Raw genomic sequence first — 1,113,630 nt, 5'->3', positions numbered from 1 at the left:
CAGACATGGTCAATATGATTTAATAAACCTTCATGCAATTGCAGCGCTGGGCCTTTGTGGCAGCTCTCCTGACAGATGTAACATTCAGCCAGACTCTGCAAATAGTTCCTAAAACCAGAGGGCAGGTTAGCAAAGAAAGCCCATGAAGAAAGGGGATTGGCGCTGCTTTTCACTTGAAATGTCATCCTCTTTTCCGTGCCATCCTTCAAGACAGAAAGAAATTTCCACCCTGTAAATGCTACCTTTAAGGGAATCACACTGCATTGCCAGTTTGTGCCACAGTCTGGTTTACGGGCGATCGAAGTCCTGGCTGAGGACTGGGGGCAAGATGGTAGGGTGGGAGCAGGAACAGGAGTCAAAAAGCCAGGAGTCAAAAAGCCAAGGGTCTGAGGGTCCGAGAGCCAGGAGTCAAGAAGCCGAGAATCAGGAAACCAGGAGTCAAGGAGCCAAACACAGCAAGGCAGGAAGCGTGTTGCTGTGGCAAAGAGCCAAAGGGAATTGCTGACCTTATATCCCTTCCCGGCTCTTGCCACCAGGTGCTGTGAGTTACCAATCGGCCTCACCTGTGCAGCCACACCTTGCCTCTTCAGAACAAACTTAGGAAAGCCCCAGTCCTGCAAAGCCCTACTGGTCACAGGGCCTGGCTCCTGCACGCACTCCTGACAGTTTGGGATTAATAGGTATACTCTTGAAAACTCATTCCACGTATGAGGCAGTTCCTAGCCCCAACTACATCCCTCAGTTCCAAAGGGGAACTTAGGGACCAAGGCAAACCCAAGATCCATCAGGATGAGTGAATTAGGAGCTGGTGAACTGGTGGCTCAGCTGGGCTATCTCAGCATAATCTTCACATCCCAGTTTAGCCAGAGGTACACTGGCACAACTCCGCCAGCTGAGCCAAGACTGATGGGTCTTACACCAGTGTAAGGGGGGGGGGAATGGTAGGCATGTGATTGGGCAGGGGTCTTTATGCTGGATCCTAACTTGGTTTAGCTCTGCCATGGGACCTGGCAACCCAGCGGAACCCAGGAAGGCACAAAGGGTAAGTCAAACTTTTTTTGCAGAGGCCTGTTTTCCCTCTGCAAGTAGCCCTGCTGCTGAATGAAGTTTGGTCGTCTTAATTTAAGACAGCAAAAATTCCACTGGGTTCTTTACATAGGCTTGCTCTGCTTGCTTCAGGCAGCAATACAAGAAAAATATTTCTGTGCAAGGAAGAAGAGTTCACCACCTCCTGAGGGAGCCCATTCCACTGTCGAACAGCAATCTTCCTTTGATTTGGGACCTACCCTCCGGAGCAGGAGAAAACAAGCTTGCTCCAGCTTCCATGTGGCAGCCCTTTAGATATGTTATCATTATATTTAATGAAATTATAATTACTTATATCATTTTACAGCTTTTATTCTTGTAAGCCGCTTTGAGGGTTTTTTATTACAACCAATTGGTATGTAAATTTCCTTCAGTAAGATAAATTAAAAAATAAGTAATATATGCATTTATATATAAAAGTCCCACCCCTGCCTACCCTACAGCCTAGAAAAACTGGAAGAAGGGCATAGGAGTCTTCACAGACCTTATCAAACTTGGGAGCATGTTATTTGCTCAAGATTAGGCTCCTGCTATTCCTAGCAGCTCTGTTTGTACATGAGAAGTTGTGGATCAGCAATCCCTCCCCCCCCTCCATTTCTGGCTTTGCCTTAAGGAAAATGAAAGGCAAATATTTAGATGCCAGGTATCATTTGCCTACGGTCAGACAAATTCACATTTGGAATTGGATTGCAGTCTTCTTCTTCTTTGGAGATCACTTGTAGCCGAGTAAGATTGTCTTCCATAAACACGGTTTTAACAATGAGTCCGTAAGTGACTGTGGAGGCCAATTCTGGATCCACACATCCTACCACAGTGGGGACATTGGTTTCTGGGTGGGAGTTGATCACAGTGTGGATTTGCCAAGCGTGCCTTCCTCCTAGCACATTTCTCCCTTGCGTCCTGAGTTTGAGTGTCTTCAAAACCCATGACACTTTTGGTAAAGGCTGTTCTGCAATTGGAGCACTTGCAGGCAAGTGTTTTCCAATTGCTGGTGTTTATACTACATTTTTTTAAAAAAAATGCCTTGAGACAGTCCTTAAACCTCTTTTGTTGACCACCAGCATTACGCTTTCCATTTTTAAGTTCGGAATAGAATAGTTGCTTTGGAAGATGATAATCAGGCATCTGCACAACATGACCAGTCCAACGAAGTTGATGTTGAAGAATCATTGCTTCAACACTTTGCTTCTTCCAGTACACTGGTATTAGCTCGCCTGCCTTCCCAAGTGATGTGTAAAACAGCAGTAGACTCATGGCAAAAGCATATGTATGGTCAAATTCTTAATCTAAAGTCAGTATTACAAAGGTGAAATCCAACCCATACATTTTGAGGGCTCTGATGCCAGTTTAACATGCCCACTTGACTGCTTCAGTCCGTGGTACTGGCACTGTTACATATACAACATAATATTCATTCTGCACTTGTAATAAATCAGTCATTTAGTGCTGTATCTCTTGCTGTCTTCTTTTTGGCACATTGCTCAAAACATTTATGTTTAGGCAAGCTTATCCAGACAGGTGTGTTTTATTACTTTTTCATCATCTTTTCGATGCTTCTTGGATACCTTTCCCAGCTGTTTTATAATCAAGAATTTTAATGTTTTGTTGTATATTCTTGTAAACTGCTTAGGTTTTCTTACAATCAAGCGTTCTGCCCATGGGCCTGTTGCCAGCTCCCCGTAGAGTCCTGGAGAGGAAAAGGTGTTGTGGTAGGGGGCTTGTGGAAAGACCGCACAACAAACAACATGCGTATGGGGTGTGCTTTGCAGAATTACCTTAAGTTTTCATGCTAATTAAAACTCTAGAAGGACAGACGGATTTAAAAATATATACATATATTAGGAAGTTCCATGCAGAGCAAGCAAAGAACTTAACGCACCCACCCACAGAGCAGAGAGAAATTTGAACAATGCACAATTATTCATTGCTTTAATATGTGATACAGCTACTGTTTAAGCTATCAGATTCGGCTGCCTTAGTACACTGAGATTAGAACAGATTTTCTCAGCAGCCAGCTTCCGCAGTCAAGTTATCCCCCCGCCCCACCCCTTTCCAGCTTAAAAACAGGTTTTGCTTGAGGATGGAATTCACAATATTCTTCTGGCAGGAAAGAATAATATGAACACCTTTTACCTTGGGTAAGATGTGATTTCTAATTGAATTGCAGCAGATGATGACACCGACACCAATTTTCCCCCACTAAAAGGCCACTTTGATGCAAAGCTTAGAGGACCCCTCTCTTTATGGCAGTGCTTGAGGTCCGATGTTGATTAACTATTTTTATACAAAAACCCCCGCTCTCCCCCAAAGGGGAGGGAAGAGTTTAAAAAAATGGCACAGCTGAGTTTTGAAGTTCCTTCCAAGGAGACTGGTGACTGACAACAAATACCCTAACGGTTCCTGCAGATGGTCTCAGTTTAAATTATGTGCATGTCTGAGTTAGTGGCTGGTAGAAGGAAACCCTTGAGGGAAAAGAATCACAGCATCTTCTCAAGGTACCAAACTAAAAGTTGTCAAAGAAAAGAGTTCCTTCCAAGCTACTCAGACTGACATGTCCCCTGGGCAATGAAATCAGAACAGTTCTACAGATTAAGAGCCAACCTATAGATTATCCACTTTGGATTGCGGGTAGGGAGCGCTGTCAATGTTTTGGGACACTTCACCAATGTAAAATGCTGCAGCGAGACTCCTTACGGGGTCTTCGCTGCAAGATGACATTCATCCGGTGCTATATCAACTGCACTGGCTCCCGGTGGAGTACAGGATCAGGTTTAAGGTGCTGGTTTTAACCTTTAAAGCCCTATACGGCCTAGGACCCTCGTGCCTACGGAACCGCCTCTCCTGGTATGCCCCACAGAGAAACTTACGGTCTTCAAATAAAAACATCTTGAAGGTCCCAGGCCACAGAGAAGTTAGGCTGGCCTCAACTAGAGCCAGGGCTTTTTCGGCTGTGGCTCCGACCTGGTGGAACACTCTGTCACAAGAGACTAGGGCTCTGCGGGACTTGACATCTTTCCGCAGGGCCTGCAAGACAGAGCTGTTCCGCCAGGCCTTTGGCCAGGGCACAGCCTGACTCCCTCCCTCGGCAATCTTCGCGGAGCTCTGGCCCAATGGTGGCCAGTGACTTGAATTTAATTAATTTTATAATGAATGATTTTAGAGTGTTGTTTGTGTTGTACTTTTGTACTGTTTTATTGTTGTTAGCCGCCCTGAGCCCGGCTTCGGCTGGGGAGGGCGGGATATAAATAAAATTTATTATTATTATTATTAAAAAGCTCATTGCATGTATAAAAGCAGCATATAGTGGTACCTCGGTTTACGAACGTAATCCGTTGCGGAAGTCCGTTCTTAAAGCAAAGCCATTCTTAAACCAAGGTGTGCTTTCCCTAATGAGGCCTCCTGCCACCAGTGCCCTTCCACCGCTCGGCTTCTGTTCGTACACCGAAGTAAAGTTCGTTAACCAGAACACTACTTCCAGTTTTGCAGAGTTTGTTTACCAAATAGTTCATAAACAGGGCTGTTCTTAAACCGAGGTACCACTGTATTAGGAAAAGGTGTAGGTGGGGCTTGTCCACCTGAGAAGGTACCCCATCTAAGAGAAGGAAAACTCTGCCCCGAACCATGGGCGGGGGCCGGCTTTATGTTAGGGGGGCAGAACCGAGCTGTTAGTTAAGCATTTCTATTTATTTACTTGATTGGGGGGGCAGCTACCCCCCTGCCCCCACTTGGCTACTCCCATGCCCCAAACCTCTTTTGCCTTGTGGGACATCTCCGAGAAAAGGCTAAAGAGTAAGCCCTACACCAGAGGTATGCAACCTAAGACCCGGGGGCCGGATGTGGTCCAATCGCCTTCTCAATCCGGTCCATGGACGGTCCGGGAATCAGCCTGTTTTTACATGAGTAGAATGTGGGCTTTTATTTAAAATGCATCTCTGGGTTATTTGTGGGGCATAAGAATTCGTTCATTATTATTTTTTTCAAAATATAGTCCGGCCCCCCACAAGGTCTGAGGGACGGTGGACCGGCCCACAGCTGTAAAAGGTTGCTGTAATCCTCCTTCCAGCAACTCCTGCAGCCAAGCTAGTGCCAAATGTCTTGCTCTGCTTCCCTTTGAACCACATCAGCGAGGCCGGGGGGGGGGGTCTTGTCATCTCCTCCATACACACTGCCCAGGTTTGCGTCCTGGGGGAGTTCACTTTGTTGCTGCTAATGCAGCGGTTTGACTTCACCCCCAGAGGTGCACTCCATTGTCTCTCGAGGCAGATAGATGCCAACAGCAGCAACTGGGAAAAGACTACACTAAACCTCCTCCTCTGATATACTTGTTTGCCAGATGCAGGGAGTTTGGTTCTTCCTTCTTTTTATACCTGGACATACATGCAAATCAGAGTCTCCATCCTGCAGTGAGAAGAGGCATGGATCAGTGCTATTGAGATGCTCTGCATGCAGAAGATCCCAAATTCAGCTTCCAGCATCTCCAGTTCAAAGGATCTCAGAGAGCAGGCTGAGCCCATTTGAAGCTTCTTCTGCCTTGTCATCCTTTGGAGGTAAATGCCCAGACAGTTTTGTTTTCCAATTACCAGGGACCTCATATACTTTATGTTATTTTAATAGGAATGTGAAGCTGCCATTGGGCCTGTTCAAGAAGCTTTTGCTGGTACAAAATGCTGATAGAATAGAATAGAATAGAATAGAATAGAATAGAATAGAATCATAGAGTTAGAATAGACCGCAAGGGCCATCGAGTCCAACCCCCTGCCAAGCAGGAAACACCATCAGAGCACTCCTGACATATGGTTGTCAAGCCTCTGCTTAAAGACCTCCAAAGAAGGAGACTCCACCACACTCCTTGGCAGCAAATTCCACTTTCGAACAGCTCTTACTGTCAGGAAGTTCTTCCTAATGTTTAGGTGGAATCTTCTTTCTTGTAGTTTGGATCCATTGCTCCGTGTCCGCTTCTCTGGAGCAGCAGAAAACAACCTTTCTCCCTCCTCTATATGACATCCTTTTATATATTTGAACATGGCTATCATATCACCCCTTACCCTCCTCTTCTCCAGCCTAAACATGCCCAGCTCCCTTAGCCGTTCCTCATAAGGCATCGTTTCCAGGCCTTTGACCATTTTGGTTGCCCTCCTCTGGACACGTTCCAGTTTGTCAGTGTCCTTCTTGAACTGTGGTGCCCAGAACTGGACACAGTACTCCAGGTGAGGTCTGACCAGAGCAGAATACAGTGGCACTATTACTTCCCTTGATCTAGATGATATACAGTGGTGCCTCGCAAGATGAAAATAATCCGTTCCGCGAGTCTCTTCGGCTAGCGGTTTTTTTGTCTTGAGAAGCAACTCTATTAGCGGCTTAGCAGATTAGCGCTATTAGCGGCTTAGCGGCTATTAGCGGCTTAGCGGCTAAAAGGCTATTAGCGGCTTGGAAAAAGGGGGGGGGAAGCGAAAAAATCACAAGACTCACAAGACGTTTTCGTCTTGCGAAGCAAGCCCATAGGGAAATTCGTCTTGCGAAGCGCATCGAAAAACGGAAAACCCTTTCGTCTAGCGGGTTTTTCGTCTTGCGAGGCATTCGTCTTGCGGGGCACCACTGTACTCCTATTGATGCAGCCCAGAATTGCATTGGCTTTTTTAGCTGCCACGTCACACTGTTGGCTCATGTCAAGTTTGTGGTCAACCAAGACTCCTAGATCCTTTTCACATGTACTGCTCTCAAGCCAGGTGTCCCCCATCTTGTATTTGTGCCTCTCATTTTTTTTTGCCCAAGTGCAAAGGCATCACTTTGTCAACCTCTGTCTGCCAGGCCCAAGGATTCCTCTTTGATGGGCCATCAAGACCCTTTGGCTTGGCCTATACCCCAGTGAAGGGCTGTGAGTTGACCTTTTTTTAGGATTGAAGTTGTTGAGCTTTTTTAGGGTTGAGGTTGTTGAGGGTTTTTTAGGATTTTACCCCAGGAAAGAAATAAACTGCCACAGACTTAGGCCCCTGAAACAGACTTTGGACATGCCCATCCTACACTGAATGCAACAGCACTTGGCTTGGTTTGAATTAACCAAACTTTGCTTACTTTGTGAATTTATGAGTTTGCTCATATTCCAGCTTTTTAATGACTCTAGAGATGATGGCAAGTCTGCCTCTCCCCCAAACTCATGACAAGATGCACACACAAGCATGCTGAACTCTTGCCTACCAGTTGAGCACAACAAGAACATAGGGCACTGCCTAATATCAGCATGTATCCATCTAGTGCAGCATTTTCTGCTCTGATTGACAACCGCTCTCTGAGATCCCAGGCCTTTCCAATCTCCTGCCAGCTGATCCTTTTAATGCTGCCAAGGGATTGGACATGTAGACTTTCTGCATGCAAGGTGTGTGCTGAACCACTGCATCATTTATCACTCCTCTGCCCAAAAGGCACCCAAAGAAATGCACCACTGATAGCACTCTGGTCATGGAATGCTTTTGGACGCTTGACAACTTTGATTAATTCTGTTGCAAAGGTTTGCTACTACCAGTTCCTGCCAATAATGGTCCAGTGGCCAGTTGCTAAGACACAAGTGAAAAGCGCTTTTCTTCATTTGCATGTCTCCTGGTATTCTTCTCTCTTCACTCACCCCATGTGCCCATCCATATTGAATTTCTTTGTGAACCAGCTCCCTGTTTAGCTTTGTCATTCCTGTAAGCTCTTCTTCCTCCTTTATTAAAGTTTCCATTTCCTCTTCTGAATTCTTACTGTTAAGTTGTGGGTGAACATATCAAACGACACAGCGATTCTTCAAACAGCTCTTGTTTATTCACAGGCCAGAACAGAACTGAACTGAAGGGCTCAGCCAGCCTGCTTATATAGAGCTCCAGTACAACGTAACTGTAACAATTTTCTAAAACTATCCAAACACTGAACGTTACTTTCGATCCCTTATTTGCATAACTATCTACAGTATCCCCTGCTGGCCCAGGGTGAGAACTTCAGTACGTAACACTATATGCAATCTGGTAATTGATTGGGTAGATCCAGCGATTGGATCATAGGCACCTCTGGTCAGCTATTGCTGAAACTGACCACTAGCCCCACTCTTCCCCTTCAAGCCTTTCACTTTGGATTCCTCCCAAATAGAGGGAGTCTGCGTCAAGGGGGTGAGCTTCTCCTCCGGGCCTGTCTGGCCCGTTGCTCAGCAAAGCGCAGGATTCTCCTCCAGTTGGGTGTCAGAGGGGAAGGAGAGCCAGCAGGACTGGGAGTGTCCTGCTGCTGTGTAGCAGGGCCAACCGCTGACTCCTCTCTGTCTGAGTCTGCGCTCACATTGTGCCTCTCAGCTGTGGGGTGTGAAACACAGAGCAGTCAAATACAACATTCCTAGAGCGGACATAAAAAGGAGATGTCTGGACCAGCCAGTCGGAACTTCCTGTTTACTCCTGGGCTGGGACAAACTTCCTCTACATGGGACCAGAGATGACCAGAGATGTGCGTGACCTCACCTGGGCAGGTAACAAAATAGCACAGGGGAGGCAGCCATCTCTCTCTCTGACTCCATACCTCAAAGAAGCAACATCTCCTTAGTCTGAGATGCTCTCTTGGCTTCTAGTCAAGAGAGGACAAAGGAACTATATCCTTATGGGATAGATTCCAGGTGTATATATTTTGTAACTTAAGCCTGCCTTCTGGGATCCTTCTGTGAACAGAATGTGAGTAAACTATTTTATATACAGTGGTACCTCGGGTTAAGAACTTAATTCATTCTGGAGGTCTGTTCTTAACCTGAAACTGTTCTTAACCTGAGGTACCACTTTAGCTAATGGGGCTTCCCGCTGCCACCGTGCCACTGCCATGCAATTTCTGTTCTCATCCTGAAGCAAAGTTCTTAACCCGAGGTACTATTTCTCAGTTAGCAGAGTCAGTAACCTGAAGCGTCTGTAACCTGAAGTGTCTGTAACCCAAGGTACCACTGTACTTTTATACAAGACTGTGTCGTGTCTATTCTTTTTAGGAGGAAATAAAGGGGAATTACCAGGAAACTTATTTTAGGTGCTAATACAAGCCTGGCAAACCTATCCACTGTGAAAGTTTAAAAGGGGGATTTTACTCTGCTAAAATGTAGAACTTGTTAACACAAGTTGGGAAGGATATAATTAAACAATATATCCTCTCCTGCCTCCCTGAACATTCTCACATCAGACTCTAACCCTGTCCTGGAAGACCCTCCTTCTTCTGACCCTCCTTGATCACTCAGCCCCCCTGCTTCTAGCACCTCCCAGCTTGCCCCATCTGCAAATTGCTCCTCATTGTCCCACCACCAGGATCCAGGATCTACGTTGCCATTTTCTGTGCCCTCCTTGGGTAGGGTTGCCATATTTCAAAAAGTGAAAATCCGGACACAAAATCCACTTTTTGAAAAATTATGCCCAGGCGCCATTTTCAACAGACGAATTCCAGCTATGCGGGAAATTCTGGACGTATGGCAGCCGTATCAGTGGAGGGCTCTTGGGCAGATGGCTCCCACCAGGCTTCCTCTGCCAGCCAGTCCCTGACACCCAGTCTCCCTCCGCCTAACTTATTCCTACTTGCTAAGCAGCCTCCAGGTCTTCTAGCTTCATGCCCTAACTCACTGTTCGAACCTGACTCAGCACCTGACTTTGGACTGACTCTGCCTTTAGATTTGCTTTCTAGTGCAATGTTTGCATGGTTCCACTTCCTGCTTAGATCCTCTTGTTGCATTTATCATGGCGCTCCATTCCCCCTCTGACCCTAATTCTACCAAGACGAATATTTTCAGCTTTCCAGGGACCTGGCTGCTAATGATCCAGCCTTAATTTGACTCACTTTCATCTTATCCTTTTCCTCCGTCAATGAAAAAGCAAATAAAGCAGGGAGTGCTATACTTCGCCACCAGTTTGAAGCACCAGAAATTCTTTGTTCCATGTGGCCACATTGCAGACTTTCAATGAAATGTTAAGGGATGAAAAAGCCAGAACAGGGAGGTCTTTGGTCCCTCTGCACTGCTGCAGCATCATATTCAAAAGCTATCAAAATGCCCTTTGTTCTCAAAGCGCTGGGATACTTCCTTCCTAATCAATGATAATGAGGCATATTTCTTTTTTTTTCCTTCCCCCTGGAAAGCGAGAGATGGATTTGCCCCCATGCTCTTCCCTTCGGCGCCCTTCTCTCTTGATTCCTAGTTTCTTCTTTCTCCTAACCCATCATTACTTAAATTGTACCATTGTTCTTAACACATCGTGGGGACTTTATGACTAGCTCCGAGCAGGAGGCAAAGGGAGAGGGAGCCGTGACAGGGTTTGCTTTTGTTGTAACACACCTGCCTGGGCTAATTAATGAGAGTTTACAGCGCAGGATGGTCTCCAAAATCAGGAAGATGTGATTATCTTTTGAATTGCCAAGATGCAACAGAGCCCTTGCTTATAAATGAGATTTCTCCTTGGAAGCCAAACCTGCAATAGAAGTGTCATTTCAATTTTTTTTTAAAATGGCTTCTCATAATATAAGTGGCATAAACCCAAAGAGCTCACCACACCAATCTGTCTGGCTCTCCAAACTCTTCCCAGCTCCCACACCTCATCAGCCTCCTTGAGTGTTTCTGCTTGCCTGGAATGCATTATTGAATGGTGATAATCCTTCTTATTTGCCTGGAGAATGGAGAGATATGTGTTTAGAAAGTCATAATCAGCAGGGCTGGAATTTAGTCCTCTACACAAGGGCAAAAACCACATCCATTGCTCCATTCACTTGTGCCTTTGGCTATGCCTGGGGGCCACTAGCATGCAGACCCACAGATGGCTTTCCATGAGGGAGTGTGGCCCTGCATCTGAAGAAGGTCCCCCACCCTTCAGGCCTTGTGTGTTTGCAATCTGAGAGACAGGTGGTGGAACGACCCTTTTGACATGCCAACTATTCCACAAGCCTTACAACTACCGTATTTTTTGCTCTATAAGACTCACTTTTCCCCTCCTAAAAAGTAAGGGGAAATGTGTGTGCGTCTTATGGAGCGAATGCAGGCTGCGCAGCTATCACAGAAGCCAGAGGGAACAGCAAGAGGGATCACTGCTTTCGCTGCACAGCGATCCCTCTTGTTATTCTGGCTTCTGAGATTCAGAATATTTTTTTCTTATTTTCCTCCTCCAAAAACTAGGTGCGTCTTGTGGTCTGGTGCGTCTTATAGAGTGAAAAATACAGTACTTTTGTTGGCATCCGTCTGTTCGGAGAGACAATGGAGTGCGCCTCAAGGGGTGAAGTCAAACTACTGCATTAGCAGCACCAAAGTGATCTCCCCGGGGCGCAAGCCTGGGCCATGTGCATGGTGTTGTAAACAAAAATTTGCCTTTCCCCCCCTTATGGGGTATCCAAGAGCCCATATAGAGTCCTTACGTAGGTTCCCTATTGGTAGGAGACAAGGGTTCAAATCCCTACTTGGCCATGAAGTTCACTGAGTGTCTTTGGGTCAGTCATTGCCCCTAGGCATAACCTTCCTCACAGAGGTTGTTGTGGGAGTTAAATGTGGATGGAGAGACCCTAGAGCTCCTAGAAGAAAAAAAGTGGGATATGAATGAAATGGACAAATGAGATCAGCCCTGGGACAGGAGACATCATATGGGAACAATCTTCCCCTGTGCTGCTTAAGTCCTTGTGTACTCCCAACATCTACCACTGTGCAGGAAAATTGTATGTTATAATTAAACAAATATATTGTCTTTCTGTCTGAAGACACTCAAATCTGATTAATTTTTATTTCAAGAAATGTATGCTAATGATAAAATGGTAAGGACAATGGTAAAAAGTAATTTGCATTTGAAAGGTGCCTGGACAATGTCAAATAGATGACCTTTTTCAGTGGTTCTGTCCACTACTGAACTGTTGGCTTTATTTCAACCCAAATTGCATTTGGCTTTGGGTTTTTGGAGGAGGTATTGTTGTGCCTCAATAAAACACACAACATGAAATGGGTTTTTAATGCCGTAATAGCCACAAGTGAAGGACCCTGCAGACTTTTACACAGAGCGCCATTAAGAGTTAAGCAATCATTTACATTCAGGCTGTGATATTAATGGCTATTTACTGAAATGTAAACAATAGCTAGAGTCGCATGATGAATTTTTCAGGCTGTAAGTTGAATATGAACCCCAGAGTACTTGAGAATTAATGGCAGCTTAACAAAGCGTAATCATCACTGTCTATGGACACATAATTTAGAGACTAATAAGTATGAGCTGAACTGAATGTTAAAAGTGCATTAAAAAAAATAGATCTGGGTGTTGCACCACAGATTAAAACACACCAAAGAAAAGCAGCACGCATAAGATTGTGCCATGAAATTTAAATCAACATCCCTTCCAGAAACTTATTTTATTCAAACCTTTTAGTGCTAAGTTTTTGTGTGGGGCTCATGCTAAACAGCTCCATGTTATGCACCTCAGCAACTTGTATCCATGCAACAGGTTGTATTTAAGGAGATCCCAAAGCGCTTAATAATGTTTTGCAGAGTTAATGCACTCAGCAACTGCAAGAGAGTGAAGGAGAAGCAGGAAGAAAACAACTAGTACTGTGGCAATCACTCCAGACAAGGCAGTGGGAAACAGGTTGTGGGAAGATCAATGCTGTTAAAAAGCACACAACTTGGCAAATTATCCTAATACTCTGTTCACAACTTACTGGTTACACAAGTTCACGGCCAGCCCTACCAGTGGGCAGAAGCCAGAGTTTTGCAGAGCTCAGCATTTCAGCAAATGCCGTACATAGGGAACCAGCTAAACCTTTGAGCACATGTTTTGCCTGCAGTGCAGAAGGTCTCAGGTCCAGTCCTTAACATCTCCACTTATACGGATCAGTTGGCAGGTGATGTGAAGGACTCCTGTCTGAGAACATGGATAGGCTCCGTCTGGTAGAGAAGGCGATGCTAAGCTAGATGTGTATTTCAGCTGGTGAGCTGTAAAGCAGCTGTGATAGGAATTTTGAGGCCTTAGATATATGGTAATGTTCATAAGTGTACCAGCCAAGCACATACATAGATCAGCACAGGAAGAATGACCTGGAACCATTTTGATTCCTAAACTGAGCAAAAGTTTTCTCTGCAAGGTCAAAGTGGGAAACCTCCCCATTGTCTCTTTCCTCACAAATTCTGTCTTAAGGGCACATTTAAGATATAAATAGGGTGTGAGCCTGTGACCTGGCCCAGGAACTAAGTATTTATCATTACAAAAGACTAGCCAGGCTCCCCAGGAAATCCAATCAAGTAACCTGCCAGACAGGAGATAAACAACATTTCTGTTTTAGACTGCCTTTTGTGTGATGTAGGTATGTTGTATCTGACGGGTGGTCTTAGGTTACACCCCTTCTGTGATGTATGTATGATGTTTCTGGGGGTGGTCTTGATCTACAGGGTGGCAACTTCAAAAGTCTTTATAAGGCCTTGTACGCCATTGTTCTGGGTTCATCCTCCTCTCCTGCGCGTGACGGGAGCACCCTGTTGCAACAGATCAATAAAGATCAAGCTTACTAGCTGCTTTGCTTCTCAATATTCTGTGGTTGGCCTCTGTTATCTTCTACCAATAGGGAACCTATGTAAGGACTCTATATGGGCTCTTGGATACCCCATAAGGGAAAAGGGCAATTTTTGTTTACAACACAGCTTCTTCCGCCCCATTTGGAAGAAACCATTTCCACCATTGCCCCCCATGTTCTTGCTGTTAAGCATAATTGTTCAATTCACACTGAAATGGAGAATGTCTGTGTGTGTTACCAGAAGGGATTGGCTGGAAGGCTCCACCGAGGTTAGTGAAGAGCAAGAAGAGTTCACTGAGCAACTAGATTGGTTGATAATGAACTGTTGTTGTTCCCATGGCTATTTAATGTGGACCAGTTCTTGTGAATGAACACAAGGTGGCATTCAACTAAGTTTTACTCAGAACACAGCCATTGAAATTAATGGGCATGGATGAGTTAGGCAGGCCCATTCATTTCAATGGTGGTATTTACCCTAAAGAGCCTCATTAATGAAAGATTTCCTCCCAATGACTTCTGGGAGAAATCCCAGTGGGGCAGTGAAGGGATTGTTCCATATGGCAAGCTGAAAAGGTTGTGCAGATGGAATGTTATAGTGCAATGGGTCTACTTTGAGTTAAACTGAGTTGCATACTACCTATGGTCTTAACCATAGGTAAGGCTGAGGCTCCAATACTTTGGCCACCTCATAAGAGGAGAAGACTCCCTGGAAAAGACCCTGATGTTGGGAAAGATGGAGGGCACAAGGAGAAGGAGACGACAGAGGACGAGATGGTTGGACAGTGTTCTCGAAGCTACCAGCATGAGTTTGACCAAACTGCGGGAGGCCGTGGAAGACAGGAGTGCCTGGCGTGCTCTGGTCCATGGGGTCACAAAGAGTCGGACACGACTAAACAACAACAAACACAACAACAACAACTTGATTTACAGACCGCCCTTTATCAAAAGATTCCTGGGTGGTGAAAAAACATTAAGAACATAATTTATGGAATATAACAATAACAATACAGAGCATAATAATAGACAGCATAATAATAAAATAATCATAATAACAGCCCCCCACCAGCAACACATTTAACAGGCCATATATTATTTAATGGCTGAAGAGGAATGTTTTTGCCTGGTGCCAGCCAGGAGAGAGCATTCCACAGATGGGGAGCCACCACAGAAAAGGCCTGTTCTCGTGTCGTCACCCTCCAAAATTCTTGGGGCAGAGGGACATAGGGAAGGGCCTCAGATGACAAGCGCAGGGGCTGGGCTGGGTCGGTTTGTATGGGGAGAGGCGCTCCTTAAAGTATTGAGCAAATATAGCAAAATGTTAACATTTTAACATGTGTTGTATTATAAAGGAAAATACCTTTGATGAAACCTGGTCTCCCTTTTTTCATACATAAGGGGGAAAGAAACTAAAGCTCTTCCCGCTGCCTCACAAACCTGTCCACGGAGAATCTTTACAGACTGCAGTGTTTTAAGACCATGTAAAATGACGCCATGGGCTTGGTGCCATGTTCTTTTCTTTGTTGTGACTGCACTGTATAATAAATATTTTAATTTAAAAACCGAAACAAAACAAAAAACATGTGTTATGCGGCTGATATGATGTTAAAAACTAGCAAATTCTAACAAATCCGATTCTAAGCAGAATCCCGTAAAAATTAGTCATGATTCAAGTCTCATTGGTTCCAATTACAGCTGTGGCCAAATCCCATTGCATTACTCTCAAGGAGAGCAGCATATTCACATGCCTGGAGATCCTTCCTTCACTATGTATTACAACATTTGTAGTTTAATCAGCTGCAGACAAAAATAATTAGCTGTTTAAGGGGGAGAAAGCTAGAGAATAATAAATTCAAGAGGTTGAGGCTTTTTCTCCCCGTGTACAAACTCACAAATACCTTCCAAGCATTACAAAAGTTAAAGTGGAGTGGATAATTTAAGCCCTGTGAATCATCTGCTGTTATACAAAAGTACTTCATCAGAGTGTTTTAAGCTTCAGTTAGCGGAGAGACATCTGGCATGCTTGAGGTTAAAGAACATCGTCTGAGGGCAATTTGTTTAGAACAGCATCACTCTCATTGCCCCAGAGCCTCTGCAAAGTGCTGTGGGATCTAAAGGTGAAAACATGGGGCAGGAATTGCTGCTATTACTTATGGTAACGATGCAAAGTCATCCATATATGCAGGAGTGAGATCCCACCCAATGCCCCACATCCACCTCTCCAGCCAAACCGCAGGAAAAAAATTAATGAGCTGAGAAGGACAGACTACTAGTCTGTGAAGATGCACGTCAAGATGGCGAAAAAGACTGTGGGTTTTCCGCACCTCTCCAGCTCCTCACAGGGTGTTATGTACTGAGCTTGGATCCTAGAACAATAGGTAGGCAGGATCCTAGAAGACAACAACCTGATTGGCCTGCAAGAGTGGGCCAATCAGGCCCCAGGAGAAAGTTCACCAGCCTATTAGGTCAGTAGGATCCTAGAATGCAACAATCGATTGGCCTGCAGGAGCAGCCCAATCAGGCTCCACGTGGGAAGCAGAGTCAGCCAATCACGTGGGACCCATTGTATAAAAAATGTTTATAAAGCCTGAGGTTTTTTGGGGAAATTCAATCACTGTTCCTATGAGCTGAAATAAAGAGCATGAAATTACTACATGACTCTGAGTATATTTCACAGGGGAAACTTCTGACACACACATCACACTTTAAAGCACATAAAAGGTAAAGGTACCCCTGCCCGTACGGGCCAGTCTTGACAGACTCTGGGGTTGTGTGCCCATCTCACTCAAGAGGCCGGGGGCCAGCGCTGTCCGGAGACACTTCCGGGTCACGTGGTCAGCGTGACAAAGCTGCATCTGGCGAGCCAGCGCAGCACACGGAAACGCCGTTTACCTTCCCGCCAGTAAGCGGTCCCTATTTATCTACTTGCACCCGGGGGTGCTTTCGAACTGCTAGGTTGGCAGGCGCTGGGACCGAGCAGCGGGAGCGCACCCCGCCACGGGGATTCGAACCGCCGACCTTTCTGTCGGCAAGCCCTAGGCGCTGAGGCTTTTACCCACAGCGCCACCCACGTCCCTTTAAAGCACATGGCTTCCACCAAAAAAAGAATCCTAGGAATTGCAATTTACCCCTTGCACAGCTACAATTCCCACACCCTTAACAAATGACAGTTCCCAAAATTCTTTGGGGAAAGCCATGTGCTTTAAATGTATTAGCAGCTATTAGTCGTGTGAAACTGCAGCAAAAACATTCTCCCTTATCCTCCTCTCCATGACTTTGTCTAGCCGCCTAAATCTTGATGCAATACATTGGAACAAATGAACGTCAGAAACTGCCTTGCACAGAGTCAAATGAAGGTCCATCTCAGGGGTGCCAGCCTGAATAAAATACAGTGGTACCTCGGGTAACAGATGCTTCAGGTTACAAACTCCGCTAACCTAGAAATAGTACCTCAGGTTAAGAACTTTGCTTCTGGATGAGAACAGAAATCGCACAGTGGCAGTGGGAGGCCCCATTAGCTAAAGTGGTACCTCAGGTTAAGAACAGTTTCAGGTTAAGAACGGACCTCCAGAACGAATTAAGTTCTTAACCTGAGGTACCACTGTATCTGGGGGAGAGGGGCCCTGGTAAGCCCTGCCCAGCACAATTGATCACATGACGCAGTGCAAGCACAGCATTTGAAGGGCAATGCCAATCAACTTTGCAGGGGGCCGAAGCCCCCTCGGCCTCTAGGAGTTTGCTTCTGTGGTCCATCTAACTCAGTTTTGTCTATACTGACCGGCTCTCCCACAGCGTAAGACACGGGGTAAGCCCAGCAGCAGAGGAAGCCGCTTGGGTGCCTGGGATGGAAGCCACCCATAGGGGCAGGGCGCAACATGGGGCTTCCGGAGTCTGCCAGTGTGGTGTAGTGGTTAAGAGCGGTAGTCTCGTAATCTGGGGAACCGGGTTCACGTCTCTGCTCCTCCACATGCAGCTGCTGGGTGACCTTGGGCTAGTCACACTTCTCTGAAGTCTCTCAGCTCCACTCACCTCACAGAGTGTTTGTTGTGGGGGAGGAAGGGAAAGGAGAATGTTAGCCGCTTTGAGACTCCTTAAAGGGAGTGAAAGGCAGAATATCAAATCCAAACTCTTCTTCTTCTTCTTCTTGCCTCCTCCCACTCAGCCGCCCTATAGCTGGGGGGGAGGCAGCGGGCAGACCGTTTGGGCAGCGCGGAGCCTGCAGGTGCCCAAGCCGCCAGGTCTCTCCCAGGAGAGACACGTGGCTCTGGCACTCTGCAGGCCCTGCAGTGAGTGCTGCCCAGCATTTTGTCACCCCACTCAGTGGTGACACCTGGGGCACACCGCACCCCTGCCCCCCTTCCTCCGCCCCTGGGTAAGCCCAGCCCTGCCTGGAGACATCAGGGATTGAACCAGATGCTCCACCCCCGAACTATGGTCCTTCCCCAATTCCATAGATAGTATAGTGTGAAGGAAGTCTTTCGTTTTGCCTGTTCTGAATCTACAGCCTGTCAAAAGCATGGAAATTCCCCATCCCATGCACAATCGCAATAAAATATGGAGTCCACAGGATTACAGGAACTAAGTTGTGACTGTCTTATGCTACCCACCCTCCAGTTAGTTTAAACGTTGTGCCGTCAAGAACTGCAGGCTAAAGCAGGCTTAGCATTAGTGTTTGTGAATGTAAACTGCAGTTCCGATCTCCATATGAGAAAGAATTTTCTTGATTATTAAGAACAAAGGGGCATTTTTTTCTATCTGAACAAAGCTGCAATGCAGCCCTGCTTTTTAAAATCTGAAATTAATTTTTTGCATAGAACTCATGGCATATTATGCTGGAAAGTCTGTGGGGTGCTGGGATGATAAAACACACACAAAGCATAGTATTAATTTTTTAATAAAAAAATAAGCCAGCAAAAGGTCATTTTACTTAATAAAATGACATTTTACTTGCTTATTTTTTAAATGTGATAAATGATCAGCAGGCTTGGTTGGACAAAGGAGCTCTACAGCCCGGCTGAACTTTCTGATTTATATTATACAGGAAACAAGAGGAAATGAATGGTAGCAAAACAGTATGATTTTTTTGAATAAGATAATCAAAACATGGTTATTTCATCTGTAATGTTGCAGATGTCTCCTCCACAACCATTGCTTTAGCAATTATATTATCTCATGCAAATAACACTTCTTCCTACTTGCACAAGATTAATCCACATTTAGGGAAAAGATTGACTCATCTGGATTTAAACAGTAAATGGCTACACTTCCGTCAATGGCTGATTACCATGCATGCAAGAGATGGAGGGTATGGCTATGCCCTTGGAAAGAAAGGCTGATTTCTTCCTTTCTTTTGCTTTAAAAGTATTTCGTTCTTTGCTGGATAAGTCATACCAGCCACGGTCATTCATGCAAGTTCTCAGGTTCTGTTTACAACCTTCTCAAAGGAATTTGGCTGGTCACTGTAAGAAAAACAAAAATATATATAAACATTTATATTTATTGAATATAAATTGAATTTATTGAATATAAATTCAATCAACAACAACAGAGTGCTAGACTAGATGGAACATTGGCCTGAGCCAACAGAACACTTCATAGGTTCTTATACCTTCTTAGGCTGTGTACATAGCATGTGTTTAAAGCACATGACTTCACCCAAACAATCCTAGGAACTAAAGTTTTTAAGGAGGCTGGGGAATTATAGATATTCGAGGGGTTAACTACAGTTGCCAGGCTTTTCTAGGAGAAGCCATGTGCTTTAAATTTATGGTGTGTGCACAGTCACATCCAGAATAACAGTACAATCCCGATGAATTTTTACCTGTAAACTCTACTGTGCTCAATAGGGTTTTATCCAGAACAAGCATGCATTGGATTGTAGCCTAAGTGACTGCAATTCACACTGTGTGGGGTCCTTCCCGTATTGTAATAGCACCTCCTTCTGGCATACCTCAGAGAACAATGGCCACCCATGCATTAAAGGTAAAGGTAAAGGGACCCCTGACCATTAGGTCCAGTCATGGCCAACTCTGGGGTTGCGGCGCTCATCTCGCTTTATTGGCCGAGGGAGCTGGTGTACAGCTTCCGGGTCATGTGGCCAGCATGACTAAGCTGCTTCTGGCGAACCAGAGCAGCGCACGGAAACGCCGTTTACCTTCCCACCAGAGCGGTACCTATTTATCTACTTGCACTTTGACATGCTTTCGAACTGCTAGGTGGGCAGGAGCAGGGACCGAGCAACGGGAGCTCACCCCATCGTGGGGATTCGAACCGCTGATCTTCTGATTGGCAAGTCCTAGGCTCTGTGGTTTAACCCACAGCGCCACCCATGTCCAACCCGTGCATTACGTTAGCTAAATACATCAAGATCGTGGCAATACATTTTTAGGTGCCTACAAGTGGATCAGTTGATTTTTGAAATAGCAATTCCAAAACAGACAACACTTTCCTGATGCTCGAAAACACACTTCACATCGAATATCACAAAGGCAGGTGTTCAAGCTGCCATATAAGACTGAAGTTCCAACATACTTTTTAAAAAATATGTTCCAATGTATTTTTTGAAAGTGACTGGTCATTACAGGAACTCTGCAAGCAAGAAATAATGACTAAATTGGCTTATCTCTCCTCCTTCGCAGTACCTTGACGTTTTGATGATAAGCCTGCAAGGACAGTCTCATCATCACTGACATTTGGGAGTCCTATGGAGGCTAAAGAGCAGGATAAAAATGCTTTAAACAAATAAATAAATTTTAAAACCTTTTTAATAGGGTTATATATAGAGAGTGTGTGTGCGTGTTTAGTTGTATCCATTTTAATTTATGCTGTGAGGCATGTTGGGTCCTGCACTAGGAGAACAGTGGATGAAGAAGAAGAAGAAGAAGAAGAAGAAGAAGAAGAAGAAGAAGAAGAAGAAGAAGAAGAAGAAGAAGTTGTTGTTGCAGCCTTATTCCATGCCCTTCTTGGGTACAAAGTGGAAATCCCACATATGATGAGCCTAAGATGTAGTGTTGGAAAAATCCGACAGACTTAGCTTCCTTTGCAGGAGGGAGAATTGGAATCTTTCAGTGCCTGGGCGAAAATAAATGTATTCACACCTCTATATGTTGAAAAGGAATAGATCATGGAGTAGATATAAGCAAAAGCAGAATTAGCACAAGTGATTTTGGAGCCAAGGTTGATAAGGTCGCAAGGAGAAAGTTGGCTGCGTGCTGAGCAGCTGTGCATATAGCTCCATCACCCGTTCCCCAACCCTGAAGGCTCAGCCTCCCTACACTTCTGCTCCCCATGGCTGTGGTCACTTGGCTAGCCGTGCGAAAGTTAGAGGGTTTCATTGAACTGGAAGTGGAAGGGTGAATTCAAGTTCAGACATCTCTATGAAGAGAGATTTGGAGCACTTAATACATGGGTGGGGAAACACAGGCACAGGGCCATATGCGGCCCTCCAGACCTCTCTGCCTGGCCCTTGGAACTCTCTCCAGGCCACACCCCTCTCCCAGGCCACACCCCTCTCTGGCTCCTCCTTGGTAAGCAGAACGTTTTTGCCTGGCTGGACTGAGTCACTGAACTCTGATAATGCCATCCAGTAATGGCTGGATGGAGGACAGAGATAGTGTGTGTAGCTTACTGTACAAAATTTACATTCACTGCTCCTCCCACTTTTGCCCTGCCCACCACTGGCATGTGACCCCCAGACATTTGCCCCTGAGGGAATGCGATCCCCCGTTACCCACTGAAATATACTTGGAGTCGAGAGTGGATTTCATGCTCTTTATTCAGCTCATAGTGGTGAGGAGGAATGGAAGTTCCCCCAGAAGGTCTGCTTTATATACATTATTTACACAATGGGCCCCACGTGATTGGCTAATTCCGGGATTCTCCCATAGGCCAATCAGGTTGCGGATTCACTTCCACCTGGAGCTGGATTGGGTGGCTCCTGTGAACCAATCAGACTGCTGCATTCTGGATCCTATTGTTCTAGGACCAATCAGACTGCTGCATTCTGAATCCTCTTGTTCTAGGACCAATCAGACTGCTGCATTCTGAATCCTATTCAACTCAGTACATAACACCCACCCTGACTTACGTAATGCATGAGAGGGTGCCTTGGTAGGAAGACATATAACTAAATGGTAAGAACTGTTCTTAAAGAACTTGTGCTTGAGCTGGATGCCACTATTGAGGAAGGATGTTGACAAGCTGGAACATGTGCTGAGAAGGGCAACCAAAACGGGTCAGGACTCCAAGCCTTATGAGGGATGGTTGAAGGAGCTGGATATGTTTAGCCTGGAAAAGAGGAGACTGAGAGGAGATATGATAGCCATCTTCAAATATCTCAAGGGCGGTCACATGGAAGATGGAGCAAGCTTCTCCTGCTTTGGAGGGTAGGATTCGAACCAACGGATTCCAGTTACAAGAAGGGATATAGTGGTACCTCGGGTTAAGAACTTAATTCGTTCCAGAGGTCCGTTCTTAACCTGAAACTGTTCTTAACCTGAGGCACCACTTTAGCTAATGGGGCCTCCTGCTGCTGCCGTGCCGCCGGAGCACGATTTCTGTTCCCATCCTGAAGCAAAGTTCTTAACCCGAGGTACTATTTCTGTAACCTGAAGCGTCTGTAACCTGAGGTACCACGGTTTTCCGACTGAACATCAGAAAAAACTTTCTGACAGTAAACGCTGATCACAGTACAGTGGTACCTCGGGATGCGAACGGGATCCATTCTGGAGCCCCGTTCACATCCTGAATGGAACGCATTTTGCCGCTTCCGCGCATGCTTGTGACGTCATTTTGAGCGTCTGCGCATGCGCGAGCAGCGAAACCAGGAAGTATCGCACTCCATTACTTCTGGGTTGCCACAGAGCGCAACCCGAAAGCACTCAACCTGAAGCACATTCAACCCGAGGTATGACTGTAAAGCATACTCCCTTGGGAGGTTATGGAGTCTCCTTCACTAGAGATTTTAAAGAAGAGGTTGGATGGCCATCTGTTATGGATGCTTTAGTGGAGATTCCTGCATTGCAGGGGGTTGGACAAGATGACCCTTGGGGTCCCTTCCAACTCTACAATTCTATGAGTCCACGATTCTACACCCTGACCTCGCTCTCTCCGTCCAGGCAGGTTAGAGGCATTGACGCTGTTCAAGGACACATGCCAGCCAGGCAAAATCACTCGAGGTCACAGGGCAGAGCGATTGAGGGCTGTGGCGAGTAGGTGTGGCCTGGCAATGTCCTGAAAATCTAATAAGGTTCCTTAGCCCTCTTGTGATAGTATACCTACTTAATTCATCAACAGTCACTATGCCTTTTCCTTCAAATGCTGCCATTCCTCTGCACATCGAACCTTTCCAATTTTATACATTAGAGCAGTGATCTGAAAATTTAATCTGACCAGAAAAAAAAGCAAGCATACCTAGCATATGGAAGAGCTAAAAAAAAAGGCCAGTGAGTGAATGAGAGAATATTGGCTGCTAATAGGATTCACTTGGACAGTTTCGTTTCACACCTGAGAGCTGAATTTCCTATGTGGCAAGGGAAAAGGAGGTAAGGACAAGTTTGGGCTCAACTGCGCAGGAAAGGTGATGGAGTAGCTGTGAAGATTCTGTAATGCCATTGGGTACCGCGAGATGCAGATGAAACACCGACACAAAGATGTTACTCTTCTAACTCAAGAGGGATGAGTTGCAATGAGAACTAAGTGTGCTCAAGTGTCTCCAAAATGCTGACTATTGGAAGTGGAGTGGTTGGAGTGGAAAACCCAGAGAAGGGGAATTGAATGGCTGGATTCCTGAACTGCAGAACTCCACACTGCAACACATTCTTGCTAGTTTCCCCCAACTTGTATTTACTTAAACTTTTCATGTACAGTTGTACCTCGGGTTACATATGCTTCAGGTTACATACGCTTCAGGTTACAGACTCTGCTAACCCAGAAATAGTGCTTCAGGTTAAGAACTTTGCTTCAGGATGAGAACAGAAATCGTGCTCCGGCAGCGCAGCAGCAGGAGGCCCCATTAGCTAAAATGGTGCTTCAGGTTAAGAACGGACCTCCGGAATGAATTAAGTACTTAACCCGAGGTACCACTGTACGGCTTTTTCCTTTTGGAAAGAGCAAAGCTGTTACCTTGATTCACTGGATATACTTTATCGCTTAATGAAAGCCCCGATGCTTCTTTTAATTCCGTATTTCAAGTTGAGTTTTAATTACCGGTACCTAACAAGGCTGCAAAGCTTCTCTGCTTGGAAGGCCAGCGTTCCTTTAAACCGAAAGCAGAAAGGATTCTGAGAACAGCTAATAGCATCCGATACCAGACTGGAACAGTGACATTTATCGTTGGGAGAAAGCAACCATTTTGCTGTAGCGGGACCATGGTAATAAATACCTTCAAATGTCATTCCCCCTCCCCTATTTTCAGGACTCTGCAGATATTTCAAATAGCTATAACCTTTGCCTTTGGTTTTTTCGTCTTGCTTGCTTGCTGCTGAATGAATGGGAATGTGTATTTCTTTCCACCAGATGTTTCAATAAGAATCAGTGGTCAACTTTGGTTTCTCCGTCACCGAGAACAGAAAATGTGGTTTCTGTGCAATCACCTTTGTGTATTTCTTTATTGTCTAATGCTCCAACACCAAAAAGACAGAGGGCTAAAAGGACAGAACTATTTCCCACTCTGGCAGAAGCACGTTGTATGTTACTGAGGTTGATAATACATGGACTGAGATATGAAAAGGCCCTGATTGGGGAATATGCCCAAAACACAGGAGGCTGTTATTATCTCTGTGCAGCCGGAGTGTTGACTCACAAGTGGCCAAGCGTCAAGAGGAATGATTTTGTCTAATGCCTGCCATTTGCTTCCCTCCCTATCATTCATTCTAGCAGTTCACAGGGTGCATGCAAAGGCGAGAGGGGGCAGCTATGACGTTGCAGCAGTCGCCCCATGAGATATGTATGCTTGACCAATCTATTTGGAAGCTGAACGGTGATTACAGAGGTTAGCGCACCTATTGTGAAGCGTATCCAGTGAGTCTTGCACTCAGCCCTTGCTATGGTGACTACTGAGAAGGTCTAAGTGACCCTTCTGAACTCTCCCTGTTTGTAAGACTGTTGTTTGCAATATAATCAGCACAAGAGGACCCGTTTTGAAAAGCAACAGTTGCTTCCTCCTCAAGCTTTTGTGGAGCAGCTTGCCTGCACTCTTGTTGTTCCAAGCATCGAGATGACAAATTGAAACTACCTTTAATTTGAAATCCCCACGGGATGTTTGCTTTTAACAGGCAACTCTGCCAAAATAATCATAACAATATTTAAAAAATCAATACGAATGATTTTGCCGCTATGCTGTGTTGTAAATGAAGTAAAAAAACCAAAAACCACACACGTCACAGAACAGTTAGATGTTATTCTGTTCAACCTGCACGTCTTCATGGCAAGGCAAAAGTTGCATGGGTTCTTACCTGAGAAATGTTGTCTGTAGATGACACAGCCTTGACAGCACACTCGAGGGAAACTTGACAGAGACCCATTTTGCGGGGCCCGGGGGTAACGCAAGTAACGCGGTCCAGGTCCGGTCCTGAATCCAAGGGTTCCGCGAGGAGTCAGTCCAACAGGGCCAAGGCAGGACACGAGGCAAGGTCAGGCACAGGATCACAGGCAGGTTCTGACATACAGCAATGTTGCTCCCACAACCTGGGGCAGGGTCCAGCAGCCTTTTATCTCTGTTGGGGTAACGGCCGGTCCTGATCCCCCGGTGACTCACCTCCCCGTCTCGCCCGAAGGCGAGCACTCCTCCTGCGAGTACTCAGGTCTCTCCTTCTCTCAGACCTCAGTCTTTGCAGCTCGGGAGATGTTGCTGGGTTACTAGACCCAGGGGCCACCTCAGCCTCTCCTGACCCAACTGGTAGTGGAGCAGCTGTAAGTGATGGCCCAGCTGAAGGCAACAAGGTAATCCCCGCATCTGGAGCCAGGGCAGGCTCAGGCCCCTGACTCGGCTCAGCTGGTGCTTGTTGCAGGGGAACCTGTGCAGACTGGGGCTCTTCAGAATCAGGCCCCAGACCAGGTTCAGCTGCCGCCTGAGGCAAAGGATCCAGTGTAGACTGAGACTCCTCTGGCTCCGAGTCCCAGGCCATCACACCCATCAACCGTTTTGGCCAAGCGTGCAGGGAGTTCAGCCTTACCACCAGCCTGACAAAGACCAACATCCTGGGTCAGGATGTCACCAGCACAGCACTCGCACATCAGCATTGGTGACCACACGCTTGAGGTGGCAGATGATATTGTTATGCTCCACCATAACCAGCAATCTCTCCATTGATGCTGAGCTGGACGAGCACATTGGCAAGGCAGCTACAGCAATGGCTCACCTCTCCAAAAGGGTATGGGAGAATGTGATGCTAATGACCAGTACCACGATGAAGGTCCACCAGGCTTGCGTGTTGAGCATGCTACTTTACGGTAGTGAGATGTAGGCAGTTGACACCCGCCTGAAGCAATGCCTCAACGCCTTACATATGTGCTGTCAGGAGGATTTTGGGCATCATATGGCAGGACAGAGTCTCAAACAAAGATGTGTTCTTCAGAAGCTCAGCTCTGCCCTCACCAGTCCTGGAAGGATCCTTTTAAAAAGTCCCATATGCTCAGAGACTTTGCGCCTGCTCATTGTGGGATATAGGAAGCCCAGAGCACCTGTTCTTTAGATGTCCCTTTTATGAAGAGGCTCGTAGTGAGACCATTGATCCCCTGCTGGTGAGGCTCACTGACCTCCCGGAAAAGCAAAAATTTGACCTTTTCCTGTTAGGCAAAGATCATACGATGACCTGGATGGTCGCCAGATTCTGTGTAGGCGCAGACCATCCCCCGACGTAAACTAGTTCGTTAAGAAAATCCCCAAACTCAGTTCCATGGGTGACTCTGGGTCATCTCTCTGCGGTAAAGGTAAAGGGACCCCTGACCATTAGGTCCAGTTGTGACCGACTCTGGGGTTGCGGTGCTCATCTCGCTTTATTGGCTGAGGGAGCCGGCGTACAGCTTCCGGGCCATGTGGCCAGCATGACTAAGCCGCTTCTGGTGAACCAGAAGCACACGGAAACGCCGTTTACCTTCCTGCCAGAGCGGTACCTATTGATCTACTTGCACTTTGACGTGCTTTCGAACTGCTAAGTTGGCAGGAGCAGGGACCGAGCAACGGGAGCTCACCCCATCATGGGGATTTGAACCACCGACCTTCTGGTTGGCAAGTCCTAGGCTCTGTGATTTAACCCACAGCGCCACCCACGTCCCTTCTCTCTGCGGCAGCTTATCTTAAAGCTTTAAGTGTCTATACGCTTGTCGCATTTATAAATTTTAAATTTATTGTTGTACATTGTTTTAAATGTTTGTTTTCCTTCTGGGATTGTATCCCCAAGCGTGTTTTATAAGCTGTTCTCTGGCAGTAATAAATTATCTATCTATAGAGATGTGCTCTCCCGAGCGCACATTCCCAGCATGTTTGCACTCCTGTCCCAGCGACGTCCACACTGGCTTGGTCCTGTCCACAGAATGGAAGAGGGCAAGATCCCCATGATGTGCTCTACGGGGAGCTGGCTTCAGGCACCAGGCCCTTTGGCAGACCAACTCCGTGCTACAAAGATGTCAGCAAATTTGACATGAAAGCTGGCAGCATCAACCCCGCCGTGTGGGAATCCCTTGTAGATGACTGCAGTGGCTGGAGGCCACTAGACAGGTTTTGTATCCACAGCAGTGACCAGAGGAGAAGTCACCGCTGGAAGGAGTGCAGAAAGAAGGAACGCCATGGTGCATCTGCATCAGCACAACCAGACGCCTTCATCTGCCCTGGCTGCAACAAAACATGTCTCTCCCATATCGGTCAGCCACTGCAGGCACTGTAACTCTCCAACGGTTTGGCTTCACTCCCAAAGGCGAGCTCTTCCATTGTCCCCTCAAAGTATCTGCTTTATATACATTATTTACACAATGGGCCCCACGTGATTGGCTAATTCCGGAATTCTCCTGTAGGCCAATCAGGTTGTGGATTCACTTCCATCTGGAGCCGGATTGGGTGGCTCCTGCAGACCAATCATACTGCTGCATTGTTCTAGGACCAATCAGACTGCTGCATTCTGAATCCTATTGTTCTAGGACCAATCAGACTGCTGCATTTTGGATCCTATTCAACTCAGTACATAACAAAATCTAATAAATAAAAATAAAAGAAATAAACGGCACCTAGCGTCTTCAAGTCTGGATAGGCTTGCCTAAACAAAAATGTTTTAAGCAGGCACCAAAAGAATACAGCAAAGGCACCTGCCTGGTGTCAACAGGCAGGGAGTTCCAAAGATTTTGATGCTGCCACACTAGAAGATAGATTTCTTACAAGTTGACCACCCTTTCTCACATTGACCGCCCGTTTTAAAAGAAGCAGCTGTGGATGCTTTGCTGATGACACGCTGCTGGATCCTAGAGTTTGCTCACAAACTTCAGCCAACCAAAAACAAAAACAAAAAAAGCACATCAAATCAATATTTACATGACTCTCAATTTCCTGTCTACCTCGCACAGTATCTTTCTGGAAAGTCTGGAAACCATGGAAATTGGAAAGCGTCCAGAACTGAGCAAAGGCTGGGGATTCTTGATAGCACAGAGCTGCCCCAAGTTGTCCAATTTGTGGGGTATCAGTGAGCAAAAATTAGCATTTCCATGGTTGGCTTGTTCACGGAAAACTGCTACGATTCTGTGTTCCGGGAGGCTTCCTTGTTTCCTTAGCACCCTCCCAAATGGCTTACATATGGCAGAATAAAACTTTTGTAAAGAATAAGTTTAAATAAATTGAATTGTTTGTTTCTTTTTGCTGTAGCCTTTGCTCTCCCAGCCCCCCCCCCTCCTTAAAAGTACAGTGGTACCTCTGGTTATATACTTAATTCATTACGGAGGTTCGTTCTTAACCTGAAACTGTTCTTAACCTGAAACACCACTTTAGCTAATGGGGCCGTCGCGCCACCACTGTGCAATTTCTGTTCTCATCCTGAAGCAAAGTTCTTAACCCAAGGTACTATTTCTGGGTTAGCGGAGTCTGTAACCTGAAGCTTCTGTAACCTGAAGCGTCTGTAACCTGAAGCATTTGTAACCCGAGGTACCACTGTATATACATCTGTCAGGGAACTGCCATCAGTGCCGGAGGGAGAGAGCAAAATCCAGAGAGATTCCAGAGAGCGTCCCGGGATGGGGAGAGGCAGCCCGTCTTCTGGGGAAGAGAATCAGCGTAGCACCAGTGGAGAAGGGGGGCAGATGGGGGAAGCGGCAAGGCGGTCCCATGACTCCTTGCCGCGGACCAGCGGGGAGAGTAAGGGTCCTCCGCTGCCTACGCCCTCCTTGCGCAGAAGGCTTCCGCGCAGGGAGAGTAGGAGGAGACTAGGCGTCAAAGAGCTTCTTTGCTGGAAGAAGTTTAAGAAACGCCCACTGATGGATTCTGCCAGCGATTGAGACAGCCACGGGAGAGTGGCTGTTCGGACAGAAAAGGTTCACTCAGGCAACCCAGCCAGGTGTTTGCACCGGCTTACGCACGAGCAACCCCTAGAACCACTACAACATCATTAAGAAAAATCAACAGATATATTTCATGGTATCTGCTATATTCATGGTATTAGGGGTATTAGGTATTCATGGTATTAGGGGACAGGTCATAGCTCAGGGGTACTGCATCTGCCTTGCATGCCCAAGGTCCCAGGTTCAATTCCCAGCTGGAGAGCTGCTACCAGTTAGTGCAGGCAACACTCAGCAAGATAGACTTGGCATAAGGCAGCTCCCTCTGTTCCATCTCCAAGCTTACTAATTATTCCATGCCCTTTTAAAACACTTTTGTGTAAGATGTTTTATTAGAAACTGCTCAGAGCTTTGCTGTGAAATTGTATATCTGCACGCATAGGCAAACCCGGCCCTCCAGATGTTTTGGGACTACAATTCCCACCATCCCTGACCACTGGTCCTGTTAGATAGGGATCATGGGAGTTGTAGTCCCAAAACATCTGGAGGGCCGAGTTTGCCTAGGCCTGGTATATCCATTTAATGCACACACAAAAAGTCTTGGGACGAAGTGAGAAGCCATGCCACTTAAGTATCTTCCAATCTTTTCCCTGGAATAAATGGGGTCCTCTTATATTTAAACCGGGTCAAACTTTGGATAGCTTGCCTACCTCTAACAGCCAGCCTTCAACTTTTGTTGTTGTTTAGTCGTTTAGTCATGTCCGATTCTTCGTGACCCCATGGACCAGAGCACGCCAGGCACTTCTGTCTTCCACTGCCTCCCGCAGTTTGGTCAAACTCATGCTGGTAGCTTCGAGAACACTGTCCAACCATCTCGTCCTCTGTCGTCCCCTTCTTCTTGTGCCCTCCATCTTTCCCAACATCAGGGTCTTTTCCAGGGAGTCTTCTCTTCTCATGAGGTGGCCAAAGTATTGGAGCCTCAACTTCAGGATCTGTCCTTCCAGTGAGCACTCAGGGCTGATTTCCTTCAGAATGGATAGGTTTGATCTTCTTGCAGTCCATGGGACTCTCAAGAGTCTCCTCCAGCACCATAATTCAAAAGCATAAATTCTTCGATGATCAGCCTTCTTTATGGTCCAGCTCTCACTTCCATACATCACTACTGGGAAAACCATAGCTTTAACTATACGAACCTTTGTTGGCAAGGTGATGTCTCTGCTTTTTAAGATGCTAGGTTTGTCATTGCTTTTCTCCCAAGAAGCAGGCGTCTTTTAATTTCGTGACTGCTGTCACCATCTGCAGTGATCATGGAGCCCAAGAAAGTAAAATCTCTCACTGCCTCCATTTCTTCCCCTTCTATTTGCCAGGAGGTGATGGGACCAGTGGCCATGATCTTCGTTTTTTTGATGTTGAGCTTCAGACCATATTTTGCGCTCTCCTCTTTCACCCTCATTAAAAGGTTCTTTAATTCCTCCTCACTTTCTGCCATCAAGGTTGTGTCATCTGCATATCTGAGGTTGTTGATATTTCTTCCGGCAATCTTAATTCCGGCTTGGGATTAATCCAGCCCAGCGTTTCGCATGATGAATTCTGCATATAAGTTAAATAAGCAGGGAGACAAAATACAGCCTTGTCGTACTCCTTTCCCAATTTTGAACCAATCAGTTGTTCCATATCCAGTTCTAACTAACTAACTAACTAACTAACTAACTAACTAACTAACTAACTAACTTTCAACTAGGGGTGTAAAAAAGCATCATTTTCCCTTCCACTCTGAATTCAAGTGCACACAGCACTGTTTCCTTTCTGCTTCAGTTCATCTTCTGCCCAAAACTATGCTGTCCGCTGTGGTGAAATTACATAAGCTATGTAATTAATTGCGTAAATTACATTGTCATTTTGTTATTCCACTCCATTCTTTTCAGTGCAAAGGAAATATAATGCAGATGTGGGAAGACAACATAACCAATGACAAACTGATGGCAGATGGGAAGCTACAGCAACCGTGAATCCCAATCCTGTTCGCTGGATTGAATTTCCGCTCCCATTTCTGTTGAGAATTGAGAGCAAAAAGGCCTTGCTAATAACTCGAAGCATCTATGCATCAGTGCAGGGCATCCTGCTGGTGAGGCCAGGTAAGTTATTGCTACAGAGATGGCTGAGAATAGTGTGTCTCACTCATTGCTTCAGGGAGAGACAACTGCATACCCTCCAACATTTCTCCGATGAAAATAGGGACGTCCTATTCCATAATAACAATTTTATTATTTATACACCCGCCATCTGACTGGGTTGCCCCAGCCACTTTGGTTGGCTTCCAACATATATAAAAACATAATGTAACATTAATTTTTTTTATATAAAAACTTTGCTATACAGGGCTGCCTTCAGACGTCTTCTAAAGGTTGTACAGTCATACCTCGGGTTACAGCCGCTTCAGGTTGCATTTTTTCGGGTTGCAGATCTCCGAAACCCGGAAGTACCGGAAGGGGTTACTTCTGGGTTTCGGCGGTCGCACATGCACAGAAGCGCTAAATTGCACTTTGCACATGCGCAGAAGTGCCGAATCGCAACCAGCGCATGTGCAGACGTGGGTTGCGAACGCTGCAGGTTGCAAACGTGCATCCCGCACGGACCACATTCACAACCCGATCGTCCACTGTATAGTTATTTATCTCCTTGGCTCAGGGTCACAAAACTCCATCCCCTCCAATATTTCTCCAATGAAAATAGGAGCATCCTAAGGGAAAGCGGGACATTCTGGAATCAAATCAGAAACCGGGGCAGCTTCTGTAAATCCAAGAGTGTCCCTGGAAAATAGGGACATGGAGGGTCTGCAACTGTAGATTTTGGCCATGTCATGGATGCATTAGTTGAGATTCTGGGATTCTGGGATTGCAGGGGGTTGGACTGGGTGACCCTGTGTCCCTTCTGAGTCTACAATTCTGCGATTCTACTTTCAATACAGCTTAAAATCAGAAATCGGCTGACAATGAGCCCCTGGCAGTAGTCTAAGGCTCATGTAAACAGGCCCTGAGACAAAAGACGTGTGACACTGGGGCACAGGAGGAAGTTTTACTTTTCCCCCATTATGCAAAGTGCCGGACTCCTTTGCAGCTGCACTGACCAATACTAATTAAAAACATTAATCAGTCCTCCCACTCTGTCGTTTCCCCCCTTTAAGAAATGGAAGCAATGAGTAAACAAAAGCAGACTTTTCTTGCAAAAGAGCAGTTGCTTAAAAGGGCAATCCAGTGAATACCAAAGTGCACATTCTTGTTCCTTCCTAGCTGCACAGCATTTTGTATTCTTATAATGGGTAACTAAGGACTGCATTCAAAGCCTTGCAGCCGAAAGGATTAAGGCTTTTTAAAAAAATAAAAATAAAAAAGATATGCAGAAACAAAGTCAAGACATTGCCTGTCCGTGATTTTTTCAACTAACAACAAAAAACGGCTGCCTCTTGCTATTTGTTGCTTTAGATTGGATTGTGCTCACAATCTGTAGCTATGTGTGCTGAAGCACACTGAAAACAAGGGGCTTAATTCTGTACCGTTTCGTGGTTTGCTTAATGAATTACATTCGTTATATAAAGGGGGACCTGTGCCCCCCCCAGCTGTCACTGGACTCCCAACTCCCATCATCCCCTGCTTGCAATGTCCATTGTTTCCATAAGTGTCTAGGCTGGCTGTCATGGGATAATTCTGCATGCCATGAAACCACATTCCTGTTAGTATAGAGTATTTCCATCACTCTACATGGAGAAGCTGGGGTCAGCATCCCTCCTGTCCCAAAGCCTCCCCTCCCTGACCCTGCCCAATCCTTGCTACATGCAGGAGAATACTGACACAGGTAATGGGCAGATGGGGGGTGTTGAACTCCATTGAAGCAGACTCCATAGTATAGATTTCTGCTTTGTTCTTCAGCAGGATTCGGCTATTCTACCCAAGTCAGCAAAAACATTTCTATTTATTTGCAAAAGGCAGAGGCTGCAGGTGTATCATGACCTTGCATCTTGGAAAAATGTGATCAAGAGAATAATTTGCAAGTACAGTGGTATCTCGGGTTAAGTACTTAATTCGTTCCAGAGGTCCGTTCTTATCCTGAAACTGTACTTAACCTGAAGCACCACTTTAGCTAATGGGGCCTCCTGCTGCTGCCACGCCGCCAGAGCACGAATTCTGTTCTCATCCTGAAGCAAAGTTCTTAACCCGAGGTAATATTTCTGGGTTAGCGGAGTCTGTAACCTGAAGTGTATGTAACCAGCGGTACCACTGTATCTTGCAAAAGCAGGATGCACAGATAGTCACTCGCATGGTTAACTTAAACAGATCTAAACAAATTTAGAACGAAACCTGAACTAAAAGTTGCAGCAACATGAACTGTTCAAACATGTCCAGGCAAGTCTTGCAAGCAGAAATTGTACTGGGGTAGCAACTTACACCAATCATTAACATCAGCTTGGGGCAAGCCAATATTCCATGTAGAAAGACCCATTTGCTCCTGGGTTAAAACGTTACCCTTGGCCATTTTTCATCCGACAATTGTGGGAACTTACTGTTCTTTGAGGTGACAATGCCCTTATAGGACAAAGAGAAACACTATCCTCCTCTTTAGTGCAGAAAATGTGCGCCTGGGACTGAAAATTACCCTTGATCTGAGCTTGAAGTTATTAAAAAATAATAAGCAAGGTTCTAGCACAAAGGATATATTCACTGGCATTGCACTGGCTGTTCCCACTCTCTATCTTTTGTGCCTTGTTGGGCTTATCCAATCCACAATTACCTTTCCTCTGCTCGTTCCACCTGTGTCTGAGCATCCTTTATTTTTTTGCTCCTGAGTTTTCCCCATGAAAACTCGCTGTTGACATTTGCTCCGACTGAGCGCTAAAGAGCTGGATTTTGTGGGGAAAGCTCAGGGCAACCACACCCCCCCCCAAAAAACCCACCCACTCAGACACAGAGCATTGAAGAGCAGGGCAAAAAGTAAGTGTGAATAAGCCTTTAGTAAGAATAGTGTTTACATAGGTAAAACTGCACATATAGTATCCTTCCCATGGGACTGGAAGTGTTTCTTAATCCACTTTGTAGGAATAGGCTTTGCTCACGATCCCCACTGTAGATTGGGAATAGAGGGTTGTATCCAACAAATCACAAGGACGTAACCTTTTTCCTCTCCAAATCTGCTCTGGAGCTTGAGGGAAACCCCAGAACTGATTTGGGTGGTGGCTGGGCAGTGAGAGAAGAAGTCCTATTGAACTAAGGAGACAACTTCATTGGATACAAACTTTAGATTGGCACCATGATGCTGCTGCTTCCATAAAACGTATTTCAGTGAATGTGTTGTTTCTGTTGTAGACAGGGCTAGTTTATACCAAACATTCATCAAAAGTACAGTGGTGCCTCGCAGGACGAAATTAATTCGTTCTGCAAGTTTCTTCATCTTGCGGATTTTTCGTCTTGCAAAGCACGGCTATTAACGGCTATTAACGGTACTTAGCGGCTTTAAGAAAAAGCGGCTTTAAGAAAAAGGAAACAAACTCGCAATTAAGAAAAGGGAAACAAACTCGCTATTAACTTAGCGGCTTTAAGAAAAAGGAAACAAACTCGCAAGAACTCGCAAGATGTTTTCGTCTTGCGCAGCAAGCCCATAGGGAAATTCATCTTGCGAAGCGACTCAAAAAACGGAAAACTCTTTCGTCTTGCGAGTTTTTCGTCTTGTGAGGTACCACTGTAGCATGAAGATTAACAGTCCATGTGGCTTGCTGAAAAAGTTCACCATCACCACTGTCAATAAACCAGTTTTATAAACACAAAATGGTTAGCATTAATTGCTGTGACATGGAAGAGCTGTTGGTGTGCATTTAAGGACATAATCAAAATACAGAGGCAACATCCCTAGCTCAAGAAAGATCCAAGCATTAATGCACTCTAGAAAGAAACACAAGTAAATCAAGATTGCAGCTTCCTAGTGTACCATACTTAATGTACACTGGAAGCATGTAATCCTTCTGAAAAAGATGGAGAAATTTCTGGCTTGTGTATGATATGTTCACCATATCATTCTGTTTTGTTTAAGGTAACATTTTAAGTGGTTGGTTGGGAAGGAATGCCTCTATTCGTGGAATATGGATGATGGAATCACAAAAGCAGTCACATCACTAAAGAACAAGGTACAGGAAGATACAGGAAGCTACCAAGTCTTTTGTTCATTAGAACATGGGGGCTAAATTAGATATGGCATTTGTCACATAATTCACTCTTGCATAGTTGAAAATGCCCAAGGTGGATGCAGATTATGGCATCGGGGCAAGAGATCTTTAAATTTTTGCCCTGCTGGAGTCCTGACTGGAATCTAATTCTTCCCAAGACTATTTGCAATGGGCAGCAAACTCCCGCTACTGCCATCAGGTTTATAGGGTGCTTCTCCCTGAACAACACTGTCCCAATATGGTTCAAGCACCTTCATTCCGCTGCCATTTTCAGCTTTTAAGTTAACTATGCAAGTACAAACCATGTGACAAAGACCACACCAGTTTCTCTCTCCTCTGATGCAAATTAGACACTGATTTTTATTTATTTTTTTGTTACAGAGAGAAAAGCAAAGCAAAGGAAAGGATTCCAGTTCAGGCATCAATACCAAAATGAAAACCACCACAATAAGTTTTAATTAAGTCCAGGGCACAAATTGGAATTTCAAGCCATTAAAAACAGGGACATCAGCAGCTGTTGAAGGCACACACATGAAGTAAACAAAACATGTTTTAAAATTACTTTTACACAAGAGACATTTATTTATGTAAATTTATTTCACACAGGCTCATGGAACTAATTTTTACATTTTTACCTAGAAATTCCTGGAAGCTAGACGGTTATTTCGTTTACATTTCTAATTGAAGGCAGTAGGAAAATACTCATCTTGCTTGGCAATATTTATCTTTTTAGAAGCAGAGTTATCCACTGATTCTGCAAGCTTGGATCATTCTTCTAGAGAAGGTGGGGAGAAACCTCTATGGTTAACTGCTCCAGAGAGACAGAGATTTATTCTGAAAGCAAAGTATTTTGCACCCACTCCACCCACTTTCCACCTAAATATGGCCAGAGGGTCCCTGTGGCCAGCTACCACTTGACGGGTGCATGGTTCTGTGCTTCTTCTGTTTTGACATACTCATCGTACAGTTCTTTCAGGTGCAAAAACAACTCCTCCAGGTTTTCACCTGTCAAAGCAGACAACGGGATGACTTTCTGTTCCACTCGTTCCTTGAGGAGAGACAAATTGCTCTTTGATTGTGGAAGATCAAACTTATTTCCAATGATGGCATGAGGTCTCTTTGACAAGCCTTCTTCATACTGCTCTAGCTCATATTTTAAGTCTTGCAGCTGAGTCCAGGGCTCAGATACCGAGAGATCTAACACAAACAGAAGAAAGCGGCAACGTTCTATGTGCCTCAGGAAGGCTAAGCCCAGCCCCCTGTTTCGATGGGCCCCTTTTATTATCCCAGGGACATCGGCAACTACGGAAACAAAGCAGAACCCAGCAAAAACAATCATTAGTATTCTGGTCATTTGAGCGTGGTCACACAAACGTCAGATTTTGCCTGCAAGACTAGAACCAGAAAGCAGCATCGTTCAAGCACGCAAAGAACTCCATCTGAAAATTCAGCATGGCTACAAGCAGCCAGCAGGCATGAGTAGAAAGAGATGTTATACATTTCCTCCTGAGCATCATACTACAGGGGTCCATAAATATCAGTGTGGCTTGTTGCTGTTTAGTCATTTAGTCGTGTCCGACTCTTCGTGACTCCATGGACCAGAGCACACCAGGCACTCCTGTCTTCCACTGCCTCCCGCAGTTTGCTCAAACTCATGTTGGTAGCTTCGAAAACACTGCCAGAATTTATGTGTGCTTCCTATTCATTCTTACCCCTTTTCAGATCCTCTAGCATTTGCAGTGGGCTTTGGAGAGACGTGGGGATTAAATTAGTTTGTGCTACAGTATGAAGGAGGTAAGAAACAGAAATATATAACCAAGCCATGCCATTAGTGCAAGGACATCTGCCTGTGCAGCAGGACTTCCTCTCCTCTCCCCATGCGCGCCCCCCAAATGTTTTGGGGGTACCTCAACCCTCCACAGCAGGTTGGGTGACTGTGTGCTTGGAGAGGAATGGGAGAGGTAGTTCCATTGACCAGGAGGACGTCCTTGAACTAACAAGACACCTTTGTTGGATACAGCCCCAAGAGTCTCCCCTGCTGTTTCTTACTTTTCCAAACTGCTTTGCAAGCCTAGAGGGCTTGCCAGGGAAGCATCACTTTGCTTTATTCACGCTGGGGTTTGGATAAGATCAGAGACAGCGGAGAAACTGCAGCACTTGTGAGAGCTTGTCGGAGGCGGCTGACAAGCCGTTGCCCCTAACTGCCCAAGGCACATCCTGGGAGAATGGATTAGTGGATGCTTGCTCAAAGCAGATACTCATTCTGTGCTTGGGGATTTGAAAGAAAATGTTCTTGGCAACACCATTCAGTAGTTTCTATGTGAATAAAGCAGACCAATTAGAGGTGACACAAGGCACTGCCTCTTCCAAAATGGTTAGCTTTAATGCCCTCCCATAGGAGTCCACAGATACTGGGGTTAGCTTGGTAGACAGCATCTATTTATCCTTGCTACCAATTCCCCCTTCCCTGCTCTTTTTCAAATCTTCAGGCATATGCAGAGGGGAAGAGGTAGTGCAGCAATGTGACTACTCGACCTCTGCTTATTTTGGCTTGTGAGATCCAGCTGGGGAATGACTGACAAGGAGGGTCCAGGGTCGATTTTCCATGGGTAATTCCCTTGCACACCCAATTCATCAGGCTGATGGGCTGTAAAGCCTAAGGCCAATGCCCAATCGGGAAAGTACTTCAAGGTTCCTGACTCCAATGCCGTGATTTGGGCAAAACAGCCTCAAAAGCCAAATAAATAATAATAGTAATTTGAACCCCTGTTGTTTAGCTGTAGACTAGAGTCACCCCACAAATATTGCGGGACTAATGTATTTATTACCAAACAGGAGACAAGTATCTTAATGTTGTCAAGTCTCTTAGCTGTGCTATGATTAGCTCTGTTCTTACCTTGTTTTCTTTTAATAATTGTTTTAAGTGAGGCTGTGATTTTGTATTTAGGCCAGCTGATCACAGTAAGCACAGGACTGCGAAAAAGGTATGGGGTATTTGTTCTACCGCCCTACAGCCGAAGATCGCAAGCCAGTTGACAATAGAAATACACAAAAATATACACCGTGTGACTATGATACACAATTTTATTTTTGCTCTTTCAAGAGGAAATGCGATGGAGGCTCAGTAAAAATATTAAGCACTTGAAATGAAGTCTTATGAAAACATACCTGCAACTTGCTCATAGTTTTCATAGTGAACAATGCCTACATGTGGATTTAAGGTTGTGAATGGGTAAGAAGCCACTGCTGGTTTTGCATTGGAGATGGCTCGCAACAGCGAAGACTTCCCAGCGTTAGGGAATCCTACCTGGAATAAAGAGCCCAATCTGGATTATTTAGAAGGCAGGTCTCTAGGCACACTGTTCAGACACATCACTGTTTGGCTGAAGCTAGAACACTGCATTTTATATATAGGTGCGCATAGACAGGGTTTGTGAAAATGCTGCACCCACATGCTTCACCATGATACGTGTTGTTCATAATGGCTAGACAAGGTGAGCCCAAGTTTTCCAGTTGTTGCTACCATGAACATCATTAGCCTCCAAGTTAAGAGATCCAGTCAGGAAAGCACATGCACACACACCAGTACAAATCAAAGAACTACATTTTTAAAGTCACATCTCCCTCACTCCACATTATGGGTAAAGGTATTTTAAAAAAAGGTAAAGGACCCCTGGACAGTTAAGTCCAGTCAAAGGCGACTATGGGGTTGTGGCACTCATCTCGCTTTCAGGCTGAGGGAGCAGGCGTTTGTCCACAGACAGTTTTCCGAGTGATGTGGCCAGCATGACTAAACCACTTCTGGCGCAACAGAACACCGTGATGGAAACCAGAGCACACGGAAACACCGTTTACCTTCACGCCGCAGCAGTACCTATTTATCTACTTGCACTGGCGTGCTTTCGAACTGCTAGGTTGGCAGGAGCTGGGACAGAGAAATGGGAGCTCACCCCGTCGTGGGGATTTGAGCCGCCAGCCTTCAGACTGGCAAGCCCAAGAGGCTCAGTGGTTTAGACCACAGCGCCACCCACATCCCTCCACATTATGGAGCTATTTCTAACTAAACAATGAAGGTTTGTTCCTCCAGAGTCAAATGTTCTACCGAAAAAAGGCAGACTCACCATCCCTGCATGGGCCATGGTTTTAAGCTCCAAATGGAGAATTTTTTCTTGACCTGGTTCACCCTTAGTAGCAGTTGTTGGCGCTCGATTGTCATTGGCCAGAAAGAAACGGTTGCCTTTCCCTCCAGCTCCACCATAGGCTGCAACATACTCCTCACCATGATGGTTGAGATCAGCCACAATTGTACAGTCCTCTTTGACCACCGTACCAATGGGAACCTTGAAAGTAAAAAGAAAGTTAAGCAAAGCAAAGACGACTGTTGCAATTTGCTTATGCCTGAGTGCAAGCAGAGATCCAAATAGTCCCAGGAAGCTCTCCGAACTCTCTCACATGGATGAAGTATACCTGTAAGCGTTTAAAAGGCTGAAAATTAGAGAAGCACCGTATTTTCCGCTCTATAGGACGCACCAGACGATACGACGCACCTAGTTTTGGGGGGAGGAAAACAAGAAAATAAATATTCTGAATCCCAGAAGCCAGAACAGCAAGAGGGATCTGGCTTCTGGGATAGCCTCTTGCTGTCCTGGCTTCTGGGATAGCCACTGAAGCCTCTCCCGGGCAGCGGGGTGAAGGCACCCTGCTGCCCTGTAGAGGCTTTGCGCAGCTAAGCCAGAAGCTAGAACAGCGAGAGGGAGCGCTATGCAGCGCTCCCTCTCCCTGTTCTGGCTTCTGGCTTAGCTGCGCAGCCTGCATTCGCTCCATAAGACGCACACACATTTCCCCTTACTTTTTAGGCGGGGAAAGTGCATCTTATAGAGCGAAAAATACAGTAAGTTGTGTTATGGGGCAGCAAACAAAGACAATTACTTAAAAAATAATAATGAAATGTATAAAACTTAAAATTAAAACGTTAGCTACTTACCTTAACATAAATAGTTTTACCAGCAGCTCCATAACAGTTTTTGCTCCCTCCATTTACTCCATTGAAACCTCGATAGAGTGAGAGAAGAGAAGCCAAGGATCTGACCTGCTTATCCACTGTAAAGCAAGATTCAAAATGTTTGAAGTGTACAGTACTCCTATTAGATAAATCTTCTTGTCTGCATATGCAAATCAAGTGATTCCAAGATGAGGACACATCATTAATGTCAGAGAATGTTGTGTCTGCACTACCCAGCAGAGGACACTGGGACAAAGCAATACTAGGAGTGATCAGGTGTTCTTACTGCTCGCCTGCCTAAACCATATTAGAATGCTAACAGCGTATTAATGTACATTAAAATATTTTTGAAAGCAATGTCTTTCAGAAAGTAACTTCGCTTGTGATCACCAAACCAAAATATTTCAACGATCTTAGGAAGACAACTTGAAAAATGCCAAAAAAATAAATAAAATTGTTTCACACTGCCAAAATTCATTAATCCGTTCTGTCGACGATAAGCACACTTTGGTTCATTATCTTATTTTGGCTAGCTTATATTATTGTAATTCTCTATTCCCATGTTAAGCATCCTATTCTATCTTGAATTCTGCCACCCAACTTGGGCTTTTTTTCTTGTATTCCCCCCCCCCGCATACAAATATATTATTATTATTTATTATACTTATATACCACCCTTCATCCAAAGCTCACAGGGTGGTTTACAGTATAAAAGCACAAGCATCATGTTCCTTTTCTTTGGATTACTTTATGGTGGTAATGTTACCATAATATGCTAAATTTCAGGTAGCATCTTGGATCAAATGATCCCACCATTCAAGTAGAAGGCACTTCTAAGTGTAGTAAATCTCTGTGAGCTGCCTTGATCCTGGCTCTAGAGGAGGGATAAAGAACCTCTGCTTCTCCAAAATGTTGCTGGAGTCCAGTTCCCATCAATCCCAGCCAGCACGGCCAGTGGTCAGGGATGATGGAAGTTGTAGTTGTAGTACAGAAACACTTGGAAGACAGTGTCCCATCCCCGCTCTTGAGGGTCAGCAGAATGAGTGAAATGAACAAACCCTCGTGAGCACAAGCAAATTCTGCTTGACTTACAGGATCTTTGGATCAAAATTTGTGTTCTTTGTTTCCCCCCCACCTTTTTCTCCAATTTATCTTCTTGATTATTTGTGTCCTCTTGATCATTTGTGTTCTCTTCTTTGATAAGTCTCATACATTTCCTTCTGCTTTGCACCTTTCTGCTCTTTCCTCTTTTTGCTTCTTTTAATGGAATTCATTGCCAGCCTAGAGCTGGTTAATTTTTCTTATTTCCTTATTTAAATATGGCTCACAGATTAAAGCTATAACAGAGTTATTATGGTTTACATTTTTACATTCTCCTTCTCTTCCTCTAGTTTCAATTATGTGTCTTTTTTGTCTATACTGTATGAGAAGACAAGCTATTTAGGCACAGACCTGTTTCTGTTTGTACTCAATACCACACCTAGTTTTTTTAAGTGCTCAGATAATAATTATTATTATTACTGCAGCTAAGCTGCTTAAGACAATACTTTGCAAAAGATGGAACTGTGATTACCATGCGCTTTGTATATAAGGAGCTTAAGAAAGTTTCTGGAATGCAAGTTAAGATACAAAAAACCCCAGTGCCACAAAATAACCACCAAACATTTTACAGCTACTGATGCATTCAGTAAAGAGGTTCAAGCTATGTGTTTTTGAATAATGGCTCTTCACATGGAAGAGAGCATGTTCAATCTAAAATAGTTTACTTTTCATTGTATTGGAATTGCCTTTCCAAAGCTTGCAATTTCAGCACAATTACTGAGAAGAAAATATACAGGAATTGCACTATCACCTAATGTAGAGCTTGTCAAATGAGCAAAAGCATTACACAACCAGCCCTGTGCCCATGCAGCCACTGACAGCTTAGTCTAGGCATGCTGTGGGTATAGGAGTTTGAAAATTCAGCAGCAAGCTTGGAAAAGAATGCAATCATATGCACACTTAGATGGGTGCAAGCCCCAGTGAACACAGTGAAGCCTACTTAAGTGTAGGAATGCATAGAACTGAGCTGCATTAGGGCAGAACTCCCAGGATGACTTCGGTGTGCAATACTTGAGCAATCCAATCAAAGTTTGATCTGTTTAAGCACCATTCCGATGAATGGAGCATAAGCACACAGACTTAGATTCTAGTGGAGGCTGGACTGATTTATACATTATGAATGCCATAGATCAGGGGTGTCAAACTCAAATTCATCGGGGGCCGCATCAGCAGTTTGGTCACCCTCAAAGGGCCGGTTGTATCTGTAGGACTATGTGTCCACTCTTTATTATCACTTTCCCATCTCCCCTGAAATTGCCTTCCCTCTGCATCAGCTCCGCCTCCGCCACTTCCACCGCCCCCCAAGGCCTGGTCGCTCTTCTTGCGCTTGTACTTGTCCTTGCACATCTTGTTGCGGTGCCTCTTGCACATCCAGGGTTTGCGCTGCTTGGCCACTTGCGTGGTGGTCTCGCTGCAGCCTTTGTAGGTGCAGCTCTTGCAGCCGCCGCCTCCTCCTCCTCCCCCAACAGGGTGCGACCCTCCTCCTCGTCGTCCAGATCCTCCAGGCCTCCGCCGGGGCTGCCGGCACTGTCGACTCCGTCGCCGTCCGCGTCGCCCGCCACCGCCGGGCCCAATTCGTAGAAGACCATGAGGCCTGAGGGCGCCTCCGAGGCCCCCCGCGATGGTGGCTGCAGCTGCCGCACCACCTGGGGCTGCAGCAAGGCGCCCACCGCCTCCCCGTCCCCGCCGCAGGGCTGCATCACCAGCAGCGTGAGCAGCTGCGGCGGGGAGGGGGAAGGCGACGATGAGGAGAAAGCGGCCGAGCTGCCGCTCGTGTTCCTGGAAGGCTCCGTCCCTTCGGCAGGCCTCGCAGCCAGGGCCTCCTGCAGGGCCCCTCGGCTGCCACAGCAACGGCAAACGGGCGCCACGGGCCGGGCGCTGACAGGTTGCCGGCTATTACGCACGTGCGGGGAAGGCGACGCGCACGCAACCTCCACCTCCATTCCCCGGAAGCTCACTTAAGCGCGCAAGTGCAGAGGCGGCGGGGCTCCCCCCCAATCCTTCCCTGCCTGCGCATGCGCGTTGCACGCCTGACGTCGCACATGTTCAAAAAAGGCCGCTGGGGTAAGTGATCTCCTTTATGATACTGGAGTTAGCGGGAGGATTCGTCACGCGCATGCGCCGTCGCGTTGGCAGCCTGTTCGATGGGCGGGTGGGAAGCGACTGGGCTTCTAATAGCGGGCTGGGGCTACACGGCTACACGGGCCACATGACGAGGTCTGGCGGGCCGGATTCGGCCCGCGGACCTTGTGTTTGACACCCGTGCCATAGATGGAAGATACTTTTACGCAGCAAGTCTGTGTGTCTGTAAATTTCTACGCAACTTCTATGCAACTTCTATATAGCATAGAAGTGCCCCCTTTAGACAATTCAAGTTACAAGAAAGGAGATTCCAGCTAAACATTAGGAAGAACTTTCTGACAGCAAGAGCTGTTTGACAGTGGAACAGACTCCCTTGGAAGGTGGTGAGCTCTCCTTCACTGGAGGTTTTTTAAGCAGAGGTTGGATAGCCATCTGTCATGGATGCTTAAGTTATGATGCCTGCACTGCAGCGGGTTGGACTGGATGATCCTTGGGAACCCTTCCAAGTCTACAATTCAATGGAACACCACTGGGTGCAAGCAATTAATCTGCCCATGTTTATTCTGGGCATCCACCAGTATAGGAGCTGCCTCTTCTTTCAGAGAATTTCTGCCTTGTGGAACACAGGTGCTAATATGCAGTTTCAAGGCTGTTTCTAAGCACCTTTGGTAAGCACTCTCAATAATGTTTTTCTATTCCACTTAGGTCATTATGCCACTCCCATCACCACAATGCTGAAGCACAATCCATAAGTATATTATAAGTGTGTTATATAAGTATATTATTATGGTAGCTTTTGGCTTCAAGAGGGAAAATGGTATCGACTTTCATGCATAAAAGCAAGGTCAGAGAGATGCGCTTTCTATTATTTCCAGAGAGTGAACCTTCTAGTATCTCTACAGCATATGCACATAATTCATGTCAAGTTGTCAACTAGCTGGGTCCTCTCTTTACAGTGATTCGTCCCAAATAAACTGAGCTATGCATAAAATGCTTTCTTGTTTTTGGAAAACTATTTTTAGATTAATTTCAGGCTGGTCCAGTTATATACTGCTTTTTGTTAAATGTAAAACATTATGTTGGATTTTGAGTTTTACATTACTTGCATTGAAATTATTTTATGTATTGCATTCTATTTTAATTATTTTATTGATTTTTGTAAACTGCCCAAAGAACTTTGGTTGAAGGGCAGTCTAGAAACAAAATAAACAAACGTATCAAGATTTGTGCAAGAGATATTATCTCTTACCTTTCAGTATAACGTCTCCCCCATCTCCTCCATCTCCACCATCAGGCCCTCCATATATTTTTCTAGGCTCACTGTGGAAACAGCTGATACCATCACCTCCTTTGCCTCCTACCACATATACCCTTCGATGATCTACAAAGTATCGGGTCTGAAATAGGGAGAAACACTAGTTAGAAAAGCAAATCAGGACATTTAAGAAATTTTCAATTCTAAGCCTACTAGGAATTAAATTTTCATTTGATAAGCGAGAGGCATTTAAAGTCTACTAGGAATTAAATTTCCATTTGATAAGAGAGAGATGCATATTGCATTTAAGGTACCAGCCAGATAAATTTATCTGGCATTTATTACCTAGCAAAAATTCTTATACTCAAGGCCACAGACTGGGATAGGTATATTCTGGAGGACTGATCCTTCCCTTGGATGTTTTCGACATTTCTCAGAATTCTATCAGTTCTTCAGTAAAAAGGAACTTGATTCCACATTCCAGTGTTCTGGGCAATTATTGCAAAGGCACTAGTATGGCCAACAAGCCATATTTCGTATAGTGACCAATGAAGGAAAAGGGGGCAGATTTTCCGTACTAGTATATTATGTTTTCCATGAAGTAGCTCTTCAAAAGCACTGATTCAATTGGTTCAAAATGCTATTGCCAGAATGTTTGGCACTGTCCAGCCACAGCAGGTTCCGCTGTTGTTTGAACTGGTCATACATTTCTTTTCATTCAAATTGCTCATTTTCACCTTTAAAGTCCTAAATAGCTAGGACTTTCCCTCCTGCAGCTCTCCTTATGCACTCTAACAAACCCTGATGGTACTGCCCTGGTTTCTCCTGCTGAATGAGAAGCCATATGAAGGATTTGGTATTTTATTATGCAAGACACTTTACAGGGAAATACACCTGGCCCCTTCTTCATTTTCATTCCAAGTAAAGTGGGAAGGTCTATAAGCTCAGGACTTTGCATGCAAAAGTCCCCAGGCCCAGTTCCTGGCATCTCTAAGTTGGGCCAGTCATTGAAGAAAGAATACCAAAAGAGATGAACAAATGATCTGACTTGATAGAAGGCAGCTTCCTATATTCCTAGTTGCACTCAGTCTCCATTTCTCAAGGGTATTCTTTTTCAGCTTATGATCAGACGCGAGGAGCAAATACAGCAGGCAGTCCTTCTCATACAGTGCCTCTTGTCGGGATACAAAGTGCTTCACTGTTATCTAATTTATTCCAAGGCAGCGGCATTCAGTTTGTTCAGGGACCCTTGGAGACTTATCAGGGGCTCCTCTGCGAAAGGACTGACAATGACAGGTAAGTTTGCCTTAAAGAGAACTTGCTCACTGTTAGTGGACCATGCCCTGCAATGCAGTGCTGCAAGGAAGAGGTGGGTATGTTCAAAAGTGCACTCTTGTGCTGCCAACAAGACCCAACAAGTTTGGACCAGTGGCCTGCCTGAACCAAGCAGGCATCCAGAACATGTCCCCAAATGCTCTATGGTAGGTTGGAGATCCACGGCAGACATGAAAAGCTTCCTCAACAGAGGCTGATGTGGAAAGTGCTCCCTGAGGTTACAGAGCTCAAAATACAGTAATGTATCTGAACCACGAAAGGGGCAGCAGGAGGAAACGGTTAATTTATTGTAGTGTTCTCTAACACAACCCAGGTATGCTGTAAAAACAGCATTCAGCATTTAAAGGACATATTTATCTAGCATTTTCCCCTTCTTGGAGAAGAAAAGCTGTAGCTATCCCAACAGCGATCTCACTGGCCCAGCAGTTACAAATCATTTTTTATTTCACTTTTCAACTCTTCTTCTTGCTGTAATATAGCCAAGTAATTGCTGTGTTCCCTGTGAGTTTTTAAAAAATATAATCTATAAATCTGTACAGAATTACTGGTGATATCTTAAGTCTTGTGATAACACCAAAGAATTATAGTTTGTTTTTTTAAAGCACAAGCAGCTGGAAGGGAATTGATTGCTACAAACATGGCCAGTTAGGCAAATGCTGCAGAGAAAGGTTCAGGACATTGAAAATAACGCAGGGTGAGTGCCTGGGCAAAATGCAGGTGGCCAGCTGTGTGCTTAAGTTGTGACAATATTTGAGGAAAAGAACATTTTCTGAATTTACATAGCATCACCAAGTGGTTAAAACAGCAAACTGCTGCCTTAAATTACTCAAAAGCAGCACAATAGTTGCCCTTTCTCTGTGGTTTGTTGCTAACAGGATTTATAAGCTTGCAATCTCAAACGCATTGCAAATTAAGTTGAACAAAAGAGCCCTTTCATCAACAGAGAGGATTATGCAGCCATATTTTTCAAAAGATGAGTTTGTGATCTCACGATAAATAGCCACAATATGTACTCTAGTAACCTTAGTTATCAAACGTATCTTCAGTTTGTGAGCTGATCAGTACTTGACAGATGCAGTTCTGAGCACAGACTATCTCGTGATTTGGCCAGGGGTTCATGCACAAAAAGCAGGATGCGCAGGGCAGGGCTATCCACCATTATCCACCAGGGCTATCCAACTGAAAAATATACTTGAAGAGAAAAAATGACTGGCACATCTGCATTTTTAACACAAACTTGCCATGTAAATCTGAAGTTCCTATTGTTGTTGTTGTTGTTAAATTTGTATACGAAATTAAGGCCAGATACAATCTAAATCTTACACAAGTACTTAATGCACAACCTCACAGTACAGAAACAAACAGAATTAACAAGATATGAACACACAACTTAGCTTATAATTAGTCATTTGATAAAAGAAGCATTTTTGTTAAGGTCAGTGAACTATGGCCCCAACTATCTACAATTGTCAAAAATCTTGCAGCTGAATTCTAACTAACAAGAGGCTTCGAAGCCATTTTGCAGCCCCACTAAAAGCCAAATAATGAAGTGACATTGAGACCCCTTATTCTTACATGTATGCACAAGAGCAAGTATGATACAGTAAACGGAGCACTGAACTTGGAATGGAGAGAGATTGGTTCATCAAATCCTGCTCAGCCTTGTAACCAGCTGGCTGTCTACCACCTCCCATCCTGAACTCTCTATAAGATGGCTGTCAGGATAAGAAGGAAGTGGTAGCAGGGAGAAACTATGTATGGTGTCTGGTACTCCTGGGAGAATGGGAGTGGGGAAATGGAAATTTAGTAAATAAACAAAGATAACATACAGTTCATTCCTATATATCTTTACTGAGGGAAGTAAAGATTGCAGCTTTTTTCAACCTGTTTATAGGATTACAGTGGTACCTCAGGTTACATACGCTTCAGGTTACAGACCCCCGCTAACCCAGAAATAGTGCTTCAGGTTAAGAACTTTGCTTCTGGATGAGAACAGAAATTGTGCTCTGGTGGCGCGGCAGCAGCAGGAGGCCCCATTAGCTAAAGTGGTGCTTCAGGTTAAGAACAGTTTCAGGTTAAGTACGGATCTCCGGAACGAATTAAGTACTTAACTTGAGGTACCACTGTACTTCTATGATCATGTAAGTCAGGATGTCTGCATCCTAAAAACACTTGCATGCAAAATTTCTGTTGTAACACAATTTAAAGAAACAAAGAGGACATTGCTAAGGGTTTTCAAATAGTATTTCTGCCTTATCATCCTGTAATCTTCACATGAAAAGGATGCAAGAAATAAAAATGCCAGAGTTCTTACCAAATGCTTACTAATAAATGTTTAGCTTAATGATTTCTGTTTTCGTATTATGTCTTAAATTTATAAAGGCTTTTAAATCAACGTGTTATAGGAAAGTGGAAGTCAGGGAACTGCAAAAGCAAGTAAGAGAAGACAAGAAATATATTGGAGCACCACTAAATTTAATTTGCAGCTAAACTGAATATTTTTCAAGACTTTACCAGCTTCTTTTCTGAAAGGTTTCTTTTATGTCCCAGTCGCCGAGACTTGGAACACCTTGTGCAGGTTGTGCTAAGATTCCTGTGCCAGCTCTTCTGAAGTAAGTAACTCTGTATGAGTGAATGTGTCACTCTCCATTGGCTTTCCAACCAAGCTCTGATGGGTATTTGTTGCATATTTGCCTATCAAGGGAGAAAAACAGTGCCACTGAGATCAAGACATACTAAAGAGCAAACATTGAGAAAACAAGAAGTGCCAATGTATCAAAACTGAACACAAATTCCTTCTTGAAAAGACCAATTATGCACAGCTGCTTCCACTTCTGAGTTGCAGTGGTTGTGAAAGGGCTGGAAAATCAAGTACACTTAACTGATGAATTGCTGCCCTCACAAGAGCATTCTCACAAACACTTTTGTTACTGCAGAACTCCCCCAGATCAGTCCTGCTATTCTTTGTAGATAATAAAGGTACCTCAGTCATCGAAACACTTATCCTTGCGCAACCCACTTGCACATTTGCAGAATCAAACTGGCATGTTTGATTAAGGGAAGTTAAGGGAAGTAAGGGAAGTTAAGGGAAGTAAGGGAAGTTAAAGGAAGTTAAGGGAAGTAATAGTGCCACTGTATTCTGCTCTGGTCAGACCTCACCTGGAGTACTGTGTCCAGTTCTGGGCACCACAGTTCAAGAAGGACACTGACAAACTGGAACGTGTCCAGAGGAGGGCAACCAAAATGGTCAAAGGCCTGGAAACGATGCCTTATGAGGAACGGCTAAGGGAGCTGGGCATGTTTAGCCTGGAGAAGAGGAGGTTAAGGGGTGATATGATAGCCATGTTCAAATATATAAAAGGATGTCACATAGAGGAGGGAGAAAGGTTGTTTTCTGCTGCTCCAGAGAAGCGGACACGGAGCAATGGATCCAAACTACAAGAAAGAAGATTCCACCTAAACATTAGGAAGAACTTCCTGACAGTAAGAGCTGTTCGACAGTGGAATTTGCTGCCAAGGAGTGTGGTGGAGTCTCCTTCTTTGGAAGTCTTTAAGCAGAGGCTTGACAACCATATGTCAGGAGTGCTCTGATGGTGTTTCCTGCTTGGCAGGGGGTTGGACTCGATGGCCCTTGTGGTCTCTTCCAACTCTATGATTCTATGATTCTATGTTGAGAATATGAAACGAATGCAGTCAAACTTTGTTAAGTGATAGCACAACTGTATGGTTATTTAAACTTTTATAATATAAAATCAAGTCTCCAACATTCTGTCACACTTAAGCACAATTAAGAATCAGAACCCAGAATGCAACAATTCAGATGAAGGGATAGGCTTGATTCAGTCAGCAGGCTCACCAGTGATAGGAAGCAGGTTAATCCCTCTCTTTCCTTGGAGGTTTTTAAGATGAGGTTGGTTGGCCATCTGTCATAAATGCTTTCCTTGAGATTCCTGCATGGCAGGTGGTTGGACTAAATGATCCTTGCGGTCCCTTCCAATTCTACAGTTCAGTAGTACAGTCTAACTGTATTCATTTACCTTCTCTGATATAAGAAAATAACTACCACTCAGTCCCGTGGGCATGTGTAAAAGATATCCACTTATGGACACTTTTGAAGCAAGGTCAAAACAAGCACTCAAACAGATTGGCATGACAGTGATACTTGGAGGGTGCAGTGGACTGCAGTGTGCACCAACACAATGCACCAGCTTCCTGGTATGTGCACTGTTGCTTATAGGCAGAAGACAGTTTACCACAGTGCAAGTACACTAGCAAGAGCACCAGATTGCTTCTTCACCAGATTGTTTGATGTTTTACTGTTTTCATATATGCTGTAAGCCACCTAGAGTGGCTGGGAAAACCCAGCCAGATGGGCGAGGTATAAATGATAAAATTATTATTACTGTATTACTATTATTGTTGTTGTTATTTAGTGTATTTAACACATTTATATCTTCCTTTTTCTTCCAGCACAAAACCCAAGACATGGAGTTCTCAGATAGTCACCTTTTGCAAGTGCTGACCATACCCAGGCTTGATTGGCTTCACCACAGTTACCGCACAATGTTTTGTGTTGTGAACAGCCACATAACATGGCAAGGATCAGTAGAATGAAAAAAACAAGTTAGGCTGCCAACCTATAGTGACTTAGCCAATAGGAAGCCCAACTGAAGGCAGTGGGAGATTATTTCTGAGTAAACACATGCAAGACTGCACTGTTAGCCATCCTGATGGGATAGGAATGTCTGAGACTACTAACCAGAATGATAAACACAGCACACACCTATTTTATTTTTATTGTGTGTTTTAATTATGGATTTAATTCACACTTGTAAACCACCTATTATGGCATTAAGCTGATTAAACAGCAACAAGTCTTGGGACTAAAGCCTAGCCACAGCAGTTAATGCGCTGGCTGCTTCAAAACTGGATTACTGCAATGCGCTCTGTGTGGAGCTTCCCTTGTGCATGATCCGGAAGCTGCAATTAGTGCAGAATTCAGTGGCACAATTGCTGGCAGAAGTGAGGCCTTGTCACCTGTGCTCAGAGACCTGCACTGGTTGCCGATTTGCTACTGGGCCAGGTCCAAGGGGCTGCTATTAGCATACAAAGCCCGTAACTTGGGACCAGCATAGCTACGATATCGCCTTACCCTACATGCGCCCACTCAGCTGCTTCGATCGGATCGGAATTGGCACTTACAGATGGCACCACACAACATCCGCAGCACATCTGTGTGAAAAGCTCAGGATCGTTCCGCGTGGGAGCACCTGCACTTTGGGACACCCTGCACAATTGGAATCAAATCAACAACTGCACTCTTTTTCAGTGCTCTCTTCTGTTTAGACAAGCCTACCAGGATGCTTAAAGAGAGCTGAGGTCATTTTCACCTGATTTGGCATTTTTAACTTCTGAGTGTTAAAGCAGCACTGTGAATCTTTCTCGGTCTTATGTTTGTTTGTTTAATCTTTTTGTAACCACTCTGGGGTATTGGTTTCTTTTCTTTTCTTTTCTTAACATTAAAGAAATAAATAAAGTTAATTTAAAATAAATACATACTACAGCAGCAGCTCCCCCAGCCTGCCCAGCACATTTTCTGAGGCAAATATCTAGCTGCCCATGGACTTTTTCTTGTTTTCCACAGAAGGTCGGCCCCCCTCAGCTCAACCGCCTTTCTCACTGACACACACGCAGCGCGTCTCGCTCCCCACTTCATATATATTCTCCCCTCCATATATATTCCTATATATATATATATATATATATATATATATATATGAATGAGATATATATATCCCTCTCACACACAATGATTTTATCGTGGTTTCTTCTCGTTTTTAGGCACCCAGGGTTTTTTTTTTTGTACGGTTTGTTTGTAAAAGAAGAAGAAACGGCATACACGTAAATAAAAAAAAAGTCTCACCCACCCCAAGCTTTTATCCTAGCTCCGCCATTTTCTGACAGGCTTTGCCCATCCGCGGGTTCAGCATCACACGCCTGACGTCACAGCCGCGCGCCGCGGGCGCGGAAAGAGAAAACAGTGGCGAGGGCGGGTCGGGTCGGGGCAGCAAAGACGTCAGCCACCCCTTTCGCTGCCTCGCGTCAAGCAGCTGCCGCGCACACGCAGTTCTAGTGCCTAGAAGCGGCGGCCGCAGGGCTGCGTGTGCGCCTGCGCACCTGCCGGGGCTGGCGGTTCAAACGTTGCGTAGCGCCGCTTCACTCCCCCTCCCCCTCCTTTTACTCACCGCAGACGTTTTCGAACGGGATTGGTGGGAAGGCTTCGCGGGAGGGTTGTGATTGGCTAATGTGGCGATAGAGGCGGGAGAAGCCGGAGTTGAATTGGCCGTTGGGCGGCGAGCGACAGGAGCAGCTCCTGAGGTAGTTCCACGTTTGGGCCTGTCAGTATTTTCTCCTGAAAAGGCTCCTCTGTCGCTTCGACGACCTACAGTTATGCAGGGCCATTAAACATAACTGAGCATATAATTGATAACTATTTTTTTTGTGTGTTTTTTTTACACATTTACACATTATATTTATTTATATCCCGCCTTTTTCCCTCATGGAACTTAGGGTGACTTACAACGTGAACTCCATGCTTCTATGAAATGCAACCAAAACGGCACAGCACCAGCCCTTTCCATTTCAAAGCAGCCATAGTTCCCAAGGACCTTTCATTAAAAGCAGCAGCAGCAGCCAGTTCACGTGCAGACGCCAGAAGGACCCAAGGAGGGAGCCAGTTTGGCTTCTCCAGAGTGTGGGAATGAGGCATCTGATCAAAGCCTGTATTCTTGATCAAGGCTTATATTTTTTGATCAAGGTTGTATCTTAAAAATTAGCTTAAATTCACAAATGTTTCTTTCGAGGCAGGAAACCAGCAGGCAGCTGGCAAGCTCTTGGGCAGAGGGCCCCTCTGGTTTATTGCGGTCATAAAAAGGCTGAGGTCACTGACCCTACATATTACAGAATATAATTAAGCTGTAATAAAAGCTGCTAAATTAAGAGTTGGTAAATAGTAAGGTTTATTGTTTAACAGAAAATAATACCATTTGGCCTCTCATCAGATATAGAGCCAAAAGGTCAAAGCATCTGGCTGGCAAGAGGGGGAGTAAAAGAGCCGTTTTTTAAAGCTGTTCCTTGTTCCTTTTAAACTGAGACTTTTTACTCTGCAAAGGTCTTTTCCTTTTAAAAAGTTATTTATCTTATGTTATGTATGATATTTTGTTGTCTAAATGCAGTAAGCAAAGTGATAAATGTTAGATTCTTATGTTAGATTCTTATTTCATTGATGGAGTGTGAGAAGATGAAAACAAAAGATCTGTTCAGATAAAAATACCCCACCATCTGTTTTAGCCATCTGCTCTATTTTAGAATGAAGGGGGCAAAGGTGATCTGGTAATTAAGGTGCCTTGTCGAGGCTAATGTAAGATGTATGGCTACTTGTTTGCCATTTATAAATAGACGAAAATATAGCTCTCTGTCTCCCATAAAAGGTAATAGGAAATGGGTGTATCTTTTATGATTGGTTCTAGCAAACAGCCAATAGGAATTTCAACCAGACTGATTGGACAGAGGCAGCCAAAGGAGGAGCAAGGGGGCTGGGCTGAGGGAATATAAGTGCTGGCCATCAGGGCTGGAAAGGCAGAGCTTTGGTAACCATATACCACTGTGTCTCTCATTTATTTGTCTGACAAATAAATTATTATTTTAATTTCTCTATTGCTGCGTTGAATATTTCATTCCAGCTAAGCGTTAACCACAAGCAGGGTGCTACAGGAACAGCCACTGGGAAGGCCCCTTTGGCAGACACACTTTGACTTGTTACCGTAAGCGTCGTATAAATATACCAGCAATGAACTTAGGTGAGTTATGTGACATAATGTAGATAAAACAGCACCATATGACATACTAAAATGGCACCATTCACACAATCAGCAGGTGTAAGCACAACCAGGGGAACCCTTGATACTCTGTTAATACAGGCATCCGCTCACTCACACAAGGGCCTGCATGTGCATAAGTGAAATCACATAAAGTGGGGAGTACCCTAGGACTTGACGATCAGAAGTTCGGCGGTTCGAATCCCCGCGACGGGGTGAGCTCCCGTTGCTCGGTCCCTGCTCCTGCCAACCTAGCAATTCGAAAGCACATCAAAGTGCAAGTAGATAAATAGGGACCGCTTACCAGCGGGAAGGTAAATGGTGTTTCCGTGTGCTGCTCTGCTTCGCCAGAAGAGGCTTAGTCAGGCTGGCCACATGACCCGGAAGCTCCCTCGGCCAATAAAGCGAGGTGAGCGCCGCAACCCCAGAGTCAGCCACCACTGGACCTAATGGTCAGGGGTCCCTTTACCTTTTACCCACTAAAAAGCATGTTAGGCAGGTAGGATGAGCAGCCTAAACAAAGTCCTGCTGTGCCTCTAGTCTCTTTGGGGCTTCGTCTGCCCTTAGGGACGTCCTCTTCAGGCTCTGGGGAGGGTCTCCTCTCGAGCCATGAGGACTCTTCAGCTGGTTATTTATTTCCTGGTTTCTATTTATTTCTCAGCGCCATGTATGTACATGGTCATGTGTGAATAGATCATACATAAGATTCCTGTATTGCAGGGGGTTGGACTAGATGACCCTTGGGATCCCTTCCAGCTCTACAGTTCTATGATTCTATAAATATGGGGGGTACCTGCAGTTGGCTCTACTAATTTCCAGTGTCTAATCTGAGAGAAGATACGGACACTGAATTCTGAACATGGCAAAGGTGCTGTTGGTTTGCAGATTTCCCAGTTTGAATGTATTCAACCTGCACATGTGTCAGTGATCAAAACTGCTTTTCATCAGTTTTGAGTCCAACTTTTGCCAATTACAGCCCAGTCTGGAAGAGGTATATCTAGCCTCCGTCACTCACACACTGGTTCAGATACAATAAACTACAGTGGTACCTCGGGTTAAGAACTTAATTCGTTCTGGAGGTCCGTTCTTAACCTGAAACTGTTCTTAACCTGAGGTACCACTTTAGCTAATGGGGCCTCCCGCTGCCGCCGTGCCACCGCTGTGCGATTTCTGTTCTCATCTTGAAGCAAAGTTCTTAACCCAAGGTACTATTTCTGGGTACCTTCTGTAACCTGAAGCGTCTGTAACCCAAGGTACCACTATACATTCAACCCATGCAAAGGTAAAAAGATTTCTGACTTTTCTCAGGCTTCTGACACCCACCTACATTTCTGCCTTATGGAATGCAAAAGACATTGTCACAATTCAATGGCACATTCTTGCCATGCAAAGGCTTTGTGGAGGGCTTGAGAAAGGGCTTGTGAGAGAATGGCCTGGAAAGAGTCTCAAGGGCAACAGTCAACTCCCAGGCCTGAGGTTCTCTAACCTGGATTACAACATTATGAAGGCATTGCTCTCCAGCTCATCATTAGTTAAGGTCAGAATGGTGGTACCAGTGACAGGGCTTTTTCATTGGCTCCATAGTTGTGGAACACTCCCTAGAGAAATCCAACAAATTCTCTCTTACTGTTTTTAGACACTGCTGTGGATAACTTTTCGTTCCATCAGGCTTTCTATGAGGGGTAAGTATTCCTCTTTCCATGCTCACTGCTATATACTGTTTTTAAAACATTTTTTGCTGGTGTATTTTCTGCTCTGCCTGTTCTTTACTACTGTTTTTATCGCTACTAGAAATTATTTGGAAAGATTTTATTCTGAAAGGCAGGGTATAAACAAATTAATCTTAAATTCAAATTTATTAAATTGGATTCCAATGGCTTATTGGTAAATTACCCCCATGGTAGTGGATTGCCAATGAACCATTGGAATTCATGCGGCATTCTTTTAATTCTATGAATATATCAGTTCTATGTTAATGTGTCATGCCTTCTAGTGAGATCATTGGCTAAATAGGAAACTAGAAAACCTGATCTTGAAAATCAAATGAGATTTGACATTTTGAAAACTGACATTAACACTTTTTCTCATGCAATGATCTTTACTTGAAATATTTCAGAATATAAATGAAGTGTGATTAATGTATTGTTTTCATTAAACCTGCAATTAAAAAAAGAACAGACTTCAAACATGATTACAGCAGTCCTTTTAAAAGTCTTTTCATCATACGAAAAAGTACCATTACTTGGCTTCACAATCAATTCATTTTAACCTAAAACATGTCCAAACATTCTGTATTACAAAACAGAAAATATGATACAATTAATGAAAAAAGTCAAAATGCTGGCATCACCGTTTTGTTTCCACATCAATACATAAAAATGGACAACACATTAAATATTTTGTTATTAACAGTTAGAAATATTAACACTAAAAATCATGTATAAATTAGGAAATAATGTACAAACTATTTCCAAAGCGCTCTTTCAAATACAGTATATACACAACATTCAAGAAATTCTTAATGTAAGACATTTCCAACTGATGCGATGTTGCTGTTTTACTTGTTAAAATGCTTGTGGTCTTTAAAAAATGATTTTCAGCAATGCTAAAAACCATACGAGAAGCAGATGTCAAAGCTGGTAAGGAGCAATGCATTTTTTTCTGGCTATCAGTAAACTCTAATGTGAAGGTGACCATTGTTTATTCTAACACCTCGATGTTCTAGGCAGGCAATCCATTAGTGTTTCCCACTGCGCTGGTGTGAGCCTCTCCTGCATCAGCACAAACAGCCAAGTCGTGACAAATGCCAGGAACATAGGAGACCCTGCAGTGTAGTTGCCATGCAACAACTGCTGGAAATTTTGCAGTGGCTGTTGGCCAGGGTACACTGCACCAGGGGCTCATGGCTTCTTGCAAAGGCCTCTTTTGATTGCTCCGTCTGAACATAACCACCCATTGTTGTGCAGTTACATGGGTTGTGAGGGTTCCTCCTGCAGGCATGACCAAGCAGGCTAGGCAGAGAGTTATTGGCCATCACCCAAAAGTGCTACATGGCACTGGCAGAGTTGTAAATAGAGCCATCGCTGTGCTTAGTGCTATGAAGGGTTCAGAAAAAGGAAGACAGAAATGACAATATAGACAAAAATTCTTCTTGATGAACAACTATACAAATGTTGATTTGTTTGCTTTGGGCCTGTGTGGCTTTGTATTTTCACTGGCTGCTTGTTAACAATGCTAGGTATATTGGAGTCCCCCCCCCCCATTGCTGCCTTTAAAATTATTAAATAGTTTTCATTTATACCTTTATATGCTCTTAATTTATTTTAAGTGGAATAAAAATTCCTAAATACATTTTGCAGAAGGGTAGATCTTGAGCAGCACTTTCTAGCAGCACTTTCCCTGACCCTCATACATATATAAGTTGTCCTTCTATTTGTACAGTATTCTCATAGATCATTGGATCATTTTTTAAATAAATAGTAATATTGATATTTTTTGGGTCCAGTGTCTATTTTCTGGAGGTCCGTGTTTTTGAAAATTGGTATCTCCACACAAAATCTAAACCATCCAGATGTTTATAATATAATAAGTGATATAATATACTATATTCTTAAACTGAGTAAACTTGTGTACTCAAATTCATCTTAGATTATTTATCTTTTAAAAAAATCCCACTTTTTGAGAAATCCTGTAGTTTTGAACAACAAACTGAACATCTTGCCAATCTTTTACAGTTTAAATGTTTCAGAAGCTTTAAGTTTGGTTTATTTATGTTTAAACTGTATGTTGGGCAGCACTTGCATTCAGAGCTGAGTGGCATCTGACCCAAGGTATCATACGGAAAGGGCTGTGTGGCTCCCTTTTCTGTACGCAGAAGGGAAAGGCTGTGCCAGAAAGTAGGAAGCGTGGGTGCCCCTCAGATACGCACCCCTGCAGAAATCATGGGGATGAGCAGTACTAGCTGAGGCAACTGAAGGAGAGGTGTGGAACTTGTAGCCCTCTAAATGCTACAAGGCCGCTGTCCCTGGGTTATAAGGATTTTACAGAGCAATCTGTCCCTCCTGGAGTGATGACCTCTCTTAACCTACTACCCTGTATTGTCTTAGACACTGTCAGGCTGTACAGGAGCTTTGAGGGCTGAGCTTTATAACTGATAAAAAGGGCAGGCAAGAATTGTGAAGGAGCCCTGCAAAGATGAGGGGACCAAAGACCTACTGACTTCCTTTCCCTCTCTTTTCTGCCCTCCCTGAGCAGGGATCCATCTGATACTGAATGCCTGGTGTGTACCTGCTCTCTCATTCCCAGCAGGTGATCAGCATAAGAAACCCAGTGTGACCAAAAGACACACCATGAGCAATAACTTCTATAGCAACAGTGCCTTTTAAATGCTACAATGTTTTCTGTAGGTCCTAACAATGCAGGATCCAGTCAGTTAAATATAATAAACAGTCCGTGAATATATCTGATTACTGGAAACAGAGTTTCCAAACTGCTACTGAAGCCAAAATACCAAAGGAAGAGCTATCGTACTTAGAGTAGACCCACTGAAATAAATAGACTTAAGTTAGGCATGACTATCTTTGTGATTGATTGATTGATTGATTGAAGCAAATGATATTCTGCCCCTCGTTAAAAAAATGTCCAGGCAGATAATAAGGTTGAAAATACAAAAATCAAAACATTAAATTGCAATATATCAATTAGTCTAAATACGCTCATAAAAATATTGCCATTGTAATATATAGGTCAACGATCTTATTACAGAAGAAAGTCTTCAGTTAACTTGTCCGTTGATTTCTATCGGTCTACTCAGAGTATGACTTAGTTGAATGCAGCCCTTAAGTCTGTAACCTGATTTTGTTTATGGCTATATTTCTTGGTGGAAGGCTGAGGTAAGTGGAAGGATCAGAAAATGAATTGGAAGCTAATCAGCTGCATGGGAAACATGCACTATCTCTAATGTGCATGCTATAGTTACTTTGTAGTAAAGTCTGGGTGGTCATTTATGCTTCTCAACAACTTGTGTGGATATGAAGCTATATTGACTTTTGACAGACTGAATTTTGGAGTTTGTTTTACCTACAGCTTAGATAACAAGATTAAAATGGTGCTAGTGAATTTTTGCTTTGGCAGATAGAGGATCCAGATCCAATTAGAGTTAAGCTGAGTTTGGTCCACTGATTTCAAGCACACACTCACTGCTCTCCCAGCGAAATCAATGGAATTTTAAAGTGCTTCGCTTTGGCTGCATTTCATCATCCTACTGGCTAAATTTGTTCCGCAGTTCATTTTATTATAAATGGTCATACTGCAGATATTTAAATCAGGTGTAAGTCTTTATGGTAGCCGTCCTAAGCACACTCAATTGGAAATAAAACCCCACTGAATTGTTACTGAATGAATCATAGAACTTTGTTTTTACGAGAATCCCATTTTATGCCAAAGGCAACTATACTGGGTCTTCCCCACAGTGGTAACTATTTTGGCACTGAGTACACACTATATCCTGCAGTAAATTAGTTATGTGAGGGAAGTTCATTTTCTTTACATACTTGCCGCCTGAAGAAGGAAGGTTCCTTGGGACACTCAGTAGAGAAAGGCAAATCTCTTCCCAGAATCAGGCAGCCCCATAGCAATGGAAGCACAGCTCTTCTGTTGCCCTTCATTATTAGTCCGGGAGCCTGTAATGGCTTTGCCTTCTTGATAAGGCACCTATTTTCCAAGCAATGCAACAGATAGACGTATACAAGAGATGCAAGTCTCATGAAGCAACTTGCAGACTTATTTTTGTTACAGGACACCACAAATGTCCCTTATGTTGATGTCATCACCTGGGCCAGGATGCATAAAAATGTGTCCTAGTATATGAATTCCCCAAGAACATTATACAATAGGTACAGAAGGAATCAATCTTTTCCTTTTCCAGATTCCTCGGCCACACACTAACTGAACCCATGGTCATATATCCAGGATAGCTGAAATAGAGTAGTCTTCTCTGGTGGCTTAGTATAAATTCAGTGGAACTGCTGCCCACATTTCAGCAGTTTAATGCTTCTTTGGTATTGACCTGCTATGGGATATAAGGGCATCTTCCCATAACAGGGCCAGTTCCCAAGTCAGCAATAAACCCCAATCATAAATAGTTGGTGGAAAGGTGACTTAAATAGGCCCTACTTACTGCTGTACTAATTTGTTGTTTCACTTTGAAAGTATCTAGCAAATCAAACTCATGCCCATACATTTCAGTATTTGCAGTTCAGAATAAAAACCAAGAAAATGCAATAAAATGAGCCTATCCCAATACCATCAAATTAGGATCTATTGATTTCAGAGGATAGTAGATACAAAATAATCTGCAGCACATCCAGGCTGTTTCACCTTGAAAACAATGCTAAGAGCAGTTACATGAGCAGAGCACGAAAAACTTAATTATATGTGTTTGATGTATTACAGAATATTGTAGCCTTGTAGATGACGAAGAAGAAAAATAGCTGGGTGTGATGTGGATACTGATGTTCAAGTAACCTCTAAAGCTAGACATCAAGTGAGGGTGGGGGCAGGAGAAGGAAGAACCTTTGCATTGTATCAACATACAGTATTATACACAGCACCAAAACATACCAAACCATTAAAGCATTGCCTTGTTACCAGTAGTGCACTGCTTCATATCCAGCATGAAATGAATACTATTTCACAGACAAATGCTCCTTTGTGCTAAGGGGGTTAACCAACATATTACGATTAATCAAAAACTGCCCGTACATCCAAGTTCAAAAGACGGACATAAATATTGAAACAAATCTGACACAGGTGCTTGTCCTTTTATTGCTGATAGTTTCCATACTGGCTCTGTTAAAAATAAGAGAGAAAGAGAGAAATTAACACAGTCATTTCTACAGACACATAGACCTGGTTCACATACAACACCAAACCAAACTATGGCTCACCATGAATGAGTGCAAATACTCAGGAAAAATTGGGCACTTTGCTCCTCCTCAGCTTTTGCTGCTGTCATGCTATCTGGAGCTAAGCTTAAAGTTACGTCCACACCAGGCCACATGGTTTGTCCTCCAAACAAACTACATTTTTTTCTTGGCTTATGGCTCATGATTTGTTTAGGGGAGACAAACCATGAGCACAGGTTCAGACACACTCAGTTGTGTGGCAGCACCAGGAGCTAGGGAGGAACAAAGCAGTCACAATTTTCTCCTTGTGTACTAGCATGCTTACTTATTTATGCTAAGCTCATTGGAACAGCATCTGCTTTGTAAAGTCCAGGTTCAATCCCCAGCATCTCCAGATAGAGCTGGGAGAAGCTCCTGTCTGAAACCCTGGAGAGCTGCAGGCATTCAGTGTCGGCAGTGCTGATCAACATGGGCCAATGGTCTTACTACATAAGGCACCTTCCTGTGTTACTATGTAACAATATCACCTTGAATTGGGACCAATAGCATGTTGGAAGGCAGCACAAGTCCCATGTGATCAAAGTAATGTGATTCTAGTAGGATGACCCGTTTAACAACCTGACCCACCACCACATTTTGACTAGCTGCAGCTTCCAGCCTGCTTTCAAGGGTAGCCATATATAGAGTGCATTACAGTAATCTAAATGGGAAGATTTACCTGCTCATAGCCGTAAGGCCTCTGTTGCTGTGCAGATGGTCCTGTCTGTGAAGCTCTGTAGCTTCCATACTGTTGCCCCTGACCCTGTTGGTAACTGGAGTACTGTGATGAGGCTCCTTGGGCTGGACCTGGGAATATAACAGCAAAAGTCTTGTCAAGAGTTCAAGAGTAGGTTGCATCATGTCCTTAAAAGCCTGGCAGCAGAAGAATATAAACATAATTTTGATACATGCATAGTAGACTACATACTTAAATTTCTCCTTCTGAGTTTGTTTGCATATTTGTTTATATCCCACTTTTTAAATTGACAGAGCAGCTACAATAATTTAACCAATAATTTCATAAAGGTAATCTAACTATAATTTCAGAAACAAGGCAGCAACAAATAAAAATAAAAACAAGCACAACATATAACAACCAGCACGGCTCTTTAACTGAAAGTTGACTGACATAGGAAAGTTTTCACTGGCCATTTAAAAGTTAACAAAGCTGAGGCCATAATAGTAGTAGTAGTAGTAGTAGTAGTAGTAGTAATAGTAGTAATAATAACAACTCTGTCTCTACGACCAAGCAATCTTATTTATCCAGACGGCAGGCCTTCAAGGAGGGCTTGTGAAGCTGATTTTCACCCCCAGGCTGATTCTTTTACGTATGAAACCTGCTTTTATAGTGATAATAGACTGACAGGAGGAGAACTGTATGTATATTTTGTTGGATTTCAAAAGTTCCAAGGCAGTACTTACTTTTGCAATTAGTTTTGGTGCTTTTCTTATGGTAATGACTAATAAAAACTTGACAGCAAGGATGATATCCCTGAACTTACAATTAGGCTCAGAAGACAGTTGCAGACACAGGTCTTATTTGCATTACTGTCCACTCCTTTGCACTCCTTTGCATGTTGACTCAGAAGTAAGTCCCACTATATCAACAAAAAGTGAGCATGGGGCATTTCTGTGGTTCTTTTTGAATCAACAGGCTACTATAATGGAAACCTGTGTCATATGGTGGTTAGAGAATTGAATTTATACTGGAGAGACAAGTGTTCAAATCCCATTCAGCTACAAAGCCAGACTCTCCCCACAACCTCTCTCTCTCAGCCCAACCTACCTTGCAGGATTGTTGTGAGTATGGAAGGGGCTGGGACTACAAATGCTGCCCTGAACTCTTAGAATAAGGTAAAGGTAAAGGTACCCCTGCCCGTACGGGCCAGTTGTGTCCGAATCTGGGGTTGCGCGCCCATCTCGCTCAAGAGGCCGGGGGCCAGCGCTGTCCGAAGACACTTCTGGGTCACGTGGCCAGCGTGACAAGCTGCATCTGGCGAGCCAGCACAGCACACAGAAATGCCGTTTACCTTCCCGCTAGTAAGCGGTCCCTATTTATCTACTTGCACCCGGGGGTGCTTTCGAACTGCTAGGTTGGCAGGCACTGGGACCGAACGACGGGAGCGCACCCCGCCGCGGGGATTCGAACCGCCGACCTGACGATCGGCAAGTCCTAGGCGCTGAGGTTTTACCCACAGCGCCACCTGCGTCCCTCTTGGAATAAGGGAGGACTAATATCTGAAGGACTATTGTATTTCAATATTTTGTTGGAAGCCGCCCAAAGTGGCTGGGAAAACCCAGCCAGATGGGTGGGGTATAAATAATAAATGATGATGATGATGATGATGATGATGATGATGATGATGAATAAGAAACCAGGAAGAAAGAACTTTTAATAAAGACTGGGGAAAGTTTGTTGAATATTTGAAAAATAATTGTAAACAAAACGCTAGCAGAGTTGGCATAAAATGAACAGTAAAGCTAAATAAAGGAAATTCTTAGAGAAAAATTAATAATTAAGGAATTATTTTGGATATGCAGCAGTAAAGACAAAATGGAAGGATCCACAGATAGAGGGGAGGGGAGGTTGGTTTGATATGTATTTTTGGTTTTGTTAAAGAATTTGCATGTTTTGTTGTAAAATTCAAAAAGGATAAATTTTAAAAAGAGAAAGTGGGAGAGAGAAAGGGAGAATGGGTACACAGTTGTGCAGAATCAAGCTACAAAGTAGAGCAAAGCAAGGCAATACACATTTTCTCACCATATCCTTGCTGCTGTCCTGGATAGCTCTGTTGATTTGGGTATTGCTGCTGTGAATACGTTTGCTGTTGTACAGTTCCCTGTTGGTATCCCGCCTGCTGCTGGCTATACTGGGAATTCCCTAAAGACAGAATATCAATAGGGTTGATTTGCAAGGTAACCAGCACCCTAGATCCACATTGCGTTCAATGGCATACTCTAAATCTTTCATTGATGCAGCCAGTTTGAGAGAAGCTTATCCATAAAAGGCAGGCATCACTTCCAAGCACTAATCTGTGTGAAAGGGTGAGTAATGTGCCACTGCATTCACACCAGTTCTCAATAAGAAATGGTGCCTGCCAATGCAATTACTCCAGCTCATGCGTCAGTTCCTTCATATGGCTACACTCACAGGGTTGCATATGGCACAGAGAAGTGTGTGAAGTATCCCTAGGTGCCTGTTTTTGCAGGGCTCACACAATACAGATTTCTAGGATCAGAGGGAGCTTTTCAGTCACCTGCACCATTGAGCATGCATATAAGTAGCCTGTGTGGAAACTTTAAAAAATAGAAATTCAGATACTTCAAGACTTGTACTTAAAAAAAGTTCTAGTTTGCCATGAAAGAAGGGGTTGTAGACAACACTGTGCAAGGTTTCCTTCCCTCCAGAAGCAGACGAGTATACATAGGTGTAGTTTTGGCACTTAATGCTTAAAGACTGGAGGTATGTGGCTGGACTCAACAGCTGATTGACTGTTCAGTCCCATCCATCTAATCTTAAGGCTGCTTCAGAGCATGCAAATAGATACGACATGTTTTGCATGCTAAAGGTCCCAGGTTCAATGACTGGTATCTCCAGGAAGGACTGAGAAAGACCTCTGTCTGAAACACTGCTAGTCAGTATGGTTACTAATAAGCTAGATGAAACAATGGTATAACGGAGGTTCCTTTATTCAGAGCAAGCTGGGGTAGTGGGCATTTTGTTGCTTACACTAACATAAGCACTGCAACACTCTCCCCTTAACACTCTAAAGCCCCTCTCTGGGACATGGGGTGTACTATAAGAGAAGAGGGCCAATTCATTGCCTTGCCTAATGGACCAAAAAACCTTGCAGCTGGGCCTTTGTTGTCCCCAACATTAGAAGTCAGTTGCTGCTGGCAGTTTCCTGGGAGGCACTTACCTTCAGCCCAGGGATTGGGAACCTATAGCACACCAAATGTTATTTGACTACAACTCCCATCAGCTCTGGCCAGTGATCAGGAAGAACGGGAGATGTAGTTCAGGAACATGGAGGGCCCTATCCCTACTATACCTATTACCTAGATGGCAGCTGGCATCTTCTTAGAGGAAGACGGAACAGCTATATCTTTGTATTGCTAGCAGCAGTAGAACACTCTGTGTGTGTGTGTGTGTGTGTGTGTGTGTGTACATACACCCAACATCTGATGCGTTCTACAAGAACTGCTTCCATAACATCTTCTTACCTCCTTCATAGTAGTGCTGTGTTGAATCTTCAAATGATCTGTCATAGCTTTGTTCAGAATAAGATGACTGCTGGTACGCATAATCACCGTGACCTATGACAAAAAGAAAGGTACATAAGAAATGGATATTTTAAACATTGATTGTGCATTTTTCAGATGCATGACAATTTCAAACTTGTATTACTATCAGTTGAGTTATGGCTCCTGCCAAATGTGTGATGTAGTGCACAGAATTCTGTTGACAGAACTACTTCCTTTGCAGAACTACAAGTCCCATTAGGAGGATGGGTAGTTAACACCTGCAGTGTAAATATGACTGAAGTGTAGCTCACACCTGGATTAAACAAAAAACATGGGGAGAAAGATAGCAGCACTTAAATCTCTAAAAAGAGACGTGCAAAGGTTCAAACTCTGTTTTTATTTTTCTAAATTTTGGAGCTGTAAGGTTTATATCCCATAAGAAAGTTTCCCTTGAAACGCTTCAAAGACAAAGGAAATAGGGTTTCCTTTCCAACTGCCTTCCTAGGTTTTTCTTTGGATATGTTTTGCAGCTGTTTGACCCCTCTTGCTGCTTAGTTCCGTTCAGAGAGCCCACTGCCAAGAAGAAGAGTTTGGATTTGATATCCCACTTTATCACTACCCGAAGGAGTCTCAAAGCGGCTAACATTCTCCTTTCCCTTCCTCCCCCACAACAAACACTCTGTGAGGTGAGTGGGGATGAGACTCTTCAAAGAAGTGTGACTAGCCCAAGGTCACCCAGCAGCTGCATGTGGAGGAGTGGAGATGCGAACCTGGTTCACCAGATTACTAGTCTACCGCTCTTAACCATTACACCACACTGGCAATCCTGGTGCGCCTTAACCCTCCTACTTGCTGACACTGCTGGTTCACCTGGCCCATCTAGTTCAGCATCCTGTTCTCACAGTGGCCAACCAGATGCACATCAGAAGCCTGCAAACAGGACCAGAGTGCAACAGCCACTGGTATTCAGAAACATTACTGCTTCTGACAGTGGAGGTAGAGCTAGTAGCCATTTATAGCCTTATCCTTCTTGAATTCGTCTAATCCTTTATAAAAAGCCATCCAAGTTGGTGGCTATTACTGCCTCTTATGGAAGCAAATTTCACAGTTTAACTATGTGCTGTGGGAAGATGTTTTTGTTTTTGTCTCCTAAATCCTCCCAATATTCAGCTTCACTGGATGTCCACAAGTTCTAGTGTTAAGGGGGTGGGGGGACAATTTGCTCTAGTCACTTTCTCCATGCAATGCATTATTTTATACACTTCTATCATGTTGCCTCTTTTCTCTAAATTAAAAAGTCTCAAGTGTTGTTACTTGCCTCATAGGGGAGTTTCTCCATCCCCTTGATCATTTTGGTTGCCATTTCACCATGTAAATGGTGGTCCTTATTGGCACTGAATCCTGATCCACCCTGCATATTTTCTTTCTGCCTTTTGTGGTCTGGGTTCTTTGCTCATATAACCCTGTCCAAACTTACCTCTTTTCCCTTGGTTCAACTATGCCACCTACAAACTAGTTTGCCTACCACCACCCACCCACCCAACCCACCCCTGGCACAGTGATCTCAGGCCTACTTGCTTGAAAATAAAGCTCCAATAAATATCGTAAGGTCTTATTTTCAGGTAAAGGCTTGGGAGCATTTGTGTGGATTGGCCTCCGTCTTTCAATTCCATTCCTGGGTGCCAGAAGCCTTCTGCAGGTCAACGGCATTATGGAACCATGTTCCCCAATACTCAGCAAAATTACCATCGGGATAATATTGCTGGTTCATGGGCTCTGATGAACCTTGTCCATGACTGTATTGTTCACTGTAGTATTCCTCCTGGCCCATGTACTGCTGAGAGGAACCTACAAAGCAGAGTGAGAGTACCGTTGTCAGTCTACAGTGAGATCAAAGGTGGATAACTGAAACAACCTCTTTAAAGGGAGTGATACCCTATCTGCCTGACTTGTAAGTCTGTTCTATACAGAGGAGGTTCTGGCCTAGCACTGTGGGCTTCAAGTCTTGCCTCTGCTGTGAACTTCAGTGTGAGAAACTGAGTTCTGTTAGGACCATAGCACTGGAAGGTTGTTTTGGTTCACTCATCCTGTGCCATTTTTGGGATCACACCCTCCCCAACTGCTCTTTGCCCTGCAACTACAAAAACTGCAGTGATGAGGGAGGAAGTGTTAACCCTGGTTCCCCAGTGCTACTTTCCACACTTGAGGTAGGCCTCTCAGCAGTTGAATTTGCTGTTTAAAAAGACCCAGCTCACATCCAACCATGGATCTTCCATCTCATACGGTCATGCCCTTGGAACACACGCAACACTGCAGAGCTATACAATTCTGAGTCCTTGGTTCTTATTTACCTTGCTGTGAAGGTCGGTAAGGGCCCATTGGCCGTTGGCCCATCATGCTGTTGCCTTGGTTACTCTGACTCATCATGGCAATGGAAGACTGCCCTTGGTAGTGTTGGCTCCCTGCTTGCGCAGAGTTGTAATGTGACGTTGCCGCTTGCTGGTGCATCATGGACACTGCAACACACACACACACATTTTACATTCTCAAATTCTCTACACAGTGCTCCACTACTAACACTGTAGCCCTGAGTAGAATAAACTTCAATTTAAGAAGTATATATTGCAACTGTACTTAAGTATATGTGAAGACATCTGAAGGCAGCCCTGTTTAGGGAAGCTTTTAATGTTTGATGTATTACAGTATTTTAATATTTTTTTGGAAGCCGCCCAGAGTGGCTGGGGAGGCTCAGCCAGATGGGCGGGGTATAAATAATAAATTATTATTATTATTATTATTATTATTATTATTATTATTATTATATAACAGCATATGCTTACCTCCATCTCAATTTCCTGCCCCTTCATCTATTTTTAGAATATAAGCCACCTGGGGCAGGGACCTATCCTCTCTCTTTTTAAAGTACATCATTGATGCTAAAATGTAAGGAATCATAGGGCTGGCTGGGAGATCCCAAGGGTCATCTAGTCCAACCCCCTGCAATGTAGGAATCTCAACTGAAGCATCCATGGCAGATGGCAATTCAACCTCTGCTTAAAAACCTTCAATGAAGGAGAGCCCATAACCTCCCAAGGGAGTCTGTTCCACTCCCTTCTCTGAAGGAAGCTTCAGAGATATTTGGAGCTCTTCAGTAGCCTTGCTCTGAACCTGTTTCCTGCCACTGCCCACCTCCCCAGGTCTGACCCTGTTATAAGTGGTCACAGAAGCCAAGAGCCCCATGACACGTTAAAATGGCATATCTATCCAACAACAAAAAAGGCCAGGCCAAACCAAGCCAACCATACCAGGATTGGACTGCATGTTGATATTTGTTCGTGAGACGTAGTTGCCTATTGATCCCTGGCCTTGCATTGGTACATTCTGAGACGCAGGCACTGTATGGCTATAGCCGGTTCCGGTTCCGTGGCTACTGACAGTCATGCTCAGGGAAGTCGTGGGCATGGTATTCTGGCCTGACTGTTGCATAGACACATGATTGGGACCTAGCAGAAAGCAAAGAAGGAAACAAGGGGCGGCAGTGAATATTGATGTTGAATCCTGTTCAGATTTTGCCTTCCTTCACTCTCAAGTTGCCAGTATCTAAGCTTTCTACATCTCTGCTGCAGAAACTGTGCAGCCAGGAAGCTCAAAAAACTATGCTCACATTATGCAACTTTATATCTTACCTCTCCCAGTTCTTTTTAGATTCAAAATATGGACTTTGAAGGATTGGAATTCCACCCCCCCTCCATGTCAGATTTGGGAATGGTTTGGAGTTTGGGAATGACATCCAGTGAGTAACCTAAAATTGCCACAGATATATAGGACAGAAGAAATACTTGGGTGGGGTTGAAAGGGAAGAGAAGGTGAGCAGGGAACCACGTGGGCTGTATAAAGTCAGGGGTAGCCAACACTGAGCCTGACAATACCTAGAGGATCCCCAAGTTCTCAGTCTCTGGACAGGGGGCCTACAATTCTAGGTATGCTTACTTTGGGAAAAGGATACATCAGTACAGTGGGACTTCTAAGTAAATATGCACAGGAACAGGCTGCATGAGACCTTAAAACAATTTGGCCTTTTGAGTGAAGAAAAGTGAAAGACCTTTTCTTCTGTGCTGCATTCACATGCTCCCTCTTGGTCTCCCCTCACCCTTCAAAATGCATGAAATTAGATCAATGGTGACAGAGCGAGAATTTGATGCTGGCAACCAGTGCTTTTTATGCTACCCACAAAAGCCGCCGAAGCCAACATACGCTCAAGAACTTGAACAGCACCCACCTCAGTGTTCATGGATCAATTCCTCCTATAGGAAATCCATTGTTGCAGAATGCTAGTGGCAACTGTATGAAGAATTGTAACCGATTTGTGTGCATATTTAAGCCCGTGCCGAGGTTTTCCACATGCCCGAGAGGCTAGTTAAACAGCCATAAAAGGCTCCTTTAGAAGCACGTTCGGCATTTGCGATGCAGTTGCCAGGCAACCATGGAAAGCTCACCATTGCTGATCTGACTCTGCATGAGGGAGGGAGGCGGAAGGCCTGTCCCGATTGCATCACTGAGGTTGCTCTGTGCATGAAGAGACTGGTTGGATGCGCTCTGATTCATTCCTCCCGGACCGAGGTTCATGTTTTGCGTCGGTGGCTGCAGATGGCAAGAAGGAGAAGGGGGAAAAAAGATTCAGCAAGAGGGATTTGTTATAGGAATAAGCTATGAGGGGTGGGGATCAGACAGAATTCCTGCCGTTATTTATTATTATTAGACATGATTAATAATGAATCAACGCAGGAATAAGACTTTTCAGTAATGAAAAAATCAACAGCAATGATAATGATATATGCTGAAACAGTTTTTGGGTTTGTGTGGGAAATTATACGACTCTTGGATAAAAAGCACTGATATTTACAAAAGATTAACATCAGGTTTGGAGGTTAACACTGGAGTATGGAGATACATGAAAATATGTCAGATAATGGCAGCTCTGCTATTTTGTAATCCATTTTAATTACCAGACAGTTAATTAGAAAAGAGTGAAACAAGTGCATGTACGCACACACAAAGCCTGAGCCTGTCACGTTTAACTTCTAGATGAACACTTCCAAAACAACATAAAATGTAGCTTAGCATCTTGAACATTTTGAAATATTCCAATTTTAACTTCACAAATGCAAACAATATATATTAGCTAAATAAATTCTGCGTCTGGTTTTCCTGTGCAGGTAAAGCTTCCTTTGAAGTCAATAGAGAATTTGTGCAGGGTCATTGAAGGGACATAGTCAACATTTTTATATGTCTAAACCCAATCTTGACCTGGCCCAGTTTCATAACATGCATGTACAGTACATATCCTATGTTATTCAGTGTCAGTTAGACACCTCTTTTCCTTTGGTCTTTTAGGACATAAGGAGACCCACAAACTACAGTTGTACACCATTGTGCTGTATCTAGACTTTTGGAATTCTTTGTTCAAAAAAATTCATTATTTTAAATAGCTGTATCATATAGGCTTTTGTGCATGCTGCCATGGGATCTTTAGGGATAAATGGCAGTCTAAATATAAAATAAAAATATTAAGGGGAAGGAGCAGCAGCAGAGGCCAAGAACATTACTAGATAGCAAAATAAGGCAACTCTCCCAATTGCATGTCTGCATCCTGAAATGAAACATGTACATATCAGCACATACACCCCACCCAACTAGGAATTAAGTCTTATCACCCATTCATCATCTAGCTCAGTATTGCCAACTTCCACCTGGGAGATGGTATCCCCTTTTTAAGAGCCTTCTCCTGGGCAGGGAGATATTTTGCTGGAGGAGTTTTCCTACTCTGTTGCCACAGGGGTCAAGTTTCTTACCCAACCTCTCCCAACCAGTATAGAGCAAGCAAGAAAGAAGAAGAAAAAACTAAACTAGGGATGGGATTTTTTTCATCCTGAGGTCTGCATTTTCTTCTGAGCAGCCTTCTAGGGGCCACATGCTAGTGATAGTCAGGACTGGAGGCAAAAGTGGGTGGAGAAACAAATGTAAATTTGACCTTTCTACAGTAGGCTCATTTCAACATACATTCAGCCCCACCCCACCCCCACCTGTCAGCTGGAGGGCCTGAGGTTCCCTACCTCTGTAGTATACAGTTGCAATATCAGAATAAGGCTTGCTGCATCTCTGCAACATCACTTCCCCACAACTCTTGAAAAGACGAAAAGCCACCCTCTCCAGGTAAGGTAGTGTCCAACTTTGTAACAAGGTACTGGAGTTCAGGCCTGTCTAGAAGTCACATACTGGAAGCACTTCTCTACAGCAGACTGGGCTAGGTGAATTCTGGAAAATACCACTTCAGACTGCCTTGGAGGCGTGGTAGCATTTGTATCATTTCTACATGCAAAAAACAACAACCCTTTGCTAATTAAACAACCTATTAAACAAGCTTTTCAGGGATAAAGTTTTTTTTTCCAGCCCCCTTCCTTGCAAGGAGTACTTTTTGTTCTTATTTTAACAATTCAGAGGAAATTCTTAAATGCAATTCCCCACCTACAGTCCAGCATGGCACAGTCCGCTCCAGCTCTTCCACCCCAAGACTCTACCACTTCATGTGCAGACCAGTCCCCAGATATGTGCAGGCTAGCAATAAGGAAATGCACTTTCTATAACCATGGTATTGACCCTAAAATATGTGCAGTGGGAAATCAGCTCCAGGCATGCCCACATTGGGTTTGTGCTCATGTTGGCAGCATTGTTAATTTCCCCTCAAAAAGCATGTCTTTAGCTGCAAGTACTGGATTTCATTCAATCTCATCAGTCAGTACTTACAGCAGGAAGCAAGGACTGCATATTCTGGTTCGAGTCTGCTATTGTTGCCAAGTAGACCAAGTTTCTGTGCAAAATTTGTTGATATCTATAAGCAAAGGAACATGATGTAATCTTAAGGAAGTAAAGCTGGTTAGAAAAACACCTTTTCTTCTCTGGAGTGGCTATGTGCATCTGATCTAACTCACCTTTGCAAGCTCAGCAAAACACAGGTTTTGTGTAGCAACAGGAGTCAAGAGTTAACATTCACCTGTTTAAGCATGCAATGTCATCCTGCCCCAAGATCTTGTTATTAGCATAAATATTTGAACTTCTTGAGATCTGGTTACCTGAAATACCATCTGGTCCCTGCTCAAACCTGCAACATCACTTAGATCATCTGGGGAAATCCTGTTGGTGACATTGCACCCTACAGAATATCACAGGTCAAACCCAAAACCAGACATTTTCCACTACTGCCCTTGCACTATGGGATGCCCTTCCCTGTGCTATACAAGAAGCACAATCCATCAGTTCCTTCATACATGTTTTAAAGATATATCTTTTTGCCCAGGCTTTCCTTGGCCCATAAGTTTAGACCCTATTATAACTGGATTCCTGTTTTTATGTTGCTTTTCTGTTTTTATGACACTGGTCTATTTTTATGTGGTGTTTCTGTATACTGCTTAGCTGTTTTTAAACATAAAGCAGTTTAGAAAGGCTTTTAAATGAATAAAACAATAAACACATATATTTCAACACAACAACAAAAGATCATACTCACTGAGTACATTCTGCTGTTTTGCCCTTGCTTTGATAGTCCATAATACACTGTATTAGATGATGGTTTTCATCCAACATCTGAATTAAAAAACAGAATATAAAAGATCAAGATATGACTGACTGAAACATAGTCAGGGACCTTGTACATTCCCTCCTTTGTTTAGCTAAAACTTTCTGTAGTCTTCTTTTTCCTTGCACGCCCTTTATGCATGTGCATTAATCATCATTAAAAGTAGATAAAGCAAGGTGAAAGAAGCAGGGAGAATGTTATTTATGATTAATATCAATATAGCATCCCACCATTATGGCAATTAATATCTGAAGTTGTCTTATACAGAATTAGACCACTGGCTGGTACTGCCCACTCGAGGGCTCATAACCCTTTTTAGGTCTGTGAACAGATTTGGATTTTTTAGCTAGAGTGGGACGCAGCACTCCTGGATCAGCCTCTCCATCCCCTTGCAGATTAAACACTCTGTGCACACTTTGGTTTTCCATGGGGTCTGGGTAAAAGCTGAATCCAGTAGAATCAATCTGAGCCTTGAAAAACACATAGATCAGTGAAGAGGCCCTGCTGCATGACCAACCGTTTTATTCTGGAGAGGAAGCCTTTTGGTTTACTAAGACTATTTCTTTTGTTGCATCTATTTTCTTTATTTCAACAATTTATATACCGCTTAGCAGCATGGTTTCTAAACTGTGTACAATGAGTTTACAAAAGATAAACTCTTATTAAAATTAACCATGGAATCATAAACTCAAAACACTTGCTGAAATAATAATTGAGAAGTCTGAAGTTCAGTGGGGGCCGGGGGCTGATTTCTGCTGGAAGGACGTTCCACAGAATTGGGCCCACAATACCGAACACACAGTTCCTGGTGGATGGAAACCATGCATTAAATCCTATTCCACGGTAGAAGCATCCAAGCTGCTGATGGTGGTCTAAGAAGCAGGGATGCAGAACTCGGCCTGAAATCTGCATCAGTGACTAGATTGAAGCAGCAGACGAAAGGAGAGCAGGAAGATCCTCAATCCATTCTCCCTCCTTGGAGACGTTTCCATTCAGAAGGGGGATTTTGTGCAGCCACGCACCAGTGAAATGGCATTTAGGAGAAAATCAAAAGCGATGATTGACTGAACTATGCCTTTGGCTAAATTCTAGAACAAGCCTTTCTGTTTCTAGGGAACACGGCTGGGGAAAAGCATAAAGGAATGGAGCAAAGGATCCTGCCCACCCCCCACCCCCCGGTCGCCAATTTAATTCATGTGGAAGAAGGTTGAAGTCCTGAAATAATTTCATTGCTGCTTTTTGTTGTTGTTGTTGTTAAAAAATGACACAGCCACAGACTGCATCCCTTTGCCTAGGTTTTCGTAGCATTTCACATTTGTATATTAATCAGTGCAAAGGAACTGGAGGAAGCACAAACATTTCTCGTGTATTTATTTCCAGTTTGTTCCGGTTTCTACCCCAAAAGCTACAGAAAAATATTTATAAATGCCCTATATAGCATTTCAAAATGTTCAGTCTAAGAAATGGAATATAAAATTGGGGGTAGGGGACAGGCAAACTTGGTTCTTAGCGAAGGGACATAGGCTCAGTGGCAGAGTATTTGCTTTGCATTGTTGTTTATTTGTTCCCCGCACATCAGACTGGGTTGCCCCAGCCACTCTGGGCAGCTTCCAACATAATATGAAAACACAAATGTGACATCAAACATTAAAAACTTCCCTATACAGATGTCTTTTAGAAGTCATACGCAGAAGGTTGCTGGCTCAATCCCTGGCATCTCCTGGTAGGGCTGCAAGTGAGCCTTGCCTGAAACCCTGGAGAGTCAGTGTGGGCAATGCTGAGCTGGGTGGAGCAATGGTCTGACTCAGTGTAAGGCAGTTGCCTGTGTCTGGTGGTCCCCCAAAAGTTCTCTGGGGCAAGGTAAACCACCTGCAAAATGGGATACAAGAAAGACAAAACACTGCCTTGCTCAGCCATGGGACACCAGGGCAGGCAACTTGTTCATTCCTACCACAATGGCTCCTCTGGAAAATGCATCCGTTTGAATTTATCTCCTGCAAATGCATAGCTGCCGTGCACTTCCAAAGGAAACAGTAAAGTGCTGTACTTGGAAATGTGGTTGTGTGTTGTGGTCAAATCCTGCTCTCCATTCCTGGTATTTAGGGGCTTAGCCCTAGCTCTGTGGGGCTGGGGAGGACAGTGTGTCTCTGCAATGCTAGTTGCAGGTTTTATGGGTGGGGCTTGGTCAAGATACCCTGAGCAGTGCCACCCCATCCTCACAACTGCTTTCTCCCCATTTGCTTGATCTGTCCTATTGGGCACAATCTGCAACTTCCCAAGAGAGGGCAAAGTGAGATGAAGTACGATAAATAAAATATAATGGCTGTCGGGGGCTTAGGGAAGTTGTTCAGATTTTTCCATATACAACACAGGCCCAACTGTGGCTCCCAGAAGAGACTGCAGGTGTCCACTCTTTGAGGCTCTTTCCCATGGCTCAGATGTGAGGAACCTTTGAGCTGACCTGAGCTCAGCTTCCTCAGTAGCTCAGGCAGGACATCTGATTTGCATGCAGAAGGTTACCAGGTTCAACCACTGGCATCTCCCAGTGATAGTCAATATAGGCAAAAATGAAAAAGATGGACCAACTATCTGACAGTGGAAGGGAGCTTCCTGTGTCCCTGGGAATGTGGCATACAGATATTTGATCAAATCAAAAAGCAAATTATGCCAGGGGTGGAGGAACAGGAAGTAAATGAGAGATTGGGCAGGGGGTTACAGAGACCTGTGGGCAACATTAATAGGATCATGCCATTCAGACATTTTGGTCAGCCTACCTCTAGCCTTCCATACACTTTGCCACTCCCAGCTTCCCTTGGTCTCAGCCAGCATGACCAATGGTCAGGAATGATGGGCGTTGGAGTATAACAGCATCTGGTCGGTCACATATCCCCCATTCCTGCTTTTTAAGGGGTAACTAATAATGTATGCCAGGGATGGGGAGCCTGATGTATTCCAAATGTTGTTGGACACTTCCCATTCACCTCAACCAGCTTGGCCCCTGGCCAGGAATGATGGGAACTGTAGTCCAACAGGAGATGGATGGAAATGGGTCTCTATCAGCACCATAAACTAGGTTGTTTTAAAAGGTATTGGATGTGTTTGGGGGTCAGGGTGTTCCATGATAACTAGCTCTCTCTTTCAACTCACTTCTGCCTTTTTTCACCCCTGAAATTATGCCTGGGCACCTGAGGGGCTTATAATAGCACAACATCTGTAACAGCAGAGTATTCAAGATGCACCTCATATGCACGCCAGAAGTGGGGAACCTGCGGATCTTCCAAATGTTCCCGGCACCTTCATTATACACCTTTAGGCACCAGGTGAAAACGTTCATCTTCAACCAGGCCTTTGGCTGACTAACATCCTATGCCCTTTTAAATGTGTTTGTTCCTATTGTCTGTTTTGAGTTTTTATCTTGTGGACCACCCAGAGATCTCCAGAGGAAGGGTGATACACAAGTTTAATAAATTAAAAATAAATTTTAAAAGGGGAAACTAGATGGTTATCATTATCTGATCTGTTCCTGAATTAGGTCTTGGGGGAGGAAAGCAGGTGCTTCCAGAGAGGGGTTTCTTTCCAAGAAAGACGGAATTTGCGTAGAAAGAAATAAGATGGGAGAGAGAGTCCATTTCTTTATGCAAGGAAGGCCTACATGTGAAAGACTACCCCAAAGCAATATGTTTGTAAGCCACCCTTTACCATGCAAACAACTTGGAGAACTTTTTGTTGGACAGTCGTTCACCAATAAAGTGGCTATAGACATGATCCAGCCACAGCTAGACTGTCACACTGAAATCTGGACTAAACCTCATGCAGCCTTCGGGTATAGGGCAGTATATAAATTCAGTAAATAATAATAATAATGCAAATAATTGTCACCTTGCTTATATTTATTACATATAATGCTGGAGTATTATTTTTGTTTGTTATTATGATATGTATTTTTGTGTTTTTATATTGTAAACCACCCTGCAATCATCAGATGAAGGGCAGCATAGAAATTTAATAAATATAAATATATTAATAATAATAGAATTAAATTTCTATGCAGCCCTTCATCTAAGTATCACAAGATTGTTGTTATTACTTTCAATTACTACAGTGGCATTAAGAATCAGAATAGCATGGAGATGATCTATAGTAGTAAACAAGGGGGTGTGGCCGAAACTCTGGAAGGGCTTTAGCTTAGTGTTGTAGCATCTGCCTTGCATGCAGGAAATCTCTGGTTCAATCCTCAGCATTTCCAAGTAGCACTGGGAATGCCCCTGAATGCCTGAAACCTTGGAGAGCTGCTGCCAATCAGTGTAGAAAATGCTCTGATAGAGGGACCAGTGGTCTGACTCAGTATAAGGCAGCTCCCCATGTAGACAGGGGCCTAGGGATAACACAGGAACTGAAACACCTGCCTTATCTCAAGTCAGACAATTTGCCCTTTAGCCCAATATTGTCTGCTTTCACTTTCTGTGGTTCTCTAGGGTCTCAGACAGGGGTCTTTTGAATCACCTAGAATCACAGAGTTGGAAGGGACCCTGAGGGCCTACCACTGGCTTGTTCTTCCTCTTGCTTCAAACATAGCTGAAGAAACATCATCATCATCATCATCATCATCATCATTATTATTATTATTAACCTCTCTTGCAAGCCTGAGCTCATTCTGAACTTTGGCCAACCTGACATTCACCCTGCAACTGTTGGCTACTCATGTATACTCCTTTGTGATTTTCCCTTTCTTCCATTTCTTATACGTGCCCTTCTTAAATCCCAGCTCATCTGTAAGCTCCTTATGCAGTCATACTGTTTCTTTAGAATTGCCTGCACCTGTGCCTTCAATATTTCACCTTTAAGAAACTCCCATCCATCTAGGACTCTCTTCTCTTTGAGTATTACTGGCCATGGGATCTCACTCAGTAGTTCCTTGAGCTTTCTGCAACCAGCCTTCCTAAAGTCCAGAGTACGTGTCCTGATTCTTTTAAACATAGAGATTCAATGCATGTTTACTACTACCACTGAGCTATGGTCTCTCCCCGACAAGCTGTGGTTTTTTGCTTTATTAATAATAATAAACAGGCTGAAAGGCTGCACTGTAACACAGAGAAGATTATATAGATTCCTATGGGATCACCTCAAAACCAGTATCAAATCATAGGTCACCTATGCGTACACAGATGTTCTGGTGGTTTCACTGTCATGCTGTGTAACGATCACAAAGATATGCCTTGGATCAATGTTTTTGTAGTGCTGACAAGCATCGGATCTGTGATATTTTTTTTTACTTTTTTTCCTGAGTAGTCTACCACTGAAAGATTTAATTTGAAAGTTCTTGGGGATCCCTGTGGCAAAAGCATGCAAATTCAAGAAGATTTGTTTTAGTTCTGCTGGATCCATTTTTTTACCCAGTCCCCATGGAAAAGCAGTAGTTCTTGCATTCACTGATCCTCCGGTTTTCTGTCTGACTCAGAAATGGGTGTGGGGAGAGAAGCAATCTGAGGGGGATGTGCCTATCACACTTTGAGAGAAAGTTCCCACTCTGCCCACAGAGTCCCAAAAGGTTGGCAACATCTGATGGCAGTCAATAAACCTATCAGCAGAACCTTCAAACACAGTGATAATGTATGTATCCCTGAATACAAGATGCTAATAGCAACCACCTTCATGCTCTGCTTGGCCTTAAACTAGTGATAATCCCGTGAATGCCAAATTAAGCATAAATAACGCCAACCAGGATTAATTAGCTCTCAGTCTTGGATTTAAATGTACAGTAGCAAGGAATCCAAATAAGCAAACAATTTCCACGAAATGCTTTGACAAAATGATTGCAAAAGAGTTGCAGTGCAAACGATAAGGGCTCACTTTTATATGAAGCACACATCACAAAATGCCTACACCTTTTCCCACACATCGTGTTAACCCAAATTAAAAACATTTTCAGAACTGTAATATTCAGAATATTTTATTTGAGTTGTTTGAGTTCTATTTCACAGTGTTACACCAGCCTACCAAACAGCTTTGTCAACTAAGCTCTGGTATAATCCAGTACCAACAAGCAACCTGTAAGAAAAGCCAACACAGGGCATGTTTTAATATTTTGTTAGAAGCTACCGAGAATAGCTGAGGAAACCCAGCCAGATGGGTGGGGTATTATTATTATTATTATTATTATTATTATTATTATTATTAAGCTGAGAGTGAAGGATGTGAAAGACCCATTTATTTCATTAAGATAGTGACACGTGTATTGAGATCTGTTTGCTGACTGTAAACTCCTTGGGGCAGGGATTGATATGGGGAAGGGCCATAACTCAGTGGAAGAACATCTGCTTTGCATGCAGAAGGTCCCAGCTTCAGTCCTCAGCATCCCCAAGCAGAACTGGGAAGGACCCCAGTTTAAAATCCTTGGGAGCAGCTGCCAGTCAGTGTAGACAGTACTGGACTAGATGGATCAATGATCTGACTCAGTATAAGGCAGCTTCCTATGTTCTTATATAAAACACTATAGTACTATATAAACAATCATCTCTCCCATGGAAGTCAATGTGACTTGCAGCCAAATGTTTACTCAGAAGTCAAATCACTTGCTTTGCTTCCTAGACTTGGAACTGTAACCTTAAGTGTTTAACTTTGGCTATTTTTGTCCTACCCATATTGAGAGGGCAGGAGGTTCCTAACCTGCCTAATGTACACTTCCAGATTTACACCTGCTAGGATGAGTTTTTAAACAAGCTATTTTGCAAGACAGCGTTGTCTATGTGCTGCAGATTTGTGCTCCAAACCTCCTTCTTGCATTTTCCATCATCACTGACAAACAGGCTGTTATCAGATCTTTAATCCTCCTTGGCTTCTTCCAAGACCCTGGGCTAAGACTCCTGAACAATTGCTACAGTAAAGCTAGGAGCGTGCCCGCTTCCAAGGATAGAGGGAGGCTGACAGGGAGGCACTGGAAATAGCGTATTGTTTAAGCGTTAACAGATCTATTACTCATTATTGACATCTCCACACCTCTCCTATTATTTACAGCCTCTTCCCTGGGAAAGGGAGGCAGGGGGAGAACTTGGATGGTACATTCCCCTGCCTCTCTCCCTCTCAGGGCTTTCTCCTCTTCAGAAAGCGGCATTGCAAACTTGTACACAGGGGAACACCTGCCTTGTTTTCCTTACAAAGGTTACAATTCTGCTCCCATTTAGAAATGAATTAATGAAAATGCCCGAACCTCCCTCCATCAAGCATTTAAGATTTTGCCTTTGAATCTGCGACGTTGTTGCTTTTCAGAGGATCTTATAGAATCGTTCCATGCCAAACACTTGACATCAATACACATTTTCTTTTAAAATAATAATAGTAATAAAAAAGAGGCAGCCTTAAGACGAAAAGCCGCGATAATCCAGTGTCACACTTCCTTAAGGTCCCCTTTAAAACCATGACGAGCCTTCCAAAACGAACAGGAAAATACAAAGATAAAGACGTACGGCCACAAATAGGCAGATTTCTCTTTCTGTGCTAAAAACGCTGCTATGCTGTCATATATAACACACAACAGTCTGTTTGCACTTTGGGCTATTTTCTGCAACGTACGCAGCAATGGAAGTATTTCCAAGCACGAAGATCCTGCAAGGAAAATATATCCGTCTCATTTTGCAACATTCTCCCTCGGCTCCTTTGATCCTTTCCATCTTTCCCCCTCTCCCTTTGCCATCATCTGAACACCTTTGCTTTGTTCCGCCTCCTCCTTCTCTTCTACAGCGGTCCATCTTTCCAAGCCCTTGCAAATTCACTACTTAGCGGGAGCATCTTATAAAATTACCCTTCCCCCTCCCCACTCCCTACGATGGAGACTTGCACACACATTGACACACACACACGCTTGTCTATATTAAAGCATGCTCTTAATTCCACCCCCCTCCCCCGGTTCTTTTTCTGTTACCTTCTGGATAGTTTGCTGGGTGACCTCTCCTTTGCCTCTTGGGCGAGCAGAAGCAAAGGCAACCGACATGGTGGGATGGTCTTTTTTAAAAAGATGTGTCAGATAATATAGTGGTTCCCAGGATGTAATAATATTGTTATTATCTAGCTGCTATTGCCGTGCACGGGCACAGCATTCGCCGCAGTGCATGAGGAGGGGAGCCAGAGCAGATGGTACAATCTGCGCCTTGCAATGAGCCAGGGGCATTGCACCAAGAACCTTCGTGCACCCCCTTTACCTGGACGCTCCTACTCCCAATGCAAGGCGGAGAGCCAGCTGCCGAGGCTTGGTGGTGGAGGAGGCAGCAAAGCCACCTGAGCTGCTCCGCTCACCCCCCCCCTTCCTCCAAATCCAGCTCCTTCCCCTCCTCCCCCTTTGCAATGCACATGGTGCATCCCTGCTGCTGGGTTTCCTGTCGCAAGCGAATAGCATCTCTTCCCTGTCTTGGCCAACAGGAGCATCTCGGTGCGCCAAGTGCGTAGGGAAAGGAGGCCGCGGTACGCCAAGTGCGTGAGGGCGGCAGGTGGAGAGGCGGAGAGAGGATCAGTCGTCGACCTCGCGCGTACGTCGTGTGCGCAGCGCCGCTCGGCTCGCCGGCCGCCCGCGCGCTTACCTCACCTCCGCTGTTTGCGTACCAAAGCGCTTGGCTTAAACTGAGGGGCGGGGCGGCGGCTTACTCGACCAATCGCGTCGCCGCTCTGCGTCGGCCAAGCCGATAGACCCGAGTGGCTTGAGTGCGGCGGCGGTGGTGGCGGGTACGCACTCCACGTACGCTCCCTCCTCTTCCCTCGCGCGCTTCCCCTCCTGACTCTATGGTTGGGGCGCCGGAGTGTGCGCAGGGGCGTTGCGTGAATACCGTCTCGCGCGTGCGCGGCGAGGAAAGTGACGGTGCTCTTTTGAGGAGGAAGAGCGCCGGGAGGAGAGTTTCGGCGGCCGTTTCTGTTTCTCTCAGGCAGCGGCGGCCATGAGCTACGACCGGGCTATCACCGTCTTCTCCCCCGACGGGCACCTCTTCCAAGTCGAGTACGCCCAGGAGGCCGTGAAAAAGGGCTCCACGGCGGTAAGGCGGAGGAGGCAGGGCCGAAAGAGGGGCCGGAAGGCCGCGAGGGGGAGCGGGAGCCTTGGGCGGAGGAGGCGGGCTCGCGTCCTTGTAAAACCCTGTGGTGGTTTCTGTTTTTCTTAATGATGCAGCTGTATATCTTTCTTAAAATAATAATAATAATAATAATTAATAATAATAATAAATTTATCGGGGGTACTGGTCTCCTCCCCCCTTCTCCTCAGGCTTTTTCCACCATCAAAGGGAGCCGCGCCTCAGCTCGCTTATTTAATTCATTTATCAGTTCGTCTATTTATAAAATATGTTTCATAAACATAAATACGGCCGGTGGTTTTTGTGTGAGAGAGTGAACACGCGGAACAGAGGTGTCAACTCCCTTTGCCCCCCCCCCCCAAGTTGATGATGGGGAGGTTATTGGCTTCTTGTTTTTATTATGATCATATACTTTTGGGTTTTATATTTCAATTTTGTTCTGTGAGCCGCCATGAAATCTCCCGGTATAGGGCAATATATAAATTCAATTAATAATAATAATAATAATAACAACAACAACAATTACCATTCAAATGTTGTGTGTGCACACCACATAATGAGAATATTTTATTCCAAGTTGGCACCCCTGACAAAGAGATGCTGGAGTCCAGATCTATCGGAGCGCAGCCCTCGAAAACATTAAGAGCACATTTAAACCTTCTCCACTGAAGCTTGTGGTGGGGCTGAGGCTGTTCAGGTGTGAAGGGGATTTGGGATTTCTATCGTGTTTCTTTAAATTTATCAGATATTCCAAGGAAGCAGCAAATTCAGATTAAGTAGGCAAACAATGTGGGGCAGCGTTTTGATGATGCAGGCGTGTGATTGTAACAAAAAATAATAGCCTTCAGAATGTGGCTACAAGCTTTTACAATATACAAAATAAAAATAAATTTAAATCACAGGCAATCAATTCTGATTTTGACTCCCCTTCTCCTCTTCTGCAGTTCCTTGTTTATATTTTAATTTACTGCATATCCAAATTATACTAATTTGTTATTCAGAATGTGGCACACATAAGAACTGTAAGGAAGTGCCAATTCTAATCAGTGCCTTTGTTGAACAAAGGCAATCAGAATTTTATGCTTCAATGCCTCCCCCACTAAACATATAATCCAACCACTCTGCAGGCAGAGAGCTAGCAGGAATATTCACCAATTCTTTTACCCCATCACACTTGTTGACTAACTAGTACATGCCAGGAAGTTTGTGTACTAATACAGACATGTCCAAATGCATATGGCTACACACATGCATAATGGTGAAGATTAGGGAAGCAGTAAAGTAGTGTATTAGTTAAAACAACCTTCCTTAATATGGTGTCGTTCAGATGTTCAGGCATAGAACTCCAAAGGGTCTGGAGAGATAGCATGGTCAGAGTTGACTGAAAGGGCTGTGTAAACCATGGGGAAGAAATCTAGTAGCAACCATGCAGTTAGAACACAGGAACAAGTTGTCAGACTATATCTGATAAGTGGAGGTTGCATGACTGAATTCTGAAGGGTTGGGTGCATATATAATGAATCGGGGAGTGGGCTGGCATGTGAAGAATGAAAGTGCAACCATGTCAAAGTCTACTAAGGGAGATTAGATCATTGCAGAGTGTGGCTGAGGCCTCATCACTACCTAAATTGTGTGTTTTATATTTGAAAGAGGAGCTGCATGGAAAGTAAGGTGAAAGGCTGATAAGTGAAGTGGAAGGAAAGGAACCGTAGATGACGCTTTGGGTTACTTCCAATTCTATGATTCTCTGATGAGGTCATTAAAGCATTCAGAAGTTGCTCAATTTTCAGAGAGATGTGAGCATGAAAGGCAGAGGTTGGATACTGCTGAGAGAAATGGAATAGGTATGACTGTGGCAGAAACTGAACATAAGAAAATTCTAGATTATTTGGAACTTTGCTTAAAGTTTCTTCATCTATCTTAAAACTATTTAAAGCTGTAAAATATTTTCAGTTTTCTTCAGTTTAATGGGTGATATCCAGTGTTAGCAGGTTCATTGTTTTCAGTGGGTCTGCACTGGGTATTAATGATGTAATTGGATATCACCCAATGAAATGTGATATGCCAACTCATTATCACAAAAATACTGTTTATAGAGTCACATGTAAACAATTTCATGCTTCATATGCAATTCAGTGTTAAAGCACTATTGTCTTTAGTCAATTTGGGTTGCCTTCACCTGTTGTTTTTTGCTCCTGTCACACTTTATTATAGTTAATATTTGAGGGAGCTGTTTGAAAATGTCATCTCTAATGCACTGTGTGATCTTTAAGGTTGGAGTACGAGGAAAAGATATTGTTGTTCTCGGCGTGGAGAAGAAATCTGTGGCAAAACTTCAGGATGAAAGAACTGTCCGAAAGATCTGTGCCCTTGATGACAATGTCTGCATGGCTTTTGCAGGTACTGTTATGATGGAGTCCCCTAAATACCAGGAATGGGGCTTTGGAGTAAAATTGAGTTGTGTAGTAGAACATTCTTCAGTACAGCAAAAATAAGCGGTGTCATTTTTTGTTTTCAGCTTCCAGGTAGATCTTCTAAATACCTTAATTGCAAAGAAAAGCAAAAAAATAATAATTTAGGTTATGTTATAGGTGAGGGAGAAGATTTTAAGTGAGCCGCCTTGAGACCCCTGGGTATAGGGCAGTATAGTCATACCTTGGGTTGAATGTGCTTCGGGATGAGCGCGTTTGAGTTGCACTCCGCGGCAACCTGGAAGTAACGGAGCGCGTTACTTCCGGGTTTCGCTGCATGCGCAGACGCTCAAAATGACATCACACGCATGTGCAGAAGCGCCGAAACATGACCCATGCAGACGCGCGGACACGAGTTACATTTGCTTCTAGATGCAAACGGGGCTCCAGAACGGATCCCGTTCGCATCTAGAGGTACCACTGTATATAAAGTCAATAAATAATAATAGTAAAGTGACTCCTCTGCTTTTTGGATTCAGAGTGTTGTCTTGGACAGCTCTGTTAGGAACTGCTCTGCTTCATTTTCTTGCACACTTGTGTTATAAACTTCTCATAAAACAAATGTGAAGTATTTGCCTATGCTTAAAAGTACACCATCTAATTATGATTAGTTTCTAAAATTTGAATGCAGATAGTGAAAGTATCAACAATTGCGAAAAATGTAAATGGTAAAATAAAGGCCTGTTAAAACTTTCTTTAGCGGTTTATCTAATTATTCCAGGTATAAAATTAATAGCTTTCCTGATTTGTAGCCTGGTACTTAAACTCCAAGGGACGCGGGTGGCGCTGTGGGTAAAACCTCAGTGCCTAGGACTTGCTGATCGTAAGGTCGCCGGTTCGAATCCCCGCGGCGGGGTGAGCTCCCGTCGTTCGGTCCCAGCTCCTGCCCACCTAGCAGTTCGAAAGCACCTCTAAGTGCAAGTAGATAAATAGGTACCGCTTTATAGCGGGAAGGTAAACGGTGTTTCCATGTGCGGTGCTGGTGCTGGCTCGCCAGTGCAGCTTCGTCATGCTGGCCACGTGACCCGGAAGTGTCTTCGGACAGCGCCGGCTCCTGGCCTCTTGAGCGAGATGAGCGCGCAACCCTAGAGTCGGTCACGACTGGCCCGTACGGGCAGGGGTACCTTTACCTTTTTACTTTTTACAATTCCAGGTTGTCAAACCTTGCCAATTTGTTTTATAGCTTTAAAAAGAATACTTGGCAGCTGCCAGGTAAGATATTAACAAAATAGGTTAACACAGAGTTTTCAGTCTGTTCAAAACTAAGGACTAAATTTGATGCAGAATTCCTTCTCTTTTCTTTCTTCTTTAGCCAAAAGCAGCCCGAGTGGAAGGCAGCCAGTCAGGAAGAGTCTGCTTAAATCTTTTCAGCTCAAAAACCTTTTGAGCTTGATAACCAGTATGACTCTCAATACATTGCAGGACATACATTGGATGTTTCCTCTAGTTTTCTACCAACTTCTAACGTACAGAGTTAGATTTAGCCTTGCCCCTCTGAATAGAAGGGTTCTTTCCATTTGCAAATGAAATTAACATCTATTGGAGACTCCTTGCTGAAGGGGAGTGACTAATTTTTTTTGCCAGTTCCCCTGTTAGTCCTCAGCATCACCTCCAATGCTGTTCTGCAGAGTCCCTGAGCCCTCTGAAATAGCATTTCAGCAGGTTGCAGGGGAAAGGAAGAATCTGCCGCTTACCTCCAACACAAGTTGGAACTCTGCTTAGAGTAATGCTGGATGCAGCTCCCCCCCCCCCCCCAAATTACAAAGTTTTGAACATACATATTTTATTAACCAGCACGATAAATGTGGCCTGTCATTAATCCTCTTTTCTCACCCATTTTTTTTATTAATATTTTCTAAAGCAGAAATGTCTCTGTATGTGTTCTATGCTAAATTGCACATTTTGCCCATTTTTATTATTTGTAGGGCTCACAGCAGATGCCAGGATAGTTATAAATAGAGCTCGGGTGGAATGCCAAAGTCATAGACTTACAGTGGAGGACCCTGTCACTGTGGAGTACATTACACGGTATATTGCTAGCCTGAAGCAGGTATGTACAAAGAAAAAGCAATATAGTGCTTGTTAAAAGGTGGTTAATACCAGAGAATTTCAGAGAAACATAATGTAATGCAGCTGCTATATTTTATTGAACTTGCTGAGTAACAATGTATAGATGCCTCCCTAGTTTCTTCAACAGACAGTGAAAAGTAATATGAATTAGTATTTACCTGGTGTCAGTATTTGAAATTGTTGTTGTGGTTTCTGCCATTTTTTGCCTTTCATTTCCCAACTTTAGTAATTTTGCCTTGCTAAATTGGACAATAATGTAGGTCCACCAGACGTATGTATTTTCAAAATTTACAAACAATGCACCAACAATGCATTTCAAAAATAACTAAAATATGAAGTCATCTTGGATCTCTTATTCTCTGCTACTGCAACATCAGTGGACTGACCATTAACACATTAATTAGTGAATGTATATTTTGACCATAAGTGAGTCTGGTCTTCCTAGTAAACTTGGAAAAGAGCTCTGGTTTACTACCGAAGAAGAATCTCTCTGTGCAATCTATAGTAAAAATTCCTAATTTTGTCAGGAATGAGATGGAAAAACCAAAACCAGTTAAGTTGGCTTTTTCTGATTCCAGCTTGTTCTTTTTTCCCATACGGTTTAATAATAAAGTAACTCCTCAGAACACTTGCAATGGTTATGTTTTCCTTAGTCAATAAGTTAAGAAAAATATCCAGTGCTATACACGTATTTTATGAGAAATCTGTACTTCTTTAGGCTTACACATACACTGATAAATCTTTTTCTCTTCCTCCTCAGCGGTACACCCAGAGCAATGGCCGCAGGCCTTTCGGTATTTCTGCCCTGATTGTAGGATTTGACTTTGATGGAACTCCAAGGCTTTATCAGACTGATCCTTCTGGCACATACCATGCTTGGAAAGTGAGTTGGGTTTGTCTTGCTAAGATGAAATGAACAGAAGCACTTCATTCACATAAGTAAATCTATCTACAGTTTAAGTTTCTCGCTCATAGCAAGGAGGCGGGGACACAGTAACGCATGGTCAACCCTCTCTCCTTGCCAAAGTGGATGTGTGGAACTGTCTTTGGTGGGCTGGAGTACAAAATTTTTGGCTTTTGAGGGAATCTGACGATTAAAGGACTGAAGTAAAAGTCATTTTTGTTTCTCTTAGTTTTAGATGCATCCAGAAATTTGCAAGCTAGTTCCCATCGTCCTTTCTGTTGTTGCTACTCTGGGTTTTCTCCAACACTGCACGAGGAGAGTTCTGTTTGTTCTGGAGCAGATTTTGAGGGGGCACAGGAGGCTGTAGGGGAAAGGAAAATGAAGCCTTATTGTTTAAATGGAAGTTCTGTTCTGCTCATGCAACAACTGCATTGCATACAACCCATAGATTTTGTGTTATCACACACTTCAAGGCAATATAGATAGAAAATTTAAGCAAGAGAGGACATTTTTCAGTTATGCATCTAGATTTTCTGTTGGCTTGCAAACTCATTTCTAATAAACTTTTAAAATTCCAGGCTAATGCAATTGGCAGAGGAGCGAAGTCAGTGCGCGAATTTTTGGAAAAAAACTATACTGATGAAGCCATTGAAACAGATGATCTGACCATTAAGCTTGTGATTAAAGCACTTCTTGAAGTGAGTTGGAACAACCAAGTCTTAAATTTGAGTCTTCTTTAGTTAACAAGCCGGGTGGCTATTGACAAGTTTACATACAGTTTCCATTTCTTTTAAAGTTAAAGCGCTGGCTATTGAACAGGTTTGAGAAGCCAGATCTAATGCCCTAATAGTTGTAATATATTTTAATTTTCATTTAGCAAAAACCAGAATTAAAATGCCAATGGTTCTAATATTTCTGCAAAAATGCAATACTTTTGCGCTGCAGGAAAGTCTTTTCCTAACACTTTTGCTTAACTTTTTGAATTTAAGGTTGTACAGTCTGGTGGGAAAAATATTGAGCTGGCTGTTATGAGAAGAAACCAGCCTCTTAAGGTAAGCTTCCAGTGGCTTCTGAATTTCAAAAGCAGTGTCAATTTCTGCTCAGTAGCAACAGTGCAGTTTTAAACTCACCTCCAGTTAAGACTGACTTGCCCCCTTCAGTTTCAGCATTCAATAGGACCTTCTTGTGCCTGTTTGTATCCAAGCAATGCTTCACACTCAACTTTAGGGTCTGTTGTTTTTTATTACTTGGTCCTGAAAAGTTGGACCTCAGTTGTTCATTTGGGGATTCCATTGTGATCGTGTTCCATACTTAGAACTTTGAGCCTTAATTGTTCATAGCTGTTGTTCTTCATCTCGTGGTGCCTCTCATTTGAGAGGTGGTTCCAAAACCAAATTGGCTAGATAATTCCTAAATTAGCCTAAATTCCCTATGTGGGGGACAGCATCCTAACAGTCCCATGAATGAGTGGAAAGCACGCCTGTGCATACCATTGGGAGGGGGTGACACATTGATTTCTTCATGCTGCTCTGGATGACATGATCCTTAGCAGTAGAGGAGGCATAGAAAAGCCATTGTATGCACATGGTACTCAGACCCACTATCTTGTCACTGCTGTTACAGATCTTGAGCCCTGATGAAATTGAAAAGTATGTTGCTGAAATTGAAAAGGAGAAGGAAGAAAACGAGAAGAAGAAACAGAAGAAAACAACAACATGATGTGTGAAACTCAACTGCCTAGCCGTTTTTGGTTTTTAAATCAATCATGAGTTTCTGTATAGACATGTAGGCATTCCATTTTCCTATTCACTGTCAAGTGGCCTATAATAAACCACCTGTGTTTTTTTAAACATCTGTTAATGCCATGTACCTGATTTTTCAGTGTATACTTTAACTTGATCATGGTACTACAACTTCTCTCATCAGTGAAAACCTTTTTCGTAAGTTGTGTATAAACCCAAAGTTTGAGGGCAAAATTGATTTTTAGTCACCCTTATTTGCTGTCTCTTCATTGTCCATAACTACTGCTGCCTTCTCTTTCCTCCTGTTGCAAATGATGTTTTTGTTGCCATTATTATCAAAACCCCTAATTTGCCCGCATCTTTTGCAGTATAAACAAGTTGGTTTAAAACTTGAGTGCTGCATTTGGGTGTAAAAGTCAGAAGTAAAACTTAAAACACATCTTGCAGTACTTGGGACAGCAGATAAAGGAAGGTAATGGTTCTGAAGGCATTCTTGTGGAATACAAGAGGTTTTCCGTTGACTTCAGTGGCATACTTCGAGTTCTTGCAATTTCAAGTATTCAATTAAGTGTTAAAGCTGCTAGTAAAATCTGGCACTTGAAAGTTCACAGCCCCTCCAGGTTTTTTAAGGCATGCTTCATTCCTGAGGATAGGAGTCTGCATCTCCAGATTGCATGATTGAGAACCTGAACTGTCCTAGGTAGATGGCATTTCTCTTCATCACAGCCTTATCCTTTCACTTATATACAGGTGGGTTTGGTGTGTACGTCATTAATGGGCAACATGTTTCTCCTGTCAAAACAGTTTTATGGTATAGATGCATACCTCGAGTTCCACAAATACCTTTCCCTGCAAAAGCAACTTCCAGCCTTAGGTGTCACATGTTTCCATGACAATAAACAGTCCTGTTGCTACTCCTAATAAAATTTTTAGAGCTTCTCTATTAAGCTTGCAGGCTGTCCTCTAATTCTGCCATTTATCGCAATCAAGCAATAGGGATTAAACCATAGGACAAGTAAAGGTCAGTGGTGGTTTGTTAATGAAGCCAGGTTGAAAGAACAGCCTATTTTAGGGTTCATACAAACTAGGTAAAATGTCATGGACTTCCTCTGCAATGTAGGATGATAGTCTTGCTTCACAGAATTAGACTGTAATGAAATATAAAGCACAATCTCCCGTCCATAGCAGTTGGATTTGTGCTTCAGTGTCACCAGCAGATAGATGACAAACATCTACCTCTCTCCCATGCAAGAATTCCAGTGCTTTCCTGTCTAGTAGCTTCCTTGACTTCGCTTGTGGCATTATCTTAATAAAATATGTACACCACTTGAAATGGGAAAAGCAAGAAAAACTTCACAACCCTCCTTTAAAGCATACAAAAGTTTAAAATTGCCTCAACTTTCTAAGCATCTGGGCAGGCTTGACTAAGCAAGAATGTTACTAGCAGGTGCCAAGGAGTACTGACTGCACCTGCCTGATCTCAATAGGTAGAACGAAATGTAGGTGCTGCCACACTGATCAAAATGACTCTTGGCTCTCATGGTACCTTACCTGATCAGTGGTACACAGTCCAGCTGAACTTGTTTTAAAAACTCTTAGTTCGTTCAATGCCACTTGCATGCTACTTAATTTTAAGTCCAGGGTCAATGTCCCTCTGGTTGGTTCCATGGCAAACTGTTCTAGGACACAGTAATGTATCTAGAAATTTTACTCCTGTCAGAACACTCATGTAGTCTGTGTAAGGGCTGCTGCATTTCCTCATTTGGATGCTTGCTTGATTTCATTCTTCATTTCAAGATCTCTTGGAATATCTTGCTCGGGGGAAACACTAGCAAACCTCCAGAACTCAATTACATTTGGGACCCAGTACCACCACCCACAATGGTTCTGTGAAGAAGTCTTCCCTTTGTTATTTACTTTGCTTCACTCCATGCCCTCTTATGTACTGAGCACTAGCACTGCCACCATGTCCTTCCCATAGAGTTTGAATCCGGAGATAACAGTGTCCCACTGGCTTTTTCCATTCTATTCTACCAAGTTTCCATTATGCCCACAGAATCACGTACTCCAGTTTGCCCGTCTTGGCTTGGAGGCTTCTAGCATTAGCGTTTTTTTAATATAGTGTTTCTCTTCAGATTCTCTTGGCAGTTGTTTTGGCCTGCGGTGCTTTGGCCTCTGAATTGCCATTTGGCACTTTCAATGCCTAGGTTTATACCTTTACCCAGCTAAATTACCATTTTTTTTCATCAACCCAGGCAGACAATTTGTTCCAAACCAGACCCACCTGGGCTCCTGTTGGCTTTCCTCTCCTCCCACCAGCAATCAGTTGGCTTCCATCCAGGTTTAAGTGGAACCCACTCCTTTTGTATAGGCCCGGTTTGTCCCCAAATGCTCTTCCAGTGCCTACGAAATCCAAACCCCTCTTCCCAAAATCAGTGTCTCATTCACACTTTTGAGACTATAAAGCTCTGCCTGTGTTATCTGGTGCTGCATTCGGGGGGGGGGGGAGAAGCAGCATTTCAGAGAAGAGCTACCTTGGATGTCCTGGTTTCAACATCCTACCTAGCAACCTAACTTGCTTCCATGATCTCAGGCATGCCAATGTGCACCATGACTATTGGCTCCTTCCTAGCACTAGGCAGTGTGACAACCACAACCATCGTGACAGGAAGGTAATTCACCCTCCAGTCTGTATACATTTCACACACCCAACTTTCTATGTTCCCAGTGACTGAATCACACTACCAAGATCTCTACTCCCTGAAGAAGAATCATTGGCATGGGAAGATAGTGGGTCATCATCCAAGGCATCATTTCCCTCTTTCTCAGAGGGATATTCTCCTTCCCCCATGTCCCACATTCTCTCACCAGGAGGGGAGCTATCTTCCTAGAAATGGGGCGTGCTGCAACGTCCCCAATGGCCCACTCTACCAACTTCTCTATTCCTCTCAGCTTCTTAAATTCAACAGCTGCTTAAACCTGAACATCATTACTTTGGGTTGGCATGAAGCCAGCTCTCATCCATGGTTAGCAAGCTTTGCTAGTACTGTCAAGACACGCTGATGAAGCAAAAACCTTGCAGAAAACTGTTAGCCAACCAAACGAGGATTAAACATTTACATGTTTATTTGTAATTACAATTTACATGACTCCATAAAGCAGCCCATGATAAAGGCCTACAAAATAAACCCAAGCTTTTATAACAACGTAAGTGAATGCATGACCTAGGGAGGAACTGAAAAAGCTAGCCATGAAACAGGGTGGGAGAGAATAAATGGCACCCAAAAGAGGCCTTTTAACAAAACATTCCTATAGCTAACAAAAAGGGACACATGCCTATTACTACAGGCTTAACCCACTTTCATGCAAGAGTTTATAATCCCTCCTTACCCACCTTTCAACCCCCCCAAAAAAATCTTTTTAAAAACAAAAAAAGGCCTGAACTATTTACAGAGTTTGGGAAAGAGGGAATCGGTTGACGGACTTGGAACATGCTGGTTTCCCAAGTTCCATTTAGGTTCCCCTTCCCCATTTTGAGGATTCAAAGTCCTACTCGTGTTCCAAGAATACAAAGCATGTATTGCTCTTTCTCCAAGAAAAGGACTATTAACCAAAAGCTTAAACTTTTTTTCCCCCTTTAAGTAAGGGTGGGGTAAAATCTCAAATCTCCTTTAAGAGTTGCTGCATGGGTATCCCATAATGTGTAGCCTTCCTCACATGGAGAAAGCTTCACTGCAGCATGGGAGGAGGAGGAGGCTAATATTGGGAGGGGGCTGGAGAACGGCACTTGCCATTGGCCAGCTTAGTTGCTTAGCATTCCTACAGGAGGGGTGACCAGCACCTCAAGAAAATTTGTTGTACAGTCCCCCATAGAAACTATACATTTACGTGGTGAACCCAGAATTACAGATACATGATCAGCGACAATTCCCATCACCGCATTACATACAACTTGTTGCACTACAACTCGTTTCTAGACATCAAAATGATTTGTTTCAACCTGGAGGGTGAATGGTGAAAAGACAAAAAGAAATCAGAAACAACAGAAGGAAGGAGACCAGCAGAATCTTTGTTCCACAGATTAAGAGGTTGCTGGTTTCAAACAAGCTTTGGTTCGCTTTTTGAAGAATTTAGAATTGTCTCATCTCCTTCAGGGAACAGATTAGGTGTTCTGTGTGTTCAGCTATAGCAGCCTTTGGAACCTAGAAGCAACTTGTGCTACCTTAAAGAAAAAAAAGAAGAGACTCCTGGTATAGGTGGTTAGTGAGCACGCATCTTTGTCCAAGTTGCTCCAGTGCGCCAATCCTGCTTTGACACAGAAGCAGCAGTGCCGTCAGGAGTACAAGCTTCTGGACATATCACTCCATTCACCCATGTTTTAAGTGCAGCAGGTCTGCTTGTTACCTCCTTCCTATGTACACATCGTAACAGAACACGCTTGAGAACCTGGACAACAGAAAGAAAAACAGGCATTTTACATTTCCATGAGTACATTTTCCCTATTGCCTCCCAACCTGGTTCTCTAGGAGCAGGTTAGAAACATAGACAGCAGAGAGCTGCTTCTATGTCATGCTTCCCTTAACGCCAAGAGCTGAGCCAGAACCTGCATTTTATTATCCTTTCTCCAAAGAAATCACAGGGCAAATACAGCTCTACAGAAACAGTTTCCTGACTTTCACTGCCATGAAGATCCTGAACTGGCTGGTTCCAATGGACAAATTCATTTTACCAGGTAGACAATTTGATTTACTTGATACAGAGAATGACCCAAAGCACTCCAGACCCAGAATCAAAGATAATTTAATTTTACAGCTTGCCTGCAAGGTTCACACTCTTCCAGTGCCCACTCTGGGAGGAGCCTGACTTCGCCGCACAGCTCCAGACCCCCTTCCGCCACGAAATCCCCCACGAAAGCTGCGGCCACGGAGAAACCGCCCAGACACACCAAACGTCTCTGTGTTGAGCTTCCGTTCTTCGGCCCACGTTGTACGCCTTGAACTAAGGAACAAAGGACCAGTTTTCCCAATCATAATACAGTGGTACCTCGGGTTACATACACTTCCAGTTACAGACTCCGTTAACCCAGAAATAGTACCTCGGGTTAAGAACTTTGCTTCAGGATGAGAACAGAAATTGTGCTCCGGCGGTGTGGCAGCAGCGGGAGGCCCCATTAGCTAAAGTGGTGCTTCAGGTTAAGAACAGTTTCAGGTTAAGAACGGACCTCCAGAACGAATTAAGTACTTAACCCGAGGTACCACTGTACATGTTTTTCCCAAGATGGTGTTGCAAACCATTCCCTTTAATGATGTGCACAGTTAAGGACAGAGTACCAATTTATTCTTCAATATGATAACGATGATGATTTTGAACATTCAGACTCAGATCAACTTCACAAGCTGATATAGCACAAGCTCCCTGACCAGGGAGGGTGGGGGAAGGGATGCCCAAATGAACAGAACCGTGGACTTCTGATGACTATGATTAGAAAGCCAATGAATCTATAAAGCGGAGGTTCTAAGATCCATGAGTAACTAACCTTTGTTTCAGTTCTGATGAGATGTTGTCAAAGAAAGACTTGGATTTGTCATAGTAGCAGTTGGGGCCTAGGAGTTCTTCATCTGCATTGCCATCGCAATTCTCAGCAGCCACAGCAGGCTCCCCCTTTTCTTCTCCTGCCTCAACTTTCTCATCTGGAAAAACACATTCGTGCGCAATGAACAAGCCACGTTGCCATTTGTCCTCAGCCCTTCACCCATTTCTGGAGGAACTGGCATCCAGATCACAACAAGAACACACATTAGCGAACTTGCAAACCTTTAAAATTGAGCTTCTTCTTGAATTCTTTGTCCAGCTCTTCTCGGTTGAATTGCGCATTTGCAGTTTCAAAGTCAAAGTCGCCCTCAAACTTTATTGTATTCTCTTTCACGGTAGTGGGTCGATTCTGCCCTCGGGAGCGATTCCTGGTTCTCCTGTTTCCTGAAAAGAAGTAGAAGAATACTTCCTAACTTGAGTTTCCCTGGCTCTAGACAGGCCAGGTTCCTTGCATGTGATCATGGAGTGATGCTACACCTGTCATTATACTTCTGTTGTGGAGACAATTATAGCAGCCCAGCTGCTCTGGCTATTTGCTGCTTGAATGCCTATGAGTGTAATGCTGGTGTGTAGCACCAGATCACCCAGTATTTGAATTTACCCATTCATGAACTTCTAGGATTCAACAATTCATGCCCCTTCTCAATTAAAGCTGTAACACAGTGAGACCTTGTGCTACTGAACTGCTATTGTGAAGTTTTCAAGTAACTGGAAGTTAGAGTAGCCATTCAGGCATACTAATTGGCTCATAACTCAAGAAATTTCAACTTGGATTTTGACATTTTCAAATGGACTGACGATGGTCTGTGCTTTGGATTGCTTAAGTCATGTTAACTAGACAGACCTCAGGGTCTTGTGGGTCAAAGATGTGATTTGCCAGTTATCCACATACTTTCCTTTCTACACATGACATTATCAAATGTCATTTTGTTCTAGTCCTCTAGAAACAGTGGTGCATTAATCCATGTTCTTCTGCCCAATCTTACACATACAGAAGCAACACACAGGAAGGCGATTCAGTGTGGAAAAATCTACAGTCAGGTAACATACCTGATCTCCTCCTCTGAGGCCTTCTATTCTCATCATTCACTTGCCCTTGCATTTGAACAGGCGCTGGCTCAACTGTATCTAAGGCAAAATAAGAAAGTCTATTCAACTCAACAATATAAACCAACAAGCTGAACGGTATCAGCAGATGCTAGCTGAAGCAGACTTCAGACCTGGTTTTAACAGTGCTGACATATTTCTGAAAGAAAGCATTTCTGTACCACTTGTCTTGTTACTTTGTGGAATCTGGCGCATGTTCCGCTGGACCGCCGGAATGACTTTGATTGGAGGAGCTTTTTTGGGATTCAAGTTTTCAATGGGGCCCGTCTGAACAGCCTGCTCCACCATGGGACTTTTGCGCACTGAATGAACTGATGGAAAAGCAGCTCCTGTGGGGAAACCAAGGAATTGTCAGGATTCACGGTAGTAGTTCTGAACTGGAACTAGTCTCACATCCTGCCAAAAGAGTTTGGAACAGAAAGTTCTGCTGAAAAGGGGCTTCACCTAGAATACATTTCCTGCATTTGAGACTATGTTCAGGAGAGATGGCGGCTTGGTTTTAATCCAGTCCAGGAAATGAGAGTGATAGCATAGAAATAAAATACATATAGAATCTAAATTTTCTTTTAACTGATGTTGGGAAGTCAGATTCACCACTGAGAAGCATTCAAACTGACAGCTATCAGGTTGAACAAGATGGCCCCAGACGGAAATCTAGGCAAATGTTTAGTGAGAGTACTCACAGGCTGAAGTGAAAAATGTAACTTTTACCTTGTACTGTAAACTAGTTTCTACACAAACACACCTCTCCATTGAGACAAGCAAGCTACATAAATTATCCGAGTTCAAGGGCCCATTCCAGCCAAACAAGAACACTCAAGGAGGGTGTGGAACAGGGCCAATGAGGGATAAGGCCTGGGTAAGAGCCCCAAGGCCTGGAAGGTAGCGATTGGCCACAGGTCCAAAATGTCCCACCCTCGGTGTCAACCAGGAGTGTTCAACTAGTTTAAATTGCATGCATTATCACAGATGTTAGCCTTCTACATAGCCACATGGTTTACACATGTTCTGATCCTCATGCATAAGCACACATTTCAAAGAGGTACTTAGTAGCCAATAATCCATAGCAAACTAGCACACCTGCATGGTTTCTGCAGCCTATCAGCCCTTCACTTCTCCATGTGCTTTGGACCTCACATTGCTCTGAAAAAGTACTAACTTAAACAGGCTTTTCCCCTCGCAAAGGCACGCTGCTACCCGGCAGTAGCAAATCCACAAGAACTATTCTTTGGTTAAGGTGCAGAATATGGCTGTTCATGGTACAGAAGAGAGACGAACCGTGAGTGGAGCTTTTTATTTACTTATCTAGCAAAAATTATGTACCGCTTGATTGTAAGAAAATGTTTAGGCAGTTTGTATATTTCCAATATACAAACTGCCTAAACATTTTCTTACAATCAAGCGGTACATAATTTTTGCTAGATAAGTAAGAGTCTGTCAAGACTGGCCCGTACGGGCAGGGGTACCTTTACCTTTTTTATATTTCCAATAAAGTATTTGGGTCTCCACTAAATCCCTGTTTCTGAAAATGGCTCCCAATGTCTCACCCGTATTAACATAGCTTGAAACCAAGTTGACAGACACAGTGAAGTCTGGAATCTTTGCAGGGCAGGGAAAGAAAATCAGCAGGAGTTTTATTAGCTAGCAGACATGTGGCACAACTCTGCCACTCAACAGGTACTAAACTCGTTACTCCATCTCGCCACTTAAACCTCTTATCAGTGAGAAAATCTCGTAAAATGATAGTGGAAACCAAAGTTTGTCTCAAAAATGTGAAAATCTTTTGAAAGCCTTCATTCTTGAACTAAAAAGCACACATAGTAGTTTGGGTGCAGAATTTTCTTTTTTGTTGATTGTATAGTCCTGTTGTTCCAACGTACAAAGCTCACCCTCTTGCCTCCCAGAATTGAGATTAAATGTTCCAGCACTGTCCCTTGTGCATATTTAGCTTTGAACTACAATGGCATTTAGGGACTAGATCATGCTGTAACTAAAAGCAACTATGCAGGGTAAATTGCCACCAAAACGCAACCCAAACACTTCAGTGTAAAGTTTAGTCTCAGCGCAGTTTGACCAAATTGTTTTTATTAAGAATGCAGATTTGAACCTCTTGCTAAAGCAGCCAAGGGACAATGCGTACTATTAATTGAAGAGCCCTTAAAAAGCAAACTCGAGCATCACCAGAGGAAAATCTGATGGAGCCAACTACAACTTACCTCCATGTGGAAATACTGCAACAAACCTGTCACAACTCACTATCCCCCTGAATGTATGATGCACGATATTCAGACGGCTTCTACTGTTAAGTCTCAAGCCCCCTATAAGCTTCCCCAGAATCCTTGATTCAGAAAAGCAGTTTTGATTAGATTTGCAGCCAAGAGAGACATTTGCAGAGCCTTAGACCTCTGTTCTAAAAAAGCCCAAGTTAATTCATGCCAAGGTAATGCAACCTGCCTAGCGTCAATTATGTTCTCAAGCTGGACAGACAATGCACAGCCACGGACAAGACACATGCAAGAGAACAGCTTAGTAGCCACACAAAGCATAACATGCAACGCAGCCCTCACAGGCAAATTTTACTGTAGAAATTTTGAGTAGAAATTCCTTCATGCAGTTTTGAACATTGTCAACATTGCCATTCCCAGCAGGCACCCTCTCCCCGCCCCCCAAGCAGTTACTTGTCCTCTCCTCTTGTGAAACCTTGGCATCCGATATTTGTAGCACAATCTCAAACCAGAATCTCAAAACCAACACATTTTAAAAGGCCACAAGAGTAGCCCAAATCTTATCCAAGGCCAGCCAGTCACACATTCCGCTATACAACAGCTTGGTGTCATGCATGTCCTATAAGCCGTCAGTATTCTAGGCTTACAGGTTCAATTCCTTGAACTTCAATTTGCATTGTCGTTTCTGATCATCATAGTTTTGCAGGCACTCTTCCGGAAGCTCCATGATGCAGCCTTCAAGGAAGAGTTTCTGAACTAGTGATCACTGTCCAGCCTCCTTTGCTTCCTGGTCCCCACATTTCACTGGATTTCTCCTATGCCACTAGCTGCCTTCCCTCTAGCTAGTTCTGCCTCAACATTTAAAAACACTACCCAGAACTCAAGCTCCTTTTCGTCCACCAATCAAATACCTGGAGCAGAAGCAAATGCACCAAGGTTTTCAGAAAGACTACTGCTGTAATCCTTGCTGAGGTTAACTCTGTTCAGGAGCAAGAATGGGGGGTTAAAAGACAAAATGGTTTTGAAAACACCATGCAGTTCTTCCAAATACTTGGAATCCTCAAGCTGCTGTTACCCTTAGAAGACAGCAGGTGTGGCTCTGATGACAAGTCAGGCTCTGAAACTGGCTGAGGAGACGAAGAAGTGCTAGGACTGGAAGCAGCTGCTGATGCTGGAGGGCTTACCAGTTTCTCTAAAAGAAAGACAGGAGGGGAAAAGACAAAGCAAAGAGGGATACCAATAAGACACAAGGCACTAGGAGTTATCCAGGTGAGTTGGGAAAGAAAGATGGCTCAAGATCTGTGTGTGTTATTACAGTTTTGAGACTGGGGAGAATTTAACCAGGAACAAAACAGATATTGGTACCAGAAGAACATTCTGCATCACACAACTTAGGAATCAGCCTATCAATGCCTTTAAATAACCTACATTGCTAATAAGCACCTAAAATGGAAGCAACTGTCCAAACATACTGCCTTGGATTCCTCCTCTCCAATTTTCAGCTGATAAATGGAAAGCAGTTAAGCTGGAAACTTAACTGCTGAAAAAAATATATAGTTAAGCGTTCTTAAAACCCGGTACAGTTTCTTCTCACTCGCTGTGATCAGATGACACCCTTACTCTCATTTTACAGCTGAGGAATCACAAGGAGTTTATGAATGAGCTGGGATTAGTCCAAAGGTATCAGCTCTGATCCAGGTTCGGTCTGTTGCACCACAGAATGAGCGGCCTTTCCCAAGGTGGAGGACTCCTACAAGATTCAATTCATAAAGCTAGCTTGTTTCTAGTCAGCAGCTAAAGCAAAGAAATCAAGCTTAATTCCAATAAGACATGGGCTGCTGAAAAGACGTGCTTTTAACAACTGAGGAATACACACAATATACGTCTTCAGTTTAGCCCTCACTGCAGGTGGTAAACAAATGTCTGGGCTGTCCACTTTAGACAGCAGGAGGAGGCTCACGTGATGGAATGCTTCCCAACGGGAAGAAAAACAAAACAAAAACATTCAGAGCCTCTTCTCTCTCCAATCAATACAGAAGTCTCCTCCATGCTCGAAACTGAACAGCATTCCCTGCGAGTCTCCAGCTGCAATCTGGAGTGGTACAGCCCAGGCAGACATATCAGTTTATTGTTACAGTACTCACCTAAACCAAGGGAAGCTGCATACTGCTGGCTAATTAAAGAGCTGGCAGCAAGCTGGCTGTAGGGTGGCATACCTCGGAAGGGACTGTAAGGCACGTGTGGCTGAAAGGAGGGTGCTGAGGCAGAGCTCAGAGAAGACTACAAAATGAGAGAACACCATATTATATTATTATTTATTAAATTTGTACACCACCCTATACCCACAGGTCACAGGCTGACAGGATAAAAACATAATATGAAAAAACAAAACAAAACACATCAATGCAAACAAAAACAACTCAATAACCCCCCTACCCCACACCCACAAACAAGAAAAATATTAATAGGGCATTGGGTGTCAATCAACCAAAGGCCTGGTTAAAGAGGAATGCTTTTGCCTGGTGCCTAAAAGTGTATAATGAAGGCACCAGGCGAACCTCCCTGGGGAGTGCATAAAGTTATAGGCTGCAAAATGAAGACGGACAGGAAATAGAAAAATATTCAGTGCCAGCACAGTTGTTTTTTAACATTTGGAATGTTTAGCATCACTACTACAAAATAGCACAGGTCCTTGTAGGTTAACAGCTACAATGCACAGATTGTCAGCAAACAAAGCCAGACAAGGGGACGAGACAGAATTGAGGGCTACACTATCATAGCTTTGGGGGGGGGGGTGAGAGCTAGCACGCGCAAAGGAACAAACACTCTTAATATAGGGGGAACAGCCTCACTGGAGTCTAAGAAATGACAAACAGAGGGGCTGTCATGCTTGTCTGCTATACCAAACAAACAGAACAATCTTGTGACATCTTAAAGACTAAAAAATATTATGGCATAGTAAGATTTTGTGGATGAGAGTCCCGCTTCAAATGCATGAACTGTAATCCTCAGTTATAGATGCACACAAAGTGGGTTGGGAGAGGAGGGACAGTGGGCAGCAAGGCCAGAGGGAAATGTAAAAAAACCTCCAATAGTGATAATTCAATTAAGAGACAAGCTCAACTGCTGGATGAAGCCACCACTGGTGTTTCAGATGAAATAACTTACCTGGACAATAGCAGGATCCTGGGGGAGATTATGCTGCGCTTTTGGAGGCTCACATACAGTGATATCTTTAATATCACTACCTCGAAAGATGATATATTCATAAACTTCTTCCCTTGGAGGGGCAGGACGGTCTGTGGGACGATCTTCAGTTCCAAAGGAGCGCACTTTGAACATTAAAGAAAAAGTACTAATGTTAATACTTGGAAGACAACAGGCCATTTTATATTGCCTTTTTGAAACGCATTTGATAGCAGGGTCTCCCTGATCTGCTTGAACTACAGTTCTGAGGACTGGAGCTGGGACGTCTGTTCTGACCTTGCCTGCTACATCCTAATTTGTCCAAGGGGCAAGCTCTCTTCCCTTCAACAATTACAGTGCAAGCAGCTCTTGGTACTTGTGGTGACTGATGCTGAAAACCACCTGACTCCCCCTTGTTTGCACTGCATTATAGAGCAGGACTACAAACTGGCTGTTGCAAAACTCTACTACAGAGGAATGGATGGAAATCCTCTGAATATGCAACTACTATTCCTCCAATACCCACTCTTTTATCAGTATCTTTTTCACTCCAGGCAAAGACACCCCCCCAAGGCCTTTAAATCCTGAAGAGGCATTTTATTACTTTGAATTCTGATCTATTGATTGTTAATTCATTGTGTATTTGTTAGCTTTCTAAAATATAAATCACTCGGAAATACTGGAAAGGAGATCAGTCTTTAGTATCAAGGACAACAACATTTGTCAAGGTTCTAGAACACAGATGGGGAACCTTCAGGTGTTTGCAGGCTCCCAACAGCTCTAAGCAGACTGGTCAATGGCCAGGACAGCAGCCCACAAACTTCTGAAAGGCCACAGGTTCCCCAACCCTGTATACCTGAAGGAGCGTCTCCACCCCCATCGTTCAGCTCCTGAGATCCACCGCCGAGGGCGTTCTGGTGGTTACCTCATTGCAAGTAGGTTAGAGGGAACCAGACAGAGAGCCTTCTCAGTAGTGGCACCCACCCTGTGGAACGCCCTCCCATCAGATGGCAAGGAAATAAGCAGCTAGCCTATTTTTAAAAGACACCTGAAGGCAGCCCTGTTTCGGGAAGTTTTTAATATTTAATGCTGTGTTGTTTTTAACACTCAATTGGGAACCGCCCAGAGTGGCTGGAAAACTCAACCAGATGGGCGGGGTATAAATAATAAATTATTATTATATTATATAATCCCATTGTTTGCTTTGTACAAGCAAGCCTGGCTCAGCAATTTAGTCAAATTGAGTCCACATTTCAACGCACAGGATTTGTGTTCCCCAGTAATTTGTAGAGCGGTAATGAGACCATAGCACAGGGTTAAAAGGCAGCTCAGTTAAGAGGCAGGAGAGAAGGGGGTGGGACAGAAAGCATTAACAGAGTCGTACAAGACATCTATCACTTCATTCTCCCTTAAATTCAAGCCTCTCCCATCTCAGCAGAAAGGGCACAGGAATATAAAAAGTTGTGTTGGTAAGTCCACCAGGTCACAATGATTTAAAGGAAGCAAAGGGTAATTTTTTAAAGGGAGTCTCTCAAGCAGCCAAGAGATAGAACAGTTTCTCTAGAACACTTGTCCTCAAACCAGACCTTCAAAAATGCCAGAGGGTTGTAGCATGAACACATTTGTGAACCCAACCAATAATGTTTTACACATGTTTTAATAGTACCAAGTTTCCCTTTTACAGATCAGTTACATTTATGTTGGAGTGAGCTGAATAAATTCAGCATTTTCCAGATAGTTGTGTTAAGCTTCCGATGCAGCTATTGGCAGGCTTCCCATTTACATAAATATGATGCTGCGAACAGGATTAAGGCTGTCAGGGCTCTATTTACATGTTCATGATACTCCTCACTCTAGCATCCAGAACTATGCACAAGTCTTCTAACTAAGCCAATACTGGGCAGTCTTCTTCCCACTTCAACTTACTGAGAAAGAATCCCTTCTTTGGGAGACAGTGAGAACTTGGTTTCTATATCCTTGGCTGCAGATAGCAGGCAGAGCTGAGAACTGAGACTGGAGCCTCAGAGATAGAAGAGGTGTGTTTTGCTTGGCTACTAGTGATCAGAGAACAAGGCAGAACAGTAGCAACTGCAGCAAGGACTAAAATGATTCAATCAGAGAAAACAAAGTAAAGGTAGCTGTGTTGCCAACAATAAAAGCTCCAAACTATTAGGGGAAAACCTTTGTATTTAGCTGACCGCAGCCTCTGGGAGCTCCTGACAAGGACTTGTACACAGGGTTGTTTGTGAGGATGGCCCAGAGTGCAGTATTGCGCTGTCTGTAGGACCAAGAGACATGGACGGCGGAGGAGCTGCTGCAGCGACCTGCCATGTTTGTCTTCCTGCCCGAGAATGTGCAAAACAATTACACCTGCAGCAAGTGCAAGCTTAGAGCAGAGTAGACCGTCATGGAACAGCGACACAGATGGGGGGCCCCCAGAGAGGAGGAAGATTGCCCACTGCTGGAGACAAACCCCTGGAGGAACATGACACACAGAAGCAGGACTTGTCAGGAGCCATGCTGTGCCACTGGAGCTGTAAAAATTGATTCAATGCCCTCATCTCAGACACAGATTCTGGGCCAGAGGAGCAAGGATAGCAGTTGCAGAACTCAGAATACACCGAGGTGGCTGTGGAAGTTACAGCATACATAGCAATTCCTGCCACTCCCCAGAGTAGGTAGAGACCTGTGGTGGTAGTAAGTGACTCCATACTGCGGAGGACAGAGGCAGCAGTGTGCGGAGGAAACTGGACGTCACAGGAGGTGTCCTGTCTTCCAGGTGCAAAGGTTCATGTGACCGAAGTTGCCAAGTCTTATAAAGCCCACTGACCATAACCTCTTCCTTCCGATTCTTGTGGATACAAACGATATTGCCGGACACAGCCTTTGATGTAAACCAAGGAACTATGAGACTGAGCAGGAAGCTGAAAAGCCTTAAGAGTACAGTGTGATATGGTGGGGGGGGGATCTAATGTTATTTTAGGCAGCTTCAGATCAAGGGAAGTACCAATACTTAGTCCTGCTCTCTTCTTTCTTGGTCGGACCACACTGTGTCCAGTTCTGGGCTCCACAATTTAAGGATATTGACAAGCTAGAGGAGAGGAGGAGAACTACCAAGATGATGAAGGGTCTTGAAACTAAGCCTTATGAGGAATGGGTATGTTTAGCTTGAACAGGAGACAGGATATGATAACCATCTTCAAATATCTAAATGGCTGTCACATGGAGCACGCTTGTTTTCTCCTGTTCCAGAGGGTAGAACCCAAACCAATGTCTTCCAAGATACCAGGAGATTCCAACCAAACATCAGGAAGAACTTTCTGATGGTATGAGCTGCTTGACAGTGGAATGGACTCCCTTGGAAGATGGAAGACTTTCCTTCATGGATGCTATAGTTGATATTCCTGCATTGCAGGGGGATGGACTAGACGACACTCATTGTCCCTTCCAAGTTTACAATTTTAGGCTTCTATGACCAGCTAAAACAGCATGAGTTTTATCTTCTCAACCATGAAGTTCACTGGGCGACCTAGGGCTGGTCACACACAGCATAGTGGATGTCACAGGGTTTTTTTTGAAGATATAAAAGTCAGCACCATTCTGAGCTTCTTGAAGAAACAACAAGATAAAAATATAACAAAATGTTGGTGCATAATTCTCTGCCAGCTGCCAATGGTATTATTGATATAGGAATTAAAAATATGAGCAGGGGCATATGTGGAGTATAAAATTTCTCTACTACCGTAAGCATAGGTCAAGAAATGCTGTATTTGTGTAGGCCCAAAATTAAGTCTGCTCAAGGGATTATGTTGGTATCAAGGATCCATATATTCACACCAACTTATATTGGTAAGTATGTTTTGTTCTGCTAAGTGTTGTGTTTCTCTGTTTCTCAGTGCTAGAAACTCAGATATACAATCTAATCACCAAATGGCACCTTTAACCTAGGTTACGGCTGCCACAATGGAATGTCAATGCGCCATTTCCCCCTGCCACATGGAATAATAATTATTTGTATTATTTTCATTTCTACACTGCCTTATATTCTGAAGGGGGGAAAATCGCAAAGCTGTTTACAACACATTAAAACATGAAATGTAACAATCCAGAATGAACAAATTCAAGCTTCAAGGAAAATATTTCAGATCCATATCTAAGTGACATTTTGCTTTCCCCGTATTTATTGACCTACTTGATTGATATAGCTGTCCCATAGCAGATATACTCTAGGAAGCTAATGTAGTGTAGTGGTTAGTGTGTCAGAGTAGGACCTGTGAGATCAGAGTTCAAATCTCCACCGTCATGAAGCTCACTGGGTGACCTTGAGCCAGTCGCAGCCTCCTAACCTACCCTCAGAGGGTCGTTATGGAATTAACTGGGGGGGACGGACAGACCATGTACTCCTTGGAGAAAAGCCCAGGATTTAACTGCAGTAAATAAGCTCTTCTGCTTACCTGTTTTAGAGAGCTGAAGGGGCCAGCCAAATGGAGATGTCAATTGCCAACCTGGTGTACAGAAATCTCCACATGGTCTTAATTTGGACCCACAACAGTCACAAAACATGTCTGGGGGATTTCTGACACTGCCCCTTCTGTGTGTGAAGCAGCATGTGGACACCCTCTTCCAGGTTTTCTTCAAAAGCACAGAGAAATGAAATGTGCTCTTACTGATGCTACACTGATTCTCAAAAAATACTTGCAACACTTCTTGCTGTATGAGTCTTAGCGCAATAGGGATATAAGCTCCCATCTCTCTTCTAAGCTGTGGAGAAAGGCACAGGCTCACCTGTTGCATTTTAGCTCAGCGTTTATGCCGAAAGACACAGTTCTCCCCCTCTTGGGCAGTCATTCAAATTAACATTTTAGTAGACTAACAAAGCCAGCCAAGATTTCTTGACCATAGGTAGGCAATATTGAGGACTTTTTGAAGCAGGAGGTGGTGACCAGCAACACTGCTGTGGATTATCTGTAGACACTTCTTGGTGCTGCAGAAGCGGTGCATTTTCGCAATGGAAAGTTGTGAACGTGGTATGTCCAAAATACAATGCAAAGGTTGCCCAGGATAAGCCTCCCTAGGGACATAGGAAGTTGCCTTATGCCAGATCAGACTATTTGTCCATCTAGCTCAGTGTTGTCTACTCTGCCAGATCTTCAGAGCCTCAGACAGATTTTCCCTATCATCCAATGCCTGATCCTTTTAACTGGAGATACTAAGGATTGAACGGGGTGTCCTACGCATAAAAAAAGTCAGTGCTCTACTATTACTAAGCTGTGGTCCTGCTATGTAAAGATTAAGAACAGACAATTGATGGCGCAGGAAGTGGGGAGCTAAATCCAGCCTGCCCCTCCTCTGTTAAGCACATGAGCTTCTTTTTCCAGACTAGCAAGCAGAGAAAGGAGTATTATAGATTTCCTTTTAACGTAGTCCAGTGTTAACTGCAAGACACTTTTGACACAAGTTCTCTCCTTAAGCACCTTACTTGTTCGTTTCCATTTGCCTAGATTTGTGGTGCTGTGTGGAAATCCACTGCCTCAAGTCAAAGAATCTGTTGCTGGTCAAACAGCAGAGGAAAATATTACAGAGCCCTTTGCCTGTCTCTGCAGAAGAATATTCAGGAGAATCCAAATTGCTTGCCCTTCATTCCATGCAATATTCAAAATATGTTCTTGCAAAAAAATGAGTTGCTGACCTAAACTAGACACTACCTAGGATGTATGGTTTCTTTATCACCATGAGGACTAGTAACTGGCTTAAATTAAAACCAAGAAGGAATTCAGAAAATCTAGCCTAAGTTCAGGTTCAAAACACAACTGCTTGTTCTTGTGTGTCATCTACAAAGACAAGCATGCTGTCAATCAAAGTGTTATTAATTCAGAAACACATTGCTTTTGATAAACAGATCTGAGGGACTAGGACTCTGCTTCAGCCAGCTACTGTTTCAACAAGATGCACATAAGAGTATTAATCCTATACTAGGGAATTGGAGAGGAGACAGAGCCTGATATTTAGCTAAACGCAGAAGACAGCAGTTCACAATTGAGTGCATATCAAATCTATAAAGAACGCAGAATCAGTCCTCAATCACACTTTATGTGGGCTGATGCAAGAGGCAGGAGCAGTGCAAGGCAGCAGGATGGAGGACCTTTAAAGGAGACAGACATACAAGCTGAAGGAGGTGGGGCTACATTCCAACTGCCTGCAAGGTAAGGGAAGCCAGACAGCATACAAAGCTATACAAGAGAACAATGGCTGGCTGCTGCAGACAGCCATCTCCCTCCTGAATCAAGCATAGCAAGATCAGGTATCAGATAAGCTGCACTAAAAAAAGTTTATTTTCCCCTCCCCCAAATACTCCTGTTGCTTGGCTGCTGGGCTTTAGTATTAAGACACACAAGGGATTTCTTAGCCTTGGACAAGAAAACATAAGGCTAACATCTGGTCTACCATATTTCTTTAATTAAGAGAATACATTGCTCCAAGAAGCTGGTGGGGAATTGAAGTAGAATGGAGTATACATGCAGCTCACTGTCCGTCCGTCCCCCAGTGCAGCCAGGTACCCAGCTATTAAACCCTGCACATCCCAGCCAGGTTTGTCAAGCTCTCTTCTTCGGCTCTAGCAGCAGAGAAACATACATCAGGAGCTGACTATGAAGGGGCAAGGCCATAACAGAACACATGCAATTCTGCCCATCTACAAGGCCTGTCTTCTTGTTTCCTCAACCTAGAGACTTGGGCAGTTTGTAGTCAGGTCACCACTAACCATCTCAGCAGAATCAGGGTAGAATCAGCCCCCCCCCCAACACTTGTCAGTTGCACACAATCTTAGCGCTAACTTCTACATCATGTTCCAGAGAATACCATGCCTTATGAAAGACGTGGACAGCCCAGTACTGGCCTCCAAGATGTTCTAAGCCCAAACAAATGCAAGGAACGAACAAACCCGTTTTCTTTACAGGTGTTGGGAAAAGAAAAGAAAAAATCAAGGGGTGAAGCCTCCAAACAAAATGGAATAAGCAGGGAGGAAGGGAATTCCCTTTGCGAGAAGAAAGGCTTTCAGAGACCTTGCTAAGAGGAAAGCTGTCTTCAACGTGGTATAACTGTCTCTTACCAAGAAAGAAAAGGGATGAAGCTGGGGCCACCCCAAGGCATGACCCACAAGCTAAATGCCTGTGCCACCTAGTGTGCCAATCACCTGCAACAACCTACAATCTCCTTTTCCATTTACAGATTCCAAAAGCTGGAGAAATTGAAAATAACACAACAAAATGCTTTAGGGGATAGGAGGAGGCAAAGCAGCCCCTCAGACATCAGCTGCAGGAACCTAGGTCACTTTCATCATTATCAAGGCAAAGGCCCCAGAGAAGCTTTCCAGGCCCATGCTATTAAAGCTCAAAAGGAATACAGGGGCACCCCAACCCATTAAGTGAAGGGGAAACATGGAGACATTTCCCTGGCTCTCAAAAGTAGTGAGGTGAGAAAGAAAATATGAACCACGTATCTTTCCCAAGTCAAAGACATGAGGGCCTCCAGGTGAATAGAGTAGTGCCCTTACATACTTGGCATTTTACAGGAGACTAGACTAGACGACAAGATAGGACAGGAAGAGAAAATGACAATCCAGAGACCAAAGTGGATGAAATGAAGCTGCAAAGACCATCTTTTCCCAAGCATACCCTCAGAGACCTGGATTTTGAGGCACACTTTTCCAGAATAAGTCCAGTTTGACCAAACTGCAGGAGGCAGTGGAAGACAAGAGTGCCTGGCGTGCTCTGGTCCATGGGGTCACGAAGAGTCGGACATGACTAAACAATAACAAAACCTACATATAGAAGCTACAAAGGCTGCAGAACACATTCTCCTCCTGGTAATGTGGGTTTTCCATAAAATGTTCACTCCTGATTTACCTATGCCCTAAACCAATCTGAATCCGATTCAACATGTTTAGATGATGTGTACTTTCCTTCCAGCAATTTACAGATAACCAGAACATGAGAATGGGTATTGCACATAGATTTTTTCCCCAAACCGGCCCTGCTTCCTGAAGAAGTTTCACAACACTGAAACTGTGCAATGTAGATGGCATCAAATTTCTCCTATCTATTCTCACAAAGCACCACATTTTTAAATATGGGGAAATTTTCCACAGAAAAATATAGGAACTGAAAATTTTCCCATAAAGTGAGCTTTGAAGACTAGAAAAAGGCAGCTGCCAAAGTTATTCAGAGAGTATGCAACTTAAGGCCTCCAGTTTGTTCATCTTTCTCTTCAAAGTCAGCAGGACGCCTATGCAAGTAGAATTAAGAAGCTCGCCTACTCTTCTGTGAGAAACAGCAAGAGGTAGGAAGTGTGTCGTAAGGAGTTGCAGCATCTACAAAGGCTGTTTTTATAGAACAGACTTTCTCAACCTTCAGTCTCCAGATATTGTTGGACTACAAACCCCATCATCCCTGACCACTGGTCCCTTCTAGCTGGGGATGATGGGAGATGTAGTCCCAAGGTTGAGAAAGGCTGTCCTATAGGGGTAGAAGATGCAGGTATCCCAAGATTATATTCCTTACTTGTATTGAAGAACAAAGCATGCAGCATGCAAGGGGATCCTTTTGCTACCTAGGCACAAGTCTAGCTAAGAGCCTGGGAAACATGCACACACACACAGTTTAAAAAGAAACGAAAAACCCCCAAGGCCCTCATGATTAAGGCACCCTCTTCCCTTGTCCAGACATCCACCCCCCTGCGCTGTCTGGCTTGCAATTTGCAATCTTCCCCACTAATGGCAAAGTGTATAAATATCAACTCTGCATTCTTTTCTCTTATAGCACCACGGGGTTTGCAAGAAAAGAAAAGGCAGTACTGCAAGCAAGCCATTTACAGCCTCTCCGTGGGGAGACGGGGGGGGGGGGCGAATGGGGAGGAAAAGAAGCAAAGACTGTTTTGCAAAGGAGGCTGGAGCGTTGCTCTCCACCCCAATTGCCTACCTCTCCTTCCAGCTTCCCACCAGGCCCTTCAACCTCAATTTCAAGAGCAGCAGCAACAGCAGCTCCTCCATCTATGAGTAGCCATGTTTTTCTGGGTTGCTGTTTTTCTTTCCTCTCTTCCATTTTTTTTTAAAAAACCCCACTGCCGAGCAAACAAATTAGGACTATTTGGGAGGCACACGCCCCCTTTAAAGCTCAGCTGCCTCCCTCCTTCCCCCCGCCGAAGGCAGACCTCAAACCGCACCCCCTGCAAATGAAAGAAAGGAAAACGCTGGAGGAGGGAGGAGGAAGGGAGGGAGGGGGGAAGAAAGGAAAAAGAAAGGAATTCGAGGTAACGCGACTTTTCCGACGTCGGACCCGCTTCTCTCCTTGTGGGGGGGGGTGGAGAAGAGCAAGAGGATGGGGGCCCCACCCACCGCCTCTCCTGGCGCCCCCCAACCCACCCCCCACCCAAGCCCCCTTTTATTCCTTCTCTCCCTCACGCCCACCCGCGCACACGGGCACGCGCGCTCGCCCCCCCCCCCACGCGGCTTGTGAGGGGGGTCTTCGTCGGCCCCCTACCCACCCTTGGCCAAGGCGACGGTGGAGTTGTCGGTGTCGATGGTGTAGAGGATGCCCTCGTAGCGGATCTGCGCCTTGGAGATGAGGCTGATTTTGCTCCCGATGTACGGCGTCCCCGAGCTCATGGCGTCGCCGGGCTGGGCGGCCGCGGGCCTCGGTGGGGGGGGGGGGCGCCGCAGGGCAGGCGCGGGAGAAGTCTGGGCTTGAGGGCGGCCGGGCCGACACCCCGCCAGGGACCAGCGCTCTCGCTCGCAGGACCGGCTGGCTTAGCCAAGGCCCAGCAGCCAGGCTCGAGTTAGCACGGCGGCGTCGTCGTCGTCTTTATTGTTTACCGCAGCTCGACCTCTTTTTTCCCCCCTCTCTCTCTTTCTCAATTCCTCTCCTCAGCTATGCCCGAGCCACTCGCCGCTGCGGCGGACTGAGGAAGGAAACCCCGGCCGGCCGCTCCTTTTATAGCCCCGGAGGCAAAGCGGCGATTGGGGGAGAGGGGCGCGCGCGCGAGGCAGGCGGGCGGCGTGAGGGGAGGGGGGAGAGAGAGGGGGGATGAGAGAGCGTGCGGAGGTGGGTGGGGAGGGGTGAGTTGAAGGGCGGAGCCGCGCAAGCGCACTTGACAATGCGCGCGTCGGACGGCTCGCGAGGGAAACGGGTTGGTGGGGGGGGGGCCGGTGAGGGCGGAGAAGGTCAGAAGGAGGGAAATGGGAGGGGAACGCGCAGGGTGGGTGGGGCGCGCGGCTGGGGCGTCACGTGACGGGCGGCCTGTTCCTCCCTCGCGCGCACGTTATAAAACGAGCGCCCGTCAGTTATTGGACGGAGGAATAAAACTTCGACGCTGCTGTTGTTGTTGTTCCTCCTGCTCCTGTTTTTGAATAAAGGGCTTTTACATTATGGCCGACCCAAGAATATTTGTGCTGTCTTGTGCTGAAGAGCAGCAGTATTTGCAAATGGTGCCCTTAGTGAACGAGGCCAAAAAAGCTCCAAGAGCACTAGGTTAAGGCATGCAGCAACCTGCCCCCCGCGTCCCTGACAGTAAAAATATATAATAATAAGTAAACGATGCAATGTGTCGCCTTTCTCAGGAATGTTATGAGGCCAGCATCTGCCGGCTGTTTGGTCATGTGATGGTTTGTTTACATAACCCGTTTTGGTCCCAAGGCTCTCAAAGTGGTGAATGGCACAGTAATACAAAACTATATATATATATATATATATATATGCAATCAATCAACATGAAATAGCAAAATGACAATATGTCCAGCAGTCAAACAGGACATGTGTTCTGGAGCTGCATTTGTGTTCTTGCTCGAAAGCCAGGTGCCTCCCAGCTGCAAGCGCTTCTGGAACCGATTTGCCCACATTCTCGCAGCCAGATGCCAATGCAAGGCCTGCAAGAACGAGGGAACTCTCCACACTTGCAATTCCCAGCAAACTGGCATTCAGAGAGGCATGCAATTTGCAGTATAATAGCCATCACGGCTGGTAGCCACCGATGGTCTCACTCTCACCCACGACGGATTTGTGTAATCCATCCCGATTGTGGCAATTACTACATCTTGTGCTAGCAAGTTCCATAGCTTAAACCATGAGCTCTGTGAAGACGTTTAATGACATCCCCAAACGGCTGCCTCACTCTGCCAAGTGGTAGGGCCAACCCTGAAAGGCTTGTAGAGGCATAGTCAACGTCCGTTTCTGTGGCTGGTCAGATGGTTATGCACTACTTAAGAATTATCCACAGGTTCTCTCCCTCTGTGATTGCTCTTTCTTGAATTGTTACTGAAACATGAGTATTCTGCTCGCTGACATTTTTCCTTCCCCCCGCAAGATATTTTGGTTTATGGTAAGAGATAGAAGTCACATCCACACTGCACATTTAAAGCATTCAAAAGATGCTGGGAATTGTAGTTCTGTGAGGGGACCTACCAAACAACTCTCAACACCCTGGCAAATTATTTGCACCAAAGATAGCATACTGTGGCATAGCCCACTTTAAAATTAATATTTAAAGGAGGGATGGGGAACTTGTGGCTATGCAGATGTTGCTATATGGCAACTCAAAGCATCCTCAAACAATTATCCATGCTGTCTGATGTTGATCAGAGTTCGAAACTTAACACGGGCTGGAGGGCCACAGGTTCCTGACCCCTGATTTACTGCTAGCAATGGCAGCACATAAAGCTTTCTCTTCCATTACCCTAGATGTTAAGTGACAGAGGGCAAAAGGTTTTGTTCAGAGTATTGTCTCTCCCTGATAAGTTCCGTAGACTGTGCTGCAGGCAACTAACATCTCATGTTAAGCATGACTTGCTGGTCTTCTTTTGGCTAAAAACTCAGGGTAAGAAAAGCTCTCTCATGTCCAGTTTATATCGATAGTTGCCTACTGATCCACATATTTACTGATTTGGAAAAACTGGGGCAGCTTAGAGTTGGATCGGTGCTTAAAATAACTGGTAAAAACCAGTAATGTTAATGTAGGACTACTTGTGGATCCTGAGGATCTTGATATGTATTGTCTGGTCCTGGGTCCTGTTGACGCTAGCAACTACATAAGAGCCTGCAGGATCAGGCCAAAGGTCAGTCAAGTCTAGCACTCTGTTCTCACAGTGGCTGACCAAATTTCAAGCAGTACTTGAGCATCACATCACTCTTCCCACCTGCCATTCTCAGCAATGGGTATTCAAAGGCATACCATGGAGACGGATTCGAGCATAGTCATTGCGATATGAGCAAGCAATTGATAACCTTATCCTCCGTTAATGGGTCTGATGCACTTTTAAAGTTGAAGGCCATCACTCCCGTTTGTGGGAGACAATTCCACAAAGTGTGTGTGTGGAAAAGGTATTTTCTTTTGTCTGTCCTTAATCTTAACTATCAATCATCCATTTGGGGAGAGGGGTAATAGAATATGTTGGTCATTTCACGGCTCACTTAGAACACATCAGTTTCCATGCTGAAAGAGATGATCTGGTATACTTTGGTGCCTGAGAACATCCCAGTGGCATCACTGTGGTTAAAAAATAATATGGTAAGTGAAACAAATGATTTAATTTTTTTGGTCCTTTAAGGATGCCTCAAATATGCTACCTGAAGCAGGCTACCTCTCTCAACCTAATGGTAGGGCTAGGCTAGCCTAGTTTGCCAGAATTGCATTAGCTCTGGCATGGTGCAGATATTGCCTGTGACTCTGTTGATTAACTACATCTGGAAACGAATGATGGAATTCTGCAATCATGCTAGGCAGGGATCTTTGATACCAATGATCATGAGGTGTTAGTGATGCACCAGGAAAGCATAATCAGAAACTACCCCCCTCCCCTCCCCTCCCAAGCACCAGGTATCTAGAGAAAAGAGGGCCTGAACGAGGTTCCTGCCCGCAATTGCCATAATAATTGAGACTATGCATGCGTGCTTGTATATGCTCCCATTTTCTTTTGTGTGGCGTCTTCTGCGTAAAGTATGCATGCAGTTTTTCTTCATGCGGCATCCTGGGTTGCCCCAGGTGATGCAGGTGGTGTATGCGTTGCCATGGGGACTAAGCCTGTATCACTAGGTGTCATCATCGTTGTGGGTATTTTCCATCCACGTCCCAGTGGATGCTCTTGTGTATGTGCTGCATTCGCATGGCTTTGTTGTGGGTGCTTTTAGTGGTATCACTGGTGAGGCCTAATCTAATTCAGTCTGGGGATTTTGCAACTCCCCTACAAATTATGTAAAACAGAAAATGAAGGGGAAATATTACTCTAGTGGCCTCTGATATTCAGGGTATTTCTCTTCTCTATCTCACATTTAAGTTGCATGTCAGCGGTTTGAATTTCACTACAGGTAAGATGATTAGTTATTAATTATGCCCCCCAATAATAAGATTTTTAAAACTAGATTTGGCTTGATATTATTAAAAATAATAATCTGCATTGTGTTTTTTAAAAGCATTCTTAATTATATTTCCAATCCTAGTACTTTCATAAACATTATTTCCTGTATTAAGTGACAGCTGAAATTCCTACAGATTTGACTTCTAAGCTAAGTTATTTTTATTATAAAAACTATTCATAATATTTATTGCAGTAAACCCCAAGAAATCAGAAGAACAGACCAAGGTTTTTCACGCTAGATATTGTACACAGCAAAGCACACCAACAGGGAACAATGGTTCACTCTTTTATTCTTCTTCTTTTTTAAAAAAAGAAAAGAACAAAAAACAATGTGTTTTTTTTTACATATCACCCAGCCATGTAATGCTCTGCAGCTGGAAGCAGTTATGGCAAATCAGAGACCTGTATCCAGAAAATAAATAAGGAGGTTCTGCATAACAATGCATAAGCAGTTTGTTGGGAGACCAGGAATGGAGGTAAGTTCTAACTGTTCAAGCAAGTGCAGTAAGATAATATTATATAAAATTATACTTCTGCAGCAATTTAATTTTGTAAGTTTAATTATATAATTTTGTCAGCTTAGTATGTCTAATACTTCAGCCTTGATTAATGAAGACAATAGGAAAATATCATTTGTGATTGTTCTTAGACTCAGCTTTCTGAGTGAAAGGCTTTAGATCAGGGTGATATTTTTCAGGCTCCTCAGATCGACTTTGTTTTTTTACTGCAACCTCAAGATCTAGCAACCAGAGCCACGTGCAAAAAGCTACATAATTAGAATTAAAGGGCAATGCTCCACTGAGGACATTCTGAGTCTGTGTGCCCATTTGTAGCGCAAAGAATAGCTTTCCTCAATACGGAATAATACTTGTTTGTCCTCAGTATTCCACTTTCAGTCCAGATTCATTCTGGATCCTGTTATTTGGTTCATTGATATGCATTTGAAACCCTTCCACTTGATTAGGTTATTTGTGCCTCCCTCCACACTCCACATCCCCACAGCTAATTAAGAAGGAGGTGGTGATTGTGATTCTGGGAGCAGCTACCGAGACCACATAACACCGGTCTTGAAAGACCTACACTGGCTCCCAGTACGTTTCCGAGCACAATTCAAAGTGTTGGTGCTGACCTTTAAAGCCCTAAACGGCCTTGGCCCAGTATACCTGAAGGAGCATCTCCACCCCCATTGTTCTGCCCGGACACTGAGGTCCTTCTGGTGGTTCCCTCGGTGCGAGAAGCCAAGTTACAGCGAACCAGGCAGAGGGCCTTCTCGGTAGTGGCACCCACCCTGTGGAACGCCCTCCCACCTGATGTCAAAGAGAAAAACAACTACCAGACTTTTAGAAGACATCTGAAGGCAGCCCTGTTTAGGGAAGCTTTGAATGTTTAATAGACTATTGTATTTTAATATTCTGTTGGAAGCTGCCCAGAGTGGCTGGGGAAACCCAGCCAGATGGGCAGGGTATAAATAATAAATTATTCTTATTATTTGTAGACTTCCCATAGGCATCTGGTTGGCCACTGTGAGAACAGAATGTTAGACTAGATGTGTCATTGGCCTGATCTAGCAGACTTATTTATGTTCCAGGTACAATGGATAATAAAACAACTGGGTCAGGATTACTATTCTGATCACCTGGTTGATGGCTAGAGGCCAGCCATCATGTCCTAGGTGCACTTGTAGCATCTGCTTGATGCTCACATCTTGACTGCAGAGATTGGTCCATGAGGGTGAACTGCCCCCCAGCCAGCCTTCCTACTTGCAATGAGTCCAGTAAATGGAACCTTCCTCCTCCGTAATGGTTGCCCATGTAGAACTCAGCTGGGAGGAGGATGGAGAAGATACACACCCAAAAGTTTCCATGGCATATAGTCTAAAATACGCCACTCGCAAAGTCTGAAATACTGGACATTTTTAGGTCTAATAGTTGAAGTACGCACTTCATAATAGGAAGCCAGTATTCTGGCACACAGCCAATCAAAACACACCTACTTATGAACAATAGTTTACAGTACTGTATTAGGATAGTGCGTTAAGATTGTGGGTTGAAACCCCGGCCGGGGGTGATGTAAGCGAGGAGTCTATGTATGAGAGGTCAGCTGGAAGGGAAATCTACTAAGAGTCAGAGAGCTGAGTTTTAGAACTCGGGAAAAGACTAACAACATCTTGAGATGTTGGCTGTAACCCTGAAGATATGATGGCACAGCAGATTTTTGGGTGCTCGTTGGAGTGCTATACTGTGAGTTTCCACCAGTGCTTAATCTGTATATGTTGTGTAAAAACACTATCCTCACTTGTGATTCCAGCAACAAATAATCAGAAGTATACGGTCTCTGACAACAGAGGTGGAACATAGCCTTATCCCCCATTAATTTGTCTAATTAATTGGAAAACCATCTAAGTTAGTGGCAACCACTATGTCTTGTGCAACTGAATTCCATAGTTTAATTATGCACTGTGCAAATCACTGCTTTTACCCTGCAGATTTTCTGTTGTTTTATATTGGGCTTATTCCTTGCAATTTTATTACTTTGTTTTTACTGTAAACTAGCCTGGGTAATCTTTGTTTGAAGGGGCTCTGTGGAAATCAATGAAGCAAACATACAAACAAAACGAAAGGTTCCTAAGAGGTCCCTGAAAACAATTAAATTCTAAGGACAAAACTAGATATTACATCTTTGTAGTTAAGAGTCCAGGCACTGGAAAAATGCAAATAGCATGGGCGAGGGGGGTGGGGCATGATAACAATCAGGATCATAGCAGTTGTGGAGGGGGGGATTAACCCTTTCCTTCCAAACTGGGGTCCTGAGAAAAATCCCTCTTCCAAAGCTTGCATTTGCCTGTGGAGTGGGGAATCCCCAATTGTAAATCCCCTTGTAAATTGCAACCATCATTAGATTTCCCACTTTGCTGCAGTCCTGAGGAAGAAGAATGAAATTGCTCTTCTACGCCTGCTATGAATCTGGTAATTACCACCCACTCCCCAGCTGATGCTATTTGCTTGTTAAATATCCTGCATGTTAAATGCAAAGAGACATTAATGTCAAGTAAAGATTGACTCTCGCCTCATCAGAGCTGGGCTCAGGCAGTCCTACTTAGGTGAAGTATTGCTGTGCGTTTGGGGAGGGGGAGGACGTAGGTTGTAGTGAGATCCTTCTAACCTCTGGATCCAGCAAGCCTTAAAATATAAGCCAGACTAGCTTCCTGTGTTGAGGCTTGGGTGATGGGCCTTTAAGGGACACAAAGAAAAGGGTCTTGTGTGAAATGGCAAATGGGTGCCCCCACCCCCGGCAAGCTCATGGCTAGTTAGAGGGACGAAGCCAAAGTCTGGAGTTGAAAAAGCAGTGGTGTGACTTGGAAGTACAGTAGCAAGCTGGAGTGAGTGTCAGAGAAATGTTTGATTTGTGTTTGCTGTGGTTATGGGAGAAACAAGACCAAGCCAGGGAAACCCTGGAATCTCTCACCGCTCAGAGACTGGGGTAGCAGGTAACAGTATTCAAAAAAAAAAAAAAGGCTCTGTGATTGAACTGGACAGAAGTGTGAGAGGCTGTCTCTTTTATTGGCTGTAGCCTGTACTCCTCCTCGTGATCTCCTCCCTCCTTGAAGCTTTTAAAATATGTGTTTTCATTTTTAAGGGGAACTTTCACAGCCAGTCTCTTTGGGTGGCTTCTGGCAAAACCCATTTATTGCTTTCCCATTGTAACCTACAATCAGAATTGTAGCTGAATCTCTGTAGCCCTTCAGATGTTGCTGAACTGCCATTCCCATCATCCTTGGCCATTGGTCATTCTTCCTAGGACCGATGGGGTTGAAGTTGAGCAGCTACACCTGGAGGGCCAAAGATTCCCCACTCCTCTACACTAGCTTGAGTAGTACTGTACTCCTCTGTGTACATCCAGCTAAGTTCCTTCCAGGTACAAGCTGTGCAAATTCAACAGTACGGGCAGCATCCAATGTAGTTTGTCCATTAGTGCATGGGTTACTATTTGCACAACAGAATTTCCCCTCTCTCTTCTGTCTCTGCACCTTCTCCAAATCTGCTCCAGAGGGCTGGAGGAAACCCCAGAACAGATCTAAGTGGTAATACATAAGGAAAGGAATTTAGACAGCACAGCTGGAAGTCCTTGCACTTAAGTTAGGTACAGTCGTACCTTGGTTTTCAAACAGCTTAGTTCTCAAACGTTTTGGCTCCCGAAAGCCGCAAACCCGGAAGTGACTGTTCCAGTTTGCGAACTATTTTTGGAAGCTGAATGTCTAATGGGGCTTCCATGGCTTCCCATTGGCTACAGGAGCTTCCTGCAGCCAATCAGAAGCCGTACTTTGGTTTCCGCACATTTTGGAAGCTGAACGGACTTCCGGAATGGATTCCATTCAACTTCCAAGGTACAACTGTACTTCATTGGATACCACCCCATGGGTTTTTTGGGTGGAGAGGGGCAAATGTGTGCATTAAATACCCAAGCCTTAAATTGTGAGGAGGAAGTGTGTGGATTGCTGTCCCCGGGGATTGCTCTCGTCTGGCACATTCATTACATATCTTTAGGCACCTGGTAAAAATGTTTCTCTTCAACTATGACTTTGGCTGATTACAAAATTGATGGCTTTTAAAATGTGGGGGGGGGGGTTTACTTTTTTACTATCGTGTTATACATTTTGTGTGTTGGTTTTGGCTTTTGAAGGTTGTAAACTGCCCTGTGATCTTTGGGTGAGGGGCGGAATATAAATTTAATAAATAATAATAGTGTGAGAATGGGAACGGCATAAGGAATTGTACTGTAAAAGTGACACTGTTGCAGACAAAAGAGAAATAAATTCAATACAATAGGAGGGCTGTTTTTACAGTGTCACAAATTTCTCTTTCTGTTGGTGCAGAAAGCCACCCTCTAGAATCTGGATACTGTGCATAAACCTGGCAGGTGAGAGTAAAAACAAAGGAATGAGTTGGAGTGCATGCGTACACGTGGTACGTTAACCATTTTCTTTTCAAAAGAGGATCCTGAATGGCAGTGGTGTGTAATTATAATTACAGTTTTAAAGGGGCAGTGGATAATGACAGGCATTTTAAGGACGGTAATTATTGTGTTAGGCTTCCTAGTGAGAGAGTGTGTTTCGAGAGCAGCTTCTCAGTGCCAAGGCAAACCTGTATTATGGTTTAACCCCCAATCAGACATTGCACAGATGCACCATGTGTTAGTATTCTGGTGATGAGTGTTTCCATATAGCAATTGCCAGGGCTTTTTTTCAGCCGGAACTCGGGTCCGGCACCTCTCAGGTGGGCGCCATTGCCATTGTAAGAGAACAAGGGAGGTGTTCATGGTGAGTTCTGGGACCTCATTTTATAGAAAAATAGCACTGGCGATTGCAGCCACTTTCTCACTGGTTTAAGGTTGCGCATCACCATGCTGGCACATAAGAGCAGAAATCTCAAAGTAATAATCAAAAGTTGCATGTGGTATTATGATTTCAGGCCATGAGGATAATAACCTCTCACTAAGCCAATGCTGACATTGCAGGTCCAGAATCACCACACAGGAACGATTGGTATACCATTACCAAGTGTCTTTGATTAGGAAGGGAAGTTTTTACTTTCTGGGGAAGGGGATGCATTTATCGGCCATGGAACTGTAGCAGCTGTAGCAGCATCCTCTTAATTTCGAATAAGCTGATGCTACGGAGTCAAAAACCCATATTCCAAACCAGCCTAGTAATCCATAGAAGTATGCAGCATAAAATTGTTTGTTTTTATTATGTATTTGCTGTTTTTTTAATACAGTGGTACCTCGGTTTAAGAACAGCCCTGTTTGCGAACTATTCGGTATACGAACTCTGCAAAACCGGAAGTAGTGTCCCGGTTTGCAAACTTTACCTCAGTCTAAGAACAGAATCTGAATGGTGGAAGGGCACTGGCGGTGGGAGCCCTCATTAGGGAAAGCGCGCCTTGGTTTAAGAATGGTTTTGGTTTAATAACAGACTTGCGGAACAGATTAAGTTTGTAAACTAAGGTACCACTGTATTGTGATTTTATGTTGTGAACCACCCTGAGATCTATGGGTTTAGGGCAGTACAGCAGCAGCGGCAAAGTATAGCTGGATTATACAGTGGTACCTCAGGTTAAGTACTTAATTCGTTCCAGAGGTCCGTACTTAACCTGAAACTGTTCTTAACCTGAAGCACCACTTTAGCTAATCGGGCCTCCTGCTGCTGCTGCGCCGCCGAAGCACGATTTCTGTTCTCATCCTGAAGCAAAGTTCTTAACCCGAGGTAATATTTCTGGGTTAGCGGAGTCTGTAACCTGAAGCATATGTAACCCGAGGTACCCCTATATAGCTTTCCGGCTTAAAGGTAAAGGTAAAGGGGACCCCTGACCATTAGGTCCAGTCGTGACCAACTCTGGGGTTGCAGCGCTCATCTTGCTTTATTTGCCGAGGGAGCCGGCGTACAGCTTCCGGGTCATGCGGCCAGCATGACTAAGCCGCTTCTGGCGAACCAGAGCAGCACACGGAAACGGCTTTTACCTTCCCGCCGGAGCGGTATCTATTTATCTACTTGCACTTTGATGTGCTTTCGAACTGCTAGGTTGGCAGGAGCAGGGACCGAGCAGCGGGAGCTCACCCCGTCGCGGGGATTCGAACCGCCGACCTTCTGATCGGCAAGTCCTAGGCTCTGTGGTTTAACCCACAGCGCCACCAGCGTCCCTTAGCAGGGTCTACATTTTGTTAAAGTGCGGTGAAAATGTGCTTTTGGATTAACTGAGCTCACAACTCTTTCTGACCCAAATCCCCTCTTAGTTGCCCCCTGGACCTTTCTTTATTTCAGTTGTCTGATTTAGAAGAGGGAGGGAAGCTTTTTTGTTGTTAAATAATTGGGTGCCAGAAACCCTTTGCTGATTTGCTGCAAATTGGAAATAAAAACAAGTAATGGATATGAATCTATCTACTGCCCACCCGCTCCTCTTGAAGTATGGTATAGCAAAATTTCCCAGTTTACAAGAGGTTATTTTTCCATTGCTAGCAGTGGTTTCTTTTCATCTCATTCTCTCTCATTAGCTATTGACTTAGGGCACTGTGTGGTTGTCAGTCAACCATTAGCACAGGCCCAGTTCAATAATGTGAGATTTAATCACAACATATACAGACTGATCCTAAACATATTTACTTAGAAGCAAGCCGCACTCAGTTCAAAAGGACATAAAGGGCAATCCTAGGCATGTTTACTTAGAAGTAAGGCTCACTGGGCTCAGTAGAGCTTGCTCCCAAGTAAGTGTTTATATAGAATTGCAGCAGAGTTTCCTTGTAAGTATATTTAGGACTGCTGCTAAAGGTAAAGGTAAAGGGACCCCTGACCATTATGTCCAGTTGCGGACAACTCTGGGGTTGCGGTGCTCATCTCGCTTTATTGGCTGAGGAAGCCGGCTTACAGCTTCCGGGTCATGTGGCCAGCATGACTAAGCTGCTTCTGGTGAACCAGAGCAGTGCACGAAAACGCCGTTTACCTTCTCACCTGAGAGGTACCTATTTATCTACTTGCACTTTGACGTGCTTTCGAACTGTTAGGTTGGCAGGAACAGGGACCGAGCAACGGGAGCTCACCCCGTCGCAGGGATTCGAACCGCCGACCTTCTGATCGGCAAGTCCTAGGCTCTGTGGTTTAACCCACAGCGCCACCCGCATCCCTAGGACTGCTGCTAGCAGCAGTTAAAAAACCAAGCCAAAGATACCTGGGGTGAGCTTTACTTCCCCAAGACCACTGAAATTAACGAGGATACCCAAAGTACCGTATTTTTTGCTCTATAAGACTCACTTTTCCCTCCTAAAGAGTAAGGGGAAATGTGTGTGCGTCTTATGGAGCGAATGCAGGCTGCGCAGCTATCCCAGAAGCCAGAACAGCAAGAGGGATTGCTGCTTTCACTGCGCAGCAATCCCTCTTGCTGTTCTGGCTTCTGAGATTCAGAATATTTTTTTTCTTGTTTTCCTCCTCCAAAAACTAGGTGCGTCTTGTGGTCTGGTGCGTCTTATAGAGCGAAAAATAAGGTAATATCTTAAGCATTGGTGTTGAAGGATCATGAATTTAGTTTTCCAGCAAACCCCCACCATGCAGGCCTTGCCTTTGCTTATAGACAGTCCATCCATGCTAGTTATGCTAGTCACTACTAAACAAAGATTCTCAAACAAAGGCTGACACCTAGATAGGGATGCTGTAAAAATGGGAGTGTAAATTGCCACAAACTGCATGTTCACAGGAAGTCTGGAATGGAAATCATGCAAGCAAATAGCAGTGGTATTGGCTATGGGGTTTTTTGTTTAAATCTGCAACATTATGTAAATAATTATTGTCATGTTCTGATGTTTCCTTTCCATTCATACATGATGAATTACATCAGTTCTGGCATCAACATAGGTTTTAGAAGAAGCAAAACTGTAGCAGAATGGCAACAGTGTTGATTGCGATGAACGCAGGGCAGTAATCACTGCCTCCTTAAGTCCCAACCCTTAGAACACATTTGCATACCAACTCTGGCTCCATACCTGTGCAGGGCAAACTGTAGGAGTGAATAGTATCAGTAAGTACTACTAAGGACTTCGTTATTGTGACTATTCAGTTTTGGGCTGGTTTACACTTTGTGTGTTGTACTTCGGCTCTGTATACCTGAAGGAGCATCTCCACCCCCATTGTTCAGCCCGGACACTGAAATCCAGAACCACCTTCTGGCGGTTCCCTCATTGTGGGAAGTAAAGCTACAGGGAACCAGGCAGAGGGCCTTCTCAATAGTCACGCCCACCCTGTGGAACGCCCTTCCGTCATATGTCTATGAAACAAACTGACTTTTAGGAGACATCTGAAGGCAGTCCTGTATTGGGAAGTTTTTAATGTTTGATGTTCTATTCCTACCATGGAGGTAAAACATACCTGTATGGTTAGTATCTGCTGACAGCCTTATCCAAGCTTCTGAGGGTGCTGGAACAATCAAGAGGGCACCTTCCTCCCATCTTAGCACCAGAGAGGGTCTGTAGGGAAGGAGGCGGTCGTTTGGCCAGACATTGCCAGTACAGACCCCATGAGTGTATATGCAAAATTAAGATTTTTTTTGTCCCAGTGTGCCTCACTTTACACTTGCTTGCATTAACGTGCTGTTGCAATTTTACATTCATTCACTCAGTTTGGAGAAGTCCTTTTGGAGGTCTTTACAATCCCTTCTATCATCAGCAAACTTGGCTACTTCACTGCTCACCCCTTAATCTAAATCGGAGCTTGCCAAACTTTTCATGTTGGTGACACACTTTTTAGACATGCATCATTTCGTGACACAGTAATTCAGTTTTACTGGCAAACTGGATGTTAAATTAACCCCTTTCCAGCCATTGGAGGAGCATTCACGTGACACACCTACGCACTGTAGCCGACACACTAATGTGTTGCAATACAGTTTGAAAAGCTTTGGTCTAGATAATTTATCAACAAGCTGAAAAAGGACTGCACTTTCTACATCCCTCTGGTTGGAGAAATATCCATTTATTCCTCCTCTCTTCCTGTTTCTGCAACAGTTACTGATCCATAAGAGAGTTCATTTTCTCCCATGAATGCTAATCTTACTCAGGCGTCTTTGGTACGGAGTTGATTACAGGACATCAACTTTTAAAAGCTTGAATCGGATCCCTTTCAAAACAAGAGACAATAATTGGGACTTGTTTATATTGGCAAACACAAAGCCATTATACCCACAAGAATTTTTAAGGACACAAGAATCAGGAAAACCACTTAGATGATGAAACCAATATTCTTAAATGGCTGAAGATGAAGTTGAAGTTTTCTTTTTTAATTTTTACTTAGTTTGCTTTTTATTGGACAGTATCTTGAAAAGTTTCAATAAAACTTTTTTTAAAGAAGAAAATACCCAGCAGTAAGGGATAGGTTCTTGGCTATTAAATGAGCTGCGGTTTTGGGGCAGGAAGTAATGCAAAATCAACAAGCACATTTGAAGAATAAAAACTGGAATAGTGTAAATGCAGCAAACATGTTTGCAAACACTTTAAGTACCAGAAACTTCCCCAAAAGTTAATCACTTCTGTACCCTGGAATGGCACAAGGGAGGAAAATGGGTATAAATTTTACACACCCAACATGGTTGGCTGTTAGTAACACAAGGCCCTCAAAAAGCTGAGATTTAATATGGAATTGGGAGCCAAGGTGGGTAACTTTTTTAGACTATCCCATTCCATTTTTGATTGGGCATTGTTTAAATGACTTTAAGAGTAAAAAGCTGAACTGTTTATCTGAGGCCCTTCTTTGTGTGCCTTCATGAGGTCGGGAAGGTGGCAACACAAGAATGGACCTTTTCTGCAATGGCTCCGTTTGTGAGATGCTGTCCCAAGGAAGGCTCACCTGGCGCATTCATTACATATATTTAGGCAGGGGAAATGTTTCTCTTCAACCAGGTGTTGATTGAACACCCCATGGCTTTTTAAAAAATGTGTTGGGGGCTATTGGTTTTTATTATGTATATTGTATTCTCATTTTGTATTTTTCTGTTGTGAACTGCCCTGGGATGTTCAGATGAAGGGTGGTATACAAATTTTATAAAGTAAATAAATATTGGCTTGTTGAGGGCAATAAGAGTCAAAATATGAGAAATCAAGTTTTTTTAGGTGTGTGTATTTGGTGCAAGAACCAAATTTGGCATTGGATAGTGACAGCTGGAAGTATCGGCAGCAATCTAGGCCATGGGCTGGATTCAGCTACTTGGTCTTGTTAGTGGAAGCCAGCACGACGACTCCAGTAGGGCTTTCACCACCCTTTCCTCCCATGTACCCCACAAATTTGCTGGGGGGGGGTCAGAAACCCCAGAACAGTTTGTGGGGAGAGGAGAGATGGTTCTATCATGCAACCAAAAATGCTTATGCTGACTGAACATCCTCCTTAGTGCCATGCTGATTTCTACCCCAAGTGTTTATCTATAGATCAAGTACAAGTTTGATTCATTGTAATTGTGGTCACAAAGTGTTTGCAGTGACTTAAAGAACTGTGTAACCTGGCAATGTATCTTCAAGACAGCTGTAAGCAGCAGCAACCAAAACCATACACAAACTGTTATTCAGAAACTGGCTGCTGTAGAAAAGTAGCAGCTGTGTTGAGAAGTCCACTAGGCTCAATGGCTTGAGACTTACGATGCAATGCTTTCTCCTAGACCAGGCATGGCCAAACTTGGCCCTCCAGATGTTTTGGGACTACAATTTCCACCATCCCTGACCACTGGTCCTGTTAGCTAGGGATGGTGGGAGTTGTAGTCCCAAAACATCTGGAGGGCCAAGTTTGGCCATGCTTGTCATAAACTCTTTCAAACAGTCTAAATGGCAGTTGTAATAAAGTTACATGGAAGCAACATGGGGACAATACAGTTTTACTTGATTTGTTATATTGATATCCAGTAGCTCTTTCCTCCCAAGTATTGCATGACAAGTGGAATGTGAAGTCTAAGAAACCTGCAAAATTCAGTATGTGGTGTCTACGTTGCAATTCAATTCACATTTTTCCCATGCTGCAACTCAAACTTGTCACCAACATTCATGTGAACCTACATAAAAATCTGAACATTTCCACTCCAATGGAAATGGAAAATTCAGCCATACATAGAACTTGAAAGCTGGAGTCAAATTTCAAATCTGGATTTGGAATTTCAGAATTAGAATTTTGCATTTTAAATGATCATGTGCATATTTGAACAAACAGTTTGAAATTCATTTCAGCGCTACTATTGCTTTAAAAATCCTTCATTCATCCCTACCCTTGCCCAAGTTCTGTTCCTTGAAACAATAAAACTACTTTTTTAAAAAAGGAAATATATTAATTGAACTCAGGAAACACTTCTTACGAATCAAAGGACTTGAGCAGTCCCATTTCCCCCTAAGGAATATTCCTTATCCAAACATACAAGCTTTGAATATGAACGTAAACAGTCTTCATTTATTTATTGCTTATACCATGTGCTTCCTCTAAAGACCTCAAAGCAACTTACAGATGGTTCCCAGGTGGTCTCCCATCCAACACAGCTTTCAGAGCCAGATTATAGCGTTTATTCTATCCAATGTTAGGGAAGAATAGCAGCTTTACTTAATAAAAAATTAAAAATCAACAGCCTACTCGAGGTTTTCAGAGAATGTAGTGAGAACTTATGATGACACAATCTCTCCTCCCCCTTATTAATTGCAGAATTGTAATTCAGGAGGTACTTTCTGCATTGCCTGCTCCAATGTCTTCTTTAAAGGGCTTTTCTGGATAATACACCTTCAGGCAAATGTACTGGAAGTTATTGGGCTTATGCTGAAAAATAGGCAAGGCAAAGTTGAATGCACTTTTGAGACAACTTTAAAAGAACTAGGCAACAAGGCCTGAGGTTGTAGAATGCATAAACTGGTCTTTAGAACATTTTTTTCTACAACCAGCTCAACCACATGAAGAAACAGGCTTTTTGTGCCTCCGTTGCTCTTGGAATCTACTGTATACTGAGATGATTCAGGCAAAGATGTCTGCAATGAAGCATCTTGTGTCTCCTTAAAAAACTAACATACCAATATTGTGCATAAGGTTTTCTAGCTTAGAGTTCTCTTCCACAGACGCGTGAAGTGTTGTTCTCAGATGGCTGATAACTGCCAACTGAGGATAACATTTCATGCATCTAATGAAGAGGGATCTAAAAGCTTATGTCAAAACACCCAATTTGCACATAAGGAAATTTAGCACCAAGGCTGAATCTATATTATTATGATTAACCACCCTTCAGCCTAAGGTCCCAGGGCGCGTCACAGCATAAAAACTATAGTTTTGGGTGCCATTAGATCTGTGATGGCTGTATTATGCATACAAACCACCCATTTTATTATGGTCACCAGGTGATGAAAATGTATGCGGAAACGCCCCTTTGGACAACAGGCAGACAAAGCATGTTGAAAGCCAACTTTTTATTTGCTGTAAAGATATCTGCATTACAAGTATAAAGGTTAGAAATTATGGTGAACATATTTGAAACTACCATCTCCCCCAGTACTGTCTACTGTTAAACAGCTTTGGTTCTGCAGTGCCTTGCATCTCCTAGTCTTTCTGCCCAAGATCTATTTAGGCGGTGGCACGGGTTCGTTGTGGGACCGTGTGCATGCATGTGCTCTACATCTCAGAACTCAATTCCTCCTCTAAATGGCTGGCAGATCACCAGCTATTTACCCAAAAACGTATTGGTGTGGTTAACTATTAAAATAAAAAAACCACAGGCTAAAGCAAAAAACAAACAAACCCCAGAAATACAAAACATCTAGCTTTAAAATATATTTCATCACAGTAAGAACCAATTAAAGACCAGCCCGCAGGTTAAAGGGCAATATTGAGTTCACCTCAGACCAAAGGTTTGCCCCCAAAACAAAACTGTTATAGAACTAAATATTCTTGTATGTGAGGCGATTCATGTGTTATTTTCACCGCCTTCATGCTTGGCTGCGGAAATTTCTGGAGCAAGAAGATATACCTGTCAGTAAAGCCATACACACTTTTAACTGCTTGTAGCACAAAAATGTATTGTTTCTCAATCCAGAAGCATTCATGCTTGTATTCAACATGCTGCTTTCCATTTAGATTGATTCTAGATCCTGCTATACCTAAGGGTGAATCATATGAGTTGGAAGAGACCACAAGGGCCCTCGAGTCCAACCCCCTGCCAAGCAGGAAACACCATCAGAGCACTCCTGACATATGGTTGTCAAGCCTCTGCTTAAAGACCTCCAAAGAAGGAGACTCCACCACACTCCTTGGCAGCAAATTCCACTGTCAAACAGCTCTTACTGTCAGGAAGTTCTTCCTAATGTTTAGGTGGAATCTTCTTTCTTGTAGTTTGGATCCATTGCTCCGTGTCTGCTTCTCTGGAGCAGCAGAGGTGGATGTAGCTACTTGAAACATGTTCTAAAGCCCCACCCTTTGATTAGGTTTCCCATGCCTTTTGCTCTTTCACATGACTCAGGCAAATGAAGTGGTGATTGTGGATTTGTATATGCCCACTTACAATGTAACTGGGGCAGGTGTGGATATGCCCTCCACTGACAGGGCTCTTGACATCTGCTTTCAAATGGATACATTTGGGGGTAGGGCAGACTCAATCTGCAATGAGCTTTTATTTTTAGAATGAATCCGGTTTCTCTAAAAGTGCTTTTCGGTGGGGGGGGAATAGGGAGAAGATCTGGATTTTGTGTGTATACTACACAGGGAAAAATGTACTCAAGTCTCTATTATTCTATAATAAAATGTGTGCATGCAGCTGAAAAATGTTGTGTGTAAGCAGCCTAGAAAGTTGCCTAGGCTTGCAAGGTTATAACAGACACAAAACGCCCCTATGTAAGAAAGCCACAAAAAAAAGCCCACAATTCAATTCAGCATGGAACAAGTTAACTCTGCTCAGTTTGATAAGGTTAAGCAAACGTTAATATTGAGATTACAGCTAGTGTGTAAATTGGCAGTTTGATGTTCTCACACTTCGCAAAAAACTTCTTAAGAGATAGAGATTCCCCCCCCTCCCCAATTATGGTTCAATGAAGATGCTGCCTTGGATTTGAAAATAAGTTGTGGAAAAGCCAACTCCTTGAAAAATCCTGATACTATGACCTAATGTAAGGGAATCCATAGGGAAGTCAAAAAATTGAAACTGAAAAGAACTAAATTATGGCCTCTTATTTTCAGCTTTTTGTCAGCTTGAAAATTAAATGAGGTTCTAAAGCTTTGGACTGTATCACTTCTGGCTTCATGTTGGGGGTTGCATATTTTAAAATAATTATTTCCCCATATATAACTTTCCTTGCATATAACATTGTATCAGAGATATCCTTTAATGTGCTACATACAGGAGTCTTGTGTGAAAAAGCATTTAACAACTATGACTCTCCCCATACCTACACTCTGAAATGCAACAGTCCAAAATTTTACCCTCTTTATTTTGCATGAGGATATAAACTTTCCCCACTTAAACTGAGAGCACGGGACCAAAAACAGCAGGCTCCATAAACCGGATGCCCGCCAGATGTCTAAAGACAATTCCCTTGAGTCTCAGGCAGCACAGGGGGCAGCACGTTGGTGAAGGCTGCACTACAGCATGGCTCCTTCGTGTGAAGCTGGTACAGTATAACGCAGCATGTCTTGACCTATATAGGAGAAGCTCAGGGTGTAAAGTGCAGCAGCTGGATTTCTTCCCTATATCGCAGGGTGTTTGTATGGGAGCAAGCTATGTGGCAGCAACACACTACCAACATTAACAGAAATAGGGGGCCGCAGAAGCCATGTTGCCCACCACTCTTTAAAATATTGCAAATTAAATATTTATCTTATTGGATTATCCTCAATTTGCAAAAAAAGTTTAAAGTAATTTTATGCTGCAACAAGATTATTTCAACTCAGCATATTCTTCTTTGCGAATACACAGGAAACAGGATTTGTTAACACATTTACTATATTTACATTTTTAGGTAAAACATCTTATGTGAACATCTGCACATATGAAGTAGCCCGTAAACCTTGAATTGAGTATTATTTAGAACAGCCTACTTGTACTTTTAGGGACGTGGGTGGCACTGTGGTCTAAACCACTGAGCCTTGGGCTTGCCGATCAGAAGGTCAGCGGTTCGAATCCCCACAACAGGGTGAGCTCCCGTTGCTTGGTCTCAGCTCTTGCCAACCTAGCAGTTCGAAAGCACGTCAAAGTGCAAGTAGATAAATAGGTACCGCTCTGACCAGAAGGTAAACGGCGTTTCCCTGTGCTGCTCTGGTTCGCCAGAAGCGGCTTAGTCATGCTGGCCACATGACCTGGAAGCTATCTGTGGACAAACGCCAGCTCCCTCGGCCAGTAAAGCGAGATGAGCGCTGCAACCCCAGAGTCATCCGCAACTGAACTTAATTGTAAGGGGTCCCTTTATCTTACTTGTACTTTTAGGGAACTGCCTCGGACTAGGCTGACTGTGGTTATATATGGCCTACCGTGGTGTGTGTGTGTGTGTGTGTGAAGAATACATTTATTAAGGGAGCAAACAAAACAATTAATTAAAAAGCCCCTCTAAAAACAATCATATATACTCATAGTTAATATTTGTAAGGTTGCTGGGATCAACATATTTCAGCCTGGGTGAAGAATCTCATTTTTAATTTCCTCCTAAATGTTAGATAAAGGGGGACAGATAGATCTCACCAATGTGGGCATTCAGTAAATACGGAATTGCAACCAAGATGGCCCTTTCATGTGTGAACACGTACATTATTTTACACCCCCCGGGAGGAGTACCACCAACAGGGCCTCGCCTGCAGATTCTAGGGCCCATAATGGTTGAAGATGAGGGAGATGTTGATTTAGGAACTTGGGCCCCAAGCTGTTTAGGGCATTGTACACAAATGCTAACATTGAATTGGGCCTCATAGCTCATTGGCAGCTAGTGCAGTGCTTTCAGGACCAAGTTACACATGGTTCCACTAGGCTGTAAATGTAGCAGCAATATATTTTGCTAGCAGCAGCTTTTGGACTGTTTTCAAGGGCAGCCCCTACGTAGAGTAAATTGAAGTAGTCCAGATGGGTGGTCAACAGAGCATGGACAACTGAGTCCAAGCCATCCGAGTCCAGGAATGGCCATAACTAGGCAAACCAACCCTAGCTGTGTCAGGTTGGCCTGGGCAGTTTTGGTGCTAAAAGCAGACCTGAAACCAGTTTGAGTCTAGATAATCTGCTTCTTCCAGGCACACCTGATGCCAGATGGCCACCTTGCCCAGGAAGGGAATATTAGAAACTGGTAGTTTCCTCAAAAAACTGTATCTCAGGAAGATCTTTTCAGGAGGGGAAGGGTCATTCTTCCCATGCTAGTCAAATGAGTTGGGATCAAGAGGACTATAGTCAGCCTCACTGCTGCAAGTTTTCCCTACACTTCTTCAGGCTATGCAACAATGGAAATAAGACCCCACAGGCTGTAACAAGATGATGGTCTAGAACCTCCAATGGAACTGCACTAATTGTGGCATCAAGTTCGGCACAGATCCAAGCAATTTTGATCTCAAAGTGATTCACATACCTCTCACAGCTGGCTGAGTGGTTGGTTGTTAATTATGAGATACTGATCTGAGACAGCCAACTTACTGTTTTACAAAGCAAGAGCACATTTTAGAAGTACCTTGCAGCATGTTATTAAGGTCCACCTAGTCCAGGCTTCCTCAAACTCGGCCCTCCGGATTTTTTGAGACTACAATTCCCATCATCCCTGACCACTGGTCCTGCTAGCTAGGGATCATGGGAGTTGTAGGCCAAAAACATCTGGAGGGCCGAGTTTGAGGAAGCCTGACCTAGTCCATCAAGAATTCCAGGAACGAGCAGGCACTAAGCAGTGTTATCAGATATTGTCCACTGACAAGACCATATTCTACCTTGTTCCCATCTCTGGACTAAGCCATACTGAAAGTGGCTTGCACTCTTGGACAGCAGTTCTAAGCATACACACTGGCAAGTACAGTAAAAGCCACTTAAATCAATGGTACTGCTTTGTAAACATGGCTATGATTGGTCTGTTTGTAAAGTAGTTTGCGTCACATAAACAGTGCATTTTTCCTCCTTGAGGAACTGTTTTAAGATTTTAGTGCAAACTATTCTACTTGCTGCACAGATCACAGAAGTGGCAAGGTTTTTTCCCCTCCCTCAGAGGTGATTAGGCTCACTAGTAATTTTGCTGCAAGAGATAGACAGGGCAAAGGTAAAAGGAAGCAGAAGCACGACATAATAGGCAAGAATGACTAGCAACTTGTAACTATTGCTTCCTGACAACCTGGACTTTGGTAAGTAGCATGCCACCCCTTATTGCCATTGCTGTCTTAGAGGCGTTGAGTGTTATGATTTAAAATATTAAGTCTTTTCTGTTTTGTAAGCTGCTTTAAGTTCATTTTTTTTTTAAAGGCAAGGTATGTTGTACATTTCTGCCCTGGCTCTTTCCATTTATTTTACTAAACGAAAAACCTCCACTACCTGTTGTGAAGGCAGCGATTACCAAGCAGTATGTGCAGCTATCCAAAAGACAGGCAGGATTTAGGGTAGGGTAGTATAAAATGGCCAGATTAAAAGGACGAAGGGACAATAATATGACGGACATATTAAGAGTCTTACGTCCAAACTTGGGAAAACTGGGTGTCTGAAATGTGTAAGGGAAGCTGGTATGTCTCAGACACCATCTCTTGCAGTGGTGATCAGAATCAAGGGCATGGGTTCCCTCTGTCAAGAGAAAGCAAAGCATGAAGCAGATTTATTTAGGTTCTTTTTTTTCTAGCCTATGTAAAGGTTTACAGCTTTTCCTGAGACGTGAGGGGTTAATGACTTAGTTATGATGCTCTCAAGCCATCCTTTCCCCCTGCCTTTTGCTGCTGAACTTTAAAGGGCAGTCTGAATAGCTACTGATCATCCCCCCTCTTTTCTTTTTCTCCCAAGGCTTTAATATAAAAAACCCTTTCTCTGTGTATTTACGTAGCTTGCATAAAGAATGGGGCTATCAGTTTGCAAAGTTTTCTAAATTCAAAATCAAGAATTTCATTGTCTTTTTTGTAGAAATTCTTGACATAGGTTAGCAGCTTCCATGTATGCTACCCATTTTCAGTACTTCCTCAGCTAATCCTTAATTGGGAACAAAACCAGTTACCTGCTGCAAGGAGTGCAGAACCCCTCCAGTTGCCCAGAGAGGCACCTGAAATACCTGCAGTGCACTGACACTGACTGATAACAGGAAAGCTTAGCCTTCTTAACTCCTTAAAACCGAGATGAAATATGCTGTAAAGCAAAACATAACCCCTCTGTCTTAAAACTGGGAGTTGTTCAAGAGCTTGACGCCTGGTATTAAAAGCCTTGGTATTGGTGGATTCTTTTAATTGTCAGGTTTAAGTAGATGTTTCCATCCCCTCTAATTTTCACCATTCTAAAAGTCTCATTAGAAGTATAAATTATAGAATAAAGTACTGCCACCCATCCTGAACCCTCAGGATGGGGTGGGCTAAGCACAGAAATAATTAATAAAGGGCAACAGCAACATAAGGTATCTCGGCAAGGGAGACAGTGACTAGCACAGCCTGATAGTACATGCTTTCCAGATTAAATTGGTTAAAGAAGGCAGGGAGAGGAATACAAAGAGAATTCTGAATGATTCCATTTACAACTGACTGGCGATAAATTGTGATACGTGGCGGCACACATAGCCCGCACCTCTAACAATCTGATGAAGGAGAGCACAGAGATCTTCACAGGCAGATTTACACTGCAGGCCAACCACACTATGACAAGGGCGGCACTAACAAATGTGACTTTGCAATGCAAAAGGACTACTATAGGAAGCTTCGATGAGTTGTTTTGACCAAAAACACACACCAAAATCTGATTACAAGTGACGTTAAGCCATGTAAAGGTGGTGGGGGGGAGAGATGTAAACATCATTAAGGATAGCATTGTGGCGGGTTGGACTAGATGACCCTTGGGAGTCCCTTCCAGATCTACGATTCTAAGTGACACTGAAAGAGGAATTGTACCCAACCCCAGATTTGGAGTGAGGTCCTACATTCCTTCAGTCTCTGCACTTTAAAGCCTATCTTCTAACCTTCTCCTTTCAACTTACTTTAGAAACAGGAGTTGTCTCCTTCAGAGAAATTCTTTACATGCAAAGTGGAGATCTCTCCTCTCTCTCTCAAATAGCAACTTAAAAACTGGAAGGTATGACGACATGGCTGCGATGTGAGCAGCCAGCTGCTCTCAGGACAGCATGATATAAGAAAAAAAAACGTGTGCGAGGATCAATTATGCTAGAGAACCTCCTAAATGGAAAGGCGGCTTGACGTGGTGGGGGAAAAAAGATTTCTTGCCGGCCTCGCAGAGAGTGTTAAGGAAGCGATTTGAAAAATAAAGGCGGGAGAGGAGGAGGGCGCTGATTTTGACACTGAAGAGGACTCTTTATAAATATTTTTAACAATAGAGAGGGGGCGCATTTCAACTGGGGCGGGGAAGCCTGTGCGTGTGTCTGCAAAACGGGGAGCCCCATGAGAAGGATTGGGGGGTGTCGAGGGGATGTAAAGGCGCTGGGGGGGGGAAGGGTCCCCCCGGGTTGCCGTGTGAGAGATCTCAAACTCTGTTAGAAACCAAGGCTGAGGGAAGGAAAGAGGCGGCAGCCGGCATGGCCAGGAAGCGAGCGCGGGCCCTTCTTCCCCCAAGGCCGAGACCTCCCGTCTCCTCAACTAAGGCGAGGCGGGCGGGCTTCCCCGGCGGGACGAGGCCCTTCTCACCCGCAAGCAGGCGGGCCGCCGCCGGGTCGAGCCCGGCCCTCGTCCTCTCCCCTCACCGCCGCCCCTTCCCGCGGGTGTATCGGTTACAGCAGCTGGCACAGGTGCGGCGGGGTTGCCCTTCAGACCCGCTCCGCCGAGGGAAACCTCAGGGGCGCGCAGGCAGGGAGGGAGAAGAGCGGGAGCCGCCGCCGCCGCCGCGGAACATGCAGCCATTTTGGGCTTCGCCAGACAAAGAACTGCGACGGCGGCTGCTCGCCTCTGAGGCGGCGGCGGCGGCTGTCAACAGTGCCACCTCCGCCACGCTCGCAAACCCCTCTCCGCCAACCGCGCGCGCACCCGGCGCTCCTCCCTTCCCCCTCCGCCTCCTTCCCCCCAACCCCCTTCGCTAGGCCGCAGCCGGGCCCGCCGCCGCCCGTCCCCTTACTAAGCGCTCGCAGCCATTTGCCCGAGCTTTTATAGCGACCGGCCGTCCAATGGGGAGCCGGCGGAATCCCTCTCCGGCCGCTGATGTGATGCCTCGGCTGCCGGCCCGCCCCTCCCCTCTTCCCCCCCTCCCTCGCGCGCATGCCCAGTGCAGGAAGGCCGGGGCGGGAGGGGAGCTGGGTGTATGTGTAAAATGAGTGAGTGAGGGAGAGAGGGGAGGGGTGGCGAGCGCGAGAGGGGCGGGGGGAGGGAGGAGTGAGCGAGGAGGAGGAGGAGGAGGAGGAGGAGGGGGGCCGGCAGGCGGTCGGTCGGGCGGGAGCCTCTCACAGGAACCCTCCAAAAAAAAGATGGCGGCGGGCTCGGATCTGCTGGATGAGGTTTTCCTGAACCCTGATGTGGACGAGAAGGTGGTGAGCGACCTGGTGGGCTCCCTGGAGTCTCAGCTGGCGGCCTCGAGCCACCACCACCAGCACCACAGGGCGCAGGAGCCCCTCAGGGCCGCTGGGGGGCTGCTGGGGAACCATGTTGTGAGCAGCAGCAGCAGTAGCAGCAGCCCGAGCCCGAGCCCTGGAGGAGTAGGAGGAGGTGGCGGCGGCGGAGGAGGAGGCGGAGGAGGAGGAGGAGGCGGCGGCAGCAGCAGTGCTCATGTCCACACCGAGAGCCCCGGCAGCGGCACCGGCACCACCACCGGCGGAGGCAGCGGCAGCAGCAGCGCCGCCGCCGCCACCAGCGCCGCCAAGATGGGACTCAGTGGCCCCGAGATCACCAAGCCAGGTAACCTGGCGAGGCGACGGGGGGTGGGGGTGGGAAGGGGCTGCCCTCTTTCCTCAGGGGGCAGAGGGGGCTCCCCTTCTCCCCTTCCCCCTGCTGCCCCCTTCCCTTCCCCCCCTCCTGCCTCTTCCCCCCTAAACCGGGACTGCTGGCTCCCCTCCTTGGTCTTTTCTCTTTCCTTTTCCTCTTTCCCATTCTCTCTCTTCTCTTCCCCCCCCCCCATTTGTTGTTATGATAGGAATTGGAGTGTGCAAGGGGGTGGCTGGGTGGAGAGGGTCGGGGGCGAGGGAGGCCTTCCTAGAATGCCAACCTCTCACCCTCCAACCCCCCCCCCCTCGCTCCCCTCCCCGCAACATACTATTTTTGGCTGGGACTGGCCTCCCCTCCCCCCTTCCTACTACATCTAGAGTGGAAATGGATTATTAAGGGGTTTTGTTGTGGTTGTATATGTGTGTTGTATATGTATGGCAGTTCTCCTCTTTAACACCGTCTCCACCCCCCTCCTTTTTAATTATGTCATCCCTTCCCCCCCCCCACTTCAATCTCCTGGTAGCTGGGGTATTTGGGGTGCTCCTGATTGATCGGGAGGGGAGACCCTTGGCATTTGACTTCTGCGCCTCCTCCCCTCCCCCCTACCCACTGCCTTGTCAAAGAAATAAGAAATTGTGTTGTTTACAGGGGAGATTCTCCCGTCCTCTCTCTCCCTCTCCCTCTGTATATATATATATATATATAATGCTCTTCTGGAGCTGTCTGAATTCTTCCTTGCCCTCCCCACTCTCTGTAGCCGAAGTGCAAGGATTTTTGTGTGCAGGGGGGGGGGCATTGTTATTAATCATGACACCAGCTTCCCTTGAGAAGAGGAAGTGATGGGGGGACGTCGGGGTCAGGAACCCTTTTTAAATATACCTCTTTGCAAAGGCCGGTCTGTTTGGCTGCTTCTCCTTCCGTTGTCGTCGGGGTTATACCTCAACCTTTTGAGTCTCTTCTTTCTCCTTAAACAATATGCCAGGCTGTGTGGTTTGCTTCGAATCTGAGGACAAGCCCCTCTTGCCCGTGGGGTTGGGAGAGATGACAGCCCATCTGTGAATGTTTTCCCCTTTATAGCAAGACAGTGGACTGTGAGGGGTATCATAACATTTGGTCCTGTCTTTCACTGCATGGCTAGAGGAGCATTGTAAGGGAAAGAAAACAGTGCTTCTCTCCCCTTCCACCACCATCATTTACACTCCCCTCCCCCTCTATATATTTTCCCTCGCTTTTGTGTGACTGAAATATTACAGGGATGCTGTTGCACGTAGGACTCCAGGTTAGTAAAGGGGGATCTTGGAGGAAGAACCCTCCGGTAGCCCTGATTTGTGTGACGTTATCTATCTGATTACTGTCCTCCTACTTGTGTCTTCTAAATACGGGGCCTGTAAAGTCAGGGATGGTGTAACACATAATGCCAGACTTTGCTAGGGTCAGTGGGTTTTCTGGGTGCAAAAGAAGCATCTTTGCTAGTATTTGTTTTCCTTTGTAGGAGCAGCAATCAAAGCAGCAGGGTTTAATGTGTGTATGTTTAAGAGGGAGGGTGAAGTCCTCTAACACTGCCTTGCAACCTCTTGCCTTCTATCATCTCTCTGACAGCTGCTGTTCAGTCCCACTTTTCCACGTTGTTCCATTCAACAGGAAACATTTAGCCACTAGGTTTTCCTATAGCAGATGAGGGGATTGTATGGAGGGGGTTGAATCCTCTGGGCTGCCCCCTATTTACTTTTCTCTTTTTTCCTCCCTGCAACTACTAGAGCAGGCTTGCAGTAGAGTATTATCAAACACAGTGCTATAGTGTCCAAAGAAGGAAAAAGAAACACATAATCAATCCCCTTAGGAGCTGATTTCTTATTGTGTGTGTCATATATATATATGGCTTTGGTTAATTATTAAGTTTACCGTTTGTGGGGGGATGGGAACAATGAAATGATTTTTTTAATTTTCCGTTCTGGAAATATTTTCATCTTTTTCATGTCATTCAATATAGAAAGTTTAAGACAAAGGAGAAGATTCCCACTGTTTTAGCAGAGTTTGGCAGATGTTTTCTTCTTGGCTTCTCTAGTCAAAAGACTTCTTGGCTTCTCTCTTATTTTTGTATGTTCTTGTCATTTAATCGCCTTTGTTTTATTTGCAGGAGCTGGTGGAGTGCAAGGGAGTGTTATCAATCATAACGCCAGGTCCCAGGGTTCTACTTTGGACGGGGCCACCACAACCAGCACCAGCACCACTGCACCTGTCCAAGGTGGATCTGAAGCTGCTGTCACCCCAGGGACCCTTAGCCAGGGTAAATCAGTGGTAATCAGCACCATGGCAACAGCTTTATCTACCAGGAATGGTAAAATTGGGACCACGACAGTGCAGACCTTGAATGGGAGTAACGTAGTGATGAATTCTCACGCTGCTTTCTCGGCCACGCCTGTAACGGCAAACCCTACCGTAATCCCTGCTGTCACCCCTCTTGTTAACAATGGACCTGGAAATGTGGGGAAAGTCAGTACCGTTAACGCCGTCTTGCCATCCGCTTCAAATACCGTCATCCAGACTTCTTTCCTTGGCACTGGGGTGTCCTCCGCCTCTTCGCCCTCCCCAACGGTGATCTCCTCACAGCAGCCCCCAAGTATTGGAGCTGGGGGACCAACCGTAGCATTGGTGAGGCCACCCATTCACACAGCAGGACCCTCCGTGGCTGCAGCCACCCAGAACGGGAGCAATACTGTGATCAATTCGACCATCAACGTGGGGAGTTTTCCTCCCGCGGCTGTCGCTGCAGCCACCGTGGGGTCTGGTGTTTCCCTCCAGACCACCCTCGTGAACAGCCAGCCAGGTTCTGGGGTACCGGCTGCACCCACCACGCAGGTCATCAAATCGGAGTCTCCTAAAACTATTGTGCAGACGGTAACTCAACAGCAGACTCTGGCTGCTGGTGGCCAGCCCAGTACTACAGGGGGTAATATGATTATCGGGCAAACTATGCAAGCTGGCCTGCCCAACGTGGCCCCTAATCCTGGTGGGGTTCCTCCTGCGCCTCCAGGCACCCCCACAGGCCTGGCTAAGGGTGCTGCCAATACGGTGGCGCAGAGCCTACCCAGGACTCCGACGGCAACTACAAGTGGAATCAGAGCAACTTTGACTCCCACTGTTTTAGCACCTCGTCTGCCTCAGCCTCCTCAGAATCCAACAAATATTCAGAACTTTCAGTTGCCACCAGGTAAGGAAAGGCTTGAAGGAGTCCCCCCTCTTTCTTTTTCTGCGCTATTGGTGCCTATTGCTTACAGTGAAGCAAATGTTCCGGATTTTACTGTAAATGCAGGGTTGGACAGATTGTACTGTGGAGGTCTCTTTGGACATTGAGTTACATGTGCTCTGTTCTGCATATTCCAATTAGTTGTAATTGGCATTATGCAGGTAGCTGTTCAGGAACCAGTTGATGGACATTTTGCAGCATCTGTGAAATAGAAATTTTTCTGGGTAGATTGCGCTGCTCTGATTGTATCTAGTCTGTTAGCAGCTTTTCCTTCAGGCTTTCCTCTGCCACCATGAGGGCTAGAAACACAACTTTGCTAAAAGAAGCAAAATCTGAGATTCTTTGGATTCCAGCAGAAGGCTTATGAGTTGCACAGCTTTAAATCATATTGATGTTTTCCCCAGAGTAGTACATTACATCCACATGGAGTTTGGTGTTTCAAAGGACCAGAGCATGTTGGTATTGAACCCTAGGAGAGAATGCACTGCTAGGTAAATTTTTACTTGAGCATTAAGTGAGCAAAGCAGTAAACCTGCAGTACAGCAAAGTGCTTTACTACTGTGCTAAGCGAAGGAGATATGTCCTAGCATCTTCCTACTTCTTCTCCTCTGTTTCAGCCTGCCACTGTTGTCACAGAAGCAGCAAAAAGCAAGTACAATTTGGGAGCAGATCTGCTTTCTTTTTCCTCTTGATTAAAATGACACAAAAATGCTGTGCTTATGGCCCTTGATGGTTTTTAAAACTGGCATGTCTGGAATAGCATTCCAGCCTCATTCTGTCCTCACATCACCCTGTTGTGGGTAGTGCTGAAGCACATGTAGTAGCTAAGATCATGTTTTGGTACTAAGAGGCAACGTGGGAAGGAGCTTCTCTGGTCCAAGACCTAATACAAGGCTGGATTAATTTCATTCTGCTTTTCCTTCCTTATGATCCCAAAGTAGTATATCCTAAGGCTTCAATATCTTCAGTTTGTGACTTTAGTTGAGATGTTTTAAATAATTAGTAAAAATGGTGTGTCTAGCTTTCTCTTCTTACTGAGTATTACATGGGCAACATTCTCTTCCAGTTGTTGCCAGCCTTTCACAGTGATGCACCTTTTCCCTGACATTCTTTTGTGGTGTAGAAATATGACAGCAGTAATCTGAACTGGCTGTTTCAGACCTTTACACCTGTCAATTCCACCTGAATTCCACTTGCCTATGAGAATATGCAGATCTAATTGACACTTATAGTTGAATATTAGTATTCCCCCCAAAAAAGAATTTCTTATTGCAAGGTTGCCTTGCTACTGCACAAAGCACATCTAATTATCCCCCCCCCCTTATTGCTACCTAATGAAATCAATGCGGTCATGTGTTCTGTGTGCTTCATTTCAGTGGATCTCTGAATAGCAAAGCCAATATGTTGGTTGAAACATACTTGGCGAACTGCTTAGATTGATATGTTTATCACATAAGAGAGACCAGCAGTCCTATTATATTACTGTACTGTACTTTTCTTCTACAGTAGCATTTTGTATGCAGCAGCTGATGCTCTTGCTCAGTTCACTGAAGGCTGCCTGTTAGATCCTCTATAGAGGCTGGCTAAATATTCAGAAAACTTAGGGTATTTGCATTGGACAGAAAGATACTGCATAGTAAGCTTAATTATGTCCACGGTTCAAGGCAGTCTTGAACTGTGCAAGAAAGCTTTCCACACCATGTAATTGCTGTTCTTCATTGCATTCTTAATTTGAAAGGGGGTGGGGGAGTATTCACCCTGCCTCTCCAAAAGTTCTGTCTTCATTTTCTTTCACATTATAAATGGCTTGTATAGAACAAGGGTGCTTAGCTGCTAAAAGAAGCAAAGTTCCATTCTGATAACAGAATTGCCGGGGTACAGTATAGAAGGTAAGGAACATAGGAAGCTGCCTTGTACAGAGTCAGACCATTGGTCAATCTAGCTGAGTGTGGTCTACACTGACTGGCAGCAGCTCCAGGATTTCAGACAGGTGACGCTTGCAGCCCTACCTAGAGATTCAGGGAATCAATCCTGGGCTATTCTGTATGTGAAGCAGACACTGTACCATGGTTCTATGGCCTGTCCCTGTTCCAGTCTTCCCAATCAATGTGTTCCAGACCAAATGTATCCCTATATTTCTGGCCCCACACAAAACCAGATAAACCTGGGCCTTTGTATTGGGGATGAACAATGCATCATGAATGTATTGATTTTACTGCCACAAGATGTGGAGACAGCCACTAGGTTTCATAAGGCATAGATATACACAGGTTTTAGCCACGTGGTTCTGAATCTATATTCATTTTCATTTGTTTTATCTAGCCACTTTGATTAGTGCCTTTCAGGGGGGAAAAGCGAGATTTTTTTGGTACTATATAAATTTAAAAAATGGGGACAAGAAGCAGGGTGTGATTGCTATCTTCATGCCCAGCTCTGGGGGTGGAATCTAACCGACCACTGTTGGAAACAGACTGCTAGACTAAGTGGGCCTTGGTGTGATCCAGTTGTTGTGCTGCTATTATGTTCTCATGCATGCCAAAGGCACAAACCCATTTTTCCTAAAAAGAGGGTGGCTCATTGAACATCATTTCATTTGACGTCATTTTCCTAGTTAGTAGGAGTTGCAAACATATTGCAACAAATGCCCTCAAAACACAACAGCTTTTTCTTAACTGAAATCTTCAAGGGCAGGCCTTTGAAGCTTTGCTGAGGACTTTGCTGCCACTCTTTTTAGTTGCCTATTGAAATGTGAAAAGCTGCCCCTGTGGGGCTACTAGTGTTGCAGAAAGAAAATCTTATCTAAAAACAACTGTTGTGTACCTTTTCGATACATCCGTTTTGCGATTTTAAAAAGGCTGTCCATTTGCAAAAAATACACGTGCTCCAAATCATGACAAGTGTGGCTTGCTCTCTAGAAGATTTGGACTTGTGGTTACAGCAAAATCCAAAAGTGCCACGCCACGCCTGTCTTGTGGGAGGAAAATTATGACTTCAGTTCTATGCACCCTTACTTGGAAGTAATCTCTATTGTACTCAATGGGTTTACTGCTGTATAAACACCCACAGGACCAGGCTGCAAATCACTGAGATGCAGTTCTTATACTGTACTCATGATTTTTATAGTGTAAAAAAATACTTTGTACGCATACCGTACAAAGAGGCAGTCAGTTTCATTGCTTAAATTATTTACAATATTTAATCATCACTTTTTAATGAAAATGCCCAAAGTGACATATAACCAAAGATTAGAATACAACAATATGCAAGCACTTAAAAAGATAGAACCATTAAAAAGTTGCAATAAAACACAATTGCTGCTAAAAGTCAGATGGAATTAAGACACCAAAATGTTTTTCAGCAACTGCCAGGAAGCATATTAACCCCCAACCCTACTCTGCTAAGCAAGAAAGCCCTAAAGTTTGGGGGCTTGCCCATAGCTCAGTGTCAGCATGTGCTTTTCATGCCCAAGGTCCCAGGTTAAATTCTTTGTACTAACAGTTGGAAGGGCTTTGAGTTTAGAAACTAATGTCAGAAATGGGTAATGGTGTTTTTTTCTTCTTTGGTGCTTGTGCATGTGCAATCATGAAGGGGCATCCTGTTGTCTTTTAGGACCATAAGGGCTGATGTACTGAGGGGGGGGAATATGTAATGCAAGTTGCAGTATCAAGGGCCTATAGCAAGTTTGCTCCCAGGTAGAGGAATCTTCAGTATTTTATATATTTATTTGTTGCATTTAAATCCCACCTTTTCCTCCAAGGAGCTCAAGGTGGTGTACTCTGTCCTTGTTTAATCGCCACAACAGCCCTGTGAGGTAGGTAAGACTGAGAGGCAATGACTGGCCCAAGGCCGATTAGCAGGCAGTGTTAGAAACTCAGATATATCAGCTAGGCTCCAAAATAGCCCTTAAACCAAGGTTACGGTTGCCTAAGACGGCTCTAAAGTCTTATTTTTCAAATGATGGACTGACTGTGATTGGTTATCTGTTAAGCATCTAGCTAGTTCAGATGACAACCTTGAGCTAGGTAAAGGGCTTTGAGAACTTAAAAAAAAAAAGGTCACTTGATCCAGGGACAGTCCACATATATATTGGCCTTTTCCTGCCTCTTTTTTCTTAATAGTGATAGCTGCTGCTCAGGCTGCACAGAAAAAGCGTTTTGGTTCCTGAAATTCATTCCAGTTACACAGATGAAACATAACAGAGAGAATTCTGCAGGATGTGGTATTTGTGTGTGAAAATACGCCCGATCCAATGATCCCAAGACATGCACCTCCAGATGGTGGAGATGTCAGGCATCATCCTGGCTTGTGGGCATCTTCACTTGGTCGCAAGTGGTTGATATCCAGATGCAGAACATGCCTGGCTAATTTCGAACACTGCAAGTGAGGATTTGAACCCAGGTCTCACATGTCCTAGTCTGATGCTCTGCTACCATTATAACATACTGTCCCTGGTACATCCTCTGACATGGCCGTTTAGTGTGCTGAAAACAGGATTCCTCAGCCAGATGCTCTTTTGATGTTTTGGACTACAATTCCCATCAGCCCCAGCCAGCATGGTGAGCGGAGTTGTGGTCCAAATCCTTGGGAGGGTTACCAGGTTGAGGATGGCTAGCCTGAAATCATAAATGGTATTTTAGATATGTGCATATTACCAAGCAGAGAGACCCCCTTTAATGAGAACATGAATTATTACTAAGTTCCATATTGTGAAGCACCTGCTCCCAAGGAAGGCACTGAAAATCTAGCTGGAGTGGGATTCAGAAAAGGGGAAAATGTAGCTGTTTTGCCTACTTGCCTACTACAAGGTGCTTGCTAAGTGTAGCAGTGCTCGTTGATGTGGGAGATAATGGGCCCAGAGCTACTTGGAGCTGAGTAGAATGCATTGCAGGGTAGGTGGCACACTTCTTTTCCCCAAATGGAACAGGTACTTAAACATCCTGAAGAAATTATGGGCTGGGAAAACAACAATACTGAGAACTTTTTTCACTGGTTGTCCAGAAAAGCTGCATACTTAGGGTTCATGCACCCCCCTCCCAAGGGCATGTCAAGCTAAGGGATACTAGCTACTAAGCATCAATAAATCTAAAAGGCAAATTGGAAGCTATTTCTGGAGGCTAGAAATTTTAAACTCCTGGAATACTATCCCCAGAGCAGATCCAGGTAGACAGAGATAAATCATACACATGTAGAATAGTTCGTTTGTTATCAAATGGCACCTCCCCTTTTGTTTGGAAAGATTCCCCAACCCCAACCCCCAGCTTTGTGTATTTTAATCTTTACTTCATCTTGAACTGTTGGATAGAATAGGCTGGTAGCTGAGATATTGTTTTCTTGGCGAGGTTGGGAGGTTTCATTTTGCTTTATATGGTACCTAACTGGTCATGAGATCAGAACTGTCAGTTAGTGTGTGGTTTGTTTGAAGTCTCGCCTGGACCAGAGAATTTAGCTGATTGGCTCATGCTATTTGCATTTTGATTTATCAGAGCCTGGTGTGAAGTCTTGGTTCCTGTACATTGTGTGGTACACAATGTGGGTTCTGGGTTAATATTTGGAGTGGGCGGGATGGCTCTGTTTTGCAGATGAATTTTTATCTAATTCTGAATCTTGTAGGGGGTTGGACTTTCATTCTTTACTGAGTTTTTGTGAAGTGCAAAACCGCAAGATACTTGGGGTGGCACATAATACTATAAATCTCTGGAGCTTCTGCATAATGCCTCACTTATGCAAGATATAGCCATAAATCTGCACAAAGCAGCGTTAAGGTTTTCTTTCTGAAAAAGCTGTCACTCACTTCTAGGGCTGTCTTTTGAGTGTCCTCTAGTCTCTTCTGAGAGTACAATAAATTTAGGGACTTAAGTTCATTATTAACATAACAACTAACATTGCGCATATTCCACTGAAGAAAGCATTTCTTGAACTTCTTGAAGTAGCAAGAAATTCTGAAAGATTGGACCCTGAAATATTTTAACATGGGTCAGTGAAGTTAGCAGAATGTTTATTTGCTCATTTTTTTATCGGGGGCACTCATCTCTTACAGTAGTTGCTCCATGCAATTATATTTTCATATAAAAGTAGGCCCTAACAGTATACCAGCTTTCTGTCCCCATTTATCACCATACCCTTGCCTCCTCCAATACTTATCAGACCTAGGCCTCATTTAAAAGTGATTCCCAAAATAATGATGCAATCAGGACACCAGCTGCTACGTGTGCAGATTTGGCCTACAGGTGTTATTCCTGTCGGGATAGTGGATTCCTCTTGTGCTAGCACAGTGCATGTGTAGGTAAGGATGTGATGATCAACCCCACATTTCTTCCACGAAGCCTTTGACTTAACCCTCTTAGCCCATATTTAACCCCCAGTTGAAAAAATACCTACTGGTAAGTACATATAATTGAATTTGTAGGTATTAATTTCTGTTTATTTTCTCTCTGTTCTTCCCTTCCCTCTAGTCTTCATCATTGTCAACACTGTAAGGTATATAGTTTCAAATTTGCCTTTTCCTCCTATTTATTCTGTAAAACATTGTTTGTGACTCTGTATATTATTATTAGCAGTCATTCTCTTCCCCGCCCCCCATAACGAATTAACAATCTTTAGCTCTTTTCTCCAAAAGAATCGGGGTTAGTTTTTAATATCAAATGCAGGTGTACGGAGAGATTAAGTGCCTGGTCTCTTGGGCTGCAAGAGGTTTCATGCTATGGTCTAGCAGTTGTTAATATTTTAATCAACTCAGTGAAGCGTTGGCTCCTAAAAATTTCAGAGTGGCTGCTAGGTATTGAATATATGTTTTCAGCCCCGAACAAAGAATGATTGTGAATATAATGTCTTTGGGGAGTTAGAGAAGAAAAGATTGTTAAAAGATTTGTCAGGTTACGCCAAGTAGAAACCCATTGTCTCATTTAGATGGCTTAAGTTGCATGGTGGAGTTCTGATGCACAAAAGGTATCGTGTTAAACAATGGTCCCAAACTGGAACATGCAAGACAAAGTTCAGACTTTTTGTGAGAGAGGGTTCTATGTAAACTGGACACTTTCTATGGCTTCCTCAGCAGCACCTCTCTGTCTGTCGCTCTCTCTCTCCACCTAGCCAGGTCTTCCAACTGTCCTTACCTCAACTGAATCACCAAACTGCTTCCACAGATTCTTCAATGTAAAGAGCAATTTGTGTGTGCTTGGTATGGCTATGAATATGGGCAGGGAAGTTATATTTTGTTTCTAGCAAACTGTAAGCAGCATCTCACTTGGTAAACCTTTTTAGTGGTTTCTCTTACACTCATTGCTCCCCACTCCCCAAGTCTTGCCACTTCCCTGAGAAATTAGATGATTGCTCCAGTACTGTATACTATTTCTTGGATGCTGTACTTAACATGTGCTTATGGTTGACACTGCCCCGGTTGCTGTTCATGCTATTCCTGGGTCACATGGAGGCTTCTGACCACATGGTTCTTTCTAATGGCGTGTTAAGCAATACACAGGTGAGAATCTTTGTTCACACTGGACTCTGCATGGGCGCAACCATTAAAGAGATGCTGATCATGGTGGTACCGTGCAGGAATGAATAAAGTGAGTCTAAGGTGCCCCTGTTGCATTTGTCTTTTGATAGTAGGAAGTCTATGACAGACTAGTGGTTGAATTAAATGAGAACTTGCAAGCCGACAGCTGCCTGCCTCTAGCTTAAAGAAGGATCTGCAAGAAACACTTTGAGGTCAAATTAATATACCCCAAGCGGGAAATGCTATGCAAATAATTTGCATAAAAGTACTTGTAGTTGGTTCTCTGGTAAGGTAAAGGTAAAGGGACCCCTGACTGTTAGGTCCAGTTGCGGACAACTGGGGTTGTGACACTCATCTCGCTTTACTGGCCGAGGAAGCCAGTGTACAGCTTCCGGGTCATGTGGCCAGCATGACAGCTGCTTTTGGCGAACCAGAGCAGCACACAGAAACGTCGTTTACCTTCCCGCCAGAGTGGTACCTATTTATCTATTTGCACTTTGACGTGCTTTTGAACTAATAGGTTGGCAGGAGCAGGGACCGAGCAGCGGGAGCTCACCCCAATGTAGGGATTCAAACTGCAGACCTTCTGATCAGCAAACCCTAGGCTCTGTGGTTTAACCTACAGTGCCACCCGCGTCCCTTTGGTTCTCTGGTAGATTTTACTTAAACCTCATGGTAGTAATAGGCCTGGTTTGTAAAAGGTGTGGATCAAACAAGAGTGTGTGGGGGATAGCAATTTTCTTGACTCTATATTGAAGGGTTTAATTTTACACCATAGCTCATTGATTTCTGAAATGATGAGGCATGGTAATGTTTAAAGTGTAGCATGTTGGGTTTTGAAATTATTCCTATGATGCATGTTATTAGATCAATTGTCTTGGACGGAATGAGTGATGGTTTGTCAAGTTGCATAGAACTCTGCTTTTCTGATGTGCAGGAATATGTTGCTGTTCAGCTTCAGAAAAAGACACGCAGTATAAAAGGTATTAGAACCCCTTTGAACTCTTTTTGTTTTTCTGTGGGTACCATGCAGCAGTCATACTTATAATTGCCGTGTTTGGTTTGGTTAGCAAGCTGATACTTTAATCCCACATTTTCCTCAAAAGAGTTCAAAGTGGCATAGGTAATCTTCCCCTTTTATCTTCACAACAGCCCTGTGAGGTAGTTTAGGTCGAGTGACTGACCCTATGCCACTCAGAGTTTGGTGGTTGGGTAGGGGTTTGACACTCGGTACCTTCCCAGTCTGAGACTGATGCTCTAACCACTGTGTGACACTGGCTCTCATCTGTGAGAAAGCAGCTTTCTGAGTTTTGCCACCTTCTATGCACACACTTGGCTTCACTATTTGGAGTTTGTATCCTCCACTTAAAAAAGCAAAGCAAAGCAAAGCAAATTGAGCTATTAAATTGTTGTTTCTAGAGGCCTGGATTTTGCTTAGTAAAATAATCTTTTTTAGTACTAGATTCACACTCTGAAAGACATGCAGATACACAAATTTACAAGCCAATCATTACCTCAACAATACGGGGACTAGCATCCTTGTTGTGAGTTTCCCACCTGCTGGCTATATCCTGAGGCAAAACTCAGTTCTGAGTTTGAGATCATTATAGAAGGAGTTTTCCCAGTTCTGATCCACACTAGGAGTGATCATCAATAGGGGCAGGGAAAAATCAAAAGGTGCGAAATCTGCTTCATGAAGATTCGTCTTGTATCAAGTCCCCCCCCCCCCCATTTCTAGGTTCTAAGTAACCGTTAGCTCTTCTGGAACTTCTATACCAGAGGCGAACAACTTTTTCAGCATTCAGGCTTCTCAGAATTGTGCCTTAAGATGATTGCAATTTGAGTATTTGCCAAACATTAGACTTTGCAAATCATTTTTATGGTTGGATGTGTCAAGTTTTAGACATATTGCCCATATCATAAGCTATATTTGTTTAAGTGGGGCATAAATGGGAGGGCAGGAGAGAACCCTACCTGAGTAAAAAAAATAATGATAGTGAGGTGTGGAAGGATTCAGAATGGCTTTGATGTGGCAGCTGTTATGCGAATTGCCTTTAAAACATTGTTGTGGTAGAAATTACAAGGTGTGAGAAGGACAGCTTGTTTGTCTTGCCTGTCTGATACTTGGTACTTAACTCATGATACTAAATAGTGCAGGGACACTCCTTGGTTAAAGTGGAAGCTGGGCATATCTCTTGCAGGCAGGAGATTCTGCAGCACCTTGATGAGCATGCCTTGAAGAGTGTACAGGAAACCACCCATGCAATGCCCCTGACAGATGCTCCAGATCATCATCTGCCTGCAAGGAGCTACCCAGGTAGTGGAAAGACCACCAGCATTCCTAAGAGAGCGGCCACCTTTGGATGATCAAATCTCTGCTTATAAGTGCGAACATAATACACCCTTCACTCCCCACCTTGTTGTGTGAGTGGTTTTGCCTTTGAAGCAGGAAACTGTGATGATGAATGGTTTCTAAACAAGCCAGATTATATGAAGCCAAAAGGTTTAGAGTTGCTTTTAAGAAGCCGGCTTGTGTGGAAGCCATTAACTATTGCTCCTTTTTCAGATATGATGGGAAGCTATGGTTGATGGCATGTTTGCCATGTTTCCTGACATGTTTGCTTGCTCGTGCAAAGGGAAGAGTGAGGTTGGAGCAAAGGAGCTGGGGTTTTTTTAAGATGAGCTTTGATTGTCAGAACGTGGTCATTGCGTCAGGTGTGGAGGTGCCCGGGGGGGAAGAGGTTGGTAGCTAAAAGTCAGTATAATCCCAGACATGCACCTGAAAATCCTGGTAATTTACCCTGGCCTTCGCAGGATATTATTTACATTTATTGCTGTTCAGTGGTTTTGGTTCAGAAGGAGTCATCCTTTCTCAGAAAGAGATGCAGTACTGTATTAGCTGCATGAGTAAAAGGGCCACTAGGTGATATTGTGAAGAGAATAGGAGAGGAGTTAACTTAATAGAAGTGGGTGTTTAAGTGAAATAAATTGCATGCGGGAGCAGGATCTTTGTGACATTATCATTAATTTCCCTAGGCCAGGAGTGCCCTCCAGATGTGGTGGACCACGGCTCCATCAGCACTTGCCAGCATGGCCAGTGGTCAGTAGTAGTATTAGAAACCAGGATATATAAGCTAATTGCCAAATGGCATCTTTAACCTAAGTTACAGTCACCACAAGAGAACGTCTAGGTACCTTTTTTTTTTTACAGTGAAATTTATTATTATTTTCATTTCTATACTGCTTTATATTTTAAAGGGAAAAAATCTCAAAGTGGTTTACAACACATTAAAACATCAAATAAAACAATCTAGGATAAAACAAATTCAAGCTTCAAGGAAAATATTTCAGATCCTTCTCCAAGTGATATTTTGCTTTCCCCATATTTATTTACCTACTTAATTTTTATAGCTGGCCCCATAGCAGAAGTACTCAAGCCAGTGCGGTTAGATTGTCTGACTTAGGACCTGGTAGATCAGGGTTCAAATCCCCACTCAGTCATGAAGCTCACAGGGTGACCTTGGAGTCAGTTGCAGCCTTTTAACCTACCTCACAAGGTTGTTGTAGGGATTAACTGAGATGGGGGGGTGAACCATGTATTCTTTGGGGGGAAAGGTGAGAAATAAATGCAATAAATAAGCTCTTCTGCTTACCTGCTTAAGAAAGCTGGAGGGGGCAGCCAGATGGAGATGTCAGTTGCCAACCTTGTATTCAGAGATCTTCATGTGGTCGCAACAGGACCTGTGCCAGTTGTCACAAAATGTACCTGGCTAGTTTCTAACACTGGTACCACGTTATGTACCCCTGCTGTTTAGGTTATTTTGGCTGGGCAGGGAGGGCAAAATAGGCTTTATAGTATTCGGCTGTTTATGTAAATAACTACATTGGGCTCTTACAAACATAATGGAAGTTATCTCTTTAGCCATGGTTAATATATGCTTTTTATCGTCTGCTGTCTTTGATGCAAGTTTTCTCCACTTACAAAGAGTCTCCTGAAGATCTCGGATATCGGGCAGGGATATAATTGATCAGGTGGTCCTTGAGATATCACGGACCCCAGATGTTAAGGGCCTTTTAAATTAATGCAAAGAACCTTTAATCTGGCCTGGTGACATGGGCAGCCAGTGCAATATTTTAAGCATCAGGCGTTTGCTTTTTAACTACAGTTAACAGAGGTGGCAGGGACACTTAACCTTGCTTAAGGTGAGTAGGGAGAATTTGCCCTAGGTAGAAAGTATGCTGTACCAAGGCCTACTCCCAGTCTCGTAACCAAAATTAAGAGATCAACTCTGTCATATAAAGGCAGTGCATTTTAGCTTCGTTAAAAATATGTCTTGGTCACCATGTATATTTTCAGAGTTACTGGAAGCTAAAACTAGCTGGTGTTTGTGGTATATTTCCTGTTGCCCACCACAGAGAATCATAGAATTGTAGCGTTGGAAGGGACTCCAAGGGTCATCTAGTCCAACCCCCTGCAATGCAAGGATTTTGCTCACCGCCATCCCTGAGTGGGCTCGAACCGCCAGCCTTCTGGCTAACAGCCACGCCAACCCATTGCGCCACAGGAGGGCTGGGTCAGATTTGCCTCCTTTCTTCTTGGTAAAACTATGCTAAAGTGCCTGACTTCCCTACCTGCAGGTTAAGTATGAAGTCTCTGTTTATATCAGATTCAGGTCTGGCAAGCTTTGTTCACAACAGCAGAATGGAAAATTTCAGTGTTAAGTGAAAGCTTTGAGTTCTAAACAACTTGATGGCTCTAATCTGAGACTCCTGAGGGTTTTCAAAAAGGAAGGGCATCCCCCCCCCCCGCAAGCTTTGCTCATAGAGACTACAGCTTAAAATAGCACTTGAGTATCTGCTTAAACCCCCTTTTAAGCAGCAGTACTGTAGGCATGTCACTTCTTGAAATATTCCTTTGTATACGTATTAAGGATATACTATATTTGTCCCCATAAGTTTTCAATCGAGCTGGAAATGCCACTGATATATAATTTTTCTGCTTTGAAATATTTGTGAGCAAAGTTGCACCTATGCTGTGGATTTGCCTAATATGGATAAATAAAAGAGGGGTAAACAAATTACCAGCCTTTTATATTACCAGTCCTTGGAGTTCCAGGCCGGGTGATGGTTTGTGGGCAGGTGCAGGTGTGCTTGCTTGCGAAGAAGATTCACCTTGGACTTTAATCCCACACACCACTTCCTGCATACTGCCTGGTGTGCAAAGGGCCTTCACCTAAGAGATAGAATCATAGCATTATAGATTTGGAAGGGACCTTGAGGATCACCTAGTTAGTACAATGCCCCGCAATGCAGGACTATGCAGCTGCGACCTTGCTGTTATCAGCACCACACTCTAACCAAGATGAGCTTACCTTTCCTGAGTCATGAAGCACGAAGAAGGAGCACAGGATAAAAAAATTCAGTGCCCCCCAATTCATCCAAGACTTTATTTATCCAAGGGTGGGAGTGGGACAGCTCTTTATCAGAGGTCAGCAAACTTTTTTAGCAGAGGGCCAGTCCACTGTCAGACCTTGTAGGGGGGCCGGACTATATTTTTTTGGGGGGGGGGATGAATTCCTATGCCCCACAAATAACCCAGAGATTCATTTTAAATAAAAGCACACATTCTACTCATGTAAAAGCACTAGGCAGGTCCTACAAATAACCCGGAGATGCATTTTAAATAAAAGGACACATTCTACTCATGTAAAAACATGCTGGTTCCCGGACCGTCTGCGGGCCGGATTTAGAAGGCGATTGGGCCGGATCCAGCCCCCATGCCTTAGTTTGCCTAACCATGCTCTTTATTAATGATTGTATTTCCCTTCCTGCAGTGTGCATATACAGTGGTACCTCGGGTTAAGTTCTTAATTCATTCCGGAGGTCCGTATTTAACCTGAAACTGTTCTTAACCTGAAGCACCACTTTAACTAATGGGGCCTCCTGCTGCTGCCGCACCGCCGGAGCACGATTTCTGTTCTCATCCTGAAGCAAAGTTCTTAACCTGAAGCACTATTTCTGGGTTAGCAGAGTCTGTAACCTGAAGCGTATGTAACCCGAGGTACCACTGTACTGGCAGTTTAAATAATCTGTCTCTTTGATGACTTGGTTACACCTGTTTGATTACATTCATAGTCTAACTCAGACACATTCATGTACCCATTCATAGAGTTGTAGAGTTGGAAGGGAGAGACTAGCTAGGCACTCCTACATGACCCCACGTGGGGTCATCTAGTCCACTCTCCTGCAATTCAGGAATCTTTTGTCTAACGTGGGGCTCGAACCCACGACCCTCAGATTAAGAGTCTCATGCTCTACTGACTGAGATAGCCTGAGTTTTTGCTTGCAAGTTCAAAACTACTAGTCTGCTGCTGGTGTCATTCTGGAAAGTTGCCTAGTTGTGTGTGGGTTACAAGTAGGGCTGTGGTGTACAAAATTTGCTATCTAACAAAACCTCAGCTTGTATTTTGAGGAATAGTGGTGGTTGAAGTCAAGTTTCTATCTCTTACGTGGTTGCACATATTACTTTCAAGTGTGAGTGGTATGTTGTTATTATTACATTTATATTCCCCTTTTCCTCCATGGAGCACATTGTTCTCTTCCCCTCTCTGTCACAGCAACCCTGGGAGGTAACTAAAGATTGCAAGGCAGTGATTGGCTGGAAGTCACAGCTTTATCTCGCCAGGTAGTATGTGTATTGGTAAGCAGCTTTTGAGGGATTCAGACAAGGACTTTCCAGCCCATGAGCAGAGATCCCTCTTTAAGTGGAGATGCAAGTGCTCCACAGCTCTACCACTGAGTTATGGACTTTCCCCCAACTTCCCATCTAGTTACTCGTGGACAGTATCAATATCTTCCAATACCAACTAGAGATGTGAATACTCAGGGAAGAAAAGAAGAAAAATGTGAAATACTTTATAGAGGAAAATCCCTGTTCTACCCATTTTTCTCTGCACCTTCATATCTTCAGTGTACTCGTTTACCTGATTATGGACTCTTATCTGGCCAAAACAGCACCATCCACACACAATAGTGAGGTATCTGCTTGCTGAACAGGAAAACTTCATACTGCAATGTTTGGTTACAGCTCTCACGTGCCCTATTTTAAATACCAAGATTGAAAAATGACAACACATTTCCCTGATTGTGAGGAGTGTCTATTATTATTATTATTATTATTATTATTATTATTATTATTATACCACCCTTCAGCTGAACATCACAGGGCAGTTTACAATATAAAAGCACAAAAGTATGCAACACGATAACAAACAAAAACAATTACCCCCCCCCACCATCCAGTTTGAAAGGCCATAAATTGTTTTATTTAGCCAAAGGCCTGGGGGAAGAGGAATGTTTTTGCCTGGCACGTAAATATGTCTAAGTACCTACAAGTAGAAATCCTCCGTTGTGACATTCATGGGCTTCACTTCCACTCCCCCAGTTCATTCTGCCTTTTTCCTTTTGCGTCTTACATTCTTTCCCACCATGTTGTTAGTGTCCCAGATCTATGCAGCTGCGAGAGGGCTTTTTTAGTTCCACCTGTGCTGCTGTGTCAAGGAAACAGTAGTGCAACGAGATAGCGGTCCCTCCACCAACCTGAAAAGGCGATTGGAGAACGAGAGAGAAGCTGTGCAACCGCCACTGTAGTTTTCCCAGACAGTAGAATGAACAGTTCTGTTCCTTGACTTTAAGGGCTGAAAGGAAGCTTTACATAGCATAGGGACCATAGAGGTGAGGGAAAGGAAGGAAGGGTAGAGGGGAAGAAAGAAGCAGCTCTCTGGGACTCTAGCAGTGCAACCTCAGGCCTCTTCCAAGGAATTACTTGTGCCACTTTGTAGACAGGACAGTGGAAAGTTTTAGACATATGCTAAACTTATCTTTAAAAAACCCCTCTCTTCTCTGCATAGCTGTAGTTTGTCCTCAATGTATACTCAAGGTCTCTCTTGCCCCATTTTCACTCAAGATATCCGAGCACACTTGCTGTTCTCCAAGAAATGTGGCTTTTGTAAAGCCATATAGCCAGTGCCCTTGAAGCGCTTAGCTATTGACCTGAATGCGCTGTAAGGAATTTGTTTATCTCTCTAGATGTAAATGGTATGCAAAATATTAATAGAACACTGAATATTGAAATGGCATTGCACTCCTAATATTCACCTACCAAAGTTTATTCTTCTTTAGACTCCACAGCTGCTCAGTGCTACTTGTGCCTCTGTCAAGTGTAATTGTTTTGAAAATAGTTTGCCCCACATTTTAAAGGCTTGACAGCTATGAAAGCAGCTCATTGTCATACAGTTCACCAGAAAGGTGTACTCCAGACATTAATCCTTCATTACAACAACCATAGTCTAGATTGTGTTAATTTAACTTAAAACCAACATTATAGTGGCAGCAAAATAAAAATAAACCACACACTATACAGTGGTACCTCAGGTTACATATGCTTCAGTTTACATATGCTTCAGGTTACAGACTCCGCTAACCCAGAAATAGTGCTTCAGGTTAAGAACTTTGCTTCAGGATGAGAACAGAAATTGTGCTCCGGCGGCGCAGCGGCAGCAAGAGGCCCTATTAGCTAAAGTGGTGTTTCAGGTTAAGAACAGTTTCAGGTTAAGAATGGACCCCCAGAACGAATTAAGTACTTAACCCGAGCTACCACTGTAGAGGACAGAGAATGTATTACTTGGATACCAGAACTGGGAGACTTGGGTTTAAATCCCTGCTCAACCATGATGTTTGGTGGGTGATTTGGGGACAATCACTCTCTTTTGACCTCCTTCACAGCGCTGTTGTGAAGATGATGGGATGATATTTGTGTAAGGTAACATGAGCTTCTTGAAAGAAAGAATACAAATATGAAATGTATATTGCAATTGACAATGTGAATTTGGGAGCCATAAGGCGACTTCTCTTTGGTACAACCAGTGGTCTTAAATCCAGCAGGTTTGTACCTGGCTGCACCTGCATGTGTTGGGCAAGACCTTTCAATTTGGTTTCTGTACACCAAAACCACCCACCCACCACCTTCCCCAAGTTTTTGGAAGTTTCTTTTAAAACTTGAGGGGGCAGAAACAATTGCTTCTCATGCTGCTCATGTTTAGAAACAATTAAAAAAAGCTCCCCATGCAACACACCTGTAATGCTTTCTGCAGATTTTTTTAGTTGAGGCCAGGAAATTGAGGAGATTTCTTCCTAGTCCAAACAGGAATGATCCTCGTATGGATCCTGTATTATGCACAGAAGGTTGCTGCTGGAGCTGCAGAGAGAGGGCTGTTGTATTCAGCAGAAAGCATGTGCTGTAGGGTGGGTTCTGATCCAGGCATCACTCTGTGGTGGGGGGTGAAATCGGATGTAGATATTTCTGTACATCTCTGGATTAGGGGTTGTTACCCAAGCACAGTTGTTGTCCAGCCACAGCTGTTGTCTGGTGCCATCAGCTGTTGCACTGTGAACACACGCAGGGTAAAAGTGAAACAACTGTGGTCAGCTAATCCAGAATATTGTGCTGGCATGTGTTGCAGCAGGAGCAGCAGCCACCATTGCAAGACACGTGCAGTTGTGTTATGCAGAACTGTCATGTATAGGTCTGAATTGATTGAACAGAGGCTTGTTTCAGCATCCTAGAAGCACTTCTGCCAGCATAGCCCTGATTTACAGTTGTGCAACTGTACGCATTGTCAGATCTGGCTCCTTTGCTTTCAAGGGCAGAATGAAGTAAAGGCCCAATTTGTATTTTGGCAAGAGCAGATCTCCTAGTTGTTCAGATGAATGAGCAAGTTTGACCCAGAAGCTTTTATAGAGGTCAGTTGTATTGGTGCAAAGAGATTTCCTTGGTTGGTGTGGCTGGTCTCTGTAGGGCTAGACAGAATATTTGCTTGACAGCCCTCACGTCTTCTAAGAGTTGCTGTGGTCTTGAGTCCTGACAGCACCTAATATTTTGCAGCAGTCCTTCACAATATTTTTACAAGTAAATTTAAAGGACCCCTGGACAGTTAAGTCCAGTCAAAGGTGACTATGGGGTTGCGGCGCTCATCTCTCAGGCCAAGGGAGCTGGTGTTTGTCCACAGACAGCTTTCTGGGTCATGTGGCCAGCAGGACTAAACCGCTTCTGGCGAAACGGAACACCGTGACGGAAACCAGAGCACATGGAAACACCGCTTACCTTCCCGCTGCAGCTGTACCTATTTATCTACTTGTACTGGCATGCTTTTGAACTGCTAGGTTGGCAGGAGCTGGAACAGAGCAACGGGAGCTCACCCCATCATGGGGATTCGAACTGCCAACCTTCCGATCGGCAGGCCCAAGAGCAGGGGTCAGCAACCTTTTTCAGCCGTGGGCCGGTCCACCGTCCCTCAGACCATGTGGTGGGCCGGACTATATTTTGAAAAAAAATAAATGAATGAATTCATATGCCCCACAAATAACCCAGAGATGCATTTTAAATAAAAGGACACATTCTACTCATGTAAAAACACTCTGATTCCCGGACTGTCCGCGGGCCAGATTGAGAAGGTGATTGGGCTGCATCTGGCCCATGGGCCTTGGGTTGCCTCCCCCTGCCCACGAGGCTCAGTGGTTTAGACCACAGCGCCACGCACATCCCTATCTTTACTTTTACCTTTGCCTATTTTATTTATTCCTTTATCTTTACCTGTTTTTACAAATAGCAGACATTGTAGTAGGTAGGGTGGATTTTGCTGGCCACAGGTTGTCACTGCAGCTACACCAGCCTGATGCTCCTTGTGTGTGCTCTCGCTCCAATGTAGTTGGGATACTGGATCTGTTTAAATCAGAGCTTTGTTTATATTTGCATTTCCCTGTATGGTCAGAACAGTGTTTTCCCCCTTTTATGAATAGAAGAAAATATCTTTTATTTTGGGCTTTATAGTAAAATAAACTTAAAGCTCTTTTACAAGAGGTACGCTACTTTGTGGCATTTTCCTTGGCCTTAGTAAAAGTATTACCATCCTGTGGCTTTGGGATTATTTCTGCAGGGGAAGGAGTTTCTGTGTTTTTCTGTCTGAGTCAACTGAAACTAGAAAGCTGCATGATGTAAATATTATTTAAGCTAGTTGAGGTCTGATGTAGAAATGTAGCTACAGTAAAGTCTGCAATCCTGTACCCACTTACTTACTTGGATGTTACTGCTGAGTTGACATTTATCGGATTGTCCTGTGAGAGACTTGCTATGGTTTCACCTGTGATAAGTAGTGTCTTCACTAATTCAGATTAATTAAATCTTAAACCAAGCATCCATTTTTTTCATGGAGGTTAGGCACTGGGTTCAAAAAGTCGAGAGGTATAGGGACAGCTTGTTTTATGTAACAAGATATAAACTGGTATTATGTATTGGCCATGCTGAAACAATGTGGAAAAAACATACTGTGTTAGAGAATGGATGTTCATAATTACAAACTGGGAACTTGGAATAGTCACATATCCAGCAAGGTCCATAGTTTGGTGATTGGAGCGTGTGGTTAGAATGCAGAAGGTCCCGGGATCATTTGCATGCTTAAACGATCTTTGATAGCAAGACTGGGAAAGGAGTTACTACTGTATGGAGGAAGATGAACCAGTGTGCCAACTTGATAGAAGAGAGTTTGTCTGCTCATATAAACACATTTAGTCTTGTTACATATGCTTTTCACTTGGTGGTACTTTTTCTCTTGAAAGAGGGTCATCCTCATTGACATCAACTGAAGGTACCTAGGGGGTCTCCTTTACGCTTGTCTTCCAGTGAGTAAGCAGGGTCTCTGTACTGGAAACGGGTGCCTTTGGAAGAGACACTCTCATGTGACATTTACACGGACTAACAGTTCACATAGAAATATCCTGTTCCCACATACTCCTCTTTCAAGTGAGGCCAGGACAGGAGTTAAAACACACTAAAAGATTTTGTGACTAGGGCTTGAGTGTTATTTTAGCTGTAGAAGCTGTTTTCACAGCTGTGGAAGCCTTAAGTAGTGCTAATAAAGGCAAGACTCTATGAGAGATGCATACCGTTGTCAGGAATTGACCCAGGCACCTGTAGTTTTTAATAAGATTTAATAAGAGTATTATGTACTGTAGGCCTCCACCACCGCACTATCTGCACTCCCTCTAAGGTTGCTGAATTTTTGGTCTACAATATAGAGAAGTGCCAACCTTAGTGAAGGCTCTAGTCTAGTGCGTGAGATTTGGGAACAGAAGAACGTCGTTGAAAAGATCCACTTTATAGAGATTACATTTTCTGCTGTCATGTTACAATTATAATAGAAGTCTGAAAGTCTAACTACGTTTATGTTCAAAGAGGGTGTAGTGGGTTGTTGTTGTTTTTTTTACCATTTTCCAATTGTAAAGTTGGCCTTGAACAATTATTTTGATGGCGATGATTTACCCACTTTAATTTTGAGGAGCATTCAAGTGCTTCTGGTCAGAACTGCTGCTTAGCAGCCATGCAGACTGGCGGCTTTGTTTTCTGCTAGTTTTTCATCCGGTAAAAGGCATTATTTTCATGACCTAGCATGGCTGTCCTATGCACAAGAAACAGGCTCCTTTTTTCAAAAGTGTATATAGGACTTTGGAATGCCATCCCTGCCCTCTGCTAGTTGCTGACCAGGGACTTAGATCTTTTTGTGGAATGTTTGACCCAATAAAAGCAATTGGCATTCACTTTAAATAGATGACTTAAGGGTCTTTGCTAAAGTTAGCATGGTTTTTTTTTTTTTGTACCATTGCATCCCCACTCCCCAAAACCATACAACAGAAAAATGCCTCTGCAGACCTAAAAGGAGAAGGATGATATGAAACAGAAACCAAATGACTGTGCAGTGAAATGTAATGTAATGTGCAATATCTCCAACCTCTTTAAAAGTCTGCAGTAAATATTATCATGAAAGAGAGCTTGATTTTAACAAGGGAAGAAGAGAGGGCCTTCATAGAAGCATATGGAGCCAAGTGGAAGCAGCTAAAAAATTTAGAGGCCGAAGGAAGCCTAAAGTGAATAGGTATTATTCACAAATTGAACACATTACTGGTATATTTAATTGCTTTTTTAAAAAACTGTATTGCAGCTCGAGGAAGTAGAGTCTTGATTTTGGAGCACACTTGGTACTTAGACTTAAATTGTCCAAAAATGTAAGCTGAAAACCTGCCCAAAGCAATGTGCTCTGCAGGTTCATTTTGAAACTTAAAGAATTGCACATGCATAACCGTGCCTAGATCACTGCAGATGGTGACAGCAGCCACGAAATTAAAAGATGCCTGCTTCTTGGGAGAAGGGCAATGACAGGCCTAGATAGCATCTTGAGAAGTAGAGACGTCACCTTGCCAACAAAGGTCCGTATAGTTAAAGCCATGGTTTTCCCAGTAGTGATGTATGGAAGTGAGAGCTGGACCATAAAGAAGGCTGATCGCCGAAGAATTGATGCTTTTGAATTATGGTGCTGGAGAAGACTCTTGAGAGTCCCATGGACTGCAAGAAGATCAAACGCATCCATTCTTAAGGAAATCAGCCCTGAGTGCTCACTGGAAGGACAGATTGTGAAGCTGAGGCTCCAGTACTTTGGCCACCTCATGAGAAGAGAAGACTCCCTGGAAAAGAACCTGATTTTGGGAAAGATGGGGAGCACAAGGAGAAGGGGGCGACAGAGGACGAGATGGTTGGATAGTGTTTTCGAGGTTACCAGCATGAGTTTGACCAAACTGCGGGAGGTAGTGGAGGACAGAGGTGCCTGGTGTGCTCTGGTCCATGGGGTCACGAAGAGTCGGACACGACTAAACAACAACAACAAAAACCGTGCCTAGGATTTTAGCCATGGCTACCATGCAGAGTAATTGTTGGGCACCAGGAAAATTCTGCACTAGGATATTCACACTAAATAGTCCATAAGCAGCTAACTCATTCCACAGCCTGTGACTATCCTGCAACCTGTCAAATTGTTGAACAGTCTTTTCCTGAGTAATTACATACATTTATTTGATGAACCACCATATACTTTATGTATCCAGTAGTTCGCTGCTGTCTGCAGGACAGCTCCTCCTTCCGTTCAAAAGGATACCAGAAGTCTGCTCCACAGTAACTCAAAGCAGGACTTTCAGTGTGGCTGCCCATGTTCTGTGGAACAGCATTCATGTCTAGATACGACAAATGCCCACCACCCAGGAACAATAGAATACATTTTTGTTCAGGCAAGCTTTCCGAGTAGAATTTGCCATGGTTGTCCAATTTATATTGCTTTGTAGTTAATTTTCTGAGTTTATTACCCCCGCTTTAAACTGTTTTTAGCTGTTTCTATGTGGCAGGCAGTATTAGAAACTCAGATACAGTGTTACCTCAGGTTAAGTACTTAATTCGTTCCGGAGGTCTGTACTTAACCTGAAGCACCACTTTAGCTAATTGGACCTCCTGCTGCTGCCGCGCCGCCAGAGCACAATTTCTGTTCTCATCCTGAAGCAAAGTTCTTAACCTGAAGCACTGTTTCTGGGTTAGCAGAGTCTGTAACCTGAAGCATATGTAACCTGAAGTGTATGTAACCCGAGGTACCACTGTATAAGTTAGGTGCCAAATGGCTCCTTAAACCAAGGTTGCAGTCGCCAAAATGGAATGCCTACTTGCCATTTTTGACTAAGACGTCTTTAGGACATAATTTTCAAATAATGGACTGATTGGGGTGGATTATCTGTTAAGCATCTGGCTAGTTCAGAGGACAACCTTGAGCTAGGTCAAGAGATCTGAGAACTTAAAGAAGAAAAGTCACTTGATCCAGGAACAGTCCACATATATATTGGCTTCTTCCGACCTCTTTTTCTTAATGGCGACTGCTCCTTCTCAGGCTGCACAGAAAAATAAGCTAAAATGTGTGAGAAAAGAGCCATCTACTCTTCCCTCCTTTCCTCAGAGAAATGGCAGGATAGAAATTTTGTAAATATATACATAAATAATAAAATATGTGCACTGAAGCTCCCTCATCAAGACTGGTAGGTATATTGTTGTGGAGCTGAAGAATGCTGTGAATTCCTCTGCCTTGAAAATATACCTCTAATGGAGAAATAGAAAACAATTAGGCTTGGGATAAACTGCTAAAATGTACAAGGCTTAAAACTGGTGGCAGAGAGATTGCTGCTTTTATAAAAGTGTCCCCCCCCTTCTCTTTAAGTACATTTGGTTATACCAGTATAGGAAATCATGGTATGCTTATATACTTACGTTTAGATCTCTAACCTCCCACCATTCTTCTAATCTTCATCTCCATGGTGTATTGCAACCCACAGAAATTCAGAAGCTTAACATATTCATTATTGAATCTTAATGTTACTGAGACATGGTCAGAATCTTTCTGTTATTTGGGACCAGTATATGAGCATCAAACCACCATGAAAGCTAATATTTTAATGGCCAGTCTACTCAAATGAAAATCCCATCCATAGGGAAGTGGGGCAGGAGAAGGAGTTACATTTTTATTGATAATGACAATCCTTGCCTTTTTTTTCCTGGCTTGAAACTTGGTATAAATAATTACGTTGGCCAGGATCCAAAGAATTGCACAACTAGTTCTGTGCGCTCAATGGGGGCTTGGGCTTGAATTTCTTGAATGGCAGCTTCCCCCGCTACCTCCCATGCCACAGAACGGGCCACTTTTGGAATCGAGGGGACTTTCCAAAGCCCCATGTGACCTGGAATTGAGGACTGCAGATCCCAGAAAAAGTCAATATTACCCGGCATATCAAAGCCTATAGGGAGTTCTCCCCTTGCTCAGCTCTTGGCTTCTCGGGCCAACGTTGTTACAACGAGGCAGTATAGGTCCCTTCCTCCAGATTGAAAGAAGTCTTCAGGTATCTTGTAGTTGAATATAAAAGTTCCATCTTGCCTGCGTTATTCAGAGTTTGTTCTCCTTGGTGTGACTGCTGCTTGCCTTCGGGTAAGAGGCCTCTCTGGATATGGCATAGTAGAATAGGGATTGTGGGCCAGCAGGCTTGCCACCCTTACCTAAGGTAAGAGCCTGGGAGAGGGAAAGTTTGTTTTGGTGGTGGTCCTCCGAGCAAGAGACAGGGAGAAGTGTAATAGTGACACTACAGTCTTCTGTTCGACAGTGTGGGATGTGCTTACTTTTGGCTTATTATCTGTGGCCCTAATCTCCCATCTATATATTGTGATATTGAGCAATGGTGCTAGGTTGGGTGGGTAGCAGAGAGTTACAAAGACATGGTGTGCCAGTTTCAATGGCGTTGCGCAGATTCTAGGTGTTTCCTACTGCCAATCGGATTCAGTCAAATGTTATGGTGAAACAGAGCTGAGTGCTGCCCATGTTCTAATGGCACCTTGCCCCGATTAAATAGCATTGAGGGTAAAATAGTGCCCTGCAGCGGGCCATAGCATAATTGTCAGGAGGCCAGAAAGCACTTTCCCAGTGACACTTTCTGGGCTCCGTCCTGTTGGTGGGAACAGCACAGAACCCCAATCCTCATTTCATGGAGCCAGTCAAGAAGGATGATGATGATGATGATGATGATGATGATAATTAATAATAAATTTTATTTATATCCCGCCTTCCCCAACCGAAGCCGGGCTCAGAGCGGCTAACAATCGCATACCATTCACAGCATTGGGTGGAGAAATAAGAATTTGGCTTTTAGAGAGTTTTAATTTTTTTAAAAAATGGAGAATACAGATTGAGCTAATTTTGTTTGTGCTTTTGCCTAAATATTTCTTTTTGGTCTCTCCCCACCCTCATAGCAACAGCAAATATGAGGGAGTTTTGTTTGCCACATAGATATCCAGCCTTTCTTTTGAGGAGCTCAGAGCAGTGCACATGGTTATCCCAGTTTATCCCCACAGCAACCCTGAGGTTGGACTGAGAGAAGGTGATTGGCCTAAGGTCACCCAGATTGCCCCATGTCTGAAAAGGCATTTAAAACTGTCTCTCCCTGGTCCAGGATGATAAGCATTTGTCTGCTTACTGAGGAGGAAGACTGTCCCTGTAGGTGGCCAACACTGAGGAAATTTTACAGTGTAATGGGGCATTTTCAGCTTACCAGAAGTGTTTGATAAGTGCAAACCATTGTTCCAACATTTGAGAGAAGATGAAGAAGAAGAAGAAAAGAAAAAGGAAGAACAAAAAGAAGTTATGCCACGCAGAAGTCATCAGGCATTGCAGCCTCAAACTTAAGAGGACTGAGGAGGCATCCAATATTTTGGAAAGGGGGTGGGTTCTCCCCCCTCCCCCCTTTACCACTTCCTCCTGTAATTCTGATCTAGCTTGAGCTAAATATATGAACACTCTTGCATTGTCTTAAATGGCTTTTTATTATTGTATTGTACTTACGTGCCACAAATGGTTTATGGTGATATGTATGGGCATTCGAGCTAGTACAAATTGCTGATGGCTAGTCATTTTTGTGAACTTGTATGTGGTTGCAGAAACAGGAATGAGTGGGGGTGGGTGTAATAATCTATAGTTGCAGTACATTGGTGTTGTTTCCTAGCTTGGCAGGCCCATCATGGCAAACTAAGATGCTGCCTGGACTGTTCTGGCATGTTTGATCACAGTGGGAATATGCTCAGAGACTTCAGTGTACTGCTGATGGACTTACAGTGATGAAAAGGCAAGTCTTCTTTTTCTAAGTCCAGCTTTGAATCTGATTGGCAGTGGAAAACACTGAGCCAGGAGGGTATCACTTGGACTCTTTATTCACGAATCGGATTCCATAATAATACACACTGTACATTGGACACCTCATCTGGGTCTGTCATAACCATGCTGTCCCGATTGTCACAAAGACAAGTGACTTTGTCCTCAGAGTGCCTTGCAGGTTTCTGAGAGAGAGGTCCAACATTACTTTTGGCTGGGGTGGATGTTAGAAAAATCCTGTACCATTCAGAAAAACTGCTTGGTGGCTATTTGGGGATGGAATGGAGGCAAAAAAGTACAATTTCTAGTCATCTTTGTTATGAGTTTGATTCCGTCTGTGTTCCAGATGTCCTCTGGCTTGTTTCATTATCCACAGCTCTCCAGAAAACCAAGGAGGAATGCAGGCTCCTCTGTGTTAGAGAGGGCACTCAGGAGCAAACATGTTCATAGCACAACACATCTTTCCAATCTCTTGATTCCAAAATTATATTTTGCTGTCATTTTAGGTTTCAGGCTTTCTGTTCTCCCAGGCATTTTAAAACTAGCAGTGTTCAAAGTTTTTAGTTCTCTTAAGCTGCTGTGAATTCTTATTGGTTGGTGTTTTAGTCCTGTGCTGCGGTTTTGTCATTTATTTATTTATCTAATAAATCTGTATGATGCCCTGCATCCAAAGATCTCAGGGCAGTTCACAACATATTTCTTAATTGTCATATTTGTATTTTGGGAGCACAGCCGTGGGATATGATTTTTAGAAATAAGACTAATAAATAAGAACATTTTGGCAAGGTGATAAAGTTTCTGGCTTGAAAGGCTGTGCTAGATAAAGGGAGGCAGTCTTGTTTTGTGTTAGTAAATGTGCTTGTTTCAAGGGGGAACTGTCAGAGGGTCAGAAATAGTACCTGGCCTCCTTTTCCTCAGCATTCGTTTTATGCAGTTTTTCTTCACTTACAGGAAGTGGCAGGTGTGTGAGTGCCTTTCCAGGTGGCATGGCATATTCTGTATTTCAGCTGTGCATCTAAAAATGTAACAAGGGAAGGTTGCAAGTACCTGTTCACCAGTGTGTGTATCATGAAGCTGAATAACCAGGGAACAATTTGTTTTAGAATGTTGGGTTAACAAGTGGTAACTTTCATGGCCTAATCATTTATTTCATGTAGAAGAGAGTTTGGATTTGATATCCCGCTTTATCACTCCCGAAGGAGTCTCAAAGCGGCTAACATTCTCCTTTCCCTTTCTCCCCCACAACAAATACTCTGTGAGGTGAGTGGGGCTGAGAGACATCAGAGAAGTGTGACTAGCCCAAGGTCACCCAGCAGCTGCATGTGGAGGAGCGAAGACGCGAACCTGGTTCCCCAGATTACGAGTCTACCCCTCTTAACCACTACACCACTTTAGAGCAGGGGTTGTCAACCTGGTCCCTACCGCCCATTAGTGGCGTTTCAGGATTCTAGGTGGGCGGTAGGGGTTTCTATGGCACAAGCTGAATCCTCCTTCCATTGAGCACTGGTGGGCGGTAAGGAAACCTTACCATCAAGAAAAATGCATTAGTGGGCTGTAGGTATAAAAAGGTTGACTACCCCTGCTTTAGAGTGTTCAAAGCGCTTCACATAGGAAGTATTGGTACATAAGTATTGACAAGTTGTTCAGCATCCAATCTGCTGGTTTTTCAGTGCTCGCTTTCCTCCCCATTAGCAGAGACCAGCTAGGCATAGTATGCAAAGCTCTATGGCGACACTGTCTGAGGTTTGTAGGTTCTCCAGTGTGGTCCATAGCAACAGCTGCCACACCACACACAAATTGCTGAACCATCTTCAGCCTGACAAAGCAGTGCCCCAAGCGAAGCAGCTCAGTGCCCCCAGCACCCAGCTCCTCTAGACGGTCCAGAAGGATGTTATGGTTGATGATGTCAAAAGCCTCCGAGAGATCCAGCAGAACTAGGAAATAGCTCTCACCTTTGTCCCTAGCCCGCCGGAGGTCATTGGCCAGTGCGACCAAGGCAGTTTCAGTCCCATGAAGAGCCTGAATCCCGACTAGAAGGGATCCAAATGGTCCGCTTCTTCCAGACATCCCTGGAGTTGTTCAGCAACCACTCACTCAATCACCTTGCCCAAGAATGGAAGATTTGAGACTGGGCGATAGTTGGCCATATTGGCCGCATCTAAAGATAGTTGTTTAAGAAGCGGTTTGATAATTCATTTTCCCAGACTGTGTTCTGCATTGCGGTGCTTCTGATAGCCACAGAAGCATATTTTTCTTCCTTCTGCTCTTCCCCTAATAAAAAGTATTAATCAGTATTGCAATTGTAGCATTTATCCTCTGGTTTGCCTGTCATTCTTCTCAGAACTTCCTGAGAAATGGCTGTTGTGGAGGCTGCTAGGTATCAAATGGGCTTGAACTAAAGCTGCTGCTATTTATTTATTTATTTCTCTGCAGAACTACCCTGCTTTGAGTTTATTTTCCGTGCTTCTAAAATAAATCTTAGTTTTGTCACTTGTCTTGAATTGCTTGGCTCATCAACAATGCTGATGTTGTATAACTGTGGGTGATCTTACGTACAAAAGTTGTCGCTAGCCATAGAAATGGAAGTGGCTGTAGACTGCCAAATATTTCGGAAATGAATGTATATCCCCACACCCCTGAAAAATAAGCAGCTTACTTGGGAAAAATAAGGGGGAAATACGAAGGGAAACACCATGAATGTTGGGTACAGAACTGGTAACCATCAGTTCACAAGTATGTTTCTCAGTTGTCTTAAGAGAGACTTACCTCGCTGTTGTTGGTTCTTAGCAAATCATAGTATCATAGGATTGTAAAGTTGGAAAGGGACCCTGAGACTCTTCTAGTCTGCAATGCAGGAATCTCAACTAAAGCATCAATGATAGAGGGACACCCAACCTTTGCTTCAAAACCTCCAAGGCAGGAAAGTTCACAGCCTTCTGAGGGAGTTCGTTCCAATGTCAAACATGGAAAAATATGTATCTCTTAGAGGCCTTTCTGATAATGATCCTTGAGCCTAGCGCTGACCTTGTATGTGTAGATATGAGAACCATTTTTTGTCTTCTTGGTAATGAACGGTGGGCCATACATTGCAAATAAAATAAAAATAAGTAGCCAGATATGGCTGAGTAAAACACTTGTTTTTGCAATTTTGTTTCTTTTTCAGATGTTGCTCTTGTAACATATTTTGGGGAAAATGATGAATGGAGGTGTTTGAGATATTGCCGCAAGTGGCCTACAGGAAGTACTGTAAAATATGAGAATTGTTGTGACAGAATTCAAACGTCTATAATTAAAATGAAGGACCATTCCTGACCAATTTGGGTAATTCTTTTTTAACGGTGAGGTTATAAATTGGCATTAATTCAGACTAAAGAACTAGGCTTTTAAAGTCTCCACTGTGTCTGCTTCATTCTAATGGAAAGAATCAATTTGATAACTAATTAAAAACATTTTCTCTCTCTTATGCTTGCTTTAAAATGGAGCTGGGGAAGAAAACTACTGTAGTGGTTACATCTTAAATTCAACAAATTTGTGACACGCATGGACAGTACCTGAGACTTGGTTAAATGTGTTGCATTTTAAGCAATTACTGAATAGAACAAGCACTAAGTATGTCTCCGGGATGTTTCTTATTCAGAGCTAATAGGAACAAAAAGGGATTTTTTTTATTTCTTGGGGGTGGTATATCTGGAAATTATTTTTGAGAACAGGGTGAACAGAGAAAACATTTGGGAATGGCAGCCTTAACGTTTTGATCTTACAACTGCGTACTCAGAATTCAGTTCTATTTGATTCCAATGGCACTTGCTCCAAAGAAAGGTGTAGCCTAATATGCCTCAAACTGGATTCATAAATTTTATGACCCAGTCCTAAATATGTAAACTGAGACTTATGTCTGAGGTTCATGTGCACAGGACTCTGGCCCTAGAACTTCATCCACACACTATATTTTAGTCATAGAACAGAAAAAAGTGTTTGGCAAAAGATGTAGAGAGTTACAAGAATGTTTTCAAACAATTATATAATATAGGGTACTCTTCAAGGAAGGCAGGATTGGGTGATCTGGTGACAGACTTGTGGTTTGTTCTTCATAATATGTGAAATAGCTCTTGCTGTCACTGAACTTGGTTCTGCTTAAAACCAAATAATTTGGATTAAAATAGTTCATCATTTGGACTGCAGCTTCTTTGTTTGGATGTGAAATATTATCTGGAGTAGCCTTGCAGTTGCTTTTTATCAAGAAATTACTTATACCCCCCCATCTGGCTGGGCCTCCCCAGCCCCTCTGGGCGGCTTCCAACAGGATATTAAAAACACAATATAACATCAAACATTAAAAACTTCCCTTAACAGGGCTGCCTTCAAATGTCTTCTAAAAGTCAGATAGTTGTTTATTTCCTTGACATCTGGTGGGAGGGTGTTCCACAGAGCAGGTGCCACTACTGAGAAGGCCCTCTGCCTGGTTCCCTGTAACTTGGCTTCTTGCAGTGAGGGAACCTCCAGAAGGCCCTTGACGCTGGACCTCAGTGTCCAGGCTGAATGATGGGGGTGGAGACTCTCCTTTCCTTTCCTTTCTAAAGCACATTGCAATCCTTTTGCGACGGGGTGGGGGGCAGCAGGAACCAGCGAAGTGAAGAGCTTAACTTTGGGGATGCATGTAGCAAATTCAGGTTCAATTTTCCTTCTGGCCTTGAAGTTCACTGGATGCCTCTGAGCAGCCCTTTCTCTGCCCCACTTACCTTACGGGCTTGTGGTGAAAGTGAAATGAACGCCCCATGTCAGCTGCCCACGCAGTTTAGAAGAAGAGGGATACAGATTTGGCGAATAAAATTCTGAAAAATGAACAGTGATGGTTATCTGAGCAACTTCTCCTAGTGAGTTAGTTGAGTGCATTAGATCTGTTTGGTAATTTGCTGCAGGAATCTGCATGTGCTCAATGTTGGTAGCAATTAATAAATTCCTTGCTATGTTATGTAAGGGGGGATTTGTGTGTGTATATACGTGCATATATTGTGTGTGTAGTGCTTTCCTTCTCTCTCTCTTTTTTTAATAAATGTTTATTAAAGTTTTAAAAACATAAAAAACCAAAAATCACACCACATATAACAAAACAATAACAACAGACAAAAAATACACACTTAACAAAAATGAAAGAAAAAAGAAAAAAAAGTTCCACTTTTAAATTTCAACATTCCATATCCCTCTTTCCTGACCTCCTCTCATCTCCCTTTTTTGTGTTCCTCTTTATTCCGTCAATTTCAGCAAATTCTAACCCTTTTTCCAACCTCGTTTATAATTATATATTTCAACTTATTATGTCTCTAATTTCCCTTATCTTGATCCTTTACTCCACCTTATATACTTTGACATAATATTATTCTAGTCATACCCCCCTTCTCTTTTTTTTAAAATTCTTCTTTTCATAGCTCTTTTAACCATATCCCAAATGCCATGTTACCTTCACATCCCACATCATTTTAACACTCAAACATTTTACAATATTTTTGTAGATAGTTCTTAAACTTTTTCCAGTCCTCTTCCATCAATTCTTCTCCCTGGTCACGGATTCTGCCAGTCATTTCCGCCATCTCCATGTAGTCAATCACTTGCATCTGCCACTCTTCCACGGTGGGTAGATCTTGTGTCTTCCAATACTTAGCGAGAAGTATTCTTGCTGCTGTTGTTGCGTACATAAAAAATGTTCTGTCTTTCTTTGGCACCAATTGGCTGACTATGCCCAAAAGGAAGGCCTCTGGTTTCTTAGGAACGGTAAATTTAAGTACCTTCTTCAGTTCATTATATATCATTTCCCAGTAAGCCTTAACCCTTGGGCACGTCCACCAAAGATGAAAGAATGTTCCCTCAGCTTCTTTACATTTCCAACACTTATTGTCAGGCAGGTGATAAATTTTTGCAAGCTTAACTGGGGTCATGTACCACCTGTAGATCATTTTCATAATATTCTCCTTTAAGGCATTACATGCCGCAAACTTCATTCCGGTGGTCCACAACTGCTCCCAGTCAGCAAACATAATGTTATGACCTATGTCCTGCCTTCATTTAATCATCGCTGATTTGACCGTTTCATCCTGTGTATTCCATTTTAACAGCAAGTTATACATCTTTGACAAAATCTTAGTTTTTGGATCTAACAATTCTGTTTCCAATTTTGATTTCTCCACCTGGAAGCCAATTTTTTTATCCAAATTATAGGCCTCTCTTATTTGGTAATAATGAAGCCAATCTCGCACTTTATCTTTTAATGTCTCAAAACTCTGCAATTTCAATTTGTCACCTTCTTGCTCCAGAATTTCCCAATATTTTGGCCATTTGGCCTCCATATTGAGCTTTTTCTGAGACTTAGCTTCCATTGGCGACAACCACCTTGGGGTTTTGCTCTCCAACAAATCTTTATATCTTATCCAGACATTGAACAATGATCTTCTGACAATATGGTTTTTAAATACTTTGTGTGCTTTAACCTTGTCGAACCACAAATATGCATGCCACGTGCTTTCCTTCTCTCTTTCTCCTGTTCCTAATTTCTGGACGTAAAATGCATCAGCATCATTCAGGCTGGTTATGTTTGACCTTACCCTAACCTTAAGTCAGCCAGCCTGTCCCATCAGTGACTCTTTGCCTTGATCCTATTTTACTTGTAACTCTCCACTAGCTCTTTGTTTCGCTTGGAGCCCATCCTAAATTTGGAAACCTTATGCCTGCGATTGGCTTGGCTGTTAACCCTTCTTCCCATTGTGGTTATGGAGATTACAGTGATCAAGATTGTTTCCAAGTACTTCATGGGCAAAATCACCCCCCTTCCCCAAAATGTAACAAGTGATATTTTGAGCACCAGAAGATGCCAACTTCTGTGTTGTGCAGTGCTCTTCAAAAGGCAGAATGTCAAGGCTGCAAATTTCATCATAGATATTGTATCTTACGCTGGAATTTAATTTAATGTCTCTTAGGGAGTGAAAGTTGCATGAAAAACAGGGTACTAATGCATATAGCAATCTGCAGCTGCATAGAAAACAAGAGTTGTTAATAGGGGCATATGTTTTAAGTTTGGGACTATGTCATCATCAGCCACAGCGAGCATTAAAGAAAGATACAGAACTGCAGTGATGGGAGCCTCTGGGGTTGCAAGATAGGCTTGGAGAGCTGCTTGGAGCATCTTGGCATGTTACTTTTTGAGGAATAGTGTCCAATGCAAGCAAGTACATTGGACAAGAAGAGTGTCCAATGCAAGCAAGTATGGGGAGCACATTCACAAGAACATTTTACCCTGCAAAATTTGAAGTTTTGTGGTGACTTCTCCACTTCAGAAATCATAGAATCATAGAATTGTAGAGTTGGGGTTGTATGGTAAATTGTCCCCCATCTTGTGGGGCTAACATGGGACAATTTCCTGTGTCATATCATCACTGGTAAGGAATGCTAGTGATTTTTAAGCAGTGTAACCTGAAAATGGGCATTTTCTCTGTCTCCCTTTTCTGTGGAGTGCCCATATATGAAGAAGCAACTGTCAGTTGCTTCAGATGTCTTGCGATGAATTATCTTTTTAACAAGGCATTACGTGTTTTACACATTTGAATCCTGTGAATTTCTGTTTCTCCCCACTTCCATATGCTTTTATGTGTGTTTATATTTTTATTGGTTTTAGGTTGTGTGGTTTTTTTTGTTTCTCATGTTTTAATGATATACTATTGGGGGTTTTTTTAGACTGTACACAGCTTTGAGTCTTTTGAAATATTAAGTGGCTTATAAATGCTTAGAAGTAAATAGAATAGAAAAGCACCAGCAATGCTATTTGAGGAGGATTTCCACAGTCAAACCTCCTTCTGAAGTAGATTATTATCTTTGAAATTTAATGTTTTGTATCATATCCTTATATGGCAATAGCAGCCAATCCTTTACAAGAAGTTTCAAACACTTTAAATTTAACATCATGTTGAATTCATGTTCTATAATATTTTCTATAGGACTGTTTGAAGTGGGTAGCGGGTCCTGTAATTCTTAAAGTTATGAATGTAATTTTATAACATCAAGGTGTGTATGCCAGTTTATGTATATCCTCCTCTTAATTCAGTCCAGGAAGAGCTTTGTTTTGACATACAATATGATATTTTTGCCATATATGACTACCTCTCCATCAGTGTTCCAATGCAGATGAACCATGTAGCAGCTTTGAAACAGTTTTCAAAGAAAAATTGCTCACTATGTTGAAATTAAAGACAAATTTTAAATCCATTAGTTAAATGACCAGTAAATTTGGATTGCACTCTTAAGCATTTAAGTAATTGAAATAAGTATTGCAGCATCACTATCTTTATTACAGTACAGGCCTAAGCATGTTTGTTTAGAAGTAAGTTCCACTGAGTTAATTTACTACCCAGTATGCTTGCTGAGAATCATGGCCTAAATGATTTAGTACAATCTGGATTAAATTAGTTGTTAGTGCATCCCAGTACTCCGTTGCAGGCATCTGACGCCCTTTTCCCATGGCCTGGAATATGCATATTCTAGTTGTGAATTTTTTTTCAACTAGTAGTTTTTAGACTCTGTTCTGGGGAATCCAGGGGTTCTTCAGTGAAAAGATACCGTATTTTTTGCTCTATAAAACTCACTTTTTCCCTCCTAAAAAGTAAGGGGAAATGTATGTGCATCTTATGGAGCGAATGCAGGCTGCGCAGCTATCCCAGAAGCCAGAACAGCAAGAGGGATCACTGCGCAGCAATACCTCTTGTTGTTCTGCCTTCTGAGATTTTTTTTTTCTTGTTTTCCTCCTCCAAAAACTAGGTGCGTCTTATGGTCTGGTGCGTCTTATAGAGCAAAAAATACGGTATCTTGGTAAGCTTCCTTGTTTGCTGCTATTGATCTTGGCAAGAATGCTAAAGGTGCGTTTCAATTCACGCAGGGCAATGGTGAACTCCAGGAGTCCCAGGCAGTGGGTGAATCTGCCTGCACTGGAATATGCCCCATAATTCTTTGCAAGGTAGAGAAGTTTCATTGCTGACACTGAATCATAGAATCATAGAATCATAGAGTTGGAATAGACCACAAGGGCCATCGAGTCCAACCCCCTGCCAAGCAGGAAACACCATCAGAGCACTCCTGATATATGGTTGTCAAGCCTCTGCTTAAAGACCTCCAAAGAAGGAGACTCCACCACACTCCTTGGCAGCAAATTCCACTGTCGAACAGCTCTTACTGTCAGGAAGTTCTTCCTAATGTTTCAGTGGAATCTTCTTTCTTGTAGTTTGGAACCATTGCTCCGTGTCCGCTTCTCTGGAGCAGCAGAAAACAACCTTTCTCCCTCCTCCATATGACATCCTTTTATATATTTGAACATGGCTATCATATCACCCCTTAACCTCCTCTTCTCCAGGCTAAACATGCCCAGCTCCCTTAGCCGTTCCTCATAAGGCATCGTTTCCAGACCTTTGACCATTTTGGTTGCCCTCCTCTTGGACACGTTCCAGTTTGTCAGTGTCCTTCTTGAACTGTGGTGCCCAGAACTGGACACAGTACTCCAGGTGAGGGCTGACCAGAGCAGAATACAGTGGCACTATTACTTCCCTTGATCTAGATGCTATACTCCTATTGATGCAGCCCAGAATTGCATTGGCTTTTTTAGCTGCCGCGTCACACTGTTGGCTCATGTCAAGTTTGTGGTCAAGTTTGTGAAGGTATCCTGAGCAGAAAAGGTGACACGGAAAGCTTGAAAGCTTGAAAAATACATCACTCTAGGAGAGCTGCTGAACCCTGAAGACTCTGCATTGATTTTATATGTCCTAGACATGTACTGTATTTTACTATATGTTACTACACTTTCTAACTGGAGGCATTTGTGTTTTCCTCTAGCCCTGCCAATTTCACTTTGGGAGAATTGCTAATTCCTCTCTGAAGTCTTAGCATTGGTGACAGTTTTTTTTTTGTTTGTTTTTAAAGTGCCACTTGATATGCATTTTCCAGAGCAGCAGGTGTTTGTTTTCCATTTTTGAGTATGCTGAATATCTGTGCTGATTCAGTGTTTCGTTTTAGGCTTAATGAAGGCAAGAATATGACAGAGAAATGGGCAAAAAGTGTTTGTTTGCTGACTGTGTCATATTTATATGTTGGAATAAAAACATCAAATTCTGGGGATGGCAGGGGGCGCTAAAGTTTTTATAGTTAACGCATGTGATTTGTTGTACTCGAGGAGCAGAATCCAGGAAAAGTTCAGCACTTCCAAATCCCATAGATTTCAGTGGGATTCATTTAAGCATTTTTACATCGAGACCAGTGTGACTTAAAAGTGGTTAACTTTGCCTGGTTCATACCCTTTGTGACTTATAATTACTAATTAAAAGAGGGCAATTTTGATTTTTGCTGAGAAAGCTGCAGTGTATGCATATTGTATCATGATTAGAGAGAAAAACAAAATGATATTTGTTACCAATTAAACCTGGCTGTGGTTCAGTTTTCTTTCCTTCCTTTTTCTAAAGATTCTGGTAAGCATATTCCAGAAAATCCAGTATATTAAGGATGCAATCTTATGCACACTTACATGGGAGCCAACTCTATTGACCACAGTAGAATTTTATTGTCAATTACCAGTCTTGAAGATTTCAGAATTATCCCAGAAAAGAGTTAGGGGGAAGGTCATTCACTGGCCAAATATCTTCCTTTATAACTACTTTTGCATGGAACACATGCTTGTTGAAAATTATTCCCATTGGAGCTTTCTTTCTGTCATTCTTTTTTTAAATCAAGCCCTCATGGTTGCAGAGATATCCCCAAAGATATACTATGCATTGTTGGCATATTCTAAATGCTTAGGGCTTGAAGAGAAAGTAATATGAATCCTCCATCTGATATTTTTCAAATATTCGTTTCTATAATGTTTCCCTGAGTTTCAAGTAGGCCATCTGTAGTATTTGTACATTACACTTACTCAATAGATGTTATAGTAAAACATCCCATTATTAGTGAACTTGCTTCATTTGCAGTGATTCAGCATGTTGAGCTCAGTATGTTAATTGCATGTCATGAGGTGAGGGGGGAACGTGATGCTCGTGCCAAGTATGTTGCTTAGCCCTAAATTAGTGGAAGATGCTTAAGGCTGCTGTTCAAACATTTCAACTTTATCAGACTATCTGCAAGGAACATAGCTAATGTTTCTGTATAGTCTGTGAAACTGATGGAGCTGATGGCTTTTTTTGCTGACATGTGAAGGCTAATACAAATTTGAAACCTCCCTTTACCAATGCATGGCTACCAGTTTCAGAATATTGACTCAGATGGAATGATTAATGCCACTTTTCTTCCTAATTGTTACCAATGAACAGCCTCTGATCAATGGATGAGCTAATATCCTGGAGATTTTTTGTTAGCTAAGGCAGGTGTTGAATTTTGACGAGTATTTTTGACGAGTGGAATGGGCTAGACATCATTAGCTAAATTACTTTCAGGGCTGGGGTGTATGTCTAGGTATGAATGGAGAAGATTTATGGTTAAATGATGTGGGTGCTGCCAGAATCTAGAAGCAGGTGGGTAGGATTTAGGAGAAAGACGTACAGTGGTACCTCGCTTTCGAACATCTCCGTTGACGGACGTTTCGGTTTTCGAACGCCATAAACCTGGAAGTACTGTATTTTTCTGTGTATAACACGCCCCCGTGTATAAGATGACCCCTCTTTTGGGGGACTCAAATTTAAAGAAAATGGGAGAAGAACAGTAAATGCTTCGGTTTTCGAACACGCCTCGGAAGTCGAACATGACACACAGCTTCTGTATTGAGTTTTCTGTATTGGGGCTTCCTTATTGAGTTGTCAGTTTTCAAACGTTTCAGACCTCGAATGGTCTTCTGGAATGGATTATGTTCGAAAACCGAGGCATCACTGTATTTAGTCATTCAAGCACAAAATAAGAATCATGTTCCAAGAAAACCCGAATTATGTGACATGTATACATTATGCAAATTAAGAACAATTGGGACTCATCCACACTGGAGTTTATTGTGGATTTGAAACTGCTTATTTATTTATTTTCCCCTGTGTCCACGCAAGGTCCTCATTCAAGTGTCAACCCATACTTTACCTCTGCTAAAATCAGATTTCCCAATCCGTGGATAATCCAGTAAGGGAAGAAAACCCAGTATAAAATTTCAATTTGCCCCCTTGAAAGAAAAATGAAGGAGCCACACTAAACAGCCAAAGAAAGAAGCAATGCCTCTGGATGGTACTGGGGGATGATACGGATAATAATAACACTCAACACGTTCTGATTAAGACCTTATTCAGGAATGTGGGAGCATAGTTTTCCCTAGAAAGTTTGCCTTGTAAATGAGTCCACCAAACATACTAGCCTGCGAAGTTTTTTCACTAGCCTCCTGATAGTTAGCAGAGGAAGGATAGAGATCCATGTTGTTCCTGCAGCAGCCCATCCCCTTTCTACGCTGTGGAACGGGCAGTGGGAATCTTGCACATCACTTGGTTTTTATGCTGAGCACAGAGGTGGGAGGAAGCACTCCAGCCCACTCACTTGCCTGCATGATGAAAATCCTTGTTGCCCGTCTGGCTACCAGGAGGCTGCTTAAATACGTTTATTTATAATCTGCTCCTCACTTGAAAGTCCAGGGCTGCAATCTACACAAAACGTAAACCATAATTTAAACAATAAGATTGAAACAGCCTGGAACAAAATGCAGACTTCCGTTACAGAAACGCTAGGAACGTCCCTTTCTGGGTCATCACCCTGTGATATTCTGTAGTGCCGTAACTAAAATTTCCCAGACCACCTGAGTGATCTTATAGGTCTATACAGCGCTGAGCAGCACTTCGGGCGACCTAGCCCCCTGGGCACCTTCCTAGCCACTATGGAAAGTAACAAGCTGGACCAGATAGGTCTTTGGTTTCACCTAGCAGGGCTCTTACGTTCTTCTACATCAAGAATATGGAGGTGTTCCGCAGGCTTCTTCGAAAAGCCGAGTTTTAAAGGGGCTTGAAAGAGGTAAAGGAGGTGGCTATTCGAAGGCATTCTGGGAGGCAGTTTTAGATCTAAAAGCAGCAAAGGTAAAAAATCGGGAGTTATTTGAGGGAGAAAGAGACTTTTGAATGGCTGAAGGTCATGGGGAGAAGAGGCAGGTAAGAATGAGATGCTTCTTCAGGATTTTTGAGTGGACTGAAGAGTAGTGTAGGGGTTTAAAGAGGGGCATCACATGGTCAGAGCCACAATAAAGATGAATAATAATAACAAGTTAGGCAACTTACCCTGAGCTTGGTTACACCTAGAAAGTAATGTTAGACTTTTAAAATTTGGGCAACTTCCTGTGGTCAGAGATAAAGGAGAGGCTCTCTGCTTTTTTAGTTGGGTGGTGTTCTTTCTGTGACTTTTGATGGATATTGCTATTGGCTGTGCTGATTATTGTAGAGACTCTCCAGGCCCCATAGAAGATAGCATAAAACTACCCTGTATTGCGTTATCTTTGTCCTCCATCTAACCCTGAACTGGCGGTTTGGGCTGATGGAAGCTCTCCAGAGACTTCCACCTTCCTTTAGTGCCTGAGATCCTTTGGTTGGGCACACAGAAGGATGAGCCCTGATCCTTTAAGTGCAAGGGAGCATTTAAGCAAGAGGGAGAAGCAGGGAGAACTCCTCTCTTTAATACGTTAGGTTAAAAATGCTTTTAAAAAGTGAAATTGGAGAGCCTTGTGATATATTCTTTGTCAGATATCTTGTTTCTCCCTTCGATGTAGATAACGCTTGTCAACAGCACAAGCCATCCTTCTTCGCAGCCACGCTGAGCGTGTTTGTGCAGGCATGCTTAGACACTGGTTTATTACTCTGCACTTGATTATTTGTGGCTGAATGTGTGAACTGGCTCCATAGAAATTTTGCCTTGTTTTCTGAGGTGATGTGCAAATTCTGTCTTTTAAATAGGGCTAGTTCAGACATGCATGCTCATCACTTGCTCCAATTATTATGTGTGAACGGAGCGTGACGTATTTCTTTAGATGAGTTTCAGTGAATGGATGCTTCACTAACTGTGTTGGATTTGTTACATCCTAGTTCTGCCCAAAAGAACTGAGAACAGGTGTGAGTTTTGTTTTCAGCCCTTTCCGTACTGTAGCTGTTACAGCAGGTTAAGAGTGTAGATATGTGTGGTTAAGCAGGGAACGGCAGCTTTATTTGCCTCGTCCTTTTTATTTTTCTTTTGGGATGTAATTCAGCACTGCGCCGTCTGTTACAGATGCACTGGAGGCCAGTTATGGTTTTTATAACCACTTTTGTGACTAAATCTGTTATGGGAAATTAATTTAGAAGTTAGACAATTTGTGTTCCCTTTTCTGACGAAAACCTCTGTTTAATTGGTTGGTGGCTTTTAAGGCTGCCCTAATAGAGATTGAATTTAATAGTAGCTTTTTCCTTCTGTTGTTTTCACAAGTGAGTTACAGGGGAGAAGCTCAATGGCTTTTCTAGACAAGTAACTACATAAGTATGAAAACTCACACAGTCTCCTAAACAGAATGCTAGACTTGGACTGGGGAGACCTGCATTCAGATCTTCTGAAACACTCTAGGGAACTTCTGAGACATTCATTGTATCTCAGCCTAGACTACCTCTTGTTAAAATGAGACAGCACCCATGTACACTTGTGCTCCTTGGAGGAAGAGTGGTATACAAATGTGGTATGTTTTTTTAAAAAAAAATGTCAGAAGCGAGCTAGCAGGAAATCACACTGTTGCTGCTGCTAGTGCTGGGCCCGGTGGCAGCGTTGGCCTGGATCTGCAAGGCATGGGGTGAAATCCACCCCAGCGCCTAGCCGAGCATGGTCATCTGGTGCTGTTGACTTGCATCTAGTCAGTGACTAAGTGCCTACTCAGAAGACAGCCACACTGAGTTCAGTGGGCCTTACTCCCAGGTAAGGGTAGGTGGGGCTACAGTGTTTTATCTAGGCAGCCAGGGCTCCTCTGGATGACAAGATCTTTTTGACCAGGTCAGTGAAGACCACTTGCTTTTTAAAATTCTCCCATACATACAAAACTCCCTGTGCGTCTTTTGGACTGTATCTGTAGATTTCCCCCTCTGTGTCAAATATCTGGGGTCAAATAAGCGTTGTTTCCTTTTTATAATACACGGAGGACGGATCTGCCTCGGGAGGTTCTTGACTCTCTACGTGAAGGGGCTGGGGATTGGATTTGGGCCCTTCTGCATGCAAGGCATGTACTGTGTCATTGGACCATGTCCCCCATTGTGCAGTCTGGTAATAGAAATATTCTTTGGTTAATTTGAGCTTAACTATCCTGGGAAAACAATTGCAGAATCTCATTGAAACTCTTTTCACTGAACGATGTCCCAAGTTGCATCTTCATTGATCCCGCATGTGGAATGACTTCCTGTTTCCCAAGGCAATCCTGATGGGCACTTTCTTCCCTCCCTTTCAGGCATGGTTCTTGTGCGTAGCGAGAATGGCCAGCTACTGATGATCCCTCAACAAGCTTTGGCGCAAATGCAGGCCCATGCGCAGTCCCAGCCTCAAACCACCATGACTCCTCGCCCTGCCACCCCTACCAGTGCTTCTCCGGTCCAGATCTCGACTGTGCAGGTCAGTTCACTGAGAAACGTAAGTAAAATAAAATCTTAAATTTCCTTACATTTGAGGGTATCCAAGCTGGCTGCCTCCAGGTGTTTACCCTTGACATGTCCTGCATTGTATTCTGCGTTCCTGCAAAGTATGTCTGCGCTGACTTTAGGTGGCAGGATTCTCAGTCCACTGAGAGACCCGCATTTACCCACCAGTCTCCCAGTGAAGCTTTTATTCCCGAAAACAAGCAGCTCCTAGTTATATCCTTTGAAAGTCCTTCCCATCCTAGAGCTTCACCCGCTGTGTTAAAAGCGCTCCAGGTTTCCATGGCCCAAAATCTCAAATTTCATAGCTGAAGCGAATGATCCAAATGTGGCAAATTTGCAAGGATTTGCTTAACATGCATACATAATATTGTTTCCATAGCTCGGTATTGCATTCAGCTTTTCATACTGTGAGCCAGTCGTAAAGGAAAGGGGAAAGAGTGTGTATCTGGAGACATGCATTTCCTGGCTCATAGTCGTGTCATGAAAACTCCCAGCGCCTTACGAGTGGAATTCCTCTCCAGAACTTTGTTTACGGCAAACAATTTCACTAGGTAGAACCCTAAAGACTAGCAATGTTGCTTTCCTTCTTTATTTGTTTGCAAATTAAATCTGAGGCCTACTGCAGACTTTGTGCTTGGATCTTGACCCACTTTTCTGTAGTTAGATGGAGATCAGTTTGTTGATTTCCTCCTCCGAATCACTCCTTTAAAAAAAATAATGTGGAAGTTAATGGTCTGAACATGAAATGTGCATGAATATAATTGGCTACTGTGGTCAGAAGCAAGCATGAGACTTCAGGACTCCGACTGAGGCCGATGCTAGATGCTTCATGGGTGTTGCATGCAACTGTGTTATCAATGCGCTTTCTTTTGTTTGGTTTTCAAACAAAAAGAAAAGGCCGTAGGAAGTTGCATTTGGAAGTGGATGAATGGTAGAGAGGTGCTTGACCCTCTCCCCTCCACTGTGCTTTTTGCTCAGAATTGCCCCCTAGGTTAAGGCTACCAGATTTTTTCCAATGAATCTGGGGACCCTTTAATTAATTAATTAATGAATTACTACACGTTCCGGATGCTGCAGCGACGGCAGTGACAGAGGGGCGGCCCCTGCCTTGACCTCAACTGCCACGTTTCCCCTTCCTCCGAGGCTTCTATCTCCTTTCTCCATGAGCACTGGCAGCCCCTGAGTTGTTGGTTCTTTGGTGGTGGTGGTGGGGAAGCGGTGTGGGGTGGGTCAGGCATGGAAGGCGGAGAAGGAGGGCTGAGAGCGGTAGCAAGGCTCGGGCAGTGCAATGCCCCCCTTCCCATTGGAGCAGCCCCATTCCCAGTCCTACTTGCATGCAAGCAGGAGGGGGCAGGGATCCCTCAGCTGGGAAGGGAGGCTTCCCTTTGCCTAACTGAGAGATCTCTGCCCCCTCCTGTGAAGCCTGCCTTCACAGCTCAGAGATCCCCGTCCCGCTCCATCTTGCACGCAAGTAGGACTTGGGAGGCTGCTCTGATAGGCAGCATGAAGGCTCCCTTCACAGCATCTTCGCCGATCAGAGTTTTATCTTTTTTTCTGTGCTGTATTCAGTGCTTCTGTACGATTTTGTTTTTATTGTTTTGTAAGCAGCTCTGGGAATGCTAGCTGTGATATAAATTACAAAAATAAGCAGCCCTACCTGCTGCCCCCCACAGCTGCCTTTCAGTAAAAGAAAACAAAAACCCATTGGTGATTCTTAGCTTGGCCCTGAGCTTCAGGATTTTGTGCTGAGTGCCATCTGGGGTATTCTAAGGCAAGCTGAAACCCCTGGCCTGAGTTTAGTGTTGCATGATTTCTGTTCACCTCTGGTTTTTTAAAATCCAGATTCTGTGCTAGCAAACTCACATTCCTCAATTAACCTGCTCTTAGTTGTAGAAGTGTGCTTGCCTTAATTTCCATTTTTACAATCCACTCCAATTGCAGTATTTAAAAGTCTGGGTCATAATTTAAAAGTCTTTGGCCATAATTAAGGATATTGGATATGTGGCCATAGTTTAGGGATGGATAGATAGGGACTTAAAGTTGAAGCAAGGATGGGGAGGTGGGGCTACTTTAAGGATCTGAAAGTCTGGATTTGGATAATTAATCAGCTCATGTTTTCTGATTCTACCTCAACTGTTTAGTTAATACCTATTAGAACAATGCTGATTTAGTCTTAGAGCCATAACATTTTTATGCAAATTCAGACAAGTGAATTATAACCATGCTATTTTTTATTTTATTTTTTAAAAAATAATAAATTAATACATTGCAGCTTCAAATATTAGGATTAAAGGAGGATTTTTTCCAGCAGAAAATCAGCCTTTATCTCAAGGTTTTTTATTAGAGGCTTGGAGACATATTGCTTTTGGAATTTTAATAATAAAATAGCCTAATGAATAATGCCAGTTATCAAGTTCAGACTTCCCTGAAGTTACATCCTGTACTCTGTTAATCTTCACAGTAACTTTTGATGAAGATCTAACTTGCCATATCAATGTTGGGATCAAGATAGTAAGAGAAGCCCTGTGACTTTTCTGTGGTTCCAGGCCTATAGCCCACAGAATCATGTAGAACATTGTCCAAAACTGGTTTGAAGTCCATATCATTATACTGGTTGTGTGTGTGTGTGTGTGTGTGTGTGTGTGTGTGTGTGCGCATTCGTACTCGTGTGCTATACAGAAATCACAATGTGGGGAAAACCATGAAGCCAGTCAACGCCTCTACATAGCTCTATCCTTATTTCAGACATTGTGATATATATGATGATTAGCTGGTGATATATCACAATGTTGAAAACCAGATATCGTCCAGCCCTAGTGGGTTATAAACCTGTTGGTTTAAAAAAACAAACAACCCCCCCCCCCCATGAAAAATCTAGACTAGATCCAAAGTTATGAAGATGTGCAGTTGAAACAACTCAAAGCTATAACTATTCAGGACTAAGTACTGGGTGTGGATTTGCTTTAAAGGATGCGGAATTGCAGAAAGTGCTGGGACTTAAAATTTCAGCCCAACTTACCTTAGGTTGGATTCTAGGTTAAACTGGGCATGCTATCTATCTATATGTGGCTACTTCTCTGTGAACGTACCTGGGATTCTTTTTTGCAGGCTCCTGGAACGCCTATCATTGCGCGGCAAGTGGCTCCAACCACTATAATCAAGCAAGTGTCTCAGGCACAGACAACTGTACAGCCCACGACAACGCTACAGCGGCCCCCTGTAGTTCAGGTAAGGTTGCCAGCACACGTTTGCCGGCTAATCCTAAAACAGAACATTGGCTGAGAACCAGGGTGCTGTTTGGACGCCGTTCATTTATATGAGAATAGATGATAGAGATGTAAAACTAAGTCACACTGGGGGCCAGTGGGGCATTCTCCCAAGTAGGTGAGTGAACTCCATCAAGCACAGTGGGGCTTACGTGTAGCTTGTAAAGGAAGAGTAAGTACAATAATAAGTGCAAACAGAAATTTCTGAATAGTCCAGCCCTTACTGAGGTTTAAAAAGCTGGTGCATTCAAATGGTAAAGTGTCTTAATTCAGAAGGGGTGTGGACTTTCTGCAGGAGCTGCACAAGTATAGCATCGCTAAAGATTCTTTACACCTCTTAAATTATGTTACAGGTGGTCCAGATTAGTACTTGTGGATAGTTATTCCAGCTACTTTAGACTTTTGGGAGTCAGCGGATAGGTGGAACCGGCAAAGAGTTTCTCTTTCAGTGACTAAGCTTCTAAACATTTCCCCCTGGATAACAGCTTTTAACTGTGCAATTTTTTCAGTGTGTTTCGATTTGCACCGATTCTTCCTTGACATATGTTGACTGTGTGACTGATGTGGGATGCAAACCATAGTTCCCCCCCCCCCAAGTTGTTATGCTCATGCCTGTTCTGTCTGCATGCACAGTGCCCTTATAATAATTGGGAGTGATTATTAAGAAGCAGAAGTAAAATAGATTTATTTGGCTGCACCACAAGGTCTGTAGCCCGTTTCATAGGTCCTGTGTTCTGCCGCCTTCTACCTTTTGCACCAAAAACACATGCTTTGTTTAATCAACTTCCAGTGTCTTGAATTCTGAATGCATAGGGCTTTGTGCCACCTGGTGGTTGTTTCATTTAACTGCGCCAGACAGGTGGCCAGAGCAAATGTGTCTCTTTTTTGGAGCCTGTTTTAACATCACTGTAAGGAGGATATTGCGTCTGATAAAATGCATCCTCCCTTCATTTGCAGCTCTGTATAATTGTCAAATATCTGTGTATCTTTGCAGCCTCAGATTGTTCTGGGTAATCCTGCACAAACGACAGCATTAGGAACAGCAACTGCTGTGCAGACTGGAACGTCTCAAAGGGCGGTGCAAGCAGCCGCAATAGCCTCAGCTGCGGCCACAGTAAGCTCCCAATGACTGTTTGTTGCAAGTCAAAAGCCAAATCTTGCCAGCTTCCAAGAGAGGAACCCATTAACTTACCACCAAGTGCTCAGTGTAGGGCATACTGACTACTTCGCTGGCACAGTATTGACACTCCAGTTTGTACCTTATGGGTATGAAACTGCTAAGTGAGGCGAATGTGCTGTGATTATGTAAATGTTTGTGGGAATTATGGTAAACTTTACTGTGCCACACACATGCTGTAAAACAAAATAAGTACAAGTTTCTGCACCAAAATAACCTAATTTCTGTGTTGGGGAAAGCTGGATTAAATGATATAAGCAATTTGCTTATTTTGATCTTACTTTGCACAATTTATTCTACTCCTAGTGGTGATGGGAGAGGCAAAGAACTGGGCAGGACACTGAAATCTAATAACAATACAGCAATAGTGGAAAACTTGCTCAGCTTCTCCTTCTGGCTTCTAAGATTCAACAGGCATTGCCCCACAAGCCATGAAACATATTTGTAGTAACAAGGGCCATAAACTTTCTTTAAGACAAAAACAAGGAAGCCAGGATCCTTGAGAATCTGGCATGTTTCCATTATCACATCATGTGTTTTTTATGCATGGGCACAGAGTATCCACACCCCTGGCCAAATACAATTTGAATGGCAGTGTTGCCAATCGATAGGGTTGAAAGGGATTCTTATAGTGTTCAGATTGAATTCAAATACATTTTTTTAAAAAAAAACCCTCTCCCTTCTCACTTTCTTTTCTATCTTTCCCTCCAATAGGAAACCATGGAAAATGTGAAGAAATGCAAGAATTTTCTCTCCACGCTAATAAAACTGGCCTCTTCTGGAAAGCAGTCTTCTGAGACTGCCGCTAATGTGAAAGAACTAGTTCAGCACCTGCTGGTAAGACAGACACCGGTTTAGTTCACATCCTCATCTGAAACATAACTTGGGTGACTAAGAATGAGTCTCTCCCCTCTCCTTTGCCTTTGCATATAAGAGGAAGAGAACAAAAGCTTCCGATTTAAAATAAACCGCAGTTCACATGTTGTCTAAAACACAAGGAACAGTGGTTTGTTTTAACTAAAATCAGTTAATAAGTCAGGATCTGAAACCATAGTTTAATCCAGGGATCTGCAACCTTTAAGACAAAAAGAGCCACTTGGACCCGTTTCCGAAGAAAAAAAAACAGCAGGCGGGAAGGTGACGTCGGGACGGTGCGTGACTAACGCACGGACCGCCCCCATGCGACGTCACAGCCAGTACAGCGCCTGCCACAGTGGGGAGTGTCAGGGCGCACAATGCGCCTCCTCCCCTCGCTAGTATCCGCCCCAGAGCCGCAGCAAAGGTGTAAAAGAGCCACATGCGGCTCCGGAGCCGCGAGTTTCTGACTCCTGGTTTAATCATTTGTTTTTAACAACTTCGGTTGGAACAAACTACTGTTCCTTGAGTTGAGGTGCGGCACAGAACCGCAGTTTGTTCTAAAGCAAAACTTCCACTTTCCTCCTTGCCTGTATGAAGGAGAAGATGGGGGTGGTGTTTCCTGCTTGGCAGGGGGTTGGACTCGATGGCCCTTGTGGTCTATTCCAACTCTATGATTCTATGATTCTGTGGAGGCCTTGGGAGCAATGAGTCTTGCCGTATCTCATCTCCAGTCCTCTGGATTGTCTGAACCAGGCCACAAATATACGGTTATGAAACGTAGTTTGAAAATAAGAGGGTAAAATGTTGACTTTCAATACTGTTAGGCAAAACAAAGATTTGAGAAGCAGTAGACATAACAAGATACTTTTCATGTGTTTACTCCTTTTGCTTAAGAAGAAAAGGGTTAATCCTTTTAGAAGCATAGCATACAAGCATAGAATTGTAGAGTTGAAAGGGACAGTGAGAGTCATCTAGTCCAACCCCTTGCGATGTAAGAATCTTTTAGCCCAATGTAGGGCTCAAAGCCATGACCCTGAGATTAAGAGTCTCATACTCTACCGAAACTTGGATGCTGCCGTACTCCCAACTCATCCTTGACTTTTTGCCATTCTGGCAGGGTCTGATCAGACTTGGGAGTTCAGCAACACCTGAGGACCACAGGTTAGCTACCCCTGTTGTAAAATCCGAAGAGCAAATTCTGAAGTAATGTACAAGTTGTTATGGATGCGACTCAGAACATCTGTTTTTAGATATAAGGCCAATGAGCAGGGAAAGCTACAGAGAAATAACCTGCTTCTCCACAGCAACCTGTCATAATTTTCCAGTGTCTTATTGCTATACATTCATTTAAAACATGTCATCTTTTTTTAAGGTGAATTAAGGAAATAATTTCAAAACATTAAAAAGATTGACTGCTTAAAATGAAAATATGGGACTTTTCCTCCCCACCCCAACTTTTTTTTATTACAACAGTCACATGTGTATGGAATAACAAAACTTAGGCAAGATTACACCCTAACAAGACAGAGTTCATTCATGTGAAATGAAAACCATAGAAGGCTTCAGCCATATGGATGTTCTCATTGCTGTCCAGTATTGAAAAACCACAGTATTGAAAAAGCAGAGGAATCAAAAACAATCCAGTCAAAATAACAACTCTACCATTTGATGTAAACATACACTTTTTTTGTGACTTTTTGAAATTATTAGCATTCTGCTTATGAGCATAGAAAATAAGACCAGTTCAAGTGTATTAAAAATGTATTTAAACTGAACTTGCTAGCAGATGTGTTATTTGTATTTTTATGTTGGATGAATATGTAGCATTCTTCTTGCAAAATGACTTAAATAAATTTCCCCAGTTAAGGACAGTGGTACCTTGGTTGTCAAACTTTATCCGTTCTGGGAGTCCATTCGACTCCCAGAATGGTTCAGAAACCAAGGTGTGGCTTCCGATTGGCTGCAGGAGCTTCCTGCACTCAATTGGAAGCCGTGTCGGACATTCAACTTCCAAAAAACGTTCGCAAACTGGAACACTCCCTTCCAGGTTTGTGGCGTTCTGAAGCCAAAACGTCCGAGTACTAAGGCATTTGGCAACCAAGGTACAACTGTATCTTGTTAAGAAGATATGTCCTTCTTATACACTTAAATGGTTGAGGGCTTAATATCTGAAATTCATTATCTGGAAAATCTGAATCTGAATTTTATTCATCAGGATGGAAAAATTGAAGCAGAAGATTTCACCAGCAGACTGTACCGGGAACTTAATTCTTCACCTCAACCTTACCTTGTGCCTTTCTTAAAGGTAACAACCTCTCTCCATTCTAGTTGCATCACTTGGCAGAGAAGCCTCTTGCCCTTCTCAGTAAAGAAGCGGGAAACACTGTTAAAAATTGGTACCAAATTAAAGTAATAAAGATGACTGACTACAAGAACAAAAAAATCTATTTCTGTTCCTTCATAAAAGGAATCACAGGGGAGTTTTCTTGATGTAAAAACAATAGAGTGCAGCTGTGACAATATTCTGTATGCAGAATATTGAATACTGTGTTCACACAATCACTGCTGGAAATCTGGTAGATGATGTGTGATCCTGGGTATACACATGCATTCTTGCTCTCAGCATCTCTTCCTCCTAAAAAAGGTGTATATGGAGGAACTATAGGAATTTAACGTGTGTGAATCCCAAGTCATGTTGTATTGTGTGTGCAAGGTGTATGCAAAAGTGCATTTTCAAGCTTGATATTATATCACTTGTTCTGATTTCCAACTAGCAATTATTGTGAAATGCCCTGGGTATGTTGTGAACCGCCTTGGGATCTGCGGATGAAGGGCGGTATACAAATTTTAACAACAACAACAACAACAATAATTAGTAATAATAATAGGAAGAATAAGAATTCTATGAGCCAGTTCCGTTGGTTAAATATTAGCCAGCTCCATACTGTTGGCAACCAAGTCAGATGGGCAGGGTACAAATAAAATAATAATAATAATAATAATAATAATAATAATAATAATAATAATAATGCAGTATACTCTGCATTTTTGTTTGGTTCCAGCTGATAATGTGGTAAAATCCACAGTATTTCCAGTCCGTCTTAGGGGATCTGCACAGAAATGTCAGATTTTGCACTCATGAGGCCCTCCTTGTCTCAGACGTCAGTGCTTTGAGCATTCCTGTCAAGCCTGTGCAGTCAAGAGTTGCAGACTGCAGATTTTATTTCCTCTTCAAGGATGGGCTTTCCCCTGCTTTGAGGCAGATTCCCAAGTACTATTTTCATCCCAGGGTATTAAGAGGTACGCACAACTCTAAGTTGCCTTTAGCGCTTCTCACCGGCTGCACAAGCATCTTTACAACAACTTTGCAAGATGGGTCAGTATCTACCCCCACTTGTCCCTGCAAATGGGGGCGTCACTGTGGTCAATTCAGTAATTGAAATGAATTGGAAGGGAAAGCCGACGCAGTTTTGGGCTATTGATTTGCCCCTCTCGTGAAATATTGTAGCCAGGTTGTTCGCTTGGCTGGAGTATAGAGTTTACTGTTCCACAGAGAAAGTTTGTCCCCTTTGGACAAGTAAGTATTACAAATACAACCTAAGATTCCTTGTTTGATAGGGATTTTTATCTCTGGATAGCAAGGCTTGAGATAATTTATGGTTCTTGACTGTGTTCCTTGTCTAGCAGTATGCTTCACGGGGGTGTCACTCACCACAAACTACTGCACATTTCTGATGCCTCTAGGGATAACTGAAACTTGATGCTAAATTTTTTGGGGGGTGTGTAAGCATTAGCACTTGCCACAGAGCAGTGTGACGTCACTTCCTCTTTTGTTCCCATAGCGGAGCTTACCTGCCTTGAGACAGCTGACTCCAGATTCGGCGGCTTTCATTCAGCAAAGCCAGCAGCAGCAGCCCACGACGCAGCCCACGACGGCCCTGACAGCGGTGATGCTGAGCAGCTCAGTTCAGCGTACAGCAGGAAAGACCCCTGCCACCGTCACAAGTACCTTGCAGCAGCCGGTCATCAGCCTAACGCAGCCGACGCAAGTTGGGGTTGGCAAACAAGGGCAGCCCACGCAGGTGGTGTGTAAACCAAAATGAATCAATCCTACACTTTACCTCCCAGAAAACTGAATCCTTTCCTTCCTAACGCCAGTCAGTAATGGGCATAAACTGAACGTAAAACCAGATATCTTGTCGATATTTCATGCATGTTTATCAGTTGGTACAAATGTGTGTTGCTCTGTAGTCAATGGTCTCCTTTTCCTTCATCTCAGGAAAAGCATATTCAGGAGGTGGGCATGTAAAGGAGGATGGATGTGTGCTTGACCCCTCTCCCTACCCATTTTTCTGCTCCAAATTGCTCCCAGCTGGATTTCAGCTGCAGGGGAAAAGTAGCTTTGGTGTGGAGGGAGGAGGGGAGAGAGCAATTCAGAATGGAAAAGCTGTAGATGTAAAAAGAGTTGATGATTTCCACCCCCCAAAGCTGTTTCTCTGCTTCACATGCCCTTTATCCATACCTCCTTTTTCTTGATAAAGAAAAGCTCTATCAAGGATATATTACAAACCTTTGTGCATTGGCCCTGAGCTGCATGACACAACTTCTATCCTTACTCTAGCAGTCGCTGTGTGTTGTTGCCATCACAGCCTCTCTTAAAACGAAGAGTTTATTGGCAGTAGGTACAGAAGAAATTAAAGGGAGGTACTGCTTCGCATAGGCCAAAAGCAACATCTTGGATACATTTCTGCAAGATAGCCAGTAGCAGCAGGTAGCTTTTAAAAGTTCATGGAGAAAAGTTCTTCGAACAACGACAGTTAAAACTTGCATGTTCAGAATCAGCATACAAATGATTTGCCAGAGGCTAGGGGCAAGTATTAGGGGATAGCCATATCCATTGTACCATGATTGCAAGGTTCCTAGGAGCATTAGGCTGGCTACTGATAAGAGACCAAACCACACGCTAAATGAATGGCAAGGCAGTTGCATATGTGCACTGATAACCTCTCCGAAAGAGGTTCTGTTGTCATTTAAAAATAAGACAGTATTCTTTAGTTTGATTTTGCTAGTGTCTAAAGATTCAAACCTGAATTGGATTTGACTACCTGCACTTGCCTGTCAGCATTCCTGCTCTTAGTTACTTGAAGAACTAAGCTGTTTCTCTTTCTGTACTTGCAACTGTGAGGATGAGCTACTCTTAAACCCACTGCTGCTGTACTGCAGGGGAATGGGGCTTTATGGCAAGATACACTCATGATCCACAAGGTGTATCTAAATTATGCATTAAATGGGGGGAGGCTTCTGACAACCTTGTACCCCAAAGTCTGGCAGAGCAACATCACCCACTAAAAATGGAATGGTGTTCATTTTTGAAAAACTTTGGACAGGGCTGTAGTGGTTGTATATAAAACAAGGGGCCTCTCCAGGCAAATCTTTTATAATGCATCTCTAGACCGTATTAGGTTGATGTGGAAAATACCCTTTTCACATATGGCCTGCTTTAATTTGAGAGACTAGCGGCATGGTTAAAGGCAGTGCTATTTTTCTAGAAAAAGAGGTGCCAGAACTCACCCTTAATGTCTTCCGTGTTCTCTTATAACGGCAATGGCGCCCACCTGGGATGTGCTGGAGCTGAGTTCCAGTGAGTTCCTGCTGAAAAAAAGTCCTGGTTAAAGGGTTCCAAAAGCTGTCAGTTGCATTGGCATTCTTAGTCAACTGCAACTACTCTCAAACTTTTTATTCATTTCTTATGCTTCTCTGCCACCTTTTCCTCCAAGAAGTTCAAGGTCAGTGTTCGAAACTCCTGTTGTTCTAGGCTCATTTTGCGACAGGGAATTTAATTAGCACGAGCAATTTCTGAGTTCAGGGTGCACTACTGCGCCTAAGATTTCAGATTAAAACTGCAGAGTGGAAGGAAAGGACCCTTTTCTGCCTCCCCGCTTCCAGCTAATATCTAATATCTGAAGGCTGGAGAAGAGACCCTCTTAAGAATATTAAGAGGGTGGGCAGGGGAAGGACGAGACCATGTGAAAAGTGAACATAATATTTTAGCTGCAATTCATTCATTTTCAGCTTTGTATTCATGTTATAAAAAAAGTGCACCTAGGCTTTCTTCTTCTTAGCTGGTTTATTGAAATGAATGTCTCTTCAAATGTTTTCAGGTTATTCAGCAGTCTCAAAAGCCAGGCACGTTGATCAGGCCACCACAGGTGACATTGACACAGACCCCTATGGTAGCCTTGCGGCCACCGCACAACCGTATTATGCTTACTGCTCCTCAACAAATTCAGCTAAACCCACTTCAGACAGGTAAGAGAGAAGCATTCTTGTTGTTTATTGTAATGGGATTTTTTTAATTTAAAAAACCAGCCATCTGATGCAGTGTCATAACATTGCACTTGGAAAATAATGTTTTCAGTCACGGGGCCCCTTAATGGTACATGCTTGTTTTGGAGAAGTTTTTTTATCGGATTCTTGAAAGTCAGAAAACCTGCACAGGAAATATTCATTCTTTCTGAGCTAGCATCTCAGGTAGCAGATTTATCAGGTCATGGGGCAGGACACTATGCATACTCTAGGCTTAACTCCCTCTCCTCTTAATTCTGCTTCAGGTAAAGACTTTGCACCATTCTGCTGGTCTTGGTGTGTTTATGTGGATTCTGAATTACAGAGCATTTTTCTTGATTTTCTCCCCTTGCAGTCCCTGTGGTAAAACAGACAGTATTACCTGGAACCAAAGCTCTTTCTACACTTTCAACTCAAGCAGCTGCTGCTCAAAAAAACAAACTCAAAGAACCTGGGGGAGGTTCTTTTAGGTAAGTAATCCTGTGCATTAGTGCAAAGAGATTTGCAGGGGGGGGGGTGTCAATCCTGGAAATGACACCTGTCCCTGCGGCAGATACTTTGTATTTGTGTGTGTGTTTTGGTTATGCCTTATGTTGCTTTCTCAGTAGCTGCAGATTTGCAGCACCCAGGGAATAAATACTGATCTTTTAAATATCTTCTTATCTGGATTAGCAAATATAGTAGGCTCATTCTGTCTTCCATGCTGAATTGCATTTCTGTATTTATTATACTGCCCAGTGTCTCTCAAATCTTTCTGGAATCCAGGCAGGCGGACCCCTGTGCAACTTCTGAATGCCTCCCTCTATATCAGGGGTCAGCAAACTCTTTTCAGCAGGGGGCTGGTCCACTGTCCCTCAGACCATGTGGGGGGCCGAAATATATTTTGGGGGGGGAAATGAAAGAATTCCTGTGCCCCACAAATAACCCAGAGATGCATTTTAAATAAAAGCACACATTCTGCTCATGTAAAAACACCAGGCAGGCCCCACAAATAACCCAGAGGTTCGTTTTAAATAAAAGGACACATTCTACTCATGTAAAAACACGCTGATTCCCGGACCATCCGTGGTCCGGATTTAAAGGCGATTGGGCCGGATCTGGCCCCCGGGCCTTAGTTTGCCTACCTATACTCTATATGCCTCCCCATGTTTGATAGGTTAAAGCACGGAGATCCTCATGTGTAGATGCCTTCTGGCAAACTACTTTGATGGACTAGGCTCTGTCAGTTTGAGCAAAGGGGTTCAAAGAATGCTGGACCAGGACCTCTTGGTTTCTCCTTTCTTACATGTCCTCCCACTTCTGTGAGGCAGCAGCGAAGGGGGAAATCCCGGGAAGAACCCATTCTCTGGTGGGGGAGCAACATATCCTGCCAACATACCTTTTAAAAAAGAGAAGGAGAGATGGAATGGTCTGAAAGCCCTTCCTGATTTTAGGGGAAACAAAGAGAGAAGAAACCCCAAGCGAGAGGGGAACCAAGGAGGCATTCTTCTTTTTTACTCCTCCATCTCAATACACCACTAATTTTCCCTCCCCACAAATATTAGGGGTGATGGAAGTGGTCTTCAGTTTCTACCAGGTGGCTTAAGTATGAGAGGGAATAGAGTAGCCCCTAGCTTAAGTCTCCCATGAAAAGGTCGACTTACATGCATTGGATATAAAATGCACAGAGAGCAGCACATCCTGCTTATTCTTCTTTCCTGTGGGAAGGAAAGGGCAGTAGTACCAGCATACAAGAAGCTAGGCTTGACCTGGATATCCTTTATATTTTATTTTGTTGCTGGGCAACAGCACCCCCTGCTGGACCAGGAGAAGTCAATGAGCTGAACCACCCCATCTCTTCCTCCTTGATTCCTGACCCCCAGTCTGTTAGACCGTTCTTTCTTCCAACTGTCTCATTCCCTCTGCCCTACAGTTTGAGAACGGCTAATCTAGCCTGTGGATGCTGAGCTCTGTCACCTTCTGTCAGTGTCCACATAACATTCATGTTGTGGTTGTGGTTGTTGTTGTTTAGTTGATTAGTTGTGTCCGACTCTGCATGTCCCCATGGACCAGAGCACGCCAGGCACTCCTGTCTTCCACTGCCTCCCACAGTTTGGTCAAACTCACGTTGGTCACTTTTGTAACACTATCCAAACATCTCGTCCTCTGTCGTCCCCTTCTCCTTGTGCCCTCCATCTTTCCCAACATCAGGGTCTTTTCCAGGGAGTCTTCTCTTCTCATGAGGTGGCCAAAGTATTGGAGCCTCAGCTTCAGGATCTGTCCTTCCAGTGAGCACTCAGGGTTGATTTCCTTCAGAATGGATAGGTTTGATCTTTTTGCAGTCCATAGGATTCTCAAGAGTCTCCTCCAGCACCATAATTCAAAGGCATCAATTCTTCAGCGATCAGCCTTTGTGGTAACAATCATGTTGCCAGATCCCAAAACAATAGAGATTATGAACCGTGTGCAAAAAGCACACGCGCCCCCCATTGTTGTTGTTGTTGTCATTATTATGGATTGTCTTTCATTCTCTCCCCCCCCCCCCATTTATTAATGGGAAAATCTACTGATGCGTTAATGCCTTATTTGCATAAATTTGAACCATGCCTTTTGATTATTCATATTCGTTAAGGTTTCTTCCTTCGACAACAGTCTTTACTGATGTCAACAAATGTCCACATTTCATCTTTCAATGAAGTTCTGTAGTTTTGTTGGATTCAGCTTACTTTTCTTTGAGTTTTGATACTCTCAATATTTTACTGTGGGTTGGATCCAGAGATAGCCAAGAAGATCTCCTTTCATGCAGTGGGGCTTTCTCGAGTCTTCTGTCCAATTGCCATTCCCACTTGTTGAGGGAGTGCTGGAAGCCGCAATGGGGAGAGTGCTCCTGTGCTTGAGTCCTGTTTGCTAGTTTTCCACAGGGATCTAGTTGGTCACTGTGAGAACAGGATGCTGGACTGATCCAGCAAGCTAGTCTTCCATTCTTAAGACCAGGCTTCCTCAGACTTGGCCCTCCAGATGTTTTGGGCCTACTACTCCCATGATCCCTAGCTAGCAGGTCAGGGATGATGGGAATTGTAGTTCCAAAACATCTGGAGGGCCGAGTTTGAGGAAGCCTGCTTAAGACCCTCTGGAATGTGATAAAATTGGGAGAGAGCCAGAGTTGCCTTGCACCAAGTGGCAGTGTCTCAAAAAATATCCAGATTTGAGCCAATACAATCACATTTAAATTCCGTATTGTTTTGCAAAATGCCCTTCACTTTGTTTTTGCTGCCCCTGCCCTCCCAGTATCTATTCAGCTGCTCATTGAATACAGTTCACTGTTTTGCAAATTCCTGGCATTTTTGGAAATTTCCAGATTAAAAAAAATAATACTTATTTTGAATCTACTGTTCCCTTTTTCTGAAGGGATGACGATGATATCAATGATGTCGCATCGATGGCAGGAGTTAATCTATCAGAAGAGAGCGCACGTATATTGGCCACGAATTCTGAGTTGGTGGGCACATTAACAAGGTCGTGTAAAGACGAAACCTTTCTTCTCCCGGCACCTTTGCAAAGAAGGATACTCGAAATAGGTGAGTTGCTGTGAATCTCGGCAGCATAATGGCCCGATTGGTGATACGAAGCGACTCCATCCTTTTATGGTTCCACGTGATGATGTTACTGGTCCAGCAGTGGCGGCCCATATTGAGCACAGCTTAGATGTGACACACAGATTCATTCTATTAAGCAAAAGTGGATAGAGAATGAGGGGTGGATGGGACAAAGGCAACAGTTGTCTATGTGCTATCTTTAAAGGCCACTGAGAGCCATCTGCATTAGGTACAGTGATTCGAAGACTCTTTTTATATAGTAGCTTTAAAAATATTCCCATGTTTTACACACCAGAAAAGTAGCTTCTGTGTTTCAGACATCCTGTTTTTTTAAAAAAACATGGACAACCTGGTTTCAAGCTATCAGGAACCCAAATTGGCTACAGCTTGCCTGTGGAGGATATCAATATGGGATAACATGTATTTTACTGCTGCAACTTTGTGACTTGCCCTGTACAGAACAATTGCACCTAACAGGCAGCAAAGCAGAATGAATTTGTGCACACAAGTACACACACACACACACACACACACACACACCATTTCCATTGGATGTTATGTCATAGCTGTGTATCAATCATCAGCTAAGCATAATGATCAGGCTTCTATAGCAGGCTACCAAGTGTTCCTTCCGTCTTTCCCTTTCTAGCAAAAGTTATTGCCTGTTGTAAACAACTTTTCAAACTTGGAGAAATAGATTGTAATGCAGTGATTAGAGTTGTAGGCTTGGGCCTAGGAGATCTAGGATTAAATTGCTGCATAGCCTTTGAAAAAAATCTGTAAGCTGCCTCGAGTCCTGTCAGGGAAAAAGGCGGGGTATAAATATAATACTAATAAATAATATTTAGTTAGGTCAGTCGCTAGATATTTGCCATCTTTAAAATGAGGGTCATAGTGTCCTTCCTCATATCTTTTCCAAAAAGCAGCACAATGAGATTCATGAAGCCCATTGCAAATAAAAGGAAATGAAATGAAACTAGTTAATATCACTGTTAAGTAGTACACATACTTCAATAGGTGCACAATCCACTTGGTTAGGAAACCCAAAAACATTAGCTGTGTTGGTGCATAGTACTGTAGTAAATTGCTGAGCTTTGTTTGAGAAAAGCAGCTGCATGGGGCTCTTGGGTTGTAAGTCACATTATGTGAATGGTTTTGGGGGGCTTTTTGTGCATGCTTAGCCATCACTTGGGACCTGGGTGGCGCTGGGGGTTAAACCACAGAGCCTAGGACTTGCCGATCAGAAGGTCGGTGGTTCGAATCCCCGCGACGGGGTGAGCTCCCGTTGCTCAGTCCTTGCTCCTGCCAACCTAGCAGTTCGAAAGCACATCAAAGTGCAAGTAGATAAATAGGGACTGCTCCGGCGGGAAGGTAATCGGCATTTCCGTGTGCTGCTCTGGTTCACCAGAAGCGGCTTAGTCATGCTGGCCACATGACCCGGAAGCTGTAAGCCGGCTCCCTCTGCCAATAAAGCGAGATGAGCGCCGCAACCCCAGAGTCGGTCACGACTGGACCTAATGGTCAGGGGTCCCTTTACCTTTAGCCATCACTTTGGGGCCTGCAGTATCAGGTGGTGTTAAGTAGGTAGGAAAGGGCCATCACAGGTCAGACATCATGGGTAGAACTTTTGAATCACCATAAGCTCAGTGCTTTCCAGTGGAGTCGTTTCACACATTCAGTGGCAAGTCAACCAACAAGAAACCAAGTATTGTGATTCTTTACATGAACTCGGCTCTGAATTGGCAATGGCTGCTTAGGTTTCTTACTTTGCTTTTGTTGGAAACACAGGTAAGAAGCATGGAATAACGGAAATCCACCCCGATGTAGTTAGCTACGTATCGCACGCAACGCAACAAAGGTTACAAAACCTGGTTGAGAAGGTATCGGAGACCGCCCAGCAAAAGAATATGTCTTACAAGGTAAATAGTCGACAGTGAGTTTTGGCAACTTGTATTCTTTTGAGCTCTGGTTTAATGAGCTCAGACGCAATCCCAGGAATTCTGTTTCTAGCCTGTGATTTACATCTTTTGTAATAAATTATTATTATTATTATTATTATTATTATTATTATTATTATTATTATTAATACCCCGCCCATCTGGCTGGGCTTCCCCAGCCACTCTGGGCGGCTTCCAAAAAAATATTAAAATACTATAATACATCACACATTAAAAGCTTCCCTAAAAAGCCTTCCTAGCAGCAGAGAACCTCATTGTGGTGAACAAAAGGAATCCAGGCCTGAAGAAATCAAGTGTGTCTTGTAGACACGGTCTTTGCTGTGACAATGGAGGCATTATGGGAATAAAGCAACAACAGGAATGTTTTTCCTCTTTAATAACTATGCCAGGGCTACTTCTTGGGACATAAAACACTGTTGCATGGATGGGGGGAAAAAAGGAAAAGCTACTTTGGGTTATGGAAACCTGCTATCAAGTTAAATTCTTAAATTTCTTTTGAAGTCTGCATGCCTTTCATTAAATAGATAAATAAATGGGCAGATTTAAGCAATCGTTGGCTAGGTTTAGCTCCCATTTGGTCCTTTTTGTGGCAAATTTTTGCACTTTGAAATGAAATCAATCGAGGTGCTGTCAGGTATGATGACAAATCAGATATATTTATCCACTGCATTAAGAAGAGGGCAGTGCAGGTTGGATAAAATTGGGAGAGGGTGGTGATGATTCTGAATTTCCTCCTAAAGTTTATATTTATGTACACACCCTGGTTTAATCCTGGCTTGAGGGCAAACCATAGTTTGATATATTCTGCTGAAATAGCAAATGAGAAGTGGAGGCTTCTAATCTCCTCCCCTCACAAACAAAGGAAGCAAGAAGGATAGGAGGCAATACACAAGCCTCACAACCTCGTAATGAAAAGCCATGGTTTGTCATTCTGGGTGGAGTGAATCTCTAAGGGATTTCTTTCTCACTGGCCAGCCAAATGACAGATTTTGTGTAAAACCTCCCATTGATGGGTGTTCTTTTGGCAGCTGTGCTACCTTCAGCTCCCCCCCCCCCAATTCTCACAGTTCCCTGAGTTGCAGGTGTATAACATGGTGCCGTTTTCAAAGTTTCATTAACTATGAACTGTTATAGTCTAAGAGGGAATAGAATGGGTGTGTTGTTTGGGGTGGCAATTTTTAAATTTGCTTTATTTCTATACCCAAAATTGCCTGGTTAATATTGCCTCCTGTAGTCCTGCCCTCCCCTCTATTCCCTGCCCCCCTCCCTAATACTGCATGACGCTGAATGGTGGAACTTATTGCTGCTGGAATTACTCCATGGAAAGGACTTAGGGCAAATACAAATATAAAAAGCTATTGGCAGAGAAGGTCAAAATTGTACTTACTTATGGTTAGAGTATCTCTAAACTTAATTTGGCTGAACAGTGGACTGGACAGGAGATTAGGCAATGGTTGTCTTGATATTCTGTGCCTTTACATGCTTTCTCAAAATCCACCTCCAGCCATTATCAGACACAAAATAGAGGAACTGATGAACCGTTAGCCTGATCTACTGGCTGTCCTATTTTTTCCGCCTTTGACCAAGCTCTGGAAATGAAATTGTGTAATATATTAAAAGAAGGATAAGTATCAGACATTCTTGAGTTGACTTGACAGGTTTCCATCACCTAAAGAACTGGGCTTTTAGGGGAAAAGAATCTTTTTGAAAAAGGAAGCTGAAAATATCACTTGAATGTTAATAGACCCTGATGAGATCATAGAAAAGATTGTTGAATTAAAAAAACAAAACAACAAGACTTTTTTAGCCAGCTGTATGAGTTTAAAGATTAACTTGCTGTTTGAAGAAGACTTAAGTGAACATATTGAGCTTTAATATGTGTGTGTGTGTGTGTATTCTCTCTTTTAGCTGTACAGTACAATTGAGCAGCTTTGTGACCCCCCCCCCCATTTTTTCCTAATGAAAACCATTTCAACACATTTTTTAGGATGATGAAAGATACGAACAAGCAAGTGATGTTCGGGCGCAGCTCAAATTCTTTGAACAACTTGATCAAATAGAAAAACAGCGGAAAGATGAACAAGAAAGGGAAATTCTAATGCGCGCAGCAAAGGCAAGTGCTTTGTTGTTGTTTTTCACCCCTAATAGATTGACAAGTGTTGCATTTGACGTTGAAAGAGCCGCGGTTCTTTTGTTCTCCTGGCTGTGAAATGAGACGGGAGGCTCTTCTCCTAACCCTAAATGCCACACAGTGTGATGCTGCTCTTTTGCATGCTGTCTTTAGTCCAGAACCACAAAAGGACTGTATGTCGAGCTTCATCCACACAGTGCCCCCCCACCTTTTTTGGGGGGGAGGGTGTGTCGGTGTCCTTCATCATCCAGAAGCCACTTCCAGCAATTTTGGAAATCGCCCCCAGCAGCACTCTGGTAGAGCATGAGGCTCTTAATCTCATGGATTCGAGCCCCATATTACAAAAAAGATTCCTCCTGCGTTGCAGGGGGTTGGACATGGTCCCTTCCAACTCTATGATTCTGTGAAAACAGCTGGGGGATTCTGGTGTGGATGGGAAAACCTCCTCAGGTCTAATCAGGCTCCTTGGATCCCAGCCTAGAACTGTAACCCGGAAACTGAAGTGGAAAACGCTTTGTACTCCCTTGAACAGGGAGATTGAATCGAAATAACATTTTGCACTCTCAATGATGGCTCAAAGAGAAGCAAAATGCCCTATGCAAATGCATTTTGTAAAACCAGGCACAAAAGGGGTAGCATGGAACCTTCTGCTTTCTCCTTATGGAGGCGCAAATCCAGTGAGAGCTTTGCTGCTTGGTTTGAATCCGGACTGAGCCACGAAACTCCCTGGGTGACTCTAGGCCAGTCACAGTGGGTGATACCCAGCACTGCGTTAGTAGAGTTCCACTTGCACCGTGCAACTTGTCCTCTCCTTTCTCTGCGCTGCCCCCCAGATCGTCCTGCAGCTCCACAATTTGCTAGGAGATCAGAATACCTATATTAGGTTCATTGGATCTGAAGTCATCCGGACACCAGAAATCACCAAGGAATTATCAAGAGGAAGGGAAAAACCCTCCATTCAGACTCCTTTCTTTCTTAAATAGAACTATGCCAGAGCTTGAGGTGGGTGACTGGCTGGATCCAGTCTGTTTCTTCCTCACTCTCCCAGCCACCAGTGTGGTAGCTCATCATCTTAAATTTGAAAATCTGAGCATGTGCTAGTGTTGGACTAGGACCTAGGAGACCAGGGTTCAAATCCCTACTTGGCCATGAAGCTCTTTGGGTGAAACTGGGCCAGTCAGTGCCTATAATCCTCAGCTTTCTCACCTACCTCACAGGGTCGTTGTGGAGATTAAATGGGGACGACGACCATGTATACCACCTTGAGCTCCTTGGAGGATTAAGTGCAAGATAAATGCAATAACTAATAACTCATTAATCTATGTTTGGAATATAGTTAAAATACAAAACATATGTTATGGCCAAGAACACATTTTTAAAATGTCTCTGATTTATTCTCTCTTTTTTTCTTACTTTGTCTCCCCTCTCCTTCTCCCTGCTGCCACTTTGAAATTCTTCATCAACACAGTCTCGATCTAGACAAGAAGACCCAGAGCAGCTTAGGTTGAAACAGAAAGCCAAGGAGGTATGTTTTTCCCCCAAACCGCCTGTCGTATTTATCATCTCAGTGCTGCATTTGTTACATTTTCACTTGCGTAATAATGACTGTGTTCCAAAACAGGCATAGGAGAGAGTAAAAACATAAAGGAAAATGGTGACTTTTTCTCTTTTGCCAAACACAGATGCAGCAACAGGAACTAGCACAAATGAGACAGAGGGATGCCAACTTGACTGCCTTGGCTGCAATAGGACCCAGAAAGAAGAGGAAAGTGGATTCCCCGGGCTCTGGATCAGGGACAGAGGTACAAGACTACAACTCTGTTTGTACATCATTGGATCCTAAACTTCTGATAGCTCTGGTACAGCTTCAAACTAAACTGAAATTGGAAGCACATTTCACTCTTGCCCAACACAGATTTTCTTGTTGTGGGTGTAAGAGTTAGAATTAGCCACCCCAAGTTTAACAAAGCGTGCACTACCTATGCAAGTTGCAAGTCTCATTGCTGGTACACTATCCTACCCCACTGCTCACATCTTTTAATTACCCTTGGGTGCCTTTTGTTATATATCTTAAATTTCTTTAAACCTATCTGCCATGTTCTTTCTTACAACTGTGTAAGTTCTGACAGGCATAACATTTTAAGAGGCTTTACTGTTAAGTTTATCTCAATGTCTTTGGACTGATAATTTCAAGATGTGTTGGAGCAGATTCTTCATCTGTCTTTTCTTAGTGGTGCAGAATGTGCAAAAAATAATCTTTCTTGATGTGAAACAGGATATAAAGTTGGCATTTTGTGTGTGAGATGTAACCGCTGGAATGCTTCATAATGGTTGTCGTTCCCTTAAACAAAGGGTTGGAGCCTCAATATATCTGATCTGCAATTCCAGATGCCTCACAGAAAACCTTTATTAATATAAAAGCAGATATTGCTGCCGATTTGTTTTCTTTATTGCTGTAGCAGCAGTGGAAGAAAATGGGCTTTGAAGTTCATCTTCTTCTGCATAGCTCTTGACAAAAATGATTTTCATGTTGCAGGCTTTCCTGCGAATAGCAATTTGGATAACACTCATTGAAACAAGTTTCCATTTTCTCTTCTAACAGAGGCTTTAATTACAGGCAGAAATTGAGCAGATGCACTCTTATAGTTCTGTAGTGTGTATTAGTGGAACCTGTTGAATTCCTGCCTGGGGCAGAGTGGCAGTTGGACAGTAGTAGACAGGGTGAGCTCCCGTTGCTCGGTCCCTGCTCCTGCCAACCTAGCAGTTCGAAGGCACGTCAAAGTGCAAGTAGATAAATAGGTACCGCTCCAGCAGGAAGGTACACGGCGTTTCCATGCACTGCTCTGGTTCGCCAGAAGTGGCTTAGTCATGCTGGCCACATGACCCAGAAGCTGTACGCTGGCTCCCTTGGCCAATAAAGCAAGATGAGCGCCACAACCGCAGAGTCATCTGCAACTGGACCTAATGGTCAGGGGTCCCTTGACCTTTACCCCAAAGGCCAACAAAATTTATTTTGGCACATGAGGTAGAAAATCCCATAAGCAGCTCTTTCCCCTCCCTGCAGTAAAACACACAACAGCAATGAATTAACTAAATTGTTGCCCCAAATCAGCTGCTTGAGGTAGTAGTCTCACTTTTTTTTTTACAGTAGGACTGGCCCTGGATGAAGGCACAAAATGACAGTGCAGAAGCTGATAAACTTATCTAGAAATATCTCTGCAAAATTCCCCTTTTGTAGAAGCTGAAAGTTTCTCTGGCGTGTGTTTATATTGTTACTAGTAATTATTTTATAAATTTTACATAGTTTTTATAAATCTGAAAAGCATTTACATAGGTTTTATAAATCCATTTGAGTCCAAACACCCATATCTAAAAGGGCACTGCAGTGAATTCCATGGGACTGTGTCTGTGAAGTCTGGGGAGAAGGGAATTGAGTTAAATCAAGCTCAAAGCATACTTAATTTTAAAAACTTAAGTTGCGTTCTCAGCAGTAGTAGCACGTAGAAAGATGTGGAAAAATAGGGAATGCAGTAAAATTATCATTACTCAAACTTGGAGCAGTGATCCAAAATAGCATTCATTGTGTCTAAGTCCATTAGGTGTGCTGAGCAAATTTAGAAGTAAGCTGTGTTCAGTTGGGCTTACTCCCTAGTTAAGTCTTTTTAGGATCGGAGTCTAAAACAACTTACTTCCAAACCTTACCAGTAAACTTGCTCTCAAACCCTATCATTCAGAATAATAATAATTATTATTTTTACTATTACTACTACAATTTATATACCACCCTTTATCCAAAGATTCCAGGGATTAACTACATAATTTATGCAGCATAATAAAAAACAGAATACACAGCATAATAATAAAACAATCATGATAACTGCCCCCCCCCATATACATTTAACAGACCATAGATTATTTAATTGCCAAAGGCCTGGGTAAAGAAGAATGTTTAGTTTTTATTGAGCAATAGCACCTACTCCCTGATTAGAGGTGCAGAAATGATCTTCTTTTCTAGTTCGTTCAGGATCAGGGTTTCTGCCTACCATTAAAGAGAAGGACTTCAACATACCCATTGCGTCATTTTGGAAGTCTGTGTCCAGCTGCTCCATGCTGTAGGCCATGTTCCTGTGGTGGGTGGTGCCAGGGGCAAAAATGGGTGGAGCAATGGGTGTGAAGCTTTCTTTCTTCGGTACAGTATAAATGGGAAATTAATGTTCACACATCTCTCCATTCAGGCAAGCAAGAGTCTTAGCACAGTGCCAGCCAGGCAAAAGCAGCTGAGGACCCGGAGCAGTCTGGGGGAGGGAACATGGCTTAGCAAGAGTCTCAAAGGCCAGTCAGAGATTTCTGGAGGGTCCCCTTGGACCCTGGACTGGATATTCCCCATACCTGAGTATGGCATTGGTCCCCCAAGTATATTGTATCATGAAGTCCTACCACAATTGTTCATCTCCAGGGGCAGGTCACTGCTAAGTGGACCTACTTTGCTGTGTCTGAAAGCAGTTTCATTTAGTTCCTACATATTCATCCAAGATAGATTTAAAATACTATGCGGGCTATTTATGATCACACACACACAAACTTTCAGGCATACATTGGGACCTCGTGTTACGTACCATCCTCCTTGTGAACGCTTCGGGTTACGAGCTCCGCTAACCCGGAAGTAGATGCTCCCGGTTGCGAACTTTGCCCTGGGATGCGAGCGGAAGTCGTTTGCTGGCAGCACGGCAGCAGCGGGAGGTGCTATTAGCAAAAGCGTGCCTCATGTTACAAGTGGTTTCAGCTTAAAAACGGACCTCCAGAACGAATTAATTTCATAACCAGAGGTACCACAGTACACATGAACATTTCACTTCATATGCCCTTCCGTATATGGAATCTGCTTTTCATTCATTAGAAATTCTTGTTTGCATTTCAGCAAACTGTGATCAATTTAGTTACCTTAGTTTAATCTGTTACTGGATAGCCAAATGTCCTAAATCGAAGCTTTTGTTTGCTTAATTAAGAACCAGCTGCTTTGGATCTAATTGACTCGCAGCTGTGCAGCTGCTGCTGCTGCTGCTGCTGCAGTTGACATTTTAAAACTGAGTTCCCCTTGTGCATGCACACATGGTGGGGGCGTTTTTCTTGCAGTTAAAGCAGTATTACCAAAACTGGTTCCGATCAGACTAGCGTGCTCAATAAGTCACCTGTAAGCAAAGCAAAAAAAGGAAAAGGGGAAAAACAAAAAGCCAAGAAAACGTAATTGCACAATTAGTTGTGGATATGATGTTCAGTATCTGAGATGATGTCAAAAGCCCAGGTTTTACCTGGACAAATTAATTTGTTGCTCTAATTGTGCAAATTCAGCTGTTTGAGCATTTCTGGGAAGCTTAAAAATATATTGTGACAAGATTGCCTGATTAGCTTAAAGGCTCGCATAATATACCTCATGGCATTCTTGGCCATGACCCAGTTTGACCCCACGAGTGACTAAGGGGTTCTTACACTATTCCTTCTCTCTGCCTCTCTTCACCATGCACTCCCTAGACTTATTGAGAGGAGCTGTCAAACAGGATGCTTCTTCTCCATAGTTTTAGCTCATACGTGAGGAGGCAGCCCTTGAGTCGGTATTTGGGCCGATATATGCAATGTTTCTCAAGGCTTTTGAGCTTCGTTTCTGCTTTTAAGCACGTTGCTTTCTGGAAGGGGGTGGTCCTGTCTAAAGCAAGGGGCTTGGAGTGAAGAATTTGGCAGGGATAGATTTGAGGTATGTGAGCCTTTGGTCACACTGTTAGACGAGGCTGCACATTGAAGAAGAAGGGGGCAGATGGATCATGATCCTGGGGGCTGGAGTGGGGCACTACAGTGTATCAGGAAATGACGGGCTGAGAATCAAAGTGGTCAAAGAGTGGGAGGACAGTACCACTGTGCGCTAAAAAAAAAAAATCCCAATATTTTTCTCAAATATGACCCTGCTAAGGCAAATAGTACTAAACTGCAGCTGCTCAGTTTGTGCAAAGTGCAACTTCAGCTTGTACACCAATTAGCAGTCTTTCCAGGTGGTATATCTCCCTTGGTTCTTTTTCTTCTTTTTAATATAGAAAAATCAGAGCAGAGACAAATTCTCTGGTCTGTATATGCCACCTGCTGGTCTCAGCTCATTACTGCCTCTCCACATGCATTCCAAGACAATGAGGAGATGCTGCAAAACCTCCTGTCTCTTCTGATGCGATAACTCACTCCTATTATATGTTTTTGTTAAGTTGACTTGCCTTTTAGTAATTATTTTACGAAACAAAAGCTATGTGCTGCTTCTGTAGTCTTAATATGCAGATGAAGGGCGGTATGCAAATTCAATAAATAACGACAACTACTACAACAACAACTACAACAACTACAGCAACAACACAATATGAGAAGTTATGTAATCTTAGTATATGACTTCCAAAACTGTGCCATTATAGCCCCAGCTGTTCCTTTCACCCCCTTTTAAAAAATACAGAGCTTTTGCTAAATAGTATACTGTTAAACAAATTCGCCTTCAGTCATCGATAGTTATGTTTATTGTGGGTTGGAGCAGTTGCTCCTGCCTGACATTTACCGTATTTTTCTGTGCATAAGATGCCCCCATGCGTCACAAAAGCCAAAAAGCATCTGCTCAGCAGCCAGCAAGCGCATGCACAATTGCCGCAGCATAAGCCAAGCCACAGCAGCCCTTGCCGCAGCCACCAATCACCCACCCAGTTGCCGCTGTCAATCTTCTGCTCACAGCTGCAACCAATCGCCCGTCTCCCTCATGTATAAGACGAGCCCCGATTTTGAACATTATTTTACAGTAAAAAAGTTTGTCTTATACACGGAAAAGTACAGTATTTGCAGAATGGTCATGCTCTTAGCCAGAAGGGCTGCGCTCATAAAAGGCTGTAAACATGGGGCACCAACTATTTGAATAGTTTTTCATATCAAAAGCTGGTCACTGAAGCTGGCTGTAAACTACCTAGATTGGTTGAAAGTGTCCGGTTGGCTGCCTGGGATGTATAGAAGCTGAGATGTGGGTGGAGGCCAGGGACTGAGGGAATTTTTTGCACCTTCCCCAAACAACTGCTTGTGCCTCAAGCTCGCCTTGTGCTTTGTGGCTTTTACAAGCACATCTGTGTCGGCTTCGAATGGGCTGATATCTTACAGCATAGGTTCAATGTCTTGCCACATCAATACATTCAGTTTATAATGCCAGTGATAGCGATAACCAGAGCTCCCCAGTCTCTGACCCTTAAATGACTCGGGCACTCAGCTTTTTACTGTCACTCTAAGATTTGCAAATCTTTGGCCCGCCACTCCCTTTTGGCGTTTGCTTAGGCCAGCCTTCGCCAACATGGTACCCTTGAGATATTTTGGACTACAACTCTCATCAGCCCCAGCTTGAATATAGGCCTGACCTCTTTGGAAGCAGAAAGCTGAGACTCTTGCAGTGAGCCAGATATCTTCTGTTCTCTTCAAAGACCTCCTTTGCTGGAGGTATCTAAGCAGAGGTTGAATTGGCCACCTCTCATGGATGCTTTAGCTGAGGTTCCTGCATTGTAGGGGGTTGGACTAGATCAGGCATCTCCAAACTCGGTCCTCCAGATGTTTTGGGACTACAACTCCCATCATCCCTAGCTAACAGGACCAGCGGTCAGGGATGATGGGAGTTGTAGTGCCAAAACATCTGGAGGACCGAGTTTGCCTATGCCTGGACTAGATGACCATTGGGTCTCTTCCAACTCTACAATTCTATGATTCTAAGTGCTATAGATGCACTCATAGGTAGGCCTTTGCTGGGCGATAACATCATGAAGCATTCTCACTATCGGGGTGGCGGCGAGGGGAATCATCCAGTAGTTGCAGGACTCCATTCCCTGAAGACCCGGAAATTGTTATGTGGCCTCATTTACCTTGTACATAATACTACAAAAATGAATGTTCAGTGCTCGTTAAAAAGACACCCCAGAGGATCGAAAATCACAGAATGTGCCTTAGTTTTCCTCCGACTCCTGTGTGGATTCCGTGTTCCCATGATGCTTTGGGTGTCTGGGGACAGAAGTCCCCCTGGATAATGCTGCCCCCATGAGTGTGTCTTTATAATGACTTATGAAACAGATGTTAGTGTGCTGATGCTAAGGCAGACTAGCATCATTCTAAGAATGGTTCAGTTCTATGCCAGCAGGTATTTAATCTGTGCTATTCATGTCTTTAGCGTTCTGCAAAATTGCATTAGCTTTTTACCTGCTGTCTCTGTTCCCCACTTTATTTCTGTTTTAATGGTTTTAATTATTTCCCATCACTCTTTTTATTGTTACAAGCCACCTTCCACATCTCTCTTGATACACAAAGCTCAGGGTAGAAATTACTCCAGCAAAACAAGCAAACAATCAAATTGACCACTACACGAGGTGGGATAAAAGTCCAGAGGTCTTCTAAAATGTTGATGGATGCTCACGCACCCTGGAGCCAGTCTGGTGTAATAGTATATAAAGTGTTGTTTGTTTTAGGTCGGGCCAAGCTTGAAACCTGTCCATTTAGAGAGCCTTGAGCCAAGTCATTTGTATTACCATAAAAGCCATGCAGAGAGTCCTGCGGTCTAATTACTTTACTGGGTTGTTGTCAGGATAAGAAATGAAAGCTACTTTACTGAAAGGGGGCTGCAGAAATGGCAAGGAACCTAGAAGGCATTTGCGTAAGAGGCAGCAAACAGGAACTGTAGGTGGGAAGAACTAGCTATAATAGCTAACAACAACAACATATTTATAAGCCACTCATCTGACTGAGTTGCTCCAGCCACTCTGGGTGGCTTCCAACAAATTAAACACAGTAAAACATCAAACGTGAATAATAATTTTTTTTTTATTTATATCCTGCCCTCCCCAGCCGAAGCCGGGCTCAGAGTGGCTGACAACAGTAAAAGTAACACAGTTTACATAAAATCACAATCAATTAATTGAAATACATTCTAAAATCAATTCAGTCTAAAATCAATTCAGAATCAAATTAATGGCAACCATTGGGCTAGAGTTCTATGAGTTAAAAACTCCCCTATCCAGTCCTTCCTTCCTTCAGGTGTCTTCTAAAAGTCAAGGATTGTTTATTTCCTTGACATCTGATGGGAGAGCGTTCCACAGGGCGAGCACAACTACCTGTGTGCCTGTATGTTTCCGAGAACAATTCAAAGTGTGATGCTGACCTTTAAAGCCGTAAACAGCCTCAGCCCAGTATACCTGAAGGAGCATCTCCACCCCCATCGTTCAGCTCTGACTTTTAGAAAACGTCTGAAGGCAGCCCTGTTTCGGGAAGTTTTTAATGTTTGATGTTTTGTTGCTTTTTTATGCATATTCTGTTTGGAGCCACTCAGAGTGGCTGGGGAAACCCGCCAGATGGGCGGGGTATAAATAATAAATAAATTATCATCGTCGTCGTCATCCCAAGAGGGTCCTCTGCCTGGTTCATTGTAACTTCACTTATCTTAGTGAGGGAATTGCCAGAAGGCTCTCGGAACTTGGACCTCAGGGTATGGGCTGAACGATTGGGGTACAGATGCTGCTTCGAGTAAATAGGGCTGAGGCCATTTAAGCTTCCCATTCCTGACATAGAGGGAACTTTCTAAGAGATTGTTGTTGTTTAGTTGTGTCTGACTCTTCGTGACCCCATGGACCACAGCACACCAGGCACTCCTGTCTTCCACTGCCTCCCACAGTTTGGTCAAACTCATGCTGGTAGCTTCGAGAACACTGTCCAACCATCTCGTCCTCTGTCGTCCCCTTCTCCTTGTGCCCTCCATCTTTCCCAGCATCAGGGTCTTTTCCAGGGAGTCTTCTCTTCTCATGAGGTGACCAAAGTATTGGAGCCTCAGCTTCATGATCTGTCCTTCCAGTGAGCACTCAGGGCTGATTTCCTTCAGAAGGGAGAGGTTTGATCTTCTTGCAGTCCATGGGACTCTCAAGAGTCTCCTGCAGCACCACAATTCAAAAGCATCAATTCTTCAGCGATCAGCCTTCTTTATGGTCCAGCTCTCACTTCCTTACATCACTACTGGGAAAACCATAGCTTTAACTATATAGACCTTTGTCAGCAAGGTGATGTCTCTGCTTTTTAAGATGCTGTATAGGTTATTCAGCTACACTGCTAGCTCAGAGAACTAACCCATTGCCCTGTTCACACACACACTGTATTCCACACAGCTTCTGCTGCCGCCGCCTCCAATGCTTCTCTGAGGGCTTGGAAAATAAACTAACTTCTCTTCTTTCTGTTTTCAGGGATCCAGCACGAGTGTGGCAGTGCCAGGCAGCTCTGGAGTCGGAACAGCCAGGCAGTTTACACGGCAAAGGATAACGCGGGTGAACCTCAGGGACCTCATATTATGTTTAGAAAATGAGCGAGAGACAAGCCATTCACTATTGCTATACAAAGCATTCCTTAAGTAAAAAAAGTGGAGAACATCAAGGTATTTTTGGCGGAGAAGACACCTGGGGACACTTTTTTTTATATATATTTGCAGATTACGCCTTTTTGTAACGAGCATATGGGATACTGTTTAAAAAAAACACCCACCCCATCAACAAACCATCACCACCACCACTCTGAGACAACCACCTCTTTACAAGGAACCGTTTTCTAGTCCCATTTATTATAAACTCTTTGGTGTAAGAGAGAGATCCCTTTCTTTGACAGTAAGGAGACTTGCAAAGGCCTGAGGAGTCGATAAGAGGACAATTTAAAGTTTAACTCATCTCTTTGATTGAGTGGCCTTCTTGCCAAACAAGCCATATTATAGAGACTGATGGAACCGTTTAGCAAATAACCAGCTACTCTGTGTCAGATCCTGTAGCAATTTCAACATTAATTGTGCATTTTAGTTCAGTTTTACTTAACGAGATTGATTATATAGGTATATGTCTACAGCAGATGACCTCATTTTATTTTAGCTTTTAAATGGAGTCAGTTAGCAAAGCGAACTGATTTTAATAAATATTTATCTTTTCCTGCCCAAAATTGTTCAGATCCTAGATTACACTTAATTTTAAGCGTAACCTCAATTCTTTTAATCTTGTTATTATCGCTTATTAGAGGCAACCCCCCACTCTGAAGGCCCACAAAGGAGGGTTACTTCTGAATGTTGTATCAGCATCTGTAAAAATAGAAAAAGAAAAAAAAGAAATGCATTTTATTTGCTATAGTTTGTAAAGCTGTAAAGTTTAAAACAAAAAAAGGAAAAAGGAAAAAAAGAAAAAACCTTTTCAGCATAAATATATTTTACTTGCACTGTGTTTTTTAGCGAAAGTGAAAGCTTAGATTAAATAAAAATCAAAGTTGAGAGGAATCATCAAAAAAGACAGTTTCTCAGTGTGAAATCAAGTGTTGAAAAATGGTTGGTGTATTTTGTCAGTAAATGTACATAATTTTTGGCACATAACATTAAAAAAAATGGCTATGTAAACTATAATTATTTTGCTAAAAGACTGTATGCAAGCTATGGGCTTACTTTAAAGACGTCCAGAGCAAAATTCCCCTCTTTGTACCTATTTTTTTATTACAAATATACTAATTGGTTCTTTATATTTTCAGAGGTTATTGTATTAAATTGTCTATTGATAGTACTTTTATGACTGTAAATATGTCGGCTTTCTTTGTGTGAACTCTCATGTTAGATTTTAAGGGCAGGGGCCACCGTGAACACTTTTTGCGCAAATCCTGTTGAAACGAAGGGAGCTCTGCGACATGAACTGGCATTGGGTTTCAGCGGAGCCTTGTGCGAGAAGCGTTTCCGGTGGATTGCACCTTAACTCTTTTTGTGTGTAAACTGAATGCTGATCAGTATTTTTATCAAACACCCTACAAACTGTTACACCTTTTTATTTCGTCTTTTAGGGAATAAAAATCCTGTCTTTCCATTTTATTTTCATGTAAATTTTGCACAGTTCCTTGTTCATATGTAAATATTTTACTTTCAGAAATGAAGTTTTTAATTGCTATTGTTTTATATAGGATTGAAAGAAAATTAACTCCTTTATTAAAAACAAATTTATCTGTATCTGTGTATGTATTTTTGCTCTATAAAAATACTTCTGTTTCTGGATTTATTTAATTTCTCCCCATCCTGTCCCTACACTGCTACCCCCCTCCCCTTAAAAAAAAACATTCGAAGAAATAACCTCTCTTGGTTTTAAGCAGTGTTGGGAAGATAACAATTCATCAGGGTGATCAGTGCCTGAAATAAAATTACAAACTGTATGCCAAGGAAACTCGGCTTCTGCACTTGGAATAAATTATGCTAGTTATATAAACCTGCAAATATGTACTTTGCCTAATCAGTTCTGCGTCTATAAGATTCAGCTATAGTGGTTAGAATACTGGATTTGGGAGAAGGAAAACTGGTTTCAAGTCCCTATATCAGCCTTTCTCAACTCCAGCCTGTAATCTGTAGACTGCATTTCCAGTTGAAGTTTCTGAATTGTAGAGCAGATTTACAAAAGTCCAATTCAGATGTCATCGGAGCATGCAGTATTTGCTGTACTGCCTGGGCTTTGGGGATTTCTGGTTCCAAACAGCAGGCTGGACATGGCTGCCCTGCTAAGCGACCTTGTGCCAGCCACGTTTTTCCAGCAGAATAGTTGGGAAAATATTTATGCCAACCTGAGCTCAGGGTGCAACGGAGGGAGATAAATCCAATAGGTAAGTTTGGCTGCTTGTTTATTTATATGATCAGGAAAGAGCATGCAAGAGGAGGAGGAAGAGAGAAGCACGGAGATTGGATAGAAACACGTAGGCTTCAAGCGAAAGAAAAGAAAAGAAAAAGGCAGGGAAACAAATTGTAATTCTGGGATTTAAAAAGCTGAATCCTGTGTCAGCTATGAAGTACATTTGCAATGTATGCCAATTTTCCATAATTTTGCTGGATGTTGGAAGAATGTAGTGCGATGGAAGGCCACCACCACCTGGGAAATGTGGCTTCTGATATTTTCCCAGGTACTACCTACATGATGGCAAGTTTACATTTATAGTTTTAGGAACTAGATACCTAAAAAAACTAAAAGCTTTCTAGCACATTTTCAAGGATGCTGACCTTTGGCCTAATATTATAGCCTGGATAGCTCAGTTGGTTAGAGCACGGTACTGATAACGTCAAGGTTGCAGGTTTGATCCCCACATCCGCATATTCCTGCGTTGCAGAGAGCTGGACTTAGATGATCCTCAGGGCCCCTTTGATTCTACAGTCCTGTGATTCTATGTGTTTGTGTGTACGTATTTATTTCTGTGCTTCAATAAGTGTTGGGGAATACACACAAGTTCAGGGCAGAGGTACCTGAGGGATGGGGATGAATAGCAAACCATGGAGGATGCTGACATTTATGATTGCGTCTGAGCTCCGTAAGACTTTCTTCCAAGTAAACCAGTTGCTTGAAAGGAACTAGTTCTAATTCAAGCTCTAGTTCAAGCTTATCCTGCCCAAAAATGAATTACCGTATTTTTGCTCTATAAGACTCACTTTTTCCCTCCTAAAAAGTAAGGGGAAATGTGTGTGCGTCTTATGGAGCGAATGCAGGCTGCACGGCTATCCCAGACGCCAGAACAGCAAGAGGGATTGCTGCTTTCACTGCGCAGGGATCCCTCTTGCTGTCCTGGCTTCTGAGATTCAGAGTATTTTTTTCTTGTTTTTCTCTAAAAACTAGGTGCGTCTTGTGGTCTGGTGCATCTTATAGAGCGAAAAATACGGTAGTTCTGGTTCATGTTCATTCTTTTACAAAATGGACTAGTTCAGTTCATGCTTGTCCAGTGAACATTTTAGTTCATAAAAAATTCATTCCTGGCAAAACAGTTTCAGCATTCATAATTTTACAAGCTGCTGTGCAGAAGTGTAAGGGCTTCCTTTTAAAAAATTTGTACCAGATGTACAGCTGTTAAAGGTACAAGACATCATTTTCCCTACAAGAGCATATCCCTTCAGCAAGGAAGAGACAGGAAATGCTTCACATTTCTGAATTCTTAGCAGCAGTGATTAAGCATCTCTGTATCTGTCTAATAAGGCTTAGAACGTTGCCTTCACTTTTTGCTTTCTAACTTTATACAAGTCTGATTCATGCTTCTTTTTAATGAAAGCTAAGATTGGGCTTCCTCCTTTGGTGGTGGAAGACATTAATGCAAAGATGGACTAGAAATCATTCAAAGTTCTGCCCCAAAATGAACTTAGTTGCCAGATAGACTAAAAGCAATTATTTTCATTTTTCAAAATTAGTTTTCCAATATTATTCCAATAATAGCCCCATTATAACAATGCCAATTCATATCTAATTAATACAATTATTAATACAAATTAGTCAAATACTGGATTATACATTTTAGTTAAAGTGGCCCCGCCCCGTGTGTTAGATTTGATGGCTTTAGTTACTTGGTGGCTTTGCATGTCTTCAGACCCTACCCTGAGATGCATGTGATATCAGGTTATGCCAGGCATAGACAAACTCCGGCCCTCCAGATGTTTGGTACTACAATTCCCATCACCCCTAGCTAACAGGACCAGTGGTCAGGAATGATGGGAATTGTAGTCCCAAACATCTGGAGGGGCGGAGTTTGCCTATGCCTGGGTTATGGTCTGTGTGTGTGTGGTTTGGAAGCTGCACGGCCAGGGAAAAAACAATGCTATCCAGGGTTGTAAAGACTGCATAGAGAATAATTGGGTGCACTCTTCCCACCTTAGATCAAATCTATGCTGCCAGGTGCCATAAGAAAGCGGCAGAGATAGTGCAGGATAGTACGCACCCCGGAAACGATCTCTTTCAGCTTCTGCCTTCTGGAAGATGGTATAGGGTTATAAAGGCCAGGACTAGCCGCCTGAGAAACAGTTTCTACGCAAATGCAATTCTGGTTCTAAACGCAGCATAAGGGGTCTCTATGGTATAGTGTATTTTAAAATGGGGTTTTAGAGATTTTAGGGGTTTTTGAATGTTTTATGTAGTTTTTCAATTTCATTGTTCTGTATGGGACTATGGCAATAAAGATATCTATCTCATAGAATCATAGAGTTGGAAGAGACCACAAGGGCCATCGAGTCCAACCCCCTGCCAAGCAGGAAACACCATCAGAGCACTCCTGACATATGGTTGTCAAGCCTCTGCTTAAAGACCTCCAAAGAAGGAGACTCCACCACACTCCTTGGCAGCAAATTCCACTGTCGAACAGCTCTTACTGTCAGGAAGTTCTTCCTAATGTTTAGGTGGAATCTTCTTTCTTGTAGTTTGGATCCATTGCTCCGTGTCCGCTTCTCTGGAGCAGCAGAAAACAACCTTTCTCCCTCCTCTATGTGACATCCTTTTATATATTTGAACATGGCTATCATATCACCCCTTAACCTCCTCTTCTCCAGGCTAAACATGCCCAGCTCCCTTAGCCGTTCCTCATAAGGCATCGTTTCCAGGCCCTTGACCATTTTGGTTGCCCTCCTCTGGACATGTTCCAGTTTGTCAGTGTCCTTCTTGAACTGTGGTGCCCAGAACTGGACATATCTATCTATCTATCATCCATCTATCTATCTATCTATCTATCTATCTATCATCTATCTATCTATCTATCATCTATCTATATCTATCAGAAATGGATCTATCTATATCTATTATCTATATCTATATCTATTATAAATTAAAAGACGCCTGCTTCTTGGGAGAAGGGCAATGACAGGCCTAGACAGCATCTTGAGAAGTAGAGACATCACCTTGCCAACAAAGGTTCGTATAGTTAAAGGTTTGGTTTTCCCAGTAGTGATGTATGGAAGTGAGAGCTGGACCATAAAGAAGGCTGATCGCCGAAGAATTGATGCTTTTGAATTATGGTGCTGGAGGAGACTCTTGAGAGTCCCATGGACTGCAAGAAGATCAAACCTATCCATTCTGAAGGAAATCAGCCCTGAGTGCTCACTGGAAGGACAGATTGTGAAGCTGAGGCTCCAGTACTTTGGCCACCTCATGAGAAGAGAAGACTCCCTGGAGAAGACCCTGATTTTGGGAAAGATGGAGGGCACAAGGAGAAGGGGGCGACAGAGGACGAGATGGTCGGATAGTGTTTTTGAGGTTACCAGCATGAGTTTGACCAAACTGCGGGAGGCAGTGGAGGACAGAGGTGCCTGGCGTTCTCTGGTCCATGGGGTCACGAAGAGTCGGACACGACTAAACAACTAAACAACAACAACAACAACATCTATCTATCATCTATCTATCTATATCTATCTATCTATATCTATCTATCTATCTATCTATCTATCTATCTATCATCTATCTATCTATCATATGCAGAATGAGGGATGGGCTATATAGCTTGAAAGTAGAACAACTGTGTCACATGCAACAGGTAAATCTCCAGCATCTCCAAGTAGTTGCTTCCTGAAACCCTGGCAAGTCACTGCCAGTCCGCGGCAATACTGAGCTAGCAGTGCTTTTCTGACTCAGTAGAAGACAGTTTCCTGTGCTTTTCCTTCCTTGCACAAGGAGACTGGAATGGATACAGGTGAGTGGTGCATGTTATAAAAGGAAAGGGAAAATATATAATTATGCATTTAAAAAAGCACAAATCCAGTGGTCTGTATATGCCATGTATATTCTTTTTAATGTACCTAAAACTGCTAGGCACTCTGCGAAATGGAATGAGGTAAAACGTCTGCAGCTATGCTTATACTATGAAGTGAAGACACGGTAGGGAGGAAATTAAGGGGGGAAAGAGTCACTTGAATGTAAAAACAAATGAGAGTTGGATGTTACCTGGAAATTTTATTCCTATGATAGGGAGCTTCAACAGTAAAGAGATGCAGGCAGGGGGTGGAGAGAGCAATCATGGGTTTCAAAAGACAGCAAATTGACTATAAACCTGCTTATTTTGCTAATTCTTCTAGTAATCTCCCATGTGGCAAGAAGCCTCCAGTTGACTGTAGCAGCTTAAGGTTTCAACAGCTGCTACAATCACTGTTGGACAGCCCCATCTCCTCCCTCAGTGGTGATTTCCTGTAATAACACATTTACCTGTTCTTCTTCTGTAAGTTGTAAAGTCACAAAAGAATAGGAGAAAAGAAAGGAATAAGGGTGAGTTCAGTCAAAACAATAAGCCACAAAATTTAGTAACTACTGTATTGTAGAATTCAGTATTCAGGCTTTCTAGCTCCCATGGCAGTGATGATAGCAGGATTTCTACTTTTGGGTGGGTGGGTAAGGCTTTCTTGTTGATGTTTTTATTTTCTTTTTTGTCTAGCAAGGCTGCTGCGCCTGTTCAATCTTCACTGATTTGAAAAATTTGTTCCCATGCTTTTGAGGCTAAGAACTTCCAAGGTTAAATACAATTATGGGGGGGGGGAAAGCATTTAAAGCAATACAGTGGTACCTTGGTTTAAGAACAGCTTAGTTTATGAACAACTTGGATTAAGAACGCTGCAAACCCGGAAGTAGGTGCTTTGGTTTGTGAACTTTACCTTGGAAGCAGAACATGTCCCGCTTCCCGTTGAGTGTGTTCCATTTGTAAATTGAGTCCCCTGCTGCTATGGGAAAGCATGCCTTGGTTTAAGGACGCTTTGGTTTAAGTATGGACTTCCGGAACGGATTAAGTTCGTAAACCAAGGTACCACTGTACTGGAACAACAGAACAGCAATAAAACAGCATGTTTAGCGCACAGCTGAACAATGCCAAAGACTGCATCTCAGGCAAATAAAAAGGCCTGTATCCAGCCATCCACTTTCAACATAAGCTATGGTTTTCCCAGTAGTGATGTACAGAAGTGAGAGCTGGACCATAAAGAAGGCTGATCACTGAAGAATTGGTGCTTTTGAATTATGGTGCTGGAGGAGACTCTTGAGAGTCCCATGGATTGCAAGAAGATCAAACCTATCCATTCTGAAGGAAATCAGCCCTAAGTGCTCACCGGAAGGACAGATCCTGAAGCTGAGGCTCCAATACTTTGGCCACCTCATGAGAAGAGAAGACTCCCTGCAAAAGACCCTGATGTTGGGAAAGATGGAGGGCACAAGGAGAAGGGGATGACAGAGGACAAGATGGCTGGACAGTGTTCTCAAAGCTACCAGCATGAGTTTGACCAGACTGCGGGAGGTAGTGGAGGACAGAGGTGCCTGGCGTGCTCTGGTCCAGGGGGTCACGAAGAGGCGGACACGACTAAACGACTAAACAACAACAACAGTGCTAGGCAAGCAGGGGTGGAGGAAGGGGGGTCCGGTGGGGGCAGGACGCCCTGGGTGTCACCACTGAGGGGGGTGACAAAATGCCGGGTGGCACTCCCCGTGGGTCCTGCAGTGGGCCTGAGCCATGCGTCCCTCCTGGGAGTGAAGCAGTGTCTTGGGCGCCTGCAGGCTCCACGCTGTCCAAATGGTCCGTCCGCTGACTCCCCCTCAGCTGTGGGGTGGCAGAGTGGGAGGAGGCAGGCAGAGTCTTCAGAGGCCCTGCGGAGCGTCCTGCCTGGCTGGCCCCGCCCCTGGGCGCAGGGCACGTGCGCTGCCCTAGGTACCTAATTGGCTTGCTCCGTTACTGCAGGTGAGCCTCTCTGGGGAGGGCACTCCCATGATGGGATGCCAAAACCCAGAAGACCCTTTTCTTCATTTCCACCCATTCAACCTCTTGATTGGGGAGAAGGGCACCTCAAATGACCATTTCAACAATTAGGTTTGTTAATGTGTGGTCAGAAGGTCCTTTTGAGTATGGAGATACGTCAGCTGTAGTTCTCCCTGTCTCTGCATCTCGGCAACTGCAGCTGTTAGGCTCTGGTAAAAGGTAAAGGTACCCCTGACCGTTAAGTCCAGTCGTAGACGGCTCTGGATTGTGTGCTCATCTCGCTCTATAGGCCGAGGGAGCCGGCGTTTGTCCGCAGACAGTTTTTCTGGGTCATTTGGCCAGCATGCCTAAGCCGCTTCTGGCGAACCAGAACAGCACACGGAAACACCATTTACCTTTCCACCGGAGCGGTACCTATTTATCTACTTGCACTTTGATGTGCTTTCGAACTGCTAGGTTGGCAGGAGCAGGACCAAGCAATGGGAGCTCACCCCATCGCGGGGATTCGAACTGCCGACCTTCTGATCAGCAAACCCTAGGCTCTGTGGTTTAGACCACAGCGTCACCCACGTCCCTATGTTAGGCTCTGGTACTGGTGTGCAAAGAGCTATAAAGCTCAGGACCACGAGAGCCAGTGTGGTGTAGTGGTTAAGAGCGGTAGTCTCGTAATCTGGTGAACCGGGTTCGCGTCTCCGCTCCTCCACATGCAGCTGCTGGGTGACCTTGGGCCAGCCACACTTCTTTGAAGTCTCTCAGCCCCACTCACCTCACAGAGTGTTTGTTGTGGGGGAGGAAGGGAAAGGAGAATGTTAGCCGCTTTGAGACTCCTTAAAGGGAGTGAAAGGCGGGATATCAAATCCAAACTCTTCTTCTTCTTCAGGATGATAGTGCTGGCCATCTACTCTCGGGTTTCCGCAGCAGAGCTCTTTTTACTTTTTCCTGTATCTTTTACTTTTTTACAGCAGCAGCAGCATTCCAGCTCTCTCTTAGTGAAATTCCCATTACAGGAACAAACACCACTGGGTTCTGTTTTTCAGAGTCTTTATTATTTACAAAACTTTACACTGGTCATTAATAAAAGGAAAAAAACCAAAACAAATAGAGGAACATAATCTTTTTTGCTTTTTAGCCATCTGGCCAGAGAAATAATGCTGGCTCATTCACATACAGTGGTACCTCGGGTTACAGACGCTTCAGGTTACAGACTCCACTAACCCAGAAATAGTACCTTGGGTGAAGAACTTTGCTTCAGGATGTGAACAGAAATCGCGCGGCAGCGGCGTGGTGGCAGTGGGAGGCCCCATTAGCTAAAGTGGTGCTTCAGGTTAAGAACAGTTTCAGGTTAAGAACGGACCTCCAGAACAAATTAAGTTCTTAACCCGAGGTACCACTGTACTCATTTACACTGACCCAGACTTAGTTGATTGCTTGCCATGATGAAGACACCTGTTGCTGGGGAAATTTTCCATTGGAATATTTCAACATAGTCTTACTCCTTCTGTACCCAACTGCTCATTGTGCTCTGCAGGGGGCTGGGGTCTTCTGCAGATAGCATCTCATCAGGAGGTCTGCTCTAAATGTTAGGCACCCACCCTTTGGAACTCCTTCCAATTACACATCAGACAGCTGATGTCTCTATTGTCTTTTTGGCAGCTATAGATGAATTTCCTTATGTATCTGTACTGCAGGCTTGGGGAACATTTGGCCCTCCAGATGTTGCCGACCACCAACTCCCATCATTCAGCAACTCCTGGAAGGCCAAAGCTTCCTGCACGTGCTGTACCGAAAATGTTTTTACATATGAAACTGCTTTATAGATCCATGCTTAGTGTTGATAGGTTCGTGTTAAATTGCACGTTTCACAGGAAACAGTTCGTGAATGGAAATGAATAAACAACAAGCTTTGCCTTATAGGAGAGCCAGCTCTGAATTTCTCATCTCTCCCGAATCTGCAGCCACTCAGTTTTCTTCTCTACAAGGAAACGGTTGTGATTCGAGGACCCGATCCCCGCTTGGTGGAATAAAGACACGTGGACACAGTGTATAAGGTTAATGGGCGAGAAAAGGCCACAACTTTATTGATTACAGCATGTGAGAAGGTATTGGCTTAGGCATTGGACCACGGAAGATTTGACTCCACCCGCTCGGAGAGGGGTGAGTCTGACGAGGGGTTAACCACCAGTCGGGGGAGCCTGTTGATGCTAATACAACTATAAGCTCTCCCCGAGGGTTGTGCCATGGCCCCCCACCACACAGGCATCGGACAGGATCCACGACCGCTGGATTCCTTTAATGGAATACACAAAATTGAAGGGGTGGGCGATGGCCACACCTTGCCCTTCCACACACCAACAACACATTCCAATGCCTAACCGCCAAGGAAGTTGTGACAATTGCTACGAGGTAGGCGAAAAAAACCAAAAGGCCGGTGCCAATTTGCCAGTTGGAAAAAAATCCTACCAGGCCCCCTGGGCAACCTGGGTGACCAACCATAGGTCCATAGCAAGGTCAGGAGAAAGCTAAGCCCTAAAGGGAGTGGTGCGTGGGTGACTCAATGCGAAAAGGTGAGCGCAATGGGCAGAATGGCTGGTGCGGCTGCATTTGAGCAGCAAACCACGCCCCCACCAAGCCCCCGGTTGGGTCTCAACCGGGGGCGTGGCGCGCCAGCCATGTGAGTGGGGCAGGGGGCAGAATGCCCCCTGCATGATGCGGGAATCGTCTCCCACTCACAACACCTCCCCTCCGGAAGGAGGAGAGGCCTTGCGGCACCTGGAGCTTTTTAGTTTTGAAAAAGGTGAATAAGAGGTGTCATGATGGAAGCACATATATGTTCCCAGAATTATTATTATTTAGTTCTAACGACTTCCCACCAACTCCTTATGCCTTTAAATGTTCATTTGCTTAGCACACTATTTGATTCAGTTTCCTGTTACTAATTATCAGAAATATTCTATTTTCTTACACTTATCCAATGTATCACAGATGTTTTTCAAAGGCTGCCACAGACATCATGTTACTACAGTAATCCTTAAGGTATTTTTTTGTACATGCCCCATTTCCTAATGAAAGTTTGGTCAGTATAGTCTCTTACTTTTTCTGTTAATTTAGCCAACTCTACATACTTCATCAATTTATGCTGCTACTCCAACTTTGTTGGTACTTTTTCAGTCTTCCAGTTCATAGCTATTAATATTCTTGCAGTCACTGTGGCGTACAAGAATATTTCCCTTGCATTCTTGGGTATATCAGAGCCTAGTATTCCCAAAAGGAATACCTTAAACATTCTTTTAAGTTCCATGTAAATTACATTCTATAACTCCCTGATTTTCTTGCATGTCCACCACATGTGCAGCATTGAGCCAACCGCTTCTCCACATCTTCAGCATTTGCTTGAGACATTTTTATACATTTTGGATAATTTTAATGGTGTCAGGTACTAGTGGTACTGCAGCTTCATAAAAATTTTCTCTCAAGGTGTCTTCTATCTATTGAATCATAACCATAATATCATAATCTAACTACTTCTGTTACTCATAGCTAGGGTTGTCATATTTGACCCTTTTTGTTGTTGACCCTTTGGGGCAAATCGCAAAAAGAGAGAGACATTTTTGAGAAATGACACTGCCAACGTCTGGATTTTCCCACACATTTTGCCGATTTCCGCTCAGACACTGCTTCCGACTGCAGTATTCTGGGTATGTCCAGAAAATTCTGCATGTATGGCGACCCTACTCCTAGCTCAAGTGCTGCTCGCAAGTTCATCATACTATAATGTTTCTTTAGATATTCCAAAAATGGCAACCATTCTTCCATAAAACGCTCATCATTTGATTCTCTTCATTTTGCTGTTAGTTTTGCTAGTTCTCCACAGTCCATCATTTTACTTATCCATTCTTTTTTTGCTGGAATTTCATCTTCCTTCCATTTCTGCACATATAGAATCCTATACGCGCATATAAACAACTTTAACCCAGAATTATTGTACAAGGGGAACATAGGAAGCTGCCTAATGCCAAGTTGTTGCATCTTGTTCAGCATTGTCTACAATGGCAGGTGGCATCTCACCTGGGTTTCAGGTAGGACCCCTTCCCATCTCTGCCTGCAGTGGACCTTGGACCAGACAACAAGGGGATGCCCAGGAAGTCACAAAGGTGGCCTGAGGAGGTTGCATAGGAGGGGCCAGTGGGCAATGAAAAGGTTGTTGGTTTTTCTTTATCTTAAAGTGGTCAATGATGATACGCAGGAACAGGGTTGGTTAATTGAAGCTCACAGGTGTATGTTTGCAGTTTGACCTACTTAGCTGTACACCTGTGGTCTCTTGATTATTTATCTAATTAAAAGGGGAGTTTACTTTCTGCACCGGATGCAGGGAGGGATGTGATAGGATAATTGATTATTTGAAACTGTATTTAAGTTGATTAAATGTTTTGTAAGCTGCTGGTGAGGAGGAGTGATGGCTTGCAGCGTTTGGCTGTTATGTTTTTGAAAATAAAACTAAGCAAAGATATTGTGGACAGCCTTTTATTTCTACGCTCCAGTCGCTGCGTACACTCAGTGTTGGTGAAAAAGTCAAACAAAGGTGCCAAACAGGACTCTTAAAAAGGGCCTCCACAAACTCCCAGACCTATGGAAAAAGATTATTCCCCTCCTCCAGTTTATTCACTTCTGGGCCTACTTTCCAGAATATGGTCTGAAGTGGTGGGATGTGAGTTGGACCAGGACCTGGGAGGAGAAGATTAAAACCAGCACTTGGCCACGAAGCTCGCTGTGAGTCTTTGGGTCAATCATTGTCTCTCAGCCTTGCCTATCTCCCGGGAACCTTGTGAGGATGACACAGAGAAATGGAAAGCCAGCAGTACCACGCTGAGCTCCTTAGAGGAAAAACAGGGATAAAAATGTAGAATCATAGAATCATAGAGTGGGAAGAGACCACAAGGGCCATCGAGTCCAACCCCCTGCCAAGCAGGAAACACCATCAGAGCACTCCTGACATATGGTTGTCAAGCCTCTGCTTAAAGACCTCCAAAGAAGGAGACTCCACCACACTCCTTGGCAGCAAATTCCACTGTCGAACAGCTCTTACTGTCAGGAAGTTCTTCCTAATGTTTCGGTGGAATCTTCTTTCTTGTAGTTTGGATCCATTGCTCCGTGTCCGCTTCTCTGGAGCAGCAGAAAACAACCTTTCTCCCTCCTCTATGTGACATCCTTTTATATATTTGAACATGGCTATCATATCACCCCTTAACCACCTCTTCTCCAGGCTAAACATGCCCAGCTCCCTTAGGAGATGATAAAGGGAGATGATATCATTCTGCTTGTGTGTTTCTGATTCTAAAGGGATGTGGAGCTTAGGTTTGGAATCATACAAAAAAAGAAGCAAACCTAAAAACCAAAGGGCGCAACCAGAATGTTCTGGCCCACAAACATTTGTTTTTACTTGCAGGACCTTGGCAAAGCCAATGTGTGGATGTCCTCTGGGACAACCTTCCCTAGTGGATTGTGGGAAAGGTGAGCTTCTTTCAGAGAAAATGTGGCAACCTCATGTTAATATCAATTCAAGTAGCTGAGGAAGGAATTTCAAACTGACACTTCTGTATTTAGAAAAAGAGGAAGGTAATTGAAAACAAACAGGATACGTTTAAACAATCTCACTTTATCTGCTGGTGTTGGGAAACGGTGTAAGTTTTCTAAGTGGTATTGAAGCAGATTCTCTCTGGGGTGTTTGCAGAAATAGCTCAGTAAGATTTTAAGTTTAACAGTATCTTTACAAGATAAGAGAGTCTGCGTTAAACTATCATCTCCTGGAAGTTTCCACTGCTTTCAGACTGCAGGTGGTGCTATCAGCCTGCACATAAAAAAATAAGAGTAAGTGTACTCTGCATCAGAGTGCAAAAGTTATTTTTTCTCTATCAGTTACTCCCTGGCTCCCTTTTTGGTAAGAAACAGCTTTGCTGAAAAGGAAAGTTTGCCTAAAAAGGATATATGACAAACATTTCATCTGTGGTAACAGAGACTGGAACAGGAATGTTCAAAGTTTGATACTACCAGGGGAGACTTCAGCCAGAACGTTGTTTTCAAACAGTCATAAGAACATAAAAAGAACCCATCAAGTCCACAACCAGATGCCTATAGAGAGCCCACAAGCAGGACCTGGGGCAACAGCACACTTCCCACTTCTCATGCCCCCAGCAACTGCCTTCATATTGCCTCCAGCAGTGGAACAACGGAAGGGAAATAAACAAGAATAAACTACACTAGCATCAAGTTTGGCACAACTTGCTCTCTGTTTTGGAGGAATGCTAAGGGAGACTGGGCAAGATGTCTTCTTAGTCTTCTTTCTTCTTCTTTACTAAATTTCTATTCCACCCTCCATCCGAGGATCACAAGATGGTTTACAATATAAAAACACCAAAATACATAACATAAAAAGGTAAAAGACCACTGACAGTTAAGTCTAGTCACAAATGACTCTGGAGTTGCAGCACTCATCTTGCTTTACTGGCCGAAGGAGCCGACGTTTGTCCGCAGACAGTTTTTCCTGGTCATGTGGCCAGCATGACTAAGCCACTTCTGGCGAAACCAGAGCAGCGCATGGAAACGCCGTTTACCTTCCCGCCGGAGTGGTACCTATTTATCTGCTTGCACTTTGCTGTGCTTTCGAACTGCTAGGTTGGCAGGGGCAGGGACCAAGCAATGGGAGCTCACCCCGTTGCGGGGATTCAAACTGCCGACCTTCCAATCAGCTCTCTTTCTCCCCCATCCCAAAGAAGAAAATTCCATGCTTCCTATTGGTGCCAGGATGCCTTTCCGAGACTGTCCTGCTATATTTTTTTTCTGATAATTGTAAGCTGCCTTGGGATTTCTATCCGAGCTGAAGGACAGTGCAGCAAAAATTTCAAATTGTGTAAAAGCCAGAGGAGGCGAATGCAATATGTTAAAAGAGAGAATCCCAAGGCGATTGGAGCGAGGATCGTGGTTCTGGGGATGGATGTGTGTGGTCCTTCCTTCCACGGATGCCTTGCAGTTGAAAGGGAGAGCCATGTTCTCAGGGTTGCTTCCTGTATTGTGTTTTTATTAAGGTGGGGAGTGGCTGCGGCAGATCAACTCTCTGCACCCGCAGGTGCGTTGCCTGAATGAGCGAGCCAAGTGTTAGCTTATTAGGTAGCAAGAAAGCTTCGAACAGGCTCTTGTTAAAGCATCAGCATCAGCAACAAAGCAGAGGAGGTTGGAAAGACTGGTTGGAGAAATGATGTCTTAGCAGGTCGAAACAACTTGTGAAAGCAACAGCAGACTTTAAAGAAAATAATGATGCTACACATTCGGAGGAAGCAAAGGCAGTGAATAAAACATACCAAGTCTTGGTGTTGGAAGAAGGCAGTATCCAAGGGAAGGGGCTGTAATAATCATGATCATAAACAAACTTGTCACATTCTTGTAAAAAGCTCTTAAGAACTTTACAATCAAACAGGGACTCTCTTACTTGCAGAAGATATTTGGGTCTCTTCTTTTTGGCGGTGTAAACAATTGGGATTGTGGCTTGTTAAAGAGACATATAAGGTTCTTAATTACCAAATGGGGAAATTGTGATAGCTGTCTTCACTTACACAAGGTAAAAAAAATGCAGATTGGTAGTATCACATCGATAGATTCTATTATTATGCCACAGTAAAATAAGAGCTTCAAAATTGGGTTTAGGACAAATTCCAGCTGAAGTTAAGCACCCTTTCCCCCACTGATTTTAATGGAAGACTTAAGCATCTGTTAATAAATGTGTATAACAACAACAACAACCTTCCTGAAAACAAATTGAAATCAGCACTCAATAAAGAGAGAAAATAATATAATCGTCATGCAAGCTTTGTTCAAGCAAATCAGGATGGCTGCTCAACAAAAAAGATCATCTGGAGGAGCCCCTGCTTAGTTTCAGAAAGGTAGTAGCCTTCAGACCATACTAGGGGGCAATCCCGCAACCAAAGTTTCCTCTGACTTTTATTTCTTGCATTAAAAAAACTTAACACCCTACCTATCATGGGGGTCTCCAGCTACCCCACTCCTTGCCCTTGATAGTCTTATAAGTCATTGCAGGAAAGGGACCATGAGTAGAATAATAGAATCATAGAATTGTAGAGGACCCCAAGGGACGCCTAGTCCAACCCACAGTTGTCCCTGGATGGGCTCGAACCACCAACCTTTTGCTTAACAGTCAAATGCACTGACCCATTGCGCCACCCGTGGACTAACATCATGGGAGGCGTTCTAGGGCTAAGGTGAAACTGCGAAGCTCCCTCGTTATTTTTGCTACTGGATGCTGCAGTTTGATTACGTAATCTTGTTATATTTATAGCAGTTAAATGTGATTTTTTTTTGGTATGCTGTTATATTTGCTATGCTATGAAGTTGTTGCTGTTTTCTTTTTGCTCTGTTATTATGACATTGTTTTAATCGTGTTTGCTTAATGCACTCCCGTCTCTTTGTTACGATCCGTTTTGAGCCCGATTTTGTGTGTGTAAAAGCGGCATTCAAATAGAAGGCGCGCATGAGATTGAATCACCTTTTTTCCTCCTGAAGAAAAGCAAGCTGGCTGGATCTTCCGCAGCCTCCGTATACTCTCCTGGCAACCAAAGACACCTTCACCCTTGTCATACCCTCGTTTCAAAAGGGCTCTGCTGAGAGGTAATCTTATTTGTAATATAATCAGTCTGTTTACTGGTTGGGGAAATATCATCAAGTATTACTTTAAGATACTTAGGGGATGTGACATACTCTCAAGTAGAAGCCACCCCTTTAGAATGTAAAGGTATTAGTTGGCTGGATTTGCTAATAGAAAAAACAAGCTACGGTTTTATCAAGTCTGACAGTGGGAGAGCAGTTTATTACGCTGGCTGATCACATACACTGTTTCAGAGAGGAAGGGTATTAGAGAGAGATGGCACATCATTAGCAGTAAGTAGAGGTGCGTTGCCATCTGCATACATAAATCACTCCCAGCCAACACGGAACATGATATTTCCTTCTCTTGGGAGTCAGAAAAGAGTGCAGGGGATATGGTGCCAGGGGCAAGGCAGGTGGGTGGGTAAGGGAGAGGCTGGGGCAACAGCAAATGAGAAAAATGCATTTGGGAAGCCTGCAATTTATTTTCACACCTAGATCCAGCCCTGGTTGAATTTTAACACACAAATGAGGACATCTGCCTTTCCCAACCAGATGTTTTGGATGACAATTCCTATCAGCCCCAGCCAGCGTGGTTGGGTGACAGCGGGTGATTCAAATTGCGTGTCGAGACCCCGCAGCCCTCATTGGAAATAACTCACACAAGGACACGGATATTAGGTTTATGTTACTGGGCAAATGATTGAGGAAGTGAGCCAAAGAGGAAGTCCTCTGGCTCGCTCCTCCATTTAAACGGCCCCGGCCACGCCCCCCGGCCACCGGGTTGGCTGGCCAGGCTCTGACGTGACCAGGATCCCCCAGGCAACGGGGGACAAATTCCCCTGCCCCCGGTGGGGAGTGGGTGACCACGCAGCCCACCGCAAACTCCTCCCCACTGAGAAGTGGAGCGGATTTCCACAAACTGGGACTTCCCAGATGGAACAAATCCCTTCTTTTGCCTTCTCCAAGGTGGTGGGTCCCTTCCAACTCTATGCTTCTTTGAGATCTGGGCTTAGGATGTGAGGAAGTCCTCTCTTCTGAGGGCTTGGAGGCTGTGCACAGCGCTAAAGAGGAGCAAATGGGGGCAGGTGTTCCCCACACAGACCAGCAGCTTGCTCCCCCCACCCATCTCTTCCATTGCCAGATCCATGCAATTACTTAAAGAAAGGCACTTTTCATATGCAGATTATAACTAGGAGTGCCCCTATGTCCTTCTTTACAAAGAACAGTCATCTATTTGCAGGTGTCCTCAGTTTTGAGGGCTGTCCAGTCTGGCTTAAAGACAAGAGGCAAGATTCAACAAAGGGGCCCTGGTAGCAGAAGTTAGTGTTGGGATATAGTTCCATTCCACCTTTAGAACAGGCATGTGGAGTTGTTGTATGTCACATGTCTGTTTACTTCCAGCACAGTCTGCTGGGAACTTCCGTTGTATATAGCTTTCGCCTATGCTGTTTGTTTGGACACAAAGGGAAGCAGACATGTTTTCCTTTGTTCTAGTACTGAATAAACGCTTGTAAATATGCTTACATATGCCTCTGTCTGCTACTTCTGTTGCAAAGAGTTCTTCTCTCTGCTGGCTTGCGTGCTCAGTCTCTAAAGGTCTCTGAGGCTTGAGTCGCAGTTTTGATGCTGTTCCAAGAACCGGAGTTCACCTGGCTGCCGGCCGGTGGGTGGAGCCAGCTGGGGGCCTGCCAATTGCCCCTATCTCCCTGACACACCCCAACAGTTAGTGCAAGGACTTCTGCTAGTGCAACAGGGCTTTTCACTCCCTCCTCCAATGGCAGCCCCATGGCCCCCCCATTGCCTTGGGGTGCATGTCAGGGAAGCCCTCGGAACCATGCACAGGGGGAGATCATTCTGCCTGGCAAGCTGAAATTCTTTTTGCTGGTGGAATGATCTCCTATGTTGGATTCCTCCCATATAATGGCCACCAACCCAAGTCGATGGCCACCAACTTGGATTAGACAAATTCAGGGAGCGCAAGGCTATCAGTGCTACTAACTCTGATGCCAATACTTTGCCTGCTGGAAACGGCAAGAGAGTGCTGCCACTGTGAGAACAGGATACTGGACTAGATCGGCCACTGGCCTGCTCTAGCAGACTCTTCTCACAATCTTAGAAGGGGAGAACAAGGAGCCTTGAAATTTCCCATTAAGTGTTAGCAGCACCTGATCAGAAGACGGTACAGGCACACAAGTCATGTGGTGTTTTCCCCAATATGGAGAGGGGTACCATATTTCTACTCAAATTCCAGAAATTATTTCCAATTTGTGTCTACGCATTTAAATCACCATATATTTATTTTAAACATTTGTATGCCACTTCAGCCTTGAAACCTCTGAGCCATTTACGTAGAGCATAACATATACAGAAGAATAGTTAGTAGAAGTCAGAAAAGCAAATGTCATGCAAATTGGTGCCCTGTCATGTCTTCTTTTTTTGGCGATGCAATTCTTCTCTTCTTCTTTTTGGCAATGCATAGTTGACCACCCTAATGATAACTGAAACATAAGCTGGAAGTAAGACTCTAAGTGAGCTCACTCTGGCAATTTAAAAGCAGCAACAAAATCGATAGGATTTGCAAAGCTTGCCTCCCTCTGAAATGCACTTTGCCGGTTCTGTGCCCATATATATGAATATTTCTGGTGCTGCCACTAGAAATATTTGGGAGAAACAGGTGGTAGGGCTGGTCCCCCAGGAATTGCCTTTCCACCCATCTCTATTTCTCACCCATCAGACTTTGGTAACAGCAATACTAACGATTAAAAGGCTAGTTGAGAAGGCCTCACACTCTGAAGCAACCATTTGGCTGGACTTTGCAGACCTTTTGCCCTACATCATGTCTGATTTTTAAAAAACAACAACCAAAAAGAGACTTTGGGTTCAGAAAGCATGGCTGTGTGTTGGCTGAGAGACATTCCAAATTAGTATGCAGAATCAGAACAAGCCTCCCCCCCCCAGACAAAGGAAAATGTTACAAATTTTCATGTCTGAGACATGAATCTTGATATATAAGGAATCCAGACTAAATGAATCAATAAAACCATCATTTTTAAAATTTCTTTTGGTAGACCTTGTAAGTGCAACTGTTTAGGCATCGGACAGAATTAACTTATTTATGGACACATCATCAATAGGTCTTTGTCTCTGATGTTTCAGAGGCAGTAGTGCAGCCAATCTGAATTGGCTGAAGCAAAGTTTATCAGATGTTTAATATAAGGATAAAGCAAAGCAAGGTACAGCACCAGATTTAGAGTGGTGCATGGAGTTCTCCATGGGACGCGGGTGGCGCTGTGGGTTAAACCACAGAGCCTAGGACTTGCTGATCAGAAGGTTGGCGGTTTGAATCCCCGTGACGGGGTGAGCTCCCGTTGCTCGGTCCCTGCTCCTGCCAACCTAACAGTTCAAAAGCACGTCAAAGGGCAAGTAGATAAATAGGTACTGCTCTGGCGGGAAGGTAAACAGCGTTTCTGTGCGCTGCTCTGGTTCACCAGAAGCGGCTTAGTCATGCTGGCCACATGACCTGGAAGCTGTACGCTGACTCCCTCGGCCAATAAAGCGAGATGAGCGCCGCAACCCCAGAATTGGTCACGACTGGACCTAATGGTCAGGGGTCCCTTTACCTTTTCTTTTATGGAGTTTTCCACCCTAAGACCCCTCAGGGCACTGAGTCAAAGGGGGCACACAATTGAGAAGATCCAAATTTTGGCCTTGCACAGGGCACCATATTATGAAAGATTACTATATTCCACTTCTTTCTCCAGACACAATCTCAATACAAATTGCTCCCTAAACAGCAGTTATCATTACAAAATACCCCCCCACATGCTAATTGCTCTGAAGAGGATAATTCCTACTGAGATTATGGCTGGGGAAGAAGGTGCAAACCTCCCCCCCCCCCAGCAGGCTGTAGTGTCAATGCCCCCGTCATGCCTAATTTTTTTGCGGGGGAAACTCACAATATGATTGCTACTCATGTCATTAATGCAACATGTGGTTAGGATCTACCTTAGTATTATTATGATCATGCCTGTTTCAGATGGTGGCGCTGGAGGAGGAGGAGGACTAGGGCAGAGTGTCATTTGCCCAAAGTCATCATTGCAAAGGTGAGGTTCGAAACAGGGACCCAGAGGTGGTTTTAGGGCAGTGTGACTGGTTCTCCACACTGGGCACCAAGACAAGAGAGTGCTTAGTAAGCACTTGGCCAACTATGGGAAGGAGTTGTCAAGTAGGCGATGCTTTCATTTGAAGGCAACATTTGAAATCAAGAAGACCCAAAGCATCTTGTGTGTGCGGCTGAGTTTTATGTTATTTTATTTGTTTAAAAAAAAAATCAACATGTTAAATTTATGTGTATCTTAATTTTATTTTCTTTTAGTGTTAAACTCCCACGCAAAGAAATGGAAGAAGAAGAAGAAGAAGAAGAAGAAGAAGAAGAAGAAGAAGAAGAAGAAGAAGAAGAAACAACAGAGGAGGAGGATAAGTCTCTTTTGGACAGGATCATCATGGATCCTGTTCAGCAAGTGGATCCTCTTCTCCTTTTTACCGGCTATGCAAAATTCCATGTGCTAAAGAAGAATGTGTTAAATATGAGTCTCCAGCAAAAGGAGTAATTCAGCAGGGAGAATTTCTGCAAACCTGGAAGAATCGGTGTCTGCTCCTCTCTGACAGTTTTCTCCCTTGCCTGGTCAGCAGTATGTTTTAAGAAGGTAGGTACATTCTGGCAGGTTTGACATATGGGTGGCGGTATGATTAAGAGTGGCAGCTTTGTCAAAATGTCAGTCTGGATGTGGTGGCTTTTGAGATGTGGGAGTTGGAAAGTGACAGACGGAGATAGAGAAGACAAAGGCGGCGGCAGCTATCTCGTTACTAAAATGCCCAGCACCATTCACTTTTAGAAACACCTCTGGGGGTGCTTTTAAAAAAAGAGAAGTTTTTGGGACTTGGGGAAGTGAGTTGTGAAAAGTTTGAACAAGATTTTCTTCCTCCAGTTTGAAAAAACACCCTATCCCTTTCCCAGGTCTGGTGTTTCACTGCAGATACTGTATGTGCAATATGTGCAATAAGAGAAATAAGCTTCTGCAAAGCCCAGTGCCTCTTGGATGCAAGGAGGACCAAACTGAGAAAAACTGATGCATATACAATGCTACCTTGGTTTAAGAACAATTTGTTTATGAACAACTTGGATTAAGAACGCTGCAAACTCAGAAGTAGGTGTTTTGGTTTGTGAACCTTGCCTTGGAAGCAGAACATGTTCCGCTTCCTGTTGAGTTGTGTTCCATTTGTAAATTGAGTCCCCCGTTGCTATGGAAAAGCATGCCTTGGTTTAAGAATGCTTTGGTTTAAGAACGGACTTCCGGAACAGATTAAGTTCGTAAACTAAGGTTCCACTGTAATGAGGAAAGTTCACCACAAGTTAGGTCAGAAAGACAGTCTAGGAACCCCAGAGGTTCCCCTCTGCCTCTGTACTTTCTCCATATGCAAACCTACAAGACAAGGTGAGTTTCATCCTACAGCTTCTGACACTTATTTCAGGCTGTTCTCTCCCTATCCCCATTTGAGACTTTAAAACATTTATTTAGCATGTGTAGCTTATTTAGCTGTGGAAATCTATGCTGCTGTTTTAGTTATTTTTAACTGGTCTGTCTTAAAAGTGTGATCTAGTGTTAGTCTTAGAGTAAACCACTGAAATCAATGCACTTACTTAAGTCTGTTGATTTTGATGGGTCTGTTCTGAGCAACATTAGCCATGTTTAGCATCCTAATAAGTTTATCCTGTTGTCGTTTAGATTGCCTAATTCGCAGTCTGTTGAGAATCACATGCAGGCTGCATTGTGTGTGCTATGTACCCAAAAGACAGCCTATAAGTAAGTGCATATCTAAGTAGCAAAGGAGTTATCACAGTCAATATGCCCACAATGAGATTGCATGATTTGCCATGCTGCAATTGTGTCATTCAGATTTTCTTTGGCCCCAAACTGAGCCCCTCACATGTAATCGGTTGTGTAGATAAGACTGTGAAATGGGAAGGGCTAGTATTTCAGTGTGTAAAAGAGCTTTGGGATACATTAGGTAGGATAACAATTTTACGATGGATATAAACCCCCGTGCTTCAAGATAGAAGCCAAGCACTAACTGCTGGGGTCAAGAGGAAACATCTCCCTGGGGCATCTTAGCACATAATTGTCCATTACAGAAGTTTTACACCTTTCTTCCAAACTTGCCTGCACACTAGCTACTGATAAAGAAAAGGTTCTGCGGCAGACAGTAGACGGTCCACTGGTCTGGTGTAAGATGGGCCAAAAAAAGAGAATATATGCATTATTCCCACCACAAAAAAAGTCAAAATATGGTGCAGATTTGCATTAAAAATTGCCTATGCTAATTTAGATGCCCGTTTAGAAATAATGACTACAATGCAACGCATCTCACCACATTCATGCATTCAATTTAGATTTCTGCTTGCTGTTCAAGCTATGATTCCAGGATGGTTTACAATGCATTAAAATGCACAAGAGCAGTACAAATACAATTTATGAAAGCAGGAAAAAAGAAGCAAAATCCCCAAAACCTGGGACAGCTCTGGGACTTCCAACAAGGGCTCCTTGCTTTTTACTGATCATTTTGCTGTTGTTGTTGTTTAGTCGTTTAGTCGTGTCTGACTCTTCGTGACCCCATGGACCAGAGCACACCAGACACTCCTGTCTTCCACTGCCTCCTGCAAGTTGGTCAAACTCATGCTGGTAGCTTCGAGAACACTATCCAACCATCTCGTCCTCTGTCGTCCCCTTCTCCTTGTGCCCTCCATCTTTCCCAACATCAGGGTCTTTTCCAGGGAGTCTTCTCTTCTCATGAGGTGGCCAAAGTATTAGAGTCTCAGCTTCAGGATCTGTCCTTCCAGTGAGCACTCAGGGCTGATTTCCTTAAGAATGGATAGGTTTGATCTTCTTGCAGTCCATGAGACTCTCAAGAGTCTCCTCCAGCACCATAATTCAAAAGCATCAATTCTTCGGCGATCAGCCTTCTTTATGGTCCAGCTCTCACTTCCATGCATCACTACTGGGAAAACCATAGCTTTAACTATATGGACCTTTGTTGGCAAGGTGATGTCTCTGCTTTTTAAGATGCTGACTAGGTTTGTCATTGCTTTTCTCCCAAGAATAACCCACAATAGCCAGGGCAAAAGGTCTGCCAGGCTTGCGTATTGAGAATGCTGCTTTATAGAAGTGAGTTATAAGTGACTTGAACCCACCAGGAGTGATGCCTCAATGCCTTCTATATGCACTGTGTCAGGAAGGTTTTGGGCAGGACTGAGTCTCAAGCAAAGATGTGCTCTCCCAAGCCCACATTCCCAGCATGTACACACTCCTGTCTCAGTGATGTCTATGCTGGCTTGGTCATGTACACAGAATGGAAGATGGCAATATCCCCAAGGATGTGCTCTACAGGGAGTTGGCTTCAGGCACAAGACCTGCTGGCAGATCAACTATGTGTTACAAAGATGTCTGCAAATGTGATACGAAAGCTGGCCAAGTCAGCCCTGCCATGTGGGAATTCCTTGCCGATGACTACAGTGCTTGGAGACAGACAGTCAGGTTGTGTATCCACAGCAGTGACCGGAGAAGAAATGATCACTGGGAGGAACTCAGAGAGAAGAAACATCAGGGTGCATCTGTAACAGTGAAACTGGAGGAGAATAAGAATAAGAATAAGAATATAAGAATAAGAATAAATGCCCCAGCTGCAACAAAACATGTCTCTCCCATATCGGTCTTTACAGCCACAGCAGGCACTGTAACTCCATTAATAGTTTGACTTTACTCCTGATGGCTCACTCCTCCATTGTTTCTTCAGATGAATGGATACCACCAACAACAGGCATGACAAAAATGTGAGCTCTGATCTTACTTCCAGGAACAATTGTGGGGGAAACTGATGAGGAGACACGTGAGTTTGTATGGTGCAGATGCTGATGGGCAATTTTGAGGCTCTCCCTCCTTATGGTTCATTATCTTCCCAAAATAAATAAATTCAAAAGTAGACAGGCTCTGGTGCTTCTGATAATCAGCTGTTCATTTTGCTCAATGTGCTTTGGAGAAATCTGCTTTGTCAGGAGCTGCAAAACCATTCAATTTATTAGCTTCAAGAAATCGGGACCCATTAGGTCTAAATATTAACCATTTTTTTCTTGAAGCAGCCCCATGGTTAACTCCAATCTCAAGGTGACACTCCCATTCCCACTAGGATTTTGTTAATGTTTAGGCCTAATGAATCCTGATTTGTCGAAGCTAAGAAACCAAATTGTTTGAAATTGAGCAAATATGTGCATTTTTATGCACATTAAAAACCCTAGGACCCACAATACTTGGCTGGAGAACAGCACTCCAAAATGAGTGCAACTGTCCAAGGATGGCTGCTATTTGAGCTGCGTATTATTTGAGAAAGTGTGAATTAGGTTGGTTTGCCTTTAAATGCGAACCCTTTTCGATTTCTCCTCCATTCCTAACTGCAGTGCACCCCATCTTCTCCAGCAGTCAACATCATGCTTTAATTGACCAAAGAAGCCACTATGAGGAACAAGAAGGAAAGAGAGAGAGAGAGAGAGGGAGGGAGAGAAAACAAAACACAAGGCAGATTTTGTTATATAAAGGAGGACTTAGTTGAGATTCATGTTTCCAGAAAACTCTTGCTCTTCACTTTTTAATGAGATACAGTATGTGAGAAGCAAGGTTATGTGTGTGTGTGTGTGAGAGAGAGAGAGTGTGCACGCGAGGAAGAGAGAGGCATCTTTGTGAGTATTTCCTTAGCATGTTTAATTAAACAAATGGGAGGAAAAAGGAATTCCCCTTCCTCTCAGGCGCGGTGGTGTCCATGTTCCTTCTCTCTCAACAAGCTGCTAGACCCCTCTGGGAGAACAGCCTGAGGGCTCCCCGAGCAGAGCACAACTCTTTTTCTTGTAAAAGCCACAGATACTGCCTGCCTCGTTGTGCAATGCGCCACTGTGAGAAGTCTCTGCGGTCCTAGACAGCTGCAGTGGGGGTTCAGCAGTTTAGGCTGCAAACCTAATTCTGTTTAAGGTAAAGGTAAAGGGACCCCTGACCATTAGGTCCAGTTGTGGCCGACTCTGGGGTTGTGGCGCTCATCTCGCTTTATTGGCCGAGGGAGCCGGCGTACAGATTCCGGGTCATGTGGCCAGCATGACTAAGCCGCTTCTGGCTAACCAGAGCAGCGTACGGAAACGCCGTTTACCTTCCCGCCGGAGTGGTACCTATTTATCTACTTGCACTTTGACGTGCTTTCGAACTGTTGGTTGGCAGGAGCAGGGACCGAGCAATGGGAGCTCACCCCGTCGCGGGGATTCGAACCGCTGACCTTCTGATCAGCAAGTCCTAGGAAGCCAGGAGGACTCACTGTCAAGTAGACATGGGTAGAGGATTGCGTTGCAAGATCCTCAACCGGTGTGCCCTGTTGGGTTCTGCTGTAAAGTCTGAGGCCAGGCAAGGACAATTTCAGTGCCCTGCAATGTCCTGCACCTGTTGTTTTGATTATATATATTATGGTTTTTATGTTGATCTTTTCTGTGAACCGCCCTGAGACCTCCAGGTATAGGGCGATATATAAATTCAATAAATAATAATATTATTATTTATTGAATTTATATATCGCCCTATACCTGGAGGTCTCAGGGCGGTTTCCTGCATTGCAGGAAATTGAACCAGATGACCCTCAGGTCCCTTCCAACTCTACAATTGTGGACTGTTTTTTTCTGATATGCAATGGAATCCCACCAGCAACCTTTCACTCAGCTCATTTCTAGGGGAAATTCCTATGCATGGTGAAGGCGATTGCCTCAGAGAACTATGGAGTGGAATGGAAGCAAATTTTGGTCAAGAATTGCTGGCTCATGGTTTTAAAAGGCCTGATTTTTTGGGTGAGGTCCAGATTTTGCCATTCCAATTTCAAACACTCCCCCTCCCTTTCTGTCTGAACTAATTTCCCCCTTTGGATCACTCTGGATACCAGATTCATATTTTTCAGCTTTCTTATTGAGTTTACAGGACCCCGTTCCTTCGATTCTTGGACTGGTAGTTATAAATCCCGTTCTTTCTTAATCTTGAAGTTATATAACTGGAAATTGAGTAGGTTTTTTTTAGCTAGTTTGTACTGAAGGAAGTTTCAAGAGGATGCAATTTAAGTCTTAGTAATATACATGATTTATTGGGTAATTATTTTTATTTTCCAATCCCATCTTGCTCTTTTCTGTTTAAACGTTGCTTTTTTCATTTCATGTATACATTATTTTTATTCTTTATTCTGTTTGTTCTTATATTTACTGCTGAGTTTGTATATTTTCCTAATTTCTCTGCTTTCATTTAAATAAATCTTTCCCACTTACTTTCATTTCTGGCCCAGTCCGTTTTTGGTTGCCACCACTAGTTCCCCGAGTCAAGCTCAACAGAGCTAAAATCAATCTCCGCCTTTGTCACAATCTTTTAGCTCTGCCTTTATCCACAAGACCAGGGGTCAGCAACCTTTTTTCAGCCATGGGCCTGTCCACCGTCCCTCTGACCATGTGGTGGGCCGGACTATTTTTTTTTTGGGGGGGGATGAACAAATTCCTATGCCCCACACATCATCATCATCATCATCATCATCATCATCATCATCATCATCATATTTAAACCCTGTCCATCTGGCTGGGCTTCCCCAGCCACTCTGGGCGGCTTCCAACAAAATATTAAAATACAGTAATGCATCAAACACTAAAAGCGTCCCTAAACAGGGATGCCTTCAGATGTCTTCTAAAAGTCTGGTAGTTGTTGTTCTCTTTGACATCTGGTGGGAGGGCGTTCCTCAGGGCAGGTGCCACTACCGAGAAGGCCCTCTGCCTGGTTCCCTGTAACTTGGCTTCTCGCAGTGAGGGAATGTGCTGATTCCCGGACTGTCCGCGGGCCGGATTGAGAAGGCAATTGGGCCACATCCGGCCCCCAGGCCTTAGGTTGCCTAACCCTGCACGAGACTCTGCAAAGAAACAAGTTAATTGTGCAACGAAGTGTCCTGCTGGTGGGTTTTCCATGGGCATGTGGCTGGCCGCTGTGACATTAGAATCCTGGTTGAGATGGGCCCCTGAGCTCGTCATGTTCTTATGAACCAGGTCTACGCTTCCTGCCTTCCGCCACCTTTTGGATTCTTCTGTTTTCATCCCATTTCACCCCTCTCTCTTGCTCTCCTTCCTTGATGGTTTCCCATCATGCGTGGCTTTGGGGCTTCAGCTGTTAATGCAGAGACTTTCTGGAAACCAGTAAGGCCAAGATATGGAAGGCAGAGAATTCTTTACTAGACTCCAACAAGGACACCAGTTAAAACTGTGGGAAGAAAAGAATGATGCATTGTGATCCCAATACATTTCTTTGCCATCCTTCGAAACATTGCTAACTGGAGACCGACACTTCAACCTTATCTGGGAAAATAAATAAACAAGCAAATAGATGCACTGAATGAAACATACACCAGCCCAAACTCTCCTCTTGTCATTTTAATTGAATTGTGTCATCTCGGTTTAGTTTGATAAAAGGGGGGGGGGAGTAATAATAATAATAGAGAGTTAATTAGCAGTTCACAAAACCTGTGGGCTGAGAACAGTCTGCCAGCCATAACAGGGACATCTCATGTAGATTACATTAATTTAGTAACTGTGGGTTGCCTTCCTTCCCGCAAATGTGGGAGGGAGAATAGCATAATAAACTATAATAGCCTGACATGCAGATAGGATTGTGACCAGGGAGGAGGTCAGCTGCATGAGTATTTGCAGCCACCTGCATGCTAACAGCTCCTGATGGTTTCTCCTTGCCTTGGAGAAAGGTGAGGACTGGGTTGGTTATGTGGGACCTTTTAAGAAAAAATTAATAAATTGAGATTCCTTGCTCCCACAAAATGAAGTTGAGCAGGTTGGAATGGGAGGGGAACACAGTCAAAGCTCCTGTAGCAGTGGAGACGAAGAATGGTCAAAAATGCCTACCCTTCAAGTGTCCCTGTTTTCCCGGGACATTCACAGAATTGCAGAAGCAATCCTGGCAATCTGGGATTGTCTCATTCTCCTCCCTCCAGTGCCACCATCTCCGAGCATGGGAGGAGCATGGTCTGCTGCTCGCAGCTGCCGATTATCAAGGGAACCTTTGTGAAGTGGGACCCTTGTGCTCAGGGGAGGCATTTCCTCGCGGAGCAGAGGCAGAGAACATGCACGATGCTCTTGCCGGCTTTTCTCTGCCGCCGCCAAAACTGTCACCACCATCATGGTGGCATGAGGCACAATGTGGGCAGAGGAAGGAAGCAAGGATGGAAGAGAGTGAGCAACTGCCAGGTATGGTTTGTGGCAGGAGAGGCAGCCAGCTGACTTGCGCATCATTTGGTGCCATGCTCCTGTGTGAGCCAGCCAGCCAGCCAGCTGACACGTGTCATGATTTTCTGCTGAAAAATGTTGGAGGGTATCCGGGCCAGATTTAGGTTTGATGGGGCCCTAAGCTACTGAAGGTAATGGGGCCCTTTATATGTCCAGCTGTCCTTCCTCAACAACAATTTTTTGCTGTTTTTTCTGTTGAATATACAGTGGTACCTTGGGTTACATACGCTTCAGGTTCCATACGCTTCAGGTTACATACGCTTCAGGTTACAGACGCCGCTAACCCAGAAATATTACCTTGGGTTAAGAACTTTGCTTCAGGATGAGAACAGAAATCGTGCTCCGGCGGCATGGCAGCAGCGGGAGGCCCCATTAGCTAAAGTGGTGCTTCAGGTTAAGAACAGTTTCAGGTTAAGTACGGACCTCCGGAACGAATTAAGTATTTAACCCGAGGTACCACTGTATGCTATATGGTAATTTATGGGCCTAATAGGTATCCTATTAGGCAAAGCCATTTGCACATGTAGAATGTAGGCACCCTATATATAGAAATGAGCAAACCAGTGATATTTTAGGGAGCAGGCTAGCTGGCGGGGCCCATTACTTACATCCTAGGAGCCTACACAACACAAAACACTGTTGCTGTATGTAGGTTTTATTTTATTTATTTATTATCTTATATTTTGGAAATGTACATCCAATTTTTCCCCCTTTAATTTTTTTTGGGGGCCCCAAGAGAGTGGGGCCCCAAGCTATAGCTTCTTTAGTTTATACGTAAATCCGGCACTGGAAGTGTATGAAAATGGGATTCTGAAAAATTTCAGAAGCACACCCACAGCCCTAAGTGAAATGCAGAATGTCTCAAGAAAACTGATACCCATTCACAGCTCTCATGCGGACCTCCAGGAAGTTGTTCACAGGAGAATGTGGCCTGTTCCTCACTCCTGTGTTATGGGGCTTGTGATCTAGCCAGTCCAAATTGTTTGGGCATGCTTTTCCAGCTTGTGAGCCACCACTTGGCTACCCCTGTTCTTGCAAAGTGTGTTTATTCTTGGTCTGTGTGCCTGGAGCCAGACCAAACACGACACCGCCAGATGTATATCAAACTCAATTGCTGTACTAAAACCTCAAATTTACCGCCATGGCATCGCCAAGCTAAAATTGTTTTGTGGATATTTTATTTCATTGGGACTTTGTCACTGCTAGTGTTATGATTTGGTGATGAAACCTGGCACCCTTTGTATTATGTCATTGGTTCTAAACTGTTAAAACACACACACACACACATGAAGCGTGAGCCAAAGGGAGGCTTTTTGTTTTATTTTACTTTTAAAAAGCATTTTGGAGACTGAGAGAGGAAAATAAAGGAACGATAACAAAAGCAAAACAGACCACTCCTGGCTGAAGAGAAAGATATAGAAAATACAGTGGGCAGATAGAAATCATAAGAACTGGTTTTATCCAGCAGAGGAACGGCAGAGGTAGAAGAGAGATGGTGGCCGAGGGGGGGGGTGACACATAGTGTCATTTACCCCAAGCTGCACACCCCCTTAGGGATCGCTGTGGAACTAGGCTTTGCATCAATTTTCTTTTGCAAGCTCATGGATAGGGTGGGCGATATATCGATGTATTGTCCAAAACAGCTTTGAAGTCCATATCGTGATATTGGTTTCATAATTTTTGACCTGGCAATATATCGCAAATCACGATGCACGTGTGTTGTGTGTTGTATGTGTGTGCTATGCAAAAATTACAATGTGGGAAAAACCGTGAAGCCAGCCAGTGCTCCATTGTGATATATGAGTACAGTCGTACCTTGGAAGTCAAACAGAATCTGTTCCGGAAGTCTGATTGACTTCCAAAATGTTCGGAAACCAAAGCACGGCTTCTGATTAGCTGCAGGCAGCTCCCGCAGCCAATCGGAAGCCGTGGAAGCCCCATCGGACATTCGGCTTCCAAAAATAGTTCGCAAATCGGAACACTCACTTCTGGGTTTGCAGCATTTGGGAGCCAAAACTCAGAACTAAGCTGTTTGAAAACCAAGGTATATCCTGATGTTTAGCTGGTGATATATCATGATGTTGAAAACCAGGTATCACCCAGCCCTATGCATGGATGAGTTTAAGGCTTGTGGAGGTGCTGCGGAGGCAGCCATCTTTCCCTTCCTGATGACAGAAGATGGGGGCTTCCTTCGATAGCTTTGATTTAGATTCCATGGCCACAGATTTCAGGGATGATCGCAAAGCCAGTTCCCATCCCTTCCTGCTCAAAAATTTAAAAAGGTGAAAAGAAGGATCCTGTCCACTACACCTTCCTTCCTTTTAGAATGAGCAGAAAGGAGAGCTTGCTGACAGACCACTCATTTCACAGTGTATCAAATTACAGCCATTCCTGGCTTTGTATCAAATGGCACTGAGATATCTGCTTATCCGTTCCAGGTGCCTGCCAGGACAGGAGCTGTTCCTTTTCAAACCACTCATAGCCACTTATTTTTGCGGGAGCTGTTCACAGCGCGCTTGTCATCACAAACTGGGCTGGCTTGTTTGGTGCAGCAAGAGGTTGTGCAGGAGAAGGCAGGGAGTGGGAAGGGGGAGCAGGCTTCCTGTCGCTGCTTCGAAGACGGCTATTAAATCATATCCTTGGCAAACTTTTTGCCCTCCGTTTGATGGCTTTTCTGGAGACTGTGCACAGGCTGGTTCTGCTTGCCCATTGGTAAACTGAAGCATTTGTCCCAGGAAAGGAGCAGTCGAGGAAAAGGCCCCAGAGGATGGGGTCACTCAGTGTTTTTGGCATGAGTGAAAAACAGCTTCCCTGCCAACCTGGAGCTCTTTGTGCTTCAGTCCACTTCTGGAGCTCCCATGTGGAATGTGGGGCTTCCCCTATTCACTTTAGAGAGCCAGCATGGTGTAGTGGTTAAGAGCGGTGGACTTGTAATCTGGTGAACCGGGTTTGATTCCCCGCTCCTCCACATGCAGCTGCTGGGTGACCTTGGGCTAGTGACACTTCTCTGAAGTCTCTCTGCCCCACTCACCTCACAGAGTGTTTGTTGTGGGGAAGGAAGGGAAAGGAGATTGTTAGCCGCTTTGAGACTCCTTAGGGTAGTGATAAAGCGGGATATAAAATCTAAACTCTTCTTCTTCTTAATGGAGGAAGCAGCTCTGTTCATATGCCTCTTTGGGAACAGAGCATAAAGGTGGTATTATAGGCCCATCTCAGTTTTCACCATTTTCTTTTAAGAGCACACTTCTAACCTTTCATGTTTTAGAATGGAAATACGGTATTTTTTGCTCTATAAGATGCACCAGACCACAAAATGCACCTAGTTTTTGGAGGAGGAAAACAAGAGAAAAAAATATTCTGAATCTCAGAAGCCAGAACAGCAAGAGGGATCGCTGCGCAGTGAAAGCAGCAATCCCTCTTGCTGTTCTGGCTTCTGGGATAGCTGTGCAGCCTGCATTCGCTCCATAAGACGCACACAGATTTTCCCTTGCTTTTTAGGAGGGAAAAAGTGAGTCTTATAGAGCAAAACATACGGTACCTAACAGAAGTCTTAACAGAAGTATTGTGTCTCTTTGGATTGCTATGGTATTGGAGTGAGTGTTGTTAATTCTTCACTTTTTTAGAGTAAATTTGTCTGAAGATTTGTATGAAGTTGGGGCCAAATTTCATGCTGTTCGCTAATACTTCTATTACGTACTATGTTTTAGCAGACTTAAGAGGAAAAGCCACCTGGCACTCTTGACTCAGGAATTGCAGATCTTAATTTTGGGTTCATGGGCACTTGTGCAAACTGGATAAACCGCTGCTGGATAAACCATAAACACATGCAAGCACCCAACACCCACTAAGTCACCCCACCCATCAGCAAATGGGCTTGGGGAAAAGTTTTGGCTTTTCTTGCGGTGTGTGTGTGTGTGTGTGTAACACACACACACACACACACACACACACAGCATGAATAAAGCAAAAACATTTTTCCAAGCCTATTTGCTGATGGATGGGCTGAACAAATTAGGCCTGTAAAAAGACTTCTGTTGAAGCAAAACAAAGCTTCTTTCAAGCCCAGCTGCATTGTGGAAAGGGCAGGACAGCGCTGGTACAAGGGAAAGTCTGTCCAGGAGCACCCAAAGGTGCAGCATTGACAACCCATGCTTTTCCTTCCTTCTTAATAAGAAACGAACCTCCTCCTGCCTTTGATGTTCTGGCCGAAAAAGGAAAGGCTGTGGACCAAATGAGAAACACTACATTCATTTCTAAAATGTTACTAAAATTACTATTTATTTTTTTTTTGCAGAAAAATCACTCAGTACATCAAATCACATCAAAGTAACCATGATGGCCAATTATATTCCTGTTGCTTATTGTTTGAAAGTTGTTTTGGAATTGATTGAATGGGAAAGTGGCACTGAAATACAGCCAACTAATCAGTCTATCAAATCAAACGATCTTATAAAGTGGCAATTTCTGTTTCACATTAAGTTATGTTACCAACACCCACCCACCAGTCCTAGGTTGGTAATAAACACTCTTTGTGGGTCACCATACATGATGGGGGCACGGGGAGAAAATCTGCCTGGCAAGGTACATCAGAAGTTGTGCAGGGGCTGCCTTGATGAAAAGCTCACAGTCTCTGTGTGGCTCTGTGCTATATTTATCTGCAAAGCACTTTTGAGCTCAGACAAACCTCCAATCTGTGGTTGCAGAATCAATACACTTTATTCATCACCTCTGGGCATGCCATCTTTTCTCTTATTAGCACTTGCCATTTGACAATCTAATTAAGGTCACCAATCAGCAAAAAAAAAAAAAAAAGCTACTTAGAGAACTATTTTCTCCCTCCCCATCTTTAACCAGCAGAACTAATAACCTTGTAAGTTGCCAAATGCTCTTCATTAGATCCTCCCCCTCTGGCAATGCTTCGTGACCTAGAAAAACAGGCAAAACAGAAGCTGGCTTTTATCACAATGGAGGTGGGTCTAAATGCCAGAAAATGTGATAGCGCCTTTTTAATGAGCAGGTCTCACTGTTCTCCGTGTTTACAAACCACCGAAAAGTGTCAGCGGGAGGTGAATCTTGTACCTGACACAAACACTCCTACTTCATCCATCTATCCATCTATCCATCTATCATCTCCATCTCTAACACAGGCCTGCTTCTCTCAATATCTTCTCTCCTTGACTACACAGACCTGGAACAAAATACACATGGATCACATATACAATATGAATTCCCCAAGGGGTGGAAATCATTATTAATACAATAGGAATAGCAAATGTGTCCTTTTTTTTTTGCTGCTCCATCACTACTTCTAAATACATGGAAATGCCATTAGAGAAAGGATCAAGGCCCTGCTCACCTGTACGTGAATGGGAAGAAAGCAGAGAGCAATACGTTCATGCAAAACTCATATCTGATGTCAATAACATGACATTTGTTCTTGAGAATGTGTGCACTAGAGTACAAGAAGCACAAAAAGCAGCCCAGTTCAGCTGAGAAGGCAGAGGCCACCCACGTCTCCTAAAATCTAGGAACAAAAGTAATGAATTATCCATAAAGGTTGCACTCTCTCTTTCTGACTCTCACTTTAATAGTTTTTGCTGGCCTGTGTCCCTTGTCCCTTTGGGGCTTCATAGCATCATAGGAAAAAGCTACTGTATGAGATTTGTGGCTGGGATTGTTATTCATAGAATTGTAGCATTGGGAGGCTTGTCTAGTCCAAACCCTCTGCTATTCAGGAATCTCAACTAAAGCATCCATGGCAAATGGCCATCCAATCTCTGCTTAAAAACCTCCAAGGAAAGAGAGTCCACCACCTTCCAAGGGAGTCTGTTCCACTGTTGAACAGCTCTTACTGTCAGAAAGTTCTTCCTGATGTTTAGTTGGTATTTCCTTTCTTGTAACTTGAAACCACTGGTTCAGGTCGTACTCTCTGGAGCAGGAGAAAACAAGCTTGCTCCATATTCTATGTGTCAGCCTTCTAGATATTCGAAGACGGCTATCATGTCTCTTCCCAGTCTCCTCTTTTCCACGCTAAACATACCCAATTCCCTCAATCGTTCCCCGTGAGGTTTGGTTTCCAGACCCTTTATCTTCTTGGTCCTCTGCACACATTCCAGCTTGTCAACATCCTTCCTAAATTGTGGCACCCAAAACTGGGCACAGTACTCCAGGTATGGTCTGACCCAGGCAGGATAGAGTGGCACTATGACTTTCCTTGTTCAATACACTGTACTTCTATTGATGTAGTCTAGAATAGCAATAGGTTGTTTTTGTTTTGCTGCAGCAGCACGCTGTTGACTCATGTTAACAGTTTAAATAAACTCTGGATAAGCACCACTGTCAATGAGCAACTCAAATTCCAGGGAGCAGCTGGGCAACTTTCTAATGTGTATCCTCAGTGCTTTTGCTATGATCTCAGTTTTACTCTCAGATATCTTAAAACATTGGGTTGTATCTGGCACTGGGCACACAGAGTTCAGCTCATGTAGTGGGACTCTGCCCCCCATGTGCCCCCAAATTCTTGTCCATAGGGGCCTTCAACCTTGTTATCTGGAGATAAAAACTGATCATATTAATTTAGGTGTTTATATTAGAATTAATGGACTATTCATATTGTTAATCTCAGCTGGCAATGTTTCCTTAACTCCTCCCTTTCCCCTTTTTGGTATATGTTCAAATAGAGCATATATTAGGAGGAAGTGTGCACACTCACACCCATATGATGTACATAAATGCCTTACATTAGGCTTGCAAAAAATGTTGAGATTAGGATGAATGCATGTATTAAGAGAAATGTTGATAAATTTTCATTATTCCCCCCACTCCTTAAAGTTTGCAAACTGATGTGGAAATGTGGCTAGACTGGAAAATGTGAACTAGATTGGAAAACTGAGAAAAACCAAAATGGTCCATCTCTACCTGGAATAAGCTGATAATTTAAGATTCTGGCTTCAGTACCCACTAAGTCATGGGTAGGCAAACTAAGGCACAGTGGCCGGATCCGGCCCAATCATCTTCTAAATCCGGCCCGTGGACGGTCCAGGAATCAGCGTGTTTTTACATGAGTAGAATGTGTCCTTTTATTTAAAATGCATCTCTGGGTTATTTGTTGGGCATAGGAATTCGTTCACCCCCCCCAAATGTAGTCCGGCCCTCCACAAGGGCTGAGGGACAGTGGACCAGCCCCCTGCTGAAAAACTTTGCTGACCCCTGCACTAAGTGCAAACCAGGCTTCAGGACCAAGGACAGTTCACAAGAAACTATGCCTATCCAGTCCACACTGTCTACTCTGACAGATGTCTTGATCCTTATATATTGTGGGAGGGTGAGGTTTTTCTCAGAAGCATAGTAGGAGATGGGTTATTCACTCAATGGGTATGGTTTTCCTACTGCCCTTCTGAGAAAAACCCCACCCCACCCTCCCACAATATATAAGGGTCTGGTGACTTCTCTTTCAGTGTATCTGAAGAAGTGTGCATGCGCATGAAAGCTTATACCCAGAACAAACTTAGCTGGTCTCTAAGGTGCTACTGGGCAATTTTTTAATTTTTTAAAATTTATGTACAGCAACTGAGGCCAGTCTGAGGCACCTAGGCTTCTGGCTGAGGGCTAGATTTACTGTGAAGGAGGAGGACCATGAAAAAGGATGTCTTGATTTTTAAAAAAATGTTAATAGCAGCCATTTTGTGTGTGCATGTGTGCATGAACATGCATATTTATGTATGAGGGATAGAGGAGTTCAGATCTAGGTCACAGTTCCACAGGAGGGGAGTTAAGCTTTCTCTTGCACCAATTTCTTGAGGAACATTCCTATCTGAAGCTGCCATTTTGCAAAATAGCAAAATGTACAGGTGTCAGCGCTGCCCAAGGTCCCAGCTCACACAAGACCAACGCTGCTTCTTCCTCAAGTAAAAAGGTCTTTATTGAAGTTCAGTTTCATTTCCAGACGCGCAGCGCGCAACGCTACGTCTATGCCTCAGACCGTAGAAGTCCCATCTGAATCTCCTCCCCCCTGACACCAGCTTAAGATTCTAGCCTTACTCCACCTCTTCCTCTGTTCCTTCTTTCTCTGGGTCCTCCTGCTAGTCGGAGTTTCAGCCCTCCTAGATTCTTCTGATGCAGAGTCCCCCGACTCTCCTCCCCCCCTCCTTCGGGCTTTAGGACCTGGCTCCCAATCCGGGTCTTCTGCTGTCCCGCGCTCCTCCACATTTGAACTTGGCGCGCGCGCGCAGCCTCCCACTTTCCTTCTGACCGTTACACTTGTGTCACTGCTCCCTCTTTCGGGGAGGCTAGCTGGACCTGGCCTTCCCTCCATTTCCCCACTCCCCGATGGGGGCGTGGTTACCCCTGACTCATCTTCTCTCCCCGCTGGAGAAGAAGCTGGTCCTGACTCATGTGACTCTTCCCCCCCACTGTGCTCTGGTGGGGGAACTGGTCCTGATCCTCCGCTACTCCCTTGGGAGTCCCCTCTGGTTCCTTGTTTATGGAGCGTCCCCCCTGGGACTCGCCTCGCCCTTACCATAGGCGCCCCCTCCTGGGAATCTTCTGATTCGCTGGAGAAGCTCATGGAATCTCTCGGGTCACTGTCATATTCCCCTACGCTCCCCTCTGATTCCTCTCCTCTGCTCTCTATTTGCTCTCTCCCCTGCTCTTCTGCTCCTGAGCCTCTGACAACAGGCTTCACAAAACTATTATTTTATTATTATTAGTTATTAAATTTGTGTACCGCCCGATACCTGCAGGTCTCAGGGCAGTTCACAGGATAAAATCACAACATAAAAACATGAAATACACAATCAAAATAAAAACAAAATACCCCCCAATGTTTTTCCCATGAAGCAAAGGGCACCCCCTCTTCCCCTCACAAACCTACCATTCCCAGAGTTCCCTGGGAAGAGGGATTGGATGTTAAAAAACAATTGTGAGACCTGTAGCTCTCTGAGGGGAACAGGAGCTCCCAGAATTCTTTGAGGGTAGCCATGGCTGTCTAAAGCGACCGTAAGTGCTTTAAATGCATTGTGCGAATTTGGCCTTAGATGCTCTAGAAAAAGAACTACGCTGCGGCAGCGACTTCAGAATAAGAGGTCTGCTGATGGAATAGTTACAGAGATGAGTTTGGGCCATAGGCAAAAGCTGACAATGAGAAACAACATTTCTAGAAGAAAGCCTGATATACTGCTGACGCCTTTGCAAAGTGCTGGCCCCTGGAAAGTATGCTCCATGCCTCCATGTGGCTGGTGCACAGCAACAGTTGCACTTGCCCCCTTAATTTCTCCTATCTATCAACACCCCCCCAACATAGGCCCATACAGCAGGTGCTGTCAGCTTGTTACACATGGCATCAGGCCTGTTCTTTCCAATTATTATGATTTTTTTATATTAAAAAATTGAGATGGCTCCCTCTTTCAGCACCGTGCTCCACTTCAACAGATGTCTCCGTTTTCGTGTGTGTTGGTGTTTGAAAATTACGCTCGCTGCGGCAAAAAAAAAAAAACCCTCACATGGAACTTGTCAGAGCAACTCAACATGATCACAATGAAGTGCTGATTGCACTTCACGTTAGCTTCCCTCTGCCAGAGTCAAAGCGCTAGCAGAACCCTAGAGAGGCAGCAGACTGTAACTCCCCCCGCTTTTGGGGAAAACACACACAAAACCCTTCATTTTCCCCTCTTGGCTTGCCTTTGATTTCATAGATTATTTCTGGCCATTGGGCTGAAACTTGGCACAATTTCGGAAGAGTTTAATGCGGCGCATCTGAAGACACAGCATAGGGAGTTCTGAAAGAGTCGTAGGGGCCTGGCACTGGATAGATCTTCCTCACTAGGGGACCAATCAGGAGTTCATGGTTGGGATTGAGTGGTTTGTTGGCAGTGTCTTCTTCCCACCGCTATATGTTTGTATATCTGGCTGCCAGGCTCCTCTCCTGCCAGGCCCAGCAGCACAGCCACACTGAACCCCACAGGGATGCCTCTCCTTCCTGACTGCCAAGGTGATGCAATTGATTGCTGTATTATTGATTGCAGTGGATGTACCTGCCAACAGCTATTGCTTGTGAAAGTTTCATGGGACCTTCAGAGGAAGAATGTCTTGATCCGATTCTGGGGAGCGTTCAAGCACGTGGCTTGCATTCCGAGGATCCCAGATTCAAACCCTGGCATCTCCAGGTCAGGCTGGGAGACACTCTCCTCTGAAACCCAACAGAGGCATTGCCAGTCAGGATAGATGGAGACCTACCTGTGGCCATCGGAATGTTGTTAGACTCCAGCTCCCATCAGACCCAGCTAGGATAGCTACCAAGGATTATGGAATTGTTGCCCTCAGGTTCTGCTTGTGACCTTCTCGAAAGCATATGGTTGGTACTGTGAGACCAAGGATTCCCTTTTTATTTTTATTTATTTATTGTGGCTTAGGGCCCTCGTATTTACGGGACCGCATCTCCTGGTCTGCCCCGCAGAGGACCTTAAGGTCCATGAATAATCATAGTTTAGAGGTCCCGGGCCCTAAGGAAGTCAGATTATCCTCCACCAGGGCCAGGGCCTTCTTAGTGATGGCTCTGACCTGGTGGAAGGCTCTGTCCCATGAGACCAGGGTCCTGCAGGATTTAACTTCCTTCTGCAGGGCCTGTAAGACAGAGCTATTCCTGCTGGCTCTCAACTTGAACTTACCCTGATCTTTTATTCCCCTTCCATCCCTCTCCCTCCCCTTTTTATGAAGATTACCAGCTCTGGGATCCCACAGCTAATTATCCCCTGGTCTCATCGCTGGCCCAAATAGGACTAATTTAGCCAGCTAGCCCTGGTGATCATCTATTGTTTATTGGATGGATTTCCCCCCTAAATTTATTTTTGAATTCTGAATTTATTGTTATTCATGTTTTATACTGTATTTTATGCTGTTTTTTGTTGCAAAAATTAAGTGTTTTAAATCTGTTGTTAGCCACCGTGAGCCTGGTTTTCTGAACCGGGAAGGGCAGGGTATAAATAAAAAATTATTATTAGGTTTTTATTTATACTTTTCAAATTTATACATTTCATTATTTTTACAATCAAATTAACATTTCAAAGTTTGACTTCCTTCCCCCTCTTTCTGTGGTTCCATAAATTTATTTTATAGAAATTTTATATTCTTAGAAAACTGCAGGTTATTACAATAATCCTGCCAATGTTTTTATCTGTTTACAATTTATCTGTAAACATTCAATAAACCATTTCTATTCTCTTATAGAAAGTTTGTTATCTTGATTTCTTATTCTCCTGGTAAGTTTTGCCATTTCTGCATATTCCATAAGTTTTTATATCCATTTGCAAGGGTGCCCAAACTTTTTTCAAAGAGGGCCAGATTTGATGAAGTGAACATGTGTGAGGGCTGACCAAAATTGCTGACTTTTTTTAGGATTGAAGTTGGAGCTTTTTTTACAATTTTACCCGAAAGTTGCTGAGTTTTAAAGGATTTTACCCCAGGACATATACTGCCACGGGGGCTGGATTAAATCGACCAGCGGGCCGAATTAGGCCCCCAAAATAGACTTTGGACATGCCAACTGTTTACTGGGACTTCTGCTTCTTTCCACTTTTGGGCAGATAAATTCTTGCTGCTGTAGTAACATACATACCGTATTTTTCGCTCTATAGGATGCACTTTTTCCCTTCCAAAAATTAAGGGGAAATGTGTGTGCAGGCTGCGTGGCTAAGCCCAAAGCCAGAACAGGGAGACGGAGTGCTGCGGAGCGCTCCGTCTCGCTCTTCTAGCTTGGGGTTAGCTGCGCAAAGCTAGAAAGGCTGTCCCCGAAGCCAGAACAGCAAGACAGAATGCTCCGTCTTGCTCTTCTAGCTTGGGATTAGCTGCGCAAATCTATCCCTGAAGCCTTTGGAGCGCAGCCTTTGCGCTGTTCCCCGACCTGCTCTTTGGGGCTGGCAGTGGGGGAAAGCAGCGCTTCCCCCCACCAGCCCCAAAGAGCAGGTCGAAAGGAACCTGAAGCCTCCAGAGCCCAGCGGGAACTCCTGCCGTGCTCCAGAGGCTTCACTGAAGCCTGGAGAGCGAGAGGGGTCAGTGCGCACCAACCCCTCTCGCTCTCCAGGCTTCCAAGGTAGCCGCCTGAAGCCTCCAGAGTGCATCGGGAACTCCCGCTGCACTCTGGAGGCTTTGGGTGAATGCACCTTGAATGCACCTTGTTTTAGAGGGGGAGAACAAGAAATTTCCCTCCCCTGTTCTCCCCCTCCTATTGTCCAGTGCGTCCTATAGAGTGAAAAATATGGTAAATAAATTTTGATACAATTTAGGTAGTTCTGTCCCTATAATTCCCAAAAGAAAAGCTTCTGTTTTTTAAAAAGTTATTTTGAACATCCTTTTCAATTCATTATATATCATTTCCCAGTAAGCTCTAACCTTACTACATTGACCCTTGACCTCACCCAGCATGGCACTTCTCATGTTCTTACATTTCCAGACACCCCTCTCACCATCTTGGCCAACCTCCTCTGCACATTTCCTAGCGGGCCAGTGTCCCTTTTTGAAAAGCGCATGGGACCCATGACAACAAAAGTCAGATTGTCTTCTAACCCAAGTCTTGCCACTGGCCTGCAATCACCAGAGGAACTGGTATCATTTCAGTGTGATCAATCTCTAACGTGCAGAGCTATGATCAACTGTCTGGCCCTGAACAATTATTGTCTTTGGGAGAGAAACATAGTACAAGATCAATGTCTCCTGTTCTTGAAATAGAAACTTGGCTTCCCTTCTGCCTTTATATAACAGCAGGAGAAATCATGACCCTAAGATAATGCCCTATTTCATGGACATTATCTCTGAAATTAGATTTGGCTGGTGCCAAGTAAAAGTACAGCTTGGAGCTTGAAGTGATATGCATGGCGTTCGTTCCTTCTGCGGCAGGCACACAGTAACTAGAATATGTTAGCAATAGTGGTGAGAAAATAGGACTCCTGGAATGAACAGAACTAGCAGGAGAGGACAGGGTGGGCAGCCAGATATAAACATGTTTCTACTAATTCCCAGCTGGAGTTATTGGCACAGCTGCAAACGTAAACGATAGGCCTGTTGATACAAGGGTATTCTGTTACTTTGAGCCACTTCAATGCTGGCGCAGGGAATCTGGGGTCTTGGGGGCTGAATGCTCTCTGCTCTGTCAAATTCTCCACAGCTCACGCTCCTCACTGGCTTTTCTTCACCTCAGGTGTTTCTTTCTAGCTGGAATGTGTCCCTGAATTCTGATAATGCCTCTTGCTTGTCTGAGTAGATGTGGGAGGGCACCTTGTTTCATCAAGAAACAGGGAGAAGATTCGAGAACAGTTGTATATAAGTGGGAGTGGCACTCTGAGCATGCGCAGCTTCAGCTGGAAGTGCTGATAAATGGAGAACTTTCATTTTTGCTTTTTTGCCCTCGCATGGAGTAGGAAGCCTTTGCCATCAAGTAGGAACCTTTGCCATCAAAGTCTGGGTTGGAGTCAGGGCAGCCCATCTAGTCCAGCATTGTCTCTTCTGATCAGCAGTGACTTTCCAGGATCTCAGGCCTGGACATTTCCCATAATCTGCTCTCTGATTTTGTAATAGGAGGTTCCAAAGATTGTACCTGAGTACCTACCACATCCAAAACATGTGCTCTAACCTTGAGCTATGTCTTTCCTAAGGGTGAGGTTAGCACCTCTAGAATTCTGGCACTGTCTGCAATTGCCTAGCTTGCTGGACTCACCCTGCTGCATTCTTCCCATGGGCTCCTCTCCTGTGCACACACATTCCCATCACTAGGGGGATTTTATGAGGCCATCTCATTTGGTATGCACTTGTCACATCCATAACTAGAGATGCGCAGTGACAGGCATCTTCCCTCTAATGGAGATCTGATGTTCTCTTTTGCAGTACTGCTCGATGGGCTTATATAATTCCATAAAATCAAAATGATTTTATATTATTAACTAGATGGGCCTTCGACAGGCTGCTTTAACCATGGATAAGTGAAAAGGAAATACAGTGGGCAGGGGGGAGGGAAGTGTGAAGAGAGAGGAAAAGTTGGGGGCAGAAGCAAAGGAGGAAGGGAAAAAGAAGAACATAAGAATGTAAGAAGAGCCCTGCTGGATCAGGTCCTTGGTCCATCTAGTCCAGCATCTTGTTCTCACAGTGGTCGACCAGATGATTGTGGGAAGCCTGCAAGCTGGGCATGAGCAAAGCAGCAGCCAGGCTACCTGCAACTTAGGGCTCATCCACAGTTACAAAGAAAGCCCCTTGCTTTCTAGGCACAAGTCCATTCTTTAAAGCTCCATGCCTGACCACTTTTTTCCCCTCCACCACTTTCCCTGGGAAAACCTGCTCTTTAATGCTGATTCGGAAGAAACAGCAATTTAGATTTTCTGCAGATTCCCGTTTGCTCTGATTCAGCAGTAAAGAGCGGAGTTTTTTGCCAGGAAAGTTCTGGAGAAACAGGAAAAGAAAAAGTGCTCAGGCATAGATATTTAAAAGGGCAGACTTGTGCCTCGAAAGTGTGAGGCAAAATGAAATCTTTATGATCCCAAAGATTCAGAGGCACAATGCCTGACAGTGGTGGTAGAAACTGCATGAAAGACATTTATGGATGGAGAGAAACCCAGTCCATCTGCCTGCTCCTGATGAAAGGCCCATAAATGAAAATTGTCCTTGGTAGTCAGAGCTCCTAATTTCTGCAACAATTTGCATTTTTTTTAAAAAGGCCACCTGAAAATTCACCAGTATTTAGTATGAATTATTTCTATTAAACACATTTTTTGGGGGTGCGGGCAAGTATGTTTAACACACACATTTTCACAAAGCAATTGCCCTTAATATAACGTATTTTGGGATGCTGTTTCCCACTAACGTCTGCATTCCCGTGCACATTTTCCTTGAAATATAATGCATTTTTGTAAACATGACCTGGCTGGAGAACTGCATTGAAAAATTTGGAGAAGGGTGAATTTCAAAAGAAGCCTGAATTTCAGTTTGTGTCTTGTTTCAGAAAGTGAAATTAGGAATGTTCACCTTTAAATGCAAACCGAATGCAGTTTCCTCTCCACTCCTAAAACTGCATGTTGATGGACACAGAGGAGCCCAAATTCTGTGCTTGCTCCCTACAAAAGGTCACTGAGTGAAATCCATTCCCTCCAGCCGCCTGAATCATGCTGGATTTTAGGCTGCTATCCGATGTGAGAACTTGCTCTTAAGTATTAGCTGTGATTACTATCCATAGTGTCAGATCCAGCCCAGCAGTGCCAACAAGACGGGAGTTTTTTGACATCAATTACTGTGCCTCTGTCTCCTCTCTGGGTTTCACAGCAGCCCACAGAGCACATTTCCAAGAAGCAGAGATTTGAATTGCCAGATGTTATGTAAAGCAGCACATTTCAAGGCAAGATGCCGAGTTGAATGACTGGCTCCCTTGCTCCAGAAGAAAGCAGTGGGCTTTAGTATATAAAAAAACATTATCATGTACAGGCAAGCCAGGCTCCTGGAACAGTTCGTGGAAGGCCAGAGAGCCTGCTGTTTGTAATAAAAGACAATGTCTTTGGGGTTTTGTAGAGAAATGCACACTTGGTGAGGCTGATGTGGGAATCCAAGGGGTCTGGGAGCATTGCTGATGAAAGTCACCTCAGCAGATAACTGACTTCTCCTGAGATTTACTTCTGGCACAGAAGAACACCTCATTTATTTTAAGTTTGAATATCTCGGTTGCAGTGGACAGAAATGGAGAGTTTTGGGAACGGGGTGGGGTGAGGAGTCAGAAATGGACCTTCCCAGTTCAGAAATCCCTGAGCCATTGAGAGTTGAGCTCAGTCCCACTCTGAATTTTGCCCCAGCTCAAAATAGCTCAGTTCTAGCCTTCTTGCCAACCCATTTCCCACCTCCTCCTTTACCCATCCTTTCCTAAAAGCACTGGGCCACGGTTGTGGGTTGTGGTGGAGTGATGGGTTGAAGGATAATGGGTGCTGTGACTCAAGTTGAATGCTGCTTCTAAGGTACGGGTCACCAGCCTTTTTGGGTCCATGACTACATTAGCAAACTTGAAAAATCATCATGAGCATCACACATGAGTGCGCGTGCGCGTGCGCACGCACACACACACACACTCCTCCCACCAGCAATGAGGCACAAAAAAAGTGTTTTTGCTTTTCTTTCAAGTTGAATTGGGGAGGAGGCTGATTTTCCTGCAGAGTGAAGCTGAGAAGGGAAGAGTTAATATTCCCTGCCCAGCTGAAGTCTCTCAGAAGATCCAATAGCCACTACATCAACCATGCTAGAAAAGAACCTTTTGTTGGAGCCTAACTGCAGTGGACGTGGGTAGAGGGACGCAGGTGGCACTGTGGGTTAAACCACAGAGCCAGGAGTTGCTGATCAGAAGGTCAGTGGTTCGAATCCCCACGACGGGGTGAGCTCCCATTACTCGGTCCCTGCTCCTGCCAACCTAGCAGTTCGAAAGCATGTCAAAGTGCAAGTAGATAAATAGGTACCGCTCCGGCGGGAAGGTAAATGGCCTTTCCGTGTGCTGCTCTGGTTTGCCAGAAGCGGCTTAGTCATGCTGGCCACATGACCCGGAAGCTGTACGCCGGCTCCCTCGGCCAATAGAGCGAGATGAGCTCCCCAACCCCAGAGTTGTCCATGACTGGACCTAATGGTCAGGGTTCCCTTTACTTTTACCTTTAATTGCAGTGGGGGAGGGACCAATATCTTTATTTGTGAGGGGACTAGTTGCTGGGAAGGGAAGAGTTAACCAAACATTGCTCTTTTCCATTGCAATTGGGATTTTTAAAAAAAGCATTCTGATGACTACTATTTCAATTAAAATGTAGATTTCAGATGGTTGAAGTTTCTCTTTCTAAGAAACAAAACGAAATGAAAAACAAAACAAAACCTTATTGCCTTTCAATTTCTCTTGAGTTTTGTATTTAAATTAAAACTCTGCATGGGAGATATTCTCAACAAACTGCCTTGGGAGGAACGTAAATATGATCAAGCAATTAAGCCCATCAGCTTATAGGAATAATGCCGAACTGGTTGGCTAGTTCTGAAGCCACAGCTATCTCCTTTGGAAGCCACGTCATCCAGGATCCCTGACACTTCCCCCTTAAATCAAGTGCAGCCATGCTTGGTGGGACTGATGGGATTTGTAGTTCTGCAGGGGCCAGAGGTTCCCCACATCTGCCTTAGATGGTGGAATTGAAGGGTATGGCTTTAATCACCAGGGACTGGCATAGGAAACCAAGGAGCTGTTCTAGGTGCTGAAATTCTATAGGGCTGGAAGGAGGAAACCATCTATTGGCTGTCTAATGTAGGAGCTTGAAGCTATGGTTATTGAATCATAGAATCATAGAATCATAGAATCATAGAATCATAGAATCATGGAATCATAGAATCATAGAATCATAGAATCATAGAGTTGGAAGAGACCACAAGGGCCATCGAGTCCAACCCCCTGCCAAGCAGGAAACACCATCAGAGCACTCCTGACATATGGTTGTCAAGCCTCTGCTTAAAGACCTCCAAAGAAGGAGACTCCACCACACTCCTTGGCAGCAAATTCCACTGTCGAACAGCTCTTACTGTCAGGAAGTTCTTCCTATTGGTGTAAATCATATTATGCCTACACTATAATGCCCGGACAGAGCTTTCTTTTTACATTGGTGTTGCCTGATAACTGATGGTGGACCAGTCCCTAATATGGACACTGTGCTGGCACAGGGAGGAATCACTGCTGGACTCAAGAGACCCCTGCCTCTCCATCCCTCCCCTGGTAATTGCAGGGACTGGGGCATCTGTGTGGATCTTCTGCACGGGATCTCAGGCTCCCTTTGACCCTGTGCAAATGGAACTTGAGGCTTGAGAGAGTTGAAATGGGGATGTTCCAGAAGATGAGCATGTGCCTCACAAGGCCTGTAGTGACCCAACACACAGAGGGTTGTGGGTGGGGAGCATGTCTCTCTTGCAGGAGTGGGGAACCTGTGGCCCTCTAGACCTTGTTGAGCTACAACTCCCATCAGCCTCGGCTGGTATGGCCAATGGTAAAGGATAATGGGATGTACAGAGGCAGATTTAGGGGAGTGCGACTGGTTTGGTTGCACTGGGCATTGGGCCCTGGGAGTGCCATAGGGGTGCCATAACTATGCTGTCGAAAAGAAGGCAAGAGGTGGGGGTGCTGAATTTTCACATTACACAGGGTGCCAGTAAAATTTGAGGTGCAGCTTTTGATTAACTTTTAAATGTTATTTGCCATCTCACAGAAACGTTTTCCTAGACTGGTTCTTCAGATCATAGCATCTCCCTCTGAGGCACAAAGCACTAACTGAGTCTGTTTTAAAGCCTAGAATGAATTTAATTGACTGGGGTGTGATTGGCATTATCTGATTATTATTATTTTTTAAGTTCACCTTGATGAACTACAATGCAGCAGAGGTGTATGTGTGAGAGTGTGGCCTTGTGTAGCCACAAGACACCCAAGGCAGAGGGCTGATCTGGCAACCTGCTGCTTCCATGGTCATTGATGGCCCAAACAAACTTGCCAAAGGAAAACTACAGCATCTGCTGAACAACTGAATGATGCCGTTTTGTTGCACAATTCTTAATGGCCTCAAACATTTGGTGAGCTGCCTTGAACGGAGAGTGTCTGCAGCCTCCTCCAGCCAGGCACTGATGGGAATTGTGTGCTTGAAGAACAGAAACGAAAGCAAATTTATAATATATAATGTAATATGTGATATCCACTTTGACCTCTGTGCAAAGCAATTGCCTCCATAGCAGGGGAGATCTAATTAGAGTCATACGTTGGTAGACACCAATCTTTCCTGCTCCTCTTGCAAGTGTGGAGCTATCTATTACTCAGTGGGTACTCTAGTTCTGAGCAGCTGCTGTTTTTGTATTTTGTCTTAGTTTCTGCTTCATTATTGGGATGAGGCCTGTCTCCGTGCTGAAGGGTCCTTGTCCCCTGCAGATGGCACTGCGTGTGGGTGTAGCACTCCTCCTGGCACACTCTCCTGTCATTGAAGATCAAGAACCCTGCCCTTGAGAGTGGCCCAACACAGGGTTCAAGGATCAGACTTCATTTCAGACTGCACACCATGCATCACAATGCTACACATGTCTACTCAGAAGGAAGCTCAAATGAGTTTAATGAGACTTAGGACTCAGCTACATTCATAAAGATAAAGTGCTTTATATACGTTATAACACTGTGACAACCAGATGGCGCTGTGGAGTCCCATCTTTCGCCAACGGGATTTCCCTGTATGAAGTTTACATGCATTTAACTCAATCACTTTTTTGACGTGTCTAGATTCAGTCTTATATGCTTTATAGCACAATCTTATACTTGTTTGCTCAGGAGTATCCCATTGAGTCCATGAAGCCTACTCTCAGGTAAGTTGGTATGGGATTTCAGCCTTCATAAGCCTTTGAGCAGCCATCTCTTGGATCAGGCTTCAGCTGGTGGAATTAACAGCAGCAGCAACAGCAACAACAATTATACCCCACCCATGTTGCTGGGTTTCCCCAGCCACTCTGGGTAGCTTCCAGCAAAATATAATAAAATGTCAAACATTAGAAACTTCCCATTACAGGGTTGCCTTCAGATGTCTTATAAAAGTTGTGTACAGTGGTACCTCGGGTTACAGATGCTTCAGGTTACAGACACTTCAAGTTATAGACTCCGCTAACCCAGAAATAGTACCTCGGGTTAAGAACTTTGCTTCAGGATGAGAACAGAAATTGCATGGCAGCAGCGCAGCGGCAGTGGGAGGCCCCATTAACTAAAGTGGTACCTCAGGTTAAGAACAGTTTAAGGTTAAGAATGGACCTCCAGAACGAATTAAGTTCTTAACCCGAGGTACCACTGTAGTTGTTTCTCTCCTTGACATCTGATGGAAGGGCATTCCACAGGGAGAACACCTCTGCTGAGAAGGCCCTCTGCCTGGTTCCCTGTAATTTCGCTTCTCGCAGTGAAGGGAACCATCAGAAGGCCCTTGGAGCTGGACCTCAGTGTCCGGGCTGAATGGTGGGGGTGGACACGCTCCATTATATCATAAGGTGAAATACAACGGATGGATGCAACTCTGATGCAACCAATGCCAGATTTTTGTTGCTTGAAGTAAAGCTCTTTTCTGAAAGGGATGCTTTCGTAAGGCTCGCCCCTTATAGTACTTTCCTTGAGCGAAGTATCCTGCAATAACATGGTCCTGCATTTTATATACTGCTTTAAGAAGAACAGTGTATCCAAACTATAGACCTGCAATGGAAAAAGACATCTCAGCCATCATCACCTATACAGGAAATTGAGAGGACAGGCAGCTGAAAACTGAATTATACGGAGGTCTTAGCTGCACAAAAATAAATAAATGGTACAGCTAAAAATGGCATGGGCGTATGAAATTGTCCTGGGAGTGGTGATGGAAATATGTCCCTATCACTGGCTATTAGTAATGATTATTGTCCATGAGTTCCTATGGGAGGAAGGACGGGATAAAAATTCAATGAACAGCAACAGCTACTTCCAGGTTCAGAGGCAACAGGCAGTATTCGACACACAAGTGGCACTAGGATTATCCCTAGCACAATTGGATCCACCCCTCCCATTCTCTTGCCCCTGCACTGCCCCTAAATCTGCCCCAGACGGTTGTGGGAAATGCCAGAGCAGATTTAGGTGTGCGTGGGAAGAGGAGATGGGGAAGCATTCCATTGCTCATGGAGAAAGCCTTGTGCCAACAGAATGTTCACCTTAAAGGTAAAGGTAAAGGGACCCCTGACCATTAGGTCCAGTCATGACCGACTCTGGAGTTGCAGCGCTCATCTCGCTTTATTAGCCGAGGGAGCCGGCCTACAGCTTCCGGGTCATGTGGCCAGCATGACTAAGCTGCTTCTGGCAAACCAGAGCAGCGCACAGAAACACCGTTTACCTTCCCGCCAGAGCGGTACCTATTTATCTACTTGCACTTTGACATGCTTTGGAACGGCTAGGTTGGCAGGAGCAGGGACCGAGCAACGGGAGCTCACCCCATCGCAGGGATTCAAACCGCCGACCTTCTGATCGGCAAGTCCTAGGCTCTGTGGTTTAACCCACAGCGCCACCCGTGTCCCTTCAATGTTCACCTTAGTACTCCCTTAAATAAAACCCTCTGTATATTTGAACACCAGTTTTTGGAGGGGAACACTGTTTGCGGACTTTCCATAACTATCTGGCCTGACCCTGCGATGTGATCCAGCAAGGCTCTTCCTATGTTCTTATGTCAGGTGTTTGTGGAGCTTTTTGTTTCCTTATTTAACCCCCCCCTCTGTTTTATAAAACCTTTGAGAGCTACATCCAATGATATATTATACATAATGCTGCCTTGAGTGCATGGATGTTAAATCTTGTTTTATACACTACTTTATATTAATATTGTATATTATGTATGGTACAATATATTTTTTTATCCTGCATTTCTTGCTTCTGTTTGCAAACAGCTGCAACTCTCTGACCCAGATTTCCATCTCCTTTCAAGGCTTTTAAACACAATGAAGAAAAATGTACAGTAAGTTAATTTTTCTTATGGATGGAATATATATATATATATATATATATATATATATATATATATATATATATATATATATATATATATGAATCTTTCCCCTCTTTCTTTGACAAACTTCACTTTCTGAAAACTTTAACATCACCAACATCCTGGATTTTTTAGCAGAGAGGCAAGGCAACAGTTAATGAGATTGTCCTTTAGCTTCCGATGTCAGCAAACATTTGAGATTTTCATTGCATGCTTGGTTCAGTTTTCATTCTTTTCCAGTCAAATTTAGCAGCTGAAACGGCGGAGGCCTGGGCAAAATTGACTTTATGTATTCAAGATGTGTCAAGAAGAAGAGGCTAAAAGGTGGTGGCAGTGGAGTGAAAAAGTCAGCTTTATTTATTTTGCTGAATGGTAAACATATTTTATTTATGCATGCAGAGAACTGCTTGCCTGAGATTCTCCACACACCGCCCCCCCCCCCCACTACAAGCTCAGGCCTCAGCTGGGCTGACACCATGCACCAAACAGACTCTGTGTTTGGCTTATTTCCCCAAGAATGAAGCACTCTCAGAATTGATGGGAATACACAAACACACAATTATTCAAGACGCCTCTTGAATTAATGGGATGTGACAGGGATTAATCAATTAATAAGTATGATTAATTGATTATAAAGGCTTGAACTCGGGTTAAAACCTGCCCTCTTATTAATGGATAGCAAGAGAAGTCCGTGGAACACTTTGAGCTTATCCATACTACAGAGTTGCAAGAAATAACTGTGTATATGTTCTCCCCATAAAGTTAAAGGTCCATATAGTTAAAGCTATGGTTTTCCCAGTAGTGATGTATGGAAGTGAGAGCTGGACCATATAGAAGGCTGATCGCCGAAGAATTGATGCTTTTGAATTAGGGTGCTGGAGGAAACTCTTGAGAGTCCCATGGACTGCAAGAAGATCAAAACCATCCGTTCTGAAGGAAATCAGCCCTGAGTGCTCACTGGAAGGACAGATCCTGAAGCTGAGGCTCCAATACTTTGGCCACCTCATGAGAAGAGAAAACTCCCTGGAAAAGACCCTGATGTTGGGAAAGATGGAGGGCACAAGGAGAAGGGGATGACAGAGGACGAGCTGGTTGGACAGTGTTCTCGAAGCTACCAGCATGAGTTTGACCAAATTGCGGGAGGCAGTGGAAGACAGGACTGCCTGGCGTGCTCTGGTCCATGGGGTCACGAAGAGTCGGACACGACTAAACGACTAAACAACAACATGTTCTCCCCACACCAGTAAAAAGAAGTTTCAGTCTGAGCAAAACCATGCAACAACAGCCCTAAGTATATTCTTATACACCATTTTATGTATGTCTTGCTCTTAAAAAAGAAAAGCAACACTAGCTGGAAGTGTGCATTGATGTGCAAATTTTACCAGATCATTTTAATAATGGATAGTGCATCTTTTAAAGAGCCTCTTTTTGGTGGAATGGCATGCCACTTTGTGGAGTTGAAGTATTTTGCTGACTAGGAAGGGTCCCATAAATTTCCAAACGCGGCACTCATTCATCACCCATTTATAATTGCTAAAAATGATTGGTCTCCTCTTATGAAGACTCTATATTATGAACATCCCTTAGAAAGCTGCTACCTTTGATGTGCTCTTCAAAGGGAGACCATGCAACAGTCTTGCTCACTTTGCAGGCAGTCGTGGGCCTACATTACAAATGCTTTCCATTAATCCCACATGCCATATTTTAAAAGATGCCGAAATTAACTGCTCATCTCTTTTCCTCCATTAGGTAGGGGAATAATCTGGCAAAATGGTTGCTAATGAGGCCTTTGAGCTGTGTGCAATATGAAAAAGCATTTCACGGAAATTAGGTTTCTCAGAGTAGCGTATTTATAATTAGTTGATTTCCTCTGTTTCGGAAAAAAACAACAACACATCACCCAAGTTGATCATTATGTCTCAGTTAACTAATTATTATTATTATTTTATATATTGCCATCAGTGTACATAGCACTGTATGCAGAAACATCAACAAAAGGCCAAGTGTCTGCTGGAAGTACCAGGCAGTCTAGATCAGGATTTCTCAAACTTGGGTCTCCAGCTGTTGTTTCACTACAACTCCCATTGTCCTTAACTAGCAGGACCAGTGGTCAGGGATGATGGGAATTGTAGTCTAAAACAGCCAAGTTTTGGAAACACTGATCTAGATGATGACACTGGGCAACACAGGAACTTAGAAAGTTGTTTTATATTGAGTCAGACCCACTGATCTATCTAGCTCAGAAATAATAATAATAATAATAATAATAATAATAATAATAATAATAATAATAATTAAACTTTATATCCCATGTTCATTAATTTCAATGGGTCTACTCTCAGTAAAACCTACTTGCCTGCCACCCCTTGAATTAAAATTCATCATGGAACTTGGGTTAGCAGAAAGAGCTTAGATTAATCAAAGTTTGCCTTCTTTCTTTCCTGATGACACTTAGCTTGTGGTTTTCATTACTTTTTAATGATTAGAGCTTGATATACTAAACTATTAATATGCATCTTAAAATATATCAGATGGATGCTATGGGAAAAAACTCCAAAGGTTTGCATTAAAAATGTAGCCTGCTGGGCTTGCAAGATTTTTTTCTGCATCTGTTTGCAACCTATAAAGTTGGACATTTGGTATATATGAGGGAAGGATGGTAGCCCTTGCCCACTCCATTTTGAAGAGGTAGGTATGAAGCTAAAGTGGGCTAGCTAATTTTCCTGTTGTGTCATGCTAATCCAACCCATACTTCCATTGTAAAGAAGCAATTATTTCCCAAATATCAAAGGAAGACACAGCAAAGAGTGCTTGTTTACTGTGCCAGGATAAACATTGGTCAAAATCTGCAGCCAGAGAACTCAAATTTAGTAGGACATTCTGCTAAAATAAAATAAAATAAAATAAAATAAAATAAAATAAAATAAAAAGGGAGCTGGAAATTGGCAGCGTGACCAATAGGGAAGCTATTTGTGTTCCTTCAAATATTCTCCCATTTTCAGCTTTTCAGAACCTTTCATTCTCTTTACACTTGAGATAAGCTTTTGAGGTTCATGTGACGATTTGGGCTGCATACATGCTAAACCTTTAAAGCACACTTTCTCCCACCCCAAAGAATTCTGGAGACTAGTTTGTTAAGGGTTGGTGGGAACTGTAATGCTGTGAGGCGTAAACTACAGAATTCTTTTAACGGAAGAAATAACCTTCTCTGCATGTACTTTAAAAGTATAGTGTGTTCACACTCTAAAACCAATGTTTATTTAATTTCCTGTATTTTAATTAATTTTCTTCTGGACAATCTTGCTGACTGCTAATCACTTCAGGCGTTTGCAGTTTATTAAAGCTCCCAGATTCTCCCCTTTCACTAATGTCCAATCCATTGTTAGTAACGAGATGTCCTGTCCCCAAACAGGAATGGAAAAATGGGGAAAGGAGGCTCAGACAAGCTGCTATTCACAATCTGAGTTGGTGTTTTTTGTTTGTTTTTAAAGTAAGTGCACCAGTGCTGATTTGGCACGTTGAGGAGAGAAGAGAGGGCACAGTCAGCAAAGCACCTTTTTAGAAAACCAGTCAGTGCTTCTGAACTGACAATCCAGTACTATTTTCCTGCTTATGTGATTATCTCTGAGTATGGAAAATGGCCCTGACATGCTTGCAGTTGTTACCTGTGTTCTATCTTTACATCTACTTCCTCATCCTTTTTGGACTTGGTCTCGTTTCAGCCAGTTCGAGAAGCAACAGCGAAATACTTTTGCTGGCAGAGAGCAGCCCAGAGCACCTGTCAACAACCTTGACAATGCAGAACGCTTTAAGTGAAAAAGGCCTATGACAATCAAAAGGTTAATGCGGACAGGAAAGATAACAGAGCCTGATCCCTTCAGACTTCTTATGAGATATGCTCCACTGACTGATGTTGTCTGCTAAGAGGTGTTCGTACTGCAAACACAGAGTGAATGAAAATGCAGCAACAGTGGCAGAGCACAAATGGTACAAGGAAGGAAGGTTGTGTGAGCAGGATTTATGCTAGCAGTGAAAATGAGAAATGTGTCTCGGAAGAAAAAGTCTGTTCAAGTCAGTACTCTCTCGGTCATTACAATATCAAGGAAGAGAATCCCTATGGGGAGCCCGTCTTCTGTAGAATTCTTGGGAGCTGAATATTTGAGTGGATGCCAACAATGGTCCGTATAGTTAAAGCTATGGTTTTCCCAGTAGTGATGTATGGAAGTGAGAGCTGGACCATAAAGAAGGCTGATCGCCGAAGAATTGATGCTTTTGAATTATGGTGCTGAAGGAGACTCTTGAGAGTCCCATGGACTGCAAGAAGATCAAACGCATCCATTCTTAAGGAAATCAGCCCTGAGTGCTCACTGGAAGGACAGATCATGAAGCTGAGGCTCCAATACTTTGGCCACCTCACGAGAAGAGAAGACTCCCTGGAAAAGACCTTGAGGTTGGGAAAGATGGAGGGCACAAGGAGAAGGGGACAACAGAGGACGAGATGGCTGGACAGTGTTCTCGAAACTACCAGCATGAGTTTGACCAAACTGCGGGAGGCAATGGAAGACAGGAGTGCCTGGCGTGCTCTGGTCCATGGGGTCACGAAGAGTCAGACACGACTAAATGACTAAACAACAACAACAACAACAACAACAACAACAACAGTACACATCATATGGAATCTGCACTTTCTCCTCTTCTGATTTGTTAGTGAGAGCATCATAAGCACCCTGCTGGATCAGACCAAAGACCTTTCTGGTCCAGCATCCTGTTGCCTATCATGGCCAACCAGGTGTGTTTGGAAGCAGGACATATGAGCATAAGAGCCCTCTTTCACTTGTGTTCCCCAGCAACTTGTATTCAGCCACTGGAGGCAATCATAACTAGTAGCCATTGAAAACCTTCTCCATGAATTTGTCGAATCCAAGTTGGGTAGCAAGTTGACCAACCCACCAGCCTGTGATTGTAACTCAGCCATCCAGGTCTTGTCTGCCCTGAACGTGGACCCAACTGTGATGGCTAAAACTGTTGATTGACTAAAGAATATAAACGGGCGAATCACCTGCCCCTACCACCAACTGATTAAGTGACTCTGCTTATATAAATGACATATAGCCAAAACCTCAAGATAGATACATTTCTGAATTACTGAAGTACAAAATAATGGCAAGCAGGGACTTGCCCTCTTGCAAGCTGCAAAGCACTATACATATTGTAAGTCTATATTAATAAAGAACCAGATAAAGAAAAAAGTTAATTAGCTTTTTGCTAATTACATCATCTATGGCTGTTTAAACTGTGTGTTCTTGTTGTTTTTTGTTACTATGTTATGCGTTTTTGTGCTTTTCTGTTGTGAACCACCCTGTGATCCTCGGATGAAGGGCAGTATAGAAACAACAACAACAACAACAACAACAACAACAACAAAAATTCTTAATGGGTTATCATAGTCCATGTTCCACAATGCGAAATCATTGTAGCTGCAGAGATCCTGCGATTCCTATCCCATTTATGTCAGTGTCCGTACAGACCCAACAGGATTGTAAAACATTTCTCATCCAGGGATCAGCGAGAGGACAAAGACAGCATTAATGGGTCCTCAGCAGTGGGGAGTAATGTACATTTCATGTCAGCCTCTTGTCCTGGATCTCCTGGGTTGAGGTTGCCACTGTGCTGAAATGATATTTGGTTGTTGCATGATGGATATTTCTTCTTGACTGCATGTATCTTACAAGGACACATCATGTAATGTCAAGAGAAGCCACTTTGATGATGTGCTCAGAAGCTAAATATTTAATATGGCTCTATATTTATTCTGTGGTGCATTTCAATCTTTAATTTGAAATATACTCAGAAACATGAGAGAGAGAGATATATCTACATACCTTTTATATTGTTTCATGCCTGTGAAGTCATTTTACATGGCCTGCTTCTTAAGATTTTATGTCCCTTTGCCATGACGCACAGGTTGAGAAGGTAGTAAGCAAGCATGCAGGATGGCAGTTAATGGCATACTGTGATCCTGCATAGGATTGGGCTTATCAGTATTCTTCAGTGCAGGACTGGAATAAGAGGTGGTCAGCATCTTGAGGTTGCAAAGTGTTAACTTTCACACAGAACCGTACTCCTACTGTTCACGCCTACTTTCTCCTACTGTGGCAGATTCCTTCATTTTCTTCACATGGCAATGGTGCCCACCTGAGTTCCAGAACTGAGGTGCCAGCCCCGCTCTCTGCGGCCACCCCCATAGAAACCTAGTGGGAAGAATTCAACATCACATTGTTCTGATAGCTTCATCATCAGCACAAGTGCTCCAGATTGCCAGATGGAACAATCCCTCCTTTGCACCCTCTGCATGCTGTTATTGGGGTTCTCCTGACCCCCTCAGAGCCAATGTGTGTGTGTGTGTGTGTGTGCGCACACACGTGCAAGGAGATGAGAGGGGAAAAATCTCCACTGTGCAAGTGGAAATCCTTTGTGTAGAGCTTGTGCTGATGGGGACTTGTTAGGTGAATCCTGCCCAGCATCTCCAACTCCCAACCTATGGAGATGACCTAAGGGGATAGCATAGTTGATGGCATCCGAAGCCACTGGGAGATTTAGTAAGTGTCAGGAATGTGGCCCCCCAGAACACAGGGGATGAGTTAGACTCAGAGAGTGAATTAAGTGAATGAGGGACCGGCTCTATAGATGAGAACTGGCTGTCAGAATTGAGAAAGGGCAGTTCGACCCCCCTCACAGAGAGGAAGAGTTGGAAGGCAGCCAGAGCATTGCTAGGCAATCAGCAGATAAGCAGCGGTCTGAGTCCGGGTCGAATTGGACTGACCAGGAGGGGGGAGGTCAGCCTTTCGATCCCCGATCCAGGTTTCTGGATAAAATCAGAAGACAACAGAAGGGCAAGAGGGGAATGACGGAAGTCTGGCGTCCTTCCTGCTGTGGGAGGGGTGAAATTTCAGACTGACCAACAAATGTAAATGCGAGCAGGCAAGATGCTGGGCTCTGGATGTGTCTTTTTGTAAAATAAACGTACATAAAACTGCTGGATAGTCATTACTCCTTATCGGGCTGCCAGAGATCATTACAGTAAGAGTAACAGGGTTACACTTCTCCTATCCCTCTCCTGTTAATGCAACCTGGTATGGCTACCAAGGCTGTTTATGTGCCCAAACTGGTTCTCAACCCAGACTGAAATGAGGCTAGATAACCACCCTCTCAATCACCTTGCCTAAAAAGGGGTATTAGTAACTTGGCAGTAGCTCAAAAACTCTAAGTCCTTTGTGTGTGTCCTTTGGTGCTGCATGTGTCCTGCATTTCTAGGTGACTTGATTGCCCACTAATCAGCCCACCATCTAACTCAAGTCGTAACAGTGTCAACTTATCCTTGAGTCTTGGAAGATGTATCACTAGCTGGCCATGTGATTTCTCAAGAGCAATGATCTATAATGAGCAAGTTTGGCAACTCCCATCCATTCGGCCCAAAGCAGGCAGTTTCCGAACCTTCCTCGTGCTGATGCCTCCTGGAGTTCCTTTGACTTATTGCCTTCAAAGTAAAATAACTGTCTCTGTCTGAGCGCTGTCACCAAGTTCCAAGAGTGTCAGCTTGCATAGCATAACATCAATCATGCTCGTTTCTTTTCGCTCGGGAAAACAGATCCAGAATGTGACCCAAGGTGATAGCAACTCTGAGGAATGTGGCTATCTAAATTGCTTGCCAATATCACTTGAAGGAAATATTAAAGCTTCTCATTGACCTGCCTCCTTTTTCTTTTAGAATATAAGGTTCTCAGACCCTGGAAGCTTCTGCCATCATGTTTCATTTTAAGCACCCTGCTGTCTTTGGTAAACTTGACTCAGACAGAACTAGGTTTTCCTTGTCAATGACAGTTGATTGAAGATGAGTTGGCAAGGCTATGTTTCTCCCACCATGAGACCACCCCATGGTGAGATCAGTGTGGAGCCGAGTCTTCTGAAAAACTTCAGCATGCCCTCATATCTCCCATCACCACGTAATTGATATGTCTGGGTTTTGTGGCTAGACATTTAGCTGGTAGTTAGGAAGGCGAATGCATAGAATCATAGAATTGTAGGCTTGGAAGAGAACCCCAAGGGTCATCTAATCCACCCCTCTGTTATGCAGGAATCACAGCTGAAGAACCCATGGCAGATGGCCATCTAACCTCTGTTTACAATCCTCCAGTGAAGGAAACGTTATCACCTTCTGAGGCAGCCCATTCTACCGTTGAACGGCTCTTGCGATCAGAAAGTTATGCCTAATGTTTCATTGTGTGTACGTTATGTTCACAAACAGATGCATTCACATGCACAATTTGCCTGAATACAGTGGTACCTCGGGTTAAGAACTTAATTCATTCCGGAAACTGTTCTTAAACTGAGGTACCACTTTAGCTAATGGGGCCTCCCACTGTCGCCTTGCCACCGCCGCATGATTTCTGTTCTCATCCTGAAGCAAAGTTCTTAACCCGACATACTATTTCAGGGTTAGCGGAGTCTGTAACCTGAAGCATCTGTAACCCGAGGTACCTCTGTATATGCATTTCTGAACACATGATTTTGCTGGAGAACTGCATTGCAAAATTCAGGGTGAATCTTCAAAGGGTGGCTGTGTTGGTTCTCGTGCTGTTTCGGAGAGCACAAATCAGGTGGGTTCTTTAAATGTGAACTGAATAGAATTCCCCCCTCATCCCCATGTGAGTGTGCTTTGCAAAGGGACAAAGGGTCAGTTTTGGGGAAGGGCTTCATTACTGCAACTGCTCCTGAGCTCAAATGCAGCTGAGGAGCACTGACTCGACCAGGCAGGTCCAGAATGTTTCCTCTCTAATTAAATGCAAAAGTACATGAAGGAACCCCTTTGTCAAGTGATCTAATTAGCCTGGAAACACGCAGGGCGGTTTGAAAAGAGGTTCTCTTTCCAAGTTCCACCAGGTAATGCTCAGTGCCCAAGAGAAGGCAAGGGTTAGGACACTTCAAAAGCAAGCAAATGGCAGGGAGGTGGTGGTGGTGGGGTCAGGTGGGAGAGGTTTCAAGCCACCTGCCCAAGCTGTGTAGGAATATATAAAAAGGCTGCTCGGAGCTCCTTGTTCCAACCTCCCCTTTTTATCTCCCTCATTATGGGCTGGGAAAAAAGAGAGCATGGAAAAGAAAGGAACGATAAAGGAAAGAGAAACCTGGTTCAAGAAGCAACTCCTGTCTCTTTCAAGCCATGTTACAGCAGGAGGAAGAGCCATAAAGGATTTTGAGTTATCTCAAAGAGTTGGGTTTGAAATTGTTTTAAAGATAGGCAGTTTTAAAAACTTTTTAATGCATGCAATTCCTTTATATATGTCTAAAAACATAAGAAGAGCCTGATGGATCAAGCTAGCGCTGACCCATCTAGTCCAGCATCTTCTTTTCCCAGTGGCCAACCAGATTGTTGTTGTTGTTTAGTCGTTTAGTCGTGTCCGACTCTTCGTGACCCCATGGACCAGAGCACGCCAGGCACTCCTGTCTTCCGCTGCCTCCCGCAGTTTGGTCAAACTCATGCTGGTAGCTTCAAGAACACTGTCCAACCATCTCGTCCTCTGTCGTCCCCTTCTCCTTGTGCTCCCCATCTTTCCCAACATCAGGGTCTTTTCCAGGGAGTCTTCTCTTCTCATGAGGTGGCCAAAGTATTGGAGTCTCAGCTTCACGATCTGTCCTTCCAGTGAGCACTCAGGGCTGATTTCCTTCAGAATGGATCGGTTTGATCTTCTTGCAGTCTATGGGACTCTCAAGAGTCTCCTCCAACACCATAATTCAAAAGCATCGATTCTTCAGCGATCAGCCTTCTTTATGGTCCAGCTCTCACTTCCATACATCACTACTGGGAAAACCATGGCTTTAACTATACAGACCTTTGTTGGCAAGGTGATGTCTCTGCTTTTTAAGATGCTGTCTAGGTTTGTCATTGCTTTTCTCCCAAGAAGCAGGCGTCTTTTGATTTCATGACTGCTGTCACCATCTGCAGTGATCATGGAGCCCAAGAAAGTAAAATCTCTCACTGCCTCCATTTCTTCCCCTTCTATATGCCAGGAGGTGATGGGACCAGTGGCTACGATCTTCGTTTTTTTGATCTTGAGCTTCAGACCATATTTTGCGCTCTCCTCTTTCCAACCAGATACTTGTGGCAAACTGGCCAGCACAACCAGAGCATAAGATCACTCTCCTTATTCCAGCTTCCAGCAACAGGAACTGTATTCAGAATCATTACGGTCTCCGCCATGGATGCAGAGCATAGCCATCATAGCTAGTAGCTATAAATTGTTGGAAACTGGCCCTCTCAGGAAAGGCTGGCTCCTCTTCCCAGGCTCTCGGGGCCTGTTGCCGGTGATCTACCCTGGCTGGCATCCTGACAGACCAGGAAGATCTTGAATAGGCGACACCTCCCTCATGAAAGGTGCACACCCCCTTCCCCCTTGCATAGCAGCAGGAGAAAGAAAACAGCCAGAAAATAGTCTATTTCATTGCTACTTTTATTCCTGACTGTACACTGTACAAAAGCATGTCTTCTCACTCAGAATCCTCCGAGCAACTGACTGACTCCTCCTGGACACAAACAACAGGAAGGTTTCATGTTACACTGAGAACATAACTCTGAAAATCGCTAATTTCCTGTCCCACGCTTAGACCCATCATGTGATGTAAACATCGAGCTGGTTCGCAGCTGCTTAGTACTCATATCATAACATCAATAGCCTTCTCCTTCATGAATTTGTCTAATCTTCATTTAAAGTTGTCCGAGTTGGTGGCCATCATTGCCTCCTGTGGGAGCGAGTGCCACAATTTAATAATAATAATAATAATAATAATAATAATAATAATAATAATAATTTATTTATAGCCTGCCCATCTGGCTGGGTTTCCCCAGCCACTATGGATAGCTCCCAACAGAATATTAAAAACACGATAAAACATCAAACATTGAAAAAGTTATTATTATTATTATTATTATTATTATTATTATTATTATTATGTCACTTTGAAATGCTTCACAGGAAGCAATTCATAATCGAAACAAACAATTTGAGGGAGTAAATTGATAGGTGTTCTCTCCCTCGCCTCTCAATTATACACCTGCAGTGAGCTTGTGGTCTATTTTTAAAAAATATTTATATTTTATTAAGGTGATTTCAGTTAAAAGAAATAAAGTGATACGGGAAAAAAGAAGGAAAAACGAGAGGGAGTAAAACAGCAACAAAGATACATATAAAAGTGAAGAGAGATAGCACACGATATACGTTATTCCCATACATTCTTCTGTCAATTGGTATAGTATTATTGTCCTAGTGCTTCTGTAAATGGTAATAGGCCACTAAATTTTGTATAAACTCATTCCAAATGTTATCTTATTTATTTATCCATACAGAGTCTGCGCCTGTAAGCAGTCCGTTCATAAATTGCCAGTGACGTCAGTTCCTTGACTGATGTGTATCATATCTTTATTTTCTGATGTGTATCATATCTTTATTTTTCCAGTTCCTCAATATCAATCTCTTGGCCCCCATTAGGGCATGGAAAATCCATTCCTAGGGAAGGCAGCACAATCAGGAAGAGCTTTAAGGGCCTCTGCAGGCACAGAACCAAAAGACCCTGGGATTTACCACCCATACCTGAATCCACCAAAGGACTGCCACTTGGTTCTAAAAATGGTGTTGCAGAAAAACGCAAGCAAACAACAACAAAGCTTCTTAAAAATTGCTGGAAATTATATATATGGAAGATATGGATGACAATTAGGTAAGGGGAAAGAAAGCACACTTCAGGCCTGCTGAGTTTAAGGGGGCGGAACTTCCTGGTGGAACTTTGTTACAGTCTTGTTTCAGGAAGTGTAAATTAGGTAAGTTTGCCTTTCAATGTGATATGAACTGAATTTCTGCCCTATCACTACTCGGAAGTGGCACCGTTTGTTTAGCAAAAGGTTCTGTTGCACCCTCAATTCTGGGACTCTTGTTTCCATTGTAGTCAGCCTGGTCAGCCTGGTGTGCATCATTTTTGTTGAAAGCACTTGGCAGCACAGTCTGGAACACTTGTTGTTTAGTCGTTTAGTCGTGTCCGACTCTTTGTGACCCCATGGACCAGAGCATGCCAGGCACTCCTGTCTTCCACTGCCTCCCGCAGTTTGGTCAAACTCATGCTGGTAGCTTTGAGAACACTGTCCAACCATCTCGTCCTCTGTCATCCCCTTCTCCTTGTGCCCTCCATCTTTCCTAACATCAGGGTCTTTTCCAGGGAGTCTTCTCTTCTCATGAGGTGGCCAAAGGATTGGAGCCTCAGCTTCATGATCTGTCCTTCCAGTGAGCACTCAGAGCTGATTTCCTTAAGAATGGATAGGTTTGTTCTTCTTGGATAGGTTTGTTCTTCTTCTGGAACACAGCAGATCACAAAACAGTGGTTCATCTCTGACTTTGATGCCTGCTTGGCCCCGATCTATAGTGTGAGCCCATATTTTGGGGGAGGGAAAAACCTTGCATGTTCCAATCTCTCTGCCAGCCAGGCTGACATAAGGCATCTGCTACTGTCATGAGTTTTAAGAGCCATGGCTGTTTTGGTGAGACATGTATACTGCAGGGATGAGGCTTGGAGGAGGAGAAGATTTTCTTCTTGTTACAGAGAGTGTGAAAGAGACTTGAAAGACCATCCATCATAAAATGCATATACGGAAAGGATCATCTCTAATTACCCTACAAGCAAGGGCTGTCGGGCATTGCATCAAACTTTGTTTTATCCATGACATTTAACTATGCCATACAAGAACAGAAGAAATAAATAAAAAAATAAGATCAAACCTATCCATTCTGAAGGAAATCAGCCCTGAGTGCTCACTGGAATGACAGATCGTGAAGCTGAGGCTCCAATACTTTGGCCACCCCATGAGAAGAGAAGACTCCCTGGAAAAGACCCTGATGTTGGGAAAGATGGAGGGCACAAGGTGAAGGGGATGACAGAGGACGAGATGGTTGGACAGTGTTCTTGAAGCTACTAACAAGAGTTTGACCAAACTGTGGGAGGCACTGGAAGACAGGAGTGCCTGGCATGCTCTGGTCCATGGGGTCACGAAGAGTCGGACATGACTAAACGACTAAACGACAACAACAAAATTTGTTCTGGGTATAAGCTTTTGTGTGCATACACACTTCTTCAGATACACTGAAACAGAAGTCACCAGACCCTTATATATAGTGGGAGGGTGGGATGGGATTTTTCTCAGAAGGGTAATAGGAGATGGGTGATTGGCTCGATGGGTGTGGTAAACCTGTTGACTACTGTTAACGACTGCAATTAGTCCTACATCCTCCCACTATATATAAGGGTCTGGTGACTTCTGTTTCAGTGTATCTGAAGAAGTGTGTATGCACATGAAAGCTTATATCCAGAACAAACTTAGTTGGTCTCTAAGGTGCTACTGGACAATTTATTTATTTCGTCTGTGTCAGACCAACACAGCTACCTACTTGAATCAAGAACAGAAGAGACAGAGATGTGAATGGAAAGCAGAAATGATGGATATTAAAGTTCTTCCAAACCGGGTCATGAACTACAGGCTTTGGGACCATTGCTACATGAGATATGGTTAACAAATGCAAGAGCTGATCATTGGTGAATGCCAGTTAAATGGCTTTTCCCTTTCATCCAGTGGAGGCTGCCCTCACTCGCTTGCCTTCTTACATACAACCAGGGAACAGCGCTGCCTGTTAGTTTTCTCCTCTCTAGAGTCACTGTTACCTTTGTAGAATTCAACACAGAGGAAGTTGAGAACCAAATTTGTTTTGGTTGGTTCTCCCTGGCATTGGCTCCACCAACTCTGCCTTCCACTTCCACCACTCCAAATTGGCACCAGTTGGCATACACAGTTCTTCACTTCCTCAATTTCTCCCCATAACAATCTTATGAGGTAGATTAGGCTGAGAAACTGTGACTAGCCCAAGCTCGCCTCATGAGTTTCACGGCAGAGTGGGGATTTGAGTTCTGGTCTCCCAGGTCCTAGTCCAACTACACCACAATGACTCTCATGAGTCAGTAATGACTTAAGTTGTGCCTCTACAAGGCCTTGTGTGAAGACAGGAGGCATGACCCAGGTCTGGCATACTGTGAAACTCTGATATGAAATACAAGCCATATTATGTACCGTTTCAGCTAACTCAGTAACCTGAATCTGCTGAAAACTCAACTCTGATTATGTATCTGTTCCTTGACACAGGAATAAGTACTGGCACTCCATACCTGAGGTCAGGACCTCTGTCTCCTGTTATGGAGGAAGATCTAAAATGCAGTGTACACGACACATTTCCAGAATAAAGGTACAATAACATGGATGCAATGGACAGGACTTTTAGGGTTCATAGTAAGAGGTGATGGTGATGTCTTACTGGTCTGGAACATATGATTTGGGGAGGATAAGGGATAAGGGATCCTCCATATGACCTGTTTGCTGAACATTCATCCTGATATCCTTGCACAAAGCTTAGAGGTTAGACTATATCTATGATTTGTTTGTGGGAAGGATATATGATGATGAATATTCAATCTGATTTGTTTGTGTAGTGTTCATTGTTGTAAACCATTTTTTTTCATCCCACACTTTTCAAATGCACTTTTCCACATTTCCTCATCACTTTCCAAGTTTTTTTAAAAAAGTGGATTTGTTGTGTTGGGGTGACAGCGCTCTTGAATCCACCTTAATTACACCAACCTAAATTCCCGTTGTTCGGTCCCTGCTCCTGCCAACCTAGCAGTTCGAAAGCATGTCAAGTGCAAGTAGATAAATATGTACCACTCTGGCGGGAAGGTAAATGGCATTTCTGTGCACTGCTCTGGTTTTAAGCAGCTTAGTCAAGCTGGCAACATGACCCGGAAGCTGTCTGTGGACAAATGCCAGCTCCCTTGGCCAGTAAAGCAAGATGAGTGCCGCAACCCCAGAGTCGTCCGCGACTGGACCTAATGGTCAGGGGTACCTTTACCTTAAATTTCCTGATATATGTGTACATCCGCCCTTCAAATAACTCCAGGGGCTATTGGTGGGTATTATTAACCACAACACCTAAAAGGAACCTCCATATCCAGAGGATATCAAATGCTAGTGACAATAAACAGATGCTTTGGGGAAGCCCAGGGGAAGTGCATGAAGACATCAATCAACAAAGGACAATCCACAATCCTCAGTTGATTGATGTCTTCATGGGCTGTGCATGGGCTTCCTTGAAGGATTTGATTGACCACTATTAGAATCAGAATTCTAGACAGGAAGGACCTTTGTTTCCTCCAACAGAACTCTTATGACCAGTTGCAAGGAACTGTGTCTGGCTATGATAAAGGATTTTGTAAGAAATGACCAAACAAAGCTATTTAAAAGGAGGACTTTATTTATTACACTGGAGATTGGTGCCAACACACCAATTCAGCTTTTATACACAATAAATCAGCAAAGCGCTTATTCGTTTCTGAACCAAGATTGCAGTGGCACGGAAAACACTGAAAACATCAACTTTCTTCCCTTTTTGTTTTTTATTTCTCTTTTTCTGTATTATTATTTTTTGGTACAAAACTGGTACAAAGAACAATACAAAAAGAGTTGTGCTGTTTTGATGGGTTACAAAAGAACGTTTGAGCTCAGTTTAACTTTTGCACTATTTCCCCTCCCCTTGAGCTTTTTGCCACCCTTTCAGCACCCTGTTTTCCAAACATCAGGGATACACCAAGGCTCCTTCTGAATCAGAAAAGGATAATGAGAAAACAAACAGCCTCTCCTCTAAAATAACCGCAATCATGCGGGCTTTTCCCCACTGGAAAAGGAAACATGCAAAAGAAATATGAAGAAAGCATCCTCTGTTGCACATTGATATTGGTTTTATGCTCGCCGCTTTGATTGACAGCGGCAAGTAAGAACTAAACTATAAACACAGTGAGCAAATTGGAGGTGGCTTGGTCCAGTACCTAATCTTCACTATCTCTGCCAAACAAAGGTGCTTTCTGAATTTTGACAAAGCTACAGTGTCCAGTTTCTCATTTTTTAAATGCACACAGACTTAAAAAAAAATGTACATACTATTTTCACAGACAGTTACTTTGAAGAATTCCAAACACCATTTTAGAGTCTAGCAACGCTTGGAGCTGCAGAGTGTTCTTCAAGCAAATTGTACTACGTCAACTGTCCAAGTAGTATAGCAGAAATCAGCAACAGAAGTCCCTAGTGCTAAATCTTGAATAGAGCATGATTGTATCCCACACCTACAAGTTGCCACCCCAAGGGAAATATGAGTATGAGGAAGGTGAGGTGACCTTGCTTGCAGTCTCTTTTGGAGAATAAGGACATGTTATGGTCCACCACCTCCCATTCTCTCCTCAAAAACAAATCTCTATGTATAGCAACCTTATGAGCATCTTTCAGGTTGTGCAAAGGGGTAAATCCACTTTTTAAAAACCACACCTGTGCACTATATACATTTATTTATCTTAAAGCGTAAAATAAAAAGTAGGGCTTAAGCTGGGAGAGTCCCTTGAGAGTCCCATGGACTGCAAGAAAATCAAACCTCTCCATTCTTAAGGAAATCAGCCCTGAGTGCTCACTGGAAGGACAGATCCTGAAGCTGAGGCTCCAATACTTTGGCCACCTCAGGAGAAGAGAAGCCTCCCTGGAAAAGACCCTGATGTTGGGAAAGATGGAGGGCACAAGGAGAAGGGGACGACAGAGGATGAGATGGTTGGATAGTGTTCTCGAAGCTACCAGCATGAGTTTGACCAAAGTGCGGGAGGCAGTGGAAGACAGGAGTGCCTGGCGTGCTCTGGTCCATGGGGTCACGAAGAGTCGGACACGACTAAATGACTAAACAACAACAACAAAGCTGGGAGAAGCTGTTGCTCAGTGGCAGAGCACATGTTTGATATGCAGAAGGACTTGGGTTCAACCCCTGGCCTCTCCAGGCATCCCCAGTCAGTGTAGAGCACACAATACTGAACTAGATGGACCAATAGTCTGATTTAGAACAAGGCAGCTTCATTTGCTCCAATCATGGTTGCCAGATTTGCACAAGTGAGAGCCAGTATGGTGTAGTGGTTAAGAGCGGTAGTCTAGTAATCTGGGGAACCGGGTTCGTGTCTCCGCTCCTCCACATGCAGCTGCTGGGTGACCTTGGGCCAGTCACACTTCTCTGAAGTCTCTCAGCCCCACTCACCTCACAGAGTGTTTGTTGTGGGGGAGGAAGGGAAAGGAGAATGTTAGCCGCTTTGAGACTCCTTAAAGGGAGTGAAAGGCGGGATATCAAATCCAAACTCTCTCTGTGACCAGGTGACTTGGTTCATTCATACAGGGTCCTCAGCTGATACAGAGATCTGAACTATATCCCTTCTCCTCCTCACAGATCATTTTATTGATCCAAGCCCAAACCAATGTGATGAAATGGGTTCTAGTCCAAGAAACCTTATACCAAGCTATTTGTTTTTGAACAGAGGTTGGATGGCCATCTGTTTTGGATGCTTTAGTTGAGATTCCACCACTGCAGGGGGTTAGACTGGATTACCCTCAGGGTCCCTTCCAACTCTACGATTCTATAATTCTACCAAAGTGCTACAAGACATTTTGTTGTTTCTGCTGCAATAGACTAACATGCCCCCTTCTATAATTTCACAGGGTTGGTGCATCAAACCAAGAAACTTGCTCTGAGATCCATTTATTTCCCGTAGTTCTATTTAGGGCATTCAAAAGGATATTGGTATTTACAAGCCACGGTGTGAAGATGTCTGGTGGTGATGTTTCTGTTATTAGTGATAGTGATGCTTTTATTAACAGTGAACACTGTATTAGCTCTCTGGCCCAAGGTGTACTGTGGGATATGATCTGGTAGGACTGGAATCTAGAAGAAAGTCAGGAGAATTCTCCGTGGTAGATGGGAGGTTAAGGATGTTGACCTCTGCTCAGAGCTTGGAAGACCCCGGCTGGCTTTTCTAGTTGAAGTAATTGCTTTGTCACCTGCGGAGGCCAAAAGGCAATGTCTTGGTAAGATACCTAGGGGGATAAGTAGAAAATATACACTTTCTGACTTGGACAAGGGCAACTCTTCACTGTGTTGGTGGCTGGTTTCTCTTTCTGTGTTTCCTTGTAGGACTTACCTAGCTCAGGGGACCATCCTATGGCCCCCTAAGACATTCCAGGGGCCACAGGCTATTTCAGGCCTCCTGCTCCAATGTTGGAGAGACAAGGCTTCTCCAGAGTGGAGGGCCTGAGTATGTAATTGAGGCAATAATCGTGCATTAAGGGAGGATTCATACTCGACCTTCCACAAATCGTTCCACTTTATTCGTTCTTCTACCATGCTAGGTAAAGGGACCCCTGACCATTAGGTCCAGTCGTGACCGACTCTGGGGTTGCAGCACTCATCTCGCTTTATTGGCCGAGGGAGCCGGCGTACAGCTTCCGGGTCATGTGGCCAGCATGACTAAGCCGCTTCTGGCGAACCAGAGCAGCGCACGGAAACACCGTTTACCTTCCCGCTGGAGCGGTACCTATTTATCTACTTGCACTTTGACGTGCTTTCGAACTGCTAGGTTGGCAGGAGCAGGGACTGAGCAATGGGAGCTCACCCCGTCGCAGGGATTCGAACCGCCGACCTTCTGATTGGCAAGTCCTAGGCTTTGTGGTTTAACCCACAGCGCCACCTGCGTCCCTTCTACAATGCTACCCCAATGTTATTAAATTATAGCAATTTGGAGGGCACAATAGCATAGCAAAAGCCAGACCCTCCAGTAACATTTCTGGTATGAAAAGTTGAAGGATTTCAGCTGGAAATTGCAAAGCATGCACTGACTAGAAATGAAGAAGAGAAGAGGAGAAGTGTTTGGATTTGATATCCCGCCTTTCACTCCCCCTTAAGGAGTCTCAAAGCGGCTAACAATCTCCTTTCCCTTCCTCCCCCACAACAAACACTCTGTGAGGTGAGTGAGGCTGAGAGACTTCAGAGAAGTGTGACTAGCCCAAAATCACCCAGCAGCTGCAAGTAGAGGAGCGGGGAATCGAACCCAGTTCCCCAGATTACAAGTCCACCGCTCTTAACCACTACACCACGCTGGCTCTTCATACTGGCTCTGAAGCAGTATGTCCACTCTGAAACTCTGGCAAGTGCAAACATTATTGAAAGTGAGATCGTATATAGGTGCCCCAATACCAGCACAAATAATTTTGACTGCATTATAGAAAGGATGTGTAGAGGGGCCCAGGGCTCTGACATGGTAAAGGGAGATCTGATATTTGATCCACACCATCCCTGCTGCTGCAGATGTTCTTGAGCTCTAACTCTGGAGCTCTGACATCAGCAAGACAAAAAAGGATGTGTGTTGGGGACATATCAGGTGCATACCAGGGGAAGACTGGGAAATGGCTAGGATCCAAATGATGCTAAGGCATCCCAGCCTCTTGACATACTCAGGAGTGTGCCCAAATCTCCCCCTCCTGTTGCTTCCAATAGGAGAGGAAATGTAAAAAAATAAAGAATAAAGATTTAAGCAGAGGGCAGTTCAGTCTCTCACTATTCTCAGGTGAGATTCAATCACGCACTGGTGAATTCAGGTTATGCAATTATAGCTGATCGGGAGATCTTGCACCTTCTTCCCTAAAATGATTGAACTTCTTGTAATAAGGAAAGTGATGAGGAAATGCATGGAACAACGCTTTCTTTTATGCAATGGCACCTAAACACCCTGCGAATAAATCAGGACAAATGCTCGGTAAACAAGTCATCTGTAAGCCCACACAGAAATGGATGGAGAATTGTAAAATCATTCCTCTGCCCTTACTTTTGCCCTGAGCCTAGCTGATCACTGGATATGATAGAACTGCCCCACAGACCATAGAATCATAGAGTTGGAAGAGACCACAAGGGCCATCGAGTCCAACCCCCTGCCAAGCAGGAAACAGCCACCTTAGGATTTCAGCCTTATAAATTGTATTTGTTAAGAACACATTCTAGCAGTGAAGGCAAACACATGATGCTCCTCATCTTGGGTATGCTTCTATATTTTCCTATCCTTTTGTTTCATAACCCTTATGAATAGGGCTGCAAATGAAGCAAAGTGTGCCATTCTTTTCCACTGAGCTATTATTTCTTAAAAAGCCGTTGCTTTGTCATTATCCACAGTCATGCTCTAGCAAGAGTTAGGCACTTTTACATCCCATTGGTTTCAATGAGAGCACTAAGCACATGTTTGCCCATCGTTACTGAAGCAAATGAGACTTAAAATTAACTTTGGTTGGATTGTACCTGTTCTTATTACCACTACTCACTTTCTAGCTACCTGCCCACTGGCTCCAGTAATAGCACAGTTGTTATATCTTTGCATGAAACTACCTTATAGAAAGCCAGACCATTTGTTCCATGTACCCAGTGCTCTAGGGACGCGGGTGGCGCTGTGGGTTAAACCACAGAACCTAGGACTTGCCGATCAGAAAGTCAGCGGTTCGAATCCCCGCAACGGGGTGAGCTCCTGTTGCTCAGTCCCTGCTCCTGCCAACCTAGCAGCTCGAAAGCACGTCAAAGTGCAAGTAGATGAATAGGGACCACTCCAGCGGGAAGGTAAACGGTGTTTCTGTGCGCTGCTCTGGTTTGCCAGAAGTGGCTTAATCATGCTGGCCACATGACCCGCAAGCTGTACGCCGGCTCCCTTGGCCAATAAAGAGAGATGAGTGCTGCAACCCCAGAGTCGGTCATGACTGGACCTAATGGTTAGGGGTCCCTTAACCTTTACCTTTACCCAGTGCTCTGAGTGGCAATGATCCTCCAAGGTCCCTGGCAGAGGTCTTTCCCAGTCCTACTATCTGAGACCCTTTTTAACTTGAGATGTCAGGGACTGGTACCTTCTGCCTTCAAATTACGCACTCTCCCACCAAGCTAATGCCTCTCCCACAAGCCCTTCCCACAGCTCTCTAGCTCATGGGATCTAACTAGCCTTGAATTTGGGTACACGCAGTACTATTTCTCTAGAAAAAGAGGTGATAGAATGCATCCATATAATGGCAACGGTGCCCACCTGAGAGGTACTGGAACTGAGCTCCGGTGAGGTCCGTCTGAAAAAAAGCCCTGGTTACATGGTAATGAATTGATCAGTTTCAGCATATTTCTAAGCAGTTTTTGAGTAAAGCTGCATTACACAGAATATAGATGTCGTTGTTGTTGTTGTTTAGTCGTTTAGTCGTGTCTGACTCTTCGTGACCCCATGGACCAGAGCACGCCAGGCACTCCTGTCTTCAGAATATAGATAAAGGCTTCCAAATTACCAGCTTTTCTAATTTCAAAGCACTGGCACATTTGGGCTTAGTTTTCAGAAAAATAAAGGCTCTTTTACTGCAAAAATAGTAGTGTCACTGCATCTTCCAGGACATGGATTATCACATAAGTGACTTGTGGTCATCTGAATATGGAATCTAACTGGGGTTCTATGCATTCAAAGCCTATAAGGCAAGGAAGCACCAGGGAAGCATCAAAGCTGACGCCACATAAATCCAATGGGAACATCATTTCCGCCCCCTCAACATTTGAAGACCACATCCTTAGTGAATGTAGATATATAATCAGTTCCTTCACCTTTAGGATTAGCTGCATCTATAAATGTAAAAATAATAATAATGAATCATTGAGATGCCAGTATTCTAAAAAATGAAATGACAAAAAAGTATCAGCTATGAAGGCCTCTCTGCTAAGGCACAAATCATTAAGTGACACTTTCTGCCATGGTGTTGTTGTTAATACTCTGACATGCCCCAGACACCTGTTCAGGTTGCATTTGTCTACCTCTTGGCTAAATTGACATCCTGGGATATTTTCAAGGGGGCTGTAAACAATGTGTTCGCAATCACCCAACTGCAAAACAGCATGTCAACCAATTACATAGCATGATAACAAAGTCACCTTGTTATCTGGTTATCCATTTCCTTGAAAGGATTGCTTGAGAGTCTCTTCAAACTCTAGTAAGAGCTGGCTTACATCGTTGTGGCTGCTGCATAGTCATAACGACATAAGATACGTCCTGGTGGATCAGAGCAAGAAGGACCTGAGTGCAGTAATGCTCTCCCCACTTGTGACTCCCAGTAACTAAGCACAATGTCAGAGGCAATATGCCTCTGAATACCAGTCACAGAATCAAGGCATGCGGTGGCTGTTTTGAAGTGGCAAACTCTATAAATTGGGTGCTTGTAGCCTCACCACCACCAGTGTGCAAAGGGAGAGGATTGCTGTGGCACAGAGAAAAGTGTGCAGTTATCACAGAGAGCCACCACACACAAACACCTGATTACCAGCTACCACGTGGAAGCTCTGTTAAAGCAGAACCTCCACATGGCAAATATAATGCATGTTCATATTAAGAGTGTTGATGGAATTATATGGCATGCTAAATACTTACCTTTTGCTAGCTTCAGCTTTTTGATCTACAAAGCAAGCCCCCCACTTCTGTTCCTGTTTTTAGAGTGAATCATTACTAAATACCACTACCAAAGCTCTTTATATGGAGTCAGATAACTTGTACATCTAGCTGATTGTTTTCACCAGGGGTGGGGAAACTAAATGCTGCTGGGTTCCACCTCTCATTGACCAGAGAGGTCAATGGCCATGAAGGCTGAGGTGGATAAGTTCTATCCAATAACAGCTGTAGGGCACCATGGTCCATATCTCTTCTCTCACTTGCACTGACTAACAGTGCCTCTTCAGGGTTTCAGACACAAATTGCTCCCAGGTCCAACCAGAATATGCTGCAGATTTGAATCTGGGAACTCTTGCAATGCATAGTATGTGCTCTACCACTGACCTATGGACCTTCCCCTGGAAGCTTCTGAATGTTATCTGGTGTGGTGCTCTCCACTGGAGCCAATCAGATGCTCCAATAATTTTTTGGGTGGGTGAGTACTTGGTAGTAGAAAGATTTGAGACAGGGGCCAGTCAACATGAACTCTATATTATGCTTGTATAGACTAAATACTTTCCAAAAGGGTTTCTGGATTCTGCATTCAAGCAAAATAGCATCCTTTATGAGAGGTGGTTCTGGTTATGACAGCAAAGCATGAACATGGGATAGTTACTAAGAAACACTGAAGCTCTTCAAAATAGAATCCCACCAGTTTTTTCCATTAACCAGATAATGTTGCTCTGTAGTACATAATCATTTATGGTCTTGAATTTGATACTTTCCACCCATTGTAATTTTTCTTCTCTTTTTAAAAAGGTAAAAGCAATACAAAATAGCTAAAGACCACATGACTGCAAAAAGGAAGAGGGAGAAATGTATGCAAGGGGCGTGCAATTCAGAAAGAGAGGGGGGTGAGGTTTGTTTCATCATTTAGGAGATCAGGTAAACTTAGTGCTTGAAGGACATTGGAATGTCAGGTTAAGGGGAAGGAGTGATGGTATGAAGAAGATAGTTTTCATCATGTGTAAGTGCCAGAGTGAAGAAAAATGAGGTCCCAACCTCAAAACACGTCTTTTCAGCAGGCATTGGTATCATACGGTTGACGGGCAGTATACTTCCTCCCGGAAGAGACATTGGTGGACATCCAAGTACTGTTTTACAGAATCTATCAGAAAGTTCTCCTGCAGGGTAAAAATGGGAGTTGTCTGATAGCCCAGCCTCCCAGTGGATTGTCATTTGTTAAGCTTCCCTGTTTCCCAAGGATGCCCTCTTCACAGCTTTATTTTTGTCAAGATACTAAAGTACAAAGTCATGTTGGTTAACCGTAACGCTTTCCCCAAATAATCCTGGGAATGGTAGTTTGATGAGGATTTGGTTTAATAACCCACAGGCATCGTCACAGTGGTTCCTTGGGAAGAAGGAACAGCCGTGAAACCAGTTTAAGATTGTTCGTATAGATAGGCCCAGGAAACCTTCATTGGTATCTTCTTCATCCACAATCCCAACCAAAGAAAAACCAGTTAAACCAGAATACTTCAATGTAAGTCTATTTGCAGTCTGGTTCTCTAATGAGGAGAGCTACTTGTGTGTGTCTGTGTGCAGCTTGCGCTTAGCATGAACATCCTTTTCACACCAATTTAGCACATGCTGGTAAAGTGGTTGGCAGCCACTTGTTCTTGCACACCCACATGGATGAGCAGGTCTCGATCCTTGCACTTGGTACACAGGAAGCTGTGCCCATCTAGCCCGGAACTGTCTATTTTGGCTGCTGGTGGTTCTCCAATAGGGTTTCCTTTCCGGGAAGAGGGACACCTCGTCCCAGCGTCCCAGCCCCAGTCTAGTGCAAAGATAGGTTGGATTGCCCAGTGACTTATTAAAGTTGGGAGTTGGGGTGCAAATGACTTAAATCCAAATGCTCTGTCTTAAGTGGTTGATGGAGTCACAGGCCACGGTCTCAACAATAGCACAACCAAGTCATGTGCAAGCAATAGCAGCCCCTCTCCTGCTATGTTTGCATAGTTAACCATTTTTTTTTGTAATTTTGGGAGTTTCAAAAGTAGCTTTTGATATAGCCTGCTGTTTAAAGGGTACGAGGTGGCAGGGCGAAGGGGGAGAAGTTATGTGTGTGGGAAGTCTATATGCACCAAAAGTGTGGATTGCGGCTGGTTAACAAATGGCAATGAAATTGCATCCCCAGTGAGTAAAATCATGAAAGATAAGACAGAATGTTCCCTCCAGAATACTTTTTTTTTTTTAAAAAAACCACATTCCATTACCAGACACGACACATTTCAAATGCTCGTTAATTTACAGAAATTGCATTTTATAGAAAATATGATACAATGAAATATAAAATGCGCGAGGAGCACTTTCAAAGTCTATAGACAAAGGAGCTTGCATTCTGAGACAGTCTTTTAAAACAACATCCACTTGAAATACATTTCTCCTCGCTCTTTCCCCTCCCTTTTTCAACTTCCAAATGAGAATTAATTTGTAGATTGGAAAAAAAGAAGGGGGGGAAGCAGGATCAGCCCCATCCCTCATGGATAATCCGATATCATTTCCCTAAAACTGTGCACATTCTTGGATTTAACAGAAATAATATCTAAGCTTTCCTACATTTTCCTCCTCCTCCTCCAACCTGCTGCAGCAGGACATTTTTCTTATTGTTTAACTCATAGATAATCCAAGATTTCATAGCACAATTAAGTGGCTCATAATCCATTAAATGTGGTTTTTACATTACACAGCCATGCAATTTAAATAATTGTACAAACATTAGACATAAACCTCACTAGTCCAAATCATTAAAGGGGAGAAAAAAAAACCTTTTGTTTGATTAAAGAAAGCACATAATCTAGATGGTTTTTTAAAAAATAAAAAATAAATACTGACCCTATTTAAAAACAAAAGGTAGTATGCTACCATTGATAACAGTGAGGTCCCATCAGAATGCAGCAAATCAGTGGCTGAATTGTCACCATTTAAACACATTAATCACAAGATACCTATTTATACCTCTGGCTCTCTGTTCTTATCCAATAGGCATTGGTTACACAACAAAGTACCTATTCATCAGGACAGACATGAGCTGGTTTACATATAGTTGCATCAAGCTGGCTTATGACATTCAAGAGATGCTCATGTTGTAGGCCCCAGATGGCATATTGGTGATCCCCAAAGCAATTTTGGTACCTGGTGGCCCAATCAAATTTTAATCAAGGGAGAAGCACACAGGTTGTACGACATATAGATAAGTCACACGCCAACATTTCACTTCTCTTTGGGTTTCACATGCAATGTCCCAACCATGCTCAAGTGGCAGGTCTTCATATCTGGGAAGCCTTCAATTCTACATGGTGCCAACTTCAATACAGAGCCTGATCACATGCGAGGGGCCAGTTTGTGTGTCGGAACATACTTTGCCTCCCAGATTACTGTCTGGAAAATAGCACCCCTTACGGACGTTGACCATCTCTGTAGGACAAAGGGCAAGTATTTAGTGGTTCTTTCCCAGAGAGCTGGGGTGGAGAACTTGTGGCCCTCCCAGATGTTGCTGTGACTATAGTGCCTATCATCTGTGACTATTGGCAATGATGGCTGGGATTTGAAGGAGTTTGACAGCATATGGAGGGCCACACCTTCCCCATCCTGTTGTAGAGGCACAGAAAGAGACATCTCTCTTGGGGATATCATTAGTACGAATAACCCAGCACTGTATCCAATAGTTCTCAAAATGTGAAGCTGGCCACTCTATGGCAGTGCAGATTCTCGCCACAGGAAATGCAGTCTCTTCTTGGACTCCACCCTGTGGATATCATATGAATTATGAAGTGGTCTCATCATGAGTCAGACTGTGGCGTATTATCTATTCTGGCTGACAGCAGTGCTCCAGGTTGACGCATTTCCTAGGCATTTCTTTAGGCAAACTTCAAACGCCAGGGGCTGAACCAAGACCTTTTGTACGCAAAACAGGTTAATTATCACTGAGCTATGGCTTCTCAAGGTCTATGTTAGACTGAGAAAAATAATAGCTCACTACTATTCCTTTCAAATAATTGCAGAAAGGAATGCTGTAGTGCTTACTCTCTCTTGAGGATCAACAAACATCTTCCCTCCTTCTGTGTGCTTTCCTGAGGGTCTTTATTGGACGTACTTACTTATTTTTCTGGTTTCTTCCCTGACTGAGGGCAAAGGAGGCTGTCTTAATTTTGTATTAGGCCTGATCTGCCTGTTAGTTTTTGACATGATTACAGTTATTGCAACATAACTGTCTCCCATTGTTTTTATAACGTTAATCTTTTCTTCATGCTCCTCAATACACGGCAAGAGCTGGTGCTTTTTATGTTCTGGAGAACATTAGTTCTAGTAGGCCTCAGGAGAACATGATCGATGCCAGACCACACCATGTGAGCTGTATTTAGAAGCAAAACTCATCATGTGGCAAATGCCTGTTGGATATAATTTTAGCACATACAAGGAGTTTTGAATTTGAGATTTGGACTGGGCTGACTGTTCAAGCAGCCAAAAAGTTTGTCTGGGATAGCAAAGTTTTGTTGAGTACCAATATGTGCGAGCAACTCAAGGGTCCTGGGCTCCATTACTTGGATCATGTGCAGTACAACTGATTTGGGCAGAAATGTTTCTTGAAACAACCCTGAACAGCACCTCACGTTGTGGGGACTTAACTCTCCAGAACAAGGACCCTCTGAAGTACCTTCCTTTTGACAATGGAGCAACATACAAATAAATGGTCAGGTAAATACGCTAGATTAACTGCTATGCTCTTTCAGTCTGCATGTGCTTTTAAAATTAAGTTCATTGGTTTTCCTTGTTGATTCATGGAACAGATTATGTGGGCAAGTATATCAGCTGACTTGACGCAATAAACCATAGACTAAAACCATTTCAGCCTGCAGGCCTAACTAGTCTCCTCCTTAAAAATCTCAAGAGAACAAATGGCATAACCCTAGTAAGATAGTGGCTTTTGCTGGGTCTACTTCTGATGGCGAAAGAGCACGCAAACTATTCCAAGGGCCTCAAACACCTGCTTCTATGGCACTGAAAACTGACCTATAGCAACGACCCCCTATACTAAGTTTGCAACTCTTCAAAACAGAGATGGGCAATTTCTTCATTTGGGTACTTACTGATTACCTGTCCACCAACCCACCTACCAAATGGCTTATATCTACATTTAGCTTATGTTTAGCTCCACCTACCTGCTATGCTATGGAAAGGGTGGAAATTCTGGCCAACATCACACAGGCTTCAAAACAGGTAATCTGGGGCTGTGCACGATGCAACTCAATGCATTAGAGTTCATGTGGCTGAACAATGTATACGAGCTGCCCCATTTTATAAGCTCCGGTGACAGAGATTCCACAGCCTCCCTAAAACCATTTCTTCAGTTTGCCCACAGTTCTGCATTCTGAACATTCGCTCAGAATTCCACATTCATCAGGATGAACATCTGATAAGAGATGTAGTACCTAATCACGGTGGATGGGATTCAGCAGGTGGAGGGAGCTTCAACGAAAATAAAAGGAAAAACAACTCTCACACACAAGCGGCCTTTGGTCTTGTCATCATTTACTGTTGGGCTTATGCAAGGTCTTTTGTGTCACACGCACCAAAGGCTAACCAATGCTATTGTTCTAGGAAGCTACATCACGTGTGACCAGGTCACAAAGAGAAAACCCAGATCGATAGTTTGCATCGGCTAAACAATGAATTATATATACACAACAGGTTTACTCAGTTCACCATCTGCTTTAGGCCAAAAGATAGCAGTTTTCTTTTTTCTTTTTTTGTTTTAATTCAAAGCATCTTTCTTCCTTAGTTTCCCCCCCCACCCCACAAACAACTTGCCCATTATTTTTTTAAAATAGCAAAAAGGCCCAAAAAGAGAAACCATTCCATAGTTCCTGGTTTTTGTTTTGTTAATTCCTTCCCAGCTAGAACTGGCATAGGGTCATATAGAGTGTGGTGTCCAAGACGGTGGAAACGTAAATTATTTTTGTTTGTTTCTTTTGAACACTCCTGAGATTGAGGGAATCTGATACGTGTACCAAAAGGCACTTTCAAATATATATATCTGTATATATATTTTAAAAACAGTGCTTCTGTTCTAAGAAATTCAAGTTAAGACAGAGTGCCTTTCACTCCCTTTAGTCATAAAGTGGATAGACCAAGCAATATCCCTGCTGACACATCGGGGGAAAAGAAAAACAATTTTTTTTTGGGGGGGGGACAAAAAAACACAACCGCAGCAGAGATGAGTGTTCATGCTAGACAGCTCGATGTTCTTTAAAAAAGGGGGGGAAGAGAGAGAAACAGAAATAAAGAAAAAAAAGAGGAAAATAAACTTTCTAAGTCACCACTCAAAGGAATACAGTCAGCAGGAGATATTAATTTTAAAAAAGCTGCCACTTCTGTACAGTTCTTGTTTAGTCTGCTTTCACTCCTTTCTTCCTCAACACTGGGTTTCTTTTTTTACTTCTTCATCTTCATCATCATCATCTTCTAATGCTATAGCTTTCCTTTCTTCCTTTCTTTCTTTTCCCTTTTGCAAAACAATAAAGTGAGGTCAGTTTAGTCATCCTCGCCTCCCCCGTACATGTCCGCCAGTTTCTTGAACCTTGGCCCCCAGTCGTTAAGGTAGTCGTAATCTTGATCTCCGGAGCTCGAGGAGTTAAGTGAGCTAACAGACCCTGCTGTTGAACCACTGCCCTCATAGTCAAAGACAAGAAGGGAGTCGTAGGGTGGGGCCGTCGGGTCATTATCTGCCGCTCTCAAGCCCTGGAATGTCAAAGGAGAAGAAGGAAGAGGTTACCTTGCGCCAGAAGCATAGCTCGTAGGAGCAACCTAAACGTGGATCCGTGGCGCAGAGCTTAACACAGAAGGGTTGCATCCGGCAAAGTCATCCCATCTGTATCAGGACTTTAGCCATATTCAAGCCATTCATTTGAGGCAGTCATGTGCCACTTTAAGCAGCTGTGGCTTTCCCCAAGGCATTCTGGGTACCGTAGTTTGTCAAGGGTGTGCTGAGACTTGTTAGAACAGGCATAGGCAAACTCCAGCCCTCCAGATGCTTGGGACTACAATTCCCATCATCCCTAGCTAACAGGACCAGTGGTCAGGGATGATGGGAATTGTAGTCCCAAACATCTGGAGGGCTGGAGTTTGCCTATGCCTGTGTTAGAAGGCCCCTGTTCTCCTCACAGAGCTACAGTCTCCAGAATCATTTAACAAATCCCTCTTCCCAAGGAGCTCGGGGAATCGTAGCTCTGGGATGGGAATGGGTGTCTCCTAGCAACTGCCACGACCATTTAAATTAGCATTATAGTGTTACTTTGCATGGTGTGTATGTTGTACTTCCCCTTGTGCAACGGAACTTCCCTTCCCTTGCCTCTCGCTGTGCTCCCCACCTAAATTAACTCTGGGCGGCTGGGGAAACTCCCAGAAGAGATTTTGGGTTCAGGTGGGAGAGGAGAGGGAAGGGAAGTTCTGTTGTGCAAGAGGAACAAGATATTGGTTGGATACAACCCTATGGCCATATCTCTACACTGCACATGTTTATGGTTATTTTAAATAAAAAAAAATCAGTTTAACTGTCATAGTGTCCCTTAAAGAATCGTGATAACTGTACCTTTGCGAGACTACAGTGGAACCTTGGTTCTGGAATGGCTTAGTTGACGAACAAATTGGCTCCCAAACGCCGCAAACCTGGAAGTAAGTGTTCCGGTTTTTGAATGTTTTTTGGAAGCCAAATGTCCAATGCGGTTGTCAGCTATTGTTTCTGGGGCGCCTGTGCCACTCACGACTTGGTTCGCAAATGTTTTGGAAGTCAAATGGACTTCCAGAAGAGATTGAGTTTGAGAACCAAGGTACCACTGTATTGATATTCCTAGCTTCTCTTGCAGAGCTACTGTTGCCAGGGTTTGCTGGTGACAGCAAAGAGCCATTAAACCAGTTTAAGACTGCAATGCATCGTATGTATACTTGCCTGTGAATAAGGCCCATTTAAAGGTGCTGGACTTACTTCCAAGTAAACATGCACGGGATCATGCTGCATATATATGTAGCATCAATCCAACTGTACCTGCATGAAACCATGCATTTGGTTCTGTGCCGCTAAAACAGAAACCGATCTGCTGCACTTGTACGCCTGTGTGTGTGAGATAGAGGGATAATCCACTCACGTTCTCATAAATCAAATTAGCAGATGCTAGTTTGGGCTACTTATTTGATGAAGATTCTCTCTCTCATCCCCTGCTCTCTCAAAGGAGAGGGGATAAGCACTGTAATTAGCCCTCTTTTACAAGAGTTGCAATTAAAATCAACGTGCTATCTATTGCTACTAGTCATGATGGCTATTTACTAGTTCCAGCATTAGAGGCACTATGAATACCAGCTGCTGAGAAGGACAAGTGCAGAGAGCACTATTACACTCATGTTTGGCTTGTGGGCTTCCATCCCACACCTGGTTGGGCATGGGAAATAGGATCTTGGACTAGATGGGTCTCAACTAGGGTGAGGGCCTTTTCAGTACTGGCCCCGACTTGGTGGAACGCTCTGTCACAAGAGACTAGGGCCCTGTGGGACTTGACATCTTTCTGCAGGGCCTGCAAGACAGAGCTGTTCCACCTGGCCTTTGGTTTGGACTCAGTCTGACCCTTATGTTTTCTTCCCCTTATGGTCTTGATTTATTGGCTACTTTTAAAATGAGGCTGCATTTTAAATTGCATTTTAACCTGTATTTTAAATTGGTCCCCCCCCTATGTTTTTACTGTGATTTTATTGGTGTTAGCCGCCCTGAGCCTGGCTCTGGCTGGGGAGGGCAGGGTATAAATAAAATAATTTATTATTATTATTATTATTATTATTATTATTATTATTATTATTATTATTTGCAGCAGGGAATTGAGATGGTACCACTTAGCCCAGTCTGCAAATTCCATGTGTTTATTCCAATGATCAAACAGAACCTACAGCTCTGTTTTGAACTTAGTGCTGATTTATAGATGTTGAGAGCTGGGCCAGCAGGTACTAAAAATCACAGGGGAGGGGAGTGTTCTTGTTCCTGGATTCTGCTTACGGGTTTCTTACAAGCATCTATTTGGTCACTGTGAGAACAGGATGCTGAACGAGATGGGCCACTGTCGTGATCCAGAAGGCCTCTTATTATGTTCTTGTGTGAGGGAATTCCATCAGACATCAGATAATTCCATCCAAAATGGAAACGGGAGCAGAAATGCTCACAATTTACATGCTCATCTGAGGTCAGAAACAGAAATCATGGGAGTGAATTTGAGTGGAATTCACCACCATTACATTTAGAACCTGCTAATGTTATTGTTAGGCGTATCGGTTGGTTGCTCAAGAGCAATCAGGGCAATATGCCTCAATAGTCTGTTCTAAAGCTTTCTTATTGGTGGTAAAAACCTTTAGAATGCAGAGTGCCTCTATTCAGTGTCTTGCTCATTCACTGGCAGAATCTGAGAGTGGGCGGTGCTTAAATCTTCCCCAGCAGAGTAGTTTCTTGACCCCCAGTCTGCGCCTCCCCTCTCTGCACGGAAGCCTACTACGCACGGATGGCTTGGGTAAAGGAGGACCTCCCTCCTCCCCGCTTTGCTCAGGCAAGGTGTCCTGGCACCTGCTTCCCACGATCTTTGGGGGCTCTCTGTAAGCCATCCGGCTTTTCCCCTCTCTCTCTTTTTTTTCTTTTCAGGTTTCATAATATTTATTAAAAGAAAAAAGAAATTTTTCCATAATATCTCCAATCATACAATTTTTGACATCACATATTTTAACTTATTGGACCTCCCTCAACTCCTCTGACAATCATCCATACTTAAATTCCTATCTACACATTCCTTAATTATAGTATCACCATTTTAATACATTTTTCCATCCTCTTTCCCATTTTTGCAATATTCCCTATTTTTTTCACAAAGCTTCTTTGAAACACACTAGGGTTGTATTTTCCTCACATACAGTTTTCAAATAATCTCTAAATTTTCCCCAGTCCTCTAAAAACTTATGATCTCTCTGAAGTCTGATTTTCCCAGTTAATTTGTCAAGTTCTGCAAAGTTTGTTAATTTTTCTCTCCATTCTTCCATATTTGGAAGTTCCTCCTGCTTCCACCTTTGGGCCAGCAATATTCTCGCAGCTGTTATTGCGTATTGGAAGAGTTTACGATCCCTCCTATTTATATCATTTTTAGTTATCCCCAATAGGAAGGTCTCTGGTTTCTTTACAAAGCTGTATTTCAGCATTTTCTTTAACTCATTATAAATCAATTCCCAGAATCCCTTCACTTTTTTGCACTCCCACCACATATGTATAAATGTACCCTCCTTCTCCCCGCATTTCCAACATTTATTACAAATTTTATACATTTTTGCTAATTTAGCTGGGGTCATATACCATCTATATACCATCTTCATGGTGTTTTCTTTCAGCGTAGTGCATGCTGTAAACTTCAAGTTTTCATTCCATATTTTTTGCCAGTCCTCCAAATCTATGTTATACCCTAAATCTCTGGCCCAATGAATCATTACCGCTTTGACTTCTTCATCCATCGTGTGCCATTCCAATAAAATTTTATACATTTTTGAAATTATCTTACAATCGTTATTAACAATTTCTGTTTGGAATTTCGAATCTTTTTCTTTATACCCTCTTTCTTTCATATCCTTTTTAAACATATTACTTATCTGATAGTAGTGCAGCCAATCAGATACGTGTTCTTTTACTTGCTCATATGGTTTCAGTCTCCATTTCCCATCTTCTTTTACCACCAAATCTCCATAAGTAATCCAATTATTTCTCATATTAATTTTCTTAACTCCCATAATCTCTAATGGGGATAACCAGTGTGGGACTCCCGTTTCTAATATGTTCTTATATCTGTCCCACACTTCCATTAACGATTTCCGGAAAATGTGGTTTTCGAACGATTTGTAGCCCAATTTCTTCCCTTGCCATAGATGCGCGTGCCACCCAAATCTAGCATCAAAACCCTCCAAATCCAATAGTTTGGTATTTTTAAGTTTTATCCATTCTTTTACCCAGCAAAGACATGACGCCTCATAATATAATTTTAAATCTGGCAGGGCAAAGCCTCCTCTTTCTTTTGCGTCTGTTAATAGTTTATATTTAATTCTCGGCTTTTTGCCCTGCCAGACATATCTTGAAATCATTCTTTGCCATTCCTCAAATATCTTTACTCCTTTTAATATTGGAATCATTTGAAATAGAAATAGCATCCTTGGGAGCACGTTCATCTTCACCATTGAGATTCTACCCCAAAAAGATAATTTTAACCTTCCCCATCCCTCCAAATCTTTCTTAATTCGATTCCACACCGGAATATAATTATTTTGATACAAATCGATATTTTTTGGTGTTATCCATATTCCCAGATATTTAACCTTTTTTACAGCTTCAATACCCACTTGTTGCTGCAGCACTTCAGTCATTGTTTGATCCATATTTTTGATTATAATTTTGGTTTTTTTCCTATTTAACTTAAAGCCTGCCACCTCACCAAACTTTTCGATCTCCTCCAACACTTCAAGGGCACTATTCATCGGATCTTCCACCATTATTACCAAGTCGTCGGCAAAGGCCTTGACTTTATATTCATTTTGGCCTACTGTCACCCCCTTTATCCTTTCATTTTTCCTGATTGAATTCAGCAAGACCTCCAAGACCATTATGAACAACAGGGGGGAAAGCGGACACCCCCTTTTCCCCTCTCGCCCCTGAGCCGATGGCAGTTCCCTGACAGTTATGTAAAATTATGTTACTTTCTGTTTTGTTTTTGACATTTCCCCTCCATTGAAATGGACTACATTATTAATTATGTTAATTTTGGCCACAGCAGATAGTGAGATGAATAATGTACGCTTTCGTGGAAACTGCAGTGGAATGGGAACAGCGCTGCTTGAGATGAACACAGGGCGGGATGTAAATCGCTGTCTCCCTACTTCCCTATCAACAGGCACAATCCTTCTCCCCTTTATATACACTGATTATGTGTGTGATTATTGTGTGAAAAGAGTAACAGGGGGCACATTTTTTATGGGTGGGAGCCTCGCACGCAGCGTGAGGAATGAGAAGCATGAGTTTAAGGAGAGGTATTCCTGCTGGGCTCCAGAAACATGTAAATGGGGCTGGTATGCACCACAGAGGGCAGAGAGGAAGAATTTTTTAATGATTAAAAACCGAGAACAAAATGTCTCAAGAGCAGGAAATGGATATAATAACAAAATTAAATTGCTCCCACATTGATGTATCAGGCTTTATGAAATGGATCACATTTTCGCCTCAGAGGAAATAAAGCATCGATTGGTTTGCAAACATGCCGTCTGTCTTTTCAATAGTAAAAGGATCAAGTTGGCAAATTAAAGAAAAATATTAAATGCACAGTTTCGAGAAATGCACGGGGGAATTCCTTCCTTTTCCGGAAGGCTCAAGTTCAGACAAGCAAGAATGGGAGCCTGCATGACCGTGATTGCAAATGTTCCACAGCTATTGCTGCGGAATCTGGGGCTGTTTCTATTACTCTTAATTTAAAAACATGTTTCCAGGCCAGATTGGTGGCAAAGAAAATTGTGGTACTGCTAAACATTTGCTAAGTACAGGTGCAGTGCCTGCCCAGGGAGTTATCCCGTACTTTTGGCAAAGCCCTGATTCTCCACTCCCTGTTGGCACCTGTGTGAGCTGTACCACTTGCTGATTTCTTCCCTCTCCCTCCCTGTGGTGATACTTCCACACATGGCCACTGGACCCACATGGGGGAATATTGGCACTCTTGTAGGGCAGTGGATTGCACCTATTGGTCCTGTCTAGGGACTCCTGCTTATGCATCCCAATTCTCATGGACCCCAAGAATGCAATATGTACCATGCAAGAACAGAGAGTACAGGTACTTTATTACATTCACACCCCACCTTTCCAGGTGGAATGTCCATGGTATCATGTGAGCAAAAAAATACAGAGATCTGCTGAATGAGGCCAAAGATCCTTCTGGTCTCACACTTTGCTCCCTGGATAAAGCAATATATCCTTTCATAACTCATTGGATGTTGAACTTGTTGAATGAAAGTCATGGATGTTGTAACATAGACTATGATGCATGGGCTAAACTTTGGAACGAGAGTCTAAAATTCACTGCATGCTCCGCTTTAAAAGAGAATGTTATGAAAATGGTCTATCATTGGTATCTCACTCCCACCAAACTGGCAAAAATGTATAGGACAAGTAGCAAAACCTGCTGGAAATGCAAGGAAAAGGACAGCGATTTTTACCACATATGGTGGTCATGTAACAAAATAAAAGAATTTTGGGAATCGATGTATAATGAGTTAAAAAAGATGTTTAAATATACTTTTCCAAAAAAAGCCGGAAGAATTTTTGCTAGGTTTGGTGGGAGAAGATATTAAGAAGACATACCAAAGATTATATCTGTATGCAACAACAGCAGCTAGAGTTCTGATAGCCCAAAAGTGGAAGTTACAGGAGATTCCGACTGTAAGGGAATGCCAGATAAAGCTGGTCGAATACGCGGAAATGGCAAAATTGACACACAGAATTCGCAATCAGGAGGAGACGAAGTACTAAAAAGAATGGAGTAAATTTATGGTTTATATAAGTGAGAACTGTAGAAATATGAAAACGTTGGCAGGATTGAATTAAATCTTATGTCACGGTGTAATTTTTAACCAATGAAACTGTGAATTATAGATTGGAATAAGAAAACTTGTGGAAGGGAAGGACGGAAGTCAACGGCTCTATGGAGCATAAAGTAGGATATATGTAATAAGACTTGATGTTTTTGTTGGTTGGTGTTGGTGTTCTTAAATCTCAATAAAAAGCATTTAAAAAAAAGAAAGTCATGGATGTTGGCCTTTTGGAACACCTATTTAAAGAGCATAACTCACTCACAAAGTCTCCAGTGCCCCTAGGTTTGGGGGTGGGGTTGAGGTTTCATAGCTCTGTCACCATTATTAGGTTTCTCGTGTGCTCATGTCTCTTAGGAGCTCTGTGATTTCTACCTCCTTGTGTTGGGTGGCCATCACTACACGAAGCAACCCATTCCCCTCTTTGCTACTTTGCAGTGTGTATGTTGCTTATACGGTTTTGATTTGCTGTTAAAATGGGATTTTATTGCTTGATTTGATTTCAGATAGGCTTGCTTTATGCTAGGCAATCTGTTGGAAAGTCGGAATAGAAGTGCTGTGATTAAGCAAGCAAATAAATGAATAACACTGCGTGACATTTCAGAGTACGCAGGAATTTTCAGGCGCATGGTGCAGTTCTACTGCTGAAGCCAAGTAGGTTCAGCCTTGGATGGTAGACCACCTGGAAATGATGGCTGAGGTTCAAAGGACTATCCAGGGACTTGGGCATGAAAACTTCAATTTTCAGTATTTTCTATTGAACCTTGACTATGGATTTAAGACTCTGTTGATGAATGTCTTGGTTAACAGAGCTCTATACAGCTCCCTCCCTGGGCTCTCCATAAAGACCTGCTTCAGAGTTTCTGCTAGGCTAAGGGGAGAGTGGGTTGGTGTTAAGTGGACATTGTTCACTGAATTCACCATTCTTGAATAATACAAATGTACCCTTGGAACAGCAGGACTTCTACAACATACCATGCACTGCTTTGGAAATTTGTCTCAGTCTCGAAAGACTTTTTTCATGCAGCATGGAGAGCAAATGTTTGAATGTTTCATATCTAAAGTTCCCTTGGTGTGTACAGAACTAGCACTGGAGATCTTCGGATCAAGGCCCATATATAAGTCTCGTTGGAGGACAATTTTGGGAGAATATCAGGGTGTACTTGTAATATACGATAATAAACAACAGTTTGCCACATAGAAACCTACAGCTGTTTTGGTGCTAGGTTAAAAACCTTAGGTTGCATCCAAAGTAGTGCTACACAACTTGTTCTGTTAGTGCAAGAATTTCTGCTTGCACAGTGGAACTTTGGAACTTCACCCCTCTGTGAGCTCCCTAAATCTGTTCTAGGGGTTCCTACAAGCCTCCAAAGCAGATTTGGGGCACGCATGTAGTGTGTGTGTGTGTGTGTGTGTGTGTGTGTGTGTGTGTAATGTTCTGTTACCCAAGTGTAAATTTTTGCACTTATGGAATGAGTGCATTGGGTATTACCCCTTATTTACCCAAGCATTTTAAGCATTGATTATGCTACTGGTCTGCTCTATTGTTTTAAGTGTGGTAAAATATACTTTCTTTCATGAATTTGTTCTTGTTCTACTCTTTCTTGGTGGGCAAAATTCAGCAAAAGCGTCCCACCATTGCAAGCCCACACAAGGATTTCTGCAAGTGCAACATAGTTTTCCTGCTCTCTTTCCCTCATGCACCACCAATTGGCTGTGAGGGAGGTCTGGAGAACCCCTGGAACAGCCTGCAAGGGAAGGGCAGGGCAGATCATTCCATCAGGTGAGTGGCGAGAGTTATCTGCTTAGCACTACGTTGAATTCCTTCTGGTACGCTTAGCTCAGCAATGCCCATTTTACACTATGTGCTAGTATCTTTAAGGGTTAAGGAGGGGCCAAAAATATTTCCCCACTGCAACCCTAGGAACAGTTAAAGGTAAAGGTAAAGGGACCCCTGACCATTAGGTCCAGTCGTGGCCAACTCTGGGGTTGCGACGCTCATCTCGCTTTATTGGACGAGGGATCAGGCGTACAGCTTCCAGGTCATGTGGCCAGCATGACTAAGCCGCTTCTGGTGAACCAGAGAAATGCCGTTTACCTTCCCGCAGGAGCGGTACCTATTTATCTACTTGCACTTTGACGTGCTTTCGAACTGCTAGGTTGGAAGGAGCAGGGACCGAGCAACAGGAGCTCACCCCGTCGTGGGGATTCTAACCGCCGACCTTCTGATCGGCAAGTCCTAGGCTCTGTGGTTTAACCCACAGCGCCACCCGCATCCCTAGGCACAGTTACCTGGGAGTAAATCCCAAATAAATAAACTGGAACTTACATCTGAACAGACATGCTTAGGACCTTGCTGTTAACGACTAAAATAGTAACAATTTTTTGGGAGGAAAAAGCTATCGGCAAAAATTGGCAGGCCCCGTTTCACGCACACATGCATCTAATTTTGAACTCTGTGTAAGTTAATTGCATCAGTAGCCTTTGCTGGCTATATGAGCCTCCAGCAGCCGTCCTGGGAAGCCTTCAAGAATGTACCTCATTAATAAAGTCCCCGATGTCCCCAGGATGGGGGATTACAGGTCTTATAGGATACTGGGGCTCAGCAACAACTGGTCTCTCGTCTACCCGTCTGACTCCGTTTGCCTTGTTCAAGACGTGATCCATACTCTCTGGCTGCTGAAGTTGACTTAAATCATAATCCTGTAACAAATGGAGAAGCAGAGAGTGAGGCTCAGGCGGCTTTTCACTGAAAACCCTTCAAGTGCCTCTATGCTGCAGAGGTCTGTAAATAACCTCACTGGCTCAAGTTCAACTGGAATTTTGGCAGAACCATTCCACCATGTGGCATCCGGCATTGATGCCTGCACCTATTTAAACATACGTGACTCATGTGATATTGATTGTTTGCTGGAGGCAGCTGAACAGTGCTCCAAGGCACATTGGGGAGCTAAAGACAATCTAGCATCGCCCTTTAGTAATCAGTTATTCAGCTCATATTTGGACACCTGACAGCAAAGATCTCAGAGTGAGTTGAGGAGAGGAACAGAGTCCAGTGTACCTGTTTTGCTACCTTACAGGCTTGAGGGTTGAGTTAGCCTTCCAAGTTCTGATCTGCAGTTTATTTAGAATAGCCACACTGATTTCCCAGATTGTCATTGTACTCTGCAATCCCTTACACCCTTTACTCAGCAATCAACCCCGTTAAGTTCAGTAAAGCTTGCTACCAGGTAAGCAGGTATAGGATTGCATCCCAAGTAAAATAAAACCAGATTACAAATTAAGTGCAAACTGGCATGGCAGGTTACAGAAAGCTGGCTCTGGGGAGGGCTGTATGTCAACTATGAATGTTGTGTTATACAGAGCATTGAGCAGCCCTAAACTCATGTTTGACCCTTTTTGGATTGGGCATGGATTCCGTAAAGTATGGAGTGCTGAAACCTCAGAATCCAGCAAAAACCAGTTTGCAAGCATTTCAAATAGGGTGCCCTCAGCAGCATATGGAAGTTTACGAATTGCAGCACAACCAAGTCCTGTCTTTGGGCTGATGTTCAAGTACCAGTCAAGGGATGGGGCAGAAAGTCAGTTCAGCTTGAGTTTTAATGTGGACCTACTTAATTCACACTCCCTGAAACAAGCCATGAACCGAAACAAAGCTATTATTAAAAATTCACACTTCTGTGAATCTTGTGGCAAAATTCTCCAGCAAAATAATGTGCACATTAAGGTCAAGTGCACACATAAATGCATATATTAGTGAAAGTAGCATACAAAAAGCCATTGTATTAGGGAAAATTGTTTGCAAAAATGTGTATATTGGGGGGAATTAAGGCAAATCTGTGTATATTGGGAGAAATTCACACGAAAAGACTGGTGAATTTTCACGAGGACCTTAAAAACAACAGCCAGGAACTGATGTAGAAATGCAGAAAACTAAACTTTGGAAAAATGAGAAACTGAGAAAAACCAAAATTGCCAGGCTTGTCCATCCCTAAATACAACATGTGGCAGCCATGGAGTTGTTATAGAGTGGTCTAAACTGTGAGTCTACATGTAGGAAGCTGGACCATGAAGATGCTCTGCTCACCTGGTCTTCTTCTCCACCTCCTTCCTCATCATACTTCAGAATATTATCCCGGACATCATCCTCAGGGTCAATGAGAAGCTGTTTTGTGTGACGCTCCTTTTCCCTGCGCTTCATCCACACCACAAACAGCAAAACCATGGCTGCAGGGAGAAACAGAAACACAATGGAAGAGACGCAGCTGAGTGAGATGATTAACTGTCCCCCATGGGCTAGCAATTCAGCCACAAGGAGGGCATTAAAAGTGCCCTCGCCTTTTCTCTATAATTGATTATTATAGAGGTGATGGTATGTCTGGGAGTGGAGCTGCAAAACTCAAAACAGTCGGAGGAAATAAATGCCCCCCTCTTGTGCTATTAGGAGCCATGTTTATTAAGCCAGAGTTAAAGGTTGAGGTCACTGTAAATAGTTCCATCACCTGAACACGGAATACCATCAAGGTGCGTATTTCAGCTAAACAAGATGGGAACAAACTGTATCGCTCCTTGCTTTTAGCGCATCACACAGCACAGCCTGAAATGAGAGATAATGACTTCCTGGTTATCTATGAGGTGCTCTGTACATGTTAACCTGTGCTGCAGCTTGGATACTGCTATATTATTATGTGATTTTTTAAAATTGTCAATTGACAGCAGCCTGCTTCATCAGAGGCAGGAAGTAGACTGACATGGTAGTGGGTTGGGGGTTCATGGAGAAATGACGAGATGCTCAAGTTCATGGGGATGCCAAAGAGAAACTTCTGAAGAGCTGGAGACCTGGACAAAAATATTATATGTAACCCAATTTTCTGCTGCTGCATGAAAACTATCTTGGGGAACACTTGTACCAACAACAACAACAACATTATTATTATACCCCATCCATCTGGATGGGTACCTACATGAAAGACCACCTGCCTGCAAGATCACTTGAATCATCTGGGGAAATTCTGCTCATAGCACCACACCCTACAGAATATCACAATGGGCTTTTCCTTGTACTGTGGAATGCCTCTCCCTGTGCCTCACGTGAAAGAACAACCATCAGTTGCTACAGATATATCTGTTTGCCAAGGCTTTCCCTGACCCGTAAGATCAGACCCTTATTGGAATTCCTGTTTTTCGTTTGTTTGGTAATATGATTTTATACTCTCTTGCATGGCGGGCTTTGTGCTGTATTTTTGTTTTAATGCCATTAAATAAAACGTTGAACAGAATTTGGAGATGTTTAAAATTTTAAGCAATTTATAAATGCTTTAAAAATGGACAGGTAAATATGTCTTGGGGACACTGAGAAACAGGTTTGGGGCTCATGGTCCCCGTGCCAGTGCTTAGCAATACCCAAAGCACCCAATACCTAAAGTTCTTTTTGCTAGACTCTAGAGCAGAGGTCGCCAACATGGTGCCGTCCAGATGTTGTCAGACTCCAATTCCCACCAGCCCCAGTCAGCATGGTTAATGGTGAGGGAGGATGGGATCTGTAGTTCAACCACACCTGGAGGGCAAGCCACTTGCCACGTTCCTAGAGGGCATGGAAACACCTTGGGATGTTCTTCCAAAGAGAACCCAGCTGTCCATTTTGTTGACTTCATTCTGTAAAGGGATATCATTTGCTTACAAAGGCTTTCCAGGGCAATTTAACTCCACCGTGATTCCTGGGACGGTGTTTAAAATCTAGCTGTACGACAGATATGCTGGATTTCATTTTAAATTAATAGTTGTTGCTTGCCGCTTTGATTGCTTTGGGAATTTCTACTGTGGCATTCCTATTACGGTGTTGTTACTGGCGTGGCATGTTGCTTTGCGGCACAGAATGTGATATACACTTCAAAAATGAAAGAAATGTAAATATTAAGCGGTTGCTGGCCTGACTAAGCAACAGTGTTGAGGGGAAAAACCAAATGGCGTTCTATTGCTTTCCGTAGGTTGATAAGCACCCTTATTAGTCAGCTTGATTAATGAGCTTTTCCTGATCAATTATATTTGATTAATTTATACACATTTGATATGATCCTTCCTCATGTACATTGTGCTTGCAAGAGTATCCCCGTAAGGCTGAACAAAGTCCTATATTTCTCCACTTCTTCCTGCCTAAGTGCAGAACCTTACATTTGTCCCTACTGACATTCATTTTGTTAGCTTGCACCCAGTTCTCCAATCTGTTAAATTCATTTTGAATTCTGATTTTGTTTTCTGCGGCATTAGCTACCCCTCCTAGTTTGGTGTCATCTGCAAATTTGATGAGCATCCCCTCAATTCCTGCATCCAAGTCATTTATAAAGACGTTGAACAACAACGGGTCCAGGACAGAACATCATGCCATCTAGTCCAACCCTTTGCATTGCAGGAATCTCAGCTAAAGCACCCATGACAGATGGGACCACAGTGTCTCTCTCCCTGGGACCAAGGCAGCCACAAGCAAAGCAATTCACCCAAAAGAAAAGTGGCCATTTTGGAAAAGAATTGTTTCTGTTCTCAAATGCATCCAAGGAGGCACACCAACATGTTAAAACCAGCCACGAGGCCAGCTATTTCTATAGGCTGCTTCCCCTCCCCACCCCCACCCCCTCAGCCCTACTCTCTGGAAAGAATAAATCCTTTTGAATTTGCAAGTTGTTGCAGCTGGGCTAATTTCATTTTAATGATGTGCGATTCTCTCAGAAGGAATGCAACAGAGGCTGGATAAAACATTAGCTCGCATAATCAAATTTGGACTTATTCTCCTCCTCTTTATGGGCTTTCTATATTTCCGAAATCACATTAACAAATGCACTGTGATACTCTTTCAGCTGCTCTACTTGGAAAGCAGATCTGAGCGTCTTTGAACTCTTCACTGAAAAGTGCTGGTGGGTTTTGCTGAAGGAGAGAAAGCAAATCGAGGAACTGCAGATCTGGTTTGGGCCAGCCTAGATAAACTTCCCTCTCTTCTCTTTGCTTGAAGAGGAGCTTAGTGAAATTAAAAGAGTTGACTGCTGCTTTCGCCCGCCTGGGAAAATGGCCACAATCAGTATGCAGAGCCAACACAGTGTCAAGGTTGGAGAATTGGACTATGGCTGGGGAATGCCCAGGTTAAAATCCCTCTACCTGCATGAAGCACATTGGGTCTTTGTGTGTTCAACACTATAAGGCAGCTATGGAGACTGGTCTGTAACAGTGGATGGAGCAATGCCCCTTGAACCTCAACCAGCCCTCACCTGCCTTGCCTTGATGCAGACCCCCAGTCCAGGGGGTTCTGCTGCTTGCCAGTTTCCTCCTCCTCTTAGTTTCAGTGCCACCTTAATAGGACACAGCAGTCGGAAGGATGGGGGCCAAACTAGAATTAGTAGTCTCTGCCTTCAATGGATTCTGGCTCTACGTACTATTGTTCTCCTTGCCTCCCATCCTATCAGTCTCAATGGGGAGCAGCCACTGCTGTAAGGAGGGCATAGCTGTCAACTTACAGATTTGAAAATAAGGGGCCAGCAGCCAAAATAAGGGACCTGCAGCCTCACCTGTTCCAGGCACTCCAGCCTTCCTGTCCTCCTGCAGTCTGGTCACACTCATGCTGGTAGCTTCAAGAACACTGTCCAACCAACTTTGTAACCAGAGGTTCAACTGAATAGAATCTGAATCACATGCACCACAAGGCCTATGCAGCCTCAACTTAAGATGGCTCCCCGGTCTGGCTTTGCACTGCAGTTTGCAGCAGCACGTGCAACAAAATTCAAAAACCCCCTCAGCTTGCATTAACTAGCCACACACAAGGCATGCTAGCTCCACCCCCCCAGTCGTTCTTAGACTTCTTATTGGGTGAGCAACACAGCCAAGCAACACAGTTGGAGCCTCCTTCCTCCCTGGCCGGCAGGGAGGGAGGGAGGGAGAGGAACTGCTTCCTTTGAAATTTAAGGGACATCATTTAAGGGACATTTAAGGGACATCTATCAATAAGGGACAGCGGCGGGACATGGCACTGGAATAAGGGACTGTCCCTTCAAATAAGGGACACTTGACAGCTATGAAGGAGGGTGGGGAACCTCTGCTCTGTAAACAGCCTTCCAGGCCTCTCTATGTGACCTTCTGGGCTCTTCCCAGGCCATACCATTCTTGAGTGCTTTTGCCTGGCTGGAATTTGTCCTTGAACTATGATAAGGTTTCTTACTTGCCTCGAAGGAGGATGGAGAGGTATGTGTGGGTACAGAAAGCTCTGACTTTTGCATGGCTGAAATGTAACCAACCATACAAGTGTAAGAGTTACTTTGCTCTTCTACATCAGACCCTATCCACCCCTTGCAGCTGATCCCTGTAGGGATGCTTGCAAGGGAATGGGACCATTAGGCTGAAACACAGGTCCCCAGTATCTGCAAGAAGGTCATACTCCTATATGCTGGTCTTGAGGTTTTGCCATGGATAATTGCCTGGGTGCTAAAATGCTACAGAACGGCATTGGGGGAGACTTTATTTCAGAATAATGAGGAATTATTAAGTATTTATGCTAAGGGAGCTCAATTGGAATAGGAGTGTGTGTGTCATCCTGTGTATGCCTCTACTCAACAGGTTTGGAGGTTTGCTTAATATTGTTCCTAAACCCTGCAAATGCAGAGACGTCGGAAGCGTAATGAGAAATCTCCCCCAGGCTCAGACTGGCTTGGCGTGGGAAGAAGCCAAGCTCCTTCGCACTCACCCAGCCCTGCTAATCAGGAAATGGTTCAGCTTGTTTCTGAATGAATTGGAATTAGGCTGTGTAAACGACATACATTAAAAGCATATGGCACACTCCCCAAGTATCCTGGGAACAAGAAGTTTGCTAAGGCTGCTGAAAATTATTATTGTACAGTGGTACCTCGGGTTAAGTACTTAATTTGTTCCGGAGGCCCGTACTTAACCTGAAACTGTTCTTAACCTGAAGACCACTAATGGGGGCCTCCTGCTGCCGCTGCGCCACCGGAGCACAATTTCTGTTCTCATCCTGAAGCAAAGTTCTTAACCTGAAGCACTATTTCTGGGTTAGCGGAGTCTGTAACCTGAAGCTTATGTAACCTGAAGCATATGTAACCCCAGCTACCACTGTATTATTATGTGGGGTGTGTGGGGTGTCAGAGGAGTGGTATTATCTCTGGTAGGGGGCATATCATGCTCCTTCTGGGGTAGCAGCAACCAGGAAGGAAGGAAGGAAGGAGGAAGGCGGGAAGGAAGCGTGTCCTCACTCCCAGTTACACAAAATGCCAGGCACAAGTAAGACCTGGGAAACACAGTTTCCCCAGGAGCAACTGAAATGGCAAGGGCATATTTCCGAGCCGCAAAGTACAGATTTCAGTGGCATCGCTACACAGCAGAAAAAGTGCAACCTGCTTCTAATTACTTTTCAGTTTTGTTTTGTCTTTTTTTTAATTAAAAAAAAATGGTCACCCAGCTTCAGTATTTCCTTTCATCAGCATGTCACCAAATGCAAGATGGAACACAGAGAGAACGTCTTTGGATGTGCACTCTCCAGCAGATTCATATCCAAAGAATCCATTTGGAGGAAGGTGTTTGGCAGGGAAAGCCTCATGCCTGTTGTTGATGCTTCTCTCCCCCTCCCCACATCCCCCCACTCCCTTTTCTCTTTTCCAAGGGCTTTCTGCAATTTCTACCCAACAAAAATTCACTGAAGTGAGGACAAGAGAACCGGACAGCTAATTACAGCCTCCATATGTCAATTGGCCGCCCTCCCTTCTTCTCTAGCAAAACAAAATTGTTTTCAGAGTGCTTCGCATTTCTTTACCACTTTCCCTCCAGGGCTTTTTTTTGGGGGGGGAGGAATAAAACACAAATGTAACAAAAGAGAGAGATTTCCTCCTCCCTTTAAAAAAGCTCTGTTATTTATGCCAACTATTGAAGTCTTGCCTACCCACCCCACTTTGTCTTGCACAATAAGCAAACTGCCTGATATGAGAAAACAATATTATAATGGCTGGTTCCCCCCAATCCCCCCCTGGAAAAAAAGATATATCTTCTTTTTTGGTCACACTTATAGAAAAACTGTCCCATTAACAGCTTTACAGCTTTCTTGAAAAAGAGGCTTTCAAAAGTGTCAATAGCAGATCCAGCTCAGCCTTTTTTATCCGCTCTCACAAATACACAAAGCTCTATTACTGCTGCTAGGCCTGTTTTTGCTCTGCGCAGAGCTTTCTTGAAGCCCATTGTCTTCCTCCGTCACAGTTTTCCCTCTATTGCATTGCTTTTCTCTCCAGTGTCTTAAGAGTCACAGCTTAAGATGCCCAGCACTTGGCGGCTGATGAGGCATTTTGCTGGTGGATAATTTAAATGCCTTGGACAGAACTGACAGGGGACGTGTGGAGGCTTCAGGGCCGGCCCTCTTACTAGGCAAGGTGAGGCAGCTGCCTCGGGAATAGAAAGTAGCCGCAAGATGTTGGTGGTAGGAGGCTTTTCAATTCAGCTGCATTATTTGTATATTTATTAATTTCTATCCAACCCTTCCCGTCCGAGGAGCAGCAATAAAGCAGCTTGGACGTGGGGGTGGGATGGCTGGGGGCGAGGTTATCGCCAGACCTGAGTTATGGCAGTGCAGTGTGATAGCTCTTTATCAGGGCTGAATCCCGCACCCTTCCTAAATTCTGAAAATAAAAATGTAAGTAGGAAATATCTTCCTACCCCCCAATTCCATTTTTCACCACCGATATAAGCCTAGGGTGGCTGCCGAACATTAAAAAGTCAATTAGAATGACAATGAATGTAAAAAAATATGTGTTTGCAATAAAATCTGTAATTTAGAACAGGGTAATGGATTTGAAAATGGAAAAAGGGTTCTCCTAAATCAAATGTCTTTCAGCTGTAGTTAATTTCAGTCAACAGAATATTCTCAAGTGTTTAAATCATACTTTAGACTATGATTTATATGTAGAGTATGCGGGGGGGGGGGGAGTAAAAAGACATCTTGTGCTTTATTGCTCCTGTTCCTTCCCATGCAAATTTTTTTCGCTGTGCAAAACACAAAGGGGGGGGGGGAAGGGTTTAAGAAGCTTTATTACATTCAACAATCTTAAAAAGCAGATGTGTATTTACTGCTCATTATCATCACGTCACTATAAAATTAGCATGTGTATATTAAAAATTGTGCAGGAAATCAAAGCGCTTATTTTGCATGTGTAAATTTGAAGGCTGTTGTCTGTTCCACGTAGGTCTTTTTTTTTTTAATGCCTGAGCATTTTTTGCCATTCCTGGGATGGGACGGCATCTTCAAAGGTCTATGAGATGTTGCTAAAATGCTTCCTAACATGTAGTGGTGCTTGCTTATATCGTGATGGCAGAGTTCTCCAGCCGCTCTTCCTCTAATTGGTTGCTGCTGGTGGGAGTGAGGAAATGCATAACACGATGACATCACAATACAGGTAAGCATCTCTAAGGACCATGGCGAGAGACTGGGGCCACTCACCATTGGGAGATGGGAAAGACTTGACATGGGCTTCTGGTGCTTCTGTTTCTTTAGGTTTCTGTGTTCCACACATAACGTGCAGTGGCACCCTTAGACGGATACCTTAGGGCAGGGGTGCCCAAACTTTTTTAAAGAGGGCCAGGGGCCAGGTTTGATGAAGTGAACATGTGTGTAAAGGGTAAAGGGACCCCTGACCATTAGGTCCAGTCGTGACCAACTCTGGGGTTGCGGCACTCATCTTGCTTTATTGGCCAAGGGAGCCAGCATACAGCTTCCGGGTCATGTGGCCAGCATGACTAAGCCACTTCTGGCAAACCAGAGCAGTGCACGGAAATGCCGTTTACCTTCCCACCGGAGCGGTACCTTTTATCTACTTTGACGTGCTTTCGAACTGCTAGGTTGGCAGGAGTAGGGACCAAGCAATGGGAGCTCACCCCGCCGTGGGGATTCGAACTGCCAACCTTCTGATCAGCAGTCCTAGGCTCTGTGGTTTAATCCACAGCACCACCCACATCCCTTGAACATGTGTGAGGGCCGACCAAAGTTGTTGAGCATTTTTAGGGTTGAAGTTGTTGGTCTGTTTTTTTACAATTTTACCCCAGGACATATACTGCCATGGGGGCTGCATTAAATTGACCGGCGGGCCAGATTAGGCCCCCAAAACAGACTTTGGACATACCTGCCTTAGGGTCTGCCATAGAATGGCAATGGCTTTTTCCACCTGCCTCTCCCTATTCTCCAGTCCATAGGAGCCTTGACTTTGAGAACAGCAGCAGCAGTTGGGGAGAGAGAAGAGGAGTTCAGGAATATTTCTTAAAAATAATTTTATATGTTGTGTGTCCTTGTTGCTCAGTTTGACCCTTTTACATGGTTTTGCATGTTTTGTGGTATTTTACGCATTGTGACTTGCCGTTATTGATTATAGTTTAATAATTCTCCATTGCAATTTACAAGTGTAAACTGTTTAATTATTGTTTGCTGATATTTAATTTTACCATTTACTGTTATATTCTAATGGATTATTGAATATTTCTGAATTTGATATGAGTTGTTTATTTTCAAGTTATTGTGACTTTTTCGTATTGGATCAGATTGTTATTAAGCCTTTTGGACTTGCCGATTGGAAGGTCGGCGGTTCGAATCCCCGCAACGGGATGAGCTCCTGTTGCTCTGTCCCAGCTCCTGCCAACGTAGCTGTTTGAAAGCATGCCAGTGCAAGTAGATAAATAGGTACCACTAAGGCGGGAAGGTAAGCATCATTTCCGTGTGCTCTGGTTTCCGTCATGGTGTCCCGTTGCACCAGAACGGTCCTGCTGGCCACATGAGCCGGAAAGCTACCTGTGGATAAATGCCAGCTCCCTCGGTCTGTAAAGCGAGATGAGCACCACAACTACATAGTCGCCTTTGACTGGACTTAACCGCCAGGGGTCCTTTTCCTTTACCTTTTTAAGAGCTTGTGTGCAGGTACTTTCAAATTGCAACACTTACTTAGTAAAATGATGATGCATATCAGGATAGCAATGATGGCTCCTGTTCCCAGCCCAGCTGCGGCAACGGCTCCTACAGTGGTGCAGTCTCCGTTTTCATCACAAGGGCACACCTTGACCTTAATGACGGACGTGTTGAACAGAGGAGGGTTTCCAGAATCCGTCACGATGACCGGAACATCATAGACACCAGCTTCCAAGTACATTATTCGTAAACTGAGTTGGGCGTAGTCACCTACGGGGAGCAAAAAGGAGTCAGCTGCAGCACTGAGGGAATCATATAATTGTGGGGTTGGAAGGGACCACGAGGAATCGTAAGAACATGTCGACAATGAAAAGTTCCTCTCCCCACCCCCATGACCTATGTTAAGAACATAAGTAGATCTTTGCTGGCTCTGATGTAGGTCTATGTTCTCACAATGGCCAACCAGATGCCTAAGGAAGCCCACAAGTAGTCTTGGGGGATAAATTCAATTTGGTTTGATTTAAAGGCAAAACTACAGTACCTAGTTCACATTCTACAACACACTATGAGAACCAAAACACAGTCATCCTTTGAAATCCGGACGTCTTTGAAATTGTTAGGCAAATGCGAGGAACTGAATTGAAGTTTGTAGACGTGAGAAACTTAGGGAGCCCATACTGACAGATTTCCCCATCCCCAGCTGCCACTGAGTGAGGTTTATGATAAGCCAAGCAATGAGGTCAGTTACAGCTGGCTGATTTCAATAGCCTCTCCACTTCCCTCTTCCTATGACAATGAACGAGCCGTCTTCCTACTTTCCCGTCCTCAAAAGCTACTTCCTTGTTAAAGGAGAAAAGGAGGGTGACTTTTATGCAATTACAGCCGGAGGAATGATCATTGATCCTGATTGTGGCTTGTGACAATAAAAATGGAACATAAGGAAGACTGATAATAGCTTCCCCCCCTGGGCTATTACTGATGATTTATCCCCAGTTCAATCCTGATAACGGTGCGTAATTATGAACTGCATTAAAACCTAGAGGGCGGGGAAGCCCAGTGCCAATGAAAGCGCTTAAGAGTTCTGCTCAAGGCCCAATCCATGCAATTTCTTATTAACTACCTTGCCTATAATGTCAGCCAGAATGTGGGGTTTAAAAAATAAAATAAATCAAAGGGAAAGGACTAAAGGAAATTTGAAAGGGTGAAGGCTGATCCCCTCCATTGCTTGCGTCGTGTGCCAAGCTGCAAATGCCGCTGGGTGTTGCCTGCCTGGTTTACCATTTAGCCGCGTAATGGTCCAGTTCTTCCTGATGGCAGATGGCACACTTGGCAGCTCAAAGACAAAGGGCCCAATGTTTGGATCGATGTCAGCGTCGGCGGCTGTGATGTTGATGACATTCAGGTTTGGCTTTTCACAGATCTGTGCCTCCTTTGGCTGGAGCTCAGGAGCATTATCGTTGATGTCAATTAGATAGATCTGGAGTGTGCCAGTGCCACTGGCCGGGGGGATACCTAAATGAAGGAAGGATCATTTCCGTGAGTGATTGTTAAGGTTGGCATAGAAGTCGCCAGGCAGAAAGAGGGACCTGCTCTCACCATGGCCCCCTGTTTAGAAAGTACAGGAAAAGTCAACTACAGTTACCAAGGCATTGGGACAAAGCCACTGAGAGCAAAGGCTAAAGCGTTTCAGACTTTAAAAAAAAGTATAGTACAAATACATACAGGAGAGACAACATGATACTTTATGAATGGTGTGGAGAAGGTGTACTGAGAAATGGTTCTGGATTTGGTTCAGAACAGACACAAGAAAACGTTTCTTCCCACAACTTTGGTCACATCCATACCACTATAACAGACATGGCTACCTCTAAAAAGGCCTGGGAAACTGTAGTTTGCTGAGAGTAGGAAACCCCTCACACAGCTACAGTTCCCAGCATCCTTATGGAATTTTCCATCCCTAAAGGTCACGAAGAAGTTATTTTATGGCAGAAATACTTAGAGATTACAGTCGTACCTCGGAAGTCGAACAGAACCCGTTCCAGAAGTCCGTTTGACTTCTGAAATGTTCAGAAACTAAAGCGTGGCTTCCAATTGGCTGCAGGAAGCTCCTGCAGCCAACCGGAAGCCGTGGAAGCCCTGTTGGACATTTGGCTTCCAAAAGAACATTTGAAAACTGGAACACTCACTTCTGGTTTTCGATCGTTTGGGAGCCAGAACATTTGACTCCCAAGGCATTCAGGAGCTGAGGTACGACTGTACCTGTGTCCATTCTAGTTTGGTTTCAGACCTGGCCATGGTACCGAAACTGCCTTGGTTGCCCATCTGATGATATTTGTTGGGAGAAAGGGGTAATGAGATCCTGCTCTTTCTCCTTGATCTCTCAGCAGCTTTTGATACTATTAACCATGATATCCTTCTGGAAGTTACTATGAAACTCACTGAATCTTGAGTTAGTCACTGCCTCTCAGTCTAACGTACCATATTTACTTGAGTCTAATGCGTCTTCAAATCTAATGTGGACCTCAATTTTCAGAACCTTGAAACCAAAAAAGTATTTGCTGATGAATGTAAATGTGCCATTGAATCTAATGCATGCCTTAATTTTTGCAACGTCATTTGGCCAAAGAAGGTGAGCATTAGATTCAAGTAAATACGGTATTTCAAAGGGTCATTGTGCTGATACAATGGAGTTAGGGAGGGAGAACCATGTATGTCACTTTGAGCTCCTTGGAGGAAAGCTGGGATCGAAATGTAATAGCAAATAAACCAAACCAAACCACAGCATCCCAAGATGAACTGGAGCTAAAAGTAGTACAAGCAACAAGTAAAAAATCACCACTCTCACATTAATAGGAAGTGAAAATAACTAATGTTGAAAACATTAAGTCAATAAAAGATTTTAAAAGGGTTATAAGTCCTGGGAGGGGGGGGAAGGTCTTCACTGGGCAACAAAAACACATTTAAGTAAAGGTAAAGGGACCCCTGACCATTAGGTCCAGTCGTGACCGACTCTGGGGTTGCGGCGCTCATCTCGCTTTATTGGCTGAGGGAGCCGGCATACAGCTTCCAGGTCATGTGGCCAGCATGAGAAAGCCGCTTCTGGCAAACCAGAGCAGTGCACGGAAACGCCGTTTACCTTCCTGTTTACCTATTTATCTACTTGCACTTTGACATGCTTTCGAACTGCTAGGTTGGCAGGAGCAGGGTCCGAGCAATGGGAGCTCACCCTGTCATGGGGATTTGAACCGCCGACCTTCTGATCGGCAAGTCCTAGGCTCTGTGGTTTAACCCACAGCGCCACCCGCGTCCCTTAAAAACACATTTAAGGAGGTGCTAAGTGAGCATCTATGGGGGCAACATTCCACAAGTTGGGGACTATGACCGAAAAGGCCCTATATCTAGTTGCCAACCTCCACACCTTCGCAGAACAGGGGCCCCAGAGGAGCGCCTTCTTGGATGCTTATAAGGCCCAGGTAGACACATAGAAGAAGAGGTGTAATTTCAGGCTACCAAGATCCCAAGCCATGTAAGACTTTCTAGGCTAAAGCAAGCTCCTTTAATTAGGCCCACAGATGAACTGGAGGCCTTCATCTCCTGCTTTGAAGCTTCCAGAGGCATCTGTTGCTATTGGCAACAGAATGCTGGGCTAGGCAGACCTTGATCTGACCCAACAAGGGCAGTTCTTCGAGTCCCAGGTAGTATCGCAGTGAAGGATTTATAGCCACATATAACAAAGGTGCAAGCTTTCCCCCTTCACACCGCTGGAGTGATGAGAGTTGCTGAAGGCATCAACCATCTCCCAGGCATGTAAATATTCAAGGTTCAAAAAGCATCCTTCAAGAGCAGACACCAGCGGTTCTAACACTGGTCTCCCTCCCCACAGGGGTCCTGCAAGATCAATGGCTAAGCCTCTAACGAAGGGTCAGCTGTGCCAAAGCTGCCAGATCAGCCTCTCGGCTTTGAGTTTGACTTTTATAAAGGTTAAAAGCCATCACTGTCCTGTATAATCCTTTGCAAAACACACACACACACACACACACACAGAGAGAGAGAGAGAGAGAGAGAGAGAGAGAGAGAGAGAGAGATTCTTCAACTCCCCAGATCTGAATGCTTCAGTAACTTCTCTCTAGTTAGAGGGGGGAACACACCACTTTTAAATTGTTCAATATTCTTCTTTTCTCCCATCTACCATCCCCAGTGAACTGCAGACAGTTTTGTTCCAGGCCTCTACCCAGACTATTTCTCCAAAAGCCTTGCCTGAGTAGTTTTTTTTTAAAGCTCATGTTCTTGGCTGGTTGTTTTTTTTTATGCTTTGAAAAGAAGAAGAAATAAATAAAGCAACCCTACTCTTTTTTAAAAAAGGAACGAAAAGAAACCTTCCACTGATTCTTCCTGGCTATTTTTATAAAGCTTTCCGTCTTACTCTCCTTGTTTGTTTTTGCTGACTGAAGAGTCTCAGAATCCCCAATGAAGCCCTTCCAATCCCTTTCTGATTATTGTTACGTTAACTCTGCCAACCTCAAGGTCTGGTACTGAAGAAACTTTTCATTCAGGCTGGTGGCCCTGGACAGAACTCCTTCTAGGCTCGGTGCCTTGATCAGGCATTGAGTTTGCTGAACAGTAAAGCGAAGCCCAGGGGTTTTTCCACGACTACCTGCAACCGCTGAGTTAGTTATCATTATGTAGGAATGCTCAAGTGACTCTTCGTCTTCCACAGTGCTCAGGTTATGGCTGGCGGGGGCTTAAATCTCATCTATTTATTTTACAACTCACAAACCTCTGAGTTGTGCCTCTAAAAAAAGAAAACTGTCCAAATGTGATGTACATTTAGAGGTGAAACGGTGAAAACAGACATCAAAAACACACCTGAGTTTAAAATAGAACATTTGTTTTTGACTCGAGCTCAGTTACCAAAACAGTCTTTTAAAACTCGTTTTATTTACTGTTAAAAGGCATCGCTTTCTCTTTTTCAGCCTGCTTTTCGCTGCCCCCTCAAAAACTTCATTTTTTTACCTTGTTTGTCATCTAAGTCCTAGATGCTGATGACAGAACAGAAGTCTGCAGCAGCCTCGAAAGGGCTAGTTTTAAGCGAGATCACAGGGCAAAATACACAGAGTTTTATAAGTCGGGGACCTCAATGGTCAGGGACCAGGAAATCTTAGATGGGCACCACGAAAAACCAATTTCACAGAAGTAAAGCAGGCAAACTTCAGAACCCATCCCCTAAAACAACAGGTAAAACACCAACACCCCACTTCAAACAAATAAAACAGATATCATCTCCAAGAATAGGCCGCAGTCCTTCCCCAAACCAACCAACTCCTCACTAAACAAACAACCCCTTCATTTAAAAAACAACAACACAAAACCAAAAAACATTATTTTTTAAAATAAATTGTATTTAAGTATTATTAAATAAAAATAAATATTGAAAGTCAGTATGTATTGGTTGGTTGGCATCTGCCTGTCTCAGGAAACAATGGAGTGTGCCCCTGGGGGTGAAGTCAAACCCTGGAGAATCACAGAGCCTGTTGTGGCTGCAGAGACCGGTAATGCCTAACTGCAGCTTCACACATTGCTTTTGCTGCATGAGCAGTGCTGAAGTGACCTCTCTGGGGTGCAAGCCAGGGCAGCGGGTATGGAGGTCCTGGGCTGCCCAGACAACAAGACCCCCTTCTTGACCTCTGTTATGTACTGAGTTGAATAGGATCCAAAATGCAGCAGTCTGATTGGTCCTAGAACAATAGGATCCAAAATGCAGCAGTCTGATTGGTCCTAGAACAATAGGATTCAGAATGCAGCAGTCTGTTTGGTTCTAGAACAATGCAGCAGTATGATTGGTTCACAGGAGCCACCCAAACCAGCTCCAGGTGGAAGTGAATCCACAACCTGATTGGCCTACAGGAGAATCCCGGAATTAGCCAATCACGTGCAGCCCATTGTGTAAATAATGTATATAAAGCAGATATTTTGGGGGAACATTGATTCCTCCTCACCACTATGAGCTGAATAAAGAGCATGAAATCCACTCTCGACTCCGAATATATTTCAACCTCACTGATGTGGTCCAAAGGAAAGCAGAACAATACGTTTGGCACCAGTATATATTATATTGCTATGCAAAAATATCAATAAATTCTGATCCGCACTCCACTGCTACAGTGTGAGGAACACAAGCTTTCTTCCAACACAAGGCAATTGGTCATTTTCCAAGGTGGATCTGATTGTCCGTAAAGCCCTGTTTAGGCATTAAGCCTATGTGTTCTCCATCTCGGGTAAGGGGAGATCAGGACCACTCTTGTAAGTCCCACCTCTTCAATTGCATTCCTCTCCAGGGCTCTGCAGCCCTGTGCATCCTGCAGGGTCAACGGCTGCTGCACAACAAGCCCGCTGCACCATTGTAGGCTCCCCACGCAATTCAGAACCTTGACTGCGAGCCTAGGCAAGATCAGGAGGCTCTCAGCTGCAGAGATGTCCAGGACCCAGCAAATGGAGAGCTGCAGGCCTGGGTGGCCAGGATCACTGAGGAGCAGGCAGGGGTTAATCGGAACACCTCCGCCCTCTTTGCTGGAGGACACATGAGATCAAATGCCTAAACAGGGCTTACGTATACCACCAGTGGTTTCTTGATCCTGGGGGAGAAAAACAACACCCAACTTTGTGTGGGATGTGGCAAGGGTGTTGCGAGACAATGTTGGATACCTCCAAAGGTCTTGTCTGATACCTCTGATCTGTATAATAATAATAATAATAATAATAATAATAATAATAATAATAATAATAATAATTTTTTATTTATACCCTGCCCATCTGGCTGAGTTTCCCAAGCCACTCTGGGTGGCTTCCAAGAAAGTATCAAAATACAGTGGTCTGTTAAACATTAAAAGCTTCCCTAAACAGGGCTGCCTTCAGATGTCTTCTAAAAGTCTGGTAGTTGTTCTTCTCTTTGACATCTGGTGGGAGGGCGTTCCACAGGGTGGGTGCCACCACCCAGAAGGCCCTCTGCCTGGTTCCCTGTAACTTGGCTTCTTGCAGTGACGGAGCCGCCAGAAGGCCCTCGGCGCTGGACCTCAGTGTTTGGGCAGAACAATGCTGGTGGAGACGCTCCTTCAGGTATACTGGACCGAGGCCATTTAGGGCTTTAAAGGTCAGCACCAGCACTTTGAATTGTGCTCAGAAACGTACTGGGAGCCAATGTAGATCTTTCAAGACCGGTGTTATGTGGTCACGGCAGCCGCTCCCAGTCACCAGTCTAGCTGCTGCATTCTGGATTAGTTGTAGTTTCCGGGTCACCTTCAAAGGTAGCCCCACATAGAGTGCATTGCAGTAATCCAAGCGAGCGATAACTAGAGCATGCACCACTCTGGCGAGACAGTCTGTAGGCAGATACGGTCTCAGCCTGTGTACCAGATGGAACTGGTAAACAGCTGCCCTGGACACAGAATTGACCTGCACCTCCATGGACAGCTGTGAGTCCAAAATGACTCCCAGGCTGTGCACCTGGTCCTTCAGGGGCACAGTTACCCCATTCAGGACCAGGAGTCCTCCATACCCACCTGCCTCCTGTCCCCCAAAACAGTACAGTGGTACCTCGGGTTAAGTACTTAATTTGTTCCGGAGGTCCGTTCTTAACCCGAAACTGTTCTTAATCTGAAGCACCACTTTAGCTAATGGGGCCTCCTGCTGCTGTTGCACAATTTCTGTTCTCATCCTGAAGCAAAGTTCTTAACCCGAGGTACTATTTAGGTACTATTTCTGGGTTAGTGGAGTCTGTAACCTGAAGCGTATGTAACCCGAGGTACCATTGTACTTCTGTCTTGTCAGGATTCAACCTCAGTCTGTTAGCTGCCGTCCATCCTCCAACCGCCTCCAGACACTCACACAGGACCTTCACCACCTTCACTGGTTCTGATTTGAAAGAGAGGTAGAGCTGGGTATCATCTGCATATTGATGGATACCCAACCCTAGTGATAGGATTATAAAATCCCTTCCCTTTCATCCTCAAATTGTTTCTGATTTCCTGAAGGAGCATCTCCTCTTCTGTCCTCAGCATAATAAGGAGAAGAAACGTACAGCAGACTACCAATTTCTCCTGCCCCATCTTTCTACTGGTTTTACACACTCACATATGGTGAGAGTCTACATCTTCCCTCCCATCCATCTCCCATTTGTTTCTTCTTCTTAGTCTGGGACAATTTCACGCATTTAATTTATTCTGGCAATCTCCCGTCCCAGCTTCATGAGGTCTTCCTTCCTCTCCCTTTCTACTTTTTTTTTTTTTGCTTTTTTTACTTGAAAACCTGGGGAAAAATATATATCTAACTTACCCTGACAACTCTGTCAGGGCAACATTCCCATTTATGCATCACATTACAGTATTATTGAAGCATGGATGATGCAGGGCTTGGGCCTACCGTTGTCAGCTGCCAGGAACGTAGCCTCGTAGACGTTGTTCTTAATGTAGGCCGACTCGCGATCAAGGATGGCAGCAGTGGTGATCTGACCATTTGTGGCATTAATGTTCAGCCAGTTTGCAGGATCTGACAGCTTGGAGTATCTGCAGAGAGCCGAGAATAAATACATGGCAGTCTCTTCCAATGACATGTCCTGAATATGGCTTGGAAATAAGGCTTGAGTAGTGTTTTGGCATTCTTGGTTTTCAGACTCCTGGCTCTTCATTTCGAAAGAGCACTTGGACATTTAGTCAGGCCTAAGGTGCATGTTATGTGTGAGAGACCCCCAAGACAGGAACTTGCAAGACACACACACAACAGAGTTCTGGGAAGCTGCCAATTTATTGGAACTGTGGCAAGGGCTGGGAAGGAGTGGACGAATCTCTTTATTTTGGTTCCTCTCAGTTGCTCATTTTTCCAGTTCTAAATTCAGTTCTCCACTCACCGTACTTTTCGCTCTATAAGATGCACCAGACCATAAGACGCACCTAGTTTTTGGAGGAGGAAAACAAGAAAAAAAATATTCTGAATCTCAGAAGCCAGAAGAGCAAGAGGGATCGCTGCGCAGCGAAAGCAGCGATCCCTCTTCCTGTTCTGGATTCTGGGATAGCTGCGCAGCCTGCATTCGCTCCATAAGACGCACACACATTTCCCCTTACTTTTTCGGAGGGAAAAAGTGAGTCTTATAGAGCAAAAAATACGGTACTTTTTAAGTCCTCGTGAAAATTCACCACTATTGTAGAGCACGTTTATCCCAATGCACCAATTTTCATCTGCAATTTCTCCTGATATAATGCATTTTTGTATGTTATCTTTACTAAGATATGCAATTTAAATGCAAACTTTACCCTAGTTATATGCATTTTTGTACACATTACTTGCCTGGAGAACTGCATTGCAAAAATTGGAGAAGCATGAATTTCGAAGGACAGCTGTGTTTTGGTTGGTGTATTGCTTCGGAAAGCACAAATTAGGCAGCTTTGCCTTTAAAAGTGAAATAAATCAAATCCCCCTCCCGCATTCCTATCACATTGTACTCTTTCCTAGATCAGAACTGTACTCCCCCATGACTACCTGCCCTGAAGAGAGAAATTGTGTGAAATGTATTTTCCCCACCCACCTCCATAGAGCAAGCAAGAGCCTGAGGTTGAAAATTTGATGTGGAACAATTCTCAGGTTGCATCTCATTTTAAAAGAAAAAGAAAGAAAGAAAATGTTTGGGGAGCCAATAAAGGATATTATGCCTAATGTGCAGTTTGCTCTTTATTGACAAAATAGGGCCTATTTGGCAATTCTTATTTTGACCTCTGTAACTGCACAATTACAAGTCTTCATGCCCTGTTGTCAGGCTTTGGGGGAATTGGCTTCCTCCCCCGTGGCAGTAAATAAGAAGTGATCAAATGAAAGGAATGTCTTACCAGTTAGATTCTTTAATAATCACAATGAGAGACAAAGAACCTGTCTACCTAGAATGGCGGTGCTCCCAATTAAGGGACACTCCCCACTCTGTCCCTATTAATCTACGTCACTCCTACGTTTTATAATCTGAGCTTGTACCTTCTGTGCTTTCTGTTCTGAGACTTTCTGAGTTCTGCTCAACCTTGGACTGAGCGAAGGAATGCTATCCAGAGACTGTGAATCAATCTGTTAACTCTCTCTCTTCCAGTGTTTCTTCTCCTAGCTGTTCCCCATCCAGTATTTCCCAGCTTCTGCCTTCTGAACTGTGCCCCTCTGCAAACCACTGTTCCAAATCTATACTGTCCTCCTGCTCCTGGGAAGATTCAGGATCAGGGGGAGGGATGCTCCCACCATTCCTCCTCAGTGTAGACCTCCTCAGCATGGTCCCTGACACCTGTGGCAAGTGCTGCTTATGGCATGGATACTGCCATGCTAGTGGTAGCAAAAGCATTATTTAGTAATACATGAACAGTAATATAAGCGATCTTCTTGTGATATGAAATGGGCACAACCTGTATATGATTGCGATATACTGATATATCATAATGTCTACAATAAGGATGGAGCTATGTAGAGGCATTGGCTGGCTTCACGGTTTTCCCCATGTTGTGATTTTTGCATAGTGCGCATGCGCGTGTGCGCAACCCCCCCGATTCATGATATATTTCCAGGTTAAAAATTATGAAACCGACATCACAATATGGACTTCAAGATGGTATTCAATGATATATTGCCCAGCCCTAGTTAATACATGCAGAGGCGCAGCAAAGGATCGTGATCAAGACTGTTCAAATCGAAGGAAAGGAAAATGAAAATAATAATAATCTAGAACTTTCATCTAAAAAAATAAAAGTGCATGCGTTTCCAGACACTCTTTATTAGAACTCGTGGACGTTCAATGAAGCTGAACGTTGGAAGACTCAGGACACAAAAAAGGAAATACTTCTCCATCCTGATGGCCAACAACCTGGATAGCTTTCGAAGAAAATTAGGCAATTCATGGAGGATAAGGCTACCCATGGCTATTAGCCACAACGCCTGTCTTCTCCCACTACAGTTGCTGGAAGCTACCGGAGGAGAGATCGCTGTTGCACTCAGGGGTTCTCATGGGCATTGTGAGAACAGGATGCTGGACTAGAAGGGCCAGCAAGAATTGCTGAACTCATGGGGAATTAAACTCTGCCCCCTTTTTTGCTGTTTCGACTGGGCCACTTGAATCAGACCTGTGCAAAATGGCTGGGAAAATCATCCACAAACAACGAAAGAGAGACACAGGCCTTCTAGCACTGAAGCTTGCAAGCGGAAGGAAAGCCGTTCAAGCAATAGCACCACCACCCAATTGTTCTTCTGCTCTTGGACCAGAAAATCCTAAGCTGGGTCTTTCCCACTCCACACAGCTGGGATGTACAGCCTGCATTTGATCGGAAGGCAAACAGTTTTCCGTCTGCACACCTCAGTGCCCCTACGAGCGAGGAAGGGAAATAAGCACCCTTCAAAAGCCCGGGAGCTTCAGAATGAAACAACTAAGAAAAATGGCCTTGTTAGCTGAGACATTCCCTCTGTCCTTAAAGGTTTCACTGCCTGTCCAAAGCCAACAGGCAGAGGCAGTGAGTAACCACCGTCATTTTCTGCTCCAGACAGCTCCATCCCAGGTGAAATATCTCAACCCTCTAATGATTATAAAATGTCACAAGTGATGTAAGTTTAATTGGCCCCGGCTCTTGTTCCACAGTGTGCCCTCCTGCAATGCCAAATATATCTAGCATTTGCAATAAAGGAGCAGACAGATAACCAGTGAGGCTGGGAGGCGAGTTAGAAACCCCCTTTTCCTTAGGACTCAGCTGAGCGTACTGTGGAGAACACGGGTCCTTCTCATTCAAATGGTATTTAAGCTCACCCAGCTGTGCGTTGGGTTGCAGTTAGCAGCTCAAACCGATGGTTCAGTGGCACTCTTGTCTCTGGAGTATATGTGTCTCTCAGCCACCATAGAGCATGAGAACGTAAGAAGAGACTGCTGGATCAGACCAAGGACCCATGAAGCCCAGCTCTCTGTTCTCACAGTGGCTAACCAGATGCCTATGGGAATGTCAGGATGCTGTCAGCAGCTCCCAGCTGGTTGCCCGGGAAAGTATAAAGATAAGGGAAACCCAGCCTCTTGGATACTGGCGTTGTCCCGAGTTAATCTCCACACCCCACTTCTCTCCCTTTCCCTCATTAATCACCTTCTCCTCTATGGGTGCCGCTAAGGCCATCAATATTTGAGCTCTTCTCTTTCCTACTTTTAAGGCTCTCCGGGTTCTGCAAGATGCTGGGTCTGGAATGCTTTCTAGTGACAACATGTAAGCTAGTTTCTGCTCCGGCTCTGTCTGCTCCTCCTCTCCCATTATTTCCCAACTGTCCCCTTCATCTGCCTCTGAGGATGATGCGGGAGCAAACCTAAGTTGTAAGTCTATACTGTCTTCCTCTTCCTCCTCCCTGGAGGAAGATGGGGAGGCAGTCTCCATCAGTCCTCCTCCTCTCCCCAGCTCCTGACAGGGAAGCACAACAGCATTGTCACCACCTGCAATTCCCAGAAGCTGGTATTCAGAGACATATTGTCTCTGGCCAGAGAGGCAGAGCATAGCCATCATGGCTAGTAGCCACTGGTAGCCTAATGCTCCATGATTTTGTCCAATCCTCCTTTAAAGATGGTGGCCATGGTTTAACTACGAGCTGGTATAACTACACTTTCCTGTGTCTGTTCTGACTCTTCCAACCTCCAACTTCATCGGATGACCCTGATTTCTAGCATTATGGGAGAGGCACATGAAAAAGTATGGGGCAATTAATACACGATAGGTGGAATTCAACATCATGCAATGACAATTGTTCTGTGAGTACAAGCATTTCTGTAGGTAGTAGTGTTTAGCTGTGTCTTGTGTCCGGAGACAATAAACACCTTCTTATTTTGAACCATGTGGGAGAGGAGACTTCCCCTTAACTGGGGACTCTGAAAGAAGCTGTCTGCTGGGAACAGGAAACTTCTGAATTCTCAACCAGGGTTTGGCTGATACATCACACTGGTTGAGGTGTGGTAAACTACCAACTGACTTTCACAAGTCACCAGAAACCAACATGGTGCCTATTTGACTCTAACTCTCATCACTCCCAACCAGCATGATCAATGGGAGTCCAGCAATGTTGGCTATCCCTATAATATATATTCTTGCAGATATTTCCCTCCACATCTGCACATGATGTATGGTAAAAATAAATAAATAACAACAACCCTCTTAAGCAGGGTGATCCTATGATTATGCTACCCTGTATTCAGACAGTTCAACCCAGAGCATTTTATCATAATGGTAGAATTGACTACACTAGAAACATCTAGGTCAAAAACCCAGATTCAAGGTACACCGTGGATGCTAAATCATCTTCAGCATCCATATAGACAAAGGATAGTAGTAAACAGACAGTGCCCCTTCTTCCCTGATACTTTCCAAGGAAATGCAATGTTTTAGATAGGGGTTCCTTCTCACCTTACAGCTTGCTGCATGAACCGGTCAGGATCCACAGCTGAAAAAGTCATCAATGCCGTCCCTGTAGGTACTCCTTCCTCCAGCCTGATGAGCTTGTGGTTTGTGGGGAAGTAGGGTGGTTCATTGACATCGGTGACTGAAATGGTGACTCCAGCAGTAGACTGGAAGGACATTTGGATGCCACTGGCCAGAGGAGCTTGGTTGGACACCATCACTGTCAGCATAAAGGCTCTGTTCATCTCATAGTCAACTTCCTAGGAAATGCAAAGAAATACACAAAAGAGACAGAAAATCTGTGCACATGAACTACAGACTGGAAATATGATAATCGCTAGCTATCTCATTATCTCACGGGCATTTCAGAGGCACATTTTATCTTTCAAGGGCAATAGCCACAGTAATTGTGAAAGAACGCCTTTTTAATGGCAAACAAACTTGACTGTTTACCTGGCATACGTCCCTCATGGTTGAGTCCATGCATTTGTCACATGGTCAGATTGCTTTAGCTGATGTGGGACTGTCAATCCTCCAGAATGCTGGAAGACAACACTTCAGAATAACATGACCTACGCTGTCCGGTTTGGATAGATGCTTTCCCTGCATCCCACAACGTAAGTGTCTTGGGAAAGGCTTTCAACGGCAGAGATAGCTCTAGGTTTGTGGAGGTAGTCGCCAAATAATCCCTGCTGGGCACCCTTTTGCCTTAGCAGTCCTAGGTGGTGGTTGTGGTGCCACAAGACAACAGCAGTGCTGCAATGAGTGTCAGGTGACTGTTAGCTGCTGTTTTCATTTCCCCACAATGCCACTGGAGCGAGACTATGTTGGAGACATTGTGGGGAAAATATCTGGTAGCTCCCAGACTTAGCTATGCAGCAATGACCTTTTCCCCTCCCTAAAATGGGGAAGCAAGGCAGGCATCTGATGTGGGTCCTGCTGGAATCCTAAGCTCTGTCATCTGTCCAGTGATGCTGTTTCTTGTGGCCTGCCCAAGTGGGTAGCCATATTAGCCTGTTGCAGGATGGATAATAATATGTCTAATGGCACCCTTAAAGGGTGATTTGTATTTATTTCAAAAGCAAGTGATGGCTCTTCAAGTGCTCTGCCAAACAAAGCAAAATACGAACAAAATAAAATGTCAAAATAGTGTGCATTCAGTAAAATGCCTATAGTATGCATTTTTGCACATATTTATTGATTGTTTGTATAAACCCTTAGAAGCAAGATAGAACACACAGCCAGCCTTATCTGGCATAGCTGATTGAACTGCAGCGTCACAACAATAGTAGTATCAATAATCACTATTGTTAGGATTTGTGTAACAAATTTATACACTGCACAAAGAAAATTTTACCTAAGCAACATAAGAATGACAGAAAACATGCATCAAACTTATAGAAAAACCATTTGGTCACTCAGATAACAACACATGGTTGCCTGCACTTTGCAGAAAGCTTGATTTGCCACGAATACTATTAATATTTATTTATTTTATTATTCATGCTTTCATACCAAGATGGCTTATGTTTCCCCACCCCCCAAAATCAATAAAACACATATCCATTAAAAAATCAATTAAATACTAGTGGATACTGGTTGGTTAAAAGGGGTGGAAATCGTATTCTGAAGGCCTGTCTAAATAGTACAGCTACCACTGCCGATGTCTAAATTGTCCCTCTGATGATGATTATGATAATGGTGAAAATCAAGAAACCCTTTTGTCATAATTCTGTGCAAATCTAAATAGGATTGAAATGGGGGGTCATAGTATTGCCAACTTTTACCAGTGTAATTTCAGATTTCTCGGGGAACCTTCTTTTTAAATCTGGGCTCCCAACCTGGGGGTTAATCTGAGTTACAGAAGACCAGGGCTAAGATCTGAATCATCCTTTCAGTGGGAATACTGCATGCATAACCACACATAAGGACTTTAGCCTATTTAAATGTGCCAGATCCACAGAGGCAGTGCCAGACAAGTCTCTCACCCCAACATATTTAAGATGGAAGTGTTAATATGATAGATATCACTTCTCTACTTAGACGTTTAACCTGTGAGACAAAGTTTCCACACCACCCTTGGAATGCACTTTGTTCCTCCTGTGTGTCCCCTAATATATTTTGTGCGTTATCCACCAATTTGCTGGCCACCTAATTCCTGATACATTTATGTCATAGGGCTTAATAGTCAGAACCCAACCTGTACATTTACACTGTCAGAAGTCAGAAAGCATAGAAATCTATCTATCTACTGTCTTCTTCAACAGCTCAGGAGCTCAGAGCAGAACACAGGATATTCACTATGAACATATGGCTTAATAAAAACTTGGTGGTGGCACATTTGAACAGACCGGCAAAGATTAAGTAAGCTTTCTCTAATATTTATTAGTTCACATCTCAAGGGGCCAGAACGGTGCTGTTATGTCAGGCACTGAAAACAAAAGTTACATGGCTAGGAGGCATTTAAGAAAGAATAGCTTACTGCAAGTAAAACATCTCAGGAGAAAAGGTTTAATTTCTCTCCCCCCTGCTTCGGTTAACCTTGAGTGGAGTTATCAAAATAGAATTTGCTGAAACAGTTCAGTTGGAGACACTGAATGGAATATAGGGTTTGATAGCCTACTATGGCCTGAGTAAACTCTCCTATAACATACACTGAAAGCACTCTTATGCCACTTCAGACTGCCATGGCTTCCCCCAAAGGACCCCCTTATTCCCCTCCCGGAGCTACAATTCCCAGAGCTCCCTGGGAAGAGGGATTGAATGTTAAGCTACTCTGGGAATTGCAGCACGTTCATAATCTATCACATTGCTCACCCACAGGGAGAAGCCCTTTGCACCTCTCCTGTGTTTCAAAGATCTGAGAGGGTGGGTGCCCAGTCTTGGCACTCAATGAAATGTGGGTATGCCTAAGGGGACATGTTCAATGTAGGAGAGGCAGAGCCGGTGCAAACAGGAACCGAGCAGGAAGAGCAAAGAGTCTTTCAAGCACTATGGACTTTTGAGGAAATGTATAGTAAGACCACCAGAGGCACTGGCAAGCACACTAGCACCAATGGGCACTGAGTTGGCGACCCCTGTTGAAAACTTCATGGTACTTTGCTCCAGTCTATGCCAGTATGTCTATGGGACACAGGTGGCACTGTGGTCTAAACCACAGAGCCTAGGGCTTCGAATCCCCACGACGGGATGAGCTCCCGTTGCTCGGTCCCTGCTCCTGCCAACCTAGCAGTTCAAAAGCATGCCAAAGTGCAAGTAGATAAATAGGTACCGCTCCAGCAGGAAGGTAAACAGCATTTGCATGCGCTGCTCTGGTTTGCCAGAAGCGGCTTAGTCATGCTGGCCACATGACCTGGAAGCTGTACGCCGGCTCCCTCGGCCAATAAAGTGAGATGAGCGCCGCAACCCCAGAGTCATCCGCGACTGGACCTAACGATCAGGGGTCCCTTTACCTTTTACCTACACCAGTAATTGGTAATTAGTAGCAGAGAGTTTGCTACATGGAGAATGTCCAATAATATGAACACAGTCTGCAGCCTGAATCATAGAATAGTATAGTTGGAAGGGACCCAAAGCGTCATCTAGTGGGCCAACCCCCTGCTATGCAGTAATCTCAACTGAAGCATCCAAGACAGATGGCTAAAGGTCCTTGGCTTCTCTAGGTAGGGGCTGAGAATGCCCATTGTCTGAAGAACTGGAGAGCTACTGCTAGTCTGTGTAGACATCATTGAGTTTGAAGGACCAATGGTCTGATTCAGCCTACGACAACATCCCATGTTTGTTCTCATGGAGGGCAAGCATAATTTTTATAATAATTATTAAATAATAATAATATGTCCATAATTCCTTGCTTCGGGCCAACAACCCCTCCTGCCAAATGTGAGGAAACCCTTTGAGAAATTAAAGCTTTGGGCTGACTGTTTATGATGAGTCGACTATACATTTTGTCCCACTGTCGCCCAGATGCCCTGTTTATTGCACATTATTTCATTGTGTCTCTAAAAGCTTAGACAGGTCCTACCTAGCGGCTTTGGAGTTTGAGAGGATTGCTGTGACCTCTTTCTAGTGGAACTGAGAGCACATAATGCAGATAAATCGAGCTATGTCTGAGAGCTATTATTTTATTATTACAATATATATAAATATATATAATAATAATAAAGTACCTTTTTGTTCTAAAGGCATCTTTAACTATCGGGAACAAGCTACAACTTCTCGCTGTTATGTCAGGGAGAATGCCTCCATTTCAAAACCATTTCTGTAATCCACGTAGGGTTCATATTAACATTTTATTGAGCTAAATGCCACAGGGTACCTATTGCAGCACTTGGAGATTCTATGTAGGCCCTACGTGGAACGGAAAAGCCAGACTCCCCTCTCCTCCTCGTCCCCCACCCCTGTTTACAAGGCTTGCGAGGGAGATAAGTATCTTGCGCCACCAAGGAAATAGCTTTCGTTGAGATGAAAAAACAAAATTGAAATTGTACATCATTCGTTGCCTCTCGGCACACAAAGTTCGCGTGGAAGACAAACTTACAGTGAAAGCCGGTTAAAAGGGCTGCAGCTACACAGGTTTTAGTGAGGGATCCAGAAGTCTCTGAAGAGTTATTTGATTGATATGATTTTTCAAAGTGTGCCATCCAGCTGTTTGGGATATGCTGGGTCCTCAACCCCACTTGATCAAACCACAGCAAATTTGTCAATTTAGATTTCTCTCTGCTTTTTTATTTTGCCTTTTCTGCATCTATTCACTTTTGTTCTCCTCATAGACACATGCTTCTATTTATTTAAGGCTTTTAAATTTATTTACTATTGATTATATTTATATCCTGCCTTTCTTCCAATGACCTCAGGGTGGTGTACATGGTCCTCTCCCTTCTATTTTTATTCTCACAACAGCCCTGTGAGGTAGGTCTGGCTGAGAGACTGGGACTAGTTCATTCAGTGAGATGCAAGGCTGAGTGAGGATTTGAATCCTATTCTCCCAGGGCCTGGTCCAATACTCTAACCAGTACAGTGGTACCTCGGGTTACATACGCTTCAGGTTACATATGCTTCAGGTTACAGACTCCGCTAACCCAGAAATAGTGCTTCAGGTTAAGAACAGAAATCGGGTTCCAGCGGTGCGGCGGCAGCAGGAGGCCCCATTAGCTAAAGTGGTGCTTCAGGTTAAGAACAGTTTCAGGTTAAGAACCTCCGGAACTAATTAAGTGCTTAACCTGAGGTACCACTCTACTCTTTGCCTAATATACACATTTTTGCAAGGGATTTCACTGTGATAAGGTAAATTTGTTCATTATTTTAGCTAATCTACAAATTGATAGGTACGTTAACTTTGCTCCAATTATACTTCTTTGCCCTCCTCTTTTGGATTAAGGACAGCACTGCAAAATTGGGTGAAGTGTGAACTGGAAGAGACAATCCCTAATATAAAAACTTCTGACGAATGCTAGTAAATACCGTACTTTTCTGTCTATAAGACGACCCCATGTATAAAATGACCCCTATTTTGGGGGACTCAAATTTAAGAAAATGGAGGGAGATAGCACAGAGTTGTTGAGCTTTTATTAGGGGGGATTGATGAAAGTCGCTCACCTGTGCACATCACTAAATACACCTCCCGTCTGTCCCATTGCCAGCAGAAGCTGCTAATCGCCCACCCAACTGCCAGAACATCAGCCAATCAACACCCCTCATTAACGCAGCAACCAATAACATGCACAATAGCCGCTGACAGCCTCAGCAGCAACCAATCAAACAAACAAACAAACCTTATGCACTACCCATGTATAAGACGACCCCCACTTTTTAGCACGATTTTTAAAGAAAAAAACCTCCTCTTATACACAGAAAAGTATGGTAAGTCCTTTTATTAAGGGTGGGCGAACAAAGCATGGAATTTTTTTGACTGTTATATATGCATATATATATGTATAACAGAAAAAGCGGCTTTCATCCTAATTTCAAGGATGATTTCTTGGAGAAATAGTTCCCGTTTCTGGCACAAGGCCTATAAATGGGGATGAAGGCAAGGCTTGATGAACTCAAGATGCCAGAAGGGGGAACAAAAATGATCAAGGGGCTGTAGAAATTCCCCTGTTGAGGAAAAGTTATGACGTTTGGCGCTTTTTCCTTTGGAAAAAGGCAAGAGAGGGACAACATGATAGAGCTGTATAATATTATGTATTGTGGACTAAAAGGGCGGGCGGGAGATTTCCTCCATCTCTTACAGCATTAGAACTTGAGGCTATTCAAGGAAGATGAATGGTGGGAAATTCAGGGCAGATTAAAGGAAGTATTTCTTTACATGGCAAAGATCTAAACTGTGAAATTCACTCTCCTACAAAATGTAGTGATAGCCACCAGTGTGGATGACACCTACACTTTTAATTGTTCTCCGAGACATGGAGGGGAGGTAAAAAGAAGACCAGGATATTCCAGATCAACTCAAAAACTGAGATGGCTTCTGCAACTCCAGGACTGTCCCTGGAAAATTGGGACACTTGCAGGGAGTGCGATGGGGCCTTGTTTTCTTCCCACTCTCCCTGATAAACCCATCTCTGGCTCAGCAACTCTGTAAAAACGTGGACCAGTGGCCAGGGATGATGGGAATTGTAGTCCCAAAACATCTGGAGGGCCGAGTTTGGGGATGCCTGGCTTAGGGCATCTGAAGAGCCAGACAGATTCAGACTCCAGGCCCTCGGTTCCCTTCCCTGTCGGAGAGTGATTCTCAGGCAGTAAGGCTGTTGGATTCCATGGGAGAATTCTGAATGGATCGGTAAAATGCTACCATTGATGATGAAGAAAGATGCAAGCAACAGAAAATTGTCTTATAGGTCATGGATTGAATCCAAGATAAGGGCGATGAAAAGGGATGAGGTTTTAGGTATGTGTGTGTGTGTGTGTGTGTGAAGGTTGCAGGAACCACAGATGGAGCAAGTTAAAATGACTTTAAAAATAATAATTGCTTAACCAGGTAACAACCGTGAATGTCCCCAAGGTCAATGCAAGAACAAGCTCACAAGCTTCTCCCTCCATCCTTGTGGCATTTCACGGATGGCATTGCATTCGGAGGCAGGGCAGTTTGTTAGGTAGCAGCAAATGTTCTTCGCCCATGAATCACTCTCTCACAATGCTGCTCTTTCAACTTTAGCAGCGCAGCATAGTACATTAAAAAAAATTGCTGCTATGGGAAGGTCACACTTTTCAAAAGATTGAAAAAGCTCTGTTCTCAGCAACATGCTTGCAAAAAAGAAGATTCTTTTCGAGAACAGTGTATCGGACACACTGCGCAAGTCCTTGCCGATCAGAGCAGCCTATTCATTCGCACATCCTTTCTTGTCTTGATGGTCTATGCCACAGACTCTATGGAAAACAGTTGCAGGAATCTTATCTGCTAAGTGATTCGCTTGATGTTCTCTGTGCATAATAACACAAGGGGAGAGAAGGTGTTGACCCATGCTGCTGATTTTCTAAGCAGCGTTTTCAAACAAATAGCAAATGTGGGTTTCTTTTTGGAAAGACAAAAGGCAACAATCACCTCCGCATGCAGGTTAATGGTATGGGCATTGCGCTCTGGGTCTAAAGCTTAAATGAGATATTATCAGGTATGCATAGGTGCCACTGATGTTGGTAATGTCTCGTTTTGAGGAGAATTGGTTAGATCCAGAGTTGGACTTGGTTCGTGTAGACCCATTGAAATCAATAGGGTGAATTGGTCATACTAATTTAAGGGCCTATTCAGTGAGAGACATGGCCTGGGAAGAGGAGCTGTGGTGGGACAGGTTCTGAGGAAAGCCCTGAGGGCAAGCTAAAAATTGGAGGTAGAGTGTTGCACCCATGGTCTCCACCCTTGCAAACGTCCTTTATGGTCCAGACCCCTTCATTAGAAGATCTTGACTAACTCTTCTACAGACAGAAATCTCCCCATAAATTACCTACGACAGAACTCCAATGGGGTGAGTAGAAGGATGGGGCCCCAAATGAGGTGAGCAGCACAATGTACATACCCTCACAACTGTTACCAACCCTTCATTGGTAACGGGGTCTGTCCTGATGGTGAAGTGACCAGAAGGGTCTCCACTGATAATCCGGTAAACGGCATTCCAGTTGGGCGAGTGAGGCTGATCTCTATCCATGACTGTCAAATTAGCGACCACAACTTCCACTCTGTTTTCTGGGACCTCACCGGAATACTGAAAAGGAAAAAGAAAGTGCTGTTAGAAGCATGCATGTTTGTGTGTTCATCACATCTTCACATAATGGAAGACCAACTGGGATGGTACAGAAAACGTGTGGGCCCAGAGTTTACTTTTTCAGGTACCCTTTTCAGACAACCAAGTGAACTCTTGGAATGTGTATGTGTATTGGGTAAAGTGCCCATTGTATCTTCAATGCGTGTTCACCTGGTTGTCTGTATCCTTGGAGGCTCTGAACAATCAGAGTTAAACACAGAGGTTCAGTAACAGCAAGTGCATTTCCCAATCTGCCTCCGCTGTTTATTTTGCTAATTAATTAAGAGTTTTCTATACCACCCTCCAACAAAAATGATGATACCGCAGTTTACAACAACCAAGGAAATATTTAAAAAACACTTAAGAAATAAGAACACTGACAGTAATTATCATAAAATACATAAATTGGCACCGTGACTTAAAAACCTCTCAATGGTCGTCTGAAGGACAGTTCTCTAATGGGAGGTCTGTCAAGTCCAAGCCCGGTTTAAAGATAAAGAACCACAAGGAGGGAGACTGTGAGGGGCCATGAAGTTGGCCATCAATAGTCAGCACCTGAATAGCAGACTGAGAAGGTCCACAGGTCATCTGGTAACAGTATCTCCCACTACAACACAGTGGAGGCTGATCCAGTAGGCCAAATGGGCTGTTGCCATGCCAACCTCAGCCAGTCCCACCTTGCCAGCCTTCTTACTTACAACCAGTCTGTTATGTACTAAGCTTGGATCCTAGAACAATAGGCAAGTAGGATCCTAGAATGCAACAACTGATTGGCTTGCAGGAAAAGACCAGTCAGGCTCCAGGAGGAAGTTAATCAGCCTATTAGGCTGGTAGGATCGTAGAATGCAACAACTGATTGGCCTGCAGGAAAAGACCAATCAGGCTCCAGGAGGGAAGCAGAACCCAGCCAATCAGACAGGACTCATTGTGTAAATAATGTATATAAGAGCCTGAGGGGGAAATTTGGGGGGAAATTCAATCACTGTTTTACAAGCTACAATAAAGAGCATGAAATCACTACAGGACTCTGAGTATATTTCACAGTCCAAAGGGTCATTCTACCTGTCAGGCTTCCTCCTCCTTACTCTCATTGTTGTTCTTGTGGAAGTCGGTAGGGAGGAGGAGCTAGAATTAGTTGCCTCTGCCTGCCATTGGCCTTAGATCCTCCTACTGTTGCCCTTTCTGCCTTCCAGTGGCTTAGCATGCCACCTGGGAGGGAGAGAAACAGACGGCAGTACGGATGCACATTCAACTGCTTAATAGTGTCCACGACTTTCAGGAGATTGCAGCCGCAGAGATAAGACACGAAGAGTTGTCCCGTTGTCTGGAGAGGGTGCTTCCTGGTTTGCATGGAGAAGACATTTTCAATGGAGTGTCAGGATTCACAGAATGCTGTGTGAGAGTCTGTAGGCTTGAGCTTGCTAGCTGATGCAACTGGCTGATGCAATCAGCCTGCAATACTTTCTATGGAAGTGCTGGGTCAGAGTAACTCAGCAGTAATGTGCTGACAGTTGATTGGCTGTCATTGGTTTAAAAGGGAAACCTGCCCAGCAGTAAATGGGTGGTATAGAGGAGTGTGGTCAGAGAGAGAGAGTTAGAGGTCTTCCTATTTGACTTAAGGTGCAGCCAGGTACTCTGTTTGACTGTATGAACTGCTCGTGTATTATAGCCTGTAGATATTTGTATATATAGCTCACAATAAATATACTGCACTGAAGAACCTGGAACTCTGAGCATTTCTGCTAAAGCGCCGTAAAGAATTCACGACATGGAGCCCAGCGATGGAAGCGTGCAGCTGTATTGAGGCAGCACTGGGTGTTGAAATTTGGCACCCCTGGCAGAAAGTGAGGAGGAATTAAAGAACCTTTTAATGAGGGTGAAAGAGGAGAGCGCAAAATATGGTTTGAAGCTCAAAATAAAAAAAAACGAAGATCATGGCCACTGGTCCCATCACCTCCTGGCAAATAGAAGGGGAAGAAATGGAGGCAGTGAGAGATTTTACTTTCTTGGGCTCCATGATCACTGCAGATGGTGACAGCAGCCACGAAATTAAAAGACGCCTGCTTCTTGGGAGAAAAGCAATGACAAACCTAGACAGCATCTTAAAAAGCAGAGACATCACCTTGCCGACAAAGGTCCATATAGTTAAAGCTATGGTTTTCCCAGTAGTGATGTATGGAAGTGAGAGCTGGACCATAAAGAAGGCTGATCACCGAAGAATTGATGCTTTTGAATTATGGTGCTGGAGGAGACTCTTGAGAGTCCCATGGACTGCAAGAAGATCAACCTCTCCATTCTGAAGGAAATCAGCCCTGAGTGCTCACTGGAAGGACAGATCCTGAAGCTGAGGCTCCAATACTTTGGCCACCTCATGAGAAGAGAAGACTCCCTGGAAAAGACCCTGATGTTGGGAAAGATGGAGAGCACAAGGAGAAGGGGACGACAGAAGGCGAGATGGTTGGACAGTGTTCTTGAAGCTACGAACATGAGTTTGACCAAACTGCGGGAGGCAGTGGAAGACAGGAGTGCCTGGCGTGCTCTGGTCCATGGGGTCGCGAAGAGTCAGAAACGACTAAACGACTAAACAACAACAAAACAATTTTGCACCTGGGGCAACTGCCCCTGTGCCCCCCTGCTCTAACCAACTGAGCTATTTAGGAAGTTGGGAAGTTGTCGTATAGCAAGTTCAGTATGATCTACACTGGGGTAGCACATTGCCAGAGTTTCGGGGGGGGGGAGGCATTCTCAGCCTTATCTGGCGATGCCAGGGATTGAACCCGTGGCCTTTTGCATGCAAAGGAGATGCTGTACCAAAGAGCTGTGAGCACACACAAAAAGGGGGGTGGGGGTGGAGAAGCCTTCGAAGCTTGCATTAGACTTTCACAGGAAAACTGTACTTTTATCTGTATTCAAAAGCTAATAAAGAGAGAAGCCCTTTCATCAAACTACTTGACTTCTGGGGCCTTGTGTATTGCACAGAAACTCGCAGAGTCTGCCTTTGAGAACACAATAGCCTTTCATCTGTAACCCAACACTCCTGTACGCTCCAGCCCTGATACTATCATCTTGTTAGGAAGAAAAATTGTGAATTTATCCAAAATGGGATCTCATCCCAGGCTTAGTGATGGAGCTCCTGTGCCAATGACCTTTAAGAGCTCTTTGGCTCAACAATAGAAGATCTTTATCTCGCAAACTCTTGGCGGGGGTGAGGGTGGAGAGGACACGTTAAAATTCTGATCTGATAAAAATAAGAATAATAAAAAAAGCAAGCAGGGGCTTCCGTTTTCAAGTTTTGTTGAGCTTGCTTTCTCATCGAACGTACCTTTGTTTCGGGCCCGAGGAATGGATAACGTGAAACAGGAGCCACCCCAACATTATTTGATTGTGGAGGGTAACCCAAGAGTGCTGCTTCAGTGAGAACTGTTTGAATATTATTTTTTTTTGTAACCAGCTCCATGTAGAATCACAGAGTTGGAAGTGACCACAAAGGTCATCTAGTCCAACCCCCTGCAATGCAGGAATCTTTTGCTCAATATAGGTTTCGAACCCACAACCCTGAGATTAAGTGTCTTGTGGCACCTCAGGTGAATGGGAAGTTAACTAAATCTTCCCTTGATTTCAAGCAAAATCCAGTTTCTGCACCAAGGTAACCAAAATAAGCTCAGGCAGGAATATGTTGTGGAAATTAAGCGCATTATTCTACAATTATGTTTTTGTGGGTTTTTTTTTTGCTTCTGGAAAACACAACAGACCAAAAAGAACAGTAGTCTTGAGAGCATTTTGGACTGAGAATTTGGAGAATTTCTAAGCATTCCTTTTAACCTCTAGAATGGGGTAGGAAACCTGTGGCCCTCCAGAGGTCATTGGACAACCAAGTCCCATCAGCCCCTGCCAGCATGGCAAACAGTCAGATGGGAGTTGTAGTCCTGCAAGATCTGGAGGGCTGAAGGGTCCCTGTCCCTGCTCCAAAAGAAGTTATCTAGAAAATGTAAGTCTATTGCTGTGAAGGAACAGAATCACAGAGAATGTGTTCCAAAGTGTCAAAAGTTATTGGAAAAATGTCCAGAAGTAGCAGCAATCAGTATTAAATCTGTACATGAAAACTTGCTGAAGTATACACTCTAAGATAAGATTGCTTTTATCTGTGCTCGGAGCGGAATGCATTTTCAGTTTCGTCCTTCGCTGAGAGCACACCCTCAAGATCACTTTAAGCACAATAGCTATCCCATAACACTTGAGTTGGATGAAGCATGCATTAGGCTGGTGCAGTCATAGTAAGTGGATAATCTTCATCCCCCACCCCCTTCAAGGAAGATGAGGATTCTAACTCTTTTTTTGGGACCCTAAATGCCGATCCAGGAAGTAGTAGTGACCCCAGATGGATTGTTTTGGATGAAAGGATATCCGATCCTAAGTGTGCAGCTGTGGATTCTTAGCCTGACTCCAGACTGTCACTGTTGTGTGGGAAGGATTCAAAAACATATTGAAAATTCAGGTTAGTCCCAGTAAAGTGGATTAAAGAGTTCTATGGCACAGTCGATTCACTTGTTGTTGTTGTTTTATTACTCTTTCCAGTTACGGAAATGGTCGAGAAATGCATTGAAAAGTGTGTGCTGAATGATTGGGAAGAAGCATAAGCACCACACAAGCAAAAAAGGATGGATGTTCATTGTCATGTAACCACCCCAGAAACAAATCAGAACAAATGCTCCATAAAGAATAGTCATAGCGTTAGCACCGTGGAAGCGTTGCACAAGCAAATCAGGATAAGTTGGCCACTTACTCATCACCAAAAGAAGAGGAAACAAAACACTAAAAGAAGACAAAAGGGGACACTGATTTGCTAAATATGTTTGCATATGCTAATTTATATGCATAGATGTAAATCTAGCATATAACTGAACGAGACATACAGTGCATCTCACAAAGCTGACCAGGTGAATTGTGTGGTTACCTGGTTTTCTGTCCAGGTGCTAATTGTTGACCAGCCCATGATTTCGTTTCCAAATTTTTAAAATTATTAAATGGACCGAAGACTGGGCAGTTCTTCAAATGAAGGACTGCCCTCTGTAAAGTGAGACTCATACATTAAGAAGTGAGGGATGCCTTTGAGAATTGTTTGCCCAAAATGCATTAAAGATTAGCAAATAGTATGTTTGGAAATGCATACATTGGGATAAAATAGGGAGTTAAATAAAGACTTTATATACTTTTTTGTTATGAAATGCGTAATTATTTACACACCTTTTTGTGTGTGGAGCTCATGCAGGAGGGGCTGATATGGTTGGATTAGTTTTATTTAAACATAAAGGGACGTGGGTGGTGCTGTGGGTTAAACCACAGAGCCTAGGACTTGCTGATCAGAAGGTTGGCGGTTCGAATCCTTGCGACGGGGTGAGCGCCCGTTGCTTGGTCCCTGCTCCTGCCAACCTAGCAGTTCGAAAGCATGTCAAACTGCAAGTAGATAAATAGGTACCGCTCCGGCGGGAAGGTAAACGGCGTTTCCGTGCGCTGCTCTGGTTCGCCAGAAGTGGCTTAGTCATGCTGGCCACATGACCCGGAAGCTGTACTCCGGCTCCCATGGCCAATAAAGTGAGATGAGCACCGCAACCCCAGAGTTGGTCACTACTGGACCTAAGGGTCAGGGGTCCCTTTACCTTTTATTTAAACATAATTTTCCAATGGAAAAATCCAAATTCTTTCCACAGTGTCATTTCACTGACTTTGGGGCTATTTGTAAAAATAAAAAGGGGGGGGGGCTGTGGATTTGGATAATAAGGAATGAAATCTTCAAGAAAGTTCTGATTTGTACTCTTCTTTCTCAGGCATCGATTCAATTCTCCATCTCCATGGGGAGCACCGTTTTCTTGTTCTGCTCCAAAGCCTTTTGAATATGTTCTTCTAGTAAAACCGTCACACCCTTACATGGTTGCAAAGGGGATGGAGAGAGAGAGGTAGGGATGAGCAACAGGCAGCGCTGGCATCTGTAAATGGGCTCATTAGTTAAGGCTAATTGTCTCATTAGAAAAGGGTGTGTGCATAAATGCAGAGATAATTTATAAGATATCCCAGTTGGGAACAAAACAGCTTCAGCCACCCTTCCCCAAACTGATGCCCTCCAGATTCTTTCGGGCTACAGTTCTCATCAGCCCCAGCTAGCACAGCTGGAGGGCAACCAAGTCATGTGGCTTTAAAGGGAGCCACTTAAATTAAAAAGACTGACATAAATAGCTGCTTCAAAGCTGTAAACTTCCTAGCTGAAAACTGCCTCCCATAAGGATGGTTTTACTTTGCTTATTCATCGTTCTTGAGCATTTTCCTTCTTTCCATTCATTGCAACAGAGAGTTTTCATTTCTATTGGCTATAAAATGGAGGAGGTTGGGATTAAGAGCATAACAGGAGCCCCATTGGAGAAGATCAAAGGCTGATCCACTCTACCAGTATGCTCTCCCAATGGCAAACCAGAGGCCTATAGGAATCCCACAAACAGGAGATGGTAGAAGGCAAGCTTAAAACAAAATCTGGATGTCAGAGAATGGTAACCATGGGGCAACCTGTATGTTCCTTTCATGATAGAATCCACCCTCCCCCAAGTTAGCCAGTACAGAGCAGATGGGTGGGTGGGTGGGAACCTGCTTCAAAGGGCCAACCATGAGCAAGCAAAAGATTCCTATTTGTCCCCGAAGCAACCAGTCACAATTGAAGTGCATCTTAAGAGCAAAGTTGCCAGGAATACAAAAGGGCTGGGTGGAGCTCAGCATGGGTTTATGTAGTCCTTGAAATCCTTCGTTTTCTTCTTTCTTTGGTGATCACTTATAGCTGAGTAAGATTGTCTTCCATAAACATGGTTTTATCAATGAGTCCTTAGGTAACTGTGGAGGCCAGTCCTGGATCCACACGTCCTTCCACAGTGGGGACAATGGTTCTTGGGTAGGAGTTGATTACGGTGTGGATTTGCCAAGCATGCCTTCCTCTTAGCACGTTTCTCCCTTGCGTCCTGAGTTCGAGTGTCTTCAAAGTCCATGACACCTTTGGTATATGCTGTTCTCCAACTGGAGCGCTCGCAGGTCAGTGTTTCCCAGCTGTCGGTGTTTATACTGCCTTGAGACAGTCTTTAAACCTCTTTTTTTGACCACCAGCATTACGCTTTCCATTTTTAAGTTCGGAAGTCCACCCCCTCCATAGCAACACACATAGGTGTACATCTTGTCCTTCTACCTAGACCTAAGTAGGAATAGAAGAAGCTGCCTTCTGAGCTACAGCTCTACCTTTGAGCTACAGCCCAGTCCAATAGCGACTTCTTGATAGCAACTTCCCTGGCCCATGTTGTTGCACCAGCTAGGGAAGGAGCACCAACCTCAGAAGGTCCCAGGGCCAAAGGATTTCAACTTGCACAGCTTAGAGAACATTATTCGTGAGATTCCACTGAGCTACAGCAAGGGGGAAGAAACAACTCTGGCTCCCGTGATCCAATGGTCCGACTCACCAGATGCACATTGCCTTCTATGATACCACACGACATCCAGAGATTAGCATAATATGAACCCCAGAATAAGTTGCACCATTATGGCGTCTTTGTTTGCTTCTTTATAGTGATGCTGTTGGAATTTGTAGAACAGGTGGTTGCTTGGATTGGAAGACTCTGTGCCATTGGAGTCTGCCAGCCAGGAGAAACAGTTTGCTTTAGTCTGCCAACAAACACTGCTTTATGATAGCAAAGATGTACCCCAGACTGCTGTTTATAGGAATCCAATGTGAATACATATTAGCTCAATAAAGCTACTACCTGTGGTTTGCTTCCTGACTAAAGCGCAACGCGGGGAAGGTTGGAGACCATTTAATTGAATTGTGGACATTTTTGTCGGCAACATCTGGCAACGTTACATCTCATTGCACACATCTAGAAGAGCAGCGCCTTGGCACCGGCATCTCATTTTCACTTTGGACATTTTATCCTCATTATTACATAATACATATTACAGGGGCATTGGCTAATGGATTCCTTCCTCCTGGCTCCACACATATTAATGGAAAAGTGAAAATTGCAGAGAGGTTGCATTGAAGGGAGAATACCACAGCAGGGGGATGTGTAACACGGGCAGATGTTACAAATGAAATGGTTCATGACAAATAGGCTCAGGACAAGCTGACAGGGTACCTGGCATGGACTAGGCTGCACAGTACATAAGCTGTGTAACAGCCCTGGAGAACACATGGCTGCCATGAAATTTAATGCATGGTCCATCAAAACCACCTTGCTTGAAGATCAAATATTAACCACAACTATTCATGCTATCAGGAATATCATGCCCTCAAATAGTCAGGTGTCTATCCTTTTCAAGGCAAAAAAGAGACCACCCCCAAAAAACAAGTACTAATTTTGACATATTCTGGGGACTTCCTGGATGCTGCCATCATGTCCTGCTGTTGCTTGCAAATTAAATGTGTTTTATAATGGCCTGATAAGGACCTGTGAACTGTACACAATGTTGAGGTGTTCATTGAAGGGAAAAAGAAACTAGAGGTGGGGTACATGTTTGCAAACCCAATGGTCACATAAGGCGAGAGAGTCTCATGAGTGAGTGAACCATACCTTGCCTTTAATAGCATGGTGGGAGTGTTGGGAATCATTCTGCAAAGAAACAGTAAACATGTTTGTACCTTTAAGAACAGTTTCTGTAAGCTCTGGGCAAATTGGGTACAGCTGGCCATGACTACAAAAGGAGGAAAAGCTGCAGTTTGAAATTTACCTGCAGGAAAAACACCCACAAGCTTTGCTGTTTGTTGTTTTATAATAAAAATTTTATTTGATTTGGTTTTACACCGTTCTCATGGTGTCGTAGTCTCTGTCATCTGCCACCAGAGGAAGAACCCACCCTATAACAGGGAGGAGTGTGGAAACTTGTTCGGACATCTTTGTTGCTTCTGACCAGTTTTGAATTTCTTTCCCTGCTCACTCTTGAGCACCGTCTGCTGCTGGGCCTGAATAAAGATCTCTTACTTTCAAGTAACAGCTTTTGTATGTTACTTGTTACTTTTGTATGTAGCTTTTGGGTGTAAATGCATTAATAATATGAACTGATGGTTCCCCCACTTCTCCTTGTGTCCCCCATTTCTCTCTCCCTCTCTCTCTCTTAATGAGTTTGCAACAACAACAATGGTTAAAGGTCACTTACCAACTAAGGTTTGTATTTGGTTTATAAGCCTTAGTCAGCTTTCGCCTTCCATGTGAAACTGGACTTCCTCCTTAAGGAGTCTTCACCACCCAAAAACTACTGAGCTGCGACTGCAGAGTGTCAAAAAAAATTAAACTCCTCTCAAGGCTCTGCTGCTCTCACTGATGCTTTTAACTATTCTGGAACAAAATAGGCCAAAGTTTAAACGATCTTCTGTGAAATGCTTCAGCTCTAACCATGGTTTATTAACTGCGGTTAGCATAGACTATGGTTAATGTTACCCATTGCTTAGCATGGTTATGTGCTAATCAGGCCAGTGTTGTGATTTTGGATTTTGCTTACTTGAATTTTGAGGGTCCTTGGCTCTGACAATGCAAAGGCATTTGTGGATGATGTACTTGTTTCAGCTTTAAGTGGCTTGAGATGGGGACTTGAAAGATCACGTTTTGTCACTCTGAAATTTAAACAAGTAGGTTTATATTCCAATTTGAGAAAAGCAAATGTATCTGTCTTCCTTTTTTTGGCAACAGGAAATTGAAGTCTAGTAGTTTTTTTTAAAAAAGAAATGTCCTAATCTTTGGCAGTTTTAAACTCCAGGGTCTGAAAAATTCATTATTACTAACTCCCATCAAGGGGGTTCATGAAGCCAAAATTACTTAATCATCTCCGTTTAGCTTCGTGTGTAGACCTCAATTTGAAAAAAATTATCTTCTTGAATTGTTATTGCAATTAATTTTCTCTTCCTTTTTTTTCCTACAGCAGACTATGTTACAGTAATTAGATATTTTATAAAAATGAGTTATATTCATTCAAGATAGCTGGCTTCACTTTTACATTTGATTAATCATATTACCACCGAGGTCTGAGGTTTGTCTCCAGGGAAACTTTAATGACCTCGTTTTAATTCTTCTTTTAACCATAGAGAAGGTGTAAATGAACAAATATAAAATGATCTTCTCCCCCCTCCACAATCTCAAGATTAGATCTTAGGGAGCGTTGGGTTGTTGTCCCCCCCCCCCCCGCGTGGCTGACCCATTTTAAAAAGACAATCTACCAATTCTAATTAGATATAGGGTGCATTCAGACCTAAATAGAGACTTGAACTATCTCTGATAACTAAAGTTCAGCTCGATCCTTATGGATGAAAGAATTTTTAAAGGAAGGTTTAGTGTTGAAGAGTCTTGTGCCTGATATGCACACAGCTTCACCATCTTCAAAGGCTGCCCTATTTATGAATGGAGGAAATACATTTGCATCTGTGGATGTGCTTCCTTTGAAATGAATGGACAGGCCATACAAGAGCTAAAATGTACATCAAGCTGCTTTTTGCTGACCTACTTCACATTGGAAGGGAGGGCTTTTGATGCCTGCTATTGATGGCTACTTAGGGACGCGGGTGGCGCTGTGGGTTAAACCACAGAGCCTAGGACTTGCTGATCGAAAGGTCGGCGGTTCGAATCCCCACGGCAGGGTGAGCTCCCGTCGTTCGGTCCCAGCTCCTGCCCACCTAGCAGTTCGAAAGCACCCCTAAGTGCAAGTAAATAAATAGGGACCGCTTTCTAGCGGGAAGGTAAACGGCGTTTCTGTGTGCGGTGCTGGTGCTGGCTCGCCAGCTGCAGCTTCGTCACGCTGGCCACGTGACCCGGAAGTGTCTTCGGACAGCGCCGGCTCCCGGCCTCTTGAGCGAGATGAGCGCGCAACCCTAGAGTCGGTCACGACTGGCCCTGACGGGTACCTTTACCTTTATTGATGGCTACAGTTGGAGGCAGCTACGATTCTGAATACCAGTTGCTAGAAACCACGGAAAGGTTTCTCACAGCCATCTGATTGGCCACTGTGATAACAGTGACGCTGGATCAGATGGGCCATTTGCCTGATCCACAGGATATTCTAATGTCCTTATGACTGTGATAGTCTCTTCTCCTTTCTCCCTAACACACCTTGCTCATCAGGTATACCTGTCCCATTGATGGGACGTGGGTGGCGCTGTGGTCTAAACCACTAAGCCTCTTGGGCTTGCCAATCAGAAGGTTGGCAGTTTGAACCCCGGCGATGGGGTGAGTTCCCGTTGCTCTGTCCCAGCTTCTGCCAACCAAGCAGTTTGAAAGCACACTAGTGCAAGTAGATAAATAGGCACTGATGCAGTGGGAAGGTAAACGGCATTTCTGTGCACTCTGGTTTCCATCACAGTGTTCCGTTACGCCAGAAGTGGTTGAGTCATGCTGGCCACATGACCCAGGAAGCTGTCTGTGGACAAATGCCAGTTCCCTCTGCCTGAAAGCGAGATGAGTGCTGCACCCCAAAGTTGCCTTTGACTGGACTTAACCATCCAGGGGTCCTTTACCTTCCTGCCCACCTCAAACACCCTCGGACATTCCATGTTTAGGCATTACATTGAATTCGGTGTACCTGTAAAGGTAAAGGGACCCCTGACCATTAGGTCTAGTCGTGGCCGACTCTGGGGTTGCGGCGCTCATCTCGCTTTATTGGCCAAGGGAGCCGGCGTACAGCTTCCGGGTCATGGGGCCAGCATGACTAAGCTGCTTCTGGCGAACCAGAGCAGCGCACGGAAACGCCGTTTACCTTCCCACCGGAGTGGTACCGATTTATCTACTTGCACTTTGACGTGCTTTCAAACTGCTAGGTTGGCAGGAGCAGGGACCAAGCAATGTGAGCTCACCCCGTCGCGGGGATTCAAACCGCCGACCTTCTGATCAGCAAGTCCTAGGCTCTGTGGTTTAACCCACAGCGCCACCCGCGTCCCTTCGGTGTACCTGAGTGTATAGTAAAAACCCATTAATTCTACCCCACTGGATGTCGTTCCACTAAAACTACTCCTCGCAAAAACAAACAAAACACCCCTACCTTTCTCCCACAGAAAACAAAGATACAGCTATCTGGATATTTTCCTTATGTGGTAAACAACACTTGTGGGGGCAACCCAGCCAGATATGTGGGGTATACATAATATTAAGATTATCATCATAATCATCATCATTTGTAATGGGAAAACTGCAGGAAGAGAAAGTGTTAAGAAGTACTTTACCCTACTTTAGATGGCATTTTGTAAGACAGTGGTGTCCAAACTTTTTTCAAAGAGGGCCAGATTTGATGAAGTGAAGGGCCACGAGGGCCGACCAATGGGCCGAGCTTTTCTTAGGACTGAAGCTGTTCAGCTTTTTGAAGGATTGAAGTTGTTGAGGGCTTTTTAAAGGATTTTACCCCAGGAAATATGCCTGTTGTAAGAGGAAAAAAGTTGAGCCATAGCTACTCGTGGCTGCAACTTAGCCTTAAGCCTCACTGAGCTCAGTGGGACCCACACCCTGGTAAGCCTGCGTAGGACTGCCGCCTTGGAAACCGAAATTAAAAGCCCATTATCCCTCGCTTTCTGTGCGCTGCTTTGTGACAAAGAAATGTTATTTCCCATGGAGTGTGCTATGTAGCTCCATTAAGTCAACATCCTTGGATCTAAGCCAAATCAATCTAATCGCCTCTATCGCTGCAAACAGTTATGTGGACATATGTCCTACTCAAACCAATGAGATTGATGCATGCGCAGACCAGAAATAAGCTGCAGAGTTCAATAGGATGCAATTAGCTTAAATTCAAATATGTCAGTTTAACTGGGTTGTAAATGAGGCTGTTAATTACTCGAAGTTGTTGGAAATGACAAAGTTAACTCCTCTCCCCCATTCTTCTAGAAATGTTATTGAAAGAGACAAAAACTAATAATTTTGTTGCGGGGGTGTGGGGAGGAAACCTTTGCAAATTATTTGGTCAGCTTTATCGGAATAATTTGCTGAAATGTGCACACAAATGGGGACGTTAAGCATCAGTCACTTTGAGTTACTTTGAAGTTAGCGGTGAGGAGTATATGGAAAGCCCTCTGCAATTCTGGCAGCTGGGAGGCACAACGGCGATAGAGGTTCTATGGAAGAATAGTAATAACAAGCCTGTTTAATTTTCCGCTAAAAAGCAAAGCTCTGCTGCAACACATCAGGAGATCAGGGCATGGTTTGGTTGAGCATACATAATATACAACAGATAGTATTGTAGCTCCTTGAGATGTCAATCAGAGATGCCTGTTGGCCCTTTTCTATCTGACTGTTACTTTAATGACAAGGGGAGGGACTTGTTGTTGTTGTTGTTTAGTCGTTTAGTCATGTCCGACTCTTCGTGACCCCATGGACCAGAGTACGCCAGGCACCTCTGTCCTCCACTACCTCCCGCAGTTTGGTCAGACTCATGCTGGTAACCTCGAAAACACTATCCAACCATCTCGTCCTCTGTCGCCCCCTTCTCCTTGTGCCCTCCATCTTTCCCAGCATCAGTGTCTTCTCCAGGGAGTCTTCTCTTCTCATGAGGTGGCCAAAGTACTGGAGCCTCAGCTTCATGATCTGTCCTTCCAGTGAGCACTCAGGGCTGATTTCCTTAAGAATGGATGCGTTTGATCTTCTTGCAGTCCATGGGACTCTCAAGAGTCTCCTCCAGCACCAAAATTCAAAAGCATCAATTCTTCGGCGATCAGCCTTCTTTATGGTCCAGCTCTCACTTCCATACATCACTACTGGGAAAACCATGGCTTTAACTATACGGACCTTTATTGGCAAGGTGACGTCTCTACTTCTCAAGATGCTGTCTAGGCCTGTCATTGCCCTTCTCCCAAGAAGAAGGCGTCTTTTAATTTCGTCTTTTAATTTCCCCCTCCCTCAGTTGCAAATGGCAAGCCACCTGTTCTGCTATGGTCCTTTATCCAACTCTAGCTCAAAATAACCATTTCCAAGAGTTGCGGTCATCTTTCCTTCGCTGTTTTCTTTTTTCCAAAACTCTAGACTGACTCCAAGGGTGAGCTAAGAGTGGGAGCAGAATACATGGCTAGAGGCCACTTTTACTACTTAGTCCCTTTGCAGCTCAAAACCACACTCCCCACGGCTTTCTCCCTGCAGCAGAATGTGATTCTAAGCTGAATTATGACGAGAGGGTAAAGAGTTGACTAGCTTCTCCCTGCTCACCTTCCTTCAGCTCATATGTAGCCAGCCTAGGGGAAGAATTGCTGGGGGAGAACCTGCTGAGGAAAGACTCACAGAACACCAGGGAACTTATAGTTTGAATATTGCAGCAAGTTGCCCGGCAGCCAGTGCAACTGTCCATCTAGAAGAATATTGTCTACCATGGGGAAAGTGCTCTAGTGTCTCAGGTAGGGATGGGTGAATCTATCAATTATGATTTCTCTTAGTTTCCCTTTCCCCCCAGTTTTAGGTTCAGTTCTCCCCATTTCCACATCAGTCTGCAATTTTTTTTAAAAAAAGTCTTCATGAAAATTTGTCAGCTTTTTAAATTTCTCCAATATACAGAGTTTTGTCTCCAAATGTTTCTAATGTACACATTTCTGAAGAGCAATTTCCCCTAACGCAATGCACTTTTGCATGCTATTTTCAATAACATATGCAGGGTGTGCATTTTTGTGCAAATGACTTGGCCGGAGAACCAAACTGCAAAATTGGGGGAAATGTGAATTTTGAAGGCTGGCTGTGCATTGTTTTGGAAAGTGAGAATTATGAAGGTTGGCCTTTAAATGAGAACAAAACTGCATTTCTTCCCCATCACCTGTTTCTCAATCCCTTGAGACGTCAGGGATTGATCTTGAGACCTTTCGTGGGCAAAGCATGTGTCCTGTCACTGATGTGAGCCATGTTAGAGAGAGAAAATATCCACAGCGCACTTTGCGGACAAGAACACTAAACCAGAAATTATAATGAAACAGAAGTGATGGCATTCGCTAATAAAAAACACAAGAACCAAAGTGGCTTACGGATAGTTTTGGCTTTAGCGTGGTTCCAAAATTTAAATATTGGACTGTCCAGGGACATCGGTTGACTATCAAGATTTACTTCTGCTAGATTCATCCAAGCAATTGGAAATGCTTCTGGTTGTGGGGTGGAATGAATCTGGTGGCTAGTGCCATAGTCCATGTAAATATACAGAACAGAATTGTGGAGCCAATATCGGTAATCTTTAGAAGTGGGGAAATCAGTTATTAAAGATTCTCCTGTGTTATCTGGGGGAAAACCAGCCCCCCTGGAACATAGGAAGCTGCCTTATACTGGGTCAGAGTATTGGTCTGTCTAGCCCAGTTGTGTCTACACAGACTGGCAGCTCTCCAGGGTTTCATGGCCAGGGATGCAGGGGATTGAACCTGGACTCTCTGATGTGCAAAGCTCTGTAAATAATCCTTCTCAGAGACAAAGGAGGTTTGCCAAAGTATCAGGAAGTCACTAGATCCTCTTGGCTGAAGACGCCATAGATTAAACCTGGTACCTTCTGCCTGTAACTGATGTGCTTTGTCCCTGAGCTATAGCCCTTGTCTCTAAGCCAGGACTGAGGAACCTGTGGCCCTCTAGATGTTGCCTGGCCAGAACTCTTATGGCTGAGGCTTACGGGAGCTGGAGGTCACCCACCTAGGTCATGGTGCCCAGTGGATTCTGTTGTTGTTTTCAGTGGTGAATATTATTGGGAGATAAGGCATTATTTTTAAAAAAATGTTTTAGGGAAGTTTTTAATGACTGATGTTTTAATGTATTTTCAATCTTTTGTTGGAAGCCGCCCAGAGTGGCTAGGGAAACCCAGCCAGATGGGAAGAGTAGAAATAAAAAAATGTTGTTGTTGTTGTTATTATTATTATTATTATTATTATTATTATTATTATTATTATATTGGCAAAGCACACATTATCTTGTACCTGGTCAAAATGCTGTGAAGCACCCTTGTTGGAGAAATGTTGCTTATTGTTGAATATTGAGAGTGTGAGGAAATTAATCAAAGATAGAGGTTTTGGCAAAGACGCCTGTTTAGATCTGGGAATCATCCAAGGGACTTATTTTTCTAAATGGTACCATCTGTTGGAAGCGGATCGCATCCAGCAAAGGTATTTCCACGAGTTGTCAATTTCCTCTACAAGGCTGCATTTCTAGACAATGCTGTCTGCGTATCTCAATGGCAGATGTTCTGGCGTGCTCAGCCCTTTTTCAGATGCAGACCAAATACTTGGAGTGGGGGCAGGGCTGGCTCAGCCCCCACCGTTGAGTTCCTCGCTGGCCCAGTTCCACAAATGCCTGTGCGTTTGGCAGGACAGGTAAAAAGGGGAACTGATGTGCTTACAGTTGAGCGCTTTCACGCTGTGAGCTGCTATATTAGACATGGGAAATCTCCAGCCATGGGCCAAATTAGGCCCACCAGGCAGTCCTAATTTTACCCACAAGGCCATTTTCCATCAGCCATGTTCACCTGCCTCACACCTGCCATCATGGCCACATCAATAACACAGGCATGAGTGGCATTAAACAATAAGCTGAGATGAGATAATGGATGACAACCATCTGTTGTGAGCAGATCAGACCTTCATCACTCATGCCAAGGGTCTTCCTCTCCTGCCCCTACAGCCCACTGCACCCCCCCCCAAATTTCCTCCATCGGCTTGGGGTACCACCCAGAGCTAATTTGGGGAGGAAGGGGGAAGAAAGGAAAAGGTGAGTCGTGTTGCACAAGTGGGAGCTTGCTGACACAGCAGTGGATGTCACCCCACTCTTTTTCATTTTCAATTCCCCAATCACCACTTTTGTCCTGAACCCCTTAGTTTTACAATAAATCAAATAGCTTGGAAGCATCACAGATTGTGTCTGCTGTGTCCCCTGCCACCTGCCCCAAAAGGAAACAGTGCTCCTTAATTCTAAGTGCGTGGAAACAGCCTGCAAGTTCTCTATGATGAAGGAAAGACACTTTTAGGAGTCCTTTCCCTTTATTATAAGCCTAAACGGTCTCCTTGGGGTGTGTGGGGTGTCAGGGGAGGTGTATTACCTCTGGTGGGGAACATGTCATGCTCCTTCTGGGGTAGTTCGTTCACCTTTGGTTCCCATCCTGCACTCAGCTCTCACCTGTGACTCTTAGAAGCTGTCAGCATGCAACAGCGGCCACAACGCAGGAATGATTTCGATTGACCTGCTAAACTGGGTAAAGGTAGGTTCAGATCCTGGCATTGGCAGTTAAAAGGATGGTGGGGAAAACCTCTGCTGCAGACCCTGAAGAATCTCTGCCAGGCAGGTTAGACAATATATGGCTAAACGGACAAATAACCCAGCTTTCTATGGAAGAGATTCTTCTCCCCTCCTATACACCATTGCACATTTGGCAATCAGAGATGCTTGACCATTTAGAAAGCTATTTGGGAGGGTCTGGTTTTGACAAGTATTCATCCAGCGACAGCCAGAACAAGACTAAGAAGGCATTTTCTATTCTCCTTGGCCTTGGCCATCAAAGAGCAGCTTTCTTCCCTCCCCGCCACATTCCCTCCCCTGCTGCTGCTGAACCAACAGTTTTGCTCCTTTTAATTATTTACAGGAGTTTTTCTCTGGACCTGAAATGCAATTAAGAGCAGATCGTCCATTTCAACTGAAAAGCGCTGAATTCTTTCTTCAAACCAAGCAGGCTGATTTGCAACTTCCAGGATTGGTTGTTTGCGTTGAACTGAGAGGCGCAGGAAATTAAGGGTGCAGTCTCTGGCATCAGGTGAGGAAGGGCTGTGTCAGAAACACGGTGAATGCCTCCATCGAGAGAGGAAGACGACTCTTACTCGGTGCAAGTCAGACAGCCATATTTTGCACCTTGCTGCTAAGGCAGTGAGGAGAAAGGTCTAAGGCACAGATGGGGGAACCCTGCAGCCCTCCAGGTGTTTTGTGCACTCTAGCAACGTCCAGAGGGCCACTGCTTCCCTATCCCTGTCCTGACTTCCATGTAAAGTAGGGGTAAGAAGCCTTGGGCCTGGGGTTCAAATGCTGCCCTCCAAACTGCACATCCATCACTGGTCCTTTTCGATGCCCTCCTCAAATGCTTTCGCTTGACTGGTGTGCATCCTTGAATTGTGAAACTGCCGCTTGCTGGGATGCAGGGGGATGTCAGGAGCTTGGCCTACACTCGAGTAGGACCCTGGCAGAGACACATGCCCAACTGGCATGTTCTCTCCCTCCTGATCAATCGTTCGGGAGCTTCATTAGCTTTCTTCAGCCCGAACATCACAGCGACTGATGCCAACAGACATCGGCACACTTAGGGATCCACAGAGTTTGTGCATCATGCACATGAGAGACCTCAGCAACTCAGCATTTTGGCTAATCTACTTTATTTACATATCAACACACACGGAGCACTGCAACATGGCTCCCCCTCTCTCTAGCATCAGACAGCAAAGAGAAAAAGAACAAAGGACCATAGTCTCACTTCATGGAACACAGTAACACAAACATCCTGTCTCCGTCACTTCCCACTCTGTGGAGTCAAAACACATACCGTCCTGGTATAGACAACAATCCAATGACTGTAGTCATGGAGCAGGAATTCTAACAGGGGATCCCTGTCTTGCTTTTATTCCCCCCCCAAAAAAAAGTTATAAAAAGCTGCCATCTGATGTATTATGAATTGTCAGTTTTCCCTATAATTTCTGCAGCGTGTTGCAAAGTTCACAAATCCTGAGTGCATTTGATTTTTTTTACATATATGCAACAGATGTGGATTTATTATCACAGTGACTGTAGGGTTTCGTTTCGTTTTATTTAAAAAGAAACCTGGCCACTCTTCATCCATATTGGTACTTCTTTTGTCTTTGTTTCCCTCCCAAGCCACTTCATTAATTGCTTGCCTGATACCATGCTTAGCATGAAACGGCTTTCATGCCTGGTATCAAAAAGTCTATGTAGAACGCTTCTAATAGATGCTCAAGGCAGTTCACAAAGATTCCCCCACAAACCCAACACAGTAACAGCTGAATTAAGACCACATATTTCTCCAATAGCATACCATCTACCATCCAAATCAAAGTGCCTCCTAAAAACTTAAAGAGATGGGAGTTCCAGAATAGATGTATCTGTCAATTTTGGTTTCTTTCAATTTTTCATTCCCTGGCCCCAATCTTAAGTTCATTTTGCTACATTCCACATCAGCTTGTGAATATCTATATATATCTATATATTCATTCCTCAGGAAATTCAGTAGCAGTTTAGCCCACATTTATCTTTAAAAGCAAGCTTTTGCAAGCAATTTCCTGTAGGTATGTCTGTATGTCACTAATATAGGAGTTTTATGCATACTTTACAATATACTTTTTGGACACATGATTTGATTGGAGAACTGCACCCCCAAAATTTGGAGGACTGCACATTTCAAACAATAAGAACGTAAGAAAAGCCTGTTGGATCAGGGGACCCAACGGGTGCAAAGTCTTGTTCTCAGAGCGGCTAACTGAGTTTCAGTTCATATATTGTTTTAGGAAATGCACGTCATGTAAGTCCACATTAAATGTGAACTGGAATGAATGTCTTCCCCATCCTTGTTGCAGAATCCTGAAAGCACAGTAGAAATGGCTCAATTCCATGACCTATCATCGTACATCTCAAGCCTAGCTATACTTTCATTCATTTTAACTGAACTTACTTTCAAATAAGGGTGGTTAAGGATTACATGGAGCAGACCAGGTCTGCCATTTTGTTTTCACAGAGACCACCGAAACGCCTCTCTTAACCTGACAAGGACGGCACAAAAGCAATTGTTTGTTCCAGCATCTGTAACTCGGAACATTTTTCAGCACAGAGGCAGTTGTGGCTATATCCTTCTTTCCTTCCTCCACAATTCTTCCCTGTGGCCTCATCAAAGTCTGCTTTTCTCTTCATGCACAGACTTGCGAAAGAAAATCCAAGTTGTGATTAGGCAGGGCAGCAACTGAGAAAATGGATATCCGTAGTGTGGTTGCTTTTAAATAGGCTCCTTTTCTGCTTTGGATTCAGGCACTCAACGGGAGTACCTCAAAGCGATGCCAAAGGGCGAAATTTAAAGTAGCTTTTAATAAGACCTCCTAAGGCTTGGAGAAGTGGAACGGACCAGTGTGGTGGTGTGGGGTTTTTTTTATAAAAAAGGAAAAGGAGCTTGATTGCAAACGCTCTCTCCCACCCGCTCCTGCCCCGCCACAAATCCACAGCTCGACTAATCACAAACACTTCAGCCTGGCTAACATATTATTTTCCTTACATGGGCTACTGAGAAAGGGATAAGGAAAAAAAAATAGAGAAGTTCTGCACAGTAGGCAAATTTAAGCTAACTTTTAATTAACATTTAAGGCACAGAAGTGTGATCATGCAAATTTGTCTGTGTCTCCTCTCGCTTGCTTGATTGTTCTTGATTGAATATGATAAAAATAGACTTTATTTGAGTTGTGTGTGGGCATGGATCCCCCTTTCGGTCCCATTCCTCTCTGATTAAGCATTTGCTAACTTTAAGTGGATGTCCTCCGAAGGCGAAAAACCGCGTCGTAGGCAGAACTGTGGAATGGCATCGCAGGCTTGAAGTTTTGGAATCAGCATGACCACGCAAGTTGGGTAAATAAGCTTCTTTCCATCAGATGTGAAAAGCCCTTGATTAAAAGGGTTTTCCTTCACAGTGCCAGCATCAGCCTATGGAGGGAAGGAGGGCCATTCCATGCCTTGACTCTTCAGTTCGCATGCAGCTATCACTCATGGGTGCAACATTCACTCAAGGCTAACACGACTCAGCAGGTCTGGTTCTCCTATCAGCACTGGGAGGGTCAGCACATGGAAACACAGCGATCTCGCAGCAAGACATGAGCACCACACACAGCCTTATCGTCCCCAAGATACAGAACAAGACCCAGGAGCTGGGGGACTGCTGGGCTGGATCAGGCCATGGGCTTGGAGTTCCCTGGTCCTGTTGTAAGTGATGCCAAATTTAGTGCTGCTACAATGCATTTTTATTGGGTTGCATGCAGTGCTAACCCTACTTACCCATTGAAATGAATAGATAAGACCAGGCACCCCCAAATTCAGCCCTCCAGGTGTTTTGGGACTACAATTCCCATCATCCCTGACCACTGGTCCTGTTAGCTAGGGATGATGGGAGTTGTAGTCCCAAAACATCATCTGGAGGGCCAAGTTTGAGGATGCCTGAATAAGACTAACTTACAGACTATTCATTTCAATAGGCCTAAAACTTAGTTGCATGCAACCCATTGTTTTTTTGTTTTTGAGCATTCTAAAGGGCTGGGTATTATCATTCAAGTGTGCAAGAAAAAAATTGCAATTGGCTACAAAAGAATCAACTGCAATTGCTCTGAGTGCATACTTCTTTGGATGAGCATTGGCCCAGAAAGGAGCCTAAAAATAGTTAAATAATAATAATATAAGAAAAGAGTATTTGTTGTGGCTACATTTCCCCCCTACCACATAATAATCCAATCCAAAGGAGTTCCTGAGGAATAATGCATGTGGCACAGCACACAGGCTAAATTAGGATTCCTGCTTACTCTTCAAGTCGCAGGAGATACAGGACAATGATCTCTACTAACTGACTGAGGGAAAGTGGGATTCCCCCAAGAGTGCAATCCTAACTTGGTCTACTTAGAAGTCAGTCGAAGGCAGACAAAATAATGAAAAGAAATACTAGATGCTCCTTCAGATAAGAGGAGATGCAAGCAAAGCAAAAACACCACCATTCTCTGGTGTTGATGTCCTGCATAATAATAATAATTTATAATAATAATTTATTACTGATACCCTGCCCATCTGGCTGGGTTGCCCCAGCCATTCTGAGCGGCTTCCAACATAATAAAAACACAGCAAAGCATTGCCCATTTATTATCTGTGAAAAGTAGCTGGGAGGAGATACCTAAGGAGAAGAAGGCCTGCATGATCCTTTGAGCATCAAGGGGTTTATGGGATAAATATGCCCCAATTTACATATTAAGATAATTAGTTCTTTATCTTCCTTGCACAGACACTACTTCCTCCTATTTGACATATAGCTATGGGGACAGGGCTTAGCTCGTTGCTTCATTCATGCAATCATTTCCGTCAAAAACCATCATTTGGGGAGAGGGCATTGTTTCATGTTGGTGGTTTCTTGGCCGTTCTTGTTGGCTATTGCAGATTCTCATTGGTTCTTTAGTACCTTTTATGTGAGTAAGTCTGTCTTAAATGTTTCCGCTCCACCCTTTAACCAGGAAAAATATATATCTAATAATCATAATAGTATTTGTTTGCTGCTTCATCCAAAAGAAATGTCGCAAAGGGACTTAGCAACAAAATGAAATACTGACAAAAGCCAAATTTAAAACAACGCACAATACGATATTCCTAAAATGCTCATTCTGCGATGCAAGGAAAAGGATAAGTCCTACCCCACTCCACTAAAATATAAGCACCACAACAGAGGGTAACTTTACCACTAAAAAGCACATTAGCATGTGGCCTAGTATGGTTGTACAGTGGTACCTCGGGTTAAGAACTTAATTCGTTCCAGAGGTCCGTTCTTAACCTGAAGCACCACTTTAGCTAATGGGGCCTCCTCTTGCCACCGCGCCACCGAAGCACGATTTCTGTTCTCATCCTGAAGCAAAGTACTTAACCGAAGGTACTATTTCTGGGTTAGCGGAGCCTGTAACCTGAAGCATATGAAACCTGAAGCGTATGTAACCCGAGGTACCACTGTAGTGGTTAGCACCTCAGACGAAGACCTGGAAGACCAGGGTTCAAATCCCCACTTGGCCATGAAGCCCCCTGGGTGACCTTGGGCCAGTCACTGTCTGTCAGCCTCGCCTACCTCTCAGGGTTGTTGTGGATATTAAATGAGGAGGTGGTGAGTCATGTACACCACCTTGAGCTGCTTGGGATATAAATGCAATAAAATAAAATAAAATAAAACTGTCAAGCGCGGTTTCTCACAGACTGTGAGCGACCACTGAAACAGCCTGTTCTTGTGTATGCACCTTCTGTACCTCCTGAAGATGAGGCCCCTGAAAAGGGGCTTCTATGAAGACTGCAGGGTGTATGCGTGTACAGCGGACGCTCGGGTTGCAAACATGATCCATGCGGGATGCACGTTCGCAACCTGCAGCATTTGCAACCCACGTCTGCACGTCTGCGCATATGCGGGTTGTGATTCAGCACTTTTGCGCATGCGCAAAGCATGATTTAGCGCTTCTGTGCATGTGCGACTGCCGAAACCTGGAAGTAACCCTTTCAGCTACAGTGGTACCTCTGGATGCAAACGGGATCTGTTCCGGAGCCCCGTTTGCATCCTGAGTAGAACGTAACACACGACTGCACATTTGCGCAGGTTGCATTTTGCCGCTTCCGTGCATGTGCGTGACATCATTTTGAGTGTCTGCGCATGCGCGAGTGGCGAAACCCGGAAATAACGTGTTCCGTTACTTCCAGGTTGCCGCTGAACGTAACCTGAAAACGCTCAACCTGAAGCATATTCAACCCAAGGTATGACTGTACTTCCGGGTTTTGGCAGTCCGCAACCCGAAAAAACGCAACCTGAAGCAGGCGCAACCTGAGGTATGACTGTATATATTTGCACCATAGTGTGTATCACACACACAATAACTTAAGAAGAGCTTGCTGGACCAGGCCAGTGGTCCATCTAGTCCAGCTTCCTGTTCTCACAGTGGCTGACCAGATGACTGGAGGAAACATTGCTGCAGGATTTGCTCCCCTGCTGTGGTCTCCAGCAATTGGTATTCAGAAGCATTGCTGTGGAGGCAGAGCCTTGCCATCATGGTAAAGGTAAAGGTAAAGGCACCCCTGACCATTAGGTCTAGTCGTGACCGACTGTGGGGTTGCGGCGCTCATCTCGCTTTATTGGCTGAGGGAGCTGGCGTACAGCTTCCTGGTCATGTGGCCAGCATGACTAAGCCGCTTCTGGCGAACCAGAGCAGCACACGGAAACACCGTTTACCTTCCCGCCGGAGCGGTACCTATTTATCTACTTGCACTTTGACGTGCTTTCGAACTGCTAGGTTGGCGGGAGCAGGGACCGAGCAACGGGAGCTCACCCCGTTGCGGGGATTCGAACCACCGACCTTCTGATCGGCAAGTCCTAGGCTCTGTGGTTTAACCCACAGCGCCACCCGTGTCTTGCCGTCATGGCTAATATCTATATTCTCCATGAATTTGTCTCACCCTCTTTTAAAGTCATCCAGGTTGGCAGCCATCACTGCCTTCTGTGGCAGCTAGCTCCATAGTTTAACTATGTGCTGTGTGAGGAAGTATTTTATTTCATCTGTCCTGAATCTCCTAATATTCAGCTTCACACTCCTCACTTTGTGCCTCAGAAGCTCATCCACCCGTGTCTTGTGTCTAAAGCCTCGTCCGAGTTATACGAACAAGAAAACCAGATTGCGTTTCTCCAGCTGCATGGCTTGACTGTCCCAGTCGACCACCAGCACAGCCAATTCCTTTTTTTTGCTCCGGTCCAACTGTTAAGTTTTACATAGCAATGTTAATTCCCGCTGTAGAACACGTGGGGCTTAGCAGCAGTGTATTGCAAAACCCTCCCGGGCTATGTTTATATCCTGAAACTATTAAGCTTCAAGCCTCCTGCTTTGATTGACAGGTAATTTGAGAGCAAGATAGGATGTGCTTTTGTGCGCGTTAGTGGTGAGCTCAGCCCTTGATTTCTCCTCCGTCGGCGCTGTGCCAAGCACAAGCCTCCGTTGCCATCTTCCAGCCTCTTTCCTTCCCCCGCCGTAACTCAGAGCAGAATTGCTTCAAATAGAACTGTGCGGTTCTCTTGCCACTGAAACAAATCCTACTCTGAAAAGACACGGGGTGCAGTGGGGGTGGTGGGAGATATCATAAGGTGGAGGGAGAACAGAGACAGGGCTTTGTGTCACTCTTGCATTTCACAACATCCAAAGCTGGCCATGGTTCTGATTGCAAAAGTCAAAGAGAAGTACACCTGTCCTGAAGGTGGAGGTGAAGCAATTTGCCATGGATACATTGCAGGATGAAGTCAAGGCACAAAACCATTCCCCACTCCCCTCCAGCTGCTGGATAGAGCAAACATGTGCCTTAAATTCTGGCTGGGGTAACCAAATGTTAGGGACGCCGGTGGCGCTGTGGGTTAAACCACAGAGCCTAGGACTTGCCGATCAGAAGGTTGGCGGTTCAAATCCCCACAACGGGGTCAGCTCCCATTGCTCGGTCCCTGCTCCTGCCAACCTAGCAGTTCAAAAGCACGTCAAACTGCAAGTAGATAAATAGGTACCGCTCCGGCGGGAAGGTAAACGGCATTTCCGTGCGCTGCTCTGGTTCGCCAGAAGCGGCTTAGTCATGCTGGCCACATGACCTGGAAGCTGTACGCCGGCTCCCTCAGCCAATAAAGCGAGATGAGTGCCGCAACCCCAGAGTCAGCCACGACTGTACCTACTGGTCAGGGGTCCCTTTACCTTTACCCAAATGTTACATGAAATGCTCTTATTATGACTGGCCAGAAATTGCTCACCTGCTTGGATAAGGACCATAGCTTTGTGGCAGAGTGTCTGCTTTGCATGTGAAAAGTCCCAGGTTCAAGACCTGGCATCTCTAGGATGCCCCTGCCCCCCGTCCAAACCCCTGGAGAGCTGCTGCCAGTCATCACAGAAAATTCTGGACTAGGTGGACCAATGGCCTTCCTATACCTAAACCAGCTTCCTACATTATCATTTGCTTAGCGCACTTAGGCCAGGGTTCCGCAAACTTGGGTCTCCAGCTGTTTTTGGACTATAATCCCCATCTTCCCTGACCACTGGTCCTGCGAACTAGGAATGATGGGAGCTGTAGTCCAAAAACAGTTGGAGACCCAAGTTTGGGAAACCCCAATTTAGATCCTGCCTTTATCTCACCATGGAACTCAATGTAGGCACCTCTGAAATGTCAAGGTAGACTCACATCCAAGCACCAGTCTGATCTATACCTGCTGTCAGCCCTCTGATCATGACCTGGGATGCCAGGATTTCTTGACAAGAAGTGAAGCCAGATTTAGAGTGATGTGGGTGGTTCCCCTGCCCAGGGAGCTTAGCAAAGGGGGCTCAAAATTGAGAAGATCCATCATTGAGAAGATCCATTTGGTGGCATCAGATTTTGGCCACGCTCAGAGAGCCTTGCTACCAAAGATTACCAAAGTCCACCTCTGAGAGGTGGATCTGCTTTTTTGGTCCAAACATGACAGGTGGGATTCTAGATGCCCTACACCCATCTTTCATGGCAGGGGTGGCTAAGCTGTTGCTCTCCAGATGTTGAACTACAACTCCCAACGTTCGTGACCATTGGCTATGCTGTCTGGGGCTGAAGGAATCTGACACCATCCCTGTTTTAATTTATGATTGTAATTTGGTTGCCCAGAATAAAAAGTGGTTTGTTGTATCGTTTGCAGCCTTGATTGCTTTTTGCAAAAATACAGAATATGTGGAAGGTAGCAAATGCTTAGGTTACAGTCCTTCCTTGGGAGCAGGGGCCATCAAACAAATGTGGGGCTCACGTCTAAGAAAACATGCCCAGGACTCGGCTATTAATATTGCTAGAACAACGCTCTATTTTTGTGCCTACCTGGAATGGATTTCTGACTATAACCAGGAGGCTGATTTATTTTAAAGGTCACTTTTGCTAAAGAGCAGTAGTTTATATAACTGTAAAATACCCTCAGGTTTGAATTATGGAAAAGAGCAATGGGGAACGTGCAAAGCTGTTTCTGGCCCTTGCAAAAACTTTCTGCTCAGTTCTCAAATTTAGAGAAATGGGTGAGTTGTCCTTTATTCCGCTCGAGGGGGAGGCAGCAGTTTTTGATCCGTTTAAGCTGGATTCTAGGCAGAGATGTCTTGGTGACTGTAATGCCTTGTGGGCTTGCATGCATGTGAGGACTTTTAATGCTCAGCGGACGTTTGAATGCCACCTCCCAAAGCTTCTCTTCCTAAAGTTGTTGAATAGGCAGGGTGCTCTAACAGGGGGCAAATGATTTGCGAAATCAAGCCCCATGATCCCCTTCTCCCTTTGCAAAGCATCTTTCAGAGAGGGATGCTTTGAAGCAAAGAAGAATGTATAGGGAGGGGAGCTCTTAACCCTTCAGCTGCCAGGTGGTCCCCCAATCTTTCTTCCAGTGGCTTCCTTCGCACCAAGGTTCCAGGCTGGTGCTTGGAAGGGAAACATGCTGAAGTGAGTACAGTGGTACCTCAGGTTAAGTACTTAATTCGTTCCGGAGGTCCGTACTTAACCTGAAACTGTTCTTAACCTGAAGCACCACTTTAGCTAATGGGGTCTCCTGCTGTCGCCGTGCTGCTGGAGCACGATTTCTGTTCTCATCCTGAAGCAAAGTTCTTAACCTGAAGCACTATTTCTGGATTAGCAGAGTCTGTAACCTGAAGCGTATGTAACCCGAGGTATCACTGTAATGGGTAAAAGAAGTTATGGGGAAGATTCAGAGGAAACCAGCTGGTAGGGGAATGGGTTAAGCATTCCCTTCCAAATATGGGAGTTGTTTTAGGGAAAGAAAAGCACACATCGTCCATGGCCTCCTTGCTACAATAAGGGAAGCTCAGTCCCACACTGAAAATTGCAAAGGGTGAGGCAGAAAAATGGAAGCACCTTTTGCTGAGGAAGAAACCTTTCGGGATCTGGAAAGGCAGGTTTGGATGAAACACTATCATTATTCATTTCAAATCCCCCCCCCAATGTTTTGCAGAGGAAAGGGGATGTCAAGACTTCATTGCAAATGGCTTCAGTGTAACCTATAGTTTGCCTTACAACTTCGCACCGGGAAAAGTGAATAATTGGCTCTACTAACTCATCCTGTCATGACCCTGGAGTCAGATTCCCTTTCTCCAATCACTTGGAACTTAGGAACCTGCCTTATAAAAAGCCAGACCTTGCTCTATTACTATTATTAATAATAATTTATTTCTATAGGTAAAGGTAAAGGGACTCTTGACCATTAGGTCCAGTCATGGCCAACTCTGGGGTTGTGGCGCTCATCTCGCTTTACTGGCCGAGGGAGCCAGCGTGCAGCTTTCAGGTCATGTGGCCAGCATGACTAAGCCGCTTCTGGCAAACCAGAGCAGTGCACGGAAACGCCGTTTACCTTCCCACCAGAGCGGTATCTATTTATCTACTTGCACTGGTGAGCTTTTAAACTGCTAGGTTGGCAGGAGCTGGGACCGAGTAACAGGAGCTCACTCCATCACGGGGATTCAAACTGCCAACCTTCTGATCAGCAAGTCCTAGGCTCTGTGGTTTAACCCACAGCGCCACCTGTGTCCCTATTTATTTCTATACCACTTTATATTTTTAAGAAAAATCTCTATCCAGCTCAGCACTGCCTACACCAGCAGTTCTCAACCTGTTGGTCCGCAGATATTGTTGGACTACAACTCCCATCATTCCTGAGCTCTGGCCTTGCTAGCTAGGGGTGATGGGAGTTGTAGTTCAAAAACACCTGGGGACCCACAGGTTGAGAAAGGCTGGCCTACACAGATGGGCAGCATCTCTCCAGGGTTGCAGGAAGGGGTGGGGTACCCCAACCTTACCTGGAGATGCCAGGGATTGAACGTGGGAAGCTTAGCATCTATGGCAGATGTTGTACCACGGATCTATTGCCCCTTCCTTCATGAGGATGTGGACTCTGAATCAGAAGGGGAATGGCCCAGAAGACCAGCCCCAGAAGATGGTACCACTGCCTCTCTGGCCTCAGGATGTCATATTGCTGTCCTCATAGAATCATGGAATTGTAGAGTTGGAAGAGACCCCATGGGCCCAACCCCTTGCAATGCAGGACTCTCAACCAAAGCCATCCAACCTCTGCTTAAAAATAACCGAGGAAGGAGAGTCCACCACCTTCCACTGTAGAACAGGTCTTACTGTCAATAAGTTCTTCCTGAGGTTTAGTTGGAATCTCATTTCTTGTAACTGGAAGGCACTGGTTCGAGTCCTACCCTCCGGAACAGGAGAAAACAAGCTTGCTCCATCTTCCACATGAAAGCCCTTGAGATACTTGAAGATGGCTGTCATGTCTCCTCTCATAGTGGATTCCATTGCAGAAGCTGCAGTGGGACCAGAATCTCCCCTGCTCTGCAGGAGTAGCGGATGGCAGGAGAGGATTGTTTAGTTGTTTAGTCCTGTCCGAATCTTCGTGACCCCATGGACCAGAGCACGCCAGGCACTCCTGTCTTCCAGGAGAGCCAGTGTGGTATAGTGGTTAAGAGCAGTAAACTCGTAATCTGGTGAACTGGGTTCGTGTCTCCATTCCTCCACATGTAGCTGCTGGGTGACCTTGGGCCAGTCACACTTCTCTGAAGTCTCTCAGCCTCACAGAGTGTTTGTTATGGGGGAGGAAGGGAAAGGAGAATGTTAGCCGCTTTGAGACTCTTTAGGGTAGTGATAAAGCGGGATATTAAATCCAAACTCTTCTTCTTCTCCACTGCCTCCTGCAGTTTGGTCAAACTCATGCTGGTAGCTTCGAGAACACTGTCCAACCATCTCGTCCTCTGTCATCCCCTTCTCCTTGTGTCCTCCATCTTTCCCAACATCAGGGTCTTTTCCAGGGAGTCTTCTCTTCTCATGAGGTGACCAAAGTATTGGCGCCTCAGCTTTAGGATCTGTCCTTCCGGTGAGCACTCAGAGCTGATTTCCTTCAGAATGGATAAGTTTTATATTCTTGCAGTCCATGCGAGGGGATTAGGCCCTTTTAACTGGAAAGGTTCCTTCCAGTGAGGGTGGGGCCAGCAATTGGGATGCAGCTGTGCTACTATATGGGGCTCAGTCTCGGACTGATTGTTGCTGAAGCAACATCTGAGCCCTGTCATTAGTGCATGCATAATAATATGCTGGTTGCTCCTTATGCCAGAAAGCACAGCAAGACACCCAATTTTTCTTAGGAAAGACATTTTTGTGTGTGTGTAGATGGTCAAAATCATTATCTTTTTAAACTGGAAGGGCAAAGGAGGTGTTTACTAGGCAGAACCAGCCCTGTTATTAGGCAGGGTGACACAGCTGCTTTAGGCAGTGGAGGGGAAATGGACACAGCTGTGTGTGCTCTAGAGTATGCCATGGGGCAGTCCCATTGCCTGTGCTGAATTAAGAATCGACTGCCAGCCTAGTGAGCTTCTGTGCAAGAAATGGGAAGAAGCAACATCTTGCCCTTTGCCTCAGGCAGCAAAATGACTTGGGCTGGCACTGTTACTGGAGACTGTGCCCTTTGCATTAGCTGTGGATACAACTACCACAGAATATTCTTCTGTAATAAGAAGCTGGTGATCATTTCTGTTTGAATTTAGCTCTTTTGGGGATCTATATCTGCAGCCTTGATGACAAATGTCTCAAAATTGTTTGTAAACATGATATGAATCCACTCTGCTTTAATTCTGCAGATTTTTTTTTTTAGTCATTTTGCTTTACGGCTGTGGTCTTTGGCTGATTCTGGTAAAACTGAACAAATTCAATAGCGAATAAGGCGTTAAGGAGAGTGAGTCATCTGTACATTATGCAGAATAAAAGCAGGGATTTCTATATTGCAGTATTTCAATATTACAGATACTGATGCCAGACAGCCGGTAGTTGCTTAAACTCTACTTATTGCATTTACAAAGTATTTGCTCAGGCAGGAGTCAGACCTTATACACTTTGGGTTTTTAATTTTTTAAATAAAAAATGGCCACTAGATGTCACTACCTTTCACTGAAATGAAGGTTAAAAGGGAAGCCTCTCTCTCTCTCTCTCTCTCTCTCTCTCTCTCTCTCCTCCCCCCACCCCATTTTTCCTGGCAGTTTAAAATGTTTTACCATCTTAACCCCTGCTTTGAGTCTTGGGATGCTGTGAGTAGTCTGTGCTGCAGTGCAGTATGGACGATGCCTACAAGGCAAGAACCAGTTTAGCTTACTGGTTGTGCTGGGATGGGGAGTCTGTGGCCCTGCAAATATTACTAGGCAATAACTCACATCATCCCTTCATGCGCCTCCTCCGCGAGACGAGTGTGGTGACAGGAGAAAGGGCCTTTTTTGTGGTGGCTCCCTGTTTGTGGAATGCTCTCCCCCCAGGGAGGCTCACCTGGGACCTCCTTCTGCTCATGGCTGGTGGAGTGAGGCCCATGCACCCTGGGCTGGCGCACTCTTCCATTTTTCTCCCAAGACAAATGGACTATGTCTCTGGCCATGCAGACAGATAGGAGTGAAAAGCTAAACAATATCTGAAGTCCTCACGCTCCCTATCCCTGCCTTAAATGAGGAACATATCACAGTGTGGAATATGTACAGCTCTGCTTAAAATCCCCCACAGCTCAAAACATCACAAAACACTGTGAACATCATAAATAAAATAAATAAAAATAAATCCACAGCAGAAGACAGTGTACTTACAAACAAGTGAGAAAGTGTAAATACCAAACGTGCCTTTCCAAAGCATTACCTTTGATCCAGATTCTCACACTAGGTGAGAACTCTCTTATGAAGGCACACTCAGATCTGTTTGGATGTTCAAAAGCTATGTATTTACAACTTCCACAAGAAAGCATTTCCATGAGAGAACGATAGGGTGCGGGGAGTCGCAAGAACATAAAACGAGTCCTGCTAAATCAGAGCAAAGGACTGTCAAGTCCAGCATCTTGTTTAGCTTCATGAAAACGATTGTCTAAATTCATGCTGCAGAACGGGCTTTGCTTCCTATTTGCTGTCTTAACTGATAACTGCATTTGGGCTGAGGAAGAAATATTCTGGAACAGAGATTTTTCCAGAGTCTGGTAGATCCTGTCAACATCTGGAGGCTTCCAAGCCAGGCACATGCAGGAAGACAAATATGCCACTAGGTTCATACCATACATTTAAAGCACTATGATATCGCTTTAAACAGTCGTGCCTGCCCCCGGAGGATTATGGGAGCTATGGTTTGTTAAGGGTGCTGAGAGTTGGTAGGAAACCCCTCGCAGAACCATAATTCCAAGAGAGGTTTAACAGTTAACCCCTCTTCACAGGAAACTCTGGGAACTGTAACTCTGTGAGGCGAATAGGAGCCTCACGGAGCCTAGGACTTGCCGATCAGAAGGTTGGCGGTTCGACTCCCCGCGACAGGGTGAGCTCCCGTTGCTTGGTCCCTGCTCCTGCCAGCCTAGCAGTTCGAAAGCACGTCAAAGTGCAAGTAGTTAAATAGGTACCACTCTGGCGGGAAGGTAAACAGCGTTTCTGTGTGCTGCTCTGGTTCGCCAGAAGTGGCTTAGTCATGCTGGCCACATGACCCAGAAGCTGTACGCTGGCTCCCTCGGCCAATAAAGCGAGATGAGCGCCGCAACCCCAGAGTCGGCCACGACTGGACCTAGTGGTCAGGGGTCCCTTTACCTTTAACAACTCTCAGTACCCTTAGCAAACCAAAACTCCCATAATGGATGGCTGGCGGCTAACAGATTGAGGTTGAATCCTGACAAGACAGAAGTACTGTTTTGGGGGGACAGGAGGCGGGCAGGTGTGGAGGATTCCCTGGTCCTGAATGGGGTAACTGTGCCCCTGAAGGACCAGGTGCGCAGCCTGGGGGTCATTCTGGACTCATAGCTGTCCATGGAGGCACAGGTCAAATCTGTGTCTAGGGCAGCTGTTTACCAGCTCCATCTGGTACGCAGGATGAGACCCTGCCTGCCTGCAGACTGTCTCGCCAGAGTGGTGCATGCTCTAGTTATCTCCTGCTTGGACTACTGCAATGCGCTCTACATGGGGCTACCTTTGAAGGTGACCTGGAAACTACAACTAATCCAGAATGCAGCAGCTAGACTGGTGACTGGGGGCGGCCGCCAAGACCATATAACACCAGTCTTGAAAGACCTACATTGGCTCCCAGTACGTTTCCGAGCACAATTCAAAGTGTTGGTGCTGACCTTTAAAGCCCTAAACGGCCTCGGTCCAGTATACCTGAAGGAGCATCTCCACCCCCATCGTTCTGGCGGTTCCCTCATTGTGAGAAGCAAAGCTACAGGGAACCAGGCAGAGGGCCTTCTCGGTAGTGGTGCCCGCCCTGTGGAACGCCCTTCCAGCAGATGTCAAAGCGATAAACAACTACCTGACATTCAGAAGACATCTTAAGGCAGCCCTGTTCAGGGAAGTTTTTAACATGTGATATTTTAGTGTATTTTTGGTTTCTATGGAAGCCGCCCAGAGTGGCTGGGGAGGCCCAGCCAGATGGGCGAGGTATAAATAAATTATTATTATTATTATTATTATTATTATTATTATTATTATTATTACTCTTTGGGGGAAGCTTCGCCAGTTACCACAGCACTTCAAATATGTGGTGTGAATTGTGGCCTAGGATGTTTTAATGACACATCAGAAGCTGCTCCACATTCTGAATTCACTCTGATGCTTAGTGGATAATTCCCCGCCGCCGCCCTCAGTCTACAACAGTATTTCTGGAAAGCAACTAAACAGCTCTGCCCACTCCTAGTTTTCACACATAACACAGTCTTTTATTTTCTTTAGTTCTTTTTTATCTGCGTAAGTTAAAACCTAGACTTTCTTCTTCTTCTAAAGCTTTTCTGCAACAGGATTTAGACACACACACAAACAGTGCAGAAGAGTGGACCCCAAGTTTTGTTGGTGTTGGGTATGAAAACCAAGGTGGCCATGCAATCTGATTTATAGAGGACAGTTCTCTATTTGAAGGCACCTTTGCTGTGAAAGTCTGCCTGGCATAAAGGTAATGATCCCGGAGCAGGGACACTAGCATTTAGCTTCTGGAAAGCAGCCTGAGTAGACACAGAGATCACCCAGTTACAGTTTCCTCACTACGTTGAGATGCACTGTATGGAATTATGGTAATCATGTCCAATTTTGACTCTATTCATATAATTTTATTCGCTAAGTTCAAGGTGCTGGTTTGAGTGTATAAAGCCCTACTCAGCTTGAGACCAGGATAGGTTAGAGATAATCTTTCTCCTTATATATCCAGTTAAAACGTTTTAAGTGCAATATACAATGTGACAATAGATGATGGTGGCGGGCCTTATGGAAAATTCAATGTACAGTGGTACATTGGGTTACAGATGCTTCAGGTTACAGACGCTTCAGGTTACAGACTCTGCTAACCCAAAAATAGTACCTCAGGTTAAGAACTTTGCTTCAGGATGAGAACAGAAATTACGCGGTGGCAGCGGGAGGCCCCATTAGCTAAAGAGGTACCTCAGGTTAAGAACAGTTTCAGGTTAAGAACGGACCTCCAGAACGAATTAAGTTCTTAACCCGAAGTATCACTGTACTTTAAAAAACGCGTTTTTAAAAAAAGCATTTTCAGAATGTTTTTATATATGTGTGTAGATTCCACCTAGGTGAGGGGCTTCTGCAGAAACCATCTTATCAGGAAGTCCATTCTGCACAATATAGGAATTAAGTCTTTAGTATTGTGGCACCCAGGGGTGCCGGTCTACTGTGAAACTAATGAAGCTTAAAAGCTTCAGGGGCTCTAATCCCAGAGAGGTCCCAGAAGCGACTTTAGTCCACATTGCTTTAAAAAATTGGGTCTAGTTGACCCAATTTGAGTCACACAACTCAAACTGGTTAATTTTTTTGTTGCCTGTGTTTCAACAATCCCAAAGTTTGAGAGTCAGTAGCACAGATCTTGTAAAGATGTGGTGATCTGCTGTGGAACGATTCCACTGAAGAAGTTAAAATTAGTTACCCAGACCTCATTGCTGGTTGCGAAGGCCCCCCCCCATGACAGTTCAAGCTTGAGGGCCCCCAAAATGTAGGTCCGCCACTGGCGGCACCTACCTTTTGAAACTCCCTCCTGTTATATATCAGAGGGGCGCCATCTTTTCAGCACCTGCTGAAGGTCTCCCTCTTCCAACAATCCTTTTAGGTAGACATATTTCACAGACTGCATCTGTATTGGAACCAGGTGGGTTTTACTCAGAGTAGCCCCATCAAAATGGATGGACCTTGACTACGTTACGTCCACTGATTTCAGCAGGTTGATTCTGAGGGAACCTAACTGAATACTGCCCATTGTTTTTAGACATTTTTATTGTTTTATCAATTGTTTGTTTGCCACCCTGGACTCCTTTAGGAGGAAGGGTGGGATATACATTTAAATAATAATAACAATATGTCATTTTAATGCAAATATGTGGCTTCTTTTGTCTTCTTTTTCGGCAATGTGTCTCCACTATTTGTTAGTGGCGCCTAAGTGACCAGAATAGTAAACGTAAGAGGAAGAAGAAGAGGAGGGAGAGGAAGAAGAATATAATGGAGGAGGAGGAGGAGGAGAAGGATGTGAACATCTCATGACATGGAGAGAATATATATTTCCACAATCTTTTCATTTTCTCAGTATTCCACTTCAGAGCAAACTGGTAGCCAGATAGCTTCTTCATGAATCATTTCTCACATCTCCCTCTCTCTCTTTCTCCCCCAACCCCCCAATTTTTATTTGCTGAAAGTCTTTGTTACACAGTTATCTATCAAGTTCTTTCTATCTGCCAAACCGGCAAACGGAGACGAGCCGTATCAAATGTCCATGAATTACAAACACGTTGTGTGTCCATACATCATTGCGCTGATGTATTGATACTTACGGTGCTGGCAGTGAATTCGGGTGGGTTGTCATTCACATCTGTCACCATAATGATTGCCGTCGCCGTGTTCGAGAGACCGTAGTTAAGATTTCCTTCCATATCTGTGGCCTGAACGATGACTGTGTACTGCTGAACTTTCTGGAAGGGGAAACAACAAAGGGGACAGGAATGTGAAATGTTTTTTCTGTCTCTCTATACTTTTCTGCAACTTCATTTTTAAAAGAAAAAAGAAAAATATCACCCTGTTGAGATCTATCTCCTCTGCAAAATGTTTTCTTAGGACAAACTTTTGTCTCCCCTGTAAACACAAGAGACAGCAAAAAAAGCCTCATTCTTTCTCTGTCTCTCCTCGCAATAAATGATGCATTAATATCTAGCTGGTTCTAATGGAAACTTTTCTGAAAATAGTAAGTTGTATGTGAGGTGAATAAAACTTGCAAGCCGCGTTTACATGAATCCTGTAAGTCCTATTTGGGTGTTCAGTTTCCTCACATGGTTAGAACTGTGTGAGTGAGAGCTAGTTCAACTATCTTGTCTTAATTTCAATTCTCCATGTTTCCACGCCAGTTTGGATTTTGTTAAAAAACCCAAACTCCTCATGAAAATTCATTGGCATTTTAGTGCAAATTTCTCCTAATACACTTGATTTTGCACACCATTTTGCTTAATGCACCCTTTTTCCTTGCAAAGCGATTTCCCCCCCAAAATAATTTTTATGTTATTTTCATTTGCATTTTTTTGTTTATGCTTTACCCTTGCATATGCATGCATGCATGCCTGTATTCATTCATTTATTTACTCATCTCCAAATTGCTTCCCACAAAACATCTCAAAGCGATTTCGCGGTTAAAACATTAGCAATAGAAACAATTACGCAATTTCATATATGCAAAGCAAATGTAACAATTAAACGTAAAATATAGAAAAACCTTTGATATGTTAAAAAACCAGCAGCAATTTCATATTGATAAAAACCTTGCCTCACAGGACTGTTTTGAGGATAAAAAGGGGCAGCCCTATCATTAGGCAGGTGGAGGAAATTGAATTTATGTTGGCTCCTCCTCAGCCGCCTGATCATTCCACTCTGCTGGAGACCAGAGTTTTGTGTGCCACTAAAATAGCCTGGTGCAGGTGAGAATGCTGCCTTCTTGCCAGTTCCCAGTCAGCTTCTGCTTGGACTGTTCCTGAAAAGGGGACACAGACCATGGACACAGACCTAAAATCTCCTGGAAAACACTAGCTATAAAATGTGATAGGGTGAGGGGAAGGGTGGACAGAGACTTTTTGTTGTGGTATTGTTTTTCCTGGAGGTATAAGAGGTTCTGCTTTCCCCTTATGGAAGCCAAAATAAAAAGGGAGAATTATCAGAGCAATTATCAGGCAAACAACTATAAATACCTGCAACACCAGCTCAGTGAGTTCACTTAGGCAGATGAAAATCCATTAAATGAGCTGCTAATATTGATGTGGAGCTTTAGAAAGGGAAGGGAATCTTGATGCAACAAATGACTTATTGGCCTTATCATTTCAAAGTGTCTCCTTTACTAGGAATCGCTGAAAATTGAATTTCCTCAGAGAGCCAGGATGTCCCATCTGCTATTGACTGGGATCATCAGCCACAGATGATTAGGAATGAACAAAAGCAAGTTTTATTTTTGAAGCTGTTCAGACCCACAAAGCTGAAAGCAGCCTCCTAGAAATGTCTGGGGACAAGACGCTGGAGAAAGATCGTCTCCTGAAAGCCACTCTTCCAATGCTACTCTTTGGACTCAGTCCTGGAGGTGGGATTGGAACCAATGTAATACAGGGCCCCCAATTCCCATTCCCCAGAGCCAGTTCAGGAGGATCCCATGGTAGATGGCATCAAATACCAATGGGAGCTCAAAAATATAAAAATAATATCAGCAATACAAAGGAGATGGTGTTGGACTTTCGGAGGAAGAGGAGAACTAGCCCCGTTGTACATCGGGGAGGGCTGTGTGGAGAGAGTCTCTTCCTTTAAATTCCTAGGAGTTTATCTCAGTGAAGACCTTACTTGGAAAATAAATACAACCCAGGTGGTTAAGAAAGCCCAACAGAGACTCCATCTCCTCAGAGTATTGTGAAAGAACGATGTCAATCAACATTTGATGATCTCCTTCTACCGGTCCACAACAGAAAGTGTCCTTTCATACTGCATCACGGTGTGGTACGCTGGTTTGACATCAACTGATAGGAAGTGCCTACAGAGGGTGGTGAATACAGCACAAGATATTATGGGCTGTCCTGTGAATCCACTGGATGAAATAGTGGAAGAACGTTGCCACAGGAGAGTGAGGAAAGTTCTCAGGGATGATTCACACCCTGGCCGGCACTTTCTTGATCTCCTGCCCTCGGGCAGAAGATATAGAAGCAGGATTAGTCGCACCAAGAACAGCTTCTATCCGTGGGCTGTTAGGCTGCTGAATGAAAAGATAACAACAGGGCAACTGACTTTCGGGTTTGGTTGGTGTGCGTCAGTAAACGAGGGGAATTAAGACTAAGAGAGCTGAGTGAGGGGTGTCGGGGAATCTCACTGTGTACAAATTGTACAAGTGACAAAGGAAAGGTCATCCATCAGGGTGGCCAAGGTCAACTCAATTTCGTGGCCGGGCCTGGACCCAAATTGGAATGGATCTAAGTACAGTGGTACCTCGGGTTACATATGCTTCAGGTTACATACGCGTCAGGTTACACACTCTGCTAACCCAGAAATAGTGCTTCAGGTTAAGAACAGTTTCAGGTTAAGAATGGACCTCCGGAACGAATTAATTACTTAACCCGAGGTACCACTATAATCTGCATCCTCCAAGAATATTTGCAGCTGTGTCCACCACCTTCTCCCCAAAAGCAGGTATTGGCAAAAGGTCCCATCCAAAAGGTCCGGAACCAGTTTCTTTAGGAGTGGTTGCAGCACTGCTTCTTTCAGTGCAGCACAGAGCACCTCCTCATGCAGCACAGGGTCAACCAACTCTGGACCCAACCAGACAGCTTCTCTCTGCTAGATTTGATGAGCCAGGAGGGACAGGGGTCAAGGGGAAACATTGAGACCACTCTGAAGTTGAGGAATTTTATCCAGTTGCTCACAGTGGGTCTTACATGTGGTTTTGACTCAAGCACATTTTGCGAGGAATTTCCCCGTATATCATGCGTTTTTCTATGTCGTTTTCACAAACAAATGCATCTTTATGCACACATTCCCTTAATATATGAATCACAATATTCAGGTAAGTGTGAATTTTGAAAGACGGCTGCGTTTTGCTTTACATATTGTTTCGGAAAATGCAAATTTGACAGATTTTCCTTGAAAGGTGGACTGAATCAAATCCCTCTCCAATTCCTACTCGGTACAGCAGGCCCACAACGTACATGCATTTAACTTGTGCACATTCAGCTTTATGTGTATTGCAAAAAATATATCAAAAATTTAGAAGGGGGTAGGATTCCAGGAAAAATGGCATTGACAACCCTGCTTGCCATTTGACCCGATGGATTTTGAGTATACAAGATTTTGGGTTTAGGTATGAACCCCAGAACTTAACCCGGACAAAACTTCTGTCTACAACAGAAGTGAAGTGGGAGGGGGAAATAATTTCTCCTCTCTGCCCTCCCATCCATCAAAGAACCACGACATCTCTCTGCTTCCCTGTGCAGCTTCTTCCTCCCATTTAAACCTTGCGGTGCTCTCTTCTACCTTGTTTTCAGCATGACCCCTACAAAGCAGTGTCTGGGCTCAGAGGTCGTCACTTGCAGATTTATCAGCCGGAACAACCTGGGACTGTCAGAGCCGTTTGCTGCTCTTGTCTCACTGTCTTGCCTCCAGCTAGGGCACCGCAAAGACAGCATGGTTTCTGTGTCAAAAGTAATTCGGGAACCCGTGATGCAGTTATGCAAACTTTCATCTGAACCTGAAAGCTGAACTGCAAGAGAAGGTCACGCAAGTCTGAGAAAAAGACTTTTTGATAGCAAGGCTTCTAAGTGCTTGCTCTGGCGAAGCCCCATTGCATTGCATCGTAGAAGGCCTTGCTGGGTGAAGCTGTCTGAAGGTGGTTGTCCCAGTAACATTGCTTTCTGTTCTGCAACCCACCCATCCCCTGACTTTTGCTCTTTTGGCTTGTCTGTTATTCAAAGAACATTACAGAAGAAAAGGCATCCAACCGCTGACCCAAGATAAGAAATCTGAAAAGTTTCATTTTAAAAACAGTTTATTTTTATTTCAAAAACTTCCCTATCTTCTTGTCCTCCCAGCCCCTCCACCCAAATCCAGGTCACTTATGAAAGCTCTGATTTTTTGAACACTAATAATGATATATTTATACAGTGGTACCTAGGTTCTCAAACTTAATCCGTTCTGGAAGTCCGTTCCAAAACCAAAGCGTTCCAAAACCAAGGTGCGCTTTCCCATAGAAAGCAAAATGGATTAATTCATTCCAGACTTTTAAAAACAACCCCTAAAACAGCAATTTAACATGGATTTTACTATTTAATGAGACCATTGCTCCATAAAATGAAAACAATAAACCATGTACTGCAGTCACACAATCAATCAATCAGTAGCTGAACTGGGTTCCACACAGTCACAAAAACAAAGAAAAAAGCTGCAAAAACAAAAACTCAAAATAAACAGCAAAAACAGACAGACCTCAGCATAACACTCAAAACAAAAGTGTGGCACTCAAATTGGAAGCGTGGCCCTCAAAACAGAAGTGTAAGACTCAAAACACAGCAGGTTTGGTTCAGAAAAAAGTACGGAACACTTACTTCCAGGTTTGCAATATTTGGGTTTCAAGTTGTTCGAGTACCAAGATGTTTGAGAACCAAGGTACCACGGTATATGTATCTGTGCAGTGCTAGCTAGGTAAGGTCCCTGCATATCCCAATAACAACATAAGAACCAATGTCTCTTAGGAACATAGAAAGCTGTCAGTGGCCCATCTAGCTCAATACTGTCTACTGAGACTGGCAGAAACTCTTCAAGGGGCATTCCCAGCCATACCCAGAGATGCTGAGGATTGAACCTGTCTCTACATGCATGACAGAAGTGCTATCAATGAGGTACAATCATTCCATAGACACCTACAGTCTTGCAAGAGATCTAAGCCAGGCAAAGGCAAACTCGGCCCTCCAGATAACAGGAGCAGTGGTCAGGGATGATGGGAGTTGTAGTCCCAAAACATCTGGAGGGCCGAGTTTGCCTATGCCTAGTCTAAGCAGTAGGAAGGGGTAGAAGATAGAGTGTAAACCAGCTAAACACAACTTTATTAAATTGAGCTACAGGTGATATCCATGCTGGAACATATTCAGGACTGGAAAGGTCACGTTACCAAACTAGACCACTGGTTTCATCTGGATCAACATTACCTACCATTGTCTGACAGCAGCTAGCCAGGGTTTTAAGCAAAAGTCTTTCCCAATGCTATCTGGTGATACCAGGATTGAACCTAGGACCTCTTCCCTGCAGAATATATTCCCTTCCACTGAGCTATATGGAGCTCACTTTGGAGAAAGAATCATCTTATGGCCCAGTGTTGATGTAATATGCAAGGACAAATGGACTGGATCCAACAGTGTTCCAGTGCTTTTTCACTAACATACGGAGAGTGGAGGATGACGAAGGAATTGCTATGACCTGGAACAACAACCTGCAATCTTCAGTTCCCTTCAACACGGTAGAGATTCAAACATGTTGAATGTGACAAAACAGAGAAAGGGGGGAATGCACCATTGCCTTCAGAATTCTGTTTTTTTGCACCTCTGTCCCATCCAAAATTGCAGATACAGTCATACCTTGGTTCTTGAATGCCTTGGTACTTGTACATTTTGGCTCTCGAATGCCAAAAACCCAGAAGTAAGCGTCCTGGTTTTCTAATGTTTTTTGGAAGCCGAACGTCCGACACAGCTTCCACCTGAGTGCAGGAAGCTCCTGCAGCCAATCAGAAGCCAAGCCTTTGTTTTCAAACATTTTCGGAAGTCAAACAGACTCATTGTGAGGACAGTTCCCCATTATAGGAAATGTGAAAGAGATAAATAAAGCTAAGACTGAGATCAGTGTGAACACAAAGGAGCAAGGATTGGCATGATAGCTGCTCCATGCACCATTGGTGTAATGAACTTCAGTTTTTCTGGGAAGCCACTTTGAGAAGATTGCATTTGTTGGGATTAGAGGTCAATTCCTCTTGCAGTGGCAGCTTCTCCATGTCCCCCAACCCCATTGCCACAGCCAAATGACCTTTTGTAATTCCCATCCCATCCTGAAGATGAGGATAAGAGGAGGGGTGGGTGAGTTACTCCTTCCTTCTGAAAGGCCAACCAGCACCACTCAGAAAGTGGCCTACAGTTAGTTGATAATACCTAGCTCAGTAGACCTCATCAATGTTGCTACTGAGATCTTTGGCTTAACAAATTCAGCTGCCTAATGGATATCACTGTAGTTGGAAGTGCAATGACATTTTATCCTAAATAGGAAATAATGGGTGAAAGCATAGAAGGATAAAAACAAAAAAGAACACCTAGTCTGTGCATTCAGGAAATTAAAGATACCCCTGAAAAGCAGAGAATACCCCAATTATTTTGAGAAGTGATGAAAAATAAGAGGTGATCTGTAAAATATTAGCCATCAAATGCTATTTCATTTGAATGTCTAGAGCCCGGATTCATAAGGCATAGCAATTTCAGATAAGCCTCTTCAGTTATCTCTAATTAAATCACCAGTGAGGCATGCCCCAATATGTGAGAAATTTGAACGAAGCTTCCCCCCCTCCCTGAACACTAACTTTTTCATGCTTGTGTGTTAAGCTGATTTTATTGAGCCATTCAGAAAATTACCATTTCAATGTGTCTTTACAATTTGTCACAGCATTTCTCTGGGAAAATCTCCACCCTCCCACCATTGAATTTTTGGGGATATCATATAGTTATTAAGGCTGCTTGACAGACGAAGAAAGGGCCAATGTCTGAGGCCCAGAGTTGGCAAATACTCAGGTATAACTCAGGTGCTTAAGGACCAGCACATTAAGAGGTGACTTGTTCTTTGAAGATTCTATAGAACTTGTACAGTCATACCTCGGGTTACAGACGCTTTGGGTTGTGCAATTTCGGGTTGCGCAGCGCGCTGAACCCGGAAGTACCGGAATGGGTTACTTCCGGGTTTCAGCGCATACGCAGAAGCGCTAAATCACGCTTTGCGCATGCACAGAAGTGCCGAATCACAACCCACGCATGCGGAGATGAACGGGTTGCAGGTTGCGAACTCTGCGGGTTGCGAATGTGCCTCCTGCACGGATCATGTTTGCAACCTGAGCGTCCACTGTACTCTCATTTTGCTTCATGCCCTCCCTCCAAAGCCAGGTGTTATTGTGGGTATGCTATAGTAGCATTTCCCAACCTGTGGGTCATGACCCACACATGGTTGGTGAGGCCCCTGCAAGTTGGTGGTGGGGCTTTTGAAGTAAACCCCAAACAATTGCTTTTAATCCTTAACAAATATGATGAATACCACTTACAACGTGTATCCAAAACTCTTACAACTTGCAGTGGAACATCAGAAAGTCTTAAGACTTATGTTTTAACACTTGGGAACCAATCTCTGCTGGCTGGTGGCAGATGTGGTCAATGTTCACCACAAGGGAGTTGTTTTGAGTGACTATTACAGCTCCCTTCCGGGTATCCAGCAATCAGATAATTGGTGTTCTTACATTCCCATAAACAAAACTGTGAATAACTTTGTTACTGAACTGGATCTAACATTACATGTTAGTGACAAAACCTTGAGCTTAACCCAGCAGACAACTGGTAGACTGCAAATTCCCCAAACAAGGTGTTATATGTTGGTGGCATTTATATTAAAGGTTCCTATCACCCTCCATGCCTAAATTTTATCTGACTGATTTAAAACTGATTGCAGCAGTCTCGTGAGAGGAAAACCAACAAATACTTAAATGCAGTCGTACAATATCGGAGGCGATGATCCCTTTTCCTCCTTCTCTATCAGCTGTGCCAGGGATTGGCATCAAGGCGACAGGGGGGATGAGAATTCCACGTAATCCGCCTGATTTACGATTTCTGGTGTGGAGCTTTTAAAAAGGACAGCCGTTCAATATGCGACATTTAGATCTATCTTAGGTACTTATCTTCGCCTTGATGCCATAAAGTCTAACTCTTAAATACAGTGGTACCTCAGGTTAAGTACTTAATTCATTCCGGAGGTCCGTTCTTAACTTGAAACTGTTCTTAACCTGAAGCACCACTTTAGCTAATGGGGCCTCCTGCTACTGCTGTGCCACCGGAGCCTGATTTCTGTTCTTATCCTGAAGCAAAGTTCTTAACCTGAAGCACTATTTCTGGGTTAGCAGTGTGTGTAACCTGAAGCATATGTAACCTGAAGCGTATGTAACCCGAGGTACCACTGTAATCTTTTAACACAATTCCATGATCATTTAAAAAAAGGTAGATTAAAGATTTGTTTGTAATGTTTTGGGTTTCTGTTTCTTTTGCAGCCTAGCGTTTAGCTCTGAAACTGTGGTCTGCTGAACAGTGACGTGTAAGGAATCAATTCATTATTAATTTTTTATGGCGTAGTTGTCTTTTCACATCTTCTTGGCTGTGCAACACACAGTGTTTACCATTAAATTCTGAAGAATGTGCAGGGACAAAGCAAGGCCTCCTTCAGACACTTCAAAATATATTAGTTATTTCTGTGTAAAAAATAACATACATATGTTCAGGGTCAGGCCGAAGGCTGTGGGTGGCTATCCCTCTATACCAGGCATGGCCAAACCTGGCCTGCCAGCTGCTTTGGGACTACAACTCCCATCATCCCTAGCTAACAGGACCGATGGTCGGGGATGATGGGAATTGTAGTCCCAAAACAGCTGGAGGGCCGAGTTTGGCCATGCCTGCTCTATACTATATTTGCACTTGATTATCATCAGGCCACGCCCCCATTGGAAGATTGCCTCTGCTGCATCACAGTTCTGAATTTGCATGAAATCAGGGCAGTGTAGGGGGATGGAAAGAGGAGGCAGTTTGCACTACAGCAGTGGTCACGGCATGGGAGCAAAAGGGGAGACACACTAAGTGGGGAAAAAACAATTGTTTAAAACATGGGTCGGCAAACTAAAGCTCAGGTGCCGGATCTGGCCCAGTTGCCTTCTAAGTCCGGCCTGCAGACGGTCCGGGAATCAGAGTGTTTTTACATGAGTAGAATGTATCCTTTTATTTAAAATGCGTCTCTGGGTTATTTGTGGGGCCTGCCTGGCATTTTTACATGAGCAGAATGAGTGCTTTTATTTAAAATGCATCTCTGGGTTATTTGTGGGGCATAGGAATTTGTTCATTCCCCCCCAAAAAAATACAGTTCGCCCCCCCCAAGGTCTGAGGGACGGTGGACCAGCCACCGGCTGAAAAAGTCTGCTGACCCCTGGTTTAAAACAATGAATGGATTGCAAAGGGAGAAACACTGAGGAGGTTTTTATTTTTTAAAAAAATAAATTAACAAGGAAAAACACCAGAAATTGGTACTGCGCAGAAGCTAACATGTAAACGCTAACATGGTTACAACAGAACCTTTCCCAACTTCCTTCATGCTCTACTCAAACCCCTCTCATTGTTTAAAACTGCCTTTTCCCCTCCCGCAGGCTGCATCTAGTAGGTACTGCAGTGTGAAAGTGTGAATAGGAATTGCCCCTTACACTCAACAGCTGTCAATCACAGACCGGTGCGGAGGCCAGATGAAACAATTCATTTTGGTTTCCCAAAGGCCAGTGGAGGGCTAGTGAATAAGGGGGAAGATTGATATCCCAAGGTTGGGAGCTCAACATGCTGGGTGTTGCCAAAGAGAAGCCCCCTTTTTTTCTTTCATCCAACCATCTTTCCAACCACAGACACACAGCAGGACCTCTCCGCCTGAGAATCATATGTTTAGTCATGTTTAGATATCCTGGTCTCATGCCATTTAGGGTAAGCCATATTAAAAATGTATCACTGAAGTTCAGAGAGTTCACTGGCGGACTAGTGAGCATTTACTCATGAGGATAAACCTTCTTTCCCCTCCTACTGTCCCCAACCACCAGCGATTGTCATGGCAATCAGGCGATAATCCCAGGTGATTAATCACCCTGGAATTTTTTAAAAACAACAACAAAACACCAAATAAAATGGAGGTATGTGTGAATTTCGAAGAACCGTTGTGTTTCAGCTTGAACATTATTTCAGAAAATGCAAATTCGGTAAGTCCGTCTTTAAATGCAAACTAAATCAAATTTACTTCCCACATTTACCCACCACTGCAGCCCCTGGAGAATATATGGTGATCCAGTTTTGGGGCTGAAAAATATGAGCCACCCCTGAAATGGGGCTACTGATTGCTTCCCCTGACCAGTAAATAAATACACATAGGCTCTGCTATCTGCATGCTTGCTATATGATTTTCTGTGAACGCATTGTGTTTGTTAAGCAGGACCTACAAGTAAATAGATAGATGATAGATAGATAGATAGATAGATAGATAGATAGATGCCCAAAATGTTTTGGAAAATCAGCTGAACAAGCTGATAATAGATCTTCTTGAGCCCCTTCATATTTGTTTCCATTTTCTTCATTTTTTAAAATAACCTTCACCAAAACATGGAACTTTGCCATATCTAAGGTTAGCAACAGAAAGTGTGTCCTGTCTTAACAGATACTTGCTCTTGATTAGGAGATGCAAAGAGTGGGGATGGAGGCCGTATCTTTTGTTTCCTGAATCCTTTTCGTTTAGGACAATGCTATTAGGTGCTTGCAGGAGTCAGAGAATAAGAAGATGGTGGGGAGGGAACAAAGTGCTGGACCTGAGTATGAAAAACCGATGCTGTTAAAATCCAAAGAATTTGCTCGCACCTAAATAGCGCCTTTAAATTCACCTCATTCTTCAAAGTTGACACAAGGCCTGGTTTTCTAAATTGCGCATCTATCGTTAAGTTTGCATGTCAGCGATATCTATTTTCTGGGAGTCTGCAGCTTGACTACAAAAATTTGTGGTGTTTTTTTTTTCTTAAATCCAAAACTTGGCAAGCACACAAATGCTCAAGGAAAAATGGGTAAGTGCGGGGGGGGGGGAGAGGCTGAACTGATTCAATATTATAAGTGTAAAAAGGAATGCAGAGGGGTTTTTTGTTTTTTGTTTTTACAGTCCTTTTAAAAAGTGGCCCTGATCCTTCCAGTTTGTTTCATAAGGGCGGAGCGACAAACACTTTTGCACAGTATATTAACCTCAACGGAGACAGCAGGCTCCTCAAGACGGATGAATTCCTTAATATACCATGGCATATTTATCACAAATAATATAAAATTATGCAGCCCTCTTAATGGCAAAAGCATAGGGCACCATCCAATGCACTCAGCGCCACTAGCATAAGGATTTATGCTTGCGCAAGGGAACATTCTTTTTTTTAAAAAAGATATTTATTAAAATTAAAATTGCTCTGGTTCTCCAGAAGCGGCTTAGTCATGCTGGCCATGTGACCCGGAAGCTGTATGCCGGCTTCCTCGGCCAATAAAGCGAGATGAGCGCCGCAACCCCAGAGTCAGTTACGACTGGACCTAATGGTCAGGGGTCCCTTTACCTTTTAATGTTCTTCCTAATGTTTAGTTGGAATCTCCTTGCTTGTAATCTGGTACTGTTAAGCATTGACCAAGGTAGCCCAAGCCCAATATCTTTTAAGGTAGTATTTGGCCAAGGTAAAACTGCAGCGGAAGGGAAACAGTGCTGCATGTGATCCATTTTTAGGCAGGGCATGAAATCATACCTAGTTACGTCCCCATAGGAATGTGCCTCCTTGAGAAAAGAGGAGCAGAGGCTATCGCTTTTCCCTGTTTTTCCTTTCAGGGAGCACAAACTGTTAAGATGACTTCAAAATCTGCATTCAAGTCAGTTCCAGAGCCATAAAGAGCCGCATGCTCATTTTTAGCACAAAAGTTCTAATTCTTGGAACTCCGCATTCAAAGCCATATGCCAGTTTCTGCACCTGCAGATGCACTGAGTAAACACTCTCTTCTATAGCATACGAATCTGAATTGAAGTCCCGTACCAATCAATATGTTCAATGCGCTTGCAATTAAAAACAATTCAAAAATTGTATCAGAAATGACCTAAATATTTGTCCCTTTTTATGCAGCTTCCCAGCTTCCCAAAATTCTGATAAATAATTCTGTGCAATGCTAAGACTTTGAATTAATAATATGTCAACTCCAAGGGTGCACAGGAAAATGTTTTTCATGTTGTCGTTCCATTCATTTTCATTATCAGACTTCGTTTGTTTTGCTATTGATTTGTTAATTCAGCATTCATTTTGTTATACCCATTCATCCCCCCCCCACCTTTCTGGCAAGGTGGGGCACAGAGGAACTGATTCCAGCAGCTGTCTCCTAGAGGCTGCCATTTTATTCTTCCAGAAGGCATGGCCTCCATAAAAAGAAAATGGCAGCCTTCCCTGATTCTGGCTAGAGAAAGTAAACCCCCCTAAACCTGTATGAGTGATAAACAGAAATGAATGATCTAAGAACACAAGAAGAACCTGCTGGATCCGGCCAACCAGGTGCCTCTGGGAAGCTTGCAATCAGGATTTGAGCACAAGAGGTCTCTCCCTGTGGTTTCCAGCAACTGGTATTCAGAAGTATTGTGCCTCTAACTCTCAAGGCAGAACATAGCCATTAGGAATAGTAGCCAATCAGTGGCTGAGCATTTCTTGCTGTTGTCCGGGTGTGTGCGCATACACGGGTGCACTGCCAGAGCCCCCCACAGAAGCCAAGCAGGGCTGCACTGGGCCACCTGCCTGGCCGCGAAGTGGGGAGCCTGGGCCAGCCAACTGATTTGAAGGGTGCACTCACAGCGCCCCTGTGATCAGATGCACTGTGGCCTAAACCACTGAGCCTCTTGGGCTTGCCAGTCCGAAGGTCGGCGGTTCGAATCTGCATGATGAGTGAGCTCTTGTTGCTCTGCCCCAGCTCCTGCCAACCTAGCAGTTTGAAAGCACACCAGCACAAGTAGATAAATAGGTACCGCTGTAGCAGGAAGGTAAACAGTGTTTCCGTGCGCTCTGGTTTCCATCACGGTTTTTCTGTTGCACCAGAAGTGGTTTAGTCATGACCCGGAAAGCTGTTTGTGGACAAACGCTGGCTCCCTCAGTTTGAAAGTGAGATGAGTGCTGCAACACCATCGTCATCTTTGACTGGACTTAACCGTCCAGGGGTTCTTTACCATTTACCTGCTTTGAGAAACTTGCAAAAGTGGTGCAGTGCTGGCAGGGTACATGCTTGTTGCATCCTTCTCAATCTGCCCTCCAGCTGGTGGCATGACTAATGTGACCCCCCCCCAAGGAAACAGTGCCCAAGATTACAGCCCCCCCAGGCCCACCCATGCTACACCTTTGTAGCTAATCCATATCCTGTCCTTCTTCCCCAAAGAGTCCATGCAGATGTCCAACTAAACCCATACACATAGCTCAGTGCTCTCCTTCCTTGCCCTGAATGTGTCATCTGAATAGGACTTTATTCTGGTGGACTGGCATGGCAACAGATCTCTATCATCATCACACTATTTAAACATGAGACAGCCCCCCTACAAAGGTGGGTTGACAAGGAAGCGTTGAAGAGACCTCCGCGATGTTCAAGGAAGCAAATAACTCTGTCCTATCATCCGAGGGGAGCTTTTGGGTAAAGGTGAGCATCTCTTCAAGGTAACATCATCCTAACGAAACCAACAGTTGCCAGGAGATGCCCTCTGGTGAAGATGTCAGGGCTGAGTTCCTGCTGTCTGAAGTTTGTTTATTTAGTTGTCATAATGGTTGCAGCTGTCAGAGGGGGAAAAAAACTAATCAGGAGACAAAGATGAGTGGGGAAGACTGTAAGAAAAGGTCCTTTTCTACACTGCCCCAGTGCAAATAATCTCTGTCTCCAACTGATGTGTAGCATCACTTTGATTCCCTAAAGGGAGCACTCTAAGGTGTCTTTGTGAAATCCTAGCTATGTCCGTTGCTGCTTGATAACGTGCAAAACAAAAATAAAACCAGCCCCCAAATTTCAGCCTTTTGCTGTCACATCCTGCCAGAACCATTTTAATATGCATGGCAAACATATTAATTCATTCTGAAACTTTTTGTTTTGGTTTTAAAAATATGAATCCTGAACATCTTTAGACCCAACAAAGCTATTTGCTTTCCTGCTTTTAGTTGCTACAGCTTTTTTTTTCCAGACTGCAATTTTGGCTTCCACTTGGCCGCCTATGCAGGTCAGGGCAGATTTGGTTCATACATCGAGATGAAAAAGATAAATGTAGGTCAATGAGTGCTTGCAATATGGGCTGCAAAGTCCAACATATATCTTGGGTGCATGTTGCAACAAGGAGGGGGGAGTCATCTTTCACTAAAAAAATATATTGGTGAACTTGCTCACCCATTGCAACCTCAACCTTGACAGCTTTGCTTCAAATGATATGCACTTTCCTTGCAATGCAGGGATGCTGGAGGGCAAGAAAATGCCCACTATGTGTCAACCTTGTAATTGCTTCTTGCAGAAAGAATGGTACAGAGACCAGTGGACCTTTTGCTTCCTAAATGAAAGGGGCCATAGCTCAGTGCTAGGTGTCCTGCTTTGCAGGCAGAAGGTCCTGGGTTCAACCCCTGGCATCTCCAGGTAGGGCTGAGAAAAGATTCATATATGGAACCATGGAGAGCTGCTGCCAGTCAGAGTGGTCAGTACTGAGTAAGTTGGACCAATGGTCTAACTCAATATAAATGCAGCTTCCCATATTCTTGCATTTTAAGACACCATCTTAAAAAAGCAGAGACATCACCTTGCCAACAAAGGTCCGTATAGTTAAAGCCAGGGTTTTCCCAGTAGTGATGTATGGAAGTGAGAGCTGGACCATAAAGAAGACTGGTCGCCAAAGAATTGATGCTTTTGTATTATGGTGCTGGAAGAGACTCTTGAGAGTCCCATGGACTGCAAGAAGATCAAACCTCTCCATTCTGAAGGAAATCAGCCCTGAGTGCTCACTGGAAGGACAGATCCTGAAGCTGAGGCTCCAATACTCCAATACCACCTCATGAGAAGAGAAGACTCCCTGGAAAAGACCCTGATGTTGGGAAAGATGGAGGGCACAAGGAGAAGGGGACGACAGAGGACGAGATGGTTGGACAGTGTTCTTGAAGCTACTAGCATGAGTTTGACCAAACTGCGGGAGGCAGTGGAAGACAGGAGTGCCTGGCGAGCTCTGGTCCATGGGGTCACGAAGAGTTGGACACGACTAAACGACTAAACAACAACAACATATTCTTGTAGCTAGATTTTTAAAAACAGTATAGGTTGGGGGAAAGGATGTAGCTCCATGGCAGGGCATCTGGTTTGCATGCAGATCATCTCTGGTTCAAACTCTGGCATCTCTAGGTTGGGTTGAGAAGGACCCCTGTCTAAAATCCTAGAGATCTGCTGCAAGCCAGTGTTGGGAATTAGATGGACTAATGGTCTTGCTTGGTATCATAGAATCATAGAATTGTAGAGTTGGAAGGGACCCTGAGATTCATCTAGTCCAGTGGTTCCCAACCTGGCCCCACCAAAGCATCTCTAAAATCCTGATGCCCCCCATGACATATAATTCTTATTATTCAAAGAGTGAACTTGTATTCATGTGGAGGAAGTCTAAAAGGCCCCCATCGTTCCGCCCAGACACTGAGATCCAGCACTGAGGGCCTTTCTGGCAAGAAGTGAGGTTACAGGGGACCAGACAGAGGGCCTTCTCGGTAGTGGCACCCACCCTGTGGAACACCCTCCCTTCAGATGTGAAGGAAATAAGCAGCTATCCTATCTTTAAAAGACATCTGAAGGCAGCCCTGTTTAGGGAAGTTTTTAATATTTAATGCTGTACTGTTTTTAACACTTGATTGGGAGCCGCCCAGAGTGGCTGGGGAGACTCAGCCAGATGGGCATGGTATAAATAATAAATAATAATAATAATAATAATAATTATTATTATTATTATTATTATTATTATTATTATTATTATTATCTGTTAATAACTCATTCTTGAATTGCCCCCCATGAAAACTGAATTGCCCCCTGTGGAAAAGACCCTGATGTTGGGAAAGATGGAGGGCACAAGGAGAAGTGGACGACAGAGGACGAGATGGTTGGACAGTGCTCTTGAAGCTATCAGCATGAGTTAGACCAAACTGCGGGAGGCAGCAGAAGACAGGAGTGCCTGGCGTGCTCTGGTCCATGGGGTCACAAAGAGTCGGACACGACTAAACGACTAAACAACAACAACAACAAAATCATATGAATGGATGGGGTTTCTGGAATTTAAAAAAAGTTTTCAGCCGGTGTCTAAAACAACATAGTGGAGAGCAGTAGCAGAAGCCATGGTGGGACTGTGTCATTTGATCTCTCTCCAGCTAGGTCACTGTAACCACACCAGAATGGAGGGGTGGGTGGGTGGCAGGTTTGGTGCAGTGCAAACATACCACTGATCTGGTCCTCCTGCTGACATATTTGCACCATGCTGACCTTGTCACAACATCACCCATCCCCACCTCCATTCCGGTGTGCTGCAGTGACCCAGCCAGAGGGAGTTCTGAGCCCCACAACACCAGTCTGCTACTGGTGAGGGCACCTGCCCAACATCAGTAATGGATCCAATGCATGTGTTCTTCCACTGAGCATTTGCCTGTCCCAGCCTATTCCACCAGAATATCTGTGTTAGACCAGGGTTTTCCAAACTTTCTACTACTAGGGTGTACTCAAGTTGATTGAACATTACTGAGGCCCACCAGTCACAAAGCAGGGGCAGAGCCTGTCACAAAATGGTGGCAGATGCAGGCAGAGTTGGGCACAATCAGCCGGCAATTCCTGGCATCACTTTCTACTCATCCATCTTTGAAAACTGCTATTTTATTTATTTATTTTTTGCCACGGCATCTTCCTTGTAGCAAGAAGTTCCACAGGCTGGCTTTCCTCAAGCTAACTGCATACATTTGTTCTGGAGGTATTTTCACTGAACTCCTTCATTTTAGTCAGATTTTGCTTATCCAGGGGCTCTTAGTAGAGGGCAGTTGTTGTTGTTTTTAAATAATACTTTCCCCTTCTCACCCCACATGGCTCTCAAAATATTTTTTACTCATCTCCTGTAATTTCATCTCCCGTTCTCCTTTCACATTCAACTTGTAGAATATCATCCACCTACCAAACTGCCAGTTTCTTTTATTCTTCTCTTAGCCCTTTCCTTTATTTAAACAACAGCAACATTCTACTTAACACCTCCTCTCAGCGGCAGAGTGTATGCCCACGTTGCCCGGGGTGGGGCACTCCCCTGAGGGGAGCAGTGCACAGGGGGTGCCCTCCTGCGTGCCACAGGATAGGGGCAGGGAACCTACTGCCCACTCTCGCCCTGCTCTCCACTACCAGGTCAGGCCTGACGTGGCAGCAGAGGCGGAGCTACTGCAGCCGTGGCACGAGACACCTCACAGTCAAGGAGGGTGTGTGGCAGCATTGCCGTCACCTCTCCTGCTCTCCACCGCCAGGTCAGACCTGACCCAGTGACAGAGCTGCTGCAGCCGGGCGCGAGGTGTGCCACGGCCGAGGAGGGTGGGTGGCAGCGCTGCCACTCACTCACCTGCTCTCCTCACCTGACCCAGGGGGCAAAGCTGCACCAGGCACAAGCGCCACAGCCAAGGCCCAGCTCCTTCTGGTGTGGAGCCAGGATCAGATGTAGGAGCTTGCTGCAGGGATGCCTGCTTGTGCCTCCTCTCAAAATTGCGCCCGGGGCCACGACACCCAGGGCTCTGCCTCCTCTGGTCCTTTCCTCAGAGGATGGAGACCTTCCTCCCCTCCTCCCTCCCACTGTAACCTTCTCTGCTTTCCAGGCACCTTTACTCAACCTGCAAGGAGTTGCAGGGGGTAGTATCTGCCCAACGCAAAGCTGTTTCATGGCTAGGGGGTAGAGCAAGCAAATGAGGAGGCACTGGGCAGGTTGTGATACCGAGTGAGCCCAGTGCCAACTGTTTGAAAAACACTGTGTTGGCAAGTTTAAAGAACCCCCCCCCCTAGATGAATCAGGGTTCATGCTACATTCCCACCATGCTCTGGACAAAAGTGTTCTGCGATCATTAAGGAAAGACGAATCTGGAAGTGCTGTATCCTGGTTAGAAACGGCCCCAAATCACAGCCTACCCCATTTTGACCTAGCAGGGGCATTCTGTTTAGGTAGGATGCAAAGGGATTTAGATTCCGGTCCAGGGTCTTTCGTAAGCAGAAGCTGCAGATGGTGATAAAACTACGTGTCAAGGTTTTTGCGAAGTGGATTTGTAGCCCTGTAGGGAGAAAGGTGAAAGCATGAAATATGTTTAATTTTATCGTGTGCTGCAGTCATATTTGTATCCAAGAGGGGAAGGGGCAATCTTTGCCTCTGAGGCAGCGAGGCTCACGTATAGCACTATTTTTCTGCCTTGTGTCCTATTTATAAGGCTCTATGTGGCTTCAGAAAAAAATAAACATCTCTTTTTTCAGTAGCAAATGTCAGCCCATTTCAGGTTTCCACTGGCAGAAGAAACTGGCTTAGCTGTAACAGTTCCCCTGCTTCTTGGAGTGATCTACTATTGAATTAATGCTCTTTAATGCGAAATGCATACTGAGCCTGGTTGGTCCACAAGAGGGGAAGACATGGTGGGAACAAGCGCCATGTGACACATTGCCCGGTCTTCTGGCCAGTCATTGCTGGATCCAAATGCTTGTTTGAAAGAACATCACTTTCCACATTAAAGTTATCACCACAGCTGCTAATCTCCTAGATAAAGGTAAAGGGACCCCTGGAGGGATGTGGGTGGCGCTGTGGGTTAAACCACAGAGCAGGAGCAGGGACCGAGCAACGGGAGCTCACCCCATCATGGGGATTCGAACCAGGACTGATCAGCAAGTCCTAGGCTCTGTGGTTTAATCCACAGCACCACCCGTGTCCCTTAATCTCCTGGAATTAATCTCTACTGCAATTGACTCTATGTGGTGCTGCCCTGGAAGAAGGTCCAAAAGCTGCTGCTTATGGAAAATGTGAATTCTCAGTTGCTGAGTGGATCATTCTGGTCCTGATTCTAAACAAAATGTTTCCCGCTCCCCCCTTTCTGGAGTATATTGCATAGCATCAGTTGCTTTTCATATCAAACAAAGAGGGAAGCACTCTACTTTTCTCATCTTGACAGCAAAGAACATCTTCTACCTGCATTTGAATAATGTGAATATATTAATTAAGGTTGATAATGGTTCTTAATGATATCCATCAGCAATGGAATGAGGCTATATTTATCTTTACTTTTGTAAAAATGAGATGCCTAAATATAATTCCCCATATTATGAAGGCCTGAAGCTATGCAAACTTTCTGTCTTTTATTAAGCATGCTTTGTACAATGAGAGTTTTAAAGAAAGAGGTATTTTCTCAAGGGGCGGGTTGTACCATGCACCATGCTTATTGGGAAACATCAGCATGAAACGGGCTGTTCATGGCTACAGCTGAAGCTACTGCTATGGACAGCTGGACAAAGCACAATTTCACTTCCATAGAAAAGGGTGTTGGGTGTTCTCCATACACAGCCCATGGCTGCTTGTGTATGAAGGGATGGTACAGTTCCATCTTCCATTCAAGAGTCTCAGGATCTCTGTATTCAAAAGGCCCAGGTTAAATCTCTGGCCATCTCTAGGTAAGAACTGGGATTGTTCCCTCTCTGAAACACACAGAGAGGCTGCCAGTTGGTGTACGCCAGCCTGTCTCATTTGCAAGGATAAAATCCAGTCTGAAATCCTGAGGACAGGTGTTGTCTATCAGCACAGGTAATACTCAGTAAAGATGGACCAATGGTATAACTCAGTACAAAGGCAGCTCCCCTGAACATCAGGCACCTACATGCTACCAGGATCTCAGTGGCAGAGGTGGACCTTAGGGTCTTAAATTTCAGTGGCACTCAGTGCAACACCAAAATTCCCCCTGTCCTCTGGTGCTCCATTCTAAATAATAGTTGTGGCATCCCCTGCGGTGCCCCTGAGACTCTGTGCCCAGTTCAACCGAAGCGGTCATGTTCCCTTAAATCCACCTTTGTCCATGGCCTACAAGGCTTCCTCTGACTCTATGATTTTAACATTTGATTTTAACATTTAACATTCCACTTCACATGTGAGACTCTGTGATCAAAGATTCTAAATGAGAAATTTTATTTTCCCTACAGGACGATCTGGCAAATGCTGCTTCTCATTATTCTGGCCAGAGTTCTGTCAGAACAAAACGCAGCAAAACTTTATTTAAACATTTGCAGATGAAATAAATCGAGGACGGTTGTCTAACAGTGCATTGGTAATTACCCCATACATTAATCAAAACAGACAACACGCCTTCTAACGAATGCCTTTTCTCACCTTTGGAACAGTTTTGGAGTGTCTTGTTCACCTACTTATTAGTCCATAAATATTCTAATTAGGCTCCTACTCCAGATGAATAGGATTAGCAATAAAGACATTTTAGACTAGGTACAAAAGAGGTACTCCAAACTTCCCTGTCTTGTCTACAGCTCTCCTGACATTTATAATCATGTAGAAATGTTAAATTTACATAGCTTTGCCTAGTTAGACATGGTTGTAATTATCCCCCCTGCCCAAGTGTGTCTCCCCACTGTCAAAATAGGAAGACAAAAGCTGAGAATGGAAGTGACAACTGGTGGGTGAACACCTTTATAACCCCCTTTCTCAATATGAAATCTGACATTTTATGTTTGAAATTAGCGTTCCTTAAATCCCAGCTACAATCAGTATGAATCAACACATCAGAGAGGAATACACAAACAACCATGATGGCTATACATTGCCCTCTATGGCTGCAAGCAGTTATGTTTCCGAATACCAGTTGCTGGAAGCCATGGGAGAGGAGAGCCCTCTTGTGCTCGGATCCTGCTTATGGGATTCCCATAGGCATCTGGTTGGACGCTGCAAGAATAGGATGCTAGATGGGTCACTGGTCTGATCTAGTAGGCTCTTTTTGCATTGGGTAAGTTGTATATTTTTTGGAGAATGTTTCTTGAGTAGGGTTACCAGATGTCCCCGGTTCCTGGGGACAGTCCCTGGATTCAAAATCTGTCCCCGGATTTTAATTAATGTCCCCGGATCTATGCCTGGGGACTTCAGGTGAGGCAACATGGTGGGTGCCATGGCAGCGAGCAGCACCGGAGGTCCCAGCCATATCAAAGTTCCAGCCAGCCAATGCGCTGGTGGGGGGTGGGGCTATTTAAACTGAGGTGCGAGCCAGAGAACTTCCTTCTGGCTCGTTTCCTTGATCAATGCTCGCCCTGAAATCACGCAGAGCTCTGCGCACCCGAGTTGGGGTGGGTGAGCGAGGCGCTGAGGCAGTGAAGAAGAGGATGAGAAGCCTAGAAAAGAGCTGTGCTGCGTTGCGAGACAGACAGACAGAGAGAGAGAGACGGAGCCTTGTTTGTGTGTTTTAATGCATGTTTTCCCAAGACCAGTGAGCGCCTTTACTCGATCTCTCTCCCCCCTACCTCTTTTTCTTGGGCATTTGTGTGTTTGTAGATGGGCTTCTCCGCCTACCTTGTGTCAAGGTGCGTGACCGACAATTTTGGGGTTCCTCCCCCTAGAAAAGGTCAAGAACTCTGGGCAACCCTTTCCTAAAATAATAAAGCATGAGGTTGTTGTTTTTTTAGTGTCCCCGGATTCCTTGAAAAAAATCTGGTAACCATATTCTCGAGTGTGTCTGGGATATGTTTTGTATTTGTGGTATTGTGGAAAATCTCCCTATACAGTCAAACCTTGGATCCCAAACGCCTCTGTTTTGGAACGTTTCGGTTCCCGAACGTCGAAAATCCGGAAGTAAATGCTCCGGTTTTTGAACCTTTTGTGGAAGACGAACATCTGATGTGGCTTGCGCTTGAGTGCAGGAAGCTCTGCAACCAATCTGAAGCCGCACCTCAATTGTCAAACATTTCGGAAGTTGAATGGGCTTCCAGAACAGATTATTGTACGTTTGACAACCGACGTCTGACCATACTGAGTAAAACAATTGGTCTATCTAGCTCAGTTCTTTCTATACAGACTGGTGGTAACTCTCCAGGGTTTTAGATAGGTATCTCTCCAACCCTACTCAGAGAAGACAAGGACAGAACCCTGGTCCTAATTAGCAGCTCTGTGATTGCTTGATCAGTTTGCAACCCAGCCTACATTTACTTGGTACAGAGAAATGCCAAAAGGGGATTGTCTGACGATGCGATGAACATGGGTTCAAGCTGCATCTGTTCATCGACCTTTTCATTGATGCCATAGAAGTTGAGCAAGTAGGTCTCTCCCCCCAAACACTGATAGGAAACGCTTCAGCTGCTGAATAGATGTGAGCGTCATCGGTGTTAAGGGAGGTCTCCTCTGCATATGGATACAGACACATTTTTCATAAGCTCCAGGGATAAACTTTCATCATTCAAATCAGATTCTGGGACTGCGTCTTAGTTCAAGTTTAAAAGCAGATCAATACCCTTGTCGCAAGTAAAATAGAGTCGGATATAATCAACTCTTGTCTTGTTCCTTTCTAATATAATTTTCCACCATATTAACAGCCCTTTATGATAGCTCGCCTTCTTTCAAACAGATATAATTCAAAATCACTACATAGTTGAATTGGATTAATTTTGTGGCGTGCACCCACACGTACACACACACACACACAAGTCCTTTCTCCAGCAATGGAATGCTTCATTTCATTACCCAGCTAGAATTATGCATCTGTTTCATGGGTCAGTAATGAGGTAATATAGGCAAGGCCAGGGCTGCTGGCACACAGAGGAGTGATGCACAACGCCTTGCAAGGGAGCTATTTCCAAAATTAAAGGAGCTAACACATTTCACTGCCCAAAGAAGGAAAGGGTACATAGCTTGGTGTTGGTAGAGGTTGGGGAACACTTTCAAGGGCTGCATTCCCTCCAGTGGAGATGGATTTAGGGCAGTGGGACAAGTTCCAGCACACTGGGTGCCAAGCCTAGGGTTTGCCACAGAATGTCACAACTATGACATAGAGCAGAACGGAAGGCGAGGGATGCCACAAATTGTGGCCTTGCACAGGGCGCTGCTTAAATCTGAAAGACCAAAACCTGCCCCTGCCTCCAGGGGTTGTAAGTGATTGGCGGGGCCAGAGGCAAAAGTGGGTGGAGCAATGGTTTATTTATTTGTTTCATAAAATTGTAAAAAAAAGAACAAACCTCAAAGCGATTTTCAAAATTTAAAACAATGAGGAGACTCTTTGTACAACTGGCTATATTTCAGCCATGCGAAAGCCAGAGAGTTCTACACACACACACACACACACACACACACACACACTATTCAGGTAATCAAGAAGAATTATCGCAGTTCAAGAACACATTCCAGTCTGGCAAAAGCACCTGAAGACAGCTTGAAGCAGAGCCATTGTTAGGTGTAGCCTGGGGAGGAGATGTGGCCTTGGGGAGAGTCCCAGGGGTTGGACAGTGAAGCCCTGAGGACCACATTTGGACCCCGAGCCTGATGTTCCCCACTCATGTGGTCGAGCATTTCCTCTACAGGCAGAATTGTTTGTTTGTTTGTTTGTTTGTTTATTATTCCCCACCTACTTGGCTGGGTTTCCCCAGCCACTCCGGGCGGCTTACAACATATCTGAAAACATGATTAAAAACATTAATCCTTAAAAATTTCCCTAAACAGGGCTTCCTTCAGATGTCTTCTAAAAGTCAGATAGTTGTTTATTTCCTTGACATCTGATGGGTGGGTGCCACTACCAAGAAGGCCCTCTGCCTGGTTCCCTGCAACTTTGCTTTTCACAGTGAGGGAACCAGGAGAGGACCTCAGTGTCCGGGCTGAGCTCAGTGGAGTCGCTCCTTCAGGTATACTGGGCTGAGGCTGTTTAGGGCTTTAACAGCCCACACCAACACTTTGAATTGTGCTCGGAATACCCCAATTCCGTCTCCTGCATGTACATTTACTAAGCTGAGGAAGATGTCGCTGCCTGACATTTTTAATAGTGGTCAGCTGGAAAAGACAGTTTTATCAATCATTCTTCCTGCACAACTTGATAGAAATAGGTAAGAGGACAGAGGGGACACTCTCGTGGGCAAACTTTGCAACAGGAGAGCTCCCATTGCTCTTGAGCTGCTGCTATTAATTTCAGTGAGGCTTGCACAAGAGGAAGAAGGTGGATTGTGCCCCCTTTGTTTCCTCCGGTATTTTCAGACCCACTTCCTGCCAGCCGAGTGCCTGTCATACATTTCACACTAATGCTATGATGATAAAGGCATTGTCCTGCGATGATGACCAGTCGCCGCCCGGTTGCTTCTTCAACAACTGCCGTGCGACCCTCCAGATGATTCTTTCAGATTTCATTTCAGCTCGGAGGGCGGCGGAGAGAATTCAGAAAAGAGCTCAGTACCTCACATCGCTTGGCTTGTTTCCTTATTTATAAAACCTGGGGAGCCACTAGAGAACATTTCAGCGGTGCTTAAGGAACTTCCAAACACGGGATTACGGCTTGCGTCCTGGGCTCCCAGTGGAGTATAACCAATGCCTGGCTCGAGAAAATGTCACAATTTATCAGGTAATTGCCTCCTGTTAGATGATAATGCATTAGCAGTAGGCTTTCAATAATATCACCTCAGATCATGACATAGCACTCTTCCTGAATAGTAATAATCTTCGCCTTCAGAATAAGTGGTGGCGTGCAAGCCAGCTGCTGGAATATCTGTCAGGAGCAACACAAGTGCACTAAAAACAAAGTGTTTGCAGTCGCTGGTTTGGTGTACAGGAGGGAGGGTGGGTGGAAGTGAAGGGGAAGGCAAAACAAAACAGAATAGCATTGTGAGGTTATTCTGCTGACATATGCATCCATCCAGCTACTGCATTATTATGATTATTGCTATTACTATGACTATCGTCATCAACGTTTATGAATCACTTCCTATGAAGCATCTCAGAATGATTTGACTGCATAATAAAAGCATATATAAATCAGCTGCATATATAAAAACAGTTTCACATCAAATGCAGGTACTTGCAGGGGTAAAAAAAAATATCCACTTAGGTTTGTGAAAGAGAACAGTGTCTTTTTGCTTTTTTCCATTTCCCCCCTTTTAAATAAGTACATCTATCTATCAATCAATCTCTGCTGTGTCTTGCCCTTCCCAGAAGGAGCTTCAGGGATGTGTGCATGGGTTTTTTGCTTTCGCAACAACCCCATGAAGGAGTTGATTTTGGGAGAGAGTATGGGTGCCTCCAGATGGGGGCTTAATTTGCAAATGTATTGGTGTTGAGTTACAACAACAGGGTTGTTGTTGTTGTTGGGCTTTGTTAAGAAGATCTTCCTCAGAAAGGGTAAATCTGGTGTTGTACAGGCTGAAATTTTGATGTCAACAACTTCAAGTTGGTGCTGCAAAAACACTTGCATGCATGCAGAATACTGATGCCACAATAAGCAACCATATGGAAGCACCCTGAGTGTCTCAGCTGGGATGGATCCAGCTGCTCAGAGGCAGAACACAAGGCAAAGATGATTTTTTTAAAAAAATGAAAACCTTTTTCTTCATGGTTTGGGGTAGGTGGGGAGAAGTTGGTGCCTGAAACTGGGAGAAACTTGGGAGCGGTAGCCAACAGAGTGCTCAAAGGCCTAGGTGCAAGATGTATGGCTTTGTAGCAGCCTGCTGTCAGATACGCTGGCAGGCACGGGAGTTTCCCCTTCTCTGAGAGCTTCCGATAAGAATTAATAAGCCTCTGGCAGGTTTATAGCCCATTGTATTTATAACAACGCACAGAGAGCAGCCCCAGGCCACCCTCCACCAGAATAGCAGTTGGTCACTCTGAATCCCCTCTCCTTTCGCAACAAGAAGCGCACCAGTGTCCAGTTTTCCCTCCCCTGTGCTTCCATTGTTCTTTAACCCTTTCAACCCTCCGAGTTCGGGGGGGGGGGAATCCCTCCCTACTCTCGAATGAAAAGCCTTCCAAACGCTCCCTATCTCCTGGTTGCTTAGCTACTATCTCAAAGCTGTGCAACTCTTCCCCCAACTGTGCGGCCTCTACTACTGGGAATGTTGAACGCAGTGGGGGGGGGGGCAAATTCTCCACTTCTTCCTCTGTCAGAGGCTGCTCTGTCTGTGCCTGTGTTCCTCCATCTTCAGAGTCAGGCCAGTTTCTGGCATCCGACTCTGACCAGCCCCTGACACCGGCATTCTGCCAGTGAATGATGAACATCCTAGGGATACAGTTTTATGGTCTGTTTCAGGTACAGCAAGATGGAGCAGGCCTCTGCAGATGATAAGATACTCTGAGGAAGCTAGAAGCAGCCTTCTGGCAAAGGTACCACATAGCCTTTCCATCCTGCCCCCTCAAATTTCAATGAAGCTTATTCTTGCCAGAGTTTTAAAGGGGAATGTTTTGAATTTTATATGCCCTATGTCAGGGCTGAGAAACCTGTGGTCCTCCAGATATTGTTGGACTACAACTCCCATGATTCTTGCCTATCACTGCTCTGTTGCATAAGGTCAGTCCTTCCACTGCAAAAAAAAAGAGGGAGCCACGTCACACAGCTGATCTGAGATATCTTGACATGTCAGCAAATTGCTAGGTAGTTTATTTATGTATTGTATTTTTTGCTGCCAGAGAATGGTGCTTGTGTGTTTTTTCTGCCTCAGGTGCCAAAATAACTTGGCTGGCCTTGGGTATTATGCACCTTGACATGTGTGTGTGTGTGCGCGCGCGTGCAGGGGAACCACACATGTGCCATCTGTTCTGCCTCAGGCAGCAAAATAGCTTGGACAGCATTTAGAATATGGCTTGGCTTACTTGCATTATTCACGTCTGGGCTGCTTCTTCATTGGCTGGAAGACCCGCTGATGGCCTCCCGCCCTAGGTCCTGCAAAGGCTTGAAGCTATCCTTGGATACACTGAGGCTATCTGCCCTGAAATCCTCCTTTGCTTCCTTGTAGGTGAGCACCAGGAATGCAAGCAACTAAGTGATGCAGAAGCAGTGTGCCTGTTGACTGTCTCTCCAGGGGTGTAGGGAATGAAACATTGCTCCTGTCCCAGACAGCCTGAAGCCATTTCTGAATCTACAGGAAAGCTGAAGGATGGGATGCTAAAGCCATTTTGATAGACAGCTGTGTGGTAGCAATTAAGGCTCCTTGTTTCCGGCTACATCTGCCCAGAGGAGAAGACATCTTGATAAGCTTAGGATGAGCCAGTCGAGCTATAAGGAGGATGAACTGTTTTGCCAAGATTTTGCTGGTGCCCGTTGCCTTCCTGCTGCGAACATCTGGTTGTCATTTCCTCTTAACAAAGCTTGCTTGTGGCACAGGAGGAGGAGACCGTCTCACCCACTGTGCTCCTGCCTTCAATATTCAGAGGCTGCAGTGTGTAATATGAGCAGCAAAATGAGGGAAAGTGTCACCCAGATACTACAAATGCCCTACAGGTGAGGATACAGCAAATGAGGACATTCAGATTGCGGCAGCTCCAGGATGTGTGTGTGTGTGTGTGTGTGTGTTTAGGGGACAGAAAAGAAATCTCAGTGAGCACTTTTGACTTGGAAAATGTGTGGGGTGCAAAACTGGGATTTTAGTCACCATGTTGACCACTACTTGCAGATTGAAAAGGGCAGGATTGTTGGGTCAGGGGTGCTGTGCCATGGAGTCTAAGAAAGTGCAACTTGTTTGAAGCTGGCTCTGAACATGCTTTTAACTTAAAGAAATGAAATAATGGAATTGCATATTCTCCAACATTGATGAGAATAGGGATGTCCTATTCCATTAATAGATCCAGCTCTGAGGGCCTTCTGGTGGTTTCCTCACTGCGAGAAGAAAAGTTACAGGGAACCCGGCAGAGGGCCTTCTTGGTAGTGTCACCTGCCTTGTAGAATGCCCTCCCACCAGATGTCAAGGAAATAAACAACCATCTGACTTTTAGAAGACATTTAGTGAAGTTTTTAATGTTTCATGTTTTATTGTATTTTTAATATTTTGTTGGAAGCCACCCAGAGTGGCTGGGGAAACCCAAGCCAGATGGGTGGGACACACACACACACCACCCTGGGATGCTCCAGCTATTCTGGGCAGTTTCCAACATATATAAAAACATAATAAATCATTAAACATTTTTTTTAAACTTCCCTATACAAGGCTGCCTTCAGATATTTTCTGAAGTTTGTACAGTTACATATCTTCTTGACACAGGAATCACATAAGTCCACAACCTCCAACATTTCTCTGCTGAAAATGGGGACGTCCTCCGGAAAAGCGGGACAATCCAGGATCAAATCAGAAACTGGTATGGCTTCTGTAAATCCGGGACTCTTCATAGAAAGTAGGGGCACTTGGAGGGTCTTGGAATTATTCAGATGTTTTAGAAATTACTGCCCTTACTCAGTAACTAGTTTTGCCGGAAAGCTGTTTTGAAAAAGCACCATTCCTACCTGCACAGCTGACATCTCCCACTGCTGAAGCTATCACTTCTCTCCACATCCCTATTGCCTCTTGGTTGGTCATTTGGAGAACAGCCCAGTCCATCACCTTTCAAGGGGTTGGAAGTGGAGCCTCTGTTTGCAGATTCCTACTCGTCTCCATGGGGTGAAAACATTTTTCTGCCTGAGGCAGAACACCAAATCCCCAGCCCCCTCCAAGTAATGGGGCACAGTTCCAAGGGCCAGACAAATTATTTTGGCAGCAGAGGTGGAAAATCCCACAAGCACCTCTTGCTGGCAATAAAAAGACCATTGCAGTTTAGGAAATAACAACTGGCTGACACCTCATGATATCCGAAATCAGTTGCCCGAGGAAGCTGTCTCACTCTGTTTAATGATAGGACTGGCCCCATGCACAGCTGTGGTGCCATATGTGTCTCTGGTTGGAAAGAATCAAGTTGACACACACAGTTGACAGTGTACCAGGTTGCATTCTGTTTTATCTGTTCTGTTTCATTGCCACACTCCTCAGCCCAAATCCTGGGGGAGGGGAAGGCTCAAGGTAGCTTGCAACCACCTTTTCCAACTTGGTGCCCTCCAGATGTTTTGCGGTGGGGACAGCTGACAGACTGCCCCTCCTAATGAACAGACTCCCTACAATGGTACTTAACCTGGGTGATTTCGTTCTGAAGGACAGGTTAGCTGTGAAGGCTGATTCAGAATGTGCTCCATATCTGCATTATCAGAGACCTGCTAAAAAATTTACCTGAGTGATATTTGCTCCTGAAACTGCTAAAACAGCTTCATAGGGGCCAAATACATGCCCTCCAGCATTCCTCCGATGAAAATAGGGACATCCTATTCAATAACAACAACAGCAATTACCATATTTTTCACTCTATAAGACGCACCAGGCCACAAGGCGCACCTAGTTTTTGGAGGAGGAAAAACAAGAAAAAAAATATTCTGAATCTCAGAAGCCAGAACAGCAAGAGGGATCGCTGCGCAGTGAAAGCAGCAATCCCTCTTGCTGTTCTGGCTTCTGGGATAGCTGCGCAGCCTGTATTCACTCCATAAGACGCACATACATTTCCCCTTACTTTTTAGGAGGGAAAAAGTGAGTGTTATAGAGCAAAAAATACGGTATATCTTATTAAAAGTTATATAGTTATTTATCTCCTTGACTTGGGGGTAGCATGACTCCATAACCTCCAACATTTTTCTGATGAAAAGCGGGACATCCTAAGGAAAAGTAGGACATTCCAGGGTCAAATAAGAAACCGGGACGGCTTCTGTAATTCCAGGACTGTCCTTGGAAAAAGGGACACTTGGAGGGTCTGCAAATAGCAGCTGAGGGTGGCAGTGCAATTTCTGCAGAAAACTGGGATGCAGAAGCAGGTTCTGGACTGGAGCCCTGTGGCTACTTTTCCTTCAAAATAAAGGCTGGCCAATTTCCACACATTTTTTTTTTTTAAGTGGGTTTATCAGAATGTGTACTTTGTCCCTAGGCTATGTAGTCAAAAGGGAGCAAAGTTTAATACCGTAAAGCTGCAGTTTCCAAACCTGTAGCAATGTCTGGCCTATGTGAACATTTCTGCCTCTGGACCACCAAGGGTTAACAGACTAATCCTGTCTTTAAAATGCTAATACCTAACAATGGTCTGTGGATAAGTTAATTAGTGGAGCCAGCTTGTGTTTAATTATTTCACTTGACCTGGTGCAGCTTTATACAATAATCCCTTTAGAGAGGCGAATGGGGCTATTGGAAAAAAAATATGTGATTTAACCAAAAGAAAACTTTAAATCGTTTTTTGAGCCGAGCAGGTGCTTTTCTCTAACTTGAAATTGGAAGGGTACACTATTTTTCCACCGCAATGCAAGCTCATGTGGGAGGGGAGGGGGGGAGAAAAAGTAGATTTAAACTGCTAAGATTATGCTAAAACCCGGTGAGCCTTCCAGTCGAATACTTAACATTTTTCCCCCTTATTCAGCTGGGATTTTATTTATTGAATAATGTAAAAAGCAACCAGCTGTAGACAAGGTGGAGGGATTTGTGTGTGTGTGTGAGAGAGAGAGTGAGAGAGAGAGAACAATTTGAATCAAAGTGCAGCACCCAGGGCTGGATGTGAAGTTACTCAAATGCACATGGAAATCAAGTGGTCTGCGAAAGTGGAGATGCTCATAGAGCGTCCTGCCAGGTGGGTCGAATCTGCTAGCTTAACTTCCTGGCAGGCAGTGCCTTATTGCTCACTGGGAGGGAGGGTGTCCTGGCTTCCAGCTGTTGAGGAACAAGGACTCTAGGGAGAGTTCTTTCCAAGGTCCTTAATGTTTAGGGTGATGCTGGTTAAAGACACAGCAGGCAGTTAATCCGAAGAACAGTTATACAAAGGCATGGAAGGTGTCTAGCTACGATGCTGATCTGACAGTAGCATAACGGCCTCGGTCCTGTATACCTGAAGGAGCGTCTCCACCCCCATCGTTCTACCCGGACACTGAGGTCCAGCACCGAGAGCCTTCTGGTGGTTCCCTCACTGCGAGAAGCCAAGTTCAGAAATGGCCTACCTTACAAAGGCAGAATTCACATCAATTGCTCCACCCACATTTACCTCTCTCCATGCCCATGTTGGCATGTTGCATCCAGAAGGGGATATGGCCTTTTGGGTTGCAAAAGGTTCTCCACCCCAGCATACATTAACATCTGTGATGGAGGCGAGGTGTATGCTTTTAATGCTCACTGTGAGGCACTTTGAGCAGGAGAAGTTGGGTAGAAATATTTCAAGCCAACAAATAAATGTATCTGCTTTCATTTCTAGAAATCCTGAGGAGAGAGCTAAACCTTGAAGAGTGTTGCTAGCAACTCACCCTCGCTAAATATTAATACGGCATCCCCCATTCTTCCCAAGGCAAAAACAGGGCCTGTGATTCAGCAGGCATAGTGAACAAAAAAATAGAGGCTGTGTCTGCATTCATACATTAGTTGATTCCATTTTCCTGCCGTTTCCCTAACTATTAATTTCTGCTTTATATCTCAGCTTCCACACAACTTAAAAGCCAGTTCCAGAAATACACTGGAATACAGTGCAAGTTTAGCGCTCATTTCCATGTCATTTGCAAATGGATTTCCCCCCCTGGAAGCAAAGAACATGGAAATGAGCACTAAACTTGCTATTTTCCCGGAAGTGGCTTTTATGTTGTGCAAAAGCTCGAATATGATGTGGAAATTAACAGTTAGGAAAACATTGGGAAAACGGAATGAGCTGCTGCGTGAATGCAGCCTGTGTCCGGTACACAGGAACAACTCTTGCCACATACCTATGCATGGGAACCCTTAAGAACTTTTCTCCTCATTTAGGTCTTCTAATGAGGCCTTCCTGTTAGGGAAAACTAGACACGACTCCATTCATACAATTAGCAATTGTGTGAATGGCTTTTTTAAAAAAGTAAATTGATTGATTGATTACTTGTTTAACAAAATTTACATACAGCTTACTCGGCAGATGACCTTTGAGTGGTTTACATAGGGCAATTTTTTTAAAAAAAGATATTTATTAAATTTTCCAATTTTTTATACAAACAAAAAAAGAACAAACAAAGAAATTAAAAAAACACATATAGTTCATAAAGCATACTTTTCAATAACAAATTTCTCTGACCTCCTCATACCTCCCCTTCTTGTATTCCATTTAAAATTATTTGTTCAGCAAATCCTTAACTTAAAGCATTACAGCTTATAATATCACCTTATTTTCCAAACCCTTTTTTTCCATCCATGTTCCTTTATATCATTACAGCTAGAAACCACTCAATTTCAATCCAACACCATTCAACTTTCCTTAATTTTACAATATTTCTGTAAATAGTCCTTAAATTTTACATAGGGCAATTTAAAACAGCCAATGTACAGTGGTACCTCAGGTTAAGTATTTAATTCGTTCTGGAGGTCCGTTCTTAACCTGAAACTGTTCTTAACCTGAAGCACCACTTTAGTTAATGGGACCTCCTGCTGCCGCTGCGCCGCCGGGGCCTGATTTCTGTTCTTATCCTGAAGCAAAGTTTTTAACCTGAAGCACTTTCTGGGTTAGCGGAGTCTGTAACCTGAAGCGTATGTAACCTGAAGCGTCTGTAACCCGAGGTACCATTGTAGTGCCCTTTAGACCTGGTGGACCAACTCTAGGGGGAGAAGGTGTCACCAGCCCCCTCAAGATTCCTCAGCAGGTGTCAGGATGCTGTCAGCAGCTCCCGGCGGGTTGCCCAGGAAAGTATAAAGACAAGGAAAAGTTTCTTACAGTCCTTCTTTATTTCAAACTTTGCAGAGAGAGGCCACAGAACCCAGCCTCTTGGATAATAGAATTGTCTCGAGTGAATCTCCACCCCCATCTCTCCCACTTAATCATTTGTCATCATCACCTACTCTACGGGTGCCGCTAAGTGCCCTCTGTCTTCGAGCTTTTTGCTCTCCTACTTTTAAGGCTCGCCAGGTTCTGGGAGATGGTGGGTCTGGAATGCTTTCTAGTGACAACATGTCAGCCAGCTGATGCTCTGGCTCTCCCATGATTTCCCAACTTTCCCCCTCATGTGACTCTGAGCTGTGACCTCCCTCAAACCCCTGTAGGGTCAGGATGGAGAGGCGGTCTCCACCATTCCTACTCTGCTCAGGCCCTGACAGCAGGGGCTCAGCCCCCCAATATTAAGGGGCGGAGGGGGCCAAACAGCTGAGCTAAGTGCAGTGCGGCATCAAAGGCAGGCTCCTCCTGAGCATGAGAAGAGGCGCTGCAGCCATTGATGCTACATGGCACTGGGCAAGGCCTCCTCCTGATGATGTGCCTCCTCCTGATGACATGCATGTAGACATTATGGACTGCAATTCTCACAATTTATTCCTATTGGCTATGCTGCCTGGTGCTCAGGGCCATCTTACCCATAGGCGCTAGGGATGCTGGGCACCCAGGTGCCAGGCTCTCAGGGGTGCCAGGCCGAGAGTCCAGGGCCCAAGAGTTGAATCCGGGGAAGAGCCCGCCCATCAGTTGGAGTGCCGCGACGGGCTCTTCTGCTGCGGGTGGCTCTGCGCTGCAAGTTCAGGAGCGACTGAGCCAGTGAGACGCTGAGGTGGCCAGCTGGATCTGCCCTCCTGTGCGCCTGGGACTGGGCAACCAGGGGGGGCACCAGGTGGATCTTTGCACCCCGGCACCGCATATGCTTAAGACAGCCCTGCTGGTGCTGATGGGAGTTGGAGTCCAGCAACATAGGGACTCCACTGTGTTGTCTACCATGAATCTAAACCATTCATTTACAAATACCTATAAATGCAAACATTAAAATGCAGGTTCAAGGAGGTCCGATCCAGAAAAGGACCTGGGAGGCAGAGGAGGTTTCAAGCCTTTGCTTAAATTGGGATGGGTTTGGGCTCCTGTGCCTGCTGACTGGAAGCTTCTTGCCTAGAGATAGAACATCTGCTTTGCAGGTGGAAGAAGGTCCTTCCTCGATTCAATTCTTGGCTCCTCCACATATAACTGGGAATGTCCAATGTCTAAAATGCTGGAGACCTGCTGCCAGTGAGTGTTGACAATACTGGGCTAAATGATATGACTCAGTATAATGCATTCCTGAGTTCCTATGTGCAAAATGTGATCCAGATTCTGAGTGCAGCGGGGGCAAAGCCCATGCAATCCCCACCACCATGACATGGACTTGACCCTGATCCATCAGAAGTGTGGTGGATGCCATTGTGCAAGACTAAATATTGTGTGTGTGTGTGTGTGCGCGCGCGTGTGTGTGTGTACTTTTAAAGCTGCTTCTTTCTCCTCCCTCCACAAACCCCTCACGTCCTTGCATTACGACAATTAATTCACCAGAAGGTGCAGAGCACATTTCTAAGAGTATTAGCTTGGGTTACACAAAGAAACTCCTTTTGCTAATGAGTGACATTATACACGACACTAATGTGCTATTAAAGGTCATGGTTGCACATAATGACAAAATCAAAATGGAGCGAGGTGAGATTATTTTATACACTTCTCGTATTAACACCAGCTCCCAGCCAACAGTTTAAATCTATGGCTGGCTAAATTCGGTTTAGCGCTAATCAGCTGTTTCCTTTGACAGGAAATGTTGCTGCAGAAATAGGGACAATTTCCTAGTAGAATAATTTCAACTGTTTGATTATTTTAGTAATGATACCCAAGCTTATTAACATATAAAACCTTTGTATTTATGTTTTTATTGCACGGGCCCGCAGAGTTAAGAGCTAGCAGCAATAATGCCACAGAAATGAATGCTGCTCGTAGAGGTTTGCAGTTCATTACATGCAATGAATGTTCAACTTCACATATCTCCTGGGAGGGGGCAGGACAAATAAGCAGCAAATAAGCCATGTGGAACAACTGGCGAAAATGAGAGGAAAGGGTCAATTCATATCTCCTCTTGGATCAGGACCTATTTTTTTGTGGAGAGATGGAACACAAGCTCTTGTGGTCTCTGAATTGTTTATTTCTCCACTGGAACATGTGAAATGACTCCTGATCTTACTTCCTACTGCGGAAACCCAACAATCATTTCCCTTACTTCATGGGGCAAGCATATAAGAGCAGAGCATCTTTGTCCCTTCTCTTTTGCTTCTTCGTGATTTCTCTCTCTCTTCCCTCCCACAACCCCACAACCAAGGATGGAAATAATAAAACCTGAAATAAAAATAAGCGCAAGGCCGCCTTGCAACAAAGGTGTCATTTTCCTTATAGCCATTTGTTCTCATTTGACAAGAGACAACCTGCACACTGTGGGAAGTCACAGATATGTAACTTGGTTGCACATCAAGGTCTTTCTGGAGAAATTCTGCAGCAGATGGTGCAACATGCCTGCTTGAAGATGAGGGTAAATCTTTAGACGGGCAAAAAACCAGAAGGAGAGGAAATTGATGGGGAAACGGCAACAGCCAAAAATAACCACCAGCAAAATAGATGAACATAAGAAGAGGCTTGCTGGATCAGGTCAATGGTCCATCTAGTCCAATATCTGGTTCTCACAGTGGCCAACCAGATGCCTTTGGAAAACTCACACGCAGAAAACTCCAAGCAGAAGAGCACTCTTCCCTTCTGTGGTCTTTGTCCATGGAGTTTTCTTGGCAGGGATACTGGAGTGGCTTGCCGGTTCCTGAGAGCTGGACCATAAAGAAGGCTGATTGCCGAAGAATTGATGCTTTTGAATTATGGTGCTGGAGGAGACTCTTGAGAGTCCCATGGACTGCAAGAAGATCAAACCTATCCATTCTGAAGGAAATCAGCCCTGAGTGCTCACTGGAAGGAAGAAGAAGAAGAAGAGTTTGGATTTGATATCCCGCTTTATCACTACCTGAAGGAGTCACTACACCACACTGGACAGATCCTGAAGCTGAGGCTCCAATACTTTGGCCACCTCATGAGAAGAGAAGACTCCCTGGAAAAGACCCTGATGTTGGCAAAGATTGAGGGCACAAGAAGAAGGGGACGACAGAGGATGAGATGGTTGGACAGTGTTCTCAAAGCTACAAACATGAGTCTGACCAAACTGCGGGAGGCAGTGGAAGACAGGAGTGCCTGGCGTGCTCTGGTCCAAGGGGTCATGAAAAGTCGGACACGACTAAATGACTAAACAACAAAGCCTTCTGTGGTTTCTAGCAACTTGCATTCAGAAGTGTTACTGCCACCTTGGTCTGATACTCCCAAGACAGCATTTCATCCTTCTCTTCCCAGCTTAAAGAAAGCATAAAATGGGCATGGAAGGAATTCACTTGTTGCAGAGGGAATCTCTAGTAGCGATCAACTTCAGGGCCAGGGTCAAGGGATGGTGAATCCCATGAGCAAAATGCCTAGTTGGAATGATCAGCTGCACTGCAGTGAATCAAGAGCCCCAAGTCCAAAGTCTGAGACCTGATGTACTTAGAGGATTACCTGCTCCCATACTCCAGGGTTGGGGAACCTGATCTCCTCTAAATGTTGTTGGTCTACAATTTCTATCATCCCTGATGGCTGGGGCTGGTACAAGTTGGAGTCCCACAAGATATGGAGGGTCACAAGATCTCCATCACTTTACAGTTTGAGCAACCTCCAGCTGCCTCCATTGTCTAAAGTGAGACAGGTGGTGACTAGGGAGAGTTAGTTTAGTTATGGCATACAACCTATAGGATGTCTTTGCCATGGAGTCTTGCCTGGCGCTCTCATTTATGTCCTTTTGGCTCCAAGTGGGGTCCTATTTATTCTTCCAAGCTTTTAATCTGCAGTGGGAACTGTTCTGATGCTTTGTGGTTTTTATGATGCTATTTATTCTGGCTTTGCCACATTCAGACTGTCACTATTTGGAGGTGGGATTCACTCGCATACTGTCAAATTCTGGTTGCACAATTAAAGTTGATTTGCACAATAAACCTGTTTTCCCCAAAGACTTGACTATTTGCAATATGGAAAGTGATGGGCAAGTATGAGATAAGACTTGCTATGATGCAAATAATAATAATAATAATAATAATAATAATAATAATAATAATAAATTTTATTTATATCCCGCCCTCCCCAGCCGAAGCCGGGCTCAGGGCGGCTAACAACAATCAAATAATCAAACAATCAAATAAACCAACATTCTAAAAATATTTCATTATAAAAATTAATTAAAATCAAGTTGATGGCAACCATTAAGCAAAACTCTGTGCAGGTTGCCAGAGGAGGGAGTCAGGCTGCGCCCTGACCAAAGGCCTGGTGGAACAACTCTGTCTTGCAGGCCCTGCGGAAAGATGTCAGGTCCCGCAGGGCCCTAGTCTCTTGTGACAGAGCGTTCCACCAGATTGGAGCCGCAGCCGAGAAGGCCCTGGCTCTAGTTGAGGCCAGCCTAACCTCTCTGAGGCCTGGGACCTTCAGGATGTTTTTATTTGCAGACCGTAGGTTTCTTTGTGGGGCATACCAGGAGAGTCATCTAACTCCCCATGGAACATCATCCTGGCTTGTTTTTATATCTTTAAATATTACTATTCATTATCATTTATTTTATTTTATTAAATTTAATCCCCACCTTTCCTCCTAAATGAGCCCATATTATTGTTAGGATTTGTAAGATGCCCTGGAAATGTTCTCCATTAAACAGCACAAGGAAGATTATACCCAACCAGTCTTGCTAGAATGTTGGGATTTTGTTAATAATAAAAGCTAAAGCGAGTGAGCATGTCCAAACCCCTACAATGAAATAGATTATCTGATTTTGTACAAAACTTTGATCTAGCATTATTGGTTCCTTCCACCAGTGTATGTGGGAAAAGGAAATATGATGAAGAAATGTTCAGTTTCCTCCCCCACCGCATTCATAACTAAACAAGCCACTAACTCTTCTACCAGAAAGCTCTCCCTTTTATCTTTCACTTGGTGGAGAAACCCAATCTCAGAGTGCTGCAGTTTCTGAGAGCCAAGCAGCGGTAATCACAGAGCTGGGGGTTCATGCATTTTTTAAAAGCGCTATGCGCGACCCTGCTCCAGTAATTTTTGGAAGAATTTTACTAGGGAAATTCCATATGAAGAGATTCAAAAGCCTCTGACTCTTCGGTTTTTAAGAGGAGATGAATGTGCTAGTAAAGACTATGTGTTTAAAGAAGATTGGGGGAAAGTGAGTGCCATTCCTGCTACAAGCGACACAGAGCTGAAATACTTATTATCTCAAATAAGTCCTGGTGGCATTTGAGAAGTCTCAACATTTATTGCCATGCCAGCAATACGCATGGAAATGCAGTTGCTTTCTCTGCTTCCCCCTCTCTCGGTGTCCTCCCTCCCTCCACTTTTTATGTGCTCAAAGTCCTCTTTTATAAAATATTTAGTTCAAGCTCTCCAGAGGGCTGGATCGCCTTTGCTGTAGACCGGATGAAGCTTTACAAGGCTGCAGAGAAATATACCCAGTCGCAAGAGAGATCAGTGCAGTTGTATCCAAGAATGCTGGGAAATGCTATCAGTATCTCAGCTGTTGGTAGGAACTGTGGATGGGGCAGAAATTCAATTCGGTTCGCATTTAAAGACAAAATTCAAACTTTCCGTAACAAGTTGAAAACCGAAATGCAGCCATCCTTTGAAATTCACACTTCTCCAAATTTCCAAATGCAATTCTCCCACCAAAAAATGTATAGAAAAATGCATATATTATTGAGAATGACATACAAAATACATTAGGGACAATTGCTTTGCAAAAATGTGTATATCAGGAGAAATTTGCACTGATGAATTGCACTGATGAATTTTCAGTAGTACTATATATATATATATATATATATATATATATATATATATATATATATACTATATATATACTGTCAGGGAACTGCCATCTGAGACGCAGGAGGTGAAAGGGCTCACGGAGGCTGAGAGAGACCATTCAGCTGAGGAGGGGACCAGCAGGGGGAGAAGTGGAGTTCCAAGGGAAAGTGAGTCGGAGGGAGGGCTCAGAGACACTTCAAGCGAGAACAGTGGGGAGGTTTCAGGACCTCCTAGAGGGACACCCACTCCTCGCCGGAAACTGTCACGCTGAGAGTCCAGAAGACGTGTTTCCGTTAAGGAGCTTTTATGCTGGAAGAAGTTCCGTAAACGCCCACTGTCCGATGCAACGAGCGACTGATGGAGCCATGCTTAAGGAGCTCCGTCAGAGACAGAGGTTTGTGGACTTAGCCAAACTCTGAGGGACTAGGATTTTACGCACAAGCAGCTCACCATCCCATCACATATACTATATATATACTATATATATATATATATATATATATATATATATATATATATACACATAAAAAATCTCAAACCAATGTGAAGAACTGAATTTAAGACTGAGAAAATGAGAACTTGAGAGAAATCAAAACTGACCGATTGGCCCATCCCTAGTTAGGAACCCAGGAAGATGACTTAATATTGAATCAGATGGATAGCTCAGTTGGTTAGAGTGTGGTGCTGATAACGCCAAGGCTGAAGGTTCAATCCCCATATGGGACAGGTGCATCTTCCTGCATTGCAGGGGATTGGACTAGATGATCCTCAGGGTCCCTTCCAACTCTACAATTCTATGATTCTATGACCATAGGCTCATCTAGGTCAATATTGCCCACATTCACTGGCAGCGGGTCTATAGGGCTTCAGACAGGGGAAATCCACAGTCCTACCTGGTAATTCCAGGGATTGAATGTGGGACCTTGTGCATGTAAAGCATGTTCTCTACCATTGGGCTTTCCACCCACCTCCAACTTTTGACCTTGGGTAATAATAATAATAATAATAATAATAATAATAATAATAATTTATTATTTGTACCCCGCCCATCTGGCTGGGTTTCCCCAGCCACTCTGGGCGGCTTCCATAGAAACCAAAAATACAGTAAAATATCACAGATTAAAAACTTCCCTGAACAGGGCTGCCTGTGGTCCTCTTCAGTGCCTCCAAAGACATTCAAACTCTCAGATAAAATTAAAGTGGTGGCACAAGAAACTCATCGGGTGTTTCCCCAAGCATTTAATAAGGGGTGGTCATTAAGTTAATAGTAATGTGGTGATAGCTTGCCATAAGGAGAACTTGAAAGATGGTCTATCTCAACACGCAAGGCATGTGTTGTGTTGTGCTGTGTTGTGAGTCCTATACCAAGTCAGACAATTGGTCCATGATCTGAACTGACTGGCAGATGCTCTCCAAGCATTTCAATCAAGGATCTCTGCCAGCTCTAGTTGGAGATGAAGGGAGTTGAGCCTGGGACCTTCTGCATGCGGAGCAGGTGCTCTACCACACCTTCAAAGCATAGATGACCATGAGATGTCCATCCTTCTTCATCTGCTCTCTGTGCTGCAAGTCCTGTACCACATCCCCAGCTCACAGCCTTCCTCCTGTCATGAAGTATTCTGAAATATCTCCTTACTCCATAAGCTGCAGGATAGCATGACAAAGAAGACCAAGGATATCATCTGTTTCAGGGAGTCAGCTGAGAAGCTTCTCTTCCCTGCAGTTGTTTCATGGCTCAGGTGCACCAATTTAACATGTGTCGTTCCTGGAAGCCACATAATCCCTCCAAAGAAAGCCCATACAGATCCCTTTGTTTGTCAGTATCAGTGGCGTGAAGAATAATCTCGCCCGAGCAAGCTGTGCTGCCTTTGCAACCCTAGGTGGGATGACACCATCTGTGGTTTATTCTGCACAGCTTCTTTTTAAGATAACTTTTTCTTTGCTGGATTGTGAAGCATTGAAACAGGAGGACATGATGGTGCGATAATGCCAAGGCTGTGTACGCAAGCATGTACATTTGAAGTATGTTTGAAGCACATGGCTTTCTCCAAATAATCCTGGGAATGGTTTACCCCCTCCAATAGAATTACAGTGTTGGGCATGTGCAGAGTGCCAATTCGACATGCCAGCAGAAGTTGCCGATGGAACAGACAAAAACACCAGATAATTTGGGTAGGGTCAGGTCCTTTACTGACAGTATAATGCAGTTCCACGGCTTAAAAGATACATGTTGTTGTTGTTGTTTAGTCATTTAGTCGTGTCTGACTCTTCATGACCCCATAGACCAGAGCACGCCAGGCACTCCTGTCTTCCACTGCCTCCCGCAGTTTGGTCAAACTCATGCTGGTAGCTTCAAGAACACTGTCCAACCATCTCGTCCTCTGTCATCCCCTTCTCCTTGTGCCCTCCATCTTTCCCAACATCAGGGTCTTTTCCAGGGAGTCTTCTCTTCTCATGAGGTGGTATTGGAGTATTGGAGCCTCAGCTTCAGGATCTGTCCTTCCAGTGAGCACTCAGGGCTGATTTCCTTCAGAATGGAGAGGTTTGATCTTCTTGCAGTCCATGGGACTCTCAAGAGTCTCCTCCAGCACCATAATTCAAAAGCATCAATTCTTCGGCGATCAGCCTTCTTTATGGTCCAGCTCTCACTTCCATACATCACTACTGGGAAAACCATAGCTTTAACTATACGGACCTTTGTTGGCAAGGTGATGTCTCTGCTTTTTAAGATGCTGTCATAGGATACATACAGTTGTAATATACAGTCCTTCCAGCAGCATACAGATTCCCACAGGAATCTGGTCAGTCACGGTGAGAACAGGATGCCCGATCCAGCAGCCTTTGCTTATGTTAGTGTGATCAGAAACCCTACCTTTATACACAGGGTGTATCTCCACATGAGAGGGAGGTAGCTTAGTTTCACTCCAAAGAAAAGGCTCCCTATGTTTAAACAACTATTTAAATAAATAGCTTTAATTTCAATGGATGGAAGTCAGGGTGGAGCTGGCCACTACAATGCCATTGTATATATCTCTCTTTTTTAATTGAGGTCCGTGGGCTTGGCAAGAAGGAAAGCTGTTGGAAATGTTGCATGTGGAGCTCTGAAATGTGTTTTGTTTGTCTGTTAAAGCACAGCAGTGGAGGGTCTGGGTTTGTTTGTTTTTAAAGAATACTGTGGATACAACCCAATTACCAGGGAGAAAAGGGGCCGATACGAAGCTGTAAACTTAAACAATGACAACAATAAGAATAAAAACCACTTGGCCACGTCTTGATTATTTTTAAGTCAGAAAGCTACAGACTTCAGCTCCCCTCACCCACAAGAGATTATGGAAGAAAGAGAATCATTTTTTTTACATCACATACAAAAAGTCCCTTAGACCCCCTTGTATATAATTTGGCAACCTTAATTCCCTCTGGAAGAGCTCCTGTGCCTGTTGATTTTATCCGCTTTGGCCAAAAAGACTTTTAAAAAAATAAATAGATTTGCCTCATTTTATACAAAGCAACTTGGAACCCCAAACACAGATTGAAGTGCAGAAAGCACAGTGTGACTCAGAAGCAGACTGGAATGTTTTAAAAATGCACAGACACAGATATGGTGCAAATCTCAGGGCATCTGCACACTCCTAGTATATTTCTGTATGCCTTCTGCAACAGCTCTAAAAATTCCCTTCCACCAAAATGTCTAATAACACTCCTCTGTCCCTCCTTCTCCTGGCTGTGCATTTTCCTTGCTAATCCATATATTGCTTGCCAGTGCCTGACATTTCCTCTTTAATCTTGAAACATTCCTTAACAAACTACTTTCTTCTCCTTTGCCCTTTACATGATTCAGCAGCAACATTTGCTTTCAACCTCTTAATTTTTTTCTTTTACACTCGCATGTTTATTTCAATGCACCTTTGAATCCCCCATTGATGAAATATCATCTGAACATCCTGAACTACAAACTACCTACTTGCCTAACAATCCCTTCATTAGCTCAATGGAAATGACAACCTTTTGTCCCACTTTGGCATTTTACGCTGTCATGCGAGGATGGAGCTTAAAGCAGGCTGCTGCGAAACCAGCTTCCTTTAATATATTTTTAAAGAACTATAGTCCAATTATCACTATCTTCTTTGGGGATCCATTCAATTAAGGGCAGTCATAATGAGTGAATAGACACATGGCTCTGTCACCATATCTATAGCCTCATTAATGGGAGCCAGGTAATATAGCTTTAAATCCATCAGTAATTCATACGATGCTTCCCTCCTTCTTCTGCAGTTTGGGTGGCTTTTTCTATCTTTACTTATTGAAGACAAAGGTAATATTTCAAGGGGTTAAAGTGTTTTTTTCAACCATAGTATGGGCCTGACTTTATTCAGTTTTGCAAAAGGCATGGCAGTATTTGAAACTGAATGCTGGTTCAGCCATGAGCCCCTGTCCCGCTATTGTTAGGCAGACCGTTTATAGCAAAGGATGCTCTAGTGATGTTTCTTTTTTTAAAAAAAGATATTTATTGAGATTTTCCACCTTAATACATTAAAAAATCAAAAAACAAAAAACAAAAAAGTTAAAAACACATAAAGTTTACAATCCGTATTTTCAATAACATATTTCCCTGACTTCCCCACACCTCCCCTTCTTATATTCCAATTCAAATTGTTAGTTCAACAAGTTCTTATCCCCAATTTTTGACCTTTTTATATTTAATTCATTTTAGAAAAACCAATTTTAACTTATAAACATCAATATTTGTACATCAGCGCTCATTCTTAAAACCTTTTTCTAAAGTCGACCCAAATTCCCTTCCACGAATTCCCCAATTTTCATACTAATAACAAAACAAAATAAAAAACAGATTATAATTGTGCACCCTTTGGATTCCCAAACCCCACCCCACCCTTTCCCGGTTTCGATCCCCAACAAATGTCCATCAGTCTTAGTCTACTATCAGCCTGGAGACCTCACGTCCGAGTCTCTTAATTCTCTCTCAATTCCTCTCTGCCGGTTTTTTGGGTAGTTCTTAGTATTAAACACCAGATCTCGGAGAAGCTCTGTCCCAATAGGGTCCATGTTTCTTCCAGCCAGACCTCCATACTTAAAAGTGGAGCCCGAATCTTGTTTCTTACTCCTTTTAAGTCCAAATGTCCCGAAAGCTCCAACTTCCACCTTAATCAAATTTGTAATCCATAGGTCTTCAGATCTCCACATAAGGAGATCTCTCCATTCTTCAATCTCCAATTCAGACCAGATTTTCATCATCCAGTACTTATTTTCCTTTGTAACCATCATGTCAGGCCTCTGGCTCTCCTTTGTCATCTGCAACATTACATCTCCTCCTTCCTTTTCCTCAGAAACAACATATATCTCTTTCTCCACACTCTCAAATCTCTCAAGTTTCTCTTCTTGTCCAGCTGCATGAACTTCCTGAGTCAAATCCTTATCAAATTCAATGAATTTGTTTACTGTTAAGTCCAGAGTTGCAACATTGGTAGCCAAAACATCAATTTGGCCTTGTAACTTTCCCAAGAGAAGAAAAACTCTGTCCAATTTAGCTTGAATTTTTCCTCCTTCAGCCATTCTTGTAATGTCCCAAAACCCCCTCTAGAGGGATTTTGGTTACTTAATCTTCCTTCCAGTTCAAATCCAAAAATCAAGTTAGTTTGTATCAGTTCTTCCTTGTTTTCAACAAAATATAACCAAATTGTAACAAATATATCCAGCAGAGACAGCAGAAACAAAGTTCTCTTTTTCCTTCTTGACAGCTAATTTGACAGCTGTCAAACTCTTCTATATCTCCTCAACAGGCTCTCTCGCGGATCACTCCCGGGTCCGGGGGGGTGGCACTTCAGCTCTCAAAATTAGCTCTTATCCTCCAGTAAAATTACTTATACTGCCAAATCGTGAAATTAATGTCTTTTACCCAATAAAGAAAAAGAAGTTCTCTCGACCTTAGTTAACTAGTCCTTGCTTTAAATTATTTACAAGACGGGGAGACGGACTTCCTTTTTGTGCCTTCCCCGATCGTGCCTAATTAAAAAAAAAAAAATTCTTTGCAAATCCAATTTCCGTACTACTCACGGGTTGTTGCTTTTAAAGTCCAATTGTTCACAAGAAGAAGTCAGCGCTCTCCGACCATGGCATGCGGCTTCACTCCGCAGGAGAAGCAGTCGACTCTCAGCACCGCGCCGCTCGCCCCGTCCCCCGTTCCGAAGCCTTTAAAAAGGCTCCTTCGCGGGTCGGGGGGGCGCAAATGGTGCCCGCCGAGTCACCAGGTTCACAGGCTTCAGCGCCTGTGATTTCTGAGGGTCCCCGCGTCGCCGCAGCGGCAAGACCCAAATCCTGCGGAGCCGATTCCCTCCGGAGCTCGGAGGGAATCCGCCATTAGTCGATGGTGCTAACCCGGAAGTCCAGATGCTCTAGTGATGTTTCATCAATGGGAGGTAATTGCTGCAAGATGGCCTCTTGACAGCTGGGGATCTCTCTGTGAGTTTAAATGGGATACCCATCAGGGTTTAAAGAAGGTGGCATTTCTCCATCTGAAGGAAGGGAGAATGGGTTCGTGTTTCGATTTGGGAAAGAGAGATAGGAGGTAATGAAGAGCAGAGAGTTTTTTAAAAAAGGCAAGGAGGTTGGAAGAGACAAAGCTTCTAGCTAGAGTTAGCTAGTACTGGCGGTGTACTGATCACATTGCTCTCTGAGGCTCTACCACATGGGTAGGCAAACTAAGGCCTGGGAGCCAGATCCAGCCCAATCACCTTCTAAATCTGGCCCGCGGACAGTACGGGAATCAGCATGTTTTTACGTGAGTAGAATGTGTCCTTTTATTTAAGATGCATCTCTGGGTTATTTGTGGGGCATAGGAATTTGTTCATTTCCCCCCTTCAAAATATAGTCTGGCCCCTCACAAGGTCTGAGGGACAGTGGACCAGCCCCCTGCTGAAAAAGTTTGCCAACCCCTGCTCTACCATGTAAACATGCCTATTGATCAATGGTTGAACAGATGCTTTGCTTGCAAAAGGTCTCAGATTCAATTTCTGGAATCTCCAGTTAGAGCAGAAAACGTAGACCACTGTATTAGGCTGTGACATCATTCATTCCTTACTTACACATAAAAATTCAATCCCACCTATTTCTCCAAAGCAAAGCGACTAGCAGAAGCAGAATAAAGAAAAGATAATGCCCAACTCACAGATATCACTTCAAATTAGGAAGCTAACAATGCCCAACATGTTCAACAAATTACATCAGCACAAAGATAACACAGAATGAGGTCTTCTTCAACCACCTGGGGCCTGATGGATCTCATGCATTCCAGAAGGTGGATGCCATAACATAAAACATCCTGCCCCAAGTTGACACCAGCTTTTCCCCCTGAGGCCCAGGCAATCAGAGAAGGGTCCCAGGTGATGAATGAACCGTATCGGGGAGACCATAAGTGGTGGTGAAATGCTCCTGTGTACAGTGGTACCTCGGGTTAAGTACTTAATCCGTTCCGCAGGTCCGTTCTTAAACTGAAACTGTGCTTAACCTGAAGTACCACTTTAGCTAATGGGGCCTCCCGCTGCCGCCGCGCCGCCGGAGCACGATTTCTGTTCTCATCCTGAAGCAAAGTTCTTAACCCGAGGTACTATTTCTGGGTTAGCGGAGTCTGTAACCTGAAGCGTATGCAACCTGAAGCGTATGTAACCCGAGGTACCACTGTACATATAGGTGCCTTGCACATATAGGTGCATTTTTCCTTTCTTGTGCAAAGGAAACAGCCATGCTGTCCACTGGGAGCTCTCACCTCTTGGGGAAATGGAGAATATGTAACAGATTCTGCAGCTTCTAACCTGCAATTAATCAATCTGTTCAAAGCCATTGTCCAGAATAATGTTCTGCTGGAAGGCAAATGTTGTTCCCAAGCCTTGCTAAATGAAGAGCAACACCTTCAGCTTTTCTGTGGCTGCTGTTCCAAGTAGTGACAGTAAGCCTCCTACTACCATAGGAAGCTGCCTTGTACTTGGTCAGGGTCAAATCATTGGTCTATCTGGCTCAGCTTTGTCTACACTGACTGACAGCAGCTTTCCAGGAGTTCAGGCAGGGGTCCCTTCCAGCCCTAACCTGCAGATGCCCAGGATTGTACCAGGGACCTTCTGTTTGCAAAGCAGGTCTTCCACTGAGCTACGACCTTCTTTGTTCAATTGCCCTGTCTGGAAGGAAGCAATTTTCTCAGGCTCTGTTCAGTCACTGACACTCGCAGCCTCTTTAACATTCTCCACCTACCCAACTGACTTACCCAACGCGAGCCGATTCTGCTGCCTAAGGGTCAATTGTAGCTGACAAGTCTGCTTCAGGCAAGCCAGAGAGCTCCATGCCAGCTCCACCTGGCACCCCTCCTGTTTTCTCTTTCCAAATCTTTTTGACGGCCCATCAGGTCCCCCACTGCTGGCTGCTGACTGGCTGTCAATGTTTCCCTCAAGTTCTCTGAATTCACCAGTGGCCACCTTCCTTCTGCTCAGAGGCGGCGTTCAAGGATTTCCGCTCTGAGGCTTGGCGGGGATGTGTCAAAGCAGCCCGGAATCCTTAAAGCCTTTATGCAGCCTCCGAGCAGAAAAAGGCAGCCCGAGGTGTTTGAAAGAAACAGACAGAAACACTGGTGCGGGGAGGGCGGGAGCAGAGAAAGGAAAAAGCAGGGAGGGTGGAGGAGCAAGAGTTTGGGCAGCTGCCTCTCCTTGGGAACTAGGAGGCTTTGAGGCAGCTTGCAAGGATGGGAAGAAAGGGGGGGTGCATTATGACTGGTGTCTCCCCGCACATTAGATTTTGGCACTTTAGATCCATGGCTTTCAAAGAAGGAGGCAGGACTCTGAAAGTTACTGCAGTCAGTGCCAGAAGAGGCAGAGTCTCCTCCTGATCTCTCTGACCCTTCACTTTCAAGCAGGAAAAGCAAGTTTGGCACAGTCAGTACATGTCTTGCAGCCATAGCTCTATGCTGCAAAAGGGGGGGGGGTTCGTGACCATCATCAACACCATTATTTTGTCATCTTCACAATTTATGAAACTTGCTAGTCACTAGCTGTGACTCACAACCCATTTAAAAACATAAGCACAACTAAAAATATATTACTCTGCGGGCCACCCTTATTCTGTGAACCGCCCTGAGATCTTTTTGATTAATGGCAGGATACAAATTTTAATAAAATAATAATACTATATAAACCTATTTATGCAAAAACACATGCGATTCATATAAAAATACACAAAGCAACCCTGCTTCCCTCAAGCAACAATATCATAAGGGTTTGGCAGCACATTTATAGCAAACGACACCATCATAGTTGATCAAAAGCCTGGAGGAAAGGTACGTTTTCACCTGACACAGAAAAGGTGTCAGGGAAGGTGCCTGGCAGAACTCACTGGGGAGAACATCCCACAAATTTGGAGCTGCAACTGAAAAGGCCCTTGAATCTGTCATCAGACTCTGAACCTCCCCCAAAGGAGGGACTCGGAGTAAGGCTTTAGGTAAAGGGACCCCTGACCATTAGGTCCAGTCATGGACGACCCTGCGGTTGTGGCGCTCATCTCGCTTTACTGGCCGAGGGAGCCGGCGTACAGCTTCCGAGTCATGTGGCCAGCATGACTAAGCTGCTTCTGGCAAACCAGAGCATCACGTGGAAACAGCGTTTACCTTCTCGCCAGTATGGAAACACCATCAGAGCACTCCTGACATATTTATCTACTTGCACTTTGACGTGCTTTCGAACTGCTAGGTTGGCAGGAGCAGGGACCAAGCAACGGGAGCTCACCCCGTCACGGGGATTCGAACCGCTGACCTTCTGATCGGCAAGCCCTAGGCTCTGTGGTTTAACCCACATCGCCACCTGCGTCCCAGAAAGACTTTAGATTGAGATCTAATGGTTCATGCGTATGGTGGAGATGCAGCACAGGGGAGGATGTGTTTAACCCATCCCCTACCAGTCAGTTCCTCTCTGTAGCATCACACCAATATCTTCCTTGCCCACACTGGAACTGTGGTTCTGGATACACATTTGTCATATCAAAAGCAGAAAGTGGCTGGGAGGGGAGTTGCAGGAGGGAAAGCAGTGCATGGGAGAAAGGGTTAAGAGACCCTCTCCCGCCCACTGATTTTCCTCTGCAAATGTCCCCTCTGCTTCAACTCAGAGGCGCCTCAGGGGTTCCCAGATGCATTCCAAGAGTTGAATATTTAGTTCAGATAAATTACCCTAACTTAAATAAACTTAAGTTAGGGTAAGAGGTGCCTAGGCTTGTTGGAGCTGCTACTTAGAATCATAGAATCATAGAATTGGAAGAGACCACAAGGGCCATCGAGTCCAACCCCCCGCCAAGCAGGAAACACCATCAGAGCACTCCTGACATACTCCTTGGGTACCAAGGCAAGCGTTGGAGGCAAAGTCCCCCACCCCAGTGATGAGAAGCCATCATGCATGCTCATTCTGCTTCCCATTGAACTCTTACCTCTCTGTCAAGCCCAGCAGCCACCGTGACGATGTCTCCAGTCTCACTGTTAATGGTGAACATGTTCTGTGATGGGCTCTGAGGGGTTTGCGTCACAATCCGGTACCTCACCATCCCGTTGGCTGTAGTGACGTCATCTGCATCGTTGGCTGTCACTGTCATCACGTAGGTTCCTTCACACAAGGTGGAAATGACAACAGAATCAATCACCATCTGAAATGGAGTATGCCTGTATGTGTTGATGAAAGGGTTTAACTGGAAGATTCCGTAGAAGCTAAAGAAGATCAGGAAGAGCTCTCTAAGCACCTTGATTGGTTGATTAACTGATGTTAACTGTTGTTGTTCTCTGCTAGCCAATACGTGAATGTTTAACTTTAAATCACATGGGAGGCTATTGAATTGCAAATTGCCATCTTGGTCTTTGAAGCACAATATACATCAGGAGGCTTAGTTTGGTCAGAATCAAGTGTACACTTCTAGAGTTAACACCAGCAACTGGTATTCAGAAGCATTGCTGCGTCCAACAAAATGCTGCCCCACTTCCACAGGGGTTGTGAAAGTGGGGCGGCATTTTTGGCAGCGCTTGGAAACGTGGCTCACTAGCGGAGTGTCCATTTAACCTTTCACAACCACCACCACAACAAAAAAGATGGTATTCACACAAGAATATCAATGGAGATGGCAGGCAGAGCTGCTGCATTAACCTGGAGCACTTTCCTGAGCACACAAAAAAACGTACTTAACTTATCTCCCAGAAATTTACAGAGGCAGCAAGGTTGCAGGCTGAAAGCAGCTGAAATCATCAAACATCCCTGGGCTGAATCACGTAGGGAATGCTATCGTACTGGAGTGCACTGAAAGGAACAAGCCACAAAGAAGCTGGAGATGAAAGCTTCAGGGTTTGAGTTGCCAGAACCTTCCAAGATAGTCTGTTGCCTGGAAGGACCCCCCCAGCTCATATGCTATAGTTCAGGGGTGGCCAACTCCCAAGAGACTGTGATCTACTCACAGAGTTAAAGATTGGGGGGGTTCAAAGTTGTTGAGCTTTTTAAGGGAAAGCCCTGTTTTATGTGGTTGAGATCAAAGTTTCTTTTAGGAGACCCAAACTTGTTGAGCATCTTTGGGGGGAGCCAGTGATCTTCCAGTGATCTACCACAGACGCCCAGTGATCTGCCGGTAAATCACAATCTACCTGTTGGGCGTGCCTGCTATAGTTGATAAGGGACACAATACACTGAGCAGTTATTTTGCACAAGCCTCACTGAAATGAACATGCACGGGCACAATAAGAAGAGTTTGGATTTGATATCCCGCTTTATCACTACCCGAAGGAGTCTCAAAGCGGCTAACATTCTCCTTTCCCTTCCTCCCCCACAACAAACACTCTGTGAGGTGAGTGGGGCTGAGAGACTTCAGAGAAGTGTGACTAGCCCAAGGTCACCCAGCAGCTGCATGTGGGGGAGTGGAGACGCGAACCCGGTTCGCCAGATTACAAGTCTATCACTCTTAACCACTACACCACACTGGCTCTCCTACACCACACTGGCACAATAGTCAATTGTGCTGCATGTGTCAGGTTTGCTCACTTTGCAGCCCTTAATGGTACTCAAAATTGAAGATCAGAGGTGACCACATCTCCCTATCTCACATGGGACTTTTAATGGAGTCTTCTTTGTACTTGGGGCTCATGGGGTTAACCCAGTTGGACAATGAACCAAATACAAACCAAGCCTTGGACCTTCCAATCTCTCACAATGCCAATAAAAACAAATAACTACATAAATAAAGGACCTGCCCGCGAGACGCTGACACAAAACCCCAGCACAAACACTATGCAAAGGTCATCACCCCAACCCTCCCTCTCCCCTCTCATTTCCCCCAATGTCTATGACAATAGTGTCTCAAACCGAATGTAAATGAGCTGTGAAAAATGACTCTATGAATTTAAAGTGGAGATGCTATATGTACTTCCCCTTGTTTATTTGTTTGTTTTGTATCACAAAACAATCTTTGATAAAATCTAAATTACAATAATAATAATAATCTTGGACATCTTAGCAGGGCAGGGATTTTCACAGAGGATAAGGCCATCGATGACCTGAAGGTGTGATGGCTATGCTCTAGCATCACTTTTGGAAGCAATATGTCTCTGAATACCAGCTGCGGAGCATTGCAACATCCCATAATCACATTGTCAGCCACTTTGAGAGCAGGGTGCTGGACTAACTAGACAGAGCTCTTCTTACACTATTATGTACACCCATTTGTCCTTTCCCTGAGAAATGGATGCTTTGTGCCCAGGTAAATGCTCCATAACTTTCTCCCTAAGGGAGAAACACTATTCATGTCATTCTCTCTCTCTCTCTCTCTCTCTCTCTCTCTCTCTCTCTCTCTCACACACACACACACACACATCTCCCCCCTACCCAATTTTTATGCTTGGACGAAAACTTCTTTGTCACCCAGCTTCCTATACAAAGCACCATGCACTTCCACCATGGCTTATTTAAGTAGTTAGGAACAAAGCACACCCCATTTAAGTAACATGGGCAATGGCGTCTTAAGACACAGCTGCAAGGACCACTCACTAGTTCTCTATCTACTTTTGCAGTCTATTGAAACTGAGATTTCCTCAGCACTCCTACTGGTTTAATCCTCTCCTACGTGCAGGAGATGGGACCACTGTGATCATTCCATCTAGCCACCTGCCACTGCTTTCCTTGTTCCTCCCATAATTTGATATATCAGGAATAGCGATGGCTGAATCTGTCCATTTTGGGTTCTCTCGGTTTCTCATTTTTCCAATCTTCAGTTCAGCTCTCCATATTAGTTTGCATTTTTTTTTCACTGATCAGCATTTTGTAATGTGAATTTCTCCTAATGGAAATATTTTAGCATGTGGTTTTTGACCAAAGTACACATTTTGCAAGGGATGCGGGTGGTGCTGTGGTCTAAACCACTGAGCCTAGGGCTTGCTGACCAGAAGGTCGGCGGTTTGAATCCCCATGATGGGGTGAGCTCCCATTGCTCGGTTCCTGCTCCTGCCAACCTAGCAGTTCGAAAGCACGTCAAAGTGCAAGTAGATAAATAGGTACCGCTCCAGCGGGAAGGTAAATGGCATTTCTGTGCGTTGCTCTGGTTTCACCAGAAGCGGCTCAGTAATGCTGGCCACATGACCCAGAAAAACTGCGGACAAACGTCGGCTCCCTCAGCCAGTAAAGCAAGATGAGCACCGCAACCCCAGAGTTGTTCGCGACAGGACTTAAATATCAGGGGTCCTTTACCTTTACCCATTTTGCAAATGAATTTCCCGTTTATCAGTTTGGTACGATAATTTCACCAGTATAGGTATTTTATGGTGAAATTTACCCTCTGGTATGCATCCTTGTGTACATTAGTTGGATGGAGAAGTGGACTGAAAAATTCAGAGAAGCACAAATTTTGAAGGGTGAATTAAGTAGGCTTGCCTTTAAATGTGAACAGAATCAGATTTCTTCCCCATCCCTAGTGAAGGTTCCTCCTTTATTCTAGTATCCATATGCCCTGGATGGGGAGCCATTTATCTTGCTCCACTATCCTTTGATGTATCGGGAAGGGACTTGTGCCTCTCTCTGTTTTCATTCCACCCCACACTCACTCTTTCCCCCTGCTCTGTTCACTCCTCCTTCCCACAACTCTTTCAGTGCCACTTTTAATACTTCGCCGCTCCAGGCACTACAAGCCTAGGTTTGATATTCTCATTCTGGCACCTCCTTTGGCGCCTCTCCAACCTTTGTGATGAAAGAGCAACACTTTTTTTTTTAATTTAAAGAAATGTTCTGCATTTGCATTAGTCTAGATTTACACCGGATGTACCGAAAGCCACTTCAAGCATGACAAAATCCCTATTTGGGGCAATGCTCCTGTCTTGCAACTCAAGAGTGGATTAGGGTGCACATGCCGTTTCCGAAATCTAAGTGCTCTTCCTGAGAGCACCTTTATCGCTCAAGTGATAAATGACCTTCTTGAATTCAAGGGGGTAACGGGCAAACATTTATTTTTCTTTCTAAATGGGTTGGTCTTGATCAGTGTTCGCCTCTTGACATTTCCCACTAACATGAGAACTGCCAAAGCTCTGGTCGATGAGCTGAAAAGGTTTCCTGGTTGACTGTTGCCTCTCCTGGCACCTGCTGAAAGCCACATTTGATGGATCTAGCATTGATTCCTATTATTATTATTATTATTATTATTATTATTATTATTATTATTATTCCAGATCAGGAGGAATGCTATGTCATTCCCCTGGGCTTTTATCCACACGATGACCTTGTGAAGTAGGCAGAACACAAAATCAAGATTCAAGATTACCTTAATAGATTGGAGAACTGGGCCAAAACTAACAAAATGGATTTAAATAGGGACAAATATCAGGTTCTACACTTAGGCGAGAAGAACCAGCTGCACAGATATAAGATGGGGGACACCTGCCTTGTTCAAAGTACATGTGAACAAGATCTAGGGGATTATTTCATCTTTTCTAAAATGCTAAGCCTGTGCTGGACAGCACAAAACATTGTATGAATCAGAAGTCAGCAGACTTTTTCAGCAGGGAGCCGGTCCACTGTCCCTCAGACCTTGTGGGGGGCCGGGACTATATTTTGGGGGGGGGGAATGAACAAATTCCTATGCCCCACAAATAACCCATAGATGCATTTTAAATAAAAGGACACATTCTACTCATGTAAAAACACGCTGATTCCCGGACCATCCGTGGGCCAGATTTAGAAGGCGATTGGGCCGGATCCGGCCCCTGGGCCTTAGTTTGCCTACCCATGGTATGAATGTTTTGGATGTATCATTTTAATTTTAATTCTGTTATGAAGAAAGTTCTGCAGTTAAAAGTTTGAATAACATTTTTCTGAGTCTGGAAAATGATTTATTCCAAAATGAGTCCGTTATTGTACTTCCAGGTGCTTCAAGCTGCACAGTATTAATTTATGGAATGAGGACAATATTAATTTCTGTAATAAGGACAAAGGCTTATTCTGGATGGCTGTGATAGTTTCACAACCACAGCTCCTTCCTTTGGCCAGCAGCACTGGCGAAGCAGGGCTGTGCCTGACCCACAGAATGCTTGTCATTTTCGTCATTAATGTAAGTTAATTGCCAAAAATTATGTGTCCAAAATGGAAGGAAGACCCAAGGGCATGCAGTGTGGAATTATGACCGCCTCTGAAGTTCTAAACTCTTTGAACAGCTATCACCCAAAAGCTTTATTTTTATAGCTGCATTAGAATTGCCATTATACCAAGCTAGGTTAAAGCAAGATTGATGTTCATTAGTTAGACTTAATGCATGTTAAAACAGAGAGGTAATGGGGCATTTATCAAGAGGCCAAACCCTCGTCTAAAAACCCTTCCACTTTGCTCTTTATGCCTCCAAGCAATGTACAACCTTTCCCCAACAACACTTTGTCTAGTGCTGTGATCTAAACATAAAACAGTGATAATTATTCTTTACTGAGCTGCACCTTACAGTTTATGTTTATAAATTCTTATTATTGCCAAATCATTAAAGGTTGGTTAACCTTTTCGGTCTAATTTCCGAACTACACGATAGTTAATTTAATCATTCCCCCATAGAAAAAAAAATTCAATCATTATGGGCAGACGTGTAGTAACAGCCATATTATATTAGATCTTCATTAACCTGAGCTAATAATGTCTTTCCGTTGATGGAAAGTTTCCCTTCTGGCGATTTTTCCTCCTGAATATGTGATGTTTTGCGGAACGGATAGTGTGCTTATGAGCATTTGAGGGGAAAGGACAGAAGTTGAGTGTGGGAGAGGAGCTTCGCAAGTATGTAATGGGTTCTGAAATGAACTCCAGTTCAGCAATCCCTGAGTCCTAAGGTCATAAGAAGAGCCTGGTGGATCAGCTCAATGGCCCATCTAGAGCAGTCTCCAGGTCTCACAGTGGCCCACCGTATCCCTGTGGGAAACCTGCAAGCAGGACCCATGCACAAGAGCCCTCTCCCCATTCATAATTTCCAGCAACTGGTCTTCAGAAGCATTACTGCCTTTCACCATGGAGGTAGAGCATAGTTATCCTGGCTAGTAGTCATTGATAGCCTTATCTGCCATGATATTTTTTCCATAACTTTGATCATTTTGGTTGCCATTTTTGGAATCTTTTCCAACTCTACAGTGTTCTCGTATACAGTGCTATTTTTCCAGAAAAAGAGGTGCCAGAACTCACCATGAACACCTTCCTCGTTCCCTTCAAATGGCAACGGCACCCACCTGAAAGGTGCCAGAACTGATTTCTAGAAAGTTCCAACGGGGAAAAAAGCCATATGCATATCCACTTCCACTTGTGATTCAGATTTGAGTGGCTCAGTGCCAGATCTTTCATTAGTTCTGTTTTCCTCCTCTTCGCTTTCCCCACACATTTTCACAAACTTACCATATTGCAAGAGGGAGGGGAGGCAAAAGTTGAGGGTTGGTATCTGAGTTGTCTCTCACTATCCGCAAGGAAGTTTTCCAGATTTGCTCAGAGTAGGGATGGGGGGGCGAGTAATTTGATTCAGTTCACATTTTAAAACGAACCTACCTAATTTGCACTTTCCGAATCAACATGCAAACCAAAACACAGGAACCCTTCAAAAATTCGCATGGCTCTGAATTTTGCACTGCAGTTCGCCAGGCATGTAATATACAATCAACTGTGTATATTAGGGTGAAAAGTGCGAAAAATGCATGTTAGTGAAAGAAGCCTGCAGAAATGCATTATATTAGTGAAGGGTGCTTGCCAAAATGCTTGTATATCAAGCAAAATTTCATATATCAGATGAGGAGAAATTCGCATTAAAATAACAATCAGTTTTCACAAGGACCCCTGACAAGAATTCACAGCCTGATGTAGCAATGTGAAGAATTGAATGTAAGACTGACAAAACTGAGAAACAGAGAAACTGAAATGGATATATTGCCTCATCCCTCCTGAATTGCAAAGGAAGTGATTTATTGACCAGGAGGGAATACCCCCCCTTCTGTGGTTTCCAGAATTCACACTGGCATGGGGGATGCATTACACATATTCTTTTACATGGAAGCCCTCGAATAGCTCTACCCATTGATTTCACCCATGATGATTATATGGAGTCTCCACATTTAGGGGAAGTATGTACCACTAGATACCATTTGTTGAGGAACCACAACAGGAGATGCCTATGGCCTTCTCCTCTTTCTCATGGGCTTCCTAGAGGCATCTTACTGATCATGATGGGAAGCAAGTTCCTGGACTAGACTACTGGCCTGATTGAGCTTGTCTTGTCTTTTGCTCTCACTTGATGCTGATTGTTATAAAAATAGGTCTCTGCAATAGGACGTGTGCCAAGGAGTCTGACTTGAATTAACACTGCAGTAGCATCTGTGAGACTGGGGCGGGGGGAACCCCACCCATGCCCCACTTTCAGTGCCGGATTACCAAATAGGCAGAGCAGGCACCAGCTGATGGGCCCCATGCCGTTTAGGGGCCCTGCGACAACTGATCGAAATATTATTGATTTGATCTTGAAAGACAATTACAATCAAGCTTTCTTAGATCAATGTTATCCCACTAGAGAGTGTGTACAAGGAACCTCCAGATACAAAGCTTTCAAAAACTTATTAGGAGATAATTTGTAAGACCCCCCCCCGGACCGATATTTTGACTTCCTAGGGGTCTCCACAGGGTTTAATCTGGCACTGCCCCCCTTTGAGTGCATTTGCCTGGCTATAGTAATACCTCTTCCTTGATTGGTTTGAGAACTCTATCTTTGTGTGTACAGTGGTACCTCTGGATATGAACGGGATCCGTTCTGGAGCCCCGTTTGCATCCTGAAGTAAACATAAGACGTGACTGCGCGTCTGCGCATGCGCAGGTCGCGTTTTGCCGCTTCCGCGCATGCGTGTGACGTCATTTTGAGCATCTGCGAATGTGCAAGCTGCGAAACCCGGAAGTAATGTGCTCCGTTACTTCTGGGTCACCACGGAACACAACCTGAAAATACTTAACTTGAAGCTACTTCAACCCGAGGTATGACTGTATATGTGTAGGAACATCTGACTTGTGTGTGCAGTGGTGAAGCTGCATGCTCTGGCACCGGGGGGCAGAGAGCAGGCGGGGGTGTGGCTGGTGCATGCCCAGGGGCATGTGTGCCACCTGCAGGGGCGTGGCATGTGTCCTGGGGGTGTGTTGCACTGTCTGCGAGGGCGTGGCACCCGGTGCAGTGGGGGTGGAGTGCGCGGCACATGTCCAGGGGCGGCCACGATGGTACCTGCTCCCGGATGGTGTCGGGGGTGGTGCGCCCCCCCCATTCCTCTGCCAGTGTGTGTGTGACTGAAATGCAGCCTAGGAAACTGCGCAAAGGCAAAAGAAACATCCATTGCTCCACCCACTTTGGCTGCTGGACCTGCCTACTGCTAGCGTACGGCCCTCAGAAGGTTGTCTACAAGACAATGTGGCCCTTGGCTGGAAGAAAGCTTCCCTACCCTCTTCTATAAGGTATACAAAATAACCTCAACAAATGCTTTTAATATAAAAGGCACTGCTTTTCTCTCTCTTGCTTTGCAATTTAAACTTAATAATATCTCTGCGGGCTTCATGTCGTTCCCCTTATAATCTCCTGGCCCCTTGGTTGCAATCTGGGTGCGCGGAATGAAAACATCTGTATCTACATTTAGATACGATTACACATATATGGTTGACAAGGTATGGCGCGAGCGGAGGAAACCAAATAATAGCAATTCATATCCTTGTCTGAAAAGACGTCAAGAAAAAAGAATGGGAATGGGGCTGCCCAAATAACAAGTAACAGCAATCATCAAGTATTTTAAAAAGCCACGCGTAAGGCCAGAAAATGAATGAAATGCCTTCCATTCTTCTGCAGAGGAAATGAGTTGAAAAGACCCTTTGTAAATACAAAAAGCTTCAGCACCAGGAGCTACTATGGCCTCTGTGGAGCTAGGAGGATAGGGAATTGGTCCATCTAGCTCAGTATTGCCTATCCCAGGGGTAGACTACAAAACCCATCAGCCCCATCCAGCATAGCCAATAGGCAAGGATGATGGGAGTTGTAGTCAAAAATGTCTGAAAGACACTGTGTTGACTATGCCTGACCTAAACTGACCAGCAGTTGCTCTACAGGGTTTCAGGTCCTAGAAGGAAATGTGGAAGATCTCAGACCATTTGCAGGCAAAGCACCACCAGCGAGTATTGGCCCTTCCATATGTATACCCCACACATTTCTATAATCCCTTTCAAATTAATTAAACGTGCAAGTGCAAACAGCTGCAGATGTTAGGGTGACAGGATTGCTCCTCCCAAGCCCTCAGATGTCCTTGCTTGAAGCTTGGCCTTCCCTGTAAGATATATTTTGCAGTGCTCCACTGCTATGAATGTGCCTCAGCAGCCACTATCCTTTGCTGGCCATGAGGGCAGCAGGGAAGACTGAGAGCATTTCAGCTGCGTGCTGCACTGGCAGCATTTAGTAACAGTGGCTGAAGTTCTTTTCAGGTGTTCAGTGACCACATGGAAAGGGTGAGAATTGGGATAACACTCATGGTTGCTTGGAGAATAGGTCAGTGGGCACCATTCCAAGGGCCCCTGCGCACTTTCCCTGAATGTGTGAAAAGGGCAAGTGACCTTTTGTGTTTGCCCGCAAACTGTGAGACATGCAGGAGAAATGCAAAAGATTAGAAACTGAATCTCCAGGGGCACCCAGAAATTGAATTCTGAAATGTTTTGTTTTGTTTTTTGGTGTTTATTTTTACATTTTTTTATTAAAGATTTTCTTGCTTTAGAGAAGTATGTGTAATGTCTCTCGTATTTTTCCCATGTGACATTTTTACAAATCAGTTTCATTTGTTGAGACATTGGGAGGGGGAATGGGGTGGAGGGGGGGAAGATGGGGGGCGGGGCGGGTGGCGATGTTTCTATTTTGCTTAATGTATGTAGGGTTTGGTGTCAGCGTTGCTCGTGCTGTTCATTTGTGTTTCTTTGGTGGTGAGAGAGGTTGGGGTTGGCCTAGGGTGTGATTGTTTGTTTGTGATTGGCTGTGGTGATGTTTGTTTTCATGTGTGAGTGGGGTGGGTGGGTGTTTTGGATCAGGTTAGCCATATTGATTTGTATGCTGTTGGTGGATTATTGTCATTGTTGGGCTGTGTATGTGATAAAGAAATGTTTATATGTTCCAAGATAGGAGTTGGCGACGCCTCTGTCATATCTGACCCCTAAGTGGCAACATCTGTCTTCCCAGATGCCAGTGCCAAAGGCAAAACCAGAGCATGAACAAACATCAACATCTGTGTCAATGGAAGGCAAGGGCTGGCTATTTTGGAGATGGAGGCCTGGGGCCTGCTTGCACCCAACTCCCTTGTTAAATTTTCCCTCTGACAAGTTAGACCAGCTGTCTTGTTGCCCTAGCAGGGATCCCCAAACCAGATCTGCTGCAAACCCAGGATCTAAAAAAACACAACCAACAATCTGCAGACAACAGTAGCAGCCTTTTGACACCACGCACTATCGAGCTCCAATTGAAAACTCCAACCATTCTCATTCACTGTTATTTGTTGTAATCAATGGCAGATTTTGACCTTTCAAGCAGCTAACCTAATTAATAAAGGACGTCACTTCCTAACTGCTGGAGATTATCAGCTTCATGAAAGGTGCAGTGAGATGCCTTAATGAGGATAAAAAAGAACAAGCTGGCCTGAAGAGATTTTTTTGGGAAGAATGCAAGACGAGCCCTGTCGTGAGCGACTGAAGTGATGCCTTTCATGTTAACAAAATTAAGTGCTTGGTTAAGAAAACAAACAAACCTTTTCTTTTGCACGGAAGTCTGCCGAGTTGTGATCGCATTGTTGGGATGTGTATTCTGTGTTTTGTGGAGGTTGATAATCATAACTAATTAACCATGCAGGCATCGCAGGAGAAGGGCTAGAGTGTAATAATGACTCATGGCAAAGCAGAATCTGTATCTTCAGAACAAGCCTCATGCATGCTGGCAAAGCCACATGGCCTCCATTGTACGGCAAGTCAATGAGGACATCAGGGGTGACTGTAGGGCCCCATAACAGTCAGAAGTCCTGGGCCCCAAGAAAGTCAGATTATCCTCCACCAGGGCCAGGGCCTTCTCAGTGATGGCTCCGACCTGGTGGAATGCTCTGTCCCATGAGACCAGGGCCCTGCAGGATTTAACTTCCTTCCGCAGGGCCTGTAAGACAGAGCTATTCCACCTGGCTTTCAATGTGAACTTAGCCTGATCTTTTATTCCCCTTCCTTCGCTCCCCTCCCATTTTTATGAAGATTACCCGCTCTGGGATCCCACAGCTAATTCTCCCCTGGTCTCCTCGCTGGCCCAAATAGGACTAATTTAGCCAGCTAGCCCTGGTGATCATCTAATGTTTATTGGATGGATTTCCCCCCCTAAATTGATTTTTTGAATTCTGAATTTATTGTTATTCACGTTTTACACTGTATTTTATGCTGTTTTTTGTTGCATCAATTAAGTGTTTTAAATTTGTTGTTAGCCGCCCTGAGCCCGGTTTTTTGAACCGGGAAGGGTGGGGTATAAATAAAAAATTATTATTATTACAAGGAAAGGGTTGTGGTTCAGTGGCCTATTTTGCATGCAGAAGGGCCCAGATTCTATCTTCTGGTGTTTCCAGGTAGGGTTGAGCAAAGACCTGTATCTGAAACCTTTGAGAGCTACTGCCAGCCAGAGCTTACAATGCTGACTCAAAGACAGCAATCAACTCTGGTTTCCTTCATTTGAGACAAGGCATGGAGTGTTTGTGAGTGTGTGCTTCTAAGCACTGAGGGCAAACCTCCAAAGGAGACGAGTGTTGCTGGTATTATTGCTTATGTGAAGAATGTTGTAATTAAAATCCTTTTTGCCTTCTCTAACTCGGTGCCACCGCAGTAGCTCTGCTTCGCCCCCCCCCGCCTCCCTTCTACAGTCTTCTTCTTGTTATTGATGTCCCTTTTAAAAAATTAAATAGCTGGGAGTGAGATCTACATGTCGCAAATTAAATTGGAGAAATCTCATAAAAATAAATATTCTACAGAATGCCAGGAACGGTGTTTTTTAAAGGAGCCAAAAAAAACAAAAACAAAAAAGAGAGGAGATTATTCTATTAGTTCTCCTGTTGTTTATTTATTTATTTTATTCCTTTGCCAGCAGAGATCCCCCTGAGAGATTAAAACTGTGGACTAATGCACAGATGGGGCGAGATACTTGAAAGTCATCTGGATATTAAGAATTTAAATCTTTTAGCCTCAGCGATTTGAACAGAAAGCCAATTATGGGCCTGAATTAGTTTTCAAATTAAACTGCAATTTAAAGGTTTGTGAAATTAATCCTTTAAGGCATAGCCTTGGATTTCTACATAAACTCACACAAAGATCCCAAATCTCCTGCCAAGTCTTGTGCGGGGAGGGAAGAGGTGTTCCCTTTTACCTGCTAGTGCACTTAATGAAGAAATTGCACCGCATCCTGCCACTTGCGTTCCTGGTAAAAGGACACGGAAGAGCGTTGCTGAACGAGTTGGTAAAATTATAGGAGAGAGGGAAATGAAAGTGTCAGAAGCAAAAATTGCAGAGCAGTCGGATGTAAGAAGAGGAACCGGTCATTTTCAAGTGCAGGCAGCAGATGGACTGTGAAAGCAGCTCCCTTCCCTGACGAAAGCTGAAGCTTCCCATTAATTGCAAGAATAACAAACCCCCTCTGGGGAAGGGGCTGTAGCTCAGTGGCAGAGAACTTGCTTTGCAAGCAGAAGGTCCCAGGTTCAATCCCCGGGCAGGGCTGGAAGAGAACCCCGTCTGAAATTCTGGAGTGCCTTTGCCCATCAGAGTAGACAATATGAATCTAGATGGACCTTTGTATAAGGCAGCTTCCTATGTTCCTACCACTGTCTGCTGCAATGGGTTGTTTTATGAATCCCCATACACACATTCCAACACGATAGGGATATAGGGTTCCAAGACATGTTTTGGAAACCTGATTAAAGTTGATTCGCTTACACCAGGGGTAGGCAAACTAAGGTCCGTGGGCCAGATGCGACCCAATCGCCTTCTCAATCTGGCCCGCGGACGGTCTGGGAATCAGCGTGGTTTTTACATCAGTAGAATGTGTTCTTTTATTTAAAATGCATCTCTGGGTTATTTGTGGTGCATAGGAATTCATTCACCCCCCCCAAAAAAGAATATAGTCCAGCCCACCACACGGATGGTGGACCGGCCCCCTGCTGAAAAAGGTTGCTGACCCCTGGCTTACACTATTCTTTGCCAACCCAGTCACAGTCCCCCTCTCCCACAAGTCAGGCCCTGTAAATAAGAAGACACATACCATATTTTTCGCTCTATAGGATGCACTTTTTCCCCTCCAAAAATTAAGGGGAAATGTGTGTGTGTCCTATGGAGCGAATACAGGCTCCTTGGCTTCAGCGATATCAATGCGAAGCCTCCAAAGCGCAGAGGGAGCGCTCCCTCCGCGCTCCGGAGGATACGCGTTGCTTTCGCTGAAGCCTGGAGAGCGAGAGGGGTCAGTGAGCACCCCTCACGCTGCGCTCCAAAGGCTTCAGGTTCCTTTTGCTGAAGCCGGGATCCATCCTGCTTGCTGTCTTGGCTTCTGCCAAAGCCATGCGCAGCCTCTCCTGGCTGGAGAGGTTGCGCACGGCTAAAGAGGAAGCCAAGACAGCCAGCGGGATGGATCCTGCTCGCTGTCTTGGCTTCTTTGCTCTTTGGGGCTGGGGGGGGGGAAGAAGATTTTTTTTCTTGATTCCCCCCCCCTAAAAACTAGGTGCGCCTTATGGTCCGGTGCGCCTTATGGAGCGAAAAATACAGTACACAGTGTGCTATGGTATTAAATTAGGCCACAACTTTATTAAATTTCAGATGTAGAAGAACCTTGGCTTAGGCATTGGGCGTGCATCCCTCTCAGCCCCCGGCTGGGAACTGAGGAAGGGCTGGGATTGGAAGGAGTTCAGGGGGACACTGCTGAACATAAGTTTACATGGCAGGCGTCTCCAATTCCTCCCATTATGGGGTTCTGACCATGCACCGAGCACTCATGGTAAGTGGGACCCAGCGTAAAACCCCTCTACTGGGGCCTTGCTAATGCTGCCACATGAGAGGTGTGCTACTGCACTACCCCTTGGTTACATTGATGGACTAAAGCTGGTCGATCGCTGGGGTGCCGCAGGTCGATCGTGGTACTAAGTTAAGTAATAGCCGGTGTGTTTCTTACTGATCCCCCCCAAAGGCTGAACAACTTTTGTCAACCCTCCCCTAAAAAAGTGGTGTAGTGGTTAAGAGCAGTAGACTCATAATCTGGTGAATGGGTTCGATTCCCTGCTCCTCCACATGCATCTGCTGGGTGACCTTGGGCTAGTCACGCTTCTCTGAAGTCTCTCAGCCTCAATCACCTCACAGAGTGTTTGTTGTGGGGGAGGAAGGGAAAGGAGATGGTTAGCCGCTTTGAGACTCCTTTGGGTAGTGATAAAGCAGGATATCAAATCCAAACTCTTCAATCCTCCCCTAAAATAAGCTCAACAACTTCTGTCAATGACAATGGGTAGATCACTGCCAGTTTTTTTTAATCCTGGGAGTAGATTTGGAGTTGGGTGTCCCTGGACTAAAGGATTCTGCCCAAGGCCCCAAACTGCCAAAGTTGTGACAATTGCTACAGGGAAGGCAAAACCTGCAGAGCAGGGAAAACTCCTTCCTGGCTCTGGGAAACAGTAACCGTCATGCGACTGTAGCAAAGCCCGTGAACCTGAAAGGAAAAGGTGTGACTAGACTGCAATTAACACTACGCCTTAAAGGGAGGGTTGGGTGGGTGACGAAGTGAACAGAATGGCTGACCAGCGATGCTGGCAGCCCCCTTTTCTGGCTTCTGGCTCTGCTCCCGAGGCCGCAGCTGATTGGCTGATGGGGCCTGTCAAGGCGACCTGCAGCCTATGGGGATGGCCATGGGGATGGGGCAACAGGTAGGTGTGGCCTCGTGGGCCAGGGAAGCCGCACCGGGTCGCAAAGGCCGCTCACGTCAGGACTGGTGAGCGGTCATTCACACCAACAAAGATCAAAACGTGCTGCCGGTTCCCAACAGAAGCCTTGCGAATAGGAAAACCTTGTGAAAAATTATGAATACATGACAGCAAACCTCCTTGGCAGTTTTGTGGCGGGGTGGACTTCTGCATAACATCTGACTAGGAATGCTCTCGGGGAATTCAGTCTTTACCCATTTCGGTTTGACTGTCCTAGGCTAGTGACCAGATGGGAACTGAGCTACCCACAAGCCTTTGCAATTCCTGAATGGTTTGATTCAGTTCTCGGCTCAGAAAGCAGCAGAATGAATGCGTAAAAAAGAAATAAAGATGTTTAAAAATACATATTTTAATGCAAATTTTTGTGTGGAGACTTATAGGTAGGGATGGCACTTTCTGAAAATCTTGTTGTCAGACTTATCTGCATGGATTTCTCCTTTCTCATTCCTATCTTGCTGCTTAATCTCAATGAAAGATGAGTCTCCCTGCAACAATTCCACTAAAAATGCTGGTTTCCTAAGTAGCCAGCACATACACAGAAACATACTGTACTACAATGTTTATATATTAGGTAAAGGTAAAGGGACCCCTGACCATTAGGTCCAGTCGTGGCTGACTCTGGGGTTGTGGTGCTCTTCTCGCTTTATTGGCCGAGGGAGCCAACATACAGCTTCTGGGTCATGTGGCCAGCATGACTAAGCCGTTTCTGGAGAACCAGAGCAGCGCACGGAAACACCGTTCACCTTCCCGCTGGAGCGGTACCTATTTATCTACTTGCACTTTGACGTGCTTTTGAACTGCTAGGTTGGCAGGAGCAGGGACGGAGCAACGGGAGCTCACCCTGTCGCGGGGATTCGAACCGCTGACCTTCTTATTGGCACGTCCTAGGCTCTGTGGTTTAACCCACAGCACCACCCACATCCCATTTATATATTAACATATATCTAGAATTATGCTGCATAATATACAATATACAATGCATAATATAAAACATACCCTTCCTCCCATTCTACTTACAGGTGAACACATTCAAAATTGACCTGCACTAGAAACAGACTGGCTCACCCCTTCATCTCTATTTATTTCTTTCATAAAATGTATACTTGATTGCATGCATAAAATGTATGCTTGATTGCTAAAAAAAAAGAACCCTCAAAGCGGCTTACGAAAAGGATGAAACAAAATTATAAAAACGGGGGGAAATAAAAACAAGAATTTAAGATTTTCGAAAAGTTAAAATAACAATAGGCTAAAAAGAGGTTTAAAAAATCCACATCACTTTCTAAACACGATATGGGTAGATTTGTCTGAACAAAAATGCTTTTGGCAGGCACCGAAAAGAGGATGGTGAAGACACCTGCCTGATATCAATAGGCAGGGAGTTGCAAAGATTTTGTTCTTACAAACATGAAATGGGTTTTATGTGGCATCTGCAACGTTCTGCTGATTGGAGTGGTTGAGTTGGCATATATGGTTTAAGGAAATATTTCTTCTATTGTTGCACTATGGCTTTAAAAGGTAAAGGGACCCCTGACCATTAGGTCCAGTCATGACCAACTCTGGGGTTGCGGTGCTCATCTCGCTTTATTGGCCAAGGGAGCTGGCGTACAGCTTCCGGGTCATGTGGCCAGCATGACTAAGCCGCTTCTGGCGAACCAGAGCAGTGCACGGAAACGCCATTTACCTTTCCGCCAGAGTGGTCCCTATTTATCTACTTGCAGTTTGACGTGCTTTCAAACTGCTAGGTTGGCAGGAGCAGGGACCGAGCAACGGGAGCTCACCCTGTCGCAGGGATTCGAACTGCCAACCTTCTGGTCAGCAAGCCCTAGGATCTGTGGTTTAACCCACAGCGCCACCCACGTCCCTGTAGTATGGCTTTAGCTATGCCCAATTTGCAACAAGGAACACCTTCTGGGGACGGAAAGCGTACCTGCCACCTGTACGCCACTGAAAGAGGAAACTGTGGAATCTGAAGACCTTTATCTACTCTTGAAAGGAAACTTCTGCAGCCGGAAAAGAACTTTGCTGATTAAGACTGCTGGAGGGTCCAGTGGGAATTTTCAGTTCTGGCTTTGCAGCTGCTATTTTTTTGAAACTTAGCTATGTTCTTCATAGAGAGGCAAAGTTCAAAGAAGCAGAACATTATTTGAGGAGAGTAAAACATGGCCTTTTAAGATACACTTTCAATCAGCAGCAGTGCATTAAATCAAAACAGCTCAGGAAAAAGGGGGGATGCTGATTTGGGGTGTGTGTTTTTAAAAATGGTTCAAATCTATTTCATGTTCTGAACTCGTTTCAAAGGTCAGCAAAGACCCGTGTTTAACACGTAATAAAAAAGAAAAGCGAACACTAAAGGCTTCATCTGCATAACCTTACGCTAATGACATGAGAAGCAGTTAGGGAGAATTTATTCTTCGGCATTTTTAAAGCAAAGCAAAGGGAGTTCCTTTTTAATGTGAGCCAGGGGTGAAATATATAGCAGGCTTGATATGCCTTTGCTTACATGGGCTAGCAGTTTTATTCCACAAGGACTATCTTGCTCTCAATATAATAATGTACTGTTTGGCATTATAAAACGACTACTCTCCCCCCTTTCAATAAAAGAAAGAAATAATTTCTTAGAAACCACAAAGGCAACCATAATATTCATGGGCCTCCCTTCCACCTTTATACCAGGAGATTTTAAACTCACCTCTATCCAAAAGTCTGAGGATGAGTAACTCAACTGAAGCAAATCTCCCCACTCCCCAAACTCCTCCTCTGCAATTCTTGTCTGGGAATTTTGAGGGAGAATATTCTCCAGTGCCTGGCATTTTGACATCTGATGGCATTTAATAACCGATTTCAATATTTGATATGAACTGACAGCTGGTATGATGGTATTTGATAGCTGACAAACTGTGACAGGAAACATCTGACTGTCTTCAGTTTTTGACATCTATCTTGCAACAGCAGTTCGTTATTTTTGTATTAATGTAGTTAATACCTTTATCCAATTAGGTGATAGGCAGACCTTGATTTTAAAGCATAATGTCAAATTTCAGGATTCAATTCCATCACCACTATCTACATTTCAAAACAGAAAATCTGCAAAATTTGAATGGGTTAGAACCTTTCAAATTGCTCTGTGCAAAAGCCTCTGCAGCTACCTTGGCATATTGTCCATTGAAACAAAGCTGAAGAGTTTCTCTATAATCCCTCCCAACTCTACGTTACCCAATAAACAAACTTGTACACACTTCAATTCCCAGCATTGTTGGTTGTCAACTGTCCAGAACTTCTACTGAACAAACTTCCCCAGGAAGGGAAGTCTGGTGATCGCTAGTAATGTATACATGGGTAGATCTTTTCAAAGTAGGGTTGAATGACCACAGATTTCAGATTATTCACCACTGTACCTTCCCTAAACATGACATTAATAATAATAATAATAATAATAATAATATAATAATAATAATAATAATAATAATAATAATAATAATAATAAAATTTTATTTATATCCCGTCCTCCCCAGCCGAAGTCAGGCTCTGAGCGGCTAACAATAAAGTAACACAGCATTTTAAAATCATTTCAAAATCAAATTAATGGCAACCATTGGGTTAGAGTTCTATGAGGATTACCAAAGGAGGGGGTCAGACGGTGCCTTGGCCAAAGGCCTGGCGGAACAGCTCTGTCTTGCCAGCCTGCGGAAAGATGTCAAGTCCCGCAGGGCCCTAGTCTCTTGTGACAGAGCGTTCCACCAGATCGGGGCCACAGCTGAAAAAGCCCTGGCTCTGATTGAGGCCAGCCTAACCTCCCTGTGGCCTGGGACCTTCAGGGTGTTTTTGTTTGAAGACCGTAATGACCCAGCCAGCAAGGTTTTCCCCATAACCTAAAGTGCATCTTTTGCTTCAATGGGCAAAAAAAGAGTTAATTGTTCTGGATAAAGAACAAAGCAGAATAAAAGGACAAGGCTGAGCCAGTTGGCGCCCACACTTGCAGCTGTCAAGGCACCCATAGGCAGGACCATCTGACTGCATGACCTTGTCTTTTTCTCAAAGGCATAACATCACCATTATTGCTGTATGTGCAGAATGAGGGCTTCTCATGGCTCGGTCCCCATGAAATTTAGCAAAGGCAAGGAAGAGAAATTCAATACCCAATATAAACCTTTTAAGAGAATACAGATTAAGTAACGGGTTGGTTCTGGGGAAATACATCAAAGGAGAATGTAATTGCTTCTGAATAGGAGAGACAGTTTTGTACCCGTATTACAGTTTGGGATAGATAGTAAAACAACAAGAAAGGAAAAAATCCCACCCAAGCCCATAGCTCTAACCAGAGGAGCAAGCATTTTGTAGTCAAAGGTATCCAATTCTGATTTAATAGCTTAAAGGCTTATCCGGATTTTAAACAGGAAGAAGCTGCAATTTACTCTATCTATCATCCTAATGAGCAGAGCTAGTTTAACATCTGGTAACTCTTTTCTGTATTGATTTGTTTTAGAGTAAGACACAGGAAGTTTGATTTGCCATGGAAGTGTCAAGAGGACATCAGCTCATTTCAACGTACATGTGAGCTTATAGCAGTTTTTCACCCGCTGAAATCCTGATGGAGTGTGGGATCCTTCCTGCACTAAGAGCATTTAAAGCGTGCTGAAAACATCTGCATGCACCTGAACGTCAAAGGAATTATCCAAATGCATTCCAGAAACCCAGAGCTTGCTGCCAAAGCTCCTCCAAGACGTGCTCTTGTAAAATAGAGATCCTGCAGGAGAAGGGCTTGCTGTATACTATATAATCACTAAGGCTTGCTCAGGTTACTTAGTGGGTGGTCAGTGAGTTCAATCATGTCCTGAGTTTAAAAGCTAATCTGAACTTACAGGCAATGTATAAATCGACGGTTATATGTTTCAACCTTTAAACACCTGCTGATTTTTTTTTCTGTGCCAACAGGCTTATGCAGGGAATTATGAAAATATATTTCCATACTAGGTTGTTGGTGGTTCCTGACTTTTATTTTTAATTTTTAAAATGATATAGATAGATATAGAGATATATAGTTGTAAACCACTTTGACAATTTTAGAAGATAGTTAGTCAGTCGGTCAGTCAGTTAGTTAGTTAGTTAGTTAGTTAGCGTGGGAATGTAAGGGCCCAATATTCAACAATTCTGTCCACGAATACTACAATCATAGAACTGCAGAAAGGCAGAATTGAAAAGGACCCCAAGGGCCATCTTGTCCAACCCCCGGCAATGCAGGAATCTCAGCTAAAGCATCAAAGAAGCAACAAGGGATGAGGCCAGGAGTGGAGGGACTCAGACTTTAGGCAGAATGTGCCCCCCTCTGGCCAGTCTGGCCATTGGCACTCTCCACATTCTGCGCTGGCCTTGCTCAATAAACTCCTTGATTGCTGCTCTTGGCCGGTTGTGTCCTTGAAAGGGTGACCATGCTTCTCTGGCTGGAGAGCAGAGGGGTGGTGTGTGTATGTGTGTGTGTGTGTGTAGAAATCTGTGACTTTTGCATGGCTGGAACACAGCCTACTCTACCAACGTAAGCATGGCATTCATTGCTCCACACATTTTTGTGGCCCCACCCACCACTCTCACGTGGCCCCGGGAAGGCTGCCCATGAGGAAATGCAGTCCTCCTCCAGCTGAAAGAAGGAGGTTAGGGCAAGAGTATTGTTAGCCCAGAAATGGAAGTGAGAAGAAATCCCGACGAAAGAAGAATGGCACACAAAATTAATGGACTACGCAGAATTAGATAAAATGACAGGAAGGATTCAAAAGCTGCGGGACCAGAGATTCACAGAAGGTTGGAAGAAATATATGAACCATTTGAAGAGCAACTGTAATCAACGAATTACGCTAGGAGGACTACATGAAATTTTGTAAGGAGAAATATATGAAATATTTCAAAGTAAAGAAAGAATAGAGATATTAGTTATGAGATTTAAATGTAATAGTGAAAGTAAGAAATGTATATTAAGTGAATAGATTGGAAAATTTTCAGATGTGATTGATGGAAGTCAAAAACAATAATGGTACAAGATATGAAAGTATGTTTAATTATTGTTGAAAATGATATGTTGAAAACTAATAAAATATATATATATAAAACAGAAAGAAGGTTAGTCCCCCCTAGACTAGATAAAGAAGGAGATGGTGATGTAGGCAGTGGAATGAAGCAGGCATGTGGGCTGCCTCACAACAAGCTACAAGTAAGGAAGAGCACTTTTGAATGTTGTATGTGTGGGATGTAAAACACAAGAGCAGTCAATTACAACATTCCTAGAGTGTACATGTTTAGACATGGGGAGGGATGTTTTTCCAGCCAGCAAATAAACTTCCTGTTTCCCTCTGGGCTGGGACAGACTTCCTCCGCATGTGACTAGAGATGGGTGTGGCCACACCTGTGCAGGTAACGACAAAAGCACAGGGCAGGGGTAGCCATCCCTCTCTTACTTCTCTTCCTTCGAAGAAGCAACATCTACTAAGCTAAAGATGCCCTCTTGGCTCCCAGCCAAGAGAGGAGAAAGGGACTATCTTCCTATAAGATAGATTCTAAATGTATATTACTTCATTAAGCTTAAGTCTGCCTTCTGGGATCTGATGTGAACAGAATGTGAGTAAACTCTTTTTATACTTTTGTAAAGGACTGTGTCGTGTCTTCTATTTTAAGAGGGAATAAGGGGAAATTACCAGAGTGGTTATTATAGAGGCTTAAGCGAGCCTGAGCAAACACTGCCGTTGCAAACTTAAAATAAAGGGGAATGTTTTACTCTGCTGAAATTGGGAACTCGTTAACACAAGTTGGATAAGGATATAATCAGACAATATATCCTCTCCTGCATCCCTGAACATTCCCACAGTATGACCTTCAAAACAAAACAAAACCCTCCATGCAGCCAAACCAAACCTTAGCACTTCTGGGAGGCAGGTTCTAGCCCGAACATTTCTGGATGTGTGTCAGGGACTGGCTGGATGAAGAAGAGTGGTGGTGGGACCTTGGCTCCCAGGAGACCTCCAGGAAGGGCTCCGAAGATGACACCTTAGAGCCTGGAGCCTGGTGTGGGACACTGGGTCTAAAGTGGTGTGGTTTGCTCTATCAGCTCATTCTGCTGCAGGTGTAGACCCAGTGTCAGCACAACAGCAAAACAAAGCAAAAGAGAAGAGGCGTGGACTTTCCCCCCTCAAGGCATAAATCAAAACACTTTGTCCCTGCTACACATTTTGGTGCCCTATTCCAATTCCTCAACAGGCAGAAAGGCAATCAATCCCAATTGCCTTTCCTCTTGTTAAAAATGGTGTCCTCCGGAGGTTTTTTATATGACAACTACCCCAGGCAATGGAGAAGTTATGACAAATGTTTGCTGACACAATCCAGGAGGCATGTGATATTTAACCCTTCCACCAGGTAAACAACAGTGGAAAACAAATTTATCAAGGGAAAACAACGTCATTAAGTCTGCCCTGAGATCTTGATTTCACAGCACGTTCCCTACTGTTCACAAAATAACCTACATTTCTCCTAAAAAAAATACACCAAACACTGAATTCCTTCACATTTGTTATCATTAAAGCTCCTAACAGATGAAATTTGCTGTCAATTAGCTGCCTTAAATTTGTCAGATGGACTGATTTAATGGACTAATTACTGGAAATAATTGATTTATCTCAATGCAGGTGGTCACATTTTGAAGACGATGAAGGCAACAGTTTCTCTTGACTAAGGAACATAGATGGTTTAAAAAGAGCATTTTGAAGAGCTAACGGGGTGGATAAAAAGCAGAGACATCACCTTGCCAACAAAGGTCCGTATAGTTAAAGCTATGGTTTTCCCAGTAGTGATGTATGGAAGTGAGAGCTGGACCATAAAGAAGGCTGATCGCCAAAGAATTGATGCTTTTGAATTATGGTGCTGGGGGAGACTCTTGAGAGTCCCATGGAGTGCAAGAAGATCAAACCTATCCATTCTTAAGGAAATCAGCCCTGAGTGCTCACTGGAAGGACAGATCCTGAAGCTGAGGCTTCAATACTTTGGCCACTTCATGAGAAGAGAAAACTCCCTGGAAAAGACCCTGATGTTGGGAAAGATGGAGGGCACAAGCTACCAGCATGAGTTTGACCAAACTGCGGGAGGCAGTGGAAGACAGGAGTGCCTGGCGTGCTCTGGTCCAGGGGGTCACGAAGAGTCGGCCACGACTAAACGACTAAACAACAACAACAGGGGTGGATATAAGGTACGGAAACCCTTTCACAGTGTAGCGTTTCATCATTTTTTGCTATAAAAAATGTATTTATAAATTGTGGCAAGTGGATGAGGGGCAGTGACAGTGGTGTGGGAAGTTTGCCAAGATAGAAAAGAGTGGTGGCGAGACTGGAGGAGTTGAGGGTTGGCAGTGGCAGCCTGGAGTTCCCCTGACCCCACTGCCACCTTGGCTTTCTCCGTTCTGATAAATGGAGTTTCACCAGCAGGAAGATCTCACTCTTGACTCCCTCCTTTCATAAGCCACTACTGAAGCTTGGCTTGTTGGGTTAGGTTCACAACACCTGGGAATGCATCCGGGCCCAATCTCTCTCAAAGATTGCAAATCGCTCCGTTCCTTGAGCCGGTGCAGAGATATTCTCTATGGAGGTTGGTCCATTGTGGCAAACTGTCCCACCAACCTTGGCCTGCCCTCGGCCAGCTCCCACCTGCCTGCCTTCCTCCTTACAAGCAGCACTGGCCTTCAGCCCTTAGCCTCAGAGTTGCCTGTGTAGAACTCTGCAGGGAGGAGAATGAGCACAAAAGAAGGATTAATTGGCTCTGTCTGTCACTGGCTCCAGTACTAGTTACTGTTGGTGTCCTTGCCTTCTGCCCTACCAGTCCCAATGGGTATCCACCCTCAATGTATGCTCTGAATAACTGATTTTCAACTGATGGGGAGTGATAGAAGATCTAAGTCCTGCCTAACTTACATTGAATTGCATTACTTGCTATCTGAGACCCAGAAGTGGTTCACGCCCCAGCCTAAGCAGCATTATGCAAGTTTCAGCTACATCATTTCTTCTGTTTTGTTTTTGATTTCCTTCTGCATTTTAATGAGAAGGGAAAAGAGAGAAGCAGAAAAAAAGGGAAAGCCTCGAATCATAGACCAGGAAGGGAGACAGGAGTGCCTGGCGTGCTCCGGTCCATGGGGTCACGAAGAGTCGGACACGACTAAACAACTAAACAACAACAACAAACTAGGATTTTGCGTGATGCAGGAAATCCAAGGCAGTCAATGCATCCCCAACAAATGGCCATTCAGCCTGTGCTCAACTGACGGAAAACTCACCATATTTCCAGGTGATTGCCTCCATTGTTGAACTGCAAGGACAGGGATGGTCAATGTGGTGTTCTGCAGATGTTTGTGTCCCTCCAGATTTTGCTGTATTACATATTCCATAATCCCTGACCTTTGGCCATGTTGGTGGCACTGTTGGAAGCTGTACTCTAACAACAGCTGGAGGGAATTGCATTAAGTTACCCCGCTCAAGGAAATCCTTTGGGAAAGGAACTTTTGCATGGAAGTCAAAGGCAGGGGTTACTCAGCACTAGGCACAGGTCAGTGTGTCAGTTTTGGCTCCTATCAGTTTCTTGTTTTCCAGTATTATTCTCAGTTCTACATGAGTTTGCCATAATAATAATAATAATAATAATAATAATAATAATAATAATAATAATATAAAATCCTCTCAAAAATTCAACGGATTTTAGTGCGGCTTTCTCCTAATAAACACTTTTTTAAAATTTGCAGTTCCCCCAATTTTTTTTTTTTTTTTTGCAAATCAGTGTTTCCTAATATAAGAATTTTTCATGAATATATCCATTTTTATGCACATTTCAGCCTAGTATATTCATTTTTGTATACATAACTTGGCCAGAGAACCGCATTGTAAAATTTGGAGAAGTGTGGATTTCAAAGGCTGCCTCTGTTTCAGTTTTCAGAAAGTGCAAATTATGGTAAGTACATTCTGCTTTAAAGGCAAACTGAACCAAATATCTCCCCCACCCCTACACAGCTCACACAGATCCCAGAGCTACTTAGTATAACTCGTGCCAGGCCCTTGCAGAACTCGTCTGAAACCAGGGCAGGAGTCTTGAGCATGAGATGTGCTGCCGCCTAATCTGATCTGATGCTACACACAAGCATGCAGTAACTCAGGTCCAGATTTTACTTTAGAAGACTTGCAGTGCATATAAAAAAGGTAAAAGGTAAAGGACTGCTGCATGATTAAGTCCAGTCAAAGGCGACTATGGGATTGCGGTGCTCATCTCGCTTTCAGGCCAAGGGAGCTGGTGTTTGTCCATGGACAGTTTTCCAGGTCATGTGGCCAAGCATGACTAAACCATTTCTGGAGCAACGGGACATCGTGACGGAAACCAGAGCACATGGAAATGCGGTTTACCTTCCCACTGCAGCGGTACCTATTTATCTACTTGCACTTGCATGCTTTCAAACTGCTTGGTTTAAGGGCTGAATGTGTTAACTGTTCTGGGATTCCTCCACACCCCTTCCTGTTCTTTAATGGATGCTCTACACAGAAATAAACAACAATGCCTTAACATCCAAGGATGGGCAAGGGACACAATATAAAACAGCACTTTATTATCTAAAGACTTGCAACAGTTCCACGGGCAATTCCTACCGTACCTGGTTTGGATCCTTCATCAACGGATCCGTTATAGACTTGGTTTATGAACTCTGGCCTGTTGTCATTCATGTCAATAACGTAGATGTAGAGATCAATGGGGTTCTCCACTTTGTTTCCATTCATATCCACTGCATGCGCTCGAAGCTGTTAAGAAAAAGAGAGGAGGGGGAAAACCATGTCAGTAATGGGATTCAGCACTCGGCGAGGCTATGTGTCATCTTCTGCCATTTAGACTCTTCGACAACATTAGGATTTATAACTGTCAGAATAATGGAAATTTTCTATGGGGTTTTCTATAGCAAATCTATCCAGCTGATTTTGGTATGCATAATAATATGAACCTTGAAGTTGTGCTGCAGTTTTAGTGGCTTGCTTGAATTTCTGTGTTTTGGACAAACCTCATGAGTGGTGCAGCTGTACATATGAAAAAAGCTGCTTTTTCTAAAAGTGAAAAAGGAAGAGGAAGATATATTGACTTTCTTTAAGCAAATCCCATCATAGTAACAGGGAAACCTGACCTCATTTCTTGAAAGTTCGAATGGATTTGCACTAAACTCTAAACATGGTGCTGGGTATCAGTTTTGGGGGATGCTATCCGGAGTAAGGTTTTGGATTTCTTAAAAAAACAGAGGACACATTGTCATACTTTGAAGTCCTGTTAGGATCTAAGGGTTCTTTATCCTTCCTCCTGGTTTCTGTGTGGCACAGTTTCACTGTGGCAGCCTCTCCAGTGGGTTACTTAGTCTCTCAGGCCACTGTGTCAACAAATGTCCATGTACAGGAGAGCGGAAAATGCCTTTATAGAGACAGATTTTTTATTTCTGCAGCCCAAACCCAGAAATGATAAAGGTAAAAGCAGTCAATCAAGAAGAATGGAAAACTTCCGGAACTTTTTTCTCTGCCAAGCCGTTATCAATACAAATATTAAGAACACATCATTTCTTCAGAACCACCACCTGTTTTTTCATCCAAAAAATCCCATCTTCCATTTTCTCAGATGATTACTCATTGTTCTGTCTATTTATGTAGGTAGTTTTTTAAAAAAATCTTTTTCCTGTTCCTAGTGGGCCATTTTTGTGGTTATTCACACTGATACTAAAAATGATTGAACACAGCATGCCATTTCAGCTGAGGACTCAACAACTAATTGCAAATAAATAACGTGTTGTCGTAGGGATGTGGAGGAGAACTTTGTACAGTCCTTTTTTTAAAAAAAGAATGAACTGGTCTAATTTTCACCTCCTGGATGGGGATACATGAATCAGAACAATTTTTATCCTTCCAATAGTCCACTTCTCTGAATGTTGCAATACAGTTCTTGGCTCAAACAATTTAAAAGTCCATCTTTTAGGATAAAATCTGCTTCAAAACCATGTATTTTAGAAACCAAATTTTGTGCAGGTTTAATCCTGAAATGGAATGGAATGGGTTTAGGAATAAACACATGCAAAACTGATGTGTACTGGAAAGAAACTGACCTGCCCATCTCCACTGATGATGATGACAATGACAATGACAATAATAATAATAATAATAATAATAATAATTTATTTATACCCCGCCCATCTGGCTGGGACCCCCCAGCCACTCTGGGCGGCTTCCAACAAAACACTAAAATACAATAACCTATTAAACATTAAAAGCTTCCCTAAACAGGGCTGCCATTAGATATCTTCTAAAAGTTTGTTAGCTATTTTTCTCTTTGACATCTGGCGGGAGGGCGTTCCACAGGGCGGGCACCACTACTGAGAAGGCCCTCTGCCTGGTTCCCTGTAGCTTGGCTTCTCACAGCGAGGGAACTGCCAGAAGGCCCTCGGAGCAGTGTCCGGGCAGAACGATGGGGGGTGGAGACGCTCCTTCAGGTATACTGGACTGAGGCCGTTTAGGGCTGATGCAGAAATATCAGCATGTGAGCAGCCCAACATGCACCAACTTTGTAGTGTGGGAGCTGCTACTTCCACAGTTCCTTCAAATGCATGAAGGTGATATCAGGAAAATCCTGCTGGTGCTGCTCCTATCCACGTGGCTTCAGGGGGCAGGAAGGATCAGGAAAGAGGAGAGGCTCTGGAAGAATGAGAGGTCTGGTGGGAAAGGCATTTCCCTACCTTCTCCTGTGAAGATGCTGCCCCATTTTTCTCCTTTCTCAGCCTTGTCACTCACACTTGCCTCTTCTTCCTGCCTGATGCCCCTCTCCACTGAAAGCCCCACATAGCTCTGGGCTCTCAACCTGACCTGCAGCAGTCTGGGACCCAGATCTCTCCAGGGTTTGCGCCACAGATAAATCTGGTGACCGGCCCTTCTGATTATATACCATCCAACACATTGAGGCTGAAAACCAGGACCTGCGTCTTCCAGGCCACTCTCCCACACAAGTCATGTGACCCTTGTGAGAGCATAAAGCCCAAAAATGTGTGGTTTTGGGTTCCAGGCTCTCGTGAGAGATATCACACATACAGGGTGTCCTGATTTAATCAGGGCAGTTGAGGGGTATGTGGTTAGTAATGCGACCTTGAGTGTATTGACTCCCAAGAAAATTCCATTGAGAGCAATGGCACTTCTGGATGTAAGCAGGTCTGGAATTTGTTTAATAAGCCCTCATAATGAAGTACCGCATTTTCGCCCTATAGGACGCACTTTTTCCCCTCCAAAAATGAAGGGGAAATGTGTGTGCGTCCTATGGGGCGAATGCAGGCTTTCGCTGAAGCCTGGAAAGCTAGAGGGGTCGGTGCGCACCGACCCCTCTCGCTCTCCAGGCTACAGGAAGCTATCCGCAAGCCTTGGGAGCCCGGCGGGAGTTCCCACCGGGCTCCCAAGGCTTGCGGACAGCAGCCTGCAGCCCGAAAACCGGGGAGCGCATCGGGGCACGCCCCGGGCTTCGGGCAGATATCTGCAAGCCAGGCTTGCGGATAGCAGCCTGTTCTGGGGGCTGGGGTCGGGGGAAGCTCGGGCTTCCCCCACCCCCAGCCCCGCAAACTCCGGGAGCGATGCGCAACCTCGCCTTCACTCCCAGACCCCCAGCCCCGAGGCTAAAAACGAAGCCAGGACAGCTAGCGAGATCCATCCGCTGTCATGGCTTCTTTGCTCTTTGGGGCTCGGGGGGGGGAATAATTCCCCCCCCCCAAATAAGTGCACCCTATGGGCCAGTGCACCCTATAGGGTGAAAAATATGGTACAGCCATGCTACTGAACTGTCTCTACATCCATGGTACACATGTTAAGGTTGCACAACTGATAGTGTGTAGTAGGTTCTAAGCATGGATGGGCCACAGTTAGACAATGGTACTAAGATGTTTGGTATTTTAATTTTAGGACCTTCCCTTGGATTTCCCTTTTACCTTGTTCCATGTTCTTTAAGATTTTGTTTGTTGAGTTTGCAGCTCTTTCTTGGGGAGATAGAGCCAATGACACCAATCAAGAGAATATACAAACACTTAACAAATATATTGGATGTCTTGAATTCCATTGCGAATCACTTTGCTTACATTGAATCTGAGCTGGCATTCTCTTGTCCATTCGCCAACATTTAATGCAAATTTAGCTCACAGGCTACATAATTTACTGTCACAAGATGGCCAACTTTAAAAGGGGTTTAGACAAATTTATGGAAAACAAGACCATCAAGAGCTGTTAGCTATCATGGCCATGTGCTACCTCCAGCATCAAAGGCAGTAGGCCTCTGAATTCCTGTTGCTGGGCAGCACAAGTGAAGAAAATGCTGTTGCATTGAGGTTCTGATTGCAGCCTTCCCCTGGACACCTGGTTAGCCACTGTGAGAACAGAATGCTGGACTAGATGGGCCAGTGAGCTGATCCAGGAGGTTCTTCTGGTCCTGAGTTTGGAGAATTCCATTTGGAGCTCTCTCTAGTCTGCTCACAATTCCAGCTTTCTAAAAAGGCTGGTTTCACCTGCAAAGTTGCCCACTTCGCAATCTATCCCTGACCTTGAAACATTTTATAAATATGCTAAATAATATTAACAGGAGGGGAAAACACACACACACACCTTTATGTTGTTTTCCCTTGGTTGTGAAAGGTTATCCATTTATTCCTAACCTCTTGTTTTAAAATCCATTAACTGGAATGGTAGGAGCTCTGGTTTTCTCATCCCAACATTGCTATGTTTCTCCAGGGTTCTTTGGTGAGGAATTTGTTAAAAGGAGAGCTTAAAAAGCTAGCGAAGGGAAGCATCCCATTGCAGAAGCCATGCTGTACTTTCCTAAGCGAGGCTTATTTTTCTAAAGGTTTAACAATTCTAGTCTTAATCATGCTTTCGACTGATTTACTATGGACAGAAGTTAGGTTGACAAGCCTGTAATTTCTTGGATCCCACCTGACTCCTTTTATAAATTGGTTTTACTTTGGCTACCTTCCAGTCAATGGGTTAAGAAGGTGTTTTTTTATGGAGAAGTTGCGTATTTTAGTTAATAGTTCAGCAGTTTCATATCTTAGCTCTTCAATAATCCTCAAATGCCACCAATTCTCCATGACTTGTTATTTTTAAATGTCATCCTTTGTCACCTCTATTTGACACAGTTCTTTTGACGCATTATCCGAGGGGGGAAAGTGGTTTTGTGCACATATTTCCCCAGCGTGTCTTGATGTGAAAACACAGGAGCACAATTCACTCCATTTCTCTTCCATTTCCCCCTCTTCCCAGGCCATGCTCCTCTCCTCAGATCATACCCCTCACCAGCCTTGCTCTGCATCATTCTTGAATGCTTTTGCCTGGCTGGAATCTGCCCTTGAACTGGGATAACATCTCTTGCTTGCCGGGGTGGAGGTGTACATGTAGAGACTTAGGGACATAGGAACCTGCCTGATATTGAGTCAGATCATTGGCCTATCCAGATCAGTATTGTTTTTGCTTGGTGGCAGTGGTCCTTCAGGGTTCCATCCATAATTCCTTCTCACCTCTACCTGAAGATGCTGGAGAATCAATCTCGGTCCCAGTAGGGCCTTCTCAGTGATGGTTCCGACCTGGTGGAATGCTCTGTCCCATGAGACCAGGGCCCTGCAGGATTTAACTTCCTTCCGCAGGGCCTGTAAGACAGAGCTATTCCGCCTGGCTTTCAATTTGAACTTAGCCTGATCTTTTATTCCCCTTCCTTCCCCCCTCCCATTTTTATGAAGATTACCCGCTCTGGGATCCCACAGCTAATTCTCCCCTGGTCTCCTCTCTGGTCCAAATAGGCCTAATTTAGCCAGCTAGCCCTGATGATCATCTAATGTTTATTGGATGGGTTTTCCCCCTAAATTGATTTTTGATTTTTGAATTTATTGTTATTCATGTTTTATACTGTATTTTATGCTGTTTTTTGTTGCATCAATTAAGTGTTTTAAATTTGTTGTTAGCTGCCCTGAGCCCGGTTTTCTGAACCGGGAAGGGCGGGGTATAAATAATATTTTTTTTACTATTATTACCATTATTATTATTATATTTTTTATTTTATTTTTATTAAGTTTGTATACTGCGCTTCATTCCAAGATGGCAGGGTGGTTCACAGCACAAAAATACAAAATAAAAATATGAACATAAGCAAACCAATAACCCTCCTTTCACAGACACATTTAAAAGGCTGTAGAATGTTCATCAACCAAAGGCCTTGTTGAAGACGAACATTTTTGCCTGGTCCCTAAAGATATGTAATGAAGGCTCCAGGCGAGCCTCCTTAGGAAGAGTATTTGACAATTGGTGAGCCACTGCAGAAAAGGCCCATTCACATGTTGCCAACCCCTTGTGGTGGAGTCACATGAAGAAGGGCCTCAGATTATGATTGCAGGGTTTGGGGCGGTTTACATAGTAATAATAATAATAATAATAATTTATTATTTATACCCCGCCCATCTGGCTGGGCCTCCCCAGCCACTCTGGGCGGCTTCCATAAAAACCAAAAATACAGTAAAATATCACACGTTAAAAACTTCCCTGAATAGGGCTGCCTTAAGATGTCTTCTGAATGTCAGGTAGTTGTTTATCGCTTTGACATCTGCTGGAAGGGCGTTCCACAGGGCGGGCGCCACTACCGAGAAGGCCCTCTGCCTGGTTCCCTGCAGCTTTGCTTCTCGCAATGAGGGAACCGCCAGAAGGCCCTCGGCGCTGGACCTCAGCGTCCGGGCAGAATGATGGGGGTGGAGACGCTCCTTCAGGTATACTGGACCGGGGCCCGTTTAGGGCTTTAAAGGTCAGCACCAACACTTTGAATTGTGCTCGGAAATGTACTGGGACAGAGGTTTACATTATGGTGCTGGAGGAGACTCTTGAGAGTCCCATGGACTGCAAGAAGATCAAACCTATCCATTTTGAAGGAAATCAGCCCTGAGTGCTCACTGGAAAGCCAGATCCTGAAGCTGAGACTCCAATACTTTGGCCACCTCATGAGAAGAGTAGACTCCCTGGAAAAGACCCTGATGTTGGGAAAGATGGAGGGCACAAGGAGAAGGGGACGACAGAGGACGAGATGGTGGGACAGTGTTCTCGAAACTACCAGCATGAGTTTGACCAAACTGCGGGAGGCAGTGGAAGACAGGAGTACCTGGCGTGCTCTGGTCCATGGGGTCACGAAGAGTCGGACACGACTAAACGACTAAACAACAACAACAACATAGGTAGAGGCGGTCCTTGAGGTATTGCAGTTCTGAGCCGTTTAAGGCTTTACAGGTAAAAACCAGCACATTGGGTTCGGAAACTAATTGGCAGCCAGTGCAGTTGGGCCAGAATCGTTGTAATATTCTCAAACTGTTTTGCCCTGGTGAGCAACCTGGCCACTGAATTCTGCACCAGCTGAAGTTACTGAGCCATTTTCAGAGGCAGCCCCACATATAACATATTGCAGTAATGTAACCTAGAGGTTTCCAGAGCATAGATAACAGAAGTTAGGTTTTCCTGTGCAGGTAGGGGTATAGCTGGGTCGCCAGTTGGAGTTGACAGAATATGCACAAAATCCACATTTAAAGACCTATTCTTAGAAAGTATGCATTTCTAAAAGTAAGGTAAAGGTAAAGGTACCCCTGCCCGTACAGGCCAGTCGTGACCAACTCTGGGGTTGCGTGCTCATCTCACTTAAGAGGCCAGGAGCCAGAGCTGTCTGAAGACACTTCCGGGTCACGTGGCCAGTGTGACGAAGCTGCTCTGGCGAGCCAGCACCAGCATCAGCGCAGCGCACGGAAACGCCGTTACCTTCCCGCTATAAAGCGGTACGTATTTATCTACTTGCACTTAGGGGTGCTTTCGAACTGCTAGGTGGGCAGGAGCTGGGACCGAACGACGGGAGCTCACCCCGCCGCGGGGATTCGAACCACCGACCATACGATCAGCAAGTCCTAGGCACTGAGGTTTTACCCACAGCGCCACCCGCGTCCCTATATTTCTAAAAGTATTTATTCTCAAATTATGCCTTAATATTTTTTGAAAATCTTTTTTTGTGTGGAGATCTGCACTGGAGGTGTGAAAGGCAGTGATCACCTGAGGCTGCAAGCCCAAACATGGCTTCTCAGAAGTAAGAGAAGCCCCTACTGATTTCAGTGGGGCTTACTCCTACGTAGATGGGATTACAATTACAGCCATAGTTTTGATTTGGGTTGGTTTTTTCCCTGCACAATTCCTCCTGAAACAGCATAAAACCCCATTGCTCCATGGGAAGGGGTTTGTTCTATGTTCATTCAAGGTGCACAATATCAAGTAGAGAACTGCTCAGGCTGTGATAAGTGGGATAAACAATTTCAGAAATGTTAAAGGGGGAAAAGTTGGGGGAATGAAAGCAGAGCACAATCCTCGGACCATCCAGTAAGATGCTTTTAAATGTATATTTAAAGCAAACTTTCTAAATGGAGATTCTGATCCCAGTAGCTACTTGTCTTGGGTTTGAAATTGCTTTTTTTTAATCCATGTAATAGCTTTATCTGTTTTTATAGATGTAGTGGTTTTGAATTGTTCTTACATACCCACTTGCTTTATCTAAGTGTTTTGTGAAAATGTGCTTTGAGATGTGTCACAAGAAGAGACTTATTAATCAAATAAATACGGTGGTACCTCGCAAGACGACTGCCTCACAAGACGGAAAACTCGCAAAACGAAAGGGTTTTTGGTTTTTTGAGTTGCTTCGCAAAACGATTTTCCCTATGGGCTTGCTTCGCAAGATGGAAACGTCTTGCAAGTTTGTTTCCTTTTTCTTAACACCGTTAATACAGTTGCGACTTGACTTCGAGGAGCAACTCATAGCACGCGGTGTGGTAGCCTTTTTTGAGGTTTTTGAAGACTTTGGTGATTTTTGAAGCTTTTCCAAAACTTTTCCGACACCGTGCTTCGCAAGACGAAAAAAACCGCAAGACGAAAAAACTTGCGGAACGAATTAATTTTGTCTTGCGAGGCACCACTGTAGATAGATAGATGATAGATAGATAGATAGATAGATGATAGATAGATAGATGATAGATAGATAGATAGATGATAGATAGATAGATAGATAGATAGATGATAGATAGATAGATGATAGATAGCCTGGTGGGTTTGTAAGGACATTCCATTAAAAATCCACCTGGAAGCAGGGCAGAATGGGTTGAGTCCTGTTCTCTCTGAGAACTGAGATGGACCAGATTTCAATGCGTCCCTCCTTCCCTAGAACTGATTTGCAAATTCATGTGGAAAGCTCAGATCAGGTTAGTTCATATTGGTATCCGCAAAGACTATATTTGCCAAGCATCCTTCACCGGAACCTCTGCTTGGGGAATCCCCACTTGCCAGCCCAGCTCTTGACACAAATGTGCCATTAAACAGATGTGTCAACCAGGGCTTGTCTGCGTGTATCACGGCAGCAGCTTTAAGTGAGATTACGAGACACTTGCTCGCTGAATTGCTTTTTGCTCGAGTGCAAACCGCGAGCGAATGCATATGTATGTGGGGCAGTGCAGGCGACACGCCGATAGGCTTACAGTGCAAAGAAATTACTTAACTCCTGGAGATTTCAAAGAAGAGCTATCAAATATAATTAAAACTTTGTCTGGGAAGGGAGGGAAGGATGGGGAGGCAGATGTGAAAGGATGAGATATCTGCTTTGCTCTCTGCTTTATCTCAGAAAGGAGGTGTTTTTTTCTGAGCTGGAGATAGAGCAAAGAAGGAATCCATCGCCATTTCAGTTTGAAGATAATAACTTTAATTCTAGCTGAGAATTACTTTTCCCCCCACCCCAAGGGCAATCTGCCCTTTGCCCTTTGACATTATTGAATAGCTGCATCTAACACAAGTGGGGATTGCTAAGCAGGGAAGCAGCAAAGCTGTAAATACACAGGTGGGGAATGGACGTATCATACATATTTCATGATTTTAGAATTACACAGTACAAAATATACATTTAAAGACTAAACATGAGGCTCAGTTTCTTCTTTGTCTTTTTTTTTAAAAAAATGCAATAAATGCACTATTGTCGTGGTGGCCAACCAGATACCTCTGGGAAACCCACAAGTAGAACTTAAGCCCAAAGGTACTTTCCCCAATTTCAATTCCCTAAAACTGACATTCAGAGACACACTGCCTCCAACAATAGAAGTGGAATGTAGCTATCAGAGTTAGTAGCCTCAACCTCCATGCATATGTCTGATCTTCTCCTAAAATTATCCAAGCTCATCTTACAGGAGTGAACTCCATCGTTTAACTCTGTGCTGTTCAGGACTGAAGGGCAAACTGGGTGGCAGGATGACGGACCAAACTAGAAGTCAGGACCAAAGATTGAGCAAGGCTGCAGAAGCACACAAGGGTTCATGTCAGGAATGAGACAGCTCTCAGTGAAGATTTGCAGTGGGCTGCAAATTGCAGCCAGGAACAGAGAAGCTCAGAGGTTAATCAGGCTGAGCAAAGGATACAGCAGTTAGAGGCATCTCCTCTGGGCAGTGGAATGCAGGTTGCCAAGGGAACATTGGAGAGTGGGCTGGAAGACAGCCAAAACTCTCCAGACATGCAAAAAGACACGAGCTTACACAGTGACAGCTTGTCAGGACAGGAAGAGGTTGGAGCTGAGCCAATCAGCCCCTGGTGTCATTGAATGGGAGGGCTGTTAGACAGGAAGCAGAGCAAGAGATGTAAAGTACATAAGTTCAGTATCTTCTGTCAAAACCAGAAGCAGTCTTCAGAGGGGTCATCACAATTGATAATGCTGGCAGCTTGTTAGGACCGTCTGGAGATTTCTGTTTGTTGTTGCAATAAATCTTCTTTTTTAACTATGCTTGCTGTGTTATCAAGCTGGGAACCTGGACTCATGACATCAAGCTAGGCTCAGGAGAACCCGTGAGCTCATTTTGTACTCCTTGCTATCCAGATGTGGCCCAAATGCCCACTCCCTGGGAGGTGGAGTCAGTACAAGCCCAAAAGGTGCTACCTGCAGTTCAGTAGTTTGCCACATGGGAACGGCTGCACATGGATCCAGTAGAGCAGGTAGCAGGATGGCTGATTTTTGTCTCTATGAACCGCAGACCTCCATAGCACATCACAGGCTACTTTTGAAGCTCAAGCTGCATGGGGCTCAGTTGCAACAATCTTCGCTTTGCACCTAATTGTACTGCCACCACAGGCCTGATTTGCCTTGTTGGGGCAATGGACATACCCCACAACATTTCTCCAATGAAAATAGGGACATCCTAAGGAAAAGCAGGACATTCTGGGATCAAATCAGAAACTGAGGCTGTAAATCCAGGACTGTCCCTGGAAAATAGGGACATTTGGAGGGTCCGAATGGAGTCAGCGGACAACATTGGAACTCAGGTGGAAAGGAGACAGCTTAGTGGCAGACCAGAGGATCTGCTCTGCAGGCAGGTGGTCTCAGGGCCAAATCTTGACATCACCAGCTAGGGCTAGGAATGCCCCCTAGCTAAAACCCAGTCAGTGTACTGAGCTATATGGGCCAGTGGTCTAACTCTGTCTAAGGCAACTCCCAATGTTTCTAACACATGCACATGGAATCTACACTCTGCTTGTGGGCTTCCCTGAATTACTGAAGACAGAATAAATCACAGAGAAACCAGAGGCGTTAAAAAATGCTCAAAAATGCATTATTCATAATGACTGCAGACTATGTATGCTCGGTGTGCAGAAGCTGGGATTTTGTGCTATGGAGAATTCACTACCTGGCTATTTTTCTGTGATGAGTTGGACTTCCTTTAGAATAAATACAAGAGGCCACTGTTGAAAATGATGTGTTTGTCTAGATCGACCATTGGTCTGATCTTGTCAGGCTGTTCTTAATTAAAAGATGAAGGCCTGGAGACTTAATGAAGTCCAAAGGCTATCAACTTGTCTATGGAATTAATTAAAATCCATAGACTGGAATGATTTTTTTCCTGTACTTTGCAACTGGCACCACCACAGGAAGGCACAGAAGGTTAAAAAGGAAACCCTTGCAATTTCTGATGTGGGCTGCGCAAACATTTATCCGCTGGTTTTCCTGTTCAGAGGTTTGGGCCACAGCTACTGACTCTTAATCCAAGAGGTGATCTTGTTGGACTAATCAACTGTCAATATTTTTTAAATGTAGGACATAGGAGAAAATGGGCTCCCAAATAAGAATGGACAATCAGCATTCTTAAGGTTTTGGATAGGATTCTGGTATTCTGTACTGTTTAGACTAAAATTGTCAACCAAAAGCTTTACTTTTCTGGTTTTTCACCACCACAGTTTCTAACACTGGGCTTCAGTAAAACAAATCATTTAATTAGACAGCGCCTATATGATACCAAAGGGACACGGGTGGCGCTGTGGGTTAAACCACAGAGCCTAGGACTTGCCGATCAGAAGGTCGGCGGTTTGAATCCCCATGATGGGGTGAGCTCCCGTTGCTCAGTCCCTGCTCCTGCCAACCTAGCAGTTCGAAAGCACGTCAAAGTGCAAGTAGATAAATAGGTACCGCTCCAGCAGGAAGGTAAATGGCGTTTCCATGCGCTGCTCTGGTTTGCCAGAAGTGGCTTAGTCATGCTGGCCACAAGGTACGCCGGCTCCCTCGGCCAATAAAACGAGATGAGCACCGCAACCCCAGAGTCGGTCACGACTGGACCTAATGGTCAGGGCCCCCTTTACCTTTTATATGATAGCAAGCGACAGAATAATCTGGCCACAATAAGGAAATTTTGTCCATGATATGATTATTTCCCAACTAGTCATTTTGACACTTTGGCACCCTATTTGCAGAATTTAACACTTCCAAAATACAGACGTGCTTTCACTTTCATAAGATTGAATATACTGCCTTTGGCTGTACTTGAGGGTCGATTTCAAAAAATTCCACTGGAAAAACGGTTGTCCCTGTGGAGGGGGCAGTACTGAGTCAGTAGCTCATGTGAGGAGTGAGGTTATTACCCCTCTATTATTGTCCATGCTGGGTCGCTCAACCATTGCTACTGTGTCTTTTCTTCTAGCAGATCAAGATGATCAGGTGACAGCAAAAACTGCAAGGTTTTTAGTGGGGGCAATTAGAATAAGATCTATTATTTGATTATTGAAGTAAACCCCCAAAATGTATTTTCTATGGTTAAGTTTCTACCTCTATCTTCAGTGCATTTTATTATATTTTATTGTTGTGGCTAGTGGCTGATGCAAATAAAGATTCTATCATCTATCTATCCATCATCTATCTATCTATCTATCTATCTATCATCTATCTATCTATCTATCTATCTATCTATCTATCTATCTATCTAATCTATCTATCATCTATCTATCATCTATCTATCTATCATCTATCTATCTATCTATCTATCTATCTATCTATCATCTATCTATCTATCTATCATCTATCTATCTATCATCTATCTATCTATCTATCTATCTATCTATCTATCATCTATCTCTATCTATCTATCTATCTATCTATCTATCTATCTATCTATCTATCATCTATCATCTATATCTATCTATCATCTATCATCTCCATCTACAGTGGTACCTCGGGTTACAGACGCTTCAGGTTACAGACTCCGCTAACCCAGAAATAGTACCTTGGGTTAAGAACTTTGCTTCAGCATGAGAACAGAAATCACGCGGCGGCGGCATGGCAGCAGCGGGAGGCCCCATTAGCTAAAGTGGTACCTCAGGTTAAGAACAGTTCCAGGTTAAGAAGGGACCTCCAGAACGAATTAAGTTCTTAACCTGAGGTACCATTCTATCTATCTATCATCTATCTATCATCTATCTATCTATCTATCATCTATCTATCTAATCTATCTATCTATCTATCTATCTATCTATCTATCTATCTATCTCTATCATCTATCTATCTATCATCTATCTATCTATCTATCTATCTATCTATCTATCTATCATCTATCTATCTATCATCTATCATCTATCTATCTATATCTATCTATCTATATCTATCTATCATCTATCATCTATCATCTATCATCTATCTATCATCTATCTATCTATCTATATCTATCATCTATCTATCTATCTATCTATCTATCTATCTATCTATCTATCATCTATCATCTATCATCTATCTATCTATATCTGCACGGCAGAAGCACAATTCTTACAGTTGTTCCTGCTCTGGGTATCTTAAACAGTAAAATCCAGTTGAAAGAGGAAAGGTTTGGCTTATAGTGAAGGAAGTCCAAAGAGGGAGCCTGGCTGCGGGGCCTTTTTAGGAGGGCTTTTTAGAGGTGTGGAACTGCCACCAAAAGTTTCTGTCTCTTGTGCTGCTGGCCTGAGGTGATGACACAGAAAGCAATGCCTACCAAGCAAATCCTGACACCAAGGTAGGCTTGGGAGACACTCTTTTCCTCAGATGTCATTACATTCAGGGCTTTTTTTCAGCCAGAACTCACCAGAACTCAGTTCAGGCACCGCTCAGGTGGGCGCCGTTGCAATTATAAGAGAACAAGGGATACATTCGTGGTGGCACTTACTTTTCTAGAAAAATAGCACTGATTACAGTACGTTCCATGCAAATGACTCCTGGAATATCTCTTTCCTATGAACCTTGTTTTACTACCCTGGAAGGAGTTTCTTTGGATGGAGGAACGTTCCATCATGCGAGCCCCCACCTGCAGGAAGAAGTGGTCCAGCCCAGCCGCAGGTTTGCTAACTCAAGGCAGTGGCGTTGCAATGGGGTGTGTGTGTGTGTGTGGCAGGTTCCATCTTTGCAGGGGTGCCACGAGCAGCCATTGCGCTGCCTTAGCCGCTTTTGGGGGATCCTCCGTTTGCAGCTGCAGCCGCGAGCATAGGATCCCGGCGCCGGCAGCAAACCACTAAGTACGGCGCATGTGCAGCTTCACACACATGCGCCGTACATAGTGACGTCACACATGCGCTGTATAGTGGTTTGCAGCCAGCGCCACTCCAACACCGTATGGACGGTGCTGGGATCCTCTGCTCGCGGCTGCAGCCGGAGCGGCGCCAGTGGCAAACCACTATACAGCACATGTGCGGCGTCGCTACGTATGGTGCATGCGTTGTACGTAGCAGCGCTGCACATGCACCCTATGTAGTGACGCCCGCCCCAGGTGTCATGACGCCTTCCTTTGCCCCTGACTCAAGGTGAACTTGGTCTAGTCATAATTGGTTGGGCTTAAGGGGGTGTCTCTAGTACTCTTCCCATCACCGCACTACTGTGATGAGAGAATACATTATGGAATTTCTCTCAGCCTGGAAAACTGCACTTGAAGGCATCCTCAGGGGACCCCAGGGATCATCTAGTCCAACGCCCTGCAATGCAGGAATCTCAACTGAAGCATCCATGACAGATGGCTATCCAATCCCTGCTTTACAACCTCCAAAATAGGAGAGTTCACAATCTCCTGAGAGAGTCCATTCCACTGTCAAACAGCTCTTACTGTTAGACGGTTCTTCCTGTATTTAGAGTAGACCCACTAAATTAAATTACTGAATAAGTTGAAGCTATATGAATTTCAGTAGCTCTACTCTGAGTAAAAGTTGGTTTAATTCCAACCTAAATTTGTATCTATACATATAAACAAGTAGATGTAAATGTTATGTAAATCTATATCTTTTTAAAGTTCTCTTTCCCCCCAGTGATGCATGAGAACCTGGTAATGTGTGTTGTATCTTTGGTTCCAAAGATCTCCCTTCAACATTCATTGAAGATTGAAGTATTGAAGATTTTGCCAACAATTCTATTCCAAGCAACTTCCATTACACATCAACCAAATTAATTCGAAAATTACTCTATTCCCCCTTGGTACACACAAAAAATAAGGTTGGTGTTAATTAGGGAAATGGATGATGAACACGGACAATTAAAAAAATACACACAATGATATAATAATTGTGATCACGAAGCAGTGCAATTAGGTTAAAAGGAAAGCATTTGTTGAAAACTAGGGATGGAATTAAACAGAACTCTGATTAATATCTACACTAATTCTGATTTTAATTGATTTGGAAATTGGACACCGAAAGGCAACAGTAGGAAGACACGGATCTCTGCATGTGCTCAAAGAGGGTTTATGTGAATCTGCTAATCTAGGTATCTTCATTGGATTTTATGCCTGTAGGAGACCCTCCAAGTGTCCTTATTTTCCAGGAACAGTTCCAGGTTTACAGAAGCCGTCCTGGTTTCTAATTTGATCCTAGAACATCCCTATTTTCATCAGAGAAATGTTGAAGGGTATGGAGTTCTGCGACCCCCCGAGCCAAGGAGATAAATAACAATACAACCTTTAGAAGACATCTGAAGGCAGCCTGAGCTCTGTGAGTGCAGTTTTGACGTGCAGAGTGTTTGAGGACTGGGACATAGCAGGGAAACCAAAATACTTGTTTACAAAGCTATTGTATTACCAACTTTACTGTACACTTGTGATATATGAACCACTTATATAAGCCATCTCCAACTCCTCGAAAGATTCCATCAAGGCTGTCTCTGAAAAATTTTGCACATTGCTTGGGAAGACAGGCGAACTAATGTCAGTGTACTGGAAGAAGCAAAGATCACCAGTGTTGAAGCAATGATTCTTCAACATCAACTTTGTTGGACTGGTCATGTTGTGCGGATGCCTGATTATCATCTTCCTAAGCAACTACTCTATTCCGATCTTAAAAATGGAAAGTGTAATGCTGGTGGTCAACAAAAGAGGTTTAAAGACGCTCTCTGAAGGCAAATCTAAAAAAAAGTAGTATAAACACCAACAACTGGGGAACACTGGCCTGCGAGCGCTCCAACTGGAGAACAGCTTTTTCCAAAGGTGTCATGGACTTTGAAGATGCTCGAACTCAGGGCAAAAGGGAGAAATGTGCTAAGAGGAAGGCATGCTTGGCAAACCCTCACCGTGATTAACTCTCACCTGGAAATCCATGTCCTCACTGTGGAAGGATGTGTGGATCCTGTATTGGCCTCTACAGTCACCTACGGACACACTGTTAAGACTGTGTTCATGGAAAACAATCTTCCTTGGCTACGAGTGATCACCAAAGAAGAAGAAAGAAGTTGAACCACCTGCAATCCAGGAATCTCAGCTAAAGCATTAATGAGAGATCGCCTTCCTCTGCTTAAAAACCTCTAAGAAGGAGAGTCCACCACCTTCTGAGGGGACTCTGTTCCACTGTCAACAGCTCTTACTGCCAGAAAGTTCTTCCTGATGTTTAGTTGGAATCTCCTTCCTTGTACCTTGAAGCCATTGGTTCGGGCCCTATCCTCTGGAGCAGGAGAAAACAAGCTTGCTCCATCTTCCATGTGAAAGCCATTTAGATAGTTGAAGATGGCTATCATATCTCCTCTCAGTCTCCTCTTTTCCAGGCTAAACATACCCAGCCTTATGATTAAATGATTTTAATGTATTGCTAGACGGCTAAACTCAAGATCTATGATTAAAGGAAGTTCTTTTTGGAATTATAAACTCAACGTTTTCACCCCTAGCCATGAATATATCATAACGAGATAGAGGCACCCATTTCTAAGCAACCTTGAAAGCCATTGTCTTAACTCAGTATATTTATTAATGAACGCTTTTTATAAAGTAGTCCCAGGTCGCCGAAAGTCGTCATTATGACAGATAAAGTTATTTCTTTTGGACTGCGAGTTTCTAATGCTGGAATCCTAATGACTCCATCAAAGGCATTATTCTGAGACCATTTCCCCCAATTATCCCCCAGTTCTAATGGTCTGCCACCAGTGAAACATTACTGACAGCTCCGAAGCAGCACAAAGCCCAAGTCTCAAATATTCCTTTTGCTTCATATTTCGCCGGGATCACTGGAGAAAATAATTGCTTTTGTTCAAGGAGGATAAAATAACTTTCCTTTAGATTCCCCTTTAACCCTGGGGAAATCTGTTCTTCCCTCCAGCTAAGGAGGTAATATAGTTTAGTCGTCCCTCCACCTCTGTCCACAAGCAATGCCAACAGAGTTCAATGTGTGACAAAGCAAACACAGCTTGGCAGGATCAGTGCTTGCCATGGAACTCTTTAAGAAGATGAAGTCAGTGCAAGCAATCCTTACAATTTCATAGTTTCTTGATTGCATCCATTTGGAAAGCCATTTGGCTCAGAGGCTCTGCTCTGCGTCCACCCATTGCCAACACAGGAGGCCAAAGGCTTCAGATATTTTCTGGGGATCACAGGAGGTCATTCAGTATATAGGATGCGGACAGGTCTTTGCATCCATGTGTGGGAAGCAATAGATTTTGAACAAGGGCTATAGCTTAGTGGTAGGGGCGCGGGTGGTGCTGTGGGTTAAACCACAGAGCCTAGGACTTGCCGATCAGAAGGTCGGCGGTTCAAATCCCCGCAACGGGGTGAGCTCCCATTACTCGGTCCCTGCTCCTGGCAACCTAGCAGTTCAAAAGCACGTCAAAGTTCAAGTAGATAAATAGGTGCCGCTCCAGCGGGAAGGTAAACAGCGTTTCTGTGCGCTGCTCTGGTTCACCAGAAGCGGCTTAGTCATGCTAGCCACATGGCCCGGAAGCCGTATGCCAGCTCCCTCGGCCAATAAAGCGAGATGAGCGCCGCAACCCCAGAGTCGGTCACGACTGGACCTAATGGTCAGGGGTCCCTTTACTTTTACCTATAGCTTAGTGGTAAATTCCTGCATTCAAAAGGTCCTGGGCTGGCTGCAAGTTCATTTCTAGACCCAATTCAATGTGCTCACTTTAATGCTTAAATCCCTGAATGACTCAGGCCCCGAATATCTGAAAGACCACCTCCTTCCCTATGGAGTACCTCCATGAAAATTCATCAGGATTTTAGTGCAAATGCTCCTAATACTGTATGCAATATTGCCTAAATATACTCATTTCTGCAAAGCAATTTCCCCCAATACAATGCATGTCTATATGCTATTTTCAGTAATATATGCATTTGTATGTGCAATTTTCTCTAATAATAATAATAATAATAATAATAATAATAATAATAATAATTTATTATTTATACCCCGCCCATCTGGCTGGGCCTCCCCAGCCACTCTGGGCGGCTTCCATAGAAACCAAAAATACAGTAAAATATCACACGTTAAAAACTTCCCTGAACAGGGCTGCCTTAAGATGTCTTCTGAATGTCAGGTAGTTGTTTATCGCTTTGACATCTGCTGGAAGGGCGTTCCACAGGGCGGGAGCCACTACCGAGAAGGCCCTCTGCCTGGTTCCCTGTAGCTTTGCTTCTCGCAATGAGGGAACCGCCAGAAGGCCCTCGGCGCTGGACCTCAGCGTCCGGGCAGAATGATGGGGGTGGAGACGCTCCTTCAGGTATACTGGACCGAGGCCGTTTAGGGCTTTAAAGGTCAGCACCAACACTTTGAATTGTGCTCGGAAACGTACTGGGAGCCAATGTAGGTCTTTCAAGACCGGTGTTATATGGTCTCGGCGGCCGCCCCCAGTCACCAGTCTAGCTGCCGCATTCTGGATTAGTTGTAGCTTCCGAGTCACCTTCAAAGGTAGCCCCACGTAGAGCGCATTGCAGTAGTCCAAGCGGGAGATAACCAGAGCATGCACCACTCTGGCGAGACAGTCCGCAGGCAGATAGGGTCTCAGCCTACGTACCAGATGGAGTTGGTAAACAGCTGCCCTGGACACAGATTTGACCTGTGCCTCCATGGACAGCTGTGAGTCCAAAATGACTCCCAGGCTGCGCACCTGGTCCTTCAGGGGCACAGTTACCCCATTCAGGACTAGGGAATCCTCCACACCTGCCCGCCTCCTGTCCCCCAAAAACAGTACTTCTGTCTTGTCAGGATTCAACCTCAATCTGTTAGCCGCCATCCATCCTCCAACCGCCTCCAGACACTCACACAGGACCTTCACCGCCCTCACTGGTTCTGATTTAAAAGAGAGGTAGAGCTGGGTATCATCCGCATACTGATGAACACCCAGCCCAAACCTCCTGATGATCTCTCCCAGCGGCTGCATGTAAATGTTGAAAAGCATGGGGGAGAGGACAGAACCCTGAGGCACCCCACAAGTGAGAGCCCAGGGGTCTGAACACTCATCCCCCACCACCACTTTCTGAACACGGCCCAGGAGGAAGGAGCGGAACCACTGTATGACAGTGCCCCCAGCTCCCAGCCCCTCAAGACGGTCCAGAAGGATGTTATGGTCGATGGTATCAAACGCCGCTGAGAGATCCAGCAGAACTAGGAAACAGCTCTCACCTTTGTCCCTAGCCCGCCGGAGATCATCAACCAGTGCGACCAAGGCAGTTTCAGTCCCATGATGAGGCCTGAATCCCGACTGGAAGGGATCCAAATGGTCCGCTTCTTCCAGGCGTGCCTGGAGTTGTTCGGCAACCGCTCGCTCAATCACCTTGCCCAAGAATGGAAGATTTGAGACTGGGCGATAGTTGGCCATCGTGGCCGCATCTAAAGATGGTTTTTTAAGAAGCGGTTTAATAACCGCCTCTTTCAGCGGGTCTGGGAAGGCTCCCTCACGGAGGGAAGCATTCACCACCCCACGAAGCCCATCGCCCAGTCCTTCCCGGCTAGCTTTTATAAGCCAGGATGGGCAAGGATCCAGGAGACAGGTGGTTGGTCTCACTCGTCCAAGCAGCCTGTCCACATCCTCGGAGGTAACAGATTGGAATTGATCCCACTCAACTTGACTAGACAGAACTCTAGCACTCTCCCGCCCCAGCCCTGCTCCCACGGTGGAGTCTACTTCTTCCCGAATCTGAGCGATTTTATCTGCAAAAAACTTTGCAAAATCATTGCAGGAGAACATGTGGCCCGTACACATGTGGCTGGAGAACTGCACTGCGAAAATTGGAGAAGAGCACATTTCAAAGGGCGGCTATGCTTCGCTTTGCAAAATGTTAATTCGGTAGGTTTACCTTGAAATGCAAACTGAATTGAATTAACCCCCCATCCCTATATAATGAGGATCTCTCTTACAGCCTCTGTGTAAGAAGCAAACCTGGCCCAGGTGGCTCTGATTTCCAGAAAGCAGCTGACTATTTTCTTCAGACTCTTGTATTTCTTCAGGGAAAACACAATAACCTGAACTCTGGTGTACTGAGATTGTTGTAGCAGATGAATGTTGGGAATGGGAAGACGGAGAAGGCTGGACAGAATTCTGGGTGCCAGATGGGCAGGTGGCAGATTGCTGCGCAGGACAGGATGTTGGCAAGACATTTTGGCTTGCAAGAAAATAGTAACAGGTTTGCAGCATCAAGTGGAAGAGGCACAAAACTATTGGTAAGGTTTTGGTGAGTCAGTGGTTGATAAACTTGTGATTACTAGAGCAGAATTGAAGGATGAAGATAGAAATATAGTACAAGATAGGAAGGGATAAATGCTTTTGAAAAATGCAAGCACACAGATGCAAGTTGCAGGGGGGCCATAGCTGATTTGTAGAACATCTGCCTTGTACACAGGAAGGTTCCAGGTTCAATTCCTGGCATTTCCATGTCTTGTGGGAATGGCTCCTATCTGAAACCAGTACTGCTGCCAGTCACTGTAGACCAGGCATGGCCAAACTTGGCCCTCCAGCTGTTTTGGGACTACAATTCCCATCATGCCTGACCACTGGGTCCTGTTAGCTAGGGATGATGGGAGTTGTAGTCCCAAAACAGCTGGAGGACCAAGTTTGGCCATGCCTGCTGTAGACAATCTTTAGTAACGCGGACCAGTTTTCTGACTCAGTGTAAAGCAGTTCCCAATGTTTCTAAATGTAAGTGGAAAAACTGGGCACTCCCTAAGCCTTCTGCATATTTTCTGATGTGATGAAAACTCTTATGCCAGACAGATATTCACCTATTTGGGTTGGAATGCCTTTAATATTTGAATATAGCAGCCATCTGATTCTTGGCTCCAAAGTGAATGTAATAAATGAATAAATGATAAACGAAATTAAAAAAAACCTGCAAAGCACTTCAGACACCAAACTTCTCATGTAGGCAACGAAGAGAAGCCTGATACGCATATATGGGCTTCCTATGGGAGGCCATGCAACGTTTAAAAAGGAGCAACAAGTGTCATGATTGCTTCATGAGACATTTTAGTAGATAATACTGATCGCCAGAGATCTTTCTCTAAGACAGAGGTGGCGAAGGGGATCCAGCTAGAAGGCAGGATCCTTATCTCCCCCATCTCTCATGGGCCAAGTTTGATAGGTAAGGAGCTACAGTCACCTGACATCACAATGATCCTTTTTTTGTCCATTCGGACAATCAGCTGATCACTGTGGCTTGAAAAGTACAAATCTGCCTTGGCCCAAGCACATCTTTAGCTACCTCACACCTGGTGTCCTAGGGGAGGTGGCTGTGGTTTGGTGAAAACAGTCAGACATGTCAAATGGGGAGGCCTGGAAGATGTAATGAGGTTCATCACTCCTGCCATAAGATGTCATTCTGGTTATTTATCTTCTTCCTAATCAGCTAGATGCCTTGTTCCACGGGTCTGGATGTTTAATCACCAGCTCTGGTCAGGAGATCTGACCTATGAGGAAGGGAATGCTCTAGCACAGACCCATAGTAACGTTAAGAACTGGTCCTTGAGCTAGTTTTGTCCTCCTCCCTTTCATTTTTCCTCATGTACCAGAGACTCTCTTAGAACTGATTTTTGAAAGCTGCTCTGAGAACCTTTTTTTTTGGGGGGGTGGGGTAGAGGGAAGGGTAGAAATAAACCAGGAGCTCACTTGTTTTCAGCCTTTCCGTCAAATAATTTCTAAAGCACAATTGTTGCTCTGCCCTCATGCCCCCAGTTAGGAGCTGATGGATTGGTTTCGGTGCTGTCAAAACTGTGTATTCTATGCTTAATTCTGATTGAGCTGTGCTTTGAGATTGTCAGCTCCAACCAGAAGGTAAGAGAAGAAAAGATTTGAGGGCTGAAAGCCTCAAGATACTAGAAGCTGCATGCTTACGTGATAGGATGCTCTTTCTTCTCTATCCATCGGACGGGTCACGTACATTCTCCCAGACACAGGGTCAATGTTGAAGACTTCCATAGGTGGCTGGTCAGCTCCCACGCCAGTGATGCTGTATCTTATGTGGATCTCGCTGTCCTTATCCGAACGTATCTGAATAAAACATGAAAGGGAACCATGAGAGAGCTTGGAATGCAAGGCAGGTGGGAAAGAAAGTTCATGGTGCCATGCACACAAAGACACACAAAGCTTTCAAGAGTAGAGAAAAATAGCCTATTATTTTACACACATGTGGATTTAGGCAGGGGACAACTCAGCAACCTGTTCACAAAAGACCAAGGAGATGCTTGTTTCAGGAATCTTCCCAACATCTTCTGTGACACAATGCATGCTGTGTGCTTACGCATTTCAGCCATGTGTGGACTCTATGTTATTTATCCGAGCCCCTGAGATCACAAACAATTTCTATGAGATCCACAAGCCACTGGCTTATGGGTCCCATGGCTTGCATCAGTAATAGTGCCCAGCGGATTCCAGAAAGGCAAATGGGAATTTGGGAAACAAAAGACGCAGTCACTGCCAGACTGGTCTGTTTTAACAATCTGTGAAAATGCACATACACAATCTCTTTATCTGATCAAAATATTTGCATGTTGCCTGCCCTACAGCCATATTATCAGGGCAGCTTGCAACAAAGAAAGAAGCAAATTAAAACTGCATACAATAAATCAATAAAATCTGTGAAAACAGCATATCAATAAACCATAATACAGATATATATATATAAAGAAGAGGCAGATTATGAGACTTGGGGAAATAAAAATGACATCAAGGTAGATGCTGGGTAAGCCTCTCTGGAACAGGTAGTCCACTGCTGGAGTGTGACTACTGAAAAGGACCATTTTTTTAAAAGGATTGCTGCACATCACATGGAAGGAACACCCAGAGAAGATGGAGCCATTCAGAGAATAACACAGTTTCCTTTCTCTTCTCCATTGCACAAAATGGCTATCAGCCCTGATTTGTCAGAAACAGCATGCTTCTGAATTCCAGTTGCTAGAAATTGGAGAGGGGAGAGTTCTGTTTGGCGCATGTCTTGCTTGTGGTCTTCCCACAGGCAACCATCTGGTTGGCCGCTGTGAGAATGCAGGATGCTGAACAGGACAGGCCAATTCTGAGCACAATTCAAAGTGTGGGTGTGGAATTACAAAGCCTTAAACGGCCTAGGCCCTGTATACCCAAAGGAGCATCTCCACCTCCATCATGCAACCTGGACACTGAGATCCAGTTCTGAAGGCCTTTTGGTGGTTCTCTCACTGTGAGACATGAAGCTACAGGGAACTAGGCAGAGGGCATTCTCAGTAGTGTTGCTCACAACTATTTGACATCTTGAAGGCAGCTCTGTTCAGGCAAGTTTTAATGGTTGATGTTTCACTGTGTTTTTTATATTTTGTTGGAAGCTGCCCAGAGTGGCTGGGGCAACTCAGTCAGATGGGCGGCATATCATCATCATCATCATCATCATCCAGGAGGGCTCCTCTTATAATCTTAAAATAGATTTTTACCAGCAGAGAAGTTAATACTAGATGAGGCGCTGACACAAATTGATAGATGGCTTTGACTCAGGGTAAGAAAGAGGAGGTGCATCACTCCCCATAAAAAGAGGACCTACTGTATGAAGATACAGTGGTACCTCAGATTACAGACGCTTCAGGTTACAGATGCTTCAGGTTACAGACTCTGCTAACCCAGAAATAGTACCTTGGGTTAAGAACTTTGCTTCAGGATGAGAACAGAAATTGTGCGGTGGTGGAACGGCAGCAGTGGGAGGCCCCATTAGCTAAAGTGGTACCTCAGGTTAAGAATAGTTTCAGGTTAAGAACGGACCTCCAGAACGAATTAAGTTCTTAACCCGAGGTACCACTGTTTGGGTTTGTTTAAAATGTGCCTATGCTAATTTATCTGTATAGGTGCAGATTTAGAAATCACTTTTGTTCTTTAAATGCAATATGTTTCGCCATTGTCTGCTGTGTCCAGGCAGCATAAAGACCTTGTGTGCAGTGGGACCGTCCCTCAAACAGGGGACCCCCTTCAAACAGAGGTTTATCCTGTGTAAAGTAGGCCATATTGCTACCCTGTTTCGACTGTGCTTGCAGTTCACCGAAAGTCAGTTTCAAGGCCACCTCTGCCACCCCATCATGCATATTTTCCCAAGGAAAATAAAAGCAAATAAACAACAAGCTCTGCAAAGATAGTTTCATTCACGTTTCCAGCCACCAGATACAAGACAGTAAGTAGGCCGGTTGAGACGTAACTGTGGCAACCTTGTCCTGTTATCGCTCTGCAATCTGAAGTTAATTTTCTGATCAGCAATGTAAAGGAGTTCTTGTAAGATCAGGACTATTTCTGAAAGGGGTAAGAGAGGTGCAAGGTACAAGGGAGAAACAAACCATCTTGACACCCCCCTCAGCTTCAGAAAACAGTCTGGCGAGCACCATGGTGACAAGCAAATGCTCTCTTTGACACCCCCCTGCCCAGATTTATGAAAGAAAGAATGTGGATTGGTGGGGAAATGGGGGTGGAGAGAGAGAGAGATAATAGAAGCCCACTTTACAGCAAAAGAAGATTGAAACTTCACATCTCGATGGCAGCCGCTTTTCGGGGTGAGTTGGGATGTGCTGATGAAGATGCACATCCATGTGCAACAGGCACAAAGGAGATGGCTATGTTAATAAATACTTTATTTTTCACTCTATAAGATGCACCAGACCACAAGACACATCTAGTTTTTGGAGGAGGAAAACAAGGAAAAAAAAATTTCCTGAATCCCAGAAGCCAGAACAGCAAGAGGGATCGCTGCGCAGCGAAAGCAGCGATCCCTCTTGCTGTTCTGGCTTCTGGGATAGCTGCGCAGCCTGCATTTGCTCCATAAGACGCACACACATTCCCCCTTAATTTTTAGGAGGGAAAAAGTGAGTCTTGTAGAGCAAAAAATACGGTAAATAAATAAAAGAGCAAGCAAGCAGGCAGGGAAACGGATAAGTTCTGCTCTGGCTGAATGGAGGCAGCTATGCAGGTAGAGATGGCAGGAACATTTTGTCCTTCAGAGCAGAGGTAAGTCAAGGAAGGGATGTAGGATTCCTGCTCTCCCTCACTGGTGTCTTTTAACTTCAAAAGCTATCAACCATTCTTTACAAGTCGGGTGTCAACTGATCAACATATTTTCTAAAAAATTGTGTTCTCAGTGTCTCCTAAAGACTTTTCATTTATTTAGGCAAGCCTAGCCGGATGCGTAACGTTAAGATGTTATTTTATTTTATTATCCATATTTTAAACAACTGCTGATTTTACTCACAATTTTTAGGTTAACTTGCTTTTTATAAATTATTTCTTAATGAGCGCTTTGTACACTATGTAAACAGCTTAGAGGTTATGGATGATTAAGCGTTATAGAAATCCTGCTAAATAAATAAAAATAAATAATATCATTTGCATTTTAACTAATTAATCAATTGGTGAGAGTGGATGCTACCCAAACTTCAGTAGAAGAGTTTTTATGAGATACTGAAGGATTTTTAAGATAACTTTCAGCTTAATAAACATGAGCTTCCATTCATTGTTCAAAGAAAGAGCATCTCTCATATTTTGTTTGTCATTTCCCACTGTAGTCTCACACCAGGAATAAAACAGTTCCAGTAATTAAGAACTGTGCTCTCAAATCATCACCCCATTGATTAAGGGCCCCCGTGATTCATTAACTAAAACTTAGCTGATTGATCTACTGATTAAACCACTTGAATCTTGCAACCTTTGTTATTTATTAATTACACCTGTACCACACTCTTTCTCAGAAGACCCCTAAGGGCCAAGACGTATTTAAGAATAACTGGCATAGGGTAGGAGTTCAGACCAAGGTGGCGGCAGGGCTTTCACCCTTTACCCCACTGGAGTCCCAATTGGAAAGGCTTCTCCCTGTGCCAGTTATTTGCGATGGGAGGAAAGCATCCATTAGACAGACAAAAGAAATAACTTCTTCACACAGTGCATAATTAAACTAGGGAACTTGCCTTCACAAGAAGTGGTAGTGGCCACCAACTTAAAGGTAAAGGGACCCCTGACCATTAGGTCCAGTCGTGGTCAACTCTGAGGTTGTGGCGCTCATCTCGCTTTATTGGCCGAGGGAGCCGGCGTACAGCTTCTGGGTCATGTGGCCAGCATGACTAAGCCGCTTCTGGCGAACCAGAGCAGCGCATGGAAACGCCATTTACCTTCCCGCCAGAGCGGTACCTATTTATCTACTTGCACTTTGACGTGCTTCAAACTGCTAGGTTGGCAGGAGCAGGGACCGAGCAATGGGAGCTCATCCCATTGCGGGGATTCGAACCACCGACCTTCTGATTGGCAAGTCCTAGGCTCTGTGGTTTATCCCACAGCGCCACCCTTACGGCCACCAACTTGGATGGCTATAAAAGAGGATTAGACCAATTCATAGAGGATAAGTCTATGGATGGCTACTAGCAACCCTTGCTATGTTCCACCTCCAGTGTTGTGGTGGGGGGGACATCCTTCCTGAGTGGCAGTTGCTTGGGAACCACAGGTGTGATGTGTGCTGTTGTGCTCATTCTCTGCTTATGGGCTTCCCATATGCATCAGGTTGGTTGCTGTGAGAAGAGAATGTTGGTCAAGATGCATCTTTGGCCTGATTCAGCAGGCTCTTCTTATGTTCCAGCAAAATAAAAATAAAAATGAGGGTTTCAAGTTTATTATTGTTTGTGTTGTATTAGCAAAGACGAAGCCAGAGAATGAGGCCAGCCTAGTATTCTCTGCTGATTCCAAGATATAGAATGAATCAATGCTTGAGGGAATAGCTATGGGAGGCTGTCATGATGAGCTCTTAAATGTACTTCTACAACACAACTGATGGGTCACAAACCATTTGGAGGACAGAAGGATCTGGCTAGGCCAAGACTCTGATTGGTGCAAGGGGAGGACAGATGAAAGAGAGTCATAATGGAAGTTGAGGTCAATTTCTAAAAGCAGCCAAGGAATATAATGCAGGCAGTAGGAGTGACAATGCTGAGGAGTCAGAGAGATGCTTGCAGAAACAGTGATGTGATGTTGGGACTTAGACAAACCTGAATGACTCAGTAACAGGGTCTTTTCACTGTTTTGTTTCTGGTGGGCTAACCCACATGAATGTGACGCTGGTTGCGCTGTGGGTAAAACCTCAGTGCCTAGGACTTGCCGATCGTATGGTCGGCGGTTCGAATCCCCGCGGCGGGGTGAGCTCCCGTCATTCGGTCCCAGCTCCTGCCCACCTAGCAGTTCAAAAGCACGTCAAAGTGCAAGTAGATAAATAGGTACCGCTTTATAGCGGGAAGGTAAACGGCGTTTCCGTGTGCTGCGCTGGTGCTGGCTCGCCAGCTGCAGCTTCGTCACGCTGGCCACATGACCCGGAAGTGTCTTCGGACGGCGCCGGCTCACGGCCTCTAGAGCGAGATGAGCACGCAACCCTAGAGTCGGACACGACTGGCCTGTACGGGCAGGCGTACCTTTACCTTTACCTTTACCCACATGAAAGGCATTGAAATCCAGGAAGCATTGTGCTCACCCTCAATTGCCATCCTTGTCCTTGTTAACTGCTTTGCATGCAGAATGTCCCAGCTCCAATATGCAGCCACATCATCATGCTGCAATCTTGCACAATCCTGAGATCTTTTTCATATGTACTACTGCCAAGCAGGACACACACACTCCTACACCTGGTGCATTTCATTCCCCTCCCCTAATGGCAGACATTCTTAGTTGTCTCTGTTGAATTTCATTTTAAGAATATAAGAAGAACCCTTCTGGATCAGGGCCGTTGTCTATCTAGCTGAGCAACCTGTTCTCATAGTGTCCAACCAGCTGCCAATGGGAAGCCCACAACCAGGACCTGAGCACAACAGCAACACTCTCCCCTCTTGCAGTTTCCAGAAATTCATATTTTGTTTTCTTCCATCGTGCTTTTTCTATTGCATTTTGAATTTTATCCCTATCTGCTGAGGTAGGGACAGTTTATGTGAACCACAAATATGGTAAGATTTCCCTCTGCCCTTTCCTCTAGAAGTCATTGATGAAAACTGTTGCATCTTCTTCTACCTGTAGGTAGGCAAAAGTTCATGGTAGGGCAAACTATACCCTGCTATAAATTCTGCTTCTGGCATTTGTGGAAGGCAAAGGTTTTGGCTAATAGCAAGATTAAAATCAACTGCTGAACTTCAGAGTCCAGGGCTGGTTATTTTTTTTTTAAACAACAACAAGGTCCATTACTGCTGTATTAACAGATTTAATTTCAGAGCTGGAAGATTATAGTCCTTTAGTTATCACTTAAAACTTTAAAGTTTGAAGCAAGGGAAGTGTAGCTCAAGGAGCTTCCAAGCATTTAAGGCTCTGAGACATGATTATGTACGGTCAATGGAATAACACGCTTGAAATATATATATATTATGAACCTAGTCACTGAAATTAAAATTTCTTCAAGATGAGGCTATACAAAAATGGTGAGACAATCCGATTAATTTATTCCAAATGGGGAGAGTGGCAGAGTGCAGTCCCCAGCCCTTCCTCCCTGCCCCTGCCAAAGGATGTTTAAGTGTAACAAAAGGAGTCAAAACAGCACAGGAGTTTGTAAAATCCAGAAGTGGCAGCAGAAAATCATTTCGGATATTTATTTTTGTACTTTAGGGTATCAGCTGGCGGTGTGGCTTGACACTGCTTCGGTATTAAACTCCGCATTACCACATGTCACCTTAGAAGAGCTGATAATGTGACTACTCCTTGGACAACTCACGAGGCTTTTCACAAACCTCTGTCAAACCAAATCTCTCTCTCTTGATCAATAACGGTGCACAGAGAAGGGGGCTATTTGCAGCGTCTAAAAGGGCTGGATTAGCAGAATACTGTAAATACAGATGGCAGGGACTAATTCCAGCTCTTAAGCAGTGATCATGCAAATCACTTAGGCATGCGAACAGCTCCCTTGAGTTCAAAGGGATTACTCACATGAGCAGAGTAGCTTGCGCACCCTGCATATTAGCTGAAATCAAGACTTATTTTGTGCAATCAGGGCAGCCTGGCTTGGCACCATGCATGCAAACCCAACGGCTTTGGCCATGATAAGTGCACGGCAGCTGATGTTGTCCTTAGCTCCCCTGCTGATAAGAATTTCAGTTCCTGAAACAGCAGTGGTAGCTGGTGCCATTATTGGGATCGGTAGGGCGGAAGGCAGGGAGACCAGCAATTTTGGAGGCAAAGGCAATGCCTCCAACATCCCGGTGAGGAAAATTAGGACACCACATCAGCGGAGGCCCTGCTCCCTCTCACTCAGACCCCCCCCATCTCTCTGCTCCCTTTTCCATCACTGTCTCCCTTGGGGATCACAACTCTCACCTCCTGCACCATCACAATAAAGGGTCCTTACACACCTTCGCCCACTAACACTGCCCGCCACATGCCAAGTCCAGAAGGAGAAAGGGGGTGGTGGCACATGGACACAAAGTGAGAGTACAGCAGCAAAATAGTCTGTATTTGGCCCCACCCTCTGATGGGAGCCAACTGATTCATGCCAGAGTGTGAGACACAAAAACAGTGAATTTTTTTTTGGTCCCACACTCTGGTACAGCCAGAGTGCAGGAGCCAAAATGGGACATCCCGGATGTGTGTGTGTGTGGAATCGGAAGCTGGGGTGGCTTCCGTAATTGTGGGATGTCCTGCTCACCGCACAACTGGGTGTTAGGGAAGAAGGGAGGCAGGCAGTGGTGGAGAGCAGGCGGGGGCAGGGCTGGCGTGCATCCTGGGGATGGGGCGAGCCATCTGTGGGGGCATGGCACCCAGTGCGGGTGGGGGGACAGCCACGATGGCACCCTGCCGGGATCATGCTGCCAGGGGCGACGCGCTCCCCCCACACTCCTCTTCCTCCGCCAGTGGAGGCAGGTGGGTGCTGGCTGAGAGTAGACTGAGGTTGATGGGGCAGTGTTCCTGTCAATAGCTCATCCTACACTCAAGTAGGACCCTGGTGGAGACACATGCCCGACTGGCATGTTCTCTCCCTCCTGGTCGATCGTTCAGGAGCTTCATTAGCTTTCTTCAGCCCAAACATCAAAGCAACTGATGCCAACAGACATCAGCACACTTAGGGATCTACAGAGTCTGCACAGTTCATGTGACAGACCTCAGCAACTCAGCATTTTGGCTAATCTACTTTATTTACATATAAACACATTGCAACCTGCCTCCCTCTCTCTCTAGCATCAGACAGCAGAGAGAAAAAGAACAAAGGACAATAGTCCCACTTCACAGAACACAGTAACATAAACATCCTGTCTCCGTCACTTCCCACTCTGTGGAGTCAAAACATATACCATCATGTGATAGACAACAATCCCATGACTGCAGTCATGGAACAGGAATTCTAACAGTTCAATTCATGCTAATGGACCAGCCTCCACTGTGCAACAGAGAGCTGATGTACATGACCACCGGAGGCACAAAGGCAGACGGAAATCCAGCTCAAAGCACTGCATGCACTGACTTCCCATCTGTGGCATCTAAGGGTGTCAATAAGCACTGCAAATACACTATTGGGATGCTAAAGTGATAGTTACCTATGAATTACCTATCTAGGGACATGGGTGGCGCTGTGGTCTAAACCACTGAGCCTCTTGGGCTTGCCGATCAGAAGGCTGGCGGTTCGAATCCCTGTGACAGGGTGAGCTCCCACTGCTCTGTCCCAGCTGCTGCCAACCTAGCAGTTCGAAAGCATGCCAGCACAAGTAGATAAATAGGTACCACTGCGGCAGGAAGGTCAACAGCATTTCTGTGTACTCTGGCTCCCGTCACTGGTGTTCTGTTGTGCCAGAAGCGGTTTAGTCATGCTGGCCACATGACCTGGAAAGCCGTCTGTGGACAAACGCTGGCTCCCTCGGCCTGAAAGTGAGATGAGCGCCGCAACCCCATATCACCTTTGACTGGACTTAACCACCCAGGGGTCCTTTACCTTCTTTAGGTAACCTATGCATGGGAAGAGAGCAGCTATGTCCAAGCAGATAGGAAAATCTGAACCACACTGATATGGTGAGAGCACTTTTCTGGACCATGGACCTTGCCTCCCTATCAGTGGAGAAGCTTCTCTTTCTCCACCTGCACAATGCAAAATCACTTTGCACACTTCTCCATTCCACTGTTGATTAATAGCCAACGATCTGAATTATACCAACTCAGAGGCTCATCTTATTTGTGATGTGATATTGCACACAGACACCCTGCCCCCCAAAATAGGTTGGCACTTTGGGAAATAAAAAGAAGCATTTTTGCACCTTAAGGAAATCAACAAGAATGGAAGTGACTTGAAGAAAGCTTCTTTGCCTCTTTCAAGTATCCGTGAGTTTTCGAGTAAGTGACATGAAACACTGGTAAATGGAAGGCAAATAAGCTTTAAATTGCAGGAGATGAAAGGCAGTATATGGAATGGAAGCCCAGGGCCAGACCAGTTAGGGCACAAGAAGTTTTCAGGATTTGTTTCATTGGTCAGCACTTAAAGGAAGCACTAAAGGAAATAAAAATGTCCTTTTATGTATTAATCCACAACTGCCACTCTCCCCTCTTCACTCCTGCCTGAGTCTGTAGATTTAGTACTTAGTTGCTAAAAATACACGGGCAGAATTTTATTATCGGGATTTGTTGTTGTTTTATCTGAGACATAAAGGCAAAATCTCTTATTTCACTGTCAGGTACAGCCTCATGAGAGTTTTAATTAAGGGTGCCACTGAATGTCAGCATGGGGGAAGGCTGGAAACAAACTCCCCCATTTCAGAAAAAGCTATCCAGCTATGATCTGAAGAAATTCCTTACTGAAACTTGCCTTTGCTCATTATGACCTTGCTGGGGGGAGTCATCTGCAACACCTTGCTCATCAAATATTCAGATAACACCAAAGTGGGATGGGTAGGTCTTGCCGCAGAAAACAGACTCAGGTTACAAGATGACCTTAAAAGACTGGAGAACTGGACCCAAACTAACAAAATGAATTTCAATGGGGACAAATGTCAGGTTCTATACTTAGGCAGAAATATAGGATGTGGGACACCTGCTTTGCCAATAATACATGTGAAAAGGATCTAGGGGTCTTAGTAGACCATGAGCTTAACATGAGTCAACAGTGTGATGCAGCAGCAAAAAAAAAAAAAAGAAAAAAAAGAAGCTAATGCTATTCTAGGCTGCATCAACAAACACCTAGTGTCCAGCTCAAATGAAGTCATAGTACCGCTCTATTCTGCCTCTATTCCACACCTGGAGTCCTGTGTCCAGTTCTGGGCATTACAGTTTAAGAAGGATATTGACACATTGGAAGGTGTGCAGAGGAAGGTGACCAAGATGATCAAGGGTCTGGAAACCAAGACTTACGAGCAATGCCTTTGGGAGTTGGGTATGTTCAGCTGGAAAAGAGGAGACTGAGAGGAGACATGACAGCTTTTCTTTCAATATCTTTAGGGCTGTTATATGGACTATGGAGCAAGCTGGGTTTCTCCTGCTCTGAAGCCACAAACCAATGGCTTCAAGTTACAAGAAAGGGAATTCCAAATAAATATCAGGAGCACTTTTCTGGCAGTAAGAGCTGTTTGCCAGTGGAATAGACTCCCTAGGAAGGTAGTGGAGTCTCCTTCTTTGCAGGTTTAAGCAGAGGTTGGATGGCCATCTGCCAAAGATGCTTTAGTTGAGATTCCTGCATTGAAGGGAGTTGGATTAGAGGACTCTTTGGGTCCATTCCAACTCTACAATTCTATTATTCTATGTTCCAGGATTTCCATCGCTGGTTGTCAGTGCTAATCCAGGGGAATCCCTCTGAGCCATCCTAATGTAATGCAGAGGGGAATCTGTTTATTTTGTCAAGACGATTAATCTTTGATTCTTTGGGTGTGTAATATTAGTGGCAGAGTGGCACTATTTATTTCGTTCTTCAATTTATTTATTGCATTTATTCATTGCTTTCCATGAAACAGTCTCGAACACCTCCAGATATATAAAATAAATAATTGTGCTTGTCACTCCTTTATAGAATGATACAATAGAACAAGTATATCGGAAGTGTTTCACCCAACAAGACCCGAAAAGGGCATATCTAACATACACTTTCAGGTCAAAGGGTGACAGTCTTTAGGTATTAAATCTCTGCCAACAACTCAAAAAAAATCTAAATCGAAGATAAGCTGTCTCTTGAAGTCAAAAGCTTTCTTCTTTTCCCTGCTTTCACAGCAGCAGCAACAAGAATCAGATGGAAATCCTGCTATAGGTATCAGCTTACCCAGTCACTGTCTGGGATACTAATCAGGGATAATGTTGAAAGTTTCTGACTATTTCCATAGGAAAACTTATTCCAATAAACTATCATTTTGCTATATTTACTAAAGACGCCAATTTTAGTAGATTTGCTTTGGTTCTAAACAATGAGGACGGCAAGCCATATTGTGCCTAGAATATTGTCCCCAAATACTTATTTTTAATGGATTCAGCACTTTTGTGGGTCCACATGACTTCAAAGCTGTGCTCCATAGAGCAATTGCCCGACTGCTCTTGCCTGAAAAGGTTAAAAATGGGATTCATAGAATCATAGAACTGAAGAATTGGAAGGGACTCTGCGGGTCATCTAATCCAATCAGAGGGTCATCTAATTCAACCATCCAACCTCTGCTTAAAAACCTCCAATGAAGGAGAGTCCACCAACTTCAAAGAGAGTCTTTTCCACTGCCCAACAGCTCATACCACCATAAAGTGTTAGGATCATCCTACTTGCGTGTAGGACCCAGGCAGATACACATGCCCGACTGGCATGTTCTTTCCCTCCTGGTTGATCGTTCGGGAGCTTCAAAAGCTTTCTCCAGCCTGAACATCACAGTGACTGATACCAAGAAACATCAGCACGCTTAGGGATCCCGCAGAGTATTTGCAGTTTGCGTAACAGAACTGAGTAGCACAGCATTTTGGCTAATCTACTTTATTTACATATAATACACTCGGAGCATTCTGACTCAGCTCCTTCCTCTTTCTCATCAGACAGCAAAGAGAAAGTACAAAGGACAATAGTCCTACATCACGGAACACAGTAACATAAACATCCTGGCTCCGTCACTTCCCACCATGTGGAATGAAAACATACACCGTCGTGCGATAGAAAACAATCCCATGACTGCAAACACGGAGCAGAATCCTAACATAAAGCTCTTTCTGATGTTTAGTCCAAATCTCCTCTCTTGTAACTTGAATGTATTGGTTTAGGTCCTTCCCTCTGAAGCGTGAGAAAACAAGCTTGTTCTATCTTCCATGTGATTCCTTTAGATAGTTGAAGATGGCTGTCATATTTCCTCTCAGTCTCTCCTCTTTCCCTCGCTAAGTATACCCAAGTGAGTTGTGGCCCTTCTGTATATTTGATCTAACTTGCTTTCTAGGTTCAGTTTCATCTATTCAACAGGACTGGGGCTAATGCAAAATAAGATTCTGCATGCTTTTGTCCAAGTCCTACATGTTATCCTAGCTGAAACCAAGCTACACAAATGTCACCACAGTGGGTTCTTTTTTAAGGCTTCAGGGAACTATAGGAAAGCCTGGGATGCTCACATGTGTAGGAAAGAGACATGCAATTCCTGAGTTTGTCTGCCCCAGCTCTGGGAACTCTGAAGTCCCAACACAAGCAGTCAAGTTTATGAAGAGGCTTTGAATGCACCCTTTGTTAGCTCTAGCCTGAGTCTTGGCCTTTTCTTGGCCTTTAAGCCAGCCATTCTCAGACGTTTCCTCCCCATGGACCACTTGACAATTGCCAAGGGTCTTGGTGGAGCACTTAATGATTTATGACATTCTGTGCTAGATGCTGTATGATTTTAAATTCTATTTTTATTGCCTCTTTTATTCTTTATATGTTGTATTACCATTTGAATTCCATGGAATTTAGATAGTAATACAATAAAATGCAATGTAAGACATAAAAGAACAATACAAGTGCAAATCAATACAGATATTTAATTTGATGGATGTGCTGTCTCCTGCCTTCAACTACAGACATGTCACAGACCACCTGAATGAGGCCTAAGGACCACAAGACCACAATTTGGGAATCCTTGTTTTAAGCATACGGTGAGGCCAATAGCTTTCCCTGCCAGAAACCCTTCCAGGGATTAGTAGTCAGGAGGCGGGGAAAAACTGTTGGTGAACCATACATTTTAGAACTCTTTCAAAATTAGCTTGGTAAACTGCTTTATCTTTGTGAACTCCTTTGAAGTAGTTTTTTTAAAAAAAACACACAATAACAATCATGCAATATATCAAATTTTATGGAATAAAGTTCCAGGGGTGAGCAAACTTTTTCAGCAGGGGGCCGGTCCACTGTCCTTCAGACCTTGTGGGGGGCCGGACTACAGTGGTACCTCGGGTTACATATGCTTCAAGTTACAGACTCGACTAACCCAGAAATAGTACTTCGGGTTAAGAACTTTGCTTCAGGATGAGAACAGAAATTGTTCTCGCTCGGCGGCAGCAGGAGGCCCCATTAGCTAAAGTGGTGCTTCAGTTTAAGAACAGTTTCAGGTTAAGAACGGACCTCCGGAACAAATTAAGTACTTAACCAGAGGTACCACTGTATATTTTTTGGGGGGAAATGAACGAATTCCTATGCCCCACAAATAACTCAGAGATGCATTTTAAATAAAAGAACACATACTACTCATGTAAAAACACACTGATTCCCGGACCATCCGTGGGCCGGATTTAGAAGGCGATCTGGCCCCCGGGCCTTAGTTTGCCTACCCATGGAATAAACCAACCAACCAACTAAATTGTGGGCAGGTTTTTAGCCTTCTGCATTGATGTTTTTAATTATGCCCTAATTCTGATTTGAGCTGAAGTCTGTCTGCCTGTCACCAACTCTACGTTTGGCTAGAAGGAACCGCTTTTTATATGCAAAAACAAAACAAAAACAAAAAACTGGGATAAGGAGAAGCTTGAATAGCTCATGTTTCTTCTCCTGCCAGTTCTCCATATGTACAAATCGCTCACAGTTGCCACAATATGTTGGGGCGAGGGAAGTGAGGTGGGGGGGGGTACATGCCAATCCTTAATATGCTTATTTAGCATCTGAACACAGCTTTGGACTATTTAAACATGGGATATGGCTTTGGTCGTTTACTCGAGAGAAAACAAAGGAAAGTTCTTAAGTTGCGCAAAAGTTGGCCAACAGCAGGAGGCTCACCAATGCCAACGTTAATTAAGAGCATTTCGAACAAAGCATAGCTTATGTGCAGCGGGTTATGCTTGTAAGCATTTGAACTTTGAAATTGCTGTGGCAGGCAGAATGACTGCAAACTTCCTTTAATGAGACCAAGGGAAGAAGAAAAAACACACACCCCAAGAGTTGCTCTGGAAGGGCATTCCATTCATCCGTCTTTATGGCCATATTCCCAGTCATTTGTGCTTTTTTTGCCCATCCCTTAATGCTCAAGATGTCTTCCCTCTTTGATCATCCCTCTTGCTTACAGACTGCTGCTATGGGACCATTTTTCTCCACTAATTAGACAAATGGGAGAATCCGCCTGCATTTCCTGCATCCTTAAGCACCCAGGAAGGAACTGTTCATAGACACTTGTCAACTTTCCCAAAGATTCATAAATACGGGGACACTCCCATGGGCCATCTAAAGTCAACACTGTTTCATTCATGACAAGCCTCCACCTTTCCCCCTTTGAATGCCCCCAAGGAACACGATTCCACAACTCCCCTAGTCAACCTGATCCATTGCTGAGTGCTCAGTTCTGGTGGGGTGCTTTCCCCAATGCTTTCTTTAAATCTAGCTGACTTAATTTCAAAATCCTGTAAGCTAATGTATTAGCCCAAAGTTGAACAGCGAGATTCAGAGCTGAACAGGGTTTTCAACCCAGGATCATGATCCATGCTTTGTTCCATATGCCTGGAGGCTTTTCTAGACCCACTTCATCCCCTCCACCAAAGGTGCTCCTGGAAGTCAAAAGACCCCTAGGAGCAGCATCTGACCCTGCTTCCAACTAGCTTTCATTTAGAAAGTCATCTGGACGGGGTGTCACTAAAATCCTGCATTTCTCAATTGTTTTTTTCTGGGCAACAATAACTCCTGTCCTGGAAAAGAAAGAAAGAAAGAAAGAACTGGCTTCAAAATGGACCAGGAAGTCCCTCTACATGGGCTGAACCAAGACATACACTCAAGGAGGACTGAGCCGCTTCAAAACTGGAGAGCCCCTTCTCCATTGCCTGGTTTGATTTCTCCTAGTGTTAGGCTCTAATGTTCTCTATAGCATGCATCCACTATAGCTATGACTTCTCTCATTGGCTAAAAACAAGGAAAGGTAGGAGCAGAGGCAAACCTAGTCTCCCTTGTGCCCTCTCAAGTAAATGTATCAGTGTCCCACACCTCGGTCCCTCATGCCCTTGGCAAGGAGATGTATCGGTGCCTTCCAAGCTGGGAGAGACCATGGCCCAGAAACTAAAAAAAAAAATGCTTTTCATCACTTTTCGTGCTCTGCCAGTGACTTCTTCTGTGGCCATCGGGGTTGGGGCTGCTCTATTCTGCCTCCCCCCCTCTTCCACTGGTCCAGGTGTCTTCCTGCCTGCCTGCCTGCCTCCCTCCCTCCCTCTGCTAGCTGCTTCCTCTCCTAGCCACTCTGAGCCAGAGTGGAGAGACATGATTTGTACACTTACAGACAAACAACAAACACCCCTGGACCTGTGCTCTTGGCGGACCCCAACTTGGCAACCCCTAGGTACACCCCTGGGTGGGAGCAGGCTATTTTCTCACAAGCTGGTTAGAATGCTGCCTATACATTTTGCTTCGATTGCTTTATTCATAGAGACCTACTTTTTCTTTTTAAATGAAAGCCACACACCTGGCCTCTCTGCTGACTTTGGACCTGGTACATCCATATCCCCTCTACCCCTGTGCATGTCAGCCCTGGAATTTTTCCCCCTCCATCCCACTCTTTCGTTGTATAAGGAAAGAGATCCTTCTGTATGCTGAAACCTAGCCAAAATGAAGTTTCACTTCTAATAGGAGGTGATCATTTTATTACATAGTTTCCATAAGCATATCTCCTCGTCTCTTTTCTGCAACATGGAAAGAGACAGGTAGATAGCAACCTCCCAGCGATGCCAGACGCTTTTCCTTTCATTTCAGTTATATTGCCAAGGAGGGAGAGGGTTTCATCACAGAAGGAAAGGTGCTTTAAAGGCAAATGACTCATCTCCAAAAAATGGAACAGCTTCACCAAAGCAGATCATCTCGACACCTGCTTTCACAACTGATGTGAAAAGACATTACAGTGAATCACCCCAGCCCTAAAATCCACCTAACCTCTAGCGTTAAAACCAGAAATGATGAAATCTAAGTGAAGGACCAGAAGCTCAGCAGTGGGGCATGAGGATGGAAGAAGGAATAGTAGCAGTGCCTTCTTGCTAGCTGCAGCACTGCATTTCTCAGGGTGGGAATGGGGCTGGTGGTGGCAACTTGCAGTTGGGTACCAGGAACCCAAAGCAACTCCAGCATCTTCACCGCCTCATGCCTACCCATCACTTTCCCAGCAAGGACAGTGCTGGCAGGAGGACAGCACTGCTATCACTGTGCTGCTGCAGCCATTAACACAGAAACAAAGGAAGGCAGATATTTAGCATTATTGCAATCATAATTGGCATGTCCAGTGATGAATGCTACTCCCTTCTAATGAAAATTACCTGACTCCCCAAAAAGCAAAATGTCACATTGATGGGGCAAGGCTAGGCTGGGAGTAGGCCTTCCCAAAATATTGTTCCAGGCAGCCCAAAGGCAGGAGACAAAGCTGGAGGCTGGAGTGCCAGCAAGTAAAAACCAACTAAATAAATCATGATTAGGCAGAGAGGTAGGATGTGGCAGCACACCTGTAGGAGGTCATCACCAAGAAGGTGGAGCTCCCATGATCTTGCTGACATTTTTCCCCAGCCCTGTCAATGTAGCATCACTGGTGCTGGGAAGCGCTACTGCTGCCTACCCACTCCCTCAGGTGTGCCAACTTGAATAAAATATTGGGGGCTCCAGGTAAGCCCCACCCTGTGTAACTGATCACATGACACAGCATGCACACACCATCTGAATGGTGATGCCCATTTTATTTTTATTTTTTGATTTTATTGGGGAGGCGGAAGCAAAAATATGTCAAAGACTGGGAAAATGTGAAACTGAAAGAAACTGAAATGGGACGGATTTTCCTGAGCAGTGATGCAACACCAGGGGGCACTATGGGAAATTAACATGGCAACCAGACCCAGCACATTTTGGAGCAGTGCTTTCCATTATCAGGAAGCTGGAGCTGAGGAGAAGACTCTCCAGAGGTCATTTGCCCAGGTCCTCCTTGTATCTGGAAGTGAGCATGGTGAAGCAGAAGGGAGGTGCAAGAAAGGAGCAAATCCCAATGTCACGAAATGGAAGTGAGAAAAGGAGCAGAATCTTCAGCAAACAGCCCTAGAGTTCCAAGAGTGAATGCTTAACCTTCCCGTATTGAGCGTCCCAGGAGCTCAATAATGAATGACAAGAGCAGCATCAAGGGCCCTTACAACCACACTTGCAGCTCCGGAAATGTCAGCTCCAAAATCTATTATGAAAGGGCACGATCCAGCAAAGTTAAGCACTTTTCATTGATTTCAATGGGAGAGTTAAGACAGTCGGTTTGTGCCTGGGAAATGAGATAAGGGAGCCTGCCCTAATTTGCCTGGCACAGGAAGTTATGAAAGTGACAAGCTGACTGCAGCAATAACAAGCCAAGGTTGAAAACATCTCATGCTGGGTTTCAGAGAGTTCCTTCTCTGAGTCCTTTACTTTCTGAACACTAGTAATCGTGGAACATATCCTGTGTGTGAATTGCACGCCTGTGGGGCAGGGGCAGAGGGGTGCTTCTAGATCCATGATGGGTCGAGCTTTCAACAAGCACAGAATCTAGAATGCGACACAGGTGAGTTTTAGTAGATGCATGGAATCACAGAACTGTAAAGTTGGAAGGGACTGCAAGCGTCATCTAGTCCAACCTCCTCCAGTGTAGGAATCTTTCATCCAATGTGGATCTTGAACCCATGGCCCCGAGTTTAAGAATCTCTTGCTATACAGGTGGAACCATTTTGCAGGATATAGACGGGCGTTTGTGCAGCAGGAAGAAATGGAGGGAGAGGTTGGGACCCAAAATCAGAGATGAAGAGTTGCATCAAGGATGAGGATATAGGAGAAATAGAGCTGGAGAAGGACCTTAGAAGTGCAGATCTTTGCAGAACACCCAGTTCCCTACTCTTTTCTTTACAACCATGGAGATGTGCGCCCTACTCTTTCTGCGTACATGTATGTGGGCTTGTGTACAACATGCAGAAAATTATTAGGGGAGCTGCTTTGCCTCTTAGTTGATGTGTTGAAAGAAATTTGCTGAACCTCAATTTAAGCAAACACACACACAGTTTAGTAGAGTCAGATAACTACAGCTGTTCTTTCTCTTTCAGAGCCTGTTCAATTTTAGGTCTTTCCTGTGGGAAAAGGATGCTCCAGTCGTCCTTTGTTAAGAGGGATGAAAACGGGCACCGGTTAATTATTAATAAGGTTCAGCAACCTTGTTCCAGAAACTTCCTCATTCCATGCTGCAAAGGGATGGCCATTTTAAATTCTGCTAACTAAATGCTAGGGACACGGGTGGCACTGGGGTCTAAACCACAGAGCCTAGGGCTTGCCGATCAGAAGGTTGGCAGTTCGAATCCCTGTGACGGGTTGAGCTCCCGTTGATCGGTCCCAGCTCCTGCTAACCTAGCAGTTCGAAAGCACACCAAAAAGTGCAAGTAGATAAATAGGTACTGCTCCGGTGGGAAGGTAAATGGCGTTTCTGTGCACTGCTCTGGTTTTGGTGTTCCGTTGCACCAGAAGCAGCTTAGTCATGCTGGCCACATGCCCCGGAAAAACTGTCTGTGGATGAACGCAGGCTCCTTTGGCCTGCAAAGCAAGATGAGTGCCACAACTCCAGAGTCATCTGCGACTGGACTTAACTGTCAGGGGTCCTTTACCTTTTAACTAAATGCTAAACTCACACAAGTGAGAAAGGGGAAGGATATATATAACAAATAATACCCCACTCTCCAAATCCAACCCAACACTTCCAACCCATGCTTTACATCTGCATCCAGGAGCTATTTGGGTCAAAGAACTCTGAAAACCTTTTAGCCCTTCGGTCCTTCCACTCTTGCCTTTGATGAAACCATTTGCAGGTGGGATCCTGCTCGTCTTGCCGAAAGAGACCGGGGAGCCCAGAAAGCATCAAGGATGTTTGCTTCCCTAGTCTGCTTCACCGCTTGTCATTGTTATGTTGCAGTTCCTTGCTCTGCTGAAGACGGGGATGGGTGTGCTACTCTTTTTCCATTTCTGTGGATGTTCCCAAGAGATACGGCAGTGATCTCAAAATCCCAGGGGCCTACAGCCACAGGCTTATATTTGTTCCTGAACCTCTGGCAAGCAGGCTTCCACGCTGGCCTTTCACAGTGTCATTGTTCCTGTTTGGATAGCGCAGGTAGGCACACATGAGACAAAGCTGCCTACAGCAATAGAAAGCCAAGCCTGAAGAACAATATTTCCCCCTTTTTTAATGCTCAGATTTCCAGCTTATACTGTGGACACTCTTAGCTCAATCAGATGAGTCCCAAGAGCAGGGTAGGCAGCGGGCAGCATCTCAGGAGAGCCAGGGAGAAGGATTTAGGCATAAACAATGGCATCCCAAGTGGCCCAATAATTTCTGCATTACCGAATATAGAGGAGATAACAGCTCATCCTTTAATGTGCTGTGGAGAGAGATCTCAGGAGGGAAACATTACCCGCCTTCAGAGCAAAGACCAATACTCTGAAAAGGCAGAAATCTGTGTCAGGGGGAAACATTACAGGAGTGGAATGAATGTTCACAAAGATATAGGGGCTCGGCACTCTTTGGAAATTGCTAAGGGCAGAACTAAACATGGCAAAGCAAATACAGGGATTCTAAGCCCACGGCCCCCTTGTAAGGCTAAGGCAGGTGGGGTGCAGACAGGCATAGAACTGAGGGGAATATTTCTCCCCCAGACTGCCACTCCTCCCTGCAGCTCCTTTTCTGACTGATTTTCTCCAGCTAGATATCGGTGGTAGTGCAAGAATAATAACCAGACAGAGAAATAGTCAAGTATGACCAACTCATGGATACTTTCCCCAAAATGTCACACACACATACACACCCCAATTCACATTATTTTGGAATCCATGTTGGTTAATAACAAGTATTTCTGCCTTTAGCAAATCCAAGAATTTTGTTCATCCCTGAACAAAACTTTCCTTGTGATGCATTTGTGATGCATAGGGGTCCCTCCCTGTGGTGAATCGATCTATGTGCCCATTGTCACTGCAGGGGGTTGGACTGGATGACCTCTGGGGTCCCTTCCAACTCTACAATTCTATGATTCTGTGAAGTGTGAATCTTGAAGGATATCTGCATTTCGCTTCGTGTCTTGTTTCAGAAAATGTGGGCGCGATGAAGGCTTACGTTAAAATGCAAACAGAACAAACTTTCTTCTGGTGCGGTATAACCACAAAAGCAAAAACCAACAACAGCAACACCCCAAACAAACCCACCTCTGCCACCATTCAAGGATAACACTTGAGCCTTTAGCTGGGATTTATCTGTTTACCTCCTAAACCTCCTGAATGAATGAAAGCTCAAGAGCTCTAACTCTGGAACTGAGCACAGCAAGGGCCTGTTAGTTATTTAAACCGCTTTTTCAGTTCAGCCCCTATAAGTGGGAAAATAGGCCTGATTTCTTTCGGAGATGCAGGAGTTAATTATGCCCAACTCTGTCAATCATATAATATTACCAAGGGCAGCAAAACCAAGACCCCCACACTTCATAGGATTGACTTTTTTATTTCCCTCTTTCCTCATCAAGAGATGAGATTGTCTCTGTGCCTCGCTGGCTCCTAAGATCCCTTCTAATGGAATTTCCTGGCTCCCATAACAATGCAGAGCTTTAAATAAAAGCCAAACATATTTTTATCATCTTAAGGCATGAGGGTAAACCAGGATGCATTTGTGGCAATTATGTGTTGTCCAAGAAACCAAGATGGAATGAACCATTATGCTTTTTTTAAACAAAACAAAACAAAACAAAACAAAACAAAACCCAAGCTTCAGAGAAAGGGTCAAGTGAAACTGATATCTCTGTAAGGAGAGTGCTATAGAAACAATATGAAACTTTACAAATCATTTCCTTTTTTTTTTTATTAAATATTTATTAGCATTTTCAAGAATTAAACAAGAACAAAAAATAAACAAAACAAAAGAAAGATACAAAAATACATAACAAAATTAAACCACAAAGAAAGAAAAAATAGAAAAGAAACACATAAAATTATTCATACTTATTGTTCTTAACCTTATTTCTCAGACCTCCTCACACCTCCCCTTCTTGTATTCCAATTTAAATTATCAGTTCAGCAAGTCCTTAACTTATTTCTTTACCTTAATTTATACATTTATTCTAACATACCATTATTTTACTTTGCTTCTTTTTTCCATTTCCTCCATTTATTTTTTACAATCTTATTTTCAATTAATTTAAAAAAGAAGAAACCAATTTTACCTTATTAAAAACACACATCAATACTTATACCTCATTAATTGTTCTTAAACCTTTTTCCTAAAGTCGACCAAAATTTCCCTTCCACGATTTACCCAATTTCCTTACCACTAATTAAAAATGAGAAGAAAAACAAATTATCCTTATGTACCCTTTGGATTCCCAACCTCCACCCGCCCTTTTTCCCGGTTTCAGTCCCCAACCAATGTCCATCAGTCTTTATGTTATTTATTTAGCCTGGAGACCTCACGTCCGAGGCCCTTTTATCTCTCTCAGTTCCTTTCTGCCGGTCTCTTTGATGGTCCTTAATGTTAAACCCCAAGTCTCGGAGGGGCTCCGGCCCAGCAGAATCCTTGTTGCTTCCAGCCAGTCTTCCATACTTGAACGCAAAGCCTATGGGGGGCTCCAACTCTTGTTTCAAATTTCTTACAGATCCAGATGTCCCCAAGGCTCCAGCTTTCACCTTCCGCAGATTTATAATCTCCCATTCAGACCAGGCTTTCCACATCCAATTTTTATTGTCCTTTTTTATCATCATGTCAGGCCTCATATTGTAACTCTCATTTAACTCCTGCACATCTCCTGCTTCTCCTTCATTTTCTTCAAAGACAGCACCTTGCTCCATCATTTCTGCACTTTCAGTTTCATTTACTTGTTCAATTAAGTAGGCTTCCTGTTTCAAGTCCTTATCAGGCTCAAAACTGTTGTTCACTGTCCAGTGTAGTAATGATATCTTTGTAGACATAACATTGTATTCATCTTTCAAGTTTCCCAAGAGAGCGAGTGTTCTATCCAGTTCTGCTTGAAATTTACGTACTCCAGCCATTTTTGTAATGTAGTATCCCTATTACCCCTCTAGGGGGATTTTAGTTCCTTAGTATTCCTTTCAGCTCAAAACCAAAAGTCCAGTTAATTTGTATCAGCCCTCGTTATTTTCAAATAAAACAACAAAAACAGCAGAAACAATGTTCTCTTTTTCCAGCTGGCAACTAGCTGACTCGCAGCTCTCTTGACAGCTGTCAAAATCTTCCATGCAACAGACTTTCTCTTAGGACGTTCCCGGGTCTCGGGGGGGGTGAAATTTCAGTCCCCAAATTCTTTTTATCCTCCAGTAAATCCTTATAGTGTCAAAACCGTGAAATCAAGATCTTTTCACTAAAAAACAGGTTCTCTCGACCTTAGTTGCCCAGTCCTTTGCTTTAAATTGTTTACAAAGAGGGGGGGGTGACTTCCTTTTTAGCCCCTTCCCGCTCGTTCCAAATCCAAAATTAAGTTTTTTAACGTTCCAATCTCCGTATTACTCACGGGTTTATATTTTAGAGTCCAGTCGGTCTTGGAAGAAGTTGGCGCTCTCTGTCAATGGCTTGCGGCTTCACTCCGTAGGCGAGGGAGTACTCTCAGCACCACGCCTCACCCTGCCTCCGTTCCGAAGCCTTTAGAAAGGCTCCGGCGCGGATTAGGGGGGCGCAAATGGTGCCCGCCGAGTCTCTGTGTTCACAGGCATCCGCGCCTGTGATTTTAAGGGTCCCCGCTTCGCCGCAGCGGCCAGACCCAAACGCTACGGAGCCGATTCCCTCCGGAGCTCGGAGGGAATCCGCCATTAAACAATGGCGCCAACCCGGAAGTCCTTTACAAATCATTTCCTATGCTATTAGGAACCAGTTTGGCTACTTGACCCAATTCTCACACTAGTAGTTTTTTATTCACTTTCTATTTTATTTCTTTCTCCGTTTGTATACCACTTCCCATCAACCAAAGGTCCCGAAAGGGTCTTGCAACTGAAACTGAAAACATCACATGCAATCATAACCTATCAACAGATAATGCGGTCCAAGGAACAGCTTAAAATAAACATCCACTTACAACAAACACTGTTATCGCTATCTTCAGACAGGAGATTTTAAACTTGTGTTGTAAAAGAAGTGTTTTTCACAGCATTTTGAAAGGTGGAGAGGGAGGGAGCCACCACTGAAAAGGACCTGGACTGTGCACTCACCAATTTAGGTTCTTGCTGCTGTAAAATTATAGAACAAATGGGATCCACCTGTTGTTACGAGATAGAATCATAGAATTGTAGAGTTGGAATGGACCCTCAAGGGTCATCTAATGCAAACCCCTGCAATGCAGGAATCTCAGCTAAAGCATCAATGACAGATGGCCATCCAACCTCTGCTTACAAACCTTCAAAGAAGGAGAGTCCACAACCTCCTGAGGGAGACTATTCCACTGCTGAACTGCTCTTACAGTCAGAAAGTTTTTCCTGATGTTTAGTTGGAATCTGCTTTCTTGCCATTGAAGCCACTGGTTCGAATCCTACTCTCCAGAGCAGTAGAAAACAACCTTATTCCCTCTCCCATGTGAAGCCCTTGATAGCTTTCATATCTCCTCTGTAGATAGCTTTCATATCTCCTCTCAGCCTCCTCTTTTCCAGGCTAAACATACCCAGCTCCTTCAATTGTTCCTCATAAGGCTTGGTTTCCAGACCCTTGATCATCTTAGTTACTTTCCTCTGCACATGTTCCAGCTTGTCAACATCCTTCTTAATTAATGGTGCCCAGAATTGGACACAGTATTCCAGGTGTGGTCTGACCAAGGCAGAACAGAGTGGTACTATTACTTCTCTTGTCCTGGACACTATACTTCATTTTGAGAAGTTCTCCCACCCAAAAAATGTATGCATGAAAAAGCATATATTTGAGCAAAGTGGGCATGGAAATGCATAGAGTTATGAGTTTTTTGGGGGGTCAGTCTGGATGGAATCCTGGGTCCCCTTACAGAACCTGTGTTCCTGATTCCATTGGGGTAGAGTATATAAGAAGAGGAAGCTTTCCAAACCAAATTAATGGCTTTGGCTTTCTACTAAAGTACCATGATCTAGCAGAACCAAAGAAGTTACTCTGTGCCATAGAATACATGAGTGAGCCGTTCCTTCAACCCCTTCACCTGGGTGGACACCATGTGATCATAGGTAGAAGAAGTTGGATGTGAGCTGAGCTGCAAAACAGACAGGGAGCTGAAGACATGTGTTTGCTTTGTTTTGAACTTTGGGGCTTGCCTGGAAACCAGTGGGGAAGCAAGAAGTGCTATTGTTGCGAGCTCCTCTGTCTTAAGGTCAGGTTGCATATATGGGTAAATAAAACCATATATTCTAAAGACACCATGATTTTTGCTAACCCCTGAAACTGATCCCTGCGTAAACCCAGGAACCCCTGAAGTCTCTTGCCACCACTCAAAAATTGGGGTGGCACGTACAGTGAAAATAACATTCTCAAATGCATTATGTTAGAGATGTGTGCTTGCAAAAACATGCATATTGGGGGAAATGCACTTGAAAACTCTTACGTTTTTTCATCAGGGAGGAAAGACAGCAACTAGAAGAAAGTTGCCACTGGAATCTGCCCTATATGGAAATTCAGAGGCACCACTCTCAAAGACTTTCAGAGAAGCCCAGAGCCGGGAGAGACCCCTGTCCAGAATCCTGGAGAGTTGCTGTAAGTCAGTGTAGACAATAAAGGACCCCTAGACAGTCCAGTCAAAGGCAACTATGGGGTGAGACACTCATCTCTCTTTCAGGCTGAGGGAGCTGGCGTTTGTCCACAGACAGCTTTCTGGGTCATGTGGCCAGCATGACTAAACCGCTTCTGGCACAATGGGACACCGTGACGGAAACCAGAGTGCACGGAAATGCCGTTTACCTTCCCGCCGCAACAGTACCTATTTATCTACTTGCACTGGTATGCTTTTGAACTGCTAGGTTGGCAGAAGCTGGGACAGAGCAATGGGAGCTCACCACTGTTGCGTGGATTCAAACCGCAGTCCTTCCGATCAGCAAGCCCAAGAGGCTCAGTGGTTTAGACCACAGCACCACCTGCATCCCCAAATAATAGGTGGACCAAGGGTTTGACTCAGTATAAGACAGCTTCCTGTGCACAAAACAAAATAAGAACCTAACTCAAAGCACCTTAAAAGAGGCATATTCAGAAAAAGGGAGCAATGGAGACAGTAAGAGCAAGCCATAAGTAATATTCTTACTTGCACCCTTTTTTGCACCCCCACTCCTCACTATGTACTGTGATGGATTGCAGCCATGGTTCCCAAGAGGAGTTTCCAATCTGTCACTAAATGTGTAGTAAATACATAGGAGAAAAGTGTTTGCGATGAAAAAAGGTTCTTATTGAAAGTCTCCTTGCTGAGAGAGGAGAATGTCTCACTCCAAAAAAAATAGAGGCGAATCACACCCAGATGTTGTGGGGTGTGTTTGTTTTGAATGACAGAAGCATTTAAAAAGGACCGCCCAGAACCAATTGGTTTGCCCCCTTCTGGAGCCTTAATGGGAAAGGCAACCAAAATGTTTAGACTAGGATACCATTTGCAAGGAGTGTCCTCCCCCCAGAGAGCTATAATCTTGGTCAGCAGGAATTCAAGTGACATGACTTGAACAGCACCGGTGCAAGGGTGTGAAAGAACGGAGCGAAGAACTGTCAGCATTTTTAACTTTGCAGGAACATTCCCTGTCGCTGCAGTGTGTGAACATGTGAATTAAAAAAATGAGAGAAAGACTTGCATTTCTCTGGGGAACAAGGCGCGGGGAAAGGGGGAATTAGCAAAACCAAATCCGCTTGCCAGATGCTCACAAAATAATAAGGCATTCATGGACCCAGGGCTGAATGTGGTCCTTTAGATCTCTGTGTCTGGCCCTCAGAATTCTGCTCAGGCCACACACCCTCCCCAACCCCACCCTCTTCTGACTCTGATTCATACCCTCCTTAAGTTTTTTTGTCTGACTGGAATGTGTCCTTCGGTCACGCCTCTTGCACCCTTAGATGGGGTGGGGTGGGTGGAGAGGCGTGTATAACCCGCTAGCAATGGATGATGGGAGTTGTAGTCTAACTGTGTTCTCCCACCTCTGCAACAGAAGGCCTATTGCCAGTCATGGCGGAAGTCTCTGCAACAGTCCATGGAGATCTTTCTTCTTCTCTTACCATCGTTGGTTGGATACCAGCCCTTGGAGCCATTTCCGATCTCTCAAGAGCAAAAGGCTGAAGCATGAATCCATGGACGGTGCCAACATTTAGGCAACCCTGAAAGAGCTTGCAGATGAAACCAGCAATTGATACGGCCTCCCCAAGGCAACAGTGTTCGATGTCCTTTCTCTCTTGTTATGAATGCTTTTAATATAAGCCTGGACCCGCTTTTTATGACCCAGTATGTCCCTTTCTGATTATTTGGAGAGTTGCAAAAAAAGAGCTAGTCAGCACTTTGGCGCTCCCCACAGCTCATAAGCGATGGATCCAAGACCATCAAATTGGGCTCCCTCAGAGGACTCCTGTTGTCATCTCTTTCTTCATAACCTCTCCAGAGAGAGAGAAGGAGTAACGAAGCACATCAATAACCTTTTTCTCTAATTCCTATGAAGGGGTGACGGCGACTCATTCCTTTCACTGGCCAGCCATAGACACTGGGGGCTTGATTTTACATTGCAATTTCGGGTGACACCATTTAGCTGGCTAAATGACCCACCACCACCACAATCACTCCCATTACCGTATATTTCTATTCCACCTTTTTCCTCTAAGTTGGCGTTGCATGGTTTTCTCCCTCCTCATATAACCCCCACAACAACTCTGTGAGGTAGGCTATGATTAGCGGCAGTGACTAAGCTTCATGGCCAAGTGGGGATTTAAACCCTGATCTCCCATGTCCTACTCCAACGCTGTAACCATTACACTACACCGCCCCTTGGTGCTGGTGGGAGACAGAAGATGGTTAAACCTCTCCATCAATTGCCCTGCTGGGTTTCTGCCAGCAGGGCACAAATGAGAGCATAATTTCTCACTCATTGTTTTGTTTATAGTTTCATTCCCATTGGGAAACAACAAGGATTAAAGGTAAAGGTAAAGGTACCCCTGCCCGTATGGGCCAGTCGTGTCCGACTCTGGGGTTGCGCGCCCATCTCACTCAAGAGGCCGGGGGCCAGCGCTGTCCGCAGACACTTCCGGGTCACGTGGCCAGCGTGACAAGCTGCATCTGGCGAGCCAGCACAGCACACGGAACGCTGTTTACCTTCCCGCTGGTAAGCGGTCCCTATTTATCTACTTGCACCCAGGGGTGCTTTTGAACTGCTAGGTTGGCAGGCGCTGGGACCGAGCAACGGGAGCACACCCCGCCGCGGGGATTCGAACCGCCGACCTGATGATCGGCAAGTCCTAGGCGCTTCTGGGCTGCTCTAGATCTCACCTTGGTTTGAGGGGCATAGTAAGTAGATTTCTCATAGCCAAGCTTTCCCTTGGAGCTGTCCAGCATGCTCTCAATGTACCCCACCAGACCCATTTTTTTTTTAAAAAAACAGGTGATCTGTGTTCCTGTTCTCTCTGTTGCCCGGGTGCTGCTAACTGCTAATGAGAAGCCCTCAGGTCCCTGCAGTTATTTTATGTTTATTTCGTTTTAAACTGTACCTCTGACTGTTCACAGCCATGGGGATAGAGGACTGTCAAGTGAAAAACAGGACACCTAGGTACCCTGGTAGAGACAGAGGAAATTTATTCCCACTCACATAATACTGAAAGTTGATTGGGGGGCGGGGGGAGGGGGAGGGCTCGCCCTGATAAATCAAGTGGCAGTGAAAACTGATCAAAGGAAGTACTCCTCCAAACATCACATGATGAATTTATAGACTTTAGTATTTCAAAGCACAGTGAAAGCTTAGAGGCCGTTAAGGAAAAAAGCAGGCAATTTCATGGAGGCCAGGATAATCAATAGCTACTTACTCAGATAACATGGTTAGTACTATTTGATTTGGTATTTACATACTACTAGTCATAATTTCTAAGCAGTGTACAGAATTATTTTTTTTAAAAAAAAAATCATACCAAGAACAATTAAAAGAAGAAGAAGAAGAGTTTGGATTTGATATCCTGCTTTATCACTACCCAAAGGAGTCTCAAAGCGGCTAACATTCTCCTTTCCCTTCCTCCCCCACAACAAACACTCTGTGAGGTGCGTGGGGCTGAGAGACTTCAGAGAAGTGTGACTGGCCCAAGGTCACCCAGCAGCTGCATGTGGAGGAGCGGAGATGCGAACCTGGTTCACCAGATTACGAGTCCACTGCTCCTAACCACTACACCACAATCCATCATAGAACCAGAAAACTACCTTAAAATGAGCTTGTACCCAAGAACTGGTTCCTGCGTTTGCTTATTTCCTCCTCCCTCCTAATCCATTTTCCTTTCGTGCCATGTCTTTTTGGATTGTAAGGCCAACACCAGGGGCTGCTTTGCTCTTAATGATTCATAAACCACTCTGAAAGCCTTTATTTTCTTTTTTTGCTGATGAGCAGGGTAAAGCATGTTTAAATTAATAAATAAAGCCTTCTTCACGTTTTGAGGAAGCATACCCCTTGGTACATGGGAGGGTCTATATAGGCCTTAGCCATCACATTAAAATCCTGCATCATAGTTCAGTCAGTCAGTTTTAGACTCTGAACTTAATGGTCAAACCCATACCCACACCCACACTCTATATCTTTAGATAGAAACGCGCATTACTTCATTACTTATTTCAAACTTCCTTCAAAATAACCCTGTGAGGTAGCTTAGGTTGAGAGATTGTGACAGGCCCCGGGTATTCAGCTAATGAACTTCATGGCTGATGGGGGGGATTTGAACCCAGGTCTCCGAGTCTCTAGTCAAACACTCCACACCACATTGGTGCAGCAGGCTATGCAAATGAGCTCTAAGGCAGACCTGGCCCAGTCTTCCTGCTGTCATCTAGACAGGTAGGAGTTCAGTGATAGGAAAGCTCTGTCGCTGAAATTAAACAGTGTGCTTGAATTAAAGTGAATAACCTTTGCTATTCTACTCTCGACTTTATATATCTTGCCTTCTCCAGCAGTGTCAAACGAATGTCAGCAGGGAAGATCATTCTTCTATTTATTTCAGATACCTTCGCCGGGATCCTGAACTGCTTTTTTTTTCTTTTCTCCTTTTCCTTTTTAAGATTTGCCAATTACCCACATACCAACTGTCCCACTGATGGTCTGATCTCACCGTAGGAACATTTAGTTCAGAGATACAAAAGCTCTTTCTCTGCACCCCCCACCTCTCCATATTGCAGCGACCATTCTATGGGTTCTAAAATCAGAGCTGGCATAAGGAGATGCGTTGCAGATGACCTCCCCATAAAAGCTCCCAGACTCATCTGCCTCTGAATTTCTGCTCTCCACCACCTTGCAAGCTGACAGTAGGGTGGGGGCAAAGCAGGAGTGTAACAAACCCCACAGTGCATCTTTCAAAGAAGTGTGGAACTTCCAGAATTAGGAGAGATACAGAAACGCAGGCCATCTGGCGGAATATTGTCTATGCAGACTGGAAGTGGCCAACCATGGTTAAAGGCAGAGATCTGATGTCCACCTGGATGTGCCGGGGACTCAAAGCAGATTGGGTACCACTGAGCTGCAGTCCTTTCCCTTAAGAGGTGACCACATGCATACATTTTGACATTGGTGTTGTCTGTTTGTTGAGCATGGAATTCAAATCCTACACTGATGTTGGTAACTGAGCTGGTTTATTAACAGCAGGGGTGATGAACCTCAGGCCTGGGAGAACACCACATAAAAATGCAAGATAAAAAAACACAAAGTACATAATAAGAACACAAACTAACCAATAGTTCCCCCTTCCCTATCCTCTTCCACAACCAGGGCTTTTTTCAGCCAGAACCTGCCGGAACTGAGTTCCAGAACCTTTCAGGTAGGTGCCATTGCCATTGAGGGAGGTGTTTGTGGTGAGTTCTGACACAGATTGTGCTTCAGGGAACAGTGGATAAAGAAGAAAGTGTGCTTGAATCATTTTTTGAACTAGCTGGAAGTTAGCAAAGTGGGTGGGTGGGGAACTGAATAGGGTTTCTTTTGGAGCACGTCTGCTTTTCCTAGGAGCTCCCCTTGGTGCTGATCCTCACCCTGTTTCCTGCTTTGCCTGCTGCATAATTCCCACTGAGTGACCCCCTCCAACAGTCTGGCTAGAACAGAAGACAGGTTAATGAAGTTGCTGCTGTGTTGTACACAGCCCTATTGTCTGACATGACCTTCTTATCCAAAGCACCCCAGAAGAGTTACTGCCTGCAACTGAGTGGCTGGATAGACTTGAGCTGGGCATTGGAAGGAATGAGCAGTAAAAAAAACCCCTCCTGACCTCTGAACTTGGCTTCCATGGCTGGCTGCTTCTCACAAATATTGGGTTGCCATGGCATCGGAAACTAACCTTCCTGGGCATGCAGCTGGAGCCTGAGTTTTATAATTCTCTTTTTTGAAAACAAAATAAAAAGCCTGTGTTCATATTATTTTCATTGCAAAGTCGTGATAAAACATTTTTCACCTAAACTCGGCCATCATTTGGGACTATAAATGTGCCAGCCTTCCCATGGCATTGTCTCCAATATGAACTGCGGAGTAATATTCTCAGCATTATATGAAACCGTTATTCTATTAACATGATGGAATGACAATTGCTTTTATGATGTGAGTGTCTCTGTTGCAGGGAATGAAGCTCCAGGAAGGAATAATAAACACATTATTCATAGAAACATTGGGGAGTAATCCTCTGGTTTTGCATACTGTGATGATGTAAAAAATAATATGCTGAAAAATCCCGACAAATTAAAGGTATGCTGGATTATATAATAGACTGATCCTTTAAAAATCACGGAGAAAGGAAGCAGTGGTCAGCATCTGTATCTAGTGATGGGGGTGGAAATTCACAGGACTCCAGTCATAAAACAAAAATATAACAGAATTATTATATTACATTTATATGCCATCTTTTCCTCCAAGGAGCTCAAGCTGTCATTCATGTTTCTCCCCCTCCTCATTTAATCCCTACAAAAACCCTGTGAGGGAGGTTAAGGTGAGAGGCTGTGGGTGTCCCAAGGTCACCCAATGAGCTTCATGACGGAGTGGGGATTTGAACCCTGGTCTCTCAGGTCCTATGGGACGTGGGTGGCGCTGTGGGTTAAACCACAGAGCCTACGACTTGCCGATCAGAAGGTTGGCAGTTCAAATCCCCGCGACGGGGTTAGCTCCCGTTGCTCGGTCCCTGCTCCTGCCAACTTAGCAGTTCGAAAGCACGTCAAAGTGCAAGTAGATAAATAGGTACCGCTCTGGCAGGAAGGTAAACGGCGTTTCCGTGCACTGCTCTGGTTCGCCAGAAGCGGTTTAGTCATGCTGGCCACACGACCCGGAAGCTGTATGCCGGCTCCCTCGGCCAATAAAGCGAGATGAACGCCACAAACCCAGAGTCGGCCACGACTGGATGGTCAGGGGTCCCTTTCCCTTTACCTCTCAGGTCCTAGTCCAACACTCTTAACCACTACCCCACACTGACTCTCAGAAAATAAAGATCACTCTTGTCATGTGACAGGCAGGGAGTTCCTGAGAACCATGACTACCGTTCGATTTTACAGGGTGACCTTGTGGTCTTCATCACTGTAGGAAAGAAAACTCTGGAAGTCACTTATTAATATTTGCTGCGATGAAGAGAAAAAGCAGCAATTTCTTTCTTCACTCTTTGCTAGTAAATAGTTTTTGTGCCCCCTCTCCCAGTTCTGGTTCCTTTGTCTTATAGGTGTACTTGTGTGTTCCATTCACACATCCAAAATTATTGGAACACAAACTGTCTCACCGATGCGCCTATGTAAAGAAAAAGATAAATGCCTCTAACCTAACTGGATGCAACAGCCTGAGCTGGAAGTAGCCCTGGAAAATAACAGGTAGTCATTCTATCAGCTATTTGGATGGATGAGACTAAATCCAATCCCATTCTCCCCCAGACAGCTGGCTAGTCATATCACTGATCTTCTGACGCAGGTCTATGAGCACAGAGTCCCGCTCTTTGGCTAGCGAGAGAGCAATGTGAAGTGCACAAAACAACCCTTTGCAAAGGCAGTTCTGCACCCAGTACATGAGATATGCACAAAAGAGTGTTTCTGCCCCAAAGCTGGATTGGGGAGCAAGTGAACTGGTATCAAACCAGGGCGTCAAAAGGAGATTCTGCACAGGCTTGCCAAGCACCAACTATCAGCAGATAGCCTGTGCTTGGTAAACACCAGGGAAGGGGCTTTGCAACTGACTGAAGGTACCTGCAAAGCACCTTTTGTCCAAGACCCACTTTCCTCATGTCGTGTATGATGTCATTGGCCATGCTTCCTTGGGCTGATGGGAGTTGTAGTTCAGAAACTATGGAGGGTCAAAGATTCTCAGCTTTTTTCAGCCAGAACTTGCCAGAACTGAGTTCCAGAACCTTTCAGGTAGGTGCCATTGCCATTGAGGGAGGTGTTTGTGGTGAGTTCTGACACAGATTGTGCTTCAGGGAACAGTGGATAAAGAAGAAAGTGTGCTTGAATCATTCTTTGAACTAGCTGGATGTTAGCAAAGTGGGTGGGTGGGGAAATGAATAGGGTTTCTTTTGGAGCAACGTCTGCTTTTCCTAGGAGCTCCCCTTGGTGCTGATCCTCACCCTGTTTCCTGCTTTGCCTGCTGCATAATTCCCACTGAGTGACCCCCTCCAATAGTCTGGCTGGAACAGAAGACAGGTGTAACACCACTAAAACCAGGCAAAGTCTTGTTTGTGCACATTGCTTTGAGGAGACTGTAGGGAAAGTGTGTCGCCCCAAACAGAACTATTCCGAACCTTTTGATAAATGTTTGGGACATGGAAATTGCAGCCATCTGACTTCTAGCCATGACCTTGGTTTGCTTTATCTGCCAGCATCTCCAAACAGAAGCAGGAGCAGTGATGAGTCGATGTGGAATGTGATAAGGACGCAGATGGAGATACTGTTAGAGATAAGACCGCGGAAGCTAAAAACAGAAAACAAAATGTAAAGCAAAAGGCAAAATGGATCGGCTTGCTGCCTACTTAGCAAGACCATATTTAAATCCTGATTGTAACCGTTGTTATGTTTGGTTTATTTGTGTTTAATTTTAAAAGAGTGCCATTGTTTAGCATTGCCTTAAGAGTTCTATGAAAATAACTGCTTGCATTTGCCTGCCATTCAACACTTCCATATTAATGCAAGTCTGTTAGCATTTAAAATTCATTACACCTTCTCAGAATTTAATCCAACTGCTGTGCAATTTGTTTGTTTTTTCCTCATTAGCATAACATTATCCATTGCATTAAGTCTCTCTGTTCTTATTGTAATAACTGTTGTTTTCAAAAATCTTATCTTAGGCTTGCAACAGTTAGGTTGCAATCATATACACACCGACCTAGGGGTAGATCCCATTGAACTCAATAGGGCTTCCTTCTAAACAGAAAGGTGTGAGATTGCACTGTAGCATTCTTAGGGGCTGCATTTGGCCCCCTGGGGCTGAGTCTCCCCTTTCCTGGCTTCTGCCACAGCAAATTTTTAGCCGTTATTGTTACAGGCAGAGGGTCTTCTCGGTAGTGGCACCTGCCCTGTGGAATGCCCTCCTGTCAGATGTCAAGGAAATAAACAACTATGTTACTTTTAGAAGACATCTGAAGGCAGCCCTGTTTAGGGAAGTTTTTAATGTCTGATGTTTTATTTCTTCTTCTTCTTCTTCTTCTTCTTCTTCTTCTTCTTCTTCTTCTTCTTCTGTTGGGAGCCACCCAGAGTGGCTGGGGAGACCCAGTTAGATGGGCGGGGTGTAAATAATAAATTACAGTGGTACTTCGGGTTACATACGCTTCAGGTTACAGAGTTGGCTACCTCAGAAATAGTACTTTGGGTTAAGAACTTTGCTTCAGGATGAGAACAGATATCGTGCTCTGGCGGCACAGCAGCAGCAGGAGGCCCCATTAGCTAAAGTGGTGCTTTAGGTTAAGAACAGTTTCAGGTTAAGAACAGACCTCTGGAATGAATTAAGTACTTAACCCGAGGTACCACTGTATTATCATTATTATTTTAAGGTGCCACAAAACCCTTTGTCGCTTTTAATTAGACAACATTAACATCAAAACACTTCAAAATATGACAAGTAGGGATCTTGGGTGTTTAGAAAGTTTATAAACTAACACCAGCTCCCTGTTTTAATTTTTACTAAAGTGAACCAAATAATTTAACTTCATCCTGTTCTGAAACTTTCTCTCTCCCCCCCCCCCCGTTTCACATATTGTGTACAGGGTAATGATCTCTCTCGCACACCGAGCTATTGCATTTTTAACATACCACTTTAGACTCAGATCCTCAGAGTCCGTATGTTGCTGAGTTCCCTGACAGAAAGCCAATGTTTGCGAAGGAAAACATTTTCACCCTCTCCCAGGGAGAACTAATCTGCTCATTGCTGTGAACAGTGATCCTTGACTGCTTGATTTAACCATGGAAACCTTGTCTAGGAAACCAAATTTCTAACTCATGCAACATAGACTTGGGCCTTGACAATATTAGGCTGTTGCCACATCTGGGTCGCCTAGCTCCCCTTTTGTGTTTTGCAATTTGCCACCAGGCGACTCTTTAAACTTTGCATTGCTCCAGAGTTCCTGTCTTTGTAACAACGCAAAACGTGCCCTTTTCGATGCAAGCTAAGAATGTGTGCTCAGAGAAAGGAGAAGGAGAAAAACAGGAGAGGCAGAAACCAAATTGGACAGCAATATGTTGCAGCACAAAGAGTGCTCCCATTCAGGGTTGCAGCCAGGCCCCCTTTCCAGGTTATCCTATTTTGTATCCACCCTGGTTTTCCTTAAAAAAGAAGAAGCTTACACCAGTCAGCATTCCAAACCCAACTAACAAACTACAACTCACATCATCCCTGGCCAGTGGCCATGATTGCTGGGGCTGATGGGAACTGTAGTTTAGCAACATCCTGATGATTCCCTACACTTGCTGTGTCTGAAAGGCTTTTGTGTTCTGTCCAAGTCCAGTTTAAAGGTCACTTGCTCACAGTCTCTCTGTCTCTCCCCTCACTATGGGGAGATGCATTGTATTTCTATTTAAATTACTGAGTGGGAAGCAATGTAGCACTAAGGAGATGGTTCTGTCAGAGAGAGCATTTCTGATTGTCCAGTCAAACCATCTCTCCTTTCCTCCCCCTGAGTGGTGGTTGAGGGGTTATCACGACCCTCCAAAGCAGATTTGGGGAAGGCATGGGGTGGGGGATGGGGAGAAAGAGGGAAGCCCTCTTGTGCTAGCTGGAGTTCTTACATACTTACATGCCTGGCTAGTTGAATCCAGGCCACAGTAATTATTTCTAAATGCATACACATGCATATAAATCAATATTTGCAATTTTCATGCAAATCTGTGTCCTCTTTTTGGGGTGATGTGCAAAAAAACCACCCTAGATATCAGACTTGAAGCTGGCCCTGGCTAAAACAACCATAACTGTGGCCCTGGCTAAACCAACCATAACTGTGCACACGAGAACCTGGGACTTCAGAAACAGGGAGATTGTCAAGCATCTAGAAGAACACAATACATAGCAACACCCTTGTGCAAATTAATTGAAACAAAGCATGTTTTCTATCTTACTCGTAATCCTGTACTCAAAACAAACAGGAAAAGTCAGTTGATCATTATGGTGTCGGAAGCCAGCAGCCAACAGAAGGAATGATGCGCTCGCCACAATATATTGAGGTTCTTCAAAAGAGAGTTATTCCAGAGCTGGAAAAGTGGTATCCTGACGGTATTGGGATATTGCAGCAGGACCTAGCCCCCTGTCACACATCAAAAGTGATAAAGAAATTCATGACAGAGCAGCAAATACAGGTACTTGATTGGCCAGGGAATTTCCCAGACATAAACCCCATTGAGGATTTGTGGGTTATATGCAAAAGTCGCCTCCGTGCTGTAGACTGTACAACTATGGAGAAGCTCATTCACATGCTGATTCAAGTGTGGTACAGTCATCCCTCGGGTTACAGACGCTTCAGGTTGCGCATTTTTGGGATACGGACGCGCTGAAACCCGGAAGTACCGGAACAGGTTACTTCTGGGTTTCGGCACTTGCACATGTCCAGAAGCACTAAATTGCACTTTGCACATGTGCAGAACGCCGAATCGCAACCCGCGCGTGTGCAGACACGGCGCTGCGGATTGCGGATGCTGCGGGTTGCAAACGTGCCTCCCGCACGGATCACGTTCGCAACCCGAGCGTCCACTGTACAGGGATCCGAAAATCAACACTGACTGCTCAAAACTAGTAGACTCCATGCCAAACCATGTTCAAATGCTGCTTAAAAATGGCGGAGGTCATATCCGTTACTAATGTACGTATATGTGAGTTTTGTACATGCATGTGAGTTTTGTACAATAAACTACTTTGTTTGTTTCAATTAATTTGCACAATTAATTTGTACATTTTTCCTGTTGGGTTACAAGTTGTTCAGGCTTGGATTAGTATCTGCAGCTCTGGGTGATAATCTGGAATTGTTTGTTCTGCATGGAATTGGCTCCATTTCTTTGATTGTGGCACCAATCAATCACTCAATCAATCAACCAACAGCTGTGGAGTCTGGCACAGTTCCCCACCCCCAGCGAAGCTGTTTCGGGGAGATGTGAACCAATGTTTCCAGCTCAATTGCCAACTGACCGGAAAAATGGCCTCGCCTGCTGTGCTGCCATTAATGGAGCTTGATCTGCAGAAACCAGCCATTGATGTTTTTCACTGCTTTGGAGCTGGACCCAATCACCTGCTCATATGTGTGGATCAAACTTCTGTTCAAGGCAGAAGAGCCAGGAGCTAGTAAAAATTAAAAAAAATTGGCAACCCCAAAAGAAAAAGCAAGAGAGAGAGAGAGAGAGAGAGAGAGAGAGAGAGAGAGAGAAGGTCCTTTCTTTCCAGATACACAGCAAGGAAGAAAGGTTTGTAATTAGATGTGCATTTTAAGTAGCCAAGGCGCAATGGGGGGCTTAGAGCATTCATATAAATTATACCAATCAGCAATGAAAGGGAAATAAATAAGGACATCAAATGTGACACTTTCTTATAAGTGATGTACACCAGTACTAAATCATGGCAAACAGTGGCTTAGAAAACAAGGACTGAAATGTCACCGCGAAATGAATTTTCAGCACCAGCCTTGCTAGATCTGTAAATGCATATGATCATCTTAATGATGTATGTTCAAGAGACATGATGAATCGCTGTGTTAAAGGGGGACTGTGGAATACGCAGACATTCTGAGATTATTCTTTAGAGAAATGAATGGCATATTGTAAACGAATTCAATGAACGGTAGCATTAAGTTTTATGCATTTGTTGCTGCTAGATCAGGCGGTTAAACAAAGGATGCAATGTTTTCCAGTCCAAGAGAGGGGGATCTGGTCCCACATTTGCACCCTTCCCCTCCAAAAAAAAACCAGTCTGAATTTTAATTTGCTCCCCTTTTACTTTGATGATGGTGATAATTTTAAAAAGGTGCAAAATAGTAAGGGCCAAAAGCACTGTTTTTGAGTCGTGGTCAGTACTGTGGAAATCAGGGATCTAATCATAAACACAGTTACAATAAAGTAATCCCCACTCGATTTATTTCTAATTTTGAGAACGAATGCATATGGCTGCAATGTAAATTAAGCATATGACCCAGGTTCCTGGGCTATATTCATACCATGAATTAAAAGCACTATGCCACTTTCAACAGTCATGGCTTATTCCAAAGAATTCTGGGATTTGTAGTTTGTTAAGATGATGACTGTTGTTAGGGGGTCCCTATTCCTAACCCACCGTAGAGCTACAATTTCCAGTTTCCTGCGAAAAGGGATTGACTGTTAAACTATTAATTACGAATTAAGCTCGATTTACCAGCAACTCAGTTTGTAGTGAGTTAGTACAGAAAAAGCAGAAGACAATATTTCATATTAGATGATGGGAAGAACTCTGTTGGATCAATCCAAAGGGCCTACCTGTTATCTTATTTTTACTTTATTTATTAAATCTATATCCTGCCCTTCCTTCCTAAGAAGGCCTGGGTTGCAAACACATTTAAACAGTACAATTAAATATGGAATACTCAATTTAAAGACAATTAAAAGCACCCAAAACATTTTAAAACAATTACATACCCTCACAACTAATAATTTCAAGGTTGCTGAGAACTGTATCATTCAGCCATCAAATGACTGGGTAAACCGGAATGTTTCTAAATTCCCCCTGAGCATTAACGAGGAAGAAGGATGCACCATAATAGGGATGGTATTTTGTAAATGGCCACCGAGAAGGCCCTGTCATGAGTCAACCCCAACCAAGTTGTGGCCAATAGCACCTCTTGTTACAATGGCCAATTAGATACAGTGGTACCTCAGGTTACATACGCTTCAGGTTACAGACTCCGCTAACCCAGAAATAGTTAAAAACTTTGCTTCAGGATGAGAACAGAAATCGTGCTCCGGCGGCGCGGCGGCAGCAGGAGGCCCCATTAGCTAAAGTGCTGCTTCAAGTTAAGAACAGTTTCAGGTTAAGAACGGACCTCCGGAAAGAATTAAGTACTTAACCCGAGGTACCACTGTATTCCCAAGCAGGACCTGAGCGCAACAGCACTCTCCTCACTTGCAATTCCCAGCGACTTTAATCTTTATTTGCATGCAAAAGCAAAAATGAACACAACTTTGGCATTGGAAAGAACTATACTCAGAAACCCATGGGAAAACATTTCAATATCCCATGATGCTCCATTGTGGAGCTGACAGTTGTCACTGTGAAACCTTGTACTGGTTATCCTTCTTAAACTACTTTATGTACTGAAATGTGGCTTGATACTGGCAGCTACCAGAGCTACAAGAAGAAATATGCAGAATTGTGGGCTCCTGCACATTGCATTAAAAGCATTAAAAGCAAGACCCCTGAACAAAAGGGGAAAATGAGAGGGGGAAACCTTACACCTCAGTGTTGTGGAAGGGAGAGAGGAGCTATTGACCATAGCTTGTTTAATATTATCATTTGTGTCCTGATCCGATTACTCAGAAGCAAATCCCACTAAATCCAATGGGACCATCCAAGTGTGCTTAGGATCTCAGTCCTAGCCACTTCAAGCAAATTATGCAATTATTATGCAATTACGGAGCTAGCTCCATAAACCTATGGCGGTCATAATTAAAATCACATTCACAGCAATGGCATGACAACTGCTTAAGATTTTCTTCATTGCAGTTCGAAGAAAATTGAGACAATATCAATTAGCCAAGCCAAAAGTAACATTTAGTTTTAAATACATTCATAAAGATGATTTTTATGCGTTACGGGTGGAAGAAGTTAGCATTTTCTGACACGCAGTTACAGAAACCCTGGTTTCAGTAGCAATGTAAGAACATTATTCCACATAGATTCAGGATGGGCAACAAGATAATTGCTAAGCCGATATTTTCTTCCATTCCTTACTCTCTTATCAAACCAATTCTTGATTCCTGTGTTGCTTGAAAGCTCAGGGTTCACAAAGTTGTAGTTAAAAAACACCAGGGCAAACAGGCAAGGCGAACTCCCTCAGGAGGTGGTAGTTTTTTTAAAGCAGTGGTTAGATGGCCACCTGTCATGGATGTTTTAGTTGAGATTCCTGCATTGCGGGGGGTTGGACTAGATGACCCACGGACCCCTTTCCTACTTTACCATTCTATGCCTAACAGCCAACTCTGCCCACTACTGCCCACACCAGCTGGTATGCAGCCCCCAAGCACCTACCCATTGTCAAATATGCCCACCCTGGAGTAGATAGACCCTCTGTCTTATCCAGTAGAAGAAGAGGAAGAAGAGTTTGGACTTGATATCCTGCCTTTCACTCCCCTTAAGGAGTCTCAAAGCGGCTAACAATCTCCTTTCCCTTCCTCCCTCACAACAAGCACTCTGTGAGGTGAGTGAGGCTGAGAGACTTCAGAGAAGCGTGACTAGCCCAAGGTCACCCAGTAGCTGCATGTGGAGGAGCGGGGAAGCGAACCTGGTTCACCAGATTACAGGTCGACTGCTCTTAACCACTACACCACACTGGTTCTTGTGTAGGGGTCTTGTGTCCTCCTGCTTCTTTTAACACTTATGTTTTCCTTTCTGGCAATATTTGTTTATTTCATTTATGTTTGTGATGTTTTGATACACCTGCAAAGCACAAAATGGTCAAAGGGAAAGGTTTTGAAACACGGCACGTCTCTTGCGTTTATGCATTCATCTTCCAACTTTGTCCTTTCCCACTAAAGTTGTCTGAAGGTCACCTGCTCATCCAAACCCCCCAAACCCTTTACCTCTGGCATTCCAAAGGCAGTGTTGCAAGAGGGAGAAAATATCCAGGCACAAAGGCTGCATTTTAAAACAACAGAACTCGACACCCTTTATGGAAGCCAGGTGCAAGGAAGCATTCAAATGTTACCTCTTGCCCAAAGAATCAATTTGTGCATTGTTTGTTGTGCAGCCTGTTCTATTCTTGGTGTGCTTAGTACGCAGTTCAAAATAAATGACTACTTTTAGACTCTTTTTTTTTTTGCAAATGAGAAGAAATTAGAGGTTTGATCAAACAAAAAATTATAACGACCATGATGTAATTATGATGTGCTATCTATAGACAACAGAGTGGGCACAGATAACCTGTCAGAAATGACTTCCAATCTAAAGGGTCACTTATCACAATCTAAGTATACCCATGAAGAACTCTTTCACCACATGTTTGGGCTGTGCTCTAGGAACAGGTTGGCAACATACAGAAGAGAACATGGCTTCTACAACTTGAGAGTTCTATTGAAAGCTAGACGCCCTGAAATTACTGAACCCAAGCCAGCCATGTTGCTTAACTACAGTGGATCTACAGTGGACGCTCGGGTTGCGAACGTGATCCGTGTGGGATGCACGTTTGCAACCCGCAGTGGTGCATCTGCGCACACGCGGGTTGCGATGGGAGCAATGGGAGCTCACCCCATCGCGGGGATTCGAACTGCCAACCTTCTGATTGGCAAGTCCTAGGCACTGTGGTTTAACCCACAGCGCCACCCGCGTCCCATCATTGGATGTACGTAACCCTTAAAAATGGTGCACAAGAGCGAACTTCAGCAACTGTAGCCTATCTGGGAAACACCTAGAGCAGAGTGTGGCGGAGAAAGGCACTTCTCCTTTCTTGTCCCCAACATCTGGGGGATAGTCAGGGCCAGCCCTGTCATGAGGCAGAGTGAAGCAGGTGCCTTCAGGTGGCAGATGTTGAGTGCTGAGGAGGAGGCAGAGCTGTGCACACCACAGGGTCTAAGCTAGCCTGCTGCTTTCAGGTGGAGTGGAGAACGCTGTCCAATTGCCAGTGCTGAACTAAGATCCAGCTGTCATTCTGGTTGGCTTTTGTACATGGAATGAGGTGGTGGGCAGGGAAGGAGCACCATTTTGTCCCTTGCCTCAGCCAGCAAAATATCTCGTGCCAGCCCTGGGGATAGTCCAACCTGGGATACATGGACCTGGTTTTCAGATTATTTGAATTCTGGCCTATGGTGTCACTGAGCATTCTGTTTGCGTCATAATTTTGGTTTTGCACCTACTTAAGCCCAAGCAGTAGGGACGCGGGTGGCGCTGTGGGTAAAAGCCTCAGCGCCTAGGGCTTGCCGATCAAAAGGTCGGCGGTTCGAATCCCCGCGGCGGGGTGCGCTCCAGCTGCTCGGTCCCAGCGCCTGCCAACCTAGCAGTTCGAAAGCACCCCTGGGTGCAAGTAGATAAATAGGGACCACTTACCAGCGGGAAGGTAAACGGCGTTTCCATGTGCGGCTCTGGCTCGCCAGAGCAGCGATGTCACGCTGGCCACGTGACCCGGAAGTGTCTGCGGACAGCGCTGGCCCCCGGCCTCTTGAGTGAGATGGGCGCACAACCCCAGAGTCTGTCAAGACTGGCCCGTACGGGCAGGGGTACCTTTACCTTTAAGCCCAAGCAGTGGAACATGGATGGCTGCTTTTACACCGTTCTTTCCTCTGGGAAAGGATAGTGGAATCAATTTATCTAAAATTATCTTTATCTTTGGGACTGCATAGCTCTAGCAGTGATAATTCCATAGGAATATTCATCTAGGCAATGCCCTCCTTCCCACAAAATCAGCTCACAGGATAGGGGAAAAAAACAAGAATTTTGCTTCTCACAAGCCCTGTGAGTAGTAGCTTATGAAGACAGGCCACCCTAATCCTGCAGGAGGAACTAATTTCTCAAAGAAGCCTATAGGCTTCCCAGAAGCATCTTTTTTGAACACTGGATTCTGAGATGGACCTTTCATCTGATCCATTAAGGTTTTTCATATGTTCTTCAGAAAAGCTCTCTCTCTCTCTCTCTCTCTCTCTCTCTCTCTCTCTCTCTCTGTGTGTGTGTGTGTTAGAGCCTCCATTCTATCCAAACAGGTTGAAGCTTCCCCACCATTCCTAGTTATCCATTAGCCATTTTAGATCACCCTTATCAATGATCAGACTCCATCTGAAGAGAGTACTCATCTAACGTGCAGGCAAATGAGGCAAATCTCTCCACTTGGAGAAAGAAGCCACCAATAAAATATGGATAACGTATTGATGGTTTAGTAGAGTTAAGGAGCCCACTATTTTTTATTTTGGCAAAGCCTACTTAGTAGTCCTGAGGATCTCTGACCCCACCCCAACCAGCCATTTTCATTCCTTAAAATGAGATTTGCCATCCCCACTAGAATGCTAGCTTGCAAAACTGGGATTCTAGTAGAGCACAGAAACGGGGTGCCTTTCTCTTACCTTTTCTTCACTCTTGATGAATGAGAACATAGGGACACAGAAATCTCCCTCATTCATCTAGCTCAGAACTGTACATTGGGTGGGCAGGTCCAAATCCATGCCAGTGCCCCAGGACCATACAGCTAATGCGTATTTTTGGAGGATGCTTGTTGAGCGAGTCTGTGATGTGTTTTGTGTGAGCGACAGGAAGCCATCTTATACCAAGTCAGGCAATTGTTCCATCTCAGGATTGCGTACACCAGCCTTTCTCAACCTTGGGTCCCTAGACGTTGTTGGACTACAACTCCCACCATTCCTAGTCCGCATGGCCAATGTTGAGAAAGGCTGGTCTACCCTAACTAGCAGTTGGCTCTTCAGTATGGTGGTGGTGTAGTGGTTAAGAGCGGTAGTCTCGTAATCTGGGGAACCGGGTTCGCGTCTCCGCTCCTCCACATGCAGCTGCTGGGTGACCTTGGGCCAGTCACACTTCTTTGAAGTCTCTCAGCCCCACTCACCTCACAGAGTGTTTGTTGTGGGGGAGGAAGGGAAAGGAGAATGTTAGCCGCTTTGAGACTCCTTAAAGGGAGTGAAAGGCGGGATATCAAATCCAAACTCTTCTTCTTCTTCTTCTTCAGGCAGGAACCTTTCACAGTCCCACCTGGAGATGCTGGGGATTTAACCTGGGACATTCTGCATGCAGAGCATGTGCTCTACCACTGAGCTAAGTCCCTTCGCTAGCTTCAGTGTGGGTGGCACAGGCCACTGAGCTGAGTGGGTGCAGAATAGTAGTAGTAGTAGTAATAATAATAATAATAATAATAATAATAATAATAATAATACCCATATTTATATGTTTACCTGCTGAGAATATCCATTAAAGCCACTGTACCAAAATGAATTTATGTGAAAATAGGGGTGCAGGTGACACTGTGGTTTAAACCACTGAGTTTCTTGGGCTTGCTGATTGGAAGGTCGGTAGTTTGAATCCCTGCGACAGGGTGAGCTCCCGCTGTTCTGTCCCAGCTCCTGCCAACCTAGCGGTTTGAAAGCACACCAGTGCAAGTAAATAAATAGGTACCACTGTGGCGGGAAGGTAAACAGCATTTCCGTGTGCTCTGGTTTCCGTCATGGTGTTCTGTTGTGCCAGAAGTGGTTTAGTCCTGCTGGCCACATTACCTGGAAAGCTGTCTGTGGACAAACGCCAGCTTTCTTGGTCTGAAAGCAAGATGAGTGCCGCAAACCCATAGTTGCCTTTGACTGGACTTAACTGTCCAGGGGTCCTTGACCCTACCTTTTACCTTTATGTGAAAATAAGTTATATTTAGGAGGTGTGCCAAGTTTTCAGGGCACCATATTACCAAAGTCCACCCCTGCCTTCTCCAAAGTTTGTTTAGGAATAGCAGAGGTCAGTATCTCATTAGCATGGGTTTTGGAGTCACTCCTGTTGTTATAGTTGTCTTTCCACTAACTGATTCCTTTGCCAACAAACAAGGAGGGAAAAAAACCTGCCTGTCTATAGCTGTCATAGGTAGGAGACAGACAATAGTCAAGAGAAACGGAAGTAGTTCAGGAGAGGTATCACATCACTTAGTACACAGACACAAACACATTGTTGCCTCTGATCAAACAGCTTTTACAGCGTTTTGAAGCCGTATACAAAACCTGTTCACCAGAGGACGCAATGGGATGAGAGTACACACTACGGACAGCCTTTCCTCTGTAAAGGTATTTCAACTCTCTGTCTGTCTTCAGGCTCAAATCACCAGCTGCGGACGGCAGATTTGGAGAGCTGAGTTCCTAAGATAATAACAACATGTGATATGACACACACATAGCCAAGTTTGCTTGATCCTAGAGAAGGTGAAGGCACATAGAGGGAGATTAAGGTAGGAACCTAAATAAATCTGTTTCAAGTAGAATCAAGACTCAGCTTATTCCCTATTGCTGTGCCTTGTGGTTTCTGCTGTAGTGCTGAGGTGGGTGACTCAAAGATTTGAAGTACAACAGAGAGCTGGGCAGTTGTACCAAAAGAAGAAGCAACTGCAGGAGTAGACAATTACTCTAAAATGAATTGTAAATGTTAGCTTTCAACCAACTATATTAACGTATGACACATATGGGTTTAAAATAGCTCAACTAGTACAAATGGAGTATAATCCCATCGTGACAATTACTCCATCTCCAGCTGTTTCGGCACTGCTCAATAGAATCTTTTTTTCCTGGCAAAAGGAATATTTAAATGCTACTTTATCAAATCCTTTATCACTCAATTGTAAATGCCATTCAGTTACCAAAGCATTTCATAAAGGTAGTAATTACAAACAGCTTCAATATTGCACATGTATTTAGGGAAGAGAGTCTTTGAAGAATTTCTAAACGAGATTTGCTGGTGTGGTCCAAATTGATTTTATTTTGGTTTTTTGCCTTTGGTCTCCTTTGTAAATTAAATATTGCCTCTTTTGTTTTTGTTTTGTGTGTGTGTTTTGGAAATGCGATTAGCCAGGAGGGGATAGGATTAAGACCATACTTCAGGTTGCTCCTTTAAAAATGCCACACAGATCAAAGACTATACAAATGAAATAAACGTCAGTTGCATATGAGAACAGGGATACACAACTCCCCGTTTAATTTAGCCTTTCCAAGATGTTGATGAGATCGCTTTAGACGAATTTGTTTTCAATATCATGATGGCTCATATGGAGTTTTTTTTAAAGACAGTTGTCTTCAACATCTTCAGAGGTAGAATCTGCCTTTAACTTAAACTTGTTATTTCACATTAAGGTTTAATGGTCCTTCTCTCTATTTCTCCTCCTGCCCCTCCATTCTATCTCCCATCACTCCCCCTTAAATACTGTATTTTTCACTCTATAAGATGCACCAAACCACAAGACGCACCTAGTTTTTGGGGGACGAAAACAAGAAAAAAAATATTCTGAATCTCAGAAGCCAGAACAGCAAGAGGGATCGCTGTGAAAGCAGCAATCCCTCTTGCTGTTCTGGTTTCTGGGATAGCTGCACAGCCTGCATTCGCTCCATAAGACGCAGACACATTTCCCTTTACTTTTTAGGAGGGAAAAAGTGAGTCTTATAGAGCAAAAAATACGGTACTTAACAAAAACGTGACACCTGGAGCAGGCAAGTGTTCTGGCCTGGCCATGCCTTCTTACACCTGGATGGGCTGTAGCTCAGTGGTACTGCACCTGCTCTGAATGCAGAAGGTTCCAGGTTCAATCCCTGACACAGGATATGAATATTTCAGGGTGGAGGGAAAGGAGAAAAATGAAATTCTGAGTGCTGGAAGTCGGCAAACGGTGTAGGCTCCTGCAGCTGGGAAAAAGGAGCTATCACGTTTCCCAATCTGCATTCCCTGAAAATAAAGCTCTGCAGTAAAACATAAGACATGAAGATACGCGGCGCCTGTGGAGAAACAAACACTGCAGAACCGAACATGAAAAAAATCTCCTCTGCTGGAATCCATGCAGCCTTTTAAAACCAGTAAACCTTTAAAGAACATAAAACATTTAGATGGCATTCGTATGGCTGCATCTTAAATAGTGTAAAATAAGGGTAGGTTTGTTAGTTGCACATTTGGAACCAAAGCATTACTGAACCACTCCTGCCCACTCTCAGTGCTGAGAGTGGACATGCATTTTCTGGGAGTTAGCTGTCTTGTGTATACTGCCCCAGCAGCTTTCTTTGTACAGTGGTACCTCGGGTTACAGATGCTTCAGGTTACAGTCTCCGCTAACCCGGAAATAGTACCTCGGGTTAAGAACTTTGCTTCAGGATGAGAACAGAAAAATAAATAGCAAAAACAAAAGCGCCAAATACAGTGGTACCTTGGTTCTCAAACTTAATCCATTCCAGAAGTCCGTTTGACTTCTGAAATGTTCGGAAATCAAGGCATGGCTTCTGATTGGTGAAGGCGCCCCAGAAACAATAGCCAACAACCGCACCAGACATTTGGCTTCTGAGAAACATTCAAAAGCCAGAACACTTACTTCCCAGTTTTCGGTGTTTGGGAACCAAGGCATTTGGAAACCAAGGCGTTTGAGAACTAAGGTACCACTGTAGTAATAATAAAGCAGGTTTGAAGAATCTAGTCGAAATGTGAAGAAATGCAAATGCCGATTTCTCCCCAACTTGTACTTTGGACAGGTTCTCCTAGCCCAGCCTACGCTGACTGACAACAGATATTTAGCCTCTCAGGAAGACTGTGATCCAGAGATTCCTTGCCCCCGGGGATTGAACCCATGTCCGGCACGGAGCCTCTGCAATGCTCCCCTCTGTTTGCTTCTATCATCCCAAACTCTGCTTGGAAGCGTTTGTCATTTGCAGCTGACAGCGTATGACTAGCCTTGTGCATGTTAAGCAAGAAGCCATTGGATATGCAAAGAGTAATTGGCCAGAATAAGGCCAAGACAGTGCCATTGATGGGTTTCCCTCCTGCTGCCCCTTTGCACCTTCAGCAATGCTTACTGGATTTTAAAAGAGGTTGACCCATGCTCACATGAAACCCTTTGCAGACTTCTGCAGCCTGCACTGCACCTCACTTTTCTATTATTGCAGTTACAAGACGGAAGATTCATCATTAAGAAGCAGTTTGAGAAATTACATCTCAGATGGGAAGATTGAGAAGAGGGAAAAGGTTATGCAGATAAAGGCTGAGGAGCCAGTTTTCTTCTTAATGGGCCTGACCTGCAGGTTTCTTCAGATGCTTAAAAACCTTTTATTCATGTTCTACATTTTCTCTCTTCTTCCATGCATTTGAAAAGCACTGGAAGCCAACTGGAGAGAGGGGGTGGTGGTGCATGGAGAGATCTGTAACGCTTAGATGAGGAACGATGGACTTTTAAAAACTTTGTTTTTTAAAAAGGAAGCATCTCTGAAAGCCTCTGATCAGAATTTGTCTGGAAGAAACCACACATTTGATTGTTAGAAATAAAGGTCTAGGAAAAAGGAATTGATCCTAATGGTAAATATTGATTTATGCCTTTTCCTCTGCTTTGTGTTCTGGTGTGGAGGAAGAGCAGGCGGCCACAGAAATTTTCAGAAGATTAAAAGAATTGAGGAAATATCAAACCAAAGAGCTGAGCTACTGGCATGTCTGCTGAATTTTGTGAAGGTTAATGTGTAGAGAAAACCAAGAGAGTTAAGTTTTAGAGTGACACAAACTTTGGACAGGAAAAAGTGAATCAAGTATGAGATAATAGTTTATCTTGTTTTTGTCTTGTACAGTATGCTTGTGCAGGATTTATAAAACAAAAACATTGATTTATGCAGAGTTGAAACGTTTAAAATTCCTCGCTAATATTGTATCGACTTTCCGTTCCTCCTCCCTGTCTCTCATCATCAACTTTGATGAAATTTAAAGTGTAAGCTCTTGGAGCAGGACTAAGCATGCTGTCTGGGAGTACTGACTGCCTTTGGGGGTGGGAAATGATAAAGCCCCCCCAAAAAACTAGGCAGGGGGAGAGAAGAAATGGCTGGCTGAACCCCATACTGCAGGCTTCTGTGTTAAGTCCCCTCCTTGTTTATTCTGATGTCCTTGCAACATTACCGACTTTACATGGCAGAAGTGGGGTGGTGCTTGTGTTTATTCAAAACAGGTCCCACACATTTATTTTCTAGAGCTCCATACCCTCCAACACCGGAATAAGGGAAATCAGGATACGACCACAACGGAGGCTGCGCCCCCTCTCACTCCAGCCTCAACCCTTCTTGGCTCCCTCCCTCGCACTTTTGCCCACCTCTGCGGCCTCTGCCTCCACCATCCATGTGGAAGCCAGTAGTGTTTCCATAAGTGCAGTGCCAGTGTCCAGAAGTATGTCGGCTGGAAAGCCATGGCGGAAGGAGGAAGAGTGGTGATGCATGGGGGATGGTAGGTTTGACTTCCTTTTTTGGGTACCACGCTCTGGTGTGAGCCAGCTGACTTGCACCACAGCGTGGTACAAATAAATGCAAGTGTTTTGGTCTCTTACTCTGGCATGGGAGCCAACGTCTGGGACTGGGATCAGAAGCTGGGGAGGCTTCTCTAAATCCAGGGTGTCCAGCTTAAAATGGGACAGTTGTGCAGTGTGGAGGTCTGAGTTCTGCCCCAGGGGCAGTTGCCATGACCTTCCTGGCACTTTGAATTAAGGGAGGGAGGAAGAATGTAGGGTTGGGTCCAAGAGGATGCAGTCCATACTGTCAGATCAGGAATTTCAGTCTTGGGGAATAAATTCATCATGCATTGGGACATGAGCTTCCTTTGGGAGCCATGAAACAGGTGCTCTTCTTTATTTAAGCTTCCATTTCATTAATGTCACTTTTTTTTCTGTTCTATAGCAAGGGAGGGGAAGCCTTTTCATTCCCACGGGGCACATTCCCTTCTGGGCGACTTTCTAGCACGGCACATGCCCAAGGTGGGAAGAGCAATGAATGCAGGTGTTACCTTTGCTTGCACACATATACACACACACACCTCTTTTCTATCCCTCACCCAGGCAAGCAAAAGGCATTATCAGAGTTCAAGGACATCATAAAGCAGACATTTCCACCCTTCCCCAGTGGCGTAGGGTGGGTTGTCAGCACCCGGGGCAAGGCAAGTAATTTGCACCCCCTAACCCGTGGATTTGCGCCCCCTAACCCCCAGATGTTGCGCCCGGTGCGGCCGGCCCCCCTGCACCCCCCACGCTACGCCACTGCCCTTCCCATAGGGTGAAGCACCGACAAATGTCTCTTTGTAGAAGAGCAAAGTGGCATTTTATGCAGCTGGCTTTGCAAAGCTTGAAACAAATCCAAGGAAACAGATTGTTATCTTTTAAGGTTAGAAATCAGACCTCGCTTGTCTGAAGCGTAGATATCTTAGCAGCCTGCCATGACCTAATACTAAAAACCCCAGCAAATGCAATCTCTGTCACTAAGTTAAGAGGGATCCTTGCCTCTCTCTCTGTGTTCTCTATTGGCTTTTTTTAATCTATTCACTGCAGTCTCATGCCATTATTAAAAAGGCACTATCAACATATCTCTATAGCTTTCACCATCCCATTTCTCCATTATTATTTCTCATGAAGAATCTGACGCCTGAATTTCACTTTTCTTTCTTATGCACCCTCCCCTTCTTCCAAGCGGGCTGTGATGTGGCGGTTTCTGTATAAGGGCTGAAAGAGAACAACGGTATTGAATGCATGTTAAGCATGGCATTGGGGATATTTCCAACATAGACTGAGTTGTGCCATAGTTGTGAGCCGCTTTGCACTTTAAGATCTTCAGAAGAGATCCTGTTGAGGGCAGGGGAGTCAGGACTGGCAACCAGATCTAGAATGCAGGGATCATGTGGCAGCAGCCTCTGGGTGGAATCCAGGAAGTTTGACTGCCTAGCTAACAGTGCAATTCTGACTCCTGCTGAAGGTGGTTGAAAGGGCTTAAGATGGGCCAGGAAAGCCCGTATGTTGGCCAGACATTGTTCAGCATGTCTTCCTTTCAATCCCCTGGTACTTAGGTGCAGATCTACTCCACAGTGCTTCAGCTGGTCATAGAGATTACTGCCTCTGCATCATACATAGGGCTGCCTCTGCAGATTGTTTGGAAACTTCAGCTGGTGCAAAATTCAGCAGCCAGATTGCTCACCAGAGAAGAAGAAGAAGAAGAGTTTGGATTTGATATCCTGCTTTATCACTACCCAAAGGAGTCTCAAAGCGGCTAACATTCTCCTTTCCCTTCCTTCCCCACAACAAACACTCTGTGAGGTGAGTGGGGCTGAGAGACTTCAGAGAAGTGTGACTAGCCCAAGGTCACCCAGCAGCTGCATGTGGAGGAGCGGAGACGCGAACCCGGTTCACCAGATTACGAATCTACCACTCTTAACCACTACACCACACTGGAGCAAGACGCTTTGAGCCAATTACAACAATCCTGGTCCGAATGCACTAGCTGTTGATCTGTTTCCGGGCCCAATTCAAAGAGCTGGTTTTTTACCTATAAAGCCTTCAATGGCCCAGGACTGCAATACATCAAGGACCATCTCTTTCCATATGAGCCTACCTGGACCTTGCAATCATCATCTGAGGCCCTTCTTCATGTGCCCCCTCCATGGAAAGTCTAGAGGGTGGCGGCACAAGAGCGGGGCCTTTTCAGTGCTGGCTGCTCATTTGTGGAATGCCCTCGCCAGGGAGCATCACCTGGCACCTTCATTCTACACCATTAGGCACCAGGCAAAAACATTCCTCTTCAACTAGGCTTTGGGTTGATTAACATCCTATACCCTTTGTGTTGTGAGAGGGACGGGGGTTTATTGGTTTGTGGGGTTTTCTTGTCCTTGTCTTTAGCATGTATTTCGTTTTTGAACCTTGTATTTTTATGTTGTGAACTGCTCTGAGATCTACGGACAAATGGCAGCATACAAATAATAATACAGTGGTACCTTATTTTACGAACTTAATCCATTCCGGAAGTCCGTTCTTAAACTGAAACAATTCTTAAACCAAGGTGCGCTTTCCCTAATGAGGCCTCCTGCCACCGGTGCCCTTCCACCGTTCGGCTTCCGTTCTTAGACCGAGGTAAAGTTCGTAAACTGGGACACTATTTCCGGTTTTGCGGAGTTAGTAAACCGAATCGTTCGTAAACAGGGCTGTTCTTAAACCGAGGTACCACTGTAATAAATAGAGGCCAAACTGGGGTGGTGTTGGAGCTGCCAGACTGAAAGTCCGCTCCCTAGGATTGGGCCCTGTACTTACTCCAACTTTGAGCTGGCACCAGTATTCTCCCTGTCATCTGAAAGCCTTGTCACGCCAGACGAGGAGAATTAACTGGTGGTAAGGTAAAGGTAAAGGGACCCCTGACCATTAGGTCCAGTCGTGACCGACTCTGGGGTTGCGTCGCTCATCTCGCTTTATTGGTCGAGGGAGCCGGCGTACAGCTTCCGGGTCATGTGGCCAGCATGACTAAGCCGCTTCTGGCAAACCAGAGCAGCACACGGAAACGGCGTTTACCTTCCCGCTGGAGCGGTACCTATTTATCTACTTGCACTTTGTGCTTTCAAACTGCTAGGTTGGCAGAAGCTCACCCCATCGCGGGGATTCGAACCACCGACCTTCTGATCAGCAAGTCCTAGGCTCTGTGGTTTAACCCACAGCGCCACCCGCGTCCCTCATAACTGGTGGTAGGTGGAAGCAAAACTGCTTCAGGGTTCTAGCACTAAGACTTGCTTCGCAGTAACTTCTGCTAATGAACTGCGTGTCATTTTCATAGCTGAGTCACTACATATCCTTGGGATAAAACTGATGTGCATCTTACCATCCAACACAGGCACTGGTCTGCATGCACTCTCTTACTAACCAAAGAGTTAGCTTAGTCAATAGCATTCCATTCGTAACTGGGAAGGGGAGAGAAATTTGGGGTTGATTAGGTGCCATCAATTTTGGTGTTGGGCAGCAAGTTCTTAAAGAAATCGGAGTGCCTGATCACCTCATCTGTCTCCTGAGAAATCTCTATGTGGGACAAATAGTGAGAGATTTTACTTTCTTGGGCTCCAGGATCACTGCAGATGGTGACAGCAGCCACGAAATTAAAAGACGCCTGCTCCTTGGGAGAAAAGCAATGACAAACCTAGACTGCATCTTAAAAAGCAGAGAGATCACCTTGCCAACAAAGGTCCGTATAGTTAAAGCTATGGTTTTCCCAGTAGTGATGTATGGAAGTGAGAGCTGGACCATAAAGAAGGCTGATTGCCAAAGAATTGATGCTTTTGAATTATGGTGCTGGAGGAGACTCTTGAGAGTCCCATGGACTGCAAGAAGATCAAACCTATCCATTCTTAAGGAAATCAGCCCAGAGTGCTCACTGGAAGGACAGATCCTGAAGCTGAGACTCCAATACTTTGGCCACCTCATGAGAAGAGAAGACTCCCTGGAAAAGACCCTGATGTTGGGAAAGATGGAGGGCACAAGGAGAAGGGGATGACAGAGGACGAGATGGTTGGACAGTGTTCTTGAAGCTACCAGCATGAGTTTGACTAAACTGTGGGAGGCAGTGGAAGACAGGAGTGCCTGGCGTGCTCTGGTCCATGGGGTCGCAAAGAGTCGGACACGACTAAACAACTAAACAACAACAACAACAACAACAAGGAGCAAAATGCTGTGGTTAATTCTTCACTTCCTTGCAACGTGTGTTCTAGGGTGGCCGAAACGAACATATTATGTACATATTATCTACTTGTGTTCCAGGAGCTAATTCTGCTGGGAACCCCTAGAGAGTGTTGCTGAATGCACTAACCTTTCAGCCTTTGTTAGCAACAAGCACTTGAAGAATCTAAGCCACTTCTTGTTTTCTATCATCCAGCACAATCTCTTTTCATCAGAGAAAGACTGAAAACATCTCTGCTGGGTAGATTTGATGCTCCCAGAGGCAAAATCTTTAGAGGGGAACTTTGCATACCATCCAGCACTATAGTGTTTACCAGAATGTGGGAAGGAGATCAAAGCCACCTTTTGAAAGGTGTGATCCAGGGACAATGTTGAAATCCTTCCCTTTTCCTGCAGCCCTTGGCTTGCTTCCCATTCCTTTCTCTGCTCCGTGGATAAAATAGCACCCACAGTCCCTGGAGCAGGGGCACAAATTAACCTGTAAGCATTTTTTGGCAATCTGAAAGAATCCCTCGAGGTTCAAAACCACGGCAATTCCTGGCAATTCTACTCGGCCTCCTAATGCATATCACGCACAAGGCCTTTGCTGTCATATTTACTATTTGCATAAGATGGTATTGGGCATTCTCCCCCCACCCTGAGGAGGAGGGAAAAAATATGCGAGAGGAAAGGAGAAAGAAAATGTAGATTACTGGAAAACTGTCAGTCTAGCTTGTGTTTCTGCTCAGATGAGAAGGATGTGGATAAATAATGCCTTTGATTGCCTTCTGAGAGGGTGCGGGTGTCAGAAGTGTTCAAATTGCATCAGTTTCTTTCTGTGTTTTTTCTGCCAGGCATAAACAATGTGGACCTTCTTTACTTTGTTAAGAGACGCCTTTAATTCCACATGGTAATTTGCTATTTGATCAGAGAAAAGGTGCCCTGAATGAAAACTCTTTTGCTGGTGACGGAAGAGAGTATAAGGGGCCGCCGCCACCCCTTCTGCCGTTCCTCATACCAAATGCTCATTCTAGTATCATGAGGTCTGAATTAGGGGGATGTGTAGAGAAACAAACACACACAAACACACACACACAGAGATAATTTACTTATGCTATTTACTTATCCTGTATCCCCTATGCTTGAGGGGGCTTACAAACGACCAAAATGTCCAATTAAAATGAAATGGCCGTCCCCATCACATAATAGTAAAACCACCACAACAGCAATTATAAACAAATCCAGAACAAAGAAAACCTCACGATCAGCCAGTCACGATGATCCATTTCCAAATGCTGTCTTTGAAATGTAGGCTCTGCAGTTCCATTAAATTGTTCCATTTTGGGGCAAGGGTCATAGCTAAGTGGTAGAGCATCTGTCTTTCATGCCTTTCAACCCCAGCATCTCCAGGTAGGACTGGGAGAGACCCCCTATCTGAAATTTTGGAGAGCCAAGTATTCAGAGTAAAGATTCTGAACCAGGTGGTGTCAGACCTAATATTTAGGAACACAGCATCCTGTGTTCCTAAATAGCTCTGACCCCACTTTCCTGCCCTTATGCCTGAACAGCAACATCCAATGACTTTTCTTTTTGCCTTCAGATACTTCTTCAAAGCCCACATTTCCCTGTGAACATTTCACTTAGCCCTTTAATTCTCACCCCGAACTGCAATGATGAGGAAGTATGGCTCACTGCCTTTGCCTTTGTCTCTTGCTTCCTGCTGCATCTCTACTTGCTTCCCCTGTAGGCCAAAGCCAAGGGCCTCTTCCAACATTGGTGGGCCCCCAGCTACCATTTTTAAATTTCCCACAGTGCTCTAGGGTACCGTGAGAAATGGAAAATGGCAGACCCCTCTGTGAGTGGGAGCCCTGTATCTAGTTTGGAAATGGGCCCTGATGGGGTGTTTTTGGGTCTCAGGACCTGCCTGAGAATGCTGGGTGCTGTCAAAATTCCTGGCCTGTGGAATGTGGATGAGGGTTAATATTATTTTGCCAAGTTTAAGTCTCTCATAGTGGAGCCTGCACCCCTCCAGATGAAAGTGGTTGGGGATTTGTAGTCCGACAACATCTGGAGAGGTGCAAGACCTACATTGGCTCCAAGTATGTTTCTCAGCACAATTCAGAGTGTTGGTGCTGACCTTTAAAGACCTAAACGGCCTCGGCCCTGGATACCTGAAGGAGCGTCTCCACCCCCATTGTTCAGCCCGGACACTGAGGTCCAGCTCTGAGGACCTTCTGGAGGTTCCCTCACTGAGAGAAATGAGGTTACAGGGAACCAGGCAGAGGGCCTTCTTAGTAGTGATGCCCGCCCTGTGGAACGTCCTCCCATCAGATGTCAAGGAAATAAACAACTATCTGACTTTTAGAAGACATTTGAAGGCAGCCCTGTTTAGGGAAGTTTTTAATGTTTGATCTTTTATTGTGTTTTTAATATTCTGTTGGAAGCTGCCCAGAATGGCTGGGGAGGCCCAGCCAGATGGGCAGGGTATCAGTAATAAATTATTATTATTATTATTATTATCATCATCATCATCATCATCATCATCATTATTTCCCCAACCCTTCTGTAGACCTTTTGGACAAGGGACCTTTGTGCAAAGACACCTGGCACTTATGGACAGAAAATGTTGGGTGTAGCCCACTGTCTCATGAAAACCTGCAAAACATTTCACCAAGCATGAGGCTTCGGGGCTAAAGGGCTTTTCTATCCAGTGCAGGATGTACTAAACACCTCCTTCTATACATAGGTATTCAGAAAAGAGTGAGTTGTTCAGAAACCTTTCTTCAGCTGGCTTACTGGCTTAAATGTTTGATGCACCCGTTCAGCAATGGGGATTGTGCTGAAGGGATGGGAAATGATATCATTTGGTTAAGTTGATCCACTGTGATGCAGACAATGTTCACTGCTTGATAGAACATGAGAAGCCTGGTCTCCAAAGAACCTGTGTGTGTGTGTGTGTGTGTGTGTGTGTGTGTGTGAAGAATCTTGCAACAAGCCCAATCATGAAACATAGAGAAATTCTTATAGAAAGGCTTTTGGAAGGGAAATTACAATATCTGTTCAAGAAGCGGCAAGGATATTGTATTGGGATCTGGGAGGCTTTAAGGAACAGGGAAAGTTTAAGGACTTAGAGGATGGATTGCAACCGACTGACACTGGGATTTCACCACCCCATGATATTGTAGAGATGGAAGAGGTCCAGAAAAGGACAAACAAAATGCAGCAAAGGTTACAATATTTGGGACCTTGGGAGGGGGGAGATGAGGAGGGATAACATGATGGAGGCATTTACTCACGGTGTTGAAAAAGTGGATATATATAAATTTCCACCCTGCTCTTGTGCTACTAGTAACAGGGGCCACAAATGAAGCTGGTGGGGTTTTTTTTTTGGGGGGGGGGAGAACAGACCTCCTGACTTCCTGACCAAAAAGTATTTCTTCATAGAGTTAAAACTATGAAATTCCATTCCCACAAGATGTAGTGATGGTCACTGAGTTGGGTAGCGTCGCAAATTTACATTGAAATTCGGGATGATCCTTTATTATACAGGATTGGTGGCAACCCTAATTCAGGGCCACATTCCCCTTTGGGGAAACCTTTTTGGGGCCAAATAGAAGGGGTGGGTGGGACCAGAAGAAACAGTACACAGAACTATTCACATAATTTTTACTTTTGTACTATAGGCTAGTTTCTACACCCCACTCTATCCTGCATCCAGGCCAACAGAGGTATAATCAGGTTACAAGGACACACATCACAGCCAAGACAAAACAACAACAGCCCTTCAAGGAGGCTTCAATGCAGGGCAAGTCAAGGATGTGACCTGGGAAAGGTCCAATAGGACCAGATAGGGAAGCCTAGAGGGTCACATCCGGGCCCCTCACTGCTGATAGAGGCTAAACCAGTGTTTCCCAAACTTGGGTAGCCAGCTGTTTTTGGACTACAACTCCCATCATCCCTAGCTAGCAAAACCAGTGGTCAGGGATGATGGGAATTGTAGTCCAAAAGCAGCTGGAGACCCAAGTTCAGGAAACACTGGGGTAAATGCAGGTAGCTAGGAAGTTCTGTAGTAGTAATAATAATAAATAAATAATAAATAAATAGTAATAAATAAATTTTATTTATACCCTGCCCTCCCCAGCCAAGACCGGGCTCAGGGCTGCTAACACCAAATATAAAAACAATTGATTGAAATACAACTTAAAACCAAGATTAAAATACAACATTAAAATGCAGCCTCATTTCAGTAGGAACTCAAATCAAAAACTTTTTTGGGGATGAAAACGTCAAGTCTTCACCAAGGCCAACTATCCAAACTGGTCCTACATGGGCCAGAAAAAAGCCAGGGAAGTCCCCAAATAGGAGTTCTATCACAGAAGGAGAAAGGAAAAAGGAAAGAAGGGGAGCGGATCAAGTTGATTCCAAGCCAAAGGCCAGGCGGAACAACTCTGTCTTACAGGCCCTGCGGAAAGAAATCAGATCCTGCAGGGCCCTTGTCTCATGAGACAGAGCGTTCCACCAGGCCGGAGTGAGTGTTGAAAAGGCCCTGGCTCTGGTTGAGGCTAATCTGACTTCCTTAGGGCCTGGGACCTCTAGGATGTTGCTATTTATGGACCTTCAGGTCCTCCGTGGGGCATATTGGGAGAGGCGGCCCTGTAGGTACGTAGAGGACATCCCGTAGAGATGTAGGTAGGTCCTCCGTTGTTCCAGTAGCTCAGGGATGGGGAACCTGCAGCCCTCCAGATTTTTGGTGAACTTTCAGCTTCCATCAATCCCAGCCAATGACCAGGGATGATGTGAATTGCAGCCCACTAACATGTGGAGTGCTACAGCTTCCCATCCCTGTAGCAGTTAAATCCCCCCCCCAAAAAATACACATTAAGAATGCTAATTAAAGTTCACACATAGTATGCAGAGAGGAGCAGGTGATGGTGCCGGCACTGAGTGTCGAATCGAATACAATATCCATCAAATCGTATAGAATTAGAGTAATCATCTGTTTAATTCGATTTAGCTTGTAGCCGCTAAATGAAATGCGCGTCATGTCCCACAAATGCATCATCATCGCCTTGTAAAATGAAATACATGCAATATTAAAATGGAGATAACATTTATTAAAACCATTATGCAAAGAACCTGAGATGATATTTGAACGGCTCGCAGGGTGTGATGACTTGTTATGGTTACTCAAGCAGCTTAGATATTTATTCACAGGCTAAGCAGCTGCACTTTTTTTTTCCGATCAGGGAAAGAGAAGGGAGGAAGATGCATGTCTCTAGACCTTTCTCCAAAGGCTCAGTTATTAAAATTACAAAGCCCAAAAGTCATCCTGGTGGGGAACATTCCAGAGAGGGAATGCACAGTCCCAGCTGAGGGGCAACGGCCTGTGTGTGTTTGTGTTTTAAGAAGAGGGGTGTATTTGTGTAAGGGTGTGAGAGGAAGTGGGGTTTGTGTGTGTGTCACGAAGAGTCGGACACAACTAAATGACTAAACAACAACAACTATGGGATGAGCTTTACAAATGGAATGTACTTTTCACCTGCTTAGTTCATTGACTACACACTGTATATTGTGATGTCATGTTGTATATTGTGATGTATATTGTCACTGTCTCATGGACTGAGTTTCTGCCACATGCTTTTTTAAATCTTCTGGATCATTTTGTATTTTTAACAGGTCTGGGGGGAAAATCCATTTGTAACAAGGTTGTATTATATAAATACAACAAACACACTTGACGTTTGCAGGGCCTTACTAGGACCAGTGTATTTTAAAATATTTCTTTCTTAACAGAGTTTGGTCACTGCAGCTGCAGCAGTCCATCACAATGGCCCAGTTCACATTTAACATTAAGAACAACCACAAAGATCACACAATCCTTCTCCCGTCTATTTGCCATCTCAATACCTGGGGAGTAAGCCACAATTTGGCTTAGCGTTGTGTCTGAACCTGGGCTCATGGTTTCTCTTATTCCAGGAAAGCCACAGATGATAAACCAAGAACAAACCTTCATTGCATTTTGTGGTTCATCTGCTGCCCAAGGTTTGATGCAACGCAAATCATGGCTTAGCTCTAGGTCACATGTCAGCAGCAGGACAAGGGGAGGAACACAGTGGCCACAATCGTGGTTCTGGGCATGCTCACATTTGCTCAATTGCACATGGTTAGTGATAAATGTGAACTGAGTCAGGGCCCTGGTTGAAACACAGCTACACCATGACATAGCATTGTTAAAGGTAAAGGGACCCCTGACCATTAGGTCCAGTTGTGGCCAACTCTGGGGTTGCAGCGCTCATCTCACTTTATTGGCCGAGGGAGCCGGCATACAGCTTCCGGGTCATGTGGCTAGCATGACTAAGCCGCTTCTGGTGAACCAGAGCAGCGCACGGAAATGCCGTTTACCTTCCCGCTGGAGCGGTACCTCTTTATCTACTTGCACTTTGACGTGCTTTCGAACTGCTAGGTTGGCAGGAGCAGGGACTGAGCAATGGGAGCTCACCCCGTCGCGGGGATTCGAACCGCCGACCTTCTGATCGGCAAGTCCTAGGCTCTGTGGTTTAACCCACAGCACCACCCGCATCCCAGTGTTACAGCATTGTTACAGAGGCATTATTGGAAGGTGGTGGTGGCAGGTCCCACTGGCTAGTGACTTTTTCCAGTAACCCACCCCCAATTCCTGAAAGTTTCTAGGATCTCTTCTACTCACCTGAAGAAAACAAAACCCCTCCCCATGTTTTGCACCCTGAAAATTGAGCTATGAAGGTGTGTCAGGGGGTGGTGGTGTATTTCGGGCTCTGTTATACTTGAAACAAGCCTTTGTGCTGATAAACGCAGAAACAGAATATGAGCGGTGGCTATGGGTGATGTGCCTATTTACTCAAAAGTAGGCCCACTGATTCCCTGGAACTTACTTCCACTGAAGACTGCTTACACCAGCTGCCTGAAGGAAATAAATTACAGATACATGGGGAAATTGTGCATTGCTTATATTGGTCCACCAAGCCAAAACCTTGAAACTTTTCTACACAAAGGCTCCACGTGTATTTATGCATAAATAAATAAATAAATACACCTGCACTCATTTGTTCCTTTTCCTGCAGCCCCCTTCTTCTTTGCTTACTCTTCCAAAGTTATCCCTGGGCTCACCTCAATCAAACATTTTGCAAGATGGGTTGTTTTGCACATTTTTAATAAGTCTCTGTTTTGCCATCGGAAACATTTGCCAACAGTGCACATTCTGTTTGCCGACATTAACAACAAAAATTCCCTTTGAACCAACACAATCTCAGCAGGTAGGATGACCTGCTGCAAAAGGAGGTGTCTCTCCCCCCCCCCCCCCGCTTTTGCTGTCGTTTTGCAAACAAGGAAGAGCTTAATTCCTTGGAAACGGCAAGCAAAACTTTCATCCAGAGGTTCCAGCTTAAGCACATCCTAATTATTTTGACTAATCACTGCAAGTCAAAGTCAGAGATCAGCACTCTGGCATGCACAGACAGACTGGTACCTTTGGAAGGTCACTGACAGTGGTAACTGAGACCCATTGGGACTGGTAGGGTGGAAGGCAAGGAGAATGAATGTAGGTGGAGACAGAACCATTGACCAGGAGAGTCTACGGATCCAGAACTGGCCTCCACAGTCACTATGGACACACTGTTAAGACCGTATTCATGGAAGACAATCTTACTTGGCTACAAGTGATTGCCAAAGAGAAGAAAGACAAATGTTAGATTTGTCTCCATCATCCTCCCTGCTGAATTCTACAACAGGCAACATTGACCCAGCAGGCCTCTTCTTAATAATGTTCTTTCCAATCCCAAATCAATGCCATTTTTTTTGGATTTTTGTTGAGCCTTTCAAAGCTCTGCTCAGTTACACAGGAACATAGGAAGCTGATTTTTACTGAGTCAGACCATTGTTTCACCTAGCTCAATATTGTCAGCATTGACCAGTCTCAAACCCTGGGTGAGTTAGGGACTTTCCCTAGATGAGAAGACAGGCTCCAGCAGATTGAACAGACAAGAGCAATGGGTGTGTGTCTTGTGGGATGTAAGAATCAGGTGCAGTCAAACACAACATTGCTAGAGTAGGCATGAAGGTTGTCTCAGTCCTCCAGCCGGAACTTCCTGCTTTCCAGGACTGAGACGAAACTTCCTATGTGTAACTTGAGATGGGCGTGGCCTCTCTCCTGAAGTAGAAAGAACCAGAACCACAGGGTGGCGACCATCTCATCTCTCTTGTCTCTATCAATGCCATCTCAATAACAGTACTACTAAAATGCACCCTTGGCTCCAGGCCAAGAGAAGAAAAGGGGGGCTTTCTCTCCTAAGGAGATAGTCACCACATTTAAACTATGTTCTAACTTTTTAAGTCTGCCTTCTGGGAACCTTTGTGTGAGCAGATGATTACTTGAGAGTAAACATTTTATACTTTACAGAAGACCTCATTTTAGGAGGGATTATACGGGGAAAATACAAGGAAATATTTACAGAGTCTCTAACGAGTTTAAGCAAGCTATCTGCTGTGCACGTGTTTTAAAAAAGGGGAATGTTAACTCTGCTGATTTTGTTACTTGTAAATACAAGTTGGGATAGGATATCTTAGACAATATATCCTCCCCCGCATCCCTAAACATTCCCACATGTCTAATGGTCAAGAAGGTCATTTCTGCATGAGCTGCAGAGGGAAGTGAGGGACAGATGGGGCTCATCAACCCGGAAAGATAACCCATCCAGGAGAAGGAAAACTCTCATCCTGAACCTCCACTGCCTTGAGGGGTATCTTCGGGAGAAGAAAAGGTTAAACAGTAAACCCTACACAAATCTGGAGTGGAGTCCCTAAGATGCTTGAATGGTGCCTTATATGCCTCTTTCCAGCAACTCCTGCAGCCCAGCTGGTGCCAAACATATTGCTCTGCTTTCCTTTGGTCCATATCAGCAAGGCCGAGAGATGGATCTTGTCATCTGGGCAGCCCTGGACCTCTATACACACTGCCCAGGCTTGCACTCCGGAGAGATCACTTTGATGCTGGTAACAGAGCAAAAACCACAGTTTGCCTTGACCCCTGGAGGCACACTCCATTGTCTTTTGAGACAGATGCCAAGAACAACAACAAAATTGGCTCTCTCTCCTGAAGATGCTGGTGGGGACCTTATGGACTACCTGCTCCCATGTGAAACTACTCTCACACATTGGTCGTCTACAGAGGCCCTCTTCCTGTTTCTTCTCCAATCAAAGGTCTGGAGCGCACTGATGTGGGCTGGGACCTGCCTAGGAGAGGCACCAGAGTTATGAAACTCGCTCCCCATATGTGATACAGCCTGCCCCCTTTCTCACTTGCTTTTTGATGTCGGGTGAAGACAGTTCTGTTCCAGTGGGCATTTGGGATCAACACTGAGTCATAGCTATTGTGTAATTTCCGGTTGCTTTTGTGCTTTTGGGTTGGGGGCGTTATCCTTTTGAATCTCTCCTACCGTCTGATGATACGGTTAATGTTATACACGGGGGCTTTTTTGTGTGCAAACTATTTTGTGGTGCCTGTATTTGTCACACAATAAAAGCAGGATGGCATATTAAACAGATACATTTTTACTACCCAGCTGCAGGGAAATTTGCTTTTCAGAGAAGCTGCCCAGCAAGATTTCTCTTCTTTCCCCGCTGCTAGCTTTGATGAGTCACAAAATGCTGAAGACTTTCTGACCAGGCAGCATCTCAAGAAAGGATTCAAATCAGCTGCGGAAGATGCTGAGAAAGAACACAGTGACATTCGGCATCCTCTTCCTCCGCTGAATAAACAGCAAAGTCGGCTCATTGTTAGGGAACAGGGGGAGAAAAGGCTGCAGCAACAGGAGACGTTTGCTGTACAAGAGAATGAAAATACCCCGGGGACACTTTGTCCTCCGAAATCTCTCACCTTCCTACATTCCCTCCCTTCTGACATTGCTGTAGATGGCTGTTGCGAAGAATAATGTGATTGCTGTATTTGTCTATTTCTATATATATTTGACTCTGGGTCTTTCGCAGGCAGCTGGCAAAATATGTTGTAGCGCCTGGCAGATATTATTTTGGAAGGCGGCAAAGTTAAGTTTGTCAGAGTAGGGTTGGCTTCACAGATAAGGCAGGGGAAAGGGTGGAGGGCAGGGGTTCTGGTACAAGAGGAGCTACAATTCCCAGAGTTCCCTGCGAAGAGGAATTGACTGCTAAGCAACTCTGGTAATTGTAGCTTCATGAGAAGAATAGAGGGTCTCCTAAGAATTATCAGCACTCTTAACACACCAGGGCTCCCAGGATCCTTTGGGGGAAGCAATAACTGCTCCAAGAGTTATGATGCTGCTTAGTTCTGTGAACCGCCCTGAGACCTCTGGGTATAGGGTGGTATATAAATTCCAATAATAATAATAATAATAATAATAATAATAATAATATGTATAGCGTAGATGGGGCCACAGTTCAAGGACACATTCTAGCTAAACAAAAGCACTCAAGCCTTGGGAGAATTACATGGGCCAGTGTCACAGTGCTGCTGGGCAAGGAATTAACTCTTTATTGTCAAAAGCACACTTACAAGTTAGGGAAAGACATGTCCATCAGTCCTACATCTCTCAGCTACTCCTAGGTGTGCACTCATTGAGGCAGTTGCACCCACCCCCTGCCAACCTCAGCTTATAAATATTTTTTTCAACCAAGCTGTGCACAAGCAGGCAGAGACTATGCCTGCATGTAACCTGCTTCTGCTCCTCCCTCTTCAACCCTCTTCTGGTCCTGGGAGACAGTGGGACAGGAGAGGTGGAGGTAGGAGAAGGAGGAGGTGTGGAAGCCCTTGGCACATCTCTTCCTTCTCCTGCACCTATTCTTCACTCTCCAATCCTGCAGCTTCTCCTCTCTGACTCTCATCTCCTGGCTATTACAGCCTCCTCTAGATCAGTGATCCTTTCTTCCAAGTCAGCCTTCAACTCTGCTTCTTCTGATGCCCACTCATCAGAACCCAGCCACCACCTCTCCTCATCCAGTCAGTCCCTGACAGCTAGACAGAGAGGCTTGGAGGACCACATGCAGCCCTCGGGCCTTAACTTCCCTGTTCCTAGGGTTCAGGGTTGCCATATTTGCACAAGCACCAACTTCCCCAGTGATTTTCCTAGCAGCACGCTATGACAGCTCTTCAGCGCAAAACTTCAGGCCATCTTCCCAAATGAGTTGCCTTCTTGGAGCAGCTCCCTGGGAAGAGGGATTGACGTTAAGCCACTCTGGGAATTGTAGTTTTCGTTGTTTAATTAGGCTTCCTTGTTCATATTGTTTTTATCCAGTGGTGTTTATTTTAGGCTGTTAAATTAGCTTATTTGTATGGTCGCATGGATTAATTGGATGGCATACTTCTCGATGTCGGGACTTATCATTGTTTCAAATGTTTCCAAATTGATATGCCTCTTGCTCATCCGATATGTTGCGAACCACTTTGGGCACAGTTTTGTGCAAAAGAGGCATACAAATAAGCAGACAGGCCTCCCGACAGGTTCTTCCTCAGTTCTCTTGTTCATTTGCCCTCTCAACTATTGGGCAGCATAGCTGGAATTCTGCAACAGGCAGAGTTGTCTGCATGAGTGATATGAGACAACAGGGCATGGGAAGAATGGAGAGGAGCCGTGTCTCCTCCTCTGCTGCATCAACAGATTTAAAGGTACTGGTCCAATGTCTGGGTTACAAGGTCTACCTGAAGTCACACCAGCAGCCTCAAAACAGTTAAGTATCCTGAGATGGTCTAATTTATTCTCCACCAAATGGGAATCCACAGCCCATCCAGATTAAGTCCCAGCCCGGTTTATGCATGACAAACTATGAGGTGCCAATCAGCCCTTTCTGCCTAAATAATAAAATGGATGATGATGGATCCTGTCACTTTAAATACAGTCAGGCATGGTATTTTCTTCCCCCCTCTGCATCCCAATCAATCTGTTTTCAGCCTTCCAGGGGGTCATGACACTCTTGTGTCAAGAAGCCCTAGGGATGCTCAGTCAAGTGGAGTCGATGTGTGAAAGATGGATTGATTGTAAGACACAACTAGCTAGAGAAGAGGCTGGAAGGGAGGTAGAAATATATATACAGCCAGAATCTCCAGACTCATTTTCTTTCCGCATTTGCAATAAATAAGTGTGTGGTGGGGATAAAATGAACCTTTATATAGCTGATAGCAAACCCATGTCTTTCTGTATGCATCCTGGATTTGATGGTGGGGGTTTTTTTTTGGCATTTAAATAATGAATTTCAAGAGGTAAAGGTCAGACATTGTGTTTCCATGCCAAGGAGGGCATGTCAGCGCTCACAATCTCCGTGGAACATTCTGCAATCCAAGCAAGGCAACATATTCAAGTTGTAGCAAAAACATGTTTTCTAATGTGCCTCTGCCTCCTGATAACACAGAAGAAAATTAAACGGTGCTCTTTTTATTCCATTATGGTAAAGCGGCTTTCGGGGAATCTCAGCAAATCTCCAGCTATAGATATAAAAAAAGGAGGGCCTGTCTGAAGTTTGACTGGAGTCACAGAATATTCCTGTTCTGGCAAAATTATCCTAATAGGACAGCCTCAGATCCTGGTTTTGTGCACATCCTCACCCGCAACTGCATTTTGAGCCTGAAAACTCTTTCATGGAGAAGAAAAACAACCACCCTGAGATGTACTTCTATAACAAACTGCCCTAGGAGAACTCTTTAAAATATGGTCCTCAAGATAGCACAGTCCAAAAAGGAAACTATATCATTGCACACTTACTTTTCATTAGTTATATGGTGTCACTGATCTGGGGCTTAAACAGCAAACATCCTTGCCTGCAGTTGGAAGCCAGGATCAAGAATAAATGTGTTCGTGCCCGGTTTATACTAACATTAGTTAGCCTTGGGTAAGTGCCATAGCTCAGTGATACAAAATCTGCTTTCTATGAAGAAGGCCATGGGTTCAATTCCCAACACCTCCAGAATGGTTTGGGCATGGCTTTCTGGACAATACTGAGCCAAATGGACTAATGGTTGGACTTTGTAAACAGCAGCTTCCTGCCTTTCTCAAATACATCCTGGAGTCCACTGCCTCCTCAGAGACCGGCTCTAAGGAGAAGGGCTGTCCCTCAGACGTATAGGAAGTGTTTTGCATGCAGAATGTTCCAGACTCAATTCCTGCCATCTCCAGGTACAGCTGGTAATTTTCCTGGTCCAAAATCCTGGAAAGCCTCTGCTTTGTCAGTGTCCACAATGCTGAGGTGAACAGACCTGGTATGGTCTGACCTGGTATAATATAGTTTTCTACATTCCTAACCTTGGGCCACCAAATTGCTTCCTATCATGCATTGTATGGACGTACTTTTCCTCATGCATTGTATGGATGTACACATCATGACCCTATTTCCACAATACCCCCCCCCACTGCACACCTTTTGGAGCAGGAATCTCTGGAGACTATGGGAGTTGTAGTTCAGCAACATCTGGAGGGCCACAGGTTCCTTATTCCTGCCCTATAATATACTGGACGAGGAAACAGCTGGCTGGAACCCTGAAGAGCACTCATGCTAGGAGGTAAGGAATACAGTGGCATAGCGTGGGTTGCCAGTGACCAGGGCCATGTGGCGTACGCATGCACATTCAACTCCCTAATGGTGTCCACGTCACCCAGGAGACTGCAGTCACAGAGATAAGAAAACAAGAGTTGTTCCATCGTCTGGAGAGATCACTTCCCAGAGAAGCTGTTTTAAATGGAGCCCAGCAACGAAAGCACACAGCTGTATTGAGGCAGCATTGGGTGTTGAAATTTTGCGTCCCTAACCATTTTGTGCCTGGGTCAATCACCCTGTGGTGCCCCAAACTATGTCCCTGAAAGAATATATAGCAAAATTTGTTGCAGGTTCCACTTGTCTGCATCTGAATGAGGAATTCTAGATTATTTCCTAATGCAGGGGGGGTTTTTTGTGTTTTTTTAAGCTGGTCACAGCTTTCCATTTTCTGCCCAACCTCCCACAAGTATATTTCAGCTTCCGTCAGTTTTGTGCAATGAATTTGCCATGTGCTGTTTGCGTCCCGAGAACAGTAGCCGTGCCTGGTATTTATAGAATGTTTCGACACATCTAGTGCTTCAAAGCGCTTCACAAAAGGAGATAACTCACTAGGACAGCCAGCCACCTATCTATTACAAAATAAATAAATCGGTTTTAAGTTCAGACTTCAAAAGGGAAGCGGTAGCTGGCCTACTCAAATCTCAGTGGGCAAGGGAATTCCGCAGAGCCAGTCATAATAGCGAAAAAGAGCATGTTCGTGGGGTGGCACACCACTCCCCTTGCCCAGTATAGATTAATGAACAGCAGGAATGGAAATGTTAATCATTAAGAAAAGGTTAAAATGTTCTTGCTGTGCAAGAGCGCCGCATAAAAGGAGGCGACAACTGTTCGGAATACACCACATCAACGCAGAGATCTTGCAACGGCTAACTTCCAACTGGGAATATATTAGGAAGGAGAAACAACAACAGAAAAGGAATCCTCAGAGGATAAGGCGGATGCAAAAACAGCAAGCGGAAATCAATCGGAACCAGGGCACGGCTCTGGTTGCTTGCTGTAAACTTCAATTTACTCTTTCCAAACTGAAAGCCAAATGCTGTGGGGTTGGAATTGGTACCGCATAGCCTTGCCTACCATCCTTTTACCACATTTATAGCTGGAGTATGGCGCTGTGGGTTAAATCACAGAGCCTAGGACTTGCTGATCAGAAGGTTGGCGGTTCGAATCCCTGTGACGGGGTGAGCTCCCGTTGCTCAGTCCCTGCTCCTGCCAACCGAGCAGTTCGAAAGCACGTCAAAAGTGCAAGTAGATAAATAGGTACCGCTCCAGCGGGAAGGTAAACGGCGTTTCCGTGTGCTGCTCTGGTTCGCCAGAAGCAGCTTAGTCATGCTGGCCACATGACCCGGAAGCTGTACGCTGGCTCCCTCGGCCAATAAAGCGAGATGGGTGCCGCAACCCCAGAGTCGGTGATGACTGGACCTATGGTCAGGGGTCCCTTCACCTTTACCTTAGCTGGAGTATCAGTCAACTAAACACAGGCTGGAAGCAACTACACATTGTTGGAAACTCCTTCCAACCTGAATGTTAATGGGAAGAGAGGTTGCTTCTTGAGGTATCCAACTTGCATCTGATTTGGTGTATATGTGCTATGTGTACTTCATTTTTCTCCCCTCCAAAAGCCAGCGCATGCAAATTTAGCTTACGTTATGTTGGTGTACAGTCAATGCGCATGTATAGGAGAGGTAAAAAGATTAGGCCTGAGGCCTTCGCTCCCCTGCTATCTGTGGAACAGTGTTCAAAATTCTCCAGGCACCCAACAGGTACATTTTGCTACTGGTGCACAGGCCCAATTGCGACTTACATGGAGATTTCTGCCTGCCAGGTTGGTAACCACAGTTTAAAAACCTCTGCCTTAGTCCATAGTTAATACCATTTCCATTTCCACTGTGTGTGTTTCTCCTTCTTGTATATCAGGACAAGTGAATTGTTTTAAAAGCAAGCTACAGTCAAGCAATGTAGTTTAGGGTTGCCATATTCAGGGTTGTCGAGCTAATTTTTTTTTGGGGGGGGGAGCAGGAAGTTGTCGAGCCATACATCCAGATTTTTCCCAGACGTTTTAGCGATTTCCGCCCAGACACTCTTTCCGATTGCCGGCTATGTCCAGGAAATTCTGGGTGCATGGCAGCCCTAACAACAACAACAACAACAACAACAACAACAACAACATATTTATACCCTGCCCATCTGGCTAGGTTTCCCCAGCCACTCTGGGTGACTCCCAACAAAATATTAAAAACACGATAAAACACCAAAAACTTCCCTAAAGTTGAGATAGAATCCTAGAACTGAATCCTAAAATGGTGTCATTGGAAAAGTCCCCAAGCATCATCCGGTCCAACTCCCTGGCAAACAGACATTCTCCTGTAACCTAGGTTTAAGGTGCCCTTTGGTGCCTACCTTATATATCTGAGTTTCTAACACTGCTGGGGAACCCAGACCCGGCTCAGTTACCCATGCCTTAATTACTGCTGGGATGGATTGCTGCAATGCTCTCTACATGGACCTGCCCTTAGAAACAGTCTAGAAACTTCAAAGGTTCAGAATGTAGTGGCCAATTTGCTATCTGGAACTCGAGAGATGTCATTTGCACTGGCAATCTCTCTCTGTTCCCAGGATTAATGTCAAGTGCTGGTTTAAAGCCCTAAACAGCGGTGGTGAAACTCTTGACCCGTCAGCCAAGTTTGGCCTGGCACGGGGTAGTCGGTCTCTGTAGAAAGCAGGCTTGAAATCACAATCTATCAGGCATCAGACAGTGACTTCCAGACTGCTGATCAGTGGTGCCTGACTCTGATAATGAAGGTTGAATAATTAGCAGATATTTAATATGCAGACAGGGAGTGCAGTCTACCACCTGTATTCGAAGTGCCACTGCATTCCAAGTTTAACCCACCAAATCTGCTACATGGCCTCAAGAACACTAGTATTGAGAAACTCTTGAGGTCTGGTTTACATTTCTCTCAATGAAGAGGGCTGATAATCCTTCAAAAACCTTGGAAGGATTCCATAAGGATGACAAAAGTGTAAGTAAATATCTTTATTAATAAACAGTGGGGGTAAAGCAGAAAGCTCATCCCAACACTCTTCACCCTCCCCCCGAGATTCCCTGAGGTGGCATTATGAGGATTAATTAATCTCTACAAAGCACCCTTTGATCCTGGGGAAAAAAGGCATTATGAGAGGGCAAATAATTATTAAAGTCTGATTAATCATGTAAGGGGATGTGGGAGGTTGCACACTTTGGTTTACAAAAGTCACCAAAATAAAGAAAAAAAGTGAGAAGTTCATAGAATCATTGACTTGGAATATAGGAGGCTCAGTATAGGAGAAATAAAGTAACCGAGATTGACAGATTCACTTATTCCTACTCCAAAGTAAGCTCCATTGAGCTCAGTGGGAATTATTCTATAGTATACAATTGCAGTCATAAGTTTATCCTTTGAGAACAGGATGCTAGACTAGATGGGCCTTTGACGTTGTCAGATGCGGGTAGCAGTTGCTCGTGAGTAACCAGGCAGGACTCCGACCTGTCTTTTACAGGTTTTATTGGTGCAAACTATTTACAGACTCTTGAGAGTCCCATGGATTGCAAGAAGATCAAACCTCTCCATTCTTAAGGAAATCAGCCCAGAGTGCTCACTGGAAGGATAGATCCTGAAGCTGAGGCTCCAATACTTTGGCCACCTCATGAGAAGAGAAGACTCCCTGGAAAAGACCTGATGTTGGGAAAGACTGAGGGCACAAGGAGAAGGGGACGACAGAGGGCGAGATGGTTGGACTGTGTTCTTGAAGCTACAAACATGAGTTTGACCAAACTGCGGGAGGCAGTGGAAGACAGGAATGCCTGGCGTGCTCTGGTCCATGGGGTCATGAAGAGTCGGACACGACTAAATGACTAAACAACAACACCACATTTACAGTGCAGAAACACAAAGTTTATGTCTGTCTTAGTCACTTGCAGAATCTGGGAGTGGCCCCTTCCGGTTTCTTCCCCAACATAAGAACATTGGCACCCCAAGCCTCCTCCTCCCCTCCTTACGTTTCACCCCTCTGAGCAGGCTGGGTGACGGAAGGGGCATGCGTCCCTCCTGGCCGGCCTGGCTATGTGAGGCGCTGGGGCTCTCAGCAGCATCCTTGAGCCCTTTCCCCACTTGGCTGGCCCCTTCCTTCTCTCCTTCACTGGAGGTGTGGCTTTCCCCACTGCTGGAGGAGCTGCTCCTCAGGATTTTTGGAGGCACTCTGTATCCCAATGGCCCCCCTGCCTCCGTCCCCTGTTCCGATGGCAGTCCCCTGACAGACATGATCCAGCAGGGGTCTACTTATGAGTTTAACTAAGCAGAAATACCCAGGTGGACGTGATTTAGTGATCTTGCTAGTGAAGTGGGAAGGTGGGATTCATTATAGAATTGGAAGGGATTTCACTCAGAAACCAATCTCTCCCTTGTCTTTTTCTGTTTTGTTTTGACTAGAGAGCACTCAGAAAAATCTGCAGGGCAGAAGGATTGCATGTTCGCTCCTTCTCATTACAGCAGTCATCATTAGGCTAGGATGATGTGACTTTTCTCAGGGCTCCATCACCTGAATTTATCTTGTCTAACAGCCGCCGCCACTGATTTCTCTTCAGCCTAGGATGTACGTTTACCTATTCAGAGGGTGAATCAGATGCAGAAGTGAGCTGAGAGTCAAGTACTCCCAGCAAGAAGACCAGTGATTCTCGAATCACCAAGGAAATGATCACATAAACAAGAGCAGGATTATTCTCTTGGGTGAACTCAACACACCATTGCGGACAAAAAAAGAGTGACCTGTGAACGACCCAACGCAGTCAGTGATGGCTTTGACTGAAAGCCGCTGGAACTCTTAAGTTTGTGCAGGCAGGAATTATCATTGGATAATGCTCCTCAGATAGCAGTGCTGAAACCTTAAATTGTACAAGCAACCAAAGTATTATAAAATATAAGAAATGGCTTGCTGCATAAGGCCTGGAGTCTATCTGCTTCAGTCCTCCATTTCCTATCATCACCAGCCAGATTCCCCTGGGAAGCAGGGCAAAAAGGAAACTTCCCAACAAAATATTTATAAGAGCTATACATCTGCAGCATCCAGTTTTCAAAGATACACTGCCCACGAGCACGAAGGCCCCATTTAGCTATCAATGCTAAGAGTTGTGAATAAACATAACTTTTCTTAAGTATGCCTGATCCGTTTCCTTTAAATAAAACCCGTCTAAACTAGCCTGTAAGTCTTCATCGTTGCTACCAAAATGGGCCTTTGAAGGAAGAGAAACTGTATATATATATTTATTAAAACTTATATGCTGCTCTTCGGCTGAAAAAAATGCCCCCAAGGTAGCTTACAACAGCAATGAAGAGCAATATTGTTTAAAAAAATATTCCAAGCACAATTCAAAGTGTTGGTGCACCCCCAGTATACCTAAAGGAGCGTCTCCACCCCCTTTGTTCTGTCCGGACACTGAGGTCCAGCGCCGAGGGCCTTCTGGCGGTTCCCTCCCTGCGAGAAGTGATGTTACAGGGAACCAGGCAGAGGGCCTTCTCGGTAGTGGCACCCACCCTGTGGAACGCCGTCCCACCAGATGTCAAAGAGAACAACAACTACCAGACTTTTAGAAGACATCTGAAGGCAGCCCTGTTTAGGGAAGTTTTTAATGTTTGTTATTTTATTCTGTTAAAATTCTGTCGGGAGCCACCCAGAGTGGCTGGGGAAACCCAGCCAGATGGGCGGGGTATAAATGATAATAATTATTACTACTACTACTACTGTTGTTGTTGTTAAAAAAACATCAGCAACAATAATGAACCAGATAAAATGAGCAGCAATAAACATGAAGAACTAGAGGCTTAAAAAATAATAATAAAACAATTCTCTTAAAATGCACTCCAAATGGTACACACACACACACCCATTCACCTGTAAACACAGCACACTTTTTCTTGTATACACTCAGTGAGGTTGCATTGGAGCACTGAGGCATCCACCACATCCTGCCTTATGACAGGGCTGCCTCTGTGCCCTTTAATACTGCCAGTCAACCAGTATTTTCCTGTGAAACTGCACATTCCCAAGTAACCATCACAAGACTCAAACAAAATAGTAATCTTCAGACTCTGGCACACTCCATCCAATCCACCATCTTTGGCCCAGGCTACACCCTTGACTTGTAAGATCTGTTCTTGTTTCTTTCCTTATCCTTAGGTTTCGATCCTAGCTCCTACATGCCCCAAACTCAACTTCTGAACTGCCCAATTCCCCCAGTCTCAACCCTTAACACATCATTTCCTGCCCAGGCTCCACCCACCCTGATTCTGCTTCCTGTCTATGGACCTAGTTTTTCAAAATCATCACCTGGCATCTCTAGTCCTTATTAGCTCAGAGGGGCCAGGATTATTTCTCCGAAACTCCATTTTCAATCTGGGGTGCTTGTGGTATCCTGAGTCAGTTTTGCTATTTCTGGCGTCTGTCTTCCTTCTCATCTAAAATGGATTTTTTTTTTAATAGCTACTGCAGAAGGCCAGCATGTCGCAGAGTAACAAAACCATTTCCCTCCTCCTGCCCGCCTTCTTCATAATATCACATCAAATTGCTGAAGTAGTACCATATGGTGCTTGAGTACCAAGCCAGAACAAGTTGTTCAGCTTGTCATAATCTGGAAAGCTGCAGGAAACTTAAATAATTTCTCTGCGAAGTGGAAGAACTCAAGGCACTTTGCATTTCCCCCCCTCTTCCTCCCCAGTTTTTTTCTTTGATTCACACACCATTTCCTGGCACTTGCCATCAGCAGAAGTGAATGTGTGCAGTTCCCAAAAGGGATGATGTATATATTAAAAAAAATACCCTCAACAAAACCATTTTCTCCCCCATTGAAGCTTTCTGATTCTTCAACAGCAAAAGGGATGATACAAGTCCTCATCTGCTGTCTGGTGGGTTTTTTGTTTAGATTTTTTTTTTTTAAGAAAACCTTCCCACTAATGAGAAACATCATCTTTGCTCAAAAAAGTATGTATTAAACTTATATGGCTCTCTCTAAAGGCAAACCTAGGTGGTGAGAAAACACGATGAACAGTATCCAATGAAGTCATTCTGTCTGCGCAAGGCATTCCGGTTGTGCAATGAATTCCTGTTTTTTTGGGGGGGCATCCAGTACCCTCCCCAAATTTCCAGGGGGTTGGGGAACCCCAATAACAGATTTAGGGGGTGAAAGGGAACGAAGAAGGGGGAAGTTCCAGCGTACAAGTGGAAAACCTTGCTCAAATGGAACAAGTTATTTAGATACTGCCATATATGTATAAATTATGGGCTGGATTTACTAATTGCGCTAGTGCGGTGGTTCTCAGGGTGTAGTGCACTACGTTTTGGCAATTGTGGTGGGAAGATTCAAGGAGGAGAACCATGTGTGGCATTCTGGAAGAATGCTGGGATATGAATGTTGTTCTCATCATTATTAGTAGTACAGTGGTACCTTGGTTTGCATACGTTTTGGATTACAAACACGTCAAACCTGGAAGTGCGTGTCCTGGTTTGCAACCTTTTTTTGGATTACAACCCATTTCTGGGGGGATTACGAACAATTTTGGGGGGGAGGCTCCATTGGCGAAAGCGCGCCTTGGGTTACAACCTGTTTTGGTTTACAAACGGACCTCTGGAACAGATTATGGTTGTAAACCAAGGTACCACTGTAGTATTGATGGTGTTAATAGTGGTGCAGCCATAAAACCACTAGCAGATTTGTAAAGCTAAGCAGGGACATGTATGGTTCCAAATTGGATGGGGGACCGTGTGCTCAGATTTCTGCATTGAAGGGGATTGGACTAGATGATAACATTGGGGTTCCTTCCAACTGCACAAGTCTATGATTCGATAGTCTATGAATAATAATGATACGGTCGTCATCTTATAAAGAAACCATAACCCACTATGTGTTTCCAAGAGCTGCTCCACGCCCCCAACTCAAAACAACAACAATCCACAACCCATTGAAACCAATGAAATTTGGGTATTGTTGCAAATCAAGGGGGGGCATTTTGTGTCAACCCTAAATACTGGGAACGTAGGCTGCAGACAAACCATACATTTAAAGCACACAACTTCCTCCAAGGAATCATGTGGACTTTATTAAAAAATGCTGGGGATTGTAGTTTTGTGAGGGGCAGACTACAATACCTAGCATTCTTTGAGAGACATCATGGGTTTTAAATATATAATACAGTGGTACCTCGGGTTACATACGCTTCAGGTTACATACACTTCAGGTTACAGACTCCACTAACCAAGAAATATTACCTTGGGTTAAGAACTTTGCTTCAGGATGAGAACAGAAATAGTGTTCCGGCGGTGCAGCAGCAGCAGGAGGCTCCATGAGCTAAAGTGGTGCTTTAGGTTAAGAACAGTTTCAGGTTAAGAACAGACCTCCAGAACGAATTAAGTTCTTAACCCGAGGTACCACTGCATATAATTTGCATCTTCTCTACTGTCTATGTTTAGTCAACAGAGCAGGAGTAAACCACTGTATTTCTTGCTCCTGGGTTTGGGGACCTAAGTGGGAGATTTGGAGATGGCATTTGCTGGCTTCAATTGGCCCCTGACCAGGCCCTGAAATAAGGAGAAACACTGTATTACAGGCTTCCTCAACCTCGGCCCTCCAGATGTTTTTGGCCTACAGCTCCCATGATCCCTAGCTAGCAGGTCAAGGATGCTGGGAATTGTAGTCTCAAAACATCTGGAGGGCCGAGTTTGAGGAAGCCTGCTGTATTATGTTGCATTATTCTTATCATGAGAAAAGGTCTACAATTGTGATTTTCATCTTTGCACTGAGCAGAAGAGAAATAAAATGGTGGGGGAATAGAGATGATGTTTCATGTACGATGGGAGGATATAAATACGTTTCTTTTTTAACCCACCTGCGTTGTTGTCGTGTTTATTTGACATTGAAAAGTTGGGAAGTAACCCAGACATATGGAGGCTGCTGAAAATAAATATATTAAATTCATTAAGCGCATCAGCCCCTTCCTCTCTTGATGGAAGAAGTGGAGTGAAAATAAGAGATGCTTTGCCAGTGATGCGTGCACATTAACGGTGGGAAGGATGGAGGAAATTAGTCACTTCCCTGTCATATATGTTCATAGCGATACAGGTGAGATGATAAAAATAAATACAGGGAAATTCACCAAAGGAATAATACCACTGCAAAAGGGAATAACAGAGGAGAATGGCAGCTACATGTCCCCGCTCCCCCAAAAAGCCACAAGCATTTGGCCCTGATTCAGAGCAGGCTTGATCCTCTTCATGTAGTAGGAGAAGAAGAGTTTGGATTTGATATCCCGCCTTTCACTCCCTTGAAGGAGTCTCAAAGCGGCTAACATTCTCCTTTCCCTTCCTCCCCCACAACAAACACTCTGTGAGGTGAGTGGGGCTGAGAGACTTCAGAGAAGTGTGACTGGCCCAAGGTCACCCAGCAGCTGCATGTGGAAGAGCGGGGACACGAACCCAGTTCCCCAGATTATGAGTCCACCGCACTTAACCACTACACCACACTGGCTCTCATTGTATTGCTTGAGATACTCCTGAAAGTAATCCTCCCCACCCACAAAAACACACAGTTGCATCCAGTGCTTTTTTTCTGGGGTACACATAACCCTAAACATTTTGTGGATCTTTGTACTTTTGTTCATTTACTGTATTTATTTCCCCCAATTTGAACTATCAAATGGTGGTTTTCTTGGTGTCAAAATGAGAGTACGCCTAAACATTTTGTGAATCTTTGTACAGTGGTACCTCGGGTTAAGTACTTAATTTGTTCCGGAGGTCCGTACTTAACCTGAAACTGTTCTTAACCTGAAGCACCATTTTAGCTAATGGGGCCTCCCACTGCTGCTGCGCCGCCGGAGCACGATTTCTGTTCTCATCCTGAAGCAAAGTTCTTAACCTGAAGCAATATTTCTGGGTTAGCAGAGTCTGTAACCTGAAGCATATGTAACCCGAGGTACCACTATACTTTTGTCCATTTACTGTATTTATTTCCCACAATTTGAACTATCAAATGGTGGTTTTCTTGAGTCAAAATAAGAGTACCCCTAAACATTTTTTTAGAAGAAAAACAAAAGCACTGGTTGCATCACCCAGATTAACTGCCCCCATGTTTTTACACTTTCTCCGCCTCTATTCTGTGGGGAAGCGATCCCAAAAAAGGGAGGGTTGCCTTCTCTTTTATTTTTTAAAAAGCTTTTGTTAATGAAGTCGTTGCTTCAATAGTGGAACAGACTCCCTCGGGAAGTTGCACAAAGGTAAACTTTAGATTCATTGCTCTGCTCACTTAGCCTCTGACCCAGTGGCGTGCAGCGATTTATTTTATTTTTTTGGAAGGGGAACAGTTAGAGCCAGAGGCACCAGCTTGCGAGGGCAATTGGGAGTGTGGAACATCATGTGCACAAGCATCGTTCCTCCCTCCCTAAACTGGGCAGAAGCTTCCCAGACTTTGGGAAGGAGCCACCAGGCTTTAATATTTTAATACTCTAATTTACTGGGAACATTTAGGGGACTGGCTTTGTCCCTCTAATCCACTGACCACACGCCACTGCCATGTGGCTGCTGTAATGTTGAGTGGGGGGAAGGCACCCCTTGGGGTTAAAAAAAATCCCCACCTGAAGTGTAGGTGGGTTCCCACAGGGCAAGACACAGTGATAACAGCAAGAACCTTTATTGGATTAACAGAACAAGGCAACAGGGGCAAAGCAACTAATTATATGCATTTATGAAGGCCTGGGCCACTCCCACTCGCAACGTGATTGGCTGTCTAAACTTCCAAGCTGCGAATCATGACTCAGAGTTTAAGGGCCAATGGCAGAGGACGAAATCCCGAAATGTTCTGTGATTGGATATCATGTATCAAATTCAAATTTATTAAAAACGGTCACAGACCAGATTAACTCGTACAGCTAGTCAGCAAAGCATAACACCGGAAAAAACAAAGGACAATTTCAATACAGATTAGGCCATAACAGCAATTTAAAATTAGACAGCATAAATAAAATTAAGTATTTGCCTTCGCCTGCATATTGGCATTGGAAAGCTCTTGTTTCCTGCGCCTAATAGCGGCTACACAGAATTTGGCAACATTGATCGTGATTTCAGGAACCTTATCTTCTACCAAGGCTCTCATACGTTGGAGTTCTGGTTCATTTTTAAGCTTTTGTAGAACTGGGGCAATAAAGGTCAGGCGTAGATCCTCGTAGTAACTACAGTGCAGCAATACATGCAGATTTGTTTCCACTTCCGATGAGCCACATGGGCAAACACGTGACTCATATGGTTTGCCCTCATATCTGCCTAGCAGCAGGGCAGAGGGCAGAACGTTAAATCTGGCCAGGGTAAAGGAGTGTCTGTACTTAGGTATTTGTAAATCAGCCAGATACTTTGCGGGTGAGAACCCTCTCCCAAAGTCTCTAATTGTGGCATGTTTCTCCATTTTGCCCATATGACATTGCAGCTCTATGTCCCTAATGCGTTGAAGCACTTGACTTCTGGCTCTCTCATATCCTGCCGCTATCAAGATCTGCGGGGAGAATCCCAAGCTTCTTATCTTTTCAAACAGGGAAGCTTTCCAGGTAGAATGAAAGGTGTCTAAGAGTGTTAAAGGAGCCAAACCGGCCGGGAAAAAAATAAGTTTTAACCAGTAGTGTATCTTTAGAATCCACAACCGCGCGTTGACGGGTGGTTGTCCAACTTCTAAGCGGACAGCTATATTAGATACACAGGGGGGGATCCCCAATAAACACCGATAGAATTTTGTTTGAAATGCCTCCATAGGCGCAAAATTTTTAAAACTGCAAACCTGGGATCCATAAGTGAGTTGTGGGAGTATTTTTGCAGCAAAAACCTGGGAGGCCGCCGGAACGTATTTACCCCCTTTCCCGTGAAAAAATCTTGTAAGGGCTTTATTGGCCCTTCCTGCATTGGCAATGGCGTTTTTCATCTGTTGGTGCCACGAGACCCTTTCCTGAAAAGTTATTCCCAGGTATTTGAAAGTTGCTACCTGGTCAATAGGTTGACCATTAATTCTCCATATGTGTTTCCTTCTTTTCTTTGAAAACACCATAATTTTAGATTTGCTGTAATTTATTGATAGTTGTTCCGCTTGACAATAGTCAGCAAGTGATCTCAAAAGCTTCCTCAAGCCAACGCAGGAAAAGGAGAGTAGGACTGCGTCGTCCGCATACAGAAGCACCGGGAGGGGCATACCTGCCAGATTGGGAGGGTGGGCATTTTCTTTCGCCATATTTACTGCTAGAGAGTTGATATAAAAATTAAATAGCGTTGGCGCGAGGACACATCCTTGTTTAACCCCATAGTGTGTTTGAATTTCTTTAGTTAGATGGCCTGACCGATCGCATCTTACCCTCACCCTGGTGTTTTCATATAGACCATGGATAAGGCGTAATAATCATGTATCGAATCAGAACACAGGGGCTCAGAATTCTGAGTCCAGACTCAAGCTCAGGCAAACACAGACCACTGAATACGTAACACCACTTATCCCTACAAGTGAGCAGGGGTGTTCACCTGGGACAGCGTCCCAACTCATGGTGTCCCTCCATCAAGGGTTTCAGCCATGGCCTACTTGAAGTGGACAGTGTCTCCTGTGTTGTGTCACTGAGGTGATCTCAGTCCAAATGCTATTTCATGGGCACTCCAGCTGAACATGGTCACTTTAGTGAGGCAGGCACATAGCATTTGCCCCATCAAGACTGAGGGAGTTATATGACTTCCTTAATGTGCACCATATTCCTTCATAATAATAATAATAATAATAATAATAATAATAATAATAATAATAATAATAATAATAATTTATTATTTATACCCCGCCCATCTGGCTGGGTTTCCCCAGCCACTCTGGGCGGCTTCCAACCGAATATTAAAAACAATACAGCATCAGACATTAAAAACTTCCCTAAACAGGGCCATCTTCAGTTGTCTTTTAAAAGTAAATTAGTTGTTTATTGCCTTGACATCTGCTGGGAGGCGTTCCACAGGGAAGGCGCCACTACCGAGAAGGCCCTCTGCCTGGTTCCCTCTAACCTCACTTCTCGCAGCGAGGGAACCACCAGAAGGCCCTCAGAGCTGGACCTCAGTGTCTGGGCTGGATGATGGGGGTGGAGACGCTCCTTCAGGTATACTGGGCCGAGGCTGTTTAGGGCTTTAAAGGTCAGCACCAACACTTTGAATTGTGCTCAGAAACATACTCAGAGCCAATGAAGATCTTTCAGAACTGGTGTTATATGGTCTCGGCAGCCACTCCCAGTCACTAGTCTGCTGTAGGCCACATCTAGTTCCAATTACAGGAACTGTAGTTTGGGAAGCGTGTCAGGAGTTAAAGGACCCCTATTCCCCTCCCCCCCGAGCTACAGTTTCCAGAGTTTCCTAGGAAGAGGAATTTCTTGTTAAACCACTCTGAGAACTGTGAGGAGAATGGGGGATGCCTAACAACTATCAGCATCCTTAGGAAACCACAACGGACTCATGGGCCAGCCAAACAGGGACCTTGAGGCCGTTCCCAGGGATCTTGGGCAGTTAACTTCCAAACAAATTCCTGCATCGCAGGGGGGTTGGGCTAGATGATCCTTGGGGTCCCTTCCAACTCTACAGTTCTATGATTTGATGAAACTACAGCTACCGGAATTGCCCTGGGGGAATTCTCCATGACTGTGGGGATCAGCGCTTTAAATATATGGAGTGAATGTGGCCCTGGTCTTTTCTTAGCTCCGAGATTGTCACTTCCCATCTGGTTTCCTTCCTGGGAAAGTCTTTGTTTCCCGGCATGCACTGGTAAATGTTTCGTGACTAAGAATGCAGCAAAACGTCTCTGTCTGCCTCTCCCCGCCCACATAGAAATTATGCAAGTGGGTGGTAAGGACTTGTTTACTTCTCAGATATACGAACATGCATGAGTGGACATAGCGAGTGAGAGATTCATTATCTCCTCCCGCTATATTTTTCTTCTACTTTCCCTTCCATTTTCCTGTTCATGGGGGCAAGCTCCATGAATCAGCACTGTGACTCTCCCGCACACCTCCAGCTGTAAATCTAGGCACTGTATGATTCAGCAGCAAGTGGATGATGAGCTTGGGTGTTTGTGCACAGATATTGCACATATGCGATGCTCACCTCTTCTGCCTGTGACAGCTGGGCCAGAGTCAGTCCCAAAGAGAAAGTCTTGCCTTCCCTGCAACAGCAATCCTGAATAAGGATGCTCAAGTGTTTCTTTTTTTCTTTTTCTTTTTCCAAATAATCTTTATTAGTTTTTCAATTAGATGCTCCATATACACATATTGTATTACATTTTACATTTATACTTGCTCTTCAGAGCTGACTTCCCTCCTTCCTTCTTCTGGTTTTTTATATCACATATAATTTTATCGCATTATTTTCTTCCATTTTATATATTGTTATTCATTTTCCATATTTGTCCATAGTGTAGCCATAAACAAATAAGTCCTCATGTTTATACAATTATTATTGTTGTCTGTCTGTATTCATTTACCACTACTGTTATATTAGTTTCCTTATACATTTTGCTTCTTATTATTTTCTTTATCCATCACTTTTCTTAATCTTTCCCGTTATGAGGTTTGTTTCCAATTCTACTGGTTTTACTATTTCATCTTATCTTTCCTTTACAGTGGTACCTCGGGTTACATACGCTTCAGGTTACAGACTCGGCTACCCCAGAAATAGTACCTCGGGTTAAGAACTTTGCTTCACGATGAGAACAGAAATTGTGCTCCGGCGGCGCGGCAGCAGCAGGAGGCCCCATTAGCTAAAGTAATGCTTCAGGTTAAGAACAGTTTCAGGTTAAGAATGGACCTCCGGAACGAATTAAGTACTTAACCCGAGGTACCACTGTATACAACATAAATTTTTCCCATTCTTTTTGAAATGTTTCCTTGCCCTCTTGTCAAATTTTCCCTGTTAGTTTGGCTATTTGTGCATATCCCATTACCTTCTGTCACTTTTCTGTTTCTTTTTCTTTTTTAATCAGTCTGCATTTTAAAGTGAACTAACCTAATTTTAAGCCAGCTAATCTAATTCCTCGGCTAATATGTGGATCAAGAGACAGTCGTCCTTAGGTTCTCGCACATCTCTAGGTTTCCTAGTGCAGTTCTTGGCTAGCTCCCCGCTCCCAACAATCCATAATACTCCTGTCCATCCAAATTGTGCGTGGCAACAGGAACATGGAAGGAGGAGTTATTTGATTTTGCTCGCTTTTCAGTCACCTGATTCCCACTTCTTGGACCAATATACAAACTGACCTTCAATATTCAAACTTCTCTGAACTTTGCAATGCCGTTCTCCCACCAAACAATATGTACAACGTGCACTATATTGGGGGTGGGGGAGACTTGTGCATTGAAATGTAATTAGTGGGAATAAATGCATTGCTGAAATTGGAAATTGCTGAGCCTGGACAGCTCAGCTGGTTAAAGAGTGGTGCTGATAATGCCATGGTTGCAGGTTTGATCCCCGTATGAGACAGCTGCATATTCCACCTGCATTGCAGGGGGTTGAACTAGATGATCCTCTTCCAACTCTGTGTTTCTATGAGTGTGTTGGCTAAAACTGCATACAAAATAGATCAGGAAAAAGATGCTGATGATATTTTCCTGAGCTGTTTTTTTTAATCACAACTTTCTCTGAAAGTGTGAAACAAAATTTAAGATTGAATGAAAGATGAGAAACCGAGAAAATGAAAATTGACAGATTCATCCATCCCTAGATGGGACTGAATCCATCCTGTCCTGTTTCCATGTGGAATCTGTGCAGAAATGCAGTTATTTCTGTAACAAAATAAAATAAAAATAATAAATATTCTTACAAAGCTGTCCAAGGGCTGCAGCTTTGCCTCTGCTCCCCCCGCCCTTTTTTAAAAAACTCCAAAGCTAGTTGATCCAGACTGTGGTCAGCTGGCTGACCTGTTTTGGAGCTTTTTGTAAAGAGGCGAAGAACCAGTTACCAGACAGGAGCAGCTGTGTAGCCCTTGGAAATACAGGACTGTGGATTCTGATTCCAAATGTAGATTCCAAACCTATGATCTGCCTGGACTGAATCAGGTTAGTCTGTTTTTGAATCTGATTTCTGCAGATTCATCTCCCATTTCTCCTCTGGACCCAGTGAGTGTATCTGGAAATGTAATTTGTGACTTATTTTTCATCTACCACACCCAGAAAACACACACCCTTCACTGATTTCGGTAGGATTCCTTTAAATGATTTTATCCAAGTCTCCAGTCAGAGAAATAAAGAGTGAATTTACCCAGTGGGGGAGGGGGAGCATAGGGTGTAATTAGCACCCTCTCTTTGATGAACAGGTTCCCACATCTTTAAGTGAACCCCTTTATTGCTTTCAAAATGGTGTTTGATGTTGCTAACACAGGGAGGACTTCAATATCAGATCACATCAGTGCAGAATACAGGTTTTTTAAAAAAGGAAATGTTTATTAACCTGGATCAGAGAATAGCCTTAGATCCTACATTAGCATCTCTAGAGACTCTTAAGTATTTTTACCCAAATTTTACTGAAGGAAAAAAAGGAAGGAAGGGAGTTTGAAATACTTCTCCATCTTGGCTTCTGCCGTTCATTATATATTTGGTAACGTAAAGGTAAAGGGACCCCTTACCCTTAGGTCCAGTCGTGACCAACTCTGGGGTTGTGGCGCTCATTTCGCTTTATTGGCCGAGGGAGCCGGCATACAGCTTCCGGGTCATGTGGCCAGCATGACTAAGCCGCTTCTGGCGAACCAGAGCAGCGCACGGAAACGCCGTTTACCTTCCCGTCAGAGCGGTACCTATTTATCTACTTGCACTTTGATGTGCTTTCGAACTGCTAGGTTGGCAGGAGCAGGGACTGAGCAATGGGAGCTCACCCCATCGCAAGGATTCGAACCACCGACCTTCTGATCGGCAAGCCCTAGGCTCTGTGGTTTAACCCACAGCGCCACCTGCATCCCTATATATTTGGTAAGGACTCATCAAATCTGATGGGATTCCTCCTTTGGTCAAAGGCTGCATGCTTCTGAATTCCAGTTGCTGGAAACTGCAGGACTTTCCTCCAGAGGAAGGGCATTTTCCTATTCCCACCAGGGGTGATAAATGCAGTGGTGTGCTGGCTGCATTCTTCTTTGGGGTGGAGGTTCTTAACTTCAAAGGGTATTCATGCGTCTACCAGTTGGGTGCACAGCAAAATGTTCTCCCTCTCCAAGGCTATAGAATGCCAGTGAGTCATGGTGATTCAATTTAATTTGATTTAGAGATGAGTGAGGTGTAGGGGTCATTTGCAAAAATCAAGAGGTCTCAGGCCTGTTGAAAAGATGATGGGGACACCCCACTGGTCGAAGCTAATGGACAGCAGCTAGGGGATGTCTGCTGATTTCTTATCCTAGGTGACAGCCTCTGTGACTCAACCTCCCAAATGGGGGTTTGGGGGTGAATGTACTTAGACAAATAGGAGCCACTGCTGATCTCTTCCAAGCCTTGTTCCTGAGGTAGATCGTTATTTACCCCTTGTTGCTGATGCAGATCTTCATTTTCCCCTTCTTCCTCAGTGGGGACAAGAGCACCATTTTGTAGTTTGCCTCAGGTGCCAAAATGTATTGGGCAAGCCCTGTTTAGAACGGCAGTAGGACTCACCCTCTTGGTGACAATATGCTATGCGTTGCCACTGGAAACTTTAAAGGGAAAACACTAGAATATTGTACTGGAATGCAGCCTAAGGCTTCAGTCCTCCCCTTCCCCCTTACCTGGGAGTGATAATGATGATGATGATGATGATGATGATGATGATGATGATATTCCCTGCCCATCTGGCTGGGTTTCCCCCAGCCCACTGAATTCAATAGGACTTATTTCTGAGTAAACATGGTTAGTATTATACTGCACTACTGTTTTCTGCTTTCGGTGATGTCTCAAGAACCAGCCCAGTTCCCATATGATTTCAGTTCCTTGTTCATCTAAACGTGTTACAGAATGTTGAAAAAACTGCCATATATCTCCTCAACCCAACTTGCTTCCTCTGAGGATTCCTACTGAAAACACAATATCTTCACAGTGAGCCTACTTAATGGGATTCAAGTGGCCTTATCTCGATACCCTGGCATTATAGTTCTTAAATCATTGCTACACTGGCCATTCTGACCAAGTCAGAGGGAGCTGAATCAAAGCTTCAAAAATTAACTCACTTTGGATGAGATGCTAAAGACTCTTGAACACTGAATGTGCAATATGTATCAACATGGCACTGTGAAAAGTAGTAGTAGTAGTAGTAGTAGTAGTAGTAGTAATAATAATAATAATAATAATAATAATAATAATAATAATAATAATAATTTATTTCTACCCCGCTCATCTGGCTGGGGTTCCCCAGCCACTCTGGGCGGCTTCCAACAGAAGGCTAAAAATACATTAAAACATCAGTCATTAAAAACTTCCCTAAACAGGGCTGCCTTCAGATGTCTTCTAAATGTCATATAGTTGTTTATTTCCTTGACATCTGATGGGAGGGAGTTCCACAGGGCGGGTGCCACTACCGAGAAGGCCCTCTGCCTGGTTCCCTGTAACTTCACTTCTCACAGTGAAGGAACCGCCAGAAGGCCCTCGGAGCTGGACCTCAGTGTCCGGGTTGAACGATGGGGGTGGAGATGCTCCTTCAGGTATACAGAGTGTAAGGCGAGCCTTTTAAGATCCAGACACAACAATATCCGGGAGAGGTGGGAAATAAATCTGATTCAATCCACATGTTAATGCAAGCTGACCTAATTTGCACTTCTCAAAGCAACATATGGTTCAAAATGCAGCTATCCTTCAAAAACACACTTTTCAGAATTTTGTGATTCATGGAAGGTAACACTATCAGCAGCTACTAATCAAGATGGTTATGCTTTTCCTCCATGGTTGGAAGCAGAATCAGAGTTGCTTCCGAATATCAGTTGCTGAAAACCTCAAGAAGGAAACATACTCTTGTGCTCGGGTTTTGCTTGCTATGTTTCAAAAAGATTGGTCAGATTATGGCTCTGAATGTTAAAGATACAAAAGTTTAATATACATAAAATGCTGTGATCAAATGCACTGTATTTAAAATGATCGTAAAGAGAAGTTTAAATTTGGTGGGAACTTTTTACTTTAGCTAATACAGTAAAGCCAAGCAGCTATCCCCAGCAGGAAGTTAAAACCTGAGAAACTCAGCTGCCTTTGCCTTGTGGGAAGCCAGCAGAAAGATCACCAGATCAGATTATTGGGAGAAGGAGCTTCCAGAATAATTGAGGCTCTCTCTGGGATCAGAGAGAGATGTTCCTAGGCTGTATTAAACGAATGAACAGCTTTGCCTGCAATACATTACTTTGTTCTTAGTAACGTTCAATTGCAACTAGTTTTAAGACTGTTCTGCAGTAAAGCTTTTGGAAGTGGAAAGCTCGTTCAGTTCTAGACAAAGTCCAGATCAGGGATTGATTCCGCTGAACAACTATTAACACTGAAGACTCTTTCAGGGCCAAAACAGACAAGGCAGCAGGATACCTAGGCCTAGAACTCTCACCATTTCACCCTAAAGCTTAAGAGCAAGTAGGGACATAGGAATAAATTGGGTCAGGGCCACGTTGCTGCAGGAAGATTTTCATTTGTACCATTTTCCTGAGGCTGCCTGAGAATGCCTAGTCTAAATCAAGCATTCTCACCACTGCACCGTACTGACTTTCAAATATCTCTGTAAGCCCTGATGCACCATTCCTTCCCCTTCACAGTGTTGGTGTGGGTGCTAAATGGTTGGGTTTTTATAACTGTTTGGATTTAATTAGAACTGATATGTAAGGATGGAGGGATAGCCAGACCCAAGTGTGTATTAGGGGTGGTGAGAAGTGTGGTGGACCCACTCATAATCAGCACACGTAAAAGCTAGTTAAATAGGCATACTTGAAGGCTGTGTATTAGGGCTGTGTATTAGGGCAGTCGTCCTAGCAAATCAACAAGTGTTAATTGAAAAGACTAATTTCCTTGTGAGGTGACTGCCTAGGGGGAGATAGACCATTCGAAGTTCAAAGCATCAAAAGTGCTAAGTGTGAATAAGGTGTGGAAAGCTAATCCCCTTTGAGGTAATGAGCTTTAGCACATCAAAGGAGGGACCTTCCTCTGGGTTATAAAAGAGGCCAGAACTTAGGCTAGCAGCGGAGCTATGGGGTTGGAGTTGAGAGTGAAGCAACCAGGAAGCAGAGATGGCATAAACTGGTGCGCTTTGGGATGATGATGTTGTGAACCCCTCCAATGGAGGTTGTAAAAAAGGTCAAGGTAAAGGGACCCTTGACCATTAGGTCCAATTGTGACCGACTCTGGGGTTGCGGTGCTCATCTCGCTTTATTGGCCGAGGGAGCCGGCGTACAGCTTCCGGGTCATGTGGCCAGCATGACTAAGGTGCTTCTGGCGAACCAGAGCAGCACATAGAAATGCCGTTTACCTTCCCGCTGGAGCGGTACCTATTTATCTACTTGCACTTTGACTTGCTTTCGAACTGCTAGGTGGGCAGGAGCAGGGACCGAGCAATGGGAGCTCATCCCGTCGCGGGGATTCAAACCGTCGACCTTTTGATCGGCAAGTCCTAGGCTCTGTGGTTTAACCCACAGCGCCACCCACGTTCCAAGGGAGGTTGTATATATGTGTAAATAAACCATATATCATAAAAACGCTATAGCCTCCATTATGCCTAATTTTCCAAAGGAAACACAAATGCTGGGTAAGTGCTTGAAACCATTGAAGTCTTGCACACCACTTGGCAGAGATCAGGGTGCTGTGTAACAGCTAGGTATTCTTAGCCTCCCGTAAGCCAAATCACAATAAGACAGAGTGCTATTGATGCAGATGTGATAATGTTATGATCACATGCCCTGAAGTGGCACAATATTGACACCCTCCCTGGCTTTTAGATTTCATGATTTGGATTTCGGTGTGGAAAGGAGGATACAAGAGGCTTGAAAATCAGTACGGCTCCTTCTCTAATTACTGATTAATCACAAGTGAAGGTTGCTTAAATAATGATTCATGGGGAGAAGAAGGAAGTCTCATTAAGAACAAGAGGTTAAGAAGAAAAGGAAAAAAAATCCCAAGACGTGTGTTTTTACAACTCTATGCAAAGAGAGAGAGAGAGAGAGGCCAAAATGTAGTATCAGCACATTATGAAACAGGAAACTATTGCCAAGATTTAAATTGTGCATTCATGTCTAATCATACAGTGTAGAGGAAATGTTCTCTCAAAAGCGGCAGGTAAACCATAAGATGTAATTGAAAGGGAACGACAGAGAAATTCTTTTAATGGCTTCAGAAATACATAATAGTGTCACTGTATCCCCAAGACGCTTTACAAGGCCTAGCAGCTGTTTCGTAAATTCTGAATTGCCTTTTAAAAAAAAAAAATCTAATGTGCAGAAAACTGCGCCATAAACATAATGCTTGATGCAAAATTATTTGGTAGAACCTAGGCAGTTGTTTTAAAGCGTGCATCGATCTTTGAGTTCCTATTTAAATGCCCGCCTTCCTGCAAAGCCAGATGCTACCCTGTAGTGCTTTCCTGCCATCAAGCTGAATCCATATGCTTGCTAGGTGTGTGTGTGTGTGTGTGTGCTCGCTCGCTCGCGTGTGCACATGTGTGGATGTGTACATTTTCACTCGTGCAAAAGGCATTGCCAAGCTGTATTTTCCATCAGTGACAGAAATCTCTTGCCTTGCCTCTCTAAGTTCTCCTCTGTCAAATGCATAAATAACTATTACAGCCTCGGGAAAATGATTTATGTGCTGATGATATCTGATTCTTTTTGCCCCTAAATGATTTTGTTGTTAGATGCTGCAGAATGCTATTACCAGTAAGTAAATTGTATCATCAGTTTCCTCTAAATCACAATCCTCCCGGTGGAAGGGAGCCTAATACACCCCCCCACTGCCACTCTTTAAAATACATGCAAACATCCATACAAGTTTACACACACACACACACACACACACACACACACACACACACACACAGACACATGTGTAGATCTATAACATTTCAAAGAATGGTCTGCTTCCTTTGTAGCTTCCTATGCCAGGGGTCAGCAAACTTTTCAGTAGGGGGCCGGTCCAATGTCCCTCAGACCTTGTGGGAGGCCAGACTATATTTTGAAATAAAAATAAAAATGAACGAGTTCCTATGCCCCACAAATAACCCAGAGATGCATTTTAAATAAAAGGACACATTCTACTCATGTAAAAAGACGCTGATTCCTGGACCGTCCGTGGGCCAGATTTAGAAGGCGTTTGGGGCTGGATCTGGCCCCCAGGCCTTAGTTTGCCTACCCTCGCCCTATGCTATCATAGAATCATAGAATCATAGAGTTGGAAGAGACCACAAGGGCCATCGAGTCCAACCCCCTGCCAAGCAGGAAACACCATCAGAGCACTCCTGACATATGGTTGTCAAGCCTCTGCTTAAAGACCTCCAAAGAAGGAGACTCCACCACACTCCTTGGCAGCAAATTCCACTGTCGAACAGCTCTTACTGTCAGGAAGTTCTTCCTAATGTTTAGGTGGAATCTTCGTTCTTGTAGTTTGGATCCATTGCTCCGTGTCCGCTTCTCTGGAGCAGCAGAAAACAACCTTTCTCCCTCCTCTATGTGACATCCTTTTATATATTTGAACATGGCTATCATATCACCCCTTAACCTCCTTTTCTCCAGGCTAAACATGCCCAGCTCCCTTAGCCGTTCCTCATAAGGCATCGTATCAAGGAGGTACACAGTGATGAATATACACAGCTTGTTTGTTCATCTCCAGGGAAAGGGGCATGGCTCACTGGTTGACCTTACGTGCAGAAGGTCTCAGGTCCAATCCCTGGCCTCTTCAGGTAACACTGGGAATGTCCGATGTCTGAAACTCTGGTGAGCCACAGTCAGTGTAGACAACCCTGAGCTAGATGGACCAGTGGTTGGACTTAGTAGCAGGTCCTCTTCTGTGTTCCCCATGACTGGTGGTTGGATGTTGTAGAGCTGAGTGCAGACCCTCCAAGTGTCTATATTTTCCAGGGAAAATTTAGAAAACCGTCCCGGTTTCTGATTTGATCCCAGAATATCCCACTTTTCCTTAGGACCTCCCTATTTTCATCAGAGAAACATTGGAGGGGATGGAGTTATGTGAACCCCAAGCCAAGAAGATAAGTAACTAGACAACCTCAAGAAGACATCTGAAGGCAGCCCCGTATAGGGAAATTTCTTTTTTTAATGTTTAATGTTTTAGTATGTTTTAAAATATGTTGGGAGCTGCCCCAGCCAATCTGAGCAGCTTCTAACATATAACATGTTGTTGTTGTTGTTGTGGTGGTTGTTGTTGTTATGGAATAGGACTCCCCTATTTTCATCAGAGGGATGTGGGTGGCGCTGTGGTCTAAACCACTGAGTCTAGGGCTTGCCGATTGGAAGGTCAGCGGTTCGAATCCTTGCGATGGGGTGAGTTCCCGTTGCTCGGTCCCTGCTCCTGCCAACCTAGCAGTTCGAAAGCACATCAAAGTGGAAGTAGATAAATAGGTACCGCTCCGGCGGGAAGGTAAATGGCATTTCCGTGCGCCACTCTGGTTTCACCAGAAGCGGCTTAGTCATGCTGGCCACATGACCCAGAAGCTGTACGCCGGCTCCCTTGGCCAATAAAGCAAGATGAGCGCTGCAACCCCAGAGTCGGCCACGACTGGACCTAATGGTCAGGGGTCCCTTTACCTTTACTATTTTCATCAGAGCAATGTTGAAGAGTGTGTGAGTGAAAACAACCCCCATTGGGAGTTTGCAAATATGGGGATGAGGAAATACAGGGGGAGTGTTGCAATGTGAGTGTGTGTGTGTGTGTGTGTGTGTGTGTGTGTGTGTGTAGAAATTCACCAATCTTCCTTGCAACTCCTCGGGAATTGGCCTCCATTTTTATTTTCCACCAACCCCCCTAGAATGATACTTAACATAGTTTCAAGTAGCATTCTCAGGGGGTAATGACAGTGAGGCTGCCATCCCCCGCAAACTTCCATGAGTGCCCCTTGGAATTATGCTGTGTCATGATTAGGGATGGGTAGATCGATCAGTTTTAGTTTCTCGTTCTTCCAGTATTAAGTTTCATTTCCCACATTTCCACATCAGTTTGCTTCATTTTTAAGTCCCACGTGAGAATATCACCACCATTTTCATGCAAATGTCTGCTAATATGCGCATCTTTGCAAGCAGTTTCCCCCAAAATGCATTTTTGTATGTTACTTTCACTAGCCTACGATTGTGCACACTTTTATCCTAGTTTGCGCATATTTGTGCACATTATTTGGCTGGAGAACTGCACTGCAAAACCTGGGGATACACATGTTTTGAACGATGGCTGTGTTTTAGTTTGCGTATTGTTTCAGAAAGTACAAAATAATCATTAAAGTGACCAGTGGCTGGTCAAGAACATGCATGTGCAGCAATGATTAGGACCTGTGTGACAAAAACAAAACAAAACACATGTTTGCTTTTGTAGGTAACTGTTCTGAGCATGTGATGAGGTGGAAGATATTGCTGGAAAAATGTTGCTTTCCCCCGCAACAGGCATTATTGCGCATCTGCAGTGGCTGGCTTCTTCATCTTAGGTACAGTGGTACCTTAGGTTACATACGCTTCAGGTTGCATACACTTCAGGTTATAGACTCCACTAACCCAGAAATAGTACCTCAGGTTAAGAACTTTGCTTCAGGTTGAGAACAGAAATCGTGCTCCGGCGGCAGCAGGAGGCCCTATTGGCTAAAGTGGTCTTCAGGTTAAGAACAGTTTCAGGTTAAGAACGGACCTCCAGAATGAATTAAGTACTTAACCCGAGGTACCACTGTATTCAATATTGGGCTATGATTTTTATTTCTGGCCAAAAAAAAAAGTTTAGTAAACAACCATAAAGGTGCACCTGTTAGCTAAAACCCACTATGAACTAGCAGAATAATAAGATGAGGTTCATAAAGTGAAGGATTTGAAGGGGGAAGATACCCTCCCTGCTTTGTCAGAGGAAAATTAAAAGGTGCTTATTTGTGTCGCAAAGGTTTCTGAAAAACGGGTAGATGATGCACAAGCATTCTCTATCTCTCACACACATCCACCCCTCCAATTTTAGGTGCCTGAAACCTCCTTGACAGCTCCACTGGGATAAACACCCATTTCTGAGCAAACAACAGAATGCCTGTAAAGACCGCCTTGAGACAGTCACCCAAATTGTTTAGTTACCCAGATTGTCATCAGCGATTGTCTAATTATACAGATTTTGTTTAACAGAGGTTCCTAACAAGTGTCTGTCAACTGGAGCAAATTAGACACAAATACCAAATGCCATCAAAGACATGATCAGCTGTCCCTCGGGACTTCTCATCAAAAATCGAAATGCTGAGAGAATGATTGTATCCCCAGTTCGAAGGAAGTGTTAGCCAACAACACTCCTGCGGCTCATTCTTGAAACACAAACGAAACGGCACCGTTGGGTGAGAGGAGATGCATCTCCACGAGGATTGACATGGTGTGATACCTTTGGCTCTGGAAATCTCAGCCGCTATAACAGCTTGAAGTCCATTGCATTTGAAAGCAAAGAAAATGGGCTGATTCCTTCAAATTAATATGTGAACTCCAGCCGCTACTTGCTCACAGTGTCTTGGCTGCAAAAACCAGAAGACCTGCTCCCTGCCTTGTGGTCTTCTCCCACCTGGCTTGGGAGGGCCAGGGGACCTGATTGACTCCACCTACAAACTCTATGGTTTTCCCAGTAGTGATGTATGGAAGTGAGAGCTGGACCATAAAGAAGGCTGATCGCCAAAGAATTGATGCTTTTGAATTATGGTGCTGGAGGAGACTCTTGAGAGTCCCATGGACTGCAAGGAGATCAAACCTATCCATTCTGAAGGAAATCTGGAAGGACAGATCATGAAGCTGAGGCTCCAATACTTTGGCCACCTCATGAGAAGAGAAGACTCCCTGGAAAAGACCCTGATGTTGGGAAAGATGGAGGGCACAAGGAGAAGGGGACGGCAGAGGACGAGATGGTTGGACAGTGTTCTTGAAGCTACTAGCATGAGTTTGACCAAACTGCGGGAGGCAGTGGAAGACAGGAGTGCCTGGCGTGCTCTGGTCCATGGGGTCACAAAGAGTCAGACACGACTAAACAACTAAACAACAACAAACTCAGGCTGCTGAAGAGGCCAGAGACCACTTGGGCTATCTCTTAGGGACACGGGTGGCGCTGTGGTCTAAACCACTGAGCCTCTTGGGTTCGCCGATCGGAAGGTTTTTAGTTTGAATCCCCATGACAGGGTGAGCTCCCGTTGCTCTGCCCCAGCTCCTGCCAACCTAGCAGTTCGAAAGCATACCGGCGCGAGTAGATAAATAGGTACCATTGCGGCGGGAAGGTAAACGGCATTTCCGTGCGCTCTGGTTTCCGTTGTGGTGTTCTGTTGTGCCAGAAGCGGTTTAGTCATGCTGGCCACATGACCCGGAAAGGTGTCTGTGGATGACTGCCTGTTCCCTCGGCCTGAAAGTGAGATGAGCGGCACAACCTCATAGTCGCCTTTGGCTGGACTTAAAGTCCAGGGATCCTTTACCTTTTTTTACATATCTCTTAGTGCAGACCCAGGTCATCAAGCTTGAGCTTCTATAACCACTACCCAGCATGAATCACCAATGGTTGCAAAGTATGCTTATAATGCTTATTCTCTCGCTGATTGTGCTGTTTTAAATGTGCATTTTGTATTTTACTTCCTTTAGTAATGTTTTCTTTTGAAATGTTTAAGATAAAAGGTTTTTTTGTTAACTTTGCAGCATTAAGTGTGCATTATGTTGATGACCTCCTTTGTAATAGTTTACTTTTGGAATCTTTTAAGATAATTTTAGTTTTCTGCTAATGATTGTTGCTTTGAATGCATACTTTATATTTGACTTTCTTCAGTAATGTTTCATTCTGGATTGATTTGTTTGATGTTTTTATGTAGATTGTAGATAGCTTTGAGATTTTTTCCTTAAAAATGTAAGGTGGTGGTATTATTATTATTATTATTATTATTATTATTATTATTATTAATATACTGCCCTATACCAGGGGGGTCTCAGGGCAGTTCACATAATAAAACCAAGATATAAAACCACGAAATACAAAATAAAAATTAAAACATCAACCCAATAACCCACCCCCCCACAAAAAACACACACATTTTAAAAGAGCATAGGATGTAAATCAGATCAACCAAAGGCCTGGTTAAAAACTTCCCTGGGGAGAGCATTTGACAGGCAGGGAGCCACTGCAGAGAAGGCCCCATTCTCGTGTTGTCACCCTCCTGACCTCTCACGGAGGAGGCACATGAAGGAGGGCCTCATAAGATGATCTCAGGGTCCGGGCTGGTTCATATGGAAAGAGGTATGATGCTGACGATGATGTCCATTTTTCGCTTTATTTTTTTAAAAAATTACCCTACTTTTCTGCTCAGTTCAGTGCCACCCCCGCCTCTCGCCTTCTGTTGTTTGTTATTGTTGCAGCGCCCCCTGCAGTGCCCTCTCGGCTTGGCACCCAATGCAGGTGAAATATTCCTCCCCCCCCTAAATCCACCTCTCCCCTGAGATGTGGTCATCCCTTTTAGACCAAGTGGGACCCTTGGTTCATCTAACTCAGTATGTGTCTACATTACCTTGGCAGCAGCTGTTTCCAAGCACCAGCTGGAGATGCCAGGATTGAAGCTGGGGACGCCGCCCCCCCGCCGTATGCAAACCCCCTAGGCTCTTCTTATTGTTTGCTCGAGGTGATTAGAATGGTCTCAACTAGGGCCAGGGCCTTTTCAGTACTGGCCCCAACTTGGCGGAACGCTCTGTCACAAGAGACTAGGGCCCTGCGGAACTTGACATCTTTCCACAGGGCCTGCAAGACAGAGCTGCTCCACCTGGCCTTTGGTTGGGCTCAGTCTGACCCTTATGTTTCCCTCCCCTTATGGTCTTGATTTATCAGCTACTTTTTAAATGAGGCCGCATTTTAACCTGTATTTTAAATTGGTCCCCCCACATTATGTTTTTACTGTGATTTTATTGGTGTAGCTGCCCTGCGCCCGGCTCTGGCCGGGGAGGGTGGGGTATAAATAAAATTTATTATTATTATTATTCTCTCCATATTGCTTCTTCCCAGAACCTTGTCACAGTAAGAGAGACGCAGCAAAGAAGGATACAGTCTCCTTCTGCCGCGAATTCAGTGCTAGCGAAGAAGCATTTTGTGCCACGGAAAAGGAAGCAGAGAGAGGCACCCGTTTGTGGCAGGTGTTTTAAGAGCTCACACTCTGCCCACGCACAGCGCTGCAGCAATTGAAGGGCTAAATTAAATCTCTGAAGATTAAATTAATGATGGAAATCTAAAATATTAATAAATTCTAATTGAATATTCTCCGATAAATTATCGAGGCATTCTCGGCAATTTGGTTCCACTTGCGGTTCTTGGGGAACTTTCAACTGCATAAATACAGCTATTAAAGCAATTCAGGAAAAGAGGAACATTCCCCCTCCCCTTGCTCAGACAAGAGAATTCTAAATACAAAAGGGGCTAAAATTTCTTTCAGATGATTGATTAAATGATAGAGTCTGAGACAGCTGAAATCATTTAACGGCGTTTTTCTTTTCAGTCCCACTGGCTGCAGCAAGGACAGCGCAAAATCCCCATAGATCTGAATACAAGGAAGTACAATAGGTATAATTATAATATAGTCCTGAATGCTATTGTTAAGAGGAATTCAAACGGTGGATGCATTATTCATTCCATAGTGCAAAGTATGTATGTCTAATGTCCAGTAAACAGCAGCAGTGGAGTTCTGTTGCTGATCGTCTTTTATTTGAAAGAGCTCTTAGCAGATTTCAGGGTGGGAATTTGCTCGCAGGTGGAAAAAACCTGGAAGAATCCATGTCCGCAAGGGGTTCAAATATCAGCAATCGTGACACTGACGTATTTGTGGAAAAGCAATATATCCAGCAATTGCTGGATGTGCAGAAAGCTCCAGATTTAATCTCTGACATCTCCAGGCAGGACTGGAAAAGACTCAACTAACTGGATCCAACTAGTTGGTCTCATCACCAGAAGTCCTGTGCAAGAGTAATAATAATAATAATAATAATAATAATAATAATAATAATAATAATAATAATTTATTATTTATACCCCGCCCATCTGGCTGGGCCTTCCCAGCCACTCTGGGCGGCTCCAAACAGAAAATTAAAATACAATAATTCATCAGATATTACAAGTTTCCCTAACAGGGCTGCCTTCAGATGTCTTCTAAAAGTCAGATAGTTATTTATTTCTTTGACATCTGGTGGTAGGGCATTCCACAGGGCGGGCACCACCACCAAGAAGTCCCTCTGCCTGGTTCCCTGCAACCTCACTTCTCGCAGTGAGGGAACTGCCAGAAGGCCCTTGGCGCTGGACCTCAGTGTGCGGACTGAATGATGGGAGTGGAGATGCTCCTTTGGGTATATTGGGCCGAGGCAGTTTAGAGCACTTGCACAATGAGGCTTCCCCCTCTCCTCCCTTCATGCACTCCTACAGAGAGGTTGTGGAGAAGATGGGGAAGTGTGGTGTAGTGGTTAAGAGCAGTGGACTCATAATCTGGTGAACCGGATTCGATTCCCCGCTCCTCCACATGTAGCTGCTGGGTGACCTTGGGCTAGTCACACTTCTCTGAAGTCTCTCAGCCCCATTCACCTCACAGAGTGTTTATTGTGGGGGAGGAAGGGAAAGGAGATTGTGAGCCGTTTTGAGACTCCTTAGGGTAGTGATAAAGCGGGGTATCAAATCCAAACTCCTCTTCTTCTTCAAAGGGCAAAGCCCTTGTCCTGGTGCAACCTTGGGGATAAATTCCACTCTCGGTCTGAAGCTCCAGAGCTTCTGCCAGCTACTGTAGACCAGGTATGTCCCACTTTCAAGAGACTGAGATTTACCCCACACTATAAAGAAACTGGCAGTAATCTACCAAAGTTGTTGAGCTTTTTTAGGGAGCCAAAGTTGTTGAGTTGTTGTGGGGGGGGTTGAGTGAGGGGGCCATGATCTACCACAGACAACCCCCCGGGATCTACCAGTAGATCACAATCTACCTGTTGGACATCCTTGCTGTAGACAATACTGAACTAGATGGACCAGTTGTGTGGCAGTATAAGACAGTTTCTTGTGTTCTTGCATGACATACATTTATTCTCTCGGTTCAAACCATCTAAGTCGGTGGACGTTATCGTATCTTGTGACAATAAATTTCATGTGTGGGTGTGCTCTACAATACTAATAAAAACGAGAGATTCCAAATTCTGATACGTTTCAACCTGGCCGCATCATTAAATGGAGGATTGTTAGAAATTATTTTAGCCCTTCTCTTAGGAATAATCGAGTCGGGTGTCCCCAGGGATCAAAAGAATTTGTTTCTTTGCACAACTACAGCAGCTTGAGTGGTATATGCTCAGAAATGGAGGGAGGGAACTGTACCAACAAGGGAGAAATACGCCGGATTGGCAAGCTTAACCACTAGAATAAGAGATTGAGAAGAAAAAAAGCATTTTAGGAAGATCAGAAAATGTTTTTAGAATATTTGAAGAATCATTGTAAACAGGTTAAAATGTTAGCAGGATTAGATTAAATTCAGCAGTATAAATTAATCTGGGATAAAATGAGAAAGAAAAACACACACAGAGTAATCAAAATATGCAGCAGTAATGGATAACTGACAGAGCAGTTCAGCAGTGGAACAGACTCCCACAAGAGGTGATGTAATCTCCTTCCTTGGAGGTTTTTAAGCAGAGGTTAGATGGTCTTGGATGCTTTAGCTGAGATTCCTGTATTGCAGGGGGTTGGACTAGATGACCCCTGGGTCCCTTCAAACTGTAAGATTCTATGACTCTATCAACTAGAATGAACCATGTATAGGGGTAAGGGAAGTCGATGACTAATATATGGTTTTTCGGTGAATGTGAAAAATTTGTAGCAGTGAAAATTATAAATTATTTATTTTTTAAAAAATATTTTAGACACTGCTCCTTGGAAGGCTGATCACTTTTGACTTGTACAAAGCTCAGGTTTCGAAACCTGTTCTCTCTCTCTCTCTGATAATGCTGTGGTCACTTCCACTGACACTTTCTGGTCATCTTGGATCACATCCATAAGCCAACCGGGGATGACATCAACAATAGTGATTTCTTCATCCTTAATATTTATTTACTAACGTCCTTTGATCTATATAAAGAACCCCTGCCGTGGGGCACTCCAGTACAGTGGTACCTTGGTTCTCAAACTTAATCCATTCCAGAAGTCCGTTCCAAAACCAAAGTGTTCCAAAACCAAGGCCTGCTTTCCCATAGAAAGTAATGCAAAATGGATTAATCTGTTCCAGACTTTTAAAAACAACCCCTAAAACAGTAATTTAACATGAATTTTACTCTCTAACGAGACCATTGATCCATAAAATGAAAGCAATAAACAATGTACTGCAGTCACACAATTAATCAATCAGTAGCTGAACTGGGTTCCACACAGTCACAAAAAAAGAGCCACAAAAACAAAAACTCAAAATAAATAGCAAAAACAGACAGACTTCAGTGTAACACTCAAAATGGAAGTGTAACACTCTAAACGGAGCACGTTCGGCTTCTGGAAAAAGTTTGCAAACCGGAAGACTTACTTCCGGGTTTGCAGTGTTTGGGTTCCAAATTGTTTGAGTACCATAGAATCATAGAGTTGGAAGAGACCACAAGGGCCATCGAGTCCAACCCCCTGCCAAGCAGGAAACACCATCAGAGCACTCCTGACATATGGTTGTCAAGCCTCTGCTTAAAGGCCTCCAAAGAAGGAGACTCCACCACACTCCTTGGCAGCAAATTCCACTGTCGAACAGCTCTTACTGTCAGGAAGTTCTTCCTAATGTTTAGGTGGACTCTTCTTTCTTGTAGTTTGGATCCATTGCTCCGTGTCCGCTTCTCTGGAGCAGCAGAAAACAACTTTTCTCCCTCCTCTATGTGACATCCTTTTATATATTTGAACATGGCTATCATATCACCCCTTAACCTCCTCTTCTCCAGGCTAAACATGCCCAGCTCCCTTAGCCGTTCCTCATAAGGCATCGTTTCCAGGCCTTTGACCATTGAGAACCAATACAAGGTACCACTGTAAATCTACTCCATGACAACTGATGTTCTATGCTTGTTTTCTAAAGATGCTTTCAGCAAAACAAATCCTGCCCCAGTGCAGGGATCAGGCCCAGAGGCCTAAAATCACACCTGTTCCAGCCTAGCTTTTTGTCCCCAGTTGTTTCCAGGAACATCCAAAATGCACTTATCGCAAGCACATTGCAGCTAGATGAGTCATTTCTCTTTCTGCCTCTCTTCCCCATTAATTTATGCAGGAGTTTTGTACATTTTGTGCTGATAAGAAAGAAAGAAAGAGTTCTTGGTGCAATTCTCTGCTGTAGCAGCTGAGATTGAAGCTTCAATTACCTGTGACTGACAAAACAAGCATAATCTTAATCACCGTGGTGTTGGGTCCAGGTTGCATTATCAAGTCGTATACCGCAACGTGCATTAGGTACTGCTAATAATATTATCAGTTTCTGGAGACTTTACACACACACATATACACACACACACACACACACACACACACACACACACACAATGACCACTCTGCAACCTTAAGCAACCACAGTGTGGCAGGACACTCCTGCAGTCCTGTCCACCATGCAAAATGCTGGACCAAACCTTCAGTTTCAAAGCATTTTGTTCCATTTTAACTTCCTTTGTTATTGGAAGCCACAACCAATTGTCCCATCGGGAACCACTGAGAGCAGTTTGTCCGGGACCCACCAAAACTTGGAGCTGGGCCATGAAGCCAATTGGATTTGGCTATATGATGATATAGTGATTTTCCCAGTAGTGATGTATGGAAGTGAGAGCTGGACCATAAAGAAGGCTGATCACCGAAGAATTGATGCTTTTGAATTATGGTGCTGGAGGAGACTCTTGAGAGTCCCACGGACTGCAAGAAGATCAAACGTATCCATTCTGAAGGAAATTAGCCCTGAGTGCTCACTGGAAGGACAGATCCTGAAGCTGAGGCTCCAATACTTTGGCCACCTCATGAGAAGAGAGGACTCCCTGGAAAAGACCCTGATGTTGGGAAAGATTGGGGGCACAAGGAGAAGGGGACGACAGAGGATGAGATGGTTGGACAGTGAAGCTACAAACATGAGTCTGACCAAACTGCGGGAGGCAGTGGAAGACAGGAGTGCCTGGCGTGCTCTGGTCTATGGGTTCACGAAGAGTTGGACACGACTAAACGACTAAACAACAACAACATATGATGGTATACCATTGAGGGCAAACGCTGGCTCCCTCGGCCTGAAAGCGAGATGAGCACCGCAACCCCATAGTCATCTTTGCCTGGACTTAAACTTTTACCTTTTTTACCAAGGGAGAGGCAAGCTGGTAAAAAACCTTGGAGGTTTTCTCCTCCCCACCCTCCTTTTCAAATGCTCAGGAGAAAAACAGCCCTTTAGATTTTTTCCAAGCATTTTAAGGCAACACATGAAAAGCACAAATGTTTTTTTAATACAAGCTGGGATGTGTGTGTGTGTTTTGTGAGTGGGAGGTTGCTTTTCCACATCACTAATTTTGACTCCGCATTAATAAATCTATATTGTCAAGCAGTTATTTCTCTTAATTGTCCATTAGCTTGAGAGAAAGCACAGCACTGACATGCACGTGATAAAACAGGTATTCTGGACAATTTTTCTTAATTGGCCATTAGCTTAGGAAAAGCTTTTACTGGCAGCCATAGCAACAGCGCACACATTTGCTGCATGCAAGGTACACAGAGGTGTCTAAAAAATAAGTTTTAAAAAATTAGTCTTAAAAGGTCTACATTCAACAAGGATGGACATATTTGTCAATTTCAGTTTCTACTTTTTCCCAGTCTTGCCTCGGTTCACTCCATCTCTGCATCACTTTGCAATTTATTTATATTTTGCAGCTTTTTAGAGATGTCTGCAGAAAAATTGTATGCATTTCCATGCATATTTCTTCTAATAGAAGCACATACAATTTTCCCCAACATGTTAATTTCTAAGCTATTTACCCTCATGCAATGCATTTTTAAACATTGGTTTCCACTAATCTATGACTTTCTGTGCACACATATCTCTAATATATGTTGTATTGTGAGCCTCCTTTGGTTGGGGGGAGCAAATGTTGAAGGATTTCAGTTTGCAAATTGGTTTGCGAACTGTAATTTTGGTAGGTTTGCATTAAGATACAAACCAAACTTAATTTCTCCTCTCTCCCCAAATCCACCTTCAGAAAAATCCACATGCCAAACACTTTCTGTGCCTTCAGCCTGACTGACCTGAAACATGATGCATGCAACATTACTCTTTGAAGAACAGAGGATTTTCTCTGAAACGTTACTGAGAAATCCCATGCTATTTTTTGGGGAAAGCCAAGATTTCCACACGGAGAATGATTTGTTTGATTCATGCTTTGGCTCAATGACAAGAGTTAAGCTCTGCTTTAGCCGGGGGATTTCCAAGATGCACACTTTGATAGCCTCTTCTGTGACAAGTTAGCAGCAGCTGATGAACCTTAGGACTTAGCCAAGACTTTGCATTGTTTTTCCTCTGTGGCTTAACAGTGTATTACAGATGATGCTATATTACATATGATGTCGGTATGCTTTTTTAAGAACAACAACAACCTCCCTCTCCTCTGAGTGCATAGATTTGAATACCCTAAGAATTCTCTTAGCATTAGACATTGATATTGGTAGACTCGTGGATTCGCCTGGTGCCTTTGTTGCATATTTGTAGGCATCAGGCGAAAAAGTTCCTCTTCAAGCAGGCCTTTGGCTGATTAATAGTCTGCAGCCTTTTAAATGTGTTTGTGGGAAGGGGGGCGTTAATGTTCTGCTGTTTTGTTTTACTTATTTGCTTTGTTTTTATCCTGCTTTTTATTCCGTGAACTGCCCTGAGATCTTATATAATGAAGGACAGTATAAAAATCTAAATTATTATTATTATTATTATTATTATTATTAGCAATGACAAACCTAGACAGCATCTAGATCTAAAATCAGCCCTGAGTGCTCACTGGAAGGACAGGTCCTGAAGCTGAGGCTCCAATACTTTGGTCACCTCATGAGAAGAGAAGACTCCCTGGAAAAGACCCTCATGTTGGGAAAGATGGAGGGCACAAGGAGAAGCGGACGACAGAGGACGAGATGGTTGCACAGTGTTCTCGAAGCTACCAGCATGAGTCTGACCAAACTGCGGGAGGCAGTGGAAGACAGGAGTGCCTGGCGTGCTCTGGTCCATGGGGTCACGAAGAGTCAGACACAACTAAACAACTAAATAACAACAATTATTATTTTATTTTGCTCATGGTAAGGAACAAGGAGGAAGCCACAGGGCACCAAGTGTAATGAAAGAGTATGAATAAAGCAGTATCTTGAACGATGCTGATGGTATTCTTGGAATCTGCACCTGTGTGTAACATTCAGCTGAGAAGCCACTCAAGCATTGGACGTTTCTTGGAGATGATTATTTCCATTTATTTATTTAGTACAAGGACTGCAGGGGGAGACCATCTTTGGAGGCCCCTCTGTGGATACTACCTCCAATGACAAGCAACTGGTGGCCACTGGGAAAAGGAACTTTTTGGTGGTGGAGTGATAAAGATAACGTCTCTTTCCCCTCCGTCATGACCCAAAGTGGCTTGCCAAAACAGTATAAATATTAAAGCCAGTTGTAGCAAACAAAACCAGTAAAAACTGTGAAATACATCTATGTAGATAAAAGACAGATTCTGCCCCACTAAAAGAGGCCACAACTACCTGAAACCTTTCAAATCAAGGACCAAAATCCCAGGTAAAGAGACATGTTTTTACCTGGCACCTTGAAATAGATAAAGATGGCACTAGGCATGGGGAGAGCATTCCACAAGCAGGGTGCCACCACTGAAAAGGCCCGTTCTCATGTTGCCACCCTCTGGACCTCTTGTGGAGGTGGCACATGAAGAAGGGTCTCAGATGACAATTGCAGGGTCTGGGTCAGTTCACGTGGGGAGAGGCGGTCTTTGAGATATCGGAGTGATGAGCCGCAACAGTCTTTATAGGTCAAAATGAGCAATTTGATTTGAGCCCAGAAACTAATTGGTAGCCAGGGTAGTCATGCCAGAATTGGTGTTCTGTGTTTCAACTGCCATGCCCTGCTCAACGATCTGGCTGCTGAATTCTGCACCACCTGCGTGGCTGCTTTTGAACCATTATTATGAATGGTAATGAACCATGAATTTTGAACCATTATTATGAATGATAATGAACCATGTAATGCATTGCAGTAATCCAACCTAGAAATTACTAGAGTGTAGACCACGGAAATTAGGCTCTTCCTGTCTGCATAGCGGTGTTTCCTTCTTCAGAGGAAATGTAACTCCATCCAGAGCAGGCCACATCTAATCCATCCAGTCTACAAAGATCCACTAACTGTCTTATCTGCATTAAAGGTAAAGGGGTAAAGGGACCCCTGACCATTAGGTCCAGTCATGGCTGACTCTGGGGTTGCGGCACTCATCTCGCTTTATTGGCCGAGGGAGCCAGCGTACAGCTTCCGGGTCATGTGGCCAGCATGACTAAGCCGCTTCTGGTGAACCAGAGCAGCACATGGAAACACCGTTTACCTTCCCGCTGGAGCGGTACCTGTTTATCTACTTGCACTTTGACGTGCTTTCGAACTGCTAGGTTGGCAGGAGCAGGGACTGAGCACCGGGAGCTCACTCCGTCGTGGGGATTCGAACCGCCGACCTTCTGATGGGCAAGCCCTAGGCTCTGTGGTTTAACCCACAGCGCCACCTGTGTCCCTTCTTATCTGCATTAAGCTTCCGTTAATTGGCTCTCCTCCAGCCCATTACAGAAACAAGACACTGATCTAGACCATTCACCACAGCACCTGCAGATGCAAAGAAACCTGGGAACTGCAGTTTGTCATTGGTGCTGGGAATTGTAGTTCTGCAAAGGTGAAACTATACCATTTCCAGGTTTTTTGGGAGAAGCCCTGCACTTTAAATGAGCTTCAAATGAATGGCATGCATGCAACCTAGAACTGAGCCTGAGGGAGAGAAGGACTTTCCTGTTCATTTTGACCGGCGACAGAAAATTATAGGTGGTCTGCTTTTGTTGTGCCTTTGTCCAGCGTTTCCTTAGTAAAAAGAAAGGTCCTTTAGACTTCCGGGTTAGCACCATCAGATAATGGCGGATTCCCTCTGAGCTCCGGAGGGAATCGGCTCCGTAGGAGTGGGGTCTTACCGCGGCGGCGACGCGGGGACCCTTAGAAATCACAGGGGGTGAAGCCTGTGAACCTGGGGACTCGGCGGGCACCATTAGCGCCCCCCGACCCGTGAAGGAGCCTTTTTAAAGGCTACGGAACGGGGGACGGGGTGAGTGGCGCGGTGCTGAGAGTCGACTGCTTCTCCTGCGGAGTGAAGCCGCGTTGCCATGGCCGGAGAGCGCTGACTTCTTCTTGTAAATTGGACCTCAAAACAACAACCCGTGAGTAGTACAGAATTTGGATTTGCAAAGAAAATTTTCTTTGAATTAGGCACGATTGGGGAAGGCGTAAACAGGAAGTCCGTCTCCCCCTCCTGTAAACAATCTAAAACAAGGACCTGCTAACTAAGGTCGTGAGAATTCCTTCTCTTTATTGAGCAAAAGATACTAATTTCACGATTTGGCACTACAAGTAATTGTACTGGAGGATAAGAGCTAATTTTGGGAGCTGAGGTACCACCCCCCCTCAGACCCGGGAGTGATCCGCGAGAGAGCCTGCTGGAAAGGTATTGAAGATTTTGACAGCTGTCAAACTAGCTGTCAAGACGGAAAAAGGGAACTTTGTTTCTACTGCTTCTGCTGGCTATATCTGTGACAATTTGATTATATTTTGTCGAAAATAAGGAAGAACTGATACAAACTAATTTGATTTTTGGATTTGAACTGGAAGGAATACTAAGTAACCAAAATCCCTCTAGAGGGGGTTTTGGGACATTACAAGAATGGCTGAAGGAGGGGAAATTCAAGCTAAGTTGGACAGAGTTTTTGTTCTCTTGGGAAAGCTACAAGGCCAAGTTGATGTTTTGGCTACAAATGTTGCAACTCTGGACTTAACAGTAAACAAATTCATTGAATTTGATAAGGATTCGACTCAGGAAGCTTAGGCAGCTGGCCAAGAAGAGAAACTTGAGAGATTTGAGAGTGAGGGGAAAGAGGTATATGTTGTTCCTGAGGAAAAGGAAGGAGGAGCTGCAATGTTGTCAAAGATAAAGGAAGGCCAGAGGCCTGACACGATGGTTACAAAGGAAAATAAGAACTTGATGATGAAAATCTGGTTTGAATTGGGAACTGAAAAATGGAGGGATCTCCTTATGTGGAGATCTGAAGACCTAAGGATTACAAATTTGATTAAGGTGGAAGGTGGAGCTTTGGGGACATTTGGACTTGAAAGGATTAAGAGGCAAGATTCAGGCTCCACTTTTAAATATGGAGGTCTGGCTGGAGGAAACATGGATCTTATTGGACTAGAGCTTCTCCGAGATTTGGTGTTTAATACCAAGGACTATAAAAAAACCCGGCAGAGAGGAATTGAGAGAGAATTAAGAGCCTCGGACGTGAGATCTCCAGGCTGATAGTAGATGGACTGATGGACGTTTGTTGGGGATTGAAACCGGGAAAGGGGGGGTGGAGTTTGGGAATCCAAAGGGTGTATAATTTAACCTGTTCTGTTTTTATTTTGTTTGGATATTTGTATGAAAATTGGGGAAATTGTGGAAGGGAATTTAGGCCGACTTTAGAAAAAGGTTTAAAGAATAAGCAATGATGTATAAATATGAAGTCTATAAGGCAAAATTGGTTTTTTTTAAAAAAGAACTAAATATAAAAAGGTTTAAAAATAGGGACAAGAACTTGTTGAACCAACAATCTGAACTGGAATACAAGAGGGAGAGGTGTGGGGAAGTCAGGAAAATATGTTATAGAAAATAAGGATTGTGAACTTTATGTGTTTTTAACCTTTTTTTGTTTTTTCTCTTTTTTGATTTTTTATTGTATTATGGTGAAAATCTTAATAAATATCTTTTTTTAAAAAAAAAGAAAGGTCCTTTATTACCTTTTGAAGGAACACTTGCTGGGCCTTCACTCAACAAACATCGCTTGACTGCAGGCAAATACCATCTGTTGTTTTCCCCCTCATACAGTTAGAGGTTAATGGATACTGAAATGTTAAGTTCCAAACAGCAAGATACATTGAGAACACTGGGCTTGTGATTGATAATTCCACCTCTCTTTTTTTTCCTAGGCAGTTGTTTCAAGGATGTTCAAAGAGATGCTGGAACGTTCAGAGCCAAGCAGAGGTGGGCTCAAGTTTCCTTTGACTTTCTTTGCTTGAACCAAATGGTTCTGCTCGAGGCAAAGAGAAACAGGTATGCGAATGGGCAGACTCTCAAAAGCAATAAAATAGCATAGAATGTAAGTGCTTAGGAAGGAGTCCAACATGGACATTCCATTGGAGCATGGATTTTTGTCAGAGCAATGGAACATTCTCCTCCTTCTTCTCCCCCCTGATGTTCTCCACACCTGTTGGAGGGGTTACTTCAATCCTTTGGAGCAGATTTTGGTAGGGCATGGGGTTATGCAAGGAACAGAGGAAAGGGAAGAAGTCTCACTGTGCACAGAGAAGAGGGCAATTGATGGCTACTATATGCCTTCTTGAGGGACGCGGGTGACGCTGTGGGTTAAACCACAGAGCCTAGGACTTGCCGATCAGAAGGTCGGTGGTTCGAATCCCCACGACGGGGTGAGCTCCAGTTGCTCGGTCCCTGTTCCTGCCAACTTAGCAGTTCGAAAGCATGTCAAAGTTGTTGTTGTTGTTTAGTTTAGTAGTTTAGTCGTGTCCGACTCTTCGTGACCCCATGGACCAGAGCACTCCAGGCACTCCTGTCTTCCACTGCCTCCCGCAGTTTGGTCAGACTCATGTTTGTAGCTTTGAGAACACTGTCCAACCATCTCGTCCTCTGTCGTCCCCTTCTCCTTGTGCCCTCCATCTTTCCCAACATGAGGGTCTTTTCCAGGGAGTCTTCTCTTCTCATGAAGTAGCCAAAGTATTGGAGCCTCAGCTTCAGGATCTGTCCTTCCGGTGAGCACACAGGGCTGATTTCCTTAAGAATGGATATGTTTGATCTTCTTGCAGTCCATGGGACTCTCAAGAGCCTCCTCCAGCACCATAATTCAAAAGATTATGAATTTAATTTGAATTTTGAATTATGTCAAAGTGCAAGTAGATAAATAGGTACCGCTCCGGTGGGAAGGTAAACGGCATTTCTGTGAGCTGCTCTGGTTCGCCAGAAGCAGCTTAGTCATGCTGGCAATATGACCTGGAAGCTCTACACTGGCTCCCTCAGCCAATAAAGCGAGATAAACCCCAGAGTCGGTCACGACTAGACCTAATGAGAGCCAGTGTGGTGTAGTGGTTAAGAGCGGTAGTCACGTAATCTGGTGAACCGGGTTCGCGTCTCCGCTCCTCCACATGCAGCTGCTGGGTGACCTTGGGCCAGTCACACTTCTCTGAAGTCTCTCAGCCCCACTCACCTCACAGAGTGTTTGTTGTGGGGGAGGAAGGGAAAGGAGATTGTTAGCCGCTTTGAGACTCCTGAAGGGGAGTGAAAGGCGGGATATCAAATCCAAACTCTTCTTCTTCTTCTAATGGTCACGGGTCCCTTTACCTTTATATACCTCCCCAAGTGTCCCATTTTAAGCAAGACATTCCAGATGGACAGAAGCTGCTCTGGTTATCAGTTACTGGAAACCATAGGAGGGGAGGATGCTCTTGTGCTAGGGTCCTGCTCGCCTGTTTCCCACATGCATCTGGTTTATCACTGTGAGGACAGGATAGTGAACTATATGGCCCATTGGCCTGATCCAATAGGCTCTTCTTATGTTCTTCTGTTTAAACAGAAATCCTTCCATTGACAGGACTTGTTGGTAGAACACTGCGCTTGGATTCCTGGGCTGTGTTCATACTTACGTAGGCTCACTGCATTTCTACAGCTCGGTTTTAAATCTGCGTTCACAACACATTATATATTTTTAGGTGTCAGGTGAAAACATTCCTCTTCAACCAGGTCTTTGTCTGATGAATATTCTACAGCCTTTTAAATGTGTTTGTGGGAAGGAGGCGCAGGTTATTGTTTTGCTGTTTTGTTTTTAATGACTTACTTGTTTTTATCCTGTATTTTATTTTGTGAACCACCTGAATTCTTGTAATGAAGGGCAGCATATAAATCTTCTTCTTCATCACCATCTCTAGAGTGGATTGGCAGGGTGGAATGTTTCATATTTCCACCCCAAGTTAATGCCTTTTGCATACATTTATAGGCACAGCAGGCTCTGTATGGCCAGAGTGTTGGACTAGGAGCTAGGAGACCAGGGTTCAAATGCCCACTCAGCCAGGAACTCACTGGGTGCTCTCAGGCCACTCATTCACTCTCAGCTTGACATACATCACAGGGTTGTTGTGAAGATAAAATGGGGAGGGGAAAACTATGTATGCCACCTTATATGCCTACTTGGAGACAAGGTGGGATATAAATGCAACAACCACAGGTTAAGTAAAGGTAAAGGACTCCTGGATGGCTAAGTCTAGTCAAAGGTTACAATGGGGTTATGGCACTCATCTCGCTTTTCAGGCCAAGGGAGCTGGTGTGTGTCTGCAGACAGCTTTCCATGTCATGTGGCCAGCATGACTAAACCGCTTCTGGCACAACGGAACACCGTGACAGAAGCCAGAGTGCACAGAAATGCTGTTTACCTCCCCACCACAGTGGTACCTATTTATCTACTTGCACTGGTGTGCTTTCGAACTGCTAGGTTGGCAAGAGCTGGGACAGAGCAAAGGGGAACCCACTCCATTGTGGGGATTCGAACAGCCGACCTTTCGATCGGCAAGCCCAAGAGGCTCGGTGGTTTAGACCACAGCACCACCCACATCCACAACAACCACAACAACGTACATGTGGGAATGACTGTGCATAGGTCAGAAAAGGAGTTTCCTGCCTGAAATGAACCGTAGCCTCTCCTCTGTTGCATCCTTGGCATACTGGTTCATCAAGACCCTCCCATCAGATGCAGCTGAGGCTCAGAAAGTAAATTCATGGAATGAAGAGGGATTGCAATTGACAGGGAGGGCTGAATACGTTTGCAAGAATAACATGGCACGTCTTGTTTCGTTTACCATATTTTCCCAAAGAACGAAACGCTTTAATGAGCAGAGAATTACTGCTCACCCCAGCAGAACTGGAAAGGGGGCTGTACTTTGGGCTTATGTGGGCGCCATCCAGCTTTATTCACCTTGGCAAGGATTGAAACTTCATTCAGGCGGAGCCTCGCTCAAATACTGACAAGCAGCTAATCAACTTCCCATAAAATGGAACTTTCTGTATTCACAATAGAAAGCCGGATGATGGGGGGAGGGAGCCAAAAAAAGATTTGCCCATGAATTTCAAATTAGTTTGACCTATAAAAAAATGGGAAACAGGATGCAGGCAGCTGCAGGGAAGGCAAATTCAAGCACACTGTAAAATGCTCACTGTGTTTGTGCCTTGCTGTTGTTTATGAATGGGATACCTCGGATTCTCTCAGTTTGGGTTTGCGCAAGGTTCTCATTTTTAAAACATTAAGTCCACTTCTCTACATTTCCACATAACTTGGCAAAAAGTGAAATTAAGTCATTAGCAAAGATTCCTTAGCATTTTGGTGTGACTTGCAACTTTTGCAGAGCAATTTCTCCTTCAATAATGCATTTTTATAGCCTCCCCCCCCATGAATATATACATTTTAATGAACATTTTACCCCAGCGTATGAATTTTTGTACATATCACTTGACTGGAGAACTGCGCTGCAAAATCTGGAGAAGTCCGAAGTTTGAGGAACGGTTGTGCTTCAGTTCTTGGGTTGTTTCGCAAAGTGGAAATCAGATAGGTCCACTTCTAAATGCAAATGAATCAGATTTCTCCTCCATCCTTAGTCATAACAGTTGAACCTCCTCTCTCTCTCTCTCTCTCTCTCTCTCTTTCTCATGCATACACTGATTTCATTGCACATGAATGGCAAATGGAGGTTCAGAGAGATTGTCCCTGTCAGAAAAGACAGGACAGTAGGAAGCAGCTGTTTATTTTAATTCTCGCGGTAAGTTGCCGTAGCAACATGGTATAAATGAAGAGAATAAATAAATGTAAAGAATAAATGGATACATAAAATTACTGCATATGTGGAAAGCTCATTGAAGCTTTGGAGAGAGACACCTGGGTTACAGACACCTCGACATTCCAGCAATGCCACAATCAATTCAAGGTTTCTGACGCCTGACAAACAGGAGTATTCAAAACCAGATCAGAACTGTTCCCCTAGATCTTTCCGACAACAGAATACCCTGGGGTGATGATTATCACGAGGATCTGAAAAAGCACTGAATGGTGGTCTCTGAAGACATACAATTTTGTTCTAAATGGTACATTAAAGAGAGTAGCACTTTATGGGTCAAACTGCACTTGATGTCAGATAGTTCACAGTTCTTGCTCATGCTATTTTACTTCAAGTGAAAAGCTTCATTTTGAAACCTTTAAGATAACGTTTTAGTTTCCTCTTAATTATGTTGCTTTGAATTTATACTGACTTTCTTTTGCAGTATTTTGTTTGGGATTATTTTATTTGCTGTTTTAATGTAGGATCCTCAAGGATCTCTTAACAGGGAGCTGGCTTCAGGCACCAGACCAGTTGGCAGACCATTACAAAGATGTCTGCAGACATGACATGAATGCTGGCAGCATTAATCATGCTGTGTTGGAATCCCTTGCAAATGACCCCAGTGCCTAGAGACAGGCAGTCAGGTTGTGTATCCACAACAGTGACCAGAGAAAGAATGACCGCTGGGAGGAGCACACTTTCATCTGCCCCACCCAGTGGCGAAGCGTCTTTTCATGTGGAGTCGGGGCATGTGCTGCACACCAGCCCAAGCCTTCGCACCAGCCCCAAGCTACTTTCCCCAAAACCAGAAGCTCCCAAAACAGCAAAACTGTATTTAAAATTCATGGGCAATTAATATTCCATAAATGGCTGGGCCAAACCTCAAAGGAAAGAGAAACATATTCAGTAGGCACCTAACATCATGATGCCTAATTTCAGCTGATGACCAATTCCAGGAGGCTGGAGCTGAAACACTAAAAGCCTGGTTTCTAGTAGCCCCTCTGCACACCACCTCAAGGGCATGTGTAGGGCTGGATTTACGTTTGATGAGGCCCTAAGCTACTGAATGTAATTGGGTCCTTTATATGTCCAGCTGTCCTTTGTCCACAACAAAATGTCGCTGTTTTTTGTGTTGAATATATGATATATGGTAATTTATGGACCTAATAGGTATCTAAAGCCATTTGCACATGCAGAATGTAGGCACCCTATATACAGAAATGAGCAAACCAGTGATAATCTAGGGAGCAGGCTAGCAGGCGGGGCCCATTACTTACATCATAGGAGCCTACACAACACAAAACACTGTTGCTGTATGTAGGTTTTATTTTATTTGTTTTTTATCTTATATTTTGGAAATGTACATTCAGTTTTTTTCTTTAATTTTTTGGGGGCCCCCAAGAGAGTGGGGCCCTAAGCTATAGCTTATTTAGCTTATACGTAAATCCAGCCCTGGGCTTGTGCTGCTTTCAGCAGTGCTCCATCTGTGGGGTGCAGTTGTTGGATGAAGGTGGTCCCTTAGGTAACTTGGGTTCAGAGCAGCTTATAGTATAATCAAACTGCCTGGTGTTGACCACACAGCGTGTAGTTATGTCTGTTTATGCCTCATACATGCAGAAAATAGAATGTTTAAGACTTGGTAGCTGTGAGGGTCACAGTTTTAGTTACACAGTGGAAAGCGTACTGGAAATTATTTTATGGGAAGAAGGGGTTAACTAAAGAATTATGCTCCACTGCAACCCAAGGATTATTCTCCGCTGCCACTTTTTTCAATGCCTCTGCGCACATGACAGAGTCAGCCAATCATGGAATCCATACCTTACAGAATTAATTACTCAACTTAATTGCTTAATGACTGCTGGCAATTCTTAATTGTAGTTGCTTTCTTAACTCTCTGATGCAGGATTGCTTACCATGAGCATGATCAATCCCCACAGAATGTTTACGAGTTCTGCGCTACACTAACCATGACAATTTCAACTTGTACTCCAATCAGTCTCTGAGCATGTGTCAGCTTCTCAAAATTTAAGTTTGGATTCTGATAATTTAACTATTCAAACTGTGATTTTTTTAAAAAAAAAGATGCTTCATCAGTATTCTTCAATCCACACTCCCAAGTTATCATCACAATAGCCCTTTTGGGGAGATAGGATCCACTGCTTAAAACAACAGCACATGGAGGCAGGGGGAAGTGGGGAGAACAATACGAGCTGTACCCCTCCACTATCATCATTCCCACCACCCTCTACTCACGGAGGCGGCTTTTGTGAAGGAGGAGAATCCACGGAGGTTCCCTGTGCATTTCACAACTCTGGCTTTCCAGGGTTCCAAATTTCCCAGAAAGCCTCTGCAGATCCAGGAAGCCCCTTGCTTAACACAGGTGTGCTCCATGACTTGAAGGAGATGGGAATTATGACAAAGTAAGGCAGAGCTAGAACACTCCTCTCCACATGGTCCTAATGCCCAAAGAGGCCTAGGATCTTCTTGTTCCTGACCCACCAAAGATGGAAATGCAAATGTTAGCCATTCCAAAATGGAGGCACTGCTATTGCATTATCAGCTCCTGTTCAATTATTTCCCTTCTTTGTGTTTTTTAAATCCATGGGTGAGCAGAGACTATCACTACATCAAACTGGAATGGTTGGCAAGATCAGACACCAATCCTACCCAGAAAGTGGGAAGCTGTTCAAGGTCTTCAGCCATAGGAGCTTTTGTTCACCATTAGATATCTGCAGTGCCTGCTAGGAAAGGGAAGCCTGGCTTGCCCAGCCTTTTCATCTTCTACATGTGGCTTAAGGGAGCTGCCAGGACACTGCCAGGTACTGACGATTCCATGGTCTCCCTCCCTCCCTCCAGGTGGTTTGTGTGATGGAAGGGTGAGAGGGCCAGGTTCCACGATTGCAGGAAACTTGGGTAAAGTGTCCTTTGGTGGGGACTCTCCTCTGGCAGTGGACCAAAGCAGAAGAGCCATGGTAGTAGAGCTCTAAGCAGCACTGGCTAATGTTGTGCGGAAACTTTGGGGGGGTTTTTTTGTTTTATTTTTACCATTCAATAGGATTGGAGTTGGAGGTGAAGCAAACATGCCTCCAAAATGGGTGGCTAGAAAAGGGAGGTGGGCGAGGTGTCATTTATCTGATCACCCTTATGAGGTGACCTGGTCTTTCCTTCTTCCCAGTGAATTCCTTGAGGACTTTCACAGTGTCTCTTTTAAAATGGGCTTCCAACCTGGGAGCGCTTCCTGGAATGACCACATCACCATGTGATCTTTTGTCCCAGTGGCTCTCCAGGGGCCATGGGGGAAGGCAGAAAGAAGGCTGTGTGAGTCGGCCTCAAGCACTCAAGACACCCCAGTTATATTTCATGTGTCATCCAGGAAATGCATTGGGTTAAGGAGAGTATACATTTTCAGATGTAATTTATGTTATCAAGACTGCGCGTACCTCGGAGGGATTTAACAAACCACTTTTCGCTTCCGAGTGTCATGTGCTTAGCGAGGCAATGGCTAATCAGCATGGAGCAGGTAATGACAGCATTCATTTTAATCTTGGAAAGGACTCGGGAAGCATTGTTTCCTGACAAGGCATGCAAATGATGCACCCTCATTTTGTCCAATTATTTTCTAAAATTTCTTGCAATTACGTTGCAATTTTCTTCCAGAGGACAACTTGACAAAATGTTTGCCGGTGGCTTTTACTTCTTCCTTCATTTGTTTTACACAATATTTGTTTTGGGTGGTGTTTTTTTTTTTCCTTCCAAAATAGAAAGCTTGGTAGATGCAAGATACACGGCGTGGGTTTCTGTTTTGCTTTGGCTATTGACAGCAAACATATCCATATGTACTCTGCGTCATTCAAACTTCCCTGTGCCGTCTTCTTGTAAGTGAACTGGACTATAACTTAAAAGTCTCTGCTTGTAGCCTGTCATTTACAAGCACACCATTAGGGATGCTGATGTCATGGAATGATCACAAACTTTCTAACTTGCTGAAGGGGGTAATGGCCAGTTACAGAGTTTTGACAACTATGCACCCAGTGGGAAGTTTGTTGGGAAGAGCCATCAAACAGGGCCAATTAACAAGGGTGAGTAATGCTATGAGTGCCAGCTGGCAATTGCCTCTCTGGGAACCGAAAGAGCTAAGCAAAAGAGGAGCAGCTGACAATGAAAGGTGAGGAACAGAGGAGGCCAAAAGCTTGGGAGAAACCTCAGGCTTGAGGTTGAGTGTGGCCCTCCCCAGGCCACATACACCCTCCCCAGCCACACACTCCTCTTCCCAGGCAACACCCCTCACTGCACAACTTTGCATCCTTCTTGATCATTTCCTCCCCACCTGGAACAAGTCCTTGAGCTGCAGTGCAGCCTATAGCCACAGCTAAGCACAATCAACTGAAACAAGCGTAGATGGGCAGGGTACAAATTTTATTATTATTATTATTTATTATATTGCTTTCCAGTTCAGCTACTCATCCCCTCCTTCTGTTTTTTCTACTGTGCTGGCTGTTGAACTCTAAGTGCCTAGATGGAGGGACCTGTCCCCAGGGGTGGAGGAAGGGGTGTGCGGTGGGGGCGGACCGCCCCGGGTGTCTTCACTGAGGGAGGTGACATTTGGCAGTCACGGGCGGGTGGTGTGCCGAATGTCCGCATTGGAGGCTCGTTCTGCCCCCATGGGCGGCTCACTCCAACCTCGGCTGCAGGGTGCACACACCGCTCCATGCACCCGAGCGGCTATCCCTGGGAGGGCACCCTCCGTGCCCCTTGGGGGCATGCCCACTATGGGCAGCGCAGGCATAGGCTCCATCGCTGCCTGTCCCCTTGTACTGTGTAAAATGTCATGTGCACCGTCGGCACCATATAAAAAACAATTAAACGTCAAAAATAAAAGTGGGTGGATAGTCAGCAAGTAAGAAAAAGAGGTGCCCATGCTGTGATTTCGTTCTGGAAAATGTAAGGTAATAACAGGAGCCATAATGCCTCTAAGCATGTGCAGAGTGTCTCTCCCCCACCCCATGTAACCACTAGCCTTGGATCAGAGTGCAGGACTTCAGCTGAATGGCTACAGCTTCCCTGGGGTAACAGAGCATTACAGATTCATTGCAACTGTGCTTTGATAAGTGTTCCTGTTCCTGTACCATTGTTCTTGAGACGTGCTCTGCTTAGGGTGTCTCTGTGTGGAGAAGCTGTATACAAATGCAAAGAATGGTAATAATACAACCGTACTTTCGGCTCTGAGCATCTACAAAAATATGGTGCACCACTTGGAATTGCAAACAGCCTATCTCCAAAACACAGCCAGCCATCTCCTGACTCACAACAAAACTACATATTACATCAAAAGTCTCGCTGTGCCTTTAAGTGCAGGTCTGTATGCTGTCACACAAATTGTCAGCCTGATGGATCAGGACCCTGACATGGGGGTAAAGGGGCTTTTGCTATGGCCCTGATCTGGATCACAGCAAGGTGGGGGAGGGGGAGAGCTAAAGACCCCTCCCTCATCCTCTTGCTAGGGTCTCAATATGGATCACCCCTCCTGAAGCAGCAATTTGTGTTAAGTTATGGAAGAGGAACCTCAGGCCAGGGGGACAAATGTGGCTCTCCATATCTCGTTTCCTGGCCCTCAGGACACCCCTAGGTCAAAAAGCACCCGCCACTGGTGCTGCTTTGCATCCTTGTTGAGTTCCCCTCTTCCAGGCTGGTGTGCATCCTTCAACTTGGTTATGCATTCACTTGCCCATATGGAGGAAACTAGCCCACTGTACAAAGGTAAAATGCACACTCATTGTTCCGCCAACTTTTGCCTCTGGCCCTTCCCTGCACTGCCATGTGGCCCTTGGAAGGCCGCCCAGAATTGAATGTGGCCCTTGAGCTGGAAATAAGTTCCCCATCCCTGTGTTAAAAAGCAAAACCCACTTATAGGCACAGGTATACTGCTAAAGTCGCACTGAGTTTGGCCTTCGGCGTTGGAGAAATGAGCTTCCTCTCCGAAAACGACACCTCAAACAAGCTTTGGGAAATGTGCAGGGTGCCATCGGACCAACAATCAATCATGGGTATCCATTATTCAGCCGTCCCACTCACCCTAACCAGCTGCTGTGGGAAGGGTCCTCTCGAATTCTCTGGCACGTTGATCGGCGGGATGACCCAGTCTCGCTTCTGCCGCCTCAGCCCATGAGAATTCTGCTGATGGCGCCAGGGCAGGAGAGTGTCGCTCGGCTGCTGCAGGAGGTCTGCTGACGTGTTCTTCTTTCCTTTCTGCTGATTTGGAAGGGGGGGAGGAAAACAGGTATTGTTTTGATTTTGCTTAGTTTCATTTACAAAAAAAGGAAGACAAAGCAGCAATGCAATGCATGTAAGGAAAAATCAACTCCTCCATGTTGAGGCTCATTCGGGTTGAGAAATAACTGGGGAGGTGAGGGGGGTGTATTTTTGTTATTACAATGAAGCAAACATTTCTGCATTACAAAAGCGAGCGGCACTCCTATTGACAACTTCATTTTTCCACACGTATGGAGCTGTCATTAGACAATCAAGCCTTCTTCCACGACGGATTGTCTTCATTATGCCAACTGCAGGAAGCTTTATCAGCCCCTTGGAGGATAAAATCTGCAGATTCCTAATAAATATAATAAATCACAGGGACGAAATGAAACAAGCTGAAAACACCCCTGGCATTACCAGTGGTAGGTCTGGGTCCATTACGCAGTATTAAGCTCCTCGCTAGCCTGGAATTTTAAAGCACTGCTGACTTATTTGCAGTCATCATGGAATGAGATTCAGGCAGTCTGAATGCTGTCTAAAGAGATCCATCATCTGGTGGACACTAGGTAGAAAGGAGGGTCCAAAAGAAGATTGGTACATCTTGGAGCTCTGCTTCAAACTATATTTACTTCCACACAGATCTCTCCAAATGATGACTGTAAAAACTGTGATTGGCATGATTATGTGTGTGGTCTTTCGTCAGTGGTTCTGGTCCTTAAAATGGGAACCCCATGTATTTAATTTGGCACCTAGCCTACTAAGCACCATGGGACCATGTGTGCCAAGGGCCCAGCACCCTCTTGAAGCGGAGAAATGAATATAAATGTGCAACATTAGCCCTTGTGATTGGCAGTATATTATTATTATTATTATTATTATTATTATTATTGACATGACTTTGGCTTATGAACCAGATGCAGCTAAATACCAAACCAAAGAGTGCCAGGCCTCCCAGAATGATGCAGGCAAAATCAGGGGGTGGAATGTCAAGCAGGGAAAAAGGTGAGATAGGCAGCCTCTGCAAAGAGCAATGCTTTAATTGTGCACTCCTGTTACCAGCAGGGGAACACATGCACACAGTCAAACTGTGTAGGATTGAATCCGACACTCACCAGCTAGTGAGTAGAGGATTCAGTCCTGCTAACTGCAGGGTGCTTCACAAGGAGCACCCGGCAGGATTGTATGGAAGGCTCAGTTCTTCTGACTGAAGGGTGCTTGCAACTTGGCAAGCATGTTCCCCACAGGGATGGCACTTGTGAAGCACCACCCAGCAGAATTGCACTCTCTGCTCACCAGCTCAACCCCAATTAAATTTTCCCACTCCCCATTGATACAGGGCCACATCTAGGTCAAGGGAAGGTTCTGGAATGACCTGATCAACAGGACAATGGCTTCTGTCTGCTTGTCCTGTTCTGGTATCACAGAAAAGTCCACAGGGGAAGAGAGCAAGGGATGTTGCCTGCTTCAGGACCAGGGAGAGCTCCTAGCATGTGACTTGCTCCATAAGCATTGGAAATGAATTGAGGCCTTATGAGCATCTGACTCCTGTTCTTATCTTCTAGACTCCTCCTCATTTTAGAAAATCAGGGTGTCTTAAGGGGCAGGCCAATTTTCAGATGAAAGCCCCCCCAGTCTTCATGAATTCCTCCCTCCCCCATGAACTCAAAATCTCTCCACCACCCAGTCATTCCCTTCTAATTCTGCTCTCAGTTTATGTTGGGGGAAAACTAAATGCGGACTTAGATGCTGTTTGTGTTTTCTTCTAGATTGTGTGATTTTGCATTTGCCATCCTGATTTAAGCAAAAACCTGTGGCCATACAACCCATATGGCTTAACTGGGCTTCTTTCTTTAAGGAGATTCAAGGCTTCAAGCTCACTTGAGAACTGGGATGGGGAAGAGCGGCATTGGCTCTGAAGCCCTAGGAAACCAAATCAGAATCATTCCTCCATTTCTGAGCTTGCCCTGAGCTGTTTCTTGGTGCTGATAATGCCAAGGTTGCAGATTTGATCCCCGTATGGGACAGCTGCATATTCCTGCATTGAAGGGGGTTGGACTAGATGATCCTCAGGTTCCCTTCCAACTCTACAATTCTATGATAGGATGTTATCATGGTTCCCACATCAAATATAAGGATTGAGTCCAAGTGAAAATCATTTGTTGAATATCACCTAAGGGTGTTACAGCTGTACTTTCAATCTCATATTTATAAACCAAATGTGCTAGTTATCAGACCACAACTTCTGTTAAGGGAAGAACTACAGGCTAAAAAATCAAGCATGTGCCTTACTAGCAGAAGGTTCCAGGTTCACTACCTGATATCTCCAGGTAAAACTATCACATAGCACTGGGATGGGGAAACTGCGGTCCCTGGCTGTTATCAGATTCCAGCTCCCATCACTCCCAAACAGCATGGACAGTGGTCAGGGATGATTGGAGTTACACATGGAGGGTGTGTGTGTTTCCCATGTCTGATGTAGCAGATGATGTGAAAGACCTGTCTGAGAGTTTGAAGAGCCACTCTAAGTCAGGACTAACAATGTTGGGTTTGATGGGCATATAAGAAGAAGAAGAGTTTGGATTTGATATCCCGCTTTATCACTACCCAAAGGAGTCTCAAAGCGGCTAACAATCTCCTTTCCCTTCCTTCCCCACAACAAACACTCTGTGAGGTGAGTGGGGCTGAGAGACTTCAGAGAAGTGTGAGTAGCCCAAGGTCACCCAGCAGTTGCATGTGGAGGACCAGAGACACGAACCCGGTTCACCAGATTATGAGTCCATTGCTCTTAACCACTACACCACGCTGGCTCTCAGATATAATTCAGATATAAGTCTGAATTGGTATCAGGCAGTTTCCTACCACTGTCCTCCTAGTAATTTGGCAACAGATTTACAACACAGGTGCTAAAGGCTTTCCAAATCTTAAGAGTACAAAGTCTTGCTTGTGTGTGCTTATCTCATTCCTCTTACATTTTGAGCTTTTCTAGCACCTGTCCTTAATCCTCTTCTTGAATATGCTCATTAATAAGTGGCACCAGGAAATGTAAAAGGGCACCTAGAAGCTCGACATGCATTTATGCATCCACGAGACCTAAACACAATCCACATTTGCTCCATGGAATAGACCCCTTTTAAAAATCAGTTTGCAATTCCCAGCTGGGAGATCTTGAGAGAGCAGAAGCTTAGGTCAGTTTTGATAATTGGCATGCAAGAGTGAGAGACAAATTACGAAGGGACAGTAAAATAATTTGTGCTTTGGCAAGTTTACACCAGGGAATGTATGTGGGCTAAAGAGAGACTTGAGAATTAACATGACTCCCAAAGCCCTCTGGATGCAGAAATAATTAGTATCGGCTCAGCAAGACCATCCTGGTCCTTTCATTCTTTCAGAAATATTTGATGGCTAGTGAGTGGAACATAACTCTTTGTCACTTGTAATGAGGTTTTCTGACATTAGCATAGATTGCCAACCAGACTTTGAGGTTGGCTGTGTGCACTGAAGCTAAGGGGCCAATTTGGACATTTTCAAAAGGGTCTCCCCTCCTCACCCACTGGCTTGGTCCTCTCCATCACCATACAAAGAGGAAAGAAGTGTGATATCACACTGTTTTCCATCATGCTTCCAGTTTTCAGCTCCAAGTAGGGAGGGGAGAACTTAGTGGGATGCTAGAAGCCTATTGTGCTTTTTCTAAAAATGAAATAAATAGAACTAAATAATTTCCTTGCAAGGGGAGCTGGCTTACTTATATATATTGATCAGATGTTTCTCATTGCTGAGATATATTGGGCTGGAAATGCACCACAGGACCCAAAGGGAAGTTTCCTTCAACTATGCTCTTTCCAAGCCCAAAGGACATTGGGATGTGCTGCTTGCAAGATTTCTCATCACACTAGGCAATATCAACCCCACAGTTTGCACTGGAAGTGGGTAAATACAAGTGTCTCTCTGCTTCCCACCTGGTCCAGTTGCATGAGATGACCACATCCCACCTTCAAGCAACTGTGCTTCTGAATAAGCTGAAATTCTCCCATTTACCAGGGGCAGCCTCTATTTTCAATCCCTATCCTTGATTTGCCTCTTAGGGGTATGTTGTAGGTATCAAGGTATTTTGTTTCATTTTTTTTAAGTTACAGATTATACATCTGCCAAGTGTCCCTTGCGTATTTCACAGATACCATCTCTTTTGCCAGATTGAACATCCCATTAAACATTTTTTTTTTTAGTAAATAATACTTATGGTGAGCTTGCTAACACATCTGCTGCAGAAGTCAGTACAACAGAGATGGGGACCCTCATGGATACAACTCCCAGCATCCCTGCTCACGTTGCTCAGGACGGATGGGAGGTGCAGCTGAACAATATCTGGAGGGTTACAGAGTCCTCATCCCTGCAGTAGAGGATAGGCTATCATAGAGGAAATTAAAGGCATTGCAGAGCAGGTGGAAAAGTCAAGGAAGACCCAGGCAGTGACTTTCATGCAAGGATTCAAAGCACGCAGACTGCATACATTATACACATACATACCCGTCTGCAGATGTTTAAAGTTGAATACAGTTATTGGGAGCAGCACCATAGGGTCAGAGGGGATTACAAAGTCCTTGATATGTTAATATCTTCTATGCAGGCTCTATATACTACAGCATCCATGATAGCATCATATGCTCTATGGATGAAAAGCAATTGTATTGCATTTCACAGGGTTTTTTCCTTTCCTTTTTCTTTCCATGGTTTCCAAATTATGAAACATGCAAAATAGCAATTGCACCAGCGCATCACCAACATAATTCGCCCTACCTAAGCATTACTGATAATGAAAAAAATAAAATAGAATATGAGCAGTGTATGCCAAACCACAGTGACATATTTAATTATAGATAACATAGATCAAATCTCCCCAATGGCATGCAACTCAGATCCATCCCAAAAGCGACTAAGGTTGAGCTGCATCACTTTCATTCAATACATTCTGGGTTTGAATGAAAGACTCCATTTATCAATGAATTATTATGTTGGAGTCTCTCCTCGGTTTAGCTCTTCCAGATGTGTGAGTTCAGTTTCAAAAACCAGTGGTGGGGTTGTCTTCGTCCCTTTTTTTAAAAGAATGGTCAATTGTGCTGCAGTCGAAATATGAGTGACCATTTCCGCATTCTCAGGTAGCACTGTGCCCTTTAAAAATCCTAGTAAGATAACCAGTGAGTCAAATGGCATATCACTGCCTCTAATTTTTAAAATTTCTGTCATCAGCTTCTAGGTAGCTCTAACTCTTTCCCTGGTTTAGGGACATGATTTTGGGACCCAAGCTGTTTCCCAATCCTTTGCCAGCATTACACTAACTGTGGGATGTGTTACACCAGTACAGTCAATTACAACATGCTTCACTTTCTAGAGTGGACGGAGACAGGGGGATGTGTAACTTTCTGTTCCTGCTGTAAGTGATTCAGCAGATGAGTGAGACTCCATAAAAGCAGAGTCACGCAGCCGTTTTGTCTCAATTCGATTCAACTCTCAGTTAAGACTCATCCATTTTGCTGTCTGCTGGCTCTCAGCCAGCAGCAGCAGCAGCAGCAGCAGCAGAAGAAGAAGAGTTTGGATTTGATATCCCGCTTTATCACTACCTGAAGGAGTCTCAAAGCGGCTAACATTCTCCTTTCACTTCCTCCCCCACAACAAACACTCTGTGAGGTGAGTGGGGCTGAGAGACTTCAGAGAAGTGTAACTAGTGCAAGGTCACCCAGCAGCTGCACATGGAGGAGCGGGGAAGCGAACCCGGTTCACCAGATTACGAGTCTACCACTCTTAACCACTACACCATACTTGGGCCCATCTTCCCAAAGGATGTAAGCCACATTTTGTGTTTGTAACACACAACGTGTTGTAAAGCCTGCCTTCTAGGATGTGTACTGTGAACAACTTGTGAGTCAACTAATTGTTATACTTTTAAAGACAGACTCATGAGTTTATTGTATTTTAAGAGGGAGAAAAGGGGACACCAAGAATAATCCATCTGGGGAAGCCAGATTGGGTTAGTCATCTTGTAAAGATTCAAACGAATCTAATCAACTATCTTCCGTGAATATAGAGGGGATTTGCTCTGCTACTTTACTCACTAGTGTGAGTGAAGGAAGGATAATACTTAACAAATATTTACTTACCTATTATCCAAAACAACCCCACACAAACTGTCATTGACACCACTATCTAGCCCTACAGACATTGAAGCTCTGGTGCCAGAGTATTTGAAGTTTCTGTGGTGGTGAGGTCAGGAAATCCACAGCACTGTCTCCAATGTCAGAGAGGGAGCTCTGGAGGGAAGCATGTCTGCTGCAATGCCCTCCATAGGATTGCAGTGTCAGGGAACCAATCCAAGCTTGCGCTCTGGTGCATTTATCCAGTGTAAAAAATAATAATACAAAAAGTACAGAGACTACACGAGAACGAACATGAATCACAAACCTTTCAACAAAGCCTCCTTGTCTCTACCCCCAATATCTTCATGTCAAACCAAAACAATAACTCTCTTTCATCTTCATTTGTTGACAATGTGTTCTCATAGCATTAATTTCTCCCATGGTGTTTAAATAAGTTATGCATGTTCTCTGGTGTTCAAAAGCTAAGTAAACTGTGTGAACAAAACTGGTGGTGGGGCTGAGTGCCAGATCCATTCACTTTTCTGTAAAAAGAACAAGCGTGGAAAGCAACAGAAGAAAAGGGAGCATTATATGCACATATAGAGATTTCCTTTTTCTTTTTCTACAGGATCCTGCAGTTGTAATAAACCTGGGGTGGATTAGATGATGCTTCTCCATAATCTGGACCATATATATATATATATATATATATATATATATATATATATATAGGGCCTCCAGAAGCCCATGCAAATCCATAATATTTGGATGTGGCCCAAGTCAGGAGTCACCAACCTGGTGCCCTTTGGTGACAGCATGCCCACCATTACGTCCTATGCAAGCTGCGGCTCAGATCAACATGTACCAGAATTTGCAAAGATTGCTTAAACATCCATACATATACATTTCACAGCAGGATGCACACACCACAAAATACAAGTGGGTCTGCACTGTGAGCACTACAAATCCCATAGTAAAGCACATCCTAAGTTTGAAAAATGCTGCATATGTACCACACAATTTTGACATGTCCTCACTGGGATACCTGGCTCTCTGGGAAATTTTTTGGGCAATCCTTCCTGCTCTTTTATCCAAACCAACTTCAGTAGAACAAGTCCCTGTTCAATCCCTGGGCTACGGGATTCATTTAAATCCCTAGCATCACATCTCTGTGCCTCCGGTCCTCAACTGCTTGCTGGCCAACACCTGCCTTGACATTGCAGGTGCACAATCACAGGCTTGATGACCCCTTGTCTATGGACCTCGGCATTGGCAGACAGAGGCTAGGACAGAACTGCATTTTTCTCTGAGATAAAGGCTAAAGTGATCTAGTTAACAGTTGCCACTACCTCGGAGAGCAATGCAGAAAGACTCCAAAAGCCACTGCCTCCTCATTTGGCTGAGAGCAGAACCAGTGAGTGTGAAACAATACCAGCTTTCCCCTTACGCTACAGTTAGCAGTAACCAGTCCAGCCAGCTGGCAGTTCTCCCCTTCCAGCCAACCTGCTTTTGTTATTAGTCAGCCCCTGGCTAGAGAGACATCTGGACATTATTACCCAGCCAAGCGTGGACCACCAGTCCATTTACATAATACAAGATCAGATTTTGTGTACCAGCTTAACGGCGCCTTTTGGATTGCTGTAGCTTTTTTTCAGGGGACAGAATAATCCACCATTGTGAACCTAAGTGATGGGGTGTCTTAATGCATCCCTTGAAGGCTATTAATTTTATAGGTATCAGCTCCATAAAGAAAATATTATATGTTCTGCATAGCGATGCACTGCTTTGACTCCATGAAGAAATTAGGAATGGAGGAAGGTTTTTTTTTTAATATAAAATAAAATTAAATAAATACCCTCCCCAAAACCCACCATGTTATTCCTGACATTTTTGTTTCCCTGCCATTAAGCTTTACTCTTTTCAGTTCCTCTTCATACGTGTTTATTTGTCACATTTGTTAGCAACCTTTCAGCAATATGTTCTCATGGCAGCTTTCAATTAAAAGAAGAAGAAAAAACCAGCATCAAAACTAACAACTGAAGGAATAAAAAACACAAGGACGAAATCTCCACCCCAGCAACATCCGCCAATAAAAAAAAGAACAGTCAAACTATAAAACAACAATTAAAACAAACTGTATGAGGTGCTGTGTAACATATGAAGTCTTTGCTTGGCAACAAAAGACGTCAAAGCAAGACCGGAGACAGCACATGCTGGAAATGTAAAATTAAAGAGGGTAACTTCTTCCACATGTGGTGGAGCTGTGATGAAGTGAAAAGATTTTGGGGACAAATTTATGATGAATTAAAAAAAATATTGAAATATACCTTCCCCAAAAAACCTGAAGCGTTCCTTTTAGGTATGATCGGAGAGGAGATCAAAAATGAAGACCAAACATTCTTTCAATACGCAATGGTGGCCGCCAGGATTTTATTAGCGCAAAACTGGAAAACCTCTAACATCCCCACCGTCAGAGAATGGCAAATGAAACTATTCGAGTATATAGAATTAGCGAGAATGACACAAAAGATCAGGCATCAAAGAAATGTAAAGCTCATGAATGATTGGAATAAATTTTTGAGTTACATTGAAGTTAATTTGGGTATTACTAAAATCACAGTGGGCGGAATTTAAAACCTGCGATGTATAGAGTTGATATAATACAACTGCAGAAAGGTTACGAGTTTACCTAGCCTAAACTGAGATGGAAGGAAGTCAATTGAGTGGCGTTTGTAGGTTTGTTTGTTCTATGTCTATATATGTTACTTCAGTCTTTTTTCTTTGTTGACACTATTTTTTTTCTTTTATCTATTACTCTTTTTAATGTCTTTGTGCTCTTTGACGTTGTTGTCAAGAATTCAATAAAAAGATTATAAAAAAAACAAAACAAAAGACGTCAAAGTAGAGGCCAGGAAAGCATTACTGTGGAGGGCAACAGACATATGCACACACAATTATGTTTTGGAAAGCAGTTTGTCCATCTGTTCTCCATGGGTTTGGCCGCCATTCGAGATATGATCACCAAACTTGGCAGAAGGTGTTGCTGAGCTGGGGGCACAGGTCACTGTCAATGTTTGGATGATGACGGCCATTTTGAATCAAGATGGCAGACTCAACAGTGACTTTGTTGTGACATTTTTGGCATAGGTTTGGGTACCTCTCCAGACACAGTTGACCCTGGGGGAGATCCTAGTTGATGTGCAACAGCAGGGCTCCCCCTACTGGCGGTTAACCCTTGTGAGACTTCCTGCAGGTGGGCAGGAATCAGATATAGTTGGTTCAATTCCAATGCCTAAGCCAATACCGCTCACATTCTGTAACAAAGTTGTGGCCTAAATTTTGCCCATTAACCTAAATATGGTGTCCACGTGTTTTTATTCAACATAAAAGGGGGGGAGTCGGTACAGGGTATTGACACGCAACATGATCTTTCAGATAGCTTTGACCTAAGCCATGTACAGCTTTATAGGTCATAACCAGCACTTTGAATTATGCCCGGAAACAGACTGGCAATCAGTGGAGCAGTTCTAATAAGGGAGTCATAAGAGACATTATCACAGTTCAAGAACACATCCCAAGCATGCCAAAATATGCTCAAGAAGGCTGCAGAGCAGGACTAGCGAGGACTGTGGGTTGAGGAAATGGGGTCTGGGTTAGCATCTTTTGGGCCAGACCAAGAGGGTGGTATTCAGCCCACAAGACTGAGATCACCAGACCCTGCACCAAGTTCATGATGGTGTTCAGGACAGGACATGTACACATTCCCACCCCCAAACTGCCAGTGCTGGATTCATTTCTCAACCAGAACGGACTCCTTCATTACAGAGGAACTCAGTTTCCTGCAATACTTCAGACAATGACTGAGAAGGTACTGGATTTGCTGTTTTAGAAAAGTTTCCTGCTTGTAGATACTCCAGGCTACCTACTCAGGAGCACATCCACAAACCGTGAGGAGAAATGAAATGCGAAGAATTCAATTGAACTTAGTCTGACAACAACAAAAATCACCTTTGCTTGCTAGGTATCTTTAAAAAAGAATGCTAGTGGAGAAACAGAGTGATGTATGAATTCTATTCTACATGTACAAGACATTCAGCTGCCATTGGCAAGTGTAAAGGTAACAAACAAGATTCTTTTTATCTTATGTATGTATGTTTATATCTTTTTTTTAGCAAATAGGGTGAGATTTCATTTGGCATTGTCATGCAGAAGAAATGAAAGGTTTGTGGACCAAAAGCAGAATACACACACACACACACACACACTTGTTTGCTTAAATAATTACTGTGTTTGCATTTAGGTCACTGCCGAATTTGCCAGAACTGAAGCATCAGCAACCCTGAAAATCTGCAGCAACAGTAGACAAAACTACCATGTCCAATGATCCTCTTTATTTCAGACCTTGATTTGCTTCTGCCTATTGATGTTAAGCTGTTCTCTTTGTCAGGGTGTCATCCTCTCTATTTCCTAGCATGTTCCCGTCCCCCTGTTGAAAAGCTATAATGGCTACCTATCAGCCATATTTACAAATAGTTGTAAGCTCCGTGGTGAATTTAATCAAAGGCAGCTTCGCATCGCGTCCTATTAGCATCAAAACACAAATTGCTATTCATGAACGATTTGTGTCAAAGTGCTCTGAAAAACTGGCATTTTTAGCTGCAAGATGCTCTCCTGAGCACAGCGCTTCAACGGGGGCATTAAATTAATGTGTTTGCATAAAAGGCATTTGCTAATTGACAAAGAAATGGGAATTGGGCATCTGACTTCTACTTTAAAGATAATGAACAGCATTGGGAAGGAATATATGTACAGGTAGACAAGATCACCTCTTTGCTCCTAAAAAAAAAAAGTATCTTAATTTCGGAAGCAAACAGGAACCAATCCTAACAGGCTGCTTGAAGTGCCAGATCAAACTGTTTGATCATCAGCACTTCCAAAGGCAAACAGAGGCTGTGGCACATTTGCGACCTTTATCAAAACAGGCGGCACACAATCAAGAATGCTATGTTTGCTTAGGAACTCATTAGATAAAATTACCTCCCCGTTTACAGAACAGTATACAATTGCAGGATGGTTTTTATTTTTTATTTTCTGTTAATCAGCTAGTTAAGCAAGAAATTCATTACTTTCTGGGAGGGGTGGTTTCAGTTAACAGGAGGGCTGCATAGAACAGTTCGCATTAGAGTCAATTAGTAAGAAAAATTGTCAATTTTGGCAAGCACGCAGGATTCTTCGGTTGACAGACGGGGAAAAGACTGAGTGAGAGACTAACACAGACATCTCATAATGACCAAAAAAAGGGGAAGGAAAGGAAAGAAGGCGGGTGATATCAGATTTGCAGAACGTTCAGTGCAACTGCACTCTGCAAATCTGGTGCGCTACAAGGGGGTGTTTATGAAAGTCAGAGGTGGCCAGTTTCTTTACTCTTGGAGGACACTTGCTTTTGCAAATAAGAGTTTGGGGATCAGAAGTACATAATTTGTTTAACAAACAGGTTTCATTATGGATGATTAGGTTCTAGGCTCATCTAGCACAATGGTCTTCCACTGGTCTAGACCTGACTCCCAGGCTGCAACATGGAGGCCATATTCACATATTCACATTTGTCTTATATGTAATAGTGCTAATAAGGCACATTATCAATCCTCAAATGGCAATTCACAGAAATATGCATCTTATTAAAAAAAATGGCTCGTGCCTTTCTCCTGCCACATTGCAGCACTCATAGGAGCTGTTAAAATGAGTGCCTCGTCAGATTAATGTGTCTTAGTCTGGACATGCATGCCGTGTTCCTTTGGCTTGGTCAGCCTAAGATGGAATTCAGCATGGCAGCAACAGCTTTGCTGTGACCCATCTGATGTGAACTCGCAACCCAATAGTGGGTCCCAACCTGCTGGTTGAAGATCTATGATCTAGCAGTAGGGGTTTGCTGGTTATGGAGCATCAGTGAAACAGCAGCATTAGACACAAAATCCAATGAGAAGTAGGGACAGTAACATAAGATCAGCCCGGTTTGATCAGCTGAACAGCCCATTGAGTCCAGCACATTGTTCTCAAAGTGGCCTATGGGAACCCCACAAGCAGAACATGAGTGCAACAGTGCTCTCCCCACATGCATTGCCACCTGCTTCAGATGGACAGGTGTAATAATGTGGCCCTCTCCATCAGCATGTCTAAGGACTGCTTCCTCTTGGCTTCTTCTCTGGCACAACTGCCTCCATCAGTGATCATTTCTCCTGCAGACATGGATTCATAAAAGGCATATGCTCTTCTGCTATGGCTATGGCTTCTCTCCTCAACAGAAGAATGCACCAGCACTACGTAGTGGTTTGAGGTCTAGTGCCGAGGGCCTTCTGGAGGTTCCCTCACTGAGAGAAGTGAGGTCACAGGGAACCAGGCAAAGGTCCTTCTCGGTAGCGGCACCTACCCTGTGGAACACCCTTCCATCAGATGTCAAGGAAATAAACAACTACCTGACTTTTAGAAGACATCTGAAGGCAGCCCTGTTTAGAGACGTTTTTAGTGTTTAATATTTTATCATGTTTTTAATATTCTGTTGGAAGCCGCCCAGAGTGGCTGGGGAAACCCAGCCAGATTGGGGGGATGATAATTATTATTATTATTATTATTATTATTATTATTATTATTATTATTACAAGGTTGAACGGTATTCAAGTTTATTCCTTAGGCTTCTGCTGCAATTTGCTTGAAGGCTGCAATCCTTTCTCATTCACTCCTTTATAATTGCTTTTTAAATGTTTTTGAAAGAGTTGTTATTGCACTGCATTGCTTTCATTTCTTCTGCTCAGTGCGAAACCACCTACATTGCATGTCTTGAGCCCCATTCAACTCCAGTAATCTCTGGTTATAGCAATACAGATAGCAAAGGGTGGGGAAGACCCCTCCCCTCCCCTCCTGGAAGGCTGTGGCTGCCCATCAAGGAAAACATTACTGAGACAGAGACATCAACCACCTGCCTCCATCTAAAGCAGCTTCGAAAGGGTGCTGTAAACATAAAGCACACAATCAAAGCAAAATTAAGCATGCATAAGTACCATTAATTTAAGTGAGTGAATAGAGCACATAGTTAAATCTCTCTTATTGCAAGTAATATGATTTAATGGTGCTTAACTTTGGCTGGATCACACCCAAAAATACAGTTCTAAGTCTAGCTGTGTTGCAGAAAAAAACAACAACTCAATAGTACCTTAGAGATTAACTAATTTGTTGTAACATGGGCTCTTGTAGGCAAGAGTTTTACTTCATAAGATGAATGGAAAGTGAAAATATAGGCACCCAGAACTCCAGAGATGGCATCCTGACCCATGAGGTTGTCTCCCACCATGGCTAGGTGATGGCCCAAGCAAGAGGAGGTCATAAATTGCAAGGGTTCCAAGCAGATGGCAGGGCAAGATCAGCACCTTGGAGAGGGTTCTAGATACACATTTCAGAACCACAGTTGGTGATCGTGGAGCTGAGGAGGAACATGCAAGTTGCCTCAACAGTGTCTAAGGGCACCTGGCAGATTTTTACACCCTAGGCTTGGGATTCATGAAATTCAGGGCCCATTTCCTGAATTCTGCATCAGGGCATTTAAAGGGCTGGTGTCTTCTTGTGCAACCATTTGCTTCGACTAGGCCCTGAGTTTTCAGTCTGGGGAGATACTGCCACAAGGCTCCCCTGATCCTCAAAGGAACCTGTGGACCTCTGCTATCAGAGTCTGGGGGCAGAGTTGTCTCCTTGGGATTAAAGGAAAGAGCTGTGGTCTCTGGTGTCTGCTGCTGCATACAGGACAGACCAGAAAGAGGAGGCATGTCCTCCTTGGGGCTGCCATTGGAAAAGAAAGACCCTGCCTCCAAGGATTCCTGGTCTGCAGCCATGACAAGTGGTGTGTACTGTTATGCAAGTGAAATGAACAATTAAGAATCATGATTAAAATAACAAAACATGTTTAAAACATAGCCTTTTCTCTTTGGGCCATTTGCTATAGTTGAATGTCCTGCTAATATCTGGGGACTTTACAATTGCTCTTAGCTTAGATTGCTGTTAGCAGGGCATGAAGTGAATGATATGAGCCGTCAAGACAATGTTGAAAAGGGACTCAGTCTGAATCATGTAGTAAAAGTTTCCAAATGTCAAAAGTATTTCTTAAATTAAAAAAAAACCCCTAGAATTGCAATTTTTTTGTTTTTGTTCCTAACGTTGTCACTCGCTGTGTTGGCACTCATGAAACACATTGTCAAACGTCTCCTAAGATGAAATTTAGAGACCTTCATATTTACCATCTAATTGCAAAGCTTCATCTGAAAACTAGATTTCTCCCATGTCAGTTAACCTGAAACAGGAATGTAGCTGGTGAAGGGGGCAGCAAGCGATAAGAGCATCTGTTCCAAGCACACCTAGAGAAAGTGTGCAAAATGGAAAGCAACATTTATATAATAGCCTGAAAGTTATTTGGGAGGAGGATCTCAGTAGCACAAGAGGAAGCATCTTTCCAACGTCATTTGGGTTTGTCAGAAACTTCATGTCAGATGGGATGAGCCGGGGATATAGGGGTGTTTATTTTATGTCAGTGTCTTACATTCTGGAAGAGTTGCTATTGCCATGAGAAATAACCTAATGGAGATCCATCAAATGACCTGCTTTATTGAGCATTCATCCTGATTTAATTGCATAAAGCTTATATTATGGTTAGAGTATGCCCACATACACAGCATACATTCAAAGAACTATTATCCCAGTTTAACAGTCATGGCTACCTTCAAATAATATTGAGAACTGTAGTTTGCTAAGGGTGTAACTCCTGTTTGTCTCCCAGAGTTACAATTCCCAGAGTGGTTTAATATTCAATTCATCTAGCAATTTTCACTCCGTAAGGCAAACAGGAGTTTCCTAATAACTCTCAGCACCAGTAATAAAATACAATTCCAATAATTCCTTGGGAGAAGCTATGATTGCTAAAATGGTATAATCCTGCTTTAAATATCTGACCCAAACGTGGCCTATGTCCAGTTGTTCTTGAGCATTTGTTCTGATTTGTTTATGACAAAGAACATTCATTTGGAATAGTCTTCCCTGTATCATTCATTTTTCAAAGCATTTCCATTTTCCAAACCACAAAAAGCGTTGTTGTTTTTCTCCTTGGTGCTCAGGTGGCAGAGAGCTTTCATTTCCATTGTGCAAACCTAATGCTTTGGTATGTGCTTGAATTCCTCCTGCAAAATATTGACAGTCTGGAGGCACCCATTGTCAGCTTCTCCCAACTGACCCAACATTACCACAGCAATGTCGCAGCAGCGCTGCTAAGCAAGCATCTGCCAGAAGAGGCCCTCAATATGTTCTAGAAGTGATGAAAGACCTCTTTATGGAGCAACTCTTTGGGCTGTTGCACCACACCTTGAGCAGGATGGAGAAGTTCTGCACAATCAAAGAGCTGCAAGCAAGTAAGTTCAAGACCCATTCAAATTAATTGACCTAAATTAGTTATATTCCTTAATTTCAATAGAGCCTATTCTTAGCACAACTAAACTGGTTGTATGCAAACCAAAAATAGCATCTACGGACATTGCTTCTATGCTCTCCAGTCGACAAAAGAAGGAAAATGTGACTGACGGGAACAGAGGAAGTTGCCTTATATTAATTCAGACCAATGGTTCATCTAGCTCACTGTTGTGTAAACTGACTCCAGGGTTTCAGGTAGGGAATCTCTCCTGGTCCTACCTGGGGATGATGGGGATTGAACCTGGGAGCTTCTGCATGCAAGGCCATTGCTCTACCGTTGATAAACTATGCAACTGGCTCCCAGAGGAGGCAGTGATGGTGGCCAACTTGAGAACTGAAAAATTCAGAGAGGGTACGGCTCCCAATGGCTACTGGCCTGTTAAGATATTCCGTTCCACCTTAAGATGAACAGGCTGTTGTGTGTCACATGCCTGTTTACACTCCAGCACAGCTTGCTGTGAACTTCCATTTTGTGTATAGCTTTTGCTTATGCTGCTTGCTTGCACACGAAAGGGAGAAGACATGTTTTCCCCTTTGTCTGAATAAACTGCTTGTAAATATGCTTTACACAGCCTCTATCTGCCCTTCTGTTGTGAGGAGTTTTTTACTCTGCTGGCTTACTTGCTCAGCTTCTGATGCTCAAGTCTCAGTTACATGCTGATCCAAAGACTGGAGATTGTCCGTCAACCGGCCGGTGGGCTGGAGCCAGCTGGGGGCCTGCCAAATGCCCCTGATTCCTTGGAAGCATCCCAACATGGCCATGATGGCTATGCTCTGCCTCTGTGGTTGGAGGCAGTACAGTGGTACCTCGGGTTACATACGCTTCAGCTTACAGACTCCGCTAACCCAGAAATAGTACCTCGGGTTAAGAACTTTGCTTCAGGAAATTATAGAGTATGAGGAGGGAAAAGTTAAATTGCAAAGTTATGAGAAATTGAAGTCCAAAGTAAGAGATTGGCTCCATTATTACCAGATAAACGAAGTTTTTAAACAGGACAGGAAAATTGGCTTTCAGGTGGAAAGGTCGAAATTAGAAACAGAGCTTTTGGAATCCAGTACTAAGAATTTGTCAAGAATGTATAACTTGCTGTTGAAATGGAATACACAGGATGAGATGGTTAAATCAGCTATGATTAAATGGGCACAGGACATTGGACATGACATTATGTTTGCAGACTGGGAACAGTTATGGACCACTGGTATAAAGTTTACGGCATGTAATGCCTTAAGAGAGAATATTATGAAAATGATTTATAGGTGGTACATGACCCCAGTCAAGCTTGCAAAAATTTACCATTTGCCCAATAACAAATGCTGGAAATGTAATGAAACTGAAGGTACTTTTTATCACCTTTGGTGGACATGCCCAAAGATTAAGGCTTTCTGGGAAAGGATCTATAATGAAATGAAAAAGGTGCTTAAATGCACTTTTGCGAAGAAACCAGAGGCCTTTCTCTTGGGCATGGTAGGCCAATTGGTGTCAAAGAAAGATAGGATGTTTTTTATGTATGCGACAACAGCAGCAAGAGTACTTTTAGCAAAGTACTGGAAGACACAAGAACTACCCACACTGGAAGAATGGCAGACGAAGGTGATTGACTACATGGGATTGGCTGAGATGACTGGCAGAATCCGAGACCAAGGGAAAGAGACGGTGGAAGAAGACTGGAAGAAATTTAAAGTTTACCTTAAAAATTGTTGTAAAATTAATGAGTGCTAAAATGTTTTGAGTAATGCAAAATAGAATTGCAGCGATAAACAATTGGATACGGGAAAAAGGATTTAAAGGAAGTGCCATAAGCAAATAAAATTAGAGGTTGCTGGAAAAATTTTAAACAAGGATGCAGAAAAGGGAGGTATGGGGAAGTCGCTGAAAGAAGGTTTAAGGAAAAGAAGGTTAAGAAATTATACATGTTTATATGTGTGTTTGTTTTTGTATTGTTTTGTATTGTTATTTAATATGTGTTGGAAAATTAATAAAAATTTATTTAAAAAAAAAAAAGAACTTTGCTTCAGGATAAGAACAGAAATCGCATGGCGGCGGTGCAGCAGCAGCGGGAGGCCCCATTAGCTAAAGTGGTGCTTCAGGTTAAGAACAGTTTCAGGTTAAGAACAGATCTCCGGAACGAATTAAGTACGTAACCAGTTGCACCATTGTAAAGCTTCCGAATACCAGTTGATGGAAACCACAGGAGGTCAGAATGCTCTCATGCTTGGGTCCTTCTTGCAGGTTTCCTAAGGGTTTCTGGTTGTCTTTGTGAGAACAGGATGCTGGTCGAGGTGGGCCCCAGGCCTGATTCAACAGAACTCTTTGACAGCCCAGTGCTTTAAAAACAACAACACCCCACAATGTTTCAGGTTGTGTTCCTTCCTATAAATCTCTTCTCAAGGTTACCCTTAGAACTCCTGCCTCTGGAAACTTGCTTATATAGAATCTCATATATTTTAACCATGAGGAATCATCACAGCGGTGATTGTGTATGTTGTGTGTTGGTGTTCTTTATGAAGCTTTTGTTTACATCAACTTTTTGATGCGGCATAATGTGACATTGGCAGGTGGAAATAAGAAACAGGGAAACTGGAGGTCAAAGGGCTGCGATCAGGCAGGGTAAGAAACATACATCATGAGCAGGCGTACCTGGGTCTCTGTGTTTGTTTTCTTTTGTTCAAGAGAAGTGATTTATTAGTGCATGGGTGGCTCGGTTTTATGAAAGACAGGCAGCAAACAAATTTCACCTTGGGGTGAGATTTTAATACATTTCAGGACCTTGACAAGATTAGCATATTATCTCTTCAATGCCTTATACCTTGAGCAAATGAGAGCTCTGTCAAAGTGAACATATTTGTGTGCTAACAGATCTATTTATGAGTATGGCTTGCCTGGGTGATGTGGCAGAAAGTACCTCACATATAACAAGATGGATGTATATATCTGTCTTAACCTAGCCTCAGTTGTTTATGCTCTGATGACCTCCCATCTGGATTACTGTACTGTGCTATAAATGGGGCAGCCCTTGAGGATAGGCTGGAGGCTGGAGGCAGTGCAGAATGTGGCTGCTAGGTTGGTAAGTGGGATAGCAGGATGGGACCATGTGACATCAGACCTGAAAGCACTCTGCTGGCTACCAGTGAGCGACTGGGCCTAATTAAAGGTGTTAATACTAGCATATAGTGCGCTCTTTGGCCTGGTGAGGTTGTCTCACTCATTATTGACTTTCAAGAGGAATTTTTGGCTTCATGGGCAAAAGTGTACCTTCATGAGACAACTCTGATTGGTGGGTGGGACAACCTACCTATCAATTGTATGGTAGCATCATGACATCAGCTGACCCACCCACCTGTCAAAATCCATTACACAGTGGTTGTTTGGGTGTTTGGGTTGACGTTTGATTCCACAGTGGTTCCCAAGTGATCAACAGTCAACCAGCTGTTGGGAACTGAAAGATCAGCCCTCTATCAGCTGCAGAAGAGCCCAAGCCCACCTTCCCTTGCCAACGCACCCTTTAAGACTCCTGATTACACAATCAGCCATGTTTTTACCTGCCCCACATCTGATGTGGGGTCTCACGGGCCAAATTTGCACCCCTGCTGGACCACATCTGATCCTTGACCTGGATGTTCCCTTCCCCAGCATAGGACACATGGTGCTTGCATGACAAAGATGTAAACAATAACTCCTCAACAACCTATCTAGTATTTGTGGTGTTGATCATCTGACTTTCATTAAGCCAGCAAATACACGCTTCCTAAGTTATCCACAAGGAAAGCCCTTATAAGCCATGCCCAGCAAAAAGAGAGAAATAAAAAGGCTTCCCCTTTTCCCTGGGAATGCAATTTCATTCAAGTGTATCTTTCATAAATGCTGACATGAGCTAGAAGGCCAAATTATTCATTTCATAAACAAGGTTTTCTCTCTCCCCCCATTTCTTCCTTTTGCAGAATATACCCACAGGCGCTATCAACACATTCAACTGTAAAAATAGCCAGTTGGATGAGAACAGTGTGAAAAAACTTTTATCTTAAGTATTTACTGTTATTCCAGAATATCACTCCACTTTCGTGGAGGGGGGGGGAGAGAGGCGGTAATTCAGCACTGGTGGTAAATCTGTGACCTCATTTGCATTTTCTAATTGAATTGCTATCAGGTTTCTTGCAAGAGTGAACAACCAAAAAGAGAAAACGGGGGGGGGGCACCCTGAAAAGTTCTTACAGTTTCATAACACCACTTGGATTAGCTGGGGGGAGAGAGAGAGAAAGCTTACTTTATGGGTCTGTTTAGCATGAAAAATATTGTTGGAATGCCATAGACTTTGCCATTGAACAGACAGCCTCAAGAAGCTGGGATTTCTCCTACATCAGCTGCCATTTGAAGTGCCCCACAATGTCTTGGAATGTTGCTACATCAGGCATTGTAGGGAATTTTCAATGACAGACAACGTTCAGATCTAAACCCCATCACAGGAAGCCAGGATTAATGCTAACAGGGGTTCCTACTGAACTGCTTGTGCCCAGGCTTCTCCCCACAGATATTGCCGCCATTCTGCTTAAACATATCCTGAAATGTTTGCTGGGAAGAGGGATGAAAATACTACGCTTTGTTTCAAGGGGGTGACCGGGACCCAGCTTATCATTGGGCAAGACGACAGAGTCCAATTAAAGAGCAAGAAATGGTGAATTATTTAGCTTATCATCAATTTATCATCACCACCATATGGATTTTCTGCCTTAAGCACCAACATGTTTTGGTCCATCTCTGTAAGTGGAAAAGGTTACTTGGCAACTAATAAACAACTGCATCTCCTTTAGGCAATGTGAAGCAAAACAAATAACACCACATGCACGGTCAGTTATCTCTGGATTTACAAAATTTATATAGGCTGCCCAATGATATTGTCCCCTGGTCAGGTCACTTTTCTGGGTATTGCCACTTTGATATTGTAGAGCATGCCACTAAGGCAGGCATAGGCAAACTCGTACCTCCAGATGTTTTGGGACTACAACTCCTATCATCCCTAGCTAACAGGACCAGTGGTCAGGGATGATGGGAATTGTAGTCCCAAAACATCTGGAGGGCTGAGTTTGCCCATGACTGAACTAAGGCATGAGTAGAGAACCTGTGGAGAATCTGTGCCCCCCCATTACTCTGAGCCAGTATGGCCTATAAGGGGTGATGGAAGTTGTCGTCCAATCACATCTAGGGGGCCACAGGTTCTCCACTATGATCATGCAGCTCTGGAATCGACTGGCACTGGGAAAACGTGCTCAATCTCAAACAAGGTGCTGTAGGTTGTAGGTCAGAGAAGTCCTGTTGAGATTAATGAACCTAAGTTTAGCATGTTCATTAATTTTCAGCAGGTTTACTCTGATTAGGACTAGCATTAATGAGCTGGAGGATCAAGGCCACTGACTAGACAGAAGTTGAACCCTGAGAAGACCTAGAATTGCTATTTTATTATCATCCTTGCTGGAAGTTGCAAGTGGGCAAAGAGTGCTGTTGCTTTCATGCCTAGCTTGCAGGCTGGCCACTGTGGATGCTGGATTAGATGGGCCTGATCCAGCAGGTTTATGTTACATCCTTACTATGTTCTGATTATTGAAGAAGGTTTTTCTTAATCAACTGTGTGTGTGTGTGTGTGCTATCTGCATGCCTTTTAAGACACCCAATTCCCCACTTACATCATGCAGAACTACGGTCTAGCTGTAGATTCACCATATGAAGAATTCTTTGTCTACCCTTGTCCTCAGAGAAACATGTGAGAGGAGACCCAGCATGTAACAAAAAGCATATTTTAATTACTGCAAAACAACAACAACACAACAACTCTGTGCATAACCTTCAGTGGCTGCTAAATGTGTGCATGTTTGTTTTAATTCTATTGGATTTCTGAAAAACAACATACCAGATCAATTTCCCTGAACAGATGTGTCAGGGTCAGTGCTTCAAAAGCACTGGGATTTTGACTTGATAATGTTTAGTTTCAGTGCTGTTTGATATCCTTCAAATAATCCCATGAACCTGTTTCATTTCTTTTGCAAACAAAACTCTTGTTTTGTTCATAAAAGCGAAGCAGGGAGCTTTAAATGAAGCAGAAGCTCAGCCTCCCACTATGATGACACACAATAATACAGTCTGTGACCTTGTCATTAGTCTTGTTTTCCACTGTTTTTTCACCCTCCAACTATACACTAATAAGGCTTTTAAGAAAAGAATGATGTGAATTTTAAAAAGCCAGAGTTCTCTCTGTCTTGAACCAGAGTTCAGCTTGTATTAATATTCTACAAATTTCCAATCAAATATTTTGCTAAAGTTGAAATGCACTGCAGCTTGTATTCTTTTCGCCGGGGAGAAATTTTAAGTAGCTCACTCGAGACGACAGTGTGATCTGTAATACTGAAACAAAATGTGTTCCTATTTGCAGAGTATAAGGCACTCCGGCTCAATTGCAAAAAGCATGAAAACAGTGTTGCTCTATGAAGGACTCAGTTTCAATAGAATCATAGAATCATAGAGTTGGAAGGGACCCTGAAATTCATCTACTCCAAACCACTGCAATTCAGGAATATGCCGCTGTCTCATACAGGGATCAAACCTGAACCTTGCCATTATCAGCACCATCAGCCAGTGTGGTGTAGTGGTTAAGAGCAGTAGACTCATGATCTGGTGAACTGGGTTCGATTCCCCGCTCCTCCACATGCAGCTGCTGGGTGACCTTGGGCCAGTCACACTTCTCTGAAGTCTCTCAGCCCCACTCACCTCACAGAGTGTTTGTTGTGGGGGAGGAAGGGAAAGGAGATTGTTAGCCGCTTTGAGACTCCTTAGGGTACTGATAAAGCGGGGTATCAAATCCAAACTCCTCCTCTTCTTCTTCTTCTTCTTCTTCTTCTTCTTCTTCTTCTTCTTCTTCTTCATGCTCTAATCAACTGAGCTATACAGGCACAAAAATTATCCCTTCTTCACTCCCTTCTTCACTATCCCACTCGGTGGATGCTGTTCCCCCATCACCCTCAGACCCAGGGGATGGCGCCCCTCTAGCTACTTGGCCACACAAGAATTGCAGACTGCTCACCAAGGGTGGCATGATCACTGAAGAAGAAGAAGAAGAGTTTGGATTTGATATCCCGCCTTTCACTCCCTTTAAGGAGTCTCAAAGCGGCTAACATTCTCCTTTCCCTTCCTCCCCCACAACAAACACTCTGTGAGGTGGGTGGGGCTGAGAGACTTCACAGAAGTGTGACTAGCCCAAGGTCACCCAGCAGCTGCATGTGGAGGAGCAGAGACACAAACCCGGTTCCTCAGATTATGAGACTACCGCTCTTAACCACTACACCACACTGGCTCTCACTGGAAAAGAAAGCCTTCCCAAACTCCAGATAACATCTCCAAAAGCTCAGCCAGCAGGTCCTATTGGGAGCTGTTCAGGGTTCTGATTTGCCTTGCACTGCACTGAGCTAACCTGAAGCAGCTTTGGGTATGCATATATGGGTATGATGTTCAGTGGGAATCTCTTTTCTTGTAACTTGAAGGCATTGGTCCAAGACCTACCTTCCAGAAAAGGATTGACAGATGAATGTTATGTCTCTGACTGAAGACCTTTAGGGTGGCAGAGTGACCAGGAATCTGATGAACATCTCTTACCATTAAGCAGTTTAAACTAAAATCTACAGGAGAAGGAGGAGTTTGGATTTGATATCCCACTTTATCACTACCCGAAGGAGTCTCAAAGCGGCTAACCATCTCCTTTCCCTTCCTGCCCCACAACAAACACTCTGTGAGGTGAGTGGGGCTGAGAGACTTCAGAGAAGTGTGATTGGCCCAAGGTCACCCAGCAGCTGCAAGTGGAGGAGTGGAGACGCGAACCCAGTTCCCCAGATTACAAGTCTACCACTCTTAACCACTACACCACACTGGTGTACAGTCTATAACATAAAGTTGCTACATCTGACCTGGCCTCTGGAGTGAGCGGAAAACAAGTCTTTGCCCTCTTCAGATATTTTAGAGTATTATGCCATCCTGCTCCCCCCACCCCCCTCAAGTCTTCACTTCCGCAAGCTAAACACAACCTGTGCCTTAAGTCCTTCTTCACAAAATCCCCCTCCCCCTCCCCCGCCCCGTCCCAGAGCCTATGCAGTCATTGCTTTCCCTAAAGGTCAGGATGAGCTGGCAGCTAATTTTCCAAAAGCGGTCCCTCCAACCTGACAGTCCTCCATCTCTAGATAATAAATCTTCAGGTTGGAAGTCTGGATTACTTCTTCAATAGCAAATGGCACGTCTGTGAAGCTACAGGGCCAAAGAATGGGGTCAATGAAGGGAAATTTATTGCCGTGGGATTCTCTGCTGGAGAGCCTCAGGTACATATTCAGATGTCGGCAACACAGGCAGAGTCAGAGTCAATGTAAAAAGAGGGGCTTGGCGGAAGCTCCAGGAGCAGAGGAGAATTAAGCTTCCCTTTCCACCCATTTGTCTGAAGGCTGTATCTCAACCAAAGGGGACGATACATCACCACAAAGAGGACGTGAAGGCAGGAAGTGGGTGAGAAATTCTCCCCAGTTCACCAAAGTTCAATCTAAAGGATGATCGAGTGGCCTTTTAAGAATAAGGAAGAACCCAGCTCAAAAGTCAATTCCCCTCTTTAGCTACATTAACCTGAAAGCCTGCGCAAGGGGAATAGAATTCACAGCCGCGAAATGATTCACAAGGGTCTCACTACTGCGTATTGCTGTGCCTGTTTGGAAAAACATGCCTGGTCTGATTTATTTATTTACTGCTCACATCTCCCGCCCGCCTTGTTTCTAATCTTTGGATGGCCAACAGCAAGGTGAGGTACCATTTTGGGATGGATCCAGGGCCTTGGGTTCTTAAACAAAGACTAAAAATAGCAATAGCACCCTCCTTCACCCCAGCCTGAGCTTATTCCTGGCCCCAAAGGCTGTTGGGAAATTGAGCAAACATTGTAGCCCTTGGTTTGCTGTCTACTATGAATGCAGGGGCCATGGGTGTTGGTGGAAGAAAAGAGGCAGGAAACTGTTCCACCATTCATTGATTCTATTGCATAATTGCTTCCTCTCCAGACACTTCCCCCTAGCCTAGCTAGCCCAGAAACGGACATTCTTGGTTGATTCAAACATGATACAGTCTGTCTTGGATTGTACCATTTCAGACTGCAGGTGAAGGATCTGCTTCTGGGATTTATTTATTTTTAAACACCCCGCAGGTCATGGAGAGTTAGCACATTAGGGAGAAGAGTCTATATTGCTTGTTAACATGGAGACCTTTTAAATATACGATTCCCACATTCAAGCCAAGATATTAGCATGCACTGTTTCTGCACATTTTAATTGACCATTAGAGATTGTGGAGGCCTATAATGATGTACAAGGTCCTTTGAGCACAGTGCCCCAAGCCTTTCTGGGCTATAGACCAAAATACTAACACCTTGCACCAAGGCCAGATTAAGGTGGCGGTGGTGAAATTCCCCAAATAAGCCCCCCACCCGCTGCCCCCACAAAAGCTTGAAACAATGTGCCACAAAAAGAGTCTTGTGGCATCATAAAGCCAACAAATTTATTGGCAATTCTCCCCCTCCCCTTCTCTGAATTGCCATCATTGTTATTTTTACCTTGTGTCCCTTGTGTTGTGATTTTTCTCCCACCAGTAACCTGACCATAGTTTCCCAGCTTTCTACGGCCTGGTGGTCCCATGCCGTCACCATAAATATTGTCTGCTCCGAGGGGATTTGCACCTGTTGGGTGGCGTAGATAGTCCCATCTGTCCTCACCTTGAAGTCCAAGTTGTCAGTTTCGTATTGGATTCCTTTGCTCTCAGAGCAGCCGCTAAATTTCACTGGGGAAAAGGAGACAAAAAGAGAGGACGGGGGTTATTGAAACTGTTATTATGCCCTCGATGTGCGCAGCACTTATCAGGGTAATGTAAGCAACAGCAACAAAATCAAGATAGGTTCCTGCTGTGAGGACCTTGCAATCTAAATATGACAACAGAGGAGAGGCGAATAGAGGGAAAGTAAAAAAGAAAAGAAAAAGGGGGACAGTTGCGATAAAATGCAGTTGCACACATTTGGGCTGTGCTTTCACTGGGAAACCCGGGTTCAAATCCCTTCTCAGCTAGAACGCTTAAGAGGTTACCTTGAACCAATTGATGGCTCTCTCAGGTGGTTCGTGTACCACTTAGAAGGGCAAACCAAAATGTTCAGGAGGAAGAGCACCTATGAGGATAAGCTACATTGTTTGCATGCTGTCCAACATTTTCGGATCTGAAACCAGGACACGTGTCTTCCAGGATGCGCTTCTGTTCATGTCACATGACCTGCACAGAGTTCTAGCCACCAAAAAGCACTGGGGGGGGGGGCTAGAACGTTGCAGCACCCAAAATGGCTGCTGAGATCTCATGTGAAAAAATGTGATGTCCCTTTTTTCGGGGCGCTTGGGAGGTCTGTGTTTGGGACACTTCAGTTCACAAAAAAGATAGTGATATGACTCTGAGTGAAGTGTAGGTGGATTCCCACAAGGCAAGGCACAGTGATAACAGCAAGAACCTTTATAGCACTAACAGAACTGGACAACAGGGGCAAAGCAACTGCTAATATGCATTTCTGAAGGCCTGGGCCACTCCCACTCCCAATGTGATTGGCTATCTAAACTTCCAAGCTGCGAATCATGACTCAGAGTTTACGGTCCAATGGAAGAGGCAGAAATCCTGAAATGTTATGTGATTGGATATCATGTATCAAATCAGAACACAGGGGCTCAGAATCCTTAGTCCAGACTCAAGTTCAGGCAAACACAGACCACTGAATACATAACACTGAGTACCAGCTGCTGGGAATCACAAGTGGGAAGAGGTGCTGTTGCGCCCGGATCCTGCTTGCACACTTCCCATAGGCATCTGGCTGGCCACTGTGAGAAACCGGATGCTGGCCTTGAGAGGCCTTTCTCATAACACCAGAACAGATGGACCGCCAATGAAGCTGGATATTGGAAGTGTCAGGACAAATAAGAGAAGGCACTTCTTCACACTGCGCACCCACTGGGAGCAGTCATGGCCACCAACTTGGATGGCTGTAGAAGAGGATAAGAGAAATTCATGGAGGCTGTCAATGGCTACTAGCCATGATGGCTGTGCTGTACCTCCACAGTTGGAGGCCACAATGCCTCCACATACCAGTTGCTGGAAACCGCAGGAGGGGAGAGGGCTCTTGTGCTCAAGTTCTGCTCCCTGGTTTCCCACAGGCATCTGGTTGGCCGCTGTGAGAACGGGATGCTAGATGCCCCATTGGCCTGGATCCAACATGCTATTCTTATGTGAAGAGGGAAGGGAGAGGATGCAGCACTGGGCTGCCATTCTCAATGATAGACCCCTCTTTTAATCATCACATCTGCAGCCAGCCTAACTTCCATGTTTCAGTATGTAGCTTTTGCGTTCTTCATGGGCATCTGGCTGGCTCCTATGAGAACAGGATCTCGCACTAGATTGGCCTTTGGCCTGATCCTGCAGACTTTTCTTATATATACTTATCCAGCAGGGTTCAACCTAAGCTAATTCCCATAATTATTGCGAGGACAAAGTTGTCATGGCGGCCACTTATGCTGAAATATGTTCTTTTGAGAGAAAGGGCAAGGCAGATCTCTGATCAGCAACTTCACATAAAGAGGAGGTTGGGGGAGAGAGCTGAAGGGAGAAAGGAAAAGGAGGACGAGAGAGTTCAGATGGGAAACAAAACCCCATAAAAGGACAGTGGCTGGATGTCAGGCCATTTCTGACAGAGTGCTTGATGTTCTCAAAGAAACATCAAGGAAATTATATAACGGTGTATTTGACCTTTCAAGAAAGCTCTTGAACTTTACTACCATTCCCAGAGAAACTGCTAGTGGCTATTTCTAAAAAAGTCCTTTCTAAAGTTTCATTACATCTGAGAGGCAGTCGATCCCCACTGCTATGAGTGGATTCCTCTCCTGCCTCCATTATCCACTGAATATGATGAGAAGCAATTAGCCACATGGCTGGTCTGTCATTTTGTGAAGCCTACAGCTATCTACCTAGTCTATGGGATACTTACACATGCCTTAATGGCAACTTAAATGTCCATAATCATTCCGTTAACAGATTTTATTTTTTTACTTTTTGGTCGGACGACAATTAAAACGCTCCACTGAAACCGAATCCTTCTCTCCAACTCAGACATACACTGTCAGTCTGCTTGACAGCCATCTTGCCCTTCCTTATGAAAGAGATTTGAGACACTGTGACACGATACGTAGTAAGGAAATGCAGCTTAAGTAAATGCCACCTGATAAACGTGTTCATACTGTAGAAACTACAATTGTGTTTTAATAGCTCGTTAACTGAAAAAATAACAACAGAGGCCTCTACAGATTGTGGGGAGGTGTGTCAGCAACAGGCTGGATGAGAAACAATGGAAGCCACCAGCCCAAGAGCTCCCTGGGGAGGACTCTGAAGATGACACATTAGAACCTGGAGCCTGGTGGTGGAACACTAGGCAGCAGGAGGGAAGAGCTAGGAGCTGATAGAAATAGGAGACAAGTGATCAAGGAGAGTCCAGGATAGGATTAGAAGCTGAAAGCCACAGAGGGCACACAGACAGTCCCAGTTCTGCTGCCACCTCCCCCTCTGACTCCCGGCTCAAGGAGGATCCTGCATGCTGAGCAACGTGCCAGACAGGTCCAGAGGAGGAGCCCACCTCCTCAACACAGCCTTGGTCTGCTTGGGAGGGATCCGGAAGGAGAGGCTAGAGGGGAAGGACATGCCTAGGGCTTAGTTTCAGCAACACCTACACTGAGTTAGCACAAACCAGGGACATTGCTGTTTTGTTGTTTTTCTGCTAATGAACAGCTAATTGCATTCCATGCCTTCTGTGTGTGTGTGTGCCTGCCCTGTGGATGACCTGCCTTGTTGACAGCTCCTTGATGGGGGCGGGAAAGGAACTTTATATTTTATCCTTAGAACCATTATGTGCGGGAGTCTTCATCCGGTGCTAGTGCTAGGGCTATGATGCACTCCATCTCATTTAAGCAGGGTGGGGGCAAAGCTTTTCTATGGCAGATAGGTGGCTAGTGGAAGCTTACCTTAAAATGACAGTCAAACCTATAGGAACCTGTTCACAATTAGTCCAATGAGCAGAAGATGAGGTTTTACATTTGCCACCCCCCTTCTCTTTCTCTGCATATATCTGTATATATCTGTATATAAAGGTAAAGGGACCCCTGACCATTAGGTCCAGTCATGGCCGACTCTGGGGTTGTGGCGCTCATCTCGCTTTATTGGCAGAATGAGCCGGCGTACAGCTTCTGGGTCATGTGGCCAGCATGACAAAGCCGCTTCTGGCAAACCAGAGCAGCGCACGGAAACACCGTTTACCTTCCCGCCGGAGCGGTACCTATTTATCTACTTGCACTTTGATGTGCTTTCGAACTGCTAGGTTGGCAGGAGCAGGGACTGAGCAATGGGAGCTCACCCCATCGCGGGGATTCGAACCGCCGACCTTCTGATCGGCAAGTCCTAGGCTCTGTGGTTTAACCCACAGCGCCACCCGTGTCCCATCTGTATATCTATAATGGTGGCAAAATAGCCACATTCAGGCATCCAATGCCCTCAAGGGATTCTAAGTGTGTTAGGGAGAATGCTCAACAGTCTAGCCCCACTGCCACCCCATATACATAGGCTAAAGGCCCATAGTAGGTTCAGGTATGTATGTAGACTCCCTATGCAATTTAGAAGCCCAATCATGTGGGCATCTAAATTGTATGGAGAGCATGAGCAGAGAACCTGCTTTGGCTCTTCCACTCATGGACCATGGTGGGACTCGGCTGTCAGGGATGCAATAGATGTGGTGGAAACAATGGGTTCAGCTCCACTCCCCCTGCCCACAGGATTGTATTCATGTTTGCCACGATGCCCAAAGAGGGCTTATATAAATGTCAGTCAGTCAACCAAGGTATATTAGCAAACCCTAATACTTATGTTAATGCATGATGCTCTGGATTTGAACCTTGGAGGCATCTAGGGTACTGGGGTTGAATGCATTTGGCTACTATCTTTTTTAATCCACCGTTTTTTACTCTGAAAGCCATCTCACAGCTTCACTTTGACTTGCAAAACTGCCTGGTAACATCCAAGAGAATAACTTGTTTTTAAAACATTTACTCTCAAATGGACAGTCTCAAGAAGATTTGCAGCTTCAGCTTGCTTTAATGATTTATACACAGTTTTGGGGCTCAGTCTGAATATTTTTTGTATATATTTGATACCGTAATATTTTAATGTTATACTTTTGTTTTGTTTTTACCTTGACTCCCCCCCTTTTTCTTTTAAATAAGCCTTGCTGCAACCGGTGGTTTGGTGTGAGTAGACTAGGTCTCTAGCGACAGTTAAAAGATAGTTTTTGCATTTGATTTGCAGATGCATCGAATGAAGACTAGACACACATATTTTTAAATTACTCTCTTCTGGCTCATTTTAATGGCAGACATAAGTGATCTTAGTTTTCAAGACTAAGAGCAGGAACAGGCAACAGTTTCTAAAGTCATGAGCAGTTGCTGGAGAAGCATTTTCCATGGGACAAGGCCTCATTTCATTTGCCCCACCCTCAATTAGGGTGGCCATACTTAATAAAGGTCCAGAGGTTGAGTCTAGCTGTTTTTGGCAGGTTCTCTGTTTGGTAGCCTATACTGTATGTTATTTCCAGGTATGGATGGTATCTGATGGCAACTTTCACCTGCTAGAAGGAAACATAGCAGCATAAGAGGGAGGGGGATAATTTTCAGCTATCCCCCCCCCCCCGCCCGCAGTGTATGTTAAGTACTGTATGTTAAGTACTGGAATTTAATTCATTGAAATTGTTAATGCTTCTATGCATTAAAAAGGTAAAGGGACCCCTGACCATTAGGTCCAGTCATGACCGACTCTGGGGTTGCGGAGCTCATCTCGCTTTATTGGCCGAGGGAGCTGGCGTACAGCTTTTGGGTCATGTGGCCAGCATGACTAAGCTGCTTCTGGCAAACCAGAGCAGCACACAGAAACGCCGTTTACCTTCCCGCCGGAACGGTACCTATTTATCAACTTGCACGTTGACGTGCTTTCGAACTGCTAGGTTGGCAGGAGCAGGGACCAAGCAACGGGAGCTCACCCCGTCGCGGGGATTCGAACTGCTGACCTTCTGATCGGCAAGTCCTAGGCTCACTGGTTTAACCCACAGTGCCACCTGCGTCCCATTCTATGCATTACTATGTGTTTAAATCTGATTGGTTGGTAACTGAATTCTAGAGAGTTCTCGTGGGATTGGCTAACGTTGGTCACATGGGAGGTATCTAGTGAAGGAGAGACTTATGTGAAGCAAGATGACTGTCTTTAAGAATCCACTGTGAACACTGCTAAGCTGAATTGAGTGTTGGAGTGCTCCTTCTCTGCTTGAAAGAGAGCAAAGCTGCAGGAGAAGGTAAAAATGGAAATATCTCATAGGAGCTGCAAGCCATATAATTGAGATACAGAAGGGTGAAAGTGCTGAGCTCCGGAAAGAGAGGAAAATACAGTTGTTTGGAAGTTCAAAGAAGAGATAGTGAGCCCATGCTTGGAGAAGCATGTAAATATTATGCTTTAATTCATAAGTTTCTGCAAGAAAAGTTTTTTGAATGTTAAAATCTGGACATTTGTTTAATTTCCAAAGAAGTGTGCCAGTCATATATGTGATTTGAGCGTCTTAGTTGCATTTTCGCTACCCTTTCATCAACACTGTACCCCTTTAATCCTACTCCAGAGGGTTGAGGAACCCTCCGAAGCAAGATTAGGGTGAGTGTGGGTTGCTGCAGGGGGCATTGCTGCAAATTGCTTTTATTCCCTTCTGGATATGGATTCTCTTCCATCAGCAGATGGTCACTGTTGGAGATCTCCTTTTGTGTTTAGCCCACCATTTTCTGGCATCAAGCAGAGACCTTTTCATTTGCTCAAGGTGTGTGCGTGTGTGTGTGTGTGTAGAGACAGAGAACAAAGTCCCAGGTTTTTCTTTTTCTTGTCTGCTGCCAGCATCGTTGGGATACTTATTTCAGAGTGTGCATTTCTGAACATTTTATATTGCTGTCATTTCATGCCACCATTAGCCTCCTCCCGGCATGGAGTAAAACAAGGGTGGAGTAAAGCAAGTCCACTTTAATGAAGTGGATTGTACTCTTAGAATGGGTCTGAAGAACCCAGTTTTTTGTGCTGATGAAGATAATCTTCCACAGCCCATTTGTTTGAACACATTGAAATATCTGTAGATACGAACATTCATACATTTATTTGGTAGGCAGATGCATTTGGAACTGTCACCTACAGAGGGGTGGAAATGACAAGCCGAGCCAAGAGCAAGTGTCACATTTGACTGATAAACAACGATGGATAATGTCCTCGGGTTTTTTTGTGGGGTGGCTGTTAGTGGGGGTATCTATGCAATTACTGTGGGAGAATTAGGTTTTAAGCAATTTCACTGTCACAGCTTGCTCAATTTAATTACAGTTTATTCCAAAAACCAGGAGGGGAAAAGGTGCTTCGCTGTTTTGTTCCGTCAAGCGAATTCCACCCCACCTCAGCCTTTGCTTTCACCTTTTTATTGCCATTTGGCATGTGAAAATGATCTCGTACACCTGCGACGTGCAAAGCATCTCAGTCTTGACATTTCCGCCCCCACAATCAATGCCTCCCACCTCTGATGCTGGTGGGGGGGGGGAGAGGAAAAGATTGGTTTCTATGGACTAGGTGAAATAAGCATTTTTGGACCCCTTTCTAAACCTGTACATTCAGGAAACGGTATGTTACCATTAAACTTGTCTGTCATTTCTTTGGACTATTTTAAACACAGGTTGCAAAAATCAAAGCGCTGGGTTTCCCGACTGCACTCAACAGCTTCGAAGATCAGCTGTGGAGGGAAAGGACCAATTTCCTGTAGATTTTGGGGTGCTGATTCACATGTGCATGAAAAGGGCTCCCTGACTCTTGTAGCATCATTCGTCACTCCCTCCAACAGCGCCAACAGGATTGGACTAAAAACACAACACTCCACAACAACAATAATAAAAAAATTTGCCCAATTAGGATCCAACATGTCCAGCAGCCACATAATTTTGAGTGTCAGTTGGCAACAAGATCGCAGCCGCTGTTGCTCAAGAGAAGCACCGCTTCGTCCTCCTGGGGGGCTCGGCTGCAGCAGCACTGGCTGGGAAACAGGGACACTCTGGGATCATATCAGAAGCCAGGGTGGCTTTCATAATTCTGGGACTGTCACTGGAAAATCAGGACATTTGGAGGGTACGCAGTAGAGGATACAAAGATTGACAACCTGCTCTTGGAACTATTCCAAATTATATTGCAAAACAAACAAACAAATGCTACAAGGGATTTTACCCAAACCTGGTCTGGCTCTTTTTCTATATCTTTGCAAGGTGTCGCAGACTCAAATAGAGATGGGGGACAAACTGGTTCAGTTTGCATTTTAGTATGAACCTATCTAATTTGGATTTCCCCAATCAATAAATGCACCAACATGCACCTGCCCATCAGGAGTTGCACTTGGAAGTTTGCAACACTGTTCTCCAGCGAGAACAACAATGTGTACAAAAATGCCATATGCTAGGGGAAATTGTGCATGCGTGCATGCGTGCGAGCGCGCGCACACACACAGTGTCTATTTGTGAAAATAATGTCAGAATGCATCATATCAGGGGACGATGCTTGCACAAATGCATATGTTGGGGGAAATAAACAGGCAAATGCACACAACTTTCAATGAGGGCTTTTAAAAAAGTTTTCGAATCGGAGGAGCTGAACGGAAGATTGCAAAAAATGAGAAACAGAGGGTAACCAAAACTGACAGATGCGTCCAAGTTTGAGGCTTGGATTCTGGCAAAAGGAGCCAGACATCTCTCTTATGACTGGGATAGCACTCAGGTGCAAGGAACTTTGGGTCTGATCCCTGCTGTGACATTTGTGCAATTAGGTAATTTTAAACTTAATTCTAGACTCTGCGGTCTGAAGGAGGGGGGCTCCCTCTTTAGATAGCAATGTGCATTGCTTCACTTACTTCAAAATGCTGCCTTGCTGCAACTGAGAGCCTTCATGCTCATTTTGCAGAGCAGGAGCTGAGACGTTTGTCCCATGAGACCAGGGCATTGCTCTGTCATGCTCTGTCCCATGAGACCAGGGCCCTGCAGGATTTAACTTCCTTCCGCAGGGCTTGTAAGGCAGAGCTATTCCGCCTGGCTTTCAATTTGAACTTAGCCTGATCTTTTATTCCCCTTCCTTCCTTCCCCCTCCCCTTTTTATGAAGATTACCCACTCTGGGATCCCACAGCTAATTCTCCCCTGGTCTCCTCGCTGGCCCAAATAGGACTAATTTAGCCAGTTAGCCCTGGTGATCATCTAATGTTTATTGGATGGATTTCCCCCCTAAATTGATTTTTGAATTCTGAATTTATTGTTATTCACGTTTCTTATTGTATTTTATGCTGTTTTTTGTTGCATCAATTAAGTGTTTTAAATTTGTTGTTAGCCGCCCTGAGCCCGGTTTTTTGAACTGGGAAGGGCGGGGTATAAATAAAAATTTATTATTTATTATTATCTGGTGTAGACACTGCTTCTTATGAGCTAAAGCAACGGTGCTAGCCCTTGTAATAAACGCAATAGCTTGCCTTGAAAAGAAAGCTAGCAATCAATCTTAATGGGTGTAAACTCTTCTTCTTCTAAATCACAGGACGCTGGTGAAATTACTTTCCTCCTGGCTTTAGGGGATGTTGTGTTCACATCCTGCGCTCTAACTCTTGCGCCGGACAGGAGATTGGACTGCATGACCTACAAGGACCTTTTACAGCGGCATAATTCTATTTAGAAAGCTGAGAATGGCTGCAATTTGCAAGGGAAGCGACTTTTGAATTAAAGAAGAAAGGGGGCGGGGGGTGGGATATGGCCACCTTTACTCAAAGCTCAGATCTCCCCAGACTCAGATCTATGTTCCTTTGACCAGCCTAAAGTCTCACGAACCACTGTAGACAGTTAGCGTTCAAAGGCTGCGGCGTCTGTAATTAGGGTTCGAGATAAACAGCAGAGCTTTGCATTTTATCAATTTTACATGGGGGTTGGGGAGAGGGGAAACCGTGTTTAAAAATATATGTGCGTATCAGCCCATGGAACGCTTCACTGATGCTTATCAGAAACTTATGCCAGAAGGCGTATCAAATGCCCACCAGAGAGAAAGCGGGCATAGTACCTTCATTAGCAGGAGTTTTCGGTTTAACCCTTTACCCTCATCATTTTTAATTGCTTGCTCTGTGAAGGGAGGGCGGGTGTTGAATTGGGGAAAGGCATCCCAGGTGATGAATTGAGCAGTCCAGCGAGTTTGCTCATTTGCTGCATATTGTATTCAAGAAGCGTGCGGAAGAAGACAGCCTTTCCATAACTGTGCATTTCTGAATCTATCCTTTTTGAAGCATTCATTCTACCACGCTAACAGCCAGGCCCAAATATTTAATAATAAATAATAATAATAAATTTTTATTTATACCCTGCCCTTCCCGATTCAGAAAACCGGGCTCAGGGCGGCTAACAACAAATTTAAAACACTTAATTGATGCAACAAAAAACAACATAAAACGTGAATAACAATAAATTCAGAATTCAAAAATCAATTTAGGGGGGAAATCCATCCAATAAACATTAGATGATCACCAGGGCTAGCTGGCTAAATTAGTCCTATTTGGGCCAGCGAGGAGACCAGGGGAGAATTAGCTGTGGGATCCCAGAGCCGGTAATCTTCATAAAAAGGGGAGGGGAGGAAGGGGAATAAAAGATCAGGCTAAGTTCAAATTGAAAGCCAGGCGGAATAGCTCTGTCTTACAGGCCCTGCGGAAGAGTTCCTACCCCACATAGACATAGGAGCCAATTCCTAGGGGCCAAGGGGTCTTCACACTCCCAATAAAATATTTGAGGGAGCCGAGCCACCCAAAATTGATAGGCATTGCCATTCAAATAGTGTTCGTGCAAAGCATCATGTGATCGATTATGTGGGGCAGGGCTTACCTGCTCCCCCATATTTGATTCAAGTTGGCACCCTGCACTTAGACAGCCATCTTTGGAACTCCCTGCCTAATGAAATCAGTTCAGCGCCTTCACAGTACTCTTTTTAGCACCTGGTAAAAACCTTTCTGATTAGACATGTAGAAAATGCCATGTGGTTTAATCTGGCTTTAGCTTTTTGGTGATTTTAATTATCCTTTTGAAGATCTTAAATAGTTGTTTTTATGGTTCTTCACCAATAATTTTATTGTTTTATTCTTTTTGTAGGCTATATTCCAATCAAACGGTATATACATGTTGTGAAATATAAATATGATAAATTCACATCAGCAAAAAAAAAGGGGGGACACAGATTTGCAAGTGCTAATTTATGGGTGTATACACAAATTTATAAATGTTGACTATAAGTTAAATACAAATACGATACACCCCATAATATGGCATGTGTGCTGCTCCATCCGCTGCCCAGGTACTAACTGCTGATGGGCAGTTTAAGGCCTTTCTTCCTCTCCCTTCTCAGAGTTCTTTATTTTTAATCTGGACTTGGCATGTTAGTCCTTTAAATGAATTGCTCCATTGAACAGAAGGCTGCCCTCTGACAACTCTTCAAATAGAGGACTAATATCTGTAAGGAAGGTCACATAGCCACTGTATGCTGACCTGCTTTAGAACTGATGTTCCAGGTCAGGTATACCATAGTTTGCTAGAACAGGCATGAACAATGAGCCTGAGTTCTCCCAATCTTCCTTGAATCCATTGAAATAAACAGCACAAATAAATAAATAAATAAATAAATAAATAAATAAATAAGCAAGCTAGGTTCACTGTAGGGTGCTCTTTCAGTGTGCAATGAGATGAGAAAGGGGCAGGAGACCCATCATTCAACAGTGGAATGGTCTCCCTCGGGAAGTTGTGGCCTCTCCTTCCTTGGAGGTCTTTAAATTCTATGATTCTATGACCTTCTGTATTTTTCTTTTAAAAAGAAAGCGAGAGGGAGAAGTAAAAATGATCCGGGTGGTGAATGTTGGATCAGCGGTTATTCAAACTCACAGGAGAATTGGAATGCTGAACTAGAATTATGATAGATTGAATATACAGAATGGGGAAACATACCGTATTTTTCCATGTATAAGATTAGGTTTCCCCCCTAAAAAATAATGTCCAAAATTTGGGTGCGTCTTATACACGGTGGACATCTCCCCCCATTTTCTTAAATCAGAGTCCCCCAAAATAGGAGGCGTCTTATACATGGAGGCGTCTTCTAGACGGAAAAATATGGTACATCACAAAAACGAGGTGCAAGGAGCCGTGTTTCCTGTATTGCAGGGGGGGTAGGACTAGATGACCCTTCAGATACTTTCCAACTCCACGATTCTACGATTCTAAGCCTTCTCCAAAGAAGGGCTGCTTCCTTATTCTGTCTTGGGAAAAAATTGAGCCTACATTGCCCCCCACTTTCAGCCATGTATCTGCTCAGCCGGCCTGTGATGCAACCCAGCGCCTGCATTAAGTGATACTCATTCCAGTAGAAGCAGAAGGCTTTTATTTTGTAAGTAAACACAAGACATTTAGTTCCCTGCCACTCTCCTGGGATTGGATTGTACGGATTACAAAGAGCTAATGATGTAGAGTTTAACGGAAGACACAAAAACTCAAAGGAAAGGATTTAGCTCTGCTTTTGCCTGGGAGAACACATTTAGCTCCATGAAATTTTTATCACCTCTAAATGCACCCTTCTTGCAGGTAGAATCTTGGTGGTTGGGTTTTTTTTTTATTGCACTTGGAAAACTAGTTGGCAATCATCTCCTGGCTTCCTCTTTTTTCTCTCAACACAAAAACTATTGAGTCAGCAATAGGCTATTACTGTATTTTTCCATGTGACTCAAATTTTTGTGGCTCAAAATTAAGAAAATGCACTGTGCGCTATCTGTGTATAAGATGACCCCTTATTTTAAACTTCAAAAATTTAGGAAAAATATAGTCTTATACACGGAAAAATACGGTATATTTGAAGTTTAGCACCAGTGTAAAAAAATAACCTTTTGTTTATTATTGCAGACTCATCAGGTTGTGGGGAAACCACCAACCCACAAAGTGTCTCAGCGACATGCCAATGGGTACAGATATGACATCCGGGTGATGGAGGAGAGAAAGGATGCAGTGAAAGGTTGCAGCTGACAAAATCTGTGATCCACATCACATAGGAGGCTGCCTTAGGCTGAGTCATTTAGTTAAGCATTGACTGAACTACTAGCAACTCTCTAGGGTTTCAGACAGTAGGTTTTTCCAGCCCTTACCTGGAGATGTCAGGCACTGGACCCGGGACAGACACTCTGCCACAGTGTTTCTCCTTCTCCCTTTCCCCTGACCTGCTGCAATTTACATTTGCAGAGGCTGGTTAGCAAAGGCCAGGGCTTGCCACCGCACAGCTGGAAGGCAGGCATTGGTGGAGAAGTCACAGGGTGCCCCACTCAACCATGGAGAACTGAACCTGCCTTTCCCTAGATCAGCAAGACCAGTCTAATCCCAAGCAGGAATCTACTACAGGACGGACCCAGAAGATAAAATGAAAGAACGCTCTGCCTCATGAGACCAGGGCCCTGCGGGATCTGATTTCTTTCCGCAGGGCCTGTAAGACAGAGTTGTTCCACCTGGCCTTTGGTTTAGGACCAGCCTGATCCCCTCCCCCTCTTTCCTTTCCCTTCTGTGATGGAATCCCTATTTGGGGACTTCCCTGGCTTTTCTGGCCCACGTAGGACCAGTCTGGATATTTGGCCTTGGTGAAGATTTGACGTTTTCTCCCCCCAAACAGTTTTTGATCTGGGCTTCCACTGAAATGAGGCTGCATTTTAAGTAGCATTTTAATCTTGTTTTTAAGTTGTATTTTAATCAATTGTTTTTATACCTGATGTTAGCCACCCTGAGCTCGGTCTTGGCCGGGGAGGGCAGGGTATAAATAAAATTAAATAAATTAAATAATTAAATTAAATTAAATTAAATTAAATTATTAAATTAAATTAAATTAAATTAAATTAAATTAAATTAAGTAAGTAAGTAAGTAAGTAAATAAATAAATAAATAAATAAAATATACACCACTTATTGTCCCCTTTAGCTTCCAGTCAACACCACTCAAAACACAAGCTGGAAAAAGTGATATCTCTTTCATACTCTATGGGTGGTAAAAACTGTTCTTGTCTACAGGTAGAATCATAGAATTGTAGGGACAGGGTCATCTAGTGCAACCCACTGTGATGCAGGAATCTCAGCTAAAGCATCCATGACAGATGGCCATCCAACCTCTGCTTAAAAACCTCCAAGGAAGGAGAGCCCACCACCTTCTGAGGGAGTCCATTCCACTGTCGAACAGCTCTCACTGTCAGAAAGTTCCTCCTGGTGTTTAGTCGGAATCTCCTTTCTTGTCATTTGAAGCCATTGGTACCTTCTGGGGCGGGAGAAAACACGATTTCTCCATGCGACAGCCCTTGAGACATTTGAAGATGGCTATCATCTCTCCTCCCAGTCTCCTCTTTTCCATGCTAAACATACCCAGCTCCTTCAACTGTTCCTTGTAAGGCTTGGTTTCTAGATACAGTGGTACCTCGGGTTACATACGCTTCAGGTTACAGACTCCGCTAACCCAGAAATAGTGCTTCAGGTTAAGAACTTTGCTTCAGGATGAGAACAGAAATTGTGCTCTAGTGGCGCGGCAGCAGCGGGAGGGCCCATTAGCTAAAGTGGTGCTTCAGGTTAAGAACAGTTTCAGATTAAGTAAGTACGGACCTCCGGAACGAATTAAGTACTTAACCCGAGGCACCACTGTAGTCTCCTACCCTAAAGCAGCTCCTCACAAAAAAATAGGCCACAGGGTGAACCAGACTCAGAGAAACAAACACAAGGGCCAACAGAACCTGTAATAAGTCCAGATACCAACCGAGTCAGCACAGCAAAGCACTTAGAGTGCTAGAGACCAGGGCTCAAATCCCAATTCAGCATAGAAGCTCATGGGGTGACCTTGGACCAGGAACTCTCTTTTAACCTAGTCTACCTCACAGGGTTGTAGTGAGGAGGAAATGGGGAGGGAGAGAAGCGGTACACCACACTGAGCTCCTTGAAGGAAAGGTAGGATAGATAAGTAATAATAAATAAGTATCCACCCTGGTATAACTATCATGGGACCCAACAACATCAGCCATAGACCCAGGTTCAATTCCTGGCAGCTCTACTTTCCAGGTATAGCTAGGAGAGATCTCTGTGTGAAATCTTGAAGGGTTGCTGCCAGCCAGTGCAGACAATACTGAACCAGATGGACCAATGGTCTGGTTCAGTATAAGGCAGCATCCTTATGCAACATCTGCTTGTGTCTAGACTTCAGCTATAGAATTGATGCTTTTGAATTATGGTGCTGGAGGAGACTCTTGAGAGTCTCATGGACTGCAAGAAGATCAAACCTCTCCATTCTTAAGGAAATCAGCCCTGAGTGCTCACTGGAAGGACAGATCGTGAAGCTGAGGCTCCAATACTTTGGCCACCTCATGAGAAGAGAAGGCTCCCTGGAAAAGACCCTGATGTTGGGAAAGATGGAGGGCACAAGGAGAAGGGGACGACAGAGGACGAGATGGTTGGACAGTGTTCTCGAAGCTACTAGCATGAGTTTGACCAAACTGCAGGAGGCAGTGGAAGACAGGAGTGCATGGTGTGCTCTGGTCCATGGGGTCACGAAGAGTCGGATACAACTAAACGACTAAATAACAACAGACTTCAGCTGCAGTTTCTGGCTGGACAGCTCCACTGCTGTCTCTCAAATCCTCACCCAGCCTGAAACATGCTCCTTGCTATGGTTGGACAGCTTCCTTGCCGTGCTTGTAAATGGGCAATCTAAGCTCTTGAATATATATAGACAGGGAATGCACAACTCCAGCTCTCGATTGGTAAAGCACATTTGCTTAGGAGATGTGAACAACTGCTATGTTTACTCCTTTCTAATCAAGACTATTGAAAATCTGGAAGAAATTTAACCAATTATATCTCCTTGGTTAAGCTCTCTCACTCTCGAGTCAATGAATCTTCTGCCTTCGTCAATATCTGTTTAGTAAACTGCATGCCAGAAGCTTTCTAATGAATACGATTAGCCTTACATGCAAACAGAAAAGTACTTAGGGCAAAACAAGGCAGTTTACACATCAACTTTGTCTCCAGTCAATTTTTCTCTTTTGGAGAAGTCAATAGCAGACATTATGCTGATGGTCTGAGAAGATCATTCTTTGGCTCACCAATTTTTTCCGGAGTTATTAAACAATATTTGCCCGATATGTCACGGGTTTGCAAAACAGGACCATGATTTAGCTTTGGATATTTATTCAAATGAAGTTAAAACCAATGCATGGGATACAAATAGCATGATAAAGTGCAGCTGTTATCATAAAGCACACTTCGATTAAAGTAGGTTGTACCAGCTCCAGGGCTGAGAACAATAGGTCCTGTGCTGCTAATAAGAAATTGAACCACCTGTGGCCTATTGTTTTAACTGCAGGGACCAGAAATATCTAATTTAGACTTGCATCTGAGATCATAAGAGAAAGCATTACGGTGACCCAATTAGGGATGGAGGAGGAAACTGCTTTTAAAGGATTTCTGCAGAGAATTTTGTGCCTGATTGAGCCTTTCCTGCATTGGACCACCTCTTTCATCAAGAACCCACTTAATTTTGAGCTGCTTGCATATTGCCATTTTTATTTTATTTTAAGAGCCCGACTAATTATATGCAAAATTATACGCAATATATTATACATAAATAACATATAAGAGAGTTAAGCCCCATGTGATGCAATATTACTGCAGCATAATTTTGTAAGTAGCAATGTACAAGCATTTTTATAGTCATATGAACAGCTGTATGTATCTGTTTATGTCCTGGATACTTTAGGGAATCTGGTGTGCGTATTCATGTACAGCAGTAATGGGAGGAGATGGGGTGATCCAATTATCAAAGATCAGTGGTCTTATTTGACACAGTTTCTCCTGATTCCTCCTGTCCTACCTTCCACAGTGTTCTAAGGACCCCCCAAACCATGGAACTGGATTTGGGGGGGGGGAGGCTAAGGGGTGGATAGCAGAAGGAATAGGCAACAATTCCTTTCCTCTCTCCTCTGCTGATGGCAGATTCTGCTGGATTCAAGAGCCTTCCATCAGCCCAGAAGACCATATTCTTGACATCCTGGTTTCCAAAGACATCTGGGAGGACTGCTGTTGGAGAGTAAAATCCTGAAACTAGACAGCTAAATCCAGCAAAGGACTTCTTACTCGCCCTAAATCTGCCCATCTCCCAACGTCCCCCATTTGCCTGAAACCAGTTTGACTCAAACAGATGTTGCTTAAAGGAAGAAGACTTATCTCTCACATTTGGGATGGGAGTAAGAGCACCCTGGAGACGATGACTTCCATAGAGACTAGATGGAATCCCTGCCCCCGCTCCAAAAAGATGACTGATAGCAGCAAGCAGGGACAAACTCATTCTGAATATGCTGGTTAAAGCAGCCTCCTTTCTCCACATAGAACTGCTATTTACCCTGCAGTCCTAACGCCACTTAGGGACGAGGGTGACACTGTGGGTTAAACCACAGAGCCTAGGACTTGCCGATCACAAGGTCGGCGGTTCGAATCCCCGCGATGGGGTGAGCTCCCATTGCTTGGTCCCTGCTCCTGCCAACCTAGCAGTTCAAAAGCATGTCAAATTGCAAGTAGATAAATAGGTACCGCTCCGGCGGGAAGGTAAACGGCGTTTCCGTGAGCTGCTCTGGTTCGCCAGAAGCGGCTTAGTCATGCTGGCCACATGACCCGGAAGCTGTACGCCAGCTCCCTCAGCCAATAAAGCGAGATGAGCACCACAACCCCAGAGTCGGCCACGACTGGACCTAATGGTCAGGGGTCCCTTTACCTTTACCTAACCCCACTTAACTGGAAGTAAGCCCTATTGAATTCAACAGGACCCACATTTGGAGAGGCATGGTTAGGATCATAGCCTGAGTTAGGTGTTGGCTTGGTTTTATGTCCTCCATCCTTTGTCCTATAACAGAAGCATTCGCTGTAGATTCTAAAAGGCTGATATTCTTAGGATCAATCATTCTGCCTCACTGGAATATAAAATGCATCTGGTCAGATGAAAAACGAACACACTGGGACAATTTTGAGATGGAAACCATTGCGTTGCAGTAGGTTAGACACCTTATTAAGGTTTCCCCCCAACCAGACGAAAAAACACTTTCTAACCTACCTGCTCTTATGTATATATCTATGACAGTCATTTGTGGCTTAAAATGAGGGGAAGAGCCAATTTGTATAAAGCTTCATTGTCTAATGGTCTGGAGATGATTCCTGCTAACCACTGAAATCCAGATAAATGAATATTTACAAGCCTGTCTCACGACATACAATATTTAAACACAATGTTAGCATACACACAATGGATCTAGGCCAGAAGTTGCTACAGGAAAACTTCTAGGACACCACTCTGCCTGGCCATCTGCCCTCACCAAGCCTCTGAGCAGCTGACAACTCACTTTTGCTTTATGATATGACATTCGATGTCTACTTTCTGCAACTGCTCAGTTTCACCTGCACTGATCTCCATGCCATCCACCCTTAAGCAAGGGCATACTTTGGAAACCTCTCACAAAATGGCACCCTGCGCAAGGCCAAAATTTGCCACTCCCAAATGGAATTCCTGATGGTTCTGCTCTCTAAATCCAGCACTGCCTTAAGTACCTTGCTGTTCTCACACATTCAGTAAGTCCTCAACTCTTGCGGCAGTTACATTCTGGGGGTCGTGCCCAAGGCCCAAATTGTGCAGTCAGAAGACATTGGGTGCAGTGCCAGGTCGGATTTCCAAAGTCTTTTTTCCCAGATGCTGGTCTCCTTTTTTAACCCTTTTTATTTTTTTTTGCCAAGTGCATATAGCTGAATGTGCACAAGCTGAATGTGCATAAATTGTAAGCTTACCATACTGTACCTGTGAGTCCACCCCAAGGTTTTCCGTATTAATTAGTGCTTGGCAACAAGGGGGTGACTGTGTGATTGTGGCGCAATCATTACAGTAATAAGAAGGCATGGAATTAAAAAAAAGTGATCCAGCTTAAAAGGGTGTGAAATATACGGTACTCAGAGTCGAGTGTGAATTTCATGCTCTTTGTCCAGCTCATAGTAGCAATGAATGAAACTTTCCCCAAAATGTCTAGCTATATATACATTATTTACACAACAGGCCCCGCATGATTGGCTAATTCTGGGCTGCTCCTGTAGGCCAATCAGGTTGCAGATTCACTTCATCCAGGAGCCTGATTGGGTGGCTCCTGCGGACCAATCAGACTGCTGCATTCTGGATCCTATCGTTCTAGGGTTCAGCTCAGTACATAACAGGGTGCTAGCTTGACACATGTTTAAAGGCTCCATTCAGAAGTGTCAGCTCTTTGCAGCAGAACCATTCAAAAAGCATACATGCTATTCGTGTTCGCCTGAGGGATATTCTGTATTCCAACCCACCTCAATCAAAAGGTGGGTTAGAAGATTTGGGAAATACGTCAGCTCTCCCCCAAACCCTTTTTTTTCCTTTTCGGACAATTCCCCTTTAGTTCTTGATTCTATTTACAACCCCAAAATAAATAATTCCACATTTAATATGGCTGCCTGAAAACCTAAAACTAGAACATGCCACACTGTAACATTTTGTTGCGGCCCTAGGATTATTATTTTTTAAACCATTCATCACCGGTGCTCAAACATGCTTTCCTTAAGTTCCTTTTTTTTTTTTTTTTTGCTGACCAGGCTTATCGCATCCTTACAGCTACTCTTATGCAGCAGCAAGGTTGCATTAAATGGTTATCCCGGCTGCACCTTTCCCGGCAGGCAATTGCAGCTTCCTTCGTTATGGGTGAGTCTGCAAATGAGATAAGGTGCTCTGTGGGTTGTCAGACCACACAATTTACACCCCAGTAGGCTATATAACCCGTCTATGGTCCTGGAGCATGGCACGTGGAATCACACCACCTCCTCGTTAGAGTCATCAGGTTTACCGATAAACTAATGAGATGCTTTGCAATTAAAGGTTTCAGCTAGCAGGGAAGCTTTTTTTGCCTTCGCTCAGGCCAGCCTGGGTGCTTTCCTACCTGCCAATAAATAATCCCACACAGCTTCTGGCCTTGTTGCAGGGCTTTCCATGATTAACTCTGCATAAGTTGGCCCAAATGACCTCATGGATTAATCAATGTGTTCCGTCTCTCGGAGAGCAAAGTTCAAGCTGTAGGAGCTACCTCCGATAGGGCTGCGTGTTTTAATTATGACTGGAGTATGAAGTAAATAAATCCCAGTACAGTCAATTTGTCAGTAAAAAGAAAAGAAAAAAAGTCTCCCGTTTTGCCATTGTAGCACTAACGATTTATTTTTATTTGGAAAAGCACAGGCGTTTGCTAATATATTTATAAAACTGAACATTTCAGACATCAATATATGTACAGGAGGCTGGCTGCAGATGTAAGCTTTGCAAGCAAATGGTAACAGCAATGCTTCAGAGGTGAATAAAATTAGGTAAAATATGAACTGCCCACATCTAGACAGACAGCTCAAGGCCTGGCTGTTTATTATGTCCATGACAGGCATCAGAACTGAAATGGATTTGCTTCAAAAGGTGTAAAATTTGACGTAAAGTCTCTTTGAATATTCAAATATTCACCACATGTTTGCTAGCTGAAGCAGGCAGCCCGCCATGTTTAACAGCAGGGCTTATATATGGTTGTTGGTTTCTGACAGCATTCGCTAGATGGATGACATGCAGCGGTGCTTTGAAATTGATGGTCTTTGATGGCTGGCATGCAATAGCATGCAGTATTTAGCTAAAAGAGATCCAGCAAGGTCTCTCCCCAGCCTGCCCTCTCACCCAACCAGATGGGAGGTCAGAGAAAAATCCCCGGCAGTTTGAGACTTGGTCTTCAAAGCATCAGATTAGGGTGGATGCTTTTATTTAGGGAATCACAAGCAGTTCCTAGGCATTTCATTCCTCATCCCCACCAATCCTCAAAATGCATTTTTTTTTTACCACAGATCACTTGAGCTTCCCTGCTTTCTTTTCTTCCAGTCTCCCAGCAGCCCCTATAAAAGGAAGCACTTGGGATGAACCTCCTGTTATTTTGCTTTGTTTTGCTTCATCAACCTTAGCTTTCTTGCTTTGCCAACTAAATCCTTCCCCACCCGCCCTCCGGACACTAAGAGAAAATAAGTAAACACACACCCATAGGCACGGCAGCCAAAGTGTTTGGGGGCTGGGGTTCACAAAATCAAATTGCCAAAGAGGCACAGAGAAGCATCCTGATAAGTTTCCCCCCCCCCGCCCCACAACACCTTCCTTTAATTTACAATTTGAGATGAACCGTTTGGCAGCTTGAAACGCCTGGCACCGCGTCAGCGTCGGTTTGCTGGGGCTGAATCCAAACACGAACCTGAACTTTACCAGCTCCGCTCGTTTTTGTAAACAGATTCCCTTTGCCTGCCAAGCGCTTTCCGAAAGGACACAAAAGACGGTGGCTCCCCCCCCCACACACACAAAGGGGGGGGATGCACAGCCCTCAGCACACATTCTTTTACTTAATTAAAAAAAGAGAGATAGAAAGCAGGAGAGAGGCACTTCATCATTTGAGTTTCGTTGAGAAGCATGGCAGCGTTCGTGCTGCAGCTTCAGTTGCGCCTGCGCCATCCAACTGCACCCAGAAAGGTTGGGATAGAAAGCATACAACTGGGCAATATTCAAAGCCCACTTCTGCCAAATGGTACACCTGCAGCTTCTGTGGACTTCCTGGTGTGGGAGTCTGGGAGCTAAGGTGTGCTGCCTTGAAGATCTGGAACACAGCTTGATCTGGTAGGGGGCCTCCCCCCCCCCCCCAGTTTAGGGATGGGAAAGGACATTGATTTGGCAGCAAGAATACTCATCGCAAAGTATTGGAAGACGCAAGATCTACCCACTCTGGAAGAATGGCAGATGAAACTGATTGACTGTATGGGATTGGCAGAAATGGCAGGCAGAATCCGTGACCAGGGAGAAGAGTTGGCAGAAGAAGATTGGAAAAAATTTAAGGACTACTTACAGAAATATTGTAAAATTAAGGAATGTTGAATGATGCTGGATTGAAATTGAGTGGTTTCTAGCTGTAATGGTATAAAGGAACATGAAAAAATGGTTGTATAGAAAATAAGGTGTTTTTATAAGCTGTAATGCTTTGAGTTAAGGATTTGCTGAACAAATAATTTGAAATGGAATACAAGAAGGGGAGGTATGAGGAGGTCAGAGAAATGTTATTGAAAACTACGTATTATGAACTATATGTCTTTTTAATTTTTTTGTTTGTTTTTTGTTTGCATAAAAAATTGAAAATTTTAATAAATATCTTTTTTTTTAAAAAAAGGGAAAGGACATTGATTTGGTTCGCATTTAAAGGTGAACCTGCCTCATTTGTGCTTTCTGATACAGTATGCCAACTTTTCTCAAACTTGGGTGCCAAAATGTTGTTGGAGTACAGCTCCCATCATCCCTGACCACTGGTCCTGGTAGCTAGGGAGGATGGGAGTCATAGTCTAACAACATCTGGGCACCCAGGTCTGAGAAAGGCTGCAATAGGCTAAGGGAAATGCGGCCATCCTGCGAAACTCACACTCCTCCAGGTTTTACTGTTCTCCAGCCAAGTAATGTGTGCATAAAATGCACATGCTACAGAAAAAATGGGAGTAGAAATGCATGCATCAGTGAAAGTAACATATAGAAATGCATTATACAAGGGGGGGATAAATAATAATAATAATAATAATAATAATAATAATAATAATAATTTATTTATACCCCGCCCATCTGGCTGGGTTTCCCCAGCCACTCTGAGCGGCTTCCAACAGAATATTAAAATACAATAATCTATTAAACATTAAAAGCTTCCCTAAACAGGGCTGCCTTCAGATGTCTTCTAAAAGTCTGGTAGTTGTTTTTCTCTTTGACATCTGGTAGGAGGCTGTTCTACAGGGCGGGCGCCACTACCGAGAAGGCCCTCTGCAAAAGTGTTTATGTGCCTGGAGATGCACACCTACATAGTCTCAGGTAGCTCACGTAGCTAAGGTTTTAGGCTCAGACCAAAATTTCAAATTTCAGAGACGCCCTGTGCAATGCCAAAATTTGGCACCCCTGCCTTTTGCCTTCAATTCAACATCATTGCTGTGGTACCCCCTGTGGTTCCCCCAAAGCTCCATGCCCAGTGTAATAGAATCATAGAATCATAGAGTTGGAAGAGACCACAAGGGCCATCGAATCCAACTCCCTGCCAAGCAGGAAACACCATCAGAGCACTCCTGACATATGGTTGTCAAGCCCAGAGGCCTCCAAAGAAGGAGACTCCACCACACTCCTTGGCAGCAAATTCCACTGTCGAACAGCTCTTACTGTCAGGAAGTTCTTCCTAAGTTTAGGTGGAATCTTCTTTCTTGTAGTTTGGAACCATTGCTCCGTGTCCGCTTCTCTGGAGCAGCAGAAAACAACCTTTCTAGAACAGCTCACCCTCCTCAAAATCTACCTCTGACTCCGCTCCCATAGTCCCTAATACAGGCATGGAGACTTGTGGTCATCCAGTTTTGTGTGCCTTCAATCACAAGTCTGTCCTGTCCTGTTTTCTGAGGATTTCTTTTAACAGTTGCGAAAAATTCTCCTTTATACTGTTACCTGTTTTTGTTTGCACTTGCCCTTAAAATAAGCATTTTCTATGCATTTCCCCCAAAATACATATTGTGCACATTGTCTCCCCCACCAAAACTTATGCATCATTGCATGCATTAAAACAAAAACTTCATTGCAAAATTCAGACTGTGCAATTTGATTGTTAGCTGATTGTTACAAGCCTGGAAGCTATGAATTAGGTCAGTGCACTTTAAAACCAGACTGAATGAAATTCACCTCTATCCTAAGAGATGAGGGGAGTTGTAGTCCAACGACATCTGCAGAGCCACTGTTTCACCATCCTTGCCCTAATGAGTATTATGTTCAGCAAGGCTGAACGTATGGAATATCAAAAGTTTTGCCTCAATTTGACAGGGGCTTAATTAAAAAAAGGAGCAGTTCATTCAGCTTTTAGGGTGGGGCAACTGATACTTGAAGCTTTCCTACTGCAGCTGCTTCCAGTGGCAGCTGAGAGCTACTGGATCTTGGGTAGGTTTTGTCCCAAAACCCAAAATTTGTCCCCTGAAGAGTCCCAACCCTTTACACAGCCTGCAAATGAGATCTCAAAAAGGGTGTGTAAGGGTGTGTCAGAAAAACCCTGCAATGTGCATTGATGGTGTTGCAAAAACGACAATGCAGAAATAATTAGAGTGGATTGCAGATCCTGCTTCCCTTTGGCTGAATCCTGTTTGTTTCTTTTCTGTGTGTTTTTAAAGAACGTAACTGTTCTGCTGTCTTTGGGAAAATCCTCCCTTGCAATTGCTTTCTGAGCAGGAAACTACATATTTTCTTGCTTCAAATTGTTGTTGTGTGTTAAAGCTGCCCTCTTTCCGGAGTGCCTGAGTTGCACAATACACCCAGATTGCGGCGGATATTACAGGTTATCAGAACACCCTGCTGGGTGCATGATTGCTTGGACAACCCCGTCACATCTGTGCTTTGCCTTCAGAAAGCAGCCCAGGGTCAGGGGGCCTCTCTCCCAGCACTGCACACTGCCGAGTTGCGGTTTATCAGACGGTGCTCTTTGTCCTGAGGCACCAATTGCCCATCATTTGTTTCACATCAGGCTTTTGCCATTAGATATTGCTGTCAACGATGGGCATTTCTCCCGAGCTGTCAATCACAGGCAGCACAACTTTAGGGGACACGCGCAGATCCTCCAAGCAAATCACCTAGCATTTGCTCACATCTGTTGAAGACCTTTCTTGTAGAGCTTCTTTAAACTGAGTCGGAATACTGGTCCATCTAAGGTCAGCGTCATCTGCTCTAACTGGCAATGGTATGCCATGGTCATCTTGTTGTTGTTGTTTAGTCGTTTAGTCGTGTCCGACTCTTCGTGACCCCATGGACCACAGCACGCCAGGCACTCCTGTCTTCCACTGCCTCCTGCAGTTTGGTCAAATTCATGCTGGTAGCTTCGAGAACACTATCCAACCATTTCATCCTCTGTCGTCCCCTTCTCCTTGTGTCCTCCATCTTTCCCAACATTAGGGTCTTTTCCAGGGAGTCTTCTCTTCTCATGAGGTGGCCAAAGTATTGGAGTCTCAGCTTCAGGATCTGTCCTTCCAGTGAGCACTCAGGGCTGATTTCCTTAAGGATGGATAGGTTTGATCTTCTTGCAGTCCATGGGACTCTCAAGAGTCTCCTCCAGCACCATAATTCAAAAGCATCAATTCTTTGGCGATCAGCCTTCTTTATGGTCCAGCTCTCACTTCCATACATCACTAAAGGGAAAACCATAGCTTTAACTATACGGACCTTTGTTGGCAAGGTGATGTCTCTGCTTTTCAAGATGCTGTCTAGGTTTGTCATTAGGCCAGAGATATTTCCCATGACATCAGAAGATAAGAGGACCCTGCTAGATCATTCCAAAGACCCATCTAGTTCAGCATCCTCTTCTCATAGTGGCCAACTAGCTGCCCCTGGGAAGCCCACAACCGTAAGACCATTCTCTTCACCTGCAACAGGTATTCCAAGGCATATTGCCACCAACTCTGGAGGCAGAACTACTGGAGGTCCAGCTACTTGAGATCCTTTAACTCAGAGATGGAAAACCTGTAGTCCTTTAGACTGTTGGACTCCCAACTCCCACCAGTCCCTACCAGCGTGGTCAATGATCAGGGAATGATGGGAATTGTAGTCCAACAAGAGTGGGAGAACTGTTCTGCCAACAGTTTCCTTCTTTCTGTAGTCATTTTCCAGTTTCTCCACCACCGAGCTTTAACCCTCAACATACACACAACGTTCTTCTGATTCAATGCAGCTATTAGTATTGTTGACATTGTTACTAGTTTCCAGAAAGCATAATGATGAGCTTGAAAGCGTATGAGTTCTGGGCAGCATGGATGTCAGAGAATTCCAACCAAAACAGGCATGAGAGTGCTAATTGGTGATGTTTGATTTTTTTATGGAAGAGAAATTAATCCAGCGAATATTATTGCTTTTTGAAGTTGTTTCAGCCTACGAATGATGTGTCACTGATTATGTTCCTCCGCCCCATTTGCTTTGAGCTTCCTTTGTGTTGAAATAAACGGGGCTGCAATAATGCAGTGACACTGTAATTTATGTCATTAATTACATAACTTGCATAATTTTGCCACAGCAGACAGCGAGACAAATATTGTAGGTTTCAGCAGAAGGTGAACTGCAGTGGAATGGAAACAGTGTTGCATGCAATGCATACAGGGTGGAAGAGGAAGTGATGCCTCTCTACATGCTTAATAGTCCTTTGGGGGTCAGTGTTCTGTGTTCTGCATGGCTCTTTGCCCATCCATTACCAGCAGATGCAGAACGAATTGTGCGAATTGGAATGTACATGAAATCCCTTAAACATCTCACAGAATCCCCCTTCTCTTGGCGAAGAATTGAAATCCTGGCACACAATTTTTTTTATATAAAACACACACACACAGAAAGCATGTCTCCTTGAGGACTTAGCAGACATTCAAATGCAGTCAAAAACCATTGCTCTCCTACTGATTACACCAGTATGCAGTCTTTGCTGTTCCTCAACTGTTATCCATCGACTCTGCTAAGACAAGCCAGATTGCTCGCTTATGTATGTATGTATGTATGTACGTATGTATGTATGTAGTATGTATGTATGTATGTATGTATGTGTAAGCATGTGGGTTGGGAGTGTCTTGTTCCATTTTCATTTCAGATGGGCGGGGTATAAATAATAAATTATTATTATATTATTATTATGTAAGCCTCTCTGGGAGTCTTTTTGGCTGATAAGTGGGGTACAAATGTTACCAACAAACTCAGCATTTAAAATCAATTTTGTTGAGCGAGTCACCCAAGCTCTCAAATGACACCAACGTTGGTTTGCTGCCAGCTATTGATTATTTTTCGTTTGTTGCATTCTTTATTTTAATTTTATAATGAACAGAGGGAGGGGGAATAAACGAAGGGAGCATTAATGGCTCGCGAAGGATGCCCGCATGAATCATTCATTGCATGTTGTTTTGCATACCTTACACTTCGGGAGGGGTATAATTTCGCACGCCAACAAAAAGGCCCGCTTTGCAGTGCTCTGCATTTTCCCTCAAAAATCGCAGGTGTGTGAGCGCGCTGCTACCAGACTCTGTCGAGCGACTGCCTCCTCGCTTGCCTCCTCTTCCATCTTTCAGAAACACTGACATTGCTACATTCATCCTGCTGCAGCTAAGGGCCATTTCACACATTACAGAGAGACAAATCTAAGTTTGCCACCGACTGTAAACGCAGCAGGAAAGATGCTGGCAAGCGGGACTCCCTGAGGAGCGTGCTTGCATGATGCATGCCTTTAAATTAAAAACACCTCTTTGTTGCATTCACACTTAACTCAGTTGGAGCTTTTAGCTTATTTGGCAGTTGTCAGGTTTATTTAGATGCTTGTGGTTGTTGTTTTTTTAATCTGTACTTTACATATATATCTATTTTACATATTTCTTATTTCTTTATTGCTGTAAATGCACGTTTCTTTGCTATCGGATGCCTCAAGTGCTCAGAGAAGAAAAGTGAGATAAAAATAGAAACACAACATTGTTTTATCAATTTATGTTGTTGTTGTTTAGTCGTTTAGTCGTGTCCGATTCTTCATGACCCCATGGACCAGAGCACGTCAGGCACTCCTGTCTTTCTCTGCCTCCCGCAGTTTGGTCAAACTCATGCTGGTAGCTTCGAGAACACTGTCCAACCATCTCATCCTCTGTCGTCCCCTTCTCCTTGTGCCCTCAATCTTTCCCAACATCAGGGTCTTTTCCAGGGAGTCTTCTCTTCTCATGAGGTGGCCAAAGTATTGGAGCCTCAGCTTCATGATCTGTCCTTCCAGTGAGCACCCAGGGCTGATTTCCTTAAGAATGGATAGGTTTGATCTTCTTGCACTCCATGGGACTCTCAAGAGTCTCCTCCAGCACCATAATTCAAAAGCATCAATTCTTTGGCGATCAGCCTTCTTTATGGTCCAGCTCTCACTTCCATACATCACTACTGGGAAAACCATAGCTTTAACTATACAGATTTATACTATACGGATTTATCAATTTACAGGCTGCTTAATTACCAACATTTCTACGTGGTGCACGTAAAAATGAAAAAGCAATGGATAAGATCAATTAGAAATGATCCTAGCAACAGAACAGTCTTTGCAATGCACCTGAAGATCAACAGGAACAAGGACTGTCTAATCTCAGCCTTGATGGAGTTCCAGAGATACAGGCCCACAGTGCTGAATGCAGTGAATATGAGTCATGCATCTGAGCCATAGGGGGATCACTAACAGAGGATCCCTCAGAGATCTCAGTGAACAGGCAGGGATCCTTGAGGCATCCTAGTTCTAAGTTGTAAAGGGCCTTGTAAACTGATACAAGAATGTAGAACTTGGTCCAATCAACTAACACTTTAAGGCAAGCTCCATTCACTTCGACCGATCAAAGCCACATATCACTTCAGGATCCTGCCTCTGGGGTCAGCCCATCACTTTGGATGGGCGTTGCCTGGAAAAGCAGGCGAGAACAGGTTTATAAAATAAATTTAAAAAACAAGAGTAATCATTGCAACCACTGACAGTGATGCAGAGGCGTACAGATGCTACAGCTGCATCCTCGCTAGAGCTTGTAGTTCAGGTTCTCCCCAATCCTCACAAAACTCCAGCCAAGTTTTAAATGTGGGCTGGACATGTTTCAGTGGAAGCAACGTGAGCAACTGCATCATGCTTGAGTTAAGGCATTTCTGAATAGATGCCTTCTCTTTGCAGCAGGGCCTTTTGGTTGGAAAACGTGCACATTTATTTGCAACCGATGAAGACTTTCCCGATTTAAAACTCAGTCTGCCTATCTATTTATCCATCCATCTAACTACGTTGCCTATCTTCTCTACATACACATAACTGAATATACTCAGAACCCATTGATGTAGTGGCAGATTTTGAAGTGTAGTAACTCATCATAGGTATACATAGGTAGCTATCTTAGAATCATAGAATCATAGAATCATAGAGTTGGAAGAGACCACAAGGGCCATCGAGTCCAACCCCCTGCCAAGCAGGAAACACCATCAGAGCACTCCTGACATATGGTTGTCAAGCCTCTGCTTAAAGACCTCCAAAGAAGGAGACTCCACCACACTCCTTGGCAGCAAATTCCACTGCCGAACAGCTCTTACTGTCAGGAAGTTCTTCCTAATGTTTAGGTGGAATCTTCTTTCTTGTAGTTTGGATCCATTGCTCCGTGTCCGCTTCTCTGGAGCAGCAGAAAACAACCTTTCTCCCTCCTCTATGTGACATCCTTTTATATATTTGAACATGGCTATCATATCACCCCTTAACCTCCTCTTCTCCAGGCTAAACATGCCCAGCTCCCTTAGTCGTTCCTCATAAGGCATCGTTTCCAGGCCTTTGACCATTTTGGTTGCCCTCCTCTGGACATGTTCCAGTTTGTCAGTGTCCTTCTTGAACTGTGGTGCCCAGAACTGGACACAGTACTCCAGGTGAGGTCTGACCAGAGCAGAATACAGTGGCACTATTACTTCCCCTTGATCTAGATGCTATACTCCTATTGATGCAACCCAGAATTGCATTGGCTTTTTTAGCTGCTGTGTCACACTGTTGGCTCATGTCAAGCTTGTGGTCAACCAAGACTCCTAGATCCTTTTCACATGTACTGCTCTCAAGCCAGGTGTCACCCATCTTGTATTTGTGCCTCTCATTTTTTTTGCCCAAGTGCAATACTTTACATTTCTCCCTGTTAAAATTCATCTTGTTTGTTTTGGCCCAGTTCTCTAATCTGTCAAGGTCGTTTTGAAGTGTGATCCTGTCCTCTGGGGTGTTAGCCACCCCTCCCAGTTTGGTGTCATCTGCAAATTTGATCAGGATGCCCTTGAGTCCATCATCCAAGTCGTTGATAAAGATGTTGAATAAAACTGGGCCCAAGACAGAACCCTGTGGCACCCCACTAGTCACTCTTCTCCAGGATGAAGAGGAACCATTGATGAGCACCCTTTGGGTTTGGTCAGTCAGCCAGTTACAAATCCACTGAGTGGTAGAATAGTCAAGAACCCATTTTACCAGCTTCTTTAATATCATGGGGCACCTTGTCAAATGCCTTGCTGAAATCAAGGTAGGCTACATCCACTGCATTCCCTTCAGCTACCAGGCTTGTAATTCTGTCAAAAAATGAGATCAGGTTAGTCTGACATGACTTATTTTTCAGAAATCCATGCTGACTATTGGTGATCACAGCATTCCTTTCTAGGTGCTCACAGGCTGTTTGCTTAATGATCTGCTCCAGAATCTTCCCTGGTATTGATGTCAGACTGACTGGGCAGTAATTATTTGGGTCCTCTCTTTCCCCCTTTTTGAAAATAGGGACAACATTTGCCCTCCTCCAGTCTGCCGGGACTTCGCCTGTTCTCCAGGAATTCTCAAAGATGACTGCCATCTTTGGTTCTGAGATCACATCTGCCAGTTCTTTTAATACTCTTGGATGCAGTTCATCTGGCCCTGGAGACTTGAATACATCTAAACTAGCCAAGTATTCTTGTACTATCTCCTTAGTTATTCTGGGCTGTGTTTCCTCTGCTGAATCATTTGCTCCAAATTCTTCAGGTCGGGCATTGTTTTCTTTATCGGAGAAGACTGAGGCAAAGAAGGTATTGAGGAGTTCAGCCCTTTCTGTGTCCCCTGTTTGCATTTCACCATCTTCTCCTCTGAGTGACCCCACTGTTTCTTTGTTCTTCCTTTTGCTACGAACATACCCATAAAAGCCTTTTTTGTTGCTTTTAACCTCTCTAGCAAGCCTGAGTTCATTCTGTGCTTTAGCTTTTCTGACTTTGTGTCTACACGTGCTGGCTATTTGTTTGAATTCCTCTTTGGTGGTTTCCCCCCTTTTCCATTTTTTGTACACATCCTTTTTTAATCTTAACTCAGTTAAAAGTTCTTTAGATAGCCACCCTGGCTTCTTTAGGCAGCTTCCATGTTTCCGTCTCATTGGTATTGCCTGAAGTTGTGCTTTTACTATCTCCCTCTTAACAAACTCCCAGCCATCATGAACTCCCTTTCCTTTTAGTATTACTGTCCATGGGATCTCACCCAGCACTTCCCTAAGTTTTATGAAGTCGGCTTTCTTAAAGTCAAGAAATTGAGTCCTAGTATGCTTGGCTGCTCCTTTCCGCTGTATAGTAAACTTCAGAAGAGCATGATCACTCGCGCCTAATGATCCTTCCACTTCTACCCCACTAACCAGGTCATCAACATTGGTTAGGACCAGATCTAAAATGGCTGTTCCTCTTGTTGCTTCTCCTACTTTCTGGACAATGAAGTTGTCTGCAAGGACAGTGAGGAATCTGTTTGACCTTATGCTCTTGGCTGAGTTTGACATCCAACAAATATCCGGGTAATTGAAGTCCCCCATTACTACTATCTACCTTCCTTTTGATGCAGACCACTGCTCCAACTAGCTCAGCATTGCCTAGCCCAGGCATGGCCAAACTTGGCCCTCCAGCTGTTTTGGGACTACAACTCCCATCATCCCTAGCTAACAGGACCAGTGTTCAGGGATGATGGGAACTGTAGTCCCAAAGCATCTGGAGGGCCAAGTTTGGCCATGCCTGGCCTAGCCTGACTGGCAGTGAGCGGTTGCAGCTCTCCAAAGATTTCCTTCACCTTTTCAAAGTGTTGGTGCTGACCTTTAAAAGCCCTAAACGACCTCGGTCCAGTATACCTGAAGGAGCATCTCCATCCCCATTGTTCTGCCAGGACACTGAGGTCCAGCGCCAATTCATCTTGCCCTAGCCACAAAATACTGCACCAGCTGAAGTTTCTGGTTGTATCAGCTGAGCAGGGGTAGGGAAGATCACAGGAAGGGGAGTTTTAGCATCCCATCCCCACTGACCAGCTGATCGGTTAGCAATTTTGCTGTGGCAAAGAGGAGGCTCTGTGTGTTTGGCCACACATGCATGGGTGTTTGGTCTGTGCCTGTTTGTGTCTGTGAGTTAGGGAGTGAACACGGCCACTTTTGCCACACCCGTTGCTGATGCAAGTTGTCCAAGAGAGAATGTGAGCCCCCCCACCTCAAATCTTTGACATTCTCCCTGGTTTTTGGAGTTCTGCTTGATTATATCAGCCCATAACGCATCTCCCATAGGGATTTACACCACTGGAGTTTTTAGTTTCTGCAGCAGCTATTAAGGAACATCTCCATCTACAGAATCTCAAGCTATAGGGAATTAGGTTTGGGGAAAACAAGACCAAGCTGCTGTCTTACCATTTGATGTTTCAAGACAGGAAAGCTGCCTCATCAAAGCAGATTTAGGACAAAAGACAGAGGAGGCCAGAGGAGGAGGAAAAGGATCAGCCAGGAAGGCCTCAGGAAGATTTCAAGTCAGGCACAATCCCTACTGAATTGCAGTGATCTCCCAGCACACATTCCACTCCCTCTCTAGGGCTGAGAAACTAAATTGCATCTGCTTATAACCACATATGAAGCCATCCCACAAAACCTTAAAAAACTAACACAGTTGCTACTTTGGGGATGGTTTGCCTCTTTGGGTATTAAGTGTTCAAGTGGGAAAAGGATCGTTTAAAATAAAAATAATATAGCACCATTTTTAGGCTTCTATCGTTTATCAGTATGTTGCTGTGTTTATACACAGCATATCCTCTCCAGGCATGCCATCCCTCCAGGGGTGAATATGTCCCTCTAGATCTCTCAATATGGCCCCAGGGGCTTTCTCTCTAGGTGTCACTCCCCTCTCCCAAGGCCACACCCTTCACCTGCCCTGCTTCCCCCACCCCTCCTGGAGAGATTTTGCCTTGCTGGAATGTGGCCTTGAACTCTGATTGTGCTCATCCAGATGGATGTGTGTGCATGAACATGTAGAAGCTAGCTGGTTGGCATCCATCCATTCGGGAGACAATGGGGGTGAAGGTTGCAGCACCTGCTGTGTCTGTAGACTTATAACCGCTGCCTCCCATGTTGCTTTTGCTGTGTTTGTAGAACCAAAGTTTGTAGAACCAGGGTGCAAGTCTGGGCAGGTCCTGGGCTGCCCAGACGAGAAGACCCCTCTCTCAGCCTCACTGATGTGGTCCAAAGAAAAGCAGAGCAATACATTTGGCACCAGGTGGGCTGCAGGAGTTGCTGGAAGGAGGCATACAAGACACTATCCAACCACCATATGACCTGCATTCCAGATCTGTGTAGGGTTTACTCTGTAGCCTTTTCTTCTCATGAAGATGTCCCACAAGGCATATAGGTGCATTGCAGCAGAAGTTTAGGATCATCGTTTTCCTTCTCTGAGATGGGCTACCTTCCCAGGTTGATGAGCCCCACCTGTCCCTCATTTCCCTCTGCAGCATATACAGAAACCATCTTCTTGACCATTGGACCCACTATTGGTGTCATCCACTTCATCCACCAGAGCCTGTCTTCACATACAGGGAAAGTCCCTAACTCACCGATGGTTTGGGACCCACCGGCTACCCTCACCTAGTTTAGCCTGCTAGTCAAAGCTATTCCCAGGGTGTGGCCATTGTCACATGCTGACAGCTTCCAGGAGCCACAGGTGAGAGCTGAACGCAGGGCGTAGGCCAAAGGTGGACAGAGTACCCCAGAAGAAACATGACATGTCCCTCACCAGAGATACTGCTGTACAAACTGGGCTACTGTACAAAGGTAAATTTCACACCATTGTTCCGCCCACTTTTTTCTCTGACATGTGGCCCCCCAGAAGGTTGCTTCCAAGGGAATTTGGCCCTCAGGCTGAAGAAAGGTTTCCTACTCCTGCTTTGATGGCTCCCTCTCCCTGTCAACATTTAAATGGTAAGCTCCTTGGGGCAGGGAGCTGGCATTTCCATCCACGCCGCTGTCTCAACAGAGTCTAAAGCTCTGTGTGAATTGATGGTGCTGTTTAAATAATAGATAGCAATAGCAGCAAAAGCATATTTTAATCGTACTTGAAGCAACAAAATGAGCAGCTTATGCCTGCCTAGAAGGAAACAACAACAAAAGTGGTGAGTTGATGGCAAGACATATATTGCTTGCTTGCAAATGTAAAGCAGTTATGTCTGAGATCGCATTAAGATGCTAAGACGACGGAGGCCTTGATCATTAATTTTGGATAGTGCTGCCCATTAAATTATCTCTGGGAAAGCTCTCTGCGCTTCACCTCCACTCCCTTCCATCTCAGGGATGCTGAAAGCTAAAACTAATTGCTGATGCCTCTCCACCTTCCCTAAAATACTTGGGAGGAGGGTGTGGATGCATGCGCGAGTGCATGGGTCCGTGTGGCAAAATGGAATTGCAACGATTAGCAGCACCCATATCATTAGGAGAAACTATGGAGGTCTTTTGTTAATCATTCAGAAATAATATGATAAATATGCAATGCAGAAGTGTTTGCGGAATAAAACATGATAAAACTAAGTGGTGCAAGATTGAACTTGTCTCAGAGAGAGAGAGAGAGAGAGAGAGAGAGAGAGAGAGAGAGAGAGGAAGAGAGGGGTTACATTAACATAATAGAATTCAGTGCAGGCGGCCATCTGTTTTAATTGAGCAAGCTTATTCGTACAATGCTCTGCACCGCTAATCTTGTTTAGATTAATGTTAATGTTCTATTAAAAGGCAGTTTATCATCTCACAATGTGAAGTTAAAATAAGCACACCCAGATTCTGCCGTTAAGGCAGAGGGAGAAAATGGATAGCTCATTACCCAGCTATTGATCTCCCTACAACACAACTATTAAGGCTGGGAAGTTTTGCTGGAAAGTAACTCATGATCTTCTTCCTTAAGGTTGAGTGTAAATGAACACAGATGAAAAGTTTGGCTTCCCTAGTTAAAGATTTAAGACAGGCTGCTTGGCAAAATGGGCTCAGATATGTACTGAGGCTGAAGAGGGGGGGACGGCGGGGGGAGACAGAAGGCGAGTACAGACGGGATCTAATGGCCAGTAAATTCTTTCAAGTCATGAAAGTAGAAATCAAGACAGCTTTTCTTTTTCTTTTTTTCACCCACTGTCATAGCTTATGGTGAGAAAACAGTGTCTTTTCCCTCCTTGTCTGTATTTTAATGAGAAAGCCAGGAGTTGACCATTTCTTGGAAACATGCCTATCATTAAGAACAATCCCAAAGGCAAAAGAAAGGAGCTCGGTCTGCGAGCCACAAAGCACATCTGACACCAGAATCAATATAACAGAGATCAGCATTATCAGCAGTGGCAACGGGTATCATTTTCTGCAAACATGGTGGCTCCTGACAGTCTTTCTCGGGACCTCCGACAGCAGAAGCAAAGTCCTTCTGGGGGTGGGGGCAGAAGAGTAAGTAAGCTTGCTCTCTTAGGCAAAGTCTGCACTAGGTTTCCACAACATTAATCTGCCATGCATAATGCAGTCTAAACACCGTGTTACTGAAACACATTATAGGTGGGACTGCTTCTGAAGACAGTTCGGAAACCTCTGCTGGTGCAGAATTCCGTGGCCAGGTTGGTCACTGGGGCAAGGCAGAATGAGCATATAAAGCCAACCCTGGCCTGACTGCTCTGACTGCCAATTAGTTTCTGGGCCTAATTCAAAGTGCTGGTTTTCACCAATAAAGCCTTAAGGACCGCCTCTCCCCATATCAACCTACCCAGACCCTGAAATCATAATCCAAGGCCCTTCTTCGTGTGCCTTCTCCGCAAGAGGTTCAGAGGGTGGCAACATGAGAATAGGCCTTTTCTGCAGTGGCTTCCCATCTGTGGAATGTTCTCCCCAGGGAGACTCACCTGGAGCCATCATTATATAGGTGGCAATCAAAAACTATCCTCTATAACCAGGCTTCATGGCCTTTAGCTATCTGTGGTCTTCTAGAAGTGGCTAGTTTTAATTTATCTACATGGGCTTGGTGGTGGGTGGGTTGGTTGGTTTGGTTGTTAGTCACTTGACCCAATCTAGTTGTATGTAGTTGACTACTTGGGTAAGAATATGGGTGCCCATGTCAAATGCACATCCTGGTGTGAATTACACAGCATTGCTGGATGTCATTTACATCCTTTCTTCTTCTTCTTAGACCATTACAGTGGTACCTCGGGTTAAGAACTTAATTCGTTCCAGAGGTCTGTTCTTAACCTCAATCTGTTCTTAACCTGAGGTACCACTTTATCTAACGGGGCCTCCTGCTGCTGCCGCCGCGCCGCCACTGTGCAATTTCTGTTCTCATCCTGAAGCAAAGTTCTTAACCCGAGGTACTATTTCTGGGATAGTGGAGTCTGTATCCTGAAGTGTCTGTAACCTGAAGCGTCTGTAACCCGAGGTACCACTGTAGTTTCTCTTGCAACACATGTGCCATCTTGGGATGGATTTGATCAGTGAAATGCAAACAAAACGAAGTCAGCTGCAATGTCACAAAAAACTACCCTCTTGCACTATTAGCAAAGCGCTCCTCTCTTCCCCAGATTTCATTCTAAATCTGAACCCAAAGGGTACAATTTAGTACTAATTGTGCCTACATGAACTGGAAACGAATCGAAATAGCACTAAACAGAGCAACCATCAAGCAAGCTCATGTGCTCATTGCATTGCGGTAGAAATCCAGGGATAAAAATAATTAACATCCCATTTTACCTTCATCCGAGGATTTCATAATGGTTTGTGGACATTTAATAAACGCCACCATGCGTGTGCTTTAGAAAGCGGTGACTTGGAATAAAAGGGGGGCATCAACGGCCGTCGTAGATAACTACCTGACCATTAAGCCTCAGTTCATCGCTGCAGCTAAAAGAGCTAATGTGATCCTTGGGCAATAATCAGGCAAGAATGTTATTGAGAGGGGGAGACGGGAGAGAGAGCTTTACCTCCATTGCAGCATGCCATGCATGATGAAATGGCAGCGTTAAGAAAATAAGCGCTTTAATGTTCCAGTAGACACCAGGATATGAGCCCATTCAAGGGGTCTTGGGGAAAGAATTCCGTCTGTACAGCAACACAGAGAAAGGGGCTACCGGGAGGCTGGCTGCACCAGCAACTAAGTCTCTCAACATCCAGAATGTGGAAACCTTAAGCCTAGGGGACTGTACACAGTTCACATCCTCTCCTGACACCAGCCCTGATTTGCACCCACCTCTAATGTTTTTGCTTGGCTGGAATGCAGCCTTAAACTCTGATAATGCTTCTTGCACGCTTAGATGGAGAGGGGTGTGCATGTACACAAGCGCATGTACAAGCTAGACTACTAAGGTAGAGCTCACATTTGTCGCGCTCCTCCCGTTTGACTCTGCCCCCTCCCCTACCAATGGCATTGGAAGGCCAGATTCTCGCCTTTATTTATTTAATTTCTGGTCCCCAGCAAAATGCTCCCTCCACACCTTACAAGCATAACCACAGAGACCGACACATAATAAAAGGCTTCTAAAAAACATCCTATTGTTTAAATCGGAGGCAGTCAACAAGGTGGCCTGCAGACATTGTTGAACTCCAATGGCCATCCTTGTCAGCTGGTGGACCTGACAGCTGAGGCTGATGGGAGCTGTTATTCAACATTATATGGGTGGGGGCACCATGTTGACTACTGTTGATTTAAATCATTGTGAGAAAGACAACAGTTATAGCAGCCACTTGAGGAGACGCATCAACTCATTTTCCAAATGACAGGAGCAAGCTGGCCAGGGTCGCCATGTTTCAAACAGTGAAAATCCAGACAGAAACATTGTTGAGCCTTTCTGGCTAGGAAAACTTCTCTGGGGAGGGAGTTCTAGAGATATGGTGCCACCACCAAGAAGGATCTTATCTCAGGGGGGCAGCATCTACAGCAAGGTGCTCCAACCCATTGGCCCACAAGGTCATTTTTGGTGGCCCTTAGCAGCATTCAAGAAAAAAAACATATGAAATCCTTTTTTTTTTAACAGGGAGAAATGTAAAGTATTGCACTTGGGCAAAAAAAATGAGAGGCACAAATACAAGATGGGTGACACCTGGCTTGAGAGCAGTACATGTGAAAAGGATCTAGGAGTCTTGGTTGACCACAAACTTGACATGAGCCAACAGTGTGACGCGGCAGCTAAAAAAGCCAATGCAATTCTGGGCTGCATCAATAGGAGTATAGCATCTAGATCAAGGGGAAGTAATAGTGCCACTGTATTCTGCTCTGGTCAGACCTCACCTGGAGTACTGTGTCCAGTTCTGGGCACCACAGTTCAAGAAGAACACTGACAAACTGGAACGTGTCCAGAGGAGGGCAACCAAAATGGTCAAAGGCCTGGAAACGATGCCTTATGAGGAACGGCTAAGGGAGCTGGGCATGTTTAGCCTGGAGAAGAGGAGGGTAAGGGGTGATATGATAGCCATGTTCAAATATATAAAAGGATGTCACATAGAGGAGGGAGAAAAGTTGTTTTCTGCTGCTCCAGAGAAGCGGACACGGAGCAATGGTTCCAAACTACAAGAAAGAAGATTCCACCTAAACATTAGGAAGAACTTCCTGACAGTAAGAGCTGTTAGACAGTGGAATTTGCTGCCAAGGAGTGTGGTGGAGTCTCCTTCTTTGGAAGTCTTTAAGCAGAAGCTTGACAACCATATGTCAGGAGTGCTCTGATGGTGTTTCCTGCTTGGCAGGGGGTTGGACTCAATGGCCCTTGTGGTCTCTTCCAACTCTATGATTCTATGAAAGGTTGGCTGTCATGCATTTTTAATGAATGCACATACATCTATTTGTTTATTAATTGTGTTTAATAATTAAATACACTAATTCTATTGCTTATTTAAATATATATATTTAATTAAATATAGTCAGTAATATTAAATATATTGTGAACACATTAATTTGCAAAATGGAAATTTAATTCAGCGTGTGTTGGCCCACGGTGTCGAAGTCCTCTTGGTCTGAGAGGCTGGCTGGCCCTCATCTACAGAGTCCCCTCCAACATCCATCAGGCATGAGGATATTTCTATAGGAGCAAAGGTTTTCCTTCATATAACTAGGGCTCTGGCTCTTTAGGGCTTTATCCTCTCGCCCAAGACCCCAGGAAGGAAGAGTATTTGCATATAAATACATATTCATGTGCACATTTCCTCTGTTATGCAAATTGTCACAACACATATTGTGTTAGCTTCAGGCAACTCACATTCTGAAATGAGCAGTGGCCCTTTGGCTCCTGGTCTATTCCTGATTTGGACCTCCTCGCCGAAGAAGCTGCCCGCCCATGGACTAACCTTGTGTAAACAGCATACCAATTTTCTGATTATCCAGATGCTTCGCTTGTCCCCATGGCCAATCAGATTAATGAGTTTGCAATGTAATTATTTCACACGCACACACACAAAAAATCTGCATGCAAAGCAAACAGATCTTTGCAAAGAAGCGGGTCCTGGCTGCGTCTCCTCCTGGCACCCCCAGCCGCGGCAGCTCCATCTAATTCCTAAGGTGCATTACGCTCTTGGCCCATTTAGGTAATTTGTCGGGATGGACGGAATACACTTTATGTAATCAGAGGCCGGAGGAATTAAAAGAGCTGGAGGGAAGGATCCTGGGAAAATGCATGCAATGCGGAGAATGGGGGCAATCAATACAAAGCATCACACCTTGAGAGCTCTACCCTCTGGCCAATTCTTTCCCCAGAGAAACCTATCCAGAAATAATAATCGGGGAGGTGACAGCTGAATGATGGAGGCACAACAGAATATCTATTATTTATTATGTGCCCCTCCAACGCTCTGGGCTGTGTACAGAATCCTGACAACGCTACAAAAAAGAAGAGGTCAAAAGGCAACCAAACCTCAGCAATTTCCCACTCCCCCCCCCCAATTATGCCAGAGGGGAGGGGAGGTGTCTATCTGGCTACTACTCAGCCAAAATTAAGCACTGGTCCTATTGATTTCAACCGGAGAGAAAATCCCAGGCTTAAGTCTCTCTGGCAGGAATCAATGGGGCTTCAAAGTGCTTAGCTTTGGCTGAATCATCCCAGTAATAGTTTCCCCCACTGGTTTAATATCTTGGGGACCTTAGACCAGGGTTTCCTAGTTTGGGCACCATGATTTGGTTTAGGAAACCACAATAATATCCTAAAAGCTGTGCATGCCCAGGAAGCGATGGCTTGTTCCCAGGCCAATAAACAAAGGTGTTTGGGGGGGGGGGGGAAGGGGAAGGAAAGATTATGTTATCTCATCCACACCACAGAGGTTTCTAAGTTTTGCACATGGCTTAGCTTAGCTTTGTACCCAAATCCGGGCTGGTTTGTCCCCCATGAACAAACCACAGGTGGTAAGCCAGCAATAGACCTTGGTTACAGATTCAGGTTGGTAGCCGTGTTGGTCTGACGCAGTCAAAATATAATAAATGAATAAATTGTCCAGTTGCACCTCAGACACCAACTAAGTTTGTTCTTGGTATAATAATAATAAATAATAATTTATTTATTTTTTATACCCCGGCCTTCCCGGTTTAAAACCCGGGCTCAGGGCGGCTAACAACAAATTTAAAACACTTTAAAAAACTTATTTATAAAAGCAGCATAAAATACAGTATAAAAACATGAATAACAATAAAATTCAAAAATCAATTGATAATCCCCAGGGCTAGCTGGCTGAATTGGTCCTACTTTGGCCAGCGAGGAGGCCAGGGGAGAATTAGCTGTGGGGTCTCAGAGCGGGTGATCTTCATAAAAGGGGAGGGGGAGGGAAGAGAAGGGAAATAAAAGATCAGGCTGAATTCAAATTAAAGGCCAGGCGGAATAGCTCTGTCTTACAGGCCCGACGGAAGGAGGTTAAATCTGAAGGGCCCTAGTCTCATGGGACAGAGCATTCCACCAGGTCGGAGCCATCACTGAAAAGGCCCTGGCTCTGGTGGAGGATAGTCTAACTTCCTTAGGGCCCGGGACTTCTAAACTATGGTTATTCATGGACCTTTAGGTCCTCTGCAGGGCAGACCAGGAGAGGCGGTCCCGTAGATACGAGGGTATAAGCTTTACTGTGCATGCACACTTCTTCAGATACACTGAGACAGAAGTCACCAAACCCTTATACAGTGGAACCTCAGGTTGCAGACATAATCCGTGATGGAGGCACGTCCGCAACCTGTAGCGTTCGCATCCTGAAGCGCCGCATCTGCGCATGCGTGAGCGCCGAAACCCGGAAGTAACCCATTCTAGTACTTCTGGGTTTCCCGTGGTCCGCAACCCAAAAACACGTAATCTGAAGCGCCCGCAACATGAGGTATGACTGTATATAGTGGGAGGGTGGGGTGGGGTTTACAGCTCATAGTTTGTTTGGAGTAACACCAGAAACCTATCCTGGGTTGAGACCTAACCACATCTTAGATCTCAGTTTTATGGTGGCAGCTGGACCAGGGGAGGAGTAAAGTGACTATAATCTACACTGTGCTTACCAGAAAGCCTTGCTCATTCACACTATGCGATAGCTTGGTCCCTTCCACTTTGCGAAAATATTTCAATTGCACATGAATTTTTGATGCAGAAAGAGCTCAGCCAATAGGCAAGTCCTCCTATTCAACCCATGTAAATGGGAAGTTGCCTATAGTGTCTGGAATACCACAATAAGCAACTTAGATTTCAGACCTAAGCACCCTTACTAGGGAATAAGCCCCACTGAGGACAGCCGGATCATGGGGACCTTGAAGACAGAGCGCAGGATTGCACTGTTAATTGCCCACTACTGATTTAGACCATTAACCCTCTTTTCCGCCAGCTGCTTTTCCAAGACAGATTGAGAAACATGCGACTTGAGCTAAACGAACCCTGAGCCAAATTTGCCAAGGCATTGTTATCTTCCCAGGGATAAATTATGCATTCACCCATTGTTTGAAAGTTTGGAAATCACCGTTGGTGGTAAACTTTTCACTAGAACACACAGATGGTCCTGCCTGATCCTGTTAATGAAAAAAATCTCTCACGCAGCTACAAAAACTGACGCGATCATCTGTTTTTCAACATTCTGGGGGAAAAAAGAATATCGAGCGAGGTGTAAGGTGCGATACAAATGAGAATAATTAGCTTGTGCCATCTGTGGACATTAAAAAAAAAAAGTAGGGGGAGAAGAAGAAGATGAAGAAGAAAGGAGAGTCTCTTTATTCCAAGGTTTTCTAATGGTAAGCATTATATCTTCAGCAAAGTATGCAGTTAATAACTTTTCAATTTATGGCGACCTTCTGCTCTGATTTACTTAAGGAACTAAGATACTTGCTGCGCCTCACACCTTTCCCACCTTATAATTAGCAAGTAATAAAAAATGCCATTAAAAAGTAATAAGTCTGCAGCTTTCCGACAACCCACTGATTAATTCTACAGTTTGCAAAGCACTTTGGAGGTTACTTGGCTGAACCTCCAGTTTTTAACCCAGTTCTCCGGAAGTAAGGAAGTCTTCCTGCGCCACAAAGTCCAGAAGCCTAGCGATGGCTGTTGAGAGGTGTCCTTTGGGATGACAAATATCAACGCAGGGCTTTTCAAGGTTCGTGAAGGGGTCGCGGTGGGTCTTTGGGGGGCAAGTGTTCAGTCACAGTCTCTTGGCGGTATGAAGGGCCTTGGCGCCACGCTGATATTTACTGAGCTGTGCTGTACCGTGGCTAAATGCCCGATGGAGACCCTGTGTTGAGAACTAGGTCTTGACAGCACATTTCTAAAATGCTGCAGGAGGGTGTGATTACAAGGGGAAGCAGTGAGTTGGGGACTTAACTCTTTCCTCCCCTGGCTTTTTTCTTCTGCAGTCCCCTCCCCGTACCTGTTTTTCCTCCTATGACCACCACAAGCCAGCATCCCGTTCTTGCAGTGGCCAACTAGATGCCTGTGGGAAGGTCCTAGGTGCTTCTAAGAACCACATCTGGGGAAAAGAAGCTTGGGGAGGGGTGTGCAAGGCAGAATCAGCAGGTAGGAGACGGGTAAAGCATTCATTTTCTCCCCTCCAAATTGCACTCTTATCTACCCCCCTTTTTTGATGTTCTGCAAGGTCCAAGCTTTGCAGACCAGTACCATTTGCTTAATATATACCATATTTTTTGCCCTATAGGACGCACTTTTCCCCCTCCAAAAATGAAGGGGAAATGTGTGTGCGTCCTATGGGGCGAATGTAGGCTTTTGCTGAAGCCTGGAGAGCTAGAGGGGTCGGTGCGCACCGACACCTCTCCCTCTGCAGGCTTTGCGCAGCTCTCCGCAACCCTAGGGAGCCCGGCACAACTTCCCGCCAGGCTCCCTAGGCTTGCGGATAGCAGCCTGTTCTGGGGGCTGGGGTCGGGGGAAGCTCAGGCTTCCCCAGCCCCGCACCTGGGGGGGGGATAATTTTTTTCTTTATTCCCCCCCAAAAAAAACCTAGATGCGCCCTATGGGCCGGTGCGCCCTATGGGGCGAAAAATACGGTACTTTGACTTGTACCTTTTCAGAAATGCTGTTTTAAAAGAAACAGCTTCCCACACCACTTCCATTTTGTACCACCCGGCGGAATTGGCCAGCACAGTAGAAATATCCACAGGTGGAATCCCTTTGCTTCTCATTCCAGCACGCTTCACAACAGTACGGGCACATAGTCAGAAATATATTGGATTGCGGAAGCCTAAGGGTGCATTGCAATGGGAGTTTGCAGGGGGCAATCCATGCACAAGAGTCAGACTCAGCCAGGGCTGCCAGACATTAACCAAGGCAACGTGAGACCCAAAAGTGGCAAGCCATGCCAAGGTATGATAAGACAGGAAACATCAGGGGATTGTTGAAACATTTTTCAGACAGGGCCTAAATGCCTGGAATCATAATTTCTAATCACATACGCTTTTAAAAAAATAAAAAGTAGAAAGGATGTCCCATTTGGGAGCTGCCCACAGGTAATTTGTCTGGTCACCGTGAGAACAGGATGCTGGTCAAGACAGGCCTTTGGCCTGATCCAACGGGAGCTCTTGGGATCTTAGAAACCAGGAGCATTGGCCTCTAATAGGAAATCTATGCAGGTCTTCAAATTGTACCATACATTATGCATCCCACTTGGGAGATGTTCCCACAGAAGAATATGCGCAAAACACCCTGATGTACAAGGACGGTGCATGAAAAAGATCTTAGCTGCCACTCTCATGCTGTTTTAAATACCATCAAGAAGAAGAACTTCATATATTATTGAGGAAACATGCAACACTTCCTTGCACTTTTCTACCAGGCTGAAGAAGCCATGTTTGGCCTTGTACAATCACCATCAGTAAGTAATGGTACATTTAACTAGTTCACATTCTCCATAAAAAAAAACATTCCATCTTTTATGATGTTGGGTCTGCAATGAACTTCATGCTGGCATATGCATATAATCCTGAGTATTTGTTTTCTCCGTTTCCTCTGCACTACCACAATCTGTTGACGAGTGGAGCTGAATCCCAATGAGACTTTCTTGGGAAGCGTCCAAACCAGGATGTGGTCATTGGTGGTGCAAATCCCAATGCAGATTCCAGAGAATATGTTTTCCCGCTTAGGAACCCTGAGGTCCATCTGGTGGGAGTTGAAAGCTTGAGCCAGAGCAGGAATGGAGAGCCTTTGTCCCTCCAGATGTTCTCAGGCCACAGTTCCCACCATCCCTGACTGCTGCTCATGTTGGGAGTCCAGCAATATCCACAGAGCCACATGGCCAGCACCTGATCTGAGTCAGAGAATTACAAAACTGTGCAAGTGAGCTGGGCACTAAGGAGCACAATAACCAGCAAAGCTTCAGAAAAAAAGGAAATACTTCTGTCCTCACTGCCAGTTCCTTCTCTTCCTGGCTACCTGCTGAGTTATCTGTTCCTCCAGAGTAGACTCCCTGGCAACAGAGGCTTCTGGCAGCCAAACCAATGCTGATGCTGAGCTTCCCTCAGGTCTGCTACCATCTTTGCTATGGAGGTTCAGGGGGTGAAGGGGGGGAACACATTATTGAGGCAGTGTTCAGGATGAGAGGGGTTTATTGGAGGGGGCAGACAAAACATCCATGTTCTAAGGCATTTGGAGCTGCCTCAGGACTTGAGTCCATGCCTGTGTCAGGCAGGATCCTGACCGCTGGATGCCGAAGAAGCCCACAGGCACTATCTTCTGCTCCACCGACCGGAGGGGAGTGATCAGGCTCCCATTAATAATTATAGGTTTTGTGTTGCCAGTCAGTCCCACAAGCTGATGCTCCATAGCCTTTCTTAGTCTGACAGTCCATGGTCATTTACGAGGCTAGAGCCAGACTGTCTAGGTCAAGCCCTGGAGTCCATGACCAGATGATTCTGTAGAGAACCATTCTCCCCACACTTAGGGCACTACCAGACTGTCACCATTTTGCAGGTGGAATGTATAAGAAGAGCCCTGCTGTATCAAGCCAGTGGCCCCTCTGGTCCTGCCCCCTGTTCTCACGGCAGCCAATCAGATGCCTAAGGGAAACATTTGGATTCTGTGATGTACAGTCAAATTCCTGTTGCACAATTAAAACACAGCTGGCCTTCTTGTGCAACAATCCCTCTTCCGCCACCCCCAACTATGCTTTTCGCAGTAAGGAAAGTGATGGAGAAATGCACCAGAAAATATGGGATGACAATTTCTTAACAACGGCCTTGGCCCTGTATACCTGACGGAGCGTCTCCACCCGCATCATTCTGCCCGGACACTGAGGTCCAGCTCCGAGGGCCTTCTGGTGGTTCCCTCACTGCGAGAAGTGAAGTTACAGAGAACCGGGCAGAGGGTCTTCTCGGTACTGGTGCCCACCCTGTGGAACACCCTTCCTTCAGAAATAAATAACCTTTAAAAGACATCTGTAGGCAGCCCTATATAGGGAAGTTTTTAATGTTTTTAATGTTTGGTGCTTTGGATGTTTTTTATATATATGGAAAGCCACTTAGAGTAGATGACAACCCAGTCAGATGGGCTGCTTGTTGCTGTTGCTGTTTAACCTCACCACAAAACTGTGTGTAAACAAAGATGCTCCACAAGCAGAGCATCTGAAAGTGGACTCCGTCTGATGGCAACCCTGAGCTGGTTTTGGATTCTGCTTTCCTGTTGCTGCTGGATGATTCACTTGCCCGAAAGGAGTTGGGTTGTTGTTCTTATTTTTTGCCGCACACGCATTCACCTGCTCTCTGCTTGTGACACACTGTGGCTGGCCTGGATTCTCCCTTTTCATCACACATCACAGATGCCGAGGTATGTTTTGAACTGAGGCAGTATATAGGCAGCCAGAAATGTTTTTGGGGTTTTTTTCCTGGTACAGCTTTAACCAAAAGAACAAACACAATCTTGGCTTTTAAAATATCCAAAGGACATCAGCGTTGCAGAGTAAATAAAGATTAAGTCGGGCATCTGTGTGTCTCAGAGCTGAATGTGCAATACACAGCTACGTGGTTTCATCAGGGCTTAATTGAAGACTTGGCTTGAATTTTAGGACCACAGCTTAATAAGTGAGCGAGTGTGGTGTAGTGGTTAAGAGCGGTGGACTCGTAATTTGGTGAACCGGGTTCGATTCCCCGCTCCTCCACATGCAGCTGCTGGGTGACCTTGGGCCAGTCACACTTCTCTGAAGTCTCTCAGCCTCACTCACCTCACAGAGTGTTTGTTGCGGGGGAGGAAGGGAAAGGAGAATGTTAGCCGCTTTGAGACTCCTTTGGGTAGTGATAAAGCGGGATATCAAATCCAAACTCTTAAACTCTCTTAATAAGAAAGGGACTCTGAGCATACACTGAGTACTGTTCTGCCACAGCACACAATTGGGATGACTGGGTAAGGCTGCAGAGAAAGTGGATCGGATAGGGTGACCATGTGACCTACTTTAGAGAGGACAGTCCTCTGTTTTGACAGGCAGTCAGAATATAGTCCCCTTTATGAAGATGTCCTCAATTTAAGGACTGTTCACGTCAGAATTATTAACAGTTTGGTACTCAATTAGGTTTTATTTCTTTCCCCCTCAACTAGCATCTGTGTTGCCAGACTAGATGGAGTTGAAGAAAGGGTTAAATTCTGCTCAGCCTGAAAACCACCAGGGATTTTGCAAAAGGAGCAGAACTTTGATAAACATCTCCAGTCTTGCATTAGACAAAAGCCTACATGCTACATCAATCCAGGCACTCGCATGCAAAAGGTCTTTCAGCATATCCTGAAGGTCAACTGATACTGAATACAGATTTGATGCAAAAGGATAAGGAGATGGCCCCATCAAGTCGAACTCAGACCAGGTTCCACATAGGCTGCAGAGTTAGGGTGGTGTTCAACTAAATAACTACTTGTGCAAGGGTTACTGCCAGAGCAATGGACTTTCCCCTACCCCCCTGCACCCCACAACCCCAAAATCTGCTTCAGGGGATTGGGGGAGACCCCAAAACAGATTTAGGGGTGCAATGGGTGGGGAGGAGGGGAGAGAACAATGATAAATCCTTGATGGAATGTTCACCTTTGTGCTACAACCCTAAGGGAGTACAGCTTTGTGGTGGTGCAATGCAGTATCTTACATCAAAGTTCAGCAGGCCACCTCTGTGTCTGTTTTCGAAAGGCTGCCTTCTGTTTGAAGATGCTTTCTGCTTGAAGGTTTCCCAGTTTGAGTCTGGATAAGACGGGAGAGTGAGCAAGAGCCTCAAAGTTGTCCATCTGCAAGCTAAGTTGACGCAAAAGCCACTTGGTGTCTTGCTCACTAAATTAGAGCAATTCTTTCTAAACATGCCCCAATAGATATACGTTATCTATCTATCTATCTATCTATCTATCTATCTATCTATCTATCTATCTATCTATCTATCTATCTATCTATCTATCTATCTATCATCTATCTATCTATCTATCTATCTATCATCTATCATCATCTATCCATATACATACATATACATTAGAGATACAATAGATATACAGTAACCTAAGCATACTTCATGATAATTGGTATCCTTTTTTGTCCTATTTTTGTGTGATACAAAACCTTGTATTTGGCAATGTACAGCTGGCCCCATCCTAGGACAGGATCCCTGGCAAACATCACAAACATCAAAAAACCCCACCAAGAAAGGGGTCAGATAAAGCAGAGCAGAGGGAGACAGAAAGAAGGGGTGGAAAGAATATCAAGATTCTTATTCCTCATTGGTTGCTGAGTAGCATCTCAAAGCCAGCACTTCTGGTAGAGGCACTGCACACCTTACAAATTCAAGTTGTCAGCTAAGGTGTCTTAAGTGGATGTGTGAAAATGTAAAGTATACATTTGATACATTTGCAATGCAGACCAGCCCAATTCACAGTTCCGGAAACAATACATTAATATCCTTTGAAATTCACACTTCTCTGAATTTTGCACTGCTGTTGCACCCGCCCCAAAATGTGTCCAGGAATGTTTACTTTTGTGGAAACTGTGCATAAAAATGCATATATTAGAAAACATACCAAAACATACAATTCATTATAAAAAGTTTTTTCCCTCCAGATTATGAGAAATTGCATATGGCACAGAATATGTTAACAACAATGTAAACAAAAATGCCAATTACTTTTCATGAGAATTTTTTTTTAACCCTAAAAACTGATACCGAAATGTGGCAAACTCAATTTATGACTATGAGAAAATGGGAGGGCCTGAAATTGACAGATTACACCTATCTCTACCTGAAGAGCATTGCAGCTGCTCCACGAGAGTATTATAGATCCTTCAGCTGAACTCCTTCAGCTACAGGAAATGTTAACAAAACTCTCAGACTTATTTATCTATTCATTTATCACTATCCTAAATTAAACTTCAACTGGGTCATAAGTTCCTGAGAAATTGCAAAAGAAAATCTGCCTCCCAAATTCCACTAATACACACGTCACACTCCTTTTTCGTTTCCGTGGCTCCCTGACTCCTCCTAACTTGTTGCAAAAGCCACCCTCTAGAGATTTCCCACCGCTGATTGATAGCGTGTCAAAGTGTCCCTTTTAAAGAGTCTCTGAGGCCATTCTGCTGCCTGCTGTTTCCTTCCGCTAAGTGCTGTCTGTCATGTAGCAGCAGTGAGATTTGCAACGATACAGTTCTGGGTCATCCCACAAACCCCTTTCGCAAGCCTTTTTAGCCTCACAGTGTATCCAAACAGAAAAGGTCAGCCGTGGACATTAGCGAGTTTCCTTTGCATGGGGGCAATATTTTATTTTATTTTTTTAACAGACACGAACATTTCGGAACCTAGTTTTGACATCATTGTGCCTTTAAAAAGCAACAACCACAGAATCAAAGCGTTGAAATAGATCCTTGGAGGTCACTTGGTCCAAACCAATGTTCCATGGAGGATCTGTAATACACAGTGCAACTACAACATCCCTGGCAGAGATGGCTGCTCAGTATCTGCTTAAATACCTCCAGCAAATGAGAACTCACCACATCTCAAAGGCTGTCTAATCCATTGTCAAGCGGCTGTGACCACTGGGAACAGCTTTCTAATCTCTAGATCACGGTGGACCAATTTTCCATACTGAGCAGGTCACAAGAGTACTTCAACATGGAACCCACAGTCTGCACGCTGCCTTGTTGCAATGAGGGAGGGGGGGAGCAAGGCCAAAATTTGACTCCCCTTCAGTCTCTGTGCTGCCTTCCCAAAGCCAGATAAGTAAGGCGCTAGGGATGTGGGTGGCGCTGTGGGTTAAACCACAGAGCCTAGGACTTGTGATCAGAAGTTCGGCAGTTCGAATCCCCGCGACGGGGTGAGCTCCCGTTGCTCAGTCCCTGCTCCTGCCAACCAAGCAGTTCGAAAGCACGGCAAAGTGCAAGTAGATAAATAGATACTGCTCCAGCGGGAAGGTAAACTGCATTTCCGTGCACTGCTCTGGTTCGCCAGAAGTGGCTTAGTCATGCTGGCCACATGACCCAGAAGCTGTACGCCGGCTCCCTCGGCCAATAAAATGAGATGAACACTGCAACCCCAGAGTCGGTCACGACTGGACCTAATGGTCAGGGGTCCCTTTACCTTTACCTTAGGCTTTGGGAAGGAGGCACAAGGCTCTGGCAGGGTCCTAGAGCACTCCCAGCTCCTTCCCAAAGCTGAGAAAGCATTCACTAGGCTTTGGGACGAAGGTGGAAAGACTATGACCCTGTTATAGAGCTCATGCCTTCTTCCCAAAGGCCAGCACCTGTTTTTTGGGATGCCATGACAAGGGCAGAGAAGAGTCATCAAATGTTGACAAGGGTCATGTGTTGGAACGCGGTGCTTTAAAACAATACAAAACTTTTTTTTTTTTTAAATGATCTCACTGTGAAAATACGATTTTCCCATTTGGGAAAAGTGGGTGGCATTACTGAGAGCTGGGGATCTAAGATATGGGGGCCAAATGCAGCCCCCACCAAGCCTCTCTTATCGGACCCTCAGAGTATTTTCAGGCCACATCCTAAACTGCCCTTCCTCCACCCCCATCGTTCTACCTGGACACTGAGGTCCAGCACCAAGGGCCTTCTGGAGGTTCCCTCATTGTGAGAAGCCAAGTTACAGGGAACCAGGCAGAGGGCTTCTCGGTAGTGGCACCCGCCCTGTGGAACGCCCTCCCACCAGATGTTAAAGAGAACAACAACTACCAAACTTTTAGAAGACATCTGAAGGCAGCCTGGTGTGATGGCCTGGGATTCTGATTCTGAGAGTGAACCGGAGGAATCCCAGCCGGCACAGGAGTCCCCGCCTCCAGGGCCGGCTGAACTGGGGCAAGGCCTGGATTCTGAGGAGCCTGCACCTGTGCCAGATCCTCAGGAGCAGGCACCAGGTGAATCCATTCTGGCCCCAGAGGTGGTTGAGGACTCAGTGTCTACAGGTGAGTCTCCCCCGGGGCCCAGTAACCCTTCAGCCTCTCCTGAACTGCAGAGGCTTAGGGCAGAGAGGCGAAGGGAACTGGTTTCTCCCAGGAGGAGTGCTCGCCTTAAGGCCAGGAGAGGCGGGGCTCCTGGGGGCCGGGACCGCCCCTGGCCTTAGAGAAGATAAAGGCCAGTCAGCCCGGTCCCAGGTTGCGGGAGCAACGTCGTCATTGAAGAGCTGTTTCGGCCAGCATCCAGTCCTGTTCCTCCAGTGTTCCTGTTCCCCGCCCGGCTTCCTGCTTCTGACCTTCCAGCGTTCCTGTTCCCCGCCCAGCTTCCTGCTTCTGATCTTCGAGTGTTCCTGTCCCTGCCTGGCTCCCTGCTTCGGACCTCGCCTCGCGCCTTGTGAACTATTTCCAGGCTAGTGACTCAGGACTGAACTTTGACTACGGTAACAGTAACCTTCCCCCCGGGACCAGCACACCCTGTTTAGGGAAGCTTTTAATTTTTGATGTATTTTAATATTTTGTTGGAAGCCGCCCAGAGTGGCTGGGGAAGCCCAACCAGATGGGTGGGGTATAAATAATAAATCATCATCATCATCATCATCATCATCATCATCCCATAATGCCTTTTGAAATGGAGGATAGAGAGGGTCGTGGGTGTGTTTAGCAGCCAGCCTACACCCATGGCTCCACCCACTTTCAGATCTGGTCCTGCCCACCACTGGAACATGGGCCCAGAAGTGAATGTGGCCTTCTGAACCCCAGCCTACTGCCTGATCCTTTTAACTGGAGATTCCAGAGGTTGGACCTGAGTCCTTCTGTATGCAAAGGACGAGGTGTCTTCATCGCCAGCTCTGGACTCCTCCCAATGCATGCAGACAGGGCCACCCCCTCTGGAAAATGTGGGCTATTTCCCTCTCCCTAGAGGGAGCTGTTGGCTATGCAGTGTTTCCTACGTGCTTCAGAGATGTCAGATCACAGCCAAGGTGTTTGGGATGGGTTGAGCATAACAGTTTGGGGACGTTGCGCAGAATATAAAGACCATCATCATATGCTAGTGAATTAGCAGAAGTGTTTGTTTGATAAGACTATCGCCCTCACCGAAATGCAGAAAAGAAATGTTAATTTAATTGGATTGCTTTGTTTCCTATTTATCTTAAACACATCAACAATGACGGTCGCACTAGACAACATTCCTTAAAAAGAAAAGAAGCCAGACTAAGAAAAGCTGCATTTCTTTTATTCTCTTTGATTTAAATGTAAATTGCCAACTATCTTTACTACCAGAAAGTGTGTGTGTGTGTGTGTGTGTGTGTGTGTGTGTGTGTGTTGAAAGAGTGGTGGGTGAAAATATATGAGAATCCACAAAATACATGCTAAATGTTGTGGTTCTCGCTTGCTTTATGGTGCCGCTGACAGATGTCGGCCAAGAATGGTAAATTCCAATCAAGTGAAACTGAAGATTAATTGCAAAATCCTTCAAAGCACTTTTTTTTTTGGAGAGGGGAGGAGGGAGTAAGGGGAGTGACGGGATGGGTGGGGGGAGGAGGGAACGGGTAAGTATACATAAAGATGCAGAGACTCTCACAAATTTACATCACCTATAATTAGATTTGCTGAATGCTACACAGTCGGAGGACTCAAAACTACAAAAAGTGCCTTTGTGTGCAATAAGATGCACGCTCAGATACATGAGATGTGTATAATTATAAACAGTTGTTGTGCCTGCCCATGTTTAATTCCTATAAAGCAAAATCAAGGCAGCGACAGCCTTCTAAGTAAAGCAAAATGATTAACTGAAAAATAAGGAATGCTGACAAGGACACACAATACACACACACACACACACACAGAGAGAGAGAGAGAGAGAGAGAGAGAGAGAGAGAGAGAGAGAGATACCTTACAACTCATTGATGAATGTGCTCAGAGCCCCACTCAGACATTTTGATAATATGATCAGTAAACATACTTGGGGATGAGTGCAAAAGATTCACTTAAAATCATAGTTGGAAGGGATCCCATGGACCATCTAGGTAAAGGTAAAGGGACCCCTGACCATTAGAATCATAGAATCATAGAGTTGGAATAGACGACAAGGGCCATCGAGTCCAACCCCCATTAGGTCCAGTCGTGACCGACTCTGGGGTTGCGGCGCTCTTCTTGCTTTACTGGCCGAGGGAGCCGGTGTACAGCTTCCGGGTCATGTGGCCAGCATGACTAAGCTGCTTCTGGCGAACCAGAGCAGCGCATGGAAACGCCGTTTACCTTCTCGCCAGAGCGGTACCTATTTATCTACTTGCACTTTGACGTGCTTTCGAACTGCTAGGTTGGCAGGAGCAGGGACCGAGAAACGGGAGCTCACCCCGTCACGGGGATTCAAACCGCCAATCTTCTGATCGGCAAGTCCTAGGCTCTGTGGTTTAACCCACAGCGCCACCTGCGTCCCCATGGACCATCTAGTTGTTTTTTATTATTATTATTATTATTATTATTATTATTATTATTATTATTATTATTATTTTATTATTTATACCCCACCCATCTGGCTGGGTTTCCCTAGCCACTCTGGGCGGCTTTCAACAGAATATTAAAATACCCCCTGCAATGCCCCCAAACGGGGATCAAACCTGTGGCCTTCCTCATTTTTATGTTCATCCGCCTCTGTAGGTTGGAAGGGGGCTATGGCCACATTCACACAATACATTTGAAGCACTATGATGCTACTTTAACCAGTCATGGCTTGCCCCCAATAATTCTGGAGCGGTAGTCTGTTAAGGGTGCTATGTCTTGTCAAAAGGTCTCACACAGCTAATATGCTCAGAGTTTCCTCGAAAGGGGCATGGACTGTTCAACCTCTCTAAGTTACCATATTTTTTGCTCTATAAGACTCACTTTTTCCCTCCTAAAAAGTAAGGGGAAATGTTTGTGCGTCTTATGGAGCAAATGCAGGCTGTGCAGCTATCCCAGAAGCCAGAACAGCAAGAGGGATCGCTGCTTTCACTGCACAGTGATCCCTCTTGCTGTTCTGGCTTCTGAGATTCAGAATATATTTTTTATTGTTTTCCTCCTCCAAAAACTAGATGCGTCTTGTGGTCTGTTGCGTCTTATAGAGCAAAAAATATGGTAAATTCGCAGCTTTGGATTCAACATGGAGCAGACATGCTCCATCCTAGGATGACATGGCACCCAGGAAGGTGAGGTGAGAAAACACTCATCCATTTGTCTCTATGGCAACTGAGCTCACTCTTTAAAATGTGGACGATGGGTACTTAGCTGAGCAGCTAAGACCATTACCTTGACAAAGGTTTGCTCTTATGGATTCTACAGAAGAGGGTATCACAGATAGCACCCAAACTGTATGTAGCACTTTAGCATGTGAAAGAAATTGTGAATTTCTCTTACATCAACTCCATGCTGGAAATCATATTGCAAATGTGTTTGCATTCCCCAGTAAAAGCAGAATTACAATATTACATGTTACAGTGTATTTAACAAAAAGGCATCCACACACATAACATACACAAACACTCGCAAAGGCACAGCTGATATCCCTTCAAAAGCAAAATTACAGCTGACAATCTTTAGCTTTTATTGTTCCATATAGCCTATATCTGCCAACTAGCGAAAAGGAAAAAGAAGAAGAAGAAAGAGTCTGCCTATCAGCGGGATAGCTGGATTATTTCAGAATTAGCTAAACAGTTTCCCCTCCTTCCCTTCCTCTTATTATTAATGGCATATGCATATTTAATTTTAGAACTGTAAATCGTATAATTAAAGCTCTGCCTGAAGAGATTATTATGTTTCGAACACAGCTCTGCATGGTAGAAGGAAATGGGAGAAAGGGAGACTTTCATATTTCTAAATTTAATTCAAAATCTAGACAGGTTTGAAGAAAGGAGCAGCGGAGATGGTCTTTGCTAGAGGGACAGATTCACCATGGTCCTTCAACGCCTGAGGGAGGGTAAATAGATTGGCCTCATTTCGGAAGCTCTAGCCTTTAAACATTATGGAGGTTTAATCTGGGTCTCAACTCAGCATCACATAATGCATACTGCAATAAGGCACTGTTCCCAAGTCATGTACCCCCTTTTGAGACTTTAGTCTTACAGGCATACCCTGTCTTGGGAAAAGATTTGAATTGTTTTATGCAGCTAAAAAGGGACGCGGGTGGCGCTGTGGGTTAAACTACAGAGCCTAGGACTTGCCGATCAGAAGGTTGGCGGTACGAATCCCCGCGACGGGGTGAGCTCCCGTTGCTCGGTCCCTGCTCCTGCCAACCTAGCAGTTCGACAGCACATCAAAGTGCAAGTAGATAAATAGGTACCGCTCTGGCGAGAAGGTAAATGGCGTTTCTGTGCACTGCTCTGGTTCGCCAGAAGTGGCTTAGTCATGCTGGCCACATGACCCAGCCAATAAAGCGAGATGAGCGCCGCAACCCCAGAGTCGGTCACAACTGGACCTAATGGTCAGGGGTCCCTTTACCTTTTTATGCAGCTAAAAGAAACCTCCAATGGTAAGTTTGCTCACCTTTTCCCTGTGGGCGGTGTTGCGGCCAGATAGCCGGGTCTCAACAGTTTACTGGCCAAAGGAGCCGAGGGACATCACCTCTCTGCTGTGTCATGCTGGCCGTGTCATTGTTGCTGGGGTTCTGCCCCTGTGGGACAGCCCCAGCCAGTCAGCTTTCCGGATGGGTGTGGCCGCTGGTGATTTAACTGTGGCGCAGCTGGCCAGCACCCTCTTTGAATTGTTTAATGCAGCTAAACCCCCCCCCCCAAAGATAACGTAATATTTAAACAATCTGCCATGTACTCTTTGGAACCCCAGGGGGTACGTGTACCACAGTTTGAAAAAGACCGAGGGAAATGCTAAAGATTGTTATGAGGCACATGACCTTTGGCATAAATGTACAATTCTGGTTTTACTCAAAGCTCTCGATAAATGGAAAAATTGTCTTCCCAAGACAGCTTGCTTGTGCATTCTCAGAGAGATGGCCACTGTAATGCAATCGTCTAGCATCCAGAGATGAATTATTAAAACCTGTTTTGTTATGTGCATGGCAAAGTCCACTCCTGGCCTATTCTTGAGGCTGCTAAATAATCACCTGTATGGGACTGGAACTACTACATCTCCACTGACACCGAGGAGATTGATCATTTTTAAACAATGGCAACAATGCAGACTCCTGGCCCCTTTTGTCATTCACTTGCATAGGAGGAGGCAGCAAAAATCCATTCCCCATTCTCTCTCTTTGTTTAAGGCAGCGATGAACGTAGAAAGCCACCTTTAATGGGCAATTCTAAATGTGTTTAAAGGTCGTAAAATTAGACACAGGAGAAATATTGAAGAAATGAATGCCCAAGAAATAATAGTCATATGCTACATATACACGTCCACACTCTTTGAAAACATCTCATTATGGTTTCTTAAAATATCAAAACCATGCCATCCAGGTTCATACCTACAGTCGTGAACTATATGAATGTAACGGAGACTGTAATATTGCAAAATTCCACAAAACTATGAAATGGTATAGAGCCAGGACAGTTTAAATTTCACATCTCCTTAAAAAGTTCATATTGCTATAAAGCAGTAAGATTTTACAGCAGATATCCTTCATCAGTCCTCCATGGCTCATCCAACATCTAACATAATATCTTTCATAAAATATACAATCACACTCTTTAACTCCAGATTAATCACTATATCACTGGTTCCAAACTGACAGTAACTAATGAGATTTAAGCTCATGCAGATTTGGAGGAGGATTATACAAGTGCAATCCACAACTTCCCCAATTAAAGGTTTTGTTTGTTCATTCATTTGTTTTTTTGAAAGCAGGGCTAAAACAGAATTTCAGACAACAGAGTTTCTGTCAGGTACAGTGGAACCTTGGTTGTTGAACGTAATCTGTTCTGGAAGACCGTTCAACTTCCGAAAGGTTCAACACCAGAGGAGCAATTGCCAGCTGGCAAAATCAACTGAAAAAAATGGAGAAATGCGCCTGAGGCACTTTCAAAAATGGAAGTATTCACTTCCGGGTTGCAAACACACCTCTTCATTCCTCCAGTTGCCAGCAAGCAGAATGACTTATTCCATTCCAGCCAGAACAAAGGATGTGAGGAGGCCAGTCCATCACCACCCATGCTCGCCACCTGAAACAATCACTTTCTGCTTAGATGTTGATGGAACAACATCACCATCTGCCCATCTCCATCTCCAAATCCTTGGCTAGACAGCTCCCCTGTTACTGTGGTAAACCTTGCCAAGGACCTGATCCTTGTCCAACTGGTCAACTGTCCACTCTTGCTGGTAGAATAATGAATCTAAGCACACCACTCAGAGTTGGCAGAACTGGGGCAAGTACAAAGAGATAGCTTTGTTGGGTGGGCATGGCCATCTTAAAATGGCCACACAAGCCCAACTGAGTGGCCTGTGGACCTGATTTGTCTCACTGGTTCCCTACTCATGATCTAGAACATGGATGATTGGCACATTGGACCAACACTGATCCATTAAGGTACTGACTTCCTATCTCCAGCCAGGAGTACAAGCATGTATTTTCCCACATGAAGGCAAAGAAGGCTACAGATATAGCAAACAAAGCTCTGTGAGATCCCTGTGGCTGGCTGACAAGAGTGCTTGGGGGCTGCATTTGTCACTGACTTCTTTTTCTCCACCACCTTGAAGCCCTCTGCTTCCATTGGTAAACTCCATGAGTGTTGGAAGGGTAGCACCAGAATAGCATGCAGCCAACAACACATATTATTGTAACGATTTGTGGGTTGCAACGCCAGGCCATTGCAGCAGGAAGTCTTGAATGCTGAGTAATCCTGAACTGTGAATTACAATGTTAATCACTTGATCAGGCCAATTTATTATGTACATCTGACCTGTTTAGAACATTCCATCTCCAGATGAATGTTTTTTCGCTATAAAAAGCCAAAGATTTGTATTTTGATTCTAAGGACATAATTGTGCGGACAAAGTTAATCTTAAATGCTATTATGGAGGCAAGTTAATACGCTTTCTCCCAGTGTACTTATAATCCACATTTTGCCAGTTAATTAGATGAGTATATGCTCCTCCATCCCACTATATGTGACACAATTAAGGAACTGGGCTTTTTTGTTTTAATTACAGCAATGTTTTGACATGTTTTGACAGCATCAGTTTTCTACAATTTACTTGTTTGGGTAGTGGTGGGATAGAGTTATCTGTTTACAGCCTATATAACCTTTATGAAAGAATCATACGGTCAGCCAATTAAAACTCAGAAGATTGAGAAGGTCAATGCTCAGCCTCTCCCATGGTATTTCACATTAAAATGTAAGTAGATCATTCCTGTGGCAGAGGCCATAATGAGAAAACACACAACAGCATGAAATGCAATGCTTTCTTTCTCCCCTTGAGATGATGTTGAACTACAACTCCCATAATCCTTGGCCACAGGCCTCGGGGTGGTGGAGACATTTGATTCAGTTCACATTTTAAGACAAACTTTTCTAATTTGCACTTTCTAAAACAATACCCTAACTGAAACACAGTCATCCTATGAAATTCACATTTCTCCAAATTTTGCAATGCAGTTTTCCAACCAAGTAATGTGTCCCAAAAAACGAATGCACATTTTTAATGCACCATGGTAAAATGCACATTTTACCGAAAATGACATGAAAAAGTGCAGTACATCACATTAGGAAAAATTATTTCAAAAATGTGCATATTAAGTGAAACTGCATGCAAAATTTGCATTTCTGGAGAAATTGACACTAAAATGCTGTTGAATTTTCATGAGGACTTAAAAATCTGGAAACGTATGCAGAAATGTGGAGAGCTGAAAAAAAAAAGGCAAATTAACAAAACTCGAAATGGACAGATTCTCCCAGCCCTCTATAGGCAATGCTGGCTGAGGCTAATAGAAGCCTCTCCTTCCTTGGAGACTTTTAACAGAGGTTGGATGGCCATTTCACATGAATAATCTAGTTGAGATCCTTGCACTGCAGGGGGTTGGACTAGATGACCCTTGGGTCCCTTCCAACTCTAAGATTCTGTGATTCCATTTCAGTGCCCCCTCACCCAATCCACTGCAGGGTGTGCTTGTGTAAGTGGTGGAGGTCTCCCTCTTTCCAGCCCAGAACAGCTTTACTAGCCTCATTCTGCCAGCGGAGAGCTTCCCTTTCCACCCACTTATGGGCTTTCTTCTGGTGGCAGCCTTGTTGGACTTTCTTTGCCAACCGAGTTTGCACAGCGACGGGGACGGTGGAATAAAAACTTGCCTGCAGTATCTTTGCTTACCGTACTTTATTTTTACATAATAATCAAACAGCTGCAACTCACCACACTACACCAGCCAGTACCAGACAAAGCATTTGGTCAACTTAAATACAGTTTTCAAACTAATCCATTACCCTATCACATTGCCGCATTCGGTGCAGCAGGTAAACTCCCCCTGCTAATTAGTTAAATTGTTAGGATGCTACAGGTGTGTTGAATTGTCAAAAGCTCACAGATGTGCTGCCATGCAGGTTATACAGTCATACCTCGGGTTACAGATGCTTCAGGTTGAGGGTTTTCGGGTTGCACACCGCACCGAACCCAGACGTACCGGAACTGGTTACTTCTGGGTTTTGGTGCTCGCGCAAAAGCACTAAATCGTATTTTGCGCATGCTCAGAAGTGCCAGGTTGTGACCCGCGCATGCACAGACGTGGAGCTGTGGGTTGCAAACACTGCGGGCTGCGAATGTGCCTCCCGCACGGATCATGTTCACAACCCGAGCGTCCACTGTAATTACAAACACACACACCTCTGTGTAGCACCATTGACCACATCAATATCAAGACAACCCCCAAAAATGGGTATTCCAGGGGTAGAGAGGGGCGGATATGTCTTGGGATCAGATGGATCCCCAGTGCCATCAGTTGACAGCATGGGTCCAATTCGGTTCCAATCTCTATGCCAGCTCCAAGCTGGTGTGGCCTGGAATAGGCTTTTGCCTGCTTCCTTGCCTGCTGTCCTGGCCAGAGTGAGTGACAGGCCTGCAGATACGGTGGTGTCCGAACGGCTGCACCAAGCCCCACTACTGCCCAGACAGGGTTTGAATCGTTCTGCAAAGCTCCATGACAGATGACAACAAGGAAGCCTCTTGGGCTCTTGCAGATCTGATCAGCTAATCACAGGCATCGGAGCACCCAATTCTTCATCAGCTTTTCCTGCACGAGCACCATAGAAATGAAGGCCGATTGCATAAGCTTATTCCCTTAAAGAGAATCTATCTCAGACAATTTATAGTGGAATCTAGGTAAGTATGCATGCCATTGCAGCCTTATTGGAGGCTTTTGCCCAGGCATCCGTTAAAGTTTTTATGACTCCTCCATATGGGAATTCCAAATGTGAAACACTAAAAATAAACTTCCAAGTTTGTTTTATTGTGCTTGCCCGTGACGAACAATTGCACACTCAAAAGGCAATGGGTTTCACACTTTACAGTAAAAAAATCCTCCTACATAAACTGCTTTCCTTATAGCAGCTGTTTTCTGTGGCTGTTGGATTCCTTTTTATAACTTGCTGCCTTGCCCCCTTGGCAAGTTCTTCCACGGGTGTTACAAAATAGGAAACAGAAACATATTTTATGGGCATATGATTTGTGAACTGGCAGTATTGGCAGGATTATATTTTAACAAAAAATTGTACTGGATGCTGGAGAGGGATAAAAACCCTTGGGTCTCTGATGAGTACAGATCTAACTACAGCAAGGGAGAGAGAGAGAGAGAGAGGTTCAGAAAGCAATTATTTTAAGGTGGATGTTTAGAGCTTTTCTTGCAAGGGGATATAAACTATTGGAGCTTGCATATTTTGCATTAGGACCTCTTTCTGGATATAATGTTTCGGGTCCTTTTAATCCTGAGTCAGAGGCCAGATTAGTTCAAGAGGCCTAAAATTCCTCCATTTGGTCAGAATCTTCTGGCTGGCTGTAACCGATACTGGTTCTGACTATGGATGATGGTGAATTTTGGAAATGGGTGCAGTGGTGGAAAGCTCTTCAGTTTGGAAATCCCGAATCAATTATTATGAGCTGAACCCAACCACCCTGTCTAAATTTTGACTCGACTCATAATTAAATGGCATACTAGCTCAGTGCCAATCCTCACATCCGCCAGCTTTCTTCTTACCCCCAAGACTAAGAAGGTGGGTGCAGAATTTAAGCTTCTACTTTATCTCAATGATTCTTTGCTCTTTGCAATGAAGGCTTCTTCTGCTCTGAGCATGCTCAGTTGCTTCCCCTGCTGATATAAACTTCCTGGACCAATAAAGCATCGGGCCAGTCCCACAGGCCTCTTAGATTAAGCTAATTCCAGCAGAGGAAGTGCATAAACAAACAAACAAACAGTGATCTCAAACAAGCAGAACTGTTTGTTGCCCAAAGTGTCTCAGACAACGTCATCAGAGTCTCATCCTGCAGCCATGAGGGCAACCAGCTCATTTGCACACACTGACGAAGCCACGGGACAAGGGAGGTCTCCTAATTAGCTATATTACTTTGGCTAAGATTTAATGAAACCTAGGTTATTTAAACAGCCGGAGGATGTCCAAACAGATTCCAATTAGCAATCAGACGGTTCAATCAATGAGATTTCGTCTTACAGAAACCAGTGTAAAGAAATTACTAGGGGCACCTATGATACGGTTTGATTCTCAGGGAATTCCTGGGAGAAAAGGGGATGCACTAAAATGAAAGTTTCCCCAAGTAAGAATCTAAGAAGAGCCTTCTGGAGCGACCCAACTTGTCCAGAGCCCCGTTCTCACAATGGCCAATCTGATGTCTATGAGCCCACCAAGCAGAAGAGCACTCTCTCTAGCTGCAATCCCCAGCAGCTGTTATGCAGAGGCACAGCCTCCAAGAATGGAGGTAGATCTTAGCCATCAGGGTTAGTAGCCCCTGATAGCTTTATCCTCCATGAATTTTCCTAATCCCTATTGAAAGCCATCTAAATTGGTGGCATCGTTGTTGTTTTTTTATTAATAAATTTTATTAGTTTTCATCCAGTTATACATTTTATCCCAAATACAACAAATTATGACTGTTTTGGACTTCCTTCAGCGTCTCTGACAATCATCCATATTTATACCTTTAATACACATTCCCTTCTTTCGTATTGCCATTGTTCCTCCTTACTCCCATTATTTCTGATAAACAATACTTATTTATTTTTTACAGTGCCTCTTGAAATCCCACTAGCGTTGTATTTACACCACATATGTTTTTCAGATAATCCACAAATTTTCCCCAGTCCTCGATGAACTTTTGGTCTTTAGTATATCTAATTTTCCCAGTTAATTTATCCAGTTCCGCATAGTCTATCAATTTTAATCTCCATTCTTCTATCGTCGGTATCTCCTCTTGTTTCCACTTCTGGGCCAACAGGATTCTGGCTGCCGTTACAGCATATTGGAAAAGCTTACAGTCATTTCTTCTTATGTCCTTTCCTACAATACCTAAAAGAAAAGCTTCGGGTTTTTTCACAAAAGTATATCTTAACATTTTTTTCATCTCATTATATATCATTTCCCAAAAGCTTTTCACTTTCTTACATTCCCACCACTGATGAAAGAACGTCCCTTCTTTATCTTTGCATTTCCAACATTTGTTATCAACCTTATACATCTTTGCTAGTTTTACAGGTGTCATGTACCATCTATAAAACATTTTCATAATTGGTGGCATCGTTTAACTATTGAACTGTGTAAAAGAGAACTTGCATCGTTTGTCCTGGATCTTCCAACATTCAGATTGATCCTTGCTCCCTTTTCTCTTTCTGTCATATGCAGTAGATGTGGCACACAACACAGGGTATAGCTCCCCAAAAGGTCAAGCCAAGTTGAGTTCCCTCTCCTCCCCCACCCCCAATTTGTCATAATGTTAACAGATTATTACTTGACATTCCTCATGCCATGAGTGCCTCTGTACTGCATCAGCCAATGACATAGAGCAGGGGTCAGCAACCTTTTTCAGCCGTGGGCCAGTCCACCATCCCTCAGACCATGTGGTGGGCCGGACTATTTTTTTTTTGTGGGGGGGGGGGATGAACAAATTCCTATGTCCCACAAATAACCCAGAGATGCATTTTAAATAAAAGGACACATTCTACTCATGTAAAAACACCAGGCAGGCCCCACAAATAACTCAGAGATCCATTTTAAATAAAAGGACACATGCTACTCATGTAAAAACACACTGATTCCCAGACTGTCTGCAGACCGGATTGAGAAGGCGATTGGGCTGCATCAGGCCCCCAGGCCTTAGGTTGCCTACCCCTGACGTAGAGGATCAGGGAAACCCACAATGTGGTAATATTGAACCACACAATTACATAAACCATAGTTCTTTCTGCAGAGTAAAAGGTAAAGGTAAAGGTATCCCTGCCCGTACGGGCCAGTCTTGACAGACTCTGGGGTTGTGCGCCCATCTCACTCAAGAGGCCGGGGGCCAGTGCTGTCCGCAGACACTTCCGGGTCACGTGGCCAGCATGACAAGCTACATCTGGCGAGCCAGCGCAGCACACGGAACGCCGTTTACCTTCCCGCTGGTAAGCGGTCCCTATTTATCTACTTGCACCCGGGGGTGCTTTCGAACTGCTAGGTTGGCAGGCGCTGGGACCGAGCAGCGGGAGCGCACCCCGCCGCGGGGATTCGAACCGACGACCTTTCGATCGGCAAGCCCTAGGCGCTGAGGCTTTTACCCACAGCACCACCCGCGTCCCTCTTTTCTGCAGAGTAAATTATGCAAATTGGCAGTTTGTGTGTGTGTGTTTATCTATCTATTCACGCAATGCAACCTTCCTTCCAGAAACAGCCTTACAAAGACGTAGTCTTTTTGGCACAGACCTGATCAGTAGATGAAAGAGGAGTTGAGAAAGCTGCAATAAGGTGTGGGCATTCTGGGAATGGGACACTGAAGTATACAAGCTGTTATGACCTTACCCAATAACTTCTGGAAGGGTTTTTACAGCAATTGTCTGCATATATTCAAGATTTTCTCTGTGGCAGTGAGAGACAGTTGTAACTGGTTTTTTTTTTAATTAAAAAACCTACAGTTCTCATGGTGTTAAGACCACAGTTATGCACCTAACTTGCTCAAATATTGATACAGGAGTTGTTTTTCACTCTGCCGTGTGAATTTCTTTATCTGTAAAGAAAGCCAGACTGACCTAACTTTCTCTTCTTCCAGATAGCCACAGTTATGTTTACAAAGTACATTGCTAATCACTCCCAGCAAGTATCAGCTTAATATCATTAGATTTGACAATCTGGAGCTGGGATTTCAAAGAATTATTATTTTTCTCCTAGACAACGTAGGCCTCTTTTTGATCTTTCCTCAAAGCCAGGCAATTGGGGAGGGGGTCCTCCATATTTTCTGCACCTATCCAAAGAAATTTATCTTTCACACCCTGCCTCATGCCATATGTTGGAAGCCAAACGAGTGAAGGATTTAGCTGTCAGCCTCTGAAGGCACTACAGGCCTGCTTCCAACTCCTCAGAGCATCAGATCTGTAAAGTATGACATTTCACTTTAGCTTCTGTCAGCACTATCTGCAGTGCATCACGGGCACCGTGCGGAAAATATTCTTGATCGGCAGCTCATATGCACTGGATAAAATGTTCATTAATCTTTTGCTATTTTTTGTGGTGAACGGCTGAACTTTTTTGTATGTGTGGTGCAAGAAATCTCTCATCTGGCTAGCACTCCCAGGAACTTAGGAAGCTGCCTTAGGCTGAGCCAGAATAGTGGTCCGTGTAACACAGTATTGTCCACACAAGGGCTGAGAATGACATTCCCTTCTGGGCAACTGACTGGGAGTCACATGCCAATGGCAGACATGATCATTTGTTGTTCTTGTTTAGCTGTTTAGTCGTGTCCGACTCTTCGTGACCCCATGGACCACAGCACGCCAGGCACTTCTGTCTTCCACTGCCTCCCGCAGTTTGGTCAAACTCATGCTGGTAGCTTCGAGAACACTATCCAACCTTCTCGTCCTCTGTTGTCCCCTTCTCCTTGTGTCCTCCATCTTTTCCAACATCAGGGTCTTTTCCAGGGAGTCTTCTCTTCTCATGAGGTGGCCAAAGTATTGGAGCCTCAGCTTCATGATCTGTCCTTCCAGTGAGCACTCAGGGCTGATTTCCTTAAGAATGGAGAGGTCTGATCTTCTTGCAGTCCATGGGACTCTCAAGAGTCTCCTCCAGCACCATAATTCAAAAGCATCAGTTCTTTGGCAATCAGCCTTCTTTATGGTCCAGCTCTCACTTCCATACATCACTACTGGGAAAACCATAGCTTTTACTATACTATACTATACTATACTATACTATACTATACTATACTATACTATACTATAGCTTTTTACTATACTTTTTGATCATTTGTAGACATCCTCTTTTGTAAAAACAGCACCTCCCCTTCCCACAGAAAGCTAGCACAGCAAAGATTAGGTTAGTCTATAACTTTTCTCCAGACATGCACCAAACTTTTCGTTTGTCATTTAGTTGCTGGTCATTTTCCATTAGTGCAGTCCACACACCCCTTCCACCTACATGGAAACCAGGTAGGGCCATGGGGTGTCCTGATTCTCAGAGGTCAGAAATTGCATGATAAATTGGTTAGAGATGAGAGACACATATAATGGAACTCCAAAGTTTGTCAATGAGCGGGAACACTTAGATTTTTGAAAGCTCAATAGGTTTACGAAAAGAAAAGAAAAATACAGAATTGCTCATGCATTCCACAGTGCACCATAAGCATGTTTTTTTTTGCTAAATAGAAACTTTGGGATATACAACTGGACACACTTTCTGCCTCTTGCCCCAGCACTGTAGCTCTGGCTCTGACATTAGGCACAACGAGCCACTTGCCTCAGACAGTGGGTGCTGGGGAGACTGGGGCAGGAAGTGTTGGGGAGGTGCTGGGAGTGCAGAGTTGTGTGCTCAGTTCACCCATCACTGCACCCCAAATCAATGTTCAGCTGTCAGTCAGGTTTATTCTTATTTATTTATTAGCCCTCATCCAGTTCACCTCTGAGTCCAGGTTATCACATCTTCTCCTGATTCAGAGGTTACAGAGAAACAGAGCTTGGTCCCATCAGTGTTTTGATGGCATCTCAAAATCTCCTAATCCCCACTCCCTACAGCATCATATAGCTATTATACAGCACTGGCGACAAGATGGTATCCTGCAGCACTCCACAGCAGAACCACCAGGGGGCTGAAAGACAACTACCCAACTGACCCTGGGGGTGATTATAATAGTTTATTACTTATATCCCATCTGACTGGGTTGCCCAGCCACGCTGTGTGGCTTCCAGCAGAATATAAAAGAAAAAAATGAAACACAGGACATTACAAACTTCCTGAGCCACCTTTTCAGCTAAGACTAGAACCTCTGTAAAACAGTGTCTCCACTACCCATCCCACAAAGTCAGCTCAGAAGGAAACCATGGTCAATGCTATCAAAAGCCAACAGAATTCAAGTAAGAATAACAGGATTGCACTCTACTTACCCTCCTCCCAAGAAAGGTAATCTTTCTGGGTGACCAAGGCCAATTCATTCCCATGACCAGGCCTGAACACAGTTTGAAAGAGGTCAAGGCAATCTGCTCCATCCAAGACTACTTGAAGTTCAAATTGGCTTCAAATGGTGCAGGGACACCATCTTGCTTTTCGCCTCAGGTAGCAAAATGTTTTGACCTGGCCCTGACTGTCCCCATCCCCTGTGATGTCTCAGCAGCCATTTATGCTGCTGATTCAGTGGTCCTTGGAGAACTTCAACGCTGCTCAGCTTGGCTGTTGCATTTCTGAAGAAGGAAGCCTAGAGAGCAGGGATGGGGAAACTTTGGCCCTTCAAAGTTGGACCCCATCTCCCATCAGCCCCAGCCAACATGGCTAATTTTCAGGAATGCTGGGATTTGTAGTTCAGCAACACCTGGAGGGCCCTAACCTCTCTACCCATAGCCTGGAGAGTAGGAGATAGGGCTAGGATTCACACCTTTCACCTCATCATGAAGGCCTGGTGGTGCTTTTCCACTACAGCTGGTTTCCCTTTGTGCCACACATTTGTTGGGAGCATTTCTTGTTGCTGTTTCATCTCTATGTGAAGGTGTTCACTGAATTATGCAATTCGACTGAAATCCTTAAAGCAGCTTGCTTAAAAATAGCCTTGCTGACAACCCTAGAAACATGCCAGAATAAATGTTGCTAGAGATCACAGTTAAGCCTGCTTTAAATATTTTTATTCTTGTTTGTGTTTCATTTTCTATAGCTTTATTAGTATATAAAGAAATAATAATAATATAATATAATATAATATAATATAATATTAATAATAATAATAATAATAATAATAATAATAATAATTAATAGTAATAATAATTCCAATTATCATCATCTTCATAGAATATATAGTTAAGTTCAGGCATTTGGTACAGCAAACCTAAATTGGATCAGCAGAGTACCCACATGTTAGGTGATGGGTGGGCATTCTGTATTGGCCATCAGACGATGGACTTGTCCACCCGCCTTGACCCTTCCTCCAGCCCTAGGAGTCTTCAGAAGGGAGCTGCTCCTAGAACAATTGGAAAGGGTGAGAGGCTCCAGAAGGGGGTGATTTCCAGAGGAAGAACAGCGAGGGGAGAGTGTCTCTGTGGTTGCCATCATGGGATGATTGGTTTCACTGGTGCTGCCCCACCCTTCAGCCCTAGCAGCCTTCAGAAGGAAGTTGCTTAATGGATACTTGACCTATTAGTAAGCTGTGTGCTTCATGGCTGGAGGCAGCAATGCTTCGGAATACTAATGGTGCTCCTGAACACCAGTTCTTGGAAACCACAGGGGGCAGGGGAGAGAGTGCCTTTGTGCTCAGGTCCTGCTTGCAGGTTCCCCACAGGCATCTAGTTGGTTGCTGTAGCTTCCAGGTCAAGCACAAGGAAAGACTCATATACAGCACATTGCAGTAATCCAGTCTTGAAGTAACTGATGCATGAATTATGGTGGCCAGGCTTCCATGGTCCAGGAATGGCCAACCAGTTGCAGTTGATAAAAAGATCCTTCTAGCCACTGAAGCTACCTGACCCTCCAGTGATAGAGATGGATCCAGAGGCATCTCCAACCTGCGAACCTGCTCCTTCAGGAGGAGTGAAACCACATCCATGGCAGACAGTTGTCCAATTTCTGAGAGACAGGAACTACCAACCCACAGTTCCTCCGTCTTCCCAAGATTCAGGCTCAGCTTGTTTTTCTTCATCCATCTCACCAATGGCCATCCAAGCGATGGGCCAGGGACAGCACAACCTCTCCCGATTCAGACGTCATGGAGAACTAGAGCCCAGTGTCATCAGCATACTGATGGCACCCTGTCTCCAAACTCCTAATGACTGCTCCCAGTGGCTTCATGTAGATATTAAATAGCACTGGAGATCAGATAGTGCCCTGCGGCAACCCATGAATAAATAAGCTAAGTTTCCATTTGCACATTGCTCTGTGAGGTGTGGATAAGGTAAGATCATAAAGACAAAATTCACCAAGTATTCCTTACTTAAATACATTAATCCAAATCCCTCCCGGATCTCCCGGGTCTCCTGGATAAACCAAGCTCACATCAGCCACTGAACATGTAGCCACCGGACATTCATCAGCATCAACCTTACTGTATACTTATGAAATGTGGACCACTTATAAATGGCATCTCCAGCTCCTTGAAAGATTCCATCAACGGTGTCTCCGAAAAATTCTAAACATCACTTGGGAAGACAGGCGAGCTAATACCAGTGTACTGGAAGAAGCAAAGATCACCAGTTTCGAAGCAATGATTCTTCAACATCAACTTTGTTGGACTGGTCATGTTGTGTGGATGCCAATTATCATATTTCAAAGCAACTACTCTATTCCAAACTTCAAAATGGAAAGCGTAATGCAGGTGGTCAACAAAAGACGTTTAAAGACTCTCTCAAGGCAAATCTTTAAAAAATGTAGTATAAACACTGACAAGTGGGAAGCACTGGCCTGCGAGCGCTCCAATTGGAGAACTGCCTTTACCAAAGGTGTCATGGGCTTTGAAGACACTTGAACTCAGAACAAAAGGGAGAAACATGCTAAGAAGAAGGCACATTTGGCAAACCCTCACTGTGATCAACTCCCACCTGGAAACCTATGTCTCCACTGTGGAATAACAACAACAACAACAACAACAACTACTACTACTACTACTACTACTACTACTACTTTTTATTTATACCCCGCCCTCCTTGGCCAGGCAATACAATAAAACGTAATAGGAAAAAAAAGAAACCAGTTAATTAAAATACGGCTTAAAATGCAGCCTCATTTTAGTAGTAGCTCATAAATCAAGACCATAAAGGGAGGAAACATCAGATATTCACATGAGCCAACTATCCATGCTGGTCCTACAAGGGCCAGCAAAAAAGCCAAGGGAAAATTTATATACCAAATCCCATATAAGGAGTCAGAATGAGTCCATGCTGAAGGCCAGGAAGAACAGCTCCATCTTGCAGGCCCTGTGGAAAGATGTCAAATCCCACAGGGCCCTGGTCACTTGTGACAGAGCATTCCACCAAGTCGGGGCCAGGGCTGAAAAGGCCCTGGCCCTAGTTGAGACCAATCTAACCACCTTGCGACTTGGGACCTCCAAGGTGTTGCCATTTGTGGACTTTAAAGTCCTCCTCGGGGTATACCAGGAGAGGCAGTCCCATAGGTACGAGAGTCTTAGGAAGGATGTGTGGATCCAGAATTGGCCTCCATAGTCACTTAGTCACATAGTCACTGTTAAGACCGTGTTTCTGGAAGACAATCTTACACAGCTACAAGCGATCACCACAGAGCCACTGGACATTCATCAACATGGTTTGGAGGCATCAATGTGGAAAACGCAGTCTAATCATGCCTGTGCTTTGAAGAAACAAAGCCAAGCTCTTCAGATATTTGAAAGTGACCATCATATCAGCTCTCAGTCTTCTGCACCTTGGCAGGCCAGAAGTGGCCTGCAGGTCAGCTATTCCTGCTCTGAACTTTCCATGGTCAATCTAGCTGCACGATACAAAAAGAAGCCCTTTCGTCTGCCACGTTGGAGTGTACAGTTCCGTTTTATCTGCGCCTAAGCCATCGTCAGTGGAGCAGAACCAACGTGCTTATGGGGAAAGCCGCTTATGCCGCCCGTCTCTCTGCAAGTTCTCTTTCTAAAGCGCCATGAAATAGACACACAATGACGCTATTTTCAACCTGTGTTCCAGTCCCTCTAAAGTGAGGACGGGAATTGAGGACACATGTCAACAGCATCAGCTCAGGCCCGTCTATTCTGCACTTTCAGGATTGATGGGAAATTGGGGGGGCAGGGTGCCAGCAGTGGGCTAAGGAACACAGGGAGATGTCTTATACCAGATCATGCAACTTGTCCACTTAGCCCCATATTACTTACTCTGGCTGGCAGCAGAATGTGCTCTGCATTTGTGAGGATTCACTGCCATGGTATGTGCTCTGGAAAGCCACTTCCGAGCTAGAGAGGAGGTGGGGTTGTGGGCTTCACACTCCGCTCCAGCCCCCGCGATGCTAGGGAATCCTCGGACACGTCATCCCTGGACCAGCCAATTGGCTGGCCCGGGGGGCGTGGCCTCATGCATTTAGGTCTGGCGCGGCCGAGGGTCTCCCTCTTTCCTGTGCCGCAGCTAGCCAAGTTTCTCCCCTTCCCTCCCACCCGTTAGGTTAGGCTCTATGACGATGCTATGGGCTTCGGTTGGTCGCCGTCAAGGGGCCTGGTAGGAATTTTTCCATTTGGCAGATTGGCACCAGCCACTTGGTTTTCACCTACCTCGTAGCAATCCGTCACAACTCTCCGGTATTGGCATTGGTAGGGGTATGGATCTTTTGTTATGCAGATGAAGGGGGAGGGAGGAAGTGCCATCACCTTCCCCCAAAACAAAGGGTAGTCCGGTAAAGGATTCCGGGGGGCGTGGCCTTGTCCTAAGCCTATGGAGGTGTGGGCCCACGGCACGCCCCCGAGCGGTAACTCCGGGGGGAGCTCCTAGTTGACGTGCCTCAGCAGGACTCCCCCTACTGGTGGTTAACCCTCACCGGTCTTCCAGCCAGTGGGCTGAAGCCGGTTAAGTGTTAGGACCAATGCCTAAGCCAATACCACTCAATTCCTGTAATCAATAAAGTTGTGGCCTAATTTGACCCATTAACTCGAATTCTTGTGTCTCGTGTCTTTATTTCTGAGGGGGGAGGCAGGAACTCGCCACGCAACTCCCTGCCTATTGACATTATGCAGGTGCCTTCACTCTACTGTTTTCAGATGCCTGCCGAAAACCTGTCGGTTTCAGCAAGCCTGTGCAAACACTTGATCTATTTGCATAGTTACATTTGTTTAAAAAGTGTTGCAGGTTGGGTTGTTTTTTTAAAAAGCGATTTATTTATTTATATTCATTTAAAAATATTTATATATCACTATTTTTTTTACAAAAGGGTGTTGTACAACAGTAAGCCATATATATATAAAATAGGAAATCGGCTAAGTATTGTGGAAACTTGTATTGTTAGTTGCCTGTTGGAATAGAAAGCCTTTTCGCAGGTGTTTAAAAGCGGAAACAGAAGGTGCCTTCTGAATCTCTGTTAGAAGAGAATTCTACATGGCAGGGCAGATGATATTGAAGTCTCAGTTTCTTGTTGCTGTCAGATGAGTCTTTCCAACTCGGGGAATGACCAACAATCTCCTGCAGATGATATCAGTGATCAACCTGGGATTTAAGGGTTTAGGCAGTCCCTAATATGCCCTGATGGGACGCAGGTGGCGCTGTAGGTTAAACCACAGAGCCTAGGACTTGCCGATCAGAAGGTTGGCGGTTCGAATCCCCGCGACGGGGTGAGCTCCCGTTGTTCGGTCCCTGCTCCTGCCAACCTAGCAGTTCGAAAACACGTCAAAGTGCAAGTAGATAAATAGGTACCACTCCGGCGGGAAGGTAAACGGTGTTTCCGTGTGCTGCTCTGGTTTGCCAGAAATGGCTTAGTCATGCTGGCCACATGACCTGGAAAAACTGTCTGTGGACAAAAGTCGGCTCCATCGGCCAATAAAGCGAGATGAGCGCCGCAACCCCAGAGTCGGTCGTGACTGGACCTAATGGTCAGGGGTCCCTTTACCTTTAATATGCCCTGACCTAAGTTGTCCAGGGCTTTGTAAATTATTACAAGGTTTTAGGCATCATTATTTTTAATTCGTCTCTATGTTTTAGCAATGGATCTGTATACCGCCTAAAGATTTTTATTTTTGAGCAAGCAGTATAAAAATTATCAAGAAAAAACGAGAAAAAAACATCCTGTTCTGTCATTCTGTCAATGAAATTCATCCCTGTACTTTAGGTATCTTCAAATAAAAATATGTCTACAAACATGTACAGACAGAGACTTATACAGCCTCCCACGAAAATAGTATTAGGGTAAACCTGCACTTGTGAGCACTCAGCAATGTGAAACTGAACTGCAACACCCCCAGGGATTCTCTAGCGCAGAACATGTGGAGGAAAAAAACACACGCCAGGCTTTCATTATCTCCCTCTTTCATACTGAGTTAATTTCAGGAGGCTTTGCAAGCTTGGAACATGTGAAGTTGAAGGATCTAATGAACAACTATGTATGGGTAAACATGGCTAATTAGGCACCATCAAACCGTTACAAACTGACAACTACAATTTTCATTTATTGATGTGGTATGGATCTTCTGCTCTTTGTAAACAATAGCTAAAAAAGCAGGGCAGGGAGGGAGGAAAAGTTTTTGAACTATTAGGCACAGGATGCATAATTAACTCCTGGTAGCAGAGACATCACCTTGCCAACAAAGGTCCGTATAGTTAAAGCTATGGTTTTCCCAGTAGTGATGTATGGAAGTGAGAGCTGGACCACAAAGAAGGCTGATCGCCGAAGAATTGATGCTTTTGAATTATGGTGCTGGAGGGAGACTCTTGAGAGTCCCATGGACTGCAAGAAGATCAAACCTATCCATCCTTAAGGAAATCAGCCCTGAGTGCTCACTGGAAGGACAGATCCTGAAGCTGAGCCTCCAATACTTTGGCCACTTCATGAGAAGAGAAGACTCCCTGGAAAAGACCCTGATGTTGAGAAAGATGGAGGGCACAAGGCGAAGGGGACGACAGAGGACAAGATGGTTGGATAGTGTACTCGAAACTACCAGCATGAGTTTGACCAAACTGTGGGAGGCAGTGGAAGACAGGAGGGCCTGGCATGCTCTGGTCCAGGGGGTCACGAAGAGTCGGACACGACTAAACAACAACAACAATTCACTGCCCCAAGAAGTTGTGATGGCCGCTAACTTAGATGGCTTTTTAAAGGGACAAAGGGAAACTGCAACAAATTGTTGCAGAATGTTATGCTCCTATTCACTGTTGGCAGACTTGTCCTCCCCCATGAGACTCCAGTCTATCCCCCTCCCACCCAGTTTCACATTTCCCTCCCACAATAGCACTATATGGCTACTGAGCATGAACAGTTCTCATAGAGTTGGGTCCCCCACCCCAAAAAAATGGTTTGTATGTGCGTGTTTGTGTGTGCTTTTACAAACTTGTGGATCCCCCTGTTGGGCCTTCATTGGTGGTTTTTAAGCAGAAGTTGGTCCCTTACCCTTCTCGCCCTGATCTGGCCACAGTGATCCACGCGACGGTCACCTCCAGGCTTGATTATTGCAACTTGCTCTACGCAGGGCTGCCCTTGAAGCTGACCCAGAAACTCCAGCGGATGCAGAATGCCGCAGTGCGGCTCCTTACGGGGTCCTTGCCATGGGATTACATTCACTAAGTGCTTTACCAGCTGCACTGGCTCCCGGTGCAGTACAGGGTTAGGTTTAAGGTGCTAGTTTTGACCTTTAAAGCCCTATACGGCCTAGGACCCACGTACCTACGGGACCGCCTCTCCTAGTATGCCCCGCGGAGGACCTTAAGGTCCACAAATGACAACATTTTGTAGGTCCCAGGTCACAAGGTGGTTAGATTGGTCTCAACTAGGACCAGGGCCTTTTCAGTACTGACCCCGACTTGGTGGAATGCTCTGTCACAAGAGACTAGGGCCCTGCGGGACTTGACATCTTTCCGCAGGGCCTGCAAGACAGAGCTGTTCCTCCTGGCCTTTGGTTTGGACTTGGTCTGACCCTTACGTTTCACTCCCCTTATTGTTTTGATTTATCAGCTACTTTTAAAATGAGGCTGCATTTTAAATTAAATTTTAACCTGTATTTAAATTTTTTTTCTCCCCCCATTATGTTTTTACTGTGATTTTATTGGTGTTAGCCGTCCTGAGCCCAGCTCTGGCTGGGGAGGGCAGGGTATAAATAAATTTTTTATTATTATTATTATTATTATTATTATTATTATTATTATTATTATCATTATTATTATTATTATTATTTGTCATGGATGCTTTAGCTGAGATTCCTGCATTGCAGGTGGGGTGGGCTAGATGACCCATTAGGTCCCTTCCAACTCTACCATTCTGCAATTCTACTGCTAATCTTTCAGTGGGACTTCTATTTCTTCATATGCAACCAAGAAGATTCTGCTCACAACCACATAGCTGGCCGACATTATTTTACTTTCTAAATACGCTCATTTATTTCTCCAAACAATGAGCGGACAAAGGGTGCAGAAGTCTGAATATACTAGGTTTTCTTTGTTGGTGAAAAGATTACCCTCCCTCCTTTCAAGAAGAGATGCCTGAACGCAGTAAGGGCAAGGTGTGTGTGTGTGTGTGTGTGTATGTTTACCGCTGGCACAAACAGCTAAATCCTTCTTTATCACAGACCATGAAGGAATGTAATCACACTCATAAAATGAACACCCGCTCATAATAGGTTGGAGATGAAATGCCAGATAGTAGAAGTATAAATCTGGAAATCCCATACTCCCAGAATGCCAGGCCCCGCTGCAGATTTTTGTCAGAGAAATGAGGTTGTTTTGTGTGTTCCCGATAAAGTCTATTGTGAATTTATTCAAGCAGCTAAGTAAGACGGCAGTTGCCTGGAAAGGCAAAACGCCCATCAGGTACGCAACTCCAGGGGCTACACTCATCCCACACGACTTTGATCCATCTTCACAAAGATAGGAGAGCTTGTTGCCATCTGCTGTCTTCGGAGATTTGTTTTCTAATAATATCACCAATTGGCGGAGCACTTTGTAGCAGCAACAATGAGCGTTTATGGAGAAGGGTGGGGGAATAATCTGCTAAATACATAGTGAAAGCTTCTCTCTTTGGAGATGAAAACAAAGAGATTTGGTAGGGGCAGCTCTCACATGTGTCAATATCACTTGATTTACTTGGCACTTGTGCCTGGGCCACTGAATGTGGGATCCGAGTCCCTTGAAAAACTCCCTCAACTGTTCCTCCTAAGGCTTGGCTTTAAGACCCTTGATCATTTTGGCCACCCTCCTCTGCACATGTTCCAACTTATCAACATCCTTCCTAAATTGTGGTGCCCATAATTGGACACAGTATTGTGGTGCTGTGGGTTAAACCACAGAGCCTAGGGCTTGCCGACCAGAAGGTCGGAGGTTCGAATCCCCATGAAGGGGTGAGCTCCCGTTGCTCGATCCCTGCTCCTGCCAACCTAGCAGTTTGAAAGCACGTCAAAGTGCAAGTAGATAAATAGGTACCGCTCCGGCAGGAAGGTAAACGGTGTTTCCGTGCACTGCTGTGGTTCGCCAGAAGCGGCTTAGTCATGCTGGCCACATGACCCAGAAGCTGTACACCGGCTCCCTCGGCCAATAAAGCAAGATGAGCGTCGCAACCCCTGACCTAATGGTCAGGGGACCCTTTACCTTTACTTTACCTATTCCAGGTGTGGTCTATGGTACTATGACTTCCCTTGATCTGGACCCTATACTTCTGTTGATGCAGCCTAGAATAGCATTAGCTTTTTTCGCTGCTGCATCACACTGTTGAAGCTTATGTCCTACTAAGACCCCTAGATCCTTTTCACATGTACTACTGGTAATCCAGGTGTCCCTCTTCTTATATTTGTGGAGCTGGTTCTTCCTGCCTAAGTGTAGAACCTGACAGTTGACCCTATTGAAATTGATTTTGTTACTTTTGACCCAGATCTCCAATCTGTTAAGGCCATACTGAATCCCAACTCTGTCTTCTGAGGCCTCCCAGTTTGGTGCCATCTACAAATTTGATGAGCATCCCCCTCAATTCCTTCATTCAAGTCATTCATAAAGATGTGGAACAGCAACAGGCACAAGAAAAGAACCTTGTGGCACCCCACATGTCATTCCGCCCCCCCCCCCCGGAAAACAAGGAACCATTTATGAGTACTCTTTGGGTTCAGTCAGTCAACCAACTACAAATCCACCTAACAGTTACCTTGTCCAGTCAACATTTCCAAGCTTCTCCACAAGAATATCATGGGGGATTCTGTCAAAAGCCTTACTTAAATCAAGATACACTATGTCCACAGCATCCCCCTGATCATTGTGTTAGATCAGCGATGGCTATATTACATCAGTGACCTGCTATTTCAGCCACTGAGGGTACTTCAGATTAACTGTTAACTCCCAAATTGCACACAATCTCTCATTCTTTAGCCTTATTTATTTCAAATTCCTCCAACCGCTTGCTTCACAAGTAATCTTCATTGGGACTACTCCAGAGAAAATGGAGCACAGACGTTCTCCAGACAAGTATGGGTCTCTGAAATGCAGAGAAATCTCTCTTCTCAGCATGGGGGAGAGAAAACCCAGAATAATCAAACCTTGTCCTTCATGCATGGAGACCGGCAGCCATTAGTTTCCATTGGCAGACCTGAATAACAAAAATTTCTTTTTGATTCCTTCTGTACACTGTGCCGATATTTTATGACCCACTGCAATAACCACAAATTGCTAACATTTATTAATCTCGAAAGTTTTCCCCTCTCCTAAGCATGAGCTACAGTACAGCATGGGTGTTCTATAGGGGGAATCCAGCTCACAGAGCAGGGGTCAGCAAACTTTTTCAGCAGTGGGCCAGTCCACTGTCCCTCAGACCTTGTGGGGGGGGGCTGGACTATATTTTGGAGGGGGAAAAAAGAGAACGAATTCCTATGCCCCACAAATAACCCAAAGATGCATTTTAAATAAAAGCACCCATTCTACTCATGTAAAAACATGCTGATTCCCAGTCCGTCTGTGGGCTGGATTGAGAAGGTGATTGGGCTGGATCCGGCCCCCGGGCCTTAGTTTGCCTACCCATGTCACAGACAATGCTTCCCTCCAAATCCAAACTGAAATGGAAAGGATGGGGCAAAGGAGCAGAGAAAGCGAAATTTGCGTTACCAGCTGCCAAGCAAAATCTGAGCTGGACTTTTCCAGAGAGAGAGAGATTCACTCTCACAAGACTCCTACCTGCGTTTGTGCAAAGGTATGCAGCCAGAGCCACTCCAACCCCAGAACTGTGACATCAGAAAGGACAAAAAAGGGAGGCTGTGTCAGCGGCATGTCATGGGCGCACCAGGAGTGGCTGTGAATCTGCATGGTCCAAAATCCTCCCATTTGCCTGTGTGGTGGTCAGAGTGTTGGACTGGGACCGGGGAGGCCAGGGTTCAAATCCCCGCCTAACCATGAAGCTCATTGGGTGACCTTGGGCCAGTTACTTCCTCTCAGCTTAATCTACCTCACAGGGATGTTGTGGGAATTAAATTAAATGAGAAAACTATGCACACCACCTTAAGCTCCTTGGAGGAAAAGGTGTTGTCAGAGGCTCAGGAGCAGAAGCACAGGGGAGAGAGCAAATAGAGAGCGGAGAAGAGGAATCCGAGGGGAGCGTAGGGGAATATGACAGTGACCCGAGAGATTCCATGAGCTTCTCCAGCGAATCAGAAGATTCCCAGAAGGGGGCGCCTATGGTAAGGGCAAGGGGGGTCCCAGGGGGGATGCTCCAGAAACAAGGGGCCAGCGGGGACTCCCAAGGGAGCAGCGGAGGATCAGGACCAGTTCCCCCACCAGAGCACAGTGGGGGGGGGGAAGAGTCACATGAGTCAGGACCAGCCTCTCCTCCAGCGGGGAGAGAAGATGAGTCAGGGATAACCACGCCCCCATCGGAAGGTGGGGAAACGGAGGGAAGGTCAGGTCCAGCTAGCCTCCCCGAAAGAGGGAGCAGTGACACAAGTGTAACGGTCAGAAGGAAAGTGGGAGGCTGCAGAAGACCCGGATTGGGAGCCAGGTCCAAAAGCCCGAAGGAGGGAGGGGGAAGAGTCAGGGGACTCAGCGTCAGAGGAGTCTAGGAAGGCTGAGACTCCGACTAGCAGGCGGACCCAGAGAAGGAAGGAACAGAGGAAGAGGTGGAGTAAGGCTAGAATCTTAAACTGGTGTCAGGGGGGAGGAGATTCCGATGGAGCTTCGGCGGTCTAAGGTACAGACGTAGCGTTGCACGTTGCGCGTGTGGAAGTGAAACTGAACTTCAATAAAGACTTTTATACTAGAGAAAGAAGCAGCGTTGGTCTTGTGTGAGCTGGGACCTTGGGCAGCGCTGACAGGTGTGATATAAATGCCACGAAGAAAGAAGGCAGGAAGCAACTAACCAGTCTTGGGAGCAACGGGAAGGAAAAGGTTTTCGGAACATATCAGTGGTAGAAGGCCAAAAAAAAGGAAGAGGAACCTCATTTTCCTATTCCCAATGCAAGCTAACAAGGCATTAGAAAAGGCAGCTCTTATTCTGCCTTGATTCCTCCCTTTCCCATAGGATTACTCTTTTAATCAATTAATATAACCAATTAGCTGATGAAGCATTGCAGCATAACCCAATCTTGTAGGCACTGGGACAATTCAAACTTTAAAAAATCACCCCACGTGGCATTTTTGTATCAAATCAAACAATACCCACTTTCTCTAAATTTTCTAAATGCAAAAGTTAGCAATGCAGCTATGAACCATATTTTAATTTTTTCCCCTTTTGCATCACTGAATACTTACCGAGCAGAAGGTACTATCTGTGATAAATGCTACCTGTCAAAGCTTTTACTTTGATCATGCTTGAAGGAGGGAGGGGGGCCAGAGGAGGAAGGATTTCTAAATCATTTGCTTGGAAATTTTTAATTCTTAAGTGGGTTGTTTGTTTGCCTCAAAGGGAAGCTCTAACCTATTTTACATTGTCAACTCTATTTTTAAACAAAGTTCTTCTTTGTACTTTAAAGCTTCCTCCTAAAATACTTCTTAGGCTCATTTTGTAAAATTAAAACGGGAGAGATGTTTTTTAAAACTATCACCTGCATCAGCAAACTTCCTGGCACTTTTATTTATCTGCCGGCTACAGGAAGCAGAAATCTGACTGAGGGATCCATTTGCTCAGATTAAAAGCATCCTGCTAATTCTGTTGTTTTGCGTGGCACCACGACTGATCTTCGACGGGTGGGTCGGGATCCACTAGTGCGCCAGGACCTGATCCAAGTGAGACAAAACAAGAGCCCAATCACTCTGCAAAAACATGGTAAGGGATTAAGGGAATGGGTCTCCAAAGGCTTGGTTGGGTTAAAAGTGGGTGGTGGGTTTGAAAAGGATGGAGGCTACTGCCATACAAGAAAATTTCCTCTTCTCTTCACGTTGTCTGAGGACCAAACTATATATTGGGGGCATGGATTCATGACATGATCTCATGCTTAAAGCTCCACCAGCCCAGCTGCACCTTGTCAACTTCTACTAACATATGAACATAGACAACTACCTTACTCCGAGTCAGACAATGGGCCAACCTAGCTCACTGTTGTCCACACAGACAGGCAGCTGTTTTCCAAGGGGTCAGGTGGGGAACATTCCCAGATTTACCTGGAAATGCCGGGAATGGAAGCAGGGACCTTCTGTATACCATGCAGATGCTCTGCTACTGAGCTATTATTTATTTCCTTTATATACCACCTTTCTTTTCAAAGTATCTCAAGGTGGTGTAAATGGTTCTCCTCTTCCCCATTTCCTTATTCCCATCTTTCATGATGGGCTCTGAGTGAACTCCAGGCATGATGCTGGCACATTGCATGCCTCATGAGATAAAACATTACAAAGGGTATGAAGGGCTGTTGATCCTGATGGCAGCAACACACTCCTGGTGCATACAGCAGATCACCCAAATGTCCCTATTTTCCACGGACAGTCCAAGATTTACAGAAGCCATATCGGTTTCTGATTTGATCCTGGAATGTCCCGCTTTTCCTTTGTTGTTGTTGTTTAGTCGTTTAGTCGTGTCCGACTCTTCGTGACCTCATGGACCAGAGCATGCTAGGCCCTCCTGTCTTCCACTGCCTCCCACAGTTTGGTCAAACTCATGTTAGTAGCTTGGAGAACACTATCCAACCATCTCTTCCTCTGTCGTCCCCTTCTCCTTGTGCCCTCCATCTTTCCCAATATCAGCGTCTTTTCCAGGGAGTCTTCTCTTCTCATGAGGGACTGGAGGAGACTCTTGAGAGTCCCATGGACTGCAAGAAGATCAAACCTATCCATTCTTAAGGAAATCAGCCCTGAGTGCTCACTGGAAGGACAGATCCTGAAGCTGAGGCTCCAATACTTTGACCGCTTTTCCTTAGGATGTCCCTATTTTCATTGGAGAAATGTTGGAAGGTATGAAGTTATCTGACCTCCGAGCCAAGGACAGCCTTTGGAACACATCTGAAGTTTCTTAATGTTATTATGTTTTTAAATATGTTCGAAGCTGCCCAGAGTGGCTGGAGCAACCCAGTCAGATGAACAGGCTATAAATATTATTATCATTATTGTGAAATAGGACATCCCTATTTTCATCAGATAAATGTTGTAGGGCATGCATATAACAGGGATGGGGAACTCAGGCAGAAATGTGGCCCTCCAGGCCTTTGAATCTGGCTCCCAGATTTCTCCCTAGGCTACATGCCCTCCTGAGCCATTTGCCTTGCCTAGCCCTCTCCTTAAGCATTCTTGCCTGGGTGGGATTTGTCCTTAAGCTTGAAAATGTCTCTTGCTTGTCTGGGTGGGGCACAGAGGGGCATGTGTAGAAGTTCGCCCACTGTGCAAAAAGTAAAATTTGCATTTGTTGCTTTGCCCACTCCCCCCCGCCCCCCTCCTGCTGGCATGTAGAAAGGTTCCCTACTTCTGACGGAGAAGTCAGTCAAGAACTCAAGGATCTGACGAAAAACGTCTCTAGGCACAGTGGGCGGGGGGAGATGGAGAGATTCAGGAAGAGGCGTGCCCTCTTATTTTATTTACAGAGAGGTGTAAGCCTCCTCAAAACCTTAAGCTACTTTCACTGGTTGTCTCGTAGGCGAGCGAAACAGATGTGAAGAAGGCTGCTTTCTAACACTGGCGCTTTCGCAGCAGGTCTGCCAACTGTCAATAAATTTATGAACAGTTTGTAGATCTACGGGAAGTTTTGAAGGGGAGGCAAAAGAGAGAGGGGGGGAGGGAGAGGGAGAGAGAGAAGCAGCCCAGGAAGGCAGAGAGGAAACATATTTATTGAGGACAAGCTGGCAAACACTTCTGGTTATAGGCAAGGGAAAGAAGTGTGAAGTTGCAGACTCAAGCCACAGCTGTCTCTTTCCACGAGGGAGAAAAAGGAAAAGAAACTCAGATACAGACAGAAAGCCTGTGCTCATAAATTATATTGTGATAAATACAAGCACCAGGTTTTCAAGATCGCCACCCAAGCAGAATGAACAGGCGTGGTTCTTGGTGGAACTTCTGATCCCAGATATAACCCTGCTGGGATTCAGTGTCATTCCCAGAAACCTGCTGAGATTTTAAAATTTTTTTAGTTGCTGTGGTTGTATGGATCATGGCTGCTGCATGTCAGCTCCCGCTCTCACATGAAGGAGAGCCGTTTCAGACAACTTGTGCCCCCATGCCATCCTTGTGGGTTTCTGCAGTAATAGTGTGGGAGTTATAAATCAAAATCAATCAATCAGAGTATTGAACTAGATTGCCCTTTGAGAAACTTCCAGTACTACAAGTCTATGATTCAGTAAAAGGCAATTTGATTTTTTTAAAGGAAATCAAAGCCATTTCAGATACAAATGCGGCTGCATGAATCCAAGCCATAAAAGCAGGGACAGGCCTGAGGGAGTGGGGACCCTAAATTTGAAAATGTGCCCAGTTACCAAATTCCTATGAGGACACGGGATCATCCCTCTCACCTTTCAGATGAACTCATTGCTTTCCTGTCCTTGAACACCTCAGCAAGGGTTAAATTATATCAACAGAGTGAATAAAATTGGCAGGCCTTTTTTGTTATGCAAATGGAAGCTGGCACAGCCTCTGAGTTGTGGGGAAGCTTTAACTCTTTCTCTTCCTGCCATGGTTCCCAACAAAATCACTTCTTTGAAGCTTTGGTAAGAGTGAGTTCTGGTGAGAATGTGGCCCAAGAGGAACACATTAAGAAGCCTGCATTTCTCTTGTGTCAGACTCCCCTTGTTGAATTGCAGCTCCAGTGGCTGAATCTTATAATAATGAAAATTGTCCCCATCAAGAATCACAGATATGCAATATTGGATTCTTGTCTCATTACACATGCTAAAGCTATTTTTGGTCAACTGCATACTTTCCCATGCTTTTTCCTGTAGGACTAATTGCAGTCGTTAACAGTCATCAACAGGTTTACCACACCCATTGAGTCAATCACCCATCTCCTACTACCCTTCTGAGAAAAACCCTACCCCACAATCCCACTATATATAAGGGTCTGGTGACTTCTGTTTCAGTGTATCTGAAGAAGTGTGCATGCACATGAAAGCTCATACCAATAATAAACTTAGTTGGTCTCTAAGGTGCTACTGGACAATTTTTTAATTTATTTTGACTGTGACAGACCAACACGGCTACCCACCTGTATCTAGATATGCAATGTGGGTCTGCTCTCTCAACCTCTTCAGTGAAGAGGTCAGTGCAGAGATCAAGGTTTAAAACCCATGTAAACAAGATGCTAGACCTCATGGGATCCTGCAGAGGTAGGCAGTTTTCACATACCCCAAATCCCATATAAACAAGCCCTATATTTTAACAATCAGGATTCTCTCCAAAACTATACATTGAATGACTTTCTTTGTCAAGTGCTTCCTTCCCCCTTTGTTTCATTAGCATGGATTTACTCTCAGTCTGCATCCACTTTATTTATTCCTGATAGTTTAAAGAAGGCATAATAATGAACCTATCCCTGAATTTTTGGTTACACTAAAAATGCATATCCATGAGGTACTCAAATTTTGAGTTTCCTATTTTTGTTTGAATTAATTATTTGCTAGGCTCTCGCATGAATAATGTTGCTAAAAGGAATCCTTGACTTTGCTTTTCTATACATTTTCAAAGAGCATTGTGGTATTTTATTTCCTGAGCTGGGAGCAGAAAGTTCTGAATCAAGCTGGAATACAAATAACACAGCAGGAGAGAACAAACTTTGGAGGAAGAGTTTCTACTCCCCTGATTTTTTTTTCTTTTCCCTCAAATACAGATGTGTTTGGCCCTCCAGACATTGATAAACAACAACTCCAGACATTCCTGGACTACAATTTTCACAAGGAATATCTATCATCTATCTATCTATCTATCTATCTATCATCTATCTATCTATCTATCTATCTATCTATCTATCTATCTATCTATCTATCATCTATCTATCTATATCTATCTATCATCAATCAACTATCTATCTATCTCACACAGATGTGGAAATGCAGAGCACCAAACTTAATATCAGAACCATGAGAAACTGGTAGAAGCTAACATGGACAATTTTGCCCATCCCTAATCAGGAGCACCCTTCAAGTCTGCCTCCAGTAAGAGGAGGGCAGGACTCTAGCACCTCTTTGAGTTGTGCAGAAGAGGCAATTTCAGTGAGAGGGGTGTGTCGGCGATCACTTGTAGCAGAGTAAGACTGTCTGCCATAAATACGGTTTTAAAAGTGTAAGTGACTGTGGAGGCCAATTTTGGATCCATACATCCTTCCACAGTGGGAACAGAAGTTTCTTGGTGAGAGTTGATCACGGTGAGGGTTTGCCTAGTGTGCCTTCCTCTTAGCGTGTTTCTCCCTTGCATCCTGAGTTTGAGTGTCTTCAAAACCCATGACACTTTTGGTAAAGGCTGTTCTCCAATTGGAGCGCTTGCAGGCCAGTGTTTCCCAGTTGTTGGTGTTTATACTACATTTTTTAATATTTGCCTTTGAACCTCTTTTGTTGACCACCAGCATTATGTTTACCATTTTAAAGTTTGGAATAGAGTAGTTGCTTTGGAAGACAATAATCAGGCATCCATACAACATCACCAATCCAACGAAGTTGATGTTGAAGAATCACTGCTTCGACACTGGTGATCTTTGCTTCTTCCAGTGCATTGCCATTAGTTTTCCTGTCTTTCCAAGTGATGTACATTTTTTTTTTTGATACATTGATGGAATCTTTCGTGGAGTTGGAGATGGCATTTCTAAGTGGTCCACATTTCACAAGCATACAGTAAGGTTGGTAGTACAATAGCTTTGTAAGCAAGCATTTTGGTTTCCCTGAGAATGTCCCAGTCCTCAAACACTCTGCACTTCAATTGGGAGAAAGCTACACTCTCAGAGCTCAGGAAATGCTGGATTTTGGCAGTGTAGACCAGGCAGTGTAGACCAGCCTGAGCTAGTTGGGCCAATAATCTGGCTTGTTATATGTCATCTCCTTCAGTTCCCATGAAGGTTGGATGGGCAGGGCTGCTCCTGCTTCCTGCTCCAGCTGCCAAAGAGAGGATGAGGCATAGAAGAAAGGAAGATCCTTCCTGTCAGAATGGCAAAATGCTTACACAATTTTGCTCAGCGTCCAGTGAGTTACCAGCTGAGCAGCCTGGTCTCGAGTCCCTAGGCAAGAAACATGCTTCTTCTTCTTTATTTATTTTTGCCTAGGGAAGACTGGAGATGTGTGAAATTTCTCAGCAGGCCTAATTGCTCTTCCGATTCCACAGCATCATTGCTAATATCACATGCAATTAAATGGGAAATGTAGAGTGGCAGCCCAGCACAGAATACCAGTGATTCATTCGTACAGTAGAAACTTTGGGATGACAGTGGCAGGGAGCAGGGGAGGGTAGAGGGAAAAAAGGAATGTACAGTAACCGCGACCTGGGGAACCAGCAGAAAGCACACGGCATACAAAACGCTGGGAAAGTCTGTTCACAGCCGGCGTTTCATTAATTTTTGGAAGGGGAGGAGATTGCTTTGCCCAGCTTTACTATCTCTCTGTTTGGGGGCAAGTTGAAAAGCACAACACAGAGCGCAGCCAAAAGTGCCAAGTTTCATACAGTAAAAAAAAGGGGGGAGGGAGAGGAAAAGAGAGAGGGTGGGGAGGGGAGAGAAGGGGAAAAGGGAAAGGAAGGAGAATCATCCTCATGCAAATTCTTTTTGGCAAGCCACAGAGAGATGTGCAATCAGTCAGAACTCAAGGCTTAGCAGAGGACCTTTTCAACAAAGCCGGTACTTAGGCAGGGGGAGCAGGTGAGTTTCACACAGTAGCAGGTGCTGCAGTGAGCTTCTTGTATAGTTCTGCCTGGGATCGCTGCAGCAAGGCAGCCACCAAATGAGCAGGCTTAGCAAAGGAACTTTTCAACAAAGGATGGGGGAGCAGGTGGGTTTCAAGACGGAGTAAACCCTGAAATGAGACACCTGTAAGGCTCTGCTTGGGATGAACAGTGGTGTTGTCCTCCAGAATGAACTTTACAGAAGGCTGTGCCTTGTCCAATTTGCCCATCCATCCCACTATTGTTTATTTTGATTGGCAGCGTCTTTTCCGGATCACAGGCAGAGATCCTTCCCAGTGCCGGATTCCCACATACAGTGAGTAGGCAGCGGCCTCCGGGCCCTATGCCTTTTAGGGGCCCCGCGACAATCATAATATTGATTTTATCTTGAAAGATAATTTCAATCAAGCTTCCTTAGTTCAGTGTGATCCCACAAGAGCGCATGAACAAGAAACCTCCAGATACAAAGCTTTCTGCTAGTTAGTGTGTCGCAAGTTCCTGCTGACTCCAGATCCTAGTAGAATATTCGCAAGTAGCCGATAATTTGTGATGAGCCTCCTGAGATTTTGACTGCCTAGGGGCCTGAACAGGGTTTAATCCAACACTGGTCCTTCCTATCATGCCTTCCTGGTCCAGGGTATATCCTTGGAGCTTCTGCATGTAAGTCCTGTTTTCCTCCTTCCAGATGTCGATAAAAACACATGCAAACGGGTGACAAATTAACAAAGAACTTGCCTTCCTCCTTTAATGGCTTTTTAAGGCCTGTAACTACTGAGGTTCAGCACCTTAACAGCAGTCTGACTCCATATATTAAGATGTCATCTGGCTTTCCAAAAGCACACTAGACCTACGCCAAATATTCACTATATCCACGGGTACGGTTTATTTATAACCTACCCTGTCCTTAGTTAACAACATTTTATCTCAGTCACCGTGGGGAGGTGATGGGGAGAAACAAGCATTTTGGAAATTCCTATGGAACAAAGAAATCTACAGAAATCCCTTCATTATCAGCACTCAATCACACAGCTGACAGTCAGAGAACGAGACTAAAAAGAACCCTAAATGACAGCCATTGAAAAATTAAAATACACACGACACAAAAACAAATACACAGGGAATAAAGTTTCAACAGAATGATTGATAGTATGGAGAGTTCAACAGCAACAGAGACGGGTTTGTTACATTGCAATGCCTTTTATTATTTTGAAAGGTTTTTAATGAATATGTCGCAACTCGCATTTTCTGAACCAATAGGCTTTTGACTTAATGGATTTAGATCTATACTCCACTGTAATAATAGGGATAGGTTAAGTTAACAGCCCCTTTTCAGCTCATTCAACAACACAGCAAAAACTAATGAATTGGGGTAGCATTCCTAAATAGGGAACAGAAGCTAAGATACTGGTTTGCTTGAGGACCAGTGGATACATATCCAGATTTTGCAGGCATTGCCTTCTCATTCTGGATTCTTATTTCTCAGAAATGCACGGAATCTGCATGAGTTTTCTCCAACACAAATGTCATTCACCTTAGTAGCTCATCCATCTTTTCCACAGCACAAAACTGATTTCAAAACTAAAGGATGCCAATTTTTTAATTGATTCTTTTTACCTCTTAATGTTTCTTTTTTGAGGTTTTGGGTAAAATCTCAAAGACTAAAGCTTCCTTGCTCCCCCCTCCCCCAAATCCATAAAAATATGGATTTTAAACCAAAACACTTTAAACACGGAACAAACCTGAGTCCTCTAGATACACCATGTGCCACATACAAGAATTCCCTAAAAAATTGATTAGCAGATCCATGGTTTTCAGCTCTACTAGAAATAAATTGCCAAAAATAAGTGGTCAGAGAATGATTTGAAGGCACCTTATGTAGCTTTCCTGCTGACACTAAGCATCTGTGTTCTTCATGCTGCCTAGACATACTGGTGTACACGTTACCAGTTTAAGACTTAAGACTGACCCAGAAACTCCAGCGGGTGCAGAATGCTGCAGCGAGACTCCTTACGGGGTCTTCGCTGCGAGATCACATTCATCCGGTGCTATATCAACTGCACTGGCTCCCGGTGGAGTACAGGATCAGGTTTAAGGTGCTGGTTTTAACCTTTAAAGCCCTATACGGCCTAGGACCCTCGTACCTACGGGACCGCCTCTCCTGGTATGCCCCACAGAGAAACTTACGGTCTTCAAATAAAAACACCTTGAAGGTCCCAGGCCACAGAGAAGTTAGGCTGGCCTCAACTAGAGCCAGGGCTTTTTCGACTGTGGCTCCAACCTGGTGGAACACTCTGTCACAAGAGACTAGGGCCCTGCGGGACTTGACATCTTTCCGCAGGGCCTGCAAGACAGAGCTGTTCCGCCAGGCCTTTGGCCAGGGCACAGCCTGACTCCCTCCCTCGGCAATCTTCGCGGAGCTCTGGCCCAATGGTGGCCAGTGGCTTGAATTTAATTAATTTTATAATGAATGATTTTAGAGTGTTGTTTGTGTTGTACTTTTGTATTGTTTTATTGTTGTTAGCCGCCCTGAGCCCGGCTTCGGCTGGGGAGGGCGGGATATAAATTAAATTTATTATTATTATTATTATTATTATTATTATTATTATTATTATTATTATTAAAATGTAGCTAGGTCACTCTTTTTCTCAATTTGTATCAAACCTGGTTTGGAAGGGGAAACACATTGACAGGACAGAGGCAGGATAGATGTGGATTGGGGCTAATGTAAGCAGCAGTGGGAGTTAGCTGGATGCAGAGTAAACAGGAGTGTGTACACAAACCCATTTAACAACCATATGTAAACTACTCTTGAATGCCACAGAGCCAAAAGACACATAGCAAAAATTTCTTTTGCTGGCAAAATGTTTTGCAGAACATTGTTGTGAAAGAAAATGCATACACAGGTCACTGGTGACTTTTAACCAGTAAGTTTAAAAAGAAGGAAATTTTGGTCTCATACAGTGCTCTCTGTCCATGAATGAAAGGGTGGTTTTTTTGTTTTATTTTTGCGCTAGCAGACGGTTGAATTTTAATGCTGTGCAACGGAGGAATCCAACGCAGAAGGTAGTGGAAACTCATTGTGCAACAGAAACAATGCAAGAAAGGCAATATTCACACTATACAGGTGAAACTCGGAAAATTAGAATATCATGGAAAAGTTCATTTATTTCAGTAATTCAACTTAAAAGGTGGAACTAATATATGAGATAGACTCATGACAAGCAAAGCGAGATATGTCAAGCCTTTATTTGTTATAATTTTGATGATCATGGCATACAGCTGATGAAAACCCCAAATTAAAATGGTAGATCCAGATTAAATGACAGGGGGTTGGGGCAATATAGGATGGCTTCATTGATGAGGACATGTGTGAAATTTTCATGGAAGTGCTTACGCCGTTGACTTTTGAATAAATAAATAAAAATGCAGCTATTGGAGAGCACGTATTAAGACTTGTGCATCTCATTGTCAAGACCCCTGTATTTCTTTTGTGCTTGTATGTGTGTTTGCGGGGAGGGAGTTATGTCATATCTGATTATAGTAAATCTTCCCCATCTCCTCCATTCCATCTGTCCATAATGTTAACTTTAAGGAAAGAGCGGTCTACATTGTCTAAATGCACCCTTCCCCTCAATTTTAATGGATTTGGTTCTGCCTGCAACGTCTTAGGGAAAGGGTCTTTTTGAAGGCGGCTGCTATGTATTCATGAACAAGCATAATAGCACAGGTAATGTGCATCTGCAAGTATCAGAGGGTAAGACTCACCCTTTAAAAATAATGGCTACGCTCAGATAGTACTGGCCAGGGAGTGAAATACATAAAGCCTTTTCATGTACAAGAGGCATTTATGGATTTGCAAGATAGTATATCTGTTATTTCTCCCTCCCCCTGAGGACAGCATCTTTTGAAGTAAATAATTCACTTCAAAGAGAGAGAGAGAGAGAGAAGCGGGGGGAAAGCGAGAGTAACATTTATGAAAAATCAGCAATTGTCTAACCCCTTCTTGCCACCTGCACAGCAATTTACCCTTATTTTAGGCATTGCACTTCATCTCAGCCATTCAGGGAGATTTTGCTGTTATGGTTTTGACTGGGGGGGAGGGCAGGAGGGAGAAGAGAAATCGTATTAAATATTCTGAAGGGAAACTAAGCCAGACTGCATACAATTTGAAGGTAATTTGTATTAAATTATGTCTCCTGCTTCACTGTGTATGGCGGGAGACAATGCACATTGGCAAGAACAGCAGTTGCTCTAAGTTTCTCGGAGGGGTACAGGAAAGGTTTTCTAAGGAACAAAAATTATATATGATCTCAAACGCCAAAGAACCTGCAATGAAGTTGATACTATCTAGAAAGGGCTGTATCTTGATGACATTCCTTTCTCAAAGGGCTGTGTGTTTCTGAGAGTGACCCTATGCCCTGCTTTACAGAGGACAGCCTTCTTTTTGAAGGATTGTTCTATCTCAGAGTTTCCCAAACTTAGGTCTCCAGCTGTTTTTGGATTACAACAACCATCATCCCTAGCTAGCAGGACCAGTGGGAATTGTAGTCTGAAAACAGCTGGAGAGAGACCCAAGTTTGCTTTATCTGAAGGGTTGTCCCAGGCTGGTTGAAAGGCAAAGATCATAAGCAGCGAGGAGAAGAAGGTCCTTGAAATGGTCCACCCATGGTTAGATCTCAACAGCGGACTTAGCAGGCCCTTAAATCACCTAGTCCAAGTCTTCTCTTCTGTGATGAGATGGACTGCATGTCGGATTTGTTTTCAAATTTCCATCTCTCTGCACATATTGTATTTTGTATGCGTTCTCTTTTGGCATAAGAGGCTACTCTTATGTTAGATCAGACCAAAGGTCTAATTAGTCCAGTATCTTACTTCACAAAGCAGCTAACTAGAAAGCCCACAAGCAGCGCTAGAGGGGAACAGTCATCTCTCAGTGGTGTTTCCCCAGGGATTCGTATTCAGTCTCTACCAAAGGCTGGGAAATAAATGGTGCTATCAAATAACTAAAAACTGAAAATTCCAATCTCAGGGAACCACAGCTGCTACAGACACGCACACACACAAGCCACCCAAGATCTCGACACAGTTCCTATTCACTTTCCTGGCAACTGTTTGTGTGAACTCACCCCACTGAAAAGCACTGTGCCTGAGGTGACGCCAGCGGTTTGTTATCTGAGGCGTTGTGTGCTTTCCAACACCCCACAGATGAAAATAGGAACATTTCTCACTCCTCCCCAACTGAACCTCCTTGCCCCCCCATTTCCTGTGGTCCCCTCCTACAGACCTTTTCCACCACAACTACACCAACAGGACACAGCTCACACGCCCTCCATTGCCCTGAGGAAACCCCTCAATCCGTTTTATTTTATTCTTTCATAGGTTTATAAAAAGAAACACACACACACACTGTGATGGCCTGGGACTCGGGTTCGGACTCGGAACCAGAGGAGACTCAGTCTGCACCGAATCCTTTGCCTCAGGCATCATCTGAACCAAGTCTGGGGCCTGACCCTGAAGAGTTCCAGTCTGAACAGGTTTCCCTGCAACAAACACCTGCTGGGATGAGTCAGGGCCCTGAGCCTGCCCTGGCTCCAGATGTGGGGATTACCTCATTGCCCTCAGCTGGGCCATCTCTTACAGCTGCTCCACTACCGGTTTGGTCAGGGGCTGAGGTGGCCCCTGGGTGTAGTAACCCACCAACGTCTCCCGAGCTGCAGAGACTGAGGTCTGAGAAAAGGAGAGACCTGAGTACTCGCAGCAGGAGTGCTCGCCTTCAGGCGAGACAGGGAGGTGAGTCACCGGGGGATCAGGACCAGCCGCTACCCCAACAAAGATAAAAGGCTGTTGGACCCCGCCCCAGGTTGCGGGAGCAACATTGCTGTGTGCTAGATTCTGCCTGAGATCCTATACCTGTCCTTGCCTGGTATCCTGCCTTGGCTCTGTCGGACTGACTCCTAGCTGAACCCAGTGGCATAGCGTGGGGGGTGCAGGGGGGGCCGGCCTCACCGGGCGCAACATCGGGGGGGGGCGCTCGCACTCGCAGCTCTCTGCCCCTACCGGGTTAGGGGGCGCAAATTACTTGCCTTGCCCCGGGTGCTGACAACCCACGCTACGCCACTGGCGGAACCTTTGGATTCTGGACCGGTCCTGGACGGTGTTTCACAGGTTACCCCGGGGCCCAGCACACACACACATGCACCAATTTATAAACTATAAAAGGAGCAATGCTAGAAACAGACGCACAAAGCACTTTTTTAAATTAAAAGAATCAAGACTCCTTGTGCTCCGCTCCCCCTTTCTTCCCACCCTGAGTGGCCCTGCCCTCTGCCTGCCCTTCAGAGCTGGTGCATCATGTGGGGCTGGGCCTCAGCCATGGCAGCCTCTCCTCTTTCTCACCTGCTCTCCAGCAGCTGCTACAAGCTGCCCAAGGGAGGAGGCTGGCAGCAGCAGCCATAGAGAAGCAACAGGATGGTTCCTCACAGCTGCTGTTGCCACCGCCATCATCGTCACTTGGGATAAGCGCTGGCTCATCCTGCTCCCCAAGCTCAGCGGCAGCAGTACTGGTGGGGGGAAATGGGGACATTCCGGGATCAAATCAGAAGCCGTGAATTCTTTCGAAATTCCACCACTGTCCCTTTAAAATTGGGACACTTGGAGGGTATGTACGTGTGAAGACTCAGTTCCCAGATGCAATGTGGCTTCCAACGCATATAAAAACATAATAAAATGCCTAACGTTAATAATATCAGTCTGATCCAATGCAAAAAAAATAAATTGTCATGATAACTTAAAAATAAACAACTTATATCAAATAAAGCAATATTAAACAATCCATTAGAATTGAATATTAAACAGTAAAATTAAATATCTGCAAATAATAAACAGTTTGAACTTAGCAGTTACGATAAAGAATTGCTAAACTGCAATCAGTGAAAGTAATGGCAAGTCGCAATGCATAAAATTCTGCAAAATGTACAAAACCATGTAAAAGAAACAAGGACACTATCTATCTATCTATATAGTATTTATATATATATATAGTATATATGTGTGTGTGTGTATATATATAGAGAGAGAGAGAGAGAGAGAGAGTATATATATATATATATGTATGTATAATTTTTTTAAATATCCCTGAACTCTTCTGATTAACAGGTGATTAACAGGCCAGCTTTTATATGTCTGCCACTAGCTCCAGCTCCAGCATCAATTTCCAGGCCACAATAGGCCTATATTATCAGACTAGTGTCTGGAAGTCCCAGCCCAGACACATTGCGTCTCCTGCCTAGAAGCCTCTTAGCGCTTTACAGTCCCCATGCATGCCATAGAGCTGAAGTATGCGTTGGACACATGCTGGCATTTGCAGAAGTTTAATATGGCTTAAAGCACGGCATCTGTGAAATGGATGATAACTTGCAGCACTTGTACGGTTCAGCATATTCAGAGGTTTGCCAATCTGGTATCTGTCAGGGTTCAAAAGTTAATTAAAAACCAGCAGGCAAGATGTATGTATGTATTTATTCCTCATATTTTTTTTATTTTTTTTTTACTTTTTGCACATTTTCAGGGCAATTCCATCCCTGCAGTACTTAGCCCATTCAATTCCCTTCTTGGCAAATGTACCGTATTTTTCGCCCCATATGACACACTTTTTCCCCTCCAAAAATGAAGGGGAAATGTGTGTGTGTCCTATGGGGCAAATGCAGGCTTTCGCTGAAGCCTGGAAAGCGAAAGGCATCGGTGCACACTGACCCCTCTCACTCTCCAGGCTTCAGGAAGCTATCCGCAAGCCTTGCAAGCCCGGCGGGAGTTCCCGTAGGCTCACAAGGCTTGCGGGCATCAGCCTGCAGCCTGAAGCACGGGGCACCCTCCGGAGGGCACCCCGTGCTTCGGGCGGGTGTCTGCAAGCCTTGTGCGCCCGGTGGGAGGTCCCACCGGGCGCGCGAGGCTTGGGGCGGCAGCCTGCAGCCTGAAGCACGGCGCGCCCTCCGGAGGGTGCCCTGTGCTTCGGGCAAGTGTGCACAAGGCTTGGGGCGGCAGCCGCGACTGGGGGGGGGGAATAATTCCCCCCCAAAAAAACGAGGTGCGTCCTATGGGCCGGTGCGCCCTATAGGACGAAAAGTACGGTAATCTCTTAATAAGTATAATTTCATATAATCCTGCAGGTTTCATGCCTCCCAAAAAGATGTGTGAGGGTTTCGTGTTTACTGTTCCTTCCTCTCATTTTTGTTTTGTTTTGCGCACGCATGTGTGTGTGTGTAACGGATCGTATTGTCAGAAACGGATATGTGATTTTGATTTGCCCCCTAGGCATCGAGGTAATTTCCCCATGCTATTTGCTCTGTGGGCATCTTCGCAACACATTGTGAACGGATTTTGTGATGTCTCTTTGAAAGCGCTGCATGCACAAGACATGTGGAATCAAACTAATGAAGCAACCTCTCTCTCTCTTCCTCTTCCCTCTCTCCCTGGCTCTCAATACTCTTCTCTGACGCTTCTTCAAGCTTATACAAAAGAGGTCTCGGATCGGACACTGACAGACAAATATTAAAAATAGAAAGCTCTTGGAGTTGGCCCGCATGTTCTTGAGATAATGAGGTCTTAAGAAAGACGTGGATGTTCACCTGGAACATTAGATCTGACATCCCTTTTGAGGTGAAAATTGCTAGGCTTTCTGATGACCTGCTTCCTTGCCAGGTACACACAGGGGGAAAGGCTAAGGGCTAAAAGTGGAAGAAAAGAGAGGGAGAGATGAAATATTTCAGAGAATTGAAGATCTGGAAGGGAACACCAAGTCCATCTAGTCCAACCCCCTGCAATGCAGGAATCTTTGGCCCAACGTGGGGGTCAAACCCACAACCCTGAGAATTAAGAGTCTTATGCTCTACTGAAAGACAGCCAAATAACAACAACAACAACAACAACAATTTATTATTTATACCCCACCCATCTGGCTGGGTTTCCCCAGCCACTCTGGGCGGCTTCCAACAGAATATTAAAATACAATAACCTTGCTGTTTTCACATCCCTAAGTATTTTAGATATTAAATTTATGAAAAAAAGGATGGTACCAGAAACGTGTTTGTGAGAACAGAAGTTGCTGCTTTATGCAGTGTCAGATCTTTGGTCTGTCTGGCACTAAAACTGCTAGCACGTTTACAAAGCTAAGCACTTAATAGAAACAGCAACATTTTGTGCCTGGGGAAAAGGCATTTCTCCAGTCTAGCGACTGATGGGGAGCTGTGTGCAGAAGGGGCTGTGGTGCAGCTGCTACTGTATCTTCTCAGCAGGTGGGTCAACGTTGCTTATCAGGAGGGAGAGGTGGCAGGGAAGTTCTCACGGTGCATGACATCAACCTCCTTACCATCTACCCCTTCCTCTCTTCCACCTGGGAAACATCAGCACCCTACTTGCAAGGATGCCCTGTTCTTTACTCCTGAGAGTGATTCATGCCTGAGGAGCCCTTGCCTGTAGTTGGACACTTCACCAAATGGGCCAGGTTTCCATGGCACATTTACAGGGCCACCTTTCTGTCTGGCTGAGGACCTGATCAGCCTTGATGACAGAGGATGAACTCATCTTGGGGGTATGGATGGCTCCTCCTCAGCCTTGTTGCAGGATCCTGGCTCCTCTTCCCCTAATTGAGTCTGACCCAGGGTTTGGTGTAAGGCCAAGGCCTCCTGGCCCTCCTTTAATGAGGACTCGCATGGCTGACTCCACAGGAATTGAGTGGGCCACACCTAGTGAGTCGCTTTTGTCTCTATGCCAGATATGGTTGTAGGAGTTGACTTCCCGTATGGCAAACATCTGAGGAATTCAATCTCTGTGAATCCCTATGCAAAATGATCTCCCTCGCTGATAGAAGCCAAGTTACAGGGAACCAGGCAGAGGGCCTTCTCGGTAGTGGCACCCGCCCTGTGGAACGCCCTCCCATCAGATGTCAAAGAGAACAACAACTATCTGACTTTTAGAAGACATCTGAAGGCAGCCCTGTTTAGGGAAGCTTTTAATGTTTGATGCATTACTGTATTTTAATATTTTGGAAGCGGCCCAGAGTGGCTGGGGAAGCCCAGCCAAATGGGCGGGGTATAAATAATAAATTATTATTATTATTATTATTATTATTATTATTATTATTATTATCTGATCCACCCCTGTGCAGGTCAGAATTTAGCTGCCCACCAAACTCCCCATTTTTCCAAACATGGCAACGTGGTTCTCAGCAGCTTAAACACATACAAACACAAACACAGATACACACATGAAAGACCTTTCCATTCTATTTTTGAGAGAAAACTTACATTTAAATTCACATTTTGAGAGAAAACACACATTTATACACATTTTGAAGGTTTTTTTTTAAAAAAAATTGCCGGTGAATACAGAACAGAATGGAATTATGGGTAAAAACGTTCAAAAGCAACACGGACTAGAAAGAGACAGGTTCATCCACCCCTATTCCACCTTCCCCTGCTGTGAACACAAATTATGTCTCTTTTCTCCTTAAAAAGAGATAGAAAGGGGAGGGAAAGTGAGGGGGGAGGGAGAGAGGAAGAAGGAAGGAGGAAGGGGGGAGACCTGCATTTTTTTGAACTGCTTAGAAATATATATTCATCTGTATTTCGCTGTTGATTATGAAGGAATTGTTTGGCCAAAATCCTAAACGGTTCCAGTGAACAGTAATATTGATGTATGAGCAAACACTCACAGCAAGAAGGCAAGCAAGCTCCACAGAATTAATTTTAATTATTATGCCTCTGTTATACAATTAGATCTTTTTTGTTCCAACATTATTTCATTTATAAATTTTAATTAAAAAGCCCAACCCTCCACAGCGCTTACATTTATGCAGGTATTAAAAAAACCGCAGTAATAACTATAGATTTCCATATATATCTGCTGTTAAAGGGGAAAGCAAACAATAGAGTCATCTCCTAGACGGTTTTTAATTTCTCAGCAGGAATAAGCACTCTATCATTTGAAAAGTGAAGGATACAAATGGCATAATGTGAGAAGAAAACTGCTTTTGTGCACTTAATATGCTATTTTTACATAAAATAAAAATTTGCTAGTGCACACTGACCTCCCTGACTACTGAAATCTCCTCCCTCTACCCCTGTGGACTCATTTGCATAACAGATATAGTGTTGCCAGCACCATTCATCCACTGCAACCTACTTTATATTGACAACAACAAAATGTGACTTTCAGGGGGAGGGTCAAGGGCCTTTTGGGTACCAGGAAAAACCTCGCTGAGCACATGCACATCTCTGGGTGCCACACGGGTGACCAGTGTTCTTCCACGTAGGACTTCCACATGCCAAAGTTCTAGGTAGGTAGGTAGGTTCCCACAAGCATATGTACATTTCTCATGTGAGCTGAACCTCATCTACCTGAATACTCGAGGTAGAAATAAAGAGGAGTGCAAGGGACATGGGTGGTGCTGTGGTCTAAACCACTGAGCCTCTTGGGCTTGTTGATCAGAAGGTCGGCGGTTCAAATCCCTGCAATGGGGTGAACTCTTGTTGCTCTGTTCCAGCTCCTGCCAACCTAGCAGTTCGAAAGCACACCAGTGCAAGTAGATAAATAGGTAACGTTGCAGCGGGAAGGTAAACGGTGTTTCCGTGCGCTCTGGTTTCCGCCACGGTGTTCCGTTGTGCCAGTAGCAGTTTAGTCATGCTGGCCACATGACCCGGAAAGCTGTCTGTGGACAAACGCCGGCTCCCTCGGTCTAAAAGCGAGATGAGTGCCACAACCCCATAGTCGCCTTTGACTGAACTTCACTGTCCAGGGGTCCTTTACCTTTTACCTAAAGAATATTTGACTCCTACCAGGGTAATAACCAGTTCATTCCCATGTAGCAGGAACTGATTTCTTAAATGTATTCAACGTAGGGCAAGTTCTCTCTGAGGGGCGCCTGGGGCAGAATTTCCATTCAGTTGTTGTTAATAATAATAGAATTTATATGCTGCCCTATACCTGGAGGTCTCAAGGCAGTTCACAGTTTGCATTTAATGGCAGGCCAACCAGATTCACACATTTTGAAACAACTACAGCCTTCCTTTGAAACTGGAACTCCCTTATTTATTTATTTTTCAAAAAAGAAAAGAACCCACAGAGTAGGGCCATGGACGGCTTGGGCTCAGCCTGCTCTGTATGCCAGGGCTGCTGCCAGCCCAAGCTGGAGAAAGAGGCGCAAGGGCGAGGGCACTCTGCATGCTGCAGCCGCTGTCACTTTAAATAGTCAGAGCTCCCTCCCCAAAAGAATTCTGGGAGCTGTAAAACGTGCTGAGAGTTGTTAGGAGACCCTTGTCCCCCCCCCCCCACAGAACTATAGAGTTGGCTGGGAAGAGGGATTGATTGTGAAACCCCTCTGGGAATTGTATCTCTGTGATGGGAATAGGAGTCTCCCAGCAACGCTCAGCACCCTTAACAAACCACAGCTCCCAGAATTCTTTGAGGGAAGCCATGATTGTTTAAAGTGGTATGACGCCACTTTAGATATATGGTTTGAATGTGACCTTGGACTCACCAGGGTCAGCCTTCCTCAACCTCAAGAGCTTTTGGTCTACAGCTCCCATCAGCCCCAGACAGCACAGCTGCGTTGTCTGTGGCCGTGCAGAGCTGCAGTCCCAAATCATCTGGCTGCATCAGGTTGCACTGTGCCTAAGTTTAGATCGGGAGCAGGGGCTTCTCTTCGGCTTTGCAAACTGCTGAGCATATTGATGGCGGAGGAAATAATCAATGGCAGCTTGGGAATTGGATTTTTACATATGCTCCTAAATTTACAGCATATACAAAACTAACTCACATTTGCACATGTATGGAGATTGGCATCCACTTTTCAACCAATAGTGCTCTCCTATCCACACACCCCCTGCCCCCACCCCCGATGCAACTAATTTATGGAGGTTTGTACTTTGGGATGCTACATTATTCCAGGCCTGTGCCAAATCTCTCAGAGCTCAATAGCCAGCCTGCCGACTTAAATTAAAGGATTCATCAAGCCCCCTTTTTATTCATCCACAATCTGAATGTGCCCATTCTTTTGCACTGCCTCCTTTCCCGCCGCTGCCCTTTCCCCCCCCTCTCCAGTTCAGTTCAGCTTGAATTTCATTACAGCTTTTCTTCCCCCCATCTCTTTGTAGGTCCGCATTCATCACATTTGTTCTGAATGGCAAAGTCTCCCTATCTGCGGGGAATGTTGACAACAGATTGTTTCACAATTAATTGAAAAGCAAAACCTGGACATTCTCAATCACCTGCTGATGGGAATTCCTTGGTACAACCTCAGTAAATCAACGGTGCGTAGCTGCGGAGAGGAAAGGCAGCTCCGAGCGAACAGCCAGCCGTCGCTCCAACCATATGAATGCACAGTGAAAATCAGGGCTTAGGTGGGAGTAGAGAGCCTTCGGAAGAAAGATCCCTCTCCTCCACCAAAGCTTGAGTGTGACCAAGGAGATGTCATTTGGCCTGGCGGAGACAGCTCAGCAGGGTTGCCAACTTTTCTGTGAGTTTTGCTCTTATGCATTTAACATCAAACCCAAGGATAGCTATTACACACGGGCAAAAAAGAAAGACACAGAGGTTTGCATATGCTAAGGTAAAGGTAAAGGGACCCCTGACCATTAGGTCCAGTCACGGACGACTCTGGGGTTGCGGCGCTCATCTCGCTTTATTGGCTGAGGGAGCCGGCACTCTTTCACCGCAAATTAGTTGCATCCTCCTGACATTCAGCAGAAGGCAGATGAGGATGCCCATCTCATAATATGGTCTGGATGGTTGACATTCACAGTTGGCTATGCATCGAAATGCAATGGTGTTGAGCTGCATTGAACGCCTTTTAATGGGATGCACATTCAGTGATCCTTCAAGTGCACATTCCCATCACCATCTTGTGCAACTAGAGCAGGACCAAATTATGGAGGTCTTGCTCTGCAGTGCTGGCAGAAAACAAAATGGCCAGTGCAGTCTAGCAAGGCAAGGAGTGCTGGCCCAATAGCCTCAGCAACTGGAACACTTTCTCTCTGCCACCCATTCACAGTGAGGGCAGTGAGAGTGAGCTCTGCTCGTCCTCCCTATCGTCAGGACAAATCTGATTGGCTACTTGGTGAATGTCGCCACCACATTCATCCTGTGATCACTGATTGGTTGGAATCACGGTGAAAGAGAAAGAAACTCTAAAATGCATCCCAAATATCATTATATTAGGGCTTCAGACAGGCATGAGGGGGGAAACCTAAAGGTTTGGCTTTTTACTGCTGAGGAAATTGCTATGGTTGAAGAAGGTTTTAAAAGGGCCTTCTTTGCCCCACAAAATTCTCAGAAATTGTTTGAATGGGAAGATTTGGCACAGCAATACTCTTTTTCTTTTTAACTTTCCCAAAGGTATTCGACACCCATCTTATCAGGACGGCATTGGGATACTGATACTAATGCTGGTTAGTTGCAAGTTTCTGGGGTGGGGGGGCTGTGTCTACATTCTGGTGCATGTTGAAGATTTTGTGGGCCTCATGAAAATCAGTGCATCTAAGGAAATGATTAAAAAAACAAAACAAAACTATGTTGCCTCTACGCCCCAATTCAGATGTTGACTAACAATACGGAAATGTCTCCTTCTGTTCTGTGCAAAAGGGTTTATTAAAACAAGAGTCAATATCATCTTATATATTAAAACATCACGCCAAGTGTCAGAATAGTAACGGATCTGTCAAGCTTCCCCATTACAAAGCCCTATTTCAAGCCATAAAAATCCCCCTTGGGCTGAAAATTGGCATACAAGCAAACTTGAAAGGAAGCCATTCTGTGGGGTTTGAATCATAAGAGTGCAAAGAAAATTGATTTAAAATGTTTGAGAGACTTTTTGTGCTCATATAGCTGTCAAAAATGAGATACACGCTTTAACATCCCCCACCCGGGGGCGGGGAATGCTAGCTTTTGTTTTGTTTTTTTGTTAAGTCCCCACAGAAAAAGTCAAAATAAAGATAGGGAGAAATGGTCAGACTGAAGAATCAGGGAAGATCAGCTGTAAATGGTCAGGATAGTTCAGTTGGTTAGAGGATGGTGCTGGCAACACCAAGGCTGCAGGCTCAATCCCTGTGTGGGATATCTGCCTATTTCTCCATCGCAGGGGGTTGGACTAGATGATCCTCAGGATCCCTTCCAACTCAACGATTCTATGAAGAACATAAGAATACCCCTGCTGGATTAGGCCAAAGGACCATCTAGTCTAGCATCCTGTTCTCACAGTGGCCAATCAAATATGGTCTGGATGGTTGACATTCACAGTTGGCTATGCATCGAAATGCAATGGTGTTGAGCTGCATTGAACGCCTTTTAATGGGATGCACATTCAGTGATCCTTCAAGTGCACATTCCCATCACCATCTTGTGCAACTAGAGCAGGACCAAATTATGGAGGTCTTGCCCTGCAGTGCTGGCAGGCAACGAAATGGCCAGTGCAGTCTAGCAAGGCAAGGAGTATTAAATCTCCAGGAACATAAGGAGTGATGCCTGCTGTCTACAGAGAAGTGATGTTTGTCAGGAGGTCTTTGCTCTATCTGTGTCAGCAGAAGCAGACTCAAAATCTTGTCGTTCTGGGGAGTTATCTTCTTAGGCTGGGGTGTTAAGAGGCCAGAAGAGGAGTTCATCTCTATCTCCTACAAGGCAGCATCAGGTCCGCCCCCTCCCTGTCTCTAGGAAGCTCACCAGAAGGACAAGAACACAACAGTGCTCTCCCTCCCCACCTCTGAAACCGCAGGACACCTATATGGTTTGGGTTCCCCAACAGCAACCATATGCCCCTGGTTGGACCCGATTTAGGGACCAGATGGGGAGTTTGGAACCAAACTGAAATTGGAAAACGGTGGGTTGTCCTTCCAGACTAAGGAGCACCTTCAACGCTACATGTTGCACCACTGCGTCTCAACTAAGATGCTTAGAGCAGGGCAGGCTCTTTCTTAACCAAAGTCAATGTGGGGTGGCACACTGGATTGACACCGCAGCATATGGGGAAAGGGATGTAACCGTTTCTCCCTTGTTTTGCTTCCACCGTCTCCTGGTGGCCCTGGGCAGCTCAGATATGTCCCAGGAGTGTTATCTATCTGAAACCCTGGAGAGCCACTGTCAGTCAGTGCCGGCAATACTGAGCTGGATGGACCAGTGGTTTAACTCAGTATAAGGCAGCTTCCTATGTTCCTCTGCTATATCCTCCACATACGTTATTTAGTTACTTAAAATTTCAGCTTTAGGAGCAAACAGTAGTATTGGGAAGGGGTGATCTTTTGCTGGGGGGGGGCAGAATGGGAAAGAAAGAGCAATCCCCTCCCTGCATGCTGTAGTCCTGCACATTCTCCATCATGACCAAGCTCCACAATTTTGGGGCCATTACAGAGAAGGCCCTCTTGAAAGTCAGAGGGAGATGGCATTGTAAGAGCCTCTCCTGGAGATTGAAACATCTTGACTGGCACATGGGGGGGGGATGCACTCTTGTGGGTATGGGGGGGAGCTGTTTATGGCTTAAAACACAAAGTTGGGTAGCTTGAATTGGGCTCAGAACAAAATAAGCAACCAGTATAGCAGGATGGACATTGTGCTTGTCAAAAGGCAGTGATGGCCATCAGCTTGGGTGGCTTTAACGGAGCAGGAACATCATTGTAACAGGGTTTCCCAAACTTGAGTCTTCAGTTGCTTTTCGACAAAATTCCCATCTTCCCAGACCTCTGGTCCTGCTAGCTAGGGATGATGGGAGTTGTGGTCCAAAACAGCTGGGGACCCAAGTTTGGGAAACACTGCTTTAGAGAATATGGCTGTTAATGGCTACTAACCCAGATGGTGCTGTGGGCGTGTAACCACACAGCCTAGGACTTGCTGATCAGAAGGTCGGTGGTTCGAATCCCCACGACAGGGTGAGCTCCCGTTGCTCGGTCCCTGCTCCTGCCAACCTAGCAGTTCGAAAGCAAGTCAAAGTGCAAGTAGATAAATAGGTACCGCTCTGGCGGGAAGATAAACGGCATTTCCGTGCACTGCTCTGGTTCGCCAGAAGTGGCTTAGTCATGTAGGCCACATGGCCCAGAAGCTGTACACTGGCTCCGGCCAATAAAGCAAGATGAGCGCCACAACCCCAGAGTCGGCCACAACTGGACCTAATGGTCAGGGGTCCCTTTACCTTTACCTTTAACCCAGAAGGCTATGTTCTACCTCTACAGTCAGATGTGGTATGTTTCTGAATATCAGTTGCTGGTGGGCAGATTGCTTTTGCTTTCAGGTCCTGCTTGCATGCTTTCTATGGGCATTCGGTTGGCCACTGTAAGAAACAGGATGCTGGAGAACCTAGGCCATTGGCGTGATCCAGCAGGCACTTATTATGTAAGGTCAACATTAACACAATGCCTACAGCCTCTCATTTCTCACCTCTCTTTATGCTATGATATTAAACCAAGGCTCTCCAAATAAGAGCGGGTTTCAGACATAACTAACTTGAAGAACTCTATTAGCCTTTGGCAATTTGAACTAGGATTAAACTATGTATACATCAAACTTCAGCTGCAGGATGGATACATTTGTGTTGGTGTAAAATCTGTACGTGAGCAAGGTCATATGCCGTAGGGAACAGGAGCTATTGGAGTTCAAAGCCTGATTGTTCAAGGGCACTTAGAAATAAGGTATCTGAGTTGTTTAAGGCAACCAAAGTATCAAATAATGTTGAGTGCCATATGAACATCAACTCATTTCGGGGCAATAAAGTGGACCTTTGGGAAATAAATAAACTGGTTAATTTATCACACAAAGAAGCGCTCTGGGTATTATCCAGTGTAATTTTCACACTGGTGAAGAGGATCATAAAACAAAAAGTGATTCAAACAACCCTTTGCGGCGTTTGGTTCATTTCCCTTCCCCTTGCAAAAATCAATACAAACTTTTGATTTACCTTGAATCTGCTCTCTCTCTCCAATGCACCTTGTGTGCATAACTCAAACATTCAAAAGCTTTGTATCTCTACAGAAGGCAAGGTAGGTGTTTGTGGCACTCCTTCCTAGCACAGCACACAGAGCGAAAAAAGCACTTATGTTTACTCATATTAATTTGAGTGCTGGTATTACCAGACAAGAAAAGATTATATTTGTGCTCTTTGTTTGCTTCTAATTTCTTTCAGTATTGAAAAGCGATTACCATACCAAAAAAGAAAAAAGAAAAATCTCTCTGCTGTATGAATGCAAACAAGAGGTCAAGAAAGAGACAGAAAAAGCTCGTTGCACAGATGTGCTAGATTTTCTTCGTTGTCCCAATTTGCATTCTCCAACTGGAAATCAAGCAGGGCTTGGAAGCTTGGCTGTATTAATTGCAGTATTGCTAAGTCATTCTGATAAGGGCACTTGGAGCGTATATGAGAGATGCCTCACTAGTGTTTTGGTAGCTGGACTATGGAATCTAAGAAGATAAGAACATAAGAAGAGCCTGCTGGATCAGTCCAATGGCCCATCTAGTGTCGCATCCTGTTCTCAGAGTGGCCACCCAGATGCCTGTGGGAAACCCGAAAGCATGGCCTGAACATAAGGGCATCCTCCTCTTCTGTGGTTTCCAGCAACTGGTATTCAGAAGCATTACTGCCTCCAACCATGGACAAAGAATCTAAGACAATCTTTACACTGGATGCTGCTGATTTGAAACCAACATGTGCTATTGACATTGTCAGAGTTTGTATAGTGTGATAGCTTGCTATCCAAAATGTCAGGAGTCCAGTCCCCGGCTGATAACACAGTGAGCGTAGTTAATTTAAAAGGATGATTTATTGTCAAAACAAACAGATAACTCCGGACGGCTCTAACACAGCCTCCACCATCATCAGTCATGATGACCCTTCTGAAAAATGCTTCCGGCAAGACCAGAAGCAGCTGAACTTTTGCTTCATACGTCTTTTGTTTTGCTTCCTATCTTGCAGCCCTCCCATTAGTCAAGATCTCGGTCTGAGGGGATTAGCTCCCTTCTCTTCCCCATTCTCTGAGAGGGTGTCTCTTAACTCTTTCCCACCTTTTTGTGCTTCTGGCGAGTGTTGACTAGTTCCCGTTTGCTCTCCGCCATAACCTTATCACCCAGCATTCCAAGGGGCGGGGGAGTTGGCACTAGCCAATGCTCATCCTGCATGGCAGTTAACCCTCTCTGTTCCTGACTGCTTTCTTCAATTGGCAGCAACCCTTCCGTGGAAGCTGGCTGCAGACCTTCCCTGGAAGCTGGCTCATTCATGACGCAAAATAACTCATAATCAAAGTATGCTCACTAAAACTGATAAACTGAAGTTACTTACATCTTTTGATTTCACTTTGTCTGCTCTAAGATTGGATATTGCAGGTATCAGCCATAGTTTCCTCATTCTTCCCCTAACCTTGAGCTACAAGCCAAGTTGGAGAAAAACGCCTATCTCCTACTCCTCCAATTCCTAGTTGTTGCTGTGGCATCACCAGTGGCAGGCAGGCAAGGAAGTCTTTCTCACTTTCTTTGGAGTTTGGACATGTTTTCAAGGTGTCCAACATCCATAACTAGGGACATCAGATTACTTGGGGAAATCTCACTTTCCAGGTTCCTGGAGCATAAGATACTGCTGTAGCCATGTTTCAAATGCTATGAAGGAAAAGGGGAAAGATATCTCTATGACTATAGCAGCAGCCAGAGAAGTGCATTTAGGAACTCATGGAGAGAAGACTGGAGTTTCAGACTCCATCAAACTTTGGATCATGTCATAGTGAACATGATGAAATCTGAATAAGCATTGGGATTAATCAAATACAAATCACTCAATTTGCTGAAACCAATCCTGTTCTGAATAGGGAGTGTGGGGTGTTCATCACCTATCACTGAGTGTCCTAAAATCCATTACTGCATTAAGATGGCAAAGCCACATCTGTCAGAAATCAGACAAGAGTTTCACAGACAGCAAATTATATGCTTCATTCACCTCCCAAAGCTCAAAGACTTGAGGTTGGGGAAAACATTTGTCCTAAAAATTCAAGTTCTTTTTCATTATTCTGAAAGACTACCTGTGAAGAGTCTTGATCCAATTAGCATAATTAGCATAATCCAATATAATCAATTTGAAATTTATGTTGTTGTTGTTTTTTAATGATATACAGTGAACTTTGCCAATGAACTGGATGCTCTGTTATTTCCAGAGGGGAAATGGTGTATGTGTTAACCATCACTTTAAAATATGCCAACATTATAAATGTGTACATTTCACTACTCAGGAGCAGGTGGAAGGAGAGAGAAAGAGGATGAGACCCACAAAGTTTATAGCTGTTAAAACTGCAGAAATATCACACATCCTACAAGCTAAGCTGCTGCTTTTCCCGAGAGCTGTCAAACAACCATTACATGGTGGGTTTAATTAAGGAAAATAAATGATAAACTATTCCAAATTTCAGAATATATTTCTCGCTTGAAAACTCTAAAATAACAACAGTATGTGTTTGTGTGCTCATGCACTTGTGTGTTTATGGGGAAAGCGAAAACACAAAATTAATCATCTTCAACTTGGAAAGAAAAGATGAGCAGCACCGTATCTATCTGACAGCCAACATCTGTAATGATTATGAACTGGCTTATTAATTACCAATACTGTGATGAGACCCAAGGCGCCATCGATCCGCTGCATCCAGAAAGTTCGCTTGCAGAAGGAATGAATCTTAAGGTGCTTAACTGTTGCACCTGCAGACATTTAATTATTACTCAAGGTAAACCATTGCAAGAACAACATTTAATTTCAGGGTTAGTTTATTTACTCGAAAACCACTGGGCATCCCAACACAAAGCCCACTAGTTCTTACAACCCCATTATCTATTAATAAACCAAATTTCCTAAGGAAGAGTGAACTTCAGAACTAACCATGACCTCAGATGCCACATGTTTCTGTTTAATGTTCCCAATGCTGCCATTTATAAGCTGTGTTATGGGCTAGAAATGAATGGTGAGGGTTGTGGTTTAGAGGGAAAGTTCATGCTGCAATAAGGCAGTGATGATGGTGATGATATGTGGTACCCAACCAGGGCATCCTTTTAGCACAAGGATTTCCACTTGAGCAATGGTACTTGGCCCTCTCCTCCCATCAAATGTGCCTCGCACCTAGAAATCTGAACTGGGGATGGGATAGGAAAAATCCCACCTCCCTAAAACCCAATCAAACCACTTCTCCCCCTGTTTTTCCCTTGAAGCTTTTTTTGGCCCCCCCCCAAAAAAAAACTGAAGAAAATAAAGGCTAGTGGAATATTTTCTTTTAGAATGATGAACATTTTTTTTAAGGCCAGGTCTTCATATATTTACTCCCCATTAAATGATTTCTAAAACTGTGTAACAGGAAGACATAACTGAATAACTCCTCGAAAGATTCCATCAACGGTGTCTCTGGAAAAAATTACACATCACTTGGGAAGACAGGTGAACTAATACCAGTGTACTGGAAGAAGCAAAGATAAGTAATGATTCTTCAACATCAACTTCGTTGGACTGGTCATATAACTCGGTTGCCTGATTATCGTCTTCCAAAGCAACTACTCCAAACTTAAAAATGGAAAGCGTAATGCTGGTGGTCAACAAAAGAGGTTCAAAGACTCTCTCAAGGCAAATCTTTAAAAATGTAGTATAAACACCGACAACTGCTGTCCTGAGAGTGCTCCATTGGAGAACAGCCTTTACCAAAGGTGTCATGGGCCTTGAAGACACTCGAACACAGGACGCAAGGGAGAAACGTGCTAAGAGGAAGGCACGCTTGGCAAAGCCACATCGTGGTCAATTACCACCCAGAAACCAATGTCCCCACTGTGGAAGGATGTGTGGATCCAGAATTGGCCTCCACAGTCACTTACGGACTCATTGTTAAAACCGTGTTTATGGAAGACAATCTTACTCAGCTATGAGTGATCGCCAAGGAAGAAGATAGATAGAGATAGATAGATAGATAGATGATAGATGATAGATGATAGATAATAGATAGATAGATAGATAGATAGATAGATAGATAGATAGATGATAGATAGATAGATAGATATAGATAGATATAAATGATATAGCTATAGATATAGATATAGATGGCATGAGGATTTCTACTTTGGGGAAGGGGAACACACAGATCAGGCTTCACTCTTGTCTGTGGCTGTGCACCAGAGCTTTCCATGTTGGTGACACACTTTTTAGACATGCATCATTTCGCGACACAGTAATTCAGTTTTACTAGCAAACTGGAAGTTAAACTAACCCCTTTCCAGTCCCAAGAGGTACTCGGGGAGCATTCGCGCGACACACCTACACACTGCAGCCGACACACTAACGTGTCGTGACACACCGTTTGGAAAGCTCTGCATTATACCTTTACATCACAATTGAAGCATATTTCCCCTGTCAAAGAATTGTGGGGAGTTTGTTAAGCATTTCTGCAGTTTGTTAAGCATTTCTGGGAACTGAAATTTTGTAAGGGATAAACTGCAGGGATAAACTTTTGTAAGGGATAAACTGCAGTTCCCATAATTTGTTGAGGAGGAAAATGTGCTTTGACTGTGCTTTAAAGGTATATTCTTTCATTCTTTCTCTTGTTTAGGGATGGGCAAATCTGCCAGTTTTAGGTTCTTTCAGCTTCTCTTTTTTCTTTTTGCAGTTCTACATTAAAAAGAGAGACATCATGAAAATTTATCGTTTCAGTGCAAATTTCTCATAACATGCATATGCTTTTATATACTTTTGCCTGGTAGATTGGCAAAGCAATTTCCATTAATTTAATGTATCTTTGTTATTTTCTCCTATACATGCATTTTAATGCACACTTTACTATGGTATCTGAATTTTTGTACGTGCAATATGGCTGGGGAACAGCACCTTGTGAAATTTTGAGAAGTGAGGATTTCATAGGATGCCTGTGCTTCAGCTCTTGTACCATTTTGAAAAGTGAAAATTCACCCAAATTTCACCACTGAAAACTCCTTTACACACAGCCTGAATCAAATCCCCCCCTCTCTCCCCTCTTTAGACAGAAATTAATCTCAGTGAAGGAAACAGTAACATTTCAAATAGCCTCACTGTCTCAGGTGTCCCAGGACTGTCTCTTTTTATAGACTAACACAGCTGCTCTGCTAGAACACATCCCATAGGAATTATGATCTATACCGCTATGTATTCTGCATTCAAGGAATGATACAGAAACCGAAGGAGAGAGTGACGGCAGGGCATTGAACACAACGGGTTGTTTCAGGTCATCCAAGTTCCATTTCGGCGTCGCAAACGCTTAAGCGAAAGCCGGCACTGCTCCTGTTTGAAACCCTTTCTGTTCCTTCCACAGACAATGTTGTGTGGAACATGTAAAAAGCTCAGAAACAAACACACATTTGTTACGCAGCAAGCTCTGAAGATCTCGTGCTGAATGCTTTGTAGATTACTCCTCAGCGTTTCTGGGAGGAAGCCAACACACACACACACACATCAAAAACCCTGAACTGAACGCCAGAGATAAATAGCACCAAAAATCTGCTTATATTTCCAATCCATCCACCCTTTGCAGACGAAGCTCTGGGAGTCTCTTGTCAGTGACAGTACCATGTGTATGCATGAATCCATGATATACAAAGACACATCTTATGCATTATGAAGACACTATTTCTGTGCCATTTCGGCATCATTCGTATGCTACGGGAGACTCTTGTTCCTTGCAATCAGAGGACCTGGTAAAAACGATACCACTGTGCCATGTTTAATTAACAGAAAGTTAGCTAATGGAGTATTTAATGCCACACCCTTTGGTGACTGACACTCAGGCCGCATTTGCACTATGCCTTTAAAGCCGTATCACACCACTTTGGCTTTCCGCAAAGAATCCTGGAATTGTAGTGTTTTTTAAGGGTGCCACTCCCCTCAGAGAGCTACAATTCCCAGTGTGATTTTACAATCAATCTTCTCTTCCCAGGGAACTCTAAGAACTGCACTTCTCTGAAGGGAATACAGGTCTCTTAACACCTTTGAGCACCCCTAACAAACAACAGTTATGGGACAGCGATGGCTTGGGTCACTGTTATGTACTGAGTTGAATAGGATCCAAAATGCAGCAGTCTGATTGGTCCTAGAACAATAGGATCCAAAATGCAGCAGTCTGATTGGTCCTATAACAATAGGATCCAAAATGCAGCAGTCTGATTGGTCCTATAACAATTGGATTCAGAATGCAGCAGTCTGATTGGTCCTAGAACAATGCAGCAGTATGATTGGTCCGCAGGAGCCACCCAATCCAGCTCCAGGTGGAAGTGAATCCACAACCTGATTGGCCTACAGGAGAATCCCAGAATTAGCCAATCACGTGCAGCCCATTGTGTAAATAATGTATATAAAGCAGATATTGTGGGGGAACTTCCATTCCTCCTCACCACTATGAGCTGAATAAAGAGCATGAAATCGACTCCGAGTATATTTCAGTCACCTTGGTGGATAACTTACTCAGGAACAATGTGTGTCCCTGTTCATTCTTCTGGAACTCTTGGTAGCTTTCTTGCTTCGCTGGGATGGGACTTGGAGCCATTTATAGTGGTTCTTCCTGGAAGGGAGTACCTAGAAGGTGATGCTGGGGGAATTTGTGTTCAATGCCTTTCCTTAGTCATTGGTCTGTGGGGTCCCTTAGGGTTCTGTTTTGTCATCCGTCCCCCCCCTCCCCGATATGTAACATTTACATGAAACTGCTGGGAGATGCTGTCCGGAGTTTTGAGGTTCGGTGTCACCAGTATGCAGCTGACATGCAGCTCCATTTCTCCCTTCCACCTATACCCAAAGAAGCTATCTGGGTTCTAAACCAGATTTTGTCATCAGCAATGGGCTGGATGAGTGTGAGCAAACTGAAACTTAATCCAGACAAAGCAGAGGTGCTTTTGGTCAGTCAGAAGGCAGAACAGGAAATAGGGATTCAGCCTGTGCTGGATGGGATAAGACTCTCCCTGAAGACACAGGTTTGCAGTTTGAGGACACAGACCTGAGCATGGATGCCCATGTCTCTGTGGGCCAAAGCTGCACCTCTGTGGGCCAAAGCTGTGGGCCAAAGCTGCACCCATTCCTTGAGGTGCCTGATTTGGCCACAGTGACCAATGCCTTAGTTACACCCTGCTTTTTTAAAAAATATTATTATCATCATCATCATCATCATTATTATTTTATTTGTTTCCTGCCCTCCCTGGCCAAGGCCAGGCTCAGAGCAGCTAACATCATAAAAACAACACAATCTGCATAAAAACAGACATCAGTCAATTAAAATACATCTTACAATTAATTCAGACAAGTTAAAATCTGGGCAGGTGGAAATTATCAGGTTGGAATTGAGAGTGGTTAATACTTGGCAGGACCAACTGTCTGGGAGAGAGCTTGCTGGGGAGACCATGCATTAAAAAAGAAGGACTCAAAAATAACTTAAACAAGGTTTTAATAAGAAAAACAAAAACTCCTTTTACACTAAACACATTAACAACCAAACCAGACCCAACCACCAACCCACCCCCCAGGGTAATGGGAGAGCTAGGTGCTGCTCCTTATATACTACACCCAAATGCTGACACACCTTAATCAAATACAACTCAGCAGCACCTGCTATGCTTCACAGCTGCAAAGCTGGGTCTCGTTATCTTGCTCTGGCCCTTGCTCTGGCCCCTTAAAGACATACACATCGGGTGGAACAATGATGAACCTTTACATTTAAAGAAACCATTCAACATAAATACCAGATCCTTCTGTCTGGCCAGATGAACCACTTCCTATGGGTTGCAAACAACAACAACTAGAGCCTGCACTTTCACAGATGCACTTGCCATAAGGTCTCATGGTCCAGATCATGTGGCAGTTATACATGCCAACAGCAAACCTCCCTGCTCCAATCATCTCAAGAGGAAACAGCTGGTTCCAGATGTCACTGCAGCCATTTGTAGCCCGCAACTATGCAGGTAAATATTTGGGGCATGCTATCGAATAACTGTTATCCACAAGGAAGCTGGAGGAGGCTGAGGACCCCCCAAAACCACATAAAAGAACCCCTTATTAAAGCAACGTTTAATATAGGACACAGTGAGTACAGGATCAGTGGGTATCTTTAAACCTGTTTGCAAAAGAGCCTTTGGCTACAATCCAGGATGTTGCTAAACATGCTTAAGCCCCACTTATTTAAATGGGGCTTAAGCGTGTGTAACTGTGAACTGGATTGCAGCCTTTGTCAATAGCTAATGTTTACTGGATATATGCGTCGTTGGGTTCTAACCGTTGTGTGTTTGCAATCTTTGGAATGTGCATGGTACCATTAATGAGAAATCTTCCCCAAAGAGCTGAAATCTGAAAGGGGGGAAATAGAGTGTTTGCAGTTGCTTTATCTCTGTATTTATGCAATCTTTTTTATGATGCTGTTTCTGGCTTCCTCCACAGTGATGGGTGAGGGAGTGGAGAGGGGGAAAAAAAGACAAATCTGCAACAGAAAATAAAACACAGGACCTTTGTCATCCTTGGCACGTAGCAAATTTGTGTTTGATTTTGAGCTTCTAAACATTTCAGAGGCATTGGTCTGGAAATAAATGAAAATGGCATGTACAACAGGAATAGGTGTTTCCCCCCCCCTCAATAACAAAATAAAACTGAAATAATACTTATTGCTGTAGGCTATGATCCTAAACCCACTTAACTGGGAATAAGCGCCACTGAGCTCAACAGGACTTTCTAAGAGAAATATATAAGATTGTGCTGTTAGGGAGCTTCCTGCATTATTTCAACACTGCTTATGACAACCCCAGGACGCGGGTGGCGCTGTGGTCTAAACCACTGAGCCTCTTGGGCTTGCCAATCAGAAGGTCGGCGGTTCGAATCCCCACAACGGGGTGAGCTCCCGTTGCTCGGTCCCAGCTCCTGCCAACCTAGCAGTTTGAAAGCACGCCAAAAAGTTAAAGTAGATAAATAGGTACTGCTCTGGTGGGAAGGTAAACAGTGTTTCTGTCCACTGCTCCGGTTTTGGTGTTCCGTTGTGCCCGAAGTGGTTGAGTCATGCTGGCCACATGACCCAGAAAAACTGTCTGCGGACAAACATCGGCCAGTAAAGCGAGATGAGCGCCGCAACCCCAGAGTCGCCTTTGACTGGACTTAACTGTCCGGGGGTCCTGTACCTTTTTTACCTACCTAGATAAACTTAAATAACTTAGCTGCAACTGGACTTAACTGTCAGGGGTCCTTTACCTTTACCTTCTTTTATAACAACCCCATATAGTAGGTTCGTACAACCACCCCCATATCGCAGAAGGCACGCTGTGAACAAGAGACAGACAATGGTTTGCCTAACACAGCAGTGGAGAACTTTTCCAGCCCAATCCCTTTTGGGCAACCTTCCAGGGACCACATGGTGAAGGTGGGCGGGGCCAGAGGCAAAAGTGGGTGGAGCAACACGTGTGACCCTTACCTTTATACAGTATGCAGTCAGAGGTTTCTGCACACACCCTCTCATCTCTCCATCTCCCATGCAGACATGCAAGAGGCATTCTGACAATTCCAAGGACCTACAGAAGCACTCAAGGAGAGTGTGGAGAAGGACCATGGCCTAGGGTGCAGGTTGTGGCTTGCAGAGCATCTCAGGGGCCAGGCAGAGAGACCTGGAGGGTGCAATCTGTCCCTGGGCCTGAAGATCCCATCCAGTGGCCTAAGACCAAATTGAGAATTCAGGACGGACCCACAATTGGAATCAGCTCAGCCTGTTAGCCATTGCACCATAGTAGTGCTCAGGGTTCCTGATTGTGGTCAGTCTGGTAAACATGCTTGGCTAAATTTCCTTGTCTTCAAGCTGCCTCAGACAATGCAGACAGCCTTGGATCTGGAACAGGTAGGAGCAGCACATAGAATCATAGAACTGTAAATTTGGAAGAGATCCTGAGGATCATCAAGTCCAACCCCCTGCAATTCAGGAAGTTGCAGCTGTCCCGTACAGGGATCAAACCTGCAACCTTGGCATTCTGAGCACCAGTCACTAACCAACTGAGGGCAAGCTGTGCACCTCCACAACAATTAGACATTTATACTGTGGCCTGGTACCTCCTACACGATAAGACATTTATAATGCTTGGCGGTTGGCTATATTTGCCTTCTCCATAAAGATGCGGAGGGAATTAATGTAAATGTTTCCTCAATGTTTTGACTATGCAAATCGCCATATGCCTTATGCATGATTCTCATTTGCATCCTATGGTGAAAATAAATGAGAGCTCCGTTAAACACGATGCCACGGCACACCAACAAACCCTCAAACTTTGGCATAATGGAAAGCCTTCTCCCAAGTTACCATGGCTGAGCCGTTCAATGCTATTAGCACACGTTGCATAATGGGAGCAGCCAAACAAACTGCACCAAATTAAAATCTAGATTTCAGTAGGACTGGCAATGTGAATAATCACATGACTCCCTGCTGCAGTTGAGTGCAGACACAAAGCTTGGCACTATTGGGTGTGGGATGAAGCCATTGGAGGATTCCTGCTTTGATTTCTTCCTCTTTTTTTCAGAAAAGGAAAGACATTGGCAACTCACAGGGCTTCAGAAATAGGGTCTATCATTAGTAGACCGTGGGAGGTGAATTCAGAAGTGGCAGGGGGGCTGGGAATGCAGAAAGAACAACGGGAGGGAGACCTGCTGCAAATGGATGTTTCTTTTTCATCACTCCTACAATGTATTCTGCAATCAGAAGCTGCAAGAAAGTACAGAGTACTTCTTCAGAGTAACACAGAGGCCAAACTTCACAAGCTGGAGGGACAGCCACATTTAGACTACTGCAATGCATTGTCTGTGGGGCTGCCCTTGAAGGCAGTTTGAAAGCTGTGGTTAGTGCAAAATGCAGCCTCCAGAATTTTGACTGGGAGAGCTCAGTGGGAACACACACTATCAGTTTTGAGGGATCCGTACTGGTTACTGGTCTGAGCTCAACTCGGTGTGCTGGTGCTCACCTTTGAAGTATTTCAGGGCTGGGGACACAGGAATCTTAAAGATAACTGTCACACATCTTGACCTATCCATGCACTGAGACCCTACTCAGAGTGCTGTCAACTTCAGAGATCATGGAAGTGGCAGCATAGAAGAGGGCACTGCCATCTGTGCCATTCCCTGGTTGCAGAACTCCCTCCTCAAAGAGGATCGCCTGGTCCACCCTGGATTCTCTTTCAGGCATTAAGTTAAGACCTTTTTATTCTACTGGATGTTGTAACAGTTTGCATTTTAAAATAATACTGAGAGCATGGTGCTATATTTTTAAACCATGGAATCGAAGTGTTTACTTTGTGGTTGAATTGCTAATCCAGTTTGTGCTAATTATATTATTTGTTCACTCCTGTTAATTGGTTTATTGCATATTTTTTATCATTGTGCTTTATTTCAAATTACGTTGAAAAGCTCCCTGGAATAAAGATTACCAAGGGTGGTGTATGAATACCGGGAAACAAACAAAGAAACAAATGAATCCATGACTAGATCTCCCACAAATTTGCTACGGCTTCAAAGATGCTGCGTTGGACTCAATCAGCTTTGGTAAGCCATTTGCCTTGCACTCTCTCCTGTGGTTTCCAGCAACTGGTATTCAGAAATACGGTACTACTGGCTCCAAGGGTAGAGATGCACCTCTGTAGGGAAAGAGTTCCACATGCACGGAGCAGCCAATGAAAAGGCCCACGGCACTACTGGTTAAATATTAGGAATAACTTCTTGATGGGACCAGGCTGTCAGGAACGTGGCCCTTTAGAGCGCAGGGGAAGAGTCAGACTCAGAAACTGAACTAAGTGAACAAGGGACCGACTCTGCAGATGAGTGCTGGCTGACAGAGTCGAGAAAGGGCAGTTTGACCTCCCTTACTGGGAAAGACTCTGTTAGCTCTCAAGAAGAGGAAGAGTTGGAAGGCAGCCAGAGCATTGCTAGGCAATCAGCAGATAAGCAGAGGTCTGATACCGTGTCAAGTGGGAGGGGGAGGCCAGCCTCTCAGTCCTCATTCTAGGAGACTGGATAAGATCAGAGGGCAACGGAAGGGCAAGAGGGGACGGGCAGGAGTTTGCCGTCCTTCCTGCTGTGGGAGGGGTGAAGATTCAGACTGACCAACTATCATCAATGTGAGCAGGCAAGAAGCCATGCTCTGCATGTGTGTGGTTTTTTTGTAAATAAACGTACATAAAACTGCCGGAGAGCCATTACTTCTCATCGGGGCTTGCTTGCCTGCCAAAGATCATTACACAGGCTGCCTTTAGCAGGTGGTGGACTTTCTTTTGTGAAAGTTTGCTAAGCAGAGAATGGCTATAAGGGATGCTGTAACAGCAAATTTACTGCATCAAGAGCAGCCCGGACTAGATAGCCTTTGAGGTTCCTTCCAGCTCTGTGATTCTATGATCGCACTGCAAATTGGTTTCTCAAAAGGCTACGTTGTTGACTTGGGATAATCTGTTAATGGCTATTGTGGATATCCCTTAATTTTGCAAACCAGTCCTTAATTTCCTCATATTCTAACTAAATGCCTTTGTAGGGCTCTAATTTGCTGACGATCTGCTTTATGAATTTTCAGTTTTACGAACTCTTCCTTAATTTTATGAACTTCTCAATCCTCAATCAGCTCATAAAGATCTTGAAGTGCCTATTTTACTAATTATCTCCTAAGCATCTTGTTTAGCAGTAGAGATCCCCCCCATCTCAAACACACCTTAAATCATGCCTAATGGGTTTCTATTGAATGCCCACAAATATGACAGCGACGTCAACATTAAGGAATTGCTTTGCCATATATCACTGCATAGTGTGGGTGGGTGTGGGGGGAGTAGTTGATTTAAAGGCTGAGGATCTTTCATCATGAACATCAATCACAGCGATGCTTTGTGGGAAAATCTTTCAAAACACACAAACATCTATTCACTAGCATGGCTATTCACCAGATTTCAAAAACATTAGAATGTTTAAAATGCTTGTGATTTATCATTTGGCATTTGTTTTTGTGACACCCCTCCCACCCTACTTTTCAAGGCAAATAAGGGAGCCTGATTGGTTCCCTGGCAAGGAAGAGAAAAGAAAACCACAAACAGGAGGCTGCTGGCCCATTTGTGATCCAGTCTGAACTGTGGGGATTCTGTGTGAAAGGTCTTCTCCCTTTAATGTCAGTCATTTGCATGGATTTGTCCAGAAATGAACTGGGAGGCTTGTAGGATTGTGGAAGTTTGGTGTGCACATCCAAACAGCCGCACCCCAAAGAAACAGATGGATTGGGCTATGGGGACTTGTTCATTAATTTATTACAGTTATAGTTTGGTGGTTCCTCATACCCTATAACAGACCCTCCATGTGGCCCTATTTTCCAGGGACAGTACCAGATTTACACAAGCCACCCTAGTTTCTGATTTGATCCTGGAATGTGCTACTTTTTTTAGGATGTCCTTATTTCCATCAGAGAAATGTTGGAGGGTATGGAGTTATCTGACCTCTGAGCCATCTGAAGGCAGTCCTGTACAGGGAAGGGTTTTTGTGTTTAATGTTTGATTATGTTTTTATATATGTTGGAAGCCACCCAGATGGGCAGAGTACATAATAGTAAGAGTAACAACAACAACAACAACAACAACAACAACAACAACACAGTGGTACCTCGGGTTAAGTACTTAATTCATTCTGGAGGTCCGTTCTTAAGCTGAAACTGTTCTTAACCTGAAGCACCACTTTAGCTAAGGAGGCCTCCTGCTGCCACCGCGCCGATGGAGCACGATTTCTGTTCTCATCCTGAAGCAAAGTTCTTAACCCTATTTCTGGGTTAGCGGAGTCTATAACGTGAAGTGTATGTAACCCGAGGTACCACTGTAATAGATAAATGAAGGAAATTTTGGCACAGCTGTAGGGTAATCAGAAACTTTGGGTGTGTTTCCATAGCAGAGACTGAGGCAGTTCATTTTGAAGGGATGAAAAGGCTTTGCTCATTAATAGTACAGAACTGTAGAAAAACTAGAACCCACCCCCCTGTCCAGGGCTTGAATTCTTCACTGCCAATCTCAGCTTTCCCCTGCCCAACATATTAACTCTCAGCTCATCCCCCCACAAGCAAGCTCTGCTTCTGAAACATAGCTAGTAAGATGCTGCAATCAATTGCTGCATCTAAGAAAACATGCTGCCGTACATTTCTTCCCTCTCTCTTTTAATCAACCAGGCTTAACTAAACCAGTCTCTTTGTGCCTGATAATCTCAGAGGAGAGGGCTCACCCACCTGACCACCTCGGGAAAGCAGTTCTCTTCCAGGGTCTCTACATATAATACGTATCACCCTTTTGAAAGATGATTGTGGTGAGAGCATTCTTCTGCATCTCTGCTAATTATCCTTCAAGCTAAGAACACCATTAAAATCTAGTAATGTCGATTTTTCTTCTACAATAAGCATTGTGATGTTCCAACACAGACACAACTAAATAAAATAAAAATACATGGGAAACAATGGCCTATTTTGCAAGTTGACGAAAGCAAAAAAAATGTTAACTGATGACTTTGATCGCTTGTGTTCCTTTGGTGGTGAGAGAGGTTGGGGTTGGCCTAGGGTGTGATTATTTGCTTGTGATTGGCTGTGGTGATCTTTGTTTTCGTGTGTGAGTGAGGTGTGTGTTTTGGATCAACGCTGACACCAAACTCTACATACATTAAACATAATAGAAACACCGCCACCCGACCCCACCCCCATCCATCTTCCCTCTCTCCACCCCCTTTCTTTTTTCTTTCTTTTTTCTTCTCCCCCTAATGCCTCAACAAATGAAACAGATTTGTAAAAATGTTACATGGAAGAAGAAGAAAAAAATACGAGGCACTACACTTCTGTAAAACAAGAAAATCCTTAATAAACAAAAACAAAAAAACTGATGACTTTGATCTGGGAACTTTCTTCAGGGATACTTGCATATCCAGTCATTGTTCAGACTCATCTTCAGTTTCTACCAAAGAAATAAATAAAATGTTCTTGTTCCTAAGCAACTTCGATGCTTAAGCATGAGTCACGTCAGCTGGGGGGTGGGAAGAGAACAAGCTGCCCTTCTGCGACTCAGAAGGAAGGCGATTGAAAGGGAAACATTTAGCTAGAGCAATTATGTTGGAATAGAACACAATGGAGATTTCATAGAGGAACATCTTGCTCTACAATCCCAGCAGGAGCTGAAAGATGCAAAGGGGAAAGGGTTCCAGGGAAAAGATCTGCACACAGAAAAAGAGACTGTCAGTCAGTGTTACTGAATATCTATACATACTGGTAGATCTGGTGTAGAGAACCTGTGGCCCATAGGCCTCATTAGACTTGCCAAGCCCTGGAGGATGGCCTCCTGGGCTGCTTGGGGCAAAAGGTGCCCATGTTCCATACGCCTGACAAGACAAATCACATCAGGCGCTGGGAACTTCAAGCCATGGCTGAAATGAAGAAGTGCGCTCTCAACTCTTCATCCAAACAGAAAAAGCTGGCATTTTTTCATACTTGGCACCTTTTTCTGTCATCCTGAAGTCAAGTTGGAGATGCAAAGGATTTCTCTCTGAGGCATGACCTGAGCTTCACCCACAAAGTAAAAAAAAAAGAGTCTTCTGAAGTCATTGTGACATCAGGTGATGGTCAGATGGATCGCCATACCCCCCTGCTCAGGATCTGGACCACTGGTTGGAACTTGTTCCCCACTCTGCAATAGACAGACAAGGTTGCTGTGGAGAAGAAACATCTGCTTGTTACCCTCTGGACATCGTTGCCAAATCCTGCCCAGAAAGTCCAGGAATTTCATAGGAACTCTCCTGAGATGGATTGGCACAGCCCCAACTACTTGCCCTTGCCTTTGATACCCTGTTCCCTTACCTCCTCTCCATATTGATCAGGAATCTTTAGAGAATAGGAAACCCATATTCCGCCTGGAAGCATAATTACTGAGAGCGGTTTAGAAAATCCAATTAGTTCTTTGGGTACCACACTGTCCAGAGGTCAAGGGTGATCTATAAAGGTATGCCCACCTTCAGCCAGCTCAACAGTGGCATTACCTTTGATGTGGACTGGTTAATGTCATAAGGAATCGTGCTCAACCACAGCAGAAGCTTTGATATGTATGTATTTTTCCTTCAAAAAAGAAGCAACTATGGGTTTTAAAACATGTTTTGAGAAGATGGCAACGTTGGAACATTCAGCAATACGAAAGCTGCTAGATAACAAAATTCTGATTCACACATTATCCTGGGATACGTGGATCAGTATCAGAATTTGCAAAGACTGAATTCCTCAAGTATATATTGTGTATGCGCGCAGGCACACACACTACATACAGCACCTTGAATGGTATTCACATACTCAATCCCTCTTCAGGTGTTGCCTCCCTGTATGATATAGAACCCTCAGAGTAGAAGCAGATCCTAGGCTTCAGACAGCTCCTCTTCAAGTTGCATAGGCAATGTGGAAGGGGGTGGAAATATGTTCAGCCTCATGCAACTCTCACACGTCACCTTACCCCAGTTCCTCAGTCCCTTGAGAGGGCTACACTCCAGTTACAAGGCTGCTGACCACTTCCATATCATCCAACCAACAGCACATAGCCCCATTGGTCTGTAGACCTTGGACAGCCTTGTGCATTTCTGAGCAAGTGGAATTTCCATTAATGTTCTGTGGCACAAGCTAGGAAAGGCTCTTATTGAAGCCAGAGCACTTGCAGCCACTAGTTAAAACCAGTTTCAAAGACTGCAGCTCATTTCTCTCAACACCCTGCTCTTAATTTGTCATATTTAGCTGGTTTGACGAGTCAGCTGTAAGAAACCCACTATATTTCTGCAAATAGATGTGCTCTGTACTTTAAACTGATATGTTATTTATCTCGTAGTTAAGTGCCCTATGAGGTTATGCAACTCGTCTTTGGCTTTGCAAACAGGTATTTTTGGAATGCTTGCTCTGGCCATTGGCTACTTTATATAAAGCAGTTGAGTCACCCGAAGAAAAGAAAAGAGAAATGTTTATACCTTTGATCAAGAGTCTTTGAAGGGCTCATTAAAAAGGAGAGGCAACAGATAGTTCTAAGGGTACACAGACAGGCATGATTTGTGTGGTGATACAACACAAATTTCCGTTTCCGTGTGCTGCGCTGGTGCTGGCTCGCCAGAGCAGCTTCGTCACGCTGGCCACGTGACCCGGAAGTGTCTCCGGACAGCGCTGGCCCCCGGCCTCTTAAGTGAGATGGGCGCACAACCCTAGAGTCGGACACGACTGGCCCGTACGGGCAGGGGTACCTTTACCTTTACCTTTACAACAGAGGAACCACACTCATCATGCTATTTTGTTCAGATACATTATATTCTACTTTCAATTGAGCTAAAAGTTGCCGAAGAAGTGGGGAATGCACAGTACTGACTGGCCAGAACCAGTTCAAGCACAACCCCTGTATGCTAAATATCTATATTGTACACTAAATACCTCAATGTAACACATACTATAACACAAAACAATGCAAACTCAAATACTATATGCAGTGACTCAAATCAATATTGGAGAGATATATACAATATTACAAGTTACTATTCAATGTCACTGAGTTCAAGAGTTCAAGTGTAATGTAAAGAAGGCCAGAGTGCAGTTTCTCTGTGTTAAATCTTGTAGATAAGAAGCTGTCTATGAGGAGGATGAGACATCCGGGTAAAATCTCTGTTTCTTCCCCTTCCTTCAGGCTGGTCCAAGAACACTGGTCCAAGAGCTGAGTGCCCACTCAGGAGCTGATCCAGTTGTGAGCATTGATTTGCCTGTTCACCAATGTAAAGTGGCCATGGCTGTCTGCTAAACGGCAACAACAACCAAAGACAGAACTGAGATGTGAGAACAAGATGGGCCTGGTCTCTGGTTTTTACTGGGAAGTCTAGAGCTTGTCTTGCAGATGTTGCTGAACTACAACTCCCATCAGCCCCAGCAAGTATGACCACTGGGCAGGAATGTTGGCAGTTGTAGTTCATCAGCATCTGGTGGATCAAAAGTTCCCCACACCTGACCTAAGGAGTATTCACTTCATTTCAAAAACAAAAAATCCATATGCCTAGAATGTAAAGGAGCAAATATCCACCACCATCCAAAAATAATCACTCAGAAACTGAATTAGTGGTGACTGTTTAAGTTAATATTCCACTGTGTTGGCATGCTTTCTGTAGTTTAATATATTTTTAAAATGGTCTGATTTGCAATGTTACTTGCTTTACACCAAGGCAATAATGCCACTAGTGGCAGCATGCCTTTCATCCTTTTTAGAATGCTTGTTTATTTCTTCTAATTTAGAGCCAAACTATAAAATATTAAGGAGTTATTAGTTTAAAATATAGAACGGAAAGCGTCTGAAAATAGACCTATACTGTAGCCAAAGCATTCACGGCTCTTCATACATTAATCAATAGTTCATATATAAATAATTAGCACCAAGTTCACTTGGTGATGAAAGTGGAATTTCTTTGAATAGAAGGGAAAATATGAATATGAAAATACTGCTCATTCTAAAGTTCATTCTAGAGACTCTTCCCTGCTGAGAAGAGGGCAATAATGGATTTATTTTTTCATGGTCTGAAGCTTTTAGAACTTTTTTGGGGGAAAAATGTTTGTGTTTCCTTTTTTTCTTTGAAACATCCAGAAATGAAAGGGCACTGGAGTTTCTTCCATTCTGTCTTTCAAGGTTTCATCATAAACAGAAGTTCTCAAACTTAGTCATACTGAGATGCGGGTCTTCTTGTTCATGGGAGGCTCAGTGTATACTGAATGAGACCCTTGGTCCATTGAGCTGAGTGTAGCTAACCCTAGATGGCAGCAGCTCTCCAAGGTCTAAGATGGGGTGTATCCTAGACCAGGGCTGTCTGGCAGGGCAGGATGGTGATGTTTACATGACCTCCCATCATAAAAATCCTTCCTTGGAGGTTTTTAAGCAGAGGTTGGATGGCCACCTGTCATGGAAGCTTTAGCTGATATTCCTGTATTGCAGGGGGTTGGACCTGATGACCCTTGGGGTCCCTTCCAATTCTACAGTTCTATGATTCTATGAAAAGTCTTCCCTTAGACATATGTGGGCGACTTCCTGGTCCTGAATGGGGCAACTGTGCCCCTGAAGGAGCAGATGCACAGCCTGGGAGTCATTTTGGACTCAAAGCTGTCCATGGAGATGCAGGTCAATTCTATGTCCAGGGCAGCTGTCTACCAGCTCCATCTGGTACGCAGGCTGAGACCCTACCTGCCCGTGGACTGTCACGCCAGAGTGGTGCATGCTCTAGTTATCTCCCGCTTGGAGTACAGCAATGTGCTCTACGTGGGGCTACCTTTGAAGGTGACCCGGAAACTAATCCAGAATGTGGCAGCTAGACTGGTGACTGGGAGTGGCCGCTGGGACCACATAACACCGGTCTTCCAAGACCTACATTGGCTCCCAGTACATTTCCGAGCACAATTCAAAGTGTTGGTGCTGACCTTTAAAGCTCTAAACGGCCTTGGCCCAGTATACCTGAATGAGCGTCTCCACCCCCATTCTGCAACCTGGACAATGAGGTCCAGCACCGAGGGCCTTCTGGCAGTGTGTGTTTAATACGCAGAAATATCCAACCCCCTAGGTAAAGGAGGACTAAACCTTTTCAACTGGAGAGTCAAATTCCATGTTGGTCAGCCCTCCCAGGGTTGCACACCAGTGGTGGACATGCCCAAAGCAAAAGTGGGTGTAGCCAAAGTAGGTGTCACCACCCCACACCTTTCCTCCCTCCCCCCATCTCTCATACACATCCACACATACAGACTAAATGCTCACATATAGGGAAAACTTACTCACCTTTGCAGCACACCTACTCATGCAGCTCCACCACCAGACAGCACAGCACCTGGTGACTACTTTTCATTTTCATTTTAAAAAACCCTTTCAGGAGATGATTTCACACATCTCTCACACCAAGCCTAATTTGACCCTAAGCTTCTGGTGGGAAACCCCCCCCCCCCACCTTGTTTCCTAGTACAGGGACAGTTTTAATGGCTCAGGGACACCTTAGAAACATAGCAAGCTGCCAGAAGATTGGCTCATCTAGTTCAGTCTTGTCAACATTGATTGGCAGTATCACTCCAGGAGTTCAGGCAATGACTTTCACAGCGCTAACTAGAGATGCCAGAATTTGAACTCGGGACCTTTTGCATCCAAAGCAGATGCTTTGCCACTGAGTTACAGCCCTTCCCCAAGAACCACGGCTGCACCTTCGTCTCCTTCGCCTTCCCCAGAGAAGGTACCAGCACCACACCTTCCTCCCCATCATTGTATGGTGAGAGGGAGGAACTCAGCAAGAGGAACTTACTGCAAGAGATAGAAAGGCGGCACAGAGCACTGAAAGAAAACAAATAACTCTTATCTCCTTCACTTTTTCTATCTTGCAACTAAATTCTGGGTGTTCAGCATAAAAATCTAAACAGCATTAGCAATCACAAGGCCCACAATCCCTGGCAGTAAGACTCCCTATGTTTTGCCTCTTTTCAAAGATCATTCAAAAGCACCCTTTAAGAAAGATAAAAGAAGAAAGTGCACCACAGACAATACATATTGGTCTAGTTGCTAAGCCAAACCAATCTCAGAGAGATTATCATGGCTCCAGTGCTCCTTACCTGGTTCTGCTGCTACCATGCTACTGGAAACTAAACCATGGTTTGGTTTACCACTGTATGCAAATATGAGCTAGCAGTCTATTGGCTTCAGATACACCATGTTGGATGAGCCAAGAACAAACCTTGGCCGCAGCTCTTGGTTTGTCTGCAGTGAGACAAACCACAAGCTCAGATTTGGACATAATGCTAAACCATGGTTGAGTTCCTGGTAGCATGGCAGAAGTAGAATTGGAGGAGGAGGTGGGTCCAGGAAGTTGCAATGTTTGCTCGTACATGCTATGCCATAGTTTGTCTTAGTGTTAAGTGCAACTTGGGTCATAAGAGAAGTGACCCCCCCCCCAGTTTCCTGAGTTGCTCACTCAGCACATGAACCCATCCACTGAGAGAAGTTAGGGCAGTTTTGTCACCTTTCCCAAGCAACTAAGCTATTATTTCTCAAGGGACAAAGAAACACCTACTCCATAAGACCAGCAAAGTTAATAGATCATCATAAGCCTATTGGTTGAGAAGTGAGCTTTCAGAAGAGAAATAGTGTCTACCTCATATATTTTCAAGGGATTTGTCCTCTGGCTCTCTCCTCTTCTGTTAGCTTTATGTTTTAGAGATGAAACTGTATGTCTATATTATTTCGCAGCTTGTTAACTAGCAGCCTTAGGAAGACATACAAACTATAAGGGATTATTTCCTCTTAATAGTACAATTTTATCTCCGCCATATTTTAATCAGAAAGAAATACTGGAAGAACATTTGAGAAAAGGTTGTTTAAAGGGGGTTGAAATGAGAGCTTGTGCAGCATAGACACAATGACGATGTTCTACCTCCACTGCTGGGTAAATTATGCCTCTGAATACTAGTTGCTGAAAACCAGAAGTCAGGAGAGCACTGTTACACTCAGGTCCTGTTTCCAGACTTCTTGTAGGCATCTGGTAGGTCCTTGTAAGAACTCCCATCATCCCCGCCCACTAGATGGCCTGTCTGGGGCAGATGGGAGTTGGAGCCCAACAATATCTTTAGGGCCAGAGATTATCCACACCTGGTCTGCAATAAAGCCTCCTTTACATATTGCCTAGGGAAGTGGTGGAGAACAAGACGCTGGACTAGATGGACCACTCCTCTGATCCAGCATGCTCTTCTTGTGTTCTGATGATACCCTCCAGATGTTCTGAGCTACAGCTGCCATCCGACCCAGTCAGCAATGGCCAGCTGCAGGCTGGGGAAAAGAAATAGCACCACATACGAGACAGCGCAAATGAGAAAGTGAAGCTAACTGACATGTCTGTGTGTTGCATTGGCATCTCAGACAGGGCATCTCTTATTATGAGGTGCCCTTAGAGAGTTCAGCTGGATGGAACCGCTTAGCGCAGCAAATGGATTTGCTAAACTGAGAAGAAGTTGGCCCTTTTCTGAACACAGCAATCTGTGCAACTGCACATAGGGCAGGCTGTTTCCTAATTGTTATGGATAAGGTACAAAGCTTTTTAACAATGGTCAACAGCAAGTGAAGAAAAAAAGGAACTTAAGAGAGGAAAGATTGGGTTTTATGTGAAACTGAGATTAACTGCTCCCTTCCCCATCCACCTCCCTATAGCACCCTATCCAATGTGATAAAGCTTCACGGGTGCTTTTAGGAAGGTAATTACCTCTAAAACAGAATTAATGTAGCTCAAGTGAAGTAACTGACCTGCGAGCTCAAGTGGCATAAAGGTTATCTCCACGATAGTGACTAATACCGACCATTCTGACCACAACCTGATTCTGACATTTAAAGCTACTTCCCAACATTTATTTTTTTCCCCACTTCTTTGAACACTGGCAAGATTTGCTCTTTCACCATGGCAATAACAGCCCAGACCTGGAAAACGTGTCTCTGCTATACAGGTGAGCCAGCTACAAGCTTTGCTTTTATAACAGCACTCTCCAGAAAAGCATTTCTTAATGTTTTATTCACAACATTGTCACCTCGCCACCTCAGCTATCGCAAAGCTCATTGCTATAGTTCAATTAATCGAGGCCAGAGTGATAATGCTTGGATTTGTTTCTTAGCAGCGATTTGCGATGTTCAAAGGTAGACCAGTGGGAGTAAAGTACATTAGAGAAAGGAGAGGTAATCCATATCTCTTCCTCATGAGCCATTTGCTGTCTTCATTTAGCACATCAGTTGCTAAATACAAGAGGACACCACAAACTGATTGTTACAACTTTGTGGGCACATAGGTTGACTGGAAACTCGGGTGCCTTTGATGTACCCTTCCATTATCATCATGTCAATTACTTCGGACCTATTATTTACATTGTTGCTTGCGGACCATCTAAAAGTCCAATGCCTGCCACTACTGGACCATCAGATAGATAGATAGATAGATAGATAGATAGATAGATAGATAGATGATAGATAGATGGATGATATATGCAGACAGGCAGGTGTCAGGGACTGGGGAGAGGAGGAATGGTGGAAACTGTTACGAAAAAGGAGCAATGCAGAAGCGAGCTCCAGGTGGCTGGAATGGAAAACAGGATGTGGATGTTATAGGACTGTACCGTGGGAACCAGGGACGGTCTATTCAGTGCACTGAGCACCGGATGTTAGCTCAGAGTGGCACATGACCCTGTACTGGAAGTACATGGGTGGAGTTATTCTCTCTCTGCAGCTGGTGATGAGAGGGTACAGACATGATTTCTCTGTACTGCTGGAAAGACAGAAATAAAGGCATGTAAATATATTTCTGTCTGTCTCTTTCCCCTCCCTGGCAATGGGAGGGGGGGAAGAGTGGTGTGTTCTTCTTCACGTTGGGAAGAATCGCCGAGTAAGACCTCGCCTTGATCTTGCCGGGAGTCGCAGACAGGAGGTCAACAAGGATTCAAGCCGGGCACCTGGAGGGTGGCCAATTCCTCTGACTTTTGGTTTTTATTGGCTTGAATCAACATCTACCTCCCCATCCTGACCCTTCCAGAGAGAAGGAAGAGGAAGACAGTATAGGGGTTTGAGGGAGGTAGCAGCTCAGAAGGGGGAAAGCTGGGAAATCATGGGAGAGCTAGAACATGTTGTCACTAGAAAGCATTCCAGACCCTCCCGTCTCCCAGAACCCAGTGAGCCTTAAAGAGCTTTAAAGAGCTCAAGCACAGAGGGCACACAGCAGCACCCACAGAGGAGGTGATGATGATGATAGAGGAAGAGACAGGGTGTGTGTGGAGATTCACTTGAGACAACACCATTATCCAAGAGGCTGCGTTTTATAGCCTCTCTCTGTAAAGACTGATTAAAAAAAACAAAACCCAAACATTTTTTTCCTTGTCTTTATACTTTTCTGGGCAACCAGCCAGGAGCCGCTGACAGCATCCTGGCAGCAGGTATGCCATCTGGTGCTGATGGGAATTGTAGTCAAAACATCTGGTGACAAATTTCCAATTTTCCTCTTTATTGCACTATGGGTATGAATGTCAAAATGTCAGTTGACCATTGCTGGGGAAACCTAGCCATATGGGTGGAGTATACATAATAAATTATTATTATTATTATTATTATTATTATTATTATTATTATTATTGAATGTGTATACATATATTAACCATCTTCAATCGTTGTGGCTAGGAGCTGTGGAGTGATGGTAAAAAAAGAGCTCAATTTCACTGGGAATCACAATTCCACACATAGTCAAGTGGGCACTGGACAAAATGAGTTTCGCTTAGGAATCTTGGCCTTCTATAACATAAAATTATTTCACTACTGACCATAAGTTTACATTGGGTGCCTTTAAAAGAACACACCCCAAAGCAAACCCAAGTCCATGAGAAACCGCAAGACAGAAAGCATCTCTCCCTGATGAAAAAGAAAATAGTAAAACACAGCAAATTGTACACAGCAGAGCGAGAAATCAGTTAATTCAACAAGACCTAAGATGCTAAATTATTGTACCAGTAGATGTAGCCAGTGGTTATCATCAATAGCCTGTTGAGTAATTGCCTTTGCTACTGCAAGAATACAATGTGGTGCCTGTTATGTATTTTAGACACTTTCCAGACTGTACTATAATTTTATTGATTACCAGATCAGCGGCAGGGGGGTCAGTGAGCGGCATTATAATTTAATGTCGATCTAGCATATTCAATTCATTGGTTTTCATGAACTCTGAGAACAGTTGCCAAGTTTCATACATTGCACTGAAACTACTTGGAAAAGCACCACGTGTGTATAAATCATGTTGCCCAATATCAAGTCAAGAGTGCATTTCCTTAATCTACTCTGAAGCAGTGACCAGCTCAAGATTTCTAGACACTTGCTAGAAATCCATCTTTCCCCACTTCAGCAATTCCTCCTCTTCAACTTTCAGGGGAGCAAAACTGATGGGGTCATTGACATTGATGGTGGAAAAACCAATGCTGTAATCAACGTGAGGCTGATAATGTTTTCCTCCTTAGTACGCCAGGAGACACAAGCATCAATGGCTGGGACTCATCCAGACAGACCTAATTACCAAGTCAGGAACTAAGTCTCTCCAGCATTCTCACAGTTGAAATATGGAGAGCTCACTCCCATGCTCATTAGGGATATACTGGAAGGTGGCTTTCCCCTGCCTGGACAGAGAAAGATTAACTTCTGGAATTCTTAGCTACCACCTTCCAGCTTCTGAAATTTCTCCAGGCATTGTCCAGTTACTCAGACTAAGAAAAAGGATGCATGTTGCAGAAGTTTGTGATTGGGGGATGCAGATGAGGGACTCTATAAATGGGGAATGGTTTCGAGGGCTCAATATGTTTCCCAGCAAAGGAAGGGGAGTCCTGAGGGGAGTGTGTATGGTGGACTTCTCAAGTTTCTAGGACTCATCATGCTTCTGGTGACATCATCAGAAATGCAAGGAGACCTGGAATTCAGAATGAGTCCAAAATAGCTCCATTTAGGCGAGTTCATTCTGAAGTGTCCCTTAAGACATCTGCAATCAATAGAAATTTTATTTTTTAAATGAAAACTGAAAAGTTGCAATATACTGCATTTGTTTGAAACCACGGACAAAGCATCTCTGATAATATTTTCCTTCCAGAAGTATACCTTGTATTTTCTAATTGTTGAATGCTGGACTGGACATCTCGTTTTCTTTTTAATTGGAAAACTCTTTTTGAGTGGGAAACATATAGGGTTGTACCCAATGCTGGTGCTATTCATTCCATTTTCTTGGCTATTTTCTGAGTCAATGCCCCCCCTGCTTTTTGGGGGGGGGTTTCTTTAAAACACAGTTTTGATTCATATTGTGTTACATTTTAGTGTCTCAAAAGCCCCCTTTATTACTTAGAAGGTTCTTCGCTTGAAGTTCAGGGATAACCAATGTAAAATGAAGGATGGAGACAGAGGCCAAAAATATGCCAATGGAATTTAAAATACCTGCTCATTTCCAGATAACCTCCCCCTCTCAAATGTTGGAACATCCTATTTATAGGGAAGGCAAGTTCCCATTTAAAGTAGAAAGGGAACACTAAGAGCAGAAATGAAAGCAACAGAGGCAGCATTAAAGAGTGAGATTATTCAGGAACAAAATGGAAGTGATGGACTTAAAAATGCCACAGGCATCTCTCGGAAAGTATTATTAATAGGGAAGGTATGCAATAATATATTCCTTTAGAATTATATTTTCTACTCTTCAGAAGTGCAAGAAACTTACTACAGGTCCAAGTTCTGATGTGATATTTTGCAATGGAATTAGAGTTGCTGGCAGAAAAAACAATGCTGCCTGATTTTTTCATGTGCTAATCTACTCTCAGGTATTGTCTAGGCTACATTATACTGCTTAGAGATGGATGTGCTTTTAAAGAGGCTACATTAGTCACAATTATGCCTATTACTGCTAATAATGTTCATCCATTTTTATTTTTATTTAAATGATGTGGCTTTGCACTGCAAAAACCATAACCTGCTTTTTGAGGATAAGACATGTCTTAGATACATTATTCCGGTCCGAGCGAAGGGAGGAAAACGGCTCGGTGGAAATAAAGGAGAAGTTACACATGCACCTAATACCCAGTGCCACTTCATGGATCACTGCCTTGCTGTGGTGAAGGGGCTTGAATAACTCAGAGAAGCTATGAGCTATGCCGTGCAGGGCCACCCAAGACGGACAGGTCATAGACGAGAGTTTAGACTTAATTTGATCCACCTGGAGAAGGAACTGGCAAGCCACTCCAGTATTTTGCCAAGAAAACTCCATGAACATAAAAAAGGATAAGCTTTGAGAAGAAAGTGAGAGTTTCCAAGGCATGTTCTGGTTCATGGGGTCACGGAGAGTCAAACATGACTAAGATGACCAACCAGATAGATCACTCGGAAGAAGAAATTTAGATAGGAAGAGTAGGTTAAATTGTATCACTGTTGCTTGCTGTAAAGTGGTCCTTGATCACACAATGGGTGGGGGAGGGGGGAGAAAAAAGTGACTTCAATCAATAGCGACTGGTGTGACTGAGTCTGGGAGACACTCATCACTGAAAAAACCTCATGGATAATTGCAGAAAAATGGTTCCCAGTGATTCTTTCTATACAGTTTAGCACCTGTTCCTAGAATGTGAATAAATAACCTCTCCACATCACCTGCTGAAAACATTTCAATGCATCTTCTGTTTGTTTTTCAGGCTCCCTGCCCTTACACCTGTGTTCTAGATACACTCGTAAGCAGGCAAGGTTTCACATTTACACCATGCCGCCTCTCTCCCATTGATTGCGTCTTTTATTTTCTGCCGTTCCTGGAGAGAAAAATAATAATGAAAATACTATACAAATGCTGACTAGAGCGTCATCAAATAGTCATGGGGATGTTTTTCGTTTTTGTTTTTTTAAGGCTTATAAATAACTCCTCGACAAAGAACACACAAACTGCACATTTCCAAACAATTACGTGCATGAAACAGAACCGGGTCCAGTTTTTCAAAAGGAATCTGATTCCAATGAGGCAACTCGATTGCTGTATCATTTATAAAGCTACTTCATTATAACATGTTCTGTATGTTTATGGATTTTTACTTCCCCGCTCCACTGAATCAGTATAGAACTATTGTGCTATCCTCTTGCTTTCTGTTGAGGTGCTGCAAAAGTCAGGGGTCCTGATCCAGCTACACACACAAGCAGACAGATCCACACACTTTCCCAGTGGTCCAAGATCAAAGGTTGGTGCTGTCAGATCTGAAGCAAGATGTGTAAAAAACTATGAACCTCTCCAGCAGAATATCTAAAGTCTCAATGCATTTGTGGACTTTGCTGTTTTTCAGCAGGTTAATATTTGCTGTGTTAAATAAGGTATTCAAATTGTTTGACCTCCACAGGGTGGTGATCAAAGCAGCCACCGACTCAGCTGTTTACACCAACCTTATACAAAACATGTTTCTCCCGTATCGGTCTCTACAGTCACAGCAGGCAATGTAACTCTCCAACAGTTTGCCTTTACCCACAAAGGTTTGCTCTTCCATCGTCTCCCGAGACAGACAAATGCCAATGACAAGAGCCTTGAACACTGGAGAGAGCTGATGCTGTCATTTCTCTTTCTAAAGAGCTCTCAAGCTACATCTTCAAACTGTGAGATTAAGGCATGCTTTGGGGGTTTCTAAGGGAAGTCCCTGGATGAGACACACTAAGGGAGGTGGATGAGCACATGCATGAATTGCAGTCCTCTGGATCACATCCTAAGAGTTCCTTCCAGTGTTGGCTGATGCCCATTGGACAGGAGCCTAAAAGTCAGAGGAGTCAGAGCCTACTAATTCTATTTCTATCCCCTTCCTTTGGTGAGTTCTACTAGAGCAGCACTCAAACTATGGAGGAGGAAGCAGTGCTACCCCTGGACTAGTTGTAAGCCAGAACGGAAAGGGGTTCACAGACAGCAAACTGAGGTTGGCGGGACCTTGCTCCATTCATCAAAATGGACCAGCAGATTTTGGAAGTGTGTGCTGTTGGGATGTTCTGTTCCACCTTAAGACATGATTGTTGTGTGTCACATGCCTGTTTACATTCCAGCACAGCTTGCTGGGAACTTCCGTTCGTGTATAGCTTTTGCTGCCTTGCTTTGGACATGAAGGAGATCAGACATGTTTCCTTTCATCCTGATGGATGCTGAATAAACTGCTTGTAAATATGCTCACACAGCCTCTCCTGCCACTTCTGTTGCGTAGTGTTTACTCTGCTGAATAGTGTGCCCTAGCTTTTGAAGCTTGGGTCGCAGATTCATGCTGGACCAAGGACTGGAGTTCACCCGGCACACCAGCCAGTGGGTTGGAGCATGTGTGGGCCTGCCAATTGCCCCTGTTTCCTTGGTTGCATGCCAACATGTGGGGGGGAGCTTCAGAAAGAAGGAGAAGAAGGGGAACCCTGCTTTATGAGTGGAAATCTGCTCACACCATGTTTGGCACGACCCCACACAAACAAATGTCTCTTCCCATTCTAATCTCCCATCATAGTTTCCTGTTTCATTTCTTCTCTCTTCCTGATGACATTATGGGGAAGAAAAACACCCTCAACGACTTTTTTTTTGTTCCCCTTACATATGTCTAAATAATTATCAAAGAAGCTGCATGGTTTGCTAAGGCGGACCGCATCACTGAACAACTCATTTTCTACCAATGTAGCCCTAGTATAACTTGGTCCTTTCGGTAGTAATTGAATTCAGCCTACTGCTGTCAAAACAGAGAATTTATGAATAATAAACTGATTGTAGCCAGCGCAGCTAAGTCCAAGATAGCAAGCTCTGTCAAGGAATCTGATGGAATTTAAAACACAATAAAGATTAATTTAGGCCTAAACTTACGCTGTTTCCACACTGGACAATAAAAAGTAAATAAAGCTGTCACTCTCATGTAACATAATCTATAGAGCTACAAGGTAAAGAAGTGTTGAGACAAAATAAGTTGGCCAGAGATTTTGGGGGGTGGGGTGGGGTCTTATTTAGCAGTAACATGAAAAAATATATGCCACAAGTAACTTGAACAGTCTGCACCTCATTCCAGTTAATGTAGTTGTGTTTCTTAATGGGAAAAGTTAGTACCTAAAAAAAACAGATACTAAAACAGATACTGAAGATATTTATACATGGCCAGTCAGAGGAAATCAGTCATTCACTCATGATATAACTTGCAGGTATTCCACTTATTTTTAAAGTTTATCTACAGCTTCTAGTAGTTGTCTCTACAGTGAACCCTAAGTTGGGTTTTCCATAACTCACCCCCTGCTCATTACGAGCTGGCTGAGGCTCAGTGTTGGGCTGTTTTGTTGGTCATTGGCCTGATGGCATCCTCAGCATCAAGGCATCTTCAGCCAACCATCAGTGGTGTAATTTGTCCAAGACAACAGCCAATGCACGTTATCGATAAGTCTCCTTGGAGTGGGTGAAGGACAGGGCCTCCACGGTACATAATGTCAAGCTCCCATGGTGATTCAGTTCATATGGCATAAGGCACTGGGGGAGAAGCCCAATTATTTCCACCAGGCTGCCTCAATTGATCCATGAAGCTGTTTTGCCCAAGCAATACCCACCTATGTCTGGATTGAAATAGTTTCTGCAGGTTCAGTCAACCACATGTGCAAGGCTTTGTGCAGATAATCAGTTGCTTGCTGGCAGTTTCAAAAGTGCTGGTGATGAGCTGATAGTCCATAAAGGCAAAAATGGCTCACCAGACACCAGGTGGCTGGCAAACAGCAGCCCAAATTTTAGCTAGCAGGGGTGGGAAAAATAAGGCTCTGGCTTGCCGTGCAGCTCCAGTCTCCCACCCCATCAGAAGACTTGCTGTGAGTTAGTGAGAAGCAGCAGAAATGACATAAAACAAAACAGGAACAATATCTAAATAAAGCAGCTAAGTATGGCAACGCAGCAGCTTCCAAATTTTCCGTTCTTAACAGCAGCATTAAAATCATTAACAGGGAAATAAAAAGTACATATTCCTGCTGTCTGGGAATTAATCTTTGAGGTCACCTGGTAAGCCAATGGAGAAGAAGGATGTGTAATCTCATTACAAATTCAATAAAACTATTCCATCATAGGGGGAGAGAATTCAGCAGAGTCTGTGGCTTCAAACCACAGCCCTCCATAAATCTGTCTATGAACTACAATGTTCAATTAATCTCTGAACCCATTTCAATACTGAGTCATCATCTTTACTGCGGTTGACATCTCTGATCTAAGAATAGGTACCTGTGCATGCTGAACTGTGACTTATGAAGCAAAGCCATTAGCACTTAGCCGGGAAGTTTTATTACTTGAAAATCACAGGTCAGAATTTTGAAATGTGACATTCCCCAGCAGCGCTTAACCAAATTCGGCCGGGAGCTTATTTGTGTAAACTGGCACAGTTGGCTCATTAGTGCACGCTTTGCTTTTGCAAATGTTGATCTCAGTTGTTGCTTCCACCTGCCTAAGAGGAGATCAAAGTTTCCAGAAAACAATTCTTTCTACCTGCTTTATGGGGGGGACAAAATACACTACAGGGGTCTTTGCAGACCCTGCAATGAGAATGAAAGAACATAAGAAGAGACCTGATGGATCAGACTAGAGGCCTGTGCAGTTCTCTCAGTGCCCAACCAGATGCCTATGGGAAGCCCACAAGCAAGACATGAGTGTAACAGCACTTTCCCACAAAAGTTCCCCACAACTGGTATCCTGGAAGTAATGTAGCCATTATGACCAGTAGCCACCAGTACTTCTTGTGGTAGCAGATCTGGCTATGTGTTTCATGAATAAGTACTTTTCTTTCTTTTATTTTGGCTGTCCTGAATCTTTCAACATTCAGATTCATTTGACTGTGTGCTGTGTACAGATGGTGGGGAAATTTTGCTCTGTTCATGTTTTAGTATGAACCAACTATAGTTTGAAATTCCCTGGAACAAAATGCAGCTATGCTTGACAATTCACTCTTTTCTGAATTTTGCAGTGCTGTTTTCTTTACAAACCAAAATGTGCACAGGGATGCATATATTACTGGTAGTAATCTACCCCAAAATGCATTCTGTTGGGAGAAATTGCTTGCAAATTGTGTATACTAGGCAAAATTGCATACTAAAATATTTCCATCAAAAGCAGTGCACACTGGTGACGAGCATGACTAAACCACTTCTGGCACAACGGAACACTGTGGCAGAAACCAGAGCACATGGAAATGCCGTTTCCCACCACAGTGGTACCTATTTATCTATTTGCACTGGCGTGCTTTTGAACTGCTAGGTTGGCAGGAACTGGGACAGAGCAATGGGAGCTCACCTCGTCATGGGGATTCGAAATGCCGACCTTCTGATTGGGAAGCCCAAGAGGCTCAGTGGTTTAGAACACAGCGCCACCCACATCTTTACCTGCAAGCTTCCTGTATAAATAAGCACACCACATGCTTAGAGATTAAATATATCAGGGACTGATGGGAATGAAACATGGGTGGCTAACCTGCAGCCTTCCAGGTTTTGCTGAACTCCAGCTCCCATCATCCCTGACCATTTGCCATGCTAGCTAGGGCCAGTGGGAGTCATAGTCATAGTTCAGAAACATCTGGAGGGCAAGATAATGCAAGTGTGAAGGGCTGTGGAGCTTCAGAATATTAACCAGTCTAGATTCCTTAACTCCTATACCTGGAGCCTGTCTTTACCTACAAGGGCTAGGGCAAGATTGTAAATGTGGTGGTATCATAACTCATGTCTGGTGCTTTTTCCGCAAGTGATGGACAACAGAAACATTGATAAATTGCATGTAGTGGAAACACTCAACTACGTTCGCTACACAATAATGTATCTGAATGAGCAAGAAAAGGAGGGTGCTACAATGCCTTCTGCCTGACCCCAACCCCTGCTGGAGGCTATTTTGACTGCATCTGCAATCCTTGTTTGCTGTTAAACTCACCCACCCTCCCACCCTCCCACCAGCTCTGGGTAGCCAGAGGTGTTAGCAGAGCAGAGAGGGACAGCTCTACAATTTTGACAGATGCTCCCTTCAAGAACTTTGTTGCTCTCACTGACGATGCAGTGTTTAGGCAAATTAACCTGTCCACAAAAAATTCTTTATTACTATGCTTGAGCACAGATGGAAATATGAACCTGACAGACCTGGGTACTAGCTCAGCAATTAACTGAAACGTTTCAATAGACTAATGAACTTTCATTCCAGGCATGCTCTCTGTCAGGAAAGGAGACAATCTGTTGTTTGAGGAAATGTGAGAGAATTTCAAATAGATCTTGACAGCAGAGAAATACGAAATGTTGGAAAAGAACCCAGAGAAAACACTGGAATACCTAAGCAATTGGGACAGAGGAGGAGGGGGCAGTCTTCGCCAACTTGTCCACCCCCTCCGGTGTTTTGGATGGTAACTCCCATCTAATAGGGGCTGATGGAAGTTGTATTCTAAAACATTTGGAGGGCATCAGGCAGGGGTATTCTGTTCTAAGGTCAGCTGGTGTATTATTCTTATATGTTCTAGAGTTTTAGAGATATCTCCAACATGCGGATGCCCAAATGAAAACCTAGCAGGATCTTCTGGGGGTGGCGGGAAGAGAACATCTCTTCTTACTGGAGAGGTCAGTCATGGTGGAAACTGTTGGTTCTTTCCATGGGCCAGCTCCCTTGACCCCGAGACAGTCATCCTTACAAATAATAGGCTGCTCATGGATGAAGGTAAAGGTAAAGCGGCACCTGACCATTAGGTCCAGTCGTGACCGACTCTGGGGTTGCGGCGCTCATCTCGCTCTATGGGCCGAGGGAGCCGGCGTACAGCTTCCGGGTCATGTGGCCAGCATGACTAAGCCACTTCTGGCGAACCAGAGCAGCGCACGGAAACGCCATTTACCTTCTCGCCGGAGCGGTACTGATTTATCTACTTGCACTGTGACGTGCTTTCGAACTGCTAGGTTGACATGAGCAGGGACCGAGCAACGGGAGCTCAGCCCATTGTGGGGATTCGAACCGCCGACCTTCTGATCAGCAAGTCCTAGGTTCAGTGGTTTAACCCACAGCACCACCCGCATCCCCATGGATGAAGACCAGCTCATAAATAAGGAAAGAGAGACTCTGGGGAACAGCTAGTTTGTCTGTCACTGTATAGGGCAGATTCCTCTGCTCCTAAGGGTTGAGTCATTTTTGGAGAGTGTGTTTAATTCAGTGGTAGGACATCTGCTTTGTCTGCAGAAGGTCCCACATTCAACTCTCAGCACTTTCAGGTATCTTAGTGGCATCTGCTGAGGTAGATGAACCAATGATCTCCCTCAGTATAAGACAGCTTCCTGTCTTCCAGACAGGAAATGTTAATGGTTTGAAATGGCCTTTGGCTGCAAGCCTCGAGAACCTTTCTAGTGACTAAGTTGCATTCATCACAATGGGACTCCTTTCTGGGTACAGATGCTCAAGCATCTGAGCACACATAGAGTGGTTGGTTGCAACTTTACCAAGTATTTATGAACAGTGAAATCCTGTACATGCTGACTCAGAAGTAAGCTCAGCTGTCTTGTATATACGATTGCAAGCTAACACCACTATTTAATATGTATTTTTACCCCTTCTTAGGGCAACACTCTCACAAAGAAATATACCAATTAAAACATGGGAGGATATCTATGTGACAAACCCTTACTTGGGAGTAAGCCGCATTGAAGTCAATGATTCAAATGTCTGAGTGAATACTATAGGATTGCGCTGAAAAGCTCTTGCATTTTAAATAGCCACGCTATAACCCAGGGAAATAAGTACGTGCACGCGCACACACACACACACACACACACAACACTTAAGATTCATATATAAATTTTAAGTACAGGAGACATAAGAAGCCATTGTGCAGAAAAGGAAAATGAGGCATGTTATTCTGTGTAGCAAACAGAATGGTTTGCAAAGGTACAAGTATGCAGAGGTGTTAGCATAGTTAAATAAGGAATTTGCTCTTTGGGAAATAGATGCATGGTTTTAAAGCATTCAGGAGAAGAAAGTGTATGAAAAATGCATTTGAAAGTTGTAAAAACACATCAGAATGACATTTCTGGGAAGAGATTTAAATTATGCATATGGCACACTTTAATGGTCTGTGTGGACTTGGCTTTTTTAAAAAAACACACAACAAAAATCCAATAATGACAAAAACATAGTCTGAATCATACTGTTGTGGAGGAGAGGGCTTTCGAAAGATAGTAGCAGTCGGAGGCAGAAATGTTTCTGTAGACCAGTTGCTGTCCTCAGGTCCTGCTTGTGGGTTTGCCATAAGCACCTGGGCGGCCACTATGAAACCAGGATGCTGGACAGGCTCATTGCTTTCTACAGAGACTGTCAGTGGCTCTCCAAGGCAGGAATCTCTCCCAACCCTACCTGAAGGTGCTGGGGATTGAACCTGGGACCTTCTGCAAGCCAGCAGGTGCTCTGTCCCTGAGCAATGGCCCTGCAGGGACAAGACAAGCAGCAGAATATATGCATGGCACTTTGCTCTGGTCCAGTGTTTTCTTCCCTAGACTGATAACCACCTATTTGGTTTGTGCAGGTTGGAGCTCCTATAACTGAATGTTCCTTCAGATAAATAAAAATATAGTGCAGACAAACGACTTGCATGGTAGGGAGGCAGCTAGGCTAGAAACCTTTCCCTTGACTTCCAGTTTGTACATGGAGGGCTATTCCCTCCCCACTTTTTGGGTATCATATCTTCCCACTCCAGCTGTGGTTTGAAATTGTACTCTGAGGCAGAGGATGTCACTAGAATTGGTTAAGTCTGCTAACTGAAAAGCACAGTGGCCTCCAGAGCACAGAGGCAGGGGGTGGGGCTGTCACAAAAATCAACAACAAACCCACAACAAATGAAGCCACCACAACCATTTTCTGCTTAAGCCAAGACTGTGTGGCTTGTGTCCTACCAAGCTGAAAGCAGAAAAACCCTGCAATTTTAGAAGAAGTTACCTGAGACCTTGATAGTCTGCAGTACGTTGTTGGAAAGCTGAATTTGGCTGTGTGCCTGTCCACAGTTATGCAAGCTTGGCTTTTCATCTATAGGGAAGCATATTCTTTTGACAATACAACCGAAGCTTCCCAGTAATATATATCACATTCCACCTGTTTAGCATTTCTTATTGTCAGGGCCACAACTGCATAAACCGATGCAATATTGAAGCTAGCAGAATTTATTGCCTAAGATGGAGAATCCACAAAAGACGTCAAAGTTAACATTTTCCGCGCAGCTCAAAACTTTTGCATATTCAGTAGCTGAATAAAATGGCCCCTTGCCTTTTTGTTTTTGCTATTTCTGAATAAAAACTTGAAAATCTTATTGCTTGCCCGGTGAGTTGAAGGATACAAACAATGACAAAAAAAGTATCTATTATTTTTCTGTAATTATCCATCATGTCCTTACTTTGTGGTTTATGGGGGGATAATTTTGCCTTCCAGTTGTATATAACTGAGCACTTAATCTTGGGTGAAAAACTAGCGCTGTGATAAAATGGCACATGGCTTTGGCTGCAGTGCTTATAAACAGTTTGCTTCTTTCATAATAAAATATTTAAGCCGAACATTGCAGCTTGTTCCCTCCAAGGATCAGGACTTTGAATAGCCCCAAGCCTGCCATACCGTGGATTGGAAATGCTCCTTTTTAAAAAACAAACCCAGGAAAAAACCCTCAAAACAAGGTATTAACTGATGTGCTGTGTAATGGATGTTCTTAAGCCCTGGCAGACCTTTTAAAATCTTTAAACTATTAACTTCCTGGGGAGTTAATAGATCTCAGGAATAATTGTTAAAGTTTTAAATGAGTCTTTTCCCCTACCTTTTTTATAGGAAAAAAAGGTCAGCACATTAAAAATGTCATCAAGCTCCTAATATTTACCCTCAAATGAGCTGCGTTTGGGGTCAAATCGTTTGGGGAGCTCATTTCACACCGGTTGACATTTTGGGTCAAATGGTCTCGGATCAGCTCATGACGATTGTGCCGAAGGTTTCACCACAAGCACAGACTGGCATCAAAAGTACCTTTCTGTGCTTCCTGCAGGTGCCTCCAAACAAAATGGTGCTTGGACTACTGAAATGCGCTCTATGTGGGGCTACCTTTGAAGGTGACCCGGAAACTGCAATTAATCCAGAATGCGGCAGCTAGACTGGTGACAGGGAGCGGCCGCTGAGATCACATAACACCGGTCCTGAGAGATCTGCATTGGCTCCCAGTACGTTTCTGAGCACAATTCAAAGTGTTGGTGCTGCCCTTTAAAGCCCTAAACAGCCTCGGTCCTGTATACCTGAAGGAGCATCTCCACCTCCATCGTTCAACCCAGACACTGAGATCCAGCACCGAGGGCCTTCTGGCAGTTCCCTCATTGTGAGAAGTGAGGTTACAGGGAACCAGACAGAGGGCCTGCTCGGTAGTGGCACCCGCCCTGTGGAATGCCCTCCCTTCAGATGTGAAGGAAATAAGCAGCTATCTTCTCTTTAAAAGACATCTGAAGGCAGCCCTGTTTAGGGAAGTTTTTAACATTTAATGCTGTATTGTTTTTAACACTTGATTGGGAGCTGCCCAGAGTGGCTGGGGAAACTCAGCCAGATGGGCAGGGTATAAATAATAAATAACAACAACAACAACAACAACAACAACAACAACAACAATAATTTCTCATTTCTCCTTCTGCCCTTGAAGCTCTTATCAACATCCGATGCCACTCCTAAAGTTTAGTGGAAGAGGTTTGTGGAATTGTTGGATTCAGTTTGTAGTATGCAGATGACTGCACCAGTCTAATCTGAGGTGGGGATTGGAATCAGATCAGGCCCAATGCCACCATATGGATCCCAAACTTCTCCCCCTCCTTGTCCATGGAAGTCCCCATTTCAGGGCTCTCTGTGGGCTTCCAACAACTGGCAGAAGTTCTCCAGAATTTCAGGTCGTGTTATCCCCCAACTTTATCTGGATATGCTGGGGTCTTCTGCATGCCAAGCGGATGTTCTACCACCAAGCTACAGCCCTTCACGTTGTGTTATCAGCTGCTGAGCATGCTAAAAGGAGGAATCCACAGAAGCTTGTGAGTACAACACGAACACCACATTTGGCCTGTCAAGGTTTAGCTATAAAACTAGAGGGGGTGGAAATAGGCAGATGGCTTATTGACTGAGCGAATCAATTGCTTTTGTTATCCAGGCTCACAAAACCATGCATTATATATCAGCTTTCCATGTCAAACGGTCTCTGCTCACTTCAGGAATGAGGTTTCCTCCACTTAACAAAAAAAGTGCGCAGGTTAATTGAAACAGGTGTTGGAGCAAGTCAATGAAGCTGCTTGGATGGACATGATGCCGGAGCCCAAGAAAAATCTGTGGTTTATAACTGCACGGCTCTCTCAACTCCCTGTGATAATTAAAAATAGAGTTGAGTTTCATTGCAAAGGGGCGAAGAGCTCTGGTGGAGAAACTGAAGGGGGAAAAAGTAGCAGATGTTATAAACAGACTCAAAAAGGAGGCTGAAGGGATCATGGTGCTGGAAGTGCCACAGAAGGGATCAGATCATTCAGTTTGCAATTGAAGGGTTAATTCTGTTAATGTTCCAGCCAGCTAACAAGATGGAGGCAGGTGGAGGTGCTGCTTAGCAACCAAGGAGAGTGCCATGATCTTCACTGAGGTAGCATGTGCTCTAACTGGCAATTGTGAGGGAGTTTTTCCTTTGTATGCCTGATGAAATGTCTTCCTGCTCCATACAAGGCCTGAGCTAGGAAAGGCAAAACCTTCCTGTTCCTTTCTCCTCAAATTATACACAATTTTTGTTCTGTTTCCTCAGTAACGACTCTGTGACATGGAGCAGGTTACCCAGCTTTAGCGCATTGGCTATTGTTCGGACATCTGAAGTACCTTTAAATCATTTTGATCTATCTGACCCATAGGGAACAAGTGATAGCAGTCCAAGTGAACAGCATTGCAAAATTCTGAGAAGTGCAAATTTCAAAGGATAACAGCATTTTATTTCGCCAGATGTGTTAGCACTTATTGTCTGCTCCAAAGCATTCAAGTACAAATGGAAAGAGTCAGTTAACCTTAGGATATTTCCTCAAGTGTTCTGCTGTTAGATTACTTAGTCTATAGCAAGCTGAACTGAATAAGCTTGGATCATCATTGACCCATGACATATCTATGGCCGTTTCATACTGGGGATCTGATGAGATGACCTAAAAGGGCCCCCAGCTTTCATTTAGATGAATAACTACATTTGTGTGTGTGTGATAGGCAGGGTCATCTTGCATTTCAGTTATTTCCTTCTAGATTCTCAGAAGAGTCAGATGTTTTTAATTACCCTGCTACTATAATTTGATTATGGCATCAGCATTCACTGAATTACCCTTCTACTATAATTTGATTATGGCATCAGTATTCACATTGCTGCAGCGCTTTTTTTTCTTCCCCCAGCACTGGCCCGCTCCTATTTTTAAACTCCACAGCTGGCAAAGTTTGCTCTTGGTTCAGAGTTGGAAGCAGAAATTGTCAGCCGCAATACAGTCTTGATGGTGAATAAATTTGAAAGCAAACAATGCTTTTGTGGGCTCTCTTGAAGTTGAATGCTGTTCTTGAGTACAGAGAGATTCTATCAGTGACATTGGACGCTGCATGGGCTTGCATACAAATTTGGGTTTAATTCCTTCAAAAAGAAAAGTACTACAATTAGGGATGATGCAAAATTCCTCAAGTGTCAAGGCTAATTCTGATGACAGTGCAGAATCCAGATATTAGGCACATATTGCATATTCCCCACCTTACAAATATTGAAGGGGAATTCAAGTTTTGCATTAGAGATAGGGCTGAGCGGAAAACTCGTACCCTGTTCTGCAGAATCTGCATCAGACTTGGACTCAAAATGCTGAGATCATTGCAGAAAGGCTACAGCAGGAAGCACTTTGTTTATGACTCCAAATTTATCAGGATCACCCATACTGCTTATATGTGAGATGTTGCCCTCACTCCAAGTGGGTTTCATTTGCCCTTTGTGATGGTATCAAGCAGCCAAACCTGATTGGCTACGTAGTGTTGTGACATCATCATGTCCACTCTAGGATCCCTAACTGGTTTTGATCAGACGAGGAAGAACAAAACATGCTTCATACTATGTTGTTTACCATACCTTTGTGCCATAAACTAGGGATAGAGAACCTGTCCACCCACCCGCAGACCATTAGCAACTCCCATCAGCACCAGCCAGCATAGCCAGGGGATCATGGGAGTTGTAGTCCAGCAACTGGTTCCCTTTCCCTACCATAAACCTTCAAATTATCTCTGTCAACAACTCCCATTTTACAGGAACGTTAGACAATGTGGCAAGTGGCTCCTCTTGCTCCTCTACACGTGTTACTGTCACTCTAATTATGACGGGCAATTAATACGGAAACAAGTGTTTGTCACAATAAATCTCCTTTGCAACATGCAAATAATACAATTGTATATTTATGCGGCTTTTCATCCCAGAGGATCCCAGAGCACTTCAAAAATGTCCAGGCAGCAGCTGTTTGATAGCAGCAACTAAGACTGAACAACAGTTTAGGGGCAGAAATCAGAGAACAGCGCTGTTCCCTGCTGAAACAACAAGGGGAATTTAGGTAAGGGAAAATGTAATTACCCATGCTGCCATTTGGCCAATATGCCTGGAGGGCTAACATCTTGCCTTATACAAAATGTTGCCTTGAACCACTCTGAGGGCATTCATCTGTTGACAAACAGGGATTTTTTTTTTAATGTATTGGGGAAGGTTGTACAACACAAACACAGCTGAGAATTCTAATTGAAGCCAGTTCTAGGTTCTTTATAACATGCAAATGAAACAAATGGCTTATTTCGGATTACCTTAATGATGTGTGTGTTTTTAAAGCCCCCCTGCCACTGACCATAACAGCTTCATGAACAAAATGAATAAAGAGGGCAAAAAGCATCTGAAACAATGCAGAGCCAGAATCTCTTTGGCACAGATGCAGGAAGCATTTCTGTCCCAGCAAATCTGCAACTTTTTTATATGTAAGAAAATGCACAGGCACTGGATGTATTCCTATCTTCCTACATAAGATGTCCAAACTACTCTTTTTTAAAAAATAAAATAAAATAATATGGAGATTTTTAAGAGGCCGACTGGGAAATGTTGAACACAACAATGGTGTGCAGGACTCACATTTAAACTTGTAAATATGAAACTCCATCACATATTCACGCAACTCAATTAGACCTATGGCCAACACAAAGTCTTTTAATCTATGAACAAAGTGGCAGAGGGGTGCAAGTCAAATTTAATCCCTCCAACATCAGGATACAGCATAGCCTATTAGCTAAGTGGAGCCTTGGAGTTCCAGCTTAGTTAAGTGTAATTAGGGGAAACCCTGGACTCTTGAGAGAGACAGACAGAGAGAGAGAATTAAATTCACCTCCTGTTTCATTGTTATGTGGATTATACACGGGATTCAGGACACACAAAATGAAGTGTTTTGTTTACACAGCACATAGTTCAGCTATGGAATTTGCTCCACAAATTGTAGAGTTAGATCAGCATTTGCCAAACTTGTGTCTCCAGCTGTTTTTGGACTACAACTCGCATCATCCCCGACCACTCATCCTGCTAGCTAGGGATCATGGGAGCTGTAGTCCAAAAACAGCTGGAGACCCAAATTTGGGAAACACGGGGTTAGACAAAGTCATGGTGAATAAGGCTATCCATGGCTACTGGTCATGGTGGGCCTGTTCTACCTCACCTGGCAGAGGCAGCATGCCTCTGAATACCCACAGCTGGGAATCAAATGCACGGAAAGTGCTTTTGTGGGCTGCTTGTGGGCTTACCATGGGCATCTCACTGGCCACTGTGAGAAAAAGGGTGCCAAACTAGATTGGCTTTTGGTTTGATCCAGAAGGATTCTGCTTGAGTTCTTAACTTTAATATTGAGCATAGCCAACTTAGTACAGTGGTACCTCTGGTTATGTACTTAATTTGTTCTGGAGGTCCGTTCTTAACCTGAAACTGTTCTTAACCTGAAGCACCACTTTAGCTAATGGGGCTTCCCACTGCTGCTGCGCCGCCCCCACACGATTTCTGTTCTCATCCTGAAGCAAAGTTCTTAACCTGAGGTACTATTTCTGGTTTAGCGGAGTTTGTAGCCTGAAGCGTATGTAACCTGAAGCGTATGTAACCAGAGGTATCACTGTACAGAGATTCTATCAAGTGTATTGAGCCCTCACCTTTCTTTAATGGAAAAAATATATTAAGGACACCCCCCTGTTTACTGCCATACTTCTATGGGGAAAGGAGGAACTCTATGAATTCAATGAAGTTCTGCCTTTTTCATCAGTCTCCTCCCAAACTGCTGCCAACAAGAAATCTGTTTGGCAAACCGATATAAGAAAGTTCACTGCACTGATGAGGAGGCACCTTAAACAGAATTTTCTACCTAGTTTCATCTTCATGAAGGCAAGAAGACACCAAGGAAACTAGTTTAATGTCCTTTGAAACACTATAAAAATAATCAGTGGTGTGTCTATCTCAGGGGATGCGAATCAGTGGCTCTTCATATCTTGTTGGACTTCAGTTCCCATCAGTCTCAGCCACTATGGATAATGGAATGATGGGAGTTGGAGTGCAATGACACCTGGAACATGACAGGTCCCCCATCCCTGGGCTAAATATCTATTGACATTTATTTCTGCTTTTTCTTCTTCTTTAGTTCTGTTTTTTTTTGGGGGGGGGGAAATACTTAAGAGGCTCCCCCCTCCCTTGGCAATTAAAAACAGTCATCAACACTGCATTTCACCCTAGTTTTCCTTGACAATCCCTTATGATTAAAAGACTCAAATAAATACCTGCAGCTTATCCTACGTTTGCAAAAGTAATGAAAACATGCAATTTTAGCAGTATGCCTAATTATTTCTTTTTTTATTCTTTATAAAAGTGTGTGTTTTGTTCTGACTTGGTGTGATTTCCTCCTCCCACCTCAGTGCAGTTTTTATATCATGATTTCTCCTGCCTGGGACACAAATTGCTTGTTTAGTTATGAGCGTCAGTGATTGGCACACATTCATCCTTAATTACCTTATTTGTCTCATTGTTTCTTTGTGCTGCCCTGTGTTAACTGCTGGCCACCAATTTAGGAAGGCTTCACGTGGCCCAATTCTCATCTGATGGGAAGAATTGCCGTTGAAGATAATGGGTCTGGAACAAAGACTACTTCGAGCGAAGAGCTTCTTCCTGTGACGGCACATGGAAACCTCCTCCCCTCCATGCTCATCACATGACTTGAGACACCAGGTGAATATATTTTTATTCTAACAGTCTTATTACATCCCGACAGAAGCTTGATTATCCCTGGAAATCCTCTGCAGGCAATATTAATTTTTCTGCTCCTCTTGTTTAGGGTTTTTTTTTTTTAAAGTCTGCTTTGTAAAGAAAAGTTTATTAGCAACCTTGGGAGTCTTTGTTAAAGTACAATGGCAGAATTTTTAAAAAATGGTTCTAGACATACAATAGAGTCCTGAATGATTCTTCTTTGTCAGAAATGGAAATCATACAATTGGGCCACAAACTGGTGTCTCAACAATGCATCTGCATCGTGTGTGACTTTTTGAATTACGGAAGAGGGTGTGAGCACATTCTCAACCTCCTTTACTCCAGAAGCTGGAGTTTTGGCTCAGGTAAGTGTCTGGAAAAAGCCACAACTGCATGAAACCATAACCACTGATTCATTTGGGCTCTTGTCCACGTGTTCCTCATTGCCTACAAATCAGTCGGGAAGAAGAATATCAGATGGGAGCCACGTGACAATTGAGCTGTTGACAGCAACATTGAAGTCATCATTAAAGCTGTGGTCTAAAACATAAGGGCCTGGTTGGATCTGACCAAAGTCCAAGTAGTCCACCATCCTGTTTGGCAATAGTGGCCAATTGGAACCCCTCCTTCCAATAACAGCATAAAAAGGTCCCACCTTATTAGGGGGAATCAACAGACCTGCAGAAATGTCCTACCATTATGACTGGGAATTATGAGAGGCAGAGAGAAAGAAAAACTTATGTCTGGTCCCTTTCTCTACAGCCTGCCTATGTATTCATTCTCTCTCTCTCTTTTCCATTTGTTGATGCCTGTTAGAACTAGGCCCAGGTTGCTGCTGGGCTGTTGAATTGTGCAGATTTTGTACTACTATTATTGTTACTGTTGCATTTAAATGATTCCCAGGTGCTCTGAAAGCTTTTGATCAAAGAGGATAGCACATGACTTTTTAGAAAAGGACTACAGTGGTACCTCGGGTTACAGACACTTCAGGTTACAAGACGCTTCAGGTTACAGACTCTGCTAACTCAGAAATAGTACCTCGGGTTAAGAACTTTGCTTTAGGAGGAGAACAGAAATCACACAGCGGTTGTGTGGTGGCAGCAGGAGGCCCCATTAGCTAAAGTGGTACCTCAGGTTAAGAACAGTTTCAGGTTAAGAATGGACCTCCAGAACGAATTAAGTTCTTAACCTGAGGTACCACTGTATAACCCTCTCTGTTCCAGTTTACAAAAACTTCCCTGCCTTTTTTCCAGACTGTGTGTGATTCTTATTCATGGCTGTGTCCCAGGAAGTTGTTTCAAGCCTGTGTCTAGAGATAAGAGATCTGGGATTAATGGATCCTCAGCTTCTTAACTCAAATGGTTAGGGGCAAGCATATTTGTCTCCTATGGGTAGCCTTACAAACCAGACACAGCTGATTGTCAGAGGCTTCTCCAAGGAAACACAACTGAAATCTACAGTGCTGGCTTGGGCATGATTTCTATTAATCGGAATCCAAGTTTTTTTCTCTTCCAATGAATGCATTAACTCTGGCAGCAAAAACACTTTGCAAGACTCAACATTAAATCACTTGGCTTTCCTTTGAAATGTTGGGCTTTTGTAAAAGAAAGAAAAGAACAATCAGTTTTACCTAAAATTTATTTGATTTTATTTTTCCCTTGGACTTTCCTAAAGCGCTCTCTCTCTCTCTCTTCCATTTTGTGTGGAAAGGTGGAAAAATTATGGTAATTTTAATGCCCATTCTTCTCCTCTTTCTCTCTCCCACCCTCAGTTTATATGTATAAATAACTAAATGCTCTTATTAGAGCTAACATACTGAGAAATACATTCGCTCTAGCTTGTCTCTGTGTGAAATTGCAGGAAAATCAGCTTCCGTCTCTCATTTTGATTTTCCCAACACAAGCCCAGTGTTTTTGGTCTATTATTCCCTTAATGCCTAGTTTGACACTGGGGCCACCTGGCCATTATAGGAAGGCAAAGGACAACTCTTCCGTTGGCAGGAAAAACAAAGAAAAACCCAACATTTCTTCGAGGACCAAACATATTCATGCCAGCATGGCGGTCAATTTCGGCTTGCATTAACTGAGATGGCTGTCAATGACCACCAGAAATGGTATTCCAGCAGAGGCTCTGGAATGTGTCAATCACACAAATTTGTGAATTGCCAACACCAACATCGCCAGGAACCTGCTGTTCCAGCTGGACCACTCATCTAGAGCTGCCAATGAGGTCGGCTGCTCTGCTTTATAACTAAGATTTTTTATTTCTTTTAGATAATTTAAACAGCAAATATAACACCAAAAGGACATATTAACCATGCAGTCCTAACCCTATATGCTCAGAATTAAGCTGTACTGAATTCAATGGGGTTTACCGACAGGTATGTGTGGGTTAGGACTGTAGCCAGCCACACTATTTCCAGACCCAGATTTCCAGAGCCCCCAGTTTCTCAGCAGAGCTTCCATTCACAGGGGGAGAGTAGCAAGAAACCCCATGTGTAAGCATCAGTTTCTCTGCCACCAAATAATGTCTCTGAACCCACAGGTTGCTCAGAATGCAGCCAAACAGAGGGAGCATAACCCAAGTGGTATTGATGTAAAAACACTCTACCTCATGGCAGAAATCAATAGCTTAGCAGACATTCCAATACGGAGCCCAGTTGAATGGACCCAAGATCCCTTCTCAAATCCCTGTCTGAGAGTGAAAGCAGGAGGCCAATGGGATCTGAATGGAATTTCCTGTTGAGTCAGGCATAGCCAGAAGTCCACAGATGCCATTCTCATTAAATTCAACATTGCCTTCCACTGACAAGGTCACAGCTGTATTCCTAAGTGAGTACTCCAGCCTATGCATACAAAGTCTAAAGCGGGGTGTATTTTATAACAGAAAAAATAAATAAATGTTAGCTTTCCCCCAGGAAACCTGTCATAACCTGATCATATTGTGGTATACCTTCAAACCTCTCTGTGATTGTTTATTTAAACAACAACCAAAAACACATTTTTTACCATTTTTTTCCTTAAGCTTCTCAGAACCTCAGGCACAGCCTGTGTATACAAATAATAAAAATAATATATATATTTTTATTTTTTTTAATGTATCTCCTGCCCATCTTGTTGGGATTCCCCAGCCACTCTGGGCAGCTTACAACATATCTAAAAACACAACAAAGCATCAAGCATTAAAAACAAAATATCCTATACAAGCAACAAGCAAACCAAAAAATCAATAGAAACCAATAATAACAACAATAACAATAAGAAACAGTTTACAGTTTTACTCAAAGTAACCCCCAACCCCCAACTAAACATTTAAGCAACATCAACCCAACAAAAACGAAACAGAGGAGCCAAAATTAGAACATTTTAACCAGTTGCCCCAACCCAAGAGTGTATGCAAATCCCAAGACTGGGGGATTACTAGATCTGAATAACGAATGACCTGACTTCTATGTTTGATGATGTTGTGTCCTGATGGCACATGCTTTGGCGATCCTCTGATACATACTTGGAACACATATCTTTCCCCCACTACAATATGTGCCTCCGATGTTATTTCCTTATTCGTTGAGAACATTACAAGTAGCAACAGAACATATCAATGCTGCTTAAATGCACAAGTGATCCTGTATTGCAGCAGAGGAGGCAGAGGGGGTTGGAACAGATGGCCTTTGGATCCCTTCTCATTTTGATGAATCTATGATCCAGGGAGCCTAAAGGGTAAACAAGAGTGAACTAATAGTCTCGCTCAGAAAGAGACAACTTGTACTGGATAAAATATGAAGCGTGCAGCTGCTTATTTTACAGATTATTATTATTTTTCCTTTTACACTCCGAAACTTTATGGGATCCCATTAGCTGTTTTATTTTACAAATGAGTGTTCTGATGCTTGCACTTAGAAGGCAAAATGGCTCTTGTATTTTGTGTGTGGAAGAGGGGAGAGATGTGCAGGATAATACCCACATCTGCTTAACACAGGACCTCCTCTTTTCAGTTCAAGTTCATGCAGTCATTTGGGGAGGGTACTCTAAGAATAGGGTGCCAGGGCACAAGGAGTCTCTTTCTCTCCATGCTTCAAATAAGGTTCAGAATGAATGGGGACAGTATGGGCTGTTCGACAGTGACATGGATCCCTTGAGAGGATGTGAACTCTCCTTCCTTGGAGAATCTTTATTCATGCATTTCAGGGGGTTAGTCTAGTAGACTAGTAGACCTTTGGGGCTCTCTTCCAACTCTACAGTTCTATGATTCTTGATCATGCAGAAGATGAACATGACAAGGGTTTTAATTTATTAAAAGGTAAAGGACCCCATGGCAGTTAAGTCCAGTCAAACCTAACTATGGGGTTGCAGCACTCATCTCACTTCAGGCCAAGGGAGCCGGTGTTTGTCCACAGACAGGTTTCTGGGTCATGTGGCCATCATGACTAAACCACTTGTGGTGCAACGGAACACTGTGATGGAAACCAGAGTGCACAGAAACGCTGTTTACCTTCCCGCCACAGCGGTACCTATTTATCTACTTGCACTGGTGTGCTTTCAAACTCCAAGGTTGGCAGAAGCCGGGACAGAGCAATGGGAGCTCACTCCATCACGTGGATTCAAACCGCCGACCTTCTGATTGGCAAGCGCAAGAGGATCAGTGGTTTAGGCCACAGCACCACCTGTGTCCCTGCCATTCACCCTTTGGTCACAGGCTGGTTTACAACAATATAAACAGTTTTAAAGTATTATGATTACAAAAAAAAATGTGACCCTTAAGGTGTGTTCTGAAAATATCAATCTTATAGCAGACTAAAGAGGTACACTGTGAGCATTCACCAAAAACTGTATAATGAGATTGCCTCACTCTGTCTTGTGGGAGTCCCATAACTTAGAATGTCCTCTTCTGGGCCACCCTGCGTGTCTGAGGATGGTTTCTTCTGCTGAACTTAGGGTGGTGTGTGTGTGTGTGTGTGTGTGTGTGTTTCAGACATTATGATTCCCTCCAAAAGCTGGGGGGAGAATTGTGCAAACTAGGGCTGGTATTCAACTATGTTGTACTCAGAATAGGTCCACTGAAATTAATGGACCTCTCTTAGTCATGTTAATTTCAGTTGTTCTGCTCCGAATAAAATCTAGTTAAATTCCAACCTGCTCCCCCCCCCCCAGTGATTGGGCATTCAAGTCCCGACTGCACTGGATCATGCTGGAAGAGATCTTCAGGATGGATGGTAGGAGATCATGTAACTCTCCCACCATTTCCACTCCAAACTTAATCCATGCACAGCAAAATCCTAATACTGACCAAATTACCATCCATGTACAATTGTCTAAACCCCTGAACTCAGCAGATGGCTTCAGAATAATTCCTTAAAATCTGGTGCTTGCATTCACATAAATAGCCACATGACCATTTGCAATTTCAGCTGCCAATCTCTGTAAAATGAATGATGGTAACAGGGTGCCCAGATCTACTCCTGCCTCCTGCTCTCCAACAATTGTATTCAAAAGTACACTAAAAACTAATTCATGCAATGACTTGGATGGGGGCCAGGCTGCCCGAATAATCAGCATAAACAGAAAATTATTCCGAAGGTTCTGTTTGTTGGGTTCTGGAAATGGAGTGCAATTAATTTTCTGTCCTCCTGGGTGAAAATATTTGGATAGAATGCCCTTTTCGGAAGCAGTAGCCTTTAGGTTCTCTTACTTGCAGTATGAGATGACCGCTATTTTTCTTGTCAGCACGGGAACCAAACAAAGAGAAAGAACCACAGTAAAAATGCCACAGAAACAGGGAATCTTTACTGCAGAAGTTAACTGTCTGAATATAATTACTAATTTAACACAGTGTACTTGACTGTGGAAGACTTGTACATTGCAGTTTCTATCCAAAGTCAAACTTTTTTGAGGGGGCTTTAACTCTCCTTATTTTCTTCCATACACCTCCAAGTATTTCACTCTCCTTCTTGGTTTATTCCCAGCCAGTCAGGGATCATATTGAGAAGGGTGTAATTATGTAACCAATGAGACTTGACCTAAAAGAGTGCAGAGAAATTGTCCAGAAAAGGATGTGTGTGCTTAATGTGTGGACATGTACACGCATGTGTGTGTGAGCGCACACACAAAAAACTTCTATCATTGTACTCAGAAAACAGTTTCAGCTCAGCACTATTATGGACCATATGTGATACATGCAGGTAAAAAATTCAAAATGTAAAGGAAGGAATGACTTTTGTTGTAATTGTTTAAGTCTTTCGCCAAAACAAAGGAATGTAATAAATAAGCTACTTTTAGCCAGAAACATTAATTTGGCTCATTTGACCAGAAACTGAAGAACCATAGAAACTGGTCTAGTCATCTTTTTATAGTAGCTGTACAGCAAAGCAGGTGTTCCTAATGGAGGACTTTTTAATAATAATATTTTTTAAAACCCAGTCTGTAATTGTGTCCAGCTATTCAAAAGCAAGCACAACATGAGCCTAAGCTGCTCTTGGTATTCTGGCCTTTGACTGAGTCTCGTGAACACAAGGCCCATAAACAAAACAGGGGTTAGGGAAGGCTAACAAGCTCTGTGGTGGAAGAATGTATTCTGTAGAGGGGTTACATGTTCAAACAATGGCACTCCTATTCCTGGATCTCTGGGAGTGGGTCGAGGAAAGATCTTCTCTGGAGATTTTGGCAAGACTTCTTCCAGACAGGGTTGGCTGTGCTGGACTCGATGGAGCCTCTGCCTGACTCAGGAGAAAACAGCTTCTTGTAAAATTATGGATTCTTGAGAGCAATCCCACAACAGTGAGACATGCCAATAAAAATGCATTTGCTGTTTCTGCTGACACTTAACACAATATTATGAATGAAAATATTAGCGTTGGCGCTGTGACAGCTTGTGATGTGCCCTCTTGGATTTAGTATACACACTATGCTAGAAAATGAGAAGGGGAAAAAAAAAGAGGAATCTTAAGTCTACGGATAGCGGTGGTACTTAAAAAAATAAAAAAATTAAGTCAATGATCTGCTTATGAGAAATGGAGACCTACTGATGCAAGCTGCAGTCTTGCTGATAAAAAATGGATTTCCCATAGCTGTGCCAATAGCGGTGGGAACTAATTGGCCTGAGTTTGCTCCTGCTGACAATCCTGCATTTGTTTTCTGGCTCATGGTGGAAGTCCCAATCAATCACCAACCCCAGCTATCTCTCACCCATAAGGAGGCTGCAATTAAGACACAGCTCCTGCGTATTCAGGGAAAGGAAATTGATACAAGATTATCTGAACCTGATAGAGGCTGAGCATGGAACGGCTCATAGATCTCCAGCTAGCCTCCCCAACCCCATCATTAGCCAGCTTTGTATCTTCTGCTCTCTTGTTTAATGGCTTTGGATGTTGCTGAAAGTGCCAGAAAGCGTATGCGTAAAGGACTCGTGGTTCAACTGCAATGGGTCCAAAGGGAAACCTGAACTCAAGGTGCAGGCGCAGCTTGTGCTCTTTTCTCCATCCAAGCTTATCTTCAGACAACACATTATTGTCAGGACCAAAAGGATGTAACAATCCCAGTGCCACTGAAAACAAATAAAATGTCAAGTTATCTCCATAACAGACAGCTGTGTTACCGTCCAAAATAAAAAATCCCTTCTGACACAGAGTAACAGCTGTTATTGCAAACAATACTACTGCTCTCGTCCCTCTGGTTTTGGTATCTTGTGTTTCTTTGTGGCCAATAAACATTCAATCCCAGCTCTGGAACTGGCCAGAGATCGGGACATGAGTAGATGTCTACATAAAGATGGGAATCTAGCAAACAATGAGATCTTGTTACAAGCATTTCCCCACAGGAACAAGGCATAGGGTATATGTGTGAGGTGGATGGATATATAGCTCAGCTTTAAAGAACTGCATAGAACACGTGTGTGCAACTTTCAAAGGTAGAAGCACATTACTTGTATTTACAAAATAATTTTGAGTCAATTTACAGCCTTCAAACAAGTGCTCCAAAATACCCCAAAGCAAACTTAAATAAAATCCAGGTGCATACCCTTTCTGCGTATGTTTAGATGAAATAAAAGTACACATCACTTGCATCAGTACAACCGAGCCAGCACAGCAAGCAATATAAGGCCAGGTTATGCACAGTCAAAGGGTCAAGCTCTTCCTGGGCTCCATCACTTTGTAAGATGAGCACAATCAAATGCTTCCCTGCACATAGAAAACACACCCTTTTGCGGGAAAGGCTAGACTGAGCCCTTCCTTCCTGGCATGCTAGCTTAACATGTGCAAGGCTAGTATTTGTGCATGAGTTTTGCGCACAGAAATGTGCAAACACGCAAGCCTCCTCATGCATTAAAGGTCACAAACTAAGAGAGTTCATTCAGTTCTTGCATATGAGGGAGACCTGGGACGCTCTTGCTAGCCTCACAGCCTGCAGTCACTGAAATCTTGCATCCCAGCATGAAAGTTTGCAGGAGCGATGCCATGATATTTGTGGAGGCTCCCTTCATGATTTAGAATTCTGATTGCACTGAAATCAACATGGCGGCCCCTGGCCACCAATGCTGCTGCCCACCATCGCTGCCAGATAAGCCCACTAAGGCTCATGAACAGAGAAAGAGGCAAACAGGGTCACCTGCCTGCTTTCTTACTTAAAACCCAGACCAAGGGGTTGGCACTGACTGTCAGCTTCCTCCTCCTTAGTCTCTGAAGGACTCAGCAGGGAGAAGGATGGGGACTAAACAAGGATTGATTGGCTTCACCTGCCATTGGCTCCTATCTACTGTTGGGCTTCCACTCTGCCCGTCCCAAAGCGCACCAATGACTATTGCCAGGATCTACTCAAACCTGGAGCCAGGCCTGGGGGAAACAGCCTGCGTGGTAGAGAAGTGGCAGGAAATTTAAGCCTCTCCATGCTGATTGCTTCTCCATGGCAACTACCTTCTGCTTCACAACATAGTGCTCCAAGAACAATGATACACTTAAAACATGGGTAGGCAAACTAAGGCACGGGGGCCAGATCCGGCCCAATCGCCTTCTAAATCTGGCCCGCGGACGGTCCAGGAATCAGCATGTTTTTACATGAGAACAATGTGTCCTTTTATTTAGAATGCATCTCTGGGTTATTTGTGGGGCAAAGGAATTCGTTCATTTACTCCCCCAAAAATAGTCTGCCCCCCAAGGTCTGAGGGTCAGTGGACCGGCCCCCTGCTGAAAAAGTTTGCTGACCCCTGACTTAAAACATCCATTGCAAACCATGCAGAATTGAGTGGAAAAGGGGTTGGAGGGGAAGGAAGGGCCAAGAGCCAGTGTGGTGTAGTGGTTAAGAGCGGTGGACTCGTAATCTGGTGAACCGGGTTCGCATCCCCGCTCCTCCACATGCAGCTGCTGGGTGACCTTGGGCCAGTCACACTTCTTTGAAGTCTCTCAGCCCCACTCACCTCACAGAGTGTTTGTTGTGGGGGAGGAAGGGAAAGGAGATGGTTAGCCGCTTTGAGACTCCTTCGGGTAGTGATAAAACGGGATATCAAATCCAAACTCCTCTTCCTCCTCTTCTTCTTCCCACTTGCCTATTTCTCTGCCCCAACCCCCCCCAACTGTGTTCTCTTAACAAGAGGTCATCAGGCTTTTGATTCATGTGTTTGTGTGTAGTGTGCAATCCTACCCCAAGTCTCAAGACAGGGATGGGGATTTTCCAACCTTGTTGTTGGACTACAACTCCCACTATTCGAGATGGCTAGCCATGCTGATTGGGGCTAGGGATGGGGGGATAAATTCAATTTTGTTTTCATGTAATGGTTCATCTACCTAATTTGCACCTTTTGAATCAATGCGAGAACTGCAATGCAGACATCCTCCAAAATCCACACTTTCCGAATGTTGTAATGTTGTAACTCACCAGGCAAGCAATGTGTACAACAATTCATCTTGCAGAATAAGTTGTGCATAAAGGTGCATGAGTTAGTGGGAAAAGACCCATTGGAATTCATTAGATTAGGGAGAAGTGCTCTGCAAAAATGCATATATTCAGCAAAATTTCATACAAGCATGTACATGTTATAGGACATAAGAAAAAATATGATTTTTTATGATTTTTTTTTAAAAATGAAAATGGCAAACTGATGTGGAAATGTGGAGTACTGAACCTAAGATTGGGGGGGGGGGGAGAGAAACTGAAATGGATATATTCACCTGTCCCTAGCTGAGGTCAATGGGATTTGGGGGCTCAACACGATCTTGAAGTCTGCAAGTTCCCATCCTTGTTTCAAGAAGACATGATATTCTCTATCCTATTGTTTGTAATCTCTCCTGATGAAGAACATCACAGCTCAACAGTCATTGTGGCTTGCCGTTTTCCTTTAAGAGACCCTTGAGACACACTTATGAAACTTCCTCAGTCACCTTTATCAGTTTTAACTACTTTTATGTCTCCTAGAATTGCCGCATCATGAACCACGGTATTAGAAGAACTTGGTGCTGTCAGCAACTCTCCCTTCGGCTCCAGACACCACAGAAACAAGCGTACTACATGGGGCTAAAGAACTCTTCACAACTTTGTTTGCAGAAACCCACTTTCATAACACTTCTCATAAATAATAACAGGTCATTTGACTTGGAAGGAATCAAGATTCTCATTTCATTTCTATAAATAGTTCTGGCACCTTTTCATTGAGGACATTTGCAAGCATCGGTTCCATTTTCTGTTGCAAAACCAGTACTTTAATTTTAAGCAAGATGCTGTTTTTCAAGTGGCCAATTCAAGCAGCCTTTTTTTCCAGAAATGGAAATTAGTCTTTTGCAGTTCTTTTCACTTAAGCCCTAGACAGCAACTGTCAAATTAGGAAACCATTTAGAGTGGTTTCTGTGTACAAGCCATTGTTGCATTCTTCTGGGTCTCCGAAAGCCTTGGGAAGAATATTCCTTTCTACTCCCATGAACATCCTCTGTTAAAAGGCTGGATAAATTGGAACAAATGGCATTTTGTGGAAAACTGTTTGCTCTAATTCAGCGCTAAAAACCAAGGGTTTCCCGGGGGCCCGGGAATGCAGTGGGGCAAACAGATGTGTGGCTGAGCCCTGTATTTGCCTGGAGGTAGAAGGTGGGGAAGAAGAGGGGTAAACTTCTTGCTGATTACAGACTTTACCCTCTTAAAATATAGGTGTACATTTATGATTAGTACCCCATCAACTCTGGATGAAAAATGCTGTGAAATGACATATAGGTGTACCTTGGTTCTCGAATGTCATCCATTCCAGGAGTCCGTTCGACTTCTGAAAACATTCTAAAACCAAGGTGTGGCTTTTGGTTGGCTGCAGGACCTTCCTGCACTCAACTGGAAGCCGCGTCGGAAGTTCGGTTTCCAAAAAACATTCGTAACGTAACACTTACTTCTGGGGTTGTGGCGTTAGGGAGCCAAAACGTCACCTTGCCAACAAAGGTCCGTATAGTAAAAGCTATGGTTTTCCTAGTAGTGATGTATGGAAGTGAAATCTGGACCATAAAAAAGGCTGATCGCCGAAGAATTGATGCTTTTGAATTATGGTGCTGGAGGAGACTCTTGAGAGTCCCATGGACTGCAAGAAGATCAAACCTCTCCATTCTTAAGGAAATCAGCCCCGAGTGCTCACTGGAAGGACAGATCCTGAAGCTGAGGCTCCAAGACTTTGGCCACCTCATGAGAAGAGAAGACTCCCTGGAAAAGACCCTGATGTTGGGAAATATGGAGAGCACAAGGAGAAGGGGACGACAGAGGATGAGATGGTTGGATAGTGTTCTTGAAGCTACCAGCATGAGTTTGACCAAACTGCGGGAGGCAGTGGAAGACAGAATTGCCTGGCGTGCTCTGGTCCATGGGGTCATGAAGAGTCTGACACGACTAAACGACTAAACAACAAAAACACCAAGGCGTTCGAGAACCAAGGTACGACTGTACACTAAAAGCAATTTGATGGAAATGGGCCAACTATGAAATGGTCTCACTGTTTGGGAGAAAGGGTGGGATAAAAATGAATAAATAAACACATACCAAAAATGACCATTTCCTTCCGATTCCTAATCCTGTGCCCTAACAACTGGCAGAAGGAATTAATTTGTAAAGTTAGGTTCATGTTCTCTGCCACGTGGCCTCAGATGTGTGAACCACACATGAATATGTTCTCATCTCACTGAAGTCCTTGTTGAGGCCTTCAGAGATCTGCAGATGTTTTACCTGTTCAGGAATCTCAATATTTTTCTTGCACTTCTTCTTTTTTCGGGGCGAGGTGGACTGCATAAGGCCAAGTTCACAAAACACTGGATGATTGTAGCTGTGCAACAGGTACAATGTGCAGGAAACACTTCCATCATGCACTCGGGGCCCTTTGCATCCTTGCCCACTGCTCCTCCTGCAACATCTGGCTTTTTCTTGAATTAGGAGCAAGGGAGATGAAGTTCTAAGAAAAATGCTGAGTACAGCCAGAGGGAATGCAAGTGAGCAGGCAGCACTGAAAGACAGAGCTGAATGGGGACTCTGCAGGCTATATTAGTAGTTGTTGGGTCTGGTAGCTACCACAGTCATCCAGAGCTCATCACTATGTGGGGCTTCTTTCACAAGCCCATTTGAACCAGGGCTTGTGTCAGGGACCAGCAGCTGGATTCCTTTTCATGGAGACTGAGGACTCTAGACCTGAAGAGGAAGGAGATGGAAAGCCAGCCCCAGAGGTATGCCTACTCATTGTAGAAATGTTGCACTGCCCTCCTCTGATTCTGAGGATCCCACTGTGCAAAACCCTTGAAGACTTGAGTTTCCTCCACTCCATCACAGTAGATGGTTTATGGAAAAGACTTGGTAAGTCAAGCTGCATCTTGGGGTACAGTCAGTACTAACAACAATTACTAGGGTTAAGCACCAGATTCAACCAAAATCCAAGGCCTAGAATTACTGCTTGGACTCCCTCTGTTCTTTTCATCTCCTCCTCCTCAAAACTGGAGCAGATTTGGGGAAGGCACAGGGCAAGTGCAGGGGAGAGAGAGCAGAACTCCCATTGTGCAAGCAGAAATCTTTGTGATATGTTAGTAGAATGTTGTTGTTGTTTAGTCGTTTAGTCGTGTCTGACTCTTCGTGACCCCATGGACCAGAGCACGCCAGGCACTCCTGTCTTCCACTGCCTCCCACAGTTTGGTCAAACTCATGCTGGTAGCTTCGAGAACACTATCAAACCATCTCGTCCTCTGTTGTCCCCTTCTCCTTGTGCCCTCAATCTTTCCCAACATCAGGGTCTTTTCCAGGGAGTCTTCTCTTCTCATGGGTTAGTAGAATACTGTCCAATAAACACAAACACTGAATCTCTCTCTCTCTCTCTCTCTCTCTCTCTCTCTCTCTCTCTCACACACACACACACACACACACACACACACACTATTTGCAGACAAGTGGTAGACCAACAAAACTACATCTAAACAGGAATAGAGGGGTCTCTACCAAGAGGATTAAAATTGAAGTAGTTGGCTTGAGTGAAGGATGGAAGAGTTAAAAAACAACACCCTGTTTGCATAGGTATACTAGGGAACTGAAAACGACAAGGATCTACTTGAGTAAAGAGATGATGGCTGTAGGTCTTTGGTAAAAAAAAAGAAGTAATGCACAGATGGGAAGAAAACGGATATAGAATGACAAGTTTGCCTACAAAAACAGACATATGTACTCATGGGATAAGTGGTGCAGACAGAAAAAGAATGTGCCTAATTATAAGAAATGTGCTCCGTTTATCAGCGTGGAAGGCATACAATCACACAACACAGGATCCAAATAGTTTTCCATAAAGATCAAGATTAATTTGCTGACATACAGATAGCTTTCAGTACTTGACTAATGACTTAACAACTCCCTAAAACCAAAGATTTCAACCCATTCTGGATTATTTAGTGCCTCTTCCATGGCTCATGCCCATCCTTTGAGGAATGGCTTCCTTCCACCTGGCACTCAAAATGTAGAAAATCAGCATCACAACATTTTGGAGTTGAGACGTCCATGCACAAAGTGCCAAATGGCGGCAACAGATGGGGAAACCATACATTGCGAAGCACGACCTAAGCAATTTAACATATGCAAAGCCTGGAATTCATAGCACATCACCTGACAAACGACAAAGATTAGTATCAATACCAGGAAGACAAAATATGCAAGAAGCATATCCGGAAAGCAACAGAATCCTGGTAGCAACAACAGTAAAAAATTAAAATTAAAATGAGATCATGTAGAATGACATGATCATAGATGTTCAAGGAAATCCATGTCCAACAACTCTTGCTTCTCCTCCAACAATTTCCGAGTGAGCAGGGTAGGCACAAGGAGAAGGGGATGACAGAGGACGAGGTGGTTGAACAGTGTTCTTGAAGCTACTAACATGAGTTTGATCAAACTGTGGGAGGCAGTGGAAGACAGGGGTGCCTGGTGTGCTCTGGTCCATGGGGTCACGAAGAGTCGGACACGACTAAATGACTAAACAACAACAACAAAAAATGGGCTTGTAGGTTGTCTGTCTGCAACAGACCTTAATAGAATGAAAGGAGAGGTCTAAATCTCAAGTTACAGAACACTTTCTTTGCATTGAGAAGGCCTCAGGTTCTCTTTCTGGTATCATCAGTTGCAGTAGCTGGAATAGCCTCTAGCAGAAACCTTTAAGAGGCATAGCCAATCATAATAAATCATACTTTGCTGGGTGGACCAACAGTCTGACTCATGACAAACCACCTTCATCTCACCCCAGCTCATTCTGTGGCTTTGTCCTTCAATGAAGTACATATTGAATGAGATACTTTTCTTCCTTTTTATCGGCCACCGTTCATTATTCAGGGAAGATTTTCTAAGCTAGCTAGGAGTACACACAGAGAGCTCAGAAGCATGAATATAAGCCTAGCTCGTCATTGATCACAGCGGGGATCTGAAAAATAGAGTTGTCACTAAATTACACCTCAAATTGGTAAAAGTTTCACACATTCAAGTTATTGAGTGGTACCTGCAATTACGATGTGTTGGAGGCAAAGTGCTAATAGACAGTTCCAGTGTGTTCGTTCTCACACACACACACACACACACACACACACACACACACACGATATCCACAGGATGGTTTGACAAAGCATTTCAGTAAATGAAAATGTTTCAACAGGAGGGGCCAGCTTCACAATTGGATCAAACACAATCCTATCAGCTAAAGATTAAAATGCCAACCAAAGAACCAGAAATCAATTTGTAGGAGTGTATTTCAGCAACTTGCATGACGACTCACACAAATAAAATATTTTTGCAAGTATATAACCATGGGAATTATTCTGCAAAGCCAGCCAGTGTGTGGGGGCACCCTCTCTCTCTGTATATGTGTGTGTGTTGTGTGTGTGTTTCAGTGTGTGTGTGTGTGTGTGTGTGTTTCCCAAGGCATCTTTGCCTTCCAGCTGAGTTTAAAATTGTGTAAAAACTGTATCTCTCTTTTGACATTTCGTATTGTCAGAGCAGCAGGAGGTTAAAAGTGCAGAAAAGCAGAGCTGTGAAAATTAAGAGGACAAATGCTTTAATTAAGCTTTACTGAACTTCCAAGAAATTCTTGGCTGCAGCTAAGACTTAAAACTACTGCATTTCATCTGAAATTCATGTCCCTGGTCATCATTATTATCATCTGTCTGTCTGTCTGTCTATCTATCTATCCAACTAACTGTCTATTTGGAAGCTGTTTTTCTGTTCACTATGAATTTGAACACTTGTTAATATGTCATAACCAAATCTTGCATGATGGTTCCTGAGATTCAGCAGCATTTTTATGTCTATGTTTGGGCACGGTTGGGTGCCATTTTGAATCAAGATGGCGGACTGAACCTTTCAAAGCTGCACTGACTTTCTCGGGTTTCCAAGGATTCCTGAGCAGCACTGGATATGAGGCTGTTAGTTAGGCTGCAATGTCTTACACACTGACCTGGGAGCACATCTCATTGAACTCAAAGGACTTACTTTGAGTAGCCATACATAGGATTATGTTGCAAATTATCCATAGCAGACAGTACAAGAGCCATTAAGCAAAATGAGGATTTACTTTTCTGAAAACGTGTATGGGATTACATTTTAAAAATAGATGCATCACACAAAACTGAGCAAAAACACACCAATTCCTCCTCTCCTGTAGTTTCCCAAAATATATATAAAAAGCTGAAAAATGGAATGCTGGCATTTTCCCCAATCTTACTGGTTATGTATTTTCCCTAGGAATGAGATATCAAAGAATACAGAGTTGATAATCTATACTCGTCCAACAGAATGTATCTGACTTGTCCAGCACAATCTATTCTCCAGATGTTGACACCACCAAATCTGCCCTGTGATTAATTAAAGGTGTGGTGGCACCTGTACTTGCTTGCAGCTATTAGGTGTACACAGTCCTTTATTCTGAGATGCCTGCTGAACACTTTTCTGTGTTGGTAGGCTTATCCATACAGACCCATCCTTTGGTTGCATCCCATCATCATCATCATCATCATCATTTTATTTGTATGCCGCCTTTCCACAGTTAAAACAATGCTCAAGGCGACTTACAACATGACAAGTTTTACATAATTACCAACATAACAAAAGCCATAAACAATAAATAAAACACATCAAAAGGTACACAACCAAATGAAAAACAATTTCCACATAAATCACAAAATCTAAAACTAAAAATACATCATTAATATCAATAACAATTTAAAATGACATAGATAAAAAACACACCAATATTCTTGAATTAGTTTTTGGTGTGTTTATTGCTGTTAGATGCTTTTAACTAGTTTTAAGTGGTTTAACTGATTTTATTCTAAATTCCGTGTTGTCATTTTTATTATTTTAGCATGGAAGTGATGTGATGCTCCAGGAGAGCTGGGGACATTTGCCGCTACAAAGCTAAATAATTTTCCTCTACACCGTATTGTTTTAACAGGAGCTGCCTTTGAAGAATATATTGTGCTTGTGTTTGCTTGATCAAACATACGGGCATGCTTACCTGCGCCATCTAAATCATCTCTTTATTGGCATGGGGAGTTCTGTGTATCAACAGATGCCCCCAAGCCAGCCCTAGTCTCATATTAATGGAACAATGCACAGGAGTCTCTAAAACAACATCCAAAGACCACGATCTGTTCCGTACCAACGGGCTTTACAGGTGCCGCATGAATGACCAACTGAGCCGCGTGACCGGCTAGCTGATCCCGAAAATAAAAACAGAACACACATGACGTGATAACATTTGGAATTAGCAAATCCACCACACACTGGAGGATTTGGTAGGGAAATGATGGGAGATGGATTTTTCTGCCCCCTGGAGATGGATAGAGATGAGATTTTCTAGTTGAGAAAGTTCCTATGCAAATGCCATGCGTGGTCAAGCTAACTGAATAGCGGACTGTAGAAGGAACTCAGAGCCAAGGAACTCCTTTGTGGTTATCCAGGATGTGGCTGACTACTCAGTGCATCGCCTTGGGCAAACCTCTCCCTGCCTTGTCTTCTGCCAACTGGAACAACACTCACTGACTGCCTGGACCTGTAAATGTCAAGTCAAAGGGAAGAGTTCTGAAGTGTGCATTCTCTTCCCAAATCCCAATATGTTTATTGAATGCAACAAAGGGAAATGTTTTTTGGGGGAGGGGAGGGTGCACAATCATCTGCTTTGATGGGAAATGACATGAGCAAATTTCAAAAACTCCCTGGAGTTTTGAACCGTTGCAGAGGCAGATTTAGGGGAGCACGACCAGTTTGGTTGCACTGGGTGCGGAGACTCAAGGGTGCTGCAGGGGACATCACCACAATTATTTAGAATGGCATGTGAGTGGCAGGGGGCACCCAGGGCATCACTGAAATCCACCTGTCATGGATGCTTTAGCTGAGATTCTTGCATTGCAGGGGGTTGGACTAGATGGCCAACCATCTAGTAACTGCCTTATATATGCTATTATACAGCAAATAGGGATAGCTCAGTTGGTAAAGCATGAGACTCTTAATCTCAGGGTCATAGGTTCGAGTTGGGGCAGGGGGTTGGACTAGATGACCCTCGTGGTCCCTTCCAGTGCTACCAGTCTATGATTCTAAAATGGTCTCATTCACTGCAGCACAGCCTTCTTTCGAACTAGGCCAGGCTGAGGTTGCTGCAGGGTAGAAGTCAGGATTCCCAGAGCCTCTTTTTTTGGGACGCAGGTGGCGCTGTGGTCTAAACCACTGAGCCTCTTGAATTTGCCAATCCCGTTGCTCTCTCCCAGCTTCTGCTAACCTAGCAGTTCAAAAGCACACCAGTGCAAGTAGATAAATAGGTACCGCTGTGGCAGGAAGGTAAATGGCGTTTCCGTGCGCTCTGGTTTCCGTCAAGGTGTTCTGTTGTGCCAGAAGCGGTTTAATCAGTCCTTTTTTTCTTAAAAAATGTTTAGGGGTACTCTCATTTTCCTACTCATATTGAAATACTGCCCCTCAATGAGGCCAAACCTAGATTCACAAAATGTTTAGGGGTATGCATACCCCCACATCCCCCCAGAAAAGAAGCACTGGATTTAGTCATGCTGGCCACATGACCTAGAAAGCTGTTAGCGGACAAATGCCGGCTCCCTCGGCCTGAAGCGAGATGAGCACTGCAGCCCCATAGTCACCTTTGAGTGGACTTAACCATCCAGGGGTCATTTACCTTTTTGTTGCAAATAAGTTTTGGGATGCCTCATGGGTGGTGATTTAGAAAGGAAGTAAATAAATAAACAGACAACTCCACCCTCAAATGCAACCCATAGTTTTTGGTAACAGAAAGACCACAAAGTTCATCGAAATGAAATCAAGTGCTATATAATGGTAAGGTTCAAAGATTCAAAAGATTAAAATGTGCTGGGAATGTTTCAGCCCAAATCCTCCTTTCATCCTCAATGCCAGTGTAAAGGGAATTGGGGGTTGCTTGTGCGTAAAGGGGGCTGCCGCTCTAGGCAACGTTGCCTGGCTGAACCTTTCCCTGGCTGGACAGCCCTTTCTCCATGGCTGTGTCAGTCGCTGGCAGAATCCGTCAGTGGGCGTTTCCTGAACTTCTTCCAACATAGAAGCTCTTCGACGCCAAGTCTCCGCCTAGCCTCCCTGCGTGGAAGTCTCCTGCGCAGAGTGGGCGTGCCCAACGGAGGTCCTGGGCTCTCCCCGCTGGTCTCTGTGGAAGAGTCTTGGAGCCCTCTCTCCGCAGTCCCCCTTGCTTCCTGGTGTCACTCCTATTTCCTTCCTCAAAGGAAGTGTTCTCTCTCTCCCTGCTGGTCCCTTCTCCTGCATTGTTGGGGAGCCTTACCTCCACTCTAGGCTCCGATGGCAGTTCCCTGACAGCCAGTAACCATTTCACGTGCAATGTTTCCAGTATTCGAAATATTCAAAACAGTGCAAGCCTTCGGCTTCTCGGGGCTCGACATGCGACTCTCCACAATCAATGCATCTCATTTTAGTCACCAGAGCCTGAATTCCTACTCCATTAATAAGAGCCAGGGCAATACATCCTAAATAGATGTTTTAAAGCTGTTCTGCGTGTGTTGAGGAGCAAGGCACCATAAGAGAATAAGAACGTAAAAAGAGCCTGCTGCATCAGGCCAATGGCCCATGTTCAGAGATATACCCATTTTACAGATGGAATATTGGAACCGAAACAGAGTGGTCTGCAAGATCCAAAGCTCTGACTGCTCCATCGTGCCAGTTGCTGGGCTCCCCCAACCTCTGGAATTGTACTCCAAATGTCTTCTTCAAAATCCATTAGCAATATCACTCAAAGGCTCCCAGCCCACTCTCTTATCTCAGTGACCCTTTTCACTTGGGTTAACCTCTCCTTTCTGGTTACCTTTCCATCATCATTTTGTAATCCCCAATGTGATGCTCGGCTCCCATTGTGCGCAAATGCTGCCCATCCCCTTTTGTTCAGATGCAGAGGCTTGCCTTTGTCACTCTCTTGCTCACATCCTTTTCTTGCAACACATATAGGAGTTTATAGCTTCTTTAAGACACTAATAGCCATCAGATATGGCCATCTTTGACCAGTGCGGGACATGCAAACATACATCTTGTTCACACTAGAAATGGGCAAGCACATCCTTAGGCATTCGTAACGCAAGAACTTACAGGCATGTTTAAAGGCTGTTTTGGGGGCCTAATCCGGCCTGCCTGTCAATTTAATCCAGCCCCCATGGCAGTATGTCCTGGGGTAAAATCCTTAAAAAAGCTCAGCAACTTCAATCCTTAAAAAACCTCAACAACTCTGGGTTAAAATTGTTTGGGCACCCCTGCGGAGTGAAGCCATCCATACAAACTTTTTCAAAGAGCAACAAAGAAGTTCTAGGATGCAATATACCGTACAAAGGGACAAGTTCCAGCTTTAACAATCAGGGAAAGCCCGAGGTGGAAAATGTATGTTTTTCAAAGATTTCTGAAGCAGGTAGCTGATGGTACAAAGGGAAGACAATTCCAAAAAAGAGGGGCAACAGTGGGAAATAAACTTCTACAAATCACCACCATGCGATGGTCTGTAAAATGCAGTGCCACAAGTCGGAGCTCTTCAGATGATGCCCATGATCTATATAGGGGCAGGTGGTCTTTCAGGTAAACAGGGCCCAAGTTGTTCCGGTCTCTATATGCTAGTAACAAGATGTTGCCTATGGCCCGGTGGCTAATTAGCTGCCAGTGCAGCTCTCTAAGCACAGGCAGAATGTGTACATGTCTGAATCTCCCATTTAACACCCTGGCTGCAGCATTCCAGAAGACCGTTAAGGGTAGGCCCACAGTGCAGTAATCCAATTGTGAGATTACCAATGCATGGGTTGCAAAGGCCACAGCTGAAACCGGTACACACCAAGAAGCAGAAAGCAACTTTCCATCTTTGTTTCACTGAGAGTGGGGGAAGGAATGCTAAACCTGTGAAACCTGCCATCAGTAGATGGAAACAGCACCTAAAAGTGCCTTAGAACCATAGAATTGTAGAGTTGGAAGAGACCCTGAGGTCCCAACCCCCTACAATGCAGGAATCACTGACAGAATCCCTGACAGATGGCCATCCAGCCTCTGCTTAAAAACCTCCAATGCAGGAGAGCCATTCTAATATTTTAGTGGCATGCTTAGTTTTTATGAAATCATGTAGCAGCAGCTGCTAGTAGACAGAAGCTGAGGATAGAAGCTCTGGTCAGCCATTATTTAGGCTATAGGCTTAGGCAAATAATAATAATAATAATAATAATAATAATAATAATAATAATAATTATTATTATTATTATTATTATTATTATTATTATTATTATTAATACCCTGCCCATCTGGCTGGGTTTCCCCAGCCACTCTGGGCGGCTTCCAACAGAACACTAAAATATAATAACCTATTAAACATTAAAAGCTTCTCTAAAAAGGGCTGCCTTCAGATGTCTTCTAAAATTCTGGTAGTTGTTTTTCTCTTTGACACCTGCTGGGAGGGCATTCCACAGGTTGGGTGCCGCTACCGAGAAAGCACTCTGCCCTGTAACTTGGCTTCTCGCAGCGAGGGAACCGCCAGAAGGCCCTTGGTGCTGGACCTCAGTGTCCGGGCAGAACGATGGAGGTGGAGACGCTCCTTCAGTTGTACTGGACCGAATAACTACTGAATAAGTCAAAGTGAGTACAATGGGACTTGCTTTATAGTAAACATGGATAGATAGGGCTGTACCTCCAGTAACAATAAATCTCAAGTCAATAATAGTCTTGAATTTACACCTGCCTGTCCCTGTCCCATAGCAAAAGGGAGAAAAGTAATCTCTGAAGCAGAGTAGAGGACGTTGATTTAAAGCATGGCATCATCCTGACCCATATCTGGAATGCATGGACATTTGGATCATAGCATCCTAGAGACCCCGGCATGCTGTTTGCATCCTGCAGGCTACTAGCATTTCACATTTTGTCACAAAGAGAGTATTGTGTATGGAGATAGGCTTTGCAGCAGTGTCAATTTTATAAGCAAATGCCGATGCAAATGTTTGCAGCATGTTGCTGGCTGCACACCTGAGATAACATGTTCTATTAAGAAAGCTAGTATCAAAATGTGCACGCACACACAATCTACGGGAACGCTGAAGCAGGTAGAGGGCGAGCTCTATGTGCACATCAAAGCACATATTTACTCTACATTTGTCCCAGCAATTAAGAAACGGCACATGTGGACCCACATTTGTTGATAAAAACTTTCTTAATGAGATTTCCCCACTCACTTAATCATTGGCGGCTGTGCTTATGAATGGAATTATACACGCAAAATACTTCTGGGCATTGAGGACTGCAATGTGCCTTCAACGAAACAAGGAAGACCTCTCTCTCTCTCTCTCTCTCTCTCTCTCTCACACACACACACACACACACACACCATTAAGTAAGACAAGGTGGAAAGAGTCATGCCCTGTAGTTTGGCTCAGAACCAGCTAATCAGAGGTATGTGATTGGCTGTGAAAAATGGGCCTTCCATTTTTGGCTATCAGTGCTAATTCATCAACAGACCATCCCTCCATGGGCCCAACATTTGTGTACAATTTATAGAGTTCACAATCTGAGTACTTGTCATCTGAACCACAGGTAGCTATACATTTCTCTTGCTGAAATTGTCTGAATTTCCTATGCTACCAGGGGAAACATAAGGCATGAATGAAACTACCCACATTCAGCCTGATAGCAGCCTGATATATAGTCTTAATCCAACTGCTAACAATGATGCTTAATCCAAAATGTACACAGGATTGCAACTTTAGATTTAAGCGATAACCCACAGCATATGCAATTATCATAATCCTATCATTTTGCTGTACCTGAGCTCTTCATGATCCTCCATCAACAATGGAGCCATTGGGGGCTTATGGAAAATATAAACAACGTGTTAGGAATTTGGCTGCTGATTTGCCACAGACAATCATGTCTCGTGCTGTTCATCCTATGATTTGGGCAATGAAACAATGCTTAAACTCAATTAGAGTATTTTAAATGTATATCCATCTTTTAATGTGCAGACATTGGTGGTAAGTGAGATTTAACAGGGTAGCAGCTGAACAGATGTTTAGGAAATTGTGTACATCAATCGATGCTGAGTGGGGGGAAAGGAGCCATATTTTAATTTAGCTGTTCAAGGTTTTTGAAGTGCTGCCATTGTGTGTTATGCCTGGAAATTAGTTTCTGGGTTTCTTTTCCCTCCCAGTACAAAGGCCACTGCATTACTTTTGCAAACTGAAAATCTGGATGGAATCAAACAAGCTCCAAATCATTAAAGCCATTCTCAGCAACAAATAAAAGCAGAAAGTCACCAGTGCATACATGTACAATGCTTATTTTAAAAATAAAAGGCACTTTACTCTCATGTCTTCTTCATACATTAGTTACCGTGCTTCTTCCTTGTAGAAGCTTCGCAATGTGCAGCTCATATCTTAACAGTCCACAGATGAGGGTTCACACTTGTGGGCTGCATATTATTTTCTATAAAGAATAAAATTTCATTTTCATTCCCCATGCTATTCCTAGAGGGTCCACATTACTAGCAAAGCCACAGATGGAATTCAGGGAGAAAAGATATCCTGACAACACTTTACTGAGCAAAACTGAACAGAAAACAGCATATAATTGGAGGAGATAATAAACAGAGAGCCTTTTCTCCTTCAGGACGTATATAACACAGGGTTCCTTGGGGGAAGCCATGACTGTTTGAAGTGGCATCATTTTTGCTTCAGATGTATGATGTGAACATAGCCAATGGCGCCAAGGAGAAGTTGGCCGGGGAATGCAGACGCGATTTGGACAACCTGCGACACCATTGCCAAATGGCGGCCATCAGCATTCCAATCAGCGGCTGATGGATTTATTTCCCTGGTGGGTTTCTCTGGATCATCCCTGACAGTAGAGAGGAAGGGGGGAGGGAGGGAGGAAAAAGTGCTTAGTCGTTTGAGTCGTACCCAACAGATGGTTACTGATCAGATATTAGTACTGGAGGCCGAGGTCAGCTGGCTGCCAAGAAAGCTAATCTGAAGGCTGTCTGTTACTTGCCCGCTCCGGGGACGCCGCTTCGCTACCTGGGCTTCCGACAGGTGACTCGCTTGGCAATGTTATTGTCTGTATTGTCTGGAGCGCTCATCTATAATTTATAGCCCTGTGATCCTTCCCCCCACTACATGGCCGTGGTTGGCACCGGGTCACTCAGGGGAGAATTTTGGACAGACTAGAGGGCAGGAAGGGGCAAGGGAAGAGAAGAGAAGCGGCGTGTTTTAAAGTCAGGGGAATCGTTCGAGAAAAGCCACCTTTACCTCCTGCAACCTTATAAAAACAACCACCGCTATCTGCATTTCTCAGATTTCAGTTTTCACTCTCTTCATTGTTTCCCCGCATCCTCTGCATCCTTGCTAGACTGATCCACTGTCGGTATACCTCTTAAAACCAGTTTCTGGAAGCTGCAGGAGGGGAGAGGGCTGTTGTGTTCAGGTCCTGCTCCTGGGTTTCCACATGCATTTGGTTGGCCAGGAGGATGCTGGACTGAATGGGCTTGTACACTCTTGGGGGCTTTTTAAACAATGGTCCCACTGGAGGCTGAAGCAAACAAATGTTGTGTGATGTCCATGACAGGATCTCTGGACTGGGGTAGAGGAATCATTTTCCTGCTCCAAGTTACATCTGTGAGGCTCTTCTTAGTCCCTTAGGGAGGGGGTGATGCATCAGAACAAACGCCTGAGGATTGCTCTGCTGAGTAAGATGAAGAAGCCGTAACATTACACACTTTTATTTTACAAAATTCATTTACTGCTTACTTGACAGATAATCTCCGAGTAGCTTAAAAATCTAAGCAGTTTGGGTGAATATTCATTCGGGTGAATATTTCACTGGCAATTACTTTAAGGCTGTTCTATTTGTAGTTGTGCTTTATGCTATGTTTGAAATCAAATCTTTATATATCAAGGTGTGCTTTATAAGCCGCTTTGACTTCACCTGGTGAAAAAGGCAGGGTATATATATTCAGAGAGAGATTGCTAAAGACCATTATTTCACTTTCCTCCAGAGCCTGGCATGGATACTCGGTAAGTACACAGAAGTCTTAGCTAAGCATCCCTAGATGCTTAGGATAGATGGGCAACAGCGCTTCCTGAAATCAGACTCGTGAGATCCATTAGTTGAGCAAAACCATTATTGCTAAATGAATGGCTACATTAACATCAGTCTAGCTCAAAACAAAATTGAACACAACAGCCGTGTAACGATTCTTGTTATTTTGAAGATCAGGTCCACCCCTCCTCCTCCTCCTCCTCCTTCTTTTAAAAAAGCTCATTTGAAATTAAGACTAGAGCAAAGATCCACTGCAGCATCTATGTAGAGATACGATTTTGAAAATCCCTCCCCCCCGCAACCTATGCACATTTCTGAGGAATTATATTTCTGACCAGTTCATTATTATTCCTTGGCTCTAAGGGACTCAGGATGATGCCCACTGTTCTCTCCCTCCCAGTTTTCTTCTCACAACATCCCTTCTGATCGGCAAGCCCAAGAGGCTCAGTGGTTTAGACCACAGTGCCACCCATGTCCCTCGCTGCTAACAGATGCCAGGGGAGAAAGGGAAATAGGCTACTGCCAGTCCGTGTAGACAATGCTGATCTAGATGGGCTAATGGTCTGACTTGGCAGCCACTTGTTTTTCCTCCTGCTGAGCTGACCCCTCTCCCACCAAAAGGTCATCTGATAGGAACAACAGCTTGCCTGTGGAAAGCAATGCTAGATGCCAGTTATTTAAAGTTCACTCTTCATAGTGTGCCCATTTCATAATTGTTGCAAGCCACTTGGTGGACTCCGGTTGAAAAGCAGGGGGCAAATCGACCAAACACAAATACACAAATAAAACCCAATTAATAGAGGCAACAATTCAATCTTGGTTTCACATTATTACAGCTGCAGAGCTAAAAAAAACACACCTTGGTTCACTCCATGGGAAGGTGTTGTAAGGCCGCAATTAAAGCTAAAGGTTATTCAACTAAGTATTAACTGACATGGTGAGAATTTTTGCATATCTTATTTCCCCCCCTATGTGTTTCACGTTTCTACTTTATGACTGCTGTTGTAATAAATAATCCTTCATTAAAGTTACTGCATCACATTCTTAGTTAAATTATCTCTCCGTTGATATATAATTTTATGGTATTACCCCAAAAAAGTGGTGTTATGAGCCATCAGACCTAAGAAATACACCTTTTCCAAAAGGTGGCCACTAGTGTAAAAGCTCTCTACCCAAAGGCATGCAAAATGAACCATTTCATAGCTCCAACAAAAAGTGTGGGATGCTAATAGCTATTATGCATCCCATAAACAAGGGACACAATTGCCTTGTTCTTTGGAGAACAATTTGCATCATGAATACACCTAGCAGCAGTCCTTTAAACCTTGCAGAACATCTCACTTCTGGATCCTCACTTTCCCCTGTCCCCACACAAATCTTTCACCCCATCCCCATCCCCACACAGAGACACTGAAAATAAAGTAGCAGTACTGATCCCATTCAGTAAGGGTGAACTATAGTAAGCTAGCTACAGATAGTCTTTCCAAACTTGGGGTGGCCATTTTGCTGTATCTCCTTTCAAGGCATCTGGTTTTCACCTGGGTGGGGAGAAGGAAGCCCCTTAAGGCAGGAAGCTAAGACAATTATCATCCATTCATTCATACTGACCCGACTCCATAGGACGTTCTTACAAATTAATTTATATCACACTTATTAAGCGAGAGCCACACATTCCGATTTTAAGTAGCGCCATTAAGTCCCATTATCACAACTAATAATGCTCATGGCATGAGACTTCAATAGCTGCTCTAAGCTTGCTTTTATTGAAAGGGAACAAGAAGGGGATCAGGACTAGACCTATGAATATCTGCATTGTCTTTTAATAATGATGCTTTTAAACTATAATCTGTCTTAACAGCCGATTGCTACAGGGGAGACATAAGAGAATGGAGTTGTCATCTCTACAGCATGTTAAATACCTCTGAACACATAGCCTAATTCTAATCTGGATTCGGAAATTAGTATTGATTATTTGGTAAGGTGTATCGGTATCTCACTCTCTTTCTCCCCCCCCCCCCCACAACGCCTGAGTAGCACTCATGAAGTTGTTCCACCTAATAGGGGTTTGAACTCCCCATAAATATGGCACAATCCCCTCCCCCCGGGCTCAATCAATAGCAAATACTGTTACAGCATTGCAAGTATAGCAAAGGAAGTTGTTGGAATAGACCTGGCAGAGTCAAACAGACCTCCTTCAACCCCAACCCCCCCCAAAAAAATCTAATTGAATCTCCCTGACTTGCAGTCAAACTTTAATTTACCTGATATACATGTGCAGGCGGGGACACGGGTAGAACTGTGGGTTAAACCACAGAGCCTAGGACTTGCTGATCAGAAGGTTGGCGGTTCGAATCCCCGTGACGGGGTGACCTCCCATTGCTCGGTCCCTGCTCCTGCCAACCTAGCAGTTCGAAAGCACGTCAAAGTGTAAGTAGATAAATAGGTACCGCTCCGGCGGGAATGTAAATGGCGTTTCCATGCATTGCTCTGGTTCACCAGAAGCGGCTTAGTCATGCTGGCCGCATGACCCGGAAGCTGTACGCCGGCTCCCTCAGCCAATAAAGCAAGATGAGCGCTGCAACCCCAGAGTTGGCCACGACTGGACCTAATGGTCCCTTTACCTTTACCTTACATGTGCAGGAAACCTTGCATGTTTCAGGAAAAAAACAAAAAACAAAAGAAGAACAGCAAGCTGAACATTTCTGGTACAGCTCACTACTTGTGATACTACTTTTCTACTTGCAAGGAGTTTTTTTCTGTGCTTGGGAGGGGGGTAAGGGTGTGATCTCCACCTCCAGATGGAAGTGGCACAGTCCATCCTTCCACCTTATTTGCATCAAGGGCCTCACTGGGTGGGTTTTGAAGTCATGTGACCTCCAGAATCCTTATCGGTGAGAGACAGACCTTCTGCTGCTAAGGGTGGAACTCAGATTCTGTCCTCATTGCAGCATTGTCCTCAAGAGCAGCATGATTATTTTGCCCATCAGGTATGAGTGGGAACTATTCAATTGAATGGCTAACTGTGCTACCTGTAACTTGGTCATCACTATGGCCCCAGCCATTCAATGTCAAGGTGGAACCTATCCACACAGCCATGTCCCTTTAACTGCACATGTTGACATTCTTGGTCACATTAGAGCGTGACAGAATGTTGATGAAAAGCTTATATGTGTTTCACAACATTTTGACCACCAGGGGGAAGGAGTGAGCACCATTTGGATTTTTGCCTCTGGCACAAAACATCTCTGCTACTTTCTCTTTTTTCCCCGAAAAAAAAAAAGGTATGAGAACTCTGCAGAAACAGTACTAGCAATGCAATTCACTTGAATGAAACAGGAAGAAGACATAGAAATTATTAATTCTGCCTTCTCCCTTGGCCGAGTCAGCGAGAATGCTACAGTTTGCAAGGCCTGCTTTGATATTCTGAGCTTGCAGCTTTGCATGTGGCCAATAAAGGAATCTGTTTGATCATTTGCTATTAGACAGAATGTGGCTCTACAAAAGGAAATATGAAACTTTGCATTACAACAAAAGCATTCCAAACTTGTTTGCTTTTAATGTGACAAACACACGCACACAAATGCACCATACACACACACACAGAGGATGTTTATTGCACTACAGATTTGCATTTGACCCTTAGAAAATGAACACTATGCGTCAAAGCAAACTGCAAAGGCTTCCAGCCCTTTGTGAAACATTATTGATACATGTCTTGACTATCCTTGCATGCCTCCCCCTGCCTTTCATTTTCTCCAGTAGCTCATAGAAAGTATTAAAATCTCTTATCATAGATTGCAATGGTGCTTAAAGCTTCCAACATTAAGCTGCTTGTGCAATATTCAGATGAGTGCCAAATGCAATCCATCAAGATGCCCCCTCCTCAAATAAACTAAGAATAAATAAATATACCAAACAGCAACTTAAAAATAAAAAGTCTGGAGTACAGAAAATAATTAGTGGAAGCTTTTTAGCAATTTTGTTCAGAGGATGTGTGGGAATTAACCCCACCCGCTGCCACCCAAGGGATAATATCTACTCAGTCTTGGAGGGTGGAGAGAAGAGGAAAACATTTGCCATCTGTGAAGAACACAGACCTGGTTTTCCTTAGAACAACAGCTAATCTTAAAACTAAGGATTAATATCTGTAGTACAGTCACCTCCTACAATTCAAGACACAATGATTTGGAGCCTTATTCATCTCCAGACAATTCTCAGCCTTCCCATACAACATAAATCCATGGATGTTGGCTCCCGACCAGAATAACCTATTCATACGGAATTTGGCCAGGGCACAGAAGCCTATTCATGCTTTGTTTGATGGCTTGGGCAGAAGAGACCTGTAAGGGAAGAAGGGATTCCATGTCAACAAGTCCCCTTAACTTGCCTGCAAATTCAAGGAAGGCCAAAAAATGACTGAAGGAAGCTGTTTCGGGATGCGGATGGGTGGGGGGTGAAGGGAGAAAGCTTCTTATATCTTTTTATAAACACTCTGGAAGTTAATCCCCCGCCAGACTGGATTAACTACCATGGCAGCCTTGTGGGTATGGCGATTGTCAGAGATATTTAAACGAGGAGGAAATGGGAAATCTCTCTCTTTAACCCTCTCCCCATTCCAATTTCTGCTTTAAGCTGAGGGATGTTCTGGGATCTGTGCGTTATATTTGGTCTATGCCTCTCTCTGGGTGAGCATGCATGTGCAAACATGCATGTGCGCACACATACACACACAATTCAAGATGACAATAATGCCTCTCAGCTGCTCCAGGTCGGTGTCAGACGTAGACATCACTGGGCATTTGATGAGACCCACACCTTTGCAGTGCCATGGCCCACAACCCATGGACCATGCACTGAGCAATGGAGACACCCAAGGAGGCAGAGGCAGTTCTGAATATCCTTGAGTAAATAAATGCCCGAAGTCTGGCCCACCTGGCCTGCTGCTCTCCTCTGATTAAGAGGAAGGGGGTCTCTCTAGCTCTGTCTCCCTATGGAGACAAAGACTGCAAAATAAGGTGAAGGCCATTTAACTGCTCCGTCTGCTCCTCTGGGGCTCACTACACTACAGGTTGGGTCAACATTTACAGGGACTGCAGTCTTGCAGAGATGCTTGCAGAGATGTCAGTATCTACAGTTGCCACAGCAGGAGCCGGGGAGCTATCCAGGGTCCTGAAGGTGCTAGGGATGACATGGATCAGGCTTCCTCAAACTCGGCCCTCCAGATGTTTTGAGACTACAATTCCCATCATCCCTGACCACTGGTCCTGCTAGCTAGGGATCATGGGAGTGGTAGGCCAAAAACATTTGGAGGGCCGAGTTTGAGGAAGCCTGACATGGATTCTTGAGTTGGGTCCTCGCCTTGAATTTCTGGCTCAGCCTCTTGATGGTACACTGCTGGGTGTCCCCTGTGAGCACCGGACTCTCACCAAACAAGAAAGCCAGAGTCTCCTGGCACCACTGCTCCACTTCCTTGTGTGCTGTCACTTCCTGTCCACCTGCCCTCTCTGCGTATATAAGCAGTTACAAGAGTAAGGACATGGAACAGCATCCTGCATTTAAGGCAAGAGAGGGCACAAGAATGGGCAGCGAGGGCATCAGTGAGGATGAGATAAGCCCATTCAGGAAGTGGGGCACAGTGAGAGCATCTTGCTCAAGGGCTCTCCAAAACTGGAGAGCAGCCAGCTTTTGAAGTCACATGAGGCCACCACCTTGCTGAAGATAAGAAGGTCTGGATGTGGTCTGGATGGGGATGTGGGTAAGGGGTGCAGAGCCAGGAGCGTTCCAAGAGAATGGGAGGTGGAATTTGGCCCATTGTAGACGGAGGCTTCTAATGTTATCAGATGCTATCCTTCCGATATAAAAAGTCCACAGCTTAAGAGCCATAGACATTGCGGCTGCTTCGGTGCTGGGGGTGCAAATGACCCAGGGTGAGACTTTAAACTGAGCAGCAAGATATTATTAATTCTATGGGAACTGACTGTGATAATACTAATTACCAGCACGGTAATGCAGTATTTCTATAACAAAGGCTTCTGCATATAGAAAGACACTGTAATTCTCTCACTAGCCTGGGACCATTAGCGAGGTGTGCTTTGTCATTAGCTATATTATTTGAAACTTTTATTTAAAAGTGTAAATTAGCGGCATGCTTTTTGCAGCTCCCCCCAAACCTGTGGGTTCCCCCCTCTTTTAAAATCTTTAATTAAACAGAGCTAATGATGGTTAGCTAAATCTGCAGAAATAACTGTAGAGAGTTTCCAGACCAGAATTATTACAAGGAAGCAAGCCAGTGGTATTTTATATTAAGCAAACATGCAGCGGGAGACACTGGGGCAGGAACATGAGCTCTACCTCGCCATGTCCTTGGCCATGTTTGCAACTGTCCTTCAGATTTCCTTCTGGAAAACAGAATATAGGAAGGTGCCTTTGCTCCATCTCGCTCAGTATTTTCTACCCTGGCTGGCAGTGGTTCTCATGGAACTTTGAAGTGTCAGGCATAGCTCTAATGGCTTTAGCCCAAACGTAGCAGAGTTTTCCTGCACAGCGAAGAAGCTAGTTGAGGTGGAAATGACTAGTCAGCTAGACTCAGAATAACTATTTACAGGATTTATTAAAAGGAAAAAATAAAACCAGCAGAGTTTCTGCATACAAAACAAAGCAAAATAAATCCTTTCTTTCTCTCTCTCTCTTAACCATACACAGCACTCCTACTCCTAACTCACCTAACATCACACTGTGCTAGCAAACCCTAGATAACAGAGTTGAGTACTGGTCGTTAACCAATCAGAGTAAGTAGTTTCTAGGTCAAGCAGACCTTGGCTTTCTGCCAAGAGTAAATTGACACTGCCTTGAGTTAATTGTGTGAAGCCAGAATCTGTAAGTTTCCCATGAGAACCAATTAACAGAAACTCAACACCCCCTCACAGATTCTGCTGGACAATTAACATCAAATACACCTATGTAGGAGATTATTTTTCCAGCAAACCTAAACCCTTGCACATTCGTTTGTTCTTTACCTTTGCCAATGGTTTAGTTAACACATCTGCTACATTTTCTTCACTTGATACATAAGTACAGGTGATTACATTGTCTTGTACACAGCAACGTACATTTTGGTATTTTACAGAGATATGTTTGGAACGTGATTTGAAACCCTCTGTTTTACCCAAGGCTATACAAGCTTGATCATCAATGTGAACTTGCACTGGTTCTCCACAATCTACATTTAAATCTGCTAACAAATGCTTGAAGTAAATCACCTCGTTGCACAATTCACTCAACGCGGCGTACTCTGATTCCGTTGATGACACACTTACAACATCTTGCTTGCGTGACCGCCAGCTGATTAAAGCTCCACCGACCATTATGACCAGTCCTGTGACAGATTTTCTATCTGGCAAATTTCCCCAGTCACTATCACAGTAGCAACTCAACATTTCATCCTCTGAAGAATTTAATTGTAACATATAGCCAATTGTCTGTTTGAGGTATCTCAGAACTTGTTTTACCCCTTTCCAGGCATTTAGGGTGGGTTTTGAGACCAATCTACTTAATATGCCTACTGCATAGCTAATATCAGGTCTGGACCACTGTGCTAGATACAATAAACTTCCAATTACAGAATGATATACATCAGGATGTTCAAATTCAGGACTCTCATCTATATGAAGTGTTTTTATGAAACCTGGATCCATAGGCACCACTGCCCCTTTGCAATCCTGCATCCTGTATGTAGTCAGTAGTTGTTTAACTTTGTTCTGCTGACTAATTAGGCAGCTGCCATCTTGGGCCCAGCACACTTCCAACCCTAGATATGTCCTAACCGGGCCTAAGTCTTTGCCCCCTCAGGCGCTGCTACTGGTGTAAAAACCTTGTGCTCATTCAGAGAGGACATCTCTTCCTCCATTGCCTGTTTCCAGAGCTCTGCCTCCTCTTTTGGTAACTTTAACACCTCCTGAAAACTCTTGGGTTCTGCAATTACACTAAACACATTTGCAGTATCTGGAGAAAAACGCACTGGAGGCACTCCTTTGTTTTGTCTTTTAGATCTTCTGGGAGAAAATTTTTCTTCTGACCCACTTTCCTCCTCAGAACTATGACCTCTCTTTTGTTGCTTAGCAACTGGTCTCTGGCTAATTCCACTTTCTTGAGAGCTCTTATCTGAACTTTCCTCCCCCTCAGACTCTGATTCTCTATGTTTACCTTCAGAGTCATGAAACTCCTGGGAAGGTTCAAACCAAACCTCAGTATTGGCATGTAGTCTCTCCCAGCCACTATGTTCACAAAAACTGGCATTCCTGGAGATCACAATGCCATTTGTCCCTTCAGCAAAGCGGAAACCTTTTCCCAGCTCCTGGTAACCCACAAACACTAACTGTTTGGTCTTAGGATCTCCCTTCTTCCTCATTTGTTTTGGAATTAACACCCAGGCTTTTGATCCAAACACATGCAAATGGTCAATTTTGGGTTTTTTCTGAAACAATTTAAAGTACGGGGTTGTACCTATTGTTTGATGAAAGAGCCTATTTTGGAGATAACACGCGGTGAGCATGCTCTCCCCCCAATAAGACATGGGCAAATCAGCATCATCAAGCATGGCAAACATCATGTCTTGTAAAGATCTGTTTTTTCGCTCTGCAACGCCATTCTCCTCTGGGGAAAAAGCGTTCGTTTTTCTATGCCCAATGCCACGCTTTTGTAACCAATCTCTAAAAGCATTTGACATAAATTCGCCACCTCTGTCTGTCTGAATCCTTTTGAGTTTAGTGGACAGAAATCTTTCCACAGATGCCACCCAGCCTTTAAACTTAGTGAACACGTCACCCTTATTCTTCATGGGGAAAACCCAAGAATAACGCGTGGCGTCATCCACAATTGTTAATGAAAAACGCGATCCACCCCTGCTTACAGCAAATGGACCAATTACGTCCATGTGAACCAGCTGTAGCGGTGACTCACTAACTCTGTCACTTCTGGGGTAAGAGACTCTGTGGGTTTTAACCTTTTTACAAACGTTGCAATCAAGGTACTTGTTACAACTCTTTAAATTACCCCCATCAGCCAATTCAGACATTTTTAGTACACTTTTCCAGCCAGCATGCCCCATTTTCCTATGCAATAAATGCACACAGTTGTCGTGTATAGCTTTGTTATTCACTGCAGGCTGAGATTTACTGACTGCTGCTGCAACTTGAGATCCTGCTTTAAGCCAAAACAAGCCTCCCTCTGACTTAGCAGTGCCTAAAATCTCACCAGCCTTCTTAATAATGCAACTGTCTCCTTCAAAATACACTTTAAACCCAGCTTTTAGCAAACAATCTACAGACATCAGATTGCTCCTTAATGAAGGCACACAAAGTACATTTTGCAGGCATTCACGAAGACAAGGAACAAAAACTGCACCCCCCGAAATCACTTCGGAAGTACTTCCGTCTGCTAGAGCCACCTGGCTGCGCTGTGCTGAGTTCTTGGAAACAAACAATTCATCTGAATTTACGATGTGCCGAGATGCTCCCGAATCGACCACCCAGACAGCTTGTTTCTCATCAGCAATCTTGACCTCGGCGGTCACCAGCTGAGCCGACTGTTTTCGTTTGAAGAATTTCTTTTTCCGCTGCTGCTGCTGCTGCTGCTGCTGATCTCGTCTCTGCTCCTGCACCGGCAGCTGAGACTTGACCAACTCAGGACATTGTCGTTTTAGATGCGCTGAAGACCCACATCGGAAACAACGCCTAACAGCAAACGCAGACTCCTCACCGGCACGCTGCTCTTGCTTCACCCCTGGCATGGCATGAGAACTCCTTCCAAACCGCCCGCCTGTAGAAGCCTCTGCAGCAAACGACCTTTCTTGCCTCTTCTGCCATTCTTCAATCAAACGCCCAGTAACGTAACTGATTGATAAATCACGCTCCTGTATGCCTTCTAGAGACAAAACTAAATTATCCCAGCTTTCCGGGAGAGAACTCAAAATAATAGCCACCTTCTCCTGCTGGTCTAATGCACAGTCTCTTTCCTGTAGCGCAGCAAACTTTAACTGTAAACTGTGTAGGTGTTCCTGCATTGTAACCCCAGGCTGTAACATTGCCTTGTACAATGCCTTGCGAATGAACAGCTTGGAAACCGCTGTCTCACGCACATGGAGTTCTTTAAGTGCTTGCCACACACCTCTAGCTGTCTTGATTCCCCTCACATACGGCAACTGGGAATCTTCCAGCCCCAAGACAATTGTGGCCCTTGCTCTTTGGTCTTTATCAAGGTCCTCATCATCAGGCTTCGCAGGAAACTTACTCACCACTTGCCAGAGACGATCCCTCTGCAGCACTGCCTGCATGCGTTCCGACCACAGCAAGTAATTGGAGTCATTCAGACGCTCAAAAGCCATCTGAACTGGTTGTGAGGCCATCTTGAGAGCGATGTCCCTGGAACCCGGAACCAGCTACTCACGACCACCGAGAGAGAAAACAGGAACCACAGCACCCAGCACTCACACGCTGCAGCTGTTGTCCTTGTGTCTGCTGCGTCACCAGCTCACCACAGTCAGGAACCAGCCAGTGTCCATCTGCTGCACCAACAGGAACAACAACTTCTGGAACTACTGGAACCAACGCCGTTGATGCTGACACCACCACAACTCAGGCTGGCAGCACAATACCCATAACCTCATGGAACTTTGAAGTGTCAGGCATAGCTCTAATGGCTTTAGCCCAAACGTAGCAGAGTTTTCCTGCACAGCGAAGAAGCTAGTTGAGGTGGAAATGACTAGTCAGCTAGACTCAGAATAACTATTTACAGGATTTATTAAAAGGAAAAAATAAAACCAGCAGAGTTTCTGCATACAAAACAAAGCAAAATAAATCCTTTCTTTCTCTCTCTCTCTTAACCATACACAGCACTCCTACTCCTAACTCACCTAACATCACACTGTGCTAGCAAACCCTAGATAACAGAGTTGAGTACTGGTCGTTAACCAATCAGAGTAAGTAGTTTCTAGGTCAAGCAGACCTTGGCTTTCTGCCAAGAGTAAATTGACACTGCCTTGAGTTAATTGTGTGAAGCCAGAATCTGTAAGTTTCCCATGAGAACCAATTAACAGAAACTCAACAGGTTCTGCAGGGTTTCGGACAGGGAATATTCCCAGCCGTATCTGGGAGTGCCAGAGATTGAACTTGGGACCTTCTGCATGCAGAGTAGATCTTCTACCATTGATCTCCGGTGAGCCTACATGATGAGTAGAGACTTCCCACTTCAGAATATCTCTCTCCAGCTCATGGGGGATGATCAGAAGGGTGAAGGTGGCAGAACCTGAATATTTATTATATTTCTTTATTTATCACTCTTACATCCCACCATTCCTCCAAGAACGAACGCGGGTGGTGCTGTGGGTTAAACCACAGAGCCTAGGACTTGTCGATCAGAAGGTCGGCAGTTCGAATCCCCGTGACGGGGTGAGCTCCCGTTGCTCAGTCCCTGCTCCTGCCAACCTAGCAGTTCGAAAGCACGTCAAAGTGCAAGTAGATAAATAGGTACCACTCCAACAGGAAGGTAAATGGCATTTCCGTGCGCTGCTCTGGTTCTCCAGAAGTGGCTTTGTCATGCTGGCCACATGACCCGGAAGCTGTACGCCGGCTCCCTCGGCCAATAAAGCAAGATGAGCGCCGCAACCCCAGAGTCGTCCGCGACTGGACCTAATGGTCAAGGGTCCCTTTACCTTTACTTTTATTCCTCCAAGAATCTTATGTGGTCTATATGCTTCTGTCCCTCCTCCTCTAATCCCCACAATAACCCTGTGATGTAAGTTAGGCTGAAAGACTGTGACTGGTGAATTTCATTGTGAATTTCATGGCAGCCCATGGAAAGCTAGCACATCAGGGACCTAAGCTAGAATCCTCCCTCCTGACATGCTAGCTTGCAATCTAAGGAACATACACATAAATTGGAAATGCAAAGAAAAAGAAGGGACGTTCTTTCACCAATGGTGGGAATGTAAGAAAGTGAGAAGCTTTTGGGAATTGATATATAATGAGTTGAAAAAAATGTTAAGATATACTTTTGTGAAAAAACCTGAAGCTTTTCTTTTAGGGATTGTAGGAAAGGACATAAGAAGAAAGGACTGTAAGCTTTTCCAATATGCAGTAACGGCAGCCAGAATGGTGTTGGCCCAGAAGTGGAAACAAGAGGAGATACCGACGATAGAAGAATGGAGATTAAAATTGACAGACTATGCAGAACTGGACAAATTAACTGGGAAAATTAGATATAATAAGGATCAAAAGTTCATCGAGGACTGGGAAAAATTTGTGGACTATCTGAAAAATACATGTGGTGTTAACACAACGCTAGTGGGATTTCAAGAGGCACTGTAAAAAATAAACAAGTATTGTTTATTAGAAATAATAGGACTAAGGAGGAATATTGGCAATACGAAAGAAGGGAATGTGTATTAAAGGTATAAATATGGATGATTGTCAGAGACGCTGAAGGAAGTCCAAAACAGTTACAATTTGTTGTATTCGGGATAATATGTATAATTGGATGAAAACTAATAAAATTTATTATAAAAAAGAAAAAAAAAGAAACTTAATACTTGGGTCACACATACACCATACATTTAAAGCTCTCTTATACCACTTTAATAGTCATGACTTTCAATAGTCAAACAAACCTGGAAACTGTAGCTTGTTGGCACAAAGCTACAATTCCCAACATGCTTAACAAACTGCAGTTCCCAGGATGCTTTGGGGGAAAGCCGTGTCTGTTAAGGTTGCATAAAGTGGTCTAGAGGTTATGGTGCAAGTGTGACCTTAGTACAGAAGAAAATACAAAATCATCCTAGAGCATGCTAAGTACCGCAGCTATAAATTGTTTTGGTACTCCAAAAATTAATGGCGACCTTGCCTGTGCAATGGAAGCTTTTGTAGTCCTTGGTGTGGAGGAAAGGAGTGGGAATCTTTATTGTATATTTCATGATTATTACAAATGATTGACCCAATATTGGATAACATGAGGCCCAATCGTTTATGCGAAATAATAAGGTAGGCTGCTGAGTAATTATTGAACACAAGGAATTCCTAACTCTCTTCATTGTGCACATTTTAAAAAAAGAAATTAATCATTGCAAACGACAGAGAATTCAGTTGCATAATAAAAGGAAGAAACAGCAGAGCACACAATAGGGTATTTAAATGTTAATAGAGTCAAACAGTTTAAAGCGTAGCGTACATTCAAATGCCGGTTTGCGCTGAACCAATTATACTTTCTAAGTAGTGGTGTATACCCTTGATTACAGCTTGATGAACATATTGATCCAGCTGGTGACAAGTGTAATTTTCTTCACTGTACATATCTTTGTTCCCCACCCCCTTTCCTGACCACTTTAACAAGCCATCACACTACCGCACCCTTTAAAAACAAATTTTGTTTCCAGTTGGCACAGCATGGGAGATGGGACGGGGAAAAGAAGCTGAGTTGTCTTTAGGAAAGAATTATCAAAACATCTTGTCCTCACAGCCAGACGAGAGCATGTGGATGGGAGACCTCTCTGCTATAAAGACTGCATTTTTGTGATATGCGACACCTGTCTCTGTGGAGTCACAGAATTACAGAATTGTAGATTTGGAAGGGACCACAAGGATGATCAAGTCCAATCCTCTGCAGTGCAGGAATCTTTCATCCAAAATGGGGCTCAAACCCACAACCATGAAATTAAGAGTCTCATGATCTAATCCTGAGCTAATCCTTCAGGGTCCCCACCGCTGATGGCTGAACCAACCATTGCCATTGACTGTGGGCACATTTTGATCTCACTATGACACTATCTTCAAGCGCAACACTTTACTCTTTTCCAATGGAGAGAATGGCAACCATTCACCACCGGAGAAACTGCATTTATGGACATCACTTGAAACTATATGCCTCCTGCCATTGTTAGGTGAGCCAGTTCCTATCAATGAGGCATGATTTCTGTTCCTTTGTCACACCAGAATGTGATAGAACACTGAGATTGAGCGTTGCAGCCAATGTTACTTTTACTCACGAGTGGGCACAATAGAAATAATGGTCATAACTAACTTGGGTTCGTGTAACTGAATAAAGCCCAGAGTCGCAGCATTTTCAGAAATGGCTTTTGCATATTAAATATGCAATACGATTTAATAAGATGAAAATGTTCACTCCTGTCTAAGCGTAAAATAAATATTGACCTCATTGCTCAAAAGTGTTTGGAATACAGTTAAGCTACACATTTATAAAGGTTTTATATCACTTTATTGGCAAGATTCCTGGGCTGTGTAGGTTGATGAAGAGACAAAAAATTCTCAGAAATCCTTAGCTCCCATATAGAATTATTGCTTCTAGATTATCTAATGAGAACGAATGCCTTTTAAAGCAGCTTATTAACTCTGTAGATATATCCTTCTCTCCTCAGCTGAGATCATATTCACATATCGTGTACTTGGTCCTTTCTCCAAAATCAAGAAGGACTGAATATGCACATACTCAGTCTAGCTTCCTTTCAGATTTATCAGTTTGTGAGTGCAGGAAATTAATCAAACTTTGAATTCAATAGGCTAAAATCATTCAGGTGATGTGAAGCTGTTTTCTTCCAGCCAGCAAAAAATAAAACAAGAAAAACCCACCCTCATCCACTAATGTAAGTTTCCTTTCCATAAGTCATTAAACTGATTAAAGAAGCTTAATAATTATTGTTTAATGTCAATACATTTGCATTTCATTAACATGCAACACCTGATGCATTAGGTGCACATCAAGTATGTACATAAATTTAACTTAAAGCACAGCCATTTGCTTTTATCTGTTACATCAAAGAGTATCATAAGAATAGCTGTGGGGAGAAAAAGAAAAATCTTTCCCCCCTCTCTTTTCTTTAGGTTTTCAGAAACAGCTTACAAGAAGTAGCAGGAACACCAGTGCAGAAATAGATTCTTCCTTATTAACTTTTCATACTTCTCTAAGACCACCAGTACCATATAAATACGTTCCTTTCCCTTTAATTTCAACTTTGTTCATCCAAAAAATATGAAACCCTGTCCTGGAACCCAGTGTTTCTCAATACTGAATTTACACTTCTCCTATGGATTATTTATTTATTTATTTAGAATAAAGAAATAACTATGCAGAATTTTCTGACCAAGAAAAAATATATCTGTGTTTTGCTATAAAAATCATGAAAAGTATCATCCACACGGTGTCTGTTTTTGCAAATCTGGCCATTTTCACAGCTAATTACGAGATAGGAATGCCTTGATAATGTCTGGCTAACATATTTTTTTCAGAATTTCTACTAAAGCTAGCTAGCGAGATATTTCTGCATTTTGTTTCCGTTTGTTACTGAATTTTTAATTTGCAAATAAGTGATTGTGTATTTAATTACTGTTTTCATATTTATAACTTTTATTGAGAACATTCAGGCACGTATGAGTAGTAATACAAATAAACAGAAAGGCATGGCTAGATACATGACGATATCACAAGTACCAGAAATATCAAAAAGACACATTTAAAGAAGGCAATGCATTAACATTCCAAAGAGAATCATCGTAATCATACAATCAATTGGCCAGAGGCAACACCGGATAACGCCATTTGTAGAGGGGATTTTCCATCTGCATAACAGTGATGTCAACATACTTCAGTTATGCTTCTATTTTAATGTGAACGTTTTTTAGCTTGTATGCATTTTAGCTACACACATGTATTTTGTGTTTACATTTTGATGTCTGTGCTACATGCTTTGATACTTTGTGAACATCTTAAAACCCTACTTTTGGCATTGAGCAGTATATAAATTAATAAACAAAAGGAACAACTTTCTCAGGATGCTGGGTTTGGCAATTAAATCTCTTGACTAGGATGGGCTGTATTCAGCCAAGCCCTAATCAGTGTAGCCCCAGCGAAATTAATGAACCCAAGTTATCCACTTGCTGTTTTGTGAGTTGATTGTGACATAAATGTGAAATGCTCTAAGGTTTTGATTTCGGGTCCTATTGCAAGCCAGGGAGGGAGGGGGGAGCGGACTACAACCTTCCAGATCATGTGTAGGCAAACTAAGGCTTGGGGGCCAGATCCGGCCCAATCGCCTTTTAAATCCGGCCTGCGGACGGTCTGGGAATCAGAGTGTTTTTACATGAGTAGAATGTGTCCTTTTATTTAAAATGCATCTCTGGGTTATTTGTGGGGCATAGGAATTCATTCTTCCCCTCAAAAAAAAAAAAAGTCCGGCCCCCCCGCAAGGTCTGAGGGACAGTGGACTGGCCCCCTGCTGAAAAAGTTTGCTGACCGCTGCTCCAGATGTAGGTGACTTCAGCACCCATCAGCTCCAACTGCTAATGGTCAATGATGGGGGAATGGTTAGAGTGGTAGTCTCACAACATCTGGGGCAGAGGCTGCAGGTTCCTCCGCCATGTTGTAAGCCATCCCGGACCCCCTCCTGGGAGGAAGGATGGGGTATAAATTGGGCAAAGGAATGACTTTGCTGTGTTTATTTACTCCAATGGGTCTATTCTGAGTAGGACTGGCACTGAACTTTTCATGGTGGTTTTCATACAGAAGTTGGATGATCATCTTATATTACATCTGCTCAACTGTGGTCAACTCCCACCCAGAAACCAATTGCCCCACTGTGGAAGGACGTGTGGATCCAGAATTGTTTTCCACAGTCACTTACGGACTCATTGTTAAAACCGTGTTTATGGAAGACAATCTTACTCAGCTATGAGCGATCGCCAAAGAAGAAGAAAAAGAAGACATCTCTCAACAACCAAAGCTAATTCCTGCCCCCTCTTATTTTTGTCTTTGCACCCGGCCAATTTGGTTGCCAATAAATATTGCCATAGACATTTCTGAGATGATGGTTTTTCAACAAATGGCTCCTGTCCAGGTTTGTTTATTGTCTTACTTTAAATGTTGTGAGGATCCAATGTCCTTTTAAAATGTTTTTTTTGGGGGGGTTATTGGGTTGCTATTTTTATTTTGATTATGTATTTTGTGGTTTTGTATTTTGATTTTATTCTGTGAACCGCCCTGAGACCTCCAGGTATAGGGTGGTATATAAATAAATTCAATTAATCATCATCATCATCATCATCATCATCATCATCATCTGTCAGGGGATCTTTAGCTATGATTCCTGCACATCAAGGGGTTGGACTGGATGACTCTTAGGATCCCTTCCAATTCTATACTATATAATACTATATACCATAATTCTATATTATACTATTCTATTCCATGAATACCACCCATGAACTTTATATTTAAGCAGTTGATAAGGCAAAAAAACACCCCACCCCACAAGCTTTCCAAGTTAGAGCTGTAATATATGTGACTGGATTGGGAGGGATCACACCCTGCCTTCAAAAAAGATCTAGCTGAAATTAGGTTTACCAAATGCCAATTTACGTTTCAGAATGCTCTTATAATCAAAGTATTTTGAGAAGATAAAGAGATCAAAACATGTATTTTGTGTTAAATGTAATTTTGCACTAGAGCTAAGAATAAGTCATCCCGCTTGCAATTATTTAGTATATATGTCTAAGCTGTTTGTGTTAGCACCAACAAATCACAGATGTGCTGCACTCTATTTTCCTGGATTTATTTCTATTGCTTAAATTAAATGAAACGAGGAACACTGCTGTGCTCACGGTGTCAGGAGGGTAACACATTAGTGCTGTGAAATTAAGGGAGGAAAGCAATGCTGATGGAATTAACTTTTTCTTCTCCCACACCAAAACCGAGTTATGGTTAATTGAAAAAAATAGGTTTGGCAACCAAAAGACATTTCACCTCAGTTAGCATACCCAGGTCAGGTGGCTGTGAAAGGAAGCGCTACACAGGATTTCAGCTATAAATATTATAATATTTTAAAAAGAGCATTTCACTGATAAAGAGTTAACTCCAGCTTTGAACTATGTGATTTACTGACCAGTTTGAACTGTGACACTATGGCAAGAAAGAATGTCACAAAGAAGTGTAGAACGACACTCACATGCCCATATGGAGATCTTGCCAATAGGCAAATATATTTAAATTTAATCAATTGCTTAATCAGCCAGTTAAAGGGCAAATGATTAATTAGCACAAACTTGATTGCCTACAAATAATATAACCAGCAGTGTATACAAACTAGGAGTGAGGGAATCGGTTTACTTCTTGTCTGTCTCATTTTCTTGTGCATTTACTCAAAAGTCTGTTGCAGAGACTAAAACCGTTCCAGAGAGCCGGTGTGAATGAGAAGTTACACTGCTGGACTAGGACTTGCTGAGTGACCTTCGGCCAGTCAAAGTTTCTCAACCTCCCTTACCTCACAGGGTTGTTGTGGGGACTAAATGAGGAGGAGGGATAACTGTGTACACTACCTGAACTATGTGGACAAAAAGTACAATATAAATGCAATAAATATATATTTTAAAAATCACATTTCCACATTAAGATTTTGAAAATCCATGAAAATTCATATTTCATTGTGAATGTTCCCATTTTCTCTCGAATCTATCAACGTATTTTACTTCAAATTCATATTTCTAAATGTATTTTTATTGGGAAGAAAAGGCTAGGGCGGTGTTAAAATGCTCAGGAAGTATGAAACTTGCTGGAAAACTAAGGCTGTAAGCCTTACTTCACTTACTGAGGAGTAAACCGCAATGAATTCAATAGGGCTTACTTCTGAGTAGTCATGAGTTACATCCACACCACACAAGCACATGACTTCTACCAAAGTATCCTTCACAGTTTACCCCCTAGAGGGTTGCACTTCCCAGCACTCTTAACAAACTACAGTTGCCAATATTCTTTTGCAGGGAGACCATGAGCTGTGTGGATGTAGCAACAATGAGCATTCCACTGTGTGAGTTGCAGCCAGCTAAATTCTACCCAGACCCACTGAAATTGATGGACCTAAGCTGGTCACACCCATTAGTCTGCACAGGTCAGCTCTGAGTGTTATTAGCACTGAATACAACCCTAAGTTTTGATCGGCATATTTGCCTGTGAGGTAGTGACCTGGACCACTTGCATTTGAATCTGCACCTATCTCATTCATCAATTCCAAATCTCAGTAGAAATCTTTCCGTTCCTAACAACAACTCCGTTTTCTGAAAGAAACAATTCAGGACCACTTTTCTAGCAGAATACAGGTGTTGCATATTAGTTACTGCACCTCAGCAGAAAGCCTGTGTAGTTACTTCAGCAAATCCACATTAAAACGAAAGATTAACATAATTACAGCAAACATAAAAGAAATCAATAGCAGTGCAGGGTTGGCGTTTCCAAACCTTCCAGGTTCTCTCCTGATACTTCCTGTGGATTGACAGTCACCCCCACTCTCCCTGTTCTGCCTTTAAACTTTGAAGCTACCTGAGTACATTACCATTAACGAGCCACTTTGTACAGCAACTTGAAAGGGTCAAATGTTCTCCCCTGGCAACTTTCGCTTTCTTCCCTGACAGACCCCTTGATGTACCTCCCTGCACAAAAAGCCAAAGATGTAAAGGGCCAAGGGACAGCCAGGGCCCGTGGCGGTGGGGAAAGGAAGGAAGCTTTTAACCAAATAGCTTGCTTGTTTATTACTCTAACTGCGCAGCCAAATGTCAACGCCATCGTTTGGAAGCCACTTAATTCTGCTACTAATGGGGTGCTGCCAAAGCCATTAAGGTTGCTGACTTAGCTATTGGCAGCACAGATTATTTCTCCGTCTTCAAAGAAATAATAATCTAAAGGCCACTTGCATCTCTCGGAGGAGCTGCACCAGGGAGGGAACCTCCATCACTAGCAGAAATAGTCTAGAGAACATGAGGCTGTAAGGACTCCCTGGATCAGGCCCATCAATTCTAGCATCCTGTTCTCACAATGGCCAACCAGGTGCCTGAGGGAACCCCACAAGCAGGATTCCAGCATGAGAGTGCTGGAAGCCACAGTGTTCTCCCCAATTGTGGCTTCCAGCAATGGGTATTCAGAAGCATTGCTGGCTCTGACAGTGGAGGTAGATCACAGCCATCATGGCTAAAAGTCATTGATAGCCTAAAAGTCATTAATAGACCTACATTGGCTCCCAGTACGTTTCCGAACACAATTCAAAGTGTTGGTGCTGACCTTTAAAGCCCTAAACGGCCTCGGCCCAGTATACCTGAAGGAGAATCTCCACCCCCATCGTTTAGCTCTGAGGGCCTTCTGGCGGTTCCGTCAATGCGAGATGTGAGGTTACAGGGAACCAGGCAGACGACCTTTTCGGTAGTCGCTCCTGTCTTGTGGAACACCCTCCCATCAGATGTCAAGGAATTAAACAACTATCTGACTTTTAGAAGACATCTGAAGGCAGCCCTGCTTAGGGAAGTTTTTAATGTTTTATCGTGTTTTTAATATTCTTTTGGTAGCTGCCCAGAGTAGCTGGGGAAACCCGGCCAGATGGGCAGGGTATGTATATATGTATGTATGTATAATTTTTTCCCATTTACTTTTAAAGCCATCCAGGTTGGTGATGATCATTACATTTTGTGGGGGGAAATTTGATAGTTTAACTATGCACTGTGTTAATAAATACTTCCTTCTGTCTGTCCTCAATCTTCCAACATTCAGTTTCATTGAACGGCCCTGAGTTCTTATGTTATGACAGAGCAAGAAAAACTTTTCTCTCCATAGGTAAAAGTAAAGGGTAAAGGGACTCCTGACTGTTAGGTCCAGTCGCGGATGATTCGCTCATCTCACTTTACTGGCCGTGGGAGCCGGCGTACAGCTTCCAGGTCATGTGGCTAGCATGACTCAGCCACTTCTGGCGAAGCAGAGCAGCACACGGAAACACCTTTACCTTTCCACCGGAGCGGTACCTATTTATCTACTTGCACTGCATGCTTTCGAACTGCTAGGTTGTCAGGAGCAGGGACTGAGCAATGGGAGCTCACCCCATCGCGGGGATTCGAATCGCCAACCTTCCAATCGGCAAGCCCTAGGCTCAGTGGTTTAACCCACAGTGCCACCCATGTTCTCTCCATACTCCACGTTTCTCTTCGTACCACACATAATTGTCCATACTTTTCTATTGTCCTGTCTCCTACTTGCGTTGTCTCTTACTTGTCTTTTCCCTAAACTAAGTTCAAAGAAGAGTCCTTGGGTCAGGAGACAGCTGGGATGAAATCTGGTTTCAGCCTACATCCACAGTCTGGGGGTTCCCTACATTTGCTTAGTGTGACCAGATAACATGTCTATGCCATGGGTGAAGAAAAGTCTTTCCCCCTTCCTGTGGCCACTTTCTCTCCTGGATAACCTTCCAGGGCTTACAATCCAGTGGTGGACAGGACCATGGGCAATATAGTCAGAAGAAGACATGTGAATGTAAACTAGGCTAGCTTCTAAACAGATTAGCACCCCTCCCAATCTATCCTCCAGCCAAGCTAGCGTGAAGCATTTATCAGAGTTGAAGGACACATTCCAGAAGGTAAAAATATATATCAACAAACACAGAGGATGGAAAGCATTTTTTCCAGAGATTTGACCCTCTTGACTTTCCCCTTTAACTTCCTTTTTTTATCAGTACCTCACTTTTGAGATCTTTGTTGAAGTCAAATGTGACTGTTGGATTTTCTTGGCAATTGCCCATTTACATATATATTGAATTTGATAGCACAATGGTCACTGTTCCCAATCAGTTCAGGAGCACTTTCATCTCACACCAGGTTTCGCGCACCACTCAAGATGAAATCTGGGTTGTCACCACTTTGGTTGGTTCCACAGCAAAATGTTCCAGAGCACAGTGTATTTACAGCTTCTAGAAACTTTACCTCTTGCTTGTATTCAGGTAAGGAGCTGTCTTGGTCTGTCGCAGTCAAAATAAAAAATAAAAAAAAATAAAAATTGTCCAGTAGCACTTTAGAGACCAACTAAGTTTGTTCTGGTTATAAGCTTTTGTGTGCATGCACACTTCTTCAGATACTTTGTTGGAGCACACATTCATCTAGTCTATGAGAGGTTACTTAAAGTCACCTATGGCTATAACATTTGCTCTCATTCTCCATCTCAAGGACTCCTCGAGCATTTTGATCAGGTGAACGATAGCATGTCCCCAGTACTGTACTAAATCATTCTTGGGGCCTGTTATCACCATCCACAATTTCTGTTCTGAAGTTTGCCCCTGTGGGAATTTTTAGCTTGTAGGAGTTATTGCCTCTTGCCCAAGCCAATGATCTGCATATTATTATTTTTTTGCTCTAGTATATGAATATGTGAACCAGAACCCCCATGCTGAAAAGGCAAGACTGCACTTACTCCTTAATGAGTGGACCACCGGATAGCTCAGTCGGTTAGAGTGTGGTGCTGATAATACCAAAGTCACAGGTTCAATCCCCACATGGGACAGTGGCATACTCCTGCGTTACAGGGGGTTGGACTATATGATCCCCAGGGTCCCTTCGAACGCTATGATTTTATGATTCTATTATTCTACCTCTTGCGCCCCAAACTCTGCATCTCAATGCTTATCTTCATCAAACTTCTAAATGGCACACTCATTTAGGAGTCTTTTGCATATGACAATCTCTGCATTGAGTTGTTTCAGATGCTCTTCCACCTCCCCAATATTAGTCATACCTTTCAAAATTAACAGCAATCTTAATGATATGTCTAATCCACTCATTACTACTTTTCTTTTGGCTTTCTTTTATTGGCACCACGCAAATCCACCTCTATCACCTGCAGTGTGGAACGTAAACATGCTGTATGTCTATCCATCTGCCTGTCTGACACAATATTTCCAACTGAAAGTACAAACAGAATGATTATAGTTCACAGCACTAGATAAAACAGGTTATCATTTCTAAGAGAATGAATGCGATCTCACACTTTCCTATAGCTGAACAGGCTAATGTACTGATTGGATGCAAACCCGTGTAATGTGGGAGAAAATAAAGCTGGAAACTAAATATCCCCTGCTCTCATATGCTTCTCATATTCCTATGGGAAGCCGAGAAGGGAGAGAGAGAATAAAATTCCCTGTGATAGCACAAGTTGCAAAAACACAGACCACATAACACTTGACATAAGCAGCACAATATCTACTTTGTTAGGTTATGCCAGATGAAAGGCGAAAACTCACCCTGTTTCTCCACCTGAAAAACAAGGAAATTGTTCTAAGCGCCCAAGCTGCCTACTCAGTAAGTTAATGGAAAGAGACAGAAATTATGCATGTATGGAATATTTCTTACAAGAAAGTAGAGATGCTAACAGCTTTGTTGCTGAGTGCCATCATCATAAGGAAACGGGAAAGCAACAGAAGTGATGGCGAGAATGGGAGCCTTGTACAAAAAAAGAGAGGATAATACACCAGATGCAATGGAAGCAGCAGTATACATCAACAGTCAAGAAGAAGAAGAAGAAGAAGAAGAAGAAGAAGAAGAAGAAGAAGAGGAGGAGGAGGAGGAGGAGGAGGTTTGGACTTGATATCCCACCTTTCACTCCCCTTAAGGAGTCTCATAGCAGCTAACAATCTCCTTTCCCTTCCTTCCCCACAACAAACACTCTGTGAGGTGAGTGAGGCTGAGAGACTTCAGAGAAGTGTGACTAGCCCAAGGTCACCCAGCAGCTGCATGTGGAGGAGCAGGGAAGCGAACTTGGTTCACCAGATTATGAGTCCACCACTCTTAACCACTACACCACATTGGCTCTCTAAGTCCCTAAGCAGAGTAAATAATGAAGTCTGTATTGCTCTAGCACCCAAAGAGACTAAGTCCATTCCAAAGTCTTACATACCCTGTGCACATAATGTCTCCTTTCATGCAGGCAGCTTCATTTATAAGTGTGCAGACATGGAGTCACTTCTTCCACTGAAAATGAGGAAATCATTGCAAGGTGGGCAGCTCCACACATGCAAAGTAGTTACTATGATGATAGATCAGGGTGACTTAATAGTTATGTCCTCCAATTCAGGGGCAGGACCAAGGCTCGATGGGCCAGCAGGGTTGCACACCTGACATCACATTGACATCAGGTGATCCATTTAGGAATCCAACCACACTGTTTGGAATCCAACCACACTGGCGAAGGCATAGCGATTTCCAGGCTTGCAGAGTGGTCACCTGTGCTTGCAAAGTGTTGAACCTCCTCGATGGGCAGATTCCTTTCCAATTTAAGAGATGATGGTGAAATAGCAACAGAAAACCTTGCTTTACCATGCTACCCTTTCAAAAGTGGAAATTAACACAGGGTGCCTCCTCTCCCCTGACTCAGTGGTAAGAACAGTGCTGAGTAGTGGTTGATATTTGCCGCAAGTCATTCAAAAGCTATAGGAATGTAGGAAAGCCACCTTATTCAGGCTATTGGTCCATCTGCCTCAGTATTTTTGGCACTCACTGACAGAGGCTCACCAGGGTTTCAAGAAGAGAATATTTCTTGCCCTACCTGGAAATACCAGAGATTGAGTCCAGGAGCCTTTGCATGTGAAACATGTGTTCTGACACTGTCCTATGGCCTTCTCCTACAATGCCATGCTGGCCCCTATTGGTGTGTTTCCATGCTTCACGTGCTTCCAATGCTGAGAAATGTGCTTCTATTTGCATGTGAAGCAGTATCATTCTTGACTGCGGAGTGTGTATACAGGCAAGTCTGTTGTCCAGGTGGGTGATCAACGTCAAGGCCCCTCCTCATTCACTCTTTACAGTCCTTTATCTTTAAATCCTACTTTGGGCCAAACTGCTCTTCCAAAAGAGGACTCCTTCAGACAGAGGAATGTCCTCTGTCCTATTCCTCTTGCATAGATACAACACTTAGCATGTTTTAACAATCACAATGGTGTCTCATACCAAATGTAAACAAACTGTGAAAAAGACTCTACAGTGGTACCTCAGGTTACATACGCTTCAGGTTACAGACTCCGCTAACCCAGAAATATTACCTTGGGTTAAGAACTTTGCTTCAGGATGAGAACAGAAATCGTGCTCTGGTAGCGCGGTGGCAGCAGGAGGCCCCATTAGCTTAAGAGGTGCTTCAGGTTAAGCACAGTTTCAGGTTAAGAATGGACCTCCGGAACGAATTAAGTACTTAACTTGAGGTATCACTGTATGATTGAAAGTGGAGACACTATATGTACTTTCCCCTTTTTTTGTTTGTCTTGTAACACCAGAAAATCTTTAATAAAAACTGCTCTCTCTTTTTTTTACAAAAAAAAACCCTCTTCACAGGGAATTCTAGGAATTGTAGCTCTAGGAGGGAAAATGGAGTCTCCTGACTACTCTTAGCACCCTTAACAAACTACAGCTCCCATAATTCTTTGGGGGAAGCCATGATACGTCTGTGAGGTGAACAGGAGGTCTCCTAGCAACTCTCAGCACCCTTAACAGACTACAGCTCCCAGAATTCTTTGGGGGACTGTTTAAAGTGGTATTATAGTGCTTTAAACGTATGGTGTGAATGTGGCCAAAGTGAGAGGCAGGGAGCTAACTGGCCATATAAACTGCTTGCCTTCTGCCCTTCCAGATGCACTCTGGCCATAAAAAGGGTTAGCCACCCCTGGAGTAAAGGTTAATGATGCAGCATTACTCCTATGGTGAAGCTCTGCACTGGCACCTACGTGTGAGAGGCCATCTAAGAACTGTACATAAACCATTCTAATCTTCTGGAAGAGCAGCAGAGCCCAAATCCAGAAATAAATAGCAGTCATAGAAGATCACAGACTACATTATCAAGAAAGTGGCTTTGGACAAGAAAAGAGGGTGGGATAAGAAGACAAAGCAGCAATAAACATTCTGCCTGCAAAAGAGGCTGTTTTGTCAGCACACATCTTGAGTGCCATTATCTGTGCACGTCTCTGGGAATACAGCAACCATGGGACAGCAAGAAATAGGGTCTCATCTTATGTTTATACTTGTTCTTGCATCCATCCAAAACACCTTCTAAATTCGGTCAACCAGTTCTCTTTAAGAAGTTCGAAACAAAGATCAAACTTTTTGGCTCCGGAAAAGGAGTCGTGCCTGATGTTTGGGGGTAAAGGAAAGGATTTGTGGGGTTTTTCCCTCTCTGTATTTTTTCTTTTCTTTTTTTTTTAAGCTGAAGATCCAAGATGAAAGCTTGCCATGTTCACAAGTTTCTACACTTGAGCAACACCGGAGATAGGAGCAAACTTTTAAAATCCCAGATAATCCTCACTTTACTAATAAGCAGTTTTATCTAAATCCTTCTTTAAAAATTGTGCTTCCTAGAACGATGCTACGGGAAGTAAGTTGCCACGTCCAATTTACAGTTTCTTTTCAGCGAGTATTAAACCTCGGTGGCGGCTGAGCCACGGTGGCTGAGCAGACCTGTGTGCCTCAACAACCTCAAAGCCTTATCTTGATCCCTTGTCCTTAAGTCCCCAACTTCAGCTCGATGGAAGGCCTGGTGGTGCAAAGGGATGACGGCCAGTTGCTCACTAACCAACTTGGTACTAAAAAGCTCTTGGTATTTCACAGCTCCGGTGCTGTTATAGAAGTCAGCAACATTTACACACACACACACACACACACACACACACACACAGAGAGAGAGAGAGAGAGAGAGAGAGAGAGAGAGAGAGAGAGAGAGAGATGGTCAACTCTATTAAAAGATTTGGTTCACATGACTCTAACCATGGTTTAGTGTGCTAACCATGGTTTAGTGTGAATGACGGGGGGCTCCTGGAGAGGAGATCACAGCTGCTTCACTTCTCCTCTGCTGCTGCAAAGCTGTGAGCTAAACCACGGTTTGGCTTTCATGCCATCTGAACCCAGGCTTGTGGTCTGTCTTGCTTCAGACAAACCACGAGTCACTGCCAAGGTTTGCTCTTGCTCTTCATTATTATTTTTATTTGCACATTCAACAAGGGGAAAAAAGGAAGAGAAAAAAGTACAGTCGTACCTTGGTTCTCGAACAGAATGCATTCCAGGAGTCCGTTCGACTCCCGGAACCATTCAAAAACCAAGGTGTGGCTTCCAATTGGCTGCCGGAGCGTCCTGCAGCCAATCAGAAGCTGTGGAAGCCGTGCCGGACGTTTGGCTTCCGAAAATCATTTGAAAACTGGATCACTCACTTTCAGGAGCGTTCGGGAGCCAATTTGTAAGGGAGCCAAGGCATTTGAGATCCAAGGTACAACTGTATTAGTTAAAAACGGATGAAAAAAATATAAAACAATACAGGCAACAACTTGTCTGTATGGGGGTTGCATTCCAGCCCACCTTGTTCAGGTCTTTTCCGGGGCTGAAAACTGTGTGCACATCAGCAGTTGTGCATATGCCGAACACACACAAATGGGGAGTTACCTGTATATAAATACTCCTAATAATACTAGTAAAACACCATCCATTCACATAGTGAGTATTGCCTTTGACTGGACTTAAACGTCCAGGAGTCCTTTACCTTTTACCTTTTACAGTGATCATTAGTACATGGCTCTTAAACATTTAAATTAATATAAACCTTACAGGTGTCCAAAGAGGTATCAACACAAGACTGATGCTTATATGAAAATATTTGAAAGTAGCCAGGGCAGTGAGATCTGCTGCATATTAGACTGGAGGTGTTCATCCAGCCAGCCTTGAAGTCATATAGCCACCATAAGGGCTTGCAAAGCCCACTTTTTCAGTTAATCCCCATATTATAGGAATATAGTTTAAAAATACATGGACATCTGCAAATGACAAAACCAACGGAAGCCAGAATGTCAAACCAAAAGGAATATAACTCTGGATGGCTCTACACCCTATGCTTCAAAGTTTACAGTTCTTGGTTTACTGGTGGTGACTTGGCTGGGGAAGCAAGTAATAGGGAAGGACTACCTAATGCGAATTACCTAATGGAGGAATTAAAGAACATTTTAATGAAGGTGAAAAAGGAGAGTGCAAAATATGGTCTGAAGCTCAGCATAAAAAAACAACAACTAAGATCATGGCCACTAGGCCCATCACCTCCTGGCAAATAGAAGGGGAAGAAATGGAGGCAGTGAGAGATTTTACTTTCTTGGGCTCCATGATCACTGCAGATGGTGACAGCAGTCATGAAATTAAAAGACTCCTGCTTCTTGGGAGAAAAGCAATGACAAACCTAGACAGCAAAGACATCACCTTGCCGACAGTTAAAGCTATGGTTTTCCCAGTAGTGATGTATGGAAGTGAGAGCTGATTGCTGAAGAATTGGTGCTTTTGAATTCTGGTGCTGGAGGAGACTCTTGAGAGACCCATGGACTGCAAGAAGATCAAATCTCACCATTCTGAAGGAAATCAGCCCTGAGTGCTCACTGGAAGGACAGATCGTGAAGCTGAGGCTCCAATACTTTGGCCACCTCATGAGAAGAGAAGACTCCCTGGAAAAGACCCTGATGTTGGGAAAGATGGAGGGCACAAGGAGAAGGGGACGACAGAGGATGAGATGGTTGGACGGTGTTCTCAAAGCTATGAACATGAGTTTGACCAAACTGCGGGAGGCAGTGGAAGACAGGGGTGCTTGGCATGCTCTGGTCCATGGGGTCACAAAGAGTCGGACACGACTAAACGACTAAACAATAACAAAGCGATTGGCACTGATGTAGCATAGGAGCTAACGATGTGAGCCAAAAAACCTTGAGTGTCTGGCATGCTCTGATCCATGGGGTCAAGAAGAGTCGGACACGACTAAATGACTAAACAACAACAACAACCTAATGCAAAAAGCCTACAGCTCACTGGTAGAGCACATGCTCTGGACGCAAAAATCCCCAGGATCAATCCCTGATCGCTCCAGATAGCGAAGCCTCCTGTCTGAAACTGCTGGCCACTGTATAGCAGGCAATCCTCAGTGAGATGCACGAATGGTCTAACTTGGCTCATGGTTTGCTATGAGCTTCACAGAAGCATCTGGCTGAACACTGTTAGAAACAGGATGCCGTGTAAGCTGCATCTTTGGCCTGATCTAGAAAGGCTTTTCCTATGTAGGTTCCCCCCCCTTTTATTTCGTAAGCAAGCTGATAATGAAAAAACCCTCTCAGCAGCAATTTTACACTCTCCCACCATAGTCTATTGGACAAGAAACTTTTACTGCCTGCAGATGTGCTCCTCAGCATTGTCAAAGTAAATTAGTGTGATGGCATAAAAACCAATCCGTGCCCTGGGATTATATGATAAATAGAATCTATTAAAGCACTTGGTAAGCCCTCCTGTGAGATATTCCCTCCCTGACCCAGAATTTAATTGGAATTATTTAATCATAATGAGACAGTAATAAAGCAGCATCACCTGAATAATCTGTTTTATTACCTGTTCCATAATTAGCTCCTGTTGATTATAATAATTCTTTTTAGATATACAAAGAGTATGATGTAAATGACGTCTTGGAAAATATATTAGAGGCAGAGACTATAGGTATCATACGTAGATGGAGCTGTTATCTGCAATAGGTATTTCCCTCGCATGATATCCCCTGTATCTGAACAACACAGGGCTGCTTCAGGCATGGATGTTCATCACTTGATGAATTCTAGGTCAAGTGTTTACAGTGGTACCTCGGGTTACAGATGCTTCAGGTTACAGTATCCGCTAACCCAGAAATAGTACCTCGGGTTAAGAACTTTGCTTCAGGATGAGAACATAAATTGTGCTGTGGCAGCGTGGCAGCAGTGGGAGGCCCCATTAGCTAAAGTGGTGTCTCAGGTTAAGAACAGTTTCAAGTTAAGAACAGACCTCCAGAACGAATTAAGTTCTTAACCCGAGGTACCACTGTAATTTCATGTCATAGAGCCAACACTACCCCAAACCACTGGTGGAGGAAGAGGGGGGCAGGGGGAGCACACTGCCTCCTGGTGGTGCCATCACGGTTGCCCCCCTGTGCGCCACACCCCTGCAGGCAGCACGTCACGCCCTCAGGACGTGCACCAGCCATGCCCCCGCCTGCTCCCCGCCCCCCCGGTGCCGGAGCATGAAGCTCCGCCACTGCCCCAAACACAATGCTTCTTAGGGGAGCCGGTCCATACATTCATGTTCAAGTAAGCAAGTAAGCAAGTGACATGTGTGTACCAGTGATACCTATGGTAGTGCACATTGGGGTGTGGAAAGAGTCCTTGCACTTTAAAAAAAAGTTATTACTTTGAGATGCGGATGGGAGCATGGCACAGTTCAGGAAGACCAGTGCTTGTATGCAAGGACTTTCATGCATGCACACTGGGACCTAATGCAATTCTAGGCTGCATCAATGGAAGTACAGTGTCCAGATCAAGGGAAATCATGGTACCGCTCTAGTCTGCCTTGGTCAAAACCCAACTGGAGTGTTGTGTCCAGTTCTGGGTGCCACAATTTAAGAAGGCTATTGACGAGCTGGAATGGGTGCAGAGGAGGGTACCCAAGATGACCAAGGGTCTGGGAACCAAGCCTTGTGAGGAACAGTTGAAGGAGCTGGGTATGTTTAGCCTGGAGAAGAGGTGACTGTGAGGAGATATGATAAGCCATCTTCCAATATCTAAATGGCTGTCACATGGAAGATGGAGCAAGCTTGTTATCTCCTGCTCTGGAGAGTAAGACTCGAACCCATGACTTCAAGTTACAAGAAAGGAGATTCCGACTAAACATCAGGAAGAACTTTCTGACAGTAAGAACTGTTTGACGGTGGAATGGTCTCCCTCACTGGAGGTTTTTAAGCAGAGGTTGGATGACCACCTGCCATGGATACTTTAGTTGAGATTCTTGGGTTACAGGGTCGAACTAGATGATTATTATTATTATTTGAATGTGTATACTGCCCTACAGTGCTATATTTCCAGGAAAAGAGGTGCCAGAACTTACCATGTCCTCTTATAATGACAATGGTGCCCATCTGAGAGGTGCCGGAACTGAGTTCCAGCAAGTTTCAGATGAAAGAAAGCCCTGCAGGTCTCAGCCTCTGGATTCCTTCCAGCTCTACAATTCTATGGCCTCACCCTTATTTTATTTCAGTTGCAGATCTGAAATGACTTGCAAGCTGTTTGGTATTTTACATTTTTTTTGGTAAGTCACTTAAGAGTCATTTTTTATGGCAGAAAGCAATGAATAAATGCAATAAACAACAACAATAACATAATCGCAAGCTTTAAAGCCAATATGAATTCAGTTAAATTAAGAAATAGCAGGAACAATCCCTCAATGCCCGGCAGCTGTTCACTTTCCTTTTCATCTTGATAACTTTTCCATTTTGCTCTCGAAAGGAGTGGAAGTTTGATGGCCTGACAAACCGTTGACACAATTACAATTAGTTGAGGGGGCACATATGGAAGCAGTCCTATTTGCACACCCTATTTCAGACGGATTTCAGTGCGCTCTGAAATAAATGCTAGTTTGAAATATCTAGCCTGCAATAATAATGATTTGATTTCTCATTTCCCTTTGGTGAGCTCCCATGGTGTCCATACGCAGGGCTAACTGCCATTACGACTTTTACTGCTTATAACTCCAGCAGCGAGTCAACTTACTTTCAAATATTTCTGGGAAACGGCTGTGTATTCACAGAAACAAAAATGCCCTATAAACTTTAGTGGCAGCTCGGGAAATTGTAGATAAAGATGCTGCCAGACAATATTTGCAGATATTGTTGATCCATTTTTAATGAACAAGAGCTTAAACTATGCAGCTAATCAGCCAAATTTTAGTGTCCAAACTAATTCCAGTGGATTGAGATAAATGATGGAACCATAAATTGATTCGCGTAAAAAAAATATAAAAAATTGGCTGGGTATAAATACTAGCAGCCGGCCTTTCTGCCCTTGATTGGCCAACAGAGTAGCACCTTCTGCCTTCTGTACTCCAAGCTGTGTTCAACTCAAACCCTTCACTCCAGCTATTCAAGGATCTGGGTTCAAAAACACACCCTCTATCTCTGGATTTGAAAATGGGCACCCACAACCACACTGTGGCCTTAATGCTATGAATGGTGAAGCCTACTCTTAAAGTACATCACATATAGGTGAATATTACATGCAAAACAGGTCTTTCTTATCCAGTGGGAGAAGGAAATCCTAATTGCCTTTTTAAAAAAACTGGAGAGAAATGCAGTATCTGTCCTCTTCAGGACTGTATTGCTTTATGACTGCTGAAACAGCATTTACCATTAAAAAAGCCTTGGACAACCCCTAAGCTTGCACACTCCCCAGTCTACTTCAATGTTCCATTAAGCTCAGCTTGTTGCGTTGTCTGAACCACAACAAACTGATTAATCGCAACTATTTTTGGGTCACGAGCCCCACAGTGCTGTTAGGATTGTGTTTGGATTCGCAGGATCTGGTGTAGGAGGAGGAAGAAATGGGGGACACATAATAGCGGGAATGTGGGTTGGAGTAGGAGGATCTCCATTTTCCACCTTGACTCATTTCAGCCGCTTTGCTGGCCTCCCCTCCCCTGACCATCCTGCAAAGCAGTGGCCCTCAGTGGAGGCCATTGAGGGCTTTGAGCAGCTGGGGTCGGGAGATGAAACAAGAGGAGTGACTGAACAGAAGCCCAAACAGAAGAAGAAGAAGAAGAAGAAGAAGAAGAAGAAGAAGAAGAAGAAGAAGAAGAGTAGTAGTTTGGATTTGATATCCCACTTTATCACTACCCTAAGGAGTCTCAAAGTGGCTAACAATCTCCTTTCCCTTCCTCCCCCACAACAAACACTCTGTGAGGTGAGTGAGGCTGAGAGGCTTCAGAGAGAAGTGTGACTAGCCCAGGGTCACCCAGCAGCTGCATGTGGAGGAGCGGGGAAGCGAACCCTGTTCACCGGATTATGAGTCCACCGCTCTTAACCACTACACCACACTGGTAACAGGAGGGTGAAGTCTTGTTCCCTAGACCCAAACACCACTTTTTCAGGTGGGAGAAGTCCCTCCCATCCCAATGGGGCACATGTTTGCTATCCTGCTATTTCCAGAAGGTGATTGAGTCTCATGAGTGAACACACCATGACTCATCTTTAAAAGCTTGCTTGCCAGGGAGTGGAAACTTGTTGGGACATCTTTGTTGCTTCTGTCCAGTTCTGAAGTTCTTGCCTTGCTCTTGAACTTCAGAACTGTGATTCCTAAGCCCTGCATCTGCTGGTGAGCATGTATCATTGCCTTTCCCGAATAAAGATACCTCTTTTACATAGAAGAGCCTCTGCTTTAGGAGTGGGAGCAAGACCAGGTTAATGGAACAAGCAAACCCATAGTTTCCACTGACTACAGATATGATTGGCCAGAGCTTAGGGTTCAGACAACATACTAGAATCATAGAATCATAGAATCATAGAGTTGGAAGAGACCACAAGGGCCATCGAGTCCAACCCCCTGCCAAGCAGGAAACACCATCAGAGCACTCCTGACATATGGTTGTCAAGCCTCTGCTTAAAGACCTCCAAAGAAGGAGACTCCACCACACTCCTTGCCAGCAAATTCCACTGTCGAACAGCTCATACTGTCAGGAAGTTCTTCCTAATGTTTAGGTGGAATCTTCTTTCTTGTACTAAATTGCAGTTAACCTATAATGTACTAAATTGCAGTTAACCTATAATGGAATTATAATGGAATTCTATAATGGAATTCTTGTACTAAATTGCAGTTAACCTATAATGGAAGTGAGAGTTTCCTATTTCCATGCAGTTGCATCAGAGAAGGAGAGAGGGAAGTTCACAAACTCAGGGGAAAGGGTGTAGGCTCATTCCTGTAAACTAACTATGGTTTAGTGTTATGTTCCAGCTCAGTCATTGGCAGACAAACTCTGTAGAGCCAGACCCATCGGTATTTCAAGGCTAACACATACTGATTACAAAACACTGGGATGCCCTCCAGATGTAGCTGGACTACAACTTCCACCAGCGCCAGCCAGCTTGGTCAACGGTCAGGGATGATGGCACCATTTTGCTCCCCATTAGACAGGGGGAGCAACAAACCAGATTTGATTATCCCACAGAGAAACCCAACCAAATGACAATAGGGGCAGGGAGGGGCCAAGGAATGAAAAGATAAAGAGTTCGTGCTTTTATATAAATGCGATCATTCTGCCTAGCCGGAATTACTGACTTGGGGGAAGAGAGGAATGATTCAATTAATACAAATAAATTGCTTTTTTTTACCAAGTTAAATAAAAGCTAATAAAAATGAAGCAGCAAAGCACATGGCAGATTTATGCTAACGATGAGGAGTTTCAGTCCAAGATGGAAATCACGTTATATGATATTAAAACAGATCAAATTAAAATTTAACAAATGCACATTCAATGACAGATGCTAAATATTCTTCTCTTCCTGCTTTTTTTTTTTTTGGCAGTTGATGTGGCACAAACTGACCCTCTAGAAACAAATGAAGGGGGAAATAAGAATACAATATGCATTGTCTGTGTGGGAGCGACAGCTTAATGCTCAGAAATTACACACATACACTTGCAGGTGCCTGCACAAGAGCAAAGGAAGAAAAAAACGGGTGGCAATTATGATAACTGATGACGACAACATATAACAATAGAGACTACTGGGTTGTAGCTAACAAAGCCATCACATTAGGCAAGGACTTTCACTTGGGCAATGGGATTTCCTGTCCCTCATCTCTCCACCTGCATGCCCATGCACATCCTTAAATCTGTTATGGAGGCTTCCGCAACTCCCAGAACAGATTTGGGGAGGAGCACAGAGGAGAAGAGAGGGGTGGAGAGTCCTTTGGCACAGATGGAAGTCATGGTACTGACAGAATGACTTTGCGGATACAGTGGTACCTCAGGTTAAGAACTTAATTCGTTCTGGAGGTCCATTCATAACCTGAAACTGTTCTTATCCTGAGGTAACACTTTAGCTAATGGGGCCTCCCACTGCTGCTGTGCCGCCGCACGATTTCTGTTCTCATCCTGAAGCAAAGTTCTTAACCCAAGGTACTATTTCTGGGTTAGCGAAGTCTGTAACTTGAAGCGTATGTAACCTGAAGTGTCTGTAACCTGAGGTACCACTGTATAATTATTATTACTATTACTGCTACTACCACAGTGGTACCTCGGGTTACAAACACTTCGGGTTACAGACTCCGCTAACCTGGAAGCAGTACCTCAGGTTAAGAACTTTACCTCAGGATGAGAACAGAAATCATGCGTTGGTGGCAGCGGGACACCCCATTAGCTAAAGTGGTACCTCAGGTTAAGAAGAATTTCAGGTTAAGAACAGACTTCCAAAACGAATTAAGTTCATAACCAGAGGTGCCACTGTACTAGGGACTGCTGCACCAGCTTGCTATGCTCACCAACTCTGCCAACCCCCCACCCCGTTACCCCCTCCTATACCCACACCTGGTCAACCCCCTCCACCTCCACAACTCACCTCAACCCCATTCCCCGGCCCCTATCTCTCTCCTCACTGCTCTCTCCTCACTCTCCCCTCAGATCTCTCCCCTCACCCCCTTCAACAGCTTGTTGAATGTTTAACCGTTGACCTCTGAAGCATCCCCACCCTCCTTTAAATGCCACCCCAGTGGTGTTTAACAGAGGATGGGAACACTTCTGAGAAACCATGTTCATCATCCTGTGCAAATAGCATTCAGAGGCACAGCCTAGGATACTGGTACTGTTGCTGCTATCCATCAACTTCCAGGTAGCTGGGGGATCAAGCGCTGAAATTGCTTAGCAACCACAACACAATCTTCTCCCTTCAATAGCCTGGGAAAAAATGGCTGCCCCAAGAAGCCAGGGCTGCTGTAAAAGGTGGTGCCAGGCAGCACTGGGATATCTGGCTTTTAAAGGATGTGACTTCCTTGCTTTATGCCCCTGCTAACTGAGAACCCAGAGACTGCCCAGAGAGATCCATAGGCAAGTGGAAAGATTATTGCTGAGAAGGCTAGAACAGGATTCTCCAGGATCTTGGGTGGATGTGCATATCTGTCATTTTCAGTTTCTGTCAGTTTTTCATAGTTTCCAGTCTTAAATTTCCAGACCAGTCTGCAAGTTTTTTTTAATTACCCCCACTCAAATCCTCATGAAAATTCATCAGCATTTGGGAGCAAATTTCTCATCATATGCACATTTTTGTTGAATGAAGCCCTTTAATATAATTCATTTTGCTTCTCATTTCCTCTGATATACAAAATTTCATGCACACTTTATACATATTTTTTGCATGCATTTCTTGGTGGAGAGGGGGAAAGCAAAATTAGAGGAAGTGTGAAATTCAAAGGATGGCCTAGTTTTGGTTCCTGTCTTGTTTGTGGTGAGTGTTTATTATTTCGCCTTCCAATGCAAACTGAGTTGGAATTCTCCCCCATCTCAAGGTGCCTCTAGTAACTGACCAATCAACAGCAGCCAGTCTGTCCAAAGTTCCTGTGCATGTGGAGATTGAAGGTGGTTAACAGACCCTTGTCTGAACTGGTTTAAGAACATGCTTGTGATTTTAAACGAAGAGGCTTATTGGCTGCATGCTAAGAAGAAATTCAACATTTCCTCTGATGTAAGAGACCTTTTTTTTTAGTATAAAGCCACCAAACCACAGAAAACAAAAATGGAAGTTCACAAAAGGCCACCTCAGGAGGTGAGAATGAAAGAAAAGGGTAGAAAAAAACCCCCACAGAGAACAGTTACATGTTTAACAAACTACAGCAGATGTTGTAATTTTAGCTGCTTGGGGTGGAAAGCATTTGACAGCAAACATTGTTATTTCCTCACAAGCAAGCAAGTAAATAAATGCATACACAAGGCCATTTGGAAAACTTTAAGGAGGGATTAAAAGAAAAGACAAGAAAGCTACACAGGCAAAGAAGCAGGGATGCTAATCATGAATGGGACTCAGCCTTTGAAAAAATAAATGAAACACAATTCAGCAGCAGTGTGGGGATCAATCCCGAAGTGCAGGGTCCCTTCTATACAGCTGTGCTCCCGCACAGCCATGCTGCCTTCTAAGATTATGCAACCTTCTAAGATTATATAATGATCTTATAATTATACAATAATAATCTTTAGGGATGCATTGAAATGATCAGCACAGATCTCCATGTGTTGCCTTTCAGTTAACAAGCCAAATCACACCTGAATGGGCAAACACCTGTAGCATGAGTTTGTCTTTAGGACCTCACAAGTATGGCTATGTGAAAGACACACGATCACCAGGGAGCTGGGTGATCCATTTTGACATGGTCATCTGCACCTGCACTGTTAAACCTATGCATTAGCTCACATGTAGACTTCACCACTGCAGAGGTCCATGCTAGTGCATGGAAGTCCAGGGACCTGGTAGTACTATGACTGACGCTGCACAAAACAACAACAATAACTTTATTATTTATGCCCCAGTCATCTGACTGAGTTGCCCCAGTCATGTGGGGATCCATCCCTGTAATTGACAAGTGAATTAGGTTTATCTGGTTAAATAATGGGGAAGGCGCTTCAAAATAATATTTTATAAAGGAAAAGAACCTAGGGCAATCATGTCCACAAAAGCAAAGAAGCTGTTCGGTGTGGGAATTCTAATATTTTATCATAATTAAGACTGCTTGAGCTTTCTCATGGCTAACAGTGATTTTCACTTGTTTTGCTTGTTGTGAAGGGCCTATTCACAGAAAGTTGGCACATATTAAAATATGGGTTGCATCACCTTCTCTGACGTTGTCAGGCCACAGTGACATTCCCCCAAATGCGGTATTTCTGGCAAAGTTGCTGGACTGCACAGCAACCATTCTATCATTGTGATTTATCTCCCAGGAAACCAGTTCACCAGGGACAGTGTTAACTTAATCAATTTCCATCCAGAGTCTAATATGTCCAACTAGTGATTGGCACTGATGTAGCATAGGAGCTAACGATGTGAGCCAAAAAACCTTTGGTTCAGATCTGCTCTTCTTGCATCTTCACTGGGCACTAACCGGGCTCACTCCCTAGTCTCCAGACTGCCTGATAGTGAAGGAATTGTCTGATAATTCCCTTATACCAAGGCTATCTTCCCCCACAAAAAAACTTGCCTCCATCATGAGCTGCTCAGCCCTACTCTTTTGCCTCAGCAGTCCTTACTGAGAACTGTTGCCTAGCAACTACCAACAAACCTAGAAAGGGCAGGGGAACAGGCCGCAATAGCTAAAAGGAGAAGCAGTAGTGCCAGGACCTTCCACTGCTGAGGCAAACTCTCCAAACGTTGTTGACGTCCAACCCCCGCCATCATCCCTACTTGATGTCCATGCTAGCTGTGGATGGTGGGAGTTGAGTCCCACAATATCTGGATGCAGAATGTTGCTTTTCCTTTCTTTGCTTTGTGTGTGTACAGCTTGGCAGATGCTTAGGAATGCTAACTCTTATGGCTGTCCCTGTTTGCAACTTTCACACATGTAATGAAGTGATGAGGGAATTTACTAGGGATCTAGTCTGTCTCCTTAAACAGGGGGTGGGGAACCTCAGGCCCAGGAACTGAATATGGCCCTCCAAAGCTCTCTTCCTGGCCCTCAAGACCACCACCCCAACTACATACCTTCTTTGCAGGCCACACCCATCACTGGTCCTAGATCACACATATCCTTGTCTGCTTTTTGGAATGGGTCCTTGAATAGTTCTTGCTTGCCTAGAGGAAAGTTAGATAGGGATATGTGTGGCCTACTGCACTTAACTGCTGCTTTGCAGGACATCTTTGGAAGAAGATAAGGCTAAGGAGTAATCTCTACACAAATCTGGAGTGGAGTCCCTAAGACAGTTGGGTGGTGTGGCGATCACACAGGGCCCCCGGACGTTTGACGGTCTATTGATTCCTGTGCCACCACTGTGATTACTTCCCCGCTGCCACCAACCCGTTTCTCTCGGGTACACACAGAGTCCAGACAGTTGTTAACATTAAAGCAAATAAGCAAGTTTATTTTATAAGCCTTAACAAGTTTATGGTTTCAGATAATTTTTCTTGTCAGTTTCTTAATCTTAGTTTCTATACCGGCCTATACCTTCCTAATAACTGCTAACTGATTATCCCAACTGTCTACCTGACTCCTATCAGTTTCTCTCACTCTTTCACAACACAACTCGACCAACCCCCACAGACTCAGTGAGGCCAAGAGGAGGGTATTGTTCCCTCGGCAGCACCAGGGTCTCCATACACACTGCCCAGGCTTGCACTTCAGTGCTGCTAATGCAGCAAAAACAATGTCATGAGTGACCTGTCTCTGCAGTCATGTGGTCAGCAAGAGAGCACAACAGACATCATGATATGCTCCACACAAGAAATCCACAAAGCTTAAGCAAATGAGTCAGCAGCAGAGATGGGGGGACCTGACAGTTGTACAGTTTCATGATTTGCATTTCTAAAAACTGATGGGGGAAAAATTTGAAATTTATTGTTATGGTCGGAGACCAGATTGTGAAACACAAATAGAACTACAATCCCCAAAGCAAAACAAACATTTAAAACAATATACAACAGTGGATTTTAAGTTTAAAAATGTGGTAGGCATATAAACACATACAAACTTTAAGATAGCCTACCATAGAGAAATGACCTAGAGTTCCCCGTGGAACTGGGCTTGGGAATTTTCTTAAACTAGTTTGTGTGTGTGTGTGTGTGTGTGTGTGTGTGTGTGTGTGTAAATACTTATTTTTGGATTGGATTGTTGGTTTTTTTGCTCTTTAAACGGGGCAGAACTCAAGAGTGTGTAACACTCAAACTGTGACTCAACTGTTACTTTTTCGTTTTACTTAATTCAAGTTTCATTTTACTTAATATATCCTGCCCTTCTTCCAAATGATGGTGAGGACAGCATGCAAGAGTGTCTTCCTTTATTGAGAGATGGTGAGCAACCTAAGATCATCCACCGATTTTCCTGACTGACCAAATATGTGAACCAAATACTCCCTGGCCAACGTCTGATATCTGTTGCCCTTCAAGTGTTGCTGGACTACAACTCCCATAATCCCTGACCAATGGACATGGTGGCTGGGGATGATGGGAGCTGATGTCCAATGACACCTATAGTGCCATTGGCTCCACATCCCTGCTCTTCACCGCTTTGTCTTTTCCCATTAGGATTAGAGTCCTTCTGAGACGCAGTTCAAGTAAACCTGGATTTCCAAATCCTTGTCTCCCCCGCCCCCACACTTGTGTTAGGTTAATGAATGTGGATTTTGCCTGGAAAGCAAACAGAATCAATTTCAGAATCACACACACAGATTCCCCTATTAGCAGTAGCAATGGCAGAATCCATAACTGCGGGACATTAATACTACCGTAAATTGGAAAGTATCTATTTCCACGTATCTTATGTAGATCGTATAAAATAAGTATGTGCAATGTGTCCATGCTGCTGATAAGTAGCCTGCAGCAAAGTAGAAAACGTTCATTTCATCTCAATTCCAGAGCTGTGAGACTTGACTTTGGGGATTCGGAAGTCGGCAGTAAACCAAATCACAGCGTTCGCAAGATTCGGCTTCCCCTTTGCTTTTTTTCCTGTCCTCCCCAAAAGTTTGATGAGACTGAGCTCCCTGCAATAGAAGCTGATTGAAGAAGCTGTCAGCTGAGGCGAAGACTGTTCCCATGATGAATTAGTCTGCAGGCATTTCGAGACCAAACATTTTTATAAGATCTCTTCTACACAGCAATAGCTTTTAAATAATTCCATTCTGACATGTCCCAACCATCACTAGATAAACCACCCGTATCCAAACTACGAATATCTGTCAGTGCAGCATTCCTAACACTTGCTGTTCACTCCAAGGCACACCAGCGCACCTCCGCTTCACTGAATTCTCCTCCAGAAACTAGTGCTTGCTTTTTTTCTTTGGGGGAGCTCAGCCTTTGACATCAATTGCTTCCTTTCCTACAACCTTGATCTCAAGGCTAGAGATCAAGACATGCTGAGGCCCTATGCGGTGTCAAGTTTCCGAGGCCCCGTTGCATTAACTCTCCTCCCTCAAAACGAAAATAGAAATAATGAACTTTTATAATTCTGTGCATGGGCATGGTTAAGGACGCAACTAAAAAACTAGCCATCCAAGTAAAGCATATATCTTGCAATAACTCTTGAATTGTTAATAAACCAGTATCATTTGAAACTTCCAAAGTATGTTCTATGAAAAGACTAAAATGGCAACAGCAAAAACAAACAAGCAATGTGCTGCAGAGAGAAAAATGCCTGGGCCTATCAGTCCTGAGTTTAAATTCCACCTATGTTTTGGAATTCCTCACCTATTGACATTAGGCAAGCACCTTTTGTGTATAGTTTTAGATTCCAGTGGGAAACTTTGTTGTTGTTTTGGCAAGCCTACCCAGACATATAGTTCAGTTAGCAATATTTGATTTGAAAGTTTTGTTGATTTTATCTGTGTTTTAATGGTTGATAGAGAGTTGAAGGGGAAGGATTTTAGCTGTGTTTTATCTATAGCTTTATTTTAATACTACTTGAAGAGCTTTTGGATCAAGTGGTTTATAAATCTAAAAACAAATACTACCTCATTTGTGTTCCATTATTTTTCTCACAGCCTCTGCATGCCATATGTATGTATGTATGTATATCTTGCACACCAGGACTAAGACTAACCCACAACCCCAATATCTCTGTGGAGATCATTTGTTTCTGTATGGAGGAGCCTTTAATTATGTGACACTGACAGCAGTACAGCTGAGAACACAGGTTTGCTGCCTCCTCAACACCCAGGGTCAGCATTTGGGGTGGGCGGGGGGGATATTCAGTTTTTGCTTGCATTTCAGAGAAACGATTTTGTTTGAAGTTCCCAAACCAATATGTAAACCAAAACACAATCTTTTGAAATTCACACTTCTCCGAATTTTGTGATGTGTGCAAAAATGAATGTCAAGAGTTCAAACCAGGTCAGAAACACACACACACACACACACACACACAGAGGAGACAGTGCAAAATATCACACTGTATGGGAACCAGAAGCACTTTGGCTTGTTCTTGGACTTCACTGTCAATAAGATGCATGCCTGGTCATCAGAACCTCCTCCCAGTCCAACAAATTGTGTAATTGTGCTAACAAACAAACTAATCTATTCTCTCAACAGAGATACAAAGGCTTTGCCAAATTAAACTTTCATGAAAACTAATGTGCTTTGAACATCTGCTACCACAGCTCATTGAAAGCAGCCTTTCTTTAGTTTGTTGTGGGGTGCAATAGAGCATAAGTCAGTGTCCCTGTCTGAATAAATATAATAAATATGGCTATAGGATTTAGCCTTCTCATATTTGGGATTTATAAATTATGTGGTGTTGGGGCCAGTTCAACTCCAATTAAGTAACCTTTAAAAAACAGAAAATTTAATCAATAAGACCTATTCCCCAGTGATTCAAATAGAATGTAAAAAATATATATAAATCTGTTTTAAGCGTTATTACTAGGTATAGTATAGGGATACAATGATACAGGGAATGTTAACCTGGATCTGTAATGAACCACCTTCCCCACTTGGTGTTAATTTCCATGGGGTTTCACAAAAAACAATGTTTGAAACTTCATTCTTGTATTTCCCCTCTCGAACTCAAAACGTCCTGTGGCTATGTGTTGGTTTAAATGAAAGAGTTATTAGTGGAAGGAATTCCATTTATACAATGGAGCTTCACCACCTTCTCCTCAATCCATACTCTTCCCAACAGTGTTAGAAATCTGCCAGGTGGAAGGCGCTTTTGCACATGGCTATTGGCCAATTGTGACCAAGTGAAAATGCCTGGGCTCCTGATGTCTCCACCTAGAGGTGCATGCCTGGGGATCCTTGGATCTTGACTGTTTTCACACACCAGCAACACATCCTGTAGAATTCTGTCTGTGGTATTTTATCTGCACAATCAGAACAAATTTTGGGATTTAAAAAAATCATATTTCAAGCCTTCTGGCCCCCAAATGACAACTAGACATTCCATTTTGGTGACTGTAACCCTGGTTTAAGGAACCATTTTGGTGCACAAATTATATATCTGAGTTTCTAACACTGTTCTCAGATCTGCTTTGGAGGGCTGCGGGGAAAACCAGAACAGATTTAGGAGGTATGTGCAAAGAATGCAGGGAAAGAAAAGGGAGGGGTTTTTCTGCTGCACTGTCAAAAGTCCTTCAAATTTGCTGGATACCACTCATTCATTTAAGAATACAGAATGGTCAGCAACCTAATGTAAGAATTGATGCTTTTGAATTATGGTGCTGGAGGAGACTCTTGAGAGTCCCATGGACTGCAACCGATCCATTCTTAAGGAAATCAGCCCTGAGTGCTCACTGGAAGGTCAGATCCTGCAGCTGAGGCTCCAAGACTTTGGCCACCTCATGAGAAGACTCCCTGGAAAAGACCCTGATGTTGGGAAATATGGAGGGCACAAGGAGAAGGAGACGACAGAGGACAAGATGGTTGGACAGTGTTCTCAAAGCTACGAACATGAGTTTGACAAAGCTGCGGGAGGCAGTGGAAGACAGGAGTGCCTGGCATGCTCTGGTCCATGGGGTCACGAAGAGTCGGACACGACTAAACAACAACAAAAAAGTAGCTCGCATGTTGTGAAATGCAATTTGTTTACCACTTTTAGGTATTTGGGATATGACAAAATTCCATTTTACTGAAATCAACAAAGCAAACAAAGGAATGGAGATTGAAACACTGCAGAAATTAACACAGTCAGTTACTTTACTGTAGAAGAAAACATGGTATATGGAAGCGGGGAGAGGAAAAGGCTACACATTTTACTATTTGTTTTAAGCACTCCTGCACATTCAGGATAATGTTAAGCAACAAATAAGTGCATTTTCATAAATGCTTTGCTCACTCCCAATTAATCTTTCCAAACTTTAGCAAAACCCACATTAAATGTATGATTAATGGCCTGCTGTAAGTGCTTAGTCGCTCCTGCGGTAGAACATTTCTGAGGTCTAAAGCAAACTCTGACAAAATCCGCATGCGGAATGACAACCTGAATTGAATTTTGCTGAAGTCATCCTGACTCTTGAACTCCAGGAGTTAAGTCCCTCCGCCCCTTTCTCATATTTCCAAGGTATTGAAATGGAAATATGTTTCAGAAGGATAGCCCAAAGCATAGAGAGAATATAGCACTTGGGTAATTGTGGCCAAGTAACAGAACAGACACCATTACAACTCAACTATCGCCGCCCTCGCTACTTACATTACATTGCCAAGTAACCACTGCAATTTCTCCTGCTTTAAATTAGGTCCGACCCCAAAGCTACAATCACCGAAGAAAAAGAAAATTGCCAAATTCTAAATGGAGAAGACGCCTTCCATCTCCCGTATCTAACTCTGATATACTCCTGTTATGTTCCCATATGCATGAAGTAGTTTTAATTGAGAATTCAGGATGGAACTCTGGTGCTGTTTAATTAAGGGGTGTATAGGAGGCCTTTGGATCCTGTCGAGAGTTTGCCCTGCCCCTCCGAAGATCTAGGCAGCTTGCCGTCCAACATGAAAACTGAAATGAAGACAAGGAAAATGGGACCTGCAATGTTTAGCTGAATAATCAATCAACCGGATGCTCAGAACTGGGGAGCCAACTCTCCTAACATGATGCCTTGCTGTCACCAGTGTGTGAAACATTTGAAAACAAAGCATGCATTTTTAAAGAATATTAGTTATACCTCATCATCACATTGATGAAAAGAGATAAAAGTGGTTTAATTAGTTGCTTGCACAATTAATCAACATTAATTGGGTGGCAGCTCTACTTTAAAAAAATCACACAATGGCTGAAGAAGAACTCTATATTGTTTCTTGCTGAGAAAAGGCTATTGTTCTATCATTAGTGGGCAGGTTCTAAGGATCTGTGAGATAGATCCCACGATGGTATAATTAACATTAAGTCAGTTCAGATTTGCTTTTTAAAATATTTGATTTATTGCATATTAGAATACACACCAGGAGAATGTCCCACCGTATTTATAGTTTTTGTATTGTGGTTATTTTGCCATTGCTTTGACCTACCTGCACAATATAAAAACATGCAGGGCATTGTTTACTCTGGCAGCACACCCCTTTCCCTTGCACACACAGAGAATACAATAATATTAATAATCAGTGGTCCTTAATTCCCAGATGCTTCATTGAATAGAGCTTACAAAATCATCTTAAGACTGAAAAAGTGGTACGCAATGCTAGCTTTTGAGGAAAGTAATTCCACAGTCCTGGAACCATTATGAAGAAGGCCTTCTTCCTTGCTGCAGATAACATTAATTCCAGGAAGCATACAACTAGAATCTTAGAATTACAGTGTTATAAAACTGGGAGATCCATTGGAGGTCATCTATTCCAACTGCCTTCTCAATGCAAGTTTTGCAATCTGGATGGAACTACAGATTCTAAAGCAGATGGCTATCAAACCTCCACTTAATTACCTCCAGGATCCAGCAAAGGAGGTACTTGATGATGAACTTAGCAGGTTGGATGGTCTAGCCACATACAGAATAATAAGCTTATGATACATGGAAGACTTCAAAAGGTCAGAGCCTGTGAGCATGCATGCACACACACGCACACGCACACACGTAGTCAGTGCTACAAGTGACTAATAATAATAATAATCCATGTGTGCCATCCACATAAAGGAAAACTTAATTCTGCTCCTAGGATACCCAAATTATGTGGTAAGAATACATTACACAATATCATACTCTTTTGTTGTTGTTGTTGTTACAACTCCAGCAGTGTTTTCCATTGTACAAATATACTTTGCAATTCTTCATGCATCCACTTTGCGGCATGGCTGCATGGTGACTTGTTTTGCACCATCTGCACCCCAGGTCTAGCTTTTCAAGCAATGCAGATTCATTTAAGTTTTGTGGTATGTGAGCAATGACATGGACATGGAAGAATGGAAGGATTGGGGAGGTATGGAAATCTGTATAGCAAGGACCTGCTGGAGGGCAGGTTTGCCTTCCATATGGTTGGGGGGAATAAAGGCATTTCAGGTGATGCATCCTCTTAGTCAGAAGATGGTGATGGCATGGTCCCAAATAAGGAACTAGTCAACCTCATTTGATTGGATTCCTCTGCCACACAACTCTGGGACCTCATCATCTCATGGCATGGCACATAAGAGTCATTTGTTTGTGCATTTGTGCAGCACTCATGCATTCAAAATGAACCTAGTATGCATACAGAACACATTCGTTAATTTATTATCACATATTTCTCTCCCACTTCCTCCGTTCCTAGTCCCTTAATCTGGGAGCAGGTGGTGCTGTGGACTAAACAACTGAGCCTCTTGGGCTTGCCAATCGGAAGGTCAGCGGTTCAAATCCCTGTGACGAGGTGAGCTCCCATTGCTTTGTCCTAGCTCTTGCCAACCTAGCAGTTCGAAAGCATGCCAGTGCAAGTAGATAAATAAGTACCACTGTGACAGGAAGGTAAATGGCGTTTCCATGCGCTCTGGTTTCCGTCACGGTGTTCTGTTGCGCCAGAAGTGGTTTAGTCATGCTGGCCACATGACCTGTAAAGCTGTCTGTGGACAAACACCGGCTTTCTCGGCCTGAAACTGAGATGAGCACTGCAACCCCATAGTCACCTTTGACTGGGTTAAGTTTCCAGGGGTCCTTTACCTTTACCTTTTACCTTAGTCCCTTAATTATGCTCTATGGCTAACTTTGTTCAGTCTAAGACACTCTTTCCTATAGTGAAATAACCCCCTCCATCTAGCCGAATTGGTCAAAAAACATACACTTTAAAATTTTATTTAATTTTATGTTTTAAAAAAATACTTTCTTGGCACTAGCTATGCCCAGGTAAAAATAAAAGCCGCTCTCCTTCCCAAGCAAAAATACTGATGTGAAAAAATAAAATATAAATGTGTTACCTCGAAAATGGTTATTACAATCAAGGCAGTTTTGCTGTGCCCTATAATCTCCCAGTGAGTTATGTTGCTCCAGTTTTTATACAAAAAAAGCACACACCTTGTGTTTTGCTTTCCTTTTCTGCTAATATGCACACATATACATTTTGCATATGCCCATGGAGAGGAAGAACTCGTAAAACCACCTGTTCAGCACACCCTGCAGGTGATATTTACAAAACCTTAAGCATATTGTCAGCAACTGATTGAGGGCTGCAGCAGTTGCCATTCCTCCAAACACATCATGATGTATGAAAACAAGTGCTGTATTTAAGTCGTTGGGAGTATTTATCTTCCCTGAGCAAAACAGTCAGCGTTCTCCCGAGAAACCTTAACTTTCCTTGACAAAGCTCCTATCACAAGTGCAAGAAAAAATACCAATTCTTTATAATAATCCCCCGTAATGCAAGCACAGAAACCACTGGCATTGCAATGCTTCTAATCGCACAGATGACAGACTAGTTAACAGCCTCCATCACTGCGGAATATCTCATCATATTCTCAAGGAACAGGAGCCTGACAATGGAAGGGAACCTACATTGTTGCCAGAGGTATGATCGGAATCAGTAGCACACAGAATCTGCGATAAGCCGAGATAGAAAAGAGTGAGTTTCCTTTGTGTTACGATAATATTCAGCCATTTCGCTTTAAGCAGGGTTGCCGGTCCCCCTCCCGCACCTTCCTCATGCAGAAAAGCAGCATGTCTGCATCAGGCAGGATGCTTGGCTTGGGCTGAGGTTATCATCATTCCCTTTAATGGAAAACTGGCAGGAGGACAGAATGGAGTATTCTGGAGTAGGGCATGGTTGACACGATGAACAAGAGCACAGCTTCTAGGATGGACACGCTGCCATGTTTTGTTCCAAGTCCCGTTTGTTTCCACAACTTTATAGCTGAGTTGCATATCTAGTCGTTTGGATGTGGACTAGGGCTACTCAAAGTTAAGGCAATGGATTCTACCACACTGTTCATTCCAGAGGAGCAAACAACAAAACTGCAAAGCAATACATTTTTTTAATGAAACAAATAGCAAATATACTTTTTTTTTAAAAAAAAGTTAGGAACATCTGCAAAAAGTTGAAAACAGACCCATATCCTCAAAGCTAACAATTTCTAGATTACAGTGGTACCTCTGGATGCGAACGGGATCCGTTCCGGAGCCCCGTTCACATCCAGTAGCGTGCGTGGGTCGCGATTCACCGCTTCTGCGCATGACATCATTTTGACCGTCTGCACATGCGCGAGCGGCAAAACCCGGAAGTAATGCGCTTTGTTACTTCCGGGTCACCGCAGCACACAACCCGAAAATACTTATCCCGAAGCTACTTCAACCCGAGGTATGACTGTACTGGGAACAATACATTTCAGCCATCAAATGCCAGGGTACAGTAACGGCAAACACACACACACACCGAATACTGCTCTTACTGCTGATCCTACACTTAATCTGCAGTAACTTCCTCTTGCCTTGCCCCTCTCCTCTCCCCCCCCCCACCGTAAGTGGTAGTGATGTGCACCATTAGGAAGATAAGAGAACAAAACAGCTTCACCTGCTCAGTCCTGCTGGCTGCCACTTTCTGGGTGAACAGGGATTTACATTCAGCCTAACTGTTAATAATGAGAAAGATGGTTGGCTCTCATCAAGGAGAGCACTCCATAACCAAGGAACCACTACTGAGAAGGCCCTGCCACATGTCAGTGCTAGCAAGGCACCACTACTGAGAAGGCCCTGTCACACTAGAAGCTGTTATTTTAGGAACTTGGGTCCCAAACAATTTGAGCCCTTGTACACTCATGCTGACACCTTGAATTGAGCCTGGTAGCTCACTGGCAACCAGTGCAGTGCTTTCAGGACTGACGACACAAGCTGCCCCACTCACCACCCTAGAAGTTGCATTCTTCACTAACCACAGTTTCTGGTCCGTCTTCAAAGGTAAGCCCACGTAGAGTGCATTGCAATAGCTCATGCAGAAGGTCACTAGAGTATGGACAACTGAGGCCAGGCTATCCCAGCCTGGAAAGGGGAATAGTCTAGGGAAAGTTGCAAGGATGCACTGTACATAAGCCAGGAGGACTGGGCCTCACATTTCCCACCTCTGTACTAAATAAATCAACCAGTAAGCATCATTTCAAATCAGAACCAGTCAGTGCACAGTGGAATCAAAGTGCATTATACATAGAGTCCAGCTGAAGCCACTGTTTCAGGGACAGCATGGCTATTAGGCTGGGTGAGGCAGGCTGCCTCAGGCAGCAGATTTGGAAGCATCATTAAAGGGCAGCAAACAATCAGTTATTCATTGTGATATTTTTACCACCAACAGAGGGGCACCGTTTGGATTTTCTGCAGCAGGCACCATAGTGTCCTGGTTCACCTCAGAGGCGATAGATCATAATTCTGCCCCGCCCCCTAGAAGAAGAAGAAGAGTTTGGATTTGATATCCTGCCTTTCACTCCCTTTAAGGAGTCTCAAAGCGGCTAACATTCTCCTTTCCCTTCCTCCCCCACAACAAACACTCTGTGAGGTGAGTGGGGCTGAGAGACTTCAGAGAAGTGTGACTGGCCCAAGGTCACCCAGCAGCTGCATGTGGAGGAGCGGAGACACGAACCCGGTTCCCAGGATTACGAGACTACCGCTCTTAACCACTACACCACACTGGCTCTACTTGAAGAGCCAAGCTGGCCGCCACACAGAATAATCAGAAAACCCTGCTGTGAGGACACTGAGCGGAAGCTGCTGCTGCTGCTGCTGCACATTTGCGGCCAATTTTGCAGCAGAAGAATTAGGCCATTGGCAATAGCACCAAAAGGCACGGTGGCATCGGAGGAGAGGCCAGGCTGGTTTGTTGCGGAATGAGATTTGGTAGCCAATAGAATTTTTCAGGGGTGAGGAAACTGTGGCCCTGCGGATGTTGCTGAACTCCAGATCCCATCCTCCCTGAACCCTGACCAAAATGGTTGGGACTGATGGGATATGGGAGTCCAGAAACATTTCGAGGGCTGCAGGTTTCACATTCCTGGCCAACCTCATCATGTGCCGGGTGGAGAATAAACTAGCAGAAGATGCAGAGGCTGAGGTACATGTGAGAATAAAATGAAGTACGAAATCAAGATAATTTCAGTTTAAAATATGCACTAATATTTTGTGAAATGAATCCCTCTTCCTCCCAGAACAGATTTTTCTACTTCTTAATTTGCCTGCCCCCTGTGCCTTTAGCAGTAACTTAAAACACACGTACAAAGCACGGCTTATACTGGCATCAGGATAAGTGAAGGGGAAACATTTCACTTGCTAGCTTCCCTCATTCCAGCTTACAGATAAAGGCACAGAAGCAGAGCCAGTTTCGTTTCGTTTCCAAACGCAGAAACTCCGCCGCTTCCTCTCTTATCTCTTTACCTCCTGAAATGGCTCAAGGGATGGAGAGGCAAGAAGAGATTTGCAGCAGTGGGAGGATAAACAAAGGGGCTTTCTCCTTCCAAGGTCTGGCCTGATGGCACATGAGGCCACCACCCTGCTGAAGCTAAGCCGGTCTGGGCGTGGTCAATGCCTGGATGGGAGACCCTCTGGGAACTGCCTTGAGTTCCATGATGAATGTAAGGAAAAGAAACATAAAATATATTTCCCCCCCCCCTCTGACTCCCAAAGGACACTATGTAAGGAGGAAAAGGTAAGGCTGGCAGAAATGACAATGATGAAGAAAGAGAAAAGGCTGCCTGGCTGCATAGAGGGAGATCTTGCTGACCTCCTGCACTGTGACATCCCACAGGGCAGGAGCACATACAGTGGTACCTCGGTTTAAGAACAGCCCTGTTTACGAACTATTCAGTTTACAAATACGCAAAACCGGAAATAGTGCCCGGTTTCTGAACTCGATCTAAGAATGGAATCAGAATGGTGGAAGGGCACTGGTGGTGGGAGTCCTCAATAGGGAAAGCGCACCTTGGTTTAAGAACTGTTTCGATTTAAGAACAGACTTCCGGAACGGATTAAGTTCGTAAACCGAGGTACCACTGTACTGGAGACATTGGCATTTGATTGGCCTCTGCAGGACTTGGGGATTTGGGGCTACCATGACAGTTTGTCCTCTCCTTTGACCACCAAGTCCAGAGTAAGCCACTATTGAATCTGCAGGAACCCTGATGCCCCTCTGTACCCAATGACTCCTGCATCCAATGAACCTCTCAAAATGTATACATTCACAGGGGAGAAGGAGGAATAGCCATTTCAAAAATGTCCGTGTTGCGTTTCCCATCCGTTTATGGACTTTACAAGATATATAGACATGTTGGTGGCAAAAATGCCTATTTCCTAACTTGCTAGGTATTGCCTTCCTTGCAAAGAAACATCTTCTCGCCCCACTACCCACCCTGATGGGAAGCTTTTAACGGGTGGTGTGTTAAATCAAATTGCTCCAGTATGGTTTTTCATCAGTTAATGGCTGCTGTGAAATGGCATGAAAGACGGTGTACCCTAAGGGGGTGGGGGTGGGGAATTAACGGGGGAGTCCAGATATGGGGAGATGGACGTCGTCTAGGGTTCTCTTTATTAAGCAAAATATTAAAATACACAACAATGATTCCGAGCAACACAATCAAAAGGGAAACACATATGTCTGCCCTTACATTAGGAAAGCTGTGAGCTGCTGCTGCCTTTGTTGTTTCATCTACCCCCCCCTCCCCCCATTAAATCAGACACTTCTTCTAAATCAAGCCCTCGGGGAGTACGAGACAAAAGTGATGAGAAGGCAGTGTGTGAATACAAAAGTGGAGCATGTGTTTTATAACTAACTCTGCTCAGAGATCAAGGGAAATGTCATTGTTTATAGCCATCAGAAAAGAATCAATGTAATTATATTTGTAGTATCAATTCAGGTCATTATTCTAATACATACACCGCAAAGCCACATGAGCAGTTTGCAGCTGAGCTGATGTGTTTATTACTTAACTCCTTCCTGTTGAGTTACTTATATTATTATTATTATTTTTAAAAAAGACATGTTCCTCTTCCTCCAAATGCATGCACCCAAACTGAACGGAGGCAGGGTGTAATACCTTGAAGTTGTCACTTTAACTGAAGGATGTTGTTGGGTCCACATGAGCACACACAAACACACCAAAGTCTCAATGTATTCACCCTGCACATAGAGGGTTTCCGCAGTGGCATCTGGTCCATTCGGGCAAATGGGCCACTACCCAACCAACCTCAGTCTGCCTTCAGCCAACCCCACCTGCCCAGCGGAATAAAGATCTACATTGGGACGTGCTGACCCCATGGATTCTGCCACCTGAGGCAGTCGCCTCACCTTGCCTCATGGGTGGGCCGGTCCTGATGGTGGGACATCTAAAAGAGCAGAAAAAGAGGTCGGACGGCAAGGTGGTGCAGGCAAAATCCTCACCAATGTTGGCCCCATTAATGAAGGCCTAGATCATCCACTGCAATGCTTGCTCACAGAAAGAAGCTCTTTGCACTTCTCCTGTGTTCAGAACAGAGTACCCAATGAAATGTCGGTATGTTTAAAGGAGAGGCTGGACCAGTGCAAATAGAAGCTGAGCAGGGAGGGCATTGCAGATATTTATTGAGACCTCTCAGACATCCAAGGAGGTACTGGCAGGCACAGTGGTGACCACAGATGGTGTGTTGGCAACCCAGGTAATCCTTATCCCTATAAAAATTATGAAGACTACTAAATAAAAGAACAACAACCCCAAACCTTTGAAGGACAGAAAAGAAACGTGTTTAAAAGCACAAACTCCCAGCAACAGCAATTAACGGGGTTTGCCAATGTAGTGTCCTCCTAATGGTCTTTGACTATATTTCCCATCATCACCTAGCTAGTATGGCCAATGAACAGGGATGATGGGATTTGTAGTTCCAACAACATCAGGATGGCACTATGTTGACTGTCTCCTGGATAGAATCCAGCCATCATCTTAATCCTTCTCAGGTGGCCTTTATTCCACTTATTGACATCCACCCAAGTGCTGATTCCAGGGGAACAGGAAGTGGCAAGCTAGGTTGGGCAGATAATAGTTACGTGCACGTTATGTAGCTGTCCCCTGCCCCTACACAGAGATGTTCAGGAATCCTCCCTCTTCAGAGATACAGACTCACAAAGAATTAGGGTTTCCATCTAAGTATTCATAGATTGTAAAGTCACCTGTCCCATTTGATTCATAGCACCTCAACTGCGCATGTATAAAAACAGCCACGGGGGATTTGAAACCTGGAGTTACACATGTGTTAAACAGAGACTGTGCAATCCCAAAGCCATAAAATATGACTGAAGCGAAAATCAATAGGACCAAAATATGTATCGAAAGCACATCCAAAAGAAAATTCTACCCATATGGAAAGGGCTAGATTGTTCTTACTTTTCCGCAAAGTTCCAGGATTTTGCTAATCAGAAATATAGGAGAGTCATGTAGAGACTTTTTCTTACATCTTTGCAGTAAAGACAGCAGACTCTGGAAGCTGCCAGATGAATTAAGAGCTGAGAGACTTACCTAAGGGAAGAAAAAGAAAGAAAGAAAGATGTGAATTAATAAATAGAGCTGCATTAGGAAGACACAATCAGATTTGGTTTGTCACGTGCTATGATAAATGGCCAGATTACTTATGTATACTCAATGAGTTGTTGTTGTTGTTGTTATTATTATTACTATTAAAATTAAATTTTCAATTATGTTTAGAAGCTAAGCAAATTCTGAGCACTAAGAGAAAGCCATCAATTATTCATCCAGGAGTGACTTATATGATAATCAATATAATCCCTTTTCGAAAGTGTCAATATAAGATAGGCAGTATTTCCATTTTAGAATGCAGTCAATGAATCATAGAATCGTAGAGCTGGAAGAGACCATGAGGGTCATCTAGCCCAACCTCCTGTAATGTAGGAATCCTTTGCCCAAAGTGGGGCTCGAAACCATAACCCTGAGATTAAGAGTCTCATGCTCTACCAACTGAGCTATCCAGCAGCTGTGATAAAATAAATCACAGAATACTCTCAGTTACCAGCTGGGCAGAAGACTAAGCAGGTACATGGGGTACCTGGTCACAGTCTTCCCCACTGGGGTCAGCTGTGTTATACTTCTTCAGCAGGGGCCAGCAAACTTTTTCAACAGGGGGCCGGTCCACTGTCCCTCAGACCTTGTGGGGGGCCGGACTATATTTTGAAAAAATAATAATGAACGAATTCCTATGCCCCACAAATAACCCAGAGATGCATTTTAAATAAAAGCACACATTCTACGCATGTAAAAACACCAGGCAGGCCCCACAAATAACCCAGAGGTGTGTTTTAAATAAAAGGACACATTCTACTCATGTAAAAACACCCGGCAGGCCCCACAAATAACACAGAGGTCCGTTTTAAATAAAAGGACACATTCTACTCATGTAAAAACATGCTGATTCCCAGACCTTCTGCGGTCCAGATTTAGAAGGCAATTGGGCCGGATCTGGCCCCCGGGCCTTAGTTTGCCTACCCATGTTCTACAGTGGTAGCTCGAGTTACAAACACCTTGGGTTACAAACACTTCAGGTTACAGACTCCGCTAACCCAGAAATAGTACCTCGGGTTAAGAACTTTACCTCAGGATGAGAACAGAAATCACGCGGTGGCGGTGTGGGGGCAGCAAGAGGCCCCTTTACCTAAAGTGGTACCTCAGGTTAAGAACAGTTTCAGGTTAAGAACGGACCTCCGGAATGAATTAAGTTCGTAACCAGAGGTACCACTGTATTTCAATTATTTCTAAATTTCCATCTATTAGAATATGCAAATTCCATGCAAATCATTACCCGCGTTTGGGTAATGCTTCCCTTCTTTTTCCACCCTTGTCATGACTGATCTTCCCTTGAAATAGGCAGACATAAAAGGAGCATTGGGTGGGCCCTATTCTCAACCACACATGAGGCTACAGTGGGGGTCAGTTACGCTGGGGGAGTCATGTGCTGAATGCCCTCAAAGAAATCCCAGAATCCTTTGCAACACAAAGCAGTTCCTCAGTGGGCATGCCAATGAAGAAATGGTTCCTCAAAGGCAGAAAAAAAAAATTAGAGGGGAGAGGAAAACCCACATTATTATAAGCAAACCAATACTACTGTATAGTAAAATTCTGGACAACAGCCAACCCCATTATAACTTTATCCCTGTAAGGCTTGAAGACAAGTGTTTTACAGACCTACTATTTCTTCAGCATGCAATTTATAAAGATTAAAGATTAACATTTACAGAAAAAAAAGTTGCTGCTTAATAGTTTGGCGATGCCATAAAAACTAACACTTTTCATTATAATAGCATTTTATGGCACATAAGAGCCAGAACACCCCACAGGTCTTTTCCCTTCCTTCTCAATATCTAATGGGGGTGGGGGAGAGACATATGCACCCTTGAAAGAAAAGAGACCCCTCAAAAGAATAAAATAAAAGCTTTCGTTGTTGTTTTTCAATCCCCCTGCATCAGCAAATATATATCATTCCTTATGTCCCTCCAAGGTGAGGTCTGTTGTGCAGAGAGATAAAGCCTTGAGGAAAGAAAAGGTTTAAAATCAAATTAGTCATTGTATATGCATTCTGTGCCCATTTTGACAATGCAGAATTTTAATGAGCCGAAATCTGCAAAGGCATTTGCACTGACAACAAACTGTTTAATTCACTCGGCAATTCCAAAAGCAAGCTGGAGTAATGACTTTATAATTTTTAATTATCATGGAAGAGCCCTCATCTGTGTGTTCCTTTCCTTTCTCTCTCTCTCTCTCTTTTTCTTTTACGACTGTGCATACTCTATTAAAATTTTAATATCCATATTTTCACCTTCGGCCAGTAATATTTTCATTATTCTGCAAATAAAAACAGTAATGTAAACAAATTGTTGGCAGGCATTCACCAAGAATTTAAAAGAGTGACAACCAGCTGTATTGGTTTGAATTTGCATGCAGATTCAGGCTCTAAACTCCCCCCCGCACACCCCTGCCTGAACTTTATAAAGGACTTGTAAAGGCAAAAATCTCTGCTACAGTTGAGCCCTCAATCCATCTTTTGTTTTTTAATGCAATGACAGACCATTATTATGTTATATGATGGATAATGTAAGATGATGTTTCTGAATATGTGTTGAGTACCTTTGTCAATTCAATGGGTAACCTAAGGGCCCCACACATCTGGAGTGATAGGGAATAGTTCTGAAGACAATTGCATACCCTCCAATACTTTGAACCCCAAATCCGGGATGCCATCTTCCTGGTTTTTTTTATTGTGAGAGCTCTGCGGCCATTTTGGTTTCTGTGATCTCGCTTGATTTCACTCCACAGCACCCCACCCCCCAAAAAAATGTTTTCCCCCAGGCATGCTGCCCTAAAATGTGCAATTTGGGGAACTGTGCAAGATCATGGCCCTGAAAAAGTGGGGGGTTTTTTGGGGGGAAACACGCCGTGGAATCGCGAGAGATCACAGCAACCAAAATGGCTGCCATTTTCCCATGATAAAAAAATGGGATGCCCCTTTTCTGGGACACTTAAAGGTAAAGGTAAAGGGACCCCTGACCATTAGGTCCAGTCGTGACTGACTCTGGGGTTGCGGTGCTCATCTCGCTTTATTGGCCGAGGGAGCTGGAGTACAGCTTCCAGGTCATGTGGCCAGCATGACTAAGCCGATTCTGGCGAACCAGAGCAGCGCACGGAAATGCTGTTTGCCTTCCCACCAGAGCGGTACCTATTTATCTACTTGCACTTTTGACATGCTTTCGAACTGCTAGGTTGGCAGGAGCAGGGACTGAGCAACGGGAGCTCACCCCATCACGGGGATTCGAACCGCCGACCTTCTGATCGGCAAGGCCTAGGCTCTGTGGTTTAGACCACAGCACTTACAGGGTATGAAATCATTTCCAGGTTGGATTGGGTCCCACTAACTCTCATTTTCGAAACCAAACAATGTCTGATGTAGACCAATGTGTTCGAAATTACTATTGTTTGGGGCGGTTTATTGTCAAGGCCAGCCTGTCATAAAACACACTGATGTACTTGTATTAGGTGGCAGACTGGGAGGGACAGCAAAACTAGTGTTCCCACAACGAATGCCCAAGGCTTAATGGACCACCAAAATGAGTGAACACCAGTGGTGTCCCATCTAAAGAAGACTGGCAAGTTAAATTAATGGAATATGCTGAAATGGCAAAATTGACTATGAAACTAAGAGGAAGAGATGACAACAAATTTAAGGAAGAATGGAAGGTGTTTATTGCATATTTACAAAAGCTATGTACACAGGTTAATGCATTAGCAGGATTTTAGGATTACTTGTAATTTTGTTATGAATGTATAATAGGAATTTAAATAGGATAACATTTAACAATAGACATGCAGTATGTTGATAAATAAAAGAACCAAGGAAGGGATTAGAGGGAAGTCAATTTGTTTTGTTTTGTTTTAGTATTGTTGTTGTTTTTATTCTTGTTATTTTTGGAAAATCAATAAAATGTTATTAAAAATTAATACTGGTAAATGAGTGAACACCAGCCATCAAACCCTTGTGGATCCTGGTGGAACAAGACCCCCACACCAGTGCTACAGGATTCAAGTGATGCTGTTGAAATTCTTCATGTCTGGCTCCAGTTATATGATGACTGGTGGTAAATGTAGAGGTCATAATGTGGCCAGGCCATCACCCATAAGAGGTACGTTGCCCTTTGCTTACTACTGGTGACATCTGACAGGGTCGCAGACAACAGGGAATTATGCTGGGGGATGTGTGTCACTGAAGAAGTAAATGAATGGATGAATCAATGTAATGTACAGCTTAGCTTTGGATGAAAAGCAGACAGAACAAGCCTTGCTGATGCGGTTCTACCCACTTTACCTCTAAAGAGCAAAAAACGAGAAAAGAAAGAAAAAGAAGGCATATCCCATTTCCCTGATTTAATAGACCATATTGGAAAGCAACCAGTATGGTTACAGAAGCTGAAACGGCACCTTTGGTCTCCCCCCACGAGCCTCTTTCCAGACCAAAGTAGTAGTTTATGTCATATTTCAGATAGTGTTTGTGCTAGCAAGGGCTAATACAGTTTTATTTTCCTTGAAAAGTTATCCAGCTTCCATCCTTCATATTACTTTGATCTTGCTAAGCTTCCCATCTCTCTGTGTGTACACACACACACAAAATTTGGTATCAAGCAGAGTCAGGTACAACAGGCAAATCTTTTCCTCTTCATCAGAGCCTGACAATAGACTCAAAAGTTAAAGGCACCCCGTCCGGAAAAGCTGCAGTGCGTGACATTTTATTGAGACAACCCCCATAGGGGAATCAAACAGTGTGAAACATGGCTAGCTTCGACTGGAAAGGCAAGCGATTAAAAAAAAAACCACAAACACAGAAGCGAGCCAAGTTTACAGTCCAGTGCCAATACAAATGGTGCTGAACATCTCCTGTTAAGTTATGCCAAGCCCAAGTCTTGCCCGTCAAAATGTAAACTACGTGGGTTTAGCTCTCAAGTTTATATCCAAGCTGCTGGAAACTTACCTGGCTTTGGGTGAAACTTTGCAAAACTGTGAAAGGCTTTTTAAAGAGGTGGCAACAGGAATTGTCTAGTTATGACAGCCCAATCTCTGAGCAGTGTGAGATTCCAGGGGTTGGAGGCACTTACCCAGGGTTCATGTTTCCTTTTAGAAAGTGAGGCACAGTGGAGAGTGTGGTGTATTTATGATACAGTGGTGCCTCGCAAGACGAACGCCTCGCAAAACGAAAAACTCGCAAGACGAAAGAGTTTTCCATTTTGGAGGTGCTTCGCAAAACGAATTTCCCTATGGGCTTGCTTCGCAAGAAGAAAGCCCATAGGGAAATCTCCGCCGGCCTTCAGAAGAGGTCCTTTAAAATGCCACCCGCCAGCATTTTAAAAGCCCCCGGGACAGCGGAGACTTCTCCGCTGCCCCGGGGCGATCTGAAAATGCTGGCGGGCGGCAGCGGACGCTGCGCTGCCGCCCACCAGCATTTTAAAAGCCCCCGGGACAGCGGAGACTTCTCCGCTGCCCCGGGGCGATCTGAAAATGCTGGCGGGCGGCAGCGAACGCTGCGCTGCCGCCCGCCAGCATTTTAAAAGCCCCTGGGACAGCGGAGAAGTCCGCTGTCCCGGGGGCTTTTAAAATGCTGGCAGTCGGGAGGAAAGCCCTCCTGTCCCCGGAGCTTGCGGGGTGGGAGGTGGGGAGAAGGGCTTTTCTTCCCACCGCCAGCCTTCAGAACAGCCTTCTGAAGGCTGGCGGTGGGAAGAAAAGCCCTTGTCCCCCCCCCCAGCCTTCAGAAGAGGTCGGGGGACAGACTGTCCCCGGACCTGGTCTGAAGGCGGTTTCCATAGGAACGCATTGATTGATTTTCAATGCATTCCTATGGGAAACCGTGCTTCGCAAGACGAAAAACTCGCAAGAAGAAAAAACTTGCGGAACGAATTAATTTCGTCTTGCGAGGCACCACTGTATGTGGATTATACAACCTGAGGCTAGGATGGAGGGGTTCCCAGCATCAGCACCCTCAACAGGTCTTGTTACTCTCATAGCCACAGCCTTGGATTCAAGAAGAAATCAAACATCATGCTTTGCCTCTCTGGCTTTAATTCTGGGCCACATCATTACCACCAACTTAACTCTAAACTAGCTTTTATCCTTCTAACTTGCTGTGAGCTGGGCCCACCCATTTGCCATATCACAAACATCTTGCCTTTGTCCTCTTAATGGCCCTTCACCCCAGACGATGACCTCATCAGCATGCTTGCTTATGTTTTAACACTTGCTGGACCTAGGGGTTAGAAAGGCCTGGCACCCAAACTCATATGACTGTGTTGCAATGGTAATGTAGCAGCGTAAAATACGCAATTCTTGACTGTCAAGGACCACACACTGTCAGTGAACACAAAATGGGGTAGAGGAACAGCAGAATAGCATATCATCATGAAAGCAAACTTTAGCTATTTTAAAAGTACACTTAGGAGTTGGAGGGGAGTTGTGACCCACAATAATTCAGCTGCCATTTTTTTTTCATATGAGAAAAAAAATCAGCTGATCCATACTTCAGAAGATATGTTCTCAAGACTTCATGGTTAATTTTTCTAAGCACCAGGCATCTGTATTTTTGCAAGCCTGGTCCTGATGCTTTAGCTGGCCAGCACAAAAACAGCCAGGAGCAGATACCACAAAAAGCTCAGTATATTTGGTATGTGGCAAATCCAAGTGTACAGTAGATTAAGATGAGGAGGTCAGACGTCTGGGGATTGTGCTGGGCAATGGCTGACATAAGAGGAAACGCAGATGGCAAGCAAAGAAAGTAAAGAGGGGAACATGATGCTTTATTCTTCAGAAGCTCTCTCTGTGTTGTGCCACATCTCTGCATCTAGGATCCATTGTGAATATATAAATGACCCATGGGTCACCACAATTTGGGGAAGCTCTCAGCACCCCTTTCTACACTTGAGAATGTGACTCTTCCATCATCTTCAGATTCTGAAGACATCTCCTCTTTAACTTCTCCTGCTCCACAACCATGGAGGACCATGCAACTGCAGAACTAGCTACAGGGCCTTCAGTACTTCAGACCACTCTCACAGGGGAGGAGAAGTCATTGGAAGGGAAAGCCCAGCCAGCCTTCTGAAGCTTTCAGATGTGTATGGGCCTCTGCTGAGACAACCTCTTCCATGGCTCAGGTAAGAAGGCCTGATGTGGTCAGAAGAGGTTCTGCTAATTGATATAACATTCCTTGAAGCACTACGTCCAAGAAGGACAGGCTACTGGGAGGTCATATGGAGCAAAGAGTCAGACATGCACAGTGAACAGAGGAAGAATTAGTCTTTCTCTCCCTCTTCCTAACTTGTTAAAATCCTCCAGCCTATGGCAGATGATTTTGTTAGTAAAAGGAGGCAAGATGGACCCATTGAGGTACTTACTTGCAGCCATTGCTCAAAAGGATTTCCAGTCTCAATGAAAGACAGATTCATTTTCTGTAAATGAGGGCAAAGTCACCCAATAGGCTTTGCTTCATGGATGGCATATTTCTGTTCAGCAACAAGCATTCTGATACATCCTGCTGCATTACTTTGATTCTCTTTCTTCTCCTTCTTCTTGTCCATTTTTTTAAAAAAATAAGATTTCTATCCACTATCCCTCCCTTCAATATAGATTTCAGGTCAAGTGCAGGGCAGTTTGAAAAGGCTTAGGCAGTTTGAAAAGGAAAATATTAAAAGGGCAGAAGTGACAAGAAAGGCTGCCTCCCTGTTGAAATTCAGGAACAAGGGGAACACTCAGAGGGAAGATCATGACTGTCACTTTGATGAGCGACAAAGTGTGCCGTGCCTGATGCTGTCAGAGAAAGCACACCTTCCTTGTACATTTCCTTTTTTTTTTTGGAAGCAGGGGATTGTGGAGAATTGTATCATGCATTTGCATAAATGCATTGCTTTAAATTACTAAAGAATCCTACATGTTGCTAACAATTGCTATAGTTTTCGAATGCTGGGCTGGGCTGTTCCCTCCTCTGGAGGACAGTGAAGGCTGTCGCATTAGAGCTAAAAGCAAACTGCCACACCAACCTCTGTCTGTTCTCAGCCAGCTGTCATTTGCCTGCCTTCTTGCTTGCATCCAGTCCCGGGGAAGCCCAGGCTCTCAACGTCCTCCATCTCAGACTCAGAGGTGAACTCAGCAGGGATGAAAGATGGAGGGCAAAACTGGAATTAGTTGGGCCTGTCTGTCATTGCCTGTGGCTCCCCCTACTGTTGTCCTCCCTGTCTTCCACCTGGGTCACCACTGCTTTAGTATTATTCTGAAAAAATGAGTTCACATTGTACAAGGGTGTGGGGAAAGTCAGCCATTAACAGAACACACTTCATCTGTTGGAAGAGTCAATTCCACCTTTAGTTGCAGACATGGGATTGTTATGTGTCACATGTCTGTTTACATTCCAGCACAGTTAGCTGCCCTTTCGATCCAAGGATGCCGACATCATCATGATCATCATGATCATCATCGTTTTATTTGTATGCCGGCTTTCCATAGTTGAAACTATGCTCAAGGCGGTTTACAACAGGACAAGATTGACATAATTACAAACATAGCAGAAGTCATAAACAATAAATAAAACGCATCAAAATGTACACAACCAAATGGAAACAATTTCCACGTAAATCATAAGATCTAAGACTAAAGATACAACAATAATATCAATAACAGCAACAAGCTCTCTCAACCCCCCCCCCATAAACAATACTCCAGCCCAAAAATCTGTTCAACAGCCTCAGCTTTTGTAGCTGGAGTCAGTCCGCACTCTACTCTCCCAGGCCAGATGGGAAAAGGCCAGCAAGGCAGGTTGCAGGTCTTCCAGGGCTCACAGCCAAGATGGTCTCATTTAAAACAACACAGATAAAAATTAAAAACCATTTAAAAGAGGAGTCGTTGGTGCTAAGCAGCAGGCACAGTCTTTGTGAAGCCTGACAAGCCCCACCCCAAGCCAGGTGGAAAAAGGCAAGGACAGGGCCCTACAGGGCCCTGCAGGCCCTCAGCAGGCAGTCCTCCACTTCAGTGTGGTAAGAGATTCAAAGTCACCATCAATTTACTGATATGCAGTGTTTTTCCCTCAGATGTATTGGCTTGACTCCTAACTATCTGCACAATTAAATCTTATTTATTTACTGAACTTATTAATCTCTATGCGAATAAGTTCTTCAAGCGACTTTTTTAAGTGGCATGGAGCTTAAATAAAAAGAATACATGTGTTTGCCATAAAATACAAGAAACTTCATAAAAAGCCCACAGACAAAGCCCAATAATACAGCAACCAAAGCTTTGGCAGCAGCAGATTGTCAATAATAGCTGGCAGCTGCCAGTCATCAGAGTCCACTAAATGTGCATGAGGGAGGAGGAAAAGAAGTTGTTACCTGGTGCTGAAAAAAGTTAGTGATGATGCCAGGCAGATCCCACTGGGGTAAAATAACTACCACAGTTGGTAGCTCATAGCATGAATGGTTATTTGGGCTTTTGTATATGTTTGTAAAATTTGCAGGCTGCTTTACATTCAATATTACTGCAATAGAGAAACGATTTGAATATATGCGAGTCACTTTATTTATTGTAAATATTGTTATGAGATGCATATAAGGTAAAGGGTAAAGGGACCCCTGACCATTAGGTCCAGTCGTGACCAACTCTGGGGTTGCGATGCTCATCTCGCTTTATTGGCCAAGGGAGCCGGTGTACAGCTTCCGGGTCATGTGGCCAGCATGACTAAGCCGCTTCTGGCAAACCAGAGCAGTGCACGGAAACGCCGTTTACCTTCCCACCAGAGCGGTACCTATTTATCTACTTGCACTTTGATGTGCTTTCGAACTGCTAGGTTGGCAGGAGCTGGGACCGAGCAACGGGAGCTCACCCTGTCACGGGGATTCGAACCGCCGACCTTCTGATCGGCAAGTCCTAGGCTCTGTGGTTTAATCCACAGCGCCACTGGACCCTAATTAGGTATCTGCAAAAAAGCTGCTTCCACTCACAGATAGGGCTAAGATCCAGCGGATGTCCCATTGGAAGAAGTGGGGAGAGGAAATTTCCACCATTTCCCACTTCTTCCTGCATCATCCCACACCACCTCTGGAGCACGTTCCCAGGGGGCACGCAGGAAAGAGGGGAAAAGTTGCATTCACCCCCACTTCTGCTGAGGAAGCTCTCACTGGGAGAAATTCGAGTGAGGATCCAAGCCTTTGTGATCAGAGTGGTTCACGGAAAATTGAATGTGCAAATACGATAAAAGCAGAATATCCATAATACGCAATTATGCTACACTAACAACACAGCAATGACCATTTGACAAGTAACAGGTCATTCAACACATATCAGAAGATTAACTGAGCGCAGAACACGCCAACAGGTCAATTAACAATCCACAGGCAAGCTTCTGCAAAATTCTAGTTGTGAACTGCAAATGAGACTGTGGCGTGGCATACTGCATGTGAAACTCCTTGTCTTAAAGAGTTTGGCTAATTTCCTTTTTACTCATGTTCTGCCAATACCTGGAGACGCTTCATCGGTGGAGAAGTGTCTCAGCAGCTCAGGGGCGGCATCTGCTTTGCATGTAGAGGGTCCTGGGTTCAAATTCTGACACCTCCATTCTTGAAACCCTGGAAAGCCACTTCCAGTCAGAGTCAAGAATACTGAGCTAATTAGACCAAGGAGGAAACTTCCTATGTGTTGTTGTTTTTAATGTGTTCAATCCTATCACAATTTTATTTATTGCAAGCTCTAGCCTTCTGTGCTCTTTGTATTATTTCTGGGCTTCTCCTAGTATTTGTTGCTGCTGGTAATTGTTTTAATGACGGACTTGCTTTCTGTCTCATTAGCCACTTTTGGGACAGGTAAAGTGGGAGGGAAGGTTTTCTTTTTCTAGAAATGTGTAAAACAATAGCTACTGCAGCCTTATCCTGAGGCAATTTATGGGTCATCGAAAGAACAATCACTTAAAGACTTTTTCCAACTTAGGTGCCAGACACCTTAAAAAGAATAAGATATTTTTATTTTTATTTTTGCCACAATGTAATATTAATTAAATTCTGAGCAGCAGGTCATCAGTAAAGAACAATTCACATACGCACATCACTCAGAAACAAAATACATTATTTCCACATGAATGTGTGAACTGCTTCAACTGGGGGGGGGATCTGTGTTAGGGATCATGTGAAGTGACACAAAAAATTACTCTGTGGCGATCAATTTCTGAAATGCAGATGTTCAGAGAGAGAGAGAGAGAGAGAGAGAGAGAGAGACGTTTGGAAGACTAGGAGGGTCTGAGGCAGCAGCCATCAGGTGCTTCGAAAACACCGTCCCAGAAATCATGTGTTAAATTAGTCTCAGAGTGCACCATTCTCTACAGAAAGTGGGACAATGTTTGCTAACCATCGCCCAGACATTAATCTGTGGACATTTGGGATTGCTGCAAGGTTCTTGCGGGGAATATTTGAGCGGAAAGGCTTAAATGCGCAGCTGAAGCAAAGCCAGAGAGACTGAATGAATATAATGTGTATGGCAAGGAGTATGGTGACTGTGAGACAGAGAAACCCCTGTCAGCTTTTCATTTTAACATTTCTGTTTTCTGCGATCTGGTTGTTGTTGTTTGTATTGCCTTATAGATTTTGTATTTTCTTCCGGTTCAAAGGTGGGAGAACAACAACCATAATTATAACGGTGATAATCAGTGGGATATGAGAGTGACCAAAAAGAAAATAGCAGATTTCTGTGCGGTGACACGTCCAGGCAGTTTACAACAAAGTCCAATATTATAAAAGGGAGACATAAATTCATAGCAGGGGTGGAGGGTGGTGGACACAATCATTAAATAAGCAACACAAGAACTCTATGAACTCAAATATCTAAATAGCAGTTATACTACTAGCAGTAGCAGCAACTACTCCATTTGTCTAATCCAGTCTCTCCTCCTTTCATTGCCTTCCAAAAAGGAGTGTCTTAACCAACTGCTTAAAACTAGAAAGGGATGTGTCAGATCAGAAGCAGATTTTGGGTTCGCCCGCACTGGGCACCAAGCTGGAGATGCCTAGTGTAGTCTCAGAGCCTGAGTTGTGGAACATCAGCTCCTTTGATTGGCAGGCAGTATGAAGCCTCTGGATTGGATGGGCCCCGTTAAGGGTGAGGCCTCTTTCCCGGACTGGTCAACAGCTCAGTTCCTTCAGCATTCAACTCCTCCAACTCAAACTCCAGCACCAGCTCAAGCCCTCAACATAAGCTCCAGAAGTGATTTCAGGGATGTGGGCAGGAAAACACATACGCTCCAGGTCTCAATTCAGGTGTGGCCAGCCATGGTCCTGTGCTGGCCTGGCCTGATGCACCAGAGCAACAGAAGTCAGTCTGGCCAAGGCATTTGCATTCTCTCTCTCTCTCTCCCAATCTGGTTGTGGCACAATGTGGCACAAAATTAATGCTTAGCACGCTACATGCCACGCATACCCTGCTCCGTCACAGAAAATGTTAGCTTGAATTCCTGATATGACAACTTGAAGTGTTCAATATTTCATAAAAGCTTCACAGTGGGAGGAAAAAAACAACAATCTGTGATATGGCTCCCATTCTTAAGAGTATCTGACTTTTTTTTTTAATAGCAAGTATATATAAAAATGCTATAGGCAATCAAGAAAAACAACCACCACCAATATTTTCAGAGTGGAGGAAAAAGAGACTTAAAAGGTTGGGGGCCATCATAATTATGTTTTAAAGGGAGGTATTGATTGCTTACCGCCAACCACCCAAGGCACAGTGGTTACTAAATTCATAACTCTTTCCATCATACAATAAAAGGAAACCAACGTCTTAATAATCCAAGAAATATTGCAGTGTCGCTCCCTGCCCCAAATTCTCTGGGAATCAATGAAATTTAGAACCCTGGAGGTACTGATCTTCTATATCAGGGGCCATCCCATAATAAGATATAGTCCTATTATAACAGCACATCTCAGGGGGTGGGTGGTCTTTTTGAGAACAGAGAGGAAAGGCAGTGGGAGTGCATCACTACAAAACTTCAACATGGAGGTCCAGTGATACTCTGATGTGGTCCCCTCATGTCTGTGCCAGGAAACATTGGATGCAGGGTCACTGAGCATCCTCAGTTATGGCTCATGACGCATCACCATCATTTTGAGAAAAATAGCAAAAGAAGCATTGGGGGGCAGGATGCATGCTTGTGTTCCCAGCTTTCAGAACCCCAGGAGCATACAAAATGTATTTCATTGCCTCCCAGAGGTGTGAAAAGATCTAGCCAGGTGAGCCTATACAGGACGAAGAGGTATACAATAGCAACATCACAGCAGAAAAGACCTCGTTCCTAACAGAATAAGAGACGGAGCCAGTAGTAATCAGGGGACTTCTTTTAAACTGCTTAGTGGCTGACCAACAGCCCCGCAGCTGCATTCTGGACCAGCTAAACTCTGTGAGCTATCTTCCTTCTCAAGGGCAGCCCTGTGCAGAGCACATTGCACTTATCAAAATCAGGACTGGTCATACTGCTTCCCCACTTTGCATCGGATTCCAGACCTCTGATATGTTCATCTACTTTGAGGTGCTCAAACGTCTCTCTCCGTGGTGCTGTTCCCCGAGTCTCTGGTGTGCTCATTTCCACAACCCTCTTGCCTTTTCTCCCTTCCCGGTTGTCTACGTAGATGAGGAACTTTGATTACAGGCAGGCAGAGGAAACTGCTAAGGTTACAGGGACAATCTGTCAGCAAATGCATAAGAGGTGCTAAAGGACTTTTGAGTTAAAAGACAAGAGTTCTGCTTTACATAAAAAGCAAATACAGTCTTTTGCAGATAGATCATTATATTTAGCTTTGCAACATTTAAATGGAGGTTTCCAGCTACACTGTTATTAGTTATGAAAGGGTGAGGTGGGGTGGAAATGTGTTTGGCACGTAGGAATGATTTCCGTTCCTTGCAAAGGCCCAGAACCACTTTGCAGCTTACTGTGCTATCGACTACCTTGGTATACAGGAATATAGGAAGATACAGAGTCAGAACAATGGTCTACCTATCTCAGTAGCATCTCCAGTGACTGACAGCAGCTTTCCAAAATTTCAGATGGGAAGTCTCTCCCAACTCTACCTGGAGACACTAGGGACTGAACCTGGGATTTTCTGGACATGAAGTGGATGTTCTGCCACTGAGCTATGCCCCTTTCCCCTGGCAAGAAGAAGTTGACCAGAAGAGGAGAGAAGAGACAGAGGTTCCTGAGACAAATGCTGACCTGAGCATCAAGGAACTGTGATGAGAAGCCAGGCTAAGGAAAAAGCAAACTCAAGTTTTTCAAGTTACACTTCTTGTAACACAATTACATAGGTTCTGGCTGTCTTGCCCTTGATAAAGGGTAGTCCTTCAATGAAAGCATTCTTCTTCTCAGATCTGTTTCCAACACAGAGTGGGTGACAGTGTCTAGGTCAGGAGGACAGCAGGCCCAAGTGTCCCTATTTTCCATGGACAGTCCCAGATTTACAGAAGTCATTCCAGTTTCTGATTTGATCCTGCGTCTCCTTAGGGTGTCCCTATTTTCATAGGAGAAATGTTGGAGGGTATGGAAGAGGATGTTCCTATTTTCATCGGCAAAATGTTGGAGGATATGGGGCAGGGCAGCTCCCGCAACATAGTTCTTCCGTTAAACAGCTGACTTGACAGCAGCTAGAGGCTGATGCCACTAGAGGGAGACTGCTCTGTGGTACCCACCCCCAAGCCTAGGGGGTGCCACAGAGCATCACAACTATGACATAGTGAATTGAACAGAATGAAAGGCGAGAGGTGGGGGGCGGGATTTTGGCCGTGCACAAGACACCACTGAAATTTGAAAGACCAAAGTCTGCCTGTTGAAACAGACAAGTAGGGAAAGCATCAGCCCCTGACAGGGTAAGTGGCAGCTGCCCAAATATGATGGGTGCCAATGAAGAGGAGGAGGAGGAGGAGGAGGAGGAGGAGGAAGAAGAAGAAGAAGAAGAAGAAGAAGAAGAAGAAGAAGAAGAAGAAGGGGGAGGAGGAGGAGGAGGAGTTTGGATTTGATATCCCATTTTACCACTACCCTAAGGAGTCTCAAAGCAGCTAACAATCTCCTTTCGCCTCCTCCCCCACAACAAACACTCTGTGAGGTGAGTGAGGCTGAGAGACTTCAGAGAAGTGTGACTAGCATGATGAGTCTCTATCCTAGCAACAGTAGGTACAAGAGAGAGCACAAAGGTGCAAAGGCTGGGAGTCTCCCCAATCGTATGGAGAACTCATTATAGCAATGCAAGCGACAAAATTTAAGAGGTAGTAGAGCCTGGGTCTTTGGAAGTCAGACATTCATACATTCCATAATAAAAAAGGAGATACAGATATAGATAGATTCCATCTTTCCCCTCTTTTTGAGTAGATAACAGTCAGATTCATCATTCAAATGAATCAAACTGAGGATGTGCTCTTATGTATCTGTGGCATTAAATAAGATTTGCTCCACATACTGAACTAAGCAAAGCAGGATTTTCCGTGTCCAGCACTTGTGTGGCGATAGAAAATTGCTTCCAAGAAATGCAGAGTTTTGTGTCTGACTGCTTTTTTGTGTGTTTGGTGGGAGATAGCTATTACAAATCCCTTGATGCTTAGCTACAACATTTTGGGCCGTTGAACACCAACAATGTGCAAGGAGAACCTGTCGTTGAAAATGAAGGCTTAACGGCTCATGTCTGCTAAGATGCAAATATATTGAAATAGGAATATATATATTATTGATAGTGCTGTTAGGTGTTCAATATGATCACCAATCTCTCCCTGCAGAAAAGTTGTTATATATTTAGGCCTGTTCAGTGCTGTCATTATTACTGCAACTACTACTAGAGTTTCCTCCCTGTTTGTAATTTTTTATGGACTGTTCATATTTTTTAAGCTCTATCCATAGGCAAGTGAAAAACCTATTATGGTTCAGAGTTTGGCCATATTTTCTGCACAAGGCAGAACGATCTGTCTAAGCAAATTTCCATCACTTCAAATTCAAAAATATGTATTTGAGTCAGCAAAAGAGCAAACAGTAAATATGTTACACATAGACACACACACACACACACACACAATCTGAACTAAAAACATTTGGGGTTTCTCTCTGTTTTCTCTTCACAGAAACACAACACACAGCCTCGTGGGCTTTTAATAACTGGAAGGCAATTGCAAATTTCATAAATGACATGCAAAAACCTGCATCACATCCATCTAGAAAGCTGGGATGGTTATGTAGGTTAATCAGGATATATATAGTGAAGATTGGACATTACCAAGCTGTTTTCTGCCTCTGTATATAATAAATGAAATCATTATGCTTATGTGATTATATACTCCAAGATTACACCACGGTAGTAAGAAATCTCATTTTGCCCTACTTGCTTCTGTTCCTGATGCCTTGAGTAGCTTGTCCAAAAACTTGCTAAGGTAGAGGTTGCAACCCTGATTACTACAGCAATTTAACATGCGCAGTATGTTGTTCAGAGATGGTTAACCTGTGGTCCTCCAGATGTGGCAGGAATATCATCCCCAAACACTGGCATGGCTGGTGCACATTTGAGTCCAACATTATCTGGAGGGCATCAGGTTGCTTAGTCCTGCTTCACTACTTCCTGGGGGTTGTTTGGTTTCGATGCTATAATGTACAGTGGTACCTCTGGTTACAAACTTAATTCATTCTGGAGGTCCATTCACGTGTGTATCATCATCACCCTCATCTGGAGGGTGTCTCAGGTGAGCTGGCACAGAGCAGCAGGGCAAAAACCAAGATGCGGGTGGGTTTAAAAGAAAAAACCTGTGAATGATTCAGAGCTGCCTTTTGGCCACTGCAGCCACATCCACACAATACATTTTAGAGCATGCTTATACCACTTTAACAGTCATGACTTTCCCCAAAGACTCCCGAGAACTGTAGTTTGTTAAAGGTGCCAAGAGTTGTTTGGAAGAACTTCAAAGAGCTACAATTCCCAGGATTCTCTGGGGGAAGCCATGACTGTTCAAGTGATAGAAGAGTGCTTTACAATGTATTGTGCTGGCAAATTCACCGGCTCTTTATATAAAGCATCTTTATATTAAACGGTGCCATGGAGATATCCATGCAAATATAATGCCTATGGTGTCTTTTCCACAGGTCAAAATGAGATGAGTGAGCATTTTGAATTCTTTCATTAAAAAAAATATATCATTGCATTGTTTTTATTGCACCACACTTTCCTTACGGTGGCAGAGAAAAAGGTATCTCCCCAACATCAAAAAATAAAATTGAGGAGGGGGTTCCAAAGATGGGGTGCCACAGGCTCTGTCTCCTGTCCTCACCTGTTTTCCAGAAGTGAGGAGACTTGAAGACAGGCTTTACAGGATTATCTCAATACCTAGACTGGGTTGTATAGGAGAAATCCCAAGCCATGTGGGCTTCAAACATTTCAACCAGCACATTCAATTGCCATTGGACTGAGAGCTGGTGCAACGGTGTTAAGCCTAGTGAGATATACTTCACGAGCTGGCCCCAGTTACCAATCTAGCCACCCTGTTTTAGGCTAGCTGCAGTTTCTGAGCAGTCTTCAAAGGGCAGCCCCATCTACAATTCATTGCAGTAGCCCAGGCAAGATTCCACCAGTAAATGGGTAAAGGGTAAAGGGACCCCTGACCATTAGGTCCAGTCGTGGCCGACTCTGGGGTTGCAGCGCTCATCTCGCTTTATTGGCCGAGAGAGCCAGCGTACAGCTTCCAGGTCATGTGGCCAGCATGACTAAGCTGCTTCTGGCAAACCAGAGCTGCACACGGAAACGACGTTTACCTTCCTGCCAGAGTGGTACCTATTTATCTACTTGCACTTTGACGTGCTTTCGAACTGCTAGGTTGGCAGGAGCAGGGACCGAGCAACGAGAGCTCACCCTGTTGCAAGGATTCGAACCACCAACCTTCTGATTGGCAAGTCCTAGGCTCTGTGGTTTAACCCACAGCGCCACCCATAGTAAATGAGTACCCCCCCCCGCCCGAAGGCCAGTCGTGACTGACTCTAGGGTTGCTTGCTCATCTCGCTCAAGAAGCCGGGAGCCGGCGCTGTCCGAAGACACTTCTGGGTCACGTGGCCAGTGTGACGAAGCTGCATCTGGCGAGCCAGCACCAGCGCCGCACACGGAAACGCCGTTACCTTCCCGCTATAAAGTGGTCCCTATTTATCTACTTGCACTTAAGAGTGCTTTCGAACTACTAGGTTGGCAGGAGCAGGGACCAAACGACGGGAGCTCACCCCGCCGCAGGGATTCGAACCGCCGACCGTACAATCGGCAAGTCCTAGGCACTGAGGTTTTACCCACAGCGCCAATGGGTAACCACAGCCAAATGATGAATGAATGAACAAAGAAAGCATTTCAAAACTCTGTGGGGTTGTTGTTGTTTTGTAAAAGTCCACCATAGCAAAAAGAAAAAAAGGGGGAGAGAGAAGTACAGAGTCTGGAGAAGTACACACATTTGATAGGATAAAGCAGAATTCAATACCTAATAGGGAAGGGTAAAAGAGAGGCATTTAGCCGTGTCAAACAGAGCATGGTACCTGTCAAGTATCTGCTCTCTACAATGTCATGCAAGAGTGTACGTGCAATTTCCCAGATGGATCGCCCCCTTATACATTTCAGCTCCAAAGAGTTGAAGAAGATTCAAGATGCCACTGTGCTCAGTGCTTCCTTATCTGTTTCCCCATTTTATATAGAAGGCATTTCATATTTGCTAGGCATTCTATTTTGTACTCAGAATGGGGAATTAAAGTCCTTCCATGTTGCCATTGGACAAAGCTCTTGCTAACTTTCAGTGCCTATGATCAAAGTTTCCATCAAGATTCCACAGGGATTTTGAAGTACATTTTTTAAAAGAAAGAAAGAAAGAAAGAAAGAAAGAAAGAAAGAAAGAAAGAAAGAAAGACAAAAACACATGACACTTTTGGGGAAGGCTGGCCTAGTAAAGAAATCAAATTCTACATCTCCAGGCTTAAGCTTATTAAATAGGAGGGAAATGAAAAATGTATGACCAGGGATAAAAGAAGCATTCTTGTCTGCTGGGTTCGCTGGTTTTTGAAGTCAGAATCTTTGTTGTCAGCAATCAGGGTTTGGTGGCAATTTAGCACCCGGTGAATGGAAGGTGGGCTGTGCCGTGAAATGTGAGAAACTTGATACAGATGCCGAACTGGGCTAGGACAGCCGTCCCTTGCTAAGCTGACAAGAAGGCAAAGCAAAATATTATTGCCAAGCAGAATGCTCAATTTGTTCATTAGCTGGGCTGCACACACTAAAGGACTAAGATCTTGGTGCTGACCACTGGCACAAAAGCCTCCAGACCACCGTTCTCCCTCTCCCCCACCCCAATTACCCACAGCAATTCACCTCTGGCTGACTTATGTGTAGCACAGACCAAAATATCATGAAATATTAAAGAATGGCTCTGAAGATCATTATCTGACACACTGTGCAAAGTTAAGCACTAACCAAGAAAGCTTAATCGATGCCCTCTTGCTATTTGTTTTTTGCAAGGCAGCACACAGCAAACACCATGTGCCTGCGACTATATAAGCAACCTGAGGGCTGATGTGGCATAGTGGTTAGAGAGCTGGACTAGGAGCCTGGGAGACCAGGGTTCAAATCCCCACTCAGCCACAAAGCTCTCTGGGTGTCCTTGGGCCAGTCACCCCTCTCTCGACCTAACCTGGTGGTCCTGGATTCCAGATTGAATTACAGAGCAGACACAAGGATTACATTCCAGGGCCTCCCCGCATGTAACCGAAATAATGTACATTGGGAGCACCCTGGAGGAGAAGGGGGCTTGCACAGCTTCTTCCCCGCATATCAGCTAAGCTGGTCAAGAAGACCTGCTGTCCTTCCACCTTGCACGAGCTGTGTGGCAGCAGGGCTTTCTCAGCTGATGTGCAGGGAAGCAGCTGTGGCAGCTAAACTACCCCGCAAGTCAGCTGTTAGGCGGGAAAGCCACCGGCTCACAAGGAGACACTCCCCAAAGCCCGAAGAGGATGTTCTCTTTGGGCTCTACGGAGCGTCTTCTTGAAAGCCAGGAGGACTCTCCAGGGTGCTCCCCATTTCCAGGTTCCCCTTCCACATTCCCAGCACCATGCACATGTGCAGTCACAAACAAATAGAGCATGTATAAATACAACCATAGGCTCATCCATCTCATATGGATATTATACACACACCACTGGCTCCCAGTAAGTCTCCAAACACAATTCAAAGTGTTGGTAAAGCCCTAAACGGCCTTGGCCCAGTATACCTGAAGGAGCGTCTCCACCCCCCATCATTCAGCCCAGACACTCAGGTCCAGCTCCGAGGACCTTCTGGTAGCTCCCTCACTGCGAGGTTACAGGGAACCAGGCAGAGGGCCTTCTCAGTAGTGGTGTCTGCCCTGTGGAATGCCCTTCCATCAGATGTCAAGGAAATAAACAACAATCTGACTTTTAGAAGGCAGCCCTGTTTAGGGAAGTTTTTAATGTTTGGTGTTTTATTATCGTGTTTTTAATATTCTGTTGGGAGCCGCCCAGAGTGGCTGGGAAGGCATGGCCAGATGGGCGGGGTATAAGTTGTTGTTGTTGTTGTTGTTGTTGTTGTTGTTGTTGTTGTTGTTGTTGTTGTTGTTGCCATCGTTCCTATTGTTCTTCTTCATCCTATACACCCTTCTACATCCTATACCCCCACCCCTTCCTATCTTTCTTCTCTACAGAGGTCAAGGTAGCACATAGCTCCCGGGTGTCTAATCTTGTCCCAACGGACCAAATGCAGGCCTGCTCCATTGTGTGCCTTCAGAACATACCCTTGTCCCACAGTTGTCCCGGCTGTGACCTTGAGTGGATCACAGAGGAGGAACCATCTGGGTCAGGTCAGTAGTGTAACCTGCAGGGAGGATGAATTAGGCTGCAACCCCAACTCGGAACCAAAGAACCCGGAGCTGTGACTCTCAAAAACAACAGCCTCACGGCCAGATTCACCAAAGGAAGGACTCACTTTATTCCAGGGGCCTCACACATTCCAAGACCTGCTTGCTGAACACAACACAAGGCTGGAGCTCACAAAGCAAAGGGACCAAGAACTGCAGCCCATAGTCAGCCAGGTAACAGAAGGCCCCCAAAGACTTCTTATATGAGAGTTTGGCTTCTTGGCCTCAACCTAGAAGTTTCCCAGCTTCCCCATTTCTCAAATCGTGGCAGGGATAAGAAGCGGGAATAGCAGAATTCCCAAAACTATTTTTTGAACAGGGAATGTTTCTGTGTATCTATTAAGGATAGCACAAGTTGAATTTTAAACAAATGTCTATTTTTCCTCCAGCAAAAAAACAAAAACAAAAAACCAACAACAACAAACCCAGGTATTTAAGTCCTGGACAAGTGGATATCCCAAAATGAAAATTGTACACATCTTCTAATTCCTCTTTTTAAAAAAAGTTTTAAAAAAGAAACTTCAATGTGACGTGAACTTTATATTGGGGTTACTGTGGAGCCCGAGGGAAGTGGAGGGAGGGCTGCAGTCCTTAAGAAACCTTAAACTGGGGGGGGGGGGAGGGACCTAGCATTTTCCTATGGAAAGTTAGCAATGGAAAAGTCTAATATACATGGACACATCACAACTTGGCACTTATGTATAATTCCAAAAGCATAGCTCTCTCTGCTCCGCAGCAAATTTCTGATTCCTTCATCAGTTAGTGTTCCGCAGTCTCTCAAGCATGTTGTCAAAAGACATTACCATCGCCAGGAAACCTAAGGTCATAGGAGCAGCGGAGAAGATTTTTCTTCTTCTTTTTTAAGGGAGGCTGCTGGGCGGGGGTGGGGGTGGGCCAGATTTCAAATTGGTCCTGCTGTACCCTTTGCAAAAATATTTTCTACATCTCTTGGAGACGGATAATCATTTCTAAGAGAGTCAAAAGTGCTTTGTAAGAAGCAGCACTACTCCTTTATGTATGTACATTATTTTCTCCCGCTGTCACCTTTGGCCAATTTGGTTGTACAATCTCTCTCTCTCTCTCTCTCTCTCTCTCTCTCTCTCTCTCTCTCTCTCTTTCTTTCTCTGTGCGTGTCTTTGCAAAACCTGTTTAGCGGAGGTCAAAGTGGGAGGGATGTATACCCCATTAACTGCTATCTATCCATCTACTACCCTTTGGGAACAAAACAAAACAAAAAACCAAAAGAGCACATTTCCATCTGCTTCTAGTGTAGCCCAACAATATCTCTTTCCTTACACCACAGAAGAGCAGTGATTGGACGTAGCATGTTTGTGTGTGTGGCTGCAAGCATGCGTGTGTCCTATATAAGCATTTCCTTGTCAGTTTTTCATGCAGTAAAGTATTCACTTTTAATTTTGTCATTATAAAATTACACACACACACACACACACACACACACAAATATATAGTCAGCTAGGCCCCCCTCATAATTTAGAGCCCTGTGTGATTAGGCTTTTAAATCACAAGGGGCTACAACAGGCTCCTTGAACAGAAGACATTTACACTGACATCCCACCTCAAGGTGGTCACATAGTTTGCCCCCTTTCTACAACAGCCCTGTGAGGTAGGTTAGCAGACCCTACAACTGTCCCTGTTTTCCAGGGACAGTCCCAGATTTACAGAAGCTGTCCCGGTTTCTGATCTGATCCCGGAATGTCCCACTTTTCCTTAAGACATCCCTATTTTCATCAGAGAAAAATGTAGGGTATGGAGTTATGTGGCCCTGAGCCAAGGAGATAAGTAACTCTACAACCTTTAGAAGACATCTGAAGGCAGCTAAGTACAGGGGTGTTTTTTAATGTTTAATGTTTTGTTATGTTTTTATATATGGTGGAAGCTGCCCAGAGTGGTTGGGGCAACCCAGTCAGATGGGTGGGGTATAATAATAATAATAATAATAATAATAATAATAATAATAATAGGACATCTTTATTTTCATCTGAGAAATGTTAGAGGGTCTTCTTCTTTAGTGATCACTCTTAGCCGGGTAAGATTGTCTTCCATGAACACGGTCTTAACAGTGAGTCCCTAAGTGACTGCAGAGACCAATTCTGGATCCACATGTCCTTCCACAGTGGGGACATATGTTTCCAGGTGGGAGTTGATCATGGTGAGGGTTTGCCAAACGTGCCATTCTCTTAGCACGTTTCTCCCTTTCGTCCTGAGTGTGAGCATCTTCAAAGTCCATGACACCTTTGGTAAAGGCTGTTCTCCAACTGGAGCGCTCGCAGGCCAGTGTTTCCCAATTGTCAGTGTTTATACTACATATTTTTTGGATTTACCTTGAGAGTCTTTAAACCTCTTTTGTTGACCACCAGCATTATGCTTTCTGTTTTTTTGAGTTCGGAATAGAGTACTGTAGTTGCTTTGGAAGACGATAATCAGCCATCCGAACAACATGAGCAGTCCAGCAAAGTCACTGTTGAAGAATCATTGCTTCAACACAGGTGATCTTTGCTTCTTCCAGTACATTGGCATTAGCTCACCTGCCTTCCTAAGTGATGTGTAAAAATTTTCGGAGACACCTTTGATGTAATCTTTCAAGGAGTTGGAGATGGTGTTTATAAGTGGTCCATGTTTCACAAGCATGCACTAAGGCTATTAGAAGGTATGGTTAAGTTGATAGTTGGGGTCTGGCCCAAGATCACCCAGTGAGGTTTATGGATGAGGAGATTTGAACCTTGGTTCCCGAGCTCCCACTCTAACTACTACACCACACTGCCTCTCTAATTTGTGTAACTTGATGTGGAGAGTGGTAGGTGAGCCAGGGCCATGGCTAAGGAGACATGGCCTCCATGTGCTCCACCTCACGAATGGCCAGATAGGACTGCTGCTGATCTCTCATTCCCTTCACATTCTCCTCCTTCCATACGGCACATGTGTGGGGTTTTATTTGGTTTTCTTTTTAATAGGTGGTTGACTGGCAGCTTGTCAACCCTTCGCTGTTGCTTGCTGTTATGAACTAATCAGCCTTGTTTCTCAGGAACGCTACCCTCCACGAAACTGTCTGCTCTACCCTTTGTTCTTCCTGTCGGCTTTCATTAATTTATTAATCAAACACATTTGGTCGGGGGAAAGTACTCCAACACAAACTGCAATGCACAGCACAACCGCCTCAAACCTCAAACAGCTCCATTAGAAACGTGAGTGCATTTCGTCTCCATTGCTCAAGCTCGGCAAAAGAAAGAAAGAAAGAAAAAGAAAACTGTGGACCCAGCCACATAAACTAAATGCAACACAGTATATTGCACCAGTTAGCACATTAACCACAAGCCAAATCATGGCTTTACATGAGCATGAAAGGCTCAGAGTGCCTGGTGAGTAGATTGGGGCCGCTGTGCTCATCACCTGGTCTCCTTGTTGCTGCACTGCTATGGACTAAGCCATCAGGACATTAGATCTTCACTGGCTCCCAGTACGTTTCCGAGCACAATTCAAAGTGTTGGCGCTAACCTTTAAAGCCCTAAACAGCCTTGACCCTGTATACCTGAAGGAGCATCTCCACTCCCAACATTCAGCCCAGACACTGAGGTCCAGCTCCGAGGGCCTTCTGGGCATTTCCTCACTGTGTCGGGGCCTCTGCTGCGTGGTGGGGACCTTCAGTATGGCCAACTGCTCCAGGGAAGTGTTGCTGAGACCAATAGGCTGAGTCGTGTTTTTGTTTCCTTGGATAAAGAGTTAATTTCACCGGCGCTGTAGTTTTGCTTCCTTTCTTGCTGGCCTGCGTTTGACTCTAGCCCTGACGCATTGCTGGCAGCTTGTGGATTCTCTGGGTGACAACACAGGTAGGTCACAGTAGACCAGCGGCAGCAGGCCTAGAGGAGGAACAAGGCTGCGATCTTCTTTCCAGGAGGCCCCATGATCACCTATTGGATTCATTCAAACATGAGTATACTGTGGCCTTCCAGATGTTTCTGGATGACAACTCCCATTCTCCTGGGTCATTGGCTATGTATGTGTTCTGGCTGCCAGCAGTATATTATTTATTTATTTTCTTTTAAAAAACACACACACACAAAAACAAAAAAAAAGGCTTTCTCCCTGTCAGGACCCAAGGCAGCTCACAGTGTGAATTTAAATGAATACAGTTAAAAGCGCTTGACCAATATAAACATATATATTTTAAATAAATAAATAAATGTTAAAAACACCACTGAAAACACCTAAAAAGCATTTAAAAGAACAATGAAAAGGGAAATAATGTGCAACACCCACACAACAGCCAGTTAGTGACCCAAGACCTGCCTGAAGAGAAGAGGTTGAAGCCTGCCGCCGAAAGGGAAGCAGAGAGGGGACCATCCTAGCTTCAAGTGGAAGAGAGTTCCACAGACCTGGAGAAGCCACTGAGAAAGCCATTCCTTGTGTCCTCAGCAAATGTGTTTGTGCAGGTGGCAGGACCAAGAGAAGGGTCTCCTCATAAGATCTCAAAGCCCAGACAATTTGCTATAGGGAGATACGGTCCCTCAGACCTCCTCTGTCCACTCCTGGCCAAACTGCCACAATATATCCTTTGCCAGGAAAGCAAATGTGCCGCTGTTCCATAAATTTCTTCCATGAAATCATCACATCTCTCTGTCACTCTTTCTGTCTCGGTGCTGAGCATTCCAGGTCACTGCACAGGTTAAGTGAACAACCTCACAAATGCAGAAATAACACAAACAGAGATTGTTCCAATTTCCTACTGGTAACACTTTAAAACAGGGAGAGGCAGAGTAATCAAACCTGCCCTTGCTGTATAGCTTAATCCTACAGGGCTCACTTCCCCCTTTTTGGGATGCTTATTTCGTCATTTATTGGCACCTGATAGCTTTCTCAGCGTAACCTCTTAACCCTCCATCGTTACTCGATAGTCAAAGTGTTTTCTCCCACGGAGCGGCTGCTGATTCCAGACTAGCAAAATGTTCGTCACAATGACAGCAGAGAAGGATGTGGAATAAGAGCTTTTGTATGGCAGGGCCCTGAGGTAGGTGGAGGAAGGAAATGCCTCTCTGCGTACAGCACAGAGACAGACTGCACTCCCAAGTGGGTCTGCTATAAAGGCTGGAATCACCCCGTGTCCGAGACTGTGGAGCGGAGGGGTATTGTTGCTCACCTCACAAAAGTGCACAAGAGTAAATTCACTTTCTGGTTAGAGGACAATGGGGCCAGAGAACATGGTCCACTCCACAACATGCTGGAGGAGAACTCCTGTCAAACCCAGGCAGCATGGCCAATGGTCTGGGACGATGGGAGATGAAGGGCACCTGGCTGGGAAACTGCAACCGCTACTTGTTAAGAAGTAAGTTGATTGGCTACACATCTCAGAAGTGGGCAGTTGATCCCCATGGAAAGCTGGACCCATAAGACTATTGGTCCGTCCAGCAGTGCTTTTCCTGTGTTCTGTGGGCTGGGGTGGAAATTGGCACTGCTGAGATGAGATTTTGAAGTGGTGCCTGCCACCCGCATAAGTACACAGGGATGGGTCAACCTGTCAAATTTGTCTTCTCTTTGCCTTTCATTTTCTCAATCTTAAATTCAGTTCCAGACTTTTCCACAAGAGTTTGTGATTTTTTAAGATTAAAAAAAAAGTTGTTAAATTACCAAATTTCTTGCAACAGTCCTGTTTATATGCAATTTTGCACAACATACACATTTTTGAGGAGTGATTTTCCCCGACACTGTGCATTTTTGTACATTCATTTTTATGCATGCTTTACTCCAATACATGAATTTTGTATCTGTGAAGTGGCTGCACTGCAAAAATTCTGAGAAGTATAGAATTCGAAGGCTGGCTGCGTTTCGGTTCTCGTTTTTGCTTTGAATGGTGCAAATTAGGTAGTTTCGCCTTAAATGTAGAGCTGATTCAGATTTATACCCCACATTACCCAGATAAACACCCCGCCCCAAATTCCCAGCACCACCACCAACTAACAGCAACACAATATAAGCTGGTGTCTTAGATTCAGGATGTAAATTGACTAACTCTCCTTTGTGAGATTTAATGTAGTAAAAACTAAAGACTTGTTCTGCCACAGAAGCAGATGTTTTTAATGTCTGATTTGTCAACACACTTCACCTCCCCATCCCCCCACTTTTTAGTACCGGCTAATGTACTTCATTAACCCTGAATAATGCCAAAGAAGATATTCCGTCTCGGAGCAACAACATCTTAAATTTGCAATCCTTTTAATGACTGAAAAATGAATCACTTCAGCACAACACCCTCCTCTCCTGTTAGTTCAGCTGTGGTGAACTTTGCATACTGTTAAAAGCTTTCCCAGGCTGTGGCTAGAAAACAAAAGACTCGTGTAAACAACAACAGCAACGCCATTTAGGTAACACAAAAGAATATGCACACAATAAGAGCTTGGGTTGACAGGGGTGCTATTTACACTGGGGGAAATGCAAACTGAAAAAGAATGAGAGGCTGCTGGCAGTAACTGAAGTTCGAATAAGGGTGTTTTGGTACTGAAAAGTAAGTGAGCATCTAGCTTTTATGGACACACTAGAAACAGCTGATAGCCACTCCCAAGAGTGGCGCGGGAACATAGGACACTGTCGTACACAGAGTCAGACCTATTGGCCCCTGTAGCACAGCATTGTCCACAATGACTGGCAGGAGACCCTCCTAGACCTAGAGATGCCAGGGCTTGAACCCATAGCAGATGCTCTACCAACGGGCTGTGGCCTTTCCCTATAAATGGACTGCTATGTTAGCAGAATATGCACAGTATCACACATGACCCCAGTGTTTTTTCTCTCAAAAAAAAAAAATAGGTGCCAGAACTCACCATGAAGTTGTTACAGTAAGTTGCTGGGCAACTTGGGGTAGCCCTGAACAAATGCCGGCGCCCCTGGTTCTGGTGCAGGTCACTTAAATGTGCCTCCGCCTCCCTTGCTCTCGTAGATGCAGGCAGATGCCTAGGGCAGCTCGCAATGCAACACACGTAAATGCATGCTTGTGCGACGATAGAGGCCTAGCTGGAAAGCTTAAAGCTTGCCACCGCTATGCAGGAGATGGGTTAAAGAAAAAAAAATATGAACTGGCCCCACCAATTGTGGCTAGGAGCTAGAGGGAGTCATAAATCTCAAAAAAATGGTGTAGACTCGCACACACTGGCCGGCTTCTGTTTTGACTTGAAATGTTCGTTTTTGACTTCTCAGAAGTATGGAAAGGCAATATGAGGGCAGGAGAGCACCGGCTCACAATGGTACCCACCTGAGAGGTGCTAGAACTGTGCTCCTCATGAAAAAAACACACTGCATAACCCAAGGTTCCCAAACATGGCACAAGAACTCCTTAGGTGTTCTGATGAATATGGTAATCGTGCAAGGAGCTTGAATCACAGGAATGAGCATGCGAGCTCCACCCCTTTCCTGTTGTTCTCATTGTGCCTCCTTTGTGTCAAAGGGCAATTGTGTGGAGTGGGGAAACTTCTGTACTTCTTGAGGCTCCCCAAATGTTTTGGAACTCTGAGGATTCAGAGGGTGGAAGACATTAACTATGTAGCAGCTTAAACCTGCCCTGCCCTTATCTCTGCACCAAAGAAATGTGAGGCAGTTTCTGGTCTTCTGAGTCAAGTATAAAAGTTGTTTTGGGGGTGGGGGTTGCTAGTAGGGATGGGGGATTAATTCAGTTCAGTTTGCATTCCAGTGAAAAGCTTGGGCTTCTCAAACCAATTCACTAACTGAAACAGAGCAATCCTACAAAATTCACGTTTCCTTGAATTTCATGGTGCAATTCTCCAACCAGCGTGTACAAAATTTCATATATTACGGGTAAGTGTGCAAAAAAGGCACGCAGTAGTGAAAAGAATATACAAGAATGCATTATATTAGAAGGAAAGAAATCTTGCAAAAGTATGAACGTGACTCAAAACTGCGTTCAGAACTGGGTGATTATAACTGAAAAATGAGATGAACGAGTAAGGAATTGTGGCAAATTATTTGTTAACTTCCCTTTTGCATGGCACTCAGGGCATTTAGCTTGATATTTTAAAGAAGCTACTCTTAGTCTGATCTAATATTTAAATGGTTAAACAAACATGGAGCTGTACTTCTGAAAAAGGAGAACTTTAAGCACATTTAATGCACTGAGGGAAAAGCCCCGTCAACCCATTTTTCTGAAAGCATAAGAACCAGCACTAATAAACCCAAGATGAGAAAGCAGCCTCAGATTTATACATATAACTCACTAATTTTCTCTGATATTAAAGTGACATTTAAATTGCTCAGTATATTATAATATCTTCAATTTGATTTTTTAGCTGAGCCGACTATATCTTTCCATTTCCTTCTGGTATTAAGTGGTTTATTATAAACTGACACGGCTACTTCTCGGGAAAGTTTCATATTCACATCTTGATCTCCTTGCTTAATAAAACCTTTACGACAGCAACACTTCCCAGTGACAGATTTGAAAAGTTTGACAGTAAAAGAGTTTCTAAGTGGGAGATCAAGGCCTGCTCTCCTAAGAAACTTTCCACTTTGTCCCACATCCTCATCTGTGGAATAAAACTTCTCAAGCAAATACCACACAACCAAACCTTAAAAGAGTTCTATGACCTGGGGGGAAAAAACCCTATGAGCTTTATAAATCTGCAGACTTGGAAAATCTGATTGTATCCTGTTTCTCAATGTACCACATTTGAGTGGACTGCAGTGAGAATTTAGTTCTGCTTTAGCAACTTTTTTGCATGTGAAAACTTATGTACCCATTGGGATGCTGGATTTTAGGTGAACATTGAGTTGCATGATCTGAGTGTTTGTATTTTTAGCATAACCTAGACAGCATCTTAAAAAGCAGAGACATCAGCTTGCCAACAAAGGTAGTATAGTTAAAGCTATAGTTTCCCAGTAGTGATGTATGGAAGTGAGAGCTGGACCATAAAGAAGGCTGATTGCTGAAGAATTGATGCTTTTAAATTATGGTGCTGGAGGAGACTCTTGAGAGTCTCACGGACTGCAAGAATATCAAACCTATCCATTCTTAAGGAAATCAGCCCTGAGTGCTCACTGGAAGGACAGATGCTGAAGCTGAGACTCCAATACTTTGGCCACCTCATGAGAAGAGAAGTCTCCCTGGAAAAGACCCTGATGTTGGGAAAGATGGAGGGCACAAGGAGAAGGGGATGACAGAGGAGATGGTTGGACAGTGTTCTCGAAGCTACCAGCATGAGTTTGACCAAACTGCGGGAGGCAGTGGAAGACAGGAGTGCCTGGTGTGCTCTGGTTCATGGGGTCACGAAGAGTCGGACACGACTAAACGACTAAACAACAACAACAACATTCTTAATATAAAGAGGCCAACTTGTTTACTATCCTGGCACACTCCTTGTAAAATATTTATTTGCTGTTCAAGTTGGGGTGCTCGGTCACTAAAGCTTCTTTCACATGATCTAGAAGTGCATGCAATGAAAAGACAGATGAGTGAGATCACACCTACTGACCCCACCCCAAAAACTCCTTGGGGTAGATTTTGCAGAAAAGAGAGAAGAACCGGGAAGGGAAAACAAAGAAACAAAAGGAAAATGAAAACTGTCCATGCTCATAGATAATGTCCACTAAGTTCCAAGTCTGTGCATCCATTCCCCTGAAATAGCTTTTAATTAATGGGCACATGACCAAACTGCAACAACAGCTAATGAAAATAACTGCTATGACCAGATGTTGCTGTCCAAGAAGACGCTTCCCCAAGTGTCAGCAGTTATGAGGAAGGGAGCCTTTAGAAAGGTCATAATTACAGACATAAATGTCTGTTCGTTCTTATTCATTTCCATGCAGTGTTAATCCTGACACGTAAAAAGCAGCCGCTGAAGACAAAAGAAAAAAATGCTACGTTTGTCAAGGAGCAGCATGAATTGGGAAAAGGGCAAGAAGGATCTGCAAGGAGGACCATCAAGGAGGACCATTAAAATATTTAACCACTTTGTCTTCTTCTTCCATTCTGATGGCAACTTAAGCGCAACGGCCTTGAGCGACCTTTGTTAAATCTTTTATCTGTTCCCTGCATTTCACGTGTCTGAACCTTCCTGAAAAGGCTATTGTTCCTTCAAGCAGAAGCTGGGTATGGGAACCAGTTCAGACAAATATTGCTGGCTTCCTCTTACCCATGGTCAAGAGAAAGGACCTTCTCATAATGGTCCTTTCCCAAGGTGCTTATCAGAATTAAGGAATGCCACAACACTGGCCTTAGGTTCAGTAGCAGACAGGGTTCAGTCTTAGGTTCAGTCTGGGCAGGGCTGAGTGGAGGTGATGTTGAGGATATGCGGACACCACACTGGAGCCAGTCCAGGGTTGCTGCTGGTGCACCAGTCCCAAACTTACCATCACTCTGTGCTGTCCAGATAACCTGCAGCAATGCTGACACCAGAAGGATGGTTCTGTAGCTCTACCTCACCAGGAGTGTGTCTCCTGGGGTGAAGTCAAACGGCAGCTTTAGCAGCAATAAAGTGTGTATATGGAGGTCCTGGGCTGTCCAGAGGACAAAACGCCCCTTTTGGCCTCACTGGTGTGGTCCAAAAGAAAACAGAGCAATACCATATTTTTCGCTCTATAGGACGCACCGAACCACAGGACACACCTAGTTTTTAGAGGGGAATATCAAGAAAAAAAATTACCCCCCCCCCCCAGCCCCAAAGAGCAGCGGACAGGCTGCTCCCCCAGCTGAAGAGGCTGCGCAAGGCTAAAGAGGAAGCCAAGGCAGCGAGCGGGATGGATCGCGCTCGCTGCCTTGGCTTCTTTAGCCTTGCGCAGCCTCTCCCAGCTGGAGAGGCTGCGCGCGGCTATGGCAATTCCCCCACCTCCTGCAAAAGCCCACAGGAGCCACACACCCTTTAAGGAGCGCGCGGCTCCTGCGGGCTTTTCTACGAGGAGGGAGCAGGGACTGACTGGCCGCGTCAGTCCCTTCTCCCTCCAGGGTAAAAGCCCGCAAGAGCCGCGCAAAGCTTGCGTGTGGCTCTTGGGGGCTTTTCCTGCCTGCCTTCCCCCTGCATTTGCTCCATAGGATGCACAGACTTTCCCCCTTAGTTTTTAAGAGGGGAAATGTGTGTCCTATGGAGCGAAAAATACGGTACTTTTTTCACCAGCTTGGCTGCAGGAGTTGATGAAAGGAGGCATAAAAGGTACCATCCAACTGTCTTAGGGACTCCACTCTGGATTTGTGTAGGGTTTACTCCTTAGTCTTTTCTTCTCCCGAAGATATCCTGCAAGGCAGCAGCCACCCAAGTATTTATTCACAGCATCATCCAGAGGCAACAGCACTCTCCCTCTAGTGATTCCTAGTGACTTATATTGAGTCACAATGTATTTTCATTACAAAAAACAAGAAGAATGAAGCAAATTGAGCTTGTGGATCTTCTTTGCCATTCTCCCCCCCCCCCCTTAAAATCAATGCAAACTTTCTAGTTCCTGGTTCTGTTCTATTTCCAGGCCAGTTCCTCTTTAACTTGCATTGTCTCCCCGCTGCTCCCCACTTCACTGGAAAGAGGCATTCTGTACACACTCATTTCACACCAAGTTCTACTATTATTAAGAAGTGAATCTCAGGCAATTGATCGCCTTCTCCTAAAGCAACAATCCTACCGGGATTTTTGTTTGTTTTCTTTTTAAATTTGAACAAATCAAATGCTCAGCTCAAACCCAAGTAAGAATAATCTGGATACTTTTCGGTTCACTTTATGTAATAGTTGGATTTCTGTTAGAAGGCACAGTCCCAAAGACGGTCACATACATGCCTTACAATTAAAGCACCACTTTATGGCCTCATGGCTTCCCCCCAAAGAATCCTGGGAATTGTAGTTTGTTAAGAGTACTGAGAGTTATTAGGGAAACCCCCATTACCTTCACTGAGCTACATGGACTGATTGTTAAAACCACTTTGTTTCATCCAAACAACTTTCAGCATCCTTAACAAATTCCCAGAATTCTTGGGAGCGAGCCATGACTGCTAAAGTGGTATGAGAATGGTATAAGAGTGCTTTAAATGCAAGGTGTGGCTGTGACCTATATTTCTGTTTTCAAGTAGTATCACAAGAAACAGCATATGATCTGAAATAACCTACAGATGAGTACAAAACTACACTGAGCTCCTCTGGAGGGATTAAAGTTCACACCACGTGGAAGTAGATGGGAATTTAGCCCTCAGTAAGGAAGACTACAGGAAAAGGAGGTTATTGACGTTTTTCAGATTATTTAAATCACCCCGGCTGAAGGATAAGAAAGCAATTTCAGAAACAGCACCTCCTCTTTTGCAACCTCCTCCTCCTAGCATTTGGACGCCAGGGTTTTACCCTTTTTCTATTCTGAGCAAAACAGAAAGCAGCTGCAGGAAACAATGTGATATCAGCAGTGGAAATCACAATCTTGCACTACAAAGGGAGGGGGGAAATAATAATAATAAAAAGAACCCAACATTATCTGTGATTAAATCAAATTTGTTTTGTCCCTTTTAAAATGCCTAGGGAACATAATGCATGCTTATTTCCACACAAACCAAGCCAATATAACTGGAAAATAAAAAAAAAGGCATTACGCTCTTTTGAGGTGATTGGTGGCAAAGCAGGACAGCCGTGAATACCAGGATATATGGTATCCTGGTTCCTGTGGAGTTCCTGTGGAGTTATTTTGATTTACCATCCAGTGTGCTTGTCTTGCACAATACAGACTGATCCTCCAAATGCATAAGAACATAAAAGAATCAGCTGGATCCAGCCAGTGGTCCATCTCGCTCAGCATCCTCTTCCAACAGCAGCTGATCAGATGCCCCCAGGAAGCCCACAAGCAAGACCTGAGAACGATAGCCCTGTCTCTACATGTGTTACTGAGCAAATAGTATTCTGAGGTATGCTGCAGTGTAGGCAGAGCATAGCCATAAGACTAGTAGCCCCCGATAGGTAAAGTTAAAGGGACCCCTGACCATTAGGTCCAGTTGTGGCCGACTCTGGGGTTGCAGCGCTCATATCGCTTTATTGGCCGAGGGAGCCGGCGTACAGCTTCTGGGTCATGTGGCCAGCATGACTAAGCCACTTCTGGTGAACCAGAGCAGCACACGGAAACGCCGTTTTACCTTCCCGCCAGAGCGGTACCTATTTATCTACTTGCACTTTGATGTGCTTTTGAACTGCTAGGTTGGCAGGAGCAGGGATTGAGCAACGGGAGCTCACCCCATTGTGGGGATTCGAACCACTGACCTTCTGATCGGCAAATCCTAGCCTCTGTGGTTTAACCCACAGCCCCCGATAGCCTTAGCCTTAATGAATATGTGTAATCCTCTTTTAAACTTGTTGGCCACCACTGCCTCTTGTTGGAATGAATTCCATACTTCCCCTATGTCCTGTGCCCTTTTAAAATGTGTTGAAGGCGGTTATTGGGTTGTATTTATTTTTATTATGTACTTTGTGGTTTTATATTCTGATTTTATCCTGTGAACAGCCCTGAGACCTGGGGGAATAATAATAATAATAATAATAATAATAATAATAATAATAATAATAATAATAAATTAATAATGTAGAAAATCTTCTCTCAATCCGCTTTCTCTATACAATGCATAATTTTATTCAAAGGAAAAGAAAAACACAGCAACAGAAGAAGAAGAAGAAGAAGAAGAAGAAGAAGAAGAAGAAGAAGATACCATCTTTTCCCCTGACAGTTACTCAACCAAGGTAGATGTGCACACTTTCAAGGTAGATGCACACAAATCTTTCTTTAGCCAAACTCAGTCACCCCCACCCAAACAATGAGTTTCAACACTGGACAGCAGGCAATGGAGAACTCCTGCAAAGATGACTTCAGGCAGGTTCATGTTGGAGTGCTAAGCTGGAACCCATGGGAGAGTTTGCAAGAAAGGAGGCAGGGCTATATAATTCCAAAATTTCAGAAGGGGGTGGGGGTGGCGGAGGCCGAGCAAGAATGCCTTTCTTACGGCTACCAAATGAGTTTGCGGCTAAGGTGAAACCTGGACCAAGGACTTCTCAGCATGCAGCTCACACACTTAGGTAGTACTGCCTGCCAATTATACTCCCTGTCACCTGAATGTTCTATTTATTATTTATTTGATTTTATTTATTGCGTCTATATACCACCTTTCCTTACAAGGAGTTCCAGGTGGTGCACTTGGTTCTCCTCCTCCCGATTTCATCCTCACCCTGTGAGTTGGGTTCGGTTACGAGATTATGAAGATTAGCTTCATAGCTGAGTGGGGATTCAAACCCTGGTCTCCCAGGTCACAGTCCAACATTCTAACCATTATGCCACTGTAACAAGCACCGGAGAGCACAACCTAGACCCAAGTCTCACTGGGGGGAAAAGGATCCTATTGGAGCAATAAATGCTTTGGTGGCAAGAGGGTATGAGTTTAACAGTGGAGCCAATTAGTTAGAATGGTGATGGGCTGTCTCTTGTAAGTCCCATCTCCTAGCCCTGGATTTCCTGTCATAGAGCAGGAGGTGAGACTAGATGGATCTTTGGAACTCTATGGTTTTAGCAGATGGCACACATGGTCCTGAAGACAGTGTCAGAGAGGCCCAGGAGACTGGGATGGTAAGCTGTGAAAGAAGAAATAAATCTGTGTTGCGGAATTCAAGGAATTCACTTCCCTTTTCACTCTGATTGCCACTTAACACTCCAACTTGGCACATGAGTGTGATGTTAAAAATGAAGAAGAGCTAAATATATAATAGGACTTTCTTTGAAAGCAGTACAGAGAACCTTGTTCACCTTGGCAGATGCAGAAAAATTAGCTAAAGTGAGACCCAGGATATCATTAAAAATATATTATGGCTTTATTTAATTTTATTTAAAGTGGGACAACAGAACAGCCAACAAAGAAAAAGAAAATGCTGTCCCAGCTTTCCGACATAAATCAAATGAAATCAGAGCTTTCTAGGGGTTTTCTTCCCCCTCTCTCCCCCTACCCCTTTCAAATTTTATTTTAATAACTTTGCCGACAGTCTTCTTTTGAAATTAATATATCTGCTCTAGTGGCTCCCAGTTTTCCTTGCAAAAATCATGACAGCTAATAAGAAAGCACTGTCATGTATTCTGACTAAAGGTAATGTATATGTGACAGCCGTGTGATCATTAGAAGAAAAGAATTTCCCAAAGACAAAAGGAATAATTAAAATCAGCCTGAAGACCTAGCCTTGGATTTAAATGTTTAAATGTTTTAATCGGAAAGAACAATGGCTCCCTGAATCATTGGCACAACCAATACTGACAACCTGCCATCTATTAATCAAATGTTAAAATAATAGAAGTGCAGGTTTTAACACCAAACAGTAGATTAGTATGTCTGACGAGCCTTAAAAGAGCACTCCTTTTTTACCCCTAGATAACAGGTGTATGGAATGAAAGGAACCTTTTGATACATTTATTCCACATCTGAAGTAAGCTTTCATGTGCAACTACAGGTGGGTGAAGACAATCTGGAATATATTTTGGAGGCATCGCAAGATGATTAGACAAATTCATGTGGGGAGAGGCTCTCAATAGCTACTATCCCCAATGGTTACCTTCTCCCAAGGTACTCTAAATACTCGCTGTAATCCATCAATTTTTGGAGGACATGTTCTCCATCTCTGCTTTACACCAGTGTTTCCCAAACATGGGTCTCCATATGTTTTGGGACTACAATTCCCATCATCCCTGACCACTGGCCTTGCTAGCTAGGGGCAATGGGAGTTGTAGTCAAAAAACAGCTGGGAAACAATTTGGGAAACACTGCTTTTTACACACACACACACACACACACACACACACACACACACTTAGAAGAACAAAAGACAAGCAAGGTTCAATTGCCACAAAAATATTTTTGCTCACAGAGCTCCTTTGTTAGCTACCTTCCGATGAGACTAGCTTTGGAGACATTTAATACACAGCTTGCAGCTTCAGTCTCAACTCTTCACTTTCCCCTCTCCTTCTGAGCCCTTCACAGCAACTATATACAGAAGAAAAAAGGGTAGTGCATTTCTCTAATACAGCTGATGCTTGCAAACGTTTATTAAAAGCTTTAGCATTCAGCATGTCAAGTATTCAAAGAACAAGATGGATCTCCGTGTCAGAGACGTGAGGCATCAATCTTGTCATAGAGAATGAAGTGTTCTAACATTATTTACCGTATTTTTCGCTCTATAACACGCACCTGACCATAACACGCACATCGTTTTTAGAGGAGGAAAACAAGGGAAAAAACATTCTGAATGAAACAGTGGATGTATCATTTTTGTGCTTCATGCTGTGGCCACAGACATGTGATCTGATGGTGAATTTGGGGTGACCCAATGCAAAAATCCTGAGAATTCCTGTGGATCCATGCTTTGTAACCACGTTTTTGCACCATTGCAGCCCCAGGCAACAGTGGGTGCGTGATTTTTTTGGTGCAGGCTGTAGCCATGGACATGCTATGTGATCTGATGGTGAATTTGGGGTGACCCAATGCAAAAATCCTGAGAATTCCTGTGGATCCATGCTTTGTAACCACGTTTTTGCACCATTGCAGCCCCAGGCAACAGTGGGTGCGTGATTTTTCTGGTGCAGGCTGTAGCCATGGACATGCTATGTGATCTGATGGTGAATTTGGGGTGACCGAATGCAAAGATCCTGAGGATCCCTGTGGATCCATGCTTTGTAACCACATTTTTGCACCACTGCAGCCCCAGGCAACAGTGGGTGCGTGATTTTTTTGGTGCAGGCTGTAGCCATGGACATGCTATGTGATCTGATGGTGAATTTGGGGTGACCCAATGCAAAGATCCTGAGGATCCATGTGGATCTATGCTTTGTAACCACATTTTAAATGGGGAGCGAAGGAAAAACAAAGAAGGGACATGAGGTGGTGTGCAGAGAAGCAGCTGGCTAAGAATGCAGGAGAGGGATTTAACGGGAGGGAGAAAAGAAAGGCAAACGTTTCCCCCCACCCCAGCCATTTCTCTCTCTCCTCTCTCTCTCTCTCTCTCTCTCTCTCCCTCCCTCCCACCCTCTCTCTCTCTCCCTCCCTCCCACCCTCTCTCTCTCTCCCTCTCCCCCAGCAGCACCGGAGCACAGAGAGGAAATAGAAGGAACACAGTCTGCTTTCCTCTCTGCTTGCCTGGAGGGGAGGGGCTTTCCCTGCTCTTTGTTCCGTTTCAGCAAACACAGCAAGGAAACAGAGGAGGGTGGGCAGTAAGACCCTGAGGCAGAATGCAGGAAAGCAGCCACTTCCTCTTTTCAGATTTCCCATCTCCGTGAAGCGCGATTTGATTTTTGCCTGATTTTTCGGCTCCAGGGACCACACATTCGCTCAATAACACGCACAGACATTTCCCCTTCCTTTTTAGGAGAAAAAATCTGCGTGTTATAGAGGGAAAAATACGGTAATTGGCTTTCACCATTAATATGTAGCAGGGGCTTAAAAGAAATAAAGTGATTATTTTAAAAATAAAACACTAAATATCTGTGTTTATTGTTATTAAATGGTTCAATCTGCGGGGCCCTTTTTAATGCCAGACTGGCTCAGCTGCACTGACTTCCAGAAACTCGCTTGAGCTCAGAGAGAGCTTGAATCTTTTAATTTTTATTATTATGAATTGTACTCTGAAGACCCGCTGAAATTCTGGTATTTTACAGTTAAAGTGATTAATCTTCTTACATTAGCGAACATGCAGCTATTTCCCCCCCTCTATATAAATTAGGAAGAAGTAAATGGATGGCTTTAAAAGAGAATCAGACAAATTTATGGAGGAAAGGTTTCGCATTGGCTACTAGCCATGATGGCTATATTTTAGCCCCTACTGCTGGGGGCAGTATGTCTCTGTGTACCAGTTGCTGGGAACCAGAAATGGGGAAAGTGCTGTGGTACCTTGGTTCTCAAACTTAATCCATTCCGAAAGTCTGTTCCAAAACCAAAGCATTCCAAAACCAATCAGAAATGGAAAGTTTGAATTACAATGGGGAGGAGGCAAATTAGCAGCGCATCAGGAAACACAGGGGGATGCAAATTAGCAGTGCAGCAGGACACATGGAAATGGAAGGCTTGAATTACAATGGGGGGACGCAAATTAGCAGTGCAACAGGAAACACAGGGGGGACTCAAAACGGAGCACGTTCGGCTTCCGGAAAAAAGTTTGAAAACCGGAACAACTACTTCTGGTTTTGCAGCGTTCAGGTTCCAAGTTGTTCGTGAACTAAGCTGTTCAAAATCTGAGGTACCACTGTATTGGCTTCCTTTTGGCATTGTGTTGGTCAGTATGAAAACGGGATGTTGGGCTTCCAAGTTCAGTCTCCAGTATATCCATTTAATTTTTTTGGAAATACCTGTCTCAGAGATTTCAGGGTGCCATTTATCATAGCTGTCAACTTACAGGTTTGAAAATAAGGGACCAGCAGCCTCAAAAATAAGGGAACAGCAGCCAAAATAAGGGGTTTTCCGAACACAGGTATGTTCAGCTTCTGAGCCCCTCCGAGCCAAAGCCCAGCCAGCAGCCAAACAAAGCCTCAAGCGGTGGTTCACACAGCACAGCAACCCGGCAAAGGGGATGCAGCAAGGAAAACCACCGGCACCTCTCCGCTGGGAAGCGCTGAGCAAAGGCAAGTCCCCAGGCAACGCAGCCGATTTGATTGGCACAAGGCATGCAAGATCCACCCCACAGTTGTTCTTAGACTCCTTATTGGGTGAGCAAGGCAGCCAAGCAACACAGTTGAAGTCTCCTTCCTCCCTGGCCGGCAGGCAGGGAGGGAGAGGAGCTGCCTCCTTTGAAACTTGGGAATTTTTTTATTATTATTTTTTTATTTTTTTTTTCTTGCAGGGGAAAGCACGAACGCAGTCCCCCACTACCACAAATTATGCAGTCGAGTTTCCCGCATTTGGGGAAATCGCAGGGGTCAGCACACCCGCAGTGCAATGGATGAGCCTCACCCTGGGAAAACCTCCTTCATGATCAAGGTGTCTCCCCTGCCAGGTAAGTATGAAACTTGGGAAATTTAAGGGACATCATCAATAAGAGATAGCAGCTAGGATAAGGGACTTTCCCACCAAATAAGGCACGGTTGACAGCTATGCCATTTATTAGTCTCAGTGGACAATTTTAGGTTAGGGATTTAATTCAGGATAAGGCAGCTTTATGTAGTTCGGTGCTGATAATGCCAAGGTTGCAGGTTCAATCCCTCTATGGGACAGCTGCATATTCCTGCATGACAGGGAGCTGGACAAGATTATCCTCAGGATCTCTTCCAGCTCTATGATTCTTTGATGATTCTATGATGATCTACAGTCATACCTTGGGTTGCAAACGTGATCCATGCGGGAGGCACATTCACAACCCGCAGCACCGCATCTGCGCACGTGTGTGATGCGATTCGGCACTTCTGCGCATGCGCAAAGTGCGATTTAGCATTTCTGCGCATGTGCAAGCACCAAAACCTGGAAGTAACCCGTTCCGGAACTTCCAGGGTTCGGCGCGGTCCATAACCCGAAAACGTGCATCCCGCAGCGTTCACAACCCGAAGTATGACTGTATCACTTTGCATCTCATTCCCATTCATAGGATACTATGCAGAGGTTTAGAGTTCAGTGGCTTCAGTCTGCTGCTGATCCAAATCCCACATCTCTTTTCCCTTTAACATGGGAAATGCTGTTCGTTCTGTTCCTTCCCAGATTTGTACTGTGTGTGTGTGGGGGGGGTTAAACCAAGAAGTTAATATAATACACAACCCTGCAAGTCAAGAGAACTCGGTCAAAGGCATTTCACGAGTGCTAAGATTGAATGGATGCATAAGAGCATTATCTTGCATGGGCTGAAGGAAGAATTCTGCAGAATAAATACATTTGGAAAACCCTGCCAAGAGCAGAAATCTTTTGCGTTTCCGAGATAAAGGCGGAGCTGGCAAGTTCTTTAGACTCCAAACAGTGGAAACAAATTAACTGAAACACTGCAAGCAAAACGGTTCACCCAATGAACCAACAAAATCAAATTACAAAAAAGAAAAGAAAAAGAAAAACAAGACCTGCTCGTCACAAGTGTCAAAACCATGAAGGTCATGCCAGGGAAAAATAAAAAGCAAATAAAGCCTGTAAAAAGGGATAGTTGCAGAAACACCAGCATCTACTGAACAATCCCAAATACTGCAATTTTCAATTTTAATATACCCCTTTCTGAGGACAGTCCAACCAAAAATTTAAAATTGGATCTGGGGATACAGACAAGCTTAATATTAGCTTTAAAAAACATTTTCCCCCTTCCTGCAGTATTGCAGTATATTTTCTACTGGAGTAAATTATGCAGGGCGGACCTGGGTGGCGCTGTGGATTAAACCACAGAGCCTAGGATTTGCCGATCAGAAGGTCAGTGGTTCGAATCCCCCGACGGGGTGAGTTCCCGTTGCTCGGTCCCTGCTCCTGCCAACCTAGCAGTTCCAAAGCACATCAAAGTGCAAGTAGATAAATAGGTACCGCTCTGGCGGGAAGGTAAATGGTGTTTCCGTGCGCTGCTCTGGTTCGCCAGAAGCGGCTTAGTCATGCTGGCCACATGACCCAGAAGCTGTATGCCGGCTCCCTCAGCCAATAAAGCGAGATGAGCGCCACAACCCCAGAGTCGGCCACGACTGGACCTAATGGTCAGGGGTCCCTTTACCTTTAAATTATGCAGATCAGACATGGGAAACTTGTGACTATGCAGGAGTTGTTGGACAACAACTCCCATCATCCCTGACCACTGGCAATGCTGGCTGGGGCTAATGGGATCTGTAGTCCAACAAGATTTGAAAGGCCACAGGTTCCCCCACTTCTGCCACAAACTGAAATAAACTTCTTTCTTATTACTGGAGTTACATTCCACCTTTCCATCAAGGTGGTTTACAATTTCAAAACATCAGAACAAATGCATTAGATAAAATGAAGTGCGATGGGAGTCCTACCAGGTTCGCTGGGAGCTGATGGCATAATGGCATAGTTATCGCTACCCTGGACTCCCTCACTTTTCCCTCTAGACGCTTAGATCTTTAGCAGCCCCAGTAGAGTTGGAGAGGGAGAAGATGCCCCAACAGTTCTCTCAGGCAACTGATGGTCCTGTCAGGAGCTGATGGTAAGTAGCTGGTTTTAATGATTTCAATTAACACTTAGTCCAGGAATGAGGAAACTGTGGCCCTTCTGTGTAAGCTTGTTTTCTAAGATCCCACCTCCTTGGAAGGCACACTAAAGACTGCTTGAGATAACAACTTTAGCCAATAGGGTTCTACTGTTGACCCAATTGTGACTTTAAAAGAGGATTAGACAATTTCATGAAAGGTAAAGGTAGCAGTGGCTATGGAATGCAAGTCATTGAGACTCACACATGGGGAGACTGCTGTTGCATTCATGTGCTGCTTGCGGGCATCTGGCTGGCCAGTATGAGAAGAAGATGCTGGAGAAAACAGGCCTTTGGTCTGGTCCAGCAGGGCTCCTTTTATGTGCTTTCATGGCACAGAGGAACCAGCACAACAAGCAGAAACAAGGCACCAGTGCATCTGTTGCTTGTCATAACATCTTCTGAAGCCTGTCCGTAGGGATGGGTGGATCTGACAATTTCAGTTTTCTCATTTTTCCACTTTCAGCTTCAGCACTCCCAACATCAGCTTGCTTTTTTTTTCTTTTTAAGTCCTCATGAAAATTCAGCAACATTCTTTTAATATACACGTCTTTGTATACTATTTTACCTATATTTATTTTGCCAAGCAATTTCCCCGATGAAATGTATTTTTTGGGCATGTTACTTGGCTGGAGAAGTGCCCTGCAAAATTTGAGAGATGTGAATTTTGATGGATGGGTGTTTGCCTTTGCTTTGGACACTGCAAGTTACCGTAGGTAGGTTCACTTTGAAATGCGAACTGAAGTGAATTGCTCTTCCATCCCTACAAAGCTGAACCCATCTATTCCACCTTCCTTCATGTATGCATGTATGTGACGGACAGCATTTGTCTACTCTGTGCAATCTCCCACCCTTAGTCCTTGGGCTGTGGCTGTATTTAAGCAGCTGTAATTTACATGAATGTAAATGCTGTCTGCATTTCCAATAATGAAAGTTTTAGCATCAAAAACTAGCATTCTGTCCCTGACTTTCCATCACTTATCCCTGCTGTTATCAAAGGTTCCTGTTGTAGCGTACATATTAATTATGCATGCAGGTGGCACTTAAGGGAGAATCGTTTATTTCACCAATGCTAGTTGGTCAGGAGCAAAGCAATGTGGGAGAATAAATCTCCAAGGAGAACATAATAACAAAAAAAGACAGAGAAAGTCATGTATCAATATTCTACATATGGAACAAGGGCATTTATCTATGTGGCCTGCGGAGTTGTCAGAAACAGGCAATTGTGTGACTAAATAAATAAGTGTATTCTCTCTGGAGGTTGTTGATGCCCATATGACACAACATCGCTGGCTCTTTTATTTTAAAATATCCTGTACTGTGGCACATAACAGACAAACAGGATTAGCTGAAGGCAAATTCAATCCTCAGTTCCAAACCAGAGGTTGATTGGAACATTCCCATGCAAAATCAGTTCAGGTTCATCTGTCTACCTGGGAAAGAGAAGCCAGTTCTCAGCAGGCTGTCATGCTCTGTGGTGACTAAGAAACCGAGCACAGGATGGAGCTTTCCTTATGGTATCATGGTGACTTTTACCCAAAAAGGAACTGAGAATCATCTTCAGTAAAAAGTGAGAAAAAGTTGCACAGAGACGCAAAGTTACCTTGACCCAGATCTCTGCATAGCACACAACCAAACAGCCCACCTTTGAAAGATAACACTCTTAGAAACAACATGGGTTTCTCTCAAAATAACCCAATAAATTCTCATTCTCTCTCTCTCTCTCTCTCTCTCACACACACACACACAGCATGCTTAGGTCTTGAAGTAGCTAAAAAACAGTTAGTTTAAAAAACCCAGGAACGTAATACCACCTGGAACCTGTTAGGTGGTGAGCCAAAGGAGGACCTTCTCAGGAGTGGCACCGTGGCTGTGGGAGTCTCTTCTCTCTGAGATACTGCTGACACCAACTCTTGCAAATTTTTAGCACCGACCGAATGCACATCTTTTCTTTGGGGTATTTAGTGAACATTAATTCTTGAGCTGTTTCTTATTTCCTCCGTTTTCTGCATATGTGTGTGTTTATAAAACAACAACAGATGCACAGAAACACTTCGAACCATGGAGTTGAAAATTCTCTCTCTCCCTCTCCATCCCCATCTCTGAGACTATAACTGAATGCATGACCTCTAATATATCCATGGGGGAGATTCATTAAGTACTTCCTTGAACTGCTGCATGATTTCCGCATGATTTTTCTGCATACCAGAAGTGCAAATGGTAGGAAGCTTTCGCCACCATCATAGTAAAATTCAAAGTTGCAAAGCTATATTACCACCAGCTAGTTTTAGTGAGACTGGTATATGAGCCACTTCTACAGTCTAGGGAGCTTCCTATGTTGTTCTGATGCTCATCTCAATTGTGCTCTACTTCCACATTTATTAGAAACATGAAAGTTAGTGTCTCATTAAATGGGTACTAACTTTCATGCAAGATCTCTTGTTCACAGTTCTGAAAAGCTGTCTCGAAGTTCCCTCCATCATTTGTTTTCCAAACCCAGCAAAAGCAATGGTGTTCGTAAGATTGTACAGCTGTCTCTGCCTAGCCAGCATGGTGTAGTGGTTAAGAGCAGTGGACTCGTAATCTGGTGAACTGGGTTCGCTTCCACATGCAGCTGCTGGGTGACCTTGGGCTAGTCATACTTCTCTGAAGTCTCTCAGCCTTATTCACCTCACAGAGTGTTTGTTGTGGGGGAGGAAGGGAAAGGAGATTGTTAGCCGCTTTGAGACTCCTTAAGGGGAGTGAAAGGCGGGATATCAAGTCCAAACTCTTCTTCTTCTATATTTAATATCACAGATACTTAAAATTAAACTCCAAGAACTACCCACAATCCTGAGAGGAAAAATGACAGATATAAAAAGTAAATAAGATTTCAACATGGGGGTGCTAATTAAATTGCCACGGACGTTTGAATTGAAGTGAACATCTGAATGCATTTGGAGGTCTCTTCTCTGACAAAACGTCTGAGGAATGCTCGGTTTCTGCAAAAGATATGCAACTAAGTCACTCAAGGTTCCCCCAGAGGTTCTTTACATCCCACATCTTTCGCTGTTTTACCTAAAATTGAATTCAACACAAATTCCAAAGTTCCTGAGGCAAAACAGCTGAAGAATTTTGCAAGGAATCTTCTGCTCCACAAGCAGTGCTTAAGCAACAGTTATTGTCCTGGCTCCTACCCCCAGACACAATATCCAGACTCACAGACTAAGGAAACTCAGTAAGAAGTCAGCACATGGTCTCAGCATCAGCTCAGAATACTAGACACATAGTTCAAAAGTCCATAAGTAGAGTTCTAGGATGTACAACAAGGCATAAGCAAAGTCATGCTCCAAACACATGGCATATTCCTCCTGCTCCACTTTAAAGAATGGGGCAGAGCCCATCATTTGCAAAGTTCTCATCCTGAGCTTGCAAGAGAGCACTTCAACAGTTAGTCTGCTTGGTCTGTGGTGCATCCTTAGTGACAGGACCTTAGTCCAACCTTCCAACTCTCACTCCACCTCCACTTGATTGGCCGGCCAGCTCTTTGCCACTTTCTCAGAAAACAGCATAGAGACTAACTCAGCCAACTCTTCCTCCTGGAACATCTGGCATTGGCTGGAGCTCCTTCTAAAGGCTCATTGGGCAGGGCCTTCTCTGCACTGGCACCCCAGCTATGGAATACTCTTCCCTCAAAGGTACCCCTGGGGCAAACACATGCTCTTGGGTGCCCGCTGAGGATATATCTCTTTACCCAGAGTTCTCAGGGTGCCTTGTTTGGTTTGTCCAGCAGATACCTGTCTCTGTTTTGGTTTAACTTGAATACGGCTTTTGTTTGGTGCTTCTATACTTTTTTTAAAAAAACATATTTTTAATTAAATTTTGTGCTTTACAATTTAAAATACTCATTTTAACATCCTTAAAATATCAATAACTTCCCTTCTTCTCTTTCCGTGGTTCATTTTACATATCATAAATCCCTGCATATTTTACAAAAAACTAAACCATTCAGTATTCCCTTATGGCATCCATCAAAATTTATTTACACTGCTAAATTTATCTTAATGCTGCCAACATTTTCAGCTGTAAATAATTATTTCCTATATATTCAATAAACGTTTTCCAATCTTCTCTAAACGTATGTTATTCTTGTTCTTTTATTCTATATGTCTACAAGCTGAGCATGTTCTGTCAGCTTAAGTTGCCATTCTTCTTTGGTTGGGACCTCGCTCGTTTTCCATTTTTGGGCTAACAAAATACGGGCCGCAGTAGTAGCATACATAAATAACCTTCTTTGACACCTGGGAATTTCAGTCTGAATTGTCCCCAACAGAAATAACCATGTTTTTTATTATTTGGGGGGGGAGTACTTTTAAACATCCCCCCCAATTCATTATGAATCATTTCCCAATACTCTTTTACCCCTTTACAAGTCCATGGTACTTCTATACTTATAATGCACAAGCAGCTATGTTTGTGAATCACCCTGGAACCACATGTGAAAAATGGACATATAGAAATCCAACACGTAAACAATAAAAGTAAAGTAACTTTTAATAAAAGCTCTCAGAAGTGGCAGTGATGGCTACTAGCCTTAAAAAGGGTGAGACAAATTAATAAGGTTATCATTGTCGACTAGCCATGTTGACTACATTCTGCTTTCATGTCTAAGCCAGTATAGCTCTGAATACAAGTTAATGGAAATAACAAACAGAGAAAGTGCTGTTTGCACACAAATTCTGCTTCCAGGTTTCCCAAAGGCAAACGGTTGGCCACTGTGAGAACAAGAGACTGGAGCAGATCAGCCATTGGCTTGATCCAGCAGGATCTTCTCATGTTCCTACCTTGAACCTTTTGGCTTCTACCCTTGATCTTCACGTCTATACCCGCTGCTAGGACGCAGTGATACCGCTGGGAATCGAGTGCATCTTTTTACCTGTTCTTGCAAATTCAAGTCCTTGTCAATGAGATACCCGGAGCGGCTTCAGACTTCAATAGCTCGGTTCCGATATGCTTGTAAGTGGTGCTGAATATTCAGAGTGCTGGTGTTTTTTTTGTGTGTGTGTGTTTTTTATCCCTTCTGTTTCCTTGCCAGTAGGAAATAAAGAACACACTTTTAGCTAAATGAGAACTGAAGTGTATTGGAAGAGTGCTATAAATTATACGCAGGCCACCAAATAAAATTCAATTTTCAGGCAATGTGAAAGTGTAATGCATCTGGAGAAGCTGTTTTGCATATCACACAAGGCAGCAGGCAATAAGGAGGAAGGAATGACTAAAACTTGATCTGTCACATGTACCTCTTTGATTGTTTCCCCTGCTTTACCTATTCTAATCGCACTGTTGCAGTGTTGATTCAGAACACGGCAGCCCATGAAAAATGTCACCGTTCGGTCGGCGCCGCGGATCCGCTGGCAATTTCGGCAAGCACTGGATGCACATAAAGGGTGATAAGGCGCTCTATCCCGCCATGCTCAGCAGGTTTTCCATTTCCTCCTGCAATTACACATCAAACTGTTTTAGCTTCACAAGCTCCGGCACTATAAATGGCCTGGAGGCAGAAGTCTGCTTCGCACACTGATGAGCCTTTCTTCAAAGCAAGAGTGCAAACTCAGGTTTTGGGTAGGGCTTTCTGGATAAAATAATAATAATATATATATATAAATAAAAACCCGGTCTCCCAGAGCTTTTAAGCCTCACCTCCAACTTAGTAATGCTACCTAAGCATCATGCCCTTGGGGGATTCCAATTAACACCTAATTTGGTGTCAGCATTAACTGGGATTGTTTATGTAAAAAGGCGGCAAGCAGTAAGACACCCTTAACAATTGTTAATCACATCTGAACCCCAACTTTTGCCTTCTGAGCTCAGAGCAGCACTCATGGGGACGGGTTGCACATAAACAATCTGCTTTCTATTATTTTTTTTAAATAGCCCGGGCTCAGTCCCTGAAATCTCCAGTCTGAATAGCCCTAGTCTGAATCCCCATAGAGCACAAAAACCTTGTTTGGATAGCACTCTTTTTTAAAAATTCAACTATTTTGATGGAATGGCATACTTTCAGATCCCACAAAACACATCTTTCCTGAATAAGCTCTCTGCCTAGTGAATATCTCTGAAACCCTGCCTACGCGTTTACATTTCTAACGCTGGAATCATATCAGTTGCCATTCATCTGACAATGCAGAAAAGCAAATCATTTCTTGGGGCCAGAGGTAAGCAATCCTCACTTTCAGTCACAGGAAACAATTGCCTATGGAAATTTGCTGAGCAGAAGAGTGGAGTCGAAGAGCAAGTTGGAACTCTGGGTAAATTCATACTAAAGAAGTGCTGGAGCACTGTAACCAGGATAGAAGAAGAAGAAGAAGAAGAAGAAGAAGAAGAAGAAGAAGAAGAAGAAGAAGAAGAGTAGTTTGGATTTGATGTCCTGCTTTATCACTACCCGAAGGAGTCTCAAAGTGGCTAACATTCTCCTTTCCCTTCCTCCCCCACAACAAACACTCTGTGAGGTGAGTGAGGCTGAGAGACTTCAGAGAAGTGTGACTGGCCCAAGGTCACCCAGCAGCTGCATGTGGAGGAGCAGAGACGCGAACCCAGTTCCCCAGATTACGAGTCTATCGCTCTTAACCATTACACCACACTGGCTCTCAAACAGGGTTCTGGAAAAAAGATCCAAACTTGTACAGTTCATTCATAAACACTCCATGTCAATGATGAATCGGGCCATGGAACAACAGCTCCTATGTTTTTGAGTGCCTATCTGAAGGTTGCTTGTGCTGATTAGAGCAATTTAATGCCCAGTGGGAAAGAATACACACACACACACAGAGAGAGAGAGAGAGAGAGAGAGAGAGAGAGAGAGAGAGAGAAGCAGGAACAAACATATCACTAGAACATAAAGAGAACCCTGCTGGATGGCCACATAACATTTACAGTTACAAAATGGCTGTTGTTGGGTGTATGGCATAACACAAAATGGCTGCCACCTAAAAGAGCAGAAAAAGAGAGAGGAATGGAAAATGGTTGGGGGCATGGTCTCCCATCTCATGAATTGTGGATTATTGAGAGTATACATACTGAATGAAGAATTGTTGGTTATGGTCACAGACCAACAAAATGAGGTATAAAAATGAAACATACCGCTCATTAAAATAATAAAAACACAAATAGATACACACATACATTTCTTCATCTTGGAAAACATCTCCTGACCTAAACTGAAGTCAGAAAAAAAATTGGTGAGTATCTCAGAAAGGGAAATTTACTGATACCTTTTTACAGGTACCTTAAGAAGCATTGGAAAGCACAGGTGCCCATGGGCACCAGGTTGGCAACCCACATCCTGTGTGGGATTAAACTACTGCAATCCTCAAGTCCTGTTGAACTCAATGAGTAGACACATACAGGGCAGCATTGTAAAACCTTTATCGTATTTAAGTCTGAATAATTGTTTCACCATTTGGAGACGCCATGGACGTCCTAAGTATTATCTCCCTCACCGAGTAGAAATTTTATAGAAAGCTCTCATCTGCTGTTATATTGCATGCAGAGTTGGAAACCGGATGGATTGTGTGTGTGTGTGTGTGTGTGTGTGTGTGTGTGTGTGTGTGTGTTAGCATCCCTTTCAGCTCTGGCATCGCTCAGTGCTCTAATTTGAGCAGAATTTACCCCATACTGTTTATAATGAAATGATTATTTCCTTCCTGCTTGGCACCTTCTCGAAGGTGGCATTGTTCTAACACTCTCAGATACTGCACAGGAGTTAAAGAGAAGAGGGGGAGAAGTTTGGAGAAAAGAAGTGAGTCACTGCAGTTTCTTGAGGACAGTGAAAGCTCTTAAGGATAGCGGAGGCCAAGCTCTGTAGCAACAGACAATGTGGTCAGAAGGGCTAACATCCTCCACAATGCAGCTAACAACCCAGGCACAAGCCATCTGACATACGGTCTTAAAGGAAAATGTTGCTAGTGGCACCAAATCCTACAGAATATTCATAGAATCACTGAATTGTAGAGTTGGAAGCATAGCTGTCAACTTACAGATTTGAAAATAAGGGACCTGCAGCCTCACCTGTTCCAGGCACTCCAGTCTTCCTGTACTCCTGCAGTCTGGTCAAACTCATGCTGGTAGCTTCGAGAACACTGTCCAAACAACTTTGTAACCAGAGGTTCAACTGAATGGGATCTGAATCACATGCACCACAAGGCCTATGCAGCCTCAACTTAAGATGGCTCCCTGGCCTGACTTTGCACTGCAAAGTTTGCAGCAGCACGTGCAACAAAATGGCGTCCAGCATTCAAAAAACCCCTCAGCTTGCATTAACTAGCCACACACAAGGCATGCAAGCTCCACCCCCTAGTCGTTCTTAGACTTCTTATTGGGTGAGCAACACAGCCAAGCAACACAGTTGGAGCCTCCCTCCTCCCTGGCCGGCAGAGAGGGAGGGAGAGGAGCTGCTTCCTTTGAAATTTAAGGGACATCATTTAAGGGACATTTAAGGGACATCTATCAATAAGGGACAGCAGCGGGACATGGCGCTGGAATATGGGACTGTCCCTTCAAATAAGGGACACTTGACAGCTATGGTTGGAAGGGGCCCCAAAGGTCATTTAGTCCAGGAATCTTAGCTAAAGCATTCATGACAGATGGCCATCCAACCTATTTAAAAACCTTCAAGGAAGGAGAGTCCACAACCTCTCCTGGGAGTCTATTCCACTGCCGAACAGCTCTTACTGTCAGAAAGTTTTTTTTCCTGAATGTTTAGTTGGAATCTCCTTTCTTGTAACTTGAAGCCACTTGTTTGGGTCCTACCCTCCGATCAGGAGAAAACAAGCTTGCTCCGATTCCCATGGGACAGCCCTTTAGATTTTTGAAGATGGCTACCATATCTCCTCTCAGTCTCTGACACGGTAGTGGCTTGAAAGTGGGCGCTCTTCACCATTTTGCCTGCAAATCATCCATAAGTTGCTTTAGACTTCATGTGAGAACAATGCTGCTGGTCTTTATATTGTATCTCTGGTTTTACGGCACTGTTTTGTTTCTGAATACCGCAGAGAGGTTTTTAAATATTAAGTGGTCTAGAAAGGCTTTTAAATGAATAACTTGTTTTAATAGGGAAGGGGACAAAAGTGAAGCATAGTGAGAGGAAAAAGAAACATGGGCTTCAGAAACAGGGGAAAAGGGTCAAATTGCAGAAACAGACTCTGAGGAGAAATGGTATTATGGCTATGGAGGGAAAGGAGGGCAAGCAATGATGTGATTTACATTTCTTGCTGCCTTTCAACCAAACTAGCCCTCAAGGCTGAGTCCAACCCCCTGCAATGCAGGAATCCCAACTAAAGCATCCAAGACACAACAACAACAACAACAACAACAACAACAACAACAACAACAACAACAACAACAACTTATTATTATTTATACCCTGCCCATCTGGCTGGGTTTCCCCAGTCACTCTGGCCAGCTCCCAAATGAATTAAAAGAACAATAAAAACATCAAACATTACAACTTCCCTAAACAGGGCTGCCTTCAGATGTCTTCTAAAAGTTGTGTAGTTCTTTATATCCTAGACATCTGACGGGAGGGCGTTCCACAGGGTGGGCACCACTACCGAGAAGGCCATCTGTCTGGCTCCCTGTAACCTCATTTCTCACAATGAGAAAACAGCCAGAAGGCCCTTGGAGCTGGACCTCAGAGTCTGGGTTGAACAATGGCGGTGGAGATGCTCCTTCAGGTATACTGGGCCGAGGCCATTTAGGGCTTTACAGGTCAGCACCCTCTGCTAAAAAACCTCCAAAGTAGGATGGTTTCAACCTGAAAGGACAAAAGTGTGGAAGTCAGACCAGCCTTATTTTAAAAAATAAAGTGGGATCACGGGGTGCTTACAGGCCCACCTGAAAAGACTGGGGTGGCATCCCACACTGAGCACTGGACTGGACTTGCCCTGTTTCATATGTTCAATTTGAGTCACAATACTTCAGCTTGAGAACAAGTGCTGAAATTTAAACAGGCTTTTGCGAAAATTGATCCAATTTCAGCTGTGCCAGTAGTTGGCAGTCTGTCTGTCTCCAGCTCAGGCTAGTTAGAGCACAGGGATTTCCCTCAATCGACTGCAGGCACCCAGGGAATCAATTGCCCCCCTTTGACCTAGCGCTCCCATGAAGGTTACTGATGAATAGAAGGCTGCTGCGTATTGCATTTCACGCAGATGGGTTTCCCTTTCACACACGGGCTGCTTATTGATGCCCTGACTGGTCGTGATCAGCTGCTAAGCTAACATTGATTTACAGAAAGGTGGCGGTGGGAGGGGGGGGGGAGGACAAGGATGTTTCGAAGATGGATTGAAGCCTACACTTTTTATTGATGGAAACTTCAGCATACGAATGAGACAGTGGTATCAGGCTACCTGTTTGCTCCGAGGATGACTTTGAAACCTTCACATTAAAACAAACTTTTAAAAGAGAAAAAGAAACTCAGAAACTCCTTATTTGCAGAAATAAAACAATAAAAAAATACATGGCACTCATCCCTGCCACAAATCATTATATTGTCTATGCACTCAGTGTTGAACACATTCTTACAGATCAGGGAATTGTTCTGATGCCTGGAAAGTTACAGTGGTACCTCAGGTTACATACGCTTCAGGTTACATACGCTTCAGGTTACAGACTCTGCTAACCCAGAAATAGTGCTTCAGGTTAAGAACTTTGCTTCAGGATGAGAACAGAAATCATGCTCTGGAGGCACGGCCCCATTAGCTAAAGTAGTGCTTCAGGTTAAGAACAGTTTCAGGTTAAGAACGGATCTCCGGAATGAATTAAGTACTTAACCCGAGGTACCACTGTACTCTTAATTAGTAGTGTAGTGATTATCAACCCACCTTCACTTGAACATAACTAGAAACCTCCATGCAACCAGGGACCTGATCCAGTAGGTTCCACAAGGCATGACTCAAACTTTGGCCACAATGCAACCCACTAGATGAAGACCCGTGGTCTAAAATTTTAACCCCATTCTAGCCCCTGCCCTCCTGCTGGGCCATATTAATCAAACACACTGAGATCTGGCCCAGCCATATGATGAGGCAGAGTGAGGCAGCTGCTTCAGGAGGCAAATGCTGAGGTATGGGGAGTGGCCAAAGCTATGAGTGACATGTGGCCTGCCCTTTAACCCCTATACTAGCCCACTGCCCTTGAGGGCAGTGGAAGACACTCCCATTTCACTCAAATTCAACCGACAGTCCTATTGGTTTCTGTGTGTGCCTTGAGGGAGGGCGCCATCTTGTCCTTGGCCTCAGACAGCAAAATGTCTTGGGTCAGCCTTGACTGAAATACTACCAGCCTTGTTTCCCCAATTAGGATCCAGCACAACCAACATTAAAAAAAAGCAGTCCAAAACCCCAAGGCATCGTGTGGAAACAAAGAGGGATCTTACATGGATGATCAGCATTCGCTGATCTGCCTTCCCTTTCCTTGGAGCTTAGTTCTTTCATCTGATTCACAGTTTCTTTGTGCTGCTAAACATGGATTTTTTACATCAAGCAACAAAATCCATGTTGCCTGTTGAATATCTTATTTTAATGGCAGCCTGTTTATATCAAGATCAAGCACAGGGAATGTTTTTAAATGCTATCCAGTGATTTATTTCACACAAACTCAGCAGCCAATTGTAGGCTTTTAAGACATGCCCAGTACATCCTTAGGGTTTATGTTGTTGTTGTTTTGATCCATTGTTATGTCACCCACATTCACCTAGCATTTAAAATCTATGAATACAGGAGACTGATGGCAAAAAATAAGACGCCCCAGGTGTAAAACTACATGCAGAAAAGAAAATCATACATTTATAAGTATCAAGGAGATACCCCATTTGATGCGTGTTTGCCACTCAATTGTATAGACATACATTCCTAGCAAGGGACGCGGGTGACGCTGTGGGTTAAGCCACAGAGCCTAGGACTTGCCGATCAGATGGTCGGCGGTTCAAATCCCTGTGACGGGGTGAGCTCCCGTTGTTCGGTCCCTGCTCCTGCCAAGCTAGCAGTTCAAAAGCACGTCAAAGTGCAAGTAGATAAATAGGTACCACTCCGGCGGGAAGGTAAACGGTGTTTCCGTGCGCTGCTCTGGTTTGCCAGAAGCGGCTTAGTCATGCTGGCCACATGACCCGGAAGCTGTACGCCGGCTCCCTCGGCCAATAAAGCGAGATGAGCGCTGCAACCCCAGAGTCGGCCACAACTGGACCTAATGGTCAGGGGTTCCTTTACCTTTACCTTACATTCCTAGCAAATAATACAGACCTGGAATTTTTACCACATTGTAGCAATTCACATATTTAAGCATTTCCTTGGGATGATTTGGTATATTTGCAATTGTTGAAACTCACTGTCTTTTTGAGGTTAGGGAAGGAATTTCTACAAAGATCAGATTGATTTTCGATATTGGAGGCTGAGGAAAGAGGGGACATTTCCTCTCTTAGATGTGTGCGTGCGTGCGTGTGTGCGTTTGTGCGTGCACACATGCTGCTAGCATTTCCAAACCCTTCATGATCTCTGGCTGGGCTTCTTGCATCCTCCAACTTTATGATATTGTGTAAGCAGCTTGTGGATAGGTCATCCAAACACCATCCAAATGCATGTATGCACTGAAACATCCAAAACAAGAAATACAAAAGCTCTATATGCTATCAGAGAGCAGATTTGGGTCAAGCAGGGATCAGGATTAACTCCCCTTGCATATAATTATGCACTGCTAACCAACAGACGGCACCTGTAATGAAATGTATAGCCAGAGACCAGATATGTCCCATTTAGCAATCAACAGCATTATTCTTCCCCGCCGTAGACCTTCCTCATTTGGCCAATATACTTTTTTTTTTGTGAGTGGCTATTGAATATTTCCAAGATAACATCCTGTCCTCACTCCAAAATCTTTACAGCGGAGCTCACGGTGGAATAGCATTTCAAGCCTGGCGCCAGAGTTTCCACAATCCCCTTTTCTGAAAAGCTTGGGGGGGATTCTATTGTTTTGAGGCTTAATTTTCAATTTGCATCTTTAAAAAGGTGCCATTTCATCCAAATTTCACTCGGCCACACATTTATATTTATCTGCAAGGGACCACATTTGAGCTCCTTTTGAAGAAGAGAAAAGGAGGGGAGAGGAAAAAGCGTAACCATGCTCACAGAGAATCTGATTTTCTAAAAGAACTGCACACAATGCTGGCTTAACTACAATTTAATTTGAACAAACAACCTGATTTATAGATCTCTTAGGAAAAGCTTCCTACTCAATCCAGAGCTCCAATCAGCTGCAAGACGTTGGTTGGGTGGTTCTCTACTACTAGAACTAATTATTTACTACTAGTAGTAGTACTACTAGGGACGCAGGTGGTGCTGTGGGTTAAACCACAGAGCCTAGGACTTGCCAATCAGAAGGTCAGCAGTTCGAATCCCCACAACGGGGTGAGCTCCCGTTGCTCGGTCCCTGCTCCTGCCAACCGAGCAGTTCGAAAGCACACCAAAGTGCAAGTAGATAAATAGGTACCACTCTGGTGGGAAGGTAAACTGCATTTCCGTGTGCTGCTCTGGTTCGCCAGAAGCGGCTTAGTCCTGCTGGCCACATGACCCGGAAGATGTACGCTGGCTCCCTCGGCCAGTAAAGCGAGAAGAGCGCCTCAACCCCCGAGTCGTCCGTGACTGGACCCATTTGAGAAAGACAGAACACCTGGAAAACTGTTAAAAGCATATACATTGAAATTCAACCAAGGGGAAGCGAGGAAGTCACTTAACAATGTTAATAAGTATAATTTTTTTAATAAGGTTATGATTTATGATGTTTGTCTGTTTATCTGTTTGTTTGTTTGTTTATAATTTTGTGAAAATCAATAAAAAAAATTGGAAAAAAAGAGAGAAAGACAGAACAGTTGTGCTTCCTTTCCACCATCAAGCCAAGGAAGTGCTGATAGTCCAAGGTTGGGCTTCCATGTTGTCAGACATCAGGACTGTGTACTACTATATAAAATAAACTTTGAGGGCTGGATTCTGAAGAAAAAACCCCATGCGAGTATAGAATATTACTTCAATACTTTTCAGTTTAGGGTGCCTAATGATTCTTGACTTTGAGTGACAGGACCCAGACCACCACAGGGTCTTCTGTCAGAGCTGTGTGTCAGGTCCCAATGGCCTGATTTACAAGCTCCATGAGTCAGGCACCAATTAATTATTCCCCACGCATTTATGACCACTGCTTGGATGAAGGGATCACGGCTAGTTCAAGCTGGGATGCTGGAGGCCATAATACAAGAGTATCTCACTTGATTCCAGAAACTCAATCCCCTGCCACAGCCTTCTATGTAACTATGATATGCTGCGTTCCTTCAGTCTGGGCAACCCATTGCATAGGGAAGCCACCACGCTATCCTTCTGTGTTTCCAGTTATCAGTCTCTCCACTGCTTCCTGTACCCCAATAACTTGCTAGCACATGGACGTGGCCACCACATGGTCCTGATGTCTGAGATGAGTTGTTGAGAAGATAAAATGGAAGCAGGAAAACTATGCATTCTGCCTTGAGCAGTGGGATCATGTGGATGGGTGGGTGGGTGCATATGTATATGTTTGTGTGTGTGCATGTGTGTGATCAATTGTGTAATATGTGCATTTTTTGTATGCAATTTTGCCTAATATATTTTTTGCAACCAATTTTCCACAGTGAAGTGCATATTTTGTGTGCATATATATGCACATATTGTGTATACTTTCCCCCAATCTACTCAACTTTGTAAGCATTTGAGCATGGTGGTGGTGAAGAATTTCATCACAAAATTCAGAAGTGTGTGAATTGCAAAGCACCGCCATGTTTCTGTTGACATGTTGCGAATTAGGTGGGTTCAATGCTGAGATGCAAACTGAATAAATTTCTCCTCCATCCCTAATCAACCTCCTACCTACAGAAACCCCTGCTTCTGCATGTTCGTCCTTTGGCCAACACAACCAGCAAGCTTCCATCCTTTCTCCACTGTATCCTGCTCTTCTTTGCTTTCCCCTCCATTACCTCGTGCCCACCACAGCCTGCCTTGATTGATGCTTCCCAGAATGTCAGCCTTGGTTGCCATCTGAGCAAGTGAGTAGCTCTCTCCTGAACTGGCACTGCAACCTTCTGACCTTGCAATCTCCCATCCTGGTCTCTTAATCTTGCCTTCCTGTCACCAAGCCTGACTCCTAGCATTGTTCAGTGACCAAAAAAAATCCATTAACTTCAGACCTAATGCATTAGGTGAAGGTGATTTAAACTCCAGAACTCACATACGCAAAAGTGCAGAGCCGTTGTCCTTGCTATCTGGCATGGTAGCTTGAACTTGCTGCTGAAACTTTACCTCTTAATTTGCTTTCTCTTCTCCCCACCAGATTATTTGTCTTCTTAAGAGACCCTAGACAACAAAAGCATCAACTGGAGCCAAGTACTTCAAGGTGTTGAACCAAGTGAGAAAGCATTATTCATCATGTAAAAGAAGCCTTCCCTTCACTCTCTCATACGCATTCTAAAAATGTCAGTTCCCCAATCATTTCCTTCCCATCATTTCCTCATTAAACCAGAATTTCCTAACCTGGTATCCTCCAGGTCTTGTTCAGACACAGCCAGCATGGCCAATGGTCAAGGACAATGGTGTCCAAAACCATCTGAAGGACACCAGACTGGAGAAGGTTGCATTATACCGTCTTGCCTTGGGGAGATTTCAATGCAACACTAAACTGGTGGAGAGGTCCTGTGCATGACCTGTACTTCCAGTGCAATATCTATAATGGGAACATGTGGGCAGGTGCTCATTGCAAGAGCGAAGGAAGAGTTTCCATTGGGTACAAATAATAATAATAATAATAATAATAATAATAATAATAATAATAATAATTCATTCTGCTCTTTTCAAAGCAGTCACTTTCCCAAGAGCAAAAAGGCCTGTTTTTAGTGAAAGTTTATTTGTTGTGCTAGAGTAACAGAGCACTTTAATTGCACAGACTTAATCTTCCCACTCTATGCTTGTATCCCTCCCACAAAATATTGACAGTTTAGAGGTGCCCTGTGGCAAAGAGATAGAAACTGGTTTCCAGCCTTCCTGGAGAAAAATTCTATGTCACTCCAATGTTTTCATATCATACTACCCAAAGATTGTTGTAACCAGCCCCTGGGCCCTTGCAGTGAAGGGTAGGTAAGAATTCTAACAAACAAACAATAAAAGGCATCAGCATGAGACCCAATTTTTTTAAAAAAAGCATTACTTTTTAAAATATATGTCTTTATCTGCTCCCCCCCCCCATGCTCCAACAGAGCTTTTGTTTTGCAGAATTGCAGCCCCGGTTTGACTCTCTGCTGCTTTTTTCCTTACAATTAACATTATAGGAACTTTACATGCTGCGTTAACTAGTGATAAAGCTTTCAGGAACCATAATGGTTTGAAAGAGGGCAATTAAGCTGCTACTTATTCCGAACCAAAGTCCCCATTTTCTTGTCCTCCATCTGGCTAAGAGCCTTCGGGCGGCGGAGAAGATGCCACACCAATCACACACAAAAAAGAGAACTTCCATTACAGCAACACTTTCACAAGGACTGCACACTTGACTACCAGGAGTCCCATTACCCAGACACAAGTTGCTCTCCCCTCCTTAAACCTATTAGCTCCACAGGCATCATGGACATAAAATGAAACCAAACAGACACAGCCAAAGCAACGAAGGAGGCACATCAAACACTCTTCCCTCCTGCTGGTCCTCCATCAGGCCTTTCAAGAAACCTGCACCCTTCCGAATAGAAGCCAAACTCCAACCTGGATCATGGCTACTTCTGTCAGCATAACAACCTTCCGTTTCCCGGAGACTCCTGTTTTAATTGCTGCGTTGTTCTAATGGGATCGTTTCATTGTGTATTTTAATTATGGATGCTTATATTTTAATGGGAGAGTTTTACTGTGCGTTTTAATTATGGGTGTTTATATTTTAATGTTTGTTGAACTAGGTCCTATACTTTGTAAATGGCACAGGAGCCTATTTTGGCATTAAGCAGAATATTAATGGCATTATTATTATTATTATTATTATTATTATTATTATTATTTCACCACTACTACCCAAACTCCCTAGATCTAAACAAATCGGGGAAGTATCATTTGTTCTATCAGCAATGTTGCATTTGTTTGTGTAAACTACCATATGACAAAAACTTAATATGCCAACTTTGAAATTCAACTTATAAGGGCAGTTACTGCCTTTATACCTGGAATCCCCCCCCAAAAAAAGCACCCCCACATCTCTGTCTGAGGCTGCCTTGCTCTCCTTTCCTTATAATACACCTTTCCCCAGAAGCATCTGGTTTAATGCCTTAGCCCTCACCCTCCAACGAAAACCAAACCTAAGCCCACATTCTCAACCCCAATTATACGCAGGACTAAGCCATTAGACACGAAGTAGGCATGGTTAAGTGCTTTAACTACGTTTGCTGAAATTTATCCATTTGCATTCCTGTTTCTCTTCCCCCTTTCCTCTTCTTCATATGGAAATTTAGATTTAAGTATGTTGTTAGCCTCATTATTAAGAGTAGGCAAGTACCTTACAAAACCAGCAGAGGACTGAATCCCCTCACTTCCCTTTTCTCTAGAGGAGTGGAGCGTGCTCAGTCACTGTCTCCTTAGAGGAGTTCCAGAAGTCAGACTGGAGAAGGAGGCCTAGATTTTTGTTTCAGGCCTGTTCCCCCAACCCCCAAGAGTTGCCCAGGTTTCTGGTCAACCACCAGATTGGGGTTCAGCAGACAGTGCCTGCAAGGAACTGTAAGATTTGTTTCAACCGGAAATGCACTAAGAAATTTGAGGACTCTTGAACTGTTGGATCTCCAGATTGGTTTGCACCCTCCCCCAGTTCAGCTTCTTTTGTTCAGCACAGCCCCAGTGCAGCTGTATAGCCTGGTTTGCAATGCATTCAATGTGCCATAGTCATATCATAAATATGTCTGCATATATGAAGAAGCATACATTTCGTTTATAATTTATTTGTTAGGTAAAGGTAAAGGGACCCCTGACCATTAGGTCCAGTCGTGGCCGACTCTGGGGTTGAGGCGATCATCTCACTTTATTGGCCGAGGGAGCTGGCATACAGCTTCCGGGTCATGTGGCCAGCATGACTAAGCCGCTTCTGGCGAACCAGAGAAGCGCATGGAAATGCCGTTTACCTTCCCGCTGGAGCGGTACCTATTTATCTACTTGCACTTTGACGTGCTTTCGAACTAGGTTGGCAGGAGCAGGGACCGAGCAACGGGAGCTCACCCCGTCGAGGGGATTCGAACCGCCGACCTTCTGATCAGCAAGTCCTAGGCTCTGTAGTTTAACCCACAGCACCACTGTTACTTGTGGTTTATTCATTGGATGGGTTAATGCAAATATGGAGGGATGAGTACCTCCCCTCCCTTCCCCACTTTTGAATTCTGTTTGCAGCAGTGGGCAACTTCAGGGCAATTTTTAGCAGAAATAGGCATCAGTGTTTGGGGAATCATCTCTCCTCCCTGCAGTAATAGTCTTGATCCTACACAATGATGATATCTGGGAGAAAGACAACCATTTGGTAAGCAAATTGTCTAGTCCAGACCTCAGATGCCTCCTGTGGAAGGAAGCCAGTGTGGTGTGGTGGTTAGATCACAGGACTGGGACCTGGAAGGCCAGGGTTCAAATCCCCACTCAGTCACGAAGATGACCTTGGACCAGTCAACACCTTTCAATCTAACCTACCTCACAGGGTTGGGGGGGGGGTTTAATGCATGCCAAATCTTGAGCTCTGTGAAGGAATAATATCAAAGAATGAATGAATCATTCCTGCCCCCTCTGAGTGACATGAACAGCTCTTTGCTCCGTTCAGCAGAAGAAGTGAGCACATAAAGGGCTTATTCTTGTGCGAGTGCTTCCCAAACATCATGGCGTTAATAGGGGTGAGGATTCAGCTTGAAAAGCTGACACTTCCCTCGGCGGAATCTGCCACTGAGACTACCCCATCTGCTCTTGGTTCTTTTATGAAACAGAAGGTTTCACATATTTCTGATGAAACGAACGCAAAAACATTGCCGCAACATAGCTCCCTTCGACAGAAAATATACACTTAGCAGATTTGCAAACAGATTTCGAAGACATGTAGGAAGAGTTCCCTGAAAGGCTTTTCTTTAAAATAATAATAAAAATAATTAAAATTTGGCTCGTTAAAGAACAAGGGAAATGTTTTATTTTTCACAGGTTTGCTTCTTCCAACAGTTATTTGTTTAGTGATTCTGAAATAGCAGCAAGGCTGCCAAATTTGAAACTTTGCTCTCTTATGGCTTTCCTCCCCCCAGCCCTTAATGATCCTGATTGCACAAAGGAGTTGGACTTCTTGGGGTGTTCAGTCTCATCACATATAAGGAAACACATGCAGAGAAGTGGGGTGCACTGCCAAGCCCCACTCACCCTGGCACAACATTAGTAGGCAGGTGAGGACAGGGGTAGGAACCTCCAGCCCGCAGGCCAATTGTTAATTGTGCCACCCATGGGTTAAGATTGGAAGCTGCCCATTGGTGTTGACCCATGACAGGGCCTTGTCAGTGGTGGTTCCCCATCTGTGGCGAAGTCTGCCTGTCTTTCTTGGTACTGCCTTTCAGGAGAAATTTTTAAGCAAACATTCCTGCTTACACAAGCATTTAACGATTGAAAGGCCCTGTTCTTGGCAACCCTGAGATCACTGGTTGAGAATATTTTAAATGGTTTTTGGAATGTTTTCAAACTGTTGTCAGTTACTTTAAAAAATGTTTATCATTGCTGAGTCTGCCACCCTGGGTTCCTTTGGCGAAAAGGACAGGATATCAATCAAACTACTACTACTAATACTAATAATAGTAATACTAATACTAATAATAATAATAAAATAATGGGGTTAAAGGTAAAGGTAAAGGTACCCCTGACCATTAGGTCCAGTCGTGGCCGACTCTGGGGTTGCGGTGCTCATCCCGCTTTATTGGCCAAGGGAGCCAGCGTACAGCTTCCGGGTCATGTGGCCAGCATGACTAAGCCACTTCTGGTGAACCAGAGCAGTGCACGGAAATGCCGTTTACCTTCCCGCTGGAGCGGTACCTATTTATCTACTTGCACTTTGAGGTGCTTTCAAACTGCTAGGTTGGCAGGAGCTGGGACCGAGCAACGGGAGCTCACTGTCGTGAGGATTCGAACCGCCGACCTTCTGATCAGCAAGTCCTAGGCTCTGTGGTTTAACCAACAGCGCCACCCGCGTCTCACAATAATGGGGTTAGTAGTTCATTTATAGTGCAATCCAAACACAACATCTGCGAGGGTGAGCAGGTTTGGAATAGGCTCAGTCAGGGCTATGCCAGTGTAACTCCCTCAACCTGGCAGGCCTGGGATTGTGTTGGCTCAGTCAGTGAAACTTAAGCTGGTTTAAAACAACAAGAACCCACTGTGTAAGTCCCCAAAAGGGGCATCCCAGGGGAATGTTGTGGTGGGGCGGTGCAATGAGAGACCTATACCTTTTCCAAAACTCTTTCAGCTGAGTTATGTGACCTGGCAAACCGGCAGAACTTATGCTGGCGAAAAAGGATGGTGTAAGTCAAATGATGATGTGTTAAATATGTATTCTGGGACTTCCGGGTCAGCCATCGGCAATGGCGGAATTATTAAAGTATATACCAAGTTTAAAGTTCATATGAAAAAAAAAAAATTTTTTTTTGAGGGATAGAAAAACGGTGGATTGACACTTCATGGGTTTAGCAGAAATGTTATGAGAAGTTAAGTATCTATAAGTTTTAGCTTTAAGGTTAAAATAAGGTTAAGAAAATTATGTTATTTATAATTTGATAGAGATTTAAGAGAAAGATGGAAAGGATTTGCTGAAATTACCAAATAGAAGTGGAATACAAGAAGGGAGGTGAGAGGAAGTCGAGGAAACAAGTGAATGAAAGAAAGGTTGTGTTTTGAAATGTTTTCTTTTTTTCCTTGTATTGTTGCATTATTGTGTGTTGTGCTATTGTGTTACTGTTTTTGGTTTGTTTTATCTCTGTTGTGTTTTTCTTTTCTTTTTTATTTGTTAAAAGTAATAAAGATCATTTAAAAAATAAATAAATATGTATTCTGTAGTTTATCTCCTCTGCAATGTTTTATTTTGAAATCTTTAAGATAATATTTTAGTTTCCTGTTAATTATGTTGCTTTGACTATATACTTTATATTTGACTTTCTTCAGGAATGTTTGATTCTGGATTGTTTTATTGATGTTTAATATGCTGTGAACCACTTTGATATTTTTCTTAAAAATATAAAGAGTTATAGAAACGAAATGGAGGAGGAGGAGGAGGAGGAGGAGGAGGAGGAGGAGGAGGAGGAGGAGGAGAAGTCAAAATCAATTTTGAAGGCTCATTTTCCCTTTCCCAGGCTTAGGCTACCTCAGCTGGCAGCAGGCCTGTTCTTGAATGGAGTTTAGGTAACTTACATTGGCTTAAGTTAAACTGAAACATTTTTGCTGGCTTCCTATGCATAGGACTGCTCTGTCAGTAGGTTAATAAGCGTGGCTATACACGAGGTTGGTAAGACATCGTAACGCAATGGAACATTACATAATGGAATGTTAATATGATTTAAACACATACACAGACGCACACACCAATTCAAATTAAAATAAATGAACCAGCTGAAATCAGTGTCAAAAGACCAAAGCTGATGAACACTCCCTCCTGCAAGGTGTTTCCATGATGAACTGCTGCCAAGAATAATCATGTTCCTTTGTTTGCCACCATCACAATTACAATTAAATTTCTCTCCAGGCCAGGTGCTGCATGTCGTTTGAATGACATTGGCTATCCCCCCCCCACCTGAAATGCTAAGAAGTGTGAAATTTGGCTGATGCATCGAAGCTATAATCCAGCCCACCATTGTAAGAGAGAGTGATGGGTGTGAAAATTAAACAAATTAACTCAACCTCTCTTGGGAACACTGACATCCCGAGGGATTCTCCAGAACTGTCAGATTCAGATTCTGATCGATTCAAGTTTGGTTTTCTGTTTAGATGGGGCACATCATCCTTCAAAGCTCTGAGGAAACTTGAACAGTGATAATGGTACTGAGCAGACATATCCCTACTGGGAGAAAGGTATGTTCTCCTTTTGGGCAACGAAGTTTCAGAACTGGACTTCATTTATCAACATAGCTGCATATTGCAAGGTGAGACTGAGGCAATAGCCAGCCACATTCAAGATCTGGAATAGGAACTGCTCATATATTTGGGAAAGACCGTAGCTCAGTGATACAGCATCTGCTTTGTACATGGAATATTCCAGGTTCAATCTCCAGACATCTCTAGGTAGGGCTGGGAGAAGATCCTGTCTGGAAATCTTGGAGAGCGGCTGCCAATCAGTGCAGGCAGTATTGAGCTACATGGATCAATGATATGCCTCAGACTCAGACCTCCTCCTATGCTTAGTAGAAAAGGCATGTAAGCTGACTGCTGCTCAGGCAATCGCTGGTCATGCAGAATAAATATGGAAACAGAATTAGGAACTTCAGACCAGAAGAGCAGTGAGACAATGCAAGTACTTATGTGGAATGTGGGATGAGAAAGGAGCCACCCAGAGTGGCTGGGGAAACCCAGTCTGATGGGTGGCATATTATTATTATTACAGTGGTACCTCAGGTTAAGTACTTAATTCGTTCCGGAGGTCGGTACTTAACCTGAAGCACCACTTTAGCTAATGGGGCCTCCCGCTGCCGCCACACCACTGGAGCACAATTTCTGTTCTCATCCTGAAGCAAAGTTCATAACCTGAAGCACTATTTCTGGATTAGCGGAGTCTGTAACCTGAAGCGTATGTAACCTGAGGTACCACTGTTTTGTAGTAGTAGTATTATTATTATTATTATTATTATTATTATTATTATTATTATTATTATAGCTTAGACTGAAGTGGCAGTCTGAACACAGAAACAACAACAACAACCCAGTCTCTTTCTTGACCAAGCAAGGAGAAAAGATCAGGCACTGAGTTTGCCAGTTCAGAGGCGTTTTACTGCTTACCTATCAAATAGGAGCTTAATAGGGGACAAACCATATCAAACAATCCCCCTGACCAGAAGAATAGAGACTTTAGGTTGATGCAGATGTTAAGGTAAAATATATATTCACCATTCAGGCTGCTTCATGGATTTCCAGGCTGGAGGAAAAGAAATATTTAAAGAGGAGCTTAGGACAAGCCTCTGCAGTGGGTCCTGACAGAGATGTTGGGCTCATGGCAGATGCTCAAGCATTCCAGGTGCTGGACCTCACCCTGCCAGTCTGTATCATTCAGGTACCAAGTTGGAACAGCATAAGCATGCAGAAGGAGGGTCCCAGAATGCAGAGGGTGGGCCCGGTACTTGCCCCACAACTGCCCCTTCTCTTACAATTTCACCATTCAGAGCCTCAGCACCCTCCAGAAATGTCACAAGGGCAAGGCTGGACTGGCATTTAACAGTCAGGGCTGTAGCGGGATCCTAGATCTGGACCTGGAATGGCAAGGAGAAAGCAGAGAGCATTTTGATGGCTTGGAAGGAGCCTTCACAAAGCCTTTTTAAGCTTAAGAAAGAAATGTTCTCCTTTGCAAATCTCAGGTGCCATGACCTAGGGATCTTTCAGTGCATGATGGAGGACTTGGATGAAGATGAGGTACATCTTCATCTACTGCTATTTGTAGCACAATACTACTTTTAATGTCATATTTTTAATAAATTGCTTTCTGGTCACTGACCGTATTAAAGATACTTGATTTGATTTGAGGTACAGCCTGTTTCGATGGGAAGAGAACATTTGGGGTCTCCAACCCTGCCAACATCTTCTGACACAGAGGAGGAGGACACTCCTGCCATACTTCTGTCTCCCCACCTTGTAGAAGCCAAAGGCTACCAAAAAGGTGAGGAGGTCCCTTCAACCAGCCCTACAGAGATAATGTAGCTGCCTTAGTCTGTCTCCTTGGAGCTGTCCAAGGTGCTGCATGCTCTTAGGCTTGTGACCAGACACTTCCCGCTTTCCCTAAGAGCACCAAGCAGCCACAGACTTGGATACAAGGAAGGAAATGGAGAGCGGATTGCAGAAGATCACCCACACATCTTAAGAAACATGAGCCTAAAAATGTTGGGGTTATGCTGCAAAAGCAAGAGGAAAAAACCGCTTCCCATTTTTGCATGGTTCCACAAAAGTACATATCTCCAGTGGCACCTTAGAGACCAGGTTTGTTCTTGGTATAAGCTTTCATGTGCATGCACACGAAAGTTTATACCAAGAACAAACTTAGGTGGTCTCGAAGAAGAAGAAGAAGAAGAAGAAGAAGAGGAGGAGGAGGAGGAGTTTGGATTTGATATCTTGCTTTATCACTACCCGAAGGAGTCTCAAAGTGGCTAACATTCTCCTTTCCCTTCCTCCCCCACAACAAACACTCTGTGAGGTGAGTGGGGCTGAGAGACTTCAAAGAAGTGTGACTGGCCCAAGGTCACCCAGCAGCTGCATGTGGAGGAGCGGAGACACGAACCCGGTTCCCCAGATTACAAGTCTACCGTTCTTAACCACTACACCACACTGGTGCTACTGGACCACACACACACACACACATGTTGTCGTTTAGTGGTTTAGTCATGTCCGACTCTTCATTGCGAGAAGTGAGGCTACAGGGAACCAGACAGAGGGCCTTCTCGGTAGTGGCGCCCGCCCTGTGGAACGCCCTCCCATCAGATGTCAAAGAGATAAATAATTACCTGACATTCAGAAGACATCTTAAGGCAGCCCTGTTCAGGGAAGTTTTTAATATGTAACGCTGTACTGTTTTTAACACTGATTGGGAGCCGCCCAGAGTGGCTGGGGAAACTCAGCCAGATGGGCGGGGTATAAATAATAAATTATTATTATTATTATTATTATTATTATTATTATTATTATTATTCATGACCCCATGGACCAGAGCACACCAGGTACTCCTGTCTTCCACTGCCTCCCGCAGTTTGGTCAAACTCATGCTGGTAGCTTCAAGAACACTGTCCAACCATCTTGTCCTCTGTCACCCCCTTCTCCTTGTGCCCTCAATCTTTCCCAACATCAGGGTCTTTTCCAGGGAGTCTTCTCTTCTCATGAGGTGGCCAAAATATTGGACTGCATTAGACCAACACGGCTACCTACCTGAATCTAAAAGTACAGAGTAATTCTGAGGATAGCACTAGCTAAAATAAAGGATACCTCATCACAAACAAATGTACACACACACACAGTAGTCTTAGCTGCAGCAAAGCTACCCTTTGAGAGCCTTAAGGAAGGGCCATAGCTTAGTGGTAGAACATCTGCTTTGCATGCAGAAGGTCTCAGGTTCAATTCCCAGCATCTGCTGTTGAGGTTTGGGTTGTCTGAAACCCCAGAGATTTGCTGCCAGTCAGTGCAGATGTGGGCAAATGGTCTTACTTGGTATTGGTGTTACAACTGAGAATACTGCCCAGGATTTTTCTGTGGGGGATTGGAGGGGGTCATGTGAAAAGCTCTATAATCCCTCCAGGAATCTGATTTAACAGTACACTGTTTTATCTGGTTCCTTCCCCTCATTTTCTACATAATTCAGCAAGCAAATATATCCATACATGTTCCTACCCTTTCCTGAAAATGCCTCGCTAAAGGCTAAAATTCATGTTTATTTGCGCAGACAGGAGCTCCATTTCCTCACAAATGAGAAACATATTGGAAGTTAAGGGAGGCTTTAGCATCAAGAAAAGGGCAATGGCTGATGGATCTGAAAAGTCTTCCTAATTCCTTTAATTGCTAAATGCATTTTAAATTACAAAAGGAGCCTTCAGACGATGTAATAGCAATTGGAGGAAACGTATAAATAGATAGATTATAGATATATATTATATTGTCCTGCGCAGGACGAGAAGCTAGGGTGTGCATTTCCTGAAAGGAGCATTTCAGTTCATTTTCTCACACACACACACACACAAAAAGACCAAGCCCTTAGCAATAAATCAAATATGATGTTATCCTTTGCATGGCACAGATAGGCCAGAGTTACCATTGCCTCTAAATAAATAAATAAAATGGTATCTGAAGAAGTGTGCATGCACGCAAAAGGTTATACAGTGGTACCTTGGGTTAAGTACTTAATTCATTCCGGAGGTCCGTTCTTAACCTGAAACTGTTCTTAACCTGAAGCACCGCTTTAGCTAATGGGGCCTCCTCCTGCTGCCGCGCCACCAGAGCACAATTTCTGTTCTCATCTTGAAGCAAAGTTCTTAACCCGAGGAACTATTTCTGGGTTAGCGGAGTCTGTAACCTGAAGCGTATATAACCTGAAGTGTATGTAACCCGAGGTACCACTGTACCCAGAACAAACTTAGTTGGTCTCTAAGGTGCTACTGGACAATGTTTAATTTTTTTAATTTTTATTTTATTTATTTAGACTGTGTCAGACCAACACGGCTACCTACCTGACCCATTGTGTCTAAGATACCATGTTTCTCAGTGCTTGATCTGAAAGGGAATCTCTTCCAACAGGTTGGTGGACCTCAAAATATACCCATCCAAGCCATAACAGCTGGCTGGTTGTTGAGTAGAGGTGTTTTGAGACAAGGATGGTAGTTTTCTCCATTCTTTCTATCGACCTCACACTCTGTCCCATTACAAACTTCCACTTTTGAGATGGAGGTGTGAGCAGACACGCTGAGAAGCTCCGCAGCAAGAATGCAAGGATAAGCATAAATTAAAGGTGATTAAAACCTACTTAATGATTTATGGACTGGAGGAAGGCTGTGGAGGGAACTTCAGAACAACTATAACCGAGCTTATTGGCACTTTACCAGCTGGGGAATATCGAATTTCAAAAAGACACTGTGGGCTTGCGGAGGGCTAGAAGACCAAGTCAAATAGTAATATGGTCTCAAAACAAATGAAGCGATATGCATCAGTCCTAACCCCAGAGTCATCCATGACTGGACCTAATGGTCAGGGGTCCCTTTACCTTTACATTGGAATTTAGTGGATTCATGGATTGCATCATCCTAAGGAAAAATCATAGACATATTTTGCAGGAATTCATAATACCCAGCATAGAATTGATTTCTTTCTAACATCAGCATCATTCCATCCCTTTACTAGCCGATGTGACATTGATATTCCCATTATAGCTGATCACTCAGCAGTAATCCTGGAATATAATTTATCTAAAACCCAGGAATGTATGAGGAGATGGTATCTTAATATATCATTATTAAATGAAAAAAACTTTATTCAATATATAACCCAAGTAACGCAAATATATTTTAAAAATAACTCCAAATCTTCAACGTCAAGACTGAGGCAATGGGAAGGATATAAAGCTTACATCAGAGGGAATATAATATCCTTCTCTGCCAATAAGGCCAAGCTGCAAAGATTAAAATAAAATAATCTAAAAATTTCCTTAAAAACACTATGGGGTGATATGGCAATAACCCATCTAAGGTTACATATGAAAGAATACAACAACAAACATTAGAACTGAATAATATACTAGCTCAAAAAGTTGAGTTCAGCCTACTAAGTCTAAGACAAATATATTAGGAACAGGGAGAAAGACGGACAAAAATTCTAGCTAATCGTCTAAAACAAAAGAAAGCGAACCAAATAATACCTTTAATAAGAAATGAAAACAAGATCACAGCGACCTCATCAAAAGATATCAATAATGAATTTTTTACATTCTACAAAAAATTATATGAAGGGCCACAAAATATATCAGAGGATGAGGTGGAGAACTTCTTTCGAGACCTTAAAATACCAACTATTGAAGAATATCAAAAAGATGTACTATCAGATATTGAGAACGTAATAGAAACAATGGGGAATGGGAAAATACCTGGACCAGATGGTTTTCCTATTGTTGTTGTTTAGTCGTTTAGTCGTGTCCGACTCTTCGTGACCCCATGGACCAGAGCACGCCAGGCACCTCTGTCCTCCACTACCTCCCGCAGTTTGGTCAAACTCATGCTGGTAACCTCGAAAACACTATCCAACCATCTCATCCTCTGTCGCCCCCTTCTCCTTGTGCCCTCCATCTTTCCCAGCATCAGTGTCTTCTCCAGGGAGTCTTCTCTTCTCATGAGGTGGCCAAAGTACTGGAGCCTCAGCTTCACGATCTGTCCTTCCAGTGAGCACTCAGGGCTGATTTCATTAAGAATGGATGCATTTGATCTTCTTGCAGTCCATGGGACTCTCAAGAGTCTTCTCCAGCACCATAATTCAAAAGCATCAATTCTTCGGCGATCAGCCTTCTTTATGGTCCAGCTCTCACTTCTATACATCACTACTGGGAAAACCATGGCTTTAACTATACGGACCTTTGTTGGCAAGGTGACGTCTCTACTTCTCAAGATGCTGTCTAGGCCTGTCATTGCCCTTCTCCCAAGAAGCAGGCGTCTTTTAATTTCGTGGCTGCTGTCACCATCTGCAGTGATCATGGAGCCCAAGAAAGTAAAATCTCTCACTGCCTCCATTTCTTCCCCTTCTATTTGCCAGGAGGTGATGGGACCAGTGGCCATGATCTTCGTTTTTTTGATGTTGAGCCTCAGACCATATTTTGCGCTCTCCTCTTTCACCCTCATTAAAAGGTTCTTTAATTCCTCCTCACTTTCTGCCATCAAGGTTGTGTCATCTGCATATCTGAGGTTGTTGATATTTCTTCCGGCAATCTTAATTCCAGCTTGGGATTCATCCAGCCCAGCCTTTCGCATGATGTATTCTGCGTATAAATTAAATAAGCAGGGAGACAAAATACAGCCTTGTCGTACGCCTTTCCCAATTTTGAACCAATCAGTTGTTCCATATCCAGTTCTAACTGTAGCTTCTTGTCCCACATAGAGATTTCTCAGGAGACAGATGAGGTGATCAGGCACTCCCATTTCTTTAAGAACTTGCCATAGTTTGCTGTGGTCGACACAGTCAAAGGCTTTTGCATAGTCAATGAAGCAGAAGTAGATGTCTTTCTGGAACTCTCTAGCTTTCTCCATAATCCAGCGCATGTTTGCAATTTGGTCTCTGGTTCCTCTGCCTCTTCTAAATCCAGCTTGCACTTCTGGGAGTTCTCGATCCACATACTGTTTGAGCCTTCCTTGTAGAATTTTAAGCATAACCTTGCTAGCGTGTGAAATGAGTGCAATTGTGCGGTAGTTGGAGCATTCTTTGGCACTGCCCTTCTTTGGGATTGGGATGTAGACTGATCTTCTCCAATCTTCTGGCCACTGCTGAGTTTTCCAAATTTGCTGGCATATTGAGTGTAGCACCTTAACAGCATCATCTTTTAAAATTTTAAATAGTTCAGCTGGAATACCATCACTTCCACTGGCCTTGTTATTTACAGTGCTTTCTAAGGCCCATTTGACTTCACTTTCCAGGATGTCTGGCTCAAGGTCAGCAACCACACTACCTGGGGTGTACGAGACATCCATATCTTTCAGGTATAATTCCTCTGTGTATTCTTGCCACCTCTTCTTGATGTCTTCTGCTTCTGTTAGGTCCTTACCACTTTTGTCCTTTATTATGGTAATCTTTGTACGAAATGTTCCTTTCATATCTCCAATTTTCTTGAACAGATCTCTGGTTCTTCCTATTCTGTTGTTTTCCTCTATTTGTTTGCATTGCTCGTTTAAGAAGGCCTTCTTGTCTCTCCTTGCTATTCTTTGGAAATCTGCATTCAATTTCCTGTATCTTTCACTATCTCCCTCGCATTTTGCTTGCCTTCTCTCCTCCGCTATTTGTAAGGCCTCGTTGGACAGCCACTTTGCTTTCTTGCATTTCCTTTTCATTGGGATGGTTTTCGTTGCTGCCTCCTGTACAATGTTACGAGCCTCCATCCATAGTTCTTCAGGCACTCTGTCCACCAAATCTAAATCCTTAAACCTGTTCGTCACTTCCACTGTGTATTCATAAGGGATTTGACATAAGGGTTTTCCTATAGAATGGTATAAAATATTCAAAAATCTACTAGTCCCCAGACTTCTAGAAGTCTATGAGGAAATAGCTGCTAAATCTACTAGTCCCTAGACTATTTTTCTTTTTTGGAGGGGAGGGTGTTTAAAGTGATGAAGCAGCCATTGCTAAGGAGGAATGGAGAGGTCAGGCTTGAATGTCTCAGCCAAAATCAAACGAACAGCTCAACAGAGGCCCATCCTTGCCACAAAAAAAACAAACAAAAGTTTAAACCTCGACCCTGTGCATTCTTCTCTGGGAGCAAGAACCACTGACCTCAGTGGGACTACAATCTGAGCAAACATTATTATTATTATTATTATTATTATTATTATTATTATTAATACCCCACCCATTTGGGTGGCTTACAGCAGATAAAAAATGAGATTCATTGGTAAGTTAAGTAGCCCAAAATAGGTTCTGAAGCAGCTTTATTAATTCAGAGGTTTCAGTAACGGCACCTTATTACCTTAAGGCACTGTCTGAAAACAAAGAGCAGGTCTAGTTAAAGGTATTTTCCAAGGAAAGTTATTATTTTACCAAGACAAAGGATACTTTAATCTGCCACCCAAGCCAGAATATGCCCTGCTGAGAGATAAACTGCAATTTGATTACTTGCTTCAAAACACAATTTGATTTGATTTGAAGTGGAGGGCTCCTCTCAAACTTCCTTGTTGCAACCACCGGTTAACAAGGGCCTGAAATTATGCCTCAAAATTCATAACAATAGCAACGATGGGCCAAGCTATGTGTGGTACCCAGTGGAAAACCAGCACAAGATGGTGATGGGCACAGTTCCCAAACTCCTCACCCACAGTGCCATTTTCCTCATGAAGAATCCTCCCAGTTACATTTTTCACCTCAAGTGAAAACGTGAAAATAAATAAATATATTTATTCCAGTCATAGCCCCTGAAGTGTTGTTGCCTGGTTTTCTTCTCGCAGCCATCCCTTCGTACCCTGGTAAATTGCATGCAATTTGTATAGGGCTGAGGTGGAGAGGGTTCTCTGGATTCAGCAGCCATTTTGCACCAGAACACACACACACACACACACACACACACACACACACACACACAAAGTTCAGTTGCCTCTTAGCAGTTTAAAGTAAAAACTGACTTAACGTACTTTTCCGTGTAAAACAGGCCCCTTGTATAAGACACCCCCTATTTTGGGGGACTCAAACTTAGGAAAATGGGGGGAATCTGTCCAGAGTTGTTGAGCTTTCTTTGCGGAGGATTGCCCAGAGTTGTTGAGCTTCTTTGGGGGGGGTTGCCGAAAATCGCTCGCCCATCTGAAAAGCCACCTATCAGCTGTTCCCTCGCCGCCAAAAGCTGCCAATCGCCCACCCAATTTTGGCAGCGACAACAAATCAACCACAGCCCTTGTCCCAATAACATGACATGGCTATCAGCAGCAACCAATCCCACATCACCAATATGCACTGACCGTGTATAAGCCGCCACCCCCCATTTTTAAACATATTTTTTTAGGAGAACAACTCGTCTAATACACAGAAAAGTACGGTACATTCCTTGGCGGCTGGGGGTACGCAGTGTGCATACAGTCTCCAGATGTGCTAGCTGGCTCAGATCTAGGCAAGCAGGCAGGCTGCAAAGGATTTGACCCAGAAGTAGGGATTGGTGAGCCACCCATTGCTTATTTCAGATTCCCTTGGAAACAAAATGAGGATTTTCCTCCACCTCGGGTTGGGTAATTATAATCACAGATGGATAGTAATGTGGGGAGTTTGCAATGCTCACTTCTTCTCTGGTGGTAAGCCTTATGGAGTGGCCACCAAGACCATATAACACCGGTCCTAAAAGATCTTCACTGGCTCCCAGTACGTTTCTGAGCATAATTCAAAGTGTTGGTACTGACCTTTAAAGCCCAGTATACCTGAAAAAAGCACCTCCACCCCCATCATTCAGCCTGGACACTGAGGTCCACCTCTAAGGGTCTTCTGATGGTTCCCTCACTGCGAGCAGTGATGTCACAGGGAACCAGGTGGGCCTTCTCGGCAGTGACACCCTCCCTGTGGAACATCCTCCCATCAAACGTTAAGGAAATGAACAACTATCTGACTTTTAGAAGACATCTGAAGGCCGCCCTGTATTGAAAGGTTTTTTAACATTTGACGTTGTATTAGGTTTTTATATTCTGCAGGAAGCCACCCAGAGTGGCCGGGGAAACCTAGACAGATGGGTGGGATATCAATAATAAAATCATTATGAATTATTATTTATGTGCTCCCAGAGTTTGCATCCAGGCCTGAGAGTGCTGAGGTTCAATGGCATCTCTGCCCAGAAGGCTTCCTGGTCTTGGTTAAAGGTAAAGGGACCCCTGACCATTAAGTCCAGTCGTGACCGACTCTGGGGTTGCGGCGCTCATCTCACTTTATTGGCCGAGGGAGCCAGCGTACAGCTTCCGGTTCATGTGGCCAGCATGACTAAGTCGCTTCTGGTGAACCAGAGCAGCACACGGAAATGCCGTTTACCTTCCCGCCAGAGCGGTTCCTATTTATCTACTTGCACTTTGACGTGCTTTCAAACTGCTAGGTTGGCAGGAGCAGGGACCGAGCAACGGGAGCTCACCCCGTCACGGGGATTCAACCCCCCGGCCTTCTGATCGGCAAGTCCTGGGCTCTGTAGTTTAACCCACAGCGCCACCCGCGTCCCTTTCCTGGTCTTAGTTACTAGGATACAAATGCCTGGACACTTTTCGTTGCACCAGAGTTCGGGAACTTCAGGTCTGGGGGCTGCAGGAAGCCTTTCAAGGGACCCTCACCAGGCCACACCCCTCACCAGGCCTACTCTGTGTGTTCTTTGAATGCTTCTGCCTGCCTTGGACGTGTTCTTGAGCTGGGATGATGCCTCTGTTTGCTTGGATGAAGAGATGTGGATGTATGGAGCCAAAAGCTTCTGTCTTTTTGTGCAGTTGGACTGCAATAGAGAAGGAAAGAGTTGCATTGGTTGTCCTGGAGTCCTTTGCTGCAGCTACCACCCACTGCTTGTAGGCAGCTCCTCCAAGAGATTGTCCCCACAGCAACGTCCCTAAGGCAACATGACCCGTAGACTCAAAAGTGCTCCCCAACCCTGTTTTCTACCTGTGACTTTTCTGTGTTTTTGCAAGGCGGGAGGGGGCGAATAATCAGGTTTCAGTAGCTCGAGTGACACAGTAAAAAGGAAGAGAGATAAATGGCGGAGAGCAATGTGCTTGACATTTCCAAGGAACCGTAGGTTGAAGCGACTGTCCTCTCCCCCCTCCCTCCTTCCCCCTTCAGAAATAAACGTGCAATATTGAATTTCTGGTGAAAGCTTTTGAGACACAGGCCAGGATTCTTTGAAAATGTCAAATTTAACAGCACGAGGAAATGTCTTTTGAATCAGAAGATGAGAACTCAGGGGAGTTAAATTAACAACATAGCACAACATTTTACCAAGTAATAGCACTATATTTTTTCTCTTTTATGGAGCACTGCTCAGGGCAATATCTAATCTCTTGAGTTTAATGAACTTTTAAAACTACTCCATAAATACTCCCGGGCCATGACATATACAGTCCTAAGATAAATTCAAGCCTGACTTCAATGGACGGTATCACATTTCTGTTATTAAAAAGTGTTAATTTTAATATCCGAGGCAATTTCATTTCCTACAAAACGTGGGAGCAGAGGATCTGCACTCGGATCGCAGGGGCAGGCTTTTTTGCTGTACATGTTAAATACAAAGACATTTTAAATATAAAAATATATGCTGAGAAACTCGGCTTGTTGAGCTAATAATAGGACTCTCCAGAACCAGAACAGCCTACAAAAAGGATACTCAATATTTTGGTAACCCCATAGCAGTATATTTAGTTTTTCTCTGAATTATATTCACCCAATTGAAGATCGATGTGAGGTCCACTTCCATATAAAACATTCAAGGAGTATCCAACAGAGCTACATGCAAACAGCCAACACATTTCTCTTCTTCCTTCCTTCAAGTTTTGGAAGGTGAAATGTGTCAGCCTAGGAAGCTGCCTTATGCTAAGGTCACATCCAGACCATACATTTAAAGCAGTATCATACCGCTTTAAACAGTCATGGCTTACTCCAAAGCATCATGGGAGCTGTAGTTTGTTAAAGGTGAAAAGAGGTGTTAGGAGGACCCTGATTCTCCTCACAGAACTACAATCCCCAGAGTTCTCTGGGAAGAAGGATATGTTGTTAAACCACTCTAGGAAATGTAGCTCTCATACCCCCCAATATTTCTCCAGTGAAAATAGGGACGTCCCATTCAATAATGATAATTTTACTCTTTATTCCCCACACATCTACTGGGTTGCCCCAGCCACTCTGGGCAGCTTCCAACATATATAAAAACATAATAAAACATTAAACAACTTTTAAAAAAAACTTCCCTACACAGGATTGTCTTCAGACAGCTCAGGGGCTGGATAAATCCATACCCTCCAACATTTCTCCAATGAAAATAGATAGGGATGTCCTAAGGAAAGGTGGGACATTCTGGGATCAAATCAGAAACTGGGATGGCTTCTCTAAATCAGGGATATCCCTGGAAAATAGGGACACTTGGAGGGTCTGAGCTCTGTGAGGGGAACAGGGGCTCTCTTAACAACTTTCAACATCCTTTAAAAAACTACAGTTACCAGGTTGCTCTGGGGAAAGCCATGATGGTTAATGTAATCTAGCTGTGTACTGTCTACACCAGGGGCATCCAGCTTGCTCCACGTCCCTCATCCCCAGCTGTTGGCTATGGTGGATGAGACTGAATGATGTTGGAGTCTGATGTCATCTGAAGGACACCAGGTTGGCTAATCCTGGTCTACCAGCTGGCAGAGCCTCTCTGCCATTTCAGACATGGGACATTCCCAGCCTGCAAATTCTGGGGACCGATCACCAGGCTCCTGCAATTTGGGGCTTTCAGTATATGCTGCAAACATGTCTGGATTTTTCCAATGACATTTTACTGTTTCATTTTATGTATTTTTCTCTTTTTCCGTTGTACACTATTAGAACATTTTGATATTTAGAAGTCTTAATAAAGTGTACAAAATGGAAAGAGCGCTGCAGTTTCCTCCTTAAAAACATCACCAACCCTCCTTTCCCATCTCACAGCCGTTTTGAAGGAATGCGGTGCCTTTATTTACACCCCACACTCTTCATTCCAGCTACAGAAGTTGTTACTCATACTTTCCCCTCAGGAATTTGCAAGACGTGAAAATGGCAAAGCAGACTGGCCAGGTAACATACTAGCACAGGGCAAAGAAAATGACGCCCTATCTTGCATTTCTCTTCCTCTTCCAGTACCATGTGGCCCTGAAAGCTTGTATCTGCAACAGGCCGAGTTGTGGAGAAATAATTTGGCTTCTTCCTTAATTTCCTGCAATAGCACTGGAATTATTATTTCAAGAAACATAATAATAATAATAATAATAATAATAATAATAATAATAATAATAATAATAATAATAATTTATTTATACCCTGCCCATCTGGCTGGGTTTCTCCAGCCACTCTGGGCGGCTTCCAACAAAACATTAAAATACAATAATTCATCAGATATTAAAAGCTTCCCTAAACAGGGCTGCCTTTAGACCTTCTAACCCAAGAGGTAGCCCTTCTGGGCCATTACTAGCAGTGCCTCAGCTAATCCATCATCAGCAGAAACAGGGTTACCAGGCTTCTGACAAGCTACTGAGCTACTGTTCACATGACAGTTTATTCCATTTTCATGACATTTCCCTGACTGTTAATTTCCAGCTTCTACTTGAGCTTTCATGCATTGTAAATGCCTGTTTTTAAATACTGTATAGCTCTCCAAATGTTTCTGGACTCCAGTTCCCATCATCCCACACCACAGGCTGTCTTGGCTAAGGCTGATAGGAACTGGAGTCCAGCAGTCTACGGAGGGTACCATTTTGGTGACCACTGGGAGTAAGTTTCATTGACATCATTGGGGCTTGTGTCTGTGTCAAAATGGGCATCCTTACTCTGCCTTTTCATACAAAGTGAGATATTCCCTTCTTCTTCTTCACACAGCTTGAAAAGTCTCTTGTCTAAGGGGCAAACTATTTCTATTCTTCACCCAAAAAAAGGACCCATAATAGTCATCCATATTTTTGTGCATTCTTCAAAAGGCCTTTTTTCTTCATCACATCGGAGAAAGATGGCATATAATGGTCAAATTGCATCCACATCATCAAATGCTGGGTTCAAAAAAGGAGACCCCCAGTGACCTTTCCACTAGAAAAAGCAAGCTTAGAAAGCAAGCATCTAACTGAAACAAATTAGATGGAAACGAAGAGACACAAATCGGTTGCACAACAGTAAGAAGTAGACGAGACTTTGCAGACAACAGACAAAAGCTTTAAAAAAGAAATCTATAATTTTTCTTTCTCTCTTTCAGACATTGGACTTAAATCCAGAGGACAATCTTGCCAGAATTTGTCTGTGCAAACAAGTTAGAGGAATTGTCTTCTGTCTCCTTGTTGATTGAAACAGTATTCTTTGTTTGTTTGACTATATAGTAAACCCAGCTCCTCCGAGAGAATGAAAGGCTTGCAAAGTTCACAGTGTGCCATATTATGGATGAAGTCAGCCCAATGAACTCTTGCATCTCTGAATAGTAGACTGATAATGCACTAATTATTATATTCTTATTGCCCTCTCCAGTTTACACTCAAGGTTGCTTCATATTACAGATATTACAGATAGTTCCAGGAGCCTATTTAAAACAGCAGTACACATTTGTGTTAAAGAGAGTTTAGGAGGGGAAAACAGAGAAGGCATCTGAAGGTCATTTCAGCCCACTGGCTGAAAAGCAATAAAATAAAAAAAAGAATAAAATACATAGCTGCAAAACAAAAACTGGATCACCTAAAATAATCTGGAGAACAGGGATAGACAGCTCTTTGAAGTGAGAGGGGAAGGAGCAAAAATTATTGGAAGACAAGGTTCCACATTTGAACAGGAAGCCCACATGTAATTATATAACAGTTTTGGTCCAGTTTATACACCACCTAAATTGTGCATTTCTGTAACACTATTCCTAGTAACCAGGGCAACCTGGTTTCCTTGGGCAACTGCTAGGCTCGAAACAGCTTCCTATTGTTATTATTACTGTTGTTGTTTGGCTTTCCTTTTTCTCCCAAGCCTTACCAAATTAGTCTACTTTATATTGGCAGTTTTTTGAAATTTTGTGAGGGTTTTTCAATGTTTTAATGCAATTTTATGTGGGGGTTTTATATTTCATTTTTATACATTGCTCGGGTGTTTTCCTCATGTAGAGAGTTTTATAATTCCTGAAACAAATGCATGCAATTTATTTATTTAATGCACTTTACAAAACAACTTTACCGTCTCCCCCCCCCCCTCTCTCTCTGATAGTTTAGTTGTTAGAATATGAGATTCTTAATCTCAGGGTTATGGGTTTGAGCCCCACATTGGGTGAACATTTCCTGCATTTCAGGGGGTGGACTAGATGGCACTGGTCATACCTTTGAATTCTACAATTCGTTCATATACTGTTCATAACATAAGAATGCTTATGAATGCCTATCTTGTATCTGAGGTGAATTTGAGGATCACATTCTATCTTAGCCAAGGAATCAATTACAAACAAGCATGGCATCATTTTTTAAAAAAAGTATCTTAATGGTTTTCAATGTTCTCATCCCTCCCACTGCTGGTATTATTTAAACAATGTAAGGGTAGTGAATGCTATCGAGTTTTAATTATAATTGCAATGTTTCCAACAACAGTAACTTCAGAACAAAAAAGATGTATTTATTTGAACATAATAATAACTGACTCCCCAATTGAGCATTTCAATTCAACTACTTTGGGCTACATTCTGCCACTTTTGAAATATCTATGCAGCATTCAAAATTGAGATGGTGTACATGCCTTGTTTTCATTTATAAATATAAGTCAGTCATGCTAACTCAGATCCCAATCAACTTAAGACATCTGAAAAATGTTCTGTTTCAAAATATTTCCATAAAACTGATGGAAGCCTTATTGCAGTGTGTCTGCAATGAGTCCTGTTAAATAAATGAAATGTCAATGATGAAGACCCATGTACTAATCAACAGTCTTGAGGCAGCTTACATTTTGAAACATACAAGAGCTATGATGGAAGGACAAACCTGTCTTACAGACGTTCCAGCTGCTGCTCTATTCCTGAATTTCAGGGCCTTGACAGACTTCAGAGGATGTGGCTGCTCTAGCAGCCCAAAGTTAATCTCTCTCAGGAGAAGGATTTCCCCACCTGGGCTACCTGGTGACAGATGTGAGAGGAACTGGGAAGCAAAAGGCACTGGGAAGCAAAAGGGCCTCTACATGAGGAGAACAAGGTGGTATCACTTTGGGGCACCACAGTATGGTCCCACATCTGTGAGGGACACGAATTTAAGTTTTCTTTGTTTTGTTTTGGTTTTACCATGGGAAGCGAAAATGCAAAAATCTCAGGCTGAGCTACCACAATATGAGCATGATCTTCCCTGGACCCAAACATAAGGGTTCTTTATTTATTTATTTCTATAGGGACACGGTTGGCGCTGTGGGTTAAACCACAGAGCCTAGGACTTGCCGATCAGAAGGTCAGCAGCTCAAACCCCCTGACGGGGTGAGCTCCCGCTACTCGGACCCTGCTCCTGCCAATCTAGCAGTTCGAAAGCACGTCAAAGTGCAAGTAGATGAATAGGTACCGCTCCGGCGGGAAGGTAAACGGCATTTCCGTGCGCTGCTCTGGTTCGCCAGAAGCGGCTTAGTCATGCTGGCCACATGACCCGGAAGCTGTATGCCGGCTCCCTCGGCCAATAAAGCGAGATGAGCACCGCAACCCCAGAGTCGGTCACGACTGGACCTAATGGTCAGGGGTCCCTTTACCTTTACCTAAATGCCTAGAAGGTGGTTAGTAACATAATATCATATTCCACAGGTGTCCCAGAAAAAAACACAAGACATTCTTTTTTTCCCATGACAGCACGGCGGCCATTTTGGCTGCTGAGCTCTCATCTTGAAAAACTGCTTTATCAGGGCTGTGATCTCACACGGTGCACTGAAACACACCTTTTGGGTGCCATGAGAACATACCCCCCAATACTTTTTGTGATTTGGCACAGGTCATGTGACTTGCTTGGGAGCATGGAAAAGAAGACACACGTCCCAGTTTTTGTACTCAACAAGTTGGAGGGTATGTCATATGTGCATGTGTGAGAGAGGCTATGGTTGCATTTCACATGTGGGGTTTATTGAGCTAGTTTTACTGATTACAGTGGTACCTCTGGTTGCGGACATGATCCGTTCCGGGGTGCCGTTCACACCCCAAAAAGTCTGTAACCAGAGTGGCGCTTCTGCGCGTGTGTGTACGGCGAAATCCGGAAGTAAACACTTCTGGGTTTGCAGCGTTCTTAACCCAAAAAAACACAACATGAAGCGTTCATAAGAGGTATGACTGTATAAGGCTAGTGCTTCTGTCCTGTTTTCTGACATTGCTTTCGCACTGTACTTTGCCTGTTCCCTCGCATCTCAATCACTATACCGCGAAGTTGAGGTCATCCCTCCGTGTCCTCTACATTCTGCCGCTCTTCTAGGTTTTAGCTTTTGGGCAGGGTTTTCTATACCCCAAACTGGCACACTTTCTGCTCAGGCAAAAACAGAACAAAAGTGCAAGCCTTAAAATGGGCATGGTGCATGCCAATATGCGCCTCATGGCTTGTCACATAAAAAGGGCAGGAAAACTGTCACACAAAACTCTCACAATTTTCCGGGCTGAGGGGACTGCAAACTTTCTTTCTTTCTTTCTTTCTTTCTTTCTTTCTTTCTTTCTTTCTTTCTTTCTTTGTTTTTACAGAACCAAGTAACAGGGAAATGTTACTTGCACTATATTCCATTCCATTCATTTTCCACGTGCCACGTTTACATCACGTGAAAACTCGACTACAGTGTGCAGAGTAATAGTTAGAGAAATGTCAGGGAAACGGAATAGACCGCAGTGTGAATGCAGCTAGGGTGTGCATACGCAGGCAGAGAACGTCAGCCCACAATGAATAACAGACAAGAGCTCTCTCTCTCTCTCTCAAAATTAAATCTACCCTATGTCAGATCAGTTTCATATACTCTGTGTTTTGATCTATTCCCTCCCTCGCCCCAACCAAGAAAAACCACTCCTAAGCAAAAAGAAATGTTTATCATAAGGGAGCTTGGCACTCAGGATGAATTATCTGAAGCAGTTAAAAACAGGTATTAAGTGCAAACAATGCTAACTGATTATAGCAGTGGGAGAAACATCAGCAGTCTGAATCTGTTTACGTTTGCATTCTCTGTTTTACTGCCATAAAGATTTTCCTTTTTTCCTCCTGCATTTTGCAGCCCTTCCTTTCCAGCTATGGTTTAATCAGAGAGAGACTGGCAGAATTGGATGTGCTTGAGGATTCCCACTGAAGGAAGGGGATGTGGGAGCCAGGGGCAGTGTAGCATAGTGGTTAGAGTGTTGGACTGGGACCTGGGAGGCCAGAGTTCAAATCCCTACTCAGCCATGAAACCACCTGGGTGATTTTGGCCAGTAATGGTCTCTGAGCCTAACCTGCCTCACAGGGCTGTTGTGAGGGTAAACTGGGGAAGAGCTCCTTTGAGGAAAGCGGTGGAATGTGGTAAATAAATCTTCACCAATTCCTCTCCCCTTCCTCTCGTGCTGCTCTGAAGGAACCCCCAATTTTCCGGAGCAGCTTTTAAGGGGACACAGAGAGGCAGCATGTGCAACTGGGGAACTTTGCCTGCCTGCCCCCTTCATTCAGCAGAACTCTGATCAGGGCAATTATGGATCCAGTTTATGGAAGTTAGTAGCTCCTCAGTTCATAAATGCATTATTCCACCTCGACTGGGATTCCATGGCTCTTTGGGGGAAAGAGGAAAAAAAACGGATAGCAGTTCCAATAAGCAGAGGGGAAAGGAGAGGAGGGGATGTCAACAAGAACTAGGAAACAGCAGAAGCAGTGTTCTCTTCTGAATGAGGCAAGGAACCTTTCGCAGTCTGAGTGAGTGATGTGACCCGGGGAGATTTCTGGGGGCCTGATGAAGAAGACTGGAAGGCCATAATCAGGATCGGGCCTGAGGTTCCCTCCTCTTGTCTTCTGACAAAACTGGAATGCATGAAGTCCCAGGAGATAGGTTAAAGAAAACAACCACAGTTCTGGAACAGTCTCCCACAGGAGGTTTTGAAGCAGAAGGTGGATGGCTATCTGTTATGGATGCTTCAACTGAGATTCCTGCATTGCAGGGGGTTGGAGTAGATGACCCCAGGACACCTTCCAAGTCTCTGATTCTATGGCCAACATCATTTACTTTCTTCATAATGAATTGTTTCTTAGTACCCATTGAGGTTCTCCCCTCTCCTGTTTCCTCCGTGTCTGTTTCAGGCCACGTAAAATCTGAGCGACAATCACCCCGCCTCAGGTCATGTACATTTCATGCGAAGGCCAAAGCAGCACAATTCCAAAATTCCTGTCCAAGAGTGAGGCGCTTCAGAATTTCAGCACAGAAGGAGAGTGGGATGAAGTTGCGACAAACATGATTAATGTGGAAAACAGTGTCAGCTCAACCATCGTGGCAGTAATGAAAAGTATTAATTTGTGCAAACATTGAAACATGTAAAGTAAGACGGGGTTTTTTTTTTAAGAGGTCCAGCATGGCGTAACCCTGACACAGTGCATTAAAAACCATTCATTACAATGAATAAATAGCTTAATGAGATTGGAAGCGTCTAGCGGTCTCCACATAAGCAGGTGATGAAGTGAAGCATGCTAACAGCGTCAACGGGCATAAATTATGCAAGAGCAATATTTTTAATGTTGTCTAGTCACTTGCACTGCTGCTTTTGTTAAATATTCAAGCGTACGCCTTTCCGAAACAGTATCAAATTAATCTGGGCAATAAAAAGTGCCTGCAGCAAATGCGACAACCCAATTTGCATAACTCTCGGAAAAAAACAGAGAAATGAGAGATCCCGCGGACAGACTCTGCCCGGCCGGTTTTCTCTGCCTGGCGCACAAAGGTTCAACCCTCTGAACCATTCTCAGAAGCCACCTGAGTACTTTGTTGCATTTGGGCAATGTGGGCTTACAGCCCAAGGCAAGAGGTTCTTGTAGCACTTCTTACATGCACGGTAGACTGGGGTTCTGGCACTCATTGCATCTTCTGCGCCACAAAGGGAATTAACAATGAACTAGATGTCCAACAAGGTTTCAATTAGGGGCACCCAATGTGGTACACTCCAGATGTCGTTGGACTACTATTCCTATCATCCTGAGGGTGGCTGGGGCTGGTGGGAGCTGGAGCCTAACCAACAACTGGAGGGAACCACACTGGATACCCTGGCTTAAATTATGGGGACGTGGGTAGAGGGCCTTAATGAAATCAACAAATCACTTGACTCCACAACCCCCAAATTATGCCCCATAGAGCTGGACCATAAAGAAGGCTGATCGCCGAAGAATTGATGCTTTTGAATTATGGTGCTGGAGGAGACTCTTGAGAGTCCCATGGACTGCAAGAAGATCACACCTATCCATTCTGAAGGAAATCAGCCCTGAGTGCTCACTGGAAAGCCAGATCGTGAAGCTGAGGCTCCAATACTTTGGCCACCTCATGAGAAGAGAAGACTCCCTGGAAAAGACCCAGATGTTGGGAAAGATTGAGGGCACAAGGAGAAGGAGACAACAGAGGATGAGGTGGTTGGACAGTGTCGACGAGGGGGCAGTCCAAAGATAGACAGAAGCAGTCAGCACTAGTGATGTAAGGTGAGAATATTCTCCAGAGAATATTCTCTGCTAGAAAATTCTCCAGAGAATATTCTCCACAAACTGTAAATTCTAACGTAAGAACCAATTTTACAACCCACATTTTAAAAATCTAGTAAATAATAAGTCAAGCTGTGATATTGCCAGTGTAAGTAATGAATAATGATTTTTTGTTGTTGTTTATCCAGTTACATTACTGGGCATTGTGTCATTCACCATTGGCCGTTCTGAAATGTGAGCTACAGAAAACATTTTTTAAAAAGGTTTAAAAGTGCTACTCATTTAATTTGATGAAATTTGAATTCATATGTATTTCAACTATATGTAATAGCTTTTTTTCTATTTTGGTATGACCTTATTCTTAGCAATTCTATACCCTTGGCCATACAGTGTGCTTTTTATATTATTATTTTTTACAGAAAGTAGCTGTAATGCTTTATACACTTAAAGTACCTAGGCTTGGCCCCAAATTCAATTCTAAAAAAAGCTCAAGAACCTTGGTCGGCCCTCCAATTCATCAAATCTGGCCCTCTTTGAAAAAAGTCTGGACACCACGGACTAGGCCTATACAATTATGTGTAACAGCACATCTAACTCACTGCATTGCCCCATTGAATAAAAGTATCTGTACAGTTTTTGGTTGACATCTGAACAAGTTTATCCATGAATAAACATGTATATTAACTAATTATATCATTTTCAATGCATTAAAATTATATCATTTTCAATGCATTAAAATGAATATTTTCCAATTTTAAAAGAAAATTCTCTAATATTCTCATTAATCGAGAATAATCCAAAATATTATTCTCGAGAATTTAACATCACTAGTCAGTGCCACCAACAGCTCAAGGATGCCACAGGTTTTATGTAGGCTAGGCCACACCAACAGCTCAAGAAAACTATAGTGCTAAAGTTATCAAATTTTTATAGTCTATAGTGTGTTTTCATTGTTGTAACCTGCCCCAGAATCTTAAGGTGAAGGGCGGGTAATATATGATGATGATGATGATGATGATGATGATGATGATCATGATTTTATTATTATGCAAGTTTGCATTAATAGACCTTTTCCCACATTTTTTATTCTTAAATTATTGCTGATTTTTAAAACCTTTTTTTAGCTAGTCATGGAGATAAGGGGAAGACAAGGGAACAAAACTGCACTGTCCTTTCTCCCTAGGCTTTGCCCACAACCTTGCATGCAAATATTCAAAACAATGAGGGCTAGAAACTTGCATTAAGAAAATAAAAAAGAACAAAAGCTTTGTTTCTTATAAAAGTGAGATGAGCACCAGAAACCTTCAATCTGATCTTTCTGTAATTGGGCAGAATTGCAGCATACACAAAGCCTTGCCTGTTGGCCACTGCAGTCGCTCAAAGGATCAAACAGAAACAGCTTTAAGGTAGAATATCTTTTTTAAAAAAAAAATGAAATAAGACTATTTCTAAAAAAGCAGAAGCTTTCATATAACAAACGGTACTGATTTATTTTAACAGCAGGGGTAGTTAATAGAATCATAGAATCATAGAATCATAGAGTTGGAAGAGACCACAAGGGCCATCGAGTCCAACCCCCTGCCAAGCAGGAAACACCATCAGAGCACTCCTGACATATGGTTGTCAAGCCTCTGCTTAAAGACCTCCAAAGAAGGAGACTCCACCACACTCCTTGGCAGCAAATTCCACTGTCGAACAGCTCTTACTGTCAGGAAGTTCTTCCTAATGTTTAGGTGGAATCTTCTTTCTTGTAGTTTGGATCCATTGCTCCGTGTCCGCTTCTCTGGAGCAGCAGAAAACAACCTTTCTCCCTCCTCTATGTGACATCCTTTTATATATTTGAACATGGCTATCATATCACCCCTTAACCTCCTCTTCTCCAGGCTAAACATGCCCAGCTCCCTTAGCCGTTCCTCATAAGGCATCGTTTCCAGGCCTTTGACCATTTTGGTTGCCCTCCTCTGGACACGTTCCAGTTTGTCAATGTCCTTCTTGAACTGTGGTGCCCAGAACTGGACACAGTACTCCAGGTGAGGTCTGACCACGTTAAACTTCAGGAATATTAGGAACATGCTCAAACTTTTTCTTTTCCAATTAATTTAAGGGACTTATTAACAAATCAAACCACTTTATTTAAATTAGGCACCTAGCCATGTAATTAATTAAGTAAAACCATTTAAAGCCCATTTTTCTCCCCATTTTCGATGGTGGTGCTAAAGCAGTTAAATGCTAAAGCAGAGGAGAAAAAAAAGCCAATTAAGTTACCAATGACTCTCCCCTCCCCACCCCTTAAACACACACATAGACATACAGTAGCACAGCAAATCAGCTCTCCTCAGCAGAGATGGCATTTTGAATTCCCCCCCCCTTTTGTTTGTTTAATGATCATCTTGGTGGATTTTCTTTTCCCCTCCCCCCTCTCTCCCTGTGTACAGACACGGCTCTGGTTGTTGGATTAATTTCAATAAACGCAAAAAAAAAATCTTTATTCTAACTGTTCCGAAGCACTTGTTATTTACATTTCGAAGTGCAGGATTACTCATGCATGGCTGACTGTCAATTAATTCAATATCGCCCTGTGGATTCCTCCATTTGTAATTGGAAAAACAGAGCTTTCCTTGGGCTCTGCAGAGAACAGCAGCTGTTTAACTACAGGTGGTACTTGAAGCAGCCACATCTACACACATCTCGTTCGGGGGGCGGGGAGGACGGCCACATCGCCAAGAGAAACAGGGAGCCTGAGGCCAACCCTGTCACCCTCTAATCCAGGGTTGAGGAACCTCAGGCCCCATTGTGACCCTCTAAACCTTCTATATGGCCCTCAGGATTGTCTCCCGGCCACACCTCTTCTTGCCAACAAAGGTCCATATAGTTAAAGCTATGGTTTTCCCAGTAGTGATGTATGGAAGTGAGAGCTGGACCATAAAGAAGGCTGATCGCCGAAGAATTGATGCTTTTGAATTATGGTGCTGGAGGAGACTCTTGAGAGTCCCATGGACTGCAAGAGGATCAAGCCTATCCATTCTTAAGGAAATCAGCCCTGAGTGCTCACTGGAAGGACAGATCCTGAAGCTGAGGCTCTAATACTCTGGCCACCTCATAAGAAGAAAAGACTCCCTGGAAAAGACCCTGATGTTGGGAAAGATGGAGGGCACAAGGAGAAGGGGACGACAGAGGACGAGATGGTTGGACAGTGTTCTCGAAGCTACCAGCATGAGTTTGACCAAACTGCGGGAGGCAGTGGAAGATAGGAGTGCCTGGCATGCTCTGGTCCATGGGGTCGCAAAGAGTCGTACATGACTAAACGACTAAACAACAACAACAACAACAACTGCAATGCAGTCTACCTTTGAAGGTGACCCAGAAACTGCAACTAATCCAGAATGCAGCAGCTAGACTGGTGACTGGGAGCGGCCGCTGAGACCCTATAACACCAGTCCGGAAAGACCTACATTGGCTCTCAGTACGTTTCCAAGCACAATTCAAATTGTTGGTGCTGACCTTTAAACCCCTAAATGGCCTCAGTCCAGTATACCTGAAGGAGCGTCTCCACCCCCATCGTTCAACCCAGACATTGAGGTCCAACACTGAGGGCCTTCTGGCAGTTCCGTCCCTGCGAGAAGTGAGGTTACAGGGAACCAGGTGGAGGGACTTCTCGGTAGTGGTGCCCACCCTGTGGAACACCCTCCCATCAGATGTCAACAAATACAATTACAATAACCATTAAACGCTTCTACTCCATGCCTCCCTTGAGTGCCTTTACCAGAGTACAATCTGTTCTTTTTAAAAAAATAAAAGATACAGCTTCTTTTATTTACAACAGTGTCCTGCATTTCAAGGGCCAGAGACTAAACCAGTGTTTAGTGGCATGCCACCTTTGGACAATGAAGGTTCCATTGGCCACTAACAGGACAATCCTCTGTGAATTTCTCCAGGCCCATGTTAAAATCATGTACAGAAGCCACAATTCAAAGTGTTGGTGCTGACCTTTAAAGCCCTAAATGGCCTCGGTCCAGTATACCTGAAGGAGCCCATCGTTCTGCCCGGACGCTGAGGTCCAGCGCCGAGGGCCTTCTGGTGGTTCCCTCATTGTGAGAAGCAAAGCTACAGGGAACCAGGCAGAGGGCCTTCTCGGTAGTGGCGCCCACCCTGTGGAACGCCCTTCCAGCAGATGTCAAGGCGATAAATAACTACCTGACATTCAGAAGACATCTTAAGGCAGCCCTGTTCAGGGAAGTTTTTAACGTGTGATATTTTACTGTATTTTTTGTTTCTATGGAAGCCGCCCAGAGTGGCTGGGGAGGCCCAGCCAGATGGGTGAGGTATAAATAATAAATTATTATTATATTATTATTATATATGCTGCATGTTCTCCTCAGGGTAGACCCGCTGAAATGAATAAAACCTGGCTTAGTTATGTCCATTAACTTCAATGGATCTACTCTGAGTAGGACTAGCACTAGATACAGTCCCATATTTCTTCCTGCCCAGACAGGTTATATACACTGATCTCTGCAGAGTAGTTTAAGGTTGCCATACTTAATTCGGACAGAAAATTTGTTGAGTTTTTTTGGGGAGGGGGCAAAGTTCTGGAGCAAAGAAATCGGACATTTTCGAGCTACTTCAGAAGAAAATTGGCAAAAACGACACTGATGACTCTGCCATACGTCAGACATTTAGCCCATTTCTGCCTGGACACTGCTTGCGGTTGTGTTATTCTGGATACGTCCGGGAAATTCTGGATGTATGGCAACCCTATTTAATAGTTAAGCCCGAAGAAATTAGCAATGGCTTAGTACAGCAAGCCCGCAACTTACACAGAGGTTACGATTTGCAGATGGCGCCTAAATCCAAAATTTCATATAGTCAAAACCCATTGGGTTCAATGGTGGGTAGGATTGCCGATGTCATCTTTTCCTGAAACCCTGCTACCTTTTTTTAATTTTATTTTTATTTCGCTACACGCACGAAGCTGAATGTGCCCAAGTTAAATGTACATAAGTCGTGGGCTTACAGGGATATACTCACGTTCCATTAATCAGATGATATGATTCAACCACCATCATGCCTTTCCCCCTTTCTTTTTTAAGAGAATTAATTTGTAATGAACTGAACAACAAGGGTAATTAAAAGGTGTGTGTTGTAAAGGAATAATGCCTGATGACATAGGGTTCTCCATCTCTCTCCCCTTCTCCAAGGATGCTATAATACAGAGGAAGGGGGTTATGAAGCAGCGATTCAGAAAGCATAATGAACAGAAAGCTTTGATAAGGGGGACAGTTAATCTGTGTAATGAAAAACTCACTAGTTTAATATACTACCAACTCCACCACAGCTTGTTTTACAGTAAGTTTTATGTGGTAATTACATTTAGCCCTCTTATTAAGGGGGTTTAATATCTGATTATTATTAACAACAACAACAGTAATAATAGCAGTTGTTGTTACTGTTATTACTAAAATCATCTTTGGTGTAACAACATTATTGAAACACTAGCTTTGAATTATGATTTCAATAAAGTCGGGAAACGCTGTGTGCGTTTTAAGGTCCAAGCTGTTTCTGCCTCCTGACTGTTCAAGAGAATCATTTCTTTCAAAGAATGTTTACAGCACCTTGGAGAGACGGCAACTTTCAGAAAATGACTGCTCCTGTAGACCCGTTATGTGGATTTGTGGGGGGAGGGTATCATCTACAATTGGAGAGGGGGGGCATAATTTGGTGCTAGAACACATGCACAGCACACAGGAGATCTCCAGTTTAGTTCCTGTCATCTCCACCCAAAGGACATAGGTCTTCAAGCAAAGCATGGGCAGGAAGCCTGAGGCTCTTGAGATGTTGCCAGCCTGTAGTTCCCTCCGTGCCTGATCTTTGACCACCACACTGGGCAGGGTCTGATGCAATCTGGAGTCCAGCAATGCCTGGAGGGCCAGTTTCCCCAGAGCTGAAGAGCTGCCTCCAGCTGTGAAATATACTCTGAGTCCTGCAGTGATTTCATGCTCTTTATTGCAGCTAGTAAAACAGTGATTGAATTTTCCCCCAAACCTCAGGCCTTTATATACATTATTTACACAATGAGTCCTATCTGATTGGCTGATTCTGCTTCCCTCCTGGAGCCTGATTGGTCTTCTCCTGCAGGCCAATCTGTTGTTGCATTCTACGATCCTACCAGCCTAATAGGCTGATTAACTTCCTCCTAGAGCCTGAGTGGTCTTCTCCTGCAAGCCAATCAGTTGTTGCCTTCTAGGATCCTACCTGCCTATTTTTCTAGGATCCAAGCTTAGTACATAACAAACTAGGTAAAGGTAAAGGGACCCCTGACCATTAGGTCCAGTTGTGATCGACTATGGGGTTGTGGCGCTCATCTCACTTTATTGGCCAAGGGAGTCGGCGTACAGCTTCCGGGTCATGTGGCCAGCATGACTAAGCCGCTTCTGGCGAACCAGAGCAGCACACGGAAATGCCGTTTACCTTCCCGCTGGAGCAGTACCTATTTATCTACTTGCACTTTGATGTGCTTTCTAACTGCTAGGTTGGCAGGAGCAGGGACCGAGCAACGGGAGCTCACCCCATCACGGGGATTCGAACTGCCGACCTTCTGATCGGCAAGTCCTAGGCTCTGTGCTTTAACCTACAAACAAACTGGAAAGGGGCAATTCTGAACTAGATGGGCTAACGTTCTGTCCTTAGTATATAAGGCAGCTTCCTTTGCTCATATCGAGTCACATAAACAGAAGGAAAGCTGAGGAGACAGGTGGGGCAGTGGATAGCTTGGGTCCCCAATATGGACTACAACCCCCACCAGCTTGGCCAATGGTTAAGGAAGATGGGAGTTGTGGTCCATTATATCTGGGGCATACCACTTTGGCTACCCTGGGATAAAGTGTCAGAGTTCCCCTCTACAATGACCAGAGATCAAATCTCCACCAAGCAAAAAAACTGAGTGGATGACCTCAGACCAGACGCTACTTCCTAAGCCACTGCTGAAGGAGTGCCTGAGCTTCTAGGTGGGTTACCTGTGCATCCCCCAGGTTACCCCCAGATGCTGATAGACTCCAGCTCCCTTCAGCCCCAGCCAGCATAGCCAATGCTCAGAGAAAAGGGGAGCTCTGGTGCAGCAACACCTCAAGGGCCACAGGCTCCCCCATCCTTGCTGCAGGAGGAAGGCATGGAATGAAACCATCATAAATGCCCTTTGCACAAGTACCAAGTTTGCCTTTTTAAAACCGCCTTTGAATAAGAAGAGTCAATAATTTCCATCATGTCTATACTGCAATATTTTCTGTTATTAAACTTTTGGAGTTGGGTCCCAATTCTAGCCCTACCCATCAAAAATAATGAACATGACTACCTTAGTGGGTCTATTCTGAGTAAAACTCAGTTGGACACAACCCGGAATATTATTGTACATTTAATTAACATTACATTTGCTTTGCTATTTATTCTTCGGGCTGACATTTGATTCATTTAGTTGCATCCGCTTTCATTTGTCTCTGTTTTCCCCTAACTTCTTTCCCGTTTCCCACCCCCATGAAATAAAATGGACACAATGAACAGAATTAGCCAGTAAAATCAGCTTCCATGACAAGAACTGGTACATCATCACTCCATCGCGAAGGGTATGAATATATGGGGGCACCCATTCATTATTCCAAGCATTAGAAGATGATTAACATTTAACAGAATTTATCCTGTTCAATGTAGCTTTTAAGTCCTTCCAAAATAAAACACACACCTCCCTTTTGAGTTTCTTCCAGCTCTGAAACACCTATGGTTTGTTTGTTCTTTTACTCTGAATCTTTAATTCTTTTTTTTCCCTGACAGTTGTCCTCAACACGCACAAGCGATTCACTATGATCCCCGATAATGACTTCCGATACAGAAACCGTCCCTAGCCTCTGCCCGCCCTTCTCCATTTCACAAGCAGAGTTTTTAGCCTTATTGCTATTAACTTGCCTGCACAGTTGCTCAACAAAACCAAACAGGTGTGAGACCAGAGTATGGAACTCAGATAAATGAAAAGGCTGGCTTCCTGCTGCAGACAATCACAGAACAGTGGATGCCCTGGCTTCTACAACCACAGCCAAAACAAACGCAGCGGGATATAATCAGTCTTCCAGTCCAGTTTCACACAGTGCGTTTCCTGCTTCCTAACAGTGTTACTGAGGATTTTGTGGCTCTCTCGGTTGTTTGGTTTAAGAGCACAAACACCAAATAAGCATTTATTTGATGACACGTTAAAATATGAAATCTCCCAAATTGAGTCCTCCCATTTTAATTACTTGTGGGTTTAATGAGAATGCTTTACAGCATATTTTAATTATGGATGTTTCTATTTTAATGTTTTATCGGTGTTGTTATATTTTGTATTTTAAATACAGATGCATTCATTTTAATGAATGCATTTTTATACTTGTAAACGGCTTAGAGGCCTGTTTGGACAAAAAGCAGTACAGTATAGAGTTAATAAATAGGAGTAGTAATGAAATGAAAATTCAAGGCATCCTTAAAAAAAAACTCCTCCTCCAGTATTGTGATGGATCTCCAAGCAAGAGCAGGAAGTAATAAGCAGAATTTGACATTTAAAGAGGATTCTCCAAATGTTCAAAGTAGTTTACAATCCTGTATTAGAATTTGCCCAGGTATTCTGCGTTGTTTTAATCTTGCTGTGTGTGTGTGTGTGTGTGTGTGTGTGTGTGTGTGAGAGAGAGAGAGAGAGAGAGAGAGAGAGAGAGGAGAGAATTTATTGGGATATTTTGTCTTTTTTATGTCATCCGATTTGTGAGCAAGATTTTAATTTTCTGAAATTAAATTTTCATGTTGGCGGGCTCTAGTAGGGTTTGAGAGGTATAGAAGTGCTCGCTCTCGCCCTCTCTCTATCCCATTTTAGCCATACTCAAGAGTAGACCTAGTGAAATTAATGGGTTTGACTGATTTAGGTCTACCATGAGGAATAAATAATTGTATACCACCCAGTGAACATACTGTTGCACACTTTGCAATATTAATTATGTTTCCCCCCCTCTATTCCTATTTAGAGAGTTATCTGGGGGAGGAGCCTTAAAAGAAGGATAGAAATGTCTACAATAATCCTTGTATGGCAATCACTGTTTTTGTAACCCATAGTTTAGGTTGGGAGGTGAGACAACAAACGAACAGCTTCCCCAAGTTAATTCATGGGGAAGCCACTATGGGATACAGAATATTTTGTAGCTGGCTTCAGTAGTTTGACCTACAACCTTAATTTCAGTGGTGTAACTTAGTTTCCTTTTGCTTCTATTTTATTTGCCGTGAACTGGTAATGGGAGCTGCCAAGAAGGGAAAGGGCACTGTTGACGTGGATAAATCCCAGACTAAAGATCACCACTAACAATTTGAAAGGGGATGTAATCTGGCGCCACTGAACATCAGCTTGAGATAGACTGGGACCTCATACTCTGGTTTCCAGAACGACAATCAAGGGCTCACATATAGCATCAGTTCACAATATAGTTGGAAAGCTCCAGCAAACATGTAAGATTAATAATGATATTAAATAGTAATAATAATCATATTGCTAATGCATTTGGTTCCTCAATATTAAGTATCTACTCACCTTGATTCGTGATTAAGACCATGTTGGATAAAGAGCCAAAAGCCAGTTGATTTAGATTTGCACATTATTATTATTATTATTATTATTATTATTACCCATTGGCTGGGTTTCCCCAGCCAATCTAGGCATCTTCCAGCACATATAAAAGCATAATAAAACATCCCTTGTTATCTGCTCATTGGAGAAATGGAAATAAAACAAAAAAAGCCTTATTTCACAAAAACAATTCTCGCATACGTAGAGGTCCCAAAATATTACATTTATTAATACTCATTCAAAGTGTTTCTTTCGAGCTCTTTATGTACACCATATACACAGGGCCAGCAACATGGTGCTGTTGAGATGTTGTTGGTCTCTGGTTCCCATCAGCCCCAGCCAGCATCATCAATGGTCCAGGTTGATGGGAACTGAAGTCCAACAACATTGGGAAGGGAACTTGTCCCATGCCATCCCCAAATCTTGTCTAGAAGGTTTATGGGGTGCACAGGTGTGGCGGGGAGGGGGAGTTCCATTGTGCAAGTGGAAATCCTTGCACCGATAGAATGAGTTCGTTAAATAACACTCCCCATGCTACCCACCTTGACACAGGCTGATAATTATGGTAATGGAAAGCTCCTGAATTAAAAACACAAAGAACCTGAAGCTCAAGATCCAAATGGAGCCAGCAAGCATGGGCAAAGCTGATTGTTCTTTAGAGAAAGGAGGAAACCCATTACAACCCCTCTAGGAATTCAACTTGCTGGGGGGGAAGTACAGCAGTGCTCTGACAGCACCAGGCACCGAAACTTTATTGTTTCAATATATTTCTTTAGAGACCCTACCCATCAGTTGCCACAATATCATTTTCTAATACGCTGTGAGAAAGTCGCACCCTGAAGCCAAAGAGAACCTTTTTTTTTCATTTTGAAAGGGGAGAAGATATTCAAAGTGAAGTAAGGGACAGCCACAAAAGCCAAATGAAAGAGAAGCAGCTGTGATCTCTCTATCTCGATCTCTCCCTTCGCTCCTGCTGCCACACATTCTAGCTTCATATATTGCCAGGTTATTTTAGGGAACTGCTGAGGGAAGACGTTGGTTGCAAGAATGGGCAACCAAACTGATTGGGAGGCAGTGTGAGCCTCCATATACCAGTTGTTGAGGATAACAGGTAGGGCAAGTGCTGTTGCCCTCAGGTACTATAAGTCAGGCTTCCTATAGGCACTTGGCTGGTTACTTTTTGGAACAAGATGGCGCACCTGTTGTTGTTGTTGTTGTTACAGTGGTGCCTCAGGTTAAGAACTTAATTTTTTCTGGAGGTCTGTTCTTAACCTGAAACTGTTCTTAACCTGAGGTACCACTTTAGCTAATGGGGCCTCCTGCTGCAACTGCACCACCGCCATGCGATTTCTGTTCTCATCCCGAAGCAAAGTTCTTAACCCGAGGTACTATTTCTGGGTTAGTGGAGTCTGTAACCTGAAGAGTCTGTAACCTGAAGCATTTGTAACCCAAGGTACCACTGCAATGTATTTATTAAATTTGTTTACCGCCCTATATCCATAGATCTCAGGGCGGTTCGCAACATAAAATGACAATTTTTTTAAAAAAAACAAACTCCGACAAAATACATTAAAAAAAATTATTATCAAAGGGCTGGAGCAATTCCCCTATTAAGTTGCTCCAGCCCTTTGAGTCTCCTAATCGTAGAGCCAGGAATCCTCCAATGAAGCTGAAGGATGAAAGATTCAGAACAGACAAAATAAAATACTTCTGCACACAGTTAAAACTATGGAATTTGCTGCCGTGAGATGCAATGATGGCCACCAAGGTGGATGGCTTGAAAACAAAATTAAGACATGTTCATGGAGGTTTTGGTTTGCAATGGCAAGAAGCCTACATAATATCTAGTATTGAAAATGTTGTGCCAGTTCTTGTGGGGCACAGATGGGAAGAGGGCCGGTGGCCTCATGTCCTGCTTGTGGACTCCCCACACAGGCACCAGGTTGGCCAGTGAGAGCAGAGCACTGGCCCAGAGTGTCCTGAGGTCCCATCCAGCTGGGTTTTTCTCCTGCCCTTTCTTCACAAAGGCCAGTTAGCCTAGTGGGGACGACGACTGATTTTCAGCTGGAAGCAGAACTAAAGCAAAGGCTCCACATAACTTTTTAATATTGTGTTATTTATTATCTCCAGCAGTGTCTACTTTGATGGGCAAGTTTCTGCATATATTTGCACAGAAGCAGCGGTGTGTTTTCTGGGAAATTTTGAACTGATTTTTTTCAGGGATATTTGCAATGCAAATTAGAGCAATTTGTGCTGTCCTTATGCCCTTTAGCGTGATCTAAGTCAGCATGTTTATTTTACTTGTATATAGTAAAGAAAGTTAAAAACTTCTGAAACTGCCCAGCTTGCCTTATATTGTTTTTTTGTTTCATCTGACATTCTTTTATTGTTACTAATGAATTTACAAAACAGACAATTTCCCATGAGGAGAAAACAGGGAAATCTTCACTCCCACAGAACAGATTCATTTATTTCAGGAAAAGCCTGACTTCATGTCAGTGACACTCAAACTTTTATCCCTATTTAAGAAATAGCCTTGACTCATCATTTTGATGGGCAGGCAATTTTTGAAGATGTTAGATTATTAAACATTTTGCCTCCCATAAGCCCCCATGTGGGGAAAAAGATGAACATTAACTTATGCAGATCCACGAGTTGACAGTATTAGGACGGAGTAGAGTAATCAAATATTTAATACCAATGATTACATTGATCACATGTATTCTTTAATTAATGGTGCATTCATTAATTAATCAATCAGTGCGTAGAACAAAGCGAAATGGTTGCTTTATAAATAAACGCTGTCCAATATCTTGACATTTATTTTAAAATGCTGTTAACAGAAAGAAGAATGGAACAGATTGGGTCCTGATACTAATCCTTGGAGGTAGAAGGAACATTTATTATTTTCCTTGATGCGAGAATCACCTTCTATTTGCTGTTTGTAAGGATGACCTCTCCCTTTTAAGCAGTGCTATTTTTCTTTAAAAAGAGATGCCGGAACTAAGTTCCTGTGAGTTCCCCCTGGAAAAAAACCTCTGCTTTTAACCCATACATAAAGATACCATAAAATCCACTGGCAAGGGATCAACAGTAAGCTACAATGCGTTAGGATGTTAGTGCTATTGCCCTTAGTAAATAACACATGCATCATACTTAAAAGGCTAAAACTCAATTATCTTAGATACGTTCCCATTTTCAAGACCGACAAGAGGTATATTACAGCTAAAGAGGTACATTTGCCTGGTGGACTCCAGCATCAGGGTCAAGCTTAGTATGTAGCAGCAACTTGCAGAGAGAACGGAAAGCACAAAAACAGATGCCACACAGGCTAAATGGGCACAGCTGGTGGGTTTGCTAACTACTTTCCATGTTCATTGCTCTTTTAACAACATAGGGCCCATTGCCTTCTCTTGATCTGTAATCCACACAGGGCGTGAGGAAGCAAATGGCCTAAAACAAAATGATTTGTTAACTCTACACAGTGGAGCAAATGAATAGAGCGTGATATCACCTTTGAGCGTAGCAGCCAGTTCCTTCCTGAAGGCGGTGCTCAGAAACAAACCCAAGTCTCTGTGACCATGCAGCTGCAATGTGGAGGAGAAACAGCAGGAGGCTTAACCTTTGCCCAGCCCCACTTACCACTGAAATCTCTTCTCCAGCTGAGGCTTCAGAAGCAGCTTTGCCATGTTATCATGAAAAGCAACACAGGAGGTTGCAAGGGAAACTTAGGGGGTGAAGGATTAAAGCACACCCTTCTTCTTGCTGCTTTTATGCCACAAATCCCCTCTACCTTGCTTTGCATTAGTTTGGAGACCCAGGTTTGCCATAAGAGTCCTGACTGAGCCAGCTAGGTATCAGCCAAGGTGGTTAAAGGTAAAGGACCCCTGAAAAGTTAAGTCCAGTCAAAGGCAACTATGGGGTGTGGCGCTCATCTCGTTTTCAGGCCGAGTGAGCTGGTGTTTGTCCACAGACAGCTTTCCGGGTCATGTGGCCAAGCATGACTAAACCGCTTCTGGCACAACAGAACACCATGGCAGAAACCAGAGCTCAGGGAAACACCATTTACCTTCCGCCACAGCAGTACCTATTTATCTACTTGCACTGGTGTGCTTTCGAACTGCTAAGTTGGCAGAAGCTGGGACATAGCAATGGAAGCTCAACCCATCAAGCAGATTCAAACTGCTGACCTCCTGATTGGCAAGCCCAAGAGGCTCAGTTGTTTAGACCACAGTGCCACCCATGTCCTTTTATCAGCTAAGAGACAGTGCCTGCAGGCACAGCGGAACTGAGAGGGCAGGGCTAACGCTATACATTCCCACTACCCCCCTCCATGTCTTTGGAAATCAACACCTAAATAGGTGGCGTTGGTGTGTGTGAATTGCTGAAAGGGGAAGGGGCGAAACATCTAAGTGCCCAAGTGCCTCGTTTCCCCCCACTAACTGTTCCCATCACATCTTTTGAAAGACACATCTTGATGAAAGCTATGTTGTAGTTTGGAGTGAAATCAAATCAAATGAAGACGGCTTCCCCCCTGTGAGGTGATACTTAAAGAAAAAAAAGGCTCCCGGAAGAGAAAGTTCTTTGTGGAGTAATTAGCTATAATACACTTCTTTGAGACAACAGATCAAACAAAGCCTTTTTAAAAAGCAGTGTTGGAAGGGGGGAGGAAGAGAGGAGACAGACTTCCTTGAAGGACTATAACCAATGCTTAGAATTTAGACATTGGGTGTTCATCTCAATTCCAGACAGTGCAAAATGCTCAGATATGTAAGTTCATCTGAAGTTGCAGGAAGTCACAGCAAGACATCTTTTGAGAACTCAGTTGTGTCTCTTTAGTAAAGCTCAGAAGCTAGGATCCAAAGACTTGGCTGAGTACATGTGCCCAATGGGCATTTTGGACTTACATCAGTCTTAAGAGCAGACACATTATATATTAAAACTGAGGGTGATTTCAAATGACACACGAGATATAGAATCATAGAATTTTTTAGTTGGAAAGGACCCTCATCTAGTTCAACCCCCTACAATGCAGGAATCTCAGCTAAAACATCCATGACAGATGGCCATCCAACCTCTGTTTAAAAACCTCCAAGGAAGGAGAGTCCACCACCTCTCGTGGGAGTCTATTCCACTGCCAAGCAGCTCTTACTGTCAGAAAGTTTTTCCGAATGTTTAGTTGGAATTTCCTTTCTTGTAACTTGAAGCCATTGGTCCTACCCTCCACAGCAGGAGGAAAGAAGCATGCTCTCTCTTCCATGTGACAGCCCTTAAGATATTTGAAGGTGGCTATCACATCTCCTCTCAGTCTCCTCTTTTCTAGGCTAAACATACCCAGCTTCTTCAAGCGCTCCTCATAAGGCTTAGTTTCCAGACACTTGATCATCTTGGTCGCCCTTCTCTGTACACATTCCAGCTTGTCAACACCCTTCTTAAATTGTGGTGCTGAGAAATGGACGCAGTATTCCAAGTGTGGTCTGACTAAGGCAGAATATAGTGGTACTATTACTTCCCTTGATCTGGACACTTTACTTCCTACATTTTACCAACCAGCTTCCTTGCAAGAATATAATGGGGGACTTTGTCAAAAGCCTTACTGAAATCAAGATTCACTATGTCCACAGCATTTCCCTGATTCACCAAGTTTGTAATTCCACCCAAAAAAGAAATCTGCTTGATCTGGCATGACTTATTTTGAGAAACCCATTCTGGGTCTTAGTAATCACAGTATCCTTTTCTAAACGTTCACATTCCGACGAATTATCTGTTCTAGGTATCGATGTCAAGCTCATCCCAAGTCTGTAGGGATCTCACCTGTTCTCCAATAATTCTCAAAGATAAAAGACAAAGGCTCTGAAATTACATCTGCAAGCTCCTTTAATACCCTTGGAAGCAGCTCATCAGGCCCTGGAGATTTGAATTCATTTAAAGTAGCTAGGTGTTCCCCTTACTACCTCTTTTCTTATCTTGGGCTGCAGCTCCCTCCTTACATCATTTATTCTGCTACCACCAGGTTGGGCATCACTTTCCTTTGGGGTGAAGACAGGGACAAAGTAGGTGTTGGGTAGTTCCACCTTTTCTCTGTCACCCAATAGCATTTCTCCATCTTCCCCACACAGAGGACCTACCACTTGCTTGTTCTTCCTTTTACTTTAGACAAAGCTGAAGAAACCTTTTTTAAAAAAATATTTAACCTCTCTTGCAAGCCTGAACTCATTCTGAGCTTTAGCCAGCCTGACTTTCCCCCTGCAACTGTTAGCTACTCATACTTACTCATCCTTTGTGGAATGAGTCAGGGTCTGACATTTGTCCTGCAGCCACCACCAACTTCTAAACCTGGAATGAAGACAAAGGGCATCACACCTGGATTTAAATAAAATATGGATTTTATCAAGCTAAAAGCTGCAAAAGGCAAGGTCCAAACTCTGCTACAATCTCCATAACAGTGCCTTCATCTAAGGTGAGCACTAAGAAGTTCTGCCTCAGAGGCAACTCCACCCTGTCTGTAGAGGCTTCCTTAATGTTTTCTATGCAGTTCCTTCATTCAGCCAGAGCTGGATGGGGGTGCAGAGGCTGAATACCTTGCCTGACACCACTCCACAGTCAAGAGCCTAGAGACAAGACAGAACATCACACAGCCTGAAAGGCCTACATCAAAGGGCTCAACCCCTTCCAGCAGAAGCATGACAGCAAGGATACCCAACGCAGTAGGAGCTGTTGAAACTCAGACAGCTTCCAGGACAGGATGCCAAAAGCAGGTCTCAGAGTACTAAGCCTGGATTTTATTAACACTATCGAGATATGAGTTCCAATACAAAATTGTGCTCTTGGAGAAGTTAAAATTCTGACACAAAGCACAGCTACAGGTGTGTTGAACAGTAAAGCCCCATTTCAAAAAGGGACAGCGGTTAATTCGGTAGGCTGTTGCATATGAACAAATGTTTAATGCTAGTGCCTTTTTGCTATCTGCTTTCTAGGAATCAAAAGCCTGTGACTGAGCCCTGGTTCCAGCACAAATACACTTTGCCCTCTCTATATTCTTGAAAAGCTTTGTGCTCAAAGTGTGTCCAACTGATCTGTAATGGCCATCATCTGACAATCAGTTCATTTGCACCAGGCTAAGTAGGGGACAAGTGTGCTGGAACAAAAGTCATTGTATTAGGATGAATTTAGGGAACTTTAGCGGGGGAGGAAATAACTCTACACAGTCATTGACAGACTAAGGACAGAAGGCTTGACAATAGCCATGGTGAATCACAAGAAACAAAGAGAGGGAGACTGCTCAAATGCCCTTTGGTCTTTTGAACTATCACATTATTTTTAAGTCTTTATTTAGGACAGCTGGATCCTCTCTATTTTTTGAGGGTCAAGATATTTCTTTTGTAAATTTTAGTATATCCTTAAAGGAAAAGAAATAGAACAAAAATGCACTCATCCCAATGTCTTTTCGCCAGTCACCTTAACTTGTTTACAGAATGGCACTGAGCTGGTGGCAATCTGCCTTTCTTCAGTTTTTGATTTTTTATTTGTGTGTGGGTATACAAGTAGCTTAGGGACGCAGGTGGCACTGTGGGTTAAACCACTGAGCCTAGGACTTGCTGATCAGAAGGTCGGCGGTTTGAATCCCTGTGATGGGGTGAGCTCCCGTTGCTTGGTCCCTGCTCCTGCCAACCTAGCAGTTCGAAAGCACGTCAGAGTGCAGGTAGATAAATAGGTACCGCTTGGGTGGGAAGGTAAACAGAGTTTCTGTGCGCTGCTCTGGTTCACCAGAAGTGGCTTAGTCATGCTGGCCACATGACCCTGAAGCTGTACACCGGCTCCCTCGGGCAATAAAGCGAGATGAGCGCCGCAACCCCAGAGTCGGTCACAACTGGACCTAATGGTCAGGGGTCCCTTTACCTTTTATACAAGTAGATTACCAATTGTTTTCAGCTCCTGGTTCTTCTCCTTTCAGGCTACTGCTGTGCCCAAAGATCTGTGCACCTTAGTTAGACCACTACACAAAATGAAATCCTGAAATCCCGTTTCTGTTTTGTGCAGAGTTACAATCGAAGCCGCTCTCCATTTCCACACGTCAGAGATGAACACTGCCAAATAGTGCAGGTGTCAATTCTAAGATTGATTTTTGAGCTTTTCTTAACTGAAACAGGAAAGCATGTGGAATGGATCATTGGGTCCAATCTACAAACCGTAGCCAACCACACCCTAAGCCACCATCCCCTCTCACAACCAAGGAAATACAAGTGAATAGTAAGAGAACCCATACAAGTAACGCTGACACAAACTCCCCCACTCACTAAGTAGAAGAATAGAATCATAACTACCTGACCCCACCCCACTCACCATTCCCCCTCTCCTTCCTTCCTTCCTTCCTTCCTTCCTTCCTTCCTTCCTTCCTTCCTTCCTTTTTCTTTCTTCTTAACTGTTTAAACCAATTCATGAACCAAGAACCTGTACATTGACCACTAATAATGAAACGTATGTTGTAGATATTTTTCCGCATTCATTATGCTATTTTTGTGATATACAAATGACATGAGAAAACTTGGTACTGTATACTTGTTTGCATAACATTATTCTTGTTTACAAAACCCAATAAAAAACCCAAAGTGGAATTGGTGGGAAGGGGACATTCACACATCCTTACTGAGAAAACCAGGCAAAATGGCAGGTTAATGCTTTTATCTGCAAAAACGAGTCTCTTGCACAAGTTTCTGATCCAGGTAAGAACTTGGAACTGGCTCGAGTCGATAATAAGTGAATCCTTCCAGGGTGGCCCATTCGCAACATGAAAAGGGTGCAACACACAGCGGCACATCTGCGCACACACGGGGTTGTGATTCGCCGCTTCTGTGCAAGCATGTGACGTCACTTTGTGCTTCTGTGCATGGGCAAGCAGCAAAACCCGGAAGTAACTCTTTTCGGTACTTCCAGGTCGCCACAGGACGTAACCTGAAAGAACGTAACATGAATCAAACGTAACATGAGATATGATTGTACTTATTTATTTATTTATTTATTTATTTATTTATTTTTGCATTGCGCTCTTCCCACATGTTCAGCCAAAAGGTTTGTTTGCAACATAATGTGTTACAATTCCTGCCTGCAAGAGAGGAGTCCTCTATTTTTACTTTTTTAAAAAAATGTATTTGAATTTGTATCACCACTGCAGTCTATTGCAACTAGTGCTTGGAAGAAGTGAGCAGCAGATGGATGCACGACAGCCTCGAAATCCTTGGCAGAGAAGCAACAGATGTAACCCTGGCAAAGAGGAGGGAATACAAAGAGGGTTTTGCCAGAAATGCTCTCACACCAGCAGTTAAGGGGAGAGCGCCAAAGAATGTCTTGAGAGAACTGCAATCCATCTCAAGAATTGCACATGTCTATACCATGGTTTGTACATTAATTGCCCATCTTTCCCATGTGATGTAGGAATGACAAAGGAGACATAACATGAATGGCTACAGAATATAAAAAAGGTAAGGTAAAAGTAAAGGAGGGACAAGGGTGGCACTGTGGTCTAAACTACTGAGTCCAGGGCTTGCCAATCGAAAGGTCGGCAGGTTCGAATCCCCACAACGGGGTGAGCTCCCATTGCTTGGTCCCAGCTCCTGCCAACTAAGCAGTTTGAAAGCACGCCAAAAAGTGCAAGTAGGTACCACGTTCCCAAGCACTGCTCTGGTGTCGGTGTTCCATTGAGCCAGAAGCCGTATTAAGTCATGCTGGCCACATGACCCAGAAAAAATGTCTGTGGACAAACGCCATCTCCCTTGGCCTGTAAAGCAAATGAGTGCCACAACCTCAGAGTTGTTCGCAACTGGACTTAACTGTCAGGGTTCCCTTTACCTTTACCTTTAAAGGTAAAGGAACCCTGAATCGTTAAGTCCCGTCAAAGGCAAGTGGTTGTGGCACCCATCTCGCTTTCAGGCCGAGGGAGTCAGTGTTTGTTCACAGACAGCTTTCCAGGTCATGTGGCCAGCAGGATTAAACCACTTCTGGTGCAACAGGACACAGTGACGGAAGCCAGAGCACATGGAAACACTGTATGCCTTCCTAAAGATTTCTGTTTCTGTAGAATGTTTTGGGGTACCTCCTTTCAAGTAAGTAACCTCAGAAGAAAGTCGTGAGGAAATATTTGCTCAAACTGGCTTTAAGGAGCAGCACTGAAGAAGCAAGCGAAAAGGGCAACAATTAATGAGCTCTTGGCTGGATTTCCTCCACTCTGTGACACAAAACAGAGGCTGGTCACACAAGCAGGGCCCTGTGACACTCCTCACAGGTCACCAATCTTTACTTGAATGCAATGTCTCAATCTCCACTTTTAGCATCACTCTCACATCTAGCAGAAGCTGTTGGTTCATTTCCCTCATTGAATGGACTATTATTAAACTGGGGGTGGTGGGGGGAAGCAAATGGTTGACATTTAGATTTAGCTCCACACTCCTTGCTTCTAAGATATATTGTTGTTGTTTAGTTGTTTAGTCGTGTCCGACTCTTCGTGACCCCATGGACCAAAGTACGCCAGGCACTCCTGTCTTCTAAGATATAGGGAAAGGTAAAGGGACCCCTGACCATTAGGTCCAATCGCAGACAACACTGGGGTCGTGGCGCTCTTCTCGCTTTACTGGCTGAGGGAGCCGGTGTACAGCTTCTGAGTCATGTGGCCAGCACGACTAAGCCGCTGCTGGCGAACCAGAGCAGTGCATTGAAATGCCATTTACCTTCCCGCTGGAGCGGTGAGCTCCTGTTGCTTGGTCCCAGCTCCTGCCAACCTAGCAGTTCAAAAGCACGTCAAAGTGCAAGTAGATAAATAGGTACTGCTCCGGTGGGAAGGTTTCTATGCGCTGCTCTTGTTCGCCAGAAGCGGTTTAGTCATGCTGGCCACATGACCCGGAAGCTGCACATCGGCTCCCTCGGCCAATAAAGCGAGATGAGCGCCGCAACCCCAGAGTCGTCCGCGACTGGACCTAATGGTCAGGGGTCCCTTTACCTTTACCTTATAGCAACATGTAGCCAAACAGTATTTGATTGAGCCAGCCACTATTCTAGGATTCGTTTTCTCCCCCCCCCCCCAAGCAACTTCTGTTACGGATTTATCTCTCACTCACCTGCAGAAACCTCTCATCTTAAAGGTGCTTTCCATTTAATCATACCTTTTGTCATGACAAACTGTTATTAGAGTTGCACGCAGCTTTGTACTTTTCCATTTCACATGTGTGTGGGCTGTTCAACAGGAAACAAAATAAATTGCGTGTTCGGCGCCTAATATTGTTACAGAGGAAACAAGAAGAAGAACTAAATAATCATTTCCCCCTGCCTAAGAGCTGCACGCAGCTTGACGCAAGCGATCTGGACAAAAATAAGCAAGTGCAATTTTCTGCAGTGGAGATGGGGGACCTGTGGCCTTCCAGATGTTGTCACACTCCAACTCCCATCAGCCCCAGCTGACAGGGCAAATGGCCAGGGATTATGGGAGCTGTAGTCTGACAGCATCTGCAGGACTACTAGTTCAGCATTCCGGCTATACAGTAGTCCTAGAGATGTGTTACTCATGTGTAGGCATACATGAGTACAGCCTGGGGCAGTGTTAGCCCCCACCCCCAGATGTTGGGTCCTCTTTCTTTCTTTTTAAACAACCCCCATGCTGCACAAGAGATCCTCTTCGCATGTAGGGCCTCTGTGCTATTTGGACACTAGGTTCACTGGGGTCCTTAATGTGCAAAACCCCTACATCTTTTGGAGCAGCTTGGACACTGGCATAGGAACACAGGTCGAGATGGGCTGCCTAATTCCATTCAGTTCAGATGCTCATTTCCCTGTCCCCCATTCCTTGTCCCATTCTGTCCCATTCCCTTGTCAAAGAATGGTTTCTTTCCAAAATGCATGAAAAGTGTGTGTGTGTGTGTGTGTGTGTGTGTGTGTGTGTGTGTGTATACACATATAAAACTTCCGTTTTGACGATAGGTGCATGAGGTTTCATTGGGAGTTTTTGTTCCGTTTCACCACACTTGAAAAATATATTATTTTTGCCATTCCTCTATACACACACATACCCAAAATGAGAACCTCTTTGCAAAATCAGGAAAACTGCACTACCTGGAAGTTTAATGCACTGCATTCCACAGAGAACTCTGGGTGGTGTCGGTCAGTTTGCTTCACTTTGGAATGTGAACTAGATAAAAGCCTTGAGCATCCCCAGCTGCAGGGAAAGCTGTGTTGATTTATTTTAATGCTACTTGGCATCACATTTGTATTATTTAGCATAATGTAATGTGTTAAAAGTAACAACAGCTGGCCAAAAGTTCTAAAATTAGAGTGAACCTATAAGTTTTCTTGTGAGAACTTTGGGATTCTGTTTTGATGGGAGGATTTTGCCCCTGGTTACAGAAATGGGGCTAACACCAGGGGACTATATATATAATAAAAGTTTGGGAGGCTTAACATGTATGGAAATATGACTCCTTTCTTGTCTGCTTTAAATGCAATGGCAGGAATAATGACAGTGGTGGCAGTGATAAAACTGTAGTGCTCAACAGCCTCCAACTTGCACCCCACACTTTCTCCAACCCCCCCCCCCTAAAGGATGACCAGATGTAGTTTTGCACCAGGACATTCTGGAGCAAAATGGCAGCCATTGGCTGTGTGTTCATATGACAGTCATCACCAAATAGCAGCTGCACTAAAATTGTCTGTGCAAGAACACAAGGATCAGGCCAAAGACCCAACCAACCCAGCATCCTGCTTTCACTGTGGCCAACCAGATGCCTATGGGAAGCCCCCAAGCCCCCAAACTGGCTGCGGAGAAATGGAAGAACCTGCAGAACAGTGTACAGGTGGAGGAGAAGGGAGGAATAATTCCATATGGTAAGTTGAAATGCTTGTGCAGATGCAACGATTGGAAAAGCGTGATCTTGAATTCCACTCAGAGAATGGTTCCACCTTCCTATCTTAGGGAGAAGGCAAGATGCTATGGGAGGAGGCGAGCCCTCAGATACCCTGGGACCAAACCATTTAGGGCAGGAACAGGGTACCTGTGGCCTTCCAGATGTTGATGGACTTCAACTAGCATCATATCCAGTCAATGGTCAGGGCTAACAGAAGATGTAGTTCAACAACATGTAATTCACTGGTCCAGATAGCTCAGTTGGTTAGAGCATGGTGCTGACAATGTCAAGGTTGCAGGTTCGAACCAGGGAAGCTGCATATTCCTGCATTGCAGGGGGTTGGACTAGATGGTCCTCAAGGCCCCTTCCAACTCTATGATTCTATGATATCCTTCTGTGAGATATCCTTCTATAAACATCTGGAGATCCTGGTTCCTCAACCTTTTCCATCCAGTTTCTACACTAATCATGCACTTAAACCCACATTTAAATATATATTTTATCATATAAATATGCATTTCTAAATGTATTCATTTTAAAATGCATTGTGATGTGTGTGTTTTTAGCTGAAAATTGCATGAACCAGGAGAAATGCAAAATCTGGACAACTATTTTCTGATCCACACATTTGTCCAGACAGTTTACAGCAAAATTCACAAATTCCTCAACCATTCCTAGTTGAGACAATGGTTTGGGACTCCTGGGTCCCCTTTCATTTGCTGTAGTCAATGTATTCAATTCCTTTAATTCCCCCCCCCCCTAAGATCACACACTTCAAACCTTCTCTCATCCTTCTGCACCCCTTTATTGTGTTGACTACCACTGCACACACTAATTTCTTAAGGAAATCAGCCCTGAGTGCTCACTGGAAGGACAGATCCTGAAGCTGAGGCTCCAATACTTTGGCCACCTCATGAGAAGAGAAGACTCCCTGGAAAAGACCCTGATGTTGGGAAAGATTGAGGGCACAAGGAGAAGGGGACGACAGAGGACGAGATGGTTGGAGAGAGTTCTCGAAGCTACCAGCATGAGTTTGACCAAACTGCGGGAGGCAGTGGAAGACAGGAGTGCCTGGCGTGCTCTGGTCCATGGGGTCACGAAGAGTCGGACACAACTAAACGACTAAACAACAACCACTGCACACAATATTCCAAGGAAGGTTTAAGCGGAGGCAAGTGGAAGTGACTCTCTCACCTCCTCAAGCCTTGCCCACAAAACCTCTGTCCAGGCGAAAAACTTGCAAAACTGTCATATTGCTGACTCATAGAGGCAGCTTGTGTTCTGCTGAAATGAAATTCTCAGATCAAAGGCGCAGTTCCCATTATTACATGGCATGTTCCCCACTGCCAAACCAGAATAAATATTATATAGAACACCTTTTAACACCCCAGGCATAAATATGTCCTACTGATTTTTGAGTTTTGTTTCTATAGAAGAATCCCACCCCCTATACCAAAACTCCTAATGACTTTCTGGACATGGGGAAATTTATTCCTTCTAGAAATGAAAGGTGTGACACAAAAACACAAAATCAGGTGCAGCCCCCTAGAGCCTGGCCTGAATTCTTGTGGGGTGAAGAGGCACAGAGCTTATTGATATATAAGCTGGGGTACTGCATTTTGCAGAAATTAATATGGTCGATGGTCACAGTGGATTTAGTTCCAGGGGTCCAGAGAGGGGGGTTGTAAGTGGCAGCAAACACAGATCAGCCAAATGCCTCTCAGCACAATGAAAGACAGTGATTCTGTCCCTTATGTGCTGTATGTTACTCCTTGAGAGATTCCATCAACGGTGTCTCCAAAAAATGTTACACATCACCTGGGAAGACAGGCGAACTAATGCCAGTGTGCTGGAAGAAGCAAAGATCACCAGTGTCAAAGCAGTTATTCTTCAACATCAACTTTGTTGGACTGGTCATGTTGTGTGGATGCCTGATTATCATCTTCCAAAGCAACTACTCTATTCCGAACTTAAAAATGGAAAGCGTAATGCTGGTGGTCAACAAAAGAGGTTTAAAGACGCTCTCAAAGCAAATCTTTAAAATATAGTATAAACACTGATAGCTGGGGAACACTAGACTGCGAGCACTCCAACTGGAGAACAGCTTTTTCCAAAGGTGTCATGGACTTTGAAGACGCTTGAACTCAGGACGAAAGGGAGAAATATGCTAAGAGGAAGGTACACATGGTAAACCCTCACCATGATCGACTCCTGCCCAGAAACTTATGTCCCCACTGTGGAAGGATGTGAGGAGATCCAGAATTGGTCTCCACAGTCACTTACGGACTCATTTTTAAAACCGTGTTTATGGAAGACAATCTTACTCAGCTACAAGTGATCACCAGAGAAGAAGAAGAAGAAGAAGGTTACAACATGATAGACATTTTTAAAAGTATGCATTGCCTGGAGGAAGTGGACAAAGAAGAAGAGGAGGAGGAGGAGGAGGAGGAAGTGGACAAAGAAAAGTTTTTCTCCGTCACGACACTAGAACTTGTGGACATCCCATAAAGCTGAAAGTTGGGAGATTCAGGACAGGTAATCACAAAGCCATAGAACTGTAGAGTTGGAATGGTCTCCCAAAGATCATCTAGTCCAACCCCCTACATGTGCCTGTTTAAACTATGGAACTCAGTGTCACAGGAGGCAGGGATGGCCCCCAACCTGGATGGCTTTGAAAGAGGATTGGACAACTTCATGAAGAAGGTTATCCATGGTTCTGCCTCCACAACTGGGGGCAGCCATGATTCTGAGTAACAGTTGCTGGAAACCACCAGTGCGGAGAATGGTCTTGTGTTCGAGTTCTGCTTTCAGGCTTCCCACAGACATCCATTTGAACACAGTGAGAACAGGACACTGTGCTAGACAGGTCATTTGCCTTATTCAGCAGTGCTCTTTTTTATATTCTTATCTGCACACACACAGAGAAAGATGCAGAAGCCATTGCAAGAGGATGGTGAGGTTTGGTGGTGACTGAAAACAACGACTGACTACTGAGTAATTCCAAATGTTTTGTTTTCCTATGTAAATGCAGGATTTCAAGGCAGAGGGCAAGGTTTGTTTGTCCCCCCCAGTTTTTGATGTCCTCAAAAATGGGTGAGTAACAACAAAATGCTTGGGGGGGGGAGAGAAACATTTCCATATGAAAAGTTGAAAAGGGGGAGGGAATATCATTCTGCAAAAGATTTCTTAACAGACCGGCTGCTTGTTTTGCAATGCTCTGTGATTAGTTAAGGTTTCTGAATGCATGAATGAGAATTACTTGACTGACAGACTCTTTATCAATAGCATAATCAGCTTTCTATTGTTGGAATAAGTCATTTATTTCCAGAGTAGAAACATTTATTTCAGCTGTGGAAATATAGCCTTACTTAAAGTGTATGAAAGCAACCCTCGGCGGTATCAGGAAATTTAGAAAGAGAAAAGGCAGACAGGCGAGAGCAGCTTCTTATCTATAGAACTGTTATTTTAAATCAAAAAACAATGGCATTTATAGGGATTTGCAGAGCAGCCTAGTATTTTTCCACTTTGATTTCTACCTGTGGACCAATATAAACGTCTGGGCTAGAACTAAATTTATGATAATTGCGCCATATATAATTTCAATTGCAGAAACATTCGGGTATTAAACCAGTACTTTATCTCTGTTGAGTGCACTGTCTCAGCAGGAGGATGGAGATACCATTTTGCCACCTGTTGGCATCATTAAAATAAATAAATTTTGATACCAGAAAAAGAGAGGGGTGGGGAATAATGAAGAACACAGCCAGGTAGTGGCAGGAAGCTGACAGGAGAACATTTTGCTGCAAAATGGACCCACACCAATTTCTGAACCTACTGAATTGCCTAAGTATTTTTAGGCGCCATAATTAATAGCTAGCAGCTTTAAGAGTCTAAATGTTCATTATTAGAGGGGAAAATGGAAGGAAGAAAAAAGGTCTGATCCATTTTAAACATCTCTGACAGCTGCCAGTACACTGTCCTTGCGCAATTCATCACAGATATTTATATTTAGCCAGCACGGGTTTGTGGGAAGCTACATCCTACGGTACATTTCTCTCTCTCTCTCTCTCTCTCTCTCTCTCTCTCTCTCTCTCTCTCTCATTGCTATAAAGGATCAGAAATACTGGCAGATAGAATTTATGTACAAATTACGCACACACATACCCGCACCCACAAATGGTGTGTGAAGTTCTCATAAGTCCCACTCTCTTTCGGCAGACAAATCTCTCTCTCTCTCTCTCTCTCTCTCTCTCTCTCTCTCTCTCTCTCTGTGTGTGTGTGTGTGTGTGTGTAAATATCAACCCCACTCAGCCATGAAGCCCACTGGCTAACCTGGGGCCAGTCACTGTCTCTTAGACTAACCTAACTCACAGGGTTGTTGTGAAAGTAAAATGGGAGTAGACCACTTTGAGCTCCTTGGAGGAAACATGAAATTACAATGTAAAAATAAATCTCTCTCTTTATATATATAAACAGAGGGCCAAGCAAGATACATTAAATGTACCTTTGCATTTGCTACTTTGAGGAGGCTACAATTAAGCAGCTATGCAGCAGGCATGTAGAGGGAATTTAACTCTTTCCACCCCAGCTGACAAAAGTTATTCTTTCCAAGCTGCTTATTTGCATTGAGAGGAAGACTTCAGTTGACACCAACAGGCTTCCCCCCCCCCCACAACGCAAGCAGCAGCTCTGGAGTTGCTATTTGCCATTCAGACCAATGAGAAGACAGCAAAGGGTTAAATCCCCCCTCCGCACCTGCTGTGAGCCCAATAACTGTTCTCCCCCCAGGTGGATGCTATCTGCATTTTTTGTTGAATGTGCACGTTAAATGCAAAAACAACAATTTATCACCACATGTAGTTTGTCCCCCAGTTTTGGATCATGGAAGTCAAGGTGACAGACACCTGCTTCCCATGTGAGTCCTCCCCACACATGACATGCATCTAGACACTCACTGGACCCAAACCTGCTTGGCTTCAAGAAGATTGCTTCATCATGCACAGCTCTAATGGTTATGGGGTTGCTCGTGCGTAAGTTGCCGCCACTCCTGGGTAGGTGGCCTGGTTAAACCTTTCCTGGCTGGACAGCCCCTCACTTCGTGGCTGCTCAGTCGCTGGCAGAATCCGACAGTGGGCGTTTCTTCAACCTTTTCCAACATAAAAGTTGTTTGACGCCCAGTCTCCTCCTAGCCTCCCTGCGCGGAAGCCTTCTGCGCAGGGTGGGTGTGGGTAGCGGAGGACCTGAGCTCTCTCCGCTGGTGTCCAGTGAAGAGTCTCTGAGCCTGCTCTCCGCTTCCCCCATTGGCCCCCCTCCATCCCTGGTGTCGCGCTGAATTTCTTCCCCAACAGGAGACCTGCCTCTCTCCCTACTTGGCCCCTCTCCAGCATCGTCGTGGAGCCTCTCCTCCTCCTCTCGTTCCGATGGCAGTTCCCTGACAACAGCTATTGGGATATCTTGGTGGTAAAAATGGGAATGGGGCAGGGGTAGAGAGAGAGCCAAGACCTTAGAATTTTCAAAACTTTTCTTGGCCTTGTAAACTTTCGATAAGAAAACTACTCAAGTGGGGAGACTGAGAGAGTACAGTGGATGCTTGGGTTGCGAACGTGATCTGTGCAGGAGGCACGTTCGCAACCTGCAGCGCCGTGTCTGCGCACGCAAGGGTCGCGATTTGGTGCTTCTGCGCATGCGCAAAGCACGATTTAGTGGTTATGCGCATGCGCAAGCGCCAAAACCTGGAAGTAACCCGTTCTAGTACTTCTGGGTTTTGGCGCATCCGTAACCCAAAAACACACAACCAGAAGCATCTGTAACCTGACTGTAATATGCAGGGCAGTAGTCATAGAGTTGGAAGGGATGCCAAGGGTCATTGAGTTCAACCCCCTGCAATGTAGGAATCTCAGCTAAAGCAAACCATGACAGATGGCCACCCAACCCCTGCTTAAAAGCCTCCAAGGAAGGAAAGTCCACCACCTCCCTACTCCAACAAGTTCTCTGCATCTATGCATCCATTCAAAGATATTAGGAGTTCATTTTTCATTCTTCCTGGGCAAGATCCCTTGAGAGTCGTGCCAATAATGGTGTCTGCCTTGCACGTTGCCTGTCTGAATTAGCAAAGACTACCACTCCTCCTATTCCACTATAGCATTCTAAGTGGTTTAAGTCAAATGATCTGATCTTAACAGTCATTGTGCTCTCAGAAAGTTTAAACTTGCCTTTGTTTCTTGTCTTCTCTCCCTCTTCTTTTTCCCCCGGACTGAAATGCACAATTGGCTGCAATCCATAATCCTGACATATATTGTCACCAATGCCAGAGGGGCAAGAATGAGTGCTGCCTTTGCATTTCTGAAGTGTTTTATGAGCTCAAGACTCCAGGATTAGAGCACTCAACGGCTAGCAAGGAACTTGCCCACCCACTAATGCACACATTCCTCCCTGCACTCCAACAGTGTCCAAGAATGATATTGTGATATTGTAATTTTAAATTGCAAGCTATCCTGTTGAGTGCAAAGGCGCTTGTAGATAGAAATGTTGAAATAAAGACATAAAGCAATGCAGAGTTTAACTTGTGCTGCGGGGGTGATGTGGGGGACCAGCAATACCCCCCCCCCCAACATTGCTGATCTACAACTCCCATCATCCCTGACCATTGAGAATGCTGGAGGGGGCTGATGGGAGTAAATATGTGAAAACATCAGATACAGCGCAAATTTCCTAACCCGTCTCTATTGTCTTTAATTGCAAAATGATCCTCTGGTGTAGGGTTGGGCGATATCAGCTTTTCAACATTGCGGTATATCAGCAGGCAAACATTGTGGTCTGGCGATATACCATGATGTTGAAAAAACAGGTTGAATTGGTCTCAGCCTGCAAGGCGCCAGGGGAAATTGATGCACTTCTCACTACGGGAGCGGAGGTGGTTTCACCCCAGTGCCTAGCAGGCTGGGATAACACAACTTTTAAGCTGTATTGGTGCTTCACCAATCCAGCTTTCATTCTTCCTCTGTGCAGTATGAGGGAAGAATGGGATGGCACTTTCACTCAATGATATATCGCTGGTGAAACTGCCACCACACCTGAGTCCCTCTGCTAGCGACACTCGCTGGAGGAAGGAGTACTGCTGAGTAAAGCCAACATCACGGTCTGCTCCCCTTACCGGTCCTGGGCGATATATCGATGTATTGTCCAGGCCTACTTGGATGAAGGACAGTACAGTGGTACCTTGGGTTAAGAACTTAATTCGTTCCAGAGGTCCGTTCTTAACCTGAAACTGTTCTTAACCTGAAGCACCATTTTAACCAATGGGGCCTCCCGCTGCCGCCGTGCCGCCGGAGCACGATTTCTGTTCTCATCCTGAAGCAAAGTTCTTTACCCGAGGTACTATTTCTGGGTTAGCGGAGTCTGTAACCTGAAGCGTATGTGTATGTGAAGTGTATAAATTTAATAAATAAAGGTAGATAGATGATAGATGATAGATAGATAGATGATGATGATGATAGATAGATGATAGATAGATAGATAGATAGATGATAGATAGATAGATAGATAGATAGATAGATAGATAGATAGATGATAGATAGATAGATGATAGATAGATAGATAGATATAGATAGATAGATAGAAGATAGATAGATAGATGATAGATAGATAGATAGATAGATAGATAGATAGATAGAGATAGAGATGATTAATTAATCAATCCATCCATAAAATGTGTGTGTGTGTGTGTGTGTGTGTGTGTGTATGGAAGAATGCATAAAGTGGTTTGTGAAAGAATAAACCAGTAACATTATCAATCAAAACTCTTTAAAACAATTTTTTTCAACATTCAAAAATAGTCACAATCAACAATAATCTAAATACATATTAAAACACACATCAGCATTCTTACACGTCTGGGTAGGTTTTCCTAAACATGAAATGCTTTTGGCAGGTGCCAAAAAGAGTTCAGAGACAGCACCTGCCTGGTGTCAATAGGCAGGGAGTTCCAAAGGGCGACATTTCTTATGAGTATAGAATGAGTATTACGTGGCCCAGTAGCAAACTGGCAACCAGTACAGGTCTGTGAGCACAGGAGTTATATGTTGACAAGGTCTCGCTTCTGTCAGCAACCCTGCTGCAGCATTCTGCACTAACTGAGGAATAAATAATATAAACATCTCAGAAAAGTAAAGGAGGGAAAAGATGACCCCCCCCCATGCAAGAATTTCCACCAGTGTAAGAGACCACCGCTTCTATCAGCCTGAATGTCAGCTTTTCTACCCAAGGTTTCTTTGTGTGCCCTCACCACTTCAATTGGCATAATACTCAGAACGCTCATTTGGAAAACAAGGAATGGGTTTTCTTTAAAAAAAATAGTTTGGGAGTGAAATGGAAGAGGTATTGCTCCCTGAGCAGAAGTTATGAGCATGCTAACAGCTGGCACCTAAAATGCCAAGCTATTATGATTTTTAATGTCCTTGTTATCGTGATTTTCTTTTTTAAAACACCCAAAAATCATAGCTCCAAAATGCTTAACAGCACAAAAAGGCCAGAATAAGCCTATTGCTGAAAGGTGGATGTGGTCGATAATATGAGAGACACATCAATGACACTGGGCTTTCCCACATTACTGAGCTGGAAACCTAGACAAACAGGAAACACGCTTATTTTATAACTACCCCACGTACCAGCAAAATATGCATTGCATAAGGCAGTGGCCTCCATCTCATTTTTTTGGTGAGAGGCCTTACCTTTCAGATTGCTGTAGCACACTCTGTGTGGGGTTACCCTTGAAGAAGACCCAGAACTGGTCCAAAATGCAGAAGGCAGATTGCTAGCTTGGGTTCAGTTTACAACTCACATAGGCACCTTTTGGAAGAGCTGTACTGATTGGCATTTTGTTGCCAGGCCCAATTCAAGCTGCTCACCTTAGCTTCTAAAGCCCTAAATGACTTAGGTCCCTATACCCCCAAAGTGCACATTTTCCCCTACAGACCCTCTTGGGTGTTAATATCAGCAGAGGGGGCCCTTTGGATAGTTCCACCATGCTCAGAAATTTGGTTGGGGAAAGGTCCTTCTCAGTGGCAGCCACTAAGTTCATACCACTCAACCTGACTCTTTGGGGTCCGTACTCCGAAAAGTGCCAGTCTTTTAAAACGTTACTGTTGACTTTGTAACCACCTGTGGTTCAATGGTACTTACTTACTTACTTACCGTACTTACTTACTTACTTACTTACTTACTTATTTTGTTTGTTTGATTGATTGATTTATATATACTGTATTACCCTTTGCCATAAGATCTCAGGGCAGTTCACAGAGTAAAATACAGGATGAAAGAAAGTAAAACAAAACACCAAAACAATAACCCCCCACTTCCTACAGACACATTTAAAAGGCTGTAGACTAGGATCGTGTGGACGCGCTGTGGTCTAAACCACTGAGCCTAGGGCTTGCCAATCAGAAGGTTGGTGGTTCAAATCCCCGCAACAGGGTGAGCTTCCATTGCTCGGTCCCAGCTCCTGCCAACCTAGCAGTTTGAAAGCATATCAAAGTACAAGTAGATTAATAGGTACTGCTCCGGAGGGAAGGTAAACAGCGTTTCCGTGCACTGCTTTGGTTCGCCAGAAGTGGCTTAGTCATGCTGGCCACATGACCCGGAAGCAGTCTGCGGACAAACACCAGCTCCCTCAGCCAATAAAGTGAGGTGAGCACTGCAACCCCAGAGTGATCTGTGACTGGACCTAACAGTCAGGGGTCCCTTTACCTAGAATAGGAATCAGTCCAAGGCCTTGTTGAAGAGAGACGTTTTCGCCTGGCGCTTAAAAAGATATAATTAAGGCACCATGCGAACCTCCCTGGGGAGAGCATTCCACAAATGGGGAGCAACTACAGAGAAGGCCCCCTTCTCATGTTGCCACCCTTCAGACCTCATGTGGAGGAAGCCCACAAAGAAGGGCATCAGATGATGAATGCAGAGTCTGGGACAGTTCAAATGGAGAGAGGCGGCTCTTCAGGTACTGCGGTCCTGAGCCATTCAAGGCATTATAGGTCACATCCAGCACTTTGAATTGGGCCCGGTAACTAATTGGCAGCCAGTGGAGTTGGGCCAGGATCAGTGTAATATGCGCAAACCTCTTTGTTCCAAGGAGCAACATTATGTGCTTTGCATTAAGAAGGTCCTTGGTTTAATCATGAACATCTCCAGGTAGGGCTAAGAGAAGGTCCTGCCTTGAACCCAGGCAAGAAACTGTGAGTCAGAGTAGACAATACTTGACTAGTACAGTTGTACAGTCAGAAATAAGCCAGAGATGTAATAGACTTTCTGACTATCTTCTTTCTCCTGCTGGTATGCAAGGGGGAAGGGGGTGTGCATCTTCCACGCAGGGGGATGTCGCCTATCAAGATCTTCCTGGACTGCCGTGATGCCAGCCAGGATAGGTCACCGGCAAACATGCCCTGGAGCCTGGGAGAGGGGCCAGCCTCTCCCGAGGGGGCAAGTTTTCCAACAGATAGACCAACAGCCTGACTCAATATAAGTCAGCTTCCTATGGAAGAAACACTAAGTGAAACGAGGGCAGGACTCTTCCCATAATGTTTCTACCTGGCATATTTCCGACTACAATAGATGTAAATGTCTCTGCCGGTTGCAAACCATGCCTGTTGCTTGAGTCTTTGTTAATGGCAGGCAGGCTTTCTTCCATAAAAGAACACAATCAATGTCATCGTAAATAACTCTGACATGCGTAAAAACACAGTGCACCCCTGCACAGGAAATAGAAAATATCTCTGATCTCCATAGACTCAAATTGTTTTATCAGATGTTAGGATATAATAAGAATATGTGTTCCTCACCCTCCCATCTCTTTATTCAGAAATAAATCAATAGAATAAAAATGCCAACATAAATCTATGGAGCAATTGGTCCCTGAGAACACCCTGGGAGTGCAGGAAAGAAAAGGAAGAGACGAGACTCTTACCAGGGGCTGCTTCATATAACTTTTCAAGGAGTATAAGGTGCACTCATGAGAATTATGCCAATTATGCAATGGGAAATGTGTGAGCTATACTTAACAGGCATATAATTTCAGAGGAGCAGCAAGCACCTGAATTTTTTCATTTTCAGCTGTTTTAGAGCTGTATGCAGTTGCCTTGACTAGAGCAACAAACAGTTTTCAAATGGTGATGGACAAAACTATATTTTGGGGGAGGGACATGTCACTTCCATATGTTTAAAAACATTGTGCTTTTAATATCCTGTTGGAAGCTGCCCAGAGTGGCTGGGGAAACCCAGCCAGATGGGTGGGGTATAAATATATTATTATTATTATTATTGTTATTATTCCACTCATATCTATTTTTCTGCCACATTCCCACATGAAAATTTGTATTGAAACTTGTTTGAATAAATAATTCTATTTTCTAAAAAGATGTACAATGGTACCTCGGGTTAAGTACTTAATTCGTTCTGGAGGTCCGTTCTTAACCTGAAACTGTTCTTAACCTGAAGCACCACTTTAGCTAATGGGGCCTCTTGCTGCCGCCGCACCGCCGGAGCACAATTTCTGTTCTCATCCTGAAGCAAAGTTCTTAACCTGAAGCACTATTTCTGGGTTAGCGGAGTCCATAACCTGAAGTGTATGTAACCTGAAGCGTATGTAACCTGAGGTACCACTGTATTTCCAAATATTATTTGATGTTTCTTGAGTAAAGAGCTACGGGTTGTCACATGTTGGGGACCCTAACACATATTTGTGGGAATGCCCAAAATATGAGGTCTTGGTGCTCTGCATTTTCAATTGTATCTAAGATTTTGTACCAAGAAGCTGAAACAGAAGCTGGGCTTCCCTTGCTCTGTCTTTTCAAAGTTCTGTCAACTGAGTCAGCATGGGCTGAGCAAGTTATACTGGCAAATCTCTAGCTGAGCCAAAATAAGGAAGTTATGCTGCCATAGCTACAATTGAGCCCTGGCTTATCCAGGAGAGCCTGAGATCCTCCTATTCTGAATTTGCACATCCCAGAAGATCTTGGGATTGGATTGCACTGTTAGTCTAGCCCATTGAGCAATAGATGGCTCAAAGACAAAGTGATCAGCACTCAGAGTGGGAATTTCTAATATATAATTAAGCCACTGCCATACAAATGGAACGGTGCACATGGACCTCTGCAAAGGAAGGAAGGAAGGAAGGAAGGAAGGAAGGAAGGAAGGAAGGAAGGAAGGAAGGAGTATCTGTACCTTTAGAAAACAATGTACAGTTGTACCTCGGAAGTCAAACGCCTTGCGAGACGAACATTTTGGCTCCCAAATGGCGCAAACCGCCATTCCAGTTTGTGAATGTTCTTTGGAACCTGAATGTCTGTTGTGGCTTCTGCAGCTTCCTATTGGTTGCAGGAGCTTCCTGCAGCCAATCAGAAGCCGCGCCTTGGTTCCCAAACGTTTTGGAAGTCAAACAGACTTCTGGAACCAATTCTGTTTGACTTCCGAGGTACCAATGGACATTAATACTAGGATCTATGCCAACCAATTGGGAAATCATAACAATGAGATGCTATGCCATTTTCACAAACAGGCAATTATAATGAAAGTATAGCAAGGCTGTGCATCCCGTCCCGTCCCCCCCCCAAAAAAAAACACAACATGCAATTTGCAACCTCCTCTAGATCCTTACAGCAAACACATCTCCTCTCACATACCATGATTATGGCCTAGATCCCAAGACCTGCATGCATCATATTCACTCCTTCCCCCCCCAAATGCATCCTCCCACTTTGAGAACAGGTCTCAAGGTTTTACAAACTTCCATTGGGGACGAAAACACTGACAAACTGAAAAGAATTCAGAAAGCCATGAAGCTGGTGAGGTGTCTGAAGGGAAAGCTTTCAGGGAAAGCTGGAGGAAACAGTGGATGTATTTGACCCAGAGAGAGAGAAATAAGATCCAGAGAGATTGCTTCAAAAACCTTGTAGAGCAAACTTCTCTAAAGCTAATGCCTTCCCAGTGTTCTGGACTATGACAGCCATTAACCCCAGCCAGCTCAACTGAACTGGCTAGGGCTGATGGCAGTTGTAGCATTAAACATCTGGAGGCACCAGGTTGGGGAAGAGAATGAGCCACTGCAGAGGGAGAAACTACTCAGAGGTGGGCAGCATCCTGTGGAGTAGTAAGGAGCCTTTTAGCACACATTGGATGCAGATGCATAGTACAATGGTCATCACCTTTAATGGATTAGTACCAAGACAACTTAAAAAGCAGAGACATCACCTTGCCAACAAAGGTCCGTATAGTTAAAGCTATGGTTTTCCCAGTAGTGATGTATGGAAGTGAGAGCTGGACCATAAAGAAGGCTGATCGCTGAAGAATTGATGCTTTTGAATTATGGTGCTGGAGGAGACTCTTGAGAGTCCCATGGACTGCAAGAAGATCAAACCTATCCATTCTTAAGGAAATCAGCCCTGAGTGCTCACTGGAAGGACAGATCCTGAAGCTGAGACTACAATATTTTGGCCACCTCATGAGAAGAGAAGACTCCCTGGAAAAGACCCTGATGTTGGGAAAGATTGAGGGCGCAAGGAGAAGGGGACGACAGAAGACAAGATGGTTGGACAGTGTTCTCGAAGCTACCAGCATGAGTTTGACCAAACTGCGGGAGGCAGTGGAAGACAGGAGTGCCTGGCGTGCTCCATGGGGTCACGAAGAGTCGGACACGACTAAACAACTAAACAACAACAACCAAGACAACTTAAGAAACTCCTTCTCCCATATTAAGCTATCCAAGCCTATCAGGGGCCTGCTCTGTGTCTGATCTATTAGAGGCAGTGTAGGTGAACACAAGGACTTTTACTATAATGAAGCCTACATTTTGCAAACCCTCCCTGGGCACATCTGCCGAGGTTCCTTAGACAGATCTGTCTTGCTTTAGACAGCTTCAGCTTTGAATCTGTTTGCCTTTTGTGGGCAACATTTTGGCCTAGTCACTGGTTGGAGGCTGAAATATGTTATTGGCGTTCTGAACTTGATTTTAACTTTGTGAATGTTTCCACCTTGGATTTAGAAATATAGAAAATGTAGAAATATATAAAAATACATACATGCCCTTGCAGTTCTTGCTTGGGCAGATGGGCTATGCCCAGAGAAGCAGAATAGAACTATTTTTAAATGTGTGGTGTGTCTGTATGTGTGAAACAGAGAGACTTCGTAGTTGTGAGGGTTTTGAAAATGATTATTTAAAAACAAAGCATTATTATTGCTTGTTGTCCACAATGAATGCAAAAATAATGGAAAAGCAACAACAACAAAGAATAAAATACATCTAAATGGGTTCAGTAAGATGGGCAATTCTCATATTGACAGAAGCTATGACAAGCAGCAGCGGGTATCATGTTACAATATTAAATCCTAAATTACACATCTTGGAAATAATAGCTCCTGACTAAAAGAAGAGGGAACTGAAGGAGATCTCATAGTCTCATTCATTGGGGGTTATGTTCAGCACATCACTGAAGCTAAATGAATCCTATTTAGCAGTTCTTCTAGGGGTGACACCTTTTTTTACAAGGAAATGCTGGAAAGAGGTGTAAAGGAAATGTTTTAGCCAAAAAGCTACATCTTTCCTAAGGAGACATGTAAGCTGCCCCTCAACACAATACAATTTCTGTGAGGCATTCAAGTTCACCACAATGGCTTATTTATTTCTATGAAATACAATTTACCGTGTGTGTGTGTGTGTGTGTGTGTGTGTGTGTGTGTGTTTTCATATATATATGAATGAGATACCTTCAGAGGCTGGTGGATATATTGCCCTGTAGCCAAGATACTCAACCATGTGCCCCACAGACTATGTGCTCTGTAACTCTCATCGGCACCAGTGGTTAGGAATGATGATAGTTGCATCCTCATATGAAAGACCGCACGTTGGGTACCACTGCTCTATAGACAGATGATTAAGACAAGTCAATGTGCTTCTCTTGCAATATTAGGCACACAGATACAGTTATAATATAGAACTAATAGGAAATCATTTCCGTAACAATATCATCCACCCTATACGAAACATCTGATTAAATTAAACTGCTTTTGCATGCCTATGAAATCTAAGCAATGGTTGATATGGGCCACTGGAAGGAAGGAATTTTCAAGAGTTGCCATCAGCATCAACAGCAACAGAGAAGATCATCCTACAAGCACAAAGTCCAAACACATGCCCCAAATACTCAGAAAAGCCAGCAAGTCCTCTCAGGAGTAGAGACATCCCAGCAAGTGCAATGGCCCTATTAGGAATTTAAAGTTAATAACCAGCACCATGAATTGAGCCTAGAAGCTGATTGGAATAGTTTGTGTGAAAATACAATGCTCACTAGTGCTCCACCTTAAAGTCAAAGCCTTTGTCATTATCTTTTTTTTTATTCCAAACATATATATCTGTCCATTCACCAGGACAGATGGTAGACACACCTGTTGAAAGCGGGGGGAGATAATCCGTGTTTCCATAAAAATACCTAGCCCTGGAATGTGAAGCTTGTGCATATGCAACCACCTTGAATAGGATGGTTTAGTCCAGTAGAGCAGAGTCACTCAATTGAAAAAAAGGAGGAGGAAACTGAAATCTGTTTTTCAGGGGAGCTGAAAATTATTTCTGGGCTCTTATTGCCACTTGGCAATAAGACATCTGTATATGAATGGCTACAGTCATGACTCTAGAGCAATCTTTCTCAACCTGTGGGTCCCCAGATGTTGTTGAACTACAACTCCCATCGCCCCTAGCTAGCAAGGCCAGAGCTCAGGGATGATGGGAGTTGTAGTCCAACAACATCTGGGGACCCACAGATTGAGAACCACTGCTCTAGAGTCTTTGGAGACCATGAGCCCGGGGAGCCAGCATGGGATTGGGAATAGCCCCAGAAGCACCTACCCTACTGAAGGACTTTGCAGTAAGAGCCTGGCAGGCCAGCTTTCCTCCTCTCCAAGGATACTGCCCTCCTCTGTTTCAGAGGACACTTGTCTCAGAAACCCCAGCACAACTAGAGTCTGGAGTAAATTTGAATAGAGAAGGCTGGGGCTCTTTAAAGGATGAGGCACCTCTTAGTGAAAAGTGCTCCTAAGGCAGAACCTCGGCTCATTTATAAGGCTCAGTCCATTGTGCTCCTACCCAGTGTTTCAGACAGAGCCGTTCCAGGAGCTGTCCATGGTACCTTTGCCTCTGCCCAGATGAGTGTTTGCACCTGAGTGGTTAATTAGCAAGGAGATGGAGAACGCAGGGAGATTTTTTTATTTTCATTTTTTTTTGTACAGCTGGTATTATTGTTTATAATTGTATTCTAATTGCACAGCTATGTACTCCAAGCTGCAAATTATGTTGTTTGCTGTGCTTGTCCTGTTGCTTTGGGACTGAAGCTATTTGCAAAGACTCGGCTCTGAAGTACCCAGCACCTTGGTGAATTAGAAGAATGTTTGGGCTGGTCAACAACGAAGTCTGTGAGCAAGAATAGACTAATTTTCTCTTTTTGACTCATGGCATTGAGGGACTACAGCATTGTTCATGTGTTAAACAAATTACTTATTCATTTAGCTCTTTTAGGGCAATTATGGTATTGTTTTGTATAATTATGGTCCTGACTAAAGAATGCAGTTCCCCTTAAATACCTCAGTGTTGGAGATGTGGCAAGGACAATGTTTGTACAGTGTTCTTTACTTAACAAGTTTTGGGAGAAAGTGCTGGACTGTGTAACTATGACTGTGCAGAAAGTGTTAAATCTTTCAGTGGAGAATATTTTATTGAACTACCGTATTTTTCACTCTATAAGACGCACCAGACCAGGAGGAAAACAAGAAAAAAAATATTCTGAATCTCAGAAGCCAGAACTGCGCAGTGAAAGCAGCAATCCCTCTTGCTGTTCTGGCTTCTGTGATACCTGTGCAGCCTGCATTTGCTCCATAAGACGCACACGCATTTCCCCTTACTTTTTAGGAGGGGAAAAGTGAGTCTTATAGAGCAAAAAATAGGGTATATCCCTGCAGTATGAAAATTATCAATGGGACAATGGAAATAGATTTTCCGTGCCCTAATGGTGGCCAAGAGATTGATATTGAGGAATTGGAAAAGTAAAGATATGATAACCTTCAATCAATGGACTGAAGATATGACGTCACTGGCAATTTATGAACGGACTGCTTACAGGCGCAGACTCTGTATGGATAAATACAATAGTATTTGATTTGGAAAGAGTTTAGACAAAATGCAGTAGGCTATTACACCTGGCTTGAGAGCAGTACATGTGAAAAGGATCTAGGAGTCTTGGTTGACCACAAACTTGACATGAGCCAACAGTGTGATGCGGCAGCTAAAAAAGCCAATGCAATTCTGGGCTGCATCAATAGGAGTATAGCATCTAGATCAAGGGAAGTAATAGTGCCACTGTATTCTGTTCTGGTCAGACCTCACCTGGAGTACTGTGTCCAGTTCTGGGCACCACAGTTCAAGGAGGACACTGACAAACTGGAACGTGTCCAGAGGAGAGCAACCAAAATGGTTAAAGGCCTGGAAACGATGCCTTATGAGGAACGGCTAAGGGAGCTGGGCATGTTTAGCCTGGAGAAGAGGAGGTTAAGGGGTGATATGATAGCCATGTTCAAATAGATAAAAGGATGTCACATAGAGGAGGGAGAAAGGTTGTTTTCTGCTGCTCCAGAGAAGCGGACACGGAGCAATGGATCCAAACTGCAGGAAAGAAGATTCCACCTAAACATTAGGAAGAACTTCCTGACAGTAAGAGCTGTTCGACAGTGGAATTTGCTGCCAAGGAGTGTGGTGGAGTCTCCTTCTTTGGAGGTCTTTAAGCAGAGGCTTGACAACCATATGTCAGGAATGCTCTGATGGTGTTTCCTGCTTGGCAGGGGGTTGGACTCGATGGCTCTTGTGGTCTCTTCCAACTCTATGATTCTATGATTCTATGATTAACATTTACATAAGCACTAGGACAACAGCACTACATCAATTTATACAAGAATGTATGGGAATACTGTATATTGCTTTTTTTGGTATATTTTCGCTTTTATATGTATCTTTGTTGTTGTTGTTTTTCTCCCTCTCACTTTTCCTTCTTTTTTCCTGTATCACTTTATGTCTTCTAACCGAAATCACATTCTACAAATATATATATATGCAAAGTTTCATTCCACTTAAGCCCTGCAAGACTCACACAAGCAAAGATTACACATATACTATTTAAAGACCTGAAACCAACACTTATGGTAGACGTCTTCACATAGGCTGTCCATTTGCCGCACTTCCAGGGTCAACATACAGAATGCAACATTAGGACTTCCAGCTACCGGTGAGAAGGAGTCTGAGTGAAAATAGTAATTTTGTACCGCGCACTAAAAGCTTGACATTCTGTGATCCGCACCCACCAAAATGCTATCTTCAAAGTAAACAGTTTAATGCAGTGTAATTACCATCGGACAATGGATACTCTCCTGGGCGTAAGGGGTCCACTTATGGATTCTTAATAGACTCCAATGGGAGAGCTCTCTTTTGGACTAGCAGAGAACACTGCTGGGTATCTAACTTAGAGAACAAAGACGTAATGGGGGCAGGAGAGAAAGACCTAAGCAGTCAAATCCAATGAGACCATTTTGGGCAGGGCACACTCAATGTAAGCGCCTCTTTTGGAATGCCCCAATGGAATGCCCCTAGTCACCGCAGCATCCTGTTTTGTTTTGTTTTTATAATATATTTTATGATCGGGGCAGCCAACCGGGCATATACATGGTTACAGGTGCATATTATCACTATTTATCTAAAATAAGATTGTTTTCTACTACAAAGTGGAACTTATCCCTAAATCAATTGATTCTATCTGACTAAATTTTGCTCAGAGCACAGTCAATAATAATAATAATAATAATAATAATAATAATAATAATAATAATAATAATAGGAAGTTGAACGGAATCCATTCTGGAAGTCCATGCGACTTCCAAAACATTCGGAAACCAAAGCACAGCGAAGGCTCCTGCAGCCAATCAGAAGCGTGCCAGACGTTCAGCTTCCAAAAATCGTTCGAAAACTGGAACACTCACTTCCAGATTTCGATCGTTCAGGAGCCGATTTGTTCAGGAGCCAAGGCGTTTGAGATCCAAGGTACGACTGTAAACACATTGAAACAAATGGCGCTAAGTTAGCCATACCCATTAATTTCAATGGGTTGTATTTAATGTCCTCATTTTGGCTGTACAATGGAACTTTCCCTCTCTCTCTTCTTCCCATGCACCCCCTAACCCTCTAGAGCATATTTGGGGAAATCCTTGGGCTAACAGAGCATGTGCAATGGGTAATGCCCAGTGGGCATACTCTGAATCCAGCTAATATTTGATAAACATAACTTACATTTGGAATAATGAGAGAGTAACCAAAATGGACAGATTTCTTCCTTCCTAGTGTGCTGGTCCCGGGGGCTAACCAAGAGGGGAGGTCCGAGTCCAGTCCGAGGTCAATGGTGTGGTATGGAGGCTGTCCATCAAAGCTGTAGCTGGGTCCAAGGCGGGGAGTCGGGTGGGGTCAGGAACTCTGGCAGAAGAGCAGGACAGGGTACAGGCAGGAACAGGCTAGCAACAACGTTGCTCCCACAACCTGGGACAGGTGACTCGCCTTTCCTGGCCTGGAGGCGAGCACTCCTCCTGCAGGAACTTAGTTTCTTCGCCTCTCTGCCCTGAGCCTCTGCAGCTCAGGAGAGGCTGGAGGGACCCAGAGGCAACCTCAGCTTCCCCTGACGGGGCTGAGAGTGGAGAAACTGCAGGCCCTCCATCACCTCAGGGGCCAGAGCAGGCTCAGCTAGTGCCTGAACCTGAGGATCCAGCACAGGTGAGGACCCTTCAGGCTCAGGCCCCAGCCCCGGCTCAGCTGGTTCTGGAGGCGGGGACTCCTGTGCAGGCTGGGATTCCTCAGGTTCAGCCTCTGAGTCCAAATCCCAGGCCATCACACCTAGGACATGGGGTGGACTTTTGTCTTTCAAATTTCAGCAGTGCCCTGGGCTCCCCTGCTTCTCACCTAGATCATAGTTGTGATGCCCTGCGGTGCCCCCTAGGTTTGGTGCCCAGTGTGGCAGAACCCATCGTGTTGCCCTATATCCATCTCTGCTAGGAGTCCGTAACAGCAATAAAGAAATTTATGGTGACTAAGATACTCCATACCCCCAGAGGAGTGGCAGCCCCAGTTTGCAAGGAAATCTAGCATGACTGACTTTTCCAGCCCTTTCATGAGCCCTGCAAAAAAGTATTTCCCAGTCAAGAGTTTGCATTAAATTGCTGGTTAGGCAACGGGTAATTACCATCACCTGTGGTGTGCATGCAAGTGTCACCCTGGAAAAACCTGCCTGCAGAGCGTGACGCCCCTTCCTACCACCAGGCTACTGCTCAATGGCTCCATTTGACTTGCTCTGTGCACACGCTGCCTGTTGTGGTCGCCAAGGCAAGCCTTTTATCCGTCATGCGCAATAAGCTTCACCATAGGCTTCCCTGGAAGCCCAGACTTTAATTTGCCGTTGCTTTGATGTTGAAGCTGTAAACTTTGTATTATTGCACATTTCTGCTGAAATAGCAAACTGGGACCTGTGCAGAACCTCAGCATCGGTCTTTGTTCCTGCTGCACTTGGATGTTCAGTTCAAGCCCGGCACATGGCAGCTGCTTCCGTTTTTTTCCTAGTTTAACAATTCAGCCTCCCCTCAGCTCCCAGGGCTACATCAACAAGCATACGCTGCTGGAGGAAAACTAGTCGCAAGGGCAGGCCTGTGCATAAATTATCATTTCCCCCCCTCTCCCAATGATTGCTCTGCACTGGCATTTGTCACCTTGTTTTAAACCAAACTCAACTGTGCTTTGACATTGCACTAAGCATTTCCTAATTATACAGTGACCTTTTTTTGTACAATAGAATGCTATTAGTGTTCCATTAATCTGTGGTTCCTGGATGCTAATTTATTTCTTGTTTGGCCTGGAATTTTAATAATAGCATCAGGAGATGTCAAAACTGCAGAAATTTTTTATTGCAACACTTTCGGAGAATGGACGAGGGAGGGAGAAAGCAATATACAGATCACTCCCAGAAGAGACCAGAAACACCCGCCAACCGATTCCATTTCCATTCTGCAATGGATATAGCAGGTCACAGTGTTCAGATTGAACTTGTTTAAAATGAAGATGTGCTTTTAGAAACAAACACTCTGGATACTTAATATTATTTTTAGTCCTAAAATAAACACTTAAGACTAAATATTTATTTCTAACCCTCCTTTTTTCATAGAATAAGGGCAGGTTCTAGTCATTAAAACAAAAGCTCTAGTCTAGCAGAGTGGTTAAGAAAATGAGGGAAATCACTCTCCTTCCTTGGAGGTTTCTAAGCAGAGGTTGGATGGCCATCTGTCATGGATGCTTTAGCTGAGATTCCTGCATTGCAGGGGGTTGGACTAGATGACCCCAGGGCCCCTTCCAACTCTATGGTTCTATTTCCTGAAACTGGCCACAGCTGGCCAGAAGAAGGATGGAGGAATCTGTCAATCTCTGATCTCACAGTTTCTATTTCCCCCACCCTGAGTTTTGAATTCAGATCTCCACTTTTCTGTAGCAATTTGAAAAATTAATATTATTCTTAAGAAAATGCTCACAAAAACTTCTCGGCATTTTATTGCAAATGTCTCCATTTGTATGTGGTTTTGACTAATATACATTCTGCCGCCCCCAGCAATCTCCCCTAAATGTATGAGTTTCGTGCACATTTCCACCCTAACATATGCATTGTGCACATATTGTTTGGTTGGAGAACTGCATCACAAAACTTAGAGGAGTGCACATTTCAAAGGACAGCAGTGCTTCACTTCACATATTGACTCTAGACGTATGAATTGGGCAGCTTCTCATTTAAATACAGTGGTACCTCTGGTTAAGAAGGTCCGTTCTTAACCTGAAACTGTTCTTAACCTGAGGTACCACTTTAGCTAATGGGGCCTCCTACTGCCACTGCGCCACCGCTGCGCGATTTCTGTTCTCATCCTGAAGCAAAGTTCTTAACCCAAGGTAATATTTCTGGGTTACTGGAGTCTGTAACCTGAAGCATCTGTAACCCAAGGTGTTGTTGTTGTTGTTTAGTCGTTTAGTCGTGTCCGACTCTTCGTGACCCCATGGACCAGAGCACACCAGGCACTTCTGTCTTCCACTGCCTCCCGCAGTTTAGTCAAACTCATGCTGGTAGCTTCAAGAACACTATCCAACCATCTCGTCCTCTGTCATCCCCTTCTCCTTGTGCCCTCCATCTTTCCCAGCATCAGGGTCTTTTCCAGGGAGTCTTCTCTTCTCATGAGGTGGCCAAAGTATTGGAGCCTCAGCTTCAGGATCTGTCCTTCCAGTGAGCACTCAGGGCTCATTTCCTTAAGAATGGATAGGTTTGATCTTCTTGCAGTCCATGGGACTCTCAAGAGTCTCCTACAGCACCATAATTCAAAAGCATCAATTCTTCGGCGATCAGCCTTCTTTATAGTCCAGCTCTCACTTCCACTCTCACTTCCCAAGGTACCACTGTACAAACAAAATCAAACACCTCCTCTAGCCCTACCCCAGGACATCTGCAGAGGGCTTTCCCACATCATCCTGCTAGTTGTCAATAGATAGATAGATAGACAGACACAGAGATAGACAGAGAGATGGATGATAGATAGATAGATGATAGATAGATAGATGATAGATAGATAGATGATAGATAGATAGATAGATAGATAGATAGATAGATAGATAGATAGATAGATGATAGATAGATTAGATAGATAGATAGATAGATAGATATAGACGCATACTGGGATGTTTCATAGGAGGTGATTCACAGATGAAATGAAATAAATTATAGACAGTCAAATGAACAGAGCGGGGAAGTGAGTTTGACACCACAATCTCACTCCAATCTCCTGCCATGTCCATTGGGCTCACGACAATCTCTCAACCTACCCTACCTCACAGGGCTGTTGGGAGGATAAAATGGGAGGGGGAGATCGAAGTATGACGCTGTAAGCTCCTTGGTGGAAACACTGAATGTAAATGTCGCTAAAAACAAACAGATCCCTGCCGCTGGGCTGTCTTCCATATGTCTCTTTTCATGGCTGCTGTGTGTCTACTGTATCTCTCTGTGTGAGAGAGGGGGCGGGCAGGGACAACATCATCCCATGTGTAGACCACAATGAAACCATGATTAGAGTAAGTTGCCATAACTATGTTCAATTTCTAAGACTCCAGCAGGATGTTTGGGTAAAAGATGAGGGAATCCTACCTCTGATAGATAAAGAGAATATCAAGGATGATTGCCCAAAATATTGGACACCTCTAACCTTTGAAATCAAATAATCCTTCTCTCCACTCCATTTCTAAACTGAAGGCAATAAGTTTTGTGCCCAGAAGGCATGTAATAGTATCTGTGTCTTATAGGATATACGAAAGCAGCACGAAAAGGGGGGGGGGGACACACCAAGATAAGAACGCCGTGAAGAGTTATCAGTTATTGCAACTACCTCAACTGGATCCGTTCCAGGGTAGCAATTTTCCCCAGGAAAACACATCCACACTTTCTAATGGACCATTTACAACTGGAAATTGCATTTCCATTATTTGTGCATCTCCTTGCAAATGTGTGTGGTTTTTTTGTTTGTTTTTGTTTTAAGATATACAGTACAAAAATAAGTTCTGGGTATTTACATTAGGGAACCTCACTGAGATACGTCCAACAGGAAATCAAGACCAGGCAAGCTAAATTAGCCATCTGCCTGGAAGACAACAAATCAAAAAAGATGTTTTAATGTTATTTCAAGCTGGTCTTAACAGAGTGGGAATCACAAAGGCCTGCAGAAAATGGAACACCCCTAGAGAAGTTTCCTGTAGAGCTCTAGCATAGTTAAGGTTGCCATATTACTTGAAGCTGGCAACTTCAAGCTAAATGCAGGAGGGCTGTGAGAAAATGTCAGTGATGTCCTAAGACATCTGGGCACCTGGGGATGTAATAAGGCACTGAATGTCTCAGGTATTCTCCCTTCTAGTACAACCCCAAGTTCTCCCACCTCGGTTGCCTTCTCCAACAAGGATAACAAGAGCTGCTGTTCCATCTAACAGCAACAGCATTTCCAGGTAGGGCAGGAATGGGGAATCTATGGCTCTCCAGGTCTAGTGGGACACCAACTCTTATTGGTCTCAGCCAACATCACCTGCCCAGTGGAATCCTGAAGAGCTGGAAATTGTATGCAACAACTCAATGTGTGGCCTACAGGTTCCATGTCAAAGTACTCATGGAGCTCACCTGGTGTGAAAAGTTGGGTCACGCTGATCTTGAGAGTACTGGGTAGGGCTAGATGAGACCTGGTTTTCAACTTTGTGATATACCACTACCTAAACATTGCAATACAGTGGTACCTCGGGTTAAGTACGGTACTTAATTCGTTCCGGAGGTCCATTCTTAACTTGAAACTGTTCTTAACCTGATGCACCACTTTAGCTAATGGGGCCTCCTGCTGCTGCCATGCCACCGGAGCACGATTTCTGTTCTCATCCTGAAGCAAAGTACTTAACCCGAGGTACTATTTCTGGGTTAGCGGAGTCTGTAACCTGAAGCGTATGTAACCTGAAGCGTCTGTAACCCAAGGTACCACTGTATACTGATGAATCAGAATGTCTGAAATAAGGATAGAGCTATGTAGAGGCATTGGCTGGCTTCACAGCTTTATCCCCACATTGTGATTTTTGCATAGTGCGTGCGTGCGTGCGCGCGCACACACACACCATGATTCACAATATATTGCCAGGTCAAAAATTCTGACACCAATATCACAACATGGGCTTGAAACTGGGTTTGGACAATATATCACTTAGCCCTAACATGATTCACAATATATAGCCAGGTCAAAAACTATCAAACGGATATCACAATATGGACTTCAAACCGGTTTGGGGTGATTTATTGATATATCGCCCAGCCCTAGTACTAAATTGGGTAAGGCTGCATCTGAGTGATGTTTTCCATGGGTTTCATCTGTATACAACAGTGTAGCAGTGATTGGTTCTGTTTTGCAAGCCATGCCAGTCTGCAAATCCTCATTCCCTGCCACATACACAGCTAGTGCATATGATACTACTGTGTTCGACAGTTCCCAAAGCTTTCAGCTCTCCAACGCTGCTAAGTTGGTTTTAGCTCTAAAAACCCTCCAGGCGGTAGCACCACTGATATGTATGATAAACTTCTAGAGCCCAAGTGAGCTTGTGCAGTGCCCTAACTTGTATTTCAGCTCTCAAGTTGTCATATGGATGAATTAACGAATTACGTTAGTAGCAGTAACTGTTCTAGTTACAATTATTACCGGGAGAATGGATTTATAATATGCAAGCTCCCCTTTTCATTACAAGCGTTCTCATGAGAACGTACAATGAGAATTTTAAATGCCTCGCACTCCATATGAAAGACGGCTGTAAAAGAAGCAGCAGCAGCGATATGACCTTTTAAAATAAAATAAAATAAAAAAGATTCAGTTATTTGATTCCTTATTGGCTCCCGGGGCTTGTCCACAGTTAAACTTGAACTGGCCTGTTGGAAGGAGATCTGAGTGTGACCTTGTCTGCCCTTTTCCTAACCTTGCGCTAACACCAGTTGCACAGAAAAAGAAAATCCTCTTCAACTTTTTATCTGCCCTTGGGCAAGACGAGTAAAGAACAATTAGACAGACCAGAACACAATTCTCCAGATGCAAAGCTATGTTCTTAAAAGATGTAGGCAGGTGCTATGAGGAAGTGCAATACTCCTCAATCATTTTTTGAAAGGGTCTCAATGGGGCATGTATAGCGAGGGGATAAAATTCAGAATTGGGGGAGTTTGGATTTTTAAACTGCCCCAGTTCAGAAAGCCTTGCTCCACTTTCAGCTTGGCCTAGATCAGGGTTCACTAATGCAGCTAGGATCTCCTACAGAACCTGCACAAGAGCTTGCTGGGGTAGCTCAGTTGGTAGAGCATGAGATTCTTAATATCAAAGAATCAAAGAAGAATCAAAGAATCATAGAGTTGGAAGAGACCACAAGAGCCATCGAGTCCAACCCCCTGCCAAGCAGGAAACACCATCAGAGCACTCCTGACATATGGTTGTCAAGCCTCTGCTTAAAGACCTCCAAAGAAGGAGACTCCACCACACTCCTTGGCAGCAAATTCCACTGTCAAACAGCTCTTACTGTCAGGAAGTTCTTCCTAATGTTTAGGTGGAATCTTCTTTCTTGTAGTTTGGATCCATTGCTCCGTGTCCGCTTCTCTGGAGCAGCAGAAAACAACCTTTCTCCCTCCTCTATGTGACATCCTTTTATATATTTGAACATGGCTATCATATCACCCCTTAACCTCCTCTTCTCCAGGCTAAACATGCCCAGCTCCCTTAGCCGTTCCTCATAAGGCATCGTTTCCAGGCCTTTGACCATTTTGGTTGCCCTCCTCTGGACACGTTCCAGTTTGTCAGTGTCCTTCTTGAACTGGGGTGCCCAGAACTGGACACAGTACTCCAGGTGAGGTCTGACCAGAGCAGAATACAGTGGCACTATTACTTCCCTTGATCTAGATGCTATACTCCTATTGATTCAGGCCAGAATTGCATTGGCTTTTTTAGGTGCCGCGTCACACTGTTGGCTCATGTCAAGTTTGTGGTCAACCAAGACTCCTAGATCCTAGGGCCATGGGTTCGAGCCCCACCTTGGGCACAAGATTCCTGCATTGCAGGGGGTTGGACTAGATGACCCCCGTGGTCCCTTCCAACTCTACAATTCTATTATTCTAAGTTCTCAGTCAATAACCCCTCAAAAATCCACAATGCATTTGTATCATTTACTCTTTCTGCTCAGTTCCTGCTTGGGGTAGGTTTGCCCTACCCTTACACAGCTCCAGGTAGCCATTTTGTGACTGGTACCCATGTCTCTTTCTCTAAATTCCAGATGTGCCCATCTGGTCTTTCCAAATTCACACCCAGATCCAGATTTAGTTTGACCTCTGTGCTCTACTAGGCTGCATAGTGTCCAGATCAAGGGAAATAATAGTTCTGCTGTATTCTGCCTTAGACCACATCCGAAGTACTGTGTCCAGTTCTGGGTGCCACAATTTAAGGCGGCTATTGACAAGCTGGAATTTACATAGAGGAGGACAACCAAGATGATCAAGGGTCTGGAAAAAATGGGTGGGTGGAAGGACCAAAACGTTTAGCAAATTCAGAACACTTTTTCTAGTCCTAGTGAAAACAGCTGCCAAGGGTGCTTTCTGTATAGGTTAACCTCTTCTGGGGCAAAAAGTTGACCTACATAGTATGTTGGACTCCTTGCAAGCTTGCTGATATGGTGTGGTGATGGGCTGACATACCCCCAAAAATATTTTGTGGAACTCTGGGCAATCAGCTGAAGAACCTTGTGCCCGATTTGTTTCCAGATGGAACAAGTCCTACCTAGGGCCTAAGAGGGAGAGCCTTCTCCCGCTCTTCAAACTAGATCACTTATGCAGAAAGTGTTAGGGAAGTTTCATTTTTTTAATATTCATACCCCACTTTTTCTCCAAAGAGCTCAAGGTAGTGTATACAATTCTTCACACTGGGGTAGGTTAGGCTCAGAGACTGTGACTGGCCCCGTGAGCTCCATGTTTGCATGGGGACTCGAACCCTGATCTTCCACTTCCTAATCAGACATTCTAACCATGATACCACAATGGGGACAGCACCCATCAGGCACTGAGCAGACCAATTAAATCTGGGAACAGACTCCAAAAGGGTCTGACTCTGATATGTAGTTGAGCATAGAAGTCCAGCTGTCAGGAACCCAGTATCTAGCCTCACTTTCCTTTCCAGGTTTGGTTCGGTTCTCTTGCTTAGCAAACCTGAAACTCAGCGAGGGTGTCCCTTCTTTTTCATTGGCTGTTGTGAAAAGAGGAAGCAATAGTACGACAACACGGCCAGCCTGCAAACGAGGGCGAGCAACTGAGATGTTGTGTATTTGTACCAGTTGGAACAGATGCAGAAATGGCGTCAACATTCCTTTGGACCATTAATCTGACCTGACCGTTAAGATTTAGTAGCCAAGGGAACTCCAAAGAGCTATTTTTAACAGGTGTGAGAGAGAACATGGCTCCAGCATTGCAACATGGGTCTTTGGAGACAGACCAATTGGCATGTAATAAATAACGACACTTTGGACTGGCGGAGGGAAGGAACAATGAAAAAATTGGACATAGCAGACTTAAAGGGGTTGGGGAGAGGAAGGAATTAAAAGTTTGGCTACTCTGACATTCCTTTAGTTGTTCTAATTTCAACACACAAGCACCCCGTCTCATTTGCAAAACAAAGCCGGTGTTGACAATGCCCGACCTCATTTGCTTAGTTAATGAGACACAGAAATCCTCGCAGAAAGTTGCATTTTGCCTTTTAGACAAAAACGAAAAAGGAAAGTCCTGGGTCATTACATTGGCAACCCCAGTAACTTGGTGGCATGTTTGCTGTCACCCTGAAGCCACAGCATACAAGTGACCTTGGGGCATTCTTGCACAGGAACATTAGGAACTTGGCATGTCAAAATGGAAATGCTTTGTGGGAGAAGGAGCTGGTTCATCGCCTTGCCCCTATAGTAATCCCTCTTGCCAGAGCCACAGAGCAGAACCGATGGCAGCCTCCAAGGAGACCCTTCCTCCTGCTCTTTGAAAGCCAAAGGGGGTGGGCAATATGAAGAATGAGACAAATGGGAGATTTATTAAGTAGGACTTCAAAGGTAAGGCCAACACATTAGTTCAGATTTCACTAGAGAGAGAGAGAGAGAGAGAGTTTCAGGGATTTGTAATGCGGCCGAGAGCACCGCATCTCAGAACAAAAACCTGTTATTTACAGAGACACTCCCCCCCCCCCAATAACTTCCACAGAAGGTACAAATCATCAACACCACAGTGGCACAGCAATAATGTGTGTATTTTAATTAATGCCTTTACAAAATGACTTTGCAATAGACGCTTGCTTTTCTGCTTTTTCTTTGGCAACCCTGCTATTATTAATAGTTGTTTTAGAGAACCTTTGAAAAAGTGATCCCAGTACAATTTTATTCGATAACCTTTGCCAACAAGAAGAAGAGTGGAAAATTAATATTTGCAAGCCGGGAGCACGCAGGGTGGCACCAGAGCACCTCCCATGCCCATGCAATTACCCCAAGGTTTCACATTATTTCACAAATATTGCCACCTCCCAGAAATGAACTTTGCATCTTCTGTACCCTCAATATATATGTGTTTCCTGGCATCAGCACTGCAGGCCTACAGTATAGATCACTCTTGCTTTGCTGGTCTTAGTAGGAGCCAAGGAACTATGTATGGCAGTGTTTCCCAAACTTGGGTCTCCTGCTGTTTTTGGACTACAGTTCCCATCATCCCTGACCACCGGTCCTGCTAGCTAGGGATGATGGGAGTTGTAGTCAAAAAACAGCAGGAGACCCAAGTTTGGGAACCCCTGATGTATGGCATGGAATCCTTGCCTGAAATAACCAGAGGCTCTGTTGCAGTCACCCACAACTCTAGCTTCAGAGTTTTCAAGAAATATTGTCCAAAGACTTCCCAATTTTTCAACCACAAGAGCTAGAAACCTGCATTTTGTTTTTTGTTTTTGTTTACTGGAAGAAAGCCCTGAAGTTCTCAGAAAGCTGAAATATTTACTTTTTGTTTTCCTGTGGAACTGTAGCACATAAACACCTTTTGATAATAGTACAGTCATACCTTGGGTTACAGACGCTTCAGGTTGCGTTTTTTTGGGTTACAGACCGCCGAAACTCGGAAGTATCAGAATGGGTTAATTCCGGATTTCGGTGGTTACACATGCACAGAAGCACTAAATCGTGCTTTGCACATGCACAGAAGCACCAAATTGCAACCCACGCATGTGCAGATGCGCCACTGTGGGTTGTGAACGCTGCGGGTTGTGAACGTGCATCCTGCATTGTCTCTATTCAGACTCAGATGAATACAGCTGAACTTCTTGATGAATGAAGCCTGCTGTCAACCTGCCTTCTTTGGGCGTTGGCAATGTTACCATGGCAGGAATGCAGTGCATCTGCCGGATCTCTGAGGTGCCTGGCCCCGAAAAAGTACTGCCTATGCATGGCTGCAAATTTCAGCTTCCCAAGTGACCATCAGAAGATGCTGTTGGTTTTACAGATTTTCAAAACTCTGCCCTTATAAAATCCAATAAAGTTTGTGTGGGGAGACACTAATTCAAGGCAACATAATGCAAGTTGCATGTCAGAAGACAAGGCAGCAGTCTAAAAGGAATATTTCCCTTTGCAAATAAATCCTATTGACTGGCAAAATTTCCTATTAAAAAAATGGGGTGGGGGTTGCCCCCCCAATTTTATGACTACATAAATCATGGGCCACAATGTTTGCTCATGCTAATGTTCAGCCACTATTATCAAATTCACCAAATGCAATTTATTAGACTTCTGTAGCTTTTCAAAATTAAGTGGAGAACAACCAAGGCAAAAATTATACACAGGGTATTTTTAAGGGGGGGGGGGGAATGCTGGGCTTTGCAAAGGCTCCCATTGTCTCGAACGCCCCCACCTGCCACTCCATTGTTCAAATGCATATTGAGTACAACACATTCTGTGCTCATTAGGGTATAATCAGCAATTAGAGTCTCTGCCCCATTTTCATGGGCACTTTCTTCCCTCAGTTTGCAACAAAATTGTCTTTGTCCAAATTGTGCTGACACACTCAAAACGAGGAGGTTTTTTGGCACAGCCTGTGTTTCTCCATGGCGAAGCCCGAAACAAAGAGTGATGAGCACGGGAGAAGCTCACACGGAAGTGGTCGACCCTGCCATAAAATATCTTTTTTATTTCCTGGGACACCACTCACGGTGCTCGACTTGTCCAATCAGTACGCAAGCACTCCACTCACACATAAGCATAGCAATTCAGGCACTGTGCAGAAGAGCATTGAGAGATGATATTTCTTTGGAGGAGATAGATTCCGACTGAAAATGAGAGGGGTGCAATGTCCCTTAGAAGTCCCTCAGACTCACCGTCTGATTGCTAGCAAGGAAAGGGAATAGAAACATGCTTGGGCTGCAGAAAGACCCAAATTCATTTCCTAGAACAATTATGAGGAATGTGGGTGTGGCAATCACACAGGGTCCCTGGACGTTTGACGGTCTATTGATCCCTGTGCCACCACTATGTTTGCCTCTTCGCTGCCACCAACCCGTACACACGGAGTCCAGACAATTGTTAACATTAACAAATAATCAAGTTTATTTTTATAAGCATGAGCAAGTTTAAGGTTTCAGTTAATTTCTCTTGTCAGTGTCTTAATCTTAGTTCCTTAACTGTCCTATACGTTCCTAACAACTTCAAAACTGATTATCCCAACTATCTATCTGACTCCACCTAACAGTTCCTCTCACTCCCTCACAACACAACTCGACCAACCCACAGACTTATCCTCCCTCTTCCTTCTCCAACTCCCAACTCTCAACTGACTTCCACACAACTCCGACTCTAACTCTAATTTCTCCTATCAGTTTCTCTCTGGCCAATCACATCACACTCATTTAACCCTTTCCTTATGACCCACCTAGGAGGCAAATGCCACAGTGGGTTGCAGAGCAAGAAAGGGACGCAGCCAAAACTGGGCTAGATGGCCCAAAATGCCGAAGATGTCAGCTTACTGAGCGGTTTTCCATTTAGACTTCACATATGCCTTGTTTTAAAAGAGCTCCACCGGTTGGCAGTTCATTTCCAGGCCTAATTCAAACTGCTCACATTATTGCTTAAAACCTTAAATGACTTAGGCCCCAAATACCTGCTTCCCTCAGACCCGGGGTCAGCAAAATTTTCAGCAGGGGCTTGGTACACTGTTCCTCAGACCTTGGGGGGGGGGCTGGACTATATTTTGTTGGGGGGATGAATGAATTCCTATGCCCCACAAATAACCCAGAAATGCATTTTAAATAAAAGGACACATTCTACTCATGTAAAAACACGCTGATTCCAGGACCGTCTGCGAGCAGGATTTAGAAGAAGAGGAGTTTGGATTTGATATCCCGCTTTATCACTACCCGAAGGAGTCTCAAAGCAGCTAATATTCTCCTTTCCCTTCCTCCCCCACAACAAACACTCTGTGAGGTGAGTGGGGCTGAGAGACTTCAAAGAAGTATGACTTGCCCAAGGTCACCCAGCAGCTGCATGTGGAGGAGCGGAGACGCGAACCCGGTTCCCCAGATTACGAGACTACCGCTCTTAACCACTACGGATCCGGCCCCTGGGCCTTAGTTTGCCTACTCATGCCTTAGACCAGTAATGGCCAAATTCGGTCCTCCAGCAGTTTTGGGACTACAACTCCCATCATCCCTAGCTAATATGACCAGTGGTCAGGGATGATGGGAATTGTAGTTCCAAAATAGGTGGAGGGCCAACTTTGGCCATCACTGCCTTAGACCCTCTCTCAAGTGGGGCCTACTGTCTTCAGAACTTTGGTCAGTGGCAGCCTGAGAGAGGACATTCTTTGTGGAGCTCATTAGCTGGGCGGGGGGCTCATTTCCCACAGAGGGGCATAGGGAACTGTGATGGGATGATGAGCTGCTTGTGCATAAAGTCCTAGTCCCTCAGAGTTTGGCTAAGTCCACAAACCTCTGTCTGTGACGGAGCTCCTTAAGCATGGCTCCATCAGTCGCTCGTAGAATCGGACAGTGGGCGTTTACGGAACTTCTTCCAGCATAAAAGTTCCTTAACGGAAACGCGTCTTCTGGACTCTCGGCGTGACAGTTTCCGGCGAGGAGTGGGTGTCCCTATGGGAGGTCCTGAAACCTCCCCACTATTTTCGCTGGAAGTGTCTCTGAGCCAACCCTCCGACTCACTTTCCCTTGGAGCTCCTCCTCTCCCCCTGCTGGTTCCCTCCTCAGCTGATAAGTCTCTCTCAGCCTCTGTGAGCCCTTTCACCTCCTGTTTCTCCGATGGCAGTTCCCTGACAGGAACCTTCACTGTACAGGCATACCCCATGCACATTCAACTCATGCATGACCACATATACACACGGCACTGGTTAACATCATCATCATCATTTTTAATTTGTATATCGCCTTTCTATCTTACAATACTCAAGGCGGTTTACAAGCTGAAGAAACAAAAAATGCACATCTTATAACAATCTAATGCCATACAAAAATGTGATAAAACATAACTTTAAAATAGGCAGCCTACATCAAAAAAATAACAATCAATTAGAATAGTATAAAATAATAATATCAACATATAAAAGTTAAACAGAAATCCACTCAACAGTTACAATAATATCTAAGCTATAATCAATAAAACAACGGCAAGCTACAGTACATAAAAACAATACAATGCACATTGAGAAGCAGAGAGTGGGGCAAGGCAGGTGAAAGGAGGCCTTGCCTGATGGAGTCTCTGCATGATTTAACAATTAATCCATACCTGGAAATGGCAGGAGAGAGCTGGCGACTCCTCGTGGCTTACAAAGAGACTCTCCACAGAGCCCGAAGAGGACATCGGTGAGGGCGGATGAAGCCCTGAAGAGACCGGAGGCACAGAGGGGCTTTGTTTAGGCTGCTCAACCTCCCCGCCTAACAGCTGGTGTGTGGGGTGGTACAGCAGCGGCTTCTTTCCTGCGTATGCTCCAGTCACCTGCCAGCGCCAGAGCTTCAATTCTGGCTATGGATATTTTGGGGTACAGTATTTTTTGTATGAGAGAGAGAGCGGCAGAGAGGGTGCTTAGAGGGTGCTCCCCACTTTAACTGATTTCACTTATGTGTGTGGGGTCCATAACATTAGTGGGGAGTCGCCTGTATAGCTTTCAGCATATGTTCAAGATGCACCTCTTTACCCTAGTATGTGTACGGTCATACCTCGGGTTTAAGTTGCTTCAGGTTGCATGCGCAGAAGCAGTGAATCGTGACCCGCACATGCGCAATCACAGATTGCGTTCGCTTCAGGATGTGAACGGGGCTCTGGAACGGATTCCGTTCGCATCCTGAGGTACCACTGTATATGTATCTGTGTACACACACAAATACACACACACACACACACACACACACACACACACACGATTCTGTATGTAAACTGTTTTAATCTTCTATTTTTACATTGCCGTAACCCACCTAGATTATAATAATTATGATAATGATGATGATGATAATTAATAATGCAACCACTGCCCACCATTTCCCAAATATAAGTAGATGTTTACATACCCAGTTCTGTGGCCAAAATCCATCCTACATCTGGAGTATGTTATTTAACTCTTAACAACATCCTGCCATCCTGCCTTGATTATATAGTCCAGAGGCAGTTGGTCAGAGCAGGAAATATGGGTGCACGCATTCTGATTCCCTAATTTGCCTTTCTACTATCTGCCCATTTCTTATTTATTTATTTATATCTCAATACATATACAAAATGTTTACATAATATTACATATCCATCATACTCGTAAATTCACATTTTTCATTTCATTATGTATCAACATTTAGTCATTTCTTACTTACTTCTTGTCTTACCCTATGACTTCCCTCCACCCATGCGTGACTTCCTAATTTTTATTTTATAAGTTTATTATTGTGATTGTATTCTTGTATCTTAATAATTAAACATACATTCTTGTGTAACTATTTAAATTCACTTTGTGAGATCAGTCTATACATATCAATAATTTTTTGTTGGAGCATCTTTTAATTCGTCTACACGCTTCCATTCCTGTTTGAGAATTTGGTTAGATTGCATTCTAATTGTTGCCGTCATTTTTGCTAATTCAATCATTTCAAAAAAAATTATGTTGCCAATCTGCCACTGATGGTACTTCTTCTGATTTCCAATTTTTAGCAACCAGTAACATAGCGGTGGCTGTTGCATATAGAAAAATTCTCTTCATGTCCATTCCTATACACCTCAGTTTCTTGCTGACCTTCCCACAAGGACCTTTCCTCACCACCTAATGGAACATGGTTCTTCTTCTTGGATGGGAGAAATGTCTCGCATCATTTTAGTAGCATCTTCATCCCCTTGCACTCCTTGTCTCCTCACACCCAGCTAGAAACCCTGCCCTTTCCTTTGAAGCATGTAATAGGCTCAGCGCTGAAAAAGGCTATGCAGCCTCATGTTTTGTCTTCCACGGTGGCGACACAGACCTACCCCGGGGAAGTTCACCAAGAGGGCATGACAGCTACAGCCACCCCATTTGTCTGAAAACACCTGGCAGCTCATGCTTTCCTGTCCATAATTTCCGACGGCGCTGCTTTCATTCCCGTATCTGCTGCCATAGCATCTCGTCTATTAGTTTAGTTTAAACATTAGTCATCTTCCAAAAGGGGCGCAGAAGGCAACTCGCAGAAATAAAATTGTGTCAAGAAATGAGTCAAAAGCAATTACATCACGCTAGCAGCTAAAAAAGGGGTTAGAGTGATTGGAACTGAATGGTTATATTGGGATGGTTTTGGAAATCATGTAGATCTTCACCCATTTTTTATGGAAAAGAACGCGGGGGTGGATGGAAGCTGTCTGTTTAAACCAGATTCATTTGAAGGCTTACTACATTGGTACCTCTGGATACAAACAGGATCCATTCCAGAGCCCCGTTCGTATCTAGAAGCAAACGTAACTAGCTACGGCACATCTGCGCACGCACGCGTCACTTTTCACTGCTTCTGCACATGCACGTGATGTCATTTTGAGCGTCTGCACATGCGCAAGCGGCGAAACCCGGAAGTAGCACGCTCCGTTACTTCCAAGTTGTCGCAGAGCACAACTTGAATGCACTCAACCCGAAGTGCATTCAACCCGAGGTATGACTTGACATTAATCCAATTTCAAATCTGGTGGATTCAGAATCAACAAAGATCCTAAGCTTCGTCACACTCCTTATATCATGGAGAGTGCAGCAAGACCTAAAGACTTTTCCACTATTTTCACACTCAGGTGGAAACCCTCCCTGTAACCCAGGGAGAACCTAAATATATTAAACTCAAAGTATCTGAAGGTCCACCTGATCCTTATGCACCACCTTGATCACAACAGTCTTCTGCTGGGGCTATTTGGTTGTCCCACATGCCCCTAATGTTTGGTCAAGCCTTTAGTGTAGAAGGTGCTGTCCTGTGGAACTCAATGCCAAGAGATGTTTGGCAGAAGCCACCTCTGCTTCTTTTTAGGGGTTTTCTGAAAACTGTAATTCAAACAGGCCTTGCAAACCTGAGATACTTTGCCCACCGGCTCTTACCAATGCATTTCATTTTTTAAAAATCATTACTGTAATTCGTTCATATTCTGCCTTGTGATGTTTTATATATTAAAGTGTGGTTTATCAATATTTAAACAAACCTGTGGCCTGCCAGATGTTGTTGAACCCAGTTCCCATCAGCCCCAGTCAGCACGGCCAATACCCAGGGAAGTTAGGAGTTGCAGTCCAGCAACATTCAGAGGTCCAGGTTTTCCATCCCTGTTATTCCCACCCAGTGGCGTAGCGTGGGGGGTGCCAGGGGTGCCGGCCGCACCGGGCGCAACATCTGGGGGGGCGAGTCCAGAGGGCCCAGCCGCGTCGTACCCTGCCCCTAGCTCCCCCCGTCCTCCCTCCTCCCTCCTCCTCCGAGATCCCTCTTTGAACAGAGGATTTCTGAGCGAAACGCGGAGTTTTTTTGCGGGGGGGGGATGCGTCGCCTTCCTGCCCGGTCCCCTCGCTCCGGTGGTCCTTTCGCGGCGCGCGGGAGTTTGCTACGGCAGGTCTGCAAAAGCCATTAAGGATCTGGCACAGGGGCACAGGCAAAGCAACGCAGACACCACTCACTTTTCTAAATAAACATCAGTCTTAAAAAGTTTGCACTGTTGACCCCCTGCAGATCTGATTACTTGTAATTCTCTGAACCATATTTTAAGACGTACAAGTCCCCAACCCCGTCGGGCTGGAGGGCCAATCTAGACACCGAAAAGTCACTGTCCCTCTTTATGTGATCGCGGCCATCGCTGACTCTGGTGAGAACGGATCCCACAGTTTGAGGAGGCGCTGTGTGAGGATGGTCTTCCATTTGTCCAGAATCTTCCAACATTCAGCTTTGTTGAATGTTGCCAAGTTCTATTGTTATGAAAGGGGGGGGTGTATTTTCTCTATTCACTTTCGCCACACCAGGCGTCATTTTATGAACCTCTATCACGCCTTTTCGCTAAATGTGGCTCTAGCCCCTTGATCCTTTCGGTACCCCCTTTCTGCACCTTTTCCAGATGCCCAATAGCCTTTTGATCTTCAAACGCGCTGCTTTTTTCCAGTTTAAAGCTGGAAATTCAACTTACTACGAATTCTCTCTTGTCCCTTGGCAAAGCGGCACCAAAGCGCTTTAGGATCAGGATGGTGTTTTTGCTAACTTTTCTAACTTTTTTCTCCAAATAAGCACTTCTCCCCTGACCAGTTTATGTGTATGGGAAGAGGGGGAATGTTGTCATAGTTACACGTTGTAGTTATTCACATTTGCCTTTCTTTAGACGCAAAAATTGTCCCGTTCCAGCTTCCGTATTTAAAAGGTCAAGGCCTCCGCCCTCTCAAACACGTTACTTTTATCTCGTACCCTTCACTGCCATGTGGACAGTGGCGTAGCATGGGGGGTGCCAGGGGTGCCGGCCGCACCGGGCACAACATCTGGGGGGGGGCGCGAGTCCAGAGGGCCCAGCCGCGTCGTGCCCTCGGCCCGCCCCTATTGTCAGAGCGGCCGGCCAGCCTCCGCCTGCTCCTATCTTGCCCACCCGAGGACTGCAGCAGCGCCCGCCCCCGTGGCCACCTACCCTGCCCCGCCTCGCCCATTGGCTCGCCTCCCTCGGCCCCGCCTCTCTCCGATGGCCACGGGGGGTGTCCTGCTCGGCGCCGGCGCCTTTTTTCAGGAGGTAGGGAGGCTGGACGGGGAGGTGGGGTCGGAAGCGGGCAGAGAAGGAGGGGAGCTCGTAGCCAAAAGGGCTGCGCCGGCCGGCAAAGGGCCAGGGAAAGTTTGGAGAGGAGAAACGCACCGTCATGATTTCCCGGTGGAAGCGGCAGGATTAGGGATGGCGAAGTGTAATTACGCACGAATTTCGCTGGGTGAGAGCTTCGGGGATCGATCAGCGGAAATGGGAATCAATTGGTATATGAGAAAGAGAGAGAGAGAGAGACCATCATTCATAGGCATAGATTTGTAGGGTTAGGGGGCGCAAATCCACAGGTTAGGGGGCGCAAATTACTTGCCTTGCCCCGGGTGCTGACAACCCACGCTACGCCACTGTTCCCACCCCTTTCTCAACATTACAGAAGGAAAGGGAGGCTGCCATACATTCCAAAGGCCCTGGAAAAAAGGGACATCCCATTTTTTCACATGAGATCTTGGTGGCCATTTTGGGTGCTGCGCTCTCACCTCAAAGAAGTCCTTTTTCGGGGGTGAATCAATGGGTGCCAGGCAAGAGTCATGTGACTCACCCGGGAGCGCATCCCAGAAGACACACATTGGAAAAAGCTGGGACAGTATGGACTGCAAGGAATGTTGGGCCTCAGGCTGAGAATTGACAAAAATAACACACCCCAAAACCCATGGGCACTACAGACACAATTTCTCAAGTAAAGGCCTGATTCACAAGAATATTGGTTGCATGAACTGGGGTGGTACCACAATGGTAACTGTCACTGTCTAGATCAGGGTGGTCCAACCTGTAGGCCTCAAGGCATTTTTTAATGGCCCTCAGCACTATTTGACACCGCTCCCCCCAGACCTCAAACTGTCTTCCCCAAATCGGGGCAAGTGAGGTGTTGAGCTTTGGGAAGGATGAGTGAGGCTCTGACAGGGTCCCAAAGTCCTCCTGCCTTCTTCCCAAAGCCTAGTTAGCACTTTCCCAGTTTGGGGAAGGAGGTGGGAGGGATCTGTTTGATGCTGTAAACTTTTTCAGCAGGGAGCCAGGTACTCTGTCCCACAGACCTTGTGGGGGGCCTGACTATATTTTGAAAAAAGAAGAAGAATTAATTCCTCTGCCCCACAAATAACCCAGAGATGCATTTTAAATAAAAGCACACTTTCTACTCATGTAAAAACACCAGGCAGGCCCCACAAATAACCCAGAGATGCATTTTAAATAAAAGGATACATTCTACTCATGTAAAAACAGGCTGATTCCCAGACCGTCCGCGGGCCGGATTTAGAAGGTGATTGGGACGCATCTGGCCCACGGGCCTTAGTTTGCCTACCCATGCTGTATTGTGTTTTTAATATTCAGTTGGAAGCCGCCCAGAGTGGCTGGGGAAACCCAGCCAGATGGGCGGGATAATAATAATAATAATAATAATAATAATAATAATAATAATAATAATAATAATAATTTAGGACCATGCCAGAGCCTTGTGCCTCCTTACCAAGCTCTGCATATAACTGACCTGGGTTTGGGAAGACAGTGCGAGGGCTGGGCGGGGTTGTCAAATTTTGGCTGTGCAACAAGACAGTGAGCAACCCCTGGGTTTGGTGTCAAAGTACTACTACACAGTGGCGTAGCGTGGGGGGTGCAGGGGGGGCCGGCCGCACCGGGCGCAACTTCTGGGGGGGGCGCGCTCGCTGCCTCCGGAGTCGCCGAAGAGCCTCGGGCGCAGGCTGTAGCAGAGCCCCATGTCTCGCGGAACCGACGAGCTGGCAGCGGCTCTCAGCGCTCGCCGCGGTCCCCGCGCATCAAGGCCGCAGAGGGCGCGCCAGGCAGCCCCTCCTCACCGACGGGCAGCGTTCGCCTGCGGGGCTCGGCCAGCGCGCTGGGCTGGCCACGTGGAGTCGCCGAGGAGCCGCCGCCTGCCATGCCGCCCTGGCTGCTTCAGCCGCGTCCGACAGCCGGCTCGAGGCTCCTTCCGGCCGGGTCTCCCGACGGGGCGCTGCGGGCGGAGGCTCCGGCACCAAGCGCCACGCCGCCCAGGCTCGGGTCGCTGTCTGGACGCGCGCAGCCCGCCAAACGCGCCACCGGCGGCGAATGAAGCGCCCAGCTGGAGCCACCTGCGCTCTAGTGCCTGCGCGCCAAGACCGCCCACCCGCCCTGACGGGGCCCGCCCACCCGCGCCGGAGGCCGGCCGACGCACTGGCCCCAGAGGCGCCCCCTCCCCGCGCCAGAAAGAAGCCGCGTCGGGGCTAGCCGGGCCGGGGAGGGAGACCGAGAAGGCTGCGCCGCGACGCCCAAAGACGCGCGTCTTGGCGCAAAGGGGCCCGCGGCACCCAGACGCGGAAGGGACTCTCTCCCCCTGACCCGCCACTGAACTGCAATTCCCAGCTCCCTTGGCAAATCCCAGTCCCCAATCCCCAAGATGCTTTATTTGAGGCAGGGGTCCTTTAATTGCAAAAACAACACCACAGAGGGCAGTAGTCACCACGAAGTTTGCCCCAGAGTAGAGCCGTCAGTATTAATGACCATGGTTAGGGGTTAGGGGGCGCAAATTACTTGCCTTGCCCCGGGTTAGGGGGCGCAAATTACTTGCCTTGCCCCGGGTGCTGACAACCCACGCTACGCCGCTGCTACTACAGCCCACTTGGTATGAAAAGTTGGGCCACCCTAGTCTAGATGACAGGACACAAGGTTAACACAGCTCAACGGTGTCACTGTCCCCTTGCAATTCTCCTTTGCAGAACTGTCCCGCGCCACGGACAGGAGGCAGCAGCTCAGCACTCCCTCTACAACATTGTCCGCACAGTACTTATTAATGGGTTTTCTTCCTCCGAATGCAGGTGTCATCAGTCAAGAGGATCCCTTCTCCGTTTAATTATCATAGCCAAAAGACAACTTGCTCTCCCCTCAGCACGCAGTGTGATTCATTTTCCCAGACGACATGGCACATATTAGATGAAAAAGGGTAATCTTAGCCAAAAAAAAAAAAAGCCCTAATCACCGAGACATTGATAAGTATATCCTTTTTTCCCCTCCAGCCAAAAGATTTATTCAGTCCTCCTTGAAACAATGGATTTATTTTGTCATCACAGCTGTGATTTACGACGACAAATCAGAGCGCGCTCTCTCCCAACGCCTGATTATTATGGCAAGTTCTAAAACTTTGTTAATTATACCGGCTCACGTTGCTTTCCATCTCCTCGGTAAACAAGACATTTCTCTAAGCTTTCGCATGGAGTTACTTGGGGGACAACCCAGATAATGTCAGTAATCAATTCTAAAAATATATTCTCCTCTAGCAGAAAAGACATATTCTGTATAATACTTCACTTTGTATTTACACTGTATCGAAAGCTAGCTTCCCCCACTTCTCTTCTGCCCATGCAGGAGATAGCCTTAACATTTGGAAAGGAAAAAGGAAATGACTGATGAGGATGAATGGCCGCCCATGAAAGCCTTGTTGCCTTCTCTTTCCCTCAAGGGAAGTTCTGCCCACTTTAATTCATGCTGGCATCAACTGGACTATTTGTCGAGAAAGATACTATTGGCTCTCAGGGAAGGTCTTAATTTCTACGGTGTTGCTGAAATGCTTTGAGACAAGGGCCTCCGTCAAGTTTTATAGCAGCATTTCCCAACCTAGTGACCTTCAGATGCTTTGGGGGCACAACTCCCATCAGCTGCAGGCAGTACCACCCAGCCTAGAAAATCTGGAGGGCACTTGGTTGGGGAAGGGTGTTTTATAGCATCTGCTCAGAATTTATTCTTGCTATCCCAAAGACAAGCAAACACACATTTTACACGAGATTTGTTCTACTGGCATTGGATGGGTGCAGCATGCTTCTAAAGTGCGTGCATGCACACACACACATGCACACACACATATAGACTACCGTATTTTTCGCTCTATAACACGCACCAGACCATAACACGCACGTAGTTTTTAGAGGAGGAAAACAAGAAAAAAAATATTCTAAACGAAATAGTGGATATATTATTTTTGTGGTTCATGCTGTGGCCACAGACATGTGATCTGACAGTGAGTTTGGAGTAGCCCAATGCAAAAATCCTGAGGATCCATGTGGATCCATGCTTTGTAACCACGGAGGAGGGAAGGAAGGGGAACCATGGTTCCTCTGCTCACGACTGCAGCATATCCCCCCGCCACCCGCAGGCATTCGCTCCATAACACGCACAGACATTTCCCCTTACTTTCTAGGAGGAAAAAAGTGAGTGTTATGGTGCAAAAAATACGGTATATTGGGATCCTAAAAATAGTTAACGGGCTACATCACTAAAGGTTGATTTCGAAAGAGCACTCCGATCAGACTTCAGAACCTAATGGCTGCAATCTGATATCCAATAAGAGCCGCAACACATTTGATTTGAACTTCATAGAAAAAAAGGGAAGCAGGAGCATTGCTATAATCATCCAAACTTAACATTAGGCAAGCACCTTTGCTATACTGTTTTAGACATCTGCTAAAATCTTTTTTTTAGTTCACCCAGCCTACAGAGCCAGATTCAAGCAGTTCTGCTAGAAGATGGCCCCCACAAGCACTCCTGCTTAGTGGTGCAGCACAGAGGCGGTTGCCGCGGGCGCAAAATTGTTAGTGGTGTGAAGTTTCAACACCCAGTGCTGCCTCAATATAGCTGTGTGCTGCCATCGCTGGGCTCCACTGAAAATGGCTTCTCCATGCAAACCAGGAAGGGACCTCTCCAGACCACTTTATTTCTGTGGCTGTAGTCTCCTGGGTGACATGGAAGCTACCTTCCCTTTATGCAGCCCCGGCCACTGGCAACCCACGCCACGCCACTGCTACTGCTAGTGCAACCAGACCTTCCCTTGTGTGCCTCCCTCCTACAAAAGAAATTGGCTCTTGGCTGACTGAGAAAACCCTCAGAAAAGCATGGAGGGGAGGAGACGGTAGTCATTCCATCGGCCAAGCAAAAATGCTTGTATGGATCAATTGTTTTAGCACAACATTGAATTCCTCCCAGACACAATGGACATGACTAGCTCAGGTTCATTAATCTCATTGGGTATACTCTGGGTAGGGCTTGGCTAAATACAACCCCATTGGATAGAAACCAACTTAACACCAAGGAAATTGTTCCATCAATACATATTTTTCTGCTTGCCTACCCAGGGGTCAGCAACCTTTTTCAGCCGTGGGCCGGTCCACCATCCCTCAGACCATGTGGGGGGCCGGACTATATTTTTTTTTGGGGGGGGGAATGAACGAATTCCTATACCCCACAAATAACCCAGAGATGCATTTTAAATAGAAGGACACATTCTACTCATATAAAAACAGGCTGATTCCTGGACTGTCCACGGGCTGGATTAAGAAGGCGACTGGGCTGCATCCGGCCTTAGTTTGCCTACCCCTGCCCTATCCTGTGCTGTTCTGGGTGTTCTCTTGACTGCCCAGAGTGGATTTGGGGGTGTGGGGGGGACATGCAGGGGCAGAAGAGTGGGGAAAATCCCAATGAACTAAATGAAGTTCTTCCACTTGCTTCTGCTAGCAGAACAGATTAGCTGAATCCAGCCCCTGTTTTCTAAAAATATTTGCCAATTATATACGTATGCTATTGGTAAGTATTTGATGTTCACAGATTAGTGATGTTTTCTGTGTTATTAAGTGGTTTACATTTTTTTCTAAATAAAATTAATCCCAGCCAAACTGACAACCTCTTCTCCCATAAGTTGGGCTATTTTGTTGCTGGCAGCTTTATATTGTGAACAATGGGGAAATATAGGACCATCTCAACTAAACTGTATTACGGACAGCTTCCGTGCCAACTATTCAATACAGATGAGTGATGTCATCAGATTGGTGCCTTGCGGTTATTGAAGAATAATTGAGGCACAATAAAAAACAAATGAAGTATGCATGGTTGGCCTTTTCTTGAGGAACCAGCCTTTGTTTTGCCAATCATGCCTCTCATTTCACTGTCAATATGCCTAGAACATATGAAGAGCTTTTCCAGTTTTGCTCTGCAAACATTTGTTTAGCAAAGACGTTTATATCAGGCAGAATGAGCATGAGGCTCCCAAGAGGTTTTCTGGTTTTTATTTTCTTTCTTTTTTTTAAGAAAAAAAAATCTGTACATTGAAGAAGCCAATATTTATCTGGTATATATATACTGGTTAAAAAAACAATGTTTTCTTTAATGAGGAATGAAATCAGTAATAGCAAGGTAACAGTTTTCTATTAGTATTGCAGTCATACCTTGGAAGTCGAACGAAATCCGTTTCAGAAGTCCACTTGACTTCCAAAACATTCAGCAACCAAAGTGCAGCTTCTGATTGGCTCCTGCAGCAAATAGGAATCTGCGGAAGCCCCATCGGACATTCAGGTTCCAAAGAACGTTTGCAAACTGGAACACTCACTTCCGGGTTAGCAGTGTTCAGGAGCCAGAACGTTCGACTTACAAGGCGTTCAGGATCCAAGGTACGACTGTACAGTATTAACAGCAACAATAATTTTATTATTTATTTACTTTATATCCTGCCCTTTGTCCCCAATGAACCCAGGATGTCTGAAAACATTCTAAGCAAACATTCTGAGCAATCTTTGGATTGCTGAAATATATAGGGTTGCTGTGGGTTAAACCACAGAGCCTAGGACTTGCCGATCAGAAGGTCGGCAGTTTGAATCCCCATGACGGGGTGAGCTCCCGTTGCTTGGTCCCTGCTCCTGCCAACCTAGCAGTTCGAAAGCACGTCAAAGTGCAAGTAGATAAATAGGTACCGCTCTGGCGGGAAGGTAAACGGCGTTTCCATGCGCTGCTCTGGTTTGCCAGAAGCGGCTTAGTCATGCTGGCCACATGACCCGGAAGCTGTCTGCGGACAAACGCCAGCACCCTCGGCCAATAAAGCGAGATGAGTGCCGCAACCCCAGAGTCGGTCACGACTGGACCTAATGGTCAGTGGTCCCTTTACCTTTATCCAACTAAGCCCCTTCATAGATCACTGCCTTGTTGTGGCAAAGGGGCTTGAATAACTCAGAGAAGCTATGAGCTATGCCGTGCGGGGCCACCCAAGATGGACAGGTCATAGCCGAGAGTTTAGACTAAATGTGATCCACCTGGAGAAGGAACTGGCAAACCACTCCAGTATTTTGCCAAGAAAACTCCATGGACATAAAAAAGGAGAAGCTTTGAGAAGCAAATGAGAGTTTCCAAGACATGCTTTGGTTCATGGGGTCACAGAGTGTCGAACATGACTAAGACAACTAAACAACAACAAATCCAACTATGGGCTACTCGGAACACAGCAGACCCACTAAAATTAATAGAACTATGTTGGTCATGTTCATTAATTTCAACAGGTCTACTCTAAGTAGGGCTGGAAACACCCCCAGTTTGAAACCTCAGAGATCTGTTTCCAGTTAGCGTAAGCAATGTCAAGCTAGATGGACTGGCTCAGTATAAGGAAACATCCCAATTAGTTCTTAAATATAGGGAATGGGAAGCTGTTATAAGAGCCATTAAAGCTTTCGTTCCTCAGCATGGGACACTAAAGCCTCACCCAAGTATTTTTAATATCATAGAATCATAGAATCATAGAATCATAGAGTTGGAAGAGACCACAAGGGCCATCGAGTCCAACCCCCCTGCCAAGCAGGAAACACCATCAGAGCACTCCTGACATATGGTTGTCAAGCCTCTGCTTAAAGACCTCCAAAGAAGGAGACTCCACCACACTCCTTGGCAGCAAATTCCACTGTCGAACAGCTCTTACTGTCAGGAAGTTCTTCCTAATGTTTAGGTGGAATCTTCTTTCTTGTAGTTTGGATCCATTGCTCCGTGTCCGCTTCTCTGGAGCAGCAGAAAACAACCTTTCTCCCTCCTCTATGTGACATCCTTTTATATATTTGAACATGGCTATCATATCGCCCCTTAACCTCCTCTTCTCCAGGCTAAACATGCCCAGCTCCCTTAGCCGTTCCTCATAAGGCATCATTTCCAGGCCTTTGACCATTTTGGTTGCCCTCCTCTGGACACGTTCCAGTTTGTCAGTGTCCTTCTTGAACTGTGGTGCCCAGAACTGGACACAGTACTCCAGGTGAGGTCTGACCAGAGCAGAATACAGTGGCACTATTACTTCCCTTGATCTAGATGCTATACTCCTATTGAAGGATAATATCCCACCATACCGACAAAGAGTTTGGGACAAAGAGGCTCCAAACACTCTTAATCCAGGCAGCTGTCAGACCCAATAATCACATTATGCATGTCTTCATAGCAGGATTTGGGTCTCACAGGGCTAGAAACTTGGGCCTTGATTGGCTCAGGAAGGACCGAAGCTATGGAAACAGCTGAGAACTGTGCTTCTGCACCATTCAGATTCATCCTACAGGACGACACTCAACTAACTCTAGTTTCATCGCAGGCACTGTGGCACCCATGCTGTATGATGTCAACTGCAGCAGCAGAGTTGAATTTTCACATGTGCTACAACTCTGGACAGAAGTAGCTCAAAATGTTCTGTTTCAGCTCTTTTTAACTGGGGTCAAAAAAACTTTTTACAAAGGAGTTTTTTGAGACAACAAGCTAAAAAGAAGAGGGATGGCACAAATCGCTAAATACGTTAAATACCGTGGAGGAAAAATTTACAAGGACAGTATGTGTAGGTTAATGGAACCCTGGGGCAGCTTTAGCTTATGCATCAGCAACTTACACAGGTTTTACACAACAGTTTACTTTACAGTTCAATAAAACGGGAAGTTACAGGGCAATTACAAGTCCCATGTCCCTTGCTACTTATACTTTTACCCCTGAGATACCAGAGCATTATCTTCACACTGTGATATCAATATCAAGTTTTTAGGATTGGCAGAAAAGCATATTGGACAAAGTCAAGCTGGTTCATAACATCATTATCCACATTGTCTATGGCGCTGTTGACAAGGGCAAGGAAACATTAAAAAAATAATGTAAAAAATAAAACCATCAATCGAACAGTCAAAATGTAACAGGAAATATGGTTTCCCACTGCATAGATGAGTCACATCTTTCATTTCTGCTTTTAAAGAAACTATTTTTAAAATGTGCCAGAATCTAAGTGTGGTTTCCGATACTGCTTGGTTTGAGCTAGCAAGAGTTTAAACAAACCACAGTCTTCCCTGTCAGATGTAACCTTAACAGTGGTTTGTTTAAAAGTCGAAGCAACCGTTTCTGAAGAGCTACTCCTCCTCACACCTAAGAAAGGAGGAAGATGAGCGCTAAAAGCAAGGTATGGTTTGTTCATTTCAAGAGATATGGGGATTTCTCAATTGATCTAAACTAGACCCCCCTAAAGTATATAATAGAATTGTAGAGTTAGATGGGATTGCGAGGGTCATCTAGTCCAACTCCCTTCAATGCAGGAAACTTTTGCCCAACATGGGGCTCGAACTGTGCCCCTGGAACTAAGAGCCTAATGCTCTACCAACTGAGCTACATGCATCTCTTCTAGCATCCTTGCCATAGTTTACTACACACGCTGGGACACAATGGATATGATGGATTAGGAAAATAAAAAATAACACCAATGAGAATACAATTCACCAAATCAGATGGCTACACAGCGACATAATTGTCAGCAATGCATGGAGGTTGACTGGAAGGAGGCCAGAATAAATCTTGAAGAGACACCGTGGGAAAGCTCGTCTGTCTGCTGATGGCTACTTTGGAGGTTATACAGGTGCTTTATACAGCATACCTCAAAATACACGCTGGGAATTACTGCTTGCATCTAGTTTAAGTCAATAGCTAGACCCAAGGAAAATAGAGAAAGAGAGAGAGAGAAAATAAACACCATACACCCAACAACAACAGATGGTGCAATTTTCATAAAATTAACACACACAAAAATGGAAGTCTCATAAAAATAAGACCTGAGAGACATGAAAAAGATGCAATGAATGCCATTAATGCAGGGTTTATGAAGTTGGAGAATCATTACAGATAAGGTGTGTATTTATTACTCCTACAGGAGCAATCTCTTGGCATAGATTTTGCTATCTGATGCCCAGTGCAGAGACACTTATCTGTAGTTCTATCTGGCTCAAAACTCTCACACGCCTCCCCAGTGATATATTTGCAGTAACTGCTTGTGATATATCAGCATCTTTCCTTTTATTTATTTCCATCTTCTAGCTGGAGGAGAAAAGAATACAGCCCATGAATGCCTTCAGTGAAACTTTGAAGTACTTAAAAAAAACCCACCCATCCTCTGATGATACGCTGCCACAACTGGAGCGATGGGGTTCTCTCTTTATATACTGATGATTTGGGAGTGAGAGGAGATGTTGCAAAATTCTTGAAACATAAAAACCCAAAGTGTAAAGCTCCAATGCCTGCATAGAAACAGTGAAGCTCCATGTGAACAGAGGATTCGTTGTATTGTTTGATTATTGAGGCTGATCTGCATCTTTTGTTACGAGTAACTCATTATTCGCCACCAAAGAGAATGGGAATCACCAACCTGCTCTTGTGGAGCTCAGTACTTGAATGGGAGTCTCGTGGACATTTGAATTGTGGCAAAGACCACAAAACTCTCCAAGAGAAAAGCACTGACAAATGCATTCTGTTCATGACCTACTGTTAATCAACAACCTGTTGTTATTTTGACCCATTGGAGTCAAAAGGTGGGAAAGTAATAGACATAGGGCAGTAGTGGGCAACACACAGTAATTGTGGTAGTGGTCTTTTTTCTATGAACTTGCATTTTAAGAAGCAGACATACAGTACCACCTGGAGATCACAGCTGCAGTTCAAAATCAGGAATATGCATAATGTTTACTTTGCAGTTTTGTTACAGATATACCTGCAACTGAAAAAACAAGTCACTGTGCAGGTTTCAGAATATCTTGTCTCTACAATAGCATGCAGGAATCACTTGTGGGGGAAAACATCGCTTTGGGAACACTAATTATTCGCAAAGCCGACTGCAAGATGCCTGTGAACAGGTTTACTACTCCAAGACTGGGAAACAACTGCAACACCCTAGGAATTGGCCAGACCCCTCTAGCTTCCCCCAAAGCAAATGCTCATCCACCAAGGGACAGCCAATTAAAAGGTTCCACCTGTGGTGTGATCAATCACATCCTGTTGTCTTAAATGGAAAAAATTAGCATTAAAACCCCCAAAACCCTGAGGTTACATGAACCAAATGAAGTCCACTAGTCAAGTGTGTCAACCAGCAAGTACTTGATAAACATAATTCTTGACCTCCGGGCATATAGAAGGCAATGGTGCAGGGCTCACAAGGAGAAGCAGTGCCAGAAGCAGGTGTTCTTGAACATCTGCTACGGCTCAAGAACCCTGCTAGGGTCTACTGTTGACACCTGCTTTGCATCCTCTTTTTTCTGACCTGGGCTCTCTGTGATTCCCCGCCCCCCTGCCTTACCGTCAGAAAAGCACCAGGAGACTGCATCTAAACATCCCTTTAAAATTTCCCACAGTGAAGAAGAATAAGAGTTTGGATTTGATATCCCACTTTATCACTACCCTAAGGAGTCTCAAAGCGGCTAACATTCTCCTTTCCCTTCCTCCCCCACAACGAACACTCTGTGAGGTGAGTGGGGCTGAGAGACTTCAGAGAAGCGTGACTAGCCCAAGGTTACCCAGCAGCTGCATGTGGAGGAGCGGAGACACGAACCTGGTTCCCCAGTTCACGAATCTACCACTCTTAACCACTACACCACACTGGCTCCAGCCTAGCACTGTTCTGGGAGATGATGCAAAACTGAAAGGTTGGCTAAGACACAGCCACTCAACAGTGCCAGTAGAGTCAGATAAGCTTGTCAGTGTCCAGTGACAGAGGAGGGGTCAAGCATCCACTCAGACCTGAAGCTGACAAGGAGTGCTGGCCGGTGCTCAATTCTCCCACTGATCTTACAGGGGTTCAAAGCACCTGGACTGAATACACAGAGATAGGGGAAGCACTGTATCTCAGTAGTGGAGCATCTACTTTACATACAAAAGGTGATTGGTTCAATCTCAAGCATCTCCAGGTAGAGCTGACAATGCCTCCTGCTTGAACCCTTGAGGGGTATTGCCCATCAGTGTAGATAATACTGAGCAATAAGAACCAATGGTCTGACTTGGCATAGGATAGCTTCCTATATCTCTGTACGTTAAGTACAGTTTTATCACCATCACCCTAATTTCATAATGTGCCTTAGGCTTTGGGAAAAGCAGGAACAAAATTATCAACAAAATATTCCTTTCTTTGGATCTTGACCAAGGTTACTCAAGTTTTCAAGTTTGCGCCCAATACAGCCAAATTCCCTGAAGCAACACCCTTTAGGTCTGTGACTCTTCTATCTGTGCTTTAAAAAGAGAAGCAGAGACATCTGAATCACTCAAAAGAAGAATCCTTGGTGCCCAACAAGAATGAAATGTATCCTCCTTGTCCAAAATGCAAGCAAAGTTCTGTTTGCACATTTAGAATTTTAGGTCGCTGACAAAAGGCAGTCATCATGGGTGCATGACACACCTTGTCACGGGGTTTTTGAAAATCCTCTACTTATTCAAACTTATTCACATATAAAGTCCTTTAAAAAAAAGTTTTACACCACTGAAAGACAATGTGGAGGACCCCACATGGATTAGCAATGCTTAAGGGCGAGAAGGTATATTTAGCTAGATGTTGCACTGGTGGGTGGTGGGAAGAGAATGAGTAATCTGGTGATGTTGACAGTTTTCTAATTTCAAGAGAGGGAGGAGAGAGAAAACAGTTGCCCACACAATTTGCTCAGGGTATAGCTAGTGGTGGGCTTGGAATACATCAAGGTAGCATCTCTAGGAGAACCATAATAGTGGCAGTTCAGTGATGGGCCCAAGTGCTAGGGATGGGCCTCTTCTTTACTGAAGTCCTCAAGAAGCTGGACAGTCATATACTGGGGACACCCTATATCTCAATTTCCTAAGGTCACTGAACTAGAAAGCTTACAAAACACACACACCGCACCTACTCTATGGTCCCTGAATGCCGAATAGTTAAATAGGTTTAAGTAGTGCACTAGGAATGAGAAACAGGACTTGTTGAAATGCCCTCATCTATATACAGTTAATATGGTTGAAAAACCGTCCCTTGCCTCAACTAGCCTACTTATCTGTAAAACAGGGATGGGAAACCTGCAGATGCTGGACCACAACTCCCATAACCCATGACCATTTATCAATGCATTGGCTAGGTCCGAACAGAGTTGTAGCCCTTCATCATCTTGGATAGAAGTGGATTTCCTAGTCCTGCTCTAGAAGACATGTAACACGGTCTATATACTCCCCATCAATGTTGTTTCCCATATGTACCTATTTAATGGTTCTCCTTCTGGGAGTTTAGCTTTCCATTGTGTTTCCTTTGAATAGGGGAACATGGAAGACTTTGTAGTTCTTTTGCCCAGCTGTTCAGAAATGTTTGGTCCTGTCCCATTGGCCAAATATACAGATATAGGCTGAAGAGGAGGCATGGCCTGGGGAGAATCCCAAAGGCCAGAAGGATAGGTCCGGAGGACCACATTTGGGTGCTTCACTGCCTGCTGTGTGCACTATTAAAAGGGTAAATAATGTACCAACAGATGCGGAATTAGGATGTAGCAGAAATCTACAGGGTCTGCATTACATTAAGAAAAAAAACATTTCTTGTTTATCCTTGCAATACAAAGCGCAAAAAAAAAATCACATAGAAAAGAACAAGAACCTATAAAGGCCCTCATTACTTTTGGAAAGAAGAAAAAAAGAATTAACCTAGAGGAATTAATGAAAATTAATGATTTTTCGCATGCAGGTATTAAATGATTAAAAACCTTGTGCCTCCTTTTACTAAGTTTAATTTCAGCTTGCAGATCCCCTAAAAAGCATAATTAATGGGCATTTGTATGGGAAGTGAGCACTAGGTGCTAAGCCATCGTATAAATAAGAGGCAGGCCATTCATGACGGCACAGCCACTGCTCCTAGAGGCTCGATATGATATATAACCTGGGGGTGGGGGAAGCCATATGCTAAGCCCAGAAATCACAGTTTGACCAGGAAGCAGTTGAAGACCCCTAGCCTCCCACAACTTCCTCAGTTCCCCCTCCCCACACAACTGCAGTTCCCAAGGTTCCCTGGGGCAAGAAGAGGACTACAAAACTTGTTTAACCCTTTAGCAGATACCGTAGTGCTGAGCTGTGCTGCCTTTTATTCTGATCCTCAGCTCCCTTTGACTACAACCAATTCCCCACCTCAGCCCAACTCTCTCCTTTTGGTCAACTGGATCCAACAGCAAAATTAAAATAATCCTCTTTTACTACCGCATTATCCTTTAAGTACTTAAGTTTTAATTATATCCCAAGTCTACCTGAGGACGTTAGAGGGAACCTTCCCAGGAACGTGGCAAACGCATTTTGACTACAGTGTATGAGTGCATGTAATTTCTGCGGTCCCCAGTTGTTAATGAAATCCCCAACATTCAGATTTTAATTGAACTAGATAAAGATTAAGAAGCTTAGCAGCAGCTGGCAATGCGAATTAGTTCTCAGCAGATTTTTATGTTGTACTCTAAATCATGGCTTTTGTAATCTTCCTAAATTGTCCTTTATCTTCCTAATGCAGATATGATTCTCAGAAAATAACATCAGGCTTCCACTATTCTCCATTGCCTGTAAATTCCTGAACTGTAAAATCTTAATAGTCTTTTTTTTTAATAAGTATTATGATCTATAGGTATAATGTGCATTCAATAAAAAAATCTTACTGTAATTAGAAGAAAAAGTTTTTTAACGTGACCTGTTTTGCAGATTAGATTTATATTAATGGCATAAAGAGTGCTGAGACTTATTTGGGTCCCTGTAGCATTGAATGAGGAAGCAGAGCTGGATTTAATACTTAGATTTGTTGGCTTAGACTGTCTAGTAAAGTATTAGAAGGCTTTGAGTTTACCTGAAGAATGTGAAACTAAAGACATTGCTACATCGCAGGCTTAAAACATTATTATTTTTTTAAGCAACAGCAGCAGCAACAACAACCACAGTCATCTCCACTTCCCTGGAAACTCTGGGAACTGTATTTCTACAGATGACTAAGACTCTCTACAAGAGAATTCAAAGAACTCCAGCCTTAACAAGCAAAACCATGAAGATGGAACAGCTTACAGAGCAATCTATGTCTGTGTGGATATCCTCAAAGTATAAGTGTGGTGGGGAAGCTAAGCAATTCAGTGATAACTGAGGATTGTTTCTTAATCACCTACAAAGCAGTTAGTCCACTATAAAAAGTGTTGCTTTTTTAAAAGTTACTTTTAACATTAATCAGATTAATGTGGGGGAAAGGGTAGTTATTATTTTGCTGTTTTGTTTTACTTCTTTACTTGTTTTTATCCTATATCTTATTCTGTGAACAGCCCTGAGTTCTTATGATTAAAGGGGGTATATCATAAATAAAGGTAAAGGGACCCCTGACCATTAGGTCCAGTTGTGACAGACTCTGGGGCTGTGGCGCTCATCTCGCTTTATTGGCCAAGGGAGCCGGCGTACAGCTTCTGGGTCATGTGGCCAGCATGACTAAGCCGCTTCTGGCGAACCAGAGCAGCGCACAGAAACGGTGTTTACCTTCCCGCCAGAGCGGTACCTATTTATCTACTTGCACTTTGACATGCTTTCGAACTTCTAGGTTGGCAGGAGCAGGGACTGAGCAACGGGAGCTCACCCCGTTGCGGGGATTCGAACCTCTGACCTTCTGATCGGCAAGTCCTAGGCTCTGTGGTTTAACCCACAGCGCCACCCGCGTCCCATATCATAAATACATAGATATTAAATCCAAGGAGAGGTGCTTCTAGGGCCATGGAGAAACTGTCAAGCTCCCTTGATATTTTTGCTCTTGGGTATTGTTAATGTAATCTGGTTATATCCATAGTATTGAAATGTTGCTTTTTATGCTGTTGTATTTGCTGTTGTGCTGCTGTTTTATTTATGTTATTATAACATGGCTTTGCGATGTTTGATTTTGAAATGCATTCCTGTTTCTTTGTTGCAAGTCGCTTTGAGCATGTTTCAGTGTGAGTTGAGAAGGGGAATACAAATAAAATGGCGAATGAATGAATGTAGTCAATCGTGGGAGGGAAGGAACTTTCAATGTCGTGATGAAAAAGCTCTGTTCTGCAATATTATGGGCACTTCAGCCAGAATCCACAGACGTACACAAAGGTTTACACAGTTTCTTCTAGCCGAAGAAGATTTCTGACTCTCGGCAACTTCTCCCCATGACATAGAGACTTTGCAACTCTCTGCAATTTCAAAAGTGGTTGGCCGTGGGGCATTTAGGCAAGGTGCTGGATAAGGTTTGCTACGTGAGAAAAGCACAAGTCTAAAACCCCCGCTCTGCAGATCCTGACCTTCATCCTGAGGTAGTTTGGCTTACTGTCCTTGTATGTGTTAAAAAAAAATGGGGTAGGAAAAGCTGAAATCCATTAATTTTACAGTGGCCCCCTCAGCTCTCAGCAGCAGATATAAATTCTGCCGTGTAAAAGACGTATGGATCGCATGACTAAAAGCTTTAAGAGTTACTTCAAAGTAGTATAAAGGCTCTATTTAGTTGTAAACCAATGTTTTAAATTATTCAAGTATGCTCGCTAAATGGTTGCTAGTTCAGGAAATGTATGAATTTACAAAATGGGAAACCAGATGTAAATCAATTATTTAATTGGTCTTTTTTTCCTCGTTTCCTTCTTGGGCGATTTCAATTGCCTTGATTTAAATCAATCCAGTTTTCTCTAGCATTTGCATTTACCTTCTCAACTTAAATTCTGGATTAACAAAGGGAGGGCTCTTTATGCGACAGCTGCTCTTCGACAGACATACAGAGGAGGCTTATTGCTTGCCGAGCTTACACAGCAAGCCTGCTGCATTCCCCCACCAATGTTATGCCCCACTCCCCTGCTGCCCCCGTGCAGATTTTCTAGTCTTCTGTGTGGCCAATGCGACCTCAGATCTGGTTTCTATGTTTCCCTGTAATACGGCAACATATTGGCTGGTGCCAATGGGGGCAGTGCCGGATTTACCTGCAGTCATACCTCGGGTTACAGAAATTTCAGGTTGCGCGTTTTCAGGTTGCGCACCGTGCCGAACCCGGAAATACCAGAACGGGTTACTTCCAGGTTTTAGCGCTCGCACATGCGCAAAAACAGTAAACTGTTCTTTGCGCATACGCAGAAGCGCCGAATTGCGACCCACGCATGCACAGGTGTGGCACTGCGGGTTGCGAATGTGCCTCCCTCATGTTCGCAACCCAAGCGTCCACTGTGTAAGCTAAACAAGCTATAGCTTAGGGCCCCACTCTCTTGGGGGCCCCAAGAAACATTTGCAAAATATAAGATAAAAAACAAATAAAATAAAACCTACATACAGCAACAGTGTTGTTTGTTTGTTTTGTTGTTGTTGTGTAGGCTCCTATGATGTAAATAATGGGCCCTGCCTGCTAGCCTGCTCCCTAAAATATCACATATAAAGGGCCCCATTACCTTCAGTAGCTTAGGGCCTCATCAAACCTGAATCCAGCCCTGAATAGGGGGACTTTTAGTGTGGTGCCAGAGCAAATGACAGGCAGTACCAACTAATTCTGCCTTTGTCTCCCCCCTCCTCCTCCCTGCTGAATTCTACAAAGGTAACACTGAGACTGAAGAGGAGGAGACTGACACTGGAGGCCATCAATTAGAATTGGTATCCATCTGTCTTGGGAGACAATGGAAGAGTGTGCCTTCAGGGGTAAAATCGAACTGTTGGTGAGTGACTGTACCAGCTGCAGCTGTAGAGACTGATAAGGGAGAGACATGTTTTAGTGCAGGTGGGGCAGAAAAAGGCTTCCAGTTTTGCTGCTGTAGGTGCACCATTACATTTCTTCTCTCTCTGCGCTCCTCCCGGGGGTCATTCTCTGGTCACCGCTGTGTGGTTTGGTCAATCTTGAGAGGGGTTGTGCCTGGTGCCTGAGTCCAAGGGGGCATCTGGGTGGTGAAGTAGCCTGACCCCGGCTTTCCGCTGTTCCAGGTGTTCACCCTAGGCTGACCTATGCTAGTGCCCTGGGTCAGCGCTACCTGCCACGGTGCAGGGAGCTAGTCGAACCAGAGCCTATGCAACCACTCACTTGATGTAAACAATAAAGTTGTGGCCTAAATTCTGCCAAAAAACCAAACCAAAATTTGAGTCTTGTCTGAATTTACTTAAGGGGGAGGTTAAAAGGTCTAAGCACGCGACTATGCTGCTTATGTAATTTATGAGAATTTTTTTTGTTTTGCTTTTTTATGATCTACTACTTTTATATTACCTTATTTTTGTAAACCACTTGGTGACCAGATTTGGTGAAGGGTGGTAAAGAATTGGCTGCTGGTGGTTAATGAAATTATGTAACACACTGCACATGTTTCATTGCTACTCATAAGCAATGATGCAGGGAGGAAAATTCCCCAAACGTAAATGATTTTTGGAAAAATTTCCCAGTGCTTAATTTCCCCCCCGTTTCATAGGTTCATTAGCAAAAGAACGGATGCCAACTGCAGATACAGTATTAGGCAATTTTGGCAGGTGTGAAGGTTTCAAGTTTGTTTACTAAACGCAAGTAAAATAAAAGACAGTGATTTAGATCACTCTCTAGGGCAGGGAGAGACAGGGGATGTTTCAGGCTCCAGCTCCATCAGCCCTGGCCATCATGACCAATGGTCAGGGCTGATGTGAGTTGGCGTCTGAATCATCCAGAGGAAACTACATTGGCAACTCAAGCTCTAGTCTACAGCATCAGAAATTTTTCTGTCTTTTTAAAAAAATCAATTTTATTCAAGGTTTTCAACCTAATATTACCACAAAATTCAAACTAAACCTTTTCTAAACAAAATAATTTCTGATGCAGATTGCAGAGGGGTTTTAAAAAGAAACATAATATGTTCCTATTTGGAATTTTCTGCAAAGCCCCTGACACTGTCTATAGCACAGGAAAAGGGACTTTTCACAGCAAAAAGCCCATTTTGCCAGTAGCATCTGGTTCTGCCTTATGTCCAGCAGTCAGATTTGGAGGCAGAAGTGATCAGATGCTGAACACATGTCTCCCGGAATACAATATAGCATAATAACTATTCAAATCAAAACGCACACACACACAATTTTTTATTTTCTCCAAAGAGCTTGGAGGTGGTTTTCATTTAGTTCCGAAACAACCTCCCGTCTTCCACCATTTGACTGCATCATACGCCTTTAGGACCAAAACCCGCAGATCTTTCAAACCCCAGTCCTATTATTTAAAATCGACACACACCAAAAATGCAAATTGAAACCTATTTTGCCCTCTCGCTGCCATTGAAATCAGCTGCTTTCAGAGCAGGGGGTATGTTTGTTTGTTTGTTTGTCATTAAGGGGGGGAAGGAAAGCGTCAAGGGGAGCCAAGCGCAACAGAAGTTTGGAACGGGGGAAGCGCATTCCTCAGCAGGAAAACTTCAGCCATGAAAGCCTCTCTTACTTTTACACAAGTTGGCTGATGGAAGGGGACGGCCCAATTAGTGTGGTTGTATGTGGTTAGCAAAAGAAGAAATCTAAAGAGGGTGACAACAAGCGGGCTTGAGCTTCTAGACAACTGAGGTGCCCTTGGGGGATAATTAGTGGAAAATTTTAAGACTTCAACAATAACATCTTAGCATAACTAAGCTCCATTTGTGGCTGCCTGGGGAAAGAAAAATATGCTTCACCCCACCCCAAAAGGGAAAATAAATAAAGAAATAAGGCATGCATTCATCTAGCAATGCAGGGATGGTGAGAGAACTGCATAAATAGATCAGAAAAACTAGCTCATATTTTAAAAGTTTTCCCTTCATATTTGTACTAGAAAAAGCTTTTTGGACGAGGACTGGCTCTTAAGTCATGCCAAGACCATGACTGCAAGCTGTCCGTTCACAGACCAAGAGGTTCGACAGTCACTGGGGAACCTGTTCAGAAGAACACAGAGAGTTTGAAACAAGACAAAGTTTGAGATCCAGTGTGGTGTAGCGGTCAGTGTGCTGGACCTAGGAGGCCAGGGGTAAATGCCCGCTCCCCCATGAAGCTCAGGGGCTGACCTTGAGCCAGTTAATTCCTCACTCTAACCTACCTCATAGGGTTGTGGTGAAGATAGAAAGGGAGAACCAAGTGTCCCACACTGAGAAGGAAGGGCATAAAGGGGAGAGCCTTCTGGAACCATCTTTTCCATCTGCTTTGTCCCACACCCAGCCTAGAAGTGTGTGTACATTTTTTGCTGCCATTTGGATATTTGTATTTTATCGTTAGCTGTTGTTTTAGCGTTTATTAGCATGAAATGTTTGTTTGCCCTCTTGATATTAATGTGACTTTCTATTCCATTTCATAATGGTATGTCCCACAGAGGACCCTAAGGTCCATGAATAATAATAATAGTAGCTTAAAGGTCCCAGGCCATAAGGAAGCCAGACTATCCTCCACCAGGGCCAGGGCTTTTTCAGTGACGGCTCCGACCTGGTGGAATGCTCTGTCCCATGAGACTAGGGCCCTACAGGACTTGACCTCCTTCCACAGGGCCTGTAAGGCAGAACTATTCCACCTGGCCTTTAATTTGAATTAGCCTGATCCTCTATTCCCTTTTCCCTTTCCTCTTCTATGAGGAAACCCTTTCTGGGACCCCCCCACATTTAAATTCTTCCCTGGTCTCCTTGCTGGCCCCAGTAGGACCAATTTGGCCAGTTAGCTCTGGTGATTATTTGATGTCTACTGACTGGTTTTTTGGGTTTTCCTCCCCAAAAATGACCCCTGAATTTTTGAATTTTATTGATATTGACGCTGCATTTTATGTTGTATTTTATGCTGTTTTACGCTGTTTTTGAGTCACATTTTAATCAATGTTTTATATTTGCTGTTAGCTGCCAAAACCGGGAAGGGTGGGGTATAAATAAATTTTTTTATTATTTATTTATTTATTTATTTAATTTATATAATTGTTCTGTTTCATGATTGTTATGTGTTTTCTTTAAATGTTATTATATTGTATTTTTTTAAAAAAAAGTTTTGGATTTGATATCCCGCTTTATCACTACCCAGAGGAGTCTCAAAGCGGCTAACATTCTCCTTTCCCTTCCTCCCCCACAACAAACACTCTGTGAGGTGAGTGAGGCTGAGAGACTTCAAAGAAGTGTGACTGGCCCAAGGTCACCCAGCAGCTGCATTTGGAGGAGCGGAGACGCAAACCCAGTTCCCCAGATTACGAGTCTTTTGCTCTTAACCACTACATCACACTGGTCTATGAGGATGTGGTTCTACCACAGAAAAGCTGCATATAAATAAACTCAAGATGATCATAAAAGTTAGAAGGGACTATGCAGGTCATCTAACTCAACGCAATGCAACGAAGCATTTTCCTTACCCAAAGTGGAGCTCAAACCCACAAATCTCAGATTAAGGGTCTCATTATCTACCAGCTGAAGAAATAATGAAATAAAAGTTAAGGTGGGCCCTCTCTCTTCTCTTTAATAGCTACAGATCCGTTTCCCAATTTCTTCCATCTTGATCCTTTCTTAATCTTTCAGATGAGAAAATCCAAGGTCCCAGAGTGCCAGAGATGGGACACAGGCAGTTGAGTATACATGAAATGAGAACATATCACAAGATCTCATATGAAGCTGATGGGAAGATCCGGGGGAGGGCCAATATTGAATCAGAGTCAGAACATGAACCAATACATCTGGAGTGAGAGCCAGAATGGGAAGGTAAGGAGGCAAACAGGCATACTGACAATGACAACTAGCTACAGTAAGTATGGAGAAAACTACACAGAGCAGGCTAGCCACTATCTGATGCCCATGAAGGATGCAGACCCAGCGAAACCTTACAGCCAGACCAGAGAAGAAGTTCCCTGGGTGATAAAGCCCTGGGTTGTAGCCAATGCTAGTCCTACTTAGAGTAGCACCATTGAAGTGAATATTCCTAAAATATCATCAATGGGTCTAGGACTAACATTGGACGCAGCCCTATATTCACATCAAGGAAAGCAAACTAGCTCCTTCTTGCACCATTCATCGATCAATTCTAGGGGCATCCATACACACAGGTAGAAGATTATGATAGGCTTGTTTTGCATGGTTTTGGAAGCACCCCATTCACCAAGCTGAAATAGGGAACAAGAAAAAAAATGTTTGCATCAAATGCTAATTCAGAAGTCTGGGGAATCAGCTGGTCAAACCACCAGACTACCATAGGCCAGGGAACCTTTGTCCTTCATGATATTGCTGAACTATAACTCCCACCAGCCCCAGAAAGCAGAGTTGTAGTTCAGCAACTTCTGAAAGACCAAAGATCCAGTTGACATGCAGAGGGCCAGGAGGGCAGCTGGCTAGCCCTGGCTGGGCCGTTTCCTTCCAGCTGTCCAGCTGCGAAGACCATCACCTCTGCTCCGACGTAAATCAGCGACTTGGGCTTCAAAGTCTGGGCACACTACCAGCAGATCAAACTGTGCACATAGAATAGGAGTGAGGCTTGTGGAAGCATACTACAACTACAGATTTATTAATTATAAATCAGGACAAAGAAACATGTTGTCTCTCTTTCTCGTCTTCTCAGAGAGAACAGGAAAAGCAAAAGCTATACACAATGGAAGATCCCAGCAAGCTGTGCTGGAATGTAAACAGACATGTGACATGCAACAGTTCCACACGTCTGCTCCTTAAGGTAGAATTGAAATCTCAACAGGTCCCCCATGACTGATAAGATGCTTTAGACTGCAGGTAGGTGGGCATCCTCATAGCTTACTTAGTTCCTCATGGAGTGTATTTCCAGCACATGCAAAGTTAGTACGTCAGGAAAATGTAAACAAGATGTGTTTACATCTGCATCATCAGTGTACAATGCAGTCCTCATTCACACAATCCATGGCAAAAAACCATATGTTGACAGTGGTTTGGTAGTGATATCAAAAGAATCAATATTGGCTTCCACAATCCAAGATGCATTTACTAGGAAGCACAACCCACAGTTTAAGGATGGTTTTCCATCCAAAGAATGAAGCTTTGGTGTGAAAATTCAACTGCTTGATCACAAACAGAACCTCTTAGTGTTTTACAAAAAATTACTATTTTTCTTCCCAAATGCCATTCCTTTATTTCATGGGAATACATTTATTCTCTCATAGCATTGTTGTTTGCGGCCCAAAATGTTATTATATTCTACTAGTGAGAGTGGCAAATGAAGTGATTATTAACCTTTACCTGCTTCACAGGATGATGTTTGGTTTAATTAGCTAATATTTGTAAGGAGCAGAGAAATCCGTTGGATGGAAAATGCCAGGAGTGCTAAGTAATCTCCCCCACCCCCCGCCGGATTGCTAACTTTTTACACATTTTAATGTCCTTTATTACATCCCCCTTCCCTCCTCGTAATCTTATTATAGAATGCTGACATTCGGGCAGCCTCTGTTATTTGCAGGGGGGAAATTCGATGGCTCAGTGCACCAGTTAAGGAGACCCAAGGATCATGGGCCACTTTTGTTATTAGAAGTGACAGAGTAGAGAATACGTGATTTGCAACTGCAATCTTTTTACAATACCTATTCCAACAGTCCGGGAGAATAACCATTTGTCTTAAACTCAGAGTTCAGTCTAAGCTGGTTTGGACCAGGCTATGAACCAAAGCCCTAAAGAACAGAACAAAATTCCCTTAATCATGTCGATACTGTGCATCACAATCCCATCGGTACTCTGGAGGAAGTCCTAGTGAAATCCAATGTGGCTTACGTCCATGTAAGCATGACTGCTTGGCAGTTTTTGGCCTTCCAGGGATCTTCGTAGCTAATTAATGGATTTATTGGCAGTTTTTGATACATTCATTTGACAGTCATACACAAACATAGAGAAAGAGAGACAATCAGAGACAGAGAGACAGAAATAGTCAAGACCGTCCTCCACTAGATCCAATTTTGAAAGGACTCAGTTGTTGTTGTTATTAGCCGATATTAATCTATTTCATTTCTAAGAACATTCTGAAGTTTTGACCCATTGCGCTCCCAATGACACCAGGGGTACAATAGAGGCTGAATGCCTACCCCACAGACATCAATGACCTTGCCTTTCTCTTCCTTCCCTTGCCCAAAAATCTACTAAACGGGCATGGAAGAAAGGCCCTGAAATGTGAATTCCATTATGCCACAGAAACACCAATATAGCAGGTTCCATAAATGTTAGTTCCCAGGTCTCCCAGTGTTGGAGGAAAACAAATACATTTCCTTCCCTTAAGCTTCTTCTTCTTCTTGTTGTTGTTGTTGTTGTTGTTGTCGTCATCATCATCATCATCATTTATCATTACTGTACACTACCCATTTGACTGGGTTGGCCCGGCCAGAGTAGAAAAGGGTATAAAAGAACACATGATACATCCAAAATTACAAGTTTCCCAATGTCTACGGGAGGTTGTACAATTGTTGATCTCTTCGACATCTGATGGGAGGGTGTTCCACAGGGTGGGCACCACTACTGAGAAGGCCCCCTCTGCCTAGTCCCCTGTAACTTCACTTCTTGCAATGAGAGAACCACACATGTTATTTTAACCCACATGAGGGCACTGTTTGTCTAGCAAATTAGCCAATACCTCTTTGTCTAAATTACCTCCGCCCCTAAAGCTAAGCCAATTTGTTTGCTGTTCTTTCCAGGCAAGACATCTGCTATTTTCTCTCTCTCATCTCCACTTATCCTGTAAATTTAGTTCCTGCATGAACAATGCCTTTGAACTCCAGAAATTGTGATTACAGTGGTACCTTAGGTTAAGAACTTAATTCGTTCCGAAGGTCTGTTCTTAACCTGAAACTGTTCTTAACCTGAGGTACCACTTTAGCTAATGGGGCCTCCCGCTGCCGCTGTGCCACCGCCATGTGATTTCTGTTCTCATCCTGAAGCAAAGTTCTTAACCCGAGGTACTGTTTCTGGGTTAGCGGAGTCTGTAACCTGAAACATCTGTAACCTGAAGCATCTGTAACCCAAGGTACCACTGTACTTTAATTTTATTCAGTCAGGCTACAAGGTCTGCAAACAGTTGCTGGGAGGGGAAACTTTGAGAATCGTAGCAGGCAAGCCCCTACTTCCAGCACCATTGCACAGACAAAGATGTGTTAAACTCAGGAGAGGCAAGGGACTGTTTCATGAGCACACAGAGGTTTTGTGCCCAGGGTATCCATGACTTAAAGCTCCCAGATCAGTAGGTTACTAACTCAGATTCTTTTTTTTCTTTCTTTCTTTTTTTTGTAAATTCCCCGTTTTCAGGTAATTTTCCACTGCATTGTTTCAGCACTTTGAGGTTTTTCTGCCCCGGCTCCTTTGGGAAGAAGGACCAAATATAAATAAATAAGGTAGTGTGTATATGTGGCTGAACCATCTGATTCACATAAACATCGGAAAAGTAACTATAACCATTCCGCCAGGTGCAGCTATAATCTGACCAATGTGGGCAAAACCACTTTTAACAGCAGGTATCCATTCAAGGCAAGATATTACTCAGCAGATTGTCCAATTAAGGCTACTGCATTAAGGGAAGGATCAGATTGGAGAAGATGGCCTTTATTGATCAATTGTCCCGTACAACCACCTTCCTTTTGTCTCCCTGAGGGACGTCTGAGCTTTAATCACAACAGTGCCTTTGCCCTCCCTTCCGTCCATCTTCTCTCATACATCACATCTTAGATGTACTAAGCACGGCCTCTGTAATTGCAGGATATGCACAGCACAAGATAATGAGTAATGTTATAAACCGAGGCTGAAAGTCGAAGTTCCGAGATTCAGGTTCTGGATAACGCCACGGAGAAAATCAGCAGGAAACATTAAAGCATTGCAAATAATCTATGGGTTGGCTTCCATTTGCTGAAAGAATTTATACACCACATTTAATTTTGAAGAAACACAAAGGTGGGTCACAACCAAAGCATCACAGCCACGCAGAAGGAGCCAGTACAGTGGTACCTCGGGTTACAAACACCTTGGGTTACAAACACTTTGGGTTACAGACTCCGCTAACCCGGAAGTAGTACCTCGGGCTAAGAACTTTACCTCAGGATGAGAACACAAATCGTGCAGTGATGGCGTGGCGGCGGCAGCAAGAGGCCCCATTAGCTAAAGTGGTACCTCAGGTTAAGAACGGTTTCAGGTTAAGAACAGACCTCTGGAACAAATTAAGTTTGTAACCAGAGGTACCACTGTACTGAGCACTTGTACTGAGCCCGTCGCCAAGAATGTGGACTGAGCATGCTCAGTAGACACAGAATGCTGACAGTTGGAAAAGAATTGGAAATAACACAATTGTGCACTGCATAGAAGGGCATAGGTTTGAACATGGGCAGACCTGCTAAGATGCAAAGACATGCTCCCATGCTTTGCTGCAAATCCCACTTGCTTTTTTCCTAATGGCATCCCCTCCCCCTCCCCCCCCATCCCCATTCCGGATGGCAATGGCATAACACGGGAAAGACAGATCTTTCCTGACAAGCGAAGCGAGCTGCATAATGTTGGCCTAAATGGCAATGAGGTTCATTAATTAGCTGGCTGCTTTAGAGAGTGTTGTTCCCCTGCAGCTATATTCCGCTCAAGGGGCTTTTCAATAGTATTGAATGGATGAAACAATTACTAAACAGAAATCCACTAACTGATAGCCACCATCAGTTTCCTCCGGCTCAGAGTTTTCACACAGGGCTTGTTATGTAACTCACAGAATGCAAGGTGGGGCTGGGGGGAGAGAGGACGTAGCGGCATCCTTGCCTCTGCACACTCTTGGGCCTTCACACATGCAGCAGAATGAGGGGGCAGCTGTTCTTCTGCACCGGCACAGGTTGCGCCCCTTCAGACTACAGGTACCAGCATGGCACCGAAGCAGAAGAGCATTCAAAACCCCATGAAACTAGAAGTTTCCTAGCACAGTGGCTGGTTTTCTTTTGCCATGGGCTTCTGAGTGCCTGGAGGCGGATGGAGGATGGATGGTGGCTAACGGATTGAGGTTGAATCCTGACAAGACAGAAGCACTGTTTTGGGGGGGGACAGGGGGTGGAGGACTCCCTGGTCCTGAATGGGACAAATGTGCCCCTGAAGGAGCAGGTGCACAGCCTTGGAGTCATTTTGGATTCACAGCTGTCCATGGAGGCACAGGTCAATTCTGTGTCCAGGGCAGCTGTCTACCAACTCCATCTGGTACACTCCCTGTGATGGAAGCAAAGCTTTGGAAAGCTTGATGGGAAGTGATTCATAAACTGAATAAATAACACGTAGAAAAGATAGGCTCTCAGTTCAGACTGTGGGGTGCTGTGCATGCCTGAATGCTCCTCACATGTAAGCATACAAGGAAGCAGTGCATCTAATGAAGGCTAAGGATTTGTATCTGATGCAGTGTTAAGTAAGCATCCAGTTGGTGCAAGGATTCTCAATTTTCTCCTCCTCCTCCTGTGCACTCCTAAATCTGTTCCAGGTTTTCCACCACGCCTCCAGAGCACATTTGGGGAGGGCCGGAATTCTTGCACTGACTGGACACTTACTTAGATTAAAACCTAATCTTCTCCCCCGAGTATCATTTTTCTATGTGAAGAAGTTGCTTTTCTTTCTTTTTTTAATATAGGGAAGCATCTGTTACCTGATCTCTCACCGGGGATCTGAAATGGGGCAACGCAGGAAAAACTGCTTCATGTCACTCACCGGACCATGTGTTTCGGCTTAGCTCTGAGATGCACATTTAAGGGGAATAAATATAGAACATTTGGATTTCCCACCCCTGCCCGACGGATGGCTAAATGTTTTGTTTTGCCATTTTAAAATGCATTAAGCTTATTTTCATTGTTGATGCCACCATTTTAGTTATGATGCTTTGAGTGCAGCTCATTAAAGTTGGGTGCAGAAGTAAAACAACCTTGAAGCGAGATCATCATATTGAAGGTTTAGGGTATCTGTAATTCTAACTGATCTCCGGCTTGGCATTAAATCTTCAAAGAATGTCAAGGAGCGCCTTAAAAACCAGAGATGCTTGACTGTATATATAGATGGGGAACAGATGCAACTGTGTAATTTGCCCATAAACAAGTAGAAATGGAGCCGTCAGCTATTCAGAGATCCTTGTATGCAAGCTGGCAGGAGCATCCTTTTTCATTGTCTTTTTCTTGTTGTTACAGTTTTAATGCCTTCTGAACTGGTCCAATATGCAGTGCTGTTAAAAAGCTTTTACACTGTCATATGTTTGCTTTCGGGATTACTATCCAGAAGTGCCAGCTCATAACTCGGGTCCTCAGATAAATCCATTGCCTTCAGAGTTTGCTCCCTTCTTGCAACAAAAAGAAAAAAGAATTTTATTACTCCAAGTTATGCATATATGATACTCCTAAAAAGTGGTCATCACCTCCTGCAAAAAAATATCTGCTAGGAAATCAGTTTCCTACAATGCACAGGAATCTCAGTGGTGCTATGTGCTCCATTTCTACCAATATTTTCTCTAAAGCCAGGGTGAACAATGGGATGTCCTCCTGATGTTTCTGGACTATAATTTCCACTGTCCCTGTCCTTGCCATCTTAAGCTGGTGGGATTTGCAGTCCAACAACATATGGGGCATCATGTTAGCTACCCCTGCTCTAAAGGTTTGAGAGCTGTAAACACTGGGGTTCAAAGTCTTCCACTATGGCAGTAGTGGTAAGGCCTAACCCTTACAATACAGTACCTGAACCAGTCTTCCTTCATATGTACAGTGGACGCTTGGGTTGCGAACGTGATCTGTGCCGGATGCACATTCGCAACCTGCAGCGGCACATCTGCGCATGCGCAGGTTGCAATTCAGCGCTTCTCCGCATGCACAAAGCACGATTTAGCGCTTCTGCGCATGCGCAACCACCGACACCCGGAAGTAACCCATTCTGGTACTTCCGGGCTTGGGCGGGTCCGTAACCCAAAAAAATGCAACCTGAAGCATCTGTAACCCGAGGTATGACTGTATTTCATGTTTTCTCGTCCATTATTTTGGAATAATATAGACTTGCACACACAAGATACACGTCATGTGGATCCATATCATAGAATCGTAGAGTTGGAAGGGACCCCGAGGGTCACAAAGTCCAACCCTTTGCAATGCAGGAATCTCAACTAAAGCATCCATGACAGATGTTCATCCAACCTCAGCTTGAAAACCTCCAAGGAAGGAGAGCCCACACAGGGCCATCTTACCCATAGGCGCTAGGGGTGCAGGGCACCCAGGCGCCGGGCTCTCAGGGGCACCAGGCTGAGAGTCCGGGGCCAAGATTTGGAGTCCAGGGATTGGGAACTGCGGACAGCCGATGCCGAGTGGAGCAGAGCCCGTCGGAGCGCCACAGCTCTTCTGCTCCGGGTGAGTGAGGCGCTGAGGCAGCCGGCCAGCTCTGCCCTCCTGCGCGCCTAGGATTGGCGGGCCGTCGAGAGGCCCGCCCAGCACACACTGCTCACGCGAGGCTCCTGGCTTTGCTCAGTTGCCGCCGCTTTGGGCTTGACTGTTGTTGTGCTGGGCTCTGCTTGCCCACCCCCCGGCACCCGGCCCTGGCCTTGCTCTGCTGCCTTCGCCACCATCTCGGGCTCCTATGTTGTTGCTGAGGCGGCCGGCCAGGCCAGCTCTGCTGTGCACCTTGCCAACCTGCCCTAAACAAAGGTCAACAACTTTGGGTAATGGGGGGGCGCCGGGGGGATCTTTGCACCCCGGTGCCCCATATGTTTAAGATGGCCCTGTGCCCACAACCTCCCAAGGGAGACCATTCTACTTTCAAACAGCTCCTACTTTCAGAAAGTTCTTCCTGCTGTTCTCCTTTCTTGTGACTTGAAGCCATTGGTTTGAGTCCTACCAGATTCAGCTTGTGGTGGTCCAATGTAATGCTCTGGTCTAATATACCCCAAGACAGACTGCGGAGCAGAACAGACTGTCTCATTAGAAACTGCACCTGCCTTTTCTTGGGTTGTTTTTAGAACATTTGGTTGTGACACCTGTGCAAATCAGCAGCTATCATTAACTATTTAGAAAGATAGTTGTATCTGATGATGTGGACTTCAAAAGTTTGAGATACACTTACAAAATACCCCCCACATTGACACTGACTGATATGGTTGCAAAGATCCTAGGGCACACCAGAATCTGGAAGGAACCAAAGTTGACTTTGGAAGTTACATAACGCTGGGACAGCAGGGAAAAGAAGAAGCTCACATATAGTTGGCACTTTGTTTCAGAAGCAATGGTGCTTTTGCATAGTGAAATTAACAAAAGCCAGAGGAAGAGACAGCTTGTTCATTTCACCATTGGAGAGAAGCTTGCTCCCCTACTCCTGATGTTCCAAAGGAAGAACATCCACAGGTACATGAGCTTTCTCTGACCCTGTTTCACTTAAAGACACACACACATATATAACCTATTCTAGTATTGACTCTTTCCACAATACTACATATTATTATGCAGTGCTCAAAGCAACACTTAGCATTGTGGAATTGGGGACTCTCTGTACATTATGAGGAAGGGCCACAGGTTAATGGCAGAGTATCTCCTCTGACCACAGAAGGCCCCAAATACAATCCCTGACATCTCCAGGTAGGTCTGGGAGAGAGGCCTGTGTCTGAAATCCAGGAAGCTGCTTCCAGTCAAGGTTGACAGGATGGAACCAATGGTCTGACTCAGTAAGTTTCAGATGTTTCGGTCTATGTCTCCTACAATACCCATATACTGGCCATGCTAGCTGGGGCCTACCTGTAGCTGCCCCAGAATATGGGAGAGCAGCAAACTAGGGAAGAGGATCATAAACAGAACAAACAGTTGAGTCTTCCAACAGCTTTGCATGCTTTTGACACTAAAGAAAGTGGAGACACCTCTGCAAGCTTCCATACAAAAGTATTCCTGGTGATGTATTCTACATCTTGCATCTTTTCAACCCATTTTGCTCTTCGGGGGGAAATCATGAGGAGCCAAAACAGCAGAAAGGAATAAGAACTATAAAGCTTATTCCCATTTTTCTTCAATTGCTGAGGTTTTGATTCTAGCCTACATTGGTAGACAACTGCAACAGGCACATTTAATTAAGCCCTCTGGGGTTTTAATAAATATGTACCTCTGGAAAAGAAAGGTGGAGAATGTGCTGCTAGGTAGCAATCTAATACGACTATTTTAAAAATATAGAAAAGGGGGAAATCCTGAAGTTTGTAACCTTCATTTAGCATGAGATTTCAGCGAGGAGATATCAACACGAAGGACTTAGAATCAATGTTTCGGTCAATTCATTTCCATTTAAGAGTGCTTAATTTCCCACTCATTAGGATTAGCCATCAGTTCTTAAATGAAGCAATATATTCATACTCACTAAATACTCAAACACAATCGCTCCTTGGAAATTCAAGTAGCTCACAGAGAGGCACATGGACTGCCACCAAATGGCAGTTGAAATGGGCAGGGAGCTATAAGTTATTATATTACCATACTTTTACGTCTATAAGATGCCCCCCATGTATAAGACACCCCTTATTTTGGGGGGGTTCAAATTTAAGAAAATGGGGGGATGGCACAGGGTTGTTGAGCTTTTCTTAGGGGGGATTGCCGAAAATCGCTCACCTGATCACCTGAATAAGTCGCAAAATTTGCCTCCCGTCTGTTCCATCACCGGCAGAAGCTGCCAATCGCCCCCTAACTGCTGGAGCGTCAGCCAATCAACACCACCCACTGACACAGCAACCAATAACATGCACAATAGCTGCTGACAGCCGTGGCAGCAACCAATCAAATGTCCACCCTATGCACTATCCATGTATAAGATTGCCCCCACTTTTTAGCATGATTTTTAAAGAAAAAAAATCATAGTCTTATACACAGAAAAGTATGGTATATTATTAATTTTTATACTGCCCTTCATCTGTAGATCTCAGGGAGCTTCACAGCATAAAAAACAAGATAAAAAACACATAATACATAATAAAAACAAAGACAAAACACCAGCCCCCATACATTTAAAATGGTACAGGATGTTAATCAGCCAGGTGCCTGGTTATAAATAAACATTTTTGCCCAGCACCTAAAGATATGCAATGAAGGCACAAATGGAGAATTCCTGCAGAAAAGGGCCATTCTCATGTTACCACCCTTGGGACCTCTCGTGGAGGTGGCATATGAATAAGGGCCTCAGATAATAATCACAGGGTTCAGGTCAGTTCATATTGGGAGAGGTGGTCTTTGGGGTATTGCAGTCCTCAGCCATAGGTCAAAACCAGCACTTTGAATTGGGCCTGGAAACTACAGTCATACCTCAGAAGTCGAACAAAATCTGTTCCAGAAGTCCATTCGACTTCCGAAACGTTCGACTTTCAAAGTGTGGCTTCCGATTGGCTGCAGGAAGCTCCTGCAGCCAATCGGAAGCCGTGGAAGCCCCATCAGATGTTCAGCTTCCAAAAGAACGTTCAAAAACCGGAACACCCACTTCCGGTTTTTGATCGTTCAGGAGCCAGAACATTCGACGCCCAAGGCGTTCGGGAGCCGAGGTATGACTGCAATGGGAAGCCAGTGCAGCCGGGCCAGGACTGGCGTTAGATGCTTTTATCTTTTCTAAGTAACTTTTTACTGTATTTTCGCAAAAGAAAAATGACCACAAGAACCCACCGAGCCAAAGGGGCAAGCAAAATGACAGGAAAAAAGGAGAAATAAGGAAGAGAGAAAACCATCAAAAAGAAGATTAAGAGACTTCCCCTTTATCTCAGCATGCACATTTTAAAACTCAAAGGGAGGCAGAGAACATCCCGATCACCACAATTTCACCAAAAATGAAAGGAAAGAAGCACGTAGAAAGCGTATGACACTTCCCCCTGATAAATCCAGGTAAGGAAGGCAAGCTGGTGTTTGGTAGAGGAAACTCTCTTCTTTTCCCCCTAGCCGAGTTCTAAAAACTACAGTGGTACCTCAGGTTAAGTACTTAATTCATTCCGGAGGTCTGTACTTAATCTGAAACTGTTCTTAACCTGAAGCATCACTTTAGCTAATGGGGCCTCCTGCTGCTGCCGTGCCGCCAGAGCCCAATTTCTGTTCTCATCCTGAAGCAAAGTTCTTAACCTGAAGCACTATTTCTGGGTTAGCGGAGTCTGTAACCTGAAGCGTATGTAACCTGAGGTACCACTGTACAACATCTAATGTGTTTCAACTGGCAATAGCACCCTCTCCGCCTCTCCCCATAAATATGTCCTTAGGCCCCTTACTCACAAGGGATGTCTCCCTAGTCCCTTGAAGAAAATTTCCAATCGAAAGATCTTGCACGTGCTGTGATTTTTCACCCTACAAGAATTAGATTGTTTTCTACCCAACACCAACTGGAGGCTTGCCTCCCTGGTGCTGATCATCTTCTCCTTTTTTGCCTCTGTTCCCCAAAAAGAGTGCATCTCAGAGCTACCAACAAGGCTGTCTCATACCAGATCAGCCTATTCAGCCATCTAGCCTAGTAGCTGGCTTTGGGAAGATGTGCATCCCGCAGGTTCTGCGTTCAGGTTCTCTGGCAGCCCACTCGGTATGGAAAGTTGGACCGCCCTCTTCTAGACTGCCTCCCTCCCTGTTGTTCTTCCTCTAGCAGGTGAAGACTGTCTTATTCCAAAAGGCCTTTTGAAAATGACTGTTAGGAAATGATAGGGCTTTAATAGTGCTGTGCATTTAGCTACATAAAAAAATACTGAGTTTTAATATAACAACATAAAAGTATGAACTGTAATAACAAAATATAGAACCATACAGATAATTAAAAAGTCATTTTTCTTATTACCTGCATTTAATATATTGTTTTAAGTCAAGAAAGGGAAGGGGTGCCCTTCAGAGTGGACTAAAATGCTTGTGTTGCATTATGCGGTTTTAAAATGTTGTTTTAATTCTATTAGAGTTTAATTATTTTTTAAAAGCTATTATCTTTTTGTGTGTTTTTAGCTTTCTGCATTTTATCTGTGTTTCAATTTGTCTAAGCCATCCTAAGTACAGGTCTGGGCAATGGTTGGGATATAAATAAATATAATAAAACAATAATAGGAGCTAACAACTTTTTACTTGCCCACTTTGGAAGTTCTTCTGGGATACTAAAAAGGTCAAAGCTGGTTCTACCACCAATTCTTGAGTCTCTCGCTTCTCCCTCTCCATCCACCCTCCCCCAATGCCATTCGAACATACCACAATGGTACAAAGTCAGGTGTAGCCTCCCAAAAACTGCTGCTTGGCTTGCTCTACCCCAGACTGCCTATGTGGTTGAGACTCCGTACAGTCAACACCACACCCTCATAAGTATCAAGAAGCTCTATAGCCCACCCTTCCCTGGTACTTAGGGACCTAGGTGGTGCTGTGGTCTAAACCACTGAGCCTCGTGGGCTTGCTGATCAGAAGATCAGTGGTTCAAATCCTCGGGATGGAGTGAGCTCCTGTCGCTCTGACCCAGCTCCTGCCAACCTAGCAGTTTGAAAGCATGCAAGTAGATAAATAAGTACCGCTGCAGTGGGAAGGTTAAACAGCATTTCTGTGCACTCTGGTTTCCGTCACGGTGTCCCGTTGCACCAGAAGCAGTTTAGTCATGCTGGCCACAAGACCCGGAAAGCTGTCTGTGAATAAACGCCAGCTCCCTCGGCCTGAAAGCAAGATGAGTGCCGCAACCCCATAGTCGCCTTTGACTGGACTTAACCGTCCAGGGGTCCTTTACCTTTTTTTTTACCTTGGTACTGATACCAGGGTAGAGTGCAATACAAAAATAAAACACCATATCCTCTCATTCATCCTCTCACCCCCACCTGTTGTACCAAAAATGTATTGCTATTATTAAACATGTATGTCAGTGTGGCATAATGGTTAGTGTTGAACTTGGACCTGGGAGAGGAGGAACAAAATTTTTTTTCCCTTCCAGTAGCACCTTAAAGACCAACTAAGTTAGTTCTTGGTATGAGCTTTCGTGTGCATGCACACGAAAGCTCATACCAAGAACTAACTTAGTTGGTCTTTAAGGTGCTACTGGAAGGAAAAAATTTTTTTGTTTTGACTATGGCAGACCAACACGGCTACCTATCTGTAACTGGGAGAGGAGGGTTCGACTTCCCACTCAGCTATGAAGCTCGCTGTTTTAATTTGCGGGAAGCTGCCCAGAATGGCTGGCATATAAATAATTATCATCATCATCATCACTGGGTGACCTTGGGCCAGTCATCATCTCTTAGCCTAACCTACTTTACAAGATTCAGGTAGGTAGCCATGTTGGTCTGAAGCAGTTGAAATAAATAAAAAATTATCCCGTAGCACCTTAGAGACCAACTAAGTTTGTTCTGGGCATAAGCTTTCGTGTGTATGCACACTTCTTTAGATACACTGAAACAGAAGTCACCAGACCCTTATATATAGTGGGAGGGTGGGGTGGGATTTTTCTCAGAAGGCTAGTAGGAGATGGGTGATTGGCTCAATGGGTATGGTAAACCTATTGACTACTGTTAACGACTGCAATTAGTCCTAGGATGAAATGGGGAGGAGGAGGAGAAGAACCATGTTATACCACCTTGAGATCCTTGGAAGATAAAAGTGGTATATAAATTATTATCATTATCATTATCATTATTATTGCAGAGATGAAGCCCCTAGCTTAGCAGCCATACTGCCAAATTGTTATATATTTAGATAAACACATGCACATATACACACAGCCAGGAGGAACTTCAAGAACTTTTATCTAAAAGATGAAAATTTTACAACCCACTGCCTGTTCTATTTGTTCGGAAGTTGAGATAATGAAGGAGGGGGGACCCTACCGCAGCATCGTGATATGTTTTTCCCCTTAAAAATGTAATTATGGTTCTCTCCGTCATCCGTGCCTCGTTAATGAGTCCCCCTTCCAGTGTGCAGGCAACTGTAAAATACAAAACCAGTCCACTCTCGACAGAGGGTAAGGCTTCAGCTCAGTTCTCAGCAGAGTCAGGAAGTTTCCTGGCACCGCAGTATAAGCAACTGAGTCGTAGTCTCCCCACCATATTTCCCATTTGCAAAGTGCAGCATGTCTTATTTTCTGTTGTTTTTCCTGAACAAACACCCCCTTTGTTAAGGACTGCCTGTGTTTGCCTTGGGATGTTCAAAACCTCTGGCATAAACTGATATAAGCTTCTAATCATTTGGATCTTAAAGCAAACAAACAATCCAGATAATGGTTTTAGGAGAGCAAGTATGGACAGCTTCTTCAGACCCTCCAAATGTCCCTATTTTCCAGTGACAGTCCCAGATTTACAGAAGCTGTCCAGGTTTCTGATTGATCCTGGAATATCCTGCTTTCCCTTAAAGGTAAAGGTAAAGGGGCCCCTGACCATTAGGTCCAGTCGTGACCGACTCTAGGGTTACGGCGCTCATCTCGCTTTATTGGCTGAGGAAGCCGGCGTACAGCTTCCGGGTCATGTGGCCAGCATGACTAAGCCACTTCTGGCAAACCAGAGCAGCGCACGGAAACGCCGTTTACCTTCCCACCAGAGTGGTACCTATTTATCTGCTTGCACTTTGATGTGCTTTCGAACTGCTAGGTTGGCAGGACTGCTTTTCCTTAGGACGTCCTTATTTTCATCTGAGAAATGTTGGAGGGGTATGGAATAGGGCGTCCTCAGTGCTGAGAGGACGTCCCCTCTCAGGTGGGTGCCATTGCCATTATAAGAGAACAAAGGAGGTGTTTGTGGTGAGTTCCAGTGCATCTTTTTCTAGAAAAATAGCACTGGGTGCCCCTGTTTTCATCAGAGAAATGGTGGAGGGTATGGATAGGATGTCCCTACTTGCACTGGAGAGGGGTGTGTCCCCTTCAGAGCAGTCCAAAATGCTTGTGCCACATTTCTATATAAGCCATAATTGTTTTAACCAGCTTTACCAGCTTGAAGGGGGGCAGGGAGCAGGACAGAATTGGTCTTCTTCTTAGATGCTCATCTGCACAGCGTTTACACCCAGGGGTGTTTTTTCTGTATTGTTGTCAAATTACTTTGAAATTTCTTTACTGCATGATTAAATTTGCCTTGAGATTTAGATTGAGGTTGAATCCTGACAATACAGAAGTACTGTTTTGGGGGGACAGGAGGTGGGCAGGCAGGTGTGGGGGACTCCCTGGTCGTATAATGCAAAATGGCTGGATTTTCAGGGGACGGGGTTCTCTTAGGAGCTTCCTTGAATACCACCCACTGTGTGATAGAAAGGTGGCATCAAAATATATTTAAAATTAAATATGTAATAATGAAATAAGACTCTGGAATACAGAGTTTGAAACTACTTTCCATTAATCCAAGAAATACGTTACAAACAAAAAACAAAAAAACCCCCTCAATGTCCATATCTGCAGAATCTCGCAAACTCTCAATTCCAGTGTGTTTGCAAGTTTCAGCCAGAGAGCTTTTTCCACTTCTGATTTAATTGCATTAATAAAAGGCATATTCTCTTCACCTTGCAGCCTTCACTCCAAAGCCAAATTATATCACCATATGGTTGCACAAAACTTGCCAACAGGTTGACTAACACTCAAGATCGAGAAATACAATAGACAACAAAACATTGCCTTCAAAAGCTATTGTGAGCACCCCATGATCAATTCATACCAGAGCAAACAAGTGTAGTGGAACATCTGCAACGACAATGAGCTAATTTAATCACACTTCATCAAGAGCACTCCGCTTTCAGCTACTGTTGTTCCTGGAAAAATGAAGCCTGCGTAAAAATATGTCATGAGTCAATGTGGCATTCTATGGGAACAAGGGGGGGGAGTTTTAAAAACTGAAGCAAGCCTTCATTAAATGCAATATATCAAATTAGCTCCCACAAAAATGAATGTAATTAGTCAACATATCCAGATTTACACATACAGAGAACTCTCTCACACACACGCATGCACACACACTTCTTAAAGATATGCCATTGAAAATGTTTTTACATTATGGTGAACTTATCAGGTCTGATCCTGGCAAAGTCAGATTTGCTTATTGTTTATGATGACTTTAGTTATGTTTGCAAATCATTTTTTCTTACCTGTTGTAAGCTGCCTTGAGCATGGTTTTGACTTTGGAAAAGCAACATGCAAATAGAGTGGTTGATTATTGTCCCCTGAATTTTTTTTTTTAATGCTCAGGGAGATCTTGAGAAGTAGAATGAATTCAAGGAGGCATCTGAAGGAGGAAATAATGCACTAATGGTTGACTTCAGGCAATCTCACATACACTGGATACATGTGAACCAGTCATGTTATGTATTAAGATTAGCTGCAGTTCTCACTCAGGGCCACCAGTATGCAAATGAAGGATTGAGAACTGTCACTCACTGATTGGTTAGCTAGTTGGGAGTTGTTACTGTTACAAGATACTTAGTATTATATAAAGCAGCCAGCTAGGCTGCAGTCAGTCTGACTCCAGGAGCAGTTCTAACTGCTGTAATAAAGAGCTGTGAATCTAACAGAGCTGTGTCCTTCGTTCATCTTTCCCACTATTTAACAAGTCACAACAAAGAAGTGAAATTTCTAGATACCTCAAATGACTGTGCGCTAGAACAGTTAGTCATGAAACTGACCAGAGGGACATCAACATACAGAGGGACATACTTAATCTTAAACAGAGTCTGGTGCAAAAATTAAGCATTGTTGTACCAATTGGGAACATTAAATGCTGGTGCACATCAACCTCCAACAATGTTACCACGGTGCAGGACCAGAAGTTCCTCAAAGATGCATCATCCACCCCTCTCTTCCCTGATTTTGGGTGTCTTATATGCTAAGCCATATCCACACCAGACCTTGAAAGCATTCTTATGCCTCATTTAACCGTTGTGGCCTCCCCTAAAACATCCTGGGAACTGTAGTTCGAAGTCACTGTGAGTTGTTAGGTGGTTTCTTATCCCAGCCCCCGAGCTAAAATTTCTAGAATGTTTTTAAACTATCAGTTCTTTTTCTCATGGAACTCTGGGAATTGTGAGGGGAAATGGGGATCTCCTAACCGTTAAAACAGCATAAGAGCTTCTGGCACCTAGTCCAGAGGTTTTCAACTTTTTTTGAGTCCACGGCTCCCTTGACCAATTACAGTCTTTCTATGGCACCTCTGTGGGGCTCAGGAGCCCATTTATGTCACCCCTTGCCTGCAGAGCTGGCAGTCTCTCCACCCTTTTTCGAACACCCTTGTGGAGTATTTCCTCAGTCTCTTTTCCTCTCCTCTCCTTGGGAGTCCTCTGGGCAGCTGCTGCTGCTGCCGCCCCGGTCTCTAAGCTGCCCCTGCTGCCCCAGAGAGAGGTGCTTCTCACACTGCCCCACAGGGGCCTACCCCCTGGCCAGCCCCAGAGCACCATTCACCTAGGGAGGGGAAGGAGTGATGTTATGAAGAAGATAGTTTTCATCATGTGTAAGTGCCAGAGTGAAGAAAAATGAGGTCCCAACCTCAAAGCAAGTCTGTTCAGCAGGCATTGGTATCAGTCGGTTGACGGGCAGTATACTTCCTCCCGGAAGAGACATTGGTGGACATCCAAGTACTGTTTCACAGAATCTATCAGAAAGTTCTCCTGCAGGGTAAAAATGGGAGTTGCCTGACAGCCCAGCCTCCCAGTGGATTGTCATTTGTTAAGCTTCCCTGTTTCCCAAGGATGCCCTCTTCACAGCTTTGCTTTTGTCAAGATACTGAAGTACAAAGTCATGTTGGTTAACCATAATGCTTTCCCCAAATAATCCTGGGAATGGTAGTTTGATGAGGATTTGGTTAATAACCCACAGGCATCGTCACAGTGGTTCTTTGGGAAGAAGGAACTGCCGTGAAACCAGTTTAAGACTGTTCGTGTAGATAGGCCCACAAAACCTTCACTGGTATCTTCTTCATCCACAATCCCAACCTAAGAAAAACCAGTTAAACCGGAATACTTCAATGTAAGTCTATTTGCAGTCTGGTTCTCTAATGAGGGACGCGGGTGGCACTGTGGGTAAAACCTCAGCGCCTAGGGCTTGCCGATCGCATGGTCGGCGGTTCGAATCTCCACGTCTTCGGTCCCAGCTCCTGCCCACCTAGCAGTTCGAAAGCACCCCTAAAGCACAACCCTAGAGTCGGACACGACTGGCCCGTATGGGCAGGGGTACCTTTCTTTAATGAGGAGAGCTACTTGTGTGTGGAAGGATGCGGATGGCACTGTGGGTTAAACCACAGAGCCTAGGACTTGCCGATCAGAAGGTCGGCGGTTCAAATCCCGGTGACGGGGTGAGCTCCCATTGCTCGGTCCCTGCTCCTGCCCACCTAGCAGTTCGAAAGCATGTCAAAGTGCAAGTAGATAAATAGGTACCACTCCGGCGGGAAGGTAAACTGCGTTTTCGTGCGCAGCTCTGGTTCGCCAGAAGTTGCTTAGTCATGCTGGCCACATGACCCGGCTCCCTCGGCTAGTAAAGCGAGATGAGCGCCGCAACCCCAGAGTCGGCCACAACTGGACCTAACGGTCAGAGGTCCCTTTACCTTTTACTTGTGTGTGTGTGTGGCTTGCTCTTAGCATGAACATCCTTTTCACACCAATTTAGCACATGCTAGTAAAGTGGTTGGCAGCCACTTGCTCTTGCACACCCACATGGATGAGCAGGTCTCGATCCTTGCACCCCCTGGCCAGCCCCAGAGGCACCATTCGCCTAGGGAGCTTGTAGTCAGGGCTGCTGCAACAAATAGGTGTGCAAGCCTTTGGGAAGCAGAGATGTCAGAGGGCATCAGAGGAGGGAGGGAAGGAAAGAGGGACAGAGGCCAGGATTGCCCACGACACCCCTGAGCATCATTCAAGGCACCCCAGGGTGCCACGGCACACTGGTTGAAAACCACTGGCCTAGTCTGTTGGTTCCGTTCTCATTGCCAGCCCAGCTTCACCAAACTCTAAAAAGTGAAAGTGAGTTTTCTATTTAAACAAAACTGGACATTAGAGAAAACTCACCAGCTAATAATTAACGAGCATCTTACATCTGTCACATGCAGGTTCCTTAAGAAAAATCATAAGCCTTGCAAAATGATGCCAGAGTATAGTTATCTGCTGTATGAGAAAGGGAGGGGGGGGGGGACACCCACTGCCAGCTCATTTCTGAGGAGCTTCAGGCTACTTGTAGCACAGAGAGGAGATGAATCAATAAAAATGTTATCAGTAAAACAGTTTGATTCCTGCACAGTTAAGCAAGTGCATGGCCACCTCCATATCTCCATCCCCTCAGGCCAATATAATTTTACACAGTTACCCAATTTTCAGCAGAGAAAACTATACTGGGAATGTTAACAGATATACTCAAGTGCTTATTTCTGCATAGGAAAGGAGGGGGGAAAGTGGAGAATTGCTCTCCGCACCCTTTCCTTCCATTTTGAAATGTTTTTTGTTTTTTTAATGTAGTAAAAGATATGAAACAAAACCTCAGACGCAAGGAGCTGGGCCTATTCAGGAAACAAAAAAACTGCAGAATTCTGCGGTAGAAATATAAAGAAAGGAAGTATTTTTACAGGAACGGAAGGACGTGGATTTAGGCAATTTCAGGAAACAACTAAGGGTGTGGTCTCATTCCCCATTGTAAAGGAACCGTAATAAGAGGACAAGGAGACAGAAGACCAAATATATTTTACCCCTGTGTGCATATGCTAGAGGCATCAGTTATTAGTCCAGCTGTTCTCATAAGCCAACAGGTGAGGCCATTCTTCAGCACCACTCTCATACTCTCCAACATTTTTCTGATGGAAATATGGATGTCCTATTTAATAATAATAATAATTTTATTATTTATACTCCGGCCAACTGACTGGGTTGCCCCAGCCACTCTGAGCGGCTTCCAACATATATAAAAACATAATAAAATGTTAAACATAAAAAATCACTATACAGGGCTGCCTTCAGAGGTCTTCTAAAGGTTGTACAGTTATTTATTTCCTTGGCTTGGGGGCCGCATAACTCCATACCCTCCAACATTTCTCCAATGAAAATAGGGACATCCTAATAGAAAGCAGGACATTCCAGGATCAAATCAGAAACCTGGATGCAAATCTGGGGTTGTCCCTGGAAAACAGGGACACTTGGAGGGTGTGCACTATCCAGCATGCACTGAAGACATGTGCTGAAGGCACACAATGAAGGCTGCTTGTTGAAGCAAGCTGGCCTGGGTCTGAATGCCATGGCCCTGCTCATCAGACCAAAGGTCCCTGCAGTTAAGAATCCTGCTTTCCATTGAGACCAACCAGCTATCTCTAGGGAAGCCGCAATACTACTGCTGCCCCTCCATTACATATACTCAGCTACAATTGATACAAAGAAGGGATTCCATTAGTGAGAACATGGCTTGGACCTTCGCAAGAACAAAACATCTCAAACTCAAGGAATGGACCAGGAGGTCTTGTTGGCAATGCTGCCTGGTTGGTGTGGACCCATGATAGTGGTTTCCCACGGGTGGGGGCAATTCCCCATTTTTGGAATGTCATCCTTACTCTTCCGAGTGAAAAAAGAGGTTGAATGCTATTATAAAGACACCACCCCCATCGTTCATCCCGGACACTGAGGCCCAGTGCCAAGGGCCTTCTGGCGGTTCCCTCCCTGTGAGAAGTGAGGGTACAGGGAACCAGGCAGAGGGCCTTCTTGGTGGTGGCGCCCACCCTATGGAACGCCCTCCCACCAGATGTCAAGGAAATAGACATCTAACTTTTAGAAGACATCTCAAGGCAGCCCTGTTTAGGGAAGCTTTTAATGTTTGAAGTTTTATTCTGTTCTTAGTGTTCTGTTGGTAGCCACCCAGAGTGGCTGGGGAAACACAGCCAGATGGGCGAGGTATAAATAATAAAATTATTATTATTATTATTATTATTATTATTATTATTATTAATCATCTATTATAAAGTCAGAATTTAACACAAGTTGTTAGATGGAGAATAATAAATTTTCTCCATTTCTTGTTTCTTCTCTTCTTTGTCTATTTTCTTTTTCTTCCTATGTTTTAAAAAAATGCTGGATATTTGATGTTTATGCCTGTATACTGTTCTTCTTTCAAGCGTTAATAAAAATTCAAGAAAAAAAGGAATGCCATCCTTACTGAGGTGTGCCTGTCTTCTCCCTCTTTATTAACTTTCAGTCGCAATGAATAAGTATGCCTGTTCACCCAAGCATTTGATGGCTGAAAAATACTGTTTTCAGAAACCTTGAAATTACTAGCTGTGACCGCATGTGATTGTTTTGCATGCTTTTAGAGGTTTCTAATTTTTTTAATGTTTCAAATGTGTTATTCTGTTTTTAATTGCACTGTTTTATCGCCAACGTGTTTGCTGCCCTAGGCTTCTTCAGGAAGAAGGGCAGGATTCAAATGTAGTAAAATAAATAAAACACAATTAAACTGTTTGCAGTAAAAAGGAAAAAAAAAGGGGGGGGAGAATTAGCAATCCCAGATTAAATTTTGGAGATTTGGAGTAGATTGTCAGCAATATCCTGGTGACATACAGCTCTAGTTCTCCTTTCCATCTGCAGGTGTGTCAGTGGATTTGCTGGACCAATATTTTGCCCTCATAACAGGCTGGGAAAAAGCCAACAAACTGAATCCCAATCCAGCCAAATGGAGATGTCAGTCGCCAGCCTTGCATCCAGAGATCTCCATGTGGACAGAATTGGACCCGCACCAGTCACAAAACATGCCTGGTGCCTGGGGCACCATATTCTGAGAAGCCATGTCCATTGCATGCTTGTAAGTTTCAGATCTGTAATAATAATAATAATAATAATAATTTATTATTTATACCCAGCCCATCTGGCTGGGTTTCTCCAGCTACACTGGGCGGCTTCCAACAAAACACTAAAATACAATAACCTTTTAAACATTAAAAGCTTCCCTAAACAGGGCTGCCTTCAGATGTCTTCTAAAAGTTTGGTAGTTATTTTTCTCTTTGACATCTGGTGGGAGGGCGTTCCACAGAGCGGGTGCCACTACCGAGAAGGCCCTCTGCCTGGTTCCCTGTAACTTGACTTCTTGCAGCGACGGAACTGCGGAATCTTTCAAGACCTGTGTTATATGGTCTCGGCGGCCACTCCCAGTCACCCGTCTAGCTGCCGCATTCTGGATTAGTTGTAGTTTCCGGGTCACCTTCAAAGGTAGCCCCACATAGAGCGCATTGCAGTAGTCCAACAAGGAACTGTTGTGCTCTAAAACCAACCCATTTCCTTTCCATCCTCAGTTGCGCCCCCCCAACCAATATTTAAACCTTCGAGTGAGCTCTTAAGGCCTTTATTTTGGTGAGCTTTTAGTGCGAGCTGAAGATGCATCTCCCTGTTTTATGCTGAATCGTTCTATCCTGCTCTTCCTTTTAATGTAGAAAATTGATTTCAGTTTCTTGGTCTGGGTTTGCTTGTTTTTTTTGCTGTAACTTGAACCGTTTTATGTATTATTAGCCACTCTTGTTGAGGAAAATGGGGCGTAGATCTTTAAATGAAAAATAATAACCAAATGTGTGTTTTTATTGCGAGTATACGTGTGCAAAATATTTGTATATATGGACCCTCCAAATCCACTTTAACATTATATGGTCTCATGGTTAAGGTGGTAAAACAGGTTCCAATATCTGATCAGCAGTACATTTCACTGGGAGGAGCATGATCTAGTCACAATTTTGGCCTAAATCACCTCACAGGGTTGTTTTGAGGATAAAGGGGGGGGGCATGTATACCCTGGCATTGAGCTGCTTGTAAAATATGAACACAAATATTTTCATATTTATCCAAACAGAGTCTATGTCAGTTCAAAAGTTGCGAGTGTTATACAAAATGAGTTTATACAAAATGTAAGGTAAAGGTAAAGGGACCCCTGACCATTAGGTCCCGTCATGGCCGACTCTGGGGTTGCGGCGCTCATCTCTCTTTACTGGCCGAGGGAGCCGGTGTACAGCTTCCTGGTCATGTGGCCAGCATGACTAAGCTGCTTCTGGCAAACCAGAGCAGCGCAAGGAAACGCCGTTTACCTTCCCGCTGGAGCGGTACCTATTTATCTACTTGCACTTTGACGTGCTTTCGAACTGCTAGGTTGGCAGGAGCAGGGACCGAGCAACGGGAGCTCACCCTGTCGCGGGAATTCGAACCGCCGACTTTCTGATCAGCAAGTCCTAGGCTCTGTGGTTTAACCCACAGCGCCACCTGCGTTCCTTATATTAAATGTAGTAGGCTATTAATATTTACATATGTATTAGAATATTAATATCCAATTTATAAAAGAATCTATGGGTTTAGGTATTTTTCGTATATATTCTCCCCCCCCCCACGTATTTGTGTGCCTTTTTATTTTCTCCTTCTCTTTTTCTTTGCATCGCTTTATTTCTTTATAATTGAAAGCTTTTCAATAAAATATTAATACCAAAGAAAAACAACAACAACAATAATAAAACTAATGCACATCTATGTAAAAATAAACTTTTGACGCCAGCAGAAATGAAGAGGACCAGGATTTACCATAGAGGTGCACAAAGGAACAACTTACAGTCTCCGAGCATCACCCACTAGTTTGGGAGATATAATCTTCCAACCCTCAGCAGAGATTTAGGGTCTGAATATATTTAGCATTTTATAAAGTGTCTTTCAAAGCACTCAAGTTCCGGGCCTCATTACAATAGCTCTATAAGAGGCATTTTACAGTCTCCATTGTGCAGGCAGTATCAGATGACACCATTCTTGCCTTGTACTTATATCTTAAGGTGTACATGGAAACTGATGCAGATTTGGAAATGTTCTTTGAGCGCGCTGAAATATGCTAAAATTCAATCTGATGCCTGTAAGAATCCTGAGGTGATTTGCTTTGTGGATTTACTTGTTAGAAAAGAGAATGGCCTTTTAAAAACACTTCAGTCAACAGAAGAAACACGACTGGCTAGAAATAAACTTGAGATATTGGTAGTTCACATCTAAAAACAACAACCCTTAGACAAAATTTGTTCTGCCTGTGGTTTTTATGGTTATAAAACAATTATTTTAACTGGTAAATATCATTTTGTGTGTCCAGAGTATTAAATAACCACTTTACAGATGCAGCGATATCTGGAGCAGTGAGACAATAAGTTCCGAGTAAGGGACTGCAAGAAGATCAAACCTATCCATTCTTAAGGAAATCAGCCCTGAGTGCTCACTGGAAGGACAGTTCATGAAGCTGAGGATCCAATACTTTGGCCACCTCATGAGAAGAGAAGACTCCCTGGAAAAGACCCTGATGTTGGGAAAGATGGAGGGCACAAGGAGAAGGGGACGACAGAGGACAAGATGGTTGGATAGTGTTCTCGAAGCCACCAGCATGAGTTTGACCAAACTGCGAGAGGCAGTGGAAGACAGGAGTGCCTGGCGTGCTCTGGTCCAGGGGGTCATGAAGAGTCGGACACGACTAAACAACAAAAAAGGTTCCTTCAGCAACATAGAAATAACTTCGGAATAACTATATTGATCCTTACAAATGGCAGCGGTTGGCAGGTTTGTGTTAACCCATGACAGGGTCTTTTCCTTGGTGGCTCCTCATTTCCCTCCCTGTCACCATCTGTCACCATCATTACTGAATTTCAGGAGGGATTTGAAAACATTTCTGTTTACCTAGGTATTTGCTAGCTGAAGGACACTTTTTCCTGGCAGGCTTCGGATCACTATATGGCAGAATGTTTTTAACCATTCTTAGAATGTTTTTAGATTTTTAGGTGTCTTAAACTATTTTTAAAATGATTTTCTTAAAAAATTATCTTCTTGTGGATGTGTTTACCACCCCAGGCTCCTTAAGGAGGAAACGTGTGATATAAAATCAATTCAACACCATCATTAAACTATACCTCAGAGGTGGGGACATACATCTGAACTGATGCACAACAGCCTACAAAAAGAAAGCATTGGGGAGGCTGAGGGTTGACCACGCCTTCTCCACAGTAATAGCAACTAGATTCCCCCCCCCTTAAAAGTGACCTTTTTTAACAAAGAAGGTTTCTGCAAAAACAGCTGGTTGGTCAACCACTTCGTAACTCAAGCATGAAAAGGCTGACTTCAAAAATCTGAGAGGGAATTTGCTCAGTTCTGTGAGTACAGAGTCTATACATTTAAAATAAAGCATTATTTTAAAAAAACTGCTATGGATGCCCTACATTAGCCTTAAATCACCAGGGTGATGGTGGAGGCATGGATTCGGCAACAATATATTAGGGTTAAGGGAACATTTTAAATATGCCCAATTCACATGATGAATGGAAATGAATACTCTAAACAGATACATGGCTCAACTGGTGTGAAACAGTTCCATGGAAGGAGGAGTAGAAACTAGCTTTAGTGCAATAAAAAAATAATGGAAGTTTAGTAGCATATCGTTAGGATGCTTTTATGTACTAGACTATTTTTCTCATTGCTTGAAGCAAAACAATTGCAGGGAATAAACTTTTCAGTTAACTTTGCACACAAGTACAGTGGACCCTAGGGTTACATTAACTTCGGATAACAGAACTTTTGGGTTGTGAACGCGGCAAACCTGGGTTTTGCTGTGTACGCAGAAGCGCTCCGCACACTGCACGCATGTGCAGAAGTGGCACCTCTTCTTATGAAATTTTTGGGGTGCACACAGACCCCCAGAATGAATTAAATTTGTATCTGGAGTGTCCACTGTATATAATACCAGTGTATATGTGTGGGTTTTTTAGTCATCATTTCTATCTCTTTTGCTAGGTACTATTTAGTCCATTGAGGAATTTGGTGAAATGGGAAAATGTCTGCTCCTGCAGTTTGTAGTTCAATATGTTAGCCTTTATAGTGCACAGTATTTAAAGAGCATCTGTCTTTTCCACCTTTCACAGCCTTTGCCTGCAGTTTGCTAATTCCTTTAAAGGAAATGCAAAAGGGAAATATATTTTGAGATCAGGGTGTTTAGTTATTTTAGAGATGCAGACAACCCTAGAACTGTAATAGACAGTAGTTTGATGAGGGCTGCTTTGATGACATGCAACGAACTTCTGGTAATTCAGAATAAGGAGCCATAAAACCAGTTAAACTAAAGTGCAGTCAGGTTGAAAAGATAAAGTTGGTGTGGAGCTGGAGTTGTGTCACTACCGATGGGCAGTTCCAGTCGCCAAGAATATTTAGCAAAATATGCTCAACCATCCCTACAACGCAAGATTAAAAGATGCATATGGATTAGAAATTCCATCCTTTGTTTCATTTCTTTTACCATATTCTAATGCTTTCCCTTTGTAGGAGACATCTGACACTGCTCACTTGCTCTACTCCAGTTTGCTTTTTCTCAGCATTCAACTCAACATTCAGCTGGTCTCCTTGCATTCTGTCTTTGTTTTTTGTTTGTTGCATCAGTTATTTAGAGCTTCCACATACTGGAATATCATCCAATTTGATACCCTCCAGACCCTAGAAAATTATTACACTTTCCCCCCACTTTGGAAAGGCTCCCACAAGGACAATATGCCAAAAGGCAAACTTCCAAATTATGCATTAAAGGTGGCAAGTTTGCTGCTGTTTTCATCCAGTTTGCTCTGCCAGCATCCCAACAGGGTATCCAGCACATTTAAAATATTTGCTGCCGCCAATTTCTGAACAATGTCCTTGAGGGGAGGTGTATCATAGCATCATAGAACCGTGGAGTTGGAAAATACCCCAGGAATCATCTAGTTCAACCGCCTGCAATGCGGGAAATTCAACTAAAGCATCCATGGCAGATGGTCATCCAACCTCTGCTTGAAAACATCCAATGAAGGGAAGTCCACCACCTTCAAAGGGAGTCCATGCCATTGTCAAGAATCTCTTTACCATTAGAATTCTTTTCCTGAGGTTTTGTTTCAATCTCCTTTCTTGTAACTTGAAGCCACTGATTCAGGTCCTACCCTCTGGAACAGAAGATAACAAACTTGCTCCATGTTCTATGTGGCAACCCTCTAGATATTTGAAGATGGCTACCATATCTCCTCTCAGTCTCCTCTTCTCCAGGCTAAACATCCCCAACTCCATCAACTATTCCTCATAAAGCTTGGTTTCCAGACCCTTGATCTTCATGGTCGCCATCCTCTGCACACTTTCCAGCTGGCCAACATCGCTCTAAAATTGTGGCACCCAGAACTTGACACAGTACTCCAGGTGTGGTCTGACTAATTAATAATAATAATTTATTCTTTACACCCCGCCCATCTGACTGAGTTTCCCCAGCCACTCTGGGCGGCTTCCAACAGAAGACTAAAATACAATAACCTATTAAACATTAAAAGCTTCCCTCAACAGGGCTGCCTTCAGATGTCTTCTAAAAGTCTGGTAGTTGTTTTTCTCTTTTATGTCTGGTGGGAGGGTGTTCCACAGGGCGGGAGCCACTACCAAGAAGGCCCTCTGCCTGTTTCCCTGTAACCTGGCTTCTCGCAGCGAGGGAACCACCAGAAGGCCCTCGGCGCTGGACCTCAGTGTCCGGGCAGAACGATGGGAGTGGAGACGCTCCTTCAGGTATACTGGAACGAGGCAGTTTAGGGCTTTAAAGATCAGCACCAACACTTTGAATTGTGCCCGGAAACATACTGGGAGCCAGTGTAGGTCTGACCAAGGCAGAATAGAGTGGGACTATTACTTCATTTTTTCTGGGTGCCATTAGTCTTTGGTTGATGCAGCCTAGTATTAGGGTCTTTTTTGGTTTTGCTGCTGCATCACACTGTAGACTCATGTTAAGCTTGTGGGAATCATTCTGTCTGGAAAGCCAAAATGCTTACCCAGATTGAATGCTTTCCTTAGTACAACACTTCCTCTCAGAATGTTATAGTGGTTCTGTTCCTACCTGTAGCACTGTTACCAGAGAGAGGCATTGGACAACAGCTGCCCTGCATACTTTCAGATATTCCAGTCTCTGACCTATGTGCATAGCACTGGTTGTTCTCTTTTCTACAGCGACTACTAAACTTAACCATTTCTGAGCTCTCTTCAACCTTCTTGATTTATCTTGGCTCCTTCATTCACTAGAGTTCCACTTGATTCAACTGAGCCAAATACTGTCATTAAGATCTTGTGTCTGTAGGGCCTTCAGTTGAAATACTGGCATAGAAGGTGAGTCTACCACAGACATGTAGGCTTTAATGTTGCTTTGCTGATCCAGCACTGGATAGAGGATGGATTGATGGTGCCCAAAGTTCCTTTCCAACTCTACGATTCTGTGTCATCTTTACTGCATTTGACACTATCCTTTCTGATCCTCCGGGGAAGTGCCTCCTGTTCCGCACTATCCTCTCAGATTCCCTTTCTCAGGAATGCAGTTAACTTGTACTCCCACAGCAATCTTCAAAGTCTACTAGTTCTGTCTTGGGCCCTCTAAATGATGAAAAATTCTTCCTCCATTCCAAAAATAAAATAAAATACTATTATTATATATTGTGGCTAGGTATAAATCTTGCATCAGCACTGCTGGCTTCTTTAACTTAAGAATGTTCGTTCTCTGTATGAGTCAAATGTCCTTTGATGGCATATTCCTTAGGAATTTTTTTTATTTATTTTTTGACTATCTTCTCTAGTGCTGAGCATTCTTCCTTTTCAATGCAAATCTGCAGTGAGCAGACACTGGGGACGTTGACTGGGCCATGCAGTCCAAGGGCCTGTTGACCCTTTCCCGTCTGCTTTTAAATTAGCGTACGCTAGAGTCTATTGTTCTTGTGTGTTCTTTGGATACTTCATAGGCTCTGTTATCTGAATAACTTTCATCTCAAGTTAATCCAGCCTCAGTCAGTATTATTTTTGCATTGCTTTTTAATTAGATCCAATAAGAATCTTTCAATGCATCTTCTCTGCAAAAAACACACCCTTATATTAATTGCATAGGAGTTATGTCATCTTGTTTTGCTAGTAGGACTTTGGGCTTCTTACCGTTAAGAGTTCTCTATGCTCTGTATAGTCTGTTAATGTATGAACGGTTTATGCATGCCGAGAAAAAGGACAAGAGAGGGTTAAGCTAGGTGTGCTGGTTAATTCCGGGTGTGTTTGTCTTGCACCTGCAACAAGTTCAGCATGTGAGAGTGAGTCAGGAAATATGGGAGAGTGAGTCAGAACAATCTAAAGTCTAAATATGCTTGTGGTTGAAGCAAGTCTGCTGTTGGCCCCTGGTCTGTATTGAAATGAGGTTGCAAGGAGACTATATGCTGTTGGAAGGACTGTATATTACGACTCTATGTAACCTATAAGCTATGGAACTGCATTATACTGTCAATAAAGGGACTGACTCTACCTAGCACTGGCTGGTGTTCTTCTGTTCCATTGGCAACACTCCACTGGTGCAACGTAGCTGGACAGCTCAATTGGTTAGCACATGGTGCTGATAACACGAAGGTGGCAGGTTCAATCCCTGTATGGGAAAGCTGTGTATTCCTGCATTGCAGGGGGGGGGGGGATTTGATGATCCTCAGGGTCCCTTCCAACTAACATTCTGTGATTCTACATAGAAGTGTCTCTCCTGGTGCTGCAGGCGGCCTCAAATAATGCACACATTCTGCATGGATCTTGCTGCTCCACAAGATGCATACAGGGAAAATTAACAACTTTTGGAGCTACAGAACACGTATCTGAGTATTTTGCCATTTCTTTCCATCCAAGGCCAGCTCTCTGCAGTATTTACAGTTCCAATATCTAGTAAGAGGCACATTTCCTTGAACCCTTGATGTTATTGAACACAATGCAGTGTCTCCCAACTATTGTATTCAGGTTCTATGCAGCTACTGTAAATAGCTCAGCTTATTTACCAAGTTTGTATGCAAATTCCTGCCAGCCCTCCTAACCCTGGCCTGCAAGCAGGGTTTCTAAAGGCCAAGGCGGAAGCTGGACTGTGTGTACAAGGGTCACAACAGAGTTAACTCACTGCAGTTTAGTAAAATACAATTACACTTCTATGTCTTAATCTTACAGCGCAGTCTGTAGTGCAAGGCTGAGAAACCTCAGATATGGAGGATATTTCAACCATCCAAGTGTCTTTATCTACCCAGCCTCAGACTCTACCCAAGGGCAATACCTTTATTAGGGCCTATCCAAAACTATGACAATTAATTTATTCTTATTCTTATTCGGGAGGGGACTGCATATGAGTTTCATGGAAGTTATACCAGCTGGAAAACCCTAAGATACTGTGTTAATACTTGGAACAAACGTAGGAATGTGGGCGGGGGGGCGGTCCACACCGGATGTCATCCCTGACAGGAGGTGACAAAATCCACCCCCCCCCACAGCACTGATCGCACACACACACACAAACACACACGGTGGATTGATGCCGCACTGATCTCACACACACAACCCCGACAGATTGGCGTGGCACCAATTGTCCCACCCCCGTAGCTCCGCTACTGTGAACAAGGCAGCTGTACGATGAACCAGAGTTTTTGGATACGAAAGAACAATGTTGAGGGGTTTAGCAAGCTTTTTAAAGTAATTACAGTCATACCTCGGGTTACAGACTCTTCAGGTTGCGTTTTTTTGGGATGCGGACCGCCGAAACCCAGAAGTACTAGAACGGGTTACTTCCGGGTTTCAGCGGTCGTGCATGTGCAGAAGCACTAAATTGCGCTTTGCGCATGCGCAGAAGCGCCAAATCGCAACCCGCGCGTGCACAGACACGCAGGCGCGGGTTGCGAACGCTGCAGGTTGCGGACATGCATCCCACACGGATCGCATTCACAACCCGAGCGTCCACTGTATCAGTGTGAAAATAAAAGTTTGGATTTTTTATTTTTTTTAAAAAAAAAACCTTCGCTTTTCCTACAGCACCATTGCCATTATTATGTAGTACTCAACACACACAAAACATTCCTTAACAGGAGAAGCTGTAACATCTGTGGTAATGTTTAAAACCACAGTCTGTTTTGAAACTTGGTGTGAGCTGGGAGTGAGGTTGCGGTAATAGGTGTCCTAGGGGCGCACCACCTTGCAAATCTAGAACTCTGTCAGACACAATCTGACAAATTAATCAGCAATCTACAACCACTGAGGGGGGAGCAGATTCTTTCCACCAAAGCAAATGGCAAGGTAGTACAAACAGTATCAGAGCGCTCTTGGCGCTCACTCTTTGCTCCATGCTGTCAGTTAAGCAGTTTAAGGAGTCCGAAATAACAGGCAAAACTCTCTAGCTTTGAAGGCACGCAGGAGACAGGTGTATTTTTTGCAAGGGGAGAGTGGCACTTCAGAGGTCAGTGGCGAAGGTTGCATTTTGCACACAGCTGAAAGGTTTATTTAAAAGAAGAAGAAAAATAAAGGAGCCATATGTTCATAGCCCATAAGACTATGACGGTTACTTTATTCAGAAGTAAATAAATAAATAAAATGAGACACCTGGAAGCACAAGAGGGATGGAGGGAACAAAGCTGTTGCGTGTGGCAATAAGCAGTTAGGAACTAGAATTCCCCCTTAAGAGGACCCAATAAAGGAAGAAACTGCAACTGTCAGCACATCAGAGTTCAAGCTGGGTAGGCCCATGTCTTCAAATTGTCAGAAGGATGGATTTGAAAAGAAGTGAAGTGTATCACTCTGAGTGCTTCAAACTCAGAAAATAAAGTTTGATGAGCTGAAGGGTCTGCTCTTAGAATTTTAGGGGTCACCAAAAAAGATTTCGGTTGAACACTCTGCAGTTGCAACGGACAAAATACAAGAACACTTAATTCCGGTGGAGAGTCTCCCGAGGGGAAAAAATGCAAGAGCTGGTTTATGGTAACAGTGTCATTGTGCTGAGGTTGGCGCGTAAAGCAACTCAAGAACCCGGTACCTAAAGGATTGCCTTTAATCCTGGTAGGTTGTTCAAAAATCTGGAAGAGAGGTCCTTTCTCCATGTACTGCACAGCAGTGGAACACCCTCCTCTCAGAAGTTCAGCCGGCATCTATTTCATTATCCCTTGGCATCAAGCTTTAAAAACCTATTTTCCCCTGAGCCTTTTAGTGCTGAGATTTTATGGAACCACCTACTACATTTATTAGAATTAGTTTATTCTCATTGGCATCCTGCAAGATCTCCCTCATGAAAACCTCTGAACCAGCCAAGCCTAGCGAAAGGCCACCATATTTTCTCTGGGTATTGGCTCATACCAGCTGGATTCTACTATTTCAACCCAAGCCAGAAAGGCAAATTTATTGGCCTAGCTTATGTCTTCACTCCTACCCAGATTTTCAGCATGCTGGTGTGTTTTTTGTTTATTGCTGGTTTAAATATTTTGAATGTTTTAATCATTTTTACTAATAATAGTCATATACTATTCCTCTTTTTGCAAAACTCTTTGAGGTTTTTTACAATCAAGTGGTTTACTTGATGTAAATGAATATCCATTTATTTATTTTATGAAGCAAGTAAATGCGTGAGAAGGCACTGAGCAAAATAAGAGGCAAAGAATGAACTCTTAAAAATCTGTAAAGACTTGGTTTCTATTATGGACAAAATATGGTATGAATCATACCATTTCTGTTTCATTTCTAATTTCACAAGTCTTTGTTTTGAGTAGTATAATTAAAAAGGTAACTACTAGGATTTGCTTGCACTGATTAGAAGAAGAAGAGTTTGAATTTGATATCCCGTCTTTCACTCCCTTTAAGGAGTCTCAAAGCAGCTAACACTCTCCTTTCCCTTCCTCCCCCACAACAAACACTCTGTGAGGTGAGTGAGGCTGAGAGACTTCAGAGAAGTGTGACTGGCCCAAGGTCACCCAGCAGCTGCATGTGGAGGAGCGGAGACGCGAACCCGGTTCCCCAGATTACGAGACTACCGCTCTTAACCACTACACCACACTGGCTCTCAAATTACCAAATTAATGTTGGTTTATATGAAATAGTTTGGGGGGGAAATACAAAAACAAAAAACAAAAAACAAAAAAACCCACAACAACGCCTGCCCAGGCATGTCTTTTTTTCTGTAAATAGAACTTTTTGTGCATTAAAAAAAACTAATTCTCCCCGAGACCCCTGGGTAAAGGCGGTATATAAATTCTAATTCTAATTCTAATTCTAATAATAATAATAATAATAATAATAATAATAATAGTTGTTATTGTTGCTGCTGTTGTTGTTATTTCTGTCCCCCATCCACTCAAATGAGACATCACTGTTTGACATATAGAGAGAATACAAGCCATGAAACCTATTTTCCACTCCTCAATTTCACACGATGATGCCAAAATGTGATTCAGTCAACCCACCCTTAACCCAATGGCCCTATAAATCTAACTCTCTTAGAACTTCTTGTTGTGGCCTCTCCATTCCACAAACAGCCACTGTTTGTAACTTCATACAACAATATGGAATTCTGCTCAGTACTGTATATCTATTAACAGGCAGCACTCCTCATTTTCCCCCTTCGGGTACACAGACAGAAAGTGGGGAGGAAATCATTGTTTTATTAAATCCTGGGTAACGAGTCACAGGGAGGAAGAAGCAGTTGCTAAAGGACTCTAGGGGGTTTGCTGCCCTTTTAATGGGCTTTGCTATCCCTTTGCTAACTGGACCTTAACAGGTAATGGAATATGCTATGAAAGAAATGTCCTTGGCCCCTCTCCAACAGGTGGGACAATCAAAGGGCCTTTTTCCTAAGGGGGAAAAGACATCGAGACTGCCAGTCTATTCCCTAGATGGTGAAATGAAGATGTTTCTTCAAAGGAGCAACTTAATGGAATATGAGAAGGCTAAGCATTAGGATGCTGTATTGTTTTCTTACATTAAAAAGCCAACTCATATAAACTGGGGGGGACGACTAAAAAAGGAAAACCAATTATGTTCTACTTTACTCAGAGCTGGCCTACGCAGAAAGCCTAAGCGAATTCAGATGTGGCCTTCCAAGGTGAGCGGGAGGAGAGAATAATAGCTAAGTAGTAGAGCAGATGCTTGCTTGTAGAAGACCCTACATTCAGTTCCCAACACCTCCAGGTCAAGTTGAGAACGTCCCCCGGCTGAATGCCTGGCCAGTTGTCTGTCAGTGCAAGCAATACTGAGGTAAATGAGCCAATGGCCTTACTCCATATAAAACAGCTTCCTATGCTCCTCAGATGCCTTTAACAACCTGTCCATTAGATACAACCAGTGTCAGAAACTCAGATAGATAAGCTAGGTGCCAAATGGTTCCTTAAAGCAAGGTTACAGTTGCCGCAACAAATGTCTGGTTGCCATTTTGGGGCCAGACAGCTTGAAAGTCGTATTAAAGTGGTACATTGGTTCTCAAAAACACCTTGGTACTCAAACAACTTAGAACCCAAACACTGCAAAGTGTTCCAGTTTGTGAACTATTTTCAGAAGTCCAACGTGCTCCGTTTTTAGTGCCACGCTTCCGTTTTGAGTGTTACGCTGAGGTCTGTCTGTTTTTGCTATTTATTTTGCATTTTTGTTTTTGAGTTTGACCAAACTGCGGGAGGCAGTGGAAGACAGGAGTGCCTGGCGTGCTCTGGTCCATGGGGTCACAAAGAGTCAGACACGACTAAACAACAACAAAACCGTTTATGTGCTCTATCTGCAAGGTGCTGTCAGGAGCTCGTCCTACACTCGAGTAGGACCCTGGCAGAGACACATGCCTGACTGGCATGTTCCCTCCCTCCTGGTCGATTGTTCGGGAGCTTCAAAAGCTTTCTTCTGCCCAAACATCACAGCAACCGATGCCAACAGACATCGGCACACTTTGGGATCCTCAGAGTCTTCACAGCTTGTGTAACAGAACTCAACAACTCAGCATTTTGGCTAATCTACTTTATTTACATATAAACACACACGGAGCACTGCAACATGGCTCCCTCTCTCTCTAGCATCAGACAGCAAAGAGAAAAAGAACAAAAGACAATAGTCCCACTTCACGGAACACAGTAACACAAACATCCTGTCTCTGTCACTTCCCACTCTGGAGTCAAAACATACACCGTCATGTGACAATACAGACGTCATGTGACAATCCCATGACTGCAATCATGGAGCAGGAATTCTAACAGGCGCATGCTTGAAATAAGTTCTTGTTAAGGGCAATACCTGAGCTGAATGACCCAGCTTCTACAGTAGAAAATTACAATAGCAGGGCAGCTGCAGAATCCCTGGAGACCCCAGCCACCATTACAGGACGGAGTCAGAACCCCGCCTCACACATTCCCTTCAGAGTTCCTAAAGCCCCAAGAATCCTAGGATACCTGCTTGGCTCAGCTGTATAGTACTGGAGTGTGTCTTAATCAATGTTCTGTGAAATACATTAATTGAGTTTTAAGTCAAATCACTGGCCGTGCCAGCTTTATCTCTCCAAGTGTTTTATTACCACAACAAAATTTGCAAGGCACTCTCAGGCCTGCGCCTGCAAAAGTGGGTTTGAAGCGAGTTCAAACACAGCTGTTGCTTTAAAATATGTCCCACAATTTGATCGTTTCTCTGCCAATCATGGGAGAGGAACTTTTGAATCTGCCCAGAAAGTAAACCCTGACTGCAGTGGCGAAGAACGCACAGCTATGACCACAGGTGACAGAGCTAGAGGGCTACAGCCAGTCAGGGTTGGCGGCATTTTTCTCCTGATGCCTTTTTTTTCTAAAGGAACAGAAGACCCTTTTTGAGGCTTGCACTCAAGTTGACAACACCACTCCCCTGCTATCCTCCATTAGCTGTATGGCAAACCAGTGTCCTCTAGGCAAGTGGTGAGGTGGAGCTGAGTCACTAAGCCCGTTGTTTTTTTTTTAATTGCTTAATCTATTTTATTTATCTTTGGAACAGACTGTTTGGGGAGCCAAGGACACCTGCTCCAAAACACCCCTGGTCTATAAACCTTCTGGATTCAGAGAACAAATATTCACGTTACTGAAATTTTTCACTAGCTAGAGCACAAGTCAAAGTGCTTCATGGTTATGCTTAAGATGATACTCATTAAAAGATGAAAAGGGCGTCTAAACTCCTCTAACAGAGGAATAAGTGAAAATTTGAGAAACATGGGACTCTGGAGAACCCTAAGATCCTTCGGCACGCTACAAAACAGGGCATCGGGCCTTGTTGTTGTTGTTTAGTCGTTTAGTCGTGTCCGACTCTATCCAGTTCCCATTTGACATAGCAGAAGTCATGCAACTACTGCCCCCACCCAGAACCTGGTATCATACATTTGAGGATATTTGCACAGATTTACATTCTATCTCCATTTCTTTCCAATTATCTGTCATCCCTTTGTCCTTTGCTATGCAGCTCTTTGCCCTACAGTTGATCCCACAACCATTTTTTTTAAAAAGAAAAAGAAAACCAGAGGTCATCTGCGGTACAATCTTTCAATAGTATAACAGTGCCTGCTCTCACATCCAATTTCTCAGGAACAAAATTAATCGCCAGTTGTATTGCTAACCCAGATTCCTACGCAGGAAAGTCTCAAGCTCCTTGTGTTGCTATTGTTTTCTAAGCCTGTTCAGCAACACTCTGTTTACAAGAACCACTTTTAGCAGTGTGGTTTGAACCAGCAAGGTCATTGCAAATATCATACAAACAAAAGGAACAGCACGGAAAAACCTTGTATTATTATTTTTGTTAAAGATGTGGGGATATTTTGTCTGCACCCATTTTGTCTGTTTCTATATATGTAACACAGAGAGAGCATACTTGCTGCTTTGAGACATTCTGAAAAGCAGGGTATAAATTCCTTAAAGAGAATCAAAGATCCCAACATTACGCATCACTCACATCACACACACACACACACACAAAATGAGGCTTGTAAAATGCTGGAGACAAGGGAATCTTAGCTTCATGGGAATGGAGGGTGTAGAGGCATTCAGAAATACAAGCCTAATTCAAGTTTTGTCTCCATCCTCCTCCATGCTGTGTTCTCCAAAGGCAACACAGAGAGGAAAAGACAGTGTTGCCCCCTGAACTGCTTGTAAGTAAGACAGCAGGTATGGGAGGGTGGGGGCTGGCTGAGGACAGATTGAGATAGGTGGGGCAGTGCCCCATTTACCCCACTGTTCCAGAGTGTGCAAGCCTCTGGGTTAGAATTGGCAAGGAGTTTATCACCAATCTCCTTGGTCATCCATGACTCTTTGTTGGCAAGTAAAGCAGATGGAGGATGCGGGTGGCGCTGTGGGTTAAACCACAGAGCCTAGGACTTGCCAATCAGAAGGTCGGTGGTTCGAATCCCCGCGACGGGGTGAGCTCCTGTTGCTTGGTCTCTGCTCCTGCCAACCTAGCAGTTTGAAAGCACGTCAAAGTGCAAGTAGATAAATAGGTACCACTCCAGAGGGAAGGTAAACGGCGTTTCCGTGCGCTGCTCTGGTTCGCCAGAAGCGGCTTAGTCATGCTGGCCACATGACCCGGAAGCTGTACGCCGGCTCCCTCGGCCAATAAAGCAAGATGAGCGCCGCAACCCCAGAGTCAGCCACGACTGGACCTTATGGTCAGGGGTCCCTTTACCTTTAAAGTAGATGGAAGATTCAGTAACTGGAAATGCTGAAAAATAAATTGGTCTAACCACAGATTCCCCTCTTCCTTTGGAGTAAGTGATTTCAGCTGATTTGCAATGCAGGAATATCAAACCCTTTGTTAACACTACAGTGTTGACCTGTGGCACCAAGAACTCCAGCCACGGGGTCTTCAAAAATGCTATTTCTGCTGGGTCCTTGTCGCTTGGCATTACTCTGGTTGGTCTACTCCAAACAATAGCCAGGAGGTAACATACAACACTGAGCCCCTACTAGGAATAGACCTCTCTGAAGCCACCCAGCCAGTGAGAACATGGCTGGCTAAATTGTGGGGTGTCACAGCCAATCAATGGGACTGAAGATGTACCACTGTGGCCAGCAACACACGCCCTTGTTTTCAGTCACTTTGCCCACACGTAGGGCAGGATGGGCACTCTTCCTCAGAGGGCAAGGAACTGCTTTTGCATAGCCAACTATTCAGAAGACACAATAATGGGCAACTCTGTATGAGAACCAAGCTTATCACAAACACCACAATATCAAATCCCTTCCTTCTTTGTAAGAACTTCAGAAATCAAATAGTTTCCCAAAGAGAGAGACCAAAGCCTTCTGAATAGCAATTCCATCGGGAGAAAGTAGGTTTAGATTAAAACCACAATACGTTCAGAAATAAATAGATAAGCCTTTCCTTCCACAGTCCTAGCTGATGGAGTAGAACTAGGTCATAGACAACTGTTAAGGATCAACTCCCCATCCATTTGTGTTTTTTTGGAGGGTGGGGGGAGAATGAAAGCCATCCACGTTAACTACATTCCTCTATTGCACTAGGGATTATAGTCAATGAGGAGTGGGGGAGTGTTCTGTATTGATAACACTTAATTGTAAAAATTTGTCCAGCTTTGTATTTAAAACGAGTGGGGGAGAAAAGAGGTGGTTAATAATAAAAAAACACTACACTGATAAAGCTCAAAAGCAATAAGGGAACTGAAAGATAACCACATGTATGGTCTGCCTTTCTGATATAATACAAGTGGAAAAAAACAATGCAATTAGATACTTGCACTGGTTGGAAAGATAAAAGTTGGCAGTTTTGCTTTATCTGTGCAAATTTCTTAAGCTTTGTTCCCATTTCATTTGAAGGAGGAACGAATTACCTTGGCTGCACCCCAGTTTTCACATAAGCTATTCGTGATTTCGGAGGCAAGAGCAACAAGGTGGAATCTACTGGGCATTCTGGCCTCTTGTCACCAGTCAGAGGAGCAAGGGACATGGGGAGACAGCTTCCTAAGACAGCATCACAGCAAGGTGAACATCAGAGTGATGCCCAACTATCAACCAGAACAGGAGTAGCTGCAGGGAGTTCATTGTCCTGCCACAAAATTGGTACTCCAACATTAGAATGGGACTTGAAAGAGCTTGGAGGGATTCCAGGTCCAACATGGTGGTGGCCTTGATGGGCATGGGTGCCTGGTTCCAGCTGTGGCTGGTCTGCCTGCTACAGCCGCTTTTGGACAGAGGTGACTTGGCCAATGTACTCCATTGCTCTGGTAACATCCGGATCGGATTGCTACAGTGTGTTGTATGTGGGGCTGCCCTTGAGTCCAAATTACAGCACACAGATTTCTGGTCACAGTTTCATCTAGAACTCAGACGATCCCCATTTTAAAGCACTTCTTGCCCGATTGCTCCTGGGCCCAATTCAAGAGTGCTCACGTTAGTGTTTAAAGCCCTTTATGCCTCAAATATCGGGAAGCACCTGCCCTTCCCTATGGACTCTCTCAGGTGTTAAGATCAGCAGAGGGAGCTCTCTTGGTAGTTCCATCGCTCTCAGAGGTTCAGAAATGGCAGCCTAGCAGAGCGCATCCTCTGTCTCATTCTCTACCATCAATATTTTGCTGTCACCCACCCTGGGACCCTATGGTGAAAGCTGGGTAAAAAAGCTCTATAACCAAGACCAGCCGCACATTATAGAAGCTTCCTGGTCAGGGGTAACAGGAGAGCAAGGAGCCACAATTCAGTGTATGGCTGCCACCACAGTGCAGCTGCCAGAAGGAATGGCAAGAGGGGAGGGCAGCATGATAGGACGAGTGCCAAGGGCACCAAAAGACTAGACCCAGTTTCAAATATGTATTCTCTATATCACTGACATTCAAACATGTTATGGGGATCCCTTGAGGCTCTTTGAAAGCTAATGGGGGGGGGGTCTCAGTAAGACACTGGGTCATGGTGGACAATCAACCTTGAAGAAGAGTCCTTTTTTTAATAAAATATTTATTGAAGTTTAACAATTACAAAGAAAGAAAAACAAACAGTAATAATAATAGAAAAGATTACAATACTTCAAAAATACAGGAAAATACAATGCTAAAAAAGAAGAGACAAAAAAAAGGAGGGGAAAAAAGAAAAAACCCAAAAACAATACAGCTAAGCAATAACATTTAAAAACAATAACATCCAGTATTTTCATATCTTTATCTTTCATTTACTTATTTCCATGACTTCCTCACACCTCCCTTTTTGTATTCTTAATTCATAATTGTTTCAGCAAGTCCTTTCCCTCTTTCTCAAATTTTATTCCATAGTTTATCTTAACGCAATTTAACCTTAAATTTTACACTTTAACCCATTAACAATCCATTTTAACTTAATTCTTTACAACCTTTCTGCTAAGACCATGTAGGTTCATTTCAGCATCTTTCTAACATTCATTAATTTTACAATACTTTTCTAAATATACTTTACATTTTTTCCAATCTTCTTCCATCGACTCTTCTCCCTGGTCTCGGATTCTGCCAGTCATTTCCGCCATTTCCATGTAGTCCATCAGTTTCATCTGCCATTCTTCCCTGGTGGGTAGATCTTGCATCTTCCAATACTTTGCAATAAGTATTCTTGCTGCTGTTGTGGCATACATAAAGAAAGTTCTATCCTTCTTTGGCACCAATTGGCCGACCATGCCCAGGAGAAAAGCCTCTGGTTTCTTCAGGAAGGTATATTTAAATACCTTTTTCATTTCATTATAGATCATCTCCCAGAATGCCTTGATCTTTGGGCATGTCCACCAAAGGTGAAAGAAAGTACCTTCTGTCTCCTTACATTTCCAGCATTTATTATCAGGCAAGTGGTAAATTTTTGCAAGCTTGACTGGTGTTATGTACCACCTATAGATCATTTTCATTAAATTCTCTTTTAAGGCATTACATGCCGTAAATTTCATACCAGTGGTCCATAACTGTTCCCAGTCAGCCATCATAATATTATGTCCAACATCTTGTGCCCAACCCTGAAGAAGAGTCCTGCCCTCCCCCCGCCAATTGGTAGTGCAACTCCTGGGCAAAGTCTGGCAAAAACCATGGTGAGGTTTATGCATAATGCATATAGGAAATCAATAGCAATAGGGAAAGAGGCAGTGGCTCATGCTCTGAATGGGAGGACCAAAAGCCTTCATTCAGGCTAAGGATTCCCAGTCTACACTATGAACTTCTTATTAAAGGAGGAGCTGTCCACAGCACCACTTGAAGGAAACAAACACAGAGTTCTGTTCTTGCCTGGCCAACATCGGTTCCCCTTGCTCTGATGAGTTTTCTTAATATGGGCAGGGCTTTTTTTCCTAGACAAAGAGGAGACGGAACTTGTTGACCTTTTTAGGGGGAGCTTTTTGGGGGGAACACGCCCTAAAAAACCCTGACTATGGGTTTCATACATTACATTCTGTAAGTGCACAGTCTGTACACAACAAGCCAGACTTACACATGTAGGGACAGTTTGTACATGTGTTCAGTGCAATGTGTGAATAGGTAGAAGACCAGGGGATGGGTCTGTAAGATGTATTGGCTAGGCTGTTGTTGGCTAGTCTTCCTTGCTTTAGGATTGACATCTCTTATGGTGGCTGCCAACTCTCACACTTATAACCTGAGGTTCCCCCATCTGGATGTGATGCACCACTCTGGCACCTCACCTCCCCAGCTCCTATGCTGTCATCTGACCCCCAGATTCTACCCAGATTCTGGGCATAACTTTCAATCCTGAGATGGTTGCACATCTGCCATTCTGGCCCAGTGTGTATAAACCCATTCTTTCCCAAGGCATCACACATTTTAAGCAACTCCAATTGTTTCCATAATTTTGTGCCCATCTAAGTTTGCAACAGCACCATGTTTTATTAATTTACTGCAGCTGATTCCCCCCCCCACGCCCCAAATCCCCAACCCCAGTTAATTCTTGCAATGTGAAGTTGCTGGGCTTCTGTCTGAAGTTCAGAGCCTTGGCCCTATTCTTATCTCCTTTCCCTTCGTTGTTAAGTCTCCATGGAGATAAAGGGACTACATTGTCTCTCATCTATCCCCAGATCATGCACCTGTCATGATCCAAGTGGAAATCTGAAATCCCAATGGACGGGATACAATAGTGGCCTTTTAGAGAATGAAAATACTCCACGAATTATATCATCTGACCACCTGCTCTAAGACAGGGCACTTTATAATACGGATGGCCAAGGTGCCAGCTCTCAGGTAGTTCATGACAGAGGCATGAAACAGACCACACTGAACCCCTACCCTACTGCTGCCCACCACACCCAAAGATCACGCAAGACGAAGACTGTGGAAGAAGCAAAGGTTTTTGAGTGCCCAAACACCAAAGAAAGTAGTGACTCTTCCCAAGCAATAGAAGCAAGAAGGAAGGTTCAAGGAGCCCAAAGCACCAGTCCTTGTCAATCCAGCAATGTAGTGAATACAAAGCTCTATATGGTACAGTAGCTCTTGCCATCATCATCATATTTTGTGTTAGAGGCTCATTCAACCCCAACAGAAGCCAAGGTCAAATGAAAGCTCAGCTGTTGGTAGCATTCCAAAGAGGAGCTCAGAACTGCAGATGTAAAGTGATGCCAGCGGAAAAGGATATATTACTGAGTACTAGAAGTATTTGCAGATATCAGACAAAGGTATCCATGGGAGATTGATACAGGGCTAGGACTTACGGAGGGAGGGGAGCAGCCAAAAGCTGTCTGCAAAAAAAGTCTCATGAGGTTCAGAGAGACAGGTCCTGTTGTTGGCTAAAACACCTTGCACCCACACTTCATTTGCCCCATTATGTCATTTTAGGAGGTGAAACTCATTTTTTGCAACTTTATTCAGTATGCATCTTTAAATTATTTTCTGGAGTGTGAGGAATTCAGATCTGCTATTATTGTATTTGTGACTGGACAACATTTAGCTTGGCAAGTCCACGTTTGATGAAGAGGCACATAAGCTGCTTTTGGAAAACCAAATAATTTTAATTTTAGCTTCTGAAAATATCAGCTAATGCTAAATAAATCTAATAAATAAAAATAATATTAATAGATAATATAAATGCAAGTCCTTGGCAATCATTTTTAATCATTTTCATGCAATTTTACATATATTTTACTCACCAAGCAAAACTAAATTATATTAATTTAACCAAAATATATTTTGTACTGTCAAGTCATGTTACAACTTGTCAGCTCCCTTCATTTTCTGGAATTTTGAAACTGAACAATTTGACGTGCCTCTTTACAGGGTCTCTCTCCCAGGGATGGCTTCAAATGTAATACTGAAAGTGGGTGAGATTTCACAAAGTGCAAAGATAATACATTTGGGTAATAAATACTTGAAATGCTACATTGCTGGTGCATTCAACTGGTTTTTAAAAGTTAGTTTTCAGCCTTTTAGCATGCCCTTCTATTGCATGCACACTAGAGCAAGATCAGTCTTCAACAGTCTATCCTTCCCTTTTCTAAAAAAAACCCAAAACCTGAATCCACATGATCCATTTGCATGCTCAATTAGGCATAACTAATCTGTTTTTAATGATTTCAAGCATGAACTTTCACTTAACCTGAAGAAGTGTTCTGGCGTGGTGGGGCTGCGTATTTGGTGGAGGAGACTCAGCTGGTGCTCCCGACTGCAAATGAGACTTTTCGTCTCCTTCTCCAACTTCCTCCAGTATTATGTAAAGCTGGCATCTGGCAAGGATATGAGCCCTTGGCACAAAAGCCAAAGGGCTTCCCCCCTGTGGCTCTCAGCCAAGGGTGACCAACCAATTAAGAGCATAAGATGGAGAGGAAATTAAGGGAGTGTCGGCCCAGGCAGATGAAGACCCACAAGAGGAAGAACCAAATAGCTATAATACACCAAATGATGTCCCAGTTCTGGAACATTCTCCTCCAGAAGGCATGAATGGTCACATGTCCATTGCAAGTTCACTGTTTAGCAGAAATTTACTTATTATGTCTAGTTTTTGGTGGCTATGCTTCTGAGTCTTGAGTCTTTTGTTTTAGAGTACTAAATTTGTGGCTTTATTATTATTGTTGCTAATATTTTACTGATAGTTTAATTATCTTCTGTGATTTGTAATGATATTTTTAAAAAAAATAACATGAACTGTTATAAGGTAACATGTGGCTAAATAAATAAAACAAAACTTAAATATATAGAGTGGTACCTTGGAAGTCGAACGGAGTCCGTTCCAGAAATCCGTTCGACTTCGAAAATGTTCAGAAACCAAGGCGTGGCTTCCTATTGGCTGCAGGAACCTCCTGCAGCCAATTGGAGGCCATGGAAGTCGCGTCAGACATTTGGGTTCCAAGGAACGTTCGCAAACCAGAACACTCACTTCTGGGTTTGTGGCGTTCAGGAGCCAACACGTTCGACTTGCAAGGCGCTGACTGTACATTGACTAAATAATACTGCCTGGTTGCACTGCATCCAGACGTAGTTCCAGCATTATTTGCAAGCATCACATTAATTAGTAGGGCCTTAGAAGTTCTACTACAGGGGTCTCCAAGCTTTCCTTGCCTCAGGCCGGTGTCTCCAGCGACGATTGCACAGCGGGCCGGAGGAGCGCATGCCCATACGTGCGTGCACACGCTATTTCCGGCACACTTCCAAGTCGGAGGAGCACCAGAAATAGCTTGTGTGCATGCGCACGGGCCTCCTCTGACCTGGATGTGCACTGGAAATAGCATTTGTGCACACATTGCGCATACGCAAACACTATTTCCGGTGCACATCCGGGTTGGAGGAGGCCCATGCACATGCGCACAAGCTATTTCTGGTGCTCCTCCAACCCAGAAGTGGGTCCCCATGCCGCACCATGCCAGTAAGAGCGGGTGGTGGCGGGTGGCACCACGGGCTGGATAAACGAGTCCCTCAGGCCTTATCCGGCCCCCAGGCCATAGGTTGGTGACCCCTGTTCAACTAGTTGCCCTAATTGCCAAGTGGCCCATTGGTAGTTGGGGACCAATCCCTACACAAGAGGGGCATTATTTTAGCCTCGTGATTGACACCATGTGTCAAAGAGCATAACACCAAGTGGCATTTTCCATTAGCTCACTGTGCTTATTGTCCAGCATTTTGCAAAGACTTCCAACGCACCAGAGAACAGCCAATCAAAGATGACCTTCATCCCAAGGGAGTTCTTGTATTAAGCACATCCCATTTGTGCTCCGTTGCTGAATTAACAAAATCTCATCTTATTGTGAACTGACCAGGCAATCAAAATAGCTTCCCTACTTCCAAAGCGTTACATGCTTATAATGAAGCTGGCAGGCCTGCCTCAAAAGATCATTCATGATAAAAGGGAAGGTTTTATTGTTATGAGCTAGTAAGCACTATGAAGTGAACACAGCAGGCTAAGCCCAAGGTCTAAGGATGCTATAGAACTGGGTTTCAGATAAACAGGAATCCCTGCTATGGTCAAGTTATCTCAAGAGTTCAATACAATAAAGAGTGGACTACAATCTTATGCTCTGTTCTGGATGCCATTGTCCTCCCCCAGAATTCAGAATACAGTAGCCATTCTCCTGCTGCTCAGCAGAAGCTACTGTTACTTTACCAGCCTGTGAGAATTTGTTTTTAAAAAGATACCTGGCTCTGTCCTGCATGAAAAAGCAGAATGACCAGACTCTCTATACTGAAGCAGTTTTCAGGTGCCATGCAAACAATGGACTGGCAAGCAACATGCTGCTCTTCTTGCTATTAATTTTGATCTGAGGAGCAGACGAGTTACGGGGCAGTACAGAGCATCAGGGGAGAAAGACAATGCTTACAAAGAATGTTTAAGTATTGTTAAAAAAGTATTGTAAAGCTGTAGGATAAAAAGACAAATGAGTATGCATGTTTAAAGAAACTGATTGGTATGCTTTAAAGTGCACCTGCAATTTGTAATGCAAACTCCATACCCACACAAGTCACTGTAAGCCAGGCATCCCCAACCTTCGGCCCTCCAGATGTTTTGGCGTACAACTCCCATGATCCCTAGCTAACAGGACCAGTGGTCAGGGATGATGGGAATTGTAGTCCAAAACATCTGGAGGGCCGAAGGTTGGGGATGCCTGCTGTAAGCCTTATCCTAAACAGGCTTAAGAAAGAGCCTCAGGAATTCACAGCAGTGGTTAGGTCCTAGCTCAGTCTTTCCTAACCGTGTGCTCCCCAAGTGTTTTTATTGTGACTCCCATCACTCCTGACCATGTTGGATGGGGCGGATGAGAGCCTGGAGTCCAACAACATCTCAAGGACATAAGGTTGGTGAAATCTGCCCTAGCCTGTTGAGTTCGCATCCACTGTGGATACTGAGTCCTCATACTTTCGGACACAGAAGAGAATAGGGATATGCAACATGTCCCTATGATTAGTATGCTTGTTGACACTTTCAAAGAACTCCCAAAGGTTTGTGAGAAGGGATTTGTCCTTGCAGAATCCATGCTGGCTCCACTTCAGCGAGGGTTGTTCTTCTATCAGTTTAGCTATTTGATCTTCAACAATACTTTCCACAGGTTTCCTAGGGACAGACATCAAGCTAACCAGCCTGTAATTTCCAGGATCCCCTTAGCATCCCTTTATAAAAATTGGTGTTACATTGGCTACTTTCCAGTCCTCAGGTACGGAGGCTGCTATGAGGACAAGTTACATATCTTTGTTAGAAAACCTAGTGATTTGTCAGTTTTTGTTTTGTCTGTTATGCCTAGAACTTCATCTCTGCTCACCGCTATCTGCAGAAAGGGAGTGTCTCAACACTTCCTTCCTGCAAAAGCTCATTCAGACACTGGGTTATGCCCTATATTTTCTGTTGTGAAGACAGATGCAAAGAATTCATTCAGCTTCTTTGCAATCTCCTTATCCTCTTTTAGCACACCTTTGACTCCCTTGTCATCCAAGGGTGGAAATTGGCCTCCACAGGCATCTACGAACACACCGTTCATGGAAGACAATCTTACTTGGCTACGAGTGATCACCAAAGATGATGACGACGATGACGACGGCGACATCCAAGAGTCCAACTGCCACCCTGTGAGCCTCAATGCTTACATGTTTCCCTAAAGCCAGTGTTTGGCTTGATGTTGCCTGCAGACTGAGCCGCAGACAGTGATGTAGTTTTAAAGCCTGCCTTTGTACTATACAGGGAAGCTTTCGTTCCATTTAGAGTACAGTTTGGGCAGAAGCTGAACAATACTGAGTGATTCAATCTGGGCTCCCGAGCTGCACTTAAAAGTTGCCAGTTGTAACATAAACCAGGACTCCTTGGGGATAACATGGCTTTAAACCAGAGGAGATGCACAGCCTAATCCACTGTGTGCCTTCCCCAGGCCTCTCCATTATCAAAACTGCAGGTGCCCATATTTATATTGAATTAATACAAGAACACTCTCCGTAATACCCTCAGAATTAAGCAAGTTGCGCTTTGTTTTTTTATGAATAAAGTAATGTACCCTTTAGGGGGTATGCATGCATTGCAAAGATTTGTATCTCTTTTTATGGCTTTCCACAGACATTTTAAAGGCTCAGGAGGGCATTCTGAGTGCTGAAATAACAGTCTGGCTTTGCTTGAAGATGGCAAACACACAGAGCAAGAATAATCAGAGCCTGCATTACCTCGGCACTCTCAAAGCAATGGAAAGCAATGTAGAGGAGATCTTTAGATTGGTTTTAAGTGCCATCAGTGCCCACACGAGCGAGGCTGTGGTAAAGCTGATTATGAGAGAGAGCTCAGTAGACAAGAGTTGCCAGATGAATTATTGACAATACCCAAAGGGCCCGAACCACTTACTCCAAAGTATTCCCGCAGACTTGAATAAGACTATTTGGGAGCTCCACATTCAGAAACGTCACATGATAATGGGCCCCCAAGGACTGTGGCCTTTCGGGATGAAGACAAAGAAGCGCATGCATAATGGGTTGTTATTTATCGCTGGATTTAATATCCATTCTTCACCCAGAGTGTTACATCCAGAAGGTGTCCTTCTGCGCATGGAAGGTGCCTTCCACTCAAAGAATGATTACTTCACAGCAAACACAAGAGCGGCCAACAAGAAAGCTGTAGTCAAACCCAAAGAGGATGTCCCAGTGGTCCTCACTTCTGGACTGTTGAAAAAATATTCCCCTCAACTCATAAATATGACTTAGGCCAGTCACTACCCTCTGGCTCATCTGCTTCCCAGGATTGTTGTAGAGTTAAAATTATTGGAAAACACACATCCACCCCCAGTGGAGGCTTGGTATTAGGGCAAAATGAGGTGGTGCCCTCCCAGCTGCACACACAGTCTTCTCCCATGCCACCAACCCTTAACTGCAATGTACAACTCAGTGAAATTGCTTGCAAAGTTCTGCTTCAAGTTATCCACTTCGGACTGTTGCATCTCAGTACTGCCTCAGACGACTTCTGCACATATTCCAGAGAGAGGGGGCAGTTTGTTTCTCTATTTAACAGCCTCTACTACCTAGAAGGTGTTGTGGGTTAAACCACAGAGCCTAGGATTTGCTGATCAGAAGGTCAGCAGTTCAAATCCCCACGACAGGGTGAGCTCCCATTGCTTGGTCCCTGCTCCTGCCAACCTAGCAGTTCAAAAGCACATCAAAGTAGATAAATAGGTACCGCTCCAGCGGGAAGATAAACAGCATTTCCGTGCGCTGCTCTGGTTCACCAGAAGCAGCTTAGTCATGCTGGCCACATGACCCGGAAGCTGCACGCTGGCTCCCTCGGCCAATAAAGTGAGATGAGCGCCGCAACCCCAGAGTCGGCCATGACTGGACCTAATGGTCCGGGGTCCATTTACCTTTACTACCTAGAATTCCTGCAGTTCCCGGGAGCAGGTCAGAGTAGGCCTGGGAGATATATGGATACAGGGGCGAGTCCTTCCAACTCTATGATCTACGAAAGGGTGTGAAAGAGAGGAGAGGGATAAAACAACAGATTTGGGGGCTGAATAAACTTTCAAAGGTATTGAGTACCCCCTCTCCCAAATTCTCTAGCTTAATTTCAGGAAGCAGAGAGAAACTAGATCACTGATGGGAAGAATTGAGCGGAGGAGGACAAAAAAATTGCTTGCACGGCTAAAAACAACAAATCTGTCAACATGATAACTTTTGCTCAACAGAAGCTTGTGTCTTTCATTGGACTTTGTTATTTGAATGAGTCCAAGTGAGTGTCTTGGGAAGGAAGATTGCAACTTGCACTGGTAACTTCTTCTTCTTTTTAATTGCCTTGCTTTTCCTGAGTTTGTCAATTAATTTCTACATTTTCTAAACTGAAGTTTTGGATGTATGCCTGAGGTGGAGCTTGGAGTGCCACGGCAAGTCTGAGCTCTGCTGTTTTGTTTATTTTAAATGCGGTTTAAATGGTTGTTATTAAGCTAATTTAAACTTGGTAACATATCAGGAGCACAACACCAACTTTTAGAGTTCTGTTTTTATTTTATTATCTGGTTGGACGGCAACTCAGTGTTAAAGCACCTGAGCCTACCTGCTTGAAGCTTATCTGTTCAACAGGACCCAGAGCAGCTGAAAGTAATTAAAGATGGAGCTCAAAAAAGAGAGAAAGAAAGAGAAAACAGCCCAGTCAAATCTTCTAGTGAGGAGTTATGGTGGCTGCAATGAGGATTTAAGCCTGCCTAATGCTATTTTTCTAGAAAAAGAGATGCCAGAACTCATCCTGAATACCTGCCTTGCTCTCTTAGAATGGCAGTGGTGCCCAACTGAAAGCTGCCTGGTGAGTTCTGGCTGAAAAACAGGCCTAGCTGTCATATCTCCTCTGAGTCTCCCTCTTCTCCAGGCTAAAGGAACCCATCTCCTTCAACCATTCTTCATAAGGCTTGGTTTGCCGGCCCTTGATCATCTTGGCTGCCCTCCTCTGCACACATTCCAGCTGGTGAATATCCTTAAATTGTGGTGCCCAGAACTGGACACCGTATTCCAGGTATTAATATTTAGTTGGATTTTTACTGTTCTGTGTTTGCACTGGCGTGTTTGCATCTGCATTGTTTGTGAGCTGCCTTGGGGTGTCTTTCTGGGCTGAAAGGTGACATATTAACAATAATGTAACATACACTGAACATGGCCCTTTGGAAGTTGTCCTGTGAAAAAAGGAAGGGAGGGGAACAGAGGGTTTGCCATCCCGATAGGCTTAGTTGAAGGGAAGGATGGTTACAAAATGTGACAGATAAAAAACCGGCAAGCAAGATCTAAAACAGTTCCTGTTTTCTGCTCAGACACTTGTTCCTAATAATGCCAAACGACTTATAAAATCTTGGCTTTTGTGATGCATCAGGCTTCGAATCCTGTTTGTTTATTCTTCTTTTAAAAAAGAAAGAAAGAAATATGTTTGTTTCCCTAAGTAGAAATGTAGTGTGCTGTGCTGCTTTTCTTCTTAAAAGATGCCTGGAAACCCCAAATCGTATTACTTTCCAAGCTAGAGAGAAAACCCATTTTACTTCATCGATTGCTTGACCTGTATTTGTTGTAAAAGGCCCATAGCAAGATACCACAGAGACCAACTTGACTGGTAAAACTGATAAAAAGCTTTGCATAGATCATTTGTTTATAAGCAGCAGCACCCTGTCTTGCTATTAAAAAAAAAAATTGGTTTCCTCCACATGTTATTCCAGAACGAAAGGGAAAGCAGTGTCGGGAACTTAAAACGCAACCAGACAGAAGCTCTGCAAATTGCAAATATTTTGGCTGGGACATCAATTCAAGAACTGCTAAAAGCCACTTTTGTGGAGTGACTTATAATGGTGGGGGGAGAAAAAAGCCCTGTCCACAACGTATATTTTAAGACTCTTATGCTACTTTAGGCAATCATGGCTTCCTTTAAAGAATCCCAAAAGCTATACCTTACATGGTGAGTTGCTAACAGGCCCCTATTCCCTTCACAGAGCTACAATTCCTAAGTTGCATGGAAAGAGGAATTGATTGTTAAGCCACTGACTTCTGCGAGGGGAACAGGGGTCTGTTTTTCTTTCTCTGGGGAAAGCCATGATAATTTAAGGTTGCACATGATTGCTTTAAATGTACACGTGAACTTCAAATACAACACAGGGCTTTTTTCCCCTGCCAGAACTCGCTAGAACTCTCAGGTGGCCACCATTGTCATCATAAGAGAACAAGGCAGGTGTTCATGGTGAGTTCCAGAACCTCTTTTCTGGAAAAATAGCACTGCTTACATGACAGATGACCCATGGGTCCCTTCCAACTCTAAGATTCCATTATATAGTTTGGTTAGTCTATGTTTAAAGGTAAAGGGACCCCTGACCATTAGGTCCAGTCGCGGCCGACTCTGGGGTTGCGGCGCTCATCTTGCTCTATAGGCCGAGGGAGCCGGTGTACAGCTTCCGGGTCATGTGGCCAGCATGACTAAACCACTTCTGGCGAACCAGAGCAGCACACGGAAATGCCGTTTACCTTCCCGCCAGAGCAGTACCTATTTATCTACTTGCACTTTGATGTGCTTTCGAACTGTTAGGTTGGCAGGAGCTTGTCTATGTTTAGGTACCAGGAAATCTAGTCCAACCACCTGCAGTGCAGGAATCTCAGCTAAAACATCCATGACAGATGACCATCCAACCTCTGCTTAAAAACCTCCAGGGAGACTGTCCACAGTCAAACAGCTCTTACTGTCAATAAAGTTTCTCCATATGTTTAATCGGAATCTCCTCTACTGAAACTTGAAGACACTGGTTCGAGTCCTACCCTCCAGAGCAGGAGAGAACATGCTCATTCTCTCTTCCATGTGAAAGCCCTTGAGATACCTGGAGATGGCTATCATATCTCCTCTCAGTCTCCATCTCTGAAGCTCAGCTTCCATCCCTGTATCCTCCACCAAAAGAAGACAGAATGGCCAGGAAGCAAGGAGGGGAGCACCAAACCCTTTGCAGAACCATAAATACTAGACATTATTGTTGCCTTATAACAAGCCAGACCATTGGGTCTATCAAACTCAGGAGTCTCTCCTGTGACTAGCAGGGAACATAGCTGTCAACTTACAGATTTGAAAATAAGGGACCGGCAGCCTTGAAAATAAGGGACCAGCCGCCAAAATAAGGGACCTGCAGCCTCACCTGTTCCAGGCACTCCAGTCTTCCTGTCCTCCTGCAGTCTGGTCAAACTCATGCTGGTAGCTTCGAGAACACTGTCCAACCAACTTTGAAACCAGAGGTTCATCTGAATAGAATCTGAATCACATGCACCACAAGGCCTATGCAGCCTCAACTTAAGATGGCTCCCTGGCCTGGCTTTGCACTGCAAAGTTTGCAGCAGCACGTGCAACAAAATGGCGTCCAGCATTCAAAAAAACCCTCAGCTTGCATTAACTAGCCACACACAAGGCATGCAAGCTCCACCCCCCCAGTCGTTCTTAGACTTCTTATTGGGTGAGCAACACAGCCAAGCAACACAGTTGGAGCCTCCCTCCTCCCTGGCCAGCAGGGAGGGAGGGAGAGGAGAGGAGCTGCTTCCTTTGAAATTTAAGGGACATCATTTAAGGGACATTTAAGGGGCATCCATCAATAAGGGACAGCAGCGGGACATGGCGCTGGAATAAGGGACTGTCCCTTCAAATAAGGGAAACTTGACAGCTATGGCAGGGAATGCCAGAGACCTCTTCCATGCAATGTATGGGCTCTTTCACTGAGCAATGGGCCTTCCCCTTAAGTAGTGGTCATATGTTTGCTCCAAATCCATGTTTGTCCATGACCACAGCTACTACTATGCCATAAGATCCACTGGGTCTTCTGCTTTGTTGTTTGTTGACATTTATGAGTTACTTCTGTTGAAATTAACAATTTGCTACAATTAATAGTATACCTTATTTATCTATGAACACAGCCAGTTACATCTTGTGTGTTTATTGAGGATGCTTTACATGACCATAGGTTTAGTTGTTGTTGTTGTTGTTGTTGTTGTTGTTGTTGTTGTGTTGCCAAGTCCATGTTCCGCAGCAAGCGGGAGCCATGGTAATTATCAAACTTCCCATGCACACCTATTTATTTCTGAATCAGGACTCCAATTTGAATAAATATGAACTGTCTGTTGGCCACAGAACTCTGGGCAAGATTGATTATCAGTCTCGCCAAATAGTTTTGTTTAAATCTGCCCATGAGAATGCTACAGTGACTGTGCCCTACTTGTTATGCAGCTAATGGAGACAACGGATACTGTACACACAGGAATCTTGCAAATTTTACTGGGCACACTTGCTGTATTTGGGGACCAAAGTTTCTTTTTTTGGTGGGGGGAGGTTGAGAAGACACTCTGTAGAAATACAGAGATGGTCAGTGCTCACAGACATTGCATTATCGCCTCCTGCACAGCCAGGCATTTTGGAGGATAAAACAGGATGGTGGCTTCTGTTGCCACTGGCACCAAACGGGACGCAGCAGAGAAGCTGGAGGCAAGAATGAGACCAGCCTGGAACAGCAAAGCATCTCTCAGACCAAGAAGGGGCAGCAGACAGCCGATCTGATGGTGAGCTGGCCGGCAGGCAGTCAGTCAACATCAGGCAGACAGTGGGAGAACAGGAAGCAGATGTCACCATCACATCCATTTCAGAAAGGCTGGGTGGCAGACCAGCCAGAACATTTTGGCCAGGGATAGGCAACAGGCTTTAGGAGTTGGGTGTTACAATAGAGATATTGTTTCCTATGGCACTGCGAACATTTCTTTTTGGCCGTGCTTATTTGTTGAAGGCTTGGTATACTCAAAGTACAATGATGGCACCAATGGACTTTAATAACTCGACCACTGATTTCAGCGGGTCTCCTCGGAGTATGACTTAGTTGGGAAGAGGGCCCTGGGTCAGTCGCAGAGCATCTACTTTGCATGCAGAAGGTCCTAGTTTCAATCTCCAGGTAGGATTGGGGATGTCCCCTTCCTGGGACCCCACAGAACATCGGTGTAGACAGTACCAAACTACATGGATCTATGCTTTGCCTTAGTGTAAGGTAGTGCTACATGCCACCACTACCTCTGAGCGGTGCAAGTTTACTAGGGTACCAAACTCACTTACCAGGGTCTGTGTTTCCTTTGCAGACTGTGGTGTCTTTAAGATAGATAGTTTATTTACACATATATAGGTAAAAGGTAAAGGAAACCTGGATGGTTAAGGCCAGTCAAAGGCAACTATGGAGCTGTGGCGCTCATCTTGCTTTTCAGGCCAAGAGAGCTGGTGTTTGCAAACAGCTTTCTGGGTCATGTGGCCAGCATGACTAAACTGCTTCTGGCACAACAGAACACCGTGACGGAAGCCAGAGTGCACAGAAACGCCATTTACCTTCCTGCTGCAGTGGTACCTATTTATCTACTTGCGCTGGCGTGTTTTTTAACTGCTAGGTTGGCAGGAGCTGGGACAGAGCAATGGCAGCTCACTCCATTGCGGGGATTCGAACCACAGCATTATACCCCAAGGAAGTCCTTTGCTTCTCTCTTAAGTGCAGCAGGCTTGGGTCTGCAAGCAGAGAAGTCAGCCATGCTCTGTCTTTGTTATAGCCTGTCCCAAGCCATCCCACATGGTGCTCTCTGCTCCCAGCCTATGTCATCCAAAACTGAGATCCCAAACCCTTCTTTTGTCTCTGCTCACTAATGCACAGCTGGAGAGCAGCCCCACTCTTCCTTCTCTGACTTGCCAAACTGACACTTTTTCCTGTTTGCTTACATGAGGCAAAGTGGATTCCTAAACCAAAACTACTGGTCTTCTGTCTTACTAACTCTCCCATTTGTGACTGGCACAACCTTTGCTTCGCTGATGGACAATCTTGATGCGTCATGACTCTGTCTTTGTTATGTCAATCATTCCAGTGATTACCTCTTGATTTCTCCTCTACCAGGTGGTTTCCTGGACTCTGAAGAACAGGTTTGAACTTCAGCACCTACTATACCCAGGAATTTAGGGGCTTATTTAAATTGTAAACCTTTACTGAATGAATCCATATATTTTAGGGGTATAATTATGCCTCCCAAAATCTCATAAAAGTAGCTTCCTGTTTTGCTATGACATTGCCCAGTTGAATAGTTTTAGAACACCTGACAAAAATAAATAGAACTGTTAATATATAACACAGAGACCCCACACAAACTACAAAAATCAGTAGAAGCAGCACAACACACAGTCAGCAGGATTGTAATTGAAAAACAAGCTTAAAGGCTCACCAAAACAAAAAATAAAAAGAGCTTTGCCTGGTGCCTTGAAAGAAGGTACGCAGGTAGGGAGCCGTCTCTGGGGAGAGAATTCCAAAACCAGGATGCCACCAAGGTGGTCTTCTCTGACAGACACCTGCTTCGGCTCAGATGGCAAGGGCACCCACCCTCCACTAAAGTACAGATCAGGGACAGGATTGGCATCAAAGATGAAAACTGTTTGGGATTTTTCTTCCAGATCCCGAATGCATTTTTGGGAGAACCACCCAGAAGTACCCCAAGGCTGGAAACAGAGACTACAGCCCAACTGGAGCAATGGGGGAAACTGCTGTTTATCATCATCCACACACTGCAACACTTTCATCATACAGCTGCCAACTCTGATGGCACGGGGGGCGGGGGGTACTATTCATCTCCAGACTCACTTAACTCCCAACTTCCTCTCTCTTACCCTTGTAACTAATATTTTCACACACCCGAACGTAGTTGTATTTGATAATAAGCGACGAAACATTAAAGCCTGCAGCAGAAAGGAATTCTGCTCAGCTAACTTTTTTTTTTAAATGCACAGCACAGGAATCCACTTGGGAAGGATTCTTGCTCAAGGAAATAAAACAGCCAGCGTTACTGACAAATATTTTTGAAGGAAAAACAGATGTTTTCCTTTTATTCTTTACAAAAGAAATATTCATACCACACGCTCATGATTGGGCTTGATGTGCGGCTGTTGTCAGATCTTCATCTCCGGCTCAAGCATTCAGGTCTCGAGTTAATCCAAAAGGGTTTCCACATTGCCAGGAGGAGAAGCAGAGCACCACCTAAAGAATTCTGCAACTCTCCACTTTGCCACATGCATCACAGACTTGACTAGGAGTGCATTCAGAAGTAGGGAATATCGCTTTAGTTTTCCTACTTATAATGCTACCATTTCTGTCCCATTTTCTTATCTTCCTTCCGCAACAGTTGTGTTATGGAAACATAGTTTTTTCAACCAACATCCTGGCATGTCGCACTTGATTTCATTCAAACCAATGGATGTGGTGTGGCACAACAAGGGACATCACTGGGCAATGCTGCAACTCCCCCATCCTTTTTACTCATGCGTGCTTCTGTTCCCTCATGGTTCCCCCATGAAAACAGCAGGAGAACATTGTATACTGGTGTATCACTTTACCGTTGCAATTTTCTGGGGTAAGGGATTTTGTTCTAGCCGAGTAACATAGAACCGAGCACTAAACATTCCACCAGTTTTCCAGAACTGCCTTCTACATTGCGTGAAAGGCTAAATATGAGTCTGCAATGAACAGTCAGGGAAACATTGAGGAAATGGAATAATCAGCCATGTGAATGCAGCCCAGGTGCATTCTGAAAGTCCAGGCTTTAGCAAGAAGGGGCAAAAGGCAGAGAGGCTAGGTTGACCCAGAACCAATGCCAACCCATTCCAGCTTTGCCCCATAATACACCTCTGCAGAGTAATTCAAGGGCAACACTGAGACTAAGGAGTCGGAATCTGATAGCCAGTGTCACTCCCTGGACTGAATGCAAGGAGATAGGTAAATATAGGCTGTCTGAAGGGGGCCTCATCTCTAAGACTGAGTACTGGCAATACCATATTTGCAGCAGTGGTTGGTGCCCAGTGTGATGGGTAGGGCAGAAGGCAGAGAGGCTAGGTTGATCCAGAACCAATGCCAACCCATTCCCTGCTTATTTGAATTATCTGGTGAATTCTAGTCACCATAGTTCAAGGATGCCTAGAAGGAAAACAACCTGGAATAAGATCTAGAGGCCTTGGTTTACCACCATGATGCTCTTCAGATGATGGTGGCCTGCAGCTCCCATCATCAAGGACACAGAAGCTACCTTATACAGAGTCAGACCATTGGGGCCATCTATCTCAATGCTATCTATGCTGATTGGGAGCAGCTCAGACAGAGTTCACTCCCAGCCCTACCAAGGGGTGCTGGGGACTAAAATTTCTGCATGCAAAGCAGCTACACTGAGCCAATGAACCCGCTAGACGAGGCCGGTGAGACTTCAATAACAACTGAGGGGCCACAGGTTGGCTCTTCCTGGTGAAGATCACAGGAAAGCAGGGAGAGCTCAATGGGAGTGGATATGCATACAGGCATTCCAAGGTTCAGTCCCCAACATCTCTAGTTAAAAGGATCAGGCAAAGAGATAAAAAGACCTGTGCCTGAGGCCATAAGGAGCTGTTGCCAGCCAGAAGTCACTACTGATAGAGATGGAGGGTCTGACCTAGGATAATCTAGCTCTGTGTACAGTGGTACCTCGGGTTACATATGCTCCAGGTTACATACGCTTCAGGTTACACACTCCGCTAACCCAGAAATAGTGCTTCAGGTTAAGAACTTCGCTTCAGGATAAGAACAGAAATCGGGCTCCGGTGGCACGGCGGTAGCGGGAGGCCCCATTAGCTAAAGTGGTGCTTCAGGTTAAGAACTGTTTCAGATTAAGAATAGACCTCTGGAACGAATTAAGTACTTAACCCGAGGTACCACTGTATTGCCAAGCAATTCAGGTGGAAGAACCAGAAATGCAAGCATAGATGCAACCAGCCCTACCATTGGACAGAGTGAGGAGATTTTGCATGTTACAAAAGGGCAGAAAATGGTTCACTATTTAACCGGATATTGTATTTTTACTTCCAATGAAAGGTGCTTATGCAATCTGCTATCCAAGTAATTTGGCCGGCCTTGATTTGAAGGAGAGCCATGATCTGAGGAAGAGTTGTGGAAGGGTCGCCATTTGCTCCTTTGCCCAAGGAAGCCAAGAGTCATGGGCCACCCATCCTCGCACACAGGCCTCACACTCAAGGCACAAATGCTCAACATGCATGAAGGATCTGATGACAACACACCGAGCCCATTCGTATTACGAATACTGAACAGAAATTAGCAGAAAGCATCAGGTTTTTTCCCTTCAAAATATTTGTCAGTGACGTCGGCTGCTTCATTTCCCCCAGCAAGAATCCATCCTGAGTGGATTCCTGTGCTATGCGTAAAAATACCTTAATCTAAAAAAAGAAGATTAAGTACATAGGATTCTGGAGCTGGTGAGGTGCTGGCAGATTTCAAATATATTAAGAAAGATAGTTGTTGTAGGAAGAGGCAAGTACTGAACTACTATTTTCTCCCCATATTGATGTGCCCAGTTACTACTGTTGATCATATGAAGCCCTGCAATGGGCGACTCAAAGATTGTACAACAATGACCAGAGAAGGTGCTGATTCGGTTGTGATGGCCTTATTTTTGGAACCTGCCCCTCACCTCCAGGGAAGCTTGCCACCACAAACCTGATGGCTTTTAGGCACAAAGCAAAACTTTGGATTTTTCCAGGCCTTTTCAAAAATAACTAAGTTCCCCATACAGTGGGTGCTCTCTGCCACTACTGCTGCTGATGTTGTTATTTTTAATTGCATTACAGTGGTACCTTGGGTTACAGATGCTTCAGGTTACAGACTCCGCTAACCCAAAAATAGTACCTTGGGTTAAGAACTTTGCTTCAGGATGAGAACAGATATAGTGCACTGGCAGCGCAGCGGCAGTGGGAGGCCCCATTAGCTAAAGTGGTACCTCAGATTAAGATCAGTTTCGGGTTAAGAACACACCTCCAGAATGAATTAAGTTCTTAACCCGAGGTACCACTGTATTTTAATTTACTTTTTGGTTTCTGCAAGCTGTCTCAGAAACTGCAATACCAATAGCATTCTTCTTTTAAGTAAGTCAAACTAATAAAAACACGTTCACCATACGCATAAAGGGTAAGGCAGGCATCAGATGTTGAGCTTAAAAAGAGGTAGGTGGAAAGGTAATATTAAGAAGACCCCAACTGGATCAGGCCAAAGCCACATTCTGTACTGACAGTGCGCAAACAGATGCTTATGGAAAGCCTGCAGGCAAGACTCTGCACTTGTGATTCTAAGAAGCTACTGTTCAGAAGCATACTACAGTGGTGGAAGAAGATAGCCGTTGTGGCTATTGGCAACCAATATCCTCCATGAATTTGCCCAATTCATGCCTTGGCCCAGTATACCTGAAGGAGCATCTCCACCCCCATCATTCAGCCCAGACACTTAGGTCCAGCTCTGAGAGCCTTCTGCCGGTTCCCTCACTGTGAGAAGTGAGGTTACAGGGAACCAGGCAGAGGGCCTTCTTGGTAGTGGTGCCCTCCCTGTGGAACGCCCTCCCATCAGATTTGAAGGAAATAAACAACTATCTGACTTTCAGAAGACTCCTGAAGGCAGCCCTGTGTAGGGAAGTTTTTAATGTTTGATGTTTTATCCCTTTTTATTAATAATAATAATATTCTGTTGGGAGCCACTGACTTTCTAAGGATAAACCAGGATTAGAAGATGCTACCTAGAAAGACTGCAAAATCTCTTCCAATGTAGATTGGGTCTGGACTGGCACAGGCTAGCAACATTTACTGTGAGATAGGAGGCAAGTAAATCACCTTAACTTGACCAGTGTCACTGAGTGGATTTTTCTTTCCTGGCTACTTCCCCTAAACAGCTTTAACTTTAGGGACTTTAAAAACAAAAAACCCCTGTCACAATCAAGTGGTTTTGGTGATGAGAAATAGGTTGAACAAGGCAATTTCTGACATATTTAAACCCAAAGAGTTTTTACTTAGAGTTTGGTAAGCAAGTTAAACCACTTTTCAAACATTGTTCTTAAAATAAGTCTTTTTTTAATAAAAAAAAAGTGGAGTCCTATAAGAGCAATATTTAAAAAGGAGGGAAGTGCAGCCAACAAACTCTAGAATTGATTGTCCTCCTATCCAAGCCATTACTTATCCTTTCCCGGGTCTCTCAAGAGGTCACTTGCTGGCCAGATTTTCAGCCTTCTCTCTTGGCTTTTCTTCTACAGTGCTCCACACATGGTCTCCAAACTGCACAGTGTTCCATGCCCCTTTAACTGTTTTATCTCTAACCATAATAGACATTAGTTCCAACTCAACCCCCACCTCCAAACTCTAGGCCCAGATGCAGAGTCCTGGATTTGTTTCCAAATTCATATTTTTTTGGAGGGATGGGAGTTTCACCCTTAAACTACAGTGGTACCTCTACTTACGAATGCGATCCATTTTGGGGTGCCATTCACACCCCGAAAAGTCCATAAGTAGAACACCGCTACTGTGCATGCGCAAAGCGCGATAGAGCGCTCCTGCACATGCGCAAAATGCACAGACCACTTCTGCGCATGCGCACACAGCGAACCTGGAAGTAAGCACATCCGGGTTTGCCACATTCGTAACCTGAAAAGCCGCAATGTGAAGCAAACGTAACACAAGGTATGACTGTACTGGATCCATTTTTCTCTCTCTTTCCTGTGACCTTTCTGGTGACAACAGCCTATAGAAAGCAGCCATGTGGGTTTGCTTCCAGACTTGTGATCTTTGGCTGGCGAGTCATAGAATTGTAGAGTTGGAAGGGACCATGAGGGTAGTCTAGTCCAAGCCCAGTTCAATTGCTTACCAGCAAATTCAGGTTGCACAATGAATTTGGTGTTCTTATGCTACTTCTTCACACAGTGTATAGTTAACCTGTGGAACTCACACCCACAAGAGACAGTGGTGGGCACCAACTTAAATGTCTTTTAAAGAGGGTTAGACAAATTCATGGAGAATAAAGATACTAGCCATGATAGCCTGGGACACGGTCTAAACCACTGAGCCTCTTGGGCTTGCGGGTCAGTGGTTCAAATCCCCATGATGGGGTGAGCTCCCGTTGCTCTGTCCCAGATCCCAGCAGTTCTAAAGCATGCCAGTGCAAGTAGATAAGTAGGTACCACTGCAGCAGGAAGGTAAATGGCGTTTCCGTGTGCTCTGGTTTCCGTCACTGTGTTCCGTTGCGCCAGGAGCGGTTTAGTCATACTGGCCACATGACCCGGAAGAAGAAGAGGAAGAGTTTGGATTTGATATCCCACTTTATCACTACCCGAAGGAGTCTCAAAGTGGCTAACATTCTCCTTTCCCTTCCTCCCCCACAAGAAACACTCTGTGAGGTGAGTGGGGCTGAGAGACTTCAGAGAAGTGTGACTGGCCCAAGGTCACCCAGCAGCTGCATGTGGAGGAGTGGAGACGCGAACCCGGTTCCCCAGATTACGAGTCCACCGCTCTTAACCACTACACCACACTGGCTCTCCCGGAAAGTCCGGAAAGCTGTCTGTGGACAAACGCTGGCTCCCTCAGCCTGAAAGCAAGACGAGTGCCACAACCCCATAGTCACCTTTAACTGGACTTAACCGCCATGGGGTCCTTTGCTCTGACTCCACAGTTTGAAGCTAGTGGTGCTTCTAACTACCCCCTTACTGGAATCTACAGTAGGATTGGGAACGAGGAGTGTTCTTATGCCCGGAGCCTGCCTGCAGGTTTCCAGCAGTCATCTGATTGGCCACTGAGCAAAGGATGCTAGGAGAAATGGGCCATTTGCTCAATCCACCAAGCCCTTCATATGTCCTTATATTCCTGTCAAACCCACTGCCCCGCCCCACCCCCAAAACCAAATTTTGCAATACGGAAAGTGACCCGAAAATGCACTGGAAAAGTACAGAATGACAGAGGCTTCGTAGGTCGTATACAAGCTTCCCGCAAACAATATCACCTTCCTGCAAAGAAATCAGAACAAATGTTCCAACAGCAGACACTGTGTAACCTCCTCTGAAACTTTGTGAAAACAAGCCAGGATGAATGTTCATGGGTTGTCTGGAAGTGATCTTTATAACAAAGAACAAAACATAAAAACCCTGGCACAGTTTCATCCCTTCAGAGGGGCTTTGAACTCTCTTCTGAACACCCCTCAAGAGGATACAGTCGGAAATACCGGCGCAAACCCCAAAACAGTGCAAAAGCTTGAAGCATCAATAAATCCCTCCCTATTATGGATCAATGACATGGCAAGAGCAACTCTACATATCCCACACACACGCTAAAAGAGCTAGCAGTTTCTCAGTCCCCAAAACAATGCCATAACTCTGAACTTCATCCATAGCACCCGCTGCTACCTCTGTCACAAATGGAACCCGCGACACAATCCATTTTGTGCCTGGGAAATTGTACTTCAGACTGTGGGACATCTCATCAATCACAGTGACAAAAGATCATACCCCAGTGGTATCTACTCTGCAGGCTTCAGTGCCATCAATTGGATAAGTGACCTACATATGGGCATCTAAGGTTGCTGGAATTTTTTTCCCCACCCTAAAAAAAGCTGTGTGATAGAAGATTCTTGTACTTTTTTGATGTATTTATTGCTACAAAATCCCGGGAAGGTCTGACAGAGCCATGGTCTTGGTTTTAACAGATGAGTAGCTGGTGTCCAGAGAAATTAAGTAAGGACAGAGATGTTTATTCCCTAGCAAATGAATGAATGGATGATCCTAGTGTATCTCAGGACAGACACACCCTCCCTCCAAGCTCCCCATCACTGGGTCAGTGATGTCGGGTGGAATTTCCCTCCAGAAGTTTTGTAATGCTCTATTGGCTCCCAGTACGTTTCCGAGCACAATTCAAAGTGTTGGTGCTGACCTTTAAAGCCCTAAACGGCCTCGGTCCAGTATACCTGAAGGAGCGTCTCCACCCCCATCATTCTGCCCGGACGCTGAGGTCCAGCGCTGAGGGCCTTCTGGCAGTTCCCTCATTGCGAGAAGCAAAGCTACAGGGAACCAGGCAGAGGGCCTTCTCGGTAGTGGCGCCCGCCCTGTGGAACGCCCTTCCAGCAGATGTCAAAGCGATAAACAACTACCTGACATTCAGAAGACATCTTAAGGCAGCCCTGTTCAGGGAAGTTTTTAACGTGTGATATTTTACTGTATTTTTGGTTTTTATGGAAGCCGCCCAGAGTGGCTGGGGAGGCCCAGCCAGATGGGCGGGGTATAAATAAATTATTATTATTATTATTATTATTATTATTATTATTATTATTATTATTGATGTACTGGAAGTTTTTCCACCCCACCCCACACCCCCAAAATCATCATTTTATTTATGCATTCTAATATATTTTCATTTCAAAACTTATTGTTCGGCGTTCCCCAGACCCTTCCAGTGGTTTTCAATGGATGTGGCTGGAGAGGATAGGAAGTTTGTTGCAAAGATTCAAGGACAATCAAAGACTCATTTGGACATTTCAGCATAGAGTATCAATGCATTTGAAATTGGGGAACTGGGATGGATGCAAGACTAACCAAAACTGTAGCAACAGAATGGACAAGATGACCTTCTAAGTACCCTCTCTGATGGAAGGTAGCAAACCTAACCTATTGCTGAAACAGCAGAAGATAACTTACCCATAACTCCTGGAACTAGACTCAAAAATTCTGACTCTTTTGAAAGGATAATGGAACTCTATTATACAAGCATTTCTTGGCAGGTAGGAAGAATCTCGAACTTGTATACATGTTCAAAAGTTTCGCTACTGAAATTTCAACAAGTAAGATCTACTCGCCAGCATTCATCACCGCTTTGCACAAACAGCAAGGTATTATGGCTCTTGCTAAGAGGTATTTGATCTAGACACAGACTTCCTGCAAATTCACCACTTGGTATTCTGTTGTCTTTCTTTTTTTGGCCTCCTTTACTGCAGCTACGCTTACACCTGAAAGGGTTGTATCCAGCATATTGGGACAAAAGGTTCAGAAACCACATGATCTATCAATAGAGCTGTCAGTCCTTTTAGACAAGCACAGATTCATTCCTGTGCTGCTTCTGAGGATTTGTGTATCAAAGAGGGGGAAATGGTACTGTCTGTGTGCATCGGGCACAGAGGAAATCATATTTCTACAGTCCTTACATAACAGGACAAAACAGAACCAGGCAAAAATGGTTCACAAAGTCCATTAGCCTGTTTGCAACAGAAGCACCCATACCCTGGAATGTCACCCACTGCAAGTCAAATAACCTTTCAATACCTCTTAAAAACATACTGTTGCAAAGGTTGTGCACCACCCACAATCTCTGCTGGGCGGTAGCAAGATTTCAGAGGGTTCCAGTCACTTACCCAGAGTCGTGTTTCCATGTCAGAGACTGCAGTGTTTTAAGATATAGGCTTTATTTAAGACCTATATACACCTGGGCAGGGGTCAGCAAACTTTTTCAGCAGAGGGCTGGTCCACTGTCCTTCAGACCTTGTGGTGGGCTGGACTATATTCTGGAGGGGGGGAAATGAATGAATTCCTATGCCCCACAAATAACCCAGAGATGCATTTAAAATAAAACCACACATTCTATTCATGTAAAAGCATGCTGATTCCCAGACGATCCATGGGCCGGATTTAGAAGGCGACTGGGCCAGATCCAGCCCCCAGGCCTTAGTTTGCCTACCCATGGTAGATGGAGGAAGAGAGTTCACAGCATTACATCCCCAAAGGGGCTTGTTCTCCACAGCAGAACAGCGGCAGAGTCCAGGGCATCCTGCATGTCATCTCTGCCCCAGCCTGCCAAGATGGTTCTGCCCTGCATGGGCTCTGCCCAATAATATTTGCCCAGTGGTCCCTCACCTTCTCCAAACCTGTTTTAAAATGGACACTTTTTCCTGTGTGACACCTTGCCCCCCTCCTCCATAACCCTGGCAACAAACACCTGTTCTGCACAGTGGTGTAGCGTGGGTTGTCAGCACCCAGGGCAAGGCAAGTAATTTGCGCCCCCTAACCCGTGGATTTTAGCACTCGAGTCTCTTCCACTAGATAAGCACGCCCCCCCCCCCAGATGTTGTGCCCGATGTGGCCGACCCCCCCCCTGCACCCCCCACGCTACGCCACTGGTTCTGCACAGACCCAAGGATCTTTCTTTGATGTGTTGATGACTGGGCAGGTTTCATAATGGCTTCCACTCAACAAGCCTGACTAGGCTAGTTTGCATAGGCTAAACCCATTAATTTCCCTGTTTGGCACACTTCAGGAGAACTGCTGCAGCCTGTATTTTCCCTTCAATATCCCAAATGTTATCTAGATGCTATGGTTTTACTAATCTCTAATATTCACTAACTCTAGCAGTTATGGGGGCCCTTGCACCCCTAAACTCTGTTACCTCAAATCTGTAACAATACATTTAGCAAAGCTTTCCTTCACTCCAGTTCCTTGGCTCGCCTCCAACTAAGTTCTCCACAGAGTAGAGCCATTGAAATGTATGTACCTAAATTAGTAGTGTCCATGCATTTCAACAGGTCTACTCTGAGTATGTATGACCAACAGCAGATACAACCCTTATTTTTGTTTTATGCATTGTTTGGTTTTATTTGGGTTACACAGAAGTGTTTTTTAAAGATGTTTTGTTGAATTTCTCTTGTATTTTTACTGTATTTGTGTAAAACTGCTTATCATATTAGGCAGCATAAAAGTAGAATAAAAGATGCCTACAAAATAAATAAAAATGCAGTTTCTCACAGTGAAGGTGATGATGTAGCTTCATCTTTTCCACATCCCTTTCATTGTGTCATGGGTTATGAAACTTTGGCCTAGCATTCCCAACAAGAACTGTACCACTTCAGACTTCTATAAAGTGGGCAACTGAACACTCCTTTGTTCAGCAAAATTCCTTGCACAGAAGGTCCCTGACATGCTAGCCATTTATGTGCAGGGATTAATTTGTTTTCATAGAAAGCAGCCTTCAGTTTGAGAGTCCTCACCGCCAGCAATCTCAAGCAGTACTGTTCAGAGACAGGTTTACTACTCTGAAGATAATCAAGAACAGAGAGGTCTTTGCAGACCCTTCAAGTGTCCCTATTTTTCAGGGACAGTCCTGGATTTACAGAAGCCATCCCGCTTTCAGATTTGATCCTGGAATGTCCCTTTTTCATCAGGGAAATGCTAGAGGGTATGAAGTTATACAATCCCCGAGCCCCAAGATAAGTAACTATACAACCTTCAGAAGACATCTGAAGGAAGCCCTGTATAGAGAATTATTTTAACGTTTCATGTTTTGTTATGTTTTTATATACCCTGGAAGCTACCCAGAGTGGCTGGGAAAACCCAGTCAGATTGGCAGGGCACATATAATAACATTATTACCATTATTATGGAATAGGACGTCTCTATTTTCAATGGAGAAATGTTCAAGGGGATGCATTTGAGAACCTAGCAGATTGGTACTTTACAAAGTGGTACATGAACCAAAACTCAACTATCCTTCAGAATTCACTCTTCTCAGAGTTCCCTAGTGCAGTTCCCCTCCGCAGGGGTGTGATAATGCTCTTTTAAGAAACAACCATGGTATTAGGAAAATTGATTGCAAAAAAAAAAAAGTTATTTGAGGCCAAATTGCATATAACAATATTTGTCGTAGGATGAATGAACACTAAAAAGCAAGGAAGTGAAAACTTTTTTAATGCAAACTGATACAGAAATGTTGCAATTTAAACTAAAGACTGGGAGGTCAGGAAAATAATTGAAACTGAAATTGACAGATCCTTGCATCACTAATGAGAGCTAGGCCTCAAAATTCTGCATTACTTAGGAACAGAGTTTCAGTTCAATGCCTTTGTTTAAAAAAAGTTAAAATCAGATATTAATGTGAATGAGGGTTCAGGAAGAATCACAGGGTAGTAAATGGCTTCAACAGCAACATGTTTGCAATTTCTCTCCGGCAATAGACAGATCTCTAGAATAGCCTCTGATAAAAAGCAATTAATCTGAGCCCCTCGGAAGAGAAGGTTACGGTCAAGGGACTCCGCTAAGAAGTAAAGTCTTTTAAATGTTAAACATGGCTCAGTTTATGGAATACTTGAGCTCTAGCCCGTATCAATTATTATTGAACAGAGAGGCGACTGATAGTGAAAGGCTCCTGTAGAGAGAGAGAAAGAGAGAGAGAAACACAATGAAGAATATAAGAAGAGCCCAGCTGGATTAAGCAAAAGGCCCAACCACCAGATAGAATCATAGAATTGCAGGGTTGGGACCATGGGGTCATCTAGTCCAACCCACTGCAATGCGGGGATGTTTTGCCCAATGTAGAGCTTGAACCCACAGCCCTAATATTATGAGTCTCATGCTCTACCAAGTGAGCTACCCCAAGAAAGATGCTTGGAGGAAGCTTGCCGGCAGGACCTGAGCACAGCTGCCCTCTCCCCATTTGTGAAGTAACTAGAATTCAGAGGCTTACAGCAACCGGCATTCAGAGGCTTACTGCCTCTAACAGTGAAGGCAGAACCCAGCCATCATGACTAGTAGCCTTTAACCTCCATAAATTCAAAGCCAATTTAAGGAAAAATCAAGAGATGCCAGGCACAGCTCCCTGCACCCAAGGAAAAATACGAACATAAATGGCCTCCACTCATAGCCAAACTGTGCTTTGTGTCCATACTTCGCAATTTAAACTGGGCCTATTCTTAATTCCTGAGGCGTTTTCCAAGGCAATTGCCTGCCCTGCTTCCTGTATGGTCAGCATTCATCAGACCAGGCTGCTGAGGCTCATAACCTAATTATTATCCCTGCAAAACATCAGCATTTGTCCCCTTCCATAGTTAAAACCATGCTCAAGGCAGCTCCCAACATGAAAAGATTTACATAATTACAAACGTGGTCATAAACAATAAATAAAACACATGAAAAAGTACACAACCAAACTGAACAATTTCCACATAAACCATAATAAAACCTAAAAATGAAGATACAAAAAAAATCACTAAAAGAAAGAAACAAACAAACAAAACTCCACCCCCATCATCCAGCCCGGACACTGAGGTCCAGTGCCGAGGGCCTTCTGGCGGTTCCCTCGCTGTGAGAAGTGAGGTTACAGGGAACCAGGCAGAGGGCCTTCTCAGTAGTGGCGCCTGCCCTGTGGAACACCCTCCCAGCAGATGTCAAGGCAATAAACAACTATTTTACTTTTAAAAGACAACTGAAGGCAGCCCTGTTTAGGGAAGTTTTTAATGTCTGACACTGTATTGTTTTTAATATTCGGTTGGAAGCCGCTCAGAGTGGCTGGGGAAACCCAGCCAGATGGGCGGGGTATAAATAATAAATAAATAATTTATTATTATTATTATTATTATTATTATTATTATTATTATTATTATATAAAACTCCAACAACCCCCCTCAACAATCTCACAGCCCAGGAGTCTGTTCAGCAGCCACAGCTTTTGTAGCTGGAGTCAGTCCGGGCCCCACCCTCCCAGGTCAGGTGGGAAAAGGCCACCAAGGCAGAGAGTGAGTCTTCCAGGACTCACAGCCAAGATAGTCACAGAAACTGTATTTCCTTCACAATAGCAAACACTGGGTGGTATTCAACTACGTTTTCCCTGGAGTAGCCCTCATCAAATCAATGGAATTAACTTTCCACTCATTATCTAGTGTTTTTGTTGCTGTTGAACGCTGCAATTTCCAGAAGACTGACCTAGCTCACCATCAGGGGCAGGGACCTCGTCCTCTTATTCTCTCAAGCATCATGGATGCTGACAGTCCCAGCTGGCTTATTATTTCATACACACAGCCAGCCAAGTGATATAAAAGTTTGGCCAGATATGCCAAGGAGTTCAGCATCTCTTCCACACCAACGCTGAGAGAGAGAGAGAGAGATAAATAACTGTAAATCCAGCACCCAGGAAACTTTGCCATCACTATTCAATTTGACCATGTGGCTGCGTGGGACTTAAGGATCACACACCCAGGATCTGGAATTAGCAGCACAGATTGTGCCATTCCCCTCACTTTGGACCCCCCTTTTCTGTGAAACAAGCAAAACATTAAAATATTCTGACTGAGGTTCGTGGGTCCCACTTTTCAGGTACATTGCTTTGACTCAGCTGCTGTATTTGTTGTGCTGTGTGTGGCCTGCAGATTCTTTCTCATTCGGAATCGCTTAGCAAACAATGTGATTATAGGTTGGGAGATGGCCCTCCATGATCTCTCTACCTACACCCAAACCATACTACACTGGAGTGAAAGAAGGTCCCACTGCCTAGATCATAACCCAGGAATTTTGCTAGAACACCAGAGCTTGCCACCCTGCATAACCCCCACATAAGCCAAATGTGGAATGCACCTTCCTCCTTTCAGAGATAACCTTGTTCAATTCTAGCATAACTCAAAGCATGTAGATGCCATTACAAACTCACATCAGGAGTGGGGGTAAGAATATAAAAACACACAGAGCATACAATTAACTCAAGCTGCACCAGAAAAATATCCAGGAAGTCTTAAGTATTGAGAAGTTAGACTATATCCTGCACCATCATCAGTGGAGGTGACAGAATACCAATACAGTGGTACCTCGGGTTACATACGCTTCAGGTTACAGACTCTGCTAACCCAGAAATAGTACCTCGGGTTAAGAACTCTGCTTCAGGATGAGAACAGAAATCGCACGGTGGCAGTGGGAGGCCCCATTAGCTAAAGTGGTGCTTCAGGTTAAGAACAGTTTCAGGTTAAGAACGGGCCTCCAGAACAAATTAAGTACTTAACCCGAGGTACCACTGTATAACCAATTTGACTACAAGACACAGTTGCATATGCACCAAGCATCCAGCCCCATCCAGCCCCATCGTGTGGCTTTCCAGGTACTTTTAAAGACTCCTATTTACCTGGTTCCAGGTAAGCAACCAAACAAAGGAGGTTTGTGACATCCCTGGGGAGGCACCATACTCAGCTTCATGAGTTGAGACAATGTGTGGATGGGATCTAGTAGCTGTTATTGCTACAGCATGCAGAAAATAGCTTGCATGGCAGCTGAACCCAAAGCAGCGTGTGTTGCAATCAGAAGGCAAGCATTAAACATCTCACACTTCAAAGCATGGGCAATTTATTTGCATTTCCCCTCTCCCTTCCCTCCCCCAACTGGGGCTTGGCATTGCTAATTAAGCTAAATCTTCAAGGCCAAAGATCTTCAAGAGGAGAGTTCAAGTCAGCCTGGGTGGGTCAGCCGGTTCCAGGCCTGACAAAAGGGCACCACAGAAGGGACAATACTTAAGTGTGGCTGAGCTTTGAAAAACACACGCAAGCCATTATTCGGTGGACATTAGAATCAGTCTTAGAAACCCCTCCCCTCTCTCTATATATATATATAAAAGCTAGGCACCAAATGGGACGCAGGTGGCTCTGTGGTTTAACCCACAGGATTTGCCGATCAGAAGGTTGGCGGTTTGAATCCCCGCGGCAGGGTGAGCTCCCGTTGCTTGGTCCCTGCTCCTGCGAACCTAGCAGTTCGAAAGCATGTCAAAGTGCAAGTAGATAAATAGGTACCGCTCCAGCAGAAAGGTAAACGGCGTTTCCGTGCGCTGCTCTGGTTCGCCAGAAGCGGCTTAGTCATGCTGGGCACATGACCCGGAAGCTGTAAGCTGACTCCCTCGGCCAGTAAAGCGAGATGAGCGCCGCAACCCCAGAGTTGGCCACGACTGGACCTAATGGTCAGAGGTCTCTTTACCTTTTACTAGGCACCAAATGGCTCCTGAAATCCAGGCTACAGATGCCAAAACAGAATACTTAGTTTCCATTTGGGGGCCAGACAGCTCAAAAGTCGAATTTTTCCATACGACTTTTCGTTTCCGAAATTCATTCTGATTGTGGCTAGAATTCTACAGGGTATGTTGCTAGTGTGTGAACACAATCAAGATCCAAGGACTCCCAGGCCTGCAGCTCCAGATGGTGGAGATACCAGGCACCATCCCAGCACCCAGGCATCTTCACTTGGTCTCAAGTGGCTGAGAGCCAAGTGAAAAATGCACCTGGTGCCTGGAAAATTTTGAATGCTGATTAGAACGGTCTGGAGCAGGGGTCAGCAAACTCTTTCAGCTGTTGGCCAGTCCACTGTCCCTCAGACCTTGTGGGGGGCCGGGCTCTATTTTGAAGAAGAAGAAAATGAATGAATTCCTATGCCCCACAAATAAACCAGAGATGCATTTTAAATAAAAGCACACATTCTACTTGTGTAAAAACACGCTGATTCCCCGACCATCCGCGGGCCAGATTTAGAAGGCGATTGGGCCGGATCTGGCCCCCAGGCCTTAAGTTGCCTACCCATGGTCTGGAGAGATAAAAGCATCTCCAGGCATGGCCTTCAGAGTCATCTAAGCAGGAACCATATAACAGGGATAAGGCAAACATAGGAACCTGCCTTCTGTTGTGGATGAAAATGGCATTCTTTAACCTTGAGTCGCCAGATGTTGCAGGACTAAAACTCTCATCTTTCCCTGTTCATGGGCTAAACTGCCTGGGGATGATGGGAATTTCAGTCCAACACTATGTGGAGACCCACCTGCTATGCACACATCGCTCCCAGATTGTTTTCCATGAGTAAGTGTAGCCTTCAGGCTGAGAAACATCCCTCATTCCTGTTCTCTGGCTAAGAAATGTTAACCAATGAGCAAACTAGTCAAAGTGACTTTCTTACAGCTGCATGGGGGAAATGGGGAGACAAGAGCCACCAAGGTTTTTAAACAGTTAATAGCATAAAACAGGTGCTGGCAAACACAATGAGACAGCATAATTAAATACCACCTTCCACTCTCAATTGCTCAACCTCCCTTCTCTGAGCTCTTGAGAGAACCACAAGTGACAGCTGCTAATCATGTTATTTAATGCACGGAAGGCAGGTGTTCAGGAATTACAGCGATGTGATCTGGGTACAAACCCAATCCGAAAAGACGAACAAGCATCGCTAGGCACCGTGCTTCGGTCTAAATACAGGAGTCAGCCTGAAATTAATTCTTACTTATATTTGACATCCCGGGTTTATTTTTTTTAAAAAAACTTCTTTTTTACCACTTAAACCAGGAAGAGCCACAAATTCCCTCTCCCCTTTGCCAAATTTTAAACTGCACTGTAAAGTCAGTTTATGACCATACCAAGTCCCTGACCTCCACGTTTCTCTTGCATCACCAATATTACCAGGAGCTTTCGCCCAACCTTTCATCGACTGCATTTTCCCTTTCTCTTCGCTCCCCAGCCAGCACCCTCCCTAGCCTGCGGCAGGCTGTTCTCACCAGTTTAAGTTAACATTAATAATTAAGCAAAGCAGAGAAAGAGATACCAGCAAAGTAATTGTCCTCTGCTACAATGCAGAATTTCTCCCACACACGCACACTCACATACACGTCTGTTCAATGTTAGCCTAAAGAAAACAGCTTTAACCATCTTATTTCATACATTTCCATGCACCAGTGATCATGAGCATAAGTTTATTATCCTGCTAAACAACAAAAAATAGAAGACGTGATGTATCGAGAGAACGAACAAATACGGAGCAATAATAAAAGAAACACAAGGCAAAAAATAGCAACACAGAACGCCAATAGTTCTGCAAATCAGTTTCAGCTAAGTATGTCCACATTAAGACATGGCCTGTGCCGTGGTTTGCAACCTGCTGGATTTGCTACCCTATTGGGGAAAACTATTTGAAGCCTAATTAGCATGGAATTTGGGGAGAATGCAAACACTGTATTTTTTTTATTTTATTCCAGTGAGACATAAAGCAAAATGCCATGGCATTTCCTCCATCCATTCATCATAAACAAGTTAATTACTGTGTAACAAATGGGTGCCTGCTGGATTCCCAATGTTTTGGAGGATGTTAAGAGAGCTGAGTCAGGCAAAGAAGATGAACCACAAAGTAGTAGTTAATAGCTTATGGCGTACTTATAATAAAACAATGACTCTGTGAAAGCTTTTGTTGTCAAATTAAGGCTAAGCCATTTCCATTGGAATAACTCAATTACAAAGTAGTCATTATCTGTTTAACTGAATTCCAACCAGGAAGCCTGTGCTCCCCCCCCCTTTCTAATCTAGATGCAATGGAAGGAGGAGTCATGCCAGTCCAGGGACCTGAAGAATGACACACAGCTGAGCACTGGAATGCTGATTCAGTTCCAACACACACACACACACAACAAACAAGAGAACCTCAACAATGAGTCACATCTGCTTTATTATCAGAAGTTCCAGGCATGTGATTTAGATCTCCTTTCTAGAAGGAGGCACAAGCAATTGTCAAGACAATGGCAAACCATTTAAACGCAGCACATCTTTGAAACTAAGGAAATTGTTCCTACAGTGACGGCCACCGATTTTGGATGGCTTAAAATAATAATAATGAAGTTTTCACAATACAATAAAAGAAACAAGCTAATCTGCAGGAAATAAAGAGAAGAATCAGAAAAAGAAACCACGAGATCCTCCCTCATAGCTTAACTTCCATCCCCTATGTAGGAAGAGGTGTCCGCCCAGATCTCACCTGGGCTCACCCCTCTTCTCACAGCCTCTCACCCTGTGATATCTGTGGGATATATTATTACTAGAGCAGTCAAGTACAACCTTTTCCTGTTGCCTAGAATGGACACACAGAGGAATGTGGCTCCAGACAGGGAGGACTTCCTGTCATACCTTCTCTGAAACTTCCTCCTCCTCCTGTGTGTGACCAGGTAGATGGGTGTGACCCTAGCTGACCAGATAAAAGGGCTGGCCACACACCCATCTTTTTCTTTGACTCCTGCTCTCTTATTCTTGGACTCTTGTTCTCCTAGCTCTTAAACAGTGCATAGCTGTCAACTTACAGATTTGAAAATAAAGGACCAGCAGCCTCGAAAATAAGGGATCAGCAGCCAAAATATGGGATCAACAATTACTTTGATAAAATACATATTTTGTTGCGTGCAAATGGCTTTAGATACCTATTAGGTCCATAAATTACCATATAGCATATATTCAACACAAAAAAATAGCAACAATTTGTTGTTGACAAAGGACAGCTGGACATAGAAAGGGCCCCATTACTTTCAGTAGCTTATTTAAGGGACATCATCAATAAGGGACAGCAGCGGGACATGGCGCTGGGATAAGGGACTGTCCCGCCAAATAAGGGACACTTGACAGCTATGAAGCGGTGCATGGCTCAACCTTCACATAGGATGGAGCCCACAAGCAGAAAGTCTGAGATGTAGCCCAGACTTCACTGTAACCACAAGATAAAGCCTGCCTTCGGATTACTGCTGTGAACTGAATGTGAGTAAACCTTTATTATTACTTTTGAATAAGACTGTGTTGTGTTATTATGTTAAGAGGGAAATAAAGGGGAAACTTACCAGGAACAATCCAGACTGGACAAGTCAGGCTCGATTGCTTAATTAAAGGATTCTAACGAATCATCAGCTTGCTTCCAATAAGTTGCAAAGGGAATGTGCTCTGCTGTTTACTCACAAGCATGAGTGAGGAGGGAAAATAACAAAACAATATATCCTCTCCTACTTCCTTAACATTCCCACAATATCTCCCCTTAAGCCACCTCTCACATGAAATCCAAACTGTCTTTCCCCTGCACCTGTATACAATTCTTACAATTTGGATGGGTTTTAGAAGAGAATTGGACAACTTCATTTGGGATGGGGTTATCAATGGCTACTAAGCCTGATGGGTATTGTTCTAGAGTTTGGATTTGGAATTGATATCCCACTTTATCATTACCCTAAGGAGTCTCAAAGTGGCTAACAATCTCCTTTCCCTTCCTCCCCCACAACAAACACTCTGTGAGGTGAGTGGGACTGAGAGACTTCAGAGAAGTGTGACTAGTCCAAGGTCACCCAGCAGCTTCATGTGGAGGAGCGGAGACGTGAACCAGTTCACCAGATTACAAGTCCACCGCTCTTAACCACTACACCACACTGGCTCTCACCTTTGGTGTGTGTTGCAGTATGCCTCTGAACACCAATTCCTGGAAAACGCAGGAGGGCAGAATGCTCTTGTGCTCAAATCCTGCTTCCTGGCTTCCATGAGAAGAGGATGTTGGGCTACTGCATTGTTAGAAACTGAAGATATATTAGCTAGACACCAAATGGCACCTTGAATCTAGGTTGTGGTCACCACAACGGAATGTCTATTCACTTGGGGGTTGGACTAAATGTCCCTCGGGATTCCTTCCAATGCTCCAGTTCTATGGTTCTGTGATCTCAACTACATTGCATGACTGTAGCTTGCTCTTACAACAATTCACTTGTCCCAGTATGCAAGGAGGAGAAAAACACAGTAGAATTGGAAATGGAATTAACCATGGAGTAAAGCAGAAGTTTTTAACCTGGGGTCACCAACCTGGTGCCCAGAAATCTCCATGTAGTCACACTTGGACCAGTAGCTAATTTTGAACACCAATTATTCTCATGTTCTTAAATACGCACACCAGTTCAGTTTGTGTGTTTTTATTGGGCCAAAGTAAAGTATTCCTCTCATTGTCTAAACAGCTCAGCACATCAGAACACAACTTCTTCCTTGCTGTGCTGATGGTGGCAATGAGATGAGTGCCTACTGCAATTGCATTTCTTCATTCTACATCTTTCCTTGGGGTTCTAAAGCAAGAGTAGCTAACATGTGTCCCTCCATATGTTGCTGGACTACAGCTTGGCTGGGGGTTATGGGAGCTCGAGTCCAACAACAGACGGAGGGCTAAAAGGTTAGCTACCCAGGATCCAACAGAGCTACCTTCCTTCCATTGAGTTATCCCAATCTTTTGAGCCCAAGCTAAATATCAGAGGTCATGCAGCCATTACACTCCACTCAGAGACTGGCATCCCAGTGTTATGTTTTCTAACTCCTTCAGGCAGATCATTAAATAGAATTCACATGCAAAGAACCTGCTCATTACACAGCGAGGTCCTCCATCCCTGCCCCTCCTTATCTATGAAGTCAGCACAATTTCTGCAGAGAGTTCCACTAAGTGGTGCGTGCAGGGAGCTGGGAGGTATTGACAGCCACCTACTGGGAAGCAGTATGCCTCTAAATACCAGTTGTTAGTAATCGCAGGTGGGAAGAGTGCTAGTGTGCTCATAGCCTGTTTGCAGCCTTCCCAGGGACATCTGGTTGGCCATTGTGAGAACAAAGCACTGGTGTAAATGAGCCTTTGGCCTCATCCAGCATCGCTTATGCTCTCAGGAGGAGGATGAAAAAGCAGCCAAAAAGGGCACTTATTCCCGTAGCAACTACCAGAAGCTGAAGCATCTGTCCTAATTTTGATCTCAAGGGATAACTTCAAGTTTACCCTTAAAACACTGATACCCATGTAGTTCCTTTGTGGACTCAGCGCCATGCCTGCGTAGGAATATAAGAAACTCTCTTCTAAGCACTCTAACTGCCAGCAGCATTCCAGAATCTCAGGTTATATCACCTGATAGCTGGTCCTCCTAAACTGGAGATGACCGCAGTTGAGCCTTGAACCTACTCCATACAAGGACAACGCACTGACACTGCAAAAAGGATATTGAGCAACAAGCATGCAGAAGTACCAATTGATAAACACATATACAAAACCTGTTTGTAGACCTGGAGCTCTTTAGCCTAAGAACAAAAGCACTGCCATATTGAATCACAGTGGTCATCCTGTTTCCATGAGTGACTAGTCTTCTGATACTAGAAACCCAGAAAAAGCTCTGATTGGTCTTATGTTTAAAAGAAACAAGGCAAACTTCAAACCATGGTTGCTGACGCTGGCTTACTTCACAAAACCATGGAAAGGTCTAACCAGGTACAGACCATAGTTTAGCTGAAATGCAAGCAAAACTTTCTGATCTTCACCTCCCAGCTACATAGGAAAAACAGAGTGAATGTCACACGGGTGGAAAGAAAGAGAAATGCATTTATACGAAGTGTCAGGAAATAAAATGAAATGTATCCTTGGATAATTAACTCAATTCATAAGCAAGGAAGAGAATGTCTATGTGGGGGGAGAGTATTTTTAAAGTAACAGATTTATCCCAGTTGTTATACAAATTAGAGATATTTGTTTCACAATGATAAACAGCAACATGTATTTCAGCATGCGAATTCCAAAAGGTGCAAAACAGATTTCTCGTCTATTGGCAAACAAAATAATTACTTTTTTAAGATAGATGACAAGGAGTTCCATTGATAAAATTGCTACTCGCCTCCCAGTAGCAGAATATGTTCCATAAGCAAACAATGAGGATAGTCCAGTCAGAGTTCTCCAAGGTCAAGAACTTTTGAAATGAATGGGGCTACCTGGCAAGGGCATAGTAACCACTCTTCAGTGGAGCTTGTTACTGGCTGCTGCAGCGACATTTCGACATCACTTTAAGCTTCAGCCAGCAACAGAGTCGTTCTGAAGGAAAGGCCAAAAGAAGCATGTATCTCAAATGCATCAGATCCAAGCACTGCGTTTGTAGCTGAAAGCTTCAAATATGACCACCAGGATTTTCACGAAGTGAGAGAATTCATACTATGGAGAACAAGGGCAGCCCATATTATCAAACTGCTTTGGATGTGTACGGGCACCAAGAAACTCTGGACTCTTGAGAAATTTCCTTCTGTTATCTAGTCTTACGTTAGCTTATTGGCAATTTGTTCTTTTCTTTTTCTTGGCCATCCTCTGTAGAAGAGCTGGCTCTTTCACAGCTCAAGCTAATTTTAATGGGACTTGCCTGGGTATCTTCCCACTGGATTGTGTCCATTCTCATTATTGTACCATTTATTATATTATGCTCAGATATATTGCTCATCTTGCTCTGGTTCATTTCCCCCCTTCTTGCATGTGCAGTATGACATTTATGTCGCAGATCTTGCGATTCTTCCTATGCAATATAAGTGACGCCACTTAGAATCATCAAACTGTAGATATAACATTATATATCCTATTCAATATAAGAGGGACTTCCAGTTCTCTGCTGCAGCACCATCTCCCCAAAAAAGTTGTGTGTTTTGGCTTCTGCTTTTGAAGGTATTAGGTGTTTCTGCAAACCTCAGGGTTCCTGCAAGCAGGACAATACTTTCTGCTGGTATCTCAATGGCTCCACTCTGGATGCAAACCAGGTGACCTGCACAACCTCAGCTTGATATCCAAAGTGATAGTCATCTGCTTATTCGCCATTTATCAAGGCTCATGTGTAAGCTCTGCGTTAGCTCAGAAATGCTAGAAAATATCCAAAAGGAAGAAACTCAGTCGAGACCACGAGGTGTGGCATGTCCATAGGATGCTTCATCCTGTTGTTGAATTCAAGAGACATGGGGCATGACACATCTGTGTCCTGATTGGGCCACTGGACCACTTTGCCTTTGAACAGAGGAAGATTCTCTAACAAAACCATGCTATGTCTTAAGGACAACTGGCAACTGCTTGCTCCTGGTGTCACAAAATGCCTTCTCTGAAATCAGGCTACAAGAGAGCTGGAGCAGTTAAGTGGCAGAACATAGTTTGAAAAACATCCTGAAGGAGACCCACAAAGACCCTCTCTGCTTGCTTTTGCTTAGGCACAAAGTTAAAGCATGTTTTCCAATGTTTGCTTGTTTTTCAAAAAAATATGCTAGTTGGGTTTTTTTGCTTGCTTGCTTGCTTGGTTGTTTCAAGTATTTCAATGATTTTGGGTTTCTTCCTTGGGATGCCAGCAATATTTTTTGTAATAAATAGCTAGCTTGCCCTCTGCCAAAATAAAAAAAATCCCCTTTAAAAATAAATCTCCCCAGAAACCACTTCTCTTGGTATGAATTCAGACAGAAATCACTGAAATTTTTCACTGATTGAATGAAATTTGAATACATTTAACATATTCCACTAAAGCATCTTGGGGCAAAAACTCAGAGTGGGAAATTCCCATGAAAGTAAAAGCCCTGCCCAATAAGATCATGTAGACATGCACAAGATCCTCGGCATCTGATGAAGTAAGTTCATGAAAGTTTAGGATACCACAAGAGGGTCGATTTTGTGGCAGCAGACTAGCATGGTTGCTGCTCTGGAAACATACCCTCTGAAGACTCATAATCTACTTCCAGCATCAACTCAAGGGAGTTTCAACATGATCAGGAGAAACAATCATTGATGGAAATTGCTCATTCACAGGAAGTGCTTAAATGGCTTATTGTGATATAATTTTCTATTTATTTAAAGATCACAATCAGCTGATGTTATAATTACATGGCAGCTTCTCTGCAGCCTCAGCTGGCACTGCCTTTGAACTGCCTTCCCCAGACCTTCTGTTCCATCTCTATTGTCCAGCCAGCAACAACACAACACAATGCATCAAACACCCAATTGTCATAAATCCCCTTCCAAAAGAACAGGCCAATTACATTGTCTGCAAAGATGAAGAGGCAAGATAAACATTAGGAAAAACACTGTCAGTCAGAGAAAGATAGCAAAACAAGGGGAAGAAGCAGCCTGGGAGCAAATGCATACAAACCAAGATGATCCCATTGGATCATGGATACAATGTTAACTCAAAACATGTGCGAAGCCACTTGTCTGGTTACCTGCTGCAAAGAAGGCCCACTTCACCTGAACTGAGCAAGGAACACTTTACGATTTGGAAGATTTAGCTCAATGGAGTAGCAGGGGCTTTGCATACAGACAGACCCAAATCCAGACTAGTCTCCATTTAAAGAGAGCAGAATAAGACCCCTGCCTGAGAGTGGGCTGGATCAGAGATGGAGAACCTGTGGCTATCTAGATATTTAACCTAGAACTCCCTTTGTCAATGGCTATGCTCTCTGGGGCTGAGGGTGGATGGAATCCACCAACTTCCAGTGAGCTACAGAATCCTTATTCCTGAGCTAGAGAGGCTAATCATCGACGCCTGCAGTCCCCATCTCACTTTAGAATTATAGAATTGTGGAGTTGGAAGTGGGTCATCTAGTCCAATTCCCTGCAATGCAGGAATCTTTTGCTCAAGGTGGGGCTCAAACCATTAACCCTGAGAGTAAAAGTCTCCTGCTCTACCAACTGAGCTATCTCCTGGAAGTAAGCCCCACTGAATCCAATTGGACACTTAAGCAGACATGGTTATAACCATAGCCTAAGTCAGTATAGGACAGCTGCATGTGTTATTCCCTACATACACACACACCCCACATGTTGTCAGTCAGTCAATGATCAACCTGCAGGCAGGTGGTGGACGACTAGAAGAAGAAGAGAAGAAGAAGAAGAGTTTGGATTTGATATCCCGCTTTATCATTACCCTAAGGAGTCTCAAAGCGGCTAACATTTTCCTTTCCCTTCCTCCCCCACAACAAACACTCTGTGAGGTGAGTGGGGCTGAGAGACTTCAGAGAAGTGTGACTAGCCCAAGATCACCCAGCAGCTGCATGTGGAGGAGCGGGGAAGCGAACCCGGTTCCCCAGATTACGAGTCTACCGCTCTTAACCTCTACAACACACTGGAAGAAGAAGAAGAGAAGAGTTTGGATTTGATATCCCGCCTTTCACTCCCCTTCAGGAGTCTCAAAGCGGCTAACAATCTCCTTTCCCTTCCTCCCCCACAACAAACACTCTGTGAGGTGAGTGGGGCTGAGAGACTTCTGAGAAGTGTGACTGGCCCAAGGTCACCCAGCAGCTGCATGTGGAGGAGCGGAGACGCGAACCCGGTTCCCCAGATTACGTGACTACCGCTCTTAACCACTACACCACACTGGCTCTCACTGGAATAGCCACCAGGCCAACTGAGAAGCTCCCTTCTGCTGTTGCCTCTGATCGTACAAACCCAGCATTAATTCATCCTCCGGAGTGCTTGGATCGAGTCAGTTAAATCCAAAACAGCTCAAACTTTGTTCATTAATTCCAAGTTCAGAGAGGGGAACAAATTAAAATGGACTTCTGAACGTAAGGCAAAGGCACAAAACGGATTGAAAGCCCAGGGTGTAATAAAAGGGTTATAACACTGAAGTGGCAAAGGTGCACACTCAGCTGCAAATTATGGTCAAGCAATAAAGAAGTTCAGAACTCATATACCTTTCTAAAGGAGTCAGCAGCAGATGCATTGTGCAGCCAACATCTGCTGTATTCTTGGAGGAAGGCCCATATTCCTCTCCCACTTCACCTCCAGCCTGAGGAAATGAAGCCTTTCACAGCCCATGGCCTTCCTCCATTCCTTTCTGAGCTCCCAGTAGGGTTATAATCCAACACTTGAGGAAATACTGAGCTTTAGACTGCTTATTGTCCACATAACCGGCAAAACACTGACTTGCCCCTTTCTGCCAGTGTCAAGTCACACAGGAATTGTGTGGATTGGGGGGACGCTTCTGGCAAAAATGGTTGTCCGCTCATGTGGCCCTCCCTTGCTCTCCAGCCAACTTCACTTGCCCTCAGTGGCATCAGATTTGATTGGCTATGCAGCTATGCATCATCGTGACATCATCCCATCCCAGTAATGGTACCCGACTAGTAGGGAAGCAGGAGAAAAAGAGTAGCCAGGAGACAAAGAATTGGGGAGGGTGCAGCAGCAGCAGCAGCTAGATACTAGCTACTCAAGGAAACAATGGATCAAGGAGGTTTCAGCAACACACCATCTCCCAAGCCTAGCCAACCTCATAGGGGGTTGTAAAATGAGAAGAGAGGGAACCATGTGTATCACTTTAAACCCCCTGGAGGAAATGTGGGATCACAGCTATCAACTTTTCCCTTTTCTTGCGAGGAATCCTATTCAGAATAAGGGAATTTCCCTTTTAAAAAGGGAAACGTTGACAGCTATGTGTGGGATATAAATGTAATAATAGTTAAAATTAAGTGGTGGCAGGATATTTGGGGAGGGGGAAATACCCCAAAATAATCAACTCAGTATTAACTGCTACATTTAATAATTAAAGTGGTAGAAATCAAAAACTGGAAAGTATTTTGAATGTATAGCTGCCCTTGTTAGCATACTGAATCTCAGTAATCCTAGCCTGGAGAAACTTCCAGGTCCCTAGCCAGGTCCTTAAATAAAATTGCACATAGCTAAGATTTTGAGCTGTTTTCTCAGGTTCACATAGGATGTTTCCTCACAATATTATTTATATTTCTCACAATATAATTACTCCTCTGAGATAGGAATTTTAAAAAATGACTCAAAATGACTTACCAGACAGTCCTCTTACAATACAGCCATGCCAGTTTCTAGAGCAACACACACACACACACACACATCCCCACAAAGCTCTGCATGTAACACTGTACAACCATAATCATTCTCCTCTTTCTGGACAGGAAAGACAGGAGGAATGAAATCTTTGCAGAAAATAAAAGGGTTTGGAAGCAGAAAGAAACCATTCAGGGCAACGTTCTTGGGTTTCAGTGTGCCATTTTGCTGTCTCATTACAACAGACCCTCAAGGAAACAAAAGCAGCCCATCGCAAATTGAGCTTCATTGGCCTCCTTTGCTAAAGTGTTTGCCGTCTCTTGCTTACTCCAAAACTCACTTCTCTTCCTTCAGCAACATCCCACTGCCATATCAGATTGGCACTGCAGAAGCGGCAGCATGACATCTACAGCGCCTATTAGCAATTAGGAAGCGAAGTACAGAGAAGTGTTCCAGTTTGGCTTTTAAGATTCTCACAGGACTAAACTAAAGGCTACATTTCCTGTGCCACACAAATAGGGAAGTTTAATTATTGTAATAACTTTAAAAGGCAGAGGCAGGGGAAGGGGACAAAAAGGAAAAGGAACAATGCTCACAAATAAGCTATTTTCCTTCGGATTATGAAGCTGTTTTAAGAGTTTCTACACACACACACACCAGTTGTAATCCTGCAATTACTGTAAAGCTAATTGGTACTTTCTCACTGGCTGTGTTTTCATGTTGTCAGTGGGACAGTAATGAACATGAATGCCACATTTGAGAACAGAATGTCTGTGGGCTTATTTACCACATAATCCAACAACAATGTCTGCTTTATCAGGCATTGCAAGCAAAGGATGGTTTAAGGATCTTCACATCTCAAATGCAAGGATGCTCTGTGCAGAGGTGTGCACACCCACAATATTTTAATAAATATGACACAGGTACAGATACTTCTGCCAACAGCAAGTAGAGGTTAAAAAACAAACCAAAACCATGAAGTAAGGGCTGGTGTGCCACACTACTCTGACATCCTTTCACACAAGCCACACAATATGCAACAGAAGAATGTGGTCTTCGTCTCACCAATGCACAAGTCCACAATTCACCATTCATTTTGCTGATGTAACATTTGAGTCTGGGGTCCCTGCTTTTCACATCTGTCAGCTGTTTCCTCTCCACCAGGACAAGTGTTCTTTAACCTATTCCTCTGCATTCCCAGTTTATACTTCCTACCTTTGAGTAACTTCTGCCCTTCCATGATGTTTTGGGAAACCAGCGCTGTGTAATCATCTTCCGAGAAGCCTGGCTTGCAAGTGGGTCTGACTGTAAGATCCCCATTGGGCGCCTGCAGAGTCCAAAACAAGAGCAACAGAACACTGTGAATTGTATTGTTGTTTCTAGTGGGAATCTCCAGGGTTGGGGGGAGATTTCACAGCCTGTGCGCAAGTGTCTGCAAACAGGCAAGTCTGAGCAACAGAAACAGCGTTCATCAAGTCTTACACTGATAACATGTTTCAAGCCGGGTGGGGAAAATGAAACACCAGTCAGAAAATAGCAGTAGCCTTTTGCTGGAGAGATGACTTGCGGGGGGGGGGGGCGTATTATTCAGCAAGGTTGCTGGGAATGGTGGAGGCTTGAGTGATGCACACAGCAATAAATCTCCCCAGTTGGATTACAGGCACCCTCACTTCTCAGATCAATACAAATCAAGCCGTGGCTGGCAAGCCTGAGGACTCGCATGCCAGCAGCCCCCCCCCCCCCAGGTTTGAGAAACCCATCTGATCACCATCTTTGGCCCTAGTCATTGGACAATCGAGATCTGGAGAGTTACTGTCAAAGCTACAGCAGGATGCTGTTAAGTCTGCATATATACCCAGCCTGTACCTCCCTTAACAAATCAATGCAGAACTGCTGAGCAATCACCACCTGGCAGGCAGGCAGAGGGAGAGGGAGGAAGCAAGTGTACACATGCAAGCATCCCTAGCTGGAACGCAAAGCAGAAGCCTGAAAGGTTCACAGGGTAACCCAGAGAAACAGAAATACACAGTGTCCCTCTGCCTGTCCCTGACCACCCCCAGCGAGGCAATTTAGGAGCATCACCTAGACACCCTAACCTGCATGCTACAGCCATAGCTTATGCCATGTAACTTCCTCCCTTTAGGGACAGAGATTTGTTTCCTGCTGCACACTGGAGCGAATCGTCATAGAAAAAGGCTAGTTTCCAGCCCAAGCCTTGGAGGGAAGAATCAATTTTCCTTGTGCTTTGGCTTTCCAGATCTATGTGCTCAATCAGACTCCAGCCAACATGCAGGCACAGAAGCTGAATGGCTCGTTAGCTGATGATTTGTAAACAAATTCCTATATAGCAAATGAGGTTGGGAAGGTGGGGGGGGGGGTGTCACCCCTGTTTTTGTACTACCCCAGGCAAGATTTTTCTAGGGACTAAAGGTACACACAGATGACAAAACCAAGTGGCCTAAACCCTATAGAGAAGGGGAGAGTGGGGGGAAGCAAGCCAGGCCAACCCCATGATCACTGGAAAAATTAGGCTTTTTGAGGACTTAATAAGTAGCAGAAAGAAGCAGGCTCAGCCAAGGTGGCTTTTTAAATAAGACTGAAAGAAAGCCACACGGCATGTGGATGAGAGAGGGAGAGAAGGGGCGAAGAGAACAGAGAGTCTGTCTCCTGGCTTGCAGAGGAGCTTACTAAGCAAAAAGTAAGCCAATGTAATATCGGCGAGAAATCACGCTTGGGAGAGAAATGCCAGCTACCGTCTCTGGAAAGTGCATGAGAGGGACTCGGCTGTGCACTCCGGCAGTCTCCTGGCAAGATCTGCAATTCAGAAGCATTTCAGAGTCTGACAGTAGATAATAGGCTTTGGATTTCCAATCACCCACTTATTACAATGGCCTTAACAGTGGGGCCACTGCAGCAGAGAGTCGGTGGTAGGGTTACACAGCCAAGCCTTACAAAGAGGCTTTCCCTTGATGGGTTTTTAATTAGGACACTATTCTCTCTCCCCACCCCCAATCAAGTTCTCTCTCTCTCTCCCTCTCTCTCCAGGCTTACAAATAAAGTGCCTCAATTTGTCTTGGGAAAGGAGGTCCCAAACAAGAGCCATTATTGGGGTGCCATTTGCCAGGAAGCTCTCCTGTCCAAGCAATGAATGGCACACTGCTGTAGGCAGATTTATGCAGGAGAACTTCCCAACAGATCGTGTCCATTGTCAGTCAGAGCTCCAGTACTGGAAATGTGCTTAATGATAATAAGACTCTAGAGGGCTTTCCATATCAGCCTGGAAAGTAAGAGAAATTGCAATCTGATCAATTTTAACTCAAAAATGGTTTTGAGAATCAGGCTGATTTGGCAGCTGTGGGTGTCCTTCTGAAATCATCTTAAAATTTAGAAAGAGATAAAATATAGGAATAATCAAAAAGCAGGAAGGGAGCATGGCACCTAATATCCCTCCCGCAAAAAAAGTATTTCAGCATTATGCATCCCTATCCTTTCATTTTAAAAGGCTTCGTGGCAGACCGCATGGTAAATAGTCCCTTAAAATACATACAGCACACCAGGATATTTGGAAGCAAGTTAGAGCTGCCAAACCAGATTCTGAGCTGCGTTAATACACATTTGCAGTCAAGTACAAGTCTCTTATTCCCCTAAAAGCTATTAAAGCAAGTTTCTCTAGGGAATACCTATTTTGGGGGAAAGAGGGGGACTTCTCAATTTTTATGTTATGAGTAGTGTTATCAGGTGCATAGCAGGACTCCCTGCACAGATCTGTATTAGCCTCAGCCATGGGTGTGTCGGGTTGAAAGATGCACAATTTCTGCCCTAAAAAATGCTATTAAAAAGCATTTTTAATAGCAGAGGTGAGGCTCAAGAGTCCCACATCCACACAACCACCCTTAAGCCAGTCTCGATTTGCCTGGGTCCTCCGAGTGCTCCAGTTCTCTCTACAGCGTCTGTTGATAAACCGCAACACCCAAGACTTCAGCCACGCCACGTGGGTTAAGCACACGAGGGCAAGATGCATTCTGAAGTTCTGGGAGGATCCTAACAAAGCAAAGCTTTTTTTAAAAAATAATAACCCATCTCTAATATGCAGATATAATTATATGCTCCTTCCAGCGGTGCTGGCTTTCTTCTTTTTCCCCCGTTTGGATCTCATCTCCAGCTAAAAACAACTTGGGATGCTCTATCCGCGCGGTTGTCTACCAGCCCAGGTCTCTATCCCCGGCTACGGCAAAGAGACACATTTCCGCCCGTTAAGTCGCTTTGCATTTAGCAAAACGACCATCCAGCTTTCCCCAGCACTACTACTGCCGCCGCCGCCCCCCTCCTTTGCTCAATCCTTCCTCCTCCTCCTCCTCCTCTGGATTTTCGTCTGCCAGTTGTCTATGAATTGATAGAGGGGAGAAAGGGGAGGGGAGGGGGGCTCAGCGGGGAGACACACACAAGCTAACATTGTTGCACATACTCTGCAAAAAAACAAAAAAAAGGAAAAGGGAGAGCGCTCGGCCGGCGGGGCGGTGGGCTGTGTGTGTGTGTGTAAGTGCTGTACGGTGGAGCTTTTGCAGGAGCTCTTCCTCTGCCCCCCCCCACATACACGAGAAACCTCTATTGCACAAGGCATCTGGAGAAGGGGGGCGCTCAAGCCGCATGCAGAAATAAGGGGACCCCCTTTCCTCAACACACACATACATAAGCAGAGCTACATCCCAGCCATCTCCAAGCGTGCAGTTAATGATGTGCGGAAAGAGAGAGGAATTGCAAGGAAAGCGGTACTCTCGTGGCTCCTTCCAGGCGAGCTTCCAAGCCCCGGAACCCAGCACGGTCCCCTTCCCACCCCCTCCCCTCCTCCTCGTCGTCGTCTCCCTCCGGCAGCGCCCCATCCCTCTCCAGGCGGGAGCTGCTGCTGCAACTTACCCGGGCCGAGCCCCCGCAGCAAAACAGCAAGAGAAGTAGCATCCTCGAGCCCAGGGGCATCTCCGCCGATCCCGAGCCGGGCTCGCCCGCCCGCCTGCCCGGCTAGCTGCTGCTGCCTCCTGCCGCCGCTTCCACCGCGCTCAGCCCGGGCAGGGCAACCCCCAGCGCGCGCCCTGCCTGCTCCGCCCGGCGCTGCCTGGTTATCCCGCGGCGCCTCCGAGCCGCCAACTCTTCGCAGCCGCCGTCGCCGCTGCTTCTTCTCCTCTTCCTCCGCCTGCCTTGCCGCGCTCAATTCCTCGCCGCCGCTCTGAACTGCAGGTGAAGCGCTCTCGGTGCTGCTCGAGCGAGTCCCCGCCTCCAAGCCCGGCCCATACGGCGCGGAGGGGCAGGCGGGCGCCCTTAAAGGAGCAGCCGTGGCGGCAGCAGCAGCAGCCAGAAGGGGAGCGCGCGCGCTAGCCGGCTGGCCAGCCCAGCACACACACACAAAAAAAAAGCTCGGGAGGGAATCCTGCGCTCTCCGGGACGGGCTTACTCGGGAGTCAGCAGAGGCTGGGTGCTGATTCCCAGGATCCACTTAGTAGCGGGTGGACAGGGACTTGCCCCAGCTCCAACTCTCCCGCTGGCGCAGGCAGAAGGAAGTTCCGCGGGTCTTGCTCCCGAGGAAGCGCCTGCGGGGTTGCAAGGGGCATCATCCGAAGGCGGGCTTCCTCGAGGCTCTTGCACGGTTGTGTTTTTGCAGAGGCTGCAAAGAGGTTTACTCGGAAGTAGGGCCCGGGGAGTTCAGGCAGGGCTTACTCCGAAGTAAGCGTGCGCTGCATTAATCGAGCTCGAAGCCCGTTAAGCAGTACTGGGCTGCTTTACCCAGCGATAGCTCGGCCTGCATTTGTCTCCTAAAGGGAGGTGCGCAAATGGGACCTTGAGGCTGCTGCTATCCTGTGCGCGCGAGTGTTGCCCGTTGAATTCAGTGGCACTTGCTTCTGAGTTGACATGTAAGCTGCAATGCTATGCACACCTGCTTGGAAGTGGTGCCCCTTCAAACCAATGACCATTGTGATTGCACATCTGTAGGGTTGTGCTGTGGTTTGGTTTCCTTTTTAAAATAAAATAAAATAAAAATACAATGCTTTGCACACTTGCTTGAAAAGGAGCCCATTGAAGTAAACATGGATAAGATCAGGTTGCATGAAAATTTAATAGACTGGATGTATTATGCATGTATACTCAGAAGAGAGCCTCTCTCTGAGTTTGGTGGAATTTACTCCCAAGTAAGTTTTACACCCAAACTGAACTCCCTATCTCTCTCTCTCTCTCTCTCTCTCTCTCTCTCTATATATATATATATATATACATTGGGATGGTATTTTTAGGGCTTCAGAAAGGCAAAATAAATGTTTTTATGATCTTATAGATATTAGTAGGTTTAAATGATTTTATTGTACACAACAATAAATCATATTTTTATGAGTTGGGTTTTTAAATATTCTTCAAAATAAAATAAACTAGGCTAGATATTTTATTGGCTAAATGATTATAGGATTGTACTCCAACCCAAAACAAGTTTACTGAGAGGTAATATCCCTTCAAGTTTTTCTTTTTACCTCTTGGAAGAATAAAAAGAAAAGTGTCTTGCCTGGGATTGAATCCTGCTTAAGGCTGCAAGCATAGCCATGCCTACTGAATTCTACTGAATTCACTGGAGACTTGAGTATGGTCTGCAGGCTTAGTCATGGTCAACCTAGTAGAGTAATAGATTTAAGTATATGTTTTGTTTGGACTTTCCTTTGCTGTTTAGACCAGGCTTTCTCAACCTTGGTCCTCCAAATGTTTTTGACCTACAACTCCCATGATCCCTAGCTAGCAGGACCAGTGGTCAGGGATGATGGGAATTGTAGTTTCAAAACATTCAGAGGGTGTTTTGAGGAAGCCTGTTTTAGACTTTAATACAGCAAATCTAGCTTCCCTGCCCACACCGTACCCCCCCAACCCAGGGTAGCCAGATGGAAAGGGGGACTCCTGTACCTTTAATAGTTGTTTGGCAGAGGGGTATTGTTTTCAGCAGGTGAAGCTTATATGACAAGCCACAGCTGCTGACATTTCTTCTTCTACAGAGCTATTAACAGTCATACAAGCTATAACTAGGGACGCGGGTGGAGCTGTGGGTTAAACCACAGAGCCTAGGACTTGCCAATCAGAAGGTCGGCGGTTCGAATCCCCATGACGGGATGAGCTCCTGTTGCTCGGTCCCAGCTTCGAAAGCACATCAAAGTGCAAGTAGATAAATAGGTACTGCTCCAGCGGGAAGGTAAACGGCGTTTGCCAGAAGCAGCTTAGTCATGCTGGCCACATGACCCAGAAGCTGTACGCCGGCTCCCTCGGCCAATAAAGTGAGATGAGCGCCGCAACCCCAGAGTCATCCGTGACTGGACCTAATGGTCAGGGGTCCCTTTACCCCTGCAACTGCTGAAATTCCTCCTCAGTTAATCAAAGTCGTGTATGTTGCACCTTTGGAATCCCTTCTTATAGTGTATCCCTAAAGGCGCAAAAGCCCTGCCCTCTTTGGCATCTGGTTATCCTACCCACAAGCCTCTTGGCTCAGGCCCTGTAGATCCTCATGCAACAGTTATGATGGACAAAAATCCAATGGCACAAAACATATGAGGAAAAATACACCAATTCAATTTTTTTTAAAAAAAAACAGCACTATTTCTTTCCCAGATATGGCTTGTTGCATCTCTAATTCGTTACTCAGAAATGTTAAATTTGGAGCGTGGAAGCTCCTGCCGGTACAATGGGCCGATTGTCACATGTAAGCTCATTGCAGTCTTAAACAATACTCCACCTGTAAGCTCATTGCAGTCTTAAACAATACTCCACCTGTGGGAAACTGCAGCTATGGATCAAAACACCCCAGGCAGCAGCATCATACAGAATGTTTTTATTTTCCCCTAGTGGCAACAGTTTACATGCATGACATGGAAGAGAGTACACATGTGGCAGGTTCAGCAGCATCTTTGTGGCAACATGGATGCATGATGATGTTGCGAAGCTTTGCAACATGCAGAACGGGGGCGCAATTTTGGGCTTGCTGGATATTTCAGGGACAGTTATTAGTGTACCTAAAGGGGCACTGCCTTTGGAGTATAGTAACAGCCTAGGGCTAATTCATCTGTGAACATGGACGCGAGTGACATCTCATTATTTGGATAGTCAACATAGCCACATGGGAAGGGGACAATGGTAGTGGCAAAGGGTCGCAGCTTCAATCTCTGGCATCTCCATTTAAAATATATCAGATCATAGAGTTGGAAGGGATCCTGAAGATCCTCTAGCTCAGCTTTTCTCAACCTGTGGGTCCCCAGATGTTGTTGAACTACAACTCCCATCACCCCTAGCTAGCAAGGCCAGAGCTCAGGGATGATGGGAGTTGTAGTCCAACAACATCTGGGGACCCACAGGTTGAGAACCGCTGCAACCCCCTGCAATTCAGGACTATGCAGCTGTCCAGGGCTGTCTTTACCCGGGGGTACAAGGGGTGCAGGGCACCAGGGCGCCAAATTCTGGGGGGTGCCAGGTGCCCGCCGATGAAGCCACCTCAGCTCTGAATTATCTACCTGTTATGAAGTAATAAATAATTTTGATCAAGCTAGGAAAACAAAAGACATATATACCTAGGTATTACCGAAATGTATACCTACTGTTTCACTAAACGACTTTCGAATTTGTGCTCTCATTTACCAAAGACGTGCCATGCCAGCAGCGGCACTTGTCATTCATAACGGCAGCGCTTGACTCAACGACGGCGCTTGTCATTCTCAACGGCTCTGTGCGCGCGAAATTAACTCTTACATCATAATAAAAGTTAATTTGGGGGCTAAAGTAAATTTGGGGGAGCTGGGCAGATCTTTGCACCCCGGTGGTGCATATGCTAAAGACTGCGCTGCAGCTGTCCCATACTGGGATCAAACCTGCAACCTTGGTGTTTTCAGCACCACAGTCTCCCCAACTGAGCTATCCTAAGAGAAAGGGAAGAGTACTCTTGTGCTCTGGTCCTGCTTGCAGGTTTCCCATAGGCATCTGGCTGGCCACTATGAAAACAGGATGCTGGAGTAGATGCTGGACCACTGACCTGACCGTTCTTGGCTGTCTCTTCGCGCAGACCCAGGTCCTTCCACAGCCATTGTCCTCCATGAACCATCATTGGCAGGACCAGCAGGAAGAGCAGCAGGTACGTTTTCTGCTGATGATAATATTTATTCTCTTGTTAATTATTCTGTTTTGGATGTGCATTTTATATTTGACTTCCTTTAATAATGGTTTCTTTTGAAATGTTTAAGATAATTTGTTGTTGTTTGTTGGTACCTTTGCTATCTGTGGTTGACCTCCTTTGTAATGTTTCATTTTGAAATCCTTAAGATAATCATATTTTGGTTTCCTGTTAATTATGCTGCTTTGAATGTATACTTTAGATTTGACTTTCTCCCATAATGTTTTGTTCTGGGTTGTTTTATCTGATATTTTAATGTGTCGTGAAACCACTTTGAGTTTCCCCCCCTTAAAACTATAAAGCAGTAGAGAGATGGGATGAATAATAATACTAATAATATTAATCCATCAGACTCTTACGTTCTTATGAATGAGTATTGAAGGCATGAGAGAAACCCTTTCACCCATGCTATTTTCATGATTTAAAGGTCCATAGGTCTACCACTAGGCTCATGGAGGAAAAAAGGACAGCTGCTTTTATTGAACACCCTCGGTGCATTGGAGCTGGCATGTTGAAAACAAAAGAGGCGAGAAAGATGCAGGAGCCCAGGTCTCTGCATAAGCTCACATTCATTTGCAGATGCCACCCTGGTTTTCCTAACCCTGGAGTTGAGTTAAAGGTAAAGGTAAAGGGACCCCTAATCATTAGGTCCAGTCGTGACCGACTCTGGGGTTGCGGCGCTCATCTCGCTTTATTGGCCGAGGGAGCCGGCATACAGCTTCCAGGTCATGTGGCCAGCATGATTAAGCTGCTTCTGGTGAACCAGAGCAGCGCACGGAAACGCCGTTTACCTTTCCGCCAGAGCGGTACCTATTATTTACTTGCACTTTGACGTGCTTTTGAACTGCTAGGTTGGCAGGAGCAGGGACCGAGCAACGGTAGCTCACCCCATCGCGGGGATTCGAACCGCCGACCTTCTGATCGGCAAGCCCTAGGCTCTGTGGTTTAACCCACAGCGCCACCTGCGTCCCATTGGAGTTGAGTTAGAGGAGAGCAATTCCTGCAGGGTTCCACAAACTTCCTAGAGCAAAAGCTAGGCAGTTTTACAGATAATCCTCCCTAGGTCTCATTTCACCACTGCACTGGATATTAGAAAGATATAGTAGCAAGATACCCAGTACTTGCTTTTAGATATAAAACTATTTGTGTGCCCAAACTCTCCCTCTGCCCCCCTTTCCCCTTTTCTTTCTTTTTAGCTGTTTCCTTCCCCGCCCCCATTCATGCAACCACATTTTACCAACACAAATGACCAACTCTGAAAATTAAAATAGCAAAGGAGGTGGCAGAAGCTGGGTGAAAACACTGGGGTGCTCTCAGCATCAGGTGTTCCTGGAACCTAAGCTTGGTGCCCCTTAGACCACTCCATCCACTCTCTTTATTACTGAGGCCCTTCAGGAGAGGGGTGGTTTCAGTCAATCGGCTGTTTAAGATGCCTCCAGACCATCACTGCTCCCTCTCTCTGGCAAAGTCCACTTTTGTCATGGATTGGTTGGACGCAAACAAACGGTGAGAGGAGCTAGTGGGGGAACCTCCAAGGGAAGAAAGCTCAGAGCCGGAGGAATGGTGGTGGGATGGCAATGAGTAGTCAGAGGCAGATGACTGAGAAGAGGAAGCATTGGATGCTGAAGAGGTAACAGGGTTCAGTGAGCTGGGAGAGACTGTGGCAGAGACCAGTCCAGAATCTCAGGCAGAAGCTAAAATAGGAGAGTGGGATGAGGAAGGTCAAATGGCAGAGATGAGTCAGGCTGGTGAAGAGTCGCTGGGGTCTCCCCCTTCTGCCGCACCAAGCTGACTTCCCCCCTGGTCTCCCAGAACCTGGAGAGGTATGAAGTAGGAAGAGCAAAGAGAGACACAGGCACAGTCTCTGATTGCTTAGAAAAAAAACTCTGGAGAGGAAGAGACAGGTGGCTGTGGGGAGGTGAGGGCCTTTAGTCTCAGCAACTTTTTTATAGTCAACAATACCTATTGCTGTGCTCAGGCCTGACACTCCTATGCGGACCCTGTTTTGCTAATACAGTGGTACCTTGGGTTACATACGCTTCAGGTTACATACGCTTCAGGTTACAGATTCCGCTAACCCAGAAATAGTACCTCAGGTTAAGAACTTTGTTTACGGATGAGAACAGAAATTGTGCTCTGGCGGCGCGGTGGCAGCAGGAGGCCCCATTAGCTGAAGTGGTGCTTCAGGTTAAGAACAGTTTCAGGATAAGAACGGACCTCCGGAACGAATTAAGTACTTAACCTGAGGTACCACTGAGGTACAGTGGTACCTTGGGATGTAAATGGGATCCATTCCAGAGCCCCGTTCGCATCCTGAATAGAATGTAAGATGTGACAGCGCATGCACAGGTCGTGTTTTGCCGCTTCTGCATATGCGCGTGACGTCATTTTGACCGTCTGCGCATGCGCGAGTGGCGAAACCCGGAAGTAATGCGCTCCGTTACTTCCGGGTTGCCGTGGAGTGCAACCCGAAAGCGCTCAACCTGAAGCACATTCAACCTGAGGTATGACTGTAAAGAGTTAACTCCAGCCTTCTCAGTGTGATTTACTGATGGCTTGCTGCTGTCAACTTTTTTAAATGACATTTTGCAGTTAGGGAAGTGAGGAGGAAATGCACTGAAAACTCTGGGATGGATGAATGATCAATGGGGAGCCATAGAAACACCCCATAAGTGAATCAGGAAGAATGCTTATTGTCATGTAACCTCCCCACAAACAAATCAGAACAAATGGGCAATAAAGACAGTCTAATTTTTGCATAAGTAAATTAAAATGAAGGCTCAATATACAAGTCATCTGGAGATACCTCTCACCTAAAACTGTGCCAGGCTTCTCCCTCTCCATTGGGGTGGTTTTTCCTGCCCAGAACACCCACGTGCTACGCCCACGGGCACAATGAGGAAATATTAATTCAAATATATTGCCGAAGGCACCGTTTAGAAAAAGTTAAGAGGATGTGAAAGCCCTTAAAAATAAATGAACATCATCTGCCCTTCCTAACTCCACAGCCTGAGGCAGCCCATGCTGATTTGGCTCATAGAAAGGCCAGCTCTTTCAGTGTCTCACGGGTGGTAGGTTTCTTGCAGTGTGAATGTGTGAACAGCTTGCATGGATGAAAATACTGTATATACTGTAACAGGAGCAGAGGGACTTCATTTTTTACTAAAACCCTGATACCTACCAAAAACAGTAGTTCAGGAAGGATGGCAGAGAATTTATTTACGGTATTTCTATTTAATTCATTGCTGCACTAAGTCAATGATGGCATTATTACATTTTATCCACCCAGTAACCCTGTGATAGAGAGGGAATGACTGGCCAAGGTCTCCCAGTGAGCTTCATGGCTGAGGATTTGAACCCTGGTCAATGCTCCAACCACTACAGCACTCTGGAATTGAGGAGCAAAGTGCCTCTGAGCACATGCTTAGCTAAGAAATGCTTTTTTAAAAGTACAGCGGTACCTTGGTTCTCAAACAGCTTAGTTCATGAACAAATCGGCTCCCAAACGCCCAAAACCTAGAAGTAAGTGTTCCGGTTTTCGAACGTTTTTCAGAAGCCGAACATCCGACACGGCTTCTGCTTGAGTGCTGCCAATCGGAAACCATGCCTTAGTTTTCGAACGGTTTCAGGAGTCAAACGGACTTCTGGAACAGATTAAGTTCGAGAACCAAGGTTCCACTGTACCAGAACTGGAGTTTGCAAACAGATCGTTGGTTTTCTCCTAAGTTTTCTAAAGGAGCCCCACCTCTTTTGCATGTTTCAAGCAAGCATAAAGGTAAAGGGACCCCTGACCATTAGGTCCAGTCGTGGCCGACTCTGGGGTTGCGGTGCTCATCTCGCTTTATTGGCCGAGGGAGCCGGCGTACAACTTCTGGGTCATGTGGCCAGCATGACTAAGCTGCTTCTGGCGAACCAGAGCAGTGCAAGGAAACGCCGTTTACCTTCCCGCCGGAGCGGTACCTATTTATCTACTTGCACTTTGACGTGCTTTCGAACTGCTAGGTTGGCAGGAGCAGGGACTGAGCAACAGGAGCTCACCCCGTCACGGGGATTCGAACCGCCAACCTTCTGATTGGCAAGTCCTAGGCTCTGTGGTTTAACCCACAGCGCCACCCGCGTCCCATTCAAGCAAGCATGAAGGCATGCAAAAAAAAAAAAAGGGATTGTTAACCCTCGCAGTTTTAAATGCCCAAAGCAAAAATTCAATCATTCATCCTCTCCAGATTATCCTCCTTTTGCTGTTCCTGACTGTGGTCTCCCTTCCGCCTCTCTTCCTCCTCTCCTCTTTTCATATTTTCTTTCCTAGAAGTTGTAAATGACGTGTGTTCTAAAAGATGGGCTGGGAAGGACCGCAGGGGTAATCTATACCACTGACTGTGTGATGTCTTGGGTAGTTTCTTATTTTGAAGAGTTCGTGGCATTGCATCATTAAAAAAAAAAAAAAGTCCCGTAAAATTCCAGATCTTTTTAAAGGCACCAATTAAACAATTTCGGGAGCAGCCCTCCACGCTGCTCCGCGAGACAATTTAGCGACATCTTATCTCTGCAAAGCAAAGCAGAGCACCGTTGTGTTCGCAGAAGTCAGGTTTTCATCTTGGAAATGATTAGGTTAGCCCTTTTTAGTTCTTATTTATGCACCGCAGTGTAATGTTCTGTACAAGAAATATGAGAGGGGGGGAAAACTAACATAGCTAGGAGAAAGCACAGCACGAGCTCAAGCTTGGAATAGCTTCCTTAACAAAGCCACTTGCTGACTGCGAGACTCAATCGTTTCTGCTGAATTTGAAATGTTTTGAATAGGGAAGTGGGGGGGGGGAGAGAGAGAGCGATGTTAACACAGGTTTCTGGTAGGTTTTGCTCTGATGGCCTGACTGAAAATGCTTACAGAAGAAGGAGCTGCGATTTAAAAGGAGCAGAGAGAGAGTCCTGATGTAAATTTCCATCAGCTCCTTCTTCCCTTCCACAGATCTGGCAAGGCCCCAGGGTGTCCTTCTTAACGTCGCTGGATTTCTTAGGTGCAAATGCAGAAGTGGGTCAAGGTTTGGCCCGACAGCACAAGCAAATGCAAGTGACAGAGTTACTCACAGCAGCAATTTGGGGGACTGCCAGTCAGTGCAGCTAGCACTGAATTAGATGGAGCAATGGTCTGGGTCAATTTAAGGCAGCTTCCTATGTTCGGCTGCAATGGAGCATAGAATCATAGAATTGCAGAGTTGGAAGGGATCCTGAGGATCTAGTCCAGGGTTTTCCAATCTTGGGTCTCCAGCTGTTTTTGGACTCCAGTTCCCATCATTCCTGACCACTGGTCCTGCTAGCTAGGGATGATGGGAGTTGTTGTCCAAAAAACAACTGCAATGCAGGAATATGCAGCTGGGATCGAACCTGCAACCTTGGCGTTACGAGCACCACCATAGCTGTCAACTTACAGATTTGAAAATAAGGGACCAGCAGCCTCAGAAATAAGGGATCAGCAGCCAAAATAAGGGATTTTCAGAGCACAGGTATGTTCGACTTCTGAGCCCCTCCGAGCCAAAGGCAGAAAGCCCAGCCAGCAGCCAAATGAAGCCTCAAGCAGTGGTTCCCACAGCGCAGCAACCCGGCAAAGGGGATGCAGCAAGGAAAACCACCGTCACCTCTCCACTGGGAAGCGCTGAGCAAAGGCGAGTCCCCAGGCAACGCAGCCAATTTGATAGGCACAAGGCATGCAAGCTCCACCCCCCAGTCATTCTTAGACTCCTTATTGGGTGAGCAACACAGCCAAGTAATACAGTTGGAGCCTCCCTCCTCACTGGCTGGCTGGCAGGGAGGGAGAGGAGCTGCTTCCTTTGAAACCTGGGAAATTTAAGGGACATCATCAATAAGGGACAGCAGCGGGACACGGCGCTGGGATAAGGGACTTTCCCGCCAAATAAGGGACGGTTGACAGCTATGAGCACCACATTCTAACCAACTGAGCTATCTGGCATGCTCAGTAGCAGTACCCAAAGTTCCCCATGCCCATTTTTAATCCTGTCAACAACCCTGTGGGGTAGATCAAGCCAAAGAATGTCCCAAGATGATGACAACGAAGAAATTGGTTTATTACCTGCCCTTTACCCTAAGGTTCTAGGGTGGGTTACAACAATCTGGAATGCAATATTAGAAGCATTTTGAAAACAAATGACCGGTCAGCTTTTATGGATGATCAGGATTTGAAGCCAGGTCTCTCTGACCCTAGTGCATCCCGTCCAATATTTCTGACACGGACTGGCAGGGTCTTTTAGGGTTTCAGACAAGGAGCATGGTCTGCCTGGAGAGATGCCAATGACTGAACTCTGGACCTTTTGCATTGAAAACAGATGCTCGCCCACCAAGCTACTGCCCTTTCCTGATATGTATGTAAAACATGCCTCATCAGCCCTCCTCTAAAACAGGGTTGTCAGTTTTATTACTGAACCTGCTTACATGCCTCTAACAGCAGGCTTCTGCATTGCAATTTAGCAGGCAAAGCTTTTCCAGGCGCAGAGACAAAAGCACGCTGTTGAATTTCTGCGCACAAGGCTGTGGTTAAAGGGACAAAATCAGGGCCGGTAATAAAGGGGGCAACACGATTAAAAACAACAACCAGAGAATTTTGTGCGTCCAGCTTTGTTCCCCAGGTCTGTTCTGCAGTTAACTCAGTCGTATAAATGCTCAGTATGAAACACGAAAGAAACACGTGCTTATTTGTGAAATGTGGCAGTTCCCGCCCCCCCATTTTTCAGGAAGAATCTTTGAGTTCTTTCAAAGCATAACCGGGGTTCCCAGAAATACATGGGGTACAGCTGCACTAGACCCAAAGCCAGCAAGGGGCAGACTCTGAGCTTTTTTAAAATAAAATAAAATAATCACCCCACCTAAAGAAAAAAGTAAGTTTCCAGCCCTTATGGAACTAAAGATAGGTTGAAGAAATAAATGTACAGGCATCATTCAAACTAACAAGTCTGTGGTTACACACACACACAACTAAGCCTGTTATTGATTGATTGATTGATTGATTGATATGCCATCTATTCCTCCAATGAGCTCGAGGGAGCTTCCCTGCAAAGTAGCCCAGTGTTGCTATACAGTGGTACCTCGGGTTAATAATTAATTCATTCTGGAGGTCCGTTCTTAACCTGAAACTGTTCTTAACCTGAAACACCACTTTAGCTGATGGGGCCTCCCGCTGCCACCGTGCCACCAGAGTACGATTCCTGTTCTTATCCTGAAGCAAAGTTCTTAACCTGAGGTACTATTTCTGGGTTAGTGGAGTCTGTAACCTGAAGTGTCTGTAACCTGAAGCATCTGTAACCCGAGGTACCACTGTACTAATATTGTATCAGTGGGAAAGGGGGAGGTTGACTTTGAGGGAGTAGTGCACAACAACAATATAAAATAAAGGAAATTACAAAGGGGTGTGGTTGCTGATCAAAGCAGCAATTTAGTGGGGGCAAAGTTAATAAATTTTGTCGCCCCTCATGGGGAAAAGTAGGGCGGTTACTATGGGTGGGCTTTTGCTGTTGGGATAACAGAGTTCTGGACTCTAACCAGGGAGGCCAGAGTTCAACTCCCCACTCAGCCATGAAGTTCAGAGGCTGCCTAGCCTTGGGTCAGTTACTCTCTCTCAGCCTAACCTACCTCACAGGGTTGTTGTGCAGATACAATGGGTGAGGGAGAACAACGTACGCCACCTTGGGGAGGAAGGTGGTTTATAAAATGTAAGGAATAAGCAAAGATTTCAATGGGCATATTCACCATGTCATATGCCTTTTAACAACAGAAAGGCATACAGAAATTTAGCAGCTGAAGTTTTTCCTAGCACGGAGATCAAAAGATAGCCAAAAAGTAACTGGCTTTAGCTATATGCATGCCAGGCTGCTGTTCAAGTAACAACACACGCAACGGAACTATGTAACTTCTATTTCAAACACAATTCAACATATAATATCTCACAAAGTGTAACTCCATAAACCAACACATCGTGCAAACAGAACATATCAAGAGAAATTAAAGTCCAATGGATGGTCAGGAGATAAAGTCCATTTGGTTCCTAAATTGGCATATTGGCAATAATCACAATATGGTATGCTTATCTTTTGATGTTCCACATATCGCTGCTTTGAGGATTCTAACTTTCCTTGTTTGTAGATAGCGGATCAGATGGAAAACTTGAAGGTATGGCACGACAAGGATTCCGGGTTTGTCAGCCGTGCATACTCTAAATTAAACAAACATGATATAACACAATCCTTACACAAACTAAGTAACATAACATACAAATTAAACGAAGTTTACATACCATATTCTTGTATGACGGAAACATGGAACAAAATAAATTCAGTTAATAAAATCACTGGCCAAAGTTCCTTTTTATACAGAGAGGCAGTGCAGTGGTACCTCGGGTTACATATGCTTCAGGTTACAGACCCCGCTAACCCAGAAATAGTACCTTGGGTTAAGAACTTTGCTTCAGGATGAGAACAGAAATTGTGCTCCGGCGGCGCGGCAGCAGCTGGAGGCCCCATTAGCTAAAGTGGTGCTTCAAGTTAAGAACAGTTCCAGGTTAAGAACGGACCTCCGGAGCGAATTAAGTACTTAACCCGAGGTACCACTATATAGATTCTAACACAGGTGGCTACAATGTCTGTAAATGTTAATGTTTTGCAGGCTGCTCTTCAAAGCATAGGAGCTGAACCAAGGGGCAAACAAAGAGTTCCTATGTTCCAGGAGTGAGGTTTTCAGCCCAAGACCATACTTCCCCATGGACACCCCTTTTGGACCACATAGAATAGGTGGGCAGGCTCAGAATCAAGCAAGAGGCATGGTCATAGCTAAAGGAAACATTCCAGCCAGACAAAAACAGTTGAGGAAGGTCAATGATGGGGTATGGCTTGGGGAAAGTCTTGAGAGCCAGATAAGGAGGCCTCGGGGGCCACATTCAGCTTGAGGCTCCTCTTCCTTGCTAAATCCAGAATGCTGCAGCATGATTGCTGACAGAGTACCATATAATACTCATTCTGCATTTCATGGGATCATAGAATCACAGAGTTTGAACCTGAGACCTTTGCATGCAAAGAATATGCTCCACCAATAAGCTATGACCCTTCCCGCTCTAATTTGTGCCCATGATAGCTCCTGAAGGAACCCGAGTATCCCTTGCCACACAATTTGAAAACCACTGACCCAGTGGAAGGATTTAGCAATAATCTCTACTAATGCATCGCCTAAATGCGGCCTTCTGTAATCTTCCCCTCGGGACCCAAACATTTGGATGAGGAGTTGCGGGGGACTTGGTGCAGCTGTTGCGGCTGCCATATGAAATCTAAAGATCTCAGGGGGCAAGGATTTGTGCTTCAGCGTCGCTGTGTTGTTCTTCGTTCCTTAAAAAAAATTGAAGCTGATTTGTGTGAGCCAAGTGTAAGCGAGTATTCTCTTGCAAACACCTATGAATCGTTGACTCTGGCTGGACTACAGCTGTTGCTCAGCATGAATTCTCTCTCAAATAACTATTAGCATGACAAGTTCTGCCGGTATTGTCAAAATAAGTCTCACACCACGAGATACTGTGAAGAAAAAGGCAGAGCAGGAGAAATAGATTTCTTCAGTGTATTTAAAATAGGCTTCTAATCTGGCGACAAAAGCACCGGAGCTGTTCCCCCCCCCCCCCCCGCAGCCAAAGAAACAAGCTTTTTCCATCTTCAGTTTTAGCACATTTGCTACTACCTCCAGACACTTGATAAATATATACATATATTCCTTTCCAAGTTCTTTGTATTTCTTCCAACTTTCTGGAGGGATAAGGATAGTCATGATAGCTGCATTCTCCCTCTAGATGTGGTTGGACTTCTAGCCCCAGGCAGAATCAGGAGTGGCCACAGAGGATGGGACTTGTGGTCCACCAACATCTGGAGGTCAGAAGGTTGGTGAAGTAGACATTTCCCCAGGTAAATGTCCATATATGGAAAGCCCCTCAAGGCGGCCACAATATCTCAAGAACCCCCGCTCCACAAATGAACCTACCCAAGTGTCCCTATTTTCCAGCGACAGTCCCAGATTTACAGAAGCCATCCCTGTTTCTGATTTGATCCCAAAATGTCCCCTTTTTCCTTAGGACGTCCCTATTTTCATCACAGAAATGTTGGAGGGTATGGAGTTATGCGACCCCTGAGCCAAGGAGATGAGCAACTATACAACCTTCAGAAGACATCTGAAGGCAGTCCTGTATAGGGAAGTTTTTGTTTTAATGTTTAATGTCTTACTATGTTTTTATATATGTTGGAAGCCGCTCAGAGTGGCTGGGGCAACCCAGTCAGATGGGCAGGGTATAAATAATAAAATCATTGTCATCACCATCCTCATCCTCATCCTCATTATTGAATAGGACATTTCTATTATTATCAGAGAAATGTTGGAGGGTATGGACCCTGTTATCATCATCATCAGAGGCCCTTCTGGATGTTCCTCCTCCACATGAGGTCCGGAGGGAGGCAACACAAGAACAGGGGCTTTTCCGCAGTGACTCCCTATTTGTGGAATGCTCTCCCCAGGCAAGTTCAGCTGGCGCGTTCATTATGCACCATTAGGTGCCAGGCAAAAACATTCCGCTTCAACCAGGCTTTGGGCTGCTTAACATCTTCTACCCCTTTTAAATGTGTTTGCAGAAGAGGCGTGGGGTGGGGTTATTGGTTTGTGGGGGGGGGCTCTTTGTTCTTGGTTTTATTATGACTTTTATGCGTTTTTTTTAAATCATATATTGTTACGGTATGAACTTCCCCGAGATCTACGGATGAAGGGCGATATACAAATCCAATAAATAAATATATAATAATAATTAATTAATAAACCTTTGACAGCGTCTTGAGATAATCGAACAAATTGCCAATACATGAATTGTTTTTAATATTCGGTTGGAAGCCAGCCAGATGGGTGGGGTATAAATAAATGATGATGATGATGATGAATGAATGAACTGGAGCTGTTTGGAGTGCATGGATCTGAATGAGCTGGCTGATGTCCAGTGTTTATTGAGAACCAGAGTGATGCTGTGAATACAGTGACCGACTAGAATTGCAAGATTCTAGGTTTAAAAGCTCACTCATGGCTCAGGTAGGTATGAAGTGGATGAACTATGAATAGTGTTACGGAAAGGGGGGGGCATGTCTTCTTCACCTTCTTCTTCGCTACAATATATCCATTTATTCCCAATTGTCAATGTCAAAAGGGACTAAAATCTATAAAATCCATAGAAAATCAACGTGCCAATTTGCTCAATTTCTCTAGGACTCTATGACACCTCCCCTGTCCTCCATAATCCCTCAAGTAAGGTGCTCTGCCAAGCCTTTCCTCCGGGCAATGCCAGGTGGCAGACTATGCATACATGGACCATTGTCTTCCCATCACCGGCACTCAGGAAGCGCTTATCTGCGCATATCTCCAGCTCTGCATATTCCCCCCTCCCTCCTCCATATGTTAATCCGGTGTAACCCAACCTCTCCTTAATGTATTCATGATGTAACTGGGATGTATTTTGCACTGTATTCTGGGACATGGGGGGAGTTTCAAAAGTTCATGTCACCCCTTTCTCGCTGTTCAATCTTGCCTTGAACCTGTTGCGCAATAAACTTGGATCTTCTGCAGTTTGCTCCTGTCCGGACTTAGTCCGATGAGCTGGGTGGCAGAGTAGCCCCGCACCCAGATTTTAGCCGTAACAATAGGAATACCCATTTCTTTATTGAATAGCAGCCACTGGGAGCATTTGGATCAGAATGGAGGATTTAGTGACTATTCCACCAAACCCAATAAAATCTTTCTGCCCCTCCTTCCATGCTGCTCTTTGTCCAGTTGGAGAAAACACAGAGAGATCTCTGAGATCTGGATGCATGAAATGACCTCGGGCTCACAAGTCTCTCACCCGAATGAGAACTGCAACTTCCTCTTTCAAATGTTCTGCTAGAAACAAGGAACTAGAGGGAGGGAGGAAGGGAATACCTCTTGCTTCTGAAATCCCCATTCCTCGTCTCTCCCTTTTGATTGTCTGAATTGGCCAAAGGGTTTCGATGGGAAAGGGGTGTGTGTGTGTGGAATGGGAGGTTCATCCTACACCATCTGAGCTCTGTAACAAGGCACGTGGCTTGCTAGCTGACAACTTTTACAGGAATGTACATGTGTGCATTAAATCAACTTACTAAATGTCTGAAGAGCGAGGCTGTTTCTCTGGAGAGCCAACTTGTTACATTACACCGCACTCGAGAGAATAGAGGGCTCTAAAAGATGAGAAATCCATGGAACAGACTGTGCCAAGATAATGAATGGAATGTGGAAAACAATGAAGGAACTTTCTCCCCTCACTGAGCACACGCAATTCTCAATGACAGCAATGGGAGTTATATGTGCGTGTCAAGGGGATAATGGAACCGTGAGTATCAAGAAGAGAACTATCGGATGTCAGGTAAGGTGCTCAAAATAGAAAATAAGCTCAAAGGAGGGGCGATTATCTGTGAAGTTCTATAAAGCACACAACGTGGGTCTGATCAATATAAAAGTATGGGAACAGCAGGTTCTCTCAACAGGAAGTAGGGCCACTGAGATGCCACCTAAACTTCTGACTATAATCTGGGGGGGGGGCATAGCTTTCCATGCAGATGACTTTAGGTACAATCCCTCGTACCTATGGGACCGCCTCTCCTGGTATGTCCCACAGAGGAACTTACGATCTTCAAATAAAAACATCTTGGAGGTCCCAGGCCACAGAGAGGATAGGCTGGCCTCAACCAGAGCCAGGGCTTTTTCGGCTGTGGCTCCGATCTGGTGGAACGCTCTGCCACAAGAGATTAGGGCCCTGCGGGAATTGACATCTTTCCACAGGGCCTGCAAGACAGAGCTGTTCTGCCAAGCCTTTGGCCAGGGCACAGCCTGACTCCCTCCTTTGGCAATCTTCACAGAACTCTACCCTAATGGTTGCCAGCAATTTGATTTGAAGTAATTTTTTAATGAAATGATTTTAGAATGTTGTCTTATTTTATTGTTGTTAGCCGCCCTGAGCCCAGCTTCGGCTGGGGAGGGCAGGATATAAATAAAAAATTATTATTATTATCTCTAGGTTAAACAGCATCAGGTAGAACATGACACCTGGGGAGTCAGTATCAGAGTAGTTTAATGCTAGGCTAGATGATCTGGTGCAAATCTGCTTCCTATGGACCAGGGGGAGCTAATGTCATGCCCAGTTGGCTGAACTGACATGGGCCCAATGGTCAAATAACATCGGGTGAGCACTGGGTATCCCTGCATCCCAGGATGCAGCTATCCATATAGCAACATGCTTGAGTCTATTGCACCTTGAGTCTATTGCAGCTATTAATATTGCACAGCTTGAACTGACTGGATCAGGCATAGGCAAACTTGGCCCTCCAGATGTTTTGGGACTACAACTCCCATGATCCCTAGCTAACAGGACCAGTGGTCTGGGATGATGGGAATTGTAGTCCCAAAACACCTGGGGGTTGAGTTTGCCTATGCCTGGACTGGATGCATAAAAACTGAGTCCTTTTGGAATTAAAAAATGGCCAAACCTATTTGTTTGATTCAGAACTTTACTTGCAGAACTTTATTCAAAGCAGAACAAATGCATCAAAGATCATCCAAATAGTTCCATAAAACACATGCCGATCAAAGCATAGGATCAGCATCTTCTTAGAAATAACTTTAAACAGGATTGAGATCATAACTCTGTCTTTTCCCCCATCCCAGCCTCTGTTCCAGCCTCAGGTTGTGCACACCTGGAGAGATTCATTTAGATCCTTACTCCCACAGAGCCTGGGAACAAAGACTCGGCTACCACCCTTCCAAGATGGTGAATTTGCAATTCAATAGCTCTCATGTGATCTAAGGCTATTCACTCAGGTGTTAGCTGCTAGTTGTTGTTGTTTAGTCGTTTAGTCGTGTCCGACTCTTCGTGACCCCATGGACCAGAGCACGCCAGGCACCTCTGTCCTCCACTACCTCCCGCAGTTTAGTCAAAAGTTAGCTGCTAGAGGAGATAGTTAATTATCAACCCATTAAGCAGCACAGAGAGCCCTCTTTGCTGCTTTTCAGCTTCAATGGAATCTTCCAGTTAAACCCTTTCAGCAATACACACAGGCATCCTCCATTTCAGTGTCAATTAAACAATTATACTTTACAGGATCTCTGTGTGTGCCATCACTGTAGTGGGGTATGTTCGTTCTGCAGGGACAGCCATCAGATTTAGCATCAACACCAGTGGTGTTCTCCAAATGCACCCCATTGCTTCTCCACCACAGAGAATTTGTTGTTGTTGTTTAGTCGTTTAGTCGTGTCCGACTATTCGTGGCCCCATGGACCAGAACACGCCAGGCACTCCTGTCTTCCACTGCCTCCCGCAGTTTGGTCAAACTCATCCTGGTAGCTTCGAGAACACTGTCCAGCCATCTCGTCCTCTGTCGGCCCCTTCTCCTTGTGCCCTCCATCTTTCCCAACATCAGGGTCTTTTCCATGGAGTCTTCTCTTCTCATGAGGTGCCAACATATTGGAGCCTCAGCTTCACGATCTGTCCTTCCAGTGAGCACTCAGGGCTGATTTCCTTCAGAATGGAGAGGTTTGATCTTCTTGCAGTCCATGGGACACAGAGAATAATGTAAGCAAATCACTGCCATCTATTCTTATGGGTGGGTAAAGGGGGATCAATGGTACACTTGATAGCATTGTTGCAGCAAGGGTACTTTTTTACCCTCATCTTTAATATCGGCAATTCAGGCATCGCAGACAGGACTTTCTGGAGGTCCTTGCAGGAGGTACCCAAACGCACCCCACCCATCATAATGGCAGACATCTTCAAGTTGTAATGAATTGATGTTGGAGTGCAAAACATTACTATTCTGAAGTCAAGCAGAGTGATTAAAAAGAAAAAACAACTCCCTGTGGAAGGAGAGAGGATGGAGAGAGTAAGTAGATGCCACCAAAGCACGAACAACAGCTGAAAAATTGTAACTGGGAGGCAAATGATCACAATTTTCACCAGGGTGTTTTGATTCAATTTTGAAGCACAGAGGCCCGGGTGGTAGTTCAGGCTGAAAACTCACAAGGTCTCTCGATAAAATACATTAGTGTCAACTTAGCAACACTATGTTTAGATGAGGTGACCGAAAGCATGTTGGGGCATGCACGCCTTGAGCTAGTCATCTCGTCCAGGTCAAGAGCACACACACACACCCTTTTTTAAAAAAATGTAACTGGTGATGCTGCACCACAGTTTGCAGGTCAGCTTAACATGGACTCCCTGGAGATGCAAAATGCAAACTGTGCTCTCCTGAGCCAAAACTGTAATAGGTTTTGGTTTCAGCTCCGATTGTGACACATTGAAGGAAGAGGATCTGCTCTCCAAATGCAAGAAACAGCCAAACAGTTGGTGACTGGTCAAGTCTTGTTTTTCTGTTTAGCATAGTGCCACCTTGCAGATGGCAAGATGTGTATGTGTTTGTATTAAATCAGGCAGTGTGACACAGGAAAGTAACACCCTGATAAGGAGGGAAAACTTGTTGAAGATTCCTTATTCATTATTTGTATGGACGGCAAGAAACAAGACAATTAAAAATGATTGACAATTGATTGACATCCCACATTTCCTCCAAGGCAGTGCATATAATTCTCCCTTCCCAAATTAATCCCCTCAACAACCCTGTAAGGTAGGTTAGGCTGAGAAGCAGTGATTGACCCAAGGACACCCAGCGAGCTTCGTGGCTGAGTAGGGGCCAGTCTTAGTCTGACATTCAAACTACTACATCACACTGTCATTGACTTTGCAAGATGAGCTGAGGCACAAAAATGGTGGAGAATTTGTGGATAATTTCAGCAGCTGCAGCTTGTTATGCAAGGCGTGCCCTGTGAAGTGCTTTCTTCTAGACAACTATTAAAGCTGCAGGAGGCTCCTGTCCCCTTTCTGCATTTGGCCAACCTACTGTGAGAAGTGTTGTTGATGTTGTTGTTGTTGTTGTTGTTGTTGTTGTTGTTGTTGTTGTTGTTGTTGTTGTTGTATTTTCTGTGCACTGTTCCCTTAGATACACACCAGACCCTCTTCTCCTCTTGGCTTACAACAAGGGTGGGGAACTGTTTTTGTGTTTTTTGGGGGGAAAATATCCTTGTATGTCCCCCATGAGCCAAGTTTGACAGGTGGGCGTGACAATCCACCTGTCAACCTTATGACATCAGGTGACTGGCAGTTGTCCTCACACAATGACCCGTCAACATTTTCATTGAAATCCCTGCTAAAATGGAAACGCCCTGCTGCAGGCCTGTGTTAAGGGCCCTGCCAGAGAGCTGTATAAGAACCCTGCTAATAAGCCAGATAATAAGTCATACCACAGAATAATAGAATTGTGGAGTTGGAAGGGACCCAAGGGTCATCTAGTCCAACCCTCTGCAATGCAAGAATCTACCAAAAGATACACCTGCTCTGAGACCCAAATGAACCGAATCCTTAACCAAACTGACCTTTCCCTTTGCTCCCAGAGAATTGTCCTGTTGCCCCTATTCTTTGATTGATCCTTCTCCTGCAGCAGCGAGAAATGAACATTCTGTGACATCACAGCTGCTTGGCTATTGGCCGAGACTCACAGGCAATACGTGGCAGCATATTTGTTGTCTAATATATAGGAGAGACATAGGCACAAATGTGTTTTCTGTTTTAAGGCCAGCTTGGCTCACTTACTTGATTCTGAGGTAAAGGTAGGAATAAACTTGACTGTCAGTTTTTTTTTTAAAAAAAAAGAATCAAAAGAAAGGATTATAAATTCTATATTCAGACATTAAGCTCATTAATTTCACATTATGGCAGGATAAAGTGTGTTAGTTTAAACTATGTTTAACTTCACCGAAGGTGAAAAATGACTTTGAAATAGGGGTTTTTAATTGACTGTAATGTAGCTATTGTTGGATTTCTTCCAGGCAGAGCCTGAAACAGTTCACTGAAGACACCATTGCATCTTCTCCTTCCTTATGCGAGGTCACGTTACTGTTGAGTTGATTTAAGCAATGTATTATTACTGTCACTACTATCTTTCTCATTACAATGGCATGAAGCCATTTTTCCTGCTTCGCACAACCAGTTCAGATTTCACTTTCTTAAATCAGACATAGAACAGCAACCATCTACTTATTTTGTTTATTCTTGTGTTTCTGTCTCACCTTTCCTTCCAAAGAACACAAGGTGGCATACATGACTCCTGTCTTCTCTCACAACAACCCTGAGAGGCAGGGTTAGGCTGGGAAAGTTGCCCAGAAAATGTCGTGGCTGAGTGGGAATCTGAATTCACATTTCTCCACATCTCCACATCAGTCTACAATATTTACTTGCTTGCTTACTTACTTATTTACTCACTTACTTACATACTTAGAAAGGTCCTCAGGAAAATCCATCAGCATTTTGGTGAAAATTTCTCTCAGTACCCACAATTTCTATGCAATTATGCCTAAGATGCCCATTTTTGCAATCTTCCCTACTATCATCTATCATCTATCTATCTATCTATCTATCTATCTATCTATCTATCTCTATCATCTATCTCTATCTATCTATCTATCTATCTATCTATCTATATATCTATCACCTATCTCTATCTCTATTTGTATCCTAGTTTAGTAATATCTCTGTGCACACCACATGGCTGTAGGAGAACTGCAGATTTCAAAAGATGCCTGTTTTGTAGTGTCTTGGAAAGAGCAAAATAGTTAGATTAAGTCGTTTCATCTTTAAATTCAAACGGTATCAAATTTCAGGGGAGAGATGATTCAGAACATGTGGACTGATCTCATCCATAGACCCCCCTCCCGACACACACACCCCAGTCATTCTCCCCTCTCCCCACCAAATGATGTATATGTGATGTATATCCTAGGTGTATATGGCTCCCTCCATTAATAAGCGATGCCTGATTGACTAGGATTCTCACTCCCCCAAGGTACCCAAGGCTACCAAATGCTTGAATTGGGGAAATATGCATCCGAACAAAAGCAAAACAAAACACCTCCTGCTCCACCCCAACCCCCCAAAGTACCGAATGCAAAAAATTAATTATGTGTGGCTGGGTATTCCATTTATTTAATTCGTATATCATTGTCTAGCTGAACTGATAGAAATAAATATTTTAAAGTGTCATTCTGCCACTAAGTGGTGCTATTTACAGTACAGCGCCTTCATGATGCTCACAATTTATAAGGGAAGAAGAGCTTTGTCAGAGCGATTAGACCGATGCAGACTCCTAGGTAGAATCTAGTATGACTTCATTAATCCTTTTGCTCAATGAGATAAATCAGGAAGAAATGAGCAAAGCAGATAAACAAAAGGAATCTTCTAACAGGAATCTCTAAAACTCCAGCTCAAATCTTGACATAGCTCTTTGTACTGCAAAAACTACTGGCTTTTCCAGAGAATATTCACTGGAATATTGGGATACACTAATTCAACAGGGTCAATTTCTAATGTGGATATTGGTGTGCACAACTGTTTAAAACCTTGCTTACATCTAATTCTATTTTTTGTTTGTTTGTTTGTTTATTTATTTGTAAGGCAAAATCCATCCAGCAATCAGAAGCTGAATGCATAAACCCTTGTGTGAACTAGCCAGAGAAGGAGGAAATAAATAATAATAATAATAATAATAATAATAATAATAATAATAATAAAATAATAATAATAATAATAATAATAATAATAATAATAATAATAATAATACTCTGCCCATCTGGCTGGGTTTCCCCAGCCACTCTGGGCGGCTTACAACATAACTAAATAATAACATAATAAAAACAATATAATAAAAAAATCAGTCTTTAAAAACTTCTCTAAACAGAGCTGCCTTCAGATGCCTTATAAAAGTCAGATAGTTGTTTATTTCCTTGACATTTGATGGGAGGATGTTCCACAGGGTGGGCACCACTACTAAGAAGGCCCTCTGCCTGGTTCCCTGTAACCTCACATCTCGGCACTGGACCTCAGTGTCCGGGCTGAACGATGGGGGTGGAGACGCTCCTTCAGGTATACTGGGCAGAGACCATTTAGGGCTTTAAAGGTCAGCACCAACACTTTCATTTGTGCCCAGAAATGGACTGGGAGCCAATGTAGGTCTTTCAAGACTGGTGTTATATGGTCTTGGTGGCCACTCCCAGTCACCAGTCTAGCTTCCGCCTTCTGGATTAATTGTAGTTTTTGGGTCACCTTCAAAGTTAGCCCCACATAGAGCACATTGCAGTAGTCCAAGCGGGAGATAACCAGAGCATGCACCACTCTGGCAAGACAGTCCACGGGCAGGCAGGGTCTCACCCTGCGTACCAGGTGGAGCTGGTAGACAGCTGCCCTGGACCTAGAATTGACCTGCACCTCCATGGACAGCTGTGAGTCCAAAATGACTCCCAGGCTGTGCACCTGGTCCTTCAGGGGCACAGTTACCCCATTCAGGACCAGGGAGCCCCCCCACCCGCCTGCCCCCTGTCCCCCAAAAACAGTACTTCTGTCTTGTCAGGATTCAATCTCAATCTGTTAGCCACCATCCAGCCTCCAACCGCCTCCAGGCACTCACACAGGACCTTCACTGCCTTCACTGGTTCTGATTTGAGAGGTAGAAACATCTAGTCCAACTCCTTGCAATGCTGGAATTACAATGAAACCATCCCTGACAGATGGCCTGGCAGTTTATTTTAGTTGTGCAATAGTGTTGGGACCATGCCTTGCCCTATATCTGAAGATAGCAGGTTAGCTTAGGAGGCACAAATAGAGTGGCTGGGTTAAAAAGAGGACAGAGCTTTTGCACCCTTTTCCATGGAGAAGCTGCAGCTGCTTCTTCCATGGAACTATTAAAGATGCAATATGCTGTGGCTCAGTCAGTTCAAGCCCCACGTTGGGTGAAAGATTCTATGCTTCTATGAATACTGTTCTCTATTTCATCTGGACCACCTCAAAAATGTAAATTGAAGATACTATAGAAAACATTAATGAGGACACTCCATTCAAACCCCTCCCCCAATTTCCATCTAGTGGTGGCTGGTCCGTTAGGGAAAATGGGGTACTGACCTACCAAAGTCTACCCACAGCCAGCCCCCACCTACCTGCCTTCCCACTTACAAGCAGTCCAGGTGATTGGGTTAGCCAACCTTTCCTCCTCCATCTCAGCTATACCCTTGTAGAACCGAGGAGAGGAGAGGACAGGGCTAGAACTAGTTGGTTCTGACTGCCATTGGCTTTGATTCCATCTACTGTTTGGGCTCCCTGCTTTCCATCCTGCCAGTCCCAAAGGGTGCCAGACACCCCTTCTCTCTGCACATTTCAGGATAGCAACTTAACAATTCTGTTGATGCAAGAAAGTGAAAGAAATGAATGGAAGTGTTCTTTGTCTACCATCCATTAAGTTGGAATCAAACTGAGATTTTAATTATGTATTGAGTAGATGACTAAGAGTGTGATCAAGGTTAATAAAATTAGGGAAAATGACTTTTCTCTCCCCCTCTCATATAATATTAGAAGTCAGTGGGATGCTGATGGGGAGTAGATTCCGGGCTGACAAAAGGAAATATTTCTTAACACAGTGGGTAATTAACTTATGGGTTCCAGTGCCATGAGATGTGGTGCTGTGCACCAATTTAGAAACCTTCCGAAGAAGACGAAGACGAAGAAGAAGAAGAAGAAGAAGAAGAAGAAGAAGAAGAAGACTTAGATGAGTTCCCAGAGAATAGGCCTGCCAATGACTATTGCCCCAAGATGGGCAAATGAACTTCCATGTTCAGAGGCAATGTCAATACCAAGTTAAGAATATAAGAACCTAAGAATAGCCCACTGGATCAGGCCAATGGCCCATCTAGTCTAACACCCTGTTCTCACAGTGGCCAACCTGTGGGAAACCAGGCAGCAGAACATAAATATAATAATACCTTTATTGTCAATGTACACCCTGTGTACAATGAAATTAACCAAGCCTCCCCCCCAAACACTCAATCTCATTGCACTCTGTGTGCTTATCGCACAACACACCACCTCGCAAGTCAGTTGCGCTATGTTATTTTCTGTTCAACAGCCTAACAGCCTACGGATAGAAGCTATTTTTTAGCCTGTTGGTATGACTGATTATACTTCTATATCTCCTGCCCAAGGGTAGAAGATTAAAGAGGTGGTAGCCAGGGTGTGAGTCAACCCTGAGAATTTTTCTCACTCTCCTAAGGCAACAATCCCTTGTGACGTCATCTAGCGGACTCAAGGGACAGCCCATGATATCATGTGCTGTATTCACCACCCTCTGTAGAGACTTTCTGTCCGTGGCTGTCAAGCCAGCATACCACACTGTGATACAATATGAAAGGACACTTTCTACTGTGGACCAGTAAAAGGAGTTCATCAGTTGTTGTTTAACATTATTCTTTCGCAAGACCCTGGGGAATGGAGTCTCTGTTGGGCCTTTCTGACCACCTGAGTTGTGTTGGTTTTCCAAGTGAGGTCCTCACTAAGGTGAACTCCCAGGAATTTAGAGGAGGAGACTCTCTTCGCACAGCCCCCCCCCCGATATACAATGGGGCATGTTCCCCTCTCTTCCTCCAGAAGTCCAACACCATCTCCTTTGTCTTACTAATATTTAGGTACAAGTTATTCTCTAAGCACCATGTGGATACATGAATACCAGAGCATTCTCTGCTGTGGTTTCCAGCAACTGATATTCGGAAGCATTATCACCTCCAGCTGTGGAGGTAGATCATAGCCATAATGGCTAGTAGCCACTGATAGTGCTGTCCTCCATGAATTTCTCGAATCCTCTTTTAAAGCCATCCAAGTTGGTGGCCCTCACTGCCTCCTGTGGGAATGTGTTCCAACCTGGTAGATCTAGGGTTAGGGTTGCCCCATAAGAATATGGAAGCTATGGCCTTCCAGATGTTGCACTCCAGGTCCTGTCACCCCCAGGCATCATGGTTAATGGTCAGGGATGATGGGAATGGTTGTCTAGGCACATCAAGGAGGCCACATCTTCTCAATCCCTGCACTACAGGGAAGTAACAGCTGTTCTGCTAGTTCTACCTGGAAGATAAAAATGTCAGTGGGCTCACGATCGGGGAAGGCGTAAACAGGAAGCCCGTCTCCCCGTCCTGTAAACAATCTAAAACAAGGACCTGCTAACTAAGGTCATGAGAATTCTTTCTCTTTATTGGGCAAAAGATACTAATTTCACGATTTGGCACTACAAGTAATTGTACTGGAGGATAAGAGCTAATTTTGGGAGCTGAGGTACCACCCCCCCTCAGACCCGGGAGTGATCCGCGAGAGAGCCTGTTGGAAAGGTATTGAAGATTTTGACAGCTGTCAAACTAGCTGTCAAGACGGAAAAAGGGAACTTTGTTTCTACTGCTTCTGCTGGCTATATCTGTGACAATTTGATTATATTTTGTCGAAAATAAGGAAGAACTGATACAAACTAATTTGATTTTTGGATTTGAACTGGAAGGAATACTAAGTAACCAAAATCCCTCTAGAGGGGGTTTTGGGACATTACAAGAATGGCTGAAGGAGGGGAAATTCAAGCTAAGTTGGACAGAGTTTTTGTTCTCTTGGGAAAGCTACAAGGCCAAGTTGATGTTTTGGCTACAAATGTTGCAACTCTGGACTTAACAGTAAACAAATTCATTGAATTTGATAAGGATTCGACTCAGGAAGCTTATGCAGCTGGCCAAGAAGAGAAACTTGAGAGATTTGAGAGTGAGGGGAAAGAGGTATATGTTATTCCTGAGGAAAAGGAAGGAGGAGCTGCAATGTTGTCAAAGATAAAGGAAGGCCAGAGGCCTGACACGATGGCTACAAAGGAAAATAAGAACTTGATGATGAAAATCTGGTTTGAATTGGAAACTGAAAAATGGAGGGATCTCCTTATTTGGAGATCTGAAGACCTAAGGATTACAAATTTGATTAAGGTGGAAGGTGGAGCTTTGGGGACATTTGGACTTGAAAGGATTAAGAAACAAGATTCAGGCTCCACTTTTAAATATGGAGGTCTGGCTGGAGGAAACATGGACCTTATTGGACTAGAGCTTCTCCGAAATTTGGTGTTTAATACCAAGGACTACAAAAAAAACCGGCAGAGAGGAATTGAGAGAAAATTAAGAGCCTCGGACGTGAGATCTCCAGGCTGATAGTAGATGGACTGATGGACGTTTGTTGGGGATTGAAACTGGGAAAGGGGGCGTGGAGTTTGGGAATCCAAAGGGTGTATAATTTAACCTGTTCTGTTTTTATTTTGTTTGGATATTTGTATGAAAATTGGGGAAATCGTGGAAGGGAATTTAGGCCGACTTTAGAAAAAGGTTTAAAGAATAAGCAATGATGTATAAATATGAAGTCTATAAGGCAAAATTGGTTTTTTTTTAAAAAAAGAACTAAATATAAAAAGGTTTAAAAATAGGGACAAGAACTTGTTGAACCAACAATCTGAACTGGAATACAAGAGGGAGAGGTGAGGGGAAGTCAGGAAAATATGTTATAGAAAATAAGGATTGTGAACTTTATGTGTTTTTAAACTTTTTTTGTTTTTTCTCTTTTTTGATTTTTTATTGTATTATGGTGGATAAATATCTTTTTTAAAAAAAATGTCAGTGGGCTCTTTCCAGTGTATAGGAGGAGGATGTCTTGCACTGTGAAGCCCACCAGACCAGATCCCTGATCATCTGCCAACTTAAAAGGCATGGTGCCCAAGCTATGTGATGATGTCTGAGTGGAGATAGCCCCATGGCAAAATTCCAGGAGCAGGTCTAGTCTACAGCCACGGTTTGCACATGTTAGATCTATTAATTTTCTTTGCAATCTCCTTTGCAACTTTTGTGAGCATTTCAGAGGAGGAAGAATACATGTCAATCAAGAGGTGTACTTCCAGAGTTTGTTTTAATTTAAAGTCATATTATAGATGATTTCTACAGTATATTTTGCCCAAAACAACGCTTGCCAATTGTTTGGCCGTTCCTCATTATGGCTGTTCTGGGGAATGTGGTGTTAAGCCACTAAATTAACTTGTCTCAATTTTGCATCTGCCCCCCTCTGAGTCCTATGAATTATTCTACGAGCGTGAGTTGTTAAGTCCATTTTTGAAATGATATTGATGTGCAGGGGTGCAGCTTCTCCTTGAGAATAAGGGATGATTTATTGACCAAAATTCATTAAAAAATACCCACAAAATTAATGTTTCTTTCAGTGTTTGCACACAAAAATGAGGACAGATGCCAGAAACAGACGTGAATTTCCCAGGGGGAGAAGAAATATCAGAGGTAAATCAGGTTTATGCTAGAGACGTTATTAAAAAAAATATATATGAAAAAATAAACAAACTCCTATATGCAAAAATCCGGAAAAATAAATAAACTCCTGCATGCAAAAATAAATGCTCAAAATGTCTAGAAGAGCTGGCAAGATAATTCAATACTGTGTGCATTCACACTTCCCAGAATGATGAGTGGGCTGCTCATCAATGGAAAGTTCCCAAAGAGGCTTTCTTATTAAGAAAGCATTTTGGGAGAAGAGCTGTAGCTCCATGGTTGAGCATCCATTTTGCATGCAGAAGGTCCCAGCTTCAACCTCTGGTTTCTCCAGGCAGAGTTGGGAATATCTCCTGTTTGAAACCCTGGAGATCCACTGCCCATCACTGTGGAAACCGCTAAGAAAGATAGCCTCAGTATAATGCAGCTTTCTGTGTTCCTGATTAAAACATGCAAAGAGCTCTTCTTTGCTAAAATCTTAGCTAGCCTCATCTACTTAAGTCCACAGAGGAAATGCCAAGAATACTGAACTGGTGGTTTCCAAACATCTTGCCCTCAGAGAACCCCTTCCATATTGTATTTTCTGCTGCACAATCCTGGAGCCATAGTCCTATCCTAAGGACTCGGTCCAGTCCCAATGTACTTACTTCTGAGTAGAAATGCATAAAATTGTGCTGCTGCTTAGTATTAAGTACGGCATTCCTGGGCACTGGGAAGGGGGAGAATCATGTATGTCACCTTGAGCTCTTTCCTTCCGTTTTTTAAATCTCGTTGTAACTTTGGCTTCTCACAAAATTCCTCAGATGCATCAAAATGAAGAACTCCCAAATGAGTTTCAAATTCCACATGAATGAGTGCATACCCCCTCAATGGTCCCACTTTAAACGGGACATCCCAGAATTACAGAAGCCACCCCAATTTCTGATGGGATCCAGAGATGTCCCATTTTGGCTCCCGCAAGATTGCAGTCCCAAAATACGCCCATTTTGGTGGACCTCACTCTTGTGTGAGTCACTGAAAAACACAGAGTCCGTCACAGTGTCTGTGAGACGCTCACAGTCCCTGAATAGTGATGGTGCTGCCTAGAGAGCCACTACTTCCACCCAACATTGGAGGAGGAGAAGGCAGACACTCACTCTGGCTTCCTCCATGCCTCCTTTCCACCTTCCAACAGGCTGCATCCCCTGCCAGCAGCTGGCTCTAAGGAGAGAGCCTGGGCTCTCTGTTGCGCAGCGGTAAATTAATTGATGCAGAGTCTTCTTTATAAACAGAATAAAACTTTTACTTGAAGAAAACAAACTTGTTCAGAAACAGTATAGTCAAAGAGCATACACAGAGTGCTCATAGCAACTATATGACTCCTCGCAGAGGTACAGTTTTAAGTTAGTGATTTACTAGAGTCCTGGAGCCACTCGGTCTGTCTTAGCTTTACATAGCAGCAACAACAGCGCTATTCCACAGTCTACTCCATACACAATCCATACAGCTCTCTGACTGAGGCCCATAGAGAGGCTGCCTACCTTTT

General features: G+C 44.1%; 6 protein-coding genes, 3 long non-coding RNA genes, 1 other non-coding gene and 1 pseudogene across 27 annotated transcripts; 4 read left to right on the top strand and 7 right to left on the bottom strand.

Moving 5' to 3' along the window:
• Positions 1-35,133: 35,133 nt before the first annotated feature.
• LOC128416539 (uncharacterized) lies at positions 35,134-35,839 on the top strand. The gene is made up of 2 exons (XR_008331234.1): positions 35,134-35,239; positions 35,660-35,839. It is a non-coding gene; the product is annotated as an uncharacterized LOC128416539 (long non-coding RNA).
• MTG2 (mitochondrial ribosome associated GTPase 2) lies at positions 35,837-52,099 on the bottom strand. The gene is made up of 7 exons (XM_053394439.1): positions 51,981-52,099; positions 48,568-48,747; positions 44,713-44,860; positions 40,263-40,378; positions 39,400-39,618; positions 38,447-38,585; positions 35,837-36,580 (listed from the first exon to the last, which is right to left on the bottom strand). The coding sequence occupies exons 2-7, from the start codon at positions 48,739-48,741 to the stop codon at positions 36,186-36,188; spliced, it is 1,191 nt and encodes a 396-aa protein (XP_053250414.1). The 5' UTR covers positions 48,742-48,747; positions 51,981-52,099; the 3' UTR covers positions 35,837-36,185.
• On the bottom strand, positions 40,753-43,081 carry LOC128416537 (regulatory factor X-associated protein-like; annotated as a pseudogene).
• Positions 52,100-53,825: 1,726 nt separating the features above from the next.
• On the top strand, positions 53,826-60,492 carry LOC128416538 (uncharacterized). Its single transcript, XR_008331233.1, has 3 exons — positions 53,826-53,912; positions 55,567-55,612; positions 60,384-60,492. It is a non-coding gene; the product is annotated as an uncharacterized LOC128416538 (long non-coding RNA).
• SS18L1 (SS18L1 subunit of BAF chromatin remodeling complex) lies at positions 56,122-81,413 on the bottom strand. Of its 5 annotated transcripts, none has more exons than XM_053394434.1 (11): positions 80,671-81,413; positions 72,684-72,760; positions 71,924-72,008; positions 69,616-69,760; positions 68,425-68,622; positions 67,471-67,635; positions 66,866-66,967; positions 65,099-65,191; positions 63,636-63,755; positions 61,554-61,681; positions 56,122-60,779 (listed from the first exon to the last, which is right to left on the bottom strand). In XM_053394434.1, the coding sequence occupies exons 1-11, from the start codon at positions 80,737-80,739 to the stop codon at positions 60,753-60,755; spliced, it is 1,209 nt and encodes a 402-aa protein (XP_053250409.1). In that variant the 5' UTR covers positions 80,740-81,413; the 3' UTR covers positions 56,122-60,752. The 5 variants fall into 5 exon arrangements, with proteins under 5 accessions (XP_053250409.1, XP_053250410.1, XP_053250411.1 ...); XM_053394435.1 differs by having other exon boundaries at positions 80,948-81,413; XM_053394436.1 differs by lacking the exon at positions 80,671-81,413 and adding an exon at positions 80,454-80,475.
• A 159-nt stretch (positions 81,414-81,572) lies between these two features.
• PSMA7 (proteasome 20S subunit alpha 7) lies at positions 81,573-89,097 on the top strand. The gene is made up of 7 exons (XM_053394440.1): positions 81,573-81,769; positions 84,076-84,202; positions 86,199-86,323; positions 87,104-87,226; positions 87,826-87,945; positions 88,237-88,299; positions 88,871-89,097. The coding sequence occupies exons 1-7, from the start codon at positions 81,674-81,676 to the stop codon at positions 88,964-88,966; spliced, it is 750 nt and encodes a 249-aa protein (XP_053250415.1). The 5' UTR covers positions 81,573-81,673; the 3' UTR covers positions 88,967-89,097.
• A 3,000-nt stretch (positions 89,098-92,097) lies between these two features.
• On the bottom strand, positions 92,098-111,135 carry LSM14B (LSM family member 14B). Of its 3 annotated transcripts, XM_053394431.1 has the most exons (10): positions 110,640-111,133; positions 101,082-101,245; positions 100,058-100,193; positions 98,989-99,105; positions 95,850-96,017; positions 95,632-95,709; positions 94,804-94,965; positions 94,526-94,679; positions 93,807-93,987; positions 92,098-93,435 (listed from the first exon to the last, which is right to left on the bottom strand). In XM_053394431.1, the coding sequence occupies exons 1-9, from the start codon at positions 110,758-110,760 to the stop codon at positions 93,816-93,818; spliced, it is 1,272 nt and encodes a 423-aa protein (XP_053250406.1). In that variant the 5' UTR covers positions 110,761-111,133; the 3' UTR covers positions 92,098-93,435; positions 93,807-93,815. The 3 variants fall into 3 exon arrangements, with proteins under 3 accessions (XP_053250406.1, XP_053250407.1, XP_053250408.1); XM_053394432.1 differs by lacking the exon at positions 95,632-95,709 and having other exon boundaries at positions 110,640-111,135; XM_053394433.1 differs by lacking the exon at positions 98,989-99,105 and having other exon boundaries at positions 110,640-111,134.
• Positions 111,136-126,438: 15,303 nt separating this feature from the next.
• LOC128416531 (uncharacterized) lies at positions 126,439-135,227 on the bottom strand. Its single transcript, XR_008331232.1, has 2 exons — positions 132,657-135,227; positions 126,439-127,993 (listed from the first exon to the last, which is right to left on the bottom strand). It is a non-coding gene; the product is annotated as an uncharacterized LOC128416531 (long non-coding RNA).
• Positions 135,228-135,515: 288 nt separating this feature from the next.
• TAF4 (TATA-box binding protein associated factor 4) lies at positions 135,516-211,348 on the top strand. Of its 4 annotated transcripts, none has more exons than XM_053394426.1 (16): positions 135,516-136,003; positions 138,168-139,241; positions 179,809-179,987; positions 183,104-183,223; positions 184,256-184,375; positions 185,153-185,275; positions 187,512-187,601; positions 189,139-189,378; positions 191,458-191,605; positions 191,997-192,111; positions 195,029-195,198; positions 197,005-197,135; positions 199,162-199,287; positions 200,774-200,830; positions 200,988-201,107; positions 209,574-211,348. In XM_053394426.1, the coding sequence occupies exons 1-16, from the start codon at positions 135,577-135,579 to the stop codon at positions 209,739-209,741; spliced, it is 3,408 nt and encodes a 1,135-aa protein (XP_053250401.1). In that variant the 5' UTR covers positions 135,516-135,576; the 3' UTR covers positions 209,742-211,348. The 4 variants fall into 4 exon arrangements, with proteins under 4 accessions (XP_053250401.1, XP_053250403.1, XP_053250402.1 ...); XM_053394427.1 differs by having other exon boundaries at positions 135,517-136,003; positions 179,809-179,969; positions 189,139-189,381; XM_053394425.1 differs by having other exon boundaries at positions 135,517-136,003; positions 189,139-189,381.
• A 77,088-nt stretch (positions 211,349-288,436) lies between these two features.
• Positions 288,437-1,083,909, bottom strand: CDH4 (cadherin 4). 9 transcript variants are annotated; one of them, XM_053394415.1, is made up of 16 exons: positions 1,083,560-1,083,909; positions 1,079,861-1,079,972; positions 605,864-606,087; positions 580,438-580,614; positions 463,961-464,116; positions 441,678-441,822; positions 415,951-416,123; positions 366,729-366,866; positions 330,915-331,100; positions 322,912-323,165; positions 317,894-318,036; positions 310,757-310,990; positions 309,515-309,748; positions 300,641-300,780; positions 299,092-299,256; positions 288,437-289,662 (listed from the first exon to the last, which is right to left on the bottom strand). In XM_053394415.1, the coding sequence occupies exons 1-16, from the start codon at positions 1,083,617-1,083,619 to the stop codon at positions 289,456-289,458; spliced, it is 2,748 nt and encodes a 915-aa protein (XP_053250390.1). In that variant the 5' UTR covers positions 1,083,620-1,083,909; the 3' UTR covers positions 288,437-289,455. The 9 variants fall into 9 exon arrangements, with proteins under 9 accessions (XP_053250390.1, XP_053250391.1, XP_053250392.1 ...); XM_053394416.1 differs by having other exon boundaries at positions 580,438-580,611; XM_053394417.1 differs by having other exon boundaries at positions 605,987-606,087; positions 1,083,560-1,083,908.
• Positions 869,611-869,774, bottom strand: LOC128416806 (U1 spliceosomal RNA). Its single transcript, XR_008331320.1, has one exon. It is a non-coding gene; the product is annotated as a U1 spliceosomal RNA (small nuclear RNA).
• Positions 1,083,910-1,113,630: the final 29,721 nt, after the last annotated feature.

Source organism: Podarcis raffonei, chromosome 6 (genome assembly GCF_027172205.1).
Source record: "Podarcis raffonei isolate rPodRaf1 chromosome 6, rPodRaf1.pri, whole genome shotgun sequence".
Lineage (NCBI taxonomy): Eukaryota > Metazoa > Chordata > Lepidosauria > Squamata > Lacertidae > Podarcis > Podarcis raffonei.
Note: the sequence above shows the minus strand (reverse complement) of the source record. Positions and strands in the feature narration are given on the sequence as shown.

Bases quoted from the DNA above. Each gene is read 5' to 3' on its own strand.
- MTG2 (XM_053394439.1), bottom strand. From the start codon at position 48,741: ATGCAACAAATACCCATCAGAGCTTGGTTGGAAAGCCAATGGAGAGTG. The intron at 40,379-44,712 runs GTAAGAGATAAT...CTTGCTTTACAG, and splicing joins GGGAGACGTTATACTGAAAG to TGGATAAGCAGGTCAGATCC. The intron at 36,581-38,446 runs GTATGTTTTCAT...TTGTTTCCGTAG, and splicing joins AAACTATGAGCAAGTTGCAG to TTGCCGATGTCCCTGGGATA.
- SS18L1 (XM_053394434.1), bottom strand. From the start codon at position 80,739: ATGTCGGTTGCCTTTGCTTCTGCTCGCCCAAGAGGCAAAGGAGAGGTC. The intron at 72,761-80,670 runs GTAACAGAAAAA...TTTTTAATTCAG, and splicing joins CCCAGCAAACTATCCAGAAG to ATGTTGGATGAAAACCATCA. The intron at 63,756-65,098 runs GTAAGAAGATGT...TTCTGTCTTTAG, and splicing joins ACAGCACTACTATGAAGGAG to GGAATTCCCAGTATAGCCAG.
- PSMA7 (XM_053394440.1), top strand. From the start codon at position 81,674: ATGAGCTACGACCGGGCTATCACCGTCTTCTCCCCCGACGGGCACCTC. The intron at 84,203-86,198 runs GTACTGTTATGA...TATTATTTGTAG, and splicing joins TGTCTGCATGGCTTTTGCAG to GGCTCACAGCAGATGCCAGG. The intron at 87,227-87,825 runs GTGAGTTGGGTT...TTAAAATTCCAG, and splicing joins GCACATACCATGCTTGGAAA to GCTAATGCAATTGGCAGAGG.
- LSM14B (XM_053394431.1), bottom strand. From the start codon at position 110,760: ATGAGCTCGGGGACGCCGTACATCGGGAGCAAAATCAGCCTCATCTCC. The intron at 100,194-101,081 runs GTAAGTTATTTC...CTCATTTTGTAG, and splicing joins AGGATCCTGCTATTGTCCAG to TCTTCTCTGAGCTCTGCCTC. The intron at 99,106-100,057 runs GTGAGTACTGTA...TCTTTCTTTTAG, and splicing joins TGCAGCTTCCCTTGGTTTAG to AGAAACTGGTAAGCCCTCCA.
- TAF4 (XM_053394425.1), top strand. From the start codon at position 135,577: ATGGCGGCGGGCTCGGATCTGCTGGATGAGGTTTTCCTGAACCCTGAT. The intron at 179,988-183,103 runs GTAAGTAAAATA...TCTTTTTTGCAG, and splicing joins AGGTCAGTTCACTGAGAAAC to GCTCCTGGAACGCCTATCAT. The intron at 199,288-200,773 runs GCAAGTGCTTTG...TCATCAACACAG, and splicing joins TTCTAATGCGCGCAGCAAAG to TCTCGATCTAGACAAGAAGA.
- CDH4 (XM_053394415.1), bottom strand. From the start codon at position 1,083,619: ATGCCCCTGGGCTCGAGGATGCTACTTCTCTTGCTGTTTTGCTGCGGG. The intron at 331,101-366,728 runs GTAAGTATCAAT...TTTCCTTTTCAG, and splicing joins CCGAATTCACTGCCAGCACC to TATTCCGGTGAGGTCCCAGA. The intron at 300,781-309,514 runs GTAAGTGTTGCA...TTCTCCCTGCAG, and splicing joins ATGCATCATCATTTTACTAA to CCATGGTTTTGCTGTTTGTG.